Here is a 1,135,284-nt window from a genome sequence, read left to right on the forward strand (position 1 = left end):
AAAAAGCAGGAAACAACAGGGCAGTTAGCTTGATATTATTTAGGGAAAATGTTAGAAGCTATTATTAAAGACATTATAGCAGGGTACTTGAAAAAATTCAGGGTAATCAGGCAGAGTCAAAATGGTTTTGTGAAAAGGAAATCATGTTTAGCCAATTTATTGGAGTTCTTTGAAGAAGTAACATATGTTGTGGATGTACTGTATTTAGATTTCCAGGAGGCATTTGTTAAGGTGCCACATCAAAGATTATGGCGAAAAATAAAAGCTCATGATATAGGGGTAACAAATTGGTATGGATAGTAGATTGTCTAACAGGAAACAGAGGTTAGCCATAAATGGGTCTTTTTCTGGTTGTGACGAGTGTGTGTCATAGTGATCAGTGCTCAGGCCTCAACTTTTTACAATTTATATAAATGACTTGGAGGAAGGGACCCAAGGTATGGTTGATAAATTTGCTGATGACACAATGATAGATAGGATAGGAAGATGTGAAGAGGACGCAAGTAGCCAACAGAGGGACATAGACATAGATAGGTTAAATGAGTGAGCAAAGACCTAGCAAATGGAATATAGTGTGTGAAATTGTCGATTATGATAGGAAAATTAAAAAGAAGCATATTATCTAAATGGTGAGAGATTGCAGAGCTCTGAGATGCAGAAGGATCTAGGTGCCCTAGTGCATGTATCACAAAAGGCTAGTATGCAGGTACAACAGGTAATTTGGAAAGCTAATAGAATGTTATCATTTATTGCGAGGGGAATTGAATACAAAAGTACGGAGGTTATGCTTCAGTTACACAGGGCATTGGTGAGACCACATCTGGAGTACTGTGCATTGTATTGGTCTCTTTATTTAAGGAAGGATATAAATGCTTTGGAAGCAGTTTATAGAAGGTTTTCTAAATTAATACCTGGAATGGTCTTATGAGGAAAGGCTGGACAGTCTAGGCTTGTATCCACTGGAATTAAGAAGAGTAAGAGGCATTTTGATTGAAACATATAAGATCCTGAGCGGTCTTGACAGGGTGGATGTGGAGAGAATGTTTCCTCTTGTGGGACAATCCAGTACTAGGGGTCACTGTCTAAAAATAAAGGGTCACCCATTTAAGACAGAGATGAGGATAATTTTTTTCTGAGGGCTGAGAGTCTTTGGAACTCTCTTCCTCAAAAGGCGATGGAAGCAAAGTCTTTGAATATTTTTAAGGAAGAGGGAGATAGATTCTTGATAAGCAAGGGGGTGAAAGGTTATTGGGGGTAGGTAGGAATGTGGAGTTGAGGTGACAATCAGATATGCCATGATCTCATTAAATGGCAGAGCAAGCTGCCATTTCTGCTCCTAATTCATATGTTCATATTTAGTAAGAGGGTTCTGCATCTTTTACAGATAGAAGTTTAGCTTTACCAGCCAGTATATAATGAAATGCTAATTTGAACTCAGCTATTACAGCAAAAAAAAAAATTAAATGAGCTGGATACAATATTCTCATGCATGACTCTGCATGTACTTTTCTTGTCTTTTAAAAGGTGGACGGATAAATCAAATGTAAATCAACCATCTTTTATTTTAATTGTTAATGAATGAACAGAGTAATAGTTCTCATAAATCTCTACAGACTTGGAATTAATTTCATCATCACTTCCTGCAGCAAAAATAAGAATAAAACATGCCACGCTATCCCTGTTAGTAGACTGAATGTTTGCTTTTCCGATCAGTCCTTTCTCTGGTTCAAATAAATTCTATTTAGGAATCATTGGCCACTGTTTGTTTGACTCAACAGATCTTCTAGCTACTGAGAAGCCGTTTCCCCTGGCTGGAGGCCCAGAATAAGGTTGGGCAAGTCGGGGCATGCAACAATTAGGACTGGGATGAAGAAAGATTTCTTCACCCAGACGGTTGTGTATCTTGGGAATCCACTGACTCAGATAGCTGTGGATGCTCAGTAGCATCATGAGTGTATTCAAGACTGAGATTGATAGATCTATGGGCTCTACAGGAATCTAGGAGTACAGAGATAAGGTGGGAAGGTAGACTTGAAGTAGAATGGCGGAGTAGACACGAGTGCCGTACGACCTACTCCTGCTCTTATTTTTGGTGCTTTATGAACTGTGGGCCATGTGATGTTTTCTAGTGGAACTGGAACCCATGGGCTTGGTCAATGACCCTTTCCCAGGGTCAGGAATAAAGCAGCTCATCTGGCAATTACCCCAATCACTGACGACCTCAACCAGGCAACATTATGCTAAGTTCAGTCACCTCTCATATGCTCTCATGTGGAAGTGCCAGAATGTGATCACAATTCCCCATATTGTCTCAGACCTTTAAGAATTACACTTTGATGGATGGCTTATTAACTTAGAAACATTGGGATGAAGAAGGTATCTGAATATTTTTCCTCTAACCTTTCTTCCTCTATCAAAATAGAGGATGCTGGACCCTAAATCTAATTTAATTTTAAAAACATATTACAGCTTGAGTCAGAAATTCCTTTGACTAAATATCATCATTTTAACATGAATTACACTAAACTCCTACCATAGTCTGAGACATGACATCTCACATGGTGAATAGCTGAATGAGTAAAATACAGATTGGGAAGATATTCCTGGACATATCATGGCCTCATGTGTGGAAAGGTGAAAATTAGGGGGTGAAACAAGGCAATTAAAAATGCCTGACTCCTTTATCCAATGAATTTTGTTGACAACTTCAGATTTTGTTTGAAAAAAAACATTTCATGCAGAAAACTGACAGAAAAGGTTAACCGATCAAATAATGCTTATTGTTCCCTTTGAAGATTTAGGAAGGTTGCCACGTGTAATTGGGGCAGTCGTGAAGTTCCTTGTGCAGCTGTCAGAAACTTTTTAAGTGTATTGCTGCGATGAAATTTAATCAGCAAAAGTGTTCTTTAATCAATCAGATCCATCAAGAACTTGGCACCCTCTGAAAAGATTCAGTGAATTTAACAATTTTAGTTCATTCAGTGACTGCACACAGCTCTGGTTTTGATTATGGATTCACCATCTCCTTCTCTGTTCTCAAGCCTTCTTCAATTAAAGTAAAGTCATGGAGACAATGATCTTCGACGCCTGGATTAGGGGGCACTGCCCTGATCTCTCCAGACATGATGCATCATGATACTAATGGCATGCTCAATAACAATTTTGGTGGTTACATTGGCTCTATTGTATCTGCATTCCATCTCTTGTTCATGGCTGCTGTAAGCGTGCCATGAATCATCAGTGAAAAGGAACATGTCCCTTTTCGTCTTCCTTGATTTTTCAAGTAAGCCCAGCACGAATGATCTTAAACAAAATTTAAACCTTGGGCGAACTGCCTTGAAAATAAGATTTAACCTGCATGCCTATGGTGAACACCTTTTCTTCAGATCTCAGTCCAATCCAGTGTCTCCCATCGCACCCTCTGTTGGACAAATGCTAATTTAGATCCAGCTCCTATCCCCATTACTGATGACACCCTTAATTCCACCCCAATCCTGAATTTCAAGTTTATTTACACCACATGTGTCAGCACATCAGCTAAACCAAATGCAACTAAGTTTAAATGATTATTAGTATTTGATAGAATCATCAAAATTAGCAGCACAAGAGGAAACTTTTGGCTCATCATACGGACTCGAAACATTAACTCTGTCTTTTTCTCCACAGATGTTGTTAACTCTGTCTTTCTCTCCAGTTGCTGTAAGACCTGAGTTTCTCCAATAGAAAATCTATTTTTGTCTCATATCATTAAGATATTCTTTTCCAAATAATTAGCAATTCCCTTTAAATCCATTTATTATTCCCCTGTGCAATAACCGAGGGTAAATTTTGCATTCACCAGTTGACTATCCTTCTGGCCGTCCTGCTGCAGCATTGAAGACAAGTGGAGAACCCCCTTTGGAAATTTCGGATAAGTAATTAAAGTTTTTGGAAGTTGTTAAGCCAATATGAAATTCTTTAGCCCGGAACCATGGATTTCCCAGGCATGGAACCTGTTTTCTGGCCTGTTAGGGTCACTGAGGTGATTGAGTGCACTGTGGGAAGAACTCCTTCAGTGAAATTGCCAAGCTGGGAAAGCTTTGAGTTACACTGAAGAGCTCCAGCCATCACTATTGAGACACTGCTGTTCAAAACATTTCCTCATTGAGTGCTTTGACTGCTTGACAGGTGATTGCTAACTTCTTGGAAAGCATTTCACCTGTATAGCACTTCACTCACTTTAGCTGTACTTGCCTGCTGCCTGCCTTCAACATGCATGGAAGCAGCTTATGCAGCTCCACCTCCCACCTCTGCAGAAGCCACACCACTGCCAACAGTTCCAGCAGCAGAAGAAACAACAGCAGCAAGCAGCACAAGCTGCATTCTCCTCAGCAACATGCCCCTAAACTGGGCTGAGACCCTCAACACCTGCCTGTAGGCAGAGGATCAGCTCTCTCAACATGTTCAAGAGCCAGTGCCTCAGGAGACTCAGCCTCTCACGACAAGACGCTGCTGACATCTGCAGCCTCCAGGAACAGGACTTCCTTCCCAAAGGAGCATGTGGGCACATATTGCCAATGGCAGACAAGGTGCCTGTCACTGGAGGGCCACTGCAAACCTTCTAGAGGTCTCTGCCTCTCACCAAGGTTGTGTGCTCTATTTTCCTGCAAGGCGAGAAAGCAGAGAGCTGTAAGTCTTGGTAATGACTTGTACGGAGAGGAAGGATGGGCACCATTTGTAGAGGATGACATGAGGCATGAGTGCAAAAGGGTAATAGGCTCAGGGCGAATGTGAGTATTGGTTGTTCAGATGGGGATGTGAGGTGTCTGGCGAGAGAGGAATGAGTGAAGATGCAAGGTGTGCTGCCCTGAAGACTGCTTTGCAGGAGGATGCTGGGCAAGTCAAAACGTTGCCTTGGCACCTAAAAGTGGTACGCTATTCACCTTGCACGTCCTCCTGAGGTCTGATATCCCCTTGGTGCACCGTCTCCAGGTTGGAGGGGCTACACTCTTGCAGTTGACTTCCTTGGCCACTTTCTTCCAAACCTGCTTTGTTGGAGAGGTTGTCCTCTTCCTCCCATCCTTGGGAGAGCTTACCTTATTGCAGTCTTTTGCAGCAGGACCTCCAGGTAACGGTGAGAGACCTGGGGCACAGGGGAGATGGGGTGTTGGGAGGGGTGGGGTGTTGGGAGGGGTGGGGTGGCCGGGGAAGAAGCCTTACCAGTATTCCTCTCTATTCCTGTGGCTGCTGCAGCTACAGGAAACCAAATGCAGCTTTCTTATGCATGTGTGATCCCTTTAATTAGAAACCCTTCTTTTGACAGAATGGTTACGTCACTGTACCCAGCTCCCTGATTGGTCAGGGAGCCTGGAGGTGAGATGAATATTGTTTTGCTCTCACAAAGAGCAACTAACATTCAGATAAGGGTTGCTGCAGGGACTTGGGTGGTTAGAGTCCACAGTGAGTTCAAATCCTACCTTGATGGTTTGAGAGCTGGATGTCGGTTTAAAAGAAATTGGGAAATCAAAACCTGGGATCAGTGAAAGTAATCATGAAGTTGTCACATTGTCAAAAATTCAAGTAATTCATTGATGTCCTTTAGGAAAGGAAACCATGTGTGCTTACTCAGTCTGGCCTATATGTGACTCCCTTCCAGACCAACATAGTTGATTCTCAGCAGTCATTCAAAGTGGCCTAGCAAAGCCATTCAGTGGTGTCAAACTGCTGCAGCAGTGATTCCAGAAGAATGCCACCAGTTTTTCAAGGCAATAAATGCCAGCCTTGCCAATGAGGCCCACGCCACCAGAATTAATATAAAAAAATGTTTGTTATGTAAATGTGTCATTCCAGCATCCTTCCATCTATGAGAAATGATGGACATGCAGCACACAAATCCACTTCAGGTTGGGTATCTCCATATGACACACCTTTTCTAATGGCTGAAGAAGCCAATCCTTGAGAGGCAGATTCTGCCACACACAAAGTGATTAAGGCCAGAATTTTTCCCTCATTGGGCGGGCTCGGCAGGGGCGGTCAGGAAGCTGACCACCACCCGCAATCCGCTCCGCACCGCGATTTCACACGGGCGGGCCAATTAAGGCCTGCCCTGCGTGGATCGCGAGCAGCAGCGCTGACCGCTGCCTGTGTGGGCGGGGGGAGGAGGCGGGCCTAGCGCACAGTTCATGCACGCACAAGAAAGAGCGCTTCAATCTCCGTGAGGCACGGAACTGCCTCAGGGAGATTGAAGCACTTTTTTAAAAAATTATTAAAGACAATAAAAATTTAATGAAACATGTCCCCTCATGTGACTGTGTTACATGAGATGGGACATGTTTTTAACTTCAAAATAAAGTTTTTATTTAAATTGTATTAGCTTTAGGAAACCTCATCCCACTCGCGGATGAGGTTTCCTAAAATATGTAAAGGCCATTTGGCCTTTTTACCTGCCCGCCAACAGTTAGGTTGGACGGGCAGCGTAAATTTCCATTAATTACCTTGTTAATGGCCTTAATAGGCCTTTCAATTATTGGCGGGCGTGCAGCCGACTCCAGCATGCGCCCGCGGAATGAAATATCGCACAAGCGCAAAGATGTCAGGTCGCACGCCCAATGTCATTGCGTGTCATATTACATTTGGGTGTGTCGGGCGTACGCCCGCACGCCGAAGGTAAAATTCTGGCCTAAGTGTCATTGTTTTTGCTGTTAGCATCTGTTGCCAAGCTGGTGTAGCCACTGGTCATCTTGGTGGTCCATGCCAGCTCTGTCATCAGCTAGTGACTCCCAGCTGAGATGATCGATGTTTAGGACCTTCATGTCATGCTTCTAAGCACCCTCAAAGCGGAGCTTTGGGCATCCTACTAATTGGGTCCAGCTACCTCACTGTATAGAAAGTTCTTGTGTATAAGATTATCTTCCATCCTGCAAATGTGCCTGATCCAGCGAAGCTGCCTCTGTTTGATGAATGCTAACAAACCTAGGAGTTCTACCTTTAAGAGAACTACCACGATCATGATTTTGCCCTCCATAATGCACTGCAAATCATGGAAATTGTTAATCAACTTTTCTTGATAGTGTTCCCCACACCCACACCTACCGGAGGTTTCACAGTTCCAGATACAATGGCCCTCCACACATCAATATCCGTTGCACAAGCAATGATGCAAATACCAGCAGTTTTCACTGCCACTGGAACAATTACTACCCACTGAAGGCTTACCAGGAAACATCAATGCTACTATTGATGAAGCTTGGAATCTATGAAGCAGCATTTTGTCAAAGGCAGAACCCGCAACAAGGTTTGGTTTGATGTAAATGTATGCGTTAAGACCATTTTTATGAATGGTGCTACCGTAGCCACAGTTGTGGTTAGTCAGCAATTCTATTGGGTATTTTGTTAGAATTTGAATGAATGAAGAATGTGAAGAGCTATTGTCATATCCTGTAGAATGACACCATAATATGATAGACAGGAGGGCATATAATCAGGGTTGTAATACAATTCTAAAACAATATGACACAAGCTAGCCACCCCATTTGCTCACAAAACAAAAGTGTCTATATTTCATAAGTAATTCATTGTTATGAAGCACTTTGAGACCTTCTGGGGTTGTAAACAACACCATATACATGTAAATCTAACAGGTCTTTAAAGGAGAATTCAAATGTCTGTACAAATTACGTAGTTATCTCTCTGTCCTTGTTGTGAATGAAGTACTACCTTACCTCCTATTACTTAAGAAATAAACAGACATTACTGAACAAAAGTGTCAAAAGGGAGCAGAAATCCAAATATGTTAGGTCCACATGAACTGGAAAATACACAACAGAAATAAGCACATCTCTCAATATTACTCTGCATTATTCCAAAATTTTGAAGAAGAGAGGAATTAAAAAGGACACAGGGATTTATTAACTATAGAAATTAAATCTATGGAGAGTAGCTATCATCCCACCTTTCCTTCTTTAAAACACTGGATAAAGTTAATGGTGTATTCATCCTGTTGATAAAATCAACTGAATAAATTGCAAGTGTGAGAAATAAGTACAGAGTTATGTTGGCATCCTTTTTGGCCAAGTATTGTTTCCAGTGTGTTTTAGTACACAATTGATTCAATTATCCATTGGCAGGTCTCACAATACCACTGTCAAGCTCTATTAGGACTCACTCTTCACTGCCAAAACTATTCACAACTGTGGAATTATCCTTAAGGGCAAAGATGACTCCAGACTCTCTGCTACTAGCATCTTCGTTAAATGCCTCTCTCTGTCCAATCCATCCTCACCTCTAACAGCAAGCAAGAAAAGTTTATTTCCTTGTCATCAAGATCTAATATGCTAGTCCTGACCTGTGAAGGCTAAACTGTTGCTCAACTTTCCTTCTACTAAGGTTCACAACAGGATGATTTCAGTAAACATGAAACACTTGATGTTGGAGTATGACGAGAGACTTTATTCATACACAGCACAGGAGAGCGATCTAATGATATGGACAGAGATGGAAACAGGGAATCTTTTTGGTTTCTGTATCTTTGGCCAGGATTTCCTGTTTGGCATACAGGCCCCGGCTCCGCACGCCGACATGTAAAATTACGCGCGGTGATGTCAGGCGTGTGTCCCGATCTCACAGCGCATCATTCCGACCTTCCGTTCGGCAGGCACGTGCCGGAGTCGGCTATGCGCCCATCGAACTGTCAAAAGCCGATTAAGGCCATTGATCAACCAATTAAACAAGTTGACAGAGCTACCCGTCCAAACTTAAGATTGGTGGGCAGGCGAAGAGCCCAGGTGGCCTTCGCGTTTTGCATGAAACTTCATCCACGGGCAGGATGAGGTTTCATGAAGGTTTTATTAATTAAATAAAAAAATTTATGAAAATTCATAAACATGTCCCAGCTCATGTGACACTGTCACATGAGGGGACATGTCTGAATAATTTTATTTTTTCCAACTTTACAACTGCACTTAATCTCCCTGAGGCACAGAGCTGCCTCAGGGAGATTTCTGCACTCTTTTGCGCATTTGTGCGAAAGAGCGCAGGCCCCGACTCTCCCTCCTTCCCGCCGCCTGCACAGGTAGCGCTCCGGGCATGCGTCACGCTGGACAGGCCTTAATTGGCTCGCCCACGTAAAACGGCCATGTGCAGCTGATCACGGGCGACGATCGGCTACGCACCTGCTCCCAATCGGCCTGCCCAACAGGGAGAAAATTCTCCCCTTTGAGTTCTTCAAGTAACTGTTGAAACCTATGCTCCTTTATATACCCCTACATCAAGCGACACATAAAATCCTGATTTACCTGTTTCCAAACTATTTGAAAACAATCATAGTTGTTTACTTCAAAGTAAAAAAGTAATTTATAAATGCGGATCTTTCTATATTTAATTTGTATAGTTAATGAATCCCTGTGCCTTTTTTTATTGCACTTGTCAACAAAGTTATATTTTAATCATCAATGGTTAATTTCATTCCCATAATTTATTTCCTTGCACAGGTGTTTCTCATAGGTAATACTCTGATATTAAAAGCAGAAGATAAGGCTTCTCAAAGAACCCCACTGCTATCTTAAGATAAAAGCAAAATACTGCGGATGAAGGAAATCTGAAACAAAAACAAAAACAAAAATAGCTGGGAAAACTCAGCAGGTCTGACAGCATCTGCAGAGAGGAACACAGTTGACGTTTCAAGTCCGTATGACTCTTCATCAGAAATAAGGAAATAGAGAAATGAGGTGAAATATAAGCTGGTAGAGGGGGGTGGGACAGGTAGAGCTGGATAGAGGGCCAGTGATAGGTGGAGGCAAAGAAGAGATTGCCATAGATGTCATAGACAATAGGACAAAGGGGTCTTGATGGTGGTGATATTATCTAAGGAATGTGCTAATGAGGACATTAAGGGTAGCAAGCAGGACAAGCTAGTGGCAGGTGGCCCTAGTGGGGGTGGGGTGGGGGGAAGGGATCGAAATGGGCTAAAAGGTGGAGATAAAACAATAGATCAAAATAAATTTTAAAATAGGTGGGAAAAGAAAATATATTTTTTAAAATTATAAATTATTGGAAAAAGGGGGATCGGAAAGGGGGTGGGGATGGAGGAGAGAGTTCATGATCTGAAGTTGTTGAACTCAATATTAAGTCCGGAAGGCTGTAAAGTGCCTAGTCGGAAGATGATGGCTGTTCCTTCAGTTTGCATTGAGCTTCACTGGAACATTGCAACAGGCTAAGGATGGACATGTGGGCATGAGAGCATGGTGGTGTGTTGAAATGGCAAGCGACAGGGTCATGCTTGCAGGCAGACCGAAGGTGTTCCCTCAAAGCAGTCACTCAGTCTGCGTTTGGTCTCTCCAATGTAGAGGAGACTGCATTGGGAGCAACGAATGCAGTAGACTAAATTGAGGGAAGTGCAAGTGAAGCACTGCTTCACTTGAAAGTAGTGTTTGGGCCCTTGGACGGTGAGGAGGGGGGAAGTAAAGGGGCAGGTGTTGCACCTTCTGTGGTTACATGGGAAGGTGCCATGGGAGGGGGTTGAGGTGTAGGGGGTGATGAAGGAGTGGACCAGGGAACGATCCCTGTGGAAAGCCGCCAGAGGGGTTGAAAGGAAGATGTGGTTGGTGGTGGCATCATGCTGGAGTTGGCGGAAATGGCGGAGGATGACCCTTTGAATGCGGAGGCTGGTGGGGTGATAAGTGAGGACAAGGGGGACCCTATCATGGTTCTGGGAGAAAGATGTGAAGGGCAGATGCGTGGGAGACGGGCCAGACATGGTTGAGGACCCTGTCAACTACCATGGGTGGAAAACCTCGGTTAAGGACGAAGGAAGACATGTCAGAGGAACTATTTTGGAAAGTGGCATCGTGAGAACAGATGCAATGGCGGCGAAGGAACTGAGAGAATGGGATGGAGTCCTTACAGGAAGCGGGGTGTGAGGAGCTGTAGTCGAGGTAGCTGTGGGAGTCGGTAGGCTTGTAATGAGTATTGGTGGACAGCCTATCACCAGAAATTGAGACAGAGAGGACAAGGAAGGGAAGGGAAGTGTCAGTGATGGACCACGTGAAAATGATGGAGGGGTGGAAATTGGAAGCAAAATTAATAAATTTTTCCAGATCCAGACGAGAGCATGAAGCGGCACCAAAGCAATCATCGATGTACCGGAGAAAGAGTTGTGGGAGGGGGCCTGAGTAGGACTGGAGCAAGAAATGTTCCACATACCCCATGAAGAGACAGGCATAACTGGAGCCCATGCGGGTACCCAAAGCCACACCTTTTATTTGGAGTAAGTGGGACGAGTTTAAGGAGAAATTGTTCAATGAGAGAACAAGTTCAGCCAGACGGAGGAGAGTGGTGGTGGATGGGGATTGTTCAAACCTCTGTTCGAGGAAGAAGCAGAGAACCCTCAGACCATCCCGGTGGGGGATGGAGGTGTAGAGGGATTGGACGTCCATGGTGAAGAGGAGGCGATTGGGGCCAGGGAACTGGAAATTGTTGATATGATGTAGGGCATGAGAAGAATTGCAGATGTAGGTGGGAAGAGACTGTACAAGGGAAGAGAGAATGGAGTCAAGATAGCAAGAAATGAGTTCCGTGGGGCAGGAACAGGCTGACACGATCGGTTTGCCGGAACAGTCCTGTTTGTGGATTTTGGGTAGGAGGTAGAAGCAGGCCGTCTGAGGTTGGAAGACTATAAGGTGAAGGGAAGATCTCCAGAGGAGATGAGGTCAGTAACAGTCCTGGAAACAATGGCTTGATGTTCATTGGTAGGGTCATGGTCCAGGGGCAGGTAGGAGGAAGTGTCTGCGAGTTGACGCTCAGCCTCTGCGAGGTAGAGGTCAGTGCACCAGACAACAACAGCATCACCCTTGTCAGCGGGTTTGATGACAAAGTCAGGGTTGGACCTGAGAGAACGGAATGCAGCAAGTTCAGAAAGAGACAGGTTAGAGTGGGTGAGAGGAGCAGAGAAAGCTGCTATCTTGTCTTTTTTGGAAAGCCTGTTGCTCCAGGATATAAGCAAGTTCAGTTTTTAACCGTTAACTCCCCAAGATGTCCAGCATGTCCAAGAGAATAGGGCCATTATGTAAAGAGGAAAAAACTGCAGGCTGCAGGAAAAAGTGAGGGAGTGACACAAAGTGAATTGCTCATGCAGACAGCCAGCACCATCTGTGCTGTCACCATTCTATGATTCTATTTAACTCAGGATGTCCAACATAACCCTGACTCCTAAGTCAAATCCTCTCCCATTCTAGTTTTGAACCTCTTGTCTCTCATTTCTTTCCCCTGCTCTCTTTAAGGACGTCTCATCCACAAGTCTTACTCCTTGATTCCATTCTCACAAAACACCTGATTTCCCAAACTCCATTTCTAGGCTCCATCTAGCTGACATTGTAAATAATTCCATTTTGGGCACAAATCCTTCTCCTTAAAAATGACATCATCTCCTTCCAAAACTGATCCTCAATCCCTCTGTCCTTGCTAACTATAGCCTCCACTGCAACCTTTCTTTCTTCTCAAACCTCCTTTGAAAATGTGGTCACCTCTCAGCTTCATGTTAATCTCTTCAGCAATACTCTGTATAAAACCCTCCAATTTGACCTCTGTCAATCTACAGTACCAAAAGAAGACCAAACTAAAGTTATGAGAAATAATCTCTGTGACTCTAATCTCGACACGTCATCCTTCTCATCCTGCTTGAAACATTTGCTGCCTTCAGCATAGTTGAGCACACTAACCTTCTCCAGCAAATCTCCATTGTGAAACTGTCATCACTTGGTTCTATGTTACCAAAGAGAACTACGGTACAAGGAAGGAGGATTTTCTAAATCTCCCCCGCTGCAGTCTCCAAAGCTTCTTCCGTGTGGCTGCAAGACTCTGCCCTATGTCTATAAAAACCTTTTTATAATGGGGCACCATGAATTGCTCACAGCACTTTAACTCTGGCCTAATCAATGTTTTGTGTGAATTAAATAATGTAATCTTTACTCTTGGACTTTGACCCTATTAGTAAAACTGTAAATGAATTGGCCTTTATTATTGGCTTTATCCACCTGTTTTGCATTTGTTGCAAGTCCAGATATGTCTTTTCATCTGCAGGCTTCAATGTGCTTCCAGTAAGTGTACAATTCCATTCTTTTCTTGCTTCCAAAATATTGTAGCTTACAGTTATTCATGTTAAATTGTATTTGCCACCTGACTACCTATTGAAGGGTCATGAGGACTCGAAACGTCAACTCTTTTCTTCTCCGCTGATGCTGCCAGACCTGCTGAGTTTTTCCAGGTAATTCTGTTTTTGTTTTGGATTTCCAGCATCCGCAGTAGTTTTTTGTTTTTATACTTATTACCCTAACCTGGCTTGTCTTCCAAAGGTCTTTTACAGTCCTCTTCACTATTGGCAAACCTACATTTGTGTCATCAGTGATTTTCCAGATTGTGTTCCCTTAACCCAAGTCCAAGTTGACTTTAGATACTGAGAACTGAAGTAGACACAGCACTGACCTCTGGGGCTACATTGCTTTCAGCCCTTGTCCAGTCAAAGCAACATTTATCCTAACTATTTGTTTTCACTTAAACAACCTAATAGCTTCCCACAACTGACATCAAACCAACTGAAGAAGAGTAATCGTTTGCTGTCCACTTGAACAAGGGTGTTACATCAACTTAGTTCCCATTAATATTTTTACTCTGCCCTGTCCTGAGATCTCCCTTTCTAATTCATACCGTTTTATCTTGTAAGACAAACTGAGAATTGTGTCACTTTCCATTTCTATTTTTAACCTATCCATATAGATTCTGACTTAACAAAGTCCCTAAAATTATTATTTATTTTATTGATTCGTGGGATGTGGGCTTCATTTATTGCCCATCCCTAGTTGCCCTTGAGAAGGTGCTGGTGAGCTGCCTTCTTGAAGCACTACAGTGCATGTGGTGTAGGTACACCCACAATGTTGTTAGGAAGGCAGTTCCAGGATTTTGATCCAGCGACAGTGAAGGAATTACTATATATTTCCAAGTCAGGATGGTGAGTGACTTGGAGGGGAACTTCTAGGCGGTTGTGTTCCTATCTATCTGCTGCCCTTGTCCTTCTAGATGTTGGTGGTCTTGGGTTTCGAAGGTGTTGTCAATGGAACCATGGTGAATTCCTGTAGTGCATCTTGTAGATGGTACACACTGCTGCTACTATGCATTAGTGGCAGAGGGAGTGAATGTTCCTATTTCATTTAGAATGGGGGTATTTGTGGAGCCGCCGCCTCCCATGAGTTGTTTAATTGTCCACCACCATTCACGACTGGATGTGGCAGGACTGCAGAGCTTAGACTTGATCCATTGGTTGTGGGATCAATTAGCCCTGTCTATCACTTGCTGCTTATGCTGTTTGGCACACAAGTAGTCCTGTGTTATAGCTTCACCAGGCTGACGCCTCATTTTTAGGTATGCCTGTTGCTGCTCCTGGCATGCCCTCCTGCACACTTCATTGAACCAGTGTTGATCCCCTGGCTTGATGTTAACGGTAGAGTGAGGGGTATGACAGACAATGAGGTTACATCTTGTGTTCGAGTACAATTGTACTGCTGCTGATGGCCCACGACGCCTCATGGATGCCCAGTCTTGAGTTGCTAGATCTGTTCGAAATCTATTCCATTTAGCATGGTTGTAGTGCCACACAACACAATGGAGGGTATCCTCAATGTGAAGCCGGGACTTCATCTCCACAACGGCTGTGCTGTGGTCACCCCTACCCTTACTATCATGGACAGATGCATCTGCGGCAGATAAGTTGGTGAGGATGAGGTCAAGTATGTTTTTCCCTCTTGTTAGTTCCCTCATAACCTGCCGCAGACCCAGTCTAGCAGTTATGTCCTTTAGGACTCGACCAGTTGTGGTCACCAGGTTGGTACCACCAGTACCAAGTCACTCTTGGTGGTGGACATTGAAGTCCCCCATCCAGAGTACATTCTGCACCCTTGCCACGCTCAGTGCTTCAGCCAAATGGCATTCAACATGGAGGAGCTCTGGTTCATCAGCTGAGGGAGGGCGGTACATGATAATCAGCAGGAGGTTTCCTTGCCCATGTTTGACCTGATGCCATGAGACTTCGATATTGAGGACTCCCAGGGCAACTCCCTCCTGACTGTGCCGCCACCTCTACCAGGTCTGTCCTGCCAGTGGGACAGGACATACCCAGGGGTGATCGTGGAATCTGGGACATTATCTGTATGATTCCGTGAGGATGACTATGTCAGGCTCTCCCAATTTTGGCACAAGCACCCAGATGTTAGTAAGGAGGACTTTGCAGGGTCGAGGGCATTTCAGAGGGCATTTAAGAGTCAACGACTTTGCTTTGGAGTCTCTGGATCATTAATCCAGCGACAATACCACTGCGCCATTGCCTCCCCTAAATACCCTTTGGCTTTAATTTTTGATAGAATTCTTTGCTAGCATTACCACACTATCTCTCATTTTTGCCTCCATTCTTGCTGAAAATGCCACAATCAGGAATATTTGGTCCCCAGTCCTGTTCAAACTTTAGGCATGTCTCTATTCTAGCTACAGTATCATTTCCCTCCATTGTTATTAATGCTGCTCAATCTCCAATTTTGTTTTAATGCTTTGTGTATTCTCATACCTATCAATCAATCCTGACAATAAAAGGCATCACCACAGTACCTTTGTCCTATAGATAACAGACAGCCCAGCTTCCAGTGATCATTGTAACAGGTGAAAAATCTAGTCTTCTGGGCTGCGATTGGTTACAAAAAATTAAGCTCACTGGTCAGAAATATTTCAAGTGTGAACAGGAGGAATTCCTGAGCTGTTAAGGAAGTACAACAGTGTATTTCATGACGAATTGGGAAAGAAAAAAGGCTTACAAACATAAAATAAATGTTGATTCGGAGGTGACACCCCAGTTCTTTAAGGCCAGACCTGCGCCTTATGTCCTAGAGGTGAAGTTAGATACAGAATTGTGTCACTTAGAGAAGCTAGGCATCATCCAGCCAGTCGAATTTTTGGAATGGGCAGCGCCCATCGTCCGTGTGATGAAACCAGATCAAACTATTTGCATTTGTGGGGACAACAAATTGAAAAAGGCAACTAAACCAGATAAATATTCTATCCCGAGGATAGAAGACTTGTACGCAAAGCTAGCTGGAGGTAAATCCTATAACAACTGAAGGCAGTACTGTTATCCGAAACAATGGTAGGCCATGTATACTAAAACATGGCACAGCTTTTTAATAGTTGCACACGATGTCAGTGATCTAACTTCATACACATCCATCGATTTAGAATGCGCATCAATGATCAATAAAAGCATGGTAACTAAAAATGGGCCTACACAGTCTATATGTACTCTAACCCGGGGTCAACCAAGCCACTCCCACGGATGCAATGGAGCTGAAATGGACAACGTCTGTTGTTGCTGACACTGGAGACAGTGCTTAACCATTTCTTCTATATCACTATCTATGCCTGGCCACCAGATATAGCTTCTTGCAAGCATCTTCCTCTTTGATATGCTTGGATACACACTGTAAAGCTCTGTCAAGAGTGGTTCTCTCCCTTGCAAAGGGACGACGATTCTTGATCCCCACAAGAAGATTCCATCTTGACAGCTTAGCTCAGTTTTGCAGGCATGGAATGGTCTTATCTCTACAGAGACCAATGAATTCAACCATCCTTTGTCGTGGAAAACGGAGTGAACACTCAGACCCAGGAGGTTTGTCTCGGAAGCCTTTATTAAATCGTGATATCACGGAGAGCCCAGCAGCATACAATGGAGCTAGCTGACACTCTGAGGAAGCATCAGAGTACACACATATTTATAGTAGAAGTCGTACATATCAAAGAGCTTGAAAGTGATAAGACTGTCTAACTTTCAATAATCGATTACATTGAGAATCATTGTCTTTGGCATGCAACACACAATTGGTCTATTCTAATTTATGACTATACAGGATATTGGGGGAAGCCCATCTAGTAATAAAAAGTGAGACAGAGAATAGATAACCATGCTTGACCTTATCTTTAGTGCTAGGGGTGTACACTCTTAGAGAACAGATGACCATTGCTTGATCCTGTCTCTTTGTGTTGGGGGCAGACATCCTAGCCTTGTCTCAAGGATTCTAGGAAGCTTGTTTATAATACTCCTTTTCTCCTTTCCTGCTCAATTAGCTGGCAGCTGCAGGTGTGCCTGCTAGAACAAAAGAGGGAACTGTGCTGTAGTATTCCACTATGGTTTTAACTGTTTAACCCTTAGTTGTCCTGTAGATATATTTTATTCTTCCACACTTGCAATACCTGGTTTCAGACTTTTGACAAAATTGGATCCCTGTTTGTCCAATTCAATATTTGCTTGGCACAGACCAGCAAAGAGTCCAAGAAATTCAACACAAGTACAACTTCTTGTGGCACTGGAGCATGTACAATGCTATCTGGTAACGGAAGATGACTAAGTGCATCTGCACTTGCAATATGCACACCCAGATGATGCATAAAAGTTTACTCATACACCAATAAAATTGCTGGCTGAGGCTATCAGTGGAATTGCTTTATCTTCATTAAATTAACCCCGTAATGGCTTATGATCCAACACTATAGTGAAATGTCGACAATGCAAATATTGATGGAATTTCTTTACGCCAGATATTATGGATAAACCTTCTTTATCAAGTTGTGAGTAACCCTTCTCAGCTGCAGAGAGGGCTCTGGAGACATAGCCGATTGGCCTTTCGGAAACATCCTCCATCCTGTGTGACAACACCACTCCCATCACATAGGAGGATGCATCACAGGTTAATATTAATTCTTTCAGTAGGTTATAATGTATTAGTAGACATGATGAATGTAATAGCTTCTTGACTTTTGCGAAGGCTTCTTCTTGTGCATTCCATGACCAGCAATGGTTCTTTTTCAATAGTAAGTTTAAAGGGGCTAAGACTGTTGACAAGTTTGGCAAGAAGTGACCATAGTAATTTATCCTTCCCAAAAAAGACTTGAGTTCAGTGATAGGAGAGGGAGCCTCCTTGATTACCCTGACTTTCTCCTCTACTGGATGCAACCCCTGATGACACAAATAAATGACTTGTCTCTTGGAAAGTGCACTTCTCTTTCTTCAATTGTACACCAGCTTCCAAAAACCTACCTAAAACCTTTTCTAGGTTGGTCAAAAGCTCGGCTTCTATTGATCCTGTGATCAGGACATCATCCAGGTACACTACAACTCCGGGAAGTCCTTGTAATAGGCTTCCCATGGTCCTTTGGAAGATTGCACATGCAGATGATACACCAAAGGATAGGCATGCATATTGGTCCTTGTGTGTGTTAATTCCTACAAACCCTCTAGACATGCTGTCCAGCTCTAATTGTTGGTATGCATGACTCATGTCCAGCTTGTTGATGGATTTTCCTCCAGCTAGCTTATTGCACAAATCTTCTATCCTCGGGATAGAATATTTATCTAGTTTAGCAGCCTTGTTCACATTCATCCATAGTGTCCGCAAAAGCGAATTATTTGATCTGGTTTCATCACAGGGACTATGGGTGCTGCCCATTCCAAAAATTTGACTGGCTGGATGATGCCTAGCTTCTCTAAGTGACACAATTCTGTATCTAACTTCACCTCTAGGGCATAAGGCACAGGTCTGGCCTTAAAGAACTGGGGTGTCACCTCCGAATCAACATTTATTTTATGTTTGTAAGCCTTTTTTCTTTCCCAATTCGTCATGAAATACACTGTTGTACTTCCTTAACAGCTCAGGAATTCCTCCTGTTCACACTTGAAATATTTCTGACCAGTGAGCTTAATTTTTTGTAACCAATCGCAGCCCAGAAGACTAGGTTTTTCATCTGTTACAATGATCACTGGAAGCTGGGCTGCCTGTTATCTATAGGACAAAGGTACTGTGGTGATGCCTTTTACCTGTATGGACTCTCTAGTGTACGTCTTCAGCTGAGCTGTGGTCTCCTCCAGATTCAGTGACTGGGTACCTTCACTTAGGTATTTAAATTTGTGTTCTCCCACCACTGTGGTCAATGCTCCCGTGTCTACCTCCATGACTAGCGGCTTCCCATTCACTTGAAGGGTGATGGTTATTGGTTCAGTTTTTACTGCTTTGATGCTGTATAGGGAATAGGTATCTGTATCAGCAGCTTCTGGTTCAGTTATATTGTGCATTTCAATATTTGGTCTGCTGTTTGATTGGCTGTCTCGATTTTGCCCTGCATTGCTTTATTACATGCCCTTTTTTGTGACAGTAATGGCATTCTGCCTCTTTAAATCTGCAGATTTCCGGTACATGGTTACCCCCACATTGGTAACAGATTAATTTCTGAATCACTGGTGAAATGCTTCCAGTATGTCTTTTCATTTATCAGGCAGCAGAGACTGTCTCCCGTTTCATGGTTGTCTCTCTGGTTTTTGCACCATGCCCGGCAGTAGGTTTCCGCCCCAACTGAAGAACGGTACCATTTTACACACTCTGCAAAGCCTGCGAGTCCTTCTCAGCACTTTCCATTGCTAGCGCTATTTCCATGGCGCGTTTCAGATTAATATTAACTTCTGAAAGGAAACGGCACTGAATGGTGTCACCGTGTACGCTACAAACCAAACAATCTCGCAACATATCATTGAGTGTACCTCCGAAGTCGCAGTGCTCAGTCAACTGTTTCAACTTCGTGATATAAATTGCAATTGACTCACCGTGGCCCTTGCACTGAAGGTGAACTTAAATCTCTGCATAATTACCAATGGCTTCGGCTGAAAATGTGTCTTCACAAGGTCTGACAGCTTGTTAAAAGATTTAGAATTGGGTGCATTCGGGGCTGTCAGGCTACGGATGAGGTTGTATATCTTGCTCCCGCAGACACTTAAAAGAATTGCCTTCTGATTCTCCTCCACTGTTATTTCATTCGTCACAAAATACAAACCTAGGAGCTCTATGTACAGGCTCTAGTCGTCTATGGACGAGTCATAAGAGGCGATTCTACCGAAGAGTGACATGACTGGTGAGTATACTTTTCTTTCTTTCCTTAAGAATTGATGTACTCACATTCACAAGGTGCGGTGCAGCATCTGAGCTATTTATCCTTGTCGCTAATTGTAATAAACTTGATGTACCAGACATGTTTCTTAATTAAAACAGATAACTTTATTTACAGAGCTCTTGTAGAAGCTACATATTTGAACCAGGACCACAACTAGAAAGCTCCGGCCCCTCAGATTACCCACACTTCAGGCTGATTCGTCAGAACAATCGCTTGACCCCAGAAAGCAGTAGTCCTCTGACATGTCCTCCTTCTTCCTTAACCGAGGTTTTCCATCCACGGTCGTTGACAGGGCCCTCAACCGTGTCCGGCCCATCTCCCGCGCATCCTCCCTCACGCCTTCTCCTCCTTCCCAGAAACATGATAGGGTCCCCCTTGTCCTCACTTATCACCCCACCATCCTCCGCATTTAAAGGATCATCCTCCGCCATTTCCGCCAACTCCAGCATGATGCCACCACCAAACACATCTTCCCATCACCCCCCCTGATGGCATTTCGTAGGGATCGTTCCCTCCGGGACACCCTGGTCCACTCCTCCATCACCCCCTACTCCTCAACCCCCACCTATGGCACCTCCCCATGCCCACGCAGAAGATGCAACACCTGCCCTTTCACTTCCTCTCTCCTCACCGTCCAAGGGCCCAAACACTCCTTTCAAGTGAAGCAGCATTTCACTTGCATTTCCCCTAACTTAGTCTACTGCATTTGTTGCTCCCAATGCGGTCTCCTCTACATTGGAGAGACCAAACGCAAACTGGGCGACCGTTTTGCAGAACACCTGCGGTCTGTCCGCAAGAAAGACCCAAACCTCCCTGTCGCTTGCCATTTTAACACTCCACCCTGTTCTCTTGCCCACATGTCTGTCCTTGGCTTGCTGCATTGTTCCAGTGAAGCCCAACACAAACTGAAGGAACAGCACCTCATCTTCCGACTAGGCACTTTACAGCCTTCCGGGCTGAATATTGAATTCAACAACTTTAGATCTTAAACTCCCCCTCCTCCCATCCCCACCCCATTTCTGCCCACCACCACCCCCCCCCCCCACCCTTTTTTTTTCAATAATTTATATAGATTCTTCTTTCCCCACCTATTTCCATTATTTTTAAATCTAAAACTAAAACCTTGTTAGTCTTTTCCACCCCACCCCCACTAGAGCTGTACTTTGAGTATCCTGTCTTCCATTCTTAACTAGCACTTTTCTTAGACAAATATCACCACCTTCAACACCTCTTTGATCCTTTTGTCTGTGACATCTTTTGATTATCTGCTCCTATCACTGCTTATCTCCACAATCACCACACCCTCAACTTCTCTCTCCCCCCCCCCCCCCCCCCCCCCACCTTAAACCAGCTTATATTTCACCCCTCTCCTAACTATGCTTCAGTTCTGCCGAAGGGCCGTGAAGGCTCGAAACGTTAACTGATTTCTTCTCCACCGATGCTGCCAGACCTGCTGAGTTTTTCCAGGTAATTCTGTTTTTGTTAAGGTTTTACCCACAACCACTACACATAGGATTCAGGTTCTCCCTGTTCTCTCTTGGACTCTGTTGCGTAGCTTGTGAATCTTCAGAGATTATTGGTTCTCTATTCAGGTTGTCTTCCTGATCATATGGATAGTTAGTCCATTCAATTGATGGTGGTCTTCTTGTAGATATGAGTGCACTTCAATTTCTTCTCACTATCCCATTCTCTGTTTAGACCAGATAAGATCACAGACTTTAAGTCTTTTCTAGTACTTTTCCAGTACTTGGCCTTCTCTATATTCTGGCCTCTAATCTAGACTTTTTGCCTGGTTGGAGTTCTAATAACTCCTGCACTCAATGGCGGTGGTTGTAATTCTTTGCCTGATTTGCATGATATTCACCCTCTTCCTCCTCCTCCTTACTCTTTCGATGTCAGAGGTTTTCAGACATGGTATGAGTGTATGCGGAAGAACAGGGAGTTGTGTGCGTAATCTTCTTCACATCAATAGTTCTGACAGAGCTAACCCATTCTGTAGTAGTGTGGAATGGAAGCTCAAAAGTGCTAAGTTCAGATCATCATTCTTTTTCAACAAAGCTTTAACTGTTCTTACTCCTTGCTCGGCCTCACCATTTGTTTGTGGGTACTTGAGTGTAGTTCGGTGGGCAAATCCATAGTCTTTTGTAAAGGTCTTGAACTCTTCATTCGCAAACTGTGGACCATTATCTGAAATAACAAGATCTGGAATGCCATGTGTGGCAAAAATTTCTTTTAGTAAATTGATGACTGCGTCTGAAATTGTTCTTTGAAGTTATTTAACCTCAATCCATCTGGCATAATAGTAAACAACTATGAGGAATATCTTCCCCTTGAGTTTGAATAGATCCATTCCAAGATGTTCCCAGGGTCTGGATGGAAACGATGACACTAACAAATGTTCCTTCTGCTCTTGACGATGGATTGCATATGTGATGCAGCCCGAAATCATATCCTCTAGTGAAATTCCTGGTCACCAAGCTGAATTTCACACCCTAGCATGACATTTTGTAATGTCTTGGCGTCCCTGGTGTATTCTTTGAAGGATTTCGAGTCTGAGAACTCTTCGAATGACCAACCTCTGATCATGGATTATTAAGTTGTCAACAATCCTGAGATATCAGATAAAGTACTCTTGTAAGATTATATTGTTAGGATTACATTCTGGCCATCCATTTATGCAGTATTATCTGATTTTACTACATTCTTCATCTATTTTCTGTGCTTGGAGTATTTTGTTCAGCTTCCATGTGGTTGCTGGTAGGAATTTTGTAGTCAATGAGCTGTATGACTCTACCTCCTCAACAAGATTTATGCCCTGCTGTTCAAGTTTTCCAACATAAATTTGGGATAATGCATCTGCTGTTGTTTGCTGTTTCCCTTGTATATGTTTGTCTGGTTCCTTCACCTGCTGTTCCAGGGAAATCTCCTGTCCGGTTTCCTCTAGGTTTTCCAATTCATCTCCTTTAAAGAGAAGTTGTAAATCTGTGCAAGTTTTCTGGCTCAATAGTGGACATTCTTGATTGTAAATCAATGTTTCTGTGATTTTTCTTCCTTCATGCTGAGGTTTGGCAGTCAACTGTCCCTTGACTTTCAGTTGAATGCCTCCTGGACCATGGAATCTTAAGGCCGATGGCTGAAGTCTTTCTGGTTTTAATCACTTTTCTGTATCTGACGCAAATGAAACTCTTGCTCTAGTGTCAAACTTGAAATTGGTTTTGTGTTGCTAACCATAATATTTGCTCTCCAATAGTTTCCATTTGATCCTGTGACTTCTCCCAAGAATGGTATTTCTGGTTCTTTTTCTTCTTCAATTTCTTGAATATCTTCAATTTCCTGAAGGTTACATGATCTTGGCTGTTTTTCCTTTAATTGTTTGGTTAAAAGCTGTTTGCTGTGGCAAAGTGATTTAAAATGGCCTCTCTTCGTGCACGGATGGCACTCTGCATTTTTGGCAGGGCTTTCTTCACACCAATGCAGCATTTTCCTGCCACAATGAGAACACTGAATAATGGCAGCTGCCGGACCTTCTCTTTTCCTTGTTTGGGGTTAGGTGTGCTGCAATTTTTTTCATGACATAAACTGGACTGTATCAGTTTGTTTTCTCCACAAGATTTCCATTTCGCTTTGATTAAAACTTCTGTTTTGTTTTTTGTCTTCTGCCTGTCCCTCTATCTCTACCACCTGCGATAGGATCAAGTCTTCCTGCGACTGCTAAAAAGCAGAGAGTGTCTCTGTTAAGTCTCCCATGACAATGTGATCCCTAATTAATTTTTCTTTTAGGACTCTTCACAATTTTCTACTAATCAATATAACTCAAGAATAAAAGAATCTCGGCTCTCTGCCTACAATACCCAAGCTGGATTTTAAAATAGCTGGTACTCTCATAAATTTAAATTTAAACCAAGTTGTACGATACAAAAGTAATTATTAAGTGTTCCAAAGAAATTAAGTTTTGTTTTTATGTTTTCCAGTTCCATTTCAACTTAACTACAATGGGAATGTCATGTGACTGTATTTTAGCTGTGAAACCAAAGCCCTTATTGAAGTAGCAATGAGTCTGTCTATGAATTGTGGTTAGAACAATCCACAGATGTCATATAAAACACCAACCACTGAAAGTCAATGATAAGTAGCATATATGACAGATGCATTACATTTATATTACAGTAATATAGTAAAGTTATAATATGTTCTTATATCTATATTTCATAAAGCTCAATGCAGTCCAGTGTGTTGTAAGTAGTAAAAGACCTTAGGATTGAAGAGACATTGACAAACTGCTCAAATTGCACTCTTGTGGTATATGATACTACCTCAACCATTTGCTATCTCACAAACTTGGAACACTCAAAACTTTGTGTTATGATATGTATAGTGTATAATTGTTTCTTAATTAAGGAGATGATAAGAGGAAGAGAATGGAGATTGGGAGATGGAAAACTGTGGGGGTGGGTGGCAAAGACAGGGGAATTTTCATCAGAACAATAGTAGGATAGGGGAGCAGAAGGTCATGGCAGGTTTAGCTAAACCTTTCCAAACACTGTAATATCTATTATGCCAGAAATCATGATTTGACTGAATAGTGGAGCAGGCTCAAGGGGCTGGCATTCAGGGAGTTGACATTCAGCACTCTTCACCAACAGTTTATAAAAATATTTTGGGCGATATTCTGCTCAGCTTGGTGGGTGGGGGTGGGGAGGAGCAGTTGGGTCCAGGAAATACAAATTTCTCTCAGACACCATCACCAACAACCCAAAACTCTGCCCCTTAGAAACTGGATGTTGGTGCATGTCTTCAATCCTGTCATTATTTAATATTTTGCCCAGTTAAAGGGGTTGCTGAAGATGCCAACCTCCCCCCGCCGCTGTAAGCACACAATGTTATTCTGGTGGGGGTTGGGGTGGAGGGGGCAGGGTGGTCTTGGGGGATCCATTCCACCAAGAAAATAAACTCTGCTTAACAGGATGTGAGGTAGGCTAAGTTGTTGTAAAGGCATTTCCTCAAGATAAGACACCAAATTCAGCTCATCAGCATTCAAGTAAAGCATGCCTTGAGCATTTGGGGTGTGAAATTTTCACATCAAAAAAACCTTGTATTGTGTGTAGGTGAGTATTCCAGCATGTGAAACAGTAGTAATGCATGTCAGACGTTGACAGCTGACAGTGTGGAGAATTCAGTGATAGCAACTTGCATTTATCCAGCTCCTTTAAAAGAGAAAAACTTGCTAATGAGTAATTTACTTACAATAATTGGTCTGATTCTACCTTAGCTATTGATGGTTAAGCAGACAAGTACTAGGGCCAAGTGCGAATTCTGTTTGTGAGCTAGGTGCAGAAACAGTAGTTGTCAGATTTTTCTCATTCATTCATGGGATGTGGGTGTCACTGGCTTGGCCAGCATTTATTGTCTACCCTTAATTTCCCTTGAGAAGGTGGTGATGAGCTGTCTTCTTAAACCACTGCAGTCCATGTGGTGTAAGTACACCCACAGTGCTGTTAAGGAGGGAGTTCCAGGATTTTGACCCAGCGATAGTGAAGGAACGGCATTATATTTCCAAGTCTGGATGGTGAGTGGCTTGGAGCGGAGCTTCCAGGTGGTGGTGTTCCCATCTATCTGCTGTCCTTGTCCTTCTAGGTGGTAGGGCTCATGGATTTGGAAGATGCTGTTTAAGGAGCTTTGGTGAGTTCATGCAGTGCATCTTGTAGATGGTACACCTGCTGCTACTGTGCGTCGGTGGTGGAGGGAGTGAGTGTTTGTGGAAGGGGTGCCAATCCAGCAGGGTGGTTGTCCTGGATGGTGTCAAGCTTCTTGAGTGTTGCTGGAGCTATACTCATTCAGGCAAGTGGGGAGTATTCCATCACACTCCTGACTTGCCTTGTAGATGGTGCACAGGTTTTGGGGAGTCAGGAGGTGAGTTACTCACCACAGGATTCCTAGCCTCTGACCTGTTCTTGTAGCTACAGTATTTATATGGCTAGTCCAGTTCAATTTCTGGTCAATGGTAACCCCCAGGCTGCATTTAGACATGGACTGCTTCAGTATCTGAGGAGTCATGAATGGTGCTGAACATTGTACAATCATCAGCGAACATTCCCACTTCTGACCTTATGATGGAAGGAAGGTCATTGATGAAGCAGCTGAAGATGGTTGGGCCTAGGGCACTATCCTGAGGAACTCCTGCAGCGATGCCCTGGAACTGAGATGATTTAGCTCCAACAACCACAACCATCTTCCTTTGTGCTAGGTATGACTCGAACCAGCAGAGAGTTTTTCTCCTGATTCCCATTGACTCCAGGTTTGCTGAGGCTCCTAGATGCCACACTCAGTCAAATACTGAAGATAATAAAGTTCAAGGTGTTAGAAAATGGAGATTGTTTTAGAGGCACATGCTTTCCAGTACAGAAACAATTAACTGAAATTATTTCCTGTCATAACGAGATGTATTGTCCCTCCCTCCAGTCAATCACTCATTATCATGTGATGCAATTACGGGGGCTTTGACCAATAAGTTTATTGCATGGGTAATCACGTGGGTGGGGCTTCCGACAGAGAGATCGCGTCTAGCGTGCAAGCACCTCTACATGTCTCCTAAATAAAGTTTAGCCTTTTCTTCACCAGACTGCTGCTGCATCAAGTTATTACATTTGGCGACGAGGATAAAACCAGCTTCTGCTGCGTAGTTCACTCTGGTTTGTGTGAGTAAAACGAAGTTGAACAATACTTACCAGTCATGCTGCTGTTTGGAAGAATCGATTCATACAATACTAAAATTGAAGATTGGAGTCAGCATGTCGAGTGACTTGGGTTCTATTTTGTTGCGAACGAGATTACTGCTGAAGAAAAACGTAAAGCTATCCTGCTGAGTGATTGTGGAAGCAAAATGAATAACCTGATTTGAAAACTGACTGCCCCGAACGTGCCCAGTTCTAAGTCGTGCAGTGAGTTAGTGGAACTCGTGAAATCACACTTTCAGCCCAAACCATCTGTGATCATGCAGCACTTCAAGTTTAATATGAAAGTTTGTGCCCCGGGGGAGTCCATTGCTACCTTTGTGGTGAATCTGAAACAGTTAACCAAAAGCTGGAGATGCTTTGAATGATATGCTGCGGGACAGACTTGTATGTGGAATCAAGGACAACGCCATATAGCGCCGCTTGCTAGCCGAATCTGACAATGAGCCCTGCAACTTTCTGTCGCTACGGAAAGTGCCGCGAAAGGCTCACATGTTTTGCAGCATGTGAATAATAGAACAAAGAAAAGTACAGCACAGGAACAGGCCCTTTAGCCCTCCAAGCCTGCGCCGATCATATTGCCTGTCAAACTAAAACATTTTGCACTTCCTCTATTGCCCTCTATTCCCATTCTATTCATGTATTTGTCAAGCTGCCTCTTAAACATCACTATTGTACCTGCTTCCACCACCTCCTCTGGCAGCGAATTCCAGACACTCACTACCCTCTGCATAAAAAACTTGCCCCGCACATCTCCTCTAAAGTTTTGCCCTTTCATCTTAAATCTATGTCCTCTAGTAATTGACTCTTCCACCCTGGGAAAAAGCTTCTATCTACTCTGTCCATGCCACTCATAATTTTGTAAACTTCTATCAAGTCGCCCCTCAATCTCCGTCGCTCTAGTGAGAACAATCCGAGTTTCTCCAACCTCCCCTCATAATAACCTCCAGACCAGGCAGCATCTTGGTAAACTTCCTCCGCACCCTCTCCAATGCCTCCATATCCTCCTGGTAATGTGGTGACCAGAATTGCACGCAATATCCCAAGTGTGGCCTAACCAAGGTTCTATACAACTGCAGCATGACTTCCCAGCTTTTATACTCAATACCCCTGCCGATGAAGGCAAGCATGCCATATGCCTTCCTGACTACCTTATCCATCTGCGTTGCCACTTTCAGTGACCTGTGGACCTGGACACCCAGATCCCTCTGCCCGTCGATGCACTTAAGGGTTCTGGCATTTACTGTATAATTCCTACCTGTATTAGACCTTCCAAAATGCATTACCCCACATTTGTCCGGATTAAACTCCATCTGCCATTTCTCCGCCCAAGTCTCCAACCGATCTATATCCCGTTGTATCCTTTGACAATCCTCATCACTATCTGCAACTCCTCCAACCTTAGTGTCGCCTGCAAGCTTACTAATTAGCCCAGTTACATTTTCCTCCAAATCATTTACGTGTGCTACAAACAGCAAAGGTCCCAGCACTGATCCCTGCGGAACACCACTAGTCACAGCTCTCCATTCAGAAAAGCACCCTTCCACTGCTACCCTGTGTCTTCTATGACCAAGCCAATTCTGTATCCATCTTGCCAGCTCACCTCTGATCCCGTGCGACTTTAAATGGTGGCATACTCCATGTTGGGGACACGAAAAGCAGAACGGCAGATTTTAAACATGATTCTATGCCCACTATATGAAGACTTAGGAAGCCTAATGGTAACATGTGAGCTAATGAGATACGCATTTGCTACAGATGTGGAGGAAATCATGGAGCAGACATTTGTAGATTCAAAAAGGCAGAATGCAATTATTGCCACAGGAAAGGACACTCAGTTAGGCAATGCAGAACAAAGGATAGGCAAACAGCAAAACAACAAAGTAATCTGATTGAGCTAACTGATACAGCAAAGGCTTAGGTTGCTACTGCTGATGTATACTCTGTGAATCATGTGACTGCTGTTAAATCTGAGCCCATTACAGGGACAGTGCAAGTGAATGGCACGCAACTGCAGATGGAGGTGGACACCGGTGCTTCAACTGTTGTTATTGAGGAGCATACAATCAAGTACCTCAGTGAAAGGAATCAGCTATTGACATTGGAGCGGACATCCGCCAAGCTGAGAATTTGCACTGGAGAATCCATTCAGGTCAAAGGCATTGCTGCTGCTCCAGTCTGCTACAAACAGCACACAGCCCAACTGCCTATGATAATTGTAAAAGGGGGAAGGGCCCAGTCTTTTGGGTCAAGATTGGTTGCAGAAAATAAAACTCGACCATTCAGAAATATTCCATCTGAAGTCCAATGGAATCCCAGAGCTCTTGAAAAAATATGACACTGTTTTTCAAGCGAATTGGGAAAACTGAAAGTACATGTCGATCCCCAGGCAACATCACATTTCTTCAAGGCTAGACCAGTGCCTTACTCACTAAAAGAAAAAGTGGAAGCAGAGTTGTGTAGGTTGGGGAACCTGGGAATAATTTAGCCTGTCCAGTTTTCTGAGTGGGCCACACTCATAATTCCAGTTGTCAAGCCAAACCTGACTATACGTTTATGCGGTGATTACAAACTGTCAGTCTACAAAGCAGCAAAGTCAGACAAATACCCCATTCCTAGAATCGATGACTTGTACGGCAAGTTAGCAGGAGGCAAGTCATATACAAAACTAGACATGAGTCAAGCCTATCAACAATTGGAATTGGATAGCACATTAAGAGAATGCGTGACAATTAATACCCATTAAGACCTCTACCAGTACACCCAATTACCTTTTGGAGCTTCATCCACATGCACTATTTTTCAGTGAACCATGGAGAGTCTCCTGCAGGGACTTCCTTTTGAGGATGATGACATCCTCATCACTGGACTGACCGAAGCTGAACATTTAGCCAACCTTGAAGAAATGCTGAGAAGATTTATGGAAGGAGGTGTGTCTTTGAAGTGAGAAAAATGCAGATTTCAAGCATCGGAGGTAATGTACCAAGGTCACAGAAAGGACGCTGTGGGGTTGCATCCTGTTGAAGACAAGTAATTAAAGATGCACCATCACCCTCTAATGTGACAGAGCTTAAATCTTTCTTAGGAATGGTTAATTACTATAGCCGTTTTTTATCTAATCTATCCACTGTACTGGCATCACTACATTTGTTGCTGAGGAAGAACCACCGCTGGTCTTGGGTTCACAGCAAGAAGAAGCCTTTATAACAGCAAAGAAACTGCTTCATTCATCATACTTGTTGGTACATTATGACCCAGCTGAAGAGCTGGTGTTGACGTATGATGCTTCTCCTTAAGGTATAGGAGCCGTTCTATCACATCAAATGGAGGACGGATCAAAAAGACTCATTGGCTACTTTTCAAGAATACTTTCCCAAGCTGAAAAGGGCTACTCTCAGTTGGAAAAAGAAGGATTATTGGTTGTATTTGGTGTCAGGAAGTTGCACCAATACCTAAATGGGTGACATTTTACAATTGTGTCTGACCATAAGCCGTGAAGACAAAGCTATTCTGCCTGTAGCTTCAGCGAGAATCCAACGTTGGGCTTTGACGCTATCAGCTTACAAATACACATTCATATAACGCCCTGGCTCACATATAGCCAATGCAGATGCACTTAGTCATCTTCCGTTACCGGGTAGTCTTGTCAATACACCCATTCCACAAGAGTTAGTTGTTATTGTTAAATTTATTGGATTCGTCACCTGTATGTGACAAACAGATCAAGAATTGGACAAACAGGGACCCAGTATTATCAAAAGTCAAAGACTTTGTTTTACAAAGACGGTCAAGAATGCTTGTGCCTGATGACTTACGACTATTTTATTCCAGAAACACTGAACTGAGTTGTCAAGCCTGAGCTTTACTGTGGGGTTCAAGAGTCAAGGTCCTATCACAGATTAGAGAGTCACTCTTGGCAGAGCTCCACAATGCACACCCAGGCATATCGAAGATGAAGTTGCTGGCACATAGCTACGTCTGGTGGCCAGGGATAGACAGTGACATCGTGAGCATGGTTAACACTGTCCCCTTTGCCAGCAACACCAGAAGCTACCTGTTTCAGCTGCTCTTCACCCATGGGAATGGCCTGGTTGACCTTAGGTTAGACTGCATATTGACTATGTGGGACCGTTTCTAGGCACCATGTTCCTATTAATCATCGATGCACATTCAAAATAGCTTGATGTCCACAAAGTAAAAATGCCAACTTTAGCTGCAACTATTGAAAAGCTGCATCATTCCTTCAGTGTACATGGTTTACCTGAAATTGTTGTTTCTGATAATGGAGCAGCTTTCACCAGTGTGGAATTTCAGAGATTCACGGACCTGATTGGTACGGGCACATAAAGACCGCTCCCTGAAACAACTTCATCCAATAGTCTTTCTGAAAGAGCTGCCCAGACCTTTAAAGCTGGTATGATGAGTCTCACCTTTCCAGATTTCTCCTAAATTACCGTACACCATATACTACTACGGGCTCAACACCGTCAGAGTTACTGATGAAACACTGTTTCCATACACATTTACACTTGGCATCTCCAAATCTAGAGGGGAAGGTGACACAGAGCCAGAACAATCAAAAATTGAACCACAATCTACACAGCAAGGCTCATAAGTTCCATGTAGGCAACACTGTGTACGTGCGTGATTTTGGAAGTGGACCCTGTTGAACTCCAGGAGCCACCATTTCAGAGGGTAGAATGTTCCCCCCATCGGAGGGGGAAGTTCAGGAGCAGGCGCATGGAGGCGCGCCTCTGATCGGCGCCCCCAATTGGGGGCACGCCGCCATTTTACATGGGCAAGCCAATTAAGGCCCGCCCAGTGTGACATCCACAAGGAAGTGCATGCGCGCGAAAGAGCGCACTCATCTCCCTGAGGCTAAGTGCTGTCTCAGGGAGATCAGCGCCAAATTTAAAAATGTTAACAATAGAAAAAAAAATTCCCCTGACATATGGAATGTGACACTGTCACATGAGTTGGGACATGTCCATCACTTTCATTAACACTTTCATTAACGGGCAGGCCCATTAAGTACTTTAATTACTTTGTCAGTAGCCTCAATTGGCCATTGACAGGTCAGCGGGCACACAGCTGTTTCTGCTGAGCTCCCGCCCACCTGAAAATTGAAATGAGGCGGGGTGATGTCAGGAGTTCCGCCCGATGTCATCCTGTATCATTTTATGCTCGCCGATCGGGAAATCCTGGCCAGAGACTGGTCCATTATCTTTTCCAGTGCAAGTCTATGATAGAATTGTACATAAACACATAGATCATATTAGGGCTAGAGAAACATCCCAACAAATGCAAGATCAATCTGTGATTGATGTTTCGCCACCAGCTTCTGAGGCGTGTGATTGTCCAAGAGCTGATATTCCAGACGTATCTAATCAGTTGCCAAATAAAAACCCACCCAGTTCCAACAATGTATCTCCTAGGGCTGCTCTAGGTCCTGTTAATCCTGTACAGGAACCTCCTTCCGTAGAGCTACACCGCACTAACTGTCTCCACCGTGCTCCTTGGAAACTTGATTTGTAATCACCAGAGACTACAAATGTTTGCTGGTTTTTCTGACTTTTTTTGTTGTAAATGTATGAAACTTAAAGGGAGAGGGAGTGTAGTAACTAGATGTATTGTCCTTCCGTCCTGTCAATCACTCAATGTGTGACATGATTACAGGGGCTTCGACCAATAAGCTTATTGCGCAAGTAATCCTGTGGGTGGGGCTTCCGACAGAGAGATTCATGTCTAGTGTACAAGAAACTCTACATGTCTCCTAAATAAAGTTTAACCATTCCTTCACCAAATCTGCTGCTCCATCAAGTTATTACTTTCCCAATTTTGATTTGCCTTTTATTGTAGGGAAAGAAATAACTTTTAAATGCCCCTCAATTCAATTATACATGCAGTGTAGGTTGCAGGCCTGGTAGGCAAACGATGTCAACTTTGGCATTTCAAACTCCTACAACAGGTGCTAGGTAGTATGAAAGGTTTGACCATGGGACAAGATTGCAATTAAAGTTTTGAATGAAACCTGTTTCCCAAAAACCAAATTTTATGCCTAATATTGTAAATGTAAATAAATCAACTGAAATCAAGATTTGCTTCAACAGTGATTAACATGTCAAATTACCAGCCTACCTGCCCATTTCAAATGGCACAGTAACCTCATCAATCAAGTAGAGTCAAATAAACAGAACACATTAAAAATATAGGCCAGAATCTTCGGGTCGGCGTGCAGGAGTGGGCCCCGCTCGCGAACGTGTAAAACGGTACATGATGATGTTGGGCGTGCGTCCCGACGTCACCACCCGTCGTTCCGATTTTCAGTTCGGTGGGCGCACACCGGAGTCGGCTGCGCGTCCGCCGAACTGTCACAGGCCTATTAAGGCCATTTAAAAACTAATTAAAATACTTAACGGAGCTGCCCGTCCAACCTTAAGGCGAAGAGCCTAGGCAGATTTCGCATTTATCATGAAACGTCACCCACGGGCGGGATGAGGTTACATGAAGTGTTTATTAATTGAATAAAAATTTTTATTAAAGTTCATTGACATGTCCCAGCTCATGTGACACTGTCACATGAGGGGACATGTCTTAAAATCTTTTTTTTTCTTTCCTAAAATTTTCAAGAATCAAACTGATCTCCCTGAGGCAGCTCTGTGCCTCAGGGAGATTTTTGTGCTGCAAGCCCCAACTCAGCCTGCTCCCCACCGCCCGCACAGGGAGCACTCAGCACTTCTGGGTGCGTGACACGCTAGGTGGACCTTAATTGGCCCGCCCTGGTAAAATGGCGGCGCGCAGCCAGTCACAGGTGGCCAATCACAGCTGCGGGCCAGCCCGCTCCCGCTCAACACCCCCCTCACCCCCCCCCCCCCCCCCCCCCCCAACCGACGGGGAGAAATTCTCCCCATAGTGTTTCAACTTCATTATCATTATTATAATTCACGGCATATTAATATTAAGCATCAAACCATAAAATTGCTGTCATATAAAACTTACAAGAGAGCCAGTCATTCTGAGTTAATTTCAAGAAGGCTTCCTCAGCAAGAAAAAATATCCTCTAATTGACCCTGTGGAAGTCATGACACACAGACCTATGTGGGAGTTGCCGGGGAAGTTTAAACTTCCGATGGGCAATTCCTCTGCTCTCCAGGACCCTTCGCAAATGTCTCCAACTCTGAGCTAGAGTCAGAGACTTCAGACAGTTCTGCGGTACTTACCTAAATAGTTAACCAGGAAATGTTAGACAGATTCAATCCTAGTCTAACCGCTGACTCCCCAATCACCACCCCTAACCACTCAACTATCCCCTGAACCCCCGAATAATCCTGGACTACGCTCAAGCCCCTGACTACCACCCCAAATACTGCCGAAGTACACCCCGTGACCCGTGAAAAATCCTGCATGACCTGACCTGACGACCCCCTGACATAACGTAATGGCCTCCCCAACTTACTACTATGATAACTCCTTGCTCCCCTAGTTAATCTAACTCCCAGTTACACCTCTGTTAAGGCAACAGTAAAACACACAGATTTTAAAAGACCCAGGCAAAGTAACACAATACCCTGAATAGTCAAATCCAAAGTGAGCCCTCCCCACCTCAGTTCATGTAGACAGCAACTTGAGGCCTAGAGGCTGGCGGCCTTTCACACCCATTAGATCCCAGAATGCCTTCCTCCTACGCATAACTTCATCTCCTTCACATAGGCCCCTCCCCATTTAATGTAAATCCCATTGTCCCAACATATCTTTTCAATTCTACTTTTCTAATAATAAAAATCTTTCATAGTACCAATTTTACCAGTAAGCTTTGGGAAAAATTCATGCACTCTGGCCTCTTCTGGCTAAGTGCAACACTTCACCACCTCCTTTGAAATTCAAATTACTCTGGTTCATCTAAAAATGCAAACCTTTCCTTTATACCTCACATTCTAAAACCTCAGCCATGCCCACCCATTCAACACTTCAAACCCACCTTCTATTATTGATGCATCAAAGCCTCCAGACCAGCTGTCTCCAATTCAATCAAGTCCCACACACTCACAAACACACACACACACATACACTGCTCCTATCTTACAATAAATTTCAACAACACCATGAAAATCACTATACTCTCCTGACACCCCTCTCCTTACTAAAAAAATGAACCATCATAATTTAAAAAGACGGCTTCATTTTCTTCACCTATCTTACCTTGCCTCCTATTCTTATTAGACTATTACATTACCAGATGCATGCATTAGCATAACTATATATACAAATCCTTGGTATCAACAGAAATCATTCCAGTCCAATGCCCAGGTTTTAAATGTCCAATTGTCCCTTTAAGCTTAAAACTCTTGACAGATTTTCTCATCCAGCCACATGTATAACCTGTAGATGAAATGGTTGCAGTAATAAACTCCATCTGAATAGCCTTGCACTTCTGTTTCAAAATTTGTCCAGGGGCTTCAAAGGATTGTGGTCTGTATAAACAATTGTTTATGACAAATTGTTTGCAACGTAAATTTCAAAGTGCTACAAAGCTAACACCAGACCCAAAGTTTCCTTTTCGATTGTTGAATATCTTCTCTGTTGTACATTCAATTTTCGTGAAAAATACCCTATCAGCCTCAATGCCTATATCGTTTGCGTCAATGGCCAACTTAAATTGCTTGGCATAATTGGCTACTGCCAAAACTGCTGTTGTAGTTAATACAGTCTTCAAACTGTCAAATGCCTTCTGACACTCCAGTGTCCATTGAAACTTATTGTTCTATTTTAATAGCTCAGTCAATGGAGCAACCACACTGCTAAAATTTGGTACAAATTTCTGGTAAAACCCACTCATGCCCAGAAACCTCAAAATTTCTCACTTCGTTGTAGGCATGGGGCATTCCACAATAGCCTTGACTTTCACATCTCTTAGAGCCACCTTGCCATGTCCAATGGTATGGCTGTAACTTGCACTTTTGTAAATTCACTTTTAACTAAGTTTATCACCAAATTAGCTTCTTGTAATCAACAAAACAATTCTTCCAGATGCTGTAAATGCTACTGCCGTGGCTGACTGGAAACTATCAAGTCATCAATATAAACAGCACAATTGCTCAAACCTGCAATTAATTTGTTTGTCAGTCTTTGGGCAGAATTTACATTCGTCGGTCGGGCGGCTGATTGCCGCTGAATAAATGGGCCGCGCCGCCATTTTCCGCAGGCGTGCCAATTAAGGCCCGCCCCGCGGGTAAGTGACTCCCGTGGAGAATGGGAAAATAGTTGCGGGGCGGGAAGCCTCAGACTGCCGGTTCCAATGGGGAACTGGCAGCCTGCATAAAGAGTGGCCAGGCAGCCTGCTTGAGGCAGTGCACCATGGCCACTCGTGGAGAGAGGGAGGGAGGTCCGAGTGGAGAGCAGCATGAGCAGGAGGAGGGGGGCAGTCTGCAGGAGAGGCCAGCGGGGGGCCACTGTGCCCTCCGATTTTCCAATGCATGCCTTGATGTCCTCCTGCAAGAGGTGGGCATCCGTCGGCACCTTCTGTATCCGGAGGATGGGAGGAGGAGGGCCCCCATTTCACCTGCCAGGCGTGGGAGGAGGTGGTTGACACTGTAATCGCCCATGATGATGTGAGGTGCACTGGCACACAGTGCAGGAAATGATTCAATGATCTGCTGCACTCTGGAAGGGTGAGTACCATGTCGGTATTTGACCCAGAAGGCAGACTTAGCCTTTGACAGCCCCCCTCCACCATGCCTTGCTGTCGTTACTGCATAGGGCATCTGTTGCACACTGGGTGGGCAAATGGGTACTGACCATGCTTACACCAGCCTTAGTGGGTGAGGAGAAGAAGGGTTCTCCCCACAGCATATGTTGGTCTTTGTGGCATTGGAGTAGTCTGGGGGCAACCTGCAGGGGAGGCCGCTGGACACATACTCAGAACTCCAACACATGACATATTGATGGTAATGAGATGGTGCAAGGGGTGCCTCAAGGTGTTTTGGGCAAGTGCCATCTGCTGGCATCGGCGCCGCACCTAGTTGCGCCTCCTTGCCATGGGCACTAAGATCCGTGTGCTATTCAAAGTGATGGACGCCAAATGTGTCCAAGGTGGCCTTTTGGGGAGGGGGTTGGGAGCAGCCGTACTATCTTCTGGGGACTGATCACCAGTAGTGTGGACAGGAGCGGCTGGAGGCCTCAGATGGGCCACTTTGGTAGGGTGCAGCGTGCGCGTGCAGACTACATGAGCGAGCAGCCCCAATAAATCGTCTTCTCAGTTTTGCAGGCAAAAACTCACCACAATGCCCGGGAGGTGTATACGCCCTCCTGCAGCGCCTCACGCCCTTTGAAGAGCAGGCCATGGAGCTGGGCAGGAGGCAGGAGGCCAAGGCAGCCGGGGGCGGCGAGTCTGGGGTCCAGCGGCCAGGTATTTGAGGTCCACAGTCCCATCCACTCTGTCTGCCCACCATCCAAACCACTGATGGTTGCTGCAATCATTAATGCTGAAACAATGCTCATTCACAGACTGAGACATTCTGACGTGTGGGTCATACAGAAGGGACCACCCTCCCCTTGAGGAATCACGTCTCCACCACCTTCCAAAGACACCTTATCCCATTTGTGACCACTATCACCATGGTCTAACATGCCATTGGATCTCTGCTGCACAGCCAAAGACTTATTTCATCTGAGGGGTTTGGGACCTCCAGCACCCTTTCAGCCAGTGTGCCCCACATTACTCTGTCCAAAAGGTCCTCAGCACCTCAGCTGTGAACATCATGGCACTCAACTTAAATAAATGCCACCACGTTACTCATCCCTGCGCCAAGAGGAAATGTTGCCATCTGCCCACCCGGTCTATGCCCCTCCTAACGGAATGAAGGCTAATAATGTGACCTCTCAATCTCCTGTGATCCACGGCAAATGTCGCTACTGTTTGCAATGTTTCCTCAGCCCCGCATTTATCCAGGCCACAATGCATCCAGGTCAGGAACCTCTGTACTCTCCCCACCCCTATGGATCATAACATGCCATGTGGCATTCCTGAGGCCATCTGACCAGCCTGTCTGCATGTGCGTTTAATGTTTGGGGCTCGTCTTGACTCTTTTTCACCTCACCAATGTTCGTCTTCTTCGGGTCTTGAAGGGTGAGCGGCTTATGAGGCTGGGGGGAAAGGGATGAAAGGTTGAACTGACTGTACACTAAGTGATGCACTGTCCTTGTTGTTAATTTCTGCATCACCACCAGAGCGACCTACACCTCGACTCCACGGCCTCCCCTCCACACCTGAGGGCCAACATGTGCAACTTGCCGCACAACATTTCAGCCAGCCAGGCACCAACGCAAACACACGCACCTCAGTGGGGTCTTTACCGTCGGCTAGTGTCCTGGGTCACACTGGAGAGGGCACATCACGATCACTGGAGGAGATGGTAGGGGCAGAGAATGCTGATGGCTCCAGCAGCCGGAGGGCTGCAGGGGACGAGGCACATGCTGAGTCCAGCACTGATGACGTGCCTCTGGAGTTGTCCCCAATGCAGCAGCTGCAGGAAAGGCGGCAGGAAGTGCATTTGCATCTGGCAGGGTTGCATGAGGGAATGCTTCAGTTGCTCTCTGCGACGGAGGAGTCCAGGTGGAGTGCAGGTGAAGGTTTAGCCCTCAGGGCAGAGCTTCAGGCTTCCTCCAGTGAGAGATTGGCGACTCTCATAGAGAGGGGCTTCAATCGAATGGAATATTTCATGATTGGGATACGCTCTGACCTATAAGCCCTCACAGCGGTTCTGGCCACGGGTGGTCATTCCCATTGTGGGAGATGTTGTGGACACCAAGTGTCGGCACTCGGTGCCCATGCATCTGCGGTGAGCAGGGAGGTTGAAAGGGACCTCACGTCGGTGCAGCAGCGGCCTGTCGTCGCTGCGGGCTCCTCTCAGGGCGCTCCGGCTGAGGGCAGCAGCACCTCCGCCCCTCTGCCAGTCAACGTTTCTTCCTTTGAGGCTGCAACAACTGGGGAGGTGCCAGTTCTGGAACTGGCCACTCCCTCCCAGGCGGGGCCATCACAGGCTCCACGGGACAGAGGATGCCCGCCAAGGTCATCTAGGCCGACAGGACAGCAGAGTCAGCAGGCTGTCTCACAAGCCACTCCGAGCGATGGGCGGCACCTAGACGTAGCACCCGGAAACAAAAACATAAGGCACCTTAGGCACTCCACAGGTATGTCACTGGTAATTCAGTGTTGGCCTTAGAATAGGGACCCATGTTTTTGTGATCATTAACAAGTGGTGTGTGTTTTCGTTTTGGACAAAATAAAGTCCACCTTTGTAACCATGGCTGAGGGTCTTTTAATTGTGGTGCAGTTTTCTTTTTCACATATTTATCATGAGTGTTTGAGTGGACATTGATATTTCTGTACTAAGTCCTTATTTGCAGCTGAATAGGTGGAAGATGTGGCACCTAAGTGCCACGTGAGGAAGTTCCAGGCAATGCTGTTCCTGCTGATCCAGGTGTGTGGAGCTAGCTGAAGGTTCTTTGGATTAAACTGTCGCGGGTTTTCCTGCCTCCTTGGTGTAAATGCGGATCATCATTATGCCCCTCATCATCGCCCTGTGCTTCCTCATCCTCTGAGGCACTGCTGGATTCATCATGTGTAGCCTCATCCAGGGCATCAAGGTCTTCATCGTCAACTGCGTCCCCCCTTTCCAGCGCAAGATTGTGTAGAGCGCAGCATGCTACCACTATCAGAGAGACGCGATCTGGGGGGTACTGGAGTGCGCCCCCTGAGCGGTCCAGGTATCAGAAGCGTATCTTGAGAAGACCGATGGCTCTTTCCACCACAGCCCTAGTGGTGCCCTGGCTCCTATTGTAGCGCTCCTCAGCTTCTGTTCTTGGACGGCAGAGAGGTGTCATGAGCCACCTTCGCAGGGGATAGCCCTTGTCACCCAGCAGCCAACCATCTAGCCGAGCCCGAGCACGGAAGAGCCCCGGCACCTGGGAGTGTCTGAGGATATAGGCGTCGTGGGAGCTGCCTGGGTACCTTGCACAGACTTGTAGAATCAGCATCCTGTGATCACACACTATCTGCACGTTCATGGAGCGGAAGCCCTTCCTGTTGACGAAGGCACCGGGCTCACCTGCTGGTGCTTTGATGGCCACATGTGTACAGTCTATTGCACCCTGGATGCGGGGGAAGCCAGCAATGGCCGCGAAGCCTCTGGCTCACTGTGCCTGACTTGCCTGGTTGCAGCGGAAGTGGATGAAGGTGGATACCCGTCTGAACAGAGCATCTGTAACCTGCTTGACACAAGTGTGGACAGCTGCTTGGGAGACACCACAAAGATCACCCACCGAGCCCTGGAAGGAGCCAGAGGCATAGAAGTTGAGGGCAACTGTGAGCTTCAGAGCCGTTGGCATGGGGTGTCCACTCACACAGTTAGAGGAGATCTCATGCCCAATCATCTGACAGATATAGTTGACTGTCTCCCTTGAGAGGCGGAGCCTTCTTCAGCACTGCCCCTCAGTCATATTGAGGTAGCTGCTTCGCCGCCTGTATACCCTGGCAGCAGGATAGTGGCGTCTTCTGTGGCCTCTTGCACCTTGGACAACCTCTTGGCCCTGCGCCCCTTGTGCCTGCGCCTGGCCTCCCAAAGTTGGCTCCCCTAGAGGCTGATTGTCCAGTCCTGGCCTCCTCCTTATTCTATACCTCCCTTCCTCCTCAGGGGAGCTGCCTCCAGTGGAGATGTCAGAACCCATAGCCCCAGGCTAAATGGAGGCCTCCAGAAAGCTGCAGGCCAGAGAAAGATTACTGTTTGCAGACTGGCTTCAAAGTACACAAGAAGCTCTTGGAAATCGATGAGAACTACTAACAATTACACAGGCAACTTTTAAACACTTTCATCAATTATAACTTCATGTAAAACATGAACAATCCCTCTGAGTCCATATATCCTGACATTGCAAAGGTTTTCTTAAATAATCTCCTACCTGCCTTCCCGCTGGGCCCGTGCACCGACCCAAAGTTCGCACGGGCCCCTCAAGATCATGGACAACTGGCAAGTTAAGGGCCTTAACGAGCCCTTCAATTAATGGCGGGCAGACTGCGTGCGCCCACCCACCGAAATATCGCGATGCTGCACGCTGACATCGGCACACTCGCGGGACGTCAGCACGCAACATTTTACCCGCTGGCATGCGGGCTACGCCATCCGCACGTCAGCCGGAAAATTCTGGCCTTTGAAAAGTTGCAGGTGCATTTTTCATGCCAAATGACATGACTTTAACCTGATATAGTCCATCTGATGTCACAAAAGCTGTTATCTCCTTTGCTCTCTCCGATAGCAATAGTTACCAATATCCTCTTAGCAAGTCAATCTTTGTGATAAATTGTGATTGTCCCATTTTCTCAATGCAATCTTCCAACCATGGTATAGGATATGAATCCAATTTTGTCACTGCATTCATCTTTCAATAGTCCACACACTGTCTTTGTGTTCCATCCAGTTTTGATACCAGCAAAATAGGCGAACTCCAGTTACTGCAACTAGACTCAATGATATCATTTTGAAGCATGAATTTAATTTCTTTCTGCGTTTGTGGTAACTTTGCCGGATTTAATCTATAAGGATGTTGCCTTATCAAAGATGAAACTCCTACTCATACGTCATGTATAGCTAAATTTGTCCTCCCCAGCTTATTCCCACAAATAGCTTTGTGTGATTGCAACAGCTTCCCCAAATCACTTTGACATTTTCCTGGAAGGTAACTCAATATTACATTTAAATTTTCAAGTACCTCATCATTATCCAACTTGATTAGAGGAAAATCAATTTCAGAATCCTGCATTTCTACCTCTTTCTCATTATCTACCACCACTGATGCCTCCTTTTGGTCCTCTTCCCTGTCAAAGTACTTTTTAAGCATATTTGCATGACACATCATCTGCTTCTTTCTTCTATCTGGAGTATTTATTAAATAATTTACTTCACTCAGTTTCTTTTCAATCCTGTAAGGCCCACTAAACATTGCCTTTAATGAGTCACCTGGGACTAGTAACAGAACTAATACTTTCTCCCCAGCAACAAAACTATGAGCTGTAGCTTTCTTGCCTGCCCTCACTTTCATCACTTGCTGTGATATCTTTAAATGTTCCCTAGCCAACCCATATGCTCTGTCCAATCTCTCTCTGAAGGTTGATACATAATCCAGGAGAGTGGTTTTTGAATTTTGACCCTCCAATTTCTCATGAATCAATTTCAGTGGTCCCCTTAAGTCATGACCATAAACTAGTTCAAAAGGACTAAAACCAGTCGATGCATTAGGCGTATCCCTAATGGCAAATAACAAGAATGGAATTCCCTTATCACAATCCTGTGGATAATTGTGACTCTACACTCTCATCATAGTTTTTAGACTTTGATGCCATCTTTCCAAAGCCCCTTGTGACTCAGCATTGTAAGCTGTTGACTTAAATTGTTTTATCCCCAAACTGTTCATTACTTACTTAAACAGCTGTGACATGAAATTTGAACCCTGATCTGATTGTATAGTAAACTATATCCTGTAAAAAAATTTAGTTAACTCTTCCTCAACATTTATCAAAGGTATTACTTCAGGAAACCTTGTAGACACACCCATTATTGACATTTAGTACTGATTTCCACTTTTATTCTTTGGGAGGGCTCCTACACAATCAATCATGACCCTAGTAAAAGGTTCTGCAAATGCTAGAATTGGAATTAAAGGTGCTGGCTTAATCACTGTTTGTACTTTCCTTATCACCTGACATGTGTGATATGTTCTAGAGAATTTGAATATATCTCTGTGCAATCCAGGCCAATAAAAATGTTTCCGTACTTTTGCCTGTGTCTTTCTAATGCTTAAATATACCCCTGGTGGAATTTCATGAACTATTCTCAGAATCTCATTTCTATAACCAAATGGTATTACAATCTGATGCACCTCCCTCCAGCTTTCATCTGCTGAAGAATGATAAGGTGGCCATTTTCTCATTAAAACATTACCCTTAAGGTAATAACATTCTGGAATGCATTCTGCCTCTGTTTCTGAGTAAGCTGTCTGATATAACTGTTTTATTTGCAAATCCTTTTTCTGTAACTTCACTAACTGCCTTGAGTTAAACACCTCAGCTGCACTGTACTCTGTTCTTTCCTCCTGAACAATGTTATCAAACACTGTGCCAGCTAATTGGACTTCAACATCTTTTCCCTGCCTTTGAACTTCCTGTTCTTCTTGTTTCAACCTATGAGCCTATGATCTTGTTATCACACAATCTGGAAACAATCCAGGATGCTCTCTCTGCCACACTTCTGTTGAAAACACTTCTACAGGCTGCTCAACTACCATAGACATCACCCACATCTGTGATAAAAGCAAAATACTGTGGGTGCTGGAAATCTGAAACAAAAACAGAAAATGTTGGAAAAACTCAACAGATCTAACAGCATCTGTGGAGAGAAAAACAAAGCTAATGTTTCGAGTTCGTGTAGCTCTTCTTCAGAGCTCATTTCAAAGCTTTACCTATCATTGATTCAGTGTCACTTCTACCCTCAGCACCTTGCTTTTTATTCTGAAAAAAAAAATCCTGCAAATTTCCACCTACTCCTCTTCCCTGACTGCCCACCTTCCTTTCACCTTCCCACTTTCTCGCCTTGTCTGATTTAAAAGGGTGACAATAAAAAAGGTTTAGCTCTATCAACTAACTCATAATCATCAGCTATCTTTGCTGCTTGTCTTACCATTCCAGCCCTCTGTTCCTCCACATGAGTTCTCACTACCAAAAAAAATAAATCTTTAAATTCTTCCAAAATAATTACCTCTCTAAGAGCTGCATATGTCATCTCTATCTTTAATGCCTATATCCACTGGTAAAAATTACTTTGTTTTACTTTTTCAAATTCAATATAAGTTTGCCCAAGCTGTTTTCTCATATTCCTAAATTTCTACCTGTATGCCTCAGGAACCAACTCATATGCATTCAAAATAGCTTTTTTTTAACCACATCACAGTTTACCGACATTGCTTCTGACAATGAAGCATAAACCTCATGTGCTCTACCCACCAACTTGGATTGTAACAGCAATGTCCAGTTTTCCTGTGGCCATTTCATCTGTTTAGCTATCTTCTCAAATAACATAAAGAATGCTTCAACAACTCTTTCCTCAAACTTTGGAAAAGCTTGTACAAATTTAAACATCTCACCACTGGGCTCTGATCTGGAAATAAGTCCTTCCGCTCCTTTTTTAACTGCCAGCAGTTTAAGCTGGAATTCTCTCTTTCTCTTTTTCCCTTTCCTGCCTTTCTAACCTCGTCATTTCTCATTCCCTTTGAAATGCCCTTTTCATTTCCTTTTCTTTTTCTGCTTCCTCTAGTTCCAATTTTTTTTCACTTGCAGCTGAATTTGAGCCCATTCCAATGAACCACCTCTTGGAGAACTCGGTCTCTCAGGTATTCCTTCCAATTTCAAATGCTGTGCTATACCTTCAATTATGTCTGATTTCCTTGCCCTGGCAGGTAACCTTAATTGTAACTGATCTGTGAATTCCATTAACTTACCTTTATTTGCCTTTTATAAACCAACCAAAGTTATAACTTCAACTCCCAGACAAGTCTTCGCAACTGCCAAAGCCATATTGCTGTCTCACTACTTAAAAAAAAACCTCACACCAACTCCTGAATTCAAAGTGCTTCTCGTCCTCGTAACCTTAAGATTCACCAACTCCTAACCGATCCAGGAATTTCAAATATACCCTGCAAAGAGCCCCCAATTTTGATATGGCGCAGCAGATGGTAAATGCTGAGCTGTTCAAATCCCAGAGGGAAACTTGAAACAACTGCCGCAACTATTTTACAATTTGTATTTATTTTGAAATGAATGCCTTGAATTCAGTCGTAATAAGACCACCAAATCTTATAGGCTTCTTACAAAACGAAATTAAACCTTTATTAATTAAAAAATTATTTTAAGCACATACATAGGTTTACACATTACTAATATGATAACTCCTAGCTCTCCTAGTTAAACTAACTCCCAGTTACACTTTCATTAAGGCAATAGTAAAACACATAGATTTTAAAAGACCCTGGCAAAGTAACACAATACCCTGAACGGTCAAATCCAAAGTGAGCCCTCCCCACCTCAGTTCATGTAGACAGCAACTTGAGGCCCAGAGGCTGGAGGCCTTTCAAACCATTAGATCCTAGAATGTCTTCCTCCTAAACATAGCCTCATCTCCTCCACACAGGCCACTCCCCTCTTAAAGTCCCAACATGTCTTTTCCACTCTACTTTTCTAACAATAAAAATCTTTCATAGTACCAATTTTACCAGTAAGGTTTGGGAAAAATAAACACACTGCCTGGTCTCTTCTGGCTATGTACAACACTTCACCACACCCTTTCAAATTCAAATTACTCCAGTCCATCTAAAAATATAAATCTTCCCTTTACACCTCACATTCTAAAACCTCAGCCATGCCCACCCATTCAACATTTCAAACCCAGCTTCTCCTCTCTATACATCAAAGTCTCCAGACCAGCTGTCTCCAATTCAGTCAAGTCACACACACACACAAACCACTCCTACCTGACAATAAATTCCAACAGCACCATGGGAAAAATATCCCCCCCCCCCAACATTGTGGGGGGTTGTCCAGGGGCGGGCAAGGGCGGGTGCGAACCCCATCGGCGCCCCCAATCGGGGCGGCACCGCCATTTTACATGGGTGAGCTAATTAAGGCCCGCCCATCGTGACGCTCACCTGGAAGCACTGAGCGCTCGCTGTGTGGGCGGGGGGGGTTTTTCCCTGCATCCGGGCCTGTGCTCTTTCGTGCACGTGTGCGAAAAAGGGCAGAAATCTCCCTGAGGCAACTCTGTGCCTTAGGGAGATCACATTTAAAATCTGAAATAAAGCATTTAAAAACTTTTAAAACATGTCCCCTCATGAGCTGGGACATGTCAAAGAATTATTTTAAAAATTTTCGTTGAATTTTAAAACCCTTCATGAAACCTCACCCCGCCCGACATCACCGTGCGTCATTTTAAGCATCGCCAAGTGGGCCCCGCCCCTGCTCGCCGACTGGAGAATTCAGCCCCATGAAAAGCACTATACTCTCCTAACGCCTACCCACACTGCAGGCCAACAAATTTCACTGAAACTCCGTCTCTCTCACAAGGGCTTCCAATATTCATCTTCAAAGATCTTGCCTTGAAATTCTCTCCAAAAGTTGCTCCAACTCAGATGGCTTCTACAAAGGCCCATCTCACAGGGTTTTAATTTCACCTTCCGAGATCCCCTACCCCCTGGATTCCCGAGTACACTCCATTATCAACTTGTAAGCACAATTTCAGCTCTTCGGCCATGCCAAGCAAAACACCACTGCTCCAAAGGGGCGCCTTTTGCCCTAGCATGGAGTCATCAACCTTCGTCTACCTTCTAAGATCTTCAGGGCTTCTCTTGAGGCCTCTTCAATTACCAGGGCCTCACCGAAGACTACTTAACTAAAAGTCTGCTCCTGGCAGCCCTTTTTCTAATTTGGAATCTGTTTCCCTGCTCCTGCAGTAATCGTTGGGGACTTCATTACCCTAATATCAATTGGGAAGGGCAATGAAGGCACAAAGTGTGAACGGCACAGGAGGTGCAAAATTCTTGAGAATTTTTTTAGCCAGCATGCAACAAGCCCAAAAATGGAGGGCGCAATTCTAGATTTAGTCTTAGGAAATGAAGCTGGGCAGGTGGATGAAGAAGCAGTGGGTGACCATTTTGGAGATAGTAAGCATAATATAATTAGAATTAGCATCATTACAGAAAAGGACAAATATAGAACAGGAGTAAAAACTCTAAATTGGGGGAAGACAAATTTTGCAAAGCTGAGAGGTGAGCTGGCGAGAGTGGATCAGGTATAGCTATTAGAAGGAAAAACTGTGTCAAATTAGTGGGAGGCATTCAAAGATGAGATTCTATGGGCACAGTGTATACATGTCCCCACAAAGAAAAAGGGTGATACTGCCAAATCTAGAGCCCCCTGGTTATCCAGAAGTATACGGGTTAAGATAAAGCAGAAAAAGAAAGCTTATGTCAGTCACAAAATACTTAATACTGTAGAAAGCCTAGAGGAGCATAGAAAGTACAGGGGCGAAGTTAAATGGAAATTAGGAAAACAAAGAGAGGATACGAAAAAATATTGGCTGGTAAAATCAAAGAAAATCCTAAGATTCTTTACCAGTACATTAAGAGTAAGAGAATAACTAAGGAAAAGATAGGGCCTATCAGAGATGTATATGGTAACTTGTAGGTTGATGCAGAAGATATCGGCAGGGTTCTCAATGAGTACATTGCCTCTGTCTTCACTAAGGAGGGGGATGATGCAGACATTTTAGTTAAAGAGGAGGAGTGTGAAATATTAGATTCAATAAGCATAGTGAAAGAGGAAGTACTGGAGGGACTGGAATCCTTGATGGTGGATAAATCACCAGGGCCAGATGGATTGTATCCCAGGCTGTTGAAGGAAGCGAGGGAGGAAATAGCAGATGCTCTGAGGATCATTTTCCAATCCTCACTAGATACAGGTGAGATCCCGGAGGATTGGAGGTCTGCAAACGTTGTGCCATTATTTAAAAAGGGTGCGAGGGATAGGCTAGAAAATTATAGACCAGTCTATCTGACTTTGGTGGTGGGCAAATTATTGGAAACAATTCTGACAAGCATGGTAAACTCACTTAGAAAGGCATGGATTGATCAGGGATAGTCAGCATGGTTTTGCTAGGGGAAGATCATGTCTTACTAACTTAAAAGAATTTTTTGAGGAGATAATAAAGAGGATCGATGAGGGTAGTGCAGTGGATGTTGTCTTAATGGATTTTAGTAAGGCATTTGACAAAGTCCCACACAGCAGACTGGTCAGGAAAGCAAAATCTCATGGGATCCAGGGGAAGGGGGCAGGTTGGATCCAAAATTAGCTCAGTAACAGGAAACAAAGAGTAATGGTCGATGGATGTTTTTGTAAGTGGAAAACAGTTTCCAGTGGTGTTCTACAGGGCTCAGTGTTGGGGCCTTTGCTGTTTGTATATATTAATGATTTAGACTTAAATGCTGGAGATGTGATTGGGAAATTTGCAGATGACACAAAAGTTGGCCTTGTAGTTGATAGTGAAGGGGCCAGCTGTCAACTCCAGAATGATATCAATGGTTTGGTTGAGTGGGCGGAGAAGTGGCAAATAGAATTCAATCTGGAAATGTGTAAGGTAATGCATTTGGGGAGGACAAACAAAGCAACAGAATTCTCAATAAATGGAAAGTTATTGAGCGGGATTGAGGAAGTGATGGATCTTGGAGTGCATGTCCACAGGTCCCTGCACCTGGCAGGACTGGTGGATAAAGTGGCCAAGAAAGCATATGGAATGCTTTCCTTTATTGGGTGAGGTATTGAATACAAAGCAGGGATGTAATGATGCAACTATATAAAATGCTGGTTAGGTCACAGCTGGAATTTTGTGTGCAGGTCTGGTCACCACATTACAGGAAGGACATAATTGCTCTGGAGAGAGTGCGGAAGAGATTTACAAGAATCTTGACAGGGATTGAAAATTGCAGCTATGAGGAGAGATTGGATAGGCTGGGGTTGCTTTCCTTAGAACAGAGGAGGCTAAAGGGTGACCTAATTGAGGTGTACAAAATTATGATGAATCTAAATAGGGTAGACAGGAAATACTTGTTTCCCCTAGCTGAAAGGTCAATTACCAAAGGGCATAGATTTAAATGATTGGTAGAATTATTAGAGGGCACATGAGGAAGAACCTTTTTCACCCAGAGGGTGGTGGCATCTGGAATTCACTGCCTAAATTGGTGGTTGAGGCTGAAACGCTCAACTCATTTAAAAGGTACCTGGATCTGCATCTGAAGTGCTGTAACCTGCAAGGCCCTGGACCAGGTGCTGGGATTAAAATGAGCGGCGATAGTTCCTTTTCTCCTTTTTTTTTCCGGGTCAGACACAATGGGCTGAATAGTATTGTTCTGCACCGTAACTTTTCAATGGCTCTATGGTTTCTTCTAACTGAAATTAACTGGGACCTATTTCTGTCCCCTGTCTTTGTCCCTTACCTGGGACTTCCTTTTGGGGCCTTTCCCTACCCGCCTCCCTTGTCCCTCTCGCTGGACACTGACTTACTCTGACACACCGCACCCGGTCACACGACCTGGGTTTTCGTGCCCTTTTTTTCTCAATACGCAGGTAGGCAGGGCCTGTCCTCAGCCTGAAGTACGTAAAGATGTCGAATTGCATGTATGCAGCCCGCTCCAGGCCTGCGTTTGCACAGGAGGTCTGAAGACTGTCGGGACTTAAAGTTCCTGACCCCCATTCCCTACAAGCAGGTAAGTATGAGTTTCATGACACCATTCGCTCATCCATTCACTAACGCTCAAAGATTGTACCTTTAAACTTACCATACAGCAGCTCGTGCCATAAAAAGGTGTGTCCTGTCTTTCCCCAATTTGGCTCCACTCTGACAGCGTTCCCTGAGGGACTCTGCACTGCACATTTCTGTGAAAGCCAGGATTGGAAGTCCCCAGAGAAATGCACAGCAGTCTTGAGTCAGGGTAATCTACAAACACTGCAGCAATCCAATTGTCATTGCTGCTGCTCGGAAGATTCGAGCCTTTGAGTTTCATGCTATGATGTCCTCATAAAACAGCATATCTTCTGACTTGGCTTGAGATCCACCAGCATTAACTATAATTCTTAATGCTTTCAAAGCGGCAAGGCATTTCTGCAATCAGATGCATATGCCAGGGCTGACAATACATTTTGATTTGGAAATATTAATTTAGGACCAGTGCTCAGTATTGTACCTGTTTAATTAATAATGTGGGGATCAGTCTCCATTTTAAATTTTTCTCAATAAATTCAACCACCAATGCAGCATTGTATTATAGCCCCATCTGATGGTGTACATGCTGTGTAGCTATTTGGGTTTGAAACTTTCAAGTTCAATTTTATCTCCAGTAACTACAGCTACACCATTCAAACATTTTTCAGTTCCACCCATTGGTTACAGTTGAAAAGAGAGATTATAGTTTCAAAGTATGAAAAATTGTATCTTCTTTACCCTGAGCCAGAAAAAATTAAGGGCAAATTCATAGAAGTTTTCAAAATTATGAAAAGATTTGTGAAGATAAACCATGCAGGATTGTTTCTGTTGGTTGGCCAATTAGTACCAAGAAGGCATAGAAAATTACAAGAAGCTTGAAGGAGGAAGTGGGAGAAAAGAATATTAACACAAATGGTTATTAAAATGTGCAAAGCATTACCACAAGACACAGACATTGTAACATAATTTAACATCATATAAGTATTTGGAAAGGGATTAAAATATGCTTTAAAAGTTACAGAAAAGGGAAATTGGATGAGAGTAGACCAATCCATTTTAAGGTCTAAGTCTGGCATAATTGGCCAAATGGCCTCTTGTGCTGTAACATTTTGGCTGCATACCTCTTCCTCATATCCCTCCCACGACCTGTGACGCCTTACCTTCACATTCCTCAGATTTCCTTTTCTGAATTTTTTGGTTTCCCCCAGTTTCCCATATTCATTTACCTCTGATTCTCCACTCTACGCATGTGAGGTTCTTCTTCCTCATGTCTTGGAAAACCTTCTGTTTCCCATCACTCCTTTCTTTCTCTGATTCCTCTCTCCTCATATTTCTATGTCTCATTTTTCTCTCTTCTCATGTCCCAATCTCCCATGTGATTTCGCCTTCCATTTATTTGAATCAGTGTAACTGTCATTCAATTTCATTATTCTAGCTGACGAAAAGTGTTTGGAGTCAAGTGTATGATACCGTGATTAGGATATTTATATTTGTTATTGAAGTAGCGGGGGCTGGTTAGCTCAGTTGGCTAGATGGCTAGCATATGGCTCAGATTAATACCAACAGCATAGGATTCGATTCTTGTTCCAACTCAGGTAGACTTGGGGCCTGCCTCCTTGGCCTGCCCATAGGAAAAAAATCACAGCACTTTGCAGTGTTTAGGAAAATAATTGCCAATGTTCTGATCTTTGGGCAGAGAATTGAAGACAGAATCTATTTGGCTAGAGCTAAGGAACAAAAAGGTACAATTACATTGCTTGGTGTAGTCTATAGGCTGCCAACTAGTGGGAAGGGCGTAGAGGAACAAATTTGCAAGGAAATTACTGGGAGGTGCAAAAAAATATAGAGTATCTATAATGGGGGACTTGAGTTATCCAGATATAGACTGGGATTGTGGTAGTGTAAAGTGCAGAGAGGGATAAGAGTTCCTAGAGTGTGTTCCAGAAAATTTTCTTCAGTAGAATGTTTCCAGTCCAACAAGGAAGGAAGCACTGCTAGACCTAGTTCTTGGAAATGAGACGGGCCAAGTAGACCAAATGTCAGTGAGAGAACATTTAGGGGACAATGATCATTGTATCACAAGGTTTAGGCTTACTATGGAAAAGGACAAAGATCAGTGCAGAGTGAGAAAAATTAACTGGGGGAAAGCGAATTTCAATGGGATAAGAATGGATCTGGACCAAATAAATTGGAGTCAAGAGTTGGCAGGAAAAATGGTAGCTGATCAATGGTAGCTACTTTCGAAGAGGAGATAATTTGGGCACAGTCAAGTGTTGCGGTAAACAGATGAGACCACTCGAATCTATGAGTTTTCTAGTAAACAAAAGTTTATTCAAGCATATGCTGGGAGATCAGCCACCTCTGCCTTCCCAAGGACCTCTCTCACAATACAAAGTCTGTGACACAATTTATATATTTTAGTTATCACATTTCACTATGCTGCCTAGCACAATCTCCAGTTATGTACCTAATGAGCATATGTTTCATTATCTCACTGGGAGGCTGGAAAATGCCTTGGTCCTAATGCCCCCCAGTCTACGCTCTTATCACTCTAATATTTGTTTACCCATTCTGCAAAGGTCATTATGTTGGGTTCCCAAAGTACCATACCCATGTGCCTATGTGTTGGCTATATTTCCCATCATGCTTAGAAAGAGCTCTTACAACTACACTTAAAGCTATTAATGCTAATAACTACATTTGTCTACCTTTAAAGCTGTTAATGCACATCTTGATATCAGTTTTAATATTAACTTATTTCATTCCCGATATCACAAGGTACATTCCCTCAAAAGGGAAAGGTAGGGCAAACAAATGCAGAAGTCCCTGGATGACAAAGGTGATAGAAATTAAGATAAAGAAGAAAAGGTGTACTTATGACAGATGTCAGATAGAAAATACAATTGAAAACTAAGCTGATTATAGAAGGTTCAGAGGAGAGATGAAGAAGCAAATAAGAAAAGCAAAGAGGGAGTATGATAAGAGACTGGCAGCTAACATAAAATAAAATCCCAAAGTCTTCTATAGGCATATGAATATTAAAAGAGTGGTAAAAGGTAGGGCCAATTAGGAACCAAAAAGGGGATGCAGAGGGCATGACTGAGGTGTCACATGGAGGCAGAGGGCATGACTGAGGTGTTGAATGAATACTTTGCATATGTCTTTACCAAGGGAAAAGATGCTACCCAGGCCATGATAAAAGAGAAAGTAATTCAGACAGTAGATGGGTTTGAAATTGAAAGGGAGGAGGTATTCAATCGGTTATCTGTACTTAAAGTTGATAAGGTGCCAGGACCAGAAGAGATGCACCCAAAGCTGCTGAGGAAAGTGAGAGTGGAAATAGCAGGGGCACTGGCAGTAATTTTTCAGTCTTCCTTAGACTCAGGGGTGGTCCAGGAGGACTGGAGAATTGAAAACGTTACACCCTTGTTCAAAAAAGGGTGTAAAGATAAGCCCAACAACCATAGGCCAGTCAGTTTAACTTTGGTGATGAGGAAACTTCTAGAAACAATAAATCAGGACATAATTAATGGTCGCATGGACAAATGTGGGATAATTAAGGAAACCCGGCATGGATTTCTTAAGGGAAAATCATGTTTAACTAACTTGCTGGAGTTTTTTAAGAATGTAATAGACAGGGTTGATGAGGGCAATGTTTTTGAAGTGGTGTACATGGACTTCCAAAAAGCGTTTGATATAGCGCTGCGCAACATACTTGTGAGCAAATTTATAACTCATGGAATAAAAGGGACAGTAGCAACATGATATGAAATTAGCTGAGTGACAGGAAAATAAGAGTAGTGGTTAATCAATGTTTTTCATGCTGGAGGAAGATTTGTAGTGGAGTTCCCCAGGGGTCAGTGTTGGGACCCTTTTCCTGACACATATTAATGATATAGACCTTGGTGTACAGGAGACAATTTCAAAGTATGCGGATGATACAAAACTTGGAAACATTGTGAACTGTGAGGAGGATAATGTAGGACTTCAAAAGGACACTCCTTCCACCACTGACGCACAGTGGCAGCAGTGTGTACTATTTATAAGGTGCACTACGGAAACTCATCAAGGCTCCTTAGGCAGCACCTTCCAAACTCATGACCATTACCATCTAAGAGATCAAGGGCAGCAGATTCATGGGAACACCACCACCTGGAAGTTCCGCTCCAAGCCATTCACCATCCTGACTTGGAACTATATCATCGTTCTGTGGTATCTATCAGCACTGTCTACACCACATGGACTGCAGCAGTTCAAGAAGTCAGCCCCCCACCACCTTCTCAAGGGCAATTAGGGATGGGCAACAAATGCAGGCCTAGCCAACGACGCCTACATCCCATAATTGAATAAAAACGAAATGGGCGGACAGGTGGCAGATGAAATTCAATGTGGAGAAATGTGAAGTGATTCATTTTGAAAGGAAGAACATGAAGAGACAATATAAAATAAATGGTACATCTCTAAAGGGGTGTAGGAGCAGAGGGACCTGGGTGTATATGTATTTAAGTCATTGAAGGTGGCAAGACAGATTTAGAGGATGGTTAATAAAGGGTACAGTATTCTGAACTTTATTTATAAGGGCATAGAGTTCAAGAATAAAGAGGTTATGTTGAACTTGTATAAGTCACTAGTTCAGCCTCAGCTAGAGTATTGCATCAGGTACTGGGTGCCACACTTTAGGAAGGATATGAAGGCAGAAAAGATCCATGAGAATGAGTGTAGGAATGAGGAATTTCAGTTATGGAGATAGATTGAAGAAGTTAGGACTGTTTTCCTTAGAGAAAAGAAGGCCGAGAGGAGATTTGTTAGAGATATTCAAAGAAATGAGGGGTCTGGACAGTGCAGATAGGAAGAAATTGTTCCCACTCATGAAAGGATCAAGAATGAGGGCACAGATTTAAAGTAATTGGTAAAAGAATCAAAAGTCTAGAATGCACTGCCTAAGAGGGTGGTGGAGGCAGGTTCATTTGAAGTATTTAAAAGGGAGTTAGACTGATATCTGGAAAGCAAGGATGTGCAGGGTTACAGGGAGAAGGCAAAGGAATGGCACTAGGTGAGTTGCTCATTTGGAGAGCCGGTGCAGGCACAATGGGTCAAATGGTCTCCCTCTGCATTGAAACAATTCTGTGATTTTGTGAAGAATTGAGGTAGCAGGACTTCTAGAACTGTCCAGGTAAATGCAGCAAGGAAAACATTGATGATCATTGAGAAGTCATGCGTGACACCAGGGGATGTACAAAGGGAGAATAAATGGAATGGGAAAAAGAGACCTTATAGTCTTAGAAATGGATAAATTGGTAGCACTTACTCCCACCCCTGGAGTCCGATAATTGTAGGTTCAAGTTTGCACACCAGAAACTTGAGCACTGTGTTCAAGGAAATATCAAAAGATGGCACCACCAACAGTGCTGCACTGTTGGTGGTGCCATCTTTTGATATTTCCTTCATGTGGACATTAAAGATTCAATGACACCGTTTGAGGAAGAGCAGTGAAGTTATCTTCAATGTCCTGGCCAATATTTATTCCACAAACAGCTTCACAAAACAGATCATTATCACTTGTTGTTTGTGGGACTTTGGTATACATAAATTGGCTGCCATTTTTGCTAACATTGGCTGCACTTCAGAAGTATTTCATTGGCTTTAAAGCACTTTAGGGTGCCGTGAAGTCACTAAAGATGCTATATAAATAGGGTGGCCATATTTCCCTACACTGCATATGGGACATTTGGTAAAATTACACATATTCCAGTGAGTTCAATGGCAATCAATCAAAATTATGCTTTTTAAAATTGTGATGGAAGTATAATAATTTTCATAATATTTTTCTGGTTTATTGTAAAGTAGGTTTGTGGGAGTAAGTATATTTGGGTCTGTCTGGGTGATTTAATTACATTTGGAGTCAAGTAGACTGCAAGCTTTAAATCATCAAAAGAAGCTAGTTGCTTAACGTGCTAATGAGTAAACATGGATGTTGGCTTAGCATGTAAGATGTGAAGGGAATTTGTATTTTTAGATAAAGGAAGAGATTTGGATTTCAAAAGGATCTTAGTCTGATCACAATTAGCCAGATAAGCAAGGCGAAGGAGTGTGTTTATTTGTGAGGGGCAAGGGTGAAGATGAGGGGGGCAAAGGGGAGGGAAGACTGTAGAATGGCTGTGAGAGAGAAGGGCAAACAGAAGTGGGCCTTTCTGGGGTCACCCTCTAACTTGTTGTTGCTGCAAGAGTGAACAGGCATCAGCTTAGAGAGAAAGGAGGAAGATTTTCTTGGGATAAAAGCCACTGAAAGGCGGTGATGAGCAGCCTTCGTGAACCATGCGGTGGTGTAGGTACATGTATGATGACATCAATGTCATGACATACAAATGTAGAGTTTACTGAGGTTTCATATTGATATGGGTATCAAACAACACTGCCCAAAAGGCAAGATAAGAGTGTTGAGGAAGAAATTTCTGCAAATTCTTGTCACAGCAGAACCCAGGACAGACCTTGGAATCAATATGCACATAGAAAGCTACAGAACTAGTTTCACATGTTTAATTAGAACATACAGGAACATCTAAACCTGATTGGTTATGGAGATTTGTATCTCTGATGTGATAGGATTCATGGAGTTTTCATGTTTTGTATTTGTCTGTGCTGCTGACAAGAGTACCACATACCAACCATCAATAGCACTCTCAGGAGAGAAGCGCCTGATGCTCATAATAAAAGAGTCAGGATTGCTATGAGTTTTGTTTGGAAATTATTTATATTAGTAGCTTTAGTTATATTTTAAGTTCAGTTAAGTAGACATAATAGAATTTCATTATCCTGTATTTAAGAATAAAGATTTCTCATAAAAGAATTAAGCATCCACAAGGCAATTTCTCATACTGAATTTGTTCTATGACTTTGCTGCCAGGATAAAGAAGCAGGATTTAATAGAATTACAGCCAAAGTCAGCTTGGAGATAATTATCTTCTGAAATCTGATCGATGGAGAAATAACTGTATTGAAAACATACATTCCTATAGCATCTGACCAGATCTAAAAGCACTTTGTGTGTAATGGGGCAGAAATTCAGAGGCTCCTTTTGTGATGAAGTGGTGTAGTTCTGACTTAATAGCCAGAATACGGGGCATAAGCCAGATATGCTAGAGTTACACACATTCTCAAAATAAACACTGGGGGCTGAATTTTACCCTCATCAGGGGGAAGTTGAAGGGCGGGCACGCACAGGCGCGCTTCCGATCCAATCGGGGGCGAGGTGCCATTTTACATGGGCAGGCTAATTTGGGCCCGCCCAGTATGACGTCCGCCCAGAAGTGCTATGCGCTCCCTGTGCGGGCGGGGGGAATCCCAAAGTCGAAAGAGCGCACTCATCTCCCTGAGGCTAAGTGCAGGGAGATCAGCTGTAAATGTAAAAAACCTAAAAATAGAAAAATAAATTTTCCCTAACATGTCCCCTCATGTGACAACATCACATGAGTTGGGACATGTCCATAATTTTCACAAAACTTTATTAAAATTTTTTAAAACCCTACATGAAACCTCATTCCGCCTGTGGTTTCATGCTTTTTCTAATTCGTGCCAGGGCTCCTGGCCTGCCCGCCAACCTTAAGGTTGGATGGGCAGGTCCTTTGATTACTTAATTGCCTCTGTCAATGGCCTCAATTGGCCATTGACAGGTCGGCAGGCACGCAACTGATTTTGCTGCGCCCCCGATGTCACCGCGCATCATTTTACACGTCGGCGAGCGGGTCCAACCCCCGCTCGCCGACGCGTAAAATCCTGCCCTGGAAATGGCCACCATTAGAAGATGTACCCAACCTTAGCCATGCCCTACAAATTCCACTGTTCACACCAGAACTGAGTCTGACTTAAGTGAAGCTTTTAGAAAAGAGGGATAAAGAGGCATGTTTTGTTAACTAGGAAGTAGTTGACATTCATAAGTTATAAATGCCCACAATCTGTGAAACATCAGTTTTGATTGAAGTGATTAGAAAAATATTTTCTTCGACATGCTGTTAAGAAAGAGTTCTCAACTCTAGATATCAATTTGTTGTGGCCCTGCTGCTGGCCTCATTAGGCATTGCAGAGTTGTACAGTATATCCTAGATTTCCAGATTGTGGTATTGACAATAACCTACTTAAAATAAATGGATTATCATTGTGTTACAACCACACAAAGGACATTTCCTTAAAGTGGGCTAAGAGTTTGATAAGAATTTGTGTGTAGCCCCTTTAATTTCTGAGTAATTTAATTTAAAAATAACCCAGCAATCCAGCCTTATTCTTAAACAAGATAAAGGTTAGTTTATTACTGCTGAGAAGTTACTTAAATAAAGGTGATAAAATTGTGAATTAAAATACAGATAAAAACATAAAAATGCAGATAAAGAAAAAAAGATACTTGATGAGACTTCAAATCAGTCTTCGTGAGATATCATTGTAGATCCATAGCTTCAATTCCTTCTTTCCAAAGTGAAAGGTCAAAACTTGAGGTTCGTATTAGCAGCTGCAATGACTTCTGCAGTCGACTAGTTGGTGCTTGCCTTTCTCAGGTGGACTCAGCAGGTCATGCATGCATTGAGAGAGAGAGAGAAGGTTTCTTGTTCCTCACTAGTTCTGCGGTTACGACACTTGAAAATTGCCTACATTATTCTCAGCAGAACAACCGTTGATTTCTGGATAATCTTCCTCTTTGACTCCCAGTGGCAGTGAGAAAACCCCAATGATGGTGCCTTTGAGAGTTCTTCCTGAGCATTCTGCACACATGGATTAAGCAGCCTGCCTTTATCACAACCAAGAACAAAATGTCTAATATGTTAATTTTGATGAATCATTGTTCCACCAGGCAAAGAAGTCAAGTATATTGGGATCCTTTGAGGTCTCTTCTAGTCTCCTGTTACCTCAGAATTAAAAGGGTTTTTCACACCTCTTAAACGTGTCAATAGACATCCCTGGAGCAGTCTTTGCATTTTAATAACACTTTGCAGCCAACTGTAGAGGTATGTGTCTGACAAGGTTTGAACAAACACAGAAAGGTACCATGTTGTCTGTACATGCTTGCATTTTGGAAAAAGGCTTTTAAACTCAATGTAAAGCTTTGGAAACGGAAATGTACCTTAAAATAGTTGTCCTTAAAATCTGTGATATCATAATTACACATTTGGGACAACTGGGATTACAGTCTTAAAACCTAGCCCATACAGAGGACTAGGTGGCCTACAGAGTAATGTGAAAGTACAGGCCTGACAGAAGTGAAACTTGGTATAGTTTACTGAAAATTCTTTTTAAAAGAAATCAGGATTGGAAAGTTAAAAACAAAAAACTGCGGATGCTGGAAATCCAAAACAAAAAATAAAAAATACCTGGAAAAACTCAGTAGGTCTGGCAGCATCGGCGGAGAAGAGTACAGTTGACATTTCGAGTCCTCATGACCCTTCAACAGAACTAAGTAAAAATAGGAGAGGGGTGAAATATAAGCTGGTTTAAGGTTGGGGGGGTGGGGGGGGGGGTGGCGGGAGAAGGGGGGGTTGTAGGGACAAGCAAGCAGTGATAGAGGAGATAACCAAAAGATGTCACAGACAGATGTCACTTGCATTTCCCCCAACTTAGTCTAATGCATTCGTTGTTCCCAATGAGGTTTCCTCTACATTGGAGAGACCAAACGCAGACTGGGTGATCGCTTTGCAGAACACTTTCAGTCTGTCCGCAAGCATAACCCAGACCTTCCTGTCACTTGCCATTTTAACACTCCACCCTGCTCTCTTGCCCACATGTCTGTCCTTGGCTTGCTGCATTGTTCCAGTGAAGCTCAACGCAAACTGGAGGAACAGCACCTCATCTTCCGACTAGGCACTTTACAGCCTTCCGGGCTGAATATTGAGATCAACAACTTTAGATCTTGAACTCCCTCCTCCATCCCCATCCCTTTTCCATTTCTTCCCCCTCCCTTTTGTTTTTTCCAATAATTTATATAGATTTTTATTTTCCCATCTATTTCCATTATTTTTAAATCTATACCTTTTAAGCCCTTTTAGTCTTATTTCACCCCACCCCCACTAGAGCTATCTGTACCTTGCCTGTCCTGCCATCCATTCTTAATTAGCACATTCTTTTCGATAATATCACCACCTTCAACACCTCTTTGTTCTTTTGTCTGTGACATCTTTTGGTTATCTGCTCCTATCACTGCTTGCTTGTCCCTACAACCAACCCCCTCGCTTCTCCTCCCCCCCCCCACCCCCCACCCCCACCACCCCCACACCTTAAACCAGCTTATATTTCACCCCTCTCCTGTTTTTACTTAGTTCTGTTGAAGGGTCATGAGGACTTGAAACGTCAACTGTACTCTTCTCCTCCGATGCTGCCAGACCTGCAGAGTTTTTCCAGGATTGGAAAGTGCTAGTCTTGATTATTCTCGAGAGCTCTGTTATTCTTGAAAGCTCTGTTTCACCACTTCAGTGAATTCTTCAGAGCCCACAAAAAGTGACTGCAAATATTATGAGAGTGTTTTATGTAATGGTCAAGAGCATACAATTTTTATAGCAACATTTATTGTCATGTGAATGCAACATTACAACAAAAAGTCAGAACACAGTGCCTGAAACTATTTCGTGTTTTATTTGAAAACTAAAAAATAGAACTACAGAACTTACTGCTATAGTGTTTAAAACTTAGGTTCCGTAAATATGCCTACCATTCAAATTTTAAGGTGGAAAAAAATAATTGCACATTTCATTTTAAAGAGGAAAGGTGATAACATTTGTATATCTATAGTGTGGCTTAAGTCATCAAGCTAGACATCGGACATTGAAAAAAAAGTCAATAATTAGCAGTGGAACTAGTTGCTACAATGAATTTCCACACTTTTTTAAGAGTGACCAGGGTCACAACCAAACTGAACTGTAAGTATACAAATTTCTTCTCTCTACCAACTGTAGGGGTCATGAAGTATCGAGTTTGTATCAACTCATCACAGATCCTCATGAGCATGTCCCACAAAACAGAATCCCTCCCAGTTAATGTGGCTCCATTTTGGAGCTAAATCTGAAAAATTTTGTCCAATCATGGCTGGTGTATTGGCCCAAAAGTGACTGAGTTTCCAGTCCATTGAACAAAGCATCAATTAAATAAATGGGATCAGCTCCCATCAAATGAAAGGATATTATAATTGCCTCTTGAACAAAAACCGTCACTATTTTTATTTTAAAGATATGCTACCACAGAACTCTGCACAGCCCACTTTTATTTTCTTAAAGGTAAGAGACTAGAAGCTGTGAAGCATAAAGGAATTTACAAAAAGGTTAATGAAATGTTACCCTTTATTCCCAAGAGATTGGAATTCAAAAGTGAGAAAATGATGACTCAGTTGTATAGAACTTTGGTCAGATCCCATTTGCACAATGAACCTGGGGAAAGCTGTGTTGGCCTTGAAATAGGTATAGGCCCAGTGTCTCAAAACCAGCAATCTCAGGACCGAGTCAATGCCGGATTTCAGATCTTGCCAGTTTCAGATCGGGTTGAGCCGGGAAGGGTGGAGTCAAGGGTCGCTTGAACAACTCAGAGCATGGGAAAAGACCAGTGTGCAAAGCCAATAACTAGTCAGGTACGCCACCGTGCCAAGACAGCACCTAGCTGAATAAGCCAGTAAGTTATCTTACTCATTTAATAAGAATTAAAATTCATGCATGGCAGCTTATAAAAATGTCTGGGTTTCAGACATCTCCAGTTCTTGCATAGCTAGATTTAAGACATTGTAACTGTACAGTGCAAATTCAACAAAATGATACCAGGGCTTAAAGGGTTTAATTGTGATGGTGGATTGCATAAATTTGAACATATTCTCTTGAGTTTAGTAGGTTGAAGGGAGGTCTAATCAAAGCATTAAAATGGGAAAAGGATTCGATAGGGTAAAAACAAAGCAAGTATTTCCTCTGATGGGGACATCCATAACAAGAAGGCACAATCTTCAAATTAGATCTCAATCATTCAGGAGCGAAATCAGGAAGCACTGTTTCACACAAAGGGTAGTGGAAACCTGGAACCCTTTTCCCCAAAATGGATGAGAATGCCTCTACCTGGGGTGATTGAGGACAGCCTTCTCATAGCCCACCCTGTTACATGATCTTAGGTCACAACTAATTTTATCTCAAAAGATACACAATTTCCCATTTAATCAACCTCCAAGTGAGGGTAGTGAATTGAGTAAATAAAGCAAACCAAGCAGTCCTTTTCAGGACCAAAGAATTACATGTTGTCCCAATCACCCAAAAATACCAATTTACCATTGAAGGTATTTCTTGCTCAGAAGGTTGCACCAAAATTAAACATACCAGTATTAACGGAGCTTACACTAGAGCAAAATAGGGAGCTAACAATCATCAATGTCTAGAAACCATCACTCATAAAGTGGCTTGAACCACTACTGCCTCCTCGTCAACTCCCATCCTTCCATCCATCTTGAAGACTTCAATAGCCATCACAATATGGAGATACGAAGAAGTCAAATACGATAAAGCAATTGTACAGTGGACTTCACTAGTGAATAAAATCCTTTTTGATGCCAAAAATTGAGGAACATTCCAATTGACCAGGTGGTACAGAGCATATATCCCAGATCTAGGTTTCGTCTCCAAAGCTATCATAGGAAAGCCAAGCATTGCTTCCAGTCCCCAACAATCAACACAAGCCCTCATTTATCGATGTTGGCACAAATCAACACCAGAGCCACAGTCATGGCAAAAATCCTGGAACTGGCCAGAAATTCTAAGTCCAGTGCCCAAACACAGCATGTTCCATTTTCACAGGAGTTGGAGTGGAGTCAGGACAGGGTTCAAACATGCATGGTTCACAGAAGCAGCTGGCCATTTAAATCACCAGCTGCCTCCACCGAAGTGGGATTTTGGTAGGCCCGGAGTGTGAAACCCAGAATGTGCAAATTAGATCAGGTATGAGGAGGTCTGAACTTGGTGGATTTGTTTGGATAGCCAGGGTACCCCTTTGGAGAGGTAAGGTACCCCTTTGGATCTGGCCTGGGATACCTTTGGGAGGCGTATGGCACCCTTTGGGATTCTTAAACGTAAACATGATTTTGCCTAACAAGTGCACAAACTCATTGGAACCGTCAAGCTGTCAAGCAATAATCAGGCTGTGAAGAAACTGTCAAGCTGTCAAAGAGCTATCAAGCCATCAAAGCTGTCAGGGGACTTTCAAAGGATACAAGGTGATTAGGCATGTAGGGGGTAGTGGGAAAAGGGTGGTGGGTGGGTGCATGAGTTGGCATGAGTTGGCACTAAGTTGACGTGAGGCTATAAAGGCCATGAGAATGTGGTGGGCATAGAGGGTATGAGAGGCCATGGGATGTGAGTGCAGGGGCATGGGTTGGCAGAGGGGGTATGAGGGGTCATGGAGGGATGGATAATGGGCATGATGTGGCCTGGGTTGGCATAGGGGGTATGAGGAACCATGGAGGGGTGGGTGATGGGCATTATGTAGCATAGGTTGGCATGAATGGGGCTTGGTGAGTGTGTGGGGCAGCAAGGGAGTGTGAGGAGTGAGGACTGGAAGGCTTTTTTTTCTTTTATTCTTTATTTTATTTAATTCAGCATCGTGCGGGAAAACAGAGGGAGGCCCACCGAGCAGCCCCTATGTGCTCTTGGCAGCCTCCCCACTTGTTTCGGGAAGAGCAGGCCTGGCTTCCAATCCAGCCCACCATCCCCGTGGCCATTTTTAAATTCTCCTAGCTCTGCGCACCCAACCTGGGAGTGAAAATCTGGACCTAATGTAGTCATATTTTAAAACTCTTGGGGCAGGACTTTCATATACCATCCAGGCCAGGAAAGGAAACAGGCAGATGTCAGGTGGGCACTAAAAATAGCGCATGTCCGCAAGCATGACCCAGACCTCCCTGTCGCTTGCCATTTCAACACTCCACCCTGCTCTCATGCCCACATGTCCGTCCTTGGCCTGCAGCATTGTTCCAGTGAAGCTCAACGCAAACTGGAGGAACAGCACCTCATCTTCCGACTAGGCACTTTACAGCCTTCCGGACTTAATGTTGAGTTCAACAACTTCAGATCATGAACACTCTCCACCAACCCCACCCCCCTTTCCAATCCCCCCTTTTCCAATAATTTATAATTTTTCATTTTTTTTTATATATATATTTTTCTTTTCCCACCTATTTCCATTATTTTTAAATGTATTTCCATCCATTGTTTTATCTCGACCTTTTAGCCTATTTCAATCCCTGCCTCCCACCCCACCCCCACTAGGGCTATCTGTCACTTGTGCGTCCTGCTTTCTACCCTTAATGGCATCATTAGCACATTCCTTAGCTAATATCACCACCGTCAACACCCCTTTGTCCTTTTGTCTATGACATCTTTGGCAATCTCTTCTTTGCCTCCACCTAGCACTGGCCCTCTATCCAGCTCTACCTGTCCCACCCCCCTCAACCAGCTTATATTTCACCTAATTTCTATATTTCTTAGTTCTGATGAAGAGTCATACAGACTCGAAACATTAACTGTGTTCCTCTCCACAGATGCTGTCAGACCTGCTGAGTTTTTCCAGCTATTTTTGTTTTTGTACTAAAAATAGCGCCATTGGTCGGCATGCTGTTACCTGCCTCCATCCCACCCCAGGCCGCTTTTCAGAAGGTGGGATGGGGGAGTGGGAGGGCTACCCATGGCCACAAGTAGCGTGTAACCAATTGACCTAATTAAGAGCCGTTTGAGACCGGTTGCCAGAGGCTGACTGGGATTTTTCAGTCGGCTTCCAAGTCCCTGCAAATAGTGGTGGACGGCATGGCTGCCTGGAGGGAACCTCCCATAGGGACACTAGTGAGCCAATGTTTCAGGCAGACATAGAGACCCTCCCTGCCTGCCCAGGTGCAGTAACAGCTGCAGACTGCCCAGTGCAGGGGCTTCCTGTCAACAGTAGTGGTCTAGCTGCAAAGGCCATTTTTTATTTGAAATTTGAATGAGTTGAGAGACATATTGGTGTTCCCTCTCCTTCAATGATCTGCTGTGGGACTGTGCTGCTACTTTCAAGCAGAAGGGCCTCCTATTTGCTCTCCAGCTTCAAGAGCTCAGCCGCCTGCATCCTTCATTGAATGGAAATTGCCTGCTGGCCCCTAATTGGCTAATTCTAGGAAAATCAATGTGAGTGACTTCCCACACAGTATAGGCTGCTAACCCCCATTTGAGCATGGCAGTGAGGTCCTGAAGCCCACAGGAAAACCCTATCCTTTGTTTAGGAAATGAATGAAGAGGGAATTAAAATACTATAGCCAGGAGTTAGCAGCAAATCTATTGTCGGGAACTATGAAAATGGATTTGTGTGGTTGTGATGTTAAGTTTCAAAAGGTCAGGGAACTAGAAATTCAATCTTCATGAGTGTTGTTAAAATATAATATTGTTGAGACTCTATATAGAATTTGGAAAAAAGCAACCTCACATAATGGAGCTGAAGATATTAAAAGCCTCTTCCAGGTTTGTAGTAATAGAGAATAAATGTTTATGTTAAAAATGCAATAAGATGTAAAGTTATTATATTTTATAGCATTTGTTGCACACTTGAAGGTGCTCTTCCAAATATGGAATTTAACTTACACAGGAGCCCTCATGATTTCCTCCCACGTGTGATGGAAATCTTCCTTTTGATATTTTTCTAATAAGTATCTTTTATGTATTGAGCAGCATACACATGAACACAGATATATCATGCAAAACAGCAATATGTTGTTCAAAATAAATTCATTTACCAGATAACTCCAGCACAAAGGCATATGGTCGTTAGATAAACAAGCTTCTCATTAAATGGCACTTTGATGATTTATCAATTCATCCTGTCCTGCATGCCTGTATATTTATCTTTTAAATAAATTTTATTTCTTGATCAAAAATCCTTTGTTATCATTCAAACGGTCATGCAGTGAAATCACTTGGATCAACAGTTCACAATTCTACCTATTCCAATGGATTGGTTCGGTGAACCAGAAATCCTGAAAAGGATGATTGCATTTTATTGGAGGAATATAAACCATTAAACTGTTCCGAAGGCAACTGTAAATATATTTTATCTATTTCTTGTAGCTTTAATACAGCACTCCCTGAAGCTTGATCAATCTTTTTTTCCTTGTAGTCATCATATGTGTGGAGAACTGGTTTATCATTTTTATACAATGCAACGTGAACACTCCTGCCTTTGATGTAGATGTGATATGAAAAATAGTAGATGCCTGGTATTTGACATGTAAAAACTCCAGTTTCTGCATCATAGACATTGGCTTGATTGTACAGTGTTCTGTCAAAAACTATTGGTATTCCTGTTGTTGAATATGGAGTGGAGAGAATGGCTTTAAAACCTTGATCAGTATTTGACAATGACTGTATGACAGTTTCCTGTGGTGGACCTGGGGCACCCGATGGACCCGGTGGACCTGATGGACCTGGTGGACCAGGGATGCCTGGAAGTCCCTGTATTTCTGCATCACCAGATGTTTCCATGTCTCCTGTCAACAGGGTTCCAGATAGCAAAAAGTTAGAACGGCCTGGTGGACCTTGTTTTCCTGGATCTCCTCTGATGCCTTTTTGTCCTGGAGGACCTTGAGACCCATTTCGACCTTGTTTGCCAATTTCTCCGATAGGTCCAGCTGGTCCATAATTGCCTTGAATCCCCAATGGTCCTTGAAAACCAGGAGCACCATATATACCAAATTCACCAGGTCTACCTCTGGGCCCTTTATCACCCTGTGGACCGGGTGGTCCCTGTTTTCCTTGTGACCCTGGGATACCTTCTTCTCCTGGAATTCCTAATTTTCCTGGAACACCTGTTGATCCTTCATCACCTTGTAATCCAGGAATTCCATGCAGCCCTATTGCACCAGGTTCTCCTGGAGATCCTGGATTGCCATCTTCACCTGGAACACCTTGCAAACCTGGTAATCCTGTTGGACCTGGAAATCCTATGAGTCCTGCCATACCAAATTCTCCATCTATTCCTGGATCTCCTTTCGCACCAGCATAGCCATGCATGCCTCTGGGGCCAGCCTCACCTTTAAGGCCTGGCAAACCTGGATTTCCAGTAGCTGGTAGACCAAGTTTACCTGGCACTCCCTTTGGACCTGGAGAACCCTTGATCCCAGGAAGCCCTGCAAGACCTTGTTTACCATCTACTCCTGGCATTGAAATTGATATACCAGGTGGACCCAGTAATCCTCTTTCACCAGGTAGACCTGCAGCTCCAGGTCTACCAGATTCTCCGCTTTCACCTTTCTCTCCTGAGGTGCCATGGATACCGGGAATTCCTGGTAGACCTGCAATTACTTCTCCAAAAGGTCCTGGATCACCGCTTGGCCCTGGATAACCCCTTTCTCCTCTGAATCCAGGAAGGCCAATTTCATCATCACCTTTTTCCCCATACAGACCCAGACTTCCTGGTTCTCCAAGTTTTCCACGTTCACCTTTTAACCCTGGAGAACCTGGTGATCCTTGGGAACCAGCCTCGCCATCAATAGATTTTGTACTGACTCCAGGAGCACCTTTTGATCCTGGGGGTCCTTGTAGTCCTTGCTGTCCTTGAGGCCCTATGTCACCAGTTGGTCCAGAAAATCCTCTTTCACCCTTTTCCCCTGGTTTTCCTCGTATTCCTGGCTGTCCCACATAGTTTACTCCTGGTATTCCTGGCTGTCCAGGTGAACCACACATGCCTGGAGGCCCTGTATTCGTAGAACCTTTTGCTCCTGATGGGCCTCTTGGTCCAGGTAACCCCCGTGGACCTCTGATACCTATGAAAAGAAATAGGCACGGTTTACATTGTGACACCAAGAATATGTATTCCACATCATGTAATATTATTCTCCTGAACTTTACTAATTAATCTCTTATTGTCTTAAATCCAATAAAGAATTCAGGAAAAATGTATTTGCCCAGAGAATGATTAGAATGTGGAACCTGCTATGATGGGAAGGATTTGAGTGGTTTTTTTTAAATCATTCATAAAATGTGGGCATCAATGGCAAGGATATGTTTCCAGTGTATCGTAGCATAGTGGATATGTAACTGGCCCAGTAGTCCAGAAGCCAGAACTTATACTCCAGGGTTCAGGTTTCACCATGGCAGCTGGGGAATTAAAGATCAGTTACTTATATACATCTAGAATTTTTTTAAAAACTAGTTTTGGTAATAATGACTATGTGACTTCTAGATTATTGTAAAAACCTGTCTGCCTCACTAATATCCTTTAGGGAAGGAAACCTGCAGTCCTTACCTGATCTGGCCTATATGTGACTCCAGACCCCAGCAATGTGGTTAACCCTTAACTGCCCTCTGAAAGCCTCTTAATTGTAGCAAAACCCAGGAAACTGCAGTAGTTTAATAAAGTGTCTCACCACCATCTTCTTAAGGGAAACTTGGGGGGTTGGGGGTGGGAGGGAGTAACAAATGCTGATCTTGCCAGTGATGCCCACATCGCGTGAATAAATAAATTAAAAAATACAGAGATACATATAAACTAAAGCTGGTTAAACACATGACGGGGAAATATTTTTTTTATATTCATTCACGGGATGAGGGCTTCACTGGGCCAGCATTTATTTCCCATACCTAGTTGTACTGAGAAGGTGGTGGTGAACTGCTTTCTTGAACCGCTGCAGTTCATGTGCTGTAGGTACACCCGCAGTGTTGTTAGAAAGGGAGTTCCAGGATTTTGACCATAGAAGGTTATGCTGATTGCATTAGATGAAGTGAAGAGTGAGGAGGATCATGGAGAGTATAAACAGCAGACATGGACCAGTTTGTCTAAATGGCTTATTTCTGTGCTATAAATTCTACATCATTCCAAGTCTGTCCATCTGTTCAGCCTGTATTTTTTTATACATTTGTCAGGTGGCATCATTATGAATGCTTGGCTGAGCTCCAAGGCTATCTAATGGACTTAGCCCTCTTTACACAGCTGCAAAAGGAACTGATGGCTTTGTTTGATTAACAGTTTTATGAACTTGTAATGAGTTTATTTTTCTTTTAAGTGTTTTTTTGAAAGCCTGTTTGTTTATTTGGACAAGCTTGGATGTTAATGGATTAAAGTTGTTTTTTTCTGATCGGACTTTCACTGACTATGTTTGACAGTTTTATGAGCTTGTAAGGTGGTGACATTTTTCAAAGAAAATTTTGAAGGGCTGTAATTTCAAGCACATTTCAAAAACCTGCCAGTGTTGTCATATGGCTGATTGGTTCTGTACCTGGTGGCTACTGGAAGAGTGCTTCAAAGGCTCAGAAGTTGTCAAGACAATAAATCAATGTGAAACCAAACCACAGGGTGCCTTTTTACATTCATATCTGATTCTCCATACTGTAGAATGCAGAAGAGAACTTTATCCACAGGAAAAAAGTACTCTGATATATCTGAACTCTTATACAATGATGGTCAAATTGTCTCATACCTTTTAAGGACAGTGCTCTATGATCAATCACTGCATTAATAACATATTTAACTTTTCAAACAGCATCAAAATCCAACAGTTGAAGCTGGCAACAGCTTTTAAACTTGCTTATCAAATTGCTCCTCACTCCACAGCAGGCTTCTCCCAAGGCTCACACAAACTGACATACCTGGTGTGGTTCCTACAGCCTTCAGGAACCCACCTACCTCCACAGAATTAGCAACCTAAGGGAAAACTGAATTTGGAGTGAGAATTTGAAATAGCAACCCAACATCACTTTAACTGCATGTCGAGTTGCAAGCCACCACATTTCCCAACCCAATGGAAATGATGGGCGGTAAGAATAGGAGGGTAATTGTGAAATTACAGCCTCACACGCCTCCCATTTGGGCTTCCCAATGTGGGTTTGCTCAGAATTGGGAGATGAAAATTCAGCCCACTGTCCAGTCAAGTATCCCTATGGCCTATCTAAACCCATGTCCCTTACCCACTCCCATGTGCACTCACACCCCAACCACCTGTGCCCTAAGCCCCATTCATGGACAGTGTCAATGCACAGGCCTGGCAGGTACCAACACTTCACTATCAGTTGGTGCCTTACAATACAGCCTGGCATTCCAGGCACATCATCAGATGTGGACCATGATGATCATTAAGTTATGAGATGGAAAAAAAAGCAAAATACTACAGATCCGCCAAATCAGAAATAAAAACAGACACTGGTGGGAATAGTATTTTCTGTTTTTATTAAATTGTGCATTATCTGGCAATGTCTGCCCATTATTCCAGCCTCTGGTTACTTTGTCAGCCCCCCTCGAATATTGCATCTAGTTCTGGCTACTGGGACACAAGGGGCACATCCAAATCCTTGCAGGTGACACAAAAAAAGCAAGGTTGATCTCCAATGATAGGGAACTGGGTTAGGAGGAAGGACTGAAGGAAATGGGACTTTTCTGCTTTGATCGGAAATAACCAAAAGGTGATCTGATTCTGTAATGTATGACAGAAATGGTATGGAAAAGTTAGACCCAGAACACTACCTCAAAGTGGACTTATATAGTGGGAACGAGGACACAAGTTCAAAGTAGTCAAGGACAAAGTTAGGACTGATGTTTGGAAATTCTTGTTGATACAAATAGTAATTAACATAACAAATGTTCTTCTGGGTAACAGTTGAGGCAAAAGCTTGGGAACATTGAAGTGGCCATTACCAAGGAGAGGGTGCTAGGAAAACTGAAAGGTCTGAAGGTGGATAAATCAAATGGACCAGATGGATTACACCCCAGAGTTCTGAACAAGATAGCTGAAGAGATAATGGAGGAGTTAGTGGTGATCTTTCAAGAATCACTCAAGTCAGGGAGGGTCCCAGAGGACTGGAAAATCGCTAATGTAACCCCCCTGTTTAAGAAGGGAGTGAGGCAAAAGATAGCAAATTACAGGCCGATTAGCCTGACCTCGGTCGTTGGTAAGATTTTAGAGTCCATTATTAAGGATGAGATTTCAGAATACTTGGAATTGCATGGTAAAATAGGGCAAAGTCAGCACGGCTTCATCAAGGGGAGATCATGCCTGACAAATCTGTTAGAATTCTTTGAGGAGGTAATGAGTAGGTTAGACAAAGGAGAGCCAATGGATGTTAGCTACTTGGATTTCCAGAAGGCCTTTGACAAGGTGCCGCACAGGAGACTGCTCAGTAAGATAAGGGCCCATGGTATTAGAGGCAAGGTACTAGCATGGATAGAAGATTGGCTGTCTGGCAGGAGGCAGAGAGTGGGGATAAGGGGGTCCTTCTCAGGATGGCGGCCAGTGACTAGTGAAGTTCCGCAGGGGTCAATGTTGGGAGCACAACTTTTCACTTTATACATTAATGATCTAGATGAAGGAACTGAGGACATCCTGGCTAAGTTTGCAGATGATACAAAGATAGGTGGAGGGACAGGTAATATTGAGGAGGCGGGGAGGCTGCAGAAGGATTTAGGCAGGTTAGGAGAATGGGCAAGGAAGTGGCAGATGGAATTCAACGTGGGCAAGGGTGAGGTCATGCGCTTTGGTAGGAAGAAAAAGGCATAGACTATTTTCTAAATGGGGAGAGAATTCAGAAATCTGGAGTGCAAAGGGACTTGGGAGTCCTAGTCCAGGATTCTCTTAAGGTTAACTTGCAGGTTGAGTTGGTAGTTAGGAAGGCAAATGCAATATTGGCATTTATTTCGAGAGGACTAGAATATAAAAGCAGGGATGTGCTGCTGGGGCTTTATAAGGCTCTGGTCAGACCACATTTAGAATATTGTGAGCAATTTTGGGCCCCATATCTCAGGAAGGATGTTCTGGCCCTGGAGAGGGTCCAGAGGAGGTTCACCAGAACGATCCCAGGAATGAAAGGCTTAACATATGAGGAATGTTTGAGGACTCTGGGTCTATACTCGATGGAGTTTAGAAGGATGAGGGGGATCTGACTGAAACTTACAGAATACTGAAAGGCCTGGATAGAGTGGACGTGGGAAGGTTACGGGGAGAAGACGAGAGAATGGGGTTGAGAAACTTATCAGCCATGTTTGAATGGTGGAGCAGACTCAATGGGCCAAATGGCCTAATTTCTGCTCCTATGTCTTATGGTCTTATGGTCTTAAACAGTTGGACCTAATAGCTGAACTTAGAATTAGCCCTCTTTTGCATTGGCCTTTTTTTAATTACTCAGTCATGGGGTGTGGATGTCACTGGCTAGGCCAGCATTTATAGCCCATTCCTAATTGCCCTTGGAAAGATGGTGGTGAGCCACCTTCTTGAATTGCTGGAGTCCATGTTGTGCAGGAGCTGTTAGGAAGGGAGTTCAGGATTTTGATCCAGTGACTGTGCAGGAACGGCAATACAGTTCCAAGGCAGGATAGTGTGTGACTTCGAGTGGAAATTGCAGGTAGTGGTGTTCCCATTCATCTGCTGCATTTGTCCTTCTAGATGGTAGAGATCACAGGTTTGTAAGGTGTTGTTGAAAGAGTCTAGGTAAGTTGCTGCAGTGCATCTTGTATATAGTATACACTACTGCCACTGGTGGAGGGAATGGATGTTGAAGGTGCTGAATGGAGTCCCAGTCAAGAGGGCTGCTTTGTCCTGGATGGTGTCGAGCTTCTTGAGTATTGTGGGAGCTGCACTCATCCAGGCAAGTGGAGAGTATTCCATCACACTCATGATTTGTGCCTTGTAGATGGTGGACAGACTTTAGGAGTCAGGAGGTGAGTTACTCACTGCAGGATTCCAAGCCTCTGACCTGCTCTTGTAACCACAGTATTTATATGGATAGTCCAGTTCAGTTTCTGATCAATGGTAACCCCAAGAATATTGATAGTGGGAGATTCAGTGATGGTAATGGTATTGACTGTCGAGGGAAGATGGTTGGATTTTCTCTTGTTGAAGATGGTCATTGCCTGACACTTGTGTGGCGCAAGAGTTACTTGCCACTTATGAGCCAAGCCTGAATATTGTACAGGTCTTGCTGCATAAGGGCATGGACTGCTTTTGTATCTGAGGAGATGCGAATGATGCTGAACATTTATGAATCATCAGCGAACATCCCCACTTCTGACCTTATGATGATAGGAAGGTCATTGGTGAAGCAGTTGAAGATGGTTGGGCCTAGGACACTACCCTGAGGAACTCTTACAGTGATATCTTGGGACTGAGATGATTGATCTCCAACAACCAGAACTATCTTCCTTTTCTAGGTATGACTCCAACCATAGAACCATAGAAAAGTTATGGCAAAGAAAGAGGCCATTTGGCCCATCAAGTCTGCGCCTGCTAAAAAGAAACTAGCCATCCATTCTAATCCCATATTCAAGCATCCGGTCCATAGCCTTGCAGGTTACAGCATTTCAGGTGCAGATCCTGATACCTTTTAAATGAGTTGAGGGTTTCTGCCTCTACCACCAAACCAGGCAGCAAATTCCAGACACCCACCATCCTCTGGATGAAGAGGTTTTTCTTCATGTCCCCTCTAATCCTTCTTCCAATCACCTTAAATCTGTCCCCTTTTAATTAACCTCTCTGCTAGGGGAAACAGGTCTTTCCTGTCTACTCTATCTAGGAGCCTCATAACCTTGTACATCTCAATTAAGTCACCCGTAAGCCTCCTCTGTTCCAAGGAAAATAACACTAGCCTATCCAATCTTCCTTCACAGCTGAAATTTTCAAGCCCTGGCAACATTCTTGTAAATCTCTTTTGCATTCTCTCCAGAACAATGATGTCCATCCTGTAATGTGGTGACCAGGACTTTATACAAAATTCCAGCTGCGGCCAAACTAGCATTTTATACATTTCCATCATTACATCCCTATATTCTATACCTCTCCAATAAAGGAAAGCATTCAATATGCTTTCTTGACCACCTTATCCATCTGTCCTGCCACCTGCAGGGACCTGTAGACATGCACACCAAGGTCTCTCACTTCTTCTACCCCTCTCAATATCTTCCTGTTTATTGGGGAATCATTTTATTTGTTTGCCCTCTCCAAATACATTACCTCACATTTCTCTGGATTGAATTCCATTTGCCACTTTTCCGCCCACCCAACAAAACCATTGGTATCATTCTGGAGTCAACAGCACCCACTTCACAATTAACTACATGGCCAATTTTTGTGTCACCTGTAAAGTTCTCAATCATACCTCCCACATTTAAGTCCAAATTATTAATATATACAACAAACAGCAAGGGCCCCAACACTGAGCCCTGTTGGACGCCACTGGAAACCGCTTTCCATTCGCAAAAACATCCATCGACTATTACCCTTTGTTTCCTGTCACTGAACCAATTTTGAATCCAACTCACCACATTCCCCTGTATCACATGGGCTTTTACTTTTCTGACCAGTCTGCCATATGGAACCTTGTCAAACGCCTAACTAAAATCCATGTAGAAAACATCCACATCCACTTCTCATCAATCCTTGTTACTTCCTCAAACAAATTGATTGAATTAGTAAGACATGACCTTCCCCTAACAAAACCATGCTGACTATCCCTGATTAATCCGTTCCTTTCTAAGTGACAGTTTATTCTGTCTCTCGGAATAGATTCTAATAATTTGCCCACCACCAAAGCCAGACTGACAGGTCTATAATTTTCTGGCCTGTCCCTCGCACCCTTTTTAAACAATGGCACAACGTTCACAGGCCTCCACTCCTCTGGGACCTCACCTCCATCTAGCGAGGATTAGAAAAAAATCCTCAGAGCATCCATTATTTCCTCCCTGGATTCCATTAACAGACTGGGATACCATCCATCCAGCCCTGGTGATTTATCCACCTTCAAGGATGTCAGTCCCTACAGTACTTCCTCTCTCATTACTCTTAATGTATCTATTATTTCACAATCCTCCTCTTTAACTAGAATATCTGCATCATCCCTCTCCTCAGTGAAGACAGAGACAAAGTACTCACTAAGAACCCTGCCCACATCTTCTGCATCAATGCATAAATTACCTTATACATCCCTGATAGGCCCTACCGTTTCGTTAGTTTCCTCTTGCTCTTAATGTACTGATAAAACATCTTTGGGTTTTCCTTGATTTTACCTGCCAATATTTTTTCATATCTTCTCTTTGCTTTCCTAATTCCCAAGAGGAAACGCCTCTAACAATCAGAGTCCTCTTGCCAACCAATCACCACTTTCTTCTCATGCAGTATAAAGTTGTTATTTCCACTGACACTGGTATTCTTGTGATTGTCCTGATGAGTGCAAGATGAAAATCTTTGACAAGATGTCTTTTATTTGCATTATGGTCACTATCTCCAAAATGGTCACCCACTGCTACTTTGTCCACTTGCCCAGCTTCATTTCCTAATACTAAATCTAGAATTGCACCCTGTCTCATTGGGCTTGTTGCGTGCTGGCTAAAAAAAGTTCAAGAGAGTCGGGGGGCAGAGGAGAGTATGGTGACCATTACCAAGGAGAAGGTGCTAGGAAAACTGAAAGGTCTGAAGGTGGATAAATCACCTGGACCAGGTGGATTACACCTCAGAGTTCTGAAGGAGATAGCTGAAGAGATAGTGGATGCGTTAGCGGTGATCTTTCAGGGATCACTGGAGTCAGGGAGGGTCCCAGAGGACTGGAAAATCGCTAATGTAACCCCCTGTTTAAGAAGGGAGTGAGGCAAAAGACGGGAAATTACAGGCCGCTTAGCCTGACCTCGGTCGTTGGTAAGATTTTAGAATCCATTATTAAGGATGAGATTTCAGAATACTTGGAAGTGCATGGTAAAATAGGTCAAAGTCAGCACGGCTTCATCAAGGGGAGGTCATGCCTGACAAATCTGTTAGAATTCTTTGAGGATGTAACGAGTAGGTTAGACAAAGGAGAGCCAATGGATGTTATCTACTTGGACTTCCAGAAGGCCTTTGACAAGGTGCCGCACAGGAGGCTGCTCAGTAAGATAAGGGCCCATGGTGTTAGAGGCAAGGTACTAGCATGGATAGAAGATTGGCTGTCTGGCAGGAGGCAGAGAGTGGGGATAAGGGGGTCCTTCTCAGGATGGCAGCCAGTGACTAGTGGAGTTCTGCAGGGGTCAATGTTGGGGCCACAACTTTTCACTTTATACATTAATGATCTAGATGAAGGAACTGAGGGCATTATGGCTAGGTTTGCAGATGATACAAAGATAGGTGGAGGGACAGGTAGTATTGAGGAGGCGGGGAGGCTGCAGAAGGATTTAGACAGAATAGAGGCATAGACTATTTTCTAAATGGGGAGAGAATTCAGAAATCTGGTGTGCAAAGGGACTTGGGAGTCCTAGTCCAGGATTCTCTTAAGGTTAACTTGCAGGTTGAGTTGGTAGTTAGGAAGGCAAATGCAATATTGGCATTTATTTCGAGATGACTATAATATAAAAGCAGGGATGTGCTGCTGAAGCTTTATAAGGCTCTGGTCAGACCACATCTGGAATATTGTGAGCAATTTTGGGCCCTGTATCTCAGGAAGGATGTGCTGGCCCTGGAGAGGGTCCAGAGGAGGTTCACGAGAATGATCTCAGGAATGAAAGGCTTAACATATGAGGAACATTTGAGGACTCTGGGTCTATACTCGATGGAGTTTAGAAGGATGAGGGGAGATCTGATTGGAACTTACAGAATTCTGAAAGGCCTGGATAGAGTGGACATGGGAAAGATGTTTCCATTAGTAGGAGAGACTAGGACCCAAGGGCACAGCCTCAGAGTAAAAGGAAGACCTTTTAGAACAGAGATGAGGAGAAACTTCTTTAGCCAGAGAGTGGTGAATCTATGGAATTCATTGCCACAGAAGGCTATGGAGGCCAGGTCATTGACCGAGATAGATAGGTTCTTGATTGGTAAGGGGATCAAAGGCTACGGGGAGAAGGCGGGAGAATGGGGTTGAGAAACTTATCAGCCATGATTGAATGGCGGAGCAGACTCAATGGGCCGAATGGCCTAATTTCTGCTCCTATGTCTTATGGTCTTAACATGATGGAGGTTATCCTCTGTGTGAAAACAGGATTTAGTCTCCACTAGGAGTAAGTGTCATGGACAGATACATCTGCAACAGGTAGATTAGTGAGGATGAGGTCAAGTAGGTTTTTCCCTTTTGTTGGTTCCCTTACCCCCTGCCGCAGACCCAGCCCGACAGCTATGTCCTTTAGGACTCGGCCAGCTCGTTCAGTAGTGGTGCTACCGAGACACTCCTAGTGATGGACATTGAAATCCCCCACCCAGAGAACACTCTGCGCCCTTGCCACCCTCAGTGCTTCTTCCAGTTGGTGTTCAACATGGAGGAACACTGAATCATCAGCTGGGTTGGGGAGGTAGATGGTAATAAGCAGAAGTTTTCCTTGCCCATGTTTGACTTGATGCTATGAGACTTCATAGGGTCCAGAGTCAATATTAAGAACTCCCAGGGCAACTCCCTCCCATCTGTATACATCACGGCTGCCACCTCTGGTGGATCTGCTCTGCCAATGTCACAGGACAGGATTGTGATGGTGGTGTGTGGGACATTGTCTGTAAAGTATGATTCGGTAAGTATGACTATGTCAGGCTGTTGCTTGTCTAGCCTGTAGGACTGCTGTCCAAATATTGGCACAAGCCCCCAGATGATTGCAGGGTCGACAGGGCTGGGTGTGCTGTTGTTGTTTCTGGTGCTGAGGTGGATGACGGGTGATCTGCCCAGTTTGATTCCTTTTAGGCTTCATAGCAGTTTGACGCAACTGGCTAGTTTGCTAGGCCATTTCAGAGGCCATTTAAAAGTCAACCACATTGCTATTGGTCTGGAGTCACATGTAGTCCAGGCTAGATAGGGATGGCAGATTTCCTTCCCTTAAAGACATTAGTGAACCAGATGGATTTTTATAACAATCAACAATGGTTTTGTGGTCACTATTACTGAAACTAGTTTTCAACTCCAAATTTTATTAATTGAATTTAAATTCAATCAGCTGCCGTCGTGGGATTTGAAGGATAATGAATCCAATGACATTCCCACTACAGCACCGCTTCCCCCTTGTGAACTTAGAAAATAATTTTCATGTATAATGGAAACTCCAACACCCCACCCCCACTCCCACCCCCTCCCCCACCCCGTCCCAACACCACTCCCTCCCACACCCCCACCCCCAATCCCAACCCCACCCGCCAATCCCACCCCACCGCCACCGCCAAACCCACCCCACCCCCATCGCAACCCCACTCCCCAACCCCAACCCCACCCCACTCCCACCCCCTCCCCCACCCCATCCCAACACCACTCCCTCCCACACCCCCACCTCCAATCCCAACCCCACCCCCACCGCCAATCCCACCCCACCCCTATCGCAACCCCACTCCCCAACCCCAACCCCATCCCACCCCCACCCCATTCAGGGTTTTTGAATGGTGTGGGCCGACGCAATGAAGAGAGACATTTTAAAATCAAACAGTAAGCAATTGTTCCATGAAAAAAATAAGAACATAAAAATATAACTAGACAGAGAAAAGAACAAACAGAAAGGAACTTGAGAGAGGCAAGTTTTTCTTTTAAGTAAACATGGAATCATTGGAACAATAAGCAGTACCGGCTGTTTACCAGCAGATGATGCTGTCGTGCTTTATTGAATATCAATGTCACATTTGTTTCACGTGTGCAACTCGGTTCCTCTACTTTGAAAAGAGTGAAACTTGTATTCATTTTTGCTGATCCCTACAACTCATTGTCCGCTCTGCTTTGAATTGGCAGTGTAGTTTTGTTTCTAATTATACACGACCCAAGTGTGTGTAACCTCTTTTAATCAGTTTGTCTGTGCTATATGGAAAATGATCCCAGTCCTTCCAATGCTGGGCATACAAAACCAACAAGATACGGCAAATACAGGGATTTTTTTTATTCATTCACGGGATGTGGGCTTCGCTGGCTAGGCCATAATTTATTGCCCATCGCTAGTTGCCCTTGAGAAGGGGGTGGTGAGCTGCCTTCTTGAACTGCTGCAGTCCATGTGGTGTAGGTACACACACAGTGCTGTTAGGAAGGGAATTCCAGGATTTTGACCCAGCGACAGTGAAGGAACAATGATATATTTCCAAGTCAGGATGGTGAGTGACTGTGCTTCGGTGGTGGAGGGAACAAATGTTTGTGGATGTGGTACCAATCAAACAGACTGCTTTGTCCTGGAAGGTGTCAAGTTCTTGAGTGTTGTGGGAGCTGCACTGATCCAGGCAAGTGGGGAGTATTCCATCACACTCCTGACTTGTGCCTTATACATGGTGGACAGGCTTTGGGGAGTCAGGAGGTGAGTTACTTGCCGCACGATTCCTAGCCTCTGACCTACTCTTGTAGTCACAATATTTATATGGCTAGTCCAGTTCTATTTCTGGTCAATGGTAACCCTAGGATGTTGATAGTGGGGGATTCAGTGATGGTGATGCCATTGAACATCAAGGAGCAATGTTTAGATTCTCTCTTGTTGGAGATTGTAATTGCCCGACACTTGTGTGGTGTGAATGTTACTTGCCACTTGTCAGCCCAAGCCTGGATTTTGTCTAGGTCTTGCTGCATTTGAACATGGACTGCTTCAGTATCTGAGGAGTCACAAATGGTGCTGAACATCAGTGAACATCCTCACTTCTGACCTTATGATGGAAGGAAGGCCATTGGTGAAGCAGCTGACGATGGTTGGGCCGAGGACACTACCCTGAGGAACTCCTGCAATGATATCCTGGAACTGAGACTGACCTCCAACAACCACAACCATCTTCCTCTGTGCTAGGTATGACTCCAAACAGTGGAGAGTTTTCCCCCTGATTCCCATTGACTCCAGTTTTGCTAGGGCTCCTTGATGCCACACTTGGTCAAATGCGGCCTTGATGTCAAGGGCAGTCACTCTCACCTGACCTCGGGAGTTCAGCTCTTTTGTCCACGTTTGAACCAAGGCTGCAATGCGGTCAGGAGCTGAGTCACCCTGGCAGAACCCAAACTGAGCGTCAGTGAGCAGGATATTCCTAATCAAGTGCCACTTGATAGCACTGTTGATGACCCCTTCCATTACTTTACTGATGATCAAGAGTAGACTGATTGGCCAGGTTGGATTTGTCCTGCTTTTTGTGTACAGGATATACCTGGGCAACTTTGCACATTGCTGGGGAGGTGCCAGTGTTGTAGCTGTACTGGAACAGTTTAGCTAGGGGTGTGGCAAGTTCTGAAGCACATGTCTTCAGTACTATTGCCAGAACATTGTCAGAGCTCATAGCCTTTGCACTATCCAGTGCCTTCAGCCATTTCTTGATATCACATGGAGTGAATTGAGTTGACTGAAGACTGGTGTCTGTGATGCTGGGGACCTCCGGAGGAGGCCAAGATGGAACATCCACTCGGCACTTCTGGCTGAAGATTGTAGCAAATGCTTCAGCCTTATTTTTTACACTGATGTGCTGGGCTCCCCCATCATTGAGGATGGGGATATTTATGAGGCCGCCTCCTCCAGTGAGTTGTTTAATTGTCCACCACCATTCACGACGGGATGTGGCAGGACTGCAGAGCTTAGATCTGATCCATTGGCTGTGAGATCGTTTAGCTCTGTCTATCGCTTGCTGCCTATGCTGTTTGGCATACAAGTAGTCCTGTGTTATAGCTTTACCAGGATGGCACCTATTATATACCTCCTGCACTCTTCGTTAAACCAGGGTTGATGCCCTGGCCTGATGGTAATGGTAGTGTGGGGGATATGCCAGGCGATGAGGTTACAGGTTGTGGTCGAGCACAATTCTGCTGCGCCTCATGGATACCCAGTCTTTTGTTGCTAGATCTGTTCAAAATCTATCCCATTTAGCACGGTGGTATTGCAACACAACACAATGGAGGGTATCCTCAATGTGAAGATGGGATTTCATCTCCACAAGGACTGTGCGGTGGTCACTCCTGCCAATACTGTCATGGACAGATGCATCTGCAACAGGCAGATTGGTGAAGACGAGGTCAATAGGTTTTTCCCTCTTGTTGGTTCCTTCACCACCTGTTGCAGACCCAGCCTAGCAGCTATGTCCTTTAAGATGTAGCCAGCTTGGTCAGTAGTGGTGCTACTGAGCCACTCTTGGTGATGGACATTGAAGTCCCAGAGTACATTCTGCGCCCTTGCCACCCTTATTGCTTCCTCCAAGTGGTGTTCAACATGGAGGAGCACTGATTCATCAGCTGAGGGAGGGCGGTACGTGGTAATAAGCAGGAGGTTTCCTTGCCCATGTTTGACCTGATGCCATGAAACTTGATGGGATTCGGAGACGATGCTGAGGACTCCCAGGGCAACTTCCTCCCGACTGTATACCACTGTGCCGCCACCCCTGCTGTGTCTGTCCTACCCATGGGACAGGACATACCCAGGGATGGTGATGGTGGGTTTGGGACATTATCTATAAGATATGATTCCGTGCGAATGAGTATGTCAGGCGGTTGCTTGACTAGTCTGTGAGACAGCTCTCCCAATTTTGGCACAAGCCCCCAAGTGAACTTGTAGGGTCAACAGGGCTGAGTTTGCCATTGTTGTTGTCATTTCCGGTGCCTAGGTTTCACTCCTTTGTTATTTGAAGCTTAGTAGCAATTTGATACAACTGATTGGCATGCATTTCTGAAGGCATTTAAGAGCCAACATTACTGTGGGTCTGGAGTCACATGTAGGCCAGACCAGGTAAGGATGGCAGATTTCCTTCCTTAAAGGGGGACGACAATGGTTTCGTGGTCATCATTTGACCTTTAATTCCACATTTTTATTGAATTCAAATTCCACCATCTGTCATGGCGGGATACGAAACTTGGTCCCCAGAGCATTATCCCAGGTCTCTGGATTACTAGTCCCACAATAATACCACTACACCACCACCTCCCAGGCTGGTGCTCTGCTTCTGCTTCTGCTTCTGCCTTAGTTTGCGGGCATCACAAACTAATATCCGTACTCTGCCAACATTTCTATGGGTCCTTGCTAAACCAGACATGACCTGCTGAAATAGTAGTCCTGATAATGAAAACTTTTGAAATCATCAAAATTCATCTTTAGATTATCTCCATTTAAAAATGATGGAGCTGTGATCATTTCCTTCGTCAGCTTGTTCCATTGTGGGCCTTCCCCCAGTTTAGACATTTGATTTCTGGCCCATCCTTGTCCTTTTCCATAACAACCTTGAATCTACTGGAGTTATGATCACTATCTGCATAATGTTCCTCCACTGATACCTCAACCACTTGCCTGGCTTCATGCTCTAAAATTAAGCCCAGGACAAGGATGGGCCAGAAATCAAATGTCTAAACTGGGGGAAGGCCCATTTTAATAAGATCAGATATGATTTGAACAGGGCGGACTGGGAGCAGCTACTTTGAGGTAAATCTGCATCAGAGCAGTGGGATTCATTCAAGAAGGTAATAGGGAGAGTACAGGGCCAACATATTCCAGTAAAGACAAAGGGTGGGACCAACAAATCCAGAGAACCCTGAATGTCGAGGAATATACAGGATTGGATGAAGGAAAAAAGGGAGGCTTATGGCAGATACTGAGGGATCAAAACAATGGAGGCCCTAGAGAGTATAGAATGTGTAGGGGGAACTTAAAAATAAATTAGGAGAGCAAAAATGAAGCATGAAAAACATTGGCAGGTAAAAATAAAGGAACATCCAAAGTTATTTTGCAGGTACATTAAGAGTAAGAGGATAACTAGGGAAAATGTAGGGCCCATTAAGGACCATAGTGGTGATTTGTGGAGCCAGAAAACGTTGGTAGGGTTCCAAATGAATACTTAGTGTTGGTGTTCACAAGTGAGAGGAACAATGTGGGTATGGTAATCAGGCAGAAGGACTGTGATATAATTAAAGAAATTAGGATAGAAAGGGAGGAGGTGTGAAGTGGTCTGGCAGACTTAAAAGTAGATAAATCTCCAGGTCTGGATGAAATGTATCCCAGGCTGTTGAGTGAGGCAAGGGAGGAAATAGCAGGCAATAATTTTCAATACCTCTCTGGCCACAGGAGTGGTGCCAGAGGACTGGAGGACAGCCAATGTGGTACCGTTATTCAAGAAGGGAGGAAGGGATAAACCAGGGAACTATAGGCCAGTCAGTCTAACCTCAGTGGCGGGGAAACTATTGGAAGCAATTCTGAGGGACAGAATTAATCTACACTTGGAGAGGCAGGGATTAATCAAGGACAGTCAGCATGGTTTTGTTAAGGGGAGGTCATGTCTGACCAATTTGATTGAATTTTTCGAAGAGGTAACCAGGTGTGTAGATGAGGGCAATGCATTTGACGTAGTCTACTTGGACTTCAGCAAGGCTTTTGATAAGGTCCCGCATGGGAGACTGATAAAGAAGGTAAGAGCCCATGGGACCCAAGACAATTTGGTAAATTGTATCCAAAATTGGCTGAGTGGCAGGAAGCAGAGGGTGATGGTCGAGGATTGTTTTTGTGACTGGATGCCTGTGTCCAGTGGGGTTCCACAGGGGGTCAGTGTTGGGTCCCTTGCTGTTTGTGGTATATATAAACGATTTAGACTTGAATGTAGAAGGGTTGATCGGTAAGTTCATGGGTGACACGAAAATTGGTGGGGTGGTAAATGGTGAGGAGGATAGCCTTCGATTACAGGAGGATATAGATGGGCTGGTCAGATGGGCTGATCAGTGGCAAATGGAATTTAATCCGGTTAAGTGTGAGGTGATGCACTTGAGCAAAACAAACAAGGCACGGGAATACGCAATGAATGGTAGTACACTGGGAAATACTGAGGACTAGGGGGACCTTGGTGTGCATGTCCACCATTCTCTTAAGGTAGCGGGACAGATATATAAGGTGGCTAAGAAGGCATATGGGATACTTGCCTTTATTAGCCGAGGCATGGAATATAAGAGCAGGGAGGTTATGCTGGAACTGTATAAAATGCTGGTTAGGCCACAGCTAGAGTATTGGGTGCAGTTCTGGAATCCGCATTATAGGAAGGATGTGATTACACCAGAGAGAGTGCAGAGGAGATTTACCAGGATGTTGCCTGGGCTGGAGAGTTTTATTATGAGGAGAGATTGGATAGACTGGGGTTATTTTCCCTGGAGCAGAGGAGATTGAGGAGCGACATGATTGAGATGTATAAAATTTTGAGGGGCATAGATAGGGTAGACAGGAAGGAACTTTTCCCCTTGATGGAGGGATCAATAACCAGGGGCATAGATTTAAGGTAAGGGGCCGGAGGTTTAGAAGGGATGTGAGGAAGAATTTTTTCACCCAGAGGGTGGTGGGAATCTGGAACTCACTGCCTGAAAGGGTGGTTGAGGCAGAAACCCTCATAACATTTAAGAAGTATTTGGATGTGCACTTGTAATGCCATGGCATACAAGACTATGGGCCTAGTGCTGGAAAATGGGATTAGAATAGTTAAGTACTTGTTTGACCGGTGCAGACTTGATGGGTCAAAGGGCCTTTTTCTGTGCTGTGTACCTCTATGACTCTATGACTCTATGTGCTGTCTTGGAAACAAATGGTCTTTGTACTTTGTATGGATGGTTACCTTGTGTTTTGTCATTGCCAAGGGGCACCAGGTACTTGTTTCTGTCAATTCCCACCAGTCTATTCCATATTTTATAGAACACGGTCAGTCTATTTTTCTCCCTCATTTGCTGTCGCGATTCCCAATCCAAATCTTTAATCAAGGATGTAACACTGGTGTATTTCCCATGCTGATTCATACAGAATCGTGCAGCATGTCTTTGGGTTGCTTTGATCTTATAAAAAGGATCCCACGTACATCTTGCACACTCCAGGACTGGATGAGCAGATGTTTGGTAAGCTATAATTCTGATATTTTTATTGCAATGCCAAAGATTCCTCACGGCCCCTAATGGAAACCATCCAATTTGCCGTTATTCACTCTGCTTTGGTAATCCAGTGTAGCTATACGCAGGAACAAGAAAATGTTCCTGATATACATTAATCAAATTATAGTTGTCCATAGTTTTCTGAAGCACAACTCTGGGTCACATGGTTGTAAAAATAATCTCCTCGTCCTTAATAAAATGTATTCTACTGCATCCTAGTTAAGCTTTCTGTGTGGCTCAGAGGACCATTCTTCCCCTCGTGGCCCCACAAGGAAAGTAAAAAAAAGTTTAAACACTTACCTTTTTGGGCCACTTCCTGCCCTAGTTTCCCTTCCTGACTACGAGGCTGACCTGGCGGGAACAGCTTCACCACACAAGCCTCTGATGAAAATAGCAGTCAATCCCTGCTTACATAATCAGAGGCTGATTAATTTAGTTAAAGAAGGAGGCTGACTGTTTCTAGCGGATGTCCCACTCATTTGCTCAGAAAATAGGTTAAAATTGGAGGCTGCGGGAAGGGAGCGGGACCTTGGCTGGTAAGTCCCATGGGTGATTTTAACCATCCACATGCCTGGCTTCTTCCGGGCAGCTTGGATTAAAATTACCCTTTAAAATAAAACAATATTTAGATATAAGGTTAAATGTATTCTGCATCTGTTTTGGTGTACAATGGACAATGTAAGTTTCAGCGTCATCTACAAAATGTATGCCAGATTTAGGTTGTAAACTGTGGTTGGCACAGCAGAGGGAGATTGTCTACAAGAACTGAACAAGCTATTTTGCACCCTATGTGTTTCAGGACTTGGTACAATAGAATGACAAAACACACTTCCCACATATTAACCAATGAAACTTGAGAAGATGGCCTACGGAAGATTTTGGGCAATTTCTGAGGCATTTCCAGTTTGCTTCAATCGATCTCTTGTCAGCAGTTATAGAGCAACATTAATAGAGGTCTTCCACATAACAACCGTAAAGGGAGAGAAATGTCTATTGGAAGGCAGAAAATTACTTAAAAGAGAGGGATTCAAAAAGTAAAATTCTATGCTTCCACTTCTTCAATTTTTTCTGGTCAATTTTTCAAGGTAACTATCTCCTATCCCTGAAGGCATTGACTCTTTGGGTATGATTTTTAAACGTTTTCTTGTACCTTACCCAAGTGAGCTTTCATCACATGGAAGTTTTGACATAGAGCTGGTTATTCGACCACAGTGAGCATCACAGCTGAACTTCATCCCATTCTTCCTGACATTCTTAGACATGCACAAATTATCTAAGATCTCTGGTTGCTGATCGGAATCTTCAATCAATTTCTTACTCATTCTAAACGAGAGGCGCCAAAGCCAATCATCGGGCTACTATTCCTATCCTAGCTAAGATAAGCATACTTAGCACAGGGCAGGAATTAATCATGAGACCTTCCTTATCTGCAAGGGCTTACAATTTCATTTTTAAAAGTTTGCAAACACTCCTATCTATTATGATATGGCAAGGTTAAAATACCAGGAGCATGTTCACTACTTACTTTGTATGTGCTCTATTAGCAACTTGTGCACAGTTTCCTGGGAAAAATTCAATGTTTAATGTCAATAAATCTACCACAGAATCAGTGTAAAATCTGGAAAAATAAGATCTGTTTAAAAATTTCAAATGAACTAAAAGCACATGATTTGCAGTCAAAGAATCTGTAGAGTTTTTAGAAAAGGTTAACAAAAGCTTTTATTTCTCTCTTTAAATTTTATCACAAAACAGTGTGTTTAGTTTACTCTCAACTGTTATTTGAGAATAAAGGTGAGTTTGCAAACTCTTTCCTGATTACTCTTTTGGTAGCTTACGTTATGTAATTCCATGTAACTTCATTCATATGTTTGAACAGTATTTGTACTTACATAGGAGTGTAGGAACAGAAGTAGGCCATTCAGCCTCTCAAGCCTGTTCCACCATTCATTTAGATCTTGGCTGAAGAGAATGTAATTTCATTTATCCATCTTTGTTTCATACTTCTTGATACCTTTACCTAAAAAAATGATCATTCTCAGTCTTAAATGATTCAATTGATGCAGTATCTATCGTTCTTAAGGGATTCAGCACCAGATTTCCATTTCCTTTTGTGTCAAAAAATGCTGACTGATTATAAAAAAGATACGGAAACACTGTAGAAGGTACAGAAAAGATTCACTAGAATGATACCAGAACTGAGAGGTTATACCTATCAGGAAAGGGCTTTTTTCTTTAGTAAAGGGAAAACTGAGATCACTAGAGGACTTCAAAATTATGAAAGAGTTTGATAGGGGAGAAGTGGAGATGTTTCCAGACATCTTACAGACGTGACTAATAAACCCAATAGGGAATTCAGGAGAAATGTTTTTATGGTTAGAATATGGAACTTGCTGCTACAAAAATGTAATTGAGGTAAATAGCATAGGTGCATTCAAGGGGGAGCTAGATAAATACACAAAAGAGAAAAAAATAGAAGGATATGAAGTTAGATGAAGAGGGATAGGAGGAGGCTTGTGTGGTGAATAAATGCCGCTATGGGCCTGTCAAGCTGAATGGCATGTTTCTGTGCTGTAAGTACTTTGTTACAAGATTTACTTCAATTGAATTCCTAAATGGCCTAGCTGTAATCTTATGATTATGCCATCCTGGAATGCCTGAGCAGAGGAAATAGTTTATCTCTACCCTGTTGAATTCTTTAGATTACCCTTCTATCTTCTAAATTGATGGAACTACAAGCCAGGTTTATGCAATCTGTCCTCATAACTAAACCCTTTAAGTTATGATATAATTCTGGTGAATCTGTGTTATACCCAATCCAAGGTCAGTTTACAATTCCTGAGCTTCAGTGCCCAAACTGAACATAGTACTCCAGTCAAGAATAATAATAATAATGGTATTTATTCAAGATCCGCAGCCCAAGGATGAATTGCAATGTGACTTACATCAAGAAATTCATATATAGACTGGGTAATCAAGTTAAAACCATGGAAACACATGGGCCTGAATTTTGCACTGGTCGGGCGCATGTTACCAGCGAGCCCGGAGCAGACGGGAAAACGTTCCCCAGCCACGATCGGCCTCCGACCGCGATTTCATGCTGCCTGGCCAATTAATAGCCAGCCAGTATGAAACGTGCCCGGAGAGAGGCTCAGCACTGCCGCTGGGAGCAGGAAGTGGGCGGGCGCCGAGGTGATCACAGGCGCTGGTGAGCGCTTCCACTGAGCTCTCTGAAGGCAGACAGCTGCCTCAGGGAGCTGCAGACCTCCATATAATAAAAGAAAGCAAAGAAATGCTGCACAAAATGTCCAAGCAGCACAATCAGGCATACCTCATAAAAAAACAGTCCCCAGATATTCTTTCTAATTTTAATTCCTAACAGAGCTTTCATCCCGCCCTTGGATGAGGTTTCATCAAAAACGTAAAGCCCACCTGGCCGATTGGCCCTTCCGCCAACCGTAAGGTTGGATGGACCACGAAAAGTCGCTTACAATTGGGCTGTTAATGAGCTTAATTGTCGGCTAGCACTCTTCCAACTTTTGCACGCGCCCTCCAAGCAAAATATCGCACTAGTGTGCGATGACATCTGGACGCTTGCCCGACATCATCTTGCATGATTTTACACCCGTACGGGTTGGGTGCACGCCTGTTCACGGGACATAAAATTCTGGCCATGATATTGATAAACGAATTCTGCAGGTAACAGGGGAGTGATGGACAGGATATTAAAGGAAGGAATATTAAATTAAAATTATATTGAAGTTACAAACTAATACTCATCTGCTCATCTGCTAAGACAACGGGCACAACCTTCCTTTCAATTCTTAATGGTTGAGAGATTGTGCTAATCTGATGTGTAATATACCTTTAAGAAGAATGTTAGAATGAAAGGTCACATGGGCCAGGATCTTTAGGTCGGTGAGCAGGGGGACCGGGGCCTGCTCGCTGATGCGTAAAATGACACTGGATGACGTCGGGCAGAACTCCCAACATCACCCGCGTCATTTCAATTTTCAGGTCGGCAGGGGCACAGCCAAATCAGCTGTGCGCCCACCGACCTGTCAACGGCCTAGTGAGGCCGTTTAAAAAGTAATTGAAGTAATTAATGGACCTGGTTGGCGGGCAGGCCGGGAGCCCTGGCGGGCTTCAGAAAAAGCATGAAACCTCATCCATGGGTGGGATGAGGGTTTTTAAAAATTTAATAAAAGTTTGATTAAACGTGGTGGACATGTCCCAACTCATGTGACAGTGTCACATGAGGGAACATGCCAGGGAAATTTTATTTTTGCCCCTTCACCATTTTTAAATTTGGCGCCGATCTCCCTGAGGCAGCACTTAGCCTCAGGGAGATGAGTGCGCTCTTTCGCACGCATGCGCAAAAGAGCACACTCTTGGCTGAGGGATTCCGCCACCACCCCCCCACCCCATCCCCCCGTCCACACGGGGAGCGAATAGCGCTTTCTGGCGGACGTCATGCTGGGTGGGCCTTAATTGGCCTGCCCACGTAAAATGGCGGCGTGGCCCTGATCGGGAGTGCTGATTGGAGGCACGCCCACACATGCCCGCTCCTGAACTCCCTCCCCCCAAAAGGGGGAAAATTCCCCCCATGATCTTAGTATCCAATAGCAGAGCAGTGTGGGCTACCTCTGTAGTTAGTACAAAAACAGAATTACCTAGAAAAACCCTGCAGGTATGGCAGCATCGGTGGAGAAGAAAAGAGTTGACGTTTCGAGTCCAACATGACCCTTCAACAAAAGAATTTTTATCTCTGTAGTTAGTAGTCTGTCGTCAGTAGTTAGCAGTTGGAGTAGATAGAGATAGAGTTTGAAGTGTAAGTGCATGTTTAGTTACTGCTGAGAACCTTTATAAATAAACACAGAGTTTCTACCTATGAAGTGTATACTACTCAACTCTATTGTTAGTACCAAATCGGCCACCACTTACAACAAGCGTGCGAACAGGATCTGACAAACTGGCGTCTAGGATCTGACAAACTGGCAATGAGGATTAAACAAGTTAAAGAAATCAAAAGAAACAAAACCAGCACTGTAACTCGCACAGCAATTGTAAGTAGAAGTTCCATTCAAATCATCGAAGTATCTCCCTCACAGCATGCAGCAATTTGGAAGAATTGATCCTTTCGATGCAGCAACGGACGATTGGTCTCACCACATTGAGCATCTCTTGTTCTTTTTCCAAGCAAATAAGATTACGGGGGAAGAGAAGAGGCGAGCGATCCTCTTTAGTGCATGTGGGAATAAGACTTATGGCTTGATTCGAAGTTTGGCAGCACCCAGTGCCCCAGGTTTGAGAAATTTTGATGAATTAGTGGACCTGGTGAAGGGACGTTACCAACCGAAGCCCTCAGTAATGATGCAAATGTTCAAGTTTAATTCAAGGAATAATGCCCCGGGAGAGACAGTTGAAAGCTATGTGGCAAGCTTGAAGCAATTAACGGAGCATTGTGAGTTTGGTACATCCTTAAACGATATGCTTAGAGATCATTTAGTGTGCTGTATGAATGAGGACATGATTCAGAAGCAATTGTTATCCAAAACAAGTTTGGATCTTAAGCAGGTGTACCATACAGGGCACGCAAAATGGCACCATCCCCACATCGGTTGGGAAGCCCCAGTCAAAAAGGGCACAAAAATGCAAGACTCTGCCAAGAGGCATGAAACAGCTAGCAGGAAAATGAGATTAAATGACTTAGCAGCAAAAACAAGGAGTAAAATCAATAGAGGTGGAAACAGTCTTTCAATGCTTAGCACTTTAAAAAAATTGAGGGCAGAATTTTTCAGTCGGCGTGCGAGGGCGGGCCGGACACACTGACACGTAAAATGACGTGCGATGACATCGGGCACGTGTCCCAATGTCATTGCGATGTTTCGTTTGATGGTGCACGCAACAGTCAACTGCGCGCCCGCCAATATTTAAACGGCCTATTAAGGCCATTAAGGAAATAATTAAGGTCATTGTTGACGCTGCCCATCCAAGCTTAAGATTGGCGGGCAGGCGAAAAGGCAAAGCAGCCTTCACGTTTTTTAGGAAACTTCATCAATGAGCGGGAGGGGGTTTCCTAAAGCTTTTATTAAATAAATAAATACATTTTTATCAAATATAAAAATATGTCCCACCTCGTGTGACACAGTCGATCCATTTATTTATTTATTTGAAAACCGCTTCAATCTCCCTGAGGCAGCTCTGTGCCTCAGGGGGATTGAAGCGCTCTTTCGCACGCATGCGCTGGCCCCGCCTCTCTCTTCCCCCCCCGCCCACACAGGTAGCGCTGAGCGCTACGGCTCACATCTTATGCTGGGCGGACCTTAATTGGCCCGCCCATGTAAAATGGCAGGGTGGAGCCAATCGCGGTGACCACCCCCGCCCACTCCCGCCAAGCCCATCCACCAACTGAAAAATTCTGGCCAGAATGTTTTTATTGTCATAAAAGCAGACACATAATGGGACAGTGTAAGGAAAGAGTCAAACAGACTTTTAAACAAAATAAAAAAAACCAGTGAGATCTATATTGTAGAAGAGCCTGAAGCAACAGATTCTGATATTTATTTATTGTATAACTTGAAGGTTGGAAAAACCAACCTATGCAACAGTGAAAGTTAATGGTAGACCTGTTCAAATGGAAGTGGACGCAGGAGCTTCCACTACAGCAATTGGGGAACATACCTTAAAATATCTGAGTAATGGGGAACATCAATTAAATTTAAAAGAAACAACATACGCAGGTGAAGACATCCAAGTCAAAGGCATAAGTAGAGTAATTGTCCATTATGGGAGCCAATCGGTAAAGCTACCAGTGTTGGTATTGAGAGGCAGAGGACCAAGCCTCCTAGGGCACAACTGGCTAAGGGCAATCAGCCTTGAGGAACCACTGAGATTCCATTAGGAAGCAGGAAGCATTTCTGCTTTGGGAAAGGAATGTGTAAAGACTCAACAACCTGAAGAAATGCAGGCTGTCTTGAGCCAAAACATGGAAGAACAGCAGAAGGAACTCGAAGTGACCATGCTTAACAACAGAGATCCAGACGAGATGAGCAACCTCCAAAAGGAAAAAGAAAACCTGCTGGGAGACCTTCCCACACTACGAGATTCCCTCAGGTCAAAGTTTGTACCACTGGAAAAGTACAAAGAAAAACGGAAAGAATTCAGCACCCATCTGACCAAACTGAAGGATGAGTTGGCAGGGAAGACACAACAATGCTCAATTTTCCAGTAGACAGCAAACAAATACAAAAAAAGAGATGGAAGAGCTGAAGAATCAGCTATGTGAAGCCAAAGAGACTTTGGAGGCAAAAGCTGCAGAATTTTCGAAGAAGCAGACAGATGATGAAATTCTGAGAGACTCAACCATTGAGTTCACTCAAGTTGAGCTTGCATCTGCGATTAGTCTGGCCAATATTAAAACCGAAAAGGTCAAGATTAAAATCAGCGCTAGAAAGAAGAAGGCATGTAGAAAGAAGACACAGAAACACAAATAAGGCTTTAATCCTGGCAACGTACGAGTATACTTTCTTACATAGGCAGTTAGTTGTTTGCCTTTACAAGAAAGGATGTGGAAGTCCCAGTTCCTCAAGAATTTGTTTATTGCTTGACAGACCAGAGACTGGACAAGTAGGGATCCAGTCCTATCACAAGTACGAAAACAAGTACTTCATGGTTGGTTACAAGAGCCTGTGTCTGATGAAATGAACCCATACTTTAACAGAATGCATGAAATAAGCAGCCAGGGTGGCATCTTATTGTGAGTAGCATGAGTGATAGTACCTCCAAAAGGAAGAGAGCAATTGCTAATTGGATTACACAGTGCACATCCAGGAATATCCCGAATGAAGACCATAGCTCACAGCTACCTTGGTGGCCTGGGGTGGATGGAGAAATAGGGAGCTCAGTGAAGAATTGTGTGCAATGTCAGCAACTGCGAAAGTTACCTTCAGCAGCTCCATTACACCCTTGGGAGAGGCCAGGAAGACCATGGGTGCGGTTACACATTGACTATGTTGGGTCTTTCATGGGAACAATATTTCTGCTCATTATTGATGTCCATTCAAATTGGACGGACATATATGAGGTGGAATCACCAACTGCTGTTTGCTACAATTGAGAAGTTATGTCAAAGTTTGGCCATTAACAGACTACCAGAAGTAGTTGTTTCTGATAACGGCACAGCATTTACGAGTGTGGAGTTTCAGCATTTTTTCAGCCTCAATGGTATCACTCGTAAAAATTTTACCATACTCAAATGGACTGGCCAAAAAGGCAGTTCTAACATTCAAGGCTGGCATGAACAAATTGACCGGAGATTCCTTAACTGCCAAGCTAACAGGCTTTCTTTTCCATTATAGGACCACCCCTCACATAACAACAGGTGTCACACCTGCGGAATTATTGATGAAACACCGAGCTTAATAATGCCAAATTTAGGTGGGAAGGCGGAAAGGAGTCAGGGAAGTCAGAAAACTAGACACGACTGGCATAGTCGTAAGAGGAAATTTACTGTGGGAGAGAAGGTACACATGAAGAACTTTGGAGAAGGACCAAAGTGATTACCGGGTTAAATAAGTGCAGTGACTAGACCTCTATCTTACCACGTGAAGGTGGAGGGCCGAGTCATATGGAGACATGTGGATCATCTAAGAAAGAGTGAAACTATGAACCAAAAAATTATCCCACCAGTGTTCACGACTGGGTCAGTGTTTCATGTTGAGAGAACTCAACCCAGTTCAGACATATCTGTTGTTCCTTCAAGAGTGGAGTATACTGATTTGCAGGAGCCCACCAAAGCACCTGATGTTCAAGCAACTCCAGACAAGGAGATTTCTGACAAAGCATCTGAAGTTGTAGAGCTGAGAAACTCTATACGCATAAGGAAACCCCCAGAAAGATTGAATTCATAAATTGCTTATCAGTGTAAATATTTAGCTATTTTGAGAAAATTGTAATTGTAAATATAAAATGTATTTCTGAGTAATGGGGGAGGGATGTGGTTATCTGATGTGTAATATACCTTTAAGAAGAATGTAATTATGGAAGATCACATGATCTTAGTATCCAATAGCAGGGTAGCACAGGCTACCTCTATAGTTAGTAGTCTGCAGTCAGTAGTTAGTAGTTGGAGTACTGTAGAGATAGAGTTTGAAGTTTAAGCACATGTTTAGTTGCTGCTGAGTACCTTTGTAAATAAACATATAGGGCAGAATTTTGCCCTCGGATGGGTAGCGGGCCCCACCAGCTCGGCAGCTGGCGGACAGCCGACCCCCCCCCCCCCCCACCCCCACCGAAACGGGGCCCGACATCATTTTGAGTGGGTGGGCCAGTTAAGGCCCACCCAGCGGCCTGCCCGACAGGAAGCGCTATGCACTTCCTGTGCGGGGGAAGGGATTCCCCATCTGTCAAAGTGCGCTCTTTCACGCATGCGCGGGAAAGAGCGCACTGCTCCCTGAGGCAAAGTCCTGTCTCAGGGAGATTAGTGACAGGTAAGAAAAGTCAAAAAATAGAAAAATACTAAAATTATTAACATGTCCCCCTCATGTGACAATGTCACACGTGATGGGACATGTTAATAAAAATGACATAAACTTTATTAGACTTTTTTAAAACGGACATGAAACCTCATCCCGCCAGTGGATGAGGTTTCATGTATTATCAGGAGCCCGCTGGGGCTCCTGGCCTGCCCACCAGCCTTAAGGTTGGACGGGCAGGTCTTTAATTATCTTAATTAGCCTATCAATTGCCTTAATTGGCCATTGACAGGTCGGCGGGCGGACAGCTGATTTAGCTGTCTGCCCGCCTTCCTAAAAATTTAAAGGGACCGGGATGACGTCAGGGGTTCCTTCTGATGTCATTCCGCATCATTTTCCCCTCTGCGAGCGGGCTCCGCCCCCCAAATCACCAACGGGAAAATTCAGGCCAGAGTTTTTACCTATGAAGTGTCTACTACTCCATTCTATCATTAGTTCCAAATCGGCCACCGCTTACAACAAGTGTGCGAACAGGATCCAAAAAACTGGAGTCTAGGGTCCAACAGAGATTCAACAACCTCAGGGATCCAGCTGAGGGATACACACTCATTGTCAAAGCCAGAGTGGAGATCTAGGAGTCATGGGACATGGACATCTAGCTTGTGGAACCAGTAATATTGCCTTGAGGAACCGTAAAGACTCAGTCTGCCATTTTATCATCTAACTAGCAGCATCTCAGGCAAGGAGCTCTGGCCCAGGCTGGACACCTGGCCCATCTACACTGCTTCTACTGGAAAGCCTGTACCACCACCTACAAGACTGATTCATCCCTGCACGCTTATCTCATTGTGTGAAATCAACACCACTGGAAAAATGAATTATCCAGCATCGGTTTTCAGCTCCCTGATCTCCATGAAGGAATGCCTCATTGACTCTGGGCTCTGAAACCCATGTGAGACAGCATTTCTTTTATCTGTAGTCGCTGCACGTGCTTCTGCAATCTTTCAACCTGAGGGATTTGTGTATGTGTGGGACCAGGGTGCCACACAGGCACAGCATATTCAACCAAGGGATGGACGAACTCCGTGTAGATCAACAGCAGGGAGTTGTTGGTCAGGGAGTCTGAAAAGGATGATGGATCTGAGAATAAACATTTTTTTTTAGCATACTGTCCACTTGGCCATTCCATTTTAAGTTAGCTTGAATGTGTATACCCAAGACTTTTAAGGTTTTCGCTGCTGCCAGGGTGTAATTGCCTAACTATATGTCAAGGGACATGTGCTCATGTCTTCCAAAGTCTACTCGAATGGCATTACATTTGGTAGCATTTAGTTGCATACTGTTTTCCTCACACCATTCATTGAGAGCATTGAGAATTGCCTGAACCTCGCTGACCACAACCCACAGCTTAGACCCCGCAACTCTCATATCATCCACGTATTTTCAGTAGTTGAGGCCAGAAGACGATTGGTCCTAGCCACGTGCCTTGAGGCAATATATATGGTGAAAAGCTGAGACCCCAGTTTCAACTGCTGAGGCACATTGTTTGTCACATCCCATCAGTCAGAGAATATTGGCATTATGCTTGCTCGCTGTCTCCAAATAACCAACCAATTAACAACCCATGTACAAGGTTACCACCAATTCTGTACACTTTTAATTTCACAGCTAATCTGCAAAAATATACTTGCAATTCACAGTATTTTCCCTAATATTTGTTGAATAGAGAAATGATCATTAATAACTTGGAATTTTCAGCTACTTAATTACATTGGAATGCCAAAAATTTAAATTTCTACCACTGGAACTGTAATATTTTTAAGCTGCATTTATATTGCAGTTGTCAGTGCAACACAAGCCAATTACAGAATCAATTCTACTCTGGCAGAATCTAATTAACACCGTCTGACTGAATGCCAACTGAGACATAATAAGACTGGAAAGGGAGTAGCCGTACTTTCAAAATCTTTAAAATGTTGAAAACAACAATATGATTATTAAGTGTTCAAGGGAGTCCTTAAGTAATATTTCAAACAGGGTTAACACCCATAGTAGAGTCATATTCTATGTGGTGTCAAAACCAAGCAAACATCCCCCCCAGGGGCATTGCATACTGCTGCCCCCTAGAAACAGATTAGTGCCTGGTTTTGGAGAGTCACGCTGTTAATTTTACGTTACAGTACTGCAAAGCATTGTTCATTTCATGGGTAGAATTGATAGCTAGATGGCATTGAATAGACAGGAAAAGTGATAGCAAAGTAAAGACAAATCAGACCAAAACTGTCATATCTTCTCTACAGAGAAGGGTTGGGACAGATGGAGAAGATAAACATAATACCAAATAAAAACATAAGGAAGCAAGGGGATAATGCGCAGTATATTGTTTGTTTATAGAGACAAACAAAAGTCAGTTTTTCCAGATCGGTGCAGTACAAGGCAATGCTGAATCACCTAGGAGCAGCATATACTAGAAAATTGGAGGGGAGGCAGGGTTGTGGGGGGTGGGATTGTTTGAAGCACATGTTTTGAAAGGAACCTAAGTGATATTCCTCCAGATGAATCCAGTGTGTCTGGATACTAGCCTAGGAAAATACCAATTTATTTTAAAAGGCAATTGGTCAAATATGATGGGTAACAGAAAAAGAAAATTGTTCCTTAAGAACTGAAAAGCATAATATAAAAGCAGACGATGTTTATTTTACCTCTAAAATGTGGTTCTTAAATAATTTCATTCCATGATTCCTTCCCTATCCTCATCTTTGGACTTTGTTGCAATCTGTCTTTTATCTTTTATTGTTTGTGTCACTCTCTCTTTCTCAAATCTGTATTTTGCACTTTCTTTATTAGAATTTTACAGCCTCAGCCCTTTGTGGAATTGTAATGTTCCGACATCATAAATTTTAGAATTAGATTATTATGCATTGCAGCCAACTAAAGCCTACTATCAGGGAAGCCAAGCTTTTTCAGAATAATGATACACCTTTAGCAACACATCTACTTATGTAAGGAGCTAGCTGAACTTGAGATTAACATCGTAGAAAATTATTACTTGGCTATCAGTTTGTAATTAATTAAACAGAAAATGTCTCTAAATAATTTCTTCTCACTGCTATCCCATCTATGTTTTAACTTTGGGGGATGCAATTCTGCAAATATGTTCCATGTTCCCAGAATAGATATACCGAAAGAACAAAATATTTCTATTCTGTTTTCCAGCATTATTTCCAGATAATTTTGCAGCACTTTCAAATTTGGAAAATCATGAGGAACTCACATGAGTTGCATAATATTAGGGATGGACAACAAATGTTGGCCTTGCCAGCAATGCTAACATACCAGAAAAAATATTTAAAGAAGAAAAAATGTTGTTTTGCAAATATAACATACCGCAGTAATTTGTTCCGGAGATGATGTTCACAGAAAGCAGCAGTAGAAATGAACTGATTTCTCTTCGCGCCATGTTTACAGGATCACCTCCTTAATGGATTAATAAACTTTGTCACAAAGCAATTTAAAAAAATACTTTCTGTAAAAATAGGTACTGGTCAAATGCACTAAAAATTACATAAGTTTAAGGCTGTAAGAAAGTAAAATGATCCCTAGTACGGTGATACCTGTGTCAGAATATAAGAAAAACCTATTTCCCACTTCAGGTAGAGGACCATGCAGATCACATGCAAGAGGAATATTGTGTCTGACTGAGTGGCAGGCTACTGTATTTATACACAGCTTATTCAACAAGTAATTTAAAAAGTAAATCACAAAGAATCTTCTTTACCATGTAACTATTAATTTGCTGAATGTGTTGCTTTTATGGACAAGTCAGTGCAGGTGAGTACACATTTGACCAAGTTGACTTACCTTCTTGGCAGCAATTTCCAGGTTACGCAAACTCCAACCTTGAAGAGTCTGTTTTTCACTACAATCATGTCTGACTGCACCCTGTTGCAAGCAATTTAATGTACTGTGTTGCTCAAGATAAGATTGAGGTTATTCTAGTTCATAATGTTGACTTGAGCATTCCAGCATGCGTGTCTGATCAGCTGCGCCCAAATCTTGGCATTTTGGTTTTCGAAACCTGGGTACTCAGTCCTGTTTGAGCTCCCATTCCTTATTAATCATTTGCCCCCTTGAATTTTGCAGGTTTGGAAGTTGGGAAAGAGGTATTTTTAATTATGCTACCTCATTTACAAATTAATATTAACTATGAACAGCTGTATCTGTCAGTATCTGTGTCCTTAAGTATAAAAAATTAGCGAGGACATAGATTTCAACTTAATAGCCGAGAATGGGATGGCAGCAGGCCGAAAATGACAGGGCGGCAATTACTACCCTATTCCTGCTCTAATTTCCGACCCTTAGGGGAAATGGGCAGCCAGGCAACTGCCTATTTCAGATGGGAGCCCATGTTTAATATGCAAATAAACACTCTATCCTCATTTGCATATTTTGAGCTACCAACTGGCATAGTGTGCACATGAAAATTCTCCCGGCTCTACATAAATATTCTAGTCCACTGCTAACCTGTCCGCAACCCAGCCTCTGTGAACCTCACACTTTCCTCCTGCCTTTAGCATGCAACTTCCAGCTCGGCTTAATTGAGGAGCCCCTTGGGTTCCCACCATCCCTCCCCCCTCCACCAAGCATGAGTTGCCCATGAGCAATAACCAAATGAGGCCTGTTCCTCAACATTGGTTGCCTCTGCAAGGATCTCAGGTAGGTGCAGGAAGATGCATATAATTGGGATAAAAACTTGGGGGGAAATGTAAAGGATTAGTATCAGAAGACATGATGCTGAGGTCCCAATATGTATACAGTAACTGTAAATAAAAAGATGTTTTAACAAACTACAGTCTCAAGCAGTTTATTTTGGGAGAGTAGATAAGCCCCAAAGAGCCTTGTTAAAAGCCTGAACACAAAACAGAACTCTGTGCTCTACAGGCTGTTCCCAGGGACACACACCGAGACAAACATCAACTGCAGCTGGAGGATCATCAACTCAGTGAAAGATGCTCTTTGGTCTGCCCGAAACTTGTTGGTCTTCCAGTGCAAAGAGTTGTCCCTGACCGACTATTACAGACTGCCACATTCCAAGGTTCAGAACTATGTGCTGCGGGACACACTAAAGCCTGGGCAGCTGCAGCAAAGGCCCAATGGGGAAAGGTTGCTGTCTAAGACCGTTCTGCCATAGCGCACCGAGGGGCGGGGAATTGTATAGACCCCTCGGGCTGTACGGCTCACAATGAATGTATGCATTGAATACTAATTGTATTATTGAAGCACCTCAGAGTGCAATATGATGTATGTTGATAACTCCAATCCCATTACACTGTCTGACTGTCTGTAATGACCATATTGAAATGATTGTAATATTCATTAATTGTATTGAAGCACCTCATAATCCATGTGTAAAAGTTGAATCTGATTGCACTTTTTGTGATGGTGATTTAGAAATGTTTTGTAATTTTCTTCCAGATATTTTATGAACAAAGTATATTTTTCAAAAGAAAACATGACAAAACAATAGGCAGTGGAAACATCCCTCCCACCACATTCCCAAAGTCTGACCAATATGAATGTCACCTCCTAAGTGTAGTCCCAGGGCTCCTAGTATCCACTATGTAATCCATGAAGTCAACACCTTGAACATTCCTGTGTTCATCATGTAAGATACAACAATGTCCTACGATATTGCTCACAGTGAAAGCTACCACCATGTCATTCTATATCTGGCACTTTCCTCTATTATCCTTTTTGTGTCACATTATCTCTGTTTTCCCCCTTACATTGTCTCTTTCTTTGTCTCTATGGTAGCCATGGACTTTTTTTGTGATATCAATGTCATTTTGTGCAATTCTTGTTCACTGTTTCTGTTTTATTGTTTATGTAACTTTCGCCTGTTATCTGTCTCCTCTCTTCTGTATACCCCCCCAGCATTTTTACATGTTACAAACAGGAAAGAGACTGTATCTGTTTCCTTTCATCACTTGTTCCTAAGTAGAAGGTGTTTTGAATCATTTTTAAAGTATGTGGTGGCATGGTTTCCCAATCCCTCAGTTTGTGTGATTCAATTTACAAATATTCTGCAGCAAACACTCATTATGATTAACTCGGAAGGTTAGTTTATTTCACATTCAAAACCTGGGTTGAATGTCCGCAACGACCCATTCCAAACACAAACACTAACACTCACCACCCACCCGTCCCACCGTACACACACATACATGCACACAGTCAAGGGGGGATAAAAAAAAGTAGCCTTACTGTACAAGAACCACAGAAATAAATATCAGTTCATGTGATTTCCAGAGTCTGAGAAGTTAAAGACCAGAGGGTGTTTCCTTTGTGGCGGGGTTCATTTCCGATGAGTCTCTGGCTGGGGATAAAAATATGTAAATCCTTGCAATGAATGATGCTACAGCATGATAGGCTTTCTGTGCTTAGACCGCTTAGCAAGTGTTGATCAGAGATTTTCAAACTCAAGCACGCTTTGTGGAATTGAGAGCTGGTAACTGACAACTTACCAACCACGTTGCTGGATTCCTATCCAATTGATGTTAAAACAGCAGTCTGCAGATTTCCCAGTTCTCAAAGGCATATACTGATTTCAAAATGGTCACTCGAGTCATGTGACCTTCTTTCTCCACAATGACTTCAAAAGGGATGTTAATCCAGTGTCTGGAACTGGCTTTGAATTCAGAACTGATAATGTCCCAGTCGTTAGTTGTTGAAAAAGTTACTAACATACGAATATACATATGAATTAGGAGCAGGAGTAGGACATTCGGCCCCTCAAGCCTGCTCCACCATTCAATAAGATCAAGGCTGATCTGACTGTAACCTCCCATCTACCCCTGATAACCCTTCACCCCCTTACCATCCATATTGAGGGTCTGGTGTTGGGAAGGCAAATATAACCCCTCTATTCAAGGAGAGAGGCAGAAAACTAGAAACTATAGGCTATTTAGCCTGACGTCTGCTGAGTGAAAGGTGTTAGAATTGATCATCAAAGAGGTTATAGCTGGTTAGAGAAGGGTCAACACGGTTTTGTGAAAGGGAAATCATGTTTAACCAATTTATTAGGGTTCTTTGAAGGAGTAACATGTGCTGTGGATAAAGGGGAACCTGTAGATGAACTGTACTTGGATTTCCAGCAGGCATTTGATAAGGTGCCACATGAAAGATTATTGCGGAAAATGAAGCTTATGGTTAGGGGGTGAAGTATTAGCATGGATAGAAGGTTGGCTGACTGGTAGAACAGAGAGTATGCATAAATGGTCTTTTTCTGATAGGCAGGATGTGATGAGTGGAGTCCCACAGGGGACTGTGCTGGGGCCTCAATTTTTTTTACAATTTACATCAATGACTTAAATGAGGGGAGCGAAGGCATGGTAGCTAAATTTGTAGATGTCACAAAGATAGGTTATTAGCTGAGGCATAGAATACAAGAGCAGGGAGGTTATGCTGAAACTGTATAAAAGGTTATTTAGACCACAACTGGAGTACTGCGTGCAGTTCTAGTCACCACATTATAGGAAGGATTGATTACACTGGAGAGGGTGTAGAGGAGATTTAACTGGATGCTGCTTGGGCTGGAGGGTCTGTGCTATGAGGAAAGATTGAATATGCTGGGGTTGTTTTCCTTGGAGCAACAAAGGTTGAGAGGGAATCTGATCGAGGTGTATAAGATTATGAGGGGCATAGATAGGGTGGATAGGAAGGTGCTTTTTCCATTAGTAGAGGGGTCAATAATCAGGGGGCATAGATTTAAGGTAAGAGGTAGAAGGCCAAGAGGGGAGTTGAGGAGAAATTTGTTCACCCAGAGGGTGGTGGGAGTCTGGAACTCACTGCCTGAAAGGGTAGTTGAGTCAGAAACTCTTGTAACATTTAAAAAGTATTTTGATATTCGCTTGCATTGCCATAGACCCCAGGGCTATGGGCCAAGCGCTGGAAAATGGGATTAGTGTAGTCTGATCTTTGTTGACCAGTGCAGATATGATGGGCCGAATGGCATTCCTTCTGTGGTGTAAACGTCTATGAGTCTATGAGGTAGGTAAGTGGGTTATGATGAAGACATAAGGAGTTTGCACTCGGGCATAGGTAGGTTGAGTGAGTGGGCAAAAATCTGGCAGATGGGATATAATGTGGGAAAATGTGAAGTTGTTCACTTTGGCAGGAAGAATAAAAAAGCAGAGTATTATTTAAATGGAGAACGACTGCAGAATTCTGAGGTGCAGAGGGATCTAGGTGTTTGAGTGCATGAGTTGCAAAAGGTTAGTATGCAGGTACAGCATGTAATCAAGAAGGTTAATGGAATGCTATCCTTTATTATGAGAGGAATTGAACATGAAAGTAAGGACGTTATACTTCGGGAAGGATGTAAATGCGTTGGAGGTGGTTCAGAGGAGGTTTACTAGATTGATATCTGGAATGAGCTGGTTGTCTTATGAGGGTAGGTTGGACAGGCTGGGCTTGTTTCTACTGGAGTTTAGACGAGTGAGGGGTGACTTGATTGAAGCATATAAGATCCTAATAGTCTTGACAAGGTGGACATGGAAAGGATGTTTCCTCTTGTGTCCAGAACTAGGGGCACTGTTTTAAAATTAGGGGGCCCTTTCTGTCAGAGGGTTGTGCAACTTTGGAACTCTCTGCCTCAGAAGATGGTGGAGGCGGGGTCATTGAATATTTTTAAGGCAGAGCTAAATAGATTATTTTTAGGCAAGGGAAAGAAAGGTTATCAGGGGTCAATGGGAATGTGGAATTCGAAATACAAGCGGATCAGCCATAATCTTATTGAATGGTGGAGCAGGCTCGAGGGACCTAATGGCTTACCTCTGCTCCTACTTCACATGTTTGTATGTTCATAAGGCATTGCCTAGGCAGACCCACTGACTCCACAGTCCCAAGTGTGACATGAGTAATAAGCCATGAATTAACAATTGTTTATTAAAGTCACATTCATGATTGGCAAAAATTAAACATTGAGTATACAGCTAATCAGTAGACTATATGAACCAACAAAATGAATAACAGGTCGTAAAGTACTTCAGTGGTTTCACAGCATTTCACCATTAACTAGATCACTAATTAGCAAGCTACAGCTGAGATCAGTGTCTGATATTGATGTATAATAGTGAGATTAATTTAGGATTAAACTCCTTTCATAGCTGATAAATTAACCACATTAGCCTATTGGGTAGGTACAAGTCTATGGGTTTAATTTTCATTTGTGGATCTCAATCCAGCTGTCAGGCAGAAATGCAGATCATGAAACCATAGATGCCAATGTTGGGGCCAATGGTTATTTTTTGAGGAGGCAGCAAATTAAGTGTCTGTCTCCAGGTGGCCCATCCAATTAAAGATGGAATGCAGGGTCTCAAGGCTGGAGGGCCAATAGGAGGCACGGAAGCATTGACACACATTGGCAGCCCCACCATCAGAGGTGGGAGCTTGCCATGTAGATAGGTGAAAAGGAGGGCATCTCAAAATGGAGTTGTCCTCTCAACTGTTTTTGAAAACTTTAAAACCAAAAAGTGTTATATTGGCTGTGGGGCAGGAGTACTTAAAATGATGCTAGAGCATTGGCCCTCGACCTGCCCCTGGGAGGCCACTTCCATGTATTTGCTGGGCTTTAGCTGCTGTTGGGGGCTTGCTGGTAGACTGTAAAATTCTAGTTAGGCTTAGACCATTGGCCTTAATAGGCTAGCCTGGGCCTCTGGATTACTGGTCCAGTAACATTACCATTACGTCCCAGTTGAACCAGTTTCCATTACATTTTGGGAATAGAGTTCCAGACTTTTACTTGTTATTGTGTGAAACGGGCATCCTGATTACCCTCCTAAAAAGCCTATTTCTAATTATATGATTGTGCCCCTTTGTTCTGAATTCCCTCACCAGAGGCAATTGCTTCTATATATCTATTTTATCGAAACCGGTTATCATTTTAAATATGGCAGTTAGATCACTCTTCAACCTTCTAAACTCGAGGGAATATAAGTCAGGTTTATACAAACTGCCTGCATTATTTAACCCTTTACACCACGATATCGTTCAGGTGAATCTGCACTCTATCCCTTCCAAGGTCAACATCTTTTTCCTGAGATTCAGTACCCAAAGCTGAAGTACCACCTATTAAGCTATATCTGGCCTCTAGCCTTGATGGTGTATGTTCCTCACAAATCTGTGAAAATGTTCTGTTCTCACAGGCATTCACCACTGTTGGCAGATCTCACAGTTCCATCTAGTTACTGATTCTTAAGCTAAATTTCAAAACATTGTGCCTACAATGTGAGGCCTGGAAACACCATTTGAAATACTTGGAAGAGGATGAGAACTCAAATGGGATTCTAATGACTGGGACAATGCTGGATATTGAATTAGATGGGGGAATGCCTTGAGTTATAGGCAGGGCCCGGGAGACGTGGTTGCTAATGGTGCTAATCACCCACACCCGTGCTTGAGGGGGGCCCAGCCTCATTAGCTGAGTAGCCTGTCATTCTGGATGGTCAGTGTCCAAAGCAACTAATCAGGCCTGTAGACCATCCCAATTGACAGGCTCCTTAGCCAATGATTGCTGTTGTTCTGAACAGCAGCAATCATTGGTCCAGTAGAGTATGCCAGATTCCCCAATCCTTCCTTTACTTGCCTCCCACCTCGTGGACTCCAGTTTGGGCATTGTCGGACTTGTGTGCTCCTTTCTTCCCTGGCTGGAGCCTGGAGGCTGCTGGAGCGCAAGCCTCTACATTTACTTTACCTCCCCTCCGAAGGCCCTTCCCTTCCCAAAGTCTTCTCCGAGTCCTGAAGTCCTCCCCAGTCCAGTCCCTCAACATTGTCAACAATGGTGTTTGTGGCCCAGGGCCCTTCCCCTCCCGACCTCGAGAAGAGGTCAGGAGGGGAGGGGCTGTGGGCCACAGACTCCTCCATCGGAGGACTAGACTGGAGGAGGACTTCAAGATTTAGACAGGAAGTTGGGAGGGCAAGGGCCCTGGGTCTTTCCATCCCGAGTTGGCCACCATCTCCACAGGGCTCGATTCTAGCTGACGGGGTGGGCTCACCGCAGAGTCATGGAAGGAAAATCACACCTGCTGTTGAATGAGTGTGTGTGTGAGTGTGAGAGTGGGTGAGTGTGAACCCTGAGCCTGGGAGTGAGCTGGACACACACACACACCTGGACACATACACAACTTGGCCCAGATACCCTCCCCTTTCCCTTGTGATCAGCACTTGGGGTCTAGTCTGTCTTTCATTAGCACTGCTTCTTAAGTGAATAGGCAAAAATGGTTTTATTATTTAGCTCAAGTCTGTATTACTTTTCTTCAGACCTCTGAAGAAGAGTCATACAAACTCGAACTGTTGGCCAGGATTTTCCGGCCCCTTCGTGGGTGAGGCGGTGCCCCAGCCAGTGTCCATTGACTTGCAGCAGGACCGGAAGTTCCCAGTGGCGGTCAGGTGTGGAAAATCCCGCCCGTTAACTCTGTTTCTCTCTCCACAGATGTTGCCAGACCTGCTGAGCTTTTCCAGCATTTTCTGTTTAGATTTCAGATTTCCAGCATCTGAAGTATTTTGCTTTTATTATTCAGATCTGATGCTTGGCACTTTTTAATGGTTGTTTTTATTAACTATTATTTTTAAATGATCAATTTATTGCTTTGACATTGATTTTTGTTTTGCTCAGCATGTTCTGCATATTTTCTTCATAAAAGGCCAAAAGACGTAGGAGCAAAAGTAGGCCATTCAGCCCATCGAGTCTGTTCCACCATTCAATGAGATCATGGCTGATCCTCAACTCCACTTTCCTGCCTTTGATTCCCTTACTGATTAAAAATCTGTCTATTTCAGCCTTAAATATACTTAACGCCCCAGCTTCTACAGCCCTCAGTGGTAAAGAATTCCACAGATTAACTACCCTTTGAGAGAAGAAATTCCTCCTCATCTCTATCTTAAATGGGCGATCCCTTACCCTGAGATTATACCCTCTGCTCCTAGATTCTCCCACAAGGGAAAACAACCTCTCAGCATCTACCTTGTCAAGCCCCCTAAGAATCTTATGTGTTTCAATAAGGTCGCCTCTCATTCCTCTTTACTCCAATGAGTACAGGCCGAACCTACTCAACCTCTCCTCATAAGAAAATCCCTCCATACCCGGGATCAACCTAATGAACATTCTCTGGACTGCCTCCAATGCCAGTACATCTTTCCTTAGATAAGGGGACCAAAACTGTTCACAGTATTCTAGGTATGGTCTAACTAGTGTCTTGCATAGTTTTAGAAGACTTCCCTATTTTTATACTCCATTCTCTTTGAAATAAAGGTCAACATTCTATTTGCCTTCCCTATAACCTGTTGAACTTGATTGCTAGCTTTTTGGGACTCATGCACGAGGACCCCCAAATCCCTCTGTGCTGCAGCCCTTCTTAGGATGGTGGCCGGTGACTAGTGGAGTTCCGCAGGGGTCAGTGTTGGGACCACAAATTTTCACTTTATACATTAATGATCTAGATGAAGGAACTGAGGGCATCCTGGCTAAGTTTGCAGATGATACAAAGATAGGTGGAGGGACAGGTAGTATTGAGGAGGCGGGGAGGCTGCAGAAGGATTTGGACCGGTTGGGCGAATGGGCAAAGAAGTGGCAGATGGAATACAACATGGGCAAGTGTGAGGTCATGCACTTTGGTAGGAAGAATAGAGGCATAGACTATCTTCTAAATAGGGGGAGAATTCAGAAATCTGGAGTGCAAAGGGACTTGGGAGTCCTAGTCCAGGATCCTCTTAAGGTTAACTTGCAGGTTGAGTTGGTAGTTAGGAAGGCAAATGCAATATTGGCATTTATTTCGAGAGGACTAGAATATAAAAGCAGGGATGTGCTGCTGGGGCTTTATAAGGCTCTGGTCAGACCACATTTAGAATATTGTGTGCAATTTTGGGCCCCATTTCTCAGGAAGGATGTTCTGGCCCTGGAGAGGGTCCAGAGGAGGTTCACGAGAACGATCCCAGGAATGAAAGGCTTAACATATGAGGAACGTTTGAGGACTCTGGGTCTATACTCAGTGGAGTTTAGAAGGATGAGGGGGGATCTGATTGAAATTTACAGAATACTGAAAGGCCTGGATAGAGTGGATGTGGGGAAGATGTTTCTATTAGTAGAAGAGACTAGGTCCCAAGGGCACAGCCTCAGAGTAAAGGAAAGACCTTTTAGAACAGAGATGAGGAGAAACTTCTTTAGCCAGAGAGTGGTGAATCTATGGAATTCATTGCCGTAGAAGGCTGTGGAGGCCAGGTCATTGAGTGCATTTAAAACCGAGATAGATAGGTTCTTGATTGGTAAGGGGATCAAAGGTTACGGGGAGAAGGCGGGAGAATGGGGTTGAGAAACTTATCAGCCATGATTGAATGGCGGAGCAGACTTGATGGGCCGAATGGCCTAATTTCTGCTCCTATGTCTTATGGTCTTATGGTCTTTCTGCAGTCTTTCTCTATTTAAATAAAATTCAGCTCTTCTATGCTTCCTGCCAAAGTGCATAACCTCACATTTTCCCACATTATATTCCATCTGCCAAGTTTTTGCCCACTAACTGTTTATATCCCTCTGTGCACTCTTTGTGTCAACTTCACCACTTGCCTTCCCACCTATTTTTGTGTCATCTGCAAACTTGGTGATAGTACATTCACTTCCCTCATCCAAGTCATTAATGTATATTGTAATAATTGTGGCCGCAGCACTGATCCCTGTACCACTCCACTAGTTACAGGTTGCCATCTTGAAAATGCCCCCTTATCCCAAATACTGCCTTCTATTAGTTAGCCAATTCTCTATCCATGCTAATATACTACCCCCAACACCATGGGCTCTTATCTTATTAAATAGCCTTATGTGCAGTACCTTATTGAACACCTTTTGGAAATCCAAATATATTACATCCACTGGTTCCCCTTTATCTATCCTGCTTGTTACCTCCTCAAAGAATTCTAATAAATTTGTCAGGCATGATTTCTCCTTCATGAAGCCATGTCGACTCTGCTTGATTATATTATGCATTTCTAAATGCTCTGCTATTACATTCTTTATAATAGACTCTAACACGTTCCCAATGACGGATGATAAGCTAACTGGCCTTTAGTTACCTGTTTTTTGTCTCCATCCCTTTTTGAATAAGGGTGTCGCATTGGCAGTTTTCCAATCCCCTGGGAGTTTTCCAGAATCTAAGGATTTTTGGAAGATTACTACCAGTACATCCACTATCTCTGCAGCTACTTCCTTTAATATCCTAGGATGCAATGCATCAAGTCCAGTGGACTTATCAGCCTTTAGCCCCATTAATTTCCCTAGTACTTTTTCTCTAGTGATAGTTATTGTATTTATTGCTTCCCCCTTTTTTGACTCTTGATTATTTAGTATTTTTGGAACTCTATTAGTGTCTTCTACTGTGAAGACTGATGCAAAGTATTTATTCAACTCCTCTGCCATTTCCTGGTTCCCCTTTATTATTTCCCCAACCTCAGTTTCTAAAGGGCCTATGTTCACTTTGGCCTCTCTTTCTCTTTCTACATATTTAAAGAAGCTCTTGCTATCCTTTTTTATATTACTTGCTAGTTTACCCTCAAAGTTTATTTTCTCCTTCTTTATTATTTTTTTGGTTTTTAAAACTTTCTCAATCTTCCGGCTTACCACTAATCTTTGCCACATTGTATGTTTTTTCTTTCAATTTGATTTCTCTTTAACTTGCTTGGTTAACCATGGTTGGTTTATCCCTTCCTAGAATCTTTCTTTCTCACTGGGATATACCTTTGTTGTGAGTCATGAACTATTTTCTTAAATGTTTGCCATTGTTCATCAACCGTCTTTTCTGCTAAACTCCTTTCCCAGTCCACTCCAGCCAACTCTGCACTCATTCCTTTATAATTGTCCTTATTTAAGTTTGGCACAGTTGTTTCCGATCCAAATTTCTCACTCTCAAACTGAATGCTAAATTCTACCATGTTATGGTCACTGTTTTCTAGGGCACCTTTTACTCTGAGGTCATTTATTAAACCTGCCTCATTACATATTACCAGATCCGAAGTAGCCTGATCCCTGGGCTAGATCCAGAACATATTGTTCTAGGAAACTGTCCCGAATACACTCTATGAATTCTTGCTCATGGCTACCTCTCCCAATTTGATTTTCCTAATCTACATGAAGATTAAAGTCAGCCATGATTAATATACTGCCTTTTTTACATGCCCTCATAATCTCCTGACTTATTCTCTGTCCTACATCATAGCTACTGTTAGGGGGTCTATAGACTACTCCCACCAGTGTCTTCTTCCCCTTGTTATTTCTTACCTCCACCTATATGGATTCTACATCTTCTAATCCAAGATCATTTCTTGCTATCATACTTATTCCATCTCATACTAACAAGGCTACCCCACCACCCTTTCCTTCCCACCTGTTCTTTTGAAAAGTCACATATCTTAACATTTTTTTGAAAATCATATTTAATGTGCTAAACCAGATCACAGGCAGCTGAATGTTATGATCCCAGCTGAGGTTACCCCTGGAAAAGCCAGATCCCAGAGTGGAACCCAGTTTGTTAGATCCTAACTTTTATTTATTTGTTTAGACATGTGGAGAGTAGCTACTGAACAGAGTCACAGGAGTCAGTTGATGAACTTTTAACAAAAGAATAAAACATTTATTCAACAAGGAAAGATGAACTATATTACAATACTCCTTCACCCACAACTATACCTTTATAGGCATATACAGATTTGTAAGGATAAGACAAGTTACAAAAGCTATCTTATACTCTAATGTCTACAGTAAGTGCACAGTCCATGTAAACCTATGGCACTCTGTGGTCAGACACACCGCACTCTGAAACCTAGTGACAGATGCCACCTCAACCAGATGCTATGGATCTCTCCTCAACTCCCCCCACCCCCAGATGCTTGTAACACTTGTGAGCCAACTGGTCTCACTGTACTCCAACTTTCACATGAGGGTTTCCAATCTCCACTCTCCAAGACCTCGCCTTCAACAGTGCCACCACTTCACATGCCCATAGCAGAGTTACAGACGTTCAGTTGTCTCTTTGGACCTTCTTGCCTCTTGCAAGCTGTTCTCACTTTAAATCTGCTTTCTGCAGTTTTAGTCTCTGTAAATCTGAAGCTTGGAGCCTTTCTCTCTGCCCCTTACTCTTAACTTCATTAACAGGACTTTTCCTAGGTTCCTGCCCTTCCTTCAACTAGGAGATCTGCTTTGGACTTTCCCCTCTCCAACTCCTCTGGTATTTGGGGTTTTCCTGAGCTTGGGACTGGCTATTTGTCCTCTTCTAGGTTGCTTCTGCTTCACAGCTGTCTTTAAAACAACTGAACTCCAACAGCTTCCAAAACAAACTGCTGTTTCTAGCTTTTCTGTGTCTGTGGGAGGGGCCTGCTTCTCTGACCTCCTGTTGCTAGGCAACAGCTCAATTATTCTACTCTTGTTTGCTTAACCTAGCTGCAACAGTTGTTAAAAACCCTCATCAGAAATGCAGGCATCTTTTTGAAATGAAACTGAAACACAATTTGACCTTTTCTCAACATACATACAGAAACACAAATCAAATTTAAACTTTAAAACTAAAACTCATTCTTAACACCTACAAATACCAATATAACTTATCTAAACTATCTCTATTTCCGAACATGAAACATTGACTGTTTTCTCTCTCCTCAGACACTGCCTGGCCTTCTGAGTATTTCCAGTATTTTGTGTTTAGATTTCAGATTTCCAGCATCTACAGTATTTTGCTTTTATTATTTAGCTCTTTTTCTTGGCACTTTTTAATGGTTGTTTTTATTAATTATTTTTTTAAATTATCAATTTATTGCTTTGACATTGATTTTTTTTTTGCTCAGCAAGTTGTGCATGTTTTTTTCATGTCTTAACTCTTTTTTGAAATTCATATTTAATGTCGTGCTAAACCAGATCTCAGGCAGCTGTTGCTGGGTTTCTTGCTGAAGGGAAATAAGTGGCTCATAAGAGTCTGATTGATTTTTGGAGGACTGGCAAAAGGGGTTATTTTTGCTCCAGTGGAAACATGAAGTGTTTGAAATGCTCAGCATATCTGGTGTCCTCTGTGAAGAGTGAAACAGAGGTCAGTGACCTTTCGTGAGAATTAGTGTAGATTGTGGACCTGAAACATTGGGTGGAATCGTCCCAGATTTGCACTAAGTGCTGTAGAGGGCGGGTAAAATGACAATTTACCTGTTGGCCACGGTGGCGGGTTTTTACGCCGCATCATCCTAAACCCGTCATAATATATACGCACTCGCAGGAAACATGCTGTTTCAATGGCAGGTGGGCTCTCAATCGCCCGCCCACCAGCACCTCGCCGCTTCATCACACCGAGCGCCATATTTAAAGTCCAACTGCAAGAACACATCTCAGTGCTTCCACACCATGACTGCTGCACAGAAGACAGGATGGCCCCAAAAGGCAAAAAGACTGCATTCTCCCCCCCCATCCCCCCGGCTTCAGCAGCGCATCTCTGGAATACCTTTGGACGGAGTGGAGGCCTGCGAGGATGTCCTATACCCCCGCTCTGGCCGCAGGATGGGCAGTGGCGCCACCAACCAGGCTTGGGAGGCAGTTGGTCATCATCAACACCTTTCAAAAGAGGACAGCCACCCAGTGCCGCAAGAGGATGAATGATCTCTTTGATTCCGCCAGGGTAAGTCTTTCTTTTCATCACTCTCAATTCACACACTCACAAGCCCATCACACATCCACAGGGCCCTCACTCACTGCCAGTTCAAGGGACATCACCATTCCCTCTCTCACACACACCTTCATTGTCTTCATTCCATCCATGGAACCACTCACCACCCACACATGCCTGGCATACTTATCATCTGGCCTGGTAGACATTTTTATTACACTCTGTCCATCTCTATTCATGCAGGACAAGCTGGATCCCAATAAAAGAGAGAGGTCGCAGACCGGTGGAGAAATGCCTGAGATCACTCACCGACTTTGAAAACAGCCATCCAGCTGGCCGGCGATGATCTGGCCCGGTCCTGTGCTGATGTTGAGGTCGGCGCTGCTCTACAAAGTGAGGATCCAGGAGTGCAACATACATCAAACAACCATGCCGTGAGTAATGTATCCTGTTTCACAGGCCACTATCATGCACTAATTACCTCAACTTGTTTCCGCAGGTACATCTGGGAAACAGCAAAGAAAGTCCATGACCAAGTGCCTCCAGTCAAGCCCCGAAGACACCTCGGAAAAGGAACCTGAAGGCACCCTCCTTGAAGTCCCGTCACAGAGCTCACCCACAACCTCCACCAGTGCAGAGACACACACCTCGGTGGGACCTAGCTTTAGAATAGGCTTGGGATCCCAATCTGGCAATCACACTTTCTGATTCACAGCAGGCAGCAGCAGGGATTTCCCAGGTGTCCAGCATTCGGAGGACTGCTGGGGGTCAGAAATTTCCTGAGTTCGAGTCAGATGACGAGCCTCTGGACTCGGTCATGTCACAGTTATTGGAGCTGCAAAGGCAAGCTCGGGAACATCAGGAAGGGATGTCTGCTGCAATCCTCAGATTGCAAGGCACGCTGGAGGTGTCCGTCCACCTTCAGTCTGAGGTGATAGCACCAGCATGCCAATGCACCGAGGTCAACACTGGTAGGATGGCAGCCGCCATGGAGACCTTGGTCCAGGACTTCACTCCTGCACTCCTGCGCGGGCTGAACTCCATCGCTGAGGCCATAGTTGGCCTCCAACAGTGTGTATGGGAGAGAGGTGCTGGGCAGCCCAAACGTACTCCAGCTACCCCTTCTCCTCAAGGAGTCAATTTGGGGCCTTCAGGAACCCATAGGGAGGAGGATCAGGAAGTGCACACTCCGGGGCCATCCACACAGCTAACTCAGTGAGTGTCCGGCCCATCCGAATCCCCTCTTCCTGTGACCTCAATAGCTCCGGCTCCACAGGCCGAGGAGGGTGCCACTGCCACACATCAGGACCCTGAAAGCAGGCCAGGGCCCTCCAAGTCTCAGCCCTCCAGAGGATACCTGCCAAGGTCATCACAGACAGGGCGTTGCAGTCAGCAGGCTGCCTCCACCTCTGCTGTGGATATCCGGGGAGCACCAAGATGTAGCTGCAGGGTTAGGAAAGTTAAGGAGAATTAATTGCACAGCCTGTGCATGGCTGTTAATCACTTGTACATACTGTTAACTATTGTCAACAAACTCCCAAGAATGTCTCCCTTGTTCTGATAAGAAGTGTTCTTGTCACTCAGATGTGAAACCTTTTTGCACAAGATAAAAGCAGGTGTCTCAGTCCAGAGCCCTTTCTCTGTGCTCTGTGTAGCCTCTGGACTAAAGTGGTAGTCCAGCCTCACACTCTCTGGATACATTACTGATGCCTGCACCTTGGCGGTACTTGCCATTGCTACCAGAATGTACTGGGCAGGTGCCTCAGAGTTCTCTCATTCTCTCTGAGTGCTCTCAGCACCTTTAAGGCAGGGCTGGCCCCCATCTCTTGAGCATCTGAGACCACTGATGCTGTGCTCCTGAAGGGCTCAGGTGTTGAAGGCGGACAAAGGATCAGATGCTTCTAAAGTTTCATGGCTGCATCTCTACGATATGACCCTCATCACAGAGTGCAGGTGAGCTGCCCTTGGCCCAGACAGGAGTCAGACATTCTCAGAGGCTATGTGAAGATCTATGGAGTGTCCTCACTGCATGTCGCCATCATCCTCCAGCAATTCAGTGACTATTAGGGCCTTCGCTGCATCTCCATGGCAGGAGCATTCTGACAGAGTGTATTCACACCGCTATAAACCAGACTGGAGTCAAATGTTCACAGATGCAATGAGAGGATCTATGGTATCACCTCACTGCATGTCGTCATCATCCTCCACAAATATAGCAGCTATGAGGGACTCCTGAGCGCGCCTGCCCCATCTAGCTAGTGCAAGGGTCTCATCCCCATCATTGTCACCTCCTGGGACCTCCTCACCCTCTTCACCATTGACGTCCCCCTCCAGCTCCTCAACTCCTCCACAGCCAGCTTCTCTTCCCGCTGGAATGCCAGGCTGTAAAGGGCGCAGCAGAAGACGATGATGCGTGACACCCCCTGCGTACTATATTGCAGGGCTCCATCAGACTGGTCCCCAGGCGCTGGAACCTCATCTGCAACATCCCGATGCTCTGCACCACCAAGTTGCGAGCTGCAGCATGAGCAGTCTGAGGCTGCCGCACGGGTATCATCAGCCATGTCCTCTGTGTGTAGCCCTGGTCCCCGAGGAACCATTCCTGGAAGACTTCAGGGGTCTGTGACTGACTGAGAATGTAGGCATCGTGCACACTCCCTGGAAACTGTGCGCAGACCTGCAGGATGCGTTTCAGGTGGTCCCACACCAGCTGCACATTCAGTGAATGGAATCCCTTGCCGGTAATGTAGTTTACCGTGCATTGCGATGGAGATCTGAACGCCACATGAGTGCAGTCATCGCACCCTGAACCTTTGGGAAATCCGAGATCAAGGTGAATCCAATTGCTCTTGCATACTGTTCCTGGTCCCAGGCGAAATGCACTAAATTGTGTGCCCTCACAAAGATGGCATCTGTGATCTCATGGTTGCATTTATGGGTGAAGGCTTGTGAGATCCCACAGAGGTCACCTATGGAACGCTGAAAGGAGCCACTGGCATAGAAATTGAGCGCTGCAGTCACTTTCAGGGCTGCCAGCAGTGGATGCCCTCCATGTCCCCATGGTGCCAAATCCTGCAGTAGCTGGCAGATGTGAGCGACCAGGTCCCTAGACATGTGCAGTCTTCGGCAACACTGGTTCTCCGTCATCTGCAGGAATGATAGGCGGGGTCTATAGACCCTGGGTCTAGCTGGGCGCCGACCAGCAATGGCTCACTCTTCGATGGTGTGTCAAGGAGCCCCAGCCGTCACTTCTTCCTGAGGTTGCTGCTCCTGCCTCTGTGCAGCCAGGAGCCTCAATCGTTCTCTCCTCCATTGTCTTTGCTCTCTGTAGGCCATCAGGCATACAGCTAGTTCACCAGATGTACTCCTCCTGAAGGATGGAAGAGAGAGACAAGTGGTCAGCATGGGTGTACTAAGAACCTGTCCTGGTTCAGTGTGAAGACCCTTTAACTATTCCCGGAGAGTGCTGGTCACCACTTGGATGGCTAGAGATTAATGCACTGCAAGGCTGCCCGAAACCCTAACCACCTCCACTCCACTCGACCTGACCGATTGGCAGCAGCTTTGCCCATTGCACTGCATGCTGTGCTCTCATCTCAGACGCAGGCATTCTCCTAGCTCGCATTGCAAGGCTGCACTGTTAGCTTGAACCATGGGGGAGACTGGTCCAAACCAGGATGCTGACATTGCCAAGGCTGTGAATGCCTCCAGTAGTGACTGCTCCATACCAGCTTTAGTGAGGAGATTGTACAACGTGTGCAGTTGTCCAACTGTTGTGCCATCCACTAAAATGCTCTGGCAGCCTGTGCCGGGTTGGGGGAGGGGCAGAGGGGTGACAGTGAAAAGCTTTGGAGCACTTGGTGGCACTTTGATGCCTCTGCATTGCATGAGTGGGCAGATAAGCTAGACTCCCGACTCCAATCATATCAATGTGACTGGGCTTGAACTGTCTCAGCTGCAGAGGAATGGTCACTTTATATAAGGCTTCCCTAATGCGTGGCCGCTTCCCTCGCCCACCCTAACCCCTGCCCCGAATGCTTGTGCATCATATTCAACGGCAGGTCCTTGCCCACCACACATCCCCCACAGTTCGGCTCAAAATCAGAGCTGTCCTTGCCCCGCGTCCCCCCCCCCCCAAGTCACCTCAATGGCAGGGCTGCCCTTAACCCCAACCCCCAGTGCCCCTCAAGCTTGAAGTCCAACAGACAGCCATGGCAAGTGCTGCACAACGTTACTGTGTACTCACCTCCGAGATCCCCTCAAAGTGCAAGCTGCCAAATGCATGTTACTTATGTGCTGTTGTGAAACACGTTGGCATGATTTCCCAATGACTTGGATGGACGATCCAGTGGGCTGGGGGTGGGGGGGATGATTCTGGCGGGCTGATCTGATAATGATATGCTGATGTATTAAAATTAGGTTCCCGACGTCCGATGGCGGGGAACGCGGCCCGCCATCGATGGGCTGAGTGGATGATCACAAACTGGTTACACATCGTAAAACTGATCACACCATATTGTCCGCTCACGCCACCAATCACGCCCAACACTGATGGGCACGGAAAATTCCGCCCATTGACTGTTTTCTCTCTCCTCAGATGCTGCCTGGCCTGCTGAGTATTTCCAGCATTTTCTGTTTATATTTCAGATTTCCAGCATCTGCAGTAATTTGCTCTCTTATTATATGCTCCATGTTGGGAATTTGTAAATGTGGTTTGTTTCAATTTAAAGTGAGAAAATATTTATCACTCAATGCAAAGTGTAACTTTTCTGTTAACAAGGTCCACTTGTGTGGATAGAAATAGCTCATTACTGCAGGTCAATTGGTTTGTGCTAATTTACTGGAAGGTTTTGCCATTTTTAAACTTGCAATTGAAACCAGGAGTGAAGCACCAATAAAATGTACATGGGACTGTTATTTGGGGTGCGAATAAAGTTCAAGTCTTTTGGATGCTGCTGTCCGGATATTGCATAGGGCCAGGTTCAAAGAAGTGGAGCTGGTTGCATAATATGAATGACCAAGTTACGTGCAATTGTCTGACAAAGTCATGGTTGTAAAGTGTATCACACTGAAACCTTAGCTTTCAATGGGCTTTATAAATAGATGCATAGAGTTCAAAGCCAGTACATTTTTCTAAAGCTTTATGAAACAATTTGACCCCACTGTTACTGTGGTTCCTAATTCTGCGCAACCAAAGGGTGTGAGGGGGAGGGTTAATGGGGGAGGGGTTGGAGGTAAGGGGCACGGAAACAGGAAAAGCATCAGGGCTCGTGATTTCTCCCCCCTGGCCCTGGATATAGAGGGCCAAGATGTTTGGGTTGTGAGACCACTGGGGCTGCCAGAATGTGGAAGAAGAGGATTAGTAGCTGCATTGGCAGCAAGTTGGGTCATAAGAGTGCTTGGGGGGAAAACAGGATGCAACAACAGCAACAATTGGGGCTAAAATTCCTCAATCACACAAATGAGGTGCCATTGGACTTCAGGCTACCAGTCAGGTCCAGCTTGACCCTGTCCAAAATATACCCAAGGACAGGGTTATCTAAATTTAATACCACTTGCAGTGATTCCCAGATATATGTTCTACAGGCAGTCAGGAAAACCAGTGTGAAACGCCTTCATCAAGGTGTAGAAAGGTTATACTATCAAGAAAGACTCGAAAGGCCCAGGCTGTTTTCTCTAGAAAAGACAAGACTGAGAGGTGGCCTAATAGAGTTGTCTAAGATTATGAAATAATTTGATAGGGCAGAGATGAAAAAAATGTTTCTACTTGAAGGCAAGAGCAAAACTAGGGAGCATAAATGTGAGGTAGTCACTAATAAATCCAGTAGGGAAATCAGGAGAAACTTCTTTATTCAGAGAGTGGTTAGGATGCTGCGCTCAAGACGAAAGGGCGAGTAGCATGAATGCATTTAAAGGTAAGCTAAATAAACGTGTAAGAAAGAAAGGAGTAGAAATCTATGGCAATAGGGTGAAATGAAGACAGTTGGGAGTAGGCTCTTGTAGAGCATAAGAACCAGCATGAACAATTGTGCTGAATGGCCTGTGTTTCTGCTCCATATTCTATGTAATTCTATTGGGCCATAGTGGCTGAAGGCACAAGAAATCTTTTAAAAAACACCTCCCTTTCACACTTGCCATTTTTCTAACAGCAATTGATGGCTATGCAGCTAACTGTGCTGTGCAGATTTTGTTTTACGTTAGCTGCAGGGAATCTAGCAGGATTTCTGCTGAAGGAACATTAACAACCAGTCTGGCTTCTTTCAATAACATCAGGTCAGAGGTGGGCGAGGACAAGTAACCCCTGTCAAAATTTTGTGTCACAGGCAGGGAAATATGGGGAATTGGTAGAACCAATTCCAAATTTATGCCCCTTGTGCAGCATAGGTCTTGTTATCACGTTCCCAAGTCTAGAAATTTCAGGTGTCAGCATTTAAATAGCGTCTTTAACATTGAAAATAATTCTAAGGTGCTTCACAGAAAAAGAGAAGAATGTACATTAAGCATCTGTCATGAGTTAAATTAAGTCGATAAAGGCTTGGTCAGACAGCTGGGCTTTTCACAGATATCTAAAGGTGGGTACAAAAGTAGAGTCGGAGTAGATTTTGCGATAGAATTCCAGAATGTAGGACCACGACTGATAAAGACGTTGTTACCATGGTGAAGCAGTGGTTGGATATATAGAACAGAGAGGATCAAAGGGTATGAAAGGAGACATAAGGCTGGAGACGGGTGATGGAATATCATGTGAAGAGGACATGTTTGTAGAAGTGGGCAAGGATGCTACATTTGATGTACTGGGAAATGGAACTTAGTTCAGTAAGGATGAGAACAATATTTAAGCAGGTTTTACTGCTCCATTGCCAGCCACCATTTGATCCCATCCCAATTGCACACCCAACTTTCCCAATCACTCCCATCCCCCTCCTGATGGCTCCAAAATTGAAATTCTTTTAATTTTTGGTATTTGTTATTTGTGGAGATTATATTCATACAGGAAAGAGTGCACTTATTTATTACTGATTTATTTAATCAGACGATTAAGCCTTACATGATTAGGAAGGGCCAAAAAAAATCCAATGTGATTTGATATTATAGGACTGATGCTGAACTAAAGGGTTTTCCATCTATTCAAAGGTGGGGGAGATTGAGTTATGGTTGTTAGATATTAAATAGATGGATGGATGTTAAGCAGATGGAAATGCTTCATCAATGGGATTCAGGGTAATGTGGCAAACTGGATTAAAGGTTGGCTTTGTAACAGGAAACAAAGGGTAATGGTCGATGGATGCCCTTGCGAATGGAAGGTTGTCTCAAGTGGTGTTCTACAGGGCTTGGTGTTGGGACCCTTGCTGATGTGTTATATATTGACGATTTGGACGTGAACGTGGGGGGCACAATTGGGAAATTTGCAGATGACACAAAGATTAGCCGAGTAGTGGATAGTGTAGAGGATAGTCATAATCTCCAAAACGATATAGATGGTGGAGTGGGTGGTAAAGTGGCAGATGGATTTTAACATAGAGAAGTGTGAGGTCATACATTTAGGGAGCTCAAACAGTTACAGGGATTACAAAATAAATTACTAAGAGGGGTAGATGAAGTGAGAGATCTTGGTGTACAAGTACACAGGTCCCTGAAGGCAGCAGTTCAAGTAGACAAGGTTGTAAAGAAGGCATATGGAATGCTCTCCCTCATGGCAGAGGTATAGAATATAAAAGTAAGGATATAATGTTGGAATTGTATAAAACACTGGTGAGGCCACAACTGGAGTATTGTGTGCAGTTCTGGTCACCACATTACAGGAAGGACGTAATAGCTCTGGAGAGAGTGCAGAGGAGGTTTACAAGAATGTTGCCAGGGTTAGAAAAGTGTAGCCAAGAGGAGAGATTGGATAGGTTGGGGTTATTTTCCTTAGCACAAAGAAGGCTGAGAGGTGACTTGATTGAGGTGTACAAAATTATGAGGGAAATAGATAGAGTAGACGGGATAAAATTGTTTCCCTTGGTGGTGAATTCTAGAACCAGGGGACATAGATTCAGGATAAGTGGCAGAGGGTGTAGGGGGGACATGAGGAAGAACTTTTTTACGCAGAGGGTAGTGGGTGTCTGGAATTCGCTGCCCAAGTTGGTGGTAGAGGCAGAAACTCTAAACTCTTTTAAAAAGTACCTGGATCTGCACCTTAAGCGCTGTAAGCTGCAGGGCTGTGGGCCAGGTGCAGGAAGGTGGGATTAGAAAGGGCACCTGGGTGTCCTCAGGCTGGCAAGGACAAGATGGGCTGAATGGCTTCCTTCTGTGCTGTAACGTTTCTATGGTTCTATGATTAATTATGCTTTGCACAATTGGCCCTTGCTGCAGCCACTAAAAGTCCTGAGAGTAATGGTCATCTCTCCTTCATGTTGATTTGGTTCCACATGATAGCGCCACTATGCTAGGAATATCCATGCCCAGAATTTTTTTGGATTGTAAGGTTATGCAGTATAAAGCAGATTACCACTCTGAAGGAGACAGGGTCTGAATCATAATGAAGAACTGCTGTTGACCTGTCAAGGCAAGGAAGCATCCCTTTAAAATCCACTTGTCTTCTCAATGATCAGTCTGGTAGAGGTATGCAGCTCATTGTAGCGCCTCTTGTCCTTGCAACTCTGGTGAGTCATTATCCATGGGAGTATGTGTAGGGTCACCTCCTCCAATTGTGCCACGCTGTTCCTCCAGATAACTAGGCCCATCCCTTATTTGTCCAGGTCCCCTTCCCCCCCACCTCCTAGAAGTCAAGGCCCTACCCCCAGGTGGCAAGGCTTCTCCCTCAAGTGTCATGACTCCTCCAGATGCTGAGGACCACTCCCCCAAGTGTCCAGGACCATCTTCCCAGGTGCCCAGGCCCCACCCCAGATTTTGAAGCCCATCTACCAGGTGTCAAGGCATCTCATCCTGGTGCCTAGATTCTGTCCTCAGGTGCCTACTCCCTCTCTCAGGTGTTCAGGACCCATTGCCAGTTGTCCAGGCCCCTCCCCGGGGTGTTGAGGCCCAGCTGCGAAGTACCCAGACTCCTTCCTTGGAAGTTGCAGCCATGCCCCCAGGTTTTGAGGTCCCTCCTCTAAAGTTTAATTCCCTCTCCATGTGGCGAGGGTCACACGCCCAGGTGTCCAAATCCCTTATTCAGGCGCCACCCCCAGGTATCCAGGCCACCCAGAGACTCCCAAGCCCTGCCCCCAGATGTCCAGGCCCCTCCCCAGGTATCCAGGCTCTTTACCTCCACAAACAGCTGAGGCCTGGTCTCCAGGTGGCAGGCCCATCCCTCAGGTGCCTAGTCCATCCCCCTCAACCCCTGGTGCATAGGCCCTTCCCCAGGTTGTCCAGGCACCATTCTGATATACCCAGTCCGGCTTCCCACAGTTGTCCAGGCCTCACCCCAAAATTTCCAGGTCCTTCCCTGAGTAGTCCAACCCACTCCCTGGTGCTCAGGCCCAGGCCCCAGATGCCCTGGTCTCTCCCCAACATGACCTGGCCCCTCCCCTCAGGTGCCCAGGCACCTCCCCCAGTGGCCTTAAACCCTCCCCCAGATGCCCAGGCCCCTCCCCATTTGCTGATACCCCTCCCACAGGTGTCCAGGCCACACCCCCAGGATTCCAGGCCCCTCCACCAGATGTCGATGCCTTGCCCCTGGGTGCCCAGGCCCCGCCTCCAGGTGTCGATGCCTCTCTCCCTGGTACACAAGCCCCTCCCCAGTTGTTTAAGTTCTTTCCCCGCTGGCCCATACCCTTCGTCCACACGTCAATGTCCTAACCCCAAGTGCCCAGGACCCTCCCCCACTTGCTCATACCACCCCTCCTTGCACCGTTCCCCAAGATGTCCAGGCTCCTCCCCCAGGTGTCTGGGCCCCTCCCCTAGGTGTAGCTACCCCTCCCTAAGGTGCCCAAGCCCCACCCCCAGGTGTCCAGGCCACGCCCCCAGGTGTCCAGGCCCGCCCCCTACTGTTCAGACCCCGCCCCCCTACTCAGGCCCCGCCCCATACTGTTTAGGCCCCGCCCCTACTGTTCAGGTCCCGCCTCCTGATGCCCAGGTCCCGCCTCCTGATGCCCAGGCCCCGCCTCCTGATGCCCAGGCCCCGCCTCCTGATGCCCAGGCCCCGCCTCCAGGTACCCGGGGCGCCTCCCCCAGGTGTCCAGGCTCCTCCCCGTGTTGACGCGGTGCTGCGGCAGACGGCAGAGTGGAGGGAACCGGTGATCGCTGTCTTTATTCCGCCGCCATGGCCGAACATTTCTCGCTGGCGGACTGCGATGTGATCGGCTTCGATCTAGACCATACCTTGTGCCGGTACAATGTGAGCGACACCTTCGCGGTGAGTTTAAAGCGGGGCCCGGGGTCGGCTCCCCCTCCCCTCTCTACCTCCGGCTGAATGAGCGGGCAGCCCGTGAACCGGCAGCAGAAAGGCCGCCTGGAGCCTGGCTGCAGCAGTGAGCGGGCCCGGAGAGTCCGGGCCAGGCCCAGCTCCGCCAGGACAGGACCTGTGGCTGCTCACTCTCTTTCCATTTGACTAAGTGTTTGTCTTCAGTTTCCTCCTGTGATGCTGCCTTGTAACCTCCCCCTCCCCCCGACTGATTATCAAATGATAAACATCCCTCAGCCGCCAAAATAATGTGGCGTTTCAGTCCCGAAAACAAACCTCTTTAATAAGTACATCCCATTCACTCTCACAAAGGCCATTCGGCCCAGCTGCACCGTGCCATCACTTACACTTTCATCCCCTAGCAGCTGAATCACTGTTATTTAGTTATCGGTGAAATTAGTAATGTCCCAAATCTACACCCCCCTCCCCCCATTCTCTTTGCACACACTGTAAGTCGCTAAAAAAATAAATTTCCATGTTCCTTTTCCTCCACTTGCTCATTTCTGACAATCTTTTGAGCTAATGTGGATGTATAGATGGGCTAGGTGATGGGAACGTGCATTTCTTTAATTCATTTCACGTCTTCAGGACACTCCATGCTTCATTTGCAATGAATGAATAATTTTTCCAAGTGTACTCTAAACAGCAGGCAAGTTACACACCGCAAGGTCACACAAACGGCAAATGAGACCAATGATCGGTATTGCTGATCAGGGATAAATGCTTCAGACCAGTGCTCTGTGCAAAAGTCACAGAATTAAACAAGTTGAGACATTTTTTTCCCCACAGTTACTTTTATTTTTGCAACAGATCTCCTGAGAAATTAGCTATTCCCATGTCAGTGAAACTAGAACTTGGTAAATATCTGAACAGCAGGGCCATCCTTGAATATGTTAGATAAAAGCAAAATACTGTGGATGCTGGAAATCTGAAAGAAAAACAGAAAATGCTGGAAAAAACTCAGCAGGCCTAGCAGAGAGAGAAACAGAGTTAACTTGAATATGTCAATTCTACTTTTTAATTACATGAGATTTGGGGGGTTATATTCTATTTTTCTAACCAGTTATAATTGGGTCTGTTGGTTTATGGGTTTTTTGGGCATTACTCAATTGCATCAGTTTTTCTATGAGAACTGAATTGAGGAAGGGGGCAGGTGTTTACTGACTAGAAATGTGATTGAAGGTTGTAAGTAGCACAAATAGCTTGTTGCAGGAATTGTTTTGTTAAAATCTGTTCAGAACTTGGTATTTTTGATGATCTTGGGCATTTTATGCAAAATTGCAAATTGCCAGGTTTTATGTAAAACTTTGAGAGGTATATTGTGCCTCAACAAATCACTTGCCCTGGTTGGACAGACATTTTTGGGCTAAAGATTATTGCCGGTAGCTGTTTTATAGGGGAGAAGGCTGTTATAGAAAAGGAAGTGGCACCTGCAGAGAAACTGCTGGGGTTGAATAGTGAACATGGTGGGGAAAGGTAAATAATCTGAATTCTTTGAATCATTATATAATATCTTCTCCATTTATTGTGGTTGAAATGAACATTGTCAAAAATGCAGTACAAATGACATTATGCAGTCAATGAGCTAAACTGTTGGAATTATAGGGTTCATACCTTAAGCAGATATTGCATATGTCTATATGCAATTAGTGCGCAGAACTCTGAACGATACTATAACATTTATGGATTTTTGTTTGGGGGGAGGGGTGAGGAAGCAAGCATACTTGACTTTTCTAAAGTGCTAACTATTGTCAAAGATGACAACCAGAATCTCATCTCTAACATTTGTGGTGTTGAATTCCTATTTTCATTACATTGCATCAGTGAAGGTTGTATCCAGGCAACACAGCAAGCAACATTTATGGAAAAGAATATGAAACCATTTCTAATACTTGCACTAATCATGGATTGGTGCACATGAGCATTTATTTGAACTGCGCCCCATGAGCTATGTTGAAAATATAAGTGACATGCAACCATGTTTTAAGATCATTATTACAATGTTATACTCTTGTAGGAAATGTGCATGTATGTGTTTAAAATAAGATTTAAAAATGCAAACATAAATCTCCTTTACTTCTGATTAAAGGTACAATCATTAAGGGGGTAATAATTTTTAGACTTTTACATTATTGAGAATTTACCTTGTATAGGACTTTGAGGTAGGAATGAATGCAGCATTTTCTCAGCCCCATTCACCAGACAACAGCAACTCGTATATGTACAGCGCCATTAACATAGTAAAACTTCCCATGATGCTTCACAGGAGCATTGTGAAACAAAGTATGATGCCGAGCCACATAAGGGGACATTAGGTCAGATGACTGAAAGCTTGGCCAAGGAAGTAGGATTTAAGGAGTGTCTTAAAGGAAGAAAGCGAGGTACAGAGGTGGAGAGTTGTAGTGAGGGCATTCCAGAGCTTGGGATCTGGGCAGCCGAAAGCAGGGCCACCCATGGTGGTGCGATTAAAATTGGCGATGGTTAAGAGGCCAGAATTAGAGGAGTGCAAGTATCTCAAAGGGTTCTGGGGAGATTAGAGATGGGGAGGGATTTGAAAGTAAAGATGAAAATTTTAAAATCAAGATGAAACTTCACTGTGGGCTGATGTAGATCAGTGAGCACAGGGGTGATAGATGAATGCAAGCTAGGACATGGGCAGCAGCATTTTTGTTGACCTCCGGTTTACGGAGGATGGAATGTGGGTGAACACCCAGGAGTGCATTGGAGTAGTAAAATCTAGAGGCAACAGTAGCATGAATGAGAGTTTCAACAGCAAATTAGTTGAGGCAGGTGTTCTGAAGTATGGTGATGTTATAGAGGTGGAAATGGGTGGTGTTAGTGATGGCATGATAGGACGTTCATCTCTGGATCAAATATTCAGGTTGTGAACACAATAGCAAACTAAATAATTATTCATTTAGTAATGCCTTTTTTGAAACTGAATGTTTATTTCTTGTGAGAAGCCCCTTTTGGTCGAAGTGGAGCTCCTATTCCAAGTTAGAATTGTCTCTTTCAGGGTCACACAGCTATGCAACTCATGGAACTATTAAAATTTAACTTAATTTTTTTCAGACGTTTAGCCAAATTTCTGTTTAAGGTTTCTTGTATGTTGGCAAAAGCAACTTAAAGGGGCACTGCAAACATGTTACACATATCTGTAAAAACCACTTTGATACACAGTGTGCAGTTCAGAAACCTAAATGTTCGTCAGTCATTCAATGATGATTATTCAAGTTGACTCCATTGTTGAATACGTTTAAGACTGGGATAGACAAATTTTTGGTGTCTCAGAGAATTAAGGGATATGGGGAGCAGGTGGGCAATTGGAGTTGAAGCCCAAGATCAGCCATGATCGTATTGAATGGCGGAGCAGGCTCGATGGGCTGTGAGACCTACTCCTACTCCTGTTTCTAAAATGGTATGATCTTCATATAGAAGGTTTAATGTGAAAATTTATATTGTCTAGACTCTTCAAAAATAGTCACATAGGGAAAAATATTGTAGTTGACTTATATTGACTTATATGTTGTTTGCTAATGTTATTGTGGTAACAAGTCAGGCTGTTCATGGTACTTGCTGCCCTGATTTTCCTGAGTGAAATGTACCTTTAATTGGAAGTAAAGAAGTTGTAGGTTTGCATTTTAAAATTTTACACTAAACACAAACATTATGCACATTGAAAAAAAGAATACTGCTGATGCAGTTGGTAGACTTTGTTTAACTTTGTAATTTTTATTCTCTTTTGCCTGTGTTTATCAAGGATGAGGGATGTCAGTGCTTCATCAGTGTTGGCCTGAGTGCAAGAGTTGGATATTCCTTGCTTTAGACTATGACATCTCTCTGTTCTGCTATAGCAATACCCTAATGTTAAGCTGAGAAGATAACCCACTAATGTAGCAGTCTGAATATTCAATGTTACACCCCATCCTTCCTTAAGTTCTTTGAGTGAGATTGTCATTGAGTCCCAGTTTAGCACTGAAGCCCCATGCACTGCTAAAAGTTCATTTCAGACTCTTTTGCAGCAGACAGAGAGGGAAGAATTTCATCTGAGTAGCTCTGGCTGAATTTGACTAAATATAGTTTTCAGAAATGGAAGCACTGTGAGTCAACTTACTATACTCCTGGTTGCATATTTTCATAGAGATTTCATGGACCTGTTTATATGGATGCCAGGGGCTCAACAGGTTGTTGGAGAATGAAGTGATTGTGACAGTGCTGTGGCAATATGCATTTATGCTTCGGCATGATTAGCTGCATAAAATATGGTTTCTAATTAGTGATTCCAATTAGAGCTCCTGACCTCTTCAATATTGTAATGAAGTAAAGCAGATTTTAGAACTATGGCATTTCTTTGGCAGAAAAAAGTCAGAAAACCTGTTTGGGAATCTAAGAATGTTAATGTAATTTGGTTAAATATTCCTAATGGATCTGCAGATTCATAACAATGAGGAAGAATTTTTTTTGTCAGAACAATTGCCAGTTGTTACCAAGGTAGAGGACTGGGACATGTGAAACACCAAATGCGAGAATATTTTATTAGCATTGTATATGTTACACCCAAAATTCTATTTGGATAAATAAGAACTAAAGACTACTTCATATAGACATATCAAAATAAATGTGTTCTAATCCTGTGCTTTTCATACTTATTCCTAGCAATCTGAGATATTGAAATTACTTGAAGCTTGCCTATTGAGTTGCTAAAAATGGAAAACGTATTTTTATAGAGATTTAAGTTAGTACTTCCTCTGTTGAATAACCTTTTGCACTATGCACTTGGCTACATGCTCTCATTTATTGTAACTAATGTTGTATTTCTCTTTGAATTTTTCAGCTGATATATGATAGCTTTGCTCAGTTCTTAGTTGAACAAAAAGGCTATGATCGGGAACTTATGACTGTGGCTCCTGACTGTTGGGATTTTTGGTGAGTCCTTTCCTTTTCAATATTTCTTGTTGCAAAAAATGGTAGCCCTTCTTTTAAAATTTTCAACATTTTTAATATTGAAGCTTAAAAGCAGGGCCCAGTTAGACTTTTCTCCCCTCTCCCTTCAACTTGACAATCTTTTATGCTGTAAATTGCTGGAAGTGCAAGCTGATAGCACGGCGAGATCAGCGGGGCATCTGGGACCTTGACAAACAATGACACCAGCAGACTACCTCCTTAACCAATTTAGGGAAAGAAACAGAAGCATAAAGAAGGGAACATGGTGACTTAGAGTTAAATTTGAGACAGAAAAATAAGTAATAACAAGAGAGAAAGAAAGGTTGAGGAAAAAAGACAAAGGAAAAGTGAGAAAAGTATTAAAACATATACAGTTTTAAAAATATAAGAACAGTTTACTACCTGAAAGAATGAGGCTGTATAGTTTTGTTTGTTCTCTTTCTGGGCTGTTATGACATAGCAGATGATGTGTGCCAGGCGGATCAAATCCATGAGTGAAACTTGATTGCGCAATTACAACGGTTTTGCAACTTGTATTTAGTAAGAGATGTGTGCACTGAATTCAGAAGTATTAAGTCCACCAAGACTTTTAGAGATTTAAAAAAATTTAATTAAAATATTTATTAACAAAATAAAAGATGTCAAGCACATACATAAGACTACAATTACTACTATAATAACTCCTAAAATTCCAAATTAACATGAACCCCACTTACTCTCCCTTTAAGGCAACGGTCCACAATAGATTTTAGATTTAAACCACTCAGCAGCTTAACGCAATATCTTGGGCAGTGAAATTCCAACTTCAGCTTCGTTATATAGCAAATTTATGCACAAATGTTGGAGATTTCATTAAGACTATTTTACACACTCCTGATAGATCTTACATGGTTTTCTGACACATAACCTTTCATTCTCCTTTGTATATGTTTCTCTCTTTTTAATATGTAAATTCTATTGACCCATATGTCTTTGAAAACATATCTCCCTCGCAATATAAAAACTTTCATGTTGCTACAATTTCCAGTAACCTTTCAGCAAAATTAGCCTTGCTAACCTGCCTAGCCGGAAACAGACTGAGATCCCTTTGAAATCCAAATCTCCCTTCATTCACCTAAAAATGCGCATTCCCTTCACCCGTTACATGCTAAGCCAGCATCCATGTTTATATGTTAGCATGTCAAGCACCTAGCTGCTTTTGATGATTTAAACTTGCAGTCTATTTGACTCCAAATGTAATTAAATCGCACACAGACAAACCCAACTATACTTACTCCCATAAACCTACTTTACAATTAACCAGAAAAATATTATGAAAATTATTATACTTTAATGCAGAGCTCAGCTTGTTCAGCTCTGTCATGAGAGTAACATAAATCACATTAATAAAAGGTTCTTTGTGCCAATCCTGTCGTGTGAGAAGTGAGAGTGGAAATTTCAGGGGCACTAGGCATGATCTTTCAGTCTTTCATAGACTCAGGGGAGGCGCCAGAGGATTGGAGAATTTCAAACACTACACCCTTGTTCAAAAAAGGTTGTCAACATAAGCCCAGCAGTTACAGACCAGTCAGTTTAACTTCAGTAGTGGGAAGCTTCCAGAAGCAATTATTTGGGGTCGAATTAGCAGTCACATGGAAAAATGTGGCCTGATTAGGAAGAGCCAGCATGGATTTCTAAAGGGGAAATTGTGTTTAACTAACTTGCTGGAGTTTTCTTTGAAGAGGTAACAGAGAGGGTTGTTGAGGGTAATGCTGTTGATGTGGTCTACATGGACTTTCAAAAAGCATTCGATACAATGCCACAAAACAGACATGTGAGAAAAGTTATAGCTCATGGAATGAAAAGGACAGTAGCAACATGGATGCAAAATTGCCTGAGTGATAGGAAACATAGAGTAATGGTCAATGGATTTTTTCAGGCTGACGAAAGGTTTGTAGTGGAGTTCGCCAGGGGTGGGTATTGGGACCCTTGCTTTTCCTGATATATATTAATGGTCTGGAACTTGGTGTGCAGGGGGCAATTTCAAAGTTTGCAGATGATACGAAACTTGGAAGCATTATAAACTATGAGGAGGACCGTGTAGAATTTCAAAAGGATGTAGACAATTTGTTGGAGTGGGCAGAAAGGTGGCAGATGAAGTTCAATGTGGAGAAGTATGAGATGATGCATTTTTGTAGGAAGAACATGGAGAGACAATATAAAATAAGGGGTACGATTCTTAAGAGGATGCAGGAGCAGAGAGACCTGGGTGTCTAGGTGCATAGATTATTGAAGGACAGGTGGAGAGAGCAGTTAATAAAGCATATTGTATCCTGGGCTTTATTAATAGGGGCATAGAATACAAGAGCAAGGAGGTTATGCTGAAGACGCTAGCTAGACCTCAGCTGGAGTATTGTGTACAGTTCTGGGCATTGCACAATAGAAAGGATGTGAATGCATTGGAGAAAGTGTAGAGGTTTACAAAAATGGTTGCAGGGATGAGAAACTTCAGTTACGAAGACAGATTGGAGAGGTTGGGACTGTTCTCCTTGGAGAAGAGATGGCTAAGAGGAGATTTGACAAGGGTGTTTAAAATCATGAGGGGGCTGGATAGAGTAGATAGGGAGAAACCTTTCCCACTCATAAAAGGATCTCGAGAATGAGAGGGCACAGATTAAAGTGATTTGCAAAAGCAGCACATGTGATGTGAGAAAAACTTCTTTCACACAACGGATACTTCAAGTCTGGAATGCACTGCCTGGCAATGTGGTGGAGGCAGGTTCAACTGAGGAATTCAAGAGGGCATTGAATGATTGTTTCTATTCAAATAATGTGCAAGGGTGTGGGGAAAAGGCAGGAGAATGGCACTAAGTCATAATGCTCATTTGGAGAGCTGATGCAGACACGATGAGCTGAATGGCCTCCTTCTGCGCCGCAACAATTCTGTGATTCTGTCTTTCATGTAATTCATATTTACCATGCAAATGCAGCAACTTCTTGAAACTCATGGGTAGGTTGACAGAGAGCTGACACTTTTGCAAGAATAACAAGAGATTTAAAAAAAAATTTTCATGGAATGTAAGCATCACTGGCAAGGCGCATTTGTTACCCCTAATTGCTCTTGGGAATGTGGTGGTGAGCTGCCTTCTTGAAGCACTGCAGTCCATCTGGTGTAATTAACTCCTACAGTGCTGTTAGGGAGGGAGTTCCAGGTTTTTGACTTAATGACGTGCAGGAATGGCAATATAGTTCCAAGTCAGGATTGTGTAAAACTTGGAGGGGAACTTGCAGGTGGTGGTGTTCCCATGCGTCTTCCGCCCTTATCCTTCTGGGTGGTTGAGGTCATGGGTTTGGAAGGTGCTGTTGAAGAAGCCTTGGTGAGTTGCAGCAGTGCATCTTGCAGATGGCACGCACTGCTGCGGTGGTGGAGGGCATCAGTGATTAAGATGGTGGATGGATGCTGCTCAAGAGAGCTGCTTTGCCTTGGATTATGTCGAGCTTCTTGAGTGTTGGAGCCATACTCATCTAGACAAGTGGAGAAAATTCTCTCTCATTCCTGACATGTGTTTTGTAGACAATGGACCTGCTTCGGGGAGTCAGGAGGTGAGTTTTTTAAAATTCTTTCACAAGGTGTGGACATTGCTGGCTAGACCAGAATTTATTGCCCATCTCTAATTGCCCTTGAGAAGGTGTTGGTGAGGCACCTTCTAGAACCGCTGCAATCTTTGTGGCGTAGGTACACCCACAGTGCTGTTAAGAAGGGAGTTTCAAGATTTTGACCCAGTTGCAGTGAAGGAATGGTGATACAGTTCCGAGTGAGGATGGTGTGTGTGTCTTGGACAGAAACTTGCAGGTGGTGGTCTTCCCATGCAGTTTCTTGCCAGAGAATTCCCAGTCTCTGGCTTCTTCTTGTAGCTACAGTATTTATTTGGCGAGACCAATTAAGTTTCTGGTTCATGGTAAATCCCAAGATGTTTATGGTGGAGGATTAAGCAAAGGTAATCCAAGGGAAGATGATTAGATTTTCTCTTGTTGGTGATGATCATTGCCTGACAATTGTGTGGCATGAATGTTACTTGCCACTTATCAACCCAAGCCCGAATGCTGTCCAGATCTTTCTGCATATGGACACAGATTATTCACTATCTGAGGAGTTGTGAATGGTGCTGAATATTGTGCATTCATCAGCATAGATTCCAGTTCTGACCGTATGATGAAGGGAAGGTCATTGATGAAGCATTTGAAGATGGTTGGGCCTAGAAAATTGCCATTAGGAACTCCTGCATTGACGACCTGGGGCTGAGATGATTGACCTCCAACAACCACAGCCATCTTCCTCTGTGCTAGGTGTGACTTTAACCAGTAGAGAGCTTTCTCCCTGATTCCCATTGATGTCGGTTTTGCTAGGGCTCCTTGCTGCCACATTTGGCCAAATGCCGCCTTGATGTCAAGGGCAGTTACTCTCACTTCACCTTGAGTTCAGCAATTCCGTCCATGTTTGGACCAAGGCTGTAATGAGGTCAGAAGCCAAGTTGCATTGGCAGAACCCAAACTGAGCATCAGTGAGCAGCTTATTGCTGAGCAAGTGCTGCTTGATAGCACTGTCGATGACTGTTTCCATCACTTTGTCGATGGTTGAGAATAAACTGATAGGGCGGTGTTTGGTTGGATTGGATTTGTCCTGCTTTTTGTGGACAGGACATACTTTGGCAATTGAGATGGGAAGCTTTAGGGAGCGAATTCCGTAACTTGCCCTAGGCAGCTGAAGGGATGGTCGCTAATTGCCTCCCAAATCTCAGCCCATCTTTCCCAGAAATCTGTTGGAATCCCTCCACTCAGGTTTCCATCTTTGCCACAGTACCAAAACAGCCTTTATCAAAGTAAAAAAATTACGATATGTGACTGCAACTGTGGTAAACAATCCCACCTCATCCTTCTCTTTCTGCAGCCTTTGATATGATTTGAAGCAGTATAAAGTGAATGATGTGCAAGAGGTCAGAAATGGAAGAGCACAGATAATTTGCAGGAGGAGATTGCAGAAATAAAGAGAGTGAAGCCATGGAGAAATTTGAAAACAAGCATGAGAATTTTAAAGTTGAGGCATTGCCGGATTGGGAGCCAGTGTAGGCCAACAAGTACAGGGGGAGGGGTGGGGGGTAGGGCGGTGGTGTGGGGGGGTGGTGTGGAATGGGTCTTAGTCCGACTTAGGATATGGGCAGCAGAGTTTTTGCTGAAATCAAGATATGGAGGCTAGAAGATGGAAGGCCATCAGAAATGAGTTGGAATAGTCAAGTCTAGAGGTAACAAATAACATGGACAAGGATGTCACCAGATGAACTGAGATGGCGCTGAATGATATTACGGAGCTGGAAATAGGCGCTCTTGGTGACAGAGGGGATAAGTGGGTGGATGCTCATCTTGGGGTAAAAAATTGACACCAAGGTTTCAAATGATCTGGATTTGCCTCCACCATTGCTGGGGGAGGGATTGAGACTAGCTAGGGATTGGAATTTCTGCAGGGATTGAAGACAGTGGGCTTTGGTCTTGCTAATATTTGATTGGAAGAAATTTCTGCTATCTAGTACTGGATGTCAGACCAGCAGTCTGACAATTTAAAAACAGTGGAGTAGTCAAGAGAGGTGGTGGCGACTGAGAGCTGGGTGTCCTCTATATATAAATGGAACCTGTACTAGATAGATAAGAATACAATCAGCAGGTGCAGTTCTGTCCAATTGGATGATGAAACTGTTGGAGAATAATGTGGTCAACTATATTAAAGGCTGCAGAGAAGGATAGGGAGGGATTGTTTACCACAGTTGCTGTCACATGTAATGTAACTTGCGCTTTTGGTAAAGGCTGTTTTGGTTCTGTGGCAGAGGTGGAAACCTGATTGGAAGGAGTCAAACAGATTTCTGGGAAAGAGTGGCAGAGCTTTGGGAGGCAGCGCATTTAAGGACATTGAAGAGGTAAGAGAGGTTGGAGATTTGGTAGCACTTTGTAAGGACAGAGGGGGAGAAAGGTTGGAATTTCTTGGCTTTTAGCAACATTGTATTGATGTCTTGAATGCTTGAGTATAGTCCATGTAGGCTAGCTAATTTTGTTGGATTGCTTAGGGCAGAGTGTAATTGATAATGATTAGCTACAGCGCTTATATTTATTAGTAAAGTTTTTAGCGAGGTAGAGTGAAGAGTAATATGTTATTAACCCGAGAGAACTAGGAATAAATAATGCATTTGTGTCTATGAAAAATCAATAAAACAGTGAAAGCGTGCAATTAAGCAGCTAACTATGGTGAAATAATAAATGAGCAGGTAGGGAAGGATTAAACCTCTCCAAAATAGGAGGCGTTCAGTTATTTAAGAAATTAGAAAAGGGAGTATACCTGGAACTAAAAATCTACACAGAAAAGAGGAACCAAAGTTAATGATAAAAAGACAAGTGTAAAAATCTACTGCTTTACAATTTTTGAATTTTTCATTAAGGGTCCCTTTCTTGCTTAGCTGTGGAGAGGTAGAGATTGAAGGCTGAAATCTAGCTCAGCACAGATAGGGAATCTCGTTATCTTATTCACCGGATGGAGTGGGAATAAGTTGATAAAATAGTTTTGTGATAAGTTGCTACTACTTGCTAGGAGACTTCATAGGTTCACAATTTTTGCCCGATGTTTGGGATTCCTGTGCGCTCAATAAGGGCATATCACAATATTAGCCTGACCATTGTAATCCGTTGGTCATGTTTACAGTGCTTTATACAAGTGCTATATCTGTATAATCTTGAGCCCCCTTCAACAGTATCAATAGAATTTAAGTTATTCAATTATGGTAAATTAGTGGTTAACCCAATCAATGCTACAGAATGGGATATCCCTGCATGGCAACCTGTAACTAGTGGAGTGCCACAGGGATCAGTGCTGGGGCTACAATTATTTACAATATATGTGGTTGACTTAGATGAGGGAAGTGAATGTACTATCGTCAAGTTAGCTGATGACACGAAAATAGGTGGGAAGGCAAGTGGTGAGGATGACACCAAAAGTCTACAGAGGGATACAGGCAGGTTAAGTGAGTGGGCAAAAACTTTGCAGATGAAATATCATGTGGAAAAATGTGATGTTACGCACTTTGTCAGGAAGAATAGAGGAGTTGAATATTATTTAAATGGAGAAAGACTGCAGAAAGCTGCAGCACAGAGGATTTGGGAGCCCATGTGCATGAATCCCAAAAACCTAGAATACTGTGAAGAGTTTTGGTCCCCTTATCTAAGGAAAGATATACTGGCATGGAGGCAGTCCAGAGAAGGTTCACTAAGTTGATCCCCGGTGTGGAGGGATTTTCTTATGAGGAGAGGCTGAGTAGGTTGGGCCTGTACTCATTGGAGTATAGAAGAGACTGAAACATATAGGGCAGAATTTTGCCCTTGGCGGGCAGGCTTGGCGAAGGCAGGCGGGAAACCGACCACGATCGACGCCGCACCATGATTTCACGCTGGTGGGCCAATTAAGGCTCGCCCAATGTGAAATGTGAGCGGCAGCGCTGAGTGCTTCCTGTACGGGAGGTCGGGAGAGTGTGAGCCGGCCAAGTGTGAACTTCGAGCATGCGTGTGAGTGAGCACTGCATAATCTCCCTGAGGCACGGAGCTGCCTCAGGGAGATGAAGAGAAGAAAAAAAATTTAAAGATAAAAGTGTTATAAACCATTCCCTTCATGTTCCTCTGGCACATTAGCAGGGACATGTTGTTAATGAAAAATTAAAGTTTTTATTTTATTTTTATTTGCTTTTGGAAACCTCATCCTGCCCGTGGATAAGGTTTCCAAAAAAATGCAAAGGCCGCATGACCTTTTTGCCTTCCCACCAACTCTTAGGTTGGACAGGCAGTGAAAACTTTACATTAATTGATAACTTAATGGTCTTAACGGGCCTTTTAATTGTCGGCGGGTGCACTGCCAGCTCCGGCGTGTGCCCGCCGACCGAATTATCGCGCGACTGTGCATTGACTTTGGCACGTTTGACTGACGTCAACGCGCGTCATTTCACGCTTGAGCAGGTCGGGTGCGTGCCCGCCCAACGAGTGAAAATTTCTGCCCATTAAGTTCTTAGGGGGCTTGACAGGGTAGATGCTGAGAGGTTGTTTCCCCTTGTGGGAGAGTCTAGGACCAGAGGGCATAATCTCAGAGTAAGGGGTCATCCATTTAAGATGAGGAGGAATTTCTTCCCTCAGAGGGTAGTCAATCTGTGGAATTCTTTACAGCAGAGGACTGTAGAGGCTGGGTCGTTAAGTATATTCAAGGCTGAGATAGATTTTTAATCAGTAAGGGAATCAAGAGTTATGGGGAAAAGGTAGGAAAGTGGAGTTGAGGATTACCAGATCAGCCATGATCTTATTGAGTGGCGGAGCAGCCTCAATGGGCCAAATGGCTTGCTTCTGCTCCTACGTCTTATGGTCAATTTTTATAAATAGAACATTCTGTGACTCACTGAACAATGTTTCAGGAGATCTGTTAGTAAACAGTCATTCCAGTTGTTATGAAGATGTGTGATATAGATTCTTAATTTATTATGACATGGCTGGATATACAGAGCTATTTGAAAAGAACACTTTTGCTAAGCAAAAGACACTGGCCTACAGCAACTACCATGCTGCATTTACGAAGGATATAAACTGCTTTATGGAGACGCAGAGCTTCGAGACAGTGACTAAGATAAGCCCAGATTGAAATCAAAGAGAGGTCCTGTGACCCAGCTCATGGGTGAAATATACTGGATTTGAACTGACAGTGAGTCTGCCTGAGGGATAGAAGGGATAACAGTCTTACTTCCCTCATCAAAGCTGAGTTGTTTGTGATTTGAAAACTCATAAGAAGACCTCATTGCTGCAAACTGAGAATTCTTAAAGGAGGATTCCTAATCAACACCACACTCTCCAAGAGAAAAGAGAACCAACTAGCCCCGACTGCTCCAATGAGGAAACCCAAGTATCAGCAGCTACTGTGGAAAGTGACCCTTCAGCTTTCCAGAAGCATCTGGGCAACTCGTGAATATTTTTTTCTGACTTTAATTTTTACTTGGACGAGTTTTAAGACCTGATATTCTGCAGCATAAGTGTTAAAAATTTCTGTGTTACAATTCAAAAGAAAATATCTTAAAAATCGAGTAATTTCATAAGAAATCGAAGCAAGAGTCCACCATTTGGCTCATGGAGTGCCTATAACAGAGTGACCTTGCTAATCATTCATTCCTTCTAATAGATGAAAAAAAAAGCCGCTACTGTAACTTCCGGTTTGAAGACCAAGTAAACTCTGACAACAGTTACACTTTGTGGCCTCAAAGAGACACAACTCTGTCTTATTAGTGGAATAACATGACATTCATAATTACATAGCCCTTTTTCAGCAACAATTCATCTAACTTAGCATATGCAATGACACAGGGGACCCTGTAGTAAAAATGGTTTAGGTTACAGGTTTTGCAATTCACTACATATGCAAAGCCATCTTAAAATCCTTCGTGCTTCTGAACTCCAGCATGAAACTGAAGGTTATATTCCAATTTGCACCATTCCCTGCAGAAAGAAACGGATAAACTCGAGCTGAGTTCAGATAGGCAATTGAACATTGTAGCCATAGACCAATGAACTTAAATGCAACTCCTTAACAGCAAAATAATATCACATATTATTTGTAATAATACTGATTTTCCAACTAAGTGTGAGCAGCACCACAGGACATCAGTGGTTTTGAAATAAGTATTGAAAATGCCAGAATTGTCCAGATATGACTTTTCATTAGAATTCAAGGAACACACTTAAAACACTTTTTTTTTGATTCCTGACATTTCCAATTATTTCCCATTTTAAACTATCTTGTTTGAACAGCATATAATTGTAAAGAAAATAATTAAAAAGAATTAAGAAAGTTGTTGACATTTGGCAGCTTGTGAGACAAAGTGCATCTTTCTCTTATTTGTGGTTCAAACCCGGATGTTTATAAGGAAGAAAACCAAAGCTCCACCATGGAATTTTTTGTAGTTAAACATAAGCCAACATCAAAAAAGAAACAGATGGAACATTTAAACTCTTGAGGAGGAGTGAAAGCGAAGAACAATTGTAAAAATGTGTTATAAAACCATCAACTTGCAAAAGATAGAACAGTAACAGCTAATGCTTCATGAGTTGATGAACGACTAAAGAATTTGGGAAATATTCCCAAAACTACAAAAAAGGAGAGAATACCAAGTTGCAGCTGAATTGGCTCAGGCAACAAACATAATTTGTAAGTGTGAATTAGGAGCAGGAGAGGGCCATTTGGCCCTCGAGCTTGCTGTACCCTTAAATGAGATCCTGGCTGATCTGATCATGGCCCCCAGCTCCACATTCTAAGAAATTGCCAAGTCAAATCCGGAATGAAGCCCTAACCTGACCCTGAAATAAAGCAGAGCATAATTTCCACCTTCAGGGATGTTCTCTTTTTCATTCTTAAGTCCTGACTCTGATATAAACAAATCAAAATACTCCACAGTAGTGTTATCATTGTACAAATGTAGCTTCATTGGGGGAGGCTGAAGTCCCACCATTAAGGCCAAAAATGGGAGCTGGCCCTGTTTTGCCGGGTGGTGGGACTCTGGGGTGACATTTTGCCGCCGCTGGCTGGGACTACTGTTCAATTGAGTACAACAGTGTACCCCCTAGAGCTGCTGGCCCAATCAAAGGGCCTGCAGCTCAGTAGTCATGGTAGCGTCACTGCTAGTGGTGGCTGCTGCTGAGGCTGAAGCTCCAGGACGATGGCATCCATCTGCCTTGGGAGACGATAGACGATAGGTGTATGTTACTTTTGTATTGAACATCGTCTCTTGTGGCTGTAGAGGCTGATTCGTGAGTGACAGTCCCTTCCACAGCTGGCACAGATGATTAGTGTTGGCCTGAGATCGAGTGATGATTTTTTTCCTTCCAGCTGGTTCCCTTTTCCACCTTCTCCAGGATAAGATTGTCTCAATGGAGAGGCGCTCTCAAAGAGCAGGTAGGTCTTCATGGGAGGTTGCGGACAGGCAGGCAGGGATGAGAGAGGTGGAGTCATGATGTATCAATGTCATCAGTGCTGGGGCGTGGCTGTTACCAGTGGTAGGGGTTTGTTGGGGGGGGATGGGGCCCGTGCCTGGGCCACGGAGTGCCCATTAAGGAGGGCTCCACAACCTGCGAGTCCATGGGAAAGCCACCAGGCAGTCAGTGCATGCCATGGCAGGTTCTCCAGATGCGGACAAAATAGGTAGGAAGTGGACCTTAATTGTACTGTTTAGTGGCTCATTTAGTCCCCAGCACTGCTAAGCTTCTTGTTTGCTGGCATTTTGCCATGACGAAGGGGAGACATTTGACTCTCGACGCTTTCCACTGCCATACTGCCAGCCCTTCTGCCTCCCTGCCGGACCTCAGTGGGCCAGGACAACTCAGTCCATTGTCTCAAAACTTAAATGAATGCAGTTCATAGTATGATTGTTGGTCAAAAAAAGATTGAGAGGGTGCACAATCCAACAATTCAAAATATTGAGCACTCCTAATGATAGAAGAATAAATAGACCTAAATCAATAAATTTTATGACTGAACTTCTGAATTTCAGTATTGTTTGTCAGTCTTCAACCTGTCTTGTTTTTTTGGCAGTTTCAAAGGCTTGCTTTTGGACCTGGAAGATGGAAATTTACTGAAGCTGGGTGAAGATGGGACAGTACTGAGGTGAGTATTTAGTTTTTTTTCATTTGTGCTACACTATAAGCCTCCAAATAGTGAGGGAGGTATAGAAGGGTAAATCTGTAGGGAAATCACAGGTATGTGCAAAAACTATAGAGGGATGATATTGGGGGGACTTTAATTACCCAAACATTGATAGGGATGATGTTAGAGTAAAGGGAAAGGAGGGGGAGGAATTTCTGATGTGTTCAGGAGCACCTCCTTCATCATTATGTTGTTGCATCTGTTGCTGGGAATTCGGGTATGCCAAATGTGTGGAGGGTCACATTTAGTTACTAATTATCATTGTATCATAACGTTTAGATTACTAATGCAGAAGAGCAAGGAACAATCTAATATAGAATTTCTAATTTGGAAGAGGGCTAACTTCACTGGGTTGAGAAGGGATCTAGCCCGGGTAAAATGGAACCACAGACTCACAGGAAAAAATATAATCCAAAATCTCGTAGCAAAAGATGCGCTGGGGAAAAGTGATCATAATACAATTGAATTCCATATTAAGTTTGAAAGCCACATACTCCAGTCCTAAACAATAATCTTAAACCTAAACGAAGCTAATTACATAGGTATAGGAGAAAGCTATTATTAAGGAAGTTGTAACAATGCACTTAGGCAATCATAATATGATCAGACAAATCCGGTGTGGTTTTACGAAAGGGAAATCATGTCCGACAAATTTATTAGAGCTTTCTGAGGATGTAGCTAGTCATGTTGAGAAAGGTGAACCAGTACATACATTATAAGTGGATTTCCAAAAGGCATTCAGTCAGGTCTCACACAAAAGGTTAATATGCAAGATAAAGGCTACTGGAGTTGGGGGCAATATATTAGCATGGATGGAGGACCGCTAATTGATAGGAAGCAAAGAGTAGGGATAAAAGGAGTATTTTCAAGTTAGTAGGCTGTGGCTATTGGAGAACCACAAGGATCAGCCTCCGCTGTTTACAATCTATATTAATGATTTAGATGAAGAGATTGAGCATAAAATATGCAAGGCTAATGTAAACTGTGTGGAGTATACATAGAGGCTGCAAAGATATATAGACAGGTTAAGTGAGTGGGCAGCAAGGTGACAAATGGGTTATAATGCAGGGAAGTATGAGGTTAAGTATGAGTTTGTTAGTAAGATTAGAAAAATAGAATCTTTTTTTAAAGGCGTGAAACTTGTAAATGTTGATGTTCAGAGGATTTGTGTGTACATTTATATGGAACACAAAGTTAGCAAGCAAGTAGGAAGGCAGATGGCATTGCAAGGTGTTTGGAATACAAAAATAAGTAAGCCTTGCCACAGTTGTACAGGGCTTTGGTGAGACCACACCTGGATTATGTAGTTTTGGCCTCCATATCTAAGGAAAGATATACTTGCCTTAGGGGTAGAACAGCAGAGGTTCACTGGATTGGTACCTGGGATGAGAATATTGCCCTGTGATGAGAGATTGAGTAAATTGGACCAACAGTCTTTAGAGTTTAGAAGAATGTCCTTGAAACATGAGTTTTTTCACTGACTATACAATCTAAAACATGGACGAACAGTCTCAGGTTAAGGGGCTGATCATTTAGGAATGAGATGAGAAATTCCTTCACTCAAAGAGTTGTGAGTCTTGTGAACTCTCTACCCTCTCCGCCCCACCCTCCAACATGCTCCATCATTGAATGTATATAAGGCTGAGATAGATTAATTTTGGGCTCTAGGGAATCATGGGATATGGGTGGGAATTTTCTTCTAGCTGTGGTCTATTAGTGTTTTATACAGTTCTAGCCCCTGCTTTTACAGTCTAGGGCTCAGCCTGCTTATCCAGTCACCTTCAGGAATCTGTGGACATGGACTCCAAGCTCTCTATTTGTCTACACTTGTAACAAATGGTGGAATAGACTCGAGAAGCCATATGGTCTACACCTGCCTCTATTTATTATGTGCTATGTGTTGCTACTCCATCCATCTAGAATGTTGTCAAGACTCAGAGCCTCAGTTGTGTCCTCTTCTTGTTGCTTGTTATTTGGAGTGATACTAATTTGCTGGACTTTGCATTTTTGGGGGAAGCTTGGCTGGAGAGATTTCTAAATGTTTCGAGTTAGGTTCAGGTCTGAAAAAGCCCAATATTAGATCCTCAAGAGGAGACCATCTTACATTACAAAAACAAAAATAAAAATACCTGGAAAAACTCAGCAGATCTGACAGCATCTGTGGAGAGGAACACAGTTAACGTTTCGAGTCCATATGACTCTTCAACAGAACTAAGGAAAAATAGAAGAGAGGTGAAATATAAGCTGGTTTAAGGGGGAGTGGGACAGGTAGAGCTGGATAGAGGGCCAGTAATAGGTGGAGATTGCCATAAGATGTCATAGACAAAAGGACAAAGAGGTGTTGACGGTGGTGATATTTGCTAAGAAATGTGCTAATAGGTGACATTAAGGGTAGAAAGCAGGACGAGCAAGGTACAGATAGCCCTAGTGGGGGTGGGGTGGGGGGAAGGGATCGAAATAGGCTAAAAGGTAGAGATAAAATAATGGACGGAAATACATTTAAAAATAATGGAAATAGGTGGGAAAAGAAAAATCTATATAAATTATTGGAAAAAAGGGGGGGATTAGAAAGGGGGTGGGGATGGAGGAGAGAGTTCATGATCTAAAGTTGTTGAACTCAATATTCAGCTCGGAAGGCTGTAAAGTGCCTAGTCGGAAGATGAGGTGCTATTCCGTCTAGGCACTTTATAGCCTTCCGGACTGAATATTGAGTTCAACAACTTTAGATCATGAACTCTCTCCTCCATCCCCATCCCCTTTCCGATCCCCCCCTTTTTTTCCAATAATTTATATATATTTTTCTTTTCCCACCTATTTCCATTATTTTTAAATGTGTTCCCATCCATTGTTTTATCTCTACCTTTTAGCCTATTTCGATCCCTTCCCCCCACCCCACCCCCACTAGGGCTATCTGTACCTTGCTCGTCTTGCTTTCTACCCTTAATGTCACCTATTAGCACATTTCTTAGCCAATATCACCACCGTCAACACCTCTTTGTCCTTTTGTCTATGACATCTTTTGGCAATCTCCACCTATCACTGGCCCCCTATCCAGCACTACTTGTCCCACCCCCCGTTAAACCAGCTTATATTTCACCTCTCTTCTATTTTTCCTTAGTTCTGTTGGAGTTATTCGGACTCGAAACGTTAACTGTGTTCCTCTCCGCAGATGCTGTCAGACCTGCTGAGTTTTTCCAGATATTTTTATTTTTGTTTTTGTTTTGGATCTGCAGTTTTTTGCTTCCATCTTACATTACATCAGTTTGACTTGCAAGTCATAATATGAATGCAGGCAAATTGTATTTGTTTAATTGAAAGTTATTTTGGTAGCAAACAAAATGTATAATGGTGGTTTTCTAAGTTAATTTTTTTGTGATGAAATGTCAGGTTAGAGCTGAACTATGTTTTTGACTTCAGCCAGACAAATTTTTCAGTTGTGCTAAATTTAAAGTTGTAAAATTTTGAAATATTTGTTCTATTTAACATCATTAATGTATTGAACTTAGCATACTGCATACCATTTATTTACTCTGTTGTACAGTAATTTTCTAGAATATTTTCGAAGTTACAGGTGGTCGCAGAACTTAGAGTAAACTAAGTGTAAATTAACAAATCACCAACGTTTGATATTTCAATTAGAGCTAGTCATGGCACTAGAATTTTGACAGTAGAAGAAATATTGGAAATCTATGGAAAGAAGAGAAAATGGAAGCACTTCAAAACGATCAATGGAACATTTGCACGCTCAGGTATGGAGTAAAAAATGGATAAAAACATTAATGTGAGTTACTTAATTACAATTTAGTAATGTTTATATATGTGTAAGTCCTTCAAATGCTGAAATGCTATTTTTTCAAATAACTTAGTTATTGATTGGAAGAAAATACATTTACTGTAGCAATGTACAATTCTGGAATAATATTCAATGATGAATTTATTCATTGTAATGTAAAACTTAATTAGAAATAGCACTGCACCATAGTTGTTGAAGATTCTGATCTAATAAAGCAAATTCTAAATCTACCAATTGTATTTTGTAATAGAAATGTAATATATTATCTTCTAAAGAAATTTTAATTGTCTTTTTTCTTCTTTTCCAGGCAAATATCATTTCTATGACAATTATTTTGACCTGCCAGGAGCTTTGCTGTGTGCTCGTGTAGTGGATCTGTTAGATCAGGTGAGACAATGATAATTTTTGACATAGAATCAGAGAATTTACAGCAGAGAGGAGACCATTTATCCCATTGCATTTATTCTGGTTGCTAAATTGAATTATTTACTCAAATTTCAATGCCCAGTGGCATCCCTGCATGAGATTTTCTTTAGTAAAGAGGGCAGATGGTGGCATAGTGGTAATGTCACTGAACCGTTAATCCAGAGACTCAGGCTAATACTCTGGGGACATGGGTTCAAATCCCAATTTGGCAGTTGGTGAAATTTGAGTCAAATAAATAAATCTGGAATATAAAGCTAGTCTCAGTAATGGTGACCATGACAACTATCATTGATTGCTGTAACAATTCATATGATTCACTAAGGGAATCTGCCATCTCACCTGGTCTGGCCTACATGTAGCATCAGACCCACAGCAATGTGATTGCCTCTTAACTGTCCACCGAAATGGCCTAGCAAGCCTCTCAGTTCAACAAATGCTGGCCTTGGCAGTGACACCCATATCCCATGAGAGAATAAAGAAAAGAAAATGACAGAGTGCTTCATTTGCTGTAATAGTTTGTTCTGTTTTGTTAGAGCAAAAATGCAGTCAGCTCCAGGAGTTAAACCTCAAAGTGAAACATAGTTTCTGGAAGTTTTTTTTCCCTCTAAACGTTTGAGCAAGTTTAAATTTTGGAGCATAAGCAAAAGTAAAAAACTGCAAGTTGAAAATCTGAAACAAAAAGCGATGGAAACATTGGGTAGGCCGGGTCCATAAATGCTGTCCGACTGTTTCCAGCATTTTATGTTTTTATTTCAGATTTTGGAGGCAGAGCAACCTGTTGTATGCCTCTGATAACTTATTAAAGAGCTAATGTGATCAAGTCATTTTAAAGAACAGTGTGAAGATGATGATAATTGAAGTCTGCAGAATGTGATTATATAAGCTTTCAGGAACTATACACAACAATTTTAATTTTTCTAAGGCCTTGCTTTTAATAGTCATCTTAATAATTCTGGTCAGTTTTGTGAACTTTCATATTAGATATTACTTCAATCTACTAGAATTTGATTTCGTTGAGTTGAAATCTAGAATGCTGGAACAAACATTTTTAAGTTTTTTTTTAACAAATAAGAATATTCATACAAAATAATTCATCTGGTGTAGCCCCATATTTGCAGTTGCTATAAATGGATTTCTATGACTTGTTCAATTCAAGAAGATATACTTTTCTTGCAAATGAACACTGAAGAAAACAAAAACAAGGAAATGGATGAATACATTTTAACCACATTGTGATAATGAGGATTCCACTGTACCTTGGTTTTAGTTATAGCATAGAAAAGCTTCAGAGGATATTGTTGGTGTAGTTGAATTGAACTAATCCATATGGATGGGTGGCGATTTGTCCAATCACCCACTTCATTTTCCCACCTAGTCCCCCATACCATTTGATTTGCTTAGAGTTGAAAAATCTTGTCAATCTCAGCCTTGAATATATGCAAACGATTGAGTACTCTCAGCCCTCCTGGGTAGAGAGTTCCAAAGAATCTCAGCCTTCTAAGTGAAGAAATTTCTGCTCATCTCATTTCAACATTACCATCCCCTTATCCTGAGACTATACCCCACCATTAGTTCTTGACTCTCCAATCAAGGTAAGCATTCTCTGATTGCCTGCTCTGCCCCTCTCAAAATTTTACCATGTTTTAATGAGGTCACCTCCCATTCTTCTAAACTCCAAAGAGCATGGGTTCATTCTATGCAATCTCTCCTGATATGACAACTCATCCCAGGAATCAATCCAGAGATCTTTTGTTGCACCTTCCTTATGGTGAGTGTATCCTTCCTTAGGTATGGAAGCCAAAACTGTCTGTGGTACTCCAGGAATTGTCTCACCGGAGCCCTGTGCAGTTGCTTCAAGTCTTTCTTTGTCTTCTAATCCAGCTCCCTTGCAATTAAGGTCAATATACCATTTGTGTTCCTAATTGCTAGCTATACCTGTATCTTAACTTTGTGTTTCTTGTACAAGGGCACCTATATTTCTCTGAACACCAATATTTAATGTTTTTTCACTCTTTAAAAAAAGTTCTGTTTTTCGATTCTTCCTACCGAATTGAATAATCGCGTATTTTCTCACATTATATTCCATCTGCCACCATCGTCCCCATTCTCTTAACCTTCTAAAATCCCTTTGCGGCCTCCTAGTGTCACCCTCATAGCTTATTTCTCTATGTAGCTTTGCATTGCCAAAAAACTTGGATAAATAACTCTGTTCCTTCACCTAAGCAATTGATGTAGATCATAAAAAGCTGAGGACCTAACACAGATCCACTAATATAGCTTGCAACCTGAAAATGAACCATTTATTCCTACTCTTTGTTTTCTATCCCTTAACTGATTTTCTATCTGTACTAATGTGTTACACACAACCCCATGAACCCTTATCTTACACAGCAATGCTTGGTATGGCACCTTATCAAATGCCTTTTGAAAATCCAAATTTACGACATCCACTGGTTCCCCTTTATTTATCCTGTCTGTTACATCCTCAAAAAATCTTTTAATACTTTTGTCAAAAACGATTTCCCTTTTGTAAAGCCACATTGACTCTCCCTACCCATATTATGATTTCCGAAGTGCCCTGTTACCACTTCTTTAATAATGGATTCCACCATTTTCCTGATGACTGATGTCAGGGTAATTGGCCCATATTTCCATTTTGCCTCTCCCTCCTTCCTTGAAGAGTGCTGTTACGTTTCTATGTGCAAATCCACTGGGATCTTTCCAAAATCCGGGGAATTTTGGAAGATAGCACCAATGTATTCACTATCTCAGCTACCTCTTTTAGAATCCTATGATGTAGGCTGTCAGGTCCAGTGGATTTGTGCGCTTTCAGTCCTATTAATTTCTTGGGTGGTATTTCTTTACTAATGTTGTGGAGAAGGCAAACAACTTTTTTATCCTCTCACCGTCTGTCCGTAAGCAGAGGTGTTTTTTGAATTATTTTTAAAGTAGGCTGTGGCGTATTTTCCCCAAACCTTCAGTTTGTGCGGTCCAATTTTATAGGTAACATGCAGCAAAGTCACTTTATGATAAGCTCAGAAGGTTAGTTTATTTCACATTCAAACCCGGAGTTTGAGGTGTGTTGTGGGGTTGGGGGCTTGGTGGAGGTGATGTTCTCAACCTCACCCAAACACATATACAGTAAGGGTGATAGAAAAGGAGTTTTTTAACTATGGATAACAACAGTAAAAGAACCACAGAAATGAATATTAGTTGACATGATTTCCAGAGTCCAGGAATCAAAATCCAGAGGATGTTTCTTTTATGCTGGAGTTCAGTTCAGATGAGTTCCTGGTGGGAAACAGTAGCATGAAAATCCTTGAAACGAATGATAATGCAGCCCGATGGGATTTCTGTGCTTAGACCGCTTGGCATGCGATGATCGGAGACTTTTAAAATCAAACAGCCTTCGGGGAGTTGAGACATGGTGACCAGCTGCTTGGTCAGCTGACAGTCCTGCTGAAGATCTTTTCAGTTGGTGTTAATTAAACAGGCTGCTTGTTTCTCTTTTCTCAAATGAATATAGAGATTTCAAAATGGTCACGAGACATATTACATCCTTTCTCCACAATGATTTCAAAAGGGATGTTTATCTGGTGTCTGGGTCAGGCCTTTGTTTTATGGCTTATAATGCCCCAGTTGTTAGCTTCTGAAAGAGTCAGCATCCATGTTGAGGATCTTGTTTTGGGGAGCTATTTTCTGGACAGACCTTGTGACTCTGCTAGAGGGTTTAGTTTATCAATATGCAAATGATGTCCATTGTCCTCTCAATGGCCCCCTTTTGAAATGGACCTGGACAGTCCAGGTGTGAGATAGAGCTGTTAACAACTCTGCAGGAATAACAAGTTTTGATCTCTGCAAGTCCCCTGATTTTGTGATTATAATGTCCTTGCAATGGGATGCGAGATTCCCCATGAGAAGGGAACTTTTTTTTTCCTGTAACTTCTGTTGGAAGCTTCCAGGACAGATGGCCAATCATGTGACCCATGTGACCTGTAGCAGCCATCTTTTGGCTAAGCAAAAGTCCATTTTAAAAATAGCAGAAACGAAAGAATAAAGTTTTGACTTTCTGTCTTATTGACATGACACGAATATTAATTACTTTAAGTTCCTTGTATTCATTAGACCCTTGCTTCTCTACTATTTCTGGTATGTTTTCTATGAATTGAACTATGAAGACAGACACAACGTATTTATTTAACATCTCCGCATTTCTTTATTTCTCATTATAATTACTCCTGCTCTACTTCTAAGGGACCCATGTTTACTTTTCTCTGCTCTCTTGCTTTTTGCATACTTAATTTTTGAGTCTATGAAGATTGAAGGAGTTAATGTTTGGAACGATTGAGTAACCAGGGATATGACGTTGATAGGGATCTAGTGGTTTATTTGGGAAAGGTGGAAAGAGACTGAAAGCTTTAAGTTGTCTCCTCTCACCCCCAGAAATTGTAAAGCATAGGGTTGATATACCTGTTTTCATTATTTAAAGTGATAAGTGGTCTTATGCTGCTATTGCTGACTGTGATTACCATTATTCACATAGGAAGCCAGGGCCAGCTAGCTTGAAGTGACTCTGGACCAGAGGACTAACTGGTTACATATTTATTGTTCTTATGACACATAAACACTCAATGTGGACAAATCTTGGCTGTGAAAGCTGCATTCTGTTTATTCATATATCCTGTGCAAAATTACTTCATTTGTTGGTTTTCATCCATGCTTTATCTGACCAATGTCCCTTATTATTCCATTCCATAAGGACCTCTGTATCTAGTGCATGCAACAAGGGAGCATATGATAGTTAACTCAATATCGAGTAGCCAAAGTGCATCCCAGATTGTAGGGTTTATTTGTGAGAGCAACTAGTCCTGTTGATCACCAGTGAAATATCTGGTGTAGGCCTGTGAAATTGATAACCATATTCCCACTTATGATCCTGGAACCACTTGAAAGCTCTTAAAGTGCTTACTGAAATTTTACTATGTAAATAGTAATGCAGCAAACACTTTAAAGAACTTGAACCCACTCCCCAGGTCACAACTAGGAATGCAGATGTTGGACTTTTCTCAAGAGGAGTTGGTGCAAACAAAGGTAAGAGATAGTTGGAGAAAGCTGCCTTGTCACTGCAGCTGGAAAATAGGGAAAGACAACAGAAGGGACCATTGGCCAAAATTACTGTTTTTTGCAGCCATCAAGCTGGAGCAACAGTTTTGTAGTGCCATCTATCTGAGAGTTGGAGTTATGGTGAAACAGTCAGGCTTACATTGAATAGGTAAGTCTAAGCATTGTAGGGGTGATGTAATTGGAAATTGTTACAGGAAGTGTGCACAATACACAAGACTTATTTTAATCTAATAATAGATGCTTAAAAATCAAGTACGTTATTCACTAAATTATTGAATGTCGTAACTTTTAAAATGTCAAACAATATTTCAGAACAACAATTTGCACCTTTGTGTCTTCCAGAGCATTTTCCCACATGACATATATAACTCGCAGAATTATATTGATTCTAGCTGCACTTTTAACTTTTCTGACTTCTTAAAAAGCAGTTGAACTGATGTGTTTTGGGGTGTTTAAACCATTGTTTTTTCACAGAATAGAAATGTGAAAAAATATGAATTCTGGAAGGATGTGATTGCTTCCATAGAATACAATTACAAAGCATCTGCCTTCAAAGGTAAGTCATGATTTCACAATTCTAGAATGCACAGTTTTATAGGAATTAGGATTTTGGATTGTCAACTCTTATAAAGGATTGTACATCTGGAACTTCAACTACTGCAGAGATTCCATCCAATACTTGTAGGCCACTTGAAGCTTAACTGTTGCATCTATTTTGGATTTCCTTCTGACTATTTGATCTTTATTTTGGGACCAGTGTTGAAAATGGTACACTTCGAATGTTCTTTGACCATTTATTTCATGTTTGTGTTAAAGCACATGCTGTTATGATTATGGATATATCCACTTTGTAAGTCACCACAAAACTATTTGCACTGTTCGTCTTTCTGGATGTTATTAAAAACATGGTGGTTGTTAGAAGGAAGAAATATAAAGTTTATTTTTTCAATCTATTGCTACTATGCAAGTGTAGCACTTGAGTGGAATTTCCTATCAATTTATGCCAGTGAAACAACGTAATTGTGGCACAATACCCACTTCTAGTTGAAAGTTGTGTAAATTCAGGTGCAATTGATTTGCTCCTTCTCTTCCTCTACATCTAAATTTTCTCCAACTTTTACATCCGTCTAACAACCCCTCTGCCTGAATGCATCTTAGCTCATGAATGTGGCTTTGCTCCCAGGCTAAATTGCTGTACACATGGTTCAAAACAGGTGTAAAATTTAGCCCTGAATCTTGGGCCAAGCAATAAGCAAAGTCATTTTTTCTGGTGTTAGATTGATAATTTTAAAGCGATTTTTATTTTATATTCTCTCTGAGACCAGCACTGTATTTTCTGTTTCTTTGACTGCACATTTATGGCATTAGTAATGTCACAATGAAATTGAAAAGCTTGCATGTTTTTAAACGTGCTGTGTCTAATGTACATGAAGCATAGTTAGCAGCCTTGAATCTTCATACTTTAGGAAGAACATATGATGTGAGTTCAGTGCTTGCCTTGGGCTCTGTGTGTTTGCGTTAAATTTCTTGTAGTTTACATCCATTTTTATGTGAAATTGGCAGGAAATTTCAGTGCAAATAAACATCAACAGAATGGCTGTAACTTCCCCGTTACACCCCCTGAGAAAGTTCCACCTACCATAGTCCGCATTTACTATTTAAGCATACTGGATTAGTTTTGAACTTAATTTACTTTGTTTGCTACCTTATTTTTTTCAAGGTAAATGAACTCAATATGATAGTACATCCTTAGTTTGATCAGCCACAACAAGGTGGCCTGATACTACCCATAATTTTAACTGTTCAGACTAGAATGAACTCTTTAATTGGCTTTCTCTTGGATAACAAGTTAAAGCTGATGAGAATATTTTTTGTTGCGCTCTGCCATATTTTGTATAAGGTAAAAACAAAAATAATAAAGTAGACCTTTGGTCTCATCTCTTAATCATTTTCCTGGCCATATTTTTAATGGCAATGGCTAGCTTAACAAAGGAAATTCTAGGGGAGGGAAGTCATTTATTCTCTTTTTTAACATAAACATATTAGATTTTTAAAATTCCTAATTGTTTGCCCTCATAGATACCTACTACAGTGCATCTCTTCCTTCTTGTTCTTGTTAGGCAACTTAGTGACCTTCATCTACCTGGTCAGCTCCTTTGAAACCAATGGAAATGCATTCTGTTGGAAATGCCACTCAGTAGATATTTCCTGTTGTGCTCAGCACAAAAGACAGTTTCTCTAAGTGGTCCCACTTCTGGTGGTATAAATGTAGTATTGGTTGGGGTCAAACAGAATACTCCTATTACTGTAATTTGCTCACTGGAATTAATGCAAGTCCCATCACTTTCTCCTCTTCTGGAATTGTGGCCATGCAAGTTTATCTATAAATTATGCACAGCAGGTTTATTAAAAGTAATATTTAAACAGGCAAAGAGGTAAATATTGCAGCTGCCACTTGATTATAAAATTTTTATTGCATGCCTCTGCAAATACACAAGTAAAGATGTATCAACTTTTCACTTTTGCCAATACTAATGTGAACTGAAATCAGCATCTGTGATAGAAATTTGTATATGGTTTAGTTTGTCCTCACGGTCCCTTCAAGTATTTGTGCCAGTTTAGTAGATCTAAAACAATTGAAAATTGTTGCATACTGAGTGAGAAATAACTCATGCCCCTTTGAAGTTGAAGATGGTACACAGGAAATCGAGAAGATGACTTTCACAATCAGGCAAGGTTCTCAAACCTAAGTGCTGACTTCCTGAATCTTCAGCAGATTCTGAACACAATTCATTTACACATGGTTGAAACCACCTATGCTTCAAATTGAGTATTTTCAGGACAAAGCAAGTAACTTGTCTTAAGTAGTTTCTACCAGCTTTGCAATCACATCGCGCCTGTGCAAAAAGCATGTTTTGTGTCTGAACTGAAGTTTTACATTTTTTTTGTCATAAATCTCCTTTCCCCTATAACTCAACTGTACCTCTGTTCTTACTGTCTACCCTTGCATGAATGGACCTCAATGATGCTCTTTTACCATATACCACTTTGCTATCAAACTTATTTGCATAAAACCTAATCATAATGATATGAATTCAGTTCCTACTGCTACTAATGTACTATCGAATTAGTAACTACTGAAGCCATGTTAAGAGCGTAACATAATAAATAAAAGCAGGAGTAGATCTTGAGCCTGCTTCGCTATTCAATACGATCATGACTGATCTTCAGCCTCAACTGCATTTTCCCTCCAGCTTCCCACGTCCCTTGATTCTCTGGGAGACCAAAACATTGTCTGGCTTAGCCTTAAATATATTTAATGCTGAGGCATCCACAACCCTCTGAGGTAGAAAATTCCAAAGATTCACAATCCTTCAAATGAAGAAATTTCTCCTCTTCTCAGTCCTAAATGATTGACCCCTTATCCTGAAACTGTGCCCTTGTGTTATAAATTTTCCAGAGAAATGTTGCTATACTGTATTGTTAGAATAAAAGCTTAACTCTTTGTAGGTTAAATAGGAGCATAGATTTGACTTGGGAGCTGCCCCATGATAAATGTGAGATGTTGTTGATTCAGTGGCTGACTGTGGCCCGATGTGTTGCTTGTCACCTGAAGGGATTTAATTTTTTTTTATTCATTCATGGGATGTGGGTGTCGCTGGCTAGGCCAGCATTTATTTATTGCTCATCCCTAATTGCTCTTGAGAAGGTGGTGGTGAGCTGCCTTCATGTACTGCTTCAATCCATATGCCATTGGTACACCTGCAGTGCTGTTAGGAAGGGAGTTCCAGGATTTTGACCCAGTAACAATGAGGGAACTGCAATATATTTTCAAGTCAGGATGACGTGTGGCTTGGAGGGGAACTTCCAGATGGTGGTGTTCCCAAACCTCTGCTGCCCTTGTCCTTCTAGATGGTAGTGGTCATGGGTTTGGAAGGTGCTGTCTAAGGAGCCTCAGTGAGTTCCTGCAGTGCATTTTGTAGATGGTACACACTGCTGCCACTGTGCGTCGGTTATGGTGGGAGTGAATGTTTGTGCATGGGGTGCCAATCAAGCGGTTTGCTTTGTCTAGTAAGCAAGATTAACAAGTATCAGTAGCTAATAAGAAAATACATTATAAACACATGCTAATAATGAATTTTGTGATTGTAACGCTGCCAATGTTTTTGTCAGTGTTGTCAGAAACTAAATACTTAGTTGAATACAATAAATTTAGTCTGTAATTGCAATATGCATGTTTTAATTGACCCAAACATAATCATGAAGTACAGTTGTTGTGCCTCAAATACCTCAAAGCACAAAAATGTACAAGGAACCACACAAGGGCGATAGTTATTATATACACAAATGTGGCACCTATCTTGTACACAATGATAAATTTGTTTTTGGTTTGTTGATGGAAGAATTTTGGCCAAAGTACAGCAAGAACGTCCTGCAATTCTTTGAACAGTGTCATGGGATTTTTAATATCCAGCGAGCCTGATTAATTGGAAGATAACCTTGTTTAAAAATCGCACTGATAAGATGGTACTTAGACAATGCAGAATTCCTTCAAGATATTGTTTTTTTTTGTTTCTTTATACTTAAAATCAATTGGGATTTCCTTAATATTGTGAATAATCAGAATGATAGTAAAACTGATAATTCTATGTTCAAATTATTTTCTTAACTACATCCAACTTATTAGGTTATGCAGAAATCATATGTTGAGCAGATACCTGAAAATGTTTTCACAGTGTTACATGGAGGGCTAAAAAGTATTTTATTGCTTAGTGATGTGTAAAGCCTCAGAATTATTTCCTCAATTAAAGGTAATTTGATCATTATGTCAGCCTGTTGGTGCCAAATGTTTGGGACAAAGTCTTCAGCCTCTTCACAGGAGTGGATTGATTAGATATGCATTAGGTTATTGCATACAGTTCTCTGGGTGAGGATAGGTTGGGGATGGCGGTGTGGGGTTAGGGAACCAGTGCATGTTAGCAAAAACTTGGATGACAGTCAATTGGGACAAAATGCAAGCAATAGTCTCCTGGATAAATTGCCGTCTTTAGGCAGCGGAGGTTGGAATGTTCTTTGAGCCTGAAGGCTGACAAGGAGGACATGAGGAAAATTGAATCTAAAGATAATGAAACTGGGTTAAAGCATAGGTAGTGATGTGTAAGTAGAACCAGTTGGTAGTGATGATAGGTGGGTTAATTGGGCCCAAAGCTTAACCCTGGGTTCAACAGAATACTGGGGTTGTCCACAGTCTGGTTTGCAACAGAGGAGCTTTTGATTGAAGCCAAAAGCAATGATTTTGTTTTCCCCAATATTCGATTGAAGGAAATTCTGATTCATTCATGGCTTAATGTCTGAGGGTACAAATGTGGCCCGTTCCAATTTACAATATTGTATATTTCTCAATCCTTCAATCAGCTTGGTTTAAGGATATACCCTGTTGCTTGTCCTGTTCACTTGGGTCCTGGATGCCCTGATTCCCTTGCTGCCATATTATCAATTCTTTCAGAAACTTAATGGACAAAAATGTTTTTAGCTGAAGGATGGAAGGCATGACTGACTGATGGCAGATACTGTTAAATGCCCTGCTGCAAAATTTGACCCATATCTTTAAAATATGATTTGGGTCATGTGTGAATTCACTCACAGCAGTTCCTATTGCTAGTAAACTTTCTACAATTAATTTTGATAGAGTAAAAACTTGTTCATCTCTACAACAAGAAGCATTTATTAAACTGCAGAAATGCCAAGTTCATAGTACTAATATGCAGAAAGTAATTTATTGTTCAGTATTTGTCAAAGGATATGTACATTTGAAAATTTCAGAATGGTAGCCAGAGAATTTTGTTTCAAGTAATTTTATTGACCTGGATAATGGCAGCAGAACATTTGCTCTTAAACACACAATTCTCTGCAAAAACGCATGTTAATTTGACCATTTATGTTTGCTATTTTGTTTCTAAATATGACCTCTAACCCAGGCTCTATGTTTTCCACTCACATTACAACCACAATAAATTCAGTCCCATCATCCATTTCAAATTGCACTTTTTTTAGTTGATATTCATCATGATGGAACAATTAGATACCCTGAGAAGGAGGACATTTTCTCTTCAGATGAATATAAACCATTGAACTCTTTTGAAGGTAACTGAATGTAAACTTTGTCTTTTCTACGTAGGCTTAATATAGCACTTCCTGAGGCCTGATCAATATAACCCTTTTTATAGTCATCATATGTGTACATTATAGCTTCATCATTTTTATATAATCCAACCCAAACATTTGCTCCCTTGACTTGTATATGATAAGAAAATTGATAGATGCCAGATATTTTGCATGTAAAAATCCCAGTGGATGGATTATAATTATTATTTAAATTGATTAATATTTTGTCAAACACTACTGGTTGGCCTGTTGACGAATATGAATGAGAAAGAATGGCTGTAAATGCTGGAACAGAACCATGGTAATAACCATTATTGTCATGTTTTTCCGATTGCACAATAGTTTTTCCAGGTGGACCTGGTGGACCAGGAAGGCCTGGAGGACCTGGTGGTCCTCGCTGCCCAGGTGAACCAGGTAGGTCACCTGATATTTTTCCATAATAATCACCTGGGCTTCCTGGAGGACCAGGAGGGCCAGGTTCTCCTTTTTCTCCAGGGTATCCAGGAGAGCCTTGATTTCCAGGTAGCCCTCTTGGACCTTGTTGTCCAAGAGGCCCTCTTGGCCCTTCTTTTCCAGGGTACCCAGGTGTTCCTGGAGCACCTGGACTACCTGATTTACCAGGCGACCCAGGTAGTCCTGGGTCACCTTTTCGTCCAGGAAGTCCTTGTTGACCCTCTGAGCCTGGGACACCTGGTTGACCTGGAGATCCTGATTTTCCTGGAGCGCCACCTGGACCTGGCTGGCCCTTTGGGCCTTGAAACCCTTGTGGACCTGCTGGCCCTGGATTACCTTTTTCTCCTGGTGTACCATTTTGTCCTGGGTGCCCTTTTGGACCCGCTTGGCCTGGTGGGCCATAAGGTCCACGTGGCCCTTGTGCTCCAGGTTGACCTGCCTCTCCTTTTTTCCCAGTTTCTCCAGGATAACCATTTGCACCTGCAGGACCACGCTCTCCTTTAGGACCTGAATTTCCAGGCTTTCCAATGCCTGGCATTCCTGGTGCTCCTGGTGAACCTGTTTGACCCTGTGAACCCTTTGGTCCGGGAGACCCTGGTGACCCTGGTTCCCCTTTGGTCCCAGGATTTCCAGTTCTTGATTGCCCAGGTGATCCTGGTGCCCCTTTTTGACCTTGTGCTCCTGGCTTTCCTTGTGAACCTGGGGCACCCTTTTCACCATTTGAACCTGGTTTACCAGGTGGACCAGGGGGCCCAGGTCTTCCTAACCCTTTTGATCCAGATGGACCTGGTGGCCCTCTTGGTCCTGGAGCACCTTTCTCACCTGGACGTCCTGGGGATCCAGATCCTCCTTCTCCCTTTGGCCCTGGTTGACCTGGACTCCCTGACTTTCCTTTTGCTCCAGGCGGCCCTGCTGGTCCTGGATGACCTGGTGGTCCTTGGGAACCTGGTTTACCAGGAATTGACAATCCAGGTGGGCCGGAAGGTCCTTTTGGTCCTGCATTGCCTTTTTCTCCTGGTTTCCCAGGAGCTCCTCTATCACCTTTTTCTCCAGGAGATCCCTTTTCGCCTGATTTTCCTGATGCTCCTGGAGTACCTGGTTTTCCTGTAGATGACTGTCCTGGTAGTCCTTGTGGCCCAGGGTTACCAGGGGCCCCTCGCAGTCCGATTCCTGGATTTCCTGGTGGACCTTTTGGTCCTGGAGGACCCGGGGGTCCACGTGGCCCACGCTTTATTCCTTTTGTTAAAAAGAAAGTATAATTTAGATGTTGTTATTAGAACACAATTTTTTTTCATTTGACTACTTTTTCCACTGATCAAGGTGGCAGCCATATTTTTTGAAGCATTTTCCCGCAAATTGCCAGTACTATGCTTTCATGCATCAACTCAGATATAAAATAAAACTCTTCTGCTCTGTCCTAACAGTGTGCCTTAACCCAGTACAGCCCTGGCTTGGTACTGGAACTTGTCTGAGTGGTCTAAGTGCACATTGCACAGTCATTTTTTGCACAGTCATCCAGCGAGCATCAAACAGCACTTTGCACGAATGTACTTAAACATAAGAGAATAGTCCTGCTTGCTAGTCTACAACTGCCACTGAAATTTCTAAATGTCTTTTGGGATCTAACTTAGTAATATTTGAAACAAACAGAGTATGTTGGATCTGCTGAACTCTTTTCACACATTAGTTCTATTGTATCAAAGTTAGATATGAACCTAGTGAGTTATGCACTTTGATATCACAGCCAGCCAAATTATGTATAGATTGATAATGTTAGGTCACTTTGAAGCAGAACGGCTTTATAGTCATGTAAAATGCTGTAATGTTAGGCTGCAAATTGAAAGATTTTTTTCCAGTTTATTGGCAATTTTTTCAATGTTAAAGTTGCTATATAAATGCAAGTTGTTGTTGAGTGGACATTGTTAAATTACTTTCCCAGCTGATGAACAGTGAGCAGAATTCTCTTGATTGGCCCCTCATCTTCTGTTCCTGGCCTCCATGGTAGCTGACATTGTAAATGATACCTCCTCTTCGGGACCTGTCTTCCACCTCCACTTCAAAACTACCGCCATTTCTTGTTTTTTTTTAAAAAACCCTCAACAGCTGTGTTTTTGGACACTTGCTCCATCTCCAACCTGCTTTTCCTCTTTAAAGAGGTTATTATATCTCAAGTCCATGTTCACCTTTTCCCCAGTTCTATGTTTGAATCTCTCCAATCAACTTTCTGTCCTTTCCACAGCACTGACATGGCTGCAGCAAAAGTCATAAATGCTTGTGACAGTGGTCGATTATCTCTCCTCAACCTCTCTGCAGTCTTTGGCACTGATCCACAGGATCTTCCTCCAAGGCCTATCTCCTATTTCCCAGCTCACTTAGGCTTTTCCTTCTTGCTCCACTTTAATTGTTTAATCATAACCACAGTATCTTCAGCAATAACTTCTCTTCCCCTCCCTTACTATCACCGTAGGAGTCTCCCAAGGACCTGTCTTAGGTTCCTCTCCCTTTCTTATCCATGATCTGCCCCCTTGGGAATTTTACTTTATATGAGTAATTTGTCTAGAGCAATTATGATTTATTCCCCTGCCTGTGCCTCAGCCAGCAAGCCCTTAGTGGAATTTATTATTGCCTATAATGGAATAGTTGAAACAGAAACAGAAAATGCTGGAAAAACTCAGCAGGTCTGATAGCATCTGTGGAGATGCTGTGTTTCTCTCTCCACAGATGCTGTCAGACCTGCTGAGTTTTTCCAGCATTTTCTATTTTTGTTTCAGATTTCCAGCATCCACAGTATTTTGTTTTTATGGAATAGCTGAACTTGGAAATAATGCATATTTTGATGGAATAGCTTGACTGAGATACTCCATATTTTTCTGCTTAACACCAGATAGCTATCTATCATACATTAAAAATAGTAAATGGGCTGCAGCAATTGAACTAAAACTACATTGAAAAGTTCCATATCCAGCTTTGTCAATAGTAAAATTTACTTTAACGGTGTCAGTGTTTACCTACAATGCTTGCAGGTAAAACGGTCATTGGGTTTTTTTGTTTTAAATGTCAAACACTGATGGCGGCTAAAACGATAGCTGCTGCAATATGCCGACAAGTTGTGGGGTGAACAAAACTGAGTCTGAATGCAGTTATAGGCTATGACCACGGAGCTCTGCGTTGGAGCAGGCTACATCTCTTTACCATTGTTGTACAGTCATTAACCATGTTGCTAAAAGTGAAGCTTAGTAGAAACTTGCTTTTTATTTTGCCAATGGGACTACGTTTTTTATTTAACTTCCTTGCTCGAAGCTCATTTACTAATTAATTTTCCTCATGGAGGCTCACTCTTTAATTTTGCTGCTGTGCAAGGAACATTAATTCATTAACCTCATGGGAAAAATTGACCCCCGGTTAAGGGGGGGCAAGAGCGGGAGCAGGTGCGAGCGGACGGGCTCCTGATCGGTGTCCCCTGTTGGGGGCGCACCGCCATTTTATGTGGGCGGGCCAATTAAGGCCCGCCCAGCGTGACGTCCACCAGGAAGCGCTATGCACTCCCTGTGCGGGCGGTGGGGTGTTCTCTCAGATCTCCCTAAGTCTAAGTGCTGCCTCAGGGAGATCGGCTCCGTTTTGAAACTTTTAATAAAGTAGTTTAAAAACTTTCCCTGCCATGTCCCCTCATGTGACACTGTCACATGAGTTGGGATATGTCCGTAACTTTTATTGCAATCTTTCATTAAAATTTAAAAACCCTCATGAAGCCTCATCCTGCCAGTGGATGAGGTTTCATGCTTTTTCACAAGCCTGCCTGGGCTCCTGGCCTGCCCGCCAACCTTAAGGTTGGACGGGCAGGTCCATTAATAAGCTGAATTGGTTTCTTAATGGCCTTAATAGGCCGTTGACAGGTTGGCGGGCGCTCAGCCAACTCGAAAATGTAAATGACGTGGGGTGATGTCAGGAGTTCCACCTGACGTCACCCCACGTCATTTTACGCGTCGGCATGCGGGTCCTGCCCTCCGCACGCCGACGGAAACATTCTGCCCCATGTCTTTATTTCATTCATTTTCTCCAGTTTTAGAAGTTTATTTAATTTTTCCTATCTTGTGAAGTTACCTAATTTAATTTAGTGCACTTTCTTCCCAAATGTTGTAAAGCTTCTTTAAAATAATGAATTTTTAATCTTTAATTCATTCTTTTATCTGCGTTTAGTTTTTATTTGTCTTCAACCTTTTCCTAATGTCATAGGGTAAAATAAATGCACACAATTCTAGACAAAATTGAGGGCAGCTCACACTTCTGCAAAGGAAAAACATTGATGTTTAAGAAAATAGCATTTACATATGTAGAATTCTGGAAGTAAAGTGAAGAACTGTGATTTTTAATGTTACTTGTGAGGTGGTTAATTTTTATTGCATTTTATCTAAGATGGATTTATTTGGAGCAAATTTAGGATGTCTTCTGCAATTGCATTAGTGATTCAACACAATTCATATAAGTACAGAATTCTAAATTTTGAGTTATAGGTGTATAATAACTTCATAAAAAAGCGTATCACTTCCAACAGATATGACCTGAATAATATGCTGATCACTTGTGGGAACAGTTAAATCTGTTATATAACCAAATTCATCCATGCATGCACCAGAGTAATTATCATGCTTACTATAGCAGGAAGATTTAAAAAGCAGTATTTAAAAAAAAATGTACATTTTTTTTCTTGGCCTCAAATAGTATTAGTAAAGTTGGTTAAGTACACTGCATCATACTGGAGTATACTACAGTGAATTAATTGAGCTTCTGTTTTGTTTAGCTAATATTTTTGCCATGTATTTTCATTAAATGTTCAGCATTGATATCGATTTAGTACAAGATGAGTTTTATCCTCAGCACATCATACCTGAAGAGTTTTTAGTCTTTGTACAGGGCACAGAAAACTTTAATGTCAATTTTTCTTATGTCACATTTCAAGTTAGTTTGTAAAATAAATTTGACCAAAAGCAACCCTAATTAAAGCTGCTTCTTTTTCTACAATTACTTTACTGTTTGAAGCTAATAGGGAGAATATGCTCCGGAGAACAAATAAATGTGCCCTGAAAAAACCTCTGTGTTTGCCTAATTGTCAGCTGTGTATCTATGTATAAAATGTTTATTGTTTGCCTAAGGCTGCAATAATATCATTCCACTTAGTACCTTCTGAACTGTATGAATCATCTCCATCTGAATCAACCCCATCTGAATCACTCCCTGTTTTAAAAAATCAAGAACAAAATATTCAATTAATCTTAAAATATTTATTCATTTCTAACTTTTTTGACATTAAAAATTAAATACCAGTACCTTTTGCAGCAGGCCTCATGATCTGCATCTTAAATTTCTATATAGAACATAATTACAATATGGAAGACCCAAGCCACCCATTCTAATCAGTTGCACTACTGTTATGCTCATTAGATGCACGGAGAGCTTTAAGAAACGGCATAATAAGTGCTGTAAAGCTAAATATCTGAAAATAGATACAATTTGAATAACAAAGCAAAATTAACAGAATATAACACTTGACTAAATTCATGTTTTGAGCTTCTGTTTGAATTTACTTTTTTGTTTAACATTTACTTTTAGTGGCACATTCAATGGAACTTTTCACATACACCAAAAGAAACAGCAAATTGCCTTTATATAGAAGCTTTATCATGCAAAACATCTGAAGGTATTAATGAAGACTAGGCAGTTGTTTAGCTTGATTCTTCTGTGCACAATACTACTGGACCTGAATTGCCAGAATGGATCATTCTTTTAGGCTTTAATTTAAATGTAATTGGTTACACTTATATTTTATCTGTACACTAATGAAACTGATGCCACTGGGGAATGAATATTTTCTTTCTTTCTTCCTCTTTTGGTATCCAGTGCCTCCTTTTAAGATTTGCATGTTAACTATGGGAAAGGTTGATACTGAATAAAGTTCTATTATAAAGTTATAAAGTTTTGTATCCCAGTTCTGAAGAAAAGTCATATTTGACTTAAAACATCAACTCTGTTTCATTCTTAGCAGGTCTGGCACCTGTGGAGTATTGCCAACATTTTCTGTTTTTATTACAGAGCAAAATTCCGTGCCCCAACAATATGCCTGACCCCCAGTCTTCATAGAGCATATATACACAGACCATTACTGTAAATATTTCTATGTCCCACACCTTATTGCATCTGAGTGAATATGTGCCATTTTTGTGCTGTTGGTATATAATTATTTGGAAAAGAATTGAGACTAGCTTAACTCATTTCACACAAGATCTTTTGAAATTAGATGAAAATTAAACTTTCATTTCATCTCCCTGGGCTGGATTTGAATCAGTAGTTAAAACCTTGTCTCCAATTTGGCAATTACTTTTGATTCCAGATTTTTATTGAATTCAAATTCCATCATCTGCCATGGCGGGATTTGAACCCAGGGTTTCCCTGGGTCCCTGGATTACCTGTCCAGCAACAATGCCACTACGCTATCGCCTCCCCCAATTGTTAGGATAACATTAAAAACTATTTTACTTTACAGCAATATCATAATTCCATCTTCAAAGTTTGAAGAAAACCCAGTTGTCATAATTGGAACCTGGAGGAAAACCATAGACAGCACTTTTAAGCATTTATCACCCTCATGCATATGAAACAAGGGATTTTTTTTGCAATAATGTGCAGCTGGACAAATCAACACTACTTAGATTTGAATGTTTTACTTCACTGGTAAGGAGCTGCATGCATGCAATGTTTTTTTTCCCCAAATTCTATCTTTACATGTACATTAGCAGATTGCTTGTGGCAATGCTCCCAAGGATTCAGAAGAGTAATGGGGATTGTGTAACACTAAGTGTGACTGGAAATACATGTGACACAAGAAGTGCATACTATCTGGAAGACTTCATCTGTCTAGAATTGTTATTCATTCAGTTTTATAAATCAAATTTGTCATATAAATAGTGTAAAAACTCAGTATGTTCATACAGAAAATGTTTGTTGATGTTGGGGGTATCGTCACTGGACTGGTAATCCAAGGACCCAGGGTAATGCTCTGGGGGACCCAGGTTTGAATCCCACAACAGCAGATGGAATTAAAAGGCTAATGATGACCATGAAACTATTGTCAATTGTCGTAAAAACCCACCTGGTTCACTAATATCCTAACCTGGTCTGGCTTACATGTGACTCCAGATCCGCAGTAATGTGGTTGATTTTTAAATTCCCTCTGAAATGGCCTAGCAAGCCATTCAGTTGTACCAAACTGCGAAAAAGTCATTAAAAAGGAATGAAACCGGATGGACCACCTGGCATCGACCTAGGCACCGGAAATAACAGTGGCAAACCCAGCAAAGTCCTCCTTACTAACATCTGGGGCTTGTGTCAAAATTGGGAGAGTTGTCTCACAGACTAGTCAAGCAACAGCCTGACAGTCATACACATACGTCAGTGACAGTGAAGGAATAGTGATATATTTCCAAGTCAGGATGGTGAGTGACTTGGAGGGGAACTTCCGGGTGGTGTTGTTCCCATGTATCTGTTGCCCTTGTCCTTCTAGATGGTACTGGTCGTGGGTTTGGAAGGTGCTGTCGAAGGAGCCTTGGTGAATTCATGCAGTTCATCTTGTAGATAGTACACACTGCTGCGACTGTGCATCGGTGGTGGAGAGAATAAATGTTTGTGGATGTGGTGCCAATTAAGTGGGCTGCTTTGTCCTGGATGGTGTTAAGCTTCTTGAGTGTTGTGGGTGCTGCACTCGTCCAGGCAAATGCGGAGTATACCATCACGACCCTGACTTGTGCCTTGTAGATGGTGGACAGGCTTTGGGGAGTCAGGAGGTGAGTTACTCGTCACAGGATTCCTAGCCTCTGACCTGCTCTTGTAGCCACAGTATTTATATGGCTAGTCCAGTTCAGTTTCTGGTCAACGGTAAGCCCCAGGATGATGATAGTGGGGGATTCAGTGATGGTAATGCCATTGAACATCAGTGGGTGATGGTTGGATTCTCTCTTGTTGGAGATGGTCATTGCCTGACACTTGTGTGGCATGAATGTTACTTGCCACTTGTCAGACCAAGCCTGGATATTGTCCAGGTCTTGCTGCATTTGGACATAGACTGCTTCAGTAACTGAGGAGTTGCGAATGGTGCTACACATTGTGCAATCATCAGCGAACATTTCCACTTCTGACCTTATGTTGGAGGGAAGGTCATTGATGAAGCAGCTGAAGATGATTGGGCCGAGGACACTACCCTGAGAAACCCCTGCAGTAATGTCCTGGAGCTGAGATGACTGACCTCCAACAACCATAACCACCTTCCTTTGCTCCCTTCCTTGCTTAGCAATAACCTGTTCACTGGCGGTACGTTTGGGATCTGCCAGAGCCACTCAGCTCCTGACCTCATTACAGCATTAGTCCAGGCATGGACAGAAGAATTGAACTCCCGAGGTGAGGTGAAGCAGCAAGCTTCATTGACACCCCTTCCACAAATATTCACTCCCTCCACAACTGAGGCACATTGGCAGCAGTGCGTACCACCTACTAGATACACTGCAGAAACTCACCAAGGCTCCTTAGCACCTTCCAAACCCACAGCTACTACCATCTAGAAGGACCAGGGCAGCAGATACATGGGAACGCCACCACCTGGAAATTCCCTTCCAAGCCACTCACCATTGTGACTTGGAAATAGATCGCCATTCCGTCACTGTCGCTGGGTCAAAATCCTGGAACTCTCTCCCTAATAGCACTGTGGGTGTACCTACACCGCATGGACTCCAGCGGTCCAAGAAGGCAGCTCACCACCACCTTCTCAAGGGCGATTAGGATGGGCAATCAATGCTGGGCTAGCCGGCGAAGCCCACGTCGTGTAAATGAATAAAAAAAACTATCTTGAATTTTTTTCTGCATAAATAACGGTGCTTGTGCACCGCAATGGAACACCTGATGCGGCCAAATGTTTCAATGAATAACTTCACCTTTTTTCATAGATCATGAACTGGTATTAATATTAGAGGTGTAATGTGTGAATTTTTGAATTATTTATATAATGTATAACTTTTTTGCAGATAAGTACTGCAATCAAATACATTGTGTCCAGATTGGTGCTGTGTGGATGATTCTCTTGAGTTTTTACCTATCTAGGGATGCTACGAACTGTATATGTTAACTAATCCTGCCATTTAATAGAGGAAAGATTGGAAAGCAAATCAATGGTGTGTGTGTGAACTTTCTTATTGGTCAGTCATGCAGCAACATAAACCAAAGGTAAAATGAAGTTTACCCATACATGCAGGTATTGCAGACATTGTCAATATTACACAGGAAACGTGAAAATTGGGTAGTGACAACAACAAATGGTAGCAGAATTATGTGTTGCTAATACCGCTGTACAACAAGGGTGCAACCACATTGTGAGCTCCCTCAACCACTGTACACCATGTCTATCCTCACCTCATTTAAAGGATACCTGGATCTGCACCTGAACTGCTGTAATCTGCAAGGCTATGGACCAGGTGCTGGTATATGGGATTAGAATTGGTTGCTAGTTTTTTTTGGGTGGTGCAGACACGATGGGCTGAATGGCCTCTTTCTATGTTGTAACTTTTCTATGGTTTTCTGTGGTCTAAGCTTGATAGTCTGAGGCTGTGGCTCCATCCAAGTCACCCATTCATCTGTTATAAGTACTCAGAACATTCCTGCTTTCAAGACCTTGGTATCTCGTCCGCCCCGCCCACACTTGCTTCAGGGAGAGTACTGTATAGTGGGAGTTCAGTGGGTCCAAACTTCTTCAATCCATAATTGTTCTCATCTAGGAGTGGCTGGAAAGCTTGGATATTTGCTGTCAAGCAATATGAGTGAAGCGATGACAGCTTTTATTATCTGATGTTGAGTGTTTGTAGTGTGTGCATATGTATGATATAGTGTGTGTGTGGTACTGTATTGATATTGTGTGCATGGATATGTACATATTTGGTACCATATACAACCATATATTTTGTGTATATCAATGGTATGTGGATAGTACAGCGTGTGCACATGTCTGTGCATGTTAAACAATGGGGACACAAAGGGAGGAAAAGAGTGATAAATAGTGATTTGGACACCAGCAAGGAAGCTAGACGAGAGATTTAACAGAAGAAGGAAAGAATTGAAATGGAGGGCAGGCAGACAACTATAACATGGAGAGTAACAACTTATTGAAATTTTTGTCTAAGCTGAAAAAAAAATTGTCTACTGTGTATTATGAATATACACATGCCTAAGGAGTTTAGACGATAAAATACAAGTAAAGCCAGTAACACTATTCTACAACATATGCGTTGCTCATTTCCCAGCTTTGTCTTTTACAGACCAATGCGAGTGACAGTGATCTTAAATGAAGTTTAAAATTACCACCATAGCCTTTCCGACGTTGATGTGCAGCATTGTAACCCATTCCATAGATCAGGTTCAGGGTGAGCAATAACAGAAGCACAGTGATTTGTTTTGAAACCATGGTTGTAAATCAGATCTGTAAGAGTAAATAAAAATGGTTACAATCATTAATGGAAAGTTACAGAATAATTTAACTGTTTTTGGTAGAATTTCAAGAATCTAGCACTTGAGTGGAATGATTCAAATCATCATGACATTGAAATATATGTATGTAATTTAAGATGTTTTTACTCTGCATTATGTATGACTTTGGAGATAGTTATAAGGTCTTGTGTAAGGAATTTAATGTTACTTCAATTATATCTTGCTTAATACATAGATGCTGAAAGGACACTGTTTTACTAATAATGTCTCTGCATCCCATGGCTGAGTAATGTGGCAGTGTGTAGTACATGCTAATGCATTTGTTGTAGTGTTCTATAAAAGCAAACTGGTGTGGTTAGTCACTACGAACACAAACAGTAGGCCTCTGACCTCTTTGACCTTTACCCAATTAAAGATTACTGTAAAGTTGAAGTTGAAACGTACCAGCATAATTTGATTTCGGAGCCTTGCTGTAGTCCAGTATCCCTCACTGGTTATTCTCTGAAATGATACAGAGAGCAATGGAGTGTCTTCAAAACAGAGATAAAAGCAAAAAACTGTGGATGCTGGAAATCCAAAACAAAAACAGAAACAGAAATACCTGGAAAAACTCAGCAGGTCTGGCAGCATCGGCGGAGAAGAGCACAGTTGACGTTTCGAGTCCTCATGACCCTTCAACATAACACAACATACTTCAAAACAGTATGTGTTGTCGGATTTATATATGCGAGATTTTAGCTCTGCACAATTAAAATTTATAACTCCTCCCTTTCAAAACACAAGTGCTAATTATGCATTTTATATATACACATATTTTTTGCGTCAAAAAGTTAGGTCAGGCCAGTGGGTTGTTTGTGGTTAAAGCTTCCTTGCCATCTTTGGGATTGGTATCTATCTCATGTGGACGGTTCGAATCCAAATCTGGAACAGATCATTTATGTCTAAATGTTTGCGAAGCTAAAACATAATTTTTTTCATTCATTTAAGCCATTCATGTCTGACAAGTTTGGAGTAACCTTTTTGCTCATTCTCAATATAAGTAAAAGTTTAATGTTTTCAATTGGTTTTATGGAGGTGTCATTTTACCATTTGTCAACTTTACAGGGTATCTGCACTTCAGCTAGTTGAGCAAAGATATTGCTAAGGTGGAAAGTAACCAGCAAGTATGCAGACTGTAGTTAACTTGGGTTATTTTGTAAGCTAGCAAAGCACTTTTAACAAAAGTTTCTTGAGTTTCTGCCAGTCTGTGGATTTAGTTTTCTCTAATGCTAAGTTTGAATGCTCAACAAAGCATGGTTGCAGAACAAAGTGCATTGTAGAGTGGAAAAGTTGTGAATTTGGTGCAAATGTGAACTAGGGTGCAGAGGGGGGAAGGACGAGTTGCCTTTTCTGTCCAATACCTTTAATGGTTCGTGTTACAGGTAAATATTTAATTTAAACTACCTGTAACTTAAACTAGATCAGGTAATTAGTTAGAAATCAAGAAATAAGAGGAGCAAAGGCAATGCAATAATTGTTGGAGACTTTAATCTTCATGTATGTAGCCTGCATTTGTTATTCAGGTCAGACAGAAGGTTTACTAAGGGCAAGACCCAACCAACCATATAGAAGTCAATCCATAATCATTTATTTGGATGTAATTGAACTATGTGATACACTGAAAAGAATTGATATACTTCAACTATAAGTCACACTATCAAAATTTAACAAACACTTTATCCACTATACAAATATGCAGATAATAGACCTACAGTCACCTGTGAGTGGTCAAACCCACATTGATTGTAGTCTTCTCAGCGACTGACCCAGTCATTCTTCCCTTCAGCTACAGCAAAGTCACTCGGGTTCTTAAGACTTGTATGCGGCTAATAGATGTGATGAGGGAGAGGCTTCCACCAGCGATTGTTCGATCCACCAGTGCTTCGGCAGTTCACAGAATCTGGTCCCAAAGCAACAGTCCAGGTGCCCCAAGCCTGTCATGTAGGCTTTTGTTTGCAACCCTTGACAATTGGTTGAATCTCCTTGGATCTGGTGGATGTTTTTACATAAAAACAGAAAATGTTGGAAATACTCAGGTGCGGCAGCATCTCTGGAGAGAAAACCATAGTTAATGTTTCAAGCCTGTGAACTTTAATCAGATCACAACCATACTGCAAAGCCGTGTTACGCTTTTCATTTAACCTTGCTCAATCAGTTTCTGGAAATAGAGTAGAAGTTACTCTCCTGAATCAATCCATGATTCAACAGTTTGATAGGAAACGAGGACATTGGACTAAATGGCCATTTATACACAGCTTGTTAACAGGCCTTATGAACTGCTTTATGCATGGGTAACTGGCAGTGGAACAGATGCAAATAATAAGACTTCTGCAAGTTAGCTCTGAAGGCTAGAGGTGAAAAATTTCTTGGGAGAATGGAATTGGCCGTGGGGAACAGCTTGAGATGAGATAGAGAAAGAATAACATTAGGGCCTGATTGATCAAAGGCAGAAGGTATGTGCGAAGGCTCAGGAAGCTAATGGCAGGTTCATGGCATTAAAGGTGGGTTTTTCAACTCAAGGTTTAGACAAAGAATTCAACTTTTTATAGGACATTTCATAATAAAGTGAACCTTTATAGGGTGAAAAGCCCTCATCAATTACCAATCCAGGTCCACCCTGAGAAAGGGTATAAAGTTTGGGAGACCTCAGTGCAGTAGGCGGTGGAGCGAAATTCCGAAGGATAGATCTATACTAACACTCATGGGTAGGGAGAAATTGCGAAGATGTAAGGCACCGAGATGAGAAAAGACTGGTCACTTTTAGACCCACCCCTTTTCCAGGAGTAACCTGCAGATTACTGCGTGGCCTAAGTGTCCACCTCACATGGCTGTTTATTTCTGTACTTTAAATCTTCATTTTCCACACCTGCCATATCTTTTTGCCACTCCTGTTATTGGGCGGCACCCTTCCAACTATCTCTCTCTGCCCTTAAACCATTTGATTTACTTTCCAGATACTGTTTTTAGTGCACCACCTCTCTCTCATATTTCGCACATGGTGATGACGTAGTGGTATTGTTGCTGGATTAGTAATCCAGAGATCATGGGTAATGCTCTGGAGACCCGAGTTCGAATCCCGCCATGGCAGATGATGGAATTTGAATTCAATAAAAATCTGGAATTAAATGTCTAATGATGACCATTGTCGATTGTTGTAAAAACCCACCTGGTTCACTAATATCCTTTAGGGAAGGAAATGTGCTGTCCTTACCCGGTCTGGCCTACATGTGACTCCAGACCCACAGCAATGTGGTTGACTCTTAAATGCCCTCTGACCAGGGGCAATTAGGTATGGGCAATAAATGGCTGGCCTGGCCAGTGATGCCCACATCCCATGAATGAATAAAACAAAAATTCTCTACATTCTCCTTCAAGAACCAATCCACTGCAGCTTCTCTATCACTTGCTTTAGTCTTCAACTCCTTGATCTCTTTTAAGCAAATCTTTTCACACTCATCATTTTTAAATTGCTTCTGATAGGCCATTAACCAGGTTGCCTTCAAAATGGGCTCCTGCGTCCTTCAGTCCTATTTTCTGCAAAAAATCTGCAGCAAGTAATTCACTTCCTGACTCCCCTTGACATTCAATTGCGTTACCATTGCTGAATCCTCCACTATCAACATCCTGGGGGTTACCATTGACCAAAAACTGAACTGGACTAGCCATATAAACACCGTGCTGCAAGAATAGGTCAGAAGCTCGGAATCCTGTGGCAAGTAACTCACCTCCTGACGCCCCAAAGTCTGTACACTATCTCCAAAGCACAAGTTGGGAATGTGATAGAATACTCTCCATTTGCCTGGATGAGTGCAACTCTAACAACACTCAAGAAGCTCAACACCATCAAACAGCCCACTTGTCACCCCATCCACCACCTTTAAACATTCATTCCCTCCACCACTGACCCACAGTGGTAGCAGTGTGTGTACTATATACAAGATCCACTGCACCAACTCACCAAGGGTCCTTCAACAGCACCTTCCAAACCCAAGACCTCTATCACTTAGAAAGACAAGGGCAGCAAATGCATGGGAACACCAACACCTGCGAGTTCCCCTCCAAGCCACACACCATCCTGATTTAAAATTATATTGCCGTTCCCTCACTGTGGCTGGGTCAAAATCCTTTAACACCTTTCCTAACATGGCATACCTACACCAAGGGGAATGCAGTGGTTCAAGAAGACCGCTCACCTCCATCTTCTCGGACAATTAAGAATGGGCAACAAATGCTGATCTAGTCAGCGACACCCACATCCTGCAAAAAAAAAAAATTCCTGACCCTGACTGGGGCAATTTGCCTGCATTGTACTTCATAATAAGTTCATCTATTGTATGTTTTTCCTAGTTTGTTTTTCTACCAGACTGAGCCATTTCACTTGTCTTGTGTCCCATCTAGGTCTCCAATCTGTAGCAGCTACTTGTTACTCAGTTCCAGACACTAGGCTTACTAAGAATACGGCTAAACCAGTCATACAAAAGTCAAACTGCAATTGTTTATTTGGATCCATCCGTGGCTAACTATGGGAGTATTAGATTGAAAGAAGAGGTGTAAAATGTTGTTAAGAGTGGTAAGCCTGAGGATTGAGAGAATTTTAGACAGCAGCCAAGGATGGCCAAAAAATTGATATAGAGAAAAAGCAGAATATGAGAGTAAAAGTGGCCAGAAATATAATAACAGCTTGTAAGGGCTTCTACAAATATATAAAAAGGAAGAAGGTAGCAAAAGTAAACATGAGCCGCTTAGGCAGAGATACAGAAGTTAGAATAAAGAGTAAGGAAATGGCAGAGTTGTTAAACAAAAAATTTGTGTTTGTCTTCACTGTAGAAGACACAAAAAAACATAAATAATCAAGGAGCAAGGGGAGGGGGGAGTAGGAAATAAATACAATAACTATCACTAGAGAAAAAGCACTAGGGAAACTAATGGGGCTTATGGCTGAAAAGCCCCCTGGACCTGATGGGTTGCACCCTCGGATATTAAAGGAAGTAACTACGCAGTTAGTGGATACACTGGTAGTAATCTTCCGAGAATCCTTAGGTTCTGGAAAAGTCCCAGAAGATTGGAAAACTGCCCTTATTCAAAAAGGGAGGGAGACAAAAAACAGGTAACTATAGGCCAGTTAGCTTAACTTCCATCATTGGGAAAATGTTAGAGTCTATTAAAAAGGATGTAATAGCAAAGCATTTAGAAATGCATAATATAATCAAGCAGAGTCAGCATGGCTTCATGAAGGGGAAACCATGCCTGACAAATTTATTAGAATTCTTTGAGGAGGTAACAAGCAGGATAGATAAAGGGGAACCAGTAGATGTAATATATTTGGATTTCCAAAAGGTGTCCAATAAGGTACCGCATATAAGGCTACTTAATAAAGTAAGAGCCCATGGTGTTGGGGGTAGTATATTAGCATGGATAAAGGATTCGCTAACTAATAGAAGACAGAGAGTTGGGGTAAGGAAGGCATTTTCAGGATGGCAACCTGTAACTAGTGGAGTGCCACAGGGATCACAATTATTTACAATATATATTAATGACTTGGATGAGGGAAGTGAATGCACTGTCGCCAAGTTTGTGGATGACACAAAAATAGGTGGGAAGGCAAGTGGTGAGGATGACAAACAGTCTACAGAGGGATATAGACAGGTTAAGCGAGTGGGCGAAAACTTGGCAGATGGAATATAATGCGGGAAAATGTGAGGTTATGCACTTTGGCAGGAAGCATAGAGGAGCTGAATATTGTTTAAATGGAGAAAGACTGCAGAAAGCTGCAGTACAGAGGGATTTGGGAGTCCTTGTGCATGAATCCCCAAAAGCTAACATACAAGTTCAGCAGGTAATAGGGAAGGCAAATTGAATGTTGGTCTTTATTTCAAAGGGAATGGAGTATTAAAATAGGGAAGTCTTGCTAAAATTATACAAAGCACTAGTTAGACCACACCTAGAATCCTGTGAACAATTTGTTCCCCTTATCTGAGGAAGGATATACTGGCATTGGAGGCAGTCCAGAGAATGTTCACTAGGTTGATCTCATTGAATGTTAGAGCAGATTCTAGGGGCCGAATGGCCCACTTCTGCTCCTACGTCTTGTGGTCTTACATCAGAAACAGTGAGAAATAATGGTATAATGAGTGTGAAGAACTTGAAGTAATTAATACTAGTAACAAAAAGCACTGGAGATATTACTGGGACTAAAACTGACAAATCCCCTGGATTTGACTGTGTACATTGCAGAGTTCTAAAAAAGATGGCTACAGAGATAGTGGATGCACTGGTCATGATCTTCCAAAATTCTCCAGATTCTGGATTGCTCCCAGTGAATTGGAATGTAGCACTGTGATTCAAGAAATGCAGGAGAAGGAAAATGGTGAATTACAGATCAGTTGATGTCCGTCATTGGAAAATCCATTATTAAGGAAATGGTTACAGGGCAATTAGAAAATCATGATATGATTAGACCTAGGCATGGTTTTGTGAAAGGAAAATCATGTTTATCAAACCCATTAGAATTTTTTTGAGGGTGTAAACTATCAGGGTAGATAAAGGGGAGCCAGTGAATGTAGTAAATTTGGATTTTCTTAAGCTATTGATAAGTTGCCACATGAAACGTTGTTGCACAAGATAAGGGCTTGTGGCGTTAGGTGTAATATATTAACATGGATAGAGAATTGGTCAAAGGACAGAGAAGAGGATAGAAATAAACAGGTTTTTTTTTGGGTTGGCAAGCTGTTAATAGTGGGCTGCCACAACAATCAATGCAGGAACCTTCACTATTTGCAATCAATATTAATGTCTTAGATGAGGAGACCGAGTGTAATGTATCGAAGTTTAATGGTGATATAAAACTAGGTGGAAAAATAAGCCGAGGAGGGTGCAAAGACTGCAAAGGGCTTTAGACAGGTTACGTCATTGGGCAAAAAGGTGGCAGATGGCGTATAATGTGGGAAATTGAGAGATTGTTCGTTTCTGGTGAGGAGGAGAAGAACCGAATACTTTTTATGTGATGAGAAACTATTAGATGTTGTTTTTCACATGGATTTGGTGTCATCGTACAAGAAACATGGTTAACCAACAGCCGCAGCTAGCATTTGGGATGGCAAATGGTATATTGGCCATTATTAGAAGGGTAAAGATGCCTTGCTTCATTTATGCAGAGCTTTGGTGAGACCATCACTGGAGTACTGTACAATGTTTGGCTTCTGTACCTCAGGAAGGATATATTTGTCTTTGAGAGTTTGTAACTAAGGTTCACTAGATGATTCCTGGGATGAGAGGGATAACTTATGAGGAAAGATAGAGAAGAATGGTCCTTAATTCTCCATAGCTTAGAATAATGGGAGGTGATCTCATTGAAGCATATAAAATTCCGAGAGAGAATTCTTGACGGGGCAGATGCTGTGAGGTTGTGTCTAAAGCTGGCAAGTCAAGAACGAGGAAGCATTGTTTCAGTCTCAGGATAAGGGGATCAAGATGAGTAATTTCCTCGTTGGGAATCTTTTGAATTTTTTACCCCAGAGATTTGTGAATGTTCGGATGATGAGTATAATTCAGACTGAGATTGATAGCTTTTTAGAGTCGAATGAAATAGAGGGACATGGGAATTGGGAAGGAAAGTTGAGTTGAGCCTATGATTTTATTAAATGGAGGGCTCGTATGACCTACTCTGCCTCCTGTTTCTTGTTTCCTTACGTTATGACAGTGAAATACTGTGCAGCATGCTGTATTTAATACCTGCTATTTGGGGTAAGGTTATACACTTATTTGCTTTTTTGAGACTTTAAATTGCTATTTCTGAATTATCAGTAATCAGAACTTGGGGTGCCTGTAGTTCCTCATTGCTTTTGCCATGGTTACGCCTCAGCCAATTGGAGTCATCTTGCCAACCAATCAGCGCCCTTTCCTGCTGTAGTATAAATTGTTGTGATTCTTTGAAATTTGGCGCACTTACATTTGTCCTGATAAGTGCAAGACAAAAAGTTTTGGCAGCCTGTCTTTCTTTACAGCAATATTCAAAATCTGTTTGTACATATGCCAGCATACCTCCTGTGGCATAGCTTGGAGCGAGTTGGAAGATATACTAACTTGGAACACTTGAATTGTGACCAGGAAATGTGTGCTATATACAAGGCTTCTAACATATGACAGGATGTGTATAACGATTATATATAATCTGCTTCATTCAAAATGATTGTTGTTGGATTATGTTGATCTCCCAGAGTAATGAGATGTTATGATTCTGTTGTGTCATCTTCCGTTTCCCTTGTTTTTCATTTCTCGGCTTTTGTTTCTTGTAATGCTGCTATTTGTGTCGTATAATGATCCTTTACAATGCAGGAAGACATTTTGTGTTATAATTCTTAAGTTTTTTAAATTGCTTAATTGCACTGGAACTTGTTTCCGTTTTATGGCAAAAAGAGAGTTGATTATAATGTTTATGTTGAAAGTCGTCAGAGTTATACACAAAGGAAAAGTTGCTGTATTTTTCACTAGTTTTGTTCACTATATTATGTACCAGTTCTGATCTAGAAACATAGCTGGGGACAGGTTATGCTGCTATTAAAATGCAGGTAGGCAGTGCTTGAGAGAATATATTGCCAACTCTGCACCGTTCCCAAATTGGGCAAAATTGAGCACATTCTAAAATTGATTAGCTGTAATATTTTGGGTTCAGGAGCCACAGGTACCTAAGATAGGCAATTGAATAATCATAAGTAATTTTAAGTTAATTTATTAAGAAGCAACAGTTTAGAAGTGATGCATAAGCTAAATAGACAGGAAAAGTATTAATATTGGCTGTCTCCTGCTAGCGAGGATGACTGTCTTCCATGAGTCTGAAGATGGCTGATGAGGGTGTTTCGGGATCTGCAGACTTTGTGGCACAAAGGGCATTTGTTGTCATGTGGGATGTCTGGTCATGCATTGTCAGTTCAGTTCATGGCATTTTTTTTTTTCGCTGCTTTCACTTTTCCACTTCATTTTGTTGGGTTTCAAAATGTTGGGATCCTTCCCATAGACTCTGCCACCATTTGGTTCTGTCCAAGGTGATGGTCTCCCAGGAGTTGATGTCAATGTTACATTTCTTCATGTTGGCTTTCAGCACACCCTAAAGTGCTTATTCTGACCTCCTCTGGTGTGTCTGCCCTGACTGAGCTGGGAGAAGAAGACCTGCTTTGGGAGCCTGGTATCTGATATGCGGATGTTCATAGCTTCAATGCTTGTGGTCACTGCCTGTGAGAGGACACTGGTGTTGATGCGTCTGTCCTCCCACTTAATATGCAACATCTTCCACAGGCATCTTCGATGGTATGACTCCAGTGCTTTGAGATGCCTCCTATATGTTGTCTGTGTTTCAGCTCCGTACAGTAAGGACGGGATCACGGCTGCATAGTAAACCATGAGCTTGGTTTGAGGTTTGATGTTGTGATCTTCAAACATTTGCTTGCTCAGGTGGCCAAAGGCTGCACCAGCAGATTTCAGGCGATGTCAGGATTTTTTCATCAATGTCAAGTTTCTGTGAAAGATAACTTCCGAGGTGTGTGTACCACATTTTCCAGGTACATATCATGAACGCCAACCAATGGGTCTGGATGTGTGCATTTGGAACTTGCTGATGGAAAACTTTGATCGTCTGACAGTTGAATGTAAGTCACATCATCTTTTATGCTTCAATAAAAATATAGATGAGGTGGCTATATTTTCTTCTGGAAAAGGATATCAGAATACGAACGCAGAGTTCATAGTTGGATCTGCCATCAAGCATGAACTTGTGAACCAGCTTCATGAGTTTCCTCTTGGAAGAAATGAGCAGTTCATGACTCTTTGTCACAAACTGACAAGGAGCCAATTCACCACTGTGGTCAGTGCATATGCCCCAAACCTGGATGCCGACGATGAAATCAAGGAAAAATATACAACCTGGGACAGTTGAGAGTGGTTCACTGATCCCAGAGGACGAATGGACGGTTGGCACGGTGTTCTGATATCAGTGGCTTGTGTTGGTAACATTCTGCTCTCTAGCCAAAATGGTTTGGGAACTCTTGCCCTGGTCTTCTTCCATATTCTCTGGTCCATCCTCTATCTGAAAAAGGCAGTTGCCTGATGAAGGTGGCTCCCTGTCTCTGAGAACTCGTTAATATACTTTATTTCTAGGGGCTGGTAATTTATTCTATATCAATCACCCGTTTGAACCTTTCTAATTAATGAATACAGGACGGGCACCCAAGATGTCAGGATGTCACACCCCGCCCCCCCACACCCCCACTACACTGTCCATTACTTAGCTTGAGGTCACTTTTTAGTTTACCACTTGCTGAAGGTCATTTGTTAGTCTTTACCTGACACTCGTATAGGTAAAAGGGTACAGAAAGTGCCATCCTACTGACTTAGAACTGACAACATGGAAGCCTGAACCAGAATACCTCGACGTTTCTAGGGACTATTCATGTGTGGCCTGGATGTGACATTAAAATCTCAAAGTAGGATACTAATGCCTAGGATTGACTTTGCCATCTAGGATGTTCCAAAACACTGGAGAATTTGGCCAAGGAGAGTGGCATGTGTGGTATTATTTGGGGTGGTTGAATCAGAGCTTGTGATTTAAAATCTTCTGAGCAAGCTTTGACCTTTAGTTGGTTGTAAATTATATTCTAAATGTGTATTTACTTACCATTCATCTTTTTGAGCTACAATTATTAATACTCTGTTTCAGCCGTTTCATAATGTTATTCGATGTGATATAAATTCCCATCCTTCCATCAAATTCTGAATTGTGAATTTTCCTCAAAACAAAGAAAAAAGAAATTGAGCAATGCTCATTTTTTTTTAGTTACGGGTGGGGGCTGGAGAGAGAAGATAAAATCTTATTGGATCATTATGCCAGGTTATTTCAATGCTACTTAATTAACTGCATTCAGTTTAACAGAATTCAGATACAGCATTGTCTATTTTTAATTTTTTAATTATAATTTACAGCATTTAGTAATCAACAAGTAGTATACAATTGTATTGTGCACCCCTTTCATGCTAATGTGTTAATTGTCCATGAAAGCATCATCATGTGAAGGTCAATCCAAAAGCAAAAACCAAGTTCACAGTCACCAGAACAGTAGCAAAACCACCATCATGAATCTGGAATATCAATTAGAGAGCTGAATTAGTCAAGGCAATTCAGGAAAGTCTCGTAGACAGAACTAGTAGTTATTGTCATCTTCCTTTGACATCAGAGAAGCAGTGCATGGGTTGTGTGATTGGATTAGGAAGCTAACAGCGATTAGTTCGAACCACATCATGGCATGTATGAAACTGAATGAAATAAATCTGGCAATTTATGGGCTAGTTCCTGGAAAATGACCATTATAACTGTAGTCTAGTTCATTAATGCCCTGGCCAATCTGGGCTACATATGGCTGTAATTCTACAAAATGTGTTTGCCTTTTAATGCCCGTTAATGATAGCTGAGATTCAAGGAGAATTCCATCACTGCCCTCAATATCCACTAGGGATGGACAATAAAAATAAGCTTTGTCAGTGTTGCCACACAAAAAGGATGTTCAACTGTGAGTATTATAGCCAGGAACTTGGGAGCATGGAAGATAAGTTTGGCAAAGTGCAAAAAGCAAAACAGATAAAGGGGAGAAAGATAAAGCAATCTAACTTGATAGTTTTTCTCTTAAAGCAGTATGAGATTGTGCAGAAATATGCATATGAGAAGATGCCAGGTTTTACCTCCAGCCTAGGTTGGATTCTGGATCTCAACCAAAGCTGTCACTGGGGCACAGCAATTGTTTTCTGAACCTATGGGCTAGGAATGATCAACTATCTGTATTGGTGTCAGCTCGTGGATTGCTATTGTTGATTCCAGCTGTGATTTTGCCTATACCGACTGCTTTAACAGCATCTTGCAGTTATATAGAATATTTAAGATCGTAAGACGTCACAAGGTGCTTTGCAGGAGCATTATCAAACAAAAAATGCCACATAATGAGATATTAATATAGGTAACTAAAGGCTTGTCCAAAGTGATAGGGTTTAAATAATACCTTAAAAGTTGAGTGAGAAACTGAGGGGTTTAGGGAGGGGATCTCAAAACGTAAGGCCTGGCCAACTAAAGGCTTAGCCACCGATGGTGGAACAATAAAAAGCGATTGCAGTTAGTTAGGTTCAAAAATAACTGATCTCGGGCCAGGTACTGAATATCTATGAAGCCATATCCAAGCAAGAATCAGGACCTTTAAAGAGGAAGAGAGAAACAATGTAACCCAATCATATTCACCAACAAGGGTGTAAGTCGGAAGGAAAAGTACTGGCTTTATCCTTCGGTAGCGGTTGAGAAGTAGCTGCTCTCTCTTCTGGAGAAATATTGAAAGAATGCAGTCACACAGCTTTTTCCTGAAGAGCATAAATGAAACCCTTTCCAAATAATTAGTTTCCAAAATTTAGTAGGATATTTTTGTATATTGTTATTGGCCGTCTAGGAAGATTCTAAAGAGGGCGAAGGGGAATGCCACTGGAAAATGGCCTGAGAACATTTGAGAAGTGTTGTAATGTTGAGATGTGGCTGAAGTTACCCCTCTGGCTACTGATTTGACCTGGACACCTGGGGCAGGAGTTTTTAAACGCAGTGAGGCTGACCTCCTAAAATCTTTGCTCTGGCCCCAGGATCCCTACAAAACCGTTGGCCAGTGTGTGTTTGAGGGCAGGCCGGACAAGAAATTTTCCCAGAAAATGTGATTGGAGGAAGGAAATGCTTACTGCTGCCTGATTTGCATGGCTGTAATAAAGGAGCTTGCCTGGTGTAGCACATTTTTTTGCTCCCTTCAGGTGTGCCCCAGAAATCCCAGGGCTACACTAAAAGTGGAAACCCAAAAAACTGAGGGAAGTGGATGGCCTCCAGGGACAAAGGTCAGAAAAATCAGCACTTGTTTAGAATAGATGGAGAAAAGAGTGATCAAATTGACTTTTGTGTAATGATTTTTTTCCAGAGCAAAATAATGAGCTGTGAGAAAACTAAAAGGCATTTGAAGATGGACCTGAGCAAAGTATATGATATAATAAGTGGTACAGGTCGAGTATCCTTTATCTGAAACCCTTGGGGCCAGTTGCATTTCGGATTTCAGATAATTTTGGTTTTCGGATACCGCATATAAACTTATATTACAATAGCCTAAGCTTCGGCTAGCTATAGTATAAAGTAAATAAAATGGCTAGAAAAGTAAGATAAACGACTGAATAATAAATACAGGGTAACCTGTAATAAACTTCTTTTTGACATGTTCATCACAAAAAACACAAGGTAAACAGTGCAGACAACAACTAGACTTTCCGTGCTAAAGGTCGATAAGGTTCAAAAAAGGTGCGGTTTTAGGATGTGTTCGGTTTTTAGATTTACGGATAAAGAATACTCAACCTGTACTGATCAGACAAACCTATTTTATTACTTTAAAGTATGCTAAATTAATGCTAAAGGATGAAAATAGGAATGGTTGAAAAGCAAATCTAGAATCAGTATCAGGGAAAATATCTTTTCTCAAAGATTAGTTTGGGAGACATGTTTGGAATAATCTACTAAATACTTTTCTCAAAGATTAGTTTGGAAGACATGTTTGGAATAATCTACTAAATAACGTAAAAGTATTTGAGTGGTTTTGAGTAGAGACAAGATATGTGAATTCTGGTATATATATATTAGAGGAGTGAGCTGAGTGGCTTTTTCTTAAAAAAAACTGGTTTTCCTCACCTTCAACCACAATCAAACTCACTACATTTTTTGTACAATGAATAGGAGATTTTCTGATAAAACAAGCTAAAATTTGAACTAGGCAGGTGATATGTTTTCTGAGATCTTTAAAATCATGTAGTAGAGAAACTAGGGCTAGGACTGATGCCGCCTAGTAATTAGTACTTGAACAATCAAAATCTCTTAGTGTTTAGGCATATATGGAGGTGGTGGTGGGGAATAAGTGGATAGCTATGGTGCGGCTGATATCACAAATTGAATCCTTATATTGTTGCTGTACATATCTTCACACTCTTCTTCCTTGGAGAAGGGTGTGAAGTGTTGGAATGATTTTGCAGGCTGACTAACAACCTGCATTGAGCCACATGAATGCTCTTTCCATAGCCAACAAGTCCTGGAGTGAGACTTGAACCCGGGATCCGAGGCAGGAGCGCTACCGGCTGAGCCACTCTAGTTAAGTACAGAAAGTAATCTCTTAAGGAAGATAGTGGCTACAGAGAAACTCCTGCCACTGGAATGAAGTAAACCTTGTCACATATAAGTTATTAATTTAAGCATCTGCTAAAAGTGAAAAAACAGTGTCATGTAATAAAATACAAAGCATGTAAAACTGACAAAATAGAAAAATGCAACTCTGAAATAAAAATAGAAAATTATTTAAATACACAGCAGGTCAGTCAGATTAATGAAGAGAAAAGTTAGGACAGATTGCACTTCCAAAATGTTCAAACTTTTCTTTTCTCTTTACAGATACTAACTGAGCAGCTGTGAATTTCCAATACCTTCTTCCTCTGTGCCATACTAAGAAGTTTGTCAAAATGTTATCAAATCTCCAAAACAAATGTTGATTAAATTAGCTTGGTAAGGCAACATAAGTAGAAGGTAGGGATATAACCTAAAGAACAACCTGATTTCTCCAGAATGATGCAATGGAGGCAACCAATAGACCTGATAATATAATCCATTTTTCAGCATAAAAGCAACCTATAAGATAAGAAAGTAAGGGTTAACCATGGGAAACCAGTTGAAACTATAAATATGCAAAGATCACTGATAAAAAGGATCATGTTCTGTATCCTTCTCAGAAATTAGTAATATGCAAGCATATTTCTTTCATTTATAGTTGTAATCTATTAATATACCGCACAAATAATTGAGACCCTTTGCTCATGGGGTCCGAACCCTAACCTTTAGGCATCCTACTTTGTCTGGCCTACACGTGGCTCCATTCCCAAATTTGTGGTCAACCCCTGAAGCATCTGGACAACAAGGAACCAGCAATAAATGCTGCCTCGCAAGTGCTACCCTCACCCGTGGAACAAACTGGGACCTGGTTGACTGTGGTGGGGGAGGGTGAGAGCAGATATTAGGGAGGGAAGGAAATGAAGCCTTGCTTCCACTGGAAAGGTTTTCAGATTTTGACATTTAAATAATCTTTGCCAGCTCATTCAACATTCACTTAACATTGAATCCTAATATTTTGTGATGATGGATCAATTGAATTTATAGGACTGCATCAGGCATGTGGCAATTGATACATCGAAAAGAACAAGGAGGTGGCTCTGAATTGATTGATATTAAGGTGAGGAAAGTATATTACATAGCAGCCCACATTCTTATTTTCTTGCAAGACATTTTCATGTTGAATGGCCTGAAATTTCTGGGTGAGATAATTATGTGGAAATCTTGTTCACAGAATGCAAGATTCCTCAAACCTTACATTTGAACAAGATTTTTCTGCTCTCCCTTGAAAAAGGTAGATCTGGTAACAAAGCTTATTGTGCAAGAAAAATCATTTTTAGTATTTTAATGAACATGGATGTTTCAAAAGACCTTTGGTGCTCAAAAAGGTTGATCTACTGTGAAGGGCCATAGAATAAAATTATTGCCAGAAGGTTCATGATCAAAGTAACCAGAATTAATTTGTAACTAATGTATGGACTAATTGTACCCATAGGAATTTACAAAATCAAATCTGCATAATTGATACCCCCATTTAATCTTCCTTTGTGAGCAATGTTTAAAGAATACTGTGTATTGGAATTTTTCCAGTTATTCATTTGAATAATGCATGTGATGTGTATGTATATATATATAATATATATATATGTACTATGGAAGGCAGATATAGTTCAATAGGTTGTTTATTATAATGCATTTTTCAGTTTTTCGTCATGGATTTTTCTAGAAAGAAAATTCTTCTTGATTCATATAGATTTCACATCGAAATTTCAAGATGGAAACTGGCCATTTTGCCCAATCAGTTCATGTTAGTATTTATCGTCCACATGGGCAGTAATCCAATCCCATGCTCCCACTTTGTTTCCATATCCTGTTGTTCCCCCTTTCCTTCAAACATCGATCAAATGTAACCTTAAATGTTGCCATGGTCTCTACTTTAATCATTCTGCAATTACTGGAATCATTGATTGTGGAGGCTATGCATTGGAAAACAGTACAAGCAAGATGGTCTTTGATAAGTTATGAAATTGTACGAGTATGATGATTGATTTTCTGAGTTGGTGGAAAAATAGGTGTTTGCAAAACACAATACCAGCTTGGGGGGGTTTATTGGTAGTTGTGAGATATGACAACACTGTTGGCCCCTGGACAAGCTTTCCCACACCAACAGGAAAGCATTTCTGCTGCTGCGGACATTACTGTCATGTTTTCGCAGTATGATGTTCCACTCATTTTTACTGTGCCTTTAAAGTATCCCACTCATGTTTGTCAGGTTATCCATATGTAAAAACTTGAATTTGGTTGTGAGCTTTTGAAATCTAGGCTTGCCTTACAAGTCCTCACATTGCAGAAAGATTTAGTGAATTTCACATGTTGGTGCAGGCTCTTCTTATACTGTGGATAGAACAATTCCTAAGCTCCATCATTTTTTGCCTAAGATTATTTTTTGAATTCCACTTTCCTCAAAAACTGGGAAACTTTTTAGGTACAACCTAATTTTTTTATTGATAGGGGCATCATTTGGTTGAAGTTCAAGGAAAGGTGGGCTGTGGTTTCCATGGGGATAAAGGTTTACTTAAAGTCAATCATTGAACAATATTTAATAAACTAGAAGCTAGAGTATATATTGTGTTGCTCCTTGATGGGATAGGATCATCAGGGATCTGTAACAATTAACTCATTCTGTAGCCACTTGTTTGCAAAAGAAACCAGGAAGTAATGTTTTGCATGATTCCTCCAAGCATATTAGCTTGACTTCACAACTTAGCGACAAAGTATCTCAGGCTGGTCTGGAGGTGTAGGGTCTTATAATTTCAACAACTGTGTTTGTATTTGAACTTTGTTATACTTGATGGTATGTGAAAGTTGAACAAATGACGAAGAATGGTATATAATGTAGAATAGGTATAGTTTTCTTTTTTTTTACACTGCTCCCTCCTGGCCTACACCATATTCTGTTTCTGGTTAACTTGACATGGAACTCTGTTTTACTCTTTTACCATTTTAAGTTTTCTGGCTTTCACTATAATTGTTTTACTGGACATTCAAAATACTTGGTTTCTTTAAATTTCATTGTTTGTTTTGGCAAAGATGGCTTAAAATGAGGCTGTTGCAGACAAATGTGTAGGGGAATTTCAGAGCCTACACAGAACAGAGGTTTTCTTAAAAGGTGGTGGCACAGGTGATTTTACCCTGTGGGACACTGAAGAATTTTATGCCCATATGTGATAACGCATGGCACTTTGTGCACTCGCATAAATAAGAAATTCAGAACCTGGAAGATGACAGGGCAAAACACTAGTCAGAAGAGAACGCGGAACTGCAGATCACATGCCCATTTCAAAGAATAATTATTTTACATTAGGTTATATAACAGGTTTTCTACATAAGGAAAAAAGGACTGCATTGATGAATTCTGAAAACATTTTATCAAACTAAAGTGAGTTTCAAATTAGTTCAATGGATCATTGTGGTACAAATCTTCAGTGGAGGGTTCTAAATGAAGTAACACGGCAGGCACAATGGTATTCAAGACTGTTGCAACATTTGTACCAATATGCACTCAAAAAGGATGTTGCAGATCTAAATGACATCATCCTGAGCTATGTGGAGACGAGTTGGTCATTTCAGATTAGTATCAAGAACAGATTGATGAGAGGTAGTTTGTTCTGTGCAATCAGTATCTTGCACGAGATTTTGTAAGCTTATAGTTATGCCAAGCAACCATTGGTCAAAATGTATTACAGCAATTCAATATCGTGTTGTTATAATATCCAACATGTTCATGCTATTATAAAATCAAATATAAACATGCTCAATATTATTAAGTTACATACACTTATGCAGACAAGAGTAAGAGGACATAAACAAAGTTATATATGGCATAATCATTTATTTACACATAACTTTTCTAATTCATCAGTAATATGATTTGAAATTTTAATAAATGTTTTCATTTCAAGTGTAATCATTAAGAAAAATCAATCTTTGCATTTAATGTTTATTTTGCTTTTAAAGAAAAGGCAAGTTGTAAACCGAACAATGGAATCGTTATATTCATGTTTATTGCTCTTGAAGAAATAGTGGCGTTAACTAAAATATGGAAATCATACAACATAATCTAATCCCTAAAGTTCTAAAACTTCAAGTATTAAATTTTTAAAAATGGATACTGCAAACTGTTTTTGTTGGAAGACAATGAGGACAATTTAAGACTACACTTGAGGCTATAGTTACACTGTAACTAGCATTTGCGCAAAACAGTTTTGCTTCATACCGACTCTAAAGTTGTAATGTGAATCCAGAATCTAAGGTTTGTCCTAATTTTTGGGAGTGAAGTTAATGTGAGACTCCCAGATTTGCACTACGACTTCAAAACTGCTTTTCACTGATGCTGCAATTGTAATGTAAATGCAGCCCAAAAATGGCATTTCATGCAGCTAGGAACATACTTTTCACATTAACATATATTGTTTGCAAAGATGCTAACAAAGCAAATATCCTGAGGCCATACAGTCAAGCGGAATAACATCATAAAATGACCAGTGTTATCGTAGAATGTTCTTAAATCAAAAATTTGAAGTGACCAATTGGCACGAGTGCATATAATTTCTGGTATAATTTGTCAAAAGTTCAGTTTTTTTTATCTGTAGGACCTGTATACACACAATGAGATTAAAAGATCTTGCCTTTAGCAAATGTGCTAAGTAATGTTTACTTTCCTGGAAGGCATATTATTCCTTTAAAAATACTGCAGTGATTTTTTACACTGACATTTGTTGGATATTTATGCCATTTTTCATAAATTTCCTTGCAACCTTAACTGACTTGGTCAGATTTAAACTCACAGCTCTGCTTTTTTAAATTGACATACATCACGATGGTGTTATTAACAATCCAGAAAATGATGAATACACATACTCAGAAGAATATACACCATTAGACTTCTCTGCAGGCAGTTGTACGTAAACTTCGTCATTTTCATCCAAATGTAAGATAGCAGTTCCCGAGGCATGATCAACATATTGTGGCGTATATTCATCATATGTGTACATTACAGGTTCATCGTTTTTATATAATGCAATCCAAACATTTGCTTCCTTGACATGTACATGATAAAAAAATTGGTAGATGCCTGATATTTCACATGTGAAGATTCCTTTCGATGAATCATAGTTGTTATTTGAATTGGTCAGTATTTTGTCAAACACTATTGGTTTCCCCTTTGAAGGATATGGCTGAGAAAGAATGGCTGTGAATGCTGGAACAGGACTCACCACATCACCTGAACTGATGTAACCATTAAAACTTGCATATTTTCCTTGTGGCATAATAATTTCTCCTGGTGGGCCTGCTGGACCAGGGGTCCCTGGAATTCCTGGTAGACCAGGTGCTCCCTTTGGTCCAGGTGGGCCATTTGGCCCCTTGATGATTTTTCCATCAAATTTACCTGGTGGACCTGGAACTCCGGGATCTCCTTTTACTCCCGGGTGTCCTGGAGAGCCTGGAGACCCAGTTGAACCGACTGAACCAGGCATTCCAGGAAGCCCTTTCTTTCCAGGTTCGCCTGGATACCCTTGTGGTCCTTGAGGACCTGGAGGACCTGGACTACCTACTCTTCCACGTGGCCCAATAGGCCCTTTATCACCTTTTTTGCCACTTGGGCCTGGTTCTCCTTTTTTACCGTCTCCACCTGGTTTTCCTGGAGGCCCTGACTTCCCTTGCTCACCTTTTTGTCCAGGCTCACCTTTTGGGCCTGAAGGCCCTTTTGGACCCATTAGTCCTGGATGACCTTTTTCTCCAGGTGCACCAACATTACCTGGTGGACCTTTTGGGCCTTTTGTTCCTGGTGGCCCAGGTGATCCTACAGGGCCACGAGGTCCAGGTTCTCCGGATGATCCTTTCTCTCCTTTATCACCAGGCTTTCCAGTCAAACCAGGGGAACCTGGGTGTCCTTTGAGTCCTGGCAGACCTGGCTTTCCGATGCCTGGCAATCCAGGTGAACCTGGCAAACCTTGCAGACCAGGGTGACCTTTCATCCCAGGAGCTCCTCGTGGTCCCTGTATTCCAGGCTTCCCAATTCCTTCTTTTCCAGGTGGTCCTGGTGGACCATTTTGGCCTGGTTTACCTGAATGTCCTGGTGACCCTGAAGATCCCTTTTCACCTTTGTGCCCTGGTTCACCTTTGTCACCAGGGGCCCCTTTGTGTCCTTTACCTTCTGACCCAGGTGGTCCTGGTGGACCATGAGGTCCTGGAACACCTTTATCACCAGGACGCCCTGGGCTTCCAACTCCATTGTCCCCTTTTGGCCCAGGCAGACCTGGGTATCCTGGATCCCCCTTTCTTCCAGGAAATCCGAGTGTTCCTGGAGGACCTGGTGATCCTTTGGCCCCTGGTTTACCAATGACAGATAACCCAGCTGACCCAGGCGGTCCACTGGGTCCTGGAGGGCCTCTTGGCCCTTGCATCCCCTGAACTCCCTTATCCCCTTTTCGTCCAGGAACTCCTGGCACACCTGGCTTTCCTGGTCCTCCTGGACTGCCTGGTTTTCCAATAGCTGATAATCCTTGTGGTCCTGGTGGTCCAGGCTTACCAGGATGCCCTGGCAGCCCAAAACCTGGCTTTCCTGGGTATCCTGGTGGACCATGTGGTCCTGGTAATCCAGGTGGACCTGGTGGTCCTGGCTCTCCATATTGTTCTTCTGTTAAAAAGAAATAAAGGTCATTCTGATTATCGTGTTAGGAGGCATTTAGTCTGCACTATTTGTTGTATGCTAATGTGAATTAAGTTCCATCATTTTATTTTTATGTTTGCCCATATTTGTCATATAAATTACTTTGGGAGCAGAAACCAATTTATTAGAAAATATGTTTCTTCATTTTTTACTACAGATGTACAATTTACAGTAAAATATGACTGCAAGAGTCGAAGAGTGAATAATGAGATGTTAAACTGAACTTTTTAGATGAATATTGCATTATCATTTGTTGAAGTGGCAGTAAAAAATATCTGCTGAAATAGATTAAGCTTTGATATGAATAGGAAATGTGTGGCTTTATCAAGATGTTCTTAAGTAGATTTTGAATGCAGTATAAGTTTAATAGCAGTACAGCAAAGTATTGAGTGTTATAGTACTGAGTACTAAAATCATCTATGATTGACTTATTTAAATACACATGATCTTTGTATGACTAAGATCAATACTTCCATACAAAGCTTAGACATGACAATATCTCAGACCATAAAAGAAAACCAGCTACATTTACCTTTGTCTTTGATCTATCAACATAATGTATAGTTTTATAATATATATTTACTGTAATCTCTTATTTACAGCATATTTGTGATCAGGATGGCTGTTTGGGATCTAGCATATCATTTGTCGTAAACTCCAGATTCAATTTCGGGTTTGATCAGTATTAAAGTGCAGGGAGGATCTAGTGAGCTAGTAATGTTAGAAGCCAGGTTGTAGCACCTGGCTGTATTAAAACAAATCTAATTTTGGGAAGGAAAGAATTGAAAGCCTCTGCTAGTATCCCTAGTAGACTTTTAAGACTCGGGGGTGGTTTTCTCATCTGCACACTATTGGGGTGCATCTAAGGCTTTTGCCTCTACACAGAGGCAGGAAAATTGGCCAATTGCTGCCGGGGGTTGTGCAGATAAAGGAATTGTGGGTGGTGGGGGAAAGCTGGGCTGCTGCCTTGGTCTCCAGAAGGGAAAGCTACTTGCCTTCATGTCACACTTTGTATTGGAACAATTATAAAGAAAAAAAGTTAAATCCTCTTAATATCTTTCTAGAACAGTCCAGGCCTTGGTGTAGGCATGGACCTCAAGTAGGGCACATATATGCTACCCAGCATACTTGTATTGTTGAACCAGCCGGCCTTTCAGTGGTTGGGAATGGTGAACCTTCTGGCTTTAATAGTCCCCAGCCTAGTCACTCCTAGGCTACTTGTCTTGTTTGAAACCTGCACTCACCCAATTTGAGGCTGTAATCCAGTGTAGTTATGTTCTGACCACATGTGTGTTTATCTTGGCTGGAGTACAGCAAAAGTGACATGGGTTTTTAGTCCCATTATTATTTCAGAACAGAATTGAGTTTTGGGAGGAAGGGGTGGTGCTGATTACTGCACAATGGCTTAGCACACAGTTCGAAAATTAACAGAATTTCCATGAAAGGGCCAAAGTAAAATGAAACTAGTTACTCTCAATCAGGAGCCGACTAGATATGTTGATAAAATTCCCAACTCTCATTGTCTTGATCACAGACAATGTCACTCTGACCACTTTATTGATACTTATTTCCTCTAGCCTCTTCCAATCCCACTTCCTTCTTTGTCTTCCCGTGAAAAGATCATACCGCCCAGGTCACTATACCTCAGCTTCTTCTAATTGTTTTACTGTAATATTGCTATAAACATTTACAACCCATGTAAAATGTTGAAAAACACAAGAAAAATGTTTGACAAATGTGATTTCTTCGTCTTTTTGCTTATTTTTCATTCATAATTTTTTCTTTTGCTGCTTTATAGTTTTAATTAGACTGCTTATTTTAACATTTAGTTCACTTCTAATCATTAATTGTACTTTTATTTCCCTGCCTGCATTCTTGACCTGGGAACAATGTAAAAATGTGGTTCCTGGTTAGCTGAAAATTATGCTTAAAACACAACTGAACTGTGAAATGGTTGAATATTGATTCTGTCACAGAGGTGTCCAGCTAAACCTTGACAAGTTTCCAGAATGAACTGGATGCTCAGACCTGTATTCCAAGTTAATACATGAAGAATAGGCAATGGTGAGCAATGAAAAAAGATTTTCATGTACATAGTTCGTTTAGTCTTGATAGTGTTTTAAAACTGCTGTTCTGCAAATAATAATTTTGTATGGCTCACCTGAAGAGGAGGAGGAGGAGGAGGAAGAAGAAGAAGAGGAAGAACCAGGGTCATTGTTCTCTACAATGTCTTCCAAATCATGGCCATTAGATTCATCACCTATTTTGGTAAAGGTGAAAAAGTTTTATTTTCACTTAAAAGTTTGTTAATCACATTGCAAGTATTGTTTTCAATTGACTTTTTCTGTCTGCATCACAATTTTCACAAAAGGAAGTTATGAGCACAGTAATCTCAACCAGGGGGTAAACTCAAAGAAGAATAGATATTTTACAAACAGATAACAGAGTTTGCTTCTGTGCTGGTCAGTGATTAGTCAAGTCAAATATGGACAAACTCTGAATAAAAGCCATACTGACTCGAAACGTTAACTCTGTTTTTCTCTCCACAGATGCTGTTAGACCTGCTGAGTTTTTCCAGCATTTTCTGTTTTTGTTTTGGATAAATACAAGGCACTTCACATTGAAAGTAAAAAGGAAAAACATGTTTTCCATGGACAAGATAGAATTTACTGAGAGAAATTTTGAAAGGTTGTTGCTTCACTTGTTGCTCACTACGCCTGAATTTTGAGCTGACAGTAAATGAAACAATAGGATGTTGTGATATAATACCAAATCTATTGAATTTGATTCCCCAGCATTCATGTAAATTTGTGCTTTGACCGTACCTCATGTGGAGTATGGTGTCACATTCTGATTGCCAGAATGGATGCCTATAATGGCCCATGCAGGCCCTAGGTGTAATGCAGAGGAGGACAGTCTTCAGTGTTACAGGGAACGGTGGTGGAGGACAAAGCGATAAGCTAGAACAGTCTTAGGAAGTGACATCTAAGAGACCCCATAGAAGTATTTGATATTTAATGAAGTAGGGATAATGAATACAGCAGCCTACTGCTAATGGTACTGGATTAACAATTCACTGGGAATGAATTAAAATCCCACTATGGCACATTGCGAAATTGAGTTCAATGAGTCTGGTTATTGTAAACAATCCCACAAAGCTCAGCAATAATAAGGTAATTGAACGGACCTATTAATCCTCCCAATAACATTTGATGGGAATTGAGTGAGCAGTCCATCGACTAGTCAAACAACAACCTGATAGTTGTGCTCACATTTTATCAGCCAACTTCTTAGTCTTCTCCATCATCATCAACCCTGGGTTTATTCTGCTCTAGCAGCACATTGGTATACAGTTGGGAATCATCAAGATTGACAATGGATTCCATGTAGTTTCAGGCTTCAGGTCAACAAGGTGGAGAAAACTGCCTGCTAATCACCACCTACAGGCCCATCTCAGCTGATGTCAGTGGTGGTACTCCTTAAATATCACTTGGAGGAAGGTGTGAAAGAAGCAAGAGTGCCGACTGTCCACAGCAATGAGTAAATGCTAGCATCACTGCTGGCGGAGTCCCCAAAGTCCTAGTTGCCAAATTGTAGCTGTTAGCATGTAGCTATTTCTTTGTTGTGGCTTCGTCAAGTTGGCACTTCATTTTCAGGCACACCTGTAATGCTGCTGATATGTCCTTCTACATTTGCCATTGAACCAGGATCAGTGGTGATGCAGGATTGAGAGATATACCAGGCCAGGTTTCTATGTTGTGATGAAATACAATTTCACGACTACTCATGATCCTCATGGGTGCCCAGTTTTCAGTGACTAGATCTGCTATTAATCTACTCCACATAGCTCTCTGATGGTTTTTTAAATTCATTTAAGGGATGTGGGCAGCACTGCCTAGGCCAGCATTTATTGCCCATTCCTAATTGCGCTTGGGAAGGTGGTGATGAGCTGTCTTATTGAACTGCTGCAGTCCATGTGGTGTAGGTACACACACACTGGTGTTAGGGAGGGAGTTCCAGGATTTTGACCTAGCAACAGTGAAGGAACAGTGATATATTTCCAAATCAGGATAGTGTGAGGCTTGGAGGAGAACTCCCAGGTGGCAGTGTTCCCATGTGCCTGCTGCCCTCGTCCTTCTCGATGGCAGTGGTCGTGGGTTTGGAAGGGGCTGTCTAAGGAGCCTTGGTGAGTTCCTGCAGTGCAACATGATGTCACACAACATGATGAAAGGTAGCTTTTGTGGAAAGCCAGGATCTTGTCTCCACAAGACTGTGCAGTGATCACCCCCATTCATTATATCACCACTGACACATTTGTAACAGGTTGGTTGGGGAGGACGAGATTAAAATGGTTACTCCCTTGGGTTGCTTCTTTCACCACCTGCCACAAGCCTAATCTGACAGTTATGTCCTTCAATGATGTTACTACTGAGCCGCTCTTGGAGATGGACATTGATGTCCCACAGTATGTTCTGTTCCATTGTTACCCTCAATGCTTCCTCCAAATGGTATTCTACAGGAACGAGTACTATTTCATCAACTGAGGGGGTGCCAGAGTTAGTAATTAACAGGAGGTTTCCGTCAGAATGGAGACTTAATGTTGACTCTGTTTTTCTTTTCACAGCTGCTGCCAGACTTTGTGTTTTTTAATAGGAAATTTTCTTGCTCATGTTTGATCTGTAGTTATGAAACTTCAAGGATCTGGTGTCAATGATGAATATTTCCAGGGCCACATTCATCCAGCTATATATCACTGAGCCCCCACCTCTAGTGGGTTTACCCTGCTTGTGGGACAGAATATTTATGGGGATAGTTATGAAGGAATCTGGGACATTGGCTGATAGGTATGATTATATCAGGCTGCACCTTGACTAGTCTTTGAGATAGCCCTCCTAATTTTGGCTCGAGTCCCCAGATGTTAGTGATGAGGGCTTTGCAGGGTCAACTTGACTGGGTGTGCTTTTATTCTGTCCTAATTTGATGTCTACCCACCTGAGTGGTCCTTCTGATTTTATTCTTATTCTTTGTAGTGATACAACTATGTGGCTTACTAGGCCACTTTAGACAGCAGTTAAGAGTTTACTGGTCGAAGATGCCAGGTTTCTATTCTAAAAGACGTGTGAGCCAGTGGGTTTTTATGATAATCCAACAGCTTCATGATCATGATTAGTTCCTAGGCTTCCAGCTGGTTCATTAAATTTTAAAATGCCATTTTGTTCTGGCTGAATTTATACCCTGGCCAAATGTTGACAAGCTAAAACATAATATGCAGCAAGAAATTTGCAGCAGAGAAGTAGGCTATTTGTCCTGCTGAGCCTATGAAGAAAAATATATAGCTACTAAACCCCTGTCCTTTTCCACTAATTTAAAACAATCTAAATAGTTATTTACTTTTAGTATGGGTTCCACTCCCACCATTGTTTCTCAGTTTCATCAAAATATAGTAATTTAACAGTTTGGGTTTTGAAGTAAAGTAACAATGTTGCTTAGTTTTTGTGCTTTGAAAAGTTTAGAATTCCTTTATATAATACATGTGAAAACTATTAATACCTAAAATTAATAAATAACTGAAATGGTATGTAGAAGAATGAATTGTATTTTGGTTTGCATATTTGTTTCATGCATCAAAAGGATGAATTTGCCTTATGCATAAAAATATATGGCTTACTTGTAGAATTGGCATCGCTATTCTGTTCATTTTCTTCAGATGATCTCCTTGAATACTGTCCCTTGATCTGATGACCTGTTTTGAAAATACAATAAAATTAAATTTAATGAATCCACTTTTTAGTTTGAGTATTTGTTAATATACATGACAAAAACAACAATTTTTAGTCCAAACTATAACTTCCATCAGCAACTATCATGAGTTTTACAGAAGGAAATGTTAACTATAAATTGTAACTGTCATCCATCTACTCTAATTAATAATCCTCAGCTAGGTATTGAATTATTTTAGATAGCCTGTCGGGCAACTCTCCCAGAATGGCCACCAACTCATAGACCAGGATCTTTAGGTCGGTGAGCGGAGGTTGGCGCCCGCTCGCCGACACGTAAAATGATGCAGGATGATGGGCGGAACTCCCGACGTCACCCCATGTCATTTCAATTTTCAGGTTGGCAGGGGCGCAGCCGATTCAGCTGTGCGCCCGCGGACCAGTCAACGGCCTATTGAGGCCATTAACAAAGTTATTAACCACATTAATGGACCTGTCCGTCCAACCTTAGCGTTGGCGGGCAGGCCGGGAGCCTTGGCGGGCTTCAGAAAAAGCATGAAACCTCATCCACGGACGGGATGAGGTTTCATGAGGGTTTTAAAAAAATTAATAAATGTATGATTTAAAGTGATGGACATGTCCCAACTCCTGTGACAGTGTCACATGAGGGGACATGTCAGGGAAATTTTGTTTTTTCACCTTTGCCATTTTTAAAGTTGGCGCCAATCTCCCTGAGGCAGCACTTAGCCTCAGGGAGATGAGTGCACTCTTTCGTGCGCATGCGCATAAGAACACCTTCCTGGCTGAGGGAAACCCCCCCCCCCCACCTGCACAGGGAGCACATACTCCTGCACTACACCACTCCTGCACTTACCCCAAGATGGGGGGAATGTTCTTCCCATGGACTTTACCGAGTCGATTTGAGTGAGATTGCTTTAGTCTAGATCTATTGTACTAACCAGGCCGTTATCCATCTGTCCATCCGATTTTATCGCTAAATCCTTTAGTTATTTATCAATTACTTATAACTGAGTATTCTCGGAAGTGGCCATTAAAAGTCAGCCACGTAGCATGAGGGCTAACTTCAACCATATGCCACAATGAGTAAGGATGATGGCTTCCCTTCTCTGAAAGAATTCCGTGGCCTAGTTGGATTTTCACAACAATCTGGATTAATTGAATTAAGTTTTACAGTTTGCTATGAGAGGGTTTGAATTCTCAACATGTGAGTGAGCAGTATAGCCCTTAACTCCACATTCATTCTATACAAGATTTATCACTGTTGCAAAGTAAACACTTCTTTGCCCCATTACTAAACTTGCAATATGCACAAACTGGTGAAAAAAAAAAACCCTATTATACAGCAAGAAATGATTTGTTGCTTACTGCCAGAATTGGAGTGGCCATTCTGTCCATTTTCTTCAGATGATCTCCTTGGATACTGTCCTTTCACCTGTTGACCTATTTTGGAAATTAAAAAAAAGAACTTGATGAATCCTCTCTTTTGTTTGAATATTTGTTAATATACATTACATAAAGTAAGATTCATAAACTAAAGCATAACTTGATATTCCACCAACTATTTATCTCTGTCATGAGTTTTGCAGAAGGAAATTTTAAGTATAAATCTTAACTGTCATCCATCTACTTTAATTAATGACATTAGCTAAGCATTGAATTATTTTACATATACAAGCCCGTAGGGCAACTCTCCCATTATGGCCACCAACTCATAGACTTTGCCAGGTCGATTGAAGTGAGATTGCTTTAGTCTATCCTGGTATGATAACGGGGCTGATGTTCATCAGCCTGTCCGATTTTATTGTTGAATTACATGGCATTTAATTACTTATAACTGAGTTGCCTGTTTTTCCAGCTCAGAGAATGATGAAAGTCAGCCACATAGCATAAGGCCTGTGTTCAGCACTATGCCGCACTAAGGATGATAGTCTCCCTTCCCAAAAGAATTCTGTGGTCCAGTTGAGTTTTCACAACAGTCTCACTGATACTCAGTGGCCCTGGCGGAACCCAAACTCAGGTCCTGACCTCATTACAACATTGGTTCAAACGTGGATAAAAGAGCTGAACTCCAGAGGTGAGGTGAGAGTGACTGCCCTTGACAGCAAGGCAGCATTTGACCAAGTGTGACATCAAGGAGCCTTAGCAAAACTAGAGTCAATGTGAATGGGGGGGAAACTCTTGCTGGTTGGAGTCATACCTAGCACAAAGGAAGATGGCTGTGGTTGTTGGTGTTCAGTCACCTCAGTTCCAGGATATCACTGCAGGAGTTCCTCAGGGTAGTGTCATAGGACCAATCATTTTCAGCTGCTCCTTCATAAGGTCAGAAGTGGGGATGTTTCCTGATGATTGCACAATGTTCAGAACCATTCGTAACTCCTCAGACACTGAAGCAGTCCATGTCCAAATGCAGCAAGACCCGGACAATATTCAGGCTTGGGCAGACAAGTGGCAAGTAACATTCGCACCACACAAGTGCCAGGCAATGAACATCTCCAACAAGAAAGAATCTAAGCATCGCCCCTTGACATTCAGTGGAGTTACCATCACTGAATCCCCCACTATCAACATCCTGGGGGTTATCATTGACCAGAAACTGAACTGGACTAGCCATATAAATACTGTAACTACAAGAGCAGGTCAGAGGCTAGGAATCCTGCGGCGAATAACTTGCCTCCTGACTCCCCAAAGCCTACCCGCCAACTACAAGGCACAAGTCAGGAGTGTGATGGGTGCCTGGATGAGTGTAGCTCCAACAACACTCAAGAAGCTTGACACCATCCAGGACAAAGCAGCCTGCTTGATTGGCACACCATCCACAAACATTCACACCCTCCACCACAGACACACAGTGGCAGTAGTGTGTACCATCTACAAGATGCACTGTGGGAACTCACCAAGGCTCCTGAGGCAGCACCTTCCAAAGTATGACCCTGACCATCTAGAAGGACTAGGGCAGTGGACACATGGGAACACCACTGCCTGGAAGGTTCCCTCCAAGCCACTCACCATCGTGACTTGTAAATATATCACCGTTTCTTCACTGTCGCTGGGTTAAAACCCTGGAACTCCTTCCCTAACAGCATTGTGGGTGTACCTACATCTCATGGACTGCAGCGCTTCAAGAAGACAGCTCACTACCACCATCTTAAGGGCAATTAGGAATGGGCAATAAATGCTAGCCTACCCAGTGACGCCCATATCCCATGAATGAATAAAACAAATCTGGATTAATTGAGTTCAGTTTCACAGTTTGCTTTGAGAGGGTTTGAACTGCCAATATGTGGGTTAACAGTGTACAGTCCTTAACTCCACAGTTTATTCGATACAAGTTTATCACTGTTGCGATGTAAAAACTTCTTTGCACCATTGTTAAACTTGCAATATGCACAAGCTGGTAAAGAACAACCCTATTATACAGCAAGAAATGACTTGTTGCTTACTGCCAGAATTAGAGTGACCGTTCTGTCCATTTTCTTCAGATGATCTCCTTGGATACTGTCCTTTCACCTGTTGACCTATTTTGGAAATTAAAAAAAATTGAACTTGATGAATCCTCTTTTTTGTTTGAATATTTGTTACTATACACTACGTAAAGTAAGATTCATAAACTAAAACATGACCGATGTTCCACCAGCAACTATTTATCTCATGAAAATTACTTATATCTGAGTTGCCTGCTTTTCCACTTCAGAGAATATTCAAAACCAGCCACATAGCATAAGGACTGGGTTCACCTGTGTTTTTTTATTATTCATTCATGGGATGAGCGCTTCGCTTGGCTAGGGGCGCAGCAAGCTTTGGAGCACAAAGTCTTAAGTACTATTGCCGGAATATTGTCAGGGCCCATAGCCTTTGCAGTATTCAATGCCTTCAGCCGTTTCTTGATATCACTTGGAGTGAATCGAATTGGCTGAAGACTGGTATCTGAGACTGGGGTCTTCTGGAGGAGGCCGAGATGGATCATCCACTCGGTACTTCTGGCTGAAGGTTGTTGCAAATGCTTCAGCTTTTTCTTTTGCACCGATGTGCTGGGCTTCCCCGTCATTGAGAACGGGGATATTTTTGTGGAGCCTCCTCCTCCAGTGAGTTGTTTAATTGTCCACTACCATTCACAACTGGATGTGGCAGGACTGCGGAGCTTAAATCTGATCCGTTAGTTGTGGAATCGCTTAGCTCTGTCTTTTACTTGTTGCGTATGCTGTTTGGCATGCAAATAGTCCTGTGTTGTAGCTTCACCCAGTTGACATCTCATTTGTAGGTATGCCCATTCTTCCTCCTGGCATGCCCTCCTGCACTCTTCATTGAACCAGGGTTGATCCCCTGGCTTGGTGCTAATGGTAGAATGGGGGATATGCTGGGCCATTAGGTTACAGATTGTGGTTGGGTACAATTCTGCTGATGGCCCACAGCGTCTCATGGCTGCCCAGTCTTGAGTTGCTAGATCTGTTCAAAATCTATCCCATTTAGCACGGTAGTAGTGCCACACAACACGATGGAGGGTATCCTTAGTGTGAAGACGGCACTTTGTCTCCACAAGGACTGTGCAGTGGTCACTCCTATCAGCACTGTAATGGACAGATGTATCTGCGGCAAGCAGGTTGGTGATGATGAGGTCAGGTATGTTTTCCCTCTTGTTGGTTCCCTTGCAGACCCAGTGTAGCAGCTGTGTATTTTAGGACTCTGCCAGCTCGGTCTGAGGTCAGAGCCCGACTGTGTACTACTGTGCCGCCACCTCTGCCAGGGCTGCCCTGCTGGTGGAGCATGATATACCCAAGGATGACGATGGTCATGTCTGGGACATAGTCATGATAACCCAATCATACCTTAAAGATAATGTCAGGCTGTTGCTTGACTGGTCTGTGAGACAGCTCTCCCAATTTTGGCACGAGGACCCTGATGTTACTAAGGAGGACTTTACAGGGCTGAGTTTGCTGTTGTCGTTTCCGGTGCCTACGCGATGCCGAGTGTTCTTTCTGGTTTCATTCGTTTTAGACTTTTTAGAGGTTTGGTACAACTGAGTGGCTTGCTACTGAGAGGGTAGTTAAGAGTCAACCACATTGCTGATGGTCAGGAGTCACATCTAGGTCAGATCAGGTAAGGATGGCAGATTTCCTTCTCTAAGGGACATTAGTGAACCGGTTTTTACGACAACTGACAATGGTTTCATGTTCACCATTAGACTTTAATTCCAGACTTTTATTGAATTCAAATTGCACCTTCCGGTAGTTTACTCTGCGTGAGGGACTTCAATGTCCATCACCAAGAGTGGCTAGGTAGCATCACCTCAGACCGGGTTGGCAGAATCCTGAAGGATATAGCTGACAGACTTGCTCTGCGACAGGTGGTGAGGGAACCAACAAGAGGGAAAGACAATCTGATGCGAACCCGAGATCCCAGCGCATTACACTAGGTCTCTGGATCACTGGTCCAGTGACAATATCACTACACCACCACCTCCCTGCATGCTGCAGTAAGGGTGAAAGTCTCCCTTCCGAAAGAATTCTGTGGCCCAATTGAGTTTTTACAACAATCTGGATTAATTGAATTCACTTTCGCAGTTTGAGAGGGTTTGAACTCTCAACATGTGTGCACTGTTCTTGACCTCCACATTTATTTTGCACAAGTTTACCACTTGCAAAGTGAAAGCTTCTTCACACTGTTGCTAAACTTGTCACCTGAATGCACCGATGAAGAACAGAAATAAAATGACTTGTTGCCTACTTCCTGAATTGGAGTGACCATTCTGTTCATTTTCTTCAGAAGACCTTTGTGAATATTTTCCTTTTGTTTCAGGACCTATTTTTGGAAAGACAAAATAAGCATAATATCGAATCTTTTCACTTTTAAAAAAAATGCACAATTACATAAGTATGTTAGAATCAACATAAGATATTATCTTTGGAATATATACTTTCATAATAGAAAGTTTTAAACATGGTAATCCCAGCAGCACCTTTAATTGTTATGTGTATTAGATATAGACAACAGCAGCTTGCATTTTTGTGAGTAATATCCTTAAACTATTAACATTTTTACTTATGCACAGATTGAATTTGTGGACTTATGCATTCTGTTAATCAAAATTATGGATGGCATAGTGGTATTGTCACTGGAGTAGTATTCCTGAGACCCAGGGTGATGCTATGGGGAACTGGGTTCGAATCCCACCACAGCACATGGTGAAATTTGAATGTAATTAAAAAAAAGTCTGGAATTAAAAGTCTGATGACTGTGAAATCATTGCTGATTTTCATGAAAACCCACCCGGTTCACTAATGTCCTTTGGGGAAGGAAATCTGCTGTCCTTACCTGGTCTGGCCTACACATGACTCCAGACCCACAGCAATGTGGTTGACTCTTAAATGCCCTCTGAACAAGGGCAATTAGGGATGGGCAATAAATGCTAGCCTAGCCAGTGACACCCGCGTCTCAGGAACGAATATAAAAAATTCATAAGCACAGAATTTTTACAGCGCAGAAGGAGGCCATTCGGTGCATCATGTCCGAATGAGCAATTTACTTAATACTATGCTCCTGCTTTCTCCCCATAACCCTGCATAATGTTCCTTTTCAAATAACATTCTAATTCTCTTTTAAACGCCTTGATTGCACCTGCCTCCACCACCCTCTCAAGCAGTACGTTCCAGACCTTGACCACTCACTGCATGGAATTTTTTTTTCTCATATTGCTTTTGCTTCTTTTGCCAATTATCTTAAATCTGTGCTCCTTTGTTCTCAATCATTTCATGAGTGGGACCAGTTTCTTCCTATCTACTCTGTCCAGACCCCTCATGATTTTGTATACCTCGATCAAATCCCTTCTCAACCTACTTTCCTTCAAGGAAAATAGTCCCAACTTCTCCAATCTTTCTTCGAACCTGAAGTTTCTCATCCCTGGAATCATTCTAATGAATCTTTTCTACACACCTTTCCTGAAGTGCAGCGCTCAGAACTGGATGCAGTACAGCTGGGGCCAAACTCATTGAGGGGATGTGGTGGTATAGTAGTATTGTCACTGGACTAGTAATCCAGAACCCCAGGGTAATGCTCTGGGGACCCAAGTTCAAATCCCACCAAGGCAGATGGTGAAATTTGAATTCAATAAAAAATTTAGAATTAAAAGTCTTGTGCTGACTAAACCATTGTCAACCAATTATAAAATCCCATCTGGTTCACTAATGTCCTTTAGAGAAGGAGAAATCTGCAATCCTTACTTGGTTTGGCCTACATGTGACTCCAGACCCATAGCAATGTGGTTGACTCTTAAATGCTCTCTGAAAGTCATTCAGTTCTCAAGGGCAGTTAGGGATGGGTATCAATGCTGACCTAGTTGGTAACTCCCACAACCCATGAACAAATATAAAAAATTATACAAGTTCAACATAACCTTCCTGCTCTATTAATAAAGCCTAGGATGCTGTATGCTTTTTTTAACTGCTCCCTCAATCTTTACTACCACCTTCAATGATTTATACACATATTCACCCAGGTTCCTCTGTTCTTGCACCCCCTTTAGAATTATACCCTTTATTCTATATTTTCTCTCCATGCCCTTCCTACCAAATGAATCACACATTGAACTTCATCTGCCAACTGTCTGCCCATTTCACCAATTTGTATATGCCTTTTTGAAGTTCTGTGGCTATCACAATGCTTCCAGTCAGGAAAAGTAAGGGTCCCAACACTGACACCTGGGGAACTCCACTACAAACCTTCCTCCAGCCCGAAAAGCATCTATTCACCAAGACTTACTGTTTCCTGTCACTCAGCCAATTTTGTACATGAAGGTTGTATGAGGAAAAGAAAGTAGATTAACTTTTATTTTTGTTATTTTAACATTTCATAAGTTAATTTGGTCTCTTCTGAGATCTCATCTAACCATGCACCATTCCCAATGTTGAAGTTGAGAAAGCAATCTCCTTTCAGGATTCTTTTTTTGTTCCTTTCTGACTGTGACCAAACTCTGCAACAGTGATTTTGACTGAGCTGCTTTCCAATTTTCCCTATATTCCACTTTGGTTTTACTGGGATGAGAATATTATGCAGAAAATTACACTGTTCAACTGCAATCCCACAGCTATATTGCTCAAAGGTCTGAGCCCAAGACTCTGAAATTAATAGCTTTAAATGTAAAATGTATGTAATTGACTGTTCACAAGCAGCCATGTATTTAATGTGGCTAAGAAAATACTGTTACAAATGTGCACTGATTCTTTGTTATGCCTGTCATATTATTGACTATTTGGGTGGATCAATATAACAACCTGAAAAATTGGTCATTTTTGCCCTCGGCAGTGTAGAGCTTTTAAGTTTAATTTTCTGCTTCTATAAGTTTGGGCATGTGCTGTGTTCAGTTTCTGATCGTTTAAAAATAACAATCAGGAAATAGTGCGCAATGCACCTCTGAAATTTTTGATACATGCTACAGGTGTGCAAGATTCCCCAACAGAAGTACCAAGTTGGAATATTACCCGCTGTGCATCTATATTGAAAGTCTTGCTACTCAAAGCTACGTAAAAGGTCAGATGCAGAAAATATTTGAAGCAGTGTGGATTTTAGAACAATACTTGCACTGTTTTAAATACTGAGCAGGTATTGGAAAAAATTGATAAATTGCTATAGATGCGAAGCTTTATTTAGTTTTTTAGAAAATGAAATTAAAAATGAAAATAGAATGGAATAGCATACCTATCTATCGACCTATCTTTTATTTAGAACATTTATTTTGGGTAAATGTACCACATTTGGTATGGTGCATCCTTTTAGGGATCAGCAAGGTTTGTTGTCTGCTGAATTAGTAAACCCCAGCTAACAAAGCAGGATGGGTGCTACAGTTTATCCAATAGTCAAAGGGAAGAGAGCATTATGCAGGGTTCCCATTGCTAGACACTGACATCTGCTGGAAATTGTGCGTGTTTGCCTGCCTTATGAGATCTGTGATGAGGCTGGTGTTGCAACCTTTGAAATTAACATTTTACTAAAGCTCTCTCAGGAACAAGAGCGCACATTTTCCCAATTCCTTGGACACCATTTATCCACTCAACCAACATGAATAAACCAGATTATCTGGCCATTTTTCTCACTGTGTAGGACTTTGATGAGTGCGGTTTGGCTGTCATTTTTCTCCACATTACATCAGTGACTACACTTCAAAAGTACTTCACTGGCTGTGAAGCACTTTGGGATGTTCTGACTCTCTAAAAGTAAGTCATGCTTAAAATTTCATGTCCAAGATCTTAAAATAATTAGAATATGTGTCAGGAACCAGCACTTTATAAAAAATTGAACAATGCTATCTCAAAAGTGCAGTGAAATAACAATTTGGTAAGTCAGGGGAGTTGTAAGCCATTAGCCTACACACCACTTAGACCTAGAGGTAAGTAACATTTTGTTGTGCTTACTTACATTGTAATGAATACAAGATATAAAATATTGCTTAAAATGTTATAAGCAATCTGTTGTACCATGATTATTGTTTGTGTTGCTCATGATGGTTAATTTACTGGATTTTGCTATCCAAGTTCATTTGTTTTTAGATGTTGCTCCAGTGATGAGTTAGATGTCTATTAATTAATTAGTTAAAAGGAAAAATAAAAGTTACAGTGTGAAGTTATTAGTAAAAGTTCAGATTTCTTCTGAATTTTTTTTTGGTTGAATTTTTGCTAACCAATGGGAGTGTACTTGCAGCACAGTTATTCTTCCCTGTTTCCTTTGAGTTATTCCTTTTATCAATTTTGTAAAATCATAGCACAGAAGGAGTCCTCACTGGTGCAAGAATAATTTAGCGAATCCCACATTCCTGTCCTTTCCCTTTAGCCCTGCAAACTATTTTCCCTTCTGTTGCTTAAACAATATTATTTTGAAAGCCATGGTCGAATCTACCTCCACCATCCCTCCAGCTAGTGCATTCCAAATCATAATCACTCACTGCATTTAAAAAAAAAGGTTCTCCTTTCACCTTTGGTTCTTTTGCTAATTATTTTAAATCTCTGTCCTGTTTCCTGACCCTTCTACCAATGGTAATTAAAGGTGATGGCATGTTCCTTTCTTATGCTCCTTCACAGCTCTCCGCTTACACTCATCCTGCTGTCTGGCATGATATGCACGCTGTTGATCATGTGACCATGGACCTCTTTTTCAGTCAGTCTTCCCATTGCTGATTTTCTGCTTTCATACACCCAAGAACTGCCACATGCCCAGGAAGAGAGGGAGAAATACCACAGCACTGAAGCGGCCCCATCACTTGAGCCATTAGCTCAGAAACCAACATTACCTTGCACATATCTTAGAGACTAGTATAGAGTTAAGATAATCATAGATTGAGTCACCGAGCATGTGTGAGCTGCTGCCAGGTCTGGGGAAAGGATAGTTTGTGTGCCAGCTCTACTAAAGGGGGTTCGGATGAGGACTTCAATGGGGTGATAAAGGAGTGCACCGATGAGGATGTAGACTGAGATGCTGGGTGCAGTGACTGGCCTGCCAGACAGCCTCCCGTCACTGTAGCAAGGCGTATGGATGAATCTAGCTCCAGCTTGACAGTGGGCATCGGGCAGAGCTTCCCCTCTTAGGGTCCAAAAGCAAGAAAGTTATGGTACACCTGTATAAAACACTTGTTTGGCCTCAACTGGAGTATTGAGGAACTTCAGTTAGTTAGATAGATGGAAGAAACTGGGGCTGTTCTTGGAGAAGAGGAAGTTAATAGGAGATTTGATAGTGGTATTCCAAATCATGTGGAGTTTGGACAGAGTAGAAAAGGCAAAACTATTTTCTTTGGTTAAAGGATTGTGAACCAGATGACACTGGTTTAAAGTGAATGACAAAAGAATCAATACTAACATGAGGAAAAACTCCTCTACATAGCAAACTGTTGGGATCTGGGATGCACGTCCTGAGAGTATGGTGGAATCAGATTCAATTGTAGCTTTAAAAAGCGATTTGGATTATTATCTAAAGAGGAAAAAATTGCAGGCTACATGGCTAAGGCAGAGAAGTAGCACCAAGTGCATTGCTGTTCCAGAGAGCTGGCACAGACACAACAAGCCAGATGGCTTCCTTCTGTGCTATAACCATCCTATGATTCTCTCCACAGCCTCCGGTCCATTTCCCTGTCAGGTTGCAGACCCAGAGATACTGCAACTGCAGCCCAATATCTGTTGTAGCTTTTTGTGTGAACAGATCACAAAACCCTCTGCCTTCTCTCTGAAGATGTAGCAGCACTCCCTGCCAAAGCCAGTAACTCCCTACCACACCTCCAAAAACACTCCACAGTACTTCCTGAAACTTTGCATAGCAATTGTTAGCCTAAATTACCTTACTTTCAGGTTTGGTGCCTGGACTTTTAAATCAAACTTGTGGTGGTGCCTCTTTCAGCTGCATTACTGTTTTTTGGTGAGTGACAAACCAATTTGTTGAGTGGACCTGCATGGTCCAAGTTTCTACTGGGTGAATTGATGTCACAGTCTGGCCAGTTGGGAGCTTCTGACACATGTATAGTATTCCTACGTGAATGCCCATCCCAGCATGGGTGCTGTGCACACAACTGGGAGAGCCCCCACCTTCCATAGCGCTGGCTCCATTCACACTCCGGAGCTGAATTTCTTGACTTCTGTCTCCTATCTCCAAACTAATTACTGACACACATCACAAGGCTACCTCCAATTCCATGTGTTCTCATAGTTATTGATCTCTTTTGCAGAACATGATATGCTTTTTGGAAGCTGATAAAGGCAACAGTAGCACTCCCCTATCCACCATGCTGTTGGTCCTCAAAAAAATTTCAGAATGGCTGTCAGACTTTGACCTACCCCTCACTGATACTTGTCAAGTGCTCAGTTGCTCTGCCTCTGATGATTCCAGTAACTTCCCTAAATGGATGTTAAACTGCCAGGTTTGTAGTTACCTGGATTGTCTCTCCAACTCGTCTTAAGTAATAGGATTGGAAAATTGCAAATGTCATTCTCGGCCACAATTCATAAATCTAGAATCCGCTCCTGACGTATCTGGAGTTATCAGAATTCATCTACTGTAAATATTCCAATCAGTTGCTAACCTGAAGAAATAATCAGGAAAAGCAATACTAGCCAGTTCTTATATTCTTTCATAGGATGTAGGCGCCGCTGACAAGGCCAGCATTTGTTGCCCATCCCTAAATGCCCATGAACTGAGTAGCTTGGTAGGCCATTTCAGAGGGACTTGAGCAACTGTTGCCTATACCAGCCTAAAATATATATAAACTCCATTGATTCCGATATTATTCAGCGAATCCAGGCAAGGCCCTGGGTCTGGACTTGAAGTTTAGTACCATATATGCCAGACCCAAGTGTCAGGATGCCTAATTCTGTCTGGTATCATAGGGTGGCTGACAAAATTCGGGCAGAGGAAGGAAATTCCTGATTTGGAAATTCATTCTCCGTAGCCTTCATTCTCCTTTGGGGCCATGTTTGGAGCAGCTGAAGGTTTCACCCCAAACAAACCCTTCTGGAAACTGGTAAGAAAGGCCAGGATCCATTACACACAGGACCTGACTGATTTTTCACCCCTTTCACTGGGCCCCCATCAGACTTCTAACAAGAGTATGGCACTAGATAGTGGATTTCTCAGGCTAGGCCTTGTAATTTCATATCTAAAATTGATAATTTGAGCTTTTGCCAGCGAGGACAAAGGCTTTTATTTCTCATTATTAAATCTGTTGTGCATAAAAAGATTAAACCTTACGTACTAGCAGAATTAGAACCGCCATTTTGCCCATTCTTATCAATCCTCCATGAATACTTCCCCTTTACTTGATGACCTATTTTGGGAAAGAATAGTAAACATAAATGCAACCACTAAGTTTTGTATTTTGTGCAATAAAATTAAGCTGTTGATATAAATATTGTAAGAAATATTGCCATCTTCGCTGAACTTTAACTTGAAGCTCTGAATTTAGAATAAAAAGCAGCAATAAAGTATTGGTATTTGCATAGCTCATTTAATTGCCCTTAATTTGAACATTGAATAAGCCTTGTGAATATTGAAAAGAGCTTACTTGCAGAATTAGAGTCATCATTGTTTTCTTTGCTTGGTGTTTCATGCCCTTTTGCTTCATTGCCTGTTTTGGGGAAGGAAAACGATTATAAACGTTTGAATATTTTAACTTTTTTGGCCATATTACGATATTTGAGGAAAGCTTTGCAAAAAGTTCTCTCAACCTCCTATCTTCATCACAGATTTTTAGAAAAGAAAGTTCCGAGCACAGTTGTAAAACAGTAACAGAAGTCCATTTAATGAGCAACATTGCTGCAGATGTTAGGTTTAATAGGGCAGGAAGCGATCACCCTAATTCACATAGTGTCTTGATTTGTGCATAGTTTGAGGTGACTAAAAATGTTATTGGGGAAAGGAATCCTTGGGTATAACACAGAAGTTAGACCCGTGTACCCCGAATTGTGTTAGAATATGCCCAAACTTTAAATGAGCATAAATCAGCCTAAATAATAAGGGCCCAAAGAAACATTAAATCCATGCCAAAATATTTCTTCTTTGATTGTAAGTTTAAGAATTTGTAATCAAGGAAGCATCTCAGTTTTTAACGTAACTTATGCCATAAAAATCCATTAATAGAAATACAGAGTGAGATTTTTTTTTAAATTCATTCATGGGATGTGGGCATCAATGGCTAGACCAGCATATATTGCCCATCCCTAATTGCTCTTGCTCAGAGGGCATTTAAGAGTCAGCCACATTGCTGTGGGTCTGGAGTTATGTGTAGGCCAGCAGATTTCCCTCCCTAAAGGACATTAGTGAACCAGATGGGTTTTTACAACAATTGACAATGGTTTCATGGCCATCATTAGACTTTTAATTCCAGATTTTTATTGAATTCAAATTCCACCATTTGCTGTGGCATGATTCGAACCCAAGCCCCTAGGGCATTACCCTGGGTCTCTGGAATACTAGTCCAGCGACAGTACCACTACGCCATCGCCTCATTTCAGAGGTGATTTTTTTTTAACGCTCAAAAATTGCAGTGAACAGACGAGTAGGATCCTTTCATTTCCAGTTGGACCTAAAAATGTGGTTGCAGTGTCGAGATACTTTCCAACAAATGTAATTTGAGGATCCTTGGATTTGACAGTTGTTAGTTTAGTAGGCAGAGATACATTCAAATGGCGAGTTTGATCCAAAGGATATAAAATATTGAGGAGATTGGGCACATTACAATTATGTGTAGCTCATTTGAGCCCAAATCATTTAAGCTCCATAGTTTTTTGTGCTAACATTATAGGTATAAGTGGGTGCAAATCTCAATGGAACCTATCCACTGACAGTTTAAATTGTTTTTATCCTTTTCATAATGTCTCCTATCAATAATAGTTAACTTGAGATTATATGATGCTCTTCATATAGAAATGGGTCTCAATGCAAGTCTCATTGGAGTAGGTCTCAAAAGATGGGTACCTATAAGGGAGGAGATGGCGTCATGGTATTGTTGCTGGACTAGTAATCCAGAGATCCAGGGTAATACTCTGGGGACCTGAGTCGAATCCTGCCATGGCAGATGGTGGAATTTAAATTCAATAAATATCTGGAATTATCTAATGATAACCATGAAACCATTGTTGTAAAAACCCATCTGGTTCACTAATGTCCTTTAGGGAAGGAAATCTTACCTGGTCTGGCCTACATGTGACTCCAGGCCCACAGCAATGTGGTTGACTCTTTAATGCCCCCTGAACAAGGGCAATTAGGGATGGGCAATAAATGCTGGCCTAGCCAGTGATGCCCATGTCCCATGAATGAATAAAAAAAATGAGAATGGATGAATTTGTTGGGGGAAGGAGGACAAAGGCATAGACAAAGAATTGGTTTGTTTGAAGGGAAGGATACAGTGAAATAAAACTGTTTCAGAAAACCATTGTAGTGGACAGAGCATGATGGCTGAAGGTAGACCTTCAATGGTTTAAACAATCTGAGGAAAATAAAATGTCCCATCTCAGAAAAGCAATTCTGCTAAAGATCTTAAATGAAACAGATGTGTCAGAGCCTTGGTTTGTGTAAAATTAATTTAACCTTTCCCATTTAGGGAAATGAGAACCATCTTTCACCTTGACACATGCAGCAAAAAGCCTTCGGAGATGCCTTGTTAACATGGAGCTGTAACAAATTTTGGCTCATTAGAAGAACAGAAAGTAGACTAACATAGGGCTGAAGAAGGCTGTGTGAGTTTATGCAGTGCTTTGAAGGCTAGGATGAGCAAGGGCCATTCTCTGGGGCACAGAAGCAAGTGAAAATTTCACAAGGATTGGTGCATGGGGCTTCTTATATAATCTCAAGTTGAATTTTACAATAAGTGAAGGCGACATAGAGAAATCACTCCTGGAGCTGGTGAAAGTGTTGATATGAGTTTTTACATTCATCAATGTTTTGGAGATAGAAGAAGGTGGTTTTGGCTGTGGACCTAAAGCAAGGCTTAAGACTCAATTGAGGGTTGGACAGAAGCTGAAATTGCACACCATCAAGTTAAATCAAAATGGGAGCAAAGAACGTGGAAGGAGTCAGAGCTAGAAGCATACAGGTGCTACTGCCAAGATTAGAAAAAGATGGCTTCAGTCATGAAGAAACTTTGACTGAACAGAAATGTTTGCCTTCCAGCCAGTCATATAGCACAGCATTAGCCAATCGTGGTGGTACAGGGGTTGCGTTGGGTCTCACCAAGACGTATTACTTTCTATTAGAATAAAAGGAAAGACTGCTATTAGAATACTGCTCTAGTGCTCTTTAACCACAAGGTACACAATAGGTCTGATGATGGTTGATTTGCTTTCCAGTTTCCTCTATCATCCCGTATTAGTTTTTTTAACATTGGAACATCCTGTGGGGAAACCCACTGTAATGAGCTCAGATTCTGCTGCAGCAGTGTGATGTGGTAAACTCCCAGTGATTTCCAAAAAAGGAAATGATGAATGACAGTGGTTACATGTATTGGTGCCACAGGCATTATTTATATTGGCTTCAAGATAGGCAGCAGTTATCACTTCCCAATTTGTGTCCTGTTCAGAGTAGCTTTGACTATGAAAAGCATTCCATTTTTAGATGGTTTAAATACACACATAGTTTCTTCCCACAAAGTACCTTAAAATCAACATAAAAAGATGCAAATAATTCAAATGCACTCTAAAATGTATATTTTTAAATCAAATATTTCAGAACATACGAAACACACCAGAAACTTGTGATTTATGAATAGAAAACACTCCTTTCCTGACAGTTTAGGAAGGAAAAGTGTTCTGAAGGTGGTCAATTGGAAACTGAAGCCACCAAATATTAACCACCAGTGTACATACTGCAGATGCTGTATAAATCAGGATCTTGTTGACTGCTATTTACAAAATAAACCCGTTAACTTAACTTATTGCAAAAATATTTTAATACTTAATATTTTTCTAAACTACAGACATTTGTGGTAGTGGAGTTATAAAAAAAAATATGCTTTGTTAATCTAATTTGTTGAAATTAGTTCCAGTTACTCTACTTCATTAATGTAGTCTACATTTATTGTGACAAATCAACCCTCCCACACTTGGTAAAGATAAATGATATCGTTTTTATGATTCTTTATCATTGACAAATTTCTTCCTCCTACAGGTTTTCCAGCATATGTTTGCGAGACTACTGGCACCTTCCAGTTTCTTGCCGAAGTGGCTATTAGTGTGTGAATCTTGAGAGTAAATGACAACTATAGTAGCTAATGTTTATAAATGATCTTTAATGTAGCAAGTGTACCAAAGTGCTTCACTGTGTGTGTCAGCTGAGTTGGACTAAGATGAGGAACTAGGAAGGCTGACCGAATGTTGAAATGTCAGGTTTTAGGAAGGTGGTCATAGATGTAGCATGATGGAGGAGTCTGAGGATATATTTCCAGAATGTATAGTAAAGTTGACTACAGGCTGTGCTATCAATGGTGGATCAGAGGGGAGGAGAACACGTAGGAGGATGGAGTTGGCAGAGTGGAGAATTGTATTCAGAAACTAACCTGGAAGGGGACAACAGAGATTTGGCAAAGAGAGACCATAGAAAAGCATATATGTGATGATCAGGATATTGGAATCGGAGCATGGGAGCAACAGGTGAACAGGACTTAATACAAGATGGATGTGAGTGGTAAAACACTAAATGTGTTGGATGGGTCTTTGGAGGCGAGTGAGAATGCCATTGGAAAAGATCAGCCCTAAGGGTGACAAAGGAATAGCTGTGTGTTTCAGTAGTGATGGTAATGAGCTCACATAAGCGATGATTTTAGTGACGGATAGGATCCACATTGTTAGGTTCAGTCTGACGGAGCAGCAGGAAAGGGAATGGAATCAAGGGTCAAAGTGTTAAGTTTCTAGCAGGAACCAAACAGAATGGCTTCAGTCTTTCTGGTGTTAAGCCTCATCAAGATCTGGCTTGTCGATGATTTAATATCAAGTAATCAAACCGTTGACAACACAACAATCCCGGGAAATAAAGCTGAGTATTATTTTCTATGGAGGGAAGTTTTATTTTCTATTTTTTTCTCATTCCCTGAAGATAGATCCATAGAACCATAAAGGTTTGCCACATACAGAGAAGCCATTCAGTCTATTGTGCCTGCACCAGCTCTATTCTACAGCAGTTCAAAACCAATCCCACTGCTCCAGTCGACTCTTGGCCCCCTATCTTTGTCTGCTTCAAATATTTACCCAATTTTCCCATGAAAGGTACAATGGTCTCTGCCTCATCTATATTTTTCAAACAAGACTTGGATTAAACAAAGCTATGCTTCTCTCAACATTTATCAATTTTATCTTGAATTATGGATTCCAAGAGTTTTCCCGCACTGAGGCTAGCCTAACTGGTGTTGTAGCAGGAATGCCCTAACAATTGTCTTGAATATGCCCTCAAAATGGATTCAGCAATCAAACTGGGAATTAGGAAATTAAAAGTTAAACTATGGAGGTGCATACACTCCCAATATTTCTTGCCTTCAGTAGAAAATGAGCCATTAAGGGGCTCCATCATTTTCTGTCTTACCTGGACCTGCGTAGGACTCTATTTTTCGAAGACCTGAAAAGCTAGGGTTTAATTGACTGATCTGGCATGTTTAAGCACCAGTACGTTATTGGTTTGGAGTTCATCAAGTGTACCAATAGAATTATATGATTGACACCCAGAAGGGTTGAACTCTTCCAACATAGTTAAAAGAGCAAAGATGTTATAATAGCTACTCTTGCACCCCTTGGCACAATTTGTATATTTAAGGGGCTTGGAGAAAAGTTAACTAGAAACCTGCTACTCCTCTCTGACTTGCAATAAGGTCAGGGCCATGTAACTTTACTTTGAGTCCTGCTATCATTTGCAATAGCTGAGGAATGCTACTTGGGTTCTTCAATATGGACTTCAATGACTAGCATAAGCAGGCCATTTTTATTAATGTTTGTATGCCTATTTTTGAAATGTAGAGCTAACGCTGACCACTAGCCCTTCATCGATTTCTAATTAAATCTACTTTCTTGTTAGACTGATTAAACAGGAAAATAATTTTGTGATGTGTGGGAATAAGATCCATTTTGTTTTGCTAAGTTTCATCGAGGGCATTATTTTCAGATCTTAGTTTCAAATAGATATGATTAAATATTAGGGGGAGAATTTTCTCCCCGTCAGGCGGGCCGGTCAGGAGCAGGCGCGGAGCCGATCGCCGCCCGCAATCAGCTCCGCGCCATCATTTTACGTGGGCAGGCCAATTAAGGCCTGCCCAGCATGTTGCGCGCCCGGTAGGGCTCAGCGCTACCTGTGCAGGCGGGGGGAGGAGGGAGAGTCGGGGCCTGCTCTCTTTCGCGCATATGCACGAAAGAGCACAGAAATCTCCCTGAGGTACAGAGCTACCTCAGGGAGATTAAGTTGAATTTGAAACTTAAAAATAAAAAAAGTTAGAAATCATTTACACATGTCTCCTCATGTGACAGCGTCACATGAGCTGGGACATGTTTATCAAATGTTTAATAAATACTTATTAATTTAATAAACCCTTCATGAAACCTCATCCCGCCCTTGGATGAGGTTTCATGAAAAATGCGAAGGCTGCCTGGCCTCTTCGCCCGCCCGCCACCCTTAAGGTTGGATGGGCAGCCCTGTCAAATTGGTTAATTAGTTTACTTACGGCCTTAACAGGCCTTTGACAGTTCAGTGGGCAGGCAGCCGACTCCGGTGCACACCCGCCGAACGACAGATCGGAATGACGTGTGGTGACGTCGGGGCGCACGCCGAACAGAAAATCCTGCCCTTAGAATTATTGTCGTAAGTAAAGCACAATGAACGTAGCTCTCCAAAAACTTTTTGCTATCTAAAATACAAGCAGTTATGACAATGAGATGTCGTCAAATATAACTTTAATTTGCATAGTTTACTTAAACTTATGTCTGTGTTAAGGGACAACATTGCCCTGTGTTAAAGTACTGTGTATGGCTTACTTGCGGATTTTGAGTTGCTGTTGTGCTCACTGTCTTCATTGCTCACCGAATGAGGCAAGTTTACTTCATTACCTATTTTAGGAAAAAGAAAATGAATTAGTGTTTAAGTCTGTTCAATTTATTACTTGTTGTAGAAGTATGGTAACAGTTTATTGTGAATAGCTTTGGAAGAAACACCAAAAATCCTTTCTGAGTTTCAGTTTTTTTCAGTTTAGCGTTGGGAGTATAATGAGAAAACAGCTTATCTATTCTAGTAGAATTATTTGGTTAGACTAAGGTGTGACAACAGCTGGGTACTTCAGTAGATTTTTGTTGATATTTAAACTCATACTACAGAAAGAAGCATTTAGCAATATGAACGCTGGCTTGTAGCCTGTGCAGCAAACATAATGTTAAAATTCCAGAACATGATGCAAAATGTTGCAATAAATTTCTACTATACTTTGCACCTCCTGTTCCAAGTAACACACTAAACAAAAACAAGCAATAGCTTTATTCCTCCTATGTTGCACACCACTGGAAGGAGTACTGAGGGCAGTAAGGGCATAAAATATATTCCGAATGAGGGATTTCAGTGTCCATCACCAAGAGTGACTTTGTAGCACCACTGCTAACTGAGCTGACTGAATCCTGAGGATATCGAGGTCAGACTGGGCCTTTGGCAGATGCTGCGCTCAGAATACAGCCAGTGACATCCCAGATGATGTGCAAGAGAATTATGGTTCACATATTTTCTAGTTTTTCTCCACCTCCCCTCTTTGATTGATTATTATCTGAGAAAAACCATATTGTAAAATTTGCCAGAATATATCTGAGTAAGTTATATTGGTTGCACCACAAGTGTTACCTCTCATTGACCACTGCTCCTTAATATGTGCTCTGTTCACTCAACAAGTTTGGATGAAAAATTAATTATTTTTTTTCCCCACATGCAAACTTATTGAAATGAACCTAATAAGCAAAAACCTAGCCCACAATCCTTTGGACAATTCATTCAACTTGTTACAGTAAATATAACAGATTTTGGTGTTATATAATTTATGAAAACTTTATACCCTCTTATTTTGGGAAAAAATGCCTTCTAATGTTTAAGTAGATACAACTTGGATGAAGGGACCGAATGTATGGTAGCTAAATTTGCTAATGACACCAAGATAGGTAGGAAGGTAAGTTGTCAAGAGGAGGTAAAGAGTCTACAAAGGGATGTAGAGAAGTTAAGTGAGTGGACAAAAATTTGGCATAATGTTGGAAAATGTGAACTTGTCCATTTTGGCAGGAAGAGTGGAAAAACGGTATACTATTTAAATGGAGAGAGATTGCAGAACTCAGTGGTACAGAAGGATCTGAGTGTCCTGGTACATTCATCACAAAAAGTTGGCACGCAGGTACGGCAAGTGAATAGGAAGACAAATGGAATGTTGGTGTTTATTGCAAGGGGAGTGAAATAAAAAAGTTTGTAAGTTTTACTGCAGCTGTACAGGGCCTTGGTGAGACCACACCTAGAGTACTGTGTACAGTTTTGGTCTCCTTATTTGAAAAGGGCTATTGTTGTGTTAGAGAAGGTTCACTCTACTCATTCCTGAGATGAAGGGCTTATCTTAAGAAGAAAGGGTGAAAGGTTGGGGCTATACCCACTGGATTTTGGAAGAATGAGAGGCGATCTTATTGAAACTCATAAGATCCTGAGGGGACTTGACAGATACCTGATGGATACTGGGAGGATGTTTCCTCTTGTAGGGAGGACTAGAACTAGGGGACATAGTTTAAGAACAAGGCAGAGATTGAGAGAAACTCTTTAGTCTGTCGTTAGTCTGTGGAATTCTGTTCCATAGAAAGCAGTGGAGGCTGGGTCATTGAATTTATTCAAGGCTGAGTTACATTTTTGACAGACAAGGCAGTCAGAGTAATGGAGACAGACAAGAAGGTAGAGTTGAGACCACAGTCAGATCAGCCATCATCATATCGAATGACAGAGCAGGTTTGGAGGGCTGAATGGCCTATTCCTGCTCCTAAGTCCTATGTATGTAGAGTTTGAAATTCTGGGGGTGTGTGGGATTCTCTTGATTGCCCACTATAATATCAGCAGATTGACGTACACCTCAGAGAAACTGTGTGAATGCCACTTCTCAGGGTTGGAGCTGAAATCGAGAGAATCCTGTAAAAACTAATGGCAACAAACTACCAAATATCAATGAACTCTGTCTCAGTTATCATGATCTTGTAACTATATAACATTTTGCTGTGGTTTCTTGCTGGCACCAAATCCAGGCCTAAAATTTTATGTAGGAACATAATCGAGAAGTTACACATGATTTTAAGTAATTCATGTGCCAATTTAGCTAAACTGTGCTGCAATTTCCTGTTCATCTAATTAGACAAAGCCAAAGCATAAAAACAGCATGATTACATTAGCTCAGGGATTGCGAGCGGTGTGAGCAGGGTCTTTTTCCCCTTACTCCTCAGACTGTATTACTATTGTGACACAAATTGCTGGGAATGTGAACTGATAACAGCTCGATGAGGTCACCAAGCCTCATAAGGAAATATTATGTCAGATGACCAAAAGCTTGGTCAAAGTGGTAAGTTTTAAGGAACATCATAAAGGGAGAAAGTGAGGCGGAGGGATGTAGGGTTGGTATTCCAGAACTCAGGGCCTAGGCAATTGAAGGCACAGTCACCAACGTGGAGAGGTTAAAATTTGGGATGGCCAAGAGGCCAGAATTAGATGAACACAAGTATCTCGAAGGGCTGTGAAGCTGGAGGATATTACAAATATATGGAGGAGCAAGGCCTTGAAGAGATTTCAAAACATGGATGAGAATTTTAAAATCAAGACTTTGTTTGAAAAGGAGCCAGCGTGGTTGAGTGAGCATGAGTGATAAATGACGAGACATGCTCTGAAGTCACACGTATTTTCCCAGCAAATTCTGGGTTTATGTAACAGGCACAATGTTTTAGTTAATTTTGTTACAGATTAGTTGTATAACCTATCTTCCTACTGTTGCTGAGATAAAAATTCCTTAAATTCAGCATTCCATGTCACATAAATGAGGTGTAATCCCTTTCTATGGAAAGAATAGTGTAATAGTATCATTTGTAAGAATGATTTTAGTTTGGAATTCAACTTCGCTGAAAATAGTTATGAAGGTAAATCAAAATGTGTTGATCATTGGAGACTGCCATCAACCCCTAGATCATCTAGTGAGGGCACATGGGTGCTCATGTAGTCCACACACAGCAGTATTATAGAATTAAATACATACTCATTTTCTTTTTACTTTAGAAAGACATCTTTGCTCTGGTGAGTTTGTCAACTCTAATTGAGATAATGGATGGTTAATGTATTTTGCTTCCAGTGATCAAGTACCCTTTCTTGCTGCACTGCAAAGGTAATGGATGCATATTGCACCAGCAAATTTGGGTTCCTTTAGCAACCCAGACACTATCACCAAAATTCAAACACCCCACCCTTGAAGTTTCAAATGAAAGGACAGCTATTTTTGTGGCAGGGGCTAATGAGTGCTATTTTTATTCTACTTAAACATAAAGGAGAAAATAGAAAAGTCTGCATTTGACCAGTAGAACACATTGTGGTCCCTTTTTTTAAGCAGGGCCCATGATGCTAAATTTGAATAGGACAAAATTTGACCTTTGACAAATTGGACTAAGCTGAACCTATTTAAAGTGGATTTTCACCTTTCATGTATGCTAGAAGTTGCATGCTTACTTTAAATATGGAAAACATCAGACTGAAACTTGAAGTTATAGTTAAAAATAATGTCATTTTACAGAGCTAGACATTGTTAATTATAATCATTTGACTTGCACCAGTGAACTATTTGTAAGTTCAATACTATGAGTTGATTGAGAAAAAAATCTGTACGGTATCTGGTGATAAATATAAATATTGCTGTTGCAAGTTACTGCTTTTTGTTCTAACTTGTATGATTTATCCTTTTGATGCTTCTTGACAGTTATTTCTCTGAGTGGAGAGAGAGTCTTGGTGGGATTACTTTCTGTTCTAAATACCACCACAACATTTTTCTTGAAGAAAATATTTTTCTTTCAAGAAAAATCCTCCTGACAGAAAATTTTCAAATTTCTGTACAGTTATCCAAAGCATTTTGTGGAATTCTGCTTACTTTCACTTGCAGCAAGTTGTGCATTCCTACCCACCCCCCAATAGCTAATTATGTACAAGTTATCAAACAGCCACAATGAGACCACATAACAACATTATCATGTTGCAATTTTCTGAAAAACACATTTTTATATAGCTGTGTTGATTAAGGATAAGATTCAATATTACATATTTTGTTTCTGAGTATTAGACATTGGATTTTAACTTGTACCTCTGCTTCAAAATTCTATCTTGCAGACAAGCAATGCCATATTTAGCACACTGGTCTTTCACCTCTGGGATCCAATTCCGGTCCAGCCAATATTAATGTAATGGAGATTTCTTCTGTTTGGCTTTCAGAGACCTATGTGAAATGAGTCTGGGCACTTTTCTGACATTATGTTAGCAATCTTGTTCCAATAATTTGTGGACAATGCAAAATGCCACACAGCTTCAGCAAGTAGTGCTCTTCTAAGATGAATTGTTGGGTGAAGTACAAAGAACCTTTCTCTGCATCTAAGCATGCTGCTTCCAATTGAGGTGCTGACAATGAAGGCCTGAAATGGGAAAACTCCACTTCAAAACATTAATATTTTTCATTTTGAGGAGTGCAAAATTCACCAGAGATAATGGATTTGTAAGGTATATTGCATTCTATGCCATTATAGCTGTGAATGTTTCAGGCAATTAACAAAAGAAAGTATGAGAAGTATGCTGAATAAAGAAACGTGCTTTCGAAGCTTTTCATTTTGCACTCATCAGGACAGATGCAAGAATGCCAAATTTTAAAGGGAGCAACAATTTATACTGTACGAGAAAAAGATGCTGGTTAGCAAGTTGACTCTGGTCAAGGCTTTGTCATGGAGGATCCCCTGCACCAGGAAACTAATGTTCCCCATGCTTTTGTTTAAAAGGTGCAGAAACTTGCAATGCTCCTTTTACCTGCGATAATGTATATATATGGTTTGAAGATGTGCAAATTTTGTATGTGTCTTAGCAAAATTAGCCTCTTACTAAAGGGCTTTTTAAAAATACTATTGATTATCATTTAAAATTCATCCATGTGAGTTAATTATATTTTGGTTGTAAAGATCAATTTTGCAACAATGATGACCTGGATTTTGCGGGTCTGCAGTGAAGTAAGAGTGATCGCTGCTGACCTTGAAGAAAGCTGCGCTGAGAGGTGTAGTGATCTCTTTGGCAAGAACTTTACCTCTCTCAATGTGTAATTGATTGAAGCGTTCTTCAATAGGGATTTCGAACACCAAGTTGAAATGATGTCACCATACTAGCCAAGCAGCCAACCACATTAAAGAGCTTTCGCAGCCAACCAGGAAACGAAAAGTTTGAGTAATCAAATCGCTTTTTAAAAAATTTACAGGGAGTGAAATGAAGATTGCTGGCTCAGGGTGGGGTGGGGTGGAGTTAATAGCTCAACCTGTGATGGAGCAGTGATGAACAAACCACAGCTTCAAGGTTTCTGTGTTAATCTGTGCTTGCACTAAATCCTTAAGCTGCTGTCAGATTCAGTGGGGTAATATATCTCCCAAATCTGGATCAAGAAATCTTGGATATTTCTATATTTAGTACATTACATATGCAAATCATCTAAACAAATTAGCAATTCTATAGCATTTTTGGAGTCTGAATTACTAACACACAGAGTATTTGAACAAAGTAATCTAATGGCTATTGTTGTCAAGTATTTTTTCTGTTGGAAATTATACAAAAACAATAGGTTAACATTAAAATAGCATCTTTCACATCTTCAGAACGCCCTAAAGCACTTTACAGTCAATTAGTTAACTTTTGAAGTGTAGTCACTGTTGGTTTGTAGGTAAATGTAGCACCTAATTTTCCAAGAGCAATATGATGAATGACCAATCTGTTTTGATAGTGCTGACTGAGGAATAAAGGTTGACCAGGATATCAGAAAAATACCACTACCCTTCTTTTGTATCCATCCAAATAGGCAGCTAGAGCCTAATTTTAATTTATTATCCAAAAGGAAGCCCTGCTGACATTGCAGTTTGCTCAGTACTACACCGGTTGGTTGTGCGCTCAAGTGTTCGAGTCAGGTTTGAATTGATAACCTTCTGACTATGAGGTGAATGATACCTTTGAGCTAAGTTGACAAAATGTCGTTGGGCTGATTTTTGGCATTTGGAAACATTTTGCATGACTTTTATGTAAATGCATGGTGTAGAATTACTATCATGTTAATAATTTGAGGCATGTACCATAGCCTTGGGTCATGATCCATGATTTTCCACACAGTGAGGACCTAGTTTCAGCTGAACCTGTCTAGGGATCTCTTAAAATACTTCTCATGGAATGAATGTTGGAGAGCTTGATAACCAGTGGTGCTTATGCTTTGCATATAGACTAGTTTAAAACAACATTTTCATTCTATTTTTCTTCCCACAAGCTGGATGAGTGTTGTCTGCTCTTTGACTGAAAATTAGACCATACAACTTCATAAAGTTTAACCACACTTCAGTTGGACCCGTGGTCATCTTGGACTAAAATTCAGCTTTGTCTGTTGGTGGCATTATGTTATGTATTACACATTGCAGCTATCTTCAATAAATATTCAGTGCAAAATATGAACTTACCTCCATAGCTTTTTATATTATAGGCTGGATAGACATATCTGATAAAGTCTGTTCCGTAAACCAGGTTCAAAGGCAGCAATAGCAGAAGTGCATAAATTTCTTTTGAAACCATGTTGTACCTGTAAGATAAAAAAAATAGCAACTACTAGGAGCAATAGTGGAAATCAGGATTCAAGGCTGTGGATTTTAAAAGGTATTTGGTAAAACTGTTAACTGGGTGCAGCAACAGAGTAGATTTTCCTTCAGCTTTTCATTGGTAAAAATGACTGTGAAAATAAAATAGTTTTCTATTTTAAGGTTGCAATCAAACTTTCACTTACATCTTTGACAAGAGGAAAGCATTCCAGATGATCTGCTTTAAATCTTTGGATGGAAAACTTGCACAAAATGTTTTTGTTCCAACATGTGGTGCCCTTTTAAATGATATTCATGATTATAGCTGAAAGGTGTTATGTGAGATATTTAGTTTTAAAACAGCTTATCAGTTTCTCAGATTGCTTCTTGCTAAACAGCATGGTACCAAGCTTGTAAAAGAAAAATGTGCAATCCATAGTTATGACAAATTTGATCATTTCTAAATTAAATTACAAGGCAGAATGTCACTGCTGGCAGAAACAGAGTGTTTGCCCTCTGGCATCTTCCTTCATTCTTTTATATGTTAATACAATTTTAAATCAAACATACCAGTGTATGTTGTCTTCAGGACCTTGCTTCAGTAAAGATTTCCCAACAGATTGTCCTCTGAACTGTTAGAGAGTATGGCAGTGATATACTTTCAACAGATGAAAACTGCTGTATTTATATGGAAGAGATTCTATAGATATCTGTAAGCTCAATGGCTCCTCCTTTTAAAAAGGAAGCATTAATTATGCAGTCTGTACTTTTTCTTAAAAAAAAACATCAAAATGTTATATCAGGTTAGGGAGTTTCTTGTGGTCAAAGTTGCCTCCTTTGGGAGTGGCCTTTGGCTTTTGCAAAAAGTTTCCAATCCAAATGCAGAAATGTAAATTCTGATAAGCTTTTTAAATGCTAAACTTAATATTTAGGATTCATTTAAATTCAAAAGCTGGTGAAGATAAAAAATGATGAAATCGTTGTGTTAACTGAATTGATCCGTTTTGAATGATAATGCTTTAACTCTTCTCAGTTATTCAATTAGAAGCTTCAGTTAACTAATACATTTCTGTGTTTCTTTATCTTTCTTTTCTGAACATAACTATGATCCAGACAGTGTCAGTTATTGCATTATACCAGTTACGTGCCAAATTGTGATTCTTTTATTGACTGTAATTGGAAGGGGTACTAAAATTCTCAACATCTTTAGGCTGGTAGAAATTATTTCTCAATGTAGAGAGGCAATGGTTAATATGCATTGCTAAAGGGGCAACTATATGTGAAAGCAGTCAAGGATGGAGGTAATGCCACAATGTTGTAGACACACTTCTGTGACTTTTCCATGCTATTTTCCAGAATCTTGGAATTACGCTCATGGAGAAAGGGGGGGAAAGCATTCATTCAGTACTCTGACCATATTAATTTTCATAAGTAATAAGATTCACAGCCTAAATTAAAAATTGCTTCCAAATTGTAAATGATGGCTAAGTATTTTTTAATAGTAGAGATGGATTTATGTATTTCTAAACTGGTCATTCTTTAGTTGTTTGACATAGTCTGGATTCACATAGATTCCCAAACCTGTGATCTAATGTGCATTATTAAAGGGATTCCTTCTATCAGACAAAATATATAAGGGCGAATTATTAATTCATACAACTGAAGCAGAGCTTCATGTGCTGGAAAATGCATCTTTGGAATCTGGGACTGGAGATCAGTATACTTTGCAGAATTCTGAAGTTAATATACAGAAGTTTTTGCTGACCTGTGTGTCCACAAGTACTTATATCCTGATGCATGAAGCTCAGCATCTGGAGTGTGAATTTGTAAAATCGCCCCTGTGCCAAACATTCCTAATTATAAAAAGCTTTTTGCATTGGTCCTAAAAGCTGGATTATAATGTGGATCCCACAGTGTGTATCTGGTTAAAGTGCACAGTGTATTGAGTTACTAAATACAACCTGTTACAGTATGTTTTTTTCTCTCTAACAAATTAAAGACAAGTATATTAAAATGTTGAAAATCAAATGATAGATGAGCTGGTTCTTTTGCACATAAAGTACAGTGTTTATGAAGATTATACAGTGTATCCTATTTGGAACTTAATTTCTGAAGTCTGATGTTCTAGTTTGTGATCTGAAGTTGTAAATTAATGCAAAAACAAATGCAGTTTAATTTGATGTTCTTAAGTGCTCACCTGAATTACCATTTGAATCACTTTCTTGTGAGCATTGTTCTATACTTTTAAAGTGACTATATATAAAGTATAGAGATTAATATTTGTTTCTATTAATACTGTTTACTTTTTATGGTCAGTTTAATGATATCAGATATCTATAATCTTATATTTTTCCAACTCCCTGCAATTATAACGATACAGACTTCGTGATTGCACTGTCCAGAATTAAAAATGATTTTTATTTGAACTGTTGTAACATAAGATAGATAACACTTGGCGGAGCCCCGATTTTAAAATAAAACTGAAAATTAAGGGTGGTAATTGTTTCTGACGAGCTACACACCATTAACTGTACTGACAAAATGGCTAATGGACTGTTACTGCCTGTCATATATAATTTATCATTTCGAAGCTGTGCTGCCAGTAAGTAATACCTAATTAAAATTTTCAATCAACAATAATTCACCTCCGATTTATTGACTGTAATTGAACATGCCACTGAAGTCTTCCATACCTACTTATGCACCAGTAGGATTACAAATTTTATGTTGATATGAAGTGATGTGGGCTTTGCATCAAAGCAAACAGTGTAACGCAGATTACCTGAACCGGATTTGAGCAAACGGTGAGATCAGGTCAGGTGAGTAGTATGTACAACTCCACCACAGGCATAAGTTTAAAACATTCACTGCAGTTTAATGGGCCTTGATTTCAATCCTACCAGTGTTAGTACAGAATCAACTTTCAAGACACCATATAAATACAGGTTTTGTTGCCCCATGACTTTAAATGCTGAAAATATTAGAAGACCATATGGAAAAAATGCAATGAATTTTGAGATGTTTAATCCTATCAGCTAAGTACTGGGAAACCTGTATTATACTAGCTGGAAATTCACTTGCAGATAATTTTTGTGATTTGTGTTACTAGATACCCAACATGGTGTGAAAAATATGCAACTATACATAAAATCTGAAAAGTTGACAACAGTTTAATTTGTGACCATTTTTCCACAGAAAGGAATTGAAAAATGACATTTAAATGTTGGATTTTTACAGCATGTATATTCATACAAATTTTAAAAAAAGACACTGAGATGGCAGGTGTTAAATACTGAAGAGATGGCTTTGATATTTCCCTGAAGACTGTAAATAATAAGCAGTTCATTCATCTGCCCTGAAAATTGGTAAATAACTAGCTTATAGTGTTTGGATGGCCCTGTTCCTCTTTGGCGGTGAACAGAGCAGAATAACAAAGAAGAGTATCTTGGGCAGACAGATCCAAAACAGCTTGCAAAGTTAATCAGGTGTTGTGCAGGCAAGATTTGCTGAAGTTAAAAGTAGGATTTTTAAGAGCAGTAAAGCAGTTTTTTTTAAGTCAAGTAAGATGAGCCACTATGGCGAAGTGTTGTATATTCATTATTTTGTTCTTTTGCACAAAAACAAGTTGTGCTGATTCAGATAAATGAACTTGTTGCTGTGAAATAAAGCAGTTTAACAAATTGTATCTGATCTTGTCGTATGTTTTCTCAGTCCACCTTCAAAGAAATTAAAGCACACAGGTAATAAATATAAGTGGCCAGTACAGATCACAGAGGGATGATATTGTTACTTCCCTGGGTTAGGCTATCATATAGTTAGATACTGGGCAGTGTGGGCACACCCCTAAATCTAAGGTGCCTAGACCAGTGAAAGTATCAGTGCTACTTTAGCCAGGAAAATAGCTAAGATAAAACACTAAACATATAATAACTGGCATTCAACTATAAATACATTTTCACTATTATGAACAATTTACAAAGACCAGTGATTTGCCCACCATTTTGAAGTGGTACACACAAGTTCAGACAATTGTCCTAGTTTTAATGTTCGTTTAAAAGGACAATTGTCCCACAGCATTAGTATCAGAGAAATATTTTCTATTTTGTATAAATGCCAATCCTGTGTAAATCTGGAACAAAGAAAAGTCAACCTTCCCCCATTGCTGTGTTTTACTCTGTCAAGAATTTATGCAGGAAACATACAATAACTAATGTAAACTGTGACAAAAAAAAAAATAGCTGGAAAAACTCAGCAGGCCTGACAGCATCTGTGGAGAAGAAGACAGAGTTAACGTTTCGAGTCCGTAGTGACTCTTTCCCATTTTGTACATTACCTGTCCTTTCCACAATTTTAGAGAGGAGAAGTTTAAATTGCTAAGTGTGCTTTGATTTTGAGTTCAATATCACCTGCCTCTTTCTCCCTTACCCTTGAATCTATTTCCTTGAATACCGTAAAAATATTCATCTACTCTTTCCACCAGACTTCCTCATACGTCTGCTTCAGATTCATATCCACAATAAGTTCTCCTCAGAAAGTATTTGAATTTTAAGTTTCTTTCTGGTACCTAATGTTGGGCAAACAGGTGATCCCAAGTGAGGGCCAGGAGTTCTGTCAGTGGATCTGTCAATGGATTGCAATTACAGTCACATCCCTTCTTAATCCCATGTTTGATATTCTCAGTAAAGAAGATTGATTTTGTTGGCAAATTAAAATGTGCAAAAAAGTATATTAAAGGGTGGATAACAAAATGACAGATGAACCAGTTTTATATGGCACAAAATATAGTATTTACAAAGATTATATGGTTACGTGCCATTTGGAATTTCATTTTGATGACTCATGATCCACTATTGTGAATGTTAATACAAAAGGAAATTCACTTTTCTTTCACCATTTCACAAATATGTGTTTTACAGTTTGAATAATTATAGCATTGGGGATACAATGAAACCTTAATACTCACATTAACTGCACTCTTAATTACCTGTTGTAATTAGCAATAGGATTCAGTTTTAGTTTTGTGTAAACAAACTGTTTTAATTGATGTATTGCACACTTTTGAGTACCAAGTCCTGCAGAATATGGTGTTTTCATAAGGATGTCCCATGCTTGTTAATGAATAATGCCCATACAGCTCTGATATTTAGTTTTGGGTCAGGTCAACAGTGGGAGTTGAGGTTTTCGTTCTTACACAGCAGTAATGGGAGGAGGTCGAGTGGTTATAGGGGGAGTTTGGGCTTTTATTTTAATCAAGAATATTTCACAGAATCATAGGGCAATAATTTCCCCCCCGCCCCCCCATTGGGGGGGATGTGCGGGAGCAGACGGACGGGTTCCTGATCAGTGCCCCCAGTTGGGGGTGCGCCGCCATTTTATGTGGGCGAGCTAATTAAGGCCCGCCCAGCGTGACGTCTGCAGGGAGCGTTGTGCGCTCCCTATGCGGGGTGGGCGGGTGGTTCCTTGAGCTGGGAGTGCGCTCTTTCGCGCATGCGCATGAAAGAGCGTACAGGTCTCCTGAAGCAAAATGCTGCTTCAGGGAGATCAGCTCAAATGTGAAAAACAGATTAAAGAATAGAAATAATTTTACTGACACGTCCCCTCATGTGACACTGTCGCATGAGTTGGGACATGTCCATAACTTTTATTATAAAATATTCAGAAATTTTAAAATCCCTCATAAAACCTCACCCCTGCACGCCTGACGTCACCCGCATCATTTTACACATTGGCGAGCGGGCCCCACATTCCGCTCGCCGACCGGAAGATGCAGCCCATAGAATCTTAATGGCACAGAAGAAGGCCATTCAGCCCACCATGTCTGCATTGGCTCTCAAATGAGCATTATGACCTAGTGCCATTGCCCTGCCTTTCCCCCTTACCCTTGCACATTGTTTCTATTCAAATAATCATTTAATGTCCTCTTGAATGCCTCGATTGAACCTGCCTCCACCACACTTCTAGGCAGTGCTTTCTAGACCCGAGCCACTCGTTGTGTGTTTCTTGTTCTTGATACTTTTACGAGTGGGAACAGATTCTCCCTAACTACTCTATCCAGCCCCCTCATGATTTTGAACATCTCTATCAAATCTCCTCTCAGCCCCCTCCCCAAGGAGGACAGTCCCAACCTCTCCAATCTATGCTCAAAGCTGAAGTTTCTCATCCCTGGAACCACTCTTGTAAACCTCTTCTGCACTCTCTCCAATGTGTTCACATCCTTCCTATAATATGGTGCTCAGAACTGTACACAATATTCCAGCTTAGGCTTAAGAAGTGTCTTATATAAATTCAGCATAACTTCCCTGCTCTTGTACTCTATGCCCCTAATAATAAAGTCCAGAATACTATATGCTTTATTAGCTGCTCTCTCCTCCTGTCCTGCCACCTTCACTTACACTTCAAGCACATATACACCCAAGTCTTTCTGCTCCTGCACCTCCTTCAAAATTTCACTCCTTATTTTATATTGTCTGCCCATGATCTTCCTACCAAAATGCATCACTTCACACTTCTCCGCATTGAACTTCATCTGCCACCTATCTGTCCTCTCCACCAACTTGCCTATGTCGTCTTGAAGTTCCACACCGTCCTCCTCGAAGTTCACAATACTCCCAAGCTTCAAATCATCTGCAAACTTTGACATTGTCCCCTGCACACCAAGATCTAGATCATTAATATATATCAGGAAAAGCAAGGGTCCCAATACCTACCCCTGGGGAACTCCACTACAAACCTTCATACAGCCCGAAAAATATCCATTGACCATTACTCTCTGCTTCCTATTTTTTCAGCCAGTTTTGTATTCACGTTGCTACTGTCCCTTTTATTCCATGAGCAATAACCTTTCCCCCAAGTCTGTTGTGTGGCACTGTGTCAAATGCCTTTTGTAAGCCCATGTACACCACATCAACAACATTACCCCCATCGACCTTTTCTATTACCTCGTCAAAAAAATCCAGCAAGTTAGTTAAACATGATTTTCCTTTTAGAAATCCATGCTGGCTCTTCCTTATCAATCCATATTTTTCCATGTGACTACTAATTCTATCCCAAATAATTGTTTCTAGAAATTTCATAAGCTTTTACATTCATTTGCATTTTCTGCTTGTTTTCAGGAACAGTTATTTAGGTTCAAAGGAGATATTTTCCAACTTTGCACGATAGTGGAGAGATTTGACCATTTGCAGTGCATATTAAATTCCCGAATTTCCAATATGTATTGGCAGCTGTGAGGCTTAAGCACCAAGTTAGAAAAGTCATGGCACAGACCTTTGCATATCAGAAATTTGGATGTGAATTGCACATAATCATTTGTGTGCCCAAATTACCATTATAGATCACACAAAGTTCTGTGCCAGATCACTCATTCCTAAACTTTATGGGGGAGAAATTCAACTTGCAGCGAAAGTGAATGTTACATGAGCAGAGAGTTGTCAGCTATAGCTCAGTGTCACGAAACTATAATAAGTTTCATAATATTATTATGGTTTATGGTAAATAAGGTTTATCGGTGTGAATGTACTTGGTTCTGTCTGTATGATTTAATTAAATTAGAGTCAGATAGGCTGCAAGCTTGAAATGATCAAAAGAAGTTAGGGGTAAAAGACATTTGAAATGCTAATGAATAAACATGAGAGAGGTCGTAGCATGTTTGGTGTGAAGGAAATTTGCATTTATAGATAAGTGAAGGAGTTGTTTGGGTTTCAAAGGGGTGGTAGGATGTTTACAATTAACAAGATAAATAGGGCAAAATTATTATGTTTATTTTTCCCAAAACGTACTGACCATATTGGCAACATGAAAGATTTGTATATTCTGGGAAACGTTCATTTCCCAAGACATATAGAACAATGGAATTTACAGATTAAAGAGAGAGAAAGATATGTAAAGAAGGGAGGAAGGTGATGTTGTGTGGCCGTATAAGAACTAAAAGTAGTGTGTAAAACAGCCTCGGGGAAGCCTCCAGCCATGTTTACAAAAGTCTGCTGTGTCCAGTAACTAAAGTTGGAGAAAAGCCTTTGGAATTCCACTGTCAAGTGGGTGGCGTGGTAAATTTGCTGATATTCAAATTAAAAATCTATTTTGGAATGTTGCCTTAAGTGGGGTGTGTAATTGGAAGTCAGGTTAATTAGGAATTTTGGGATTTGTTATGGTATTAAGTAACTGTAATCTTATGTATGTGCTTGAAATCTTTTCTTTTGTTAATAAATGTTTTAATTTAATTTTTAAAATCTCTAAAGGGTGTTAGTGGACTTGTTACTTCTGAACTCAATGACCAAATCTTCTCGTAATAAATACAGATTGCAAAACCATTGCCTTGGCGTGGGCAAGTGGATTTGGTCCGCCTGGCACACATCACCTGCCGCGTCGTAATAAAATTGGGGACACCTTGTGAGATTTTTGAAATTCCTTGATTGATTTGGAGTTGGAGAAGCTTAAGGCTATGAGCATAAGAAGAACATTGAACTCAGGAATTGGTGTTGAGGGATTTTAAACTGGTGAGACTGCAAAAATGGCTTTATCCATAGCTAAGACGTTTCTGGGAGTAGAAGTCATAACTGATTGGTTTACAAGAAGTATCCATGGGTAAATTAGCAGAATTGACGGATCAGTTGCAGTTGAGGTTAACTGTAGGGGCAAAGAAAGCAGACATAATTGAAGTGATAGCACAGCATTTGAATTTGGAAGGGATACCTGAAACTAGTGAGTCACAGCTGGAGGTAGTGATACTTCAGGTACAAATGCAGAAGCTTGAATGTGAACAAGCAATGGAAATGAAAAAACTGGAATTAGAGGTAGAGGAAAAGGAAAAGTAAAGAAAAAGGGCATTTCAAAGGGAGCAAGCGGAAAGGCAGCAGAGAGAAAGAAAACAGGAAAGGGAATTGGAACTGGAGAAATTAGTAAGGGAGGAAAGAGTGAAGGAGAGGGAGAGAGAATATCAGCTTAAAAAGCTGGAAGTTAAAAAAGAGATCTCAGAGGCTGAGGGAGGTTCTCAGGATGAAATGATCACTTCCAATCTAAAGCCTAGGGCAGAATTTCGCCGTCGGCGAGCAGGGGCTGGGGCGCACTCGCCGACACGTAAAATGACACGGGATGACGTCGGGCGGAACCCCTGACGTCATCCTGCCCCGTTTAAATTTTCAGGAAGGCGGAGGCGCAGCAAAATCAGCTGCGGGCCTGCCGACCTGTCAATGGCCAATTGAGGCCATTGACAGGATAATTTAAATAATTAAAGGACCTGGGGCGGCAGGCCAGGAGCCCCGGCAGCAAATAGAAAAAACATGAAACCTCATCCAGCAGCGGGATGAGATTTCTTGCAGGGTTTTAAAAAGTTTAATAAACTTGTAGTGTAAATTATGAACATGTCCCATCTCATGTGACATTGTCACATGAGGGGCACATGTTAGGGAATTTATTTTTCCCAATTTTTAATCTTTTTCAAAGTGGAAGCAATCCCCTGAGGCTGCGCTTTGCCTCAGGGAGATGCGCGCTCTTTCATGCGCATGTGCGAAAGAGCGCACTCTCGCTTTTGGGGAATCCCCCCTGCCCGCACAGGGAGCGCATAGCGCTTCCCGCCGGACGTCACGCTGGGCAGGCCTTAATTGGCCCGCCCACGTAAAATGGCAGTGCGGCCCACTTCCCTGGCGGGGATCGGCTCCCTGCCTGCTGGAGATTGGGTCGGGCCCGCCCGCCCGACAGGCAGAAAATTCTGTCCCTAGTGGGGACATGTTTAAATTTGTCCAAGCTCTTCTGAAGTTTGAGGAAAGGGATGTAGAGTTGTTCTTTATTTCATTTGATAAGATAGCTAAGCAGATGAAATGGCCACAAATCTGGACATTGCTTTTACAGTCTATGTTGGGAGGTAGAGCTCATGAGGTTTTAGCTTCACTGTCAGAAGAAGTATTGGTGGATTATGATGCAGTAAAAAAAGTTATTTTGAGTGCCTATGTGTTGATTCCTGCGACGTACAGGCAGAAATTTAGGAATATAAGGAAACAGCCTGGTCAGACTTAAATTAAGTTTGAGGGAGTAAAATTTTGACTGGTGGATGCGGGCATTAAAGATAGAGACAACATCTGCAGCTCTTAGAGAAGTACTTCTTTTAAAAGAATTTAAAGATTCAATTGCTTTGGTAGTGAGAACTCATGTGGAGATACAGAGGGTTAAAATGCAAGGTAAGCAGCAGAGATAGCTGATGATTATGGAGAGAATTTTCCCCCTCACCCGGGGGGGGGGGGGGTTGTGCGGTGGCGGGCAGGGGCGGGTGTGAACCTGATCAGTGCCCCCGATTGGGTCTGCGCTGCCATTTTACGTGGGCTGGCCAGTTAAGGCCTGCCCAGGCGTGACGCGTGCCCAGAAGCGCTGAGCGCTCCCTGTGCGGGTTGTTTGGGGGGTGGGGGGGGGTGGAATTCACCGATACGGGCCTGCGCTCTTTCACGCATGCACGTGAAAGAGCACAGAAAGGCACAAAGGTGCTTCAGGGAGATTAGTTTAAGTATTGAACATGTAAATAAATAAATTGAAAAATTTTAAAACATGTCCCCTCATGTGGCAGTGTCACATGAGCTGGAACATGTCAATGAATTTATTTAAAAACATTTATTCAATTATTAAACACTTTTAAACACAGGCATCCTGCCCGTGGATGAGGTTGCATGAAAAATGCGAAGGCCGCCTGGGCTCTTCGCCTGCCCGCTAACCTTAAGGTTGGACGGGCAGCTTTCTAAACTGCTTTAATTGATTTCTTAATGGCCTTTATTGGCCATTGACATTTCAGCGGGCATGCAGTCAACTCCGGATGTGCCCGCCGAATGAAATATCGCGATAACGTATGGACGTGTGCCCGACGTCATCGCCTGTCATTTTACGCGTTGGCGTGTGGACCCCGCCCCCGCTCACTGACCCGAAAATCCTGCCCTATGAGTTAATTCATAGATCTAAACCTTTATTCGTCACCCTTTTAAATCAAAGAAGGATAGAAAGTGGGAGGTTGAAAGGAAGGTAGGTAATCAAGGAAGACAAGGAGTCGTTGGAAATTCTCAAGAAGTTTTTTCTCAGACCAAAAAGGAAGGTGCTGAGGGTAGAAGTGACACTCAAAAACTGAGGTGTTTTCATTGTAACAAGGTTGGGCACGCAAAGTCAATGTGTTGGAGGTTACAGTAAAATCTGTTGCAGTGGTTGGAATGCAGAAAAGGTCTGGAAATATGAGTACTGTGGGTTCTGAGATCCAGGCACAGGAAAAGCCAGTGGTTTGTGCACAGGTGAAGCAGGAAGAATCAGTGATAGGTATAGAAGTGGGAATGTGTTCACAGTTTACCCAAGGGAGTTCTGAAGGACAGGTTACAGAAATGTTTAAGGATTTTGTAAGTGAAGAGGAAGTATTTCCATGTGTACAGGGTGTAGCAGACAAAGATATTAAAATTTTAAGAGACACGGGTTAGTCAATCCTTAATGTTATGGGATAGTGATATTTGTTGTTCAGAGGGAGTATTGCAGGAAAAAGTGATAATAAGTGGGATTCATGGAAACGTTGAACCTTTGGGGAGGTGATGGCGAAGTGGTATTGCTGCTGGACTAGTAATCTAGAGACCTAGGGTCATGCTCTGGAGACCTGGGTTCAAATCCTGCCACAGCAGATGGTGGAATTTGCAATCCAATAAAAAACCTGCAATTAAAAGTCTAATGATGACCATGAAACCATTGTTGATTGTTGTAAAAACCCACCTTGTTCACTAATGTCCTATGGGGAAGAAAATCTGCTGTCCTTACCTGGTCTGGCCTACATGTGACTCCAGACCCATAGCAATGTGGTTGGCTCTTAAATTGCCTTTAGGAATGGGCAATAAATGCTCGCCTAGCCAGCGATGCCCACATCTTGTAATTGAATTTTTTAAAATTCCATTGTGGAAAGTAAATTTGAAAAGTAAGTGGAAAACAGTTGAGGTGACTGTTGGAGTAGTGGAAGAATTGCCCATTGCAGGGGTTCAGTTTATTTTAGGTAATGATATAGCTGGATCACAGATGTAGGTGATGCCTACTGTAGTCAAGAAGCCTGTGGAGGTGCATTCAACAGAGGTATTGCAGGATTGTTTCCAGATTGTGTAGTAACGAGATTACAAACTCACAGATTAAAACAGGAAGAGGAGGAATTTAATAGGCAGGGAAAAGATGCTGATATTCAATAAGCTGATATGATTGTTCAGAATCACAGAAGTGTTATGATGCAGAAGGAGGCCATTCGGCCCATCGTGTCTGCACTGGCTCCCTGAGCATTTTAACTTAGTGCCAATCTCCTGTCTTTTGCCCATAACCTTGCACGTTGTTTCAATTTAAATAATCTTCCAATACCCTCTTGAATGCCTCATTTGAACCTTCCTTCACCACACTTCCAGGCAGTGCATTCCAAACCCGAACTACTCGATGTGTGAAAAAGCTTTTTCTCACCTCACATTTGCTTCCTTTGAAAAACATTTTATAAGTGTGCCCCTGGTTCTCGATCCTTTTACGCACGGGAACAGTTTCTCTCTATCTACTCTGTCTAGACCCCTCATGATTTCGAAAACTTCTACCAAGTCTCCTCTTAGCCTTCTCTCCAAGGAAGACAATCCCAACTTCTCCAATCTTTCCTCATAACTGAAGTGTCTCATCCCTGGAACCATTCTTGTAAACCTCTTCTACACTCTCTCCAATGTGTTCACATCCTTAAGGGAGAGAGAATGGAGGAGAATGAAGCTGAAGTGTTTAGTTCAGTTAAATTCCTAGAGTTACAGCAGAAAGATGACGAAGCAAGCAATTATATCAGACAGCTTACTCAGAAACAGAGGCAGAATGTATTTCAGAATGTTATTACCTTAAAGATAATGTGCTAATGAAGAAGTGGAGACCGTCTCATGTTTCAGCAGATGATAAATGGATGGTAGTGCATCAGATTGTTATACCATCTGGATACAGAAATGAGATATTGAGAGTAGCTCATGAAATCCTAGTAGCTGGGCATTTAGGAATTCGGAAGACCTGGGCAAAAATACAAAAACATTTCTATTGACCTGGATTACATTGGGATGTAGTTAAATTCTGTAGAAGATGTCACACTTGTCAGGCGACAGGAAAACCTCAAGCAATGATTAAACTGGCACCTTTAATTCCGATTCAGGCATTTGAGGAACCCTTTATTAGGGTCCTGATTGATTGCGTAGGGCCCCTCCCTAAGACTAAAAGTGGAAAGCAGTACTTGCTGAGAATAATGGATGTGCCTATAATGTTTCCCAAAGTGATACCTTTGCGAAATATTACAGTAAAAAGAATTGTGGACGAACTGTTTAAATTCGTCACCATATATGGTTTGCCAAAAGAAATACAATCGGATCGGGGTTCAAATTTCATGTCACAGCTGTTTAAAGAAGTAATGAACAGCTTGGGGATAAAACAGTTTAAGTTAACAGGCTATCATCCTGAATCATAAGGTGCTTTGGAAAGATGGTCTCAAACTTTAAAAACCATGGTGAGGGCTTACAGTCAAGACTATCCACAGGGTTGGGATTGGGGAAATTCCATTCTTGTTATTTGCTATTCAGGATGCTCCTAATGCATCGACTGGGTTTAGTCCTTTTGAATTAGCCAATGGTCATGAGATAAGGGGACCACTGAAGTTGACTCAGGAGAAATCGGTGGATCAAAATTTGGAAACTACTCTCCTGGATTATGTGACAAATTCAAGGAAAGATTGAGCAGAGTATGTGAGTTAGTTAAGGAAGATTTAAAGATATCGCAGCTGGTGATGAAAGTGAAGGGAGATAAGAGGGTCAAAGCATGTAGTTTTGTTGCTGGGGAAAAAGTTAGTTTTACGACCAGTATTGAGTGAACTATTAAAGGCAAAGTTAGTTTTACGACCAGTAGTGAGTGAACTATTAAAGGCAAAGTTAGTTTTACGACCAGTATTGAGTGAACTATTAAAGGCAAAGTTAGTTTTACGACCAGTATTGAGTGAACTATTAAAGGCAAAGTTAGTTTTACGACCAGTATTGAGTGAACTATTAAAGGCAAAGTTAGTTTTACGACCAGTATTGAGTGAACTATTAAAGGCAAAGTTAGTTTTACGACCAGTATTGAGTGAACTATTAAAGGCAAAGTTAGTTTTACGACCAGTATTGAGTGAACTATTAAAGGCAAAGTTAGTTTTACGACCAGTACTGAGTGAACTATTAAAGGCAAGGTTTAGTGGGCCTTACAGGATTGAAAAAAATACTGAGTGAAGTAAATTATTTAATAAATACTCCAGATAGAAGAAAGTAGCAGTGGGTGTGTCATGTAAATATGCTTAAAAAGTACTTTGACAGGAAGATGATCAAAAGGAGGCATTAGTGGTGGTAGAATGAAGAGAAAGAGGTAGAAATGAAGGATTCTGAAATTGATTTTCCTCCAATCAAATTGGATAATGAGGGGGGTACTTAAAAATTTAAATGTAATATTGAATTACCTTCCAGATAAGTGTCAAATTGATTTGGAGAAGCTATTGTAGTCACATAAGGCTATTTGTGGGAATAAGCTGGGGAAGACAAATTTAACTACACATGATGTAAATGTGGGTGATGCAGTTTCAATAAGGCAACATCCTTATAGATTAAATCCAGCAAAATTATCACAGTTACAGGAAGAAATTGAATCCATGCTTCAAAATTACATCATACTGTTGGAGTTCGCCTATTGTGATGGTACCGAAACCGGATGGAACACAACGACTGTGTGTGGATTATCGAAAAGTGAATGCAGTGACAAAAGCGGATTTACATCTTGTTCCACGGTTGGAAGATTACATTGAGAAAGTGGGACAGTTAAAGTTTATCACAAAGATTGTCTTGCTGAGAAGATTTTGGCAAGTACCGTTATCGGAGAGAGCAAAGGAGATATTGGCTTTTGTGGCGCTAAATGGTCAAGATCAGTTTAAAGTTATGCCATTTGGTATGGAAAATGCACCAAGAACATTTAAAAGACTGACAAAAAACGTAATTGCAGGTTTGAGCAATTGTGCTGTTTATATGGATGACTTGATAGTTTTCGGTCAAACATGGGAGGAGCATTTACAGCATCTGAAAGAACTGTTTGATTGACTGCAAGAAGCTAATTTGGTACTGAACTTGGCTAAGAGTGAGTTTGCAAAAGTGCAAGTTACATATCTAGGCCATACCATTGGATGTGGTGAGGTGGCTCCGAGAGATGTGAAAGTAAAAGCCCTCATGAATTTCGCCATGCCTACATCAAAACAAGAAGTTTTGAGCTTTCTGGGCATGGGTGGGTTTTACTCGAAATTTGTACCAAATCTTAGCAGTGTGACTGCTCCATTAATTGAGCTATTAAAAAAGAACAAGAAGTTTCAACGGCCACAGGAGTGTCAGAAAGCATTTGACGGTTTAAAAACTGTATTGACTACAACACCAGTTTTGGCAGTACCTAATTATGCCCAGCAATTTAAGTTGGCAGATGATGCAAGTGATGTAGGCAATGGTGCTGTACTGTTGCAAGATGATGAAACTGTAATTGAGAAACTGATTGGATATTTTTCATGAAAGCTGAATGTACATCAGAGAAGTATTCAACCATTGGAAAGGAGTGTCTGAGTCTGGTATGAGCATTGCAGCATTTCAAGGTTTATGTTGTGAGCATATCTTCAGAAATAATTGTTTCTACAGACCACGATCCTTTAAAATTTCTGAACAAATTTCAAGACTGAATTTCAAGACTTTTCAGATGGAGTTTATTATTGCAACTGTTTAATTTACAGATTATATATGTGGCTGGATGAGAAAATCTAATTGCAGATGCACTGTGGAGAGTTTAAAACTCAATAGAAACTGGACATTTAAAACTTGGACATTGGACTGAAATGACCTCTGTTGATACAAAGGATTTGTATATATTGCTATGTTAATGCATGCATCTGGTAATGTAATGGTTTGTGTATATAAATAAGCATCATAAGAAATGTAAGGTGGGTTGAGAAAATGAATCCGTCTTTTAACACTATGACAGTTCATTTTTCCATAAGGATAGAGCTGTCACGAAACTATAATAAGTTTCATAATATTATTGTGGTTTATTATAAAGTAGGTTTATGAGTGTGTGAGTAGATGGTTCTGTGTGATTTAATTAGAGTCAGATCGGCTGCAAGCTTGAAATGATCAAAAGAAGTTAGAGGTAAAAGGCATTTGAAATGCTAATGAGTAAACATGGACGAGCGTGTAGGGTGTGAAGGAAATTTGCATTTTAGGTAAGTGAAGGAGTTGTTTGGGTTTCAAAGGGATGGTAGAGTGTTTACAATTAACAAGATAAATAGGGCGCAAAGTTGTTATGTTTATTTTTCCCAAAAGGTACTAACCATATTGGCAACATGAAAGATTTGTATATTATGGCAGAAGTACACTTCCAAAGACATAGAACGATGAAATTTACGGATTAAAGAGAGAGAAACATATATAAAGAAGGGAGGAAGGTGATGTTGTGGGGCCATATAAGAACCAAAAGTAGCGTGTAAAACAGCTTCGGGGAAGCCTCCAGCCTTGTTTGCAAAAGTCTGCTGTGTTGTGTCCAGTAACTAAAGTTGGAGAAAAGTCTTTGGAAGTCCACCGTTGAGTGGGTGCTGTGGTAAATTTGCTGGCTTGCTATTTAAATTAAAAATCTATTTTGGACTGTTGCCTTAAATGGGGTGTGTAGTTGGGAGTCAGGTTAATTTGGAATTTTGGGATCTGTTATGGTATTAAGTAACTGTAATCTTATGTATGTGCTTGAAATCTGTTCTTGTGTTAATAAATGTTTTAATTTAATTTTTAAAATCTCTAAAGGGTGTTAGTGGACTCATTACTTCTGAATTCAGTGCCCAAATCTTCTCGTAATAAATACAAATTGTAAAACCATTGTGATAGCATGACCAAGTTTCCCTTGCGGATTTAGTCCACCTGGCACACATCACCTCAACATCATAACACTCAGTGGTGGCACGCTAGCCCCTGTGGCAGAAGGTTGTAAGTTCAAGTTTTAGTCTATTGGAAATCAGTGTCAGGGATACCATTTGACGGAGGCTTCTCAAAGGGTTGTTGCAGTCCTTTATTTAAGTGAATCAGTGGCATACCTTGCAAATGGTAGATAGAGCTAGTGTAGTAAGCCCTGTAGCTGTGGGGGCCCACTTTCTGATGAAGTCTAGAACACCCTCTTCCATGGGAAAGCTAATAGAGTTGTTGTATCTATTGAGGAGTATATCAATTATCTTTGATGCAGCAATGCACTGCAGATTTTACAGACATTGCTAATGTGATTTGTTGCAGCTTGAATGACCCTGAGGCATTCAGGACCACAGGCAGTTTTAGAGCCAAAAACTTTATTTGCGACTTGGCCCTGTAACCTTTGCCCCTTCACCACCACCACCCAGTAACTGAAGGTCCCAGAATTTGAGCTTCTGTTCTTCCAACTTCTCATCATCCAGTGCCAATGTCAAACTGGGCAGCTTGCCTATATTGGTAGAGTGTAAGTTTTTGCAATGTCCCCTGTGCAAAGACTGTCCTGTAGCTCCAATTTATGTACATTCATGAGGCCATTGCTGTTCTCCAACAGCTGACCTGAATGGCTAAAGGTATCGATGGATCAACTCAGCTGTTGTTTGGGTATGGGATCCCTGACCTGAAATTCAGAGGCTGTACTTTGATTTAACATGTGATGTCTACAGTAACAATGCTAGAGCTTTCAAACTGTATTTCTTATTTACACAAAAATATACTCTGTTCATAAAATTTATATAAGTACATCACAGTTCAAATTTGGCATTACATCAAGTGCAATACAGACTGGTTTCTTTCAATACAGTTCATGAGGTGCCTCACTACACCTGCCATTACAGGCTATATTTACAATGTACATTTACATCTCATGTCAAACGTTCTCTGGTGGTCCAAAAACAAAAAGTACTGGAAAAACTCAGCAGGTCTAATAGCATCTGTGGAGAGAAAGACGGAGTTAACGTTTAGAGTCCGTAAGACTTCTTCAGAGCTAGTTCTCTGGTGGTGACAGTCTGAGAGGTTTTACTCGGTTTTCAGTGGCACTGTGTACTGTGGTGGTTGGGCCTTTGACAGTGGCTGCCCCAAGCTTTACTACGTCCCTTAGCATGTAGTTCAGGACCTTGGAATGTGCCAGTCTGCAACTCGGTCTTTGACATTGGAACTTCAGCAAGTTTCGGGCTGCCTAAAGAGTGGCTTTCACCGAGTTGATGATCCTCCAGCAGCAGTTGATATTTACCTCAGTGTGCTCCTTTGGAAACAGCTCACAGAACAGAGCCCTGCGTTACAGAACTGCTTGGAATAATTCTCGACAAAATGTACTGCATCTATTTCCAGATGTGCTTTGCAAAGGCACATTTCAGGAGGAAGTGGGATGGTCTCTTCCCCACTGTGGCCACCTCGAGGGCAGCATACAAAGGTGGTGAAACTCCAGGTGTGCATGAAGGATCTGACAGGAAGGGCCCTTCTCACCACCTCTCAAGCTACAGCTTGGTGAATGTTTGAAAGTTCTGGCGATCCACCATATCTTTTTCCCACAGGACCTCGGAGACGTTACGTGTGGACCACTGACTGATGGACTTGTGGTCAAAGTTGTTTTTCTGCACAAACGTTTCCATGAGGGACATGTGGTAGTGCACAGTCCAAATGAATGGAATTGGCAATGTGGCCAGAAGCATCCTTCGCAACACCAGGGACAGAAGGAATTTCAGCATGTGGTGACACTTGGTGTTTTCGTTCCGAGGGTCTGTGCACAACTTAATGGTGATCATCAGGATGAGAGCGGTGTTGGGTACATTTTTTCCCCCTTATCTAGAAATTTGTACTGTTGTTCCTGCAAAAATGGCCCATTTCAATCTTCAGATAAAGCAAAAGAAGGAAGACCGCTACGGCACAGGAGTGATACATGGATCAGACCTGCACCATGTAGAACAACACTGAGAGTGCCTCCCACCTGGTAACAAGGTTCTTACCTGCAATGGAGATGGAGCATCACTCCCACATATCCAGTTTCTGTTCCACCACAGCTCCACGTTACTTCCAGCTTTTGTTGCATGCCCCAGCCCCTCTGAACCATCTCCCAGCACCTTCAGGTTGACCTCTCTGGAGGCCAGTTCGAACTGGTCGCAGATGTTCATAAGCCTGTGAATCAACAGTGGATCTGAGCAGGAGATGGTGATGTCATCCATGTACAGGGAAGCTTTGAACTGAGTCCTCTGCTGCCTGGGCTGGGTATCTCTCTTATGCCTGCACCTTTCCTGATGAATTCACAAAAGGTTTGATGCAGCACATGGTCCTGCCTGATTCCAGACTTGATTGGAAAGCTTTCCAACCATTGAAATTGTGCTAATGATATTTGTTTAGGGCAGCTGGATCCAATTGCGGATTCCCTGTGCATTCAGGACAGGACAGTCATCAAGTATGTGAATGATATTCTGTGAAAGACCTCCTTGTCCAAGCTGATCAGGTAGATGTCCATGTCCTTGTCCCACACATAAGTGGTCCTATCCCTCAGCAGCGCGAGACTATCAGCAATTTTCCTACCAGAGCAGACTTGACCCGATTGGCGATGACCTTGGATGGAACTTTGTTGCCCACGTTAATGATAGCATTAGAGATCATAAGGGATATTTTTACTGCGTGATAATGTTAGCTGAAAAAGTTGGTGTGGATAAGAAGCGGTTCCTCTTTATACTTGCAGTGACCTTTTTTGATTAGAGTAGCAAATATAGAAAGAATTTACTTCTAGATTATTGAACATTTTAACATGAAGAGGGAGCAAATTTAATATGTGGATTGTATCATTTGAGGCCATCCTTGCTTTAAATTGCTTCAGCACTAGCACCATGCTAAATGGGATAGATTTTGAGCAGACTTAACAGCTCAAAAATGGGCATCCATGAGGTGCTGTGGGCCATCAACAGAATTGTATTCAAACACAATCTGTAACCTCATAGCCCGGCATATCCCCCATCTACCCATGTCACCAAGCCAGGGGATCAACCCTGGTTCAGTGAAGAGTGCAGAAGGTTATGCTAGGTGCAGCACCAGGTGAAGCTACAACACAGGACTACTTGCATGCCAAACAGCGGAAGCACCATGAGATAGACAGAGCTATGTAGTCTCACAACCAACGGACCAGACCTAAGCTCTGCAGTCCTGCCACTTCCAGTTGTGAATTGTGGTGGACAATTAAGCAAATTACTGGAGGAGGCGGCTCCACAAATACCCCCATCCTCAATGCTGGGGGAGCCCAGCACACTAGTGCAAAAGGCGAGGCTGAAACAAGTGCAGCCATCTTCAGCCAGAGGTGCCAAATGGATGATCCATCTCAGTCTCCTCCTGAGGTCCCCAGCATCACAGATGACAGTCTTCATCCAATTTGATTCACTTCACTTGATGTCAAGGAATGGCTGTAGGGCTATGTGCCCTTAGAACATCCTGGCAATAGCACTGAGACTTGTGCTCCTCAACCAGCATGGCTCCAGCCAAGCTGTTCCAATATAGCGACAACAATGGCATCTACCCGGCAAAATAAGCAGGACAAATTCTACCCAGCCAATTATGGCCCCATCAGCCTGTTCTCGATCATCAGCAAAGTGATGGAAATTGTCGTCAACAGTGTTATAAAGTGGCAATTATTCAGCAATAGCCTGCTCACTGATGCTCAGTTTGGGTTCTGCCAGGGTCTCTCAGCATCTCACCTCATTACAGCCTTGGTCCAAACGTGAACAAAAGAGCGGAACTCGAAATGAGGCGAAAGTGACTGCCCTTGACATAAAGGCATTATTTGACAGGATGTAGCATGAACGAACCCTAGCAAAACTGAAGTCAATGGAAATCAGGGGGAAAACTATCCACCCGTTGGAGTCCTAGCACAAAGAAAGATTATTGTGGTTGTTGGGGGTCAACCATCTCAGTCCCAAGTAGCGTTCTAGGCCCAACCATCTTCAGCTGATCCGTCAATGACCTTCCCTCCATCATAATGTCAGAAGTGGGTAAGTTCACAGATGAATGCACAATGTTCAGCGCAAATCGTGACTCCTCAGATACTGAAGCGGCCCATGTCCATATGCAGAAAGACCTGGACAATATTCAGGCTTGGCTGATAAGTGATAAGTTACATTCGTGCCACACAAGTGCCAGGCAATGACCATCTCCAACAAGAGAGAATCTATCCATCTCCCCTTGACATACAATGGCATTGCCCACTATCAACATCCTGGGAGTTTTCCTTTGACCAGAAACTGAACTGGACCAGCCATGAAAATACTGTGGCTACAAGAGCAGGTTAGAGACTGGGAATTCTGCAGAGAGTAGCTCACCTCCTGACTCCCCAAAGCCTGTCCACCATCTACAAGACACAAGTCAGGGGCGTGATGGAATGAGCCTGGATGAGTGCAGCTCCAACAACACTCAAGAAGCTCGACACAAGCCTGCTTGTTTGGCACTCCGTCCACCACAATAAACATTCACTCCCTGCACTACCGATGCACAATGGTAGAAGTGATTGCCATCTACAAGATGCATTGCAGCAACTCATCAAGGCTCCTTCGACAGCACCTTCCAAATCTGCGACCTCTACCACCTAGAAGGACAAGGGCAGCAGGTGCATGGGAACACCACTACCCTCCAAGCCACTCACCATCCTGACTTGGAAATATATTGCTATTCTTTCACTGTTTGCTGGGTCAGAATCCTGGAATTCCCTTCCGAAGAGCACTGTGGGTGTTCCTACACCACATGGACTGCAGAGGTTCAAGAAGGCAGCACACAACCACTTCTCGAGGGCAATAAATGCTGGCCTAGCCAACGATTCCCACGTCCCGTGAATTTATATTAAAAAATACAGAAATACTTGATCAACTGAACTTATGACAGCAAATAGCTAACTTGTCGGATGTTTGATTTGTTTGGATGGATTCATAATGTTCTATGTCATGCTTGGTTCTTTTTTCGTAGAAGCTTTATAGCAATATTTTGCTGAATCAGTGTGTGGTTAGTTGATGATTTTTCATGGCTTTCTTTTCTCTGCCATTCTGCATCCATTGTTACGATCCCCATCATGACCGATAACTTTAAAAAAGAGATGAATTTGCCAGTGACCAATGGAAAGCGTTGCACGGCAAGACTTAATGTTTTAAGACTTTTACTGCAACAGACCATCTAAAATCAACTCTTACTAAACATTACTTAATAGACAACTAATACACCAAACTACAGAAAAGGTATTTTCCCCATTAACTAATTAACAACAACCGAAAACCATTATACTTTGTGCCACATTCTCAGCAAAAATGTAGCCTTCTGATAAAGTCCCAAATTCCAGCGATTCGACCAGCTCTTTTCTCACTGCCTCATTTCCAATGTCCTTTCCTCCTGAGTATAATTGAATTGACTGCCAGCAGTAAGGCACCCACTAGCATCTCCTGTGTCTTTCCACCTCTTCAAACAGGGAATTCATTCTCACTGGCATTCTGCTTAGTGATTCATACAAAGCAGTCTCATTCCCTGCTTGGCACAACAGCAGCTTCTCTGCTTCTCCACCCAGCAGCATCTTTCTCTCTCTCTCTCACCCTCTCACCCTCTATGTCAAGGTGTGAGAGCTAACATTTGAGTTTCTATGAGTTTCAACCTGGGCCTCTGCCCCCATGGCAACAAAATCATATGGGCCTGACTCTGTGCAGATTTCAGCCCCCATTCCAGGATATTCTGCCTCACTTTTAATTAAAAGATAGTTTAAAACACAACTGTCTTCTGAACACCATATGCTGGGTTATAATTCCAGGGGCACTAACTTCCTTTGAGCCCTTTTTCCATGTACCTCTTGTGTAACCATAGATGTAAGGGGTAAATGTTGATATTGAACACTCCTTAACATACATTGCGACAGGAGTGTACAATAGGAATCTGGGCAGATTTGCATATCTGACTCATGGCCTCATTTTTGACATGCAAGGCTAACTTGGTCTATTACACTGAAGTGTTGGCAGGATATTCAACCACCAGGCTAAGTGCACACTTATGTTTTGCTGAGCATACACAGCTGTAACTTGGTCAAAAACTCATTGGGAGTTTGGGTGTTTCTCCACTCAGTTACTGCTCCATGCAAGTTTTCACCTATATTGTGCTGTTGTGTTGGTGATACCTTGCATTTTGATTGGGTCTGTTAATTAGCTTCCAATGACATTTTAATATCCTTTAAGCAATTTTATGAGATATTTCTGGTTGTTTAACACAAATCGGGCCTAATATTGCTAGAGCCTGATTGGTTCAGTGAGCTGCATTTTAAGAGTCCAGCCTGAAGACTGCAAAAATAATTGGCACCTCATTGGAGAATTTTTTTCTTTTTTCCATTTCTTCTCATGCTTAGTTAGGTGTTAATATAGCCCTGTTGCAGCTATTTGGCCATGAAGATTTTGTTCAAACTTAATGAATAGTAACACAATGGATTCTCCCCAAAAATCCCACTGCACTTTGGCTGGATTACTGTCAAAACAAGTACAAGAACTCCTGCCCTTGGAAAACTCTACCCACTTTCATTTGCTTCCTCATCACACATTCTGCTTTCAAGATCATTTCTGCAAATTCTCCTCTTTGCCTGTGTTTGCAGCTTCCCCCACCCCCACCAATATTCCCGTTATTTTTTTTTGTTGTGCATGACTTATTGGTTGCACTGTGTGACCTCTGCATGCGTCCTAAAGGAAACATTAATAGCACACAGCCTGTTGCAGTGCATGATACATTCAACATTGCCCCTTTGCTGTGAACCAACTGCAGCTCAGAGAAAATATTGCACCCCTCTCACCTCCAACCCTTTCCCTTGCCCCTCATTTTCATTTTACTGCTAGTTTAAAAATTGAGTCGCCGTTCTGCATATAAAGAATGCTATATAAATGCAAGTTTTACTCTTAAGAGCAGCTTTCACATATTGCTTTCAGTAAAAGGAGTGACACAGTAAAGTAGTTCTCTATATGTATTATTGGCTGATAAATTAAGATGTAGGGAAGAGTACAAGTGTTTGTGGGCATTGTATGAGCCCTGACTTAGTGGTATTCCATCAACGTCCTCATCCCTGACACCACCTATGGCCTCCTTACGGTGTAAGTGATTCCTTCAGATTTGGATTAAAGCATATATGTTATGGGAACCATCTTCAGTTTGGGTTCTTTGGCTATGAGCTAATCTTCTGTAACCAGAATGCAATAAGAGAAAATTTCTAATTGTCATGTTCATGTTCAGTGATCCAAAAGAGTCATTGTGAATATAATGATATTCTAATGCTCATTAGATAAGAGGATTTTTCTGAGTTGAATGTAGGCAATGATATCACTGACAGAGCCCCCAGATTTAGTTTGGGAAGCGTTGATTTTAACTTTTGGTCTTCCGATAGGTAGTGCGCTGTTCAGCTGCCCATTCCAGCCATGAAGGGCCTTTGTGACCTTGAGGCGCTGGCCTTATTTAAATTTGGTAGGTGAGTTGCAGAGTACAAATCCAGCACCTGGATGGATGCAGCTTGCTGGATTGAAGCCTGAAGATTGGCCCAGAGCTGCTGCTAGCAAAGTGAGTTACAAGGAGCCCCGGACAGCAGCGACCTCAGAGGACACTGATTTTGGGATAAACTTATGAAATAATGTTCCGATTAAAATAAATTTGATTCATGGTTGACTCCCAGGAATACAAAAGTTGTTTAAGATATTAATTAGCTCTATGAGCTTGAGTAGAAGATGGTGTAAAAAACACAAGAACTTGCACTTGTAAAACACTTTTCATGGCCCTAGGACATCTAAAAGCATTTTTCAACCTATTAAGTATTATCAAGTATTTACAGCACAGAAATAAACTGCTTGGCTCAATAGGTCCATGTTAATGTTTATGCTCTGCCCACCGCTCATCTAACCCCATCAACATATTCTTCGATTCCTTTCTCCCTCATGCTTATCTGGCTTCCCCTCAAATGCAACTATGCTATTTGCCTCAACCACTCTCTATGGTAGCCAGTTCTACTTTCCAGCCAATCTCTGGATAAATAAGTTTCTCCTGAATTCCCTATTGGACTTTACTAGTGACTATCTTATATTTATGGTTCCTATTTCTGGTCTCGTCTGGAAGTGGAAACATTTCTCTATGTCAATCCCTTTCATAATCTTGAAGACTTCTCTTTTCTCAAGAAAAGGACTGTAGGTTGTTCAATCTTTCAAAATCAGTATTTTTGAAGGGTAGTCATGTTTGTGATCTGGCAGCCAACTACCCTTCTCTTGTATAAATAATGCCATGTGATCTTTGTGTTCACCTGAGGGAGCAGACGGGGTTTCGGTTTAACATCTCATCCAAGAGATGCAAAGATCCAACAGTGCAACATTCCCTCAATGCTGCATTGGGGTGTTACCTAGATTTTTGTCTCAAGTTTCTTGAAACCACAACCTCTGATTTAGAATAGAGGGGGAAATACTCTTGTTGCTGTTAACACAGTCTTGTCAGATTCACCATTGTCTTTGGTCCCTGCCCAAACTGTGTTCCCTCTCTGGCCTGTGTCTGAGGTCGAACTGGCCTGTTTGAATTTCAGTGCCCTACTTGATCCTGAGTTGATCTTCTGACCACATATCTTCTCTATCACAACTACTACTTACTTAAATTTTCATAATATTACCCATCTCTGTCCCACCTCAGCTAATATGCTGCTGAAACTCTCATCCATGACTCAGTTACTCTAGGCTCGATGATTTCAGTGCTGTTCTGACCAGCTTTCCACCTTTCATCTGCCTTAAACTTGAACTCATACAAAACTCTGCTTTCCGTCTCCTAACCCCTTTCAATTTTTGTTTAGTCTTCACCCTTGGGCTCCCTGAGCTACATTGGCTTCCGGACTGACAACGCATCAATTTTAAAATTCTTGTCTTATATTTTCAAATTCCTCTAGGTCTTGCCTCTCACTACCTCTGTAGCTTCCAACCCTGCAACCCCTCTCAGAGAGCTTTACTCCTCCAATTCTGGCATTTTACGGATCCCTGTGTGTCATTGCTCCACCATTGGCGCTGTGCTTTCATCTATCTAGGCTCTAAGGTCTGGAGTTCCCTCCCATAACCTCTCTACTTCTCACTCCTCTGTTAATTTCCTTTTAAGATCTACTATTTTGATCAAGCTTTTGGTCATCCATCCTAATACCTGCCTTATGCAACTCCGTGTCAAATTGTGCCTGATAACTTTGTTTTGAAGCACCTTGAGAAGTTTTTACTATGTTGAGGGAGCTTTCTAAATGCAAGTTATTGCTTTAATATGAGCACAGTAGGAGGCCTAGCTAAATTGGAAATGTCAATTTCCATGGCTCCCATTCCTAGGTTGGGAGGTGGAGGGAGTTCTTTAGTTATGGTGGTAGTTTTGATTGGAATCTCATTTATCAACACACAAAGCTGCAGGAGGGTCAGAGATTAAGTTTTTGATTTCTACTTTAGGTGAAAAATTTTGGTGGGTTTGTGCCTGGAGTAATGACAAGGACAGATAAATCTTGCTTATTAAATTAGGGCCAGTCAGTTTGGGAATAAAGATATGTAAATTGATATGGGTCTGTATCAAGAACACAAGCTAATATTTTTGTTGTTATAAATTAAATATTGAATAATATTTGTTGTAAAGCAATATTTTAGTTCATGCATTTCATGTAATCTGGGCTGCCGTTGTAGGGTCACAGGATCCAGTGCACACAATGAGGTGTATTATAGACATGCCCCCTTCCCCTCTCCTCCACCTTTAATTAGGTCATGTGAGCATTGAACTAGATATTTGGCAATAAAGGTATCTTCCTGATCATAAAGGAATTATGAATTTGACCAGGAATGCTAAACCTGTAAGAATATTCAATGTAGACTTGAAATTTGTAACAATCACCATTTATTTAACTGCACCATAACAAAAATGCACTTGTGATACTGCATTATTTGAGAGATCCATTCCGTCACATAATTTCATACAGAAATATTTTGTGATTTGCTACAATATAATTTATGTGTCTGCACTTTGGAGATGTATATTTTTGGAGAATACATACATTATCAATGTCACTTAGATTGACCTAGCATTAATAATGTGCTTTTTACAAATTGAATAGCAAAGTAAGTAACGTTAATTACTATTGAAATACAGAAAACAATGGGAATAGGCTGATCTTGACACAAAGGGAAGTGATTGACCATTGAAGTAGTTGAATCTCAATAATGTCATTGAAAGTGATAGGATTTCCAGACTGAATTTTACTGAATCAGATTGAGAAGGTTAGTTGCTTGTGATGAACACTTATGAAACAGTCAATGTCAAGTACCAAAATACATTTTTGTACAAATACTTTCTGCACACCGAGGGACAACCAAATTTTAAATTGATAGTACAACAGCAGAATTCTTTTAAGAAAAGAAAATATCAGGGATCGTGAAATATTTTATCAGAAGACCAATTTCATCCATGTCACCTGGATACATGTCATAAAACTGATGGATTTTGTTTCAAGCAAATGACCTTTAGTGGATGACAACAACACAGCAGTTTGCTGGTCAGATCTATTTCTTAATGGCTACCCTTCTATTAGACAGTTGTCCATTACTATTTTTTAAATTTGTTCCATTAACTAAATTGTGTTGCTTGTCACTCAGAATAGAACATGGATCATCAACTCAACTCCATATTTCAAACTGATGCATATCATGAATGGACAATTAGAAACCCTGAGAATGATGAGTGCATGAGGTCAGAAGAGTATAAGCCATTAGACTCATCTTCAGGTAACTGTACATAGATTTGGTCATTTTCATGTAGATATAATGTAACACTTCCTGAGACCTGATCAATATAACCTTCTGTATAGTCATCATATGAGTATATCATGGGCTCGTCATTTTTGTATAATCCAACCCAAACATTTGCTCCCTTAACTTGTATTTGATAACTAAATTGATAGATGCCAGATATTTCACATGTAAAAATACCAGTTGATGGATCATAGTTGTTATTTGAATTGGTCAGTAATTTGTCAAATGCTATTGGTTGCTCAGCTGGGTAATATGAACTAGAAAGAATGGCTGTAAAAGCTGGGTATGGACTGAGTAGCCCAGCTGAAGGCTCTCCTGACTTGATGTAGCCATTATAATCATATTTGCCTGGGGACATAATGACTTCTGCTGGTGGGCCTGGTGGTCCAGGAAGGCCTGGTTGGCCTGGGGGTCCCGGTTGTCCATTTAGTCCAGGTGCACCAGGTGAGCCACTTGCCATTTTCCCGTAATAATTTCCAGGAGGACCTGGTGGACCAGGAAGTCCCGGATCACCTTTTTCTCCTTGAAACCCTTGAGCACCTTGAGTGCCAGGTGAACCTCTTGGACCAGATGGTCCTACACTTCCTCTTGAACCTGCTTCACCAGGATATCCAGGTGGTCCTTGAGGACCTGGGGGGCCAGCGCTTCCTGATTTACCTGGTGAACCAGGAGCTCCCATACTGCCTTTGGGACCACCTGATCCTCTTTGTCCTTCTTGGCCTGGTGCACCTGGTAGTCCTGGAGATCCTGATTTTCCTGGGGCACCACCAATTCCTGGTTGACCCTTGGGTCCTGGATATCCAGTAACACCAGCAGGTCCTGGTTGACCTTTCTGTCCTGGTGCACCATTAGCACCTGGCGAACCTCTTGGGCCTAGTGATCCAGGTGGACCTGCTGGCCCTACAGATCCAGGAGCTCCAGGTGCCCCAGTTGCTCCTGTCACTCCTTTTTCTCCTGAGTAACCAGTCGGGCCCATAGGACCAGGCTCTCCTTTCAGTCCAGGTAAACCTGATTTGCCAAAACCAGGTATTCCAGGTGCACCTGGTAAACCTTGTGGACCAGGAGCCCCCTTACCTCCAGGAGCCCCTGGGGATCCTGGTTCACCTGGTGCTCCAGGCTTTCCACTTCCTGGATGACCAGGACTTCCTGGTGGTCCTTTTTGGCCTGGAGCACCTGAATATCCTGGTTGACCTGCTGAGCCCATTGCCCCTTTCTCACCTGGTGGACCAGGACGACCAGGGGCTCCAACACTTCCTAATCCTGCTGGCCCAGGTGATCCTGGTGGCCCTTGTGGTCCTGTTGCTCCTCTGCTTCCAGGATGCCCTGGAATTCCCTCTCCCCTTCCCCCCTTTGCTCCAGGAAGGCCCAAGTGCCCTGGTATTCCTTTTTCTCCAGGTTGACCTGGTGATCCTGCAGGACCTGGTGGCCCTTGTGCACCTGGTTTACCAATGGCAGCCAATCCCGCTGGCCCAGGGTATCCTGGGGCTCCTTGATCACCTTTAGGTCCTGGCAATCCTCGAGATCCTCTATCACCTTTTTCTCCTGGGGCTCCTCTTTCGCCTGGCCTTCCTGATGTTCCTGGCATTCCTGATTTTCCCATTGCTGACATTCCTGGTGGTCCTGGCATTCCAGGCTTGCCAGGGGCTCCTGGCATTCCAATGCCTGTTTTCCCGGGAGCTCCTGGTGGGCCTCGTGGTCCAGGTGGACCTGGTGATCCACGCTCTCCTCCTACATCTATTGTTCAAAAATTAAGTGTAGTTTAGATTATGACATTTTGACTTGTGTTGCTCTTAAAAAAATCCTGATAGTATCGACTGATCTTTTTGTGTGTTCAATACTGAGTACGATGGTGTTTTAAAATATTTTAACTGCAAAGTAATCTTAATTTAGAAATTATAATGAAAATTAGGCAGTTTCTATAAATGGCGGTCAATCTGCAACTCTAGTCTTATGCCTGGGTGGTAAGTTTGAAAATTTAACTTCGATTAGGTGAAACTCTGTTATTGACAACTTTGAATTTAGCCTCCACATTTGTCTCACTACTTAAGAGTTTCCTGAAGGCCACCTTCTTCATAGGCACAAAGTTGCATGTTGCTCACCTCTGCTTTCATCATTGTCTTCATATCCATCACCTTCAGAGTTCTGGGAGTCATAGCTTTTTACATTGTAATCTGTTTTTTAGAAGTACAATAAAAGTAAACGGTGAATAAATACAGCATTTTGAAAAACTGTGTGACTTATATAAACAAAGAAGGAACTTGCATTTGTATCAAATCCTTCACATCCCAGTTTATCCCAAAGTCATTCACAGCCAATGAATTACTGTTGATATCTAGTTACTGTTGTGTTGTAGGGAAATATGGCATCATATTAGTGCAATACTGACCAGTGAACCTGTTCTTGTTTGAGAATTACTGTTGGCTAAGACATTAGGAAAACTACCTACTTATCTTTACAAAGTGCTAGGGATACCTGCCTAATACTGTTTAAAGTCTCATGAAAGTGGCATCTCTGGTAGTGTAGTACTCGCTCAGTGCAATGCTGTATTGTCGGCTTAGATTTGTACTCAAGTTCTGTATGGGATTGAACCCTCAACCTTCCGGGCCATATATGTTCTCAAAATACTAAGTGGAAAACTTGGCTCTGCTTTAGTTGGTGGACTAAATGTTAGATAAATTTTATTTGGGTGAGACCAGAAGAGGTATCATTAAAATAATACCAAAAAAAATTCAGCAATTGTATAGTGTGAATAAGATCATGAGAACTAGGAGCAGGAGTAGGCCATTCGGCCCACCGACTCTGCTCTGTCATTCAATGAGATCACGGCTGACCTGATTGTGGCCTTAACTCCACTTTCCCGCCTGTCCCCCATAACGCTTAACTGTCTTGTCAATCAAAAATCTGTCTAATGCAGCATTGAATATGTTCAAACAAATCATAAAGGGCCCACATTCAATTTACAGCCTGTGCTGAGTTAGCTAATAATAGGCTGGACAGTGGTAGGTGCACTGTAATTGAACCCATACTCCTCCTCATCATGATTGCTTCACATAGGAAAAATGGGAAAAAAAGCTACGGAGCAGAGGCAGAACGTAACATGAATGTTGCAATTTTTTGCACTCTGCACAGAACTTTCTGTTCCTGGAACACTAATTGGAAATTCAGGTCTGAAGGTAGGTGTAATAATTAGTGGCCAGTGGTGACCTCTGCACCTGAATTCTCGATTTGTGCATCTCGTATGAAGAAGTTGTACTCTGGAAGTGCTGTTGTAAAATTTTTCTTTGACATTTTTGTCAGATGGTAATTTTTGAACGATCCACTAACTTATGATCACCCCTTAGGTTGATAATATGATGTGGATGCCACACAGCATTACATCATTGACCATGAAGGCATGACAGAAAGAACTTTGATTTAGTTTGGATCTTCCATCCTCTGGATGTCCTAAAGTGCTTCACAGCCAATTCATTAGTTTTGAAGTGCAGTTGCTGCTGTAATGTAGGGAAATACGACAACTAATTTGCACAAAGTAAGGTCTCACACACAGATAAATGACCGATTAAACTGTACTTTGACGATGGTGTTTTGGTTGAGGAATAAACATTAGCCAGGATAGCAATGAGCACTGCTATCATTCACATAGTACCATGGGGTTTTTACTGCCCACCTGAGAGGGCGGATCTTATCTGAAACCTGTACTTCCAACAGTTCAGCATGCTCTCAGTACTTAAGTGTCAACCGAGACAATGGTCTGGATTTTGTGGTCAGTAGCGAAGCAGAGACACTCGCTGTTGACCTCAAAGAAAGCTGTGATCTCTGGCAAAGACTTTAATTCCTGGATGGCAGTTTAAACCTGATGTCAGGTCAAGGGGATTTCCAGATAAGCAGCCACAATGATGTTTACCCTAGGTAAACAGCCAGTCACATTGAAGTATTCTGACAGACAGCAAACCAAGAAGTTAAAAATACTGAGCCCGTTTACATTAAATTAAAAATTTCAGGTAGCAAACTTATGAATTAATTAAGCCAGAAGCTAAAATAAAGATGCATTTACGCAAAAAACTACTTTTAAAATATTGGGATTTTCTTTTAATATCAGAATGAAGGAATTTAACTTTTTCAAGCCATTGAGGGTGTTTAACAGTAACTATGCTGTTAAAAACCAGTTCCACCTCATTCACGAGCTGGCAACTTTTTCAAGGGTTTTTAAACTGAAAATAAGAGCATATGAGCAGATGTTCTTGCCATTTCAAAGGTTCCTCATTGATTGCAGTCTAGAGGAACCTCAACAGCACGCACTCTATAAAAACACTGATAGGAACTTGTGATCTCCATGTTATTCTGCACATGTATGAAACTCCTAAAATTGCGTTCTGTTTCACTGGAGTCATGACAGGGAAAACTGTCTGTTTCGCAATCTTTACTGCTGCAAAATCCAAGCCAATTTACTTGAGTGTGTTTGAAGCCTTGACTATCTGACTCAGAGACAAGACTGCTGCCCCTGAGCCAGATCTGACACCTGGAGGCCTATGGTGTACTCATTAGGTTCAGTGCACCCCAGTATTACTGAACAGCAGGGAGTCTGTGTGCAAGCTTCATTAAAACAATGTTGGGACTGAGCTGTCATCCTCAACAAATTCAGAACTGTAGGTCAATAACTTAATACAATTGCCTCGTTTGGCTTTTGTTTGATGCTTAGGGCTCTCTTTTAGTTGTAGAAAGTAGTGCCAGCATTCTGTGTGGCAACTGTGCAATAGCTGCTGATGCACAAAATTCTGATCCCTAACTAATACTGAGTACCTTATGTGCTTTTTGATAGAAATGCAAAAAAAACATAAATCTGCAGGTCTCACATTGTTGGACAAGTTCAACTCCTTTTTGCTCAGGTGGATTGAGTATTTACAGTCGCTTTACAGTTTTCAGTCAAGTTGGCTTATATTCAGTAAAAACTTCCTATTTAAGTGCAGAGGATTTAACCCAAAATATATTACAAATGGAAGAAGTTGGCAGGTTGAAATTTATTACAAGTGTGGCAATTGGTTATCAAGTTCGGCAGTTGTGTTCTCGACACAAATGTTTAAAAGTCATTTCAAAGTTTTGGCTGCCACTTAACTATAATTAATGTCAGAATTTAAATATCCTCGCTTCTAGTTGAGATTTTAGTCAATCTCCTTATTTTCTATTAAATAATCCTGGTTTAACCAAATACATGCTTACATCTTTAGCTTGGAAAGACTATTCGCTGTTAAAAAAAAAGGTAGCTGTTATGCCTTTCTGTTTCATATGATAACCTTCATGTTGATTTCTTGTTTTAATATTAACGAAAATATTGTGCAAACTCTGGTTAAAGGATATTTGATCATTCAAAAATGAAAGGGACGATTTTGAACTTTCATCCCAAAATAGGTGCAAAGTCAATGGTACATCTGTGATACCCGCCTGATGAGCTTAACACAAGGCTCCAACCGTTTTCAGGTTTGGTTTTCATAAGGATACAGTTGGCAAGCTGCCTGGCACTTAGTTAATGTTTGCAGTCTCGCTGAACTGGGCATGAGAAATCTAATGGTTTATGGATTGTTGAGTCAAATTTTGCAGTAAATTTTCTTGGTGGAGGAAAGCATTATGCTTTTAGTGAATGAGACTGAAGGAATGAAAACAGTTCTTCAAGGGGTCAATGTTGGCATCCTTGCTGTCATGTTGATACCTATAAATGATTGGGATTTGCCTACAGTGGACAACACTATTGTTGTAATCAACACGGAAATAGTGGATGGAATTTAATGCCCCCTGGCATTGAGTTTGGAGGCAGGGATAGCATAAGCAGGTAGGAGGGTATAAGGTGGGGGCCCCACCACCTTCCTGCCTCCGCCCAATTAATTTCCGGGCAGGAAGGCTCATTCGCAGCCTTCCAGACTGTATGCTAATTGAGGCCCTTAAGTGAACAATTAATGTGCACTTAAGGGCCTTATCCCACTTCTGCTGGTATTCAACAGCATGCGGGGGAGTTGCCAAGCAAGGAACCTGAAAAGCAAACCCTGCTGGATTTGTTTGCGGGCTTCCAAAGGGGACCCCTTGTTCAAAGGCACTGAGACTTGGCATTGAGAAGTTCGAGACCTCTGAGAGCCACCCTCCTGCCCTTTCTTCCTACCCCCTCCCACCCACTAGCCAGTGGCCCACTCCCCGTAACCCCCTTCCCGCCCTCACTTACCCATGGCTTACCCAATCCTGGGCCTCTGGTGAGTGCATTGCTGGCAGCAACCACTGCATCCGGTGACACAGATGGACAGTGGAGAGCTGTCGGCCTTTGATTGGTCAAAATCCCAGGGAAGGCCCAGCGTTGGCCAGTTAAGTGCCTGATGAGCACTTAATTCCGACGGGGCTCCCCGAACAGAGGGAATGCAGGCCTGCAGTTGGTTCTTCGGCCAGCGGGCAAGACCCCCGTCATCTACATTAAATTCTGCCCAGTGTGTGTAATTACTATGAAGAGGACAATAAATTACTTAAGAAAAGCATAGGTGAGTGAATTGGATAGAAAAATGCAAGAACAAAGAAGTGTGGAGTGATACATTTTGAGGAGAACAAGAAAATATGCAAAATGTTGAAACTTTAAATGGAACCTAAGAGCAGAAAAACCTAGAGGTACAGACACAAATCTGACAAGCTGAAAAAGCTGGTTTAAATAAAGTATACGGATTGTGTATTTTATAAACAAGGTGCTAAATATGAAAGCGTAATAATAATACTAAAACAATTCATTGGTTAGCCTGCAGCTGGAATATTGTGTCCAGTCTTGGGCATCTTACTAAAGGAAGTATTCAAGAACATGGAGAATGCAGTAAAGACTGCTAAAATTATATTGGGGGAAGATAATGAGATTTATGGAAACAGGGGTTCCTTTTATTAGAACAGATAAAGGTTAAATGGAGATGTGAAAGAATTGTTCAAAATTATGGGCGGAATTTTCTGCCTGTCTGGCGGGCAGGTCCGATCCAATCGCTGGAGGGTGCAGAGCCAATCCCTGCCAGCGAAGTGGGCCGTACCGCCATTTTACGTGGGCGGGCCAATTAATTCCCGCCTAGCGTGACGTCCGCCGGGAAGCACTATGTGCTCGCTGTGCGGGCAGGGGGGAATCCCTAAAAGCGAGAGTGCGTTCTTTTGCGAATGCGCACGAAAGAGCGCACATCTCCCTGAGGTTAAGTGTAGCCTTAGGGAGGTCACTTCGACTTTTAAAACTATTAAAAATTGAGAAAATAAAAATCCCTTACATGTCCCCTCATTTGACAATGTCACATGAGTTGGGACATGTTCATAATTTACAGAATAACTTTATTACAATTTTTAAAACCCTGTATGAAACCTCATCCCACTGCTGGATGAGGTTTCATGTTTTCTCTATTTGCCGCCGGGGCTCCTGGCCTGCCCTTAAGGTTGGACGGGCAGGTCCTTTAATTGGTTAAATGATCCTGTCAATGGCCTCAATTGGCCATTGACAGGTCGGCGGGAACACAGCCAATTTTGCTGCGCCCCCGCCTTCCTGAAAATTTAAATGGGGCGGGATGACGTCGGGGGTTCCGTCCGACGTCATCCCGCATCGTTTTACGCGTCGGCGAGCGGGCCCCGCCCCCTGCTCACCAACGGCAAAAATTCTGCCCTATGAGTTATGTCGAGATAAATCGGGAAAAATATTTCCACTAGCTGGTGAAGTGTCACTTGAGTTAAAAGAATAAAAGGAGAAGTTCATTGATTGTTTTCATGCAGAAGGTTCCTTCGACATGAGTGCCCTGTCAAAAACTTTCGTGGAAGCAAAATCTATAATAGCCTTTAAAAGAGAGATCTATAAATATATGAAAAAACAATAAAAAGGAAATTGGGATCTGAGTGAATAGTTATTTCAGAGGCAGAATAAGTCTAATGGACTGACTGGCCTCCTATGCTGTAATACTCTATGATTCTACTATATAGATAAACAGTGGCGTACAGGCTAAGCTGCAAAGTACACTTGTCAGACTGACCACACACACAAACACACGCTATCTAGTTGTGGTCACCTAGACAAAGGGTGCACATTGAATCCTGGAAGTAGCACAGACGAGCCATAGGGCTGATTCCTAATGTTTATGGACTAAGGTCTGAACAAATGATGGATAAAATTTGCATTTTCAAGGATGATTAAAAAATAATCCTAGTGGGATGCATACCGTAGTAAATGGTATTGTAAAGATAAATCAAAACAAAAGCTTCAAACTGAATCATTAGAGTAGGACATGAGGTTACAGCTTCAAGCATTCTTCTTCATTCAAAGAGTGTTCTACATATAGTATCATTTCTGGGTAAAGTACTGGAGACAAAAATCATGGAATCTTTTAGGAAACAATTGAATGCTATTGTGGGGCAATGTGGGACTTTCAATATATGAATGAGCGAAGATGGAGCTTTTCATCTGGATTGATTGTATGTGCAGTCTGTTCTTAGTGATGTTGCCTCATTGGTGGATAAGTTCTAAGAACGCCATTAATGATTCGTATCAACAACTTCAGATGTTTACAAATTAATGGAAACATGAATTTAAATCTTACCTGGTGGCTGCTTAATATTCTATGCTGCATGCCTACATAGTTTATGAAAACAAAAGGCTTGAACATCCCTGATCTACAATGATCCAGTGACTACTTTTCATGTAATTGCAAAATAGAGGTGCATAAATTGTATTTTAAGTGTTGAAAACTGTAGAGAGAACATATTTTTCACATTTTAAGTGAAGTGGCACAGGACCTACACTGTTATCTTATAATTGGCATTCACTTAAGTGTGCAAGATCAGAGCATAATGAAGAAAAACATATGTAAAAAATGGTTTTTGGTGGGGTAATATACTTTAAAGGTCATTTGATTTCCTAAGTCAGTGATCTCCTAAGCACATATATCAATAGTGCTTGAAAATATTGATTTTTAAAAATAGATTTTATAATATTAGCATGTATTTCAGCTAATTATATCTATAATAATACTAAACAGGAGCTATAGAAGATTACAGCACTGCAGACGGTAATTCGACCCATAACGTTTGTGCCATCTCTTTGCCAGAAGAACAGTGCATTTAGCAGAGCCACCTAAATATCTATATGCAACTTTTAGCTCTAGTTGTTAACAATCCTATTCATATTAGACAATTCTAATCTGGACTAATTTGTGTGAGTCATTTGTTTTAGTTACTCATGGTTAATTCCATTTGATTTAAGTCTCAACATTTAATTTTACATTCTTATTACATTAATGCAGAATATATAGTGTTATCCCAGTTGCATTCTACATTACATTAGTTTATCTCTGACATTATTGTCTTGAAAATCAGTTTCTTGAATATCAGAAGGTAAACTAAAACGCACTGGTTAAAGCATTCTTTAAAATAGTGGCAAAGACAATGGCAAACAAACACATTAGATAGAAGAAAGAATGAACTTGTGTTTAAATAGCTTTAATGACCTAAGGGCAACCATAAATGCTTCATATCCAATGAAGTAAGGAAATATAGCGTCCATTTTCACATAGCAAGCTGTTATGAGCAGCAATGAGAAAGATGGCCAGATAATTGGGTATGAGTTGACAGATAAGTATGAGCTAAAATACTAGTAGACCCCATTGCTCTTCTTCAAATAGTGCTAAGGAATTTTCCATTAACTTCAGAGGGCAAGTAAGCTAATGCCTTATCTACATGGCTGCAATTTCGTCCATTCACCACTTGTTTAGCACTGCACTAAAATTTGTGTCTAGATTATGCTCAAACCCTGGAGTGAGGCCTGAACCCACATCTTCTGACTTAGAGGTTAGATTGCTGTCACTGAGCCAAGGCTGTTTGTTTGGTAATATTTGGCAATACAAATTTGAAGCCATATGTCTTATATTGCTGCAACATACTAAACTTGGCTGCAATTCCTAATGTTCATATTTAATACAGCTTTTTGCTGCTCTTGAAGTTGATTAAAAACTTCAGTTTACTGGTTAATGCAGATGAATATTTTGGAAAGTGAACACATTGTGCTTTCTCCACAAAAGGAAACCATTAAAAGTCCATAATTCTTTGCCCTCATTTCAAAGTTTTGCAGTTTTAGTATATCAGTGCATAAATAAGGACAGTCAACTTATACTAAAAAATTGGAGAGAGATTCCTCAAAGGTTATAATTGACCATGTCCAGCAGCATACTTTCCCTTGAAGCATTGTAAAGCAGTCCTTTAATAAATGCATGCCTTTACTCGTGCTTCCCATGTGATAGCTCCGCCTTCTGCATGTTGCCAAGTCAACAATGGATGCTCATTCAGGGAATGCTATTGGAAGACAAGATTATGCCAGCCTCTCTTGCAGCAAGAAATTTGTCATAGTTTTGTGTTATAGATTATTGAAGGGCTCTTTTGTTGTTTGCAATTAAAAAAGGGCAACCAATGTGCAGCATTGATAAGCATGATAATTGCAAACCAAGTTTTTAATTGAGCTCTACTAGATTTGGATAAGTGAATGTGCATAATTCATGCTCTTGGGACATCTGTAAGATGGGCAAAATTAATTTTTGCACATCTTATGAAGGTTTTCCTACTCCATTAAAATTCTGCCTACTATAAAAGTTGAACCCTTATGTTTCATTAACCACTTATTTTTGTACAGCTTTCAATATTTTCTTTAGCCACCTGGATAAAGAATAGAACAGGCTCTTTGTAGATTTTTAAATAGAAGGTCCAAATTTAATTTGAAAATTCTCCAAATTAGTTAGATACTTGAGTTTCAAAAATATTAAGATTCAAAATTATATATTTATATAATTTACCCATGCACTTCAGTGTCTTTGCATGCACGCATTTATATTGCAACACTCACCATGCACTACACATTGAAATATGGTAGGAATATTTGTCTAGTATATTCTTAAAGAGTATAAAGTACTCACAGACATTTAAGTACATATCACATTAAATTTTAAATACTTTATAATCTAGATATAGGCATAGTGCAGGTCTACTTTCATGTGCTAGCACTTAGTACTGCAGAGCCAAAGCACAGGTTCCTAGTTGTTCTGCTTTTTAAAAAGTTATTAATCGCATTAGAACTGTATTAATATGACATAAAATACCCCTGAGAAAAACTGCAGAGAAAATCAGCATCAGCAGCCCCCTCCCCTGAAACCAACCAGTTTCCAATAGCTAAATTTGCCTCCTTCATTTGGCAAAAGAATAGCATTGTAGTTTAAAGGACAAAACATAAAACTGGTTGTGGGAAATAAATATTTTCAAAAGGAACTGTTCAAGTTTTGTTTGTTCGTCTTAAGTTTCATATAATTGACTATAAGGTGCTACAAAGATTTTAGATGAAATCTTTAAATTTACCTCCTTGGCTTTTTACATTTTTCCGTATGTAGGCATATCTATTAAATCCTGTTCCATAGACCAGAGTCACAGATAGTAATAGCAGAAGAGCACAGGCTTGTTTCGAATTCATGTTTGCTGTTCAAATCTGTAAAGCATCAATAACAACTATTAGAAACATTGGCAGAAAGATATTCTTTTTAAGTCAGTAGAATTGTTAGTAAACACTATGAAATTAAGATGAATGCAAGGTTTAATTTCTTACACTGCGTCGTAAAATTCTAAACAATGATGTCAATCGTCCCTGAGAAGTTTCTATATTTAATTATCAATTAATTTTGATACAAGGCTTTTGCTCAATAATACTGTGACAAATTGATTTATAAAGTTTGCAAACTACAGGTAAAGTGGTGAGCAAATTTGACATAAAAGAGTTAAGAAAATAGACTAGAACAAATGCACTACAAGTGGAATAAACCCTCGTCGCTTGTGAATCTTGGTTGCATATTGACATGATTGATTATAAATAGAAGCTCGAACCTACCAGCATAATTTGCCTCCACAGTCAATGTAGTATCCCAAATGGATTATCCTCTGGAATAGTGGAGTGTCAACTGGAGCAATGCTTCCAAAATGATGCATATTGCTCTACTTATATAGTAGACAGTTCTTGACATATCGCTAAATTTGACAACTCCTCCCTTTTAAAAGTGCAAGTGCTAATTATGGAATTTTTTTTTAACATGGAAAAGTTAAATCAGGTTAGTGGATTTCTTGTGGTTTGAGCTGCTATGCCTTCTTTGGCATTGGTCTCCACCTCATGCAGACAGTTGCAAAACCAAATGTAGAACAGAGCTTCCAAAGCAAATCCTGATTGTTTTTTAAAAAACATCGGTGCTTATTATTCAATGCTACCGTAAACTAAAGTTGCAAAAATATATTTACACAAATCACAGATGATGTGCTAAAGGTATTAAGGTTTTCAAATTGCATTTTTTCTTCTGATTTATAAATGTGGGATATAAAGATTCCTTGTTTCTTGGTAATGTAAACATTTATTATGATATTCAGATAAACTGCAGTACATTGGGTAATTAATTTCAATATAAATAATTGTGTGGTGATGCATCTTGTTAAGAAGAATAGGGAAGCCACATATTCCTTGGAAGATAGGAGTCGAAATGGGGTAGAGGACCAAAGGGATCAAGGGGTGCAGATTCTGCAAAATCACTAGAAGCAGTCACATCGCACAGTTTAATAAGGCCATAAATAATGCAAACAAAGATCTGGGGTTCATTTCTGCAGGGATAAAATTAGAAAGCAAAGAAATTACATCAAACTTGTATATCAGACAAAATTGAAGTACTGTACACAGTTCTGGCTCCACTTATTAAAAGGATATGAAGACACTGGGGAAGGTGCCAAAAAGATTTACATGGATGTTATCAGAACTGAGAAGTTATACCTATCAGGAAAGATTGAACAAGCTAGGGCTACTTTCTCTCGATAGAAGTTTTTAATATTATGAAAGGATTTAATAGGATAGATGTAGAAATGTTTCCACTTATGGGAGAGACAAGGACGAAGGGCAATAGATACAAGGCAGCCACTAAGAAAATCCAACAGGACATTAAGGAGAATTGTCTTTACCCAGAGAGTGGTTAGAATGTGGGACTCATGACCACAAAGTATATTTGAGACGAATAACACGGATGCATTTAAGAGGAAGCTAGATAATAACATGAAGGAGAAAGGAATAGAAGGAAATATGGATGGGGTTAGATGAAGAGGGTCGACGGGGTTAGAGAAGGATGGCTGTGATACTTGTGAAACATAAACACATTTTTTGTGCTTTAAATTCTACCTTAAGTCTGTAACTGTGCTCCCTATGCCCCTGGAGGAACAAAGCAACCACCTGCTGCTTTCTGAAAATCACTTTCTCCACAAATTTTGACCAATGATGAACAATAAAAAGCTTCACCTAACCACAATATATTTTTTTCTCCACTCCTCTCAAGGTGTTTATGGCTAAATGGGTTGATGCTTCATCAGTGCTGAATGCCTCTAGTATATTGTCCAAGTGTCTTTGAAAATGAAAAGTTGACATTCTTCAGTGTGCTAGTTCAACAAAATGTTAAAGTGCAAATAACACCAGAAGAATCTTGTCCCCTGGGTTTCAGCAAGCTGTTTGACTATATGATGCATTCATTGCACATGACTACAGTATAGCCTAATCCTAACCTTATCCAACATCTACAGTTGTGCACTCCAACAAGTACCAGATAATATAGATGGCAACCAAGAGGGGGAAGTCGAATGTATTTCCCCCTCCCTACCTCAGATCAGCAGAACCAACTGTAGCACTGTATCACCTTATCACCAATTTAATTGAGCTTGACCAAGACAACAAATGCAGTCTGATAGGGACCTTCATGATCCTATGGATCAGCAACTCTTTGAATAAACTCACTGAATAATTGACTGCTAATGTAGCTTTAAATCTTTAAGATACTTTGTGAAAAGATCATTAATAAACTCAAGTTAAAGACCTATTAAGCAAAAGTTAAAACCTTTTTCTTGATTAGCAACATCAAACTTGATTCCTAAGCTTTTGGTTAACCTTTCTTGTATAAATATGAAGTTGCTGTAACAGATAAATGTATGAAAAATAACTCTAAAGATTCTTTAACTTTAAAAGTGCGAATGTCATTGGCACTTATGTTTGGGTTAGATTTGCAAGAATGTCATCCATTGAAATATGCTGTTATTGTTTTTATCTACATCTTTATGCTACACTTATTTTTCGCCAATGTGAAAATAAACTTGAAAGAATGATGAACAAGATTTAAAAGTGCAATTCTGGATGGGCTGAATATGTATTACATGGTGGAAGCATGAAGTTTGTAGTAACATTGAAAGCAAACAAACTTTTTATATAGTTACCAAAACCCCACAAATGTATTGATCAGAAAGTTAATTCCTGGTCTCTCCTACTTGTGATTTACAGTATATATTTTATATTGAAATTATATATGGCTGTAATATCATTGTATGTTACCAGACAATACACTTTGTAAGGTTTATGAAATGTTGCTATTGTGTTCATTCCATTTCCTTTATTTGCCACACAACAGTGACTACAGTTAAAATGTACAGTGGTAGTGAAAATCACTATATAAATGCAAGTCCTTCTTCCTCCTCCTCCTCCTCCTCCTTCTGCTTTTTATAGATTGCCTAACATTGCATCTTTTGAATACACCATCCTTCTGTCTCAGTACAGGTAGAAGGGTATTATTTTTATTGGAAGTAATTAAAGTACTAGCACCACATCTTAAGAGAGAGGTACACGAGAATAAAATGACAAATTGATTGGATTTTCAGTATTGATTTATGTGATAAAGGCATGTTTTTTTTAAAAAAAAAATAGTGAATCATTTATTAGAACTCAAATTTAATTTGAACTGGTACTAAAATGCTACCTTGGGGTAATTTGAAGGTAGTAAATAAATGAACGTATGGATAAAACGAAATGGTAGCTGTGCTTGTCATCAAACAAACACACAAACTGTAATGTTTGCAAAAAGTATGCAATGTACCCCATTCAGAATTTAATTTCCTAACTCATTCACAGTTTGCAGATGTAATTTAATTCAGATCTCTCAACTTATTATGGTGTGTATCTTTGTTATTGTTTAATTAAATGTGTAATTGTTGTATAACTCTAGTTCATGTTTTGAATAAAGAAATGTATTTTTTTCTATTAACATTTTGTGGTTGTTTTTATGGTCAATTGATTTCATGATTTCTATATCCAGAATGTTTCAACACCCTACAATTATAGTGTTTCAGACTTTATGACTGAACATTCCAAAAATGACGAATGTTAAATTTAACTCCTGTAATGTAAGAAAGATAACACTTGGTGGTGCCCTTGTTTTAAAATAAAGTGAAAATTACAGAAATTCACATTTTACCACATATTAACTTAAATTTACTTGCAAAATGTATCTCTGGTTCTAAGAGCATTACTGCTCAGTAGGTAATGTTCAATCGGTTCAGACATTTAACTAAAATCAAAGCAGTATTGATTTGAATCAGACAAGAATGCAGAATATTGTAATTCTCTCCCATCCAGTTCTGTCACAAAGTGTCTCCCATCAGCTTCATCATTTTAGTCAAGAAAATGCATATCTCACAGGAAAAAAAGGATTGATCGGAACATAAGAACAGGAGTAAGGCCACTTAGCCCCTTGAACCTGTTTCACCATTTGATCAAATCATAGTTGATCTGTAGTTCCATTTACCTGCCTAAAGGTCCATATCCCTTCATACCCTTGCCTAGCAAAAATATATCGATTTCAGTCTTCAAAATTTCAAATTCAAATTTTGGTGGTTTATACTGCTGTTTAAAGTTGCAGAAGTCTACAGGGAATGGTGTGGTATGTGGCAAAGGCCATGGTTCTGGCTTCAACGGTCCTGTTCAGACCATTGCTCCCAGACATGGGTGCAGTCATAAAATCATGGAATGGGTACAGCACAGAGGAGGCCATTCACCCCTCTGTGTCCATGCTAGCTCCCTACAGGGGTACCTCATCTAATCCCACTTCCCTGCCCTCTCTCTGGCATGCTACACATTTTTCTCTTCCAATAATTATCCAATTCGCTTACAAAAGCCACAGTTGAATCTGCCTCCATCACGCTCTCCGGTAGTGGGTCCCAGATTATAACCACTCACTGCATTAAAAAAAGTTTTGCCTCATGTTACTTTTGGTTCCTTTGCCATTCTGGGTCACAATCTTCCACCAATGGGAATAATTTCTCTCTATCTGCTCTGTCCAGGCCCCTCATGATTTTGAGCACTTCATCAAACCTCCTCTCAACCTTCCCTTCTCCAAGGAGAACAGTCCCAGCTTCTCCATGTAGCTTGTCCATGTAACTGAAGTCCCTCATCCCTGGAACCATTCTCGTAAATCTTTTCTACACCCTGTCTAATGCCTTCACAACATTCTGAATTGTGGTGCCCAGAACTGGACACAATACACCAATTGAGGCCGAACCAGTGTTTTATAAATATTCATCAGACCTTCCTCGCTTTTGAGCTCTATATCTCTGTTTATAAAACCCATAATCCCCTGTGTCTTTTTAACCGCTTTCTCAACCTGCCTACTACCGACAATGATTTGTACACACACGTCCCCAGGGCCCTCTGCTCCTATACCCCTAGTAGAATTCTATCCTTTATTTATAAATGTATCAATTCACACTTATCTGCATTAAATTTCTATCCCCCTTAGCCTGCAACATGACAGGCAGAATGAGCAGCAGCAGCGAACAGGGAAGGACAAACTGTGTGAAGAAGGAGGATGAGGAGGTGGAGAAGGGCTCTCAACAGGAGACCATATTTGCCCAGGGTCCTAGGGAGCAATTCTCCTATCTCAACCGTAGTAAGTGTATTAGATGCCTTTGCATCAGCAAGGAGGTGTTTACTAAAACCTGCTACCTGTTCCTGCCTGAACTACAGCCTCAGAGCAGGGCGAGGACAGCATTACCAGTGGCTGTGATAGTGACCATAGCCTTGAACTTTTAAGTAAGTCAGGCTGGAGCAAATGAAAATTGTAGCATCTCTTAGTTTAATGTCCATTGTTGCATAAGGGAGATGATGTAAGTTTTGGGGGTTTTGAGGTATAAAACTCTTTTACTTAAAATATCCGAGTTCCAAATTTTTAGGGCAGCTTTTTCCAGTTGGCGAGCGGGGGCGGGGCCCACTCGCCGATGAGTAAAATGACACGGGGTGACGTTGGGCATGGCCCCGACGTCTCCCCGCGTCATTTAGATTTTCAGTTCGACGGGCGCGCAGCCAAGTTGGCTGAAGGCCCACTGACCTGTCAACGGCCTATTGAGGCCATTAAAAAGTAATTGAAATGATTAATGGACGTGCCTGTCCAACCTTAAGGTTGGTGGGCAGGCGAAGAGCCCAGGCGGCCTTCCGTAAAAGCATGAAACCTTATCCACAAGTTTCATGAGGGATTTAAAATTTTCAGAATATTTTTAAATAAAAGTAATGGACATGCCCCAACTCTTGTGACAGTGTCACATGAGGGGACATGTCAGGAAAATTTTTTATAACCTTTAAAAAATTTTTATAACTTCAACCAATCTCCCCGAGGTGGCACTTTGCCTCAGGGAGATCTGTGCGCTCTTTCACGTGCATGCACGAAAGAGCACACTCTCGGCTCAGGGAATGCCCCCCACCCCGCCCGCACAGGGAAAGCTCAGCGCTTCTGAGCAGACTACACGCTGGGCGGGCCTTAATTAGCTCGCCTCCATAAAATGGTGGCGTGCCCTCGACCGGGGGGAAAATGCTGCCCTTAATTTATTTAACAATGGGGCCCTCAGTTGTGCTTGACCTAACAAAATACGAATAACTAATATTTCTGAATCAAGTGGAATTTATTGAGCAAGATGTTACAGATACTTAACAAAAACAGTGAAGACAACATTGAAAGTTTTTATCCCTCAAGATCCTAGGGTTCCTTAAGTGCTGCCAGCACAGACAAAACCTGCCTTTTCTGTCTCTGAAGTGACGTTCTGTTGAACTGCGTATCAGAAGAATCATACTACAGAAGCAATAGTAAAAACTGTACCAACAAAGACTCCGATTTTCGAACTTTCATCCCTAATTCGGACAGTTCCTTTTCCTTATTTGGAAATAGTCCAAATTAACCTCTTTCATTGGCTTAGGGTGAAGATCATCTGGTGTCACCCCACCTCTGTAACTAGAGCCATGTAGACTGAAGACAAATGTGCATCTCTTATTCAAAAACAAAAATACCTGGAAAAACTCAGCAGGTCTGGCAGCATCTGCGGATAGGAGCACAGTTAACGTTTCGAGTCCGAATGACCCTTCAACAGAACTAAGTGTGCATCTCTTATTCCCTGGGCCCCTGGAGGTACAGTCTATTGTGAACAAATGACACATCCTCGGAGATACAGAGCAGTTGTACAAACAATGTTACATCCTCTTATCAATAACACAACTTATTGTAAACAATTCATAACAACATGCTAACCCATTCTCATGGATACTTAGACAATTAAGAGTAATATTCCTACCATAATATCAGGACCATAATTTCTTCCTTTTAAAATAGAGGTGTTCTGTCCTACAGATATGGCTAATCAATTAAGGCAGTTAATAATCTAAAACTTAATAATACACATGGCTCTTGTTTAAAGGCAAGGTGTCATACTGAGTTCAAGCTGCTGAGCTCAAACCTTTTGTTTATTTCTTTAAAGGTGACAAAGAAGCCCTCAATAGCACATTGTGTAGTTAAAACAAATACAATTCCTTGAACCCAGACTTCTCCGCACCTTTAAAGTTAATTGGTTCATCAAGAATTGTTTCCTACAAGTAACTGCCTTCATGTTCCTAGCCTGCCTTAACTGTTTAAAAGGTGGTCACGATAAAATCCATAAATGTGACTTCAAATCAACGTAGAACCAAAAATTAGTAGTATTATCAAAACCTTGCAGTGACTAGCGCTCTGAATGCAAAAAGAGGTGACTACATTTCATTCATTCCAGAGAGCAGCAAGCAGAGTGAGCAATGGCTTTGCCAGATTTGCAGACTTCCCTATGGTGCAGGAAGCCATTAATGTCATCAAGCAGATGATTAAGGTCCTAAAGTAATGCTTCTGCTGCTTGGACAGCTCTGAAGGAGTCATGCAGTATTCACCAGAGGATATTTTATGATTCGTTGTGGTTTACTGATTCCTGCATAACCTCGCCATCATGAAGGTACAGGCCTTGTCACCAGGTATATGCTGAGGAGGATGAGGAAGAGGAGGCAACCGGCACATCCCCTTTTAGGCCCAGCTGTCTGTCATTGGCTCATATGGCTGTGGTACCCATGAATACAACCTTAAATCTCCATTTGCCTATAGCCTGACACCTTACCATCCTTCTGTTACTGACCAATCATGGTACGATCTTGGCAACAATGCTGAAATAATTGCCCATGACAAAAGCATTTTTAAACCAACTTTTATCAAACAAACTATCCAACATCCTGTACAAAAGCCAACTGACCTACTAATCCCCATTGTGAATTCCCTGAGTGACTGTCTTCTATGTACCTTTGACTGTCCCAATGCTCCTACTGTTACCCCAGTGACTGCAGTATGTCTAGTGGAGCAGACTAGCCTTGCAGGTCGATCGCGAGCAATTCTGGCCCTCAGACTTCGGACAGTGCCACCTCAGCACAGTTGGTAGCAGCCTTGGCTGGCTGGCTGACGGGCAATATTAGGGCACTGGTGGACTGGCAGTGGTGAGAGGACAAATGCTATCATCATGCCACTCCCCTGGGCAATGGTAGCAACATTTTAGAGGACAGATTATTGGGACTGCTATGAAATCCGGCAAACCCCTTTGTGCACTGGTATCTGCGGCTGATGACAGCAATCTGAACTTTCATGCAGCACTTGGAAGCTGAGACATGGGTCATCAGATGCTGCATCATGGCTGGGTCCAAAAGTGTGCTAATGGATTTGACCACCACTTCTATGTTGGAAAGGATGGGCTTCACAAGCTCTGCGCTAAGCCCTATGTCAAGTTGGTGCTGGATTCCTCCATGCTCTCTGACAGTTGCTGCAAACTCGCTGGCAGGCCTCCCAATGCAACTAGCATTTCAGTGTACATACTTGTCAGCCTTTTTACTAGGCTTCCCTATCCAAGTCATCAGTGACAGGACATGTTTGCAACCTTGCCCTCTGGCAAACTGGCTCCTGGTACTCTTTCCCCTGCCCTTGTTGCAGGCCACGCGTGTCCGTTGTCTCACCTAAGTGTGTGAGGGTGAGATGGGCACAGATGAATAATGCTGAGTTATGATAAAAGGTCGCCGGCCTGAAACATTTACCCTATTTCCCTCTCTTGACCTACTAAGTATTTCCAGTAGTTTATGTTTTTATTTCATGAATGTTGCATTTGAGTCATGATTGGCAGTTGAGAGATGGGGGTATGGTACTTTGGGTAGAATGTGAACCTTAGAGCCGATTGGTGAGACATGGCATTTAATGATGAATTTACTGACCTTCATCAATCATGTAAGTTCACTGAATTTTTTGCAGCACTTCATCCAAGTCCTTGGGGCTAGACTCCTGGCATTGACCGCCATAGATATCTAGTCCTATTGCCTTTGCAAAGTTTGTTTGGAGGGACACCTGGCCCTCTTTAGATGAGGAGAGATGTCACCTCTCCCCAAGTCCTGCACCAAGACCTTCAGTGCAGTGTTGGAAGATGTTGGAGTCTAACCTCTGCCATCAATCCATGTTCTTCTAGCTTCTGTTCTCTTTTGTCACCACTTCCAGCACCTGCTCCAACCAGAATGGATCTCTTTAAGTTTTGTAGGCTGACTTTAAGAAGTGTAGGAAAACTCAATTGCTTGCTAGTTAGCCCCAGTTTATGTGCTGCCTGTTTCGCTGAATTGTATATTGCAATTCCCATGTCTGTTTTCAGGCCTTTTGAATTTTGCAGCCTTTTGACTCCTTTGGAGATTCATTAAGAGAATGTTGAATGGTTCTGCAGTAACTTTTCCTGACATGTTTTCCAGCTTTTGTGTTTGTGTGTGTGAGTGTGTGAGAGAGAAATTTAATTAAGCTGGGAAAAAGATTGATAAGAGCCAGGTTGTCTGGGGGGTTGGAAACATGAGAAGGATAGAGGTGCTAAGTTTGAGGTACAAGTAAATAGGTTAGATTTAACATTTGCATTTTTAGTTAAGTTCAGAGTTTGTTTGAATATCAAAGGGGAGTCTGAGGTGCAAAGAAAGATGTTTGCGCCTTTCAAGAGTTCCGTAGACTATAAATAGTAGTGGGGATATTATATTTTATTGACCCGAAAGCAAAGACAAGATAGAGACATGAAAGATTTTACATTTGGAAGGGTTTGAGCTTCAAAGAGGTGTGAAAACAATGAAACCTGAAATAAAAACAGGAAAGAAAGGTATTTTAGAATTGCTGTTGAGCTGGAGTTATGGAGATAGGTGGAGATAGCTGGAGCTCTTTGAGCTGTTGAGCTATAGCTGGTGCTCTGGGCTGGGAAAGGATGCAGTTTGAATTCACGCGTCCAATCAAGGCAGAAAAGTCTTGGGCTGCAGCAAGCAGTTTTAATATGAAGTGGATTCTGCCACACAGTGGAAGAAGGTAGAGGTCATGTGATATGTCTTCATTGAAGCTACAGCAGTTTGCCTTGTGTAATATTACTGGATTTGATAATAGACATCTATAAGGGAGTGTTGCCTGGGGTTTACTTGTGGGCTTGACCAAGTAGAGAGTTTTTGGGGGAATATTTTGTAAGACTGACCTTAATTGTGTAACTGTAATCTTGTGTGCTTAAGTTTTATTTTTGTTAATAAAACTTTTACTTTTAATTTTTAAAATCCCAAAAGTGTTACTGTACCTCTTACTGTTGAGATCGGCATGTCTTCTTCTCAGGTTCAGAATACAAAAATAAATTTTATGGCCCGTAAAGTAAGTTCCCCTCTGGGATTTGGTTTGCGCAGCAATTAACACCAGCTATGGTCATAACAGTGACTGGTATCTTATCACTGTATGCATTTATTCAATGATTGGCTATTATTGTAACAACTAAAGGTAAGTAATCATCAGCAGCATGCATTTATGATTAATAACATTGAATTGTGCAGGTATATAACATTCAAATTAATTATTTTGACAGAGTTAACCTGTTTCTTGGACATAAACCTACCCTGTTACCTAGTTTCTTATAGATGCTGGAGCCCTTACAAAATATAATGTTAAATCAGTGAAGGAAAGAAAAATGAGAATGAACTTGCATTTACACAGTGTGCAAGATGTATTTTTGTGACCATAAAGAAGTTTTTTCCTGCAAAAATGTTATCTTAAACACAGAACTTGTATTTATCTAAGCCTGGTACTTCTTCTGGGAAGGAGTTTCTCCATTGGGAGATTGATAGAACCTCTAGAGAAACAGAATAAGCGGATTTATGCTGGTTTCTTGAAGGTTTCCGTAACATTATGGTAAGAGATCAGGGGAACCCTGTATAAATTCAAGGCAACTAGCCCCACATCACATCCCAAAGTACTTCGCACCCTGTTGAGTCATTGTTGTTATGTGGATAATCATGGTTGCTAACTTGTGCATGGCAAACTCCCGCAAGTAAATCTGGTTTTACTGGTGTTGATTAAGAGACAAATGTTGGCCAGGAAACAAGGAGAGTTTCCTGTTTTTTTTCCTATAAGCTCCACAGTGAACAGGCAGATGGCATCTTCGTTTAACATCCCATCCAAAAGACAACACTTGCTTGGCACTGCATTGCTCAACTCCTGTAGTGGGGCTCAAACCTACAATCTTCTGACTCAAAAGAGACAATGCGACCCACTGATCAATTTGATGTTTTACAGTGCAAATAACTGCTGTTTGAGATCAGTGGAAATAAATGTAGCTTGTTTAAAATGTTAGTTATTTGGCATAAAAACTATTCCAGCTAAAGTGCCCTGGCAACTTAAACATACAAAATGTTTTTTTAAAGTCTGTGAATTATGTTTTTAACTTTTTACAGATGCCACCTATTTTTAAACTAAGTTGTTTGAGTTGGTGGTTAGAACATAGGGAAGTTAGGAACATGAACATCGCAAATGCACACCCCTTTAGTTAATCTTGGCCCCATCTCCCTACCTTCTGTCCTTTCTTTCATCCTCTCTTTCTCCAAAACCTATTCAGATGCCTATTGAACTCAATTAAGGAGTTTGCTTCAATCACTTTTTCCTCATAATAATCTTCAAAAAATGCCTGTTATCCTTGTTTGAAATAGTTGAGCTTGAATTCGCTATTCTCTCAACATTTTAAAAAAACATTGAGTTATTTTTAAGTCACAAAATGACAGAATTGTGACAGTGCAGAAGGAGGCCATTCAGCTCACGATGTCTGCACCGGCTCCCTGAATGAGCAGTTCACTTAGTGCCATTTTCCTGCCTTCTCCCTGTAACCCTGCACATTCATTCTTTTTAGATAACTCTCTAATTTCCTTTAGAATGCTTCAATTGAACCTGCTTTCATCACACTCTCAAGCAGTGCATCCCATACCTTAACCAGTCTCTGTGTGAAAGAGCTATTCCTCATGTCACTTTTGCTAATTTTACCAATTACTTTCAATCTGTACCCTCTCATTCTTAATCCTTTCATTAGTGGGAACAGTTCTATCTACTCTGTCCAGACCCCTCATGACTTTGAATACCTTTATCAAATGTCCTCTCAGCCTTATTTTCTCCAAGGAAAACAGCCCCAACTTCTCCAGTCTATCTTCATAACTGTCCCTCATCCCTAGAATCATTCTCATGAATCTTTTCTACACTCTCTCCAATGTCTTCACATCCTTCCTAGCCCAGAACTGGACACAGGACTTCAGATGAGGCCGAATTATCTTTGCTACTAGGTCTTATACAAGTTCAGCATAACCTCCTTGCTCCGGTACTCAATGCCCCTATTAATAAAGCCTAGGATACTGTATGCTTTATTAACCACACTCTCAATCTACCCTACCACCTTCACTGATTTATGCACATATGCACCCAGGTTCCCCTGCTCCTGCACCCCTTTATTTTATATTTTCTCTCCATGTTCTTCCTACCAAAATGAATCACTTCATGTTTCGCCACATTGAACTTCATCTGCCATCTATCCGCCCATTCCACCAACTTGCCTATGTCCTTTTGAAGTTCTCCACTATCCTTCTCACAGTTCACAATGCTACCAAGTTTTGTATCATCTGCAAACGTTGACATTGTGCCCTGTACACCAAGGTCTAGGTAAGTAATATATATCAGGAAAAGCAAGGGTCCCAACACTGACCCCTGGGAATTCTACTAGAAACCTTCCTCCAGCCTGAAAAACATCCGTTAACCACTGCTGTCTCTTTCCTGTCATTCAGCCAATTCTGTATCCATGTTGCTACTATTTCATTTATTCTGTGAACCACAATTTTGCCCACAAGTCTGTTGTGTGGCACTGTATCAAATGCCTTTTGAGAGTCCATGTATACCACATCAATTGCATTGCCCCCATCAAACCTCTCTGTTACCTCTTCAGAAAGCACCAGCAAGTTAATTAAACACGATTTTCCCTTAAAAAATCCATGCTGGCTTTTCTTAATTAACCCACATTTGTCTATATGACTCTTAATTTTTTTCCAGAATTATTGTTTCTAGAAGTTTCCACACTACCGAAATTGAACTGATTGGCCTGTAGTTGCTGGGCTTATCTTTATCCCTGTTTTAAACAAGGGTGTAATGTTTGCAATTCTCCAGCTCTCTTGCACCACCCCTGAGTCTAAGGAAGACTGAAAAATTATGGCCAGTGTTTTAGTATGAAAGTTGTTTCACTTCAGCCTCCATCCTTTGCTTTGAAAATGCCTTTAAGACATCTGAAACATTCTTTATAATTACAAAGACTGGGGGAGTTGATTTTCCTCTGGCCTGATTGGGTAATTGATAGCTGCAGTATATTACAGGCAAACCTCAGTGGGGAAAAGTCCATCAGCTATAATTGACTTAGCCCAGTTGCCTCTTGACACAAATCTGGGCAATGTAGTGGAGGCAGAGACCCAATGCAATGTTCCCCCAGGCAAAATGAAAAAAAAATGTCTACCCACAGCTATCATCCGACTTGTCAAAGCACACTAAAATATTTAAGGGCGTGTCCTTTGTTTGGTGACCAATACTGTACACAATCCTCCAGAGAGGCTGTAACCAGTGCTTTAACTGATAAAAACATAATTTCTTTTGATTTGTATTCTGGCCTTTTTGTCAATGCAAATCAGTATCTATTTTACCATTTTACCACTTCTGGCACGTCATTTGTATTCCTGTAGAAGTTGAAAATTCACCAGGTGAAACTACTATCCATTTCCTATTTTTAAACCAATATTCCTTTGATCACTGATTCTGTGATTTACCATGGCCATTAATTTCTTATATAAAATGTTGCCCCAATGCCCAAATCTATTTTGAAAATCGAAATATATAAGATCCACTGCATTCTTCTTCCTCAACTGGTAATTGGAACCTGCCTCTCATGGATTGGTCTCTTCAGCCATGTAAAAGTGCATCATATGAAGCTATTCCATCCCTGTTGATTTGCTGCATGTCCATTACCTTATGTAGATGGAAGCAGATATGTAGATGATGATATGACCTGGTAATCACAATCATCAAAATAGCCAGCATGTTACTTTCAGCAATGTTTCTGGATCCCTTTTCAGTAATACAATTATCTTTGCCACTTGCTAGAAATGTTACAAATATTTGTTAATGTATATCTCAATTTTTGTCATTCGTGCAGTCTCTGGCTCTGACTACACCGTTTTTCATTCATAGGAATAACTTCTTGCTTACCTCATCATTACATTATGTCTGAGTTGCCTTGAAGAGGCACTAAAATCAACTTGCATTCACCTCATTTTATTGGAAGGGTGGAAGGATATTTACACTAAAGATAGATCAATCAAAGTTACAGGCATCAGTTCTTATGAGTTCTAATCACAATGTCATAATCTCTCTTTTCTCTTTCTGACTAATCTGGCTCTGTAATTCCAGCATTTTACCTGCTAATTTTATACTTCCGGTAATTTTAATATGTGGTTGCCTTTGATAACAATGATCAAGGTACTATGTTCCAATATCACCTGCCTCCCTAACAGAACATCTTTAGCATTGGCTTCTTTTCCTACCTCTGCACAGTCAGTTTTTTAATCACCCAAGTATTCATCCTTTTCCCCTCCTGATTCTCATACTTACTATTTTTTGGCAATATAATTCACACACAAGGGAACAGCCCACAGCTACAGCCCACAGCTACAGCCCACGGCTACAGCCCACAGCTACAGCCCACAGCTACAGCCCACGGCTGTACACTGATGACACCCAGCAGAACTTCACAACCGCCTTTTGACAGCAGAACTTCACAACCACCTTTTGACTTCTCAGTTGTCTAATATCCAGTTTTGGATGTGCTGTTAGTTCCTGTAGCATTACGGTAAACTTTGGGGAAACTGGAACAGTTTTCCATAGTCACCTCTGTAAATTCTGTACCTTTGCCAGTGACTCCACCTCCCTCCCCAGCCACTGATTGAGGCTGAACCAGTTTGCTATTTTTGTGTTCTGTTCAAGCCTAAGCTGAGTTTGCAATGTACGCCTCCCCTTTTACAAAGATGACCTACTTCAATCTCTAATATCTACTGTCTTCACTCATACATTCACCCATATATCTTTGTCACCTGCAGATTTGATTATTCCAGTGCTCTTGTGCTTTCTTCCCAACACCATCAACCATACACTTCAGGTTTCTAATTTTTTGTTGCCTATGTCCTATACTGCAGCAAGTCACACCCAATCATTACGCCTACCCTCACTGACCTACATTGGTTCCCAGTCCCAAAAGCCTCAAATTTTAAATCCTTATTCTTGTGTTGAAATCTCTTCATAGCCTTACCCCATTATAGTCTCCTCCAGCCACTTTCCTGCCTGCTGCCCCCCACCCCCACCCATCCCCATCCCCATCCCCATCCCCAAAACCAAGTTCACCTTCCTCTGCCCCTGGCATCTTTACACCTCCAGTCATGTCCTCCCCTCATTAGTGATTGTAGCTTGGTCTCTATCCTCTGAATTCCCACTCTAAACTCCTGAGCCTCTATCTCTCTCCTTCTTTAGGTGCCCCCATAAAACCCAACTTTTTGACCAAACCTTTTGGTCACATCCTAATATGTGTTCTTTGGGTTAGTGTCTACTTTTCTTCATGTGCGTATGAAGCACGTCGGAAAATTTTGTATGCTGCAAATGCAATATATATGAAAAATGTGTATTAATTTTAACTTTTCAATAGATGAGAGTTATCACTATCTAACCAATTAATCAAGATTGACCGCAAGCACAATGGTGGGATGTTGAGTTTAATCAGAGTTTAAGAAGCAATATCACACACTAGTTACATAGCAAAAAGCATGACTGGGATAAGTAGTGAATATCGGTCCAGATTGGGCAGGATGGCTGACACTCCTGAACAGCTATCTCTTCTTATTCTTCTTCCACCTCTCTTTTTGGTGCCCCAAGCCTTTTTGACTTCTTGAACCACTCAGGAGTGTTGGACCAGAGTTTTCCTTGAGAGTTCATTTCCACTGTCTACTGCACCGAGGTCTGTCAAAGACTCTTACTTTATACCCTTTTTTAGGGCTAGGCAACTGGATAAATTATTCAAAAGGCTTTCATGAACTATAATGATACACTTTATTTCAAAATACCCTATAAAACATTGAGTTCTTTGTCCAAACCGTTGGTTGAATAGCCCACCTTTAATATCATTTAGCTGCCATTATCTTCTTGAGCCTTCACACATACATTCTGGCCTTGATCAATCACCCTTATCTCATCTTTTCCTTCTTGCATCTCAGGCTGTTCTCCCTAACCAGTTTCATCCCCCCAGTAACATTAGATCTCTGGCCTCAAATTAATCTCAAAAATTCATTATTTGTATTTATCCCACTATCGGTCATTTACGTCTAAGGCAATTTATGTGAACTGTTAACGAGCTGTTCATTATGGCCATTTAGTTCGGCTGTTCTTATTTCTTACCAGACTGTTAAGCCATGGGGCTGAATTTTCCCCCCGTTGTGGGGGTGGGTTGTGCGGGGGTGGGCAGGAGCAGGCGTGAACCCGATCGGCGCCCCCAATAGGGTGCACGCCGCCATTTTACGTGGTCAGGCCAATTAAGGCCCACCCAGCGTGACGCACACCCAGAAATGCTGAGCGCTCCCTGTGTGAGTGGGGGGGATTCCCTGAGTCGAGCACGGAGGTGCCACAGGGAGATTAGTTTAAGTCTTGAAAAATGTAATAAAGGTCAAAAAAAGGACATGTCCCCGCATGTGAAACTGTCACATGTGCTGGAACATTTTTTCAAAACATTTCATTTAATGAATGAACCCTTCATGAAGCCTCATCCTGCCCGTGGATGAGATTTCATGAAAAATGCGAAGGCCGCCTGGGCTTTTCGCCTGCCTGCCAACCTTAAGGTTGGGCGGGCAGCATTCTTAACAGCTTCAATTACTTTGTTAATGACCTTAATAGGCCTTTGACAGTTCGGCGGGTGCGCAGCTGACACGGCTGCGCTCCCGCCGAACTGACAATCTAAATGACGCGCGTTGACGTCGGGATGCCCGCGCGTCATTTTACGCGCCAGCGAGCGGGCCCTTCTCCCGCTCGCCGACGGGAAAATTCTTCCCATGGTGTTGTTCACTAAAGTAACTTTTATTCTGCTTCCACACGCAAATGAACTCATGTACTTCAGCAAGCATCTTAATTAAGCAAAGTTAAATGAAAAGCCTAGTGCAGCTTTGTACTAGGGTTAGTTGTTTTAAGTACTTGCCCAGTTGCTCTCCCACTAGGCCTGGTCTGTCCATGGGCTCCTTTACGGGCTAGGTACCGTTGTCATCATCTAAGAATAATCATTCCACAAGCTTTGTTTCTAGTGAAATGAAACTTTGGGCAGTTTCCAGTAAAACAATATCCTATTTCTCTGAAGAAGGGTCATACGGACGCGAAACATTAACCCTGTTTCTCTCTCCACTGATGCTGTCGGACCTGCTGAGTTTTTCCAACATTTTCTGTTTTTATTTCAGATTTCCAGCATCCACAATATTTTGCTTTTATCCTATTTCTTCACCTATTTCAAGCTTAATGTGTGTACATACACATAGATATATACACAGTTATATTTGAACCTTAATTTCTAATTTTTAGCGTGTATTGTTGCAATAGACGTTAATAACTATTACTATGCATGATATATACATTCCCTAAGTGTGATCAGATTTAATTAAGTCAGCCCAATCAGAAAAATCTATCACTTGTGTGTTTGGCTCATCCATTCAAATATATTATGTATGTGGTGTTCTGTTTATATAGTGACTAGTAATTTTAGTTTTTATGATTTGATTAAAGAGATAAATGGAAAATGTGCATTATGACATGTACATAATCATAGAGGAGAGCTATGTGTAATTCTTTCTTTGTTATAGTTGGGTTGGGTGTGACTCTTGTGCTATTTTGCAGTGATGACCCAGAGGTGGCTGTGTTCGAAATGCAGTCAGCTAGTTGAAAAGCCTGGACATCTTTGAAGATTATAAATCTAAAATCCACAGTTGGACTTGAATCTCTCTGCACTGTTGAGGCTGGTTTTTTCCTAAATTTGGGAAGGATAATGATTTTGGATTCCAATATAACAGCATAATGTTATAATATAGCAACAAAGCATTGACTTTTAATTGAGAAAGTGTACTTTTTCCTATTTTTCTCTTCCTCGCCTGAGTGAGTTAAAATCCTGCTGGGGTCAACAACAAACATCTGCCAAATTGGCCAATCTACATGAGCCTGTGACATTGAGTGTTGGCAGTCTGTTTGTCGGGGGGGCATTATTGCTGAACACAGTTCAGTTCACAATTGATGTCTATTACCCAAATCCAGTATAGTTCCACTTTGTGAACTTAGTTCTATCAAATATCGGCCCTGAATTTTCACTGTGGTTTCACTGGACTTCCATAGAGTGACAACAGGAAATAGGCAGAACCTCTGTAGATTTTCAGGATCATAAGCTTAATTATAACTAAATATGTTGTGTTTAACATGGATAACAGTCTTCATTCAGAGGCTCATGCTGTGCCAGTTTTATTGCAAAAGGAAGTTGGGTTATTTATGTCAAATAAGCAAACCTGTTTTATTCCAGTTTCAAAAATTTATTTGACAAAATGTATTAAAAGTTTATGCAGTAGTAAAACAGTATGATTTTATATCTAGTTTCTTACAGTTCATTTTAAAAGTTGTCCATTATGACAGTATTTGTAACCTCAGATGTGATTGGTGCAAGCTTTCTGTTGCCGCTTTTGTCTCCCTGTCTGAAGGTGGTGACTCATTTGAGACACATTTCCATGGATGCCAGCAGTTCTCTGATACATCAATTAATTGGTGATTGATTCATCTGTGTGCTTCCAGAGTATCTAATTTGGACATGTTACTGTGTTGACACTGTAGCTAAGCCTACTCTTGTGACCAGGTGATATGTGCATGCTCCAGCAGTGTTCACTAGAATACTGCTTCAGATTACAAAGCCTGCTTCATTAAATCCCACCAAAGACTATCACTATCTGACCTCCCTCCCCCCGCCCCACCCAACCACAATGCCCCCAGCCCTACCACTCTACCCTTTTTTGGCTTACAAACTCTGAGATCAGTAGTGGTGTTTTCACTGCCAAAGTGGCTGATAAATAATTGCACAGATCGTGGATCAAAGCTTGGACATTCCAGGCCTGTATATTTTAATGACATACAAACAAATAGAAAGTTTCTAAACATTGAAAAATTGTTAATCATTAGAAAAAAATATTTACATTTTCTTTTGAATAAATACTTTTAAAATACTTTTACTCTGAATAGCAGTTGTTGGTTATAAACTGCGTAAGTAAAATTCATGAACACTAAAATGGTGTACACCAATGATGAAATGGAGAAAAGAGTGGTGCTAGCCTAAAACCTAGAAACAAAGAAAAACAGAATTACTGTAATTTTGAGCATAGGTTTGAAAATGGGGAAGATTGCAGTCTCTTTTTAGGTAGGAAACAATAGAGAAGGTTAAAGATTGATTCCATATTACCAAAATATATTTTCTTGCTTTGACATATTTTCCACGAAGATGCTGATACAGAAAAGAACATAATGATGTCACACAGACTGAACTGCTTTTTGCTAATGTACAATGGCTAATGCAAATTTTTGCTTCATGAAAGTAAAAAGCTACAAAAATACATACATTTATTTCTGCTACAGTATGTGTCATCGCACCAGTGTATTTCTGTGTATGCTATGTTTTGGTAAACATAGATGATTCAGGGACATATGCTTAGTATAGGAAGATAAACATTGGTTGCACAGATATAATTGTGTATTAAAATGATACCTTGGTGACTTATGAACTTGACCTTTGTTTCAGGTAATCATGCGTTTTAGTCCCGATTGGTTCCTTAATGGGGTTGCATTGTTTATCAATTCAGATACATCCTCAGAAAACCTGATCTGATTCATTACTCAGAGTTGCTTTTCTTCAATTGGTATAAATCATGAGGGGCTAATTAAAAACCCTGAGAAGGATGACTGTTTCTCATCAGATGAATATAAACCATTAGCTTCCTCTGAAGGAAGCAGGACGTAGACTTGATCATTTTCATGTAGGTGTACTATAGCACTTCCTGAGGCCTGATCAACATACCCTTTTGTATAATCATCATATGTTTGCAATATGGGCTTCCCATTTTTATATAATGAAACCCAAACATTTGCCCCCTTGATTTGCACATGGTAACTAAATTGGTAAAGGCCTGATACCTCACATGTAAAAATGCCAGATGATGGATCATAGTTATTATTTGAATTGGTCAATAGTACGTCAAATATTATTGGTTGCCTCACTGGTGGATATGGCCTAGAAAGAGTGGCTGTAAAAGCCGGAATAGGGCTCAACAATCCTGGTGGTGGCTGTACAGACTTTTCTGGTTGTACAAAAATTTCGCCAGGTAAACCTGGTGGACCGGGGAGACCCGGCGGACCTGGAGCACCTTCTGCTCCTGTTCGTCCAGGTGCCCCAGGTGTCCCCTTAGTTATTTCCCTGCTGATGAGACCTGGAGGACCTGGCATTCCTGGTTTTCCTGGTGCACCATTTATTCCAGGAGTCCCTTGAGAACCTGGCAACCCAGGTAAACCTTTATGACCAGGTATTCCAGCTGGCCCTCGCAATCCTACTGCACCTGGAAAACCTAATGGACCTTGAGGACCAGGAGACCCAGGTCTTCCAGGTTCCCCAGCTGCACCAGTAAGACCAATATCACCTTTTTGGCCGGCTGGTCCAGTTGCTCCTGGTGGGCCCTGTGAACCTGGTTTCCCTGGAAGTCCTGATATTCCTGGAGCACCAGTTGGCCCTCGCTCACCCTTTGATCCAGGGTACCCTTGTGCACCCATGTGCCCTGGTACACCTTTTACTCCTGGTGCACCGGGAATCCCTTGTAAACCCCTTGGGCCTTGTGATCCTGGCACACCAGCTGCTCCCACCAATCCAGGATCTCCTGACTTGCCGATTGGTCCTATCTCTCCTTTCTTTCCAGGATATCCAGGGTAGCCTACAGGACCAGGTTCTCCTTTGGACCCTGGTATACCTGGTTTTCCAATACCTGGCAATCCTGGTGCCCCTGGCAAACCTTGTACGCCAGGGTGACCTTTAAGACCAGGGGGCCCTGGCAATCCAGGTACACCAGCTGCTCCAGCCTTTCCAATTCCAGTTGCTCCAGGTGGTCCTGGTAGTCCTTTGTGGCCTGGTGCACCTGTAAAACCAGATGGGCCTGGTGGCCCCATTTCACCTTTTTTACCTGGTTCACCAGGAAGACCAGGGATACCTGATTTACTTAATCCTACTGGCCCAGGGATTCCTTGTGGCCCTGGTGGCCCAGGCAGCCCCTTTTTACCAGAAATCCCTGGAATTCCAATTCCTTTATCACCCTTTTGCCCAGGGAGGCCTGGATAACCTGGGTGTCCTTTTGCCCCAGGTAATCCTGGTACGCCTGGAGAACCTGCTGACCCTTGTGGACCTGGACTACCAACAACAGACAATCCAGTTGGTCCAGGATTTCCTGGAGGTCCTGGACTACCTCTTTGCCCTTGCATCCCTTGAATTCCTTTATCACCTTTTGGTCCAGGATATCCTATTCTGCCTGATGGTCCTGGTGCTCCTGGATTGCCTGGCGACCCCTTTAAAGTCAGTCCTTGTGGCCCTGGTTGTCCTGGATTACCAGGAGGTCCGACCAACCCAACTCCTGGCTTTCCTGGATATCCCGTTTGGCCTGGGGGCCCGCTGGGCCCTGGGGGCCCAGGTGGTCCTGGTGGTCCTGGATCTCCTCTTACTGTGAAAGTAGAAAATAAATTCCTTACATTGCCGTAGTATGTTAAATATAGTGTAATTTTTTCGCAAACAGATTGATTATTATTTTCACCTTAATACGCTGAAAAATGATCATTATTAAGCCAAGTCCTATTTCATATATATACAAGTGGCCATTGTAAGTAAATTAAAAGCGCTTATCTTACACTAGCTTGAGAAGCGAAACATGCACCATTTTAAATAGGGCAGAAATGGGGCCAGGAGTTTCTGCTATGTTGCGCTGGGTTTCTCAATGTTGTTTGCCCAAAATCGAGGAAACAACAACAACTGGTACTTATATAGCGCCTGTAACATAATAAAGTGTCACAAGTGCTTCACATGGGAATTCTAAAACAAAAGATGACACTGAGCCATATAAGGAAGTATTAGGGCAGGTGATCAAAAACTTGATTAAAGGTGTTAGTTTTGAGGAGTATCCTAAAGAAGGAAAGCGAGATAGAGAGGCAGAGAGATTTAGGGATGGAATTCCAGAGCTTGGAATCCAGACAGCTGAAGGCACGGCGATCAGCGCTGGAGTGATTAAAAGTTGGGATCCTCGAGAGGCCAAAATTAGAGGAGTGCAGACATCTCGGAGGGCTGTGGGGCTGAGGGAGATTACAGAGATAGGGAGGGACCATGGAGGGATTTGAAAACATGGATGAGAATTTTTAAATTGAGTCATTGTTTAATTGAACGTCAATATTGGTGAGCAAGCACAGGGGTGATGCTGATGGCGAATGACATTTGGTGTGAGTTAGGACATTGACAGTTTTGAATGACCTCAAGTTTACAAAGGGTAGGATGTGGGAGACCAGCCAGGGGTGCATTGGAATAGTCAAGTCTTAGGGTAACAAAGGCATGGATGAGGGTTTCAGCAGAATGGGAGCTAAGGCAGGGGTGGAGATGGGTGATGTTTCAGAGTGGAATTAGGCAGCCTCAGCACGGATATGTGACTGGAAGCTTAGCTCAGGGTCAAATATGACAAATATTGGACAGTTGCCAGGAAGAGGAATGGAATTGGTGGTGAGGGAGCGGAGTTTGTGAAGCCATGGCTTCAGCCTTCCCAATATTTAATTGATGGAATTTTCTGTTAACCCAGTAGTGGATGTTGGATAAGCAGTCTGATAACTTGACAACAGTGGAGGAGTTAAGCGAAATGGAGGTGAGATAGAGATGAGTGTTGTCAGTGTACATGTGGAAACTGACATTGTGTTCTTGGATGATATCGCCAAGGACAGCATGGTAGATAAGAAATTGAAGGGCTCCAAGTTTAGATCTTTGGGGAACACCAGAGGCAAATGTGCGGGAATGGGAAGAGAAGCCATGGATAGCGATTTTCTGGCTACCAATAGATAGCTAGGAATGGAATAAGGCACAACCAACCCAAAGGTTCGAGGAAATTCAGTTGCAAACTACATTCAGCGCAAATCGAGTGTCCGCAATCATTTGTGCTTGATTTTAAAATATTGCTCTAGAAGCTGGCCCTGCTATCAAATCAAATTGATCATCATTGCGAGTTTCTGCCAGTTGTGACTGCTTGTGGACCTTTCAGGGGGCTCTTAAATTTTTTTAAAATGTGCAAGGACCCGATAGGCACATTTTGAAAGCTTTTTAATTTTAAAAAAAATCTTAAGTAACAGACCACTGTAGACTAATGTATTAGTCAATTGTTCTGCATGTTTTTTAAAAGTAATTTTCAATTGATAAATGTCAGATTAATCACAGGTGGCGTTACACATTTCAAATGCTGTGACAAAGCCATTTTCAGCCATATTAACAATGATATCACATTATGCCAATCAGTTTGAGCACAAACGTTATTTTTTAAAACTAATATAGTTCTGTGCGCAGTTTGAACCCTTATTGCCGATTGTGCCGAAAGTGGAAACACTTGGCTGAGTCCACTTAATGAGCTTAATCAGTTTAGGCTTTGATTGAAGATTATCATGAAAATGTTCCTTTTAAAAATGTCCTAATTATCATTTATTTGGATAAATGGCTAAAGGATATATTGCAGCCTGAAGTTGAGAAATTTGCACTTGAATCCTGAAAACTGTATTTGTATGAGAGCAAAATTTTTTTTTGTATTTACATTTTTAGTAGATTGATATTTGTTAAATACTTTGGTAATTTGTAAATTGTGATAGTTCTTGCACTTATCAATTATAATTTTATAATGCATGTTGTCATTTACATTTAACAATGATGTTAGTAGCTTCTATTGGACACGCAGGGTATATGAATCACAATATTATTAGTGAAGTGGAAAATCAAAAATATTGGCCGTAAATACTGGTGGAAAAATATCCTGTTGAGTTTTTCCAGGTATTTTTATTTTTATTTTTGTTTCAGTGTTGAGAGTCTTGATTCCTCTCAAACCAGGGTTCAAACCATTTAGTTAAAGGACCCAGATAATTATATTGCATTGAATCTACTTTTGCGAAAGTGTGGAATTCGAGCTAGAATAGAAGTTACTGTTTAGGTTTAACATGGTTATATTCTATGGGCAGGTTTTTGCGGCCGGCAAGCGGAGGCGGGGCTACATCGGGATATGTCGGGCGTGCGTCCTAGCGTGACCCCGCGTTATTTAGACTTTCAGTTCAGCGGGCACGCAGCCGAACTGTCAACAGCCTTTTAAGGCCATTAAAAAACTAATTAACTTGATTGATGGACCTGCCCATCCAACCTTAAGGTTGGTGAACAGGCCAGGAGTCCAGGCGAGCCTCGGAAAAAACATGGGCGGGATGAGGTTTCATGAGGGCTTTTAAAAGTTTATCAAATGTTTAAATAAAAGTTAAGGACATGTCCCAACTCATGTGACAGTGTCACAAGAGGGGACATGTCAGGGAAACTTTTTTAATACCTTTCTGTCAACTTCTGAATCGGAGCCGAGCTCCTTGAGGCAGCACTTTGCCTCAGGGAGATCTGTGCGCTGTGGCTGAGGGAATCCCACCCCCTTGCCTGCACGGGGAGCGCATAGCACTTCCTGGTGGACGTCACGCTGGGCGGTTCTTAATTGGCCTGCCCACGTAAAATGGCGGCGGCCCCCCCACCCACCCGACCAGGGGCGCTGATCGGAAGGCCAGCCATCGGTGCCCGCTCCCGCACTTCCCTCCTGACAGGGGGAAAATGTTCCCCTATAAAAAAAGAAAAATGTTGAATTTAGGAATTAGTTGCGTGCGAAGATCAGAAAAAAACACTTCGTCTATTTTTGTTCAACTCCATTTTATATTCTCTATTAAAGCTCTGAAATTTGATCGGAAGTGAGACAATGTGGGAAGAGTACCCTGCTGATCCACTTTGCACTGATACACATGGGCAGAATATTCTGCCTGTCGGGCAGGCTGGTCGGGAGTGGGTGTGGATGGGCGCGGAGTCGATCGCCATCAGCGATCAGCTCTGCACTGCCATTTTATGTGGGTGGGCCAGTTAAGGCCCGCGCTACCAATTAAGGCTCAGCACTACCTGGGCAGGCATGGGGAAGAGGGAGAGTAGGAGCCTGTGCTCTTTCGCACATGTGTGCGAAAAAGTGCAGAAATCTCCCTGAGGCACGGAGCTGCCTCAGGGAGATTAAGTACAGTTTGAGATTTTTAAATGAAGAAACATAAAAATTATTTACACGTGTCCCCTCATGTGACAGTGTCACAAAAGCTGGGACATGTTTATGAATTGCCCAAAAATTATTTATTCATTTAATAAAACCTTCAGGAAACCTCACCCCGCTCATGGATGAGGTTTCCTGAAAAATGCGAAGGCCGCTTGGGCTCTTTGCCTGCCCGCCAACCTTAAGGTTGGCCGGGCAGTGTTGATAAGTGCTTTAATTGGTTTTTTAATGGCCTTAACAGCCTTTTGACAGTTTGGCGGGCACGCAGCCACCCCCCAGCGCTCACCCGCCGAATGAAAGATCTAAATGACGCGCTGTGACGTTGGGACGCACGCCCGACGTCACCATGCGTCATTTTACGCATCAGCGTGTTGGGCCCGCCCCCGCATGCCGATGTCAAAATCCTGGCCCATGTGCTTCTAGGGTCAGCAACATTGCATAATGGAAGCAAGCTTCCAGTGTGAAAAACGCCTGCGATTTGGAGTTTGGAGCCTGCAGCTTTGTGACTTGGAAGGCAGCACCATTGTTGGGAACTATGTCTATTAGCACTTCAAGAACATACAGAACACCCTGTTTCTTCAGTTAGTTCTTCAGAGTTTTGATGGATGAAGTGAGAAACTGGAGGACTCTATTTGGCTAGTTTGTTGTAGGTCCCAAAGGCAAGCTGCCCAACAAGAGTAGCAGTAGCTGCCAACCAATGTGAGTGTCATAACAACATACCACATACCTGCAGGCAATGTGGGAACAGGTTTGGTGACTTTTATAGGGTCAGCCAAAGGAAAGAAACATACTTCCATTCCGTTAATTAAGTGTACTAAGCATGACAATTGCAATCACCTCCTTCTGATACTATTTAGAATTTGTGTTGTGGATGTCCATTAAATACAGGGTGAACTTAGTGCCAGCAGTTTTCTCTTGGAAGTTTTCCTTCACTTGCATCCTTGAGTGCATTCCTCCCATCTAAGGTAACACCACAACTTTATCTTTATTTGTTCTTGAGGTAATGAACAGTACCAGCAAGGCTGCACTAAAGATAATACATTCTGTGGCCAGTGTGCACCAGTAATGGATACTGCAGCGATGGGCGCCAATCAAGTGAACAGGCCTGCTGTGAATAGCGTTGAGTTTCTTCAGTATTCCATCACACTCCTGACTTGCAACTTGCTGATGGTGGAGAGACTTTGCGGGGCCAGGAAGCGAGCCACTCTGTCCAGCAGCTGTAGTCATGATGTTGATATGACTGATCCAGTGAGGCTTCTGGTTAGTGGTGACCCCAAGACTTTGATTGTGTTTTGGCATCCTTCCATCTATGAGAGATGATGGACATGCAGCAAACAATCCATTTAGGCGGGGGGTGTCTTCATTTAGTGCAACTATGCTGATGGCTGTGAAGGCCAGTTCTTGAGAAGCAGATTCTGCCACAAGCACCGCACATGAAGCTGTCAAGTGGTGTTGTGGGTTGCTGTTTTCAGCATTGACCCCTGTTGCCAAGCCGCTGTAGTTGCTGGTTGCCATGGTAGTGCATGCCAGCCCACAGGAGGTGTCACCATTTCCCTCTTTTGCCAGTTATTGGCTTCCAGGTGCAATAGTCAATGTTTAGGGCCTTCATGTCATGCTTGTGAGCATCCTTGGAGTAGTGCCTTGGACACCCCATTGGTCATCTGCCTGTAGCTTCCTCACCATACACAAGGCCCTTGCGTATGCAATGATTTTATATCCTGCAGACTTTCCCAATCCACCAAAGCGCCTCTGTTTGATTAGTGCTAACACATTTGAGAGCTCTGCCTTTGAGAAACCTGCCGCATTTGTGATTTTGTTCTGCCAGGTTATACCCATAATGCAGCTTCTTTTCCTGGCAACTGTAAGTAACGCATGTTTCACAGCCATATAGCAAAGTGCTGAGAACACAGGCCTTATAAGCCATCAGCTCGGTCTTAAGGGTCATCTTGATGTTATCCCATGCACGATTCACAAGTCGACCAAAGGTGGTGGCTGCTTTCTCTATACATGTGTCGAGCTCTGCATCAAGGGGCATATTGCCTGTCATCATGGACCCAACATAGCAGAATTTGCTAATTGCTTCCAGTAAGGATTTATTTATTGTGATCAGGGGCGGAGATGCAACACCTTGTTCCGTGACCATGGCTTTCTTGACGCTTATAGCAGAGAGAACAAGTCCCAGGCATCCAGACAATCCATACGTTTTTGAAAGAAAGTGATATTTATGCTGTTTGAGGTCAGGGGGCATTATTGAGCTTTTTGTGGGAGATAATCAATGTTAGGCACTTAATGTGACATGAAAACAGAAAATGCTGGAAATACAGATTCTGCCAGACCTACTGAATATTTCCAGCGTTTTTACTTTTTTTCAGATTCCCAGCATCCATTGTATTTTGCTTTTTACTTATATGACATGAATGTTACCTGCTACTGTCGGTCCAAGTTTGGATGTTGTCCAAGTCCTGCTTTTTGCTGGCATGGGCTTCTTCATTATTGGAAGAGATATGATGGAACTGAATACAGTGGAATTGTCAGTGAACAGCTGCACACCTGACCATGGCAGACGTAAGATCATTGGTAAGGTAGTTGAAGACGGTTGGACTAAGGATGCTGTCCTGAAGAACTCCGGCTGCATGTCCCAGAGCTGTGATGGTTAACCTCGGATAACACAACCGTATTTCTTTCTGTCGTATGAGATTCCAGCCACGGGAGGATTTTCTCACTAACCCCCATTTGCATCAGTTTTCTTCGTGCATTTTGGTGCCATACCTGGCCAGTTGCTTCCTTAATGTTGTGGACAGCTGTTTTCATGTCTCTTCTCTTGTGTCCATATCTGGATCAAGGCTTTGATGAGATTTGGTGCCAAGCAGTGCTGGCAGAACCTGAGCTGAGTGTCAGTAAGCAAATTAATGGTGAGTCAGCTAGCCATAAGTACACAGCCTTGCAGGATGTTTATTCAACACTGCAGTACACCATGGAGTGTATGGATTCACCAATGCCAGCAGTTCGAAGGACAGTCTGTGATTCTCTCACAAATATTTAAATTTACCTCCCTCCACCTCTGAATCCAGAGGTGATAAAAGCATTTAGAATGGTTTCAGTAATGTTGGCGATGAGATAGGGTGCAGGGGAAGATGATATTGCAGAGGTGGAAGGAAGTGGCCTTGATGATGGAATATGGTGTGGCGTTTGAAACTCAGCTCTGGGTCAAACAGGATGCCAAGATTATTAAACTGTCTGGTTCTGCCTGAGAGTCTGGCCAGCGGGGGCTATGGAATCTGTAGTAACAGAGAGGAGTTTTATAGCAGTGACTGAATATATGATGTCTTCAGTAGTCCCAGTGTTCAGTTAGTGGAGCTTTTGACTTTTCCACAATTTGATGTCCGACTAGCGGTCTTAACAGCATAATGATAATGATGTGGTTCAGACAAGTGGTGGGCAGGTAGGTATATTTGTTCACGTACACATAGAAACTGATGATATCCATTCCTGTGGATAATGTCCCCGAGATGCATGTAAATGGGTGGGAAGGGAACCAGGGTGACATCCCTGGGAGAATCCAGGGGTGCGTATGGTGGCAGAAGACAAGCTTCTGAAAGTGAGCTTGTTGCATCTGGAACAGATGGAAATGAAACAGTACGAGGACAATCACATGGCATTGGAAACAGAGGCAATGGAGTAGGATGGCATATTTGATATTTCAAAGATTATGGAGAGGCTGGGGAAGACGAGGAAGAATAACACACCACAGTCATGATGAATGCCATGTGATTTTGGCTAGGGCAGATTTCATTTTCAGCTGGCACCCTGGGATACCCCGAAAGAGCGATGAATCGCAGTTCCTTTGTACAGTCAAGAGCCACCTTGATATTTGTCTTTGTGGTAGTACCTTGGAATGCCTTAAAATAAAGACATTGACAGCAAAATTGACTTTCATCAGACTTTAACAAACAAGCTGAACATTTAGAGAGACAATCCTTTTTGATCCACGTAGAAAATGAAGCATGTAAGACCACACGGATCCAATGCACTCGGGGAGATGTTGCTGCAGTGGTAATATCACTGGACTAATAATCCCAAGGCCCAGACTAATGCTCTTGGGACATGGGTACAAATCCCACCACAGCATCTGGTGGAATTTAAATTGAATTAATAAATCTGGAATATAAAGCTAGTCTGAGTAATGGTGACCATGACAATTATCATTTATTGCCATAAAACCCATGTGGTTCACTAATGTTCTTTCTGAAATGAAATCTGATATCCTTACCAGGTCTAGCCCACAGCAATGTGGTTGACTCTTAACTGCCTTCTGAAATGGCTCGGCAAGCCACACAGTTTAAGGGCAATAGGGATGGGCAACAAAAACTGGCGTTGCCAGAAACATCCACATCCCATGAAAGAATTTAAAAAATCCATTACCATAATCCTTTGACCTTCAGGGATCCTGCTACTTGGCAAAATTGCACAGCCCTCTGGTGTTGCTGGTTGTCTACAGACAAGGTGAAATTGGCCCTTGAATAAACAGGGCATCAGCCACACATCTTATGCGCCTGTGTACTGTGGATTGCCTATGGCAGTTGACATTGCCAGTGACCCCCTTGAAGAATTTTGAGATGACATGCTTGGGGATGAGTTTGGCTGCAGGTCACTTTTGCAGCATTTGACATAAGTTAGGCTCAGCCCTCTTTCTGAATGGTAGCTTGTGTAAGCGTTGCTCATGAGAGTTTTAGATGGATGCCCTTCAGTCTGTAAATGTGCATGTGAGGGTTGGTGCAGACCATCTCTAGTCCAGTCCAACCTTCCTTGGACCCCCTTTGCGGGTCGTTCTCTTCTTACTTCAAACAATATAGATATAGGGGGATTCCCAAACATTGTGGTACTGTTGCAGTTGTTCAAAAAAAAAGACTTTCCACAATTGCCACAGACACGTAAATGACAGTCACAAAACTGTTTAAATAATTGACAAATTTACTTAAGTTGTGGAAGGAATTTTCTCACATCATTCTTTACATTTGCTTTTATGCATATTTTAAGTCCTTAGCAACCCTGGATGTTCATTTTACATGAGTGGGTAGATAATTTGGTGACAGAAGTGAACGTTCATCCAAACATCATCATTGAGAATGGTAATGAAAAACCTCTACCCATCCTTGGTGCAAATTGAAAAGTGCAAAAACATCTTAAGGCCATGCATAATACCTTGAATGTTGTTATTTCAGTCCAATTTCCAAATCATAAATTCACAAGAAATTTTGTGGATGTCTAAATGATTATGTAAGTACAGCATTGATGCTAAAATACAGTTAGTGTGCCCATCGAATTTCTGACTAGAATTACATGTGATAAGACTATATGGATGGAGATCTGGTGTTACAGAGATCCATTTGATTTTCTAATCAATTATCTTTGAATTATACTTTGAAGTTGGTGATGGAAAAAACTTGGAATGAGCCTTTATTTCTTTCAGTTTTTATGTCAAATAGGACTAACAATTAATTAACTCGCAATACAACCTCCCTGATATTCAGTGTTATTACATGGGAGATAACTCAACAATATTTCTTCAATTACACATGATTGATTAAAAGGAAAGGTTTATATTAAATCCCTATTTGAATATTGCAGTTTCTTACCTGTGATACCCTTCGCATTGTCCTCAAGACTCTGATAGTGAAGACCTTTCAATTCATAACCTGTTTTAGTAAAACAAATTCTAAGTTACATCAAAAATAGCAGAACAAAATTAAATTGCATTTTTATAAATATAGGATTAAATGATAATTTTTGCTATCACTTTGGATTTTTTCCAAATAGATTGCGTATATTTATGCATATTAATGTTATATTTGCTTTATACATAGGCATATTCAAATTAATATAAAACACTTTAAAAAAAATACACTAGAACAGCAGCACTGAGTTAAAACAATGGGCAGAATTTTTCCGTTAGCGAACTGGAGGCGGGGCCTGCTCGCCGACGCGAAAATGATGTGGAATGACGTTGGGAGGAACCCCTGACGTCATCCCGCCCCATTTAAATATTCAGGAAGGCGGGCGGACAGCGCGATCCGCTGTCCACCCGCCGACCTGTAAATGGCCAACTGAGGCCATTGACAGGGTAGTTAAACCAATTAAAGGCCCTGCCTGTCCAACCTTAAGGCTGGCGGGCAGGCCAGGAGCCCCAGCGGGCTTCTGAAAAAACATGAAACCTCATCCACTGGCGGGATGAGGTTTCATGTCTGTTTTAAAAAACTTTAATAAAGTTTTTGTGATATTTATTAATATGTCCCATCTCGTGTGACATTGTCACATGAGGGGGACATGTTAATAATTTTTTTATTTTTCTATTTTTAAAGTTTCAAACACTGTCAGCGCTCTCCCTGAGGCAGCACTTAGTCTCAGGGAGATGTGTGCACTTTCACGCGCATGCACGAAAGAGCGCATTCTGACAGTTGGGGAATTCCCCCCCACCCAGCACAGGAAGCGCATAGTGCTTCCCGTCGGGTGGCTCGCTGAGCGAGCCTTAATTGGCCTGCCTATCTAAAATGACGGCAGAGCCCGTTTTGGCGACGGCGATCGGCTGCTTGTCCGCCGCTGAGCCGGTGGGGCCCGCCCGCCCATCAAGGGCAAAATTCTGCCCCGTGAGTTTTATTTGTTTTACATAAAGCTGATTGTATTATACTAAGCTTTTAGAAACATGATACATTTTCCTTTTAGTCTGATTTATAAACAAAATGCTCTCTTCCATCCATGGGTCTTAACATTCTCCAGTTAACACCGCAGACAAGCTAGAATCTCACATATGCTTGCCTGTGCTATTCTTGAATAGGTTTCCAGAAAATGTGCATGGGTAGTTAATAGAAGTTCAGCATCTCAAAGGTTGGGGTGGGGAAAGTGGTACATCCCAGGCTGTGACATATAAGCAGTCTTTTGTTGTTGGGTTATCTTTTTCTGTTTTTTTGGCTAATAATCAAGACTTTGAGATATGCACTGAATAAACAGAATATAATATTTTTAATGCCAGCATCATAGAAAGAGGACTAGAAAAATGGACATGTCTGTATATTTCTAGACAGCTAAGTGTATGATGTGTGTAATGGCTTTTCCCTTCCTTGTCATTGAGACCAAGTGTATCGTTCTGCTGCTGCCCTGACTGAGATCAACATATTCAGCAAAGACTTGCAATCGTCCTGGTTCAGCTACTCCCTCGGTAAACTCTCTGAACCATTGAGCAACTATTTTGTGGGATTTCAATTATATCATTGTGGACTGAAGGAAAAATAACAACAAAGAGTATGATTGCATAAGCTTCTGAATGACCTCAGTTTGTAAAATGATGGTAGGTTATTTTCCTAGCTTGAATAAAATATAACAAGTCTTTGGTTCAGAGAAAGGCTTCATGGTCTGTAAGAAAGACCTGAAATGACTGAATGCCAGCAAGACTCCATAATGTTGTTTGTGTGAGACTCATGCCATTTTATTCTTGGGCCTCATTAATATTTGGCTGCCCTGCCAATTACCTGCAGAATCAGGCAATCAAGCCACATTGGTGATTTTCCTGACTGCACTTAAAGCAAGATTGAATTCCCCGTTTTTGATTTCTTTAATGGCCTTGCCAACACAAGAGACTCCTGCATTTGGACAGACTTTGAAGAAGATCAATCCCTCTGAGAATGTACTCCCACTCCTCCAGACACCAGACAGGTACTGGCACTGATTGAGGTAGTGAGCTAGAAAGTTCTGCATGTGATGAAACATCCAGCACCAGCAGTCAGCAGCAGCAGCTACAAATGGCAGAGACAGCCCAGTATCGAACTGTCAGAGGGTGAGGTCCTCTCCAGCTCTGCTGAGGGGACAGAGATGAGGACTTTGATGGCACAGCATGAAAAGAAAACTGCTGAAGTCAGATAAATAGCTGTAAAAGTATTGGAAGCAGTACCATGGGGTAAAATTTTTCGCTCAGCGGGCGGGTGTGCGCCTGACCCTACCAAGTGTAAAATGATGCGTGATGACATCGGGCGAGCGTTCCGATGTCATCGTGCAATATTTCAGTCGGCAGGCGCATGCTGGAGCCAGCAGCACACCCGCCGACAATTAAAAGGCCTGTTAAGGCCATTAAAGAGTTAATTGAAATAAACTTTTCGCTGCCTGTCCAACCTTAGGGTTGGTGGGCAGGCAAAAACGCTAAGCAGCCTTTGCACTCTTTTGGAAACCTCATCCACGGGCGGGATGTGGTTTCCAAAAGCAAATAAAAGTAAAATAAAAACTTCCATTTTTCATTAATAACATGCTCCATCTCATGTGACAGAGTCACATGAGGGGACATGTTTCACTACATTTTTATTTTTTAAATTGTTTTTCATATATCTTCTCCCTGAGGCAGAGAGCTGCCTCAGGGAGATTATGCATGCGAAGGTTGTGCTTGCCCAGCTCACCCTCCTAGCTCCGCCTGCACAGGCAGTGCTGAGCACTGCCGCTCGCGTTTCACACTGGGCGGGCCTTAATTAGCCCGCCAACATGAAATTGCCTTCCGGGCCTGATCATGGGTGGTGGTTGGCTTCCCGACTGCCCCCGCCAAGGGCAAAATTCTGCCCATGGAATTGTAGCACCACGGCTGAGTGTGCAGGAGTCCACATCCAGCCTCTGTTGTATTGTTTTGATGTCCCAGGTATATTGTAATAGTGTGAATTCTCTGAAGACACATGAATAGGAACGTTGAGCTTTTAAACTGACTGCTCAGATTCAGTGACGTCACAAGAAATGGCGGGTGAAGCCGACAAGGAAGAGTTGGCAGTTAAGGGAGAAAGAGAGAATAAGGATGACTGCATCCATCCATAGTCCCGTCTACCTAGGCTAGTGTCATCACCTCCAGTGATGCTGCAGTGGCCTTACACAGCAGGTGTTCATGCAATCACACATTGCAGTTTTAGTGGAAGCTCAGATAGCTGCCATGTAGTCTCCAGGCTCCATAATGGAGAGATGAATGGATCAAATGAATAGGGCTTTGAAGGGGTCCGTCACCTTCTGCATTCTGCTCTCCCATGGATTAGTGGAAGTTATGAACTTTATCCGCATGGGGGTGGCAGGGTTGTAATGGGTGCAGCACCTGCTGACCTCTTTTGGATTGTCAACACATTTGCCCTCACTTTCAACCAATTTTCGCCAGCAGCTTACTTGTAGCAGTTTGCAGCCGGGTTCTCTGTGGCTGGAGCACCCAGCAGTCATGACCACAGGGATCCTAAAGGTCCCACATGAAGAGTAGCAACCTTTCGTCACCTCTGGTCAGGTCAGTACGGGGGCACCTTGTAGAATTAGGAAACCTCCTTTAGATAAAATATTGTGGGTTGGTCACATGGCTGAGAAGTGAATAGAATATATTTATTATGTTTAACATTAAATTATTCAGTTTTTCCCAGGGACCACATCACAAAGGAAGTAATTCACTGTCTGTGAAGTGCTCTGAGACACCCTGAGGTTGTGAAATGGACTATATAATTTATATAAAATTTGTAAGATGAATGAATGAACATCACATTTGTGCACACCCTGACAGCTGATTTATTTGGGCATGGACAGAGCTCAAAGCCATTTTCACTAATTTGGGGCATCTATAAGATTAAAAAAAAGAAAAGTATTACTCAGACTAAAAGTAAACCAGTAACTTCAGCCTGCACTATACTACAGAGCACACTTGTCTAACTTTATTCATCGTGTAATTAGTGCAAACCACAGAAATCTCAAATAATTGTTTCCAAATGAGATGAAAACTTACCCTGGCTTTTTGCATTATAGGGTGATTGGTTGTATCCTTTATATCCTATTCCATACACCAGACTAATAGACATGAATGCCAGAAATACACCAATTTCCTTTAAAATCATGTTTGCAGATAGAATCTGAAAAAGTTTCAATAGAAGTTTGTTTATGTTCTTTAACAGAAGGAATGATGTAGATGACTTCAACAAAAATGCAATCGAATAATAAAATTCAATGTTAAATTGCATGCCTGAGAAAGCAAGAAATTGAAAATGGTTCCCTCTGTCAGATAGCCTGTGAGATAGTGATCTTGAAAATCACTGACAAGCCTTGAGTGGGCCACATTTAAGACATATCACTGGACAGTGCCTTGGATCATGTCTTTCTTAGTGCCCATGTTTCAGACCAAGATCAGACACACATACAGACAACTGCATAAGGAGAGCAATACAAATCTAATAAGCCAATTCAGACAAAACTAATGGAAATCTGGCACCAAACTTTCTTGCCTGTTTAAAAATTGAAGTACAACATACCAGCATATTTTGCCTCCAGAGCCGTATTTCAGTTTTTCATCCCCAATAGATTATCCCCTGAAATCGTGGGACATCTGATGCAGAAGTGCTTTCAAAAGGATAAATGCTGGTATTTATATATATGAGAGACTCCTACATAGACAGATATAAATTTTAAAACTCCTCCCTTTAAATGGAAGTAATAGCTATGCCAATTTCTTTTAACTTTTAAAAATGCATCAGGTTGTGGTTTTGTTGTGGTTAGTTGTCTCCTTGCAGATTGGTGTTCAACATGACATACAGACAGTTTATAAAACCAAATGTGCGATAAATCTTCTAAAATAAATTCCCATCATATTTAGGAAAGTTTCTAAGAACATTTTCATTTTGTTCAAATTCAGAACTCTGAAGAACTGTGAAGGAACAATGAAATATTTTGGTTCAGTGACAATTTTGACAACATTCTTAAGTTTTTGATTAATTTTTTTCCTATACACGTAAGTTTTTTTACTTAGCAACTTCAATATAGCATTTGCACTCTGGCTGATTGAATACTTTAGACTAACTAACCTTCATTCACATTTTTTGGGGCAAATTTATTTGGTACTTTTTTGTTTAATTACTTTAGAACACCTAAAATTCTGTACATTAGGCATTTAAACAAGTAGTGATAATAAAGGCATGACGTATAGAAAGGTTGGGCAGCATTCCTTAAAGGAAAAGAGAATATATTCCCATGCTGTTTTCTGACATAGTTAACTAATCAAAAATGCCCAAATTTTAGCCTTGCATTCAAGGTAAAGCATTTGCCTAGGTACAGAATTAAGTCAAGTACAGAATAAATAATACATTTAATTTAATCATATTAGGGCTGGCAAAGTTGTATTATCTCTAATGGAAGGGGGTCCATGTTAGTCAGCCGTATAATGAGGTGGCATATTGTGCAGGGCTTCATCTCGCGAGAGATCTGGCTGATAAACAGGATGACTGGTAGTATAGACTGTCAGGTCATGCAAAATCTATTAAAATAAATCAAACAGTGGTAGGGAGTGCTTACTGTGAGTGAACCTCAAGTGGTTTCCACAATTGTCAAAGCCATTATAGTGTTCATAAACACTCCCAAGTTATCTGTCATATTATATATATAAAAAATATGGAGAATAATGATGGAAGGGAGTCTGTTACAGCCACCAGTGATATCAGAATTTAATATTTTTGATTGCAAAACCTTGGTAACCCCAAATAAATTACTGTTGACGGTAAATTGAAAAGTCTAGGATACAGTGTCCCATTTTCAGTTTCATAGCTTTCATGTTGGAATCATAACCTTAGATGTTTTGTATTGCTTTGCTGCAGCAAACCATCATCATTATGGTTACTGCCTCTTCCTGTTCAGCATTGCATTCTGGTCCTGTAAGGTTAAATTCTGGTCAAGGGATCTAATGCAGCAACATTACAGGACTGGAGTGTAAAGGTTTTGTTTTACAGAAAAAAAAATGTAAGCCCAAAAATATGTAACATAGGCATTGAGAATGATTGCATCATTATAAAGCAAGTGTAATAGATCAGTGAGGTTTCACGACCAATGCATCACCCTCTCTGTGTAACTGTTGCCCTCATTTGTTAACAATGTAATGCATACCATTTTGCATCTTGTGCATTGTGCTTTAAATCCACAGTTAGAGAGTTTTGTTCCCAAAATAATTTTTTTTTTGATTTAGGAGCCTAGGACATTACTAAGGTTGAGAAAAGTCAAGAAGAAAGCAAAATAAGCCAGTAAGTATTAAGTTGTAATGCTAAGCTTGGAAGTTAAAAGCCTGAGGATTGCAGGAGGTAGGAAAAGCTGAAATAAGAAGAACCTTAGTCCTGAGAAAGAATGAGATAAAGCTAGAGTGCATCTTGATTTCAATGGAGTGATGATGCAAAATAAGGATGTAGAGAGGAGGAAGAACAGTTAGAATGAAAATATCTTCTCTTTAATGATGCAAAAGTTCAAAGTAAATGAGTTTTGGTTGCTTTTAGCCAGTTTTATGTGCATGAGTAGATAGCAAATTACTGATAATTTGGTCCTGAATTAGCAGTATCACTCTGAGACACCACAAATATGTCTACTGTGGCAAATGAAACTGCCACATTGATGCAATGGGTGGTGCAGTTTTGAAGTTAGGGTAATGGAAGTTATTTCACTGTGGAGGGAACTTTCCTTTGCATCATACTTTATTTGCTTGTGTTGAACCCTGACTGTAAGATGACTGTCCCTCTTAATTTCCAGCCTTAATCCTGAAAAAGTGTATTACTCGGATAGAAGGTGCCATATCAGTTTTCATAGGCCAGAATCTTCTGTTCTGCGAGCGGGGGGCAGGGCGTAAAATGATGCGGGGTGATGTCGGGTGTGTGTCCCGACGTCACCCCGCATCATTTAGATTTTCAGTTCGGGCAGGCGCACAGCCGAATCGGCTGCATGCCCACAGAACTGTCAAAGGCCTATTAAGGCCATTAATAAAGTAATTAACATGATTACTGGACCTGCCCATCCAACCTTAAGGCCGGGAGCCCAGGCGGGCTTCTGAAAAAACATGAAACCTCATCCATGGGCGGGATGAGGTTTGATGAGGGTATTAAAATTTTTATAAAATGTTTAAATGAAAGGAATTGACATGTCCCAGCTCATGTGACAGTGGCACATGAGTGGACATGTCAGTAATTTTTTTCCCCTTCTTTATTGAAACTTTCAAACCTGAGCCGATCTCCCTGAGGCAGCACTTTGCCTTAGGGAGATCTGTGCGCTCTTTCGTGTGCATGTGTGAAAGAGCGCACTTCCAGCTCAGGGAATCCCCCCACCCACCCACACAGGGAGCGCATAGCACTTCCTGGCGGACGACACACTGGTCGGGCCTTAATTGGCCCGCCCACTTAAAATGGCGATGCGCCCCCAAGCAGGGGCGCCAACTGGTACCCGCCTGCTTGCGCCTGCTCCTGCACAACCCCCCGATGGGGGAAAGATCCTGCCCATATGGTCTCATAAAATATGAAATTTGGTTTTAATGCTAACTGTCCTGACATTGGCCAGTGTTGCGCAGAGGGCAGAATTTTGTCCCCACTGAGTGGGCTTGACGGGGGCGAGCGGGATTGGTTGGGAAGCCGACCGCCGCCCGTGATTTCACGCTGACAGGCCAATTATCGCCCACTCAACGTGAAATGCGTTCTGCAATGCTCAGTGCTGCCTGTGTGAAGGGGGAGGAGGGCGAGCGCACAGGTTTGCACATGCATTGCGTGGGTGCGCGCAATGAAAGCATAGAGCTGCCACAGGGAGCTAAAGATTTAAAACTTTAAAAATAAAGAATGTTAAAATGTTTTTAAAAAGTCTCCCCGTGACTCTGTCACATGAGTAGGAGCATGTTATGAATGAAATGTTGACATTTTTCTTTAATTTTTAATTACTGTTGGAAACCTCATCCTGCCCGTGGATGGGGTTTCCTAAAAAACCCAAAGGCCACTCGGCCTTTTCGCCTGCCTGCCACCTGCAAGGTTGGACGGGCAGCGAAAAATTTAATTCAATTAGATCTTTAATGGCCTTAATAGGCCTGTTAATTGTCGGCTGGCACGCTACTGAATCCCGCGCACGCATGCCGACCAAAATATCGCGTGATGATGTCGGAACGCTCGCCTGACGTCATCACACGTCATTTTATGCTCGTTCAGGTCGGGCGCGCACCTGCCCGACGAGCGAAAAGTTCTGGCCAGGGAGTGGAACAAAGAAAGGTGGTTGACCAAGAGTTTGAAATAGAGGAGTGCAAGACCGGGAACTTAGGAGAGATAACAGAAAAGGTGAGCTGTTGAGTGGCATGAGTAGAATCTAGAATTGAGGAGAGTGCAAAGGCTGGACCAGCAGTAAGTTCGTTCCCAACGCTGAGCTGTTAAGACGGTGCTTTGTATAACTTGATTATATAGCACAATTAACATAGTAAAGCACCTCGAGTACTATGTATAGTTTTGGTCTCCTCACTTAAGAAAGGTTGTACTTGCATTGTAGGCAGTTTAGAGAAGGTTTACTCCGCTGATTCCTGGGATGAAGATATTGTCTTGTGGGAAAAGGTTGAGCAGGTTGGGTCTATACTCATTGGAGTTTAGAAGAATGAGAGGTGATCAGATTGAAAGATTTAAGATCCTGATGGGCTTGACAAGGTCAATGCTGAGAAGATGTTTTCCCTTGTGGGGGAATCTAGAACTAGGGGCACAATTTAAAAATAAGGAGTCTCCAATTTAAGACGGAGATGAGGAAGAACTTCTTTTCTCAGAGAATCATTAATCTTTGGAACTCTTTACTGAGAGAGCTTTGGAGGCTGGGCCATTGTATATATTCAAGACTGAGTTAGACAGTTTTTTGATATTCTGGGAGTGAAGAGATATGGGGGACAGGCAGGAAACTGGAATTAAGATCACAATCAGATCAGCCATTATCTTGTTGGAGAAGCTCGAGGGGCCAAATAGCCAATTCCAGCTCCTATTTCTTATGAATGTTATGTTCTAAAATAGCCCAAGGCATTTCCTTAAAACAGTTATAAAACAAAATATGATATTAAGCCATTTAAGTAAATAGGACAGGCTTGGTAGAAGAGGCACATGTTAAGAAAGAGCTTGTAGGATGGGAGACAAGCAGAAAGGTTTACAGAGGGAATTCCAAAACTTATGGCTGTTGCAGCTGAAGTCAAGGCCGCTAATGATAGAGCAAAAAAATTGGAAATCTCTGAGGGCTGTAAGGCTGGAAAACTATGGAGTTAGGGAGGGGCGATACCATAGAGGAATTCGGTGAACAAAGTTGAGAATTTTAGAGCCTGCTTCCAAACTCAAGCAACAAATTTAATTTCTAACCCTACACTTAGATATATTGCACAGATTCTATTACATATTACAAACAACTATTACTTAGCTAATCAAAATTCCACAGAAGAGTTAAAAAGTGACTAAAGTATTTTCCTTTTGTTTAAAGAAGTCTTGAAGAAGCACTTGCTTGTTCTTCTTTGACTTTGGATATTACTCTTCATGGATGATGTGTTGTTGTGTTACAGTTCACTCGGAGAGTTTGAGTTATTGTGGCACCATGCACTTCTACATGCTTGTTGTAGTTTGGAGTTATGGATAGTGATGGTAGAGGTTCCAACATTCTTTCCATCAGATGGCTGATCAGGAAGCTCCCCTGCTCTTATCGCCTGCCATTCACATGTGTTGGAAGGATTTGCAGGTTGGTAGTCAACCTGCTTGGCTGCATTATGAATGGACTTTCCTTGGCCATTAAGTCCTATGTTGGACACAAACCCGGAGCTTCTGGCTCAGAGGCAAGGACGCTATCCACTACGCCACAAGACCTCTCAATCTGGATGGATGGCTGTGTATTGAATACTCACTTTAAGGCTATATTAAAAAAATAATCAAAAGTGGAATATAAAAGTGAGGAAGTGATGCCTCAATTGCACAGAGCTGTGTTCAGACCCCGCCTGGGGTACTGTGTTTAATTTTGGGCACTGAACCTCAGGTTAGATAGATATATTAGCCTCGGAAGGGGTACAGCATAGATTCAACAGAATAATATTGGGGCGTCAAGGATTATTTTGTAAGTGAAGGTTGCTTAAATCCCTTGAGTTTTAAAGATTGTTGGGTGACCTAACAAAGATGTTGTTGTGTATTACACTAAGACTAACACGTACTCAACTGTAGGCAGCCATTATTGAACTAACTTCATTTACACCTCCCCAACAGCGAGGGCAATATAAGAAAATGCTCACATCTTGTAATATATTACACTTGCTCCCCACTTCAAATAAAACTTTTACACTAAAATGTAAAATGGTACAAAATGTGGCATATAAATCGACCCACCGTATAAAACCACTGAGTGCCAGGGATCAGGCAGGCGATATCAGCTTTGTTGTGAAGATGCATGGGAGTTTGAGACATGCTCACACAAACTCCACATAGCGAATGACAAAGATGGTGACCAGCTATGCTGGCCGTTCACTTTTATACTTGGTGTATAAGTTGGCATCCATTTTTGGAGGGATTTTTCAAGGCTTCACGGGTCGATTTATAGGCTGACATTCACGGTACATAAGTTATCAGAATAGGGTACAACAAATTCAACATCAACAATACCTGAAAATTTAACAACTTGGCTTGCCCACTTGTTTTCATTGTAATCACAACCAAGATAAATATGACTGATACTGCTACAGTAATTTGCATGTAATAAAAATTGTTATTCCTTAACATCAGTGTGCATTTAACAAAACGCTACCTCGTGGAACATTCTGCCCCATCTGCTTAAAGAGCTGTGGGTTGAAAATCAGTCTGTTCAGTCACTGAAGACCCATGGCAGAAACTCATGACTGAGTGGACGTCACCCTCAAATCAGACAACTGACAACGTTTAACAAAAACACCATTTGACAAGAAATAAAGAAAAGAGCAACTTTTTTTTCTTCTCACTTCCGAGATACTTTCAATTAACCTATCTGGCTTCTTTTTCTTTCTGTCTGTGGATACCTCCTTCCATTTCCGTTAGCTTGACTCTGCTCTCTCAACATCTCTGACTGTGTGAAACCTGAACTTTGACTTATACTACCAACTCCACTTAATAGTTGGAACTGTGACATTGATTGATTTGTTTTAATCAAAGACTCTGACTCACTTTGCTCTACTGGTGGATTCTGTGTTACAGGCAAATTTTCAGTTTCGTTTTGACTTTCACTTTCTGACTTCCACTTTGGACGGTAAGAGAAATTTGGACTATAGGAGGTTTATCATGCCATCTCTTTGTTAGATTTCCTGTTTCAAACAATGATCTACATAACTCTGAAAGAGTCTCTCTCCTATATTCACTGGATATGTACCTAGTCTCCTGACAACAACTCCGATCACATACTCCTATCACCATGACCTGATCTGCACTGAACTCTCTAAGTTTCATGCCTCGTGTATCATGACTCATCTTCACTTTGTCTTGCTTTTCTCTTACTTTACTATTGACACCGGGTTTAAGCAAGCTCAACCTTGTCCTGGGCATGTGTTTAAACACTGACACTAAGGTAAGCAACCTGTTGTAGACTGTGGGGTTATTCTGTAAGAGAACAGAAAATTGTCTAGCCTGTGTCGAAGAGCAACACGGAAATTATTGCCTAGTTTGTCACTTAGCAAATACTTGTGCAAAGACCTCTTCACAAAAACCTCTTGCGGGGAGACGGTGACATAGTGGTATTGTCACTGGACTAACATTCCAGAAACCCAGGTTCGAATCCCACCACAGCAGGTGGTGAAATTTGAGTTCAATAAAAATCTAGAATTAAAAATCTGATGACGACCATGAAACCATTGCCAATTGTTGTAAAAACCCATCTGGTTCACTAATGTCCTTTCGGGAAGGAAACCTGCTGTCCTTACCTGGTCTGGCCTACATGTGACTCCGGACCCACAGCAATGTAGTTGACTTAAAAATGCCTCTGAACAAGGGCACTTAGGGATGGGCAATAAATGCTGGCCTAGCCAGTGATGCACAGTAGCAGCAGTGTGTACCATCTACAAGATGCACTGCAGGAATTCAGCAAGACTCTTTTGACAGCACCTTCCAAACCTACAACCACTACCATCTAGAAGGACAAGGGCAACAGATAGATGGGAATACCACCATCTGGAAGTTCCCCTCCAAGTCACTCCCCATTCTGACTTGGAAATATTTTGCCGTTCCTTCACTGTCACTGGGTCAAAATCCTGGAGCTCTCTTCCTAACAGCACTGTGGGTGTACCTACACCACATAGACTGCAGCGGTTCAAGAAGGCACCTCACACCTTCTCAAGGGCAACTAGGGATGGGCAATAAATGCTGGCCCAGTCAACGAAGCCCACGTCCCATTAATTAATACATTTTTAAAAATGTGCTGGCATTTGAGTGTGTTTGACTCCATGCTAACTCAGAAATATTTCATACTCTTCTGATGTAAACCATAGACCATTACCTGACACCAACTCCTTTGGCAATCCATAAATTGTGAACTAACTTCTCAGAACTTCAGTAGTTTTGGCACTTGCAGTATTGGGCATACACTCAACATTTATCCACTTGCTTTAGCTATCAGCCACAATAAGGTAATCTTTTTCCTTCCACTTCAAAGAAATCAACATATACTTATTCCCGTGGTTTCCTTGTGTTTGACCATGGAATGAAAGGAACCTCGGCTGGATCATTTCTCATTCTGAGACACACTTCACAACTTTCACCTTCTCTTAAGTACCTCTATCTACCTTTGTATACCCAAAATAGCTTCTTGCTACTGCTTTTATACGGACTGCCTCTTTGTGTTCTTGATGAAATTCCTCTAACAAACTCTCTAAATATTGGCAGAATAATGACTCTGAAACCCCATAGGAGACAGCCTTGGTCCACTCTTAGTTCATTTCTACTTGTGAAATACTCCTGCAATTTCTCATTATCACACTCTTTAGGCCAACCATTATTGACATAATTGAACATTTTACTGAGCAATACATCCTTTTGAGCTTCTTCACTAATCTCGGGCAGACACTGGCATGTCATTTGTGTATGCAAAGTAATTTACAGATAACTCTGGCTAGAAAAGAATCAGTCTTCATGGGAAATCTCAAAAGAATGTCCACATTTACACGATCTGCTGATGTACAATATTTAATATCATACTGATGGACCATCAAAATCAATGCCCATCTCTGAAGCCATGCTGCCATGAGGGATGGTACCCCCTTTGAGCCAAATATGATCATAAGAGCTTGGTGATCAGTTAACAAAGAGAATTCCCTATCATACAAGTATTTGTGGAACCTGGTAACACCATATTTGATCGCTAATGCCTCTTTCTCAACTTGAGTAATTTTGCTCTGACTTTGTTAAAGCACGTGAAGCATATGCTACAGGCTTCTCCACACCATCTGCCATCAAGTGAGATAACATTACACCTAACCCCTGTGGTGAGGCATCGCATGCTAAAACCAATGTTTTCTTGGGATCATAGTGGGTCAAAACAACAGCTCGAGCCGGTACTTTCTGCACTTCTTCAAATGCTTTCTGACACTCCACATCTATTCCATCTTTAACCAGATGATAGAGTGGAGTCCACTGTAAGTCAAGGATGAGCTTAGAACATTCATAGGGGTTGTTGCCTATTACTCTAAGGGGAGAATTTTCTCCCCGTCGGGCAGCTGGTCAGGAGTGGGCGCGGAGCCGATCACCGCCTGCGATCGGCTGCACATCGCCATTTTACGTGGGCGGGCCAATTAAGGCTTGCCCAGCATCACGTGCACCCAGAAGTGCTCAGTGCTACCTGTGCGGACGGGAGGAGGAGGGAGAGTCGGGGCCTGCGCTCTTTTGCATGTGCGTGTGAAAGAGCACAGAAATCTCCCTGAGACAGCTCTGTGCTGGGACATGTTTATGAATTTTAATAAAAATTTTTACTTGATTTATAAAACCTTCATGAAACCTCATCCCGCCTGTGGATGAGGTTTCATGAGAAATGCGAAGGCCGCTGGGCTCTTCCCCTGCCCGCCAACCTTAAGGTTGGACAGGAAGCCCTGACAATCACTTTAATTAGATAATTAATGGCCTTAATAGGCCTTTGACAGTTCGGTGAGCGCGCAGCCGACTCCAATGCGTGCCCGCTGAACTGAAGATTGGAATGACACGCAGTGATATCAGGACATATGTCCGACGTCACCTCACGTCATTTTACGCGTCTGCATGTGGGGCCCGCCCCTGCATGCCGAACAGAAGATTCTGGCCTAAGTTTTTTTTGGCCTGGTCTCTTTGCTTTCAAAATTCCATCAACCTTCTTCCTCCGTTGGGCGGATACCTTCACCGTCTATTTGGCGACCCAGATATGTTACGCTTGACACCATGAAGCAGCAGTTGTGCTTTTTAGCTTTGATGCCATACTCTTGAAATCAATCTAACGACTTCATTTAATTTTACAATGTGCTGTTTCTATGCCTTACTGCCAAGTAAGAATGTCATCCAAGAAGCAGCACACTCCTTTCATCCCACTAAGTACTTGATTTACTTTGGGACATTGCAGGAGCGGTAGACACGTCAAATGGTAACCTTTTATACTGGTGCAACCTCTTATGTGTATGAATGGTAAACCGTTCCTTGCTCTTGTCAGTTAGTTATAATTGCAAATATGTATTTCACAAATCTATCTTACTGAATACCTTCCCATTGGCTAAATTGAAAAACAAATCTTTGCTGGTAGACAGCAGGTAAGTATCATCCTTGATCACCTTATTTACTGTTTGCTTATTGTCTTATGAAATAATCTGAATGGGCACGTCTGCTTTTTGAGCTACCACAATGGGTGTAGCCCATTCACTATCTTCATCTTTTTAATTGTTCCTGTTATTTCTAAACCATTCACCTCTTTACTTGCTGCTTTGACCTGTGCATAAGGCATTGGCTTAGCCTTGCAAAATGTCGGCTGTATGTTGTCCTTTATCTTGACTTCGGCCATGTGATGCGTAATTTTACCATTTGGCCCTCCTTCTTCAAAGACCACTTTGTGCTCTCTTAGCACTTTCTTGGTGTCAGATTTACTTTTACTGATCATTACTGTAAATAACCTGGCCCAGTTTAACTTTACCTTCTTAAGTCAATTCTTTCCCATCAGAGAGACTTCCCTCCTAATACTACCAATGGCAAGTATTAGAAAGTGTCATCATATTCCACCCTAATACTAAATTGACCTAATACTGTTATTGTAATAACTCATCCACGGGCAGGATGTGGTTTCCTAAAAAGTGCAAAGGCTGCTTGGCGTTTTTGCCTGCCCGCCAACCGTAAGGTTGGATGGGTAGCGTAAATTTGAAATTAATTACCTTTTTAATAGGCCTAGTGCTTGTTTTATATTTGTTATGGCCTTATTGATTTGTGCCACGTCTTATAATGATTTGTATTCCCTGTTCCCTTTTCTCCTTTAGCCCACTTAGATTCTTATTGTCTAATATGTGACCTCCTTATTTTTCTTCCCAAAACATAATTCCTTGTAATTATCTATTTTTGATCTAAAATTTAGATTTTCAATTTAAAATGAATCTCTGCTTTCTGTTTTCTAGCCAGCGAGCTATCCATCCTGCTACTTATCCCCAACTCCTCCAAAGAAGAGTCATATTGGACTGGAAATGTTAACTCTGTTTTTCTCTCCACACATGCTGCCATACCTGCTGAGTTTTTCCAGCACTTTCTGTTTTTAATTCATTATTATATCTTTGGTTTCTATATTTCTTTTGCTCCTTTAGCAAGGATTCCATTATTTTTCCAGCTACCAATAATAAGCTGACTGATTGAGATTCCTTGCTCATATTATTCCTCTTTTCTTAAATTTATCTAGAGTGTAGGATATTTGCCAGTTTTCTGCACCCATTTCTAATGTATTATTAAAGGCGTGTAGTATTTGTCTCTGCTACCTCATCACTAGATTCTTTTAGAATGCTTGGATGCAACCTGTCCGAACCAGGAGTTTTATCTTCTTTGAGTTTGATTAGTTTCTTTAATATTTGTGTTTTTATTTTAGATGTTGTTCTATCATTTCTAATCTCCTCTTCCAATGTCATGTCATAAGATCATAAGAAATAAGAGCAGGAGTAGACCATTTCGCTCATCAAGTCTGCTCGGCCATTCAATAAGATCATGGCTGATGTGATTGTGGCTTTACCACAATCATGCTTGTCCACCTAACTATTGACTCCCTTGTTGATCAAAACGCTAACTCAGCCTTAAATATATTCAATGATCCAGCCTCCGCTGCTCATTGAGGAAGAGATTTCCAAAGATTAACAACCCTCTGAGAGAGGAAATTGCTCCTCATCCCTATGTTAATTTGAAGACCCCTTATTTTTAAACTGTTCTCCCACAAGAGAAAATATTCTCTCAGCATCTACTCTGTCAAGCCCCCTCAAAATCTCATATGTATCAATAAGATCACCTCTCATTCTTCTAAATTCCGGTGAGCATAGGCCTAATTTGCTCAACCTATCCTCATAAGACCACTCCTTTATCCCCGGAATCAGCCTAGCAAGCCTTCTTTGAACTGCTTCCAATGCAAGTATATCCCTCCTAAAGTAAGGAGACTAAATCTGTACATAGCACTCTAGGCATGGTCTCACCATTGCCATGTACGGTTATAGCAAGACTTCCCAACTTTTATACCTCATTCCCCATGCAAATAGGCCAACATTCCATTTGCCTTCCTAATTACTTGCTGTAAGTGCAGGCTAATTTTTTGTGATTCATGTACAAGGACACCCAGATCCCTCTGTACCACAACATTCTGCAGTACCTTTCTATTTAAATAACAGCCTGGTTTTATATTCTTTCTGTCAAAGTAGACAACCTCATATATTCCCACAATATACTCCATCTGCCAATTTTTTGCCATACACTTAACCTATCTATATCTCTTTGTAGACTCTTTGTATCCCCCTCACAACTTACTTATCTACCTATCTTTGTATCATCAGCAAATTTGACTATTTAGTCCCTTCATCCAGGTTATTAATATAGATGGTAAATGGTTGACACCCCAACACTCATCTCTGTGTTACAGTTGGTACAATTTGCCAACCTGAAAATGACTATTTATCCCAACTCTGCTTCCTGTTTGTTAGCCAATCCTCTATTCATTTATTACCCCCAACACCATGGGCTGGATTTTACCAGCAGGGGCGGGGCCTGCTCGCCGACGCGTAAAATGACGTGGGATGACGTCGGGCGGAACTCCCGATGTCACCAGGCCCCATTTAAATTTTCAGGAAGGGGGGGGCGCAGAAAAATCAGCTGCGCGCCCGCCGACCTGTCAATGGCCAATTGAGGCCATTGAAAGAGCAATTAAAGTAATTAATGGACCTGCCTGTCCAACCTTAAGGTTGGAGGGCAGGCCGGGAGCCCTGGTGGGCTTCAGAAAAAGCATGAAACCTCATCCACGGGCGGGATGAGGTTTCATGTAGCGTTTTAAAAATTTTAATAAAGTTTTTTTGGAAATTATGAACATATCCCAACTCATATGACATTGTCACATGAGGGGACATGTTAGGGAAATTTTATTTTTCTATTTTGAGCTTTTTTACATTTAGAACCGATCTCCCTGAGGCTGCACTTAATCTCAGGGAGACAAGTGCGCTCATTCGTGCGCATGCGCGAAAGAACGCATTCTTGACTTTAGGAATCCCTCCCCCCATCCCTGCCCGTACAGGGAGTGCATAGCACTTCCCTGCGGACGTCACGCTGGGTGGGCCTTAATTGGCCCACCCATGTAAAATGGCGCCGTGCCTCCGATCGGGGGCATCAACTGGAAGCGCGCCAGTCCATCAACATCCCCCCTAACGGGGGGGAAAATTCAGCCCCATGAGCTCTTACCTTGTGCAGTCACCTTTTCTGACACATCATATGAAATGGCTTTTGGAAATACAAATAAGCTACAGCTACTGGCACCCCTTTATCCACCCTGTTTGGTACATCCTCAAAGAACTTTAATAAATTTGTAAAATTATTTCCCTTTTGTAAAGCCTTGTTGACTCTGCCTGCTTGTATTATGATTTCCTAAATATCCTGCCTTAATAATGGATTCTAGTATTTTCCCAATGACAGATGCTAGGCTAACTGGCCTGTAGTTTCCTGCTTTCTGTCTACCTCTTTTCATGAATAGAAGTGTTAGATTTGTGGTTTTCCAATCTGCTATGACCTTTCCAGAATCTAGGGAATTTTGCAAGCTTATGAACAATACTTCCACTATCTTTGTAGCCACTTCTTTTAAGACCCTAGGATGCAGGCCACCAAGTCCAAGGGACTTGTCAGCCTTTGGCCCCATTATTTTTCCTTGTAGTTTTTCTCTAATGATTGTGATTGTTTTAAGTCCCTCCCTCCTTTCAGCCTCTTGACTTTCTACTATTCTAGAACGCAGTGGCAGGACATTTAGAAAATCATAATACAAGCAGGTAGAGAAAACAAGGTTCTACGAAAGGAAAATAGTTTCACAAATGTATTAAAGCTCTTTAAGGATGTAACAAATAGGGTGGATAAAGGGGTACCAGTAGCTGTTGCTTATTTGGATTTCCAAAAGCCATTTGATATGATGTGTCAGAAAAGGTGATGGCAAAAGTCCACTTTGGCCAGATCCTGTCTTATATTAAAATCGGCCTTCCCCCAATTCAGAATCTTTATTTCTGGTCCATCTTTGTCCTTTTCCATGGCTACCTTAAGTCTTACTGAGTTGTAGTCACTATCACCAAAATGCCCCCCCACTGACTCTTCTACCATTTGCCCGGCTTCATTCCCTAAACCTAGGCCCAGCACCATCCCTCTCTTTTAGGGCTTTTTATGTGCTGGCTTAAAAAGCTCTCCTGGAACTATTTTAAGAATTCTGCCACCTCTAAGCCTTTCACACTTTGTCTATCCCAGTTAATATTGGGGAAGTTGAAATCCCCTACTATTATTACGGTATTATTTTTACACTTCTCTGAGATTTGCCTACATATCTACCCTTCTATCTTTCCCTGACTGTTTGGGGGTCTGTAGTAGACTCCCAACAATGTGAGTGCCCCCTTTTTGTTTCTAAGTTCTACCAAATGGCCTCATTTGAGAAACCTTCTAAGATATCATCCCTCCTTATTGCAGTAATTGACTCCTTGATCAATATTGCGACCTCCTCTTTTACACCCCCTCACCCTGTCTCGCCTGAAGATTCTATACCCCGGAATATTGAGCTGCCATTCCTGCCCCTCCCTCAACCATGTCTCCGTGATAGCAACGATATCATATCCCCATGTGTTAATCAACACCCTCAACTCATCTGCTTTACTCGTAAGACTCCTTGCATTAAAATAAATGCCATCCACCCTTGCCATGCTCCTTTCCAAACTGACTTGGTTTTTCTTCTACACTTGTCTGTTCATCACCCCCTACTATACCTCCACTCCTTACCCCTTCCCCTGCCAAAATAGTTTAAACCCCCACCAACAGCACTAGCAAACGCCCCAGCAAGGATGTTGGTCCCGTTCTGGTTCAGGTGCAACCCGTCGGACATGCACAGGTTCCACCTTCCCCACAAATAGACCCAGTGAATCTAAAGCCCTACCACCTCCTGCACCATCTCTTCAGCCACGCATTCATCATCTCTATCCGTCTATTCCTATACTCACTAGATGTGGCACCAGGAGTAACCCAGAGATTACAACCTTTGAGGCCCTGCTTTTCATCCTGCTACCTAGCTCCCTAAATTCTTGTTGCTGGACCTCATCCCTCTTTCTTCCTATGTTGTTGCTACTGATGTGAACCACAATCTCTGACTGTTCGCCCTTCCCCTCCCCCTTCAGAATGCCCTGCAGCCCAGTGGTGATAGGTGTGGATGTTTGTGAGACGTCTGAGATGAGATAGTAAATTACCTATTGCCCTGATTATTAAGAAACACGCAAACAATCCTGGCTTATTACCATATGAGCACACTTAACTGTAACAAAGATCTCAGCAGCTGTAGCAAAGATCTGCAAGAAGAATGCTAAACCTGCACAAACATACTACATAAATGCAGTTCAGTTCCAAATCCTTTTGGTGGAAAATTGTCAAAAATAAATCCTGAAATGTGAGTGTTTCACAGTGGAACAAAGGATCAGATGGCAAGCTTTGATGGGATACCAAAAACATTGACAATGTGTTTATTACAACAATAAATTGTACTTAAATAGTCCCTGGAGACATTGAATATAGTACCGAGCCAAGAAGGGAGCAATCATGATGACTGAAAGCTCAGTCAAAAAGATGGTTTATGAGAATTAAAATAAAACTGCAGGGGAAAAATTACACCCCCATTGTGGGGTAAGTGCAGGAGCAGGCGCGGGCAGGCGCACCTCCGATCAGTGCCCCCAATCGTGGGCAGGCTGCCATTTTACACGGGCAGGCCAATTATGGCCCGCCCAGTACGACGTCCGCCAGGAAGCGCTATGCCCTCCCTTTGCCGGTGGTGGGGGATTCCCTCAGCTGGAAGTGCACTTTTTCGTGCATGCGTGCGAAAGAGCGCACCCATCTCCCTGAGGCTAAGTGCTGCCTCAGGGAGATCAGCTGGGAATTAAAACTTTTAAGACAAATGTTTAAAAAATTTCCCTGACATTTCCCCTCATGTGACACTGTCTCATGAGTTGGGACATGTCCATCACTTTTACTCAAACCTTTATTAAATATTTAAAAACCCTCGTGAAACCTCATCCCGCCCATGGATGAGGTTTCATGCTTTTTCTTAAGCCCACCAGGGCTCCCGGCCTGTCCGCAAACCCTAAGGTTGGACGGGCAGCCCTGTCAATTACCTAAATTGGTTTATTAATGTCCTCAATTGGCCGTTGACAGGTCGACAGGCGCTTAGCTGGCTCGGCTGCGCCCCCGCCGACCTGAAAATGGAAATGACGCGGGGTGATGTCGGGAGTTCCGCTCAACATCATCCCACGTCATTTTATGCGTCGGCGAGCGGACCCCGACCCCGCTTGCCGACTGGAAGATCCTCCCCCAGGGGACAGTGAAGAAGTGAGGGTGTTTAGAGAGGGTGCGTGAAAACTGCCATTAACGAGGGATGGATGGAGAAGGATACTCAAAGTCAGTACTCCAGTCTGCAGGAGTGAATTCTGGACTGGAAGAAATTGTAGAAATAGATTGGGGTGGGGTCAAGAAGTCAGGGCAGCCAGAAAACCTGGATGAATGGGACTTAATCTGCAACAGGTTACTTAAGGTGATGCTTCTGATTTCAACTCCAGACACAAAATTCAATTTAAAGACCTCTGTGAATCATTCAGGAATTTAATTTTCAATTGCTTGATGTATTCAATTTAGTTTCATTTTTTTCTATGAGCTCAGTATTAAAGTGGCCAGATTAAGATGTTTGGGTAGATATCATTCAAATGTTCTGAGGATTTTTAAAAAAAAGTGAATTTGAATTTAATGTGGGGAGAAATGAATGTGCATTAATGGAGGAGGCAGGATGAAAAGATGGGAGTTTATTAGCAAAAAAAGGAAGAGGATAGTCTTTGGGTGTGATTATCAAATACCCACTCAAAGTATTCAAGCACTGTGATGGTGTTTTAATATGACTAATTATATACGTACGAGCATTAAAAAATGGAGCAGGAATAGGCCATTCAGCCCCTCGAGCCTGCACCGCCATTTAATAAGATCATGGCTGATCTGATAATAATCTGAAATCTGCATTCTGCCTACTGCCGATAACCCCCTTGCTTACCAAGAATCTATCCACCTCTGCCTTAAAAATATTCAAAGACTCTGCTTCCACCACCTTTTCAGGAAGAAAGTTCCAAAGACTCACGACCCTCTGAGTGAAAAAATTTCACCTCATCTCTGTTTCAAATGGGCGACCCCTTATTTTTAAACAGTGACCCCTAGTTCTAGATCTTCCAAAAGAGGAAACATCCTCTCCACATCCACCCTGTCAAAACCCCTCAGGATTGAAACATATGTTTCAATCAAGTCACCTCTTACTGTTCTAAAATCCAGCGGGTACAAGCCTAGTCTGTCCAACCTTTCCTCATAAGACAACCCACCCATTCCAGGTATTAGTCTGGTAAACCTTCTCTGAGCTGTTTCCAATGCATTTGCATCCTTCCTTAAATAAGGTGACCAATACTGTACACAGTACTCCAGATGTGGCCTCACTAGTGCTCTGTACAACTGAAGCATAACCTCCCTACTTCTGTATTCAATTCCCTTTGGAATAAATTTCTATTAGCTTTCCTAATTACTTGCTGTACTTGCATACTAGCCTTTTGCGATTCATGCACTATGACACCCAGATCCCTCTACACCTCAGAGCTCTGCAATCTCTCACCATTTAGATAATATGCTACTCTTATTTTTCCTGCCAAAATTGACAATTTCACATTTTCCACATTATACTCCATTTGCCAGATCTTTGCCCACTCATTTAACCTGTCTATATCTGTTTGTAGCCTCTTTATGTCCATATGCTGGTTGCAACTCAAGGATGTATATTTAATAGACAAAAATATTTAAAATATTTATTACAAATTAATAAAGCTAAATGCAAATTAATGTGTTCAATTTTGTCTACCTTACCTTCAAAATGAAAACTTATTAAGCACCGAAGAGAGTTCAAACTGTAAATTCTGTGATTAGGATGATAGAATTGAATTTGTACGGCTTGAAGAAAAGTTGGAAGCATCAGTCCAAGCCAGTGCACAAATGCACTCGTAAGAAGCATTATCGACTTAATGAAACTGAAGATCTGGGCCATTGTTTCCACACCAGGCAACCTGTGCCTTTTCTGGGTGCTACTGCCAAATAGTTCAGAATTAGTGACAGTTTAGTGTTGGAACTGGATTGAAGTGGCTGGTGCTTATTTCACTTTCATACCATCAGTCTGGCCAGTAATTTACCTACATGTAGGTCATGCAGGCTGACAGAGGCAAAACACAGGTATACTGCTGACTAGAATTAAAATGTAAGAGAAAAACTTGAGCCTGTAAAAGAAGTGTCCTCTATAACAGCTCATGATTGTCTTCCAAACAAAATGGATTTTTCCAACTATAGTAACCTTTGCTCCATTGAAACTCCATTTCAACAGGGATGGCTTCCCTCGCTCAATGTACAACTTGTTTGTGTCTGGTTTCCCAGCAGTAGTCATGGCACTTTCATAGTGCACCAGTGCTCAATGTCGCCTCTTTTCCACCCAGGTCATTGTGACAGGCTCGCTGTTGGGGCATATCTAGTTTATTTTCAAAGATGCAATGGTATCTTCCACAGCCACTCTCTTATGGAAAAACATTCCATGGGGAGAATTTTTCCTAAGACGGGCGGGAATGGCTGCACGCTGCCATTTTATGCAGCAGGCCAATTAAGGCCCGCCCAGCGTAACGCATAGTCAGTAATGCTCAGCGCTACCTGTGTGGGCAGGGGGAGGAGGGAGAGCATGCACGCGAAAGAACGCAGCAATCTCCCTGAGGCACGGAGCTGCCTCGGGAGATTGAATGCTTGTGAAAACTTTTTAATAAATAAAGTGAAAATTTATTTAACCATGACCCCTCATGTGACAGTGTCACATGAGCTGGGATATGTTTGCGAAGTAAGTAAAATTTATTTATTTATTTAATAAAACCTTCAGGAAACCTCATCCCGCCCGTGGATGAGGTTTCCTGAAAAATGTGAAGGCCGCTTGGGCTCTTCGCCTGTCCATCAACCTTAAGGTTGGACGGGCAGCATTGTTAACAAGTTAAATTACTTTTTTAATGGCCTTAATAAGCCGTTGACAGTTCGGTGGGCACGCAGTTGCGTCTGGTGCGCGCCCGCCAAATGAAATATTGAAATGACGCGCGATGATGTTGGGACGCATGCCCGGCATCATCGCACGTCATTTTACGTGTCGGTGTGTCGGGCCCACCCCCGCACACCGACCGGAAGATTCAACCCCTTGATCTGAAAACTCTTTACATAAAAATATTTCTCTTAATCTTTGTCCTCACTCTTTTATTTACAGCATTTACGTTGTTGGTCCTTTGGAGTTGGTCACTAACCACAGCAAAACCCTTCATTTTTTTGAAGCCTTCTGTTAAATCTACTTCATGTCTCCTTTGCTTCTCTGAAAATAGTCTTGGAGCTGGATTTTATGGCTCTCCACAGGTGTGCTTGACGACCCTAGGTGGCTTGTAAAACGCAGTGCATGGCCTCCCCGCCACCTTCTGCTTGCCCCCGAACTGCCTCCCATTTTACAGGGGAGTGATGGCTTCCATAATCTCCTCTTCTTTGGCTATTGTTCTGGCTATTGTCCCAGCAATGACCACTGCTGGAACCTGGCACTGCTGGGACTACAGAGCTGCTGGCCAATCAGATTGACTGGCAACTCTCTAAGGTGGGACTTCCTCCCCAGATTGGAATGGAAGCCTAGCCCTGAGCCAGATAAAGCCCTGCCGAGCGTAAAAATGGCTGCGAGGCAGCCAGCTTTTGTGTAGGCGGGCTCCCGACCACCTTTTTAGTTGGTTAGGTGGACGGGGGAGGGGGTAGTCAGCAGAGAACACGGCGCCCTGTAAAATCCAGCCGTGGTATCTGAAATCTCTTATAACTCTGGTCTTCGCTTCATTCCTGGCCTCCTGGTGATTCTACATTGTACAATATATGACATTAATAAAAAGATTTTACACTGGGGAGCCCAAAATTGCATTGTTACAATACCCTGTAGCCTAATCAATGCTTGGTACAAACTTATCATTCTTCTTGCACCTATTTATAAAATCCAAGATGCTTTTAACCATTTTATGGATTTATCTGCTTGCTCACACTTTCAGGAATTATATATTTTCACCATTAGGTCTTGCTATTAATCTGTATCTTTCAGTATCTTTCCATTGAGCGCATGCTCCCATTCCTGATTAATTCCTAAAATGTATTACCTCTCGCCTATCCACATAAAAATGTAACTTTCAACCATCACATTATTTTGCTAACCTGACTGTTTTGATTAAAGTATGTTATTGTCTTCCTCACTATTTGTACTTATGGGGTGTCATTGAATTCCATTATTGTTTTCCCCTTTACCAAATCCAAGTCATCTATACACACCAAGAACAAAAAACCTAGCCCTGAACCATAATGACACAGCGCCTCCAGGCCTTTTCTAGTTCAAACAACCTCCCACACAGGCTGTTAGATTTCATCTCATGTTGAGGCCTGCCATCCCACTGATACTTTTGCATTCTCCCTTTTCCTCTTGTCCACCATCTCCCAGAACTCCCCCCTTTGCAGACTTGAAGAGATGGAGACACAAAGAAAGCAGTAAGAGGCGGATAAAAAGTTGAGTAATAAAAACCTGCAAGAGATAGCAAAGCTAGTATTAAAAGTTTTTATACATTTTTAGGAGTATGTGTGATAAGTGGAATGTTGGCCCTTTAAATAAAGGCACTTGTAAGTGATACTGTATTTCAGAGTAAGAAAGTGTTGGGCTTATTAAATGAATATTTTCACGGTAGAGAAAGAGGAAAAATTACCAGCAGTACAAGAGAATCTAAAAGTAAGTCATGGGCGGGGTGGGGGTGTGGTGGGGGGTGTAACTTATTGGACTCAATAGAAGTAAAAAAATGCAAGGGTAATGGGGCTTAAGATGGACAAATTTCCAGGACCTGATGGTTTCCGACCTAGAGTGTTAAAAAAAATGTGTGGGAAAATTACAGCTGTGTTATTTGTAGTTTTGCGCCTTTGTACGCAATGACATCATAGGACTTTGATTCTGAACAAATCCTTGTCACCTCGACTGGTTGTCACGTATCTTCTGTGGGGTCCTGGATGAGAACTTGTTGTCCCAGCTATAAACTTGGCAATTCTGCACCTGCATTTTTATCATGCACATTGGTCATCTTCTCTTGCAATTTTTAAAGCTATGTAGTTTCTGAGAGAGTAGAATAGGTAAGAGTTGGTAAATTGGTATGCACTGGTCTGCCAAACATGAGCCCTGCCAGTGATGGAATAGTTGCACTTAAAGGTGCCACTCTCAGAAGTAATATTGCAATGTTTAGATCTTGCTTGTTTTGTCTACATTTGAGAATTAGGGATTTCACCATGCAAATCATTCATTCCGCTAGGCCGTTAACCTAGGGTAATGAGGAGAATAAGTAGTGTGATTGATATTCCACTTCTCACACATATCCTGAAATGGCTTACCAACAAATTGTGGGCTGTTATTTGTAATGGTGTCTCTAGGCACACCAAATAAACTGAAGATAGCACAAGTGTGTATGATAGCGATGCTTGACGTATTGTGCAATTGTCGAATAATGGGATATTTGGTAAAGCAGCCGACGATGACAGTGAAGTCAGTGCCATGGACATGAAAAAGGTTGGATGCGATTTTGGACCAAGGATGGGCAGGAATTTCATGTGGAATGAGTGGTTCTTTGTGCTGACTTGGCATATGCTCTTGTCATGGCTTGCCCTTCTTGATGGCGATTCCAATGTCATTGTTCATACCCGGCCAATAAACTGAGACTCTTGTCCGATCTATGCCCATGTGTTAAGATGAAGTCATTGAAGAATATCAGGTTGCAAAGATTCCGATATCATAACCTGCCTGCCTCTAAAAGTGACTCCCCGGGGTTGTCTAGCTCATACCGGTATAAGGCCAAAATGATCTCACGTGTTTGTGGAGATGCTAAATTAAATCAGGCCATCCTTCAATGTTGGTTTTTCTATAGTTTCTATAGTGTAGAATCTTTTGCAATTTCAATTGATAGACATGCATTCTCCTACAAATGTAATGTTACAGCTTCCTTGAAACTGCCAATTTTGTCAAAACATTCTGGACACTTTGGCATTAGGTCATGAACTGAGGTGATAGGAATAGTTTCTGAGGTTGATTTGCTGTATGAGGTCTGACTGATTCCATAGATTGTCACTTGTGCGAGGTCACAGCATGCTGGTAAACTTACAACAACCACTGGGCCTTTAGTCCCCAAGATGTAGAACATCTGTGGCACCCAGAAGGAGTGATTGTACTTGCACTCCAGGACCATAGATCCTGCATGTGGAATATGTGAACCATTGTATGCTGAAAATTATGCAGTGGTATGTTTCAGCCAAGGCCTTCCAGATCTGTGGATGCATGCCTTTTAGAATTTGCAGGGGTAGTATGTTGGCACTTTCCATGTCAATTTTGGCCAATAGCGACAATTTGAATCTTGGCAAACATTTCGGATGGTGTGACGGTGTCTGTGTTTTCCAGGAGATTGATGGGGTGAAACGTTCTCACCGCGATTCATCTCGTCGTGCACATCATCGCCATTTTCTGGTTTGTAAATCACCTTGTGTTTCTGATGGAATACCAGTTGGTCATTCTTCTTGCTTGAAGGTACCCATCGTGTATTGTGTGTTTGGATTAGTGCACAGCTCTTTGTAGCTGCATCAGCCTTTGCTCTAGTGCACTGCCACTTTCAATGGCCCTGCCTGCCGCATGCCTTACAGAATTGAAGGAAATCTGAACATTTGTTTGATGCATGCAGAAAGGCACGCCTTCTACTTGCCTTGCTAGGTTTAGGTGTTCTAGTGAGTGCACCAACAATTGGGGTAGTACGTAGGACCTGTAAGCTTCGACTACCTGCGAGGATCACTTCGTACTTACACCCATCTTTGAGTAGCTGTTCGATGCTATATGTTTTAGTATGGTCTAGCAGATCTTGCTGGAACACTTCCATGGGAATGGATGCGATCACCAACTCAACAATTCTCTCTGCTATCTCAGTGTTTGAAAATTCATAGTATATACCCTTTTATCTGCATCTGCTAATGAAGTGGTCTATGGAATTTTAACCTGATTCTGAACTGGTCTTCTGATGTAGTCCGTGTCTTTTGGTGATGCTTTAGCTGTTCTGCTGTTAATCCTGATGTGCTCAGCCTGTGTAGACCTTCATTCCCAATTGCTAGGCAGTTTTATATAGCTTGCTTGTCTGGTTCAGACACATATGAATCAAGAAACCGTAACCCTGTACACTGTTTGAAAATGTTGAATTCGGTTAGTAGGTCAGCTGCATCCCAATTCAAACTGGGGAATTTTGTGGACTTTCTGACAATATCCCTTAGACCTTGCTTCTTGTTACAAAAGTATAATAATTTTCAGAATATTTTTCTGGTTTGTTGTAAAGTAGGTTTATGGGTGTGAGTGTAAATGGTTCTGTCTGTATGAGTTAATTACATTTGGAGTCAGGTAGGCTGCAAGCTTGAAATTATCAAAAGAAGTTAGGTGTAAAAATGTACTTAAAATGATGATGAGTAAACATAGATGCTGTCTTAGCATGTAGAGTGTGATGGGAATTTGCATTTTTAGATAAGTGAAAGGATTGTTTGGATTTCAAAGGGATGTTAGTCTGTTTACAATTAGCCAGATAAGCAAGGCTAAGGAGTGTGTTTATTTTTCCCAAAGGTTACTGACAATATTGGCAACATGAAAGTTGTTATATTATGGGAAAGGTACAGTTCCACAGACATATAGAAATATGGAATTTACATATTAAAGAGAGAGAAATATATATGAAGGAGAATGAAAGGATATTTTGGGGGCCATGTAAGATCTAACAGGAGTGTGTAAAAAAGTCTGGAAGAAGCCTCCAGTCATTTGTGCATAAGCCTGTTGTGTCCAGTAACTAAAGTTGGAGAAAGCCATTTAGAATTCCACTGTCAAGTGGGTAATGTGTTAACTTGCTGGTTTTTTTTAAGCCTAAAATCTATTTTGGACTGTTGCCTTAAAGGGGGTGTGTAACTGGGAGTCAGGTTAATTAGGAATTTTAGGATTTGTTATAGTATTAAGTAATTGTAATGTTCTGTGCTTGAAATATTTTATTTTGTTAATAAATATTTTAATTTAATTTTTAACCTTTCTAAAGGTCTTGATGGGCTTATTACTCCTGAATTCAGTGCATACATCTCGTAATAAATACAAATTGCAAAACCATTGTGATAGCATGGCCAAGTTTACCTTGTGGATTTGGTCCGCCTGGCAACCATCATCTGCCACATCATGACATTCTCCTGTAGTACCTGGGATGAGTGTCGCTGTTGTTCTTTTCGCATGCTTTTCAGAAGCTCCGCCTGTTATAATCACAACCTTCTCTGGCCCAATATTTATGCCTTTTTTTTTGGTTAACTCTACCTTGCTCATTATCTATCTCGCCCAAACCCTGGTCACTTGCCTTTCTTGACTGAGCTAACCCAGTGCTGGTCCTTTTGACCCACTGTCCCACTCACTGAACTGACAGGCTATGCACTGCAATCTCAGCACAAGGAATTTGTCGGTTTTCCAGCTCTTTACTTGAGCAGTATCTCACTGTGTCTTTCAAGCATTTCTGTGTGGTCAGCATGTGGCAGCATCCTCCGACGCTAAGCCTTCGCCACGGCCTGACCAAAACATCGAGAGTCACCTCATGCCATGTAGCATGATCTACAGCTGTTCACCATGTCACACCAGTATTTAATCTTGCTGCCAGGCTGTTGGACCACCATGTTGTTTTGTTATAATTATATAGACACCAATTGCTCATAAGGGATTGTGTAAGCTTGTTGTGGGTTCATTAATTTAAATAGGAACATGAGAACAATTAAACACAGACAGAAACATTGGAGACATCAGTAGCAGAGCTGTGTGTGTGCTCCACTCAAAGGCAAAAGTGAAACTAAGACTGGATCGCAAGACACATTTCCCTTCTACTGATGTCATGCTGCTATCCCTTAAAGGGATATTACAACAGCCTATGTTCACACACTAATATCCTCCCAAAACCACTCCTCACCATCCCTATCTTCTTTAAAACTCTATTTAAAACCACCTCTTTGGCCAAACCAACTGTGTTTTCTTTTTCCAGGCTCTCTGTTGTTTGTATTCTGTAAAATTGGTCAAGTACAATATGTTCTTTAGAAATCTATTCTCACTGGCCTGATAAGCTCTCATTTACCTAAATGCAAGGTGCAGACTTATATTGTCAACTCTTAAGGCCCTTAAGTTCAACATAGTCAAATTTTGGGACTGGCATTTATTTAAGTAGTTGAGCCGTGTAACTTACAACTGTATCATGCCCACCCTAGGTATAGCAGAGTGGTACAGAAGCCCTGGTGAATAGGAATACTTTAAAAAGGTTGGATAAAACAGAACCATTCTGGCTTTTGCTAAGGAAGTGATCTCCCTATTTTAGCTTCCTTGAAAACCAATAGGTAGGTCATGCTTGCTGCTCACATGTGAGTTCCCCAGGTTTATTAGGTGTTAGTCGTGACTCAGAGGTTGCACTCTGCCCTCTGAGTCAGAAGGTTGCAAATTTAAGACTCAACCAGAGGATATTATATTTGTTCTTATATTTCTTATATGCTCTCTTTTTAACCTATGGTGAGAATCAACCTAGTTAATTGTTAAGGTGGTGCTATGCCATTTTAACTCTCTAGCTTTACTTGCTCAAACGTGGTGTCAGCGATGTGAAGCCAAGGTCAGGGGTCACATAAGAATGGCAAGAGACCACAGCTGGTAACCTGAGGTGGCTGTACCTGGCAAGGTAAGGGAAACAGGAAGCCCAGACCTTTTCAACCTCTTCTGGCCTTGGTGATCCTCGGCCCTTGGTTTCCATGGCGATGCCAACACTTGTCATTGACAATGCTACTGCTTGTCAAAATGTGGTCAGGACTTGAGTGGCAGTACCAGCCTTTGAAACTCAATAAGACTTTTGCCTGCCTGTGACAATGGCTTTACACACTGCCTGAAGCACATCTGTTAAAACAGTACAGGCACACATGCAGTGTGGTTCCAGTCAGCAACACACTGTTTTAAACCTCCCCATGCCCTGTTCTCATTCAACACAGCAGGGTTAAAACTGGGGCTATATATAGTCTGTGCAATAATATGCTTCCATCTAATTGGGATTCCCACTGTTTGGGCTGTGTTATTTGAAGTAGCTTTATTATTTTACAAGCAATTCAAGCTCAAGAATTCTGATGTTAATGAGATTGTGGTATTTTCTCATGCTAACGTTTTACATTACATTCTGATATATTTCATTCAAGTATCTACAAAGTACTGTTTGTTCTGAAGCTTTCCTCCCAATTGCCTCTGCTGCTAATTGTGAAAGAACTGTAAAACTCCCATATGAATAGCCAAGAAACTTCTTTCTTAAATGAAAAGTTTTTTTTAGAAACTTTCATGATTTAAAAGTGTAATGTTTACATCTCAATCTTCTTTCCTATGGTGAGAACTTTCTCCCCATTGCTGGGGGGAGGTGGTCGGGAGTGAGTGGGCGCAGGTGGGCACGCAGCCAATTGCCATCCACGATTGGCTGCGTGCCGCCATTTTACGTGGGCGGGCCAATTAAGGCCCGCCCTGTGTGACGCACACCCGGAAGCGCTGAGTGCTCCCTGTGCAGGCAGGAGGAGTAGCCAGAGTTGGGGCCTGCGCTGTTTCATGCATGTGCGAAAGAGCGCAGAAATCTCCCTGAGGCACAGAGCTGCCTCAGGGAGATCAGTTTGAGTTTCAAAAATTTTAATGAAGAAAAAAAAAATTTAGGACATGTCCCCTCATGTGAAAATGTCAAATGAGCTGGGACATGCCTATGAATTTTAATGAAAATTTTTTATTTCACTTATAGATCATTCATGAAACTGAGTAGAAGGTTCTGGCCTATGTTGTAGAGTGTGTTGCATTCATTTTTGTATCACATATAGCTTCATTTGCTTCACCTACCCGTTAATTTGGGAATTATGTCACCAAACGTTCCTAAAATTATCTTGATATCTGCAAGGATTTAATAACTTTGATAAGTAAGTGGGGGTTTTTTTTGTAAAGCTTTGAAGTTTTCCTCAAATAAAATTTTAAAAAGTAACATTGAGGCATAGTGTAACACAACATGATGCAGCGGAATAGGAATAATGTAATTATAACCAGACAGGGTTTCTAAAACAAACTTAAAATCAGAATTTTGAAGGCTTATGAATCAACAGAAATAGGTCAATTAACTTCAGAATGAAAATCATGAAAGTCAAGCATACATGCAGAATGATTAAATGACTGAAGCATTATTTAAATCCAAGCAAGTCTCTGTCATAATTTAATCAGTTGAACAAATAGGAGGGCACATTTCAGAAAGTCATGGGTCTTCACTCCATTAAAATCATAAGATGGACACCCAAAATTTCCAGAAACACCCCTGTAGGGGAGATTAGATTGGTTCCAGATTGTATGAAAAATGACACAGATAGTCTGTTACAGTCTCCGTAGAGATGGGTAACTGTAAAAAATTATTTGAATATCCAGTGACCAACTTAAAGCAATCAAACAAGATAATTTCAATTTTTGAGACTTTTACTGTAACAAACTAAAATCAACAGTTCTTAGTAGGCAACTAATACTCTAAACTATAGAGAAGACAACCTTTATTAGCATTTTAGAACACTTCAAAACCCAATGCTGCATTTATACTTTATAGCATGCTCCCCATAGAATTGCAATCTTTACAGGAAACAATCCAAAGTTGCTCCCAGCTTCCAACGTGTTCACGTGTGAAACATAACACTTGGGTCTCAGTAAGTCTTGATCTGGGCCCCCTTTCCCCACGATAACCATGGCCTATAGCTGGGCAGAGTCTAATACAACTTCACACCGTCCCCCTTTTCAAGGGCATTCTGTTTTACCTTAAAAGAGATAGCTTAAAACGTAACCATCTTATAAGACCTTGCATTTATAACGAGACCTTCTCAAGAAGCCCAGCATTGAAATACTTTTACAAACAATGAACAGGAAAAGATTAATTAATTGACCCATTCCCAAATTAAGGGACACCCTCTAGGAAAGCATAAAAGAGGTAATGAAGTGGGTCTAAATTGGCAGCGGTTCTTCTTATGAATTTAACTTTAATTTAACTCCATATAAGCATAATAGAGAGCTTGCATTCTATTAGACATTAATAGATGAATGGGTGATGAGTTCTCGCCATTGTTTGTTCAAAATATTGTGGTGCTCCATGTCTTTGCATATGGTGAGTACTCAACAAGTCAACAAAAGAATATTTAAAATATTACTTATGAACAAATTGAGAACATTATGTGGGAATTTTGAAGATTGAATTAAACTAAACAAGTTCCTTTAGAAATTTTTAGAGTATGTCAACATTTTTTTGAATCAATGTTTTGTTTTATTAATGCATTATTTTAATTAAGTAACTCTTGTAATGTAAGACAGATGACAGTAGGTGGCGTCCTAGACGTTTTTAAAAGCGAGGACCTAAAAAGTTTACATTTCTGATGCATGCATTGCAGTAAACTCACTTGGGATGCTGCAGATAATTTTAGTTTTATAGCTTATTTTGATTATCATTAGATTTAGGATTTGTATTTATTGGACTATTCTCCTTCATTGATGAAGTCTCAATAACCAACAGAAAATTTAATCATAGGAGCAGCTGAGCATAAACAGAATTTGTGTTCAACAATTCCATGTTGCTAAATAAACTTAAGTTGGCAATTTTCTGCTGTTGAAGTAATGATGTTATAATTCTCTTGTTGAGTGTATTTTGGGAATATATTCATGTAATAATATTTTGCTTCTATGAAATGTAATGTATAGGAGTTAAAGGTAAAAGTCCTTTGAAGCACTTAAATATTTTTGTTCATTTGACATGATTATCTAATCAGCATGAAATAAACCTGCAAGTTTGATTAAGGCTTCTGCCTTTTTTGTGGTAAAACTTGTTTTCAAATATTTAAATCAGACAATTTAATATTGATAATTTGTTAACAAAAGCTGCTTCTTTCCCCATGTAGTTCATTCTTCCTTATGTGTGGTCCTCACCATTTAAAGTGGGCCAGTCAATATTATTCTGATTTACCGGCTATATGCGATAGGTGGTAAAACTCAAAAGTTATGTAGCATCATATTTAAAAAAAAACAGGCATTGACCATTTGGCAACTGCATCTCCTAGTTCTTAAAATTTACAGTCAGAAACTTATCAATAATGAGGTGTGAACAGCTGATTGAACCTGTTTAAAACCTGGCTTTGTCTGTAATAAACAGAGTCTTTGAACTTGGTAAACACAGGATAAGTACCAAAATAAAAACAGAAAGCGCTGGAAAAACTCAGCAGGTCTAGCAGCATCTGTGGAGAGAGAAACACGATTAACATTTTGTGTCTGATATGATCCTTCTTCGTGTAAGTTTTAGGGGCTTTTGAGGTGTAAATCGCTTTTACTTAAAATATCTAGGTTCTGAATTCTTAGTTTATAACAATGGGGTCCTCAGCTGTGCCTGGACTGACAAGGTACGAGTAACTAATATTTATGAATCAAGTAGAGTTTATTCAACAAGATGTTACATATACTTAACAAAAAACAATGAAGAGAACATGAAAGGTTCTTATCCCTCAAGGCCCTTGGATTCCTCGAGTGCTACCAGCACAGATGCTGCTTTTCTTCTTCTGTCTCAGAAGTAACGTTACGTTGAACTGTGTCTCAGAAGAATCATACCACAGAGGCCATGATAAAACTGTGCCAACGAAGACTCTAATTTTCCAACTTTTATCCATGATTCTCACTGTCTCTCGCCTTAGTTGGAAATAGTTCTAATTAATCCATTTCATCGGCTTAGGGTGAGGGTCACCTGGTGTCACCCCACCTCTGCAACCAGAGTCATGTAGACTGAAGACGAATGTCCATCCCTTATTCCCTGGGTCCCCGGAGTTACATTCTGTTGTAAATACAGAGCAGTTACATCCTTTTATCAATAACATAACCCATCGTAAAAATTCGCAGTAACTCATTTTAACTCATTCCTGCTTATATCAAGACAATTAAGAGTAATAATCCCTACTACAATGTCAGGAAAAGAAATACCTTTCTTTTAAAATACAGGTGTTTTGCCCTATAGATACAGTTAATCAATTAAGGCATTTAGTAAACCAAAACCTATTAAAGCACATCGCTCTTGTTCAAAGATAAGGTGTCATACTAAGTTCAAACTGCTTTTATTCATTTAAAGCTGGTAAACAAGTCCTCAATTACACAGTGTAATTTAAAAAAATACAATTCCTCGAGCCCAGTTTTTTTGGTATCTTTAATGTAATTAAGTCATCAAGACCAGTCCCTCATAAACAGCTGCCATCTTGTTCTCAGGCTGTAAACAACTGTAAATTGTTCCTCTAGCAGAAATTCAAACTGAACTGTTTAAAAGGTGGTGAAGATAAAATCCATAAACGTTACTTCAAATCAACATAAAACCCTAAAAATTTGGGATATTACCAAAGTCTTACATTCAGAACTGGGTAAGTACTATTGAACGTCCCAGAATAGTTGACGTGCTTAATACGTTACAAACTGCTCCTTTGTAATTGACTCATATGGTAATGAATGCAGCTACCCATACTGAGGCGATGGTTTAACTAATGGGGATGGAATTTCTAAAACATGTGTACAATAAAAAGGATAACTTTTGAAATTTGAATTAACCTTTTTATGTATTGTTATGTGAAGGTGAGGGACAGTTCAAACTGCACTGATTTCCTCTTGCCACTTTTTTAATTAATTCATGGGATGTGGGCTTTGCTGGCTGGGCCAGCATTTATTGCCCATGCCTAGTTGCCCTTGAGAAGGTGAAGGTGAGCTGCCTTCTTGAACCACTGCAGTCTACGTGCTGTAAATACACCCACAGTGCTGTTAGGAAGGAGTTCCAGGATTTTGACTCAGTGACAGTGAAGGGTCGGTGGTATATTTCCAAGTCAGGATGGTGAGTGGTTTGAAGGGGAGCTTCCAGGTGGTGGTGTTCTCATGTGTCTTCTGCCCTTGTCCTTCTAGATGGTAGTGGTTGTGGGTTTGGAAGGTGCTGTCTAAGGAGCCTTGGTGAGTTCCTGCAGTGCATCTGTAGATGGCACATACTGCTGCTACTGTGCGTCTGTGGTGGAGGGAGTGAATGTTTGTGGATTTAGTCCAAACCAGTGGGCTGCTTTGTCCTGGATGGTGTCAAGCTTCCTGAGTGTTGTGGGAGCTGCGCTCATCCAGACAAGTGGAGAGTATTCCATCACACTCCTGACGTGTGCCATGTAGATGGTGGACAGGCTTTGGGGAGTCAGGAGGTGAGTTACTTGTCGCAGGATTCCTAGGCTCTGACCTGCTTTTGTAGCCACTGTTTATATGGCTACTCCAGTTCAGTTTCTGGTTAATGGCAACCCCCACGATGTTGATAGTGGGTGATTCAGTGATGGTGTTGCCATTGAACGTCAAGGGGTGATGGCTAGATTTTCTCTTGTTTGAGATGGTCATTACCTGGCACTTGTGTTGCTCAAATGTTACTTGCCACTTGTCAACAAAAACCTGGATATTGTCCAGGTCTTGCTGCGTTTGGAGATGAACTGCTTCAGTATCTGAGGAGTTACGAATGGTGCTGAACATTGTGCAATCATCAGCGAACATCCTCACTTCTGACCTTATGATGGAAGGAAGGTCATTGATGAAGCAGCTGAAGATGGTTGGGCCGAGGACATTACCCTCTGAAATGAATGATGTTGTTGTACAAGGGGTTTTTCTGCATTTAGACCACTTGGCAGGTGTTAATCAGAGACGTTTAGAATCAAGCAAACTCATGAGCAGGCTGGACAGAGTAGATAGGGAGAAGATGTTCCCGCTCGTAAAAGGTTCAAGATCGAGAGGGCACAGATTTAAAGCGATTTGCAAAAGAAGCAAGTGTGACTTTTTCACACAATGAGTGGTTCTGGTTTCAATGCACTGCCTGGAAGTGTGATGGAGGCGGGTTCAATTGAGGCATTCAAGAGGGCGTTAGATGATTATTTGAATAGAAACAAGGTGCACGGGCATGGGGAAAAGGCAGGGCAATGGCACTAGGTCATAATGCTCATTTGGAGAGTTGGTGCAGATACGATGGACCAAATGGCCTCCTGTGCCATTAAAATTCTGTGATCCTGTGCTTACTCAGCCTGGCTGCTGGAGTTCTGTCCAGTTGATGTTAAAACAGCAGCCTGGCCATGAAGACCAGAGATAAAATTAATCTGTCCAAAAGACCGGAGGCTTTGGTCATGTAACCTTCTTTCTCCACAATGACTTCAAAAGGGATGTTTATCCAACGTCTAGAATTGGCTTTTATTTCAGCGCTGATAATGTCTCCGTTATTCTTGTTGAAAGGGCTGCCATCAATGTTGAGGGTCTGGCGTTTGGGAAGCCATTGCCTCAGCAGACTCACTGACTTCACTAGCAAGATTGGCTTACCAAATACAAATGACATCCCCATAGCTCCCTTTGAAATTGGCCTGAACAGTCTTGGTGTGATGTGAGTCTGTTAGTAGCTCTCTATCTATAATGAGGTGTGAGATTCCAGAAACTGAGAAAGTAATTCTTTTGTCCCTGAAACTCCTTGGGATACCGCCCAGACAGAGGGTCAGCCCTGTGATCAGGTGACTTGTAGCAACCATCTTAATTTTCTTTGTTCAACAGAGAAAGACCAGTTCTAAAAATATATAGCAATAAGGATAAAGTTTTTAAATATATAGTTGTAAGTTTCTTTCTGTGTCGTAGGAACCCAGCAGTATTTAGATTGCATTTCTTTCTTGTGGTCATAAGAGGGATGTGAGTGAGAGGTGCAATGAACAAATTATTAAAAGTAGTGACACGGGTTATTAAGGCTATTAATAAAGCAAACCAAGCACTTGGGTTCATTTCTAGAGAGATAGAATTGGAAAGCAGGGAGATTAAGTTAAACCTATATAGCACCTTGGTTAGAGCACACCTGGAGTACTGTGAACAGTTTTGGTCTCCACACTATAAGAGAGATATAGAGGCATTGGAGTAGGTGGGAAAAAATTCACAGGAATGATACAGGATAGAAGTAATTGTTATCAGGATTGTAACCAATTGTTATTGGCTGATCAGGCTAGGGCTCTTTTCTGTTTAGAGAAGGCTGATAGAGGTCTTTAAGATTCAGCAAGGGATTGAAAGGCTAGACGTATAGAGTACCTTTCAGCTTATGAGGAGACCAAAACTAGAGGTCATCAATATAAGTTAGTCAGAAATAAATCCAATAGGGAATTCAGAAGAAGTTTATTTACCCAAGAAGTGTGGTGAGAATGGAAACTCGCTGCCACAAAGAGTAGTTGAGATGAATAGTTTTGATATATTTAAGGGGAAGCTAGATAAGCACATGAAGGAGAAAACAATTGACGGATATGCTGGTTGGGTTAGATGAAGAAGGGTTGGGGGAGGCTTATGTGGAGCATAAATGCTGGCATTGCCCAGTTGGGCTGAATGGCCTGTAGCTGTTCTGTAGACTCCAGATAATTCTGTGTATTTAGACAGACTGCAAATACCTGCTTTCCTTCCTTCTGCAGAAATGCATTGAATTCTACCTTAATAAATAAAGAATGTAATTTTGCCTTTAGGTACCTGCTTGATCTCTTTTTTGACCATTTTCTCATTCCCATGTTAAGGATAAATAATCCTGGATAAGGGAAGTTAAGACTTGCACTCAAGGGCCATTTAAATACAGGAGCTGAAATTACCTAGAAAAGAAAGCTCGAGGAAAAAAACATTTAACAATCGGCATAGATGTTTCCAACATGGAATGGTAGCAATTATAGATATGTTTGTTTTTATCTCTTGTAAGATGCCTGAGAGCTGAGGTAACTATTCACTGTGAGAAATCAAGAGCACATCATGTAAAGAAATGTAGGTCATTCTGTGATAAAGTATATTGCAGTATTCTGACTTGAATGTCTTGAATGCTTCTTGAGCAGGCACTGATTGAGATTGTTTCCATTGAAAAAGTTGATTCTGAGTCCTGTGGCTGCTAGTCTTGGGTGAGCTGCAGTTTCCTCCAGTTAAAGACTGTGGAAGACTGAAACTATTGTCTTTAGCTCCTGCCACAAATTCCATACCCTCGCCACCAATACCACCTTCCACTATGCCTACCGTCTCATGTTGAAATAGACTGAATGCAAGCTCGTCATCAAACTTGATGAAAACTGAGCTTCCAAAATTCATATCTTCTTGAACATAAAAGCTGCCCATTTCCACCTATGAAGCATCATGCTCCTGCCCTGACTATTGTAGCCCAGCTGCTATTGAAACCTTCCAATGTCTTTTTGACTTACAGATCCAACTATTCCAATGTTCTCCTGGCTGGCTTACCATCTTCTACCCTCCATTAAATTCAACTCATTCAAATCTCTGTTCCCCATATGCTGTGCCGCATTTAGTCACGTATCACTCCTGTGAATGCTGACTTATGTTATTTTCTGGTCCTCCTATACATCCAATTTAAAACTCTTATCCACATTTTCAAATCCTTTCATCCTGTCTTCCTTCATTCACCATTGATGGTGGTGCCTTCAGCCACCTAGGCCCTCTAATCTGGAATTCCTTCCCTAAATCTCTATACCTATCTCTCCTCCTTTAAGACCCTCAGTATAACCCATCTATTTGAGCTAGGTTTTTGTCCTTCCTCCAATTTATCACCTTCTTTGCCTTGGTTACCAGTTTTGAGAAGCATCTTCAGATGTTTTATTAGATTAAAAACAACTTTAGAAATACAACTTATCATTGTTGTGAGACACATATAGAAACTGTGACTTGATAGAAAGAAGATTTTCAAACAGTGAAATATTAATTAATTCATTATTCTGCAAGAGGATTAAAATTTACATGCACTTGTGGTCTAAAGTCTGAAGGAAGTTGCATGTTGAGTGAATTGATTTGTGTGAAGAAGGAACAGAGTGTGAGTGAGGATAGTAGAGTCCTGTGAAACCGCTGAGTTTATGAAGAAAAGAGCCTGAGGATTAACTAGATCGCAGTACAGATATTTGCGTGATTTAAAATAAAGTAAGCGGCCATGAATGTAGCTTCAGTATGAGACCATGAGCAGAATTTGAAGTCCTATTGGTCGGGTGTAAAATAGCGTGTGACAATGTCAGGCAAGTGTCCCGATGTCATCGCGCACTCGCGCGATATTTCGGTTGGTGGGCGCGTGCGAGAGGTGGCAGCACACCCGTCGATAATTAAGAGACATATTAAGGCCCTTAATCAATTAAGTTCCACCTATTTTTCGCTGCCCGTCCAACCTTACGTTTGGCGGGTAGTTGAATCGGCCAGGCAGGTTTTGCATTTTTTAGGAAATCTCATCCACGGGCGGGATGAGGTTTCCAACGATAATTTTTTTGAAATAAAAAATTTTAAGCATAATTTTTAATATCTCTCTGTTCATGTGACTGAGTCATATGTGGGGATATGTTTCTATCATTTTTAAAATCTTTATTTTGGAATCCACAATTCTGCAGTTCCCTGAGGCAGCTCTGTGTCCTCAGAGAGCTGTCAGCGTGCGCTCCCCTGTGCATGCGCAGACTTCAGCACTCGCCCACCCTGACCCCAGAAGCTCTGAGCTGCCCAGCGTGCCTTTCACACTGGCTGGCGCTAAATTGGCCAGCCAGCGTAAAATTGCAGCCAGGGACCAATCGCGGTGGCGGACTGTTTCCCGGCGGCTCCTGGGCCCACCTGCCGCGCCTGCCCGACAACCGGAAAATCCTCCCCATATGTTGCTGAAGTAGGTTTTTTTTCTGCATTGCAACTGGATATAGAATCTGAGGTCCAAAACCATGTGGTGGATTTGACCATCTGCCTGAGGACTGGATGGGAGGTGATGGGGCAGGGGCTCTTAAAATGGTACGGGAAGGTGGCGGATAGAGTCCCATTGTCTTACTGTTGCCAGGCTATCTTGTCAGCGGAGGAGGAAGTGGTGGATGGCCCTCTCACCCAGAGCTCATTGTACCGTTTTAGTGGCCAAATGAGGGCTTCTTGCCCTGCCACTGGCATTTAGCCAATGGCGAGAATGGGGGCCCCCCCTTGCTGTGTGGGGAGTCTGCCAGCTAAATTATGATGGCCTCCCAGCAGGCTCCGGAGATGGGGGGAAGGGAGAGGGCACCTCCCTTTATGGATATCCTTTGGTTCAGAGAGAGGACAATGGCTGCCCGCACGGCAATTGCGCTGCTGCTTTCAGCAGCCCTGCCCCCGGTCGGTACCAGCCTGGCTGACCCCAGTGCCTCCAGACTTCATTTACATGGCTATGATGGTGCACGTCCATGACTGCGTCCTGCTCCTCTAAGTGTAGCCCTAGCAATGGCCATCGCTCCTGGCAGCACTGCTGAGCTGCCAGCCCTGAGATAGGCCGAGGGCTCTTTGGGACAAGTGGTTGTCCTTAATAGGGATGACCATCCCAATAGCGCTGCAAACATGTGGCCTGGGGTCCTGCTGACCACTGAAGCAGGATCGCCTACCACTTTTGGGTCCATTGGCAGGACTCCTGCTGCCAGTGCTAAATTCAGCTCATTGTGGTTTCCTGAAATATTTCAGTCAATTGCCTGAGTTTATTAATTTTATTTATTCAGTCATGGAATGTCGACATTTATTGCCCAGCCCTTTCACATCCCTTGCCCTTGAGAAGGCGGTGTTGAGCTGCCTTCTTGAACCACTGCGGTCCATGTGGGTGCAGGTACACCCAATGTGGTGTTAGGGAGGAAGTTCCAAGTTTTTGACCCAGCAACAATGAAAGAATGGTGATATATTTCCAAGTCAGGATGGTGAGTGACTTGGAGGGGAACTTGCAGGCGGTGGTGTTCCCATGAGGAGGATTTTTCCCTCATCAGGGGCGGGCGGGGGTGGTTGGGAAGCTGACTGCCGCCCGCTTTCGGAGCCAGACCGTGATTTCACACTGACGGGCCAATTAAGGCCCGCCCAGCGTGAAACACGTGTGGCAGCGCTCAGTGCTGCCTGTATGGGTTGGGGTGGGGGAGGAGGTCAAGAGCGCAAGTGCGTGCTTGAAAAGCTCCCTGAGACACAGAGCTGCTTCAGGGAGGTGAAGAGTTTAAAACAGTAAAAATAAAGATTTTAAAAATGTTATAAAACATGTCCCCTCATGTGACTCTGTCACATGACCAAGGACATGTTATTATGAAATATTAGTATTTTTATTTTATTTTTATTTGCTGTTGGAAACCTCATCCTGCCCACGGATGAGGTTTCCTAAAAAATGCAAAGGCTGCTGGGCCTTTTCGCCTGCCCGTCAACTGTAATCTTGGATGAAAAACTTATTTCAATTTTCACTTTAATGACCTTATAAGGCCTTTTAATTGCTGGTGGGCCCGCTGCCCACCAATCGAAATATCGCGCGAGTGCATGGAGACGCCAGGACGCTCACCCAACGTCATCGTGCGTCATTTTATGCTCAGTTGGTGGTCGTATAGGTTGGTTTTGAATAGGTCCAGGTAGAAATCAGAAATCAACCGGCTTTTTACAGTTCCTATTTATTTTGCCACATTTGAATACACAACATAAGACAACACAGTATAAGAAAACCTATTTGTCACAGTATATTTCGTGAAATTAGCACTAGTTAGTTTAAACTTCATTCGGCATGAGACTATTTCCTGGCTGCCACGAAAAGTGGCAGTATGTTATATTTCCTTGGCAAGCACTTTTAGATTTCATCCAAAGGGGCAAGGATGTTTCCCATTGAAATGGACTAATTACATTATTCAGTTAGTGAAGTAGTAGCAATAAGCTAATGTTTGGTACAGGATTCTAAATTCTCTTGTCGATAAATTTTAGCCACATCACTCATAAGAATTTTCAGCTCTTTTTCTTGAGGTTAAGGTGGGGATGACTGGCAATAAATTAGCTTAAAACTGTAATGTGTAAGTGGCCAATGAATATTGTTTACATGATGTACTTTCTATGAACTACTGTTACACAGTGCAAACTCTAATGCCAAAAAGCCAGAGACAGCAATGTGATGATTTGATAATGACTTTGGAAACATTTTTTAACTGGAGCGCACACTGGGCCGGTGGTGGGCGGGGCTAGAGCTATGTCTGTATGATGACCTCAGTACGAGCTCCACACTACTTTTGTCATCAGGCCTTAGTGAAATATTTTGTGAGAGCTGTCAGCACTCAGCAGGAGTGTCATAGGTAGCTCGCCACTCGGGTGAGGGCGGGAGGAATGGGAGGGTTGGAGACTCATCGGTGTGATTGACTTGCATCAAAAAGTTTGACTAATTAAAAACTCAGAGAAGGATGAATGCATATAATCAGAGGAATATAAACCATTAGACTCTTCTGAAGGTAGCTGAAGATAAACCTGGTCATTTTTATGTAGCTGTATTATAGCACTTCCTGAGGCTTGATCAACATAACCTTCTGTATAATCATCATATGTGTACATTACCGGTTCATTATTTTTGAACAGTTCAACTCAAATATTTCCTCTTTTGACTTGTATATGGTATGAAAATTGATAGACGCCTGGTATTTCACATGTAAATATCCCAGTTGATGGATCATAATTATTGTTTTGATTGGCTACTATTTTGTTAAAAACTATTGGCTGCCTTACGGGTGGAAATAATTCTAAAAGAATGGCTGTGAAAGCTGGATGAAATCCCAGTGCCGAATAACCATTATAGCCCCCATATTTTCCTGGTTGGACAATTTCTCCTGGGGGCCCTGGTGGACCACGGGGTCCAGGTGGACCTCGGGGGCCTTATTCTCCAGGTAGACCTGGTCGTCCATGAGTATCTTTTTCATAAATACCAGAAAAACGACCTGGTGGTCCAGGAGGGCCTGGAAGTCCTGGATCTCCTTTTTCTCCAGGGAATCCCGGAGAACCTGGAAGTCCAGGTGGACCACTTCGGCCTGGTGGTCCAGCAGGCCCAGCTAATCCAACTTCACCTCGGAATCCTGGTTACCCTGGAGGACTAGGAAGACCATTAGCACCTGTTTGACCAGCTGTCCCAACAGGTCCGATAGAACCTTTTTGACCAGGTTGTCCCCTTGGTCCTTCTGGACCTGGTTCTCCGGGATCTCGCAAATCTCCTGATTTCCCTGGGGCACCCCCAGGGCCTATTTCAGCTCTTGGTCCTGAAAACGCTTGTGCACCTATTGCACCTTGTACCCCTTTTTCTCCTAGTCCTCCTCGTTCTCCGGGTGCACCTCTTAGTTCGGATGGTCCAGGTGGACCAGATGACCCTATCAGTCCTGAGCTTCCTGGGCTGCCAGGTTCACCTTTCTCCCCTTTCTCTCCAGGATATCCTGCGGCACCTGGGAGAACAGGATCCCCTTTAAATCCAGGTAAACCTGGCCTTCCAAAACCAGGAAGGCCAGGTTCACCTGGTACACCTTGTGAACCAGGAGAGCCCTTGAGTCCAGGAGGCCCTGGCAATCCTGGTGTGCCATCTGCTCCAGGCTTTCCGATTCCTGATGGCCCAGGTAATCCTGGGGGGCTTCTCCGACCTGGTACAGCAGAACATCCAGGTGGACCTGCTGTGCCCCTTTCACCTGTTTCTCCTGGCGGACCAGAAAGGCCAGGGGCTCCTGGTTTTCCGTATCCTGGTTCACCACGGATTCCCTGCGGCCCTTTCAGACCTGGAGGGCCTCTTTCACCTGGACGTCCTGGAATTCCATCCCCTTTTTCTCCTTTTACGCCAATGCGACCAGGATACCCTGGTTCTCCTTTTTCCCCACGTGGTCCTGTTGCTCCTGTAGAACCAGCTGGCCCTGGTGGACCCGGTTTACCAGGATCCGACATTCCGGTTGGCCCAGGATATCCTCTAGGTCCTGGCTGGCCTTTCTGTCCTTGCATTCCATGAGGTCCCATGCTACCTTTAGGTCCAGGAAATCCTATTTCACCTGACTTTCCTGGTGCTCCTGAAGTACCGGGTTTTCCAATTCCTGGCAATCCGTGTGGTCCTGGCCGTCCAGGAGGACCGGTTGGTCCTTGTAATCCAACTCCTGATTTCCCTGGGTACCCTGGTGGGCCCGGTGGACCACGTGGTCCTGGGGAACCTAGTGGTCCACGATGCCATCAAACTGTTAATGTAAAAAAGAGATTTGGTTTAGATTATAGTAAGAGGACATTATTTATGTTAAGTGTTTCAAAGTGTCCTCATTGTCAGGGCATAACTGATTTCAGTAACATCCTTCTATATTTTTCAAGGGTACACATTTTGAGGAATCAAGAAAAGTCGTTTTGAAAAATGTCATTTGTTTACAATAATTAAAAACCCGGTAATATGAGTTACCAACTGGTGAACAATCAGATCTTAAGAACACAACAATCAGATATTAATGCATTGGAGGCGGTTCAAAGGATGTTTACTAGATTGATACCTGGGATGAGTCGGTTGTCTTATGAGGAAAGGTGGACAGACTGGGCTTGTTCCCACTGGAGTTAGAAGAATGAGGGGTGATTTGATTGAAATATACAAGATCCTGAATGGCCTTGACTAGGTGGATGTCGAAAGGATGTTTCCTGTTGTGGGTGAGCCCAGAACTAGGGGGCACTGTTTTAAAATTAGGGGTCGCCCTTTTAGGACAGAGGTGAGGAGAATTTTTTTCTCTCAGAGGGTGTGCGACTTTGGAACTCTCTGCTTCAAAAGGTGGTGGAGGCGGGGTCATTGAATATTTTTAGATTCTTGTTAGGCAAGGGAATCAAAGGTTATCGGGGTTAGATGGGAATGTGGAAATCGAAACACAAGAAGATCAGCCATGATCTTATTGAATGGCAGAGCAGGCTCGAATGGCCGAATGAGGTGTTGCGATATAAACCGGGATTTCCCGGTCGGTGAGCTAAGGTGGGGGCCCGCTCCTCCGACACATAAGATGATGCGGAATGACGTCGGGCGGAACTCCTGACGTCACCCTGCCTCATTTCAATTTTCAGATTGGCAGAGGCTCAGCCGAATCAACTGTGCACCTGCTGACCTGTTTGAGGCCATTGGCAAAGTAGTTAAAGCAAGCATGACCCAGACCTCCCTGTCGCTTGCCATTTCAACACTCTACCCTGCTCTCATGCCCACATGTCTGTCCTTGGCCTGCTGCATTGCTCCAGTGAAGCTCAACACAAGCTGGAGGAACAGCACCTCATCTTCCAACTAGGCACTTTACAGCCTTCCGGACTGGATGTTGAGTTCAACAATTTTAGATCATAAACTCTCTTCTCCGTCCCCACCCCCTTTCCGATCCCTCCCCTTTTTTTCTAATAATTTATATAGATTTTTCTTTTCCCACCTATTTCCATTATTTTTAAATGTATTTCCATCCATTGTTTTATCTCTACCTTTTAGCCTATTTCGATTCCTTCACCCCACCCCCACTAGGGCTATCTGTACCTTGCTTGTCCTGCTTGCTACCCTTAATTAGCACATTCCTTAGATAATATCACCACCTTCAACACCTCTTGTCCCTTTGTCTGTGACATCTTTTGGTTATCTCCACCTATGACTGGCCCTTTATCCAGCTCCACCTGTCCCACCGCACCCCCCCAACCACCCCCTTAAACCAGCTTATATTTCACCTCTCTTCCATTTTTACTTAGTTCTGTTGAAGAGTCATTTGGACTCAAAACGTTAACTATATTCCTCTCCGCAGATGCTGCCAGACCTGCTGAGTTTTTCCAGGTATTTTTATTTTTGTTTTGGATTTCCAGCATCCGCAGTTTTTTGCTTTTACCTTAGTTAAAGTAATTAATGGACCTGCCCATCCAATCTTAAGGTTGGCGGGCAGGCCGGGAGCCCTGGCGGGCATTGGAAAAAGCATGAAACCTCATCCATGGGCGGGATGAGGTTTCATGTATGTTTTGAAATTTTTAATAAAATTGCCAATGAAAGTGATGGACGTGTCCCAACTCATGTGACAGTGTCACATGGGAGGACATGTCAGGGAAATTTATTTCTTCTGTTTTTAAAAATTTTTCAGACATGAGCCGATCTCCCTGAGGCAGCACTTAGCCTCAGGGAGATGAGTGTGGTCTTTCACCCACATGCACGAAAGAGCACACTCTCGGCTCAGGGAATTCCCCCCCCCCCCCCCCCCCCCCCCCGCCACCTGCAAAGGGAGGGCATAGTGCTTCCTTGCGGACGTCACACTGGGCGGGCCCTAATTGGCAGCACACCACCAATTGAGGGCGCCAATCGTAGGTGCACCTCCACGTGCCCGCTTCTAAACTTCCCCCCCAAAGGGGGGATAATTTTCCCCAATGGCTTTGTTGCTTCTAAAGGATATAGTTCATTGTTTCCTTTTTGACGTCAAAGGTACAGCGAACGATGGTAGGTAGAGTGCTTTAGATTTCAGATTGTAGCAAATGTGTAGCAGTGGTTGGCTTTGGGGGGCAACATGGGTTGACAATATTGAAAGGATGGTCATGGAGAATGGCAGCAGGAGCTATGGGGTGCAAGGATATGGTAATACAAGGAGGATGTTATGGGAATACTGGAATGAGGTATCAGAACCTGATAGCTGTGGGAAATGATTTTCACAGTATGGCAGAACCAGATGGGGCATGGAGAGTTCTAGAATCTGAAAGCAATGGAGTGGGATCTTGCTGGTTGTTGTAAGGGTCAAAATATGAAGTTAAGGTTGCATGGACTAGGCTTGTATTTTCTTAAACATTGACGATTAAGGGGTGATCTAATTGGGGTGTTTATGATGATTAAAGGCTAGGATATATGGAGAGAAACTATTTCCTTTGGTGGGGAGAGGGGCGGCGGTGGGGTCCAGAAGAAGGGGTCATAATCTTAAAATTAGAGTTAGGTTGTACTACTTCACACAAAGGAGAGTGGAGGTCTGGAATTCTTCTCCCAACTCCCCAACGACCACCCCTCCCCCACAGAAGTAAAGCCAATGAGGCTATGCCACTAGAAAATATACGAGCTAAGATTGATAGATTTTTGCGAGGTAAGGATATTAACGGATGCAGAACCAAGGTGGCTAAATGGAGCTGAGTTATGGATTGGTCAAGATCTGACTGAATGGTGTGGCAGGCTATAAGGGCTCAATGGCCTACTCCTGTTCCTTTAGGAGTACCAGGAAGGGTAGCAGGTTGCTGTTGATAAAAAGGCGATTTAATTGGTTATGGTGAGGAAGTTATTTTTACACACTTAAACAAATCTTGACCTGACAATTGCTAGACTTTCCCTTCTTCTCTCCTTGTTTCTCTGACATGACTGGACTTGATGGGCAGAATTTTCCCCCTATCGGGGAGGGAAGTTCAGAAGCGGGTGTGGGCAGTCATGCCTCAGATCGGCGCCCCTGTTTGGGAGCGCGCCGCCATTTTATGTGGGCAGGCCAATTAAGGCCCACCCAGTGTGACGTCTGCAAGGAAGTGCTGTGTCGGGGGGAGGAGGATTCCCTCAGCCAAGAGTGCGCTTTTTCGTGCGTGCACGCAAAAGAGTGCACTCATCTCCCTGAGGCTAAGTGCTGCCTCAGGGAGAATGGCTACAGATTTAAAAATATTGAAAACAGAGATTTAAAAAACTGACACTGTCACATGAGTTGGGACATGTCCATCACTTTCAGTTTCACTTTTATTAAAAATTTATAAACATACATGAAACCTCATCCCCCCCATGGATGAGGTTTTATGTTTTTTCTGAAGCCCGCCAGGGCTCCGACCTGCCTGCCAACCTTAAGGTTGGACGGGCAGGTCCACTAATTACATTAATATATTGCCTAATGAGGCCATTGACAGGTCAGTGGGCGCACAGCTGATTCGGCCGACCTGAAAATTGAAATGACGCGGGGTGATGTCGGGAGTTCCGCCTGACGTCATCCCGCGTCATTTTGTGCATCAGCGAGCGGGGGCCCCCCCCCAACTCCCGCTTACCGCCCCGGAAATTTTGGTCCATTTTTCCTTGCAATCAAAAACTGATATGATTTTATCATTTGTGTGTTGGAGCTCAGAGTTTGTTAGTGGGAGGAGATATGGGCCTAGTTACAGTGGGGATGGATCAGATTGGTAGTAGTGTCAGAGTAGGCCCGCTTGTGCTGGAAAGGGACTTCTTAAAATGTATTGTTGAACAACCATGAAACCTGTATTATTTAAAATAACACTTGGTTGAATTCCTACACACACCCTCTTGTACAAAAGCCATGTTCCCAAATATTTTTGTGAACCAGTTTCAAATTCCTCAAGTGTATTCTGCCCTTTTAAATCAACACTGGGCCAACAGTTGTTGGGGGGTGGGGAGAATGGGCTGTTTTAGTAGTCGGAATTCAGCTTGCTAAAGGAGAGAGGAGGAAGTGGTAGTAGGGCAGGTTTGAAGTTGTGGAAAGATTCAGTTGTAGCAGGGAAAGGTGATAGTAGATAAACGAATTGGCAAAGGGACAGTAAGGGGACTTAAAAGGGGGAAAAGATTGCATGCGACATTTGTGCGTTTACTAGCAAACCAGGCCTGGATCGAGCTTACCGCTTAAACATGTGTGCAACGAGAAACTGAAAGAGAAACAGAAAGCAATTAAAGAAGAATATCAAGAAAAATAGCAAATTTCACATTAAGAAAGTGTCGACACATTATTTAGTTTTCAGAATGTTTGTGTATGGTTATTGTGAAGGCCTTATGTTTGAGAAAATTTATTTTTCTTTATTGAGGGGAGGTAGGATTTTGAGCTCTAAGGTGGTTTATGGCAGCATAGACATAAGTAGGCACTCACTTTAAAACTCAAACTTGGAGAACTCATTATGAAGCAAGTAAACGAATAGATAAGTTTGATTATGAGAGGCATAATGGAAATATAGGTATGACAGAAGTTCTACAGAAAGTACGTGCTACTTGAAAAGAAGTGTGTGCATAAGCTAGATTTTTTGGTCGCCTACAGTAATCGTTCTGATATTGAAAGTTCATGTTTGGCAACTTAATTCTGTTTGTAAAACTATCCATTTCTCACCTCTCGGACGAGAGACAACAGACACTTGATTTTCTTCTGAACTTTCCGAACTTCGGTCTCTGTTTCGATAACCTGTTTTGGGAAAGTCAACAAAACACTGAATCTTTCATTTGTTACTTTGGGTTCATGTACAAGCACAAAAATAAAACCTGAGAATGGTGGTTGCTACAACGTTTTTGGGTGGTATGGGGAGTGGTGGGCTGGGGATTTGCTGTAATAATTTAAGCAGAAGGTTATGTTCAGTCACATTATAAAAAAGGAATATAGCAAGGTATGAATATAATGGCTTAGGCTTCTCAGTTGTACACAAATAATAAATGTCATTTTAAAAGCTCATACTTTGTAAGTGATTAGAACTAAAGTAGAATTTTTGTTAATGGTTATTTCTGATTTTTGTTAAAGGATAAAATGGAGAAATGGGGATAAAATAGAGTAAAGGCTATACTGAATTTGAAAAAAAAATACAAATAACTTGCTTTTATGAAATTTTGATGTTTGCCATCTAGGATTCTTAACTCTATGGGGAGATAGTGGCACAGCAGTAATGTCGCTGGACTAGTATTCCAGAGATCCAGGATAACGCTGGTGGGAAACAGGGACAATGCTGTCAGGACAAATCCCACCATAGCAGCTGATCGAATTAAATTCAATTAATAAACCTGGAATTGAAAGCTAGTCTCAGTAATAATGGTGACTCTGAAACTATGATTGATTCTCTTAAAGCCCATCTGATTCACTAATGTCCTTTAAGGAAGGAAATCTGTCGTCCTTACCCAGTCTGCTCTATGTGTGACTCCAGACCCACAACAATATGGTTGATTCTTAACTGTCCTCTGAAATGGCCTAGCAAGCCAGTTCAAGAGCAGTTAGGGGTGGGCAAGAAATGCCGGCCTTGTCAGCGACACTCACATCCCATGAAAGGATGTATGTAAATAAAACTAGTCTTTTTTCTCTTCCTCAAGGTTTCTCCTGAGAAGTTGCTTTCCATAGTTTCTCTGGTAGAAGATTTTGCTGTAACCGCATTCCCATTTAAAGAAAAACTGTAATGCTTTGATGCTTTAATTATATTCCTTCCTTTGTTTATTAAGAACATTTTGTGTTATTTTTTAGTCGAGCTGTACACGAATAAAAAGTAAGCAAAATTCAAGAAACCCACCCATGTTTTTGATGGCTATCCTTAAAACAGGAAACTTTGAAAACAAACCTTTGGGCACAATTTTTAAGATGGGAAGTAGCCAAAATGGACTAGGATTTAGGAACTGATTTGAGGAAATGAGTATCTTAACTTCCAGCACAATTATTTTTTGTTTCTTTGTTGCAAATATACTATGGCAGCATTTTCCCCCCATCGGTGGGAGGGGGGTGGTTGTGCAGGGGCGGGCGCAAACCGAATAGGCGTCCCCGATTGGGGACGTGCTGCCATTTTACATGGGCGGGTCAATTAAGGTCTGCCCATCATGACGCGTCCGGAAACGCTGAGCGCTCCCTGTGCGGGCGGGGGGATTGGGGGATTCCCAAAGTGGTTTCCTGTGCCCTTTCACGCAGAGATCCAGGGAGATCAGTTTAAAGTTTAAAATTTAAATAAAGGAAACAAAAGCTTTTAAAACATGTCCCCTCATATGGTAGTGTCACACGAGCTGGGACATGTCAGTGAATTTTTAAAATAATTTTTACTGAATTTATCAACACTTCATGAAACCTCATCCCGCCCATGGATGAGGTTTCATGAAAAATGCGAAGGCCGCCTGGGCTCTTTGCCTGCCCGCCAACCTTAAGGTTGGACGGGCAGCTCATTTCATTCTTTTAATTAGGTTTTAAATGGCCTTAATAGTCCTTTGACAGTTCGGCGAACTGAAAATCTAAATGACGTGCGGGTGATTCGGGACGCCCGCCTGACGTCACCGCACGTCATTTTACGCGTCGGCGAGCGGGCCCCACCCCCCCGCTCGCCGACAGGGAAATGCTGCCCTATGTCTGTTTATTTTGTACAAAATCACAGTCAAGAGAGTTTTCCATTTTTTGTGATTTTGCTTGTCCATGTTCCCTTTGTGCTGATTCTTCAATAACAATTTTCATACCTGCTTGCTACTTATTGGTTGGTAGATTCCCTGTCTGTTTAGCTCTGATCTGCTGCTGTTTATGAACATAATATTTGAGTCCATGCAGAATGGAGTGGCATTAACTGAGTAAAACATGCGTTGTTAACAGTTTTGAGGTGTGACGTGCTGGATTCAAGACATTTATTCATGTTGATCACTATTATAAATTATAATATTTGAAAAATCCAGCTCTGCAATCTATGAAGTTTATCTTCTCCTTTAGCAGTTCGTTACAAGTATTGGTATTTAGTGAAAATGAGTGAACAATGTCCAAACTACACTTCTCTTCAGGCCTTCACAACAACAAAACATTCTGAAAACTAAATAATGTGTCGACACTTTCTTAATGTGAAATTTACTATTTTTCTTGATATTCTTCTTTAACTACTTTCTGTTCCTCTTTCAGTTTCTTGTTGCACACATTTTTAAGTGGTAAGCTGGATCCAGGTCTGTTTTGCTAGTTGACAGTAAATGCACAAATGTCTCATGCAATCTTTTCCCCCTTTTAAGTACCCTACCTCTGTCCTGTACCTTCCTCTTGATGGCATGGGAGGCATTGAGAATTTGCTGAACAACGATGCATATGAAACTACTTACTTCTATAGGACAAGGCTACACTGCTGTGCTGAACTGCAATGCTGCTCTGTGCAGTAACATAGTACTAATCAGTTGCATAAATAGAGGATACATGAAGAGTGACCATCCATTGCACTTTATACCCCCCAAGTCTTCTGCCCCGGTAACTCAAAGGTAACAACAATGTGTTATGACAAACAACACAGTCCATGACCTCTCATCGAGTATTCTGTTCATTCCGTGTGTTTAGAAATTAATTTAAGAACAATTTTAGGTGTAGAAATTTAATTCTAAATGGGAGTTAACTGACATATATTTTCCAGTGTTGATACCAGTGAAATTTATTTTGTCTTCACGCGTTTGTTTTGAGTTGTACACTGTGTGCTTTAAAATCTCACCTGCCTGGAATTTCCTGAAAACTGCCAAAACAGTGCAATAAGTAAGAATGATTTTTTGTTACAAAAGAACAGGAAAATTTGGGGAAGGGTCTCCCTTGATATTTTGCACTAATTCTGCAAAACTTTCACCGAAACCATCTGTTATGCATTAACATAACTCTGCCCCCAATGATCAAGTGTACCTCACATGAATTTCCTCAATTTATGCTAGTCTGGAAAGACTATGGCCTGAATTTTTCCTGCATTGTGTGGGCTTGGCTGGGGCGGTTGGGGAGCCGACCGCTGCCCGCGATCAGCTCTGCACTGCGATTTCACACGGGAGGGCCAATCAAGGTACACCCTGCGTGGCTTGCGAGTGGTAGTGCTGAGCACTACCTGTGCGGGCGGGGGGAGGAGGGCGAGTCAGGTCTAGTGCGCAGTTCACGCACGCGCACGAAAGAGCACTTCAATCTCCCTGAGGCCGTTCCGTGCCTCAGGGAGATTGAAGTGCTTTTTTAAAAAAAATAAAGACATTAAAATTTATTGAAATGTGCCCCCTCATGTGACTGTGTCACATGAGATGGGACTTGTGTTTATTTTCAAAATAAAGGTTTTATTTAATTAGCATTAGCTTTAGGAAACCTCATCCCGCTCGCGGATGAGGTTTCCTAAAATATGTAAAGGCCGCTTGGCCTTTTTGCCTGTCCGCCAACTGTTAGGTTGGACAGGCAGCGTAAATTTCAAGTTAATTAGGTCCTTAATGGCCTTAATAGCCGACTCTGGCGTGCGCCTGGCGAACGAAATATCGCGCGAGAGTGCGATGATGGGACTCACGCCTAACGTCATCGCGCATCATATTATGTTTCGGCGTGTCAGGTGCGTAACTGCACACCGAATGTAAAATTCAAGCATACATTTTAGGTGCACTGGGACATAAAGTCGCATTTCTGATGTCCTATGCATTTTAAAAATATTTCTCTTCACTGAGGCCAACAATGTTTTTCTGTATTTTGACCTGCATCTTTATGGCATTAGAATGATTTACATTCAAAATTGAATAACTTACATGATCAGATTTTCTTAAAATGCTGTGCTTAATTTGTATAAATGATGGTTTGAAGGCTTCAACGTTTAATTTTTATGCATAAAGGGAGGCTTATAGAAGGAATATGGCACAAGTTCTATATTATCCTCAATTCTGATTGTTCACCTTGGTTTTTAAATTTGATGATTCTCCAGAAATTTTGGGATAACAGGAAGATAAGGAAAAGCACGAAAAACTCCCTGCCATCATGTATATCATAATCTCACTGGAGAAATTACATGACATAGTGGCAATGTGGACATAATATGCTTGACTATTAGATCATTGGAGATATGATGTATATGGTTGTAGACTTACCTGTTTTTCTTCTAAATGGGTAAATAAGTGTCACAATGTAATAGGAATACTCATTAAAGTCTGGCCTCTCGTGCATCCCCAATTTTCATCACTTTATCAGTGGTGGCCGTGCTTTTAGCTGCCTAGACCTTGAGCTCTGGAACTTTTTCCTTGAACCTCTCTTGACTCTCTTCCTTTCCATCTCTTTTAAGACACTCATTAAGGGATGAAAAGAATTTATTTAAATAAACGTTGAATTATCAACAATATGCAATTCATACGAGAACATAATATTGATACATCTAATTTTCAATTTTTAAACTTGTTTTCAATCTTTATAGGTCACATAATGAAACAATTCTGCACAAATGAATGGTTGCAAAATACCTTTTTAAGTGTCTAAAGAGAGTTATTAAATTCCAGTTATAATCATTCGTGTCCCTTGAACAAATTTGGATGTAACTTATTCTCTTGCAAATATATTTAGGGTAGTTTTCACACTATTCTGATCGATCTCTCAATTTTTAAGCTAACTTCTTTGCGATGCTTATTTTATTAAAAAACAGCCGCTTAGGCAACAAAGCCACTCTTCCATGGATCATTTTTAACAACAGCTACTTGTATTTATATTGCACCTTTAACCCTTTAATGGACTTAAAGGAAGGCGCTTCATAGGAGAGTTAGCAAACAAAATTTGACACCCAACCACACTAGAAGATATTCGGAAAGAAGACCGAAAGCACAGGTGAAAGTGAGAGGTTGTAAAGAGTGTCTTAAAAGAGGAAGAATTCCGGAGCTCAAGAAAGGCTGCTAACACTGATGGAGTGATAAAAGTTGGGGAAATACAAGAGGCCAGACTTCAATGAGTACAGAGGTCTTAGAGGGTCATAGGGCGGGTTACAGAGATAGGACGGGGTGATACCATGGAGCGATTTGAAACACTTACCTGCTGGATTATCTGCATAATTATATCTATAATATCCAAGTCCATTGACCAAGGTAACAGAAAATAGCACCAGGAGTGCACCACCCTCTCTTAGAGCCATGTTTGTAGTTCAGATCTGTAAAATATTGACAGAATTTTTTCCTGAGCAATGATAGAAATGAAAATATGCACTAATATAATAAATTGAATTCTACAGTGCAGAATGTAGACTATCAGCAACAAAATATTACTTTCTAAAAACTAAGAAACATAATATTAAGCTTAACGTCTGAAAGATTAAGATCTAATTTTCAAACCTCATTTAATTCTTCACACAACAGCACTACAAACACTACAATAGTTTGTCCATAAATTAAATATACAGTATGCATGTAAAAAGCGTTTCAGTGCCTTAACCTTCCATTAATTTATGGTATATAAAGTACTTTACAAGCAAAATGATAATTAACATTTGACCTCATGCTAATTTTAATTCAAATTGAAATTCAAAGATACATATTTTAGCTCCAAAACCTTGATTCAGCGTAGTTTCCCAATAATTTATCCTCTGAAATAGTGGGGTGTCTGATGAAGAAGTGTTTTCAGAAACAATTCATGTTGCTATTTATATATGAGAAAGCTTACTCACACAGTAAATTCTCTGGCTCCTCCTTTCAAATGCAAGTACCAATTATGCTGTTTCATTTTTCACATTGACACGTTGTATCAGGTGAGTGGTTTCTTCTGGTTTGAGTTGCCTTGCCTTCTTTGGCATTGCTCTCCTCATGCAGATAGTTTCAAATGCAAATGTTGAACAGAGTTCTGAACTGGTTTTTTTTAGAAGGCATGATTTGTTTTTAATTTGTTTGAATTTAGAAGATTGACATGAACAACAGTGAGCAGTACTGAAAATCTATCTTATTGGTCTTGTTTTTGTGTAATTGTAGTTCCAACATCTATAATTTCTATATGTACATCAGCTGATCATATTTGGATGGTAGATTTCTCAGGTGCTGGCTCCAAAATTTTCAACAGTGACTGACATTAAGAAAATTGTTAAAAAAAAGGGCTAAATTAGGAAACTTAATATATGGAATGTCCAATGTGCTATTTGTTTATATCTGCTTAAATGTGTTACACAATGTAGAGCAGTGATGTACGGAGTGTGTAAAAGATAACAGTTAGAGATATATATTACAGGAAATAAAGAGCGCCAAGATTCATAAATATATTCCTTCAGTGACATTTAGAATAATGTATGATTGGTATCAGTAATTCTTGTACAAATAATGAAATAACACATGCTTTTGGTTACAGTTAGAATAATTTAAATTTGCTCAGGTAGTAAGAAATAGTTTGAGTCTTGACTTTCTAGTTTTAAACATAATTAAAGCACCGTGACAAGATTGCTTTCTTCTAATTATTCTGACACAAATAGATAAAAAGCAAGAGAGAGTCCAAAGTGAACATAGGCCCATTAGAGAATGAGGCTGGGGAAATAATAATGGACAACCAGGAAATGGCAGAGGAGATGAAGAAATATTTTGCATCGGTTTTCACGATAGAAGACACTAATAGCATTCCAAAAATATGAAATAATCAAGGAGCAAAAGGGGGGAAGAAATAAATACAATAACAATCACTAGAGGAAAAAGTACTAGGGAAACTAATGGGGCTAAAGGCCGATAACTCCCTTGGACCAGATGTGTTGCATCCAGGATAATAACGGAAATAGCTACAGAGATAGTGGATGTACTGGTAGTAATCTTCCAAGCATCCTTAGATTCTGGAAAAGTCCCAGAGGATTGGAAAACTGCCAATGTAAGACCCTTATTCAAAAAAGGAGGGAGACAAAAGACAGGTAACGATAGGCCAGTTAACTTAACGCCTGTCATTGTAAGGTCTATTATAAAGGATGTAACAGCAGAGCATTTATAAGTACACAATATAATCAAGCAGAGTCATCATGGCTTCATGATAGGGAAATCATGCCTGACAAATTTATTGGAATTCTTTGAGGAGGTAATAAGCAGGATAGATAAAGGGGAACCAGTAGATGTAATATATTTGGATTCCCAAAAGGCGTTCGGTAAGGTACCGCACATAAGGCTACTTAATAAGTTAAGAGCCCATGGTGTTGGGGGTAGTAAGATAGCATGGAGAGAGGATTGGCTAACTAATAGAAGACAGAGAGTTGGGATAAGGAAGGCATTTTCAGGATAGCAACCTGAAACTAGTGGAGTGCCACAGGGATCAGTGCTGGGGCCACAATTATTTACAATATATATTAATGACTTGGATGGGGGAAGTGAATGTACTATCACCAAGTTTGCCGATACCACAAAAATAGTTGGGAGGGCTAGCGGTGAGGATGACACAAAGAGTCTACAGAGGGATATAGACAGGTTAATTGAGTGGGCAAAAACTTGGCAGATGGAATATAATGTGGGAAAATTTGAGGTTATGCACTTTGGCTGGAAGAATAGAGGAGCTGAATATTATTTAAATGGAGAAAGACTGCAGAAAGCTGCAGCACAGAGGGATTTGGTGGTCCTTGTGCATGAATCACAAAAAGCTAGCATACAAATGCAGCAGGTAATAGGGAAGGCAAATACGATGTTGCCTTTATTTTAAAGGGAATGGAGTATAAAAATAGAGAAGTCTTGCTAAAACTATATAAGGCACTAGTTAGACCACACTTAGAATACTGTGAACAGTTTTGGTCTCCTTATCTAAGGAAAGATACTGGCTTGGGGATTGGAAGCAGTCCAGAGAAGGTTCACTAGGTTGATCCTGGGAATGGAGGGATTTTCTTATGAGGAGATGTTGAGTAGGTTGGGCCTGTACTCATTGGAGTTGAGAAGAATGAAAGTCGACCTTACTGAGACATATAGGGCAGAATTTTCCACACAGTAAATTCTATGGCTCCTCCTTTCAAATGCAAGTACCAATTATGCTGTTTCATTTTTCACATTGACACGTTGTATCAGGTGAGTGGTTTCTTCTGGTTTGAGTTGCCTTGCCTTCTTTGGCATTGCTCTCCTCACGCAGATAGTTTCAAATGCAAATGTTGAACAGAGTTCTGAACTGGTTTTTTTTAGAAGGCATGATTTGTTTTTAATTTGTTTGAATTTAGAAGATTGACGTGAACAACAGTGAGCAGTACTGAAAATCTATCTTATTGGTCTTGTTTTTGTGTAATTGTAGTTCCAACATCTATAATTTCTATATGTACATCAGCTGATCATATTTGGATGGTAGATTTCTCAGGTGCTGGCTCCAAAATTTTCAACAGTGACTGACATTAAGAAAATTGTTAAAAAAAAGGGCTAAATTAGGAAACTTAATATATGGAATGTCCAATGTGCTATTTGTTTATATCTGCTTAAATGTGTTACACAATGTAGAGCAGTGATGTACGGAGTGTGTAAAAGATAACAGTTAGAGATATATATTACAGGAAATAAAGAGCGCCAAGATTCATAAATATATTCCTTCAGTGACATTTAGAATAATGTATGATTGGTATCAGTAATTCTTGTACAAATAATGAAATAACACATGCTTTTGGTTACAGTTAGAATAATTTAAATTTGCTCAGGTAGTAAGAAATAGTTTGAGTCTTGACTTTCTAGTTTTAAACATAATTAAAGCACCGTGACAAGATTGCTTTCTTCTAATTATTCTGACACAAATAGATAAAAAGCAAGAGAGAGTCCAAAGTGAACATAGGCCCATTAGAGAATGAGGCTGGGGAAATAATAATGGACAACCAGGAAATGGCAGAGGAGATGAAGAAATATTTTGCATCGGTCTTCACGATAGAAGACACTAATAGCATTCCAAAAATATGAAATAATCAAGGAGCAAAAGGGGGGAAGAAATAAATACAATAACAATCACTAGAGAAAAAGTACTAGGGAAACTAATGGGGCTAAAGGCCGATAACTCCCTTGGACCAGATGTGTTGCATCCAGGATAATAACGGAAATAGCTACAGAGATAGTGGATGTACTGGTAGTAATCTTCCAAGAATCCTTAGATTCTGGAAAAGTCCCAGAGGATTGGAAAACTGCCAATGTAAGACCCTTATTCAAAAAAGGAGGGAGACAAAAGACAGGTAACGATAGGCCAGTTAACTTAACGCCTGTCATTGTAAGGTCTATTATAAAGGATGTAACAGCAGAGCATTTATAAGTACATAATATAATCAAGCAGAGTCATTATGGCTTCATGAATGGGAAATCATGCCTGACAAATTTATTGGAATTCTTTGAGGAGGTAATAAGCAGGATAGATAAAGGGGAACCAGTAGATGTAATATATTTGGATTCCCAACAGGCGTTCGATAAGGTACCACAGATAAGGCTACTTAATAAGTTAAGAGCCCATGGTGTTGGGGGTAGTAAGTTAGCATGGAGAGAGGATTGGCTAACTAATAGAAGAAAGCGAGTTGGGATAATGAAGGCATTTTCAGGATAGCAACCTGAAACTAGTGGAATGCCACAGGGATCAGTGCTGGGGCCACAATTATTTACAATATATATGAATGACTTGGATGGGGGAAGTGAATGTACCACAAAAATAGGTGGGAAGGCAAGTGGTGAGGATGATACAAAGAGTCTACAGAGGGATATAGACAGGTTAATTGAGTGGGCAAAAACTTGGCAGATGGAATATAATGTGGGAAAATTTGAGGTTATGCACTTTGGCAGGAAGAATAGAGGAGCTGAATATTATTTAAATGGAGAAAGACTGCAGAAAGCTGCAGCACAGAAGGATTTGGTGGTCCTTGTGCATGAATCACAAAAAGCTAGCGTACAAATGCAGCAGGTAATAGTGAATGCAAATAGAATGTTGCCTTCATTTTAAAGGGAATGGAGTATAAAAATAGAGAAGTCTTGCTAAAACTATATAAGGTACTAGTTCGACCATGCGTAGAATACTATGAACAATTTTGGTCTCCCTATCTAAGGAAAGATACTGGCATGGGGAAGCTATTGCTTACTGGTACTTGCTTGTGTGAACAGAACAACTTCCTTTCACTTCAGAGCTGCTTTGACAGAAAGAACAGGCTTCAGTTCAGGACCCTGGAGGAATCATAACAATTTGGGCCCTCCAGGTATCAGACAGTCTTCCCTTACCCTGGGAATAGGGATTGTAGTTTCCGCTGGAGGCACCTCCTCTAAGGAGGAAGAGAGGGCCAGAAGTGGGGGGGAGGCCAGGAGTCCATATTCAGCCTCCAGGGGAGCCACCTGTGGGAGAACAGGTGCAGGCACAAGGGACGCTGGGGCAACAGGAAGTCCAAGGCAGAAGGGGCCACAGAAGATGCCATTATCCTGCTGCCAGGGTTTACAGGCAGCGAAGCAGCTACCTCAATATGCCTGAGTTTCAGTGCCAAAGAAGGCTACATCTCTCAAGGGAGACAGTGACCTCCTTCTGTCAGATGATCGACTCTGAGATCAGCTCCATCTGTGTGGGTGGACAGCCTATGCCAGTGGTGTTGAAGGTCAGGGTTGCCCTCAACTTCTATGCCTCTGGCTCTTTCCAGGGGTCGGTGGGTGATCTTTGTGGAGTCTCCCAGTCAGCTGTCCACACTTGTGTCAAGCTGGTGACAGGTGCTCTTTTCAGCCGTGCATTGACTTTCATTCACTACCGCTCGGCTGAGGCCAGCCAGGCAGAGCGAGCTAGAGGCTTCGCAGCGATTGCAGGGTTCCCCTACATCCAGGGTGCAATCGATTGCACACATCTGGCCATCAAGGCGCCAGTTGGTGAGCCGGGAGCCTTTGTAAACAGGAAGGGATTCCACTCCTTGAACGTGCAGATAATGTGTGACCACAGGATGCTGATTCTACAAGCCTGTGCAAGGTACCTAGGCAATTCCCATTACGCATACATCCTCAGACACTCCAAGGTGCCAAGGCTCTTCAGTGCTCCAGCCCGGCTGGATAGATGGCTGCTGGGTGTCAAGGGCCATCTCCTCCGCCTCTCCGCCATCCAAGAACAGAGGCTGAGCAGCGGTACAACAGGAGCCTCCACAAGGGCGGTGGTGGAGAAAGCCATCAGTCTTCTCAAGATGCGCTTCCGATGCCTGGACCATTCAGGGGTACACTGCATTACACCCCAGATTGTTGTTGCATGCTGCGCCCTCCACAATCTGACACTGGAAAGGGGCGAAGCAGTGGAGGAAGAAAATATAGACGCAGATGCTCTGGCAGCAGATGACGAGTCCAGTAGTGAGTCCGAGGATGAGCACTCTCAGGAGAACGCTGAGGGGATAGACGCTGACCTGGGTAACCCCCAGGGAGGCACGGACACCCAGGAGGCTTTGATCCAACGCTCCTTCAGTTAACCTACCACAGATGAGCCACCAACATATGCCAGGGCTGCAAGCTCCAAACTCAATACCTGAGAGCAACATTTGCCAGGCCAAAAACATTAACTATGTGCCTTTTCAATAAAGTTCAATGACAAACAAGTCACTCATAATATCATGGGTTCCCCTTCACCTGCAGAACTAATGAAGCACCCAGAGGCTTGTTGAAAACCAAAACATTACTGATTGGCAATTTGGCATACAGAAATCAAAGTACATTAAAAGGTGTTGAACATCACACCAACTTAAGACCATTTGGCAACTGCCTAAGGTGATTTAGGCTTACGCTTGCGGGTGCTACGCCTAGGTGCTCCCCTCTCGCTGGCACCGGCATTGGAGACAGCCTGCTCACTCTGCTGTCCTGTTGGCCTTGATGACCTTGGCGGCCGTCCTCTGGCCCCTGGAGCCTGTACTGGCCCCGACTGGGAGGGAGCGGCCAGTGGCATGACTGGCATCTCCCCAGTCACTGCAGCCTCATCAGATGCCACGGTCATTGGCAGAGGGGTGGAGGAGCTGCTGCCCTCATCCGAAGTGCCCTGAGAGCAGCCCGCAGAGACAACAGGCAGCTTGTGTGCCAATGTGAGGTCGCTTTGGACCTCCCTGCTCACCTTTGATGGATGGGCACCTAGCTGGGATACTGGGTGCCCAATCCATCTCCCACACTGACACTGACCACCTGAGGTCATTGCCGCTGTGAGGGCTTGCAGACTCGAGTGCATCCCCAGGAAGTGCATCTCCTGGAGGAGCCTCTCCATGAGAGTCGCCACCCTCTTCATGGAAGAGGCATTGCACTCGGCCATGAGGGTCATTGCATTGCTCATGCTCTGCATGGATTCCTCCATCACAGAGACCATGGCACGTATTCCCTCATGTATCTCTGCCAGAGCCTCCCACACACCCTGCTGGACTTGCAGCATCTTCTGCCTCAGGGACGACCCAGAGGCACATCATCAGCCGCCAACTGAGTATATTCCTGGTCCCCTGCATTCCCCCGACTGCTGGCGCACTGGGCACTCTCTATCTCCGCCTGCACCTCAAGCGAGTGTGAAGTGCCCTCACTGCTGTGCACCGAGATACCAGCCGACAATCTAATGTCCACCGAGGTGTTGGTATCTGCTCTGGTGCCTGCCTGGCTGAGAGGGTTTGACGTTGGTGCATTAATGTCTTCTGTGCCCTCAGGGGTCAGCGGCAGTCCCTCTGCCTCCTGAGTCCGGGCGTTCTCTCGTGAGGCTGAAAGGAAGAACAAGGACATTTGAATAGTTAAACTCGTTACACTGTTAATGTGCAGGCCTGGCACCCGGATCAGGGTGTGCTCCTCCTTCCATCATCAATGGGGATCCCATGTTGGAGGCTGAAATGAATATACAGTCAACAGTGGAATGTTTGCACTGACAGACATTGTGGCCTCAGTGCACGGCACTCTTACCTCCCAGTGTCACCCCAACCTCACCGCAGCCGCTTGACCTGGGCGCATGGCGCCTCTCCAGCTCCAGTGCCTCCTGCTGGTATCTGGTTATGATGAGAAGGTGGGACTGCCCTCCGCCAATCCACAGCCGTTCAGCATTATTGTGGGCTGCCTTCTCCTGAAAGGAGAGAGGAGCATTGATTAGTCAACCCTATACCTGGCTCAACCTGAGACAATGGCCAGATGGCAGGTGGAGTGGAGTGGGTGGTGGGGGGAATGGGGAGGAGGGGGGGTTGTCATTGGAGTGTTCAAAGCAAAAGAACAGGATTAAATCCTCGAGCATGTTCTGCCATTCATTTTGATCATGGCTGAGCAACAGGAAACAGAGAGTAGTAGTTACTTAATGTTTTCTGGACTGGAGGAAGGTTTGTAGTGAAGTTCCCCGGGGAAAAAAAGCTGCTTCTTTCCCCATGTACTTCATTCTTCCTTGTGTGGTCCTCACCATTTAAAGTGGGCCAGTCAATATTATTGTGATTTACCGGCTATACGCGATGGGTGGTAAAACTCAAAAGTTATGTAGCATCATATTTTTTTAAAAAACATGCATTGACCATTTGGCAACTGCATCTCCTAGTTCTTAAAATTTACAGTCAGAAACTTATCAATAATGAGGTGTGAAAAGCTGATTGAACCTGTTTAAAACCTGGCTTTGACTGTAATCAGCAGAGCCTTTGAACTTGGTAAACACAGGATAAGTACCAAAATAAAAACAGAAAGTGCTGGAAAAACACAGCAGGTCTAGCAGCATCTGTGGAAAGAGAAACACAATTAACGTTTTGTGTCTGATATGATTCTTCTTCGTGTAAGTTTTAGGGGCTTTTGAGGTGTGAAACGTTTTTACTTAAAATATCTAGGTCCTGAATTCTTAGTTTTTACAATGGGGTCCTCAGCTGTGCCTGGACTGACAAGGTACGAGTAACTAATATTTATGAATCAAGTAGAATTTATCAAACAAGATGTTACATATACTTAACAAAAAACAATGGAGAGAACATGAAAGGTTCTTATCCCTCAAGGCCCTTGGATTCCTCGAGTGCTACCAGCACAGATGCTGCTTTTCTTCTTCTGTCTCAGAAGTAACGTTACGTTGAACTGTGTCTCAGAAGAATCATACCACAGAGGCCATGATAAAACTGTGCCAACGAAGACTCTAATTTTCCAACTTTTATCCATGATTCTCACTGTCTCTCGCCTTAGTTGGAAATAGTTCTAATTAATCCATTTCATCGGCTTAGGGTGAGGGTCACCTGGTGTCACCCCACCTCTGCAACCAGAGTCATGTAGATTGAAGACAAATGTCCATCCCTTATTCCCTGGGTCCCCGGAGGTACATTCCGTTCTGAACAACTGACACATATTTATAAATACAGAGCAGTTACATCCTTTTATCAATAATATAACCCATCGTAAAAATTCACATTAACATATTTTAACTCATTCCCGCTTATATCAAGACAATTAAGAGTAATAATCCCTATCACAATGTCAGGGAAAGAAATACCTTTCTTTTAAAATACAGGTGTTTTGCCCTATAGATACAATTAATCAATTAAGGCATTTAGTAAACCAAAACCTATTAAAGCACATCGCTCTTGTTCAAAGATAAGGTGTCATACTAAGTTCAAACTGCTTTTATTCATTTAAAGCTGGTAAAGAAGTCCTCAATTACACAGTGTAATTTAAAAAAATACAATTCCTCGAGCCCAGTTTTTTTGGTACCTTTAATGGAATTAAGTCATCAAGACCAGTCCCTCATAAACAGCTGCCATCTTGTTCTCAGGCTGTAAACAACTGTAAATTGTTCCTCTAGCAGAAATTCAAACTGAACTGTTAAAAAGGTAGTGAAGATAAAATCCATAAACGTTACTTCAAATCAACATAAAACCCTAAAAATTAGAGATATTTCCAAAGTCTTACATTCAGAACTGGGTAAGTACTATTGAACGTCCCAGAATAGTTGACGTGCTTAATACGTTACAAACTGCTCCTTTGTAATTGACTCGTATGGTAATGAATGCAGCTACCCATACTGAGGCGATGGTTTAACTGATTTGGGATGGAACTTCTAAAACATGTGTACAATAAAAAGGATAACTTTTGAAATTTGAATTAACCGTTTTATGTATTGTTACGGGAAGGAGAGGGACAGTTCAAACTGCACTGATTTCCTCTTGCCACTTCTTTTATTAAAAGTGTTTATATGGCTACTCCAGTTCAGTTTCTGGTCAATGGTAACCCCCACGATGTTGGTAGTGGGCAATTCAGTGATGGTAATGCCATTGAACGTCAAGGGGTGATGGCTAGATTTTCTCTTGTTTGAGATGGTCATTACCTGGCACTTGTGTTGCGCAAATGTTACTTGCAACTTGTCAGCACAAACCTGGATATTGTCCAGGTCTTGCTGTGTTTGGACATGGACTGCTTCAGTATCTGAGGAGTTACGAATGGTGCTGAACATTGTGCAATCATCAGCGAACATCCTCACTTCTGACCTTATGATGGAAGGAAGGTCATTGATGAAGCAGCTGAAGATGGTTGGGCCAAGGACATTACCCTCTGAAATGAATGATGTTGCTGCACAAGGGGTTTTTCTGCATTTAGACCACATGGCAGGTGTTAATCAGAGACATTTAGAATCAAGCAAACTCATGAGCAGGCTGGACAGAGTAGATAGGGAGAAGATGTTCCCGCTCGAAAAAGGTTCAAGATCGAGAGGGCACAGATTTAAAGCGATTTGCAAAAGAAGCAAGTGTGACTTTTTCACACAATGAGTGGTTCTGGTCTGGAATGCACTGCCTGGAAGTGTGATGGAGGCAGGTTCAATCGAGGCATTCAAGAGGGCGTTAGATGATTATTTGAATAGAAACAAGGTGCACGGGCATGGGGAAAAGGCAGGGCAATGGCACTAGGTCATAATGCTCATTTGGAGAGTTGGTGCAGACACGATGGACCAAATGGCCTCCTGTGCCATTAAAATTCTGTAACGCTGTGCTTACTCAGCCTGGCTGCTGGAGTTCTGTCCAGTTGATGTTAAAACAGCAGCCTGGCCTTGAAGACCAGAGATGTAAAATTAATCTGTCCAAAAGGCCGGAAGCTTTGGTCATGTAACCTTCCTTCTCCACAATGACTTCAAAAGGGATGTTTATCCAACGTCTAGAATTGGCTTTTATTTGAGCGCTGATAATGTCTCCGTTATTCTTGTTGAAAGGGCTGCCATCTATGTTGAGGGTCTGGCGTTTGGGAAGCCATTGCCTCAGCAGACTCACTGACTCCACTAGCAAGATTGGCTTACCAAATACAAATGACATCCCCATAGCTCCCTTTGAAATTGGCCTGAACAGTTGTAGTGTGATGTGAGTCTGTTAGTAGCTCTCTATCCATAATGAGGTGTGAGATTCCAGAAACTGAGAAAGTAACTCTTTTGTCCCTGAAATTCCTTGGGATACCGCCCAGACAGAGGGTCAGCCCTGTGATCAGGTGACTTGTAGCAACCATCTTAATTTTCTTTGTTCAGCAGAGAAAGACCAGTTCTAAAAATATATAGCAATAAGGACAAAGTTTTTAAATATATAGTTGTAAGTTTCTTTCTGTGTCGTTGGAACCCAGCAGTATATAGATTGCATTTCTTTCTTGTGGTCATAAGAGGGATGTGAGTGAGAGGTGCAATGAACAAATTATTAAAAGTAGTGACACGGGTTATTAAGGCTATTAATAAAGCGTACCAAGCACTTGGGTTCATTTCTAGAAAGATAGAATCGGAAATCAGGGAGATTAAGTTTAACCTATATAGCACCTTGGTTAGAGCACACCTGGAGTACTGTGAACAGTTTTGGTCTCCACACTATAAGAGAGATATAGAGGCATTGGAGTAGGTGGGAAAAAATTCACAGGAATGATACAGGATAGAAGTAATTGTTATCAGGATTGTAACCAATTGTTATTGGCTGATCAGGCTAGGGCTCTTTTCTGTTTAGAGAAGGCTGATAGAGGTCTTTAAGATTCAGCAAGGGATTGAAAGGCTAGACGTATAGAGTACCTTTCAGTTTATGAGGAGACCAAAACTAGAGGTCATCAATATAAGTTAGTCAGAAATAAATCCAATAGGGAATTCAGAAGAAGTTTATTTACCCAAGAAGTGTGGTGAGAATGGAAACTCGCTGCCACAAAGAGTAGTTGAGATGAATAGTTTTGATATATTTAAGGGGAAGCTAGATAAGCACATGAAGGAGAAAACAATTGACGGATATGCTGGTTGGGTTAGATGAAGAAGGGTTGGGGGAGGCTTATGTGGAGCATAAATGCTGGCATTGCCCAGTTGGGCTGAATGGCCTGTAGCTGTTCTGTAGACTCCAGATAATTCTGTGTATTTAGACAGACTGCAAATACCTGCTTTCCTTCCTTCTGCAGAAATGCATTGAATTCTACCTTAATAAATAAAGAATGTAATTTTGCCTTTAGGTACCTGCTTGATCTCTTTTTTGACCATTTTCTCATTCCCATGTTAAGGATAAATAATCCTGGATAAGGGAAGTTAAGACTTGCACTCAAGGGTCATTTAAATACAAGAGCTGAAATTACCTAGAAAAGAAAGCTCGAGGAAAAAAACATTTAACAATGGGCATAGATGTTTCCAACATGGAACGGTAGCAATTATAGATATGTTTGTTTTTATCTCTTGTAAGATGCCTGAGAGCTGAGGTAGCTATTCACTGTGAGAAATCAAGAGCACATCATGTAAAGAAATGTAGGTCATTCTGTGATAAAGTATATTGCAGTATTCTGACTTAAATATCTTGAATGCTTCTTGAGCAGGCACTGATTGAGATTGTTTCCATTGAAAAAGTTGATTCTGAGTCCTGTGGCTGCTAGTCTTGGGTGAGCTGCAGTTTCCTCCAGTTAAAGACTGTGGAAGACTGAAACTATTGTCTTTAGCTCCTGCCACAAATTCCATACCCTCGCCACCAATACCACCTTCCACTATGCCTACCGTCTCATGTTGAAATAGACTGAATGCAAGCTCGTCATCAAACTTGATGAAAACTGAGCTTCCAAAATCACATCCTCTTGAACATAAAAGCTGCCCATTTCCACCTATGAAGCATCATGCTCCTGCCCTGACTATTGTAGCCCAGCTGCTATTGAAACCTTCCAATGTCTTTTTGACTTACAGATCCAACTATTCCAATGTTCTCCTGGCTGGCTTGCCATCTTCTATCCTCCATTAAATTCAACTCATTCAAATCTCTGTTCCCCATATGCTGTGCCGCATTTAGTCACGAATCACTCCTGTGAGTATTGACTTATGTTATTTTCCAGTCCTCCTATACATCCAATTTAAAACTCTTATCCACATTTTCAAATCCTTTCATCCTGTCTTCCTTCATTCACCATTGATGGTGGTGCCTTCAGCCACCTAGGCCCTCTAATCTGGAATTCCTTCCCTAAACCTCTACACCTATCTCTCCTCCTTTAAGACCCTCAGTATAACCCATCTATTTGAGCTAGGTTTTTGTCCTTCCTCCAATTTATCACCTTCTTTGCCTTGGTTACCAGTTTTGAGAAGCATCTTCAGATGTTTTATTAGATTAAAATCAACTTTAGAAATAGAACTTATCATTGTTGTGAGACACATATAGAAACTGTGACTTGATAGAAACAAGATTTTCAAACAGTGAAATATTAATTAATTCATTATTCTGCAAGAGGATTAAAATTTATATGCACTTGTGGTCTAAAGTCTGAAGGAAGTTGCATGTTGAGTGAATTGATTTGTGTGAAGAAGGAACAAAGTGTGAGTGAGGATAGTAGAGTCCTGTGAAACCACTGAGTTTATGAAGAAAAGAGCCTGAGGATTAACTAGATCGCAGTACCGATATTTGAGTGATTTAAAGGAAAGTAAGCGGCCATGAATGTAGCTTCAGTATGAGACCATGAGCAGAATTTGAAGTCCTATTGGTCGGGTGTAAAATAGCATGTGACAATGTCAGGCGTGTGTCCCGATGTCATCGCGCACTCGCGCGATATTTCGGTTGGCGGGCGCGTGCGAGAGGTGGCAGCACGCCCGCCGACAATTAAGAGACATATTAAGGCCCTTAATCAATTAAGTTCCACCTATTTTTCGCTGCCCGTCCAACCTTACATTTGGCGGGTGGTTGAATCGGCCAGGCAGGTTTTGCATTTTTTAGGAAATCTCATCCACGGGCGGGATGAGGTTTCCAACGATAATTTTTTTGAAATAAAAAATTTTAAGCATAATTTTTAATATCTCTCTGTTCATGTGACTGAGTCATATGTGGGGATATGTTTCTATCATTTTTAAAATCTTTATTTTGGAATCCACAATTCTGCAGTTCCCTGAGGCAGCTCTGTGTCCTCAGGGAGCTGTCAGCGTGCGCTCCCCTGTGCATGCGCAGACTTCAGCACTCGCCCACCCTGACCCCAGAAGCTCTGAGCTGCTCAGCGCGCCTTTCACACTGGCTGGCACTTAATTGGCCAGCCAGCGTGAAATTGCAGCCAGGGACCGATCGCGGTGGCGGACTGTTTCCCGGCGGCTCTTGGGCCCACCTGCCGCGCCTGCCCGACAACCGGAAAATCCTCCCCATATTTTGCTGAAGTAGGTTTTTTTTCTGCATTACAACTGGATATAGAATCTGAGGTCCAAAACCATGTGGTGGATTTGACCATCTGCCTGAGGACTGGATGGGAGGTGATGGGGCAGGGGCTCTTAAAATGGTACGGGAAGGTGGCGGATAGAGTCCCATTGTCTTACTGTTGCCAGGCTATCTTGTCAGCGGAGGAGGAGGTGGTGGATGGCCCTCTCACCCAGAGCTCATTGTACCATTTTAGTGGCCAAATGAGGGCTTCTTGCCCTGCCACTGGCATTTAGCCAATGGCGAGAATGGGGGCCCCCCCTTGCTGTGTGGGGAGTCTGCCAGCTAAATTATGATGGCCTCCCAGCAGGCTCCGGAGATGGGGGGAAGGGGAGGGCACCTCCCTTTATGGACATCCTTTGGTTCACAGAGAGGACAATGGCTGCCTGCACAGCAATGGCGCTGCTGCTCTCAGCAGCCCTGCCCCCCGTGCCAGCCTGGCTGACCCCAGTGCCTCCAGACTTCATTTACATGGCTATGACAGTGCACGTCTATGACTGCGTCCTGCTCCTCTAAGTGTAGCTCTAGCAATGGCCATCGCTCCTGGCGGCACTGCTGAGCTGCCAGACCTGAGATAGGCCGAGGGCTCTTTGGGACAAGTGGTTGTCCTTAATATGGATGACCATCCCAGTAGCGCTGCAAACATGTGGCCTGGGGTCCTGCTGACCACTGAAGCAGGATCGCCTACCATTTTTGGGACCATTGGCAGGACTCCTGCTGCCAGTGCTAAATTAAGTCCATTGTGGTTTCCTGAAATATTTCAGTCAATTGCCTGAGTTTATTAATTTTATTTATTCGTTCATGGAATGTCGACATTTATTGCCCATCCCTAATTACATACGAACATACGAATTAGGAGCAGGAGTAGGCCATTCGGCCCCTTGAGCCTGCTCCGCCATTCAATAAGATCATGGCTGATCCTGCCTGCTCGCGATAGCCTTTCCCACCCCTTGCCCTTGAGATGGCGGTGTTGAGCAGCCTTCTTGAACCACTGCAGTCCATGTGGGTGCAGGTACACCCACAGTGGTGTTAGGGAGGAAGTTCCAAGATTTTGACCCAGCAACAATGAAAGAATGGTGATATATTTCCAAGTCAGGATGGTGAGTGACTTGGAGGGGAACTTGCAGGCGGTGGTGTTCCCATGGGGAGGATTTTTCCCTCGTCAGGTGGTTCATCAGGGGCGGGCGGGGGTGGTCGGGAAGCTGACTGCCGCCCACTTTCGGATCCAGACCGTGATTTCACACTGACGGGCCAATTAAAGCCCGCCCAGCGTGAAACACGTGTGGCAGCACTCAGTGCTGCCTGTATGGGTCGGGGTGGGGGAGGAGGTCAAGAGCGCAAGTGCGTGCTTGAAAAGCTCCCTGAGACACAGAGCTGCCTCAGGGAGGTGAAGTGTTTAAAACAGTGAAAATAAAGATTTTAAAAATGTTATAAAACATGTCCTCTCATGTGACTCTGTCACATGAACGAGGACATATTATTATGAAATGTTAGCATTTTTATTTTATTTTTATTTGCTGTTGGAAACCTCATCCCGCCCACGGATGAGGTTTCCTAAAAAATGCAAAGGCCGCTGGGCCTTTTCGCCTGCCCGTCAACTGTAATCTTGGACGAAAAATTTATTTCAATTATATCTTTAATGACCTTGAAAGGCCTTTTCATTGCCGGTGGGCCCGCTGCCCACCAATCGAAATATCGCGTGAGTGCATGGAGACGCCTGGACGCTCACCCGACATCATCGTGCGTCATTTCATGCTCGGTTGGGTAGGGCGTTCAGATGCTCGGCCGATGAGCGTTAAATTCTGGCCCATGTGTCTGCTGCCCTTGCCCTTCTAGGTGGCAGAGGTCGCGAGTTTCGAAGGTGCTGCCTAAGGAACCTCGATGGGTTTCTGCAGTGCATCTTCTGGATGGTACACGCTGCTGCTGCTGCGTTGGTGGTGGAGGGAGTGAATGTTTGAGGTGATGGATGGGGTGTCAATCAAGCGGACTGCTTTGTCCAGGATGGATGATAATTTCAGGTAAAAACATGCTAACTTATGCTTTGATGTGAAGATGTGTAGATGTGTGAGCATTGGTTTAAAAAAAGCGAATATTTATATTTAGTTTACTGGAAAAACAGAATCATGATGTTGAGTTCGACAGAGGAGTAATAAAGGGAAAGTTTTTAAAAATCAATGGAAATTCTGTAATTGCGCTTAAAGCCAAAATTGTGGTGTAATATTATGAGTTTGTGCTGCATGTTATGAGCACATGGCAAGTTTGGGCACATGCTGGCATTCATCAAGATTGTGGGATGCAATGTGACTGGATTCCTGTCCCTCACACATGGGGCAAGATTTTAGGTCCCCGGGCGGGCACCTGATTGGGTGAAAAATCGCGCACGATGATGTCGCGCAAACATCTGATGGCATCGCTCACTCACGCAATATTTTGGTTGGTGTGCACGTGCGCGAGTCGGTAGCGTGCCCACCGACAGTTAAGAAGCCTATTAGGGCCTTTAATCAAATAATTGAAAACTATTTTTTGCTGCCAGTCAACCTTACGGTTGGCATGCGGACAAATCGGCCAGGCGGCCTTTGGATTTTTTATGAAACCTTATCCATGAGCGGAATGAGGTTTCCAGCAGTAATTTAAAAAAAAACATTTTTACTAATCGTTTTTAATATGTCCCTGTTCATGTGACTGAGTCACATGTGGGGACATGTTTCAATCATTTTCAAAATCTTTATTTTGGAATCCACAATTCTTCAGCTCCCTGAGGCAGCACCCTGCCTTCAGGGAGCTTTTAGTGCACGCTCCCCTGCGCATGTGTAGACTTCAGCACTCGCCCTCCTCCCGCTCCGGCCCCGGCAGTGCTTAACTCCTCAGCGCGCCTTTCATGCTGGCTGACCGTTAATTAGCCAGCCAGCGTGTAATCGCGTTTGGTGGCCTATTGCGGGTGGTGGACCTTTTCCCGGCTGCTCCCGGTTCTGCCCACCACGCCTGCCCAACGACCGGAAAATCCTGCCCATGGAGCTCCTGGCGGATCTAAGTTCATAAATTTACTATTGTAGTAGAAATAATAATATTTGTAATTTTCTTAACTTTTAAATCTCTTTTTAGTTACTTCCTTCTGATTTCATGGCTTCCCTGTGTATACTCCAAAGTAGAATGTAGACATTTAGGATGGAGGCGTTTTAATATTTGAGTCAGCTCGTTGATATCTGTGGAGACACATAACAGTTGCCCACCCTATTTTGTCAGGGGAAAGTTGGAGCAGCTACCAGGCAGCCCAGAGCTTACAGAGATTGATGACCATAGCTTTTCACCTTTTTGGGGTCTTTATCTCATAATGAAAGTCACACATGGGGATGAATTTTTCAGTTAGTGGGCGGGCTGTTTAGGAATGGGTGCAGGCAGGCACGAAGCCAATCGCTGCCTGCGATCGGTTGCACGCCGCCATTTTACGTGGCAGGCCAATTAAAGCCCGCCCAGCGTAATGCACGCGAAAGAGCGCAGCAATCTCCCTGAGGCACTGAGCTGCCTCAGGGAGATCAAGTTAATTATAAAACTTTTTCAAAAATAAAATTAAAAATTATTTAAACATGCCCCCTCATGTGACAGTATCACATGAGCTGGGACATGTTTGTGATTTCAGCAAAATTGATTTAATGATTTTATAAAACCTACAGGAAACCTCATCCCGCCCGTGGATGAGGTTTCCTGAAAAACACAAAGGCTACTTGGGCTCTTCGCCTGCCCGCCAATCTTAAGGATGGGCAGCGTTGTTAATGAGCTTAATTACTTTTAAAGGCCCACATAGGCCGTTGACAGTTCGGCGGGCACACAGCTGACTCCGGCACGCGCCCACCGAACGAAAGATCAAAATGACGCGTGATGACGACGGGATGCACGCCCAATGTCATCTCGCGTCATTTTATGTGTCGGCGTGACGGCAATATTCTAGCCATGGTTTCTTCAGGCATGGGATCCACTAGGTCTAAGAGGGTGAACTGGGAACCTTACCTTATTGGTTGTAATGTGCTTTGGGATGTCCTGAGTTTGCAAAATGGAAGCTCTTTCCCTTTCTCTCAACCAAGGATTCTTCCAGAACTCCTTAAACATGCATATAAATTGCTACTGCAAGGGGCAGGTTCTTCTCTGGATCAGAAGTTGAAATGAAGGGAACATGGAATGGGAAGTCAGTTTTGCCCTTCTTGCTCATAGTCGGTGCAATCCCAGTTTGCATCCTCTGCTCGGAATGCATGGGCCCACATCTTACCAGTTTGTGGCTCAGTGCTAGCAGCTATTTTTCATAATGCAGGTTGAATAGAAGTAAGTGACATTTAGAATAGCATCATGAACAATTTTATTATTTTTTTATATATAAAATACAAACTTTAAAATAACGAATGGCTTCATGGCTATAAATGCGTTTCATTACAGCTTATCTTCTAATAAGGTGTTTTCTGGCAGGAAGACCTTGAGTTTATACATTGACTTTGTTGTTCACTATTCGATTTTGAAACATTGATTCCCATTGCTCAGGACAATGCATTAGCTTCAATATTAACTAAAGTGCCATCCTATGACTTAATCATTGCATAATTGTGTTGTAGGTTTAGAATTCATCGCTTCTGTAAGAAAATGGTCGTCGTATAGGTTGGTTTTGAATAGGTCCAGGTAGAAAGCAGAAATCGACCAGCTTTTTACAGTTCCTATTTATTTTGCCACATTTGAATACACAACATAAGACAACACAATATACGAAAACCTATTTGTCACAGTGTATTTCATGAAATTAGCACTAGTTAGTTTAAACTTAATTTGGCATGAGACTATTTCCTGGCTGCCACGAATGTTATATACGAATGTAGTATGTTATATTTCCTTGGCAAGCACTTTTAGATTTCATCCAAAGGGGCAAGGATGTTTCCCATTGAAATGGACTAATTACATTATTCAGTTAGTGAAATAGTAGCAATAAGCTAATGTTTGGTATAGGATTCTAAACTCTTGAAGCGATAAATTTTAGCCACATCACTCATAAGAATTTTCAGCTCTTTTTCTTGAGGTTAAGGTGGGGATGACTGGCAATAAATTAGCTTAAAACTGTAATATGTAAGTGGCCAATGAATATTGCTTACATGATGTACTTTCTATGAACTACTGTTACACAGTGCAAAATCTAATGCCAAAAATCCAGAGACAGCAATGTGATGATTTGATAAGGACTTTGGAAACATTTTTTAACTGGAGCGCACACTGGGCCGGTGGTGGGCGGGGCTAGAGCTATGTCTGTATGATGATCTCAGTACGAGCTCCACACTACTTTTGTCATCAGGCCTTAGTGAAATATTTTGTGAGAGCTGTCAGCACTCAGCAGGAGTGTCATAGGTAGCTCGCCACTCGGGTAAGGTCAGGAGGAATGGGAGGGTTGGAGACTCATCGGTGTGATTGACATACATCAAAAAGTTTGACTAATTAAAAACCCAGAGAAGGATGAATGCATATAATCAGAGGAATATAAACCATTAGACTCTTCTGAAGGTAGCTGAAGATAAACCTGGTCATTTTTATGTAGCTGTATTATAGCACTTCCTGAAGCTTGATCAACATAACCTTCTGTATAATCATCATATGTGTACATTACTGGTTCATTATTTTTGAACAGTCCAACCCAAACATTTCCTCCTTTGACTTGTATATGGTATGAAAATTGATAGACGCCTGGTATTTCACATGTAAATATCCCAGTTGATGGATCATAATTATTGTTTTGATTGGCTACTATTTTGTTAAAAACTATTGGCTGCCTTACGGGTGGAAATGATTCTAAAAGAATGGCTGTGAAAGCTGGATGAAATCCCAGTGCCGAATAACCGTTATAGCCCCCATATTTTCCTGGTTGGACAATTTCTCCTGGGGGCCCTGGTGGACCAGGGGGTCCAGGTGGACCTGGGGGGCCTTGTTCTCCAGGTAGACCTGGTCGTCCATGAGTATCTTTTTCATAAATACCAGAAAAACGACCTGGTGGTCCAGGAGGGCCTGGAAGTCCTGGATCTCCTTTTTCTCCAGGGAATCCCGGAAGACCTGGAAGTCCAGATGGACCGCTTTGACCTGGTGGTCCAGCAGGCCCAGCTAATCCAACTTCACCTCGGAATCCTGGTGGCCCTGGAGGACCAGGAAGACCATTAGCACCTGTTTGACCAGCTGTCCCAACAGGTCCGATAGAACCTTTTTGACCAGGTTGTCCCCTTGGTCCTTCTGGACCTGGTACACCGGGTTCTCCCGAAACTCCTGATTTTCCTGGGGCACCCCCAGGGCCTATTTCACCCTTTTGTCCTGGATACCCTTGTGCACCTATTGCACCTGGTACCCCTTTTGCTCCTGGTGCTCCTGGTGCTCCTGGTGCACCTCTTAGTCCGGATGGTCCAGGTGGACCAGATGGCCCTATCATTCCTGAGCTTCCTGGGCTGCCAGGTTCACCTTTCTCCCCTTTCTCTCCAGGATATCCTGCGGCACCTGGGACACCAGGGTCCCCTTTCAGTCCTGGTAAACCTGGCCTTCCAAAACCAGAAAGGCCAGGTTCACCTGGTACACCTTGTGAACCAGGAGGGCCCTTGAGTCCAGGAGGCCCTGGCAATCCTGGTGTGCCATTTGCTCCAGGCTTTCCGATTCCTGATGGCCCAGGTAATCCTGGGGGGCCTCTCTGACCTGGTACACCAGAATATCCAGGTGGACCTGCTGTGCCCCTTTCACCTTTTTCTCCTGGCGGACCAGAAAGGCCAGGGGCTCCTGGTTTTCCGTATCCTGGTTCACCACGGATTCCCTGCGGCCCTTTCAGACCTGGAGGGCCTCTTTCACCTGGACGTCCTGGAATTCCATCCCCTTTTTCTCCTTTTACGCCAATGCGACCAGGATACCCTGGTTCTCCTTTTTCCCCACGTGGTCCTGTTGCTCCTGTAGAACCAGCTGGCCCTGGTGGACCCGGTTTACCAGGAACCGACATTCCGGTTGGCCCAGGATATCCTCTAGGTCCTGGCTGGCCTTTCTGTCCTTGCATTCCATGAGGTCCCATGCTACCTTTAGGTCCAGGAAATCCTATTTCACCTGACTTTCCTGGTGCTCCTGGAATACCGGGTTTTCCAATTCCTGGCAATCCTTGTGGTCCTGGCCGTCCAGGAGGACCGGTTGGTCCTTGTAATCCAACTCCTGATTTCCCTGGGTACCCTGGTGGGCCCGGTGGACCACGTGGTCCTGGGGAACCTACTGGTCCACGATACCATCTAACTGTTAATGTAAAAAAGAGATTTGGTTTAGATTATAGTAAGAGGACATTATTTATGATGTTAAGTGTTTCAAAGTGTCCTCATTGTCAGGGCATAACTGATTTCAATAACATCCTTCTATATTTTTCAAGGGTACACATTTTGAGGAATAAATAAAAGTCGTTTTGAATGGCCGAATGGTCTACCCCTGTTCCTATTTCTTATGTTCTTAACACCTTGTTAAGGAATAATGGGAGTAGTGTGGGATTGTATTTTATAAGTTCAGTTAAACCTGCTTGATAGAATAGGGTTCCTTAGAAATAGAATTAAATTCATGTTTTAAGATTCATGTGGGATGAATTTTGCAGACATGTAATTAAACCGAATTAATTGCATATTGGTGTGCTGGTTTGTACAAGCTACTGAAATAAACCAAGATTGTGCATTTGTTTTATTTTGCCAATAGTGAGAGCATCCGTGCTTTTTTTTGTGGTTGCCAAGCTTGAAACAGCCCACAAATTAAGTAATATACCAAGAGAAAAGCCAGTATTTTAATTCTCTTATATTCTCCAGAAGACTGTTTTTCCTAACTATGTACATTGTTTGTAATTTTATATTTTAAATATTTTGCTTTCAGTGATCTAGTAAATTGTTGCATCGAGTTACATTGAGCAGAAATAGACCATTCGGCCCAATTGGTCTAAACCAGTGTTTATACTCCACACGAGCCTCCTCCCTATCTTCTTCATCTAACTCCATCAGCATTATCCACCTATTTCTTGTTTTCTCATGTGTTTTCCTAGCTTCCCCTTGAACATGCTGTGCCATTTGCCTCAACTACTCCTTATGTTATTTAGCATGTTTCACATTCTTACTATCCTTTGGGTAAAGACGTATTTCTAAAATTTCCCATTGGATTTACTAATAACTATCTTATAATTATGACCTCTAGTTTTGGACACCTCCACTCATCCCCCACCTCCACAAGTGAAAACTTATTTTTTTTAATCTGCCTTATCAAACCATTTCAATATTTTAAATGAGGTCTTGTAGGTGGTACCCCTGCCTCTGGGTTCAAGTCCCACTACAGAACTTGTTGGCCATGGAAGGAGCACTCATGATGTGGTTCAACAGGCTGATAATCAGCTTCCTAATCCTTCTGACGCTTTCCCACTATTTCTGAAAGGGAATTAAGTGTGTGTGAAGATACAAAAAAACCAATTATCTTAAAGAGCCCTATCAGGTGATCTCTCATCCTTTTCTAGAGAAAAGATCCCTCTAAGGAATGTGCTAATTAAGGGTAGAAAGCAAGACAAGCAAGGTACAGATAGCTTGCTGCATTGTTCCAGTGAAGCTCAAACCAAACTGGAGGAACAGCACCTCATCTTCCGACTAGGCACTTTACAGCTTTCCAGACTGAATATTGTGTTCAACAATTTTAGATCATGAACTCTCTCCTCCATCCCCACCCCCTTTCCGATCCCCCCCTTTTTTTTCCAATAATTTATATAGATTTTTCTTTTCCCACCTATTTCCATTATTTTTAAATGTATTTCCATCCATTGTTTTATCTCTACCTTTTAGCCTATTTCGATCCCTTCCCCCCACCCCAGCCCCACTAGGGCTATCTGTAGCTTGCTTGTCCTGCTTTCTTCCCTTAATTAGCACATTCCTTAGATAATATCACCACCTTCAACACCTCTTTGTCTTTTGTCTATGACATCTTTTGGCTATCTCCACCTATCACTGGCCCTCTATCCAGCTCTACCTGTCTCCCCACCCATTAAACCAGCTTATATTTCACCTCTCTTCTATTTTTACTTAGTTCTGTTGAAGAGTCATGCGTACTCGAAACGTTAACTGTTCTCCTCTCCGCAGATGCTGCCAGACCTGCTGAGTTTTTTCAGGTATTTTTATTTTTATTTTTATTTTTGTTTTGGATTTCCAGCATCCGCAGTTTTTTGCTTTTATCTTTGTTAAAGTAATTAATGGACCTGCCCGTCCAATCTTAAGGTCGGCGGGCAGGCTGGGAGCCCTGGCGGGCATTGGAAAAAGCATGAAACCTCATTCATGGGCGGGATGAGGTTTCATGTATGTTTTAAAATTTTTAATAAAATTACCAATGAAAGTGATGGACATGTCCCAACTCATGTGACAGTATCACATGGGAGGACATGTCAGGGAAATTTATTTCTTCTGTTTTTAAAATTTTTTCAGACATGAGCCGATCTCCCTGAGGCAGCACTTAGCCTCAGGCAGATGAGTGTGGTCTTTCACCCACATGCACGAAAGAGCACACTCTCGGTTCAGGGAATCCCCCCCCCCCCACCCACCTGCAAAGGGAGGGCATAGTGCTTCCTTGCGGACGTCACACTGGGCGGGCCCTAATTGGCAGCACACCCCCAATTGGGGGCGCCAATCAGAGGCACACCTCCACTTGCCCGCTCCTAAACTTCCCCCCCAAAGGGGGGATAATTTTCCCCAATGGCTTTGTTGCTTCTAAAGGATATAGTTCATTGTTTCCTTTTTGACGTCAAAGGTACAGCGAACGATGGTAGGTAGAGTGCTTTAGATTTCAGATTGTAGCAAATGTGTAGCAGTGGTTGGCTTTGGGGGGCAACATGGGTTGACAATATTGAAAGGATGGTCATGGAGAATGGCAGCAGGAGCTATGGGGTGCAAGGATATGGTAATACAAGGAGGATGTTATGGGAATACTGGAATGAGGTTTCAGAACCTGATAGCTGTGGGAGATGATTTTCAGAGTATGGCAGAACCAGTTGGGGCGTGGAGAGTTCTAGAACGTGAAAGCAATGGAGTGGGAACTTGCTGGTTGTTGTAAGGGTCAAAATATGAAGTTAAGGTTGAATGGACTAGGCTTGTATTTTCTTGAACATTGAAGATTAAGGGGTGATCTAATTGGGGTGTTTATGATGATTAAAGGCTAGGATATATGGAGAGAAACTATTTCCTTTGGTGGGGAGAGGGGTGGCGGTGGGATCCTGAAGAAGGGGTCATAATCTTAAAATTAGAGCTAGGCTGTTTGGGGTTGATGTCAGGAAATACTACTTCACACAAAGGAGAGTGGAGGTCTGGAATTCTTCTCCCAACTCCCCAAATACCACCGCTCCCCCACAGAAGTAAAGCTAATGAGGCTATGCCACTAGAAAATATACGAACTAAGATTGATAGATTTTTGCGAGGTAAGGTTATTAAGGGATGCAGAACCAAGGTGGTTAAATGGAGTTGAGTTATAGATTGGTCAAGATCTAACTGAATGGTGTGGCAGGCTATAAGGGCTTAATGGCCTACTTCTGTTCCTTTCGGAGTACCAGGAAGGGTAGCAGGTTGCTGTTGATAAAAAGGCGATTTGATTGGTTATGGTGAAGAAGTTATTTTTATACATTTAAACAAATCTTGACCTGACAATTGTTAGACTTTCCCTTCTTCTCTCCTTGTTTCTCTGACATGACTGGACTTGATGGGCAGAATTTTCCCCCTATCGGGGAGGGAAGTTCAGAAGCGGGCGCGGGCAGTCGTGCCTCAGTTCGGCACCCCCGTTTGGGAGCGCGCCGCCATTTTATGTGGGCAGGCCAATTAAGGCCCACCCAGTGTGACGTCTGCAAGGAAGTGCTGTGTCGGGGGGAGGAGGATTCCCTCAGCCAAGAGTGCGCTTTTTCGTGCACGCGAAAGAGTGCACTCATCTCCCTGAGGCTAAGTGCTGCCTCAGGTAGATTGGCTACAGATTTAAAAATATTGAAAACAGAGATTTAAAAAATTGACACTGTGTCATGAGTTGGGACATGTCCATCACTTTCAGTTTCACTTTTATTGAAAATTTATGAACATACATGAAACCTCATCCCCCCCATGGATGAGGTTTTATGCTTTTTCCAATCCCTGCCAGGGCTCCCGGCCTGCCCGCCAACCTTAAGGTTGGACGGGCAGGTCCACTAATTACATTAATATATGGCCTAATGAGGCCATTGACAGGTCGGTGTGCGCACAGCTGATTCGGCTGAGCCCCCGCCAACCTGAAAATTGAAATGACGCGGGGTGATGTCGGGAGTTCCGCCTGCCGTCATCCCGCGTCATTTTGTGCATCAGTGAGCAGGCCCCGCCCCCTCCCCCTCCCCCCGCTTACCGACTGGGAATCCTGGTCCATTTTTCCTTGCAATCAAAAACTGACATGATTTTAACATTTGTGTGTTGGAGCTCAGAGTTTGTTAGTGGGAGGAGATATGGGCCTAGTTACAGTGGGGATGGATCAGATTGGTAGTAGTGTCAGAGTAGGCCCGCTTGTGCCGTAAAGGGACTTCTTAAAATGTATTGTTGAACAGCCATGAAACCTGTATTATTTAAAATAACACTTGGTTGAATTCTTACACACACCCTCTTGTACAAAAGCCATGTTCCCAACTATTTTTGGGAACCAGTTTCAAATTCCTCAAGCGTATTCTGCCCTTTTAAAATCAACACTGGGCCAACAGTTGTTGGGGGGTGGGGAGAATGGGCTGTTATAATCGTCGGAATTCAGCTTGCTAAAGGAGAGAGGAGGAAGTGGTAGTAGGGCGGGTTTGAAGTTGTGGAAAGATTCAGTTGTAGCAGAGAAAGGTGATAGTAGATAAACAAATTGGCAAAGGGACAGTAAGGGGACTTAAAAGGGGGAAAAAATTGCATGCGACATTTGTGCGTTTACTAGCAAACCAGGCCTGGATCGAGCTTACCGCTTAAACATATGTGCAACGAGAAACTGAAAGAGGAACAGAAAGCAATTAAAGAAGAATATCAAGGAAAATAGCAAATTTCACATTAAGAAAGTGTCGACACATTATTTAGTTTTCAGAATGTTTGTGTATGGTTATTGTGAAGGCCTTATGTTTGAGAAAATTTATTTTTCTTTATTGAGGGGAGGTAGGATTTTGAGCTCTAAGGTGGTTTATGGCAGCATAGACATAAGTAGGCACTCACTTTAAAACTCAAACTTGGAGAACTCATTATGAAGCAAGTAAACGAATAGATAAGTTTGATTATGAGAGGCATAATGGAAATATAGGTATGACAGAAGTTCTACAGAAAGTTCGTGCTACTTGAAAAGAAGTGTGTGCATAAGCTAGATTTTTTGGTCGTCTACAGTAATCGTTCTGATATTGAAAGTTCATGTTTGGCAACTTAATTCTATTTGTAAAACTATCCATTTCTCACCTCTCGGGCGAGAGACAACAGACACTTGATTTTCTTCTGAACTTTCCGAACTTCGGTCTCTGTTTCGATAACCTGTTTTGGGAAAGTCAACAAAACACTGTGGAACTTTTGAATCTTTCATTTGTTACTTTGGGTTCATGTACAAGCACAAAAATAAAACCTGAGAATGGTGGTTGCTACAACGTTTTTGGGTGGTATGGGGAGTGGTGGGCTGGGGATTTGCTGTAATAACTTAAGCAGAAGGTTATGTTCAGTCACATTATAAAAAAGGAATATAGCAAGGTATGAATATAATGGCTTAGGCTTCTCAGTTGTACACAAATAATAAATGTCATTTTAAAAGCTCATACTTTGTAAATGATTAGAACTAAAGTAGAATTTTTGTTAATGGTTATTTTTGATTTTCGTTAAAGGATTAAATGAGGAATAGAGTAAAGGCTATACTGAATTTGAAAAAAAAATACAAATAACTTGCTTTTATGAAATTTTGATGTTTGCCATCTAGGATTCTTAACTCTATGGGGAGATAGTGGCACAGCAGTAATGTCGCTGGACTAGTATTCCAGAGATCCAGGATAACGCTGGTGGGAAACAGGGACAATGCTGTCAGGACAAATCCCACCATAGCAGCTGATCGAATTAAATTCAATTAATAAACCTGGAATTGAAAGCTCGTCTCAGTAATGGTGACTCTGAAACTATGATTGATTCTCTTAAAGCCCATCTGATTCACTAATGTCCTTTAGGGATGGAAATCTGTCGTCCTTACCCAGTCTGCTCTATGTGTGACTCCAGACCCACAACAATATGTTTGACTCTTAACTGTCCTCTGAAATGGCCTAGCAAGTCAGTTCAAGAGCAGTTAGGGGTGGGCAAGAAATGCCGGCCTTGTCAGCGACACTCACATCCCATGAAATGATGTATGTAAAAAAAAACTAGTCTTTTTTCTCTTCCTCAAGGTTTCTCCTGAGAAGTTGCTTTCCATAATTTCTCTGGTAGAAGATTTTGCTGTAACCGCATTCTCATTTAAAGAAAAACTGTAATGCATTGAAGCTTTAATTATTTTCCTTCCTTTGTTTATTAAAAACATTTTGTGTTTTTTTTTAGTCGAGCTGTACACAAATAAAAAGTAAGCAAAATTCAAGAAACCCACCCATGTTTTTGATGGCTATCCTTAAAATAGGAAACTTTGAAAACAAACCTTTGGGCATAAATTTTAAGATGGGAAGTAGCCAAAATGGACTAGGATTTAGGAACTGATTTTTAGTTTATCTGTACTTAGAATTTGAACCTGATTGTTTTTTGTTTTTTGAAGAAACATGTACTTATTTACAAAAGGCAGGGAGCCGTAACTGTATACAAGAAACTGTCTTTTGTTTCAATAAAACAAGGCTATGTTTGAACATTCAATTTTCAAATATTTTGGCATTTGTCCTAAAGAAATATTTGTTAGTGTCCCAGAATCCTTTTAGTGATAATTATGTAATGGCCTAAACATGTTTTAAGGCATCTTTGTTTTTTTTAAATTTTTGCCTTAATAAATGCCATACTTTGGGTAGAATTTAGCATAGAAAGGCAAACATCTCAACCACTGACCATACCACTGTCATTTAATATTGCACTGGACTGTCTGCTTAGACTGTGGGCTCTAACCCACACCCTTCTGACTCAGACAAGATTGCTACCTACTGAGCCATACTAGCACCATATTATAATGGTTTAAATAATAATGATGAGCAGAAGAATGACTTACTACTGGTTTCCTGAAAATTATTTCATTTCTGTTGATATTTTCTTTGCACCATTATATTAGTTAACAGACATAAGGGAAAAAAATGTTTTTAGTAGTGGTTAATTAGCTATGTCTTTCAGGCACAAAACTTTTACTGTTTTCTACATCTGAATTGAAATATTACGTGGTGTTTTTACCTACTATGTGAAACCAATAGAATATTCTTAACTACAATTAGGCAGCCATACTCAAGTTAAACGCAAATGGACTATAAAGTATAATGTTACATTTTAGGACAACAACAAATGTTTGCCATCTAAATCAAGAATTCTAGGTTTTAAGTATTTTGCTAAATCTTTGAGAAAATGTATTTTTCTTTATTGAAGCACATTAATTTAATTGGTAGAGACATTTGAAAAAAGAACAATTGGGAGACCTAGGTGAAAGACTAAACATCTAGGCAGGCTGTGAGGTTGAGGAAAAGGTAAGTCAAGAAGTAGTGATTAGGTGATGCCAACAACAATTAGAACAGTTACTGAGAACAGTGAACAACTTTTAATTAGGAAGGTCCTTAAAAATGAGTATCTTAACTTCCAGCACAATTATTTTTTGTTTCTTTGTTGCAAATATACTATGGCAGCATTTTCCCCCCATCGGTGGGAGGGGGGTGGTTGTGCAGGGGCGGGTGCAAACCCAATCGGCGCTGCCAATCGGGGACGCGCTGCCATTTTACATGGGTGGGTCACCACCATGACGCGTCTGGAAACGCTGAGCGCTCCCTGTGCGGGCGGGGGGATGGGGGGATTCCCTGAGTGGTTCCCTGTGTCCTTTCGCGCAGAGATCCAGGGAGATCAGTTTAACGTTTAAAATTTAAATAAACCTTAAGGTTGGACGGGCAGCTCATTTCATTGTTTTAATTAGGTTTTAAATGGCCTTAATAGTCCTTTGACAGTTTGGAGAACTGAAAATCTAAATGATGTGCGGGTGACGTTGGGACGCCCACCCCGCCCCCCCGCTCGCCGACAGGGAAATGCTGCCCTATGTCTGGTTATTTTGTACAAAATCACAGTCAAGAGAGTTTTCCATTTTTTGTGATTTTGCTTGTCCATGTTCCCTTTGTGCTGATTCTTCAATAACAATTTTCATACCTGCTTGCTACTTATTGGTTGGTAGATTCCCTGTCTGTTTAGCTCTGATATGCTACTGTTTATGAACATAATATTTGAGTCCATGCAGAATGGAGTGGCATTAACTGAGTAAAACATGCGTTGTTAACAGTTTTGAGGGGTGACGTGCTGGATTCAAGACATTTATTCATGTAGATCACAATTATAAATTGTAATATTTGAAAAATCCAGCTCTGCAATCTATGAAGTTTATCTTCTCCTTTAGCAATTCGTTACAAGTATTGGTATTTAGTGAAAATGAGTGAATAATGTCCAAACTACACTTCTCTTCAGGCCTTCACAACAACAAAACATTCTGAAAACTAAATAACGTGTTGACTCTTTCTTAATGTGAAATTTACTATTTTTCTTGATATTCTTCTTTAATTGCTTTCTGTTCCTCTTTCAGTTTCTTGTTGCACACATTTTTAAGTGGTAAGCTGGATCCAGGCCTGTTTTGCTAGCTGACAGTAAATGCACAAATGTCTCATGCAATCTTTTCCCCCTTTTAAGTACCCTACCTCTGTCCAGTACCTTCCTCTTGGTGGCATGGGAGGCATTGAGAATTTGCTGAACAACGATGCATATGAAACTACTTACTTCTATAGGACAAGGCTACACTGCTGTGCTGAACTGCAATGCTGCTCTGTGCAGTAAACATTACATAGTACTAATCAGTTGCATAAATAGAGGATACATGAAGAGTTAAAAACAAAAAGCTACTGCGGATGCTGGAAATCCAAAACAAAAACAGAATTACCTGGAAATACTCAGCAGGTCTGGCAGCATCGGTGGAGAAGAAAAGAGTTGACGTTTCGAGTCCAACATGACCCTTCAACAGAACTGAAGTATAGTTAGGAGAGGGGTGAAATATATGCTAGTTTAAGGTGGGGGGCGGGGGGAGAGAAGTTGAGGGTGGGGTGGTTGTGGGGACAAGCAAGCAGTGATAGGAGCAGATAATCAAAAGATGTCACAGACAAAAGGATCAAAGAGGTGTTGAAGGTGGTGATATTATCTAAGAAAAGTGCTAATTAAGAATGGATGGCAGGATACTCAAGGTACAGCTCTAGTGGGGGTGGGGTGGAAAGACTGACAGGGTATTGGTTGTAGATTTAAAAATAATGGAAATAGGTGGGAAAAGAATCTATATGAATTATTGAAAAAAAAAACAAAAGGGAGGGGGAAGAAACGGTGGGGGGGGGGAGATGGGGAGTTTAAGATCTAAAGTTGTTGAATTCAATATTCAGCCCGGAAGGCTGTAAAGTGCCTAGTCGGAAGATGAGGTGCTGTTTCTCCAGTTTGCGTTGGGCTTCACTGGAACAATGCAGCAAGCCAAGGACAGACATGTGGGCAAGAGAGCAGGGTGGAGTGTTAAAATGGCAAGCGACAGGGAGGTTTGGGTCTTTCTTGCGGACAGACCGCAGGTGTTCTGCAAAGCGGTCGCCCAGTTTGCGTTTGGTCTCTCCAATGTAGAGGAGACCGCATTGGGAGCAACGAATGCAGTAGACTAAGTTAGGGGAAATGCAAGTGAAATGCTGCTTCACTTGAAAGGAGTGTTTGGGCCCTTGGACGGTGAGGAGAGAGGAAGTGAAGGGGCAGGTGTTGCATCTTCTGCGTGGGCATGGGGAGGTGCCATAGGTGGGGGTTGAGGAGTAGGGGGTGATGGAGGAGTGGACCAGGGTGTCCCGGAGGGAACGATCCCTACGGAATGCCGCCGGGGGGGTGAAGGGAAGATGTGTTTGGTGGTGGCATCATGCTGGAGTTGGCGGAAATGGCAGAGGATGATCCTTTGAATGCGGAGGCTGGTGGGGTGATAAGTGAGGACAAGGGGGACCCTATCATGTTTCTGGGAGGGAGGAGAAGGCGTGAGGGCGGATGCGCGGGAGATGGGCCGGACACGGTTGAGGGCCCTGTCAACGACCGTGGGTGGAAAACCTCGGTTAAGGAAGAAGGAGGACATGTCAGAGGAGCTGTTTTTGAAGGTAGCGTCAACAGAACAGATGCGATGGAGGTGAAGGAACTGAGAGAATGGGATGGAGTCCTTACAGGAAGCGGGGTGTGAGGAGCTGTAGTCGAGGTAGCTGTGGGAGTCGGTAGGCTTGTAATGGATATTGGTGGACAGTCTATCATCAGAAATTGAGACAGAGAGGTCAAGGAAGGGAAGAGAAGTGTCAGAGATGAACCATGTGAAAATGATGGACCATCCATTGCACTTTATACCCCCCAAGTAGTCTGCCCTGGTAACTCAAAGGTAACAACAATGTGTTATGACAAACAACACAGTCCATGACCTCTCATCGAGTATTCTGTTTATTCCGTGTGTTCAGAAATTAATTTAAGAACAATTTTAGGTGTAGAAATTTAATTCTAAATGGGAGTTAACTGACATATATTTTTCAGTGTTGATACCAGTGAAATTTTTTTTGTCTTCACGCGTTTGTTTTGAGTTGTACACTGTGTGCTTTAAAATCTCACCTGCCTGGAATTTCCTGAAAACTTCCAAAACAGTGCAATAATTAAGAATGATTTTTTGTTACAAAAGAACAGGAAAATTTGGGGGAAGGGTCTCCCTTGATATTTTGCACTAATTCTGCAAAACTTTCACCGAAACCATCTGTTATGCATTAACATAACTCTGCCCCCAATGATCAAGTGTACCTCACATGAATTTCCTCAATTTATGCTAGTCTGGAAAGACCATGGCCTGAATTTTTCCTGCATTGTGTGGGCTTGGCTGGGGCGGTTGGGTATCCGACCGCTGCCCACGATCGGCTCTGCACTGCAATTTCACACAGGAGGGGCAATTAAGATACACCCTGCATGGATCGCGAGTGGTAGTGCTGAGCACTACCTGTGCGGGCGGGGGGAGGAGGGAGAGTCGGGTCTAGTGCGCAGTTAGTGCACGCGCACGAAAGAGCACTTCAATCTCCCTGAGGCCGTTCCGTGCCTCAGGGAGATTGAAGCGTTTTTTTAAAAAAAAGACATTAAAAATTTATTGAAAAGTGGCCCCTCATGTGGCTGTGTCACATGAGATGGGACATGTTTTTATTTTCAAAATAAAGGTTTTATTTAATTAGCATTAGCTTTAGGAAACCTCATCACGCTCGTGGATGAGGTTTCCTAAAATATGTAAAGGCTGCTTGGCCTTTTTGCCTGTCCACCAACTGTTAGGTTGGACAGGCAGCGTAAATTTCAAGTTAATTAGGTCCTTAATGGCCTTAATAGGCCTTTCAATTATCAGCGCATGCGTAGCCGACTCTGGCGTGCGCCTGGCGAACGAAATATCGCGCAAGAGCGCGATGATGGGACGCACGCCTAACGTCATCGCACATCATATTATGTTCCGGCGTGTCAGGTGCGTAACTGCACACCGAATGTAAAATTCAAGCATACATTTTAGGTGCACTGGGACATAAAGTCGCATTTCTGATGTCCTATGCATTTTAAAAATATTTCTCTTCATTGAGGCCAACAATGTTTTTCTGTATCTTGAGCTGCATCTTTATGGCATTAGAATGATTTGCATTCAAAATTGAATAACTTACATGATCAGATTTTCTTAAAATGCTGTGCTTAATTTGTATAAATGATGGTTTGAAGGCTTCAACGTTTAATTTTTATGCATAAAGGGAGGTTTATAGAAGGAATATGGCACAAGTTCTATATTATCCTCAATTCTGATTGTTCACCTTGGTTTTTAAATTTGATGATTCTGCAGAAATTTTGGGAAAACAGGAAGATCAGGAAAAACACGAAAAACTCCCTGCCATCATGTATACCATAATCTCATTGGAGAAATTATATGATATAGTAGCAATGTGGACATAATATGCTTGACTATTAGATCATTGGAGATATGATGTACATGGTTGTAGACTTATCTGTTTTTCTTCTAAATGGGTAAATAAGTGTCACAATGTAATAGGAATACTCATTAAAGTCTGGCCTCTCGTGCATCCCCAATTTTCATCACTTTATCAGTGGTGGCCATGCTTTTAGCTGCCTAGACCTTGAGCTCTGGAACTTTTTCCTTGAACCTCTCTTGACTCTCTTCCTTTCCATCTCTTTTAAGACACTCATTAAGGGATGAAAAGAATTTATTTAAATAAACGTTGAATTGTCAACAATATGCAATTCATACTAGAACACAATATTGATACATCTAATTTTCAATTTTTAAACTTGTTTTCAATCTTTATAGGTCACATAATGAAACAATTCTGCACAAATGAATGGTTGCAAAATACCTTTTTAAGTGTCTAAAGAGAGTTATTAAATTCCAGTTATAATCATTCGTGTCCCTTGAACAAATTTGGATGTAACTTATTCTCTTAGAACCATAGAACACGACAGCACAGAAAATAGGCCATTCGGCCCTTCTAGTCTGTGCCGAAATATTATTCCACTAGTCCCATTGACCTGCACCTAGTCCATAACCCTCCAGACCTCTCCCATCTATGTATCTATCCAAATTATTCTTAAAACTTAAGAGTGAGCCCGCATTTACCACATCAGTTGGTAGCTCATTCCACACTCTCACCACCCTCTGAGTGAAGAAGTTCCCCCTAATGTTCCCCCTAAACCTTTCCCCTTTCACCCTAAAGCCATGTCCTCTCGTGTTTATCTCTCCTAATCTAAGTGGAAAGAGCCTACTCGCATTTACTCTGTCTATACCCCTCATAATTTTGTAAACTTCTTTCAAATCTCCCCTCATTCTTCTACGCTCCAAGGAATAAAGTCCTAACCTGTTTAATCTTTCCCTGTAACTCAACTCCTTAAGACCCAGCAACATCCTAGTAAATCTTCTCTGCACTCTCTCAATCTTACTGATATCCTTCCTGTAGTTAGGCGACCAGAACTGCACACAGTACTCCAAAGTTGGCTTCACCAATGTCTTATACAACCTCACCATAACATCCCAACTCCTATACTCAATACTTTGATTTATGAAGGCCAGTATGCCAAAAGCTTTCTTTACAACCCTGTCTACCTGTGAGGCCACTTTCAGGGAATTATGTATCTGAACTCCCAGATCCCTTTGTTCCTCCGCACTCCTCAGTGCCCTACCATTTACTGTGTATGTCCTACCTTGGTTTGACCTTCCAAAATGCAACACCTCATACTTTTCCACATTAAATTTCATCTGCCATTTTCTGGCCCATTTTCCAGTTGGTCCAGATCCCTCTGCAAGCTTTGAAAGCCTTCCTCACTGTCCACAACGCCTCCAATCTTAGTGTCATCAGCAAACTTGCTGATCCAATTCGCCACATTATCATCCAAATCATTGATATAGACAACAAACAACAATGGTCCAGGCACAGATCCCTGAGGCACACCACTAGTCACAGACCTCCAGTCTGAGAAGCAATCATCCACTACCACTGTCTTCTCCCACACAGCCAATTTCGAATCCAGTTTACAACCTCTCCATGGATACCAAGTGTCTGAACCTTCTGAACTAACCTCCCATATGGGACCTTGTCAAAGGCCTTACTAAAGTCCATGTAGACAACATCCACAGCCTTTCCTTCATCTACTTTCTTGGTAACCTCCTCGAAAAACTCTACAAGGTTCGTTAAACACGATCTACCACGCACAAAGCCATGCTGACTATCCCTAATCAGCCCTTGGCTGTCCAAATAATTATATATCCGATCTCTCAGAACACCTTCCAATAATTTACTTACTACTGACGTCAGGCTCACTGGCCTGTAATTACCTGGTTTACTTTTGGAGCCTTTTTTAAACAACGGAACAACATGAGCTACCCTCCAATCCTCCGGCACCTCACCCGTGGCTAAGGACATTTTAAATATTTCTGCCAGGGCCCCTGCAATTTCTACATTAGTCTCCCTCAAGGTCCGAGGGAATATCATGTCAGGCCTGGGGGATTTATCTACCTTTATTCGCTGTAAGGCAGCAAGCACCTCCTCCTCTTTAATCTCTATATGTTCTGTAACACTACTGCTTGCTTCCCTTCCTCCCTTATATACTATGCCAGTTTCCTGAGTAAATACTGATGCAAAAAAACTGTTTAAGATCTCCTCCATCTTGTGAGGCTCCACACATAGATGACCACTCTGATCTTCAAGGGGACCAATTGTGTCCCTTACTATCCTTTTACTCTTAATATACTTGTAAAAACCCTTCGGGTTTACCTTCACATTATCTGCCAAAGCAACCTCATGTCTTCTTTTTGCCTTCCTGATTTCCTTTTTTAGTGTTTTCTTACATTTTCTATACTCTACAAGTACCTCATTTGCTCCTTGTTGCCTATACCTGCTATACACCTCTCTCTTCTTCTTAACTAGATCGCCAATATCCCTTGAAAACCAAGGTTCCCTATGCCTGTTAACTTTGCCTTTAATCCTTGACAGGAACATGCAAACTCTGCAATCTCAAAATTTCGCCTTTGAATGTCTTCCACTTACTGAACACATCCTTGCCAGAAAACAACTTATGCCAATCCACTCTTCCTAGATCCTTTCTCATTTCCACAAAATTGGCCTTTCTCCAATTTAGAATCTCAACTCGAGGACCAGACCTATCCTTATCCATAATTAGCTTAAAACTAATGACATTGTGGTCACTGGACCCAAAATGCTCGCCTACACATACTTCTGTCACCTGACCTGTCTGGTTCCCTAATAGGAGATCAAGTATTCTTGCAAATATATTTAGGGTAGTTTTCACACTATTCTGATCGATCTCTCAATTTTTAAACTACCTTCTTTGCCATGCTTATTTTATTAAAAAACAGCTGGGAAGGCAACAAAGCCACTCTTCCATGGATCATTTTTAACAACAGCTACTTGTATTTATATTGCACCTTTAACCCTTTAACGGACTAAAAGCAAGGCGCTTCACAGGAGACTTAGCAAACAAAATTTGACACCCAACCACACTAGAAGATATTCGGAAAGAAGACCGAAAGCACAGGTGAAAGTGAGAGGTTGTAAAGAGTGTCTTAAAAGAGGAAGAATTCCGGAGCTCAAGAAAGGCAGCTAAGGGCATGGCCACCACTGATGGAGTGATAAAAATTGGGGAAATACAAGAGGCCAGATTTCAATGAGTACAGAGGTCTTAGAGGGTCATAGGGCGGGTTACAGAGATAGGACGGGGTGATACCATGGAGCGATTTGAAACAAGGATGAGTATTTTAAAATCGAGATATTGTGGATTGGGAGGGGCCAGTTAGCTCGGTTGGATATTACCTGGAGAAGAAGAAGATTGAGGGCGAATGTAGGTCAGCGATCGCACAGTTTAACTTTCTCAAATGTAAGCTTTCTTCCTAATTGCTCTCAATTCCAAAATATCCAAAAACTCTAGAATAACTATTTAACCTCCCATTTCCACTATTTGACACCAGCCAGCTGCTCCCTACAGTCAACCACATATCCTTTTCCCTGCTCCCATTTCTGACACTGGCAGTACTGTAATTATTATGCAGGCTTTTAAAAACTATTTTCACTGGAATTTAAGTTCACAGTACTGTGAAAATAATGTTTTTTTTGCATATAATTTAATTTAAATTTTATTGTAATTTATGTCTTATGACCTAGCAGTCATTTCTTAAGAATAAAGAGCATTAGGTGTTTGTTTTTTCTTGTCATGTATTATGACATCTTCAAACACCCACATAAAACCATGCATTTACTGAGAGTGACTAGTTTCTGAGGAAATAGTCACAAGTTCAGTTGCCGATAATCCATGTTCTCTAGGTTTAAATAAACCACGATGACGACAATGCCTGTGGTATAATTAATGTTCTGTGACTTGCATGAGGAGTGCACATTTGTTTGCAAAGCATTAATTGTATAATCCCTGTATCCTCAATACAAAAAAAAACTGTTTTTTCCACTGGAATCTTGACCCATAGTCATAATGTCCCATGGTTTTCAGTATAGCAGTTGTGGCAGCCAAATCTTTTACTAAAATCTATTGCCTACACTCACAGAGATGATTTCAATTAGATAGCATTGGTTATGGATTTCATGGAGCAATGCACCAGCATGTTGTGCCAGCTAATAGTTGGCGGCAAGTTCATACAGGAGTGTCCTAGTCTCACCGTGGTTGTCTGGGGAAATTTGTGAAGGATTCTCCTTTGGGAGGGACAGAAAATTGAAGAGTACATCAACCCGTGCCCTCCTTTGCATTCCATACTGTCTGGAAAAGTGAAACAATAGAAGTAGGAATGGATTGTCCACATTAAAAGAGTGATGCATGATGTGAGAACTTTACATGGAGAATATTGAAAAACAAAGTGGTGGTGGGAGGAATATGAATATTAAAATTCATTGTCTGAAATTTAGTTCAGACTAAAATTAAACTGGCAACAAATATCTGAAGTACAACAAATATCTGCCCCATCTTTTTTGTCGAATTGGATTATCATGTTTATTGATACTCACATAGATAACAACATGAACACTTACCAGCTGGATTATGTGCATTACTATATCTATAATATCCAAGTCCATTGACCAAGGTAACAGACAATAGCAACAGGAGTGCACCACCCTCTCTTAGAGCCATGTTTGTAGTTCAGATCTGTAAAGTATTAATAGAATTTTTTCCTGAGCAATGATAGAAATGTAAATATGCACTAATATAATAACTTGAAATCTACAATGCAGAATGTAGACTATCAGCAACAAAATATTACTTTCTAAAAACTAAGAAACATAATATTAATCTTAACGTCTGAAAGATTAAGATCATCTAGTTTTCAAACCTCATTTAATTCTTCACACAACAGCACTACAAACACTACAATAGTTTGTCCATAAATTAAATATACAGTATGCATGTAAGAAGCGTTTCAGTGCCTTAATCTGCCATTAATTTATGGTATATAAAGTACTTTACAAGCAAAATGATAATTAACATTTGACCTCACGCTAATTTTAATTCAAATTGAAATTCAAACGTACCAACATATTTTACCTCCAAAATCTTGATTCAGCGTAGTTTCCCCATAATTTATCCTCTGAAATAGTGGGGTGTCTGATGAAGAAGTGTTTTCAGAAACAATTCATGTTGCTATTTATATATGAGAAAGCTTACTCACACAGTAAATTCTATGACTCCTCCTTTCAAATGCAAGTACCAATTATGCTGTTTCATTTTTCACATTGACAAGTTGTATCAGGTTAGTGGTTTCTTCTGGTTTGAGTTGCCTTGCCTTCTTTGGCATTGCTCTCCTCACGCAGATAGTTTCAAATGCAAATGTTGAACAGAGTTCTGAACTGGGTTTTTTAAAAACGCATGGTTTGTTTTTAATTTGTTTGAATTTAGAAAATTGACATGAACAACAGTGAGCAGTACTGAAAATCTATCTTATTGGTCTTGTTTTTGTGTAATTGTAGTTCCAACATCTATGATTTCTATACGTACATCAGCTGATCATATTTGGATGGTAGATTTCTCAGGTACTGGCTCCAAAATTTTCAACAGCTGACATTAAGAAAATTGTTAAAAAAAGGGCTAACTTAAGACACTTAAACAATTGAATGTCCAATGTGCTATTTGTTTATATCTGCTCAAATGTGTTACACAATGTAGAGCTGTGATGTACGGAGTGTGTAAAAGATAACAGTTAGAGATATATATTGCAGGAAATAAAGAGCGCCAAGATTCATAAACATATTCCTTCAGTGACATTTAACATAATGTATGATTGGTATCAGTAATTATTGTACAAATAATGACATAACACATGATTTTGGTTTCAGATAGAATAATTTAAATTTGCTCAGGTAGTAAGAAATAGTTTGAGTTTAGATCTTCTAGTTTTAAACATAATTAAAGCACCGTGACAAGATTGCTTTCTTCTAATTATTCTGACACAAATAGATAAAAAGCAAGAGAGAGTCCAAAGTGAACATAGGCCCATTAGAGAATGAGGCTGGGAAAATAATAATGGACAACCAAGAAATGGCAGAGGAGTTGAAGAAATATTTTGCATCGGTCTTCACGATAGAAGACACTAATAGCATTCCAAAAATATGAAATAATCAAGGAGCAAAAGGGGGGAAGAAATAAATACAATAACAATCACTAGAGAAAAAGTACTAGGGAAACTAATGGGGCTAAAGGCCGATAACTCCCTTGGACCAGATGTGTTGCATCCTAGGAGATTAAAGGAAATAGCTACAGAGATAGTGGGTGTACTGGTAGTAATCTTCCAAGAATCCTTAGATTCTGGAAAAGTCCCAGAGGATTGGAAAACTGCCAATGTAACACCCTTATTCAAAAAAGGAGGGAGACAAAAGACAGGTAACGATAGGCCAGTTAGCTTAACACCTGTCATTGTAAGGTCTATTATAAAGGATGTAACAGCAGAGCATTTAGAAGTACATAATATAATCAAGCAGAGTCATCATGGCTTTATGAATGGGAAATCATGCCTGACAAATTTATTAGAATTCTTTGAGGAGGTAATAAGCAGGATAGATAAAGGGGAACCAGTAGATGTAATATATTTGGATTCCCAAAAGGCGTTCGATAAGGTACCGCACATAAGGCTACTTAATAAGTTAAGAGCCCATGGTGTTGGGGGTAGTAAGTTAGCATGGATAGAGGATTGGCTAACTAATAGAAGACAGAGAGTTGGGATAAGGAGGGCATTTTCAGGATGGCATCTTGTAACTAGTGGAGTGCCACAGGGTTCAGTGATGGCGCCACAATTATTTACAATATATGTTAATGACTTGGATGGGGGAAGTGAATGTACTATCACCAAGTTTGCAGATACCACAAAAATAGGTGGGAAGGCAAGTGGTGAGGATGACACAAAGAGTCTACAGACGGATATAGACAGGTTAATTGAGTGGGCAAAAATTTGGCAGATGGAATATAATGTGGGAAAATGTGAAGTTATGCACTTTGGCAGGAAGAATAGAGGAGCTGAATATTATTTAAATGGAGAAAGGCTGCAGAATGCTGCAGTACAGAGGGATTTGATGGTCCTTGTGCATGAATCACAAAAAGCTAGCATACAAATGCAGCAGGTAATAGGGAAGGCAAATGGAATGTTGCCTTTATTTTAAAGGGAATGGAGTATAAAAATAGGGAAGTTTTGCTAAAACTATATAAGGCACTAGTTAGACCACACGTAGAATACTATGAACAGTTTTGGTCTCCTTACCTAAGGAAAGATACTGGCTTGGGGATTGGAGGCAGTCCAGAGAAGGTTCACTAGGTTGATCCTGAGTATGGAGGGATTTTCTTATGTGGAGATGTTGAGTAGGTTGGGCCTGTACTCATTGGAGTTGAGAAGAATGAAAGGTGACCTTACTGAAATATATAGGGCTGAATTTTCCAGTCGCGTGTAGGGGCAGGCCCAACACGCCGACCCATAAAGTGACGCGCGATGACTTTGGGCATGCGTCCTGACATCACCGCATGCCATCACGATATTTCGGAAGCCGGGCGCACTGAGTTCTGAGGCACGCCCGCCATTAATTAATGGGCCAGTTAAGGCCCTTGAAGCAGCAATTGAAGACGATTTTTCGCAGCATGTGCAATTTTTAGTGCGTCGCAAGGGCGCAATGGGCAGGCGGGTAGGCCACAATTTTAAAAACCTCATCCACGGGTGGGATAAGATGGGTAAATGGGCTCACTAATGCGATTTGTTAGAACTTTAGCTATTGCTCACTGCTACTTGCTTGTGTGAACAGAACAACTTCATTTCACGTGAGAGCTACTTTGACAGAAAGAACAGGCTTCAGTTCAGGACCCTGGAGGAATCATAACACTTGGGGCCCTCCAGGTATCAGACAGCCTTCCCTTACCCTGGGAATAGGGATTGTAGTTTCCGCTGGAGGCACCTCCTCTAAGGAGGAAGAGAGGGCCAGAAGTGGGGGGAAGCCAGGAGTCCATATTCAGCCTCCAGGGGAGCCACCTATAGGAGGACAGGTGCAGGCACAAGGGGCGCAGGGCCGACAGGAAGTCCAAGGCAGAAGGGGCCACAGAAGATGCCATTATCCTGCTGCCAGGGTTTACAGGCGGTGATGCAGAACCTCAATATATCCGAGGTGCTGTGCCAAAGAAGGCTACATCCCTCAAGGGAGACAGTGACCTCCATCTGTCAGATGATCGACTCTGAGATAAGCTCCAACTGTGTAGGTGGACACCCCATGCCAGTGGAGCTGAAGGTCACGGTTGCCCTCAACTTCTATGCCTCTGGCTCTTTCCAGGGTTCGGTGGGTGATCTTTGTGGAGTCTCCCAATCAGCTGTCCACTGTTGTGTCAAGCTGGTGACAGGCGCTCTTTTCAGGCGGGTATTGACTTTCATTCACTACCGCTCGGATGAGGCCAGCCAGGCAGAGCGAGCCAGAGGCTTCGCAGCGATTGCTGGGTTCCCCTGCATCCAGGGTGCAATCGACTGCACACATGTGGCCATCAAGGCTCCAGCTGGTGAGCCGGGAGTCTTTGTAAACAGGAAGGAATTCCACTGCATGAACATGCAGACAATGTGTTACCACAGGATGCTGATCCTACAAGTCTGTGCAAGGTACCCAGGCAATTCCCATTACACATACATCCTCAGACACTCCCAGATGCCAAGGCTCTTCAGTGCTCCAGCCTGGCTGGATGGATGGCTGCTGGGTGACAAGGGCTATCTCCTCTGAAGGTGGCTTATGCCGCCTCTCATCCATCCAAGAACAGAGGCCGAGCAGCGGTACAACAAGAGCCTCCACAAGGGTGGTGGTGGAGAGATCCATCAGTCTTCTCAAGATGCGCTTCCGATGCCTGGACCATTCAGGGGTACACTGCATTACACCCCAGATTGTTGTTGCATGCTGCACTCTCCACAATCTGACACTGGAAATGGGGGACGCAGTGGAGGAAGAAAATGTAGACGCAGATGCTCTGGCAGCAGATGACGAGTCCAGTAGTGAGTCCGAGGACGAGCACTCTCAGGAGAACGCTGAGGGGATAGACGCTGATTTGGGTAACCCCCAGGGAGGCAACGATACCCAGGAGGCTTTGATCCAACGCTACTTCAGTTAGCCTACCACAGATGAACCACCAACACATGCCAGGGCTTCAAGCTCCAAACTCGATACCTGAGAGCAACATTTGCCTGGTCAGGAACATTAACTATGTGCCTTTTCAATAAAGTTCAATGACAAACAAGTCACTCATAACATCATGGGCTCCCCTTCACCTGCAGAACTAATGAAGCACCCAGAGGCTTGTTGAGAACCAAAACATTTAATGATAGGCAACTTGGCATACAGAAATCAAAGTACATTAGAAGGTGTTGAACATCACACCAACTTAAAAGTAACTTAAGCGTGGGGCAAAAGAAAACCACTAGTCATAGGCCCGTGTTGTGCCTAAGGTGATTTATGCTTACGCTTGCGGGTGCTACGCCTAGGTGCTCCCCTGTCGCTGGCACCGGCATTGGAGACAGCCTGCTCACTCTGCTGTCCTGTTGGCCTTGATGACCTTGGCGGGCGTCCTCTGGCCCCTGGAGCCTGTGCTGGCCCCGACTGGGAGGGAGCGGCCAGTGGCATGACTGGCATCTCCCCAGTCACTGCAGCCTCATCAGATGCCTCATCATTGGCAGAGGGCGAAGGAGCTGCTGCCGTCATCCAGAGCGCCCTGAGAGGAGCCCGCAGAGACAACAGGCAGCTCGTGCGCCAGCGTGAGGTCACTTTGGACCTCCCTGCTCACCATTGATGGATGGGCACCGAGCTGGGATACTGGGTGCCCAACTCATCTCCCACATTGACACTGACAACTTGAGATAATTGCCGCTGTGAGGGCTTGCAGACCTGAGTGCATCCCCAGGAAGTCCATCTCCTGGAGGAGCCTCTCCATGAGAGTCACCACCCTCTTCATGGAAGAGGCATTGCACTCGGCCATGAGGGTCATTGTATTGCTCATGCTCTGCATGGATTCCTCCATCACAGAGACCATGGCACACATTCCCTCATGTATCTCTGCCAGAGCCTCCCACACACCCTGCTGGACTTCCAGCATCTGCTGCCTCAGGGACGACCCAGAGGCACATCATCAGCCACTGACTGAGCATATTCCTGGGCACCAGCATTCCCCCGACTGCTGGTGCAGTGGGCACTCTCTATCTCCGCCTGCACCTCAAGTGAGTGTGAAGTGCTGTGCAGCGAGATACTAGCCGATGATCTAATGCCCACCGAGCTGCTGGTATCTGCTCTGGTGCCTGCTTGGCTGAGAGGGTTTGACATTGGTGCATTAATGTCTTCTGTGCCCTCAGGGGTCAGTGGCAGTCCCTCTGCCTCCTGAGTCCGGGCGTTCTCTCGTGAGGCTGAAAGGAAGAACAAGGACATTTGAATAGTTAAAGTCGTTACACTGTTAATGTGCAGGCCTGGCACCCGGATCAGGATGCGCTCCTCCTTCCATTATCAATGGGGATCCCATGTTGGAGGCTGAAATGAATATACAGTCAACAGTGGAATGTTTGCACTGACAGACATTGTGGCCTCAGTGCCCGGCACTCTTACCTCCCAGTGTCACCCCAACCTCACTGCGGCCGCTTGACCTGGGCGCATGGCGCCTCTCCAGCTCCAGTGCCTTCTGCTGGTATCTGGTGATGATGAGAAGGTGGGGCTCTCCTCCGCCAGTCCGCAGCCGTTCAGCATTATTGTGGGCTGCCTTCTCCTGAAAGGAGAGAGGAGCATTGATTCTTCCACCCTGTACCTGCATTGCCATTGCAGCCTTGCCACCCCCACCTGAGGAAAACCTCACAGGGCTTATCCGATTCGTGACTCTGGAGCCATAATACTCTCACTCCAAGCAGCCAGGGCTGACCCCCTTGCCCAGCTGCTGCCTCCATCATATTTGCTACTCACACTGTAAGAACTTCCAAACCCATCTGGAAGGACAAGGGCAGCAGATAGATGGGAACACCATCACCTGGAAGTTCCCCTCCAAGTCACTCAGCATCCTGACTTGGAAATGTTTTGCCATTCCTGCACTGTTGCTGGGTCCAAATCCTGGAACTCACCCCCTAACAGCACTGTGAGTGTACCTGCGCCACATGCAGCGGTTCCAGAAGGCAGCTCACCACCACCTTCTCACAGGCAACTAGGGAGGGGGCAATAAACGCTGGCCCAGCCAACGAAGCCTACATCCTGTGAATGAATGAATACAAGAACAAAATTCTGAGGTGGGGAGGGCTTGGTTGGCGGGGGGGTGGGGGACAACCTAACAGCTGTGCTAAGCGACCCATGCCAGCACAGTACTCACCCTTCCTGATTGCAAGAGGTCATTAAACCGCTTGCAGCACTGCGCCCAGGCCCGCCTCACCACATCGTGGGAGCTGACCCGTTCTGCCAGCTCCTCACAGGCAGGTTTTTTTATGTGGAGAGACCTCCTCCTCCCGTCCCTTGGTACCAAGATCTCGCGGCGTGCTGCCACCTCCTCGAGGAGGGCAGCGAGGCACTCGTTGGAGAACCTCGGAGCCGACTGCCCCGCCAACCTGCCCTCCCGCCTGGCCTGCTCTCTGGGGACGTTCTCCACCATGCTCCTGACCGAAATCAGTGGCAGCCTTAGGATGGCTGCCTGCGCCATTTTTGAATAGGCTGCCGGGTTGCCATTGGACCCAGCGGCCATTGACCTCCTCCCACCGCCTGCCCCTTCCTGCTGTTCTCGGGAGCCGCAATTTACACTGGGCGGGCCTTAATTGGCCTGCCTGCGTAAAATGGCCGTGCGGAGCCGAATGCGGGCGGCATTCGGTTCCGCACCCGCCCCCTCCCACTCCTGCCAAGCCCGCCATACAAAAAACCCTGCCCATATAAGATTCTTAGGGGGCTTGACAGGGTAGATACTGAGAGGTTGTTTCCCCTTGTGGGAGAGTCTAGGACCAGAGGGCATAATCTCAGAGTAAGGGGGCACCCATTTAAGACAGAGATGAGGAGGAATTTCTGCTCTCAGAGGGTAGTGAATCTGTGGAATTCTTTACCACAGAGGGCTGTAGAGGCTGGGTCGTTGAGTATATTTAAAAGCCGAGACAGGCAGATTTTTAATCAGTGAGGCGGGGAAAAGGCAGGAAAGTGGAATTGAGGATTATCAGATTAGCCGTGATCTCATTGAATGGCGGAGCAGATTCGATGGGCCAAATGGCCTACTTCTGCTCCTATGTATTAATGTCTTGTGGTCTTATTTGTTTATTATGACATTTTAATGATCATTTGTTGTGGTGATGTCACTGAAATTTTAAATTTGAGTACTACAATTAGGAGATTAAAACAATTAAACTGCAGTGGATTATTGATTAAAATACCATGTTGGGCAATTTAAACCTAGGAAGTAAATCACAGGAGATAGTTTATATAATGATGCCAAGGTTCTGGTTCAACCTGAGACAATGGCCAGAAGGCGGGTGGAGTGGAGTGGGGAGTGGTGGGGGGGGTGGGGGGAGGGGGTTTGGGGGTTCAAAGCAAAAGAACAGGATTAAATCCTCGAGCATGTTCTGCCATTTATTTTGATTATGGCTGAGCAACAGGAAACAGAGTAGTAGTTAACGAATGTTTTCTGGATTGGAGGAAGGTTTGTAGTGAAGTTCCCCGGGGTTGGTGTTTGGACCTTTGCTCTTCCTGATATATATTAATGACCTAGACCTTGGTGTAGAGGGCAGTTTCAAAATTTGCAGATGATGCAAAACTTGGAAGCATTGTGAACAGCGAGGAGGATAGCGTAGAACTTCAAAAGGACATAGGTTGGTAGAATGGACAGACAAGTGACAGATGAAGTTTATTGCAGAGAAGTGTGAAGCAATTCATTTTGGTCGGAAGAATGCGGAGAGGCAACATGAAAAGGGTACAATTCTAAACGGGGTGCAGGTGCAGAGGGACCTGGATGTATATGTCCAAAAATCATTGAAAATCAGGACAGGTTGAGAAAGCGGTTAATAAAGCATGCAGCTTTCCTAGGCTTTTTTAATAGGGGCATAGAGTAGAAAAGTAAGGAAATTATGTTAAACTTGTATAGAACACTGATTTGGCCTCAGCTGGAGTATTGCACCCAGTTCTGGGCACTACACTTTAGGGAAGATGTGAAGGCGTTAGAGAATGCAGAAAAGATTCATGAGAATGCTCCCAGGGATGTGAAACTCCAGTTACGTAGATAGATTGGAGAAGCTAAGACTGTTTTCCTTGGAGAAGGGAAGGTTGAGAGGAGATTTTAAAGAAATATTCAGAATCGTGAGGTGTTTGGACAAAGTAGATGTTGCAAAACTGTTCCCATTGGTTGAAAGATTGAGAACCAGAGGACACAGATTAAAGGTAATTGGCAAAAGAAGCAATGGCGACACGAGGAGAAACTTTTTCACGCAGCGAGTGGTTGGGATCTGGAATGCACTGTCTGAGATTGTGGTGGAGGCAGCTTCAATCGAGGCATTCGAGGGAATTGGATTGTAATCTGGAAAAGAAGAATGTGCAGGGCTACGGGGAGAAGGCGAGAGGGTCGCAGCAGGAAAATTGCTCCTCCTGCTGCAGGCATGAGGGGCGGAATGGCTTCTTCCTGGGCCGGAACATTCTGTCATGGACCTGAACTTCATTTCCCATGCTCCATGTCCCTTGATACTGTACGAAGAAAAATTTATCTGATCTCAGTCTTGAAAATTTCAATTGACCCAACTTCCACAGCATTTTGAGGGCAAAGATGCCAGATTTCCAACATCCTTTATGGGAAGAAGTGCTTTTTGATTTCATCCTCAATTACTTAATTTTAAATTGAAAATTATACATCCTTGTTCTGGGTGCACCCACCAGAGGAGCTAAGTTACTCTGTATCTACTCTAGTGAATCCTTCTGTCATTTTAATTACCATCAGCCCCCCAGTCCTCTGAATCCGAGGGAAAACAAGCCAAGTTTATGTAACCTGCAGCTAGTATAGGTTAGGTCACGGCATTATTCTGGTGAACCTGCGCAGTCCCCCTTCCAAGGCCAGTATATACTTTTTGAGGTGAAGTAATGAAAGCTGAACGGAACACTCGTGATGGAGCCTGACTAAGGCTCTGTACAATTGAAACATCACTTCCTTCCTTTTGCATTCTAGACCCCTTGAAATAAAGATCAACATTCAGTTAACCTTTTTGTACCCATGCACCAGATTTCAGTGATTTGTCTTCATGCAACCCAAGATTCTGTGGACTCTTCCACAGTCCTCAATATTACAACCTGTCACGAAAAAAATATTCTAATTTGTTTTTCTTGGATCAAAAATAGATGACCTTTTCCCCATATTGAACTCCTTCTGCTTCCATTTCTGTGATCTCCCTGACAATGGTGTGAGGCTAAACCAGACTGTTCACCGCCTCAGTGTTATATATAACCCCGAGATGATCTTCCAACCACATATCTGCACCATCACTAAGACTGCCTATTTCCACCTTTGGAACATTACCAGACTCTGTCCTTGCCTCAGCTGATTTGCTGTTGAAACCCTCATTCATGCCTTTGTTACCTCTAGACTTGACAACTCCCAACGATATCCTGGCTGGCCTCCTATATTCTACCCTCCGTAAACTTGAGGTCAGCCAAAACCCTGCTGACTATATCTTTACTCACACCAAATCCCATTAATCTATCACCACTGTGCTAGGAGACCTACATTAGTTCCAGGTTAAGCAATGCTGATTTTCAAATTCTCATCCTTGTTTTCAAATCTCTCCATGGCTTACCCCCTCCTTATCTCTGTTATCTTTTCCAGCCTTGAGATATCAGCGCTCCTCCAATTCTGCCTTTCAAGCATCTCTAATTTTGATCGTTCCACCATTGGTGGCTAACCCTTTAACTACCAAAGCCCTAAATTCTGGGATTCTCTCCCTATACCTCTCCACCTCTCTACCTCACGTTCCACCTTTAAGCTGCTCCTTAAAACCTCTTAGAACAAACTTTTGGTCATCTGCCCTAATATCTTTTTATGTGGTTCATTGTCAAACTTTGCTTTTCTACGCTGCTTTGAAGTGCCTTGGGGTGTTTTATTTCATTAAAGACACTGTATAAATACAAGATGTTGCTGCTGTTTTTCCCACTCATTTCATTTGTCTGTGTCCCTTTGCAACTTCCTGTTTCCACCTTCACCACTTACTTTATTTCCTAACTCCTCAAACCTGAATATGCAACAATCAATTTCTTCCTCCAAGTCAGTGTTATATATGGTGAAAAGCTGAGGCCCCTATACAAATCCCTTTGGAATGCCACTTGCCTCATCCTGCCAATTAGAGAGCTTGGAACCTCTTGTCCCCTGTTCCATTTTTATAGATATGACTTACCTTGCCACAATACATGCTGATTCTGTTTGATTAGCTTATATTTGTCCAGGTGCTCACTTAGTCTTTGAAGGTAGGTTCTGATACTTCACTTACTTATTCACATGCTCTTTTGGTAGTTCTTAATACTTTCTTTGGATCCCTTTGTTGCATTTTGTAGCTGTCCCAGTCTGTTTGACTTCCACATTTCTTTGGATTGTATAAATCATTTTGTATAGCTTGATGCTATCCCTCTCCTCATCTTTTAACCATTGTTGTTTAACTAGATAACAGCAACTATATATGGTGGAATTTTATACCCTCCCCCTGCACCCTTCAATGGGCTGGCGTGGTGGGGGGGGGCATAAAATTAGATACCATGGCAGTGGTGCTTGCATCCACTGGTATTTTACCAGAGGTAGGGGTGGTGTCAGATGGCCTACTGACCTTTGAGCCAATTGAGGCTATTAAGTGGCCAATCAGGCACAGATAGCACAGATACAATGGAGAAATCAGGATAGGTGGTGGCGAAGTGCCCTCAGCATACACCTCTTCAGAAGTAACTAATGGGCAGCATGTAGATCAGGAAGAGGCTAATGGCCAGGAATAGATTCATGGGGGACTTCAGAGGTAATGGTGCAGGGACAGGAAGGGAAGATATTACTGATGATTGTCTAGGTAAGAGTGTAACCAAGTGAGGGCCATCCCCCTGAGCTGAACAACAGAGAAAAGGTGTTCGAGAAGGATGGTGTGCTGAACATATTGAAGGCTCCAGATAAAACATGACAGAAATGCACAGCAGTCACCTTACCTTTTATTACAGCCATTTCAGGCTATGGCAGGATGGAAAACTAACTGTTAAGATTCCTCCATGGAAAAGATGGGCATGGATTTGAGAGATGACAACTTGTTTAAGGACTTTGGAGATGAGGTGGAAGTTTGCACGGAAGTGGGTATAGTTGAGGATGGGTCTTTGGTGATACTGGCAGTCTTGAATTTGAGTGATGAGGGAGAACTGTACCCGAGGAGAGAAATTACAACGTGAGGTTGCAAGAAGGGAAATGGGGTGGGCAGCAGTTTAATGGGAAGGGGATGAAGAGAACACCTAGTTTGCCTCATGAACAAAATACATTCACAGATAGGAGAGAAACTAAATAAAGATACAAATTCAGGGCTAGAGCTGAAGGGAACTTGGAGAGAAGTTTGGCTTGGTTGGCCAAAGATTGCAGGGGAAAGCAGCAGAGGTAGCTGAATGGATACTTGTGGTCAAGGTGTTCCTTACACTTGTTAGACGTGATGGGGGTGGGGGAGTTGGGGGACGGGGGTTTAAGAAGATAATAGACAGTCGAGACAAGAAGCTGGATGTTATATTTGCTCACCAGGATGATTCTGGGATATTGTGCGGCTGAAGCAGACAGGCCTGAAATTGCTTGATGTGAACTAACAGATCTAATTTTGTTTCCTCACACTATGCTATGGAGAACAAAATGAAGTCAGAACTACATTGTAGGAGAGTTTTATGGGCTCCCATGACCCATACAATGAGGGGTGGGGGGAACCTATCGGATGTTGGTATCCCGCTGGATGGCAAACTGGATTTTTGAGTTGGAACTCTGCTCTCCCCTCATCAGGATTGTTAGGAGTGGGGTTTGAACTCTGCACCTAACAACTCAGGTGTGAATGCTAGCACTAAGCAAAAAGCTCACTCTGCCAGATCTGATGATAAATGCCTAAATCAGATGTGTGCAGGATATGCTCAAATCTGTACATCTTAGATTTGAGGAAGAAAAGATTTGGGCCCCACCAGGGGAAGCAACCATCATGGAAGAGAGTAAATGTTTTACTGAGGGTAAACCTATCGACAGTGCAGTTGGGTTAGTGGTTGAGCAGATCGACAGCTGCAGAATTGGTGGCGAATGATAGACCAAAGTCTTGGTAGTTGGGAGTTTGAAAATATAATTATAAATTAATTGGAGGCAGTTGCACATGGGAATGGGATGATGAAAAGGGGTCAGCAGATGTGGATGGTGAGGTATGTAGAAAATCTGTGATCAAGATCATTGAATTAGAGAAGCTGCTGCAGTGCAGAGGCTGAGGAAGATGTCTTGGAAAAGACTGGGATAGGTTACCATAGTTGGGCTTGGGGGTGGCAGGGAGGGGAAACATTAGAGAATGAAGAATTTAAAGGCGAGAACAAGATGCATGGGGGAGCTGAAGATGGATTCCAGTGGAATATGGAGAGAGGCCAAGGTATGATTTGATGATACAGGACATGTTGCCACCGTGCTGGTTTCAACAGGACCGGTGATGGAAAATACAGTCAGACAGGGAAGCATAAGCAAAGCAATGCCCGATAACAGAGTTTTAAGCAGCTGGAAATTAAGTGGGAGCAGAGATCTGTCTCGACTTAGAAAATAGACTCAGACACGTATAATGATATTCTAGTTCTTTGATTAATTTTACAAAGCATTTTATTGAGTAAGTTGTACTGGAAACCTCCTTAGGAAAAAGAGTGTTTTTTACAAGAAATTCAGAATACCAACTATTCTGGGAAGGCCACACTATCACCCATCTCTAGTCACTGTGAGTAGGTGGTTCATGTTTTTGAACCACTGCCAATCTTGTGGTAGTGCTGCCACAATGGTGTTATGTAGAGAATTCCAGGACATTGTCACTACCAGTTAAGAATCATAGCAGGAATATTGGTCTGTAGCATAAGAGGTAAATAATTAATTAATTCAAAAATAATACCAAAGACACGATGACTAAGCCACTTCTCCTCCAAAAACAAAAAGGACCCACCCTCATTGAACATGATGTGTTACAGTAATATTATATTCTACAGTGGGTCTCCTGCTGAGTTTCACATGGGTATTCAAGATGAAATCACATTTTTCAGATGAAGCAGGGTTACTGAGTTTAGGATATTGTAACCAGTGTGGGAAAACAGAGAGGAGGAGGAGGAGGAGGCAAATAACATGGGAAGTGAGGTAATGGGAGAAGAATGGAGGCAGGGAGGAGGAAATGGGCGGTCAGGAGAGAACTGGTGGTAGTTGCTGAGGGGGGTGGGGGAACAAGGAGAGGACAATGGGTCGGGAGGGGGAAGGCAGAAAAATTCAGATCTGCGGATGTAAGGAGATCGAGGCATGTAATGGCAGCCTTTGGGGATGGGAAATATAATGTTATGGAAGGGGGCTAGTGCCATGATTTTTTTTGCAATGACCTTAAAGGTATTATGCTTAAAAATATTAGTCCCCAGTGCTGGGAACAGTGTAAAAACTCTAGGTATGCAAGAAATCATTTTGTGCTTGGCAATAATCCACAAATATTAGCGATGACTGGCCAATTAATTTGTTAACAGAAATAAGTTGCATTTATAAAGTCCTTTTAACATAGTAAATTGTCCCAAGGCACTTTACAAGAGCTATTTAAATTTAACACCAAACTTCACTGGCGCCATTGTGAGAAATATTAGTCCGAAGCAGTGGGCTGATTCCATCTCTTTGAAAAATACCATAGATGTTTAATGTCCAGCTGAATTTGGTTTACTATCTCATTCAAAGCTTAATACCTCTAACAATGTATTAATTCCTCAGTACTTGACTGCAGTGTCACCTTTGATTCTGTGCTCAAGGCCTGCAGTGGAGCTTGGAGCTACAATCCAGTGATTCAGGCGGGAGAACGTCAATTAAACCGCACTGAGATGTAGCTGCTTTCATACAGCTGTAGTTTCTATAAAGTCTTTCCAAGTTATAAGTAAGATTTCTAGTCTCACTTATTATTCAAACCGATTTATACGCACTCTTGTTCTTATTGAAAAAAAACAGATCGGATTCCTCATGAAGGAAAAGTTCAAAAAATTGATGCCACCCTTGTTGAGGCAGTATGTCACAAAGCAGAAAGTCCAATAATATGTGCCCATATATGTTTAAGCCACAGATAATTTCACTCTTCAAGTGACTTGTAAAAGGGATAAAACACTTTGATGCTGCTTGAATAACTGAAAATAATGGAGTATGTAAAAACAAATAAACGCAGAATTGGACCGATCACTTGAAAGATCAAAACAACAACATTCCTAATTGATATGCAGTGCTGGCCATGGCTGTGTTGATAGCACTCTCGCACTTCACAAAAAGCTGTGGGTTCAAGTGCCGCTGCAGAGACTTCAGCACAAAAATCTAGGCTGCCACCCCAGTATAGTTCTGAGGGAATGCCGCACTGTTGGAGCTGCCTTCTTTCGAATGACACCTAGATCCTACCAGCTCTGTCAGGTGGACGCAATAAATCTTGTGACATTATTTTGAAGAAGAGCAAGGCAGTTATCCCCAATGTCTTGGCCAATAGTTATTTCCTCAACCAACATCACTAAAAGGAAAGCATCTCTCTGAAGCTTTCTGCTATTGAAAAATCAATGCAGGGAAGCAATTGATGAACATGCCTGATATGCTACTTTCCCAAAAATATATGATAGTCTAGATGTGCAGGGGACACTTCTCAATTTCATAATTCTCGATCATTCATCTTATGAGAGCTATATTAGCAGATGCTCTTTGCATGAAATGGGCTGTCATATGGTCACAAAACATCAATGTGATTAAAAGCTATTTTCTTCCTTCCTTCTAGATTTGGTTGAATTCTTTAATTTTAGAAGCAATTTGTTTAAATATAAGACTGATGAGTGATGAAAAGGAACCCTGGATCAAAATCAATATTAACGTACATAACAAAAGACTAAAAATAAGATAGCTAACTTTTGATGGTCCGACTTTTTTTTTCCTGTCTGATTGAACTGTGTGTCACTTCTGACAGAATCCAGGCCTTTAACCTCAAAAAGCATTTCGGTATAAGTTACCTTAGACTGCTATCTAACTAAAATTTGGGATAATATGCAAACAACTTGTAAAATCCCTGACAGTAAGTAATTACCTGTAATAGGGTTTACATTTTGCATTTTTTAAAGCTGTGGGCTGGGGGAATTGCCACAGTTGTGTAGGGATTATAGGAAGGAGATTAGTGAAGATTTGACAGTCATTATGGGATAGTCTCTGGAAAGTGGGAAGTTACCAATTAATTGTAATGGTTTCAGTATGTCAACAAATTGGATTGGATATTCCTTATGTTACTCCCCGGGAGGGCAGGATTCAGAAGTAAAAGTCAAAGCTCAAACCATTGGTGCAGTGACCACTCCTGGGTTCAATTTGTACTGGCATTTCCATGAACCCACCTGCAAAACAAGCAGTATTCATGCTTTCATGAAGCAAAATAACATTAACCTAACAGCTAAGGTGCTCCAACGTGGCCCAAAGACACACGTTCTTGAAATATCATCAACTTTCACGCTGTTTTGCTAAATTTCTATTTATATGAGAGGGTTGAATGGATAAAGAAGGTTAGATTATCAGCCAAGGTAGTTAGCAATGCGTAATAAGAGCCTGCATATTTCTTCAAAAGCAACATACTGTTGGATGCTGGAAATCTGAAATGAAACCAAAAATGCCATAAATACTCAACAGGCTTTTTTAAAAATTTATTTGTTAACGGGATGTGGGCAGGTCAGGTATTATCTGAAGAAGCATCTTTAGTATCTTTATCAGGTAGTATCTGTAGAGAAAAAACAGAGTTAATGAGTGGAATATTGCAGGAGGGCATACAACTCCTCCCACCCATTCCGGAAGCCAGTGTACTCTACACTAGCCCGCCCACAGCCATAAAGTGCTACAAGTGGGCTAAACAGGGACAGAGTGGCACTTCTGTCCCTCACTGGGGAGGAAGTCCCGTCCTTGGGAGCTGCTGGCCAATCGGATTGGCCAGCAGCTCCATCAGTCCCAGCAGCGCCAAGAGTGCATTGGTGGGTGCTATGGGGACTGCAACAAGGAAGCAGAAGGCAGCCCAACGGATCCCCGGAAACAGGTAAGTACGGGGTCTTGGGAAGGGGCGGTTTGGGCAGGTGACGGAGGGGGGCATAGGGGTGGTGGGTTTAAGGCAGCAGAGGGTAGGAAGAAAGGGAAGGTTCTATCTTAGGGGGTGCTGTCCTCCCAATCTGCAAAGGGCAGCCCCCAAGATAGTATTCCCATCCTCCTTCCCGCCCTTTGAATATTTTTTTAAAAATCAGATTGCCCACTTGTGCCCGATTGACCTGCTGACCTTTTTATGGCATGGGCAGCGTATTATCGGGGTCAATTGGCTTGATAACCAACTTAATTGACCCATGATTATCTGTTTAAATATGGTGATGGTGCCCGCCCACCCCCTCCCATGTTATGGAGGTGGGTGGGAAGGAGGTGGGGTGGACAACTGCCCTATTTTATGTACCCCGCCTGCCGAAAACACATCTGGCAAGGGCACATAACATGCAGCCCAGTGTTTCAGGTTGATGGCTTTTTATCAATTCTTCTTGATCTGCTAAGTATTTCCAGCATTTCTTGTTTTTACTGCATATTTCTTTTTTCCAAATAAGCTACAAGAGAACCCTATAGAAATGGATCCATGAAGTGGCCATTACACAGATATATTGGAACTTGACTCTTGCGTGTAGATCCTGCCCTCCCAGGCAGTAACAAGGAAACACATTACATTGCCTAATTTTCCAGCATGTTCCTTAGTTTTAAAGAAATTTTAATCTTATATGAAGTTTCCAACCTATCTTTTGCTTCTCTTTCTGACAGGCTATGAATTGGAACTGCTTTGCTGCACATTATATTATGTTTTAGTCCTCTTTCTATTAGATCGGAACAAGATTTATCAGCAGTAGGATGGAGGAGGAGCAATTGACTGCTTGGGGTGCAAGTCTCTCAAAAGCCCAATATCCTCAACCAAGTTTCCTCCATGATTATAATATTGTGTTTGTGTGTGGAAGCTACATTTCTTTCAAATAGAGTAGAAAAATAAACTGTTATTCTGCTACTGTCATTGAGAGGTGGTCTGTTGCATATTGCCAGGGGTGGAGGTCAGAACCTCCTTAAATCATTAAAATTTTGGGAGGCAACAATTTAATCCTGGGCATTCTCCTCTTCACAAAGGCCAGGATATTGAGGTCGGCGAGTGGGGAGTGGGGCCCGCTCGCTGATGTGTTAAATGACGCGGGATGACGCCCGGCGGAACTCCGGACGTCACCCCGCCTCATTTCAATTTTCAGGTCGGCGGGGGCGCAGCCAAATCAGCTGTGCGCCCGCCAACCTGTCAACGGCCAATTGAGGCCATTTAAAAAGTAATTCAAGTAGTTAATGGACCTGCTCGTCCAACCGCGTGCATGCGTGAAAGAGCACACTCCTGGCTTAGGGAATCCCCCCCCACCCACACAGGGAGTGCATAGCGTTTCCTGGCGGACGTCTCGCTGGGCCGGCCTTATTTGGCTCGCCCACCTAAAATGGCAGCATGCCCCTGATTGGGGATGCCGATCGGAAGCGCGCCTGCCCGCGCCCACTCCTGCACTTCCCCCCAACGGGGAGAAAATTCTTTGCAAAGAGTAGACACAGTAGTGTTTTTCCAAAGTTTGAATCATTGCCATCATAACTGACATGATACAATATGTTGCTTACTTTACGTAAATGCATTTGCTTCATGACCAATAACAGAAACACAACTATGACAGTTCTACAGGGTCAGGAATTTTAATGAATTCTGCACATTTAATAAGTAGGCAGTAAGATAGTGGGAAGTCTCTTCAGACCCTATTATGTTTTGATTCAGTTTTCCAAGAGTAGGTGTTTATTACTATGGAAATAATATGAAGGAGTTAGGCGGTTTAATTTTAAAAACTGATTCATGGCTCACAACTTCCACTGATACTTTTTGGAAATGCTACATCTACATATTTTATCTGAAAGTTTCTGCATTTATTACATACAGCTGGAAATTTAAATTAATGCATAGTATCCAAATGCTGTCTTTTTTAAAAGAAAACTTTGTGAATAACTGCAATTGAAATATGAGATTTATTCTTGATTTTTCCTGTCAGTTAGATGGTTAAATAAAATAGAGATATTCTCAGCACTTCATACACAACTAAGAAAAAAAGGTGCAAATTTGTATGTGAAGGAATCAGTTGCGTAATTATATTAGAGCATGCTAATTTTGTTCTCATAAATTGAATGATTACACCTGACTTCAGACTATTTTTTTCAATTGCAAAACAATTACATTTGCTCCTTATCATTGTTCAAAGCAGTTACACTACTAGCACCATCTTCTGTGTACTGATCATTAATTTTAAAGATTTTATTTAAACAAAGCATAAATGGTATTGTTGAAAACTTACAAACTAGGAGCAGGAGTAGGCCACCAGGCCCTTCAAGCCTGTTCTGCCATTCAATAATATCACAGCTGACCTGATTGTAACTTCCTGCCTACCCCCGATAACCTTTCATCCCTTTGTTAATCAAGAATCTATCTAGCTCTGCCTTAAAAATATTCAAAGACTCTGCTTCCGATGCCATTTGAGCAAGAGAGTTCCAAAGACTCACAATTCTTTGAGAGAAAAAATTTCTCCTCATCTCTGTGTTAAATGAGTGATCCCTTATTTTTAAATCATGACCCCTAGTTCTCGATTCTTCTGCAAGAGGAAACATCCTCTTCACATCCACTCTGTCAAGACCCTTCAGGATCTTGAAGGTCACCTTTTACTCATCTAAATTCCAGTGGATACAAACATAACCTGTTCAACCTTTCCTCAAAAGACAACCCGCCCATTCCTGGTATTAACCTAGTAAACTTTCTTTGAACTGCGTCTAACAACTGGCCAAGTCTGTTTACAGTTTGATTTCATGAGCAACTGGTAGCTTTTAGTCTTGATCTACAGGCTTGTTAAATCAATGTTATGTTTTTTGCATTAAGATGCATGCCTCTATTAGTACTAGTTCTTTGAACCTTATGGTGCATCATTAACTAAACAAAATTTAACTTTGCTGATCGGACAGTTGCAGGAGGGCAGGAAAATTTCTTCTTGGTTATTTATAGCAAAACATTAAATATCTTTATAAAAACCCTTTGTGTGTTAGTATCCCCTTGTAAGTATATTAACTCGATGCTTAGTTAGTTTGCAACTCTGATGTTCTTCTCCTGTTTTCCATTCCAATTTTAGCTTTTTTTTAAGTGCTGAACATATGTTTAATATGTATCAGTGGTCAAAAGAGAAAAGTAAGCATTCATAAACCACAAAAGATATTTGGCCCTTGCAGCTTTCCTGTGGTTTAACTCGAAGGTCTTTTGTTGCTCTGAAAGACTGGTGACCGTAGCAGTGAATAATTTTAGCTTAGTGTCAAGAAACTCCAGAACAAATATGATTCAAATTTGTGCCATACTCCAAGAACAGGGATTTTTGTACTTTATGTTGTGGCTACGTTAGTTTTATCGATTCAGGTTTTATTGAAGCCCTTTTTGAAACATCTGTGACACAAACAATATACAGTAATAAGAATTTTGTCTGTTAATTGGTATTATTTATTGTAATATTTTACAGATTTACTGACACTGATTGAGGTCATAAATAAATCCCCTTCATTTCCCAATATTATGACAGTGACTACACTTGCATTGCTTTCAAGAAAAGTGGCAGTACAACTCAAGAGTCTGGTCCCAATTTGACCCCTAAGCAACTTACCTTCTAATTTTTTTTTTGGATTGTGCAGTGGCGTATTTAAGTGTGTGTCCGACTTCATGTGCGACCTGTACAGGCATTTTTGGTTAGCTGCAGAGCTTACAAGGAACATTGCTTCTAAGCACATTAAAAATTGAGGATTGCGTTGCAGACTCCAAAACCTCCAAGTCACTTGGCTTTGCAATGTTTGCAATATAGCTACAGTGTGGTGTAAAGTTGGGATTAAAGATGTGCTTCAGAGCTAATTGGATTTTGGTTCAATCTTTTTAAATGCTGTGACAAAATGAATGCCACTACCTGCTCTTTTTTAAGAGCCATAGTGGCATGCATGGGTAGAGCTTTCTTTCCTGGCTGTCAGTATAGACTGCAACTAGGTGCAGCCTGCAATGTGAGTTCTGTCTTGCCTGTCAACTTTGCAATCTTATGAGGCTAATATTGTTTTTCAACTGCAGCCAGATACAGGTTGAAGTGACAGAAAGCAAGGTGCTTTGTGACCTAGCCATGCTACAAGCAGGTTGGGGCTACTCTTTTAATCAGTTCTTATAGTTTTACAACTATAAAATTATTAGCCATTATTGTGCCTTTCTTAATGCGGAGCTCACAAGTAATAAAATGGCTCTTGGGTATTGACATCTTTCGCTATGAAAGGGTAATGAACTATTTTTAAGTTTAGCAATGATCTCCCTGTTAAGATCTGGAATACAATTAATTTTTAAAAAAATTATATCCTCTGGTTACAGTCAAAAAGAAGTGAGGGCAAATAAGTGACATAGACATGTCTCAGTCAGTAGTCTGGATCAGGCATATGTAGACAGCATTGTTTGTTCATTTGTAAATTATGGAAGCCACACCCTCGTGAAGACCAAATTGTACAGGCTTAGAAAAGTCTGTCTGTAAACCTCAAACAGCTCAGGGTTTGAAATGTTTCAGAATGCAACAAAATAGTAATGACATATGATCCATAAATTACAGAATGCCTTCTTTGCAATCAGTAAATTGTATAGGACCCAATTTTCCATTCTTGAGAACAAAACACAATATTGGGTTTGCAACTCCATTATGCTTATCATAATTGGAATATAATAGGTGGGCACAGCTGAGGAAATGGGAGCATTTTGAATCAAGTCAAAGGGAACTTATAATTGGCAAATCTTGCATACCTGTTGCAGCTTTTTTATATATCACAAAATGTCCCAAAAGTGTTTGAAATACCAGAGGACAACTCTGCATTATTTATCATAATTGTCCTAATGATAAAATGGGTGCTGATCTCATAGAGCCATTATGGCACAGGAGGAGGCTATTCAGCTCATGGTGTTTCTGCTCTCTGCAAACAGCAATCCAATCAGTCTCATTCCTCCGCTCTGTTCCCTAACCCTGAAAGTTTGTTTCCCTCAAGACCCCATCCAATTTCCTTTTTAAATCATTATCCCTCTTTCCACCACCCTCGCAGTCAGCGAGTTCCAGGTCATTACCAATCGCTGCGTAAAAAAGCCCCCCTCCCCCATATCTCTTGCCCAAAGTCTTAAATCTGTGTCTGCTAATCCTTGTTATGTCAGCTAATGGCAACAGCTTTTCTTTGGTCTCCTTTTCTAAACCTGTTGTGCACCTCTATCAGTTCTCCCCTCAACCTCCTTCACTAAAAGGAGATCAACCCCAGCTTCTTCAGCCGAAAATGAAAGCAAAATATCGCAGATGCTGGACACCTGAAATAAAAACAAAGCACTGGAAAGGCTCAGCAGGTCTGGTAGCATCTGTGGAGAGAGAAACAGAGCTAACCTTTCGAGTCCAATGTGACTCTTTGGAACTGGAGAGAGATAAAAATGTGATGGGTTTTATGCGGTTGATCAAGGGGAGAGGGCGAGGTAGAACAAAAGGACAGGTCAGGGATAGGTTAGAGGGTAGGAGAGATTACATGACAAACATGCCATGGGACAAAGGAAAGGGTGTGGTAATGGCTTAGTAAAGAAACAAAGATTGGTCCAGAGTGAGTGTCAATGGCAGAATAAAGTGGAGCTTTGTGTTTTTCTTGTTTCTTTCCTCTTTCACTCATTTCATGGCATTAAGTTAATGTGTCATGGGAGTCAGCTTTGAATGTATGAGAGGAATGGACTCCATCTACTGATTGGTGCCCATATTCTGAGACTATGAATGGATATAACTGTGGGTGTGAATTTAAGCCAGCAAACTCAGGAGAATTGAATGCAGAGGCTTAGCCGACAGCAGATGGTAGAAGTCCTATTGAGTACAGTATAGAAGCAAAGGAGCCTAAAATTTAAAGCTTAGTTGGATATGCAGCAATGATATTAGGACAAATAGCTTAAGAAAATGTTTGGTGGAGGAAAGTTTAGGGAAAGATAAGGGCAAAGGGTACTGACAAGTTTGGTTCTATCATTGGCACAGAATTGCTGGAAGTTTGAAATAGGAACAGAAAATGCTGGAAAAACTCAGCACTTTCACCAGAAGTAAAGACAGACATGTGATGTAACCTTCACAGAAATATGGGGTGGAATTTTCGCTTCCGGAGATGGGCAGGTTTCGTTGCACGTTTCCTGCTGGGCAGCGTGGCGGGTAATCCCACTTGGAAGCTCATTCATTTTTTAAAAAATTCATTCATGGGATGTGGGCGTCGCTGGCTGGGCCAGCATTTATTGCCCATCCCTACTTGCCCTTTAGAAGGTGGTGGTGAGCTGCCTTCTTGCACCACTGCAGCCCATGTGGTGTAGGTACACCCACAATGCTGTTAGGAAGGGAGTTCCAGGATTTTGACCCAGCGACAGTGAAGGAACGACGATATATTTCCAAGTCAGGATGGTGAATGACTTGGAGGGGAACTTCCAGGTGGTGGTGTTCCCATGTGTCTGCTGCCCTTGTCCTTTTAGATGGTAGTGGTTGTAGGTTTGGAAAGTGCTGCCGAAGAAGCCTTGGTGAGTTTCTGCAGTGCATCTTGTAGATGGTACACACTGCTACCACTGTTTGTTGGTGGTGGAGGGAGTGAAAGTTTGTGGATGGGGTGCCAAACAGTGGGCTGCTTTGTCCTGGATAGTGTTGAGCTTCTTGAGTGTCGTGGAGTCATCCAGGCAAGTGGAGACTATTCCATCACATTACTGAGTTGTGCCTTGTAGATGGTGGACAGGCTTTGGCAAGTCAGGAGGTGAGTTACTCAACACATGATCCCTAGCCTCTGACTCGCTCTTGTAGCCACAGTATTTATATGGCTAGTCCAGTTCAGTTTCTGGTCAATGGTAACCCCCAGGATGTTGATAGTGGGGGATTCAGCGATGGTAATGCCTTTCAAGAGACGATGGTTAGATTCTCTCTTGTTGGAGATAGTCATTGCCTGACATTTGTGTGGTACGAACGTTACTTGCCACTTGTCAGCCCAAGCCTGGATATTGTCCAGGTTTTGCTGCATTTGGACATGGACTGCTTCAGTATCTGAGGAGTCGCGAATGGTGCTGAACATTGTACAATCATCAGCGAACATCCCACCCCTGCCCTTATGATGGAAGGGAGGTCATTGATGATGCAGCTGAAGATGGTTGGGCTTAGGACACTACCCTGAGGAACTCCTGCAGTGATGTCCTGGAACTGAGATAACTGACCTCCAACAACCACAACCACCTTCCTTTGTGCGAGTTTTGACTCCAACCAGCGGAGAGTTTTCCCCCGATTCCCATTGGCTGCAGTTCTGCTCGGGCTCCTTGATGCCACACTTGGTCAAATGAGGCCATGATGTCAAGGGCAGTCACTTTCACCTCAGCTTTGGAGTTCAACTGCTTTGACCATGTTTGAACCAAGGCTGTAATGAGGTCAGGAGCTGTGTGGCCCTGGCTGAATCCAAACTGAGCGTCAGTGAGCAGGTTATTGCAATGTAAGTGCTGCTTGATAGCACAGTTAATGACCCTTTCCATCACTTTACTGATGATGGAGAGTAGACTGATGGGGCGATAACTGGCCAGGTTGGATTTGTCCTGCTTTTTATGTACAGGACATACCTAGACAATTTTCCACATAGCCAGGTAGATGCCAGTGTTGTAGCTGTACTTGGTTAGCTTGGCTAGGGGTGTGGCAAGTTCTGAAGCACAAGTCTTCAGTACTGTTGCCAGAATATTGTCAGAGCCCATAGCCTTTGCAGTTCCTTCAGCCATTTCTTGGTATCACATGGAGTAAATCGAATTGGCTGATGACTGGCACCTGTGATGCTAGAGACCTTGAGAGGAGGCGGAGATGGATCATCCACTCAACACTTCTGGCTGAAGATTGTTGCAAATGCTTCAGCCTTATCTTTTGCAATGATGTGCTGGGCTCCTCCAACATTAAGGATGGGGATATTTGTGGAGCCTCTTTCTCCAGTGAGTTGTTTAATTATCCACCACCATTCACGGCTAGTTGTGGCAGTACTGCAGAGCATAGATCTGATCCACTGGTTCTGGAATCGTTTAGCTTGGTCCATCACTTGCTGCTTATGCTGTTTGGCATGCAAGTAGTCCTGTGTTGTAGCTTCACCAGGTTGACAGCTCATTTTTAGGTATGCATGGTGCTGTTCCTGGCATGCCCTCCTGCACTCTTCATTGAACCAGGGTTGATCCCCTGGCTTAGTTGTAATGGTAGAGTGGGGGATATGCTGGGCTATGAGGTTACAGATTGTGTTTGAATACAATTCTGCTGCTGCTGATGGCCCACGGTGCCTCATGGATGCCTAATCTTGAGTTGCTAGATGTGTTCACAATTAACTCCATTTAGCACGGTGGTAGTGCCACACAACATGATAGAGGGTATCCTCAGTGTGAAGAAGGGACTCCATCTCTACAAGGACTGTGCAGTGGTCACTCCTACCGATACTGTCATGGACAGATGCATCTACAGCAGGCAGGTTGGTGAGGATGAAGCCAAGTATGGTTTTCCCTCTTTTTGGTTCCCTCACCACCTGCTGCAGACCCACTTTGGCAACTATGTCCTTTAGGACACGGCCAGCTCGGTCTGTGGTGGTGCTGCCGAGCCACTCTTGATGACGGATATTGACGGCCGCACCCAGAGTACATTCTGCACCCTTAACCACCCTCAGTGCTTTGTTGAAGTGGTGTTCAAAATGGAGGTGTATTGATTCATCAGCTGAGGGGGGCTGGGGTGGGGTGGTGGGCTGGTGGTACGTGGTAATCAGCAGGAGGTTTCCTTGACCACATTTGACCTGATGCTATGAGACTTCATGGGGTCCGGATGCGATGTTGAGGACTCCCAGGCAACTCCCTCCTGACTGTATCCCACTGTGCTGTCACTTCTGCTGGGTCTGTCCTGCCGGTTGGACAGGACATACCCAGGGATGGTGGTGATGGATGCCTGGGACATGATCTGTAAGGCTTGATTTTGTGAGTATGACTATGTAAGGCTGTTGCTTGACTAGTGTGTGAGACAGTTCTCCCAATCTTGGCACAATATTAGCAGAGGAGACATCAGCACAGATTATCTCACAGACACTTTCACATCACCAGCACCTCACCTATCATGTTGCACAAACTCCATCCTCAGCCTTTACTGGGGAGGGCTCAGCACACACATCGGGCATGCATGCTTCTCAACCTCTCCTCCATCTCTTTTCATCATATTCCATCCATTTGTCTTCATGGAGGCCAAGCTCGCCCACAACCGGAGGGTGATGTCCCAGATGGGAGGCAGGATGGCAGATTTGCAGGGGCTGTCCCATTTTGAGGAGGTTGCCGCTGAGTTGGCAGGGGAAGACAAAGATCGCTCCTGTGGGGAAGGCGAGATCGGCCTCTCCCAGCAAGTCAGAATGGATAAGTTGCTCACATCCTGATAACACAGTGAGTCACATGCAATGATGTATTTTGTCTACCTATGAGCTAAATCTAACCTCTTTCTTTTACAGGCTCAGACAGAACTCCAGACCAAACATAAGCCCCAGCCCCCAGGCCACCTCAGAGGAGGATTCTGAGGATGCTTCAGATGAAGAATCATCACTACATTCACCTGCACCCACCGCCAGCACAGAGACACACACCCCAGTGGGTCATGGATCTAGTTTAGGCTCAGGGTCACATTCTGGGAAACACCTCACTGACACATCGCAGCAGTCAGAGGCAGTGAGAGCCCAGGTCTCTGGCATTTGGAGAACTTCTGGAGATCAGGCACCCACTGAGTCTGAGTCAGATGATGAACCTCTGCAGACAACCGTCTCTAACATGCTGGAGATGCACCGATAGGCAGTGGAAAAATCAGGTGCGAGAGAGAGTCAACAGACTAGAGTGAAGGATGGAGGAATCCATCCACATGCTGTCTGATGTTGTGGCTCTGACATGCAAATGCCTTATGGTCCCCATGGGAAGGGTATGGCCACTTTAGAGACCTTGGTACAACAGATCCTGCCAGATTGCGTTCAGACCTGCACTCATCGCTATAGGCATTGGAGGGATCCATCAGTGGCTAGGCGAGAGGGGACAGGGCACCTCATCCTCACTTCAGGTGCCGCTTCTCCTCAGGGCATCAGGCAGAGGCCCTAAGGCACTCATAGGGAGGAGGACAAGCAGCTGGAGACTCCCGGGCCATCCACCCAGGTGACTCAGTGTTCAGCCGATCCCAGCCACTTCTGATGTGACCCCATCATCTCCAGCTGTACAGACGGAGGAGGGTGCACCTGGCCCCCCCAGCAGGAGGCCCAAAGCAGGCCAGCGCCCTCCAGGCCTCAGCGTCTAGAGGATGCCCACCAAAGTCATCAAAGATAGCAGGGCGTAGAAGTCAGCAGGCTGCCTCCACCCCTGCTGCGGATGTTGGGGATTCACCAAGATATAGCAGTAGAGTAAGAAAACTTAAGAAAGTTTGACATCACTTCTGGGTCACGGTTGTTCAATCACTGTGTGTATCATGCACCTTTGTAAATATATTTGCTGTTCATGACAAATGGTCTCATCATTCGAAAGCATCGTGCTAAGCACCTATATGCCCTCTTATTGCGAGGGTGAGCCACTCAGTGATCGCCTCCCTTTGTGAGCCTCACATTCATGTTATGTGTAGCTGAGTCATGATAGTTACTCAACCCTTGTGTTATGTCAGGGGGATGTGTCAAACTCTTTACTGGAAGTGTTTGCAAAATGCGTTAGTCACCTCTACTCCTTACAAGACAACATGGAGTTAGGTGTAAAACAAAAACAGAAAAACTCAGCAGGTCTGGCAGCATCGGCGAAGAAGATAAGAGTTGACATTTCGAGTCCTCATAACCCTTCAACAGAGTTCTGTTGAAGGGTCATGAGGACTCGAAACGTCAACTCTTTTCTTCTCCGCCGATGCTGCCAGACCTGCTGAGTTTTTCCAGGTAATTCTGTTTTTGTTTTGGATTTCCAGCATCCGCAGTAGTTTTTTGTTATTATCATGGAGTTAGGTGAGCTCACTAGTCTTGGAGGATTAGCTGTAATTGTTTCTCAGAATGAGATGGCTGTCTTCATTGGTGGTGCCAAAGCACAAGACCAACATGATGGTCTCTCCAACTATATGCTCATCTCAGTGTCCACCAAGTTTCTCATTAAGGTGGTGACGACTGCATCAAGTCCTTTGACACAGTGTTTGCGCTGTTGTGCCGACTTTCACTTCCCAGAGCGCACGGATACAGGGTTCGCCATTATGAGGCCTGGTGACTCATGAGGGTTGAAGGGGCAAGTCCAAATGCTGAACTTGATCTCGACGTTACTGGTTGTAAAGACCTTTCATTACACTTGCATGGCATTAAGGGACAGAAGGAATATGGTTGTGTCTCATTGCCTGCACCTTACTCCTCCTGGGATCTTGTGGTTATTAGTGTGTCATGGGCACATCTTGCATGTTGTGCTTCTTTGATGGCATTGTCCCTCTGGCAAGAGAACCCCCTTTGAACCACCAAGCTGTGAAGGGCGCAACTGACGATGATTATGCGGGACACCCTCTGAGGAGAGTACTGCAGAGCCCCTTCTGAGTGGTTCAAATATAAGTGCATTTTCAGGATGCCAGTGGTCTGCTCGATGATGGACCGTGTCGACTAAATGCCATGTTGTATCTCTCCTCAGAGATACTCTGAGGATTACACACGGGGGCCATGAGCCATCGTTTGAGCAGGTACCCCTTATACCTTAGCAGCCAGCCCTGTAATCACTGAGGCCCTTTGAATATGTGAGGCACTGGGAGAGACTCAGGATGTATGAGTCATGGAAACTCCCAGGGTAACTGGCACAAACATGCATCATGTGCTTCTGATGACCAAACACCAGTTGAATGTTCAGGGAGTGGAAGCCTTTCCTGTTGATGAACATCAGGAGCTGCTGCCATGGAGCTCTCAAAGCCTCGTGTGAAATTGATTGCATCCTGTACTCTAGGGGAGCCTGAGTTAGCTGCAAACCCCAGAACTCTAGCAGCCTGGCTAACTTCATCGAGTGTGAACTTCACATAATGATGAGCCTCACTGTAGAGGACATCTGTCACCTCCTTGATACATTGATATGTTGAGGACTGTGAAATGCCACATAGATCCTCTGTGGATCCCTAGAACAATTCACTGGCAAAGGAATTTGGCGTGGCTTTCAGGGGCACTGGCAGGGGATGTCCTCCCAGACCATGGGGTGTTAGTAGATCCTCCCGTAGAATGTAATATGATCCACCACATCTCTTGACAAGCGCAGATGTTGGTGGCATTGTCTTTCGCTCATCTCCAGATAGGAAAGTCTTCTTCTGTAGACCCTTGGTGCGAGTCATTGCAATTGGACGGGCCTAACCTCCTCCTCCTCCTCTGGGTCTTGCTGGGGTTTCCCCTGGACCATGGACCAGACCTCCTGTCGAAGTTGCACTAGGCAGCTCCGGGCTCCTCTCCTCCACAATAGGGTCACTGCCATCAAAAAGGCAGCATTGAGGGCAGTCTCCATTATTAAGTTGTCCTGTGGACTGATAGATGCAAAAGATTAATGAATACTGGGCAAATATAGGAGACCTCCCATTTGCAAACAGAAAGCCACTGTCATGTCCTGGAGCTGTGTTTGTGCTATTAGTTTTTTGCCGATACAGACTTGTAGCTGAGGGGCAAACTTGCAGATCTAGATGACCAAGATGCCAACCCTGATACTTGGCATCTCAATCCCACAGAGGTTGGAAGAGGTTTGGACGCATTCATGAAATGTGCCACCTTACCAAAGGCACTCCTGCAATCTCTGATTTGGTCTGCTGATCAAGTTTAACTTGCACTTCAGCAATCACTGGATGCACATTGGCCTGTGATCCATGCCAATTGGAGAAAGCACTTTAGAGGCTTTCATTAATGATCCGGCAGATATGCAACAGCTGAGCTTTCTTAACGTTTGCCTGCATTTTCCATTCTCACGTACCTCTCTGTTGAAGCTCAGATGGAGCGACTGTATTGTGAAGCTGGTGACTCCCGCAGTCTCTCGTTAAAGCATCAAAAGGCAGTGGCTCCAATTGCACCTTCCCAAGAAAGTCTTCCTCTTTTCTCTCAGCTCTGACTCTATTTCAATGTTGTGACTCTAAGCGGTTTGAGGGTGCCCCTTGAAAGGGCTCCTAGTCCAACTGTGGGCTTCTCTTTCACTGCCTCAGACCCCTCCCACGCAGAGTCTTTTCTAGTTTTGATATTAAGCTGCGCAACAACTTTGGGCTTTCAAGATGGTGGTGCTGCATTTTTATTTTGAGACCAGCTTCGACCTTCCCCTTGTCAGTGTTCGGGTACCTCCAGCCTTCCTGGAACCTCATGATGTGCAGGTCAAGCTCCCTCCGGTTATTCTCCAGCCTCCCTCAGTAACCCTGGACCCCATTGTAATTACCATCAATTTAGTAATTTCTAAAAATTGCCATTTGTGAGGATTTCAGCAGCACACCCTGTGAGGTGCAAGGTAACTTCTGAATTTCTGCCTTGATCTGTCATATTCACAATGTAATGATAGTAAATGCTGACAGCTTTGACATCATTGAGTGGACGTAAAAGCATCTGTGGCACTACTTCAGAGTCGAGCAGGGGAGCTATCACTGGTGTCCTGGCCAACATTTATCCCACCAACTAACATCGCCAAAAAAATACAGATTACCTTGTCATTGTCATGTTGCTGATAGCACTGTGGCAAATTGGCTGCCATGATTCCTACATTATAACAGTGGTTACACTTCAAAAGTGCTTCATTGGCTGTAAAGCATTTTGAGATGTCCAATGGTCATGAAAAGCGCAATATAAATGCAAGTCTTTTTATTACAACTGTAAAATCTAGGCCATTGTTATTATAATAACCACCGTGTCACTAAACTGCCTGATGAAAGCCAGTGTGATATTTTTACAACGATACTTTACCCTTACCTTGCACAAAATTTCCACAGCATCACCCCATTTTCCAACTCCTATTGCCTCCTTTTCCCTTCAATTTATCAACTTCAAAATTTTCGTCCTCAATTTATTTCATAGCATTACATCATCCTATCCTTGCAGCCTTCTCCAGGCCTATTTACTAGCATGCATCTTCCACTTTTTCTGCAGCTGGTGTTTAACTATAGCGTCTTACCTTTCAAATGGCCATGACAGAAAATTTGACCAGAAGTTGGTCAGGTCCAAATTTTCATGTGGTGTAAATCAAGGTTGCCATCATCTGTTACATAAACAGAGCTGATTGTCTCACATATCATAGTCGAAAACAAAAATCTCCTGATCAGCTGATGTACCTTTGGCAGAAGCTTGGCACAAACGCTATTTACCCAGATTCTGCTGATCTTTCACTAAAGTCACAGTGGCTGAACAGAATAGGGGAATAATACCTGCTGGACTTCCTGATCGTAGTTCCTATCCAACCATTCTTATTGAGCAATACGGAATAAGAGCATTGAGAAAGACCTTGTTATTTCTGGTGTGACTTTCTCCAAATCTCGCTGCTTAATGTACCACCTGAATGCTTTCAGAATCTATGTGCCCTAAAGACCAGGTTGCCCTGAGCTGCCTCAACTGAAGAAATCATCTTTGGTTTTAATTAATTTATGGGATGTTGGCATTGCTGGCTAGGCCAGCATTTATTACCCATCCCTGATTGCCCTTGAGAAGGTAGTGGTGAGCTGCCTTCTTGAACCGCTGCAGTCCCTGCAGTGTAGGTACACCTACAGTGCTGTTAGGGATGGAATTCCAGGGTTTTAACCCAGCAACAATGAAGGAACGGTGATATATTTACTTGTCTGGATGGTGAGTGGCTTGTAGGGGAACTTCCAGGTGGTGGTCCCATGTACACACTGCTGCCACTTGTCATCGGCGGTGGAGGGAGTGAATGTTTGTGGATGGGGTGCCAACCAAGCGATTGCTTTGTCCTAGATGGTGTCAAGCTTTTTGAGTGTTGTTGGAACCGCACTCATCCAGACTTGAATAGCCTGTGAACACATTGACAAAGACCACAGATAAAGAATGGGCACAGGTGCAAGGGACCAGAAAGCTGCCAGTAAGCATGGGACCATACAATATGAGGAGGGGCAAGGAAGGGACAAGAGTTACATCTGTTTTTGTTTGACTCTGTGTTATATGAATAAAGAGATACACATTTGGTCAAAATCTCCAATGTCCTATTTGGTATAATTAAAAACTTAAATATTCTTCCTCTTTTGGTTGGCATTGACCATTCAAACCATCTGGAGTTTTCATTTCTATTCTAAACTGGGAGAAAAAACACAAAATCTTTCTTAAATAATTCCAAGAAAAATAGAAAACCATCACCACAGCTGTCTAATTATACTTACGCCCATCTCACATTCACATATAAACATCCCTAGGGATATGTTTTCCAGACATACCAAGTTATTCTGTGGGATTATCTGCACTTAACTCAATACAATGCAAAAAATATAAACAACCACTTAAAGCTGTTTTTGGAATAATGTGAAAATTAATCTCTGTTCTTTTAGGGATAGTAGGGTCTGTAAACTTTTGGCTGAGGAGCTGTACAGTGACACTTGAATCATTTCACACACATTAGGAGCATGAAACATTTCTTTTTGCCTGAGGCTGATACCTTCACATGCAAGTAATTGGAACTCCGTCTCCAAACTACTAATTTTCTCTAAAAAAAGGTTAATTATTCAAAGAAATCTGTGGTTTCCTGAGGTTGTTGTATTGCACGGACATTTGTTTTCCTCTAACTAAATGTTTTATGTCTAGTGTGTGTTTGTTACAGGGATGACAGAATATCCATCACATTTGGAATCCTCATTGCCAAAATTATAATTGACGAAAAGGAAACTTTTTTCTGTGCCTCAAATGCTGTAAGGAAATAGCAAAGCTGTCTCTCCATAAGTAGCAAGAAGTGAAAGGAAAAGGTGTCAGTAAACAAAGAACAAGCAGAAGGATAACTGCTAAAACTGTACAAGGTATTGCAATAATGCTTCAACTTCCAAAATGGTTCTTCATGAGCTGGCGATATAGTGTCAGAAAAATTCTAACACAATAGATAATTAACAAACTAATTAAGCTCATAATTGCACTCTTCTTTTGGGTCTAGCCTGGAGTTTTGATGCATTCCTGCATCTTGTAATGCCTTTCTTCTTGAGAGGATGAGTGAAATGGCAGATCACAAATAAAAGAATGTATCAGTGTCACTCAGTGCTGCAGGCCCTAGAGTGCACAAATATATTCTATCAGACAGACATGTGCATATCTGTCTGGTGGAACTGCTTGTTTGGAAGTCCCTCCACCATCAGTGCATCTTGTCAACACCTCTGAAACCTGTGATCTCCACCATTTAGAATGACAAGGGAAGCAGATGGATGGGGACACCATCAGCTCCAAGTTCCTCTGCAAGTTTCACTCCATCCCGACGTGAATATATGCTACCATCCCTTCATGGTCACTGGGTCAAAATACTGGAACCTGCTGTCTAAGCATTGTGGAAGCATCTTCACCATACGGTCTGCAAAAGTTCAAGAAGAAGGCACACCACCAACTTCTCAAGAGCAACTAAAGATGGGTGATAAATGCTGGCCTTACCAGCATAGCCCATATCCCCAGAATGAATAATAAAAACAACTCTCATTAGTTTAAAATTGGAATGGGTCTAGGGTTTGCAAAGGACTCATACCATAGTAAATTGTCTCTTTAAGAAATAGGAGCAGTAGGCCATATGACCCATAATTTAGCCTTCTCTGCCATTAAAATATCATGGATACCTCACTCTCCTATTCCCCTATCCCTTAATCCTTTAGTGCATAAAAACCTATCAATCCCTGTCTTGGCTTTACTCGATGATTGAGCATCCACAGCATTCAAGCATACAGAATTCCAAAGGTTCCCAGCCATCTGAGTGAAGAGTTTTCTACTCATCTCTGTCCTAAATAGCCAACCCAATATCCTGAGACTATGGCCCCTGGTTCTAGACTCTAGCCAGGGGAAACAACCTTCAGGTGATATACAGCCCATTTTTATATTTGGTGGGGGACCGACCAGCTGTTAGGAGGAATAAAAAATCTTGTTTTTTTTATGGTAGATTAGGAAAGCACCATTCATCAGAAATATAACCGAGAGTAGGAGTATAGGAACTGAAGAAACTTAGCAAGAGTTAGAGGCAAATAAAAAGATGTAGAGTCAAAAGGGAAAGCTGCTGCAAGTATTTTTTTTATTCATTTACATGATGTGGGGGTCGTTGGCTAGGTCAGCATTTATTGCCCATCCCTAATTGCCCTTGAGAAGGTGTGGTGAGCTGCCTTCTTGAACCTCTGCAGTCCACATGGTGTAGGTACACGCACAGTGCTGTTAGGAAGGGAGTTCCAGGATTTTGACCCAGTGACAGTGAGGGAATAGCGATATATTTCCAAGTCAGCATGATAAGTCATTTAGAGTGGAACTTCCAGGTAGTGGTGTTCCCATGTAACTGCTGCCCAGGACCTTCTAGGTGGTGGCGGTCGTGGATTTGGAAGGTGCTGCCTAAGGAGCCTTGGTGATTTCTGAAGTGTATCTTGTAGCTGGTACACACGGTGTTATACAGAAAGCGTGGAAGTTAAACAGGGAAGGAGATAAAGAACGAATTTGCATTGATATAGTTCTTAATATTTAATATACTGTCTGTGTCTAGTGGCCGTGAATTATTACTGCCTGGCATTTTGTTTTTGAAGTTGATATTAACATCTGCCTGACAATACTCCACTGTATCAGTAATGTTTCTTCCCCAATAAGTCTACCATTTTATCACAGAGTTCAATCCTATATACACTGCTGACAAGCGGATGTTATTGATTAATCACTTCGGCCTATAGCAAGTGCGATAAAGTCTTGTTTTCTCATTTAATAACTTAAAGCAATATAGGATTATAAATATTAACTTTTTTTTACTTCAGTATGTACAATTAAGGCAGGATTTTTGCTACCAAGGCAAATTATTTCCTTCCCTAAAGGGCATTTACAACAATTGATGATAGTTTCATGGTCACCATTACTGAGACTAGCTTTCAATTTAAACCCCACCAGTTGCCATGGTTGGATTTGAACCCATGTGCGCCAGAGGATTAGCCTGGGCCTCTATATTATTGGTCTGGTGACATTACCATTATGCCATCATCTCCCAGTGGCCCTAATAATATCTCTGAAAGGATATATACTACTTGAGCTAGAATTTCTTTGGTGGACTGATTGTATAGTTTTAAAAGCTGGAAAAGCTTCTACAAAAATATTAGCATATCAATGTGTGAAATATGCCTTAATGACAATTATTGGCCCATATTTTTTCTGGAGTGCCTTAAAACGTTTTCCTTCCCCCTTCACCTCAATATTTTCATCCTGTAAATTGTTGGAAGTATCAGCATATCACAACATGGTGAGCACAACAGGGCATTTGGAAACTTGGTAAAGGATGGAACCAACAGTCTTATCTCTTTAACTAATGAGATTTAAGGATTGAGACAGGACCAGGAATGGCAGAAAAGGAGGGATGTTTTTCCCTTTTGGGGAATAATGGGGAGGTGGTAGAAAGATCTCCAGACTGATTATCAGCCTATTGAACCGTGTCATGAACGCCCCTTCTGTGACCAACAGGTCTTGGTGTGGGATTTGAAACCAGAGCTTCCGGCCAAGAGGTAGGGACACTACCACTGCACCACAAGACCTAAAAGGAAGATGAATTGGAGTCAATCAGGGACAGAAGTTGAGGGAAGAAAAGATTGGATTAAGAGATCAAATTCAGAGATCCAAAGTGAAATTAATTAAAAACTGTAAAATTTTACATTTTCAAAAGCCCTAAAATTTGCTACATGCAGGAATAAGCCTCAGCAGGTTAAATAGTTCCTTTTCTGGGAGAGAGAGGTTAATTGACATTGCATTAACAATGATCATGTTGTTAAAAGGATACTTAAGCTGATAAGCAGGAGCCCCAGGTGAATTTATTAAATTTAATGTAAAAATTCAACAATTCTAAGAAAAATCAATGGGATGTTGAGAATGAGCTGCCATTTTTCTAAGGCTATTGGCAAAGCTGGGCAGAGAATCCAGCAATTTGTAACAATTCACAATTCACATGCTATTTCTGCTTTGCCACAGTTGCTGACCAATTTACATGTTATTAAAAATGGGCGCTATTAAACTCATCACTACATTTTCAGCGAATTCTGAACTCTTACCTTTTCACAACTGTAGCCTTGAATAAATGTGATAATTCAAGATCATAAAAACTGTTGGAGTAGCTCTAAACAGCAGTTTTTTAAATTTCGCAGAACCCTGATTGACAATAAATTGAAACTGCTACAACAGGGCTTGGTGACAATGTGTAGATCAATTTAGCTGTTGGGATGCATTAAAAGTCCAATATTGAGCCTCGGTGGTGAGGTAATCCTGCCAATGCATTAGTTAATCATTAGAGCAACTGTCATAGGATACTGTGTACAGTTCTATTTGCCACAGTACAAAAAGGATATTGCAGCTACTGAAAGGATATCAGAAAGGGCAACCAGAATAATTGAGAGGATGGAGGGATTGGATTATGAGGAGGGATTAAGTAAATTGGGTGTGTGCTCAGTGGAAAATAAAAATGTGAGACATGGTACAGTTGCTGTTTTTGGGATTGAAAAGGGACTAGATAATGTAGACCATGACAAGCTGCTTCACCTTGTCTAGAACAGTAGAATCGGAGGGAATGGTCTACAGTTTCAAAACTAATCTGTTAAAACCATAGAATCGTAGAATGGTTACAGCAGAGAAGATCGCCCTTCAGCCCATTGTGTCTATAACAGCTCTCTGCTAGAGTAATTCACTTAGTGCCAGTCTCCTGCCTTTTCCTTGTAGCCCTGCAAATTTTTCCTCTTCAGATATTGATTCAATTTGTTTTGAAAGCCAAAAGTATGTGCAGTAACCACAGCAAAATGAAAATGGAAGCACTGCTATTCTGGGAATGTCCCTAATTTATAAAGATCACTAAAACAAAAAGGTGCTATTCGAATAAAAGCAAAATACTGCGGATGCTGGAAATCTGAAATAAAAAACAGAAAATGCTGGAAAAACTCAGCAGGTCTGACAGCATCTGTGGAGGGAGAGAGAGTTAACATTTCGAGTCATATGACCCTCCTTCAGAGTTGAAGAGAAGTAGAAATGTGGTGAAATTTATATTGTTTAATTGGGGTGGAGCAGGTGAAGCTGGATAGAAGGCCAGTGATAGGAGGGGGCTAAGCAGAAATTGACAAAGATGTCATAGGCGAAAAGACAAAGGGAGTGTTAATGGTAGTGGTAAGGGCTAAAGGAGGTGCTGATAACGGCATAAAGGTAAGAAAACAGAATGTGTTAATAGTAGAACAAGGGTAAGCACTCTGAAAGAACAACATGGAACAAGTAACAGATGGCCCTTTAGGGGGTGGGGTGGGGAAAGTGGGCAGTGGTTTGGGAAAAAGGACGGAAACAGGGACAAAAAAAGGGGATAAAACAATGAATATATGCTATTAGAACGCAGTCTATACAGGGAATATTTGTACTTCTATCAAACCTCCTCTCAACCTTAGAACAGCCCCAGTTTCTGCAATCTATCAGTTTAATTGAAGTTACTCATTCATAGAACCATTCTCATGAACCAGTGAGCAGGTTGTAAGTAGGCTTCCTCAGGAGATGATAGAAGCAGATAATGATTCATTCAAATGTAAATAAGTTAGATTTCCTTCAGAGAGTAATATTTTGGGATACAAATACGAATAATTTGAGACATGGCATAGGTAAGTTCAGCAAGCTTGGCAGAAACAAGTGCTTTGCCCCATGGTTCTCACAGCTTCTTCCTGAAAGGTGGGGGGCGGGGGCTCTTCTTCGCCTCATGACTGATTGCCACAATTCATCAACAATTCTATCACTGTTGTCTCATCTGACCAAAATGTTAGACAACAAACTAGATGAATTTTGGTCTTCTTGGTCTAGCAATTTTAAGAGCGTTAATTTTCATAAAAAGCATTTGCCAAACTCTATCATCCATCTGCGAAGGTGAATGGCACAAATTGTTTCAAAACACATCGCGTTGTGAGTTGTGCAAAATGTCACCATGGCAGAAACAATGCACTGCTCTTCCGACTTCCCTCACTTAAGCAAAAAAAGAAAATTGATTTTATTTTAAACACAGCCCCTTTAACAACTAAAAGCCCAAATGTTTGTTTTGGCTGTGGTCGAAGGTAGGTAAATGGGCGGTAAGCTACAACTGTAATCTGCAGTCAGATAGGACCTACAGCAAAAATGCATGCACTCACAATAATATGCAGATGAGTAAAATAAGGATTTTTCTAAGAAAAATTTTTGCTGAGTAATGAGATTGCACTGCACTATATCCAAGATTAATCACCAGTGAGGGCAGTGGGAAAATTAGACTTGTATATTATGCTGCCATAATATGGGATTCACAATAAAAACATCAAAGGTTAGATTTTCCTGCATGGGCTCTCACTCAGTACCACATTGCTGCTGAGATGCACTGTGCCTTCATTTTCCAAGAACAGCCGTCACAACAAACTCTGTACTTGTTTAGAGTCATAGAGGTCTACAGCACAGGAAAAGGCCCTTCGGCCCATCGCGTCTGCGCCGGTCAAACAAGTACCTAACTATTCTAATCCCATTTCCTAGCACTAGGCCCATAGCCTTGTATGCCGTAGCATCGCAAGTGCACATCCAAATACAACCAAATACTAGTTTCTATTTGCTTATGATAATATGCTGGTCACACACATTAACCACTATAGGCTGGCTTTTGTGTAGTTCTGTTCTTCATATTTTGTCTTGTAGTCTGTCATCTTTACTTAGCTATGGTTAAGGAATGAGAAAAGAAAAACAAAATAGTGTTGAATTGTAGTGTAGTTGACAAGTGCTCAGAAAGAGATCATAGGCCAGGATTTCCCGGTCGGCGAGCGGGGGGCAGGGCCCGCTCGCCGACGCGTAAAATGACGCGGGATGACGTTGGGGGGAACTCTTGATGTCATCCCGCCCCATTTAAATTTTCAGGTAGGCGGGGGCGCAGCAGAATCGGCTGTACATCTGCCGACCTGTCAATAGCCAACTGAGGCCATTGACAGAGTCATTAAAGTAATGAATGGACCTGCCCGTCCAACCTGGCGGACGTTTGAAAAAGCATGAAACCTCATCCACGGGCAGGATGAGATTTCATGTAGGTTTTAAAAAATGTAATTAAACCGTATTTAAAAGCGATGGACATGTCCCAACTCATGTGACGGTGTTTTTGTCTCTTTAATGTCAGGGGAATCTTTTTTTTCTATTTTTCAGATTTTTCACTGTAGAGCTGATCTCCCTGAGACTGCACCTCAGGGAGATGAGTGCGCTCTTTTGTGCGCATACACGAAAGAGCGCATTCTTGGCTCAGGGAATCCCCCCCCACCCGCACAGGGAGCGCACAGCGCTTCTGTGCGGATGTCACGCACATAAAATGGCAGTGCGCCCCCGATTGGGGATGCCGATCAGAGGCGCATCTCCACGCGCCCACTCTTAAACATCTGCCCCCACCCAACGGGGGAAAAATTCTGTCCATAATGAATTAAAGCCCTCACATTTACATATTGCCTTTTGTGTCTCATAAAATGCCCTAAAGTGGTTCACAGCTTTTACTTTTGAAGTGTTTTGTTTACAAATGCAGCAGTCAATTTGTGGACAACAAGGTCCCACAAAGAGCAATGAGATAAATGACTGGCTAATCTGTTATGATCTTGGTTGAGGCATAAATGTTGGCTATGATGCCAGAAGTCCTCCTTTCTTTTTAAGTAGTGCTATGAGATATTTTAAGTCCACAAAAACAGGCAAATAGACCCTCCACTGAAAGCTGCATCTCCAACAATGCAACAACCCCTCAATACTGAACAGAAGTGGCAGCCTCCATTATGAGAATAGAAATTTGACTCAGTTGTGAAAGTTCCAGCAACTGAACCAAGCTGATACTTGTTAAGTTCTCTTTCAACCACCTCAAAAAAGACTCAAACAATGATGCATTTAGATGATATACATTAACAGCACAAGTGGAAAAGGTGTTGAGGGAAGATCAGACCGCCACATGGTTCCAGATTGTTTCCCACTTAATAGGAAATGGTAGCCTCTTCAGATTGCAATTTCATTTATTTTTATAAATGTTTGTAAACAAACTTTGCTTGAAACAGAACTTTTGACCAAGTGAAAATTGTTGATGAGTGCTTTCAGATTTCAAACACAGACTGCAGCATGGTGCATTGATGCTCAAATCTAAATAGAATTTGGATGGTTAATAATTACATGTTTGAGACTGAGCGTGGTATTTGACTCTAGGGCAATATCCAGCTGTTTAGTATTATTCAGTGATGTAGGAAAAACAGATCTAAAAATATCTACTGTTCTGCTAAATATTTATGCACAAATGAAAAAAAGCCAGAGTTGCTGAGGTGAAAGTTGGCTTTTTATTGCAAAAAACAGATGTAAAGGATGCACCAAAAAATAAAAATAAATGCAATAATAATAATTTATATATTTTTGTCAAATTTTAATGGGATTTTCAAAAAAATAATTATTGCAAGTCCAATCTTTTATTTCAGCTTTTATACATTTAAAAAGGAAGATAGAACAAATCCAGCGAACTATAGACCTATTAATTTAAACATCCATGGTAGGAAGGTTAATGTAATTTTTACTCAAAGATATAATAAAAAAAAGCTGAAAACTTAACCAATTATTTGATTTCAGATTTCAAAAGAGAGGGTCATGCTTGACCAACCTTATCAAAATTATTATAGAAGTAACAGAAAGGGTAGATCATAATAATGCAATAGGCATCATAATGCAATAGCCTAAAAGCTTTTGACAAAATACTGCACCATAGACTCATGGTTAAGGTCAAAGCATTTAGAGTGAGGATACAAGTTGCAGAATGGATAGCAATCTGGCTACAAAGTAGAACAGAGGTAGGGATTAAGGGTAGCTATTCCAACTGGTAAAAAGTATTAGGCCACACTTCGAACGCTGAATAGTTCTGTTCTCCAAATTATAAACAGGATACAAATGCACAGGAGAAAGCACAAATAAATTTACTAGAATGGTAGAAGAACTGAGCGATTATAACCTGCAGGAGAGATTGAACTGACTAAGGCTTTTTCTCTAGAAAAGAGACTGAGGGAAAACCTGGTAGAGGTATTCAAGATCATGATTGGATTTGATACGGTAGACTTGGAGAAGATGTTTCCACTTGCAGGCGAGTCCAAAAATAGGAGCCATAAATATGAGATAGTCGCTAATAAATCCAATAGGGAATTCAGGAGAAGCTTCTTTATCCAATGAGTGATTATGGTATAATGAGGATCTGTATACTATTTCCTGTGTTAGCAAGTTGAGTTGAGGCAATTAGTATAGGTGCATTTAAGGTAAAGCTAGATAAACAAATGAAGAAGGATGAGAAGGATATATTAAATGAAGGGAGAAGAGGCATGGACCTGATGGGCTGAATGGCCTGTTTCTGTACTGCAAATACTGTGTACTGCTATGTAAGTTATTAATGATAAAATTACTGCAGAATGCCTGATTGCCGCTATGATGAACAGAAATAATAGCAACCTGTGCACACGATTATGTCAACATATTTCATGTAAGTATTGTTTATTGACTCTGATTTTCTGAAAAGTCCTGCCATTGATCAACCTGTGAACCTTATTCCTGAACTGGATCTCATTGTGTGTGTCAGCACCATCTTTCCCTTTAACATCATCCTGTGTTAACTCTTAGTTTGCAGCTCAGTCTCCTAAAAACACTTGATTTTAGAAACTGCTAAGCCAGCACTTGCTTTTATGGCAGATGGGGAGGTTAAACTGAGGCCCTGTCTGCTTGTCTAGGTGGTGTCCCTGAGCCAGTGCTCCCCCCAAAAATCAGATTATCTGGCCATTGCTGTTTGTGGGAGCTTACTCATTTTCTGCAAAGATCATAAGAAATAGGAGCAGAAATAGGCCATTCAGCCCTTCATGTTTGCTCCACCATTCAATAAGATCATGGCTGATCTGAGTGTGGTCTTAACTCCACTTTGCTGCTGGCCCTCGATAATCCTGGATTTACTTGTAGATTAAAAAAACTGTAACTTAACCTTGAATATATTCAGTGACCCAGCCTCCACTGCTCTCTGGGGAAGAGAATTCCAAACACTAACAACCCTCTGCTGAAAGAAATTCCTCCTCAATTCTTGTCTTGAATGGGGAATCTCTTATTTTGAAACTTTGCCCCTAGTTCTAGATCCCCTCACAAGAGAAACATCCACTCAGCATCTATCCTGTCAAGTCCCCTCAGAATCTTATATGTTTCAATAAGATTACCTCTCACTCTTGTAAACTCCAATGAATATAGGCCCAACCTGCTCAACCTTTCCTCCAAAGACACCCCCAGGAATCAGCCTAGTGAACCTTCTCTGAACTGCTTCAAATGCAAATATATCCCTCCTTAAATAAGGAGATAAAAACTGTACACAGTACTCTAAATGTGGCCTCACCAACCTTCTTTCCAGTTGATTTTTGCTGCTTGGACCGGGAGCCTGATGGCCAGGATCGGCTGCCTTTCTTGACAACATTAGTTTGCAGGTTCTCAGGTTAACAACAGGACTACGTGAAGATTGCTGTCTCATTCCCATTGCATTCTCATTGACATGCAGAACTTCAAAAATAAACCCACGCACTCAACTGAAACTCTGTAGATAAAAACAAAAAGCTAAAAGCTACTGCGGATGCTGGAAATCCAAAACAAAAACAGAATTACCTGGAAAAACTCAGCAGGTCTGGCAGCATCGGCGGAGAAGAAATCAGTTAACGTTTCGACCCTTCATGGCCCTTCGGCAGAACTGAAGCATAGTTAGAAGAAGGGAGCAAAACTCTGTAATCCCTACTGGAACACACGCCACACCCTACAAACTGACCACAGCCCCACCTCTCAATGACACACATCCTGGCTGACTGTAAACATCACCAACCTGGTAACTGACCCAAGTGAAGTCCCAGGTTTCAACCTTAACATGGAAAATCTGGACAACCCTCAACCACTTGAGGATGAGCCTGGGAAGATGCAGCTACTTGCTCCACAAGTGGACTATGAAGAACAACTCAAATTGGGACTGTGGCCATCCAAGTCAGACCATCACCCACATACTGAACTTCTGCCCTGAGAGATCCAATCCTGATGGCACCACAACCATTCACACAGTGTCAGTTGAAGCAGTTGAATGGGTTGTGAACCTTGACATTGAACTGTAACTGCTTCCCAGCCATATAAATAAAACAAACAATGTCCTATGCAATTGTAGCAACACTTCCCTACTTTAATACTCCATCCCTCTTGCAAAAGACCAACATTCGATTTGCCTTCCTAATCACTTGCTGTGTCTGCATACTAACTTTTGGTGATTCATGTGCAAGGATACTCCGATCCCTCTGTACCACAAAATTCTCTGGTCTCTCGCCATTTAAATAATATTCTGCTTTTCTATTCTTCCTGCCAAAGTGGACAATCTGAAATTTTCCCATATTATACTCCATCTGCCAGATTTTTGCCCACTCACTTAACCCGTCCATATCCCTTTGCAGACTCTTTGTATCATCCCCACAACTTAGTTTCCAACCCATCTCTGTATCGTCAGTAAATTTAGCTACTATACAGTTGCCTCCTCCATCCTATATCCCACCCCCAGCACTCATTGGATGGGATGACAGTCTGTAACCCACTCTTGCTGCTAATTCACAGCAATTAATGTATATCCAGGCGTGCACTGACGGCAGGCCAGGAAGTCGGAATGCCTCCACTGGGCAGGAAACACACAGTAAATGTAGAGCATCCTAATCAGCCGCCATTATAGGTGATGAAATGAGATGAAGCTTTGCAAACATTAAAGACATTAATATAGATCGTACATAGTTGAGGCCCCAGCACTGATCCCTGTGGCATCCACCTGTTAACAGTTTGCCAACCTTAAAATTACCCATTTATGTCAACTTTGTTTCTTGTTACTTAGTAAATCCTTTGTCCATGCTAATATATTATCCCCTTTGAGATGTCTTAATTTTGTGAATGATTGTAGAAAGAAAAACTTACAGTTATATATCATTCTGTAGGCCTGTAAATGGATCACTATTCATTTTTGTTGATATAACAAGCACTAAACAATATTTATCTCAAGCAAACTAGGTAATTATAACGTTTTTTCAAAAATTTTGATTTCACTCGATTTATATTACAAACATTTCAATACACTGTTTTGTGAAAATCACAATTTAAATATTTAATGACCATCGATTAGCTCAAAAAGCAAACATACAGGAGGTGTAGCGCCTGATGTATGTTTTATGGTAATCTCATTGATTTTTATTTAATTGTCTCCTATTACCTGTTTTAACCAAGTACATTACCAAGAGAGACCAGGTACAAGTTCTTTGGCTGTGAAATTTGAGATGTGATTTTCTCAACTTTTTCTGGGCATGTTGGATGCCGTAACAACAGGATGCAGAGAGAATGCTGTCAAAAGGCTGAGTGTCTCAAATTGGTCCCATGGATCACTTTGCTTTCTTATTGAGTATAGAATGCAAGAGAATAGGTAACACCTATCTGTTATGTAAATAGGAGTTATAAGAGAATAGGTAACACCTATCTGTTATGTAAATGTGCTCTATAATGTCCAAGTGATCTATTCCATGGGTTTACCACCGTTGTGGTGCAAATTCCTTCAAAATGTCTCAAAAAACAGACCATTTGGCCCATCAAGACACCACTGGTGCTTCAGTCTTCTGATCACTTAATTCCTATACTCTTCGCTAGTTTTTTGCTTATTCAAATATTATTCAAATTTGCTTTAAAAAGAACTTATAGGGTTGGATTTTAACCAGCCTAAAGGGACAAGCTGGGAAGTGGGGGATGGAGATTGGCCTTAAAATGAGAGGGGGCGGAATAGAATGCCTGCTGTCTTCCTGCCACCATGGCATTTTAGCAATGGTTTTATGTTGGAAGACTGCCTTCTGGCCAGGGGCCAATTGAATTATTTAAGCGACCATTAGTATAAATAGATTTTTTTTCTAATATTCCCTTTAGTAGCAACCAACAGGTCAGATTTCTTATAATCTAAACCACGCTACAGCAGCATCATATGTAAACTCAGTGAAGTAGTTTCTTACTGGTGGTGTTATGAAAGTGTTTTGTGTTAAGCTTGTGGTAGGTGGCGTGACCACATTGCTTGCCCAATGTCGCCAATCGAAGGCTTGACCAGTTATAGTGATTGGACCTCATCATATTAATGATTGGAAAATATGGCAGCCCCACTGTGGGGTGTGCACTGAAGGAACAGAAGTGGTCAAGGTGGTTTTAATCGGGTCAGGAGGATGATTCATGATTTTCCTGGTCTCACAAAAAACATTTAAAAAACAAACGTTTAATGTTTGCAAAGCTTCATCTCATTTCATCACCTATAATGGCGGCTGATTAGGATGCTCTGCATTTACCGTGTGCTTTCTGCCCAGTGGAGGCATTCCGACTTCCTGGCCTGCCGTCAGTGCACGCCTGAATATATGTTATTTGCCGTGAATTAGCGGAAAGAGTAGGTTACAGACCGTCATCCCATTCAATGAGTGCTAGGGGTGGGATATCCAGTCTCTGAGGCTACAGGCCATGACCTAGAACAAGGTGACGGCCAGCACTTTAAAGGGCCCCTGGCACAGCACAGAGTCAGGTGACCCATCAGATGATCAATCGAGTGCATCTACTATACATAGGGCAGAATTTTATGTTCAACGTGCGGGGACGGGCTTGACTTGCCGGAATGTAAATGACGAGCGTGTGTCCCGGCGTCATCGCGCTGTCTCACAATATTTCGTTCGGCGGGCACGCGCCAGAGTCGGCTGCATGCCTGCTGATAACTTAAAGTCCTATTAAGGCCATTAAGGAACTAATTAATTTCATATTTACGCTGCCCATCCAACCTAACGGTTGGTGGGCATGCGAAAAGGCCAAGCGGCCTTTACGTTTTTTAGGAAACCTCATCCACAAGTGGGATGAGGTTTCCCAAAGCTATTACAACTTGAATAAAAGCTTTCTTTGAAAAATGAAAACATGTCCCATCTTATGTGACACAGTCACATGAGGGGACATGATTCATTAAATTTTAACTGTATGTATTTATTCATTTATTTAACAATCGCTTCAATCTCCCTGAGGCAGCTCCATGCCTCAGGGAGATTGAAGAGCTCTTTCACACGCATGCGGGAAAGAGCGCTGGACCTGACTCTCCTCCTCCCCTTTCCCGCAAAGGCAGCACTTAGCGCTACTGCTCGCATTCCATGCTGGGTGGGCCTTAGTTGGCCCACCCGCATGAAATCGTGGTGCGGAGCGGATCGCAGGCAGCGGTCCATTGAAAAATCCTGGCCATAGTAAAAATTTGTGCATTTTCCAATCTGGCCAGGTAAGTCAATTTAAATTTTAGCTTATCTCTGCCAAACATGTCAATCACTATAGGTGGCAGAAATGTTAAAAATCAGCATGTCTCCCACCTTTTGGCGTTGAGGACTTTTACATTTATTACATATTTTTATGCATAGATATTTGCATCATCGGAACAAGGTAAGAGGCGTTGTAGAAGGGACAAAGCTGCCCCCAGATTCAGTGAGGCCGCAGTTGGTGCCCTCAAGCGTGCAGGATATGATCGACCTGACCAGCTCATGCAGGGGGCTGGGAAAAGGAAGGCCAAGAGTTCACCAAACCCCTTCTGTAGCAGCAGCAAGATGTACTGTAGAAACCTTTGCCATTTTAAAGCATCCCTGGTGTTAAGGCCATCAGCAGGAGCATCACCCTGGACCCTCAACTCATCATCACCCTTGTCCTCAGAGGATTGGCTCACACCTGGCGTATCATTATCCTCCAGGGCATCTCCACTTTGGATGGTGATGTTATGGAGTGCACAGCAAATCACGACCATCAGGGACATGTGAGGGGGAGTAATGTAATACACTTCCAGATATCTCCAGGCATAGGAATTGCATCTTTAGGAGACCAAAGGTCTGCTCCACCATGGCCTTAGTGCAGGCGTGGCTCTCATCTTACTGCCTCACTGCATCAGATCTGGGCACCTCACAGGCGTCATTAGCCAATTTTTTCAGTGGATAGCCCTTATCAAGTAGTCATCCCTCCAAGGAATCTGGGTCAGTGAAAAGGTCTGGAATCTGTATGTTCCTAAGGATGTATGAGACGTGCCTGCTGTTCGGCTACCTGGCACACACCAGCATTACCTGCCGATTATGGTTGCACACCAGCTGGACATTGATCGAGTGGAAGCCATCTCTGTTTATGAAGGTGCATCACTGTCCAGAAGGACACTCAATGAATACGTGCTTCCCTGCACCAGGAGAAACCTGCAATCGCTGCAAACCCTTGGGCTTTATCCATTTGACTTTGGACATCCTGCGTGAAGGAGATGTAATTACCAGTCCTTTGGAACATTGCATCTGTGAATACCCTGATGCAGTGGTGTGCAGCAGGCTGTGTTATCCCACTGAGGTCTCCACAGGCTGCCTGGAATGAGCCTGTTGCAAAGAAGTAAAGTGCCACTGACACCTTCATTGTGAGAGGCACCGGATGGCCCCCAAGGCAGTTGTAGAAGAGCTCCCCTGCGAGCATCTCACATAGTGATGTCACAATTGCCCTTGAAAGCCTGAATCATCTTCTGCACTGAGCCTCACTCAGTGACAGGTAGCTGAATCGCTGCCCTTATACCCTTGGGGCAACACAAGTTCATCTGCGCCTCCACTGAGGGTTTCTGGGTTCCTCCTGACCCAGGGGCTGTGGCGCTGCTCTGTCCCCTTCCTGAGGAACAACAGCATCTTGAGCTTCCCTGTGTTCCCATCTTCTCCTCCCCCTCCTAGTCCTTCTCTCCTCCTCACTGGTGTTTGTGTCTCCAACTGAGACGACAATCCCCTGCTGTCTCAGACACTTCCCACCTCTTATCCCTGTGCAATGGACAAGAAAATATTCCATCAAAAGAGCCCTCAGAATCAGAGGAGAGTTCTCTGAAAAATATCCATAAGGCACCTCTGTCCACTCAAATGAGCGCCCCCTGCAGTCAGTAGAGTTGAGCTGCAAAGCTGAGACTCTGGTCTGAGCTGCAGCTTTAAAACCCGCACAAACAAGCTGGCCCTTAAAAGAACGGATTCCCCACCTGTCTCAAATCTCACTGTGAAGGTGTATCATTGCCTTCTGATTGTATTATTGCAGTGAGATGGGTAGTTAATTAGCTGAATGGCCTTTTAAATTATTATTTAAATAACGTGGGTGGGTTCCCAACTTTTTGACCTGCATGCATGTCACATTATCAGAAACCGGCATGATGACGTTGTAAACAGCGCCCGATGCCATCACATCCCATAATATGTTTCGCAAAGCGGGAAACACTCCTGATCCTAGAGCCTATAATTCAGCCCAATGTCACAATTGGCTCCAAAATAAATTTCTAAGCAAGAGGACTTGTGATAATAACGACAAAATAAAATAAGATAACAATGTGCATTTATATAGCACATCATTGCAACTTTCAGAAATGTCTAAAGTGCTTCACATCCAACTCATTATTTATTTTGAATCCCTTGCTCAAAAGAAAAAGAAGAGAAATGAACTTGAATTGAAGAACTTGAATTCATATACAGTAGCACTGAAGTGTTTCATCAATGTTATGGATTACTCTGAAATACAGTATATAAGTGAAATAAGGTATATTCACTTTGAAAGATGTTATTTTAGTACAACAGTTAAATAATGATCTATATTCATGTGAGTAACATCCCATTACTAACTGTGAAATATACTCAGGTTATAAAGCTTCAAATGTAAAATACTGCAGCAGTATATTCATTTTCATCTTTTTAACATGATGTACACAAACAGTACATAAGATGGCATCGTTTTCAACTTGAGAATAAGGCTGCAGAAATTTAACAGAACCTAGTTAGTCAGAAAGCTCCCTGGAGTAATGCACCATTTTATTGTGATTATTTACCTTTGTGTTTTTCGTACGTTGAGTTAATGCCCGGATGCATTATTAATTTGGATCTATAGCCGGAAGCCAATGGTGGGATTATCCGCATCCGCCCGCCGCTGGGATCGTCCAGTCCTGCCGCAAGTCAGTGGACCACTGGCTGGGGTGCCGCCTCGCCCGTGGCGGGTCCGGGTCTATGTTATTTCTGAAATGTGTTATTTGTTAGCATTGCTTTTTAAACAGTGAAAGTGATTCCCCAGTATTATTTTAACTATAGTGCCATCAAACTGAGCAACATATATAGAAAAAGAAAGCATTTATATAGCATATTATACAACCTTTAGGACATCCCAATGAAGTACTTTCTGAAGTGTGCAGTCACTCTTCAATGTGAAATGTGGCAGGAAATCTGTGCACAGTAAGGTCCAACAAACCTGAAATAACCAGAAAACATGTTTTAGTGATGTTGGTTAAAGGATTTTTTTGGCTGGATATAGAGGAAAACTCCCCTATTTTGATTAGTACCATATGGAATCTTCTCTGGGAAGAATTTTCCGTCAGGGGGGAAATGCAGGAGCGGGCGAGTGCAGGCGCGCCTCCAATCGGCGCCCCTGATTGGGGGTGTGCCGCCATTTTACATGGGCGGGCCTTAATTGGCGTGACATCTGCCAGGAAGCGCTATGCACCCCTTTTGCGGGCGGGGGGGGGGGATTCCCTCAGCCAAGAGTACGCGCGAAGAGCACACTCATCTCCCTGAGGCTAAGTGCTGCCTCAGGGAGATCGGCGCCAAATTTAATAATGGTCAAGGAGCAGAAACAAAGTTTTCCTGACATGCCCCCTCATGATGTGACACTGTCACATGAGTTGGGACATGTCCATCACTTTAACTCTAATCTCTATTAAATTTTTAAAAACCCTCATGAGACCTCATCCCGCCCGTGGATGAAGTTTCATGCTTTTTCTGAAGCCTGCCAGGGCTCCCGGCCTGCCCGCCAATCTTAAGGTTGGACGGGCAGGTGCATTAATGAGCTTAATTACTTTTTAAATGGTCTCATTGGGCTGTTGACAGGTCGGCGGGTGCACAGCTGATTCAGCTGCGCCCCCACCAACCTGAAAATTGAAATGATGCGGGGTGACATCGGGAGTTCCGCCAGACATCATCCTGCGTCATTTTGTGCATCGGCGAGCGGGCCCCACCCCCCACCCCCCCGCTCGCCGACCTAAAGATCCTGCCTGTTTCTCTCAGAAGGAAGGTGTGAATTGAGGTTAATGTTTCATTCAATAGATGGTACCCCCAACAATGCAGCTCAGTACTGCACTGAAGTGTTAGTCAAGATTATGTGCTCAAATCTCTGGAATGAGATTAGAACCCAAAACCTTCTGATTCAAGAGGTGAGAGTGCTACCAACTGAACCACGACTGTCACAAAAATGGTTCTTGCATTTTTGGGCAAAATTCTTATACGTTTTCAAATTGCATTTTCTCAACTTTGTCAGTTTTAGCTGTAATAATCAGTGTAGCAAAGATGTTTTGAGGTTTTTTTTGTTTCACACTCTTTCCCATGGAGAATAGTGTGGAGTATTAGAAGGATTTTCAGGCTGATTAACTGCCTTCCTTGGTCATCAAGTCCTGGAATAGGACTTGAAACTGGAGCTTTCTGGCTCAGAGGGAGGAGAACTACCAACTGAGCCACAAGACCGCCAGCGAGAAGGTTACTTTACATTAACTACCTCAGCTTCATAAGATGCATGTGCAGCAGGTATTGGTCACAATATAATCACAGTATAATCAGAAGTTTTGTTTCTAACACATTGTCAACAATGTTTCAAGGCATCACATCTGAAGCTGTGCTTTCAGAGGAGAGAGACATGTCATAATGTAAGTGACTAAGATCAAGAAGCTTAGGAAGGAAAAAACATTCATTGCACCTTGACCTAGTTTTGTACGGTGTTAAGAAAATTATATTGCACATATTTAATCAGTGTCACATGTATCTTTTATCATTAAGGGATGTAATATTTTTAACTTCATCTCTGTATATTGCTGCAGTAAATTTATTGTACATTATTGCAGCATGGCGTACTGCTGTCTCATTTAAACTGCAGCAGCACTGTGGTAAATACTAGAAGCTGCTCTCCACATCCCAGACTGCCTGTGATGATTACCACAGGAGATCTGCTAGTTTATATAAATTTAACTTCAGCCAAAAGTTTTAATGCTATATTTAACTTACCCTCAGGCAGTTCTCTGGCAAGTGACAAGTCTATCATATAATGTTCCATTCTGTGTTATATTTGTGGGCTAACCTGAAATTTGTTTTTCCCTTCCGTTTTTTTGTCTATCAACAGATGTCAGACTAAAAACGTTTAAATTAGATTGTGCTTTACATGTAATTTGATGGCACTGCTGTGAACAGACTGAAATGTTATCTTGTCAAGTCAACAGTTGTATTGCTATTTTCGTATTTTATATCCATATAAAATCAAATTGACTAACTGGCTGTTTCTGAGAATGTTAACTTGGGAATTTGCACGCAGTATAACAGGTTACACATTTTTTATTATTTTGTTTATTATTTGGGAGCCCATAGTTGAGAAGTGTGATTTTCAAAGCACTTAGACCATGTTAGTTACAAACTCTGTATGAATGTAGGCTAAACCTGCTTCTTGACTTGTGTAGTTACAATATATATGACATATAATGGCAATTTATGAAAGAGGTTACTCTAATTCTCATAGATTATTATGGTATAAAAACCTGATGTCAATCATAAATCATAAACCTGTTCTGTTAATGAGCTCCAAGTTATAGTTAGTCTGTCCTTTTGATAGTTTCTCATTATTTGATACAATAAAATACATTTACTTTTATTCAGGGATCTTGTGTGTCAATGAACAAACTTTCTGCAGACAGTTATTTTATTCTGTTGAGAAAACCTCAAACATTTCAAAATTAAAATGATTGAAATTACACATGTTGCTGAATCTACAGTTCAAAGAAAACGTTTAATTTCACAGGAAGATGAGGATACTGTACACGTGACATATGAATAGTTTTAATTAAGACATGCTGAAACCTACTAAATTACAGTCTGGTTAAGATTGCATGTTTTACAGTCTGTGTCTGAGAAGGAGTTTTGCAATTGAAATATGAAATCAGGGAATACAAAATAAGCTCTGCCAACAACACTTCCTGGTTATAGAAAATAAGAGTCTAGACTATTTCTTCCTTCGACTCAACTGCTTTTTTTTTTCCTGTTGGCACCACCTAATGGCCAGTGTAAATGGAATATCAAAATATATTCTTTTATGTGGCATGATTTTATGATAGCAAAACTTTTATAAAAATAACTTGTGTACATGTGGCTCAGAGTTTTTCATTTGCTGGCAGTACTGTTTGGATCTTATTAGCAATATTTTTAATATTTGAATGATGTTTTGTAATATGGCTGTGCTCAACCGGTAGACATGTAAGTCAATGTTATTTTGTGTACTTTGGTCTTGCCTGATTTTGGATGGGTGTCTAGAACATCACTAGACTAAAGAGCTTAAAGCTCTTTTTTGAAACGTCCCATGACAAATTTTACTTAGTCCAACCTGTATTCAGGTTGAAGAGCAGATAACTTTTATCTTAAAGCCTTTGTTTCTACATTGAACACCTATGTTTGTCAAAGTCAGAAGCATTTAACTACTTTTTTAATAAACAAGAGTATTTTATCAGGATGTTTACAATGCACACAATTTAAAAAAAGGGAACTTCTGGGCTTGATGGATCTTGAAGATAACGTCACCTTATGACCTTTTATTGCTAATTTTCTGTTAACTTGCACTTGGTTCCCAAGAAAACTATTCTTGTACCCATAATAATATAACATCCATAATAATATAACAATGTCATGCCTTGTCAGTTAGTAGGGTAGGGTGGGGGAGTAGTGGATGAGTGTTGATAGGGGTTGACGCCAGAATATGGAATTAATTTAATAAACAAAAAGGTGATATAATTAGAAAGATGATAGGGTTGGTAATTTGGAAAGATGAGATAAAATACACAGTTGACTGTCATAATCAGAGTGCATTTTGTGAGCTTAAGGGCAGAATTTTGCCCTAGGCGTGCGGGATTGGCGGGAGGGAGTGATCGGGAAGCCGACCGCCGCCTGCGATCGGCAGCGCTCTGCAATTTTACGCTGGTGGGCCAACTAAGGCCCACCCAGCATGATATGCAAGTGAGCGCTGCCTGTGCGGGTGGGGGGGAGGTGTGCGAGCAGGCTTAGCACGCAGTTCGCTCATATGCGCAAAAGAGCGCTGAATAATTTCCCTGAGGCATGGAGCTGCCTCAGGGAGATGAAGAAAATATTGAGAAAATTATTAAACAGCACCAAAAATTAATGAAACATGTCCCCTCATGTGCCTCACGGGCAGGGACATGTTTTTAATTAAAAATTAATTTCATTTGTATTTGATTTTGGAAACCTCATCCCACCCATGGATGAGGTTTCCAAAAAAATGCAAAGGCCGCTTGGCCTTTTCACCTGCCTGTCAACCATCAGGTTGATTGGGCAGTGAATAATCCAGCACAATTGATAACTTAATGGCTTTAAAAGGCCTTTTAATTGTCAGCAGGCGTGCTGTCAGCTCCAGCGCGCGTCCACTGACCAAACTATCGCACGTCTGCCCGTTGACGTCGGCATGCTCGGCTGACATCGCATGTCATTTCATGCTCAGTCGGGTCAGGCACATGCCCACCTGCTGAGCTAAAAATCCTGCCCTATGAATTCTTCCTTAAATGATAGCTACTGATTGGAATGAAACTGAGTCAGCTGAGGGTATGATGCATAGACATCAAACTGATCTTCAGTGGAAATTTGAAGATGTCAGAAGAATGACATTTCGTAACAACCATACATGCTTTTTTTTTTACTGTTATAATTTGTTCACAGTATTGCCAACACTTAATGACTGGTGAGGTGATATATCCATCATCACAATGACTAAATAAGGTCCTTGCTCTACAATTCCTCAATCCAAAGCTGGCATTGACTTCTGAGATCTCAGATAAATATCCCTAATATGACTTGTCCCTCATCTTTCTCACTGTTTAAATGAAGATTTTCTAACTGCAGTTAGGGGCATCACAGATGATTTCAATTGCATTGAGTTAATGAAGGTCCCTCCTCCTGAATACCATCCAAATAGCCCTTACGAAAACGATCAGCCATGCTTTCTGGTGCTGAAAACCATCCACTCGGCTTTCCAGGAACAATCAGCTAGGGTTTCTGCCCTGAAGGCTCGCAGTAACAATAATAACAGCCACAACAGAAATTTGCATTGATATGGTGCCTTTAGCAACAGCAATTTGAATGTGTATAGCACCTTGACCTTAACAAAAAGTCCCAAGGCACTTCACAGGAATGTTATAAAGCAACATTTGACACTGAGTGCAAGTGACCAAATGCTTGGCCAAAGTTGTAGGTTTTAAGGAACAAGCTAAAGAGGGAGAGTGAAGTAGAGAGGTTTAGAGAGGGAATTCCAGAGCTTAGGACCTTGGCAGCTGAAGGCACGGCCACCTATGGTAGATCAATTAAAATTGGGGATGCACAAGAGACTACATTTAGAGGAACATAGATATCTGGAGAGTTGTGGGAGAGATTACAGAGATTAAGAGAGGTGAAACCATGAAAGGATTTGAAAGCAAGGATGAGAGTTTTAAAATTGAGATGTTGTAGGTGATTGCAGATATAGGAAGGTTGAGGCCCTGAAGTTATATAAACATGAGGATGAGAATTTTAAATCAAAGCCGTTTAGGAGCCAAGCCCCAGTGTAAGCTCATGAGCACAGGGATGATGAGTGAGCAGGGTATAGGATGGAAAGAGTTTTGAATGAGCTTGTAGACAATGATCATTCAGCCAGTAGAGCATAAAAACATAAGAAATAGGAGCAGGAGTAGGCCATTCGGCTCCTCGAGCCTGCTCCGGCATTCAATACGAACATGGCTGATCTTCTTGTGTTTCACTTTCCACATTCCCAGCTAACCCTGATAACCTTTGATTCCCTTGCCTAACAAGAATGTATCTACCTCTGCCTTAAAAATATTCAATGACCCCGCCTCCACCACCTCCTGAGGCAGATAATTCCAAAGTCGCACAACCCTCTGAGAGAAAAAAATTCTCCTCATCTCCGTCTTAAAAGAGCAACCCCTAATTTTAAAACAGTGCCCCCTAGTTCTGGATTCACCCACAAGAGGAAACATCCTTTTGAAGTCCACCTTGTCAAGGCCATTCAGGATCTTGTATACTTCAATCAAATCACTCTTCTAAACTTCAGTGGAAACAAGCCCAGTCTGTCCAACCTTTCCTCACAAGACAACCCACTCATTCCAGGTATCAATCGAGTAAACCTCCTTTGAACCGCCTCCAATGCATTTACATCCTTCCCTAAATAAGGAGACCAAAACTGCACACCGTATTCAAGGTGTGGTCTCACCAATGCCCTGTATAACTGAAACATAACATCCTTACTTTTATTTTCAATCCCTCTCATAATAAAGGATAGCATTCCATTAACCTTCTTAATTACTTGCTGGACCTGCATAATAACTTTTTGTGATTCATGCACTAAAACACCTAGATCCCTCTGCACCTCAGAATTATACAGCCGTTTAAGTAATACTCTGTTTTTTTGTTCTTCCTGCCAAAGTGGACAACTTCATATTTTCCATTATTAAACTCCATTTGCCAGATCTTTGCCCACTGACTCAACCTATCTATTTCCATCTGTAAACCCCCCTCATGTCCTCTTCACAACATACTTTCCTACCTATCTTTGTGTCATCTGCAAATTTAGCTACCATGACTTCACTCCTCTCCAAGTCATTGATGTAAATCGTAAAAAATTGAGGACCCAGTACAGACCCCTGTGGGACACCACTCGTCACATCCTGCCAATCAGAAAAAGACCCATTTATGCATACTCTCTGCTTTCTATCAGCCAGACAGTCTTCTATCCATGCTAATATGTTACCCACTACACCATGTACTTTTATTTTCTGTAATAATCTTTGATGTGGCACCTTATCAAATGTCTTCTATAAATCCAAGTCCAGTACGTCTACAGGCTCCCCTTTATCCGCTATGTATGTTACTCCTTCAAAAAACTCCAATAAATTGGTGAAACATGGTTTTCCTTTCACAAAACCATGCTGACTCTTCCAAATTGCTTTGAGCTCTTCTAAGTCAGTCAGTCTCAGCCAGTCAGTCAGCCAGCCAGCATTGGAATAGTGTTAGGAAATAGAGATAGTTTAACTAAGTTATATTTGTATTTTCTGAGTGTTAGGAATGAGTTTTAGCTTTAAAGTTTAAATATGATTTTGGAAGCTGAGTTCAGTTGATTTTTAAGTAGCTGCTAGGAGAGACTGGAGCAAAGGGGACAGATAGCCAGTCCAAAGCTAAAGAAAAGATCCCAAAATCCAGGGGAGTGGAACAGGGGAAAGTCCCAAGCAGATCTTCTAGTCAAAAGAAGGACAGGAACCTGGAAAAGGTCCTGTTAAGTAAAGTTAAGAGTAAGGGGCAGAAAAAGGCTTCAAGTTTAAAGCTTCAAGCTGCAGAAAGCAGATTTAAAGCAAGAACAGCTTTCAAGAGGTAAGAAGGTCCAAAGAGACGGCTGAAGGTCTGTAACTCTTTGTTATAGGTGTGTGAAGCAGTGGTAGTGTTGATGGCTGAGTTGGTGAGAGAGAGTGCATGGAAGACAGCTTGAATGCTTGTGGTGACCCAGGGAAAAGAGGAACCTCAGAAGCAGAGTTCGAATTCCCAAAGGGGAACCCTTGCGAAGGCGTCTGAGAGAAAGTGTTGGTTTGGAAGAAGATTCCAAAGCAAGTTCTTGGAGAGTGGAGATTGGAAACCCTCATGTGAAAGATGGAGTTCAGTGAGACTGGCTGGCTCATGGTGGGACAAGCGTCTGGGAGGGGGTGGGTTGAGGAGAGATCCATAGCATCTGGTTGAGGTGGCATCTGTCACTTGGTTTCAGAGTGTGGTGCATCTGACCACAGGTCGCCATAGATTTACATGGACTGTGTACCTACTGGGAACATTGAAGTATAAGATAGCTTTTGTAACTTGTGGTATCCTTACAAATCTGTATGTATCTGTAAAGGTATAGTTGCAGGTGAAGGAGTATTGTAATATAGTTAATCCTTTCTCGTTTAATAAATGTTTTATGCTTTTGCTAAAAGTTCATTAACCGACTCTGGTAACTCTGTTCAGTAGCCCCTTTCCATGTATCCAAGCAAACAAATAAAAGTTAGGATCTATCAAGCTGGGTTCCACCCTGGGATCAGACTTGTCCAGTGGTAACATTGGCCAGGATTTTCCCCCCATCTGGGGGGGGGGTGGTGGAAATTAAAAAGCGGGCGCGCAGAGGTGCGCCTCTGAACGGTGCCCCCAATCGGGGGCGTGCCGCCATTTACATGGGCGTGTCAGTTAAGGCCTACCCAGAGTGACGTCCGCATGGAAGCGCTATGCGCTCCCTGTGTGGGCGGGGGGAATCCCTAAACCCCTGAGGACACTCTTTCATGAGGTTTCATGTTTTTTCAGAAGCCCGCCGGGGCTCCCGGCCTGCCCGCCAACCTTAAGGTTGGATGGGCAGGTCCATTAATCATGTTAATTACTTTTTTAATGGCCTTAATAGGCCTTTGACAGCTCTGTGGGCATGCAGCTGAATTGGCTGCGCGCCCACCGAACTGAAAATCTAAATGACGCGGGGTGACTTCGGGACGCACACCCGAAGTCACCCTGCATCATACCACGCGTCAACGAGCGTGCCCCCCCTCCACCCTCGCCGAACAGAAGATTCTGCCCCAGGATTCAGTTAACCAGTTATTTAGGGTCATCCTTAAGGTCATCCATTGTTAGATTGTAATACCTTACAATTTACCAATGTGGTTGAGGTGATGTAAAGGCCACTTCCTGTTTTTTAGAACTGTCTTGTGTTAGATGATATGCCATGAGATGTTGTTGCCCTTGAGCACGTAATTATAACCAGGCATATTTATAAACTTTCAAACCTTTGTCCAGCAGGCGAACTCTGCTTTTAATTGTTCATCCCTACATCGTAGGAGAGTCATTCTTGTCAATCCTATGATAAAAGCAAAAAACTGCGGATGCTGGAAATCCAAAACAAAAATAAAAATACCTGGAAAAACTCAGCAGGTCTGGCAGCATCTGCGGAGAGGAGCACAGTTAACGTTTCGAGTCCGAATGACCCTTCAACAGAACTAAGTAAAAATAGAAGAGAGGTGAAATATAAGCTGGTTTAAGGGGCGGGTGGGACAAGTAGAGCTGGATAGAGGGCCAGTGATAGGAGGAGATAGCCAAAAGATGTCATAGACAAAAGGACAAAGAGGTGTTGAAGGTGGTGATATTATCTAAGGAATGTGCTAATTAAGGGTAGAAAGCAAGGTACAGATAGCCCTAGTGGGGGTGGGGTGGGGTGAAGGAATCGAAAAAGGCTAAAACGTAGAGATAAAACAATGGATGGAAATACATTAAAAAATAATGGAAATAGGTGGGAAAAGAAAAATCTATATAAATTATTGGAAAAAGAAGGGGGGGATTGGAAAGGGGGTGGGGATGGAGGAGAGAGTTCATGATCTAAAATTGTTGAACTCAATATTCAGTCCGGAAGGCTGTAAAGTGCCTAGTCGGAAGATGAGGTGCCGTTCCTCCAGTTTGCGTTGAGCTTCACTGGTTAATCTTATGACTCCTTATTTAAAGCTGGATTCTCTTACAACTTTGTATTTATAGCTGCATTCCTTCATAAACCCACTGAATTTTCCATGTGTCTCCCTCCCCTGCCTTCAAACCTGTCAGCAGGGGAGCGTGAAATCCAGCCCATGGAGTTGGAAGGTCATTTCAATGTCAAATTGGATACCAAGGCTGTGAATGTTCCTGTTCAACCTGAGGCAGTGGCTAGGAGGGAGACGGAATAAGTGAAAGAGTTTGTGATATGGACCAAAGAGGATTGCCTCAATCTTCCCAATGTTTAACTAGGGGAGTTTTTGGCCTGTCCATTACCAGGCATTAGACAAGTAGCATGCCAGCACATAGGCACAAGAGATAGTGGAAATAGGGTACATGTGGAACCTCACCCCATTTTTCCGAATAATGTCATCAAGGAACCACATTGTAAATGAGAAGTAGGAGGTGCCAAGGATCAACTCTTGGGGTTCCAGTGGTAATCGTGCTAGGGCAGTCTGCTGAGCCAGGCAATGGGTGAGTGACATTGGGTGTGGTCCGACTGTATCAAAGATTCTGTCAAGGAAGATGAGGATAGAAAATAAGCCACTCCCAGTCACAGAGGGTGCAATTTGTGACTATGATTAAGGCTGCTCCGGTGAGCTTGATTTTGGTGCTCTTCACAGTCAGATAGTTTGCTCTCATTGTCTGAGGTCACAGATGGAGAGAGCTGCTTACACCCATCATACCTTGTCTGAGTAGGACCCAGCAACAGAAAGGGGCGATTATTAGAAGAAACATTTAGGCAACGTGTGTCACTCATTAAGGTAGCATTCTGAAACTCAGCAAACACATTCAAATTGTGGATTATTTCCATCATAAAATCCCATACTGTTTTTACTTGAATTAAATAGTTCTGACAAAGTAAATTTTTTTAAAATGGATCCTGTAGTAACTAATTATAAAAAATAATCTTTATCAAACCTGGCTCATATTTATTGGTCATCGTTTTTAAGGTTGAGGAAATGCTACTTCTTTTATTAACTAAACATGCAGCAGTATGATTGTGTGTGAATATCACTGTGTATGAATAGAGATACCATTTCCCAAGTATTATAGTTGCCATCAGAAATCTCCTTATGGATTTCACCTTTCATCAGAATATCTTGTACATAGCTATTCATATTTCACAAGGCTGCAAAATTACTAATCTACAGTTTGCAGCTTTAATTAAAGGACTGTATGACAAATTCCTCCATAATCTGAGCAGAGTACGTTCTGTGAACTTCCCTTTAATTTCTGTACTCTCAAAATCACTGCAGACAACACGAGGTTTCTTCCATACATTCTGTCAAACAAAACCATAACCTCACTGAAGAAAATCTTATTTTTTAATGTGGTTAAAATTGCACCCAGAGGAAATTTTGTTTTGCATAGGATCAAACATGTAGAACATTGAGGATAAATGAACCATTTCCCACTAACCTAAAAGTCTCCTGTCTTAGCCAGTGAACTAGAAGAGTTTTTTTTAAGGGTCATGCAGTGATAGTGGGCTACGAAGCTGAATACCCATACCATTTGGTAAAGCCACTTAACTATTTCTCATCTACCGAGGATGAAAGATTATTCAACATGTGATGCAAGCAAAAAGGAAAAATTGTATTTCTGTTAAAGACTTGTAATATACTGTACCTCTGTTAGTTTGAGAAACTCCAACCTAAATTTCACATACAGTTAGTCAGGCTGCTATTTGTTTTTCCGTCTTAGCTTTTATCCAGTACTGGTTTCAGTGGTCCAGTTGGTTTGGAAGCATTCCAGAATAGCATCCAAACCAGCTGCTGTGAATTATGGGTATAGCTTAATTATGTTACCCTTTTAAATTTTAATTGGCTGTATTTTGTCTTTGGGGTAAGCAAAAGTATGCACTTGTGTAAGAATTAGGTAGTGATGAAGAATGCGTAGAAGACATCATTATCAGGGAAGTCTATATTCATTACTATGAATTGTGCAAAGAAAAGCGGGACCTATGGTTCTATTCTTTTACACCATTGTCAGCTCAGTTGTCTGCCCAAGTACCACCAATGACATTGTGTAACTGGCAAGTATAAGTTCCACAAGAATAAACTCCCCTTAATTCAAAGTCACTTCATTCAGTTTATTTGGTCATTTTGTTTTTTCGCAGTAATTTTCCAATTTACTATGTTATCTGTGTTCCTTAATTGAAATTTGTTTTGCACAAAAAGTGACATTTAATTTTCAGGAGTGGATTGCAGCAACAGTTTAATCAGTTTGGATTTTCATTGTGACCTTTTCCGCATCTGCTCTGCACCTTCACAGACAAAAGGAGCATTTTACTGCAAGAGATTGAAGATATGAGATTGCCTGCAGGTTTGGAGTCTAGAGCCAGATTATTCTCTGGTTTTGTCTCTAAGCCCTGCTTGTAACATAGATTTAACTCCCAGCTTTACCTACGACATTAAAATTCTAAATTTAGTGCAGCTGTAACCTGTTATAACAACAATCACCATTTTGTTTGTTAGGTAAGGGTGCCATGGGTTATGAGCAAAGATGGGTTTGAACTGTGTATGCAACGTTGCTGTGAGAGGTACGAGAAACAGTCAAGACTGAAACGCTGCTGGTGGTGATGCTGTTTTTAACAATAAGTAATGATGTTAGCACAGGAAAAAAAGGTAATTGGAACCAACAGGCCTGTACAGTTTTCACTAAGGGGGGAATCCTCCTAGAATTGCACTAAGTGCGGTAGCGGGCCAGAAAAATGACGTTTTATCCACCGGCTGCAATGGCGGGTTTTTGCACCGTATTATCCATTTCCAGCCTCATTAATTATGCAGCCACAGGGAACACGCCGTCTCACTGGCGGGCGGCCTCTGAATCACCCGTCATGCCGTTACCTCACTGTTTCCTCACACCGGGCGCCATATCTAAACTGCAGCCGCGCACACAGTTCTCACTGTTTGCAGCCCAGGACTGCTCCAGTAAAGACATGGCCCTGAAAGCCTGGAAGAATTCAGTGACCCGTCACTGGAATGTCGTTTGGAGGCCCGCGTGATGTCCTTCACTCCCACTCTGGCCACAGGAGGCCCACTCCGGCTTGGGAGATGGTGGCAGTGTTGGTCAGTGCCAACGCTGTGCAGAAGATGTTGACCATTCGGTGCAGGAAGAGGATGAATGATCTTAACCATGCTGCCAGGGTAAGACAACCATTTCATCACTCTAAACTCACACACTCACAAGGCCATCACACATTCACTGGCAACTCACTAACTGCCAGCTCAAGGGACATCACCAAGCACTCTCTCACACACACCATCACATCTCCATCTGGCCTCATCTCCTCTGGAGATTGCCTCCTCAACCCTCACCATCTTGAGGCCACTTGCACAGATCATCATGTGCCCCCACACAAACCTTGAGATCCCCTCCTTCCCCAGTACAGCCCTCGCCCTGCAGCCTCTTCCCTTGTCTGAGGCCACTCCTGCTTCTTCCCCAAGCAAGCCCTAGCCCTGCAGCTGTTGAAGAGCTGCTTCTGCCTCACGGCTGGTCTGGTAGGTAGAGACTGCCCGTGAGCACGCCTAAAAGTGATGTGGTGCTACCTGTGAAGACTGGCGCTGATGACCGTGAGTGCTACTCGAAGCAAGGTAGGCAAACAGACTTCGAAATCCCGAGGGAATTGCTGCTCGCCAGGTGCACGTCACTTATATACAGTTGTGAAACATGCTGGCATGTGCCCAGATGATCCAGCATAGGGGGGATGATTCCGGCGAGCAGGGCTTATAATGAGATGCTAAAGTATTGAAATTAGGTTCCCGATGTGCATCGGTGGGAAACACAGCCTGCTGTTGACCTGTGGAGCAGATGATTGCAAATGGGTTTCACGATGGCGTGAAACCGATTTTTGGCCGCCTCGCCATATTGTTCACCCCCCAACCCCACCCCCACCCACCCCCGGCCCCGCCATAACACCTGACCCCAACGGGGCTGGAAAATTCTGGCCTAAGTGTTTTACAATTCACCAGCTTGAGTTCTTTGAGGCATCCTTACGTCTCAATCACATATAGCTGCAGTTCCTGGAAAAGATGGTAACTTGGGAATGCCCTATCTCATCACATTTAAATACAGTGATGGAGCTGTACCTAATGTAGGAGTCATCCTAGCTTTGTTCCCCATCCTGACCCCGCGGGAAACCTCATAGTTCCTGAGTCATGGTAAATTGGCTGGAAAATCCCGTGTAATTAGTTTCTGCCCCCTTTTGGTCTCAGCTTTCTGCCTGGGGAATGGGCATTTCAAAGGGGAAAATTATCTATAATTTTGCAAAGAGGATAAAATTTCTTGTTCTTTATTGTATGTTGCACAGCAAAGTTGCTGCCTCATAATTTTGGTCAATTTTCATTAAACAAAGTAGTCTATAGGGAAGATTTTCTCTTCCCAGGCACACTGGTTTGTCTATGCCCGGTGAATTTCAGGAATTTGGGCTGGTTCAAACGTGACAATAAAATAACCTGCCTGTTTTCCATTCCATTAATTCAAAATTTACTGCATTCAAGTAATCCATTGAGCTGGGCACAAACTGAGGGAAATCTCACCAAGTATCGTCTCTTTTGCTCTTTCCAAAAATATTTGATGAATTTCAGAATAATCCAGCTTGGTCCCCAGATTTTCAATTTCCACTGCCTGCTGACCTTTGTAGGGTCTGTTCATGGACAAAATGGCCTCCTTCAGTGATATAATTTTTATTGCTCTTAGTTAAAGACCTTACATGAAGGGGAGAATTTTCTCTTCGTTGGGCGGGCCGGTTGGGAGCGGGTGCAGGCGGGCGCGGAGCCGATTGCTGCCCACAATCGGCTGCACACCACCATTTTGCATGGGCGGGCCATTTAAGGCCCATCCAGCGTGACGCGCGCCTGGAAGCACTCAGCGCTACCTGTGCAGGCAGGTGGAGGAAGGAGAGTCGGGGCCTGTGCATAAGAGCGCAGAAATCTCCCTGAGGCATGGAGCTGCCTCAGGGAGATTAAGTTCAATTATAAAGATGGCAAAAAATAAATAAAATTACAGTGTCACATCAGCTGGGACATGTTTATGAATTTTCATGAAAAATTTTATTAATAAACACTTCATGAAACCTCATTCTGCCCATGGATGAGGTTTCATGATAAATGCGAAGGCCGCCTGAGCTCGTCGCCTGTCCGCCAACCTTAAGATTGGACGGGTAGCCCTGACAATCACTTTAATTGGTTTATTAATGGCCTTAACAGGCCTTTGACAGTTCGGCGGGCGCGCAGGCGACTCTGGTGTGCATCCGCCGAACTAAAGATCGAAATGACACGGGGTGATGTCGGGACGCACACCTAACATCACCGCGCGTCATTTTACGCATCGGCGAGCGGGGCCTGCCCCCGCACGCCAAACAGAACATTCTGCCCAAAGTATCAGTAATGCGGACATTTTGGAGAGTTTTACAATGTCTGTTGTATTTAATTTAAAAACATCTTTCATATCTTTTAGATTCTTTCTTTCACTATATTTTGCATTATTTCCAAGCCAAGAAAGTGTGCAGGAAGCCTACACCAGATCTCTAAAGCTATGGCACTCTATTTCTAGCTAACAGGGAGTGTGTGTGTGGGTTGACCTAGTCTCAGATTTGCCCTCTCTCCATTGGGAAATGCCTGACCTTTTGTAATGTTCAGATTGTCTAGCTGAAATAATGCGTGATGTTTAAAAGGGTAGTGCATTACCAAACTGTCTACGTTTAGAATGAATTTGGAATTTTCTTTGCTGTTCATTTTATTGTCTATTTGACTGGAAGAAATTCAAAATGAAAAGCACATTCCTAGTAATCAACAGTACTGCTTTAAGTTCCTGGGCAATCACGTTACTTGACTTTTATCATTATCATTATATAATGAGGTTTAATTCATTGAATAGTTTATGATGGCAATAAGCTTAAGAAGGTTGATAGTTCATAGACAGAATGCACTGTGCAATACTGAAGGAATTTCAAGGAAAAAAATGTGTTGCAATTCACCATGGCTATCCAGCTATGGATGTAAAGACTGCAAAAATTATACAGTGTAGATTTGACTGTACAGCCATTGATTTATTGACAACATAAAAGTGTTTTGCAGTGTTTTTTTGTAAGATATTAATCTCCTTGTACCATTGCTATAATTGAATGTCTATCGGCAGTTTTCTTTCTTCTTGACTTTGACCTTTTAATTTTGCCAGTGTAAATCTTTATTTTCATCTTTAGACAACTGAATATTTAGCTTTTCATATTTCTTGGTAACAAGCAACCACTCAAAATTAAGTGGTTACATTTGTGGGGGTAACTAAAAATAACGAACTATTTTAGGTGCGAAAATTAAAGGGACCTACAATAATCATGGAAAGTTCAAAAAACCAAAAACATATTGTCTCCACCTGTTTATTTGTAACTGGCAATTAAGTATTTTTCGTGGCAAATTTTAATTTAATGTTTCCCACCCCAAACCCTTTTCCCTAAGACAAATGCTTCTGCAGAACCGATTAAATATAATTTTGCAAGTCCTGAACATGAATTTTTATGAGGAGCAGCGTGACTCGTTTTTGCTTGTTTCCACTTATTTTCCTATGCACAAATTGGCTGCTGTATTTCCAACATTCCAATAGTGACTACACCGCAGAGGTACTTCATGGGCTACAAAGAGCTTAAGGACATCCTGAGTTTGTGAAAGGCACTACAGAAGTTGAAGCGGGTCTTTTTTATTATTTTTATGTTAAGATTTTGTTGCAGCCATCCATCTATTTCCTAACCGCTCCAATGTGTTTTAACATTTTGATCACCATAAACAAGGCTACTTATCCAGGCTACATTGGACTCTGAACCACGTAGATATTAATCCTCTGATGCGTGAAATTATTTTTTCAGGCATTGAGGTATGCACAAAACAATGGAGGAAAACCAAAAAATGGAGAAAATATTGAAATATAATGCTTTCTATTGCTGTAGGCTTACACTTGCTGGTAAATGTGTTCAGAGAGTCTTTGGTGATATGAATTTAGAAGATGATATTCTTACTTAAAAAGAAATCAAAGGTTCAGCCAGTTTATTCAGTGAGCACAGTGAAGTTGAGAGATTTCTGATCCCTAACTTTTCAAGTTCAATCCCTGTCCATGCTGTCTTTGATAATCTTACACAGGGTAGTGATGGAGCTGGTACATCTAGCCTCAGCATCAATATCCAATCATCCCCATTGGACAGACAATGCACAGACAATGGCTGTGTTGTCTTCAGCAAATAAATGATTCAGTGGTTAAAATGAATTTTGTCAATAAGAGGTATCACGCACTACCCCATCTCTCTTGACTATGCAGAACTTTTGACCCCACTTCAGTGCTGCCACCTCATGGAATTCTGGCTTTTATTTGCTAAGATGTGGTTTTAAATTTCTTATTTTGTACTGTTGCGACAGTTGATGAAACATTTCCAGAAATACTTGAGCATTTCCACATATACAGGCCAAGAGAACCAGCATCTCATTAATGTATGCCGGAGATTATTCATTGACCATGTTTTAATCGTTTTGCTCGGCTTAATTAAAGTCTGCCTCCCTGTAACCATGTCCTGAATGTAATTGCTACTGTTGGGAAAAGTCTTGATGACCCTTGTGCAGTGTTGTTAATATCACAATGTTGCATACAAAGATGGATCAATCATTCACATTTGTTTCTTATAAAAATATTGATCTTTATAAATTTGTGTATGATGTTGGCATGAAATTACAGTACATTTGATGTTAAGCTATATCATTGTTAGATTAATTACTTAAATTTAGGAAGGTTTAACATTTTAGTTTATGTTGAAGAATTACTTTAAACTCATCATTTTGTTAATTGTGATCCTCCCCCTGTCTCTGGAACGCAGATTTGTCTTGGAACTGCTCGTTCTGATGTCACATTCCTATGTGAGTTTTAGCCTTGGTTCAGTTGGGAGTACTCTCGCTTAATTCTGAGTCGGAAGGTTGTGGGTTCAAGTCCTACTCCAGGGACTTGAGCGCAAAATCTAGATGGAAAAAAGTATGAAAACCAACCTGTTTTCTGTGTCCCGGTTTGAGGCTGCGGCAGACAGGGAAAGGATTGTGCACAGGCCCCTGCCAGTGCTTTACTGCAGTAAGCGTACTAAGGCACAAAATACCACATATAAAGCCATCTGATGCCAGACAGTGGCCATGTCAAGCTAAAATCCGGACAGTCCGTCATAAAAACAGATGAATGGTCACCCTGACTGTGGCACCCAGGTATTTGCAGGCACAGGTGTCGTTTGTAATTGGGATCAGCTGGCATATAGATTTGGGAAGAGTAGCAACTCCAAGGCCAGGCTTTTGACGAGGGCTTGAGGCGTTAATGTAAAAATGGTAATGAATGGATTCAAAGTAGATCATTTTATAGGTAAATTGAGTGGCTTTATTATGAAGGTGCATTTTCAATTATCATTTCATTATGTTAGAAATCTAACAGGCTAAGGGGAAAATGAACTGGTAGCATGAATTTTCACTAAGGAATGATTAGATTTGAATTGAAAATTATTTGTTTGTACTTGTATTCTCATGGAATCTAGAATAGGCAGGCTAAAGCAACAGGAACATTAACAGATTTAAATGTGCCATTGTGTAAACACAGGAATTGATATTTTTCCTTTCACTGGCACACTTGCACTTAAAACAAGGAGGTGACATTTGGAAAGCCAGTGAGTGTATAGACAGGAGAGCCATTGTAAGTGTCAAGCACCATAGAAAAGCCCTTTTTGTATTTTTATTTCCTTTTCCTGCTGGCCCTAAGCTTTACATTATTTATTTTCTTGACCCACACTCCCTTTATTGACCAGAGAGTAGGCCAGCAGCAAACCAACCAACGTATTTGGAGGTTGGGGGTGAGCTGTGTTTATGTACCTGATGCAGCCTTAAAGATGTTCCATGCACTCCTGGTGGCATCCGCACACTCTGAAGAGATGTGTAACTTAAGTTGCCTTGACAGATGTTATCCCATCAGCAGGTCCTTGATGTTGTCGCTGTGATGTGTTAATTCACGATTAGCCAGATGGCTGCTCCGAGGCACATATTCATAGCAGAGCGTGCCTTACTTAATATAGGCATCCCAGGAGGATCTTGAGTCAGTATTGCTTGATTCCTGTGTACAGTGTCAGGGGAGAATGACTAATAATGAAGAAATCCAGTGTCTATGGCAGCAGCCTTATACTGATTAACAATAACCATTTGGTTTAGATGTCATCAGGGAGTGGTAGAGCTGACTGTTTATTACATAGCAAGAAAGAACAATTTTCAGTTGAACCTCTTAGACATGCACTAGCTACACCCACATACAACTACATTTTTTGTTCTGCAACAAAATATTGTACAACAGCATGTTGGAGCCAAAAGATCAAGTCCATAATCAAACCAATATTGGTTTTTAAATCTTATTTATCAACAGCAGGTTATATTGAAAATAAGAAATTACCAATATGTTTCAACTGATCTGCAAAAGTACAGAGATCACATCAATAGTAAGTAACGATCTCCAATGAGGATTTCTTTTTATGCATTGAATAGTGGAGATTCATTCAGCAATGTTCACATTTTGAGGGGATCTCAGGGTGGCACTAAGCATCTGGACAGATTTGGTTTTGCAAGACAAAACTGAGCATTTGTTATGCTTAAAATTGATTGTGTAAAGCAGTGGTTTTGCAAGACCAACATAAAACATTCCAACCCCACCCATTCCCACTAGGCTACCAGTGACCAAATGTATAACCACAGTACCATAGAGGAACAGCAGCAAGGGAAGATTTAAAGTTAGATTTGCATCTTACCTCATCACTTCTACTGCATTGAAGCAGTTTAATAGAGGTGGAGTGAGAAACAATTCTGACTTATCTTTTACTTTTCCAGTCTCTTAATCCTTCCTGTTAACATGAGCAAGATTAGGATTTCATGGGAAAATAATTGCTGCAAATCCATACCACACCTATCCGTGAATAGTGTTTTAGAACCTAAATACCCTTCTTCATATTAGTGTTGCTGACCCACCCATCATGTTATAATTCATGCAAAAGATTGGATAATTGTTTGAAGGGGAAGAATTTTCAAGGTATGGGGGAAAGAGTAGGGGATAAAGGTGTTATTCACCATAAGTGAGTCCAAAGCTAGTCTTTTATCTCAAACAGGTACTCATTTATAGGTGAGCCAATGCCCACCACCTGTTTTAACAGTGCAGTTGTCTTAACAATGTAATTGCTATACAATATAATTGCCAGTCAACAAGAAGATTATTATTGGACTTTGACAATGTAATTATTGATACATTGACAAAAGGGACAAATCTTTCACAAAGCTTTTATAAGCACTGTGGATCAAATGGCCTCCTTCCGTGCTATATCATTCTATAATTTTAGCAGATTCTTCATTTGGTGGTTAATCCCTGTGTGCTAAGCTTGTTGAGCAATATTTGGTGTTTTGGATGGTCTGAGCCTGTCCTTCCACCTCTCAACTCTTTCACTTAGTCATCGTAAAAACAATAACCAATTCAAAGACTATGGCTGGGATTTTCCGGCCTCACCCTGGCAGGACCCGCCGTGCGGGATGCGGTGGGCCAGCCAAATGTCCATTGACTTTCGGTGGGACCAGAAGATCCCAGCAGCGGATGGGGCTGGAAAATACCGACCTACATTTTTCTAGTGGCTTTAGTGCAACAAAACATCTCAAATTGCTTCACAACTGGGATCAGACATAACAGGTTGAGGAGGTGGCAGAAGCTGTTGGAGGGAGGAGGCAGAATTCAAGGCGCCCTGGAAGCAGTCTGGTGCCGTATGATCAGGCAGGAGTGAACGGGATGGAGGCCCTATTTCCTTCTCAACTCCGCCCAAGAACGGCCATCTTGCCCAGAGGCTAATTGAGGCACTTAAGTGGCTACTCAAGGGCCTCAGCCACCACCTCTGATGTTCAACCAGCAGTGGGCAGGGGCCACGACATTGGGAAAATTGTCAGTTAAACCCTGACAGATATACCTGTGGCCTGGCCAGGGGGTAGAGGGTCCCTCCTGCTTGAGCAGCTCATGCCCAATGGGGAGGTACATGACAAGACTCGCCCGTGCATGCAGACCCCACTTGCCCTTCAAACTAAATTCCCTCTAACCCCTGATCCTTGCCGGGGCCACCCTGACTGGCCTTTGCAATACCCCCCTTACCTACCTTCCCTCCTGGTTCCAGAAATGACCTTGATCTACTGTAGTACCGGCAATGACCACCACTGGGCCAGCACCTGTCGGAGGCGGGTAATTCCCCCTGAAGAGGCCAAGGGTCCTGATGCCAACCGGGTAAGTGCATGATTGGCATTAAATCAGGTCGGGGGGGAGCTCGGAATGGTCCCAGTGGAATTGTCAGCAGTTCTCCAGCTGCTGGATGGGCCCACCGCTGCGACCATTAAATTCCACCCAGAGTTTTAAGGATACATTGTAAGTCAGGCAGATTGTGTTAGTGATGAATTTCTGAGTGTGAGGCAAAACTGCTGAAGGCTCTTGAACTGATTGTAGAGTGGAAGAGCCCAGAGTGCAATGGAGCTGAAAAACGCAGAGGGCATGGGAAGGAACATGGGCCTAACTGAGTTTACATAATAAAACTATGGAGGAATTGAAGTTGGAGGAGGAGAATTTTGAAATCAATACGCTGATGTATCTGCAAAGATGGGAGAGATACATGAGCAGAATTTTACTGCAGGACAGAATGTGGGTGGCAGGTTCCTGGATAAATTAGAGGTTCAGTGGCATGAAGCATGGGAGCCCACTGAATAGGGCATTCGAAAAATTGAGACCAGTGGCAATAAAGGTGCGGATGATTGTTTTGGTCACAACAGGGGTGAGGTAGGGTCTTAGAGGCGATGTATTTGAGGCCATTGCCATGGACTAGCTGTAAAATTTGAAACCCTGCTCATTGTCGAGCAGAAGCCCAGGTTCTCAGCATCATGTTGAGCTTGTACAAAATCGAAGAAACGGGGTTGGGGTCAGGGATAATGGTGCAAAGTTCCTAGCAACAGTAACAATAAGTTAAATAATAAAGTAACACTTTTTTTTAAAAAAAGGCTCTGTTAATGGAGTAATATGAAATAATTGAGTGTCAAACACTCTTTGTAATATTAGTCAGAGAGTGGAAATTAGTTTTGTGATCTTTATTGGTGTGATCCCTTATTCACTTTCTTTTATATTTTCATGAAATTTGCTATCTAGTTTTGGGCAGAAAATGTTGTACAGCTGATTTAAGTTATATAATCATACTGAAGACAAACATAAATACTCGCACAAATTAATGTCCCTGTTTCAGGCAATGCTGAGGGTGGGGGGATAAATGGAATCATTGCCATGTTTTGGGATCTTAAACTTCTATTTCTCCCAGTTAAAGAATTTGGGAATGACCTATGTTGAAGAATTGTGTACTTTAAAACAGAATGTGTTTGCAGTTTTTAAATACTTTTAAAATAAAAGCCACAGGCATTAAAGATATGTATTAAAGCCAGATGAGCCAGCTTCTGGGATGTTGCAGGTCACACCAAGGATCAGTGATCTCATCTAGGGGAGAATTGTGCGGGGGTGGGCTCGAACCCGATCGCCCCCCCTCCCCCCGATTGGGGCCACACCGCCATTTTACATGGGCGGGCCAATTAAGGCCTGCCCAGTGTGACGCGTGTCCGGAAGTGCTATGCACTCCCTGTGTGGGCTTGGGGGGGTTCCCTGAGTCAGGGCCTGAGCTCTTTCCCATATGTGCGCGAAAGAGTGCAGAAATCTCCCTGAGTCAAAGAGGTGCCTCAGGGAGATTAGTTTAAGTTTTAAAAAGCTGAGTAAAGGAAAGAAAACATTTTAAGACATGTCCCCTCATGTGACAGTGCCACATGAGCTGGGACATGCCAATGAATTTTTTTTAAAAATTCTATTCAACTTATAAACACTTCATGAAATCTCAAGCCGCCCGTGGATGAGGTTCGATGAAAAATGCGAAGCCTGCCAGGGCTCTTCGCTTGCCCACCAACCTTAACGTTGGACGGGCAGCTCAGTTTATTGGTTTAATTAGCTTTTAAATGGCCTTAATAGGCCTTTGACAGTTCGGCGGGCGCGCAACCGAGTCGGCTGCATGCGTGCCGAACTGAAAATCTAAATGGTGCACGGTGACGTCGGGACACCCGCCCGATGTCACCATGCGTCATTTTACGCATTGGCGAGCGGGCCCCGCCCCCGCTCGCCAACCCAAAAATTCTGCCCATAGTGTTTTTTTTAAACCTACATCACAAGGGGGTGGGGGTGCTAGGAGGTTGCTGGTTTTCTTACTGGTGCATCAGTGACTGGGAGTGGAGTCAGAAAAACAGCCCTCCCACTGACTGGGCAACAGAGAAACAGGTCAAAGAGAGACATGGGAAATCAAATCAGCCATTGAGCTGGGTTTCAGGAGGGTGCCTGGCTTAGTGAGGGGAAACATATTCATATTAAGCTGAAAGCTATACAGTACAGGAAGGCTGCCTGTCGAGCTGTACAACGGGGATCATGTGACGAATTTTAATAATTTTATTTTGTTCTTGAGGAGGGTTTGGTAGTTAGTTAAGTCAAGATCTGTTACTTTGTACATTTACTTGTCTGTAAAATAAAAGAACTTAACATCAGTTTTAGCCATGTCTCAATGTTTCCTATAAAAGATTGGAAAAAAACACTCAGAAAAAGCTACATAAGTCACAGGCCGCAAAATTGGATAAAGCCCGAAAACACATGCAGGGATCATAATGCAGAATTAACCTCATTGCTTCAGAAGCAGACAATGTGGAATTTCACGCTGCTTGCTCATTTCCATGATTTCTGAATCCAGCCAGCACAAAGCACGCTGCTGAGTCGCTGAATGCCTGAGCTGGGGGCATAAAACCCTGAGAGGTGAGCACAGGTTAAAGCCAACCTCCCTCATGGAAATATCGGTTGGAACAGGTCTAGATTCAAATGGGAATTGGAGCTGGTCCCAGTAGAACTCTTGCCAGCTGATCAGTTCCCAGTTGGCCTGTTGAGCTGCTCCCAGTTGAATTATTTCCATGTGAGTGTTCAAGCTGGTTCTAGTTGTGTCCAGTTAGCCTGGTTAAATTTACTGGCCCTGGTTGGTCAACACTTTTAAAGGAACACTTTGGCTGTGGGACTGGGTAGTGGGTGAGATGTTATTGACCGTGAGAGCAGGGGGTGGGCGGTGGGGTTTGAGAGAGGTGAGGGTTTTTTTAATTGAGACCAGGGGCAGGGCTGGTCCTCTTCTGCCGACTCACTCAATTGCAGTACCACTTGAATCATTCAAACTCACCCTGCAGACTCCCAGGATCAGTCTCCGCAGGCTATCCTAGAAAATACAGGACACAGGGGTGCCCCTTATGGGACAGTCAATGGACAATCCCTTAAAATATGGGACAGTTAGTCACCCTGCATCTAAGTATTCAAAACTTGGAAAAGGGAAAATCTTGAAAATTAAATCACTCCATTCATATAAATACCAATAATAAATGAAAAAACCACCAATAATGTGTCTCTGTGTGCTGTAGTGAAATATAACTTGACTGGACTGCACTACAAACTTTATTGTGATGCATAAAAAACACACACAATGCAAAAACCAAATGAACAGTGCAGGGACAAATAAAACATAAAGTGCAGAAATGTTAAATCGCAACAGTTAATCAAAATATTGAACTTAAGCATTTACATTTGCATGTTGAATGCTTTACTGGATTTTTGTCCATTATTTAAGTCCTCAATCTTTTCGGATATAACTTTTTCTTGAAAACCTCCTCTCCTGTGACTGGAGGTGGTGGGTGAAATAAGCTGTAAAGTAAGAGAGAAAGTTTCAGCTTGAAATTAGTTGGGGACTTCCAAATCAGGTGACAAAAGGTCTCCAAGTCAACCTTCTGTTGCAAGGAATTGCATTCTCTATGTTGCCTGCGATAAAATAGCCTGCCAGTTCATCGGACTCACAGATGCCAACAGCTGAAGCTTTGATGAATGATGAATTCGTTCTTTGGCTGTGTGCCTTATTCCACATTTTGTCTGCTATCTCAATACTACCTGGCAGTTTTAGCTGTAGGTAAAGTCAAGGACATATTCAGTATCCTACATGTAAATTAGATTAACTACAGATTCTACATGAGGTTATTCAACAGTTCAGTCTCATTGAATGAAAAATCATTTGTGATGGACATAGGTTTAACATTGCACCTACCATCATAATGACCCGTCAATTTTTGCTGAAACCAACATTGATTATCAAATGTTTCGAAAATTAATTTTAACCTTGTCATCAGTTGAAATAATGTACAACTGTTCACTGGCCTCTTTGTGCTCCATGTAGGGGCCTTGCTAACTCTGCCTGGGTGGTGCAGGCATCTCCAACACTCTTTCCTTGTGTGGTGCTGGTGTATCACCCCACCTAGCAAAACGATGGAAAATAATTTGCATAATTCAAACATCAGTGTTGGGAGGTCATTGCACAAATCCAGTTCACTCTATCATCTGTTTCTGACTAGACAGAACTACATTAGTCACAAAAAGAGGTGTACTGTGTAACATTAAAATAACAGTTGTGTCTCACCTATTTTTGACAGTTCCACAATTTCCTCCTGTAGTTTATTGCCTCCCAGCACTTTTTCTTGGATTGGGAGGCTATCAATTCTTCCTTGCAGACATTCTCTCTTCCATTATTGCTCTCAGGCTTCTGTTGCAGGTAGGCTTCTCCTTGAATCTGCCAGAGAGAAGATATTTTTGAAATAATTTCACTTTGATTTGAGATCTCATAAACCATTCGCAATAGGAATCAGTGAGAAGATATTTATCCTGGCTACAACTTCAAGTGCCCTCCTTGTCCAGTATGGGTGTATTGTCACTACTGCTGTTGTCCTGGACAGTGCTGTTCACAACCTTGGGCACCCTGAACCTTTGGTCAACTGGGTACCTTCTGTCTGATATCTTCAAGGCTGTCTATGGATCAAGAACAATTTATTAGCATTACAGGGCACATTTTAGATTTACCTGTCCAGTTGTTTGGGCATTCTATTAGGCAAAAGGTTTCAATGATTCACAAATCTTCTCGCCTCTTTTGATGAAAAAAAAGTTGCCTTACATCTTCAAAATATACCTGAGAGAATCATAGGAAGCTTATGGCACAGAAAAAAGGCCACTTGGCCCATTGTGTCTGTGCCGGCTGAAAAACGAGCCAAACAGCCTAAAACCCACTTTCCAGCTTTCGGCCCACAGCCCTGCAGGTTACGGCACTTGAGGTGCATTTCCAGGCATCTTTTAAATGAGTTGAGAGTTTCTGCCTGTACTACCCTTTCAGGAAATGAGTTCCAGACCCTCACAACCCTCTGGGTGAAAAATGTTTTTCTCATCCCCCTCTAACCATTCTACCAATCATTCCCCCTAGTCACTGACCTCTCTGCTAAAGTATATTGAGTGAAACTCCAAGGAGAATTAACAATTGGCTGCATGAGGATGAACTTAAAACTGAAAATTCACTTCCTACTCCACCTCTGGTAATCCATCACTGTTCGATGGAATCCATCACACCATACAGGGATTTATGTTGCTGATGTGATGCTGTACAATTCAACAGATGTCCTGTTGATCAGTTAATTAATTAAGGCAAGCTCTGACAGGCATTGAAGAATTAAGTGAGAAAAGAGATCTACCTGTAAAAAAGAGCAAAGGCTTTATTTGAATGTTCAAAGAAGTGATATTAAAACAGCTCCACAGTCTCAGATCTGTCTCCAGTGAAAATGTCAAATCCTCGTCCCCCCACCCCCCGCAGAGAAAATTCAAATAAACCAATTTTGCCCCTTCACCCAGAATGCAACACTGCAGGGGGACACACTGCTGATTGACAAACACCGTGACTAATCAGGAAATGGTTTCTGAGAAAGCTGGCCAATCCGGGTATCGTGGGCAGGGCCTCCTCCAACATCATGATGTCTCCCTCTCTGTGGGTCACATTGCTTCCTGCACTAGCTCCAGGCAGCTTCGGTGCGCTCTCACAGTCTCTTTCCTGCTCCCTGGGAATGGCCGCCTCCCTCCCGCTTCCAATAATGGTCACTCCTGAGTACTGATTGCTTTCTTCCCGCTCTCTGTTATGGTTGTTCCCGGCCGCCCCGGTACTCGCTTTGCCCCCCCCACTCCGGCATTCAATGCCTCTCTCCTGCTGCTTCCTGACCTCCCGGTCGTTGAATCTCTTGATGGGACCGCTGGACTTCCTTCTGATTGTACCTCCTGTACTTCATGCTCATTCTCACTAAGGGCTCGGAAGGTGTGATCGGAAGGAGGCTGAGTGGACCCAACAAGAGATTTGGCAACCGGGACCATGGATTTAAAAGCCTAATGATGACTAGGAAATCATTGTCGATTGTCATAAAAACCCATCTGGTTCACTAATGCCATTTAGGGAAGGAAATCTGCCGTCCTAACCTGGTCTGGTCTACATGTGACTCCAGATCCACAGTAATGTGGTTGACTCTTAAATGCCCTCTGAAATGGCCTAGCAAGCCACTCAGTTGTATTCAACTGCTACAAAGTCAGCACTGTGGGTGTACCTACACCACAGGGACTGCAGCAGTTCAAGAAGGCAGTTCACCACCACCTTCTCAAGGGCAATTAGGGATGGGCAATAAATGCTGGCCTAGCCAGTGATGCCCACATCCCTTAAATGAATAATAAAAAAAATTGTATTGTATGTTTATTTGTAATGTTACTCATTTCTTATGTTCGTAACTTGTATTTATTTGTTTCTTATGTTCATTTGTAACTGTATTTTTTTTGAGACTGGTTTCACTTACATCTGCCACTTTTTCAACTCATGTTCTTAACTGATGCCCATGTAGGTTTTACCATTATCCATTCTTGACAGGGTTTATCAGAGAATGTGAGGGTATTTCCTAATCACTTTGGAGAGAACTTTCTCCCTGTCAGGGGGGGATTGGACGGGAGCGGGCGTGGGTGGGCGTATAGCCGATCGCCACCCTTGATCAGCTGTGGACCGCCATTTACATGGCATGATGAACACCTGGAAGTGCATGTGCGTGACACACACCCAGAAGCGCATGTGCGCAAAAGAGCGCAGAAATCTCCCTGAGGCACAGAGCTGCCTCAGGGAGATTACTTTGATTTTGGAAAATTTTAATGAAAAGAAAAAAAATCTTTTAAGACTTTAAAAACCTTCGAGAACCCTCATCCTATCTGTGGATGAGGTTTCATAATAAATGCGAAGGCCGCCTGGGCTCTTCGCCTGCCCGCCAACCTTAAGGTTGGACGGGCAGCTCATTTAATTATTTTAATTAGTTTTTAAATGGCCTTAATAGGCCTTTGACAGTTCGGTGGGCACGCAGTCAACTCCGCTGCGCGCCTGCCGAACTGAAGATCTGAATGACGCTTGGTGACGTCAGGAAGCACGCCCGATGTCACTGCGCGCCATTTTGCGTGTCAGCGAGCGGGCCCCACCCCAGCTCACCGACCCAAAGATTCTGCACTTTGAGTATAAGGAATGCTACCACTGAGCTATAATTGACACTATATCATAGCAACTAAGGTACTTATTGTCATGAAGCTATTAAAGTATATAATATTCTGGAAAATATTTTTCTTTTAAAATGGAGATTTAGTTTGCGGGTATGTCTTAATTGGATTAAAACCGGCTAGTCTGTGCGCTTTGATGCACTCATTTGCGATATAAACAGAGAGATAGCGTGAATTTGCATTTTTTGAATAGAGCATTCAAAAAGTGTGATAAAAATTGACAACTTTCTAGGAGCTATTAAGCAATATGTTTATATTACTAATAAAGTTGGTAATATAAAAGGGGTTTCATTGTTAAAAGGTGAAGTTCAAAGAGGTTGTTGATACAATGAGAATTAACATTCAATGGGGCTGGTAAGTATAACTTTTTTTTATTCATTCATTCACGGGATTTGGGCTTCACATTTATTGCCCATCACTAGTTGCCCTTGAGAAGGTGGTGGTGAGCTGCCTTCTTGAACCGCTGCAGTCCATGTGGTGTAGGTACACCCACAGTGCTGTTAGGAAGGGAGTTCCAGGATTTTGACCCAGCAACAGTGAAGGAACGGCGATATATTTCCAAGTCAGGATGGTGAGTGACTTGGAGGGGAACTTCCAAGTGGTGGTGTTCCCATCTATCTGCTGCCCTTGTCCTTCTAGATGGTTGTGGTCATGGGTTTGGAAGGTGCTGTCTCAGGAGCCTTGGTGAGTTCCTGCAGTGCATCTTGTAGATGGTACACACTGCTGCTACTGTACGTCGGTGGTGGAGTGAGTGAATGTTTGTGGATGTGGTGCCAATCAAGCGGACTGCTTTGCTCTGGATGGTGTCCAGCTTCTTCAGTGTTGTAGGAGCTCCACTCATCCAGGCAAGTGGAGAGTATTCCATCACTTTCCTGACTTGTGCTTTGTAGATGGTGGACAGGCTTTGGAGAGTCAGGAGATGAGTTACTCGTTGCACGATTCCTAGCCTCTGACCTGCTCTTGTAGCCACAGTATTTATGTGGCTAGTCCAGTTCAGTTTCTGGTCAATGGTAACCCCCCCAGGATGTTGATAGTGGGGGATTCAATGATGGTAATACCATTGAACATCAAGGGGCAATAGTTGGATTCTCTCTTGTTGGGGATGGTCATTGCCTGACATTTGTGTGGCACGAATTGCCAACTGTCAGCCCAAGCCTGGATATTGTCCAGGTCTTGCTGCATTTGGACATGGACTGCTTCAGTACCTGAGGAGTTGAGAATGGTGCTGAACATTGTGCAATCATCAGCGAACATCCCCACTTCTGATCTTATGATGGAAGGAAAGTCATTGATGAAGCAGCTGAAGATAGTAGTAGTTTTCAATAGTTTTCAGGTGAGCAAGCAGAGGCAATGTAAGATCAAAAGGCAGCTGCAAGCATCCAACTGGCTCCACCGTGAAAAGAACTTCATTTTGAATCCATAAGGTGAAAATGCTTTGCCTGGTGTTTGGTTAAGTCTATGGGTTGCTGTTGTCTTAATGGAGATTAGTTTGGGAGCTTGTTAAAAGTTATGATAGTAATAATTTGTAGCCATGTGTACATATATTTTTAACCTGTGTAAATTAATAAAATGTTTCAATTAGTTAATGTAAAGCCTCGAGAACTAATGGTCTGATTCCTGAGTTTAGAGTCGCATCTCAAACATAACACTTAAAATTATTGGTTATGACAGTTGTTTAAAGTTTCCCTCTGGGATTTTTAAATAACTCCGCTTTACCAACTGCCTCTGTCGTAACACTTATGGCAATGATTACTCTTGAAATGGCTTTTTTCAGGCTTCTCATTGAGAAAAATTTGTTTTGTTTTTTTTTCCCCCTATCCTGAGAAGTTTTCAGTATAAAACAGTGTGCGCTTTGCCATTATGTGACCCTTCATGTGTGACTGTACTAAAAAAAAATTAAAAATCTTGAACTGGTTAAATGCACAGCATTAATAAACTTGTATCTGTGTAACACATTCATATATGTAAGGTGAGGTGACAAATATCATTGTGCTCTTTATAATATGTTGCAAATTGATGTGAAAATTTGTACTGACACACCAATGCCTTTTGCCTTATTAAGGCAGTCTTTTAAGTCAATCCAGTTGGCTTCAATTGATAACAGTTTCCAGTTCAAAGAATCATCGAAGCAGCTATATGGCAACTGGCTCCACTTAATTCCAGCTGGTTGCAATTTGCCTGTCAACTTGTTCCAGCAGTAGTCAACTGGTCCCAATAAGATTCAAACAGTTACATTTGAAGTCAACTGGACAAGTGGAATCACAACAGGTTTTCCACTGTACGTGCCAGTTATTCTAGTTGTATACAGTTAAACCAGTAAACAAATCAACTGGCTCCTCCAGTAATATTCCAATTACCCTGTTAAATCCAACTAGATAATTAGGGATCCAGTTATAATCTCCAGTTATTTCAGTTAAAGCTGGTTGTAACCTGTTATGCTCAGTTGGATTTCCCAACTGGCGACAGCTAATTTTTCCATGAGGGACCTTTTAAAAAAGGAGGTGCATTTTTTTTTATATATCCATTCATGGGACATGGGTGTCGCTGGCTAGGCCAGCATTTATTGACCATCCCTACAGCTTTCACAGCTCTCCGCATACTGCCAGCTATTCAACTGTGACAGCAACATTAGCCAACCACACTGCACCACACTCAGTGCTGCACTTCCCTCTCTTGCAGGACAAGATGTTGCACAACTGTAGGCCACAGAACTTAACCAACAGGAGACAGGCATGGTTGCATATTCATGTTGCATTGGGGGAGGCGGTGCTCACCATTGTTGGAGCAGCTTTGATTGAGGCCGTGGCCAGTGGTGGAGTTGAAATAGGCCTGTCAGAAAACCTAAGGTCACTATCAAGAAACTTGGAGAGTCGGCACCAACCTTACACAGAACTTTGCACAGAGCTTCGAGTCCAGTCTTTCTAGCATTAAATCGATAGCCAATTCCATGAGAACAATTGCGGACGCAAGCATGATGCAGCAATTGTTGACCAATTTCTCAGCTGCCATTGCAGCACAAGCCCATATGCCACACAATGTCTGAGTCTTGCAGTGGAAGCTCAGACTAAACATTGTGCAAGTCCAGTTTGTGGTCATGCAAGCTCGCTGCTGCCATTAAGACCCCCACCATTTCCCCCCCCACCACCCCCCCCCCCCACACCCCTGCCAGGGAAGTGGCAGCGGCTCCATGGAGAATGAACTTGCTGTCCTTTTCTGGGATAGCAGCATTTGCCTTCCCACCACTGCCATTCCAGCAGTGCCCTTGTTGTTGCCTGCTCCTCAGCCAGCCCAGACTGCTATCACCCATGCCAAACTGGTGCAGTCCAAAGCCAGGTCTTTTAGGGCCAGAGCGAGGTTGTTCTGAACGACCATCTGCAGTCTCCCTTACTGAAAGTCAGCAGCATTCCTTAGACATGCTGCAGTCACTGGCGTAGCACTGCATAGTAAAAGCACATGGGAAAAAGGCAACAAGGGAATGCACAAGGGTGATTTGTTGGCTTCTGCTGGAATATTGGATGGTTTGTTTGATAAAGTTAGTTTAGGATGTTTGTTTCATGGTGGATTTTATTTCAGCATTGTGGCCAAGAGGATGCTGTGATGGTCAGTAACAGAGGGATGGTAAGGTGTGGGGCTGATGTGGAATGGAGAATTGAGGTTGCATTCATTGGTACCACAATTAGATGATTTGCTCTAGAGTGACTAGGTCCTCTAGAGTGGTCCAGGCAGCGGAAGTGAAGCTTAAGCACCCCACTGATTTACCCGATATCATTTTATGTGACAGCATGGTTCTCATACATGTGCGTAGTTTGCTCACTGGAGTCATGAGCCATGTGGTCAGCGAATAACCCCTGTTGCCCAGTAGCCATGCTCTGGTCGCTCATGGTGCCTTAGATGCTGGTGGTGCAGTGAACTGGCACAGAACAAAGACATCATGACTGCTTCCAGGATAGGGGGCATTGGCCTGTATGATGCACTGAGTATGGTTGCAGACCAGCTGGACGCTTATGGAGTGCAACACTTTGTGTTTGTGATAGGTCTCAAATTTAGACATGGTACCTGCAAAGCAGTGTTTGTAGCACATTGCACCCTGCAGAGCCCACTATCCTGGTTAAGCCACATACACCCTCCGCCTGCTTCTCTCTGAAAAGACAGAATGCAGTGTATTCCTTCTCTTTGCACATGGTATCAGTCACCTCCCTCATACAACAATGGATGGCAAACTGCATGATGTTTGAACTATGTCCTGCTCCAGCCTAGAAGGAGTCAGATGCCAAGAAGTTCATGGGCCTTTAAAGCTACTGGCAATACATTCCTGAGGCTAGAAGTCTACCTGCAAGAGATGGCCGATTCCTGTGAGCAGCCCCTTGGTGAAACTGAGATGTTTGTGTGAGAGAAGTGGGTTCCGGTTCGTGGGGCACTGGTACCAGTACTGAGGAAAGTGAGATCTGTACCGTTGGGGTGGTCTACACCTAAACCGTGCTGGGACTGGTGTTTTAGCAAGCCACATAACTAGAGAAGTAGAGAGGTTTTTAAAGTAAACAATGGGGGCAAGGGATAAACTTTGGAAAGATATGGTAAATCAAAGAGTAGAGACAAGATAAGAGGGAAGTGATAAACAGACCTGATCTATCTTAGGATACTGCACAGATACATAGTCTGGCTACAGATAGATGTGTGCTTTTGTGTGTGTAATTAAATGTATATTCACTTTTAAGAGCTACCAATTTCTTCCCTCTCCCTGGCAACTGTCCAAGGATGATCCACACCGTTTCCAATCTTGGTGTCACATTTGACACTGAGATGAGCCTCCAATCACAGATCTACTTCATTACAAAGATTTCCTCCAACCATCTTAGTAACGTCACCCAACTCTGCCCCCTCCCTCAGGGCTTATCTGCTGCTGAAACCCTCATCCATGGCTCTTACCTCAAAACTTGGCTATTCCAATTCTCTCCTGGTCTGTAGTCTACCCTACATAAAACTGAGCTCATCCAAAGCTCTTCTGCGTATATCCTAACGTGCACCAAGTCCCATCTATCTGTCACCACTGTGCTTGCTGATTTATGTTGTCTCCCAGCCTGGCAACACCTCGATTTAAAAATTCTCAACATTGTTTTCAAAAGCCTCTTAATATCATGTTCCTCCCTATCTCTGTAACTTCATTTAGTTCTACAAGCCTTCCCCATCTCTCCTCCGATTCTGGCCTCTTCTGTATTCCCAATTTTTATTGTTTCATTGATGCCCATGCTGTCAGCTACCAAAGCCCCAAACTCTGTAATTCCCTCTCTAAATCTCTCTGCCTCGTCTCTCTCTCTCTCTCTATACTCCTTTATGATCTCCTTAAAAGCTGTTGCTCTGGACAAGCTTTTGGTCATCTGCCATAATATCTCCATATCTGGCTCGGTATCAGTTTTGTTTGATAATGCTTCTGTGAAGTGCCTAGGGATATTTTACTATGACAAAGGTCATTTAGTGAATGTTCGTTTCACCCGTACTAAGTATATGTTTCCTTAGGTAAAGAGGCTAAAATTTAACATAGTACTCAGGTATGGCCTCACCAAAGTCCTACATAATTGTTATACTGTTATACTCAACCCTTGAAATAAAAGTTAAATATGCAATTCACCTTCCTAATTGCTTACTTTCCCCACATGTTAACTTGCTGTGATTTTTTTTTGTTCATCTTTTTTAACATTTATTATTGGTAACATTTAACCAATGAGCGGTATTTACATCCGGCAGTGCCTTTCAAATTATTGCAGAAGAGTGCAAATGTAGAAATAAATGTATATACATCCAAAAAGCGTGCTTTGGACTCAATTACATAAATTCAAAGAACAAGACTTTTACACTTTGAAAGGCACAATCAAAGCTCCTGAGATATCTAAGCTTCAAGCATTTTGTGCCGCTAAATTGAGCTCAATATATAGTGCAACACAAATACTATCACGCAACCTGTTTCCTTGATTCATGTACAAGAACACCCTGATCCCACTGAATACCAACATTTAATAAACTCTCACCTGTTAATAAATATTCCACCTTTCCATTCTTCCTATCAAAGTGGATAATTTCACATTTCCCCACTTTATACCCCATCTGCCACCTTCTTGCCTACTCAGCCTTTCTATATCCTTTTGCAGCCTTTTTATGTCTTTCTCACAGTTTACTGTCCCAGCTAGCTTTATGTTGTCAGCAACTTGGATACATTCCACTCAATCCCCTCACCTAAGTCATAGATATAGATTGTAAATAGCTGAGGCCCAAGCACTATTCCTTACAATACTCTCTCTACTGGTTAAAGGCTCCTAACTCAAAAATGACCATTTTATTCTTAATCTCTATCTTCTGTCCATTAACCAATCCTCAATCCCATGAGCCTAATCTCGTGTAATAATCTCTTGTATGGCACATTATTGACTGCGTTTTGAAAATCCAAATGTACTACATACACTGGTTCCCTCTTATCTAACCTACTTGTTACATTCTCAAAAACTCTAATATATTTGCCAAACACAGTTTACCTTTCATAAAACTGGAAATTCCCGTGCAAAGTCAACGCACCTTTGGCTGGTTCGTCAAATTTTCCGTCCCGCCCGTGACGATTCCCGCCATGGGCGGGACCAGAAAAACCCAGCCTATGATTTTCCAACTGCCCTTTTACCATGATCTTAGTAACACGTTCTAGTATTTTCCCCACTACTTTGGATAGAAAGGGATTTCTTTCTCAAGGCAAGTGAAACCCATTTTACCTAATTTCAGTAGAAAAGTGACTAAACAATCGATAGTTCTCAAACTAACTCAAAAAAGGCTAGCTCGTTGTCAGAGGATTTGTATTTATGAATAATTTCCAGTGATATTCAGTCCCAGGAAATTATTCATAAATACAAATCCTCTGACAACGAGCTAGCCTTTTTTGAATTAGTTTGAGAACTATCAACTGTTTAGTCACTTTTCTGCTGAAATTGGGTAAAATGGGTTTCACTTTTTTTATATTTCTTGACATGAAACAGCAGGTTCATTTTCCATAAAGTAATGGGTTACATTTCTCTTTGTATTTCTGGCTTTAATTGAAACATTGAGTAGAAAAATGCTTGAATTGCAACCACAAATTATGGTTTTTGTTTGTTTATAGTGAAATTCTGTTAACCTTCTTCTTGTCAAATGATTTTCCAATATGTTTTTCCTGGTCCCCAGAATATTTGGCAAACTCAATCTAGGCTCACATTACTTCCAAGAATGTTTATTTTAAAAGCATGCAGCAAACCATCACTTGCATGTGTGCATGTCAGATAAGGACAGGATAGTGCATTTATGTGATGTACCCACAGTTTAATAAGAAAAGGATAGGATTTTGCAGTGATGCACCCACAGTTGAATAGCTAGCCAGCATACCTTGTTAAGGCTCACATGTAGATGGTTAATTTGGCATGGTTTTGTAGCTCTGGAAAATATCAGCACTTACAAGAGAGGAGGTAAGGAATATAAAGTAATTTTGATTAAAACAATTAGAATGGAGAAATAACTGCTACCCTTTGTAAACCAACCATCACCCCTGTGCTCACTGTCCTACATTTCATCCTCATTAAACAATGCCTCGATTTTAAATTTTAAAATTCTCATCCTTGTTTTCAAATCCCTCCTTGGCCTTGCCTCTCCCTATCTCCGTAATCTCCTTCAGCAACACAAACTTTGGACATATTTGCGCTTGTCTAATTCTGGCCTTCTATGGATCCACAATTTTAGTTGCTCCACCAATAACGGCTGTTCCTCCAGCGGCCAACCCATAACCTCTAGGGCAGAATATTGAACTCGGCGGGCAGGCGTGATGACGCATGATGACGTCGGGCGAGCATTCTGACATCATCGTGTAGTCCTGTGATATTTTGTTCGGAGGACGCGCACCGGATTCGGCAGCGCGCCTGCTGACAATTAAAAGGCCTATTAAGGCCATTAAGAAGGTAATTAAATTCAAATTTATGCTGCCCGTCCAACCTTACGGTTGGCGGGCAAGCAAAAACACCAAGTGGCCTTTGCACTTTTTAGGAAACCTCATCCACGGGCGGGATGAGGCTTCCTAAAACAAATAAAAATCAAATTAAAATTTCACACTTGAATTAAAAACATGTCCCTGTTCATGTGACAGAGTGACATGAGGGGACCTGTTTTCTGACATTCTTATTTTGTTGATTAAGTTTTTTTTCAAGAGCGCTTCACCTCCCTGAGGCAGCTCCATGCTGAGTGCTGCTGCTCATGTTCCATGCTAATGCCCGCCCACGTAAAATCGCGGTGCAGTGCTAATTGCAGGCGGCGTTCGGCTTCCTGGCCGCCCCCGCCGAGCACCCCCGCCAAGGGCAAAATCCTGCTCCTAGAATTCTCTCCTAAATCTCTGTTTGTATGTGGCTTGGTATCATATTTTCATTTATAATGTTCCTCTGAAGTGCTTGAGATGTTTTATCACATTAAAGATGCTATATAAATACAAGGTTTATATGCTATTGGAGATCATTAAGCTGCTTTTGTCAGTAATTTCATTATAACGTACTATATAGATCCCATTTTGAAGACCACTTCTGGATTATATCAATGAGATAGTATATTGGTGCACTAATAGAACTTCTTAAGTTTTGGAACATGAACAGAAAATGCTGGAAATGCTCAGCAGATCAGGCAGCATTTGTGAAGACAGAAACAGAGTTAATGTCTCAGGTCGATGATATTTCATGAGAACCCGCAACGTCTTTAAAGGCTTTTGAGTCGCATCTCTTTAAGCACGGCACATTCCACTGAGGATCTGTGGCATGTGTGAGCAGGGCAAGTAATAGTGTGCCTCTTCACCCAATCTGATTGAATCCTCATAAGACAAGCAGATTCTAAAACAGTAAGCATAAATTATATTTAAAGCATGTACGGAAAGCAAAATAAAGAGATGAAAAGAAATTTGGGATTAAGAGAGAGGGTGTGATAAATATATATTAAACCTCCAACACTATTTAAATTCTGAAGAAATGAAATTCCATGCTTATAAAATTAAATTTTCAGGGACAGAGAGGTTGTTTGGTGGTAAGTAAGACTTAACACACTGTTAAAAATTATTCACATCTGAATCCACCAGCCCTAACTTCTTCTGCTGTGTTTTGGGGTAACTAGTAAGTACAGTAACTTCATGCCCTTACACAAAATTCAAGATTGAGTCTATCGGTAAGGTTCAGTTATAACGCAACCCATGGAGCAACAGGGTAACTCAGGCCTCAGCTTCCCCATTTAACATTCATTTGAAGATATCAGATACTATTATCTATAATATCGCTGAGAGCCGATAACTTCACCATTATTCTCAGCATAAAATTTGAACCATTCCTTACCCATGTCATAACATTTTGTTCATCATATTTTTTTTCCTGAATTATGTATCCTCTGGTTGTTTAATCCATCTATCCTACTTAATTAAGGTAAAAAATCTTTTAGCTTGCTGTTAGGTGTAGATTATACATTTAATCAAAGTCATGAATATGGCAAAAACTTTCTAAATTGTCATCTTTTTCCCATGTATTCCCTTGAAGCATCTGTGGACAGTGGCAAATTTAAATTATAATGATGATGTAATTTATTGGGGAAAGAACAGAAACATACCACATTTTCCTTTACTACAATTGAAATTAATATAGTTGGTGCAGTTCTTTAATTTTGGTTTTAAGATTGGACTTTGGTTGCAGAAAGATAAACACACTTTGGCACCATTTTAATTTGTAGTTTTTAAGATGTTGAAAATATACACAGCTGGCTTTACTTTTGTATAAGATGTATTGTACTAGAGGGATAGCTTTGATGGAGCAAATGATGTGCTATATTGTTTACCCATTTTAAAATCCATCTGATTTCATTCCGTTGAAATTGAGAGGGTTCACTAATGGGCAGGAGCGATCGACTCATTACTGCCCATGTGGTTAAGACAAAAATATACCTGCAACTCTTACTTATGACTTTTCTTATGATTTTATGACATGAATATATCGAATTTCATGAACTTCCCTTTCATATTAACAAAATAATATGGTGTGTCTTTAAAATAGAAGTTCTAGATGTCACAGCCCTAGACTGATATGTGTATTCTTTATAGTCAGGCAACTGTACTGTGATGATTGTTTTATTTAAAACCCAAGTTCTAACCATGAAAGTCCAAGGGAGGAGATGATTTCTTTCCTGAAGGGAGGCCACATTTGGGCTTTGGCCAGATCATGGCACAACTCAAAAATAAACATCAGATGTTGATCCTGTCTCTTTTGGTTGCACTAAAACAATCCCAGTACATAAGTAGTTAAAAGAAAAACTTCATTTAGAGTTGCTGTTTGTTTTCTATTTGGTACAGATTCCTCGATTTGGTTAATTAATTGTTCATCGGTTATTGGTCAATTTTTTTTTCATTGCATTGTGAAATTTTTGCAGTACTTCAGATTTATTTCAGATTATTTCTTGCCTGTGTATGTTGTATTCTCTTCTAAGGGAAATTTGACTTGCGTCTTATTTTGTTTTTAAATAGTGAACGTTGTTGGATCGAAAAGAAATGGTTTAATTGATCCAAAATGCTCAGTTCCCTTCTTGTTGTCTACCTTGCCCCTCCGCCCATCAAAAAAAAAGAACAAAATCCCTGCTGTGAAAGTGATTATTGATACATAAATATGCCCAACTATAACGTTTTGACCAGTAAAGTGAATTTACATCCATGAAAGGGCAATTATCTGAATGGAACAAAGTTCAAAATATGTAAACTGTAATTACTGCTGTAAGAAGTAGACTCTGAGCCAGCATCAGTCCAGTTAAATTTGAGTGGTTGTGACAATAGTTACAAAGCATGAACAGAGAATTTATTTCCCTAATTATTTTTTCAGCCTCACGCTAGTATTTATAGCTCATAGAAATCCAACACTGCCCTCCGAAAGGGCCTCAACAGCCTTTTGAATGGCGGAAAGGTTTGGCTGGCAAAACTCTCCAAATGGCACCCAATGTTTTGCTGACATTTTATCTGTCATTTGGAAGCAAAAGGAAGTCAGTGGGAAATGAATGATATAGTCGAAAGAGTTAATTTGAGGCCATGCAGATGTAAGATAAAGCTAGCTAGTATCTTAACGAACGACATTTTAGTCTTGCAGCAGCCATGTGGAGAGAGGCATCAGTAGAAGCCATGATGCCAACCAATAAAATCTGGCTCAATTTCTCAAATGCAGTGGAGTAAAAATTGTTTTTTCTTCCAGTGCCACATGTTTGTGGTGATTTCTTTTCTTGTCCCTTTTGCAATCTATAGTATATGTTCTGCCTGTCCCACTAATTGCAAATAAGTTTCTACTTGCTGTCTCAGCCCTATTTCTTAATAACCACGCCTAGCTAATCTTAAATGGGTTTTCGTTTTCATTTTCCATCACTTATTTGCCCGCAGAGTGGAAACACAGAATCTTCCATTTCACCAACTGTCTTGAAATAAAAACGCAATAACATAGGGATGGATTTTAACTTGTAGCAGGTTTCTGGTGGGGAAACCACACTGGCAAGTTCATTTCCCGCCTGGCAGCCAGTTTATTGCAGAATGAGTACACGGTGATTTTAACTGCTGACGGCCAACATCCCACGCATTTTGGTTAAGAAGCAGATTAAGGGCTGCAGAAAGTCAACGAGCCAAGGGTCACCCTCCATCACTCAGCCTAAATGTAGGTGTGAAGGTTCTAAGGGGAATCTCATGGTAGGGAAGGGGAAGGAGTGCAGTGAAGGGGGGAAGCCAAAAATTTCCTTGTGGGGCCCCAAAGGGCAGTCCTGCTTCTCCTGGTCTTGTAAAGGAAAATAAAAAAACTTAACTTGATTGACCTTTAAACTTCCAATCACCTTCTACCAGGGCTTGAACTAGCAGGAAAATCACCGTACTTTCCTGATGTCCCGGCAGGTGTTACAATTAGAGTCAAGATCAAAGACATCATCAGATCCCAATCTGAACATTTAAAGAAAGGCCCCATTGGCTTTAGGCAGGCAACTTACCCACTTGTCCAGAAGTGCAGCAAAAATCAGAAATGGTGAGCTCTGGGCAGGATATCGGCAGTAAATGAGCTGGTGGATTTAAACTGCTTACCCATCTGTTTTATGCTGGCAGGCAGTGGTAAAACCCACCATACACTTTCCATGAGTGTAACCAAATTGTTCATGTTCACAGATGACCTCCCACTGTAGCCACCTCAGATAATCAATCTCCAGTTCAGTTGGGTAATCGATTTTGGTGGAATCAGCAGTGGTCAAGACTAAATTTCTTGATGCATGGCCTTACGACCACAATTTGGTGTCGATAAGTTAGCTGTGGAACATAAGATCCTCTATGTACTTGGAGACTAATTTGGGCCTCAGTGAAAAAGGTTAAGATGTTGTGCAATAAATGCAGATACAGCCTATGTGTATCATTTTCCATCCTTTTTGAATTGTTGTTTGTAATTCTGGTATGATTGATGCCCTAGGAAATGACAGGCTAGGCAAATCCCTCTGGGATTCAACATAGTTTCCATCTTCTTTATCTGAATATTTTTTGTCTTGTTATTTTGAGTGAATTGAGCTGTACTTTTAAAGTGGGTGACATTTTAAACCCAAATCAGATTATGATCAGTCCTTCACCACAATCCACTGGGAATGTGCCAGACAAGAACACTAATTGTATTAAAATACCCCAGCTTTTTTAGTGTCTCTACTTTTATCCTGTATTGAGCCTCCAAAGAAGCGGAGCATCATCTGATTATATCATGTATTGTATGATTTTCTGACAACATTCGTTTGAATTTGTATGTTTTTAAAATATTTGAACATGCTTATCTTTCATAAAACATAAATATGTGAGCAATAATTAATGGAATGAAAATTGGGCAGGTTTTATTACAGATAGCCAATCCACTCTGCCAGATTACTGCCATGCGGGCAAGGTGGAAATTTAACACCTGGCATTTTTATCACAAAGGTAACCACGATGGTTGCTAATTGCCCTTTTATCATTGACAATGAAAGGGGAGAGAGAATAAATGGCAGCGAAGGGGTGGAAGTGGAAGAGATGCATTACCTGGCAGGGAGGGAGGAGGGAGAGTGCCAGCTTGAGCTGGGGAGGGGGTGTGAAGAGTTAGAAGTGTTAGAGGAGTTCCAGTATGAACAGGGAGATTTGGCGAAGATAACTGCCTAAAAAGGTGGTGAGTTGGATAAAGTACGGTGTCTCTCAGAACTGGGCCTGGAGGGGAAGAGCTCCTCAGTGGATTAGCTGCAGGAATATGACTATTGCGGTAACTTTGCTAAACCATGTTATGGTTGCTCTGTTGAAAATCCAAATGTCATCTAGTTTTTCTGGATTAAAAATCTAATAATGATGAAGTAACAAAGTACTTAAGATGTGCCACGGATGTGGTACTTTCAAATTTAGATTTCTCTTTCTTCTGCTTTTGTGTTTTTAACTTCCAATACTGGCAAAGGAATGTTATGTATAGGCTGGAATTTTCCGGACCCGTTGACGTCGGGCCTCATAGTGGGCAGGGAGGGATAATATGACGAGAAGGCCAAAAATCGGTTTCACACCGACGTGAAAGCATAGCGGGATCATTCAATGGTGTCCACCATGGCGGAACACCAGTCCCACTCAAGGCTGGCGTGAACCCGATTTGCATCCCGATGATGGGGTGCAAAGGAAGTCCCAACCAGAATTTCCCCTCATGCCAGATTTACCGCTACGCCAGTGGGAAAACACGTCGGCCCAGAACACATCTGGACAAGTGTGACGTGCAGAAGTCATTACTTACCGTTAGGGCCTTGCTCAGATAGCGGACATTTGCGGAGCAGAAGATACTGCTGCTCAACAGCTACTGGACCCTGGAGGAACACATGCATCGCATGCTGGATGGATTTCCATGGTCATGTCTCCGTTGTGAAGCACACACGGAAATTGGGAGGTCTTGGGTCTGCTTCGGAACATCAGGGTCTTGGCTGTGATCCAACTGTGATTGGGAGAGGAGGGTGGGGGTTGGGGGGGGTGAGGGTGGGGTTGGAGGCATCAAGGGTGGTAAGGTTGGGGGCGGGAGGGAGTAGGGGGAGCAGGAAGGAGGGTGTGTAACAGGGGAGAATGTGGCAAGTGGGGAGGTAGGTGTAAGGGAGGGAGCTTGGAGGAGGGAAGGTGCCAGGGGGAGGAGGGAATTTTTTTTATTCGTTCATGGGCTTCGCTGGCCAGGCCAGCATTTATTTCCCATCCCTAATTGCCCTTATTTAGGGGGCATTTAAGTGTCAACCAAATTGCAGTGAGTCTGGAGTCACATGTAGGCCAGACCAGGCAAACGACAGCAGATTTCCTTTCCTAAAGGACATTAGTGAATCAGATGGGTTTTTACAACAATTGGCAATGGTTTCATGGTTATCATCAGACTCTTAATTCCAGATTTTTATTAAATTCAAATTTCACCATCTGCCATAGCTGGATTCGAACCCACGTCCCCAGAGCATTACCCTGGGTTTCTGGATTACTAGTCATTGACAATACCACTATGCCACTGCCTCCCAGAGTGGGGAAGGTGTCTGAGGGGAAGAGGGAGTTTGGAGGGGGAAGGTGTCCAGGGGGAGGAGGAAGTTCAGAAGGGGGAGAGATGTCCGGGTGGAGGAGGAAGTAAGGGTGGAGGAGGAAGTAAGGGGTTGGGGATGTCCAGGTGAATGTGCAAGGTAGGAATCTGTGGAGTCAATGACTGCCTGCTAGGGAGCGAAATGAGGGTGGGTATGGCGGGAGAGAATGGTGAGTATGAGAGAGGGCAGAGGGAGCTGGAAGAGTGGGAGGGGAGGTGCAGGAACATGTCGGGAAGCATAGAAGGAAAGGCGAGAGTGGTTGATGGGGACTCGGAGGCAGACACGGACCCTGGGGTTGGGAAGGAGGAGGTCGGGGAGGTCAGTGTGGATTGGGGTGGGTTTCTCATGCACGTTCACGTGGACATCCTGGAAAGACAAGGGTTCGGGTTGGTAGGTGATAGCGTGGAGGTGGAAGGTGATGCCAGGGAGGTCAACAGTGATGGGGGAAAGGACATGGGTGACTGGGGAGGGGAAAGAGCGGGGGAGCTGATCAAAAACTTAACTACTACCATTGTTGTTGAAATCGAAAGTGAGCGGAGCTTCATGTTGGATGGGCACAGGTGCTGCATGGGAGTGTGATCATTGGGTGGGCGGAGATGTAGGTCAGCTCAGATGGACAACTGAAAGAGAACCCCAGCAGGCAGTACTGAAAATGTTCGGGACAGTGAGATGAGCGTGATGGATGAAGGCTCCATGTGCTAGGAGAGTGCTTGCACAAGGCTCCTAAAGGCCCTGCCACACACACACTTCTCCCTCCAGAATCACTCATGGTCTGGCTGTGTGCAGCTGAACTGCTAATGGGGGGAGGGGGTGGGGGGTTTGTGGGGGTGGAAGGTTTGTGAGGGTGGAATGCAGTGGAAGGACTCATGAAGCCTGTCAATAAAGCTGAAAGACAACATTACACATTATTTAGTGAAAGTGGATATATTTTCAGATTATAAACCACTTGTGATCAGAGTTTATTAACTTTTCTAGGTCTACCACTTCTTTTAGGTGCTGCCCTGACATCCATAGTAGGGGTGGAGAGAACCTGTGCAATGGTTGGCTGTGTTTTCTTTGATGACTTTGGCTTGTGTCCTCTGGAAAGCTGAGGTCTTGGGGGCCCAGGCTTGCTTTGGCTGTCCTCCTGTGGGCCAGCTGCTCCATCTGAGGTGACAGAGGACGAGGTTGAGGGGGATCACAGGCAAAGGGGTCTCGGAGGGAGCAGACAGCCTCTGAGATTCCTGAGTGGATGACCCAGGGGTGTCCAACTGCCGCTCCTCCTCCCTTCGGGTGCCTGAGGGCCCCAGATTGACTTCATGAGGGGAAGGAGTATCTAGAGGGATGTCAAGGTGCCCTGTTTCCCTTTTGCATTGCCACTTCAGGAACTCACCCATGGCTACCATGATGGAGTGCAAGTCTGCACTCACCTCCTCGTTCTGCTGGACTAGGGACTCCATGGCGTCCGCCATCCTTCCCATGGAGACCTCCATGCATGCACATATGGGCACCACTTCATCAGAGAGCAGGCAGGTGCACTCCTCCGGCTCGTGTGCCACTCCACTGAGGGCTGCCAACACCTCTGGTGATGTTCCCCCGCCTTCTGCTGACTCTCCACGATGAGTTGGAAGGCCAAACCCAGAGGCTCGTCATCTGACTCGGACCTTATAGATGCCTCTTCCCCAGCAGTCTTTCGATTGCCGGGAAGCTTGGCTGAACTTGCCTCCTGCTGTGGATATGTGTCCATCCGGTGACTATCAGATTGTGAACACGAGCCTGCTCTAGATCTAGGTCCCACTGAGGTGTGTGTCTCTGTGCTGGTGGTGGGTGTGGGTAAGCGCTGTGATGGATCTTCCAGGCTGCTTATTTCCATCTCTTCAATGAAGAAGGTGTCCTCTTGGCTGGAGGTGAGAACGCGGATGGAGCTGAGGGACTGGCTGGTTGAGTGTGTCGGACGCTTGGCAGAGCTCCCTGTGAACCAAAATAGAGATAATTAGTGCATGGCAGCAGAGTCAAAAGCAGGAGAGAGAGCACTCACAGTTACATTGAGCGAAGGATGATGGTGTGCGGGATCTTCACATGAGTGTCCGTCACCGACTTCATCGTCATCACAGGCATAGTCCAAGTCCTCACCAGTCAGTGCGATGGCACGCTCCTCAAAGTGGGTGAGGGGCCTAATGTGGGCCTCTCCCTCCCCGGTCTGGGACCTCTCCCTACTGTTGTGATCCAGCTTCCCCTGCACGAAAACAGATGGACAGAGTGTGAGCAGGATGCATGGCACTGTGTGGAATGTTTGTGTGGCGAGCAGAGCCATGGATGGTATGAGGACGTGAGCTCCAGAGGATATGAGTCTGATGGAGATGTGAGGGTGTGTGTGAGAGTTAGCGGTGTTGTCCCTTGAGATGTGAGATTCCTGTGGATGTGTGGTGGGTTTGTGAGTATGTGAGTTGAGAGTAATGAGGTGGTTGACATACCTTGGCAGAATGGATGAGATAATTCATCCTCTTCCTGCACTGGATGGCTGACCTGCTCTGTACTCCGGGGACGCCAACAGCTGCTGCCATTGCCTCCCAGCCCGGATTGGTGACTCTGGTGGGCCTCCTGTGGCCAGAGCAGGGGGGGTAAGACACAACATCGTGGAGCCCTTCCACTGCATCCAGCAGGCGCCTCAGAGAGGCGTCACTAAATTTGGGAGCTTCCGCCTTCTTTGCTTTCAGGGCCATCTATCACCTGGAACAGTCCTGGTCTGCAGACATGCGCTGTGGTGTGCTTTAAATATGGAACCCGGAGTGAGGAAGTGCTGAGGTCACGGCGTAGAGGACAAACCTGAGCCCGCCCACCAGCGATCCAGAGTGTTTCCCATGAATGCATTATTAATGAGGTGGGATGCGCCGGGAATGGGACAATACTGTGTGAAAACCCACCATTGCGGCCGGTGGGAAAAATTATTTTTTCCCACCCACTACCACACTTTGTGCAAATCTGGGCTAATTCCCCCCATAGCTACAGCCTAAGTTACAAATCTCTGTAAAGTAGAAAGCTTGAGTTCATAGCCTTTTGGGGTATGTAGCTGATTATATTTGAAACTGTGAACAGCTTTTGCTAGTTTTCTTAATTGACATGTATGTTTCTGGCTCTCATCAGAATGAATGATTAAGTTTATTCAGTTTAACATTTTGCTAATCTTGGAGTTTCATAACCTAACAATAAACTTCCATTCCTTATTGTCAATCAAATGCTTGTTTGAACACTTCCAACTGGTTATGGATTCCATTGCGTCATGTAGGGCATAAATAATATTGTGGAGGTGGCCTTTCTGATGGCCTGAGAGCAATGAGTTTCATCTGAGTCAAAATAAGAATATATTTATAGGAAACAGCAGGAGACGATTTGTAAAACACCTAAGAAAATAATATTGAAAAACAAGGTGAGTGACCTTCTGTAACTGGCAGAAAAGGAGACCAGGTAGTTCTTCATATTCATTTAGAGAGCACAAGAAATAGCAACGCCAGTAATAATGCTCACTTAAGGATTCTTAGTTCTGGAAATATTTTTGTTTTACGAGATTTGAGATGTGAAGGAAAGTCAGCCCACATTTTGCAGACAGCAGTGAAGGAATTTACTGGTCACTTTGCTGGCAGCTGCCCACAAAGCTTTTCTGGGCTTTAAACGGAGACTTACTGATATCCAACATCTGGTACAATGTGGCTGTACCTACAGTGGATCTGTGGTGTTTGTGAGCAGGACAAGAAACACCTGGGCTCTTCAGCAATCAGATTGAAAAATTTTTCACTCTGTATAATTGAGGAAGTATAAAGCAAGAATTAAAAATTACATTTAAATCATGTACAGAAAGTGGAATAAAGTTTGGGATTAAAAGAGAGATAAGACAGACAGAAAACAATTTTTAAAATATTTTTTAAAATCTCCAACATTAATTCACTTTTGAAGGATTGAGACTCCACACTTGTAAAATTAAAATTTCAGGGCCTGGGAGGTTATTATCAATGCTACACTGTTAAGGAATCACTTACTCCTGAATGCACCACCCCTCACCTTTTTTGGCATCTTTAGTATGGAACTAGTGGGCAAGTACAGTAGTTCACGTACATATATGTTTCTCAATGTCAAGTTTATTGGCGAGGACCACTACAGTACACTCTGTGGAGACAGGGCATTTGACAGCCACTTATGGATTTCTATTTAAATGCGCAAATGCAGATGCCAGGAATTGTTGTCAGTTTTTCTTTCTAATGATAGTGAATGCTGATAGTCTCACCATTATTCTCCAAGTAAAATCCCAGCTGATATCTTGCAATGGATCTGAAAAATTTCATTCCAACCTTTTTTTGAAGTCATGTCAATGTTCAATGCTGGTGTTGCAGATTTTAGATGGTGCTGCCATGTGATTTTTAGGACATCTTTCTCTCAGGTGTATTTTCCTTTGTATGGTGTACAGATGTATGGGTCATTTTTGGCTTTGTGACCCCCCTTGTATGCCAAGTGTCCGTATCAGAAATTACAAATTCAATATTTTGACCATTTGAATTAATGGTTGGAAAATCATACACTGTGTGATTTCCCATAGTCAGTACTAACAGGTGAGTTTATCCACTTGTGTGTAAAGGTGGAAAAATATCTTATATAAATATGATGATGTGTCTCGTAAAAAATAAAATGTGTAATAAAAGCAGAAAATGCTGCAAATACTTAGCAGGTCAGGCAATACCTGAGGTGAACCAAACAGAGATAATGGGCAGGATTTTTAGCTTGGTGGATGCGCGTGCGCCTGACCCGACCGAACGTAAACTGACACGCGATGACGTCGGGAATGTATCCCGCCGTCATCTCACACTCTCACGATATTTCGGTCAGCGGGCACATGCTGGAGTCGGCAGCGCACCCACCGACAATTAAAAGGCCTATTAAGGCCATTTAAAAGGTAATTGAAGTAAATTTTTCACTGCCCGTCCGATCTTATGGTCGGCAGCCAGGCGAAAAGGCCAAGCGGCCTTTGTACTCTTTTGGAAACCTCATCCACGAGCGGGATGAGGTTTTCAAAAGCAAATAAAAATTGAATAAAAATTTTAATTTTTTTATAAATAACATGTCCCTGCTCATGTGACAGACATGAGGGAACATGTTTCATAACGTTTGTCAAATCTTTAATTTTTTTTCAAACCAGTTCATCTCCCTGAGGCAGCTTTCTGCATTAGGGAGATTATGTAATGCACGCACATGCGCGAAGGCCGCGCTCACCCAGCTTGCCCTCCTCCCTGCCGCTCGCACAGGCATCGCTCGGCTTAATTGGCCCGCCAGCATGAAATTGCCTTCCGGGCCTGATTGCGGGCAGTGGTGGGCAGTCAACTCCGCGACCACCCCCGCCGAGCCCGCATGCCAAGGGCTAAATTCTGCCCAATGTTTTAGATTGATGATCTATTGTCAGTTATTTATTTCAGATTTCCTACTTTCCACGGTGAAGTTGAGTCACGCAGTGTTAATTTAAAGCTATAATTCGAAGGTTAGTTCATTAACCTGAGGAGCCAGTCTTCTCTAAATAAGTATAGTCATTAAAAATTAGTATGCAAATGTGATAGTGGCCCTTGGGCATGACTTGGCATTCAGATAATGGCATACAAAAATCACACTGGTGCACGGAGGAGTATTCTTCTGTGGTCAGGTTAAGGTACATTGTTGGATGGAACTTAGCTCTGCATATGATTCTGCACATGCCCTAGACCCCCTGCATTTCTCCTGCCCACATCCCCAACCGTATGAGATGTGCTTGCCTGGATGTGTTCAGGGCCCTGACTGGTAGTTGTATTGTTGTAACCTCACCCATACACACTCCCCCTCCCCCTGACCCCTTTACCATCAATTGACCTGCCGACCCACACTGCCCAGACTGGCACTTGAAAACAGGGCCTGGGTGAGGTATCATGATGAGCAATACTGGGGACATTGCCAGTAATGGAGAAGGATAAAGGATAATCAAAGATATAGTTTTATGCTGGGATTTGCACTTAAATATTCTGATTGTGTCGATAATTTTTAATAGCAGAAATGAGATTTTTTTTTTTAGTATAGCCTTGATGAATAAGTTATCCCAGCGGAGAGCTTTGTGCACTGAGAGCAGCTGTCAGGAGTGCAAGCATGAAGATCAACATGGTTAAATTCCTGTTATAGGCTCACATTACATGAACCCCCAGTTACAGACCCAGCAGTGCAATGCCCAATGGACAACACATGGGGCAGGATTTTACCCCTGGGCAGGGCTGCTCAGCGGGGGTGGGCAGGGGTGGTCGGGAAGCCCGCCAGCATGGAACGCGAGTGGCAACGCTGAGCGCTGCCTGTGTGGGCGGGGGGAGGAGGGCGAGTGGGGCTTAGTGCGAAAGAGTGCTTCAATCTCCGTGAGGCACAGAGCTTGCAGCGCTGTGTAAAAAAAATTATGAAGGAAATAAAATTGTCATAAAACATGTCCCCTTGTGTGACTCTGTCACATGAGCTGGGACATGGTTTTAATTCAAAAATAACATTTTTATTTGATGTTCATTTGCTTTAGGAAACCTCATCCCTCCCGCGGATGAGGTTTCCTAAAAAATGTAAAGGCCACTTTGTCTTTTTGCCAGCCTGCCAACCGTTAGGTTAGACGGGCAGTATAAATTTGAATTTCAGTAGCTTCTTAAAGGCTTTAATAGGCCTTTTGATTGTCAGCGGGCGCGCAGCTGACTTGGGGGCCTGCCTGCCGAATGAAATATGGTGAGGCTTTGGGACGCTCACCCGACATCATCACGCATCATCTTATGCTCAGGTGTGTGCTCGCATGCTGAGTGTAATATTTTGCCCATGAATCCATTCCTTCTCCACAACTATCTCCAAACCCAGACATTGGTTTGTGGTCTCTCCACGCTGGCTCCATACTAACTATAAGTCTGTTTAATGCTACCACAAGGCCTCGGACATCAACTTGGACTTTTTGATATCGCCTCCTCCCTGTCCTCTGTCTATGACCAGCATTTGACTCATTGATCTCTGTCATGCCTAAGTAACCTTGTGTGCATTCATCTGCTGCTCTGGATCCAAGCCCATTACTTTTTTTTATTCTCTTGACCCGTGTCTTCTGTCTCTTCCCTTTCTGTACTCTTTCCAGTCAGCCATGCCATATTTAATGTTGACCCTCACTCCATCCAACACTACCAATTCTCCCACAGCTGTCTCAGGCTTGAATACACTCAAGTAGGCCCAAAGCTAACATCAGTGCCCTTCTCGTTTGAAAGGTTCATCAAGGCACCCATTGCTACTTCTTTACTAGTAAACTCCAAATGCACAGTCTTGCTCCCTCACTGACCTTCACACCCAATGAGATGTAGGGGCTAACCTCATCAACCTTCATTCCATCTTGTTCACCACCCACTGCTATCCTCTTGGGTTCTGCCAATCAATCAATTAGCAATCCTGCTTTCAATCGGGTTGTCCATATACTTGCAACAATGTCGTGTATAGAAATGTCTTTACTGTGGATGATTGTACTGATATCCTCACCTTAGCTGAAATTTAACCCACAATTGGTGACATCTTACCAAAATTTGCTTGCCTGAGTATACTTTCCATTATCTCCCTACCCAATTGTTGTGGCTCTCTTGTACCTCTGATCATCAATTCAAAGATTGGGCACTTCCCCTGATCCTCTGTTTCCTTCTCCTGCAAATATCATATCCTTTTGCCTCTCCTACTGCCTTGGCTCCACCCTGACTTTCTACACAAGATATCCTTTATCCTTTCCACCTCAGCCTCTTCTGAACAGCTCATCCCCATTGATTTCAGCCTTCATCTCAGTTCTACTTGCTCTCTCTTCTCTGAAAATGATCCGCTTCTATTTTCCCACATCCTTTCCTACAAATAAGCTCTCTTACCCCATATTCACAGCTATCCAGCTGACCTTGCCAATTCCCATGCTCTCGAACACGGACAAAGCCATCTCCAAACATTCCCTTTTATCCCTCACCAACCATATCCCCCTATTTCCTCTCAATCTTTTTTATGCATACATCCCTGAAAAAAAACTCTCCCTCAAGTCATTTACAAGTGCTTTTCATAGTAATTCACCAAAGCACATCCGTTCCTTCACACCTTTGCAGCCGATGTCCTCGGCAAAACTTTTCCTCCATTTTATCCTCAGTGTTGCCCCTGTTTTGGGCCCCCATCTTTGCTTGCTTATGTCTTAAGTGCATGCAGCACACAGCTAATTTAGCTATCCACCTACAGGTCTGGATGGACAACATCAAAGTCTACTGAGTCTCACTCTCCTCTGACAATATTGTTTTTAATGTAGTGTCATTCTGGAGAGCAAAGATAAGGATCCCAGCTGCTTTCCTGCACTGAACTCTTAATAATATTTTTAAAAATATTAGTGACTAGAGGAAAATGAAAAATGTAATCCCAAATCCATCACATGCACATGGGGAATGAAATGCTTCATTGAAAGTAGAATTGCAATATTTCAACAATATTCACCAAAATCTTATTTTAAATTAAATACAATAAAGCAGCAACAGTACAAGAAATTTAAAAAAACTTAACAGGCACTGTGCCCTTGGTAACAAAGTTTAGTAAAGTAGTGAATGGTAATATGTGCTGACGGGATAACCAATGAGAAAGGAAAAAACCACACACACGCTTTTAATGATTGAGGAAGATATAAGTTACAGATGTTACCAACCTAAAAATGCTATTTTAAAGATAGAGGCCAGAAAAAGACAGTAGAATTACTTGGTGGTTTTATTTCAGAGAAAGCCACAAACTGAAATCTTAATTTGGTTGTTCTTGATCTTATTTGAATATGTTTCATGCCATTACATTGCAAAATATATTGAGCTAAAAGTTTTCAATGATCATTTTCAATATTCAACTTAGCTGATATATTTAAAATCCTAGGTATATTTTATTATCAATTTTACATCAGTTATATTTAATTCGCTGTTTCTTATATAAAATGCAAATACTTTATGGGGACTAAATTGGCAATAAGACTTAATTAAAAATTCAGGTAGATGATGTAGTCCCAAGCATTGTATTGTGCAGTAGTGAGAGGTAGATCTGATCTTCCCGCTGCAATGCTGTCATCCACACCATTGTGAAGTGGTGCAGAGCAATATTCGGAGCTTGCTTGTAGCAGACTACCAGAATACAGGAATACAGGTTTAATCCTAACATTTCACTAAGAAAAGACCATGGCCGAGAAGTGAGTTCCATGCCAGAGATGTGCAAGGCTAAGATGTGCAGCCAAAGGCATTGACACAAGACATGCTCAAGATAGGCCCTCTGGTTTTACATATACATAAACCTGGCGGCGGCAGAGGGGAGGGGAGTGTGAAATATCAACTGCTGTATTTATTGAGACTGGGTTCCATATTGGCAGTGTCTGAATAGGGATGCAATATTGTAGACCAAGGGAGTAGGTGAATTTATCAATCCAGATTGCTTGTGATGTGTCACTGCTGTATTGAAATTCCTTGTTATTGTGTTGGGTCAGGGAGGGTCAATGAATTGCAAAGTTTAGATAATGATTTTCCTTAACTGCAGATACATATGTGAGAGTGCAAGGATGATGGAGATTGTCATTGTTTGTAGTTCTTCATGGCTAAGAGGAATGTAACCGCAAAGTCTCCTGTAGTTCAATGCCTGCTCCAGTTCTCCAATGGTGTTGTTGACAGGCCCAGGAATAGATTTGCAAACTCACTTCTAGTCAGTTTTTCAATATACTTAATCGTGCAGTTTAAGATGTGTTCATCTATAAAAATTGTTAATCTGTGCCTCTATCACTATTTCTCTATCTCTGCTCTTTACATCTGTCTATCTCATTCTATATCACACCTCGTGCTTTCTCTTTTACCCCAGTGAATTCCAACTGTGGCTTTCTCACCAAGTCATTTCTGCTGTGGGGCTAATAACTATAAGGTGGCCAGTTGTGGGACCTGCATGCCAAAAATGAAAAGAAAACTTGTAATTGTATCAGAGCCTCCCTGATAGTGCTCCTGGATTTTGGCATCCAATGATTTCATTTTTGAACTTTATGTGAGACATTCACCACAGCGAGTATTATATCCTCCTCTCATTTTCAAAAGCATTTTGCTTTCAGGAGAATGTGTTCTGATAAAAGTGGAGGAAGTTCAGGGAAAGTATGACTTGTCTGTGACTAACAAAAACAAGCACCCTGGTCATTGCCATAGGACATGTTTGTACTTCACTGCTATTGTAAAATTGTTTATAATTATGATATTTTACAGTGTGATTTAAGACATATAACAATTTTTGTAGATGTCTGTATTTTTTTATGTTTAGAAGTCCAGACAAGACATGACCTCAGTGAAAATACTTCTGATCCTTGACATCAGTTAAGATGATGATTTGAATGGTGCAGCATTAAAGGCTTAAACAAATTGGAGTCTAGTCATGAGGATTTCATGCTAATGTTTAGGCGTTAGATGATGTCAATCTCATTGCTACACTGAAGAGGTTTTTATGTTCTAGTTTCATATGAATTGACACATTCCCTTTTACTTTTCTCTCAAATATAATCGCTCAGATATATATGTAGTGAATCATCCCATTTTGTTGCTGAACACAGCTCACTTACCCTTCCTATGGAAATAGAGACATTGCTGAGATCTTTGAAATATATAATATCCTGAGAGGCCTTGAGAGGGTGGATGTGGAGAGGATGTTTCCTCTTGTGGAAGAATCTAGAACTAGGGGGTCACTGTTTAAAAATAAGGGGTCGCCCATTTAAAACAGAGATGAGTTGAAATTTTTTCACTCAGAGGGTCATGAGTCTTTGGAACTCTGTTCCTGAAAAGATGGAGGAAGCAGAGTCTTTGGATATTTTTAAGGCAGAGGTGGATAGACTCTTGGTAAGCAAGGGGGTGATAGGTTATCGGGGGTAGGTGGGATGTAGATTTCAGGTTACTATCAGGTCAGCCATGATCTTATTAAATGGTGGAGCAGGCTCGAGGGGCTGAATGGTCTACTCCTGCTCCTTGTTCATTTGTTTGTATGTATGTATAGTTGGTAGTTTTTTGAAAAAGGACAAATTTCTGGTTCCTTTTCTTTCCTTCTGGTGCAATTAGTAGCATTCTCTCATCTAACAACAGCAACTTATATCGCGCCTTTGATGTAATTAAATGTCCCAAGGTACTTCACGGGAGCATTTTAAAAAAACAAAATATGACACTGAACCACATAAGGGGACATTAGGCCAAATGACCAAAAGATTGATCAAAGAGATAGGTTTTAGGGAGTGTCTGAAAAAGCGAGTTGGAGAAGCGAAGAGGTGTAGAGAAGGAGTTCCAGAGCTTAGGGCCTAGGTAACTGAAGACTGGGATGCTCAAGAGGCCAGAATTAGATGAGGCAGCTATGTCAGAGGTTTATGGGGCTGGAGGAAATAACAGAGAAAGGAAGGGGCGAGGCCCTAGAGGGATTTAAAAACAAGAGTAAAAATGATAAACTTAAGGTCAGCGAGCCCAGGGTTGGTAGCTAAATGGAACTTCCTGCGATTAAGACATGGGCAGTGGACTTTTGGATGACTTTAGGTTTACAGGAGATAGAATGTGAGACCAGCCAGAAGTACATTGGAATATTCAAGTGTATAGGTAATGAAGGATTCAGCAGCAGATTAGCTGAGATAGGCAACATCAAGCAGTGACATAGAGGCGGAAACAGACAGGCACAAATATGTGTTCAGAAGCCCTGGGTCAAATATAACACCAAAGTTGCGAACAGACTGGTTTAGTCTCAAACTGTTGCAAGGGAGAAGGTTGGATTTGGTAACTAGGGAATGTAGTTTGGAGGAGTAACTGCAAACATTGGCTTCATTTTTCCCAATATTTAATTGGAGGGAATTTCTGCTCATCCAGTACTGAATGTTGGATAATTAGTCTGATAATTTAGCAACAGCGTAGGAGTCAAGAGAGGTCATGGTGAGTTAAAGCTGGGTGCTGTCTGTGTACATGTGGAAACTAATGCTATGCTTTTGGATGATGTCGTCAAGGGGCAGCATGTAAATGAGAAACACGAGGTAGCCAAGGAGAGTTTACATAAAGTGTAAGGGAGTGAGAGCAAAAAGAGAATCCATTTCAAGTGATACTGTGACTCTGTTTAGTAGGTAAGAATGGAACCAGTTGAAAGCAGTCCCACCCAGCTGGACAACAATGGAGAGGCATTGGTGGAGGTTGGTGTGGTCAACTGTGTGAAAGGCTGCAGATTAGACGGAGAGGGATAATTTACCTTTGACACAATCACATAAGATGTAATGTGTGACTTTGATAAAAGCAGTTTCAGTACCGTGGGAGGAACAGAAACCTGACTGGAGGGATTCAAATAAGTTCTATGAACGATGAGCACAGATCTGGGAGGCAACAATACATTCCAAGAGAGGGAAGGGAGGTTGGAGATGAGGCAGTAGTTTGCAAGGAAGGTGGGGTCAAGGGCTGTGTTTTTGAGGAGGTGAGAATGACAGAAAGAGAGAGGGACATTGGCTGAAGAGAGAGAACCTTTAACAATATCAGCTGACCCATTGGGGCCAGGAGATGGTGTCGGGTAGTGATAAAGTCCATAAGCTCCTCACACTTATTGTGGGAGGTTGGAGGAGACAGGGCAGAGGGGTTTAGGAAGACTGTTTTCAGTAGAGAAAAGAGGCCAGGGATTCTTTTTGCATGCCAGGATGTTCCTGGAATATGAGTGTTTTTAGCAGATGAGAGCAGGACCTGATAGTGCTTTATGTGGTGCGGCCACATCTGGCAATGGGTGGCTAAACAAGTTGTCTGCCATATCCTTTCAAGTCTGCATCACTTGGACTTAATGGAGCAGAGATGAGGGCTGCACCAGGAGGAATAGCCAGGGTAAGTAGAGAGTAGTGAATGGCTTTATTGGAGACTTGGGCATCAGAGGTAGAGGTAAGGATACGATTTAGTAAATCAGTAGCTGGAAAAATGTTACAAAGATCGGAGGGTCAAAGACTAGATTCTTGGGATTTTGAAAGGTTTAGAGTGTCTGAAAGGAGAAAAGTGTGGTAGAAAGGCAGAGAGGCCTAGGAGGGAATTCCAGTGGTTAGGGTGCAGGCAGCTGAAGGCACAGCCAGCAATGGTGGCTCAACTAAAATCAGGGATGCTTAAGAGGGCAGAATTAGATGAGCAGAGATATCTCGGAGGGTTATGAGGCTGGAGGTGATTACAGAGATAGAGACAGGTGAGACCATGGAGGACTTGAAAACAATAATGAGAATTTTAAAATCAAAGCATTGTTTTAACTGAGAGGCAGCACAGGGGTGATGGGTAAATGGGATTCAATGTGAGTTGGAACATGGACAGCAGAGTTTTTGGAGATCTCAAGTTAAAAATGTTTGGAATGTGGGAGGCCAGCCAGAGATGCTTTAGAATAGTCTAGTCTAATGGTAACAAAGGCATCATTAAGGTTTTCAACAGCTGATGAACTGAAGCAGGGATGGAGCCTGGTGATGTTATGGAGGTGGAAATATGTGGTCTCAGTGGTGGCTCAAATGTGTGGCCAGAATCTCATCTCAGGGCCGAATATGACCATGAGGCTTTGAGCAGTCTGCCAGGGAGAGGAATGATGTTGGTAGCAAGGGAATGGAATTTATGGCATGGACCCACGATATTTGGCTACAGTCTTCCCAATATTTAATTGGCGAAATTTTCTCCACATTGAGGACTGGATGTCAGGCAAGCAGCCTGATAATTTAGGGACAATAGAGGAGTCAGGCGAAGTGGTAGAGTGCAGCTGTGTGTTGTCAGCAGGTTTGTGAAAACTGACCTTGTGCTTTTGAAAGATGTCACTGAGGGATAACGTGTTGATGAGAAATAGGAGCAGCCCAAGGATCAATCTCTGGGGGACACCAGAGGTAACGGCGGGAGCAGGAAGAAGCCATTGAAGGATATTTTCTGGCTAAAATTAGATAACAATGGAACTAGACAAATATAGTCTCACACAAATGGACAATATTGGAAGAGGCTGGCATGATCAAATTTGACAAAGGCTGCAGACAGGTTAAGAAGGACAAGGAGGGATAATTTGTGACTTTCATAAGAGCCATTTCGGTACTGAGGCAAGGGCAGAAACCTGAATGAAGGGATTCAAGCATGGAGGTTTGGGAAAGATGGGAATAGATTTGAGCGGTGACAATGCATTCAAGGACTTTGGAGAGGAAAGGGAGGTTGGAGGTGGAAGCAGTAATTTGCAAGGAAGAGTATTTAAGAGTTGTTTTTTCAGGGGAGAATGATGATGACAGATTTGAAGGAGGTTAGGACCTGAGGAGAGGTTCAAACTGTTAACCATATCTGCTAACGTGGGAGTCAGGAAGAGAAGTTGTTTGGTCACTTTAGGGGGTGTACTGCTGAGAGAGCAAGAGCTGGGTCTCATAGACTAAATGAACTCAGAGAGTATATGAGGTGAGATAGGACGGAAAATAGAATTGGGATCTAGGGTGATGGGGGAGGACATCTAACCCAGTGGGCTAGTGGAAGGGAAAGAAGTGACAGAGGCAGCTGATTAGATGGTCTCAATCAAGTGACAAAAAGTCCATAAACTCCTCGTTTTTGGAGGTGAGGGTGGAGGAGTCAGAGGAAAGGGGTTTTGCAGTAGAGAAAAGAAATCAGTGGTTATCTTTGCATTCCAGGATGATCCTCAGATTTTGAAGACAAGGGCAGGTCCCGACAGTTCTTTAGGTAGTCCAGCCAGATCTGGCTGTGAAAGGCTAAGGCAGTTGTCTCCCATATCCATTCAAACCTGTGTCCTTGGACTTAAGGGAGTAGAGATGAGGGACATACCAGAGGAACAACCAGAGTTAAAGCGTTAAAGCTCCAATCTAAGACTTCAGTGCAGTTCTGAGGAAGTTCTTCACGTATTGACGGTGAGACCAAGGACCCATATGCCTGTCAGGCAGATGTTAAAGACCCCAGAACCCTTTTTGAAGAAGAACAGACAGTTTTTCCCCCAGTGTCACTCTCAACAAATACTGTCAAAAACATTCAATTCCTTGCTGTTCACAAGATCTTGCTGTGTGCTTACGTAAAAAAATGATTTCTTCAAAGGCAAGTTGTCTGAGATGTTTCTCAGAATGATGAGATGCTTTATAAGTGCAAGTATGCCTGCTCACTTTGCTATTTACTGACTCAGCAAAAGGACTTCCCTGTTGCTTACATCAGTGCCCAAAAGATATGGGAATTAGAAGTTACTTTTCACACTCCGTGTTATTACCCTCATTTTCATATGCACCACAAATTACTTAAAAATGTTACACTCTATACAGTGTGCATGCCCTGAAGCGTTTAGGCTGCACATTGCTTTATTATTCTTCACTTCAATAGTATCAATAGATACTAACTTCCAAATTAGTTGTTGTGACAATTATAAGAAAATAATAAGAAAAGGCAAAGGTGATACTAATTAAAGAAATTGATAAGCAAACAGGATGCATTATTTGATTGCATAAACCAAGTTAGTTGTAAAAGATTAAATATTCCTGCAGCACATAATGGGCCGGATTTAATGGTCATGGTGATGGGCCCGTCCACTGGCTGGAGAGCGGTGGAATGACCCTCTGCGGTCATTCACGGATGCCCCAACGCGATTAAAAGCCAAATAGGCACTTACCTGGTCAGTATTGGGGTTCCCAGGTCCTGAAGGGTGGATGTCCCGCTTCGAAGAGTTGCTGACCAATCAGAGGCTGGTAGCTGTTCATTACCAACAGCTGTTCATTACCAGCAGTGCCACTGGGAGTGGTGGCCACTGTCAGTACTGCAAAGAGATATCATGCCTTTCTAATGCAATCTCACTACTTGATTCCAGGCTAAGTACAAGTTTATTTTTACAATGTTGGGCCAGCCAATTACAACATCATTATTGTTCTCATTGCATTGTACTATAATTTAATGCCTTAATTAATTGTGACAACAGGGCCTATTTTACAAAATTACTGCCACAGAACAGAGCTTCACGCGTTAGTAACATGTAGTAAAAATTCCGGTGATTTTTCTATTGGTTTACTAAACATAAAGAACATTGAGAAGTATGCACCTGAATTCTCAGTATGTACTCTTGATGGCAAGAATCTGCATCAGGAGTGCATTTGAGTAAAATTCACCCAGTACCCTGTGCACAAGCAAGTTGTTTAGGAGATTTCCAATATTTCTAGCGGAGTTGTTTTGGAACCAGTCTACTGTATTGTATAGTTGCCAAGGGCGGTATTAGGTACAGTTTCACTGTTAAAGTCAATGCAGTAAGAAGCTACCACAAGATAATTGCAGCATTATTCTGTTGTCAAAATTAGCTTATAATTACACTAATTGTAACAGCTTAACAATAGGCCAAAGTTTTCCAAGTAAGCACTAAGTATAAGTGAAAACTATTCCAACCTGATGTCAAAGACATCCCCTTAATAACTAAGAATTTAAAAAGCGTGCCTATTGCAGAATAGGGAAATGAACTAAATAGCACTTAGCATCAGAAGTGTCATTTTTCCTCACTCAACCTCCATAGGCAAATAGGAATTCACTATGCCCTTGACCTTAAAGGGGAATATCACATAAGGACGGTGTTTCCATTTCTCCGCCATAAAATAAATAGGTGACCCATTCTCCTTTTATCATCTCTGTCATTAACAGCAATACCTCCTAATTTCTTCTACATTAGAAAAAGCTCATTGATGTTTTGCTTTGTTCTATTCTGAAATTTAAAGTCTATTTCAATTACCTCTGTGTAGGGAAATTGCTTATTCAATTTACTATTTTGTTACATGCATTACATTCATCATTCGAAAATGTTCCCGATTCCAATGAGTGATTATATCTGGCTCATGTTTCAGACCACTTCTGTTATTAGACATGCATATGCTTGCCATGAACCCATGTCTACAATGCTAAGTTATGTCGAGTGTACGCATATCCTGTGCTGATGAATTATCTGCTGGTTTTACTGAATCAGGTCCCAACTGTGCTAAGAAATTAAATAAAAAGTGATTCAGTATTCATACAGGTATCTTTCACAGATCTCTAAATATGTGGAACACAGGACTTAGGAGCAAGCGGAGTAGGCCATTCAGCGTTTCGAGCCTTCTCCGCCATTCAGTGAGATCATAGCTGATTTGGTTGTGGTTTCACCTCCTCTTTGCCGTCTGCCCTCCATATCCCTTGACTTCCTTGTCTATCAAAACTCTATCTAACTCAGCCCAGCCTCCACTGCTTTCTGGGGAAGAGAATTCCACATACTAACAGCCCTTTGAGAGAAAATATTTCTCCTTGGGCAGGATTTTCACCCGTCGGGGGGGAAGTTGAAGTGCGGGCACGTGGAGGTGCACCTCCGATTGGCGCCCTCAATCGGGGCGCGCCGCCATTTTACATGGGTGGGCCAATTAAGTCCCGCCCAGCGTGACATCCGCCAGGAAGTGCTATGCACTCCCTGTGCGGGGTGGGAGGGGGGTGATTCCCTAAACCCAAAACCCTAAGCACAAAAGAGCGCACTCATCTCCTTGAGGCTAAGAGCAGCCTCAGGGAGATTGGCTCCACTGTACAAATTATTAAAAATAGAATAAAATAATCCACTGACATTTCCCCTCATGTGATACTGTCACATGAGTTGGGACACATCCATAATTTTTTAAAAAACTTTAATTAAATTTTAAAAACCTACATGAAACCTTAAGGTTGGACGGGCAGGTCCATTAATTACTTTAGTGATACCTCAATTGGCCATTGACAGGTTGGCGTGTGCACAACTGATTTTGCTGAGCCCCAGCCTACCTGAAAATTTAAATGGGGCACAGTGACGTCGGGAATTCCGCCCTACGTCACCGCCCGTCATTTTATGCATCGGCAAACAGGCCCCCCCCACCCCCGCTCGCTGACGGGAAAATCCTGCCCCTCATCTCCATCTTAAACGGTAGACCTCTCATTCTTAAATTGTGTCCCCTGGTTCTAGCCTCTCCCACAAGTGGAAACATCCTCCCACTATCTACGCTATCAAATCCCCTCAGGATCTTATATGTTTCGATCTTTCTTCTTAAGATAAGTCCCTCATCCCAGAAATGATTTAAGTGAACCTTCTCTGAACTGCTTCTAATGCAATTATATCTTTTTTCAAAAAAGGAGCTCAAAATTGTACACAGTACTCCAGATGTGGTCTCACTAGTGCTCTGTATAACTGAAGCATAGCCTCCCTACTTTTATATTCCATTCCCCCTGCAATAAATGACAACATTCCGTTTGCCTTCCTAATCACTTGCTGTATCTGCATATTAACTTTTTGTAATTCATGTACCAGGACACCCAGATCCCTCTGTACCACCGAGCTCTGCAATCTCTCTCCATTTAGACAGCATACTGCTTTTCTATTATTCCTGCCAAAATGGGCAGGTTCACATTTACCCACATTATACTCCATCTGGCAAATTTTGAAAAAAATGTGGATGCGGAATCTGTCACCAATCAGCCACCATTCACTTGGGTTTAAGCAAGGAAACACTTTGGCATTGTGATACCAGAGTGAGTTCAACGCCACAGTGCATTGGAATGATCGGGCTTGCACCTCAAATTCACAATATGGTAAGTTCCTGGGATCAGTTGTAGACATTTGTAGAGATACCAAACAGTAGTCATGTTTTCTTTTGTTTGATGGAGGGAGCTTTCTCTCAAATTGATCATGTTATTTTGTTTTAGGAGCGAATCATAAAAATGTCACATGTGGGTGGGTGGGATACTAGAAGATTGGTGACAAGAAAATTAGCAGAATATTTCATTTTATTCTCTTCTAATCTTACTGATGTATCATTTGAGCAGAAGATAGCTTTTTTTTCAAGCATTTTCTTTCCTTTCTCTGTCTTGGGTCTTCACTCAGCGCACATAGTCCCAGCTGGATCAGTAACCACCAAGTGGGTATGACATGATTCTCATAAAGGGATTTCAACTCTAGGGAAACCAACTACATACTAGAAAAATAACTCTTGAGATCATGTAGTGCTACCCACTCAAATTTACTGATTAATAATGAGACTGCTTTGAGTGGATTAAGACTGGATGAAACAATGAAAGATCTGTGGCTATGAAGCCAACAAGCAGAACTCCAACAAACTCTAAAAATTGGTACCAAGGTGGAATGAATCAAGAGGGGAATGTAACAAGGGACAAGTCAATATTAACCTAATGGAAAGAAAGAAGGACAAGAAAAAAAAAGAAACATTCCTTAAAGTGAACTGGTAAGAGTCAATGGCTGGCAATATAATACTCAGTTTTTACAAGAACCTTTACAAGTCTAACCTTTCTCGAGCATTGGTGGGCATACAGCACTCCAGTTGATAAGCTTACAGGAGTTCACAATGTGACATTAAAACCCGTATAGTACCAAGTGTGACTTACCAGTGTTTTGCCAGTCTGTAATGTCTGGTAGAATTCATAATTACATGTGGATGTTTAACACTACAGCGACATTACCAATCAATCAAAAAACAGCCGCAGAATAATAATACTTTCTGTTCAGCATCAGTCGCAGTTATGAAGCTTGGACAGCAAGCTGCATACCACTGGTTTCAGTAATATAGTGGCATGAAAACTCACCTTTTCAGATGTGGGTTTTTATTTGTTATGATATCATTGTCCAAAACATTGCACATTGATGTGGCACCAAAGTAATCCTTTGATCTATATTTGTATCGTAAGCAACAAAGGATACCATGTTATGACTACTAAACTCAATGTTCCACAGGATTTTCCGATATTGGGCTAATAGCCATTGTAAGTGCAGTGGAGTCTCACTGACTGCCAACAAAAACATAGTATAGTTGAGCATAGAGTGACCTGTAAATGTCTCTTGAAATGAAGCTGGTTCATAGATAGTGGGGCATTGTTTGGGCAGTAACATACTGCCATTTTACTTGGGCGGGCCAATTAAGGCTCACCCAGCGTGACATCCGCCAGGAAGCGCTATGCGCTCCCTGTGCGGGCAGGGAGGGGGGTGGGGGGGGGGGGATTCCCTTAGCCGGGAGTGTGCTCTTTCGTGCATGCACACGAAAGAGCGCACAGATCTCCCTGAGGCTAAGTGCTGCCTCAGGGAGACTGGCTCGGAATTAAAATTTTTAACAGAAATGATAAAAAAATTTCCCTGACATGTCCCCTCATGTGACACTGTCACATGAGTTGGGACATGTCCATAACTTGTATTGAAAGATTTGATAAAAATTTAAATACCCTCATGAAATCTCATCCCGCCCGCAGATGAGGTTTCATGCTTTTTCTGAAGCCTGCCAGGGCTCCCAGCCTGCCCGCCAACCTTAAGGTTGGGCGGGCAGGTCCATTAATTACCTTAATTGGTTTTTCAATGGCCAGTTTTCTATAGGCCATTGACAGGTCAGTGGGCACACAGCTGACTCGGCTGCGCCCCCGCCAACCTGAAAATAGAAATGACACGGGGTGACGTCAGGAGTTCCACCCAATGTCATCCCGCGTCGGTGAGCGGGCCCTGCCCCCACTTGCCAACTGGAATATCCTGCCCATGAAGTTGCTCTATTTACCTCAAAGATACAGACTAATCCCATCAGAAAAAGTTTGGTTGTCCATTCCAATATAATTTTCCTTTTAATGGTGTGATCAGTCTTAATTACTCCCAAGTAACCTCTCTGGCACTGAAAATTAAAATGTAGCAGCATGAAGCCTTATTCCTTCAAATTACAATATCTTTTGGAGATTTAAAATATATGTTTTTTGTATTTTTAACTTTTTTATGTTTTCAAATATCTCTCTTAATTCCATATTTATTATCCTCTCTAAGCTTTTCTTTCTCTACCTAATTTAGCATCATAGAATGGTTACAAGTCTGAAGGAGGCCATTTGGCGCATTGTGTCTGTGCCGGCTCTCTGCAAGAACAGCTTGGCTAGCCCCATTCCCCTGCCTTTACCTGTAGTCCTGCAAAATGTTTCTCTTTTCAGATAGTTATCCAATTCTCTTTTGAAAGCCACAATTGAGTTTGTTTTCAGCACATTCCCAGACAGCTTAGACATTGACTGAATATTTGAACTGACACTTTCTGGCACAGACAGCGCTACTGATGAACAATTCTTCAATATGATTGATTAAGGAGATACCGTTTCTTGTCTTGTCCATGCATGTCCGAGATGCTCTTTAAAGGATGCTGCGCTGTTTGACTGTCTAATTTAGAGTAAACTGCAGTGCAGTTATGGACAAGTGCAAATGTAACTGATGAATCTAGTCCAATTTCATATTGGTTCTTGTACTACACTGAAACATTTTAAGGGCTGTAGTATGCTTTCTATTATGACCAGTATTGCACAAAGTACTCCAATGCAAGTGTGACCAGTCCTTTATTCAGTAAGAAGGTTACTTGTTTTAGTAACAGTAGAGACATATCCCGCTGTCTCTTAAAGTTATTTATAGTATTTGCATAATTGGCTGGCCCAGGTCACTTTTCCATATGTCTATTGCCATTTATAGAAAACCTGCCAGTATTCTCAATGTTCTATTTCTTAATTTTTAATACATTTCTTTTTTTTTATAACACTTGCTCAAAGTAACAATTTCTGAATTGCCTTTATTAATCCCTTTCTTTAACTTTTGAAACTTCTTGACCAGTTCAAATTAAACATGACACCATTTAAGTTGTTACATTTATGTTCTAAAGCTTGAAGATATGACATGGGCATTCTCATTATGGCAGATTTGAAATGGTGAACTATAAATCAGTCAGTGTGAAAGAAAAGAAAACAAAAGGGACAGACACCCACAGCACTTCCAGAGGACTCTCGTCATTGCTTCTGAAATGTCTGGAAACAAGGTTCTGGACCTGGTTACACAAGAGCATGACTTAGAAACAAGATTTTCAGTAATAACTTGTGGCAGAGCGGCCACTCATCCTTTACAGTGTTTGGCAGTGATACAATTGACATTCAAGCCAATGTGGGTCCTGCTGGATGATCCAGTCCAGGATTGGTATGTGAACTTCCTTAAGAATTATTTAAATGATTTTAAGCGAGGCTTCTTTGTGACTAATGCACCCTAACCTGCCAAAGCAATTTGGGGACCTTTCCTTGACTCCATGAGCTTTAATAAGAACATAAGAAATGGGAGCTGGAGTAGGTTATTTGGCCCCTTGAGCCTGTTGCACTAATCGGTAAGATCAGGGTGGATCTGATTGTGGCCTTAACTCCACTTTCCTGCCGGCCCCCATAATCCTTGACTCCTTTATCGTTCAAAAATCTGTCTAACTCAGCCCTTATATACTCAATGACCCAGTCTCCAGTGCTCGCTGTGGAAGAGAATTCCAAGCACTAAAGAACCTCTGAGAGAAAAAAGAAATCCTCCTCATCTCTATCTTAAATGGAAGATATCTTAATTTGAAAGTATGCCCTCTGGTTCTAGATACCGCCATGAGAGGAAACATCCTCTCATCACCTGCCCTGTTAAGCCTCTTCAAAATCTTACATGTTTCAATAAGATCACCTCTCATTCCTCTAAACTCCAATGAGTATCAGCTCAATCTGCTCAACCTTTCCTCTATTAGACAAGTTCCTCATTCCAGGAATCAGCACAGTGAACTTTTTCTAAACTGCTTTCAATGCAAGTATGTCCCTCCTTAACTAAGTCGACTAAAACTGTACACAGCACTCTAGTTGCGGTCTCACCAATGTCCTTTGATGAAATTGGCTTCAGAATTTAGAGGTGAACACCTCTTGGCCCTTATTGAGATGTGCCTCTTTGGGGAATTTTGGGCTCAGTGAAGTTTAGATGAAGTGTAAAAATGCCAGTCTCTCAGGCAGGGTGTCTGCTGATGTTCCTAATCCTGTCACCAACAGATTCATTATTTCACAAGGTGAACTGAAGATCATGAAGGAATAACGGATCCAATACAGATATCATGCCAGACAAATTTATTAGAATTCTTTGAGGAGGTAATAAGCAGGATAGATAAAGGGGAACCAGCAGATGTAATATATTTGGATTCCCAAAAGGCATTCGATAAGGTACCGCACATAAGGCTACTTAATAAGATAAGAGCCCATGGTGTTGGGATAGTATTTTAGCATGGATAGAGGATTGGCTAACTATTAAAAGACAGAGAGTTGGGATAAGAGGGGCAGTTTCAGGATGGCAACCTGTAACTAGTGGAGTGCCACAGGGATCAGTGCTGGGGCCACAATTATTTACAATATATATTAATGACTTGGATGAGGGAAATGAATGTACTATTGCCAAGTTTGCGGATGACACAAAGATAGATGGGAAGGCAAGTGGTTAGGATGACACAGAGGGCTGAATTTTCCGCCCATCGGGGGGGGGTTATGCGGGGCAAGCGGGAGCGAGCGCGAACCCGATCGGCGCTCCCGATCGGGTGCACGTCGCCATTTTATGTGGGCGGGCCAATTAAGGCCCACCCAGCGTGACGCACACCCGGAAGCACTGTGCGCTCCCTATGCAGGCGGGGGGGAATTCCCTGAGTCAGGGCCTGCGCTCTTTCACACATACGTGTGAAAGAACGCAGAAATTTCCCTGAGGCATGGAGGTGCCTCAGGAAGATTAGTTTAAGCTCTGGGAAATTTAATAAAGGTGAAAAAAAATTTTAGGGACATGTACCCTCATGTGAAACTGTCACATGAGCTGGGACATGTCCATTAATTTTTTCAAAAGTTTTAATTTCATTAATAAACCCTTCATGAAACCTCATCCTGCCCGTGGATGAGGTTTCATGAAAAATGCGAAGGCCGCCTGGGCTCTTTGCCTGCCCACCAACCTTAAGGTTGGACGGGCAGCATTCTTAACAACTTTAATTACTTTCTTAATGGCCTTAATAGGCCTTTGACAGTTCGGCAAGCGCGCAGCCAATGCGGCTGTGCGCCTGCTGAACTGACAATCTAAATGATGCGTGGTGATGTTGGGACGCCCGCCCGATGTCACCGTGCGTCATTTTACACGTCGGCAAGTGGGCCCCGCCCCAGACCCGCTTGCCGACAGGAAAACCCTTCCCAAAGAGTCTACAGAGGGATATAGACAGGTTAAATGAGTGGGCAAAAACTTGGCAGATGGAATATAATTTGGGAAAATGTGAGGTTATGCACTTTGGCAGGAAGAATAGAGGAGCTGAATATTATTTAAATGGAGAAAGACTGCAGAAAGCTGCAGCACAGAGGGATTTGGACACCCTCGTGCATGAATCACAAAAAGCTATCATACAAGTTCAGCAGGTCATAGGGAAGGCAAATAGAATGTTGGCCTTTATTTCAAAGGGAATGGAGTATAAAAATAGGGAAACCTTACTAAAACTATACAAGGCACTAGTTAGACCACACGTAAAATACTGTGAACAGTTTTGGTCTCCTTATCTAAGGAAAGATATACTGGCATCCAGAGAAGGTTCTCTAGGTTGATCCCGGGTATGGAGGGATTTTCTTATGAGGAGAGGTTGGGCAGGTTGAGCCTGTACTCACTCGAGTTTAGAAGAATGAGAGGTGACATTATTGAAACATATAAGATTCTTAGGGGGCTTGGCAGGGTAGATGCTGAGGTTGTTTCCCCTTGTGGGAGAACCTAGGACCAGAGGGCATAATCTCAGAATAAGGGGTCGCCCATTTAAGACAGAGATGAGGAGGAATTTCTTCTCTCAGAGGGTTGTCAACCTGTGGAATTCTTTACCGCAGAGAGCTGTAGGGGCTGGGCTGTTAAGTATATTCAAGGCTGAGATAGACAGATTTTTAATCAGTCACGGAATCAAGGGTTATGGGGAAAAAGCAGGAAAGTGGAGTTGAGGATTATCAGATCAGCCATGATCTCACTGAATGGCAGAGCAGACTCGATGTGCGGAATGGCCTACTTCTGCACCTACGTCTTATGGACATTTTTTATTTCCAAAGGATACTTCGAACACTCATACCAGAGTAAAAGGCTAATAATTTTTCAAAAGTATTCACTATTTGTCATTAACTGATTTTGGCGAAGCACCACCTGTAAATTGTAAACTTTGCATTGTGTTTAATGACATGTTAGTTACAGTAAATGTGCGACAGGATTTGTGTTGGAATCGTCAGTACCATTTATGATGAAAATCCAAGCTGGATTTTTCAGCTTTCAACATTGGCATAATATTTGTGTTTTGTCCTTTAGATTTGGGTATGACACAGACTTCGTATTTGTTAATTAAATGATTAATTGTCTTTGCTTTTAGGTGGAGTGTTGAGCATGATTAGACTGGGCATGTTCCCATTCAAAGTCTGCTATCTGCAATAGGAATTCTTGCATTAGTAAGTTGTTTGAAATGTTTGCAATTACTGTACCTTTTAGATTTTATCTTTTGCAAATTAGAAATGATTACCCAGTTAGTTCGGACTTGAGGGAACATTTCACAAATATTTATTCCTCATTAGGAAAACCTATTCTAAAGTTATCTTGTACTATGTTGTCGAGTTAAAGAACTCTGCATTAAATCTATTTACTGCTTCAATCTGGAATGTTGTAACCACATCTTATAGTCATCCATTTATAATACCATGCAGACACTGAGGCATGTGCCTTAAGTATTCATTATTGAGTCTAGGTTACAGTTTTTTTTGCAATCTAGTTAATTAACATGTCTGATTTTTTTTTGTCATGCTTACTGTCAACCATACTGCAATCCATTATTTTACTCCACCCTTTTGTAAAAATGGATACAGACTCTCCTTTTTTGGGATGGGCTGGTGACAGATACCTCTCCAAAATGTGTTTCTGTTACTTTGGAGTATCTAAGACAACAAATTGGGGTTTTTTTTGCCTTTAAAACAAATTATTCTCATTCCCATGCACCGTTTTTCTCCTGTTTTCCTCCATTATCTGTAGTACTTTCCATCTCCATTTGAAAGACTGAGACAGTCTGCTGAGCAACGATCTGGATTTCCCTTTGCTCTCACCCACCTCAGATGAGATAGTGGGAAACTAATGGTACGAGGGGAGTGACTCACTGCCAAATTCGGGGCAGAAATTGGTGTTGTAGGAGTCACTAAAATCTGGGTGAAATCAAATGATGATTGGGGAGTTTCATGTGGTTTAGGAAGAATTGGCAAAGTAAGGCAGGAGGTTGAATGGCACTACTTGTACAAGTTGGACCAGTTATAATGGAGTTGGGTGCTGGATTAAACATTACATTTCTTTGGCTCGAACTGAATGACAGTAAATTGGAGCACAGTCAGTAATAGGAATGTGATACCGGTCACCAAATAATCAAAGACAGGCTGTTGCAGTTTTGTGAGAGATGCTAAGACAGTTGAATGCCAACTTTTCAATAGTAATTTCAATCTTATACATTGATTGGAGTACACAATGGGGACAGTCTTCATGAGAGTGGGATATACTAAAATTGCAAGGAACTCGTTTTTAAAACAGTATATTAAGAAACCCACAAGTGGTATTACAATATTGGGTTTTATTCTAACGCGTGAGGAGGGAACAATGAGTCGTGTAGAAGTAAAGGAACATTTGGCAGCTAGTAACCATTACCTTCTGATATTCAGGGTAGACATGAGGCTAGAAACAAGTGGAAGGCAATTAAGAAACTAAATTAAAAAACATGTTTAAAACAATGACAAAATTCATAGTATTAGTAAAAATGGGCAGAAATAATGCAAAGAAAGATGTGGAAATAAAGTAAAAGATGTAAAAGAAATTTATCCCTGAAATAGGTTAGAAATAGAATGTAAGAGCAAGACCAGCTCGGCTTACTAAAGAAGCTGTGAAAGTGAAGAGGGAGAAATAGCAAACATACAAAATATTTTAATATTCAGGAGAGGAACAGGATGGAGAGTTCTATAAAGATAGGCTGAGGAATACCAAGAAACTAATAAAAGGTACAAAGAGGAATCATGAGGAAAACACAGTTGGAAGCATAAAGCAGAGCAGTAAAGCAGTATGTCAGGAGTGAACAGGAATGGATAGAGGGGATAACCACAAAAAAAATGACAATGAGGAAGTGGTGCCCAAAAATAGAGAAATTGCTGAAGTACTTAACCACTACTTGTGTGTTCAAAATTGAAAGGAGGGGAAGAAATGCCAGAATTTGGGAATATATTTTAAAGGCAACTGTAGACTGGGAAAAAGGTTCAAATCACTTGAAAGCTCATATTTATATCAGTCAGGTAGTTGAAAGCCAAGTAGTTACTTTCATCCCAGAGTTCTAAAGAAATTGGCTTAAATATTTGCTCAGTTGACCAGGTCATGGCATCATCCCGCTCACCCTCTTCCCTTCATCCAATTGCTGAACCAAGATACAATTGGGTCCTGTTGTTCATGAGCAGACTATTTGCACTAATTCTATGCCTATATTTTTAGTGCCCAACAAAATACTATTTAAATGAATTTCCTTTGACAAACCATGTAGCTTCTTGATACATGTGTGATGAATTCTACATCAGTCACATTACTGGGAACATTTGGGAAGATGTGGTAAATCAAAAAGTAGAGACAAGGCAAGAGAGAGGGGTACTAATATAGAAATGGTAAACAGAACATGACAGGAAGAGATAGAGAATACAAATCTAAGAGTAAATCAGCAGATAAGGCTGGATGTTACAAAAATAATAAAAGGACAAATTAAAGGCTCTGTATCTAAACACACATAGTATTCAAAACAAAATGGATCAGCTGATAGCACAAATAGAAATAAATAAGCACAATCCGATAGCCATTACTGAGACATGGCTGTAGGATGACATAGATTGGGACCTGAATGCCGAAGGGTACATGACATTCAGGAAGAACAAGAAGTTAGGAAATGGTGGAGGGGTGGCTCTGTTAATTAATGAAGGTATTAGCACATTATAGAGGAACGATCTAAGTTCAAGAAACAAGGATGTAGAAGCGATTTGGGCAGAGATGAGAAATGATAAAGGCAAGAAGTCACTTGTGGGAGTGGTGTACAGGCGTCCTTATTGTAACTACATGGTAGGACAGAGTATAAAGAAAGAGATAATGGAATAAAAGCAAAATACTGCGGATGCTGGAAATCTGAAACAAAAACAAAAATTGCTGGATAAACTCAGCAGGTCTGACAGCATCTGTGGAGAGAAAGACAGAGTCAACGCTTCAAGTCCGTATGACTCCTCCCCAGAAAGAGATAATGGGAGTTTGTCAGAAAGGTTCAGTGATAATTAATCTACATATAGGCTGGAAAAATTAGATGGGCAAAGGTAGCATAGATGAGGAGCTCATAGAATGTTTTCAGGATAGTTACTTAGAACAGCGTGTTCTGGAGTCAACCAGAGGGCAGGCTATACAGACCTGGTATTGTGCAATGAGATAGGATGATTTGATAATCTCATAATGAAGGCACCCCTAATGGCAGCCATCATAATATGATTGAATTTTACATTCAGTTTGAGGAAGAGAAGAATGGGCCCAAGACTAGTATTTTAAACTTAAATAAGGGCAAATATGAGGGCATGAACACAGAGCTAGCTGAAGTGAACTGGCAAATGTTAAGGGATAGAGATGTAATGGCAGACTTTTAAAGAATACATTGAATAGATACATTCTAATGAGAAAAAAAACTTCCAAGTGGAGGACCCACCATCTGTGGTTAACTAAAAATGTTAAAGACAGTACCAAACTTAAAGAAATGGCATTTAATTGTGCAAGGATAGGTGGCAGGTCAGAAGTTTGGACAGAATATAAAGAACAGAAAAGAATGACAAAAAGATTAACAAGAAGGGAAAAATTAGAGTACAAGAGGAAGCTAGCTAGAAATATAAAGAGTAAAGAGTTTCTATAGATATAGATGGAGTAAGAGTTTCCATAGATATTTAAATAAGAAAAGAATTTTAAAAAGTGAGTGTTGGTCCGATATAAAGTGCATCTGTTGAATTAATAATGGAAAAGGAGATGGCAGATGAATTGAACAGGAATTTTGCATCAGTCTTCACCATAGAGGACACAAGTAACATCCCAGAAATAGCTGTAAATCAGGAAATGGATGGGAGGGAGGAATTCGGGAAAATTACAATCACCACAGAAGTGGCATTGAGTAAATTGTTGGAGCTTTGGACTGACAAGTCCCCGGGTCCTGTTGGGCTTCATCCTATGGTCTTAAAAGAAGTGGCTAGTGAGATAGTTGATGCTTTGGTTTTACTTTTCCAAAATTCCCCACATTTGGGGAAGGTTCCATCAGATTGGAAACTAGCAAATGTAACTCCTTTATTCAAAAAGGGAGGGAGACAGAAAGCAGGAAACTACAGACCAGTTAGCTTAACATCTGCCATAGAGAAAATGTTAGAAGCTATTGTTAAGGATGTTATAGCAGGGCACTTAGAAGAATTCAAGGTAATCAGGCAGAGTCAACATGGTTTTGTGAAAGATAAATTATGTTTAACCAATTTATTGGAGTTCTTTGAAGGAGTCACATGCGCTGTGGATAAAGGGGAACCAGTGGATCTACTGTACATGGATTTCCAGAAGGCATTTAGTAAGGTGCCACATCAAAGGTTATTGTGAAAAATGAAAGCTCATGGTGTAGGGGGTAACATCTTGGCATAGACAGAAGATTGGCTAGCTAATAGGAAACAGAGGGTAGGAATAAATGGGCCTTTTTCCGGTTGGTGGAATTTAACGAGTGGTGTGCCACAGAGATCAGTGTCGGGCTTCAACTTTTTACAATTTATATAAATGACTTGGATGAAGGGACTGAAGGTATGGTTGCTAAATTTGCTGATGACACAAAGATAGGTAGGAAAGTAAGTTGTGAAGAGGACATAAGGAGGCTACAAAGTGACAGATATCCTGGCAAATGGAGTATAATGTGGGTGAATATGAAATTGTCCATTTTGGCAGGAAGAATTACAAAGAACCATATTATCTAAATGGTGAGAGGTTGCAGAGCTCTTGAGATTCAGAGGGATCTGGGTGTCCTAATGCATGATTCACGAAATGTTAGTGTGCAGATACAGCAAGTAATTAGGAAAGCTAATAGAATGTTTTAGTTTATTGTGAAAGGAATTGAATATAAAAGTAGGGAGGTTACGTTTCAGTTATACAGGGTATTGGTGAGGCCACATCTGGAGCATTGTGTACAGTATTGGTCACCTTATTTAATGTAGGCTATAAATGCATTAGAAACAGTTCAGAGAAGGCTTACTAGACTAATACCAGGAATGGGCAGGGTTGTCTTCTGAGGAAAGGTTATGCCTGTATCCGCTGGAGTTTCGAAGAGTAAGAGGCGACTTGATTGAAACCTTTAAAATCCTGAGAGTGCTTGATAGAGTGGATGTGGAGAGGGTATTTCTTCTTGTGGGAGAATCTAGAACTAGGGGTCATGGTTTAAAAATAAAGGGTCACTCATTTAAGACAGAGATGAGGAGAAATCTTTTCTTGGAGGATCGTGAGTCTTTGGAACTCTTTTCCTCAAAAGGCGATGGGAGCAGAGTCTTTGAATATTTTTAAGGCAGAGCTAGTTAGATTTTTTATAAACAAGTGGGTGAATGGCTATCGGGTAAGCGGGATTATGGAGTGGCACTTACAATCCATGATCTAATTGAATGGCGAAGCAGGCTTAAGGGGCCCAGCAGCCGACTCCTGCTCCTAATTTGTATGTTCGTATAACTGCATTTAGAGTGATTCCAGTTTTAGAATGCTATCCACCTGAAACATTGATCTCAGTGATGTTAAACATTACATATTCTTGTTTATCTTAAATAATACTTACATGCAACTCTCCTATATTTTTTCTAAAAAAACTCCTTGCTATGGAACTAGATTTAAAAGAAAATAAGTTAAATATTTTCAAAGCAATGTTTACTTCCTGAAAAAGACTTTGACAAAATTATTCTATTTTATTTCCAGACATAAGAATCATTGAAGCTAATTGAAGTAAGGCACATCATTGTGCCACAGTGAGTGTGAAGTTGATGCATATAAAGTAAAAACAGAAAATGCTGGAAACACTAAAGGTCATGGACCTGAAACAGTAATTGGCTTTATTCCCTTCACTTATGCTGCCTGACCTGCTGAGTATTTATAGCATTTCTGTTTCTATTTCAGATATCCAGCATCCCCAGTGTTTTGCTGTGGTGTCGTGTGAAGATGATGCATGGTTGTTCTGATTTTTCTCTATACCCAAATAGCTAAAAACACATTGGGCAGGATCTTGAGGTTGGCGAGCAGGCCCCTCCCCCCCACTTGCCGACGTGTAAAATGACGGGATGTTGTCGGGCGGAACTCCCAAAGTCATCCCCCCGTCATTTCCATTTTCAGGTCGGCGGGGGCACAGCCGAGTCAGCCATGCGCCCGCCGACCTGTCAACGGCCTATTGAGGCCATTAATAAAACAAATTAGGTTATTGACAGGGCTGCCCGTCCAACCTTAGGGTTTGCGGGCAGGCCGGGAGCCCTGGCGGGCTTAAGAAAAAGCATGAAACCTTATCCACGGGTGGGATGAGGTTTCATGAGGGTTTTCAAATATTTAATAAAGGTTTGAGTTAAAGTGATGGACATGTCCCAACTCATGTGACAGTGTCACATGAGGGGACATGTCAGGGAAAATTTTTAAACATTTACCTTAAAAGTTTTAATTCTGAGCCAATCTCCCTGAGGCAGCACTTATCCTCAGGGAGATGGGTACACTCTTGCGCACATATGTGCGAAAGAGCACACTCCTGGCTTAGGGAATCCCGCCCCCACCGCCCACACAGGGAGCGCATAGTGCTTCCTGGCGGACGTCATGCTGTGCGGGCCTTAATTGGCCCGCCCATTTAAAATGGCGGCGAGCCCCCGATTGGGGGCGCCGATCAGAGGCGCACCTGCCCACACCTGCTTCTGCACTTCCCCCCAATGGGGGGAAAATTTTTCCTATTGTGCCGTACTTGGGCCAGGATTTTGCCCTGCTTGCCGGGGTGAGTGTGAGCGGTCAGGAAGCCGAATGCCGCCCATGATCAGGCAGCGACCAAGATTTCACGCTGGCGGGCCAGTTAAGGCCCGTCCAGTGTGAAACATGTGCTGCAGCGCTGAGAGCTGCTTGTGTGCGGATGGGGGCAGGAGGAGGGCAAGTGTGAAAGTTTATGCGGGTGCACGCAGGAAAAGCTCCTTGAGCGACAGAGTTACCTCAGGGAGATGAACATTTTTCAAAATTAAACATAAAGAATTTTAAAATGTTAAAAAACACGTTCCATCATGTGACTCTGTCACAAGCGGGTGGAGGTTCCCTAAAGCAAATGAACATTAAATAAAAACTTTATTTTTGGATTAAAAACACAGTCACATGAGGGGACATGCTTTATTAAATTTTTACTGTCTTTATTAATTTTTTTAAAAAGTGCTTCAATCTCCCTGAGGCACCTCCGTGCCTCAGGGAGATTGAAGCGCTCTTTCTTGCGCATGCGTGAACTGCACTCCAGGCCCGGCTCTCCCTCTTTGCCCTGCCCGCACAGGCAGCGCTCAGCGCTGCCACTCATGATCCACGCAGGGCGGACCTTAATTGGCCACCCACGTAAAATCATGGTGCGGGGCCGATCACAGGCGGTGGTCAGCTTCCCGCCCGCCCCTGCCGAGCACCCCCGCCAAGGACAAAATCCTATCCTATGTAGACTTGAGCTCATTCAACCTCCTGGATCCTCACTTGTGCCAAGACCCAAACACCCATCACTCCTGTGCTTGCTGACTTAGATTTGTTCCCTGTCTGACTGTGCCTCAGTTTTAAAATTCTCATCCTTGTTTTCAAATCCCTCTATGGCCTCGCCACATCCTGTCACTACAACATCCTCTGGCCTTACAACCTGCTGAGATTTCTGCCTCCTCCAATGCTGGCCTCTTCTGTTTCCCTAATTTTAATTGCTGTATCGTTGATGGCTATGCCTTTGGCTGCCTAGGTCCTAAGCTCTGGAATTGCCTCCCTAAACCTCTCCTCCTTAACATTCCATAAAACCCATATCTTTGACCAAACCTTTACTCAACTATCCTGATGTCTCTTTTTGTGATTTGGTGTCACTTTTGATTGGGACATTTTATTCCATTAAAGGGGTTACATAAATGTAAGTGTTGTTGTTTCCCTTGCTATTTTCTCTCAGCACCTATGCTTTTCAATCTCAATATTTTATCTGTTGTCTCAGGTATTTTCCTTCCAAGTTCTTTTTCTCTCTGTCTTCTTTTGATCCATAGCAGTGCCTGATTGTACAGGGGCTGCACAATGCTAACTTAAGGCCCCATCTGCTCTTTCAGGTGGACATAAAAGATCCCATGGCACTATTTTGAAGAAGAGCAGGGCAGTTATCCCCAGCATCCTGCCTAATATTTATCCTTCAGTCAACATGACAAAAATAATATCTGCTCATTATCACATTGCTGTTTGTGAGAGCTTGCTGTGCACAAATGCTTTGGGATATTCAGTGGTCATGAAATTCATTATATAAATGTAAGTCTTTTTTTTTCCTTGTAGGCACTGAGTATTGACAGACTAACATTTATAGCAGGATCACTGGAAGATGTTTAGGAGCATAAAGTCTGGTTGATTTTTCTCCTCACCCTACGCCTCCTATTACTCTGCCTGAGATTAGCACAGACTGGGTAGTTAAGCCACGGATCATTCTGGTCAGATTGGTTGTATTTCACACTGGGCAACGTGAACCCTGCCATAATGGTGGCTTTACCTTATATCATTTGATTACACTCCTGTACTTTCTGGCTTATCGGCCTTATTTTCAAAGTCAGGAAATTGACCTTTATAAATTGGGATTCAAAAGCAGCAAAAGTTTAGCATATAGAATGCTTGGAAGTAGGGCTGCTAAGAAGAGCATAAGATTTTTTTTAGAATAGGAAAAGACCATTGGATCCAATACTAACCTGGCTTTTAAAAATATTCCTGAAGTCTTTCCATCCAAAATGCATCTAGTTGCCCTGAACCCATTAATTTTGTGCACTTAAATTACCTCATATGGTGTTATGTACTTAAAAACTTCACTTATTCCTAATGTCCCAAATATTCTTGTAACCCTAGTCATTTAAAAAGTTAAAGCATTCAAAGCTTGTAAAATGGAAGTTATAACTCCAGATCCACTCAATAGGATATTGCAACTCTCTAATGCACAATGGTGCTGGATAATAAATGTTTATTTTGAGCAAGTCTGAAAGCTTGAAGATTCTTTTCAACAGATATTAAAACCATTTATAAATATAGATTTTCTTCTAAAATTAAAAAAATATCTGGGGGTTAAGATAGCTGCGAATCATTTTACAAAGAGCAAGTAAATTTATTTATTTGTATTCTGTTAGAATGTTTTATTTTATGCTGTGGTTGGTGATCATTTTCTTGGAAGCACATTTATTTTCAGTAGTTTGGTAGTCCAGCATTGGTCCATACCTTTCTGAAAAAGAGACATATTTTGTCGAAGCTTTTCATCTTGCACTCATCAGGACAATTCACAAGAAAATACCAATATCAGGGAAAACCACATAATCATACTGTATAGAAAAGAGTGCTGATTGGTTGGCAAGTGGACTTTGATTGGTCGAGGCGTTGCCATTGTTATGGCACAGCGGATGTAAATGCTAAGCTGCTCAAATCCCAGAGGGAAACTTGAAACAACTGTTTTGCAATTTGTATTTTTATTTCGAGATGCATGCCTTGAATTCAGTAATAATAAGTCCACCAAGTCTCAGAGGTTTTTTTACAAAAATAATGAAACATTTATTAATAAAAGAAATAATTTTAAGCACATACATAGGTCTACAAATTACTACTAGCTCCTCTAATTAACCTGACTCCCAGTTACATCCCTGTTAAGGCAACAGTAAAAACAAAATAGATTTTAACAGACTAGGCAAAGCACACGATACCCTGGACAGGGATAATCACAGCTTTGGTTCCTACAGGCAGCAGCTTAGTACATAGAGGCTGGAGGCTTTTCATACTTGTTAGATCTTAGAATTCCTTCTTTCCTTACATATAACTTCATCTCCTGTATACATGTTTCTCCCTTTTTAATGTAAATCCCATTGCTTCAATATGTCTTTGGACTTTACCTTTCTAATAATAAAAATCTTTCATAGTACCAATTTCATCAGCTTTAGGAAAAATAAACACACTGTTCGGCTTCTTCGGGCTAAGTGTAAGATTTCACCCTCTCTTTGAAATTGACAACTATTCTAGTTTATCTCAAAATGCAACTTTTTCTTTTATACCTCATATTCTAAAACATCAGTCATGTTTACTTATATGGCATTTCAAACCTAGCTTCTCTTCTGATACACCAAAGCCTTCTGACCAGCTGTCTTTCATTCAATTAAGACACACACACATACACTCTATCCAGACCCTATTATTCCTATTTTACAATAAATCCCAACAACATAATGAAAATTATTATATTTTCATGACACCATGGAAAATGCACCAGTTGGTGGTGGCTGACAGTAAGCTGGATTCTGATTGGTCAAGACATTGCCCTGGCGAATGAACCAGCGAATGGCTGTCACTTATTTTGTTTAGCTGGAACAGGTGCAATGTGCGCACAATGTCTGCAAAGAACAGGGCCGCATGTATTAATGTATCTAGCTTCCACTACACGTAGATGCATCACACTGCAAGCCCAAATGACAATCTTAAATTGGCTGTCAGTGTCATTCTTAGCACATTGAGGATTATTTAACAAATGCTGTCCAATCGTGGAATCACATCTAATGTTGGACACTGTGTTTTGAGTTTTGGAAGTTCAGGCTGATTGGGTACGGTCCATACCTTGCCCATCACGAACAGTAGGAGGGACGTGCTGTTTGATACTATCTGCCAGTCTTTTGGACGAATGGCCTACATACCTAGCATCACACTGTCACTGAAATTCACTAGTAACTACGTTACTTATTTGTGTGATAAGCAGAACATCTTTTTGGCTTGACGTCTGTATTGTGTTCGTGGCAAAAACCACTTGTGTTGCTACTGCAAAGCAGCAGCGTGATCAGCTATCTTACCTGTTGCACAAATTTTTGAGATATCTTGCCCTTCCAGGGTAATCTGAGGTAGACTGGGCACTTTCCAGGGTCAAAACTGATGGCCTTGGGCCCGTTCATGAGTTTGCATGATGAATAATGTAGTACAGTATTAATCTTTGAAAACACATTTCCTGAACTCTCTTAAAGTTTAGATGGAAGTGATGGGTGTTAATGATAAAAGGTAACTTATCTAGTTTAATTATTTTAAATCATTGCTATGGGCAAACACCATTTTATATCAGGAATCTTCAAAACTCATTTGCAAAATAAGCACAGTAATTCAGGACAAAAAAAAGTAAGATGCTTCCGTGAGAGTTTCAATTTTTTTATGATAAAAGTTATTGTAAATACAATTTGACTTTTTTTTATGCAGTTTACAACCAAAAGTAAATTTGCTGGATTCACTGTGGGGTATCCAATGGCTGCATGAGGCTCACCACTTTCTGCACTACATTTTCTCTCATCTGTGTGTGTTTTATGTCACAACTATAGAACACAATGTCCTTAGTACATTTTGACTATGTGAGTCATTCAATACAGGTCCATAATTTGTCAAGTAAATGCAATGTTTGTTCTGCTTGCCAGTGGTTGCAGTAGCAGCAGAGAATAGAGGATGTAGAATGTGGATGATAATTATGATTTCCAGAGCAACCACAGTGTAAAAATAAACTACCTGGCATGGATGGAACAGCATCTTTGCCCTTCATCTCGGGTTTACTGCTGCAAACCGTCTGTTCAGTCTTGACTTTCAGTCCTCCTTTTTGATAGTCACTGCTACCTGTAATTGTGTAGATAAGTACAGCTTTTAATTTCTATCATAAAAACATCTTATGGGCAACATAGGATGATTCGATGATAAAATCAGATTTTTGTGCTTGGACAGATTGCAAGTGGCCTAAAGTGTGCGGTATAATTAAAGTGCATTGTTTCTTCCACATATGGATGGATATAGATGTCTTCATGTGTTCAACAAACATGGTCTAATGTTATGAAATTTGTATAATTGCACCATTCTGCTTGTGAAAGAAGATGTTTCGTCTTGTGTTCAAGGTCTGGGTGGGGTTCTTTAAGGTTTGACTGTTTCCCTAAGAAAGCTTCTTAAAGCTGTAGTTCGTAAAAACCATTCTTGTTTATTTACAGTGCAGTGTACATCTTAGTGATTCTACACAAGGTTGGGCTTTTCCTTCCCTCCAGTTCTGTCACTTAATCATGTGATATTACGACATTACATCATAGTTACATCAGCATCAGGTGCTTCTGATGTTAACCCTTTACTCTACAGAAGATACCTTGATGGTAGTGTTGGAAATCAGAAAGGTTGACCACTGCTTGTGGGGGAAAAAATGCTGGAGAATGCCTGTATGCAGATGCCTGTTGGTTCAGTGATAAGTGTCCTTAAATAAAACGTGATTAATAGACACCATAGTCAAGCATGTGATCTCAATGCTAATATTTGCACAGTGTGCTTTATGTGTGTGTACTTTAACTTTTTTATTGGTAAAATGAAAAACAGAGCATGAAAATATTTTTTAATCATTGTAAATACTTTACTTCCTTAGTTACTAGATAATATCTGTTAAGTAAATATACAGATGTGAAGTAATTTACTTGTACCGTGTTGTGTGAATGTATGTAATGTGTTTACCACTAAAATTAGTGCATGTGGCTAAACCAGTTCTGTTGTAGCCGTACCTTTGGCTAATCAGCAATTTCTATTGGGCAACACTGCTCTAGGTGAAGAAAGGAAATATTGGCCCTGTTTCCTACTCTACATTGTTACCCAGCAAATGATGCTGGAAGTGCAACGTGTGTTATGCCAGGTGAGACTAGGGCTGGGCTTAGTTGTGATGTTCACTGTCAGATAGCCTCAAGATACTCAACATCACAGCTTACGCATTTTTTTGTTATTCTTTCATAGGATGTGAGCGTCACTGGCAAGGCCAGCATTTGTTGCCTGTCCCTAATTGTCCTTGAGACGCTGGTGATGAGTCCTTTTTGAATAGTCACTCCTGCAGTGCAATGGAAGGCAACTGTTGTAAGAATCAAATTCTAGGAAAAAATAGGAGAAGAGAAGCTTGAGCAGAAAGAAACAAGAAAGTGCTTGATATCTCAAGGGATCATTTCTTGTAAGCCAAAGCAAAAGAAAACTTATTAAAAGGTAGTAATCTGCTATGAAACAACTAAAATATTAAGCCAGGAATGGCTGACCAAAAGCACTGACACTAAAGCACTAAAAGCTAATAATCAGGGCTGTTGTTAATCTATGACACACAAACAGCAGTAAGAAAGAACGTGCATTTATATAGCATCTTTCAGGACCTTGGGATGTCCCAAAGTGCTTTATAGCCAATTAAATATTTCTGCGATGTATTCACTTCTGTAATATAGGAAATGTGCCAGCCAGTTTGTTCACAGCAGGATCTCAAAAATGACCAAATTATCTGAGGGATAAATGCTGGCTAAGGTACTGAGAGAAGTCCTTGTTCTTCTTTGAATAGTGCCATGAAATCTTCTACACATACCTGATAGAGCATATGGAGACTCAGTTTTCTGTTTCATCTAAAAGTCAACAGCTCTGAAATGCAATCCTCCCTCAGTACTGAAATATCTACTTCCATGATATGTTCTAGTTTCTTGAGTAGACCTTGTACCCACAAGCTTCAGGTTAAAGGAGAAAATGCTACCATTTAGCCAAATAGTGACAGGGGCTCATAACTTATGCTCAGTATCACCAACATCTTCTTACTTGTATTACTCAGGGGAACAAGGATAACTAGTGAATGGTTAAATATGCATGGATACACATCTGGAAGGTACCACATTTATTTTCTCAGGTAGCATGAACCTACTATGAACAATGAATGCATTGCATTTTGTTTTCTTAAAAAGGAAAAGTTGTAGTTTTTTTAAAACAACCTTTGCAGATTAGAGCACGAATTATTGTCCCTAAGTTGCTATTAATTTTCTTTCTCTTCAAATACCAATGATAGATATGGGATTTGTATCCTGTCTTACTGAGCATCAGATCAGGTAGGACAGTAAATTTTGGATTATGCATACTTCTTACAAATGTGCCTTATCCTATTCAATGGTACATTTCCAGGAAATCCAGGAATATTTTTTGCTTTAATAATGCATTTTTATTAAATGCAAACAATTCAATGCTTCAGAATTGATACATTTTTATTCTGAATAAAAGCAAAACAAAGAAAACCAGACATTGCATCCCCAAAAATCTACTTCAACAATTTCCCTACCATAGCCAATAACCTCCACTCCACGCACTCACACACATCATTCACCCCCACCTCCACTCATTCACCTCGGTTCACAAGTGAATTTTACTACCTCTGGAATCAGTTAACAGAGACCCAATCTATTCTAAATCTCACTATTCAACTTGGTTCCCTTCCCCCTCTAACACAATTCAAGCTGTCATTCTCCTTCCCCCTCTGCTCAATCTACTCAAGATCATGCTTGAACTCTATTTCTATCTCCCCCTTAGATAATGTTATCATTGTCCTTCCTTCCTTACCCACCAGAAAGTGCTGACCCTGGCTTCTACCATCTTCTCTTCCAAAACAACAGCTCAACTGCTTTCCCATGCTACCAAAATGTCAGCCTTGACTTTTCATTTCTTTTCCTGTAAAGTATTCCTGGGCCAGAATCTTTAGGTCAGTGAGTTGGGGGGGTGGGGGGGGCGGTGGGGCCTGCTCGCCGACACTTAAAATGACGCGGAATGATGCCGGGCGGAACTCCCGATGTCACCCCGCGTCATTTTAATTTTCAGGTCGGCGGGGGCACAGCCGAGTCAGCTGTGTGCCCGCCAACCTGTCAACGGCCTATTGAGGCCATTGAAAAAGTAATTGAGATACTTAATGGACCTGCCCGTCCAACCTTAAGGTTGGTGGGCAGGCCGGGAGCCCTGGCGAGCTTCAGAAAAAGCATAAAACCTCATCCACAGGCGGGAGCAGGTTTCATGAGGGTTTCAAATATTTTAATAAATGTTTGCTTTAAAGTGATGGACATGTCCCAACTCATGTGACAGTGTCACATGAGGGGAACATGTCAGGGAAATTTTATTTTTGCCCCTTCACCATTTTTAAATTTGGCACCGATCTCCTTGAGGCAGCACTTAGCTTTCACCCTGTGAAAGAATTTTTAAAAATCACAATCACGTGCAGTTGCAGTAGGACTCTTGTAGGAGAAAAAGGGACTGGTCCGTGCTGATTTTCTTCTGCATATACGGATCAGAATTACAGAATCGCAGAATCACACAGTGCATAAGAGGCCCTTCAGCCCATCGAGTCTGCACCGACATGTGAGAAACACCTGGTACTTTTTAGAGGATGTGAGGCAACCCGCCTCCACCACCCTCTCAGGCAGCGCATTCCAGACCGTCACCACCCTCTGGGTAAAAATGTTTTTCCTCACATCCCCCTAAACCTCCTGCCCCTCACCTTGAACTTGTGTCCCCTCGTGACTGACCCTTCAACTAAGGGGAACAGCTGCTCTCTTTCCACCCTGTCCATGCCCCTCATAATCTGTACACCTTGATCAGGTTGCACCTCAGTCTTCTCTGCTCCAACGAAAACAACCCAAGTCTATCCAACCTCTCTTCATTACTTAAATGTTTCATCCCAAACAACATCCTGGTGAATCTCCTCTGCAACCCTCCAGTGCAATCACATCCTTCCTATAATGCGGCGACCAGAACTGCACACAGTACTCCAGCTGTGGCCTCACCGAGGTTCTATACAACTCCAACATGACCTCCCTACTTTTGTAATCTATGCCTCGATTGATAAAGGCAAGTGTCCCATATGCCTTTTTCACCACCCCACTAACATGCCCATCTGCCTTCAGAGATCTATGGACACACATGCCAAGGTCCCTTTGTTCCTCAGAACTTCCTAGTGTCACGCCGTTCTTTGAATACTTCCTTGTCAAATTACTCCTTCCAAAGTGTATCACCTCACGCTTTTCAGGGTTAAATTCCATCTGCCACTTATCTGCCCATTTGACCATCCCGTCTATATCTTCCTGCAGCCCAAGACATTCAACCTCACTGTTAACCACCCGGCCAATCTTTGTGTCATCCGCAAACTTACTAATCCAACTTCCCACATAGTCATCAATGTTGTTAATATAAATGACGAATAATAGGGGACCCAGCACAGATCCCTGTGGTACGCCACTGGACACTGGCTTCCAGTCACTAAAGCTTCCTTCTGTCATCACCTTCTGTCTCCTACAACTAAGACAATTTTGAATCCACCTTATCAAATTACCCTGTATCTCATTTGCCTTCTTTATAGGTCTCCCATGTGTGACCTTGTCAAAGGCTTTGCTGAAATCCATATAAACTACATCAACTGCACTACCCTCATCTACACACCTGGTCACCTCCTCAAAAAATTCAATCAAATTTGTTAGGCATGACCTCCCCCTGACAAAGCTATGCTGACTATCCCTGATTAAACCTTGCCTCTCCAAGTGGAGATAGATTCTCTCCTTCAGAATTTTCTCCAATAGTTTCCCTACCACTGACGTGAGACTCACTGGTCTGTAGTTCCCTGGCTTATCTCTATAACCCGTCTTAAATAGCGGAACCACATTAGCTGTTCTCCAGTCCTCTGGCACCTCCCCCGTGGCCAGAGAGGAATTAAAAATTTGGGCCAGAACCCCTGCGATCTCCTCCCTTCCCTCCCTCAGCAGCCTGGGACACAAATCATCCGGACCTGGAGATTTGTCCACTTAGAAGCCTACCAACACCTCCAATACCTTGTCACTCCCAATATCAATTTGCTCAAGAACCTCGCAGTCTCTCTCCCTGAGTTCCATACCTTCATCCTCATTCTCTTGGGTGAAGATGGATGTGAAGTTTTCGTTCAACACTCTACCAATGTCCTCTGGCTCCACCCATAGATTGCCCCCTTGGTCCCTAATGGGCCCTACTCTTTCCCTGGTTATCCTCTTCCCATTGATATACTTACAGAATATCTTGGGATTTTCCCTAATTTTACCAGCCAGAGCTTTCTCATTTCCCCTCTTTGCTCTCCTAATTGCTTTCTTAAGCTCCACCCTGCACTTTCTGTACTCCACTAATGCCTCCACTGATTTGCTCCCCTTGTATATGCTAAAAGCCTCTCTTTTCCTTCTCATTGTATCCTGAATATCTCTGGTCATCCATGATTCTCTGGGCCTTTTACTCCTTCCTATCACCCTAGAGGGAACATGTTGAGCCTGTACCCTCCCCATTTCCTTTTGGTCCTCAATGTTGACCATATCCTGATACATGTGTGGAGCAGATTTACGTATGGCTAATTTGCAGCGTCATCTTAACATTGTCAATGGGAACGTGACATTTCATCTGTTTATGATTGAAAAATTGAGATCTTATTGACAATTTTTTGAGTCCATAATTTTAAAAGAAAGTGGAGTAATTTATTTGTTTTATTTTACATTACATCAATACTGAAATGAATAACTGCAGTAAAAACATATTTCTGAAGGCATCAGCTTACCAGAATTGTTCATACTGATAATCAATGAGCAATGATTTCAGATGGCAATAAATTTAAACAGAGTCCTAATTGCAGATTCCTCATTCACAAAGTAATAACTTCTATATATTTGTATATACCTTTTTTACTTTGGGAAGCATTTTGCAGAAAGGACACAACTTGAACTTGAAGCAATGAACCCTATACAGTGGTTTTGTATGGGTGTGCACTGGACCATTTCAGTCCCCAGCGCCACCAATATTATCATCATTTTGGTGACCATGTGTGGAAGACTTTTGGCTCAGACTTAATTACATTCCTCAGTCTGCAATTATTGAGACCCTTGCACAGACACCCGCAGCACTGAATAAATACAGTTCACATTTAACATAACTTTGGTTGTCTCATGTCGTGACTAACATTTTATGCGGCGTACACAAAGTCTAAAATCAGCATGTTGTTGAAATAAATGGCCATGTTCTTCCTCTTCAATGTACTTACTCATACTTACTGCTTGTGAAAAAGTTGAAGTTTCGCTGATGTTTGGGGTAAAAACGATTAGGAGGAATAAGAAGGATAAATCTTAAGTGAGAGTGTTCAGGGATGATCCAAGATAAACAAAAGAGAATAGGCTAGGAGGATTAGGAAGACTGCACTTGTTCAGGCCTCACATTCTGATGAAGAGGAACAGAAAGGACCATTACTGAGCTAAATGTGAAAGTTCAGTGGTAGGATATATTTCTGCTTCAAAGTAATTACCTTAATTTAAAAAAAATATAGATTCCTCCTGCGAACACGTTGGAAGTAAGGCCTCTAAAAGCTAATGCTCATTGAGGTCAAGATATTGCATTTATTTCTCTGCTTTAATAACAATAAATGAAAAGGAACACCACAAACTCAATTTTCATTATAATATTTTCTCTGTGAGACAGCCGCTTTTGTGCTACAAGGAAGTATATGTTCTAAGTGATGTTTCGTAACAGCATGAAATGTAAGGAAGGAAGGTCAAGTATTATAATGAAAAATATTCAGGCCATGGGCCACACAGTGAGAATGGAGCATATAACACAATAGTTAGAAATATTGGTTATAACTCATCTTACAATAAAGATATTCACATCTACAGATGGGTTTAAGTAATACTATAACTTGCCTGATGATATGCAGGTCATCAACTGATTAAAATTATTATGTGTACATCAAGATCATAACTGACTGAAAGATTTGATGACCTCAGTTGGGTGAATATCTTATTAAGGGTCAGACATACTGTAGCTTTGAAACAATTTCACTTATGTTACTCTTTACAGTACATGTTATATTGAATCTATTTATATTAAATTTGATGAATGGCTGCAATCTGTGAGCGATGTGGCGCGAGTCACATGAAGTACAGTGGGGTTGGACTGAAGTTGCTGTGACATCCCTACTGTGCTGGCATTGAACTCCATTGCCCAGAACTTAACTGGCAGCCGCCCCTATATCTACATAGCAAACTATAGTGGTGTTCTTACCGTGCTTCAGTCCACCAATGACTTCCTCACATACTGGAAGAGCAAAAATTAATGACAGTCCTACATTTGAACTGTCGATCAGAACAGCTTCCCAAAGTCAAATGGAACAGAGTCCCCCTCAACTGCATTACAGTAAAATCTATACAACACAGCTAAAGAACCAAGACTTGTAAATATTTCAGTGTCCTGTTGATTGCAGAACTTCAGTTGCCCAGTATAACCATGCGTGTGATTAAATACATGGAACCCCTCTGTGAGGCACATTTCCCCTTTCCCTTCCCCTCTAACATAGGAACATAAGACTTAGGAGCAGGAGTAGTCCAATCAGCCCTTTGAGTCTGCTCCACCATTCAATAAGATCATAGCATAACTGGTTGTTGCCTCAGCTCCACTTTCCTGTCTGCACCCCATAACCATTCACTCATTTATCTAACAAAAATCTATCTAACGCAGTCTTGAATAAATTTAAAGACCAGCCTCCACTACCTCCTGGGGAAGAGAATTCCACATGCTAATAAAAAAATTCTCCTCATGTCTGTCTTAAAAAGGAGACTTCTTATTCTTAAACGATGTCCCCGAGTTCTAGTTTCCCCAACAAGAGGAAATATTGTCCCAGTATCCAGTCCCCTCAAGATGTTATATGTTTCAATAAGATCACCTCTCATTCTTCTAAACTCCAGTGGGTATAGGCCCAGCCTGTTCAACCTTTCTTCATGAGATAAGCCATTCATCCCAGGAATGAGTGGAGTGAACCTTCTCTGAACTTCTAAAGCTATTATGCTCTTTTTCAAATAAGGAGATCAAAACTGTACATAGCATACCAGATGTGGTCTCACCAGCTGCCCTGCACAGCGACAATAAAACTTCCCCACTTTTATATTTCATTCCTCTTGCAAAAAATGCCAACATTCCATTTGCCTTCCTAGTCACTTGCTGTACCTGCATGCTAACTTTATGTGCTTCATGTACCAGGATACCCAGATTCCTCTGTACCACCGGGTTCTGCTATCCCTCTCCATTTAAATAGTGGACTGCTTTTCTATTTTTCCTGCCAAAATGGACATGTCCACATTTACCCATGTTGTACTCCATCTGCCAAATTTTTGGCCACTCACATAACCTGTCTATGTCCCTTTGCAAACTCTACCTCCTCTTGGTAACTTATTTTTTTATCTATCTTGGTGTCATCGGCAAAGTTAGCTTCCATACATTTATTCGCTTCATCCAAGTCATTGATATAGATTGTAAATAGTTGAGGACCCAGCACTGATCCCTGTGACACTCCAGTAGTTGCAGCCTGCCAATCCGAAAAAGATCCATTTATCCCTACTCTCTGCTTCCTATTTGCTAACCAATCCTTTATCCAAGTTAATATGTTACCCCCTAAACCATGTGCTCTTATCATGTATAGTAACCTTTGATGTGACACCTTACCAAATACCTTTTGGAAATCCAAGTACACCACATATACTGTTCCCCTTTACTCACCTTGAATGTTACTTTGTCAAAAACTCTGATAGATTAGTTAAACATGATTTCCCTTTCACAAAGCCATGTTGGCTCTGCCTGATCACACTGGGAAGAATTTTCCCATCGCTTGCCAATGCGTAAAATGATGCACGGTGATGTCGGGTGGGAGTCCCAATGTCACTGCGTGTCATTTAGATTGTCAGTTCGGCGGGCACGCAGCCACGTCAGCTGTGCACCCGCCGATCTGTCAAAGACCTATTAAGGCCATTAAGAAAGTAATTAAAGTTGTTAAGAATGCTGCCTATCCAACCTTAAGGTTGGTGGGCAGGCGAGGAGCCCAGGCGGCCTTCGCATTTTTCATGAAACCTCATCCACGGGCGGGATGAAGTTTCATGAAGGGTTTATTAATTAAATAAACGTTTTTGAAAAAATTAATGGACATGTCCCAGCTCATGTGACAGTTTCATACGAGGGGACATGTCCTTAAAGTTTTTTTTCACCTTTATTAAATTTTCCACAACTTAAACTAATTTCCCTGAGGCCCCGCCTCAGGGAACCTCCCCCTGCCCGCACAGGGAACGCATAGTATTTCCAGGTATGCGTCATGCTGGACGGGCCTTAATTGGCCTGCCCACGTAAAATGGCGGCGTGCAGCCGATTGGGGTGCCGATCAGGTTCACGCTCGCTCCCACCTGCCCCCCCCACCCAACCCACCCGACTGGGGGGAATATTCAGTCCATTGTGACTTTCTAAGTATCCTGCTATAACCTCCTTAATAGTGGATTCTACCATTTACCAATGTTAGGCTAACTGGCCTATGGTTTCCTGCTTTCTGTCTCTCTCCTTTCTTGAATAAAGGTGTTAAATTAAGCAAGTTTCTAGAACTTGCCTCTTCATTGTAGTGATGTTTTTTGTTGTCAACCTTGGTTTAGGAAAGTACTTACAACTCTTAAGTCAGATGGTCCACAGATTATTTGGCTAGTTATCCTTTTGTTGTTTGTGGGACCTTGCTGTAGACCATTTTTTTTTTTCCTTTATTCATTCATGGGATGTAGGCATCACTGGCTAGTCCAGCATTTATTGCCCTGTTCAGAGGTTATTTAAGAGTCAACCACATTGCTGTGGGTCTGGAGTCACATGTAGGCCAGACCAGGTAAGGACGGCAGATTTCCTTCCCTAAAGGGCATTAGTGAACCAAATGGGTTTTTACAACAAATCGGCAATGGCTTTGTGGTCATCATTAGACTTTTAATTGCAGATTTTTATCGAATTTACCATCTGCCGTGGTGGGAATTGAACCTGGGTCCCCAGAGAATACTAGTCTCTGGAATACTAGTCCAGTGACAATACCTCCCCCTTCATGACTGTTGTCCTACATTGAAACAGTGACTGTACTTAAAAGACATTTCATTGGCTGTGAAGCACTTTGGGAAGTGCCTTGGCTGTTTCTATCTATCTTTCTGTCACCTGTCTTCTATCTATTTATTTTTCTTTAGTGCAGCGTACTTGTTAGTCATGTGCCCTAATTTTCATTTTCTATGGGCTGGATTTAACAGCCCCCTGCCGGGCATGTTTTCAGTGGGGCATGTGAAATATATCGGGTCACTATCCCACCACCTTCGTCCACATCCCCGAACCAGTCCCCATAGTATTGGGGGTGGGTAAGGTACCCACTAGCCTGCCTGCCCTTTGGCTTATTAAGGGCCTTAAGTGGCCAATTTTTTCTCACTTAAGGCCCTCAATCCGCCCCCATGGGCATAATACACTGTGCAGCAGCAGGTGGGCGAGAGTGGGAAGGCCATTTCTTTTAACAACTTTGGTGAAAAGGTGAGAAGGAAGGAGGGAACATCATTTGGGGGGTGCTATGTGCACAAAGGGGTTTGTGCCTCCCCATCTGGCCTACTTGCAGTCTCAGCAGTGCCCACTACTGAGTTCTGGTGGCACTGGGACTGCGACCTGATTGCCTGGCAGCTCTCAAAGGCAGGAAATCTTCCCGCTGAGGGGCAGAAGTCTGACGCTCAGCTTAGTTAAGCCACCTGGAGCGCTCTGCGTGGCGCCCTTTTTTAAAGTTGTTCGGTTTGGAACCGACTTTTCTGTGGGGTGAGGGGCATGATTAGTAGCACCCCACCACCACCCCCCCACCCTTGCAACCCTCCCCCATAAAATCCAGCCCTATGTAAGTATTAGCTTTTTGGAAAGTAATGTTGGTAGACATTTTATAATCATTGTTTAAGGAAGTTTGTTTGTAAAGCACCTCATTTCCTTTGTAAAAGTGATCGAGGATAAAGGTATGTAGGCTGTAAACCATTCACCAGAACCTGGCAGGCATACCTAGTTGTCACCTAGGATAATTGCTTCAACTTACTACAAGACAGCATTTCATTGCAAAAGCAAAATACTGCGACTGTTGGAAATCTGAAAAAAAGAGAAAATGATAGAAATACTCAGCAGGTCCAGCTGTATCTGTTGAGAGAGAAAAACAGAGATAGTATTTCAGGTCAATGACCTCTGACTTGTTCAACACTGTAATACCAAGTACTGTGCTATCCACATATACAGGTAACACATGTAGGCTAGCATGGCCAGCACCATTATCTCCTTTCCCCATGACAGACACATCCATTGTCACCATATTCATATAATTCCAAAAGTCCTGGAGGCTACTGATGACTGCCTCCTGTCCTTGCTGAAATCCCTGATGAGAGGCTCCCCCTTTAAGGAGAGATTGAGTAGAATGCATCTATATTCTCTGGAGTTCAGAAAAATGAGAAGTGATCTCACCTATAAAATTCTTAAAGTGCTTTCAAGTAGATGTTGATTTGCTGTTTACCCTGGCTGGAGAACTACCTAGTCTCAGGATAAGGGGATAGCCAATTTGGACTGATATGAGTAGAATTTTTGTCGATTAGAGGGTTGTGAATGTTTAGTCAATGAGAATTGATAGATTTTGGGGCACAAAGGGAACTGAGGGATTTGGGGATCAGGCGGGAGAGTGAAGTTCATAGAAAATAGGAGCATGAGTAGGTCAATCAGCCCTTCAAGCCTGCTCCGCCATTCAACATGATCATGGCTGATCCTTTATCTCAACACCATACTCCCGCTCTCTCTCCATACCCCTTGATGCCTTTAGTGTCTAGAAATCTATCTATTTCCTTCTTAAGTATATTCAGTGACCTAGCCTCCACAGCCTTCTGTGGTCGAGAATTCCACAGGTTCACCACCCTCTGAGTGAAGAAATTGCTCCTCATCTCAGTCCTGAATGGCCTATCCCGTATCCTCAGACTGTGACCCCTTGTTCTAGGCCCCCCAGCCAGGAGAAACATCCTCCTTGCTTCCAGTCTGTCCAGCTCTGTCAGAATTTTATATGTTTCAATGAGATCTTCTCTCATTCTTCTGAACTCCAGTGAATACAGGCCTAGTCGACCCAATCTCTCCTCATACGACATAAGACAATCCTGCCCTCTCGGGAATCAGTCTGGTGAACCTTCGCTGCAGTCCCTCTATGGCAACTATATCCTTTCTGAGATAAGGAGACAAAAACTGCACACAATACTCCAGGTGTGGTCTCAACTAGGCCCTGTACAGCTGTAGTAAGACATCCTTGCTCCTGTACTCAAGTTCCTCTCATAATGAAGGCCAACATACCATTTGTCTTCCTAATTGGTTGCTGCACCTACATGCTGGCTTTCAGTGACTGGTGGGCAAGCACACCCAGCTCCTTTTGTGCATCAGCATTTCCCAATCTATCACGAATTTAAATAATACTCTGCCATTCTGTTTTCCTACCGAAGTGGATAACTTCACACTTATCCACGTTATACTGCATTTGCCATGTACTTGCCCGCTCACTCAACTTGTCTAAATCATCTTGAAGCCTCTTCACATCCTCTTCACCACTCACATTCCCACCTAGTTCTGTGCTGTCAGCAAACTTGGAAATATTACATTTGGGTCCCTCATCTAAGTCATTGACATATATTGTGAATCGCTGGGGCCCAAGCACTGATCCCTACAGTATTTTGCTAGTCACCGCTAACCATTCCGATCAAGATCCATTTATTCCCACTCTCTGACTCCTGTCTGTCAACCAATTCTCAATCCATGCCAATATATTACCCCCCGATCCCATGTACTTTAATTTTGCACACTAATCCCTTATGTGGGACTTTATCAAACACTTTTTGAAAATCCAAATCACATCCACTGATTCTCCCTTACTTATCCTACTAGTAAGTCCTCAAAAAACTCCAGCAGGTTTGTCAAACATGATTGCTCTTTCATAACTCCATGTTGACTTTGTCTAATCCCATTGATACTTTCTAAATGTCCTGTTATCAAATGCTTTAAAACAGACTCTAGCATTTTCCCTACTACTGATGTTAGGCTAACCGGTCTGTAATTCCCTGTTTTCTCCCTCCCTCCTTTAGCTCCACCCAGACTGATTCTACATCTAGATTTTCTGAGCCAATATCCTTTCTCACTATTGCACTGATTCCACCCTTAACTAACAACAGCACCTATCCTTTTCCTTTTTGCCTGTCCTTCCTAAGTATTGAAAACACTTAGATATTCAGTTCCCAGTCTTGATCACCCTGTAGCCATGTCTCCGTAATCGCAATCATATCGTACCTGTTCACATCTATTTGCACTGTTAATTCACCTACCTTATTGCGAATGCTCCATTCATTCAGATACAGTGCTTTTAGACTTTTCTTTTTAACATTTTTACAATCTTTTTTGTGCCAAGGCCCTATTTGCTGCTAGCCCTTGTTTCCTCTGCCTTCCACTTTTGCTTTCTACTTTTCTGTCCTTCATTTCTATCTTTGTTTCCCTGTCTTGTGTCTCCCTGCTCAGGTTCCCATCCGCCTGCCAATCTAGTTTAAACCCTCCCCCACAGTACTGGCAAATGCCCCTGTGAGGATATTGGTCCCCGTCCTGCTGGGGTGCAACCCTTCCAGCTTGTACAGGTCCCATTTTCCCCAGGATCAGTCCCAGTGCTTCAGGAATCTAAATCTCTCCCTCCTACACCATCTTTCCAGCCACGCATTCATCTGGTCTATTCTCCTATTCCTGATTTCACTAGCACATGGCACTGAGAGTAATCCTGAGATTACTACCCTGAAGGTCCTTTTTAATTTATTTCCTAGCTCTCTATATTCTACTTGCAGGACAACCTCTGGCTGTTCACCCTCCCCATTCAGAATGTCCTGCAGCTGCTCAATGACATCCTTAACCCTGGCACCAGGGAGGTAACATACCACCCTGGTGTCATGTCTGCAGCTGCAGAAATGCCTATCTGTTGCCCTTACAATAGAATCCCCTATCACCATTTCTCTCCCACACTTTTCCTTCCTACCCCCAGCCCCCGCCCCCGCCCATGTAGCTGAGCCACTTGTGGTGCCATGGACTTGGTTCTTCCTGCATTACCCTGAGAAACCATCTGCCCCAGCTGTATCCAAAATGGAAGACCTGTTAGAGAGGGAGATGGAACCAGGGCACACCTGCACTACCTCCCTACTGCTTTCACCCTGTTTGGCAGTCACCCATTCCCTTTCTGCCTGTGCACTCTTCACCTGCAGTGTGACCACGTCACTGTACATGCTATCCACGAAGATCTCAGCCTTGCGGATGCTCCACAGTGACTCCAGCTGCAGCTCCAGCTCCCAAACACTGATTTCGAGTAGCTGCAGCTGGCGATACTTCCTACACACATGGTTGACCTGGACACTGGAAGTGTCCCTGACTTCACACATTGCAGGGGAGGAGCATTCTACTTGGCTAAGCTGCCCCACCATGCCTTACCCTTAAATTACTCCCTTAAATTTTACTTCCTCTAGTTTAAAGAATATTAAATATTCTATATATAGGGACCTTACTTTACTTTTTATACTTTAAACACTACTAAATCTAAATTAATCTTATTATGAAGACACCCTTGCAGTTACCAATATATTGTACCACAATTAAAAGATAAATAAGCAAAACAAGTAAAAAAGTAAAATACACACCAACCAATTACTTACCTAGTTCCCTATGATGTCACACTTTATTTTCTCCAAATCTGGTTGGTCCACTGAGATTCACACCAGGAGCAGCAGCAGCAGCTAACTCTTTTATCTGGCTCCACTCTCACTCTCACTCTTTCTCGCGCTCTTTTATCTTCCCGGCTCCGCACTCGTTTTTTCACGTGCTCTTTTATCTTCCCAGCTCTGCTCTCACTCTCACTCTTTCTCACGCTATTTTATCCTCCCGACTCCACTCTCAGTCTCGTTCTTTCTTGCGCTCTTTTATCCTCCCAGTTCATCCATGTTCTTATTGAATGGCTGAACCGACTCAATAGGCTGTGTGGTCTACTGCTGCTCCTATGTCTTATCTTGGAGTTACGATAATGTGGGAAAGCTTTTAATTGTACATTGAGTTGTGATTGTATGACTTGGTGCAGAACGGATGGGATGCAATGAGAGCAGTTTGCTGTATGGAGGATAAACATGGGCGATCATTTTCATGGAACAGGTTAATGTGCTACATTTTGTGATATGCCATTTATCTGATCAACGGCACTGTTGTCTTCCCTCATACCAGTTTCCAAGTAATTTAAACGCCATCAGTCTGACTTATTCCCCTATTGCCGGACATGGTGCACAACTGTCCTGTGGAGAGAGTGGCTTCTTGCACTCATGTCATGAAGCAGCATCTTCACGTCACTTGTCAAATGCAAATTACACATTAATTCCATTTGGTGCCTTGGTGAACAGGACATCGCCAGGAGGGGCGTTGGCCAATCATGGGAATTCCAGTGGGGTAGATGTAAACTTGTTTAGCCTGAGGGAAACACTCCTGCTTGCTCTAGCCAACAATCAGTGATGCAAAGACCCTTCTCATTTCCTCTTACCTGCTGGGTTTTCTGAGGCCCAGGAACCCTTGTCTCCATATGTTAAAAATAAAAATGGAGTTGAAGTGGAGATGCACAATTTCCTTAAAAGATTTCACTAACCAACCCACCTCCATTGAGAACCAGAAGTGGATGGGATCAAATTCGATTTAACCTTTTTTTATATCTTCCTCCCACCCCACCACCCTACCACCCCAGGAGATTGAAACTCTTCCCATGGTCTTCAGAATGGCTGAGAAAGAAACTATTTTCAACCTTTCTAAAGGCTTTAGAAAATGCTGTCCTCATCTGGCCAGTTACCTTTAAGTAGCCCCATCACTTTAATTCTGAACAATAGTCCTTTAAGGGCTCCTGATTCTCTGGGCTTCCCTGCACAAGGCTTGAACTCTATAGGCAACATATTGAAATGATTTAAGTCAGCCGCTCCCTGCCAGGACCAATGAGTTTTTCAAGCCACCCCATCATTGCAGCGACAGTTAGAGCACCACAATTATATTTCCCCCACCCCCAGGGGAATCAGTCCTTTTATCCTTCAAACCTATCTCTCCTTACATTGTAAAATAATTTTTAAAAGCTGTCTGATTTCTCACTTCAAGAACATAATAGTTCCCCAATATCACTCAACTCAATTGACCTGTGAAATCAAACAAACCCAAAGTTCAAATCTGCCATCTGAATTTTAATTCAGCCCCATATTAATTTCAATAATACATTGCAATTATACCTTGCAGCCTTATTGGGACCTCTAATCTATTTCACGTGGTGTAATGTTCATGCCATTATGAAATAGAGCATCTTCTGACTTAGGATGAATGGCAACTCAGGATTCTAGAACAGTGATGTCCTGCCTATTTTTACAAATGAATAACCATTCAATGTCGTGACAGAGTTCAATTTCAAGTAGATGTCAGCCTTTCATAATTGTATGGCTAATTCACACTAAAATGACAGTACTACACTATTCATACTAAATGACCTGCAGGGTTGTGATACTGTGTGTTATTTTTCAGGACAAAATAGTACAGTTTTTAAAAACTCGACAGGAGTTGAAAGATTTTAATTTCTTGAAGTATTTTATCATTATTTATTGTAGTGGTATAAGGATTTTTTTCACAATGAGAAGCATATTTCTTTGCGTGTATTCACAAGCAAAACATTTCTTGTCACTTAATGGCACAATGGTACTAGTTTTATTTTCCTAACCTAAATTTGGACATTTGTGATTCTGCTTTCCATTCCCATCAATAAACATTGTTGGCCAAATTATTTTCCTTTCACTTGTTGTTTATGCCATTTGGTTCATACCTTGTTCTTCTACACATTGCCACCTTGGAGTGTAGGTTGCATCTTCTTCCCAATGATCAGTTTTGCTTTTCAGTTTGCGGCTTCTGTTTATATATTTTGTTGCTTGGCTTGTGATGAAAGTCCTTCCTGATGCTAAGCAGAACCAGTGAACTCAGCAGGATGCAGCTTATGCCGTCATTCAGGGCATTTTCTAAAACTTCTAGAAAAATAGTCCACATCTTGTTCTCATTAGATTGTACTTCTAACCTCGTTGTGTGAAGTGCTGAATAATACATTCCACATTTCACTTGTGACTGCTTACACTTGCCATAGCTGCAGAACTTAGACAGCTGCAAAGAAGTAAACAATTATCCTTTTGAAGGAATAACTCAAAAAGCACCTGTTACATTCTTAGGATGCCCCAAAGCATTTTGCAGCTAATTGACACTGTTGTTAAGTAGGTTAATGTAGCACCAATTCACATATAGTGAGATCCCATGATGAATAATCTAATTTGTTCATGTTGATTAGAGGGTAAATATTGCTGGACTATCCTTGCACCTCTTAGAATAGTACCACAGTTCAACTGTTCATCAAATATGTTTTCAGTCATACAGGTCAGTGTGGCCTTCCATTTTATGTAAAATGGAATATGTAAGATTCTTGCAATGTCAAAAATAGATACTTGCTTAAACAAAATACATGAAGTGGAACTTATGCATATTTGGTTCATGCGTAAATACATGAAATAAGGCTGATTTAACTTTTCCTTCAGGTGGCCTGGATTATGGAATGGCTATTGTGCTGTGTGATGTACTTTGACACCTGGCAAAATTTCACATCGTGTATTATGAGAAACCAAGAGCCCAACCGCAGAAAACATGGATTAACAGTGTTGACCTTGGGCTAGGTGCACCGTTTGCAAACAGAGTGATAATAACAAGATTAAACAAAACTTCTCCAAATTTTCATTAAATGTAACATACATTCAAAGTATTTAGACTGTGGATTCAAAAGCCAAAGATAAGTCACACATTTGAAAATCACTGGGTGATATCAGTGTGATGAGAATTACAGGCCCTGTATTTCATGATGGGCTCCTGTCACGTGTCTGGGTCCTGCCTGACTCCGCCAGTTTTAACATGGCTTTGTTTGGACTATATCTTACGTTCACCCCAAGCAATGTTAGAGGGACGCATGGTGGGAAGAGGCGTCTCTCAGGCTGGAAGTTCCCTCATTCCCCAGTCTGAATGATGGCCAGGCTTTTCCATTCATCGGGCGGGCTGGGTGGGGGTGGTCACAGAGGCGGCTGCCACCCGCGATTGGCTCCGCACTGCGATTCACATGGGCGGGCCAATTAAGGCCTGCCCCGTGTGGATCGTGAGCAGTAGCGCTGAGCACTACCTGTGTGGGTGGGAGGGAGGAGGGAGAGCAGGGCCTAGCGCTCAGTTTGCGCATACACGCAAAAGATTACTTCAATCTGCCTGAGGCCTGAAGCTGCCTCGGAGATTGAAGCGTTTCTTGAAAAAAATATTAAAGACAATAAAAATGCAATGAAGCGTGTCCCCTCATGTGACTGTGTCACACGAGATGGGGCATGTTTTTAATTTCAAAGGAAAGTTTTTATTTAATTTGTAATCGCGTTAAGAAACCTCCTCCTGCTCGTGGATGAGATTTCCTAAAAAACATAAAGGCCACTTGGCCTTTTCGCCTGCCCGCCAACCATAAGGCTGGATGGGCAGCGTAAAATTCAGTTTAATTACCTGGTTAACGGCCTTAATAGGCCTTTCGATTGTCGGCAGGCACGCAGCCCTCTGGTGCACAGTTGCCTAACGAAATATTGCGTGACTTCGCAAGCACGCCCGACGTCATCACGCGCCATTTTACGTTCCGGTGTGTTGGGCGCGTGCCCACACGCTGAATGTAAAATCCTGCCCACGATAAACATCTAGTAGAGCCCAGCTTGGGGTCCAGTTCTAAGTCCCTAACACCTAATATACGCTTCTACCACGTATATAGCATCAACAAAGGAGGTGCCAGCTGGCAGAACCATCATTTAGTTTCTCGGTTGCATGGGAATTATATTGCATAATAATAATAATTTCCTTGCATGCTTTAATGGGCTCCATCCTCTGCTGAAATTCATCTTTGAAATGGAGCAGTCAAATGGACTCCCTTTCCTTGATGTACTAGTTGAGAAATCTGCCAGGGGGTTCTATACCATAGTCTACACAAGCCTACCTTTACTAGTCAATATACACGTTGGGATTCTTACAGTTCCACGCGCTAAAAGATTGGCCTTATCGGCAACCTTGTAAACAGGGCCCGAACCATTTGCTCAGCATGCAAGCTTGATGTTGAAATAGGGAGTATCAAAGGAATCCTGCAGGATAATGGCTACCCTGATCAGATCATTTTGCACTGCATATCGTACAAACTCAAAAACGGGCCCAAGGCTGTCACTTTTGGCCCTGTAAAGTGCCCAGTCTACCTTAGATTGCCCTGGAAGGGCAAGGTATCTCAAAACTTTGAGCAACAGGTGAAGCTCACTGTTTCACACTACTACTATGCTGTAGCAACACGAGTGGTATTCGCCACTAACACGGTGCTGCCGTCAAGCCAGAAAGACATTCTGCCTATCACACAAATGAGTAATGTGGTATATGAATTTCAGTGCCAGTGTGATACTAGGTAATAAGGCCGTACATCCCAAAGACTGGCGGATCGTACCAAACAGCATGTCCCTTCTGCTGTTCGCAATGGGCAAGGTACTGACTGTACCCAACCAGCCCGTGCTTGCAAAACTCAAAACACAGTGCCCAACATTAGATGTGATTCTGCGATTGGACAACATTTGCGAAATAATCCTCAGTGTGCTAAGAATTACACTGACAACCATTTTAAGATTGTCAGTCGGGCTCGCAATGTGGCGCACTTGCGTGCACTGGAAGCTACATATATTAATACACAGGGCCCTGTTCTTTGCAGACAGAAAGAACAAGTACACACATGTGCCTATTTCAGCTAAACAGAATAAGTGACAGCCATTCACTGGTTCTTTCCCCAGGGCAATGTCTTGACTAATCAGAGTCAAGCTGCCTAGTTTAAATTTCAAGCAATGCTTGGCAGTTAACTGTAAGTCATCATCAACTGGTGCATTCTCAACCAATCAGCACTCTCTTCTCATACAGTCTAAATCTGTTGTTTCCCCATTTTCTTGCGAATTGTCCTGATGAGTACTGCCAGGAATGGTGCAACTTATGAAACCAAAAAGGAAATATAAAAACACAATTCACTCTTAATTCTTCCGCTTAACTTTTAGGTATGGAATAATAGGAGTGTGGATAGTGTCACGTATCCCAAGAACAAAGCATTTTTCATGAACATTGTCTGAACATGGTGGTAATTCAGTGCATAAACGCACCACATCGTGGAGTAATAGGACACAATGTTATGCCCACATTTCCTCAGAGGGAATTCCTGAACTCTGGTATGACTTTGAGAGGAGATACTGATTCCAACCTAGACACTGTCTCATAGAGGGGCCATATCTAAAGGGAGGTTACCTCCAGCCAAAGCACCACTGACAAGGCTTAGGAGACATAAGAGTGGGCATTTCCTGATCGACCCAGTGTAGGGCTACCTTGAAACAGCACTGCGCTTTTAAACCTTAGGCGTAAAATCAAAATATTTGCTGGATATCTGGCAGTTCAGCGTGTTGGGAAGCGAGAGGAATTAAATTAAAAAGACAGCATTCAGGAACAGTATAAAGAAAAATAAACGGTTCCATGGCTGGCTGTGACCTGTTTTCTGGGAAGCAGGCTTGGCTGCAAACAGCCTGTCCTCTTGATGGCACACCTAATCGCAAGTGCTGTGGAGTCCTGCTCCTCTTGGCTGTGCAAGAATGTTTCCTAAACTTCCCGTGGTGACTGCTGAAGAATCGTAAGCAGAGCAGGCCTGATACGTCGAGGCCCAGTTTCTAGACCTATTTGTGTGTAATATTTTGATTACTTTCTATAATAAGTAAAACTTATGGCACATTCAGTCAGATTTTTGTGCTGGGATTTTGTGGGTCGGCAATGGCCCCGTCAACTGGCTGGAAAGTTAGGAGCAACCACTGCTGCGACTGCATGCAGGCAGGACCAGCTACATGGAGCAGACCCCAGGGGTTTGGTGAGGGTAGGGGTGGGCGTTTCGCAGGGGGAGGTCCTTGTCATGGAGGGGGTCTTCGTGGGCCCCAGGGTGCCCAATCAGAAGGACCCCCGCACCGCAAGCAAGAACCAGGGAGACCTGAAAGTCTCCCCACATAGCGGAGGATCCACCCGCCACTGGTAAAATACCAGCAGCTGCGGGAGGAGGCCCTTAAGTGGCCCTTAATTAGAAAGAAAAGGCGAAAGACTTGCATTTATACAGCCCTTCTCATGACCACTCAAAGCACTTTACAGCCAATGAAGTACTTTCAAAGCGTAGTCACTGTTGTAATATGGAAAACGCGGAAGTCAATTTTGTGTACAGCAAACCTCCACAAACAGCAATGTGATAATGACCAGGATAACCTGTTTCTTTATGATGTTGATTGAGGGATAAATATTGGCCAAAACACTGGGGATAACTCCCCTACTTTTCTTCAAAGTTGTGCTTTGGGATCTTTTCCATCCACCAGAGCAGGCAGATGGGGCCTTGGTTCCACGTCTCACCTGAAAGATAACATCTGTGGTAGTGCAGCACTCCCTCAGTACAGCACTGGAGTTTCATTGTGAACTTTAGTGCTCAAGCCCTGGAGTGAGACTTGAACCCGGAACCTTGTGACTCATGGTGAGAGTGCTACCAACTGAGCCACAGCCAACACGCAATTAATTGGTCACTTAAGGGCCTGAATGGCCTCAGGATGGGTGACCCATCTGCCACTGGTAAAATGCCAGCGGTGGCGGGAAGGTGATGGGCATGCCATTACCCCAACCCCCTACCTGCTTTTTCACTCTGAGGCCCCATAAAGCCCTGGCCTTGGTTTTAAACTCAGTTGTCATGTGCGGTATGTGACATGTCTTAGGTGTGAGGAAGCGGACAATGTTAGGAGTGGCAGCAGTCAAATTGCAAATTTTTGAGATGCTCACTTCTTCTAAACCAATGGCTTTATAACTTACTTTTATTCATTTTTATTTTTGCATCAACTCACCATGTGTATTGGTGTGTTTCATTGGCAGTCATTGAAGTATTTACTACTGTTGGTTGCTTGGAAATTATTGTGCATTTTTGAAGAAGCTTTTTTTCCTTTTCTTCAATAAAATTATGCTGTAAAGATATTCGTCTTTAAGGGAGAACTGATTGTCGATATAATATTGGGTATTGAGATCTTAGAAAAAATATGATTTAGTTAGGAAACGTTAATAGGGCTTCCTTGTATTTTGAATATTTTCTGACAATTTCTTCCACTCATCTCCATGCACACAGAAATAGGTGGCTAAAACAAATAATACATTTTAGCCTGCACACCCATCGAGTGTTAGCTTGACTCGGATGACAGCACAATTGTTTCTGAGTCAGAAGCACCATGATGGCCCTAGGCACATAATCAAGGCTAATGCTTCAGTGCAGTGCTGAGAGAGAGTTGCATTGTCAGGATCAGAGGTTAAATTTAGCAGCTCAGATGGACAAAAAGCATCCTGTGACACTATTTGGAGAAGCCAGCATTCTTCAGTCAACTAAATCCATCACAAACAGGTTATCTCATCATTCATTCATCTGTTTGTGGATCCTTATTTTGTCTACATTTGACTGCAGTGTTTGCCTATGTATGAACAATGATGAGGACTCAAATATCTTTAATTGGCTGTGAAATGGTTTAGAACATTCTAAGGGTATGATAAGACAATAAATAAATATGCTTGTTCTTTCTTTGTGACTGGTGCCTTTTGATCACCTACCAGCTGTTTTCCATATAAACTCTCAAAGCAACATTTAGTAAAACCCTGTGGCATCACCCACTTTTCATAGGATAAAGTATGCATTTTTATTTTGTGCAGATTATAACTGTGTAAATGAAGCTAAAAGCCAGTTAGGGATTTTCCAAAATAGCAGTAAACCACAGAATTTAGAGGGCATACCATACGCAGAATAATTCACTCCTTGCTTAGTGATAAACATTTCTTATTTGTCTTAATGTTTACATAGTTGCCAGGGACAAGTAGTGCCTCAGGCTTGGGATTTATGACTTAAATATACTCTTTTAGTGTGGTAACTGTTTTGCAAGTAAAAGATTGACATAGTAGATTTTTACAGAATAATCCTGTACTGCTTTTGTTATGTTTAGAACATTATAAAATATTGTTTAAGTTTGTCTATCATGTTTACTATTATAAGATAATTTGTAACAGTTCTGATGGAAGCAACTTGAATGAATGCAGAATGCAATCAGATCTCGAATAGAAAAACGTAGCGCAAAGTAATGGAATATACCTTATGGAAAGTTGTTTGTTGTCATTGTTGTCTATGGCCGGAATTTTCCGTGCCTGCTGACGGCGGGCGTGTTCGGTGGCATGAGCGGACAATATGGCGAGAAGGCCAAAAATCCGTTTCACAACGTTGTGAAACCAGTTTGTGATCATCCGCTCAGCCCGTCGATGGTGGGCCGTGTTCCCTGCCATCGGACTTCGGGGACCTCATTGTAATACATCAGCGTATCATTATAAGGCCAGCCTGCAAGACCCACCTTTCCTGCTGGATCGTCTGGCCACGTCAGCAGGAAAACACACCGATGTGTTTAACAGCAGCATATATAAGGCATGCATTTTGCAGGCTGCATTTCGCTCAGGACTTCCAGGTTTGTTTGCCTACCTTGCTTCCGTCAGCACTTGCAGTCATCAGCACCAGGCTTCACAAACAGCACCACAACACTTTTAGGGGAGTTCATGGGCAGGTCTCTACCCGGAAGATCAGCCATACTTGGGTGGCTTTTCAATGGCTGCAGGGCACGGTGTTGCTTGGGGAAGGGGGATAAATGGCCTCAGGCATGGGAAGAGGCTGCAGGACGAGAGCTGTACTGCGGAAGGAGGGTATCCCAGCAGGGGGGGCACATGTTGATCTGTACAAGTGGCCTCAAGATTGTGAGGGCTGAGATGGCAGTCTCTAGAGGAGATGAGGCCAGATGGACATGGGAGGGTGTGTGTGTGAGAATGGGTGGTGATGTCCCTTGAGCTGGCAGTGAGTGAGTTGCCAGTGAATGTGTGATGGGCCTGAGTGTGTGAGTTTAGAGTGATAAGATCGTTGCCATACCCTGGCTGCACGGATGAATCATTCATCCTCTATCTGCATTGGATGGCCAAACTCTGATCTCCACTGTCATTGTCTGCCAAGCCAGAATGTTGCTGCCCTCTCCCCCCCCACCGCGGCCAGAGTGAGGGTAGAGAACATCACAGCTGGCCTCCACAGCATCCAAAAGGTGCTCGAGGGCTGCAGTCTTCTTGTCTTTTGGGGCCATGTCTTCTTTGCTGCAGTCCTGGGCTGGAAGCACTGAGCACGGCTGTACTTTAAATGTGGTTCCTGGCGTGATGAAGCAGTGAATTGACGGTGTGGCAGGCAAATTGGAGCCTGCCTGCCATTGAAACGGTGTGTATCCTGGGAATGCATAATTAATGTGACGGCTGGCAGGTAAAGCATCATTTTTCTTGCCAGCTACAACATTTAGTGCAAATCTGGAATGATTCCACACTGTGTGCCATGCCAAGTGTTGTAGGTGACCCTGGTCTTCCAAACTTTCTGATCATAGCAACAGTGGATGACCTTGTTGTTGGAGTCCTGGTTAAGCCAGACTTTAATGTTGTCCAACTTTCCTTTGCCATCGGCCTCTTGCTCTTCTTCCGTTAATCCTTCCAATGGTGACTAGGTATTCAACTCTTCTGCACGGATAACATGCCCAAAGAACTCCATTGATATTTGATAATATTTAAGAGTTCTCTTGTTCTTATGGCCTCATTCAGCACTCCTTTGTTATTTCCTTTCCCCACCCAGCTTACCCTTAGGATCTTTCTTAGGCACCACATTTCAAAGCTGTTGATTTCCTTTTATTCCTCTTTCCCAATGCTCCAAGCTTCACACCTATAATTCATTACTGACCAGACATAACATTTTAGTACACGAGTTCTCATGTTATTAGAACGCACTTGATCTAGTTTCCAAGTGTGTGCTTCTGCATAATGTATTGAAAGGAAGTGTTGGGGTGATATTTATCACTGAATTCTACACTGTTTACATGGCCAAGATTTTATGGCCCCTCCTACTCGGCGGAATATTATGGTCCCACAGAACTGATTGGAGATTTAAATGGTTTGCCGCACCGACCGGGAGAGACATGCTGCGGCGGGGTCATAAAATCCTCACCCATGTGTTTGTTGACTTGCAAATTGAATTTTTACATGAAATTATTATAGACTAAAACAAAAACAAAAATAACTGGAAAAATAGCTGGAAAAACTCAGCAGGTCTGACAGCATCTGTGGAGAGGAATACAGTTAACGTTTCGAGTCCATATGACTCTTCATCAGAACTGAGGAAATATAGAAATGAGGTGAAATATAAGCTGATTGAGGGGTGTGGGACAGGTAGAGCTGGATAGAGGGCCAGTGATAGGTGGAGGCAAAGAAGAGATTGCCAAAGATGACATAGATAAAAGGACAAAGGGGTGTTGACGGTGGTGATATTAGCTAAAGGATGTGCTAATGGTGACATATCACCACCGTCAACACCCCTTTGTCCTTTTATCTATGACATCTTTGGCAGTCTCTTCTTGGCCTCCACCTATCACTGGCCCTCTATCCAGCTCCACCTGTCCCACCCTCCTCAAACAGCTTATATTTCATCTCATTTCTATTTTTCTTTAGTTCTGATGAAGAGTCATACGGACTCAAAATGTTTGCTCTGTCTTCCTCTCCACAGATGCTGTCAGACCTGCTGAGTTTTTCCAGCTATTTTTATTTTTGTTTCAGATTTCCAGCATCCGCAGTATTTTGCTTTTATTGTAGACTGACACTGGCTCTCCAGTTGTTTTCTTTGGGTACTCAGGGAGACCGGTTGAAAAGGAGTTACATGCTTTCCTGGGTGCTATCAGAAATTGAATTGTAAAGTTGAATTGGCACTGCCACCACTACTAGTTAATACATATTAACTTAATCCTTAAGAGTTTCAGCAACTCCAGAAAAAGGCTCTTTATTTCAGTTATTTTTAAAGTTTTCAGCTGCTACACCATGATGTTAACACAGCACTAATATTCCTGTAAAAAGGTATGCAAGCACCGTGAGTAACTTTATTACTGTAATATTAACCCTAAAGACCATAACTGAAAACTACAGAAACATTTTGTGATTTTCTTCTCCTACATTCTTCCTTCCTCTTATCTCTACCATTTTAACTTTACTTTTACACTTTTTAAAAAATTATTGTAAATTATAGGACTGGGTTTGCAATCAGGGATCAGGAATCACACATGGGGGCTAGTTCCAGGTCCTGTTGCCCACTGCAATCTTCAATGCTCCAGCCAATTAAAGGCCAGGGAGCGGACTCTTCGTCCAATCAGGGTCGACGGGAGAGTTCCTGATGCTGGACAGCCAATGGGAGACCCTCCAGCACTCAGAGATTGGCAACTGAGGATAGAGAGAACAATACCACAGGTAATGATAGAGAGATGGCAGAAATATTAAATAAACATTTTGCTTTGGTATTTACCATGGAGATAGAACAGGTAGACATGACATTGAATGCTGAGATGAGCAATGAAATGGGTGGATTTAAAATTAAAACAGGTGTAGATGTTGAATCAACTAAACAAACTCAGAGAGGATTAAGTTCCTAGTCTGGATGGGTCACATCCAACTGATCAAAAAGATTTAGGGAAGAGATAACAGAGGGATTGTTGCACATACTTAATAATTCATTTGAAAAAGATGTAGTGCCAGAGGTCTGGCAGGTAGCTAATGTAATTCCTATATTTAAGAAGGGAGACAGACCATGCCTAGGGGATTATAAACCAGTCAGTTTAACATTGGTGGTAAGAAAAATAATGGAATCCTAAATAATGGAATAGAAGAACATTTAGAAATGAGAAATATAATAATGAATAGTCAGCATGGATTTCAGAAGGGAAAATCTTGCTGGACCAATCTTATTGAATTTTTTGAGGAGGTAACAGAGAGAGCAGACAATGTAATGTAGTAGCTATAATTCATCTGGATTTTCAAAAGGTCTTCAATAAGATGCCCCATAATACGAATATAGAATTAGAAGATTAGAAGCAGGAATAAACCATTCAGCCCCTCGAGCCTGCTCCACCATTCAGTAAGATCATGGCTGATCTGATTGCGGCCAGTATCCTGCCCACCCCCGATACCCTTTGATTCCCTTGTTAGCCAAGAATATCTACTTCTGCCTTAAAAATATTCAATGACCCTGTCAATGACCAAATAGACAAATGGATAAGGTCAGAAAATGTAGTCAGAGGACAAGTGGTAGAATGGATTGCTAGCTAGCTTCAAGCCATAATTAGGGAGTGGGAGTAAAAGGTAGTTATTCAAATTGGTGTTCCACAAGGATCAGTGCTGGAACCACTACTGTTCACTATTTACATTAATGATTTGGATTTTGAAATCAAAAACACAATTTCTAAATTTGCAGAAGACACCAAATTGAGGGGATAATCAACACTGAGAGCACTGCAGCAAATTACAGGAGGACATAAATAAATTTACAGAATGGACAATAATTGGTAAATGAAGTTCAACAGAGATAAATGTAAGGTAGTACATTTTGGTAGGAAGAATAGGAAGGCCCCTTAACTTGGAAGGTGCAAGCCTAAGTGGGTTAGAGGAATAAAAGGAATCTCAGAGTAAAATACACCAACCATTAAAAATTGTGCCACAGTTTAGCAAGGCTATAAAATAAACCAAGCACTGGGCTTTATTTCTAGAGGGATAGAATTGAAAAGTGGGGAAGTTTTCCTAAAACCTGTATCGAACTTGGTTAGACCATGCTTAAAGTACTGCGTGCAATTTTGGTCAACATTTTATTTAAAAAAGATATAGAGGCACTGAAGAGGTTCCAGAGAAGATTTGCAAGGATGATACCTTATCAGGAAAGGATCTTCAGGCTGGACCTCTTTGTTCTTGAAAAAGGTGGCAGAGGGGTGACACAATAGAGGCCTTTAAGATTATAAAAAATTTTGATAGAGTGGATGCAGAGAAAATGTTTCCTTTTATGAGGAAGAGCATATCTAGAACCGTCAATATATGATCGTCACCAAGAAAACCAGTAGGAAATTTAGAAGAAATTTCTCCACTGAATGAGTGGTTGGAACGTTTGAACAGGGAGTGGTTGAAGCGAATAGCATAGATGCATTTGAGGGGAAGCTAGACAAGCATCTGAGGGGGAAGGGAAGACAGCATTACGATAGTAGATTTGGATTAGGAAAGATGAGAGGAGGCTCGAGTGGAGTATAAACATCGGTATGGGCTGATTAGGCTTTCTGGCCTGTTTCTGTGCTGTATATGCTGTATAATCTACAGTTAAGTATTGTATAAATCACATAATGTTCAACACTACTAGCAGTACAGTGACAGACTGATTACATTCATATGTATTCAATCTGATTGGTTAAGAAGACAACACAGTTGCTTGTCCTGTTCAGACAAGCACTTGGACCCCTGTAGAAGGTACTGCGTTTTTTGGATGGTTGGTTGACAGTAACTTGCTTTGCAAAAGCCTATAGAAAGCCTCTAGGTAATTGGAAGAATAACGAATGGCTGGCCCTGGTCATTCACTGCTGAACTGGACTGCAGCAGTTCAAGAAGGTGGCTCACCAAGACCTCCTCAAGGGCAATTAGAGATGGGCAATAAATATTGGCCTAGCCGTTTCCCATATCCCGTGAAAGAATATAAAAAAAACACAAAATCCAGCCATTGACTGTGCAAAGAATTGGTAGATATCATTAACTAAAAATGAAAGAAGAGGTTAAAAACGCAGTTCAATGATATAATAGTAATTCAGCAATAACTGGTTAGCTGATCTCTTTACAGTCAAGATCGGTATCTGAGATTGACGTAAATTGGTGACATTTATTTAGATAATTGAGACTGTTTAGTTATCTGACAAGTTAACGGCATTAGATGGTCAGTCTTTTGGATAGATTGATGCGACAATGTTTCCAGAACTTGTACAGTCTCCCAATAGCTGGTATAGTAAAACTGCCTGTCTCATCTTCCTCTGGGGCAATGATATTAGCCTTCTGGGTATTGGGGTGATGAACCATTGTCTGTAGAAGTATTATACATTTTCCTTTGATTCTCTTCTGGTTAAATCCACCTCCCTTGATTTCAGGAAAATTTGAACATCTAAGTAACATATATGTTACTTATGTAACATGCAATGTTCAGTAATATCTCTCTCTTTCAGAGATGCTCCTTGTGACTTTTTGTGATATTCAAGGTTTTAATTTATATTAGTCTTTTTCGTTTCCCATTGTTCAGTCTGACTGCTGACTCTGTTTAAAGTAATTCTCAGGGCATTTTGTCTAAACTGCAATTATGGATCTCTCAACCTAATCCTGCAGCCTCTCCAATATGACATATATTGATCTGTAAATTGGACCCTGAAGTTTCGATGGTCATAGTCACGGTGTTTGTGAGTGAAACCTTATCTGACCCTGGCTCCTCTGTCCTTGAGGGTTCTTCTGAAGATACCCATGAAGTTGGCATGCACTCCCATGTACACTGCAGTTACATAGTCCTTAACATCCCATAGCCCTTTCATGATGTTTATACTCCGCTCTGAAAAGCCCTTTCATCATCCGTTAAGTACCACCTGAAGGCTACAAAATGTAGCAAAGAAATAACTGGTGTCCCGTCCAACTCACTTCCTTAAATAAAAGCGAAATACTGCAGATGCTGGAAATCTGAAACAAAAACAAAAATAGCTGAAAAAACTCAGCAGGTCATGGCTGCCTGGCTAGATTTCCCCCCACCCCATCCTATCCCACCCCATTTATCGTGCACCTGACCAGCTCCTTCCACTTTTTTTTCTATGGGAGGCGTTTATTAAAATGAGAAGGAGGAGCTAACCTCAAAATTTTGTGAAGTCAGTCCACCCTACCAGCCTAGCAGAATTAGGGCTCATTCGCCATGACAGCAAACCAAGGGCAGACTGTTAACCTCACTTCAACCCAAGATAACTTACTCCATGTTCTTCAGTATGCAGTTCTGTATTTAGAAATGTAATGTTTATTTTGTTGCTTTTACTCTTTTAGTTCCAGTGCAAGTAGCCTGATTAACAACAGCAAACAACAGGCTCCTGCACTAGGAGCTCTTTAATTCGTCAAACAGTGATGTTCGGGATTTATGTTTGCAACAGGTACAGAGAAGAGCAATAGCTTCCCTATATTATAAAGTAATAATCAAAAATAAGCCCAAGTGGTTCTTGAGGTTAAGTCGTTTGAATATACTTTTGTCCCAAATGCAGATTCATAACATACAGCACAAAGACATGGCATATATTGTTTTAAGAAGTTAATAGGGTATGATTATATTTCAAGTGAAGTGTATCAAGTGTAGCAGATAGTTTTAGTCTTACTTTACGAACAAATACAAACATATGAACATAGGAACATATGAATTAAGAGCAGGAGTAAGGCCATTCAGCCCTTTGAGCCGCTCCACCATTTGATAAGATCATGGCTGATCTGATTGTAGTCTCAACTGCACTTTCCTGCCTACCCCCTTTTACCCTTTGGCTCCCTTGTTAGTTAAGACCTCTGTCTTAAAAATATTCAGCGACCCTGCCTCCACTGCTCTCTGGGGTAGAGAATTCCATTGGCACATGACCTTCTGAGAGAAAAGATTTCCCCTCAAATCCATCTTAAATGGGAGACCCCTCATTTTTAAATGGTGCTCCCTAGTTCTCGTCTCACAAGGGGAAACATCCTTTCAGCATCCACCCTGTCAAGTCCCTTCAGGATCTTATATGTTTCAATAAGCTCAGCTCTCATTCCTTTAAATTCCAATGGCTATAGGCTCAACCTGTCGCACCTTTTCTCATATGATAACCCCTTATCCCGGGAATGAGTTGAGTGAACCTTCTCTGAACTGCTAATGCAATTTTGTCCCTTCTTAAATAAGACCAAAACTGTACACAATACTCTAGATGTGGTCTCAGCAAAGCCTTGTGCAACTGTAGCAAAGCTTTCCTACTTTTATATTCCATTCTTCTTGCAATAAACAACATTCTATTTGCCTTCCTAATCACTTGCTGTACTTGCATGCTAACTTTTTTGTGATTCCTGTACCAGGACACCCATGTCCTGCACTGCAGAGTTCTGCAATCTCTCTTGATTTAAAGAATTAACTGCTTTTCTATTCTTCCTGCCAAAGTGGACAAGTTCCCATTTTCCAACATTATACACCATCTGCCAAATTTTTGCCCACTCACTTAACCTATGTCCCTTTGCAGATTCCTTAAGTCCTCTTCACAACTTACTTTCCTATCTTTGTGTCATCGGCAAATTTAGCAACCATACATTTGGTCTGTTCATCCAAGTTATTGATAAAGAATGTAAATAGTCGAGGCCCCAGCACTGATTCCTGTGGTACTCCACTCATTACATCTTGCCAAGCTGAAAATGACCCATTTATGCATACTCTCTATTTTCCTGTTAGCTAGCCAATCCTCGATCCATGCTAATATGTGTTACCCCTTACACCACGTGTTTTTATTTTGTGTAGTAACCTTTGTCACATGCTTTCTGGAACCACATCCACAGGTTCTCCTTTATCTACATTGTGCTTGTTACTTTCTCAAAGAACTCTAATAAATTAGTCAAACATGATTTCCCTTTCACGAATCCATGTTGACTCTGCCTGATTGCATTGACATTTTTCTAAGTCCTCTGCTCATACCTCCTTTATAAAACGTTCCAGCATTTTCCCTGTGATAGATGTTAGGCCAACTGGCCTGTAGCTTCCTACTTTCTGTCTCCCTCCCTTCTTGAGGAGGGGAGTTACTTCTGCTATTTTCAAACTCGATGGGATCTTTCCAGAATCTAGGGAATATTGGAAAATTAAAACTAATGCATCTATTATCTCAGCTTTCTGTGAATTGTACTGCCCTGTCCCATTTCATCTCTGTTGTGCAAAATCCTATGCAAGTTATTAATCAGTGCAGACATATTACGTCAAAGAAAATAAAACCACCATTTAAGCACCAAAGCCAATGTAATTGTGGGAAATTTATCTGGCAAATTCAAAAATAGCAATCTCGACATGAGTAATACATGAAGGTCAGCCGGAGTGCTTTTGGAGGCCATTTCTTAATCATTCCCTCTCCTGCATAGTTCAAACATTTACTTTATTTTCAGCCCCCTTTGAGTCTCTTGGACCTTACAGCATTCCTTCATCAAGGGACAAAAATGTTATCAGGATATTGACAATGAGCCAATCACTACCCAAGTCACCTTGGATGAGGGAATTTCCTGAGGAAAATTGAGTAGATTCTGCTCGTTTAATTTTCCTGTGTGTGGTAATCTAGTGTATCAGAGTAATAGTGAGGCAGGAGTTACATACTTTTGCACAATATGATCTCCACTTTACCTATAAATATAGATAAAAACACTTTTTTAGAAGAAACTAGAGATGCATAGTGCATCAATTTTAATACTCATGAGCAAAGCTGACATAACTCTTAAGAGTATCAGATTTGCCCGTCTTAAGTGTTCCTATTTCTAATCATCACCATCTCATTGCTCTCTGGTTTAGTTTCAACAGAACTCAAGGTGACCCAACTTTTAAAAAGTTGTAAAGCAGATGATCAGCTTAACATAGTTACACAATAAAAAGGAAGAGAGTTGTACATACCGCTCTAATTTGCCATCAGACAGCATTACTCTGAGTAATGATTTGTGCCCTTTGTTTTACACAGCACAAGAGCACCATCTGCAGTGTTGCCACTGACGCCCTCTGAAAAGCAAGTTCCTTGTGACTGGGAATTACAGTGCTGCAGTAAATTCTTACTTAGTCATGGTGATAGTGCCATCTTATGGTAATTACTGAACTGTCAGTGCCTATTTGCAGTATTGTTTCCGTGGGCTGGATTTTTGAAGTTTGATGAAAGTGGAATTGGAGGCAGGTGGGCAGAAAAATTACCATGGGAGAGTGGAGTGCCTGTTTGTCAGCATCTCCCAGCCTCTAGATTACTTTCAAAGAGGCTGGTTCAGGGGTGCAATGGCAAACCACCTGCAAGTGACAGCCAATTAAGGCCTAGTAAGGCCCCCCTTCCACACTAACCTGCAATTTCTAGTCATCAGACATCCTATCCCAACCACCCTGTGGTGTCCAAAGGATGGTCAATGAAAGGAGGTGACTTCCCAGAGGCAGAAAGGGGGCCAGCTGTCCATAACATTTATTTTAACAACCCCCCGCCTCCACATTCAGCTGACTTACAAATGACCATAGCTGTGGTAGTGTGGGGTTGGGGTGGAGGAGTTTCCCCTCTACAATGATGCTCTGGCAGCTGTGGCTATTTTTAATGTTAACAATTTTAAAAGCACTGAGAGGGCACCACCATGTTGAGGCACCCTCTCTCTCTCCCTTACCTGCATTGGCAAGCTGCAGTTCTCTCAGTGCCAGAGGGTCTCCTATTGGCCCTCCAGCATTGGGAGCCTACCTGCTGTCCTTAATTGCACAGTGATCCCACCCTCTGGCCATTAATTGGCCAATCCTACAATAATCTTGTCAGATGACTATTCCCGACACGGTGCAGGGTTGAGACTTGGCTTTGATCCTGACGTCGGTGTTTCTATCCCAAATGGAAAATCCAGCCCCATGTGTTTGTACTATAGTCATCATAGAGACAGAAGAGATGAATTGACTCGGAGGGTTCTCAGAACCATATCTATTCCCTGTATTCGCCACAAGAGTGAATTCTTGCAATTTTCCATGTCTTTTATACTGCTCATTTTAAGTCTGAGTTATTTCTGTAATTTGTAATTTTACAATGAAACGTTCACCACCCTATCTGAAAACTATTTTCATTATCGTTTAAATAGTAAATCATGTCATGAGTCAATCAACCCCAGCAGGAATGGGCCTCGCCACCAGAGCACAGTGTAACTCGTAAATGTTCAGAACAGTTCAGCTTGTTCACCAAAATATCTTCCTCCTTGTTGAAATGAATCAACATTTCAAATTTACCTTCCACTTTGCCAAGGCAGGATGAAAGTCAGCTGCAGTACCAAAGATTGAAATGCCTTCAATAGTTATAAACACATTTTAAATATGTAAAGAAGTATTATGCCTCAGTGAAACATGTGTCATAAATGCACAGTAGAGTTCTGCTCCAGTAAAACAGAGCTGTTCTATGTACACAAGAGTGTAATAGTTCAGTAAAACAGAGAGTGGTTATTAATACAGAAGCAGTATACTGCAGTAAAACAGAACTGTTATGTCTACATAGGGGTCTTATACTTCTGGAGGCAGTGCATTAAAAATACAACAGCAAAATAAGCGATTATGAATGCAATAGGAAAGCAGCACGTAATAAATACAAGACCACTCTACCTCAGTAAAAGAGAATGCCATAGGATTTGATGGCACCGTGCCCAGTTATGAGGCACAAAATAGGCAGCTATAAGCAGCCAATATGGCGAGTGTGGTATGCAACCACATTGTGCACTATAATTGTGCCACCCATCATATTGATGAAGGAAGAAAAAAAGATGTCCAAGACCCGAACTTAAAACAGGTGTTAGGCCCTTTGTCCTTGCCCATAGGATACATAGCGCCTGTTTGAGCTGGCGGTTGAGAGCGTGGGATCGAGTGACAGTGTTTTTTTTGTGCATCAAACTCTTGTTCTTTGAGGACTTCATCCTCCTGCCCACTGCCATGGCTTGGTGGCAGTTCTTGAGTATCAGAACACATCAATGCAGAAGGGCAGGTTTGGGGTGAGGGGAGGCAGGGAAAGCAAGAGGTATATGCTTACACCGTCTGCAGTTTGTAACTAAGAAGTGATTGTGGGATGAGGTGGGAACTGGGATTGGATGAGGTGGATAAGCAGAAATATCGTAAAATGTTTCAACCCTGCCGTCAGTCATGGCCTCAGTTGTGGCTGCACGGCTTACACTGAGATGCTGAAGTATTGAAATTAGTTTCACAGTGTGTGGCAGCGGGAAACGCGACCAGCCATTGACGGGTGGAGCGGACCACTGCAAACCAGTTTCATGACGGTGTAAGACCAATTTTTGGCCTTCTTGCCATATTGTCCAGCTCATGCCAGCCATGACACCCGCCACCAACAGGACCGGATGATTCTTTTCTCCCTCATACGTCTATCTAGCTTCATCTAAAATGCATCTGTGCCATTCGCCTCAACTACTCCATTTGGTAGAAAGTTCCGCATTCTACTACATTCTGGGTAAAGAGATTTCTTCTGAAATCTTTACTGGATTTATTTATGGCCATTTACACAGCATTAGTGGTCTATAGTTTTGAGTTCACCCACAAGTGGGAAAACTTTCTCCACGCCGACCATTTCTATTCCCTTCATAATTTTAAAGACCTCTTTTAGGCTTCAGCCTTCTCTTTTTTAAATAGCTGGACACTCAGAAACATCACTTCTTCCTCCGTAATCTAGCCTGCTCACTTTGCGATAAGTGAATGACCAAGAGGATTTTACAAGAGCAGGAAAATGCTGGAAACTTGGGGGAAAGGGAGTAATGTTCTTCTTCATTTCAATTTTGTGTGAAGAAATTATTTTTGAGCCTGTCTGTTCTCCAGTTGGTCGACTGTATTTGGCCAAATAAAACAAAATATTTATTTGCATGGTTGTGACTTTTTGAATGCAGTCACTAGTTACACACCAGTAAAAATTAATGTCTATTAAACTTTTGGCATTCATTCTTCAAGAGCTGCAGTAATATATACTCGGTTGTGTTTTTTGTACAGAAGGCAATCATCAGCTGGGCTGAGTTGTCAGGAAGTGTGGCTGAGGCCAAGACACTGAAATCACTTAACTAAATGTTGGAATGGGAAGAGATATTTTGGGTGGATCAAGGTTCCGTCCCCAACCCGCGCTCACCACCCCCTCCACCCCACCCGCCCGCCCCCGAAACTATGTCCGAGCCAAGACCTAGCATATCCTGGCCTCAGCCTGATTTCTGGCTCTTCTGTCACATTCCTGGTGGATTGGAAAGACTTGCAGGAATCAGGGGCCGTTTTTTCCTATAAACTGTGCACTGTTTATCTGGCTCTTGGTGGTTACCCTATATATGTATTTCTGGGATCAAAATATGTGAACAGTTTAATCATCTTTATATTTGTCACTGCATTCTGATGATGTAGACAGCAAAATGTACAGGAAATATTTGGCAAGAAAAGTGTGATCATGGCAAAACTTCTATCCTTCTGTCTTGGCAGCTTTATCCTTCTATTCCCTGTAGGGTCTGTCTATTTTTATTTAATTGATTCAAATGAGTCCATATTTGAACAGATAAGTTGACTGACACTGCAATGCAGTACCAGCTAAGTACTGTATTGTCAGTGGTGTCATTCAGATGAGACTTTAAACTCAGGCTCTGTTTGAATGTTCAACTGAATGTAAAGGATCCCATGGCACGATTTGAAAAGCAGCGGGAAATTATCTTTGTGACCATGTCAACATTCTTCCTTCAAACAAAACCAAATTAATTAATTTGTTTTATTTTTATGCAACCTTGCTGTGTCCTGCACTTATCTACAAAACAACAGTGGCTGTGCTTAAAAAGAATATGTGTCAGCTGTGAAGCACTTTGTGCAGAGGGTTTGAAAGTCACTATACCAATCCCAGTTTGCTGGCTATGACTCCCGCAAACCCCTATTTGAATCTCCCCACTCAGATTCCTGCCAGCATTAAAATTGCCTTAACTAAGGATACAAGCAGCATCCTCTGTGACTGTGACAATGATGCACTACCCTCCTAATCTTTTTAACTGTTTTGTAACCTTCGAGGCAGTCAATTGCATCTTCTTCCTCCATTGTCTCTCCTCTGTTGTCCAGCCTGGGGTGGGTCTGCCCTCACTGGGCTCTACCCTTGCATATCTGATCATAGCCAGACCATCTTTGGGAATGGCTTCTCATCCAGCCATCTCATCATTACCTCCAGTGTCCCTAAGGGTCCATCCTTGAACCCCTCAACTTCCTCACCTGCATCCTGCCCCTTGGCAACATTATCCACAGACTTAGGACCATCTTCCGCCTGCAAGCTGATGCTACTCAACTCAACTTTCCTCCACCTCAGTGGATTTCTCTGCTACCTATGTGCTGTGAGACCACTTATCCAGCAAACGGTTTTAGATGAGCCACAATTTCTTCCAGTTAAATGTTGAGAAGAACTTGTCTTTGCCTCTCTCAACTAACTCCGTACCCTAGCCATAGATTTCATCCCACTCTCTGCCCACTGTCTCAGCCCGAACCAAACTCTTCGCACCTCAGCATTCTTTTCTATTCTGAGTTTCTGATCCCATATCCTCTCCACCACAAAGACCACCTGCTTCCACCTTCATAATGTTGTGCTCTACCCCTAATTCAGCTCATCTTCTCCTCCAATCCTTCCTCCATGAGCTTCAATTTGTCCAAAACTCTGCTGTACCCCACTCTCCATCACTGTCTTCACAGTTCTACATCAGCACCTAGTGCCATGAATGTCTCAATTTTAAAATTTATACTTAAATCCTGGCATGTCCTGGCCTTCCCCTGACTCTGTAATCTTCTCCAGATTTAAAACCCCTCAGCAGAAACCTCTGCTCCTCTAGTCTCTTATGTTTCCCCTCCCTTTACCCTATCATTGATGACATGCATTCAGCTGCTAAGGCTGCATGCTCTGGAATTCACTTCTTAGATCCTTTATCCTCTCCATCTCCCTCTCCTTCTTCAGGCCACCTATAAAACTCAACTCTTTGACCAAACTTTTCACCCTAATATCTCCTTTCATTTGCTGTCCATTTTTTTTTTATATAATGCTCCAGTGATGTGACATTCGGATGTTTTCCTGCATTAAGGACACTATATAATTGCAAGTGGTTATGTGTGTGTTTGTGTATTTCTCTTTTCTTTAATGACCAACTGGACAGGCAGAAAACTTAACATCACATTCACAGATAAAACATTTCCAACATTTTGTGGTATTCCCTCGGTGCTGCCCTGAAGTCTCAACTTCCTGACTCAGAGACAAAATGTGCTACCAAGTGAGGCGAGCTGACACTTCATGACAGAAAACAAATGGGTTTTACAGCAGCAGAAGTGTCGAAGAAGCTAAGCACATGCTGATCGACCAGATGTGGTTCCTGAATCAAAGTTAAGCCTAGCAGAGCAGGAATGCCAGTACAAACACCATTACCAGGAAAATGTCTCCTCTCAACTTCTTTTCTGTTGTTTTCTCAGGTTTTAATTTCCTTTATACTCCATTTAATCACACATATGGCAATCATTTGGTGATGAGGGAGAGAAAAGAAGCTAGTTGTTCCTTAGTTTATATTTAAAACTTGAAAATCATTCTTACAGGGGATTTTAGCAAGCTATTTATAAGATTTGCTTTCAGCATTTGTACACTAGATATCCTCTGATATTTGTCAGTCCATTGTATAAAATTTTATATTTTTGTTTTTTCTACAGTGTTTTTTTTTGTTTTGGGCATATGATGAGGGAATATATATATATATAAAATATAATGAGCTTCCAATGTCAAACTATACTTTTAACTTTCTCAATGTATGCTTTTAACCCTTTTAGAATTGTTAGAACAGTTTTTGACCTTGTGCCTCTTAACACCTGTTTGAAGCCCCCTCTGCAATAATAGGTTGCCCAGCCTGCATGTGACCTAACAGGTGGTAATTAAAGGGACCTTTCATCCAAAATCAACAAGGTGGATGTTAAAATATACTTATCTTTATGTGTACTTGGGGAACAAGAATGCTTCACCCGAGCCATGTGAAACCACATGGGCCGCTATGGTCATGCGAATACCCACCCCAATTGCCACCTTGAGCACCGCTTGAAGCCAGCACTGCTGCCACCCTCACAAACTTTGGCATCTACACACTCTGATGCTGACTGCCTCTCTCCTTTTCCAGTTGCCCTCCTCCCTGACTTTTAAGGACTTGCCTGGAGGCTCCTGTTGGCGTTGCAAAAACCTGACCTTTGAACCCTCTTTGCCAGCAAGCTACCTGGGTATATTCATTAGGTGCTCGCAGCTCACTGGCTTGATGATGCTGAGCATCAATATCGTGTGTGCCTTGGGCCTACCCATTCAGGTGCAGGGATTGTTTCTCAGCCGCCTTGTATGGCCACTTTTGGGGACAAATACATTTCTAGGTCATAATTTGTCAAAATTCCCACATCATATAAGCTCTGCACAACATAGGCTATGACTGAGTTATTGAAATAATTGATTTAAAGGGGTTCAGAAACTAAAATAACTATAAGTAGTTTAAAGCCAACTGTGCTTCTACATTACAGATGTCCCATTCTGACCAAACTCCTGTCCTTCTTCCTCCACTGTCTTCTTGCAAACAATAGCCCCTTGCTTGCTCAATAAATTTAAATACTCTCAGAAAAACACAATCAGCATGCACATACACACACCTTTCAATGTGGGATGCAACCTGCCTAAGTACCCATCTCTTAGACAGGATGATCCTGTTCCCTTACTTCTTCTTAGCAAAAACTCATTCTGTTAGCATTTAATTTATTTAGTTACTTGCAACTGTAAATAGCAGGATGATAAAATACATGCAGTCCCATTGAATAGAATGGAGAAGGACCTTTGGGTTGATTAGTTGTTTTGTCTCCTGGCACTTCTCATTCAGTGTTAAAACTGGCTTTATTCTTCCTAATGTAATTCTGAACTTCATTGTGCGGGAGGAATCTGCAGATTGTGGTCACGCTATCAGTTGTTAAGAATCTGTGTCTTCAGAGTTGAGTAGCTGAGCAGTCAGATGTAAAGTTCAGCCCAGCAGACAGATGAGATTCTCACCTGTTAGAAATGCTGGGACATTCAGTTTTGTTTCAATTCCTGACTGCGATCTCCCAGTCTTTCAGTTTGCTGTTAGACACCACTGGTTTAGACACCAACGCTGCATAAAATTGTATACCATAAATCATAACCTGTATGAAACCAGCTTTGCTGTACCTGTTAGCAAAAGCATTTTTGCGGGCTAATGGTATTGGCAGCAGTTATATTGTAGCCGACTTGAAGAAAAATATTCAATGCAAGACCACCGTGTAAGTTGTCTCATTTGGGATGCCACAGTTCAGCTTGGGCTGGCGCCAGCAAATACTTGTGCACTTCTGGAATTGGAATGATCCAAACAAAAAGTCTCAATGTAGCGCCATCCCCAAAAGTGTGATATAAGAACAGTAAACATGTTGCTGGCTAACAATTTCATAATTGGGAGAAAACAGAAAATGCAGTGAGTTGAATTTGAAATTTCTGTGTTCTTGATGTTAATTAAATCAGATTTTAAAAAGTCAAATCTATGTTTTGTTTCTTCAGGCTGCGAGTCTAATCTGAAACTCACTATGTGCTTTGCTTAAAAGATTACAGCTTGAAAGTCTTCCTTTAGTTGAAGTGATATCAGTGTAACTATGGGCAGGATCTTTAGGGCGGGGGGGAGGGGTCGGTCGGGGGGGCCTGCTCGCTGACATGTAAAATGACGCGGAATGTTGTCGGGCGGAATTCCCGACGTCACCCCGTCTCATTTCCATTTTCAGGTCGGCGGGGGCGCAGCCAAATCAGCTGTGCGCCCGCTGACCTGTCAACGGCCAATTGAGGCCATTTAAAAAGTACTTAACATCATTAATGGACCTGCCCGTCCAACCTTAGGGTTGGCAGGCAGGCTGGGAGCCCTGGCGGGCTTAGAAAAAGCATGAAACCTCATCCACGGGCAGGATGAGGTTTCATGAGGGTTTTAAATATTTAATAAAGGTTTCACTAAAAGTGATGGACATGTCCCAACTCATTTGACAGTGTCACATGATGGGGCATGTCAGGGAAATTTTGTTTTTGTCTCTTTAATGTTTTTAAATTGAGCCGATCTCCCTGAGGCAGCACTTAGCCTCAGGGAGATCTGTGCGCTCTTTCAGGTGCATGTGCAAAAGAGCGCACTCTTGACTGAGGGAATCCACCTCCCGCCCCCCCCCCCCCCCCCCCCCGCCCGCTCAGGAAGCGCATAGCGCTTCCTGGCAGACGTCACGCTGGGCGGGCCTTAATTGGCCCACCCACGTAAAATGGCGGTGCACCCCCGATTGGGGGTGCCGTTCAGAGGCCTGCCCGCGTCTGCTCCTACACCTCCCCCCCAACGGGGGGAAAATTTTTCCCAATGAGATTTCCCAGTGGCTGTGGAAGATGAATGCATCTGCAGTCCTATATTGACAAGTTTAAACTTGGTTAATGCAACAGGTCAGGTGCTACGAATGGTCTCAATCCACGACAGCTAAGAAGAGGAAAATAAGCCATTGGGCATTATGTTCTGGCAAATTCAGTTGTTCTAGGCATGACTAGTTTTGCTTCAGCAAGGAGGAGATCCAAAAATGTGCCCTCTACACCTGCCTGCACAGTAATCCAGAACGTAAACAGGCCGCGCACAACTCATAGGACAGAATTTTCTGCTTGTTGGGCGGGTGAGCCCGACCCAGTCTTCGGCGGGCAGGGAGCCGATCCCCGCCGGAGAAGCGGGCCGCACTGCCATTTTACGTGGGCGGGCCAATTAAGGCCGCCCAGCGTGACATCTGGTGGGAAGCGCTATGTGCTTCCTGTGCGGGCGGGGGGGGAATTCCCCAAAAGCGAGAGTGCGCTCTTTCGCGCATGCGCACGAAAGAGCGCACATCTCCCTGAGGCTAAGTGCTGCCTCAGGGAGATCACTTACACTGAAAAATATTAAAAATAGGAACAAAAATAATTCCCTAACAGGTCCCCCTCATGTGACAATGTCACATGAGTTGGGACATGCTCATAATTTACATAATAACTTTGTTAAAATTTTTAAAACCCTGCATGAAACCTCATCCCACCGGTGGATGAGGTTTCATGCTTTTTCTAATTGCCGCCGGGGCTCCTGGCCTGCCCACCAAACTTAAGGTTGGACGGGCAGGTCCTTTAATTGTTTAGATGATCCTGTCAATGGCTTCATTGGCCATTGACAGGTCGGCAGGAGGACAGCTGATTTGGCTGTGCCCCCGCCTTCCTGAAAATTTAAATGGGGTGGGATGGTGTCGGGGGTTCCGCCCAACGTCATCCCGCGTCATTTTACGAGTCAGCGAGCGGGCCCCGCCCCCTGCTCGCCGACAGCAAAATTCTGCCCATAGACTCACAGGCGTTTAAAGCACAGAAAGAGGCCATTCGGCCCATCGTGTCCGTGCCAATCAAAGATCTGACCACACTAATCCCATTTTTCAGCACTTGGCCCATAGCCCTGGAGACTATGGCAAGTGAATATCTAAATACTTCTTAAATGTTGCAAGGGTTTCTGACTCAACCACCCTTTCAGGCAGTGAGTCCCAGATTGCCACCATCCTCTGGGTGAAAACATTTTTCTTCAACTCCCCCCTTAGCCTTCTACCTCTTACCTTAAATCTATGCCCCCTGGTTATTCACCCCTCTTCTAATGGAAAAAGTGCTTTCCTATCCACCCTATCTATGCCCCTCACACTCTTATACACCTCTATCAGGTCCACTCTCAACCTTCGCTGCTCCAAGGAAAACAACCCCAACCTGTCCAATCTTTCCTCAAGGCTCAGAACCTTCAGCCCAGGCAGCATCCTGGTAAATCTCCTCTGCACCCTCTCCAGTGCAATCACATCCTTCCTATAATGTGGTGACCAGAACTTCACAGCCACACAGTACTTCAGTTGTGGCCTAACCAGTGTTTTATACAGTTCCAGCATAATCTCGCTGCTCTTGTATTCTATGCCTCGGCTAATAAAGGCAAGTATCCCATATGCCTTCTTAATCACCTCATCAACCTGCCGTGATATTTTCAGGGATCTGTGGATATGCACACCAAGGTCCCCCTGACCTTCAGTACTTTCCAGTGTCCTATCATTCATAGTGTAATCTCTTTCCTTGTTAGCTCTTCCCAAGTGCATTACCTCACACTTTTCCAGGTTGAATTCCATTTGCTGCTGCTCTGCCCACCTGACCAGTCCATTGGTATCCTCTTGCAGTTTACGGCTATCCTCCTCACTATTTACCACCCTACCAATTCTCGTGTCATCCGTGAACTTCTTGATCATACCCCCTACATTTAAGTCCAAAACATTTATGTACACCACAAACAGCAAGGGCCCCAGCTTGGTGCCCTGTGGAACCCCACTGGAAACAGACTTCCAGACACAGAAACATCCCTCTACCATCATCCTCTGCTTCCTGCCTCTCAGCAAATTTTGGATCCAACCTGCCACTTTGCCTTGGATCCCATGGGCTTTTACTTTCTTGACCAGTCTGCTACAATGGACCTTATCAAAAGCCTTGCTAAAGTCCATGTAGACCACATCAAATGCATTACCCTCATCAACACTCCTGGTTACCTCCTCAAAAAATTCAATCAAATTTGTCAAACATGACCTCCCCTTAACAAATCCATGCTGACTATCCCTGATTAACCCATGTCTGTCCAAGTGCAAGTGTATTCTGTCCCCTAGAATTCTTTCAAGTAACTTCCCCACCACTGAGGTCAGACTGATTGGCCTGTAATTTCCTGGCCTATCCCTTCCTCCCTTTTTTAATAACGGGACAATGTTAGCAGTCCTCCAGTCCTCTGGCACTTCACCTGTGGCCAGAGAGGATTTGAAACTTACTGCCAGGGCTGCTGATATTTCTTCCCTTGCCTCCCTCAACAGCTTGGGATACATCTCATCCGGGCCTGCGGATTTATCTAATGTCTATACCTGCATCGTCCTTTTCCATTGTGAAGACCGACGCAAAGTTTTCATTCAGAACCGTACCCACGTCTTCTGGGTCCACAAAAAGATTACCTCTGTGTTCCCTAATTGGCCCTACTCTTTCCCTCATTACTCTCTTGCTCTTTATATATATTTAAAAAACCCCTTTGGGTTTTCCTTTATTCTACCCAGTAATGCTTTCTCATGCACTCTCTTAGCTTTCCTAATTTCCGTTTCAAGCTCCCCCTGCACTTTTTATGCTCCTCTAGGGACTCTGCCGTATTGACCCCTCGGTATCTGCCATAAACTTCTCTTTTTTTCTTAATCCTAACCCTTATGCCCCTTGACATCCAGGACTTGGTCCCTCCCTTTGTCTTTACGGGAACATATTTGCCCTGTACTCTCGCTATTTCCTCCTTGAATGCCTCCCACTGCTCTGGCACAGTTTTAAGAGTCCACTTGGGCCAAATCGTATCTCATCTTAGTAAATTTAGCCTTTCCCCAGTTGAGAACTTTTATTCCCCACCCAACGTTATCCTTTTCCATAACCACCCTAAATCTAACTGAGTTATGGTCACTATCTCCAAAATGCTCCCCTGCCCGGGCGCATTTCCAAATATTAGGTCCAGAACTGCCCCTTCCCCCGTTGGGCTTTCTATGTGCTGGCTAAAAAAATTCTGCTGGATGCAACTTAAGAATTTTGCACCCTCCCTACCTTGCACACTAAAACTATCCCAGTTAATATTAGGGTAGTTAAAATCCCCTACTATTACTGCCTTATTATTCTTACACTTCTCTGAAATTTGATTACATATTTGATCCTCTATCTCTCCCTGACTGTTTGGGGGCCTTTAGTACACACCCAACAGCGTGTTTGCCCCTTTTGTGTTTTTTACTTCTATCCATAGAACCATACAACCAACATTCCCTTTAAGATGTGCACATGTGCGACCTCGCAGTGATCTGGAATGTACCTTGCAATGCAACAAACAAACCATCCACAAACGAAGGAAAATAGAGGGAACATTGTTTCTAAACTCTTTAATGTTTATCTTGGTCGAGTTGCAGATCCTATATTATTCTCTGTGAAGCTGCAGTTTTGGCAAGTTATGCATCCAGGCAGATGTAGTTGATATTTGAGATTTATTTATAGCAGAGCTACAGATTCAGAAGTAGCGCGGACTATGAAGGTGAGGAGGCCATCACTATGTGTACTCAGATGTGCAACTTGACAATTCCAGTTAAAGATGGAAAGAGGGCAGTCATATTGAATAAAGTTTGCTTTTCTAATTGGGGTGAATCTCAGTGGCAGAATTGCGGATGGGGTGGTTGGTGAGAGACAGTTTTTCAATTGACAGCACATGGGGGGTTGGTTGAAACAGGTACAACATCTGTACAATGGCTCCCTCAAGAGGTCACAATCATTTTTACAGTGAGGCCTCATCAAAGTATTTTGAGTGAGCTGCTCGCACTTAGCTAGGACCCATAGGTGGCTAACCACTGTAGAAGGTTGGGTGGGGGTTGGGGTGGCGGGTGAAAAATCAGTGGCTCCTTCTTGGAGCCAGGTCAGAGAGCTGAGGAGTTAACATATCAAATATGAATCCTCAGCACTGTGATGAAAAGGCCACACCCAGTCCACACTCTTTAGTTCATTCACAGATGTTGACTGACTTGAACTTTCCCAGTACTTCCTATTATCGTTTCAGATTTCTAGATTCTGCAATACAATGCTCTTTGTTTTCATTTGTTTGGCCCTTCAGAAAGACACCCCTCACCGTTGTATTGAAAAATCACAAGATTTTCTTCAGTTTCTGAGGGGTTTAGACTTTTTTTGCAGAGAATGGGAAGAATAGGACATAGCCAGCGAGGAAGGGAAATAGGATGCTGTACTGGCTGCAAAAGAACAGATTTCAGGGAAACTGTTTCTGCCTTGGGTTGTAGGACAGGATTCAAAAAAAAACCTTAAGTAAGATTATTCACTAAAGTAGGGGCAGTGTTGCTTGTTCTTTATTTTGTATCATTACATGATCACCAATTAGACTGACAGGGTGAAGCAATTTGATCATACCTATGGCTCACTGGAACCACCCCGATAGGGACAGGTAGTGATTTCATGTGGCACTCCATTCAGCACTCAGATTGTAATATGTGTGTTTGAGTGGCAGGCAACCCTAGATTTGGAAGTGGTCAATTTCTGTTGCCAAATCTTACATCAGTCTATAAAGCTTCTAAAGGTATTTTGTTGAGCTGCCCAATGATCTTTGAAATAAAACGCCAAAATAGACAAAAGTTGAGACTTTTGCTGGTTAAATGTCCTGATGTTGGAAACTTTATTTTTTGGCTAAATAATTATACATTAAACACAGAAAATAGGGTCGCATGGCACTTTCAATTTACACCAAAATGAACTGCAATTAACTAGACAAATATTCAGCAGGACTGCAGGAAAATGGATTTGAGCAAAGATGTCCAATCTGTAATCACAGGGCCACGCATGGTGTCCAGGTCTTAGGAATATCGCCCTCAGAGCCCAGACAATCGTGTTCTTTATTTGTAGGCCGACAGTTTGAACAGTTTATGTTTTTTTAGTGCTGTCCCTCAGAACAACATGACCTGTTAGTGTCAACAACTTGAGATATCTGCTAATTAATGCTAACATGTATTTAAATATTGCATGTTGTGCCCAAGGAATCGTGTAGTTCATGAAGACAAGAGCTTAGGTGTCCCATGCTAATTCAGTAAACAAGATAATACAATAATTTGTGATGTTTACATTTTTTCCAAATGATTATTTTGTTTAAGCAGTGTGAATGGCTCCCTACTGAGTTGTGGCAGTGGGGGATGCATATGCTTGTTCTCCCATCATTATGTGAATTTTTCAGAAGAGGCCCTTGCACTGTGGTCACTGTCTTCAGAAGATAATTTTTTAAAAATCTATAAAACTTTCTTGTAATCTTTCAGCTACTCTGGACATTGCCCTTAAGTAATTTATTGCGAGCAGAAGATGTTGTGAAATAATTTGCACACGGGTTTATGACACAGCAACAAAAATTTTTAAGTCTTTTTTTTGTTTTGCCTTATTCAACTGCAAGAAAAATACCACAATAGCGATTAAAACCTGAGGAACTGGGCAAATGGAACATTCAGTTGTTCAAAGCATTTTTCTCGTCACGTTCTGTTTACCGACACATATAATTGCACATTTTCCCAGATACATCCACTTATACAACATTGTGCAGTTACTTGCTTCCATCACTGGCAGCTTTGTAGTTTAGGCTCATTACCACTGTGGGGAGCTGCAATTGCATGCAGTTTCGTGAAAAGTACAATGTAGAGGACCAGTTAGTAGGCTCAATACAGTATTTGTCACATATACGCTACACAACTAGAGGGACAGGAGGAATTTAATCTAAAAAACACTTGAAACCATAGCTGCTAGTGGGAGCCTCCTAGCACTAGTCTCCACAGATTAGATATTGATGATAATTAGCATGTTTTCACTACTTCTTATCTTAAAAGGGCCCCGATCGTATGGTAATACAGTCGTTACACTTGAGGTTTCTGAAATTATCATTTAGCTGTTCGACTGATGGGTGGTAACTACAGTAAGATCCCAAATTTAAAGAGTTTTAATATATTTTTTAAAAATGGGTCCTCTGCATCTACCCTGTCAAATTACTTTAAACACCTCAGTTGCCTGGTATCAGTACTCCTGCTCCCCCTCGCCTCATGAAGGAAGGAAGGATGGACAATAAATGCCAGCCTTGACAGCCACACCTATATCCCAGGAATGAATGAAAAACAGTGTGCGTTTGGTCAATGAGAGGATTGCCTTTTTAAAATACTAGACTTCCTGTTTCCTCATGTCTTATTTTATCAGGCCATTTTCCCATTCTCTTTGCCATTTGGTGCGAGTTTCATTTAATTATAAACCATGCGGAGAGTTAGAATAATGCTGGCAAAATGTGTATTTATGATTCTACATTAGGATATTTGAATTCAAAACAATTTTTAATTTCCTATTTGTCTGAATTGTGATTTAAATTAAGAGATTTCACTGATGAGCTCTGTTCCACCACATAAAATAAAGGATGAAATATAGTAAGAAGAAAGTCCATATTTTGAACATAATTTGTAAGGTAAATCTTATAAAATTAACAAAGGTTCCCTGCATGTAATAAAAATAAATGTGAAGTTCTTTTTTCAATGATTTAATTATTTTCTTCATAAACCAACTGTCATATTTATTTCTTCTCAGCAGAATAAGGCAGAATGATCTAATATAATGCTGCAACTAATACTGCAAATGGACTGATTTCATGTCGCTGGAAGTGCAGATAATGTGTGCTAATCTAAGTTTAAGCTTATAATTGCAACCATTTGGGACCCTTGCAATGTTTTGCAATCTTGAGCTGTAAGGAAAATAATGTCAATGAGAAAAAAGTCCGAGATCCTCCAAGTGACATCTCTGTATTTAATGCATAGACCTTGTGGGGCTGACCAGTGCAAAGCAGGAATGTCCCAGATTCACTGCCGAGTTAGTTGATCTTTATACTGAGCCGTGGTCACCATGCAATGATTGGGCTCAGTATCCATGGGCTCAGGAGGAAAGCAAAATTGCCTCCTGCTGTAAAATGTGTGTGAGTTTGTGTGTGTAAAAATGGCCACTTGGGTGAGGGCAGATTCCAGTGGTGATGCAGCATGTGGCAACACCTTCAGAAGTGGAGGGAAGAATAAAGGTTAATTTTTAATGTTGTTCTTGTGCTGCTGTTCTTCTGCAACCCTCAGAGCATTATTGGCTTGGGTCCAGAAAAAGAGGTTACCCATCTACTCAATTACTCAAAGCGGTGTTTGGTCTGAGGAGATTAGTGAGCAAGGAGCCGAAGAAAAAAAACTCAGAATAAGTGTAATTTGTGATTTCAGAGGGGAAAAAATGCTAAAGGAAAATGGATATATTACAACACTCCAGTTTTATTGTCAGACTGGTTTAAACATTTTTATGAACATCATTATCAGAACCATATTAAATGATTAGAAAACAGTTGGTTTGAATACTAGCCAGCTGAGCTCACTTATACAGATGTTCCAGAAGAAATGAAAAAGCCACTGTCTGTGACACATCAGGAGTCTAAATCACAACCAGTGTAGCCAATTATCTCCAGAATTCCAAACAGCATTCCCAGTCAAAGAGGAGAACAGCCACCTTCAGTTTTTATCATTACATGTTGCACAGCCTTCCCCAGGAATCCTTATGATACTGCATTGATGATTCATAAACATCAATAACAACCGGTTGGACCAAGCAGTCTGTTTCCATGTTGCCATTTCTACATAATTCAAATTAACAAGTTATTCAGTTTTGTCGAAGTGCTAATTGCTACAACGTTCACAAGTCACTATTTTGTGCAGTGCCTTAGTTTTATGATTAATTTTCAAAATTTGTCCAAGTAATGAAAGGACTAGATATTAAGCTTTCCATGCATGCATTAAATTGCTATTAGTATGTTGTAAGTAATAGAGGAACTTACATAAATTGATCTAGAGTTTACAGCACAGAAACAGATTGTTTGGCCCAACTGGTTCATGTTGGTCCCTAAGCTCCACACAAGCCTTCTCCCATTGCTTTTCATCAGTATAACGTTCTCATGTAGAAGCAAAATAATCTGTGAAAGTCCTGCAAGAGGTGCAAGATGGGCTGAATAGCCCTTTTTAGCTTTGAACAAATGGGAGAAAATGAGCATGAAAGCCACCTGAGATTATTCTGCACTCTGTAAATATTACATTTTAGTTACTGGGATGGGAGAATTGGAGATCCAGACAAGGCAGTGTAGACAATGTACTGCCTAACTGGAACTGGTGAGTGAACAAACAGAGAGCATAAATATCTAGTTTGCAGATGTCAGTGTCACAACTGTAACCACTGCCAATTACTTTCCACATAGTTGCTAATAAGTTCACAAAACGTAAGCAGCTTCAGAACCTAATAATTTAATTTTGTTTTCCACTTGGTGTTTTTTTTCATAAAATCAAGTTCTTATGAGAGTTTATCTTTGTTCTGAAGCCACATCTTCCTGATGAACACGTCTGCCCATAGACACTCAGCTGTGCATGTTGCTGGAGGATGAATGAATAGTGCCTGAATCTTACCTTTACAAAGAGACATATTGCTGCAAAAAATTAATCATCCAATATTAAATCTGTAGGCTTTGGGCAGAATGTGTATTTTTATTAAGTTGCAAAGTTAAATAGCAAGTCAAAGACAAAATAAGATGAATAAAAACTGTGAATGTACTGATTGCTGATTCAGCTGTTTTGAAATTCATTGCAATATATAATTTAAAACATTATCTGACTTTTGTCTGTTTTCTTTTTATTAATACAGAAGACTCTGGAATATATTTTCCATCAGTGAAAAAGGATCCAGGAAAATACTTAATGCGTTGCTCTGAATCAGTGAAAGATTGGCTGAGGAAACTGAAGAATGCTGGGAAGGTTCTGCTGTTAATTACCAGCTCACACAGTGACTACTGCCGACTGCTTTGTGAGCACATCCTAGGGTGAGTACAACAGCACAATAAAGTGTATAACCAAAAATAACTAGAAATGGATCGTATGCAAATGGTAAGTTAATATAATATTCGATTTTCTTTGTAGCTCAAAACTTGAAAGTACTCTTGATTTTATATTAGAAAAAATCCCCATCGATATTTTTAAAAAAAATCAAATCTTTACTTCCATGGACACCTGCTGGATTGGGTCTCCTGCTCACTGTTAAGCAGTTTCAGAATGTCTTAAGAGGTGGTGTCCTCGACCAGCTCCAATGAATTCACAGTAGGTATTAACTTTAAAGCAGCCTGAGATCTGGTCAGGAGCTGTAAAACACCGAGAACACAAATCTCAGCTGTATATAAAGAATATTCAGCTGACCTGGAATTTATTTTGTCCTTGCCCAAAATATCCATCTTCCTGATTATCCATCAGTATTTGTGTCAAATTCATCTTGTTGCGCAACTTACCAACATACAGCAGCCTCGCAGCCCAAGAAGAGTTCTGTTGGTTATTTAGATTTTATTTGATTTCTTCACATGCACATCTGTGACATTCCATATCATACAAGTATAACTAAAATTTGGGGGCACTTGACTGCTCAATTTCCTTTATTCACCAGGACTTTCCAACCTCATTTTAGCTGATAGTGCAACTTTCACTGTGGTCCCTTGACTTCCCGAACCCTTTATGTTTAAAAAAACTTTAAAATCATGATAAATAGCATAGTGATCTCAGTAACCACAAATGATGTAATGTACTGCCATAAAGGACAATTCTGAACTTTGTAGGCTGTGTCTTTGCCTAGCTGATGTTGATGACAGTGTTCCTGTTTAAAAAGATTTCGGTTACCTTCATCTATCTCAAATGGCATTCATTAGAGTGATTAATGAAAACAGTGAACAAAGTATACAGTCAAAAATATTTATATATTAATATTGCTTTCTATGATTGTCACCCATTTTTGTCCTGATGTCAAATGTCACATTTTCAGGCAAGCACTTTTTTAGTTTCACATCAGTATAAATGATGCTTTTGAGCAGTAGCAAGCCTTCCATCTGGATCTCGTCCTTGAATCTGTCTCTCAAATCTTGAGAACTAGATGACATAGGGTGTTAAAATATTACTCTTTCATTGCTGGATCCAAGACTGAATCCAACACATTGTATGAAATACTCCTTAGTAAGAATCGTGTATGAAATGTGTCTGGGTTGTTTCAACAAGTTTTTAGTAAGTAGCAGCTTACAGCACAAATTTAGCCATTCATTGTCATTCAGAGAAGCCATAAGAGCTGTTTGTGTTGAAAACAACAGTGTCACTCCAGTGCAAAAGAGGTGCTATGAGAGTAGAGTTAAGGTGCAATGTTGCAAACTACAGGCGCCTAACTTTCCATCAGACTGTGGAATATTTGACTTCTTCAGCGTCTGTTACTGAAACTTATTCAATATTTGAGTGGCATTTTAGCTGTTGCATTCTTCAAATGTGCCCAAACCGTCACAGTCGTCTTTCGTGGATCTTCAGTATAAATAATGTTTCTTGCCCAAGCCATGCTTTTAATATATCATTCTTGCATTCTGGATAATCCTATATTTCCCTGCACCATTTAATGGTTAGTGTATTTTGCTTGTTAACTTTTTTCACATTCCAGCACTAAGATCTGTAAAATAGCATAGGGATATCCATTGTTTCATGGACTTTTATTTTATTTTTTACCAAAATGTCTTTAGTCTTCCACATTCTTCTTAACCTTTCAAAAGTAATAGAAGCAAATCCAAACGTTCTTTTAATGTCTTCTTCACAAGTCTCATTCTTTAACAAAAACCCACCAAGTTGTGTAAACTTTTCCGCTGTTCAACTGCATATCCTTCACCTGTAACATGAACATCTTCCAGATGCTTCCCAAATGATATGGCTTTGAGATTTTAATGGAACAAACGAACATACGTATGAACATAGAATTAGGAGCAGGAGTCGGCCACTCGGCGTTTTGAGTCTTCTCCACCATTCAATAAGACCATGGCTGATCTGATTGTAACCTCAACTCGACCTCCACCTACCCCCTTGTTTATCAAGAATCTATCTACCTCTGCCTTAAAAATATTCAAAGACCACAATTGCTATGGAGCCCCTGGCAATTTCACTGTGGACCTGTGGAGATATGCAGGGTGTTATACCGGGTGGATCGAGCAGAAACTCTTCCTATATGCTGATGACCTGCTTCTTTACATCTCTGATCCGGCCTCATCTCTGCCATATATTTTCTCTATTCTTGAGCATTTTGGTCATATTTCAGGTTTTAAAATTAATTTGCAAAAGAGTGAAATTTTTCCTATTAACTCTATTGCAAAGAGTTACTTTCTTTCTTCCCTCCCCTTCAAGGTCTCAATAAACAGACCAATTAATTTCTTCCTTTATTTGGAATAGGAAAACACCCAGGGCAGAATTTTCAGATTGGCAGGCAGGCGTAAATCGGCGGGTCAGGGAGCGGCTGGGGAACGGACCGCCGATTGCGATCGGCCCCCGACCGTGATTTCATGCTGGCCGGCCAAGTAACAGCCAGCCAGCGTGAAGTGTGCGCTGAAATGCTCAGCGCTTCTGGTCGGGGCGAGAGGAGGGCGGGCGTTGAATGAAAGCTCCCTGAAGTCAGAGAGCTGTCATAGGGAGCGGAAGACTTCAAACATATTAAGTGAAGATTTGAAAATCAGAACAAAAATGTCCAAGCATCACAAACAGTCACCTGAACGTTTACACGATAAAAATTCTGTCATAGATTTTTTTATTTAATAATGGAAACCTCATCCCGCCCTTGGATGAGGTTTCATGAAAAATGCAAAGGCCGCCTGACCGATTCGCCCATCCGCCAACCATGAGGTTGGATGGACCATAAAAATTCAGGGACAGTTACAACATTAATGGGCTTAATTGCCCTCTTAACTGTTGGCAGGTGCACTTCCGACTTTTGAGTGCGCCCGCCAACCGAAATATCACGCGAGCGTGGGATGACATCAGGACGCTTGCCTGACGTCATCACACGCTATTTTACGCCCGAGTAGGTTGGGCGTACACCCGCATGCTGACCTGAAAATTCTGCCCACAGAACTGGTAACGTTTTTCTACAAAGCCCCAAGCATTTAGGTGATTTGGCAGTGCCAAATTTTCAGTTTTATTATTGGTCTGCTAATATCCGTAATATTTCTTTTTGGCTTCATTCGGACTCTGCTAGTTTAGCGTGGGCACAATTGGAGGCAGCCTCCTGTCAATCCACATCTCTGCTTGCTCTGTTATGCTCTGCAATTCCTTTCTCAACCAGTCACTTTTCTTCAAACCCTCTCTCTCTCTCTTTATGCAGCCCTATAAACGCAAACCATTTATTTCCGCCTTCATTAGGAGATTCTGTCTTTCAAGTCTGGCAAGGGAGAAGTGTCAAAACCCTTGCTAACTTCTCCAATGATAATATTTTTGCTTTTTTTGACTCTCTCTGAAATATGATCTGCCCCACAAACGCTTCTTTCGCTATTTACAAATCAAGAGATTTTGTGTGCAAACAATCGCCCAATTTCCTTCATTGGCCACTAAATCACTGATAGATATTGGCCAGGATTTCCTGGTCGGGGGGCGGGGTCTGCTCCTGACGTCACCCCGCCTCATTTCAATTTTAAGGTGGGCGGGGGCTCAGCAGAATCAGCTGTGCACCCGCCGACCTGTCAATGGCCAATTGAAACTCTTTCAAGTTATCAACAGTCACAGATTGCATCTCTTTCGAGTACAATCACAGTTCTTGGTTTCCGGGAGTGGGACATGAACCCACAACCCTCTGATTCAAAGGCGAGGGTGCTATGAACTGAGCCACAGCTGACACCTCCAATGGCCAATTGAATCAGGATTGAGGCTATTGACAAAGTAATTTAAGTACTTAATGGACCTGCCGGTCCAACCTTAAGGTTGGCGGGCAGGCCAGGAGCCCTGGCAGGCATTGGAAAAAGCATGAAACCTCATCCACTGGCGGGATGAGGTTTCATGTAGGTTTTTAAATTTTTAATAGAAGTGTCAATCAAAGTGATGGACATGTCCCAACTATTGTGACAGTGTCACATGAGGGGACATATCAGGGGAATTTTTTTTTCTATTGTTAACATTCTTAAATTTGGTGCCGATCTCCCTGAGGCAGCACTTAGCCTCAGGGAGATGAGTGCACCCTTTCGCACGCATGCGCGAAAGAGCGCACTCTCGGTTTAGGGATTCACCCCCGCCCGCACAGGGAGCGCACAGCGCTTCTTTGCAGATGTCACGTTGGGAGGGCCTTAGTTGGCCCGCCCATGTAAAATGGCGGCGCCCCCCCAATCAGTGGCGCCATCGGAGGCACGCCTCCACGCACCCGCTTCTAAACTGCTCCCCCCCCCCACCCCACCCCCCCCACCAACAGGGGGAGAATTCTGCCTATTATGTTAGAATTAAATCCTTTTGTTAGGGGGTTCATTTCCAAGTTGTATTCTCTAATTTTTTCACCTCACTGCCCTTCGCTTTTTACCTTAAAAACTCTCTGGGAGCAAGATTTTGACTCAGACTTATCACAAGATAACTGAAAATCTATTCTCTCTCGTGCACATTCCTCATCTGTGTGTGCAAGACATGGGTTGCTACAATTTAAAATCTTACATCGTATCCATCTATCTAAGATAAAATTATCTAAGATTTATGCAAATTTTGATCCAACCTGTGATAAATGTCATACTGCCCCAGCTTCTCTAAGCCATATGTACTGGTCATGTTCTGAATTGGCTTTGTTTTGGACAAAATCTTCTAGCTCACTCTCACATATTTTCAGTAGCAACATTGAACCCTCTCCTATTACAGCACTCTTTGGAGTGGAACCAAATGGCATACCTCTTACAAAAATTCAGGCTGATGCACTTGCCTTTTCAACATTATTGACTAGACATATTATTCTATTAAATGGTGAAAGGCTGCAGAAAGCTGCAGCACAGAGGGATTTGGGAGTCCTCATGCATGAGTCACAAAAAACTAGCATACAAATTCAGCAGGTAATAGGGAAGGCAAATGGAATGTTGGCCTTTATTTCAACGGGAATGGAGTATAAAAATCAGGAAGTCTTGCTAAATCTATACAAGGCACTAGTTATACCACATCTAGAATACTGTGAACAGTTTTGGTCCCCTTATCTAAGGAAAGATATACTGGCATTGGAGGCAGTCCAGAGAAGGTTTTTAGGTTGATCCCAGGTATGGAGGGATTTTCTTATGAGGAGAGGTTGAGTAGTTTGGGCCTGCACTCATTGGAGTTTAGAAGAATGAGAGGCAACCTTATTGAAACATATAAGATTCTTAGGGGCCTTGACAGGGTAAATGCTGAGAGGTTGTTTCCCGTTGTGGGAGAGTCTAGGACCAGAGGGCATAATTTCAGGGTAAGGGGCCACCCGTTTAAGACAGAGATGAAGAGGAATTTCTTCTCTCAGAGGGTAATGAATCTGTGGAATTCTTTGTCGTAGAAGGCTGTAGAGGCTGGGTCATTTAGTATATTCAAAAACTGAGATAGACAGATTATTAATCAGTAAGAGAATCAAGGGTTATGGGGAAAAGGCAGGAAAGTGGAGTTGAGGACGATCAGATCAGCCATGATCTCATTGAATGGCAGAGCGGACTCGATGGGCCAATGGCCAATTTCTGCTCCTACGTCTTATCGTCTTATGGTTTATGACTCTTGAAAGAGCGTTGAAGCCAACAAGAGTAGAGAAAAAAACTGTGCTGTTGCCAAGCAACAGGGGTCCGGAAAAGGAGGCCCCACACACACAGACAGAGAAACCGATAGCAGTTTAAGTCAGTTGGTCATTATGCTGTAAGTTGAAGGGAACAGTTTAAGTCTCTCTCTAGCTGACACACCAGCAGACTGCAGGGTAGTTTCCTTGGTCCAACCACCTTCAGTTGCTTCATCAATGACCTTCCTTCCATCATAAGGTCAGAAGTGGGGATGTTCACTGATGATTGCACAATGTTCAGCACCATTCGTGACTCATCAGATACTGAAGCAGTCCATGCCCAAATGCAGCAAAACCTGTACAATATCCAGGCTTGGGCTGACAAGTGGCAAGTGACATTCACACCACACAAAGTGCCAGGCAATGACCATCTCCAACAAGAGAGAATCTAACCATCACCCCTTGACATTCATGGCATTACCATTGCTGAATCCCCCACTATCAACATCCTGGACGTTACCATTGACCAGAAACTGAACTGGACTAGCCATATAAATACTGTGGCTACAAGAGCAGGTCAAAGGCTAGGAATCCTGTGGCAAGTAACTCACCTCCTGACTCCCCAAAGCCTGTCCACCATCTACAAGGCACAAGTCAGGAGTGTGTTATGACGTGGCAGGTGATGTGTGCCAGGTGAACCAAATCCACAAGGGAAACCTAGCCACGCTATCACAACAGTTTTGCAATTTGTATTTATTATAATTTGGGCGCTGAATTCGGAAGTAATGAGTCCACTAACACCTTTGGAGATTTTAAAAACTAAATTTAAACATTTATTAACAAAAGAAAAGATTTCAAGCACATACAGAGGGCTGAATTTTCCCCCCAATTAAGGCCCGCCCAACGTGACGTCCACACAGAAGCACTATGTGCTTCCTGTGCGGGCGGGGGGAGTCCCAAAATCAAGAGTGCACTCTTTCGCGCATGCGCACGAAAGAGCACACTCATCTCCCTGAGGCTAAGTGCACCCTCAGGGAGATCGGCTCTAAATGTCAAAAACCTTAAAATAGAAAAATAAAATTTCCCTAACATGTCCCCTCATATGACAATGTCACATGAGTTGGGACATGTCCATAATTTTCAAAAAAATTTATTAAAATTTTTAAAAAACAACATGAAACCTCATCCCGCCCATGGATGAGGTTTCATGCTTTTTCTAGTTCACGCCGGGGCTCCTGGCCTGCCCGCCAACCTTAGGCCCTTTAATTACATAATTGACTATGTCAATGGCCTCAATTGGCCATTCCTGAAAATTTAAATGGAGCGTAGTGATGTTGGGAGTTCCCCCCGACATCGCCGTGCATCATTTTACCGTCAGCGAGTGGGCCCCGCCCCCTCGCCGACGCATAAAATCATGCCCATAAGATTACAGTTACTTAATACTATAACAAATCCCAAAATCGCTAATTAAGCTGACTTCTAATTACACACACCATTTAAGGCAACATTCCCAAATTAGATTTTAAGTTTAAATATGCAAGCCAGCAATTTTACCACTGCACCCACTTGACAGTGGAATTCCAAAGGCTTCTTAACACAACTTTAGTTACTGGGCATAGCAGACTGCTGCAAAAGTGGCTAGAGGCTTCCTCTAAGTATGTCACATGGTGTACCTTTCAGGATTGTACACAGCCACAACCCTGCATAGTCTTCCATCCCTCTTTATATCTGTCTTCTCTCTCTTTAATCTGTAAATTCCATTGTTCTATATGTCTTTGGATATTTACTTTTCCCATAATATAAAAAACTTTCATGTTGCCAATATGGTCAGTACCTTTGGGGAGAATAATCATACTGCTTGGCCTTGCTTATCTTGTTAGTTGTAAATGTCCTATCGTCCCTTTGAAACCTAAACAACCCCTACACTTATCTGAAAATGCAAATTTCCTTAATACCCTACATGCTGCCCTCATCCATGTTTACTCATTAGCATTTCAAATGCCTTTTACCCCAAACCTCTTTTGATAATTTCAAGCTTGCCGTCTATCTGACTCTAATTCAATTAAATCACACAGACAGAACCATCTACACCCATAAACCTACTTTACAATAAACCATACTAATATAATGAAGAAATATGTTAGTTTCATGACAAATATGATGGAATATTCTCCACTTGCCTGGATGTGTACAGTTCCAACAACACTCAAGAAGCTTGACACCATCCAGGACAAAGCAGCCTGCTTGATTGGCACCCCTTCCACAAACATTCACTCCCTCCGCCACCGACAAACATTAGCAGCAGTGTGTACCATCTACAAGTTGCACTGCAGGAACTCACCAAGGCTCCTTAAACAGCACTTTCCAAACCCACAACCACTACCATCTAGCAGGACAAGGGCAGCAGACACATGGGAACACCACCACCTGGAAGTTCCCCTGCAAGTCACTCACTATCCTGACTTGGAAATATATCACCGTTCCTTCACTGTCACTGGGTCAAAATCCTGGAACCCCCTCCCTAACAGCACTGTGGGTGCACCTACACCACATGGATTGCAGTGGTTCAAGAAGGCAGATCACCAACCGCATTCTCAAGGGCAGTTAGGGATGGGAAATAAATGCTGGCCTAGCCAACAACACCCACATCCCATGAATGAATAAAAATGGATAATTTTGCACTTTCCATTTCACTCCATTTGCCAGATTTTTGCCCACTCACTTAACCTATTCTTCTGCCTTTGTAGCCTCCTTGTGCTTTCTTCACATCTTCCTATCATACCTATCTTTGTGTCATCAGCAAATTTAGCAACCACATCTTTGGTCCCTTCATCCAAGTCATTTATATAAATTGTAAAAAGTTGAGGCCCCAGCACTGATCCCGGTGACACACCACTCGTTACATCCTACCAACCAGAAAAAGACCCATTTATGCCTACCTTCTATTTTCTGTTAGCTAGCCAATCTTCTGTCCATGTGAATACATTACCCCCACACCATGAGCTTTTATTTTTCACAATAATCTTTGATGTGGCACCTTATCAAGCGCCTTCTAGAAATCTAAACACAGTACATCCACCGATCCCCCTTTATCCACAGCATTGGTTACTTCTTCTAAGAACTCCAATAAATTGGTTAAACAAAACATTTCTTTCACAAAACCATGTTAATTCTACCTGATTACCCTGAATTTTTCCAAGTACCCTGGTATACTGTCTGTAGTAATAGCTTCTAACATTTTCCTGTGACAGATATTAAGCTAACTGGCCTGTAGTTTACTGCTTTCAGTCCGAGCACTTCTTTTCTCTACCTCAAATTCTCTTCTTATACCCCTTTCCCCTCCACCTTCCCCCCTCCGTTAGTGCAAAGAGCTCATGGACTTATTTGTCTCTAAGATCGAGGCCATCCGATCAGCTGTCTCTGCCATGTCCCTCACCTCTGCTAGCCCACCTAACTAACCTTCCTTTAATGCTTCTCCCTGCCCTAGCTTTGAACTTGCATCTTTCACCAGTTTCTCTCCTATGTGCCCTCTCCAAGTTCATCCTGTCAGTGAGGCCCACCTGATCCCTCGGCCCTAGTCCCACTAAACCATTGATCACCCTACTTCTCCTGGTCCGCAAGTTAGCCAATATTGTTAGCAGCTCTCTGCGTCTCTTCAGGTGGTGTCGCCCTTTCGGCTAAATCTGCTGTCATCACCCCTCTCCTCAAAAAACCAAATGTCCTTGACCCCACTGTCCTTGCAAACTACTGTCGCATCTCCAACTGGCCTTTCCTCTCTAAAGTCCTTGAATGTGTTGCCACCTGCCGAATCAGCTTCTATCTTTCTCAGAACTCCATGTTTGAATCCCTCCAATCAGGTTTCTGCCCAGGCCACAGTACCGGAACAACTCTTATCCAAGTCACAAATGACATCCAATGTGACTGTGACAAAGGTAAACTTTTCCTCTTTGTCCTTCTCGACCTGTCTGCAGCTTTTGAGATGGTTGACCACAGCATCCTCCTCCAATGCCTCTCCATTGTTGTCCAGCTGAATGGGACTTCTCTTATCTGGTTACATTCTTATATCTAAATGGAGCCAGAATATCATTTGCAATGGCTTCTCTTCCTACTCCCACACCGTTTCCTCTGATTTCCCTCATGGATCTCTCCTTGGGCCCTCCTATTTCTCATCTACATGCTTCCCCTTCAGTGACATCATCCAAAAACACAGTGTTAGTTTTCACGTGTACAGTTGTGACACCCAGCTCTCTCTCGCCACCACCTCTTTACTCCTCTACCTTTGCTAAGTTAAGAGACTACTATCCAACATCCAGTACCGATGAGCAGAAATTTCCTCTGATTAAATATTGGGAAAGCTGAAGCCATTGTTTTTGGTTCCTCCTCCAAACTTCGTTCCTTAGTTACTGACTCCATCCCTCTCCCCGGCAACGGCCTGAGATTAAGCAACCTTGGTGTCACATTTGATCCTGATATGAGCTTCCGACCTCATATTTGAGCCATCACTAAGACCGTCTGTTTCCACCTCTGTAACACCCATGATTTCACCCCTGTCTCAGCTCATCTGCTGTTGAAACCCTCATCCATGCCTTGGCTCCCTCTAAACTCAACTATTCCAGTCCATTCCTGGCTGGTCTCCCACATTCTACCCTCCATAAACTTGAGATCATCCAAAACTCTGCTGCCTGTGTCTTCACTCACAGCAAGTTCAGTTCCCCCGTCACCCCTGTGCTCACTGATCTACATTGACTTCCGTTCAAACAATGTCTTGATTTTAAAATTCTCATCCTTGATTCCAAATCCCTCAATGGCATTGCCCCCTTCCCATCTTTGTAATCTCCTCCAGCCCCGCAACACTCTGAGATATCTGCTTTCCTCTAATTCTGGACACTTGAGCATCCCCAATTTTAATCGCTCTACAATTCATGGCCGTGCTTTCAGTTTTCTGGACCGCAAGCCCTGGAATACCCTCCCTACACATCCCCGCCTCTCTACCTCACTTTCCTTCTTTAAGACAGCCATTGAAATCAATTTCTACGACCAAGATTTGGTCAACAACCAAGGTTTGGTCATCTGACCTAATACCTCCTTATGTGGTGCAGTGTCATATTTTGTTTTTATAATGCTTGGAATGTTTTATTATGTGAAAGGCGCTAGATAAGTATATGATGTTATCAAACGTTGTAAATCAAATTTTCCAATCTACATGTACACCTTATCAGTTCATGCAGTCTTTCTTAGACATTGAATGCAGATCACTTCCATCAACAACTCAGATATGTAAAACAAAATTGCCACATAAGGACAGTGCTAAAGAAAATCATCTTTTAGTGCAGAATTCATTACTGTTTCCAGTACTGTGCTGTAAATTCTGTGCAATTCTATGGCCAGAATTTTTACCTCATCAGCCAGGCGGGCGCCCGACCCGAATGAACGTAAAATGATGTGCGATGACACCGGGCTAGCGTCCTGACATCATCGCGCAATTGCGCGATATTTCAGTTGGTGGGCGCACGTGGGAGTCGGCAGCGCGCCTGCCAACAATTAACAGGCCTGTTAAGGCCATTAAAGTACCAATTAAATGTAATTTTCTGTGCCTCAGGGAGCTTTTCCTGCATGCACCTGTGCCACAAGTTCCTCGTTCACCCACCTCCCACCACCCCCACCCCCTCTCCCCCCAACACAGGCAGTGCTGAGCGCTGCAGCATGCGTTTCACGCTGGGTGGACCTTAATTGATCCGCCCTGCGTGAAATCACGGTCGGGTCCCAATCGGTGGGCAGCAGTCAGCTTCCCCATCACTCCCGTTCGCCCCCACCAAGCCCACCCGACAAAGGCAAAATGCTGCCCTATGTAACTCTCCTGCCTCTCCTAAAAACCAGAAAATTCCACATCAACAGACCGATGTATGTCCACTAAAACTAGTTCATTAACTTTATTTACAGGTTAATTAATGCACATAAACCAAACAATACAGCAAGCTGTTGAATTGGGTCATTGCTTACCGGATATTAGTATGAAAGAGTCAAGCCTGTCTCTCAGCAACTCTTTCACTTATGAACTTGTACATGTGTGATGAGAATCACAGCACATAAATTTCTAGCTCGTACTAAATCCAATTAGACTAAGAGAGAATTGCCAAATACTTCTCCAGTCTAATGTTCTCCAATGTCACAACTGAAAATCAGCCAGTGTCAAAGACACAGGTGTCAGAATGTATGCAAAAAATACTGATGAGCAGATGCTCATGCATGATCTAAGTTCCAAATACTTATTAATGCACTGACCATGTAAAATTGGGCTTTATATTTAAATCTAGCTTAGAAGGCGGTTGTAAAAAATGCGTTTAAAAGGATGTGGGAGCAGGGTAGCCATATGTGATTACTGCTCATGAAGTGTATAAAGACCAACATGAACTAGTTAGGCCAAACAAATTTCTGTGATGCAGCTTTGCCACTCCAACCCCTGGTATTCAGGATGAGTATTCAGGGTGGTGGGCCCCTCCTAGGCTGTGAATGGAATCAAAGCATCTGCCAGTCTGTCAGAGTGACAAGGGAAAGATTAAGTGGGAGGCCTATCTGGAAGGGAGCTACTTGGGAGCACAAGGGAGTGCACAGGCAAGCTGAGATCCCAGCCTTCTGCAATTATTGCCAAATAAATTGAGCCAAGTGCTGTGTTCAGAAATAGTAATTGAAAGGAAAAAACTAGCCATGGACCAAAGAGTTCATGGAGAGTAAAACCAAGGGCCGAGTCTTCCCAGGAGGAGCAAGCACTGTTGAATTGCCACCCCACTCCTCTATTTTTTTACACAGCACCAGAACTCCGCATTTCTTGCCCAGACTTCTGAACCAGGCCTCTTCAGAAATCCGGAACATACCTGATCTGAGAGTCCTTCTTCATAGGGCAGGATCATCAGGGGGGAGCCAAGTCATTACCCCTTTTTACCACACTAGCTCCCGTATTTGGTAAGTCCAGAGAAATCCTGTCCCTTTAAGGAGGGAGAGCAGCCAGAGAGTTTCTTGTGATAAAATTCTTTGAAGGAGTCACATGTGCTGTAGATAAAGGGGAACCAGTGGATGCACTGTACTTAGATTTCCAGAAGGCATTTGATAAAGTGCCATATCAAAGGTTACTGCAGAAAATAAAAGCACATGGTGTAGGGGGTAACATATTGGCATGAATAGAAGATTGGCTAGTCAGCAGGAAGCAGAGAGCTGGCATAAATGGGTCTTTTTCTGGTTGGCAAGATGTGACAATTGGTGTGTCACAGGGATCAGTGCTAGGGCCTCAACCTTTTACAATTTATATAAATGATTTGGATAAAGGGACTAAAGGAATGGTTGTTAAATTTGCTGATGACACAAAGGTAGGTAGGAAAGTAAATTGTGAAGAGGACCATAAGGAGGCTACAAAGTGACATAGATGGATTAAGTGAGTGGGCAAAGATCTGGCAAATGGAGTACAAAATGGTCAAATGTGAAATCATTCATTTTGGCAGGAAGAATAAAAAGAAACTTATCTAAATGGTGAGAGATTGCAGAGCTCTGAGATTCAGAGGGATCTGGGTGTCCTAGTGAATGAATCACAAAATGTTAGTATGCAGGTTCAGCAGGTAATTGGGAAAGCTAATAGAATGTTATCATTTATTGTGAGGGTGATTGATTACAAAAGTAGGGAGGTTATGCCTCAGTTGTACAGAACATTGGTGGAACCACATCTGGAGTATTATGTACAGTCCTGGTCTCCTTATTTAAAGAAAGATGTAAATGCATTAGAAGCAGTTCAGAGAAGGTTTACTAGACTAATACCAGGAATGGGCAGGTTGTCTTATGAGGGAAGACTGGACAGGTTAGGCTTGTATCCACTGGAATTTAGAAGAGTATGAGTTGACTTAATTTAAGATCCTAAGGGGTCTTGATAGGATGGATGTGGAGAGGATGTTTCCTGTTGTGGGAGAACTAGGGGTCACTGTTTAAAAATAAGGGGCTGCTCATTTAAGACAGAGATGAGGAGGATTTGTTTCTATGAGAGGGTTGTAAATCTTTGGAACTCTCTTCCTCAAAAGGCGGTGAAAGCAGATTCTTTGGATATTTTTAAGGCAGAGCTAGATAGATTCTTGATTAACAAGAGAGTGAAAGGTTAGAACAAAAACAAAAATACCTGGAAAAACTCAGCAGGTCTGACAGCATCTGTGGAGAGGAATACAGTTAACGTTTCGAGTCCGTATGACCCTTCATCAGAACTAAGACATATAGAAATGAAATGAAATATAAGCTGGTAGAGGGGGGTGGGACAGGTAGAGCTCGATAGGGAGCCAGTGATAGGTGGAGGCCAAGAAGAGACTGCCAAAGATGTCATAGACAATAGGACAAAGGGGTGTTGACGGTGGTGATATTATCTAAAGGATGTGCTAATGGGGACATTAAGGGTAGAAAGCAGGACGAGCAAGTGGGAGATGGCCCTAGTGGGGGTGGGGTGGGGGGAAGGGATCGAAATGAGCTAAAAGGTGGAGATGAAACAATAGATCGAAATAGAATTAAAAATAGGAGGGAAAATAAAAATATATTTGTTTAAAAATTATAAATTATTGGAAAAAGGGGGATCGGAAAGGGGGTGGGGATGGAAGAGAGAGTTCATGATCTGAAATTGTTGAATTCAATATTAAGTCCGGAAGGCTGTAAAGTGCCTAGTCGGAAGATGAGGTGCTGTTCCTCCAGTTTGCGTTGAGCTTCACTGGAACATTGCATGAAAGGTTATCTGGGGTAGGCAGGAATATGGGCTTGAGGTTACGTTGAGATCAACCATGATCTCATTGAATGGCAGAGCAGGCTCCATGGGCCGAGTGGCCTACTTCAGTGCAACTTTAGTCATTGTGCTGTCTGTTTCTGTAAAAAACAAGTAAATTTGCAAAACATTACTTTGTGATAACGCTGCCTGGTTAAGTAAACAAACAATTGTATGGTAGTTTCCACCCTCAAGCTATATGCCTCTTAAATCCATCAGTCATACGCATGATGAATTTTGTCAGTTCTGGTTCCACTCTGAAGCAGGGCACCTCTCCAGGGGAGGAAGTCACATTGTGTTATGATGAATAATGCATGGGGCAGAAATGACTGCAGAGCAATGTTGACGATGGAAACAGCAGATGTACCTGCAGCGTGATCTGGCAGCTAAAATTTCACGTATGGAGCCCCTTGTCAAGAATTTATGATTCATCGGCCATTTCAGAAGAAATCAAAATTATGGTAGGGTGCAACTTTAGCAGAAAAACAGCTGCATACTAACATACAAAAGTGATGGACAGGAAGTAACTGACCACTCTATCCAGCCTGTTCCACACAATTGTGATGCCCCCACTTACCATGTAATCTCATTGGAGAGGTGAAAAACAGATTAAAAACCGGGCCAGTTAGGAGGGAAAAAATACAGGAACATTCCTTCTCTGACTCCCTTAGCTGATCAACACTAGTCCATCAGATTGCATTAGCCCTGATTAACATAGCAGCATACCTACTTCTTGGAAGAGATGATCTCTGCCCCAGCAGAAACAGGCCCAGCACTCACTTCAAGGAATATAGCAATTCACTGTTCACTGCACAAGCTGGCAACACGTTCCACAGGGAAAAAAGCACCTAATATTCAACCTAATGTAGTCCTTACATAACTTATAGGTGTGATCCCAGTTCTTTCTAAACTATTTGATTGAAATGATTGATCTCCATAATCCAATCCCTTAATTATTTTATAAACCTTCTTCAAATCTACCCTAAGATTGCACTTCTCTAAAGTGTACAGACACTTCATTTTGGCATTTTCTACTCATGGATGAGATGAAATCATATGGCATATTAGAAGAGATTGGAAAGAAGCTAAAATTCAAGCTAGAATGGACAAAAAGATTGGGAAGGTTTGGCACGGTGACTTTTCTTTTACAGCTTCTTGGGATGTAGGCATTGCTGGCAAGGCCAGCATTGTTGCCCATTCCAAATTGCCCTTCAGAAGATGGTGATGAACTGCTGCTTTGAACCATTGCAGTATATCTGGTGTGTATATACCCACAGTGCTGTTAGGAAGGGACTTACATGCCTGAATTTTTAGCTCAGCGGGTGGGTGTGATCGGCAGGGCCAGGATCAGCCAGGAAATGGATTGCCAACCCTGATCAGCCCCTGACTGCGATTTCACGCTGGCTGGCCAATTAACAGCCAGGCAGCGCGAAGCGCGTGCTGAAAAGCTCAACACTGCCGGGGTGGGGGCGAGAGGAGGGTGGGCAATGACGTCAATGCGAGCACAGATGAGCGCTGAGAGAAAGTTCCCTGAAGGCAGAGAGCTGCCTCAGGGAATTGCAGACCTGAAAATGTTCCAATAAAATTTTAAAAACAGAAAAAAAAATGTCCAAGCATCACAATCAGGCGTCTGAAAATACAGATGATTAAAAATGCTGCCCACAGATTTTTATTTTATTTTATTTCATAACAGAAACCTCATCCCACCTTTGGATGAGGTTTCATGAAGAATTTAAAGGCCGCCTAGCCAATTTACCCATCCGCCAACCATAAGGTTGGACCGGCGATGAAAAATAGCAGACAATTGCGCCGTTAATTGTTGGTGGGTGTGCTTCTGACTTATACGCGCGCCCGCCGAATAAAGTATCACGCAAGTGCGTGATGACATTGGGATGCTCGCCCAACCTCATCTCATGCAATTTCACGCACAATCGGGTCAGGCACGTGCCCACCGATCAACATAAAATTCAGCCCCCAGGATTTTGACCCAACGACAGTGAAGGAACATTGATGTAGTTCCAAGTCAGGATGGTGTGTGATTTGAGGGAGATCTTGCGGGTGGTGGTATTCCCATGCATCTGTTGCCTTTGTCATTCTAAGTGGCGGAGGTCATGGATTTGGAAGGTGCTGCCAAAGGAGGCTTGGCGAGTTGCTGCAGTACATCTTGTAGATGGTACACACTGCTGCCACTGTGCATCAGTGGTGGAGGGAGTGCATGTTTAATGTGGTGAATGGGGTGCCGGGCTGCTTTGTCCTGGATGGTGTTGGCTTCTTGAGTGTTTTTGGAGGTGCACTCATAAGGGAAAGTGGAGAGTATTCCATTTTGAATTTCCTGACTTGTGCCTTCTAGATAGTTGACAGGCCTTGGGGAGACAAAAGGAAGCGGGTTTCAAAAGGGGCAATTGAAGGGATGATCTATAATTTGATGATAAAGAAATCCATGAGCCTGTTGAGCATTCCCTGTTGAAGGTCATGAAAGGTGCAGGGAGAGGGATTTAATGAGATTCTTGGTAATGGGAAAAATAGAAGCCAAAGATCATCTTTGTTTAGCAGGATGATCTTCGATTAGTATGTGGTCTGAACAAACCAGTAGAGCGTGTACTCCTGCCAGATCTGTCGATGGATGGGTAGGCTATTTTTGTGCTAGATATGCTTAGGTCTGTGCCCCATGGATTGAAGGTAGCCAAGATATGCCATGCAAATGGGAATGACTGGAATGAAAAACAACGAATATCTTACTGAGGACCAAGGAAGAAAAGGCGGAAGTGAGAATGATAAAGCAAATCAACAGCTGCAGAGGATATGTGGAAAATTGGAGGCCAGGGCAGTTCAAAGTTTGATGATGCAATTGGAAGCCACAAGTCCAGGAACACACAGTGAATTGGTCATCGAGCTGCCAATTGGACGTTCTTGAAGTTGTACAAGTATGTCCTACTAATCTGCGTGTCTTCAGTTGATGTTGTTGAGAACCTGATGAACTGAAGGTGGGTTTCTCACATAAACATAGGCATCTGACAAAAAAAAATTGTTACAAGCATTTTGAGCAGAAAAGATGCTGTTATTTGGCACATTTTTAATCATTTATTATGGTTCGAACCTTATTTCTATTGGTAAGTTCTCGGTTTGGTGGAAAAAGCAAGATGGTGACTGTTGTTCAGAAGTTATTTTGACAGCTTTAATTGTTCACCTTTTTATTGCCAGCTGTTGCTATCTCCTATTTATGATTCGTGTTTTATTATGAATTTCATAATTTTTGATTTTCATTCATGCTTATGCCATGATGAGGTGACTTGTGCGTGAGTGATACCAGTCTGTAATTTCACCAGCTGATCAAACATTAACTTAACTGTTTAACAAGGACTTTTTAAAGGCAAGAAAAGACACTGACTAATGATGGCTGCCAAAAGTCACCTGATGTCTGGAATTGCCAGTGACCAGCTTCTGGAAGGTTCCGATGTGGACTTACAGTTCAAACTCTGTACTTTGAAATGAGACAGTATGAACTACTTAAAAATGCAAGGCCACCTTTCAGGGTGAAGGTGAAAAAAGCAAACAAGACATCCTCGGGGGAATGTGAGGACAGAGATATTTCCTATAATTCAAAGATCCATGGAAACTCATCACTGTGTAAGGAGGAGACATTCAAATGCAAAGTGCTGGATATTGAAACAATGGCTGCCACAGACAGACTGATCCAAAACCCCTTGGAAATACACAATGGGTGAAGTATAACAGGCCAGGCTGCAGCCACTGCAGAGAGATTGCAACAAAGTTTTCAGCAGAGGAAACCAGCTGAAAGCTGGGCTCTCTCCCTCTCCCCCTTTTGGAACAAGTGCATTAGCCGGTTCGGAAGACAACTTTACTAGAAATCTACCAGTGAACTGAGATCTCGTAATAATCGCAACATCTTCTACATCTGACCGTATGCACAAGAACCAACTAATCCAAATCAGCTGCAATGTTTAACAATCTACACGTTGGGCACTTAACCCTATATTCTTTTACTTCTTTTTATTGGACACTAACTTTGTGTGTGTGTGTGTGTGTGTGTGTGTGTCTGCTCTTTCTTTAGCCCAACAAAACTTTGTCTGATTGGCTCCTTTTTGCTCATAGCTTAAAAAGTTAAATACATTCTGGCAACTTAAACCTTTGTTGTGACCGAGGAGGTTAAATATAGAGGAGCCTGCTCATCTCCTTCTCACCCGGCCATACCGCTTAGTACTTAGTGATTGCTATGTTCTCTATTTGTTCAGTTGTGGTTTCTTACCATTTCATGAATAAAAAGTTTGAGCCATTCAGTTGTGCATATGACAAAAATTTGCACACACGAAAATGAGATGCCTAAAGAGTAATGGACAAAGTGAGCAAGCTGCATTGATATGGATAATAAAGGATGGACGTACTTATCTGAAAATGTAATAGACATAGCCAAGCAGGGCAGCTCCATGATGAGGCCTTGCACGCCCTAACAGTGATATCAGGCTTGCATGTCTGCTGCTTGCTTTGATTCCCTGAAACCTGCTGCTGTCTCAGAATATAATTCCTGATAGTTCTCTGAAATATATCCTCTTTAAGTAAGGGAAAGTTTTTTTTAAAATTGAGTTTTTTAATAATATATGGAAACTGGATCTACTCAAAATGATCCATATCTTGCTAATACTAAAAGGACTGTCTTCAGACAGAGCTGAGTTCAGATAATTGAAGTGCTGAAAGCATCTATTTTGATTCAGTGAGACCTCTTGGCTCTATATACTCGTGCACGTATGCTGCATTTTTCTCCCATCACAGACTATCAGCTTAGGTCTCTTCAAACTATTGAAGGTCAGTAATTGTAGTAATTAGTCAGTTCTTAGTCAGATTTTAAATCACCTGCTATAAATTCCTTGAAGATCAAGTTAATTTCACATCTTACCCCAGATCATGTGTTTTGACAACACAGAAAGCTACTTAAGTTCAGCCAGCGTGAAGAAAGTAAGAATCTCCAAGTGGAACATTCAGATAATGATTTTACAGCTTATGTTTGCAATGTGGATTATAGTAAAATGTGGTACACAGTCTATAGCTATGTTCATTGAACTTTGTTCTGTTTAAAATTTCCAGTATGCTAACAACCAGCGCCGCTCTGGCACTCTCTATTTCGAGCAGACTTGTAAACAGAATGCAGCCCGCCAAATTTGTTGGACATTCAAGTGACTGACATTTTAAAAATGTGTCACAGCTGCTCATCCAATCACGGACTGATTCCTCCCTGCACTTGCTGCTGATAGGCTCACTAGTGGGCTTATAAGCAGCAAATGCAGAGAAACTACCCTGTGATTGGTTGAGCAGCAAAGCGTGGGAAAGTAAATATTGAAGGTAAGTTCAAATGAGAGCAACAAGCCCCATGCGAGACAGTGGGGCCCAGGCAGAACAGCAGGGGCAGCGAACAGGTCTCAGATAATACATCAGTGCCCAGGCGAAGCAGCCCGAGCAGCGAGGTCCAGGTGAGGCAGCCCCAGCAGCGAGGCGGCCTGATCAGTGAGGTCCAGCTGAGGCAACCTGAGCGAAGAGGCAGCCCAAGCACCAAGGCCACCCGAGCAGCGGGGCCCAGGCGAGGCAGCCCGAGCAGCGGGGCCCAGAAGAGGCAGCCTGAGGATGTGAAACACAGTATAGTGTTTGTCTTCCCTGCTGGCAGCTTTACGTGGAAAAACAGCACATAAACAGTCCATTTGGCCCACCTCATTTCTGTTGGTGTTTAAGTTCCACATAAGCCTCCTCCCACCCATCTTGATCACACTATCAGGGTAACCTTCAGCTTCTTTCTTCCTCGTGTATTAATCAAGTTTCTTGAATGTATCTATGCTAGAATCATAGAATGGTTACAGCACAGAAGGAGGCCATTCAGCACATTGTCTCTGTGTCAGTTCTCTGCAACAGTAACTCAGCTAGTCCCACTCCTCCACCTTTCCCCTGTGGCCAAGTAAGATCTTTTCTCTTCAGATAATTATCCAGTTCCATTTTGAAAACCGCAATTGAATCTGCCTCCACCATACGCTCAGGGAGTGCATTCCAGATCCAAAACGCTTGTTGTATAAAGAAATTTTTCCTCATGTTGCTTCTGGCTCTTTTATTAATCACCTTAGCGTTCTCGACATTTTGTCGATGGGAACAGTTTCTCTCCATTTACTCTATCCAGGCCCCTCATGATTTTGAACATGTCTAACAAGTCTCCTCTCAACCTTCTCTTCTCCAACAGGCTCAGCTTCGCCAAACAATCCATATAACTGAAGTCTCTCATCCTTGCAACCATTCTCGTAAATCTTTCTCCACCCTTTCTAAAACCTTCACATCCTTCCCATTGAGGCTGAACCAGTGTTCTATGAAAGTTCATAACTTACTTGCTTTTGTACTCTGTGCCCCTATTTATAATTCAGTATAAGTTATTAACTGTTTTCACCACCTGCCCTGCTACCTTCAATGATTCATGCACATATACACCCAAGTCCCTCTGCTCCTGCATTTCCTTTAGAATTATATCCTTTATCTTACGTTACCACTCTTCGTTCTTCTGACCAAAATATATCACTTCACGCTTCTCTACACTAAATTTCATCTGCCATGTGTCTGCCCATTCCACCAGCCAGTCTATATCCTCTTGAAGTCTACCGCTATCCTCCTCACAGTTCACAACACTTCCAAGTCATGCATCATCTTCAAATTTTGAAATTGTGCCCTGTACACCCAGGCCTAGGTTATTAATATAAATCAAGAAAAGCAGCAGTCCCTCTATATACAACCCCCCTGTTAGAAGTAAGCAAAGCTTTCTGTAATTCATGTTTTTAATAGGTTTGAATTACATAATTAAACTGTTGCATAATGAAATTCTGGCTATGCTAAAGATGACTGATTCAAAATAAATAAATTCACATGGTTCAAAATAAAATGCCTACTGGCACTGATGTATTTCACTTAAAAACATAGTTTTACTGATGTTTGGGGTCTCAAATGATTAATACATAGGACATAAAACAATAGTAGGAGGTATAGAAATTATATAGCTAACACATTTTCTTAGAGCTCCTGCACCTCAACAACGAACAACCAAACTTGAGGTAAAATAAGGCTCACTGTGGAAATATAAAACTGTTGCCCCCACTGTTATGAAAGAATTCTATTTACCAGGCTTGGCCAAGCAAATTTAATTTTTCCTATTTATAAATGGCTTTGGACACCAAGAGCCAATTTTAATTGCCAGGTGGGAACCCGGCCTAGCTTGCAGCCAGCCTGTTCAATGGCCTGGCCTCATTGCCATTCTGTAGAATGGACTCCGCCCAAGTCCGGTGGGAATGACAAGGAGGCCAGCTGGTAGGTCTGGGATTTCAAGTGTCAAGAAGCTGCTGCAGGGGCCAAAAGGTACTCGTCACCGTCATAGGTTTAGTGGGTAAGTGGGTGGTGGATAGGTGTTGTTACAGCACAGGAGAAAACTGACTCAGTGGCCAGGATTTTGCCACCACAAAACAAGTCAGGACCCAATGGAGGTCGATAAGAGATTTCTGCTACTGAGGCTGCAAGGGAAAAGAGAGGGTGCCTCCATGTTGAAGTGTCCTCGAAGGCGAGGCAACAAGTTGTTTTGTTGTGTCAGATCCAGGCAGGCAGGTCCTGGTGATTGAAGGCAGTGTTGGAGCCGTAGTGGCAGTCATTGCCACTAGGTGTTCCTCCGAGGCATGGAGCTTCCGAAAACCAAGGCCCCACCTTCCCCAGGAAGCCATTGAGAGGTCACCCCCATGCAGCTGGTGGCCTTTCTCCTATGGGCTGATAAAATCCTGGCGCATTTCATCCGCGAGGGAGAGTTCCCTCCTGTGCTTTTTAGATGAAATTGCCATCATCTACCCAAGAAGTAGCGTGGAGCTAAGGAATAGAAGAGGGCCAAGGATTCTTGGAGGTCTCCAAACATAATAGCGCAGGAGCTGGAAGATTAGCCCTACTGGAAATGTTCTAGTTACAATTGGATAAGTGTGAGTGGAACCATATAAGTGAAGTCCCACTGAGCTACACACAAAGGGGATGGTCTGAGGAGGAGGATGTGCTTGACTTTGTCAAAGGCTGAAAGATATTCAACCTCTCAGACATTACTCTTGAGACTCTGCCTTCACTTAAAGGACAAAAATGCACACATCCAGCAGAGGCCACAGACAATCTGGAAAGGAAAACCTGGTCAATTATTCTCTCCCTGACTGAAGTCAATTGTTGCAAGTCCTAGCTTTTGGGACAACTGCTCAATCAGGAACAAAACAAAAACAGAATTACCTGGAAAAACTCAGCAAGTCTGGCAGCATCGGCGGAGAAGAAATCAGTTAACGTTTCGAGCCTTCATGGCCCTTCGGCAGAACTGCAGCATAGTTTCAACAAGGGAGAAATATAAATTGGTTTAAGGTGGGTGGCGGGGGTTGGGAAGAGACACATTGAGGGTGTGGTGTGAGCAGATAATCAAAAGATGTCATAGACAAAAGGGTCAAAGAGGTGTTGAAGGTGGTGGTCTTTGTCTGAGAAAAGTGCTAATTAAGAATGGAAAACAGGATATTCAAAGTACAGCTCTAGTGGGGGTGGGGTGGAAAGACTAAAGGTTTTAGTTTTAGATTTAAAAATAATGGAAGTAGGTGGGGAAAGAAGAATCTATATAAATTATTGAAAAAAAAAGGCGGGTGGGGGGGCAAAGAAACGGGGTGGGGATGGGGGGAGGGGGAGTTTAAGATCTAAAGTTGTTGAATTCAATATTCAGCCCAGAGGGCTGTAAAGTGCCTAGTCGGAAGATGAGGTGCTGTTCCTCCAGTTTGCGTTGGGCTTCACTGGAACAATGCAGCAAGCCAAGGACAGACATGTTGGCAAGAGAACAGGGTGGAGTGTTAAAATGGCAAGCGACAGGGAGGTTTGGGTCTTTCTTGCGGACAGACCGCAGGTGTTCCGCAAAACGGTCGCCCAGTTTGCGTTTGGTCTCTCCAATGTAGAGGAGACCGTGGGACACCCTGGTCCACTCCTCCATCACCCCCTACTCCTCAACCCCCACTTATGGCACCTCCCCATGCCCACGCAGAAGATGCAACACCTGCCCCTTCACTTCCTCTCTCCTCACCGTCCAAGGGCCCAAACACTCCTTTCAAGTGAAGCAGCATTTCACTTGCATTTCCCCTAACTTAGTCTACTGCATTCGTTGCTCCCAATGCGGTCTCCTCTACATTGGAGAGACCAAACGCAAACTGGGCGACCGTTTTGCGGAACACCTGCGGTCTGTCCGCAAGAAAGACCCAAACCTCCCTGTCGCTTGCCATTTTAACACTCCACCCTGTTCTCTTGCCAACATGTCTGTCCTTGGCTTGCTGCATTGTTCCAGTGAAGCCCAACGCAAACTGGAGGAACAGCACCTCATCTTCCGACTAGGCACTTTACAGCCCTCTGGGCTGAATATTGAATTCAACAACTTTAGATCTTAAACTCCCCCTCCCCCCATCCCCACCCCGTTTCTTTTCCCCCCCCACCCGCTTTTTTTTCAATAATTTATATAGATTCTTCTTTCCCCACCTATTTCCATTATTTTTAAATCTAAAACTAAAACCTTTAGTCTTTCCACCCCACCCCCACTAGAGCTGTACTTTGAATATCCTGTTTTCCATTCTTAATTAGCACTTTTCTCAGACAAAGACCACCACCTTCAACACCTCTTTGACCCTTTTGTCTGTGACATCTTTTGATTATCTGCTCACACCGCACCCTCAATGTGTCTCTTCCCCCCCCCCGCCACCCACCTTAAACCAATTTATATTTCTCCCTTGTTGAAACTATGCTGCAGTTCTGCCGAAGGGCCATGAAGGCTCGAAACGTTAACTGATTTCTTCTCCGCCGATGCTGCCAGACTTGCTGAGTTTTTCCAGGTAATTCTGTTTTTGTTTTGTTTTGGATTTCCAGCATCCGCAGTAGCTTTTAGCTTTTTGTTTTTGCTCAATCAGGAAGGTCACAGGCTCAATTTCTGGTCTTTACTACTTCTTAACCACGGTGGAAGCAGGCGTGCTCGGTAAGGAAAGGAAAAGGCGGTCAAGGAACCTTCTTCTGGTAACTATCAGATCACACATATTCACATATTCAATTTTATTCATGGAATTGAGTTGTGGGTCCACAAAATATTGGCCTTGGCCAATTGTAGTATTCTCACTACTGTGTTAGGTTATGGATTTAAATCTCAGTCCAGAGACTTGAGCATACCATCTAGGCTAACATTAAAGTGCTGATGAAGTAGTACGTTGTTAGTGGTGCCTTCTTCCAGATGAGATGTTTAACTGAAGTCCCCTCTTTCCTCTCATGTGGACAGATCTCAAGACACTATTTGAATAAGAACAAGGGAATTCTTCTTAGTGTCTTGGTCAATATTTATCCTTCAACCAACATCATTAAAACAGATTATCTGGTCATTAGCACATTGCTCTTAGTGGGCGGGACCTTACTGTGTGCAAATTGGCAGCTATATTTCCTACATTACAACAGTGACTACATTTAAAAAGTAATTAATTGGTTGTGTAAAGTGCTTTGAATCATCATGAGGTTGTGCAAAGCCCAGTTTTTGCTCATGTTTTCTCAATACATTATGGGTATTTGGGGGCAATAATTATCAAGTGAAATCCAATTCCATAAAATAAGTATTATAACAGCTAATGAGCACAGCAGACTTAATACAGCATTAAAATTGTTTTGAAATAGAATTTGGCATCAAAATTGTTAATTAGCTGTCCTGATGACTTCGATGATTAAGGCTGCGAGCAGCTGAATCATACTGAGCACAATCCTATTCTAGCAAGAAGCTTTCACCTTCTGTTCTTAGTTACATAGGAACAGAAGTAGGCCATTCAGATCCCAAGCCTATTGCGCATTCAATTAGATCAGAAATGATCTGAAGCTTTATTCCATGCCTTTGTTCCATAGCTCTTAATACCCTTGCCCAACAAAAATCTATCAATCTCAGCTTTGAAATTTTCAATTGATGTAGCCTCAACAGTTAATGCAGTAAGTACCTAAACTGGCTAACGAAAAGACATTTGCCGCAAAACCTAATATTAAAAATGTAAGCATTGTGCTACCAAGTAAAACATAATCAAGTAAAGAAAGAAATGTATTCAGTAGTGCTACATCACACTGTTATTGTGTGGCAAGGAGTCAGAGGGTTGCAATGGTGTTTATTTGTCAGTCTGTGATGGATGAACAGTTGCCAGTAGCGACCTGCAATGACTGACTCATCATCAACAACCTAAAGTGTTATCAAATTTACTTGCAGTGACAGAATAAAATGCAACAGGAGTGAAGACGTAAACGAGACTTAGTTTGCCTTCATAACTTTGTATCTCAGACCTTTTCCTCTAGAAGTTTATCTGGCTTGTGCTGGAGAACTGTTGGATAAGTCCTATCAAATACTTCTTCTGTATGCTTAATCTTTTACTTGATATTTTAAGTAACTGTATGACAAAAATGAGATATTTTGCTAGTTTTGATCTAGCAACAATTTCCTTTGAAATCCAGTCATAGTAAACAAGCAATTAAAATAAATCCTGCTGTTTGAATCGCTGTACAGAGCTTATCTTGATGCAGTGGTATAAATTTTATAAGTTACACACTGCAAAAGCAATGTTATGTACTTGGCTCAATTTTTGCTTGACTGATAGTTTCTTTTTGAATTTCAAAATCAAAATTCAAAGAGACCCAGTCGCTCTTCCTGGGATATTAAATTAAACACTTGTATGTGAATTTGATGTATTTAGAAAATCCATGAGAGCAGGTAGTTTGAAGTTACAGAGAAGCGGCCACTCAGTACTAGTTAGTTTATATTAGTTAAAGAAACACCATGCATAATGTTGAAGTTATTTACAAAAGATAAGCTTAGTCCTTACAGATGCAATCTTTTTATCATTTTACTGACTCAATTGTTTGGTCAAAGGATGCCTTCTGTAAATATATAACTGCAATGTGCAACTATTTCTTAAGTATTTGTACATCTTTTGTAAAATAAGACTGCAAAGTGATTTGCCTTAATGTTGACTTTAATAACTTAGACTTAACTATAGTCCCCATTTCCATTTCAGTGTGAAATGCTGCCTAGGGTGTGCTCATATTCCTGAGTAAGGGTTGATTGTGAGGAAGGGAATTGGCGCTTGTGGTGGAAACTGGCTGTCGGAACACATTGCTGATGGGATCATTTGAACCCTTTGTTAATTTTACATACTCCTATTTCTATTGCCTCATCCCCAGCCCTTTAGTTATTCCCCAAGTCTCAAAAGTGTTTTCTATTTTTTTCATCATCCTATCGTTTCATGTGAATATCATTTCTGCCATTTTAATCAAATCTTGTTTTCCACTTAGCCGTTTTACAGATTGTGCTATTTATTTTCTTGAGGAGTGGGGGAAAGCAGAGGAATCACGTGAGGGGAGATATGATAAGGTTGTGGTCATGGTTGTGGTTGTGGCTGTGGTTGTGGGAGGTCAATCATCTCAGTTCCAGGATATCACTGCAGGAATTCCTCAGGGTAGTGTCCTAGGCCCAACCATCTTCAGCTACTTCATCAGCAACCTTCCTTCCATCATAAGGTCAGAAGTGGGGATGTTTGTTGATAACCAGAAACTGAACTGGACCAGCCATTTAAATACTGTGGCTACAAGAGCAGGTCAGAGGCTAAGAATCCTGCAGCAAGTAACTCACCTCCTGACTCCCCAAAGCCTGTCCACTATCTACAAGGCACAAGAGTGTGATGGAATATTCTTCACTTGCTTGGATGAGTGCAGCTCCAACAATACCCAAGAAGCTTGACGCAATCTGGTTGGCAACCCATCCGCAAACATTCACTCCCTCCACCACCGACGAACAGTAGCAACAGTGTGTACCATCTACAAGATGCACAGCAGGTACTCACCAAGGCTCCTTAGACAGCTCCTTCCAAATCCACAACCACTACCATTTAGAACAACAAGGGCAGCAGACACATGGGAAGACCAGCACCTGGAAGTTCCCCTCCAAGCCACTCACCTCCCTGACTTGGAAATATATTGCTGTTCCTTCACTGTCACCGGGTTAAAATCCTGGAACTCCCTTCCTAACAGCACTATGGGTGTACCTACACCACATGGACAGCAGCAGTTCAAGAAGGCAGCTCACCACCACCTTCTCAAGGGCAATTAGGGATGGGCAATAAATACTGGCTGAGCCAGCAACGCCCACATCCCTTGAATGACAAAAAAAATGTGGTAAATTAAAGAGAAAGCATTAGGTAATGGTGCAGGGAAGTGATATGGGTAATGATAACCAGAGTGTAACAGGAAGGAATAGAGCATGTAATCTTAAGAGTGCACCAGCAGGTAAGGCCAGAGTTTGCAAGAATGGTAAAAAGTTGGAAGTAATGGATCTATATCTGAATGTGCACAGCATTTGTAACAAAATGGATGAATTGATAGCACAAATAGAAATAAAAATGTATGACCATTTCTGAAATGGGGTTGCAAAGTGACCAAGCTGGCATCTAAATATTCAAGAGTATTTGACATTTCAGAGGACAGGAAGCTAGGATGAGGTAGTAGGGTATCTCTGTTCATTAAGGATTAACATTAGTACTGTAGTGAGAGATGACCTTAGTTCAGAAGATCAAGATGTTGAATTAGTTTGGATAGTGATAAGAAATAGCAAAGTTAAGAAGTCGCTTGTGGGAGTAGTTTATTGGTCCCCCTACAGTAGCTACACTGTAGCTAAGAGTATAAGGGAGGGATAACCGAGGCATATAAGAAAGGTACTGCAATAATTTTGGGTGATTTGAATCTTAATATATGTTGAACAAATCAGATTGCCAAAGGTAGCCTAGAAGACGAGTTCATCGAATGTATTTGGGACACATTCTTCTCGCAATATGCTGTAGTGCCAACCGGGGAGCAGGCTACGTTAGACCTGGTAATGTGCAATGAGAGAGGATTAATTAATGATCTCAGAGTGAAGGAGCCTCCAGGCAGCAATGATCATACCATGGTAGAATTTCACATTTATTTGAGACTGAGAAGTGTGGGTCTAAGACTAGTTATGATCTTTGCCAGACTCCAAGCCATGGGGTGATCCAGTTAGGGACCAATAATAATAATAATAAATAAAAACAGAAAAAGGAGGAAGAGTCCTATGGACTCGAAACGTTAACTCTGGGCAGAATTTTCCATTTGACATGTGGGGGGGCAGGCCCCGCACGTCCGCGCGTAAAATGACGCACGGTGACATCGGACGAGCGTCCGACGTCACCATGCCCCATCGCAATATTTTGCGATGAAGTCTGACGCGCGCCCGCCATTAATTAATGGGCCACTTAAGGCCCTTTAGTGTGCAATCGACGCCAATTTTTCGGCGCCCGTGCGATCTTCGGGTTGGCGCACAGATGCAACAGGCAGGTGGATAGGAGATATTTGTATTAATCTCATCCACGGGCAGGATAAGAGGGCTCTATGGGGTCGTGAATCTGCTCAGCGAAATATTTATTGTTGAAAGTTTTTCAAACTTGCCTGTGTGATCTGCAGTACTTCAGAACGCATCCCCAGCAACTTTTTCTGGACTCTTAACATTCAGGTCAGCACTCTGCAGTGAGGAATCTTTTCCGGGCCTGCAGGTTTCAGGAAGCCTTCCCTTAGCCTGGGTATGGGAGGTGATCGGTCCACTGGAGGCAGCTCCTCTAAGAAGGAAAGGAGGCCTAGAAGGGGAGGTGGCCAGGAGTGCACATTCAGCCTCCAGGGGAGCCACCTTTGGGAGGACAGGCACAGGCACAAGGGGCGCAGGGCCAAGAGGAAGTCCAGGGTGGAAGGTGCCACAGAAGACGCCGCTATCCTGCTGCCAGATTATACAGGTGGGCAAAACAGTTACCTCAATATGTCTGAACTGCAGTGCCAAAGGAGGCTCTGTCTCTGAAGGGAGACAGTCAAATATATCTGTCAGATGATTGGGTCTGAGATCTCCTCTAACTGTGTTGGCGGACACCCCATGCCGTGGTTCTGAAGGTCACAGCTGCCCTCAACTTCTATGCCCCTGGCTCCTTCCAGGGCTCAGTGGGTGATCTTTGTGGTGTCTCCCAATCAGCTGTCCACACTTGTGTCAAGCAGGCCACAGACGCTCTGTTCAGGTATGCATTGACCTTCATCCACTTCCGTTGGGACTGGGCAAGTCAGACACAGTGAGCCAGAGGCTTCGCGGCCATTGCTGGCTTCCCCTGTGTCCAGGGTGCAATAGACTGTACACATGTGGCCATCAAGGCGCCAGCAGGTGAGCCCGGTGCCTTCGTCAACAGGAAGGGCTTCCACTCCATGAACGTGCAGATAGTGTGTGATCACAGGATGCTGATTCTGCAAGTTTGTGCAAGGTACCCAGGTAGCTCCCACGACGCCTACATCCTCAGACACTCCCAAGTGCTGGGGCTCTTCAGTGCTCCAGCCCGGCTGGATGGATGGCTGCTGGGTGACAAGGGCTTTCCCCTCAGAAGGTGGCTCACGATGCTTCTCTGCCATCCAAAATCAGAAGCTGAGCAGCGGTACAATAGGAGCCTCCACAAGGGGTGTGTTGGAGAGAGCCATCGGTCTTCTCAAGATGCGCTTCCGATGCCTGAACCGCTCAGGGGGCGCACTCCAGTACCCCCCAGATCGTATCTTGGTGATAGTGGTTGCAGGCTGCACTCTCCACAATCTTGTGCTGGAAAGAGGGGACACAGTGGACGATGAAGACGTCGATGCAGTGGCTGCGGCTGAAGACGATGAGTGATTCCGAGGATGAGCAGGCACAGGGAAATGCTGAGGGGGTAGACGCTGACCCGGGACGACTCCAGGGAGTCAGGGACACCGGGGAGGCTTTAATCCAATGAACGTTCAGCCAGCGCAACACAGATGGACCTCCAGGACAAGCCTGGGCTGCAGGCTCCATACTCGACACCTAAGTGCAAAATCTGCCAGGTCAACAGCACTAACTAAGGGCCTTGTTAATAAAGCTGAATGTCCAACAAATCACTCATTACACTTTTGTCCGCCATACACATCCAGAAGAAACGAGGCGCCCTCAGCCATGGTCACACATCTGCATTTAATGTGTGAAGCAAAAGAACTTATCACAAAGAGCAAACAATAGTGTTAACAATCAAAAAGAAATCATAAGGACCTCATCTCAGGCCAACACAAAAGCACCAGTGAAAAACCTGTGGTGTGCCTAAGGTGCCTTATGTTTACGTTTACGGGTGCTACATCTTGGTGCTGCCCCATCGCTCGGAGTAGCATCTGAGACAGCCTGCTGACTCTGCTGTCCTGTTGGCCTTGATGACCTTGGCGGCTGTCCTCTGGCCCATGGAGCCTGTGCTGGCCCTGCCTGGGAGGGAGCTGCCTGTTCCACAGCTGGCATCTCCCCAGTCGCCACAGCCTCACCAGACGCTACGGTCACTGGGAGAGGGGCAGAGGAGCTGCTGCCCTCACCCGGAGCAGCCTGAGAGGAGCCTGCAGAGATGACAGGCAGCTGCTGCGCTGACATAAGGTCGCTTCGGACCTCCCTGCTCACCTTGGATGTTGGGAAGCTTGATGCCCACACTATCTCCCACACTGGCAGTGACCAGCTGAGGTCAACATCAAAGTGAGGGCTTGTAGGTCAGAGCGCACCCCCAGGAAGCCCTGGTGGGTCTCCTGGAGTAGGCTCTCCACGAGAATCGCCACTGTCTCCATGGAGGACGCTTGGCGCGCGGACATGTGGCTCATTGCTTCAGGGAGCGTCCGCATAGACTCCTTCACCACGGAGACCAAGCCAAGCATAGCCTCATGTATCACCCCCAGATGCTCCCACACACCCGGCCACATTTCCTGCACCTGCTGCGTCGCGGACGACTCCAGAGGCACATCATCAGGCACCGACTGAGTATGTGCCTGGTCCCCTGCAGTCTTCCGACTGCTGGCGCCGTGGGCACTCTCTGTCTCTGCCAGCTTCTCCAGCGACTGTGAAGTGCCCTCACCGCTGTGCCCCAGGACGCTAGCCGATGTTCTAATTACCACCGAGGTGCTAGTATCTGCGCTGGTGCCTGCCTCGCAGAAATGGTGTGAGGCTGGTGAGACTTCAGACCCCTCAGGTGTGAGAGGGGGCATCTGCTGCTCCTCCTCCCAGCCGTGCTCTGATGATGCTGAAAGGAAGAACAAGGACAGTGGATCAGTTAGCGTGAAGACAATGACAAAGTTCATCCCTGTCCCCCTGGCTCATTATCTGCTCATCCTTCCATAACTAATGGCCCAACAATATTGCAACAATAACTAATTTAACATTCAGCAGTGCTATGGCTGTTGGGAGGACAATGCTGACCTCACTGTTGGGCATAAATACCTGGCCGTGCCACCCCAGCCTCACCAACACCTGTAGACCTGGGTGCACGGTGCCTCACCAGCTCAAGGGCCTCCAGCTTGAAGCTGCTTAATATGGAGAGCTGTGCCTGGCCGCTCCAGTCCTCACACACTCAGCCACGTCCAGCACATTCTTCTCCTGAAAAAGAGAGAAAACCATTGATTAGAGCAAATTGCACATGGACTCTCTTTGCGCACGGCCCACCCCAACCAGAGTGGGACATATCAGGCCTCCGGTGCCTCCTCACCCCGCTGCTGCTGATCACTCAGACAAAGATGCTAGGCCTGCTCCCTAGCCCCTCACCGCCCCCTTGGACGCGTGCTGCCTACATCACATTAGGGACCACACGGTATTTCCTCCTGCAAGGAGGCGCAAGCACGTGCAGCGTAGAGGGCAGTAGATGGGTTGTTGCCACACCACCTTGAAGCTCCCCTTCCACCATCTCATCACCCTGACTAGGACATGTCCTGGAGTTCAAACACTGCGCCTAGGTGCAACTCCTCCAGGTTGCCCCCAAACCAGTCATGCGGGACTCAGATCAACACCATGCTGCGGGGGAAAACTCATCTCCTCATGACCCACTCAGGCTGACCTCAGCCTGGGCACTATCTGCTTTCCCACCCAGCAAAGGAAAAGTACCCTCAATGACTCAATGCAGTTGCGACACTGAGACTTGGGGGTGTGCGGGGGTGGCGCAGAGGGTAAGCCTACCTACTGGGTTAAATGCCCAATGCCAACATGGGTACTCACCCTGCCAGAGCGCAACAAATCATTGAAGCGCTTGCGGCACTGGATCCAGGTGCGTCGCACCACGTCACGGGAGCTCACCACCTCCGCCACCTCCTCCCAAGCACGTTTTGTCATGTGTGGGGGAGCCTCCTTCTCCCATCTTGGGGGACCAACACCTCCCATCGTGCTGCCACCTCCTCGAGGAGGGCAGCAAGGCGGTCATCCGAGAAATGAGGGGCGCGCTGGCTCCCCGCTGGCCTACCCTGCAGCCTGGCCTACTCAGCCGAACCCCTTTGCTGCGACCTAGCACTGGCGATTGTGAGCAGCCTACAAAAGGCTGCCAGGCCTTCTTTTAAACAGACTGCCGGGTCGCCATTGGACCCAGTGGTCTGTGCACGCACACTGCCACCCGCACACTCCCACTATTCACGGGAGTCGGGAAATACGCTGGGCGGGCCTTAATTGGCCTGCCCGCGTAAAATGGCAGCACGGACCTGATCGCAGGTGGCGATCGGGTCCGCGCCCACCCCCCCACCCCCGCCCCCGCCAGATGGAAAATTCTGCTCACTCTTTCTCTCCACAGATGCTGTCAGTGCTGCAGAGTTTTTCCAGCATTTTCTGTTTTTAATTCAGATTTCCAGCAGCCGCAGTATTTTGCTTTTATCTTAGGGACCAATAATGTATTGTTTAAAGTAGATAAAGTTTGAGATTCAAGGCGCTTACTGAGAGACGAAAGCGACAAGATTCCACAGGTTTTGAACAAACAGAAATAAACTTTACTACACAAGCTCAGAAAGATAAAACAATTTATAATATCTATCTTAGACTCCAACATTCAGGATAAGTATGAGCTATGTGTGAGATAACAAGTGAACTGTGATCATTCACACCACACTACACAATAGATGACAGATGCGACTAAACCAGATTCAATGGATTTCCCAACAACCCACCCAGACATATGTCACATTGTGAGCCAACCAATCTCACTGAAACTTTGTCTTTCTCTCAAGGGTTTCTAATCTCCACATTGTAAGATCTCACCTCGGAATTCTCTCCAAAAGTCGCTCCCACTTGAATGGTTTCAACAATGACCCACCTCGCAGGGTTTCAATCTCACCTTCCGAAATTCTTTTCCGCTGGATCTCCGAGTACACTCAAGCTTCACTTTCCACGCACAATCTCAGATCTTCATGCCAAGCAGAACACGACTGCTCCAAAAGGGTACCTTTGCCCCAGTGGCCCCCAGCACAGAGTCACCAACCTTCAGCTGCCTCCTCGGACCTTCAGGGCTTCTCTCGAGCCCACTTTGCTGAAAGTCTGTGCTCCCTGCAGCGCTTCCTTTAACTCAGGGCCTATTTTTTCGCTCCTTTCTTTTATCTTAATAGGATCTATTTTGGTTCCCTATCTTTGTCCCTTACCTGGGACTTCCTTTTTGGGACCTCTCCCTGTCCCCCTCCCTGATTTGGGATCTCTCCCTGTTCTCTTCCGGGGCCTGCTCCCTGGGACACTGCCTGGATAATGGTGCTCCATATCAGGTCGACTGACCTTCATTTGCGTGCCGTTCTGTTTCTCTTCTTGTGCGCAGGCGCGCAGGGCCGGTCCTTGGCTCGAAGAAAGCAAAACACCTGGACTGCTCATAAGTGGCCAGTTCCCGGCCAACACATGCATGGGAGACCCGAAGCTTGCTGAGCACTGGAGTTCCCAACCTCTGAACTAAAGGTAAGTTTGAGTTTCATCACACCGGTGTCTTACAGTTAAATGAAGGCAATTACAAGGGTATGATGTCAGAGTGGCTAAAGTGAACTGGAAAAATAGGTTAAAAGATAGAACAGTAGAGAGTCAGTGGGAGACATTCAAGGAGATATTTAATAACTCTTAGCAAAGATATATTCTATTGAGAAATTAGGAATCCCTGAGAAGGATCCATCATCCATAGCTAACTAAGGAAGTTAAAGATAGCATCAGATTGAAAGAAAAAGCGTACAAAACTGCAAAAATTAGTGGTAGGTCAGAAGATTGGACAGATTTTACAAACCAGCAAAGAATGACTAAAACAAATGAGGAGGCAGATATTAGAGTATAAGAGAAAGCGAGCTAGAAATATAATAACAGATCGTAAGAGTTTCTACATATATTGAAAAAGGAAAAGAGTAACTAGAGTGAGCATGTGTCCCTTACAGGGTGAGACTAGGGAATTAATAATGGGAAAAAAGGAAACGACAGAAGCGTTGGACATGTATTTTGTGTCTGTCTTCACTGTAGAAGACACAAAAAACATCCCAAGAATACTTAAAATCAAGAGGTAAAAGGGAGGGAGAAACTTAAAACAGTCACAGTCATTCGAAAAAGGTGCTGGGGAAACTATTATTAAAGGCTAACAAGTCATCTGGACCTGATGGCTCACGCCTTAGGGTCTTAAAAGAAATGGCTGCAGAGGTTGTGGATACGTTGGTTATGATCTTCTAAAATTCCCTAGATTTTGGAAAGGTCCCAACAGCTTGAAAAATTACTAATGTAACACTTGTATTCAGGAAAGGAGAAAGCAGGAAACTATAGGCCAGTTAGCCTAACGCCTGCCATAGGAAAATTCCATTATTAAGGAGGTAACAGCAGGACATTTACAAAATCATAATGCAATGAGGCAAAGTCAACATGGTTTTGTGAAAGGGAAATTGTGTTTGACTAATTTATTAGAGTTCTTTGATTAAGTAACTAGTAACGTAGATAAAGGGGAACCTGTAGAAATGGTGGACTTGGATTTCCAAAAGGCATTCAGTAAGGTGCCACATCAAGGTTACATCACAAAATAAGAGCTCATGGCATAGGAGGTAACATATTAACATGAGTAGAGGATTGGCTCGCTAACAGAATAGGGATAAATGGATCATTTTCTGGTTGGCAAGCTGTTCCCAGTGGAGTGCCACAGGGTTCAGTGCTGGGACCTCAAGTGTTTACAATCTATATCAGTGACTTGGATGAAGGAACCAAATGTATGGTAGCTAACTTTGCTGATGACACAAGGAGATGTAAGAAAGTGAGTTATCAAGTGGACATAAAGAGTCTGTACACAGATTTAGATAGGTTTAGTGAGTGGGAAAATATTTGGCAGATGTCATATAATATGAAAAAATGTGAACTTGACCACTTTGACAGTAAGAATAGAAAAACAGTATATTATTTGAATGGAGAGAGACTGCGGAACTCTGCAGTACAGAGGAATCTGGGTGCCCTGGTATATGAATCACAAAAAAGTTTGTATTCAGGTAAAGCTAGTAATTAAGAAAGCAAATGGAATGTTGGTGTTGACTGCAAGGGAAATTGAGTATAAAAATAGGGAAGTATGGCCACAGGGCCTTAGTTAAGCCACATCTGAGTACTGTGTACAGCTTAAGAAAATATATAATTGCATTAGGAGCAGTTCAGAGAAAGTTCACCTGACTCATTCCTGGGATGAAAGGGTTAACTTATGAGGAAAGGTTGAGCAGGTGAGGGCTATACCTGTTGGAGTTTAGAAGAATGTGAGGTGATATAATTAGAACCATAGAAAAGTTACAGTGCAGAAAGAGGCCATTCAGCCCATCGTGTCTGCGCTGGCCAAAAAGAGTAAAAAGAAACTAGCCGCTCATTTTAATCCCACTTTCCAGCTCGTAGTCCATAGCCTTGCAGGTTACAGCACTTCAGGTGCAGATCCAGGTACCTTTTAAATGAGTTGAGTGTTTCAGCCTCAACCACCAATTCAGGCAGTGAATTCGAGATACCCACCAACCACTGGGTGAAAAAGTTTTTCCTCATGTCCCCTCTAATCCTTCTACCAATCACCTTAGATCTATCCCTCCTGAGAGGGGAAACAAGTCTTTCCTGTCTATCCTATCTAGGCCCCTCATAATTTTGTACACCTCAGTTAGGTCACCCCTTAGCCTCCTCTGTTCTAAGGAAAACAACCCCAGCCTATCCAATCTCTCCTCATAGCTGCAATTTTCAAGCCCTGGCAACATTCTTGTAAATCTCCACTGCACTCTCTCCAGAGCAATTATGTCCTTCTGTAATGTGATGACCAGAACTGTACACAAAATTCTAGCTGTGACCTATCCAGCATTTTATACAGTTCCATCATTACATCCCTACTCTTGTATTCAATACCTCAACCCATAAAGGAAAGCATTCCATATGCTTTCTTGACCACCTTGTCCACCTGTTCTGCCACCTTCAAGGACCTGTGGACATACACTCCAAGGTCTCTCACTTCCTCAACCCCTCTCAATAACTTCCCATTTATTGAGTATTTCCTAGCTTTGTTTGCCCCCCCCACCCCCCTCCAAATGCGCTACCTCACATTTTTCTGGATTGAAATTCCATTTGCCACTTCTCTGCCCACCCACCAAACCACCGATGTCATGGAGTCAACAACTATCCTCTTCACTACTAACTACACGGCTAATTTTTGTGTCATCTGCAAATTTCCCAATCATGCCTCCCACATTTAAGTCTAAGTCATTAATATATACAATAAACAGCAAGGGCCCCAACACTGAGCCCTGTGGAATGCCGCTGGAAACCGTTTTCCATTCGCAAAAACATCCATCAACCATTACCCTTCGTTTCCTGACACTGAGCCAATTTTGGATCCAACCTGTCACCTCCACCTGGATCCCGTGATATCGTACATTCCTGCCCAGTCTGCCATGTGGGACCTTGTCAACTGCTTAATGAAATCCATGTAGACAACGTCACTGCACTACCCTCATCAATCCACCTTGTTACTTCCTCAAAAATTCTATTAAGACACGATCTTCTCCTAACAAAACCATGCTGACTATCTCTGATCAATCCATGCCTTTCTAAGTGACAGTTTATCCTGTTTCTCATAATTGTTTCCAATAATTTGCTCACCACCAAAGTCAGACTGACCGGCCTATAATTTTCTGGCCTATCCCTCGCACCCCTTTTTAAATAATGGTACAATGTTCGCAGACCTCCGATCCTCTGGGACCTCATCTGTATCTAGTGAGGATTGGAAAATGATCCTCAGAGCATCTGCTATTTCCTCCCTGGCTTCATTTAACAGCCTGGGATACAATCCATCTGGTCCTGGTGATTTATCCACCTTCAAGGATGCCAGCCCCTCCAGTACATCCTCACTCACCTTGCTTATTCTATCTAATATTTCACACTCCTCCTCTTTAACCAGAATGTCTGCACCATCCCTCTCCTTAGCAAAGACAAAGTACTCATTGAGAACCCTGCCCACATCTTCTGCATCAACCCACTAGTTACCATGTACACATTTGATGGGATCTACCTTTTCCTTAGTTGCTCTCTTGTTTTTAATGTACTGGTAAAACATCTTAGGATTTTCTTTGATTTTATCTGCCGATATTTTTTCGTATCTTCTCATTGCTTTTCTAATTTCTATTTTTACTTCACCTCTGTACTTTCTGTACTCCTCTAGGCTGTCTGTAGTATTAAATCTTTTGTGACTGTCATAAGCTCTCTTTTTCTGTTTTATCTTGGCCTATGTGCTTCTGGATAACCAGCGGGCTCTAGCTTGGGCAGTACCACCCTTTTTCTTTGTGGGGACATGTCTACACTGTGCCCGTAGAATCTCACCTTTGAATGCCTCCCACAGTTTTTCCTTCTAATAGCTGTATCCAGTCCACTCTCATCAGCTCACTTCTCAACTTTGCAAAATTTGGCAGTGTTAAAAGATATATTTGTAAATGCAAGGAGTACATTAAATAAAGTCGATGAGCTGAGGGCACAGATAGACACATGGTGGCATGATATCATCGCTATAATGGAAACTTGGCTTAAGGAGCGGCAAAAATGGCAGCTGAACATCACTGGATATAGTGTTTTCAGGGAGTATAGGGAGGGGGATAAAAAATGCAGGGGTGTAGCATTAATGGTTAAAGAATCAACTACAGCTGTGAGAAGGGATAATATACTAAATAAATCATCAAATGAGGCCATATGGGTTGCGCTCAGGAAAAAAAGGGGCAGCCACACTGCTAGGAGTGTACTATAGACCCCCAAATAGTGAAAGGGAGTTAGAAGAACAAGTATGTAGACAGATTTCTGAGTGCAAAAACAATAGGGCAGTAACTGTTGGGGACTTCAATTACCCTAATGTTAATTGGGACACAAACAATGGGAAGAGCACAGAGGGTGTAAAATTCTTGAACTGCATTCAAGAGAACTTTTCTAGCCAGCAATAAGAGGGGCTTGATACCAGATTTAGTCTTAGGAAATGAATCGGCCAGGTGGCCCTTGCAAGTTTAAGGAAACTTCATCAACGAGAAGAATGAGGTTTCCGATATTAATTTTTTTAAAATAAAAAGGTTTGGACAGAATTTTCATCTAACATGTTCCGGTGACTGATTCTGGTGCGTGGGCTTTTTTTCCCCGGTTTTTAAAATCTTTATTTTTTGCATTTTAATTCTTCAGCTCCCTGAGGCAGATATCTGCTTTCAGAGAGCTTTCATTCCGCGCCCGCGCTGACTTCAGTGCTCGCCCTCCTCCCACAGCACTGAGCCTTTCGTGTGCAGAAATTCATCTTGCTCCTTCACGAAGATGATTCACCTTCAGACCCAAAAAGAATTGCTGGAACAGAACTGTGATTCTTGGAATCTTCACAGCAAACAAGAATATTGGGTAAAAATTAAATTCCTTGACTACTAAGAAATTGAGTCAATCTGGCTTCAGGTTTTAGCTGATTCACTGAAGTATGCAGCTTCAACAAAAAATCCAGGAAATACTCAGGTCACAGAGCAGTTGTGAAGAGTGAAACTGAGTTATGGGATGCAAAGGCTGGCATGCTGGAAGTGAAATTATTCACGACTGATCTTATCAGTCCTTGATAAACTGCCCAGTCAGAGCAGCAACATTTCATCCCAGTATTGTTTTATCTAGATAAATGTTTTGATCACAAGCTGTACACAAAATCCTTTCTTTTCTACCACACACATAAGCATGTATTTTGGTAAACTTTTTTTTCCTGTTGAAGCTAGTTTACCATTGAAAGAGCTTTTAATCCTTGCATGTTAATTTATGAAGTATTGAATTTCTTTTTGCAGCTGTTTTCTATCAAAAACTATTTGTTAAAAAACTAGTCATACATTACATAATAGAAAGGGAGAAGTACAGTCAAGTAGAGAAATGAGTCAGGGAATGTGCTGGTCTCTGTAGCTTTGAATTCAATTTTATTTTTATTTCAACTATTTTACAGTACAAAGTGTAGAGCGAACACCAGACTGGAAGTACATATACCTGACATGTATGAGGGAGACGGGGATAATGTCACTGAACTAGTAGCCCAGAGGCCCAGGTTAATGCCCAAGGGGCATAGGTTCAAACCCCACCACGGCAACTGGTGGAATTTAAATTCAGGCTGGGATTTTCCGGCCCCTTCGCGGCAGGTTCCCCGGCAGCAGATGCAGCAAGCCATTCAAATCTCCGTTGACTCCTCCAGCGGGACCGGAAAATCCTGGCGGCGGGAGGGGCTGGAAAATCCTGCCCTCGGTTAATAAAATCTGAAATTGAAAGCTAGTATCCCTAATGGTGACCATGAAACTATGATCGATTGACATAAAAACCCATCTGGTTCATTAATGTCCTTTAGGATAGGAAATCTGCCACCTTTACCTGGTCTGGCCTACACGTGACTCCAGACCCACAGCAGTGTGCTTGACTCTTAACTGCCCTTTGCAAAGGCCTGGCAAGTCACTCAGTTCAATAGCAATTAGGGATGGACAACAAATACTGACCTTCCCGGCAACAACAATATCCCATGAAGGAATAAAGAAAGAAAAGACACAGTGGGGCAGTCTTTGGATTTTCGAAAACTGGTGAAGTTCTTTTATTGGACAGGAAGGGGAAAGGAGCATGGATTCTGAAGAATTGGGAGAATAGTACTGGGATTTTTGTACCACTGGGGAGGGGCTCATGGGGTTGGAGAAGCTCAATGTACTAAAACTTCTAGTGAGGACTTGAGCTAGTAAAGAAAAATCAAACCAGTCCAGTCACTGGGAAGGTTGATAAAGTAGTACCAGACTGATGGAAACCAAAATGGGTACTTTCTATTTCACCAACATTGAGCAAGAGGAAATTAAAATTCAACCATGTCATGATATTGGAGAGACTACATTGGGATCAATGGTGGAGACTGAGAAGTGTAGTTGAGTGTCATTTCTCCTTCTCCAAACCTCTTTGGACATGGGAGGTGGTGCCGCAGACTGGAGAATTGCAAATATTATATCCCTGTTTAAAAAATAGTGTACATGATTAAATCTGGCAACTAAAGGCTAGTCAGCCTCATGTTGGTGGGGGGGATCCTTTCAAAGAAAATTATTCAGGACAAAAATTAGTTGGCATTTAGAAAGTATGGGAGAACAAATGAAAGAAAAGACAGGTTTCTGAAAGGCAAAATGTGTTTGATGACTCAGATTGAACTCCTTGATGAAGTAATGGAGGGGGTTGATGAGGTAGTGCAGTTGATCTGTAAATAGACTTTCAAAAGGCATTTGACAAAGTACCACAGAATAGATTTGTGTGCAAAATTAAACCCCGTGGGATTAAATGTACAGCGGCAGCATAAAAACAAAATTGGCTAAGAGACAGAAAGCGGACAGTAATGGTGAATGGCTACTTTTCAGATTAGAGCAAAATATACACTTGTATTCCCAGGATTATTCACACCACTGCTGTTCTTGATATATATTAATGACCTTGACGTGGGTATACAGAGCATAATTTGAAAGTTTATTGATGATTCAAAATCTTAAATGTAGTAAACAATGAGACAGATTGTAACAGACTTCAAGAAGACATGGTTAGGTAAAATGGACAGGCACACGATAGATGAAATTTAACACAGACTTGTGAAGTGATAAATTTTGTGAGGCAGAAGGAGGAGAGGTAATATAAGCTAAATGGTACAATTTTAGAAGAGGTATTAGAACAAAGAGGCCCATCTGACACTCTCACAGCATTCAAACTCCTTCCCCCAACTCCGAACTCCCTCCCCCCTCCAAACTCCTTCCCCCCTCTGAACTCCTTTCCCCCATCCGAACGCCTTTCCTTACACCTTTCTTCCCCCCTTATACGAAGTTCCCCACTTACAGCATTCCAACCTGTTACACCCTCCTCCCCCCTTATACTCCCTCCCAACCTCAACCTCACCTGACACCTTTGCCTCCATTTCCCAGCCTCACCCCACCCCCACAATCCACCTTCCTTTCCCACTCACAGCTGGACCTTCCTCTCTCCCCCTCGCCTATCATCCATAGCAGCCCCTGTCCAAGACTGTGATGTTCTGAAGCAGACCTGAAACATCGGTGGAGACCTCCCACCTTCTGAGAGCTGCTTCGCGGCAGAGCCATGATGATGAGAATGCACCCAGCATGCGATGCACGTGTTCCTCCAGCGTCAGGTAGCTGTAGGGTTCCAGCATCTTCTGCCCTTTGGATATCCGTGATCTGAGCAAGGCCCTAACAGTAAGTCCCAACATCTGCACATCACGCTTGTCTAGAAGTGTTCTGGGCCAGCATGTTTTCCCATCAGCATAACGGTAAATCTGGTGTGGGGGGACAATTCCAGTTAGCAGGATACAAAACGGGTTCACGCCAGCTTCCAGTGGGATTGGCATTCCGCCATGGCAGACACCATCGGATGATCCCACTGTGCTTTCATGCCAGTATAAAATCGATCTTTGGCCTTCTCACCATATTGTGCCCCCTCGCCTACCATGACATCCGACACCAATGGCGCCGGAAAATTCTGGCCTAAGTCTACACTGTCCCATCAAACATTCCCAGAGAATGTACAGCACAGGGTTATATACAGAGTAAAACTCTCTCTACACTGTCCCATCAAACACTCCCAAAGAATGTACAACACAGGGTTAGATACAGAGTAAAACTCTCTCTACACTGTCCCATCAAACACTCCCAGAGAATATACAGCACAGGGTTAGATACAGAGTAAAACTCTCTCTACATTGTCCCATCAGACACTCCCAGAGAATATACAGCACAGGGTTAGATACAGAGTAAAACTCTCTCTACACTGTCCCATCAAACACTCCCAGAGAATATACAGCACAGGGTTAGATACAGAGTAAAACTCTCTCTACACTGTCCCATCAAACACTCCCAGAGAATGTACAGCATGAGGTTAAATACAGAGTAACGCTCCTCTACACTGCCACATGAAGCATTCCCAGGGCAGGTACAATGCCAGTTAGATACAGAGTAAAATACCCAGTTTGCAAACAGCCTGGGTCACCCTCAGACAGTTGCCAGCGAGAGTGATGGAGTCAGTAGTTGGGGAATGGATAAAAGCAAAAAAGTGTGGATGCTGGAAATCCAAAACAAAAACAAAAATACCTGGAAAAACTCAGCAGGTCTGACAGCATCTGCGGAGAGGAACACAGTTAACGTTTCGAGTCCGAATGACCCTTCAACAGAACTAAGTAAAAATAGAAGAGAGGTGAAATATAAGCTGGTTTAAGGGGAGGGTGGGACAAGTAGAGCTGGATAGAGGGCCAGTGATAGGTGGAGATAACCAAAAGATGTCACAGACAAAAAGTCAAAGAGGTGTTGAAGGTGGTGATATTATCTAAAGAATGTGCTAATTAAGGGTAGAAAGCAGGACAAGCAAGGTACAGATAGCCCTAGTGGGGGTGGGGTGGGGTGAAGGAATCAAAAAAGGCCAAAAGGTAGAGATAAAACAATGGATGGAAATACATTTAAAAATAATGGAAATAGGTGGGAAAAGAAAAATCTATATAAATTATTGGAAAAAAAGAGGGGGGGGGGATCGGAAAGGGGGTGGGGATGGAGGAGAGAGTTCATGATCTAAGATTGTTGAACTCAATATTCAGTCCGGAAGGCTGTCAAGTGCCTAGTCAGAAGATGAGGTGCTGTTCCTCCAGTTTGCGTTGAGCTTCACTGGAACAATGCAGCAGGCCAAGGACGGACATGTGGGCATGAGAGCAGGGTGGAGTGTTGAAATGGCCAGCGAACAAGAAAGTTATGTTGTACATTTATATAACACTGGCTTGGCCTCAGCTGGAGTATTATGTTCAATTCTGGGCACCACACTTTAGGAAGAATGCAGAAGAGATTTACTAGAATAGTATCAAGGATGAAAGACTTCTGTTTTGTGGAGAGACAAGAGAAACCGAGGTTGGTCTCCTTAAAGCAGAGAAATTAAAAAAGGAGATTTCAAAGAGATGTTTAAAATCACGAATCGTTTTTATAGAGTAAATAAAGAGAAACTGTTTTCAGTGGCAGATGGGTATTGGTAATTATGGAGGACAGGTTTAAACCTGTTTGGCAAAAGGACCAAGGGCAAAACAAGGAAACATTTATTTTACACAGTGCGTTGTTATGTTTGGGAATGCACTGCCTGAAAATGTAGCGGAAGTTGATTCAGTAGTAACATTTGAAAGGAAATTGGTTAAATATTGGAAGGGGAAAAACATTACTGAGACAGTGGACTTAATTGGATAGCTCTACCAACGAGCCAGTACAAGCATGTTGGGCCATATAGACTTCTGTGCAGAATCATTCCATGATTCTGTGAAAATCAATGGTCTAGTGGCAGAAAACAAAGGAGTCCCTCCACCACATACTTGCCCCCAGGTAGTAGGCCATTTGATTCTAGACAGTTTTTGCATATAAATAACGGCAGGGAAATGCAGCCCAGGAATCTCTTTGTTCCACTGAACCGCTGATCTCAGGGACTGCCAAGAAAGGTGTGATGTTGCAGCATGTGGCAGAAGTGAAAGAACTCACAAAATCCCCCTCACCAATATAGGCTTCAGTCTAAACTGAAACCTAAAAGCAAATGTTGGAGGTTGACCTTTGGGACTGTTCTGCCGCTTAAATTTGAACTCCTCTATTGTGCTGCGACAACAGATGTTGCATTGTACTGTACACTGCATCTTCCTTCCATTAGTAGTAGGGTCTTGCTGCTAAGGATCTCACCGGGAGTACACTCTGCATATCTAATGACCCAGGCACAGGAAAATAGGTGGGATTCATTGAATAATTCCACAAAAGAGCTGACATGGGGATGATGAACCAAATGGCCTCCTTCTGGGGTACTATATAATTCATCGAGTTGAATGCTGACCTTCTGGTTGCAGAAAATGTTAGCAAGTTGTAGAGTGTCATTAATAAACGGGAATCTATTGAGGACGAAGCAGTGAGGCACATCATAGGCACAAGAGGAGAAACTGTTTCAGGGAATGGTGTTTTTATTTTATTCATTCACGGGATGTGGGTTTCGCTGGCTAGACCAGCATTTATTGCCCATCCCTAGTTGCCCTTGAGAAGGTGGTGGTGAGCTGCCTTCTTGAACTGCTGCAGTCCATTTTGTGTAGGTACACCCACAGTGCTGTTAGGAAAGGAGTTCCAGGATTTTGACCCAGCGACTATGAAGAAACGGTGATATATTTCCAAGTCAGGATGGTGAGTGGCTTGGAGGGGAACTTCTAGGTGGTGGTTTTCCCATCTATTTGCTGTCCTTGTTCTTCTAGATGGTAGTGGTCGTGGGTTTGGAAGGAACTGCCTTAGGACCCTTGGTGATTTTCTGCAGTGCATCTTGTAGATGGTACACACTGCTGCTACTGTGTGTCGGCGGTGGATTGCATTGTGAGAAATAAAAATAAAACCACGGCAGTACCTTGGATGTGAAGCAATAGTGAAGAATGGAACAATTAATAGTGCCTAAAATAGTAGAGAGATAAACATAACAGGGAGGTACAATGAACTGTGGTTGCAATCACACAAGATGGCGCTGGTAATTCCCACTGGAGCGCTCCCAGTGCTGTGGCCGGATTGGAAATCACATTGGAGCGATTTCAACAGAGAGTGGTTGGAAAAGGGTTGCAAAGTTAGTTGGTAATGTAATGTAATGTAAACACTCTTTTTGATCCATCACAACCACCCACATAAAACATTACACTCTTCAAAACTGTATTTCAATACATCTGCTGTTGAACAACTTGTCTTTATCATGTTATTCCACCAGTATCCATTCTAATTACCTCAATGTGTTGTTGCTAGTCAAAGTATGTGATCAGAGGAAACCACGGTAAAAGTGATAGGATACGGCGGAATCTTACGGCCCCGTCGCGGCGGGGTTGGGGCCGGAAAATGCGCCGAGCTGTTCAAACGTCCGTTGACTTTGGCTGCACCAGAAAATCCTGCCAGTGGGAGGGGCCATAAAATTCTGGCTATTGTGTTTTATGAAGGAATGTGTACATTTAATATAGATTTTGGTCTCTCCTTCATGAAAGCTGTGTATTTAGGTAATAATATCATTGGTGAACAGTGTTTATTTTGTAAGTGTTCTCAGGATGTGGGTCATGCTGGCTAAACCATCTTCATTGTCTGTTTCTGGTCACTCCAAGAAGGTAGTAATGAATCTCCTTGAATCCTGACAGTCCTTTTGCTGATGGTGCTCCCACAATGATGCAGTAGAAAGTTCAGGATTTATATCCAGCAGTGTGTTGAGGAAGAAAGGTGATCCTGACTATTTCCCCTTCATAATGAAAAATACCTCAATCTCTGTTTCGGCTCCATGAACCAAAACCTATGAGTTTTCAACCGACATAGCTGAACTGACAGCTTGTTTCTTCGAAACTTTTTTAAAATATATAAATGGAATCAAAACAGGCATGTTCTACAGTGGCACTTGAACAATAAAGACAAAAATGTGCCAATATATATTTGTTTCGGATACATATCAAATGCGGAGGAGAAACGGAAGCTTTAACAATTCTTGTGCTAATCAGTTCTTCAGTTTGGGTGATGGTGAAACAGTACTAGTTAGCAAGTTGTGAAAATATTGAAAATTGTTAGAAATGATTAAAATAATTATAATTAGACCCCTACCAGCAATGGTCTACCTTCCTACATAGCAACATTAGTGAGATTTAATACCTATGCATGAATCTGAAGGTCTCTGTTTCCAGCTTTCCCTGCTTTTCCAGTATGTGCCATCTCTTTTACTTTTTCCTCAAAGGCTTCATTTAAACTGCAAATACTAATCTCAATCTAACATGACATTTTTGGGGTCTTGCTCCACAATTTTTTCTTGGGTTCAATGCCACAGACCTACTTCTGTTCCAAAGCACTGCATTTCAGAGAATGATCTTCCTTGAGCATAAGAACATAGGAAATAGGAGAAGCAGTGGACCAGACAGCCCCTCAAGCTGCTCCTTTATTCAATACAACCATAGCTGACCCTCAGCCTTAACTCCACTTTCCCACCTACTCCCCATATCCCTTGATTCCCTGAGAGACCAAATATCTGTCTATCCCAGCCTTAAATATATTCAATGATGGAGCATCCACAAGCCTCTGGGGTAGAGAATTCCAAAGATTCACAAACCTTTGAGTGAATAAATTTCTTTTTATCACTGTGCTAAATGATTTGCCCCTTATCTGAAACTGCGCCCCCGTACCCTAGATTCCCCAACCAGGGGAAACAATCTCTCATTGTCTACCCTGTCATATAAGCCACATCTGAATCTTGTATCTTTCAATGAAATCACGTCTTATTTTCCTAAACTCCAGAGAGTATAAGGCCCAATTTACTCAACCTCTCATTATTGGACAACCCTATAATCACAGGGACCAATCTATAGTGAACTTTCACTGTACCACCTCCAATGCAAGCATATCTTCCTTAAATAAGGAGACCAAAACTGCACACAGTACTCCAGGTATTGTTTTGTCAAAGTTCTACACAATTGTAGGACTTCCTTATTTTGTACTGATCCCCCTGCAGTAAATGCCAACTTGCCATTTGCCTTCCTAATTGCTTGATGTACCAGCATGCTAGCTTTCTTTTCCTTATATGAGTACACCCAAGTCCCATTTACAAGTTTCATGCCCTTTTATAAAATATTTTGCTTTTCTTCTGACCAAAGTGAATAACTTCACACTTTCCCACATTATACTCCATGTGCCACCATGTTGCCCACTCACTTAACCTGTCCAAATCTCTTTGCAGCCCTCTCTGTGTCCTCCTCATAGCTTACATTCCCTGGTAGCTTTGTGTCATCGGCAAAATTAGATACATTACTCTTGGTCTCTTCATCTAAGTCATAGATTGTAATATACCTATACTCCTATACTCTCTGGAGTTTAGAAAAATAAGACGTGATTTCATTGAAACATACAAAATTCAGAAGTGGCTTGTATGACAGGTTAGACACTGAGTGATTGTTTCCCCTGGTTGGGGAATCTAGGACACGAGGGCACAGTTTCAGGATAAGGGGCCAATCATTTAGCAAGGATATAAGAAGAAATTTATTCACTCAAAGGATTGTGAATCTTTGGAATTCTCTATCCCAGAGGGTTGTGGATGCTCCATCTTTGAATATATTTAAGGCTGAGATAGACAGATATTTGGTCTCTCAGGGAATCAAAGGATATGGGGAGTGGGTGAGAAAGTGGAGTTCAGGCTGAGGATCAGCCATGATCGTATTGAATAAAGGAGCAGTTTGAGGGGTGGTCTACTGCTTCTCCTAGTTCTTATGTTCTTATTCTCAAGGAAGACCATTCTCTGATATGCAGGAAATGAGTGCTTTCGAACAGATCATAATATAGATTATAAATAGCCTGAATGTCCCAGCGCTGATTCTTGCTGCACTCCACTAGTCACAACCTTCCAATCTGATAAAGGGCCATTTATCCCTACTCTTTGCTTCCTGTCCCAAAGCGTTTTACAAATTCATCTTCTGAGACCACCTTTGCCAATTTGATTGGTCCAGTCTATGTGAAATTTAAAGCCCCCACAATTATTACATAGTCATTTGTTACAAGCTCCAATTATTTATTGCTTAATGCTCTGTCCAAGGATATAACTACTGTTAGGGGGCCTGTAAACTACTCCCACCAGTATTTTCTGACTCTTGCTATTCATAATTTCTATCCATACTGATTCTACTTCATGATCTTCTGAGCTGGGATCCTTTCTCACTACAATTCTTGGGGAACTGGTAGAATAATCACTACACTAAACTTATTACTGTGTTTTGTCTCACTACTTGTATGCCTTGTGACTTTCCAGAGAGCAATAGAACCAAAAATTCCACCAGATCGTGGGTTTTTCTATAACTGCAAAACAGATATTTTTTTTAAAGTGGAAATGGATAAGCGAAGAGTAGTAATGACACACAAGTAAATCAAGTAGTAACGAGAAATGGCAAATAACAGTTCCTTTTGATACGTCAAATGCCAATGTAAAGTGGACTGGCCTAAAGTTCCTGATTTGAGCTTCCATTTTGATTCACTGCTGATTTACCATGGGGTGTCTCCCATGGCATCAGACAGATTCTTTAGTTAGAACAGGGCAGGCTGAGCTATGCTCCCAAAATTTACTGGGAATAGAAATCTATCTCATAAACTCAAACAAAGCTGCTAACTCAACATATATTCAGAAAAACCACGCAGGATGTTTAAACTTGAATCAAGCACGTATTGCCAACATAACTTTTATTCTGCCATCATTATGCATCAAGACAAGGTGGATCATTTTCTGTAGGTTAATTCAGTTTCAACCCTGCATGCACTATGTGAAAGGGAAATAATCTAATAACATCATCCGTTATCGTGAATTTGTATCACAATTGTTTCATTTATGAGTCCCACTGAGTTTGATTAATTTTATTTTATTGTCATCTGAAGCTGATTTCCGGCTCCAAATCAAACTTATGCAGGATCTCTGAACATTGACTTGATGGCACACATATGTTCATGAGTATGGCCGGGATTTTCCGTCCTACTCACCGTGAAACCGGAAACTCCCACCTGAAGTCAATGGGCCTTTTGGTGGTCCGTTAAATTTTTCGTCCCAGGCGCAACAATTCCTGCCGCAAGGCAGGATTGGAAAATCCTGCCCTATATGTCCATATCGTAGAAAAAACAAACATTGAAAGCGCAACGGAAATATTTTTTCTGAACGTACAAGTGATGGACACAAATTACTGTTACTTACTCAACAGTGTTTACTGCAGCCCTCGGGGTAAAACTATATTTGTGCCTCAATAAAGGACACTAGGGGGAGAATTTATTCCCTGTCGGGCGGGTCAGTCGGGAGCGAGCACAGAGCCGATCACCTCCCACGAATTTATGTGGGCAGGCCAATTAAAGCCCGCCCAGCGTGATGCGCGCCCGGTAGCGCTCAGCACTACCTGTGTGGGCGGGGGGGGGAGGAGGGAGACTCGGGGCCTGCGCTCGCAGAAATCTCCCTGAGGCACGGAGCTACCTCAGGGAGATTAAGTGCAATTGCAAAGTTTGAAAAAAAGATAGATTAAAATTATTCAGACATGTCCCCTTGTGTGACAGTGTCACATGAGCTGGGACATATTCATGAATTGTCAGAAATTTTTTTATTAATTTACTAAAACCCTCGTGAAACCTCATCCTGCCCATGGATGAGGTTTCATGAAAAACGTGAAGGCCGCTTGGGCTCTTCACCTGCCCACCAACCTTAAGATTGGACAGGCAGCGTGGAGAATTAGTTTAGTTAGTTAATTAACGGCCTTAACAGGCCTTTGACAGTTTGGCAGGCACGCAGCCACCTCCGGTACGCACCCACCGAACAGAAGGTCAGAATGACACGCGGTGACGTCAGGACGCACGCCTGAAGTCACCGTGCGTCATTTTAGGTGTCATCATGTGGGGCCTGCCCCCGCACGCCGACGTCAAAATTCTCCCCTAGGGGATGCAGAGAACAATCCCTGTGCCTAAACGGATAGGCCTAAGTGGCACCAAATATTGGGTTCAAGCCTTATTATCATTGAACCAGCAAGCTACGGATACTTAATGGGCATTCCCAGGCAATTTGCTGGAGGGAGTTGAGTTGGGAGGCGCCCAAAAGTTTTAAAATGTGGAGTCGGCACATTTAATTTAGGAACAGTGTGGATTATAGGAACATTAATTTTCCAATATGCCCACCAACATATTATCCAGAATGGAGTTTGGATTGCTATCAGCACAAACCTGATTCCAATTAAGTAAAGAATTACAACTAAATCTGTTTGAAATGTTTGCTAATGATTAATTTTTTGTTCCCTTTTTCAGGGAAGACTTTGAAGAAATATTTGATATCATAATCACAAATGCTTTGAAGCCAGGTTTCTTTACACAAGTACCACAGCAAAGACCCTTTCGAACTCTTGGTAAGTTCTAAAATCTCTGAAATTAATGAAATATCTTAAATAAAATCCGTGCCGAGGAAATGACTTCATTGGGTTGCTGCTAATACAAACCGAGTGTGGAGGGCGTGGCGATTGAGGACTGCTGATCACATTTGTCAATTTTATCAGTTTTCACAGCCTCTTTCAATGATGTAAATAAAACTATTTTAGGGCTTTATCTAAGTTTTATTAGCCAAACTGAGCTGAGTATGTTAGGCATATGTAAGCTGAACCCTGTGACCAGAGTGGTTGCAGCACAGCTGATGAACATAAGCTGCTTTCCAGTGTGTCTGTGAAATGGAATGCCACGAATACCAGTAAAGCTGAACAACGTGCTCCTAGATCAACAGCTGCAGTCTAGCCAACTTTGAGACCAACAATTCCACTAAATTACAAGGCAGCATTTTTTTTTTTTGCTTCTTATTCTGAGAAATGAATGACTGCCCATTCATTGGTAGAAAAATTTAAATCTACTCCTCTGTTCATCAATATGTAATTGGTCATTGTGTGTCTTAGAAGTAAGAAGTTGCATTACAAATGGAGGCTTGTATGTAAAACACTATTTGTTCAACCAGAATTTTCTTTTAGATAATATTTTTTGACATTTGATTTAATTTCCTCCATCAACCCTCTCTATCCAAAAGATTTATCATCCAGCACATCATTTCCTAGCAGAAGGTGGACAACCTGTTTTTGGTCTGATCAGGAGATAGCATATGAAATACAAAGAAGCCTTACTGTGTCACTTACTTTTGCTACGGGATTTACCATTACTGAAGACTTCCATCTACAGTGACATAGGTTCTTATTAGTCATTTTGTGGCTGCACTCGGGTTTGACAGAAATTGCTGGTTCATTCAAGCCTCAGCACTGTCACAAGGTCAGGTCAAGAGAGCAAGCAGTTAACACTCCAGATCTCAAAAGCAGTGTCTCTGCTAGTGCAACAGGCCTGAGCTTGTTGTTTAGGATGTTTCTCAGAAAAATTGAATCTCCAGTGATCATGCAGATTCCTTCCTCCATCATACTTCCCCACTTTAGGACAGTGTGACATTAAAGTCTCATATCTCTTCCCCCAGTGCTCCTTGGGGGAGCCTTCTGCCTAATTTATTGAAACAACTTTACTTGTTTTTTAGCTCCCAGTGCATGCCAAGCTCATTACCAGCTTTGCTATTTTTTTTCATTTTAATCCTGTGAAAAGACATTAGGTTTTGTATAGCTCTCCATGGGCAGAACATTTGGGTCAGGTATAAGGTGTACATGTACAGGCCCAATCCAACTAGGCCACAGCACCTTATGTTATTGGCAAGGAAACCTCTTTGTTCTGGGGATCCTGCCATTTAGTGAGCTGTTTTCAATTCAAATTATGCAGTGAAATGCGAGCTTTGTCTTTGATTAATCCTAAAATCCTTCAATAGCCTGGCAATTTCCTTGGCGCGTGTTGACATTTCTAAGCATCACTTCAGCTTTTTAAAGTTAAATTGGTTCAAACATTTAAATCATGGACAGCTTCTTGCTGGTGCTGCAGAAATATAATCACTCAGTGGCTAAGACAAAGAGAGGGAGCACACTTGTAAGTCGATGAGATGGGTCTACAGAACCATCAGTCAAATTTATTACATTGCGTTGAATGCCTAACCTTGTATGAGTACAACACTCCCAGCATCTGTATTAGTTGAATCTCTCCTCATGATAAATGGGAAGGAAAAACACCTAGGCTAGAATTTTCTGGCCCTGCCATGCGGGGACCCTCTGAGGGGGATGCGGCGGGCCAGCCAAAAGCCTATTGACTTTCAGTGGGACCAGAAGATTCTGGCGGCGGGTGTGGCTAGAAAATCCCAGCCCTAAACCCTCAGATTTTGCAGAGTGATTTCCCTACAGTTGCTCCAAATTTATAGATTATACCCAAAGATCCTTCCTTAAAATAGATAATTAACGTTTCAGATCACTATGGTCACCAGCCTGGCTTCTTACTGAAAACATGTTGAATTTAGTAATTACAGCAATTTTTACAAAATTCTTTCATGGGATGTGAGAATCTCTAGCAAGGTCAGCATTTATTGTCCATCCTTGATTGCCCTTGAGAAAGTAGTGATGAACTGCCTTCTTGAACCGCTGCAGTCCATGTGGTGTAGGTACATCACAGTGCAGTTAGGGAGGGAGTTCTGGGGTTTTCACCCAGCGACAGTAAAGGAAGGGTGATATATTTCCAAGTCAGGGAGTGTCCTCTACCCACAAAGCTTTTGCAGCGAGTTGCCTCCACATAGGTAAAACAGATCTTTTGGCTCCTGCCAAAACTTCCTTAATCCTAACTCCATACCTTTTCTCTCCTCAAATTTCACATGCTATCCTTTAACAAGATTGCATACTTTCATCTCTGCTATCCCTATCTCACTGCCACTTTCTTTTAGCTTTGATTAACTCAGACTTAAATTCTCCAATGCGGTCCTCACCATTTTGCCAGCCCCACCCAAATGTTTCATTGTTTACACTTTCAAAACTTTTAGTAATTTTGAAAAACATTACCCCCTTTAATTTTTGCTGTGTCATTGAGAATGCCTGTAAATAAAAGGCTGTGTTTGCTGCTGCTGCACAGGAACAGTTGCACATGCCCACACAGCACTCGCTCCATCTGCTGGCGCATGCGCGGTTTCTCTGTGATGTCATTATTGTGTACCCATTGTCCATTCCTCTCCTGACCCCTTGCCAGGGAGAGAAACAACCAGAACAGTAGGGAGGGGCAACGAGTGGAGCAGAGAGGGGAGGTGGATAACGGGCGCACATTAATGATATCAGCATTGGCAAAACGGTGCATGCGCCAGCAGACGGAGTGGGTGCGGAGTGATCGTTTGCCTTTTGACGGCCTTTTCTACCTGGACTCCCATTTTAAAGATCTGGACTCCTAGATCTGTCTATTCCTTTGCTCTGTTTAGGAAGAGTGCAGGGGGGCATGCCAGGAAAAGCATCAGGCATATCCAAAAACGAGGTGTCAACCTGGCGAAGTTATAATACAGGACTACTTGCGTGCCAAACACATAAGCAGCAAGAGAGAGACAGAGCAATTCTACAACCAGCAGATCAGATCTAAGCTCTGCAGTCCTGTCACATCCAGTCGTGAATGGTGGTGGACAAGTAAACAACTCACTGGAGGAGGAGGCTCCGCGAATTTCCCCATCCTCAGTGATGGGGGAGCCCAGCACAGCAGTGCAAAAGATAAGGCTGAAGCATTTGCCACAATCTTCAGCCAGAAATGCTGAGTTGATGGTCCATCTCGGCCTCCTCCAGAGGACCCCAGCATCACAGATGCCGGTCTTCAACCGATTCAATTCGCTCCACATGACATTAAGAAATGGCTGAAGGCACTGGATACTGCAAAGGCTTTATGAGCCCTGACAATATTCCTGCAATAGTATTGAAGACCCCAGAACTTGCCGCGCCCCTAGCCAAGCTGTTCCAGTATAGCTACAACACTGGCATCTATCCCGCAATGTGGAAAATTGCCCAGGTATGTCCTATACATAAAAAGCAGGATAAATCCAACCAGCTGATCACCACCCTATCAGTCTACTTTCCATCATCAATAAAGTAATGGAAGGGGTCATCAACAGTGCTATCGAACGGCACTTGCCTAGCAACAACCTGCTCACTGACGCCCAATTTGGGCTCCACCAGGGCCACTCAGCTCCTGCCCTCATTACAGCCTTAGTTCAAACATGGACAAAAGAGCTGAACTCTAGAGGTGAGATAAGAGTGACTGCCCTTGACATCAAGGCAGCATTTGACCGAGTGTGGCATCAAGGAGCCCTAGCAAAACTGGAATCAGGGGAAACTGGTTAGAGTCATACCTAGCGCAAAGGAAGATGGTTGTTGTTGTTGGAGATCAGTCATCTCAGCTCCAGGACATCACTGCAGGAGTTCCTCAGGGTAGTGTCCTAGGTCCAACCATCTTCAGCTGCTTCATCAACGACCTTCCTTCCATCATAAGGTCAGAAGTGGGGATGTTCGCTGATGATTGCACAATGTTCAGCACTATTCGCGACTCCTCAGGTACTGAAGCAGTCCATGTCCAAATGCAGCAAGACCTGAACAATATCCAAACTTGGACTGACAAGTGGCAAGTAACATTCGTGCCACACAAGTGTCAGGCAATGACCATCTCCAACAAGAGAGAATCCAACCATCGCCTCTTGACATTCAATGGCACTATCATCACTGAATTGCCCAATATCAATGTCCTGGGAGTTACCATTGACCAGAAACTGAACTGGACTAGCCATATAAATACTGTGGCTACAAGAGCAGGTCAGAGGCTAGGAATCCTGCGGCAAGTAACTCACATCCTGACTCCCCAAAGCCTGTCTGCCATCTACAAGGCACAAGTCAGGACTGTGATGGAATACTCTCCACTTGCCTGAATGAGTGCAGCTCCAACAACACTCAAGAAGCTTGACACCATTCAGGACAAAGCAACCGGCTTGATTGGCACCCCATCCACAAACATTCACTCCTTCCACCACCAATGCACAGTGACAGCCATGTACCATCTACAGGATGCACTACAAAAACTCACCAAGGCTCCTTAGACAGCACCTTCCAAACCCACGACCGCTACTATCTAGAAGGACAAGGGCAACAGACACATGGGAACACCACCACCTGGAAGTTCCCCTCCAAGTCTCACATCATCCTGACTTGAAAATATATCACCGTTCCTTCACTGTCGCTGGGTCAAAATCCTGGAACTCCCTCCCTAACAGCACTGTGGTGTACCTACACCACATGGACTGCAGCGGTTGAAGAAGGCAGCTCACCACCAATACCTTCTAAAGGGCAATTAGGGATGGGTAATAAAAGCTGGCTTAGCCAGTGATTCCCACATCCCATAAATTAATTTTTAAAAACTTACCATTTAGGGAAGGCTTCTTTTCAATGTTCATTTTCCTGAATGTTTTTTTCTCTACATTGAATTGTATCTGCTGCCAGCCTGGCCACTCTTAACCTCTGTATTTTTTTGCATTTTTTTACTCAATTTTCCATGCTCCTAAGTTGGAGTCCATCAGATTTCAATGCCATTCAACTATCCCCTTCTGCCTACGTATAAATTATCTGTGTGCAAATGAAAAACAAAAGAAGCCCCAACAAAAATTCCTGGAGCTCATAACTCCATGTTTCATCATCATTCCAAAACATATCCGCTCACGACAACTCTCTGCTTTTAGTTCCCAGATGGTATTCATGTAGCTACAGTTTTTATTTACCCTTTAAGTAATTAAGAAAAAAACTAGTATTTGTTTTAAATTTACTTACACAGGGTGAAATTTTACCTTTTTGACCCATTGGAGTGGGAGTGCAGCCGTATGCAGGAAACCAGAAAGTCTGGGTTTCCCTGCATGCTGTGGAGTGCAGCATTTGTTGTCTGCCATTAACAGATTCCCACTTGGAAGTCAGCCTGGTCGACAGGCTTAGCTTCTGGTCGAGTGGAGAGCATCCTGGAGAAGGCCGCAGGACCAGCTAAGTTTAATCCCCAAAGAACTGAGCCCTGATCCAAAAGTGTGACCCAATCCCAGATGTGGCAGGTGGTTGGGAGGGGGTTGGTGCGATCCGATGGGGTGGGGGAGTGGGCGGGGGGGGCTCCAATGTCGGGACGATTGTTGTCTGATAGTGGGAGAGCTTGGGGACTGAGAGAAAGAACTCCTGCCTTGTGGGCCCTGTGGGAAATGTTTTTTAGACGCTTACCTTCTCCCCGAGGCTGTCCTCATCTCGCTGCAGCTCTGGGGTTTCCTGAGGCCCTAAAAATCCAGCCAGCCACAGTTAAACCTGCAAAGCAGTAAAAATCTGTAGCTTTCGATCTCATTAACATATTTAAAATACCAACCTGCCTCCTGGGAGGCTTCCCTTCTCAGTAAAACCCAGAAGCCTGCGGGTTGAAGCCGGCCTCCCAACGTACTGGAAGTTTTTACCTACTTCACCTCCTCCACCCTCACCCAATCTCACATTCTCAACCAAGTTTAAATTCCCCCCCCCATTAACCTCAATTGATACCATTTGATCCTATTAACCAGTCTTGCTCAGAAATAATATCCTGAATTTTCCTGACCTGTACTATTTAATATTTAACAAACCATATAAATACCCCCTTTAGCTACCTCTGGAATTCACTACCTCAGAGTGCACTGGATGCCGGGACGCTGAATAAATTTTAAGGAGTAGATAGACAGATTTTTAATTAGTAACGGGCTGAAAGGTTATGGGGAGAGGGCGGGAAATTGGAGTTGAGACCGAAATGAGACCAGCCATGATTGTAATGAATGGTGGGGCAGGCTCGAGGGGCTGAATTGCCTGCTCCTGCTCCTAGTTCTTATGTTCTTCTCTCAAAACTGTGGAATTTGAGCGTCTCTGATCTTTCTTTTACACCTTGGGTCATTCCTGCTGCCCTTCTTTGTGCCCTCTCCAACAAATGCCTGTCCTTTTTATGGTGTGAAGCTGCTAATGGAGAAAATGAAATTACAGAGAATAACTTATTAACTTATAAAAAGAAAAAAATGGATATATTTATCATTTTTTATAGTTTTCATTCTTTAATGCTTATGTGACTAGAAAGTTAGGGGCGGTGGGAGGTATTCCCCAACACCATCCTGTTAATCACCTTGAAAGGGTGTTCCAAAGCTGGCTAGCTGGTTGAATAGCAGCGGTGGCAGGACAAGGCCATTACTTAAGTTCCAATTGGCCCATGAACGGGCAGGCTGCCCGATACCCACTGCCACCACCCCGCTGCAGGTAAAATTGCAGCAAGGGCAGGGACAGGTATGTAGGTGGCGGGTTTGGCGCCCATAGCATTTTACACCCCCCATCTGCAAACCCACAGCCAGGGAGCTGTAAAATCCTGTATTCCAATGCGCTCCTGACTAGTCTCCCACATTCTATCCTCTGTAAACTTGCGGACATTCAAAACTAAGCTGCCCATGTCTTCACTCGCAGAAAGTCCCATTCCCCTATCACGCCTGTGCTCACTGATCTACACTGGCTCCCTGTCAAGCAATGTCTTGATTTTAACATTCTCATCCTGGTTTTCAAATCCCTCCATGGCCTTGCCCATCCCTATCTCTGTAATCTGTTCCAGACCTACAACCCTCTGAGATATCTGCACTCCTCTAATTCTTGTGCATCCTCAATTTTAATTGCTGTACAGTTGTTGATCATGCCTTCAGTTGCCTGGATCCAACCCTCAGGGTTACCTTCCTTATACCTCTCTACCGCGCCCTACCCCGTTAAGACTCTCCTTAAAACCTACCTCTTTACCGAGCTTTTGGTTATCTGACCGAATATCTCCTTATGTGGCTCGTGTCATACTTTATTTTATAATGATCCTGTGAAGCACCTTGTGGACATTTCATTATTTTAAAGGCGTTATATAAATATAAGCTGGTGTTGCCCTCATTGTATGTCAAATATTGGGCCGTAACTTCCGACTAGCGTCTGAAAGTGCTGGCCCGCAGAAATTAGAAGAAGTAAATGCATACTTACCTGGTCTTGAAAATTGCGTTGACACTTCCGTTCTCCAAAGCTGCTTGGGGCCTGCAGAACCCCCACAGGCCCCAGCGAAGTGTAGCTCCAGCGTATTCAAGGAGGCCACACCCTTTTTTTACAGCACTTACTGCCGTAAAGCAGCTAAGTTTAAAGGGCCAGGGAAATTCACAGGCCAGGGGGAAGCTATGTGTCTAAGGTAAGTGGATAGGATTTGGGGGGGGGTCCCAAGGTCGTTTGGGGGGGAAGAATCCAGAGGTCAGGTGGGAGGGTGTCCGGAGGTCGGGTGGTGGGGGTCGAGGGTGGGGGTGGGGGGGGTAGTGTGGAGGTGGGGGAGGTCGGGAGGTCTGAGGTCTGGGCGGGGGTTCCGAGGTGGGGGAAGGGTCAGAGTCTGAGGTCGGGGTAGTGGGGGAGGTGGGATTGTTGGAGGTTGGGGTGGGATTGGGGGGAGTCCCGTAGGGTCGGCCTGGGCCTTTACAATAGTTACCCAGAAGTTAGAAGAGGTTTTAATTCTTCTAACTTTCTCTGGGTAACTATTGGTATAACCTCGGCGGAATCATCCGAAGCTTGCGCTATAAACCGCATTTTCAGATGGTTCCCCGTGCAGCGTGGTTGTCCAGAGGAAGTGTGCACTTCTGGGCAATTGCCGTGCAAACACTTACCTGGGAGCTTCCCAGAAAGATTCCCCAGAACATCTTTAGGGTACCCCCGAATCCGACGCTGGGCAGCGCGCAAGTTATGGGCCATTAAGTCATAAGGTGAAATAAGATTCTTATTTCAAAGTACACCAAGAAACCAGAGGATATAAATTTAAATTACAAAATTCAAAAAGCAATTAAATGAAATGAGTTAATTGATGAATTGGAGCATGAAGATTAAGTTGGCCGATGAGCTCCTGGACCAGTCTCTTGTTCTGTTCTTATAAGTGAATGTTTCTCTCCTCTTTACTTTAATGTTGCTTTTGCAAGCATCTCACATAAAAGTTATTTATTGTAAAATGTTACTTAACAAAGGAACCCCAAATGCTTTTGCTGAAAACAGATCAGTGTTACTCAGTGAGTTTCTCTGAACAGCATGTGAAATTTTCCAACAAAAAGCTAGCTTTTATTCAAAATTAACTGATCCATGAAAGGCTATAGCCTTGATATATCAAGGGAAATTGCTTTAAAAGTGAAACATCTTCAAAACAGTACACAGCTTTCTTATTTTAGAAGCTAAAGTAACTTTTCAATAACCTTTGAGACCCTTCAATGGGACAATCCTGGGCTTTATAGAGCACAGTTGGTGCTGTGCCAACATTTTCAGTGTGCTGTCAAAAAGATAAAGTGAATGAGACAAACCAGTAGTGGAATAAGCACAGACACCTCTGTACAGTCGTCTCACTTTGATTTCACTTCATGTGTTGTTTGGCTTGCTTTTGAAAGTTTTTCAATTCTGGCACTGCAGTGAACTGTTCTATTCCTATAGCTTGAGAGGAGCTGATTAACCTATCAGTTGTTCTTAATTGAGTGCCAGCCAGCAGTTGGAAGCTGATAAAGGAAAGAAAAAGAAGGACCTGCATTTATATAACACCTTTCATGACCTCAAGTATCCCAATGCACTTTATAACCAATCGTGTACTTTTGAAGTGCAGTCACTGCTGTCACATAGCAATCAGGACTCCACTTCCAATGCTCTACTGACCAGCCTCCCATTTTCTACCCTCTATCCGCTTGAGATCATCATCTAAAACTCTGCTGCCCATTCCTAACTCACACTGAGTCCTGTTCACCAATCGCCCCAGTGTTTTGTGACTTACACTAGCTTCCTAGTTAAGAAACATTTCAATTTTAAAATTCTCATCCTTGTTTTCAAATACCACCTTGGCCTCACCACTCCCTAGCTTTCTAATCTCCTTTAGCCCCATATCACACCAAGATATATGTGCTCTTTCAATTCTGGGTGCTTAAGCATGCCCTATTTTAGTGGCTCCATCAATGGTGGCTGTGCTTCAGCTGCTAATGTTCTAAGATCTGGAAATTATCCCCCTAAACCTACCCCCTAGCCTCTCTATCTCTCTTTCCTCCTTTATTAAAGTGTTTCTTAAAATCTAGCTCTTTGACCACACATTTGGTCATCTGTCCTAATATCCCTTTATGTGGCTCAGTGTCAAATTTTGTTTGATAACACTCCTGTGAAGTGCCTTATGATGTTTTACTCTGTTAAAGGTACTATTTAAAAGGAAGTTATTGTACCACAGAGGCTTGTCATCCACCACTCTACAGACAGTCAGGTATTATACCCATGGACCCCTGCTCTCTCTCCTGATGAAACTTAAAGTGCTGTACTGCACCAATAAATCTATCACAGTACTTTCACTTGTTCTTAGCCTTTAAGAAGAAAATGGCCTGGTATTTTCTAAAATCTGTGGCGAACAATGGCATGCCAGAATGTTAATTTTCAACAAAAAGGACCAATGAAAATTGGGCTTTAGTGACTTCTGCTTGTTTTTTTTTTCTGACATCTGCATTGCCTTAATTTGTTTGTGCTTATTCAGTAAAACTATTGTCAAAACCCTCCTCTGGTAGCTTCAGCCCCTGGTAAAAGGCAAGAGAACATGAGTTTTCTGCATTAATCCCTGTTCTGAAAGAGCATTTAAGAAGAAATTGGTTAAGTACACGAGAGAAAAATAGAAGAATATTTTATTTTATTCTCTCATGGGCTGTGAGCATCGCTAACAAGGTTAGTGTTTCTTGCCCATAACTGCCCTTGAGAAGATGGTGGTCAACAATCTTGAATCGTTTCAGTCTATCTGGTGTACGCTTGCTATGCTGTTCCAGGTTTTTAACCCATTGATAGTAAAGCATTGTGCAGGTGGTGGTGTTCCTATGTGTCTGCTGCCCTTGTCCTTATAGGTGGTAGAGGTCATAGATTTGGAAGGTGCTATCAAAGGAGCCTTGGTGAGTTGCTGCGGCACATCTTGTGGATGGCTCAAACTACAGCCACTGTGCGTCAGTGGTGAAGGGAGTGAATGTTTAACGTAGTGGATGGGGTGCCAGTCATGTGGGCTGCTTTGCCCTGGATGGTGTTGAGCTTCTTGAGAGTTGTTGGATCTGCACCCATCCAGGCAAGTGGAAAGCATTCCATCACACTCCTGACTTGTGCCTTGTTGATGGTGGACAGGCTTTGGGGAGTCAGGAGGTGATTGCTCACTGGGAATTCCCAGCTTCTGACTTAGTATCCTTTCCACAATATTTTTATGGCCAGTCAACTTAAGTTCCTGGGCAGTGGTAGCCCCCATGTTGATGGTGGGGGATTCAGCAATGGTAATGGCATTGAACGTCAAGGGGAGATGGTTAGATCAGAGGTAGTCATTGCCTGGCACTTATGCGGTGTAGATGTTACTTCCCATTTATCAGCCCAAGCCTGACTGTTGTCCAGGTCTTGCTGATGCAGGCATGGACTGCTTTAGTATCTGAGAAGTCACAGGACTCCCCGAAGCCTGTCCAGCATCTATGTTGCACTAAACATTGTGAAATCCTCCGTGAACATTCCTACTTCTGACCTTACAATGGAAGAGATATCATTGCTGTAGTAGCTGAAGATCATTGGGTCAAGGACACTGCCCTGAGGAAATCCTACAGTGATATCCTGGGGCTGAGATGATTGGTCACCGGCAGGTACAACCATCTTCCTTTGCGTTTGATATGACTCCAATCAGTGGAGAATTTTCCCCTGATTCCCATTAACTTCAGTTTTGCTAGACTAATAGTTTGATAGGGTTAGATGAAGGGAGATGACTCAAGGGGAGCATAGATACTGACACAGAAAGCTGGCCTGCTGCTTGTTCCTGCGCTGGAAATATTATGTAATACTAAAATATTAAGCACAGTAAGATCCAAAGTCATAGTTCTGATGTTCTGCGGTGATTTGTTTGTGATGATATTTTCCCCTATTCTGTATTTATGGGTCATTGAATATATGTTTACAACATTGGGATGTTACATCATAAATAGAAAAGCTTATACATTTACATTTTCCTAAAAATGAATGCCTCTGCATAAAAGATTGTTTGATGGCTTCAAATTTTTAATTTTCGTAGAGGAAGAAAGAACTTGGGGTAAGTTCCACACTTGCCTCAGGTCCTGCTTAGGTCTACCTGTTTAACACATTGGTCGGAATTTTACGGCCCCATTATGGCAGGGATGGAGCTGTAAATGCGGCGAGCCATTCTAAACTCCACTGACTTCGGCGGGACCATAAAACCCCGCTGTCGTAAAGTTCCGCCCATGGTTTTACATTCTGGCACATCTAATGAGATTCTCATGAAATTTTGGCATAAAGTGCCAATGGCAAAATTGGTGAACCTTGTCAGTTACGCCAAGCCCAGAAATCCTGGGCCCAGTGCCTCCTCAATGGCTGTGGTCTTTTACTCACCCATACACCCTTCAGTCCTTTAGATGGCAGAGCCTACAGCCAACTGAAGCTCCATCCCTTCCCTAAATACTACTTCCAAATCTTGCGCTTTTGATCACCCCTTTTAACCTCTCTTCCTGGCTCACTGTTCTTTGTACACCTAACAGTGAAGGGTCTTGGGATGCAAGGTGTTGCATAAATCTGAGTTGTTGTAAAACAATTAAATACCCCACCCCCATCCTGTGAAAAAGGGTAAGAATTCTTGTTAATTTCACCCCTTAGCTTTGCTAGAAAGTCGAAATTAGAGGCAATTTAACAGAAAGTCCAAAGGTAACTCCTTTTAATTGCGAATTATGTGTATACCTTTAAGTTTCAGTTTTCATTCATCTTCACTTCTTCCCCTAGCGCCTCTTTAAATCATCTGTGCCACTGTTTGACTGCATTGTAGCAATAATTATTTTTGTCAGCTTTACCTGAAGCTGTGGCTTCCCAGGCAGAGGAAATTACTGGAATTCCTTACATCAGCTGCAATGCATAAATCCCTGTGGATGGCTTGGAATAGTTGACTTCAGTGAAAACTAGAGGCTTCAGTTTTATAAAGAATGAGTTAGGCTTTTATTTTCCTAAAACTAAGACTTTGGAATTTACATGAATTGGCAAACATTTTAAATTACAGTTAATGACATTGTAGAAGTTAACCAGTGTGTTACCATGTTTTCACAAGTGGTGACCCAACCACATAAAATAACAATCAGGTCAGTGGTTGTGAAAATGTGGTAACACTATGGCAACTGTGTACTGTTTATACCATGAAAGTACTGGGAGATGTCAGCACATTTGTGATGTTAACCATTGTGTTACTTGTTTAAAAATAAACAAAACCTAAGGGCGGAATCGTCCCATATTTGCACAAGTGCGGGAGCGGGCAGGAAAAAGGACGTTGTTGCACTGTATCGTCCCATTGCCAGCACGTCCCGCCTCATTTATAATGCATTCCCAGGAAACACGCCGGATCGCTGACAGGGCGGCCTCTGACTTGCCTGCCAGGCAGTCACCTCAGGTCTTCAGTAACCCAGGCACCATATTTAACGTGCGCCCCAGCGCAGAGCTAGCACTCTCTAAGGGATCTGAAGCTCCTGGAAAATTATGGTTGCTAAAAGGAGGAAACATGCTGCCCCCAAATTTAGCGACGCCTCCCTCAGGCTGGACATAGCGGAGGGTTATCATGAAGTCCTCTACCCCACCCCTCACTCTTGGTGAAGACCAGTAAGCAAGGTCACAAATCCAGCATGAGAGACAGTGGCAGCTATGGTCAGTGCCAATGCCCTGCAAAAGAGGACAGCCACCCAGTGCCGAAAGAGGATGAATGATCTCCTCCATTCCACCAGGATAAGTCACTCTTCTGATCACTGTCAACTCACACACTCACAAACCCATCACACGTCCACATGGATCTCACTCACTGCCAGTTCGGGACATCATCATTCACTCTCTCACACACACCTTCATCTGCCCTACAGATTGTGTCCTCATCCCATCCACGGCACCACTCACCACCCACACATGCCAGGCATCCTTTTCATCTGAAAGAAAAACAGAAAATGCTGGAAAAACTCAGCAGGTCTGACAGCATCTGTGGAGAGAAAAACAGAGTTGACGTTTCGAGTCCTTTTGACCCTTCTTCAGAGCTACAGAGAAGTAGAAATGTGATGAAATTTATACAGTTTAAGGGGGATGGAGCAGGTGGAGCTGGATAGAAGGCCAGTGACAGGTGGGGGAAAAGGAGAAATTGACAAAGATGTCATGAACTAAAGGACAAAGGGGGTGTTAATGATAGCAGTTAGTGCTAAAAAAGGTGCTGATGGCATAAAGGTAAGAAAGCAGAATGTGATAATAGCAGAACGAGGGTAAGCACTCTGAAGCGAACAACATGGGACAAATAACAGATGGCCCTTGTTGGGGTGGGGTGGTGGGAGAGGTGGGGGAAAAAAGGGATCAATGTGGGATAAGAAGGGGGATAAAAAGAGTGATAAAACAATGAATGAATGAAAATAAAAATAAATAAAAATAAGTGGATAAAAAACAAAAATGAATTTTGAAAAAAGGGGTGTAGATAGAGGAGAGAGTTCATGGTCTGAAGTTGTTGAACTCAGTGTTAAATACAGAAGACTGTTGTTCTTTCAAATTTCCAGCATCCGCAGTATTTTGCTTTTATCTTTCTCATCTGGCCTGGTATGTGTCCTGCTTGCACTCTCTCCATCTGCATTCATGCAGGACAGGTGGCACTCAACAAAAGGGAGAGGTCGCAGACTGGTGGAGGAATACCCAACATCAAGGTCCTCACAGACTTTGTAAACAGAGTCATCCAGCTGGCCAGTGGAGATCTGGACCGTTCCTTTGCTGACAATGAGGTCGGCAGTGCTCAACCAAGTGAGGATCCAGCAGTGCAACATCAACCATGCTGTGAGTCCATTCCCCTGTTCCACAGTCACTTGCCATGCACTAGTTATCTCTCCCTGCTTTTGCAGGCACACCTGAGAAGTAGCCAAGAGGGTTCCACAACACAGGTCCTCGATTCAAGCCCCGAAGACACTTTGGAAGAAGAATCTGATGACAACCTAATTGAAGACCGGACACAGCGCTCACCCACACCCTCCACCATTGCAGAGACACACACCTCGGTGGCACCTAGTTCTAGAGCAGCCTCGGAGTCACAATCTCGTGAGCACATTGCACTGTCCAATTCATAGCAGGTGGTCGGAGGGACTTCCCAGGTTTCTGGCACTAGGAGGATTGCTAGAGGCCAGAAATCTGCTGAGTCCGAGTCAGATGAGGAGCCTCTGGACTCGGTCATGTCTCCGTTGCTGGCGTTGCAAAGGCAAGCTCAGGAATATCAGGAAGGGATGTCTGCTGCACTCCTCAGATTGCAAGGCACAATGGAGGACTCCATCTGTCTTCAGGCTGAGGTGATAGTGCCACCATGCCAACACACTGAGGTCAACACTGGTAGGATGGCAGCTGCCATGGAGACCTTGGTACAGGATATCGGTCCTGCACTGCTGTGCCGTCTCCACTCCATCGCTGACACCATAGTTGGCCTCCAACAGTGTTAACATCAGAGGGGTGCGGGGCAGCTCGATCTCACTCCAGCCTCCGCTTCTCCTCAAGGAGTCAGCCAAGGGCTGTCAGGCACCCATAGGGAGGAGAATCAGCAGACGCACACTCCGGAGCCATCTAGGTGACACGGGGAGTGTCCAGCCCATCCGACGCCCCTCTTCCTGTGACCCCTGCAGCCCCAGTTCGACAGGCCGAGGAGGGTGCCCATGCCACAGAGCAGGAGTCTGAAAGCAGGCCAGGCCCTCCAGAGGACAAGATCACCACAGACAGGGCGTCACAGTCAGCAGGCTGGCTCCACCTCCGCTGTGGATGTCCGGGGAGCACCAAGACGTAGCGACAGGGTTAGAAAGTTTAAGAAGATGTAGTTGCAAAGCCTGGGCACGGGTGTTAATCACTTGTACATAATGTTCACGATTGTCAATAAACTCACAAGAATGCCTCCTTATCTATGGCTCCTTGTTCTGATGAGCAGTTTTGTGTCACTCAGATGTGAAACCTTGGTTTCTGCACAAGATAAAGGCAGGTGTCTCAGTCCAGGGCCTCTTCCCTGTGCAATTTGTGACCATCAGACCAAAGTGATGGTCCGGCTTCACACTCACTGGACACATTACTGATGCCTGCACCTCGATGGTGCTTGTCATCGCTGCCACAATGTCGCAGGCAGGCGTCAGAGCTCCATCATTCTCTCTGTGTGCTCTCAGCACCTTTGAGGTGGGGCTGACCCTCATTTCTCCAGCATCTGTGACCGGTGACGCTGTGCTCTTGAAGGCATCAGGCGCTGAAGGCTGACAAAGGATCAGGTGCATTTAAAGCTTCATGGCTGCATCTCCAGTGACACGACTCTGGTTACAGAGCCCAAGTGAGCTGCCCTCAGCCAGACAGGAGTCAGACATTCACAGAGGCTATCTGAAGATCTATGGAGTGTAGTCACTGCATGTCATCATCATCCTCCTAGAATCTATCGGCAATTAGGGCCTCCGCTGTGTCTCCGTGACATGAGCCTGAGCACTGAGGGCACATTCACTGCCATGAGTCACACAGGAGTCAAACATTCACAGATGCAACGTGAGGATGTCAGGACTGTCCTTACTGTATCTCATCATTATCCTCTCAGAATCTTGCGGCTATGAGGCCTCCCGAGCATGCCTGCCTCATCGCCGGCATCCTCGCCTTCAAGGACCTCATCACCATCATCCCCTGCGATGTCCTGCTTATCAGAGGAGATGTGCAGCTCTTCCATCTCCCTGTCAGCCAGGCCCTCCCCCCATTGCAGCACTAAATTGTGTAGCATGCAGCAAGCGACGATGGTGCACCTCACCCTTTGATACTGTATTGCAGTGCCCCACCAGACCTGTCGAGGCACCAGAACCTCATTTTCAAATTGCCTATCATTTGTTCCACTAAAGCCCGGGTTGCGACATGAGCCTTGTTATACCATCACTCTGCTACAATCTGAGGCGTCATCAGCCACGTCCTTTGTGGTAACCCTCATCAATGAAATGCCACCTCTGCAGCCTCTCTGGATCCTGGAAGATATCAGGGATCTGAGACCTGCTAAGGATGTAGGAGTTGTGGATGCTCATTGGGGATCTAGCGCAAACCTATAGGATGCATTGTGGTCGCAAACCAGCTGAATATTCAGCAAGTGGAAGCCCTTGTGGTTGACATAGTTGATTGCTTGCTGCATGGAGATCTAAGCACCATGTGAGTGAATTCGATGGAACCCCGCACCTGTGGAAAACCTGAGATCTGCGCAAATCCCAACACTCTTTCTATCTAGTTTTCCTGATCCCGGGCGAAATACACAAAGTCCTGTGACTTCTCGAAGATGGCATCTGTGACCTCCTGGGTAGCACTTGTGCTTGGAGGCTTGCGTGATCCTGCATAGGTCACCTGTGGAGCCCTGGAAGCAGCCACTGTCATAAAAATTGAGCACTGCAGTTGCTTTCACGGTCCTCTCACCATATTGTTTACCACCCTAACCCTAACCCCACATCTGCCACGACAACTGAAGCCAACAGGGCCGGGAAATTCCAGCCTAAGTGTGGTATTCACTTCTACAGGGACAAAGTAGTTCCTGGCACAATTTTGTAAGTTGATAATTCACTCTTGGTATACAGTAGCACCTAAAGCCATACCTAAATGGCATTAATGGCACTTCACAACATAGATGTATTCTACATTAAAATAACAATTTGGATTACAAATAGTTTATTTTTAAATATATAAAACTCCCATTTCAACCTTAAGACAGAAATGTGCAGAATGAAACAGTTATTTTACGTATTTACTCCAATTGTTCTCATCTATCTGCAGTAACAGGATTGGCTGCTGTGAGGAGCTTGTTGGCTTTGCTTGCCTCCAGTTTTTCCAATTTAACTTTACTTAAAACAGTACAGCTTTAGATGTCCAAAATGATCACAGTACAGCAAAATATCAGTGGGAAATCTTTTGTATCTGCTCTATGTGGCTTGAAACTGGAAGGTCATAACCTGTTGGTGAATTTGATGATCAGCCTTGACACTGTTATTTGTGAATTCATCCACATTTGATTTTTCGAAAAATGTTAAGAAGCGATTGCAGATAGATATTGACTTCAAGTTGAAATGTGGGTTCAGAAACTCTAAAATCCTGGTTGTTCTTGACTTTGAGCAAAGGTCCATTGTCAAATTCCAGCACAGTAGCCAAGATGGCAGCAATTCTTACCTATCTCACAAACCCTGCCTTCTGTTAGATTGTTAGCAATTACCTTCATTAGCTGCATTTTCAATTAACTGTTATTTGCCCTATGGGCATTAACAAATTAGACCAAGCCAAACCAAAAGTGTATAAAAAGGCTCACATTTAGATATTCAAATATATCTGAAATAGTTATTATAAGTCATTGGGCTGGCAATGTGATTCTCTGCTAACCTTTTGTTGTGAATTTTGTGTTAATTCAGAGGACAAATGGAATAATTCCCAGTTTTGTCACCCACTGATAACATGGAGCATTCCTCACATCAGGCAAGGGCGGAGTAAAACTCATTTCTTGCAACTGTATTGCACTTGTGTGAATGTTTCCACCTCCCACATCAGCCGTCCTGTGACTTTTATGAGTGAGTGGGCTAATTTAATATCAGTTTAATGCAAAATCATGGTAATGTGAGGCTGTGTCCACTGGGAACTAAATTGAGAGTACCCACATTCATTTCACATTGAATCCCTGCAGACAATGAAAGAAGTTGTATTTGTACTATTGTCTGAACTGGATTTAAATCAAAATCCCTGTATGAAAGGATATTGTAGCAAACCATGTATCACCCACGTTTGATGATTTATTTAAATTTAACATTGTAATCATACCTTCAAATTCAGTTTTATGAGTAAAATATCGGTATAAGAATGTTTTTATTTCTCCAATTCCCAGATAGCTCTTAATGTTGTGTCAACCTGCAAATGGAAAAGGCCTTGCGATGACTCACTCCACAATTGCTTTCCATCCCAAAGGAGAGGTTCCTGCCCTCCTTGCGAGCTCCAATTCCCGTAAATTCCAAGGCCATTTAGAGTTAATTAATGTTACTGTTAGAAGTTTAAAAATTTTGGAGCTGCTAGGAAGCTTTCCATTACTGCTCTGAAGAACAAAATGACAAAATTGTTCTAATTTTGTGATTTTGGCATTTTAAAGCTACGCAGTAGGTGCAACATTTAATTGAGCCTGGACACTTGATGGAAAGTGAGAATTAAATGTATTGCTCAGCAATCTTGTTAAGCGATGTTCCAACCCTGCAATCCTTTACTTCATACTTATGCTTTTCAAACTCAACCTCAGAATCATGTCTCTTTCTGCATAAATATATTAGCATCTTCCATAATATCCGGACATTGGTCCTCCCAAAAATAAAAAAAATCCCCAGTTATTCCCATATTTATACCCATGTCTGTTCAATGGACTTAAGCTCAGTTGAGTTCCTAAAATGCAATTCATGGAGGATTGCACAAAAAGGAACTAAAATAATATGGGCATTATTCCTAAGTTAACAGTCATCAATCAAGAAACTGTTGGCACTTAGATGGGCATTTATGTGTTAACAAGATATAGCAATTATAGTCAGATGGTAATATTGATTGTTTTAAAACTTTATTTAGCTTAGCTTTTTGATGCACATTCACTTAAGCATTCAGGAAGAGCTTGAAGGAAATACAGCAAAAATATGAAAATAACATGTAATATGCAGCATAAGTCTGATTGTGATTAAGCAGCAATGTTTACTCTGAACTAAGCAAAGCATTTCAAATGCTACAGAAAGAGCACTGCTCCATAGACTGCACATTATTTTTTTAAAAAGGAAAGAGCAGGAAGAGTTAATGTAAACATAACTGTTGGAGAATTTCCTATTATTACTTTCAGTGGAATGTAATGGAGGAGCTCATGTAAAAATGGTTAGATATGCTGGGCGTGAAGCTCAGAGTAAAGACTGAACATTTAACAAGCTTTACTCTTTACTACAACAAATTTATCCATATTCATAGGCAGGAAATATCCTGTAATTTATAAATATGAGCTGACCTTTAAGTTAGTTTGTTTAAAGCAAACTGACCACAGATAGAAATGGAATGCACCATCTGGTGACACTTCCTGAGAATAATAACCGTCAAAGGCATTTGATGCATTTGAATTCATATGAAGATAATGAATAGAAATGCTTGAAGTGTGTCAAAACTGCAACGTTTTAGAAAAAGTGCAATTCATCAGATCATATAACCAAACAAAAGTAGAAGTAATCCGATCTTTAAACAATCTCCCACTGAAATGGCAGTCAAGCAGATGAACTGAACCTCTGGTGAAACATCGACTGCAGCAAAAACACAGTAGCCGGAAGCAAAATATTGTAAAATCTTACTTTCTTCATTTCAGTGTTCAATTTAATCTAGAGCAAGGCTGGCCGTATCCCTAAACATTAGTGGTTTTTGCATTTTGGAAAATATGTGTTGCGACAGTTGATTGGGTCTGGCTCCGAACAATTGGCTGAATTGATTTTTTTTTTGGAAAAATATACTTTATTCATAAAATATCTGGAAGAACATACCAAACCATTTCAAAATCACCATCACAAAAGTACAATCAGGTTCAACTTTTACAACATGTATCACGAAATGCATCAATACAATAAATGAATATTACAATCATTTGCAGACATTCATTTTGAGCTGTACAGCCCGAGGGGTTCCGAACAGTTCCCAGTCCCTCAGTGCACTGTGGCAGAGAGGTCTTAGACAGCGACCCTTCCCCATTGCGCCTTTGCGCCAGCTGCCCCAAGCTTTAGTACGTCCCTCAGCACGTAGTCCTGGACTTTTGATTGTGCCAGTCTGCAACACTCGGTCGGGGACAACTCTTTGCACTGGAAGACCAACAAGATTCGGGCAGACCAAAGAGCGTCTTTCACCAAGTTGATGCTCCTCCAGCTGCAGTTGATATTCGTCTTGGTGTGTATCCCTGGGAACAGCCCGTAGAGCACAGAGTCCTGTGTCACAGAACTGCTCGGGATGAACCTCGACAGAAACCACTGCATCTCTCTCCAGACCTTCTTTGCAAAGGCACAATCTACAAGGAGGTGAACAACGGTCTCGTCCCCACCACAGACACCTAGAGGGCAACGTGCAGAGGGGGTGAGACTCCTGGCGTGTAGGAAGGATCTGACGGGGAGGGCCTTTCTCACCACCAGCCAAGCTACGTCTTGGTGCTTGTTGGAAAGTTCTGGCGATGAGGCATTCTGCCAAATGACTTTGAAAGTCTGCTCGGGGAACCATCCCACAGGATCCACCCTCTCCTTTTCCCGCAGGGCCTCTAAGACGTTACGTGCCGACCACTGCCTGCTGGACTTGTGGTCAAAGGTGTTCCTCTGCATAAATTTTTCCACGAGGGATAGGTGGTACGGCACGGTCCAACTACTTGGAGCATTCCGTGGCAGCGTGGCCAGACCCATCCTTCTCAACACCGGGGACAGGTAGAACCTCAGCACGTAGTGACACTTGGTGTTTGCGTACCGAGAGTCTACACACCGCTTGATGCAGCCACACACAAAGGTGGCCATCAGTATGAGGGCGATGTAGGGCACGTTTTTTCCCCCTTTATCTAGAGGCTTGTACATCGCGTCCCTGCGGACCCGATCCATTTTCGACCTCCAGATAAAGCGGAAGATGGCTCGGGTGATCGCCACCACGCAGGAGTGTGGAATGGGCCAGACCTGCGCCACATCCAGCAACAGCGAGAGTGCCTCACACCTGATGACCAGGTTCTTACCCGCAATGGAGAGGGAGCGTCGCTCCCACATGCCCAGTTTCCTTTTCACCATAGACACTCGCTCCTTCCAGTTTCTAACGCATGCTCTGGTCCCTCCGAACCATATACCCAGCACCTTCAGGCCGTTAGCCCTGACGATGAAGGGGACAGTGGATCGGTCAGCCCAGTTCCCGAAGAACATGGCCACGCTCTTGCCACGATTTACCTTGGCTCCCGAGGCCAGTTCGAACTGGTCACAGATGTGGATCAGTCTGCACACCGACAGCGGATCCGAGCAGAAGACGGCGACATCGTCCATGTACAGAGAGGCTTTGATCTGAGTGTCTCCACTGCCTGGGATCGTCACTCCTCTTATGCCCGGATCCTTCCTGATGGACTCAGCAAAGGGTTCTGTGCAACACACGAAAAGAACAGGCGAGAGAGGACAGCCCTGCCTGACTCCAGATTTAATTGGAAAGCTATCTGATTCCCACCCATTGATTGAGACTGTGCTACTGATGTGAATTGATTTTTATTTTAGTTCACTAGCAGTAATCGCACTTTGTTAAATCTACCTTGGAATGCTCGGAGTAAGTTAACAGCAGCTAAAGTACCTTTACACTTATACTGCATTCCTCCACATGGCTATAAAATTGCCAAGAATAAACGTCCTGAAGTTAGTAAATTTGTGAACTATTTTAATAATCTCTTCTTAGGCTCTTTCTTGGCTGACTGTAAAAGACTTGATTGCAGCTGGGACAGGCAATCTAATAATTATTCAAATTTATGAACATCAGATGAAGAAGTACACTCAGGATTTAAGTCTCAAGAACTCCACAGCAGTCTCTAATTGTTCGCTGACTACCAAAAGCCATGGCTCAAAATAAGTGAAACATACTATAAACAAGGAAAATAGGCAACACACCTGTAATCAGAGCATTTAATTGTTCAACTAGCTAGAGAGCCAACATTCCATGGCATAGAGGGAAAATGCTAGAAATACTGCACCATCATTCCTTTACGCCATATATCTCTCCTACCTTCACCCAGCCCCTATCTTTCTTTCCTCCCAAGCCCCAAGCCCCACTCCTTCACCACCTTTTTATTTGCTTAAAACCAGTTACATTCCTAACTTCTTGCAACTTTGTTGAAAAGTCATTGACCTAAAACATTCAGGGCAGGATATTTCAGTCGGCGTGCGGGGGCGGGGCCGATACACTGGCAGGTAAAATGACACGCGATGATGTCGGGCGTGCGTCCCGACGTCATTGCGCAGTTCCGCGATATTTCGTTCGGCGGGCACGCAGCAGAGGTGCTGCACGCCCGCCGATATGTAAACAGCCTATTGAGGCCATTAAGAAAGTGATTGATGTAATTGTTAACGCTACCCGTCCAACCTTAAGGTTGGCGGGCAGGCGAAAAGGCCAAGCGGCCTTTACGTTTTTTAGGAAACCTCATCCACGAGCAGGATGAGGTTTCCTAAAGCTTTTATTGATTAAATTTTTTTTTCACTAAATATAGAAACATGCCCCATCTCATGTGACACAGTTACATCGGCCTCAGGGAGATTGCAGTGCTCTTTCACATGCATGCCCGTGTAAAATGACGGTGTGGAGCTGATCATGGGTGGCGACCGGCTCCACGACCACTCCCGCCGAGCCCGCCCACCGCCTGAAACATTCAGACCTAACTCTATTTCTCTCTCCTCAGATTTTGCCTGCCCAGCCGAGTATTTCCAGCATTTTCTCTTCTTATTTCAGATTTCCAGCATCTGCAGTATTTTGCTTTTGTTTCTATAACACACAGTTTGTTAATCTATTGAAAAATGTCTGTGTATCCAATTTGTCTGCTGTTTGCAAGGTAATTATTTTTAGCAAAAATAAAAACAGAAAATGCTGGAAAAACTCAGCAAGTCTGGCAGCATCTTTGGAGAGAGAAACAGAGGCCGGAGCTTTATGCTCCCCCTTTTTAAGGCACGTTGGGGGAGTGTGAAATTGAAGAGATGGGATTCCCTCCAGGTTCCCGCCCATCCCGACAACAAGCGATTTTACGCTGGGGCAGGCAAGACCTTGAAAAGGAAGCCCACCCTTCCCCCAGTTGAAGCCCTTAAGTGGCCAATTGGTGGCCACTTAAGGGCCATTTTCCACCCAGCTTCAATTTTTAGGCTGGCAGGAGGATTAAATCTCAATGGGGGAAGCCCGAAAAAGAGCAGAGTTAGATCCTGGGCGGGAAGTCGGAGAGGCGCCAACTTAACTGGGCCTCCAGTGTCCAGACTTAGTCCCAGGCGTTTGATGCAATTCCTCTTCAGTCCACTGCAACGCTGTCGCTGCAGGGACCGGAGAGCTGCCAGCCAGTCAGACTCTGCAGATGGTGGGAAGTGAGACCTCACATCTGAAAAATTCAGGCCAGACTTAATGGGTAACATTTTCCCCCTGTCGAGGGGGATGTGCGGGAGTGGGCGCGAGTGGGCGGGTTCCCAATTGGCGCCCCTGGTCGGGGATGCGCCATCATTTTATGTGGGTAGGCCAGTTAAGGCCCGCCCAGTGTGACATCCGCCAGGAAATGCTGTGCGCTCCCTGTGCGGGCAGGGAGGGGATTCCCTGAGCTGGGAGTGCTCTCTTTCGCACATGCGTGCTTAAGAGCGCACAGATCTCCCTGAGGCATAGTGCTGTCTCAGGGAGATTGGCTCTGATTTGAAAATTTCAATAAAGAACAGGAAAAAAATTACTGACCTGTCCACTCATGTGCCACTGTCACATGAGCTGGGACATGTCAATTCCTTTTATTTAAACGTTTTATAAAAATTCTAATACCCTCATGAAACCTCATCCCACCTGTGGACGAGGTTTCATGTTTTTTCTGAAGCCTGCCAGGGCTCCCGGCCTGCCCACCAACCTTAAGATTGGATGGGCAGGTCCATTAATCATGTTAATTACTTTATTCGGCCTTAATAGGCCTTTGACGGTTTGGCGGGCGTGCAGCGGAATCGGCTGTGCACTCACCGAACTGAAAATCTAAATGGCGCAGGGTGATGTCGGGACACACGCCCGACCGATCCCCCACGTCATTTTACGCATCGGCGAGCAGGCCTCGCCCCCCCATTCACAGAACCGAAGATTCTGCTCAATGTTTTGAATCCAATATGACTCTTCTTCAGAACAATAATTATTTTTAACAGAAACAAAAATTAACCTAATTGTTTTACACAGTTGCACAATATTTTTCTCACATGTTTCTGATAATATATCAACACGTTTGCCAGCTTTGTGATTCACAACTAAAGGACTTCATTGTTTAATTTAGCAAGGTGAGAATGATAAAATATTGTAGATGTATGAGGAAGGCTTGGTTAAAAACATATTATCAGTGTCAAGAAAAATAACAAGATTGTAAGGGATAAAGTCCTGCTTTTCCCTAAGAGTAGTTATCCCTGCACTGTATGAGTTCATCAGTAAGCTGAAGGTTTCCTAAACCATGGGGTTGCAGGATGAGCTTTTGGCATCACGAGTTCGAATGCAGCAATGGCTGTTGTGAAGCTCGGACTGATTTATGACAGCTGCGAGGGCTCTTTAAATCCTCACGTTTTTATTGTTGGCGGGTGTGGCCTAACTGCTCTCTGAGGCCCAACTGCTGCTATAAAAAAAAGCATGTGAATAGGCAGGTGTTCATTTTTTTCGTAGAAACCCTGCCTTTTCATCAACGGCCCCAACAATGGGGATGGGGGGGGGTGAGATAAAGGAGAGGGAGGTGGGAAGGGCACACTTAACTCCTTCCCCCTCTCTCTCCCCCTTCCTTCTCAACAACTGAAGCTTTCCACCACCACCCCACCTTCCCGGCTCAACAACTCTTGTACCCCCAAAATTTTATCCCCGGTGGTTGCACGAAGTCTAAGTTTCAGGCAGCGGGCAGGTTCAGCAGGAGCGGGCGGGGGCAGTCGCAGAAATGATCGCCGCCCGCGATTGGCTCCGCGCCACCATTTTACGCGGGCGGACCAATTAAGGCCCGCCCAGTGTAATAGGGTCAGCGCTACCTGTGCGGGTGGGGGGAGGAGGGAGAGTCGGGGCCAGCGCTCTTTCACGCATGCAGTGTAAGATCAAAAGGCAGCTGCAAGCCTCCAACTGGTCCAGCTGGCTTCACAGTGAAAAGAACCTCAGTCTGAAATCGTAAGGTGAAAATGCTGGTGTTTGGTTAAGTCTGTGTGTTGCTGTTGCCTTAATGGAGATTAGTTTGGGAATTTGTTAAAAGTTATGATAGTAATAATTTGTAGCCATGAGTATATATTTTAACCTGTGTAATTCGTAAAATATTTCATTTAGTTTAATGTAAAACTTCGAGAACTAGTGGTCTGATACCTCAGTTTAGAGTCGCATCTTAAACATAACACTTAAAATTATAGGTTATGACAGTTGTTTAAAGTTTCCCTCTGGGGTTTTTAAATAACTCTGCTTTACCAACTGCATTGGTCATAACAATTGGTAAATAATTAAATAAATGGTTTAAACATTTATTTAAATATGTCCCCTCATGTGACTGTGTCATGCAAATTGGGACATGTTTATATATTTAGGAAAAAAATGTTATTTATTCAATAAAAGCTTTAGAAAACCTCATCCTGCTCATGGGCTGACTCCACTCTTCCCTGTGGTACACAGCTGTGATCAAGAACTGAAGTGAAATGGGGTAATTGTAGTCCTTGATCGTTGTTCTGCCAGTCCATGGCATTGTATGTTGATGGTCCAGAACAGTGTGCTACTGTGCCTCCAGAACAATGGTGGGAACTTTAACAGGTAACTATCTCGATGAATAAGTCCTGTCCAAATAATACACTGGAATGCTTCCTGGAATTTACATACTTTCATTATCTGCTTGTAAACAGATGAACTGGTTTTGTCAAAAATCTTTGATGTAGATGGTGGCTGTTTGAAGTCCTTTGGTCTTTTTTGGAAACTTATGAAACTCCCATTACATAGCAGGATTTGAGATATTGCACTAAGGTGAATAAATGGAGTTGAGATACATATCAGCCATAATCTAATTGAACGGTGGAGCAGATTCTTACCAGAAGCTAACGAATATGATCACACTTTGACTGTACCTGCTGTATTGCTAGTTCTCATGCTGTCTCACCTCTTCTACTTCTTTCTCACTATTTTTCTTCAAAAACAAATTGCTAAATTGTAGACTGGCACCAGAAAAATAATAGTAATACAAAGCTGTTATGTTAAAGAAGACAGTGTTCTTCAACCCTTTTGGCCTGACCTATGACTCCAGTCCCACATTATGTGGTTGACTCTTAATGACCCCAGGACAATAATCACCATCTTGTGAGTAATGTCCACATTCGAAATAATGACTTGAGAGATTTTAATTGATTCAGTGTGGGATAGTTGCTGTTTCCAACTTTGTAATTTTGCAGAATAAAAGAATGATTTAATTGGTTATTTTTCTGAGTGTCTTTATTCCTATTTGTCACATTCGTAATCTACTTCAGCAGATCATAGATATTTGAGCAAATCAGAAAAGCATGATGATGTGTTTTGTGCTGTGGGCACGTTAAAGCCTGTCTTAAGAGGAAAAAAGAAAGACTTGCATTTCAGTAGCACCTTTGAGAAACTCAGGACATCCCAATGCACTTTACCTTCAATGAAGTACTTCTGAAGTGTATTGTAACGTAGGAAATACAGCAGCCAATTTACACAAAGCAAGTTCCCACAAGAAGCAAGGAGCTGTAATGATCAGTAATCTGTTTTGGGGATGTTGATTGAAGGATAAATATTGACCAGGCCTGACCTTCTTCACAATAGTACCCTGGGATCTTTTATGTCCACCTGAGAGCAGATGGAGCTTCAGTTTTACGTTTTATCTGAAAGATTGCACTCCTTTGACTCACATATTTAAGATGTAGCAGTACAATAATTCAAGAAATAGACACATGGTAACATTCTACTGACAGTTTTACCATACAGGTATTCTTGTGTGTCATCAAGAGAAGTTGATTTATTGAAAATAAACCTGGTATACGGGAGCTACTTAATTGTTTACACATTTCTTCAATATTATCATAGTTGTGCTTTAGTAGCATTTAGTAGCATATTTAATGGCTTCACAACTTCATGATGTCAACAACGTTGCTTTTGTTGCTGTGTTTTCTTAGACTATCATTGAATTTCTACAGCTGCTTCAGCATGCTCCCAAAGAGATTATGTACTTAGTACATGTACTTGAGTCATATATTCATTACTTCCATGAATGCACATGAAATACGTATTCTGCAACGAACCTGTCTGATTATTTATCGTGGCACCTTAATGATGAACAGAATGTAAAAAAAGTTCCATTCTGCATGCTCCTCTTGATGGGAATGCCGTTAGGGTTTAAAGCTCCAAATTCTTCTCAAAGTTTGCATTGCATTGCTTGCCAAACATTGGGCAACATTTTCCCTGTGTCGGGGGAGAAGTGCGGGAGCAGGCACGAGCGGGCTTCCAATCGGCGCCCCCAATTGGGGGCACACCGCCATTTTACGTGGGCGGGCCAATTAAGGCCCGCCCAGCGTGACATTCGCCAGTAAGCGCTATGCGCTCCCTGTGCGGGTGGGGGGATTCCCTCAGCCGGTAGTGCGCTCTTTCGCGCACGTGCGTGAAAGAGCGCAAAGATCTCCCTGACGCAAAGCGCTGCCTCAGGGCGATCGGCTCCGATTTAAAACTTTCAGTAGAGGTGATTAAAAAATTCCCCTGCCATGTCCCCTCGTGTGACACTGTCACATGAGTTGGGACATGTCCATCACTTTTATTTAAACATTTAATTAAAATTTAATTAACCTCATGAAACTTCCGAAGCCTGCCTGGGCTCCCGACCTGCCCGCCAACCTTAAGGTTGGACGGGCAGGTTCATCAATCATGTTAATTAGTTTTTTAATGGCCTCAATAGGCCATTGACAGTTCGGCTTGGCTGCGCAACCGCCAAACGGAAAATCTAAATGACGCGCGGTGACGTTGGGATGCACGCCTGACGTATCCCCGTGTCATTTTACGCGTCGGCGAGCTGGCCCCGCCCCCGCTCACCGACCAGAAAAACCTGCCCATTATTTCAGAAACATTGTCATTTTAAATTTCTTGGTTTATTTTGTACTATGAATTATGACCCTAAAACACCAATAGATGCAGTGATATAAATCCTGCCGTAAGGTTCTGGCTTAGTGATTGACAGAAGTAATACTGCAGAAGAATGCCAGTGAAGTTTGTATACACTGTGCTAGATTCTCTAAAAATTAAAATATTTCTAAAATGACATCAATATACTTTTTGGTAACCAACATGCTTAAATGATACATGTCAAACCCATCCTCTTTGCTTTGGTGTGTCGTAGCCTTAAGAACAAGTGGAAATGTAACATTTATTCCCCCAAAGAGTAATTGTTCAGTTCAAATATATTAGTAACCCATAGAGCCATTTGGAATGAATAAAATAACAATATGTTTTGCTTTGTAAAATCTGTTAACCTTGTGAACTTTTTTGCCATCAATGTTTTCTCTGTAAAGCATTATTTAAATGTTACTGAAACATGCATCAATTCTAACCCTCCCAAATTTGTAACGAAAATCAGTAATCTGGATTGATATGATTCTACCGAACTCTAGAACACTATGCTTAAAAGAACAGAGCGCTTAAATGAATATGCAATCAGCCTCACTTCTTTTAATTAGAAATCACATTCCTAACATTATTATCATGGTGTTGGTAGCTCTGCAGAAGTGTGTGTAAATTTTGTAAAGGGACTGGTTGTGTGATTTACAGAATATTAGATATCGCAGTGAAAGTACTGTGTGGATAACTTTCCAAATTCACAAGCCTCACATGGAGCCTTGCACACCAAGAGACCAATTCAAAGATTCTGGCTTTGCTTCCAACCATTATTTAAAATAAGTAGAAAACTGCACAGCACACTGCAGAATTCCTGGTCTGTGCTCTCAGCAGGCAAGGCTCCCAGTGGGACCACAAAGTCAGAAATGCATCATTTAGGTAATAAGTAATAATCAACTGTACCACCAGTTTAAAAAAAAAATGAAATATTACTGCTGTTTGGAAAATCTATAATGCTTTCTGCTGTAAGAAATACAAATGAAATATGAAGAGCTCTAGTTTTTGTTGCATAATACTTGCATTTGAGAATGAGAATTTACCCTTCACCCTCAAAACATCCTACTTCACCCGTGGAGCAGTAAGCAGAAAACATACTCAGCACTGATAGTCAAAGCAAGTCATTCACTGCCTGCCTATTGAGGACATATTTGTAGAATATTTAGACAGTGACAATGATTGCTTAAAATTTGGCCTTTCGCGAGGGTTTCTTGTTCGGTATTTGCAAAAAATATCGTTATTCATGTGTCATTTACAACTTTGTCACAAGTAATGAGAAGTGGAAATCTCCACCCCATCCCCCACCCATCATACAGGCAAAAACTTTCACCTGGTATTCCAGGTCACTAACCGTACGTGTTTGCACATGTTGCTGGTGGACACGAGTGTCAAGCAATGTTGTAGAATCAACGTCACATTAAAAAGTACCACTTTATCAATGTTTCTGCATTTGCTTTACATCTTTACTGTCAATTTCTATTAACTCCTCCTTTGCACAAGACTTTGAAGCAAAGGATTCATTAATAATCACAACAGGAGGTAGAATATTTGTGAATAAGTTACCTGGGAAAGTCATTGCAGTAAATAGTATTATAGCATTCAAGAGATGGGTCATGCATGTCAGGTGTCTGCTTCTTGTGGATTTGAAGGCTAGGAGCTCAGTATTCACTGACAAAAATTAGCACAGATTAGACCTAGTACCCTGCCCCCCTACCCCCCCACCCCATGCCTCCCACAACCCCTAGCCCTCCTAAATCTAGTGGCGGATAGTTTTTCATCTCCTCTTAGCACTGAAGGCTGGGATTGTCAACCCTATATAATGGCAGCAGTTGCTGCAATTCCTGTAGGTAATGCAGGGAGCAGTGCTGGGAGGTGACAGAAACAGAGGGGAATTATCCAGATGACAGTTAACTTTCCCAAATTTAGTACAACAATATTGAGGAGACTCCAGCAGCCCATGATAAACTGAACAGGGACAAGTGTTTATAATGTTAGTTTGACTCTTGGAGGATTCAAGGGCTTCTTTTGTAAATAGTTTGGGTGAAGCAACACAAGAAGCAATGCCCATATCTGATGGTATATCCAACACATTCTGGAAACAGAGCTTACATTGGAATTTTGCTGTGAAGGGTGGAAATTAGAGCGGTGAAAGTGAATAATTACAAGGTGTGGATTTACAAGAATGATAGCAGAGCTGAGGGGTTATACCAATCAGAAAAGATTGAACAGGCTGGAGCTCTTTTCTATAGAAAATAGAAGGCTGAGACTTGAAAAGTTAGAGGTGTTCAAAGAGTCATAAATAAAAGATAGTCACTCATAAATCCAATAAGGAAATCAGGGTAAATCCTTTACCCAAAGAGTACTTAGAATGTGGAACTCACCACCACGGGAAATAGATGAGGCAAAGGCGGCTTGTGGAACTGAGTTGGAGATGAATGCTGGAAAGGGATCGAGGGGCTAAAGGGACTACAGTTCCTATGTTCCTATGTAACTGTGTGTGTTTTCACCTGTCAGGATCCTCTTGAGTTGTCAGCTTTTCAGGGTATGTGTCAACTTTTATGAAGCTGTTGGTCAGCTATTTATTTCTCTAGGCTGGCATATGACAGGCAAATATCTTTCTAAAGAGAGAAGATATTGAAGGATATGATGACAAATCAGACAAGTTAATGCTGAACAAAACAAAAACAGAATTACCTGGAAAAACTCAGCAAGTCTGGCAGCATCGGCGGAGAAGAAATCAGTCAACGTTTCGAGCCTCCATGGCCCTTCGGCAGAACTGCAGCATAGTTTCAACAAGGGAGAAATATAAATTGGTTTAAGGTGGGTGGGGGGCGGGGGGGAAGAAACACATTGAGGGTGTGTGAGCAGATAATCAAAAGATGTCAGAGACAAAAGGGTCAAAGAGGTGTTGAAGGTGGTGGTCTTTGTCTGAGAAAAGTGCTAATTAAGAATGGAAGACAGGATATTCAAAGTACAGCTCTAGTGGGGGTGGGGTGGAAAGACTAAAGGTTTTAGTTTTAGATTTAAAAATAATGGAAATAGGTGGGGAAAGAAGAATCTATATAAATTATTGAAAAAAAAAAGTGGGTGGGGGGGAAAAGAAACGGGGTGGGGATGGGGGGAGGGGGAGTTTAAGATCTAAAGTTGTTGAATTCAATATTCAGCCCAGAGGGCTGTAAAGTGCCTAGTCGGAAGATGAGGTGCTGTTCCTCCAGTTTGCGTTGGGCTTCACTGGAACAATGCAGCAAGCCAAGGACAGACATGTTGGCAAGAGAACAGGGTGGAGTGTTAAAATGGCAAGCGACAGGGAGGTTTGGGTCTTTCTTGCGGACAGACCGCAGGTGTTCCGCAAAACGGTCGCCCAGTTTGCGTTTGGTCTCTCCAATGTAGAGGAGACCGCATTGGGAGCAACGAATGCAGTAGACTAAGTTAGGGGAAATGCAAGTGAAATGCTGCTTCACTTGAAAGGAGTGTTTGGGCCCTTGGACGGTGAGGAGAGAGGAAGTGAAGGGGCAGGTGTTGCATCTTCTGCGTGGGCATGGGGAGGTGCCATAAGTGGGGGTTGAGGAGTAGGGGGTGATGGAGGAGTGGACCAGGGTGTCCCGGAGATCAGTTGTAAAGGGACAGTCTTGACAGGGCTAATGAACACTTCCCATTCTGAATAATATTTTTAACCTGCCATTACATTACAAATGTTACTTGTAGCTGACACCTGAATTATAATGCAGACTTTACCTTACACTGAACTTAGCAACAAAGGAGCTTTGTGCTATATAGGTTGTTAATTTTTAATTTTATGGGAGCACAAATGGTAGCAGAGTTTTTCGCCTATTCTTAAATGGACCCAAAGGTAACTTCATTGGGCTTAAAATTCTTTTGGTTCTATTGACCAAGAGAAACATTTGGCTTCCTTGCTGCTGAGCCAGCTGTAAATTGCAGCTAATTTACTTATCCAGATGTGTGCAGGTTCTGTGAGTGAGGAGGTATTATGACACAGCCGATGGTAAAGGCTGAGTTGTTCAAATCTCAGAGGGAAACTTGAAACAACTGTCATAGCCCATTTTTGCAATTTGTATGTTTCAAGATGCAGGCTTTGAATTCAGTGTAATAAGACCAACAAGTCTCAAGAGGTTTTTTATAAAACTAAATTAAACATTTATTAATACAGGAAAGATTGTAAACACATACATACGTCTACAAAATTACTACTATAACAACTACAAATTAAGGAATGATTAATTAATCTGACTCTCAGTTACACCCCTGTTAAAGCAACAGCAAATATCATAGATTTAAACAGACACCTGGCAAAGCACACCCTGGACAGTCACATTCAAAATTAGTTTCTTTCAGCTCTGGGTCCTTGCAGACAGCAGCTTGAGGCATAGATGCTGGAGGCTTCTCACACTTGTTGGATCTTAAAATGCCTCTACGTTACACACAATCTCCTTTGTCCTTTATACATATCTTTCTCTTTGAATGTAAATTTTCCATTGTATCACTAGGACTTTTAACTTTACCTCTTCTAACAATAACATCCTTTCATCCCACCAATTTTATTAGTAAGCTGAAAAAATAGACACATTGCTTGGCAGCTAGGTGCAAGATTTCACATGCAGTCTTGAATGGTTTCTTTTAACAAAGGCAATTTACACTTTACCTTCTACCCTCCTTACGTTTACCTAATTAACATTTCAAAACTACTATACATCAAAGCACCCAGACTAGCTGGCTTTAATCCAATTAAGACACACACAGACACACACATAGGGCAGAATTTTCTGGCTGTCGGGCAAGCGGTGCGGGAGTGGGGGTGAGCGGGCGCGGACCCGAACGCCGCCCGTGACCGGGTCCGCACCGCCATTTTATGCAGGCGGGCCAATTAAGGCCGGTCCAGCGTGAATCGTAGCTCCTGAGGACAGTGGGAGTGGGCGGGCGGCGGCAGGACTGTAATGACCATCAGGTCCGAAGGTGACCCTGTTTTAAAAAGTTGCTGCAGCCTTTCAAAGGCTATGAAACATGACCAGTGGAGGGGCTCCCCAGAGTGCTGCTGGTGAGCAGGCCAGGCAGGAGGGTGGGGCAGGGGGTTGCTGTGCTCCTTGTTTTTCTGATGATTGCCTTGCTGCCCTCCTCAAGGAGGTGGCAGCACGGCGGGAGGTCCTCGTGCCCCAGGACGGGAAGAGGAGGCCTCCCCACAGGACCAAACGTGCCTGGGAGGAGGTGGTGGAGGTGGTGAGCTCCCGCGATGTGGGGCGACGCACCTGGATCCAGTGTCGCAAGTGCTTCAATAACCTGTTGCACTCTGGAAGGGTGAGTACCATGTTGGCATTGGTCACTTAACCCAGCAGGTAGGCTTCCCCCCCCCCCCCCCCCCCCCCCGCCTGCCAACCCTGAGTGTAGTGCCTGCATTGAATCATTGACGGCCTGTGTCCTTTGCTGGGTGGGACAGCAGATATTGCCCATACCGAGGTCACCCTGAGAGGGTGGTGAAGAGATGGGTTCTGCGCCTGCAGCATGTGGTACACTGAGACCCACTTTACTGTTTTGGGGGCAACCTGGAGGAGCTGCACCTAGGCACAATGCTGGAACTCCAGGACATGTCAAAGTCAGGGTGATGACATGCTGGGAGGGGAGCTTCAAGGTGACCTTGGCACCGATTGATCTGCTGCCCTCTGCGCTCCATGTGCTTGCGCCTACTTGCTATGGAAGGTTAGACCGTGTGGTGCCAAATGTGATGAAGGCAGCATTTGGCCAAGGGGGAGGGGTGGAGTGGGACAGGCCTGACATCTTTGTGTGAGTGTTCGGCAGCAGTGGGGTGAGGAGTGACTGGAGCCCTGCAATGTCCCACTCTGGTTGGGGTGGGCCGTCCACGAAGAGAGTCCAGATACAAGTAGCACTAATCAATGTTCTTCTCTCCTTCTCAGGAGAAGAATGCACATAATGCCACCGAGCGGGTGAGGACTGGCGGAGGGCCGGTCCAGTTGGCGATTCTCAGCTGCTTCGAGCAGGAGGCCCTAGATTTGGAGAGGCACCATGCGTCCAGGTCCACCAGTATCAGTGAGGCTGGGGTGCCATGGCCAGGTATGTTTGCCCAGCACTGAGATCACCATTGTTCTCCCAGCAGCCATGGCAGTGCTGAATGTTCAGTGATTAAAGTTTGCAACATGGGTTCACCGTTGCATATGGAAGGATGAGCGCATAATGATCCGAGGGACAGGGTTGCACATTGACATTGTCACCACGTTAACTGATATTCCTTTCAGCCGGAGCAGGGCCAGGAGGAGGGGCAGCAGAGGCCCCCTCTCACACCTGAGGGCCCTGAAGTTTCAAACTCACCAGCGTCACAACATATCTCCCAGGCAGGCACCAGCGCAGATACTAGCACGTCGGTGGGAATTAGAACATCAGCTAGTGTCCCGGGGCACAGCGGTGAGGGCACTTCACAGTCGCTGGAGGAGCTAGCAGAGACAGAGAGTGCCCATAGCACCAGCAGGGGACCAGACGGTGCCTGATGATGTGCCTCTGGAGTCGTCCGCGACGCAGCAAATGTAGGAAATGTGGCAGGGTGTGCAGGAGCATTTGGTGGAGATACATGAGGCTATGCTTGGCTTGGTGTCCATGGTGGAGGTGTCTACGTGGGCCATTGCTGGTGCAATGAGCCTCATGGCCGAGAACCATGCGTCCTCCATGGAGAGAGTGGCGACTCTTGTGGAGAGGCTCCTCCAGGAGACCAATCAGGGCTTCCTGGGGATGTGCGCGGACCAGCAAGACCTCACCTCAGCATTGACCTCAGCTGGTCAGTGCCAATGTGGGAGATGGTCTGAGCACCAAGCTTCCCAGCTCGGTGCCCATCCATCCACGGTAAGTAGGGAGGTCCGAAGCGACCTCATGTCGACGCAGCAGCTGCCTGTTGTCTTTGCAAGCTCCTCTCAGTGCGCTCCAGATGAGGGCAGCAGCTCCTCCGCCCCTCTGCCAGTGACCGTTGCATCCGATTAGGCTGTGACGACTGGGGAGATGCCAGCTGTGGAACTGGCAGCACAGGCCCCGCGGTCCAGGAGACGGCCGCCAAGGACATGGAGGCCAACAGGACAGCAGAGTCAGCAGGCTGTCTCAGATGCTACCCCCAGAGATGGGGCAGCACCAAGACGTAGCACCTGAAAACGTAAACATAAGGCACCTTGGGCACACCACAAGTTTATCACTGGTGTTTTTGTGTTGGCCCGCAATGAGGTCTTTATGAGTTGGTGTGATGTTGAACACCTTTGTCATTTTGTTTTCTTAAGTTCCTTTTGTTATAATGTTAAATTCAGACATGTTACTATGGCTGAGGGTGCCTCTTTTCCTCTGCAGGTGGGTGGTTACCAATGATGTTATGAGTGATTTGTGGGACATTCAGCTTTATTAACAAGGCTCTTAGTTAATGTCCCAAACCAGGCAGGTTTTGCACTTAGGTATCGAGTATAAAGCCTGCAACCCAGGCTTGTCCCGGAGGTCCATATGTGATGTGCTAGCTACAGGTTCGTTGGACTAAAGCCTCCCGGGTGTCCCTGCCTCCCTGGAGTATGCCTGGGACAGCGTCTACCCCCTCAGCATTTCCCTGTGCGTGCTCACTCTCGGACTCACTGCTGACTCATCGTGTGCAGCCACAGCCACTGCGTCTACATCTCCATTGTCCACAGCATCTCCCCTTTCCAGCACAAGATTGTGGCATGCGACCACTATCAGCGCCACACAATCTGGGGGGTACTGGAGTGCGCCCCCTGAGCAGTCCAGGCATCGAAGTGCATTTTGAGAAGACCAATGGCTCTCTCCGCCACAGCCCTTGTGGAGGCGTGGCTCCTATTGTACCGCTGCTCAGCTTCTGTTCTTGGGTGGCAGAGAGGCGTCATGAGCCACCTTCTGAGGGGATAGCCCTTGTCACCCAGCAGTCATCCATCAAGCCGGGCTGGAGCACTGAAGAGCCTCGGCACCTGGGAGTGTCTGAGGATGTAGGCATCGTGGGAGCTGCCTGGGTACCTGGCACAGACTTGCAGAATCTGCATCTTGTGATCACACACTATCTGCACGTTCATGGAGTGGAAGCCCTTCTTGTTGACGAAGGCACTGGGCTCACCTGCTGGTGCCTTGATGGCCACATATGTGCAGTCTATTGCACCCTGGAAGCCAGCAATGGCCGCGAAGCCTCTGGCTCGCTGTGTCTGGCTTGCCTGGTCCCAACGGAAGTGGATGAAGGTCAATGCACACCTGAACAGAGCGTCTATAACCTTCTTGACACAAGTGTGGACAGCTGATTGGGAGACGCAGCAAGGATCACCCACCAACCCCTGGAAGGAGCCAGAGGCATAGAAGTTGAGGGGCAGCTGTGACCTTCAGAGCCACTGGCATGGGGTGTCCATCCACACAGTTCGCGGAGATCTCAGGCCCAATCAGCTGACAGATATAGTTGACTGTCTCCCTTGAGAGTCGGAGCCTCCTTCAGCACTGCGCCTCAGACATATTGAGGTAGCTGCTTCACCGCCTGTATACCCTGGCAGCAGGATAGTGGCATCTTCTGCGGCCCCTTCCGCCTTGGTCTACCTTTTGGCCCTGCGCCCCTTGTGCCTGCGCCTGTCCTCCCAAAGGTGGCTCCCCTGGAGGCTGAGTATGGACTCCTGGCCTCCTCCCCCTTCTAGCCCTCCCTTCCTCCTCAGAGGAGGTGCCTCCAGTGGAGAGTTCAACTCCCATTCCCAGGCTAAGGGAAGGCTTCCTGAAACCTGCAGGCCCAAAAAATATTCCTCACTGCAGAGTGCTGACCTGAAGGCTGTGAGTCCAGTCCAAGTAGCTGGTATGCATTTTGAAGTATTGCAGACCACACAGGCAAGTATCAATAACTTTGAAAATATTTGACAGAGCATACTCGCGACCCCACTGAGCCCTCTTATCCCACCCGTGGATGAGGTTTATACAAATGTGTCCCACCCGCCCGCCCGTTGCACCCGTGCGCCGACCGGAACATCGCATGGCCGCCGAAAAATCGCCATCAATTGGTGCTTCAAGGACCTTAAGTGGCCATTAATTAATGGCAGGCGCGCATTGGAAATCATCGCGCGCCCACCCAACTAAATATCGCGATGGCGCGCGGTGACATCGGGATGCTCACCCAACATCACCACGCGTCATTTTACGTGTTGGCGGGCATGTCTCGTCCCGCATGCCAATGGGAAAATTCTGCCCATAAACACAGACTCCAATAGTACTCTATTTTAAAAGATAATTTCCAATAACATTATTATATCCCCTTAACAGGTGGAGAGGAGCGAATGGGGTGAAGGGTAGGAAGGGTGAAGGGTACCTGGAAAATATCCACGGTAGAGGCAGAGACCTGGTGCAGGAACAGAATAGCAGTCGTGCTTAAAGGAGTACAGTATTGGCAGCAGGCAACCTGAGGAATAAGAATAACAGTTAGATGAAAGAGATGAGCAACAGAACTTCAAGGACTTGGCCTGAATGTCCTACAATGAGTTGCAGAGCAACCGGGAATGATCTCTTCGGAGCCAGCAGGCTGGAAGTCGATAGAATGTGGTACCCATTTTGTTTCACCTACTTGAACTCCAAGACTCATTTGCTGTGCAAAATGTAGCCTAACAACCTCCCCAGAACAGTTAAGATAAACTACCTGTTCCCTATCTCCTTTCATGCATGGCATTCCTTAATTCATTTGGAATGTGTATAATTCTGGTAAAGCTGACACTATACCAGAACAACACCATTTTTACACCAGAAAATGTAGGATTTCAGACTCATAAACCTCCCAGGAGATTCACTTAATCATCCTGTAGAGGTGGTTATATTTGCTGACACAAAGTGTCAAAGTCTAGTGGTGTTGGACTTTAACGGCACTATATAAATGCAAGTTGTTGCTGATTCTGACAGTAGATTTTACAAATGCAAATTGTTTCATGCTGCTATTGCTTCTAATCTTGGCCTATATAACAGAAGTGACTAAACTTCACAAGTTTTTAATTGGATCTGAAGCACTTTGGAATGTTAGAAAGGCTTGATAAGGTGTTGTATCAATGGAAGTTTGTGATTACTTTCTACTCAACCTAAATTTCATGGGTCAGCCTTTTCTCGTTGGCGAGCGGGGGGGTGGGGCCTGCTCACCGACGCATAAATTGATGCACGGTGACGTCGGGCGTGCGTCCCAACGTCACCGCGTGTCATTTAGATTTTCAGTTCGGCAGTTGGCTGTGCGCCCACCAAACTGCCAACAGCCACTTAAAGCCTTTTAAAAAAGTAATTAAGGTAATTAATGGACCCGCCCGTCCAACCTGAGGTTGGCGGGAAGGCGAAGAGTCAGGCTGCCTTTAGAAAAAACATGAAACCTCATCCACGGGCGGGATGAGATTTCATGAGCGATTTAGACCATAAGACATAGGAGCAGAAATTAGGCCATTTGGCCCATCGAGTCTGCTCCGCCATTCAATCATGGCTGATAAGTTTCTCAACCCCATTCTCCCGCCTTCTCCCCGTAACCTTTGATCCCCTTACCAATCAAAAACCTATCTATCTCGGTCTTAAATACACTCAATGACCTGGCCTCCACAGCCTTCTGTGGCAATGAATTCCATAGATTCACCATTCTCTGGCTAAAGAAGTTTCTCCTCATCTCTGTTCTAAAAGGTCTTCCCTTTACTCTGAGGCTGTGCCCTCGGGTCCTAGTCCCCCCTACTAATGGAAACATCTTCCCCATGTCCACTCTATCCAGGCTTTTCAGTATTCTGTAAGTTTCGATTTAAAATGTATATAAAATTTTTAACTAAAAGTAATTGACATGTCCCTGCTCATGTGACAGTGCCACATGAGGGGACATGTCAGGAATATTTTTTTTCCCTTTAATAAAGTTTTCAAACTTGAGCCGAGCTCCCTGAGGCAGCACCTTGCCTTAGCAAAATCTGTGCATGCGCTCGAAAGAGCGCACTCCCGGCTCAGGGAATCCCCACTCCTCTCCGGCCCGCACAGGGAGCGCACAGCTCTAATTGGCCCGCCCAGATAAAATGGCAGCGCGCCCCCAATTGGGGGCGCCGATCGGAAATCCACGCGCCCGCACCCACACATCCGCCCCCCCCCCCGACGAGGGAAAATGCTGCCCATGGGTTACTAAAATTCCAGAATATTATATGCAATGTATGTAGTTTGCAATTTTAAATGCATAAAATAGTTCAAAAAGTTTCCACTAAAATGTAGCTTGTAATTGCAACTTGTTCATTTGCAAGAATGAATGCAGTAGATGCAGATATAAAATGTTTTGTGATTTTCAACACCTGGTCACTTAACATAAATATTTACCTACTATGTATTCAGTCAAGTTGCAATTGTATGAGCAAAACTCTTCAAAAATTATGCCAATAACTGTGGGACTGAGATCAGTTAAAATGTGTTACCTATGACATTGATATTCTATTATCATGATCAAAATGTTAGTTCACTTTGTGATATTTAGCTGGCTGGAGACAGACAAAAATTGCAGTAATGCAGGGATGGATTCAGATGGGGGAGGGAGAAGTAAGACTGGAATAGCTCTTAAATATGTACAAGTCAGAGATTGGATGAAAAAATTAATTTGCCTTAAACACAGAATTTATACCCAGCTTATCAAGGAGTTTTTGGTTCAATGTCGTATTTGCCTTGGTGATATAACCTCCACATTGTAATTTAAAGACGGTTTTGTGTGCATTAAGCTGTTTGAAACACATGGTATACAGGTTTGGGAGTAATGGCAATAGTGGATTCCAGTCTGGTGAAGTGGAGTGTGTTTTGTCAGGTATTGATGTAATAAATGGCGCACAGGTCTTTTAAGTCTCTTTCTGGAAATAAATCAGAGAAATAATTTGAACTAAAGTGTCATATGTTTTTAATGAAAAGATGTAATATCCTGCCACAATTTCCTTTGAAGCTACATCTTGCAATGTACAGGATTAAATACATTAACTTAGAATACCGTAAGGAATTTCATACATCATGGTGCAGCATTCTTTCAGTCTATGGGCGGAATTTTATGCAGGCAGGATTTTACGGTCCAGCCAAAGTCAATGGACTTTTGAATATCTTGCTGCATTTTACAGCCCCACCCCTGCCGCAACGGGGCTGTAAAATTCCGCCCTATATGTTTACACATTACAAACTTTGTCAATTGTATTTCTAACAATTACTTGTGTGGGTGACCAGTCGAGTGTCCCCCTGTTATCTTCACCATATGGTATAAATGATGAGAATTTTCAGGGGGGGTTTTTTCTCGGGTTTACATTGTACAAAATTGAGCAGAGAAACTATTTTTTCACCAACTTGGTTTGTACCTTCTGCCTGCCCCCATACACTTTTGGATTTTTTACATTATAAGAGGAGTCCTGAAATAAGAAATATGTTTTCAGACTAATTCCCATTGCTGTTGCCATGAGCTATTTGTATCCCTACTCAACATTCAGGTAAACCAGTGGATTATTTTACCATCTGATTAGTGTTTACAGTTCCTGTATTTCATTTCCATTTGCTTTACTTATGCCCTCCAAACCTGTTTTCATAATATATAACAATGGCAATGATCGAATTCCACCACACCGCCCCCTTCCCCCCCCCGCAACCCCACCACATCAGCAAAGTAGCCTCACCTGTCAGGCGTGTATATTGGTAAATTGCATTTGAATCCCCCGTCATTTTCTGTCCATTAATTCTGGTAGACAGAAAACCAAGGCTGGTGCTGCTGAATTCTGGGGTGAGGTTCTGTGCTGGGAATGCACAAGCAGATAATTGTCCAACATCTACTATGAATTGCAATCAAATTAGGAAAAACATGGCAAGAAGACAAATCAAAGCCTATTTAAACTGCTGAGAATAAGAAAAAAAAACAATTGACTGCAGACAAAACATTAGATAAATAACCTTATACATTCACTGCAAGCAGGATCTTTTCAGTATTTCGTGAATTTGATCTTAATGTTTTTTTTTAAATTTCTGTACGCCTGTGGGATATGTGGGTGTCCTTTAGGGGCTCTTGTTGTAAGGTTTTATTGTTGGAGTAAACCTCAAAATATTTCTAAGTCCTTGAAGGAAATTTATTGAAAAGTGAAAACTGTCCCTTTTCACTCATCTGTAATTTTGTCTCTTATCTTCTGTCAATTTGGCTGCTTCATGTAGTTTATGTTAGAGCTTAAATGTGAGGGAATTGGCTCCGTGCCTCAGGGAGATTGAAGCGCTTTAAAAAAAAATGTAAAGGCTGCTTGGCGTTTTCGCCTGCCCGCCAACCAGGACAGGCAGCGTAAATTTGAAGTTAATTAGTTCGTTAATGGCCTTAATAGGCCTGTCAATTATTGGCAGGTGTGCAGCAGACTCCGGTGCATGCCTGCCGAATGAAATATCGTGAGACAGCGCAATGACGGGACGCATGTCCATAGTCATCACGCATCATATTACGTTCCAGTGTGTTGGGCGCGCGCCCGCACGCTGAATGTAAAATTCTGCCCTACATTTCTGTTAGGTTCTGCACCAGGAGTGCCCTAATTGCCCTTGAGAAGGCTACCCATTGAACTTCTGCAGTCCACGTGATGTGGTATACCCACACTGCTTTTAGGGAGGGAGTTCCATGATTCTGATCCAGTGACAGTGAAGGAACAGTGATATAGTTCCAAGTCAGGATGGTGTGTGTGACTTGGAAGTGAGCTTACCCTTGCGGTGGTGTTCAAATGCATCCGTTGCCCTTGTCCTGGATAGTAGAGGTCATGAGTTTGGAAGATGCTGTCAAAGGAACCTTGGTGAGTTACTGCAGTGTATCTTGTAGATGGCACACATTATTGCCACTGTGTACCAATGGTGGAGGAAGTGAATGTCTAAGTTGGTGAATGGGACACCGATCCAGCAGGTTGTTTTGACCTGGATGGTGTTGAGCTTCTTGAGTGTTGTTGGAGTTGCATTCATCCAGGTAAGTATTCCACTAAACTCCTGACTATTAAGTTAAATAGAGTTTTAGTAGACAAGGGAGTCAAGGTTTATAGGGGGCGACAAGAAAGTGAAGTTGGGACCACAACCAAATCAGCCATAATCTTATTGAAAGGTGGAGCAGGGTCCAAGGGCCGAATGGCCTACTCCTGCTCCTAAATCCGATGTTTCTATGTTCCTATTGTGGCTATCCATCATAGCCATGTGCCTTACAGATAGTGGACAAGCTTTAGGGAGTCAGGAGGTGAGTTACTTGCTGGAGAATTCCCAGCATCTCACCTGCTCTTGTAGCCACAGTATTTAAATGGCTGGTCAATGGTAACCCATCCACAAGATGTTGAGGATGGGAGATTCAGTGATGCTAATGCGATTGAACATCAAGAGAAAATGATTAGTTTCTCTCTTGTTGGAGATAGTCAATGCTTGGCACATATATGGCACAAATAATATTACCACCAATCAGCCTAAGCCTGAACGTTATCAGGTCCTGCTGCATGTGAACATAGACTACTTCAGTATCTGCTGAGTTATGAATGGAACTGAACATTGTGCGATCGTCAGTGTACATTCCCGCTTCTGTGCTTATGATGGAGGGAAGGTCATTGATGAAGCAGCTGAATATGGTTGGGCCTAGGACACAACCCTAAGGAGCTCCTGCAACAATGTCCTGGGACTGAGATGATTCAATGTCCTTGGACTGAGATGACACCCACAACCATCTTCCTTTGTGGCCAGCCAGTGGGGAGTTTTCGCCCTGAATTTTGCCAGGGCTCCATGATGACTTGATGTCAAGGGTGTGCACTTTCACCTCACCTCTGGAATTTAACTTTTTTGACCCTGTTTGGACCAAGGCTGTAATGAGGTCTGAGTCGTCCTGATGGAATACTAACTGGGCATTAGTGAGCAGATTATTGGTGAGTAAGTGCCACTTGATAGCACTGTTGACAACTGCTTCCATCGCTTTGCTGATGATTGAGAGGGGGGCTTATGGGGCAATGCTTGACTGGTTTTGATTTGTCCTGTATTTGTTGCCAGGACATACCTGGGAAATTTTCCACATTGTCAGGTAGATGTTCATGCTATACTGGAACAGCTTGACTAGGGGTGCAAAAGCAAAATACCACAGATGATGGAAACCTGAAATAAAAGCAGAAAATACTGGAATTACTCAGCAGGTAAGGCAGCATCTGTGGAGAGAAACAGAGTTAATGTGTCAGGCCGATGACCCTCTGACTAGTGATGCTGCTAGTTCTGGAATACAGGTCTTCAGCACTAGAGCCGAGATGTTGTCAGAGCCCATAGTCTTTGCTATGTCCAGTGCGTTCATTCATCTCTTGATATCAAGTGGAGGGAATCAAATTGGCAAAAAGCTGGTATCTGTGATGCTGGGAACCTGAGGAGGAGGCTGAGATGAATCATCCACTTTGCACTTCTGACTGGAGATGGTTGTATATGCTTCAGCTTTGTCTTTTGTAGTAGATATAGCGTATTTGGATTTCCAAAAGACACATCTTACTACACAAGTTAAGGGTTCATAATGTTGGGATGATATATTAGCATGGATAAGGAATTGGCTAAGTAATAGGGAACAGAGAGTCACGATAAATGGGTCATTTTAGGATGGCAAACTGTAACTTTGGGAGCATCACAGGGACCAGTGCTGGGGCCTCAACTATTTATGATATTACAAACTGGGCCTGTATTCTCATTGAAACCTTCAAAATACTTAAAGGAATCGACAGGGTAGAAGCAGGTGAGATGTTTCCCCTGGTTGGGGAGTCTAGAACCAGGGGACACAATTTCAAAATAAGGGAGAAGCCACTTAGGACTGAGATGAGGAGAAATTCCTTTACTCAGAGGGTTGTGAATCTTTGGAATTCTCTACCCCAAAGAGCCATGGAAGCTCAGCCATTGAGTATGTTTACGGTAGAGATTGATAGATTTCTGATTAACAATAACGTAAAGGGTTATGGGGATAGTGTAGGTAAAAGGCATTGAAATGTTCAATCAGCCACGATCATATTGAATGGCAGAGCAAGCTCGATGGGTTGAATGGCCTTCTCCGGTTCCTATGTTCCTGTGATCTATATTAGTGACTTGGATTAAGGGAGAGACGGTATTGTAGCCAATTTTGCTGATGATACAAAGATAGACCATAAGTCGTAGGAGCAGAAGTAGGCCATTCAGCCCACCGAGTCTACTCCATCATTCAGTGAGATCGTGGCTGATCTGATAACCCTCAGCTCCACTTTCCTGCCTTTTCCCCATAACACTTGATTCTCTTACTGTCTACCTGAGCCTTAAATATATTTAACGACCCAGCCTCTACAACCCTCTGCAATAAAGAATTCCACAGATTCACTACCCTCTGTGAAAAGAAATTCTTGCTCATCACTGTCTTAAAAGACCCCTTACTCTGAGATTATGCCCTCTGATCATAGACTCTCCCACAAGGGGAAACAACCTCTCAGCATTTACCCTGTCAAGCCTCCTAAGGATCTTATGTTTCAATAAGGCTGCCTCTCATTCTTCTAAACTCCAATGAGTACAGGCCCAAACTACTCAACCTCTCCTCATAAGAAAATCCCTCCATACCCGGTATCAACCTAGTGAATCTTCTCATTGGACTGCCTCCTATGCCAGTATATCTTTCCTTAGATAGGGGACCAAAATTGTTCACAGTATTCTAGGTGTGATCTAATTAGTGCCTTGTATAGTTTTAGCAAGACTTCCCTATTTTTATGCTCCATTCCCTTTGAAATAAATTCCATTTGTCTTCCCTATTACCTGCTGAACTTGCATGCTAGCTTTTTGTGATTCATGCACAAGGACCCCCAAATCCCTCTGTGCTGCAGTTTTCTGCAGTCTTTGTCCATTTAAATAATACTCAGCTCCTCTATTCTTCCTGCCAAAGTGCATAACCTCACATTTTCCCATATTATATTCCATCTGCCAAGTTTTTGCCCACTCACTTAACCTGTCAATATCCCTCTCTAGACTCCTTGTGTCATCCTCACCACTTGCCTTCCCATCTATTTTTGTGTCATCTGCAAACTTGGCAATAGTACATTCACTTCCCTCATCCAAGTCATTAGTATGTATTGTAAATATTTGTGGCTCCAGCACTGATCCCTGTGGCACTCCACTAGTTTCAGGTTGCCATCCTGAAAATGGCCCCCTTATCCCAACTCTCTGTCTTCAATTAGTTAGCCAATCCTCTGTCTATGCTAATATATTACCCCCAACACCATGGGCTCTTATCTTGTTAAGTAACCTTATGTGCGGTGCCTTATCGAAAGCCTTTTTGAAATCCAAATGTATTACATCTACTGGTTCCCCTTTTTCTATCCTGCTTGTCACCTCCTCAGAGAATTCTAATAAATTTGTCAGGCATGATTTCCCCTTCATGAAGCCATGTTGACTCTGCTTGATTATATTGTGTACTTTTAAATGCTCTGCTATTACATCCTTTATAATAGACTCTAACATTTTCCCAATGACAGATGTTAAGCCTATTGTTAGATGTTTTTTGTCACCCTCCATTTTTGAATAAGGGTGTTACATTGGCAGTTTTCCAATCCTCTCGGACTTTTCCAGAATCTAAGGATTCTTGGAAGATTACTACCAGTGAATCCACTATCTCTATAGCTACTTCCTACAATATCCTAGGATGCAACCCATCAAGTCCAGGGGACTTATCGGCCTTTAGCCCCATTAGTTTCCTTAGTACTTTTGTAGCAAGTAATTAGGAACGTAAGTTGTGAGGAGGATAGGAAGGGTCTGCAAAGTGATATAGATAGGTTGATTGGGTGGGAAAATTTGGTGGGATGGCAAAATGTGAGGTTGTCCACTTTAGCAGGAAGAAAAGAAAAGCAGACTATTATTTAAATTGAGAGAGACCGCAGAATGCTGTTGGACAGAGGTATGTGGGTTCATTGTACATGAATCACAAAAAGTAGGCATGCAGGTACAGCAAGTAATTAGGAAGGCAAATGGAATGTTGGCCTTTATTGTAAGAGGGATGGAGTATAAAAGTGGGGAAGTCTTGTTACAACAAAACAGGGCATTGGTGAGACTGCACCGATATAATATATCACCCCAACAGTTTTTGTCTCCTTAGTTAGAGGGGGATATACTTTCATTGGAAGCAGCTCAGAGCAGGTTTACTTGGCTGATTCCTGGGATGAAGGGGTTGGCTTATGAAGAAACGTTGAGCAGGCTGAGCCTATACTCATTGGAGTTTAGAAGAATGAAAAATTATCTTATTGAAATATATAAGATTCTGTGGATGCATGACAGAATAAATGCTAAAAAGATGTTTTTCCTTGTGGGGGAATCTAGAACTATGGAGAAAGGTTTCAAAATAAGAGGCCTCCCATTTAAGACTGAGATGAGAATTTCTTCTCTCAGAGGGTCATTAGTCTTTGGAATTCTCTTCCCCAGAGAGCAGTGGAGGCTGGGTCACTGAATATATTCAAGGTTGAGTTAGACAGGTTTTTGATCTACAAGAGAGTCAAGGGGTATGGGGGAGCTTGCAGGAAAGTGGAGTCAAGGCCACAATCAGATAAACCATGATCTTATTGAAAGACAGAGCAGGCCTACTCTTCCTATTTCTTATTATCTTATTTTACTAGTCTCCTTCTCTAGTTAATTGTTTTATTGTCTACCACCATTTAAAATAGATGTGACAGGATAGCAGAGCTTAGATCTGACCCATTGTTTGTCAGATGACATTGCTCTGCCTTGCTTGCTGCTTCTGCCCTTGAAAATGCTTGTTGCCATATAGTGGAACATCACCATGTCGGCACTTCATTGCCTGATTCTGCCCCTGCCATACTCTCCTCCATTTCTCATTAAACCAGGGTTGGCCTCTTGGCTTAATGATAATGGTACAGTGAGGGATATGCTGGGCCATGAGGTTACAGATTGTGGTGAAATCCTGCTGCTTCTAATGACTTAGAACACCTCATGGATACCCAGTTTTAAGCTGCCACAGCTGTTCTGAATCTATCCCCTTTTAGCACCGTAGTAGTGTCGCACAACCTGATAGAGGATTGTAAAAACAATGCTTCACAAGGTGTGTACAGTGTGACTCCTATTAATACCATCATGGACAGTTGCATCTGCAACAGGCAGATTAGTGAGGACAAGGTCAATTACGTCTTCCCCTCACGTTGGTTTCCCTCACCAGCTGCCGCAAGCCCAGTCTGACAGACATGCCCTTCAGGACCCAGCCAGCTTGGTCAGTAATGATTCTGCCGAATCATTCTTGGTGATGGACATTGAAATCCCTCACCCAGAGTACATTGTGTGCACTTGATATCCTTAGTGCTTCTTCCAAGTGTTCAACATGGAGAAGTACTGATTCTTCAGTTGAGGGAGGGTGGTAGCTGGTAATCAGCAGGTTTCCTTGAGACATGAAACCTTGTGAGGTCCAGAGACAATGTTAAGGATACCTGACTGTGCCACCATCTCTAAAGGGTATTTTCAGCCAGTGGGATAGGACATACACAGAGATGGTGATAGAGGAGTGTAGAACGTTGGCTGTAAGGTATAATTTTTTGGCAGGCTGGCCTGTGGAACAGCTCTTCCAAATTTGGAAATCCTGACACAAGTCGTCACATAAGTTAGTGAAGAAGATTTTGCAGGGTCGACTGGTCCATTCAGTTTTATTCTTATTAAACTTTTCCCTAACAGTTTGATACAGGGCCAGTTCAGAGAGCAGCCAAGAATGAACTATCTTGGCTCTGGGCCTGGAATCATGCAGGCCAGAACAAGTCAGGAATGGCAGATTTCTTCCCCTGAAGGATATTAGTGAACCAGGTGGCTTTATTTGACAATCCAGTAATTTCATGGTCACCATTACCAGGACTAACTTTGTAATTCCAGATTTATTTAATTAATTGAATTTAAATTCCCCAAGCTACCATAGTGGAATTTGAACTCATGTCACTGGAGCATTTTCAAAGCACTAATCCTGTAACGTTATCACTCTGCCACCATTCCCTTGAATGACAACCACACGTTTGTGTGCCCTTGTTGGTTTGCATCTACTTGGAAACTTAACACTGTTGGAAGAATCAGGAATAATGCAATAAAAACAGAAAATGCTGGAAAAACTCAGTAGCGCTGGCAGCATCGGTCAAGCTGTTTCTCTCTCCATAGATGCTTCCAGACCTGTTGAGTTTTTCCAGCATTTTCTGTTTTAATTTCAGATTTCCAGTATCCGCAGTATTTTGGTTTTATCTTACAGGACAGAATAACGTGCACTGGGCTGTCAATGACATGTAGCAGCTGTCCTGAGCTGAGTCTTGACAGATTCTCTTTTCTTGGAAGTTATTGTAATTATGCAGTTAGCATTGAGATCTTTAGTGTATGTACAAGGTATTACAAGTTTTGTAATTCTAGAAGTCAGATTTATAATCATGTAGTGTGCTTCAGGTATCCCTTTATCAATACATTTCTATGTTGGTCCCTCCACTGTAAATCATGTTACCATTGTACAGAAGAAAATGTTATGACACATGATACAATGGAAAGATGGTATAAAGTCAGTTTCACCTTTACTTTTGCTGAAGCATGCAATGTTCTCGTTAAACTTCGACCAACAATCTCTTCGATCTTTGGAAACAGTTACAGATTCTGAGGCGTAATTTATTTCATTTTACAAAGAAGGAATCAACCTGGTTCATTCACTCGCACAGTGAAATGATCTCAGAAACTCATAAGTGAAATAACCAGATTGGAAATTCCATGACCCATAACTTTCATATTCATTGAACATTTTTAAGTCCTAAACAATGAAGAGAACAAATGGGATTAGCGTATGTAAGTGAAAGTATTCAAGCCATAAATTGGAATTCAGGTGAATATATAATCATCTGTAATATTCAAAAGTTTTGATACATATTGGCATGGCATGGCTTCATAAGTTGACTCACATTTAGAATGGATAATCTTTGTTACTGTAGATATGGACTTTTCCAGGGTTATGGACCAAGGACTGGAAAATGGGATTAGGCTGGGGGTCTCATTTCTCAGTCAGCACAGGCATAATGGGCAGAGTGGCCTCCTTTTGTGCCATTAATTTTTTTGCATTTTCTAACTTTTCTAAATATCTGTAAAGGAGGAATGTGCAGGGATGTGGGGAGAGGGCAGGGGAACGGCAGTACATGAATTGCTTCTTAGGAGAGCCAGCATGAACACTATGGGCTGAATAGCCTTCTGTGCCGTAACAATCTTATGATCCTATGATTCTATCCTAGATTCTTTCTCATGCCAGAAGCAAAAGAGAACAGAACCAGCATCTACCTTGCAGAAACACACCTCCTGTCATTCACAGAATACCATTGATGGCAGCCAGGAAAAGGATCTAATCCTAACCCTCCTGGCCTCTTGCCTCAAGGAAAAGCATGACAGGTTTTGCAAACTTAGGGTTCTAATATTTCAAATGAAAATAATAAACCTTAACAAATTCAAATATCTTAAATAATCTTTTGTAATTTAAAATTCATTGGCAGCATGCGCTCTAAAAATCCAGAATTATAGGTACCCTTTTTGGTTTTAATTTTATATCAATTATATATAAAATAGAATGCTCTTTTAGGGAGGATGCTTTAGCTATGCTCTGGGATTTAAGTGTGAGTCTCTCTAACTTTGTGTTCAAATTCATTGCTGCTAAGTTGAGATATTTTAAGTCTTGAAAATGAAACACAAACACAGAATATCTATTTCAAAGCTTTAACTCTTTTGTTTCCCAGCTTCTGCTCAGATGTAAGATTATTTGCCATCTACATGGAGAGGTAGAAATCTAGTTTATTAACTCTCAGAAATCTACCTTCTGCTAACGTGGATCGTACCTGCTCATTATGGCAGATGCTGTTCAAAGAATCTGAGGTGTTTTGTGAGATGGCCTCCATTGTACATAACCAAAAGGTTAAGTATTAAGCTCCGCTGTAAGTCCAATTCAAGAATTTAGAATGTTAGGGGTGTTGCTGCAATATTTATTAAGATAGATGAATAAAAATCTAAGCTAATTTCTGTGTATTTTATTACCAAAATCAATTTTGAGTATTATTGGTCCAATTTTATCTTCATTGAGGAAGTGTCTCATGTTGCTTTTGGAGATAGAAATTATGGCTAGAACTTTCTATATCCGGGAGGTAAACCCAGGAGGCATCCCAGAAAATGCACCGGGGGACCCCCAGAAATCCCCACACAAGGACTGCATGGGATCACCTGGGAAGTTCAAACTTCTAATGAGCAATTACCCCGTACCGGGAACCATCCGATACTCCGATTTAAATCAGAGACTTTGGATGGTTCCATCTCTCTTAGTACAGTAGTTATCCAGGAAAGGTTAGAATTAAAACCACTTCTAATTCCTGGGTAATTATAATACTGACCCACCCGACGCCCCCACTGGACCCCTCCGACTACCTCCCTGATCCCCAAAGCTTCAAATTTAGAAATCCCATTCTCATGTCTATGCCTGTTTGTTGTTTTGCCCCTCGCTGTCTCTCCAGCCCTGATTAGGCACCTAAATTATGAGAGGAAGCTGGGAATATTTACACTGGAGAAGAGAAAGCTTAAATGTGATTTCATGGAGGTGTTCAAGATTGTAAAGAGGATAGACACGAGAGCTGTCAATATGTTTAACATTGGCACAGATTGTATAACAAGACGGAATAGTGTTATACTTGGGAGAGGGGAGATGAAAAGACAGTTTAGATTTAAGTACTTAATTTAGAATGGATGACTCTGGGAGAGAGTGAGGCCTGATAATATCAACAAATTCAAGAGAGAGTTAGATAAGTACATGGGGTGAGGCACTTTGCCAGCCTGTATGTTCCTTTCCTCCCATGAAGAGATTTGTTGGTATTAGGATCAATGCAAATTTATGTCTGCTCTTCACTTTTAACAGAGCTTATCAATCATGGCGCAAAAACAAAATAAGGGAACCAACACCCCTCTCTGGAAGATACCATTTCTTATGTTGTACGTGAACATCGGCCTTTTGCAGGCGACCATTCACTGTGAAGATGGAGGTGGCAGCTGAGAAGAAGCAAACAGATGCTGATCTCTCCAAGCAAAGAGTTCCTCTGTTGTAATAAATGATCTCCCAAATCCATGCCCATCTTTCCTAGAGCTCCATATTTGAATCCCTTCAGTCAGATTGCCGCCCCTGCCACATACCGAAACAGCTCTAATCAAAGTCACAAATGACATCCTTTATTGCTGTGTAAAATGTAAACTATTTCTCCTGATCTTTCTCAACCTAACTGCAGCCTTTGGTGCCATCTTCCTCCAACGTCTCTCTGCTGCTGTGCAGTTGGATGGGACTGCACATGCTTGATTCCATTCTTATCTATCGAATCATAGCCAGTGCATCACTTGTAATGGTTTCTCTTCTCGCTTGTGTATCACTGCCTCTGATGTCCGCCAAAGATCTATCCTTGGCTCCCTCCTATTTCTCATCTAAATGCTGTCCCTCTGCTATGTCATCCAAAAACACTATTAATTTTCACATGTACACTGACAAGTGGCAAGTAACGTTTGTGCCACACAAGTGCCAGGCAATGACCATCTCCAATAAGAGAGAATCTAACCGTTGCCCCATGACATTCAATAGGCATTACCATCACTGAATCCCCCGCTATCAACAGCTTGGTGTTTTCCATTGACCAGAAACTGAACTGGACTAGCCATATAAACACTGTGGCTACAAGAGCAGGTCAGAGGCTAGGAATCCTGCGACAAGTAACTCACCTCTTGACTCCTCAAAGCCTGTCCACCATCTACAAGGCACAAGTCAGGAGTGTGATGGAATACTCCCCACTTGCCTGGATAAGTGCAGCTCCAACAACACTCAAGAAGCTTGACTCCATCCAGGACAAAGCAGCCCAAGTGATTGGCACTCCATCCACAAACATTCACTCCCTCCACCACCGACACACAGTAGCAGCAGTGTGTACCATCTACAAGATGCACTGCAGGAATTCACCAAGGCTCCTTAGATGGAACCTTCCAAACCCACTACCATCTAGAAGGACAAGGGCAGCAAACACATGGGAACACCATCACCTGGAAGCTCCCCTCCAAACCACTACTCACCATCCTGACTTGGAAATATATCACCATTCCTTCACTAATCCTGGAACTCCCTAATAGCATTGTTGGTGTACCTACACCACAGGGACTGCTGCAGTTCAAGAAGGCAGCTCATCATCACCTTCTCAAGGGCAATTAGAGATGGGCAATAAATGCTGGCCAGTGATGCCCATATCCCATGAATGAATGAAAAAAAACACTCGGCTCCACCTCACCACCATCTCTCTTGGCTCCTCCACTGTTGCTAAATTATCAGACAGCTTATCTGACATCCAGTAAAGGATGAGTAGAAGTTTCTTCCAATTAAACATTGGGAAGACTAAAGTCATTGTTTTCAGTCCCCATTCCAAACTCTCCGTTCCCTAGCTACTGATTCCATTTCTCTCCCTGGCAACAATCTCAAACTAATCACAACAGGGGTGCTTTATTTGGAGAATGAGCTACCGACCTCATATTCAGACCATCACTAAGACTGCCTATTTCTGCCTCTAACATTACCCAACTTTGTCCCGCCTCAGCTCATCTGCTGCTGAAACCCTCAGTCATGCCTTTGTTACATCTAGAAGTAGCTATTCCCATGCCCTTGACTTGCATCCTACATTCTACCCTCCGTAAACTTTAGGTCATCCAAAACTCTGCTGCTTTTGTGTCCTAACTGACATCAAATCCTTTTCACCCATAACCCCCATGCTTGCCTCCAGTTAAAGTTATGCCTTGATTTTAAAATTATTATCCTTGTTTTCAAAGCCTCCCCTTCCATATCTCTGTAAACTCCTCCAGCTCACAATCCTGTGAGATATCTGTACTCTTTTAATTTTGGCCTCTTGAACATCCCCGATTTTAATTGCTCCACCATTGGTGGCCATGCCTTCAGTTGCCTGGGCCCTAATCCCTGGAATTCCCACCCTACACCTCTCTACCTCGCTACCTCACTTTCCTCCTTTAAGATACTACTTAAAAACTACTCTTGCCCAAGCATTTGGTCATCTGACCTAATTTCTCCTTATCTGGTTCAGTGTCATATTTTATTTTATAATGTTCCTGTGAAACGCCTTGGGATGTTTTATTATGTTAAAGGTGCTATGTGAATTTAAGTTATTTTTGATATCGGGATATTTCCCAGTGGGGTTAGCAGCATGGATAGCTCTGGTTTCTTTATAAGAATCCACCCAGTGTCAGAGATTTTGATGCAAATGAGCTGTAATTCCTAGATAACCTGGAAGCACTTCAAGCAAATAAATCTGCAGGCATGTTATCTATGTCAAACTGTAGAGGAAGATTAGGAAGTAGATTTGTGAGACTCTGGGTGGAATTTTCTGGGCCTGCCTAGCACTGGGATCGTCCGGTCTCACCGAAAGTCAGTGGACTGGGCCACCGTATCTCCCGCGGCGGCTCCCTCCACAATGGGGCCCGAAAATCCCAGCTACTGGCAATTATCATAAGGATGTCGTTAGGTCTGGAAGGTGGCAATAAATTTAAAACAATCTAATGTGGTATCTATATTCAAAAAGGGTGATAAAACAGACCTGGGCAACTAAAGGTGTTAGTCTTTCAGTTCAGTCCCATGTAAAATAACTGAATCGATTATTGGGATAAACCTGAGGATGATCACAACATCAGTCCAGTGAACAGCCATCAACACAGCTTAAAATAAAGAAGGTGCTTCCTGATTAACCTCTTTTTATTTCTTTGAAGAAGTGGAAAACCAGGTTGATTGTATTGGGATCACTGCTGCTTCTAATTTACATCAATGAGTTGCATTCAAAAACTGATTCAACTTAGTCAAATTGCAGCAGACACTAAACTTGAAATGGTAATGAAATCAGAAATTATAAAATGAACTGAACAAGATATGTGAATGGGCTAAATAGTGACAGATGAAATTTAATGCACAGATGTAACATCACAATAGGAAGGAATAATAGGTATTATTCATTTTACCCTTAATCTACCATCCATTCGTCCCCACTTGTTCCCCAAGGACAGATGGTGAAAGACTGGACATTCCTTCACCTGCAGTTTCTCTCCTTCCCTTTCTTTCTGTTTCCCTCAGTCTTAAAAAAAATCTAATTAGAATGAGAATAGAATTTTCCCTTCTCTCTAGATATCACTTTCTCTGTCTCTCCCCCACTGCACACCCACCAAATTCCATTATAAATTAGAACCTGGGTCCCACAGGTGTAAACTATTAGCATTATCCATTTTGATAAAGGCAAAATACTGCAGATGCTGGAAATCTGAAACGAAAACAAAAAATGCTGAAAAAAACTCAGCAGGTCTGACAGCATCTGTGAAGAGAGAGACAGAGATAACGTTTCGAGGCCGTATGACCTCCCTTTAGATCTGAAGAAGTCATACAGACTTGAAACATTATCTCTGTCTCTCTCTCTCTCCACAGATGTTGCCAGACCTGTTGAGTTTTTCCAGCATTTTTTATTATCCATTTTGAATTGGCTTCAAAATTCAAGCAAAAGAAAAGAAATTGAACATAAAATCTGTTGACAGATTAAACACATATTCATCACAGTAGAATAATAATAGATAGGGAAAATGTTCGCCTTGAAAGAGGGAGATTTTTTGGAGTCTGTTCAAGACTGTTTTCTCAGTCAGCATCTTGTAACTTTAGCAGGATGGAGACATTGCTTGTAATTGGTTCTGGGTATTGAAGCAGAGTAAGTGTCAACCAAAAAGCAAAGGAACGTTTTGAAAGAATGATCACAATATAATTAGATCTAGCTCAAAAATAGAGAAGAAAAAGTTGACTTGGAAAAATATTATTCCTATGCTGTGACATTTTTGATTCTAAAGCTATGTTTGGTTTATATTTGCATATTAACGGCGTAGAAAATCAAACAGGAGTAAATTAAACACTCTCATTGGGCCTTCAGCACAGTTAATGATATGTGCTGTTAATGATAGACCACAGTCTAGCCCTCACTCTGCAATCCTCACTGTCTTTGAGCATAGCTCTGAGTCAGAATTACAGGAGCAATGACTATCCCATTAATCGATGTACTGAAATTGTGCAAACAAATTATATCTAGCCATGAATGTGTGTGTTGGATTTAATCTTCAATTTTACTCACTTAGCATTCGTGAACTCTTCTAGTATTTTGAATGACGTCATAAAGATTAGATGTGATAGTGTTTTGGCAAATCGCATTGTCAATATCGTAGCACGTGTATTCTGTATGTCAGAAACTGCGATGTTAAACAGCTGTTGTCATCTGCTTGCTTTTGGCCTCTCCCAATATTTATGATGTTCTTGACCTTCAGCTGAACCTCCCAGTGTCAGCATAAAGAATGTAGACATTCAGTTCACTAGCAAATGTCACTTTTTCCATCCAATTTTAGTACTGATTGCCTTACATACTCTAATGCCTTACATACTCTAATGCAACATATTTTACAGGCCGAATTTGTATGTAGAAATCTAGCAGAGAAAGTAAAACTCCACTTAACTTCAGTTGTGCCATTTTTTTCATTCCAGTACATTGATCCAATGCAAAACAAAGAAAATCATAGTGCTTCTGTAGAAGACCTCATTTAAGCACCTCTAGAACACTATCTTGTATCAATGAACATACTTTTCTGACCTTTTGACTGCAGTAACTTATTGCAGCTCATGATTTGAAAACATATATTGTTTAGTGTTATGTTTATATCTTAGGCTTCAATTTTTAAAAAATTGTTAATTGTCTGCAGTAAAAATATGGTATGTAAGTTATAGTAGCTAAGTAGTGTGTGTTTATTGCAGAACTCATATATACTGATGGAATTGCATTTATACCTGTATCCAAATTGGCCATGGTTTGGCTTATTCCAGATGCAGTGCTGAGGTCTGGAACATTATACTGTTGCTAACCTAAAACCTCAAAATCTTATGACACAGTTGTGCAAATGCAGTGCCATATAGTGACCTCATGTCACAACATGAATATGTGTTTGTTGCCTGAAAACCAGTCCACTACGTCAAACATCATCTCATGTTTTCTGCCAGAACAGCATATGGCTTTTGTAACAATACGAAACCCACAGGCAAAGATAAGGCATGACAGTCATTGTTAAAATGAACTGTGCCAAGGCTCACCAAAGACAGATTTATATTACAACATTAAAAAATTGTACTTATATGATGCCTTTAACATAATAAAATGTCCTGAGGTGTTTCACAGCAGCATCATAAAGCTTGGTCAAAGGGGTAGGTCTTAAGGAATAATACAAACAGAAAATGCTGGAAATACTCAGCAAGTCTGGCAAAGTTAATGTTTCGAGTCGAATGTGACTCTTTTTGGAACTGAAGGAAGGTGAAATGTGATGGGTTTTATAGTGTTGAAAGTGGGGAGGGAGAATCTCTTATTAATGAAGTCTTAGCAATGCACTTAGAAATTCATAAGGTCAGACAAAGTCAACATGATTTAATGAAAATGAAATCGTGTTTGCCAAATTTATTCAAGTTTTTTGAGAACCTAACAAGTCAACATGATTTAATGAAAAGGAAATTATGTTTTCCAAACTTATTCAAGTTTTTTGAGGATCTAACAAGTTGAGTGGATAAGGGAGAACAAGTAGCTGTACAGCATTTCACAGAATCTCAGAGTTACAGAATTTTAATGGCATAGAAGGAGGCCATTCAGCCCATCATGTCTGCATCGGCTCTCCAAAATGTGCATTATAACTTAGTGCCATTGCCCTGCCTTTCCCCGTACCCCTGCACATTGTTTCTATTCAAATAATCATCTAAGGCCCTCTTGAATGCCTCAATTGAACCTGCCTCCACCATACTTACAGGCAGTGCATTTTAGGCCTGAACCACTTGTTGAGTGAATAAGTTTTTTCTCATGTCACATTTGCTTCTTTTGCAAATCACTTTAAATCTGTGGCCTCTCATTCTTGATTCTTTTATGAGTAGGCATAGCTTCTCCCTACCTACTCTGTCCAGTCCCCTCATGATTCTGAATATCTCTATCAAATCTCCTCAGCCACCTTCTCTCCAGCTGAGGTCTAACAAGTGCCTTATATAAATTCAGCATAACCTCCTTGTTTTTGTACTCTATGCCCCTATTAATAAAGCCCAGGATACTATATGCTTTATTAACTGCTCTCTCCAGCTGCCCTGTCACCTTCAATGATCTATGCACATATACACCCAAGTCGTTTTACTCCTGCACCCTCTTCAAAATATCACCCCTTATTTTATATTGTCTGTCCATGTTCTTCCTACCAAAGTGCATCACCTCACACTTCTCCACATTGAACTTAATCTGCCATCTATCTGCCCACTCCAACAACTTGTCTATGTCCTTTTGAAGTTCTATACTGTCCTCCTCACAATTTACAACACTCCCAAGCTTCATATCATCCGCAAACTTTGAAACTGACCCTGCACATCAAGATCTAGATCATTAACATGTATCAGGAAAAGCAAGTGTCCCAATGCCGACCCCTGGGGAACTCCACTACAAACCTTCCTCCAGCCTGAAAAATATCCACTAGCCATTACTCTCTGCTTCTTATTTTTCAGCCAATTTTGCAAACACGTTGCTACTGTTTCTTTTATTCCATGAGCAATAACTTTTCACACAAGTCAGTTGTGTGGCACTGTATCAAATGCCTTTTGAAAGTCCATGTACACAACATCAACAGCATTACCCTCAACAGCTCTCTGTGTTACCTCTTCAAAAAAACTCCAGCAAGTTACTTAAACAGATTTCCCCTTTAGAAATCCATGCTGGCTCTTCCTTATCAACCCATATTTTTCCATGTTACTACTAATTCTATCCCAAATAATTGTTTCTAGAATCTTGCCCACCACTGAAGTTAAACTGACTGGTCTGTAATTGATGGGCTTATCCTTACAACCTTTTTTGAACAAGGGCATAATGTTTACAGGGGCACTGGCCATAATTTTTCAGTATTCCCTAGACTCAGGGGAGGTGCCAGAGGACTGACAGAGGACTCTCACTTCCGTCAATATCCTTGGATGCATCTTGTCTGGTCCCGGTGCCTTGTCAACTTTAAGTACCGACATTCAATTCAACTTTCTATTCACCTTTCTCCTTATCAATTTTGAACCCTTCTAGTGACAGAGTATCCTCGTGTGACATTATGACCCGGGTCGCGTACACCTCCTTGGTAAAGAGGGATGCAGAGTATTCATTTAATACCTCAGCCATGGCCCCTTCATCCATGTGTAAATTCCCTTTTAGGTCCCTTTTCGGCCCTACTCCTCCTTTTACCATCCTTTTACTATTTATATGCCTATAGAAGACTTTGGGATTCCCCTTTAAGTTGGCTGCCAGTCTTTTCTCATAACCCCTCTTAGCTTCTCTACTATGCTTTCTGACCTCCCCTCTGAACCTTCTGTATTCCTCTTGGTTCTCAATTGTATTTGCTACCTGACACCTGTCATACGCACATTTTTTCTTCATTATCTTAATTTCTATCTCCTTTTTCATTCAGGGAGCTCTGGATTTGTTTGCCCTACCTTTCCCTTTCGATGGAATATACCTTTACTGTGCCCAAACCAATTCTTTTTTGAAGGTAGCTACAGTTCAGCTACAGATTTTCCCGCCAAACTTTCATTCCAGTCTATGTAGCCCAGTTCTGTTCTTGCCCTATTGAAGTCGGCTCTTATCCAGTTAATTATTTTTACTCTGGATTGCCTATCTTCCTTTTCTATCATCATCCCAAAACGTGCAATACAATGATCGCTGTCTCCTAAATGTTCCTCCACTAGATCTACTTGGTCCACCTAATTTCCAAGAACCAGGTCCAACGGTGTGTCTTTTCTTGTAGAATTGGACACATACTGCTGTAGAAAATTTTCCTCAACACAGCCTAGGATATTTTTCCCCTCTCCATCCTTTACACTACCACTGTCCCAGCCTACATTCGCGTAATTAAAGTCACCCATTATAACTACTCTATAATGCTTGCATCTCTCTGCAATTTCCCTGCAGATTTGTTCTTCTACGTCCTTCTCACTAGTTGGCTGCCTATAGACAACACCGAGCAATGTAATTGCACTCTTTTTGTTCCTTTGCTCTAGCCAAATTGATTCTGTCCTTGAACCCTCTGGGACATCCTCTTTCTGCAGCACTGCAGTGTTCTCCTTAACCAGTACTTCCACCCCTTCTCCTTACTCTCCTTCCTATCTTTTCTGAACACCTTGTACCTGGGAATATTTAACACCCAGTTCTGCCCTTCCTTGAACCAGGTCTCTGTTATCGCCACAACATCATAGTTCCACATGGCAATCTGCGCCTGTAACTCTCCAATCTTATTTACTATACTCCGTGCATTCACATACATGCATAGTAACCCTGATTTAGATTCTGTTACTTTCTCCCTTACCCCGACTTTACCTATTAACTCACTATTCTCCATACTAGTGATATCTGTCTCTCCCAGTGTTTTGTGCACCCTGGTATTCCTCTCTAATATTTTTTCTTGGTTCCTACACCCCTGCCGAGTTAGTTTAAAGCCCTCCCAACAGCACTAGCAAAACGCCCCACAAAGAACCCAGTCCCAGCTCTGTTCAGGTGCAATCCATCTGGCTTGTACAGATGCCATCTTCCCCAGAGCCTGTGCCAGGCACCTAAAGCACTCCCTCCTACACCGTTTTCCAGTCAAGCATTTATATGCCTTATCCTACTATTTCTGTACTCACTGACACGTGACACTGTGAGTAATCCGGAGATTATTAGAGGTCTTGCTCGCTAATTTTCTACCACCTCCCTAATTTCTGATTGCAGGACCACATTCCCCTTCCTACCTAAGTCATTGGTATCAATGTGGAACACGACCTCTGGCTGTTCACCCTCCCCCAGAAGAATGTCCTGCAGCCATTCTGTGACATCCTTGACTCTGGCACCAGGGAGACAACATACCATCCTAGAGCCAGAGAATCCTCCTCTCGCACTCTCCTTTAGGTGCTGCCGACTGCCTGTCCTGGTGTCCTCTCGCACTCTGTGGATTTGCAAAAGGCATTCAATAAGGTGCCACACAGAAGGCTAATGCACAAGAAGATAAGGGCTAATAGAGCTGGGGTTAATAACATGGTTAGAAGATTGATTAAAGGGCAGGTATCAGTGTAAACTAGGCATTTTCAACTCAGCAAACTGTGACTAGTGGAGTGCCACAAGGATTGGTGCTAGGACCTCAGCTATTTGCAATCTGTGTTAATGACTTGGATGAAGAGACCAGGAGTTACGTATCTTAAGTTTGATGATGGTACAAAACGAGTGGTGAGAGTAAAAACAAAAACAAAAACAAAGGTGACAAGGGTGGTGTGAGTAAGCTGTGAGGAGGACACAGGAATAAGGAAGTGTTGCTACACTTGTACAGAGCTTTGGTGAGATCACACCTGGAGTACTGTGTGCAGCTTTGACCTCCATACTTAAGAAGGAGATACTTGCATTGGAGGCAATACAGCAAAGGTTCACTAGATTGGTTCCTGGGATGAGATGGTTGCACTATGATGAGAGGCTGAGTAAATTGAGCCAATGCTCTCTGGACAGGGCAGACTGCAAAAGCAAAAAGGGACCTGGATCATCTAAATGGTACTAATGTTTTCCTGACATTGATATTTATTATTCAAATATATGAGGAAAATGTAAACTCTTTTTGATGAACTCTTTTAATTTATTCACAGTTAATGATGAAGAAAGGGAGCCACTTCCCTCGTTAGAGCAACCTGGCTGGTACTCACAAGGTAACTGGAGCCACCTTAATGAACTACTGAAAAAGATAACAGGAAAATCAGAGCCAAAGGTATGCTGAGTGTTTATAGTATATAAAGTAGACTAATAACAGTAAAATATTCACTGAAGTCTTTTTTACTCCCAGATATTTTTTACTCTTTTCAATATATTCCTCACAGGAAAAAAAAGCTCAGGTATAAGAAAGAAAGCAAGTTGATTGTTCACCATCGTAGATTTGCACTAAAAATACTGAAGAACTGTGGAAAAACCTGGATGTTGTTCTAATATGATTTACAATCCTGCTAATTATCAATGTCTGTCTGCAAATGGATACATTCATTTTATTTTAATGTCTATCTTACTTGGTTTAACTTAGTAGTAGTTTTGTTATAAAATATTTAATGTTTTGGCTTCAAGCAATTTTAAAAGAGAGATATTTTATTGCTTGCTGCTCTGTTTAAAATACTGAAACATGCTAAATGAAGGCAACTTTTACTCTTTTGAGCAACCAAATAAATTAAATTAAAGAAAACGAGGGACAAAGTGAGAAGCAGCTCCTTAAAGGGGTAGAAGGCAACTTTTATGAGAGCAAGGACTAAAAGAACAAGTTATTGCTAAATCACCTGAAGATTCCAAGACTGGTTTAGATCTCCAGGTTCAATCTAAATCTAATCTGACACTAGGATGCTTCAATGGGTTGTTGGGTTACTCCAATCACATCCAAACGATCATTTGTTAGTTGGGTAGTTGACAAGCTAACTCGAGGGGGGAGGATTGGAAGAGAAGCACTTATACATGCTGCTCATGATTATGAGTGATTTATTGCAAACAAAAATCTTAAATTTAAGCCCACTTACATAGGTAAGAGGGGAGAACTGACGAAGCTTAATTGGGTAAATGGGCTAAATTGTATGGAGGTAGATGAACAGTGGGAAGCGTTTAAAGGAACAATTCAAAATGTTCAACAAAAATACATTCCACTGAAGAACGAAAACTCGGCAAGAAGGACTCATCCGTGGCTCACTCAGTAAGTTAAGGATAGTATTAGATTAAAAGAAGAGGCTTACAATGTTACAAAAACATTAGCAAGTCTGAGGATTGGGAGTGTTTAGGAAACCAGCAAAGTGCCACTAAAAAGTTGATAAAAAGGGGAAAAAATAGAATGAGAGTAAACTAGCCAGGAATATAAAAACAGATTGGGTAAGAGCTTTTGTATGTATAAAAAGGAAGAGAGTAACTAAAATAACTGTTGGTCCTTTAAAAGCAGAGGCAAGAGAAATTATCATGGGAAATAAGGAAATGGCAGAGGCATTGAACAAATATTTTGTGTCTGTCTTCACAGTAGAAGACACAATTTCCATACCAGAAATAGACAATAGCCTAGGGGCTAAAAAGATTGAGGAAATTTAGGAAAATTAATATCAGCAGGAATAAAATATTGGATAAACTTAAGGGACTAAAATATGACAAATCCAGTGGACCTGATGGTCTACGCCCTAGGGTTCTAAAAGGGATAGCTGCAGAGATAATGGATGTGCTAGCTATGATTCTCCAAAGTTCCTTAGATTTGGGAATGGTCCCACTAGATTGGAAGTTGGCAAATGTTACACTGCCTTTCAAGAAAGGAGGGAGAGAGAAAAGAGTGAACTAAGGGCCAGTTGACCTAACATCAGTTGTTGGGAAAATGCTGGAATCTACTATTAAGGAAATCTCAACAATGCACTTAGAAAAGCATAGTGTGGTTGGAACTAGTCAACATGTTTTTACTAAGGGGAAATTCTGTGAGACAAATTTATTGGAGTTTTTTGGGAATGTAACCAGTAGGGGTAAATAGAGATGGAACCAGTAGATGTAGTAGTATACCTGGATATTGAAATGGCATTCAGTAGGGTTTATAGGTAAGATAAGGGCTCATTGAGTTGGGGGTAATATATTAGCGTGGAAGAAGGATTGGTCAACAGATAGAAAACAGAGAGTGGGCATAAACGGGGCTTTTTCAAGTTGGCAGGCAGTGAATAGTGGGGCGCCTCAAGGATCAGTGCTGGGGCCTCAGCTATTTACAATCTATATTAATGACTTAGATGAAGAGACAGGAAGTAATGTATCTAAGTTTGCTGATGATGTCAAGCTAGGTAGAAAAGTAAGCTGCAGGGAGAACACAAAGGGGCTGCAAAGAGATATAGACAGGTTAGGTGAGTGGACAACAAGTTGGCAGATGGAGTATAACATTGGGAAGTGTGAAGTTATTCACTTTGGTTGTAAGAATAAAAAACCTGAAGTTTTTTTAAAATGTGAGAAACTTGTAAGTGTTCATGTTCAATGATGCTTGGGTGTGCTATTACAAGGAATGCAGAAAGTTAGCAAGCAATTAGGAAGGCAAATGGCATGTTGGCCTTTATTGCAAGGGGTTTGGAGTACAAAAATAAAGAAGCCTTCCTACAGTTGTGCAGGGTATTGCTGAGACTACATCTGGAGTACTGTGAGCAGCTTTGGTCTCCACATTTAAGACATGCTTGCATAGGAGGCGGTACAGTGACGGTTCACTAAATTGGTACCTGGGATGAGGCAGTTGTTCTATGATGAAAGGCTGAGTTAATTGGGCTTATATTCTCTGGAGTTTAGAAGAATGAGAGGTGATCTCATTGAAACCTACAAAATCGTGAAGGGACTTGATAGGATGGACACTGAGAGATTGTTTCCATTGGTTGGGGAAACTAAAACATGGGGACACAGTCTCAGGATAAGGGGCCAATCATCTATGACAAAGATACGCCAAAATTATTTCATTCAAAGGATTGTGAATTTTTGGAATTTTCTACCCCAGAGGGTTGTGGATGCTCCATCATTGAGTACATTTAAGGTTGGGATAGTCAGATTTTTGGTCTTGCAAGAAATTAAGGGATATGGGGAGCAGGCAGGAAAATAGAATTGAAGCCCAAGATCAGCCATGGTTGTATCAAATGGCCGAGCAGGCTCGAAGGGCTGTATAGTCTACTCCTGCTCCTATTTCTTATGTTCTTATTCTTAGCTTTGCTATTACTAAAGAAAATGACTATTATCAATACTTAGACTGAATATTTACCCAAGTTTCAGAAGATAATGAGTACAGTTATCATAAATAAAGCAAAATTTGTTTACATCAAATTTAAATTTACCATTTTATTGGATAAGGTTTTTGGTGTGATGCCTGGTCAGATTTAAGTTTTGACTTCCTTTCAGTAAATAATTATTATAAAAGGGTGTAATTGCTCCATACACTTCAATTTGTAGCCAAAAAAATTTGTATTGCAGCCAGAAGCCTCTATTGCCACAGTATGAATCACACTACACAGTATAGTGCGTCAGTTGGTACTTTGACATTGCAGCATGTACTTAAAACTGATAGATATACATTTGTTCTTCAATTATAATTGCCCAATCCTAGCTGCCCTGAAAAAAATCGGTCCTTTCCTTAAACCACAGTAGTTTGTCATGATGGTATTCTTTTAGTGATGCTGGGTAGAGAATTTCAGGATTAGATATGTCTTGAAGGGTAAATTAAAGATGATGGTGTTCCCACAGCATTGCTACTATTGGTAGTAGTCATATGGGAGGGAGGTGCTGTCAAAGTAACCTTAGTGAGTTGTTGCAGTGAATCCTGCAGTATGTAAACCATAGTGCACAAGTAAAGGAGGGGTAGATATTGATTCCAATGCAGAAACACCAGTCAAGTGAAAGGTTTTAATGTTATGCCTCTGGCCATCTATGTGAGTGATTATAATTCCGCCATACTTCAACGTAAGCCTTGTAAAGACAGGGAGGCTAGAGTCAGGAGAATAGCCACTCATCTCAGTTCTTGGTAGCTATGGTGTTATGGCTGGCCCAGTTCAGCTTCTGGTAAATAATGATCCCCAAACTGTTGATTTTGGGAAACTGAGCAATGGTGCTGCCGTTGAAGGGAGAATTCTAACTCCCACTACCTGGTACTGAGATTAAATTCAAGATTGGTCCTGCTTGCTTCCCATCCATCAGCATATTGCCTCTATAGATTTCATTGGCATCCTACGTGATTGAGACCAGGAGCCTTAAAATCCATATATATCAGGATCCAAAGACATTTATAGGACTAGTAATAGCAGATGGGCACAAAGAAGAGGCTGGACAAGGTAAATGTTTCACTTATGTTAATGGCCTCAGCAAGGGCAGAGATCATCTCTGAGCTCTACAAGAACAATGTGGGTCACTGCCACCCAGGCCTCTCCCCGTTTTGCAATCGCAAACATATCTACCCATTAAATCTACCCTTTCCCTGACTGACAAGCCTGAATGAATGCTCATTTGGGACACGTAGCTCACCTAATGTATGGCACCTGTCCACCCAAGCCTGCATATCATCCAGGTTTCTGCTATATGCTGGCATGAGCTGCTTCATTACTGGATGGGTAATGAATGCAGCTTGGCACTGGAATTATCAGCAAACAGCCCTTCTTCTGACCTTATGCTGTGGAGAAGTTCATTGATGAGCAGCTAAAGAATGTTGGTCTTAGGACATTTCCGTGCAGTGATGTCTGGGCTGTAATGACTGGCCTCTGATAACCACGATCATCTTTCTTAGGGCTAAGTATGACTCTAGCCATTGGCAAGCCTTCAAGTGACTCACCATTTGAGTCAGTTTTACCAAGGTTCCTTCATGCCACATGTGGTAATTATGGATTTATCTGATGTGTAATATACCTTTACGAAGAATGTTATTATGGAAGATCACATGATCTTAGTATCCAATAGCAGAGTAGCACGGGCTGCCTCTGTATTTAGTAGTCAGTGGGCAGTAGTCTGTTGTAGGAGTTGGTTATATAGGGATAGAGTTTGAAGTAAAAGCACATGTGTAGTGTTGCTGAGTACCTTTGTTAATAAACAGAAAGTTTCCACCCAAGACGTGTCTGCTGACCTACTCTCTCAATAGTACCAACTCGGCCACCACATCACAACAAACTGGCGATGAGGATTAAACAAGTTAAACAGAAGAAATCAAAAGAAACAAAATCAGCACTGTACCTCGCACAGCAGTTGTTAAGTAGAAGTTCAGTTCAAATCATTGAAGTAATCCCCTCACAGCATGCCACGATTTGGAGGAATTGATCCTTCTGATCCAGCAACGGATGATTGGTCCCACTACATTGAGCGTCTCATTGTTTTAACTCTGAAAGAGTTACATCGAGCATCTCTTGTTTCATTTCCAAACAAATGAGATTACGGGGGAAGAGAAGAGGCAGGCAATTCTTTTAAGTACGTGTGGGAATAAAAAAATATGGCTTGATTCGAAGTCTGACGGCACCCAGTTTTGAAAGTTTTGACGAATTGGTGGACAGGGTGAAGGACATGATTCAGAAGTGATTGTTATCCAAAACAAGTTTGTATTTTAAAGCGCTAGAGATTGCAATGGAAAGTGCAGTAAGAGATTCGAAAGCCATACAGGGTGCGCACAACAGTACCGTCTTCCACATCAGGTGGGAAGCCCCAGCCAAAAAGGGCATGAAAATGCAAGATTCTGCCAATAGGTAGGTGTAAAGAACCAATTTTTTTTATTTTTCTTGGACTATGGCATTAAAATTGGACTGTGGCTTTAAAAAATTACCATCGCTGCAGTTGAAAGGTATGTTCACTGGAACAGGATGAGGAGTATCTACAATGTTGCTATTCAGGAACATAGAGTGCCATAAGAGAACAGGATGGTGCTGGAAAGGAGTTCTGGACTAGGGGGAACTGCCTAACGACAGCATTTTAATTGGCTCCTGACCAGGTAACCAGGATTTTGTGTGGTAATAGTGCAGGAAGAACAGCTCCTAACCTGCAAAGAAGGAAGACCTGAAACCTGTCTCTCCTGTGTTTGTAAGATTCCAGCAATTCTGCTGGCTATCCTTCATATCTCTGTAACCTGCTTTCTCTAAAAATCCCTGTCTCGAGGAAAGGGAAAAATCACCAGGAGAGACATTGAAAAGCAGTTTTTCAACCAGTGAACCACAGACTGAAAGACCACCTCATGTCATCAACAACAAACTGCAAGGAATTTGGAAGACATCAATCAAAATCAACCCATCTAATCTCAATCTCCGGATTGGTGCTATTGAACTGTTTTATCTTGCCCTTAAAATCCATGTTTTATGTGTCTTGTGTGTGTGTGTGTGTGTGTATAAAGGTTTAGGAAGGGGTAGAGTTTAAGTTATTGAGTTAGAAGTTAGCAGTTCATATTTCTTTCTTTTGCCACTAGTCAAAGACAATTTGTTCAATAAACAGTTATTTACTTATTGGGCAGAATTTTATGGCAGCGGGATTTTACATTCCGGCCGAAGTCAATGGGGATTATAATGTCTCGCCACATTTTACGGCCCCGTCCCCGCCGAAACGGGGCCGTAAAATTCTGCCCATTAAGTTTACAAACCTGATGCTCGTACTCTGTTAACCTAAATTAAACTGTTAGGTGGAATTGGGGCAATCTGATGGTTTGATCAAACTTTTCACGTTTGTCGCGGTTCGGGGAACAGTGGGGCTTGGTATTACAGTGCACTATCCCCAGCGAGTCATGACTCAGGAAACAGCCCCCGCTAGTAGGAAAGTGAGAAAAAATGACTTTGCAGCAAACACAAGAAGTATTATCAATAGAGGTGGAAACAAACAATCTTTTAATGATTGGCACTTTAAAAAAAATGTTTTTATTGTCATAAAAACGGACACATAACGAGACAGTGTAAGGAAAGAGTCAAACAGACTTTTAAACTAAAGAAAAAAACCAGTGGGATCTACAATGTAGAAGAGCCTGAAGCAACAGATTCAGATATTTATTCGCTGTATAATTTGACGGTTGGAAGGACAGAACCAATCTATGTAACAGTGAAAGTGAATGGTAGACCTGTTCAAATGGAAGTGGACACAGGAGCTTGGGGAATTGGGGAACATACCTTAAATATCTGAGCAATGGCAAACATCAATTAAATTTGGAAGAAACAGCTGCCCAATTAAAAACATACACGGTGAAGACATCCAAGTCAAAGGCATAAGTAGAGTAACTGTTCATTATGGGAGCCAATCGGTTAAGCTACCAGTGTTGGTATTGAGAGGCAAGGATCAAGCCTCCTAGGGCGAAACTGGCTAAGGGAAATCAACCTTGAGGGACCACTGAGATTTCAAAAGGAAGCAGGAAGCATTTCTGCTTTGGAAAAGGAGTGTGTAAAGGCTCAACAACCTAAAGAACTGCAGGCTGTCTTAAGCCAAAACATGGAAGAACAGCAGAAGGAACTCGAAGTGACCATGCTTGATGACAGAGTTCAAGACAAGTTCAGCAACCTTTGAAAGGAAAAAGAAAACCTGCTGAAAGACCTTCACACACTACGAGATTCCCTCAGGTCAGTTTGTACCACTGAAAAATTACGAAGAGAAGCAGAAAGAATTCACCTCTCTGACCAAACTGAAGGATGAGTTGGCAGAGAATACACAACAATGCTTAATTTTCCAGGAGACAGCAAACAAGTACAACAAGAGATGGAAGAGCTGAAGAATCAGCTACATAAAGCCAAAGAAGCTTTGAATTCAAAAATCGCAGAATTTTCTACAGGTGATGAAATTCTGGAAGACTCAACCACTGAGTTCACTCAAGTCGAGCTTGCATCTGAGATTAGTCTGGCCAATATTGAAATCAAAAAGAAGGGCAAGATTAAAGTCAGTGCCAGAAAGAAGGCGACAGATAGAAAGAAGACACAGAAACGCGAATAAGGCTTTAATCCTGGCAGCATACGAGTGCACTTTTGTCCATAGGCCTGGCAATCAAATTGCAAACGCCAATGCACTTAGTCATTTTCCTTTACAAGAAAATTATGAGAATGTCCCAGTTAAACAAGAACTTGTTTTGTTGTTAAATTTCTTAGATTCTACACTGGTATATGCTCGACAGATCAGAGACTGGACAAGTCAGGGCCCAGTCCTATCTCAAGTACGAGAACGTGCTTCATGGTTGGTCACAAGAGCCAGTATCCGATAAAATGAAACAGAAGGCATGAAATAACCAGCCAGGAAGGCATCTTATTGTGGGGGGCAAGAGTGATAGTTCCTCCCAAAGGGAAGGCAACCATTGTTAATTGAACTACACAGCACATATCCTGGAATATCCCGAATGAAGACCATAGCTTGCAGCTACCTATGGCGACCTGGGATGGATGGCGAAAAAGAAAGTTTAGTAAGGAATTGTGTGCTATGTCAGCAACTGCAAAAGTTAACTTCAACAGCGCCATTACACTCTCGGGAGTGGCCAGGAAAACCATGGGTACTTGACTATGCGGGACCTTTCATGGGAACGATGTTTCTGCTCATTGTAGATGCCCACTCGAAATGGATGGACATATGAGATGAAATTACCAATCACCAATATCAACTGCTACAATTGAGAAGCCACGACAAAGTTTTGCCATCAATGGACCACCAGAAGAAGTCATTTCTGATAAGGGCACGGCATTTACGAGTATGAGTTACAACGGTTTACCAGCCTCAACGGTATCACTCATGTGAAAACTTCACCGTACCACCCTTCCTCAAATGGACTGGCCGAAAAGGCGGTTCAACCATTCAAGGCTGGCATGAAGAAGTTCACTGGAGACTCATTAACAACCAAACTAGCACGCTTTCTTTTCCATTATAGAACCACCCTCACACAACCACAGGTGTCACACCTGCTGAGTTATTGTTGAAACGCCGACTCAGGGTGAGATTGAGCTTAATAATGCCAAATTTAGGTGAAAAGGAGTCCGGGAAGGCAGAAAACTAGACATGACTGGCAGAGTCATGAGAGGAAATTTACTGTGGGAGAGAAGGTATACGTGAAGAACTTTGGAGAAGGACCAAAGTGGTTACCGGGTGAAATAAGTGCAGTGACTGTACCTCTATCTTACCATGTGGCGGTGGAAGGCCGAGTCATGCGGAGACATGTGGATCATATAAGGAAAAGAGAAACAGATCAAGAATTGATTCCACCAGTGTTCACAACCAGTTCAGTGTTTCCTGTTGAGAATACTCAACCTAGTACTGACATGTCTGATGTTGCTGCAAGAGTTGAAGATACAGAACTACAGGCCCCCACTGAAGAACCTGATGTTCAGGCAACCCCGGAAAAGGAGGTTCCTGACAAAGCATCTGAAGTTGTAGAGCCGAGACATTCTACACATATAAGGAAACCACCAGAAAGACTGAAATTGTAAATTCCTTCCCAGTGTAAATATATTGTTGTTTGAGAAATTTGCAAACCCCAAATACTTGTAAATATAAAATGTATATTTGAGTAAAGGGGGGCAAGGGATGTGGTAATTGTGGATTTATCTGATGTGTAATATACCTTTAAGAAGAATGTTATTATGGAAGATCACATGATCTTAGTATCCAATAGCAGAGTAGCGCGGGCTACCTCTGTAGTTAGTAGTCTGTAGTAGGAGCTGGTTGTGTAGAGATAGAGTTTGAAGTAAAAGAACATGTGTAGTGCTGCTGAGTACTTTTGTTAATAAACAGAAATTTTCCACCCAAGAAGTATCTGCTGATCTACTCTATCTAATAGTACCAACTCGGCCACCGCATCACAACACCACACTTAGTCGAATACTCTCTTGATATCAAGCTGTGCTCAACTCTCTCCTAACATTCACCTTTCGAGTTCATGTCTAGATTAAGAATATCCGAAGCCAAATGGTTCTGGCTGAACCCAAGCTGAGCATTGGTGAGCAGGTTATTCATGAGTAAGCATTACTTTGTGATGCTATTTATTCCTTTCATCACTTTACTGGTGATTAGGAAGAGGTTGATAATTGTAGTAATTGGTAGGGGAAATGCTGGATTTTACTCAATTGACAAAAGATCACGGCCTGAAAACTCTGTTTCTCTTTCCACAGATGCTGCCAGACCTGCTGAGTATTTCCAACATTTTCTGTTTCTCTGTTAGATTTCCAACATCTGCGGTATTTTCCTCTTGTAGAAATTGGCTGTGTTAGATTTGTCCTGTGTTTTTCTAATGGAGCAGCTTGGCTAAGGTGGTGGTTAACAGCGATACATAGATCATCATCACTACATCTAGGATGCTGTCATGGCCTCTTTCCTCTTTGAATAGTCATCTTTCCAATTAATCTGGACTAGATCCCTTCCTATCCCTTTGAAATCTAGTCTGTGACTGGACCTCATTTGCTTTGTCTGTTTTCACTTTAAGCCTATTAAGGTTTTTGCAACAAATATTTCCTAAATATCCATCCACCTGGAGCTACCCAAAGCTACATCCAGTGCTGCATACTCCCTTTTCTGTCCCCATAATTATAACTCTAAATGCCAAAAATCTCATCCTCAATTTCTTTCCAGTTACATGAAGTGGTTTATAATGTACTTCCAAAATGTTAACAAAACTCTCATTATTTTTTAACTCAACCCAGACAGACTCTGTCTGTGCGTCACTATTATTTAATAACTTTCCTTATATTCCTGGCAGCTTGACCAGTGACTTGAAAGTGACTATAGAACCCACATACACTGTATCCCACATCCTGCCTTGAGTTTGCTTTACAACTTGTTTAGAGTGGAACCTCTATCAGTCCCACGCAGGGATCAGGAGAAGGAATTCCCTTGGCTCTGATCTCTCTAATACCCAGCAACTTGGACATTGGAATGAGCTCAGCATCTGTAGCGTTTGTGCAGCCCACCTGGGCTCCCAGGCCTTCATCCTATACTGGACCCCTATAAAAATGGTGCCATCCTTTGTTTTCAGTCCCCTTATAAGCGGCAGATTCTAAAATTCCCTCCTGGTTGATGGAAGCAGCATGATGTGTGCAGTTTTCTGGTGCTACTTTTCTCAACCTCCCCTTCCTTCGGCAAATGCCCAAGATGCATCCATGGGGATAGTGGTGCCACCAATCGCCACATCCATACAAGTGAAGTGACCTTCCTTGATCTGCACTCTGAGTGTGACGCCTACTATACCACACGATATCAACATATCCAGGTCAGGGTTTCCAATCCATGTGTCTTTAGTTGATAAGGACACTCCTCCTCCCTTTCCACTTTCTATCTCCTGAAAATTTATCCTTTCATTCTTTTAATTCCCTGACTTTCTTTCTGATGCTTTGTCAATTCACATACAAACACTGCAACCCTGGCACATTTGTACTATTCACTGACCTGTTCTATTCTATTTTTCTTATTCTTTCCACCACTATCCATATCTTTAATCTCAGTCCAACTGCCCTAATGTCAATTCTCATATCCTCCTTCACTCCAAGCTTACCACTTTAAATTGGTTTGTCCTTCCGCTATACTTATTTTGAGCCCCTCTTTCATATGCTTTTTCAAATATGTCCCTTATTCCTGCACCACTACCTTATTTACCCTCTCTGCAAGGATACTTCTGCCAGACAGTTTAATGAATCCCATCCCATTGATAATGATTTTACCTGCTTTTTCTCAGTGTTTTAAAGCTGAATCGCTTTTTTCCATAATCCCTGTCAAACCATGCATTGTTGTGCTTAATTTCCTTCTTCCAAATTGGGCTAGTACATGCTAGTGAAAGTAACGTTGTCACATTGTCTTGGAGGTCCTACTCTTCAGTCTAATACCTAACTTCTCAAACTCTCACCAAATGCCCTGCAGCAGCACTGTAACATTGCACAGCATACAACATTAGCAGTTTGCCGTAGAAACCTTTCAAGTGATATGTAATTTTTGTCATCTTTATCCATTTGATAGTAGTTTTCTTGGAGAAACAGCTTTCCTTAATAGTTTTGTTCTCGTATCTTTATTGCACTTAGTTTAGTTGCCATGGGAATGTACGGAGAAACAGCTGCTTTCTGTTTAAGAAGGGTGGAATGCCCAAAACAGAAATGAAAATAGTTCCATGAAACTCATTCAAGATGGGTATTACCTCAACAGTGCTGAATAACACAGATGATGACATTAATACTTTTAAAATTGATATCACTGAATATAAATGGAACAGAGTTAAACTTCCTCTAAATTAAATTCAGCCAACTTTGTCCCTTCACATATTATTTTTATTTATATATAAAATATTCTACATCACATACCACAACTTTAGCTGAAACTTACAGATGATATATGAAGCGTTCAACATTTGAAGTATTGTTTGACAGATTCAACCTATTTAAATAGAAGTACCTCAACCTACATGTCATAAATCAGCTAGATACCTGTTCAAAAATGATTTTTATATGTTCCAAAAACACTTTTTTCTGTATTTTTCCCCAGGCTTTAAATCACTTTGTCTTGAGAGACTGTGTGAAAACTATAGTGTTTTTTTAAATCATGACCTACAGTTATCCCTCAACCAACATCACTAAAACAGTATATCTTATAATTATTGTTCTTCTGTTTGTGGGCTCTTGCTTCATACATATTGGTTGTTGCGTTTCCTAAAATACAACAGTGATTCATCTTCAAAAAGCACTGTAATCAATGTGAAACACTTTGGGATGTCCTGAGGCATGATAGGTGCAATAGAAATGCAAATGTTTTCTTTCAGTTATGAGCTACCTTTGCTGTTGGCAATCAGAATGAGATGTCACAGTAACACAGAACACTGTTGGAAAACAGTCAAGTCTCAGCTGGAGGCAAAATTAGAAATAACTTATAGCGTCTCTAGCAAGGATAATGGTGTTTGAACAAACTGAAGGTATCTCACAATTCAACTTTTACTGGTGTAATACATTTATATCATGAGCTGCTTTGATATTTTAAAAATGATTCTATAGCATAACTTCAGCTTGGATTAAGATGAAAAAAAAGAGTTCCTCAGATTTAAAAGTATCCTTATCTTAATTTGTTAATTTGGTTATGTGAAGCTCTTGATCCATATAAATTCTCCCACCCATATCCACAGCCACCCCTTAACCTTGAAATCTTACATGACCTCTTTACTCCCATAGTCTTGGTCCTTGTAACACTCACCATCAATTTCCACCTACTTGCTTCTAACCCCATTTCCTTCTGCAACTGCCTCCAGAAAGAACTCTACCAAGTCACTCACAACTCAACTTTTAGCCTCCCAACTCTCTAGCCTCTAGCCTTCCATTCTCCACAGCTGCCAATCTGCGAGCCACCCTCCACATTGGATACCCTTGTCTTCAGTAAAACTTTTACCATAACCCATCCTGGTTCTTACTCCTGATATATATCCCATCTTTGCTCCCTCAAGTCCATGGGGTGTTAACATGAGTGTGTTTGTACATAGCTGGTTCAGGTATCCATCATCAGAGTAAGGTGGACCTTGCATCAAATGCTCTTCTCTGCCAAAAGGCACATTACTCTAGGATCATACGTTCTCCAATTGTATCTTGTCTACAAAACCCACCTCGCATTCCCTGAATTACATTGCCATGAATTGGCTGACCACCCAACTTCTCTTCATGTGCCCCATGCTGTCTGACTTTGTAAATAGTCTCCTCTCCTTAGATAAGGTTCCTCTTCCTTTCAAACAGCTGTCATCACACCCTATTCAAAAAAACATATTTGATCCTCTCTGTCTTTGCCTGATCTGCAACCACCTTCCACCTCAAAGGTTCTTGAATATGTTGTCAGCTCACAACTCCATGTCCATCTTTCCCACAGCCCCATGTTTGAATCTCTCCAATCAGGCTTCCACCACTGCCACAGCATGAAATGGACCTGATCAGTCACAAATGACTATGTTGCTTTATTCTCTTCCTTCACCCTCTTTGACCTTTCTGCAGCCCTTGAAATAGTCAATGACACCATTCTCCTGCAAAGTGCTTCCTCTGTTGTTCAGCACAGTTGGACAGTTCTCAGTTTGTTCACATAGCCACAGCATCTTCACCAATAGCTCTTCTACCCGCCCTACACCTAGTAATGGAAGCCCCAAGGATCTATCCTTGGGCTGTTCCTCCTTCTTGTCAACAAACTGGCCCTTAGCAACATGATCCAAGGATACAGGATCAACTTTGATATGTATGCAGACATTACCTCTCCACTGTCTCTCTTGACTATCCAACTGCTTCTGTATTATCAGACTTGTCAAGCATCTAGTCTTGGATGAGTTGCAATTTTTGTCCAATTAAACCACAAACTCCTTCCCTTGCTGCTTATCCTAACCCCTCTCAGGTCACTATAAGAATATAAGAAGTAGGGGCAGGAGAAGACCATAGGGCCTGTCGAGCCTGCTCCACTGCTCAGTATGATCAAAGCTTCAACCTCATTTTTCTGTCTGCTCTCCATTTCATTTGATTACTGGAGAGACCAAAAATCTGTCTATCTCAGCTTTAAATATGTTTAATGGTGGCACATCCACAACCGTCTGGAGTAGAGAATTCCAAAGGTTCACAACTCTTTGTTGAATAAATTTACCTTCATCTCAGTCTTAAATAATCGGCCCCTTATCCTAAAACTGTACTCCCTTGATCTAAATTCCCCAGCCAGGAGAAACAATGCCTCAGTATCTACCCTATCAAGCTCCTCCAGGATCTTGAATGTTTCAATGAGATCACCTCTCATTCTTCTAAACTCCAGAGAATAGAAAAGAGTCATATTGGACTCAAAATATTAACTCTGTTCCTTTCTCCACAGATGCTGCCAAATCTGCCGAGTTTTTGCAACACTTTGTTTTTATTCCAGTAAATAGGGATCAAATTTATTCAGCCTCTCATCATAGGACAATTCTCTCAACCTAGGGACCAATCTAGTGAACCTTTATTGTACTGCCTCCAAAGTAAGTGTTTTCTTTCTTAAATATGGAGGTCAGAAATACCCACAATGCTCTAGGTGTGATCTCACCAATGCCCTGTATAATTGTAGCAAGACTACCTTATTTTTGTACTCCAATCCCCTTGCAATAAAGATCAACATGTCATCTGCCTTCCTAATTGTTTGTTGTACTTGCATGCTAACTTTTGTGCTAATGTACACAAATCTCACTGAACATCAACATTTACAAGTTTCACACCTTTTTAAAAAATATTCTGCCTTTCTATTCTTACTACAAAGTGAATAACTTCACATTTCCTCACATTACATTCCATCTGTCAGCTTGTTACCCACTCACTTAACCTGTCAATGTATCTTTGCAGCCTCTTTCTGTCTTCCTCGCAGCTTTGTATTGTCAGCTAACTTAGATACATTACTCTCTGTCTCTTCATCTAAGTCAATAAGTAAATATAGATTGTAAATAGCTGAAGCTCCGGCACTGGTCCTTCCAGCACTTCACTAGTCACAGCCTGCTAACCTGAAAATATCCCATTTATCCCTACTCATTGCTTTCTGTCCATTAGCCAATCCTCTATCCATATTAGTATATCACCCCAACTACGTGAGCCCTCACCTTGTTTTTTAACCTTTTATATGGCAACTTATTGAATGCATTTTGGAAATCCAAGTATATTACATTTACTGGTTCCCTTTATCTACCCTACTTGTTATGTCCTGAAAAAACTCCAATAAATTTGTCAAACAGGATTTCCCTTTTGCAAAACCTTATTGACTTGTTCTAATGATACCATGCTTTTCTAAGTGTATTGTTAAGACTTTCTTTAGAATAGATACCAGCACCTTTGGGACCCACACTCTTGACTGAAAAGAGCCGTATCTATCCCCCTAACTGTTCTCTCCCCTACTACAACTACATTCCATTTACTCCCACCATTTGAATGGCTTCCTGCACCACAGTGCCATGGTCCGTTTGCTCATCCACCCTCAGACCCTGCCCTTGTACATAAACTGCAAAAACCTTAAACTGTTGAACAATTACTGGGACTGAGGCTCCTCCATTGCTACCTTCTGGATCCCCATAGCTGCCTCACTTGTAGTCACACCCATCTGTCCCTGACCACGGACCAAATCAGAATTACCTAGCCTAAGGGATGTGACTGCCACCTGGAACAAAGTGCAGGTAACTTTTTCCCTCCCTAATGCATCACAGTATCCTAAGCTCCTATCTCTGGATAAACCAGTTCAGAACCTTAGCATCTTATTCAATCACAAGCTGAGCACCCCATATCCCCTTCTTCACAAAGTCCACCTACTTTCATCTCCTAATGTCTCTGCCCCACCACAGCTCATCTGCTGCTAAAATTCTCGTCCATGTTTGTCACCTCCAGACTTGACTATTCCAAAGCTGACCTCTTGTTCTCCACTCTGCGCTCTCATCCAAAACTCGGCTGCTAGTGTTCTATCCTATGCCAAGTCCTGCTCCCCCATCGCTCCCAGTCCTCCAGCTGGCCCGCTGTAAAATTCTCATTCTTGTTTTTAAACCCCTCATGATCTCATCCTCATATATCTCTGCAACTTCCTGAAAAGTCTTAGAAGCAGCCCCTCAGGAACTGTCTCATCCTCTGATTCTGGACCCTTGTCCAACTACCTCCCCACCACCTTTACCCCACCATTGACAGACATGCCTTCAACCATTTGGGCCCCACACTCTCTAATTCCTTCCCTCAACCGCTCCATCTCCTCCTTTAAGATTAAACATGTGTCTCATTGGCCACACATGTGCACTCACAGCAGGAACCATGAGCTAATAAACAGGAGTAGGGACCCTTGGTAAATACCCCCTTCCTAATAGAGTTGCTGAAGCCAATTCTAGATTCTCCAACTGCATGGCTAAGATCACTCAGTACAGACTGTGGCACCTGGAATCTACTGGTCCGTATGGCTCAGACAGTTACTAGATAAACTCATGGAAGTTTCTGAAGCATATCTGTTTCTCATTTAAATATGTGGCTGGCCTGAGGAAACGTTCTTTTTATGCCTATGTATTAGGAACACTTGCTGGAAAGGTTGTATTATAATACATTTATGTCAATGACTTTCCATAATCTACCGGGGACATTCTGAAACAAAAATCAGCTCAGGGATTAAAGACCATCATGGCTGATGCAAGTGTTTCCTTTGCATCGACCCAGCCTTCTGGGGGCTGGACCTATCTATTTGAGACCTACAATGTAACTTTCAATCATGGATGTCAAATCTGTGGATTGATAGTCCATATAAACTAAGAATCGATGCAATGGGGAAGGTTTTTGCTTTTAGCTAAAGGATGAAAGTGGCACAATTGTAACCAAAGTTAGGAAGACGTGGGGCTAATCATCTTGTAACTGAGCTCAGCATTTGCAACATGGGCGGGAGATGTGCAGGAGTCAGTTAAAATTTCAAACATCTGAAATCTGCCTCTATTCCCTGCTCTAAAGGGACAAGGTGGCTTAACTGCTTGAGAGATGTGTCCAGCATTTAAATATGTTAATGAGGCTATGTGCCTCAAATTTTAACAGCCTTTCAGATATCAAGACTTGGGAGATCAGGTGGCTGAAGGAAGCGGAGAAGCCCCAATCCATCAGGTAATTGCTGTTACAGCACTGCTTGTTGGCTGGGAAGAGCAGGGAGGTTTCCACACACCCCTCCCCACCACCCTGCCACTCATCTCCTGGCCACTCAAGTAAACCTGCTTCCAAACCCACACTCCAATCTCCTAAAGTGTCCAACCGTCTCCCTGAAGCCACAATCTTAGTTAGGATGCTGACTCATTTGAGAAAATACAATAATGAAGGAAGTCCCAAAAGAATTTGGGTTGTTTTGATTTAAGTAGAGCAGATTAAGGAGGGATTTGATTGATGTTTTTAAAATTGTGATGGGATAGATTAGATGGGAACAAGAGTTTGTTTCTAGTGGTAGAGAAGTCTCAAAGGGGATATAGATTTAAGATTAAATGTAAGAGATTTAAGACATAAAGTAAGAGAAACTGCTTTTCACAGGGAGTGTGAGGTTGTGGAATATACTACTGCAGTTAATGAATGAGGTAGAGACCTAGACATGAAATTTTCTCAGAGCTGTTCCTGCTTCGGCAATGTAACTTTACCATCGGAGTGCAGAAACCAATTTACACCCGGAGAAGTGGAAGCAGCCCCAAGGAAATTCTGGGCGCATGTCAATGTTTAAAAGTAGGTTAGCTGTTGTGTTGAAGGAAAGGGAAATAAAGGGATATGGGAGCAGAATGCGTTTATAGGAGTGGAGCTACTGGTCATGTGTAGGATAAATAGCAACATGGACTGCCAAACTGTGTAATTCAAACAATAATGCAGCAGTGAGGCACCGAATGTTTCAGTTTGTGCTCAGGAATACCCCATTTTTTTATATCAGTGAAGAGGAGAGAAATGCAAAGATTGTCAGAATTACAATGTTGAGGAAAATGACTGAGGAACAAACAGAAAAGAAGTCTAAGGAGTCACAGAACACTGAGAGGAGAATGTGGACATTTTGTGCACAGATTGATGCATGTGCACCATTCTCTGAAAGCAGTTACAAGAAATAAAATAAAGAATTTGCTTATTTGACACTTTTCACAATCTCAGGATATCCCAAAACGCTTTGCAGCTAATTAAGTACTTTTGTAGCGTAGTTAGTATTCTAATGTCGTAAACACAACAGCCAATTTGCCCATAAACAATAGTGAGATATCTGACCAGATGGCCTGTTTTTGTTTGTGTTGGCTGAGGGATAAATAACACTGGTAGAACTCCCCTGTGTTTCCATGAATAGGGCAGTGATATGTTTTCTGTCCATCTAAAAAGGCTGATGGGATTTCAGTTGAATGCCCCATCTAAAAGATGACATTTATGACAATGCAAAACTCCTTCAGTATTGCAGTGAAATGTCAGCTTAGATTATGTGTTCAACTCTCTGACATGGAGCCAGAACCTACAACCCTCTTGACTCTGAGGCGACAGTGTTACCACTGTGCCAGAAAAAAACTAGACACTAGAAAACATGTTTCACTTGTTGCCAAGTCTGCACTTAATATAGTGCTCTGTTGCTTAGTCTTAGTCAAACACTGAAATGTATGTGAACTGAAAGTATGAATTCCCAATTTATTTGATCAAAGAAAAGTAAATGTATAAACTCATAGGTTGTGGTAACATTGCTCTCAATGATAAGTGCTTTATTTTCCTTATTAACCAGAACAAAAACATTTCCTTGATATGTGGTTTTAGTCATCCATCCTAATATCTCTTCCTTTGACTTATTGGAAGTTTTGGTTTGATTATGCGCCTGTGAAGCACCTTGGGATGTTTTCTTCACAATTTAATCAGTAAGGGAATTGAGGGTTATGGGGAAAAGGCAGGAAAGTGGAGCTGTGGATTATCAGATCAGCCATGATCTCATTGAAAGGCCTACTTCTGCTTCTACGTCTTACAGTCTTATGGTCTTATATAAATGACTTGGATGAAGGGACCAAAGGGATGATTGCTAAATTTGCTGATGATACAAAGATAGGTATGAAAGTAAACTGTGAAGAGGACATAAGGAGGCTACAAAGAGACATAGATAGGTTAAGTGAGTCGGCAAAGACCTGGCAAATGCAGTATAATGTGGACAAATGTGAAATTGCCCATTTTGGCAGGAAGAATAAAAAAGAAGCATATTATCTAAATGGTGAGAGAGTGCAGAGCTCTGAGATTCAGAAGGATCTGGGTGTCCTAGAGCATGAATCACAAAAGGCTGGTATGCAGGTACAGTAAGTAATTGGGAAAGCTAATAGAATGTTATCATTTATTGCAAGGGGAATTGAACACAAAAGTAGAGTGGTTATGCTCCAGTTGTACAGGGCATTGGTCAGACCACATCTGGAGTACTGTGTACAGTACTGGTCTCCTTATTTAAAGAAAGATGTAAATGCGTTAGAAGCAGTTCAGAGAAGGTTTACTAGACTAACACCAGGAATGGGTGGGTTGTCTTATGAGGAAAGGCTGGACAGGTTAAGCTTGCATCCACTGGAGTTTAGAAGAGTAAGAAGTGACTTGATCGAAAACTTTAAGGTCCTGAGGGGTCTTGACAGAGTGGATGTGGAGAGGATGTTTCCTCTTATGTGAGAATCTAGAACTAGGGGCAACTGTTTAAAAATAAGCGGTTGCTCATTTAGAGATGAGGAGAAATTGTTTCTCTGAGGATCGTACATCTTTGGAACTCTCTTCCTCAAAAGGCAGTGGAAGCAGGGTCTTTGAATATTTTTAAGGCAGAGCTAGATAGGTTCTTGATTAACAAGTAGGTGAAAGGTTATCAGGGGTAGGCGAGAGGTTACAATCAGATCAGCCATGATTTTATTGAATGCTAGAGCAGGTTTGAAGGGCCAAGTGGCCTACTCCTGCTCCTATTTCATATGTTTGTATGTAAAGGTGCTATATAAATGCAAATTGTTGTTTTAGATACTGAAATAACATTGGCCTAGAACTTCCGATCTCCTGGGGGTTATACTCCAGAGGTACCCCAGAAAATGCACTTGGGGACCACCCCAAACCACCCAAGGACTGCATGGCGATTGCTCGGGAAGTTTGAACTTCCACTGGGCAATTGCTCAGCAATGGGAACCATCGAAACTCCGATTTAAATCGGAGACTTCAGATGGTTCCGGCTCTCTTATCAGAATGGTTACCCAGGAAAAGTTAGAGGAATAAAATAACTTCTAACTCTGGGGTAACTATACTACTGACCTTCCCAACCCCCCAACACTCCCACTGCACCCCCAGGCTAACCCTCCCGACTGCCCTCCCCACCCTCTGACTACCCTCCACCACCCTAACTATGCTTCCCTTCCCACCCCCCCCCCCCCCCCACCACCTCCACCACCCTGATTATGCTTCCCATCCACCCCCCACCGACCCGGACTACCATCCCAACCCTTCGACTACAGCCCCACCCCCGACTATCTCCCAACCCTGACTACTTATTGGTTCCCCTTCCAACCCCTTTGACTGCCTTCTCCCATCCAACCCCCTGTGAGAAATGTTTAACTCCAGACTGAGGTAAATAAAAAGAAGCGGAGTAGCAATCCGACTGTGATTGCCACTCCACGAAAATTCTGGCCCATTGTTTTCAATAACAAGAGATGCATTGTGTTGCTACTAATTGTAACAAAAAGGTCTTGTTTAATACTGCTGCTTGGAAAGTGCTGTATCAAACCCCTGACAACATGTGCTGATGGATTTCTCTGTTGTAATCTGGATTCCAGGACTGCATTGCCATCTTGATGTGCAAATCCAGTTCCATGGTATACCTTAGATATTCTGTTAAATTTTGTAAATGCTTCCAATTTGATAACAGCAAGTATTTGTGTCATTTTAAGAACACTCAAAAATAACATATGAATTGCCAGGTAATGGGTAAACTTATTCCTGTACACTGTAAACATCAAATTAAGAAAATCTTTTAGTATATGGCAATGCCTTCATTGCCTTTGGGCCTGAGTTATATCATCAATGCAAGATCTTGGAATCTAAAAATTAACTTTTGTTCTCAGTATGATTTAAGATTTTGTGATAGGGAAGGTACAAGCCTTCCTGTCAGCTGTAGCAACAATAATAATTGGCAATTTGGATTTTCCTGTGGCTCATTGAGGTTCCAGAAGGTGTACATGCCACAGTGGAGATATTGTGCTGTAACAGTAGCTAGGGGGCTATTCTCCTTCCAAGCTTCCTTTACCATGTTGGGCCAAATATTTCTTGTGGCAGGTTAATGGACGGTGTTTACCATTAGTTAGTCTTGCCCTTGCCAATTTAAGATAAACGACTTGCTGCCAGTGGGAGGTGAAAATGATACAATACCCTCTACAGGGCAAACAAATGTGTCTCCTTAACCAATCAGATTGAGGGTTTGTGAAATTGACAACAGAAAGTTTGATCAAGGAAGTGTAAGGTAGAGTGGTGACATCAATGTCAAAACAGGTATAGAAAGAGAAATAGAGACAGGGAAATAAAATTGGATTGAGAGAGGAAAAAAGGGGACAGAAAAAAATGCCAGTAATTAAACTAGACAGGCCTTAGCTTTCTGTGGCAAGTTTACTTCATACACCGCTCAAGGAATTTGAATGGGCAACCAGACAACAAGTTATTTCCACAAACTAACAGCAACATCTTGAACAGCAACAATTGGAATTCTGCATTAAACCACGTACGTACCCTCACTTCCAATTGTTGTGGCAGTTGCACATAAATAACAGTGAGTGCTCTGAGTCTTGCCATTATTTTGACGGCATTTTAAGCCATTATATTTTTTGTGTGCCATGGTGTGAATGTACTTTGGCCCAGATCTTTTGGTCTCCAGATGGTCAGAGACCGGGATTACGACACAAGATGTGCGTCAGGATGCCATGGAAGTCCTGATACACTGACCTCTATGGGAATTACCTGGGAAGTTTGAGCTTATGACAGACAATTCTCCCGCTCCCCGGCACACTGTACAAAAGTCCCTGCTTCTGAATTAGAGTCAGAGACTTCGGACAGTTCCAATTTACTTACCTGAATAGTTACCCAGAGATGTTAGACAGAAAAATCCTAATCTAACTCTTGGGTAACGATTTAACTGACCCCTCAATCACTCATACTGACACCCCCTGATCCAACCTGACCCAATTACTCTTCCCGACTGCACTAAACTCCAACCATCTGACTAGCCCCCAACCTGACTCCCCTTCTGACCCAGCCTGACCACCCCCGACCCACCCCACCCACCTGCCACCCTATTCATTTACCCCACTCACCCTACCCACTTAACTCATCCACCTACCCAACCTACCACCCTATCCATTCACTCATTCACTGACATTCATCCATTCACTAACATTTGCACTGGACATTTAAACTTACCTTACAGCTTGCGCTGTAAAAAGTGGACATGTCTTCTGTGCTGATTCTCTTTGCTGTTCTCTGCATGGATTTCTGTGCTGAGCAATTTCCTGGGGCTGCAGCATTGGAAGTTGAATGCTTTTAAACATAACCAAGTAAGTATGCAGTTTTCAGACTGATCGGCATCAGTTGCAGAGGTAAGGAAGCTGATTGGAAGATCTTGGCCTTTATCTTAGTTTAGTTGAGTCCCTTATCTTTTCAAAATGCATACCATAATTGGACCTACACTCAACCATTATCTGTATAAGATAATCACAAGCTTGCATTTGTGATAACTAAAAGAAGTGCTGTTTATCTTTTTCCACTTCAAGCAGCACAACCACCCTTCAATTCAGAGCTACTGAACAGCTTTTCTGATTATCATATTTTGTTGTCACACCTATTAAATTCCACTCAGTAACAGGAAAATAAGAAAACAAAGTGTTAACTCCATGAGTCTTCTATATTCATGTATTTGGTGGACATTCAATTTTTTTGACGTTTGATTAGCAGCATATTAATGAAATATGGGAAGATAACTTCTTCATAAAGTTTATGGAGCAACAACATAAAAATATTTCAAGAATAAAAATGACCAGGGCCTTATAGGTCCCCTTCATGACAAGCCACAGAAAACTGCTCAAATTTCTATTCAGAAGAGTGACTTTGTGTATCTTGATCAGTAATCTGAAAATAAGTGTCTTTCTGTTTTCTCCTCTCCTTTATATTTGCATTTTACAAATGTCGTTGACCTCTGCTTTTGCTCTGGTCTTAGTCTGGAGAGAACTCAGCATGATGTCTGCTATTTAACCCACAGGTTGTTTACTTTGGTGACAGTATGCGCTCGGATATATTCCCTGCTCACAGCTACAATAATTGTGAAACAGTCCTGGTGCTTGAAGAGCTAGAAGTTGAAGCCAGCCAATCAGTTACAACAGACAGAAAGGACTCTGAACCATTAGAGAAGAAAGGAAAATATGAAGTAAGTGTTCAAAACAACTGCTTATGATAATCAGTTCGGGCAAATAAAGGAAAAGGAGTTGTAGTTTGCATTTGAAAAAAATAAAATGTACAATGTTTATTCTATTGTCAATTGCAGCAGCTGTGAATGGTTACCCAGCTGGCTTTGCAGTAGCAAACTCTTAAAACAAGTTTGGCACAAACAATGTAAATTATTTGGTCATGTGTACAAGATAATATCAAAGCAAAATAATCCATGGGTGGTGATGGGGGTAGGTGGTATGGGCTGGGAGGTAGGATGAGTGTAGGGATGTGTTAATTGTTCAGTAAGTTTACTTTTAAATACCATATTGAGCCCTTCCCAATACAACCTCTGCTGTTAATCACTTTCAACCCAGCTCCTACGCCTGTAATTAACAGGTGTGAGTATCCTGTTGGAAATTTTGGGTTCAAGGGGAATAGCCCAAGTCTACAGTGACGGGGTCCAGGCAGCATATCTCTGCCCATCGGAAGTTTGAATTTTGCGCGTAAGGACTGCATGCCTCGACTTCCTCTGGATCCAGTCATGCAACAGCGGCGAGCATCTCAACACTCACTGCTAATCCCATCAGAAAATTTGGGCCATTAATTTTATCCTAAGCTTTTCTGCTTACCCTCCAAACAGCACAGTACTTCATTGGCTATAAAGCCCTTTGAAATGTTCCGTGGTCATGAAGAGCTCCATGCAAATGAAGTCTTTCCTTTTATTTGTCGTCTTAAGCAAAGTTATGTTTAATCATATATGTGGGAATGTTATCTTTCGGTAAAGTAAATTCTCTCCACACCACTGAAACTTTGCTTTAGTAGTTAATGTCTTCATCCCTCAAGTGCAAATCTGACATGGTGGACAGATTTTTTTGTTTATTTGATGGGATATGGGCATCACTGGCAAGGCCAGCATATTTTGCCCATCCCTAATTGCCCTTGAACTGAGCATCTTGCTAGGCCATTTCAGAGGGTAGTTAAGTGTCAATTTTGGATCATTACTGTGGATCTGTAGTCACATGTATTCTAAGGATGGCAGATTTCCTTCTTAAAGGGCACTAGTGAACCAGACGGTTTTTCACAACTCTCGATGGTTTCAAGGTCATCATTACTGAGACTAGCTTTCAATTCTAGATTTTATTGATTGAATTTAAATTCCACCAGCTGCCATGGTGGGATTTGAACCCACCATGTCCCCAGAGCATTAGCCTGGACCTCTGGATTACGAGTCCATTGACGTTATCATTATGTCATCATCTCTCCATGAGGGATGAAAGACTGCCTCTGATAGAACTCAAAGGTTTCAACTGCATTAAGTTCAACCAGTGTACCTTGTTTCTAGTGGACAGCTCCATTCATAACGCAGTAACAAAAATATCAATAAAACCCAAATCCTCATTTTGCACAATCCACCTTTGAACGACTTTTTGTGTATTAACGTGCACTACTGAGAAAGTATTGCATTATTGGAGATGCCATCTTGGCTTATTTATTAGGTTTCATCTGCCAAACTATGTTGTTTATGTGGCCATTAGCAATCACATGGTGACAATGCGAAGAAGAGGAATGGGTTCCGGCCACTTCTTGTCCGTCAATCAACTAGAGTAGCTGGCCATTCATCTCATTGATGTTTGCATGGCCTTGCTGTCTGTTGTATTTGCCTACATAAAATCAACCATCACACTTCAAAAAGTAAGCGTAGTAAAAATAACTTTGAGGTGATCCTGAGGTGCATAAAAAGATGGTATTTAAGTGCAAATTTTTCTTTCTTCTTAATTTTTATTTACTCAACAAACAGCAAATTCAAAATCGCTAACCTCACAAAGGATTATAATTTTTCTTGATCATATTAATTCTTGCATTTCCTGCACCAGCAGTTGTTAAGTATGATTCATCGAATATCATTTGTAATAAGACAAGTGCTTTTAACATCCACAAAGGTAGCTGTTAACTGAGTTATTGGGTTACTTCTTAATAACTTAATAATAAATACAGGAAATAAGAAAGCATATTACAAAGAAAAGCCATTTAGCCATCAGCCCATTACTTTCTCAGACTTTGTATAATTTGTTGTTTCATGGACTTTATCCTCATCCATATTAACATTAGAACAACATTCCGTATCCTCCTAATCCCCTGTATTATCGATTTATGGGAAATTTAGAAATATTGAGCAGATGCCTACATATTCTAACATTTTGAAGACTGTAGGGCATGTGCGAGTGCCTTGTCTAAATTCAGTTCCTTATGTTTCTTCAAAAAACACTTCATCTTTTTTTATAAATTTCCAGAGTTTGAAAAAGACTGGAATTTTTCAGCAGCCTTCATTTCTGCAAAGTGACATAAAATTTTTTTTTAATTCTTTCAAGCATTTCCTGACCTCTACTCCGCTTATCCACAAAAGAATGTTTACCACATTTATGAGACAGGTCTCAGCTAATTGTGCTATTTTTCTCAAATCTGTATATAGCTTAGAGATATATCAATCCAATGGGAAGATAGTACAGGAGCTTCTTTAGCAACTTCATGGGGCCTAATTTGAATATCAAGGTATGGACAATCGAATTCAGGATAGCATTATGTTGGCCATAGATATTATGTTTCTCTTTCAATGGACAAAATCAGATTGAATTGTACATTCAGAAGCAATCAGAATTTAGGGAGCTAGATAGAAAATTAGCAAGCAGGACCTCAAATGTAGTAATCTCCGAATTACTTCCAGTGCCATGTGTCGGTGAGTACAGAAATAGGAGGATAAGGCAGATGAATGTGTGGATGGAAAAATGGTGCAGGGGGGAGGGCTTTAGATTCTTGGGACACTAGGACTGGCTCTGGCGAGATGCCACCTGTACAAGCTGGACGGGTTGCAGCTGAACAGAGCTGGGACTGGGTTCTTTGTGGGGCGTTTTGCTAGTGCTGTTGGGAGGGCTTTAAACTTACTCGGCAGGGGTATGGGAAACAAGAGAAAATATTACAGAAGAATGCCAGTGTGCACAAAATACTGGGAGGGACAGATAGCACTTAGTATAAAGAATAGTAAGTTAATAGGTAAAGTCGGGGCAAGGGAGGAACTAACAAAATCTAAATCAGGGTTACTATGTATATACGTGAATGCACGGAGTATAGTAAATAAGACTGGGGAGTTATAGGCACAGATTGCCATGTGGAAGTATGATGTTGTGGCGATAACAGAGACCTGGTTCAAGGAAGGGCAGAACTGGGTATTAAATATTCGCAGGTACAAGGTGTTCAGAAAAGATAGGAAAGGAGGGGGGTTGGCGTTATTTGTTAAGGAGAGCATTGCAGTGCTAGAGAAAGAATATGTCCCAGAGGGTTCAAGGACAGAACCAATTTGATGAGAGCTAAGGAACAAAAAAGGGTGCAATTACATTGTTCGGTGTAGCCTATAGACCGCCAAATAGTGAGAAGGATGCAGAACAACAAATCTGCAGGGAAATTACAGAGAGATGCAAGCATTATAGAGTATATATATATATATAATGGGCAGAATTTTGCCCTCGGATGGCGTGCGGGCCCCACCGGCTTGGCAGTGGGCGGACAGCCGACCCCCGCCACTGAAACAGGGCCCACCGCCATTTTAAGGGGGCGGGTCAATTAAGGCCCATCCAGCAGCATCCCCGACAGGAAGCACAATGTGCTTCCTGTTCCGGGGGGGAGGGATTCCTCATCAGTCAAAGTGCGCTCTTTCGCGCATGCGCGCAAAAGAACGCACTTCTTCCTGAGGCAAAGTCCTGTCTCAGGGAGAATACTGACAGTGGAAAAAACTTTAAAAATAGAAACATTAAAAAATTATTAACATGTCCCCCTCATGTGACAATGTCACACGAGATGGGACATATTAATAAATAACACATAAACTTTATTAATTTTTTACAAAACGGACATGAAACTTCATCCCACCAGTGGATGAAGTTTCATGAATAATCTGGTGCCCGCTGGGGCTCCTGGCCTGCCCGCCAGCCTTAAGGTTGGCCAGGCAGGTCTTTAATTACTTTAATTAGCCTGTCAATGGCCTCAATTGGCCATTGACAGGTCGGCGGGCGGACAGCTGATTTCGCTGTCCGGCGGCCTTCCTAAAAATTTAAATGGACCGGGATGACGTCAGGGATTCCTCCCGACGTCATCCCACGTCATTTTCCCCTCGGCGATCGGGCCCGGCCCCCAAATCGCCGAGGGGAAAATCCTGGCCAATGGGTGACTTTAATTACCCGAAAGTAGACTGGGACAGTGGTAGTGTAAAGGGCAGAGAGGGGTTAAAGTTCCTAGATTGTGTTCAGAAAAAATTTCTACAGTAGTATGTGTCCAATCCAATAAGAAAAGATACACTGTTGGACCTGTTTTTGGAAATGAGGTGGGCCAAGTAGATCAAGTGTCAGTGGGGGAATATTTAGGAGACAGTGATCATTGTATTGTACGTTTTGGGATGATGATAGAAAAGGACGATAGACAATTCAGAGTAAGAATAATTAACTGGACAAGAGCCAACTTCAATAGGGCAAGAACGGAGCTGGGCCAGATAGACTGGAACGAAATTGGCGGGAAAAACTGCAGCTGAACAATGGGCTACCTTCAAAAAAGAATTGATTTGGGCATAGTCAAGGTATATCCCATTGAAAGGGAAAGGTAGGACAAACAAGTCCAGAGTTCCCTGGATGAGAAAGAAGATTGAAATTCAGATAAAGAAGAATAAGTGCGCTTATGACACGTGTCAGGTAGAAAATACAATTGGGAACCAAGAGGAATACAGAAGGTTCAGAGGGGAGGTCAGAAAGCTTAGTGGAGAAGCAAAGAGGGATTATGAGAAAAGACTGGCAGCCAACTTAAAGGGGAATCCCAAAGTCTTCTATAGGCATATAAATAGTAAAAGGATGGTAAAAGGAGGAGTAGGGTCAATCAGGGACCTAAAAGGGAATTTACACATGGACGAAGGGGCCAAGGCTGAGGTATTAAATGAATACATTTGTTTCAGATTTCCAGCATCCGCAGTATTTTGTCTTTATCTTTGTATTAAATGAATTCTTTGCATCTGTCTTTACCAAGGAGGTAGATGCTACCCAGGCTATGATGATAGATGAGGAAACTCTGTCACTAGAAGGGTTCAAAATTAATAAGGAGGAAATGTTGAATGGATTGTCGGTACTTAAAGTTGACAAGGCACCTGGACCAGATAAGATGCATCCAAGAATATCGAAGGAAGTGAGAGTAGAAATTGCAAGGGCACTGGCCATAATTTTTCAGTCTTCCCTAGACTTGGGGCTGGTGCCAGAGGACTGGAGAATTGCAAACATTATGCCCTTGTTCAAAAGGATAAGCCCAGCAATTACAGACTAGTCAATTTAACTTCAGCAGTGGGCAAGATTCTAAAAACAATTATTCAGGATGGAAAAAGTAGTCACATGGAAAAATATGGGTTGATAAGGAAGAGCCAGCATGGATTTCTCAAGGGGAAATTGTGTTTAACTAACTTGCTGGAGTTTTTTGAAGAGGGGACAGAAAAGGTTGATGAGGGTAATTCTGTTGATGTGGTGTACATGGACTTTCAAAAATCACACAACAGACTTGTGAGAAAAGTTATTGTTCATGGAATAAAAGGGACAGTAGCAACGTGAATGCAAAATTGGCTAAAAAATAGGACGCAGAGAGTAATGGTCAGTAGATATTTTTCAGGCTAGAGTAAGGTTTGTATTGGAGTTCCCCAGGGGTCCATATTGGGACCCTTGCTTTTCCTGATATGTAATAATGATCTAGATCGTGGTGTGCAATTTCAAAGTTTGCGGATGATATGAAGCTTGGGAGTGTTGTGAACTGTGAGGAGGACAACGTGGAACTTCAGGAGACATAGTCAAGTTGGTGGAGTGGGCAGATAGGTGGCAGATGAAGTTCAATGCGGAGAAGTGTGAGGTGATGCATTTTGGAAGGAAGAACATGGACAGGCAATATAAAATAAGGGGTGAAATTTTGAAGGGGGTGCAAGAGCAGAAAGACTTGGGTGTATATGTGTATAGATCATTGAAGGTAGCAGGACAGGTAGAGAGAGCAGTTAATAAAGCATATAGTATCCTGGGCTTTATTAATAGGGGCATAGAGTTCAAGAGCAGGGAGGCTATTCGGAATTTATATAAGACGCTTGTTAGACCTCAGCCAGAATATTGTGTACAGGTTTGGGCACCACATTATAGGTAGGATATGAACACATTGGATAGGGTGCAGAAGAAGTTTACAAGAATGGATCCAGGGATGGCGTTATGAAGATAGATTCGAAAGGTTGGGGCTTTACTCCTTGGAGAGAAGAAGGCTAAGAGGAGATTTGATCGAGATGTTCAAAATCATGAGGCAGCTGGGCAGAGTAGGTAGGGAGAAGCTGTTCCTGCTCGTAAAAGGATCAAGAATGAGAGAGCACAGATTTGAAGTGATTTGCAAAAGAAGCAAATGTGATGTGAAAAAAAAGTTATTCATACGTGTGGCTCGGGTCTAGAATGCACTGCCTGGAAGTGTGGTAGAGGCAGGTTCAATCGAGGCATTCAAGAGAGCTTTAGATGATTATTTGAACAGAAACAATGTGCAGGGGTAAGGGGGAAAGGCAGGGCATTGGCACTAGGTCATAATGCTCATAAAATTGCGGACAGGTCAGGGTGGGCATGAGGTTGGTGGGAAGTCCTCCTGGGAAATTTTATGAACCCGCACACTTGCAAACCCACCAGCCAGTATTGCAACAATAAAATAGGATAGCAGAGGGCTGAGGGACGTAGAGAATATTATCCTGTTGATCTGAAAGGAGTGAGGTGTGGACCAGAGGTTTATTGACCAGTTAATTCAACATTGGCAGTAAAAGAAAATACTTGAGAACAATTTATAGGGTCAGTCTAGTTGACAGATTGTGGAAAAGCCCATCTTCTTCTCCTCAGAAGTACAATAAGATGTCATGCAGACCGGTGAATTAGATGTGGTCAGTGTTGCCCCTGCCAGACTGGATGTAATCAGTATAGTCCACACAAGGGTTCAGCTGTACAGTATTTAAGAAATGTGGTCAGGCAGTCAGTCCACTGTCCTTAAGTACACCACAAGACCTGCTAGCATTTAAATCATGTCTCTAGAATTTTCCGAAGAGCATTCTAACCTTAGTGTTCTAATCAGAATTAATATAACACCAGGGTTAATGCATTTGTTTCCAGTGCAACTACAACACTGGCATCTACCCAACAATGTGGGAAAATTGCCCAGGCATGCCTTGTCCATAAATAACAGGACAAATCAAACTGGCCAGTTACTAGCCCATCAGTCTATGCTCAATCATAAGCAAAGTAATGGAAGTTGTTGATGACAATGCTATCAAGCAGCGTTTACTCAGCAATAACATGCTTATTGATGCTCAGTTTGGGTTCAGCCAGGGACACTCTGCTCCTAACCTCATTACAGCTTTAGTCCAAACATGGCCAAAAGAGCTGAAGAGATGAGGCCAGAATGACTGCCCTTTTCAAGGTAGCATTTGACCAAATGTGGCATCAAGGAGCCTGAGCAAAATTAAAGCCATTAAGAATCGGGAGGAAACCTGTCCACTGGCTGGAGTCATATCTAGCCCAAGGCTTTCATTGTCGGTGGTCAATCTTTTCAGTCCCAGAACATTGCTGTAGGAATTGCTCATGATAGTGTCTTCGGTCCTACCATCTTCAGCTGCTTCATCAATGACCTTCCTTCCAACATAAGGGCAGCAATGGGATGTTCTCTGCTGATTGCACAGTGTTCAATATAATTCGCTATTCCTCAGATACTGAAGTAGTCCTTGTCTGCATGCAGCATGACCTGGACGACAGTCAGACTTGGGCTGATAAGTGGCAAGTAATATTCATGTCACTCAAGTGCCAGGCAAATGCCATCTCCAGCAAGAGAGAATCTAACCATCTTCCCTTAATGTTCAATGACATCGCTGAATCCCCCATCATCAGAATCCAGGGCATGACCATTGACCAGCAACTTACATGAATCAGACACCTAAGTACTGTGGCTATAGCAGCAGGACAGAGGCTGGGGATTCTGAAATGGGTAACTTGCCTCCTGCCTCCCAAAGCCTGTCCACAAGGCACAAGTCAGCAGTGTGATAAAATACTCTCCACTTGCCTAGATGAGTGCAGCCCCAACTAAAGAAGCTTGACATCATTCAGGACAAAGCAGCCCACTTGTTAGGCACCTGACCTATCCCTTAAGCATTCACTCCCTCTACAGTGTGTACCATCTGCAAGATGCCAAGGCTTCTTTGACAGCACCTTCTAAACCTGCAACCTCTACCAACTAGAAGGACAAGGGCAACAGATGCATTGGAACACCACTACCTGCAAGTTCCCATCCAAGCCACTCACCATCCTGACTTGGAACTATATTGCTGTTCCTTGACTGTCACTGGGTCAAAATCCTGGAACTCCCTTCCTAACAGCACTGTGGGTGTATCCACACCACATGTCCTGCAGCAGTTCAAGAAGATGGCTCACCATCACCTCCTTAAGGGTAATTAGAGATGGACAATAAATGCTGGCCCAGTGATGCTCACATTCCATGAATGAATAAAAAAAGTTGTTTTTAACAGGTCAGCATCAATACTAAAATAATGTCAATTGGACAATTTAGCTCAAGGATTTCTATTGCTACATTTAAATGTTCTGTCCATCCCCCAAATGGAGAAGAGGTAAAAAGACATCAGAATGAACAAAAGTGCTTTAGATGTTTAATTTTGATGTTTTGGGTAACATTCCAGTAGCACAGTTGTTGAACTGAATGCTTAAGCAATGGCTGGGCCAGCGTAACATGTATTTTCTTGAATCTGCTGACAGACTCAGGGTTAAAATAAACATGCAAATGAATACATTTTCAGCACCTGAATTCAGTAATGTTAGTACATCACCGGTTGCCATTAAACCATTTCTGCTTATATACGTCTTAGGATGTGTTGCAAACATCATTGTCGTCTATTAGAATAAGCAATTGAAAGATCAGTTCCTTAAACTTTTCAGAGTTAATAAAAATAAGTTATTTGAGAAACCCAAATGGTTTATTCAAATAGTTTCTTTTATAGGCTTAACTTCATTTATTCCTGCTAAGATGAAAACAATTGAAGTCTCATTATTTTCAGTGGCATACTTTAAATACCTTGATATATTTCTTGCTGAGTAGTGCCACAGAGAAAACCACACATACGCTGAGCTAGCAAATTGAGACCTGTCAATGAAATCCAGTAAAATATTACACTGAACTCCCATTCCCCACTAAAACACACAAGTTTAACACCCAGCACTTTTATATTTTCTTATATATTGGCATAAAGTACCATATAAACCTTCTGGTTGATTTTATTTTAATTTTATGTTCAAAATAAAAAATGCTCAGAAACTTTGCAAATCACTTCACTGCAAATCATGTATAGGGAGAAGAATAGTGCATACAAAATGTATCGTTTTTGTGACACCATTTTTGCCTAGTTGTTCGGAAGAGATCCATTTTTAATGATTTGGGGTTTTCAACTATCTGTTTGCAGGAAGCTTTGCCAGATACCTGGTAACAAGTATGATTTGTACCTAGATAGATCCAAATCAGTATCTCATCTTCAGAAAAAAATCTAATTGCATTAACGCACGCTGTCATAATATTTAAATTACTCTTAATGATACTTTTCACTCTCTTTTCACCGTGTTCTCTTCTTAGCCTCTCTTAGAGGAGTTGAATCCCTACTGGAAAACAAGCCCTGGTTCAAAGTTCATCAGCATGCCCAGAAATGGCAACGTAGTCTTCTGACAAAAAGATAATATAACAAATGCGCCCCAGAAGTAGTCCAAGTCAAAAACAGTCAATCTATCTATTATTCAAAGTTTTACATCTAGCATTCACTTCCTATTTGCCACATTTTCTGTGTCACAATTCTGTAGTGGCTAGCAGTCACAACTGGGTGTAACACCTAGGATTGCTTTTAAACTATAAACATTGTTTAAGATTTCCATACTTGTTATTAATTAACCTTCAGGGCTCTTGAGCATTAGGTGATGTTACTACTCTTCCAAGCTCCTCTTTCTCTAGATGGCTGTGAGGTGGGTTTCAGGCATGTTTTTCATATTTCTTTCAGAGATATTAATCTTTACTAATCTTTGTTATTTTAGAAATGTAAATTACTTGAGCTTCAGTCTCATGGTTACAGCATAGAAAGCCTTTGTTACAAAAGCGGGTCAGCCATGGATGCCATCTCAGGATCAGTGGTTTCTCAGTCCTGTTAGCAGCGTGCTCATCTTAATTTTATGGCAGTAGACTCACACTGACCTATATCTGGTTAAATGAAAGCGCTAGAGGTGTAACAATCAAGTTCTCTTGCAAAATTATCCAGGTAGTCACATTTTTGACATGTCCACTTCTTCAATCTCCCCAAAGATGGATAAGACTTGATGCAAATCAGTGTTATTTTACACTGTGAACATACAGAGCAGCAATTAGAATCACTTAGTCAGTACAACTTGTCTTCATATCATAATGGAAAAATAAAGTACATTCTGTACATCCCAAAATCAGTGAGTTATCTTGCTTGACTTAAATAAAATAACATCTAATTTTCTTTCCTTCTTGGAAACTTTCTCTGGTCTTACTGCATCACAGCTTTCTAATAAATCTTCAGACAGGCTCCTGCCAAGCTCCAAAGGCCAGTAACTCCTCAACACAATGGCTGTAATGTGTATATCATTTTGTCAAGACAAGCTAATGATTTGTTTATTATTTATAGTCTGTTGGAAACAACTTCAAAGCTAGTACTTAAACACATTAACTGCATTTTGTCTTGGACCCCATATCTTTTAAACTTTCAAAGATGTGCTATACTTGAAACACAGCATTTCAAGTAACTCTTTTCCAAATTCTATCTGTGAGAAAAAAAATGTTGAAAGATCCCAACACATGACAATCATTCCTTATGATCTCATGACTCCTTCATCTTTTCATATGTCTGTCTTCCTTTTTTCCAGAGCAAGAGGCAGAAGATGTGGCCAGTGGTGTCAGAACAGTGGGGCTCCTATTTTGTGGATGGCGTCACAGGGCTGGAGGGTGAAGGTGAAACTCAGGTGCACACATGGTGCACCAGCAACATTAACACTTACAGCACCATCGCTATTCCCAGCCTGCAGGCTATAGCAGGTAAGAAAGACAAGAGTAACAACGGGTCATTGTATGATCATTGTATGGTTGGAGCTAAGAAATACAAAGAACAGAAAACGCTAATGCGAGTAGTTTATAGGCACTCTACAGTAGTTACTGTGTCAGACAGCAAATTAGGGAAGCATGTAACATAATGGCAATGCAATAACCATAGGGGATTTTAAGCTTTGTGTAGGCTGGCCAAACCAAATTAGCAAAAGTAGTTTGGAGGATGAATTCATGGAAAGCATTCAAAACAGTTTTGTAGAACACAATTTGAGGAGCCAAGCAGGGAATAGGCTATCTTAAATCTAATGTTGTGCAATAAGACAGAATGAATTAATAATCATTTATTAAAAGATTCCCTGGGAAAGAGTGATCATAATACAATACAATTTTAAGTTGGGTTTGAGGGTGTTGTAAGTCCAAAACTAGAGTCTTAAATTTAAATCAAGCCAATTATGCAGGGATTGGTTGGATGCGGTGGGGTGGAGGTGGTGAGTTGACCAAGATAGCTTGGGAAATTACATTTAAAGACATGATGGTATATAAGCAATAGTGAATATTTAAAGAATTAATAATTGTCAACAAACATACATTCTTTTGAGGAATAAAAATACCACAGGAAATTTGCCCAACTGTTGCTAAGAAGGATAGTATTAGATTAAAAGAAAATGTGTACAATGTTGTCAAAATGAACAGCACATCTGAGGATTGAGTTTTAGAAATCAGCTCATACACACACACACACACACACACACACACACACACACTCTTGTGGACCCTCTCCTCCCACAGAAATACTCACACCCTCCCCTCTCACACACGCAGTCACATTCTTCCCTCTTACACACACTGGTGGGCCCCGCTCTCTCTCCAGGCCCTTCACTCTTGCCCCAGGCGCCCTCACTATCGCTCCAGGCCCGCAGACACCCCCGCTCTTAGCTCAGTCCCCCACCCTGCTCTCACTTCAGGCCGCTCTCTTTCTGCCACCCCTGCTCTCGCTCCAAGCCCTGGAACTTAGCTTGAAAACTTACCTTTCCAATGTTTGCTGCTTGTCCAATCACAGGCTGGCTTCTCCTTTTGTTTGCTGCTGAAAGTGAGCCAATCAACAGCAAATGCAGGAAAAAACCAGCTTGTGATTGGACAAGCAGCATGATGGCATTTTTCCAATGGAAGTCAGTTGAATGTCCAAAAGATTTGGTGAGCCCATTCCAGAGGGCTTGGAGGTTGGACAAGCCTGTCTTTGAGGTGGCATAACTAAGGTTCACTCAATTGATAACTAGGTTGAGAGGTTTGTCCTATGTGAAAAGATTGAGTAAAACAGGCCTATATTCTCGAGTTTAGAAACATTTAAAATTCTTAGAGGGCTTGAGAACGTAGATACTGAGAGGATTTTTTGCCTGGTAAGAGGTTCTAGAACTAGAGGTTGTAGTTCCAGGTTTAGGGGAAGGCCATTTCAGACTAGGATGAGAAGAAATTTCTTCACTCAGAGGGTGATGAATCTTGGGAATTCATTGTCATAGAGGACTGTGGCTGCTTATCCATTAGGATATTGAAGGCTGAGATTGATTGATAGATTTTTGAACACTAAGGGAATAAAAGGTTATGGAGATGGGGTGGGAAAGTGATGAGGGGGAATATCAACCATGATTTTATTGTATGGCATAGTAGGTTCAAGGAGCCTTAGAGCCTGGAGCGAGAGCTGGAGTGCCTGGAGCAAGAGCTGAGGGCCTGGGGTTCCGGAGCAAGAGCGGAGCCCACCGATGTATGTGAGAAGGGAGAGTGTGAGTGTGATTGTGTGCATTAGGGGAGGTGATGGCATAGTGGTATTGTCACTGGACTAGTGATCAAGAGACCCAGGGGAATGTTCTGGGGACCCGGGTTCGAATCCACTTTGAATTCAATAAAAATCTCGAATTAAAAATATAATCATGACCATGTTGATTGTTGTAAAAACCCACCTGGTTCACTAAATCTGCCATCCCTACCTGGTCTGGCCTACATATGATTCCAGACCCTTAGCAATGTGGTTGATTCTTAAATGCCCTCTGAAATGGCCTAACATGCCACTGAGTTCTATCAAACCGCTACAAAATCTCAAAAAAGCAGTGAAACTGGAAGGACCACCCAGAATTGACCTAAGCACCGGAAACGACAACGGCAAACTCAGCCCTGTCGACCTTGCAATGACCTCCTGACTAACATCTGGGAACTAGTGCCAAAATTGGCAAAGCTGTCACACAGACTAGTCAAATGACAGCCTAACATGGTCATCATCACACAATCATATCTTACAGATAATGTCCCAGACACCACCATCACCATCCCTGGGTATGTCCTGTCCCACCAGCAGGACAGACCCAGCAGAAAAGACCGAGGGGCAACCTGATCAAGGTCTACAAGATTATGAGGGGCATGGACAAGGTGGATGGGGAGCAGCTGTTCCCCTTAGTTGAAGGGTCAGTCACAAGGGGACATAAATTCAAGGTGAGGGGCAGGAGGTTTAGGGGGGATGTGAGGAAAAACATTTTTACCCAGAGGGTGGTGACGGTCTGGAATGCACTGCCTGGGAGGGAGGCGGAGGCGGGTTGCCTCACATCCTTTAAAAAGTACCTGGATGAGCACTTGGCACATCATAAAATTCAAGGCTATAGGCCAAGTGCTGGTAAATGGGATTAGGTAGGTCGGTCAGGTGTTTCTCACGTGTCGGTGCAGACTCGATGGGCTGAAGGGCCTCTTCTGCACTCTGTGGTTCTGTGATTCTGTGAAATGGTGGCATAATGGTACACAGTCGGGATGGAGTTGCCCTGGGGGTCCTCAATACCGACTGCGGACCCCATAAAGTCTCATGGCATCAGGCAAGGAAACCTCCTGCTAATTACCACGTACCACCCTCCCTCAGTTGATGAATCGGTATTCCTCCCTGTTGAACACCACTTGGAGGAAACACTGAGAGTGGCAAGGGCGCAGAATGTACTCTGGGTGGGGATCTTCAATGTACGTCACCAAGAGTGGCTTGGTAGCACCACTACTGACCGAGCTGGCTGAGTCCTAAATGACATAGCTGCTAGACTGGGTCTGCAGCAGGTGGTGAGGGAACCAACAAGAGGGAAAAACACACTTGACCTCATCTTCACCAACCCGCCTGCCACAGATGCATCTGTCCTTGACAGTATCGGTAGGAGTGACCACCGCACAGTCGTTGTAGAGACAAAGTCCCGTCTTCTCACTGGGAATATCCTCCATTGTGTTGTGTGGCACTACCACCGTTCTAAATGGGATAGATCTTGAACAGATCTAGCAATTCAAGACTGGGCATCCATGAGGCGCTGTGGGCCATCATCAGCAGCAGAATTGGACTTGACCACAGTCTCTAACCTCATAGCCCGGCATATCCTCCACTCTACCATTGCCACCAAGCCAGAGGATCAACCCTGGTTCAATGAAGAGTGCAGGAGTGCATGCCAGTAGCAGCACCCAGGCATACCTAAAAATGAGATGTCAACCTGGTGAAGTTACAACACAGGACTACTCGCATGTCAAATAGCATAAACAGCAAGTGATAGACAAAGCTAAGCAATCCCACAACCAATGGATCAGATCTAAGCTCTAAAGTCCTGCCACATCCAGTTGCGAATGGTGGTGGACAATCAAACAACTCACTGGAGGAGGAGGCTCCACAAATATCCTCATCCTCAATCATGGGGGAGCCCAGCACATCAGTGCAAAAGATAAGGCTGAACCATTCTTCAGACAGAAGTGCCGAATGGATGCTCCATCCGGAGGTCCCCAGCTTCACAGATTCCAGTCTTCAGCCCATTCAATTCATTCCACGTGATATCAAGAAACAGCTGAAGACACTGGATAGAGCAAAGGCTATGGGCCCTGACAATATTCCGGCAATTGTACTGGAGACTTCTGCTCCAGAACTTGCCACGCCCCTAGCCAAGCTGTTCCAGTACAACTATAACACTGGCATCTACCTATGGCTATGTGGAAAATTGCCCAGGTATGTCCTCTACACAAAAAGCAGGGCAAATCCCACCCAGTCAATTACCGCCCCATCAGTCTACTCTCCATCATCAGTAAAGTAATGGAAGGGGTCATCAATGCTATCAAGCAGCATTTGCTTAGCAATAAACTGCTCACTGACACCCCATTTGGGTTCCACCAGGGCCACTCAGCTCCTGACCTCATTACAGCCTTGGTCGAAACATGGACAAAAGAGCTGAACTCTCAAGGTGAGGTGAGAGTGACTTCCCTTGACATCAAGGCCATATTTGACCAGTGTAGCATCAAGGAGCCCTAGCAAAACTGGAGCCAATGGGAATCAGGGGGAAAACTCTCCACTGGTTGGAGTCATAGCTAGCACAAAGGTCAGTCGTCTCAGCTCCAGAACATCACTGCAGGAGTTCCTCAGAGTAGTGTCCTCGGCACAACCATTTTCAGTTGCTTCATCAATGACCTCCTATCCATCATAAGGTCAGGTGGGGATGTTTGCTGATGAATGCACAATGTTCAGCACCATTTGTGACTTCTCAGATGATGAAGCAGTCCATGTACAAATGCAGCAAGACCTGGACAATATCCCAGCTTGGGCTGACAAGTGGCAAGTAACATTCACACCATACAAGAGCCAGGCGATGACCATCTCCAACAAGAGAGAATCCAACTATCGCCCATTGACGTTCAGTGGCATTGCATCGCTGAATCCTCCACTATCAACATCCTGGACTAGCCACATACATACTGTAGCTACAAAAGCAGGTCAGAGACTAGGAATCCAGCAATGAGTAACTCACCTCCTGACTCCACAAAGCCTGTCCACCATCTACAAGGCACAAGTCAGGAGTGCAATAGAGTACTCCCCACTTGTCTGGGTGAGTGCAGTTCCCGCAACGCTCAAGAAGCTTGACGCCGTCCAGGACAAAGCAGCCCGCTTGATTGGCACCCCATCCATAAACACTGACTCCCTCCACCACTGATGCACAGTAGCAGCAGTGTGTACCATCTATAAGATGCATTGCAGGAACTCCAAGGCTCCTTAGACAACACCTCCAAACCCATGCTCACTACCATCCAGAAGGACAAGGGCCACAGATAGATGGGAACACCATCACTTGGAAGTTCCCCTCCAAGTCACTTATCATCCTGACTTGGAAATATATCACCGTTCCTTCACTGTCACTGAGTCAAAATCCTGGAACTCCTTTCCTAACCGCACTGTGGGTATAAATATACCCCAGGGATTGTAGCGGTTCAAGAAGGCAGCTCACCACCACCTTCTCAAGGGCTCAAAGCCTATTCTCCTATTTTATATGTTCTAGGTCATATCGTCATATGACTTATTTTTACCTTTGGTTAATAAATATTTTATCTTTTATGGTGCACTTTTTTCTTTCATATGTACTACTGTTCCTAAATTACACCAGTTCTATGACTGCTTATTATAGCCGTGTGTTTCAGCTGCTGTGTGTGAGATTTGTATACTGTTCTTAAATGCTCAGCATTAAGACCATAAGATGTAGGAGCAGAAGTAGGCCATTTGGCCCATCGAGTCTGCTCTGCCATTCAGTGAGATCATGGCTGATCTGATAATCCTCAATTTCACTTTCCTGCTTTTTCCCCATAACCCTTAATTTCCTTACTGGTTAAAAATCTGTCTATCTCAGCCTTGAATATACTTAACGACCCAACCTCTACAGCCCTCTGCGGTAAAGAATTCCACAGATTCAGTACCCTCCGAGAGAAGAAATTCCTCCTCATCTCTGTCTTAAAATGGGCAACCCCTTACTCTGAGATTATGCCCTCTGGTCCTAGACTCTCCCAGAAGGGGAAACAACCTCTAAGCATCTACCCTGTCAAGCCCCCTAAGAATCTTATATGTTTCAATAAGGTTGCCTCTCATTCTTCTAAACTCCAATGAGTACAGGCCCAACCTACTCAACCTCTCCTCATAAGAAAATCCCTCCATACCTGAAGTGAACCTTCTCTGGACTGCCTTCAATGCCAGTATATCTTTCCTTAGATAAGGGGACCTTTTCACAGTATTCTAGGTGTAGTCTAACTAGTGCCTTGTATAGTTTTAGCAAGACTTCCCTATTTTTATATTTCATTCCCTTTGAAATAAAGGCCAACATTCCATTTGCCTTCCCTATTACCTGTTGAATTTGTATGTTAGCTTACTGGGATTCATGAACAAGGACTCCCAAATCCCTCTGTGCTGCAACCTTCTGCAGTCTTCCTCCATTTAAATAATATTCAGCTTCTCTTCCCTTCCTTCCAAAGTGCACAACCTCTCATTTTCCCACATTATATTCCATTATGATTTATGGAGTATCATTTTAGAAAAAAAATGATAAGTATTTTACACAACTTTGAAAACAAAATAGTAGATCAGCAATGTAACATTTGAAGATTACAACTTAATACAGTTGATTCTGCTGATAATAGTAAAACAATTGCTAGCTTGTAAGTGAAGTGACATTAAATATTGTATCACTAAATCATGCTTTTACTAACCAGGTGATTTAGCTTTCAAATATTTCATAAATACACTAAGGTATTTGAGCTCTGAGCTTCAGATAAATCAGAGCACCCAATGTGTGACCTTTGTTAACAGCATCAGTCTGCAGGAGATGTATTGGATTTGTACGGACATCTACACACCTTTTACAATTGGGAATTTTTATAATTTATCCTTTTTTGCCAAGTGTATTTTTGGCTTGTCTGAGTTTCATAAACAGACCAATCTTATGAATCAAAACATGGGCAGAATTTTACAGATGGCAGGGTTTCCCATACCATCACTCAAAGAGTTGATGGGGAATGCCTCCCCGCTGGTGCCGACTGCAGATGCCCTGTGGACATTTTATGCTCCGTTAGAGAGCCGCGGGCCAACCTGAGCCAACCAGAAGCAGTGGCCACTGCTGGGACTACAAGTAGTCCCCAGATTCCAAGACAGGATGGAGATAAGTGTGGAGCTCGTGTAGTGGGGATGGGACAGGAGGCCCAGAGGGGAGGTGGGGTGGGGGCAGACCTTGAGAGGAGCATCCGATATAGAAAGAGTACAGTGAGGGAGGCACGCCCCCCTCCCCCCGCCCCCAACTTCTCGCCCGAGCAGGCTTCGACCCCTGTCTCTGACCTTGAGGCCAGGTGGGAAGCAGCCCTTAAGCGCAAATTAATTGGCCACTTAAGGGCCTGACCTCCATTGGGATGAGGGCAGGCAGGCCACCATAGGCCTCCCTGCCCCCTGTAAAATTGAGTATAGATTGAAGGGGCAGGAGGGTGACAGGAAAAGGCCATCCTGGGACTTTTTAGCCCCCTCACCCGCAAACCCAAGCGCGGGGGACCATAAAATTCTGCCCATGTCTTTAATGTCTTCTAAGTAGGGATTGATATAGTTAAGATTGAAGAACTGACTCTGAATTATAAGATGCGTACAGGAGAATAATTGTGATGTCCACTGCAAACAGAGGGCACAGATTTACGATGTGGCCACAATCTTATATTACCTCAGGAGACAGGAAATTTTCCAATGTATAGTCCCTGCATATTGGTTAAAACTACTACCCGAACCATTCTTACATAAAACAATGGATAGAAACAGGATATCATAGTAACACAGAATGGTTAGAACACAGGAGAAGGCCATTCAACCCAGCGAGTCTGTGTCGGCTCCCTGCAAGAGCAATTTAGTTAGTCCCATGCCCCCGCCCTTTCCCTGTAGTGTCACATTCATTCATATGGACTCACTGATTTATTGGAAATGAGCATTTTTACCTTAAAACAAAATGGAGAAGGGACACTGGCTGTGAAACAAAATGGAGTTGAGAGGTCAAGTGGCCTTCTTCCTTTTCTGTCAAAATACATGGAACTACACAAGGTCTAGAAGATAGCTGGCATGTCTGGAAAGGACGTTAAAATGCCAACGGCCTTTTGGGACATTTCATTGAGATGGATAAGGGAGAGAAGGCATTAAAATGCAGCAAACCATTCCTGTGGATTAATGGCTGCCATTATCCAAAGAGTTACAGAAACTCATTCACAATGGACTTGCAGACTTCTTGGCTTCGACATGGAATGACAAAGAATGGGTGTGAAAAAAGCCCAGTTTACCACATGAATATGTAAATAGATGAAACTCAAATATCATTATCAATGGCCAAGATGTCAGAGACCATTTGTGAGAATAATGGAAAATAGATACCAAGACCACATGACAGAAACCAGGGCCAGAATTTTCTCGTCGGCGTGTGGGGGCCCCACACGCTGATGCGTAAAATGACGCGCGGTGATGTCGGGCAAGCATTCCGACGTCACCACGCGCCATCATGATATTTTGGTGGGCGGGTGCGCGATGATCTCCAATGTGCGCCCGCCATTAATTAATGGGCCACCTAAGGCCCTTGAGCCAGTAATTGACGCCGATTTTTCAGGGCCCGCGTGATTTTCAGGTCGTTGGAGGGCACAATGGGCAGGCGGGTAGGCCACATTTTTATAAACCCCATCCACAGGCAGGATAAGAGGAGTAAGTGGGGTCGCGAGTGTTATTTCTCAGACATTTAATGCTTAAAGTTACTGCTACTTGCCTGTGTGTGCAGGAATACTTCAAAACACTTCACAGCTGCTTGGACAGGAGTAATAGCCTCCAGATCAGCACTCTTAAGCAAACGTCATTTCTGGGAGCCTTCCTGGCTTCAGGAAGCCTTCCCTTAGCTTGGGAATGGGGGGTGTGCTCTCTACTGGAGGCACCTCCTCTGAGTAGGAAGGGAGGGCCAGAAGGGAAAGGAGGCCAGGAGTCCACAGTCAGCCTCCAGGGAAGCCACCTTTGGGAGGAGAGGTGCAGGCACAAGGGCGCAGGGCCAAGAGGAAGTCCATGGCAGAAGAGGCCGCAGAAGATGCCACTATCCTGCTGCCAGGGTTTACAGGCAGCGAAGCAGCTACCTCAATATGTCTAATGTGCAGTGCCGAAGGAGGCCCCACCTCTCAAGGAAGACGGTCACCTCCATCTGTCAGATGATAGGCCCTGAGATCTGCGCCAGCTGTGTGGGTGGGCACCCCATGCCAATGGTGTTAAAGGTCACGGCTGTCCTCAACTTCTATGCCTCCGGTGATCGTTGTGGAATCTCCCAATCAGCTGTCCACACTTGTGTCAAGCAGCTGACAGGTGCTCTGTTCAGGCGTGCATTGACTTTCATCCACGACCGCAGGGACGAGGCCAGCCAGACAGAGTCAGACAGAGTGAGCCAGAGTCTTTGCAGCGATTGCTGGCTTCCCCCACGTACAGGGTACAGTAGACTGGACACATGTGGCCATCAAGGCGCCAGCAGGTGAGCCCGGTGCCTTCGTCAACAGGAAGGGCTTCCACTCCATGAACGTGCAGATAGTGTGTGATCATTGGATGCAGATTCTGCAAGTCTGTGCAAGGCACATCCTCAGACACTCCTCGGTTCCGGGGCTCTTTAGTGCTCCAGAATGGCTGGATAGATGGCTGCTGGGTGACAAGGGCTATCCCCTCAAAAGGGGGCTCATGACGCCTCTCCGCCATCCAATATCAGAAGCTGAGCAGCGGTACAATAGGAGCCACGGCTCCACAAGGGCTGTGGTAGAGGGAACCATCGGTCTTCTCAAGATGTGCTTCCGATGCCTGGACCGTTCAGGGGGCGCACTCCAATACCCCCCAGATTGTGTCTCGGTGATAGTGGTTGCAGCTGCACTCTCCACAATTTGGCACTGTAAAGAGGGGATGCAGTGGAGGAAGAAGATGTAGAAGTTGTTCCGGCTGCACACAATGAGTCCAGTAATGAGTCCAAGGGTGAGCACGCTCAGGAGAACGCTGAGGGATAGATGCTGACCTGGGCATATTCCAGGGGGGCAGGGACACCGGGAAGCTTTAATCCAACAGACCTTCAGCTAACACACCACATATGGACCTCCAGGACAAGCCAGGGCTGCAGGCTCCATACTCAATACCTGAGAGCAACATCTGCCTGGGTAGGAACATTAACTATGTGCCTTGTCAATGAAGCTCAGTGACAAACAAGTCATTCATAACATCATAGATCCCCATACATGCAGAAGTAAGGAATCACCCTGAGCCATGCTCACATATCAAAATTTAATGAATTAACAAAATGAAGCGGAAAATAAAATGAATGCAAAGGTGTTACGCATCACACCAACTTGTCATCAACTAATAGTGGGGCAACATAAAAACACCAGTGAGAAACCCGTGGTGTGCCTAAGACGCCTTAAGTTTACGTTTCTGGGTGCTACGTCTAGGTGCTCCCCCCTTGCTGGCACTGGCATCTGAGACAACCTGCTCACTCTGCTGTCCCATTGGCCTCGTTGACCTTGACGGGCGTCCTCTGCCCTGTAGAGCCTTTGATGGCCCCACCTGGGAGGGAGCGGCCAGTTCCACAGCTGGCATCCCCCCAGTCGCCGCAGCCTCATCGGATCCCACAGTCACTGGCAGAGGGGCGGAGGAGCTGCTGCCCTCATCTGGAGCGCCCTGAGAGGAGCTCGCAGAGACAACAGGCAGCTCGTGCGCCGACGTGAGGTTGCTTCAGACCTCCCTGCTCACCATTGACGGATGGACACCAAGCTAGGAAACTTTTGGATTTTGGATTTCCAGCATCCGCAGTAGTTTTTTGTTTTTATAAGCTGGGAAACTTGGTGCCCAATCCATCTCCCGCACTGGCACTGTCCAGCGGAGGTCAACGCCTCTGTGAGGGCTTGCAGGTCTGAGTGCATCCCCAGGAGACCTTGATTGTTCTCCTGGAGGAGCCTCTCCACGAGAGTCGCCACTCTCTCCATGGGGGAAGCATGGCGCTCGGCCATGAGGCTCATTGCATCCGTGATGCTCCGCATGGACTCCTCCAGCACAGGCACCATGCCACGCATAGCCTCATGTATCTCCACCAGATCCTCCCGCATACCCTGCTGCACCCCCTCCAGTGTCAATGTGCCTGCCTCTCCCCCGCATCATTATGTGCTCATCCTTCCATAATCAATGGTCAACCCATGTTGCAAACTTCAATCACTGAACATTCAGCAGTGCCATGGCTGCTGGGACACACATGATGACCTCATTGCTCGGCAATCTTACCTCCCCGAGGCACCCTAGCCTCACCGCTACTTGTGGACCTGGGCGCATGGTGCCTCTGAAAATCCATCGCCTCCTGCTCATATCTGGTGATGATGGCCAACTGGGCCTGGCCTCCGCCAGTCTGCATCTGCTCGGTGGCATTGTGTGCAGTCTTCTCCTGAAAAGGAGAGAAGAGCATTGATTAGTCCACCCTGTACCTGGATTCCCATCGCATCCCTGCCACCCCAACCAGAGTGGGACATTGCAGGCTCCAGTGAATCGTCACCCCGCAGCTGCTGCACACTCACACCAAGAAGCCAGGGCTGACCCCACCTTGCCCATATGCTGCCTCCATCACATTTGGCACCACATGGTCTAACCTTGCAAAGCAAGGAGGCACAAGTACTTGGAACTCCAAGGGCAGCAGATGGATTGGTGCCCCACCGCCTGGAAGCTCCCCTCCCAGCATGTTAGCGCCCTGACTTTGACATGTTTCGCAGTTCTAGCACTGTGCCTAGGTGCAGATCCTTGAGGTCGCCCCAAAAACTCTACTCTGGGTGTCAGTGTCACACATGCTGCGGGTGCACAACCCATCTCAGCGCTGCCCTCTCAGGGTGAACTAGGCATGGGCAATATCTGCTGGCCCACCCAGCGAGGGAAACATGCCGTGAAGGATTCAATGCTGTAGCTGCACTCAGAGTTGGGGCTTGGGGGGATAGCCCACCAACTGTGTTAAGTGACCTCTGCCAACATAGTATTCACCCTTCCCGAGCGCAAGGGGTAGTTGAATCGCTTGCAGTACTGGACCCACGTGCGTCGCACCACGTCGTGGGAGCTGACTATGTCTGCCACCTCTTCACAGGCACGTTTGGTCAGGTGGGGGGCCTCCTCCTCCCGTCCCTCAGAATAAGGACCTCCCGCCGTGCTGCCACCTCCTCCAGGAGGGCAGCTAGGCACTCATCAGAAAACCGAGGGGCACACTGCCCTGCTGCCCTACCCTCCTGCCTGACCTGCTCTCCAGCAGCGCTCTGGGGAGCCCTTCTATTGCCCATGATGAACAGCCATTGTTTGAACAGGTTGCCGGGTCGCCATTGCACCTGGTAGTTATTGCACTCCTGCCGCTGTTCGCTCACTCCCGCTATCCTCGGGAGCCGCGCTTCATGCTAGGTGGGCCTTAATTGGCCCACCCATGTAAAATGGCGGCATGGAGCCGATCGTGGGCGGCGATCGGCTCCACGCCCACCCATGCCCGCTCCCGAACAGCCTGCCTGACGGGGAGAGAATTCTCCCCCAGGTTGCTGGTCAAGGACATTTAATAAAAATATTTATAATCTGAGAACATTTAATAACCTGAGGACATTTAATAAGGCAGTTGGGAGCAGCAGGCAGAAAGAAAGAAGGAGGGTTCCACACCATCTAAGGACTGTGCCCAAAATCCATTAGAAGGGTGAGAATTTGGGCTGGCCTTTGCCCACCTATTTGAGGGACCAAACCATGTCTTTGCACAGGTGTTAGGCAACACCTCGACTGGAGTGAAGCCAGAAAACCCTGCTACTGCAAGCAGTAAACCAGTGTAAATTTATCTTCGTATACCTCCAACCTCTAGTTCTTAAGTGGACCAAATAGAGAATCACAGGCCTGCAACATTCCAAGACCTCACCTCGAAAGAAGCAAGCGTGACAGTGAACTTTTGGACTTTTAAGATCTAAGTGCATGCTACTACTTTTGTAATCACAATGTGTGTGTGCGTGTGTGTGTGTGTGTGTGTGTAAGAGAGAGAAAGGGTGGGTGCTGTGCTGTTACGAACATACTTCCAATGCTCAGTGATAACCGTTTATCTTTTTTAAAGAAAGTGAGAAAACCTGTCATTTGTCTGTTCTCGAGAATTACAGTGCTCAGGGGGTTAAGATGCTTTTCTTTCAAAACAGATCTTTCTTTGGTCACTCGACAGATGGAACAACATCTACCATCTCTCCCTTGTCCATAACAGTAGTCGTCCAAATGTTTTCTCTGCAGGTGTTTCTCCAATTACCTTTTAAAAGCCAAATTGAATCAGCCTCCACCACACCCTCAAGCAGTGCATTCCAGATCCTAACCAGTTGCTATGCAAAAAATATATGCATTTTTCTCATGTCGACTTTGGTTCTTTTGTCAATCACCTTAAATCTGTGTCCTTTGGTGCTTGACCCTTCTGCCAATGAGAAGAATTTCTCTTTATCTACTCTGTATGGACCTCTCATGATCCTTGAACTCCTTTATTAAATCTTCTCTTAATCTTCTCTTCTCAAAGGAGAACAACCCCAGCCCCTCCAATCTATCCATGAACTGAAGTCTCCCATCCTTGAAACCATTCTCGTAAATCTGTTCTGCACACTCTCTAAATTTTCACATCCTTCCTGAAGTATGGTGCTCAGTATCAGCACAGTAACTAATTTACACAACACATATATTTTTGAGCTCCCATGATACCTATGGCAAGTTAAGAGTACGTGAGGGTAGAAACTGGATCTCATCATGCCTGTTTGACAGTAATGAAGTTGACACAACCAGGTCCAATTTCAAGGGCTATCATCCTGCACCCCAGAACACGTGAAAAACATGTCATGCGAAATTTAGGTTGTGTCATTTTTAGGCTTTAAGCGCCTTTTCTATACGAATGAGTGGCCTTTCACTTTGCCTGCTGGGATGCAACGCAAACACCTAAATCAAGCTTTTGTGCTAGTTGTAGGACCTCAGGTTAGATGTTTTCTCCGTGCAGTTTTCAGGCAGCTAGCTAGCTGATATCCAGCGGGAGATCTGATCCACTTAGGGGCGCTGAGCGTCATTAACATAGGTCTGATGTTTGATGGGCAGAGAACATCCCTGGCTCTGAGCTGCCATATTATCAGGCAGCCAGCAAGCTGCGTGGTCCAGAATAAGGTCACACCTGGGGCCTGTGTTCTTGGTTGGCAGGAGACCCAGTGCAGCAGTGGCTGACGTTGTTTTCGTGGAGTCCAGAGGAGCACTCCTCCCAGCCCCACAACAGTAAATTAAAACTTACCTGCTGGGCTCCTTTCTAACCAGACTGGCAGCTGAACTGTGCCCCGTCAATGTTGGGTCCTAAAATTTGGGATCCTGTGTACATCATTAGGTTCTGATGTGCATGGTTAAAGAACTTGATGTGATCGCTCGCCCTTCACCCAGGCCTGACCTGGAGCCGTCAATGTGCCACTTTCCTGCAACCTGAAAAGTGATTGAGGCCTCCCATCCTGGCATGAAACAGCATTTGGAAACAGCACTTCAAAAGCCTTTCACCTGCAGGTACTCAGATCATTGGTATGTCTTTGACATTTACTTGGCTGGGTCTCTGCACAGGTTTTTCCATTGGAATTCACTGTTTGTCTGTTTTCTTCTGCTTCAAAACCTTTAAGCAGCTCAGGGAGGGGCTGCCCAGTGGTGGGAGTCAGGTGGGCAGGTTAGACTCAAATGAGGCCTAAACCTGAAAAAGTCTCAGGCCTCCCACTCCTGAAGCAGTGTCTATTAAAGCTGTTAAAAGGAAATAGGTATAAAACTTGAAAAAGAAAATTTTCAGAAGCTAGTGGAAACGACAGAGGAACCCAACTAAGTGGATAAATCTTTTAGAAAGCTGGCTTAGGCCAAATAGTGTGATTATGTGCTGTAAATTTCCATGATCCTGTGAGTGCCTAAACAACAATCAACATGACATGGCAGATTTCATTCCTAGTCTGTGTTAGATTACTTAACCCTAGCCACGGTGGCAGTTCTGTTTCTGCAGATCACTTCAGCAGCTCCCCCATTAAGAAGCAGGGGAAGATTAACAGAGCTAAAATTCACGTATTTACTAAACCGAGTGAGTTTAAAATAATGGACACATCCCTGAGCCATTATCCGTTGTGTGAAACAAATGAATATTCATGTTTATTTTCCTTGATCAGGAACCTCTATATGCTCATCCTGAGAAACATATTCCATTAAACCCACAGAAGTAGGAATGCCCCTCCTCCAACTACCAATGGGCCATTTTGGTCTCTAAACCGTTAAACTTGAGATGTTCTCACTAACAAAGTCCTGGCTTTCAACTGGGCAGGCTGATCCGCGATGAATTGTTGATGACAGCCAGGCATCAAAATGAGAAAATCTACCCTATTTATGACTGAGCCACTTGCTTACGAAGTTAGATGCAACCAAATATATATCAGCACTAAAAAGAACTGTAGACTTGACAGTCCTATCTTCAATGGATTTGAAGAGATAAAATACCGAATACAAAACTCTTTCAATCAATTATGGGAGAAGGAACAATGGCAACATTTGCCCTCTTGAGTCTTGGTTGGCTGGGTCACGTGAACCAAATGAATGACGGCTGCATATCCAAAGAATGCTCCATGGCGAGCTTGCTATCGGCACGAGACCAAAAGGTCACCCATATCTGCAATAAAAGGATACCTGCAAGTTGACTGGGATTAGAATTGATGCAGGGGAGTCCTCACTGCTGACCAGAGTGCTTGGAGACGAGCAGTTAAGAAGGGTGTGAAAAAAGCAGAAGGCAAAGGCAATGACTTGCTGGTGGAAAAGAGAGCCCGCTGGAAGGAAAAAACATCAGTCGACCTCCAGCCAACGCTATTCATCTGTGGCAGCTGTGGAAGGGACTGCCACTCACGAATCAACCTCTAGAGTGACAATGTTCAATACAGAAATGACATACACCCTGGACACAGTCATCGTCTCCCGAGATGGACGGATGCCTAACTAACTAGAACTAACTAATCGTATTAAGGCTATCCCTGGAATTTTGATGTGAAGGTAAACACACAGGATCTGGGCTACCAGATTTTGGTTCAAAGTCATCTGAATTTGTGCAGGGCCTACTGTGGGCTGAACTTCCATCCGCCTTAAAACAGGCTGTGACATCATAAAAGTGTAGCCAAGGGAAGGGAATTTCCTTGGCCCCAACCTCCCTCCCACTAAGCAACCTGGACATTGGATTGAAGTCAGAACAATGGACGTTTCAGTCAGCCTGGGCCTTAACCAATTGCCTGCAGAGAAAAACGTCTTCACTGGTAATGTTGGCTTCTCTGTAAACAATTTGCCAACTGTCCTGTCAGACACCCAAATTAACAGTCATAGTGGGGTCAGTACCTGCCACTTGGATACAAATAGACTTGACCCTGCCTTAATCCCTGATAATCTGGCAGGTTTAGAAGTAGAGATCACCAGTGCCACACTCTCACCGATGGATGGCAAAGCAGGGCATAGAATCTTTAGTCCCACAAAATCTGGAATGTATATCTCGGTCAGAAATTATCAACACAAAATAATCATGAAAATTCCTTCGTTTCAAATATCAATCCATCAATAAACTTCCTGTAGACCAATCTCCAAACACAAAAATGTGTTAGTTGTTGCAAGATGTCACCCTGAGGAAAATTCATTTTCTTTCAAAGAGAGTTAACTGATTATGTTAATTGTGATGAACTAAAGGGAAACCTTTGAAATGTAACCTACAAATTTGGATGGGGGCTTGACAGGGTGGATGCTGGGAGGATGTTGCCCCTTGTGGGAGAGTCTAGAACAAGAGGGCATAGATTAAAAATTAGGGCTCTCCCATTTAAGAATGAGATAAGGATTTTTTTTTCTTTGAGGACCTGTTGTCTGTGAAACTTGCTCACCCAGACAGCAGTGGAGGCTGGGTCACTGAATATATTCAAGGCTGAGTTAGATTTTTGATCAACAAGGGAGTCAAGGGTTATAGGGGTGGGGGTGATGACGGTGGGGGGAAGAGAAGGAAAGTGGAGTTGAGGCTACAATCAGATCGGACATGATCTTATCAAATGGCAGAGCAGGCTTGAATGGCCTGCTGCTGCTCCTAATTCTTGATGTTTTGTGTTCTTGTGTGGAAGAAAATAATTCATGAATTAAACTGTCCAAAGCCACAGCTGAAAAAAGATGTGTTTTTACTATTATATAGATGGTTACGGATAAACACATGCAAAAAGAAAAGTGAGCTGTTCCCTCAATACAAACAACTTTCACTTCACTCAACGAGCGTGAGAATTCCCGATTGAAGAGCTCCAGGAATATTGGTCTTATAGTTGCAGATTGAGCAATACCTGGCCAACTTGGGATACATTTCTTGGACATAAAAGATAACTAGGGTATTTGATCATCATTGGCTACACATTCCAAACTTATCATTGTAATTTCCAGTCCCAGTTTTGTGTAAAAGATTTCAGATTTTTTCATCATGTTAACTAATGTACGTTGACAGGAGAGGCCTCACCATCCGCTGATTAAGTTTCATGAAATGTTAGATTCCATTGCTGCAGGCCAGCACCATTTGTTTAAGTACAACTGTGGTCTCAGCATGTTGCTATGAATTCTTTGCACCTTTTAGATTTTGGAAATGTTTCCATAAAATGAAAAGTCCACATGATTTTCTTGTTCTGTCATGTCTGTTCAGATGTTTTAACCCCACTGCTTAAGCATCTCTTGCATCTGTTAGGCCTAAAGGCATGTCATAATGATTTCTATCTTTCTGTCAAGATTGTTAAAGATAAAGTACCGCAGCTCTACTTGTCATAAGTAAGGGATACAAGAACCTGTTGATTGATCTTTCAAACTGCTTAAAGAGACATTGGCCTAAAAACTTGGCCAGCCCATTTGTGAACACTTAATGGCACAGGTTCCATTCCCTGTGCCTGAATGGTGAAGCCCCTGATCTTGGGCCTCAGGTCTCAATGGAGTTTAATGTAGGAAAATGTGAAGTTGTTCACTTTAGCAGGAAGAACAAAAAAACAGAGTATTACTGAAATGGAGAACGGCTGCATAATTCTGAGGTACAGAGGGATCTAGGTATTCTAGTACATGAGTCACAAAAAGTTAGTATGCCGGGTACAGCAAGTAATTAAGAAGGCTAATGGAATGCTATCTTTATTACGAGAGAGATTGAACATAAAAGTAAGGATGTTATGCTTCAGTTATACAGGGCATTGGTGAGACCGCACCTCAAATAGTGTGTGTAGTTTTGGTCTCCTTATTTAAGGAAGGATATAAAGGCATTGGAGGCAGTTCAAAGGAAGTTTGCTAGATTGATACCTGGAATGAGTGGGTTATCTTATGAGGAAAGGTTGGACAGACTGAGCTTGTTTCCACTGGAGTTTAGAAGAGTGAGGGGCAATTTGATTGAAGTATACAAAATCCTGAATGGCCTCAACAAGGTGGACGTGGAAAGGTTGTTTCCTCTTGTGGGTGAATCCAGAACTAGGGGTCACTGTTTTAAAATTAGGGGCTGTCCTTTTAGGACAGAGGTGAGGAGAATTTTTTTCTCTCAGAGGGTTGTGCGACTTTGGAACTCTCTGCTTCAGAAGGTGGTGGAGGCGGGGTCATTGAATATTTTTAAGGCAGAGATAGATAGATTCTTGATAGGCAAGAGAATCAAAGGTTATCGGGGTTAGATGGGAATGTGGAAATCGAAACACAAGAAGATCAGCCATGATTTTACTGAATGGAAGAACAAGCTCGAGGAGCCAAATGGTCTACTCCTGTTCCTATTTCTTATGTTCTAAGCCTGATCCCTGGGTGGAACCCGTCTTAATAGATCCTAACTTTTATTTTTTGGTTAGATACGTGGAGTGTGGTTACTGAACAGAGTCACAAGAGTCAGCTTGATGAACTTTTAACAAAAGAATAAAACATTTATTAAACAAGAAAAGATTAACTATATCACAATACTCCTTCACCCACAATTCTACCTTTACAGATTTCTACAGATTCGTAAGACTAGCACAAGTTACAATAGCGATCTTATACTCTCATGAACACAGTAAGTACACAGTCTATGTAAACCAGTAGGTGACCTGTGGCCAGACTCATCACACTCTGAAACCAAGTGACAGATATTACTCCAAATAGATGCTGTGGACCTCTCATCAGATACTTGTCACATCATGAGCTGACCGGTCTCACTGAACTCCATCTTTCACACGAGGGTTTCCAATCTCCACTCTCGAAGAACTCGCTTTGGAATACTCTCCCAAACCAATGCTTTCCCTCGGATGCCTTCTACAAGGGTCCACCTCCAGGGTTTCAAGCTCTCCTTCCGATGTTCCTCTCCCCTGGATCTCCACGTGCATTCAAGCTTTCTTCCATGCACTCTCTCTCCAATACTCAGCTGTGCCAAAAGAACACACTGCTTCACATGCCCATAGTAAAGAGTTACAGACCTTCGGCTGTCTCCCTGGATCTTCTGGCTTCTCGCAAGCCTTTTTGCTTTAAATCTGCTTCCTGCAGCTTTCTCCCTTTAAGCTGGGAGCCTTTCTCTGCTCCTCACTCTTAACTTCACTTAACAGGACCTTTTCCAGGTTCCCCTCCTTGTCTTTTGATTTAACTGTCCTCTTGGGACCTTTCCTGTTCCACTCCCCTGGATTTTGGGACTTTCTTCTTTAGTTTCGGGAACCTGCTCCTTGCAGTTCCCTCTCCTGTGTCCTGCTTCTCCTGGCAGCTGGCTTCAACTTCAATTTGGGACTTGCTATCATCCCTCTCCTATGCTGCTTCTGCTGGCAACTGCTTCCAACTGAACTTAAACTGCTTTTGGTTTCTTTGTCTTTGTGGATCCTCTTCTCTGGACCGCTGTTGCTAGGCAACAGCACAGTTTTTTTCCTACCTTGTTTGTTTCAACTTGCCTTGAAGAGTCATAAAATCTCATTTAAATGCAGGCATCTTTTAAAGTGAAACTAAAAATCAGGTTTCATCCTTTTAAACCACAAAACACAGAAATACAAAATTAAACATAACCTTAAAGATATACCTTACCCCTAACACAGCCAAATACACACATAACTTACTTAAACTATCTCTAGTTCCTAACAATATATAAGATTCTGAGGGGACTTCACAGGGTGGATGCTGGGAGGATGTTTCCTCTTGTGTGGGATACTAGAACTAGGGGACACAATGTCACAGTTTAAGAATAAGAGGTCTCCCTTTTAAGATAGAAATGAGGAGATTTTTTTTTCTCTGAGGCTCATTAGTCTATGGAATTCTCTTCCCTAGAAAGCAGTGGAGGCTGGGTCACTGAATTTATTCAAGACTGAGTTAGATAGATTTTTGATAGACAAGGGAGTCAAGGGTTATGGGGGGCAGACAGGAATGTGGAGTCGAGGTTACATTCATTAATGAATGGCGGAGCAGGGCCAAAAGGCTGAATGGCCTACTCCTGCTCCTAAGTCCTGTGTTTCTATGTAGCAGCAGTGGTATCACAGCAGTGCATCCATGAGGTTGAGAGATATGTGGATAACACATTTCTGGATGTGGTCCCCCTATAGTTTAAGAGTGTGCAACCAGAGAGGGAATGGGTGACCATCAGACAGTCAAGGAGGACCAGGCATGTGGTGCAGGAGACCCTGGAGAAGTCCGAAACCAGTGTTCAATTCTGAATATGGTAAGGTTCATGATTCCTCTAAGGAGTGCAGCCAATGCCATGTCCAAGGCACCAGAGATAGCTCAGCTGCATGGGGTGGGGTTAGAGGTGAAAGATCAGGAAAGCAATAGTGATAGGGTATTCTATAATTTGGTCAACAGACGGGCATTTCTGCAGCTCAAGATGTGAATTCCAGGATGGTGTGTTGCCTCTGTGGTGCCAGGTCCAGAATATCACTGAGTAGCTGCAGAACATTCAAGGAGGCAGGGTGAACAGCCAGAGGTCCATATTGGTACCAATGACAGGCTGAAAGCGCGATGAGGTCCTGCAGGCAGATTTTAGGAAGTGAGGAAAGAGATTAATAAGCAGACCTCACAAGTAGCAATCTCCGGATTGCCTCTTGTGACACATGCACGGTTCAGGTGTAGACCGTCCCAACGGTACAGATCCCACTTTCCCCAAGAAACAATAATGGTGCCATTACACTACTGAGTACATTTTATAGGCCACCAACTAGTGGAAAAGAAATAGAGGAGTAAATTTGCAGAGAAATTACAAAGAGGCATAAGAACCATAGAGTAGTAATAGTGGGGGACTTCAATTATCCTGAAATAGACTGGAATATTCATAGTGTAAAGACCAGAGAGGGGAAAGAGTTTCTGAAGTGTGTTAAGGAGAATTTTCTTGATCATTATCTTTCTGGTTCAATAAGGAAAGAGGCATTGCTGGTTCTGGTTCTAGGGAATTAGGTGGATCAAGTATCAGCAGGGAAACATTTAGGAACCAGTGATCATATTATCATAAGGTTTAGGTTAGCAATGAGAAAGGATAAGGAGCAATTTATAGTGAAAATACTCAATTGGAGGGTGGCCAATTTCACGAAGCTGAGAATGGATGTGTCATGGGTAAGTTGGAATCAAAGATTGGCAAACCAAACTGTAATGGAGCAAAGCACTTTAAAGAGAAAATGGTTCAGGTACAGTTGAGGTACATTCCACCAAGGGGAAAGGCAGGACAATCAAAGCCAGAGATTCCTGGTTACAAAAGAGATAGAGAGTAAAATGAAGCAGAAAAAGGATGCATATGACAGTTATCAAGTTGATAATACAAGTGACAATCAGGCTGAATATGGAAAGTTCAGGGGAAAGTGAAAAAGCAAAGAGGAACAACAATGTATGCGAAGAGACCAGCAATTTTGATGAAAAGAACCCAAAAGTCTTCTACAGACATTTAAATAGTAAAATTGTAGCAAGAGGTGGGACATAAGGGTAGAATTGCAGAGGTACAGGCCATAGCCTTCCAGCCCTCCTTAGATGTGGGGCTGTTGGGCGGGTTGGGGTGCAGGGGCAGGGTGGGAGGGGTGGGAGCTGCAGGTGTTGCCAGATCATTGGAGAATTGCAAATGTTACCCCCTTATTCAAAATAAAAGGATAAACAGAGCAGCTATAGGCCAGTCAGGGACGGGAAAGCTTTTAGAAACGATAAACTGGGACAAGATTAATGGCCACTTAGAAAAGTGTGGATTAGGTAAGGAAAGCAAGCTAGGATTTATTGAAGGCAAATCATATTTAATGAGCTCGATTGAGTATCGGGATAAGGTAACAAAGAGGGGGTTGCTGAAGGTAATGCAGTTGATTTGGTGTACATGGACTTCCAAAAGGCATTTGATAAAGTACCACATAATAGGCTTACTAGCACAGTTGAAGTCCATGGAATAAACTGGACAGTGACAGTGTGGATACAAAATTGGCTGAGTGAAAATAAGAAGAGAGTAGCTGTGAAAGGCTGTTTTTCGGATTGGACAAAGGCATGCAGTGGTGTTCTTTTTAATTTATTCATTCATGGGGTGTGGGCTTCGCTGGCTGGGCCAGCATTTATTGCCCATCCCTAGTTGCCCTTGAGAAGATGGTGGTGAGCTGCCTTCTTGAACCGTTGCAGACCATGTGGTGTATGTACAACCACAGTGCTGTTAGGGCTGTTTTGCAGTTTCTTATGGAGAAACTGGTATCTAAATCTGATATTCAGTTTTAAGTGTAAATATTATTAAAGAATGGATTAGATTGATGAAAATCCTGTGCTTAAAAGTAGGACATATCCAACCCGGCCAATTACCGCCCCATCAGTCTACTCTTCATCATCAGTTAAGTAATGGAATGGGTCATCAACAGTGCTATCAGGTGGCACTTGCTTAGTAATAACCTGCTGACTGATGCCCATTTTGGGTTCCACCAGGGCCACTCAGCTCCTGACCTCATTACAGCCTTGGTTCAAACATGGACAAAAGAGCTGAAATGCAACGGGAGGACTCACGAAGCCTGTCAATGAAGCTGAAAAACACCATTACATTTTGCACGCCCCTCAAAGTGATTGAGGGGCCTAATGTAGGCCACTCTACCCCCTGTCTGGGACCTCTCCCTGCTGTTGTCAGCCAGCTTCTCCTGCATTTGTGAGCAGGACACATGGCACTGTGTGGAATGTTTGTGTGGTGAGTGGAGCCATGGACGGGATGAGGATGCGAGCTTCGGAGGATGTGAGCCTGGTGGAGACGTGAGGGTGCATGTGAGAGTTAGTGGTGTTTCCCCTTGATGTGTGAGGTCCCTGTGGATGTGTGATGGGTTTGTGAGTGTGAGAGCTGAGAGTGATGAGAAGAGTAACTTACCCTGGCGGAACAGATGAGACCATTCATCCTCTTTCGGCACTGGGTGGCTGTCCTCTTAGGCAGGGCATTGGCGCTGACCACCGTCTCCATGCTGGATTGGTGACCTTGCTTGCTGGCCTTCGCCCAGAGTGGAGGGTACAGGTCTTCGCGCTGGGCCTCTGCTGAATCCAAAAGACATACCAGGGATGTGTCACTGAATCGGGGAGCTGCAGTTGTCTTCCTTTTCCGGGCCATGTCTTCTGTGCAGCAGTCCTGGGCTGGAAGCATTGAAAGGAGTGCATGCGACTACACCTTAAATATGGCCCCCAACGTGAGGAAGCAGAGAGGTGACGGCGTAGTGGGTGAATCGGAGGATGCCCAGCAGCAAAATGGAGTGTTTTCCAGGAATGCATGATAAGCGAGGCAGGTTTGGGATGATACGGCATTAAAAGCCGCCATTCCGGCTGGCAGGTAAAATGTTCTTTTTCCCGCCCACTACCACATTTAGTGCAAATCTGGGACAATTCTGCCCTTGGGGTTTCAGATACTTAAATCATTAAACATCATGAACATCCACAGAATATAATCAAAAAAGCAAATGGAATGTTGGCCTTTATATCCAAAGGACTAGAGTACAAGTGGGTAGAAGTCATGCTTCAGGTACACAAAGCCCTGGTCATACTATACTTGTAATATTGTGAGCAGTTCTGGCACCATAACTTAGGGAGGATCTATTGACCTTGGAGAGAGTCCAGCATAGATTTATGATAACTGGACACCAAAGATTAAATTATGAGGCAAGATCACAGAAACTAAGGTTTTATTCCCTGGAATTTAGAAGGCTAAGGGGTTATTTGATGGAACTTTTCAACATTTTAAGGGGAGTAAATAGGGTAGATAGCGAGAAACTGTTTCTCCTAGTTAAACAGCCTAGGCCTAGGATCGTAGTCTAAAAATTAAGACCAGACCTTTCAGGAGTGAAATTTGGAAACACTTTACACACAAATGGTGATAGAAATTTGGATCTCTCTTCCACAAATGGCAATCAATGCTAAATCAATTGTAAATTTTAAATCTGAGATTGATAGATTTTTGTTATTCAAATGTATTAAGGGACATGAAGCAAAGATAAGTATATGGAGTTAAGTCACAGATCAGACATTGAATGGCGGAGCTGTCTCAAGGGACTAAATGACGCACACCTGTTCCTAGCTCCTATGATGAGAGAGAGTTTGTCCATACTTTGGAAGTAGTAGTGATGAACACCAATTGTTATTTTCCATTTGAGTGACAGTAGAAGGGAGAGAAAATTGTTTGATTTGGCCAAACAAGCATAATGTATAGATCAATCTTTGTGGCTATAATTGGCAATATTGTGTCCAGATTCCTAAAATTGTCACAGTGTGAATTTTATTTCTGCTATCCTGGAGGGGAGAGAGGAAATTGAATCCAAATTCTGTGACCTAGAACTCTCCTATTAACTCAGCGTTAGTTGCACCTACATTAACCAGTACAGACCAAGAAGGGCCCAGCTTTGATCCCTCATCTGCACTAAGTTAGCAGTCACGGCAGTTGACCTCCGCATCCCTAGATCGCATTTCTACTGGTCCATTCATTTTCAAGCCTCACATTCTTGTGTATTTTACCTTTCCGACTGCAGTAGGTAATGATTTTTGACAGAATCAATAAACTGGAAGTTACTTTTAATGGTAGTAGTGGAGAGGCACTTATATGTATGTTGGACATTCCTCTAGCTATTTTTAATATAAGTGCAGTGCATCAGCCTATTCATTTTAATTTTACCTGCAAAGTTGCATGCCTCTACTTTTGTTTTCACTTTTAAGCTATCTAACTCTTCCAAGAGGAACTAGTTTTGGCTTAAATGGGAAGAAATGCTGAAAAATGCACAAAGTACCAAACGTCAAAACATTGTGGCGGCAAGGAGTAGGGCAACATACAAAAATCAATTTCACACCATCAATCCTCACATCCCCTTTCAGTCATTTCTATATTTGCTAGTGCAACAAGTTGCACTTTTATGTGCCGACAATACCTGCAGCTTAAGTTACGACCTGTCCACATCCCACTGCATTCTGACCTTTTATTTGTTTTCGAGTTTGACATGTACGCACATGCATGCAACTCACGCACGCATTATGGTTTTGGATTCAGTCAGAGAAGCCAACATGTTCCTGATAAAAGTAAAACCTGATTAAATGCTCCTTTCTTCTCAGGGCTTGTACTCAGTCTGTCTCAGCGTTGAAACCAGTCTTTAAGAAGGTGTTTAAAATGATCTGCAAATTTGATATAAATCTTTGACAAAGTTGAAATCGAGAATTGTATGCAGACATTTTTGTGAAACATTATTGCATGGATTAGAGTGCTTACTTTTTTAGTGTAATTGATTAATATTGTGCAGCTTAATAATTTGCCTAATTTCCAATGGCTCAGGACTTTTATAGTTACAGATTTGAAGGCTATCGCTATTCAGGCCTGAATGACCTCGCAGCATTCAGATTAGTTATACTTTGTGCAATTTAGTTTAAGTAGTAAATTTAACACAAATAATATAAATTGTTCAGTTTTATCATTGGTGCATGTTTTGTGTCATTTTTTGCAATCCATCCATTTGAGTACAAATGTCCTTTATTAAATGAGACGGGCGAAGAATATTCTGAAAGTATGAGGTTTCCAACAATGAGCTCACAATCTCTGGAGCTTGAGTTTGTAACAATAATGGGTAACTAAATCCAGACTTAAGTGGTATTTTAAGTATTCAGTACTGTCTATGATGCAGTATGGCATTTACAAGGTGAAATCAATTTTGACAAATTATGACATGAATAAAGGAGGTAAACCCAGTAATTTCTGCAATTTTTAACATAATAAATCTTTGATTACCTTGCTGCTTTTAGTGCCTACAGCCGAGAATAAACAATTACTCACATTAAAGAGTGATAAAAACTAATGTTGTTGGAGGAGACTTTGTGTGCATATGTTAGTACAGTCAAAAATAACCTGTTTCCCATATGTTATTCATTAATCAAAAACTTACAATGAAATGTTAGCAATGTCTTGCGTATTTAATGGTAACAGAAACTGTTCATAGTGTGACACATTTTATGTTATCTTAATTTGGTGCTTTTTGATTGATTGTTGGAATAAAAGAAGTGATGCAGTAGGTGATAGCTTGCAATCCCAGACACTCTGGGTCATAAGTGCTCCTTTAGTGTTGTATATGATTCTCTGAATTTGAGATATAAGCGTACACAGCTTCCAGGATGAGGCAGCGAGAAGTTGGAGGAGTTGCCTCCTAAAAAGCCTTGGTGTGAAATTCTTCAGTTACTTGCATGTTCAACAGCCAAATAACTACTTTGAAACAATAATAACTTGTATTTAGATTGACTTGTGGAGTTCCGCAGGGGTCAGTGTTGGGACCACAACTTTTCACTTTATACATTAATGATCTAGATGAAGGAACTGAGGGCATCCTGGCTAAGTTTGCAGATGATACAAAGATAGGTGGAGGGACAGGTAGTATTGAGGAGGCGGGGAGGCTGCAGAAGGATTTGGACAGGTTAGGAGAATGGGCAAAGAAGTGGCAGATGGAATACAACGTGGGCAAGTGTGAGGTCATGCACTTTGGTAGGAAGAATAGAGGCATAGACTATTTTCTAAATGGGGAGAGAATTCAGAAATCTGGAGTGCAAAGGGACTTGGGAGTCCTAGTCCAGGATTCTCTTAAGGTTAACTTGCAGGTTGACGCGGTAGTTAGGAAAGCAAATGCAATGTTGGCATTTATTTCGAGAGGACTAGAATATAAAAGCAGGGATGTGCTGCTGAGGCTTTATAAGGCTCTGGTCAGACCATATTTAGAATATTGTGAGCAATTTTGGGCCCCATATCTCAGGAAGGATGTGCTGGCCCTGGAGAGGGTCCAGAGAAAGTTCACGAGAACGATCCCAGGAATGAAAGGCTTAACATATGAGGAACGTTTGAGGACTCTGGGTCTATACTCGATGGAGTTTAGAAGGGTGAGGGGAGATCTGATTGAAACTTACAGAATACTGAAAGGCCTGGATAGAGTGGACGTGGGGAAGATGTTTCCATTAGTAGGAGAGACTAGGACCCGAGGGCACAGCCTCAGAGTAAAGGGAAGACCTTTTAGAACAGAGATGAGGAGAAACTTCTTTAGCCAGAGAGTGGTGAATCTATGGAATTCATTGCCACAGAAGGCTGTGGAGGCCAGGTCATTGAGTGTATTTAAGACCGAGATAGATGGGTTCTTGATTGGTAAGGGGATCAAAGGTTACGGGGAGAAGGCGGGACAATGGGGTTGAGAAACTTATGAGCCATGATTGAATGGCGGAGCAGACTCGATGGGCCGAATGGCCTAATTTCTGCTCCTATGTCTTATGGTCTTATGACTTTAACATAATGTAAGATAAGGCATTCACAGAAGTGTTGTAAAGCAAAATCTGACACCGAATCACAAAAGGCAATCTTTTGAGGCACATGGACAAAAGCTTGGTCAAAGAGATAGGTTTTAAGGAACACTGTCTCTCCTGCCAATGCAAGATGGCAGTCCTTGCATGCGCGGAAGCCTAGTGACGTCACTCTGCTGCGCCCCGCCTGCCACATGTGCAGACTTCTGTGCATGTGGACATAAGGCCTGCGCAGGGCTGCATGGGCGTGATGACTGCAGAAAGAGCTTGCATGCATGAATTTCAAAACTTCCCAATACCTGGGAAGTGTCAATCGGCACAGGACATCCATGGGGATATTGGGCAGTATTTACGGGAGTCCCAACTGCTCCTCTTGCAACTCATTGGAATAAAGCAACATTTCCACACTATTATTCTCTCTTCAGACTTCACTCTTTAAAGATCGGAATTTTGAAAATCTTAGACTGGTATGGAAAAGAAAATGATCTTTGCAGCTTGCTGGTAACCTGAATCTTTGAATTTGGAAATGTGACGGTGTTAATATTACAGCTTGAGCCCGGCAAGTCAACAACGAATAAATTTTAATTAACCGCTCATTGTGAGACTCAGCTGTCCAGCTGTGATGATTTGAGCAGCGCTATCTTTGGTCCTGGCTGCTGCATACACCATCCCTCTCAATGATGTAACTGAGTAAAATAGTCGAACTGTGCATGCATGGCATTGGCAGCAAGCGTAACCTTTAAGGAACACCTTAAGGGAGGGAAGAGAGGTGGAGAGGTTTAGGGAGGGAATAGTTAGGACTAAAAACCTAACTTGAATAGGCCTGAGAGGTGAAAGCAAGAAGTTACATAGACATTGTGATTCATAGGGTGCACAGGTAAACTGAAAGTCTGAGACTTTGGCAGAATTGCACAGAAAGGGCCAATAAGTTGCTGAGAAAGCTTCTGTCCTGGCTTGAAGGCCAAAATGCATAATTTCAGATAATTATAGCAAGTAATTTTACAGGGATCAAGTAATTCTTGACAAAATTAATCCTCTGTTTAGATTAGGTTGGAAAGTTCATTAAGGCACATGCTGTGAAATTTAGCTGTTGAGAGTTTCATGTCTGGCTTTGTTTCATCGAGTGTTTGCTCAATCTTTGGAGAGATTGAAGAAGTGTACGTGCAAAGGACACAACTACCTGGTCCAGGTCACTTCCCTCATTTCACTGCAATTTATATGTGCCTTACCCTGCTTCCCACCTCTCTGCCAACTATTCTGCCCCTCTCCTCTAAGTGTTATGCATTGTCCCTGCTCCCTTTCATCCTTTTGCACATCCTTGTTTTTTCCCCTCCCAAAACTGGAAAGTGAGTGCATGTACACACGTGTGTGAGGGGCGGGGATGGGGCACTTCATGGGGGTGCAGGAGAAGAATGAAGAAATGTGGAGAGTTTGCAACTGTACACTTTTCTGCATATTTTAGTTTTGTTTCCCTATAATACAACTTACGAATATTTAAAACAATTCCTGCAATCCAATGTAGACAAAGGTTTTAATTTGCAGTTCTGTTAAGGATTTAACTTAATCCAAAGTCTTTATTAAAGGCTGTTTTGCAGTTGTACATATTTATTAGTTAGCAGCTTTTTTGGCAGACTTTTTTTTTTGTAAAAATATACTTTATTCATAAAATATCTTCAATCACATTCCAAACCATTTCAAAAACAACATTACAAGGGTACAATCCAGGTTAAACTTTTACAAAATGTATCACCAGGTGCATCAGTACAAACAATATTACAATCATTTACAGCCTTTCATTTTGATCTGTACAGCCCGAGGGGCTCTAAACAGTTCCCAGTCTCTCGGTGCGCTGTGGTAGAAAGGTCTTAGACAGCGACCCTTCCCCATTGCGCCTTTGCGGCAGCTGCCCCAAGCTTTAGTGCGTCCCTCAGCACGTAGTCCTGGACTTTGGATTGTGCCAGTCCGCAACAATCGGTCGGGGACAACTCTTTGTGCTGGAAGACCAACAAGTTTCGGGCAGACCAAAGCGCGTCTTTCACCGAGTTGATGATCCTCCAGCTGCAGTTGATGTTTGTCTCGGTGTGTGTCCCTGGGAACAGCCCGTAGAGCACAGAGTCCTGTGTCACAGAAGTGCTCGGGATGAACCTCGACAGCAACCACTGCATCTCTCTCCAGACTTTCTTTGCAAAGGCACAATCCACAAGGAGGTGAACAACGGTCTCTTCCCCACCACAGCCACCTCGAGGGCAACGTGCAGAGGGGGTGAGCCTCCTGGCGTGTAGGAAGGATCTGACGGGGAGGGCCTTTCTCACCACCAGCCAAGCTACGTCTTGGTGCTTGTTGGAAAGTTCTGGCGATGAGGCATTCTGCCAAATGACTTTGACAGTCTGCTCGGGGAACCATCCCACAGGGTCCACCCTCTCCTTTTCCCTCAGGGCCTCTAGGACGTTACGTGCTGACCACTGCCTGATGGACTTGTGGTCAAAGGTGTTTTTCTGCATAAATTTTTCCACCAGGGACAGGTGGTACGGCACGGTCCAACTACTTGGAGCGTTCCGCGGCAGCGTGGCCAGACCCATCCTTCGCAACACCGGGGACAGGTAGAACCTCAGCACGTAGTGACACTTGGTGTTTGCGTACTGAGGGTCTACGCACCGCTTGATGCAGCCGCACACAAAGGTGGCCATCAGTATGAGGGCGATGTTGGGCACGTTTTTTCCCCCTTTATCTAGAGGCTTGTACTTCGCGTCCCTGCGGACACGATCCATTTTCGACCTCCAGATAAAGCGGAAGATGGCTCGAGTGATCGCCGTCGCGCAGGAGTCTGGAATGGGCCAGACCTGCGCCACGTACAGCAACAGCGAGAGTACCTCACACCTGATGACCAGGTTCTTTCCCGCAATGGAGAGGGAGCGTCGCTCCCACATGCCCAGTTTCCTTTTCACCATAGCCACTCGCTCCTTCCAGTTTCTAACGCATGCCCCGGTCCCTCCGAACCATATCCCCAGCACCTTCAGGCCGTCAGCCCTGACAGTGAAGGGGACAAAGGATCGGTCAGCCCAGTTCCCAAAGAACATGGCCTCGCTCTTCCCACGATTTACCTTGGCTCCCGAGGCCAGTTCGAACTGGTCGCAGATGTGCATCAGTCTGCGCACCGACAGCGGATCCGAGCAGAAGACGGCGACGTCGTCCATGTACAGGGAGGCTTTTACCTGAGTGCCTCCACTGCCTGGGATCGTCACTCCTCTTATGCCCGGATCCTTCCTGATGGACTCGGCAAAGGGTTCTATGCAACACACGAAAAGGACAGGCGAGAGAGGACAGCCCTGCCTGACTCCAGATTTAATCGGAAAGCTATCTGTTTCCCACCCATTGATTGAGACTGCGCTACTGATGTTAGTGTAGAGCAGTTGGATCCAATTTCGAATTCCCTCCCCAAACCCCATTTTGGAGAGCACATCCCCCATGTAGGTGTGCGATATTCTGTCAAAGGCCTTCTCCTGATCCAAGCTGATGAGGCAGGTATCCACACCCCTGTCCTGTACATAGGCAATCGTATCCCTGAGCAGCGCCAGGCTGTCAGAGATCTTCCTGCCTGGCACAGAGCAGGTCTGGTCAGGGTGAATCACCAATTCCAGAGCGGATTTGACCCGGTTGGCGATGACCTTGGACAGAATCTTATAGTCCACATTCAACAGTGAAATGGGTCGCCAATTTCTAATTTCCTCCCTTTCCCCCTTGTGCTTGTAGATGAGGGTGATGATGCCTTTCCTCATGGATTCTGACATACTACCGGCCAGGAGCATACTCTCGTACACTCCTAGCAGGTCTGGGCCGATCAAATCCCACAGAGCCGAATACAACTCCGCCGGCAAGCCGTCGCTTCCGGGGGTTTTACTCTTCTCGAAGGACTCGAGGGCCTTAGTCAGTTCATCAGGAGTTAGCGGTTTGTCCAGGCTCTCCCGCGTACTGTGGTCTAAGACCTCCGTGATAGAGGACAGGAAGGACTGGGAGGCCGTGCTGTCCGTGGGCTTCACGTCATACAATCCGGCATAAAAGGATTTGCTGATCCTCAGAATGTCGGACCGTGACGACTTTACTGAGCCGTCTTCTTCCTTCAGGCAGCTGATAACAGAGCGCTCTCTGTGTACCTTTTGGAAGAAGAAACGTGAGCACGTCTCATCCTGCTCCACGAAGCGGACTCTGGAACGGAAGATGATCTTGGAGGCCTCCGAGGCAAAGTGCGAGGCTTGCTGGCCCTTCACCTCTTGGAGCTCCTCCTTGACATCGACCCCCATCGACTGCAGCCGGAGCAGATTCTGCATCTTTTTCTGGAGTCGGGACATTTCCCTCTGTTCCTTTCTAGCTTTCTGGGTGCCTTTGCGGATGAAAAACCTCTTGATGCTTCCCTTGATCGCTTCCCACCAGTGTGTCAGGGACTCAAAGAGGGGTTTCACGGTTCTCCAACCTTTGTAATCCCTCTTGAGCTCCTCAATGTTCTCTGGGGTCAGCAGTTGCACATTTAGCTTCCATGCCCCCCTGCCCACCCTCAGGTCCTTCTCCAAGTGGCAGTCCGCCAGTAGGAGGCAGTGGTCAGAGAAGAACACCGGCTTGACCTCGGTGGATCTGACTGTGAATGCACGGGACACAAACAGGAAGTCTATCCTGGAACGAATGGACCCGTCTGGCCGCGACCAGGTGTATCTACGCTGCGCTCCGTCTGCAGGGTTGCTGAAGACGTCGTGCAGCTTGGCATCCTTAACTGTTTCCATCAGGGATCTGGACGTAGCGTCCAATCTGCTGCCGGCCCTGCCGGATCGTCCAGCCGCATCGATGATGCAGTTGAAGTCCCCGCCCAGAATGACCGGCCTGGAGGTCGCCAGCAGCAGTGGGAGCTGCTGAAAAACCTCCAGCCGCTCAGCCCCTTGTGCCGGGCCATACACGTTAATTAACCGGAGTGGAGCGTTCTTGTACATTACGTCTGCTACGAGGAGTCGCCCGCCCACCACCTCCTTGACCTCGGAGACGGTGAAGTTGCCTCCCCGCAGCAGAATACCCAGGCCGGAGGAACGAGAGTCGTTTCCGCCCGACCAGATCGATGGCCCGTGGGACCACCATCGTGACCATTGCCTGTAGGAGCTGAGGTGCGGTATCGCACACTCCTGCAGAAACAACAGGTCAGCTTTGACCTTGGCTAGGTAGTCCAAGGTCGCAACACATCGCGTAGTAGATTTAATGCTACGCACATTTATGGATACAATCTTTAAACCCATTTTAAAGCATTTATTCTCCTACCAAACCCACTGTCTCTGAGAGTCCCAGACCTTTAGTCTGCTCCTTCATACCCGTAGTGAGCTCAAATTCCTTCACTTTGGATGGGCTGAGGTAGATCTCCTTGGCCGTGTTCTGCTCCGGTGGCATCTGGAGGTTCACGTAGAGAGCGGGTTTTGAGATGACCTTTGCTGGAGAAGCTTCTCCAAAACTCACCCCCTCTGGGGTGTTGCTGTTCCCGGCTTCCTGGAGCTGGGGTGCGATGATTGCCTCACTGCTCCCAGATTCCAGGGGCTGTGGTGCACTGGCCTCCTCAGGTTGCAGGCAAAGTTGGGGTGCGCTGGTCTCCTTGTTGTCTCCAATTTTCTGGAGCTCGGGTGTCTCGTCCTCCAACGCCCTGGAGCTTTGCCGCCTCTTCTGTCGGTGCCGCTCTGGCACTTCATCATCCGAAGAGCTGCTGCCCTTGTCATCCGTGTCGGATGGGAGACGCCTCTTGCCGCTTCTCTGGGAAACGCCTTTGCTTCTTCTTCGCTCCCTCTTACTTTTCTTGTTCTTCACCGTCCGCCACTCCCCCTGCTGCTTTTCCACTGCTGCCTCCTCCTCCATTGATTCGCTGTCCTGAGGACTGGGAGGTTCAGGGGGTAGTGCTGTTGCTTGGCTCTCTGTTGCCTCGATCTCTTTCTCCACCTTGTCTCTCTCTGTGTCCTCCTTTGTCCCGTTGAGCTCCCTGGGGGCCTTGGTGGTTGGAGTGACACGAAACATTTCTTCTGCTTCCCCCTGGTCGGCTTTGGCTGCCTGTGCGTAAGTACGGCAGCGTTTGGGGCAGGTCCTGTAGAGGTGACTTGCCTCGCCACACAGGTTGCAGCACTTGGCCTGTTTGCAGTCTTATGTCTGGTGCCCTTCCTGTTTGCAGATCTTGCAGAGGGAGGCGCTGCAGTTGGCCGCCACATGACCAGACTTGCCGCATGAGCGACAATGCTTGGGTTGCCCAGCGTAGACCAGGTAGCCACGGTTTCCCCCGATAGCGAAACTGGAGGGAGGGTGGAAAATGGCTCCCTTACCATCGGTCTTTAGCGTGACCTTAAACAGGCGTTTGCCTGTCCAGATCCCCAAGTCATCTCGAATCTCGGTGCCGCTCCCCACCTTATCGAAGTACCTGGTGAGGAAGGTGACCACGTCGGCGACAGGGACGAAGGGGTTGTACACATGCACCATCACCACACGTTCCCGTTGCAACGGCAGAGAAAAGTGCGGCTCCGCCGTCAGGATCTTCATCTCCGGCAGGTCTCTCTTCTCCTCGAACACCCTCAGGAGCCGGACGCAGTCTGCCACCCGCTTGAACGTCACGTCAAAATAACCACCTTTGCGGGAGTCGTGCAGGGTGAAGATCTCCGGAGCTTGGAAGCCGCACGCCTTCAACAGGATCCTCCTGGTGAAGAAGCCCCGATCCATAGGTGATCCTCCCTCGCTGTGGTTCACCGTGACTCGGACGGTGATAGGTAACCCACGGTATGGATTTCGATTGGTTATAGCCCTTCCATCCCGACCTTGCCTTGGTAGGACCATGGTGTCGCCCCTGCAACACTTGATTTTTTTTTTTTTTTTGTAAAAATATACTTTATTCATAAAAATCTTCAATCACATTCAAAACCATTTCAAAAACAACATTACAAGGGTACAATCCAGGTTAAACTTTTACAAAATGTATCACCAGGTGCATCAGTACAAACAATATTACAGTCATTTACAGCCTTTCATTTTGATCTGTACAGCCCGAGGGGCTCTAAACAGTTCCCAGTCTCTCGGTGCGCTGTGGTAGAAAGGTCTTAGACAGCGACCCTTCCCCATTGCGCCTTTGCGGCAGCTGCCCCAAGCTTTAGTGCGTCCCTCAGCACGTAGTCCTGGACTTTGGATTGTGCCAGTCCGCAACAATCGGTCGGGGACAACTCTTTGTGCTGGAAGACCAACAAGTTTCGGGCAGACCAAAGCGCCTCTTTCACCGAGTTGATGATCCTCCAGCTGCAGTTGATGTTTGTCTCGGTGTGTGTCCCTGGGAACAGCCCGTAGAGCACAGAGTCCTGTGTCACAGAACTGCTCGGGATGAACCTCGACAGCAACCACTGCATCTCTCTCCAGACTTTCTTTGCAAAGGCACAATCCACAAGGAGGTGAACAACGGTCTCTTCCCCACCACAGCCACCTCGAGGGCATCGTGCAGAGGGGGTGAGACTCCTGGCGTGTAGGAAGGATCTGACGGGGAGGGCCTTTCTCACCACCAGCCAAGCTACGTCTTGGTGCTTGTTGGAAAGTTCTGGCGATGAGGCATTCTGCCAAATGACTTTGACAGTCTGCTCAGGGAACCATCCCACAGGGTCCACCCTCTCCTTATCCCTCAGGGCCTCAAGGACGTTACGTGCTGACCACTGCCTGATGGACTTGTGGTCAAAGTTGTTTTTCTGCATAAATTTTTCCACCAGGGACAGGTGGTACGGCACGGTCCAACTACTTGGAGCGTTCCGCGGCAGCGTGGCCAGACCCATCCTTCGCAACACCGGGGACAGGTAGAACCTCAGCACGTAGTGACACTTGGTGTTTGCGTACTGAGGGTCTACGCACCGCTTGATGCAGCCGCACACAAAGGTGGCCATCAGGATGAGGGCGATGTTGGGCACGTTTTTTCCCCCTTTATCTAGAGGCTTGTACATCGCGTCCCTGCAGACACGATCCATTTTCGACCTCCAGATAAAGCGGAAGATGGCTCGAGTGATCGCCATCGCGCAGGAGTGGGGAATGGGCCAGACCTGCGCCACGTACAGCAACAGCGAGAGTACCTCACACCTGATGACCAGGTTCTTACCCGCAATGGAGAGGGAGCGTCGCTCCCACATGCCCAGTTTCCTTTTCACCATAGCCACTCGCTCCTTCCAGTTTCTAACGCATGCCCCGGTCCCTCCGAACCATATCCCCAGCACCTTCAGGCCGTCAGCCCTGACAGTGAAGGGGGCAAAGGATCGGTCAGCCCACTTCCCAAAGAACATGGCCTCGCTCTTCCCACGATTTACCTTGGCTCCCGAGGCCAGTTCGAACTGGTCGCAGACGTGCATCAGTCTGCGCCCCGACAGCGGATCCGAGCAGAAGACGGCGACGTCGTCCATGTACAGGGAGGCTTTTACCTGAGTGCCTCCACTGCCTGGGATCGTCACTCCTCTTATGCCCGGATCCTTCCTGATGGACTCGGCAAAGGGTTCTATGCAGCACACGAAAAGGACAGGCGAGAGAGGACAGCCCTGCCTGACTCCAGATTTAATCGGAAAGCTATCTGTTTCCCACCCATTGATTGAGACTGCGCTACTGATGTTAGTGTAGAGCAGTTGGATCCAATTTCGAATTCCCTCCCCAAAGCCCATTTTGGAGAGCACATCCCCCATGTAGGTGTGCGATATTCTGTCAAAGGCCTTCTCCTGATCCAAGCTGATGAGGCAGGTATCCACACCCCTGTCCTGTACATAGGCAATCGTATCCCTGAGCAGCGCCAGGCTGTCAGAGATCTTCCTGCCTGGCACAGAGCAGGTCTGGTCAGGGTGAATCACCAATTCCAGAGCGGATTTGACCCGGTTGGCGATGACCTTGGACAGAATCTTATAGTCCACATTCAACAGTGAAATGGGTCGCCAATTTCTAATTTCCTCCCTTTCCCCCTTGTGCTTGTAGATGAGGGTGATGATGCCTTTCCTCATGGATTCTGACATGCTGCCGGCCAGGAGCATACTCTCGTACACTTCTAGCAGGTCTGGGCCGATCAAGTCCCACAGAGCCGAATACAACTCCGCCGGCAGGCCGTCGCTTCCGGGGGTTTTACTCTTCTCGAAGGACTCGAGGGCCTTAGTCAGTTCGTCAGGAGTTAGCGGTTTGTCTAGTCTCTCCCGCGTACTGTGGTCTAAGACCTCCGTGATAGAGGACAGGAAGGACTGGGAGGCCGTGCTGTCCGTGGGCTTCACGTCATACAGTCCGGCATAAAAGGATTTGCTGATCCTCAGAATGTCGGACCGTGATGACTTTACTGAGCCGTCTTCTTCCTTCAGGCTGCTGATCACAGAGCGCTCTCTGTGTACCTTTTGGAAGAAGAAACGTGAGCACGTCTCATCCTGCTCCACGGAGCGGACTCTGGAACGGAAGATGATCTTGGAGGCCTCCGAGGCAAAGTGCGAGGCTTGCTGGCCCTTCACCTCTTGGAGCTCCTCCTTGACATCCACCCCCATCGACCGCAGCCGGAGCAGATTCTGCATCTTTTCCTGGAGTCGGGACATTTCCCTCTGTTCCTTTCTAGCTTTCTGGGTGCCTTTGCGGATGAAAAACCTCTTGATGCTTCCCTTGATCACTTCCCACCAGTGTGTCAGGGACTCAAAGAGGGGTTTCACGGTTCTCCAACCTTTGTACTCCCTCTTGAGCTCCTCAATGTTCTCTGGGGTCAGCAGTTGCACATTTAGCTTCCATGCCCCCCTGCCCACCCTCAGGTCTTCCTCCAAGTGGCAGTCCGCCAGTAGGAGGCAGTGGTCAGAGAAGAACACCGGCTTGACGTCGGTGGATCTGACTGTGAATGCACGGGACACAAACAGGAAGTCTATCCTGGAACGAATGGACCCGTCTGGCCGCGACCAGGTGTATCTACGCTGCGCTCCGTCTGCAGGGTTGCTGAAGACGTCGTGCAGCATGGCATCCTTAACTGTTTCCATCAGGGATCTGGACGTAGCGTCCAATCTGCTTCCGGCCCTGCTGGATCGTCCAGCCGCATCGATGATGCAGTTGAAGTCCCCGCCCAGAATGACCGGCCTGGAGGTCGCCAGCAGCAAGCCTTCTGCACCACTTTGCATGTATGAAAATTTGACTGCTGGTGCAGAGTTGCATCTCTCTCACTATCTGTGCTCTGCACATCAGAGTTAACCTAATTATTAAGGTGATAGTCACAGTCAAAATCACGATTACACAGCTGTGTAAAATAAAATGGTGTTATTCTTTTCTGCATTGCAATGGAACACAATCAGCTGGATTCAATTTAAGATAATGCGGTCAGAGGTGGAGTCATTTAAATATGAACAGTGGGTGCAGCACCTTTCGGTTCCAAAGAGGACAGGGTGGAGCACAAAAAACTAGTGTGACAGAAGACATGCAACTTCACTGAAAGCTTCTGTAGTTGATTTCTCCTGGACCCCTTTCATATTAAGAAGTTGTTTCTGCTCTGGACTATACTGGTGATGTTGTAAGACCTAATTTCTGTCTCTGATTTGCTGCCCTCAGTCTGCTGCCCTTCCCCCAACATTGCTGTGACTGAGAGACTTCCGCCTCCTGCTGAGCCTGTGACGGGCCACCAGTTCGACTCGTTTTACAGCTTCACTCTATTCCTGGCCAGAATATCAGAAGAGCAATAATGCAGAAGTAAAATGCTGAAGCTCAAAATCTGAAATAAAACAAAAAACGCTGGAAACACTCAGCAGGTCATGCAGCATCTGTGGAAAGAGAAAGCGAGTTAACATTTCTGGTCGATGACCTTTCACGAGTTCTCATGAATGGCATCAACCTAAAGTGTTAACTCCATTTCTCTCCACATATGCTGCCAGACCTACTGAGTATTTCCAGCATTTTGTATTTTCTATATCAGAAGAGCAATCCTCTGCTGATACTGGATGTCCTCCAACTTCGACATTATCTTTCTGCATCTGTCCGCATTCTGGATCTTCATTTCCATGCAGGTGGCCAACAGGGGGGAAAAAGGGGGCACTTCACCGGAGGACAGAGTGGGCGTTTGCTTCAAGGGAAAATGCACACAGCATCAATTGGGTCAAGGAGGCCCAAATCAGTTGCTCAGCTAAAAGACTTTGCCCTTCACAACATGTAAAACTCTTTGCTTACATTATACCTCCTCGACCCTGTCGACACTCCATGCACTGCTTCTTCAAAGATCCTCGCTGCCCCCAGACGCTCCTTGCTGTTCCCCTACACACAAACACGTGCGCGCACACACACACATCTCTGTACAACTCCCCTCTCCGGACAGATATACTGTACTCGGAATTCCCTCTTCCCATACTCCCATTCCCCACACTCACTCACAATCCTCTCTCTCCAATCCCATTTCTCCCCACTCACTCACAATTCCTGACCCTCCCCCCCACACCCGTCAGGCTTACCTGAACCCCCTCCCCCTCCCGCTCCCCCTCAGGCCTGCCTGGGAAACCCACCACCTCAGGCCTGCCCAGATGTGCCCCCCTCTCACTTCAGGCATGCCAGAACAGCCCCCACTCCACCCTCACCTCCATCAGGCCAGCTTTGGCTTGCCTGGACCACCATCTCCCTCAGTCCTATCTTGATTCCCCCCATTTGAGCCTGCTGAAGCCACCAACTCTCATGAGTCTGCTGGAAACCCCAGTTCCCTCAGGCCATTGCTGGCTCTGGACTGCACATACGCAATAATACATTGTGGAGGCACAGAATCCAAAGACGTTTGGACAGTGGCAAGAGGAAACTCTGAGCAGCCTCCTCACTGCCTGGACGAAATCTGAGTTAAATAGCATTCTGGGAAGCCCATGCACAGGACAGGAAGCCAAATTCTGGGACAATCCCAGAAAATCCAAAATGGTCAGTAATCCTAGGAGAATACCTCCATCAGTGTATCCTCCAACATTCTGCCCCCTAGCAGCTCTTGGTCTTCACTCACTTCACCTGTCTCCAAACTCAGATAGCGGCTTCATGCTGATTCTTCATTTTGATTACACCCTTCCTAAGTCAACATTATTACATTACAAAACGTCTGTGTATTGCATTGACTTTTATTTTCTATTTGATGTTTACTGTCATGCTTTTATTGCCCTAATTTTTATTTAACTAGACCCATGTAACTTCAGCTTTCCCTGTGTCCATTCACACACACATTTTGGCTGCTGCTCCAGACCTGCTGCTGCTCCAGACCTGAGCCCATCAATTTATTTCCACTATTGCTCTCTCGTTTCAACTTCTTTTCTCTTTACCCCTATTAAGCTTTCTTCTATCATCATGCCACTTTCCACTCAGGTACTCTGTCCTCGCAATTCCCTATCCTAACCCTTCAGGACTCTGCGACCTTTCTGCTCTCTTGCCGTTGTCCCAGGTCTGACTCCCAGTTAGATAAGCCTACAGCTTTCCCCCCAGTGCCTTCCTTCACTTTGAGGCATTCAGCACTAGCTCACTATGAATAGCATTGCCAATTTCTCCATCCCATTCTCTCTTTCCATCTTGTCTTGCCTAGTCTAGTCTTGCCAATCTTTTTCCCGTCCAATTCACCCCTCCCACTGCTGACTTTGTGGACCCTGCCAGCAGATCAGCTCTCACTGTCCTCTACAAATCTCCTTCCAGAATATCCATTCGCTTGTGAACGAAGCCCTCATGAACAAAGCCCTTGCCATCCATGAATTTATTGTGGATGATTGTATCAATATCATGGCCTTAACAGAAACCTGGCTGAGGAGTGATGACAGCTTTTACCTTAGTGAAGCCTCCCCGCCTGGCTACATCTTCCACCACTCACTCTGTCAAGACTGTCACACAGGCTGCCTGGCACTAATCACCAAATTTCACCTTAGCTTGACCCCCTACTCCTCTGGCACTTCCTTCTCCTTTGAGCAGCTCATCTTATTCCACCCCTCTCACCCCTCATTCAAAATTATTGTTCTGTACCACCCTCCCAAATATGATAAAAATTTTCTTACCGAGATTCCTTCTCTGCTTTCCTCCTTCAGCCTCTGCCCTGAGGGACTTCTCATCCTTGATGATTTCAAGCCCCATCCCAACTCATCATGTTTTCTCTCCTCTGAGTTCATTGCCCTCTTATCCTCCTGAAATCTCTCTCTCCGTGTAAACTCCCTAACCCATATTCACAGCTGCCTCTTCAGCCTTGCCATCTCACATGGCCTCCCATGGAGGCCATTTCTGATCACTTCATTGTATCACTAACCACCACATCCCCCTCTCACGCTCCAATCCTACCTCCTTTTGTATCCATCCCTGGAGAAATCTATCCCCCAATTCACTTTACAACTGCATCCTCAAAATCCCGACCACCGAGCCTTTGGCTCATTGTTCAGCAGAACGTTTCTCCAGCTACTGATTTACTCATCCACGCCCTCACCCCTACCTTTGATATCTTAGACTCCAATAAAGCCATTACTGTCTCTCACCCTGCCTGACTCTCATCTCCATTCCCTTTAAGTCCAAGGGACGTAGACTTGAAAGAATATGGTGGACAACTGGTTTAGCCATTCACTGCCAGATCTGACTGGACCACTTAAAAACATTATCAGGTCCTGCGGTCCTGCTAAAGCTGCTCACTATTCCAGGATTATCTTGGAATGCGAAGATAACGACACCCCCCCAAACACACACACCTCCCCACCCCCCATCTCCCCCAGCCTCTTTTCTTTACTGCAAACCATCTTCTCAAACCCCTTTCCCCTGTCAGCAAGTGCAAGGAGCTTATGGACCTCTTTGTCACTAAGCTCGATCAGCTGCCTCTGCTGCTTCCCTCCCTTTTACCAACCTGCCTGGCTAAACCTCCTTTAATGCCTCTCCCTGCCCTAGCCCTGAACTTGCATCCTCCTCTAGTTTCTCTCCTATCTCCCCTGATAAGCTCTTCTTGTTCATGAGACCCATCCCCTGTTCCTTCAATCCTATTCCCACTAAATTGCTGATCACCCAACTTTCCCTCTTGACCCTCGTGTTAACCAATATCATAACCAGTTCTTTCTCTTTAAATCTGCCATCATCACCCCTATTCTCAAAATCAACCCTTGACCCCACCATCCTTGCAAACTATTGTCCCATCTCCAAACTCACATTCCTCTTCAAAGTCTGTGACTGTGTTGTCGCCTCTAAAATCCGTTCCCATCTTTCCCAGAACTATGTTTGAATCCCTCCAATGAGGTATCACCCCTGCCACAGTGCCTAAACGGTTGTTATCAAAGTCAAAAAATGATATAGGAAATAGGAGCAAGAGTAGACCATTCGGCCCCTTGAGCCTGTTCTTCTGTTCACATGGGTCATAATTGACCTTTTACCTCAATGCCATTTTCCCACACTACCCCCTTATCCCTTGATGCCTTTGATATCTAAAAGTCTGTTGATCTTTATTTTGAATATACTCAGTGACACCCTGTGTGACTGTGAAAGGTAAGTTTTCCCTTCTCGTCTTTCTTGACCTGTCTGCAGCCTTTGACACATTTGACCACACCATCCTCCTCCAGCGCCTCTCCACTGCTGTACACCTGAGTGGGAGTGCTCTCACATGGTTCCATTTTTATTTATCTAATTGTAGCCAGACAATCACCTGCCAGTGGATTTACTCCCACAACTTTACCTCTGGTGTCCCCCAAGGACCTATCCTTGGCCCCTCCTATTTCTCATCTACATCCTGCACCTCAGTGACATCATCCAAAAGTGCAGCATTCGTTTTCGCATATACTTTGATGACACCCAGCTCTACTTCACCAACTCCTGACTCCTCCACTGTTGTTAAATTATCAGGCTGCTTATCTGACATCCAGTTCTCCAATTAAATGCTGGAAGATTGAAGCCATTGTTTTTGGTTCTTTTTCGAAACTCCATCCCCTACTATTGACTCCATCCCTCTCCCTGGCAATAGGCTGAGATTAAGTCAGTCTGTCTGCAACCTTGGTGTCACATTTAATCCTGAGATGAGCTTCCGACCTCATAATCATGTCATCACTAAGACCGTCTATTTTCCCCTCTGTGACATTGCCCAGTTTTGCTCCTGGCTCAACTCATCTGCTGCTGAAACTCCAATTCATGCATTTCTTACTTCTAGACTTGACTATTCCGGTGCACTCCTGGCTGCCCTCCCACATTCTATCGTCCATAAACTTGAGGTCATCCAAAACCTGGCTGCCCATGTCTTAACGTGCAGTAAAACACTATTCCACTATCACTCCTGTGCTCAATGACCTATACTGGCTCCCAGTTAAGCAATGTCTTGGTTTTAAAATTCTCATCCTTGTTTTCAAATCTCTGCATGACCATGCCCCTCCCTATTTCTGTAATCTCCTCCAGCCCCACAACCCTCCAAAATATCTGTGTGCTCTAATTGTAGCCACTTTTGCATTCCCAATTATAATTGCTCCACTGTTGGTAGCCATGCCTTCAGCTACCTAGGTCCCAAGCTCTGGAATACCCCCGTATACCTCTGTACCTCACTTTCCTCCTTTAGGACACTGCTTAAAACCTACCTCTTTGACCAAACTTTTGGTCATCTGACCTGATTTTCCTTATGTGGCCAGATGTTATACTTTGTTTTATAATGCTCCTGTGAAGCACCTCGGGACGTTTCATTATGTATAAGGTGCGATATAAATAAAAGATGCTGTTGTTGTTGTTTTAACCCAGAATTAGAAGCAAGCAATTGCTTTATAGATTTCTGCCTAGAGGCCCACGTATGGCCTTTAAAGGACTCATTGGCACGATTCCTTTCAGATATTCAGTGCACTTCCATCCTGCCAGTTGAGTACTTGCATCAAAATTACTTAATGATTCCAGCAAAGCTTTAGAAGCGATATTTTGTCTGACGCACCTCATAGACTTGTTTGAGGACATCCCATGTGACACAATGTTCTTAGGTTTTTTTAATAAAGTGTAGTGTTAGAGATTTGTTCAGAGACTAAAGCCTATGAGTATCGAGGACCAAGCACGAGCATGGATTAAATCTTGGCTAAAGGGAAGGAAGCAGAAGGTAGTCATAGGGAAGTTTAAATAGAGGGAGATGTTGTGTAGGGTGTGCCAGGAAACCTATGGACCCCCTGACTGCATAAATAACCTAGAATGCAGGTGACACCAAACTACTCAAGTTTGTGGGCTTGGGTGAGGTACCCAAGATCTTATAAAGCGAGCATGACAGGCTTTAAACTTGGGCTGAATGATGACACATGCAAGGTTTTATGTATTTAGAAATGAAAATAGGAGGCACATGCATCTCATTGGTACGGAAAGCAAAAACATATGCTTGGTATTTTGCCAAATCATATGAGCTCAAATCCCCAGGAACTATGCTATGGTGAGATCACATCTTAAGCCTACGTACAATTTTGGTGTAAAAGTAAAATACTGCAGATGCTGGAAATTTGAAATAAAAACTGGAAAATGCTGAAATGTTTCAGGTCGAGGACCCCATTGTCAGAACTGGAAAATCTTACATCTAAGTGCTGAGCCAAGGAAAGGGGACTGGGGAGGGAAGAACAAAAGGGAAGGTGTGCATTAAGGTTGAAACCAGGAGAGATTAAATGACAAAATGGGTAATGGTGCAAGACAAAAGGGGTTGGTAATGGAACGAGCAAAGAAACAACAGATAGGTCAGTTGATCAGTGAATGGCAACAGCAGAATCATTACCAGCACCTGTTCTCCGAATAAAATAAGCAGTGTTTATAATCTGAAATTGTTGAACTCAATATTGAACCTAGATGGCTGTAAAGTGGCTTTGTACCTTGCCATATAGGGATGGATTTCTCTCTTTGGAGTAAACAGGGGCAGGGCAAAACTTCTGTGGGCCCTTCTGATCTCCCCTGTAGCCCCAAATTATTTTTCTGGGTCAGAGGTCACTGAGTATGAAGCATGGCTAAATAGTGGGATACTTGTCACTAATGCAGAGCCCATCACTACCAATAAGGTGCTGCAGTATGCAGGGATTACGGAAGATCAGGGAGGGGGAAATGAAAGTTGGAGCAGGGAGGTAGCATTCGGCCTCTCTCTCTAATTTTGCCCAGTGTTTCACCACAGACAGGAACGTTGAGGAAAGTTCAAAAGACTTCTTCATCCAGTGTTGTATTCCAATGCTTCCAAGTTGCTATCTGATGATTTTAATTTTTTTATATGAAAGGTGTTTAGAAGCGCAGGATAGTTCCAATTTTATTGTGCATCTTGATACCATTTCCCAATTTTTTGATTTTAAGCAGTCAACATGTTGGCTATTTCCTGTCAAACTGTGTAATTTTAGCGCATGCAGATGAGGCATCCTGTTTGGTTTTACACTTTGGTTCAGTTTGATCAGATTATCATTGTCATCAATGAGCAGTCGCTCTAGTTTTAAGCTACTTTCCACAGTTTTTTTTTACCTCTTTATATACAGGATGAAACTAACTCATTCTTTAGTTGCTTTTCTGTGTAGTGTAAAACATTTTGTTGACATTGAAACTGAACCACCTTGAAAACTATGTATTAAACTCTTTAAGAATACTTTATTGGAATATACGGCCCATTTGGCATTTCATAACTTTACATACCTCAGTTAAGTTCAAATCCAAGGCATTTCTGCCTAATGGGCTGGCTTTTGGGCTACAATTGCCGCGTACTGTTATGCTTTTTTAGTCACCAAACAAGTCCAGCTCCAGGCCTGGCTATAGAATGTAATTTAAAATTGTGTTCTGGACAGGAGGGGGATTAATTTAACCAGCCCTGATTTCTCCTCTCACCATCCATCCATAAACAGAAAGGTGTTTGGATTCTGATTTATAAGCGATGGCATATTTTCCCCAACCCCTGAGCTTTGGTGTGATCTGATTTTTATTAACAACTCCACAGCAAACTCAAGGTAAAATCAGAGGGCTAGTTAGTTCATTTTACACACACTCAAAATGCAAGGAAAGGGTTCGCAACGTTCTCGTCCAGCCTTTTTGCATTTATGCAATAAAAAATGGATAAGGGAAAAAAAAAGGTATAGGGCAAAGACCATAGAGAAGATAAGAATCATCGTTTCATGTGAGTCCAGAATCAAAGTCCAAAGATGTATTCTTTCACAGAGTCAGCAGGCTGAAGACTGCTGGATAATCCACTTTTCCAGTAGAGATGACTTCCACGGTGAAATGGGCTTGCAGAGGCAAATTAGTCTTGCAGGCGATGGTCCAGAATTTCCAGCAGAAACAGTGTAGATGGGGCCAGGCATTCACCTGGACCGAGCCATTGTTCTGAGCTGCTGCTTGGTTGATAGAAAATGGCAGTCTGTTTTGCAGCTCCACAAGGCAGGGTAGCTGGTTTTCCCAGCTTGGGGGGGGTTCATGTGATATGACTTCCACTTCTCTACTTTGGCTTGGACAAAGGATGCATATTCCTTGGTCTGGATTCTTCAGATGGGTAATGTTTCGACCTTTAACAATTTCAAAGAGGTTTCAGGGTCCTTTGCCCTCACAGACAGGTTATCTCTATTGGCCAGTAGTGGCCTTAGAAATGTAAATGGACTTTGTATAATTCTCTTGGATTTGACCTCAGCAGTCACAGAGGTCATTAGCGTCTCTTCAGAGATAACGAGGTGACAACTGTTCTGAATGCTAGGAAGTTCCTTTTGTTTGCCAGTCATGGCTTCAGTCATTTTAAAGGCTTTGTCCAGATTTTTTTAAAGATTTTATAAATTAGCCACATGAAAATATAGAGTAAGGTCTTGGCCCTCTGACAATTGTTAATGCGAGGGGAAAGATCAATCATTAAAATGAGAGACGATAGTAATCATACTATTTGTTTATTTCTTGTCATTTGGCACTTTTTAATTTCATTAGGGTCAGTCGTGACTCAGTTGGTAGCGTTGTCACCTCTGAGTCACAAGGTTTCGAGTTCAAGTCAGCTGTCTGCAAGAGCATTGTCCCATTCCCCTGCCCATTTTCCATAACCCTGCAAATCTTTTCCTGTCAGGCTTATCCAATTCCTTTTGGAAAGCCGTGATTGAATCTGCCTCTACCACAGTCTAAAGCATTGTGGATCGTAACCGCTCGCTGCATAAATAAGTTTTCCCTCATGTCACTTTCTGCCAATTGCTTTAAACCTCTGTCCTCTAGTTCTCAACCCTCCTGCTGTGATGAATGACGGAGTAATTATTCAACAAGTCTGTCTTTTTCTTTCTTTAACTTCCAATAACACCTGCACCTGTTTTCAAAGGCCCCACAACACCCTTGGTTTCCCTTTTTCTTCTAATATAGTTGTAAAACTGTTTGTGTCAATCTTTATATCCCTTGTAAGTTTCTTTTCACATTCCTTTTTGCAGCTCTTGCTATCTTCTTTTTCTTTCCTTTGCTGTTCTTTGTAACTTTGCCACCTGGATCTACACTGTTTTTTGTTTCTTTGGTATGCTGTTACCTTTAGTTTTATGTCATCTCTTACCTATTTTGTAGACTATGGGCAGAATTTTACGAGTCGGCAAGCGGGGGCGGGGTCCGCTCGCTGATGCATAAAATGACCCATGGTGACGTCGGGGGAACTCCCGATATCACCGCACCCCATTTAAATTTTCAGGAAGGCGGGAGTGGAACAAAATCAGCTGCATGCCCACCGACCTGTCAATGGTCAATTGAGGCCATTGACAGGGTCAATTAAGTAATTAAAGGACCTGCCCGTCCAACCTTAAGGTTGGTGGGCAGGCCAGGAGCCCTGGCGGTAACTAGAAAAAACATGAAACCTCATCCACGGGCGGGATGAGGTTTCATGTGGGCTTTTAAAAATTTAAATAAAGGTTTTGTGAAAATTATGGACATGTTCCAACTCTGTCACCTTAGGGGCCATGTAAGGGAAATTTTATTTTTCTACTTTTGTCTTTTTCACATTTAGAGCCGATGTCCCTGAGGCTGCACTTAGCCTCAGGGAGATGAGTGCGCTCTTTCATGCGCATGCGCGAAAGAGTGCACTCTTGATTTTGGGATTCCACCCCCCTGCCCACACAGGGAGCACATAGCGCTTCCGTGCAGACGTCATGCTGGGCGGGCCTTAATTTGCCCGCCCATGCAAAATGGCGGCGCGCCTCCGATTGGAAGCACGCCTGTACGCGCCCGCCCATCAACCTCCCCCCCAACGGGGGGAAAATTCAGCCCTATGTCTCTTTTATTTGGTACGCAGAGCTTATTCCTCTATACCGGCTCTATATTAAGCTAAATTATGTTTTTGAACGTCTCCCACTTTTCATCTGTAATTTTACCCAACAATGGTCTTGAGCAGTTATTTGCTGTAGTCGGTCTCATCCTCTTAAAGTTGGCCTTTCCAAAATATACAATTTTCGTAACTGTATTAAGTTTCTCCTTTTGAAACCTAACATTAAATTTGATCATATTACACTCATTGTTAAATAAATGTTCTCTTTTAAATTACGAACTAAGTCTGGCTCATTACTCATTACTAAATCTAGCATGCCCTGACCTCTTTTGGTCCAGAAAACTAACATGAATAAACTACCCTCTGCTCTGGTCTTCCCAATATTTATGAAAACTGAAATCTTCCATTAAAATGAGTTTACTTTTGCTACAAGCCTCTCTAATCTCCGAATTAATGGATTCTGCAACTTCATTGTTGCTGTCAGGAGGCCTATGGACAATTGCCAATACAGCTTTACACCTTGTTTTATTTCTCAATTCTAGCCATACAGCCTCTGCTAACCGATATCCTCTCTTACTAAGATAAAAGCAAAAAACTGTGGATGCTGGAAATCCAAAACAAAAACAAAAATACCTGGAAAAACTCAGCAAGTCTGGCAGCATCTACGGAGAGGAACACAGTTAACGTTTCGAGTCCAAATGACCCTTCAACAGAACTAAGTAAAAATAGAAGAGAGGTGAAATATAAGCTGGTTTAAGGGGGGATGGGACAAGTAGAGCCAGTGATAGGTGGAGATAACCAAAAGATGTCACAGACAAAAGGACAAAGAGGTGTTGAAGGTAGTGATATTATCTAAGGAATGTGCTAATTAAGGGTAGAAAGCAGGACAAGTAAGGTACAGATAGCCCTAGTGGGGGTGGGGTGGGGGGAAGGAATCGAAATAGGCTAAAAGGTAGAGATAAAACAATGGATGGAAATACATTTAAAAATAATGGAAATAGGTGGGAAAAGAAAAATCTATATAAATTATTGGAAAAAAAAGCTGGGGGGGTGAAATCGGAAAGGGGGTGGGGATGGAGGAGAGAGTTCATGATCTAAAATTGTTGAACTCAATATTCAGTCCGGAAGGTTGTAAAGTGCCTAGTCGAAAGATGAGGTGCTGTTCCTCCAGTTTGCGTTGAGCTTCACTGGAACACTGCAGCAGGCCAAGGACGGACATGTGGGCATGAGAGCAGGGTGGAGTGTTGAAATGGCAAGCGACAGGGAGGTCTGGGTAATGTTTGCGGACAGACCGAAGGTGTTCTACAAAGCGGTCACCCAATCTGCGTTTGGTCTCTCCAATGTAGAGGAAACCGCATTGGGAGCAACGAATGCAGTAGACTAAATTGAGGGAAGTGCAAGTGAAATGCTGCTTCACTTGAAAGGAGTGTTTGGGCCCTTGGACAGCGAGGAGAGGGGAAGTGAAGGGGCAGATGTTGCACCTTCTGCGGTTGCATGGGAAGGTGCCATGGGAGGGGGTTGAGGTGTAGGGGGTATCTTTAATCAATAAGACTACAGGAACAGTACATGAAACATTTCATCTTTCAATTAAAATAATGGCCAGAATATTGCTGTCGGCGTGCGGGGGCGGGGCCCAACACGCCAACGTGCAAAATGACACACGATGACGTCAGGCGTGCGCCCTGACGTCATTGCGCGTCATTTAGATATTTCGTTCGGCGGGCGCACACAGGAGGTGGCTGCACGCCCGCCGAACTGTCAAAGGCCTATTAAGGACATTAGGAAAGTAATGTGGCTAATTAACAGCACTGCCCGTCCAACCTTAAGTTTGGCGGGCAGGCGAAGAGCTCAAACGGCCTTCGCGTTTTTCAGGAAACCTCATCTGCGGGCAGGATGAGGTTTCCTGAAGGTTTAATAAAATCAATAAATAAATTTTGCTAAATTGACAAACATGTCCCAGCTCATGTGACACTGTCACATGAGGGGACATACCTAAATAACTTTTCTCTTTCTTTATTAAAAAATTTCAATATGTACTTAATCTCCTTGAGGCAGCTCCGAGCCTCAGGGAAATTGCTGCGCTCTTTCGCAGGCCCCGACTCTCCCTCCTCCCCCCACCCGCATAGGTGGCGCTGAGCGCTACAGAACGCATCTTACGTTGGGCGGGCCTTAATTGGCCTGCCCACGTAAAATGGTGGCGCACAGCCAACCATGGGCAGCGATCGGCTCCACGCTCACTCCCGCCCAGCCTGCCCGCCCGACATAGGTAAATTTCTGGCCAATGTTCAGATTTGAAACCTGTCATGAGAAATGGTGTTAGAAGCTTTGAACTTATTCGTTTGTGTGAGCTATTTTTTCCACTGTTATTTACACTACTGGTGCTTACTTTGATATGAAAGGTTAAGAAGCGGCACACTTTGGGAGTAGGTTGTTTTCAGTCAGAAATGTCAGTGAAGGACAAACCGTGAGTTGTTCAATCATGAATCGGCTTCATATTTGACTCTCTGCTTCATATGTCCATCACAGGTTGCAAAGGTTGGCCTTTTGGTGCCTCTAATTGCTGATGGGTTGCAATGAGTAACTAAAAAAATTTCTTTCAATTATTGCACTTTTTGATAATTATTAAAGTCTTGGACTTGGGTATACAGGGCATGATTTCAAAGTTTGCAAATGACAAACTGCAGAAATGTAGTTAACAATGAGAAGGATAGTAACAGATTTTAGGAGGACATGGACAAGTAAAATGGACAGCTGAAATTTAATGCAGAGAAATGTGAATGATGCATTTTGAAGGAAGAATGAGGAGAGGGAATATAAACTAAATAGTACAATTTTACAGAGGATGCAGGAACAGAAAGACTTGGGGATTTACTTATACAAATCATTGAAGGTGGCAGGACAAGGTTGTAAGGCTATTACAAAGCATATGGGGTCCTTGGCTTTACACTTAGAATACAAATGCAAGGAAGTTATGCTAAACCTTTAGGTCCAGCTGGAGTATTGTGTCCATTTCTGGGCATCACGCTTGAGGAAGGTTATTGGAGCCTTGGAGAGGGTGCAGAGGAGATTTACTAGGATGGTACCAGGGATGACGATCTTTAGCTGTATGTAGAAATTGGAGAAGCGGAGATTGCTCTTCTTAGAACAGTAAAGGGTAAGAGGAGATTAGGTAGAGGTTTTCAAAATTTTGACAGAGTTGATAGGGAGAAATTATTTCCACTGCCAGAAGGATTGGTGACCAGACAGGTTTAAGGTAATTGGCAAAAGAACCAGAGGGGAAGAACATACGAACGTATGAATTAGGAGCAGAAGTAGGCCATTTGGCCCCTCGAGACTGCTCCGCCATTCAATAAGATCACGACTGATTGAGGAGATTTTAATTTTTATAAAAGCTAAGGGTGATTAAGATAAATGGTTGACCACACCATCCACCCCCAATGCCTCTCCACTGTCGTCTAACTGGTTGAGACTGCATCACCTGGTTCCATTCTTATCTATCTAATCGTAGCCAGAGTGTAATTGCAATGGCTTCTCTTCCCATCCCTGCACCATTACCTCTGGTGTCCCCAAGGCCCCATCCTTGGCCACCTCCTATTTCTCATCCACATGCTGCCCTTGGTGACATTATCCAGAAACACAGCATTAGTTTTTGCATGTACGCTGTGTCACGACGTCAGGAAACTGTGGGCTGAATCGTCCCAAATTTCTTTTAGCCGCCGACCGCGATGGCGGGTTTTCACAACGTATTTTCCCAACCCGCCGCATTACTTATCCATTCCCAGGAAACACGCCGTTTCCAGGGCGGGCAGGCTCTCATTCGCCTGCCGTGCCATCGCCTCGTGGCTTCATCATGCCGGGCACCAAATTTAAAGCCCAGTCGCATGCACACATCTCAGTGCTTCCAGCCCACGACTGCTGCAGGGAAGATGTCCATGAAAGGCAAAAAGACTGTGCCCCCAGGTTTAGCGACATGTCACTGAAGCGCCTTTTGGATGCCGTGAAGGCCCACTGCGATGTCCTCTACCCAACCTCTGGCAGCAGGATGGGCAGCTCAGTCGTTCAACTGTTCTGCAGTCCACTAAAACGCCCGGTCTGCGCTCGAGGGGTGAAAAGCACTGGAGCACTTGCTGGCACTTTGATGCCTCTACGTTGCTTGAATGGGCAGATAAGCTAGAAGCCTGACTCCAATCATATCAATGGCTGCGTCTGAACTGTCTCAGCTGCAGAGGAATAGTCACTTTATATAAGGTGTCCCTAATGCGTGGCCGCTTCCCTCACCCACCCTACCCCCAACCCGAAGGCTGCCCTTGCACTCCCCCCCCCGCCAACACACCTTAAGCTTGAAGTCCAGCAAGCGACCCTGGTGAGCACTGCTCAACGTTACTGTATACTCACTTCCGAGTTCCCCTCAAAGTGCAGCCCACCAAGTGCACACCTTTTATATGCTGTTGTGAAACATGTCAGCGTGCTTTCCCACCGACGTGGGCGGACGATCCAGCAGGAAGGGGACGATTCCGGCGGGCAGGCCTGATAATGATGTGCAGATTGTTAGGAAATAGAGATAGTTTAAGTAAGTTATATTTGTATTTGTGGGCGTTATGAATGAATTTTAGCTTTAAAGTTTAAGTTTGATTTGTATTTCTGTGTGTTACGAAAGGGCAAATGTAGTTTTAGTTTCACTTTAAAAGGCTGCTTGCATTCCTAATGAGAAGTTTATGATCCCTATAAAGTAAAAGTAAACACACAAGAGTAGAAAGAATAGTGCTGTTGCATAGCAACAGGGGGAACAGATAGGCATGTTCTTCCCACAGACTTACACACAGAACTAAAGAAACAGCAGCTTTAAGTCCAGTTGAAGCCAGGACCCCAGAGACACTGGACACTGGGAGAGGGAACTGCAGATTTCCCAAAAGAACAAAAAGGTTCCAAGCGGAGACAAACCCCAAAAATCCAGGAGAGCGGAAGAGGGGAAAGTCCAAAGGAGACCTTATAGTTAAAGGAAAAACAGGAACCTGGGGAAAGGCCCTGTTAAGTGAAGTTAAGAGTGAGAGGCTGAGATAAAGGCTCCAAGCTTCAGATTTAAAATGAGAACAGCTTGCAAGAAGCAAAAAGGTTCAAAGAAACCACTGAAGGTCTGTATTTGCTATGAGCATGTGAAGCAATGGTGTACTGTTAAGGCTGAGTTGGTGAGAGTGCATGGAAGACAGCTTGAATGCATGTGGTGGCCCAGGGAAGAGGAATATTAGAAGGAGAATTCGAATCCCTGGAGGTGAACCCTCATGGAAGGTGTCTGAGAGAAAATGTCAGTTTGGGAGAAGATTCCAAGACGAGATTTTGGAGAGTGGAGATTCGAATACTTCGTGTGAAGGACGGAATTCAGTGAGACTGGTTGGCTCACGGTGTAACAAGCATCTGGGGAGAGTTGAGGAGAGATCCATAGCATGTGGTTGAGGTGACATCTGTCACTTGGTTTCAGAGTGTGATGTGTCTGACCACAGGGTGCCATAGGTTTACATGGACTGGGTACTTACTGTGAACATTAGAGTATAAGATAGCTTTTGTAACTGGTGTTATCCTTGCAAATCTATATATATCTGTCAAGGTATAGTTGCGGGCGAGGGAGTATTGTAATATAGTTCATCTTTTCTTGTTGAATAAATGTTTTATTCTTTTGTTAAAAGTTCATCAGCTGACTCCTGTGACTCTGTTCAGTAGCTACTCTCCACGTGTCTAAACAAACAAATAAAAGTTAGGATCTATCAAGTTGGGTTCCACTCTGGGATCAGGCTTGTCCAGGGGTAACCTCAGCTGGGATCGTAACAAGATGTATTACAATGAGGTTCCCGATGTCCAATGGCGGGAAATGCAGCCCGCCATTGGTGGGCTGAGCGGACCATCGTGAGCTGGTTTCATGCCGTCATAAAACCGATCGCGTCATATTGTCCGCTCACACCATCGAGCACGCCTGATGCCGGCAGGTATGGAAAATTCCAGCCTGCGACTGAGTGAGGTCTACCTACAACTTCACCAGCTAACCACAGACATATTGAACTGTTCAAAGAACAGTTTTAAAAAAATATACAAGAAAAGCCTCTGATCAAAAAATGGTTGTCATGAGTAAAGTGATGTCTAATACTGTAAGTTGACCATTTCTCTGAAAAATTTCTATATGTATTGCACTGCAGACCTGTTGCATGGAATTTCATACCTGGAACATGTCAAGATCCATTTCAAACAGGGACTTTCTTGAAAGGAAGGCATTAAAATGTAAAGTGCTGGACTTTAATCAACTTTCATCCTAACAAGACAATGGGAACTGGAGAGTGGAGATTGGAAACCCTCATGTGAATGCCTGATGACCCTGGCGAGCGCTACACATCGTTGCTGTGTACTCCACTTGCCTCCAAGTTCCCCATTGCGGAGGTGTCAGCTGTGGCTCAGTTCATAGCACCCTCGCCTTTGAATCAGAGGGTTGTGGGTTCATGTCCCACTCCTGGAAACCAAGAACTGTGATTGTACTCGAAAGAGTTGCAATCTGTGACTGTTGATAACTCGAAAGAGTTTCCCCATAAATTGCAGCTCACCACTGCACGCCTTTCATATGCTGTTATGAAACACATCGGCGGGCAGATAATCCAGCGAGTGGGGGTTGGGGTGGGGGTGGGGGGGTGCAGCTGGTGGCGAGAGCGGCTAGCCTTATAATTATATGCTGATGTATTACAATGAAGTTCCCAATGTCCAATGGCGGAAAACGCGGCCCGCCGTTGACGGGCTGAGCAAACGATCGCAAACTGGTTTCACGCCATGGTGAAATTGATTGCGCCATATTGTCCGCTCATGCCACCAAACATGCCTAATGCCAGTGGGCATGGAAAATCCTGGCTCTTGGGTTTCTTTTCCACTGAAAGTGCAATTTTTTTGTTGTGCAAAAAACTTTATATGATGCAATGACATATGTTCAGCAATATACCTAATTATTTGTTTGGAACAGAACAATGGGATTTCCTGTTGTTAAATAGCAGTTGACCTTTTAAGTAGTAGAGTTACTCTTAATGTTATTCCCTTGCTGTTGGATCTGATATTAGGAAAAGATAAAGCAGGCGGGGAGGTGGAAGGATTTACAACTCAGCACGATTTTTGCCAGAAAATCTGTTGAAGAGCAGAGGAAAGTCTGCTGGGGATTGTGGACACTCATCTGCTGGGGATTGTGGTCACTCGTCTGCTGGGGATTGTGGACACTCGTCTGCCGGGGATTGTGGACACTCGTCTGCTGGGGATTGTGGACACTCGTCTGCTGGGGATTGTGGACACTCGTCTGCTGGGGATTGTGGACACTCGTCTGCCGGGGATTGTGGACACTCGTCTGCCGGGGATTGTGGACACTCGTCTGCCGGGGATTGTGGACACTCGTCTGCCGGGGATTGTGGACACTCGTCTGCCGGGGATTGTGGACACTCGTCTGCTGGGGATTGTGGACACTCGTCTGCTGGGGATTGTGGACACTCGTCTGCTGGCTTGATTGAAATTTTACGCCAGACCTTTAAATGCGCGGCCAAAACTCCCACCCAAGATCAGCGGGAGACTGTTTAAATATGCAAATCTGGGAATTGTAATTTGCTTGAGGAATTGGGTAGTGCATGATGATGTGAGTTTTTTTCAGGAACCCCAGAGTCCTGCAGCAAAGTCAAGTATTCCTTTAAAGATTTTCGTAGCACCAGGCAGAGCCTTGACACTCCCCCCTGGCCTCACACACATCGTCTGACCTACTGCCGCCCCAATTTCACTTCCTCCCCCAGATCCATTCCCAAATCAAGCCTTACCTCCCATTGTTACCAGAGCTTGAAGTTAAAATTTAAATGAGGCTTGCATATGAATAAGGTTCTGGCCTTTTGGATGTGACCTTGGGTGGGCATTACAGAGGCACCATCGATATTGCCATCATTTTCTCACCCAGTATCTCTTAATTCAAACTTTTTTTGCTTAAACTACAACAAAATTGTGTTCATAATAGCCAAGTTAGCCATCTAAGAGCTTCAGTGATATTTTTTGCAGCAAAATAATACAATTTTGTATTTGTGAAATAGTAATGTACAATATTTTTCACTTCAACTAGGATGTGTATCTTCTCCTAGCACTATAAGAAACTGGCAGTTCTCCAAGGGTAGGATGATGACTAATGCCGAATATATTTGGATATTGGTCGCAAGTGTTTCCCCCTGCCAATTCCTTTTTGTGTAGTTAGAACTTTTTAAGAACAGCTGCACTTAAATCTAAATTTCCTAATTGTTTTCAAATGACAGATTACATATTGTGACTATAACAATTTACTTTATTAAAATATCCAGTCGAGTCCAGTAATTTATCATTTAAAACAAAACTTTTATCTACATAGATAATTTAGATTTGTGCTGTGTAGCTTTACTAGACGTTTACTATCAAAATATTCACAATAAAATCGGAGCATTGTATTTTAACAATCTTGGCACCCACAGCCAGCAAACAAATACTTTGTTTTCTTTATCATATAAGGCACTAGGACTAGTTTCTTGTAATTTTGACTTTGCATCGTTATCTAACAGAAGTGGGTTAATGGACGTCCCTGTTGCTAGTGATACAGGGAAATTATTATATCCTTGAGCTACACTGGTTTGATGGTTACACGAAGAAGATGACTTTATTTAATGGTGCAAATAATTAAAAGATATGCTGTGTTATTTGTAGTTTCTAATAAGATTTGAAAGGTGACCTTGCCCATTTATGGTTTCTGTGGGTATTTTGTCTAATTTGCTTAAAAGGATACTACAAAGTACTTGTAAAGTGAATTGATTTCATGAAATCTCTGCAAGTTCATCTGGGTCATTGAATCTAACTTATCCAATTGATATCTTGATAAAGTAGCAGCAACATCATGGTACTATTATAGCTACATTTGGATTCAGAAAATTAGCAGGAAACTCCGATGTATTGATTTGAGTTTCAATTTACATTTCCAGTGTGATACTGTTCTCACATAACATTTTTATCCATGCAAACTGATTCTACTAAAAATAACTTGTCAAGTTAGCCTTAAGAATGTATCATTTTTTTTCTTTGCAGACTTGTCACTTGACCACAAATTCCCCAGGTTTTGTCCAGATAAACCAAGGTTCACAGGTTACTATCCAAGGCCTCCGGCAGCCCTTGCTCCAAGACCCAGTGAACCAATAACACAAGAATAAGCATGCAAGAGCTGTTACCTCAGCCTGTGAAGAAAAGCAAGATCCTCTGCAAAGCAACACATGTTTTGTCTCTAGTGTGGCTACTGTGTGTTACCTCTGTAAGAGAAGTTTCTGTACTGTTTAAGTGCATTTAGAATCAGCTATACTGATGGTTTTATTTTTTAAAAAGCTGTTATATCTTTACTTTTTTTAAATTCCTCTTTTAGTGTTATTGGTTGTAAGGGTAGCATTAATCAGTCTAAATATAGTTCAGGCCTGTTGATTGTGACACTGTTGGAAGTAACGTCATTCCATTTATTACAGGGGCACTGTATTAATGAAGAATGTTTGATAATCCTTTATTTTTTTGTTTCACAAAGGAGAAAAGTCAGAACTGTGCATCATTTAGTTACAATAAAGTCACACCCAAGTAATGCAATGATGTGTTTTGATGTGATTTATTTGATCATGTGTTTGTTAAAATTTTTAAAAATATTTACCATGTATTTTTTCATGAAGTGAACAAGCAAAAGTTCTACAGTCCACTTGTATTGATATACATTGGAACCAAATTGATGTCCTAGAAGTGATGCCCTATGAGCCATATTACCCATGACCCAATTAAGCTGCATCAACCATGTATTGCCATTTGGTTGGTGACTGGGTTGTCTATTTAGAAACACGCTACACTGTTGTATATGTTAGTGATATACAACACCAGTACAAAATAAAAACCTCACATTAAACACAAGTATAAAGTCGCGGACGGGAATATTATTTTGCTGATTCTATCCTGTCGACCACAAAACTCTTTAGAAGCAGCAAAAATCAATTGAGCGTTAATTGTTGAATTTCCCCGACATGACTACTGAGGCAAATATGTAATCAGTTATGTCATGGCATCTTCAAGCTTACAGACATGGGAAAGGAACAGTAGTACTAAAAGGGAACAAAGTCAACACAAAACAATTGTATTGTGCAACGTAAAAAAAGTTTGCAAATGTTGATTTTCGACATTAATAGAAGTATTTTTCAATATTTAGTGAATAGATCTGACAAACAGTTGATTAAATTGAAATTATAGTATTTGTAGAAAAATGTTGACCTCTATGGTTGTTGGATGCACATATTGTACTCTGCTTCAGTTCTCAGTAACTGCATAATTCTGGACATGTTCAACAACATATTATAGATCCTAATCGGATCCAGATGTACTTTGTTAAAGTGATGTGGGCTGTAAGTCAATCAATAATATGTAAACATCAGCTTCATCTTTGGTTTTGTACATTAAAATAAAAAGCTACAAAAAAAAACTGTGTACCATAACTCAATACTTCAGGAGCAATGTTTACAGCTCTACTTTAATGTGCAGTTTTACGGTTTCAAAGCTCAGGTCTTTCAATTCAGACCTTCAGAAAACAAGAAACAGTCGATCAGCAAAGTCAAGCAGAAAACGGGAACTCAACCACAGGCTTGAGAGACCACTTCTGATCAGAACACTCTGATCATCCTGGGTTGGTGGTGGAGAGGGTGCACTAAACATTTTTGCACTTGCTTCCTTTGGCATGCCCCCAGAAACTACAGAGGTCCAGAGATAAGAAAATGTTGACAGATATCTTCAGGATCCTTCCAATGAAGCATCAAATTGTGGTAATCATCAGAAAATGAGGTGGGACCCCATGAACTCTGCATCTTACCTCATTTATAAAGAAGTGCTAGGCCTCCAACTGGGCCTAATTATTAGTCATGGAAAATACCCTGGAAACTTTAGGGCAGCAGAATGCAGACAGACCTGGTACACTGGACCACTGTCCCGTTTGCTGTTTCTCTGCACTCTGGATGAAGGAAAGTCTCCCTTAAAGGAAACAGCTTCTAAATGGATCCTTGTTTAATGTTTCAGCTTCTTTTGTGATTTTATTGTTCAATCATAAATTTGCCATCTAGGATTTCTCTAGAATTTACACAGGAGAAGCAAATGCATGTACGACATTTTGCCAATCTGTAAGTGACAGACTTCCAACTGGCCTTGCAAAAGCTACAGGAAGCGGGGACCCCCTTTGAGTAGATTTGTTCCACACACTCCCACCTCCACAAACAAGACTGCATACTTAAAGGAAATCTCAGACCAACCAATGGATGTAGCCAGGATTTCAGAGTGCACAGAGGGAGCACACAAGCCCCAACTTCCTCATCACCCCTCCCCCAAACCTTACTTTCAACCCCAAGTGATTGAAGCCTATGCGTGTGACCATCAAAAAGTTCAGGCTTGTCACAGATTAGTAATATCAAGATGATCAATGCAGTATACAAGCCACGCACATCTAAATAACACACAATCCACAACACCATATATGTCCAGGATTATACCACAATCCAATAAGCTATACACTTCAATAAAAGACAATTTTTAAAAAATAATTCTCAGGATATGGGCATCCATGGGAAAACACATTGTCCATCCGGAGGATGTGGTAGGAACATAGGAATAGGAGTAGGCCATTCAGCTCATTGAACGTGTTCCACCATTCAATTAGATCATGGTTGATCATCTACCTCAACACCACTTTCCCACACTATTTCCATTATCCCTTGATGTCTTCAGAAATCTATCGATTTCTGTTTTGAACATGCTCAATGATTGAGTTTCCACAGCCCTCTGGGGTAGAGAATTCCAAAGATTCACCATACTCTGATTGAAGAGATTCTACCTCATCTCAGTCTTAAATGGCCTACCCCTTATCCTGAGATTATGTCCCCTGATTTTAGACTCATCAGCCAGGGGAAACATCTACATCCACCCTGTCACGCCCTCCAAGAATTTTGTAAGTTCCAATTAGGTCACCCCTCACTCTTCAAAACTCTAGACCAAGTCTCATCAATCTCTCCTCATAAGACAATCCTGCCATCCCAGGGATTAATCTGACGAGCCTCCGTTGGACTCCCTCTATGGCAAGTATATCCCTCCTTAAATAAGGGGTGCAAAACTGTACACAATGCTCCAGGTGAGGTCTCGCCAAATCTCTGTACAACTGCAGCAAGACACCTTTACTCCTGTACTCAAATTCCCTTGCGGTGAAGACGAACATGTCATTTGCCTTCCTAATTACTTGCTGCACTTGCATGCTAACTTTTAGTGACTCATGAACAAGGACACCCAGGTCCCTTTGAACACCTGAATTTCCCAACCTCTTACCATTTAAGAAATATGCTGCCTTTCTGGTTTTTTCTGCCAAAGTGAATAACTTCACATTTAATCATGTGGTGAGCCTTCTTGAACCACTGCAGCTGTATGGTGAAGGTGCTCCCACAGTGCTGTCAGGGAGTTCCAGGATTTTCACCCAGTGATGATTAAGGAACTGCACTGTATGTCCAGGTTTGAATGGTGTGTGATTTATTTGGAGGGGAACCTGGAGGTAATGGTGTTCCCATGTGCCTTGTGCTGTTTTCCTAGGTGGTGGAGGTCACAAGTTTGGGAAGTACTGTCAGAGAGGATGTAAATTGCTGCAGTGCATTCTATAAATAGTTGACACACGATAGCCACAATGTGCTGATGGTGGAGGGAGTGGATGTTAAAGGCATTGAATGAACTTCTGATCAAGCGGACAGCTTTGTCCTGTATTATGTGGAGCTTCTTCAGTATTTCTGAAGCTGCACACATCTAGGCAACTGCATTGTACACTATCAAACCAATGATTTGTGCCATATCGGTGATGTAGAGGGTTAATGTGAGTTAAGAATGTCATTTTCTACAGAATATTCAGCCTCAGACCTGCTCTGTTAGCTATGGCATTTATTTCAGTGGTCCAGTGAGTTTCTGGTCAATGGCATACCCCAAGATCTTGATAGTAGAGGATTCAGTAATGGTGTTGCCATTGAATGTTGTCATAAAAATATAATAATTCTCATAATATTATTGTGATTTATTGTAAAGGTAGGTTAAAATTGGGGTTTGGATTAGTTTCTCCTGGCAGAATTTTACGTTCGGTGTGCAGACGCACGCCCGAACTCAATACGATGCACGATGATGACGGACGTGCGTCCTGACGTCATTGTGCACTCGTGCGATATTTCGTTTGGCAGGCGCTGCGGGAGTCAGCTGCGTGCCCGCCGATAATTGAAAGGCCATTAACAAGCTAATTAAAATCAAATTAACGCAGCCCATACAACTTTACAATTGGCGGGCAGGCGAAAAGGCCAAGCGGCCTTTACATTTTTTAGGAAAACCCATCCACGAGCGGGTTGAGGTTTCCTAAAGCAAATAAACATTAACTAAAAACTTTATTTTTGAATTAAAGACATGTCCCAGCTCATGTGACAGTCATGTGAGGGGACATGTTTTTAAAAATTTTTACTGTCTTTATTAAAATACGCTTCAATCCCCCTGAGGCAGCCCCGTGTCTCAGGGAGTTTGAAGCGGTCTTTCGCACGCATATGCGAACTGTACGCCAGGCCCGGTCTCCCTCCTCCCCCCACCTGCACAGGTAGCACTGAGCACTGCTGCTCACGATCCACACATGGCGGGCCTTAATTTGCCTGTATGAAATCAAGGAGCAGAGCCGATCGCGGGCAGCGGTCGGCTACCCAACCGCTCCCGCCAAGCACGGCTGACGAGGGAAAAATTCTGGCCTCTGTGTGTATGTGTGTGTGTGGGGGATGTAATTGAATTGGAGACAGCTGGTCTGAAGGCTTTGAGTTATCAACAAGAAGCTAGGTTTGAAATGCTAAATAGGTAAACATGGCTGAAGTTTTAGAATGTGAGGTATAAGGAAAATTTGCATTTTTAGGTAAATTAGAATAGTTTGAATTTCAAAGAGATAGTAAAATGCTACACCCAGCCAGAAGAAGCCAAGCCAAACTGTGTTATTTTCCCCAAAGGTTACTGATAAAATTAGTGTTATGAAATGATTTGTATTATGAGAGGGGTAAAGTTCCAAAGACATATCAGAACAATGCTATTTACACTGAAAAGGGAGAAATATGTATAAAGGAGATGAAGCTATGTGTCAGAAGGAGGAAGGCATTCTAAGATCTAAAACAATTGTGAAAAGCCCCCAGCAGCTGTGCATCAAATTGCTGTCTACAGGAACCGAAGCTGAGAAAATTCATTTTGAATTCTCTTATCCAGGATATTGTGTTACTTTGCCTGGGCCTGTTTAAATCTAATTGTTTTTATTGTTGCCTTAATGGAGGTGTAACTGGGAGCCAGATTAATTAGGGGTTTTAGGAGTTATAGTAGTAATTTGTAGACCTATGTATGTGCTTGAAATTTTTTTTGTTAATAAATGTTTAATTTTGTTTTCTAAAAAACCTTTGAAGTTGTGGGAGTCTTATTACTTCTGAATTGAAGGCACACATCTTGAAATAAAATACAAATTGCAAAACAGTTGTGACCACGTGATCAAGTTTCCGTCGTGGAATTGACCTGCCTGGCACACATCATCTGCCACGTGATAGTAATGTCAAGGGGTGATGTTTGGATTTTCTCTTAATGGAGATGCTCATTGCCTAGCAATTCTGTGGTGCGAGTGTTGCTTGCCACTTGTCAGCCCAAGCCTGAATGTTGTTCAGGTCTTTCCACAGTACAAGCTGTTTCATTGTCCTAGGAATTGCAAATGGAGCTGAATGTGCAATTATCACTACTTCTGATCTTAAGGATGGAAAGAAGGTCATTGGATTTAAAAATAGTTGGGCCTAGAAGTTGCCTTGAGGAAAATGCCCATATTAATCAAAATAGAGAAAATTCAGTACCACAAAGCATTACTTTATTAAGAGTCTAATATACAATGCCAAAGAATTGTAGGGTATGGAAATTAATCCATGTTTTCCCAGTTGGTGAGGGAAGACAAAGCAGAGGAAAAATTAATCTCGAAGAAGATTAGGAAGAGGAAAATTACCGAGAGAAACACTATCTTAGTCTTATGCTTTTGCTAATAGATGACCAAGAAACAGTGTTTGTGATCATCTAGCAGCAGATTACCTTACTGCCATCCAAAAATGAGGTAAAGAGGAGGAGAAAATCAATTCAAGTAAAAAGCAAAAACGTTACTGAAATGAATAGGAAAGTTGGTGCTTTTTTAACAACACATATTTATATAATGCCTTAACATAATAAGACTTCATAGGAGTGTTATAAAACACAATTTGACACTGAATGATATTAGGTGACATGAGGGAGGTGGCCAAAAGCTTGGCCAAAGTCTTAGGTTTTAAGGAGCGTCTTAATGGAGGAAAGAGAGGTAGATGAGTTTAAGGAGACACTGCAAGAGCTCAGGGCCTAGGCAGCTGAAGGCACAGCCACCACTGATGGAGCAATTAAAATCGGGGATGCTCAGGAGGCCAGAATTAGATAAGCGCAGATATCTCAGGGGTTTGTGGGGCTGGAGGAGATTACAGAGAGGGAGGGGCTTCACTCTTGTGTTTACTCCACAAGAGTAACTATACAACTTCCATGAAATTTGCCTTGGGTTATAAATGGTGCATGCCAGATGTTAGTGAATTGCAAGCCCATTTTACACTTTGCTTGATTTTCTTTTCCATCTTCTATCACCCAACCTAAACTACCATCCAATATGAATTCTTGTTTCCAGAGGAGCCTCACTTGCATGTTAGAGGTTCTGGCATATTATGCATCGCATTTGTCAGAACACTAGGTTTACGTATCCTGGCAAATAGATGGCAAGGAGCCAAATAAATTGTTACCCTTTCACTTTAACTCTACATTAAGGAACATCTGGGATTTATTGCCCTGTTTATGTCTCGATCTTGCACAAAACATTGGTTGGGCATTAGTTATAACACCGTCCTCTGTCTTCCTCTCCTCATATGGTCGGAATAATAAGGGTTCAGAAAGATGACTGAGGAGGGCCACAAGATTCAGTCATAGCGTAAAACCCCAAGCTAGGGCAGAATCTTCAGCTTGGTGAACGGAGACGGGGCCCGCTCGAGGAGGCGTAAAATGATGCACTGTCATATAGGGCGTGCGTCCCGACATCACCGCATGTCATTCAGATTTTCAGTTTGGCGGACATGCATCCGAGTCGGCTGCGCACCCGCCAAACTATCAAAGGCTTATTAAGGCCAGTTAACTATCAATTAAAACAATTAACTGAGCTGCCCGTCCAACTTTAAGTTTGGCAGACAGACGAAGAGCCCAGGCAGCCTTCATGTTTATCATGGAACCTCATCCGTGGGCAGGATGGGGTTTCATGAAGGTTTTTAAAGTCTTATAAAAATTTTTAAATAAAATTAATATACATGTCCCAGCTCATGGGACAGTTTCACACGAGGGGGCATGTCTTAAAATTTTTTTTTTCCTTTATTAAATATTTTTGAACTTAAACAAATCTCCCTGAGGCAGCCCTGTGCCTCGAGGAGATTTCTGCACTCTTTCACACGCATGTGCCAGAGAGTGCAGGCCCCGACTCAGGCAACACCCCCCCAGCCCACACAGGCAGTGCTCAGCTCCCTCATGGGATGGGATGTGTGGGTGTCACTGGCTAGGCCAGCACTTATTGCCCATCCCTAACTGGCCCTTGTTCAGAGGGCATTTTAAAAGTCAACCACATTGCTGAGGGTCTGGAGTTATATGTAGGCCAGACCAGGTAAGGGTGGCAGATTTCTTTCCCTAAAGGGCATTAGATGGGTTTTTACAACAATCGACATGGTCATCATCAGACTTTTAATTCCAGATTTTTTTATTGAATTTAAATTTCACCACCTGCTGTGGTGGGATTCAAGCCCAGGTTTGAACTCTGGAATAGTAGGCCAGTGACAATACCACTATGCCACCACCTCCTCTTGCATGGGAAGCTGCCGTGGGAAGAGGATGAGGTGTTGGTGGCGCTGGAGGAGTGGACCAGGGTGTCCCGGAGGGAATGGTTCCTACGGAATGTTGACAGGGGGTGGTGAGGGGAAGATGTGTTTGGTGGTGGCATCATGTTGGAATTGGCGGAAGTGGCGGAGGATGATCCTTTGAATGCGGAGGTCGGTGGGGTGATAAGTGAGGACCAGGGGGACCCTATCATGGTTCCGGAAGGAAGGGGAAGGTGTGAGGGTAGTGGTGTGGGAGATGGATCGGACACAGTTGAGGGCCCTGTCAACCACAGTGGGTGGGAAACCTCGGTTAAGGAAGCAGAAAGACATGTCAGAAGGGCTGTTTTGGAAAGTGGCATCATCGGAACAGATGCGACGGAGGCAAAGGAACTGAGAGAATGGGGTAGAGTCCTTACAGGAAGCAGGATGTGAGGAGCTGTAGGCGAGGTAGCTGTGGGAGTCGGTGGGCTTGTAATGAATATTGGTGGGCAGTTTATCACCAGAAATGGAGACAGAGAGGTCAAGGAAGGGGAGGGAAGTGTCAGAGATGGACTCCCACAGCTACCTCGACTACAGCTCCTCACATCCTGATGGAGTCAGGCCCTCAACCGTGTCCAGCCCACTTTCCGCACCTCTGCCCTCACACCTTCCTCTCCCTCCCAGAACCATGATAGGATCCCCCTTGTCCTCACTTTTCACCCCACCACCCTCCGCATTCAAAGGATCATCCTCTGCCATTTCTACCCACTCCAACATAATGCCATCAGAAAACACATCTTCCCCTCACCCCGCCCCCCGTCAGCATTCTGTAGAGAACGTTCCCTCTGGGACACCCTGGTCCACTCCTCCATCACCCACAACGCCTCATCCTCCTCCCACGGCACCTTCCCATGCAATCGCAGAAGGTGCAACACCTGCCCCTTTACCTCCTCGCTCCTCACCGTCCAAGGGCCCAAATGCTCCTTTCAGGTGAAGCAGCACTTCACTTGCACCTCCTTCAATTTAGTTTACTGCATTCGCTGCTCCCAATGAGGTCTCCTCTACATTGGAGAGACCAAACTCAGACTGGGTGACCGCTTTGCGGAACGCCTTCGGTCTGTCCGCAAGCATGACCCAGACCTCCCTGTCGCTTGCCATTTCAACACTCCACCCTGCTCTCATGCCGACATGTCCATCCTTGGCCTGCTGCAATGTTCCAGTGAAGCCCAACGCAAACTGGAGGAACAGCACCTCATCTTCCGATTAGGGACTTTAGAGACTTCCGGACTTAACATTGAGTTCAACAACTTTAGAACACAGGGCAGAATTTTCGGGTCAACAAGCGAGGGGTGGGGCCCGCTTGCCGACGCATAAAATGATGCGCAGTGGTATCAGGCGTGCGTCCTGAGGACACCACGCGTCATTTAGATTGTCAGTTCGGTGAGCGCGCAGCCAAACTGTCAAAGGCCTATTAAGGCTTGTTAAAAAGTACTTAACGTAATTAACTGAGCTGCTGGTGGGATGAGGTTTCATGAAGGGATTATTATTTAAATAAATATTTTTGAAATAAATAATGGACGTGTACCAGCGCATGTGACAGTTTCACATGAGGAGACATGTCCTTAAATTTTTTTCCCACCTTTATTCAAATTTCCATACATTAAACAAATCTCCCTGAGGCACCTCCACGCCTCAGGGAGATCTCTGAGCTATGAGCACAGGGAACCGCTCAGGGAATCCACTCCCGCCCACACAGGGAGTGTTCAGCGCTTCAGGGCACACGTAACGCTGGGCTGGCATTAATTGGCCCGCCCACGTAAAATGGCAGCACAGACCCAATCAGAGGTGCCAACTGGGGCACAACCCCACCAAAAGGGGGATATTTCTGCCCATGAACTTTCTCCTCTATCCTCAGCCCCCCTTTTTTATCCCTTTTTTCAAACTTCATTTTTATTTTTTATCCACTTATTTTTATTTTTATTCATTTTCATTCATTTATTCATTGTTTTATCCCCTTTTTTATCCCCCCTTCATCCCATTTTTGATCCCTTTTCTCCCCCACCAACCAGTGTCCCCTCCCCCATCCCGCCCCCACAAGGGCCATCTGTCACTTTTGTTGTTCTATTCAGAGTGCTTACCCTTGACCTGCTATTATCACAATCTGCTTTCTTACCTTAATGCCACCATCAGAACTGCCTTTAGCCAGTACCACTACCATTAACACTCCTTTTGTCCTTTTGTTCATGACTTCTTTGTCAATCTCTCCTTTGCCCCCACCTATCTCTGGCCTTCTATCCAGCTTCACCTGTCCCCACCCCCCCCCCTTAAACAGTATAAATTTCATCACATTTCTACTTCTCTGTAGCTCTGAAGAAGGGTCATATGGACTCAAAACATTAACTCTGTTTCTCTTTCCACAGATACTGTCAGACCTGCTGAGTTTTTCCAGTATTTTCTGTTTTTGTTTCAGATTTCCAGCATCCGCAGTATTTTGCTTTTATCTTGAATGTTGGGCAGTTCTTCTATTCCCAGCGATGAGTAGACCTGTGGAGCATGTTGGTTGCTTTCACAGTGAATGCTGAATCACTGTACTCCTTGAAGCGGATGCTGTACCAGCTTCAAGTATCCATTATGCTAATCACTGTATATTTAGTCCACCTATTAAAGAGAAGAGAATCAAGTGCTACCACATGAAAGGATTAAGCAGCTGGCATGCAGAAGCAGGGTTCTGAGTTGTAATTCCCGGGCCTTGCTATCATTTATCCAGATATTAGCCAGGTTAGGGAATGCCCTGGATCACAGTGAATGGGAGGTCTGCTTATTGGAGTGTCTGATAGTTTAGAAGTCAAGAAAGAGTATAGTATAAAAAGCAAAATATGACCATAAGGTTGAATTGTATGAAGCTCAGCATTAGGGTAGAATTTTCCAGCCCCATTGGTGTTGGGCGTCATGGCGGGTGGTGGAGGGACAATATGGCGAGCCAGTCAAAAATCGGTTTCACCCTGTTGTGAAGCCAGCTTGCGATTACCTGCTCCACCCGTCAATGGCGGGCAACGGTTCCTGCCGTCGCACGTCTGGAACCTAATTTCAATACCTCAGCAGCTCATTATAAGCCCTGCTCGCCAGAATCATCCCCCCCCCATCCCATGCTGGATCATCCAGGCACACATAAGTGACATGCACCAGGTGAGCTGCACTTCGCTTGGGACTTTGAGGTTTGTTTTCCTACCTTGCTTCAGGCAGCACTCACAGTCATCAGCGCCAGGCATCGCAAACAGCTCCACATCACTTTTAGAGGGGCTCACGGGCAGGTCTCTACCCACCAGACCAGCCATAAGGCAGGACTGGCTTTTCAACGGCTGCAGGGCTAGGGCTTGCTTGGGGAAGAGGGAGAAGTGGCCTCAGGCAAGGGAAGGGGCCGCAGGACGAGGGTTGTACTGGGGAAGGAGGATATCTCAGGGTGTGTGTGGGGGCAGATGCTAATCTGTGAAGTGATCTCAAGATGGTGAGGGCTGAGGAGGCAGTCTCCAGAGGAAATGAGGCCAGATGGAGATGTGAGGGTGTGTGTGAGAGAATGAATGGTGATGTCCCTTGAGCTGGCAGTGAGTGAGATGCCAGTGAATGTGTGATGGCCTTGTGAGTGTGTGAGTTTAGAGTGATGAGGTGGTTGCCTTACCCTGGCGGCATGGATGAGATCATCCATCTGTTTTCTGTACTAGATGGACGACTCCTTGTGTGCAGCATTGGCACTGGCCACCTCTGCCAATGCCTCCCAATGCCTGGTGGGTCGCCTGCGGCCAGAGTGGGGGTAGGGGACAAGACGCCGGGCCTCCACGACATCCAGAAGGCATCCCAGTTATGTGTCACTGAATCGGGGGGCTGCACTCTTTCTGGCTTTTGGGGCTATCTCTTCGCCAGAGTAGTCCTTGGCTGCAAGCATTGAGAAGCATGCATGCAGCTGCAGCTTAAACATGGCGCCCTGCATGAGGAAGCGGTGAGGCAAAGACAAAGGTAAATTGGAGGCTGCCAGCCAGCAAGACGCCGTGTTTCCTGTGGCTGAATAATTAATAAGGCTGGAGTGGGATAACATGATGCAAAAAGCCGCCATTGCTGCCGGTGTGTAAAACGATTTTTTTTCCCACCCGCTACAGCGCTTTATGCAAATCTGGGGCGATTCTGCCCTGGGTGAGCTAAAACAGAAAAAAAATCTATTCCCTTCTCAAAACATGACTTTGAACTGCTAATATAACCTTTTACACTGCATAGAAAATGTGAAACTGTGAAATTGGAGCAGGTCTGTGGAAAGCTTCACTAGAAACCAGATGATTTTCCTCTATTAATCTCCAATAGATGTTACATAATATACTCGCCGACATTTCAGAAAGCTTTTTATGCCCTAACTGTAAGTCTTTTACTCAGTGGTTCCAATCAAGAGATTCCTGCAATTAGCCCACTCTTAAGGTATAAAACAAAAACAAAAACAAGGCATTACAAAACAAAAAAGGTTTCAGAGAAGACCCATTACTCATTGAAGCCGATCACTAAATTATTTTACTGCCAACCAGCCATTCCAGAATGCCCTACAGTCATAATCTGAAAAGTGACCATAAATGAATGATGGGGGTGATTGCCTCTACCTCATCAAAGACGACTGTCTTTTTAAGTTTAGCCTCTGGCTGCACAAACTGCTTTGCACCAGATAATAAGAGGTCCACTGTCTGGTTTCCATCAGAAATCTGTTACTATTTAATATATTTGCATAAACAGGTAATTGTCTGCCCAAACACTAATAAAGCACTTCTTGTTTGATGCTGCTATTCTTCAGGCTAGGGAATGTCACAATCAAAAGTAGTAGAATTGGCTGTTAGTGATGAATCATTAGCTTTGAAAGCATGCTCAAAGCTGCTTGGGAAGTGATGGGAAGAATCTAATTTCAAAATGCAAAAGAACAATCCATCAAATCTTAGTTAAAAAATGAGTCATTTTTGAGTTTCAGAGGATACTCACAAACTCTCTCCATGGTTAGAAAGCTTCAATTAAATTATTTATAAGTTCCAGTTCTCTATGATTCTATGCACCCCATCACAACTGTGAATAAATAAAAAAAGACTTTATAAACTTTACTTCAATATACTTTGAGTTTTGCCAAGCTTAGTTTTCTCTATAACACTTTAAAAAGCAGCCCATATTTTGCTATAGCAAGGCATTTTAATGGTGTCTGCTATTCGTTAAACTTAGCCTTGCATGTTCAGGTTGTTAATTTTTTTTTTTGCTTGACAAGTTTCTGAAAGTGTGAGCTGGCAATGTCACAGCGGAGAAACCAAGCACCTGGGACCTGAGCAAATAGGGGAAGAAACTTTTTAATCCCCTTAACCAATCAGTCAGAAGAATTGTGAAATTACAGTGCAGGGACTGAAAGAAAGTGTAAATTAGAATAGGTGAATTCAATTTCAAATCAGGCACAGAATGATAAATAAAAAAGGTGAGGAGAACTTAAAACTAGACAAAGAAAAAGTGAGAAAAAATGTTTGATTTTAAATTTTCAAAATGTCCAACAATTAAAACCTGAAGGGATAGAGCTCCATAATTATAATAGTTAATTTTCTGTGCCAGAGAGACTGTTTGGCAGTAATTAACACTTACCACATTGTTAAAAGGGTACTTAGACTTGAACTAACTTGACAACTTTTTTGGTGAATTTAATTTATATTTACCATGCAACTTCACAACATTCAATGCACATCAATGTATGTGGGGCCTGGTAGCAGAATGGATGTTACTGTATGGACAGCATTTTCTTCCCGTTGGTGGGGGGGGGGAGGGGGTAAGTTGAAGAGCGGGTGTGGGAAGGCGCGCCTCTGATTGGCGCCCCCGATCGGAGGCGCGCCGCCATTTTATGTGGGCGGACCAATTAAGGCCTGCCCAGCGTGACGTCCGCACAGCAGTGCTATGTGCTCCCTGTGCGGGCGGGGGGAATCCCTAAACCCGAGAGTATGCTCTTTCGCGCATGCGCATGAAAGAGCGCATTCATCTCCCCGAGGCTAAATGCTGCCTCAGGGAGATCAACTCTACTGTCAAAAATATTAAAAATAGAAAAAAAAAATCCCTGACATGTCCCCTCATGTGACACTGTCACATGAGTTGGGACATGTCCATAACTTTTATAAACACTTTAATTAAATTTTTAAAAACCTACATGAAACCTCACCCCACCCGTGGATGAGGTTTCATGCTTTTTCTAATGCTCACCAGGGCTCCTTAAGGTTGGACGGGCAGGTCCATTAATTACTTAAATGACTCTGTCAATGGCCTCAATTAGCCATTGACAAGTCGGCGGGCGCACAGCTGATTTTGCCGAGCCCTCGCCTACCTGATAATTTAAATGGGGCGCAGTGACATTGGGAGTTCCGCCCAACGTCACCGCGCATCATTTTACGTGTCAGCGAGCGGGCCCCACCCCCGCTCGCCAACAGGAAAGTCCTGGCCTATGTGCAATTCAGAGGACTGAACTAATGGTCTGGAGACATGAGTGTAAATCCCATCACGGCAGCTAGTGAAGTTAAATTCAGTTATTTTAATAGATCTCGAATAAGATGCTAGCATCAGTTACGATGACCATGAAACTATGAGATTGTTGTAAAAATTCATCTGGTTCATTAATGCACTTTATTGAAGAAAATTTGCTGTCCTTACTCTGACCGGGATGAGACTTCAGACCCCAGCAATGTCGTTGACTCTTAACTGCCCTCTGACATGGCACAGCAAGCCACTCAGTTGTATAGAGATGGACAATAAATACTGGCATTACTAATGACACCCAATCCTTGATTTAATAAAAGAATGGTGAGGCAGTCAGCAAGATGCTGTTTTTGTGAAGCTGATAGTGGAGTGCCATAACTCAGGCAGCAACTTTTTGAATTCCACTTTGAACAACGTATCTGCCCCTTCTCTGAAGTAACTGAAACGTTTGTACATAAATAATGGAAAACACCATTAGCCCCACCATTATTTTTCGCAGTAAAATCCGGGAAAGGATTACAAATCCACAGTCTTCAACCAGTCATTTGATGACCACTTAAAAATGATTTTAAAATAACATATACAAGTAATTGGGCTTTTTTTATGCTGAGTTGCTTTAGTTCTATGTTACATTCACATGTGAATCATATAGTGTGAAGCAATCTGAATCTGCCAAAAAAAAACTATTGAAAGGAGCAGTATTCCTTCAATTGCTGGAGTCAATTTCGAAAATATGCAATCAGAATGATTTCAGTTTTCTTTGATTTCAAGAGGTCTTCTAAATTACTTTTTAAAAATTACAATTACAAAGATGTGTAGATGTTGTGTCAACCTGGGAAGGAGGCATGGATTTAACTATATTCTAACATAATGCAAGGAAATACAAAAGCAAAAGTTAAAAGTGTGATGTAAACATTTGGAGTCAATTCATGACCTGCATTCCCCTTTTGACAGGCTTGTGGGAGAGCTGATCTAAGCGTGAAACTGCCACCGACTTGTTGCAACTTCCTCTCTGTTATGGCACAGCTGATGATAAATGATGAGTTGTTCAAATCCCAAAGGGAAACTTGAAACAGCTGCCACAACCTATTTTGCAATTTGTATAAATTTTGAGATGTGTGCCTTGAATTCAGTAGTAATAAGACCACCAAGTCTTACAGGTTTTTACAAAATTAGACTAAACATTTATTAACGAGAAAAATGATTTTTAAGCACACACATAGATCTACAAATTACTTATATAACTTCTAAACCCCCTAATCAATCTAACTCCCAGTTATATTTTCATTAAGGCAACAGTCAGACACTTTGAGCAGAATTTTGCCCTTGATGGGCGGGCGGGCCCGACCGACTCAGCGACAGGCGGGCAGCCGATCTCCGCCGCCGAAATGGGCCCCGCTGCCATTATAAGTGGGCAGGCCAATTACGGCCTGCCCAGCATGTCACCCGACGGGAAGCGCTATGCACTTCTTGTGTGGGCAGGGGGGTATTCCCCAACTGCCAGAGTGCACTCTTTCGCACATGTGTGCGAAAGAGCGCACATCTCCCTGAGGCAAAGTGCTGCCTCAGGAAGATCGCTGAAACTTTGTGAAACTCTAAAAATAGACAAATAAAAAAATTATTAACATGTCCCCCTCATGTGAAAATGTCACATGAGATGGGACTTGTTAGTGAAATAAACAAACACTTTATTAAAAGTTTTTAAACCCGATATCAAACCTCATCCTGCCACTGGATGACGTTTGTAAAAAAATCTCCTACCCACCTGCCCGTTGGGCCCTTGCACCGAGCCGAAGTTCACACGGGCCCCTCAAAATCCTGGTTGATTGGAGAGTTAATGGCCTTAACAAGGCCTTTAATTAATGGCGGGCGCGCGTCCCGCTCCAAAGCGCGCCCGCCGACCGAAATATCGCGATGCCGCACGCTGATGTCGGGACGCTCGCATGACATCAGCCCACGACATTTTAAGCGTTGGCTTGCGGACTCCGCCACCCACACGCCAGGCAGAAGATTCTGCCCATTGATTTTAAATGACCCAGGCAAGGTGACACAATACGCTGAACCAGTCTAATTCAAAATGAGTTTTCTTAACTTCAGTTCTTTGAAGACAGCAGATTGAGGCATAGCTGCTGAAGGCTTTTCACACTTGTTAGATCTTAAAATGCCTACCCTTACACTCTACCTTTGCTCCTTTATACATATTTTCCCCTCTTAATACTAATTCCCATTGTTTCACGATGGGCAGAATATTACGCTCGGCGTGTGGGCATAAAATGATGCACGATGACATCGGGCGTACCTCCTGACACCATCGCGCAGTCTCGCGATATTTCGTTCGGAAGGCTTGTGCCGGAGTCGGCTGCGCGCCCGCCAATAATTAAAAGGCCTATTAAGGCCATTAACAACCTAATTAAATTCAAATTTACACTGCTTGTCCATCCTTACAGTTGGCAGGCAGGCGAAAAGGCCAAGCGGCCTTTACATTTTTTAGGAAACCTCATCCACAAGCGGGATGAGGTTTCCTGAAGCAAATAAACATTAAATAAAAACTTTATCTTTGAATTAAAAACATGTCACAGCTCATGTGACAGAGTCACCTGAGGGGACATGTTTTATAAATTTCTATTCTCTTCATTTTTTTTACACAACGCTTCAATCTCCCTGAGGCACGGAGCTGCCTCAGGGAGATTGAAGTGCCCTTTCTTGCGCATGTATGAACTGCGTGCTAGGACTGACTCTCCTTCCTCCCCCCGCCCACACAGGCAGTGCTCAGTGCTGCTGCTCGCGATCCACACAGGGCAGGCCTTAATTGGCCGAACACGTGAAACGTCGACTTTCCGACCGCCCCTGCCGGCCCACCCCTGCCGAACCTACACGCCAAGAGCAAAATCCTGCCCTATGTCTTTGGACTTTACCTTTCTGATAATAAAAATCTCTCACAGCACTAAGTTTTACCAGTAATCTTTGGTAAAAATAAACACGCTGTTTCCAAACTTCACCTGGCTAGGTGACACATTTCACTCCTCCTTTGAAAACAATCTAGTCTGGTTTATTTAAAAATGCAAATGTTCTTTTACACCTTACATTCTAAACTTCCCCCATCTTTACCATGTTTACATCAAAGCCTTCAGACCAGCTACCTTTAATCCAATTAAGTCTCTCTCTCTCTCTCTCTCACACGCACACACACACACATAGACACAGATACCACTATTTTACAATAAATTCCAATAACATTATGAGAATTATTATATATTCCTGAGCCCTCAGACTCTATTGGAGTCCAGTAATTCACCCTTCATTGACTTACCACTGTTGGGTGTTGGGGATATACAGCCCTGGTGCAGATATTCAAATACTTTTAAAAAATCTTTCGCAGAATGTGGGTGTAGCTTTCTAGGTCAGCATTTATTGCCCATCCCGAATTGCCCTTGAGAAGGTGGTGGTGAGCCGCCTCCTTGAACCGATGCAGTCCCTGTGGTGTAGGTACACACACAGTGCTGTTAGGGAGGGAGTTCCAGGATTTTGACCCAGTGACAGTGAAGGAATGACGATATAGTTCCAAGTCAGGATGGTGTGTGACTAGAAAGGGAGCTTGCAGGTGATGATGTTTTCATGCATCTTCTGCTCATGTCCTGCTAGATGGGAGAGGCTTGGGATTTGGAAGGTGCCATTGAAGGACCCTTGGTGAGTTGCTACAGAGCATCTTGTATATGATACATACTGCTGCCCTGGTGCACTGGTGGCGAAGTGAGTGAATGTTTAAGGTGGTAGATGGCGTGCTAATCAAGCAGTCTGCTCTGTGCTGGGTGGTGTCAGGCTTCTTACGAACATATGAAATAGGAGCAGAAGGAGGCCATTCAGCCCCTTGAGCATGCTTCGCTATTCAATAAGATCATGGCTGATCTGCTTGTGTTTTGAGTTCCACATTCCCATCTATTCCGATAACCTTTGATTCCCTTGCCTAACAAGAATCTATCTACTTTTGCCTTAAAAATATTCAGTGATCCCGGCTCCACTACTTTCTGAGGCAGACAGTTCCAAAGTCGTACAACCCCCTGAGAGAAAAAAATTCTCCTCATCTCCGTCCTGTAAGGGCGAACCTAATTTTAAAACCGTGCCCCCTAGTTCTGGACTCACCCACAAGAGGAAACACCCTTTCCATAGTAACCTTGTCAAGACCATTCAGGATCTTATATACTTCAATCAAGCCACCCCTCACTCTTCTAAACTCAAGTAGAAACAAGCCCAGCCAACTTTTCCTCATAAGACAACCCGCTCATTCCAGTAATCTAGTAAACCTGCTCTGAACCGCCTCCAACGCATTTACATCCTTCCTTAAATAAGGAGACCAAAACTGCACGCAGTATTTGAAATGTGGTCTCGCCAACGCCCTGTATAACTGAAGCATAACATCCTTACTTTTATGTTCAATTCCTCTCATAAAAAGTATAGCATTCCATCAGCCTTCTTGATTACGTGTTATACCTGCATACTAACTTTTTGTGACTCATGCACTTGGTAGACACTCTTTGCGGGGTCATGATGTGAGTTACTTGGCATAGGATTCCCAGCCTCTGACCTTTTTTTAAAATTAATTCATGGGACGCGGGTTTCGCTGGCTGGGCCAGCATTTATTGCCCATCCCTAGTTGCCCTTGAGAAGGTGGTGGTGAGCTACTTTCTTGAACCGTTGCAGTCCATGTGGTGTAGGTACACCCACAGTGCTGTTAGGGAGGGAGTTCCAAGATTTTGACCCAGCAACAGAGGAGGAACGGCGATATGTTTCCAAGTCAGGATGATGAGTGACTTGGAGGGGAACTTCCAGGTGGTGGTGTTTCCATCTATCAGCTGCCCTTATCCTTTTAGGTGGTAGTGGTCGTGGGTTTGGAAGGTGCTGTCTAAGGAGCCTTGGTGAATTCCTACAGTGCATCTTGTAGATGGTACACACTGCTGCTACTGTGTGTCAGTGGTGGAGGGAGTGAATGTTTGTGGATATGGTGCCAATCAAGCGGATTGCTTTGCCCTGGATAGTTTCCAGCTTCTTGAATGTTGTGGGAGCTGCGCTCATCCAGGCAAGTGGGGAGTATTCCATCACACTCCTGACTTGTGCCTTGTAGATGGTGGACAGGCTTTGAGGAGTCAGGAGGTGAGCTACTCGTCGCAGGATTCCTAGCCTCTGACCTGCTCTTGTAGCCACAGTATTTATATGGCTAGTCCAGTTCAGTTTCTAGTCAATGGTAACTCCCAGGATGTTGATAGCGCGGAATCCAGTGATAGTAATGCCATTGAACATCAAGGAGTGGTGGTTGGATTCTCTCTTGTTGGAGATGGTCACTGCCTGACACTTGCGTGGCGCAAATGTATTTTGCCACTTGTCAGCCCAAGCCTGGATATTGTCCAGGCCTTGCTGCATTTGTACATGGACTGCTTCAGTATCTGAGGAGTCATGAATGGTGCTGAACATCATGCAATCATCAGTGAACATCCCCACTTCTGACCTTATGATGAAAGGAAGGTCATTGATGAAGCAGCTGAAGACGGTTCGGCCCAGGATACTACCCTGAGGAACTCCTGCAGTGATGTCCTGGAGCTGAGATGACTGACTTCCAAAAACCACAACCATCTTCCTTTGTGCTAGGTATGGCTCCAGACAGTGGAGAGTTTTCCCCCGATTCCAATTGACTCCAGTTTTGCTAGGGTTCACTGATGTTACACTTGGTCAATTGCAGCATTAATGTCAAGGGCAGTCACTCTCACCTCACCTTGGGAGTTCAGCTCTTCTGTCCATGTTTGAACCAAGGCTGTAATGAGGTCAGGAGCTAAGTGTCCCTGGTGGAACACAAACTGGGTGTCAGTGAGCAGGTTATTGTTAAGTAAGTGCAGCTTGATTGCAGCACTATTGATGATCCCTTCCATTACTTTACTGATGATCGAGAGTAGACTGATGAGGCGGTAATTGCCGAGTTTGATTTGTTTTACTTTTTCTGTACAGGACATAAACGGGCAATTTTCCACATAGCCGGGTAGATGCCAGTGTTGTAGCTGTACTGGAACAGCTTAGCTACGGGTGGAACAAGTTCTGGAGCACAAATCTTCAGCACTATTGTCGGAATGTTGTCAGGGCCCACAGCCTTTTCAGTATCCAGTGTCTTCAGCCATTTCTTGATATCACGTGGATTGAATCAAATTGGCTGAAGACTAGCATCTGTGATGCTGGGGACCTCCGGAGGAGGCCGAGATGGATCATCCACTCGGCACTTCTGGCTGAAGATTGTTATGAATGATTCAGCCTTACCTTTTGCACGGCTGTGCTGGGCTCCTCCATCATTTAGAATGGGGATATTTGTGGACCCACCTCTTCCAGTGAGTTGTTTCTTGTCCACCCACCATTCACGACTGGATGTGGCAGGACCGCAGAGCTTAGATGTGATCCGTTGGTTGTGGGATCGCTTAGCCCTGTCTATCACTTGCTGCTTATGCTGTTTGGCACGCAAGTAGTCCTGTTTTATAGCTTCACCAGGTTGACACCTCATTTTTAGGTATGCCTGGTGCTGCTCCTGGCATGCCCTCCTGCACTCTTCATTGAACCAGGGTTGATCCTCTGGCTTTATGATAATGGTGGAGTGGAGGATATGCCGGGCTATGAGGTTACAGATTGTGTTCGAGTACAATTCTACTGCTGATGATGGCCCACAGCGCCTCATGGATGCCCAGTCTTGAATTGCTAGATCTATTCAAAATCTATCCCATTTAGCATGGTGGTAACGCCACACAACATGATGGAGGATATCCTCAATGACTTTATCTCCACAATGGCTGTGCAGTGGTCACTCCTACCGACACTGTCACAGACAGGTGCATCTGAGGCAGGCAGGTTGGTGAGGGTGAGGTCAAGTATGTTTCTCCCTCTTGTTGGTTCCCTCACCACCTGCCACAGACCCAGTCTAGCAGCTATGTCATTTAGAACTCGGCCAGCTTGGTCAGTAGTAGTGCTACCTAGTCACCCTTGGTGATGGACATTGATGTCCCCCACCCAGAGTACATTCTGCGTCCTTGCCACCCTCAGTGCTTCCTCCAAGTGATATTCAACATGGAGGAACACTGAGTCATCAGCTGAGGGAGGGCGGTATGTGGTAATCAGCAGGAGGTTTCCTTGCTCATGTTTGACCTGATGCCATGAGACTTCACTGTTCTTGTAGCCGCAGTATTTACATGGCTAGTCCAGTTCAGTTTCTGTAACTATACAGTGTCTGTAACCAGTTAAATAGAAATTATATAGAAGGATGAGCAGCCTACCTCGGAGTGAGTTTGAGGCATTATTGATCCATTTTGGACAGGAACTGGGCCACCTTGGACCATGTTCTCCAATCGACGCACCATAACAGTAACAGTGAAGCACTGCCACAGTACCAGCCTGGATTATATCTTAAAGCGCTGGAATGGAGATTGAACCACAAGCTTCTGACTCAGGGGAATAGCCACCAGTTGAGCCAAGTTGATACTGTGGTTTTCACATCGAGCTCAAATTCCTCCTCTAACCAAGGCCTTGGATACACAACCCACAAGAGCTGAGATTGTCAAGTGATCCAACTGGCACCTAAACTTTTGTTTTGTACTTCCACTGGTTTATGGGAGTTCATTTATTTTATTGTATTTATATTGTATATTTCCTTAATAAATCCTGGGACAAAGAAAAAACATTTTGTCTGGGTGTGGAGGAGTGTTTCCATGTGCAAATAGCTACACTTTTCCTTTTGGAGGAAATCGAATTTTCCTTTACATTCCCAATCCCATGCCATTTTCCTTTGGCCTTTTGCCAGGTCATGAATGCCAAGTGTGCAAAATGTTCATCCGCTGAGGTTGTTTTCCCCATTTCAAATGGGGGACAAAAGTCATTTCTTCCCAGGCACCATTTGTGTCTGATGGTGCAGGGTTTTGGACGCCCATTAAAAGCATGTCAGGTTTGACAGTTTGCGAAGAAAATGGAAAGCCTGCTGAGGAGTCTGGAATAAACTGAAAGGGACAATTATTTCGCATCTTCAGATGTTACTATTAGGTACTGTATTGTAATGTAGATGTGCTTTTTGTGCAGTGGTTCATCATAGGGATCTGTCTTTAAAAGGTAAGTTGACCCTTGCATTGACCAGCCTTGTGTATTTGTTCACATGTATTACAATGTTTTTCAATGAAGAAAGCACAATAATGTAATGAAAAATGTTACAAGATCTCCTGACAGTCTGTGCTGTCATCTTTTCTACTGTGATTTAATTGGCTCTGGCTGATAAAAAAACTGGTTTTGACACTTGAAAAAAATCTAACCACCTGCTGTCATACATTAATTGACAGGCACTTTGCTTTGAAATCGAAATGAGCAACTGCAGTTCTTTCCTTCCCAGAGAGCAGTACATTGTTTTGACAGCTGTGCCATTATCAATGCTTGACTGAGTTTCAAGTGCTAATGGTTTCCTCACAATAGGTATTTCATTTATTTGAGAATGAATGACAATTTTAAGACATTTTAATAACAGTTTGGCTCTTTCATGCATCTTCTGGTTTGTCTAATAGGATAGTGAGTATTACAAGATATTTTTCACATGGCGGAATGCATTTTTCTCAGGAGCAATTATATGGAAGCTTTTGTTAGATGGCAAGAGGTTTATTTCTTCCCAAAGAATATAAAATATTTTCCATTGCCATTGCATGCAATCTGAGGACTTCACATGTATATACTGGGTGAATGGCTATGGAAGATACATGGGGGCAGGGAGATGGCATGTGGTGAGAAGTGTGATCCGAGGGGGCACGGAGGGTACATGAGGGGCATAGAGGTGGCATGGGTGCCCTGAGGGAGCATGGGAGATACATGAGGACTTAGAGGTAGGGTGATCTGAGTGATGGGTGAAATTTTGAAGGAGGTGCGGGAGCAGAATGACCTGCGTGTATATGTGCATAGATCATAGAAGGTGACAGGACAGGTGGAGAGAGCAGTTAATAAAGCATTTAGTAACCTGGGCTTCATTAATAGGGGCATAGAGTATAAGAGTAAGGAGGTTATGCCAATTTATATATAGATCTCAGCTGGAGTATTGTTTTGGCCTCCATATTATAGGTAGGATGTGAACACATTGGATAGAGTGCAAAAGAAGTTTACAAGAATGGTTCCAGGGATGAAGTTATGAAGATAGACTCGAAAGGTTGGGGCTTTTCTCCTTGGAGAGAAGAAGGCTAAGAGGAGATTTGATAGAGACGTTCATGGTCGAGTGGTGAGAGGAGAAATTAGTGCTGTTTAAATTAACCCCTCCCCTGCCCATAACACTGACCAAGAATTTAACTCCTGCATTTTGTACAGTGCATCTCAACAGTGCATACAGTGACAACTTACTTACTTCTGGTTTGAAATAAAGACAGATACACTTTTACACAACCTGTTCATATAGTAAAGGAACATAATATGCACTTTTCACTGGGTTAAACTAAAGTTTTCTTTTTCGTACCATTTGAATCTCAAAGGTCATTAGTTGGGAAATTACATCCTTTTTTGCAAACTATTTCATCTGTATTTAACAGCAATTAAGGCCATTCAATACAAATGCATTTAAAATGCAATTTATTTCAAATAAATGTAATTGTGGATGATAAAGGCAATATGACAGAAATTACCCTCTTCTTAAATAATGAGAACTGCAATTAGTTTGATCTGAGCTCATCTGGAATGAGTAAGAATGTATTTGATGGGAAAAAGTTTAAACATGATTTTAAGAAAGTCAGAAATCGTTATGATGTAAGAGTTTTTAATTAGTTTGTGATATAGCATTTCTTCAGATTGATTTTGTAGCTGATGATTATTCATGTTTGTGTCTACTTTAACTGATACTTGAATCTGGTCCAATTTAATAATGAACAGCTTAGACTGAAGACCATTGGTTTTGTAGCTACTGTTATTCTAATCGTGGCTCTAGTCTGGGAAATCATTAAAATTAGTCACTTCTACATGAATATTCTCTCTTCTCTTGGGCATTCCCTCTGGATAGAGGATGATTTGCTTCCTTTCCGGTTTGATGGGTCCTTAGATGGCTGATGAGTCTAACGTGCAATCTGTGGACTTTGCCACATGTGGGGCACATAGTTCTTGAAGGGTTGGGTAGATGAGTTGTTCAGAGGTTTGTACGCTCGCTCCTATGCATTGACTTAGCCTCTGCACATTCCCAACGAAGTCACTCGTCATGTTTGGTGCCTTCCAGATGAGCCTCCTCCATTTCAGCTGATCACAAGCCAGGGGTTCCCATGAGTCAACAGAGATGTTTAACCTCTTCAGGGATGCTGTTAGGACACCACTAAAGCGTTTCCATCAGCCCCCTGCAAGTGTCCTGCTGTGACCGATTCCTGAGTAGAGCAGTTGCTTTGGGAGTCTGGTGTCAGGCATACGAATGGCATGTTCTGCTCAGCAGAGCTGGTTTTGAGTGATCAGTGCCTCAATACTAGGCAAGTTGGCTTGGGCAAGTACGCTGCTGTTGGACTGCCTTTCTTGCTACCAGAATTGGAGGATCTTGGAAAGGCACCACTGGTACATGAATAAACATTCAGTAACTACTGTATAACCTGAGGTTCAGACGTCAAAATAAGATTACAAATCCGCTTGCTTGGATCATTTGATAAAAAAGTTGACTTTCATTTTGACTACTCATGTTTTTAGGGTTCATCTAAGCTACCATTGAAAACCAAGCAGATTAGGAGTTAAAGCTGAGGTGGCCCTATTTGCCACTCCCTTCCTGCTGACAGCAGGTTCAACCCTCCTGCTTTACCAAGAGCTGAGGTACACATCTAGCTCAGACAAAAACTCGTAAATACATGCAAAGCAGTGGTACTTTAGCAGCATAGAGAGCAGGATGCACACTTCTTACTGAGTAAAAGCTGCCAAGGAAGATGCATGGGCCTTTTAAATTAAGCTTTAAGCTTATCTTATTGGGCCTTAGAAGAGCAGGGACAGAATGCTACGTCTTGTGGGTGGGCGCGCGCCCGGCCCGATCGGGTGTAAAGCAGCATGCGATTACGCCGGGCGAGCGTCCTGATGTCATTACGCATTCGCACGATATTTCGGTCGGTGGGCGCGCGCAAGAGTTGGCAGCGCAAACACTGACAATTAAGAGGCCTATTAAGGACATTAAAGTAGCAATTAAGACAGATTTTTTTGCTGCCCATCCAACCCTATGGTTAGCGGGTGGGCGAATTGGCCTGCCTGCCGCGCCCGCCCAACACCCAAAAATCCTGCCGCAGGAGTGCAGGAGTGCTTTCCCATAAGGGATATCTTACTTTCCTACCCTGGATTCCCAAACCCCACAAGCAAGACTTTGCTGCCCAGAAAGAAAAAAACAGTAAAAACTGGGAAATAAGAATACTGGCCTGAACTGGTCTTGTATACCTTAAAATGAAACACCAGTAAAACTGGGAAATAAGAGTACTGGTCTAAACTGTTTCTTCTCTTCTGAATGGTGGTAAAGAATGCAGAAGAGGGGAGTGCTGCTGAAGTAACCTTGATAGGTTGCTGCAGGGCATGGTACAGTTGTGCTTACTGTAGCCACACTGGAGTGATAGTGTGGATATTGATCCTGATAATAAGAATGCTAACCACGCAAACTGCTCTGTCCTGAATGGTATCAAACTTCAAAAGGTTTTTTCTTTGGTGGCTGCACCCAGGTGATGAAGATGACAATCTAATCCCTTTCTGTTAATAATATAAACATAGCAAGAAGATTTCTTCTTGTTTGCTAGTTCCAGTGAAAGGCATTCACTAGAAACAACAACCAGAGTAAATTTTCTCCCATTATGGCCAAATGTTGGGCAAATAGAGGTGATGACTATAACTCCCTACATCCCTTCTTGAACTTCAGGAAAATATTTTTCTACTAAGGTTGCTCTTATGATAATTAGTTTTGTTTGGCATAATGTGTGACTGAACAGATGTTTTCCAGGATATAACTGCTGCTGCCAATCGATCAAATGTAAACAGTATGGATAAAAAGCAAAATATTGCAGAGGCCACAGACTTGGAACAAAAACAGAAAATGAAATAAACACAGCTGGTCAGTTAGCATCTGCTAAGGGAGAAGAAAAAGTTAATATTTTAGTTGGGAAACTTTTTTTCAGAATTCAGTAGACTTGCCTGTGTGGTCCCTGTGTTTTGTATTTTGGTAACTTTTCGATTTTTATATGATGGAGTTTAAAGGCCTTTTCCTCAAGGCAGAGAAAGGATTTGTGTATTTATGATAGTGTATTTGTATGATGTGAATTTTAGGCTTTGCAGAAAAGCCTGAGTTTGATTGAGCGTTTTTAATGAATCTGTATAGAATGCTCTGGCCTTTATTCATTGAATGTCATAAAACATTATCTGACCATAAAATCTGTTAGATGACCTATGGGCCTAAATTTCTGCAGAGTGACAATTCAGATTTGGATTGCCACTCCATTCCTACTTTTTTTACCTGAATACCCTTTTGACCCTGTCTTGCCCAACCTTATGACTCAGGCTGGGTGAGACCTGTTCAGGGAAGCAGCTGGGGGAAGGAGGTGGGTTGGGCATCTGGAGGGGTGGTGAGGGGAATGGGGGTGGGTGGGTGAGAGGGCTTAGCCAGACGTGGGTGGGGAGGTATTCAGGCACTCGGTTGGGAGTGAGGTTGGACATCTGGTGGGGGGGGTGTGGGTCAGACAGTCGGGGGATGTGGGGGGGGCGCCAGTCCAGGGTTGGGGTGGCAGACAGAAGAGGGTCCAGACGTTGGGGTAGGGCAGAGAGTCAGGATGGGGGTGTCCTGGTGAGGGGAGTGTCCTGTGGTTGGGGGGGGTGGAGAGGAGTCTCAAGGGGGTGTTTGAAGTCCTATGGAGCAGGGTGTGAGGGGGTGGAAGTGTCCAATGGAGGAGGGTGGTAGTCCTTTGAGGGGGGAATCCCCTGGGGGTTTGGGAGTGTGGGAAGAGACCCATAGTGGGGTAATTGTGGGTCTGTACAAGCTAGAAGTGGTTTAAATTCTTGTAACTTTTTCTGGGTAAATGTTGGTGTAAGACAGTCAGAGCTATCCGAAGTTTGAATTTAAATCACATTTTCGGATAGTTTACACTTCCCGGGGAATTGCAGTCCAAACCTTACCTGAGAACTTCCGGGGGCGGTTCCCCAGTGCATCTTTGAGGTATTCCCAAGTTACACTGTCCTGGAGCTCGGAAGTTATGGTCCTATGTGCAGAAAACACTTCGAAAGAAACTTTGGAATAGACTCACATCTCTCATCAAATATTATTTTGGTTTATTTTTCTGTAAACATATTTGATATATTTTCTGCTCATCAATATTGCAGAATGGATCTAATTTTACATTTTATGGTCATTCAGTGTCAAGATGAAGAGAAAGCCAGCATGAATTTGTAAAGAGCAGTTGAACTTGATTCAATTTTTTTGAAGAGGTGACTGAAGGTCAGGGTAATGTCTATAATGTTATTTATATAGACTTCCAGAAGGCATTGGATAAAGTTCTTCATAAGAGACTGTTAGCTAAAAAAACATTCCATTAATAGCTGCAAATCAGGAGGTGGAGGGGAAGGAAGAACTTGGTGAAATTGCAATCATTAGGGTAGCAGTATTGAGCAAATTGATGGAGCTACGGCCTGCCAAGTCTCCGGGTCCAGATGGACTTTATCCTAGGGCCTTAAAAGAGGTGGCTAATGAGGTAGTGGATGTTAATTTTCCAAAATTCCCTAGATTCTGGAAAGGTTCCATCAGACTGGAAAGTAGTATATACAATCCCTCTATTCAAGAAAGGAGGGAGTCAGAAAACAGGAAACTATAGGCCAGTTAGCTTGACATCTGTCATGAGGAAGGTGTTAGAGTTGATCATTAAAGAGGTTATAGCTGGGCACCTAGAAAAGCTCAAGGTAATCAGAAAAAGCCAGCATGGTTTTATGAAACGGAAATCATGTTTAACAAATTTATTAGAGTTTTTTGAAGGAGTAGCATGTGCAGTGGAAAGAGGGGAGCATGTAGATGTACTGTACTTGGATTTCCAGAATGCATTTGATAAGGTGCCACACGAAAGATTATTGCAGAAAATAAAAACTCATAGTGTAGAGGGTAACATATTAGCCAGGAGAGAAGATTGACTGGCTGGCAAAAAATGGAGAGTATTCATAAATGGATCTTTGTCTGACTGGCAGGATGTGACAAGTGGAGTCCCACAGGGTCCTGTGTTGGGGCCTCAACTTATTACAATTTACATCAAATGACTTAGATGAGGGGAGCGAAAGCATTGTAGCTAAATTTGCAGATGACACAAAGATAGGTAGGAAAGTATGTTGTGAAGAGGGAAAGAATTTTTCCCCCATTGGTGGCGGGGATGTTCAGGAGCGGGCGCATGCGGGTATGCCTCTGATTGGCGCCCCCGATTGGGGGCGTGCTGCCATTTTACATGGGCAGGCCAATTAAGGCCCACCCAGTGTGACGTCCGCCAGGAAGTGCTATGCGTTCCCTGTACGGGTGGTGGGGAGGATTCCCTAAGCTGGGAGTGCGCTCTTTCGTGCATGCGTGTGAAAGAGCGCACTCATCTCCCTGAGGCAAAGTGCTGCCTCAGGGAGATCGGCGCCAAATTCAAAAATGGTCAATGCACAAAAATAAAATTTCCCTGACATGTCCTCTTATGTGACACTATCACATGAGTTGGGATATGTCCAACACTTTTATTCAAACTTTTATTACATTTTTAAAAACCTACATGAAACTTCATCCCGCCCATCGATGAGGTTTCATGCTTTTTCTGAAGCCCGCCAGGGCTCCCGGCCTGCTCGTCAACCTTAAGGTTACGTGGGCAGGTCTATTAACTAGTTGAATTAGTTTTTAAACGGCCTCAGTTGGCTGTTGACAGGTCGGCGGGTGCACAACTGATTTGGCTGCACCCCTGCCGACCTGAAAATTGAAATGACATGGTGTGACGTCGGGAGTTCCGCCCAACGTCATTCCGCGTCATTTTAAGCCTCGGCGAGCGGGCCCAGCCTCCCCGCTCGCCGACCTCAATATCCTACCCGAGGAGTTTGCAGACAGATATCGATAAGTTGAGCGAGTGGGCAAAAATCTGGCAGATGGAGTATAATGTGGGAAAATGTGTAGTTGTCCCCTTTGGCAGGAAGAATAAAAATGCAGAGTGTAATTTAAACAAAGAATGACTGCAGAAATCCTAGGTGCAGAGGGATCTAGGTGTATGCGGGTATGGCATGTAATCAAGAAGGCCAATAGAATGTTATCCTCTATTATGAGAGGAATTGAACGTAAAACTAAGGATGTTATGTTTCAGTTATTCAGGGCATTGGTGAGACCACATCTCGAATACTGTATACAGGTTTGGTCTCCTTATTTAAGGAAGGATGTAAATGCGTGGAGGCAGTTCAAAGGAGGTTTGCTAGATTGAAAGCTGGAATGAGTGGGTTGTCTTGTGAGGAAAGGTTGGACAGACTGGGCTTGTTTCCACTGGGGTTTAGAAGAGTGAGGGGTGACTTGATTGAAGTATATAAGATTCTGATTGGCCTTGAACAAGCTGGGCGTGGAAAAGATGTTTCCTCTTGTGGGTGAGTACAGAACTAGGGGGCAATGTTTTAAAATTAGGGGTCACTCTTATAGGGTAGAGATGAGCAACAATTTTTGAGTGGCTTGCTAGGCCATTTACGAGTCAACTACATTGCTGTGGGTCTGGAGTCATACGTAGGCCAGGTAAAGGCATTAGTGAACCAGAAGGGATATTAATGACAATGGCTTCATAGTCATCATTACATTTTTTTATTGAATTCAAATTTCACTGTCTGCTATGGTGGGACTCCGGGTCTCCAGAGCACTACCTTGCCTCTATAACTAGTCCAGTGGCAACACTACTACACCACTACCATTGCCTTCCCCTGCTCCTACTTCATATGTTCATAAAGTTAAAGCTCATGGGATTAAAGGCAAATTATTGGCCTGGTTATGAGACGGGGATTAGGGATAATGGCTAGGTTCCCTGATTCCTAATTTTCCTAAATTTCTGCTGTACGCCTTATTCACATGCACTCAAAATAGCCATTTTTACTGCATCATAATCCACCTGTACTTCTGACAATGGAGCATAAACCTCATGAGCTCTACCTACCAAACTATAGTGTAAAAACAATGTCCAGATTTCTTGTGATCATTTCATCTGCTTAGCTATCTTCTCAAGTGTAATAAAGAACGCCTCTACATCCCTTGCCTCCAACTTCGGAAGAGCTTGCACAAATTTAAACATCTCCCCTTTAGGTTTTAGATTGGAAGTGATCATTTCATCCTGAGAACCTCCCTCAGCCTCTGAGATCTCTTTTTTAACTTCCAGCTTTTTAAGCTGATATTCTCTCCCTCTCCTTCACTGTTTCCTCCCTTGCTAATTTCTTCAGTGCCAATTCCCTTTCCTGTTTTCTTTCTCTCTCCTGTCTTTCTGCTTGCTCCCCTTGAAATGCCCTCTCTCTTTCCTTTTCCTCTGCCTCTAATTCAAGATTTTCATTTCCATTGCTTGTTCATGTTCAAGCTTCTTCATTTGTACCTGAAGTCTCACTACCTCCAGCTGTGACTCACTAGTTTCAGGTATCCCTTCCAATTTCAAATGCTGTGCTATCATTTCAGCTATGACTGCTTTCTTTGCCCCTACAGTTAATCTCAACTGCAACTTATCCACCAATTCTGTTAACTTACCCTTAGATACCTTTTGTAATCAGAGTTATGTCTTTTATTGCCAGAAAAGTCTTAGCTATGGATAAAGCCATATTTGCAGTCTCGCCACTTTAAAGTCCCTCAACACCAACTCCTGAGTTCAATGTTCTTCTCATACTTGTAGCCTTAAGATTCACCCACTCCAACCCAAACAAGGAATTTCAAAAAATCCCACAACGAGCCCCCAATTTTAAGACATGGCAGGTGATGTGTGCCAGGCAGGCCAAATCCACAAGGAAACTTGATTACGCTATCACAATGGTTTTGCAATTTGTATTTATTACAAGAAGATTTGGGCACTGAATTCTGAAGTTATGAGTCCACTAACACCTTTAGAGATTTTAAAAATTAAATTAAAAGATTAACAAAAGAAAAGATTTCAAGCACATACACAAGATTACAGTTACTTAATACTATAACAAATCCCAAAATTCCCAATTAACCTGAGTCCCAACTACACACCCCCTTTAAGGCAACAGTCCAAAATAGATTTTAAATTTAAATAGCAAGCCAGCAAGTTTACCACACGCCCACTCAACAGTGGAATTCCAAAGGCTTTCATCCATCTTTGGTTACTGAGATTTCTGCTAAAGTGGCTGGAGGCTCCACCAAGGCTGTTTTACATGGTCCTCTTAGATCTTACATAGTCCCCCATCATAGCCTCCCATTCCTCTTTATACATGTTTCTCTCTCTTTAATCTGTAAATTCCAGTGTCCTATATGTCTTTGGAAATTTACTTTTCCCATTATATAAAAATCTTTCATGTTGCCAATGTCAGTACCTATGGGAAAAATAAACACATTGCTTGCCCTTGCTTATCTTGTTGGTTGTAAACATCCTATCTTCCCTTTGAAACCAAAACAACCTCTTCACTTATCTAAAAATGCAAATTTCCTTCACAGCCTACATGCTAAGCCCTCAACCATGTTTACTTGTTAGCAATTCAAATGCCTTTTACTCTGAAATTCTTTTGATAATTTCAAGCTTGCAGTCTACCTGAGTCTAATTCAATTAAATCATCCAGGCAGACCCATCTACACTCACACCCATAAACCTGCTTTACAATAAACCACAATATTATAATGAAAAATAATGTTAATTTCATGTTAAGGCAAATATGAGGCCATCCACTTTGGACCTAGAAAGTGCTATGACTGGCTCTGGGCAAGGTTCCCCCAAATTGTTATGCTCCTGGGTGAAGAGGGATGAACTGGCTCTCCTTTTTTATTCAACCCCTTCAGTTGGTTGCAACAAGGTTAATTTATAAAATTCCCTCATGAATACCTTTTCCCAGTCCAAATGTATTTATGTTTTAAAAGGAGCTAATTTAACCAGGCTTTCTTGAGTCAAATAAAGAGTGAGTTTACTAGTTACTAAAACATGAGAAAAATTAATAAAAATGCAACACACATACACACAGATTAGAAATGAGAAGTGAGTCCAGAAATAAAGATTAAAAATAGATAAACAAATCAGTCTTTGGCTTGTCCATGAGGAGCAGATGGCGAAATGTTGCGGCAGATAAGTTGGGTGATACTGGTGGAGATGAATTTGGCAGTTCCTCAGTGGGTTTGGAGATTCTTGGTCCTGCAAGTTCACTGAAAGGAGCTGTTCTGTTTCCTTTTCAACTGTGGCTTTGATGACTTGTGGCATGCCTCCAGCAATCAGAGGGAGAGGGCTTTTTGACCTGCAAGCGCAGGGATACCTAATTGATGTTCTTCAGCTGTGACCTTCACAGCACACCCTTGCACACCAGGCCTGGAACTAGCACACCAAGACCAGAGCTGCAATTGGCTTTTAATCCCTTTTCTTATCTATTCCTGGAAGGGAAAAAAAACAAGAACGTCTTTCGCCGTGAAACTGCTTTGTTTTAACTCACATCATGTCTACAATCTGAGATATAACTCACAGGAGATGGTTCTCAGGGAACAGCCTCTGGGAAGTGGGTAGCCACATCCATGATGGTAAGGATACAATGGTAGCCACCTTTCATTTTGGGCAGGGGCCCACACAGTCCACTAACACCTTGCTAAATGGTTCCCCAAAAGCCAGCATGGGAATCATAGGTGCAGGTTTTATTGCAGGTTGGGGTTTTCCTACAACCTGGCAGGTGTGGCAGGTTCTGCAAAACCTTACTACATCCCTGTGGAGGTGTGGCCAGTACAAATGCTCGCTGATGAGGGCTAGGGTTTTGCGTATACTGACATACCCAGCCATCGGAATTTTGTGAGCTAGTCGCAATATTTCCCTAAGGTACCTCGGCGGCATCACTCCCTGGTGGATCACTATCCACTCCTCATTTGCAGGTCCATGAGGGACCTCCATTTCCTCATCAGCACCTCATTTTTAATATAGTAACATTCAGGAACTGCTTCTGCCACTGCTTCAGTGTGGGCAGTCTGAGCTAATGTTTTTAACAGTGGGTCAGCTTGCTAGTGCACTACCAAGGAAGATCTATTTATCACCTCCTTTGGATCCTCTAGACTCCAGAAAAAGGTTTCAGATAACCAGACTGTAGGGTCTTCTGTCTGCAGTGCCACTTCAGCCTCCATTGACGGAGCTTGTCTGGCCATAGACTGCATTACCACAGTCAGGGAAAATGCCAGGCACTTTCTTCTGCAGCTGTTCTATATGCCTGACTCAGTGAGCTTCTCTGAGACCACTGGGGATGCTGTTACCTTTGATCCCATCAGGCCATTGCCTAGGTACAGGCCAACAGGCAATCTGGGGTCGCCTCCCATGGTCACTGGTCCTGACACAAGGTCACACTCCAGATGCACCCACTATCAGGGGATGGGCATGTACTCTCCTTCAATCCCTTTTACAACAGCTTGGTACTTACTGCACTCTCTGGTGGGAAGGTCATGTCTTTTCCCAGCAGTAGAGTTGGCTGGCCCCTGTGTCTCTCAGTATCACCACAGGCTTACTCGCCTCACTCTGGAGATATGTAGCTAGCCTTCCTTCGGATACAAAATCCTTGTAACTCTCAGGGATTTTGTTTAACCTCATCCCCATTCTCAGGAGTGCCTCTACAGGGATTCACAACCACAGTCAGACCCATAGCCTGGTCTGCTATGCTCTCTGATTGATTCACATTCTCTGAACGTGGGGTATGTGCCCCAATAAATCCCACTGGTTTTTCCTGTAACCTCCAGCAGTTGGCCCAGAGGTGCCCTACCTTTCAGCAGTTAAAACACACAGGCTTCTTGGTCTCACTTTTCATCTCAGCACCACCCTTTCTGTCCTGAGGTGGGCCCCCAGCATTTCTCTCTCTCTCATGGGTGCTCAGTTTCCTATCACTCTCTCCATCTCTACCCTTCCCAGTTGGTTGGGGGTGACTAGGGGACGGTCTCTTCTGGAAAGAGGGTTTGTGGATCAGCACACAATCATCAGCCAGTGTGGCTGCCTGCCTGGCCCCTGTTACCCTCTGTTCCTCTAGGTGTGTTCTTACTGGGAAGGGTACGGAGTTTTAAACTCCTCAAGGAGGATTATTTCATGGACATTTTCGTAAGTGGCTTCTATTCTAAGTGCCCACACCCACTGGTCAAAAGCAAGTTGCTTAAGCTTTTCAAATTCCAGGTCAGGCTGTTCCCTAAGGATAGGGAATTTCTGACGGGACGTCTCTGGCACTAACTGGTATGCATTTAAAATAGCCCTTTTTGCTGCTTCATAGTGAGAGGCACTTTCCTCAGACAAGAGGGAGTAAACCTCGTGAGCTTTCTCTGAAAGTTTACTCGGCAGTAATAAGGACATATGTGGGACTGACCACTTTAACTGCTGTGCTAACCGCTCGAAAGAGATAAAGAAAGCTTCCACCTCTGCTTCATCACACTTAGGAATTAAATAAGCAAACTGGGTTGCCTCAGCCCTTAAGTCTGAATTTGTGGTCTCTTCAAGGGATACAGTAGGACTCCTGCCCCTCAGCTCAAGCTGTTTTAGTTTAAACTCCCTTTTCTTCTCTCTGTCCTGAAATTCTTTCCCTTCTCTACCTGCCCTTTCGTCTCTTTCCCTCTCTGTCCTGAAATTTTCTCTCTTTTCTCCATGCCCTTCCCTGCCTTTCCTCTTTCTCTCCTTCCCTTCCCTTTTCTCTTCCCTGAAATACTCATTTCTGCTGCTCCAATTTTAATCTCTCTATTGCTACTCCAACCATTTAATCGTCCTCAATTTCCACCCGTAGACCGTTGGCCTCCCTTTTTAAAATTTTGGGTTTGCTGGCATTCGGGCGAAATTCTAATCCTATGTGCCTCAATAAATCTCTTAACTGTTCGAGGGACAGAGCTTTTAAATCCTCAAAATTTACTTCCCCTAATTCTCCTGGATAAGCACTGGCAGCAAATGTGGACATTTTTACACTTTAGTAATACAGACTCAAGAAAGCCTTTCTGAAGTTTTTAAAATTGGTTTCAAAGGAACAATTTACTTTCCCCACTCTAATTCTTTCATTTCGTCTGTGGGAACAATTCCAGCACCGAACCCCTAATTTTTTAGGACTGGCCCCCGGGTGAGGTTCCCCCAACTTGTTATGATCCCGGACAAAGTACCCCAAATTGTTATGCCCCTGGGTGAGGAGGGATGAAATAACTCCCCTACTTTATTCAATGCCCTCGGTTAGTTGCAACAAGGTTAATTTAAAAAGGGTCCATTCCCTTGTGGATACCTTTTCCCAGTCCAAATGTATTTGTGTTTTAAAAGGAGACAATTTAACAAGGCTTTCTTGAGTCAAAGAAAGAGTGAGTTTATTAGTTACTAAAACGCAAGAAGAAAAAATGCAACATACATACACATACATTAGAAATGGGAAGTGAGTCCAGATATAAAGGTCAAAAAAAGATATACAAATCAGTCTTCGGCTTGTCTATGAAGGGTAGACAGCGAAATGTCGTGGCTGGTAAGTTGGGCAATTCCGGTAGAGCTGACTTTGGCAGTTGAGCAGTGGGTTTGGAGATTCTTGGTTTTGCAGGTTAGCTGAAAGGAATTGTCCTGTTTCTTTTTCGATTGTGGCTTTGCTGACTTGTGACTTGCCTCCAGCAATCAGAGACAGAGGACTTTTTTACCTGCAAGTGCAGGGATGCCTAGTTGATGTTCCTCAGCTGTGGCCTTCACAGCACACCCTCGCACACCAGGCCTGGGAAACCAAAACTAGCACAGAGACCAGGCTTGAAGTTGGCTTTTTAACTCCTTTTCTTGTATATTCCTGGAAGGGGAAAAAACAAATACGTCTTTCACCCAGAAACTGCTTTCTTTCAACTTAATCATGTGCACAGTCTGGGATATAACTCAACAGGAGATGGTTTTTGCTGAGATGGTAATCAGCTTCCATTAAATCTGCAACCACAGGAGATTACAGTTCAGTTTTTTGGCATTGCATCTTTTCCTTTGAGTGTCTCTGTCTGAAGTAGGCCTTGACACCTTTATAGGTACAACATTCCATTCTCTGGACTAATTGATCAAGTATAATTCACATAGGAATTTTCCAGCAAGTGGTTACTTTACAGTCTCAACCGGCTTTTGCTTGTATGTTCTTTTTAAAAAAAACACATGTCTTACTTAAAAGTTCAATGTGTACATACAAACATGTGAACATACGAATTAGGGCAGGAATAGGCCACTCAGCCCCTTGAGCCTACTCCGCCATTCAATAAGATCATGGCTGATCTGAATGTAACCTCAGCCCCACATTTCTGCCTACCCCCGATAACCTTTCACCCCCTTGGTAATCAAGAATCTATCCACCACTGCTTTAAAAATATTCAAGACTCCGCTTCCATCACCTTTTCAGGAAGAGTTCCAAAGGCTCTGAATCCTCTGAGACAAAAAATTTCTCCTCATCTCTGTCTTAAATGGGCAACCCCTTATTTTCAAACAATGACCCCTAGTTCTAGAATCTCCCACAAGAGGAAACAACCTCTTCACACCCACCCTGTCAAGACCCCTTAGGATCTTAAAGGGTTCAATTAAGTCACCTCTTACTCTTCTAAACTCCAGTGGATACAAGTCTAACCTGTCCAACCTTTCCTCATAAGACAACCTGCCCATTCCTGGCATTAGTCTAGTAAACCTTCTCTGAACTGTTTCTAGTGCATTTACATCTTTCATTAAATAAGGAGACCAATGCTGTACACAGTACTCCAGGTGTGGTCTCACCAATGTCCTGTACAACTGACTCATAACCTCCCTCCTTTTGTAATCAATTCTCCTCACAATAAATTATAGCATTTTATTAGCTTTTCTCATTACCTGCAGTACCTGTTAGCAAAGTATTTGCTAAATGGTGAAAAGTTAGAAACGCTGGAGGTCCAAAGAGACTTGGGGGTCCAGGTCCAGAAATCATCAAAATTTCATGAACAGGTGTAGAAAATAATCCCAAAAACAAATAGAATACTGCCGTTTGTATTTAGAGGACAAGAATACAAAGGGGCAGAAGTTATACTACAGTTATACAAAACCCAGGTTAGACCTCGCCTGGAGTCCTGGGAGCAGTGCTGGGGACCACACATTAGGAAGGAAATCTTGGACGTACAGAGCGTGCAGCATTGATTTACCAGAATGATACCTGGACTCCAAGGGTTAAATTATGAGGAAAGCTTACACAAACTGAGATTGTTTTCCCTGGAATTCAGAAGGTTAAGGGCTGATTTGATGGAAGCTTTCAAGATATTAAGGAGGACAGGTAGGTTAGACAGAAACTATTTCCACTGGTTGGGCATCGAGGGCTGGGGTGGGGAGGGGGTGGGGCCAGGGCGGGGTGGGAACGGATGGGGTGGGGGGGTGGGGGCAGTGTCAATATTAGACCCAGATGTTTCAGGAGTGAAGTTAGGAAACATTTCTAACACAAAGGGTGGTGGTAGGTTGAAATTCTCTTCTGCAAATGGTAATTGATGTTGATTGTTAAAATTGATAGCATTTTGTTAACCAAGGGATATGGAACAAAGGCAAGTACATGGAGTTGAGTTGTGATGAGTCATGATCTCATTGAATAGCGAAACAGACTCAAGGGGCTAAATAGCCTACTCCTGTTACTGAACCAGGGATACCACATCACTGATGCATAGGTAAGTTCCCTTTAGACTATCCTAGAAATTTTCCTTAGTCCTCAGAAGAACTGCCTCTGCCTATGCCAAGACAAAATGAAGGAAAGCACAAGAGTAAAGAGATAGACCAGGGTAGGTGTTGGTGGCACAAATGTTTTACAGATGCAAAATGGGGGCTTTATCCAATGAAGGGGGCAGTGTGTACATGCAGATCCTGCACCAGAAACGTGCCACACACCATATTGGTAAAGGCTGCAGTATAGGCAACCACGGTCAGCACCTGAAATAGGCATTGGACCCATATTCATATTGCATATTCAAATAATAGGAGGCCTGTTGACTGAAGATCCCTTCCTTATGTTGGGCTGCACTGAACGCAGCTAGTGTCAGACCTTTGAATGTTTATATGCAGCCTCATAAGGAGTCTGTAAAGAGAATGCTGGAGACCATTGCCAAAAAAGGTATGCTTTTAAAAGAAATACTTACCTGAATTTGGGACTGAATGGAGCACGATTGTTCTCCTTGGTTCCACCACAGTTCCAAAGAACATTGTTGATTCTGGTTCAGGCCACTACTGTCCACCTCTCTCTGTCCCTTTCTTCTGATCAATTCCCTGCCTTTCTGGCAGCTCCTCCCTCCTTCCCAGAAGCTGAGGATCACTCCAACTTTATCCTCATAGATCCTGTGAACTGACTCTGGGCGCCCAAACAGCCCTGGTTGCCGGCAATTTCTGTTGTGGCTTAATTTTGGATGAGTCTCAAGCCTTCAGTGATCCCAATGCATCACATTTTTCAGCCCTGAGAAGAAAAGAAATCGAATTTCTATCCAAGAAAGTGCTGTCAGAATATTGTCACAAAGTCAGCACAGGTCTGCATCTGCAGCCTGGAATCTATAAATGGAACTTAAGTACTTTTCTCCTTACTTATATTGGAGTTGCATTTCCTTACAAATAATGTTCCAAAGTATCAAACTACATTTATGTTTTTCCCTCAAAGATTACCCACTTGAGGGAAGGATTTAAGTGTGGGATCTTTGTGGTTAAGGTAGCTCCAGTAATCCATCTGGTAATGGAAAATTGAAATTGAATCAAATCTCTGTGATAGACTATGGGCAGGATCTTCCGCCCGTCAGGAGCAGGCGGGTTCCCAATCGGCGCCCCCAGTTGGGGGCGTGCCACCATTTTATGTGGACGGGACAATTAAGGCCCGCCCAGTGTGATGTCCGCCAGGAGGAAGCGCTATGTGCTCCCTGTGCGAGCGGGTGGGGGGGGGGATTCCCTGAGCCGGGAGTGTGCTCATTCGCGCATGCGTGCGTAAGAGCGCACAGATCTCCCTGAGGCAAAGTGCTGTCTCAGGGAGATTGGCTCAGGTTTGAAAGTTTCAATAAAGGGGAAAAAAATTCCTGACATGTCCACTCATGTGCCACTGTCACATGAGCTGAGACATGTCAATTTCTTTTATTTAAACATTTTATAAAAATTTTAATACCCTCATGAAACCTCATCCCGCCCATGGATGAGGTTTCACGTTTTTTCAGAAGCCCGCCAGGGTTCCCGGCCTGCCCGCCAACCTTAAGGTTGGATGGACAGATCCATTAATCATGCTATTTACTTTTTTAATGGCCTTAATAGGCCTTTGACAGTTCGGTGGGCACACAGCCAATTTGACTGCGTGCCCGCTGAACTGAAAATCTAAATAATGCGGGGTGACATCGGGACGCAAGCCCGACGTCACCCCGTGGCATTTTACATTTCGGCGAGCAGGCCCCGCCCGCCGCTCACCGACCAGAAGATGCAGCCCTATGTAATCCAATACCTAAATATGGGGCAACTTGGTAGAAAACACAGATGAGTATGCGAGCTTTAGTATGATTCTATCTATCCACTGCTCAAATCAAATGTTTTCAAATCTCTCCTGAACTTCATCGTTTTCTTTCTCCGTAATATCCTCCACCTGCACAACCCTCTGAGATCTCTGCAGTCTTCCAATTCTGGCCTCTTGCATATCCTCTATTTTAATCACTCCCCGATTACATATGGTGGTATAGTGCTATTGTCACTAGACTAGCATTCCAGAGACTCAGGGTAAGGCTCTGGGGACCTGGGTTTGAATCCCACCATGGCAGATGGTGTAATATGAATTCTCCTCGTCCGGCCTACATCTGACTCCAGACCCACGCAATGTGATTGACTCTCAACTGCCCTCTGACCAAGGACAGTGAGGCCTAGCCAACAATGCCCACATCTCATGAATGAATAAAAAAGTTGCCTAGACCCTAAACTCTGGAAATCTCTCCCTAAACCTCTCGACATCTCTCTCTCTTTAAGGTGTTAAAGCTTATCTCTTTGATCAAGGTTTTAATCATTTGTCCTAATATTGCTTTGTGTAGCTCCTTGTCAAATTTTGTCTGATAACACTCCTGTGAAGAGCCTTGAAATGATCTATGTTAAAGGCATTATATAAATGCAAGTTGATGTTGCTACTCCAAATCCCGTATTTACCCTTGATGTATGTTCATACATGGTAGCGGAACTGCCCATACATGGATGATTGAGCTGACAGCCTAGCTCATTATATATAACATAAAAACAGAAAGTGCTGGTACAGAGTTAATGTCTTGAGTCTAATATGACTCTTCTTCGGAATGAGCCTAGCTCATTGATTGAATCTGAGGCTAAACAACTTTGTAATTCAGTGTCCTAATGAGCAAAGTGGTCTTGGCTGGAGTGGACAAGCTATTGGAAGCTCACTGGTGATGTGTGTTCGTAGCCATACAATTCTAACTGGCTAAGCTCCAGAAATACTATTATATCGACTTGTGAATCCCTGAGCCTTAGATTTTGTCAACCTATGCCTAAGCTCTCTGGATTTATTAAAGAAAAATCAATTCACTGATCCGGTGCGATGTTAACCTGTAGGAAACTTGCATGTACTTTATAATGGGGAAAAAGAACTCAACCATTATTTATTAACTTGTTTTGGGCAATCTTAACAATGGTAATAGATTTCTTAGAATGTCAGACACCAAGCCAACCCCAAAATAAAGGCTTCATACTCAACTTTGGTGCCACATGACTCAAAAAATACCATACACATTTCATCATGTACTGGGTGTTGTGCTTCGCACCTGATTTTTAAGGAGGTGAAATGCCTCATTAAAATGTTTGTGTTGATGTGCCACCGTTTTCACTTTTGGAAGGTTTTTTTTGTGTTCAATGTGCCACAATTTTGATTTTTCAGAAGTCCTTTTTTGTGTCAATGTCCACATCAAATATATTTATCCCTTTCTAAAGAAATTCACATACTATGCAAATAAAAAAGCTCAAAGAAAGCATCTTAATTTCACTTTGTTCTTGATGCAGGTGTGTCTGGCATCCCATCAACTGAGTGACAAATATAATTTTCAGTAGTACAGGTATAATGAGTATTGGGTGAGTTCAAGTGCATGCTCCTACATGTTTACAAAACTGCCTATGGTATAAAATTGAATATTTAACCTATTGGTGAGTAGCAGAAGAATGTCTACCACTGTCACAATCACAAAGTGCATTGGCTTTAAAATTCCAGAGTCCACATATGTCTTCCAGCACCCTCAAGCACTGACCCCAGTGATGTAGGTGAGTCAAGGGAGAGCATCTAATTAGTATGGGGCTGTTGGGCACCAATAACACTGCAATCATATATTGGGTACAACTGCTGAGAAATTCCACCTATGCTACCAAATTTAGGAGTTGTCAGGACCCTGTCCTGGAAATCTTTGATGTCAGCCTTCTTCTGCAGAGGGCCATACTAACCCCAAAACAATCTATAATAATAACAGTACGCAGTTTTTGTCTCTCAACACTTTTCTGATTGTTTGGTGGGTTAATTTGATGGACAGAGCCTGGGGTATAAGGAGGCACTTGGCAGGAGGGGGGGGGAGAAACGGGGTGTGTTGATGGGCTGGAGCGTGTGACGCATGTGCAGCTGCCAACTGCCAACACTTGGTGGCAGTGGCAAGAGGGGAGGGTAGTGGAGAAAAAAAAACAGCAGAAAAAACAGCAGAAAGTAAGGGGAGACCATTCAGAAAGCTGTCCTGGCTGGACGAATGGGGATGGCGGTGAGGGAGGGATGACATGGTTGGGGGGAGGCAAGTTGGTGGCAGCAGCAGATGGCAAAGGGGTGCTTGGTGACCAAAAAAATGATGGGAGATAAAGGGGTGGGGATAGCATAGGAAAGGGATTGGGGGAATGACATGGAAAGGGTGGGGTGGCATGGAATGGCATAGGAGAGATGGCATGGGAAGGATGGAATGGCATTGGACGGGCATGGCATGGGAGGGAAGCAATTGTATGGGAGGGATGTCAAAAGAGGGGTGACACAGAACTATAGAAACGTTACAGCACAGGAGGAAGCCATTTGGTCCATCTTGTCCATGCCAGCCCGAGGACACCCAGGTGCCCTTTCTAATCCCACCTTCCTGCATCCGGCCCATAGCCCTGCAGCTTACAGCACTTAAGGTGCAGATCCAGGTACTTTTTAAAAGAGTTTAGAGTTTCTGCCTCTACCACCAACTTGGGCAGTGAATTCCGGACACCCACCACACTCTGCGTAAAAAAGTTCTTCCTCATGTTCCCCCTACACCTTTTGCTACTTATCTTGAATCTATGTCCCCTGGTTCTAGAATTCTCCACCAAGGGAAACAATTTTATCCTGTCCAGTCTATCTATTCCCCTCATAATTTTGTACACCTCAATCAAGTCACCTCTCAGCCTTCTTTGTTCTAAGGAAAATAACCCCAACTTATCCAATCTCTCCTCGTAGCTACACTTATCTAATCCTGGCAACATTCTTGTAAACCTCCTCTGCACTCTCTCCAGAGCTAATACATCCTTCCTGTAAGGTGGTGACCAGAACTGCACACAATACTCCAGTTGTGGCCTCACCAGTGTTTTATACAATTCCAACATTATATCCTTACTTTTATATTCTATACCTCTGCCAATGAAGGAGAGCATTCCATATGCCTTCTTTACAACCTTGTGTACTTGAACTGCTGCCTTCAGGGACCTGCGTACTTGTACGCCAAGATCTCTCACTTCATCTACCCCTCTTAGCATATTCCCATCTATTGTGTAATCCTTGTAACTCTTTGACCTCCCTAAATGTATGACCTCACACTTCTCTCTGTTAAAATCCATCTGCCACTTTACCACCCACTCCACCATCTATATCGTTTTGGAGATTATGACTATCCTCTACACTATCCACTACTCGGCCAATCTTTGTGTCATCTGCAAATTTCCCAATCGTGCCCCCCACCTTCACGTCCAAATCGTTAATATATAATACAAACAGCAAGGGTCCCAACACCGAGCCCTATGGAACACCACTTGTGACAACTTTCCAGTCGCAAGGGCATCCATCGACCATTACCCTTTGTTTCCTGTTACAAAGCCAACATTTTATCCAGTTTGCCATATTACCCTGAATCCCATTGGCTTTTACTTTCCTGACCAATCTGCCATGTGGGACCTTGTCAAATGCCTTGCTAAAATCCATGTACACAACATCCACTGCACTATCTTCATCAACCCTTCTTGTCACTTTCTCAAAGAATTCAATCAAATTTGTGAGGCAAGACCTTCCTTTAACAAATCCATACTGACCATCCCTGACTAGTCCATGCCTTTCCACATGACAGTTAATCCTATCTCTCAGGATTGATTCTACTAATTTGCTCACCACCGGTGTAAGACTAACTGGCCTATAATTGTTTGGCATTTCCTTTGATCCCTTTTTAAACAATGGAATTACATTTGCATTTGTCCAGTCCTCCGGTACCTCCCCTGTATCTAGTGAAGATTGGAAAATCATCCTCAGAGCATCTGCTATCTCCTCCCTGACTTCCTTCAGCAGCCTCGGAAGCAATCCATCTGGCCCTGGTGACTTATCAACTTTCAAGGATTTCAACCCTTCAAGTACTTCCTCTCTCTTTATGACTAGCCCGTTCAATATCTCGCAGTGTTCCTCCTGGACTACTATATCTACATCCTCCCTTTCCTTTGTAAATACAGAGACAAAATATTCATTCAAAACCCTTCCCACAGCTTCTGCATCTACACACAAGTTTCCATCTTCATCTCTGATAGGTCCCACTTTTTCCTTAACTAACCTTTTAGCATTAATGTATTGGTAAAACATCTTTGGGTTATCTTTAACTTTACTTGCTAATCTTTTTTCATGCCCTCTCTTTGATTTCCTTATTTACTTCATCCCTGCACTTCCTATATTCGTTTAGGCTATCTGCAGTGCTTAGTTCTTTGTGCCTATCGTACGCTTTTTCTGTTTGATCTTCTCCTGTATTCCTTGAGACAACCAGGGGAGTCTAGATTTGACAGTACCACTCTTACTTTTGTAGGGGCCATGTCTATTTTGTACAATTAGGATCTCGCTTTTTAGTGCTTCCCACTGGTTTTCCACTGTTTTATCCTCCAGCAGTGCTGTCCAGTCCACCTCAGCCAAGTCCCTTCTCATTTCTGCAAAATTTGCCTTACCCCAGTTCAAGACTTTTACTCCCGCTTTATCTCTATCCTTTTCCATGGTAATGCTAAATCAAACTGAATTGTGATCACTGTCCCCGATATGGCTGCTGTCACTTCACCCACTTGCCCTTCTTTGTTCGCCAAGACTAGGTCTAGAATTGCATCTCCTCTCGTTGGGTTTGTCACTAATTGGTTGAAAAATTTCTCCTGGACACACTGCATGAATTTTTCTCCCTCAGTGCCCCTTATATTGTTTGAATCCCAGTTGATATTAGGATAGTTGAAATTTCCTACTATTATTGCCCTTTTGTTCTTACAAGCAGAAATTTGCCTACATATTTGTTCTTCTATCTCCCTTTCACTATTTAGGGGTCTGTAGTATACTCCCAGTAGTGTGACTGCCCCTTTTTTACTTCTAAGCTCAATCCATAAAACCTTGTTTGTTGACCCAATTAGTATATCATCACTTCTCACAACTGGAATTGATTCTTTAATCATTAGTGCCAACACCCCCACCCCCCCTCCTTTTTTATCTCCTACTCTATCGTGTCTGAAGACTCTATAACCAGCTGCCAGTTTTGTCCCTCCTTTAGCCAGGTCTCCGTTATAGCAATGACATCCTGCTGCCATGTGTCTACCTGTGCCCTTAACCCATCTACCTTGTTTGTAACACTCCTTGCATTGAAGTATAAACAGTTTAACCCTGTCAATTTCCCTTGCTGGGCGCTTTGTAAACTTTGCTTTTCCTGTAACTCCATGTCTATCACAATGTCCCTAGCTAATATTCTACCTCCATTTTTCTGATCTGAATCTGACCTATCTGATCCTAATCCTGAGATCCCATCCCCCTGCTAAATACTCCCCAACAGAACTAGCAAAAGCCCCTGCAAGGACACTGGTCCCAACTCTGCCTGGGTGCAGCCCGTCCGGTTTGTACAGGTCCCACCTTCCCTAGAACCGGTCCCAATGCCTCAAGAATCTGAATCCCTCCCGGCTACACCATCCCTCCAGCCACGTGTTCATTTGGTCTATCCTCTTATTCCTGCTCTCGCTAGCATGTGGAACTGGGAGTAATCCTGAGATCCTGCATTTTAATTTATCTCCTAACTTCCTGTACTGTGCTTGCAGATCCTCATCCCTTAGTTTACCTATGTCGTTGGTACCAATGTGTACCACGACCATTGGCTGCTTACCTTCCCTCCCCAGAATGTCCTGCAGATGGAATAACATGGAATGGGGATGGCATAGGTGTGAGAGAGGCATGGAAGGGTGGCATGGGAGGGAGCAGCATAGGAAGGGGTTGGGGTGCAGCATTGGATAGAGATGGCATGAGACAGAGAGATGTGAGGGATGGCATGGAAAGGATGGAATATCATGGGATAGGGATGGCATGAGACAGAGGGACATAGGACAGATGCAATGTCATGGGAGTGAGATGGCATGGGTAGTGGGGAGCATGGAAGGCTGGGGTGGCATGATGGGGGAACAGCTTGAGGGTGATAGCATAGGATGGCATGGAAACGGTTACATGGGAAGGATGGAATGAATGAGAAGGATGACAGGGGAAGGATGGAATGACACATTATGGGGGTGGCATAGGGTGAGAGGGGATGGCATTCAAGCAGTAGCTTGGGAAGGATGGAATGTCATGAGATGGGTAAAGGCATGGGAGGGAGGGGGTGACATTGGAGGGGTGCATTGAAAATTTTCTTTCATTTATTTGTTCACAGGATGTCGGCTTTGCTGGCTAGGCCAGCATTTATTGGCCATTCCTAATTGCCCTTGAGAAGGTGATAGTGAGCTGCCTTCTTTACAGCTGCAGTCCATTTGGTGTAGGTACACACAAAGTCCTGTTGGGGAGGGACTTTGACTTTGAAGGAATTTTGACATTTTGACCCAACGACAGTGAATAAACAGTGATATAGTTCCAAGTCAGGATGGTGTGTGGCTTGGAGGGGAACTTGCAGGTGGTGTTGTTCCCATGCATCTGCTGCCCTTGTCCTTCTAGGTGATAGAGGTTGTGCATTTGGAAGGTGCTGTCAAAGGAGCCTCGGTGAATTCCTGCAGTGTACCTTGTAGATGGTACACACTGTTGTCACTGTGCACCCGGGCTGGAGGGATTGAATGTTTAAGGTGGTGGATGCGGTCCCTTTCAAGCTGGCTGCTTTGTCCTAGATGTTGTTGAGCTTCTTGAGTGTTGCTGGAGCTGCAGTCGTCCAGGCAAGTGGAGAGCATTCCAGCACACTCCTGACTTGTGCCTTGTAGATGGTGCACAGGCTTTGGGGAGTCAGGAGGTGATTACTCGCTGTTGAATTCCCAGCCTCTGACCTGCTTTTGTAGCCACAGTATTTATATGGCTAGTCCAGTTCAGTTTCTGGTCATTGGTAACTCCCTGGTTGTTGATAGTGGGGGATTCAGCGATGGTAATGCCACTGAATGTCAGGGGGACATGGTTAGATCCTCTCCTCTTCGAGATGGTCGTTCCAGGGCACTTGTGTGGTACAAATGTCACTTGCCTCTTATCAGCACAATCCTGAATGTTGTCCAGGTTTTGTTGCATATGAACACGGACTGCTTCAGTACCTGAGGAGTCGTGAATGGTGCTGAACATTGTGCAATCATCAGCGAACATCCCCGCTTCTGACCTTATGGAAGGAAGGTCATTGATGAATCAGTTGAAGATGGTTGGGCCAACGACCCTGAGGAACTCCTGCAGTGATGTCCTGGGACTGAGATAACTGACCTCTAATAACCACAACTATCTTCCTTTCTGCTAGATATGACTTCAAACAGCAGAGAGTTTTCCCCCTGATTCCCATTGTCTCCAGTTTTGCTAGGGCTCCTTGATGCCACACTCAGTCAAATGCTGCTTTGATGTCAAGGGCAGTCACTCTCACCTCACCTCTTGAGTTCAGCTCTTTTGACAATGTTTGTACCAAGGCTGTAATGAAGTCAGGCGCTGAGTAACCCTTGCAGAACCCAAACTGAGTATCAGTGAGCAGGTTATCGCTGTGTAAATGTCACTTGATAGCACTGTCAACAACCCTTTCCATCACTTTACTCATGATCAAGAGTGGACTGATGGGGTGGTAATTGGTCAGATTGGATTTGTCCTACTTTTTGTGGACAAGACATACCTGGTAATTTTCCACATTGGCAGGCAGATGTCAGTGTTGTACCTGTACTGGAGCAGCTTGGCTAGGAGCACAGCAAGTTCTGGAGCACAAGTCTTCAGTACTATTGCCGGAATATTGTCAGGACCCATTGCCATTTGGTACCCAGTCCCTTCAGCCATTTATTGATATCATATGGATTGAATCAAATTGGCTCAAGACTGGCATCTGTGATGCTAGGAACCTCAGGAGAAGGCTGAGATGGATTATCCACTCGGCACTTCTGGCTGAAGATTGTTGTAAATGCTTCAGCCTTATCTTTTACACTGACGTGCTGCGTTCCCCCATCATTGAGGACAGGGATATTTATGGAGTCTTCTCCCCCAGTGAGTTTTTAAATTGTCGTTTTTAGGTATGCCAGGTGCTGCTCCTGGCATGACCTTCTGCCCCTTCATTGAACCAAGGTTGATCCCCTGGCTTGATGGTAATGGTAGAGTGGGAGATGTGCAGGGCCATAAGGTTACAACTTGTGTTCGAGTACAATTCTGCTGCTGCTGATGGCCCTCATGGAAGTCCAGTTTTGGGTTCCCAGATCCATTTGAAATCTATCCTATTTAGCACGGTAGTAATGCCACATGTCACAATGGAGGATATCCTAAATGCGAAAATGGGACTTTGTCTCCTACCAATACTGTCATGGACAGATGCATCTAGGTAGGTTGGTAAGGATGAGGTCAAGTATGTTTTTCCCTCTTGTTGGTTCCCTCACCACCTGCTGAAGACCCAGTCTAGCAGCTATGTCCTTTAGGCCTTGGCCAGCTCGGTCTGTACTATTGCTTCTGAGCCACTTTTGATGATGGAGATTGACATCCTCCACTCAGAGTACATTCTGTTCCCTTACTACCCTCACTGCTTCTCCCAATTACAGGTTAACATAGGGAAGTACTGATTCATCAGCTGAGGGGTGGGGAGGGGGTGTGGTAGGGCAGTAGAAGGTAATCATCAGGAGGTTTCCTTGTCCATGTTTAACTTGATGCCATGAGACTTCCTTGGTTCCAGAGTCAATGTTGAGGACTCCCAGGGCAGCTCCCTCCCAACTGTATACCACTGCAACAAAAACAGAATTACCTGGAAAAACTCTGCAGGTCTTTTCCAGGTAATTCTGTTTTTATTTTGGATTTCCAGCATCCGCAGTAGCTTTTAGCTTTTTGTGTATACCACTGCCGCCGCCACTGCTGGGTCTGTCTTGCTGGTGGGACAGGACATACCCAGGGATGGTGAGGGTTTGGGACATTGCCTTTAAGGTATGATTTGATAAGTATGACTATATCAAGCTGTTGCTTGATCAGTCTGTGTGACAACTCTCCCAATTTTGGCACAAGCCCCCAGATGTTATGAAGGAGGATTTTGTGGGGTCAACAGGGCTAGGTTTGCCATTGTTGTTTGTTGATGTAGAGTCATCCATCCGTTTTCATTCCTTTTAATAGGTTTTGTAGCTATTTGATACAACTGATTAGTTTGCAAGGCCATTGCAGAGGGCAGTCAAGCACATCGCTGTGGGTCTGGAGTCACATGTAGACCAGACCAAGTAAGGATGGCAGATTAAAAGTAAAATACTGCAGCTGCTAGAAATCTGAAATAAGAACAGAAAATGCTAGAAAAACTCAGCAGGTCTGGCAGCATCTGTGGAGAGAGAAACAAAGTTAGTGTTTTGACTCTTCTTCAGAGTTGGATAGCAGATTTCCTTCCCTAAAGGGCATTAGTGTAATAAATGGGTTTTATGACATTTGATTCATAGTGACCACTAATGATACTAGCTTTCAATTCCAGATTCATGAATTGAATTTAAATTTGCCCAGCTGCTGTAGTGGGATTTGAATCCATGCTCCCAGAGCATTAGCCTGGGCCTCTGGATTAATTATGCAGTGAAATTACCACTACGCCACCACCTCTGCCAAAATGTCATGTGTTTGTGTGACATGACAGGAGTGGGAGGGATGGGGTGGTATCAGAGAGTTGGCATGGGAAGGATGGAATGTCATGCAATGGGAATAGTGTGGGAGGCGTCGATGAGGTGTTGGAATTGGTAAAGTGTACTAATTTTACTGTAAATGTTTTGCAGGTCTCTGCTAGTTAATTTACTATGAGTCTTTGAGGATCTGAATCCCCCATGCGATTCGCACCTGGGCCCAGTTCGCCTCTTGTCTCTCAGTGTGCCAAGTTACCATGGTTTTTTGTGAGGGTGGATACACAGGAATTCTCTGTAGAGGAATCCCTTCTCCCTCAATGTAGTAATTGTAAAGGTCTTGCAACACAGCTTGTTATTTATATAGTGCCTTTAACGTCATAAAACATCCCAATATGTTTCACGTTAGTGTTTTAAGCAAAAATTGACACTGAGCCACATAAAGTGATATTAGACCATAAGCCCGTAAGACCTAGGAGCAGAAGTAGGCCATTCGGCCCATCGAGTCTGCTCTGCCATTCAATGAGGTCATGGCTGATCTAATAATGCTCAGCTCCACTTTCCTGCCTTTTCCCCATAACCCTCCATTCCCTCATTGATTAAAATTCTGTCTATCTCAGCCTTGAATATACTTAACGACCCAGCCTCTACAGCCCTCTGCGGTAAAGAATTCCACAGATTCACTACCCTCTGAGAAAAGAAATTCCTCCTCATCTCTGTTTTAAACGGGTGACCCCTTACTTTGAGATTATGCCCCCTGGCCCTCGACTCTCCCACAAGGGGAAACAACCACTCAGCATCTACCCTGTAAAGTCCTCTAAGAATCTCATATGTTTCAATAAGGTTGCCCCTCATTCTTCTGAACTCCAATGAGTACAGGCCCAACCTACTCAACCTCTCCTAATAAGAAAATCCCTTCATACCCGGGATCGGCCTAGTAACTTTCCCTGGACTGCCTCTAATGTCAGTATATCTTTCCTTAGATAATTGTTCACAGTGTTCTGGGTGTGGTCTAACTAGTGCCTTTTGTAGTTTTAGCAAGACTTCGCTATTTTCATACTCCATTCTGTTTGAGGACAGATTCCCTTTATTAGGGCAGATGGTCAAAAGCCTGTTTAAAGTGGTCAGTTTCAAGGAATGTTTTAAAGGAGAAAAGTGAGGTAGAGAAGCAGAGAGGTTTAGGGAGAGATTTCCATGCTTGAGGTGGAGTCAGATGAAGGCACTGCCACCAATAGCGGAGAAATTAAAAATAGGGATGCTCAAGAGGCCAGAAGTTCTGCATCTTACAAGGTCCCATGGATACTTGCAGTCTAAATTGGCAATTGCTGTAGGTCAGGAATTATTACAGGAACAGGGTATGCCATTAGCCTATCAAGCCAATCAATGAGATCATGACTCATCTGTATTTTAACTCCATTCACCTGTCTTTGCTCAGATGTCCTTTTGTACCTTTATCGAGCAATCCATTGGTACCTGATCTAAAGTTATTAATTAAACTAGCATCATTACGTGAGACAGTTCTACACTTTTACAGCCACTTTCATAAAGAAGCGTTTCCTAACTTCACCCCTGATTGACCTGACTCTGATTTTAAGACCATGTCCTCTTGTCTCAGTCTCCCACCAGCAGAAAATGTTTTCCTCTATCTGCCCTTCAATTCCTTTCAATATCCTAAAAACCTCAACAAAGTTATCCCTTAAAATTCTATATTCCAGGGAATAAAGCCTAGTCTATGTAATCCCTCCTCATAATCTAACCTTTGGAACCCTGGTAAAATTTTAATGAATTTGCCCTGCACTCGTAGGCCAATATATCCTTTCCAAGGTGTGATGTCTAGCATTGTGGACAGTATTCCAGATGTGGTCCAACTAGGGCTTCGTACAACTGTAGGTAAACAATTCCTCTCCTTTGTATTCTCGCCCTCCAATTATAAAAGCTTCCGTTAGCCTTGTTTGATTTTATTCGTACCTATTACATTCCAGTAATCTGTGTTCATGGAGTCCTAAGTCTCTACTGTTGCAAGCATTTCAACACATAAAAAATACATGGATCTAGTGGGAAACTTGTCACTTCCTTGCAATTTGAATAAATACCATTATCCCTATCTTTGACTCCTACCACTTAGCCAGCCACATAACCAGGTCAATAATTTGCCTTCAATTCCATGGGCTTTAATTTTGACTAACAGTTTCTTATGCAGAACCTTATCAAATACCAACTGAAAGTGCATACAAACTATATCCACAGGCATTCTCCTGCTTACTACCTTAGTTATTTTCACAAAGAAGTTAAATTAGGTTCATTAAGCGTGAGCCACACTTTATAAATCCATGTTGGTATTCTCTAATCAGCTCAAGTTTCACTTAAATGCTCAATCACTATGTTCTTAATTTTTGATTCCAATAACTGTCTGCAACAGGTGTTAGACTAACAGATCTAAAATCTCCTGTTTTTTCTCTTTCTCACCTGTCTTAAATATTGGGGTTACAGTTGCTCCTTGCCTGGTGTCTGGGCCTACTCTCACACTCCCACTGCAATTCTATGAGAGTGGATCAGAAAGGACATGGAATTTCATCTCCAGCTAGTCTAAATGTCTCCTACCTGCATCCTATTACAACTTCAGTTCCATTCCTTTATCACCTCTCCTTGCCAATCTTCATCAACTCCCTTTCCTCCACCATATCAATTTTGAAATCATTGTCCTCATCCACATAACGGTGGGTTCTTTTGCATCTCCCTATCTGTGGAACCTGATCAGCTCTACGTTCCTGCATGCACACTCTTCTCTTCAAATTCTGGCTTCCTTTGCACATTGCCTTCTTTTTGGTCCAGCTTTTGAAGCTCAATTCTATCTAAACTCAATCTTATCCAGACTGTCCCACACCTTTCCTTTTCTTTCAACTTTTCTCATGTTACATGGGGTCACCACAATGTTGGTTCATATCAAACATCATTTTTGGATTTGGCATGTGGTTTTACAGCCGGATGCCCTTCCTGTTGCTAACCATCCCTATTTATCCAAGCAAGGGCACTAACACATGCTGGCTTACCTGCACCAGTGCCTGAGTTCCAGATTACTCCCCACCATTTCACATGTTTTAATTATTCCTGCTCTTGCAGATATCAGCTGCATCCTCAGCCTCCAATGCAAGGAATTCAAAATCAGCTTTCTTGTTTACATTTCCCTCCATGGCCACATATCTTCCATATTTGTAGTCTCCGCCAGCCCTAGGTCCGAGCACACAGATACCACTTTTCCAACCTTGCCTTGTACTTTGGAACCCTCAGCCAAAATCTATTAATCCTTTTTTCTCTCCTTGACTTCAAAAAAGTCTTAAAAACTGATTTTTCTCTTACTTTCTTCTTAATTGGGTTTGACAAGCTGTAACTAGTGGAGTGCCACAGGGACCACTGCTGGGGCCTCAACTATTTACAATTTATATAAATGACTTGGACGAAGGGACTGAGTGGAGGTCTTGTGTTGCAGTGGGTAGGATCCCTGCCTCTGAGCCAGAAGCACCGATGGGAGAAGTGTGTTCATAATGTGGCCAAACAGGTTGATTATCAACCTGCAACACCTTCTAATTCACCTATGGCAGGCAGTAAGAATGGGAGAGTCCCCTGGTCAGCCAGAAGCTGCAGAAGGCAAAGGCAAACCATTACAGTACCTTGCCAAACATAACCATGGACCAACACATGGAAGCCCAAGGTCACCAACACCCTAACAGGGCATAGTTCTTGAAGAGCGAGAAAGAAGGGACTGAATGTATGGCTGCTAAATTTGCTGGTGACACAAAGATAGATAGGACAGTAAATTATGAGGAGGACATAAGGAGTGTTCAAAGGGATTTAGATAGTTAAGCAAATGGGCAAAAAAATTGGCGGGTGGGGTATAATATGGAAAAATGTGAACTTGTTCACTTTGGTAGGAAGAATAGAAAATCAGCATATTATTTAAATGGAGAGAGATTGCAGAACTCTGCGGCACAGATTTGGTTGTCCTGGTATCTGAATCACAAAAAGTTAATATCCAGGTACAGCATGTAACTTGGAAGGCAAATAGAATGTAGTCATTTATTGCAAAGGGAATGAAATTTATAGTAAGGAAGTATTGTTACAGTTGTACATGGTGTCGTGGAATACTGTGTACAGTTCTGGTCTCGTTATTTAAGAAACAACATAATTGCATTAGAGGCAGCTCAGAGAAGGTTCACTCGACTGATTCCTGGGACGAAAGGGTTATCTTATGAGGAAATGCTGGATCGGTTGGGATTGTATCTGTTGGGAGTTTAGAAGAATTATCTTATTGAAACATATTAGATCCTGATGGGACTTGACAGGGTGGATGCTGAGAGGATGTTTCCCTTCATGCGAGAGATTAGACCTAGGGTACACAATTTAAAAATAAGGGGCCTCCCATTTAAGATGGAGATGAGGAGAATGTTTTGCTCTCACATGGATGTTATTCTGTGGAATTCTGTTCCCCAGAGAGAAATAGAGGCAGTGTCATTGAATATTTTTAAAGCTGAGATAGATAGATTTTTCATTGAAAAGGGAGTCAAAGGGTCTGGGGGTGGGGGGGCAGACAGGAGAGCAGAGTTGAGGCCACAACCAGGTCAGCCATGACCTTATCAAATGGTGGAGCAGGCTCAAGGGGCCGAATAGCTGACTCCTGCTCTTGATTTGTATGTTCGCATGTATGTATGTTATTGCCCATTTTATTCCTTCAAAGCACTTTGGGACAATGAAAAGCCCTACATAAACATAAGTTGCTATGAGATTTATTATCTGCAAACCTGATATATTTTTTCAAATTAAAAGAAACTGTAGGAACATACTTATCCCAACACTAAAAAGAGGTAACAAATAAAAAGGAAAAACACTGCAAGTGCTTTAAATCTCAAGCAAAAATATAGAAAATGCTGAAAATGGACCTGTAAAGAGAAATTATTGTTTTGGGTAAATCCCTTCTTCAGAGCTGAAAATAGAAGGATAAGCAAACATTTTGATACAGTTGGGTAAAAACAGAGGTGGAAGAGAAAAAAACATGCATTCCAATTACAAAGAAGAAGTTAGTGAGTTGGGTGACCTCCAATCTACTGAAAATGATGATTCCACACTCCCAATAGGAAACTTGTGCCAACAGCATCCCTTTTAAATTAAATCTTGTTGCGACCAACCAAGGGGGTTGAATAAAGAAGGGGAGCCAGCTCACTCCTCCTCACCTGGGAGCATAACAAAATTGGGGTCCCGTTCGGGAAATTAGCAATTTGGGGTATCTCGTCCGGGGCAGAAAATTGGGGGACCTTGCCTGGGGACCATGTCCATGTAATATGGACAGTTACATATTGTCCATATGTAATTAGGTATTCATTTGAGTTTCAGAGCTGTCTGGAGCTTCATATTGTCAAGCCACATTATATGCTACAGCCATCTTAAACAGTTTTTGGTGTTCACTTTTTAAAATATAGCTTTAATGTTTGTAACATCTTCATGCCTGTACTGGCATGACAATGAATTTCAGTGGCAGTGCGATGACAGTATGTAGGCTGCAAGTCTCAATGATTGGCTGATAAAATCAAAGAGCATGTTCCTTCGGTTGTTTGTAATAGGCAGAATACAGGCTGTACCTAGCCCATGCTTGCAAAACCCAAAACATGTACTCGGTGTGATGCTGTGGACAATCTTGAACGCGCTAATAGCTACATTAACAACCAATTTAAGATAATCAGTTGAGCTCATAACGTGGCTCATTTATGCTTGCTAGAAGCAACATACATTCATAGGCAGGGACCTGTTCTATGCAAACAAAAGGAAACTCTTTCGAGTTATCAACAGTCACAGATTGCAACTCTTTCGAGTACAATCACAGTTCTTGGTTTCCGGGAGTGGGACATGAACCCACAACCCTCTGATTCAAAGGCGAGGGTGCTATGAACTGAGCCACAGCTGACACCTCACAAACAAAAGGAATATGTTCAAGCCTTGTGCCTTTTTGAATTACTCAGGAGCTTGGGGAGCTTTCCCTCTGGCATCACCTCAGCCAATCAGAGTCGACTTGCCAACCAATCATCACCCATTTGTAATGTGGTTTAAATTGGTGATCGTTTGAAATTTGGCATTCTTACATTTGTCCTGATGAGTGAAAGATGAAAAGCTTTGGCAACATATCTCTCTTTTCAGCAATATTAAAATTAATAAGTAGAAAAATCAAGGCTGGGCTGTGACTTCTCACAATGCACTTCCTGCTGAGAGCATGGGATGAGTTCTTCAAAGGAAAACTTAAATTGTGTAAATTGTCAGATGAACCAAAAGATCATCACAATGAGGCAATAAAAAGACGTAAAAAGGGTGTTTCTTGGATCTGTGCCCGGGACCACCTGTGTACAATTGATTTTGAAAATAGGGCAAGTTGGAAGCACATGCCTTTAAAGGAACTTCACTATTTTGTTTCCAGACAGGTTTCTTTACAGGCATGAACAAAAACCCACCTGATCTTTGGCACTCAAGAAAGAAAACATTCCCTTAAAAGAACAAAATAATTAGCAATGGTGAGAGGCCCATACAAGAGGAAATGGGGGGAAACTGGAAATAGCTACAAAGCCTAAAGATGCAGGAATGCTGATTTTTAAAAATTCTTTCATGGGATGTGACTATTTGTGCCATTCCCTAACTGCCCTTGAGAAGGTGGTGGTGAGCTGCCTTCTTGACCCGCTGCAGTTCATCTAGTGCAGATACATCCACAGTGCTGTTAGAAAAGGAGTTCCAGGATTTTGATCCAGCAACAGTGAAGGAATGGTGATATTGTCCCAAGTCAGGGTGGTGCATGGCTAGAAGGGGAACTTGCCAGTGGTGGTGCTCCCATATGTCTGCAGTCCCTGCCTTCTCAGTGGTAGAGGTCGTGGGTACGGAAGGTTCTGTCGAAGGAGCCTTGGTGCATTGCATCTTATATATGTTACACACTGCAGCCACCAAACACCGATGGTGGCGGGAGTAAATGTTTAAGATGGTGGATGGGGTGCCAATCAAGCAGCCAACTTTGTCCTGGCTGGGTGTTTTTATTCTTTCATGGGATGGGGTGTGTTGCTGGCTAGGACATCCCTAATTGCCCTTTGAGAACTGAGTGGCTTGCTAGGCCATTTTGGAGGGCATTTAAGAGTCACCCATATTGCTGTGGGTCTGGAGTCACATGTAGGCCAGACCAGGTAAGGGCAGCAGATTTCCTTCCCTAAAGGACATTAGTGAGCCAGATAGGTTTTTACAACAATCGGCAATGGTTTTTCTGCTCATCAGTAGACTTTTAATTTCAGATTTTTTTTTCAATTGAATTCAAATTTCACCACTGACCATGGTGGGATTTGAACCCAGGTCCCAAGAGAATTACCCTGGATCTCTGGATTACTAGTTCAGTGACAATACCATTACATCACTGCCTCCCCCAAAGCCTCTTGAGTGTTGTTGGAGCTGCATTCATCCAGACAAGTGGAGAGTATTCCATCACAGTCCTGACTTGTGTCTTGTAGATAGTGGACAGGCTTTGGAGATTTAGGAGGTGAGTTTCTCACCACAGAACTCACAGCCTTTGACCCGCTCTTGTAGCCATTGTAGCTTGTAATATTGGTGGTCGAGTTCAATTTCTCTTCAATGGTAACCCCCCAGGATGTTGATGGTAGTGCATTCAGGGGTGGTAATGTTGTTGAAAGTCAAGGGTTGATGGTTAGATTCTCTCTTGTTGAAGATGATCATTGCCTAGCACTTTATGGCATGAATGTTATTTACCACTTATAAGCCCAAGCCTGAATTTTGTCTAGGTCTTGCTGCATATGAACACAGGTTGCTTCTACCTCTGCGGAATCCCAAATGTCACTGAACATTGTGATATCATCAGCGGACATCCCCACTTCTGACTTTATAATCCAGGAAAGGTCATTGGTGAACTAGTATATGTAGTATACCTGGATTTCCAAAAAGCATTCGATAAGGTGCCACACAAAAGATTAATAGGTAAGATAAAGGCCCACGATGTTGGGGGTAACATATTAGCATAGATAGAGGATTGGTTAATGGATAGGAAGCGGAGAGTGGGCATGAACCTAGCATTTTCAAGTTGGCAGGCAATGAGTAGTGGAGTGCCACAAGGATCACAATGCCATAATAGCTTCATCCATTTACAATATATATATCATGATTTGTTTGAAGAAATAGAGAGTAATGTATCTAAGTTTGCTGATGATATCAAGCTAGGTGGAAAGGTAAGCTGTGGGGAAGACACAGAGAGTTAAATTTCTCGTCAATGGTAACCCCCCAGGATGTTGATGGTAGTGCATTCAGGGGTGGTAATGTTGTTGAAAGTCAAGGGTTGATGGTTAGATTCTCTCTTGTTGAAGATGATCATTGCTTGGCACTTTATGGCATGAGATTTAGACAGGTTAAGTGAATGGGTAACAAGATAGCAGATGGAGTATAATGTAGGGAAGTGTGAAGTTATTCACTTTGGTCGTAAGAATAGAAGAGAAGAATATTTTTTAGAAGATGAGAAACTTGTAAGTGTTGATGTTCAAAGAGACCTGGGCATGTTCATACAAGGAACACAGGAAGTTAGCATGCAAGTATAGTAAGCAATTGGGAAACAAAATAGCATGTTGGCCTTTACTGCAAGGGGATTGGAGCACAGTAATAAAGAAGCAAAACAAAAACAAAACTACCTGGAAAAACTCAGCAGGTCTGGCAGCATCTGTGGAGAGGAGCACAGTTAATGTTTTGAGTCCGAATGACCCTTCAACAGAACTAAGTAAAAATAGAAAAGAGGTGAAATATAAGTTGGTTTAAGCGGGGGGTGGGGGGACAACAAGAATAGCTGGATAGAGGGCCAGTGATAGGTGGAGATAACCAAAAGATGTCACAGACAAAAGGACAAAGAGGTGTTGAAGGTGGTGATATTATCTAAAGGAATGTGCTAATTAAGGGTAGAAAGCAGGACGAGCAAGGTACAGATAGCCCTACTGGGGGTGGGGTGGGTGGGAAGGGATCGAAATAGGCTAAAAGGTAGAGATAAAACAATGGATGGAAATACACCTAAAAATAATGGAAGTAGGTGGGAAAAGAAAAATCTATATAAATTATTGGAAAAAACAAAAAGGAGGGGGAAAATCGGAAAGGGGGTGGGGATGGAGGAAAGAGATCATGATCTAAAATTGTTGAACTAAATATTAAGTCCGGAAGATGAGGTGATGTTCCTCCAGTTTGCGTTGAGCTTCACTGGAACAATGCAGCAGGCCAAGGATGGACATGTGGGCAAGACAGCAGGGTGAACAGCACCTCATCTTCCGACTAGCCACTTTACAGCCTTCCGGACTGAATATTGAGTTCAACAATTTTAGATCATAAACTCTCTCCTCCATCCCCACCCCCTTTCCGATTTTCCCCCTCCTTTTTGTTTTTTCCAATAATTTAGATAGATTTTTCTTTTCCCACCTATTTCCATTATTTGTAAATGTATTTCCATCCATTGTTTTATCTCTACCTTTTAGCCTATTTCGATCCCTTCCCCCCACCCCACCTCCACTAGGGCTACCTGTACCTTGCTTGTCCTGCTTTCTACCCTTAATTAGCACATTCCTTTAGATAATATCACCACCTTCAACACCTCTTTGTCCTTTTGTCTGTGACATCTTTTGGTTATCTCCACCTATCACTGGCCCTCTATCCAGCTCTTCTTGTTCCCCCCCCACCACCCCACCACTTAAACCAACTTAAATTTCACCTCTTTTCTATTTTTACTTAGTTCTGTTGAAGAGTCATTCGGACTCGAAACGTTAACTGTGCTCCTCTCCACAGATGCTGCCAGACCTGCTGAGTTTTTCCAGGTAGTTTTGTTTTTGTTTTGGATTTCCAGCATCCGCAGTTTTTTGCTTTTATCACAGTAATGAAGAAGTCCTGCTACAATTGTACAGGGTTTTAGTGAGACCACATTTGGAATACTGTGTGCAGTTCTGATCTCCACATTTAAGAAATGATTTACTTGCATTTGAGGCAGTACAACAATGGTTCACTAAGTTGGTACCTGGGATGAGGGGGTTTCCAATGATGAGGGGCTGAGTAAATTTGGTCTTCATTCTCTGGAGTTTAGAAGAATGAGAGCAATCTCATTGAAACATACAAGATTCTGAAAGGGCCTGATAGGGCAGATGCTGAGAGATTTTTTTCTACATGGGGGTACAGTTTCAGAATAAGGGGCCAATCATTTAGATCTGGGATGAGGAGAAATTACTCCACTCAAAGGTTTGTGAATCTTTGGAATTCTCTACCCCAGAGGGTTGTGGATGCTCCATCCTTGAATACATTTACGGCTGGGATAGACTGATTTTTGGTCTCTCAGGGAATCAAGGGATATGGAGAGCAGGCAGGAAAGTGGAGTTGAAACCCAAGATCAGCTGTAATTGTATTGAATTATATTGATCACCACATGGACTGCAGCGGTCCAAGAAGGCAGCTCACCGCCACCTTCTCAAGGGCAACTAGGGATGGGCAATAAATGCTGGCCCAGCCAGCGAAGCCCACATCCCATGAATGAATAAAAAAAAGAATGGCACAGCAGGCTCGACAGGCCATGTGGTCTACTCCTGCTCCTATTTCTTGTGTTTGGTTATACAGAACTTGAGTATTTCTAAAAAACTGAGACATAAAATGTGTCTTTTTCCAGCAATACTCAATCTCTTGTATTCTTGTGAAGATGGCTGGGCATAGGGCACTACCTTGAGGGACTCCTGCAATGACGTCCTGGGGGCTGTGATGATTAGCCTAAAACAATCATCTTCCTTTGTGCTAGATATGACTCCAACCAGTGGCGTTTTCCCCCAATTCACATTGACTCCAGTTTTGCTAGGGCTCCTTGATGCCACACTCATCAAATGCTGCCTTGGTGTCAAGGGCACCTCTTGAATTCAGTACTTTGGTCCATGTTCAGATCAAGGCTGTAATGATAACTGCAAATGCTGGCAATATGTAGATGTATTTGTCCCCATAAGAGAAAAATAAGCGGCTGAAACCAATGGCACAAATCTCTGCCAGAACAGTGCTGTGTGAAGGGCCCACTACATCTAGATCATTAACCAGCACTGCCTCCCCCCTGCTGCATGTCCTCTACCACTCCATCAGAATCACTAAGAGATGGAATGAATTCTGTCAGCAATCCTAACAAGAAAAACAACAAATGTATAAATATACATAGTTCTGATGAAAGTTCACTGATCTGGAATGTTAACTCTTTTTCCCTCTCGACAGATGCTGCCTGACTTGCTTGATGTTTTTAGTTTCACATTTCCAGCATCCACAGTATTTTTATTTTGTAACAGAAATCACTGCCTCTCAAACTACTTCCACGATAGTGCAATAACTGCAGCCAATGTTCCCTTTTAAAAGTATTTTTGAAATCCAGTCCCTTTCCCTTGTTTTTCTCTCTCCCAAATCTTAATGTCGTGATTTTGCAATTTTAAATTTTGGTAATTTGATAAGGTCCTCTTCCCGTCCATATGTATTCACTTTAGCCTTTTTCCTGCCGTCTTTTTGCCCATTGCCAGCTTTTTTAAAACTCAAACTCACTCTCATTAGTATTGATCGTCATCTTCCCGCCTGCCCATTGTCAGCTCCTCGCTCTCCTTTATCCCCTCAAGTGCCTCGTTGTTCCTCAAGTCTGACCCCAATTTGTTCGCACCTTGTCCCCCAAGTCGTACTTTACCTACCCGCACAGGGCTTCTCCGGGGTTCATTCTGACAACCCGAATGAGGGAAAGGTGGGGGAAATGAAGCTCAAAGGGCGCACGACTTAATTTTCAGTTTCGTAATGTAGAAATTGCATACGCGTTAACCCTCAATCTGATTGTTTAACTCGATACTTTGCCTTGTGTTGTCGAGCGTTTCCTGACTCGCTGTGGTCAAATTGGAGAGTTTTGTCCTTCATTGTGATCGTCGCAGCCTCACTGGGTTTGTGAGGGGTTGATGCTGCTGCGCCCACCTCCTCATTCACTCCCTCCCTTTCCTCTCTGACTCTCTGCTCCCTCACTTTCGTAGAGTCATAGAGGTCTACAGCACAGAAAAAGGCCCTTCCTCTCTCTCTCTTCTCCCTCACACTCCTAACTTTTCCCCTCACTCCCTTCCAGCCACTAATCTGTTACTGGTGACGTTGCCGTTCCCCTCCTCCTCCTCCCACCCTTTCACTGAAAGCTCTGGTGGGCTCCCGCTTTCACCATCAGCTGAAAATGCACCGTCTTTGGGAATAGCAGCGATCAGTGCCCTCTCTCTCTCTCTCTCCCCCCCCCCCCCCTCCTCCTCCTCCTCCCCCGCTTACCTCCTCATCCCACCTCCTGGGAGCCAAAGCAAACCCGGATTTCACCTCGCATCCATCGGGATCCACGGCGGAAAATAAAAGGTAACAGGAATTTCTGAGAAAGAGGAAAAGAAAAACAGCCAGTTGAGAATTTGGTGCATGTTCTCCTTGTGTGTGTGTGTGTGTGTGTGGTGGTTTTTTTCTCTCTCTAAAGTTGCATTTCCAATTGGAGACTGAAGGGATAGACCCCAGGATGTGCTGTGGGAATGGACTGTCCCGGGACCGCTCAGGGGCTGGATTCCCGCTCCCCCGCTCCGAGACCCCCGGGGAGAGTGCGCGCTGTTACTGGGTGAACCCTCCTTGTAAACCTTCCAAGTCCGCGCTCCTGGGCGGGCACACAAGGGGTTAAATAGAGTTTAAAGCGAATCAGTTTGTTATGGGTAACCGGGGAGCGGAGCGGTATTCCGAGCAGACACGGCTGTTTTGTTGCCCTCACCCCGCCCCCCCCATGTTCCCTGGTAGATATTTTATGCCCTTTAAGACCAACTCCGGCGGGGGCGGGCGGACTCCCTGCCTCGTCAGGGAGAGACTGCCGGGGACTCCCAGGCTCTGGTTTTAACCCGCGCTCTGGCAGTTCTCCATCCCCCTCGGCTGCAGAAGGGTTTCTGCACCGTATCCATTCATGTGGTGGGAGCCACCGACAGGCGGAATGGTCATTGAGAAAGCAGCAGCCCGAGAGCGTGCGGCTGGGAAAGGGGCAGATTTGTCTCCCATGCTTCCGACTCAGTGTCAGGGACAGGACGCGCGAAGAAACGGGAATCTGGTGAACTTTCGTGGAAACTTGAAGCTGCAAACAAACCAAACCTCATTTGTTTCCCTTTTGGATGGTGTTACCATAAACTGACAAAAGTGCTCAGTGGGCTTTGATGAAGTGTTTTTCTTAACTCTTTAATCGCCGATTTATATTCACTCCCTCCAAGAAGTGACATTATTACTTTATTCTACTGTAGAAACAGTGGAATGAAAACGTGTGGCAATGTCAGCCCCTTATTAAGGGCAACTTTCGTCAACCGAGTAAAATATATAAAATATACACAGAGTTATACAAATTTGCATTACAGAAGTTAGCCCATTGGGTTTATGTTGGTACCAACTCCACTTAGTGTGTAATGATGAGAGTTGTGTAGCACAAAGAAAGGCATGTTACAATTATCTGGCAAACCATTGTGAATCAAGACAATGTATGTACTACTGCGTTTTAATATTCAAAGCAGCGATCTTCAAATTGTTCTGCATGGGAGACCCTTTGCAATTACTAATACACTATCAGATTCCTTTTCTTAAGTCCTTGAACACGTTGTCACCTCACAAACCTGTGCCCAACTTTCGTGGAACTCCATGTTTGAATCCCTTCAGTCAGGTTTCTGACTTGTCACAGAACCGAAATGGCTCTTTTTCTTTTTCCACTTTGTCTATCTCTTGTAAAAGTTGAGTATCCTAGAATGTTTAATTGCCAGCCTTGTTCACTCTGCAACCATGTCTCAGTAATGGCTATTAGATCAAACCCAGTTATTTCTATCAGTGTTAATAATTCATCTTTTTAAAAAATTTGATGATGGGATGTGCGTCGCTGACAAAGCTAGCACTTGTTGGCAATCCTTAATTGCCCTTAAGAAGGGTGTGGAGACCCACCTTCCTGAACTATAAGGCCATAAGACATAGGAGCAGAAGTAGGCCATTCGGCCCATTGAGTCTGCTCTGCCATTCAATGAGATCATGGCTGATCTGATAATCCTCAACTCCACTTTCCTGCCTTTTCCCCATAACCCTCGATTCCATTACTGATTAAAAATCTGTCTATCTCAGCCTTAAATATACTTAACGACCCAGCCTCTACTGCCCTCTGCAGTAAAGAATTCCACAGATTCACTACCCTCTGAGAAAAGAAGTTCCTCTCATCTTTATTTTAAATGGGCACCCCCTTCCTCTGAGATTATGCCCTCTGGTCCTAGACTCTCCCACAAGGGGAAACAACCTCTCACCATCTACCCTGTCAAGCCCCCTAAGATACTTATACGTTTCAATAAGGTCTCACTCTTCTACACTCCAATGAGTACAGGCCTAACCTACTCGACTTCTCCTCATAAGAAAATCCCTCCATACCCGGGATCAACCTACACCCATTCAATAAATGGACGTTCCTTCACTCAAGAAAACTGAGATTCTAATTGTTTAGCAATGACTTGAACTTGCTTTAGTGACGTTAGTGGACAAATACTTCATGTGCTTGTATGAAATTCCTGGCTGCCTTATAGCTTGAAGTGTTAATCCATTTCAAATCAGTGGATTGATATCTCTGCTTGAATAGCAAAGAGCAGCACCTCACAAACACTCATCTGCTAACATCACCAATGCAGCCTTACCTACATGAACTGCTGCAACACATGTGGTGGAGATACATTCACAGTATTGTTAGGAATGGAGTTCCGGGATTTTGACCCAGCGATAATGAAGGAATGGTGATATAGTTCCAAGTCAGGACTGGAGGGCACTTTACCCTGAGGAATTTGTACAGCGATATCGTGGGGCGGGGATGATTGGCCTCCAACAATCACAGCTTCCTTTGTGCTAGGTATGACTTCAGCCAGTGGAGAGTTTTCCACGTGATTAGCATTGACTTCGGTTTTGCTCAGGCTCCTTGATGTCAAGGGCAGGCCACTCTCACCTGACCTAATCTATTTTATTGTGAATGTTTTGCAAATTCAGATATAGTGCCTTTAACTTTATATTTGCTCTTTTTTTCTCCGATGTCTAATGTCCTATTACCTTTATTAAACTCCCTGTCCATCCCTGCCCCACTCAGCTTATTTTAACAAGATTGCAACACTGCTCTACAGCCTTGACATTTCTCTTTCTGCTCTTAAGTATACTTTTTCCTGCATCCTCTCACACCCACCCATTGCTCCAATATTTTAAAGCCCTATCCGCTGCCTTAGATATTCCATTTACCAGGACCTTTGTTCCAGTCTGGTTTAAGTTTTGCACATCCATCAGAACGTTTTCTCCTTTTCCCAGTATTGTTGCCTGTACCCCCTGAATCAAAGTGGCTTTGGTCTGTGCAATATTTAGAAGTAGGGAAATTCCGCTCATGTTAGACAAGCCGTGTATCAAGTCAAAGGCAGTGGAGGGCTCGAGAGAAATGACGGTGAGGTGGAGCAGGGTGTCATCAGAATACAGTTGGGAGCTGTTAGGAATTTGGGTGATGTCGATGAGGGCAGCAAGTAGATAGGAGATAGTAAGTGAAATAAGAGGGGCCAAAGGTTAGATTCTTGGAGGAACCAGAGGTAATGGTGCAGGAGTGGGAAGAGAAACCATTACTATTGATTTTCTGACTGCTAGATAGGAATGGAATCAAGCGGCAGCAATCCCACCCAACTGGATGTTGGAGGAAAGACATAGGTGGTTGATTTAGTCAGCTGTGGCAAAGGTTGCAGAGAGATTGAGGAGGATGAGGAGCAGTAGTTAACCATGATCACAGTCATGTGGGATGTCATTTGTGACTTTGATAATCAGAGCCATTTCAATGCTATGACAGGAGTGGAAACCTGACTGGACAGTTGAAACATGGAGTTGTGCAAAAGATGTGCACAGATTTGGCAACATTACAGAAGATTCCAGAAATGATGATGAAAAGAAATTTGATGACCCCAGGAGCACCTCTCCAACCTAAATTGATGGCTTGTACAGTTTCAAGTAATGAGATGCTAGCATTCACGGGAGAAAGAATCACTAATGTAGTGAAACTACAATGTTGTAGTATTAACAATATGTCAAACTTAAGAAAAAGCTATATAATGGCAAATTGGTGTTTGATTCCTTTTTGGATGAAGTCTTTTTCTCTTTATTCTTTCATGGGAAGTGGATGTTGCTGACAAGATCATCATTTGTTGCTCATCCCTAATTGTTCTTGAACTGAGCGGGCAGAATTTTACGACAGCGGGATTTTACGTTCCCGCTGTTATCACTGGGATTTATAACGGCCCGCCACATTTTACGGCCCCGTACCCGCTGAAATGGGGCTGTAAAATTCTGCCCAGTGGCTTGCTGGGCAATTTTAGAGGGCAGTTAAGAGTCGACCACGTTGCTGTGGGCCCAGAGTCACATGTCAGCCAGACCAGATAAGGATAGCCTTCCCTAAATGGCATTAGTGAACCAGTTAGGTTTTTACAACAATCAAGGATAGCTATCATGGTCACCATTACTGAGGTTAGCCTTCAATTCCAAATTAATTGAATTTAAATTCCACCAGCTGTGATGGTGGGATTTTGCCCCAAGCATTACGCTGGGCTTTGGGATTACCAGTCCTGGGATATTACCACTACACCACCATCTCCCCACTGACACCAGAAGCCTTATGAAAGTATCATTTTACAATCATGCATTGCTTGTAAAACAGTAATAGGTTTTCCCAACTTTTGGAAGTTGTTCTCATCTCCTGAAAGATTGGTGGGAACTGTGTTTTAAATTAAACAGAAAGCATATGAAATAGAAATTCAGAGTCTAGCTTGTATAGAACAGAAAATAAACTAGATTCCTGAGATTTGATTTTTATTACTGTAACATTAGTGTTTGATTTAGTGTTATGGGGCTGTGAGCTGAAAATATTTTAATGAAAAATGGCTGTCCAGATATACTGTCATTTCCAAAGATCTGCTGGCAGTCTGCAAATTTATTGATCCCCCTGTGATCTTTAATTTCAGTCAAGTTTTCAGCATTCAATATAAACAAAAATAATCAAACATTTTGTAGAGTTAAGTTGCAGGAAAGCCAAAAGAATGTTAAAATGAATCATAGTTCTTTGTAATTGTTTCATTTGGAATAAAATATGATGAGGCTAACCACTTTTAGAGATGCATTTACTGTGGCGACATGATCAGCTGCTGCTCCAATACAGTGTGCCCAACATGCTTGTGTGCCAGGGAATTCTGAGGCTTTCAGCAACACATTAGATGCTGCTGAATCTAACATCTGAGAATAATAAATTCTCCGTTTAGCTCAGTGGTTCCTGCAACAATTTATACTGGAGTTAATTTGAGTGCAGTACTTGTTATCAGTGAAACTGTAGTTCATTTTTAAAAAAAACCAAGGAAATATAGTTAACTAAATAAAAGTGCAAAATTAATTTTAACGAGTGAAATCTTTCAAGGATGTGTTTTAAATTTAAGCAGGAGCCCTCTTGGGAATATAACCCAAGAAGGAGAATAACACTTTCAGGAGAGAGAGGGAGAAAACTCACAGAAGGAGAAGGAAGAAAAACAACTTTTAAAAGTGCATAGTCATGTTACCACATGGACTGCAGCAGTTCAAGAAGGCAGCTCACCACCACCTTCTCAAGGGCAACTAGGGATGGGCAATGAATGCTGGCTCAGCCAGCGAAGCCCACATCCTGTGAATGAATAAAAACAAACTGAAAATAATGTATTCTGATTGATGATATGATCATTGCACTTCTAGTTTATTTTATTCAGCTTCTGGCATTACCACCATCCCTATTCTCATTATCTACATGAATAAAATTTCTCATGAACCATCTGTGTTACAACATTAATTATTCCATCTCTCTTTCTGTTGTGTTGTGCACGTTGACTTTTATTTTGCACCTTATGTGGACATTTTTAAGAAATGCTATGCTATCCTATGCTGTTTTTGGTAAATTGGAGGATATGCTTCTTCATAAAACAAGCTCTCCAAGACCTGACAGAAACTATCTCTTCTGTTTCCAGCAGGGCCGGAGATTCCTGTAATAAAACTGTGTCTTTCTCACTTTTGGCCCGATGAGAACATTTCATCCTCAAAAGACCGTCCCTTGAGCCCTCTATCCTCACCAACTATCAAGCTCCTCCCAAACTTCCAGTTCTTTTCTAAGGTCCTTGAACATGTCATTGCATTGCAAGCTCATGCCTATCTCTTCCAAACCTCTCTGCTTGAATCGTCTTAATCAGGTTTCCTTCCCCACCCTCCCAACCAAAGTTACAAACAGCATTTTCTGTGATTGTAACCATGGTACATTATCCCTTTTGACCTTCCTTAGCTTTTTGCCTTCTTTGAAATGGTCAACCACACCATCATTCTTCACCACCCCTTGTTTGTTGCTCGGTGAAACTGCTGTCACTTGATTCCATTCTTAAATATTTGATCAGTGCCAGGGCATTCTCAAGTTATTGCATCTCCTCCCAACTCCACACCATCACATACAGAATCTACCAGGCAGCCATTTTTGACTCCTTCCTTTTTCTTATCTACGTGCTGTGAATTAGCAGCATCATCCCAAATCATGGACTGTTTTCCACATGTATGCTGCTGACACCCAGTCTATCTCTCCACCACCTTTCACACCTTTCATTGTGCCTGTGTTAGCAGAGTGTTTATCTAACATTTTGACCTGGATAAGTACTAATTTCCTCCAATTCAACATTGGGAAGATTGGATATTGCTTTGTAGTGCATCAAAGTTTGTGCGGGATGAGAAAGTTAGATTGGAGACATTTCTGTTTTGGAATAGAGATTTAACACATGAGATATGATACAACATGAAGAAAATAAGCTGTATGATATTCTCTGGTGTGCTGGAAAAGTATTATTGTAAGTTTTGAAGTAATATCTTAAGACCTAAAGGCAACTATCTTGCTTTGACTGGGACACACCCTCTTCTGTGCTCAGACTTTCACCCCTAGAAGCATGGTGTTTTGTTCACATTCTCAGTATTTGCTACAATTGACTATGATTACCTGTCTACAATAATTTATATGGACAGAACACTGCACCAGTGGCTCCATCATTATAGTAATTGTAGCTTTTAGGATATGTAACCTAGAAAGTAAACTGAAGAGCTCCAATGTCAATGTCAGTGTGTGTTATGAGTTGCAATACCAATTTTTTTAATGGAGTAAAGTTTAAAGTTCTTTAAAACTAAAATACTTTGTAATAATTTTAATTTGTGAGTGTCTGTACATTACTGCCCTGTGGCACAGAGCCATCACTGACTTCCACTGTTCACCATGTGATGAAACTATAAATATTTTTGCTGTAGATAATGATTATTCACTTTGCCCTGTGGAATTTTTTTTATTCAACGTGTCGAGGCATGAATAGGAACTATGCTTCAGGAAGGTGTGATTAAAAAGAAATGAACAAATACCACAAATCTTGCCCACAGGTTTTGTTACGAATCATTTTCTGGCGGAGAAGGATGAATTACATTTCCAATCCGCCGCCTCATTTACTAATTGCTCCATGCCCTTAACCACCCCTCCCCCCCAACTATTCTACAACAATCCAAACCATTTTAAAAGAATCCAGAGAAGAGATGGGGGCTCAGTTGGCTAGATGTCTGGCCATATGGTTCAGAATATTGCCAACAACATGGGTTCAACTACTGTTCTGGCAGATGCTGACCTTGGGACCTACTTCCTCACCTTCCCCCTAAAAAAGGCAATGGCAAGTCACTTCTGACAGAAACTGCAAAGAGAAACAGCTCAGGATGAACCATCAGCAAACAATAAGATAAGGACCTGCCTTTGGGCGGAGAATGAATGAGAAGATAGCAGGAGCACTTTTACATGTACTTATTTTTTCAGAAAAATGTGTAGTGCCAGAGGACTGGTGGATAGCTAACATTTTTACCCAAATTTAAGAAGGGAGCTAGAACCACAGACTGTTTAACATTGGTAGGAGGAAAAATAATGGAATCCCTATTAAAGGAAAAATTATATCTAGAAACCAAAAATAATATAATGAATCGTCAACATAGATGTCAAAAGGGGAAGAAAGTCTTGCTTGACTAATCTTGTTGAATTCTTTGAAGAGGTAACAGAGAAAGTCTTTTGACAGCACCTTCCAAACCTGTGACCTCCACCATCTAGAAGGACAAGGGCGGCAGATAGATGGGAATGCCACCACTTGCAAGTTCCCCTCCAAGCCACTCACCATCCTGACTTGGAACTACGTCACCATTCCTGTCAAAATCCTGGAACTCCCTCCCTAACAGCACTGTAGGTGTACCTACACAACATGGACTGCAGCGGTTCAAGAAGGCAGATCACTATCACCTTCTCAAGGGAAATTAGGGATATAAATGAAAGGAAAAGTCACTGTAGTCCCATAGACTGCTCTCTCTCATTAGAGAGAGACAACTGGTGGTAAGTTTAACCTGAGGGTCACCACACCTCAGGTGAGGGGCAAGATTGAGAAGGCAGGGCCTCCATGGATGACCTCAGCCAGTACAGGAATTGAACCCACACTGTTGACATCATGCTGCATCATAAACCAGCCATCCGGCCAACTGAGCTAACAGAAATGTTGGCCTAGCCAGTGACACCCACATCTGTGAAAGAATAAAAAAATACAAACATAATGTAGATTTCCAAAAGACTCAAGGTACCATCATGAAAAACAATGGTCCTAACACCAATCCCTGGAGAGCCCCATGATAGTTTCCTCCAGTACAACAAAAAAATCATTCATCGCTATTCTCTGTTTCCTGTCTCTCAGCCAACATTTTACTCACGATGCCACCATCCTTTTTGTTCCATAGGCTTCAACTGCTAACGAGCCTGTTATGTGGAGCTTTATCAAACATACTTTGGAAGTCCGTGTACACCATATCAACTGTATTGCCCTCATCTGTTACTTCATTGAAAAACTCAAACAAATTGGTTAAACATGATTTGCCCTTAACAAATCTGTGTTGGCTTTCTTTAATAATCCAATTTTTTTGGAGCGACTGTTAATTTTGTCTCGGATTATCGTTTCTAAAAGTTTTCCCTCCATGAAGGTTAAACTGACTGGCCTGTAGTTGTTAGACTGTTAGTGACAGACAAGAAAGTTGGAGTGGAGGAAGCTGGGGTTGGGGGGGGGGGGGGGGGGGCGGCGGGGGTAGGGGCAGGGGAAGATGAAAGGAAGGCAGGAAATCAAAGACAAAAAGGACACGTGGTACATAGAATTACATAGAGTATACAGTATAGAAACAGGTCATTTGTCCCAACCAGTTCATACTGGCATTCATGCACCACTCAAGTCTCTTCCCATTCTCATCCGTCGAACTAGCAGCGTGATCCTCTATTCCCCTCTCCCTCATACGTTTATCTAGTTTCCCCTGAAGTGTGGCTATACTATTCACCTCAGCTACTCCCTGTGGTTGCGAACTCCACGTTCCCTTCACTCTCTGGGTAAAAAAGTTTCTTCTTCCCTATTGGATTTCCCAATAACTATTTTACGTAAATGTTTTCCCACAAGTGGAAAAACTCCATCGACTCTATCAAAATCTTTCTTAACATTAAAGAGTTCTATTTGGTTACCTCACAGCCTTCTCTTTACCTATTCTTTCCTGATAGACATAACCTGATATTTCTGGTATCATTCCTATGAATCTTTTTAGCACTCTTTCTAGTGCCTCTATAAAATATGGTGACTATAATTGTATAAAGTGGTCAGACTGCTTTTCAATTCTACCCCTCCAAAAATAAACCTTATTGTTTGGTTTGCTTTTTATGCTCTTATTAATCTATGCAGCTACTTTTATTGTGATTTGTTGATCTCTAGCTCCAGATCTCTTTTCTCCTCTACCTCTTATTCTGCAAGCAGTATGTTACCTCTTTATTTTTCGTATCAAAATATAATACCTCACATTGATCTGTGCTGAAATTAATTTGCCAATTATGAACCCAATTTGCAAGTTTATTAATGTCTTCTTGTACACCATATCAACTGTAATCTGGTGCAGTCCTCCTTCTCAAGGGTAATTAGGGATGGGATGTGTGGGTGAAAGAATGAAAGAGAAAGATGTGTGGGTTTAGCATGGGTGTACTAAGAACCTGTCTTGGTTAAGTCTGAAGGTCCCTTAACGGATTCCGGAGAGTGCTGGCCACCGCTTGGATAGCCGGGGATTAGTGCACTGCATGGTTGCCCGAAACCCCACCCACCTCCACCTCACTCCAGCTGACCGATTGGCAGCAGCTTTGCCCATTGCACTGCATGCTGTGCTCTCAGCTCAGGCGCAGGCATTCTCTGAACCCGCACTGCAAGGCTGCACTGTTAGCTTGAACCACGGGGTAGACTGGTCCAAACTGGGGTGATGACATTGCAAGGGGCTGTGAGCACCTCCATCAGTGACTGCTCCATGGTCAGCTTTAGCAAGGAGATTGCACAATATGCCCAGTCGTCCAACTGTTCTGCAGTCCACTAAAATGCTCATTACTTTGCAGCCTGTGCCCGAGGGGTGAAAAACTCTGGAGCACTTGGTGGCACTTTGATGCCTCTGCGTTGCTTGAGTGGGCACATCAGCTAGAGGCCTGACTACAATCATGTCAATGTGGCTGTGCCTGAACTGTCTCAGCTGTAGAGGAATGGTCACTTTATACAAGATTTCCTTAATGCATGGCTGCTTCCCTCTCCCACTGCACCCCGCGCCTCTGCCCCCCAACCTCACAAGCCGCATGTGCTTGTGCGCTACCTCCAACCGCAGAGCAGCCCTTGTCCCCGAAGTCAGATGGCGGGAAATGCAGCTCGTCACCGGTGGGCGGAGCAGACAATCGCAAACTGGTCTCATGATGCCATGAAACCGATTTTTGGCTACCTTGCCACTCACGACACCAAACACACCCAGTGCCTGCGGGCACAGAAAATCCCGGCCAATGTGTTATTGATCCACATTCTGTAGTTTGCACAAAATTTATACCATGATAGAAACACATGCATTTCCAGCAGGGAGTAATCAGAATCATGAATGAATCTGACTAATTTTCTCCCTTCCACCCAAGAGGTGTTCAGTGCAATTGTAAAAGCCCTACTGCTGCTTCAGCCAAGATCGGATTACAACATAGAATGGATGTCAAACCTAGCCTTTGTGGTTCAGTCATTTGCAGGATAAACTCAGAGCCACTGGGGAAGTGTTCACTTGTTCACTTTCTTTGGAATAAATGCTTTGCCTGCCTCATTTAATTTCCCTGCCTTTTGTGTTTATATGCACTGAATACATTCTGTTCTCATACGAGTGTTTTTGAACTGCGAATCAACACTTGGAGAAACATTTATGGGACCTTTTCCCAGTGCGATTTTATTATGTCTGGTGAAGGCATAGTCACTCTTTCTCAATGACATCCTTGCCACAGATAAACATTTTAATATGTAACAGATGCAGTAATGCAGCCACATACCCTTGGAAAAAGTGGCCCAAATAAATAAATAAAGAAGCAAATAAGGAGAGAAACTGATATGACCATTGATTTCATTCCTACTCTTTCAAAATATCTTAACAATTTAATTGTTTCCGTGTTTCGCATGGTACTATCTCTGGTATATACAGAAAAACACAAAGAAGAAATTCAAGTGTCATAACATTAAAGCAGATCTGCAGGAATAGTAGCTGCGGTGAAGATACTACTTTGTTACAGTTGAAGTACCCCGTAGATGTAAACATGTGGGGTAATATCGTGTGGACAGATATTAACATAAAGGAAGTGTTACCATATTACGCAAAGGGGCATGAAGTAGGTGTTGGGCCCACAATTTGCAATGGGCTTAGCGCCTGTTTCAGGCATGTGTCTGGGATGAATATGAAATGCTGGAACCAAAATGGTGACGATACATACCCACTGCAGAATAAGCTCACCACACATCATGTTGGACCTTTAAATGTCTGTTTTTTAAAATCAGGAAATAAGCATTGTGCAATCTAATTACTAGACAATTGTGTCAAAATAGTGGAATAATTTTTTAAAAGATTCTTATGTTATATCAATCTCCTCAATTACACTTTATCATTTGTGATTCATTTGGGTCTCAGAAATAAAATCAAGTACTTTCTATGTTAGATCGGACCAGAGCCTTACAAGTGGAATGGAACTCGCATTGATTTTCTCTAATGATCTGTTTCGTTAAATATCATAATCGGGCTGGCCTCGGATGCTAAAAGGTTATATTATCTTCAAATTGTCCCTTCTGTTAGCTCCTGCATTTGTCTGCCCATTAACCTTTCCATTCAGATTTTTCTACAATGGTCCTTTCATCTCAGCTTTTGTCCTCCACATGGTCTTTCTTAGTTGGCAACAATTCCATCACAACACAAGGGTGCCAGTTCTCAACCTTGCACACACACACCCTCTCTTAATCCATTCCAGTGAATGTGTTGAGGTGTCTTTTATTTCAAATAGGTTACTGTGTTTTTAACAATAATGCCAATTTGAAAATCCAAGCTAGCATTTCCTTCAGTTGCTTTATTTGGATGAATACCCTTTAGTGGCATAGGAAGGATTTCTCTGGAATTCTATCAAAATGTCTCACTGCTAACTGATGTTAATATGTTTGATGTTGTCGCAGCTACTTTTAAAACATATAACCTGCAGGGCTATGGGGAAATATTGGGAGGAATTTAATAGTTCTTTCAAAGAGCCAGCACTGAGTTGATGGGCTAAATGGTCTCCTCTGCTGTATGTTTTATGAACATTACAGATTTCACTTTCTTAGGTGGAATATCAATCTCCAGTCCCACTGCAGTAACTCATGTTTGGAAAACTTTGTCAAGATATCTTTGCATTGATGGCAGCAGTCTAGAAATCTCTGCTGCCTTGCTGTGTCAAGAACTACCACTTGCATTTATGTAGTATTTTTACAGTAAAAATAGAAGTAATGAAAATTGATACTAAGTCAGAAGAGAGATTTGGAAAGATGACTAAAGGCCTTTTGTAGATGGAGTGAGAAGTTAGAGGTTTAATTAAGGCTGTTGAGTTCTCTCCCACTGATGATGGGGAGAAGATGGCTGGGATTTTCCATGTCCACTGGCGTCGGGTGTGTTCGGTGGTGTGAGCGGACAATATGGCGAGAAGGTAGCTGGAGTGAGATTGAGCTGCCCCACACCCTCTCGCGTAAACACTGTTGGAGGCCAACTATGGCAACAGCGATGGAGTTGAGCCCGTGCTGCAGTGCAGGACAGATGTCCTGGACCAAGGTCTCCATGGCGGTCACCATCCTACCAGTGTTGACTTCGGTGTGTTGGCATGCCGGCACTATCACCTCAGTCTGAAGGTGGATGGACCCTCAATCGTGCCTTGCAATCTGAGGAGTGCAGCGGACATGTACCTAAGCATGCCTTTGCAGTTCTAGCAACTGTGACATGTCTGAGTCCAGAGGCTCATCATCTGACTTGGACTCAACAAATTTCTGGCCTCCAGCAATCCTCCGAGTGCCGGACACCTGGGAAGTCCCTGCCGCCGCCTGCTGTGGATCAGAAAGTGCAATGTGCTCACCAGATTGTGATCCCGAGGCTACTCTAAAGCTAGGTCCCACCGAGGTGTGTGTCTCTGCACTGGTGGAGGGTGTGAGTGAGCACTATGACGGGACGTCAAGGAGGGTGTCTCCATATTCCTCTTCAGAGGTTTTTTCGGGCTTGATTGGAGGCCCTGAGTCGTGGACTTCGCAGATGTTTTACAAATGTGCCAGTGAAAGCAAGGGGAGATAATTAGTGCATGGCAGTGGCCTGTTAAACAGGACATATCACTCACAGCATGGTAGTCTGATGGATTTTACACTGCTGGATCCTTGCTTGGTAGAGCACCACTGACCTCGCTGTCAGCACAGGAATGGTCCAGATCCTCGCCGGCCAGCTGGATGCCTCTGTTTTCAAAGTCCATGAGTGCCTTCATTTCAGGCATTCCTCCATTGGTCTGTGACCTCTACCTCTTGTGTGCCAGCTTGTCCTGCATGAATAGAAATGGAGTGTGAGCAGGACACCTGCCAGGCCAGATGATAAATATGGCTGACATATGTGGGTGGTGAGGACAATGACAGTGAGTGTGAGAGAATGAATGGTGATGTCCCTTGAGCCGGCAGTGAGTGAGGGCCCTGTGGATGTGTGATGGGTTTGTGAGTGTGTGAGTTGAGAGTGATGAGAAGAGTGACTTACCGTGATGGAATGGAGGAGATCATTCATCTTCTACTGGCATTGGGTGGCTGTCCTCTTTTGAAGGGTGTTAGGGCTGTTCACAGCTGCAACCACCTACCAAGTCGGATTAGTGCTGTTGCTGCCCATCCTGCGGTCAGAGCGGGGGTAAAAGACATCCTGGCGAGCCTCCACTGTGTCCAAAAGGCGTTCGAGGGACCTGTCATTGAACCTGAGGGCTGCAGCCTTCTTGCCTTTCGGGGCCATGTCTCCTTTGCAGCAGTTGTGAGCTGGAATCACTGAAATGTGTGTGTGCAGGTGGACTTTAAACATGGCACCCGATGTGCTGAAGCGGCAAGGTGATGACGTGGCGGGTGAATGAGAACCCGCTCGCCATGGAAACTACATGTTTCCTGGGAATGCATAATTAATGCGACGGGTTTGGGACGATATGGTGTGCAAAGCTGCCATTGCGGCCGGCGGGTAAAACATCATTTTACCTGCCCGCTACTGCACTTAGTGCAAATCTGGGATGATTCCGCCCAATGTTTAGGATAGAATTGAGTAAAGTAGAGGATTTCCAGGATAGGGGGAGGCATCTTCCTAATTCAGTGATCTTTCCTGACGTGGACTTCATCATTTAGTGTCTTGTTCTTGCTTTATCTGTAATTTAAGCAGTTTTGTCTGCCTCTAACTGCAAAATTTCTGCTTTGTTAGATGTATTCCTAAGCCTCGGCTACTCTATTCTCAGGTTCCAATGCTTTGATGGTGTTTCTTATTTCTTGAGTTTCTAACCCTTTTCGAATGACTTTGCTGCTCTGAAGAGCTATTGATTGATCTCATTCATCATTGGTTTGAGTGTTGGTCAATGGTTAACTTACCCTCTTTAATGGACAGTACAGTAATCCTGACTTCAACTTTTCATGTCTCATCTTTTCTATCTGTTGCTGCCATTATGGTTTGATTTCATAGCCTGTCCTTTCTGTAATGCCCCAGACCATTACCCTGGGCCTCTGGATTATTAGTCTAGTGACAATACCACTACTCCACCATCTCCCCAGATCACCTATGTTTGTGAGTTTTCAGGGATATCTTAGAAACCCTTCCCTTCTCAAAACCCATCTCCATGGCAACATTAATCACATGGGGCTTGTATGCAGGTGGAAATGCTGATTAGCTGTCCTTGTGAGTCCAACTGTCTTTTATCTTGGTAGTAAATAGACAGTTTAAAGCACAGCTGTTTACAATCTGACATTCTCAACACTTTTCTGGGACCCAGGAGACTCTCAGTCTATCCACTGTTAGCACACAGGCTGTTGCCGTTGTCTACAAGTGTAAATACCTTCCACCTTCGTCCCAGTAAAACAATCTGGGCCTTCCTTTCATCTTTAACAGCCCCTTCACCCAGGCAAGTCTTCAGAACAGGTCACATGACCCCTTCATTTTACCCTATATTAAAGACACAATCCCAAAACATAACAATCTTATAAACCTCAAAATTGTGCCAGGTTAAATTGAATAGCCCATGTAAATAGGCACGGGGGTCTCGATGCGCGATTAACCCATGCTTGTTCAAGGTAATGCAAACACCAGGCCAACTTTATGCTTTGTGGTGTTCATTGGCTGTATGCATCAACAGGGGGCCCAAAATTACTGGCTGGTACCACTTACACTACTTAAAGCAGATGTACATTGTGGCTGTAGCAAGTGCTGGCAGTTGTGCAGGACATTAATCTGACCTGAGAAACAGTGAAGAATGGCTCAGTGTGGAAGAGAGTGAGCTCCCAAGTTTTCACATGCTGCATTGTTGGAGAAAGTGGAACATGGGAAAGATGTACTCTCTTTACAAATTCTTTAGGATTTGGCTCTTCTGTGATCCTACCTGGATTACATGTCCTCTCTTGGCATTTGGTGTTCTCGACCTGTTTCCCATACCTGATAATATGATGCACATCCTCATATTTTGTCTTCACCCTTTTTCCTTCTTGGGGAGTCAGTTAGTATGCTGGCTTTCCCTGGCTTCTATTGCGTTTGCTTTAGAGGAACTTGTATCTTTGCAATATTTTGGCAGAGTTGATATATTGTTGGTAGCTTGTTTATTATATTACCTTGTTGAAAATTATTTCCTAACTCATCTTTTATTAGTTGATTTCCCTATCCTTGCTAACCTACATTACATTCCAGTAATTATTGTTTTTGTCCTTAGGTCAGCGAATTCAGCCCATCTTAATTCATCTTTCTGAAGTCCCCCCAATGCAGCAACTAATTTGCTTTTAACTGATTCCCGGGTATGCTCCTCCTCTACACTATCTGATCTGGTTCATGTGTTCACCAGTCTGAACAAAAACCCCCTGGCATATGTCCTAAATTTCAACTTGCTAATTTAAAGCATGTTACTCCTTATCGAACTCTCGCAATTTAATTTCTAATATTTACTTGGATTTAACTTTTCCATACCATTTACATTTTGTACTCCTCTCAAATGACTTCTTTCAGGGCTGAAGAGCCTATTTTCACCAATCCTTTCTTATAACTGAGACCTGAGACTTGGTCATCACCTGTGTGGCTCTTCCCTGCCTCTCGTACTTGGATGTTTCCCTTAGCGACCAGAAATGGATGCAGTTCCCAAGACTTGGTTTCATTGTGACTTCCTCTGACTTGTATTCAGTTGTTTTGGTTGACTATATATTTCAAAATTCTAACAGCTCTGTTGATTGCTGCTTTGCATTTGTTAGCCATTTTGCGTGTTGAGTCCACTAAATCTGAATCTTTCAACTTCATCCTTAGCTATCTCTCTGTGGCTTCATCACTTCCCCCTAATTTACCTATTTCTGTGATTTCCTTCACCCTAGAACTCTTCCTTCAGGCCTCTTATAGATCTCTCCTCTCTTCTCTCCCATTATTGGCTGTCATATTTTTAGCTGCTGAGGCCCTATTCCTTTCTAAAGCCCTCCACTTTCTTCTCCTTCAAGCCATTTCTTAAAACCTAATTCTTTGACCAGCTTTTGTTTATCACTCCTAATATCACTTTCTTTAGCTTAGCCTCCATATTTCTGTGAAGCACTTGGGATGGTTTTCTATGCTAAAGGCACAATGTGGATAGAGATTTGTATTACTCTTACATCTACTTAAATGTTCAGTTTTGTAAAGTATACGTTTTGTTTTGTTTCCAAAAATATAAATTCCCACAGTACAACAGTAAATGTGAAAAATTATGATTTATAATTTTCAAATGATTGGAAATGTTCCCTCTGTTGTTATAGGCAGTTTTCCATATGCGGATAGATTTAGTAAAGTTGCAACCGTAATTTGAATCTTTGGTGCCAAAACCGTGTACTAGGGATTCAGATGCAGAGGTTGGTGGGCCCATGCAGGATTCTCCATCCTTTAAGATTAATGTATGGAAATTCTGCACAGTTTGTTGAACTCCCCACCTGAATTCCTGACATGCATTCCTGGCTGACATGGGGCTCCATGCTGAGACTGCCGATTCATGAAATTACCTAATTTTATACACATATACTGCAAAACATCCAGCTACTACTGGATTGGAAAACAGTCTGGTTACTTTTGATGTAAATTGCATACAGAAGTTAGCACAGATCAACTTGTAAATAAACAGATGGCAAAGATATTCATCAAATGTGACAGAAAACTACAGTTAGGAAGGTTCATGGGAATAATTACATTTCTTTTGAAATGTGTACGTCAATAATGATCAGCATTTGGTATTGGAATGATGGAAACCTAATTTAAGGGCAAATAAAAAGGGCCAGATTGTGCAAGTGCCAAGTGGATGATCCATTTCGGCCTCCTCTGGAGGACCCCAGCATCACAGATGCCAGTCTTCAGCCAATTCGATTCACTCCACGTGATATCAAGAAATGGCTGAAGGCTCTGGATACTGAAAAGGCTTTGTGCCCTGACAACATTCCGGCAATAGTACTGAATACTTGTGCTCCAGAACATGCCCCGCCCCCAGACAAGCTGTTCCAGTATAGCTACAACACTGGCATTTACCTGGCTATGTGGAAAATTGCCCAGGTATGTCCTGTAAAAAAAAAAAGCAGGACAAATCTAACCTGGTAAATTACCACCCCATCAGTCTACTCTTGATGATCAGTAAAGTGATGGAAGGGATCATCAATAGTGCTATCAAGCGGCACTTGCTTAGCAAAAACTTGCTCATTGATACTCAGTTTGGGTTCTGCCAGGGCCACTCAGCCCCTGACCTCATTACAGCCTTGGTTCAAACAAGGACAAAAGAGCTGAACTCCCAAGGTGAGGTGGGAGTGACTACACTTGACATCAAGGCAGCATTTGACTGGGTTTGGAATCAGGGAGCCCTATCAAAGCTGGAGTCAATGGGAATCGGGGTATACTGTCTGCTGGAGTCATACCTAGCATAAAGGATTACTTTTGTGGTTGTTGGAGGTGCATCATTTCAGTTCCAGGACATCACTGCAGGAGTTCCTCAGGGTAGTGTCCTAGGCACAGCCATCTTCAGCTGCTTCATCAATGACCTTCCTTCCATCATAAGGTCAGAAGTTGGGATGTTCGCTGATGATTGCACAATGTTCAGCACCATTCGTGACTCCTCTGATACCGAAGCAGTCCAAATGCAGCAAGATCTGGACAATATCCAGACTTGGTTTGATAAGTGGCAAGTAACATTCGCGCCTCACAAGTGCCAGGCAATGATCATCTCCAACAAGAGGGAATCTTATCTTCACCCCTTGACATTCAATGGCATCAACGTCACTGAATCCCCTCATCAACATCCTGGGTTTACCATTGACCAGAAACTGAACTGGACTAGCCATATAAATACTGTGGCTACAAGAGCAGGTCAGAGGCTAGGAATAGTGTGATGAGTAACTCACCTCCTGACTCCCCAGAGCCTGTCCACCATCTACAAGGCACAGGTCAGGCGTGTGATGGAATACTCTCCACTGGCCTGGATGAGTGCAGCTCCCACAACACTCAGGAATCTTTGTACCATCCAGGATAAAGCAGTCCGTTTGAGTAGCACCCCATCCACAAACGTTCACTCTCTCCACCACCAACGTACAATGGCAGCAGTGTGAACATTCTCATGGTGGTGTTCCCATGTGTCTGCTGCCCTTGTCCTTCTAAATCGTAGTGGTCGTTGGTTTGGAAGGTGCTGTCGAAGGAGCCTAGGTGAGTTTCTGCAGTGCACCTTGTAGATTGTACACACTGGTGACACTGTTTGTCGGTGGTGGAGAGAGTGAATGTTTGTGGATGGGGTGCCAATCAAACAGACTGCTTTGTCCTGGATGGTACAAAGATTCCTGAGTGCTGTAGGAGCTGCACTCATCCAGACAAGTTGGGAGTATTCCATCACACTCCTGACTTGTGCCTTGTAGATGGTGGACAGGCTTTGGAGAGTCAGGAGGTGAGTTACTCGTTGCAGGATTCATAGAAACATAGAAACTAGGAGCAGGAGTAGGCCATTCAGCCTTTCGAGCCTGCTCCGCCATTCAATATGCTCATGGCTGATCCTCTATCTTGACGCCATATTCCCGCTTTCTCTCCATACCCCTTGATGCCCCTAATATCCAAAAATGTATCAATTTCTTTCTTGAATATACTCAGTGACCCGGCCTTCACAGCCTTCTGTGGTAGAGAATTCCACAGGTTGACCACCCTCTGAGTGAAAAAATTTTTCCTCATCTCAGCCCTAAATGGCATGCCCTGTATCCTGAGACTGTGGCCCCTGGTTCTAGACTCCCCGACCAGGGAAAACATCATCCCTGTACCTAGTCTGTCTAGCCCTGTTAGAATTTTATACGTTTCAATCAGATCCCACCTCATTCTTCTAAATTCTAGTGAATACAGGCCCAGTCTAACCAATCTCTCCTCATATGACAGTCCTGCCAGCCCTGGTATCAGCCTAGTGAACCTTCACTGCACTCCCTCTATGGAAGTATACCCTTTTTTCGGTAGGGAGACCAAAATTACACGCAGTAGTCCAGGTGTGGTCTCACCAATGCCTTGTATGACTGCAGTAAGACATCCCTACTTTGGAACTCAAATCCTCTTGCAATGAAGGCCAACATTTGCCTTCTGAATTGCTTGCTGCACCAACCTGTTGCATTGACTGGTGTACAAGGACCCCTAGATCCCTTTGTACATCCACATTTCCCAATATATCACCACTTAAATAATACCCTGCCTTTCAGTTTTTCATGTCGAAGCATATAACTTCACATTTATCCATGTTATACTGCATCTGCCATGTGTTTGCTCACACACACAACTTGTCTAAATTGCCCTGAAGCCTCCTTGCATTCTCCTCACAACTCACAACCCTGCTCAGTTTTGTGTCATCAGCAAACTTGGAAATATTGCATTTGGTTTCCTCATCCAAGTCATTTATATATATCTTAAATAGCTGGGGCCCAAGCACTGATCCCTGCCTGCCATCTGGAAAAAGACCCATTTATTCCCACTCTTTGTTTCCAGCCTGTCAGCCAATTCTCAATCCATGTCAGTATATTACTCCCGATCCCATGTGCTTTCATTTTGCCCACTAGCCTCTTATGCGGGACCTTATCAAAAGCCTTCTTGAAATCCAAATACACCACATCCACTGGTTCTCCTTTATCTATTCTACTAGTTATATCCTCAAAAAGATTAGTTAGGCATGATCTCCCTTTCATAAACCCATGCTGACTTTGTCTAATTCCCTTAATGCTTCCCAAATGTTCCGTTACCACGTCTTTTATAAAAGACTCTTACATTTTCTCCACAACTGATGTTAGGTTTACTGGTCTGTAATCCTCTATTTTTTCTCTTCCTCCTTTTTTAAATAGTGGGGTTACATTTGCCTTCTCTGATCTGTAGGAACTGCTCCAGAGTCTATAGAATTTTGGAAGATGACCACCATTCCTAGCCTCTGATCTGCTCTTTAGCCACAGTATTTATAAGGCTAGTCCAATTCAGTTTCTGGTGATGCTTGGATTAAATGTTAGGAAAGACGAGTGCAGATCTGTACTTTCTGGAATGCACTCCTTCATTCTGCCCTAGACGCCTGGATTTTCATCCTCAAGACAGGTAACGGGAGTCGGAAAATTTCCTGGCTCAGGCCACCCACCTCAGGAGAAAGCGCCCGTAAGGACGGGATTTTCATTGTTGGGGAGTGCAGGTGCAGGCTGTTGTCGGTTCAGCCGAGCCTGGGAAAAGTACAGAGGCAGCCACAGAGGCTGCTGGGTGCAGAGGTGAGGTTGTTTAAAAGGCACACCTAAGTGCTGTGGGACTTCATCCCAGTTAAAATAAAAATAGAAAGGCCCTCCACTCCCCATGCCATCTCATGTCCCCTGCCCACCCCAATGGCCCTCTTGCCCCCTATGCCAAGCTGTGGCACTCCCATGCCCATTTGCCCACTATACACTGTATGGAACCAGAGTGGAGGGGCATAGCTTGGCATGGGGAGCATGAGAGGTCATGGTAATGTGTGGAGGGGCATAACTTGGCTTAAGAGACATGAGGACCCATGGGTGTTGGGTGGGGATTCAGAGCTTGATATAGGGGCATGAGGGGTCATGGGGGTGGGGTTGATGGATATAGGTTGACATAAGGGGCATGAGGGGCCACAGGGGTGTCTGGGGACATAGCATAGCATGGGCATGAGGAGGGCCTTTTGAACTTACCTTTTGAACTTACCTTTTAAAACCTCTTGAGAGGCCGTGAACCACAACTCCATGAAAATTACATAGCGCTAGGACATGCCTAGGCCTGCAATGGAGCCGGCCAGGTCGGATGTGAAGGGTGCGAGCTTTTGATCCAAACCAGCCCTCACCCTTTCAAGGTCCTGTTGAAATGTGGAAACCCCTAGAATGAGGACAGGAATCCTGGAATCGGGTCCTGGCCGACATTTTTAAAGGGCTCCCAAGTAATCCCAACTCAGTGAGAATCCAAGCCAGAATCTCTGGAACTGTCGGGGAAGTGACAGCATGCATCCTTAACCAATGCTTGGTGAGACATATAGTCTCACACTGAATCTCCTCTGTCGTTCATGGATATCATCACCAAAACCCATCAATGTATTCATTGGAAAACAGTGCAGCTTATGGTAAACATGTCATTTGATTTGATTCATGAACCATTATGAGCTGAGTTTTGCTCTGCTCTCCAATAGCATAGGTTTAGAGAGTGAAGACTCTAAAGCATCATGTAATAATGTGCTTGGTTCTGCTGCTTTGTACAGACACACTCTGACCAGATCCAGTGCAAATATTAGTGCTGATCTTCAATATAAAATTACTTCTCAATGCTGGGAGTGTTAGTTTATAGAAGGCAAAGGAGGTAAATAATTTATTCCACCACAATAGCATTCTCTTTTTAAAACATAGGATCTGCTTTTTCACATTATGCATTTCTTTATTAAAAATTAGAAGATCTCAAAATTTACATCTTATCATCAACTACTAAACCTCGCATAAAGTTGTTAATTGGTGTCTGCATTAATGACCTTCTGAATTAACACTGTTAAATACACATAGCCAGCCGTAAACAATAATATTACTGTAAATTCACTGATGGTGATGTGATTGAAGAATTTCAGTTTGGCTGTGATCTCTCTGCAATGTTTTAATTTTAGAGAGCGTCCAATTCATTTGTGTGAGATTTTAAAAAATGTACCAGACCAAACTAAAGAATAATAATGAGCAGCACTAGCTGAGACAGACGGACTTTGTCAGATTATAATGTGTATAAATTGGACGTCAAAGTCCATGAGCTATGTTCAGTTGTGGTTATCCATCCTGCTCGGGGCTCTCACTGATCTTCACATCTCTGGTACTAGAGCACAGTCAGGATGGTTTGACTTGAATGAGGCTGACTGTAAGTAGATGGCTAGTGTGACTATAATAAGCAGTAAATTTCAGTGCGAATCAACAACTAATTGGTTTTTGTATCAAATCTTCAATAACACTGCTTTTAATGTTTGATTTAACTGTGCGAGATTTCTGTGCAGTGGCAGGGCTATGGTCTTTTCCTCTTTCACTGCCCACCATTTTCTTCCTTGCCCTTGTGAAGCCACTGATGCATGCTGGATAACCTGCCATAGATGCCAGCTCATCCCTGGTATTTTGCTCATAACTGAATCATGGCAATGAATGTTGGCAGGGCTATTATAACATGGGTAACATTGCAACTGTGCCTAATCCTGCCCTTTGCCAATGTCCATCTACAGGGACTTGTAGCATCAATTTTGTTTTGTGACAAGTACTTTTCTTTTTCAGAGCTATTGAAGATGATTTGGTCGGAAGTCGGTTTTGGGGATCTGATGCCACAATGAAGACATACACACATGGAGTACCAGTCGTATTTTTCATAAATTTGTTCTGCTCCCTGTTAGCATTCACTGTAAATGAAAAATCTGGTGGTACCATCCACTTTATGAATGGGAATTATGATGGTCATCCCATGCTGTACTTCTCTAAAGGAGATGTGGAGGATCTGCGGCTCAAGGCAAGAGGCACTCACCGGCACATTGCAAACAGAATTTGGGACGCAGGACAGATCATGCTATCAAATCCAAAGGAATACCTGCCTCCCTGGGATCCTAAACATTTTAGTGCCCGTTGGAATGAAATCTATGGCAACAACCTGGGAGTATTGGCTATGTTCTGTGTACTGTTTCCTGAAAGAACCGATGCTGTGGAGTTTGCCATGGACTACATGGAGAGGATGGCATCTCAGCCTAGTTGGTAGATTTTTGTCTTGTTTTTCTAAAGCACGTGTTTCTGTCTTTAGGGAGTTGTTTCATTGTTACCTGTAAATGCACAAACAAAAATGTAAAACTCAGCTTTAGTAGCATTTAGTCAGCTGTTATGGTGCATTCTCAGAATTTTATTCCCTGCATAGTGCAAATATATATTTTAAAAGTCAGCATTATCAGAAGTTGACATCATCGTGTTTTATTTTTTATTTAATATTTAAAGTTGTCTTTAATTCAGGATTACCACAGGTCATTCATCAGCTGGGTAGGTGGCAGATGGATTAGGCCTCTGATATTTTTGACTTGTGTAGGATTGTCAAATCTCCAGGATTGTTGTGGAGCCTCCAGGAATTAAAGATAATTATATTTATTTATATTTAATAGCTGAGCACTTGGAAATCAGTGGCAGTATCAGACAGAGACAGCATGGATTTACGAAAGGGAAATCATGCTTGACAAACCTACTGGAATTTTTCGAGGATGTAACTAGTAGAATTGATGAGGAGGAGCCAGTGGATGTGGTTTATTTGGACTTTCAGAAGGCTTTCGACAAAGTCCCACATAAGAGATTAGCGTGTAAAATTAAAGCGCATTGGATTGGGGGTAGTGTATTGAAATGGATAGAAAACTGAAACAAAAATAAAAATACCTGGAAAAACTCAGCAGGATAGAAAACTGGTTGGCAGACAGGAAACAAAGAGTAGGAATAAACAGGTCTTTTTTCTGAATGGCAGGCAGTGACTAGTGGGGTACTGCAGGGATCGGTGCTGGGACCTCAGCTATTCACAATATATATTAATAATTTAGATGAGGGAACTAAATGTAATATCTCCAAATTTGCAGATGAGACAAAGCTGGGTGGGAGGGTGAGCTGTGAGGATGCAGAGATGCTTCAGTGTGATTTGGACAAGCTGAGTGAGTGGGCAAATGCATGGCAGATGCAGTATAATGTGGGTAAATGTGAGGTTATCCACTTTGGTAGCAAAAACAGGAAGGCATATTATTATCTGAATGGCTATAAATTGAGAGAGGGGAATGTACAACGAGACCTGGGTGTCCTCGTACACCAGTCGCTGAAGGGAAGCATGCAGGTACAGCAGGTGGTAAAGAAGGAAAATGGTATGTTGGCCTTCATAGAGAGAGGATTCGAGTACAGGAGCAGGGATGTTTTGCTGCAATTATACAGGGCCTTGGTGAGACCACACCTGGAATATTGTGTGAAGTTTTGGTCTCCTTATCTGAGGAAGGATGTTCTTGCTATAGAGGGAGCGCAGCGAAGGTTTACCAGACTGATTCCTGGGATAGCGGGACTGACATATAAGGAAAGATTGAGTCGGTTAGGATTATATTCGCTGGAGTTCAGAAGAATGAGGGGGGATCTCATAGAAACCTATAAAATTCTAACAGGACTAGACAGACTAGATAGAGGAAGGATGTTCCCGATGGTGGGGGAGTCCAGAACCATGGGTCACAATCTGAGGATACGGGGCAGACCATTTAGGACTGAGATGAGGAGAAATTTCTTCACCCAGAGAGTGGTGAGCCTGTGGAATTCGCTACCACAGAAAGTAGTTGAGGCCAAAACATTGTATGTTTTCAAGAAGGAGTTAGATATAGCTCTTGGGGTGAAAGGGATCAAAGGGTATGGGGAGAAAGCAGGAGCAGGTTATTGAGCTGGATGATCAGCCATGATCATGATGAATAACGGAGCAGGCTCGAAGGGCTGAATGGCCTACTCCTGCTCCTATTTTCTATGTTTTCTATAAACCTCCAGGTCACTGCAGCAGCCAACCAGGGAGAAAAAAAATTGTTTTTAAAAAAGTTTGCTTTGAACTCCATGTTTATTAGTTATAAAAATACTTGAGTTGAGAAAGTTGGTTGACTGATGAGTAAAGAACCAACCAATCAGATGACAAAGTGTTAGTTCTCTTTGCAATTGATGTGGGATGTCAGTGTGCCATGAGGAGGGGGACATTTTGGGTGATTAAGGGGTGGCTGGAGGTGGGAGATCATGTGATGAAACCTCCAGAAACAGTTGGATATCAAGATAACTTACCTTCTCTTCAAATGGTGCCAACTTTGTTATCTGCTTGAACAGCTGGCAGGACAATATTTCAATATCACATTCGAAAAATAGCATCTTTAACCATGTAGTACTCCTCGAATATTGTACTGATGAATCAAGCTAGATTATGGACTCAAGCCCTTGAAGTGGGGCTTGAATTCATGGCCTCCTGTTTCAGAAGTAAGAGTGCTACCTCTGACTCAGGCTGCTAGCTTTATTATTGATGGCAGTCATGAATTCAGCATCAGTGCAGAAAAATAACTTAGTTTTCTGGATTTGCCAAGACCCACTTGAAGAGAGAAAGGGGAGTTTGGGACATCCCAGTTGCTAGCTGCTGTGTTTTTTTTAGACATTGCTAACTTCTGTCAATCCTCCAAGTTATACTATGGATTAAAAGTAAAGTCAATAGAGAGTTTCTACCTCTAACACTCAGAAGCATGTTGGTAAGTAAGATTTTGTTCAAATTTGAGTTTTAAATATTTGCAATATTTTTATGGGACCCAGAATTGTGTTTTCATTCAGATTTTATTGGCTACTATAAATGTGCGATTGATGGGCTGGAATATAAGATATAGCATTGGAGTGCTGCTTTGGGCTCAATAGAGTGCTTCAGTTGGAGTTTGGTGAGAGAAGGGCTTTTAAAGTTTAATTTCTATCTAAAGTCAAATCTTTCTTTAATTTAGCAACTAACTAAAAGTTGCTCTATGCGTTGGGAGAAGGTGAGTTTTAGTCCCGCTTTAAAACAGGGGTTAAAAAGGCTTTGCTTGCAGCTGCAGCTAGAAAATTAGTTCACTGTCTTAAACCGATTTTCAGAAGCTAGATTCAGATAGCATAAAATCAATGTATAGTGATGCTTTTGTCTGTACTGGAGTGCTGACTTGGGCTGCATTAGAGTGCTTCAGTTGGAGTTTGGTGAGAGAGGGAGTTTGGTGAAGAGGGAAAGAGGCGATCCTTTCATTTTCTACCTTTCCTCAGTAAGAAGAGCTGCGGCCTTAGTAAGTAGGGCCTGGTTAATATTTCTTCTGTCCTTAATATTCTCTAAACTAGAGAAAATATAAGTAAAGGGAATAATTTAAGGGTAAGCTGTGGGAGGGCTGCTTGGCCAACTGCAAACATCCTCCTGTGCAATGTGGGAAGTCAGGGACACTTCCAGTGTCCAGGGCAACCATGTGTGCAGGAAGTGTCTCCAGCTGCAGCTACTCGAAATCCGTGTTTTGGAGCTGCTCTTGGAGTCACTGTGGAGCATCTGCAAGGATGAGATCTTTGTGGACTTTTTACCTGCAGTGTGACCACCTCACATACGTGAGGTGGTCACACTGCAGGTCAAGAGCACACAGGCAGAAAGGGAATGGATGACCGCCCGACAGAATAAAAGCACTAGGCAGGTAGTGCAGGAGCCCCCTGAGTCCATCTCCCTCTCGAGCAGATTTTTTGTTTTGGGTACTGTTGGGGGAGATGGTTTCTCAGGGGAATGCAGCAAGAGCCAAGTCCTTGGCACCACGGGTGGCTCAGCTGCACAGGGGTGGGGGGCGGGGAGTGGAGGAAGTGTAGGAGAGCAATAGTGATAGGGGATTTTTTCATAAGGGGAATGGATAGATGTTTCTGCGGCCGCAGATGTTACACCAGGATGGTAGGTTGCCTCCATGGTGCCAGGGTCAGGGATGTCACTGAGCAGTTGCAGGACATTCTGAAGGGGGTGGGTGAACAGCCAGAGGTTGTGGTCCATATTGGTACCAACTACATAGGTTAAAAGAGGGATGAGGTCCTGAAAGCAGAATATAGGGAGTGGGGAGCTAGGAAATAAATTAAAAAACAGGAACTCAAAGATGGTAATCTCAGGATTACTCCCAGTGCCAAGTGCTTGTGAAATCAGGAATAGGAGAATAGACCAGATGAATGCGTGTCTGGAGAGATGGTGTAGGAGGGAGGGATTTAGATTCCTGAGGCATTGGGACTGATCCTGGGGAAGATGGGACCTGTAAAAGCTGGACGGGTTGCACCCCAGCTGGATCGGGACCCATGTCCTCACAGGGGTATTCGCTAGTACTGTGGGGGAGGGGCTACACTAGTTTGGCAGGGGGATGGGAACCTGAGCAGGGAGACACAAGAGAGGGAAACAAAGATAGGAATGAATGACAGAAAAGTAAAAAGCAAAAGTGAAAGGCAGAGGAAACAGGGGCTAGCAGCAAATAGGGCCATAGTACAAAAAAATGTGTAAAAAGTTTAAAAAAATACAAGTCTAAATGCACTGTATCTGAATGCACAGAGCATTCTCAATAAGGTAGACGAATTAACAGTGCAAGTAGATGTAAATGGATATGATATGATTGAAATTACGGCGACATGGCTATAGGGTGACCAAGACTGGGAACTGAATACCCAAGGATATTCGATATGTAGGACAGACAGGCAAAAAGGAAAAGGAGGTGGCATGGTGTTGTTAGTTAAGGGTGAAATCAGTGTGATAGTGAGAGAGGATATTGGCTCAGAAAATCTAGATGTAGAGTCAGTCTGGTTGGAGCTAAGAAGCAACAGGGGGCAGAAAACATTAGTGGGAGTTGTCTATAGGGCTCCAAACAGTAGTGATAAGGTAGGGGACAGATTAAACAGGAAATTAGAAGTGTTTGTAACAAGGATGATCATGGGTGACTTTAATTTACATATAGACTGGGCAAGCCAAATTGGCAATAATAGTGTGGTGGATGAATTCCTGCAGTGTGTACAAGATATTTTTTCAAGTCGAGGAACCGACTAGGGAACAGGCTATCCTGGATTTGGTATTGTGCAATGAGAAGGGGTTAATTAATAATGTTGTTGTGCGGGGTCCTTTAAGGAACAATGACCATAACATGACAGAATTCTTCATTAGGATGGAAAGTGAAGTAGTCTGATCTGAAACTAGGGTTCTAAGTCTTAACAAAGAAAACTATGAGGGTATGAGACATGTGCTGGCAAAGATAGATTGTGGAACATGAAAGACAGAAAAGTAGAAAGCAAAAGTGGAAGGCAGAGGAGACAAGGGCTAGCAGCAAATAGGGCCATAGTACAAAAAAAAGATATGTAAAAATGTTAATTGTGGATAGACAATGGCTAATATTTAAGGAATGAATGTATGCATTGCAACAGTTATACATTCCTTTCTGGCACAAAAACACAACAGGAAAAGCAGCCCAGCCATGACTAACAAAAGAAATCAAGGATAGTATTAGATCCAAAGAGGAGTCTTATAAAGTTGTAAATAAAAGTAGCAGGCCTGAGGATTGGGAACTGTTTAGAATTCAGCAAAGGAGGACCAAGAGATTGATCAAGAGGGGAAAAATAGAGTATGAGAGTAAACTTACAAGGAACATAAAAGCGGATTGTAAAAGCTTCTATAAGTATGTAAGAAGAAAAAGATTAGTGAAGACAAATGTAGATCTCTTACAGTCCGAAACTGGAGAATTTATAATTGAGAGCAAGGAAATGATGAAGCAGTTAAACAACTACTTTAGTTCTGTCTTCATGGAGGAAGATACAAATAACTTCCCAGAAATGCTAGGGAACCAAGGGTCTAGCGAGATGGAGGAATTGAAGGAAATTAGTATTACTAAAACATTAATGCTGGAGAAATTAATGGAACTGAAATCCAGTAAATCACCTGGGCCTGATAATCTGCATCCTGGAGGTGGCCATGGAAATAGTGGATGCGCTGGGTGTCATCTTCCAAAATTCCGTAGACTTTGGAACAGTCCCAGCAGATTTGAGGGTGGCAATTGTAACCCCACTATTTAAAAAAGGAAGGAGGGAGAAATCAGCGATTACAGACCGGTTAGCCTAATGCTAGAATATTATAAAGGATGTGATAACAGGACACTTGGAAAATATCAACGGTATTAGACAAAGTCAACATGGATTCGTGAAAGGGAAATCATGTTTGACAAACCTACTGGAGTTTTTTGCAGACGTAACTAGCAGAATAGATAAGGGAGAACCACTGGATGTGGTGTATTTGGATTTTCAGAAAGCTTTGATAAAGTCCCACATAAGAGGTTAATGTGTAAAATTAAAGCACATGGGATTGAGGGTAATAAATTGGCATGGATTGAAAATTGGTTAGCAGACAGGAAACAGAGAGTAGGAATAAATGGGTCTTTTTCGGAGCGGCAGGTGGTGACTAGTGGGGTATCACAGGGATCAGTGCTTGGGCCCCAGCTATTCACAATATATATCAATGATTTGGATTTGGGAACCAAATGTAATATTTCCAAGTTTGCTGACAACACAGAACTTGGTGGGAATGTAAGCGATGAGGAGGGTGTTAAGAGGCTTCAAGGCGATTTAGACAGGTTGAGTGAGTGGGCAAGTACAGATGCAGATGGAGTATAACGTGGATAAGTGTGAAGTTTTCCACTTCGGTAGGAAAAAACAGAATGGCAAAGTATTATTTGAATGATGATTGATTGGGAAATGTTGATGTACAAAGGGGCCTGGGTGTCCTTGTACTCCAGTCACTGAAAGCAAGCATGCAGGTGCAGCAAGCAGTTAAGAAGGCCTTCATTGCAAGAGAACTTGAGTACAGGAGCAATGATGTCTTCCTGCAGCTGTAAAGGGCCTTGGTGAGACTACACCTGGAGTATTGTGTGCAGTTTTGGTCTCCTCACCTAAGAAAGGATACACTTGCCAAAGAGGGAGTGCAGCGAAGATTCACCAGGCTGATTCCTGGGATGGCAGGATTGTTGCATGAGGAGAGATTGGGCCAACTAGGCCTGTATTCATTGGAGTTTAGAATAATGGGAGGAGATCTTATTAAAACATAAAATTCTGACAGTGATGGACCGACTGGATATAGGAACGATATTTCCTCTGGCTGAGGGGGCGGGTTTAGAACAAGGGCCCTTGTACCTTGATTAGTAATCAGTGTCAAATTAATGCAAAATTAGGAATTGGGATGACACCCAACACATTTCATTCAGAGTCTGACTTTGAGGTGAAACCAGTTTATATAAATGAAAGAGTACATTCTGATTCTTTGCTATGGGCGGTCCTCATTTGTTTAATAACATAGCTTTAGTGTACTTGAGTTGTGAAGGACAGATGTAGAAAATGTTATAGTTGATGGACATCAGGGCTTATTCACTAGTAATATAAAGGATTATAATAGACAATAAGTATGTATTTCTGATCAGTTTTTTCATTATAGAAGCAAGTGCAACATGAGTACTCTTGTTGAGCAGCCAAAGCTGATATACTGGGACATCATTGTTCCCTGTGCAACCTGCATAGACAGTTTAGCATTGCATCCTTATATTTGAGAACATGATTGGTGGCTGGCGTTTGAATGTCAGAATCGGAGGTGCGGGTTTGCCTTGTGTGTTGCCATGCTGTTTTTCTCCTAGTTTTGTTGAAAAGAGAAAAAAAAGCTAATCCGATCTAGCTCATGAGCCTTATCCTTCTAGGTAAGGAGAACAGGGCAATTACTAGAGAAGTTGATATATCCTGAGATAGCTATGTGAGTCCTTCCTTCCTTTCAAGAACACTTCTCTTTCATTTCGACAAGTGATGAAGGATTGCCAAGTTTACTCTTAATAACAGTACAGTCGAATGAAACTGTGACCTAAATGCTCATAACATAGGAGCTAAATGTAATAAATATTTATCAACTGAGCTTACCACAAAGATGCATCCATGTGACTCATTTCTTGTTTCACTTCTTATTCTGCGCATAGGTGTATCTTTAGATTCCCTCAATAACCCAATTAATGAAGGCAGTGACTGAGTGACTGAGCTCTAAATAAACTTGAAATGTGCCAGATTTGATCAGGATTTGCAGGATGAGTATTATAGCTGGCCTCAGGGCTCTTTTTTGATAGGGTGGGTGTGGAATGCCCAACGTACCTGGTCCTAATTGCTATCCAGGAATCCTGTTAGAAATATGCTTGAGTGCATATTGAGTGAGTTTGAGCAGGGCTGTAATGTTCATAACAACAAGTTATATAGTGTCTTTAATGTAATAAAGTACAACAAGATGCTTCATAGGAGTGTTATAAAACAAAATTAGACACTGAGCCATATAAGGCAATATTAGGGCAAATGGCCAAAAGCATGATCAAAGAGGTAAGTTTTAAGAACCATCTTAAAGGAAAAACAGAGAGTAGAGAGAATGAGTGGTTTAGGGAGGGAATTTCAGAGCTTAGCAATTGAAGTCATGGCTACCAGTAGTGGAACAATTAAAATCAGGGATGCTCAAGTGGCCAGATTTAGGTCAGCAAAGATATATCAGAGAGTTGTGGGGCTGGAGGAGATTCGAGATAGGGAGGGGCAAGGATGTGGAGGGATTTGAAAAAGGGCCTGCAAACTTTAGAATCAAGGCAGTGCTTGGCTGGGAGTCAATGTAGATCAGCAAGCATGGGTGTATTATGTGATTGGGAGTCAATATGAGTAAGGATAGGGGCACCAGAGTTTTGGATGACCTTAACATAATGGAGGGAAGTATGTGGGAGGCCAACCAGGAGTGGGTTGGATTAGTTAAATTGAGAGATAACGAAGGTGCGATTGAGGATTACAGAAGCAGATGAGCTGAGACGGAGGTGAAGTCGGGTGATATTATGGAGATGGAAAGAGGTGGTCTTAGTGATCGGAATCTCATCTCAGGGTCAACTATGACAACAACGCTGCGAACAGTCTGCTTTAGCAGACAGTTGTCTAGTGAGAGGAATGGAATCAGTAGTTAGGAAGCAGAGTTTGGAGCAGGGACTGAAGAAAATGTTTGCTGATGATTGCACAATATTAAGCACCATTCACTACTCTTCAGATACTGAAGCAGTCTGTGCCCATATGCAGCAAGAGTTGGACAATATTCAGGCTTGAGCTGATAAGTGGCGAGTAACTCATGCCACACAAGTGCCAGGGAATGACCATTTCCAAGAAGAGAGAATTTAACTATCTCCCGTTGACATTCAATGGCATTACCACCGCTGAATCCTCTGCTATCAATATCCTGGGGGTTACAGTTGACCAGAAACTCAACTGGACCAGCCATATAAATGCTGTGGCTACAAGATCAGGTCAGAGGCTGGGAATTCTGTGGAGTGTAACTCACCTCCTGACCCCCAAAGCCTGTCCACCATCTACAAGGGACCCCAAACCCTGTCCACCATCTACAAGGCACAAGTCAGGAGTGTGACGGAATACTCTCCAGTTGCCTGGATGAGTGCAGCTCCAACAACACTCAAGAAGCTCAACGCCCACCTAGAACAAAGTAGTCCGCTTGATTGGCACTCCATCCACCACCTTCAAGATTCACTCCCTTCACCACTGTTGTACAGTGGCAGTAGTGTGCACCATCTACAAGATTCACTGCAGCAACACATCAAGGCTCCTTCAGTAGCACCTTCCAAACCTCTACCACCCAGAAGGACAAGGGCGGAAAATGCATGGGAACACTACCACCTGCAAATCCCCCTCCAAGTCATACACCATCCTGACTTGGAACTATATCACTCTCCCTTCACTGTCGCTGGTTCAAAATCCTGGAACTCCCTTTCTAACAGCACTGTGGGTGTTCCTACACAACATGGACTGCAGAGGTTCCAGAAGGCAGCTCACCACCACCTTCTCAAGGGCAATTAGGCCCAGCCAGCAATGCCCACGTCCCATGGATGAATATGAAAAAATGGTTGCAGTCTTCCTAACATTTAGTTGGAGGAAATTTCTGCTTAGCCAGTACTGAATGTCAGATAAGCAGTCAGATAATTTAGTAGTAGTGGAGGAGTTGTGACAGTTGGTAGTGAGGTAGTGCTGGGTTTTGTCAGTGAAAATTTGAAAACTAACACTGTGCTTTTGATGACGTTGCTGCGGGGTAGCATGTAGATGAGAAATAGAAGGTAGCCAAGAATGGATTATTGGGGGATACCAGAGGTAACTGTACATGGGCAGCAAGAGAAGCCATTGCAAGTGATACTCCAGTTACGATTAGATAGATAAGAACAGAACCAGGGAAGTACAGTTCCACTCAGTTGGACAACAGTGGAGAAACATTGGAGGATGGTGTGATCAACCATGTCAAAGACTGCAGGCAGGTCAAGAAGGACAAAGAGGGTTAAATTTTCCTTAAACGTCACAATGGATGTCACTTGTGACTCGTATTGCATTACTAAATGGTTAACAGCTCTCATTGTTCTGATTCACATGTAAAAAGGATGTCTAAGACCTGTGCAACAGTGACCCACTGAGGTGAAAGGGCTGGGTTGGGGAGGAAGAATTGGAAGTTGAGCAATGTTTAGTAAATGATCTGTTTACATTTTTCAAAAAGTGTAGCGTGACCATGAAAAAATGGTTGGCAGTATCGTTCTTCACTATTTCCAAGCTCAGAGCGCAACAATGATATAAGTTACTTGAAAGGCATCATTGAATGACTTACTCATGATGTCTTTTGACAAAAGCAATGCATAACTCCTCTATGTGTCTCTGGCCCCCATCCAAAACAAATGCAATTTTTCCAAGAAGCCTTTCAAAACTGATTTGAACATTTTTTTAACAATGCAGAGGAAGAGCTAACTAGAACAGGGAAAACTGAATTGTGGGTTAAGGTGAGCTTTGTTTTCCAGATACTGTGTGATAGCAGAATAAATTGATCCAACTGTAGGACAAAGTAGATATTAAGGCTTTTTCAAGTAATTCAGAATCTGTTACTTTGCCACTCTAAAAGCAGATTAAATTCCTTTCAGATTGTCTGGAACGTTCCTTGCTGTTTATCTTTGGTAAAATCAATGAAACTCTCTGTCTAGGTTAATACTGTAACATTACACTGGTGCACATCAGCAAAGATTGTTAAAGGTGAAGGTAACTGTGCCCATGATTGCACAATCCCCAACATGAGTCCCACATGGCATGTTTCCTTCCCCGATGCCAGAGTAAAGGACATCACTAAACATGTACAGACCGTTTTGAGGCAAGGGATGGGGAACAACCATAAATTGGGATTTATGTGGAAATCAATGCCATGGGAAGGAAAAGGGGTGAGACCCTGCAGCTTGAATTTCAGGAATTAGGGAGGAAGTCAAAACTAGGCTTATTCCCAGTACCAAGCACAAGTGAGTGTAAAAATAGTTGGATAAAATAGTGCAGGATGGAGGGGTTCAGATTCCAATGGCATTTGGACCAGATCTGGGGCAGGAGGAAGCTATTTAGGGTTCACGGGTTGCACCTCAACAGTGCTGGGATCGTTGTCCATGTTCAAAGGTTAACTAGTTCGGTGGGTGAGAGTTAAAACTAATTTGGAAGTGGGATGGCTGCAGGATGAAACATTGGACAGGAGCCACAATGTGGACAGAGAATTTAGAGAGGCAAATAGTTCAGTAATAGGAGGGAACTCACAGGGAGGAAATGTAAAGCAGTTTTAGTCAGTTTATAGTGCATGTATGTAAATGGGTGGAGTGAGGTAAATAAGGTAGGTAAGCTGCAGGTGGAAGCCACATTGGACTCTGATATGGTGACAATAACAGAGAGAGCTGGGTCAAAGGCAGGAATGACTGGGAATTTAACATTCTTGGCCATAGGTATTCAGGAGAGATGAGTGTGTAAAAAGGTGGTTTGGCACCATTGCTCAAAGAAACTATTATAACAGTGGAGATGGATGATGTAGTTGAGGGGCCAAAGGCAATCTCTATTTGGTGAGAATTAAGGAACAATAGAGGAACTATTGAGCTGCTGGATGTGTACTACAGGTAACCAAGTAGTAGGAAGGAGATAGTGAAGCAAACTTACAGGCAAGTTACATCAAGATGCTAGAACTATGTAGTAGGGATAATGGGGAACTTCATTTATTCTAATTTAGAGCTGGATAGTAACAGTGTAAACAATTTCTAATCCTAGCTTCTGGACTGACTCACCAACTGTTGGATAATCTCTTCCTTATCCTTTTTGACAATTAATACAAGAGACAGTAATATGTTTGATAATTTACTTCATTTATTTCTTACAATCATTAATCTAAAACACTCTAACCAACCATGCAGAATAACGAGCATTTGCCTATTGTCCAAAATTTACTGTGTGCAGATTAAATAAGAAATTATAAAGATGAGTTCGCCAAGCCTCCAAGGGTTCCTTTCCTTCTCTCTTTTTCTTCATTCTCTAACTAAGCAAAGCATGGTGTTTAGGTTTATTGTTCTCTTCAAATGCAACCCTTACCTCATATTTAACAACTACCCATTTGTTTCAAATAACTTACCAAACAGGGATGAGAAGCCTCAGTCATACACTTTTAACAACAGTGTTACTTCTTATTTATTGCTCCCCTCTCCCCAAAACCATCCTTTGATGTAAACAATCCTCTGATGTATGGAGTCATGACACCCCCTACTGTGATAAAAGCCTGTGTTCCAGAAGCTTCTCTTATCAGCAGTTTTGAAATGGGCCTTTTGAAAATGTGATTTAAAGAAATCTGTTCCATATTATAGTTTTGTCTCTATTAAAACAAAAGTAATGAAAAACACATTGACATTCTTGAAATAGGGAAAGAATAGGGAGTGGGATTAATTATACAGTTCTATCAAGGGCTGGCACAGACACAATGGGCTGAATGGCCTCTGAACTGAATCATTTTATAATTCTACGATGGTATTAACAGATTACTTCTATTTAGATTTTTAAATAATCTTTTAAAACAGTAGGTTCAGCTTGGGTCTGCTGCAGATGCTTGCATAGCTTAATTGACAGCTCTAGTAAGCATCCTTAACTTTACAAAGTTGACACGCATTGCATTTATTATATAAAGGCTTAATCCATCAGATGTAACAATGCATACGCCTTGGCAAATGAACTGGATATTGTCTTTCACACATGCCCTTATGCATGCTTATTAAATCTTTCAGTATGTGGACTGTTCAAAGGTCAGTGAGATTAGATGGGAGTCATTGAGATGTTCTATTCCTCAGCCAGCAAGTGAACATACAGAGCAGCAGTTTTGATCAGATGCACTTAACTCAATCTGTGTAAAATTTAGCAACATAACAACTGTTACAACACAGAAGGTAACCATTCGGCCCATCATTTCTGCGCTGACTGAGGAAGAGTTATCCAGTTTAATACTACCTTACCACTCTTGGTCTGTAGTCCTATAGGTTAAGGCACCTCAAGTGCATATCCAAGTGTTTTTTTTAATACAATGAGCAGTCCTGCCTCTATCACCCTTTCAGACAGGGAATTTCAAACACATACCACCCTATGGGTAAAAAAGTTACTCTTCAACACCCTTCTACCAATTACTTCAACCCTGATTACTGAACTAAAAACAAAAAATTGCGGATGCTGGAAATCCAAAACAAAAACAGAAATACCTGGAAAAACTCAGCAGGTCTGGCAGCATCGGCGGAGAAGAACAATGTTGACGTTTCGAGTCCTCATGACCCTTCAACAGAACTAAGTAAAGATAGGAGAGGGGTGAAATATACGCTGGTTTAAGGGGGGGTGGGGTGGGGGGAGAGAAGTTGCGGGTTGGGGGGTGGGGGGTGGTGGTTGTAGGGACAAGCAAGCAGTGATAGGAGCAGATAATCAAAAGATGTCACAGACAAAAGAACAAAGAGGTGTTGAAGGTGGTGATATTATCTAAAAGAATGTGCTAATTAAGAATGGATGGCAGGACACGCAAGGTACAGATAGCTCTAGTGGGGGTGGGGTGAAATAAGACTAAAAGGGCATAAAAGGTATAGATTTAAAAATAATGGAAATAGGTGGGAAAAGAAAAATCTATGTAAATTATTGGAAAAAACAAAAGGGAGGGGGAAGAAACGGAAAGGGGGTGGGGATGGAGGAGGGAGTTCAAGATCTAAAGTTGTTGAACTCAATATTCAGTCCAGAAGGCTGTAAAGTGCCTAGTCGGAAGATGAGGTGCTGTTCCTCTAGTTTACGTTGAGCTTCACTGGAACAATGAAGCAAGCCAAGGACAGACATGTGGGCAAGAGAGCAGGGTGGAGTGTTAAAATGGCAAGCAACAGGGAGGTCTTGGTCATTCTTGCGGACAGACCGAAGGTGTTCTGCAAAGCGGTCGCCCAGTCTGCGTTTGGTCTCTCCAATGTAGAGGAGACCGCATTGGGAGCAACGAATGCAGTAGACTAAGTTGGGGGAAATGCAAGTGAAATGCTGCTTCACTTGAAAGGAGTGTTTGGGCCCTTGGACGGTGGGGAGAGAGGAAGTGAAGGGGCAGGTATTGCATATTTTGCGTATGCATGGGGAGGTGCCGTAGGTGGGGGTTGAGGAGTAGGGGGGGATGGAGGAGTGGACCAGGGTGTCACGGAGAGAACGATCCCTGCGGAATGCCGCCGGGGGGTGAAGGGAAGATGTGTTTGGTGGTGGCATCATGCTGGAGTTGGCGGAAATGGCCGAGGATGATCCTTTGAATGCGGAGGCTGGTGGGGTGATAAGTGAGGACAAGGGGGACCCTATCATGTTTCTGGGAAGGAGGAGAAAGCGTGAGGGCGGATGCGCGGGAGATGGGCCGGACACGGTTGAGGGCCCTGTCAACGACCGTGGGTGGAAAACCTCGGTTAAGGAAGAAGGAGGACATGTCAGAGGAACTGTTTCTGAAGGTAGCATCATCAGAACAGATCGCCTCCGTCACATCTGTTCTGATGATTACTGACCTGCCTGCTAACTGAAATAGGTTCTTCTATCCACTCTATGTAGGCCCCTCATAATTTTATACATCTCAATTACATTTCCCCACAGTCTCCTCTGTTCCAAGGAAAATAACACCACCCTATATTATAATTTCTCATAGCTAAAATTCTTCATTCCTGGCAACATCCTCATAAATCTCCTATGCACACTTAATGCAATCAAATCCTTTTCATAATACAATGACCAGAACTGAAGGCAGTACTCTAGCCGTGGCCTAATTAGTGTTCTATACAGTTCCAACATATCTCCCTACTCTTATATTGTGCCTCAGCCAATAAAGGAGAGTATCCCATGTGCTTTTTAAACCACTTTATCAACCTCTCCTGCTACCATCAGGGATTTGTAGACATGCACTCCGAGGTTCCTCTTGTAAATTGTTTTTATATAATATTACAAAATGATGATTATGTTACACGGCCCCGTATTAGTGGGTTGTGTTGCTTGACTTAAGTAAAATAACTTTTGACTACTCCGACTGTCAGGGTGTGTTTCTGTCCCTATTTTATCATCCTGTGTTCACCATTGGGGAGAGGATAACCTCAGCCAAGAACCAAGATCAGGCACTTTCCAAAGCAAGGGGTATGAGATAGTTATTGATTATAGAGATAGGCAGACAAATTGCCAAATATTTTCCATCTTTCAAGCAGCAACTTCAATAGCTAACTAGCTTATTAGCATTTTAACCACCTTTCATAGTGTTTTAGTAAAGTTGAGTGAACCCCCACAGCTAAGCACAAAAATCCTTCCTCTGGGGAAATAGGCAAAAATCTCCATGTGCTATTGCCCTTCATTCATTCATTAAAGGGTGTAGAGGAGCCAACATGATGGGTTGATATCAGCTTGGAGGGTTCCAATTGAGTATTTATGCTCCATAATATGTTTACAAACTGATCACAGGTGCAGTGTTTCCCTTTTGGTCTCCCTTTAATTATTTGTAGCTTTTGCAAATACTTAGCACAAGCTAAAAGTAAAAGAAGAGACTTCTGATGACACCAGTGCTAATCTCATCCATGTATATCTGTCCACTTGTTCATTAAAGAAACTTGTTGGCATGTGGGAGTCCATCAACCGACCCAGCCCTAAGTATCAGCACCTCATCACGAAAGAAAGTTGACTAGAGAAACAGTGACAGAATAAAGAACGTGTGCTTGTAGATCGCTTGTTACATGTTCAGAACATCCCAAAATGCTTTACAGCCAAGCAACTACTTTTGAATTCACTTTTTTACGTGGGAAGATGCCTGTTTCCTGAGTACTAGAAATATGGCTGAGGTTATGAACTTTGATTCAGTAGAAAGCAAAACTGTAGTGAGAAAAGCACTGTATCAGTGACAACAATTGACCTTGCCAGACCAAACGTACTACAGAACTGGCAACCACAACTTAAGACAATAAGTTGCAGCTGACACTCAGTTTTGAATGAAAATCCCCTGTACTTGAAAAGTGATCCTTTAATCACTAGCCAAGTACATGTTTAAAGTTGGCTGCCCATAGACCTATAGCGGATTAAGGAATTCCACTCAAATGAGTGTCCCACAAGCTGTGCTGTGTTCAAAGTATCAGTAAGGTGAGCAAACAGAGCACAAGCTATGATTCTTGGAGGCCTAACTCATCCTCATCAGACGAAAGTTACAATAGTGTGTAGGCTGGTCAAAGTTGTTGTCAGGAGCCACAAGAAACTTGGATGCCTGAAGGTTTGCGCTCAATGTAGGTAGAAGAATAAGGTTGGCAGTCATACCTGAGATAATGAGTAGCTGGCACTCAGGAATTTGTAGCCCCAGTAGATTATGTTAGAGAATTTATTGAAAATGTAAGCCTGAGAGAACTAAAAGACATACATGAATTCTAGGAAAAAAAAACATTCTTTAGAGGATTTTTTGGTGCATTCTGCACTCGATGAAATAGAGTAGTATTAGTTACGCAGTGATGATAAAATTTCATGGTTTCACGAGTTAGCTGTAGCTCGTGTGAAAGAGAGTCTCCCTTTAGGTCTCTCTTTCACACCGAGCTAAGGCTAACATGTAAACCAAGAAATTTTAACATCACTGCATGACTAATATTACCCGATTCCAAACTAATTTATTTTCAGTGAGAACTGTAGAAATGAAATACTGCAAAATATGTAATTTTGATTGTTCTTTCTACATCATTTGGAATTACAGTAGAGAATATTCTCTTACCCAAGCTGTATGACATCAATCAATATATATGCTCACCCATGTCAGAATTATGGAAGAGTATATGTTAGAAAGGTATCTTACCTTTCGAATATATCCTCTTGTATTTTTCTAACATGTCCTCTTCCACCATTCTGGCATGGATGAGCTGAAATATTGATTGATATAGAGTTTGTGTAAGAGAATATTCTTGACCAGGCAGTACACCTAAAATTAAAATTCCATTATTATAAGCATCTTTAAAAGTGCAGTGCCTCTATAACATTGTCTTGGGTGACATACAAAAAACTGAATAGGAACAATTTTATTTGGTTTCTGTAATAGTGAAGGAACTATGACCAAAATTGTTGGCGTTGGGCATCATGGGGGCCAATGGGGAGGCAATATGACGAGACAGCCAAAAGTCGGTTTCACACTGTCATGAAACCAGTTTGCGATTGTCCGCTCCGCCCAGCAATGCCGGGCCGTGTTTCCTGCCAGCGCATGTTGGGAACCTAATTTCAATATTTCAGCATCTCATTACAAGTCCTGCTCGCCGGAATCATCCCCCACGCTGGATCATCCGGGCACGTTGACATGTTTGACAACTGTACATAAGCAACGTGCACCTGGCGAGCTGCACTTCGCTCGAGACTTTGAAGTTTGTTTTCCTACCTTGCTTCAGGCAGCACTCGCAGTCATCAGTGCCAGGCTTCACAGGGAATGCCACATCATTTTTAAGGGGGCTCATGGGTAGGTCTCTAGCTGCCAGACCAGCCGTAAGGCGGGGGTGGCTTTTCAAGGGCTGCAGGGCTAGGGCTTGCCTGGGAAGGGGATGACGTGGCCTCAGGAAAGGGAAAAGGCTGCAGGGTGAGGGCGACACTGGGGAAGGGGGGTATCCCATGGTGTGTGTGGGGACACATGTTGATCTGTGTCTTCAAGATGGTGAGGACTGCGGAGGCAGTCTCCAGAGGAGATGAGGCCAGATGGTGATGTGAAGGTGTGTGACAGAGAATGAGTGGTGATGTCCCTTGAGCTGGCAGTGAGTGAGATGCCAGAGATTGTGTGATGGCCTTGTGAGTGTGTGAGTTTAAAGTGATAAGATGGTTGCCTTACCCTGGCAGCACGGATGAGATCATTCATCCGTTTTCTGCACTGGATGGCTGAACTTGTGTGTGCAGCATTGGCACTGGCCACCTCTGCCACTGCCTCCCAAGCCAGAGTGGGTGGACTGATGGGCCTCCTGCGGCCAGAGCGGGCGGAGAGGGCAACACGGCAGGCGTCCCAGGGATGTGTCACTGATTCGGGCGTTTCTTGGTTTCTGGGGCCATCCTTTCAATGGAGCAGCCCTATGTGTGGAAGCGGTGAGGTAATGGCGTGGCAGGCAAATCGGAGGCTGTCCGCCAGCGAGACGGCGTGTTGTCTGTGTCTGCATAATTAATGAGGGGAGAAGGGACGATACAGCATCAAAACCTGCCATTGCTGCCATCACTGACACCATAGTTGGCCTCCGACAGTGTAAACGTGAGAGGCATGTGGGACAGCTCGATCTCACTCCAGCTTCCTCTTCGCCTCAAGGAATCAGCCAGCGGCCCTCAGGCAGCCATAGGGAGGAGGATCAGCAGGTGCACACCCTGGGGCCATCCACCCAGGTGACCCCAGGCGTGTCCGGCTCATTTGAATCCTCTCTCCTTGTGACCCCAGCAGCTTCAGCTCCACAAGCTAAAGAAGGTGCCACTGCCACACAGTAGGACTCCAAAAGCAGTGTTCATGTCACTCAGATGTGAAACCTTGGTTTCTTCACAAGATAAAGACAGATGGCTCATCCAGGGTCTCTCCTCTGTGCAGTGTGTAACCTTCAGACCAAAGTGATGGTCCGGCTTCACATTCACTGGACACATTACTGATGCCTGCACCTTGATGGTGCTTGTCATTGCTGCCAGAATGTCGTGAGCAGGCATCAGAGTTCCATCATTCTCTCTGTGTGCTCTCAGCACCTTTGAGGTGGGGCTGGCCCCCCTCTCTTCAGCATCCGTGACCGGTGACACTGTGCTCCTGAAGGGAACAGGTGCTGAAGGCTGACAAAGGATCAGGTGCATTTAAAGTTTCACATTTGTGCCTCCATGATATGACCCTGATCACAGAGCACAAGCGAGTTGACCTCAGCCAGACAGGAGTCAGATATTCACAGAGGCTATGTGAAGATCTATGGAGTGTTGTCACTGCATGTCATCATCATCCTCCTGGAATCTAGCAACCATTAAGGCCTCCACTGCCTCTCCATGACATGTGCCTGAGCACTGAGGGTATGTGCACTACCATCAGCCACACATGAGTCAAACGCTCACAGGTGCAAGGTGAGGATGTCAGGACTGTCCTTGCTGCATCTTGTCATCATTCTTCATGAACCTTGCAGCAATGAGGGCCTCCTTAGCTCACCTGCCTCGTCTGGCCAGTACGAAGGCCTCATCGCCAGCATCCTCGCCTTCAAGGACCTCATCACCATCATCCCCTTTGACGTCCTCCTCACCGCTGGAGACATGCAGCTCCTTCATCTCCTCCTCAGCCAGGTCCTCTGCCTGTTGCAACGCCAGGTTGTGGAGCGATGATGATGCGCAGCACCCTCTGGGGATTGTATTGCAGCACTCCACTGGACCTGTCGAGGCACTGGAACCTCATTTTCAAAATGCCTATAGTTTGCTCTACCAAAGTCTGGATCACGGCATGAGCCTCATTGTACCGTTGCTCTGCTGCAGCCTGAGTCTGCCGCACGGGCGAAATGATCTCCTGGGTGAAGTACACAATGTTCTGTCCCTTCACGAAGATGGCATCCGTGACCTCCTGGATATACTGCTGCGTGAAGGCTTTCGAGATCCTGCACAGGTCACCTGTGGAGCCCTAGAAGGAGCCACAGGTGCAAAAATTGAGCGCCGTGGTCACTTTCACAGCCGCTGGCAGTGGATACCCTCCATATCCCCTGGCGCCAAATCCTGCAGCAGGTGGCATATGTGACCGACCAGTTCCCTAGACATGTGCAACCTTCAGTGACACTGGTCCTCAGTCATCTGCAGGAATGACAGGCAGTGTCTGTACACCCTGGGTCTAGCAAGATGCCTACGTGCCCCAGCTCGCTATGGATCTTCGGCTGCACGGCAAGCCCTGCTGCCCCTTCATCTTGCTGAGGCAGACGCCTCCACCACGCTCTTCTCCTTCTTCTTTGCTCTCTGTAAGCCATGAGGCATACCGCTAAATCACCAGGCTCCATGATCCTGATGTTCTCCTTCTGCAGGATCAAAGAGAGAGAGAGATGCGTGTTCTGGCCACTGCTTGGACGGCCAGTGTGTAGTGCGCTCATTGGCTGTCCGAAACCCCACCCACCTCCGACCCACTCCACCTGACCATTTGGCGGCAGCTTTGCCCATTGGACTGCATGCTGTGCTCTCAGCTCAGGCGCAGGCATTCTCCTAACCCGCATTATAAGGCTGCACGGTTAGCTTGAACCATAATGGGTACTGGTCCACACCTTAATAAAGACATTGCAAGGGGCTGTGAGCATCTCCAGCAGTGACTGTTCCATGGCCAGCATCCACAACAGGTTTCTACAATGTGCCCAGTCGGCCAATTGCTCCTCTGCCCCCTAAAATGCACATTAATTTGCAGACTGCACCTGAGGGGTGAAAAGTTCTGGAGCATCTGGTGGCACTTTCATGCTTTTGCATTGCTGGGGTGAGCAGAAAAGCTTCAGAGGCCTGACTCTAAACATGTCAATGGAGCTACAGCTGAACGGTCTCAGCTGTGGAAGAATGTTTGCTTTTGACAAGCTTTCTCAAGTGCATGGCCAGTTCCTCAACAGCACCCCCCACCACCCCCCAGCATGTGCTTGTGCATTTCCTTCAGTCCATGCTGCCTTGCCCCTCCCCACCACCACCACCACCACCACCCCACCTCCGGTCTCACCCACACTGGAGCCCTTGCCCAGGCACTGCATAGAAAGCCAGCTGGGGAAAAGAGACTTGCCTGTGCCGCCTGCGAATGCACAGTGCCTCTTCCTTGATGCACAAGGTTGTGTGCACTCACCTTCGTGTTCCCCTCATAGTTCAGCTCGCCAGGTGCACAATTTTTAAAGGCAGTTGTGAAGCGTGTCGTTCTGAAGCCACGCCGAAGCGGGTGGTAAATTTGACGTGGAGGAATGATTCTGGTGAGCAGGGCTTATAATTAGATGCAAATATATGATGTTCCCGATGTGTGGCAGTGGGAAACGCGGCCCGCCATTGACGCGTGGAGCGGACGATTGCAAACTGGTTTCACGACGGCGCGAAACTGATTTTTGGCCTTCTCGCCATATTGATTCCACCCCCCCGCCCACCTGCCAAGCCATCCAACGCCAACGGAAAATTCTGGCCTATGACCAGTGTGTGTTGTACCACAGGCTGTGCTATCACAGCTGTATTGCTGTCAGCCAGTGCACGCCATGAATCAGATTTCACAATCAATTTACACTGAAACTAAAGAGCACATTACTCAATGCCAGTTCCGCAAAATAAGCTGCAAATGCACCGAGTCTGTTTTTCATTCCTGGGCCTGGAATTTTACAGCAGCAAGATTTTACGGTCCCACCAATGTCAATGGAGTTTTGAATGGCTAAAATTCCGGCCCTGGGGTAGACCAATTTCACTTGCAATTGATGTGAATAGAGCTAGCCTACTGAACGCTACAACAATTAGAAATATGCATCGTTATCTGCCACAGTAATATCACAAGCTGAAATTTCTCAAATCAGGCCTCCATGTTTATCCCAGCTGTTGATACAGCTGCACTTCAATATTTTGAAGTACGTCTGGCACAAGACAGCAGGGAAAACAGCAGTGAAGGTTCACCAATCACTGGCTTTTCAAAAGTGTTGACTCTTAAAACTCCGGGGAGAAGGTGGGAGAATGGGGTTGAGAAACTTCTCAGCTATGATTGAATGGCAGAGCAGACTCGATGGGCCAAATGGCCTAATTTCTGCTCCTATGTCTTATGGCCCCCTTGCAACTCTGCCCCATCATCCACGCATTTAGCAGGATTCTAACAAAGGGTTATAATCTCCTGCCTTTCCAGCTAGTACAATCACACACAAGCAGAAGGTCAATTTTCTGTGTAGGTAGAATTAGACGTCCCGTTGGTGGGCGCGTGCCCGACCCAATCAGGCGTAAAATAGCGCGCAATGATGTTGGGCGAGCGTCCTGACGTCGTTGCGCACTCATGTGATATTTCGGTCGGCAGGCGGTGCAAAAGCCGGCAGCGTGCCCGCCAACCATTAAGAGGCTTATAAAAGCCATTAATGTATTAATTAACCTGGATTTTTCACTGCCCGTCCAATGGTAGGGCTGGCGGGCGGGCGAATCTGCCAGGCAGCCTTTGGATTTTCGAGGAAACCTCATCCAAGGCCGGGATAAGGTTTCCGATATTTAAAAAAATTAAAATATTTGGGTAGGATTTTTATCATCAATACGTTTAGGTGAATGATTCTTATGGGTGGAAATTTTTTTTCGCAATTTCATAACGTTTATTTTTGGTTTTAAAATTCTTCAGCCCCCTGAGGCAGCTTTCTGCCTGCAGGGGGTTTTCATTGCACACTCCCCCGCGCTTGCGCAGACTTCAGCGCTCGCCCTCCTCTTGGCCGCACCCTGGCAGTGCACGTTCCACGCTGGCTGGCTGTTAATTGGCCAGCCGGTGTGAAATCGCGGTCGGGGGCAGATCGCGGGCAGCAGTTTGCCAGCCACTGCCGGGCCCGCCCCACCATGCCTGCCCAACAACCCAAAAATCCTGCCCTGTGTCTCTGCGCAAAGCAAAAACACATAGGCCTGAATGTTCACGCAGATGGAGAGACCCTCCACCAGGAGAGTCCTCCATCAGGAAGTCCTGCCCCTGAACCCAGCTTCCGCCATTTTCGCAGTAGGGAATGGGGCAGGTTCTAAATTGCACATCCATTGTTCACAGAGGCAGCTGCTCATATAGATCAGCAGCTGCTTCCACTCGTGTGATTTTGGTGAGGTAGGTGTCTGAAACTAGAAGTGTACAGATTAAACCTTGTAGGAGCAGGTCTGAATCTTGCGGATTTGTTTGGATAGCCAGGGTACCATTCTTGGAGAGGTAAGGTACCCCTTTGTATATGGTCCCAGGACACTTTTGGGACAGGTCAGGTACCCTTTGGAATTGTTAAAAGTGTTAAATTGTTGTAGCATTCAGTAGGCTAGCTCTATTCATGTCAAATGAAATTGGTCTACACCAGGGGTAGAATTTTACGCCTAGCAGGTGGACGCATGCCTGAGCAGACCAGGCGTAAAATCGCACGAGAAGACGTCGAGTGAGCGTCCCAACGTCATCCTGCACATGAGCAATCTTCAGGTCGACGGGCGCACATGGGTGTTGGAACCACACCTGCCATGAATTAAGAGGCCGCTTAAGGTCATTAAAAACCCAATTGATCCAGTTTTTACATTGCCCACACGATTTCGTGCTCGTCGCATGGGCAAAACGGGCAGGCAGGTAGCCCACTTCTTTGCGAATCCTCATCCAAAGGCAGAATAAAAAGGATCAGCAGCATTGCCAGTGTGAGTAGTGAGGAGTTTTGGAGATAGTTTGCTGCTGGTTGCTTAATGGAACTTGACAGCTTCATCTCAGTTCCAAGCTTCATCCTTAGCATTTCCAGGCTTTATTTCATGTCTCATTGGTGTCTCCAAGGCCCCTGGAGGATTTTGACCGTGTGAACCCTTCCAGGTATCAGACAGCCTTCTGTAACCCTGGTAATGGGGATTGTGCTCTCCGCTGGTGGCACCTCCTCTTAGGAGAAAGAAAATGGCAAAGGAAGAGGAGGCCCAGTGTCCCAATGCAGCTTCCAGGGAGTGACTTATGGGAGGAGAGGTGCGGTTACAAGGGGCGCAGGGCCAGCAGGTAGTCCAAGGTGGAGGGGGCCGCAGAAGACGCCACTATCCTGCTACCAGAGTTTACAGGCGGCAATGCAGCTACCTCAATAGATTCAAGGTGCAATGCCGAAGGAGGCTCTGCCTCTCCAGAGACCTCCATTTGTCAGGTGATTGGGCCTGAGATCAGCTCTAACTGTGTGGGTGGACATCCCACGCTAGTAGCTCTGAAGGGCACAGTGGCCCTCAACTTCTATGCCTCCGACTCTTTCCAGGGATCAGTGGGGGATATTTGTGGAGTCTCCCAATCAGCTGTCCACAGTTGCATCAAACGGGTGACAGAAGCTCTGTTCAGGTGGGTAATGACACTTATTCATTTCCATACGGGCACCTAGCTGGGATACTGGGCGCCTCATCCATCTCCCACATAGACACTGACCACCTAAGGTCATTGCCTGTGTGAGGGCTTGCAGGTCCGAGCGTAACCCCAGGAATCCCTGATTCTGTTCCTGGAGCTGCCTCTCCATGAGAGTCGCCACTCTCTTAATGGAGGAGACAGTGCGCTCAGCCATGAGGGTCAATACAGTGCACATGCTCTGCATGGACTCCTCCTCAACAGAGACCATGGCACACATACCATCATGGATCTCCGTCAGGTCCTCCTGCACATCCCGCTGGACATCCAGCATCAGTCGCCTAATGAACAACTTCAGAGGCTCATCATCTGCCTTCGACTCAGCATCGTCCTGGTCTCCAGCTGTCCTCTGACTGCCGGCGCCCTGCGCATTCTCTGCCTCCACCTGCACCTCAAGTGAAGTGCCCTCACCGCTGTGCGCCGATATTCTAGCCAGGATGCTGGTATCCATGCTGGTGCCTGGTTCAGAGAGCGGGTGTGACACAGGTGCAGCTGAAGGTTGGCAGTCCTCTGGCGTCAGGGATGGCTCTTCGGGATCCTGCGAATGAATGCCTGCTGGCCAGTCTAAGGGAGAACAACAACATGTCATTGGTTTAAGTCATCACACTGTCACTGTGCATGCCAGGCACCCTGGTCGGACAATGGAGATCTGCATCATGGTGCCATCGTCTTTCAATGATAAATGAGGAATCCAGTTTTGAGGCTCCCATCAATTAAGAGACTACACAAGAATATTTGCACAATCCGAAACTCTAACCTCTGTGCACTGCACAGCTTCGTCTGACACCCCAGCCTCTCCATGACCGACTGAATGAGGTGCGTGGCACCTCTCCAGCTCCAAGACATCCTGCTCAAATCTGGTCAATATTAGGAGGTTTGAGGGGCCTCCACCTGTCTGTAACCTCTTAACACTCCTCCACACTGATCCATGCCAACACAGTACTCACCCTTCCTGGGCGCAGCAGGTCATTGAACCTTTTCTGACACTGCACACATGTGCGCCGCACAACGCGTGGCTGCTGACCTCGGCTACCATCTCCGCCCAAGAATTTTTTTGTCTGGTGCCGTGGCCGCCTCCTTCCATCTCTGGGAACAAGGGTTTCCCTCCTGACAGTCACCTCCTCCAAGAGCACCGCGAGGCACTCGCCTGAAAAATGGGAAGGCCCAGTGCCCACCCGACCTGCCCTCCTGCCTGGTGTCTCCAGCCGCTGTTGAGGCCATAGCTTCGGTCTCCAGAAAGCAGAATATGATTCTCCCCTGGCAGCCTTCAAGGAGCTGCCTCTGCCATTGTTAAACCGCCTTCCGGGCCACCATTGGACCTGCTGCCCAACAGCCCCCCACCCTAGCCCGGCCCTTCCGGACCATTGGGAAGGTGCGTTTCACACTGGGTGAGCCTTAATTGGCCAGCCAGCGTGAAATCGCGGTCGTGGGCCGATGGCGGTTGGGGGCCTGTTTCCTGACCGTTTGCGGGCCCGCCGATCACGCGTACCTGCCAAGGGTAAAATTCCAAGAATTCCAGGCCCAGGGATGCAAAACAGACTCAGTGCATTTGCAGCCTATTTTGCAGAACTGGCATTGAGTAATGTGGCTCCTGTGCTCTTTAGTTTCAGTGTAAATTGATTTGGAAATCTGATTTATGGTGCGCATTGGCTGACATCAATACAGCTACAATAGCACAGCCTGTGGTACAACGCACACTCGTCATAGTTTCTTCACTAATAGTGAAACCAAATAAAATTGTTCCTATTCAGCTTTTTATATGTCACCCAAGGCAGCGTTATAGAGGTACTGACATTTAAACCTGCTTGTAATAATGGAATTTTAATTTTAGGTGTGCTGTCTGGTCGAGAATATTCTCTTATCCAAACTCTATAACAATCAATAGTTCTGCTTATCCATGCCAGAATGGTGGAAGAGGATATGTTAGAAAAGTACAAAATGATGTATTAGAAAGGTAAGATACCTTTCGAACATATACTCATCCATAATTCTGACATGGATGAGCATATATATTGATTGATGTCATTGGGTTTAGATAAGAGCAGGTTCTCTACTGTATGTCCAAATGATGTAGAAAGAACAGTCAAAATTAAATATTTTAGAGTATTTCATTTCTACAGTTCTCACTGAAAATAAATTCATTTGGAAAAAAGTTTTAAAAAAAATTTCCATCCATTTCTTTCAATATTTCCTCCTGATTCATCCCCTTAAACAATGACCCAGGCTACAACAGGCTCTTTAGGGAGTGGATGAGCCAAACCTGCAAGATATGGAGCACCTGAAGTTGTGAGATACTCTTGTGGTGCTGTCTTGAATATTTACAATTACCCTGAATTGTCACATTGTAGACAAGACATTCCAAAACTTATTTTTGACTGAGCTGTTAAGAACAGTAGCTAACATTGCCAGTGTTATATATTAAAGTAGACAGGCAGCTTTGAAGTGCTTCGCATTGGTATGCTTCAATGTACTAATGACACTTTTCCTCTCCAAAGGCTGGTGAAAGATGCTCCGTGGGATGAGGTTCCACTGGCTCACTCACTAGTGAGTTTTGCCACTGCATATGACTTCTTGTATGACCAACTGAACAGAACTCAACAGGAAAAATATCTGGAGGTCATCGCTGATGCCTCTCGCTATATGTATGAAAAGTCTTACAGCCGTGGATGGGGATTTCAATATCTGCACAACCACCAACCAACCAACTGTGTAGCCTTGTTGACAGGAAGCCTCATTCTCATGAATCAAGGTATGCAATACTATAAAGGTTCTTATGCAGTCAGTTGAAATAAAAGCCAGGGAAGATGTAAAAAGATGCAAAAGAGCTATCAAGCCTAATCCCATTTCCCAGCTCTTGGCACAGGGCCAGGGAGAGAAGTCATGGGTCCTGGTGCTTCACCCATTTCGGAACCCCTTATTCCAACACTGTCACCCCACCTTTAATCCACCCCCTCACATCCCCAGGTGTCCAATTGGGAACCAAAGTCACAGTGGGGTCAAACTGTTTTATATAGGTTTAGCAAAACTTCTTGGCTTTTGTACTCTATGCCTCTATTTATAAAGCCCATCAAAAGCTCAGGTTTCGTATGATATACTTTACAACCATAGCGTGGTCAGATAAATTTAACACAACTCGGGTCATTCATATTATGCAACCAGCTTCGCTTCTTTAAACCTGGCCCAATGCAATATCCAGACAGTAGCATCCAAAGGACTTGAACCTCACAAGCGCTGCAAACAATAATCCCATCTACAAATGAGAATATCTTGAACTACCTGTGATATATTCTATTGGCACATGTCTCCTGGGGGAGAATTTTCCCCCTGTCTGGGGGGCTGTGCGGGAGTGGGCGCGGACCCGATCAGCGTCCCCGATTGGGCCTGCGCTGCCATTTTACGTGGGCGGGCCAATTAAGGCCCGCCCAGCATGACGTGTTCCCGGAAGTGTGAGCGCTGCCTGTGCAGGCAGGGGGGTTCCCTGTGTCGGGGCCTGTGCTCTTTCGCGCAAGCACGCGAAAGAGCGCAGAAATCTTCCTAAGGCACAGAGGTGCCTCAGGGAGATTATTTTAAGTTTTAAAAATTTTAATAAAGAAAATAAAAAGTTTTAAGACATGTCCCCTCATTTCACAGTGTCACATGAGTTGGGACATGTCAATGAACATTAATGAAAAAATGTATTTAATTTATAAACCCTTCATGAAACCTCATCCCACCTGTGGATGAGGTTCCATGAAAAATGCGAAGGCCGCCTGGGCTCCTCGCCTGCCCACCGACCTTAAGGTTGGACAGGCAGCTCAATTTATTAGTTTAATTGATATTTAAATGGCCTTAATAGGCCTTTGACAGTTCGGCAGGCGTGCAGCCGACTCAGCTGCGCGGCCGCCGAAATGAAAATTTAAATGACACGCCCTTTCAGGTAATGAGGTCTGCATTCTGGGTGAAAATATTTCTCCTCAACTCCCCATTATTTAAAATCTATGCTCGCTGAGTATTGATGTCTCTGCTAAGGGAAATTGGTTCTTCCTATCCATTCTATCTAGGCCACTCATAATTTTATGCACCTCAATTAAATCACTGCTCAACCTGCCCTGTTCCAAAGAAAACAACCTCAGCCTATCCAGTCTTCCCTCATAGCTCAAATTCTCAATTTCTGGCATTCCTGTGTATTCTCTTGCCTTGTTTGCACACCTCCCCGCCCCCCCCCCACACCCCACCACACTCTCTGCAAATGCATTTTCTCACAATCCTCTGGATTGAATTCCATTTGCCAGTTTTCTGCCTACCTGGCCAGTCCATTAATATCTTCCTGCAGTCTAATTTTTTTTCTCACCATCACCATCAGCATCATCTGCAAACTTCTTAATCACGCTTTCTACATTTAAGATTAAATCATTGATATGTACCATAAAAGTTCAAAATACCCAGTGAGTCCGGCAGCTTCTGTGGAGAGAGAAATTAAGTTAACTTCTCAGGATGATGACCTTTTTTGCCAGTTCCGACAAAAGTGATTTGGTTCTTTAACTGCCACTCAGGAGACGCATCTTACATCTCAGTTGTTTAAATAAAAGAGGTTAAGTGCACTGGCACAGAGTACAGCTGGTTCTGAGCATAATTACTGCGGGTTTCGTGGGTAAGTGAGTTCGGTGAGGAGGGGAGGGGGGTGCTCTTTACTGGCTCTTTTCTTTTTCTCTATCTTTCTCAGCCTCCAGGAGACCAGGAGCTGCACAAGAGGGCTGTTTGAAAAAAAAATCCAAGAGTGGCATCACAGGAGAAATATAAAGTCATTGGTTTGTGAGAAACTGCTGTTAGGGAGGGCCTTTAAATAGCTGAAAATGAGGAAAAATGCATTATTTTTCAAAGAAGTAGCTATTTAGATTTAAGGAAGAAATGCAACCAACAGGGAAGTAAAGTTAAGTCAAAGTCATGTAAAATACAGAAGTATGAGTAAACCAAAGTAAAATAAGGTAAATATAAGGGAGGTAAATTGAAGCCATGGCTGGACAGCTCGGATGTGTGGAATGCATATCCTGTAATATGTAAGAAGTTGTGGATCGTACCGCTGCCTTAGGCTACCACATGTGCCGGAAGTGTCACCAGCTGCAGAGACTTGAGCTCTGGGTTTCGGAGTTCGAGTGGTGGCAGGAATCACTGTGGCGTATCAGCGAGGCTGAGAGCTATGTAGATAGCAGAATCAGAGAGGTGGTCACACAGCACCTAAGGAGCCTGGAAGCAGAAAGGGAATGGGTGACCGCCAGGCCATCCAAGAGAACTAGGCAAGAAGTGCAGGAGTCCTCTGCGGCCCCGCTTGTTAATTAATTTTCTGTTTTGGATACTGGTGAGGATGTTGGTTCCTTGGATGAGTACAGTAAGAGCCAAATTTGTTTTTATTCATTTATAAGATGTGGGCATCGCTGGCTAGGCCAGCTTTTATTGCTGATCCCTAATTGCCCTTGAGGACATGGTGGTGAGCTGCCTTCTTGAACTGCTGCTGTGGTGTAGGTACACCCACAATGCTGTTAAGGAGGGAGTTCCAGTAGCTTGATCCAATGACAACGAAGGAACGGTGATATATTTGAAGTCAGAATGGCAAGTGGCTTGGAGGATAACTTCAAAGTGGTGGTGTTCCCATATATCGCCTGCCCTTGTCTTTCTAGATGGTAGTGCTCGTGGGTTTGGAAGGTGATGCCTAAGGAGCTTTGGTCAGTTTCTGCAGTGCATCTTGTAGATGGTACACACTCCTGCCACTGTGTGTGTCGGTGGTGAAGGGAGTGAATATTTGTGAATGGGGTGCCAATCAAGCAGGGTGCTTTGTCCTGGATGGTGTCAAACTTCTTGAGTGTTGTGGGAGCTGCATTCATCCAGGTAAGCGGGGAGTATTCCATCACACTCCTGATTTGTGTCTTGTAGATGGTGGACAGGCTTTGGAGAGTCAGGAAGTGAGTTATTCGCTGCAGGATTCCTAGTCTCTGACCTGCCCTTGTAGCTGCAGTATTTATATGGCTGGTCCAATTCAGTTTCTAGTCAATGGGTAGCCCCCAGGAAGTTGATAGTGGGGGATTCAGCAATGATAATGCCATTGAATGTCAAGGGGCGGTGGTTGGATTCTCTCTTATTGGAGATGGTCATTGCCTGGCACTTATGTGGCACGAATGTTACCAGCCCAAGCCTGGATTTTGTCCAGGGGCTTGCTGCATTTGGACATGGACTGCTTCAGTATCTGAGGAATTGTGAATGGTGCTCAACATTGTGCAATCATCAGCAAACACCTGACCTTATGATGGAAGGAAGGTTATTGATGAAGCAGCTGAAGATTGTTGGGCCTAAGTCACTACCCTGAGGAACTCCTGCAGTGATGTCCTGGAACTGAGATGATTGACCTCCAACAACTATAACCATCTTCTTTTGTGCTAGGTATGACTCCAACCAGTGGAGAGTTTCCCCCTGATTCCCATTGTCTCCAGGTTTGCTAGAGCTCCTTGATGCCACACTTGGTCAAATGCTGCCTTGATGCCAAGGGCAGTCATTCTCACCTCGCCCCTGGATATCAGCTCTTTTGTCTATGTTTGAATCATGGCTGTATCGATGTCAGAAGCTGAGTGACTCTGGCAGAAGCCAATCTGAGCGTCAGTAAGCAGGTTATTGCTAAGCAAGTGCCGCTTGATAGTACTGTTGATGACCCCTTCCATCACTTTGCTGATGATCGAGAGTAGACTGATGGGGCTGTAATTGGCCGGGTTGGATTTGTCCTGCTTTTTGTGTACAGGAAATACCTGGGCAATTAACCACATTTCCGGGTAGATGCCAGTGTTGTAGTTGTACTGGCATAGCTTGGCTAGGGGTGCGGCAAGTTCTGGAGCACAAGTTTTCAGTACTGTCATATAATTACTATATTTTTCTTAATATTATTGTGGGGTATTGTGAGGTAGTGTGTGTGTGGATGGTTCTGTCTGTGTGGCTGATTTAATTGAATTTGAGTCGGATAGACTGCAAGGTTGAAATTATCAAAAGAGTTAGGTGAAAAGGGTATTTGAAATGCTAATGAGTGAGCTAGGGTAAAGTCAGTAGATAGGATGTGAATGAAATTTGCATTTTAAGATAAGTGGAAAGGTGTTTGGTTTTCAATGAAACATGATAAAGTTTTGCAACTGACAGGATAAAAAGGGCAAGGTTATTACATTCACTTTTCCCAAAAGGAAAAGGCCATATTGGCAACATGAAAGATTTTTATGGTATGAGAAAAGTAAATTCCAAAGACATATGGAAACAATGGGATTTACAGTTTAAAGAGGAAGGAATATATTTAATGGATGGAAAGTTTTATCAGGGGTGGCCATATAAGACCTAAAAGATACACCGTGTGAAACAGACTCAGGGAAACAGCCTCTAGCCACTTTACAGAAGTCTGCTGTTCCAGTGACCAAAGTTGTGTTAAAAAGTCTTTGGAATTCCACTGCTGAGTGGGTGTTTTGTGGTAACCTTGCTGGATTGCCTCTCTACATTTAAAATCTATTTTTGACTATTGCCTTAAAGAGAGTGGGTAGTTAGGCGTCAGGTTAGTTAGGAATTTGGGGATTTGTTACAATATTAAGTAACAATGTGACTGTAATCTTGGGCAGAAATTTTAGCTCAGTGGGCGGGCGTATGCTGGACCTGCTCAAGTGTGAAATGAAGCGAGTTGATGTCACTGGGCATGCCGACCTCAACGTGCAGTTGCACGATCATCCACTCAGCACTTCTGGCAAAAGATTGTTGCAAATGCTTCAGCCTTATCTTTTGCACTGATGTGCTTGGCTCCCCCATCATTGAGGATGGGGATATTTGTGGAGCCTCCTCCTCTAGTGAGTTGTTTAATTGTCCACCACCAATCACAACTGGATGTGACAGGACTGCAGAGCTCAGATCTGATCCGTTGGTCGGGGAATCGCTTAGATCTGTCTATCACTTGCTGCTTATGCTGTTTGGCGTGCAAATAGCCCTGTGTTGTAGCTTCACCAGGTTGACACTTCATTTTTAAGTATGCCTGGTGTTGCCCCTGGCATGCCCTCCTGCACTCTTCATTTATGGCACCACATGCTGCTCTGCTGCACAGGGGAGGGTGAATAAGAGGGGAAGAGCAGTAATGATAGTGGATTCGTTAGTTAGGGGAACAGACAGGTGTTTCTGTGGCCATAGATGTGACTCCAGGATGGTATGTTGCCTCCCTGGTACCAGGGTCAAGGATGTCACAGAGAAGCTGCAGGACATTCTTCTGGGGCAGGGTGATCAGCCAGAGGTCATGGTCCCTGTTGGTATCAATGACTTAGGTAGGAAAGGGGAAGAGATCCTGACAGCAGACTTTAGGGAGCTTGGAAGGAGATTGAAAAGCAGGACCTCTGAAGCAGTAATCTCAGGATTACTCCCAGTCCCAGATGCAAATAAATATAGAAATAGGAGAATTCAGCAATTAAACTGTGGCTGGAAAGCTGGTGTAGGAGGGATGGCATCCGATTTCTGAGGCACTGGGACCAGTTCTGGGGAAGTTGGGACCTGTACATGCTGGGCAGTCTCCACCCGAACAGGACTGGGACAAATATCCTCGCAGAGAGATTTGCTAGTGCTGTTGTTGGGGGTGGGGGTTGGCGTTGAAACTAGTTTGGAAGGGGGATGGGCACCTGAGGGAAAATTCACAGCAGGGAATGCTGGAAGACAGAAGCACAAGTGTACAGCACAGGAATTTGGCAGTGTTAAAAGGTATATAGTAAATGCAAGGAGTATCGCACACAAAGCTGATGAGCAGAGGGCACAGATGGCAGCATGATATCATCGCTATAAAAGAAACTTGGCTTATAGTCAGGCAAAAAATGGCAGCTTAACATCCCTAGATGTAGAGTTTTCAGGCAGGATAGGGAGGGGGATAAAAAAGGTGGGGGTGTAGCATTATTGGCTGTGAGTAGAGGTGATATACTAAATGAAGCATCAAATGAGGCCATATGGGTTAAGCTCAGAAATAAAAAAGGGGTAGCCACACTGCTAGGAGTGTACTATAGACCCCCAAATAGTGGAAGGGAGTTAGAAGAGCCAATATGTAGCCAAATTTTTGAGTGCAAAAGAAATAGGGTAGTAATAGTTGGAGACTTCAACTACTCTAATACCAACTGGGATACAAACAGTGTGAAGGGCACAGAGGGCACAAAATTCTTGAACTGCATTCAAGAGAACTCTTTTAGCCAGCATCTAACAAACCCAACAAGAGGGGGCGCAATTCTAGATGAAACTGGGCAAGTGGATGAAGTCGCAGTGGGGGACGATTTTGGAGATAGTGACCATAATACAGTTAGATTTAGCATTATGGAAAAGGACAAAGATAAAACTGAAGTAAAAGTTCTACACTGGGGGAGACAAATTTTACAAAGCTGAGCTGTGAGCTGCCGAAAGTGGACTGGATACAACAACTAGAAGGGAAAACATCTCAAATCAGTGGGAGGCATTCAAAAGCGAGATTCTGCAGGCACAATGTAGACATGTCCCCACAAAGAAAAAGGATTGTACAGTAAATCTAGAGCCCCCTGGTTATCCAGAAGCATACAGGGTAAGATAAAACAGAAAAAGAAAGCTTATGACTGTCACAAAATTGCTGTAGAAAGCCTAGAGGAGTACAGAAAGTACAGAAGTGAAGTAAAAAAGGAAACTAGGAAAGCAGAGAGAGGTTACAAAAACATACTGACAGGTAAAATCAAAGAAAGCCCGAACATATTTTGCCAGTACATTAAGAGCAAGAGAATAACTTAAGGAAAAGTTAGGGTCTACCAGAAATGTACATGGTAACTTATGCATTGATGCAAGAGATGTGGGCAGGGTTCTTAATGAGTACTTTGCCTCTGTCTTCACTAAGGAGAGGGATGATGCAGACATTCTAGTTAAAGGGGAGGTGTGCGATATAATAGATACAATAAAAAGAATGAGAGAGGAAGTACTGTAGGGACTGACATCCTTGAAGGCGGATAAGTCACCAGGCTGGATGGATTGTTTCCCAGGCTGTTAAAAGAAGCCAGGGAGGAAATAGCAAATGCTCTGAGGATCATTTTCCAATCCTCACTAGATACAGGCGAGGTCCCAGAGGAGTGGAGGCCTGTGAACATTGCGCCATTATTTAAAAAGGATACGAGTGATAGCCCAAAAAATTATAGGCACGTCAGTCTGACTTTGGTGGTGGGCAAATTATTGGAATCAATTCTGAGATACAGGATAAACTGTCACTTAGAAAGGCACAGGTTGATCAGGGATAGTCAGCATGGTTTTGTTAGGGGAAGATCGTGTCTTACTAACTTAATTGAATTTTTTGAGGAAGTAACAAGGAGGATTGATGAGGGTAGTGCAGTGGATGTTGTCTACATGGATTTTAGTAAGGCGTTTGACAAGGTCCCACATGGCAGGCTGGTCAGAAAAGTGAGATCCCATGGGATACAGGGGAAGGTGGCAGTTTGGATCCAAAATTGGCTCAGTGACAGGAAGCAAAGGGTAATGGTCAATGGATGTTTCTGTGAATGGAAAGCAGTTTCTAGTGGTGTTCCACAGTGCTCAATGTTGGGCCCTTGATGTTTTATTGTATATATTGATGATTTGGATTTAAATGTGGGAAGCATGATTGGGAAATTTACAGATGATACAAAAATTGCAGATGACAGCACAATTGGGTGTACCTACAGCACATGGACTGCAGCGGTTCAAAAAGGCAGCTCACCACCACTTTTTCAAGGGCAATTAGGGCTGGGCACTAAATGCTGGCCCAGCCAGCGATGCCTGCACTCCATGAATAAATAAGAAAAAAACGGCTGTGCATTTGATAGTGAAGAGGATAGCCATTGTCCCCAGAATTATATCAATGGTTTGGTTGAGTGGGTGGAAAAGTGGTTAATGGAATTCAATCCAGAAAATTTGGGGATGGAAAACATAGAAAGGGAATACTCAATAAACGGGAGGATATTGAGAGGGGTTAGGAAAATGAGAGACTTTGGAATGCATGTCCATAGGTCCTTGAAGGTGGCAGGATAAGTGGATAAGGTAGTAAAGAAAGCATAAGGACTGCTTTCTTTCATTGGACGAGGCATTGATTACAAAAGCAGGGATGTAATACTGGAACTGTATAAAATGCTGGTTAGGCCACAGCTGGGGCAGAGTTTTCCCCTCGTCAGGGGGGAAGTTGATGGGCGGGCACGTGCAGGTGCACTTCCGATCGGAGGCGTGGCGCCATTTTACGTGGGCAGGCCAATTAAGGCCCGCCCCGCGTGACGTCGGCAGGTAAGTGGTTTGCGCTTCCTGTGCGAGCGTGGGGGAATCCCAAAATCGAGAGTGCACTCTTTGGCGCACGTGCACGAAAGAGCACACTCATCTTCCTGAGGCTAAGTGCAGCCTCAGGGAGATCACCTCTACTTTTAAAAATAGAAAAAAAATATTCCCTTACATGTTCCCTCATGTGACAATGTCACATGAGTTGGGACATGTTCATAATTTCCAAGAAAACTTTCTTAAAATTTTTAAAACCCTACATGAAACCTCATGCCGCTGGTGGGTGAGGTTTCATGTGTTTTCTAGTTGCCGCTGGAGCTCCTGGCCTGCCTGCCAACATTAAGGTTGGACGGGCAGGTCCACTAATGACTTTAATTGATCTGTGAGTGGCCTCAATTGGCCATTGAAAGGTCGGTGGGTGCGCATCTGATTTTGCTGCGCCCCCACCTTCCTGAAAATTTAAATGGGGCCCGGTGACGTCGGGAGTTCTGCCTGACGTCACCGTGCGTCATTTTACACGTCAGCGAGTGGGCCCTGCCCCCGCTCGCCAACGGTAAAATCCTGCCCCCGGAATTTTGTATGCAGTTCTGGTCACCTTTTCCAATACCTGTTTTCAGTGACAGAGGTGAAACAGTACATTGCTGGCTTGCATGTCCCTGGTCCTCAATCTTAGTCCAATTACTTAGATGTTTAGAGCAAATAAAGGAGGAGCATTGGAGGGAATGGCCAGGCAATGTTTCCCTCCAACCTGATCTTATAGGCAGGGGCACACCAGTTGAAATAATCAGAGGAACTTTGTCCTACAACTACTCTGTTTCACCAGGGACATGGCAGCAGATCTGGAGCATCTACTGCAAGGACATACTGCCCGCCCAGGTTTTCTGTCTGTGCATCCTTTAGGCATGGCACAAGGCTAGAATGGTAAACATGGCTATCCACTTTGCACCTACCTCGTACATCATAGCATCCAATCACCAGCCCTGAGATAGTAGGCTGCTCTACAGACTTGGTTTTGTTTTTGCGTGCGAGGTGGTGCATTTTCCTGTTTGTGCTGGGTGTGGGAGCCGAGTGCATCGAGACAAAATGGGCAAGGAGTTGCTGAGCAGTACTACTTCATTGCCCTATTTTCTGCCAGTTCATTTAAATGATGGAACTTTTGCTGAACTATGCCGCCTATATGGCATTTTTTCAAAGCTTTCTTTATGCCTGTTCCATTTCCATTACCTGCAGTGACAGAGGTGAAACAGCACATGGTGCCTTGCAAAGTTCAATGAACTAACACATTCAAATCCTCCTTTGCTGCACTTAGTTTAATAATAACATCCTTTGTGTAATCATGTTTTCAATCAACTTATATTATCTAAATATTAAATAGTACTTGCTATTCAGCTATCCAATTCCAATGTGACTGATAGTTTCTTTGAACAGTACAGGTTAGATATAGCAAAACAATCCAGCATGTTGCTTACCCAAAAGTACAGCAGAGATTCATGTGTGATGATTTCAGAATGCACAGAATAGATACGTTCCAATGAGTAAGAAAAAGCCCAAGGGATTGGCTAACTAGGTTAACATGGTTAACTAGAAAGGTTAAAGACAGTATCAATCTTAAAGAAAACACATGTAATTATGCAAAGATAGGTGGCAGGTCAGAAGATTGAACAGAATATAAGGAACAGCAAAGAATGATTAAAAGATTAATAAGGAGGAAAAGTTAGAGTGAGAATTAAAATAAGAAAGCTAGCCAGAAATATAAAAACAGATAGTAAGAGTTTTTATAAATATTTAGAAAGAAATTAGTTAACAAAGGTAGTGTTGGTCCTATAGAAAGTATGTCTGGAGAATTGATAATGGAAAACAAGGAGATGGCAGATGAATTGAACAGGTATTTTGCATCAGTTTTTCCACTATCGAGGATACAAGTAACATCCCAGAAGCAGCTATAAACCAGGAAATGGAAGTGTGGGAGGAAGTCAGGAAAATTAGTCACCAGAGGAATGGCACTGAGTAAATTGTTGGAGCTGCGGGCTGACAAGAGCCCGGGTCCTGATGGACTTCACCCCAAGGTCTTAAAAGAAGTGTCTGGTGAGATAGTTGTTGCATTGGTTTTAATTTTCTAAAACTCCCTAGAATTGGGGAAGGTCACATTAGATTGGAAGATAGCAAATGTAGCTCCATTATTCAAAAAGGGAGGGAGACAGAAAGTGGGAAACTACAGGCCAGTTAGCTCAACATCTGTTGTAGGGAAAATGTTAGAAGCTGTTATTAAAGAAGTGATAGCAGGGCACTTGGATAAGCTCAAGGTGATCAGGCAGAGTCAACATGGTTTTTTGAAATGGAAATCCTGTTTAACCAATTTATTGGAGTTCTTTGAGAAAGTGACATGCGCTGTGGATAAAGGGGAACCAGTGGATGTTTTGTACTTAGATTTCCAGAAGGCATCTGATGAAGTACCACATCAAAAGTTATTGCAAAAAATAAAAGCTCATGGTATAGGGAGTAACATATTGGCATGCATAGAAGATTGGCTGACTAACAGGATGCAGAGAGTAGACATAAATGGATCTTATTCTGGTTGGAAAGATGCAACGAGTGGTGTGTCACAGCGATCAGTGCTGGGACCTCAATTGTTTACAATTTGTATAAAAGGCATGGATGAAGGGATGGATGGGATGGTTGCTAAATTTGCTGATGACACAAAGCTAGGTAGGAAAGTAAGTTGTGAAGAGGACACAAGGAGGCTACAAAAAGATACAGATAGGTTAAGTGAGTGGGTAAAGATCTGGCAATGGAGTATAATGTGGGAAAATGTGAAATTGTCGATTTTGGCAGGAAGAATAAAAGAGAAGCATATTGTCTAAATGGTGAGAGATAGCAGAGCTCTGAGGTGCAGAAGGATTTGGGTGTCGTAGTGCATGAATCACAAAAGGCTAGTTTGCAGGTACAGCAAGTAATTACGAAAGCTTATAGAATGTTATCATTGATTGCGAGGGGAATTGAATACAAAAGTAGGGAGGTTATGCTTCGGTTGTACAGGGCACTAGTGAGACCACATATGGAGTACTGTGTATATTATTGGTCACCTTGTTCAAGGAAGGATGTAAATGCGTTGGAAGCAGTTCAGAGAGGGTTTACCAGACTAATACCTGGAATGGGTGAGTTGTCTTATGAGGAAAGGTTGAACAGACTAGGCTTGTATCCACTGGAGTTTAGAAGAGTAAGAGGCGACTTGTTTGAAACCTTTACGATCCTGAGGGATCTTGACAGGGAGGATGTGGAGAGGATGTTTCCTCTTGTGGGAGAATCTAGAACTAGGGGTCACTCATTTAAGACAGAGATGAGGCGAATTTTTTTCACCCAGGGCGTCATGAGTCTTTGGAACTCTCTTCCTGAAAAGGTGGTGGAAGCAGAGTCTTTGAATATTTTTAAGGCAGAGGTGGATAGATCCTTGGTAAGCAAGGGGGTGATAGGTTATGGAGGGTGGGCAGGATGCAGATTTCAGGTTACTATCAGATCAGCCATGATCTTATTAAATGGCGGAGCAGATTCAAGGGGCTGAATAGCCCACTCCTGCTCCTTGTTTGTATGTTCATATTTTGTATGATCATTGGACCCCACAGGATTTCCTGTCCCATTGAGGGCCTCCTTTATCTCTGTGCCTGAATTCCTGATGCCTGCTTCTGGTCGGCAAAGCTTCTCTTATGTCACTTCAGAACATCCTCTTTTCTCTCTCAATCTCGTGTCAGCCACAGGCATAGACATTTTGCTTACAGCATGTCTATGGAGGTTGTTAGTAATATGATTGTAAATCACAGCGACTTTTCCTTAAGATGACAGCTGTCCTAATTGGAAATATTGTAATTTCCAAGTAATATTCTACACTGTTTCCTAATACCTGCAACCAATGTGAAAATCTGATTAGTGTTAAAACCTGTTGCTCGTGGTGATACCAGTAAGAGTCATAAAGTGAGACTTCCATTGAACTGCGAGTTCTCATGTGACTGACTGGGGTGATTTTGCAATCTGATGCTCACTGAGAGTGCATCTTAGGAAATTGTGGTTAGGCAGGCTGTAATTTTTTCCGTTCCTAATGATGTGTTTCACTTCCCTGAGCATGCAAAATATAAAGCTTTACCTCCTTTTAAAATCTCTGGCAAGGTTTCACAATAACAATATCTGTTTATGTGAAACAGAGATATAATAAACTTGAGTGTAAAATTAAAATGTTTCAAATGAGTTTCCGGTAAATTTTTCCAGCATTGACTTATTACATAATAACTTAAACAGAGCAACTTGAGAAATAGGAGAGGAGGAATAGGCCATATGCCCATGGAGCCTGCTCAGCCATTCAGTAAGATCACGGTTGAACTTTTACCTCAACTCCACTTTCCCATCCTACTCTCATAAGCCTTGATTCAATATTTCAATATCCATCTTGAATAGAGTAATTCACTGAGCATCCACACCCCTCTGAGGTAGAGAATCCCAAAGATTCATAATCCTCTGAGTGAAAGCATTTATCCCACTCTCCGTGAGGGAGGTAGTGGTGCAGTGGCATTATCACTGGGCTGGTACTCCAGAGGTAATTCTTTGGGCACCTGGGTACAAATCCCACCATGGCAGCTGGTGGAATTTGAATTAATATTTAAAAAATCTAATGATGACTATGAAACCATTATCAATTGTTGCAAAAACCCATTGGGTTCACTAAAGGAAATCTGCTGTCCTTACCTGATCTGTGACTCCAGACCCACAGTAAGTGGTTGACTCTGAAATAGCCTAGCAAGCTACTCAGTTCTCAAGGGCAATTAGGGATGGGCAATAAATCCTGTCCTAGCCAGTAACACCCCCTGCCCTCATGAAGAAATAAAATAGTTCCTTTCCCTGAGACCGTGACCCAGATTCTCCAAGCCTTATTTATTATAGTGATAAATCCATATGTGTTTGTTCAAAAAAAACTCCAGAAACGTATAGAAAATGCTTTTACTGAGGTTAAAATCAATAAATTGCATAATATGTATCCATACTTGATGTCAGCTGCTCAAGGTTTCTGATCATAAATCACAAATATTCATGTGATTTTAATGGCCAGACTTCATTTAAATGCCACTGGCTAAATACTCTCTTGCTCCAGGCTGGAAGTGTTGCAAAATCACACAGCCCAGATGCTGACCAAATCTGAGGGGCTGGGGTTGTCACATGGGGTTCACAGACTCATGCTGGAGGAGGCTTAAGCTTTCATTGTGGGGCCATAATATCACCCAAATCTGCCCCTGACTCATCCCTTCTGCTACTGAAACCCTCATTCCTATCTTTATCCTGGTATTAACTATCTCAATGAACTCTTGGCCAGTCCCCCTACTTTGCACTGGTGTTAACTTGAGCTCATCCATTATTCTGTAGCCTGTACCCAAATTTACATCAAGTCCCACTCATCCATCATCTTCATACTCACTGACCTACACTAGCTTTCTATCTGCCAAATCCCTGCCAAATGCCACCTCCCTACCCTTAATACTCCTTGGTCACCATCAGGTGAATCACCATAAACGGGAGAGCTGCAACAGGCAATCATATGGATGAGAAACAACAAAGCCAATGGTATTCCAGCTGAGGTCTTCAAAGCTTATGGACTTTTGCTCCCATCAAGACTCCATGCACTCAACCTATGGATTTGGGAGGAAAAAGAAACTCCCCCCGACTTCAGGAATGTGACAATTGTGACGAACTTCATGAAGGAAGGTAAATCACGCTGTGGAAACTATCGAGGTACTTCCCTCTTGTGTAAAATAGGGAAAATCCTGACACACATTCTCCTGAATCTCCTACTTCCTGTGGCTGAGGAAATCCTCCCAGAGGTGTCATATGGCTTTAGATCTTCCAGAGGAACATCTGACATAGTCTTTGTTGCCAGACAAATCCAAGAACAATGTTGAGAACAACACCAGAAACTCTTCATTGCATTCATCAACCTGACCAAGCATTGGAGTAAATTGCGAGGCTCTGTGGATTGTGCTCCAAAGATTTGGATGCCCAAGAAACTTCATCACAATCCTGCAATTGCTTCATGATGCTTTGACTGCAACTATGTTGAGTTGTAGATCTGAAACAGATGCCTTCAAAATCCAGACCAGGGTCATGGAAGGTTGTGCGATAGCCCCCATACTATTTACAATCTACCTGACAGTGACTATTCACCTCATCAAAGATCTGGCATCAATATTAAATACCACCTAGATGGAAACTAAATACATGTTTGCAGACGACTGCAGTGTCATTGGCCACTAGATTTGCAAGCCACTCTCAATCTCTTCATTTCGGCATACAAGAAACTCGGTTTGTCCTTGAATGTTTTTATTTATTCTTTCATAAGATTTGGGTGTTGCTGGCAAGGCCAGCATTTGTTGCCCATCCCTAATTGCCTTTGGCTCTCCAGGCCATGTCAGAGAACAGTTAATAGTCAATTGCATTACTGTCAGTCTGGATTCACAGGTAAGGACAGCAGATTCCCTTCCCTAAAGGACATTCGTGAACTAGATGGGTTTTTACAACAATCAATAGTCACCATTACTGAGAGTGCCTATCAATTCTCTTTAAATTAAATTTAAATTCTACCAGCTACCATGGCAGCATTTGAACCCATGTCTCCAGAGCATTAGCTTGGGCTTCTAGATTATTAGCCCAGTGAGATTGCCACCATCTCCCACTGCTAAAGCAAAACTCATATATCAACCCAATCCTGGTCAACCAAATAATCCATCTCTCACACCAGGTCAGCTGCACCAGCCTTCTACAAACTAAGGCAGTAAGTGTTTGACAACAAAGACCTCAGCAAGTCAACAAAAGTCCTATTATACAGAGCAGTTGTCGTCACCACACTTCTGTACTGCTGTGAGACCTGGACTGTGAATCAGTGACACATAAAAGCACTAAAGAAATTTCATCAGCAATGTCTTCATTGCATCCTCCGGATTCAATGGAAGGACCATTGAACAACCACTAGTGCCCTTCTTGAAGTGAGCTGAACAAGCATTTAGAAAAAAACTCCTGCAAAATCACCTTCAATGGATAGGATACTGTGTCTGGATGGCCAAAAAACATCTCCCTGCCAGGTCCTGTTTCCTCAACTCTCAAATGGCCAACATTTCAGAGGAGGACAAATAAAACACTTCAAAGGCACTCTGAAGCTCTCCTTGAAGCATGGTAGCATTGATCTTAATAACTGGGAGGAGATTGCTGCCAATTGTTCAGAATAGCAACAACTTGTCTATCAAGCTGCATCGTGCTTTGAGTTACAATGTCTTAATGATGAGGCAGAGCGGCGCAGAGAAGGAAAAAAAGGAAGCAAACCCGGCACTCCGGAACCCACTGCCTCGTAGGATGTCCTGTCTGATGTGCCCAAAGATATGTGGGTCAAGAATCGACCTGTTCAGTCACATGAAGACCCATGGCAGAAACTTGCTACCCTGAGTAGACATTGTTGTAAAGGTTGTTTGGTGTTTCATGGGGAGGCTTGGAGGCTTGTATGGTTAAACATAAACCGTTTATTGGTAATCCTTAAATATGTACATATCCAAGGTGCTGCCATGCACGGGTACTTTCTCCATGTCAGCTCCTTCCAGGCTCTACTCTACACACAGTGTACTATAATGTAACTTTCTGCATCACAATGTGGATGGTACTGTTCTCCAGTCCCACATGAACACTAACTCTGCCAAACACCTTATCCTACACCTCACCCCAAGACATTACCCAAATATATTTACAATACAATCTTTACTTGCTACATCTCTCTCCCCCTCAAGTCTCTGACTTTATAAATTCAGATGATCTGGAAGCCTGACAATTCTTCGAGATCTCGTTCTGTCAAGTTTGGAGGAATGGTAGTTTCAGTTGTTTTGGGTTGACTTTGTTGGTTTGGTGTAGAAATCGTAGTATTCTGTGTTTCTAGTACTTGGTTGTCTCCATTTGATTCACTTTTTGTGTTCCTGTGTTCAGACACCGTGGGTTTGTCCCGTTCCTTCTGAAGGGAATGTGCACTCTGTTCATTCCTAGCATGGACTCGGATTTTCTTTTTCTATGGGATCTGCCATGTTCTTGTTGGATGTTGATGTTTCAAAAATGGAACTTTCAATTCCACTTGTTTCACAATTTCAGCCATGCCATTTTTCAACTCAGTGGTTCTCATTACATTTGAGGAATCCAGTGCTTTTTCTTCTAGTTCTTTGAGCTTCAGCATCATAGTTACATTTTCCGACCTTATTTCTGTCTTTCCTTTCTCTGTCTGCAGCAGAGCTTTGTCCTTCATTTTAGTTTCACTATAGGCCAGATCTGCCTCTGGTGAAGTCTTAACTTGTTTCAGTTTTGTGATTGCGCTACTCAGGGCTTCAGCAGCTGCTCGTAGCTTAGAAAGCTCTATGGCTTTTCCTTTTAATGGTTCTTCTATTCCATTCAGCTGATTCTTTAGCTCTTCAGTTTCTTTCTTGTATCTCTAGGTTTCATTCTGGAATATAGAACATTGCTGAATCTTCTCTGCCAACTGGTTCTTCAGTTCATTCAGAGTGACGTTAAATTCATTTGCTTCTCTTCATAATTTTCCAGAGGAACAAACTTTGACCTAAGGAATCCTTGTAGTGTGTGAAAAGGTTTTCCTTTTCTTTGCCAAGCTCAGTTGCTTCACCTTGAGTTTTCTTGTCAACAGAATCTCATTGAGTTGCTTCTGCTATTCTTCCATTCTGCTGTTCAAGACAGTCTTCATTTCTTCATGCTGCTGAAGGGTTATGTACTCCTTTTGCAGCATTTGATCTTGAAGGACAAACAGCTGTACTTTCAACTGTTTGTTTTCTTGTTGACCTCTTGCCAACTCACTCTGTGCTTCCGTGCTTTGTTTTTACTGATAGCTCCAAAGCTGCTTTTGCTGAAGTAGTATTCAAATATTTTTTCACTTCTCATGCTTTTCCAGGGCTACATATTGGTTCTTCAAAGAGTCTTTCGGGACAGTGATTTCTTTGAGTACCTGTTCTGCTTGCTGTTGTGCTTGGCTGGACTTCTGGTTGAGTTCCTTCAACTCAGCTCCGATACGAACATTTTCCTGAAAGCTTCATTTCCTTTTTGCAGGTTTTGTTTATTTTGGGTTATCTCAGGTAGCTTTCCTTCATTCACAGCCAGCTGTTCTCTCAGCACTGCCACCTGTTGTAGCGCTTTGGATAATGTGTCAGTATTTTCAAAAAGCTCTTATTTTTTAAGCCTTTTGGCTGCTTCTCAGTCTTTTCTTTGTTCTGCACTAAACTCTTCAGCTCATGCGCTTCATTGCGCTGACATGGTCTGCTACCATCTTGTAGTTTGCTTGAGTATTGTCTCCCTTGGCCTGGGATGTCCTGTCTCCCTGATTCCGGGGTCTTCTGTCTCCCTCGCCCTGGGGTCTTCTGTCTCCCTCGCCCTGGAGTTTCCTGTCTCCCTGGCTCTGGGGTCTTTTGTCTCCCATGGCACATTATCGGGAGTGTGCTAGGACTTCTTTTAAGGTCTGTGCTCTTCACAACTTGGAGATTAAAATATTTGTCAAAGGCTTTTAATATCTTAACAAATGTGGTTGAATATTCATCTATACTTTGGTTTAGTATTACTTCATCCACAAATACACCAAACAAGTATAAAAATGTATTAACGTAAACTTTTTCTGATTTCGTATTTAATCCTGATGTATTCCTGTAATCTGAGAATTTTCTTCTCCAAGACTCATAATTTTGAGTCTGGTATGGCCCTTGTCTTAGCCTATACTGGTGTGGAAGTTTTAATTTTCCATCCATTGCAATTTGATTTTCCTTGTAGTTACTGCTTTGAATTTTGTTGTCCTTTTAAGAATGTATGTGCAGGAAGCATTTTTTCTCTCTTTAAGATGGCACTGCGGCTGCCTTTTTTTTCTTTGTGATCTTTCCCACACTTTGTTGGCTTTGGTGGGCACCTGCTGCGATCGCTGGCTGCTTTTTTCTACACTTTAAAAAATTATGCTGCACAGGAATTCTTGAAATCCAGCTATTGGATTTTTGAGCCTGGGAATCAACTACAATGTATTTTTTTTTCAAACTCTGCCTGCAGTTATTTTTAAAATTCTGCTTGGCCACCTCACGTTATGCTGCTGGCTGGGACCCTCACTGCAGCTCTCACTCAGCTGCACTCTGAGTGTGTTGATCCTGATGACTGCCTATTTTAAAAGGTATGTTCAGCTTTATTACCATACTGTTTTTTTTGCTCGCCCTTCTTGTGATTTGGCTAGGCCTGTTGACTCTGCTTTTTTAAAATTCATTCATGGGATGTGGGCTTCGCTGGCCTGGCTAGCATTTATTGCCCATCCCTAGTTGCCCTTGAGAAGATGGTAGTGAGCTGCTTTCTTGAACCACTGCAGTCCATGTGGTATAAGTACATCCACAGTGCTGTTAGGAAGGGAGTTCCAGGATTTTGACCCAGTGACAATCAAGGGACGGCGATATATTTCCAAGTCAGGATGGTGAGTGACTTGAAGGGGAACTTCCGGGTGGTGGTGTTCACATCTGTCTGCTGCGCTTGTCCTTCTAGATGGTAGTGGTCGTGGGTTTGGAAGGTGTTGTTGAAGGAGCCTTGGTGAATTACTGCGGTGCATCTTGTAGATGCTACACACTGCTGCTACTGTATGTTGGTGGTGGAGGGAGTAAATGTTTGTGGATGTGGTGCCAATCAAGTAGGGTGCTTTGTCCTGGATGGTGTCAGTCTTCTTGAGTGTTGTGGGAGCTGTACTCATCCAGGCAAGTAGGGGGTATTCCATCGCACCCCTGACTTGTGCCTTGTCAATGGTGGACAGGATTTTGGGAGTCAGGAAATAAGTTACTCGTTGTAGGATTCCTTGCCTCTTACCTGCTCTTGTAGCCACAGTATTTATATGGCTATTCCAATTCAGTTTCTGGTCAATGGTAATCCCCAGGATGTTGATAGTGGGGATTCAGTGATGGCAATGCCATTGAACATCAAGGGGCGATGGTTGGATTCTCTCTTGTTAGAGATGGTCATTGCCTGACACTTGTGTGGTACAAATGTTACCTGCCACTTGTCAGCCCAAGCCTGGATATTGTCCAAGTCTTGGACTGCTTCATCATCTGAGGAGTCGTAAATGGTGCTGAACATTGTGCAATCATCAGCGAACATCCCCACTTGTGACCTTATGATGGAAGGTCATTGATGAAGCAGCTGAAGATGCTTGGGCCAAGGATAGTACCCTGAGAAACTCATGCAGTGATGTCCTGGAGCTGAGATGACTGACTTCCAACAACCACAACCATATTCCTTTGTGTTATGTATGACTCCAACCAGTGGAGAGTTTTCCCCCGATTCCCATTGACTCCAGTTTTTGCTTGAGTTCCTTGATTCCACACTAGGTCAAATGTGGCCTTGATGTCAAGAGCAGTCAATCTCACCTCACCTCGGGAGTTCAGCTCTTTTGTCCATGTTTGAACCAAGGCTGCAATGAGGTCAGGAGCTGAGTGGTCCTGGCGGAACCCACACTGAGCCTCAGTGAGCAGGTTATTGCTAAGCAAGTGCCGCTTGATAGCACTGTTGATGACCCCTTCATTACTTTACTGATGATCGAGAGTAGACTGATGCGGTAGTAATTGGCCAGTTTGGATTTGTTCTGTTTTTTGTGTAGAGGACATACCTGGGCAATTTTCCACATAGCCGGGTGGATGCCAGTGTTGTAGCTGTACTGGAACAGCTTGGCTAGGGGCGCAGCAAGTCCTGGAGGACAAGTCTTCAGTACTATTGCCGGAATGTTGTCAGGTCCCATAGCCTTTGCAGTATCCAGTGCCTTCAGCCATTTCTTGATATCACATGGAATGAATCGAATTGGCTTAAGTCTGGCATCTGTGATGCTGGGGACCTCCGCAGGAGGCTGAGATGGATCATCCCCTCGGTATTTCTGGCTGAAGATTGTAGCAAATGCTTCAGTCTTATTTTTTGCATTGATATGCTGGTCTCCTCCATCATTGAGGATGGGGATATTTGTGGAATCTCCTCCTTCAGTGAGTTGTTTAATTGTCCACCACCATTCACGACTGGATGTGGCAGGGCGTCATCTCCACAGGGACTGTGCAATGGTCACTCCTACCGATACTGTCATGGGCAGATGCATCTGCGGCAGGCAGGCTGTTGAGAATGAGGTCAAGTATTTTTTTCCCTCTTGTTGGTTCCCTCACCACCTGCCGCAGACCCGATCTAGCAGCTATGTCATTTAGGACTCGGTCAGTAGCAGTGCTACCGAGTCACTTTTGATGATGGACATTGAAGTCCCCCATCCTGTGCCCTTGCCATCCTCAGTGCTTCCTCCAAGTGATGTTCAATATGGAGGAGCACTGATTCATGAGCTCAGAGAAACCGGTACATCATAATCAGCAGGAGGTTTCCTTGCCCATGTTTGACCTGATGCCATGAGACTTCATGGGACCCAGAGTACACCATTGTGCCACCACCTCTGCTGGGTCTGTCCTGCCGGTGGGACAGGGCATACTCAGGGATGGTGATGGTGGTGTCTGGGACATTATCTGTACGATATGATTCCCTGAGGATGGATATATCAGGCTGTAGCTTGACCAGTCTGTGAGACAGCTCTCCCAATTTTGGCACAAGCCCCAGATGTTGGTAAGGAGGACTTTGCAGGGTTGATCGGGCTGAGATTGCTGTTGTAGTTTCCAATGGCTAGGTCGATGCTGAGTGGTCCATCTGGCTTCATTCCTATTTTGAGGCTTTGTAGCAATTTGATACAACTGAGTGGCCTGCTAGGCCATTTCAGAGTCAACCACGTTACTGTGGGCCTGGAGTCACGTGTAGGCCAGACCAGGTAAGGGCAACAGATTTCCTTCACTAAAGGACATTAGTGAACCAGATGGGTTTTCACGATGATTGACAATGGCTTCATGGTCATCATTAGACTTTTAATTCCAGTTTTTTTATTGAATTCAAATCCAACATTTTCCACAGCGGGATTCGAACCCGGGTCTGCAGAGCATTACCCTGGGCCTCTGGATTACTCAGGTCTGGTTTTTCATCAGCACAATGGATTCTATGCCTTTCAGCCGTTTTGTTTTTTGAATTTTGCTCAGCCTTTTTTGATCCAGCTAGGTCTCTTGGTCTTTGCGTTCAATCTGGTCTGGCAATGCGCCTCCACGTGCCCTAGTGGAGTCCTTCAACTTCCACGCCTGCAATGGAGCTTTTTATTTAGCTGCTTTCCAACTGTGTCTTCAAATTTTTTTTAGGCGACCTCTGACTGTGTCTTCAATTTAGGTGCACTTATCTCAAGCCAGGCTTCAGTTTCTTCTGCATGCTTTGAGAATCTGGATTCCTTCTCCAGCTTCTATGGATTCTGTAGTCCATCCTTCACTGCCACATGTTGTAAATGTTGTTTGGTATTTCACAGAGAGGTCTGGAGGCTTGTATGTTTAGACATAAACTGTTTATTGGTACTCTTTAACTATATACATATCCATGCATGGGAGCTATCTCCATGCCGTCTCCTTCCAGACTCTACTCCACAGTCAGTCTACAATCATGTGACTCTCTACATCAGTATGTGGGCGGAACTGTTCTCCAGTCCCACATTAACCCTTACTCTGCCAAACATCCTTATCCTACAGGCGTCATTCTCGAATTGAGGGACAGCTGATGATGATCTGCAATTGACTATTTCAATGCACTCCTGGCCAGCCCTCCCACCTTACAATGTTGTAAACCCGAGCTCATCCATTAGTCTGTAGCCTGTGCCCAGACTCACAGAAAGTCTCATTCATCCATCATCTTTGTTCGCTGACCTACACTGGCTCCTGGTCTGCCAAATCCCTCCATGATCTCATCACTCCCTGGGCTCAGTGTTAATTCTGTGTAAGGTAATGGGCTTTGAGTGAGTTTAAAATCTCACCCCCTATCTCTTGTCACCTCCTACAGCTCCACAACCCTCCAAGATCTTTGCACTTGTCCAATTCTGGCTTCTTGCACTTCACAGTTTTTTATTGCTCCACCACTGGTGGTCACACCTTTAGTTGCCTAGGCCCTAAGCTTTGGAATTCCCATTTTAAACCTCTCCATCTCTCTACCTTCTCCGCTCCCTTAAGTCTTTCCTTGAAACCTACTTCTTTGACCAAGCTTTTGGTCACCAGTTCTAATATATCTTCATGTGGACTGGTGCCATATTTTGTCTGATAGTGTTCCCACCTAACGCACTGGGATGTTTTTACCACTATAACATCAGTTAAAGGCACTGCATTAGCGCAAGTTGTTATTGGGGGCTGAAGGAGCAGAACCCAGAAGGAAAGTTAGAACTTTTTTTTCTCTTAAAACAACTTCTCGGGCCTTTTTTGGTTCTAACCCTCATCCTCGCTAGATTGCTCTGGCAAGATATTGGCTGTGGGTTCCAGCTCAGGCTGGCAAGTCAAAATTCTAGTCAGACTCCCGTGACTTCCTCAGGATCCTACATGCAGATGTACAAAAGGACCCTTGCCAGCTTTGTGTGGGTGTCCTTGCTGCCTGCTCAGTCAAAATCCCGAGCCATCAGCTTCCAACAGCTCCAGGGTGGATAAGCAATCTGGGCAATGGAGCTCCCCACACCTGGCGCTTTCAGATTTACGAACAAAAAATTTACAGATGAAAATTCACCAGTATTTTTAATTGTTAAAACAAAGTATGTGACTGCAGATTAGAATTCTGATCACCTTTCACATCAAAGCATTGTGGAATTGCTTGATGTTAAAATATTTGTTACCTGTATTTTTTTAAAATTTGAGCATTTCTCGTGATTGGACATAGAAGGGTTTGAAGAGAAGTTGCTGCTGTTTCTCTGTTCCCACCTTCTTTAACACTAGTTTTCCTGTTTCCAAAGAGAATAGAATCACAACTTTCTGTGATGGAAATAGAATTCTCCCTACCTCCCCACCGCAAAATTGCAAAGGCACCAGCAACCCTCGCAATTCCTCGTAGAGGCTTAATTGCTGTGGTATTTGGATAAGTGGGAGAGGAATTTGGAATGGGATTCAGTTGTACTGAGTTTCCACCAACTTTATATCAGCAAAATAAATTCACATGGGCAGGGGTGAGTGCAAGAAGTGCTTACTCCATCTTCTAGTTGATGTAAGGAAAATAACTGGATACAATCAAGAGTTAACAAAACCCAAGAATCCTTCCATGATCTATGTCATAAGATCTGCCTGAGAAGAAGCACTGGGAGATCTATGTCTCCTGCTGCAGCCAGACTTGGAACTCTCCTCTGTTTTTTGGACTGCACTTACAGTCTCTGTGGCAATAACCATTCGGGGTGTTGCAGTAGATTTGACTGACTTCAAGGCAATTTCTTGTGCAGACCAAATTCATCAAATGACTTTTTCATTGTTTATCAAGGCTAATTTTGCAGAAGAGCAACATCACCAGAAAGATGAGTCAGAAGATTGGTCCTTGAATCGCTATTGCAATTGGCAATCTTAAGAAAAGTTGCCATCACTGAAGGAAGCACTCAACCTCGCTATTGACTGCATCTTCCCAGACTCTTGTCCATGTTACAGCTTCATTCAGCCCTCCACTGTCTGATCAGTCACACATCACAGGACAAGTGGCAAGTAACATTCACGCCACACAAGTGTCAGGCAACGACCATCTCCAACAAGAGAGAATCCAACCATCGCCCCTTGATGTTCGATGGCATTACCATCACTGAAGACCCCACTATCAACATCCTGGGGGTTACCATTGACCAGAAACTGAACTGGACTAGCCATATAAATACTGTGGCTACAAGAGCAGGTCAGAGGCTAGGAATTGTGCGACGAGTAACTCAACTCCTGACCCCCGAAGCCTGTCCACCATCTACAAGGCACAAGTCAGGAGTGTGATGAAATACTCCCCACTTGCCTGGATGAGTGCAGTTCCCACAACACTCAAGAAGCTTGACACCATCCAGGACAAAGCAGCCCGCTTGATTGGCACCACATCCACAACATTCACTCCCTTCACCATCGACGCACAGTAGCAGGAGTGTGTACCATCTACAAGATGCACTGCAGGAATTCACCAAGGCTCCTTCAACAGCACCTTCCAAACCCACGACCACTACCATCTAGAAGGACAAGGGCAGCAGATAGATGGGAACACTACCACCTGGAATTTCCCCTCCAAGTCACTCATCCTGACTTGGAAATATATTGCTGTTCCTTCATTGTGGCTGGGTTAATCAATTCACCCTTACTTTCAGAAAAGAATTATTTGCTGGACAGGCTTATCTATCACAGTGACTCCTCCTGTGTAATCCAATACTCCCTCTGGGCTATTTGATGACAGGGCCATGGGTTATGGCCAAAGATTAACTGTGGCTCTGAGCCTGTTGGGACAGCTGGGCCCCAGTGTTTATGGGGAAAGAGTGGTTCTGGCTGGGGACCAGGGCTTATTTTACAATTTTTTCACTAGGCTTCAAGAACCATTAAGAGGTAAACTGGTGGGGTCCGCTATGACCTCATATCAGACATGGCAACCCGCTGAATTTAAAATTTCCCACCTAATTGACTAGCGGCCTCCATCGGGGAACAGAGAGGAGGGAAGGCAAGATTATAGGAGTCGGGCGCAGGGGGGTGGGGGTGAGGGATCAAGGGGGAGATCACAGCCAAGGGTGTACAGTGTGGAGGTGGGGCAAAATCTCAGGGGGGAGATTGTGATTTAGAGATTGGGGTTTGAGGGGTGTCGATTGATCATGGACAGATAAGCAGATAAGCTTGTTGGTCTAAGCAGGCTGCTCCTTCAGCCCCATGCTGTCATTGCATTTACCTTATAGATCCAGCCACTCACACCTCCTTTTACCTGATGGGTTTCCTGAGCCCCAAGAAACACAACCAAGATGAGTTAAAAAAATTAAAAACCCCTGAAAATGGAGGCATGCAGCCAATTTTTACTGAGAACCTACCTCCTGAGATTGGATTGTTTGGTCGTTCAATTACCCGCTTCCTTTAAATCTGGAAGTGGGCGGTTTGGGATCAGGTTTGAGATTTTTACATATTATACTTTTCATCTGCACCGAACCCATCAGATCTTGGGGTTTAAAGTTAAAGCCCTGGATATGCTGGATTGGCCTGCAGCAGGCTGTCTGTTTTGCAGCTGCCAAGACAGCATTTCTCTACTGCCTTTCTGTGACATCGAAGGGGCAGCCAAAGGCCTTGTGCTGCTATTATGTGGGTCAACAGCATCTTGTGCGTGAACTTCTCTAAGCCATTGGCACTGGGCCTGGGTTTGGGCTGGCCACTGATCAATGTGGGGGCTGATTATATGGTTTGTTGAATTCCTATCAATTCACTGGAACTTTATTAGTATCCATAGATACTCATATTTTGGAGAAAGAAACGTCATTATTCAAAGTGCAAAAGCCAAGATAGTCAGATAGTGCCATCTAGTGCTGGCTTATTATAGTCTCAGCCAAGGAGTTTAATTTCCTCCGAATGCTACTTTTAGTGGATTTACATGTTTCATTATGTTAGTTTAACACAAGCATTCATTCATTTTAAAATGTGTGTCCAGATGTTGGGTGAGGAAAACGTTGGCACTGCCTGTGGTGAACTTCTCTGGTATAATAGGCTGCAAACGCTTCATAGTTGAAACTCAAGAATGAGGAACACTAGGAGCAAGAGGGCTGCCCCACCACCTTGGGGAACCAGGGGTTGGATTTTACACACCACGGCTGGGCATATTTTCAGCGGGGCGGGGGTGGGCGTCACCTAAAATACGAGTTGCGCCCAGGTCACCCCCCCACCCCACTCCCCCAGCTGCCCCCCATAATACACTGGGTGGATGAGCACTGAAATCGGCAGCACGCCCGCCATATGTAAAGGAATAATTAAAGGTCAATTGAGCTTGTTACTAAGCTAGCCAACCGGGATATTACATTGCCTACACCCTAACAGGTTGGTGTGGGTAGGCGGGCAGGAGTGGGCAGTATGTCTTTTGAGGCCAAGTTGAAAAAGGGCAGGAAGGAAGGAAAGGGGTCACATCTTTCAGGGGTGCCCTGTGCATGCTGGGGACACCACTCCCAAGGTGTTATGCTCTCCTTCGTTCCGCGCCACATATCCTCCAAAACATGACCCTCCCACCCCCCCCTCCCCGGGTCTCAGGTCTCTCCCTGCCCTAAAAGCCCGGGACTAAGCTCTCTCCAGCAGCCATTGCCCTTCTTCTTGCCCCTGCTTGCAGACCCAACACCCGTACCCCTGCCCTAAAATCCAGCCTCAGGCCTCAATGTAAGCCAGAAGGAGAAGATAAGACAGGAAATTTTTAAAAATTCAAGCAGATAGAGGATGCAGAACAAACAGGGGCCAGAATTTTACACTTGGCTTGTACGCAAAGTCGGCAGGAAGGGGATGTAGAATCCATTCCCGGGCAAGATCGTGTTCTCAACGTGATTTGCCGCAGGGTGGCCAATTAAGACCCGCCCAGCATGAAACCCATCTTCCGGTTGGCCTGACAGTGCGGGCGGGGTTAGGAACAAGTCAGGCACCGGGTCCAATGATATCCCCCAGGGCTTTTGTAACTTTGATTGAACTTCTAGTGGAAAAACAGATAGGTCCTACAACATGGAAACAAATTTGGCGTTAATACTGCAGCTTTTCAGCTATGAACTGATCCTGATTAAAACTTTCACTGACTCATGTATTTGTATATCGTAGTTCTGAAACATGCCTTGAAAATCTACAGGTTATGCCCAGCATCTGCCACTAATCCAACTAAACTTTGTGGCGGCAGTGAGGAAGTTGTGGGTGGGGGGAGGGGGGAGGGGGGGGGGGTTCCCTTCATCTACTTACATCAGTGAAGAAAGTAAAAAACAACGAATAAGCATTTCTCCAGCACCTTTCATGACCTCAGAGCGTCCCAGAGTGCCTCACCGCTTTTTGAAGTGTGGTCACTGCTATAATGTGAAAAATGTGCCGGCCAGCTAATTTGTAAGTTCTCATAAACAGCAACGTTGGATCTTTTACATCCATCTGAGAGGGTAGACGTGGTATCAGATATAAGACCTCACCTGAACACTGGCACCACAGACAGCGCAGCACTCTCTCAGGACTGTGCTGGGACTGTAAGCCCCCACGTGCTCCACTCTCTGGAATGGGACTTGAACCTACTGAACTCCAGAGAGCAGAATGCTCCAACGTGGTAGACAGCCATGCCATCAAGGGCGCATCTGGTCTACCTGCCATTGCAGCAGCTCTGGATTGCCCGGCTGAGGCTAGTGGCTGTGGTGGGGGGGCAAAGTGAGGGAGGGGGTCCTGGGGGCTGCAAACAAAATGTGGTTGTTCCCTTTTGTAGTGGAATCCTTTTTTTTAAAAAAAAAACTTCTTAATTATGCAAGGATCTGGCCATATTGCATATCTACTGCTGGGTCAGTTGTGACACCTCCGATGACAAACCTGCACTGTCTGTATGATGGGTGATAATGAAGGCCTGGGTCATGGGGAGTCTGATGTTCAGAGAGCCCCTACCCTCAGCTAAACTTCCCCCTTGCCCCCTGCTCCATATAATTACAGTGGCATTGTGCCAAATGGCCATGGATTTTCAAGGCCAATATCTTTTGTAAATGTCAGTGTTCCCCATGGTTTGCACTGACTGATCTATTTTGTCACAGATTTGTAGGTGAACCAGCTTCGAAAGCCAGGACAATCAAAAGGAAATCTGGCAAAACTCAGAAATATGACAGCAGGAAAACCACAAATAGTGCTTGTGCTCCGGGGCCTTTCATCCCGCCCTTGGGTGACAATTTGATAAAAATGTAACGTCCGCCTGCTCTTTTCTCCCGTGCAACAAGCGCAAAATCACAGGGGCAACTTAAAAACCTGTGTTAATAGACTTTTTAATGGCCTCAATTGGCCCTTTAATTGTTGGCTGCGTGGCTTTGATTCCTGCGCCCACCCACCGAGCTCAATACTGCATGCGTGCACGGTGACGTCGGGATGCACACCCAAAGTCATCTCATGCAATTTTATGTGCGTTTGGGTCAGGCACGTGCCCAGTGGAGCGCCATGAAATTCTGGCCAGGGAGTTGTGCTTGTTTTGATTCAATTTGCTATCTAATGTTGCTTTGAAACTGTTAGTACGTGACTTTTCAAAAGGGAACTGTGAAGTTCCATTCACATACATATATTAGTCATTGTTTTGTGATGTCAGGCACCTCTTAGTACAAATATAAAGTTGCAGTTTTAGAAAAAAAATTCTTTGAATTGGTGTGGTTCTTCAGGGAACAGGTTTTCCACTACCCTTCATATATGTCTCCTGATTTAGGGATACGTTTATTACTTGGTTTGATTCTTGCTGTTTTGCTGAAAAGAATATGCAAAGTCTAGGACCGGGGCCATAATCTAAAATTTGGAGCCAGGCTTTTCAGGAGGGAAATTAGGAAACACTTCCAAACACAAAGGGTGGTAGAGGTTTGGAGCTCTCTTCTGCAAACAGCAATTGATGATAGATCAATTGTAAAATAGAAAACTGAGATTTTTGTTATCCAAAGGTATTAAGGGATTTCGGGGCAAAGGCAAGTATAATGGAAGCTAGGTCTCAGGTCAGCCGTGATCTCACTGAACGACTGAACAAGCTCGAGGGGCTAAATGGTTTACACCTGTTCCGATGGGGCCACTCATCGCTTCGTCCAATGGGTGAAGAGTGCACAGTGCCTGCTGTATAAATTGGTACCTGAAAATTGCATTGCTGTCTTATCTGTGTCACTTACCTTAGTGGGATTCTACCTGAAAGAGGTAGATGCCTGGGCAACTGTGAAGTCAAGAGTAGCAACAATTCACAGTTTTTTTTTTACAATGAATTTGAGGCAACTTCCTTCCCATTCCACCAGGCGGAGAGCCTGATAATCGGGGCCAGGGAGTTGAAAGTAGGGACAGAGGCGCAATCAGTGAGCTCCAGCAAAAAGCAGAGTTCAGGAAATAGTTAAGCTGATCAAAGAGACCCACTAATGCTTATTATCTTTTATAATTGCATGGAGACAAGTTAAACCAATTGAGTTAAGTGAATCTAATCAAAATTGCAGCTTGACAATTCTTAACCTGGCCTCATCTAACCAGGTGTTTATGCAGTGCACTTTTCAAAAGATTGAAAATGTGGAAACACGTGAAAAGATATAAATATCTGGTTGTGATCACAAGGGGGTGCTATTGTTACACTTGGATTACACTATCATGAAGTTGGGTATTGGGAAGTTTGAAGTTACTTGGCATGTGCCACATGGGGAGCAGGATTGACTAATACCTGAAACAAATAATCTGTTACAGAGGTTGGCTGGCTTTATTGAGTGGGCATGGGGAGAGGTGGAGGAGGAAGAAAATAAGCTCAACAGTTTCATTAAATTTTTGGCACATGGTATTTTCATTTCATGTATCTTCTCAGTGTTTGGCAAATAATTTTTAGCAAAAAATATTTTGGCAAACAATTATCAATCAATCATTCTGTAAAAATCTATTCTAAAATGCGTTCATTCCAAAAATAACAAAGTTCTATTATCAAGATTAGATTCTTGGGTAGCCATTGTTTAATTTACAGCTATCAGAGTTTCCATATAACATAATTTCAAAAAGTTAATTAATTAAATGAAGAAATTTGAGATGTTTCAACATAGAGGGCTCTGTACAAAGGAAAGCAAAATTTTACATTGAGTTACATCAAATATTTTGAGCATTACACAGTTCATCTTCCACTTCCATAACTCTTCCTGCCTCAGTTCATCTGCTACTGAAACCCATATCCATGTCCTTGTTAACTCTAGACTTGACTATTCTAGTATATTCACGGCCCTCTTCTACATTCCATCCCATGTAAGCTCGAGGTCATTCAAAACTCTGCTGCCAGTGTCCTAACTCGCACCAAGACCTGTGCACCCATCACCCCTGTGTTCATTGACTTACGTTGACTTCCGATTAAGCAGTCCCTCTATTTTAAAATTCTCATCCGTGTTTTCAAATCCCTCTGTGGACTCGCCCCTCCCTATCTCTATTGCTCCTATACCTCCAGGTCCACAAACCTCCAAGATATCTGCACTTCTCCAATTTGGCCCACTTGCGCATCAAAGACATTTAAGTTCTGGAACCCCTCACTAAACCTCGTCGCCTCTCTACCTCTCTTTTCCCCTTTAATATGCTATTTAAAACTACCTCTTTGACCAAGCTTTTGATTATCTGTCTCAATATTGCCTTATGTGACTGGGTGCCACATTTTGTTTGATAATACTCCTGTTGGAGCAGTTTAGAATGTTTTACTGAGTTAAAGGCATTGTATACATATATATATCTATATATATTTATGTATAAGTGCAAAGTGATCATGCTCTTGAGTGTCCAGCACAGAATTAGGTCAGTTAGACCAACTGGCCTATGTTCAATGGTGCCAGCAATGATCCCTGTGGAACACCTCTTCTCGCTTTTAGGTATTCTGAGTAGTTAACTTTAACCCCTACTTTCTGCTTTCTGTTTTGTAGCCAGCTTGATATTCATTCTGCTTTTTGTCCCCTGACTCTACATTCTGCTTTTAGTCTTTAATCTACTGCATGGTACCTTATCAAAGACCTTTTCAAAATATATAATCAAATATATTACATCTACCACTTCATTCCCCTTGACTACTGTTTATTGAATTATTTGAAGAAGTAGCAGAAAGTTGGTCAAGCATGGCATTCCATAAGACTATAAGATGTAGGAGCAGAAGTAGGCCATTCGGCCCATTTGAGCCTGCTCTGCCATTCAGTGAGACCATGGCCCATCTGATAATCCTCAACTTCACTTTCCTGCCTTTTCCCCATAACCCTTGATTCTCTTGCTGATTAAAAATCTGTCTATCTCAGCTTTAAATATACTTAACGACCCAGCCTCTACAGCCCTCTGCGGTAAAGAATTCCACAGATTCACTACCCTCTGAGAGAAGAAATTCCTCCTCATCTCTGTCTTAAATGGGCGACCCCTTACTCTGACATTATGCTCTGGTCCTAGACTCTCCCACAAGGGGAAACAACCTCGAAGCACCTACCCTGCCAAGCCCTCTAAGAATCTTATGGAGAGAATTTTCTCCCCATCGGGCCGTTCGGGAGTGTGGGCGGACCAATGAAGGCCTGCCCAGCATGACGCACACCCGGAAGTGCTCAGCGGTACCTGTGCAGGCAGGGGGAGGAAGGAGAGTTGGGGCTGCCTCAGGGAGATTAAGCTCAGTCATAAAGATGTGAAAAATAAAAAAATAAAATTATTCAGACATGTCCCCTCATGTGTTATTGTCACATGAGCTGTGACATGTTCATGAATTTTCATAAAACATTTCATTGAATGAATAAACCCTTCATGAAACCTCATCCCGCCTGTGGATGAGGTTCCATGAAAAATACGAAGGCCGCCTGGGCTCTTTGTCTGCCTGCCGACCTTAAGGTTGGGCAGGCAGCCCTGACAAGTACTTAAATTAGTTGATAAATGGCCTTAACAGGCCTCTGACAGTTAAGAAGGCGTGCAGCTGACTCCGGCGCATGCCCACCGAACTGATAATTGGAATGACGCTTGGTGACGTCGGGATGCACGCCTGATGTCACTGCATGTCATTTTATGCATCGGCACACTGAACAGAACATTCTGCCCTATATGTTTCAATAAGGTCGCCTCTCATTCTTCTAAACTCCAATGAGCACAGACCCAATCTACTCAAACTCTGCTCATAAGAAGATCCCTCCATACCCGGGATCATCCTAGTGAACCTTCACTGGACTGCCTTCAATGCCAGTATATCTTTCCTTAGGTAAGGGGACCAAAACTGTTCACAGTATTCTAGGTGTGGCCTAACTAGTGCTTTGTATAGTTTTAGCAAGACTTCCCTATTTTTATGCTCCATTCTCTTTGAAATAAAGGCCAACATTCCATTTGCCTCCCCTATTACCTGCTGAACTTGTATGTTAACTTTTTGTGATTCATGCACGAGGAGTCCCAAATCCCTCTGTGTTGCAGCCTTCTGCAGTCTTTGTCCATTTAAATAATATTCAGCCCCTCTATTTATCCTGCCAAAGTGCATAACCGCACATTTTCCCACATTATGTTCCATCTGCCCTTTGCCCACTCACTTAACCTGTCTACATCCCTCTGTAGACTCTTTGAGTCATCCTCACCATTTGCCTTCCCACCTATTTATGTGTCATCCACAAACTTGGCAATAGTAGCTTCCCTAATCCAAGTCATTAATATATATTGTAAATAATTGTTGCCCCAGCATTGACCCCTGTGGCACTCTACTAGTTACAGGTTGCCATCCTGAAAATGCCCTCTTATCCCAACTCTGTCTTCTATTAGTTAGCCAATCCTCGATCCATGCTAATATACTACCCCCAATACCATGGGCTCTTATTAAGTAGCCTTAGGTGCGGCACCTTATTGAACGCCTTTTGGAAATCCAAATATATTACATCTGCCCTTTATCTATCCTGCTTGTTACCTCCAAAGAATTCTAATAAATTTGTCAGGCATGATTCCCCCTTCATGAAGCCATGCTGACTCTGCTTGATTATATTATGCATTTCTAAATGCTCTGCTACTACATCCTTTATAATAAACTCTAACATTTTCCCAATGACAGATGTTACGCTAACTGGCCTATAGTTACCTATTTTTGTCTCCCTCCCTTTTTGAATAAGGGTGTTACATTGGCAGTTTTCCAATCTTCTGGGACTTTTCCAGAATCTATGGATTCTTGGAAGATTACTACCAGTGCATCCACTATCTCTGTAGCTACTTTCTTTAATATCCTAGGATGCAACCCATTAGGTCTAGGGGACTTATTGGCCTTTAGCTCCATTAATTTCCCTAGTATTATTTCTCTTGTGATTGTTATTGTATTTATTTCCTCTTCCTCCTTTTGCCCCTTGATTATATGGTAATTTTGGAATACTATTAGTGTCTTCTACCGTTAAGACTAATGCAAAGTATTTATTCAACTCTGCCATTTTCTGGTCCCCCTTTGTTATTTCCCAAGCCTCATTCTCTAAGGGGCCTATGTTTGCTTTGGCTCCCCTCTTCCTTTTTATATATTTAAAGAAGCTCTTACTGTCCATTTTTATATTACTTGCCAGTTTACCCCCAAAGTGTATTTTCGCCCTCTTTATTATTTGTTTGGTCATCTTTTATTGGTTTTTAAAACTTTCCCAATCCCCTGGCTTACCACTAATCTTTGCCACATTGTATGTTTATTTGTTCTTTTTGATACTATTCTTAACTTCCTTGGTTAGCCATGGTCGGTTTATCCACTTCCTAGAATCCTTCTTCCTCACTGGGATATATCTTTGTTGTGAGTCATGAACTATTTTCTTAAATGTCTGCCATTGTTCATCAACCGTCTTTTCTGCTAAACTCCTTTCCCAGTCCACTCCAGCCAGCTCTTCCCTCATTCCTTTGTAATCACCCTTATTTAAGTTTAGCACAGTTGTTTCCGACCCAAGTTTCTCACTCTCAAACTGAATGCAAAATTCAACCATGTAATGTTTCCTAGGGGTTCTTTTACTCTGAGATCATTTATTAAACTTGCCTCATTACACATTACCAGGTCCAAAATCTGATCCCTGGTTGGATGCACGACATATTGTTTTAGGAAACTGTCTCGAATACACTCTATGATTTCTTGCTTGTGGCTACCTCTGCCAATTTAATTTTCTTAATCTACATGAAGATTAAAGTAATCCATAATTAATGTGTTGCCTTTTTTACACGGCCTCATTATCTCCTGATTGATTCTTTGTCCTACAGTATAGCCACTATCAGGGGGCATATAGACTACTCCCACCAGTGTCTTCTTCCCCTTGTTATTTCTCATCGCCACCCATATGGATTCTACATTTTCCGATCCAAGCTCATTTCTTGTTATCGGACTTATTCCATTTCGTATTAACAAAGCTACCCCACCACCCTTTCCTTCCTGCCTGCCCTTTCGAAAAGTCACATAGCCCTGAATATTTAGTTTCCAGCTTTGATTTCCTTGGAATCACGTCTCTGTAATGGGCATAAGATCATACCCATTAACCTCTATTTGTGCTGTTAATTCATTTATTTTGTTCCAATTACTTTGTACATTTAAGTAAAGAGCCAATAATTTTGCCTGTTTACCATTTCTTCCCCCTTTGACCCTATTTTCTGCTTTTTTTAAAGTTTATACATTCTGTCTCTTGTCACACTCTGGGTATCATTACCTAAATAGATGCCCTGCAATGCTGCCATATCCTTTTGCTTTGTAAGCGTATGTATCCCCTCTCCAGAAGCCTCCCGCCGTCTATTTAGTTTAAAGCCCTCTCTACAACCCTAGTTATTTGATTCGCCAGGACATTGGTCCCAGCACAGTTCACTTCGGATCAGCTCCCTTCTACCCCAGCACTGGTGCCAGTGCCCCATGAACTTAATTCCATTCCTCCCACTAAAATCTTTGAGCCACGCATTTAACTCCTTGACTTTATTTACCCTATGTCAGTTTGCCCATGGCTCAGGTAGTAATCCCGAGATTATTATCTTTTTAATTTAGTTCCTAACTGTTCAAATTCTTTCAGCAGAACCTCCTTTCTAGTCCTTTCAATGCCATTTATACCAACATGGACAACGATAACTGGATCCCTCCCCTCCCACTCCAGGTTCCTCTCCAGCCCTGAGGAGATGTCCTTAATCCTGGCACCAGGCAGGCAACACAGCCTTCGGGACTCACGCTCACGGCTGCAGTGAACAGTATCAATCCTCCTAATTATACTACTCCCTACCACTGCTATGTTCCTATTTCCTCCCCACTTGAATGGCTCCCTGTACCACAGTGCTGTGGTCAGTTCGCTCATCCTCCCTGCAGCCCCCACTCTTGCCTACACAGCTTGCAAGAACCTCATAACTATTGGACAGTTGCAGGGGCTGAGGCTCCTCGAATGCTACCCCCCGGGTCCCCAAACCCGCTTCACCTGCAGCCACATCCTCCTGTTCCTGATCACAGACCAAATTCAAATTATCTAACCTGTTGGGTCTGAACGCCTCCTGGAGCAAAGTGTCCAAGTAACTTTCCCCCACCCTGATGTCGTGCAATGCCCACAGCTCGGACTCCAGCTCTTCAACTAGGATCCGAAGTTCCTCAAACTGCAAACACTTACTACAGATGTGTTCACCCTGGATCACCTTGGTGTCCAGCAGCTCCCACATGCTGCAGCAGCAACACATCACCCTTCCTGCCATTGCTATCATATTTTATTGAATTTATTAATTAATTACTCTAGTATCCTTGCACTTTACACTTAGAACCATAGAAAAGTTATAGCACAGAAGGAGGCCATTCGGCTCATCTTGTCCATGCCAGCTGTAGAATCCTCCGCTCTTTACACTTTAATGTCATTTTTTTTTTACACTAGTATCGATCCTATGCTTAACAAGCTATTTTTAAGAAAAAAGAGAAAAAAGATAGAGACCTAAACACAAACTAAAGACCTTACTTTTACTTTAAAGCCTAGAAATATTCACCAATCCTACTCACCAATCAGCTGCTCTCCATGCTTTTTTCCCTCTCGCGCTTTTTAATGGCCTCTCCCCTCTCTCTCTCTCTCCGCACTCTTTAATAGCCTCTTGCCTCTCTCTCCATGCTCTTTAATGGCCTCTTGTCTCTCTCTCTCTCTCCGCACTATTTAATAGCCTCTCGTCTCTCTCTGCACTCATTAATAGCCTCTCGTCTCTCTCTCCGTGCTCTTTAATCCCCTTTTAATCCCTTTTAATTCCCTTTTGAAATCCATGCTGATAATTATGTTTTTGTTTCTGATGTTTTTCTGCTTCTTCTTTCAGTAAAGCTTCCACTATCTTTTCCACCACTGGTTTTAAGCTATATCATCCATAGTTCCCAGGCCTTGTTCCACTTTTCTTTTTAAACATAGTAACAACACTAGCCGTCTGTCAGTCCTCTGGCACAATCTCCTTTTCTAAAAATGTTATTAAACAAACATCTGGCATTTGTTCAAAGGTACCATTTTGGGAAGGGTTGCTATTGTTGAATTTGTAAATTTATGTTATCAATTTTACTCAGATGCTGTCTTTCTCATTGTGATCTTCAGGTTATCTCCAAGAAGCTTACTTATGGACAAAACAAGTCCTTGCTATTCTGGAGAAGTCGATGGTCCTATTGAAGGATGTTAAGGATGGCTCCTTGTATGAAGGCGTGGCTTATGGCAGCTACACCACTAGATCGCTATTCCAGTACATGTTTCTGGTACAAAAGCACTTCAATATCAGCCACTTTGATCACCCTTGGATCAAGCAGCATTTTGCTTTCTACTATAGGACTGTTCTCCCAGGTAGGATTTGGCACGATAAAAGTAAAGTGATCCCTAATGAAAACAGAAAATGCTGGAAAAACTCAGCAGGTCTGGCAGCATCTGTGGAGAGAGAAACAGAGTTAATGTTTTGAGTCTATGTGATCCTTCTTCAGAGTTATCCCCAACTGCTCTTTAAACACAAGGAGCTTTATTTTAGGCTCTATAAAACCTTAAGTTGGACCCAGGTGGCAAGGTGATACATAAAAAGGAGGGAACTCTATCCAAAAAAGCGAGCCGTGAAGTGTTGGGGTATTCATTTGGTGTTCATAATTCCCCTAATGGTAAACTCACAATCTCAGCTATGCTACTGAGAGGATACCTCTCAGAACATGAGATGAAAGGGCTCCCAGCAGCTGGATATACAGTTGCATTAGGAAACAAAATGGTGATATGGTTGTAGACAGGGGTGACTGTTCATGGTGTTCAGACAGAATTTTTTTTCTTTTAATCAGACCACTGCTTCTTTCAAATGTGTCCTCCATCCAAAGGAAGAAGTCATTTGAGTCAGTGATATTTGCAGAAAGGAAGTTGTGGGGTTAAAAGTTAGGCAAAATACTGCAGTAAAACAAAATCCACTATGTTATCGAAATGTGTACAAGCTTCTGCAAATCTTAATTAGATTCCTGCGAGAATTTTCTCCTCGTTGGGTTGGGGTGGGGAGGGGGGGGGGCTTCTGGGCAGGAGCTGGTGCAGGCGGGCGCGCAGCTGATTCCCGCCCGTGATTGGCTACGCGCCGCCATTTTATGTGTATGGGCCAATTAAGGCCCGCCTAGTGTGACGCCCACCCGGAAGCGCTCACCCCCTCTGTGCGGGCGGGAGGAGGAGGGAGAGTCGGGGCCTGTGCTGTTTCACGCATGTGCGCGATAAAGCGCAGAAATGCCTCAGGGAGATTAATTTCATTATGAGAAATGGAAAAACAGAATTTAAAAAATTACTCAGACATGTCCCCTCATGTGACAGTGTCACATGAGCTGGGACATGGTTATGTATTTCAATTAAAATTTTTATTTAATTTATAAAGCCTTCATGAAATCTCATCCCGCCCATGGATGAGGTTTCATGAGAAATGCAAAGACTGCCTGGGCTCTTCACCTGCCCGCCAACCTTAAGGTTGGGCGGGGAGCCCTGTTAATAGTTTCAATTGGTTTTTTAACAGGCCTTTGACAGTTCGGCGGACGCGCACCAGAATCAACTGTGCGCCCGCCGAACTGTAGATTGGAATGACACGCGGTGATGTTGGGACGCACGCCTGACGTTAGCGCGCATCATTTTACGCGTCGGCGAGTGGGGCCCGTACCCCGCATGCCGACCAGAAGATTCAGGCTCTGGTTCCAAGCTAACAACAACAGCAACAACTTGTCCGAAGGCACTTCACAGGTTCATTACAAAACAGAATATGACCCCAAGCCATATGAGGAGGTATTAGGTCAATTGACTAAAGGCTCGGTCACCCAGAAAGATTTTTTTCGGGCAGTTTAAAAATTTACCTTCACCATTCAATCTCGCTTCTAACTGTGCACAAGGACACACACTTGGCACCTGGACTTTGAGCTTTAGGGTTTTTGCTTGGCAAGGTTTTCTTTGCTTTATTTGAAATCTTAAATTAGTGGGAATAATTATTATTACAAATATTTATTATAAAATTCCTGTTTGAAAAATGTTCCTTTTGATATAATCCTGTTTAGCTTGGCAAGTTCAAATTCAAAAATTCCCTGGGTGGCAAGTTGCCATGGAATCAACCAAAGGGTAAATTCCTTATTCCTACAGAACAATTGGGGAAATTGTGGCCAAAGGGAGTGCAAGATAAAGATGGGGCTATAATATAGTAGCCCTAATTCTTCAACCCACACCTTCTGAGCTTGGCTCTCCCTGAGAACATTGGGTGAAATTTACTCCTTTGCGTGTGGGGGTGAATCTTTTAAGAGAAATCTTGCATTTGTATAGCAGCTTATCACATCTTTAAGAAATATCCAAAAGCACTCATATTCAATTATTTGTTTTGATGTGCAGTCAGTGCGTTATATATGTGAACATAACAGCCATTTAACAAACAGTAATATCCCATAAACAGGATTGAGATAAGTGACCTGTTAATCTATTGTTGGTGGCATTGGCTAAGGAAGGATTGCTGGTCAGGATATTATCATCTCTTCTTGGAACAGTGGCCTGAAATCTTTAACATTGACCTGAAACATTGATACAGAGCCTGATCGAAAGACCTCTGACAATGCAGCACTACATCAGTACTTCAAAGTTTAGTTTATACATACAGTAGATTCTCATTTTCTTCATGTATGCTCTGCCTGAAGGCAGGTCCTTGGTTCATTGTCCGCTGATGCTTCATCCTGAGCTGTTTTCTTGGCAGCTACGTAAAGGAGATATCAGGACTGAATTTACAGGCCCAGATTTTTGTTCCTGGGTCAGTTGTGCGGAGTTGGGTGATTTCCCGGCTCGGCAAACCCAACCTTTAAAAATAGTCACCTGCAGGTAGGATTTTCAGTCGGCGGGGTGGAGGGGTTGCAACAGGAGTCAGGTGGGTAACCCTGGAACGAACCCACAGGTTGCTGTGTACAGAGGTGGGTGGGCACAAGGCCGGCCTCTGTGCTACAGCATGGTGTTTAAATAAGTAAAAAAAAATAATAAAACAAAAATATCCCCCAGACCTCAGCTCTCACTCCCTCACCCCTACACATTCCCTATGCCCAATCCATGCCAACCTATGCCAACCCATGCTCCCCACATACCCTTCATGGCTGCCACACCCCTATGCCAAACTATGCCTCTATCCACCCCATGGCCCCCGACACTCCTGTGACAACTTAATGTCCCTCTACCCACCCCATACCTCTTTGCCAACTCATGTCAACCCATGTCCCCCTCACCCTTTGCCCTTAGCCCCTCCATGCCAATTCACATAGTAGCCTTGGACGGTTCCTTGACAGCTTTGACTGTTCCTGGACAGCATTGACAGATTTGACAGTTCCTGGATGGTTTTGACAGACTTGACAGGTTCGACACTTCCTTGATAACTTTGACAGCTTTTCAGCTGGACAGCTCCCAAATGTTAATTGACAACTGGACATCTCCTGGACAGTTCAACATTTCCTGGAAAGCTGGACAGCTGGACAGTTCCTGGACAGCTAGAATTCTCCTGGACAGTTGGATAGTTCCTAGACAGCTAGACATCTCCTGGACAGCTTGGCAGTTCCAATGATTTTGTGTGTAAAAAATGCATAATCATGCTCACTTCTAACAATCCCAAAGGATGCCTTAATTCACCCAAAGGGTGCCTGCTTCTCCCAAAGGTGCCCCAGAACCCTATCGAAAGGCATAATTTACCTCTCCAAAGGGGTACCCTGGCTATCGATAAGAATCCACCAAGTTCAGACCTCCTCTTACCTGTTCTAATCTGCACATTTCAGATTCCACAATCATGTTCTTCCAAAATGCATATAGATTGGGCAATTCAAATTAGTAACAATACAGTAGAGGATGAATTCCTTGAGTGTATACGGGATGTTTTTCTGGACCAATACATTGAGGAACCAACTAGAGAACAGGCCATCCTCGACTGGGTATTGTGTAATGAGAAAGGAATAATTGGCAATCTAGTTGTGCGAGCCCCTTGGGGATGAGCGACCATAATATGATGGAATTCTTCATTGCGATGGAGAGTGATGTAGTTGATTCTGAGACTTGGGTCCTGAATCTTAATAAAGGAAACTACAATGGTATGAGGCGCGAGTTGGCTATGATGGATTGGGAAACGTTACTTAAAGGGATAACAGTGGATAGGCAATGGCAAACATTCAAAGAATGTATGGGTGAACTGCAACAATTGTTTATTCCTGTCTGGCGCAAAAGTAAAACAAGAAAGGTGGCCAAACCATGGCTTACAAGGGAAATTAGAGATAGTATTAGATGCAAGGAAGAGGTTACCAAATTGGCCAGAAAAAACAACAGACCTGAGGATTGGGAGCAGTTTAGAATTCAGCAAAGGAGGGCCAAGGAATTGATTAAGAAGGGGAAAATAGAGTACGAGAGTAAGCTTGCAGAAAACATAAAAACTGACTGTAAAAGTTTCTATAGGTATGTGAAGAGAAAAAGATTGGTGAAGACAAATATAAGTCCCTTACAGTCAGAAACAGGGGAATTTATAATGGGGAACAAAGAAATGGCTGACCAACTAAATACATACTTTGGTTCTGTCTTCACAAAAGAGGACACTAATAACATACCAGAAATGTTGGGGAATACAGGGTTTAGTGAGAGGGAGCAACTGAATGAAATCAGTATTAGAAGGGAAATGGTGTTGGGGAAATTGATGGGGTTGAAGGCCGATAAATCCCCGGGGCCTGATAATTTACATTCCAGAGCACTTAAGGAAGTGGCCCTAGAAATAGTGGATGCATTGGTGGTCATCTTCCGAGATTCTATAGACTCTGGAACAGTTCCTACAGATTGGAGGGTAGCTAATGTAACCCCACTATTTAAAAAGGGAGGCAGAGAGAAAACAGAGAATTATAGACCAGTCAGCTTGGCGTCGGTAGTGGGGAAAATTCTAGAGTCCATTACAAAAGATTTAATAGCTAAGCACTTGGAAAACAGTGGCAGAATCGGACAGAGTCAGCATGGATTTAGGAAAGGGAAATCATGCTTGACAATTCTACTGGAATTTTTCGAGGATGTAACAAGTAGCGTTGATGAGGGGGAGCCAGTGGATGTGGTTTATTTGGACTTTCAGAAGGCTTTTGACAAAGTCCCACATAAGAGATTGGCGTGTAAAATTAAAGCGCATGAGATTGCGGGTAGTGTATTGAGATGGATAGAAAACTGGTTGGCAGACAGGAAACAAAGAGTAGGAATAAACAGGTCTTTTTCCGAATGGCAGGCAGTGACTAGTGGGGTACCGCAGGGATCGGTGTTGGGACCCCAGCTATTCACAATATATATTAATGATTTAGATGAGGGAATTAAATGTAATATCTCTAAATTTGCAGATGACACAAAGCTGGGTGGGAGGGTGAGTTGTGAGGAGGATGCAGAGATGCTTCAGTGTGATTTGGACAAGCTGAGTGAGTGGGCAAATGCATGGCAGATGCAGTATAATATGGATAAATGTGAGGTTATCCATTTTGGTAGCAAAAACAGGAAGGCAGATTATTATCTGAATGGCTATAAATTGAGAGAGGGGAATGTGCAACGAGACCTGGATGTCCTTGTACACCAGTCGCTGAAGGTAAGCATGCAGGTGCAGCAGGCGGTAAAGAAGGCAAATGGTATGTTGGCCTTCATAGCCAGAGGATTCGAGTACAGGAACAGGGGTGTCTTGCTGCAATTGTACAGGGCCTTGGTGAGATCACACCTGGAATATTGTGTGCAGTTTTGGTCTCCTTATTTGAGGAAGGATTTACTTGCTAAAGAGGGAATGCAGCAAAGGTTTACCCGACTGATTCCTGGGATGGTGGGACTGACATATGAGGAGAGATTGAGTCAATTAGGATTATATTTTCTGGAGTTCAGAAGAATAAGGGGGGGATCTCATAGAAACCCATAAAATTCTAACAGGACTAGACAGGGTAGATGCAGGAAGGATGTTCCCGATGGTGGGGGAGTCCGGAACCAGGGGTCACAATCTGAGGATACGGGGTAGACCATTTAAGACTGAGATGAGGAGAAATTTCTTCACCCAGAGAGTGGTGAGCCTGTGGAATTTGTTACCACAGAAAGTAGTTGAGACTAAAACATTGTATGCTTTCAAGAAGGAGTTAGATATAGCTGTTGAGGCAAAAGGGATCAAAGATTATGGGCAGAAAGCGGGAGCAGGCTATTGAGTTGGATGATCAGCCATGATCATAATGAATGGTGGAGCAGGCTCGAAGGGCCGAATAGCCTGCTCCTGCTCCTAGTTTCTGTGGGCAGAATTTTCTGCCTGTCGGGTGGGCGGGCCCGACCCAATCTCTGGCGGGCAGGGAGCCAAACCCCGCCAGAGAAGCAGGCCGCACCGCCATTTTAAGTGGGCGGGCCAATTAAGGCCTGCTCAGCGTGACTTACTCCGGGAAGCGCTATGTGCTCCCTGTGCAGGTGGGGGGGGGGGGGGGGGGGGGGGGGGGATTCCCCAAATGCGAGAGTACGCTCTTTCTTGCATGCGTATGAAAGAGCGCACATCTCCCTGAGGCTAAGTGCTGCCTCAGGGAGATCGCTGACAGCTGTATAAACTTTAAAAATAGAAAAATAATAAAATCCTTAACATGTCTCCCTTATGTGACAATGTCACTCGAGATGGGACGTGTTAATACATTTCACTGAAACTTTAATGAACTTTTTAAAACCCTACGTGAAACCTCATCCCGCCAGTGGAGGCAGCTGGTGATTTAAATGGCCAGCTACCTCCGCGAATCTTGCATCCGCGAATCCCGGCCCAACTCCAGTCTCACCCCTGTGAATGGCAGGTTCGGGGGCGGGCCCTAGAAATTTTGGCCACTTCTGGGATTTTCGCCATGGTGGAGAGACTCTCCGTCGTGGCAGAAATCCGGACCTCACTCTCCCAGTAGGAATCTCAGTAGCTGGGTTTGGGTATATTTCTCATGCTTTTCCATCAATAAAGGGTATAAAATTCTGGAGAGCCCCTGTCATGGTTATCAGACCTGCTCTGAGTTTGAGGGAATGTGATTTTATAAGATTGATCCTACATTATGACTGGTATCAATCTATCCTCATGACACTGGTTTATTTTTTGCATTTATAAGAAAAAGACTCAATGGGCAGAATTTTTAGGTTGGGCGCGATCGGCAGGCCTGGGATCGGCCGGGGAACAGGCCACTGACCGCGATTTCACGCTGGCCGGCCAATTAACGGCCAGCCAGCGTTAAACACGCTGAGAAGCTCAGCGCTACCGGGGTGGGGACGGGCGCTGACGTTAAAGCAGGCGCAGGCCAGCGCTGACAGAAAGCTCGCTGAAGGCAGAGAGTTGCCTCAGGGAGCTGAGGACGGTAAAAATAAAAACTAAAGCTTTGAAAAGCAGAAAAAAAATGTCCAAGCATTCCAATCAGGCACCTGAAAATATAGATGATGAAAATGCTGGCCACCGATTTTCATTTTTATTTTATTGCATCACAGGAACCTCATTCCGCCCTTGGATGAGGTTTCAAGAAAAATGTAAAGACCGCGTGGCCGATTCGCCCGTCCGCCAACCGTAAAATTAAAGACAATTGCGGCATTAATGACCTGAGTTGGCCTCTTAATTGTCGGCGGGCGTGCTTCCAGCCTTTGCGCGCGTTCACCAACTGAAATATCCCACGAGCGCGGGATGACGTTATCTCGCGCGATTTCATGCCAGATTGGCCCGGGTGCTCGCCCGCCTGATCAGCGTAATATTCTGCCCAATGGCAATTCCGTAACAACCTAAGCAACTTTTATATGTTTCAGAACATAGAAACATAGGGGAGGATTTTCCCCTCATCAGGCGGGCTCGACGGGGGCAGGTGGGAAGCTGATCGTCACCTGTGATCGGGGCCGGACCACGATTTCATGCTGGTGGGCCAATTAAGGCCTGCCTGTCGTGAAACGTGAGCTGCAGTGCTCGGCACTGCCTGTGCGGGCGGGGGGGTGGAGGCCAAGTGCCAACTTCGGGCGTGTACGCGAGTGCGCGCTTGAAAATCTCCTTGAGGCACAGAGCTGCTTCAGGGAGATGAAACATTTTTCAAAATAAAAAATAAAGATTTCTAAAATGTTATACAACATGTCCCCTCATGTGACTCTGTCTTTATATGGAAACATAGAGTCCTTAATAGGACTCTGTCACATGAGCAGGGACATGGTATTAATTAAATTTTAAAAATTTTATTTTATTTTTATTTGCTGTTGGAAACCTCCCATCCCGCCCGTGGGTGAGATTTCCTAAAAAACGCAAAGGTCACTTGGCCTTTTCGCCTGCCCGTCAACCGTAAGGTTGGATGAGCAGCAAAAACATTTTTTAAATTGCCTTTTTAATGGCCTTAATAGGCCTTTTAATTGTTGGCGGGCGTGCTGCGGACTCCAGTGTGTGCCTGCCAACTGAAATATTGCGCGAGTGCGCGATGACGCCGGGACGATGTCATCGCGCGTTATTTTACACTTGGTTGGGTCGGGCACATGCCCGCCTGCCGAGCTGAAAATTCTCCCCATGTTAACATAGTAATATAATATAATCCTCATGTAAAAGCCCATTATGGTTTTTTTTTATTTGTTCATAGGATGTGGGCATCACTGGCCAGGCCAGTATTTATTGCCCATCCCTAATTGCCTTTGTTCAGAGGGCATATAAGAGTCAACCACATTGCTCTGGAGTCACATGTGGGCCAGGTAAGGACAGCAGATTTCCTTCCCAAATGGAACCAGATGGGCTTTCACGATAATCGACAAAAGCTTCATGGTCATCATCAGTCATTTAATTCCAGATTTTTATTCAATTCAAATTTCACCATCTGCCGTGATGGGATTCAAACCCAGGTCCCCAGAACGTTACCCTGTGCTTCTGGAATACTGGTCCAGTGATAATACCACTATGCCACCCCGTATATGTGAAGCTAAACAAATGTCAAAACGTTTTGTGCCTGTGCATGAATAAGCAGGAGAAAAAGCTGGAAATTCCTGAAATATCAAAATTGACATAAAATTAATGTGAACATCTAGTGGCACAAATAGCTTGTGTGATATTGACATGCCTTATCAGTTATACCTCGTTTTATTGGTCCTACTTTCCGAATGACCTCTGGGAAAGCAGTGTTCAATTTACTTTTGCTTTACTTTTACTTCGTTCTGTGGTTTCTCTTTGGCACTGAATTTTGATTTTGACGTCTTCCAGGTTTCCGAAGGACTGTAGCCATTGCTGATTCAAACTACAACTGGTTCTATGGGCCTGAAAGTCAATTGGTGTTTCTGGATACCTACGTACTGCGCAATGGCAGTGGCAACTGGTTAGCAGAGCAGGTTAGAAAGAATCGAATACGGGAAGGGCCGGGCACACCAGCCAAAGGACAGAGGTGGTGTACACTCCATACTGAATTCCTGTGGTAAGATGACAACAAATTGAGTGAATGAAATAATCTGGAGTAAAATAAAAAAGAGGCTAGTCAGTCATTAAGTGGCGAGTGTAGATTTGAGCTCTCTCTAGGTATACAGCAGGTACCAGGAGCTCCTCATTGGCAGCATGGTAATATTCACTATAAAATGAGTGTGCTGCTACCATCCTCTTTACCACATCACAGGCACAAATTGTGCCCTATGGAATGGTGCCTCCTGCAAAAGTGTGGGGTTTCAGCAACAGCTAACTGCCTCCCTCTGCCTCCAGAACCCACTTATATTGGGAATCAAGCACATGTTGACTGTCATCCAAAGTTTGCATGTTTCCTCATCAACCATATAATTTGCACTGCTTTCTTGTATGATGGAAGGAACAACATAGGTAACTTCCAGCATGTCAACAATCTTGATGTTTGAGACACCAGGTTCAGTGTTGTACATCAAGTTTGCTAATCACTTTATCCAGGTCTTCATGTTGAAGGGCTGTGGTGAAGAGATGTGGCCGTTGTTGAAGCCCACTTCCTCTCCTGGGAATTTTGTGACGGGTTGGTGTAGGCCAATGCCCTCACTCCCAGGTATCACTTTTTCTTTTGGCTGCAATTCCACCTCTTACCTTGACCCTGAACCTTGCAGATGGACATGAGAAAGTCTTCTGAGATATGAAACAAAGAGGATAATAAGTACATTATTTTGAGAAAGATTTCTACCAAGGAATGGTTGTGCAGCAGATCAAACAAAGGAGAATTTTTATTTTATAAAATATCTTCAGACAAGTTAAAGCAATACTTGACTTTAAGTCCCTTTGGTTTATATAAAATGTAATTCTACAAATTACCCACTGCTAACATGGAACTTTGCCCATCAGGAATTCATGTCAGAAATTTGAGGCTTGTCTGGTTGCCAATTTTAATTGACAGATAGTTCTACAAGGCCTACTGATATTATAAACATTAATATTAATAGCATCTATTATCGTCATCACGTCTGTAACACAGTTTAGACTCAGAGCAAAATTGCTATTGGGTTGCAGAAGTGTGAATAGCATCCTCACCTGCCTGAGCACAAAATCTGTGTAAGGGAAACAGAAAAATGTTGTTGGGTAAAGATTATGTAAATATTAATGAAGTAGATGATTAATGACCTGATGATTATTGATCTATTCTGATTAAATTGCCAAAAATGAGAAATTGAAAGCTACGCTTTGTTGTACCTAACTTAAAATTCAGTTATTTTTGAGCCCATATTCTTATAATATGATTTTCCTATTTCCTGCTGTCAAAATAGCTTTAGCCTTTCTTTTATTTGTTATCAGGTACGATGGCTCCTTGACTCCAGTCCCGCCTCTGGGTTATGGGTTCCCAAAATTACATTATTTTGAAGACTGGGGCGTTGTAACTTATGGAGGGGCTTTACCAGCGGAAGTTAACCGACCCTTCCTGTCCTTCAAATCAGGTAAACTGGGAGGTCGTGCAATCTATGACATAGTTCATCAGAAGAAATATTCACAATGGATTAATGGGTGGAAGAATTTCAATGCTGGTCATGAACATCCTGATCAGAACTCTTTCACGTTCGCACCGAATGGTGTGCCTTTCATCACAGAGGCTTTGTATGGCCCAAAATACACCTTTCTCAACAATGCTTTAATGTTCTCTCCAGCCACAGCAGACACTTGTTTCAGCCCTTGGGAAGGGCAGGTGACAGAAGCATGCAACTCAAAGTGGTTGAAATATAAGCATGGGATTTCAGGGGATTGCCGTGGCCAGGTCATTGCAGCTTTGGAGCAGAATGGAGTGATCTTTATCAGAGGAGAGGCAGTGGGAGCTTACAGCCCTAGCTTGAAACTAAAGAGTTCCCAAAGGAACCTCCTCCTTCTGCAACCCCAGCTTTTACTCCTCGTGGATCAAATCCACTTGCAAGAAGACAGCCCGCTTGAAAAAATGAGTGCATTTTTCCACAACACAGATGTGGCCTTTGAGGAAACCTCTGAAGATGGAGTGAATGGAGCATTTATTAGACAAAAGGATGGCCAGTATACAATGTTCTGGATGGACGATAAAGGCAATAGTGAAAAGGCTGGACTGGCATTCAAGACTTACCCCCGTGGATACCCATACAATGGAACACATTATGTGAATGTCACAACCATGCTGAGGTACCCAGTCACCAGAACAGCCTATATCTTCTTTGGACCTTCTGTGGAGATTCAAAGCTTTAGCATTCGAGGAGATTTGGATCGGGTAGACGTATATCTAGCAACAAATGAAAAAACGTATACAGTTTACCTCTTAACTGGGGAAACTGCTGTGAAACCACTGTTTGCTATGGTATTAGCTGACCACCAGAAAATCGTGTTTGACAGAGCTTCTGCAATCAGGGATGCTTCAGTGCAGGAGGTGGAAGATTACACGAATGTTGTTGAGGAAAATCTTCAACATGTAAAACCAGTGTTTCAGCAGCTAGAAAAGCAGATCTTGGCCCGAGTCCTGAACACTGATAACTTCCGAAAGACTGCCGAGCGTCTTCTAAAACTGTCAGACAAAAAGAAGACCGAGGAAGCTGTTGAAAAGTTATTTTCTGTCTCGTTTGGACAAAGCAAGGCCAAAAAACTGAGAAAAGGAAAAGGTGATGGTGATAAATTTTCCAACAACCTTCCAGATATTTTTGCACAAATTGAAATGAATGAGAAAAGGGAGCGGAAGAAGTTACTGCAGAAAATGCAAGAAGACACTTCTGATGAGAGAAATGACGATGTGAAGGAGACTTTTGACTTTGTGGACTTTTCTGATGTGAAACCAGAAAAAGGCACAAACAAAAATGTAAAAAATGGTTCTGTGAAACCAGGAGCCACTGTTCGAAGTACTGCACAATCCCTTTCGGCTTCCTACACAAGAGTCTTCTTAATTTTAAATATTGCAACCTTCTTTTTCCTCTTAGCTTTACAGCTAATACGGTTTCAGAAAGCTCCAAGCTTGTATGCCCAAAGATTCCTCTATGCAGTGCTTCTACTGGATAGCTTTGTACTGCTTTGCTTGTACTCCTCTTGTTCTCAAGCACAGTGCTAGACCAAGGAAGCCATCTCGTGAAAGACTAAATAAATGTGCAGTAATATTAACAAACTGAGTACTTAAGGCAAGTACAAGGTTTGCAGATACATTTTAACAGATTTTTGCGAGAAGATACTTAACAGGAAAGCCAAAGATTTGATGAATCATTATTAAAAATGCAGATAAGTGGAAAAATCATTATCTCCACGCTCCTATTATCTGTCACCCTGATTATGTACCAAAATTTTTCCCAGGGCAAGGCCTCGTGTAACATTGTGTCATTGCACAGGTTCTTGTGTTATTTGTATTTCAAACCCTTTTCTTATTGAATAAAACTACATAATGTTTATTTTGTTATTGTATTGTACTCACCTTCATTCCCATTGCAAGGGTATTGCAGTGTAAGTCCAGAAATTTGTGGAGTTTTGATAATCTCCCAATCTTCATTATTTCCCAGGAGGCTTCCCTTCATTGGGTTGGAACAAGGCGTTCCACTGAACTAAAATGTAATAACAATTATTAGAACAAGCCCATTGCTTTCAAATTTTTCAGTTTGAATTGTCACTATATCTTCCTCATGTCTAATGTGTGTGTAAACGGTGTCAGGTGGACCTGTACCTTCTCATCTTTGGAAGTTCTGTATAGTTTTATCGTGATTCCTGTGGTCACTGGTGAGATCTCAGTGAACAGCAATGACTGTGCACACAATGTGTCTACTAACTGCAGCTGGATTGTTCAGTTTGTCATTCTTTCCATGATCAATCATTAAAACACAAATGTTATTATGCATTCCTTAAACTTCTTAAAAAAATAGCTGATTGAGATCTTTTTCGTTAAAGAATTCGAGTTATGGTTTATTGTTCTTAATGGGTGGGATATAGGTCAATTGAGAAAATTATCCCTGGACGTTGTTTCACTGTTCTTATTCCTCAAATACACTGCTTTGCATTTCTCTGCATTGCTACCTGTCTCCCATTTTGCAACTTCTTGCAATCTTCTGCGTTCCTCCTTAGTTTGCCATGCCCCTTAAATTGCATTTATCAGGAAACATCAAAATCCTTCTCGTGTGTCAATGTGCAAGCCATTTAAATTAATGTAAAGGAGGTGGACAGCAGAGATCCATGGAGCACATAGAAATACAAGCATCACCACATCCCACCCCAGCCATCCCATCCAAACAATACCCATGGATTCCTAGCCACGTCTACGGGGGGGAATTACATTTCATCAATCCAATGTGCCTTCAATTCAGTAGCAAGCCTCTTGCGAAACCTGATTGACTATCTTCTGAAAGTTCATATATACCACATCCAGGCTTGGACTGACAACTGGCAAGTAACATTTGCGTCACATAAGTGCCAGGCAATGAATATCTCCAACAAGAGAGAATCTAACTATCACCCCTTGACATTCAATGGCATAACCATCACTGAATCCCCCACTATCAGCATCCTGGGGATTACCATTGACCAGAAACTGAACTGGACTAGCCATATAAATACTGTTGCTACAAGAGCAGGTCAGAGGCCAGGAATCCTGTAGCGAGTAACTCGCCTCCTGACTCCCCAAAGCCTGTCCACCATCTACAAGTCGGGAGTGTGATGGAATACTCTCCACTTGCCTGGATGAGTGCAGCTCCAACAACACTCAAGAAGCTGGACACCATCCAGGACAAAGCAGTCCACTTGATTGGCACCACATCCACAAACATTCAATCCCTCCACCACCGACGCACAGTGGGTGGAATCATCCGGTCCCATTGGTGGCAGGTGTCATGGCGGGCGTGAGAGGACAACATGGTGAGAAGGCCAAAAATCGGTTTCATGCTGTCGTGAAACCAGTTTGCAATCATCCGCTCCACCCGTCAATGGTGAGCAGGGTTTCCTGCCACTGCACGTCGGGAACCTAATCTCAATACTTTCACAAATCATTGTAAGCCCTGCCCGCCGGAATCATTCCCCCACGTCAAATTTACCACACATGTCGGCAAGACTTCAGAACGACGCGCTTCACAACTGCCTTTAAAAGGCGTGCACCTGGTGAGCTGAACTTCGAGGGGAACTCGGAGGTACATGCATACAAACTTGCATTGCGCTCGCAAGCATCATCTGAAGGACATCGAGGAAGGGGTGCCACACATTTGGGGTGGGGGGGGCGCAGGAAAATCACTTTTTCCCAGCTGGTTTTCAGTGCAGTGCCGGAGCAAGGACTCCAGTGCAGGCGAGGCCCGGAGGGGTGGGTGGAGGGGTGCAAAGCAGCACAGACTGAAGGAAGTACACAAGCACATGCTCGGGTGGGGGTGGTTGGGGAGGTTTGGGGTGGGGGGGTGGGGGTGAGGGAAGCGGTCATGCACTTGGAAAAGCTTGTCAAAAGTGAGCATCCTTCCGCAGATGAGATTGTTCAGCTGCAGCTCCATTGACCTGCTTGGAGTTGGGCCTCTGAAGCTTTTCTGCCCACTCAAGCAACGCAAAAGCATGAAAATGCCACCAAATACTCCAGAACTTTTCACCCCTCAGGCGCAGACTGAAAATTAATGTGCGTTTTAGGGGCAGCAGAATAATTGACCAAGTGGGCAAGTTGTAGAATTTCCTTGCGATTGGCTCAGAGCCCCTTGCTATGTCTTTATTAAGGTTTGGACCAGTATCCAACATGGATCAAGTTAACAGTACAGTTGCAGGAGAATGCCTGTGCCTGAGCTGAGAGCACAGCATGCAGTCCAGTGGCCGAAGCTGCCACCAATCGGTCAAATGGAGTGGGGTTTTGGACAGCCATGAAGCGCACTGCACACTGGCCATCAAGTGGTGGCCAGCACTTTCCTGCATGCGTGAAGGGGCCTTCAGGCTTAACCAAGAGGGGTCCTTAAGGCACATATGCTAACCTACACGTCTCTTTCTTTAATCCTGCAGGAGGAGAACATCAGGATCATGGAGCCTGGTCATTTAGTGGTATGCCTCATGGCTTACAGAGACCAGAGAAGAAGGAGAAGAGTGCAGCTGAGGGGCCTGGCTCAGCAAAGAGCAAAGCTCCCTCAAGATGAAGGTGCGGCAAGGCCTGCTGCACACGCAGCTGAGGATCCACAGAGAGCTGTCGCTCGTAGGCACCTCACTAGACCCAGGGTCTATAGGCGACACCTGTCATTCCTGCAGATGACTGAGAACCAGTGTCGTTGAAGACTGCACATGTCTAGGGAACTGGTTGTCACATATGCCACCAGTTGTAGGATTTGGCGCCACGGGGGCATGGAGGGCATCCACTGCCATTGGCCATAAAAGTGACTGCGGCGCTCAATTTTTACAGCAGTGGCTCCTTCCAGGACTCCACAGGTGACCTGTGCAGGATCTTGCAAGCGTCCACACACAAGTGTACCCAGGAGCTCACAGACGCCATCTTCGTGAAGGCACAGAACTTTGCACATTTCGACCGGGATCAGGAAAGCCAGGAAGCAAGAATGCTGGGACCTGCATATATCTCAGGTTTCCCACAGGTGCAGGGTGCCACTAACTGACTCACCTGGCATTTAGATCTCCGTGGCAACAAGCAGTCAACTATGTAAACCGCAAGGACTTCCACTGTCTGAATGCTCAGCTGGTGTGTGACCACCAAAAACGCATCCTACAGGCCTGAGCATGGATCCCAGGGAACATCTGTGACTCTAACACCCTTACCAGGCCTCAGACCCCTGACATCTTCCAGGGTCCACAGAGGTTGCAAGGTTGGCTTCTCAGGGACAAGGGCTACCCAAACAGGCTGTGGCTGATGACGTCCGTGCGGCAGCCTCAGACTGCAGCAGAGCAACGGTTTAATGAGGCCCATGCCTTGAGAGGTCTGGTGGAGCACTGCAATGCAGGCCACTGAGGATGTCGTACTTGCTGCGCACTACATAACCTGGCAATGCAACACGGGGAGGACCTGGCTGAGGAGGAGATGGAAGAGCTGCACGTCTCCAACGATGTGGAGGATGTTGAAGGGCATGATGGTTATGAGGTCTTCGAAGGCAAGGATGCCGGTGATGAGGCCATCGCACCGGCCAGACTAGGCAGATGCACACAGGAGGCCCTCATAGCCGCAAGAGCCGTGGAGGATGATGACGAAATGCAGTGAGGACAGTCCTGACCCTCACGTTGTATCTGTGAATGTTTGAATCCTGTGTGGCTGATGGCATCACACAAACCCTCAGTGCTCAGGTTTAAGTCATGGACAACATGCAATGAGAACACTGCATAAATCTTCACATTGCCTCTCTGTCTAGCTCCTGACTGGCAGAGGACAGTTCGCTTGTGCTCTGTGTTCAGGGTCATATCATAGAGATACTGCCATGAAACTTTAAAAGCATCTGATCCTTTGTCAGTCTTCAGCACCTGACTCCTTCAGGGGCACAGCATCACTGGTCACAGATGCTGAAGAGATGGGGGCCAGCCCCACCTTAAAGGTGCTGAGAGTACACAGAGAGAATGAGAACTCTGTGATGTCTGCCCACAACATTCTGGCAGCAATGACAAGCACCATCGAGGTGCAGGCATCAGTAATATGTCCAGTGAGTGTGAGGCCAGACCATCATTTTGGCCTGATGGTTACACGCTGCATAAGGAAGAGGCCCTGGACTGAGACGCCTGCCTTTATCTTGTGCAGGAACCAAGGTTTCACATCTGAGTGACATGAGCATTGCTTGTCATAACAAGGAGCCCTAGGCAAGGATACATTCTTGGGAGTTTATTTACAACAGCGAACATTATGTACAAGTGATTGACACCCGTGCCCAGGCTGTGCAACTACATCTTTCTTAACTCCTCCGAGATGATGTGCCCTGGCGACATATTTCTTCCGCCAGGTGCATGGCCTGAATTGTGACGTGCAGGTCCTGTTTATAGACCTGAGGGGCCTTTGTGGCTCCTTGCAGGCATTGCCCGTCTTTTACCAGGACCTGATCAAAGTCTGGAACATGGTCGCCTCGCGACGCAGCTCTTCCCCGTCAGGAGTAGTGGCTATCGTTAGAGAGCCGCTGCTCAGGAATCCGCCCCTCCGTCCCTTTCAGTGGCTGGCGGAGAGGAGGGCTGTGGCTGCCGGGGTGACCAGGATCGGGGACGTGCTGGGTGGCGGAGGACTGGGCTGGATGCTCCCGCAGGAGTTGGCGCGCCGCGCATCAGTGAGTGTCCAGGTCGCAGCCGATGCCATCCAAGACCTAAAGACGGTCGTGCTCAGACCCGATGTCATTTTAGGTCTCGAGGTGACCCAGGTGCGCGGTGATCTTCCGGCTGAACGTTCCCCTGTTCGGACGGAATTTCACGTTGGCTCCAAGCCCCGAACCCTCCCTCGGGTGCCAGTGCCCCGCAATAATATGAGCCGCCTCGGGGACATGCCCTCCGTGCCATTTGGCACGGTGCGGAGGGGTTTTCTGTATGGACTGCTGCTGCACACCTTCCATTTTCTCGCCCTGGTCCGCCGCCCGGACACGCCCTGGCGTGCCGTGTTGCCGTCCGGCGGCGGAGGCCCCCGATGGGAGGCCCTCTACGGAGGTGTTCTCCCTCTTTCTATCGGGGACCTGGGTTGGAGGGTGTTGCATGCAGCAGTCCCCTATAATCGTAGAATGTGTAGGTTCACGGACTCCCAAGACACCTGCTCTTTTTGAGGTCTTGTGGAGTCCGTGGACCACGTGTATATAGGGTGTTGTAGGTTGCACTCCCTTTTTAGTTATTTAAAAAACCTTTTGTTACTGTTTTGGTTGCACTTCAGTCCCACGCTCCTGATCTACGGACACCCGGTGCGGAAGGGGGTCGGGAAGGAGGAGGACCTCCTTGTGAACATGCTCCTGGGCTTGGCCAGGTTGGCCATTAACAAGTCCAGGCAGCGGGCGATCGAGGGGGGAATCCCGCCCGATTGTTTGTCCCTCTTCCGCGGCTACGTTCGCAGCCGGGTGTCCCTGGAGAGGGAGCACGCGGTGTCTGCTGGCACCATCGAGGCCTTCCATGCCCGGTGGGCACCGCGGGGACTGGGGTGTTTTGTTGACCCCTTTAATCACATCTTGATTTGATGTTTGTAAGGTTCCTTTAAAGTTTTTCCTTGATTTTACAGCTGACCTGACTTAGGGGCTGTGCTTGATTTCTCCCCTGTTATTGTTAATTTAGTTTATTGTTTTGACTCTATAAGAGTTACATCTTTCTTAACTCCTCCGAGATGATGTGCCCTGGCGACATATTTCTTCCGCCAGGTGCATGGCCTGAATTGTGACGTGCAGGTCCTGTTTATAGACCTGAGGGGCCTTTGTGGCTCCTTGCAGGCATTGCCCGTCTTTTACCAGGACCTGATCAAAGTCTGGAACATGGTCGCCTCGCGACGCAGCTCTTCCCCGTCAGGAGTAGCGGCTATCGTCAGAGAGCTGCTGCTCAGGAATCCGCCCCTCCGTCCTTTTCAGTGGCTGGCGGTGAGGAGGGCTGTGGCTGCCGGGGTGACCAGGATCGGGGACGTGCTGGGTGGCGGAGGAGTGGGCTGGATGCTTCCACAGGAGTTGGCGCATCGTGCGTTTGTGGGCGTCCGGCTCATGGCCGATGCCATTCAAGACCTTAGGATGGTTGTGATCGGTTATACTGGGTCTTGAGGTGGCTCAGGTGCACGGTACTCTTCTGTCTGAGCATTCCCCTGTTCGGACGGGATTCCACATTGGCCCCAAGCCCCGAACCCTTCCTCAGGTGCTGGTGCCCCGCAATATGAGCCGCCTCGGGGAAATGCCCTCCGTGTCCTTTAGCACGGCGCGGAGGAGTTTCCTGTATGGACTGCTGCTGCACACCTTTCAGTTCCTTGCCCTTGCCCGCTGCCTGGACACGCCCTGGAGTGCCTTGTTGCCGTCCGGCAGCGGAGGTCCCCGTTGGGGGGCCCTCTATGGAGGTGTCCTCCTGCTTTCCATCGGGGACCTGGGGTGGAGGGTGTTGCACGCAGCAGTCCCCTATAATCGTCGAATGTATCGGTTCACGGACTCCCAAGATACCTGCCCTTTTTGTGGTCTTGTGGAGTCCGTGGACCATGTTTATATAGGGTGTTGTAGGCTGCAGTCCCTCTTCAGTTATTTAAAAAACCTTTTATTACTGTTTTGTTTGCACTTCAGCCCCACGCTCCTGATCTATGGACACCCGGTGCGGAGGGTGGCCAGGAAGGAGGAAGACCTCCTCGTGAACCTGCTCCTAGGCTTGGCCAAGTTAGCCATTAACAGGTCCAGGCAGCGGGTGATCAAGGTGTCCCTGGAGAGGGAGCACGCGGTGTCTGCCAGCACCATTGAGGCCTTCCGTGCCCGGTGGGCACTGCGGAGGTTGGGGTGCTTTTTTGACTCTCTTAATCATATTTTGATTTGACTTATGTTTGTAAGTTTTCTTTAAACTTGCCTTTGGTTTTACAGCTAACCTAACTTAGGGGCTGTGTTTACTTTATCCCTCATTTTATTAATCTAGTTTAATTGTTTGACTCGGAAAGAGTTACACCTTCTTAACTTTCCTAACTCTGCCACTATGTCTTGGTGCTTTCCTGACATCCATAGCGGAGGTGGAGGCAGCCTGCTGACTGCTACGCCCTGATGTCTGTGATGACCTTGGAGGGCTGAGATTTGGAGGGCCCCGGCCTGCTTTGAGTGTCCTGCTATGGGCCAGCTGCGCCCTCCTTGGCCTGTGGAGCTGTAGCTGCCTGGGTCACAGGAAGGGGGGATTTGCATTGGCCAGACATTCCCTGAGTCACCTGGGTGGATGGCCCCGGGGTGTCGAGCTATGGGTGCCCGAGGACCCCAGCTGACTCCTTGAGGAGAAGGGGAAGCTTGAGTGAGATCGAACTCTCCTGCGCCCCTCTTGCGCTGACATTGTTGGAGGCTAACTATGGCGTTAGCAATGGAGTTCAGCCCATGCCACAGTGCAGGACAGGTGTCCTGGACCAAGGTCTCCATGGCGGCCTCCATCCTGACAGTGATGACCTTGATGCGTCAGGATGCTAGCGCTATCACCTCAGCCTGAAGGCAGATGGACTCCTCCATTGGCCTTTGCAATCTGAGGAGTGCACCAGACATCACTTCCTGATGTTCCCGTGATTGTCTTTGCAGCTCCACTAACTGGTTAAGGACCCAGTCCAGAGGCTCATCATCTGACTCGGACGCAGAAGATTCCTTGCCTCCAGCAGTTCTCCGAATGCCGGCGACCAAGGATGTCCCTGCCTCCACCTGCTATGTAACAGATTGTGTAGTGTGCTCACCAGTTTGTGATCCCAAGGCTGCTCTACACCTAGGTCCCACCGAGGTGTGTGTTGCTGCACTGGGTGTGGGTAAGCGCCATGACGGGTCTTCAACGGTGCTGCCCTCAGGGTCATCATCTGAGGTGCTCTCAGCGCTGGAGTCAGGGTCAAGGTTGCTGAGGGCGACATGTCAGATGTGCCTAGGAGAGATTCCTGGGATGGCAGGATTGTCGTATGAGGAGAGATTGGGCCCACTAGGCCTGTATTCAGTGGAGTTTAGACTATTGAGAGAGGATCTCATGGAAATAAGACCATAAGACATAGGAGCAGAAATTAGGCCATTCGGCCCATCGAATCTGCTCCGCCATTCAATCATGGCTCATAAGTTTCTCAACCCCATTCTCCCGCCTTCTCCCTGTAACCTTTGATCCCCTTACCAATCAAGAACCTATCTATCTCGGTCTTAAATACACTCAATGACCTGGCCTCCACAGCCTTCTGTGGCAATGAATTCCATAGGTTCATCACTCTCTGGCTAAAGAAGTTTCTCCTCATCTCTGTTCTAAAAGGTCTTCCCTTTACTCTGAGGCTGTGCCCTCGGGTCCTAGTCTCTCCTACTAATGGAAACATCTTCCCCACGTCCACTCTATCCAGGCCTTTCAGTATTCTGTAAGTTTCAATCAGATCTCCCCCTCATCCTTCTAAACTCCATCGAGTATAGACCCAGAGTTCTCAAACGTTTCTCATATGTTAAGCCTTTCATTCCTGGGATCGTTCTCGTGAACCTCCTCTGGACCCTCTCCAGGGCCAGCGCATCCTTCCTGAGATACGGGGCCAAAATTGCTCACAATATTCTAAATGTGGTCTGACCAGAGCCTTATAAAGCCTCAGCAGCACATCCCTGCTTTTATATTCTAGTCCTCTCAAAATAAATGCCAACATTGCATTTGCCTTCCTAACTACCGCGTCAACCTGCAAGTTAACCTTAAGAGAATCCTGGACTAGGACTCCCAAGTCCCTTTGCACTCCGGATTTCTGAATTCTCTCCCCATTTAGAAAATAGTCTATGCCTCTATTCTTCCTACCAAAGTGCATGACCTCACACTTGCCCACGTTGTATTCCATCTGCCACTTCTTTGCCCATTCTCCTAACCTGTCCAAATCCTCCTATTTTCTGTGTTTCTGTTAAAGTGGGAATTATTAGAGCTTTGCAGCTGCATTGAAAACAGAACAGCGGACTCAGAATAGTGTTGAGAGAAGAATGATGTGATGCAGGATCCTCACGTGGCTGTTCGCCGCTGACCTCACCGTCGCCACAGGAATGGTCAATGTCCTCTCCGGCCAGCTCCAATGCACAACTCTTGAATGGAGTGAGGACCTTGATGTCTGGCACTCCACTGCCAGTCTGGGACCTCTCCCGTTGAATGTGCGCTATCTTGTCCTGCATAAAGACAGATGAACAGAGTGTGAGCAAGGCGCATGCCCGGCCAAATGAGAAGAATGCCAGGTGTGCGTGTGCACTGAGTGGAGGCATAGATGGCATGAGGAGGCTATCTCCAGAAGAGATGAGGCCAGATGGTGATGTGAGGGTGTGTGCGAGAGTCAGTGGTGATGTCCCTTGAACTGGCAGTGAGTGAGATGCCGGTGAATGTGTGATGGGCTTGTGAGTGGGTGAGTTGAGAATCATGAGATGGTTGACTTACCTTGGCGCAACGGATGAGATCATTTATCCTTTTACTGCCCTGGATGGCCGACCTCTTGTGTGCAGCATTGGCACTGACCACCTCTGGCACTGCCTCCCAAGCTGGAGTGGTGAGACTGATGGGCCTCCTGCAGTCAGAGCGGGTGTAGAGGACTTCACGGCAGGCCTCCACTGCGTCCAGAGTGTGTCCCAGGGAGCCGTTACTGAAACTGTCCAGGCTATTAGGGTCATGTCATCACTGGTGCCCTCCTGGGCTGCAAACATTGAGAAGTGTGCGCGCAACTGCATTTTAAATATGGCGCCCGGCGAGAGGAAGTGGCGAGGTAACAGCATGGCGGGCCAATCGGAGGCCACCTGCCAGTGGTCCTGCATGTTTCTCATGACGGCATAATTTATGAGGTGGGAAGGGGACGAAACGGCATGAAAACCAGCCATTGCGCCCACTACTGCACTTAGTGCAAATCTGGGATGATTCCGCCCAGTAGCAGCAGTGTGAACCATCTACAAGATGCATTGCAGGAACTCAGCAAGGCTCGTTTGACAACACCTTCCAAACCGACGACCACTGCCATCTAGAAGGACAAGGGCAGCAGGTACATGGGAACGCCACCATCTAGAAGTTCCCCTCCAAGCCACTCACCATCCTAAATTGGAAATATATCGCCGTTCCTTCACTGTCGCTGGGTCAAAATCCTGGAACTCCCTCCCTAACAGGTGAGACTCCTCACCGCCAGCGCGCACTTGTAAAACTACCCTTAGAGGTTTACCCACAACCAAATTAAGATCATATGGGCAATTAGAAATGGACAATAAATGCTGGCCCAGCCAGCGAAGCCCACACCCTGTAAATGAATAAAAAAAAGTTTTCTGGTATGTCTATTTCATCCTTCTTGAAATGTAACATTCCCATTGCACATATTTTTGAAAAGTATGCAAAGTGCCTCAGCTATCTCCTCCCCCAGGCCCTTTTCTGGATGTATTCCATCAGGACTTTGTCACTTTTCAATTTTACCTCATTAACTTTTGTAATATGGTAGCTCTTCCTATCTTATTAGGGGCTTTTCTGCATCCTCTTCAGGTGCCCCTGCAACCATACTTCCAACTTCCTCTCTTAAATTTGATATGAAATGTTTACGATAATCTCCAGCAGTCATTCATCCTCAAGCACAAAATGACCTTTCTGCCTCAAAATGGCTCAACTGCATCAGCTATCCTTTTCCTTCTTTGGTGCTTATAAAAGCCCTGGGAGGCTAAATTCAATTCGTCCCGATATCAGGCACAGGGATCACCATGTACGATTATGCCACTCCCTTTTACTGTCGAAGCAGGTACCACACAAACTCAGTGCTGCTCATCAAAATGACCACAACGTGCAGGCTAGGACGACACCTGCTGCTGACTGACTGCAAGCTCAGCAGGGAGCAAAAAGGTGTAGGTAGCTAACGCGATGTACTGCTAACCTGCCTTTCTTAAAGGGGAAGTACAGCAGCTGCTGGGGCAGGGTCAGGAAGGCTTTAGTGGAAAGAAGAGGACTGGTAATGGAGCAACACAGCAGAGAGAGGGCTCCCAGGTTCTTGGCACTACAGGCCTTAGGCCAGGATTTTACTGCCTCGCCGTGGTGTGTCTCCCCCCTCCCCACCCCGATGAATGCGGTGAGCCATTTAAAGCTCCATTCAGTTCGCTGGGCGGTGAAAATCCTGGCCTTAGTAATATAGGTCAAAAGGAAGGGAGAGGCCATAGAGAAGCTACAGTCCCCTAGACGCAGGGCAAATAGGTTCTTGAACTCATTTGTGCCCTTCTTGATTAAGAATTATTAACGGGGGGAGGATTTTCCCCTCGTCAGACAGGCGTGGTGGGCAGGCCCAGGAATGGCTGTAAAACAGTCCACAGTCCGCATTCAGGACACGATTGCGATTTCACGCTGGCTGGTCAATTAATGGCTAGCCGATGTGAAACACGCACTGGGAGCCTCAGCGTGGGTGGGGGCGGGAGGAGCGTGAGCACTGAAGTTTATGCGTGGGCGGGGGTGCGCTCACTGAAAGCTCCCTGAAAGCACAGAGCTGGCTTAGGGAGCTGAAGAATTTTAAAAGCAAAATTAAAGATGTTGAGAATCCAGGAAAAATATCCGCACAGCGAACTCACGCACCTTTACATGGTGATTTTTCAAATCCTGCCCATTTTTATTTTTTAAAAATTAATTACAGAAACTTCATCCCGCCCGTGGATGAGATTTCGCAAAAAATACAAAGGCCGCCTGGCCCAGTCGCCCTCCCGCCAACCGAACGGTTGAGCGGGCAGTGATAAATACAAATTAATTAATTGTTTAAGGGCCTTAATAGGCCTCTTAATCATTGGCGGACACGCTGCCGCTTCTCACGCATGCCCGCCAAGTGAAATATCACAAGAGTGCGTGATGACGTTGGGACACTTGCCTGATGTCATCGCACACTTATTCATTCCTGTACAGGTTTGTACCCGCCTGCCCGCGGGATAAAGAATTCTTCCCCAGGAGTTTGGTGAATGGATGAGGATAGGCACTCCAGATGGGACTCACTGACTGATTATTCCAATGCATTGGAATAGTTTTCAATATGTTTTAATTAAAGTTAGATCTTACACTGGGTATTTTTCTTTCTTTTCTTATTATTCATTTATATGTCATTCTTTTAAAGAACGAGCAATGCACCCAAAATTAATTTCCATATGGACAATAAAATTGAATTGAATTTTCACAGAGGCCAGGAGGCCCTTGAGGAACACCCTGTGAAGAGATTGAGAGCAGGTAGCCATGGAGACCAATTCCAGGAGTCTGGCTCGGAGGACCTGGCTGCAATGTTAGAAAGAGTTAATGACCTCACACACATGGTCAAGGTCAGTGAATGCATCTTCAAATAACATTTTCTCCCCACCACATCACCAAATTCTCATTCCGCTCGATGCATCACACTCCTATCATTCGCCCATTAGCGACCAACACTCATGCCCAACATTCAAACGTTCCACCTCATCCTCACATACTGACCAATGTTGCAACCTCCTAGCCACCTCTCTCAGTTATCACATACCCCCCCAGCTATTTAGCTATGGCAGAAACATCATCCAACCACATTGTAAATTTACTCACTGACATTTTTCCATCTCTCTTTCAAGTCAAAGTTGTCCATAACCAGAGGGAGCAGCAGAGAGCAGGCCAGTGGACAAGCATGCCTGCAGCTCCTAAGCCTTCTGGAGGACTCGAGAACATAAGAAATAAGAGCAGGAGTAAGCCATATGGCCCCTTGAGCCTGCTCCACCATTCAATGTGATCATGGCTGACCTGATCTTGGCCACAACTCCACTTTCCTGCCTGTCCCCCATAACCCTTGACTTGCCTATAGTTCAAAAATCTGTCTATCTCATCCTTGAACACATTCAAAAGCTCAGTCTCTACAACTCTCTGGGGTAGAGAATTTCAAATACTAACAACCCTCTCCAGCAGCTCTGGTGCCATATTACGCTCTACTGAGCGTTAATTGACATATGGCGGGACTTCTGCCCCTCAGGAGGAAGTCTCGCCTTGCCGACAGCTCTCCAGTCCCTCCAGGCACAGTTCTACAGGGCTAGAAGAGGCACTGAAGGGAGCTGCCTGGCACTAAATCCCAGGAACTGGATGACAGATAAGTGGCAGGGCTCCCAGGGCATGGAAGGTGGGGAAGGTTTGGAGGGGTCGCAAGGAGGGGTCACCGGGGGCTCAGGGGTAGGCATGGGAGGGGGAGGGAGGTCTGATGGAGGCACCCACCATCCCCTACCCTTCCTACACGAGATTGAACTTGCTTTATTTTTGCGTTCCATCCCCTGAGCTGTCATCCACCCGCCAGCCTAAAAATTGAGGCTGGGCTGGAAAAGGCCCTTAAGTGGTCATTAAATGGACATTTAAGGGCCTTAATTGGGGCTTCCTGTCCGAGGCCCTGCCTGCCCTCACATAAAATTACTACCAGGTCGGGCGGGAGCCCGGACAGTATCCTGTTCATACAATCTCACGCCCCCCACCGCTGCCTCAGAACTCGCCCGGTGGGGAGGAGCCTAAAATTCTGGCCTATTACTTAATCCTGTCTCATTATACATTACCATATCTAAAATGGCCTGTTCCCTGCTTAGTTCCACAATGTATTGTGTCAAATACACATTATGAACTCATCCTCAAGACTATCTCTGCCAATTTGATTTGTTTAATCTGTGAAAATTAAAAAGCAGCCACGATTATTGGAAAACTTTTCTTCAAAGCCCCTATTAATTTTTGGTTTATACTCTGTCCCCTAGTGTAGCAACTGTTAAGGGGATTATAGACTACTCCCCTCAGTGACTTTGCCCAAACTGATTCTATAGGCTGACATTTTTGGGGCATGGTATGTTCCCCCACCCACAATCCCAATTGAAAAGCCGATTGGGAGCCCGCCCACCCACAGCTCTCTAGGGTGGGACTTCCTCCCCAGATGAGGGTAAAAGTCTCCCCAAGCCAACTTAAGGCCCGCTGAGTAGCTGCCCCGCAGCCATTTTACACTTGGTGGACCACAGTCCGATTGGCTGGCAAGACTACAGCCAGAACCCAAAGAAGAGCAGATTATGGAAGCCAGAATGAAGGTAAGTCTGGAGCATCAGCAGGGCCAGGCTGAGCAGCCCCAGCAAGGACGCGGTAAGGGTTAAAGGTTTATGACCTGCGGGAGGAGATATCTCCGATGGGCATACGGAAACCCCCAAAGGAGGATCTGCCCTCCTTGCCTGACACTATTTTTCCCAGTAAAATGTGCTGGGCTACCCACTTTTCCTGTGCCTCCTCCTGACGCAGATAAGGTAGCGGTGGGGGCAAGATGAGGCACTTAAGTAACTATTAATTGGCCACTTTAGGGCTCAGTAGGCCAAGGCCACCAGTGTCTCCATGGGAGACAGGTCAGGGGTGGGTAGAAAGGTGGCAGGGTGTGAGCTCCCCCACCTTATTATTATCTTTGTGGTTTTGATTTTTTAATTTAGCCCGTAGTTGCTCATACTGCCTCACCAGATCCTTTTTCTTGTTGGTACCCATGTGGGCCATGACAATTGGATCGTTCCCCTCCTACTCCAAGTGCAGAATTTTCCTGGTCCCCTGCATTGGGTTTGCAGATGGGGAGGCCCGTAAAATTCCTGCAATGGTCTTCCCACGCACTCCTGCCTTCCCCAACCTGTCTGCAATTTTACAATGGACAGGCGTGGCCTAGGCCAGCCCATTGCCCTTGGCAGTTGAAGCCCTTGCATGGGCAATTAATGACCACTTAAAGTCTGCTTCCTGCCCTGTCCAGCCTTAACTTTGAGACTGGCAGGAGTAGTTCAGGGGTAAATGGGGGAAGTCTGGGAAGTCACCCTGCTCTGGTGGGAAGGGGGCACCTCCCTCAACAGCCTCCTTTCCACATCGAGCACTCCCCTGAAATGGGTGCTCCCTCCCTCCTGATATCTCCATCAAGATCCTCACCCCTTTCTCCCCACCTCCCTGGGCCTCACTTCCCTGCCCTGCCGTCAGAGCACCCGAAGGACAAGGGCAGCAGATTCATGAGAACACGACCACATGGAAGCTCCCCCATCCCCGCCCAAGTAACTCACCATCCTGGCTTGGAAAGATATCGCCATTCCTTCACTGTCGCTGGGTCAAAATCCTGGAATTACCTCCCTAACAGCACTGTGGGTGTTCCTACAACACATGGACTGCAGCGGTTCAAGAAGGCGACTCACCACTTTTTCAAGGGCATTTAGGGTAGGACAATAAATGATGGTCTAACCAGTGACAATCCGGACCCCATGAACCTGGTCCTGGAGTCTGGGCCTTAGAACCTGGGGACTGCATGTAGTCCCAGTGCTGGTCAGTACGCCACTGGCACTGCCAGGGCTACAGAGTTGCCAGTCAATCAGATTGGCCGGCAGCTCTCTGAGGTGTGACTATCTCCCAAGTGAGGGGCAGAAGTCCCATCTCCAGCCTATTAATGCTCCTTAGAGTAGCCAACCCTTGCTCCAGAATTTCAGCACAAAATTGAGCCTGGTTTGCCACGGCAGCACTGAAGAGACAATGCATTCTCAGAGATACTGGACCAAAAATTGTTCTCACTGGCCTGTGTCAGAATGGTCAGTATCAGAGCTGGAGCCATGGGTGTTAAGAACATTTGGGCCTCTCCATACCCTGTGCACAACACTACCCCCCTACTCCCCCCAGCCCCCCACCCCTCCACCAATCCATTAAAATACCTTGCCTGCTGACAGTAGTTTTAATTGTATGGAAGTTGCTGTGTAATGGTGAGTTTTACTTGGGGGCACCACCTTGGCCTGGGACCAATAGGTCTGTGTGTTACTCTGCCCCTGGTCACTATTTCCCATATTTTCTACCTTATCTTTCTTTATCTAGAGCCAAATCTAGTACTGCATCATCAATTGTTGGAAATGTAGCATTCTAATTAAGGAATCAACATTCTAGGAAATGCTCCACATTTTCAACACAGACTCCTTTTACATCCCAGTCTGCCTTAGGGAAGTTAGTATAGTTCCCCATTATTAAAAACTCTTATTTTTCAAACATCTCTACTGCTTACAAACCTCTTCCTCTATTTCATTCCCACTGTTCCCTAGCCTGTAATTTACTCTCAGCATATGGCAACAGATTCTTTTTTTATTTCTTGACTCAGCCAAGAAAGACTGAGCAAAAGACTGAGCTCAGGAATGCCTTGAGAACCCCACAATGGTGCCTCGAGTGCACATACACAATTGTGAGGAGAATTATGTCAGATTGGTGAGGGAGTCAGTGTGCCTCATGAATGTCTACCAGAAGTATGCAGAGCAGGCAGATCATGAAGTCAATCGTGCAAGGCTGATATGGTACCAGCAGCACCACGTAGGAGTTCAAAACTCCAGCTAACACCATCTCTTGACCTCACACTGTGGAACACATTCAGCAGCAGGAAGGAATCCCCAACAGTGTTATTAAAAGGGATCAATCACTTCTCTGCAGTTGCCGGTCAATTTCTTCTGATTGTTACTATGATTCCACAAGTGTTTGGGAACTGCCCTTACCACCAGCTGTATGGCATGTAGCTGAGGAACAGGAGGAGGAGAGGGAGGAGAAGCAAGAGGAAGGAAAGAGGCACCTGGACATTCCCTTTCTGGCTGGGATGACAATGAAGAACTCATCCGTGAACGCTACCAGTGACCGGAAACTAATTCATCATCCACGTTAACAGCCCCACATTGGCCCAAATCTTCCGATATGGGAAGAGGCTTCCGACTCAACTAAAGTCACTGATGTGCATCGGGACCCTAAGGAAATCCCAAAGTATGCACATCCCTGGAACTTAGGTGGGAAGTTTAAACAATTTTTTGGTTCATCAATGGGATGTGTGTGTCGCTGGCTAGGCCAGCATTCATTGCCCAGCCCTAATTGCTCTTGTTCAGAGAGCATTTTAAGGGTCAACCACATTGCTGTGCGTCTGGAGTCACATGTAGGCCAGGCCAGGTAAAGGCAGCAGGTTTCCTTCCTTAAAGGACATTAGTGAACCAGATGGGTTTTCCGATTACTGGCTTTATCCTGCCAGATTGCTCCATGATTCCAACGACAGTGCGATCAGATGGCCAGAACCATGGAGACTTGGGTTTTTTGTGCTATACTTAAGTTGGTTTTTACACAGATTTACTTAGAGTTTTTCACAGCAGGTGTAAAACCTCCTGGACATGTGTTCACCACCCCTTCACGAACAATGTTCATCCTCCCGGACAATGTTCACCCCTTCTCCTGGACAATGTTCATGCTCCTCTCTTGGACAATGTTCACCCCCCCGCCCCGGAAAATATTGACCCCCCACCCCCACCACCCAACCCCCCGGAAAATGTTCAATCCCATCCCCGGGCAATGTTCACCCCCTCCCCAGGCAATGTTCACCTCCTCCCCGGGCAATGTTCACCCCCTCCCCGGGCAATGTTCACCTCCTCCCCGGGCAATGTTCACCCCCTCCCCGGGCAATGTTCACCCCCTCCCCGGGCAATGTTCACCTCCTCCCCGGGCAATGTTCACCCCCTCCCCCAGACAATGTTCACCCCTTCCCCCGGACAATGTTCAATCCCCTCCCTTGGACAATGTTCGCCTCCTTCTCTGGACAATGTTCACCCCCTTCCCCGGACAATGTTCACCCGCTCCCCCAGACAATATTCAATCCCCTCCCCCGGACAATGTTCACCCCCTTCCCCGGACAGTGCTTACCCTCTTCCCCCACCTATCGGACAGTGCTCAACCCCTCCTGACTGTGCTCACCCTCTCCCAACGCCCCACCCCCCGCACCCAAGACAGTGCTCACTCCCTCCCAAACCCCCTCTCCTGACTAACCTTCGGGAATCCCCGGCTCCTGTCCGTCCTGATGCTGGGAGAGTCTGCATTGTCAGGCAGTTGGGGGTTATGGTTGAACATTTTTGTGGAGTGGGAAGGTGTCTGAACACAGTCTCGGGGAGGTGAGGGATGGAGGAGAACACTGTTGTGGGGCGAGGAGCGGGACGAGCATTGTTAAGGGTGAGGGGGATTAGCAATGTCAGTAATGTGAGTCAATGCAGTTTCAGAGGTTGATAGCTCCAGGCAATCTTAAACCCATGAATTTTCCCCTCAGCCTCAGCCTGTTCATTCAAAGATTATCAAACAAAGAATTGCAAATAATTTGATTGAGAAATGGCGGCCATGGCATCATTAATAATTGTAGACACTATTTCTGAAAATCACACTTCCTACTGTTAAACAGAAGTGGAAATAGCACAATTAACACAAGCTTTGGGGCATTTAAGCTCTTTGCTGACTTGAATACGGCAGCCAGAGCCGTAAAAAGGGGACTGTGCAAGGTTTCCTGTGCTGACTGAGTTTTGCAGGATCCCCCATTAGAAGATTGGCTAGAGAAAATTGGAGGAAGGTAAGTGGGTAGTTTTTTGTCTGAATCAGGGTCGTAAACAGGGGTTCCGATCCTGATCGGAAGATTTGGGCTGTTAAGATTTGGGCCATTGTAAATGGTCATTTAGGCCAGAATCTTTGGGTTGGCGATCGGCTGTGCGCATGTCCGGGCCTGCTCCCGCCCAACTCCCCCACCCTTCCCCGGCCGACGGGGAGAAAATTCCCCCCTTAATATAATAGACACTTGGACACAGTGCATAAATAGAAGCCAGCACAAAATAAATATTCTTAAACAAAGTTATAAATGACGTAATTCCAAATTGCACACAAAATCAATTAATCAACCCTCTGCATTGCCTTATGTTTTCCATATGTCTTTATCCTAGTGCTCTTACGCAGTGCTACCCCAGTGGCTGCAGCATGGCTGGGGGAAAGCAGCTGAGTTTCAATTGAGGACATTACAAATGGCCTTGGGGGCTGACCTGGAGCAGCTCTGGGCCTGGGAGGCCTGGCTGCAGACAGCAACACCTTGGCATGGGCCGCATTAGCCTGGGCTGGCTGGCTAACAGGCAACAATAAAGGCACTGGTGGAGTGGCAGAGACGGGAGGATGAATGTTGTCATCCTGAGAGAGGACACTTTGTGCTTCATGGAGAAACAGTCACTGAGGTGGTGTCTCAGCAATCCTAGCTGTCTATTAGAGGACAGATAGCTAGACTACTGAGATACCCTGCAAGCCGCTTTGCACACTGGAATCCACAGGCATGATGAGAACAATGTGAGCTTGTGTGGTGCAAACTAACCTCAAACAAAAGCCTGAGCTTCCACAGCAGCATTCAGGTGTTGGGCAGATGCTGCTAGTGTTGCCATGGAAACGAAGACATCAGCCATCGGATGCTGCATCATGGTAAGGCTCATATTTGTAAGAATGGAGTTGGTCACTCCTTCCCCTGGACTCCAACATTTGCAAAAAGCCCTATCCCAACTTAGTGCTAGACTCCTCCATGTTCCTTGACATTCACTACAGGCTTCCTGGCTGGCTTCCCAATTCATTAAGCATTTTATTATACATACCTATCAGTGTTTGTCTGCAGGCTGCCCCACTGGAATGCTCATCTGAGTCCTCTGCAGTGTGCAACCTTGCTCTCCAGTAAGGTAAGGTTGTGGTGCAGGGAGGTGAGATGGGGGAATAGGCTGGAAGAATGGAAAGTTAGAGGTATATGCTTAAGCCATCTGTAACTTGTAAATCAGAAGAAAGTGTGGGATGAAAAGGAAGTGGGATGTGAGAAGGAGGATTAGGTATGAGGATACCATCATCTTTGATGATTTCAGCCCTGCCACAGGCCATGACCTAGACCACTGTCGTCTCCTTGGGGATTAGAAAATGCAGGTGTGTCGGTACCCACTGGTTAGCACCTGCTGCCTTATGTTATGCGCCACCTTGACCTGCAAGAGAGAGGGGGAGAGGGAAGTGTCTAAGTGAGTGTGGTGCAATCTGTTTGGTGAATGTAGTTGTCATGGTTAAATAGCTGGCAGTGTGTGCAAGCTGTGAGTTGTGGGTGTGAGGTTTTCAGCTGTGCTAATTGTGCGAGGGTGAGGTGAAACATATGAACAGCAGGTATGAGCCCTGATTGATAGAGATTGTTGGTGATGGGGGTACGGTGATTCGAGCAGTGTCTGATACCAGTGGCACAGAGATGGCATTTGAAGATGTGTTCACTGACCTTGACCACTCATATGATGACTCAGATTCTTGTGGCTCAAGCCCTGACATTGATCTCCATGACTATTTGCTTTCACTGCCTTTTGATCTTGTGTCTGGAGGGCTTCTTGGCCCCCTGTGGATACAGGATACCTTCCCACAATTCCACCAAGGCCTCCAGTGCAGCCTTTGTAAGCTGCTGAGCCTGTTCTCTCCCATGTTGTGCCATCCTTCACTATTTCTTAATTCAGGTATAATAAGACCACCGAGCCTCAAGAGGTTTTTAAAAACTATATTAAACATTTATTAATTAAAAGTTTGTAAGCACTGACATATGTTTACAAAATGATGACTATAGTAAGTGCAAAAATCCCCTAATTAATTTGACGCTCAGTTACACCTCCGTTAAGGCAACAGTAAAACACAAAGATTTAAACAGACCCCTGGCAAAGCACTCTCTGGGCAGTCACATTCAAAATGAGTTTCTTTCAGCTTTGGGTCCTTGCAGACAGCAACTTGAGGCTTACAGGCTGGAGGCTTTAGATCTTAGAATCTCTCCTCTTTTATCAAAAGCCCTCTCTTTTATACATATTTTCCATATTTGAATGCAAATTCTCATTGTATCACTAGGTTTTTTGAACTTTATCTCTTCTAACAATAAAACCTTTTCATAACACCAATTTGGTTAGTAAGCTTTGGAAAAAGTAAACATATTGTTTGGCTTCTTCTGACTAGGTGTAATATTTCATCTATTCTTTTGAATGGTTTATTTAAAAATGCAAATTGCCGCCTTTACACTTCACCTTGTAACTTCCCTATGTTTACCTAATTAAAATTTCAAACCTACTTCTCTTCCATACATCAAATCCTCTAGCCAGCTGGCTTTAATCCAATTGAGGCACACACACACACACACACACACGGGCCAGAATCTTCAGCTCAGCGAACGGGGGCCAGACGTGCTCGCCGATGCGTAAAATGATGCGCGGTTATGTCGGGCGTGCGACCCAACATCACCGCACGTCATTCCAACTTTCAGTTTGGCGGGCACACACCGGAGTTGGCTGCGTGCCCACCAAACAGTCAAAGACCTATTAAGGCCATTTAAAAACTAATTAAACCACTTAACATAGCTGTTCGTCCAACCTTAAGGTTGGCGGGCAGGCGAGGAGCCCAGGAGGCCTTCACACTTTTCAAGAAACCTCATCCATGGGCGGGATGAAGTTTCATAAATGATTTATAAGTGAAATAAAGATTTTCATTAAAATTCATAGTCATGTCCCAGCTCATGTGACACTGTCACGTGAGGGGACATATCCCAAATTTTTATTTTTCTTTATTAAAATGTTTGAAACTCAAACTAATCTCCCTGAGGCACCTCTGTGCCTTAGGGAGATTTCTGCCGTCTTTTGCGTGCATGCACGAAAGAGCGCAGGTCCTGACTCTTGCCTACTCCCCCCGCCCGCACAGGGAGTGGTCAGCGTTTCCAGGTGCACGTCACGCTGGGCGGGCCTTAATTGGCCTGCCCACATAAAATGGTGGCGCACGGCCGATCGCGGGCTGCGCACCTGCCCATGCCCGCTCCCGCCCAACCCCCCCCGACGGGGAGAAAATTCTCCCCATAGTCTCAGATACACTAGAATTCTATTTTAAAATAATTTCCAATAACATTATAGACATTATTATATCTTCTTGACACTGAACCTCCACAGCCCTCTGGGGTAGAGAATTCCAATGATTCACTGCCCTCTGAGTGAAGAAAGTCCTCCTCATCTCAGTTCTAAATGGCCTACCTCTTATTTTGACACTGTGTCCCCTGGTTCTAGACCCCCCCCTCTCCTGCTAAGGGAAGCATCCTTCCTGCATCTATCCTGTAGAGTCCTGTAAGAATTTTGTATTCTTCAATGAGGTCACCTCTTATTCTTCTAAACTCTAGATAAAACAGGCCTGGTCTCCTCAATCTCTCCACAGAGGACATCCTGCCATCTCAGGGATCAGTCCAGTGAACTTTTGTTGCACTCCCTCTATGATACGTATATCCTTCCTTAGATAAGGAGACCAAAACGGTACACAATACTCCAGGTGCGGCCGCACCAATGCTCTATACAATTGCAACAAGACATCTTTACTCCTGTACTCAAATCCTCTTGCAATAAAGGCCAACATATCATTTGCCTTCCTAATTGCTTGCTGCACCTGCATGTTAGCTTTCAGTGATTTATGAACAAGGACACCCAGGTCCCTTTGGACATCAACACTTCCCAATCTCTCACCATTTAAGAAATATTCCGCATTTCTGTTTTTAGCACCAAAGTAGATATCTTCACATTTTTCCACATTATATTCCACCTGTCATGTTCTTGCCCATTCACTTAGCCTGTCTAAATCCCCTTGAACTCCCTTTGCATCCTCCTCACAGCTCACATTCCCACCTAGTTTTGTGTCACCAGTAAACTTGGAAATATTATATCTGATCCCCACATCCAAATTATTGACATAGATTGTGAATAACTGGGGCCCAAGCACTGATCCTTGTGGTATCCCTCTAGTCCCAGCCTGCCAATCCGAGAGTGACCCTTTAATCCTATTCTCTGTTTTCTATCTGTTAACCAATTCTCAATACGTGCCAGTACCATGTGCTATAATTTTGCTTACTAACCTCCTATGTGGTACCTTATCAAAAGCCTTCTAAAAACCCAAATGCACCACATTCACATCCTCAAAAATCTCTAACAGGTTTATCAAACATATAGGGCGGAATTTCCTGCTCTGGAGATGAAGCACGGTGGCAGGCGAGAAAGTCGGTGTGGTTCCTGCCAGCCAGCAGGGTGGTGCCACGCTAGATCATCTGCTTTTCACCTCATGAAAAATGAGCAGCACGTCATATCTTGAGGCAGGGCAGGCTGGGATTCATTTGCCCCGCCATTACCTTATCGGATCAAAGCTCTGGGCATCATATTTAAATGGCACCCGTGCACACATTCACTCTCTGAAGCCCAGGACTTGTTGTGGCAAGCACCAGACTGGCCCCCAGAAGAGACAAACCATGTGCACCGAAGTTCAGTGACAAGGGACTGGCAGCACTCCTTCAGGTCGTCGAGGACCAACAGGTGGTTCTTTACCCTGTGCTGGGAGCGAGAGGTCCACCAACCTCACCACCAAGGCTTGGGAGGAGGTCGTCAGGGTGGTCAGCGCCTGCGGTCCTCTGAAGAGGACTGCTCTCCAGTGTCAGGGTAAGTCAGCTGTCAACTCACACGATCACAAGGCCATCAGGCATTTACAAAGTTACAGTCCACAGGGATCTCACACACACTACCAACACAAGGGACATCAGCACTGATGCACTCACACACACTTTCACATCTTCATCTCTTGTCTCATCCTGCACAAGTTGCATCTTCAGCCCTTACAGAGGTCCACTCAGCATACAAGGAGGATAGGTATGCTTATCATCTATTTTGGCATCTGTCCTGCTCACTGTCTGTCCATCTGTCTTTATCCGGGACAAGATCGACCGCATCAACGGGGAGAGATCCCAGACTGGAGTGGGGATGCTGGAGCTCAGGCCACTCACCACTTTGAAGAGCAGGTGACACAGCTGTCTGGTGAGGACCGGGACCGTTCCTGCACCGAAGGCAAGAATGGCATCTCCCAACAAGCCAGTGAGGCCCTACCCACTAGTCTTCACCACTTGCTGGAACTGTGAGTGCTCATTAGTGTAGGTGAATATCCAGCCAGTCACTGATTTCCTCCTCTCTATTACAACCACCAGCGAGAAAAGGAGGAGGGACACTGCCAGCCAGACCATCAGCACCAGCCCCCACACCAACTCGGATGAGGGTCCTGAGGACCCACTGAATGTAGAGCCATCACTGTGTTCACCTGCACCCTGCACCAGCGCAGATGCAGACACCTTAGTGAGACCTAGTTTTAGAGCAGGCTTGGGGTCACCATCTGGTCAGCACAGCAGGCAGAGGCATTGACAGCCAAGGTCACCAACACTCAGAAGACTGCTGGATGCCAGGCTCCTGCTGAGTCTGAGTCCGATGATGAGCCTCTGGAATCAGCCCTCAGAGAGATGTTGGAGCTCTAAAGTCAGGCAGGGGCACAGCAGGCAGGGTTGTCAGAGGCCGCCAGCGGATTAGAACAGAGGATGGAGGAGTCCTTCCATGTTCTGTCTGATGTCATGGCACTGACATGCGTGGGCATTGAGGTCACCATTGGAAGGGCGGCGACCGCATGGAAACCCTGGTGCAGCAGAATGTTCAGTTTCTGCCAGATAAGTGCTCGAACCTGCTCGCTATCACTATAGCCACGAGTAGGATCCATTAGTGGCTATGTGAATGGTGGGGTGTGGAAACTTCGATCTCCCTCCAGGAGTGTGAAATATTAGGTACAATAAGCATAGTGAGAGAGGAAGCACTGGAGGGACTGACACCCTTGAAGGTGGATAATCACCAGGCCCAGATGGATTGTATCCCAGGCTGTTGAAGGAAGCCAGGGAAGAAATAACAGATGCCCTGAGGATCATTTTCCAATCCTCACCAGATACTAGCGAGGTCCCAGAGGATTGGAGGTCTGCAAACATTGTACCATTATTTAAAAAGGGTGTGAGGGATAAGCCAGAGAATTATAGGCCGGTCAGTCTGACATCGGTAATGGGCAAATTATTGGAAACAATTATGAGAGACAGAATAAACTGTCACTTAGAAAGGCATTGATTGACCAAGGATAGCCAGCATGGATTTGTTAGGGGAAGATTGTGTTTTACCAACTTAATCAAATTTTTTGAGGAAGCAACAAGGAGGATTGATGAGGGTAGTGCAATGGATATTGTCTACATGGATTTCAGTAAGATATTTGACAAGGTCCCACATGGCAGACTGGTCAGCAAAGTGAGACCTCATGAGATACAGGGGAAGGTGGCAGGATGGATCCAAAATTGACTCAGTGACAGGAAACAAAGGGGAATGATCGATGGATGTTTTTGTAAATAGAAATCCCTTTCCATTGTGTTCCACGTGGCTCAGTGTTGGGGCCCTTGCTGTTTATTGTATATATTAATGATGTAGACTTAAATTTGGGAGGCATGATTGGGAAATTTGTAGATGATACAAAAATTGGCCGTGTAGTTGATAGTGAAGAGGATAACTGTCGACTCCAGAATGATATCAATGGTTTGGTTGGGTGGGCGGAGAAGTGGCAAATGAAACTCAATCCAGAAAGTTGTAAGGTAATGCATTTGGAGAGGGCAAACAAAGCAAGGGAATACTCAATAAATGGTAAGTTATTGAGAGGGGTTGAGGAAGTGAGAGACCTTGGAGTGTATGTCCAGAGGTCCTTGAAGGTGGCAGGACTAGTGGACAAGGTGGTCAAGAAAGCATATGGAATGCTTTCCTTTATTAGGTGAGGCATAGAATATAAAAGCAGGGATGTAATGCTGGAACTGTATGAAATGCTGGTTGGGCCACTGCTGGAATTTTGTGTACAGGTCTGGTCACCACATCACAGGAAGGACATAATTGCTCTGGAGAGAGTGCAGAAGAGATTTACAAGAATGTTGCCAGGGCTTAAAAATTGCAGCTATGAGGAGAGATTGGATAGTCCAGAGTTGTTTTCCTTCGAACAGAGGAGGCTAAATGGTGACCTAATTGGGGTGTGCAAAATTATGAGGGGCCTAGCTGAGGGATCAATTGTTTCCCCTAGCTGAGGGATCAATTACCAGGGGGCATAGATTCAAGGTGATTGGTAGAAGGATTAGAGGGGAGATGAAGGGAAAAACATTTTCTCCCAGAGGGTGCTGGGCATCTGGAATTCACTGCCTGAATTGGCAGTTGAGGCTGAAATGCTCAACTCATTTAAGCGGTACCTGGATCTGCATCTGAAGTGCTGTAACCTGCAAGGTTATAGGCCAGGGGCTAGAAAGTGGGTTTAAAATGAGTGGCTAGTTTATTTTGTTCTCTTTTTGGCCAGGCACTGACATGATGGGCTGAACGTTCTGCACTGTAACTTTTCTATGGAGGAGATTGTTCCCTCATCGGGTGGGGTCAGCGGGGGCGGGCAGGGGCAGTCAGGAAGTTGACTGCTGCCCGTGATTGGAGCCGGACCATGATTTCACGCTGGCGGGCCAATTAAAGCCTGCCCAGCGTGAAACGCTGCCTGTGTGGGAGGGGGGGAGGAGGGCGAGTGCAAACTTTGCACATGTGCACGGGTGAGTGCTTGAAAATCTCCGAGGCACAGAGCTGCCTCAGAGACATGAACAGTTTAAAACATTAAAAATACAGATTTCTAAAATGTTATAAAACATGTCCCCTCATGTGACTCTGTCACATGAGCAGGGACATGTTATTAATTAAATTTTTTTAAATTTATTTTATTTTTATTTGCTGTTGGAAACCTCATCCTGCCCGTGGATGAGGTTTCCTAAAAAATGCAAAGGTCGCTTGGCCTTTTTGCCTGCCCGTCAACTGTAAGGTTGGAAAGGCAACGAAAAATTTCATTCAAATACCCTTTTAATAGCCTCAATAGACCTTTTTAATTGTCGATGGACACGCTGCCGACTCCAGCATGCGCCTGCTGACCGAAATATCGCGCGTCATTTTACACTTGCTCGGGGCGGGCGTGTGCCCGCCTGACAAGCAGAAAATTCTCCCCTATGGTTCTATAGTTCTACGATGCCCACCAAGGTCATCACAGACAACAGGGCATAGCAGTGAACAGGCTGCCTTTATCTCTGCTGTGGATGTCAGGGATGAACCAAGATGTAGCGGTAGGGTAAGAAAAAATAAGAAATACTGAGACCAGAATGGTGGCACGGGTGTTCACTCACTGTATATATTTTGCACACGTGTAAGTATATTTTTCTTATCTGAAACTCCCATCTAGTGATTGGCTGTTCTATCCGATACAATGCCCTGAGGTCATTCAAGTTTAACAGATGCCCACCCCACCATGCGCCTCAGGTCTATGGTGTTTCGCATAATCTCAGTCCAGTGAGTCACCTTTGTGTCCACAGCAGCAACATGGTGGTTGGGCAATGCATATCTTAGACTTGTATCAAAGGATCGTATCATGTGGCCTAACAAGTATAGATTATGTAGTTTCGTTTATTGTCCTGATGCTATTGCACTGAAGTCTGTTCTAAATACGTCTTAGAGGTTTTAATGGCGACCCGATTTGGAGTCATTCTAACTCGGTGCATCTTTCAATGGCCTGCACATAATGTCTGTGAGTTGTGTGTGGGTTACATTTCAAGCTACACCAACCTGTAGCATGGTGTCGTGCCCACGTGTACAGCTAGGCATCACCCCTATGGTAGTTCCTACTCTCCACCTGCATGATGCAGAGCTATGGACCTAGCTAGCACTTGGTGACTCTTGAAAAGTCTGCTAGTCAGCTACGACTATGTGAGATCAGAGGTGTGTGTCTAGGCTCCTGATGATGGCATATTAAATGGGAGGATGCAACTTTGCACCTGAAGGTCTGGCTATCTTGGCTTGATATAGACTCATAGACATTTACAGCACAAAAAGAGGCCATTTGACCCATCGTGTCCACGCTGCTCAACAAAGATCTGACTACACTAATCCTATTTTCCAGTGCTTGGCCCATAGCCCTGGAGGCTATGGCAATGCAAGTGAATATCTAAATACTTCTTAAATGTTAAGAAAGTTTCTGACTCAGCTACCCTTTTGGGCAGTGAGTTCCAGACTCCCACCATCCTCTGGGTGAAAAAAGTTCTCCTCAACTCCCCTCTAAGACTTCTACCTGATGCTATTGCACTGAAGTCTGTTCTATGACCTCATAGAGCTAAATCTATGCCCCCTGATTACTGACCCCTCTACTAATGGAAAAAAGTGCCTTCCTATCCACCCTATCTATGCCCCTCATAATCTTATACACCTCTATCAGGTCCCCTCTCAACCTTCGCTGCCCCATGGAAAACAACCCCAGCCTATCCAGTCTTTCCTCATAGCTCAGACCCTCCAGCCCAGGCAGCATCCTGGTAAATGTCCTCTGCACCCTCTCTAGTGCAATCACATCCTTCATAGAATGTGGTGACCTGAACTGCAGACAGTACTCCAGTTGTGGCCTAACCAGCATTTTATACGGTTCCAGCATAACCTCCCTGCTCTTGTATTCTATGCCTCGGCTCATCAAGGCAAGCATCCCATATGCCTTCTTGACTACTTTATTTACCTGCCCTGCTACCTTCAGGGATCTGTGGATATGCATTCCGAGTTCCCTCTGATCTTCAGTACTTTCCAGGGTCCTACCATTCATAGTGTAATCCTTCCCTTGTTAGCCCTCCCCAAGTGCATTACCTCACACCTTTCCAGGTTAAATTCCATTTGCCACAGCTCTGCCCACTGACCAGTCCATTGATATCCTCCTGCAGTTTACAGCTATCCTCCTCACTATTTACTGCTCTACCAATTTTCGTGTCATCCCCGAACACCTTGATCATACCTCCTACATTTAAGTCCAAATCATTTAAGTACACCACAAACAGCAAGGGTACCAGCACCGAGCCCTGTGGAACTCCACTGGAAACAGATTTCCAGTCACAGAAACATCCCTCTACCATCGCCCTCTGCTTCCTGCCTCTCAGCCAATTTTGGATCCAACGTGCCACTTTGCTTTGGATCCCATGGGCTCTTATTTTCTTGACCAGTCTGCCAGGAAGGACCTTATCAAAATCCTTGTTAATCCCTGACCTAGATCTCCAATGGGCAATTGACATGGCTATGTAATTTTGACAGCGCCATCATTGTCCCAGGCTTCCTTGTGTATATCTGAAAATGTTGGAACGAAATTGTGGAGGCCTCAAATGGAATCAGAGCGAAGCTCCAATATATCTGACGCGTGCGCTTTATAATCAAAGAAATTACGAAATAATGCCTAAATGCTGTCTTGAGATTGAAGGCCGAGCTGCAGACACTGCGATGTATCAGGGAGGAGACAAGTTACCCGGACACTTTGTACCAGGAGGCGGTCACATCCCTTAGGGTAGGGCCTTCTGATTTCGTCAATGGTGAAAGACAGGAGGGTGTGACTGCAAGTGAGGCTGGTTAGAGGACCCAGAGGGCAGGAGTACAGGAGCCTCAGCCTTTGCCATTGTCTGACAGGCTTGAGGTTCTTTCAGCTTGCTTGGATGAAGGTGGGGGCTGCAGGGTTGATGAGCCAACTGGCAATGGTACTGTGGTACAGGAAATCATTCAAGTTGGGTGGGGGGCGAAGCAAAAAGGAACATAGTGGTAGCAGGGGACAGTATTGTGAGGGGGAACTGACACTGTTCTCTGCAGCAAAGAGCGAGAGTCTAGGAGGCTGTGTTGCCTGCTTGGTGCCAGGGCTTGGGACATCTGCTGAGGGTTGGAGAGGAACTCGCAGTGGGAGGTGGAGAATCCAGTTGTTGTGGTCCACGCCAGGATCAACGACATAGGCAGGACAAAGAAAGAGGTTCTGCATAGTCAGTATGAGGAGCTAAGCACCAAATTAAAAAGCAGAATCTCAAAGGTTATAAGCTGCAGATTATCACCTAAATCACATACAAATTAGCAAAGAGCAAATAAGACTAGAGAAATGAATGCGTGGCTCAAAGACTGGTGTGACAGAAGTGGGTTTCAGTTCATGGGATACTGGCACCAATACAAGGAAAAGTGGGGGCTGTACATTGGGACAGCCCACATCTGAACCGGGCTGGGACCAGTGCTCTAGCCAGTTGCACAACTGGGGGAGTAGAGAGGATATTTAATGAAATAGTGGGATCAAATTTGGGAAGATGTGGTTAATCAAAGAGTGGAGACGAGGCAAGAGAGAAAGGTACTAATATGGGAAATGATTAATGGACTGTGACAGGAATGGATAGAGAGTATAAATCTAAGAGTAAATCAGCAGATAAGGCTAGAGGTTACAAAAATAAAGGGACATAACTAAAGGCTCTGTATCTGAATGCACGTCGCATTCAAAATAAAACAGATGAACTGATAGCTCAATAGAAATAAATAATTACGATCTGATAGCCATCACAGAGACATGGCTACAGGATGACAGATTGGGACCTGAATATTGAAGGGCACATGACATTTAGAAAGGTCAAGAAGCTAGGAAAAGATGGAGGGCAAGCTTGTTAATCAACGATAGTATTAGCACAATAGAGAGGGATGACCTAAGTTCAGGAAACCAAGATGGAGAAGCGGTTTGGGAGTCATTTATGGGAGCGGTGTACAGGCTCTCTACCCACACAGTAGGATGGAGTACATAGGAAGAAATAATAGGAGCTAGTCAGAAGTGCAGTGATAGTCATGGGAGATTTTAATCTACATATCAGGCTGAATTTTCTGGCCCTGCTCAATGCCAGCATCATCCGGTCCTGTTGAAAGTCAATGGACTTTTGACTAGGCCATCAAATCTCCCAGGGTGGGTCCAGCCATGATGGGGCTGGAAAATCTCTGCCATAGACTGGAAAAATCAGATAGGAAAAGGTAGCGTAGATGAAGAGTTCATAGAATGATTTTGGGATAGTTTCTTATAACAGCACATTCTGGAGCCAACCAGAGAGCAGGCCATACTAGACTTGGTATTGTGCAACAAGGTAGAATTAATTAATGACCTCATAGTGAAGCCCTCCTAGGTGGCAGCCCTAATAATATGATTGAATTTTACATTCACTTTGAGGGAGAGAAGACTGGGTCCAGGTCTAGCATTTTAAACTTAAATAAGCGCAATTAGCAGAGCTAGCTAAAGTGAACAGGCAAATGAGGTTAAGGGATAGGTCAACAGAGATGCAACGGAGACATTTAAAGGGATATTTCAGAATAAACAGAATAGATACATTCCAAAGAGAAATAAAAATTCCAGGAGAGGACCCACCATCTGTGGTTAACTAAAAAAGTTAAAGAAAGCATCAAACTTAAAGAAAAAATGTGTGGGGCTGGATTTTTAGTTCGGCTGAAGCCCACGATTGGCAGGGCCGGGAGCCGCTGGGGAACGGATCCCCGACCGCCATCAGCTCCCAACTGCGATTTCACACTGGCCAATTAACGGCAAGTTAGCATGAAAGGCGCACTGAAAGGTTCAGCGCTGCCATGGTGGGTGTGGGAGGAGGGCGAGTGCTGAGCGGGGGAGCGCGGAATGAAAGCTCTCGCGAGACGAAGAATTTAAATACAAAAAATAAAGATTTTAAACACCGGGGGGGAAATTTTCTCTGATCAGCGGTGCGCCACCATTTTATGTGGGCGGGCCAATTAAGACCCAACCAGTATGACGTCCATCAGGAAGCGCTATGTGCTCCCTGTGCGGGCGGGAGGGGGGATCCCCTCAGCCGAGAGTGCGCTCTTTCACATGAGCGCACTGATCTCCCTGAGGCTAAGTGCTGCCTCAGGGAGATCGGCTCCAAAGTTAAAAATGTTAGAGACAAATACAACATTTCCCTGACATGCCCCCTCATGTGACACTGTCAAATGAGTTGGGACATGTCCATCACTTTTACTGAAACTTTTATTAAATATTTAAAAACCCTCATGAAAGCTCATCCCACCCGTGGATAAGATTTCATGCTTTTTCTTAAGCCCACTAGGGCTCCCGGCCTGCCTGCAAACCCTAAAGTTGGATGGGCAGGTCCGGTAATGAGCTTAATTGATTTTCAAATGGCCTCAATTGGCCGTTGACAGGTTGGCGGGCATGCAGCTAATTCGGCTACGCCCCCCGCCGACCTGAAAATGGAAATGATGCAGGGTGAGGTCGGGAGTTCCACCCAACGTCCTCTGGCATCATTTTACGTGTCGGCGAGTGGGCCCCGCCCCCCGCACGCCGACCGGAAGATTCCCCCCAAGGAAAAAATTCCCATGCACCAGAATCAGTCACCGGGACTTATGGATGATGAAAATTGTCCAAACACTTGTATTTTTAAAAATTAATATCGGAAACCTCATCCCACCCATGGATGAGGTTTCCTGAAAAATGCAAAGGCCACCTGGCTGATTCGCCCACCCACCAAAAGTAACGTTGGACGGCCAATGAAAAATCTCAGTTATTCACAGCTTTAATGGCCTTAATAGGTCTATTAATTGTCAGCAGGCACGCTTCCGACTCTCGCATCGCCCACCGACCGAAATATCGTGTGAGTGCGCGATGACATTGGGACATGCGCCCGACGTCATCACATGCTATTTCACGCTCAAGCAGGCCGAATGTGCGCCTGCACGCTGAGCAAAACATTCTGCCCATAATCGCGCAAGGATTGGTGCAGGTCAGAAGATTGGACAGAATGTAAAAAACAGTGAAGATTGACTAAGAGGTTAATAAAGAGATAAAAATTAGAGTATGAGAGAAAGCTAGCTAGATATATAAAGAACAGATAGTAAGAGTTTCTATAGATATTTTAAAAGGCGTTAACAAAGTGAGCATTGGTTCTATAGAAAGTGAGTCTGGGGAATTAATAATGGAAATAAGGAGATAACAGATGAATTGAACAGGAATTTTGCATTGGCTTTCACTATAGAGGATACAAGTAACATTCCTGAAATAGCTGTGAATCAGGAAGCGGAAGGGAGGTAGGAACTCAAGAAGATTATCATCACCAGGGAAGTAGTACTGAGCAAATTGTTGGAGTTGTGGGCTGACAAGTGCCTGGGTCCTGATAGGCTTCATCATAGGGTCTTGAAAGAAATGTCTGGTCAGATAGTTGATGCATTGGTTTTAATTTTCCAAAATTCCCTAGATTCAGGAAGGTTCATTTAGATTGAAAAATAGCAAATGTAACTCCTTTATTCAAAAAGGGAGAGAGACAAAAAGCAGGGAACTACAGACCAGTTAGCTTAACATCTGTCATAGGGAAAATATTAGAAGCTATTATTAAAGACATAGTTATAGCAGAGCACTTAGATGAATTCAAGGTAATCAGGCAGAGTCAACATGGTTTTGTTGAAGGGAAATCATGCTTAACCAATTTATTGGAGTCCTTTGAAGAAGTAACATGTGTTGTGGATAAAGGGGAAGCAGTGGATATACTATACTTAGATTTCCAGGAGGCATTTGATAAGGTGCCACATCAAAGGTTGTTGCAGAATATAAAAGCTCATGGGATAGGGGGTAACATATTGGCATGGATAGAAGATTGGCTCGCTACCAGGAAACAGAGTAGGCATAAATGGGTCATTTCCTGGTTGGCAGGATGTAACGAGTGGTGTGCCACAGGGATCAGTGCTGGGGCCTCAACTCTTTACAATTTGTTTAAATGACTTGGATGAAGGGACAGAAGGTATGGTTGCCAAATTTGCTGATGATACAAAGGTAGGTAGGAAATTAAGTTGTGACATAAGGAGGCTACAAAGCAATATAGTTAAGTGAGTGGGCAAAGATCTGGCAAATGTACTATGATGTGGGAAAATGTGAAATTGTCCATTTTGGCAGGAAGAATAAAAAAGAAGTTTATTATCTAAATGGTGAGAGATTGCAGAGCTCTGAGATGCGGAGGGATCTAGGGGTCCTAGTGCATGAATTACAAAAGGCTAGTATGCAGCAAGTAATTAGGAAAACTAATGGAATGTTATCATTTATTGAGAGGGGAATTGAAACAAGGTAGGGAGGTTATGCTTTAGTTATATGGGGCATTGGTGAGACCACATCTGGAGTATTGTGTACAGTATTGGTCTCCTTTAAGGAAGGATGTAAACGTGTTGGAAGCAGAGAAGGTTTACTAGACTAATATGTGGAATGGGAGGTTTGTCCTATGAGGAAAGGTTGAACAGTTAGGCTTGTGTCCACTGGAGTTTAGAAGAGTAAGAGGCGACTTGATTGAAACATATAAGATCCTGAGAGGTCTTGACAGGGAGGATGTGGAGAGGCTATTTTCTCTTGTGGGAGAATCTAGAACTAGGAGTCACTGTTTAAAAATAAGGGGTTGCCCATTTAAGACAGAGATTAGGAGAAATGTTTTCTCTCAGAGGATCGTAAGTCTTTGGAACACTGTTTCTCAAAAGCTTGTGAAAGCAGAGTCTTTGAACATTTTAAGGCAGAGCTAGATAGATTTTTGATAAGCAAGGGGATGAAAGATTATTGGGGGTAGTTAGGAATAATAAGCCAGTGTTATGACTGATGCAGCTGGTATAGCGGAGTTATTTAAAAATCCCAGAGGGAAACTTAAACAACTGTCATAACCTATAATTTTAAGTGTTATGTTTGAGATGTGACTCTAAATTCAGGTATCAGACCTCCAGTTCTCAAGGCTTTACATTAAACTAAATGAAACATTTTATTAATTTACACAGGTTAAAATATATATACACATGGCTTCAAATTACTACCATCATAACTTTTAGCAAATTCCCAAACTAATCTCCATTAAGGCAACAGCAACCCATAGACTTAACCAAACACCAGGCAAAACATTTTCACCTTATGAATTCAAAATTAGGTCCTTTTCACTTTGGTTCCTATGGAGAGAGTTGGAGGCTTGGAGCTACCTTTTGATCTCACATTACCTCAGCTCTACACACACAAAACGGTTGTCTTGTTATACCTACCACTGCCCATTGAATGTAAATTCTCATTGCATCACCAGTCTATGAACTAAACCTCTCTAACAATAAAACCCCTTTCATAGTACCAATTTTATTAGTAATATAAACATATGGCTTGGTATCTGCTTGATAGGTATCAATTTCACCCCATTCTTGAATGCTCTGTTCAAAAAAATGCAAATATACCCTACCTCTCTGTTTACATCTCAAAACTAGAGAATACCAAAGCACCCAGACTAGCTGGCTTTAATCTAATTAAGGCACACCCACAGACTAAACCTCTATATTAGAAGAAAAATATTTTCCAAAATATTATATACATTAATAGCTTCATGACGGCAGGAATGTGGAGTTAACGTTACAATTAGGTCATGCTGGACACCCTCGGGGGAGAGTACTGGAGAGTGTCACATGACCGGTCCAGACATCAGAAATGCATCTTAACATGCCAATGGTCTGCTCAATCAAAGAATGTGTGGAAAAATTGTACCTCTCCTCTGAAGTACTCTATGGGCGCCAAAAGCATGTCATTAGCCACACCTTTTGGGAGCAGCCTTTGACACTGATGAGCCAACCCTGAATGTGCTGAGGGCCCTTAAAGATCTGTGGCACCTGCGGGTGACTCATGATGTAAGAGTCGTGTGATCTCCCAGGACATCTTGCACGAACATGCACAATATTCCGCATGAACCCACACAATCTGCTTTTGATGGTCACCGATCAGCAGCACGTTGAGAGAGTGATAAATCATTGCGGCTGCTGCCAGGTAGCTCTTAAAGCTATATGTATGCAGTTGATGGCACCCCGCACCTGTGGGAAGCTGGAGATTGCTGCAAATCCATCTGCTCTGGCAGCCTGGCTGGCTTCGTCCCGAGTGAACCCAACATATTGTGTGCCTTACTGAATAGGACGTCGGTGACCTCTCAAATGCATTTATGAGTGGAGGATTGTGATATTCCACAGAGGTCCCAGAGGCATATAGATCACCTCAGGAAATGAGAAACAGATCCACAAGCAAAAGTGTGGCAAACATTCCTGTTGGAGTCTACACCACAGGTAGAAGGAACTCCTCTTACTTTGGAAGTACCTGCAGAACCTGTTGAGCCTGAGAGAGTCGAAGAGGCAAACTTACAGGTTCCTACTTGGAAGCCTAGTGGACAGATAACTCCTGAGAGGGAGGCCTCAGATAAACCATCCGAAGTCATAGGACTACGATGGTCGACACTTTTGAAAAAGCCTCCTGAGAGACTAAATTGGTAAATAGTTCATTTTTGTAAATAGTTACTATATTGTAAAATGCCCTTTCAAGCAAATGGGGAGGGATGTGGTAATCTGAGGTGTAATACACCTTTAAGAGACTATGAGCAGATTGACCACGTGACTGTAAGACCTAATAGCTGTGTAGCATGGGCTGCCATGTAAATTTAGCCTAGAGAAGGTCTGGTTGGAGAAGCACACATCATGTTAACGCTCCGTTGTTTGTGTGAATAAATAGCATCATTTCACATTAGTCTCTGTGTCTGCAGTATATTGTAACCGACTCACCTACTGGCAGATAAGTGTGCAACTGGTTTGCAAAAAAAGCGACCCATAGTCAAACATAACAATGCCTAAAAAAGACTTGAGCTCTTTGACGTTAGTAGGAGAGGGCACTTCCTTGATGGCCCTGACTTTTTCCTCGAATGGATGCAACTCTTGGGCATCCACTCGATGACCCAGATATGTAACTTCCTTTGCTTGGAAAGTGCAACTTTCTCTTCAGAAGCTCTTCCAGGTTGGCCACATGTCCTGCTTCTGTGGATCCAGTGACTAGGATGTCATCCAGGTACACTATAACTTGGGAAGTCCTTGTAGTAGGTTTTCCATAGTTCTTTGGAAAATCGCACAGGCAGATGATATACAGAAGGGTAGGCATGTATATTGGTACAGGCCCTTGTGTGTGTTTATGGTGATATAACTTCTTGACGTGTTGTCCAGAGCTGTTGATGCGCATGACTCATGTCCAGTTTAGTGTAGAATCTTCCCCATGCGAGTTTAGCATATAAATCTTCAATCCTTGGGATTGGGTACTTGTCTAATTTTGCAGCCTTGTTCACTGTTAATTTATAATCTCCGGTGATGCGAATGGTTTGGTCTGGTTTCATCACAGGGACCACGGGTGCTGCGCATTCTGAAAACTGGACTGGATGTCATGAAGCTATTAATGTATATAATATTTTGGAAAACATTTTTCCTTTAAAATAGAGGTTTAGTCTGCGGGAATGTCTTAATTGGATTAAAACCAGCTAGTCTGGGTACTTTGATATGTACGAGTTTTGATATGTAAGGGAGATAGTGTGCATTTGCAGTTTTTGAATAGAGCATTCAAGAAATGGGGTGAAAACTTGGTGCCTATTTAGCAGATACCAAGCCATATGTTGATATTACTAATAAAAATGGTACTATGAAAGGGGTTTCATTGTTAAAAGATGAAGTTCAAAGAGGCTAGTGAAACAATGAGAATTTGAAGTCAATCAGTGGTGGTAGGTAAAATTTCAGTAGTTTTCGGGTGTGCAGAGCAGAGGTAATGTAAGATCAAAAGGCAGCTACAAGCCACCAACTGGCTCCACAGTGAAAAGAACCTTATTCTGAATTCATAAGGTGAAAATGCTTTGCCTGGTGTTTGGTTAAGTCTATGTTGCTGTTGCCTTAATGGAGATTAGTTTGGGAATTTGTTAAAAATTATGAGAGTAGTAATTTGTAGCCATGTGTATATATATTTTTAACCTGTGTAAAATAATGAAATGTTTCAATTAGCTTAATGCAAAGCCTCAAAGAACTGATGGTCAGATTCCTGAATTTAGAGTCACATCCCAAAAATAACATTTAAAATTATAGGTTATGACAGTTATTTAAAGTTTCCCTCTGGGATTTTTAAATAACTCCACTTTACCAACCGCATTGGTCATAACAATTGGGGGCTGTGCCAGGATAAATTATATTTCTAATTCCTCGATTGGTTAGGAATTGGTGCATCTTAAGCTAATGAGTACGAGAGGCTCTTTGAATTCAGGGGAAGTGCAGGAGCGGGCGTGGGCAGGCGTGCCTCTGATCGGCGCCCCTGACTGGGGGCACACCGCCATTTTATGTGGTCGGGCCAATTAAGACCCATCCAGCGTGATGTCTGCCAGGAAGCACTATGCGCTCCCTATGCGGGGTGGGGGGGGTTCCCTCAGCTGAGAGTGCGCTCTGTCGCGCATGTGTGCGAAAGAGTGCACTGATCTCCCTGAGGCTAAGTGCTGCCTCAGGGAGATCAGCTCCAAATTTAAAAATGGTAATCAAACGATAACAACATTTCCCTGACATGTCCCCTCATGTGACACCCTCACATGAGTTGGGACATGTCCATCAATTTTAATGAAACCCTTATTAAATATTTAAAAACCCTCGTGAAACCTCATCCCGCCCGTGGATGAGGTTTCATGCTTTTTCTTAAGCTTCCCGGGCTGCCCGCCAACCCTAAGGTTAGATGGGCAGCCCTGTCAATTACCTAAATTGGTTTATTAATGGCGTCAATAGGCCGTTGACAGGTCGGCGGGCACATATCTGACTCTGCTGCGCCCCCGCTGACCTGAAAATGGAACTGACGCGGGGTGATGTTGGGAGTTCTGACCAATGTCATCCCGTGTCATTTTACGTGCCTGCGAGCCGGTCCCACCCCTGCTCACCGACCGGAAGACCCTCCCCCAGGAGTTGATGAGGGCTTTTAGAAGAGATGAGACTACAAGATGGCTTTGGCAATTGCCAAGATTTGTCTGGGAGTAGAAGAGATAATTCTGAGTGGGTTGGAGAAAATAACCAAAAGCAAGTTAACAGAGTTGGCAAATAAGTTACAAGTGGGGTTACCTGCGGAAGCTACGAAATCTGATGTAGTTAAAAGTATAGCACAGCATCTTCAGTTGGAAGTGAAACCTGACACTAGTGAGTCACAGCTGGAGGTAGTGAGACTTCAGCTGCAAATGAAAAAGCATGAATTAGAAGCAAAGGACAGAGAAATGGCTTTTAAAAGGGAATTAGAAATTGCGAAGATGGAGAAGGAGGAAATAGAAAGAGAAGGAGAAAGAGAATTCCAACTGAAAATGTTGGTAGTTAGAAAAAAGACATCAGTAGGTGGGGAAGGATTTATCTCTAGAGTAGAACCCAGTGGGGATATGTTTAAATTTGTACAAGCTATTCCAAAGTTTGAGGAAACAGATATTAAAACATTCTTTATTTCATTTGAGAAGCTAGCTAAACAGATGAAATGGCCATAGGAAAACTGGACATTATTATTACAGTCTAAGTTATTAGGTAAGAGGCTTGAGGTATATGCTTCACTTTCAGAAGAAATGTCGGTGAATTATGATGTGGTGAAAAAAGCTATTTTGAGTGCATATGAGTTGGTTCCTGAAGCATACAGGCAGAAATTTAGGAATATGAGAAAACAGCCTGGGCAAACTTACATTGAGTTTCAAAGGGTAAAGCAAAGTAATTTTGACCGGTGGATACGAGCGTTAAAAATAGAGACAAGATATGCATCTCTTAGGGAAGTCATTCTTTTGGGAGAATTTAAAGATTCAATCCCTTCGGTAGTGAGAACTCATGTGGAGGAACAGAGGGTTGATTCTGTAAGACAAGCAGCAGAGATAGCTGATGATCATGAGTTAGTTCATAGAGCTAAACCTTTTTTCCTTCACCCTTTCAAAGTGGAAAAGGATAAAAAGTGGGAAAGTGAAAGGAAGGCAGGTAGTCTGGGAACAGAAGGAGTAGCTGGAAGTTTCCAGGAAGCTTTTTCTCAGAACAAAAAGGAAAGTGCTGAAGGTAGAAGTAACATTCGAAAATTGAGGTGTTTTCATTGTAATAAAGTGGGGCACACGAAGTCAGTGTGTTGGAGGTTGCAGGAAAAATCTGTAGGAATTATTGGGGTACAGAAAAGCTCTGGAAGTAAAAGTACTGTGGGTTCTGAGATTCAGGCACTGGAGAAACCAATAGTTTGTGTACAGATGAAACAGGGAGAATTGGTGAAAGGTAAAGAAATGGGAATGTGTTCACAGTTTACTCAAGAGAATTCTGAGGAGGTTGCAGAAATGTTTAAAGATTTTGTTTGTGATGGGAAAGTCTTTCCATGTGTACAGGGTGGAGTACGTAAAGATATTAAAATATTAAGAGACACAGGGGCCAGTCAATCCTTAATGTTGTGGGAGAGTGATATTTGCTGTTCAGAGGGAGTGTTGCAGGAGAAGGTAATAATAAGTGGGGTTCATGGAAATGTGAAATCTATTCCATTGAGGAAGGTAAGTTTAAAGAGCAGATGGAAGATGGGTGAGGTTATAGTTGGAGTAGTGGAAAAATTGCCCACTGCAGGGTTTCAATTTATTCTGGGTAATGATATAGCTGGATCGCAAATGTGGATGTTGCCTGTGGTAGTTGAGCAGCCTGTAGAAGTGTTTTCAATAGAAGTACTACAGAAAGAACATCTTAGGTTGTTTCCTGATTGTGTTGTAACAAGATCAAAGGCCCATTGGGAAGAACAAAATAAACAAGATAAGCAGGCAGTTCAAAGGCAAGAAGAAGGTGTCAAAAACCAATTAGCTGGCACTGTGTTTGATAACATTGTTCAAGAGGAAGGAATGCAGGACAGTTCATTTGAAGTGTTTAACTCAAAAAGGTTAGTGGAGTTACAGAAAAATGGTTTGCAATTAAAACAGTTATATCAGAAAGCTTATTCAGAAACCGAAGCAAAATGTATTCCAGTATGTTATTATCTTCAAGGGAATATATTAATGAGAAATTGGTGGTCGGATTACGTTTCAGCAAATGAAAGCTGGAGGGAGGTGCATCAGATTGTTATCCCGTTAGAGTATTGAAATGAGATTCTGAGGATGGCTCATGAAATTCCAATGAGGGGACATTTAGAAATTAGGAAAACACAGGAAAAGATACAGAGGTATTTTTTTGGGCCAGGATTGCATAAGGATGTAATCAAATTCTGTAGAACCTGTCATATATATCAAGTAACAGGAAAAGCACAAGCAGTGATTGAGCCTGTGCCTTTAATCCCAATACCAGCATTTGAAGAACTTTTTACCAGTGTCATTATTGATTGTGTAGGACACCTCTCTAAGACTAAAAGTGGAAATCAGCATTTATTAACAATAATGGATGTGTCTACTAGGTTTCTTGAAGCAATACTTTTAATAAATATTACAACTAAGAAGATTGTGGAGGAGTTAATTAAATTTTTTACAATATATGGTTTACCTAAAGAAATACAATCAGATCAGGGGTCAAATTTCATGTCACAGCTGTTTAAGGAAGTAATGAACAGTTTCGGGATAAAACACTTTTGCCATCGGCGAGCGGGGGCGGGGCCCGCTCGCCGACTCGTAAAATGACGCGGGATGACTTTGGGGGGAACCCCCGACCTCATCCCGCCCCATTTAAATTTTCAGGAGGACAGGGGCACAGCAAAATCAGCTGCAGGCCCGCTGACCTATCAATGGCCATTGAAACAATTAAAGGACCTGCCCGTCCAACCTTAAGGTTGGTGAGCAGACCAGGAGCCCCGGCGGGCAATAGAAAAAACATGAAACCTCATCCACCGGCGGGATGAGGTTTCATGTGGGGATCTAAAATGTTTAATAAAGTTTTAGTGTAATTTATGAACATGTCCCATCTCATGTGACATTGTCACATGAGGGGGACATGTTAAGGATTTTTATTTTCCATTTTTAATGTTTTTAAAACTGTCAGCGATCTCCCTGAGGCAGCACTTTGCCTCAGGGAGATGTGCGCTCTTTCGTGTGCATGCGCGAAAGAGCGCACTCTCGCTTTTGAGGAATCCTCCCCCAACCCGCACAGGAAGTGCATAGCGCTTCCTGGCGGACATCACATTGGGCGGGTCTTAATTGGCCCGCCCACGTAAAATGGCAGCGGGGCCCGCTTCTCTGGCGGGAATCGGCCCCCTGCCCGCCAGAGGTTGGGTCAGGCCCACCCGCCCAGTAGGCAGAAAATTCTGCCCTTTAAGTCAACAGCTTATCATCCAGAGTCCCAAGGAGCTTTGGAAAGATGGCATCAAGCTTTAAAAACTATGATAAGAGCATACTGTCTTGATTATGCACAGGATTGGGATATGGGAATTCCATTTTTGTTATTTGCTATTAGAAACGCTCCTAATGCATCAACTGGTTTTAGCCCTTTTGAACTAGTTTATGGCCATGAGGTAAGAGGACCACGGATATTGATTCATGAGAAACTGATGGGTCAAAATTCAGAATTCTCCTGGATTACATATCAAATCCCAGGGAAAAGTTGAACAGAGCATGTGAGTTGGCTAGGGAACATTTAAAGATCTCACAGCAAGTGATGAAAGTGAAAGCAGATAAGAAAGCTAAAATGCGCAGTTTTGTTTCTGGAGAGAAAGTATTAGTTTTGTTACCAGTACTAAGGGATTCATTAAGTGCAAGATTTAGTGGGCCTCACTGGATTGAAAAGAAATTGAGCAAAGTAAATTATTTAATAAATACTCCAGGTAGAAGAAAGAAGCAGAGGGTGTGTCATGTAAATATGCTTAAAAAGTACTTTGACAGCGAAGAAGAGCAAAAAGAGATGTGAGTGACGGTGGATGTTGAGAATGAGGTAGAAGTGCAGGACTCTGAAATTCATTTACCTCTAATCAAATTGGACAGAGATGGGGTGCTTGAAAATTTAAATGCAATTTTGAGTTATCTTCCAAGCAAGTGTCAAAGTGATTTGGAAAAGCTATTGCAGTCACACAAACATATTTGTGGAAATAAGTTGGGAAAGACACATTTAGCTTTACATGATGTATATATATAAATATCACCTTCAGTGAGGCAATAACCTTATATTTTAAATCAGGCAAAGTTATCACAAGTACAAAAAGAAATTGATTTCATGCTTCAAAATGTTATCATTGAGTCCAGTTGCAGTAACTAGAGTTCACCTATTGTACTAGTACCGAAACTGAATGAAACACAGAGACATGGACTATTGAAAAGTGAATGTGGTGACAAAAGCGGATTCATATCCCATACCATGGTTGCAGGATTGCATTGAGAAAGTGGGACAATCAAAATTTATCATGAAGATTTACTTGCTAAAAGCATATTGGCAGGTACCATTGTCGGAGAGGACAAAGGAGATATCAGTTTTCATAACGCCAAGTGGACTATATCAATTTAAAGTCATGCCATTTGGTATGAAGAATGCGCCTGTGACATTTCAAAGACTGACAAACAAAGTAATTGCGGGTCTAAGAAATTGTGCGGTTTATATTGATGATCTAATTGTTTTCATTCAGACGTGGGAGAAGCATTTACAGCATCTGGAAGAATAATTTACTTGACTACAAGAAGCTAATTTGGTGATGAACTTGCCTAAAAGTGAATTTGCAAAAGCGCAAGTTATGTATCCAGGCCATATCATTGGACATGGTAAGGTGGCTCCGAGAGAATCCGAGAGATGCGAAAGTCAAGGCTATCGTGGATTTCCCAGTGCCTACAACAAAACAAGAAGTTTCGTGATTTCTGGGCATGAGTGGGTTTTACTGGAAATTTGTACCATATTTAAGCCAAGTGGTTGCCCCACTGACTGAACGATTAAAATAGAACAAGAAGTTTCAATGGACACTGGAGTGTCAGAAGTAATTCGATAGTTTGAAAACTGTATTAACTACGACATCAGTTTTGGCAGTATGCAATTATGCAAGCAATTCAAATTGACCATTGACGCAAGCGACATAGGCATTGGGGCTGTACTGTTACAAGAAGATGACACTGGAATTGAAAAACCGATCGGGTAATTTTCACGGAAACTAAATGAACCACAGAGAAGATATTCAATGATCGAAAAAGAGACTTTGAGTTTGGTGTTAGCATTGCAGCATTTTGAAATTTATGTTGCAAACAATTCATCAGAAACAATTGTTTACACAGACCATAATCCTTTGAAGCTTTTGGACAAATTTCGAGACAAAAGTGCAAGGCTTTTCAGATGGAGTCTATTACAACCATTTAATCTACGGATTATGTATATTGCTGGAAGAGAAAATCTGTTCGCAGATGCATTATCAAGAGTTTGAATCTTAAAGGAAATTGGGACATTTGAAAAAAACCTGGACACTGAACTATATATATATAGTTATGTTAATGCATGCACCTAGTAATGTAATATTGCAATAAGTATCGGAGATAGTGTGAGATGGGTTATTAAAATGAAGCCGTCTTTCAGAATTATGATGGTTCATTTTTTGATAAGAAGAGGGATGTCATGAAGCTATTAATGTATTGGAAAACACTTTTCTTTTAAAATAGAGGTTTAGCCTGCGGGTCTGTCTTAATTGAATTAAAGCCAACTAGTCTGGGTACTTTGATGTGTACTAGTTTTGATATGTAAGGGAGATAGCGTGCATTTGCAGTTTTTGAATAGAGCATTCAAGAAATGGGGTGAAAACTTGATGCCTATCTAGCAGATACCAAGCCATACATTTATATTACTAACAAAGTTGGTACTATGAAAGGGGTTTCATTGTTAAAAGATGAAGTTCAAAGAAGCTGGTGAGACAATGAGAATTTGAATTCAATCAGTGGTAGGAGGTATAACGTCAGTAGTTTTCGGGTGTGCAGAGCAGAGGTAATGTAAGATCAAAAGGCAGCTACAAGACTCCAACTGGCTCCACAGTGTAAAGAACCTTATTCTGAATTCATATGGTGAAAATGCTTTGCCTGGTGTTTGGTTAAGTCTATGTTGCTGTTGCCTTAATGGAGATTAGTTTGGGAATTTGTTAAAAATTATGATAGTAGTAATTTGTAGCCATGTGTATATATATTTTTAACCTGTGTTAATTAATAAAGTGTTTCAATTAGCTTAATGCAAAACCTCAAGAACTGATGGTCTGATTCCTGAATTTAGAGTCGCATCTCAAACATAACATTTAAAATTATAGGTTATGACAGTTATTTAAAGTTTCTCTCTGGGATTTTTAAATAACTCCACTTTACCAGCTGCATCGGTCATCACACTGGCTTATTATCCCTAACTTCTCCAAACAACATGATACTGCATCTACCTTTTCTTTTAGAGCGTAAGGCACAGGTCTTGCCTTAAAAAACAGAGTATTGCTTCAGGGTCCACGTATATTTTAGCTTGTAGACCTTTGATTTTCCCCAACTCATCTTGGAATACTCTGTCATAATTTTTCACCACCACCTGCAAGCTCCCCTCCAAGCCACTCAAAATCATGACTTGGAAATATATTGCTGTTCCTTCACTGTTGCTGGGTCAAAACCCTGGAACTCCCTCCCTAACATCACTGTAGGTGTACCTACAGCACATGGACTGCAGCGGTTTAAGGAGGCAGCTCACAACCACCTTCTCAAGGGCAACTAGGGATGGGCAATAAATGCTGGCCCAGCCAGCGAAGCCCATATCCCGCAAACGAATAAAAAGTCTCTAGAGTTCCTCCTGTTCTGACCTGAAAAGTTTCTGACCAGTTTAGTTTGATTTCTTTCAACCAATCACATCCCAGATGGCTAGGTCCTTCTCCAGTTACAATTATCGGCAGCTGATCTGCCTGTTGTCTGTATGATACAGGCACAGAGGTGATGCCTTTCACCTATATTTCTCCTCCTGTATATGTTTTTAACTGAGCAACGGTTTTCTCCAAACTCAATGGCTGGGTACCTCCTCTGAGGCATTTAAAGATATGTTATCCCCCCACTGTGGTTGATGATCCTGTGTCAACCTCCATGAGCAGAGGCTTTCCATTTACTTGAAGGATAACAGTGATTGGTTCAGTTTTCCTGGCCGTCAGATTGTGTAGGGAATAAACGTCAGCCTCAGTAACTTCTGACTCATCTATATTGTGCACGTCATTTAACTTGACCTGATATCTGATTGGCTGCCTTGATCTAGTCCTGCACTGTTTAACAACATGCCCTTTTTTGTGGCAGTAGCGGCATTCTGCCTCTTTAAATCTACAGACTTCGGGTACATGATTTCCCTCACACCAGAACACTTTAAATCCTGGGTTACTGGTGAGCTGCTTCCAGTATTTCTTTCTTTTTTTTAGTGGTAGGGACTGTGCCCCATTTTGTAGTAGCCTCCCTGGCCTTCGCACCATGCCTAGCAGCAGGTTCCTGCCCTAACTGCAGAGCAATGCCATGTTGCACACTCTGAAAAGCCTGCGAGTCCCTCTCAGCTCTCTCCATTGCTAGTGCTATCTCCATGGTGTGCTTCAGGTCTATCTCAACTTCTGCAAGCAAACGGCGCTGAATGGTGTAATTGACTATGCAGTAAATTAAATGATCTCGCAACATGTCATTTAAAGTATCACTGAAGTCACAGTGCTCCATGAACTGTATGATGTACGTTGCAATTGACTCACTGGGGGCCCTTACTCGAGAGTTAAACTTGAACCTTTGCATGATCACCAAGGGTGTAGGCTGAAAATGTCCTTTCATGAGGCCAACTAGCTCAGTAAAAGATCTGGAGTTTGGCATGTTCAGGACCATCAAGCTACGGATTAGGTTATACGTTCTGCTCCCGCAGACACTTAGGAGAATTGCCTTCTGTTTCTCCTCCACTGTTATTTCGTTAGCCACAAAATAGTAACCTAATTGCTCAATGTATTGACTCCAGTCCTCGATGGATGAGTCGTTTGGGTCAATTCTGCCAAAGAGAGGTGTTGCTGGTGAGTATACTTCTTTTCTTCCCTTAAAAATCAAAATACTCACAGTTGTGAGGCAAGGGGTTGCGTCGGCACTACTTATCCTCGTCGCCAGTTGTAATAAACTTGGAATGCAGGGCTGGTTTCTTGTAAGAAACAGTAAACTTTATTTACAGTCTCCTGGTGAGGCTACATGCTTAGTCCAAGACCAAAGCTAAGAAGATCCGCCCCTACAACTCCCCGCACTTAGGACAGATTCGTTTATATAGTCACAGGATCCCCATAACTAGAAGAAAGGGTTTAACTTACAACTACTTCACTGTAGAATATCGCTTTAGAATGCCTCCCACTGATTTGACGTTGTTTTCCCTTCTAGTAGCTGTATCCAGTCCACTTTTGCTAGTTCACCTCTCAGCTTTGTAAAATTTGATTTCCCACAATTTAGAAACTTTTATTCCTTTTTTATCTTTGTCCTTTTCCATAATGACGCTAAATCTAGCTGTATTATGGTCACTATCTCCAAAATGGTCCCCAATTTTGCTACTTCATCCACTTGTCCAGCTTCATTTCCTAAGACTAAACCTAGAATTGCACCCCCTCTCATTGGGCTTGTTATGTGCTGGCTCAAAAAGTTCTCTTGAATGCAGTTCAAGAATTTTGTGTCCTCTGTGCCTTTCACACTGTTCATATCCCAATTGAAATTAGGGTAGTTGAAGTCTCCAACTATTACTACCCTATTGTTTTTGCACTCAGGAATTTGCCTACATATTTGGTCTTCTAATTCCCTTCCACTATTTGGGGGTCTATAGTGCACTCCTAGCAGTGTGGCTGCCCCTTTTTTATTTCTGAGCTCAACCCATTTGGCCTCATTTGATATATCATCCCCTCTCACGGCTGTAATTGATTCTTTAACAATTAATGCTACATCCCCATCTTTTTCATCCCCCTCTCTATCCTGCCTGAAAACCCTAGATCCAGGGACGTTGAGCTGACATTTTTGCCCTTCTTTAAGTCAAGTCTCCATTATAGTGAAGATAGCATGCCGTCATGGGTTTATCTGTGCCCTCAGCTCATCAGCCTTATTTGCTATACTCCTTGCATCAACATATGTACCTATTAACACAGCCAAATTCCTGTGCTGTACACGTTTTAACCTGTGCTGCTTCTGTCTTTCAGAGTCACTCACTAATTTTCCATCTCCTGCTCTCTACTCTGAATTTGCCCTCAGGTTCCCATCCTCCTGCCAATCTCGTTTAAATCCCCCGCAACATCACTAGCAAATCTCTCTGCAAGGATATTCGTCCTAGTCCTGTTCCGTCATGGACCATCCAGCATGCATAGGTCCCATCTTCCCCAGAACCAATCCCAATGCCTCGGAAATCTGATGCCCTCCCTCCTACACCAGCTTTCCAGCCACCTGTTCAATCACTCAATTCTCCAATTTCGATGCTCACTAACACATGTGACTGGGAATAATACTGAGATTACTGCTTTAGAGGTCCTGCTTTTCAATCTACTTCCTAGCTCCCTAAAACCTGCTTTCAGGACTTTGTCCCTTTTCCTGCCTTAGTCATTGGTACCAACATAGACCACGACCTCTGGCTGATCACCCTCCCATAAAAGAATGCCCTGCAGCATTTATCTTTATGCAGGCCAACTTGCCCACAATCGGAGGGCCATATCCCAGACAGGGGGATGGGATGGTTGAATTCCAGGAGCTGTCCCATTTTGAGGAGGATGCCGCTGAGTTGGCGGGTGAGGACAGAGATCGCTCCTGTGGGGAAGGCAAGGAAAACCAGTACAGGTGCGTCATCCATGAGTTCATCACATCCTGATAATCACAGTGAGTGACATGCAATGTTGTATTCTGCCTGCTTATGAACTCAATCTATCTTCTCTCTCTTACAGGCACCAGCAGGCACAGACAGAGCTCCAGAGCTACCCTTGCCACCTCAGAGGAGGGTGCATCAGATGAAGAGCTGTCACTGCATTCACCTGCACCCTCCGCCAGCACAGAGACACACACCCTGGTGGGTCATGGATCTAGATTAGGCTCAGGGTCACATTCTGGGGAACACCTCACTGACATGTCTCCATAGCAGTTGATAGCAGTGAGAGCCCAGGTCTCTGGCATTCGGAGGACTGCTGGAGATCAGGCACCCACTGAGTCTGAGTCAGATGATGAACCTCTGCAAACGACTGTCTCTAACATGCTGGGGATGCACTGACAGGCGGTGGAAAAATCAGGTAGGGTTGCGAGAGACAGTCAACAGACTAAAGCGAAGGATGGAGGAGTCCATCCACGTGCTATGTGATGTCATGGCCCCGGCATGCCAGCACCTCAAGGTCTCCATGGGAAAGATGGTGGCCCCTTTTGAGACCTTGGTTCAGCAGATCCCACCAGATTTGTCCTCAGGCCTGCACTCCATCGCTATAGCCATTGGTGGGATCCATCAGTGGCAAGGTAAGAGGGGGCAGGGCACCTTGACCTCCCTCCAGGAGCCCCTTCTCCTCAGGGAGTCAGGCAGGAGCCCTTGAGAACTCATAGGGAGAAGGACCAGCAACTAGAGACCCTGGACCCATCCACCTAGGTGACTCTGGGAGTGTCCAGCCGATCCCAATTCCCTCTGCCTGTGACCCCATCACCTCCAGCTGTACAGGCCGAGGACAGGGCACCTGCCCCACAGTAAGACACCCAAAGCAGGCCAGGGCCCTCCAGGCCTCAGCTGCCTAGAGTTCGCCCGCCAAAGTCAAAGACAATAGGGCATAGCAGCAAGCAGCTACCTCCACCTCTGCTGTGGATGTCAGGGATGCACCAAGACGTAGAGATAGGTTAGAAAAATTAAGAAACTTTAACATCACTTCTGGCTATGGGTGTCCAATCACTGTATTTATCATGTACCTTTGTAAATACATTTGCTGTTCATGTGAATGGTCTTGTCATTTGAAAGCGTTGTGCATATGCATGTATGTGCCCTCTTATTGTGAGGGTGAGCCATACTCCAACTCAGTGTTCACCTCCCTTTGTGATCTTCACATTCCTGTGATGTGCAGCTGAGTCATGACAGTTACTCAACCCATGTGTTATGTCAGGGAGATGTGTCAAGTTCTTTACTGGAAACTCCTTACAAGACAACATGGAGTTAGGTGTGCTCACTAGTCTTGGAGGATTAGCTGTAATTGTTTCTCAGAATGAGATGGCTGTCTTCATTGGTGGTGCCAAAGCACTAGACCTGCAGACATGATGGTCTCTCCAACATACGCGCATCTCAGTGTCCACTAAAAGTTTTTCATTAAGGTGGTGACAACTGTCTCAAACCCTTTGACACAGTGTTTGCGCTGTTGTGCCGACTTTCACTTCCCAGAGCACACGGATACAGGGTTCACCATTGACCTTTCCAAAGATTAGCGCCTGGCGAATCATAAGGGTTGAAGGGGCAAGTCTGAATGCTGAACCTGCTCTCCACTTTACTGGTTGTAAAGGCCTTTCAGTGCACTGGCATGACAATAAGGGACAGAAGAATGTGGCCATGTCCCGTTGCCTGCACCTTACTCCTCCTGGAATCTTGAGGCTATCAGTGTGGCATGGACACATCTTCCATATTGTGCTTCTTCAATGGCATCCTCACGTGGAAGCTGACCCTCATCTCTCTCTTCAGGTTCCTGCTCTTCATCATCTGAGGAGCTCTCAGCCTCCTCCATGTCTCCCTCTCCGCAAGGGCTCCCCTTTTCAAGCACCAGGTTGTGAAGGCCATAACAGCCGATGATTATGCGGGACACTGTGGAGAGTACTGCAGTGCCCCTCTTGAGCGGTTCAAATATTGGAAGTGCAACTTCAGGATACCAATGGTCTGCTCGACGATGGATCATGTCAATATGCGCCACATTGTATCTCACCTCAGAGACAATCTTGATGATGAAGCACAGGCATCATGAGCCATCGTTTGAGCAGGTGCCCCTTATCCCCAGGCCCTTTGAATATGTGAGGCACCTGGGAGAGACTCAGGATGTATGAGCCTTGGGAACTCCCAGGGTAACTGGCACAAACATGCACGATGTACTTCTGATGATCGCACACCAATTGAACGTGTAGGGAGTGGAACCCTTTCCTGTTAATGAACATCAGGAGCTGCTGCCATGGAGCTTTCAAAGGCACGTATGGGCAGTCGATTGCACCCTGTACTTTAGGGGAGACTGAGATAGCTGCAAACCCCAGAAATCTAGAAGCATGGCTAACTTCATCAAATGTGAACTTCACATGATGAGGGCATCTCTCATCTCCTTGATGCATTGTAGATCCCTGGAATGATCTGCAGGCAAACGAGTTGAGCGCAGCAGTGACCTTCAGGGGTACAGGAATGGGATATCTTCCCAGTCCATGGGGCTTTAGATCCTCTTGCATAATGTGGCAGATATGATCCACCACAGCTCTTGACAATTGTAGACATGTGTGGCATTTTATTTTGCTCATCTCCAGATAGGAAAGTCTTCTTCGGTAGACTCTTGGTCATGTGAGTTATCCCTGTGGGATGGGTCTGACCTCCTCACCCTCTGAGTCTTGCTGGGGCTCCCTGGACCATGGACCTCAGACGGGGCCTCCTCTCGAAGCTGTGTTAGGCGGCTCTGGGCTCTCCTCCTCCTCAATCACATCACTGCCATCAAGAAGGCAGTATTGAGCACAGACTCCTTCTCCCTGTGGACTGATAGATGCAACAGGTTAATGAAATGAAGTAGAACTCCCATTTGCAAACAAAAAGCCACTATCACGCCCTGGAGCTGTGTTCTGCTAGCTTTTCGCTGATACAGCCTTGTAGCTGAATGGAAAACACAAAGATCTAGGTGACCAAGATGCCAACCCTAATACTTGGCATCTCAATCCCACAGAGGTTGGAAGAGGTTTGGACCCATTCATGAAATGTGCCACCTTACCAAAGGCACTTCTACAATCTCTGATCTAATATACTGATTAATCTCAATTTACACTTCAGCAATGAATGGATGCCCTTTGCCCAATATCTATGCCAATTGAAGAAAGCACATTAGAGGCTTGCTCTGATAACCTGGCAGATATGCAACAGTCTGCCTGCATTTTCCATTCTCACATACCTCTCTGTTAATGCTCAAATAGAGGAGACTGCACTGTGAAGCCAGTGACTCCTGCAGTCTCTCATTAAATCACCAAAAGGCAGTGGCTCCAATTGCACCTTCCCAAGGAAATCTTCCTCTTTTCTCTCAGCTCTGACTCTATTTCAATGTTGTGACTCTAAGCAGCTTAAAGGTGCCCCCTCAAAGGGCCCCTAGTCCAGCCGTGGGCTCCTCCCTCACTGCCTCAAACTCCTCTTGTGCAGATTCTTTTCCAGTTTTGATTTTAAACTGCGCAATAACTTCAGGGTTTCAAGATAGTGATGCTGCATTTTTACTTTGAGATAACTTCGACCCTCCCCCTGTCAGTGTTCAGGTCCCCCTAACCTTCCTGGAACCTCACGATGTGCCGGTAGTCCTAATGATGTGCAGGTAGTCCTCCTTCCAGTATCCTTGGATCCAATTATAGTTGTGGTGGACATTCCAGCCCACCCTCCTGACCCCATCACTGTTGATGGAGAGCTTCAAATACCCCCATTTTATTATGTTTTCCCCATTTACAGGCTGCAGATGCCTCCTTAACCGTGACCATCCCATCTTCAGCCCAATACAAAGTCAGTTAACCCCATTGCCACCGACTGTAAGGCATTGAACACAACCTGCACACCGACCTATGCCTTATCCCAATTGAGCATACATGCCTTGCCCGTCCCTGGAGTGGGACTACAACGTGGGTGTCATGCATAGCCCGCAAAGCCCAGGACAACCTTTAATCTCTCACTCTGACCTCTTGGCCCCAGACTAGGAACTATGACTGTCTTTCAATGAGCTTTCCCATTCCTTTATGACTGATCACAACACAGTTTCCTTCCCCCACCCTATGAGTCTCCGTGCTCCTGTCCCTCATATGCAAGCCTATCCCCCCGACCTCCGTGAGTCTCTGTACAAGCCATCCCTCTTGTGCCACACTAACAAAAACCCCGCACCTCCTATTGCAGAGTCTACGTGCATCCCCTCCCATTCATATAGTTCGATTCCTGTCCACCCCCTTCTGTGTCTGCGTTCTACTCTTCTATGTCAGGTTCCATCTTTCCCACCCTCTGTCACCCGTCTGCTTGCCATCATACCCGCCTCTCCTCCAACCCCACCATACCCCATTGATCCCTATATGTATATGTGTCTTTCAGCCTCCCTCCTCTCCAACCCCATTGACCTCATGTCTCTGTCATCCTTCCCCTCTTCACCCTGGTCACAATGCTGGTCTTTGTTTCAGAGTACAGCCCTGCCTGAGACCTATAGCTCACATTGAGTGCTGCCATCCTGGAGTATGGAAGCACCCAATGTGAGCAGACCAACCCTACACCCCCACCAGTGCGGCGTCTCACTGGAATTGCTGAGAAACCGGATCAGCGCTGTTACAGGTGAGCTTTGAATGTTGCACTCACCTTGAAGTGAAGTGAGGTGGACAGCTGCACGCCACTTACATCCGGTTGTGATTTAGACCAGTCTAATTTCCCGCTGCTGTGACACGTAATTGGGAGGAGGATCGTGATTCCGGCAAGTAACGTTTTTAATGAGAATTCATGACATGGTATTGCACCCAAATGGCATTCCTGACATGGGTCAGCGGGAAACCCGACCCGCCATCAGCCCGCCATGAATGTGGTGAGGGGAAAATTCCGAATTGATTTCCCGCCGGTGGGATTGCGACTTCTGGCCTCTTTCCGAATTTTCTGCTCTCGCTCGCCACGAAACACACCACTGGCAGGACTGGAAAATTGTGCCCTATGTAAAAGATACACAGTTTCCTTGGTACTTTTCCTGTAGCAGTAGCCAAGTATCATAGACACCTGTTTGTAGCCAAGTCAAGGTAAACAGATTGAGAGAAAAAAAATGCAAAATACTGCGAATGCTAGAAATCTGAAATACAGTGTTAACAGGAGATGCTGGAAATACTCAGCAGGTCAGTCAGAAACTGCAGGGAGAGAAATAACATTAATATTTCAGTTTGATGATCTTTCATCAGAACCAGGAAGATTTAGAAAATTAATAGGCTTTCAGCATGCGGAAAGGAGGAGGGTGGGAAAAAGAACAAAAAGGGAAGGTCTGTGATAGGGCGGAGGAAAGGGTAGATTAAACGATGAGAGTCAATGGTGCAAGGCCAAAGTGCGAGACAAGTAAATAAACAGAAAATGTGTCTGGAGGAATGATGAACAGCTGCCACCCAAAAGCAAAAAGAGAGAGGGAAACAAGAGAGTAAAAAAGAAAAACCCCAAAAGGAAACAAGATAGAGGCAGAGGTTACTGTCTGAAATTGCTAAACTCACTGTGAGAACTGGATTTGGATTGATGTCTGCAACAAAGCAAGCTGCCTGATGTCTGTCCTTCCAATGTGATGAAGGCAGATGTCCTTCCTGTAGATGATGAGGAAGATCTGAGTCTTGGGATGGCAGCAGTTAGAAAGTGTCACCTGATTTCAGCTGTGAATAATGGAGGTGTTTACAGTGGCAGCTACTCAGTTACTGTAAGTATTTTGGCCGGTTATTTGATTATTGGGATTTTTGTCCAGAGGAAAGCTCATATTGAACATTCAGTTCAGATTTAATTTAAATTTACTTATACACAGAAAGAACCAAGCAATTATATTCCAACCATGCTGGTACTTTCTATCATGGGTTCTTCCTTTCTCAAAGACCCTGGCCGGGAGTTTCCAGCCCCCTCTTGGGTGGCACCCGCTGCGGACGAGGTGGTGCCCCAACCAGAAGTCCATTGACTTGCAGTGGGACCAGAAGATCGCGGCAACGGGTGGGTGCAGAAAATCCCGCCGCTTGAATTTATTGAGGGTAGGGAGATACAGAACTGGTATGTGGGAGGGATCTAGCTGAACAACAAGCTTGCTCATTGTAGTGTTTGTAAGTAAAGCCTATCACACTGTTTTGGGGATCATGTGACTGTACAGACAAATCAGCCCTAAGCACGGGTAATCTTAGGGATGGAGCTTTCTAGCCGTGGACCTGGTTCAAGCATATAGCTTCATCAGAAGCTGTGCAACTAATTTTTACTGTTTCTAACAAGAAACCTGTCTGGCACACCAAGTTTATTACAATTGGCGATGAGGATAAATAGCTCCGACGCTGCACCTCGCCTCCTGAATGTGAATATATTGATTTTTTAATGGAAAAAAGGAAAGTATACTCACCAGTCATGCCTCTCTTTGGCAGAATTGACCTGTGTGACTCGTCCATGGTAGCCTGGACTCAGTGCATAGAGCACCTAGGCTTCTACTTAGTGGCAAATGAAATAACATCAGATCAGAAGCAGAAAGCAATTCTTCTAAGTGTCTGAGGAGGCAAGATATATAACCTCATTCATAGTCTGAAGGCCCCGAATGCGCCAAATTCCAGATCCTTTAACAAGCTAGTAGACCTCATGAAGACACATTTTCAGCCTAAGCCATCGGTAATTATGCAAAGATTCAAGTTCAACTCTAGAGTAAGGACCCCAGGTGAATCAATTGCAACGTATATCGCTAAGTTAAAACAGTTGTCTGAGCACTGTGACTTTGGGATACTCTCAATGACATGTTGCGAGATCGTTTGGTTTGAGGCATACACAACGACGTCATTCAATGCCATTTACTTGCAGAAGTTAATATTAACTTGAAGCGCCATGAAGATAGCGCTAGCAATGGAGAGTGCTGAGAGGGACTCGCAGACTTTACAGAGTGTGCAACATGGTGACATTCTTCAGTTGGGTCGGGGACCTACTGCCAGGCCAGGGAGACAGCCATGATGCAGGAAACAGCCTCTACCGCTTGAATGCTGGAAGCATCTCGCTAGCGATTCAGAAATTAATTTATTACAGATGTGGGGGTAACCATGTACCAGGAACCTGCAGATTTAAAGAGGCAGAATGTCACTACTGTCACAAAAAGGGCATGTTTTAAGCAATGCAGGGTGAAACAAAGACAGCCAATCAGACAGCAGACCAAGATGATTGATGTGCACAAAATAACTTATCCAGAAGCTGCTGATATTGTTATCTATTCCCTATAAAATGTCAAAGCAATGAAAACTGAATCAATCACTTTTACACTTCAAGTGAATGGGAAGCCCCTGGTCATGGAGGTCGACACAGGAGCATCGACCACAGTGGTGGGAGAGCACACATTTAAATACCTAAGTGAAGGTACCAGCCACTGAATCTGGAGAAAACCATGGCTCAGCTGAAGATGTACACTGGAGAGGCAGTACAGGTGAAAGCCATCGCCTCTGCACCTGTATCCTACAGGCAACAGACAACCCAGCTTCCAGTGATTGTTGTAACAGGTGAAGAACCTAGTCTTCTGGGTTGCGACTGGTTACAAAAAATTAAGCTCAGCTGGTCAGAAACTTTTCGGTTTGGAACAGGAGGAATTCCTGAGCTGTTAAAAAAGTATGACAGCGTATTTCGTGATGAATTGGGAAAGATAAAAGGCCTACAAGCAAAAATATATGTAGATTCGGAGGCAACGCCCTGATTCTTTAAAGCCAGACCTGTGCCTTACACCCTAAAGGAGAAAGTGGATGCAGAATTGTGCTGCTTAGAGAAATTAGGAAGAACCCGGCCAGTCCAATTTTCAGAATGGGCAGCACCCATAGTCCCTGTGATGAAAGCAAATCAAACTATTTGTATTTGCAGAGACTACAGCTTAATTGTGAGCAAGGCTGCTAAATTAGATAAATATCCTATCCCGAGGATTGAAGATTTTCACGCTAAGCTAGCTGGAGGAAAATCCTATACCAAACTGGACATGAGCCATGTATACCAACAGCTAGAGCTGGACAGCACGTCTAGAGTAAATGTAACAATCAACACGCACAAGGGCCTGTACCAATATACATGCCTACTCTTTGGTGTATCATCTGCCTGTGTGATTTTCCAAAGAACCATGGAAAAGCTACTACAAGGACTTCCCTGAGTTGTAGTGTACCTGGATGACGTCCTGGTCACAGAATCAACAGAAGCTGAACATCTGGCCAACCTAGAAGAGGTTATAAGGAGATTTTTGGAGGCTGGTGTACGATTGATTAAAGAGAAGTGTACTTTCCAAGCGATTGAAGTCACTTATTTGGGTTATCGAGTGGATGCCCAGGGGTTGCATCCAGTGGAGGAGAAAATCAAGGCAATCAAGGAGACGCCCTCTCCTACCACTGTCACTGAGCGCAAGTCTTTTTTGACAATGATAAGTTATTACGATCGCTTCTTACCTAATTTGTCTACAGTGTTAGCCCCTTTACACTTATTATTGAAGAAGAACCACAGATGGCCATAGAAGGGGCAACAAGATGAAGCCTTTGTAAAAGTCAAGACACTTTTACACTCATCTTGTCTACTAGTACATTATAACCCATCAAAAGAATTAATATTAACCTGTTATGCATTCACCTATGGGGTGGGAGTGGTGTTGTCTCACAGGATGGAAGATGGTTCAGAAAGGCCGATGGAATATGTCTCCAGAACCCTCTCTGCAGCCGAAAAGGGTTACTCACAGCTTGAAAAATGCAGTTTATCCAGAATATTTGGAGTAAAGAAATTCCATCAATATTTGCATGGTCGACATTTCACCATCGTGTCTGATCATAAGCCACTACTGGGATTAATTAGGTAAGATAAAGCAATTCTACTGATAGCCTCAGCCAGAATTCAAAAATGGGCTTTGATTTTGTTGGCATATGAGTACACCTTTATGCACCAACTGGTTGTGCATATAACAAATACAGACGCCCTCTATCATCTTCCTTTGCCAGAAAGCATTACACATGCTCCAGTGCCTCAAGAAGTTGCACTTGTGTTGAATTTCTTGGACTCTTCGCTGGTCTGTGCGAAGCAGTTAAAGAATTGGAAAAGCCGGGATCCAATTTTATCAAGAGTCTGAGACCAGGTATTGCAAGGATGGTCGAATGCACAAGTCTCCGAAAAGTTAAAACCATTCTAAGCCTGTAAAACTGAATTAAGTTGTCAAGATGGAATCTTGCTGTGGGGAGCAAGAGTTGTCATCCCTTTGCAAGGAAGAGAACCACTCTTGATAGAACTTCAGGCATTTCGAAGATGCTTGCATGAAGCTATATCTGGTGGCCAGGCATAAAAAGTGATATAGAAAAAATGGTTAAACACTGTCTCAAGTGTCAGCAACAACAGAAATTGCCCGTTTCAGCTCTACTGCATCCGTGGGAGTGGCCTGGTTGACCCTGGGTTAGACTACATATAGACAATGTAGGTCCATTTTTAGATACCATGCTTAAAGTGATCACCGACACACATTCTAAGTGGATGGATGTGTATGAAGTTAGAACACCGACATCGTGTGCAACTATTGAAAAGCTGCGCCAATATTTTAGTGTATGTGACCAACCAGAAGTCATTGCTTCGGATAATGGTATTGTTTTCACTAGTATGGAATTCCAGAGAGTTGTGAACTTAAATAGGATTAAACATATTGAGCAGGATTTTGAGTTAGACGTGCGGACACAGTCGGTGGGCCCGGGAGCAGCCAGGAAACCCCCAAACCACAATTTCACACTGTCTGGCCAATTGACGGCCAGCCAGCGTGAATGGCGCGCTGAAATGCTCAGCACTGCTGAGGTGGGGGCGGGAGGAGGGTGAGCGCTGAAGTCTGCGCATGCACGGGGGAGCGATCACAGAAAGCTCCCAGAAGGCAGAGAGCTGCCTCAGGGAGCTAAAGAATTCAAAAGCCATAAAGAAAGATTTTCAAATGCTGAAAAAAATGTCCACACATTAGGATCAGTCACCTGAAAAATGGCTAATGTAAATTCTGTCCAACCGTCTTTATCTTTTTTTTAATTAATACTGGAAACCTCATCCCACCCTTAGATGGGGGTTCCTCAAAAAGGCAAAGGCCGCCTGGCTGATTCGCCTGCCCACCAACCATAACGTTAGACTGTCAACAAAAAATCACTACTGATTACTACTTTAATGGCTTCAATAGGTCTCTTAATTGTTGGCGGGCCCACTGCTGACTCTCGCGTGTGCCCGCTGACTAAAACATCGCACATGTGCGCGATGACATCAGGAAGCTCGCCTGACATTTCACGCTCGAGCAGGTCAGGCGCACACCTGCATGCCGAGTGAAAAACTCTGCCCATTAAAACAGCACCATTTCATCCCTCATCCAATGGGCTAGCAGGAAGAGCAGTACAAGCTTTTAAAACAGGAATGAAGAAATTGTTCTAATGTTAGAAACACGAATTTCACGATTTCGTCTCAAATATTGCACCACTCCTTATGTGCCTACGGGTTCAACATCATCTGAATTAGTAATGAAACGCCAACTTCGTACAAGATTGAGTCTGGAGTTCCCTAACTTAGAGGCAAAGGTAGAGAAGAACCAGAGTAGTCAGAAAGTGAATCATAATATTCACAGTAAAGATCGCAAATTTACTGTGGGACAGACAGTTATGCATGAAATTTTGGAACTGGACCTAGTTGGGTTCCTGGTATAATTGTCTCTGGTTTGTTGGGAAACATGCGAATCATCTAAGAAGTCGAGAGACACTCCAACAACCAGTTACTCCACCTGAAATTGAATTTGAACCTTTGACCCCTGAGGTGCCAGATGGACATAGAATAGACATACCTGATGTCTCTGTTGAAGTAAATAATTCTGAACTGCCATTGTCTAAGGATGCCCCTGATGCTGCAGTTCCTGGTCAAGTCAAACCAGTGGTAGAATCTCAAATCATAGAGCTGTGTCGCTGTACCTGAATCAGAAAACCACCTCAGAGGCTTAAAACATAATTGCATGAATTGTGTATATTTGTATATGTTATGGATTAAGATATTCTTGTAAATGAGATGTAAAACAAAATTAAAGGGGGAGGAATATAATGATTGTAAGTAAAATCTATCATACTGTTTTGTGGATCATGTGACTGTAGATGAATCAGCCCTAAGCGTGGGTAATCTTAGGGACGGAGCTTTCTAGTAGTGGACCTGGTTCAAGCATGTAGTTTCGTCAGGAGCTCTGTAAATAAAGTTTACTGTTTCCAGCAAGAAACCTGTCCGGTACACCAAGTTTATTACACCCATAAAGAAAGTAAAAAAATCTAAAACATAATTTGCTGGGCCTTTTCTGCCTCATGATACAGCTGGCAGACTTTGCATGGTGAGGGAACACATGGTCAGGCCTCCAGTTAAAGTAGCAGCTCAGACTCTAATGATATCACTGGAGTCTGATTTGACATTTAAATAGGACCCTGCCAGCTTGGGGCCTATAGCCAAGCACAATTTAAAATTAATGTCCGTCAGGTTGGGGATGGAAAAAGAGTGGATAAGAGTCCCACTACATATTAATTGCCTCCCCACCTGCTGGAACCCAGGGTGGGCAGTGGTTAAAGTTGGGCCCATTGGGCTGTATTTTCCTTGCCCCCGCTGGGTATGTTTTGGGCAGCTTCCCAGCTATCCCCAAGCTCATCCCCATAAAATGGGGCGTGGGCGAGCACCTAAGTCAGTAGCCCGCCTATCATATTCAAATAAGTATTCAAGGGTCAATTAGGCTCATTATCAAGCAAATTGACCCTGATAATATGCTGCCCATGCCATACCACAGCTGGGCGGTAATGAGCAGCCTGATTTTTTTCAGAAGTTTTTTAAAGGGCAGGAAAGGGGCGGGGGGAGGGGTTCACCCTTCAGGAGCTGCCCTTTGCTGATTGTGGGATGGCTTCCGAGGGAGGGTGAGCCATCCACGCCCCTGTATTATTTAGCCCACAGTAGCAGTTTCAAGCAAGAGAGTACCTTGAGCACGTGTTGCACCTATCCACACTACTTCCTTGGTGCATTTCTAATAAACACTGTGGAAAATCTATATAACCCGCATCATTATTCTTGTTCATAAATCTCACTCCTAATAGTTACCCAATGTGATAACTTTTTAGCTAAGCGTTTACTCCTCATTTTAAGAAGTTTAAGGAGACAGTTTCAATTGACATTAACTTAGTTGTCCAAAACTGTAATTAGTAAGTGAATGAAATAGTATTTCCGATGGTAATAGATCAGTTTCAGGAACACTGAATGTTGCTGATTGAAATTGGGTGGAGATCCATCAGACGGGACTTATTCCACCCGCTTAATGCACCATGTGGATTTCCAGTGAACGATGGTCTAGGAAGGCTCTGGATGTTTTACACAAAAGTTTCAGTTGAATACTATAACAAATGAAGCTCCCATCACATCATTTAGAAGACTAAGCAATTCCCAAACATTCATAGAAAATGTTGGAAAGACTCAGCAGATCTAACAGCATCTGTGGAGAGAAAGACAGAGTTAGCGTTTCGAGTCCATATGACTCTTCTTCAGAGCTAAAGAGAAGTAAAAATGTGATGAAATTTATACTGGTTAAGTGGGGTGGAGCACATGAAGCTGGATAGAAAGCCAGCAATAGGTGGAGGTGAAGGAGAGATTGACAAATTTCATCACATTTTCACTTCTCTTTTGCTCTGAAGAAGAATCATACGGACTCGAAACATTAACTCTGTCTTTCTCTCCACAGATGCTGTTAGACCTGCTGAGTTTTTACAGCATTTTATGTTTTTGTTTCAGATTTTCAGCATCCACAGTATTTTGCTTTTACCTAAACATTCATTATCCATTCATTTTCCTCTTATGCTATCTTGTTCTCCATGAGCTTTCCATTCATTCATTTTAATTGATGGAAAATTGTGCATCAAAGAGACAGAAATGTCAAATCCAGGCCATTGTGTTATACACTTAGGGCAGGCCTCAATTCTTTTTTATTGTGACTGCAGCAATACTTGCTTTGTTTCCACCTTTGTGAACCGTCACTTGTATGAAGAGTTGGTCATGTAAACCATCCTCCAGTCTGAAAAATAACCATTTACCATGACTCACTGTTTTCTATCCTTATAAGCCAATTTTTTAATCCAATTGGATACTGACCCTCCTGTTCCATGAGCCTCGATTTTGTTAACTAGTCTTTTATGTTGTACATTGCCAAACGCTTACTTAAAAGCTATATAGACAAAATCCATTGCATCCTCTTCACCATCTGTTATTTAATTAATTCAGTTAGATTGGTCAAGCACGATATGCCTTTTACAGATTTGTGCTGGCTATCCTTAATTAATTCAAACCTCTCCAAGTGACTGTTGACTTTTTTCCCTCATTTTAACCAGAAATAGATCACTGTTAAATGTATGTAGAATGTACTCTGGGTGGGGATCTTCAATGTTCACAAGACTGGCTTGGTAGCACCACTACTGACCAATCTGGCCAAGGCTAAAGGACATACTGCTAGACTGAGACTGTGGCAGGTGGTGAGGGAACCAACAAGAGGGAAAAACATATTTGACCTCAACCTCACCAAGATTCCTGCTGCAAATCCATCTGTCCATGACAGTATTGGTAGGAGTGACCACCGCACAGTCCTTGTGGAGATAAAGCCCCATCTTCACATTGAGGATATGCTCCATCGCGTTGTGTAACACTACCATCATGCTAAATGGGATAGATATCGAACAGATTTAACAGCTCAAGACTGGGCATCCATGAGGTGCTGTGGGCCATAAGCAGCAGCAGGAATGTACTCAACCACAACCAGTAACCACATGGCCCAGCATATCCCCCACTCTACAATTACCACCAGACCAGGGAATCAGTTCAATGAAGAATGCAGTTTCCAGGGCCCAGGAGCAACACCAGGCATACCTAACAATGATCATCAACTTGGTGATGCTACAACTCAGGACTACTTGCATGCCAAACAGCATAAGCAGCATGTGATTGACAGAGCTAAGCAATCCCACAACCAACAGATCAGATCTAAGCTCTGCAGTCCTGTCACATCCAACGTGAATGGTGGCGGACAATTAAACAATTCACTGAAGGAAGCGGTTTCACAAATATCCCCATCTTCAATAAAAGCAAAAAACTGCGGATGCTGGAAATCCAAAACGAAAACAAAAATACCTGGAAAAACTCAGCAGGTCTGGCAGCATCTGCGGAGACGGACACAGTTAACGTTTCAGTCCGAATGACCCTTCAACAGAACTAAGTAAAATTAGAAGAGAGGTGAAATATAAGATGGTTTAAGGGGGGGGCGGTGGGACAAGTAGAGCTGGATAGAGGGCCGGTGATAGGTGGAGATAACCAAAAGATGTCACAGACAAAAAGACAAAGAGGTGTTGAAGGTGGTGATATTATCTAAGGAATGTGCTAATTAAGGGTAGAAAGCAGGACAGGCAATGTACAGGTAGCCCTAGTGGGGGTGGGGTGGGGTGAAGGAATCAAAAAAGGCTATAAGGTAGAGATAAAACAATGAATGGAAATACATTTAAAAATAATGGAAGTAAGTGGGAAAAGAAAAATCTATATAAATTATTGGGAAAAATAAAAGAGGGGGGGAATCGGAAAGGGGGTGGGGATGGAGGAGAGAGTTCATGTTCTAAAATTGTTGAACTCAATATTCAGCCTGGAAGGCTGTAAAGTGCCTAGTCGGAAGATGAGGTGCTGTTCTTCCAGTTTGCATTGAGCTTCACTGGAACAATGCAGCAAGCTATCCGTACCTTGCTTGTCCTGCTTTCTACCCTTAATTAGCACATTCCTTAGATAATATCACCACCTTCAACACCTCTTTGTCCTTTTGTCTGTGACATCTTTTGGTTATCTCCACCTATCACTGGCCCTCTATCCAGCTTTACTTGTCAAACCGCTGCCGCCCCCCCACCCCCCCACCCCTTAAACCAGCTTATATTTCACCTCTCTTCTAATTTTACTTAGTTCTGTTGAAGGGTCATTTGGACTCGAAACGTTAACTGTGCTCCTCTCCGCAGATGCTGCCAGACCTGCTGAGTTTTTCCAGGTATTTTTGTTTTCATTCCCCATCTTCAATGATGGGGGAATCCAGCACATCGGTGCAAAAGGTAAGGCTGAAGCATTTGCAACAATCTCTGGCCAGAAGTACTGAGTGGATGATCCATCTCGGCCTCCTCCGGAATTCCCCAGCATAACAGATACCAGTCTTCAATTTGATTCACCTCACGTGATATCAAGAAATGGCTAAAGGCACTGGATACTGAGAAGGCTTTAGGCTCTGACAACATCCTGGCAATAGTACTGAAGATGTGTGCTCTAGAAATTGCCATGCCCCTAGCCAAGGTGTTCCAGTACAGCTACAACACTGGCATCTACCCGGCTCTATGGAAAATTGCCCAGGTATGTCATGTACACAAAAAGCAGGACAAATCCAACCCGGTCAATACCACCCCACTAGTCTACCCTCGATCATCAATAAAGTGATGGAAGGGGTCATCAACAGTACTATCAAGTGGCATTTGCTTAGCAATAACCTGCTCACTGACACCCAGTTTGGGTTCCACCAGGATCACTCAGTTCCTGATCTCATTACAGCCTTGGCCCAAACATGGACAGAAGTGGTGAACTCCAGAGGTGAGGTGGGAGTAGCTTCCCTGAGCATCAAGACAACATTTGACCAAGTATGGAATCAAGGAGCACTAGCAAAATGAATCAATGGGAATCAGGGGAAAACTCTCCATCGGTTGGAGTCATACCCAGCACAAAGGAATATGGTTGTTGTTGTTGGAGGTCAATCATCTCAGTTCCAGGACATCACTGAAGGAGTTCCTCAGGGTAGCGTCCTAGGCCCAACCATCTTCAGCTACTTCATCAATGACCTTCTTTCCATCATAAAGTCAGAAGTGGGGATGTTCACTGATGATTGTACAATGTTCAGCACCATTCGCGATTCCTCAGAAAGTGAAACAGCCCATTTCCAAATGCAGCAAGACCTGGACAATATCTAGACTTGGGCTGACAAGTGGCAAGTGAAATTCTCACCAGACAATGGCCATCTCCAAAATCACCACTTGACATTCAGTGGCATTACCATCACTGAATCTCCCACTATTAACCCTGGGGGTTATCGTGGACTAGAAACTGAACTGGAGTAGCCATATAAATACTGTGGCTACAAGAACAGGTCAGAAGCTAGGAATTCTGCGGCAATTAATTCACCTCTTGATTCCCCAAAGCCTGTCCATCATCTACAAGGCAAAATTCAGGATTGTGACGGAATACTCTCCACTTGCCTGGAACAGCGCAGCTCCAACAACACTCAAGAAGCTCTATGCCATCCAGAACAAAGCAGCCTGATTGATTTGGTACCCCATCCACAAACATTCACTCCCATCATCATGAACACACAGTAGCAGCAGTGTGTACCATCTGCTAGATGCACAGCAGGAGCTCAGCAAGGCTCCTCAGACAGCACCTCCCAAACCCACAGCCATACCATCTAGAAGGACAAGGGCAGCAGATACATGGGAACACCACCATCTGGGAATTTCCCCTCCAAGTCACTCACCATCCTGACTTGGAAATATATTGCCGTTTCTTCGCTGTCACTCGGTCAAAGAACTGGAACTCCCTCCCACTGTGGGTGTACCTACACCACATGGACTGCAGCAGTTCAAGAAGGCAGCTCACCACTACCTTCTCAAGGGCAATTGAGGATGGGCAATAAATGCTGGTCTAGCTAGCGACCTCCACATCCCATGAATTAATAGAAAAAAGAAAAGAAAGATATTTCATTTTTCATAAAATTTATCTAAAAGATAGCCTTGGTCACTTAAAAACTTAAAAGCTGGTCAAGCTACAAACAGCTTAGAAGTATGAATAAAGGTCTGTGATGATTACCGCAGTGTGTCGGGAACACCAAAGCTGCTAAGCCCAGAGCTACAATATCTTCTGGTACTTACAGAGTTAGGTCTGGAACCAATTATCAAAGGGCTTTTTTGGCAGGCACATTACACTCTCCAGTACTTTTCTTTTTAATTAGATTTGGTTTCATTTCTCAACCCCTTTCCCATAAATGGTCATCATCAGTGAACGCTTGATATAAATTATTTATGGAGCGCTCTCAAAACGTCTGAAAGGAAATTGCATCAACAGTCATTAGGTCCTAGTGTGCGCACTGTAAAATGGAGAAATATAGGACAGTATTGAATTTAGTTTTGAAGCAGCATGCTACCCTAGGATACGGCTTCCTGGCCTTACTAACAGCTGGGGGAGAACAACTGTTCTCTGTTGTTGTGTTCAGCTGCCCCTGTAACTCATGGAACATTGCCTACAGCATGGTTTTTCTTTTCGTCCCTGCCCTGGTGTTATTTTTACTGGGATACTTCATAAACAACAGAACCTGGAAGCTATGTACTGGCTGTTGCATCAATCAAGCAAAGCAGTGCTCTAAAAGAATCCTCTGTCGTGGCATAAAAATTTTTGTCCAAATCACAACCGGAGCTTTAGTAGCTCCCATAACATGGATTTCTGTTGCTTTGCTGAATGGCACTTTCTATGAATGTGGTATGTCCGGCTATTACAATGAGCACCTCTTAAAGACAATCTGTAATAACAAATCCACTGACTGTCAATCCAATCTTTTTAAACTGCCTTGTGGTCGTACAGCATTGCCTCTGTCCACCCAGGAGGATATTCTCGTTACCCTGCGTGCACACTCTCAGGTAAGGTATACTTTGGATGACATATGTTATGGTCACAATACTTTCTTCTGTGGACTGGTGCCAAATTAGGCGAAAGCTATGCTTTTATTTTTAGCCAAAGAGAATTATGCTTTTGTTATATTTTCTATTACTATTTATATGACAGCAAATAGAATTCATGAGAAGCCTAAGCGATTAGGTACTCAAGGCTAGTACTCAACGTAAGGGGCATGCATGAGAAGGCAACATGCCTCAACCTGCCCTGGAGTCGGGGGTTTGGATGCCTTAACTTCTGACTTGGCTAATATCCCATTATAATGTAAGATACATCCTATCATTTTCTCCACACTGGTCTGGGATGAATATTGATTGCAGGTTGCTCATTCATTTTTTTTTTGCTATTTGCCACCTTCCAATGTAAAATAAGGTGATAGTCAACACTTTGCCTTTGGGCTTCATTTTGTTCTTGGCACACTTCTTCATAGCTAAAAATTTATGCTTTGGTTCAAGCCAAAAGATTAAGAGTTATCTTGAAACAGTCCATGGTTGTGTATTGATGCTTAATCACTTCTATTCAGGCAAAGACTTAGTACAGCTTCAGGAAATGCACTCAGTAACTATCTAAAACCACATTATAAATGGAATACATTAGCCGTGTGCCTATTATGTCAGCAGAGAAAAACGGATATCAGTTTCTCATCCCCAAGTAATACTAGGTAAATTATTAATAAAATCAGAAAATACTGGAAATATTCAGCTGGTGAGATATTTTGTAATTTAATCTTAAATTTTATTAATATTGATGAAAGTGTTAGCAATGCATAACATTAAGATGCTCAAGGTGACAAGCGTATTGTGCAAACAGGCAGACAGACCAAATTATGGATTGCAATAGCCACCTGGAATTTATATTTAATGCCAGAAGATCATGGAAGCCTTGGAGCGAAAGGGCCAAATTAACAGACCAGAATAAAAAGCCACTTTATTGGCTGTGATCTTGGAACTTCTATTGCGACTAATTTTAAAAAGCCTGTGATTCTTCACTGTCACTGTGCAGTCACTTGTCCTCAATTTTGATGTTGTGCCTTTAATTCTTCGAAATATAAAAGAGAATGGTTGTACTGGCTGTTTCTGATCTGCTGCCAGTTTCTCCCTGTCTGTTCCTTTCCTCGATTTTGAAAAAAATGGCTTTTACAAAAAACTGGCAGAAGGTTGCACTTCTGAAGTATTAGGAATTTTTTTTTAGCAGAATTTGCAAGAGTTACCAGATGTGAGTTCATTTGATGTATACTGATGTTTAATTACAATGGTTCCACCAGTACTAATTTTCAGCTAAAGAATGGTTCTCATTTCTTTTCAAATAACAGTTGTACATATACAAAATTTCAGTTTGAACCTGGATCATGCATTGCACTTCACAAGTGTACAGATTGCAAAGTATAAACAGGATTGACATTTAAAAACCCTATTTATCAAACAGCAACAGTGAAAACAATTTCAGGTTGACTACAGTCAGAATGCTTACCTTTGTCTCTTAGTATTTATCCATAGGAAGAAAATATTGGCTCTACACCTCTGCACTGGAAGGGTTCAATAGGGGCCCTGTGATCCTCCCTACCAATTTTCCTCTTTACATTCCACTCAGGAGCCCCTTACCCCATGCTTTACATTTTGTTAATTGGTTTAACTTCGAACAACAGATTCAGTTGTTGAATTTGATAGAGTTGAACCCCATATGCTGAGACTATTCATGATTGAATGCATTGTGTACGATGAGAATATGAAGTGCATTTATATTTTCTTACACGTAGGTGATTGGATGGAGCCTGATAGCAGCCATCACAGTTTTCACTCTGGCCTCTAACTGCATTATACGCTGTTGCTCTCCTGTCAGCTTCCTCCAACTGCAGTTTTGGAAAACGTACAAGGAAAAGGAGAATGAGCTGTTTGAGCAGAAATCGGCCGTGCATGCCAAACAATTGGCGGAGAGAAACCTGAACAGCTTCTTTGAATCTGAAGGGCCGAAGGAGATCAAAACCCCAAGCAGAGCAGCATGGGAGGAGATTTCCCTGCTGTACTCCTTCAGTAGAAATGAAGAGTACTATAGCATGATACACAAATATGCAGAAAGGAAGGCTGACAACACCCATGCATCATCCTCCACTATCAACATGGATGTGCCTGCTGTACTGGACTTTGTTGATGGTGGCAAAAAATCTGTTGACACCCATGTTTGAGAATACACTCAGGCAAGGGTAACTGCAATAATTCTACACCTTGCCCCATTGCCTGAAATAAGTAGTGTTATTATGCTTGCTTATCAAAATTATGTGGCAATATTTATATAAGATTTCTTTTATTGGACATGTAATGGCACTTTTACAACATTTTTATTATACTTTATGTATTTTATACATTTGTATACAAACTCTTTTGTTGAGAGTGTGAGGAGCACTTTGTTTTAAGGAACAGTGTGGTAAGCTGATGGATGCTGGATCGGAGGGCTGCTAGGGAGGAGCAGGTTTCCTCTGTAGTAGGTAGTTACAATTGTCAGGGTAATGGATTCAGAGAATCTTAAAAGGATAATATCTTTATGAAAGAAAAGTGTGGGAAGTATGTTTTTAAGTGAGTAAATTTTTCATCTTGCACTAATCACCAGGTTCTTTGTAATCCAGAATTGAATGAACTTAAATAACTTTATACTTAAAAAGCTCGATACACAGAAGTGCGATATAAAGACCTTCATGTTCAGTGTTTAACAGGACATTTTAGGGAAAATTCAGGTTTGCCATATTCCTAGCAGGATGTTGTGTTCAATAAGAGTGAAGGCAGAGCTAAGGCTACTTGTAATCCTGACAATTCAGTTCTATTTGCACCTATATATCGTATATGATTGTTTGTTTGAATTTTATTGGCCTGGAAATTTGGAGCAGGTTCGTTTTGCCACTTTTGCCAGACTGCTAGATAAGTCCTAAATCAGAACACATTAGCAGGGACACAGATTTATTATTTATATATAACCCCCAAGTTTCCTTGGTATGTAACACACAGACTAAAATGTTGTAAACCTCTGAACTAATTGATGCATTGCCAAATAGTGATTGTTAGGATAATACCTCTAAATTGCACAATTGCATCAATTGACATGTCAGTGTAGACTTTTTCAATCTTCCATGCGAGGCCATTAGTACAGGTTGAGAAGGAGCCGATTGAAGTCAATGGAAACGAAAACCAAAGAGAACGTAAAATGGAAGCTGATTCGCTATTTCCCCACACAAAATGACCATTGTAACGGACTCAGTTTGAAGCCACAGAAGGACCAAAAATATCTTAGCCCAAATGTTCAAAAAGAGTAAACCTAGAAAATAAAATGTGGCTTAAACCTGGTTAGCACTTTTCACTGCACAATTTTTTTTCTGGAATCTTTTATCTCCTTTAATTAAATTCAATTAAATTTTATGCTGAACTGATGCTTTATAATGATACAAAATTTACTGAGAGAAAACTGCATTGCTAATGTTTATTGACATCATGTAAATGTATTATAATTTCAAGGATGAACAAACTTTTAAAAACTATGCTATAACTAGGAACATTAGTAACCACAAGGAAAATAAACTTATTTAAATAGATATCTATATATTTATAATACAAAATAGATTTTAGTTTATCAGATAGAGTCTTTAAACTGAAGTCATTGGCTGGGACTTTCCTCAGATCTCCTCCCACTCTGCCCCTGTATTTTCACCACAAGCATAAACAACATTCCACCCACCCCCCCACCCCCACCGCTTTCAGTGAAATTGTGGCAGCAGAGTGGGAGCAGCTCTGAAGTAATTTCCGGATATAATGCCAATTTAAACTTAAAGTTTTAACATTAATTAATATATTCTTATTTTTCTCAACACTTCATAAACTGGTATCCTATCAGATGACAAGATAAAAATTACAAAAGTACAAGAGCAAAGAATAAAATTAAAGTTTGTCTGGAATATAATTATTTGATTTGTTAATGTGTGACATCTATGAATAAAGAAGGTAAACTCAATGTAATTTTATTGAAAGAAGTAATATTGGTTGCCTGTGCGTTATAGAATATATGTTTCAGTATTTTCTGCACTTAATTGACCTTTAATTGTATATTCATTTATAAAGTTGCAAAAATTACATTGAAAGATAGAAATAATGTGTTTCGTTTAATTTGGCATAAGACATAAGCTATTTTTATTGATATTTACTGCTAATGTGTACACTGTTTACCATTTTAAGCTGAATAAAAATGATTTAAAGAATGGTTTGAACCATGACTATTTATTATAAACGTCAGTGAAGTTATTTTTGGTTGACAGCCAATATGGCCTCCAGTATATGGTATTATGAAATGGAGAGACATAAGCTGGCACAGATAGGTCTCTTTTCCTCTGTTGATCATGGGTAGTATTTAATGGAGGTGACGGGGATCTTGCCCCCGGCTGGAGAGCTGGCAGAAGCTGCATGTCGCTTCTTTTTGGGAAGCTGATGGAGGTCACAGGGGAAGGGGTCTTGGGACCTGGCAGCAAGGGGCTGGCTCTTAGTAGGCCCTCCTCATCCCAACGCCAGGTCCCCCAATCAGGCACTAAGTGCCTATGATCAAAGTCTGCCCCCCATCCCCCACCCCTCGCAGAAGCCCACAAGCAACTCCGACAAGGTTAATATTTCTCAGGCTTCTAGTATAGCAAGTCCCCTGCCCTCTGCTGGGTGAATAATTGCTCACTTTAGGGCCTCAATTAGTGGTGGAGCAGGAAGGCCATCCACAGGCCTTTCCACCACAAATTTAATCAGAAATGCAAAGGCAGCGGAGTCCCCACCTGCTACCTTCCCACCCAATTAAATATTCCCATCACCAAACATGCCACAGGGAGGGGGGATTAAATTCTGCACCATGCCCCTAAAAGGAAACTAATTAACAGAAGTTGCTGAGGTACTGGGAAATGAAAAAAAAAGATGAAACCTTCTGTACATCAAAGAGGAGAATGCTGGGAACATCTGGCAAGTTAGTCAGCTCCTAAAAAGTAAGATTTTGTGTCGTTTCAGCCCATCTTGAATGTTAACCTATCCTTCCCTTCACTAGTGCTGGCTGACTGACCACAGAAGTCTTTCCTGCTTTTATTTCAGATTTTTAGCATTTGCAGTTCATTTTATTTTTCTGGAGCTTTCCTGGAAAGCCTTACTTATCAGTCACGAGTATCTCAAGGAGCTCTTTGTTTAAAACGCTGCCCTCTTTGGAGCTAGTGCATAAAAAAAACACCTCATGGTTAATTGGCCAGAATGGTTTAATGTTATAATAAAGCAAATTTTCTGCCAGCATTCACTGAGTCATTGCAAGAGACAACACGCTATTTGTTTGTAATAGATGTGCTTTGCTGATCTTATGAACATAAAAAGCAGCATGCTGTAAGTAATTAAAACTAAAGTATGACTAATAATTCAATGACTTCTCTCACTGCAGTATGACACCATGGCCAAGAAATTCAATGGCATCACGGCAGAATTTTAATAGAAAAATGGTGCCTAAAAATCCAATATGACAAAGAGGACACAAAGGCTTATTATCTGTTTGAAGTGGCCAACTTGATGAAGGCAGAAAAAGAGATACTCAGTGCCAATGCTTGTGTCACGACTCACCGGGGATAGTGCGATGTAATATCAGCCCCACTGTTCCCCGGGCTGTGACAAATGTGAAAAGTTTGATCAAACTACCAGGTTGCCCCAATTCTACCAAACTGTTTAATTTAGGTTAACAGAATATGAGCACCTTAATAAGTAAATAACTGTTTATTGAACAAACTATTGTTAGCCAGTGGCAAAAGAAAGAAATATGAACTGCTAACTTCTAACACTATAACTTAAACTCTACCCCCTTCTTAAATCCCTATTCACACACACACACACACACAACATATAAGACACACAAAACATGGATTTTAAACGTGGAATAAAACAGTTCAATAGCACCAATCTGGAGTACAGGATTCGATGGGTTGATTTTGATCGATGTCTTCCAAATTCCTTTCAGTTCTTGTTGATGACACAAGATGGTCTTCCAGCACTTTCAGTATTTAGTTCACTGGTTGAGCACTTCCCTTTCAATGGACAGAATTTTCTGCCTGTCGGGCGGGCGGAGCTGGAGTGGCTGCAGGCAGGTGCGGACCCAATCAGTGCCCGCGATTGGGGCCGCACAGTCATTTTGTGCGGGCAGGCCAATTAAGGCCCACCCAGTACATTTCCTACTCCCGTGAATAGCGAGAGTGTGCGGGCTGCGGCGAGCGTGCACAGACCATCAGGTCCAATGGCAACCCAGCAGTCTGTTTAAAGGGAGGCCTGGCATTCTCCTGTAGGCTGCTCACAATGGCCATTTCCAGGTCACGCCGCAGGGGGTTGGCTGAGCAGGGAACGCTGGAGGGAAGGGCAGAGGAGCAGGGCAGGCTGCAGGGTCTGCCACAAGGGCAGGGCAGGCTGCAGGGTAGGCCAGCGGGGGGGGCCAATGTGCCCCTCGCTTTTCTGATGACTGCCTTGCTGCCCTCCTCGAAGAGGTGGTAGCACGGCGGGAGGTGTTGGTCCCCCAGGATGGGAGGAGGAGGCCCCCCACGTGACTAAACATGCCTGGGAGGAGGTGGCGGAGGTGGTGAGCTCCTGTGATGTGGTGCGGAGCACCTGGATCCAGTGCCGCAAGTGCTTCAACGATTTGTTGCGCTCTAGAAGATTGAGTACCATGTTGGCATTGGGCATTTAACCCAGCAGGTAGTCTTAGCCTTTGAGGCCCCCCACCCCGCCAAGTCTTACCATCGTGACTGCATTGAATCATGTTGGGCATTTCTGGTACACTGGGTGGGCAAGCATATAGTGCCCATGCTTAGATCAGCCTGAATGGTTCATGAGGAGATGAGTTCTCCCCCCGCACCATGTGTTGCTTAGTCACACATGACTAGTCTGGGGGCAACTTGCAGGAGATGCAGCTAGGCGCATACTCAGAACTCCAGCACATGTCCTATTCACGGTGATGAGATTGTGGAAGGGAAGCCTCAAGGTCTCGTGGCCAAGAACCATCTGCTGCCCTCGACGCTGCACGTAGTTGTGCCTCCTTGCTGTGGGAGCTAAGACCATGTGTTTCCTAAAGTGATGCACGCAGAATGTGTCCAAGGTGGCCATTGTGAGAGAGTTGGGAGCAGGCGTACTATCTTTTTGTGACTGATCAGCAGTAGCGGGGAGAGGAGGCACTGGAGGCCTGATATGGGCCACTGTGGTTGGGGTGCGGCGTGCACGTGCAGAGTCCATGTGCGAGTAGCAGCAATGAATGGTCTTCTCTGTTTTTCAGGAGAAGAATGCTCATAATGTGTCTGAGCGTTCGCGGACTAGAGGCGGCCAGGCTCACCTGATGATGAAGCCGCTTCGAACAAGAGGCCCTGGAGATTGAGAGGCGCCATGCACCCAGGTCAACTGATGTCGGTGAGGCTGGGGTGGAACGGCCAGGTATTTGAGGCCAAAAGTGAGATCCGCTATGTCCTCCCACCATCCATAGCGCTGATGATTGTTTGAATCGTTATTGTTGCAACATTGCTCGGTCGCAGACTGATAGAGTCAGAGGTGTGGATCATAGAAAAAGGTCCTTTGGCCCTTTGAGGATGCGCCCTTCAAGCGCCTTCCGAAACCGCCTAATCCCATTTCCCACCACTATCCCCATGGCCTTGTAGGCTATGCCATCACAACTGCACATCCAAATACTTATTACATGTTAGGAGGGTTTCTGCATCCACCACCCTTTCATATTCCCAACACACTCTGTGTGCAAAAGTTCCTCATCATCTCACCTGTCAACCTCATGCCCCTTACCTTAAATCTATACCACCAGGATACTCATCCCTCTGCCAAGGGAAAATGTTCCTTTCTGTCCACCCTATCTATGCCCATCATAATGTTAGAAACCTCAGTAATGTCACCCCTCAATCTCCTCTGCCACAGCGGAAATAACTCCAGTCTATGCTATGTCTCCTTGGAAGTCAAACTCTCCAGCCCAGCGAGTATCCTGGTCAATGACCTCTGCACTCTCTCCACTCCAATCACATCCCTCCCGTGAAGCGTATTTCACAACTGCGCGCAGAACTATAGCTGTGGCCTAGGCAGCGTTTTCTGCACTTGCAACATGACCTCCTTGCTCCTATGTTCTATTCCTCGGCTAATAAAGACAAATATGGCATTTACCTTCTTAAACGCCTTATGTACCTGCCCCGCTACCTTAATGGGCCTGTTGACATGCACAGTAAGGTCCCTCTGATCCTCCTTACTTTCCATGGTCCTACCATTCCTCGTGTATTCCTGTGCCTTGTTTCTCCTGCCCAAGTGCATCAGCTCACACTTACCCACATAACATTCCATTTGGCATTCCTTAGGCCACCTGACCAGGTTCTCTGCATCCGCCTGTAATGTAAGGGTATCCTCCTGACTATTTGCCACCCCACCAATGCTCGTGTCCATAGGTTCTGGAAAGTTGAGTGCATAATGGGCCAGGGGAAAGGGATGAAGTGTGTCACTGTGTGCACGCTAACTGATCCACTGTCCTTGTTGTTAATTTCAGCACCATCAGAGCATGGCCATCAGGAGGAGCTGCAGATGCCCCTCTCACACCTGAGGGCCCTCAACTGTCACCTGCATCACACCATTTCTGCGAGGCAGGCACCAGCGCAGGTACTAGCACCTTGGGCATTGCAACATCGGCTAGTGTCCCAGGGCACAGTGGAGATGGCACTTCACAATCGCTGGAGGAGCTGGCAGAGACAGAGAGTGCCGATGGTGCCAGCAGTCGGAGGACTGCAGGTGACCAGACACATGCTCAGTCGATGTGTGATGATGCGCCTCTGGAGTGGTCCATGACGCAGCAGATGCAGGAAATGTGGCCGGGTGTGCGGGAGCATCTGGGAGTGATACATGAGGCTATGCTTCGCTTGGTGTCCGTGGTGGAGGAGTCCACGTGGTGCATCAGTGATGCAATGAGCCTCATGGCAGAACATCATGCTTCCTCCATGGAGAGAGTGGCGACTCTCATGGAGAGAGGCTTCCAGGAAAACAATCAGCTTCTCCTGGGGATGCATTCGGGCCTGCAAACCCTCACAGCGCCAGTGGCCACAGCTGGTCAGTGCCAAAGTGGGAGATGGTGTGGGCTTCAAGCTTCCCAGCTCGTTGCCCATCCATCCATGGTGAGCAGGGAGGTCCGGGGCAACCTCACGTTGGTGCAGCAGCTGCCTGTCATATCTGCGGGCTCCTCTCAGGGCGCTCTGGATGAGGGCACCAGCTGCTCCGCCCCTCTCCCAGTGACCACTTCATCGGGTGAGGCTGCGACAACTGGGGAGATGCCAGCTGTGGACCTGGCAGATCCCTTACAGGTGGGGTCAACACAGGCTCCATGGGCCAGGGGACGGCCACCAAGATCATCGAGGCCAACAGGACAGCAGAGTCAGCAGGCTGTCTCACAAGCCACTCCCAGCGATGGGGCAGCACTAAGACGTAGCACCCGGAAACGTAAGCATAAGGCACCTTAGGCACACCACAGGTTTCTCACTGGTGCTTTTGTGTTGGCCCTAGATTAGGGACTTTTTATTTGTTTATGCTTGAAAAGAGTTTTGTTTTGACTTTATGTGAACTTCTGATGGCGAAAATTAAAACCAGATGTGTTACCATGGCTGAGGGTGGCTCCTTTGTTCTGCATTGGTATGTTTTACATATCTGTGATGAGTGTTTCATTCGACACTGAAGTTTATGTCCAAAGCCTTTAGTTGCAGACCTGGCAGATTTGGCACTTAAGTGCCGAGTAGAAGTGCCAGGCAAGGCCGGTCCTGCTGATTCATTTGTGTGGAGCTAGCTGAAGGTTTGTTGGGTTAAAGTGTCCCGGGTGTCCCTGCCTCCTTGGTGTAGTCCCGAGTCAGTGTTTAGCCCCTCAGCATTCCCCTCTGCTTCCTCGTCCTCAGAATCAGTGCTGGACTCATCCTGTGCAGCCACATTCACTGCGTCAATGTCTTCATCGTCCACTGCGTCCCCTCTTTCCAGCGCAAGTTTGTGGAGAGCGCAGCATGCAACCACTATCACCAAGACATGATCTGGGGGTTACTGGAGTGCACCCCCTGAACGGTCCAGGCATTGGAAGTGCATCTTGAGAAGACTGATAGCTCTCTCCACCACAGCCCTTGTGGAGCCCTGGTTCCTATTGTACCGCTGCTCAGCTTCTGTTCTTGGATGGTGGAGAGGCGCCATGAGCCACCTTCTGAGGGGATAGCCCTTGTCACCCACCAGCCAACCATCCAGCCGAGCCGGAGCACTGAAGAGCCCCGGCACCTGGGAATGTGAGGATGTCGGTGTCATGGGAGCTGCCTGGGTACCTTGCACAAACTTGCAGAATCTGCATCCTGTGATCACACACTATCTGCACGTTCATGGAGTGGAAGCCCTTCCTGTTGATGAAGGCACCGGGCTCACCTGCTGGTGCCTTGATGGCCACATGTGTGAAGTCTATAGCATCCTGGACACAGGGGAAGCCAGCAATGGCCGTGAAGCCTCTGGCTCGCTGTGTCTGGCTTGCCTGGCCCCAGTGGAAGTGGATAAAGGTCAATGCATGTCTGAACTAGAGAGTTTGTGACCTGCTTGACACAAGTGTGGACAGCTGATTGGGAGACACCGCAAAGATCACCCACCGAGCCCTGGAAGGAGCCAGAGGCATAGAAGGTGAGGGCAACTGTGACCTTCAGAGCCACTGGCATGAGGTGTCCTCCCACATAGTTAGGAGAGATCTCAGGGCCAATCATCTGACAGATGTAGTTGACTGTCTCCTTTGACAATCGGAACCTCCTTCGGCACTGCACCTCAGTCATGTTGAGGTAGCTGCTTCGCCACCTGTATACCCTGGCAACAGGATAGTGGCGTCCTCTGCAGCCCCTTTCACCTTGGACTACCTCTTGGCCCTGCACCCTTTATGCTTGTGCCTGTACTCTCAAAGGTAGCTCCCCTGGAGGCTGATTGTGTACTCCTGGCCTCCTCCTTATTCTATCCCTCCCTTCCTCCTCAGAGGAGCTGCCACCAGTGGACATGTCAGAACCCATAACCAGGCTAAATGGAGGCCTCGGGAAAACTGCAGGCCTGATAAAGATTACTGACTGCAGAGTGCTGACCTGAAGGTTCAAAGTGCACAGAAAGCTGCTGGAATTCATTCTGAACTGCTGCAGATCACACAGGCAAGTTTAAAAAACTTTCTGCAATAAATACTCACAGGCCAGATTAACAACCCCACTGAGCCTTCTTATCCCGCCCATGGATGAGTTTGATTAAAAAGTCTCTTACCCGCCTGCCCGTTGCACACGTGCGCTGACCCAGCGATCACACAGGCGGCTGAAAATTGCCGTTGATTGATTATTTAAGGGCTAAGGCTAGCCCACTAATTAATGGCGGGCGCACATCGAACTTCATTGTGCGCATACCCAGCAAAATATTGTAATGGCGCGTGGTGACATCAGGACGCTTGCCCGATGTCACCGCATGTCATTTTACGTGCTGACATGTGGGGCCCGCCCCCCCATACGTCAAGCAGAAATTGTGCCCAATGTCTCGAACAGTGCTTTTCTCCTTTGCCTCTTGACAGGGGTTTTCAGAGAGAGCAGGTGATAGTGGCATGGGGGAAAAAAACAACTAGCTATTATTGTGGAATTACTGGAATTTTCAACACACAGAAGAAAGAGGTTTCAGGTCTTGTTCCTTTCAGGCTAGGAGCTATTCTGCTGCACTCACACAAAACCTGGTCAGAAGCCAATTAAAATGCTGTTGTCAGGCAACTCCTTTGGTCCAGGACTCCTCTCTGGCACCATCCTGCCTTTCATGGCACACTCTTTTCCAGGACTGCGGCATTGTATATATCTCTCATCCTGTTCCAGTGGACATGTCTTTCAACTGCAGCTATTGTAATTTTACCACAGTCCAACAGAAAATAAAAAAGATATGTTCTTTACAACAGTTCAACAGAAATAAAAAGATATGCAGAGAAAGAGATACTCAGTGTCAATGTTTGAAAGATCTCTAGGTTCCTTGCATAAGCAAGTGGAAGTCTTAATGTCTTTTTGAAGCTTCTTATGTAAAATTGGGCTCTGCTGCAGTTGGTGCTGTGCTCAGCTAAACAGAGTGTACATGCAGTCCAACCAGCAGTCCTTAGAGGGACCATTGGAAGTTACCATCACAAGGTAAGTTATTTGATTATGAAGCCAGAAGGTGCAGGAATGCTTTTCCTGATTCTACTGCAGAGCTAAAACCCCCATCGAGGAACTGTAAACCAAAATAACCAAATTTACTGAATGATCCCCAATGAAGAATACCAACAAGATGTCACGCTTTGGAACATTTATTTTCACATGAATCAGAACCAATGTAAATTAAACATGAATTAACAGACAGATAATACTTCAATTAAAAGTATAAATTTGACTTTAAATAGTCGATACAACAAGGATAGGCCTTACACAATCACAAGCACCCACATCACTCCCCACACAAATGTGGCACAAAGTACAATCTCACAATCTTTCCGAAATTGATTCAGCCCTTCAACTGCATTCACCAGCATGTGTATTCCATCTGACATCTGCCGATACAATTAATTCCATCTGAGGTTCCTAGATACAGTTAGCACTGACATGGCACACGTCTACCTCTCTCACTCAGGTTATGCTAGTCTTGATGGCATGGCTTTTCAGAGTTCATCTTCAATCAACCCACCTATAATACCCCATTCATGATCTGGGCCTCTAATACAAACCCTCAGCTCTTTCTCATGACTCAGCCATTTGCACCACTTTTTAGGATTCAGTCCTTTTTAGCTCACTTGTACATCACTTCCCCAAGATCTTCTGGAATTCTATTGTTTTTCTTACAACCAAACAAAAGCCAACCTTTTCACAGAGTTTTGCTGGCTTCCCCTCAAACAAATTACGTGTTCCTCTTTCAGTCTCTGTCTGCTTTCTCTTTGTGTCTGCATCTGAGTGCTGATCGCCTTCACCCTCCAGCTGTCCTGCTTGTAGCTCTCCTTTGCATCTGACCACATGGCTTCAGTATTTCTTATTATTCAAAAAAATTACAATTGATCCCTTTACAATAGATGCAAACTCTTAAAAGTCCTTTTCAAACATTCTTACAAACAATTATAGATTCTGCAGATATTTAAATAAATTACAAATTTTCCTTATGGTACTTCTTCCAACCCAAAGTTTGTCATAAGTTCAAAAGCACTTCATTGGCTGTAAAGTGCTATAGGACACCTGGTAGTCATAAGAGGTGCAATTAGGAGAGATGGTGGTGCAATGGGAATGTCACTGCGTTAGTAATCCAGAAGCTCAGAGTAATGCTCTGAGGCCATGAGTTCAAATCAAACTATAGCACATGGTGGAATTTAAAGTTAGCTCAAAAATCCGGAATTGAAAACTAGTCTCAGTGATAGAGACCATAGAAACTAATTGTTGTAATCTGGTTCACTCATGGGGCAGAATTTTATGGCCCTGTTTCGAGGGGGACGGGGCCGTAAAATGCGGCGAGCCATTATAATTCCCATTGACTTCTGCGGGAACGTAAAATCCCACTGCCGTAAAATTCTGCCCATGATCTTTAAGAAGGAAATCTCCATCCTTACCTGATCTGGCGTACATGTGACTCCTTATCCACAGCAATCTGGTTGACTCTGAAATGGCCAAGAAAGCCACTCAGTTCAAGAGCAATCAGGGATTGGCGACAAATGCTGGCCTTGACAGCAACACGTGCATCCGATTAAAGAAAAAAAGAATTCTGCAAATAATTCCTCCCTTCCTTCCTTTCCTTTCTTTCCTTTACTTACCTCATTTCCTTCCTTCCCTTCCTTTCCCTTCCCCTCTCTTCCATCCTTCGGTTCCTTCCATCCCTCCCTTCCTTCCCTCCCTACCTCTCCCTCCACCCCTTCCTTCACTTCCTTTCCTCCATTCCATCCCTCCCTCCTTCCCTCGCTCCCTCCCTCCCTTCCTTCATTCCTCCCTCCCTCCCTACCTCACTCCCTCCCTAACTCAATTCCTCCATCGCTCGTTCCCTCGCTTCCTTCCTCCCTTCTTCCTTCCCTCCCTCCCTTCCTCCCTCCCTTCCTTCCTTCCTTCCTCCGTCCCACCCTTCCTCCTTTCCCCCTTCTGTAGGTGACCACTTAAAGTTTGTGAACTATACATGACATGACAAAGTATTTGGAGGGGGTTGAACACAGAATTCAGAAAAACAAATGTCTGAAGGAATAAAACGGAACTTGCTGAATAGACATAGGGGAGAATCTTCGGCTTGGTAAGCTGGGGTGGGGCCCACCTGCCGAGGCGTAAAATGACATTGGGCATGTGTCCGGACATCACCGCGCATCATTTAGATTTTCAGTTCGGTGGGTGTGCAGCCAAGTCGGCTGTGTGCCCGCTGAACTGTCAAAGGCCTATTAAGGTCATTTAACTAACGATTAAAATAATTAACAGAGCTGCCCGTCCAGCCTTAAGGTTGGTGGGCAGGCGAAGAGCTCAGGCGGCCTTCGCATTTTTCATGGAACCTCATCCACGGGTGGGATGAGGCTTCATGAATGATTTTAAATTTTCTCAAAAATTTTTATTGAGGTTGATGCACATGTCCCAGCTCATGTCACAGTTTCACATGAGGGGACACGTTATAAAAAAATTTTCAACACTTTATTGAACTGTTAAAACTTAAAACTAATCTCCCTGAGGCACATCTATGCCTCAGGGAGATTTCTGCGCCCTTTCAGGGAACCCCCACCCCCTGCCCGCACAGGGCGTGCACAGCACTTCCAGGTGCGCATCACGCTGGGCGAGCCTTAATTGGCAGGGGGACAATTCTACCCATAATGTGCAGTGAAGTCAGATGGGAAATGGGGAAGCAAGCATACTGGAGTCCAGAGGCCCATAAGGCGAAAGAGTGTAGGACTGCTAAATTTATATTAACAATGTAATCGGGACTGGTTGCTTGGAGACCCGAGAGGCCACGGGATGAGAAAATGTCTACTTATCTTCCTGAGAGACGATAGCTAAGGGAACTAGTTGCCATGTGCGGTCGAAACTGAGAGATGAGACCCTTGAAAATCAAGCAGATGTTTGGACTGCTGAAGGGTCAACCGACTGTGGTGGACTGTGATGCCGGCCAGAGGTCAACAGACCAATCATCAAGAGCTGGACACTGGGGTCGACCTATCAAAGTCTGATCATGCAGGATGCATGTGGAGAACGGAGTATAACAGAAGGTGATCTGAAGGTGACAAGTTAGTTAACTGGGGAATGAAGTAGCCTGATCAACTACTTGGAGATCAAAACGAGGAGGACTGATCACACCCTCTGATCCGGTTCTCGGACCTTCCAAACAACCAGAAACCCGACCTGCATGAATACGTGAGTATATAATTGTGTTAGAGTCATGAAGCACTAAATAAACTTACTTGGAGTGGACAAACTTGGTAGTTTTGAATTGTTGATACCCAGAGTAAACCTATGAACCAGGGGTAGGAAGAGCCTACACTCCTTTCTGTCCTTACTTTATTCCTCCATTCCATCATTCTTCCCTTCCTTCCTTCTCCCTTCCTTCCATCCTTCTTTCTTAGTTCCATCCTTCCTTCCTTCCTTCTTCCTTCCTCCCTTCCTCCCTACCTTCCTCCTTCCTCCATTCCTGCCTGCCTTCCACCCTTCCTTCCTCACCTCCTCCCTTCCTTTCTCCCTTCCTTCCTCATTCCATTCCTCCCAAATTTCTTTCCTCCCTTCCTTCCTTCTTTCTTCCTCCCGCCCTCGTTCACTTCCACCTTCCCTTTCTTCCTTCCTTCCCTTCTTCCTTCCTTCCTTCTTCCCTCCCTTCTATCCTTCCCTCCTCCCTTCCTTCCTTCCTTCCTTTTTTCCACCCTTCCCTCCTCCCTTCCTTGCTTCCTTCCCTCTGTGCTCCCTTGCTTCCTTCATTGCTCCCTCCCTCCCTTCCACCTTCTCTCCCTCCCGCCCTCTCTTCTCCCTTCCTTCCTTCTTTCCTCCCTTGCTTCTTTCCTTCCTTTCTTCCTTCTGTCCCTCTTTCCTTCCTTCCTTGCTCCCTCTCTTCCTCCCTCCCTCCCTCCCTCCCTTCCCTCCTCCATTCTTTCCTTCTTTCCTCCCTTCCTCCCCCTATCATTCATGCCTTCCTTCCGCCCCTCCGTTCCTTCCTTCCTTTCTTCCTTCATTCCTTCCCTCCTTCCATCCTCCCCTCTTCTTTCCTCCCTTCCTTCCTTAATCCGTTCCTTCCTCCCTTCCTCCCTACCTTCCCACCTTCCTCCATTCCTGCCTGCCTTCCACCCTTCGTTCCTCACCTCCTCCCTTCCTTACTTCCTTCCACATTCTATTCCCCCCTCTCTCCCGTCCTCCTTCCTCCCTCCCTCCCTTCTCCCTTACTCCATTCCCCCATTCCACCCAATCTTCCTTCCTCCCTACCTTCCTTCCTTCTTCATCCCTTCCTCCTTCCCTTCCACCTTTCCTTTCTTCCTTCCTTCCCTTCTTCCTTCCTTCCTACCTTCCTCCCACCCTTTCATCCTTTCTTCCTTTCTTCCTTCCTTCCTTCCTTCCTTCCTTCCTTCCTTCCTTCCTTCCTTCCTTCCTTCCTTCCTCCATTCCTTCATTCCTCCATTCCTTCCCTCATCCTCTCCTTCCTTCCTCCCATCCTCCCTGCTTTCTTTCCTTCCTCCTTTCCTCCTCCCTCCCTTCCTTTCTTCCTTCAGTCCCTCCTTCCTTCCTTCCTTACTCCCTCTCTTACTCCCTCCCTCCCTTCCTTCCTTCCTCCATTCCTTCCTTTTTTCCTCCCTTCCTCCCCCTTGCACTCATGCCTTTCTTCCTTCCTCCGTTACTTTCTTCCTCCCTACGTCTCATCGCCCCTCCGTTCCTTCCTTTCTTCCTTCCTTCCTTCCCTCCTTCCCCCCTTCATTCCTCTCTTCCTCCCCTCCTTCCTTCCTCGTTTCCTTCCTTCCTCACTCGCTCTCTCCCTTCCTCCCTCGCTTCCTTCCTCCCTCCCTTCCATCCTTCCCTCCTCCCTTCCATCCTTCCTTCCTTCCTCCCTTCCTTCCTTCTTTCCTTCCTTCCTCCTTTGTTTTCTTCCACCCTTCCTCCCTGCATCCCTCCATCCCTTCTTTCCTTGCTGCCTTCCTTCCTCCCTTCCTGCCTTCCTTGCTTCCTTCCCTCTTCGCTCCCTTGCTTCCTTCTTCGCTCCCTCTCTTCTTTCCACCCTCTCTCCCCCCTCCCTTCCTTCCTTGCTTCCTCCTTTCCTTCCTCCCTCCCTTCCATCCTTCGTTCCTCCCTTCCTTCCCCCCTCCATTCCTTCCATATCCTTTCCTTCCTCCATTTCTCCTTTCCTTCTTTCTTCTCTTCCTTCCACCTTTCTTCCTTTCCTTCCTTCTTGCACTCCTTCCTTCTTGCATTCCTCCCTTCCGTCCTTCCTCCCCTCCTTTTTCCCGTCCTTCCTTCCTTTGTTGTTCCTCCTATCTTCCTCCTTACTTCCTTCCATCCTCCCTCCCTTTCTTCATTCGTCCCTTCCTTTTCCCTGCTTCCTTCCATTCTCCCTTCCTCCCTTGCCCCCTTCCTTTCCTCATCCTTCCTTCCTTTCTGCCTTCCTGTCTTCCCCCCTTCGTCCCTACATCCCTTCCTCCTTCTATTCTTTCCTTCCTTCCTTACTCCCTTCCTCCCTTTCTTCCTTCCACCCTTTCTTCCTTCTGTCCCCCCTTCCTCCCTTCCTCCGTTCCTTCCTCCCTTTCTGCCTTCCTTCCTCCCTTCCTACCATCCATCCACCCTTCCTCCCTCCCTCCTTTCCTCTCTTCCTCCCTTCCTTCTTTCCTTCCTCTCTTCCTTCCTCCCTCCCTCCCTCCTTTTCTTCTTTATTGCTTCCTTCCTTATTTCCTTCCTTCCATCCATTCCTTCCTTCCCTCCCTTCCTTCTGTCCTTCCTCCCCTCCTTCCCTCCTTCCTTCCATCTCTACCTTCCTTCCCTCCCTTCCTCTGTTCCTTCCTCCCTTCCTCCCTGTCTTCCTCCCTTCTTACCTTCCTTCCTCCCTTTATCAGTCCCTCCCTCCCTCCATTCCTCCCTTTCTTCCAACATCCCGTCTTTACACTCTTCCTTTCTTCCTCCCTTCTTCTCTTCCTTCCTTCCTCCCTTCCTTCCTATCTTCCTACCGCACTCTGTTCCTTCCTTCCTTCCTTCCTGCCTCCCTTCCTTCTATTCTTCCATTGTTAGTTCCTTCCATCCTCCTTCCTTCCTTCCTTTGTTCCTTCCTTCCTTCTTCATCCCTTCCTCCTTCCCTTCCACCTTTCCTTTCTTCCTTCCTTCCTTTCTCCCTTCCACCCTTCCTTCCTTCCTTCCTCCCACCCTCTCTTCCTTCCTCCCTCCGTCCATCCCACACTGCCCCCTTGCATCCTTCCTACCTTCCTCCCACCCTTTCATCCTTTCTTCCTTCCTTCCTTCCTTCTTCCACCCTTCCTCCTTCCCTTCCACCTTTCCTCTCTTCCTTCCTTCCCCTCTTCCTCCCTTCCTTCCTCCTCCCTTCCTTTCTTCGTCCCTTCCTCCTTACCACCCTTCCTTCCTCCCTTCCTTCATCCCTTCCTCCTTCCCTTCCACCTTTTCTTTCTTCCTTCCTTCCCTTCTTCCTTCCTTCCTTTCTCCCTTCCACCCTTCCTTTCTTCCTCCCACCCTTTCATCCTTTCTTCCTTCCTTCCTTCCTTCTTCCACCCTTCCTCCTTCCCTTCCACCTTTCCTCTCTTCCTTCCTTCCCCTCTTCCTCCCTTCCTTCCTCCTCCCTTCCTTTCTTCGTCCCTTCCTCCTTACCACCCTTCCTTCCTCCCTTCCTTCATCCCTTCCTCCTTCCCTTCCACCCTTCCTTTCTTCCTCCCACCCTCTCTTCCTTCCTCCCTCCGTCCCTACTGCACTGCCCCCTTGCATTCTTCCGATCTTCCTCCCACATTTTCATCCTTCCTTCCTTCCTTCCTTCCTTCCTTCCTTCCTTCCTTCCTTCCTTCCTTCCTTCCTTCCTTCCTTCCTTCCTTCCTCCATTCCTTCATTCCTTCATTCCCCCATTTCTTCCCTTATACTTTCCTTCCTTCCTCCCATCCTCCCTGCCTTCTTTCCTTCCTCCTTTACTCTTCCCTCCCTTCCTTCCTTCTTTCCTCCCTTGCTTCTTTTCTTCCTTCCTTCCTTCCTTGCTCCCTCTCTTCCTCCCTCCCTCCCTCCCTTCCCTCCTCCATTGTTTCCTTCTTCCCTCCCTTCCTCCCTCTTTCATTCATGCCTTCCTTCCTTCCCCAGTTACTTCCTTCCTCCCTACCTCTCACCACCCCTCCGTTCCTTCCTTCCTTCCTTCCCTCGTTCCATCCTCCCCTCTTCCTTCCTCCCTTCCTTCCTTAATCCCTTCCTTCCTCCCTTCCTCCCTATCTTCCTTCCTTCCTCCATTCCTGCCTGCCTTCCACCCTTCCTTCCTCACCTCCTCCCTTCCTTCCTCCCTCCCTCCCTTCTCCCTTACTCCATTCCCCCATTCCACCCAATCTTCCTTCCTCCCTACCTTCCTTCCTTCTTCATTCCTTCCTCCTTCCCTTCCACCTTTCCTTTCTTCCTTCCTTCCCTTCTTCCTTCCTACCTTCCTCCCAACCTTTCATCCTTCCTTCCTTCCTTCCTCCATTCCTTCATTCCTCCATTCCTTCCCTCATCCTCTCCTTCCTTCCTCCCATCCTCCCTGCTTTCCTTCCTTCCTTCTTTCCTCCTCCCTCCCTTCCTTCCTTCTTTCCTTTCTTTATTCCTTCTGTCCCTCCTTCCTTCCTTCCTTACTCCCTCCCTTCCTCCCTCCCTCCCTTCCTTCCTTCCTCCATTCCTTTCTTCTTTCCTCCCTTCCTCCCCCTTTCATTCATGCCTTCCTTCCTTCCTTACTTCCTTCCTCCCTACCTCTCACCACCCCTCCGTTCCTTCCTTCCTTTCTTCCTTCCTTCCTTCCTTCCTTCCTTCCTCCTTTCCTTCCTTCCTTTCTTCCTTCCTTCCTTCCTTCCCTCCTTCCTTCCTCCTTTCCTTCCTTCCTCGCTCGCTCTCTCCCTTCCTCCCTCCCTCGCTTCCTTCCTCCCTCCCTTCCATCCTTCCCTCCTCCGTTCCATCCTTCCTCCCTTCCTTCCTTCTTTCCTTCCTTCCTCCCTTGTTTTCTACCACCCTTCCTCCCTGCATCCCTCCATCCCTTCCCTGCTGCCTTCCTTCCTCCCTTCCTTTTCCCTGCTTCCTCCCATTCTCCCTTCCTCCCTTGCCCCCTTCCTTCCCTCATCATTCCTTCCTTCCTGCCTTCCTCCCTTCCCCCCTTCGTCTCTACATCCCTTCCTCCCTCCATTCTTTCCTTCCTTCCTTACTCCCTTCCTCCCATCCTTCCTTCCACCCTCCCTTCCTTCCTTCTGTCCTCCCTTCCTCCCTTCCTCCGTTCCTTCCTCCCTTTCTGCCTTCCTTCCTCCCTTCCTACCATCCATCCTCCCTTCCTCCCTCCCTCCTTTCCTCTCTTCCTCCCTCCCTCCCTTCCTTCCTTCTTTCCTCTCTTACTTCCTCCCTCCCTCCTTTTCTTCCTTTATTGCTTCCTTCCTTATTTCCTTCTATCCATTCCTTCTTTCCCTTCCTTCCTTCTGTCCTTCATCCCCTCCTTCCCTCCTTCCTTCCATCTCTTTCTTCCTTCCCTCCCTTCCTCTGTTCCTTCCTCCCTTCCTCCCTGTCTTCTTCCCTTTTTACCTTCCTTCCTCCCTTTATCAGTCCCTCCCTCCCTCCATTCCTCCCTTTCTCCCAACATCCCTTCCTTACACTCTTCCTTTCTTCCTCCCTTCCTCTCTTCCTTCCTTCCTCCCTTCCTTCCTATCTTCCTACCGCACTATGTTCCTTCCTTCCTTCCTTCCTCCCTTCCTCCTATTCTTCCATTGTTAGTTCCTTCCATCCGCCTTCTTCCTTCTTTCCTTCCTTTCTTCAATCCTTCCTTTGTTCCTTCCTTCCTTCTTCATCCCTTCCTCCTTCCCTTCCACCTTTCCTTTCTTCCTTCCTTCCCTTCTTCCTTCCTTCCTTTCTCCCTTCCACCCTTCCTTCCTTCCTTCCTCCCACCCTCTCTTCCTTCCTCCCTCCGTCCCTCCTGCACATCCCCCTTGCATCCTTTCTACCTTCCTCCCACCCTTTCATCCTTTCTTCCTTCCTTCCTTCCTTCCTTCCTTCCTCCATTTCTTCATTCCTTCCTTCCTCCATTCCTTCCCTCATCCTTTCCTTCCTTCCTCCCATCCTCCCATCCTCCCATCCTCCCTGCTTTCTTTCCTTCCTCCCTTCCTCCTGCCTCCCTTCCTTCCTTCTTTCCTTCCTTTCTTCCTTCCGTCCCACCTTCCTTCCTTGCTCCCTCTCTTCCTTCCTCCCTCCCTCCCTTCCTTCCCTCTTCCATTCCTTCCTTCTTTCCTCCCTTCCTCCCCCTTTCATTCATGCCTTCCTTCCTTCCTCTGTTACTTCCTTTCTTCCTACCTCTCATCACCCCTCCATTCCTTCCTTCCTTTCTTCCTTCCTTCCTCCCTTCGTTCCTCTCTTCCTCCCCTCCTTCCTTCTTTCCTTCCTTCCTCACTCGCTCTCTTCCTTCCTCCCTCCCTTGCTTTCTTCCCCCTCCCTTCCATCCTTCCCTCCTCCCTTCCATCCTTCCTTCCTTCCTCCCTTCCTTCCTTCTTTCCTTCCTTCCTCCCTTGCTTTCTTCCACCCTTCCTCCCTCCATCCCTTCCTTCCTTGCTGCCTTCCTTCCTACCTTCCACCCTTCCTTCTTCGCTTCCTCCCTTCCTTCCCTCCTGCCTTCCTCACTTCCTTCCCTCTTTGCTCCCTTGCTTCCTTCCTCGCTCCCTTCCTTCCTTTCACCCTCTCTCTCTCCCTCCCTTCCTTCCTTGATGCCGTCCTTCCTACCTTCCACCCTTTCTTCCTCGCTTCCTCCCTTCCTTCCTCCCTCCCTTCCATCCTTCGTTCCTCACTTCCTTCCCCTCCCTTCCTTCCTCCATCCTTTCCTTCATCTATTTCTCCCTTCCTCCTTTCTTCTCTTTCTTCCACCTTTCTTCCTTTTCTTCTTTCTTTCCTCCCTCCCTCCGTCCTTGCCCCTCCTATCTTCGTCCTTACTTCCTTCAGTCCTCCCTCCCTTTCTTCATTCCTCCCTTCCTTTTTCCTGCCTCCTCCCATTCTCCCTTCCTCCAATCCCTCCTTCCTTCCCTCATCCTTCCTTCCTTCCTGCCTTCTTCCCTTTCCCCCTTCGTCCCTACATCCCTTCCTCCCTCCATTTTTTCCTTCCTTCCTTCCTTACTCCCTTCCTCCCTTCCTTCCACCCTTTCTTCCATCCTCCCTTCCTCTATTCCTTCCTCCCTTTCTGCCTTCCTTCCTCCCTTCCTACCATCCATCCTCCCTTCCCCCCTCCCTCCCTCCATTTTTACCTCCTTCCCTTCCTCTCTTCCTCCCTTCCTCCCTTCCTTCCTTCCTCCCTTCCTTCCTTCCTTCCTCCCTCCCTCCTTTTCTTTCTTTATTGCTTCCTTCCTTATTTTCTTCCTTCCTTCCGTCTATTCCTTCCTTCCCTCCCTTCCTTCTGTCCTTCCTCCGCTCCTTCCCTCCTTCCTTCCATCTCTTCCTTCCTTCCTCCCTTCCCCTTCTCTTCCTTCCTTCTCTCCCTCCATTCATTACTTCCTTCCTCCCTTTCTTCTTCCATTCTTCCCTCCTTCCCTTCCACCCTTCCTTCCTTCCTCCCTTCCTCTGTTCCTTCCTCCCTTCCTCCCTGTCTTCCTCCCTTCTTACCTTCCTTCCTCCATTCATCACTTCCTCTCTCCCTCCATTCCTCCATTTCTCCCACCATCCCTTCCTTACACCCTTCCTTTCTTCCTCCCTTCCTCTCTTCCTTCCTTCCTTCTTATCTTCCTTCCGCACTCTGTTCCTTCCTTCCTTCATTCCTTCCTTCCTACCTTCCTTCTATTCTTCCATGGTTTGTTCCTTCCATCCACCTTCCTTCCTTCCTTCCTTTCTTCAATCCTTCCTTCCTTCCTTGCTTATTTACCTCTTTCCCTTCCCCTTCCTTCTCATTCCTTCCTCTCTTCTTTTCATTCCCCCCTTCCTTCATTTCCTTCCTTCCTTTCCTTCTCCATTCCTTTCCTTCTTTGCCTTCCTTCCACTCTTCCCTTCCTTCATTCCCTTCCTTCCCTTCCATTTCTTCCTTCTCTCCTTCTCTCCTCCCTTCCTCCCCTCCTTCCTTCCCTCCTGCTCTCCTCCCTTCCTCCCCTCCTTCCCTCCTTCCTTCCCTCCTTCCCTCCTTCCCTCTTCTCTCCCTCCCTCTTTTCTTCCTTCCCTCCCTCTCTCCTTCCTTCCTTCCCTCCCTCTTTCCTTCCTTCCCTCCTTCCCTCCATCCCGCTGTCCTTCCTTCCTTCCTTCCCTCCTTACTTCCCCCTTCCTTCATCCCTTCCTTCCTTCTCTCCTTCCTACTTTACTTCCTTCCTTCCTACTTTCCTTCATTCCTTCTGTTTCTTCCCTTCTACTTTCCTCCTTTCTTCCTTCCTTCTCTTCCATCCCTCCCTTCGTTCCTCCCCTTCCTTCCCTTCCCTTCCCCTTCTTATCATTTCTTCCTTCCTTCTCTTCCTTTCCTTCCCTTCCTTTCCTTCCCTTCCTTCCTTTCTTCCCTTCATTCCTTCCTTTCCTTCCCTTTCTTCCTTCTCTTCCCATACATCCTTCTTTCCCTCCCTTCCCTTCCCTTCCTTGCTTCCCTTCTCTTCCTTCCCTTCCTTACTGTAATTATTGTCAGTTAAGCTATTTCTTAATGTTATATTGATCATGTGAATGTATATACAAATCGGCCCTAAGCGCGGGGAATCTTAGGGGCTGAGCTTTGTAGCTTTGGTCTTGGAACAAGCATGTCGCCTTATCTGGAGTCTGTAAAGAAAATTTACTGTTTCTTACAAGAAACTAGCCCTGCATTCCAAGTTTATTACAACTGGCGACAAGGATAAATAGTGCCGGTGCAACCCCTTGCCTCATGACTGTGAGTATTCTGACATTTTAAGCATAGCTGAGAATAAGTATACTCACCAGCAATGCCTCACTTTGGTAGAATTGACCTGTATAACTCAGCCGTTGAGGGCTGGAGTCAATGCATTGAGCGATTAGGTTTCTACTTTTAACTAATGAAACAGCAGCAGAGGAGAAACAGAAGGCAATTCTCCTAAGTGTCTGCGGGAGCAAAACGTATAACCTGATCCGTAGCTCAATGGATCCGAACGTACAAAATTCCAGAAACTTCACTGAGCTAGTAGACTCGTGAAAGGAGTTCAGACTTAACTCTTGGTGATCATGCAAAGATTCAAGTCTAACTCTTCAGTAAGGGCCCCCAGTCTCAACGTACATCGCAAAGTTGAAATAGTCAATGGAGCACTGTGACTTCAGTGATATTTAAATTACTTGTAGTGAGATCATTTGGTTTGCGGCATAAACGATGAGCCAGTTGTTCGCACAAGTTGAGATAGACCTGAAGTGCACCATGGAGATAGCGCTAGCAACGGAGAGAGCTGAGAGGGACTCACAGGCTTTGCAGAGTGTGCAACATGGTGCCCTTTTGCAGCTAGGACGGGGACCTGCCACCGGGCGTGGTGTAAAGATCAGAGAGGTTACCGTGAAGTGGGACACAGTCCCTACTGCTAGAAAAACAAAAAGAAATGCTGGAGGCAGCTCACCAGTAACCCAGAATTTAAAATGCGACCATTGTGGGGAAAATCATGTACCTAAAGTCTGAAGATTTAAATGGGCAGAATGCCACTACTACCACAAAAAAGGGCATGTTGTTAAACAGTGCAGGACTAGATCAAAGCAGCCATTCAGACATCAGGTCAAGTTAAATGAAGTGCACAATATAGATGAGTCGGAAGTTACCAAGGCTGATGTTTATTCCCTACACAACCTGAAGCTAGGAAAACTGAACCAATCACTGTTACATTTCAAGTAAATGGAAAGCCTCTGCTCATGGAGGTTGACACAAGATCATCGACCACAGTGGTGGGAGAACACATCTTTAATTATCCCAGAGAAGGTGCCCAGCCATTGAGTTTGGAGAAAACCATTGCTCAGTTAAAAACAAATACAGGAGAAGTCATACAGGTGAAAGACATCACCTCTGTGCCTGTATCATCGAGACAACAGACAGCTCAGCTGCCAGTAATTGTTGTAACAGGAGAAGGGCCGAGCATTCGGGGCTGTGATTGGTTGAAAGAAATTAAACTAAACTGGTTGGAAATTTTTCAGGCCAGGACAGGATCAATTCCAGAGTTGCTAAAAAAATGACAGAGTATTCCGAGATGAGCTGGGGAAAATCAAAGGTCTACAAGCTAAAATATACGTGGACTCTGATGCAACAGCATTGTTTTTTAAATGGAAGACCTGTACCTTACGCTCTGAGAGAAAAGGTAGATGTGGAATTATGTAGTTTAGAGAAATTAGGAATAATCCATCCAGTCCAGTTTTCAGAATGGGCAGCGTACATAGCCCTTGTGATGAAACTGGAACAAACCATTTGCACCTGCAGAAATTATAACTTGACAGTAATTGAGGTTGCAAAATTAGACAGATACCCAATACCAAAGATTGAAGATCTGTATGCTAAACTCGCAGGAGAAAAATCAGAGAAGGTGGATTGGGCAGACAAGTGGCAGATGAAGTTCAGTGCAGAGAAGCATGAGGTTTTGGCAGGAAAGATATGGTGAGACAGTATTAAATAAAGGGAGAGCCTCTAAAGGAGGTGCAGGAACAGAGGGACATTGGTGTATTCGTACATAGGTAATTGAAGATGGCAGGGCATGTTCAGAGAGCAGTTAATAAAGTATATTGTATCTTAGGCTTTATTAATAGGGGCATTAAGTACAAGAGTAAGGAGGTCATGTTGAACTTGTATAAAATACTAGTTAGACCTCATCTGGAGTACTGTGTCCAGTTCTGGGTGCCATACTTGAGGAAGAGTGTGAAGGCATTGGAGAGAGTACAGAAGAGATACACAAGAATGATTTCTGGGATGAAGAACTGGAGCTAGGAGGATAGATCGGAGAGGTTGGGACTGTTTGCCTTGGAGAAAAGGAGGCTGAGAGGAGACTTGATAGAGTTATTCAAGATCCTGAGGGGTATGGACAGGGTAAATAATGAGAAACTGTTCCCACTCAAGAGAACATCAAGAACTAGAGGGCACAGATTCAAAATAATTGGCAAAAGTAACAAACGTGATGCGGGGAAAATTTTTTTCACCCAGATGGTGGTTGGAGTCTGGAACAAACCTGGAGGCAGGTTCGATCGAGGTATTCAAAATTGGATTGCCACCTGAAAAGAGAGAATGTGCAAGGTTACGGGGATAAGGCAGGGGAGTGGGATTAGGTGGAATGCTCTTTCAGAGAGCTAGTGCGAACTCAATGGCTGAATGGCCTCCTTCTGTACTGTAAAGATACTGTGATACTGTAAACTGGACTTGAGTCATGCATATTAACAGCTTCGAGCTGGACAACACATTAAGAAGCTATGTCACCATAAACACATACAATGTACATGTCTACCCTTTGGTGTGTCATCCACCTGTGTGATTTTCAAAAGAACCATGGAAAGCCTACTACAAGGACTTCCCCAAGTTTTAGTGTACCTGGACAATGTTCAAATCACAGGATCCATGGGAGCAGAGCATGTGGCAAACCTGGAAGAGGTTTTAAAAAAAGAAAATTGCACTTTCCAAACAAAGGAAGTTACGTATCTGGGTCATCGAGTGGATGCCCAAGGATTGCATCCATTACAGGAGAAAGTCAGGGCCATCAAGGAAGTGCCCTCTCCTACTTATGTCTCAGAGCTCAAATCTTTTTTAGGCATGGTAAACTATTACGGTTGATTCTTGCCTAATCTATCTACAGTGTTAGCCTCTTTACGCTTATTATTGAAGAAGAAACACAGATGGTCCTGGAAGGCACAGCAAGAGGAAGCCTTCACAAGAGTTAAGGAGCTTTTACACTTGTTGCGTCTGCTAGTGCACTATGACCTGTCTAAGGAATTGATACTCACCTATGATGCATCTCCCTACGGAGTGGGAGCCATATTGTCACACAAGATGGATATGAAAGTCCAATAGGATACGTATCGAAATTGAAAAAGAGGACTTATCTATCATGTTTTGAGTAAAAAAGTTCCATCAATACCTGCACGGTTGACACTTCACCATAGTGTCAGATCACAAAACATTGTTAGGATTGTTTAGTGAAGATAAGGCAATCCCACTGATAGCCTCTGCTAGAATTCAAAGGTGGGCTTTAATTTTGACGGTATACGAGTATACTTTGATGTACCGTCCGGGTGTGTATATAACAAATGCACGCATCCCTTTGCCAGGTAGTATTACACATGTTCCAGTACCTCAAGAGGTAGTACTTGCATTGAATTTCCTGGACTCCTCACCAGTCTGCATGAGACAGATAAAGAATTGGAAAAACAGGGATACAATTTTAGCAAGAGTGCAAGCAAGTATTACAAGGATGGTCAAATGCACAAGTCCCTGAAGAATTAAAACCATTCTTTGTATGTAATCCGAACTGAGTTGTCAAGATGGTATCTTATTATGGGGAGCAAGAGTCATCATCCCTTTATCGGAAGCACTTCATAGTGTGCATCCTGGTATTTCAAAAATGAAGATGCTCGCATGAAGTTATATCTGGTGGCCAGGTATAGACTGTGAAAAAGAAGAAATGGTGAAACACTGTCTCCAGTGCCAGCAACAGCGGAAGTTGCCCATTTCAGCTTCACTGCATCCGTGGTAATGGCCTGGTTGACCCTGGGTTAGACTATATATAGACTATGTAGGTGCATTTCTAGGTACCATGTCTCTGCTGATTATTGACACACATTCCAAATGGATGGATGTGTTTGAAGTGAGATCACCTACATTGTCTGCAACCATTGAATAACTGTCCCAGAGATTCAGTGTTCATGGTTTACCTGAAGTTATTGTGTCAGACAATGGCACAGCTTCCATTAGCACTGAATTCCAAAGATTTGTAAACCTAAATGGGATTAAACATGTCAGAACAACACCGTATCATCCCTCTTCCAATGGGTTAGCAGAAAGAGCAGTAAAAACCTTTAAAACAGGCATGAAGAAACTATCAGAGGGAACGTTGGAAACACGAATTTCAAGATTCCTGTTCAGCTATCGCACAACCCCTCATGCTGGTTTAACACCTCCAGAGTTGTTGATGAAGCGTCGACTTCATACAAGATTGAGTCTAGTATTCCCTAATTTAGAGGGGAAGATGGAGAGAAACCAGGGTAGTCAGAAAGTGAATCATGATGTTCACAGTAAAGGTTGAGAGTTTACTGTGGGAGAAGCAGTTTTTGTACGAAATTTTGCAACTGAACCAAGATGGGTTCCTGGTGCAATCATCTCTGAGACAGGACCTTTATCTTATCAAGTGGAAGTGGAAAACAGGATTGTTAGGAAACAGGTGGATCATTTCAAAAGTCGAGAAACCCTCCAACAACCAGTTAATCCACCTGAAATCGAAGTCGAAACTTCGACCCCTGACGTGCCAGATCAACAAAGAATAGAAATGCCGGATGTTTCTGTTGAAGTGAATAGTTCTGAACTGCCAGTGTCTATGGATGTCCCTGAAGATGCAGCTCCTGTAAAAATTGATCTAATGGAAGAACCTCCAACTGCAGAGTTGCGTTGTTCTACCTGAATCTGAAAACCTCCTCAAAGACTAAATTTATAATGGCATGAACTGTATATAATTGTGTACAATATGGGTTAAGATGTTTTTGTAAATAAGAGGGTAAAACAAAAGTAAAGGGGGAGGAATGTAATGATTGTAAGTCAAACCATTTCTTACTGTTATGGGGTTCATGTGACCGTATCAGCCCCAAGCGTGGGGAATCAGCCCTATCAGCTCAATCAGACCTAAGCGTGGGGAATCTTAGGAGCGGTGCTTTTTTGCCTCGGTCTTATAACAAGCATGTGGCCTCATCAGGAGTCTATAAATAAAGTTTACTCTTTCTTACAAGAAACTAGTCCTGCATTCCAAGTTTATTACACTTCCCTTCCTTCCCTCCCTTCCTCCCCCTCTTCCTTCCCTCCCTTCCTTCCCTTCTTTCCTTCCCTTCCTTCCTTCTATCCCTTCCTTCCTTCCTCTTTCTCTCTTTCTCTTCCTCTCTCACTCCCTTATCTCTCTTTCTTTGTTCCCAACCTCATCCTTACTGAACTCTTTGAGCCATTGATATTCACCCTCTTCAATGCCTCTCAGCCGTTGTTCAGCCCAATGCAACTGCCCTCGCTTGGTTGCATTTTCAATTGTAGCAGGAACGTGTCTCCCAATGTTTTCTCTTTTTTTAGGCTCCATCTGCAGACATGGGGGTAGCTTCCACATGTATGACTCTCAACTTTACATCCCCTCTACCTCCCTTGCTTCCTTCCTTGTCTCTGTGTTATCAGACTGTTGGTTCAGTGTCCAATCTTAGAGGCGTTATAGTCTCCTGCAGCTGAGCACTGGGAAGATCAAATCCATCATCTTTTTCCCTTTCCCAGAAGCATTATATCCTTGTCACTGACTCTGTCACCCTGTCTAGACATTCTCCCAGGCTGAACCAGACCACTCACAACCTCAGCATCATTTTTGACCTCAAGCTGAGATTCATTCCCACATCCTCTCCATCACAAAAGTTGTCTATTTCCACCTCAGTTCCATCACACCCCTGTGTCAACCTATCTGCTACTGAAACTCTCATATTTTTTGTTATTACCTCCAGTTCTGACTATTCAAATGCTTTCCTCGGTTGGCCTCAACCGCTGTAAATCTGGGAGGTCTTGTGGCTCAGTAGGTAGCACCCCTGCCTCTGAGCTGGAAGGCCTCACTCCATCTCACTCCAGGGCTTGCTGGCCATGGAATGAGCCTTCATGATGTGGTTCAACAGGTTGTTATTCAGCCTGAAAACCCATCCAAAGTTCCACGTCATTCTCCAAGGGATTGTGTGATGACATGGAAAGAAACCAAAACCCTCTGTGAATTTCGGCCCCTCTAAAACTCAGGTCTGTAACCTGACCCGCACCCCCATCCATCATCCCTCCCTCATTGAACTAAAGTGGCTCCCAGTTACTGAAACTTGAAGTTTAAAATTCTTATCCTAGTATTAAAATCCTTTATTTATTCCTGTCTGTCCCTCTTCCAGCCCGACATTCTACCCCAAACACTATGGGCAGAAAATTGCGCTCGGCGGGCATGTGAGCGTGCATGACCCGGCCGAGCATAAAATGAAGTGCAATGACGTCGGGCGAGCGCCCTGATGTCATCGCGCGGCCCTGTGATATTTCGTTTGGTGGGCACACACCGTAATCAGCAGCGCCCCCGCTGAAAATTAGGAGGCCTGTTAAGGCCATTAAAAAGTTAATCAAATTCAAAATTACGCTGCCTGTCCAACCTTACGGTTGTCAGGCAGCCGAAAAGGCCAAGTGGACTTTACATTTTTTAGGAAACCTCATCCACAGGCGGGAAATAAAGCAAATAAAAATCACATAAAAATCTCACACTTGAATTAAAAACATGTCCCTGCTCATGTGACAGAATCACATGAGGAGACATGTTTCATACCATTTATGAGATCTTTAATTTTTTATCCGAAATTAACTCATCTCCCTGAGGGAGCTCTCTGCCTCAGGGAGATTATGTAGTGAGCACTCGTGTGCATGCGCGTAGGTCACACTCGCCTGGCTCATGCTCCACCCCCCGCCCGCACAGGCAGCGCTCAGTGCTGCTGCTTGTGTTTTGGGCCTGATTGTGGGCAGCGGTTGTCTTCCCAACCGCCCCTGCCCAACAGCCCCTGCCTCGCCCCTGCCGCGCCCGCACCCCAAGGGCAAAATTCTGCCCTGTGTTTTAGTAATCTTGTAAATTCTCTCTCTTGTTACCCCAATATTAGCGATTCTGCCACACTTTGGAATTTTCTCCCTAAGTACAACCGGGTCTCCACCTTCCTCTCCTCCCTTAAGACCACCTTAAAAAATACCTCCTTTACTAAGCTTTTTACACTTTCTCCCAACATTCTTTAGTTTGGCATCATTGTTTTCAAAAAATTATTATATCTCTGTGAAGTGGCTTGGGCGTTTTATGCACACTAAAATCATTGTATGAACACAAGTTGTTACTGCTGTATGCTATTAAAGTATCTTAATTAAACAGAAGTTTTAGAATAGGATGTTTCCCCTTATGGGAGAGACTAGAACTAAGGGACAAAGACAGAGATGTGATGGCACAGCCGATAGTAAATGCTGAGCTGCTCAAATCCCAAATGGAAACGTGAAACAACTGCCACAACTGTTTCACAATTTGTATAAATTTCGAGATGCACGCCTTGAATTCAGTAGTGACAAGACCACCGAGTCTTATAGGTTTCTTACAAAACTAACTTAAAACTTTATTAATAGAAAAATTGATTTTAAGTACATACATAGGTCTACAAATTACAACTATGATAACTTCTAAATCCTCTAATTAATCTAAACTCCCAGTTACACTTTTGTCAAAGCAACCATAAGACATAGATTTTAAAAGACCCAGGCAAAGTAACATACAATATCCTGAAAGAGTCAAATTCAAAGTGAGTTTTCTTAACTTCAGTTATTTGTAGACAGAAGCTTGATGTTGTTAGACGCTGAAGGCTTTTCACATTTGTTAGATCTTAGAATGCCTACCCTTACACACAACCTTCGCTCCATTGCTTCACTATGTCTTTGGACTTTTACCTCTCTATAATAAAATCTATCATGGTACCAATTTTACCAGTAATCTTTGGGAAAAATAAACATATTGTTTCTTGTGCATTCATGAGGCATTCCTACTAGTGCAATAGGTCTACCATCATATTTCTACTTCTCTGTAGCTCTGAAGTAGGATATTACAGACTCAAAACATCAGCTCTGTTTTTCTCCCCACAGATGCTGTCGGACCTGCTGAGTTTTTCCAGCATTTTCTGCTTTTCTCACACTGTTTCTTAACTTCTCCTGGCTAGGTGTAATATTTCACTCCCTGCTTTGAATTCAATCTAGTCTGGTTTATTTAAAAATACAATTGTTCCTTTACACCTTACATTCTAAAACATGTTTACCTATTTAACATTTCAAAGCTAGTTTATCTTCTGTTACATCAAAGACTTCAGGCTAGCTGCCTTTAATTCAGTTAAGTCCCCCACACATACACACAGTCTCATAGACACAGGCCCCACTATTACTCTACTTTACAATAAATTCCAATAACATTATGAAAATTATTATATCTTCCTGGCAGAGATAAGAGAAACGTTTTCTCTCAGAAGTTAGTCTGTGAAAATCTCTTCCCCAGAGAGCAGTGAAGGCAGGGTCATTGAATATATTTAGGACTGAGTTACATAGATTCTTGACTGACAAGGGAGTTAAGGGCTATAGGGGGTAGACAGGAAAGAATTGAGGACACAATCATACCAGCCATGATCTTATCAAATGACGGAGCAAGTTCGAGGGACTAACTAGCCTACTCCTGCTCCTAATTCATATGTTTATATGTTTGAATTGTTATGATCCTAGCTGAGGTTACCCCTGGACAAGCCTGATCTCAGAGTGGAACCCAGCTTGATAGATCCTAACTTTTATTTATTTGTTTAAACACGTGGAGAGTAGCTACTGAACAGAGTCACAGGAATCAGCTGATGAATTTTTAACAAAAGAATAAAACATTTATTCAACAAGAAAAGATTAACTTTTTTACAATACTCCTTCGCCCACAACTATACCTTTACAGATACACACAGATTTGGAAGGATAACACAGATTACAAAAGCTATCTTATACTCTAATGTCCACAGTAAGTGCACAGTCCATGTACCAATACCCTGTGGTCAGACACACCACACTCTGAAACTAAATGACAGATGTCACCTCAACCAGATGCTATGGATCTCTCCTCAACTCCCCCCAGATGCTTGTCACACCGTGAGCCAACCGGTCACACTGCACTCTGTCTTTCACACGAGGGTTTCCAATCTCCAAGAACTCGCTTTGGAATCTTCTCCCAAACTAGTGCTTTCTCTCAGGTGCCTTCCGCAGGGGTTCACCTCCAGGGTTTTGAACTCTCCTTCTGATGTTCCTTTCCCCTGGGTCACCACATACATTCAAGCTGTCTTCCATACACTCTCACCGACTCAGATGTAAGCGATACCACTGCTTCACATGCCCATAACAAAGAGTTACAGACCTTCAGTTGTCTCTTTGGACCTTCTTGCCTCTTGGAAGCTGTTCTCACTTTAAATCTTTCTGCTTTCTGCAGCTTTTGTCTCTTTAGATCTGAAGCTTAGAGCCTTTCTCTCTGCCCCTCACTCTTAATTTCATTAACAGGACCTTTTCCATGTTCCTGTCCTTCCTGAGACTAGAAGGTCTGCTTGGACTTTCCCCTGTTCCACTCCCCTGGATTTTGGGGTCTCTTCTTGAGCTTGGGATTGGCTATCTGTCTCCTTTGCTCCTGTCTCTCTTGGCAGCTATTTTCAAAACCAACTGAACTTAAACAGCTTCCAAATCAAACTACTGTTTCTCTTCTGTGTGTATCTGTGGGTGGGACCTGGCTCTTTATACCCCTGTAACTAGGCAACAGCACTGTTTTTTCTACTCTTGTTTGCTTAACTTAGCTTACAGTCGTAAAACGCTCATTAGAAATGCAAGCACCTTTTAAAGTGAAACTAAAACTCAACCTGATCTTTCCTAACACATAGATACAAAAATACAAATCAAATTTGACCTCTAAAGCTAAAACTCATTCCCAACACCTACAAATACAAACATAACTTACTTAAACTATCTTTATTTCCTAACACCTCTGCCTTTGGAAGAAAGAAAGCTTTACAACAGTGAAAGTTTCTTTACAATGGCCTTACATCTGCCTCACACAAACTTAACATTATAAACCTCTAGCAATAGCTTATTACATACTACACAAATACATTTTCCATCTTGTCACAATTATCCGTTATATCATTCAATTACAAAGATATAAGCAAAACAAAGTCCATAAATGTAACAAGATTAACAGAATTTGCACATCATAGTATTATCATAACTCAACCTTTATGTTTCTTTTTCCTCTTATTCCCAGTCTTTAAATCAGCAAAGAATGTTTCATTTAAGTTTACAGTCCAATCGTCCTTTTCGTTAGCTATAGGTATAATTGCATCCTCAAGCTCATTTTCTGAACTCAAATGTGGTAAATTCTCATTTCAATTTAGCAAAGTCAAAATGACATTCTTGTGCATTAACATCTCAATTCTTCTCTGGTCAAAATCTCTTTTTGCCATTTCAAGGATGTTATTGAGTTGCTTTTTATGTTCACACAAAAACGTTTTGTACTCCTGCTTGGTTTGATCTTTAAACTTTTTATGATCTTTTTGTTTCTCCAGGTCCCATTTTGAACAGGTCTTTTCCACTTCTCTTTGAGCAGTGCCAATTATATTCTCCCTGTGGAGTTTCATAGTTTGTTCCAACCCTTCAATTCTTTTGAATAATCCATGAACTATAACATTCCACTCCTTTACAGGGTTTGGATGGTCTTTTGCAAATTGTCTAGTTGCCTGGTTTCCAACTGTTGTATTTTGTATATTAGCACCGGCAATCACTTGTAAATCTGCCTCTCTGGTCATTGACTTGGGAAAGTTATTTAACGCTTTTAGCTCTTTTTGTTAACAATTCTTGATTTCCAATTCTGCAGGCACTTTAGTTGTTTTCATATTGCCCATTGCTGAAGTTAATACACAGGCAATTTTACTTGGATCAGTTCTTTGCTCAACTGGACTACAATTCAGCAAAGAGTTTTATTCACAGGAATAATTTTGAAACTGTGATACTCCATATCACCCATTTTCCCCTTCATCTTCTCCAGATTGCTTTGAAGTTCAAGAATCTCATTACTCTTTACACAGTGAAGTTCTAACAGTTCAGCAGTTTTGGTTTTTAATTTTGCATTCAACCAATTATTCTGATTTACCAACAATTCCTTTTCCTGATCAAGGCATTTTCCATGATATTTCATAGCAACTTCTGATGCCTGAATTTCATCAAGTTTTAACTGAAGATTGACCTTTGTTAAATTTGCGTCTACAAGTTTGTCTTTTAGACATTTCGAGTCCTCAGTCAAGTGTTCTACTTTCTGTGGCTGATTTGCAATTGTCCTCATCAATTCTCTTCTTTCATTAGCAAACTCTTCTTTCATACATGAAAAATTGTTTTTCTACATTAATCAGATTTTCCTTCAATTTCTTGTTATCTGCAAAAGTATCTCATTTACGGCCACAGTAGTTTTCTGAAGTTTCTTAAGATCAACATGATCAACAGTCTGCTGCAATACAGTCATTGCCACATTACTGTCTCCATTAGCCAAATCATTACCCAAAATAAAATCCACCCCTTCAATTGGTGATCTAGGAATAATTCCCACTGTAACAATTCCATTTACAAAGTGACTTTGTAAGTTAACATCACAAAGAAACTGTTTCATAAATTCCATTCCAACTCTTATCAATACTTTTTCTTTCATAAAACTACCTGGAACACAAATTGCATCATCAAACACCAACAATGATTGATCTGCTCCTGTATCTCTCAAAATTTTACTCTGTCTACTTATTTTGTTGAAGGAATAAGGGAACACTTCTCCCTTCAAAACAAAACATCCAGACCATCTAATAGCCTGACTTCCTTCACCAGTAATCAAAGAAGAATTCTTTGGTCTACCCTGAATCATATCCCTCTTTCCTGTATGTTCTGAGGATACATGTTTCACCTGTTCCACTGCTACAGTTTTAACAACCATTGCCTTTTCTGATGCAACCTTTCCTGAGGATTCCTTTGGCATTCCTACTACTGCAATAGGTCTACCATTTAATCTCCAACAATCTGTCCCAACACGTCCCACCTTGTTACAATACAAACACTTCAGCTTTCGAACATCATTTCCACCCTCAGCACCTTCCTTTTTCATCTGAGGAGAAATTTCCTGAGAATTCCCAGCTGTCCCTTCTCTTCCCTGGTTACTCGCCTCCCTTTCACCTTCCCATCTTCTATCTTTCTTGGGTTTGTGGGGATGACGGAAAAAGAGTTTAGATTTATGGACCAGTTCATAATCATCTGCCATCTCCGCTGCCTATCTAACTGTTTTAACCTTTTTGTCTTCAACATGGCTTCTAACTACAGGAGGAAGTGAATCTTTAAATTCTTCCAGTATGAATATATTTATACTTTCGTGAGGCAATTGTTTTCTGCTTTAACACAAAAGTAGTGACACTTTGAAAGGGGGATATAACAACTGAAGGTTGCAACAAAAATAATTCATATAATCCTTCTACTCCACACTAGGGTTGGAATCCCCCCCACCCTGCCATCAATGGGATTTGTAGTGGGCTGGGTGAAAGATATGGCGGGGAGCAAAAAATCAGTTTCTCACCTTCGGGAAACCAGGTCGGCATCGTCCTCTCCCAGTGCTCATGGCAGATTGATGGTGGGTCCGGTCTCCCGCTGACAATCGGCAGGAAGCCCCTTTGCATCTCATGCGTGCTCATTAAAAGCACAACAGACCGGAATCGTGTTCCTCCATCAAACCTTCCTTCCTGCCAGTGGGAATTTGCACCGTTCTGTAACCCAAGCGGACATTTGTGGCGTCCGCCCACTAAGGGAGAATTTAAAGCGCTTACCTTTCAGTTGAAGCTGGCAGCACCACTGGAGCTGACTGCAGGCATGGAGCATGCAGAAGACACAAAGTGGGGGTTGATGGGTGCAAGTCACAAAGGTGGGGTCCCAGGTGAAAACAAGAGTGGGGCACAGGAGAGGAAGGTGGGATCCAGATAAGAAGGCGTGGGGTCTGGATGATAACAAGGGAGAGGGGTCTGGATAGAGTGAGGGAGGGGTATGAAGGTATGAAGGAGAAGGGGGGAAGGAAGGAATGAAGGGGAAGATGGGGAAGGAAGGCATGAGGGGGAAGGAGAAGGGAGGGAAGGTGGAGTGGGGCCAGAGTGCTTCAGAGTGAGGGGTCAGTCGAGTTGACGTTGGGATCCTTGGGGGAGAAGTGGGGGTGCGGGTGATAGGAGGGGACGGTGACTTTGAGATGGGGAGGTGGGATGCGGTAGGGTGGGAGGGTCAGGGTCGGGGTGTGGTGGGTATAGTTCTCATCCAGGAAGTCATTGAGGGGGGTAAAGATGGTGACACGGATCATGGGAGTGAGGGGGATCAGGATGGGCAGTGGAATGGTGACTGGGGCGAATTCACCGTTATAGGGTCCAGGGTGATGGAGGGAGGCTCAAGGGTTAATGAGGGGAGAGTGAAGGTGATATTGGGGTGGGGCAGGGTGCAGGTCGATGGTGATGGGGAGGAGGTTGTTGGGTGACATTGGTAAAAGGTGGTGAAGATAGTTTTAAATGAAACACGTACCATCCTGAGACGGAGCCAGCTCCATAGCAGGGCAATGTCCTCCATGTCCAACTGCAAAACATCAAGTTGGGAGGAGGGTCTTCTTGGGTGGGTGGAATTCAAGGTCAGTACAACTGAGCAATTAAAGGGAAACCCTAATAAACATGTAGAGAATGTATGAGAGCTTTCTCATTTGCTATTTCTCACTGTGAAGGCCACACGGCAACAAGTTTGACCTAGAAGGTTCTCAAGACAATGAGATCTCAACAAGGCATAGAGCTGCTGTTCACTCTGAGCCATTAGCCATTCGCTCCAGGTGGAGTTAGGGAAGCAGGGCGGAAGAGAGGGAGGGGGATGCAGGTGAATGGCAGCCAAGTCATGATTGCAAACCTTCATCCTCCCAGGGGAATGGACCTGCTTGACAAGGGCTCATGCGTTTGTCCTTCCATTGTGACAAGGTCTCTCCATAGAGCCTCGAGAGCAGTGGAAGCAAATGGAGTAGTGTGAGTGGGGTCCTCTTGCACATGGCAGTCACCACCCTTGTCAAAGAGCAATGTCTCCATGTGCAGCCAAGTATTGTCGGGGCGGGGGTGGGGGAAGACCGGTCCTTGACAGAGGTGGAGTGAGCACAACTATTAAAACTACTGGCAGCAAGAATGAATCCAGGAGACTTTCAAACAGTGCAACAAAACATATATTTGGGAGTGCAATAACTATTGACAATCATTGAATACCCATGCCACCAGTGCTCATTCACTACTTTTTAATTTTCCTTACTCCACTGCTACGTCTAGGTTCTCCCCTGACATCCGCAGCAGAGGTGGAGGCAGCCTGCTGTCTGTGATGATTTCAGCGAGTGTCCTCTGGGAGGCCAAGGCCTGGAGTGCTCCAGCTTGCTCTGGGTCTTCTGCTCAGGGGCAGGTGCATCCTCTTCGGCCTGAGCAGTTGGAGCTGATGGAGTCACAGGCAGGTTGGATTAAGAATGCCTAGACATCCTTGGAGATTCCTGGGTGGATGCCTCAGAGCGTCCCCCTGTAGTAATTGTAGCTTTAAGTAATGTAGTGACTGTAGCTTTAAGGCTTAGTGGGTTGTATAGCATCACGTGACAGTATGAACAAATCAGCTCTAAGTGCAGGGAACCTTAGACTAGGAGTTCATCTTCTAGTTGTGGAGCTTGGTGGAAGCATGTAACTGCTGTGGCAGCCTGTAGATAAAGCTCGATGTTTCTAATGAGAAACCTGTCTGGAAAATTAAGTCCATAACAAACTGGCGATGAGGATGAGATCAGGTCCGGCATTGTCTCTTGCCCAGTGACTGCGAGTCTCTTGTTTAAGCAGAATGAAAGGAAAATATACTCGCCAGATATGCCACATTTTGGCAGGAATGACCCCTTTGACCCATCCACAGAGGATTGGTGTCAATACGTAGAATGCCTCGGGTTCTATTTCCAGGCAAATGAAATAACAGGGGAAGAAAAGAGGATAGCAATTTTCTTAAGCACTTGTGGTAGTAAAACTTATAATTTAATCCAAAGTTCGATGGCCCAGAACACTTCCAATTCAAAGGCCTTCAGTGAATTGGTAGACCTCATTAAGGGCACTTTCAACCCAAACCCTCAGTCACCATGCAGAGGCTCAGGTTTAATTTGAGGGTTAGAGTCTTGGGGGAGACCATTGCTACATGCGTGGTGAAATTGAAACAACTGACTGAACACTGTGATTTCAGGGAGACCCTAAACGATATGCTTAGGAATCGTTTGGTCTGTGGTGCACAAGATGATGCCAATCAACGGTGATTATTTTCAGAGTTTAAAAAATACATCAATGCACACACAGTCAATGCTTTACGATAGTGCCTGACCACAAGCCGCTCTTGGATCTGTTCAGTGAAGAAAGCGCTATCCCTCCCTTGGCTTCTGCACGAATTTAAAGATGGGCTCTGATTTTTTAGCATATGAATACACTTTTGTGCTCAGACCAGGGATGCATATAAGCAATGCTGATGCCTTAAGTCAACTTTTTTGCAGGAGAGCAAGAAACATATCCCAATTCCCCAAGAGATTGTATTAGGGATGAATTTCCTGGATTCCTTGCGTTTGTTACGGACTTGATTTTCCAGACAGGTTTCTCATTAGAAACATCGAACTTTATTTATAGGCTGCAGCAGCAGTTACATGCTTTCATCAAGCTCCACAACCAGAAGAACTCACACCCTGCACTTAGAGCTGATTCGTTCACACTGTCACGTGATACTATACAACACTGTAAGTCTTAAAGCTACAGTCACTACATTCCTTAAAGCTACAATTATTCCACTGCCTGATGCACCTCCTCCGTTTGGGTGCTCGAGGGCCCTTCCCTGACTCCTTGAGGAGAAGGGGCACCTGGAGGAAGGTCGAGGTGCCACGTCCCTTTCACGTGTAGCCACTCTGAAAGCTCACCCATGACTACATCATTGGAGTACAGGTCTGCACGCATCTCTGACAGAAACTGGGCATTCTGCTGGACCAGGTCTTTGATGCACTCACATGTAGGAGTCACTACATTAGACAGCACAAGGATGGACTCCTCTGCCTCTCATGCCACTCTGTTGAGGGCCTCTGAAACCTCTATCTGATGTTCCCCTGTGCCTCACTGATACTCCAGCATCTTCTCCATGAATGCTTCCAGAGACTCATTATCTGACTCAGACGTGGCAGAAGCCTCTTCTCCAGTAGTCCTCTGAGTGCCAGAGACCTTGGCTATCACTGTCACCTTCTGCTATGGACATGTGTCAGTGAGGTGACCACCAGAGCGTGAGCCCAAGCCTAAACTAGATCTATGAGCCACCAAAGTGTGTGTCTCTGAATTGGTGGAGGGCTCAGGTGAACGCTGTGATGGCTGTACATGTGAGATGTCATTCTTATCCTCTTCAGAGGTCTCTTGCGGACTGGAGCTCACTCAGGTGCAGGGCTGGCCTCCCCCTCTTCCCGCTAGCACCTAGAATGGAGAAAAGATAGAATGATTGATTGCCTAGGCTGGCTCAAGCTTGGCACTGTTCAAGCAACTTGATTTTCTGAGGTTGTCTGTGTTATGCATGCTTCTTAACTAGGTGGTTGGGGGAGCATAAGAAATAGGAGCAGGAATAGGCTATTCGGCCCCTCAAGCCTGCCCCACCATTCAATAAGATCATGGCTGATCTGCCCCAGGCTTCAACTCCCCTTTCATGCCAATGCTTCATAGCCCTCAACTCCCCGACATTTCAAAAATCTATCTACCTCCTCTTTAAATACTTTCAGTGATCTAGCCTCCACAACTTTCTGGAGTAGAGAATTCCAAACATTCACTATCCTCTGAGAGAGGAAATTCCTTCGCATCTCAGTTTTAAATGAGTGCCCCCTTATTCTGTAACTATGTCGTCTAATTTGAGATTTTTTCTTTCAGTAGATTGTGTGACTTTGGAACTCTCTGCTTCAGAAGGTGATGGAGGCCAGGTCATTGAATATTTTTAAGGCAGAGGTAGATAGATTCTTGTTAGGCAAGAGAATCAAAGGTTATCGGGGATAGATGGGAATGTGGAAATTGAAACACAAGATGATCAGCCATGATCTTATTGAATGGCAGAGCAGGCTCAAGGGGCCGAATGGCCTACCCCTGTTCCTATTTCTTATGTTCTTATGTTCTTATGTTCTTATTCCCCCACTAGTGGAAACATCTTCTCAACATCTACCCTGTCAAGCCCCTTCAGAACCTTATATGTTGCAATAAGATCACGCCTCATTCCTCTAAACTCTAATGAAGAAAGGCCTAACCTGTTTAGCCATTCTTGATAAGTCAACCCCTTCATCCCAAGAATCAGCCTAGTGAATCTCTTTTTGAACTGCCTCCAATGCCAGTATATCCTTTCTTAAATATGGGGACCAAAACTGTACACAGTACTCCAACACCCTGTACAGTGTAACAAGACTTCCCTATTTTTAAACTCCAACCCCCAAGCAATACAGGCCAAAATTCCATTTGCCTTCTTAATTACTTGCTGCACCTGCATGCTAACTTTTGTGTTTCATGCACAAGAACACCCAGATCCCTCTGCGCTGCATTTTTTTGAGTCTCTCTCTATTTAAATAACAGTCTGCCTATTGATTCTTCCTACCAAAGTACATGAACTCACACTTTCCTACATTAAACTCCATCTGCCAAGTTTTTTGCCCACTCACTCAACCTGTCTATATCCCCTTGCAGATTCCTTATGTCCTCATCACAACATACCCCCTCTTGTTTTCTCTCTCTCTTTCTGTTGTGGGCCACCTTCTCCTGCATGAAGACATATAGATGGATTGTGAGCGCATATGATGAGAGAGCAGGTCACAGACTTCTAATTCTGTGGCTGCTAACTGACCTTGTGACTCCCCAAAACCCGACATCCATGTGCACAGCACAATTGAGAAGTGAGTTGGAATAGTCTCCAGTTGCCTGGATGAGTGCAGCTCCAGAACACAGGACACTCAGGAAGCTGGACACCATCCAGGGACAAAGCAGGTTGCTTGACTGCCATCCCATCCAGCACCGTCAGCATTCAGTCCCTCAGCCACTGTGCACAGTGGAAGCAGTGTTTACCATGTACAAAGGTTTCTGGAGCAGCACCCTCCAACCCCACAAGCTCTTCCAACTAGAAGGACAAGGGCAGCAGCACCTGCAGTTGCCCGCTGTGCCTTCACTGTGGCTGGGTGAAAACCCTGCAGGCCCTTTGCAAATAACACAGCACATGGACTGAAGGGGTTCAATAAGGCAGCAGCCCACCACCTTGTCAGGGGCATTTAGGGATGGGCAAGAGAAATGCTGTCCTTGCCAGTGATGCCCAGGTTCCATGAGATACACACAAATGTGGTGAGGTGGGTTGGAAGGGTAGAAGGTTCACTTCCCCTAGCAGCACGGATTAAATCATTGACCCTTTTCCTGCACTGCAGGATAGTCCTCCTCTGCACCCCACAGGCACTCTGGCTACCTCCTCCCTAGCCGCAGTGGTCAGCTAGGATGGCTTCCTGCAGCCATCCCCGGAGAATAGGATATCCCACCTCTGCTGTACTGCCTCCAGGAGATGCTCCAGCTGAAGTGGGGAGCTGCTGCTTGCTGTCTTCTCCTACTCGCCCCTTCCTTCTTCCTGTTAGCGAAGGGCTGCCTGGCACCCGGACATGTCAGCGGGGCGCCCGACTTCCTGCCCCCACGAGGCTCGATGTGGAACACGCGCATGCATAACTAATGAGGCAGGGAGTGCGCATAACTTCCGCTTTCATATCCGCAACGGAGCTTATGGCGGGAGGGGAAGATTGTGTCCTCGGAGTGGAATGGCCTTTGTCAGAAGACTTTAAATCCTAACTGCAATTTAGATTGAAATTTGCCTCTGTCATTAAAGGATTATTGGTCAGACAATGCAGTGAAATATGCAAGGGAACAATGCTCCATCTCAATGGGAGGGAAATTGGAGAGGACCATTCCTGCCTCACAGACCGGCAGTTACAGTGGCTGTGTAGGTCCACACAGCCCTACAAGCTGAAGAAAGCCAACAATAAATTTCATTACATTTGCAAAGCTTTTAGTTTTAGAATTAATTCCTTTATAAGTTTTTAAGGACAAATGGCGAAAATAGATATATGGGGCTGGATTTTATTCACCCCTACGACTCCCCGTTCAACCCCCACCAGTCAGGCCAATTTTCGGTGGGGGTGGGCACATAAAATATGAGAGGTGGGTAGCCCACTGTCTTTCCTGCCACCCCTGACCCGGTTCTCATAACACAGGGAGTTGGTGAGGAGCCCATGAATCTGCCCGCTGTTAGGCCTATTAAGTTAAAAGCAAAATGCTGCAGATGCTGGAAATCTGAAACAAAAACAGAAAATGCTGGAAAAACTCAGTAGGTTGAGCAGCATCTGTGGAGAGAGAAACAAAGTTAACGTTTCGAGTCTGTGAGACCCTTCTTCAGAGCCTTAAGTGTTCAATTAATGGCCACTTAAGGGTCTCAATCTGCCCCCACTGCCATATTACTCTGGGCAGTGGAAAGCAGGCAAGAATAGGAAGGCAATTTTTTCACCAAAGCTAGTGAAAGGAAGTGGACATACATCTTTTGGGGGTTCCTTCTGTGTAGCAGGGCAACTGCCTCAGATTGCACCCTCCCTTTGTGCCTCCCCACCTGGCCTCTGACATCACCACCCCTCCTCCCATCTCCATTGTGCCTGGTACCTCCCCATCCAAAACACCTGGCCTCACCTTTTTTTAATTCACTCATGGGATGTGGGCATCACTGGCTAGGCCAGCGTTTATTGCCCATCCATAATTGCCTTTGCTCAGAGGGCAGTTAAGAGTCAACCACATTGCTGTGGATCTGGAGTCACATGTAGGCCAGACCAGACCAGGTAAGGACATTAGTGAACCAGATGGGCTTTTACAACAATTGGCAAACAGTCATCATCAGACTTTTAACTCCAGATTTTTTACTGAATTCAAATTTCACCATTTGCCATGGCAGGATTCAAACCCAGGTCCCAAGCATTAACCTGGGTCCCTGGAATACCAGTCCAGTGACAATACCACTATGCCACCGCCACCTTACTCTGGGGTGTATGATGTCTTCTTTGTGGAACTGCTTGCAGTCCCAACAGCACCCGCTGAGTTCAGGCGCTGCTGGGACTGCAAGAGCTGCCAGCCAATCAGATTGGCCAGCAGCTCTTGAAGGCGGCACTTTCTTCTACTGAAGAGTGGACGTGGTGGCATAGTGGTATTGTCACTAGGCTAGTATTCTAGAGACCCAGGGTAATGCTCCGGGGACCTGGGTTTGAATCCCACCATGGCAGATGGTGAAATTTGAATTCAGTAAAAATCTGGAATTTAAAGTCTGATGATGACCATGAAGCCATTGCTGATTGTTATAAAAACCCAGCTGATTTACTAATGTCCTTTAGGGAAGGAAATCTGCCATCCTTACCTGGTCTGCCCTACATGTGACCCCATAGCAATCTTTTAAAGGTCCTCTGAACAAGGGCAATTAGGGCTGGGCAATAAATGCTGGCCTAGCCAGTGACACACACATCGCATGACTGAATAAAAAAAAAGCCCCACTCTCTGCTTGTTAAGGCTTCGGGGCAGCTTTTTTAAGAAGTTGGTTTATGACTAACTTTTCTTGGGGGGGGGGGGTGCTGGTGGGGTTGGGGCGATGGGGGGCCGGGGGGCGGGGGGGGATGAGGAACGGTGCAGGTAATACACCCCCCTATAAAATTCAGCCCGTGGTTCTTATAATCTCAAGTAGCACTCCATAACTTATAGGGAGTATAGAAGAGTTGTTTATTCTTCATCTATATTGTCAGTCCATTTTCTGTGCATTATAAGATTCACTTTGTGCAAATTATTAACATTTATATTATCATTTATTGAACATCATTAACTCAATTAATATTAACTCAATTAACAAGTTTCCCTGCACAATCATCTGAAAGATGTCTAAAGTCTAGACATAGTGAAGTTTGTTTCAATAAACGCAAAAATAGACATGATTTTTGAGAACCTTATATGGCACTGAATGATTAATCATTCATATGCTTATATTCAAGCAGTATTGATAGTTCAGGTTTTTACTTGCTGTGCATACATTTTCTCACAGGAGCTTCTTCATTAATATGACACTGCGAAACTATAAATCAAAAGTCAAACCAGAAGACAATGGTCAGGAGACTTCTTCCATTGATAACGTGAATCTTCATGCTTTATCTCTATTGAAATTACGACAACTGGTGCTATGAAGAATAAATGAAAAAAACATGCTCCAAAGTGCATGAAGGGTTTTTCTAGCCCAACCCACTCTTTTGGCACTGCAATCGACGCATACACTCGTTTTTAAGTGCCAACAGAGCATTTTTGTTCTTTCTCAACTATGCGAACAACTTTGTGTCTTCTCATTAGCTTCATTCTTATTTCAGTTACCTTGTTATCTTTCACTGAGTCCTGAAGAAGTTGGATATCCACCTGCAGACGAACCTGGGAATACAGATGTGCAGTTACTGTCAGATATGTGTGTTTGTCACTCATCATGGGGTTTACTCTCCTCAGGGGGTTTCCTGCTTTGCTGCTGGAACTTTGGCAGAAGCTCACTCTACTTTTGTAAATGGGGTTTCTGCTGAAATTACAGTGGCAAAGCAGGAGAAGCTCCTATGAAATTCACATGCATAAGACCTGAGAACATCATATACAATAAAAAAGTTATCAAGGTAACATTAATGCTCTGGAGTTTGCTGGAATGGGGCAGCTTGCGGCACACATGGTTAGATAGATACTTTATAGCACCCTTCACTTGAAAAATGTTTTGCCCTGTAAATTGCAGGACATGTGAGCTGATGACAGAGCAGCAAGACCAGTGATGGATCTGGGACCTTGTTGAATAATCGACATGCTTTCGCCTTAACCAGTCAAATTAAAGGGTTAAAAAATAAACAGAAGAGACACTGAGTAGGATGGTAAATTACAGTTGGTAAATTAATGCGCAAATGCAGCAACTTCATGAAAGTCATGGGGAGGTTAAGAGAGAGATGCTGCTCTTTCTGTTCCGTTTTTGGTAACTTAAGGCTTTGGCTGAATAAGAACATTGGCCTCTCACCTCTGAACAATAGGATAATACTCTGATTTTCTGCTGGAACCTCAGACTGGGCACATCGGTTACGATTCTACAGCTATATAAAATGTGTATTAAAATGGCCCCATTTCAGGGATTTGGGACTAGGCCTATACCTGGGAAAAGTGGCAGCTAGAAATCTTGCTCTTCCATTTTGTACTTTTGACCACCCCCCTTACAAGGGCCTTCAGAATTTGGGCCCTAAAAGTCCTTTCTTCCTATTTTTTGGCTTTTTATACATAAGCAGGGCAGGCAGTATGATCTTTGTTAATATTGCTCTGTAATAAGTTGCTCCAAGTGAGTAAAAATTTCCCCAGTTGACTTACTGTTTACAAAAATCCATCGCATTCACTGAGCACTTTCAAGTTAACATCTCTCTCCAAATTTTCATCCTGAAGGTAATGGGCGGGAATTTCCCCTCATTGCATATCTGTGGCAGTGGCCATGAGAAACAGCATTCTACCCACCGGCCAAAATGGTGGGTTTTCATGCTGTATTGTCCGCTTCCTGCCGCATTAATTATTCGAGCATGGGAAATCTGCCGAATCGCGGGCGGGTGGCCTCTGATTCACCCGTCCTGCTGTGAGCTTACCGCTTGCTCATTCCGGGAGCCATATTTAAACGGCACCAGTGCACAGCTTTGTCAATGTCTGCAGCCCAGGCCTGCCACAGATGAGAGAGATGGCCCCAAAAGGGAAGATGACAGCCCCCCCAAGTTTAGTCTGGAACACCTGCTGGACATCGTGGAGGCCCGCCGTAATGTCCGCTATCCCCATGATGGCCGGAGGAGGTCCACCAACCTCACCACTCTGTCTTGGGAGGTGGTGGCAGCAGTGGTCAGTATTAATGCTCAAAGAGGAGGTCAGCCATCCAGTGCAGAAAGAGGATGAATGGTCTCATCTGTTCCGCCAGGGTAAGGCAAACATCTCATCATTCTCAATTCATGCACTCACAAGCCCATCACACAGTCACAGGGATATCACACACTGCCAGCTCAAGGGACATCACCAGTCACTCTCAAACAAACCTTCATATCTCCATCTGGGCTCATCTCCACTGAGATTGTGTCCTCATCCCGTCCATGGCCCCACTCACCACCCACATATGTCAGATATCCTTATCATCTGCCCTGGCATGCATCCTGCTCACACTCTCTCTCTATCTTTATGTAGGACAAGCTCGCACATAATCGCAGGGAGAGGTCCCAGACCGGGGCTGGAATGTTGGAAGTCAAGGTCATCACAGCCTTTGAGAACGGAGCCATTGTGCTGGCTGGAGGGGATGTGGACCATGTCTGTGGCAACGGTGAGGTCAACGGCTACCACCCTAGTGAGGATCTTGCACCAGCTCATCCTTCAGATAACGGCACTGTGAGTGCATTGTCCTGTTTTACAGCTGCCTGGCATGAACTAATTATCCCTACTTTCTTTCATAGGCACCCCTGTGAATCACCTGAGGCCCTCAACCAGCCAGGCCCTTAGCTCGAGCCCTGATGACACCTCGGATGAGGAACCAGAGGAGAGCACCATTGAAGATCCGTCACAGCGCTCACCCACACCCTCCAGCAGCTCTGAGACACACATCTCGGTGGGACCTAGTTCTAGGGCAGCCTCAGGGTCACAACCTGGTGAACACAGCACACAATCTGGCCCACAGCAGGCGGAGGCAGGGACAGCTGAGGTCGCTGGCACTCGGGAGACTGCTGGAGGCCACGATTCTGCTGAGTCCGAGTCAGATGACTCGATCCAAAATCAGTTGGTGGAACTGTAGCAACAGTCAAGGGAATTTCAGGAAGGATTGTCAGCTGCATTCTTCAGATTGCAACAGACAATGGAGGAGTCCGTCCATGTTCAGCCTGAGGTGATAACGCCAGCATGCCAATGCAGCATCAACACTGCGCCGAGGTCAACACTGCCAGGTTGGCGGTTGCCATCGTGACCTTTGGTCCAGGGCATCATTCTTGCACTACTGCTGGAGGTGCACTCCATCGCTGTAGCCATTGGTGGCATCCATCAATGGCTATGCGAGAGGGGGCAGTGTACATAGATCTCACTCCAGCTGCCCCTTCTCCTCATGGCGTCAGCCAGGAGCCCTCGGGTACCCATAAGGAGGAGGAGCAACAGCTTGACACCCTGGGGCCATTCATCCAGGTGACTCCAGGAGTGTCTAGCTGATCCCAATCCCCTCTTCCTGTGACCCCATCACCTCCAGCTCCACAGGTCGAGCAGGTTGCACCTGCCCCACAGCTGGACACCCAAAGCAGGCTGGAGCCCTCCAGGTATCAGTCCAGAGGATGCCGCCAAGGTCATCACAGACAACAGGTCGTAGCAGTCAGCAGGCTGCCCCCACTTCTGCTGTGAATGTCAGGGAAGCACCAAGATGTAGCGGTAGGATTAGGAACATCAAGAAAATTTAGGAGCACACCGGTTGCGTGGGTGCTCATAAGATGTATATAATGTTCATAACTGTAAATAAAATCGTACCCATTTCACATCTCCTCTTGTGTATGTCTCCCTTTTATGATGAGCTGTTTTGCAGTCAATCAGATGTGATACCATGGTCCGCTCCCGCCACTTATCACACATGTCGCTCTCGTCTATGTAGTGTGCTTCCATATCACCACAGTGCGTGACCCTTTTTCAGACCATTCTCGACATCAATGATGCCTCGACCTTAATGTTAAATGTGCTTATGGAACAAACCTCATTCACAAGCTTTGCAGGGTCATGGCATTTTATTCTTGGCTGTGTATGATTGAGGCAGAAGTGTTCTAATATCTTGTCTGCATCCTTGAAAGGTGAAGGTGCAGTATACAAGGAGAGATGTGTTCACGCATGGAGAAGGGTCATATATCGTGCAACTCCATGTGCTCTCTGTCATCTGGCAGGGTTTTCTTGCTATGAGCCCATGCTCAGAGCTCATGTGTGCCCCTGTCAGCCAACCACGTTTCCGATTTTCAAGTGTACACCTGCTAAGCTCACCAATAAGTGGGAGCACTTTGCCACCTCAACGTGCTGAAGCTCTGCCCCTCTCAGCCACATTATTTCCCTGGCACTCGAGCCTACAGCCTGGAGCGTTTCTCAACCTGTAATTGTCTGGATTGTGGCCAAAAGGCTCTCATCACGATGTTGGGATACAGCGCTGTGCGTCCCATCACCTAAACACTCGCCGAGGCGAGTGCTGCTAATTGCAAATGGTGAAATTTGGTGGTCAATAGAAATTCTGGAAGGCTCTGAAAGTGCACATCGTAACTTTAGACAATGTTGAGGGGAGCAATGGGATAGAAACAAGGATATACTGAAGCTGAAGTCTGCTCTTTATTAACAATGACCCATTAGCTTGAGGGCTTCAGTGTCTGAACATTTTGGAGTTTGCAAGGGCCAGGGTTGGCCATGAGGCACAATGTGTGTCTTAAAGAAGAGGCATTTTAATGTCTGTCACGCAAGTGGCTGAACGCCATCATCCTCAGATGGTCCGTATGTATAGCAAAGTGAGGGTAAAAGCAGGCCAGCATCCCTAACTGAGAGTGCCAGATGTTAATGTGATAAAGGAGAAGGTGACACAGAGGATTGAATCATATCAGAATAGACACACATTTGCAGAACATTTTCGGCTGCCTTGGCCTAAGTGTCACTGATCAGTTTCACCATCGAGGTTATAACAGAATGCGTTGTCCCATTGCTGCAGATGGATCTCCTTGAACAGTTTTGACAGATTAAAAGCATTCAACTACGAGCCCACTGAGGATAGTGGAACAGCTCCTGGCTCTTGTAGGCTGCCATTGTGACTGGTATGCAGGATAGACGCTTAAAGAGGCAGCACCTTCTGACGCCTGATGCCAGAACTCCCTCCTTCAGTTAGCACCTCATCTCAGCAAGGACACATGCTCCTGAGGCTTCATCATCCTTCGACGGATTAGGTCAATGTAAGCCTGATGTGTAACTATTCACTCTCAGATTGAAGTTCATGGCTGAAACGAGAGGAATAGCACTACTGGTGTTCATGTTGGCCCATGAAGGTGGACACCTGTCCAAGAGGGTACTCATTGCAACTCTTCACCCACCTCGTGGAATCTGGTGTCTGTGAGGGCCTCAGGCACATGCCTGCCTTGTCTGGCCCATGGTATAGCCTGTTCCCCTACAGCCTTGGCTTCCTCAAATTCAATGCCCTCATTGCCTTCAATGCCCTCCTCATCGGAGGATATGTGCAGCTCCTCCATGTCGGCATCTGGGAATTTTCCCGCCCCTTTGCAGTGCCAGATTGTGCAGCACGCAGCAAGCCACAATGGCATCTGTGAGGCCCTGTGAGAATTGTGCTGGATTTCTCTGCCAGATCTGCCCAGGCATAAGCATTACATCTTTAGGATCCCTATGGTGTGCTCCACAATGTTTAGGTAGCTGCATGACCCTCGTTACACCTTCTCTCTGCAGGATCCTGAGGCTGCCACATGAGTGTCATCAACCATGTGCAGGTACCCTTTGTCACTGAGGAGCCAGCCCTGGATCCTATGTGGTCCCTCGAAGATGTCCGGGAACTGCGATTTACTCAAGATGTAAGAGTTATGGACGTTTCCTGGATATCTGGTGCAAACCCACATGCTAAGTTTCTTGTGGTAGGAGACCAGCTGTACGTTGAGTGAGTGGTAACCTTTTCCGGTTTATATATTGGAGTGCCTGTAACCAGGGAGCTTTCATAGCCACATGAGTGCAGTCTATGGCACCTGTGGGAACCCAGAAATCTCAGCAAAGCCCAGTGTTCTGGTATCCTGGCTTGATCTCTGTTGAAGTTGATGTAATTGTGGAAAAAATGGCATCTGTCACCTCATGGATGCATTTGTGTGTGGATGCCTGAGAGATCCCACAGAGGTTCCTCATGGAGCCCTGGGAGGAGCCGCTGGCATAGAAGGTCAGAGCGGTCATTGCATTTAGAGCCACTGGCAATGGATGCCCTCCCAGTCCCCGTGGCACCAATTCCTGGAGAATGTGGCATATGTGAGTCACCAGATCCCTGGACATGCGGAGTTGTCAGCGACACCGGTTCTCACTCATCTGCAGATAAGCCATGTGAGTTCTGTACACTCTGGGTCTTGCGAGATGCCTACATGAGTCTCATCCCCTGCGTCCAAAGGGGGCCCTGCTGGCCCTTGGTCTTGAGGGTTTTGCTCCTCCCTTTGGTGAGTCACGTGCCTCCATTGCAATCTTCTCCTTCTTCTCTCCTACCGAATGCGATAATGCAGGCAGCAATTAACCCAGGCTCCATCTCCTTGATGACCACCTCTGTACAGTATCATGAGAAATAGAGAAATGTTAGCATTAGCCTCCAAAGGTTCTATTTCTGTCAATGGCTCGTCAGTGAATTTGTGTTCAAGGGCTTTGTTCCAGTGTCGACAACTATTTTCCCCTGAAATCCTGGCCAGCACAGGGTGCATTTCAAGGTGCTCCTTCCACCCACACCACTCCGCACTTTACATGACCGACTGCTAGCGGATTGCTTCTGCCAGGTGCTTGGATATGCTACTTTCAACCCAGTTGCTGGGATCCTCATTCACTGCACTCTAATACCACACTCTTTGGAATACACGAGGGAAAATGGTTAGTCAGGAAATGAGATTATTTGAGACGGGCCTGAGGCTTCTCTTCTGTGAACCTGCCAGTGCCACGATTCTAACACGCATCTGAAGCTTGTCCAGTCACGCAATTGCTCTGGAGTTTGTAACTGCTCTGGGGAATTTCCAAGCTGTGAACAAGGGGTTAAAACAAGGAAATCGATTAGAGCCACTTTTCTGGATTAGTTTCGCATGAATGCACATCATTGCTTCACTTTCCTGATTCCCTGCAATTTCATTGAAAGGCTCTCAACATGTCTCAGCCCTGAGCACAACATCCAGGGCATACCTGAGATTGGACTGACATGCCCTCCCCCTCTCTGGACTGGGGCAAGGACAGTCTTTGCAAGCTCAACAATGTAAACTGAAGAGCTTCTTCATGCAGCGCTCCTCCCATTCTGGCCCCATGTGGCTTATGTCATTCTATAACATACTCTCTCCCAGTTCTGGCACTGAGGACACTAACTCCTCCCCCCATCCATGTGTCTGAGTGCACCCTTCCCCACTCTTACTCCGCAGTGGAGCCCTTGCCCTGCAGCCCCTTCCTATGCCTGAGGCCAGTTTCCCCGCCTTCCCCAGTGCAGCCCATTAAAAGCCACCCCTGCCTTACCGCTGGTCTGGTGGGTAGAGACCTGCCTGAGACACCCCCCTGAAAGTGATGTGGTGCTGCCTGCGAAGCCTGGCGCTGATTACCATGAGTGTTGCACGATGCAAGGTAGGCGAACGATCCTCGAAGTCATGAGCAAAGTCAGATCGCCAGGTGCACGTCGCTTATATACCTTTGTGAAACACCTCGTTCTAGTTGCACGCCAATGTGCCGGGATAATCCAGCATTGGGGAGGATGATTCCGGCGAGGAGATGCAAACATACGTGCCACGGTGGGAAACATGGCCCACCATTGAAGGCTGCAGTGCACAATTGAACAGGTTTTATGAGGCCGTAAAACCGATTTTTGGCCTTCTCGCGATATTTTCCACCCCCACCTGCCATGACGCCTGCCGTGAACAGGAAGGGAAAATCTCAGCCAATGGTTGAGATTTTCCTGGTTCTGCACCCAGTAGCACTGGATCACCTGGGTGCACTGAATTTCGGAAACATTGAGTAGGTCATAGTGCACTCCTGTAAAGTATTTATCTCCATTCGGCTCAATAGACAAAAATTGGGCAGGTTTTATTACTGGTCTGCATCTCGACCCACCAATTTCCCAATACTTTCTGCTCCAAATTCTCTGGTACACCAGGGTACAAAATCTCCTCTCATCATCTATTTCAGGGCACTATTTCACAGTATCTTGTCCAACTAACTTCCCTTCGTATGTGAATTTAGACAGCGAAAGTTAGCAGGCTACTTGATCATGGAGTGTATTATAGCTTTGGATCCTCTTCTCACTTCATATTCACACACAGGGATTTTCCAGCAGATTTTACTGAATAACAACCAAAACTGGGAACCTTTGTTGATTTTCCCCTCCCTAATTGAGGAACACTAACATCAGATTGAGGTACAGAACCGTATTCAAGCTTAGAATCTCACATAGAAGAACAATTCAACCATAAGAACTTTTGTCGATAAGACCATTTCACCTATTGTATTCTGAGGTGATTCTTTGCTGGAGCAATCCTTAATCGCTCCCACTGCACTAAACTATTTTCTCCTTGAAATATGGATCTAACTTTCTCTGTAAAGCTAGTCCGTACTCTCTGGGGCAAAGTATGCCTGCTGCAACAACTCTTTGTGTGAAAGAAAATCTCCTATTTGCAATAACTGCCTTGATGTTTGTACCATTTTTAGTGCCCCTCTCAGAATGCCACAGATCATGTTGGAGTACAGCAAATAGGAGTGCTTGTCAGGTATTTCCACATAGCCCATCAATGGATTCTTCTCTAGGAATAGTGAGCAATCATCTCCAGCTTGGTTCCAGAAGGTCACACGAGGGGTCACTCCAAGGTACATCTTGAAAGCAACCTGAGAACCACAAAACAGAGTAACTATTGTTCAGCCTTGCACCACAGCTGGCACTCTAAAGAACTACAATCAAAATGTCCTTTCAGTAGTGGGCACTTTCTGTTATTATTTTCATCTTTTTTTAGCCTTTTTTTATTTCCTTGCCTTCCTCTCCTGTCCAATGTTCTCTCTAAACTTAGCAGCTAGCTGTGAGAGCAGCAGCTCCTTTAAGATGTATGCCGCCCTGTGGCATAGCAATCTTAAAGGGACTGCACCGTGCAAGAAATGCACACAGCAAAGGGAAATTAGTGGAACATTGCTCCTGTCATATCCAAATGTGTCAATCTAAATGGATGACAGATCTTATCAATTTAGTTTTCAAAGGTAACGCACACAGCAATAAATAAGAATAGCCTTTTTCAAAATTGCTGCACATTCACCATATGTTAATCATTATTGTAAATTCTGACAAATGCACTGGGGATGAAATTCTTCAGGGATATGACCTCATCAAATGCACTGTGATGATCCTTGCTGATAGCCTCTGTCATTGACCACACTGAAGTATGTTGTCCTAGGCATGACTCATTTGAGCTAATGTGTGCCAACAGCTTGGATATTCCCAATTAAGTCTTGAAAGCTAAATGCAAAATACTGTTAATGCTGGAAATCTGAAATAAAAACAGAAAATACTGGAAAAACTCACCAGGTCTGACAGCATCTGTGGAGAGAGAAACCGAGTTAACGTTTCGAGCCCGTATGACCCTTCTTCAGAGCTCCTGTCTCTTTAACTAGTTTCTACATGTATGTTAATTAAAGCCCTCATCTGATCCTTTTTATGTTATCTTTTGGGTCTTTGTCATGTTCCTTTTTTAATCACTTCTAATCTCTCACCTATATTTTCTATAATGCTGATAATTATCTTTAGTATGCTTGAATGTCCTTTCCCAACGTTCCCAAACATTTAGCTCTGAAGAAGGATTATACGGACTCGAATAGTTAACTCTGCCTCTCTCTCCACAGATGCTGTCAGAACTGCTGAGTTTTTCCAACATTTACTGCTTTTATTTAAGTCTTGAAAGCCCCTAGTTAGGGTATTCTTGAGATAATCTATGGAAACAGCCATGGCTGCTAGTGTAGAAGTAATGGTCACCCTTAGAACCTCTTCCTGATGTCTCTTTGCCACAAAAATCAGGGACTGCACGAACAATTGGGAAATAATAACCACAATGTAGTAAGGTTCAGTGTAAGGTTGGAAAAAAATAATGAAGATTCGAACGGAATAGACATAGGCTGGAAATGGAAAGTTCAGTGCAATTTTTATAAAAATGATCTGGTTCAAACTAGCTGGGCAGAGAAGTTACCAAACAGGTCAGGCAAGTGGAAAATCTTCAAAATGAGTTGCATACTAGTACAAAATAAATATACTCCAGCAGCCAAAAATGGGATGCATCACAATATAGTTTCTTATATAAGTTGAAGGTTGCAACTGAACTAAAATTTAAAAGGAACGCATTTGGTAAATTCAAGGTTAACCATAAAAGATAATCATCAGCGTTTTAGAAAATATGGGAGGGAGATTAAAGTGATTAAAAAAGGAACACGAAAAGGGCCCAAAAGATAACATAAAAGGAACAGAAGAGGGCTTTAATTAATATACAAGTAGAAACTAGTTAAAGAGACAGGAGGACTACTCAGTGATAAACATGAGAATCTAATTGAAGAGAATATAGATATTGTGGAGATTTAAATAAATGTTTGCATCAATTTTTACAAATGATGGTGCAAGTGAGAAGTGCACAGAAGGTGCATATGTCAAAGATACTTGTAGAAAAGGAAATGGTTCTGAAAACAATAGCAGAGCTCAAGGTGGATAAATTACAGAGCCTTGAATTCATCTGCTCGAGGGTATCGAGAGAAGTCAGAGAAAAGATGGCACAGGCTCTTGCCACAACTTTTTCACTGCCAGTGGAGCACTTGGAGATGTCCTGAAAGGTTTTATCCAAACGTAATGCTGTTCTTTCTTTTCTTTCTGGAAAACATGGATCTGCATAATTGTCCTTTAGGGAAGGAAATCTGCCATCCTGACCTGATCTGGCCTACATGTGACTGCAGTCCCACAGTGATGTGATTGACTCTTAACTTCCCTCAGTTCAAAGGCAATTAGGGATGGGCAACAATTGCTGGCCTTGCCAGTGATACCCACGTCCCATGAAAGAATTTTTAAAATTACAGTAACCGAGGTCAAGATTGGACTGGGTTGTTATGGTGCCAGTGGTTGAATAGCTTCCTGACACTCGCTCCCAGCTTCCCACATGAGCCCCAGTTTATTGCGAGCTGATAAATTGAAACTGCATTCTAGCATTAATCAGGACCTACAAAGGAAGAAATAAGATGCAACATCAGAGAAGAAAGTATATATATATAGCGCTGAGAATCTGAGAGTCACGGTCCCGAGCTTATGACCACCTGTATCTTCCAGCACAGAGACCATGGAGTGACCTATGTTGTCCGGAACTAGTCAGCTTCTGTGCTACTACACTTGCATTTTTGGCACCTATCCATCCAATGCAGCCAGCAAACCTGGTGCGAATCCATCATTGTGTGGAAAGGGTTGTTATCCAGGCTGCTTGAGACTCCATTAGCTCCATGTACAAGGAGGCTGATCCAAATCTGTTCTTTTAAAAATATATATATTTCTATTCCTTGGGGGTCTGGGCATCTTCCCTGATGTGAGCTACTGCCTGTGGAGGCTGGTATGCCTCATCTCACTTTGCATAGGATTTCTGATCCTATACTGCATCTTGACTGAGCCAAGGGAACAGGAACTCCTGACTTGGCAAATCTCAGTCCCAGATATCACTGTGCACTGTTTCCACCTTTGCAACGGCCATCTAGAGAATCACAGAAAAGGCAGACCTGGTGCAACTCCAATCGGAATATCTAAGGAAACTGGAGGCCTGAAGGTGGAAAGCTGTAATACCATCTTAAGTAAGCCTTATTGATCTGATTTGCCAGTAAGCAGTAGAATGAATGATCTTTGCAGTTCTGAAGTTCCGCTTGGCATATTGCGCAATAGCCAATGTAAAGGAACAGCAGCTTTATTATTAATGCAAATGCACTTTATTGACAGAATTAATTCTTGAGCAATTGCACGATGAAATTGAATGCTTTCAACAGCCATTAATATTTGAACTGATCTATGGATCGCTTCAGGAATCGTAACATCTGCAATGTTTGGAGGAGCTGCTACATATCTCATTTCCTTCTAAATAACAGCTTCAATATTAATAGGGAGGAGGGAAGGGAGTGGCAGGGCAGAATGAATTTCCCTAGGTGCAACTGAATTTAACGGTTGGACCTGACTGCCCTTTTTTGCCTCTGTTTCCCTGTCACAGCCAGCCAGATTGAAAGGCTGCTTAGCTTAGTGGGTACTTGGCGGTACTCCTGCTCCCCCGGCCCACAGCAGTGCTAGGAAAGCATTTATTTCTTCCACTTAGCAGTCCTTGTCTCCCTTTATCTGTTGGGTTTCATGAGATTCAGGAAATCAAGCCGAACATGATTAGACCTAAAATGGAGATAAAAATCTTCATTTATGTAGCCTCTTTAAAATAATTAAATAAGTACATTTCCTCCTGGGGGTAGATTGGCAGTGTGCCCCTCATCCTGCCTCCGTTAACACCAGTGAGGCATACTTAAGGCCAAAACAAAAACAGAATTACCTGGAAAAACTCAGCAGGTCTGGCAGCATCGGTGGAGAAGAAAAGAGTCGACGTTTCGAGTCCTCATGAACCTTCAACAGAACTAAACTTAACTTAAACAGAACTTAAGGCCAGTTGGATTTGGGTTTAGGATTTTTAACATCTTAACATTCAACTTGACCCAACTTTGAGGGCTATAATTTTCCCCCAGTATGCTCAATATTTCTTACCTTAGCAATTACTTCTGCTGTTTCATGAAAATTACGACATTGTGTAATGTTTGATCGAGCCAGAAAATCTTCTACCAGCCTTGTGCCAATATTGTGCCCTCTTTAAACAAAGAAATAAAAAGAACAGTTACGAATAAATCCAATAGGCAAAGACGAAAACATTTCCTTATTCAGAAGGAAGTTAGAATCTGGAACTCACTACTACTCACTAGGGGATAGTTGAAACAAATAGCTTAAATAATTTCCAAAGGCAACTAGATGAATACAAGAGAGAAAAGAGAATAGAAAGAGATACTGAAAGATTGGAATAAGACAGATGTGATTGGAGGAGACTAGCGTGAGGTATGAACACCAGCTCAGACAAGTTGGGTACTGCTCTGTTTCTGTGCTGTGCATTCCACATAATCTTATGGAAATTAATAAAATTACAAGAAATATTAAGTAGAAGCTACAATGTGCCATGGTCTTAATTAGCAATAAAATCATTTCTGATGACTTCCCTGCCCATTGACATCCCCAATTCCCTTCTAATACTATCTCCTTTTGCACTTGTCTCTGATAAAGTAATTTCCTTGGAAATATTCCTGATCAACTGCAGTAAACTGAGCGGAAACCTCATTTATGTGCCTATCCCAGGATTCAGGCAATTTTCAGCCAAGATTGTAGCATCCCCCAACTGGGAGATTTCCTGAGGAAATTTGTGATGGACTTTTTCAGCTGTCTCCGCTGCTTTAAACTTTTCTCCTTGCCCATCAAGCCGATCCTCCCCAAGTTACCACCAATTCCAGTCCTGAACCTCCATGCCATTTTCTTTTCTTTCCCATCTCCCCCAATGCTCTCTTCGAGCTCAAAATGTTTCAAACTCTCCAAAAGAATTTCTACCTCTCTCACAGAGTTGAAAGGGTCTAATTAAAGTCATAAAGGTCACTCTTTATGACTGTGGTTCATTATTATTCTTTGTCCTCCACAATTTTCCTGCATACTCTGACATGGTCAATCTCATGATTTTCCTCCAACATCTCTCCTCTGCTATATATCTTAATAAGAGCACACTGCTCATATCTATGTAATCATATGCAATTAGAGTATCTCTACTAATAGCTTCTGTCCCCGCTCCCACAATATTACTTCTGGAGTACTCCATGGGGTCAGCTTTCACATGTAAGCTGATGACACCCCTCTCTCACTTCTCTCAACTTGCCCATTGTCTCTATGCGGACAGACTGCTTTCCACCATCCAGTCTGGGATAATCTACAATTTCCTTCAGCTAAGGATTGGGAAGACCATTTCTTGCTAACCCACCACCCTTGTGTTTGAGGGCCTAAATTGTTCTTAGTTCTCCAGTGCCTCAAATTTAAAATTCTTTTCTATGTATTTAAATCCATGTGTTGGCTGCTCCTTATCTGCAAAGTCCCCTTGTCCTGCAACAGCCACCTGCCTCTGAGGTGACTGTAGGCTCTGATCTCTTGAACACCCTCCCTTTCTTCACCCCGCCATTGGTGACCATGCCTGCAGCCACCCAAGTTCCACCTAAGTTCTTTCTCTAAGCTCCCCTACTCTTTAAAATGGAACCTTGGCTGATACTCCTCTGTCTGTTACTTTAATAGAGATGGTAACCAGTTTAAAGTAATGGGTTAATGTCGCTATTAAAATGGGGGATATAGGAATGCCACATCTGCATCAATACTGCCATGTGTAATTTCTAGCCTTCTAATTATAATTATTAATTAATTTACGGACTTGTTTTTCAAGTGTTAGTGAATATGCTAATTAAGTGGCTTGAACCCTACAACCATACATCTATTTTGAATGACCTTTCTACCTCAAGAAAATCTTGAATTCGTTATTCAGCGTACAAGGTTTCAGCTGTCTGTTCAAACTCCACTCACATCTGCAACAATGAAATTCCCCTTATTGAACCTCAGTCTTCCTCTCCTTAGGCGGCCAGCCAACTTTCCACTCTCACTTGTCCACAATTGACTTGTTTTTGGTTTTATGTTTTGCCAGTTACATATTTTGATCTGCTAGTTACAGCTAGCTACGGAAAATAAGCTTAACTGTAAGCAGGGGTGTTCAATGCTGTTTAAGCCTGGGCTGTTATCGCTCATTGAAAGGGGAATTCAGCCTTTTAATGTTTCCTGGCAACTTCATCACAGCCATATTATATGAATGGCTTACGGGAAATTCCTTATTACTGGAAATGTGATAAAAACACAAGTTCAATTCTTGGTTCTTCCCCTCACTGATAATTTACTGTAACCAAAATAATAGCTGAAAGGAAAGTTTAAAACCTCCAAACCTGACAGAACAATTACTGTTGGCGAAATATCCACTGAACATCTAAAGGCTATACCTCATTCTAATTAAGGCATGGTTAAGAAAAAAATCCTACACTTATATAAATGGTGGTCACAAAACGCGGCTCCATCCCGCCTAAATATTTTGGTTGCAAAATGGCATCTGCTGTATGTGCACACTTCTGGTTTGGCCCGCATTAGACACCATTTTGGTGAGAGCGTTAGCGTAGGTGTTAGGAGTGTGCGCCAGGATTATGAAGGGGAGGCAGATTGTGATGTCAGTGTAGCACTGATTTCAGTGTAGCAGTGTCATTTTCAACCTCAACGACCCAGCTAGTGCCAAAATAGGCATATAGCTGAACATCAGCTAAGTAGCAGGAGGGACCTCCAATCCAATTAGTACCATTTAAAGGGATCATTAACTACTTTCCAGTTAGTTTCTGATTGATTTCTACTGATTTTGTCTGAGCTTGCAGACAAAAATTGCTGTGAGTTTTCTATTGCTATTTAAAGTTAGTGAAGTCTGCACTGAGTGGTGTTATAGATGGTGAGGGCAATGGCTCTGACTTCAGGCTCCTGCTCAGACCACTGGCTCTTAGCCATGGGTGCTGTAGTCACCATTCCCCTTAGGCTGCAGCATGAAAAGTAGATTGGGCAGAAGTAAAACAGAGCAGGACGGGTTGTCACAGAAGGAGGAGCATGAGAGTTAGAAGGGCTCTCAGCAGGATGTCACATCCACCAGGCTCTTCAGGGAGCAATTCTGTTATCTTCACCTCAGTGAGGAACTTACTTCAATTCTCCGGGGACAGTCAATGCCGTGGGCTACACAAGTCTCAGCTTGCGGTGCTGCTGGCCTTGGGGGATTGGTGTAGCCTGCTTGGTGAACAAATTTCTCCCCCAGTGTTTGTGATTTTTCCTTTTTATGATGGATTTGCCAGCTCTTGCAGGCAGACCTGCAGTCCCAGGACAGCACAAGGATGGCGCTGCCAGTGGCTGTGAAGATGACTGCAGCTCTGAATTTCTTCATGGCGGATTTATTCTAGGCTGGAGCAGGTGATATCGCCCAGTCTAACACTATTGTATAAGGGAGGTGACTAATGTCCTGTATGCCAAGTGAGGAGGTGGCCTAGTGGCATTGTCACTGGACTAGTACTCTAGATACCCAGAGTAATTCTCTGGGGACCTGGGTTTGAAACCCACCACAGCAGATGGTGAAATTTGAATTCAATAAAAATTCTGGAATTAAAAGCCTAATGATGACCATTGTTGTAAAAATCCATCTGGTTCACTAATGTCCTTCAGGGAAGGACATCTGCTGTCCTTACCTGGTCTGGCCTACATGTGACTGCAGACCCTTGGCTCTTAAATGGCCTAGATATTTTGGTTACAATGGCAATAAATGCTGGTCCAGCCAGTGATGCCCACATCCCATGAATAAATTTAAAAAAGATCAGACAACGGGCGGGATGAGGTTTCCAATGGTTACTGAAAAATCAATAAAAAATTTTTAACTTCATTTTTTACATATCCCTCTTCAGGTGACTGAGTCACATGTGGGGACATGTTTATATCACTTGTAAAATGTTTATTTTTGTATTTAAAATTCTTCAGTTCCCTGAGGCAGCTCTGTGCCTTCCCGGCAGCGCTGAGGCTCTTAGCGCACGTTTCATGCTGGCTGGCCAATTTACGGCCAGCCAGCACAGTCGATACCTGATCGCAGGCAGTGATCTGTCTTGCAGCTATTCCTGGGCCCACCTGCCACACTTGCTTGACAAGGAGGAAATCCTGCCTGGTAATGCCATTGAGTGTCAAGGGGAGATGGTTGGATTCTCTCCTGTTCGAGATGGTCATTGCCTGGCACTTGTATGGTGCAAGTGTTACTTGCCACTTATCAGCTCAAGCCTGAATGTTGTCCAGGTCTTGCTGCATATGGGAATGGACTGCTTTGGATCTGAGGAGTCACGAATGGTATTGAACATTGTTCAATCATTAGCGAGCATCCCTACTTCTGACCTTATGATGGGGGTATGGTCATTGATGAAGCAGCTGAAGACGATTGGGTCTAGGATATTACCCTGAGGAACTCCTGCAGTGATGCCCTGGAATGAGATGATTGACCTCCAACAACCACGACCATCTTCCTTTCTGCTTGATATGACTCCAGCCAGTTGAGTGTTTTCCCCCTGATTCCCATTGAGTTCAGTTTTGCTAGGGTTCCTTGATGCCACCCTCTGTCAAATGCTGCCTTGATGTCAAGCGCAGTCACTCTCACCTCACTTCTTGAGTTCAGCTCTTTTGTCCATGTTTGGCTGTAATGAGGTCAGGAGCTAAGTCGCCCTGGCAGAACTCAAGCTGAGCAACAGTGAGCAGGTTATTGCTGAGTAAGTGCCGCTTGATAGCACTGTTGGCGACACCTTTCATCACTTTACTGATGATCGAGAGTAAACTGATGCGGTGGTAATTGGCCGGGTTGGATTTGTCCTGCTTTTAGTGGGCAGGACATACATTGCCGGGTAGATGACAGTGTTGTAGGTGTACTGGAACAGCTTAGCTTGGGGCGTGACGAGTTCTGGAGCACAAGTCTTCAGTACATCTGCTGACCATATGTCTCAGACACACATGTGGGCAGCACACGGATAATGAAAGCCATGCTGCTGCACAAAATGTCATTGAGCAGACTGTGCCTGGAGCAGTCTGGAGGAGTCTGCAGTACTCTGCCAGAGCATGTGTCATGATGAGGGCATAGCCCTTTCCAACAGGTAAACTGTGAGCAGCAGAGGAGGAGAAATAGGAAGAGGAATAAAAGGAAGAGGAGGGAGGAAAGGAGAAGGAAACCTAGACAGGTCCTTTCCATCCTGGCTATCCATCATTGACTCATCTGACTGCATTACCAATGAGCACAATCCCAATTCTCCATTCAACAACAATACTTTAATATCAATCGATATTAAAAGCTTTAGAAAGAATAATCAGGGGGAGAAAATCAACAGCCATTTGAAGAGGTTTGAGTTAATTAAGGATAGCCAGCACAGAGTTATAAAAGGCAGGTCATGCTTGACTAACCTAATCGAATTTTTTGGTGAAGGAACAGGTAAGGTCGGTGAAGGGAATGCAGTGGATGTTGTTTTTTATGAACATCAAGAAAACATTCAACAAAGTGGCACATAAAATACTGGTTAACAAAATTGAGGCTCATGACATAGGAGGATCAGTGTCTGCTTAGATTTTTAAAAATAGCTTAAGTATGGAAAACAGCAAGTCATGGTAAATGGTTGTTTTTCATATTGGAGGATGATCTAGACAGTAGTGTTCCCCAAGGGTCAGTGCTAGGACCATTGCTTTTTTTGCTGTATAAATTACCTGGATTTTGGAGTACAGAGTAAAATTTCAAACTTTGCTGATGATACCAAACAATGACAATGATACAAAACATTGCATAGGTAGACTAGCAAAATGGGCAGGTAAGCGGCAGTTGGGATTTAGTATAGCAAAGTGTGAGATGATGCATTTTGGCAGAAGGGATAGGGAGAGGCAACATAGATTTAATGCCACAGTTCTACAGAGTGTGCAGGAACAGAGGGACCTGGGGGTGAATGTGCAACGATCTTTAAAAGTGAGAGCATGTACCAAAGCATATGGGATCTTGGGTTTCATAAATAGGGGCATTGAGCACAAGAGCAGAAAAGTTATCCGGAACCTTTGTAAAGCTCTGGTTAAGCCCCAACTAGATTTTTGTTTCCAGCCTTGGTCACTGTATTTTATAAAGGATGTGAGAATCCTTGAGAGGTTGCAGAGGAGATTTAACACATTGGTTCAAAGGATGGAGGATTTTAGTTACAATGTTAGGTTGGAAAAGCTAGGATCGTTCTCCTTGGAGCAAAAGAGATTAGGGGGAGGTTTGATAGAGATGCACAAGATTAGGAGAGGTTTGGATGAGGTAGACAAAGAAAAGCCGTTCAAAGAACAGAGTATGGCGGATGCTGGAAATCTGAAATAAAACCAGAAAATGCTGGAAATGCTGTTTCTCTCCACAGATGCTGTCATAACTAACTGAGTTAATATTTTAGGCTTGTCATTCATCATAACCTGCTGAGTATTTCAAGCATTTTCTGTCTTTATAAGGAAAGACTGTTCCCATTTGCTGATGGTACAAAGAGTCGGCGACACAGATTTAAGGTTCTGGGCAAGGGATGCAGGGGGAATGTGAAAAAGAAATTTATCACACAGCGAGTGGTGATGATCTGGAACTCACTGTCCACAAGGGTGGTGGAAACAGAAAAAAAATCAGCGATTTCAAAAGAAAATTGGATGGGCACTTGATGGATGGGCACGTGCAGGTCTACCGGAATTGAGTAGGGGAGTGTGACTGACTTGATTGCTCTGTGGAGAGCTGGTATGGACTCGATGGGCTGAATGCCCTCCGCCTATGCCGTAAGTGATTCTGATTCCATGATTCTACCGCTTACCTTGAGGCCTTGTGTCTGAGTTTGCGTGTTAACAATTTGCCTTTTCATGGTAACATGCTGAGATCGCACAACTTCAGCCCGAGGGCAGAAATTTCCGTGCCCACTGGTGTCGGGCGTGCTCAACACCGTGAGCAGACAATATGGTGAGAAGGCCAGAAATCAGATGTTTGCGTTCGTCTGCTCAGCCCGTCGATGGCGGGCCGCATTCCCCGCCGGGCTCATACCCCCACTGGGTCATCCATCCACATGGGAGTGATTGCATGCTGGTGTAGAACACGTCTTGGCAAGTCTTATGTGCAGAATTCAGGACTTATCGCCAGGGCTTTGCTCACATCACAGACATCCGAGGAGCAGAAGATGATGGAGCTCGACAACAATGGCACACTGAAGTAAAGTCCATTGCATGTTGGGTGTGTTTGGGCGAGGAAGATGTGCAAGGGGGTGAGAAAGGAAGGTTTAGGATCGACTAGGAGGGGAAGAGGTGTCAGGATGGGATGAAGTTGGTGGGGTGCATGAAGGTATCTGGGTGGGGTGAGGTTGGGAGGGGAGAATGAAGGAGTCGGGGGAGGTTGGTAGTGGGGAGGGAGTATGGGAGGAGGAGTGGGCAACAAAGGAGAAGATGTCAACTGGGGAGGTAGGCGTAAGGGTGGGTGGAAGGTGTAAGTGAATGAGTTCGGAGCGGGGGAGGAGTGCGGAGAAGGGAGGGAGTCTGGGGGGAGGAAGGAGTGCGGAGACGGGAGGGAGTAAGGCTGGAGGAAGAAGTAAAGCTGGAGGAAGAAGTAAGGCTGGAGGAAAGAGCCAGGAGGGGGGATGGACTCAGGGTGGCAGAAGAAGTAAGGGTGTCTGAAAGAGTCAGGTAGGGGGAAAGACTAAGCAGAGGTAGAGTCCGGGGTAGGGGGGAAGACAGGTTGAGGGGGGAGTCTGGGAGGGGGAAGGGGTTCCATGGGGAGAAGGGGTTCCAAGGGGGGAAGAGGTGCTGAGGGGGGATGTACAGGTGAACGTGCAAGGGAGGGCTCTCATGAGTCCATGACTGCCTCCTGGGGACTAAGGGTGGGCGTGGTATGAGTGACTGGTGAGAATGACCGAGGGCAGAGTGAGGCGTAGGGTGAGAGGGTGAGGGTTCAATGGTAGCGGTAGAAGGGATGGCGAAGGTGGTTAGTGGGAACTTGGATGTAGACACGGACCCTGGGAGCGGGAAGAAGGAGGCTGGGGTAGTGAATGTGGATGGGATTTTCGGGAAGGAAGGGAAAGTGCACATTCACCAAGACATCCCAAAGGAAAAGGTTTGTGGTTGGTAGGCCATGGAGGGGAGATGGAATGTGATGCCAGGGGGGCCAACAGTGATGGGGGAACGTAAATTGGTGACTGGGGGAGGGAAAAAGATTGGGGAGAGTATGTCATGAAGCTATTAATGTATATAATATTTTGGAAAATATTTTTAAAATAGAGGTTTAGTCTGCGGGTATGTCTTAATTGGATTAAAGCCAGCTAGTCTGGGTGCTTTGATATGTCCTAGTTTTGATATATAAGAGAGATAGTGTGCATTTGCATTTTTTTGAAAACAGCTTTCGAGAAGTGGGGTGACAACCGATGCCTTTCTAGCAGCTACCAAGCAATATGTTTATATTACTAATAAAATTGGTATTATAAAAGGGGTTTCACTGTTAAAAGGCAAAGTTCAAAGAGGTTTTTGATACAATGAGAATTAACATTCAATGGGGCTGGTAGGTATAACTTCAGTAGTTTTCAGGTGTACAGGCAGAGGCAATGTAAGATCAAAAGGCAGCTGCAACTCCAACTGGCTCCACAGTAAAGGGAACCTCATTTTGAATTCGAAAGGTGGAAATGCTTTGCCTGGTATTTGGTTAAGCTTGTGGGTTTCTGTTGCCTTAATGGAGTTAAGTTTGGAAATTTGTTAAAAGTTATGATAGTAGTAATTTGTAGACACGTGTACATATATTTTAACCTGTGTAAATTAATAAAATGTTTCATTTAGTTTAATGTAAAACCTCGAGAACTAGTGGTCTGATTCCTGAGTTTAGGGTCGCATCTCAAACATGAGACTTAAAATTATTGGTTATGACAGTTGTTTAAAGTTTCCCTCTGGGATTTTTAAATAACTCCGCTTTACCAACTGTATCAGTCATAACAGAGTATGAGAAACCAAATCAAGACCATGCTGTCTAAATCGAAAGTGAAATGAGAGTTGTGGTGGGCGAGATCAGGTGCTTCATGGGATTCTGATCAGTGGGTGGGTGGAGATGCAGGTCAGCTCAGATGGACAACTGAAATAGAACCCCAGCAGGCAGCATTGATAAATGCTCAGGAAAGTGAGGTAAGTGTGATATGTAAGGGATCTGTCTGTGTGGGAGAGTGCTTGCACGAGGCTCCGAAAAGCCCTGCCACACACACACTTCTCCCTCCAGGATCACCCGTGGGCCGGCTGTTCCCTCTGTGGTGACAGAGGAGGAGGTTGAGAGGCTCACAGGCAAAAGGGACTTGGAAGGAGAGGACAGGTTTTGAGATTCCTGAGTGGTTGACCCAGTGTCCACCTGCCGCTCCTCCTCCCTTCGGGTGTCCGGGAGCCCCGGCCTAACTCATTGAAGGGAAAGAGCATCTGGAGGGGCATCAAGGTGTACTGTTTTCCTCTCATGTTGCCACTGCAGGGACTCACCCATGGCTCCTGCGACAGAGTGCAGGTCTGCTCACATCTCCACATTCTGCTGGACCAGGGTCTCCATGGCGTCCGCCATCCTTTTGGGCTAGAGGAAGGTTTGTAGTGGAGTTCCCCAGTGGTCGGTCTTGGGACCCTTGCTTTTCCTGATATATATTAATTATCTAGATCTTGGTTTTCAGGGGACAATTTCAAAGTTTGCGAATTATACAAAGCTTGGAAGTGTTGTGAACTGTGAGGAGGATGGTGTGGAACTTAAAGAGGAGGTAGACCAGTTGGTGGAGTGGGCAGATAGGTGGCAGATGAAGTTCAATGCGGAGAAGTGTGAGGTGATTCATTTTGGTAGGAAGATCATGGGCAGACAATATAAAATAAGGGGTGAAATGTTGAAGGGGGTGCAGGAGCAGAAAGGCTTGGGTGTATATGTGCATAGATCATTGAAGGTGGCAGGACAGGTGGAGAGAGCAGTTAATAAAGCATATAGTATCTTGGGCTTTATAATTAGGGGCATAGAGTACAAGAGCAGGAAGGTTATGCTGAATTTATATAAGACACTCATTAGACCTCAGCTGGAATATTGTGTACAGTTCTGAGCACCATATTATGAAAAGGATGTGAACACATTGGAGAGAGTGCAGAAGAGGTTTACAAGAATGGTTCCAGGGATGAGAAATTTCAGCTTTGAGGATAGATTGGAGAAGTTGGGATTTGATTGGAGAGACGAAGGCTAACAGCAGATTTGATAGAGATGTTCAAAGTCAAGAAGGGGATAGACAGAGTAGATCGGGAGAAGCTGTTCCTGCTTGTAAAAAGATCAGGAATGAGGGCACAGATTTAAAGTGATTTGCAAAAGAAGCAAATGTGACGTGAGAAAAAACATTTTAACACAACGAGTGGTTTGGGTCTGGAATGCACTGCCTGGAAGTGTGGTGGAGGCAGGTTCAATTGAGGAATTCAAGAGGGCATTAGATGATTATTTGAATAGAAACAATGTGCAAGGGTATGGGGAAAAGGCAGGGCAATGGCACTTGATCATAATAGTCATTTGGAGAACCGGTGCAGACACAATGGGCTGAATGGTCTCCTTCTACGCTGTTAAAATTCTGTGATTCTGAGACCTCCATACACACACATATGGGCACCGTTTCAACAGAAAGAAGGCAGAGACACTCCTCCAACTCATGTGCCACTCTGTTGAGGACTTCTAACAGCTTTGCGTGATGTTCCCATGTCTTCTGCTGACCCTCCAGGATGTGTTGAAAGGCCAAATCCAAAGGTTCGCCATCTGACTTGGACCTTACAGATGCCTCTCCCCAGCAGTCCTCCAAGTGCTGGGGAGCTCGGCCAAATCTGCCTCCTCCTGCTGCGGACATGTGTCTGTGGGTGACCACCAGATTGTGAACCCGAACCTGCACTAGATCTAAGTCCCACCGAGGTGTGTGTCTCTGCACTGGTGGAGGGGGTGGGTAAGTGCTGTGATGGCGCTTATCTTATAGGCTGCTTATTTCCAGCTCTTCAATGGAGGAGGTGTCCTCTTGACTGGAGGTGAGGACCTGAATGGAGCTGAGGGACTGTCTGGCTGAAGATGTCAGCTGCTTGGCAGAGCTCCCTGTGAACCATAGTAGAGATAATCAGTGCATGGCAGCAGAATCATAAACAGGAAAGATAACACTCACATTTGTATTGAGAGAGGGATGATGTGATGCATAATCCTCATGAGGGTGTTCACTGCCGACCTCAACGTCACCATAGGCACGATCTATGTCTTCACCAGTCAAAATGATGGCACGCTCCTCAAAGTGAGTGAGGGGCCTAATGTGGGGCACTCCACCCTCGGTCTGGGACCTCTCCCTGCTGATGTGAGCCAGCTTTGCCTGCATGGAAATAGATGGAGTGTGAGCAGGACACATGGCACTTGCTTATGTGATGAACGGAGCCATGGACGGGATGAGGACACGAGGATATAAGCCTGATGGAATTGTGAGGGTGTGTGTGAGAGTTAGTGGTGTTATCCCTTGAGGTGTGAGATTACTGTGGGTGTGTGATGGGTTTGTGAGTGTGTGAGTTGAGAGTGAGGAAACGAGTGACTTGCCCTGGCGGAACGGGTGAGACCATTCATCCTGTAGAGGCACTGGTGGTTGTCCTCTCTTGCAGGGCATTACTGACCACTGCTGCCACCGCCTCCCATGCTGGATTGGTGACGCAGCTGCCCATCCTGCAGCCAGAGTGAGGGTACAGGACATCGTGGCGGGCTCCCACGAAGTTCAAAAGTTGCTCGAGGAACGTGTTATTGAAGTAGAGGGCTGCAGTCTTTTTGCCTTTTGAGGCCAACCTGTTTTTTGTGCGGCAGTCCTAGGCTGGAAGCAATGAGAGATGTGCGCGTACATGCATTTTAAATGTGGCGCCCGGCGTGATGAAGCGGCGCGAGATGATGGCGTGGCGGGCGAACGAGAGCGCGCCCACCACGGGAATGCATTAATGCGGCGGGTTTGGGATGACACAGCTTGAGAAGCTGTCATTGCCGCCGGCCCGCTACCGTACTTAGTGCAAACCTGGGGCAATTCCACCCTGAGCTCCCACTGTAGCCCTCAAACATTGGGTGGCTTCTGCTTGTGCTGCAAAGGAAGCTGAGACATTGGCCATTCGGTTCTGCACTATGGTTCTCATGGAGTTAATTGGCCACCATTTTCATGTTGGGAAGTCCTGAACAAAGTTAGCACCTCCATGCTCCTTGACAGTGACCACATCCTTTCTGGCAGGCCTAGCAATGCACCAAGCATTCGTGTGTTCATGCCTATAAGTCTTTTTCTGTATGCTGACCCACCAAAATCCTCATCTGAGTTCTCTGCTGCAGAAATCATATCTGACTTCACTGTCCAGGGAGCTGGCCGAACCCTTTCTCCCCGCCGGGTTGCAGCGAACATGGAGGTGGCCTGCTAACTGGCTGCCTCCTGTAAAACTAAACTGGTGAGTACGTCGTATCAGTGAGCAGCATCAGGAGCCAAAAGTGGTCCCACCTCCCGACTATTTTCTACGTTGGTAAGATTCAACCCACACTATTCCGTGAAAAATGAGTCTAAATATTGCTTGAGTATTAAACCTGGAGGTATCTGTTTAACGCCTCCAAGCAAATCCAAATGACGACAATCAGCAATTCAGCCCAGAATTGTGTGTGAAATCCAGACTTTCAAACAGGCGTGTCTTATTAGCTCTGCACCTATTTAGTGATTGTTTTCACACATTGGCCAAAATAACTCACAGCTGTTGTTTGAGAGATAAATATTGGCCAAAACACCAGGGATAGCTCCCTTGCTTTTCTTCGAAATAGTTCCATGGAATCTTTTATGTCCACCTGCTGACGCCTGCAATGCCCCTAAATGCGGGATACTCGACTGCAAAGTTTGAAAAGGCAGACTGGTCCTCTCAGCATGGAACATTGCACATTAGAAGTGGACGGGCACAAAGTGGGCAAAGTTCTACACCAGGAAATTGGCTTTTCTCGAATATATTCTATGATATTTCGAAACATCAGAGTAAAACCTCCAGCTTGCAGGAAAATAAAATCCTCTCAAATGTTTATTGTATGAAAATTTGAAAATTGCGAAGTCTCAGCTAGTGTAATACATGAAGAATATAGTGCAGGGGGTGGGGAACCCTGGCCTAGCGGAGCCAGGTCTGGCCTGTTGCACTTTTTCATCCGGCCCGCGGGGAGATTTCAAAATCCGGCTCTGGGATTGAGACACATAGGCTATGCTAGTCATTAAGGAAAAGCAAACTCAGTCACATTGCATAAAAGTGGTGGGTGAGTTGAACGTTTCTGTATTCTCTGAAAAAAATGAATTAAATTGGCTTTTACGTGTGTGTGGCCCGCGACTGATTTTGTCTACGTGTGAGTGGCCCTTGATAAGAAAAAGGTTCCCCACCCCTAATATAGAGGCAGGTATGTGATATAATTCAAAGTGCATGTTCCTCAGGTGTATTAGTGGTTATTTACAGGATATTTCTTTTTATCTGGGCATTATATTGGCCTAATATCAGTTGGTTTCTCATCCTTCTTCCTCTGATAATGGATTACAGTGCTATAACTATTACTCACATTTTATCCAGCTCTTTATTGATATCCTCATCCCTTTTGCAGTCTTCGCACAGCTGTGCTACTAGAGTTCCATATGTGAGAATAAAGAGTTCATTGCCCTGCAGGTTAGTGACAACACTTTAGGAAAGTAATTAAACAGGTAGAAACACCTTAAACATCATGTTTAGACCCAATTTAAATGATAGCACTCTACAAATCAGATCATTCTACGTATAATAAAAATAATGAATTTTTTTTTCCCCTATTGGTCAAGGTGAGGAATGGAAAGATTTTGCACTTTGGGCACTCAATGTCAGTATTAAATATTCAGAGGTCACGTAAAGCACAGCCAGTTTTATGTCCTGAGAAGTCCATCTATAATACATATTCACCTTTAAGACTATGGGCGTACCTAAACCACATGGACTGCAGTGATTCAAGAAGTCAGCAACGCCAAAATCCCATGAAAGAATAAAAAAACAGAATTAAAATTTTACAAGCTGCTGTTTTTCAGAGGCGAGTATCCCAAAATTGTGATGGAGCCATCAGTATAAGATGGGCCTATAAGAAACCTTTGGTGCTGGAAGACATGCCAGGGTCTGGGTAGATGACCTGATCTGCGTACATCACCAGGTACATCCGCCATGCTGGAAAGTCCTGCTGAGGTGCACTGACAGGAGGAGAGAATATTTCCCCATCCAATGACTTTCTGGAAGGATGATACAACTGCCTCTCATCCTTTATATATAAGAGGCTGTTGCACAAAGTATCCAGATTCCAGCCTAGTTTCCAGCCATTCCAGGAAAGATTTTGCCAAAGCTATAGCAGGTATATCCCAGAACAACTGTGGATTTTTGGGCCAACATGCCTTTTGAGAAAGGAAGAGAATATTGAAAGATGACACAGCAGTCTGCTTTGCCCCATATCCTACTATTCCATTTATTTTGGGAAGCTGTTTGGTCAGACATCACTAACACAAAGTGGAACAATTAATGCAAAATAGTTGATCAGTTATATTCTTCATTTCCATTTTTGGTAATGCTTATGCATCCATATGACCTCTCTAGTTTCTTGTCTGAGATGTGTAGGAAGTACTTGATTTGGAAATACTAAGTATTGTTGAGAACATATGATTCCATTAGAAGTATGAGGATTCATGATGTATGCATTACTTTGCAAAATTTTATAAAGGTACCTAACCCATAGGATGATCCTAGATGAATTACCACTTGCATGAGATAGATTTATTAAACTGTTCATTGAGCTTTACTGGGGCTTTTGCAAGACTACTGTGATCTACTTCATAGATCTTCACAGTGGACAGGCTATGGGAGCAATGCTCACACCACTCCCCTGAAGTTTATCTACATGGTCCAAGCCATTTTGAGGACCAGGCCTAAGTTGTTCATTACCAGTGAGCTATGAATGCTGTATCAGTACACAGAGGCAGTTTACTGGTTGGGAAAGGAATCCTAGCAGCTCCTCCACAGAGCTGCGCTAGAAATTAGATCTTAAGGGGGAGGGAAAGCATTCACAAGATATAGGGTGGTGCAGTTAGGCCTGCAGTGGGCAAAAGGTGTTTGTGAGGCCAGGAGGAACATTAAATAAACTAAATTTAAAAATGCTTAGCCTGAACAGTTTTCTGAGCAGCTTGCAAGGTTTTATGGGATTTAGTTAGAGTGGTTAAGCCACTCTATGCCTGGTATCCATGGGAGCTTGGTGCACATTATGGATGTTGGTACCTCAAATTGCCTTCAGAGTCCCGTGTATTTCACAGAACCCTAATTAATAAGGGGCTTTTACCTCAAACAGGCAGACACCTTGGTTTCCTTGAAGGCCCCAAATAAAATGGCAGCAGCTATGTAAAGAGTAAGAATGGGCCACTCAGTGCTGCACTGCCATTTTTGCCTCACTACCACCCTATTTACATCATGCCTGGGCCATGAGGAAACATCCCCAGTGTATTCCTACATATCAAATCTGGAAACTGGAAACTGTGAGAAAATTAATGTTGAGTGAGAGAGAAAATAAGATTGTGTTTTTTGAAGAATAGTCTACAAGGGTACATTTAATTTTTGTGTTAGTTTTATAAAGACTCTTCGCAAAATAAAACAAATGCTAGCCATTAACTAATTGATCTAAGTGAGCCTATTGCAAATTTCACACATACCATGTGATGTGCTGAAGCTGTAGATGAGGTAGATGGCAAACGCCAATCCTAAAGGTTAGGGAACATAAGAGTATAGATAAAGAATAGTTGCAGTTATATCCACATTAAAACATTTCTGTGACCTCCAGATATGTTAAATGCTGAAGCTAAAGCATGTTGGTACAAGTTATGACGAACTGCAAGGTTTGAGAAATACAAACAGCTTCGATTTATTTTTGTGAAGACAAAGGTAGCTCTATAATCAATAATAGGAATGGTTTGGATTTGCTATGTGTGCATCAACCTGAGAACTAATTTTTGGAACCCTGCAAATCACCCATTTTGCTAGCTGTATACTCTTTTAACAGAAACTTGGGAGATGCTTATGGAAAGAAAATCTGTTTCACAATTTGTGTGAAAATAGACTGGACACTGATTACTGATCATAAATGAACATATTTATATGGGTTCCAGGGGTTTTTATCTCCCAGTATATCTATCCCTTGTTTACTTGATGAATTACAATAGAGAGCTTCATAAAGGGATTATATGAACAGGAGCATTAAATAGTTCGAGAAAGTAACAATAGAAACCATTAGGCCAAATCACTTACAGTTCATGATACTACGAACATACGAACAAGGAGCAGGAGTCGGCCATTCAATAAGATCATGGCTGAACTGATGGTAACCTCAAATCTGCATCCTACCTACCCCTGATACTAGTTTTGGAGTTGCATTATCTTTAATGAATAAGCTAAGTTTGACAGAAGAAATATGCATAATTGTTCTTATCAGAATTTCACTTTTCTATTATTACTGAAAAATATTAAAACTACTGTGAAGGAATTATGGGCTAATCCATATAATATTGCACAAGTGATTAGACCAAAGCAAATTTCACATGATAAATTACAACAATTATATCAAAAAATTGTTAAACACCTTCGGTCTGTCCACAAGAATGACCCGGGCCTCTCTGTCGCTTGCCATTTTAACACTCCACCCTGCTCTCTTGCCCACATGTCTGTCCTTGGCTTGCTGCATTGTTCCAGCGAAGCTCGACACAAACTGGAGGAGCGGCACCTCATCTTCCAACTGGGCACTTTACAGCCTTCCGGACTGAATATTGAGTTCAACAACTTTAGATCTTGAGCTCCCTCCTCCATCCCCACCCCCTTTCTGTTTCTTCCCCCTCCCTTTTGTTTTTTCCAATAATTTGTATGGATTTTTCTTTTCCCACCTATTTCCATTATTTTTAAATCTATACCTTTTATGCCCTTTTAGTCTTATTTCACCCCGCCCCCACTAGAGCTATCTGTACCTTGCGTGTCCTGCTATCCATTCTTAATTAGCACATTCTTTTAGATGATATCACCACCTTCAACACCTCTTTGTTCCTTTGTCTGTGACATCTTTTAGTTATCTGCTCCTATCACTGCTTGCTTGTCCCTACAACCCCCCCCCCCCACCACCCCCCCCCCCCCACTTCTCCCCCCACCCCCCCACCTTAAACCAGCTTATATTTCACCCCTCTCCTATTTTTACTTAGTTCTGTTGAAGGGTCATGAGGACTCGAAACGTCAACTTTGTTCTTCTCCGCCGATGCTGCCACACCTGCTGAGTTTTTCCAGGTATTTCTGTTTTTGTTTTGGATTTCCAGCATCCGCAGTTTTTTTGTTTTTATCTCAGGGAAACAGTGATATGCTTGTACTTCTCTCAATTTAGTATGATGTATTCACTTCTCACAATGTGATCTTTGCGTAGGGCAACACCTCTGTTTAGACAACATCCTGAGTTTCCGGTTACTTGTCATTTAATTCGACTCTGAGTTCTTTGTCCTTGGCCTCCTACGCTGTCCTAATGAAATTTAACAGAAGCTGAAGGACAATATCGAATCTTTCGATTGGGCTCTTTAGAGTTCTGAATGCAACATCGAGTTAAACAATTTCAGATCATAACCATTGGTTCTATTTTTCCAGACACCAGCCGTAGGTAATAATTCTTATATTTCCTAATTACACCTCCTCTGGACCAATCATTTGTTTCTTCACTTGTCTCATTACCATGCCCTTTTGCTCTGCACCTCCAAACGTTTATGATTTAATCTCTCCTGTTTTCCACCCTATCACAGACCTTCCCTTCTCTTTTACCTCCCCACTCTCCTCTGTACTTCCTTAAAACCTGTTACATCACTAACTTTTTCCATTTCTGAAGAAAGGTAATTGATTTGAAACATTAACTCTGTTTCTCTCTCCACAGATGCTACCAGACCTGTTGAGTATTTCAAGTATTTTTTGGTATATATTTCAGATTTCCGGCATTCACAGTATTTTGCTTTTGATGAAGGACAATTGAGTTGATAATGGAAGTGGGCACATGTGTTGTGCCAGATGACTTTAGGAGTAATTCTGCAATCTGTTGCCTCTAGGAAGGACATCTCAGGAAATAAATAACGAGTAAGCAGCCTAGATTTTCTATCTCTGTAGAAACACCCCTTATGTGTACTGGACATAGGTACATTAAAGTAAAGCAGAAAATGGGGATTTTATTGAGGTATTTAAGCATCTAGATGAAAATAATCTGGTTCTCAGAGTGATGTTCAATGTTAACAGAGGTTTTAGAACCAAGGCACATGGGTTTCAGCTTAGATAATGAAATATGAATATGTTTTAAGATATAACTTGATAGACCAACCTAATATTGTTCCATTGAAATCCATGGAATGAAAATTTGGTGGGTTCTATCAAGGATGGGTGATCTTTTCTCTGAGGTTACTGTTCCTAGAATGAAGTTGAAAACTATTCCCAGCACAGGGGATAGTGAATTTGTGGACTAGCATACCTAAGGAGTAAACATAAGAAGATGGCAGGGGTTGGATAGTCTTTTTTGGCAACAAAGCTTTTGAAAGTTTACAATATACTTGGTGTTCCGGACAGGGTTCTTACTTGAAACAGATAACTTTATTACAGAGCTCGCTTAGAAGCTACATGCTTGAACCAGGTCCACAACTAGAAAGATCCGCCCCTAGGATTAGCCACGATTAGTGCTCATTCGTCAGTACAATCACTTGACTCCTAAAGACAGTAGGAAAGGTTATACCTACAACCATAACAAAGGTATAAAAAAATGAAATGGGTAGGAAAGGTGACTTTGAGGCTGGTATGATGATGGAACTGGTCTTTTCTGGCCCAGAGGAGCCCGAAAGGCATACGAGGATATCGGCTGGTGGTGGGAAGAGGTTACTTAATTTCGCCTAATGTCGTATCATGGGTTAACAAGCTCTCCATGGTTTAGCTGATTGCCTGATGGAACTGAAGAGGAATATCCCAGAGTTTTGCCTGAAATTGGTCACATTTTTTTTCTGTATTTCCTTTTTACCCCTTTAGAAGTTATCATCTTCAGCAGTGGAGTTGCATTACAGTAGGGGGAGCACTGGTGATCTTTTTGTCACTTCTTTTCCTATATATGTTTGTATATAATTGGACCCAGCATTATTTTATTCCAAAATTCCCAATTCATGGAGTTATAGCTACTGTCGATAACATCAACTGGATGACTGCATATTCCTACCCAATATCATTTTTTCCAAAACAAAACTCCATACAAACAGTGTTGGATCAAAGTCCACGCAGTGAGTTGTTGCTTTCTAGTTATCCAGTTAAAAATAATGTCTTTAGAATATTAGCAGAAGTAGATGGGGGAATAATCTTGGATTTGTTGGTGATACAACCCTGTCATTCTTGCAACACCACTGTTAATTATGCCAGCGTATATGTAAACAAAAGTGGACGTATTTTACATATTCAGTCAGCGGCACTTTAGAACACCATTCACTGCCAAGTGTAAAATTAGTTTTCGCTGTGCCCCAAACAATTATTAACATCCTCGCTGATTGCATCTGATATAATGTACCCCATTCAGGATGATAAAACACTACTTGGAACAGAAAGTTTTACCGTGTGACTAAATGGAATGACATTCTTGCAGCCATTACTGTCTTTAATCAGATTTCAGTGAAAAACTGAACGTTAATCTGCATTTGCTTAGCAAGTGAGAGACAATTTGCAAAACAAGTTCTCACCTTTGCCTCAGGCAAAGCAACACACTTTGGATATGATAACACTTGTATCAATCAAGCACTAATGAATAGCCAGATCTTAACAGTTTGGTGTTCTGTGAAAAGGGGCTATGAACAAATAGATTGGTCCTTACTTGATTTGCAACTTAAAGAATAATTTTATATAATAAGGTCCCATGAGACAACAGTGGTTACTGAGCAACTGATGGAACCTCATCAAATACATTACTTCCCCAGCCTCAGAATAAAATACATTTCCTCTCACTATCTCTTCTCGGCCTTTTGGCTAAGATCAAGTGTTGCAGGGGCGACACCATGGTCCTGCCAAGGCAAGGTCGGGATGGAAGGGCGATAACCAATCGCAATCCAAATCCATACCGTGGGTTACCTATCACCGTCCGAGTCACGGTGAACCACAGCGAAGGAGGATCACCTATGGATCGGGGCTTCTTCACCAGGAGGATCCTGTTGAAGGCGTGCGGCTTCCAAGCTACGGAGATCTTCACCCTGCATGACTCCCGCAAAGGTGGTTATTTTGACGTGACGTTCAAGCGGGTGGCAGACTGCGTCCGGCTCCTGAGGGTGTTCGAGGAGAAGAGAGACCTGCCGGAGATGAAGATCCTGACGGCGGAGCCTCACTTTTCTCTGCCGTTGCAACGGGAACGTGAGGTGATGGTGCATGTGTACAACCCCTTCGTCCCTGTCGCCGACGTGGTCACCTTCCTCACCAGGTACTTCGATAAGGTGGGGAGCGGCACCGAGATTCGAGACGACTTGGGGATCTGGACAGGCAAACGCCTGTTTAAGGTCACGCTAAAGACCGATGGTAAGGGAGCCATTTTCCACCCTCCCTCCAGCTTCGCTATCGGGGGAAACCGGGGCTACCTGGTCTACGCTGGGCAACCCAAGCATTGTCGCTCATGCGGCAAGGCTGGTCATGTGGCGGCCAACTGCAGCGCCTCCCTCTGCAAGATCTGCAAACAGGAAGGGCACCAGACAAAAGACTGCAAACAGGCCAAGTGCTGCAACCTGTGTGGCGAGGCAAGTCACCTCTACAGGACCTGCCCCAAACGCTGCCGTACTTACGCACAGGCAGCCAAAGCCGACCAGGGGGAAGCAGAAGAAATGTTTCGTGTCACTCCAACCACCAAGGCCCCCAGGGAGCTCAACGGGACAAAGGAGGACACAGAGAGAGACAAGGTGGAGAAAGAGATCGAGGCAACAGAGAGCCAATCAACAGCACTACCCCCTGAACCTCCCAGTCCTCAGGACAGCGAATCAATGGAGGAGGAGGCAGCAGTGGAAAAGCAGCAGGGGGAGTGGCGGACGGTGAAGAACAAGAAAAGTAAGAGGGAGCGAAGAAGAAGCAAAGGCGTTTCCCAGAGAAGCGGCAAGAGGCGTCTCCCATCCGACACGGATGACAAGGGCAGCAGCTCTTCGGATGATGAAGTGCCAGAGCGGCACCGACAGAAGAGGCGGCAAAGCTCCAGGGCGTTGGAGGACGAGACACCCGAGCTCCAGAAAATTGGAGACAACAAGGAGACCAGCGCACCCCAACTTTGCCTGCAACCTGAGGAGGCCAGTGCACCACAGCCCCTGGAATCTGGGAGCAGTGAGGCAATCATCGCACCCCAGCTCCAGGAAGCCGGGAACAGCAACACCCCAGAGGGGGTGAGTTTTGGAGAAGCTTCTCCAGCAAAGGTCATCTCAAAACCCGCTCTCTACGTGAACCTCCAGATGCCACTGGAGCAGAACACGGCCAAGGAGATCTACCTCAGCCCATCCAAAGTGAAGGAATTTGAGCTCGCTACGGGTATGAAGGAGCAGACTAAAGGTCTGGGACTCTCAGAGACAGTGGGTTTGGTAGGAGAATAAATGCTTTAAAATGGGTTTAAAGATTGTATCCATAAATGTGCGTAGCATTAAATCTACTACGCGATGTGTTGCGACCTTGGACTACCTAGCCAAGGTCAAAGCTGACCTGTTGTTTCTGCAGGAGTGTGCGATACCGCACCTCAGCTCCTACAGGCAATGGTCACGATGGTGGTCCCACGGGCCATCGATCTGGTCGGGCGGAAACGACTCTCGTTCCTCCGGCCTGGGTATTCTGCTGCGGGGAGGCAACTTCACCGTCTCCGAGGTCAAGGAGGTGGTGGGCGGGCGACTCCTCGTAGCAGACGTAATGTACAAGAACGCTCCACTCCGGTTAATTAACGTGTATGGCCCGGCACAAGGGGCTGAGCGGCTGGAGGTTTTTCAGCAGCTCCCACTGCTGCTGGCGACCTCCAGGCCGGTCATTCTGGGCGGGGACTTCAACTGCATCATCGATGCGGCTGGACGATCCGGCAGGGCCGGAAGCAGATTGGACGCTACGTCCAGATCCCTGATGGAAACAGTTAAGGATGCCAAGCTGCACGACGTCTTCAGCAACCCTGCAGACGGAGCGCAGCGTAGATACACCTGGTCGCGGCCAGACGGGTCCATTCGTTCCAGGATAGACTTCCTGTTTGTGTCCCGTGCATTCACAGTCAGATCCACCAAGGTCAAGCCGGTGTTCTTCTCTGACCACTGCCTCCTACTGGCGGACTGCCACTTGGAGAAGGACCTGAGGGTGGGCAGGGGGGCATGGAAGCTAAATGTGCAACTGCTGACCCCAGAGAACATTGAGGAGCTCAAGAGGGATTACAAAGGTTGGAGAACCGTGAAACCCCTCTTTGAGTCCCTGACACACTGGTGGGAAGTGATCAAGGGAAGCATCAAGAGGTTTTTCATCCGCAAAGGCACCCAGAAAGCTAGAAAGGAACAGAGGGAAATGTCCCGACTCCAGAAAAAGATGCAGAATCTGCTCCGGCTGCAGTCGATGGGGGTCGATGTCAAGGAGGAGCTCCAAGAGGTGAAGGGCCAGCAAGCCTCGCACTTTGCCTCGGAGGCCTCCAAGATCATCTTCCGTTCCAGGGTCCGCTCCGTGGAGCAGGATGAGACGTGCTCACGTTTCTTCTTCCAAAAGGTACACAGAGAGCGCTCTGTGATCAGCAGCCTGAAGGAAGAAGACGGCTCAGTAAAGTCATCACGGTCCGACATTCTGAGGATCAGCAAATCCTTTTATGCCGGACTGTATGACGTGAAGCCCACGGACAGCACGGCCTCCCAGTCCTTCCTGTCCTCTATCACGGAGGTCTTAGACCACAGTACGCGGGAGAGCCTGGACAAACCGCTAACTCCTGATGAACTGACTAAGGCCCTTGAGTCCTTCGAGAAGAGTAAAACTCCCGGAAGCGACGGCTTGCCGGCGGAGTTGTATTCAGCTCTGTGGGACTTGATCGGCCCAGACCTGCTAGGAGTGTACGAGAGTATGCTCCTGGCCGGTAGTATGTCAGAATCCATGAGGAAAGGCATCATCACCCTCATCTACAAGCACAAGGGGGAAAGGGAGGAAATTAGAAATTGGCGACCCATTTCACTGTTGAATATGGACTATAAGATTCTGTCCAAGGTCATCGCCAATCGGGTCAAATCCGCTCTGGAATTGGTGATTCACCCTGACCAGACCTGCTCTGTGCCAGGCAGGAAGATCTCTGACAGCCTGGCGCTGCTCAGGGATACGATTGCCTATGTACAGGACAGGGGTGTGGATACCTGCCTCATCAGCTTGGATCAGGAGAAGGCCTTTGACAGAATATCGCACACCTACATGGGGGATGTGCTCTCCAAAATGGGGTTTGGGGAGGGAATTCGAAATTGGATCCAACTGCTCTACACTAACATCAGTAGCGCAGTCTCAATCAATGGGTGGGAAACAGATAGCTTTCCGATTAAATCTGGAGTCAGGCAGGGCTGTCCTCTCTCGCCTGTCCTTTTCGTGTGCTGCATAGAACCCTTTGCCGAGTCCATCAGGAAGGATCCGGGCATAAGAGGAGTGACGATCCCAGGCAGTGGAGGCACTCAGGTAAAAGCCTCCCTGTACATGGACGACGTCGCCGTCTTCTGCTCGGATCCGCTGTCGGTGCGCAGACTGATGCACATCTGCGACCAGTTCGAACTGGCCTCGGGAGCCAAGGTAAATCGTGGGAAGAGCGAGGCCATGTTCTTTGGGAACTGGGCTGACCGATCCTTTGTCCCCTTCACTGTCAGGGCTGACGGCCTGAAGGTGCTGGGGATATGGTTCGGAGGGACCGGGGCATGCGTTAGAAACTGGAAGGAGCGAGTGGCTATGGTGAAAAGGAAACTGGGCATGTGGGAGCGACGCTCCCTCTCCATTGCGGGTAAGAACCTGGTCATCAGGTGTGAGGTACTCTCGCTGTTGCTGTACGTGGCGCAGGTCTGGCCCATTCCAGACTCCTGCGCGATGGCGATCACTCGAGCCATCTTCCGCTTTATCTGGAGGTCGAAAATGGATCGTGTCCGCAGGGACGCGATGTACAAGCCTCTAGATAAAGGGGGAAAAAACGTGCCCAACAACGCCCTCATACTGATGGCCACCTTTGTGTGTGGCTGCATCAAGCGGTGCGTAGACCCTCAGTACGCAAACACCAAGTGTCACTACGTGCTGAGGTTCTACCTGTCCCCGGTGTTGCGAAGGATGGGTCTGGCCACGCTGCCGCGGAACGCTCCAAGTAGTTGGACCGTGCCGTACCACCTGTCCCTGGTGGAAAAATTTATGCAGAAAAACACCTTTGACCACAAGTCCATCAGGCAGTGGTCAGCACGTAACGTCCTAGAGGCCCTGAGGGATAAGGAGACGGTGGACCCTGTGGGATGGTTCCCCGAGCAGACTGTCAAAGTCATTTGGCAGAATGCCTCATCGCCAGAACTTTCCAACAAGCACCAAGACGTAGCTTGGCTGGTGGTGAGAAAGGCCCTCCCCGTCAGATCCTTCCTACACGCCAGGAAGCTCACCCCCTCTGCACGTTGCCCTCGAGGTGGCTGCGGTGGGGAAGAGACCGTTGTTCACCTCCTTGTGGATTGTGCCTTTGCAAAGAAAGTCTGGAGAGAGATGCAGTGGTTGCTGTCGAGGTTCATCCCGAGCACTTCTGTGACACAGGACTCTGTGCTCTACGGGCTGTTCCCAGGGACACACACCGAGACAAACATCAACTGCAGCTGGAGGATCATCAACTCGGTGAAAGAGGCGTTTTGGTCTGCCCGAAACTTGTTGGTCTTCCAGCACAAAGAGTTGTCCCCGACCGATTGTTGCGGACTGGCACAATCCAAAGTCCAGGACTACGTGCTGAGGGACGCACTAAAGCTTGGGGCAGCTGCCGCAAAGGCGCAATGGGGAAGGGTCGCTGTCTAAGACCTTTCTACCACAGCGCACCGAGAGACTGGGAACTGTTTAGAGCCCCTCGGGCTGTACAGATCAAAATGAAAGGCTGTAAATGATTGTAATATTGTTTGTACTGATGCACCTGGTGATACATTTTGTAAAAGTTTAACCTGGATTGTACCCTTGTAATGTTGTTTTTGAAATGGTTTGGAATGTGATTGAAGATATTTTATGAATAAAGTATATTTTTACAAAAAAAAAAAAAAAATCTCTTTTGTAAGTTCCAGATTTTCGTGTCATGAACAGGTTTTAGAAAAATAAATGTAACACTAAGCATGCTACATAAACTGATACAAGGCATTACACTTCAATGACTGATTTTAACATTGACTTTTTCTTTCTGTCCATTGTACTCAAGATATTTAATTTATTTTCCAATTTTATTGCGTTACAATCATTTGTTTAAATTCTGTTGTATTTACATTATTTATCATTTTTTTCCAGGTATCTGTCTTCACCTTCTGTAAATAAATACCACACTGTCTCCATTTCTGTAAATAAATACCACAACATAGAAGCTGATTCTTATTATGATACTGAAGCTACTGCAGTCTTACAGGAATTAAACATAGTTATAATAATGGAAAAATTTACATGCGATAATGCAGAAAGATCTTACTATTTTTTGTTTCTCTGATCTTCTACTTGATTGTTGAGACATGGTTCACTGAAATCCATTACATGATATGCATTATCCGGTGGTTCAGTTTAAAGCATCTCTTGTAGTTCTCTCCTCCTGTGATCCTTAGGAAGAAATGCTGCTCCTTCAGATTTCTTTTCTTATTAAAGGCACCAACAGCACCGAAGAAAACAAGTCAGACTGGTGCCACAAATGATGCCAACGAGAATCTTTGAAAACCAAAGAGATATCTCCCCCTGTAGGTTAAAAGAGCCTGTTTGTCTGTTCATTATTTTGAAAGAGTTGATATCGATAAGAATTAAAATACGTCAATGGAGAATTCCCAAAATGAAGGACCATTTGAAAATCATACAATCGTTGATTAAATATCCTGAATATCTAAGCAAAAACAATATTTCCCATGTAGGATACAATAAATCTCACTGATCAACAGACAGTGCAACCCTTTATTTTACATTGTGCTAATAATGGTATATTTCTGAATTTTATCTGTGTGAGAACCTTTGCAATTCCCAGAGTGTTTCTGAAAAGTGAAGTTAGTTGAACCAGTAATTATTGTTACCTGCATAAAGAGACCACTTGTCTATAACTAATACAATTTGAAAGTGATTATCCACTCTAACAGATTTGCTTCCAAAAATGAATTCTCCGATTGAAAACTTGGTCACCTTAATTTTGTGATACATGAATGTGCACTTCAAAAACTACAAAGGATATTCACCTGTGAATGGTTTAATTAAATACTAAATTATTAATTAAAGAACTTGCATTTATAATGCCTTTAAAATATTCCAAAACTCTTAGCAAAGCATGGGTTATTTTTAAAAAGTAGTCTCTAGGGCTAATTTAAAGTACTTTGTCCGGCACAAATGAGATGGTAACATTCTGAAAATAGTGCCAGATCACTATGGCTCCCTAGCCACTATCACTTTAGCTAGGGTCTTGAAAAGGGTGGCAAGAGCACAAGCCTGTTTCAGGAGGGAGGCTAGTTTTAATTTTAGACACACGATGGATGTTTGCCAAGTGGAGAGTTCGTGCCATTTGCTCGCCATCATGGCTGTGAGGCCCAAGATATCTTGAGGCCATTTGTAATATGCAAATAAGTGCTAAGGAAACTGCCAGAGGCTACTCAAAAAATGGCCCAGAGCTTGCCTATGTGAGATCCCCCCATCACCAAACCACCTGTCCTCAGGGTCTGACTGTCAGCCAGCTCCACAAAGGAGCCAGACAATTCTCCTGCCCCGACCCATCCAACCCACCCCTCAATTAGCCAGTTGTCTCAGAATGCCAGCTTGGCACTTACATTCATTGGCAGCAGGCAAATGAACCTATGACCTCAAAATTTCTTAGGCCTCACAGCCACAATAATGAACAAATTTGGGACCATTCCACACGGTAACTGCCCATTCTGTGCCTCAAACCCCACTGTGTTGAAACATCTGGGTAACTGATATAGATTCAGAGAGCACTTTATGTTCAAAGAGTGAATGAACAGCTCCAACCCAAGGGGATGTATTACAAATATTTTGATTAGTTTGTGTCTAATGTCAATTTGTCCAAACATCAAAAATTATCATTCTCTTGTGAATACCTCCAACATATTAATGTTCTTTATAATTACAATTAAATATTCCGCATGACATCTGCCCCACCTGTACATGATAGGTCTTGTTGATAACACCACACTGACTGGCTACTTTTGATGAAGAATGTTGAATTAGGGTTAGCGAGCTACTGCAACAAATTGTTATCATTCTGATCTGCAAATAAACTAGACATTATAACCTTCTTCAGTGTTTTTATCGGAAAATTATACTGAGGCTGCAAATCTTTCAATGCATTACAAATGTGGGAATTTTAAAATTTACCACAGGTTGACCTAATGCACAAAATCATTTCCTGTTAGGTCATCACCCCAAAGTACTTTTCCCTTTTCTCCTTTCTTAATGGAAATCGAAACAAAGCCAACCAGTTTAAGGCTTAGCTATTTCCAGGCATTCACTTGGATTTAGGTATTCTAATTGTTCCCTCTGTGGAGATTTGTAAATGAGAATAAATAACGCTCAGACAGATTGCAGGAAAAACAACTCAATAATGTTACTGCACTATGAATATTATTTTATTATAGTTCACTTTAGTGATTACTAAATACAGAATAAATGCTATATGCATTTTTCAATGCTAGATTCCTTCCTTGAATATTGCAGGACTGCAAAAAACATAAAGAGTAATCTTGAAAAGCCATTATTCAATGCAATACTGTGTATTAAATATTGAGACCAGTACAGCGAGCTTTTATAAAGCCTATACAGTGAGTCCAGTTATTTTTATGGTTAATGGGCAGCTCTTGAAGAAATTGACTGCTTGAGGCATTTTCACTAAATGTTTTAGTTGCATTGGGCGGAATTTTCCCATCTTTCCCGCAGCAGGTTCCACCGTGGGCGGGAGCAGAGAACCTAGCAGGAGCCAAAAAGTCGGAATCCCGCTGGCGTGACAACAGTTTGAAATTCTCCTGATGGCGGGTTAATGGCGGGTCGGGTATCCCGCTGCCTAGCGGCATGAACGCCATTTGCATTCATTACCACCCCGTGATTGCTCATTGATTTAGCTTCTCACCGGAATCACATGCAACCTTCCAATCTTGCATCGCGCCAGCGGGCAACCACGTCGGTCTGCATCATGTTTGAAAAAGAGTGGCATGCACAGGTCAGACCTCACTTCACTCGCAACTTCGAGGTGAGTGCAACATTCATAGCCCACCTGCCACGGCGCTGCGCCGGACTCGTTGCGATGCCAGTGGAACGCCACACTGCTTGGGGTGTAGGGGTCGGCTGCTCTCGGTGGCTACTACTGTAGTCCAGAAGGACACAACTGTGCAGCGGTACTCAGACAGGGCTCAGCATTCAGACAGAGACCAGAATTTCAACCCGAGAGGTTGGGGAAGAAGGATAACGGACACAAAGGAGCAGGAAGGCATTGCAAAGGGTTGGGGAGAGGGGAGGCACAGGGGTGGGGGGCAAAGGGTAGGGAAAGCATTGCAAGGAATTGGGGGGAGGGGGAATGATGGAAAACAAAGATGCAGGAAGACTTTGCAAGGGGGTGGAGGAGGAGGGGGAACGATGACAGGCAGAGGAGAAACCGAGGGGTGGGAAGCTGGAGCTTGACAAGAGAAACTGAAACTCTGAAAAACAAGGGGCTGAACGGGATACCAAATGTATGAATGGGAGGGGATGCATGCAGACTGTGGAATAGGAAAGGGGGGGATGTGTGTTAGTGTGGCACAAGATGGAAGGGTCACACTGAGACTGATGAAGTGGGGGAGGGTGTTGGGAAGGGAGACAGTGCAGTGTTCAGTCCTGAGAGCAATGGAGAACTCATTAATAGTCAAAGTCCTTGGTCGAGGGCTCACAGTCAGGGGGGAGAGCGTAAAGACAGCCCTGGGGCTCTGTGGGCCTCACAGTCAAGAGTCAGTGAGTTGAGACAGTCATGGGGTGAAGCGAGTCATGCTACAGGGCTGTACATGGCGTGCACATTGTACTCCCGTTCTAGGGAGGGGCAAGGGCTGTGTGCTCAGTAGGAATAACTTGGTGTGCAGGGTGTTTTCACAGTCACTGTCCACAGGCTTGTCTGTCTCTGTACCGGGCTGCAGGTGGGATGGTGATGGCAATGGGAGGCATCTGCAGCCTGTATTTTGGGAAAATATCATAAAGTGGGGGGGCGGGTATGTGAACCTTTCATGGGGCGAGGGGGCGCGGTAGGAATGTCAACCTCCTCTGTAGGTGACTGTGCACACAGCCTCTGGATGGGGAGAGTAGAGGTCCACATAGGGCATGGGCACGTCAGTTGTGATGGGCTCAGGGGCAGGGGGCGTGGGGGCACGGTAGGAATGTCAATCACAAAAGTATTACTTGGGGAGGCTGGAGGATAACAGGAGGGAGCTCTACCTTCACATCGTGAGGTTCCAGGTAAATTTCTGGGACGCGGACAGTGAGCCAGGGAGTGTCAAAGCTGGTCTCGAAGTAATAGCAGAGAACCACCATCTTGCACTCTTGAACAAATAGCATAGTTATAAATCGAGAGTAGAAGCGAATCTGCATGTGAGGGGTCTGAGGCAGTCTGGGAGGAGTGCACTACTGGACTAAGGGGCCTCTTCTCGGGGTGCCCTCTAACTTGTTCGTGCCACAAGATTAAAGTGGAGTCAGAGCAGAGAGAATGGTGGAAGACCTCTTGAGAAGATAGCCATTGGAGCCCATGGCTTTAGCTATGCTGTATCAGGGAAATGTGGGAGTCTCTGGCTTAACATCACAGTCGCTGCATTCCAACATTCACAAATAGGAATTTGAAATTTGGGAATTCAGGCAACCGTTAAGTAGGCACAGGTGCTGCATTATTGGCATCCCATCAATAGAGAACTGCCATGTGCTTTCCAGAAGTGGCATTTGGAATGAGCAAAAGGGCATCCAGTCATGAATCATGAGCAGTTTATTGTGAATTAGTATGCCAAATGTGAGATTGGAGCACTGAGCTAGGTTAGGTCATACATGTCGTTCTAACCTTCTCCAACCACTGAGGGATTCAGCTGTTAAATCCCAGGGATGTCATCTTGGTCACCTTGATGTGCCTGTTAGCGCCTCAGATACAAGACTGCATCAGCGACAAGGCTAGAAGCTAGGGCAGAAGCCACTACAGACCATTACATTTGCTATTGGTTCAAGATTTTGAGCTTCACTATATTTACCCGTTATTCATTAATCGATTCAATCTATCATTTCACTGAGAAGGATAAAACTATTATGGATCCAGGGCCCAATTATACCTTTTTGAGGCTTCTAATATCATGAAGGAGGAGAAGAAGGGACAGACGACGCCCAGCACAGCTTCTGGCCTCGCCTGAGGTCCAGGGTACAGGGGAACCACACCAAGAGCATAAGGATCAGGAGGATGGACCCAGAGCACGGAGATGACTCGCTACGCCTAGAGTATAACGCAGAAGACTCTCCTCTTTACAGATGAGTGAGAGACAATGCTGTGTACATTTGTGCTTGTCCCAAGCTCTGGTAGATCATATCTGGCACGTTCTTCGTGAGGAACTAACACCTCGTGGAGTCGGGGGCTATCTCCTGCCAATGGCCTTGAAGGTGACGGCCGCGTTCAATTTCTTTGCCTGCGGATCATTCCAGGGATCCACGGGGGGCCTGTGCAGTATCTCGCAGTCTGCCACACATTAGATGCATCAAGGAGGTCACTGATGCCCTCTACAGTAAGGCACATCGCTCGAGGTAGCCAGGCTGTGAGATTCAACGTGTTTGCAGCTATCTCGGGCTTCGCAAGAGTACAGGGTGCAATTGACTTCACCCATGTGGCTTTATGGGCTCCATGGCAGCAGCCCCTAATGTTTATCAACCATGAAGGTTTTCATTCCATCGATATGTAACTGGTCTGTGATCATCGGAAGCATATAATGCACTTGTGCCAGGTACCCTGGGAGTTGCCATGACTCATACATCCTCAATCATTCCCAGGTGCCTCAGATATTCGAAGGGCCTGAGCACCTACAGGGATGGCTGCTTGGGGATAAGTGGTGCTCACTGAAATGCTGGCTCATGACACCCATGTGTTGGCCTCAGAATTGTTCAGAGGAGAGGTAAAACGCAGCTCACAGCTCCACCCAGCTCCTAATCGAACAACCCATTGGCATTCTGAAGATACGGTTCCAATGTTTGGACCGCTCAGATGGGGCACAGTATACACTCCAGAGAGGGTATCTTGCATCATCGCTGTGTGTTGCACCCTTCACAACCTGGCACTGCAATGAGGTGCTCCCTTGCCAGAGGGTGAAATGGAGGAGGATGAGAGCTCCTCAGAGGATGAAGAGCAGGAGGGCCAGGAACTCGAAGAGGGTGATGAAGATCAGCTTCCATCGAAGAAGCACGACATGGAAGATGTGCCTGTGTCATTTTAGTTGGTACCAGATTCCAGGAGGAGTGAAGTGAAGGCAATGGGAGGTAGCCATATTTCTCCTGTCCCTTGATGCCATTCCATTGCATTGAAAGGGATGTCCAACCAGTCACATGGAGAGTAAGTTCAGACTTGCGCCTTCCAGCCTCATGATTGACCAGGCCATGATCTCTAAGAAGGTCAGTGGTGTGCCTTGTATGCACTCGCTCCAGGATTTGAAAGTTGACACAACTGCGAGAACGCTGTGGCAACTTATTTGATGCAGTCGAAGCCACATTAATGAGAAGCTACAGCAGCCAGTGAGTGAGGACATGGTTGGAGATATAATCCGCCTGTCCAGGTCTTGTCCTTTGGCGCTAATACTGAGGAGACACAGCTGCCGCTAATCCCTCACGGCTGCTGAGCTGCGCGCACACAATGGTGTGTCATGAGGAAAAAGGGTTACAAGTTTATTAAGCACACAATTCCAATAAAGATTGTAACACAAGGGAGACTATCACAGAGTGGGTTGATGGATAAACCTCGAAATAAAAGAACAGCCTCAACCCTCAAGCGTGTCCGGCCCATCTCCCATGCATCCGCCCTCACACCTTCCTCTCCCTCCCAGAAACATGATAGGGTCCCCCTTGTCCTCACTTATCACCCCACCAGCCTCCGCATTCAAAGGTTTATCCTCCGCCATGTCCGCCAACCCCAGCATGATGCCACCACCAAACACATCTTCCCTTCACCCCCCTCCGGCGGCATTCCGCAGGGATCGTTCCCTCCGGGACACCCTGGTCCACTCCTCCATCACCCCCTAAACCTCAACCCCCTTCCACAGCACCTTCCCATGCAACCACAGAAGGTGCAATACCTGTCCCTTTACTCCCCCTCTCCTCACCGTCCAAGGGCCCAAACACTCCTTTCAAGTGAAGCAGCATTTCACTTGCACTTCCCTCAATTTACTGCATTCGCTGCTCCCAATGTGATTTCCTCTACATTGGAGAGACCAAACGCAGACTGGGTGACCGCTTTGCAGAACACCTTCGGTCTGTCCGCAAACATGACCCAGACCTCCCTGTCGCTTACCATTTCAACACTCCACCCTGCTCTCATGCCCACATGTCCATCCTTGACCTGCTGCATTGTTCCAGTGAAGCTCAACGCAAACTGGAGGAACAGTACCTCACCTTCCTACTAGGCACTTTACAGCCTTCCAGACTGAATATTGAGTTCAACAATTTTAGATCATGAACTCTCTCCTCCATCCCCACCCCCTTTCCGATCCCCCCTTTTTTCCAATAATTTATATAGATTTTTCTTTTCCCACCTATTTCCATTATTTTTAAATGTATTTCCATCCATTGTTTTATCTGTGCCTTTTAGCCTATTTTGATCCCTTCCCCCCACCCCACCCCCACTAGGGCTATCTGTACCTTGCTCGTCCTGCTTTCTACCCTTAATGTCACCTATTATCACATTCCTTAGATAATATCACCACCTTCAACACCTCTTTGTCCTTTTGTCTATGACATCTTTTGGTTATCTCCACCTATCACTGGCCCTCTATCCAGCTCTACCTGTCCCACCCACCCCCCACCCCCCGCCTTAAACCAGTTTATATTTCACCTCTTTTCTATTTTTCCTTAGTTCTGTTGAAGAGTCATACAGACTTGAAACGTTAACTGTGTTCCTCTCCGTAGATGCTGTCAGACCTGCTGAGTTTTTCCAGGTATTTCTGTTTTTGTCTCGAAATAAGAGGGTTCATATGTACATATTCACAACACCTTCAGTTGACCAAGCCAATCACATAAATATCAAATGTATTAACGAAAGGGCAACATTTGAATAATGGTTGCACACCCATGACCCAAAAGTCATTTCAATATTTCTTAATTTTCCTAACTCTACCACTATGTCTGGGTGACACCCCAACATCTGCAGCAGAGGTGGAAGCAGCCTGCTGACTGCTACATCCTGATGCTTGTGATGACCTTGGTGGACATCATCTGGTGGCCCAAGACCTAGAGGGCCCGAGCCTGATGGACAGATGCACCCTCATCGGCCTGAGCAGCTGGAGCGGGTGGGGGTCACAGGCAGAGGGGATTCTGAGTGGCAGGACACCTTTGGATTGTCCTGAGTGGAGGTCCCTGGGGTGTCCATCTGATGCTCACCCTCCCTGTGGGTGCTTGAGGGCCCCTCCCTGACTCTTTGAGCAGAAAGGGCACCTGGAGGGAGGTCAAGGTTCCCCTTCCCCTCTCACCTAGACATTAATGGTCCCCACCAGGGTGTGTGGCCATGGAGTCCATGTCCGAGCACAAATCCAACAAACCTGCTGGACCAAAGTCTCCATGGTGATCGCCAACCTTCCCATGGTGATCTTGAGGAGCTCGCATGTCGAAGCCACAACATCAGACAGAACATGGACGGACTCCTCCATCCTTCGCTCCAGTCTGCTGAGTGACTGTTGAATCTCTGCCCGATGTTCTGCTGTCCATTGTTGCATCTCCAGCATTTTGTTGGTGGCTGCTCGCGGAGGCTCATCATCTGACTCTGACTCAGTGGGTGGCTGGTCTCCAGCAGCCCTCTGTGTGTCAGAGAACTGGGCTGTCCCTGCCTCCGACTTCTGTGGGGGTGTGTCAGTGAGGTGCTCTCCAGTACGTGAGCCTGAACGTAATCTAGAACTGTGCCCCACCGAGATATGTGTCTCTGCGCTGGTGGAGGGTGCTGGTGAGCAGAGTGGCAGTTCTTCCTCAGCTTCCTCATCTGAGGTGGTCTGGGGCCTGGGGCTTATGTTGGCCATCCTTATCTGCCTAAATCTGCTGGTGCCTATAAGAGAGAGAAGAGAGTTTTAGTTCATGAGCAGATTACACGATTGCATGTCACTCGCTGTGAATCTCAGGATGTGATGAGCTCATGGAGCTGTGATCTGTATGAGGTTGCTGGGTAAGCTGTTCCAGTACAGCTACAACATTGGCATCCACCCGGCTATTGGGAAATTCCCCAGGTATGTCCGGTACACAAAAAGCAGGACAAATCTAACCTGGCCAATTACTGCCCCATCAGTCAACTCTCAATCATCAGTAAAGTGATGGAAGTGATCATGACCAGTGCTATCAAGCTGCACTTGCCTAGCAATAAACTGCTCACTGATGCCCAGTTTGGGATCTGCCAGGGCCACTCAACTCCTGACCTCATTACAGGCCTTGGTTCAAACATGGGCTAAAGAGCTGAACTCTAGAGGTGAGGTGAGAGTGACTGCCCTTGACATCAAGGCAGCATTTGACCGAGTGTGGCATCAAGGAGCCCTAGCAAAATTGGAGTCAATGGGAATCAGGGGGAAAACTCTCCACTGGTTGGAGTCATGCCTAGCACAAAGGAAGATGGTTGTGGTTGTTGGAGGTCAGTCATCTCAGCTCCAGGACATCACTGCAGGAGTTCCTCAGGGTAGTGTCCTCGGCCCAACCATCATCAGGGTGCTGCTTCATCAATGACCTTCCTTCCATCATAAGGTCAGAAGTGGGGATGTTCATTGATGATTGCACAATGTTCAGCACCATTTGCGACTCCTCAGATATTGAAGCAGTCCATGTCCAAATGCAGCAAAACCTGGACAATATCCAGTCTGGGGCTGACAAGTGGCAAGTAACATTCACACCACACAAGTGTCAGGCAATGACCATCTCCAACAAGGGAGAATCCAACCATCGCCCCTTGACGTTCAATGGCATTAACTTCACTGACTCCCCCACTATCAACATCCATTGACCAGAAACTGAACTGGTCTAGCCATATAAATATTGTGGCTACAAGAGCAGGTCAGAGGTTAGGAATAGTGCGACGAGTAACCCACCTCCTGACTCCCCAAAGCCTGTCCACCATTGAAAAGGCATAAGTCAGGAGTGGGATAGAATACTCCCCACTTGCCTGGATAAGTGCAGTTCCCACAACACTCAAGAAGCTTGACACCATCCAGGACAAAGCAGCCCACTTGATTGGCATCACATCCGCAAACATCCACTCCCTCCACCACCGACAAACAGTAGCAGCAGTGTGTACCATCTACAAGATGCACTTCAGGAATTCACCAAGGCTCCTTCGACAGCACCTTCCAAAGCCACAACCACTACCATCTAGAAGGACAAGAGCAGCAGATAGATGGGAACACCGCCACCTAGATGTTCCCATCCAAGTCACTCACCATCCTGACTTGGAAATATATCTCCGTTCCTTCAATGTCACTCGGTCAAAATCCTGGAACTCCCTTCCTAACACCACCTGGATTGCAGTGGTTCAAGAAGGTAGCTCACCACCACCTTCTCAAGGGCAACTAGCGATGGGCAATAAATGCTGGCCCAGCCAGCGAAGCTCATACCCCATGAATGAAATCAAAAAAAGCCAATCTCCTCTTCCCCACAGGAGCAATTCCTGCTTTTCACAGGCAGCTCAGCAGCGTCCTCCTCGAACTGCGTCCCTGCCCCGGTTTGGAATTTTTCCTGTCTGTTGTGGGCCAGCTTGCCCTGGATGAAGACAGAAGAAAGGAATGTGATGAGGAGGTATAAAGCAGAGGTTGGGAAAGATGTATGCCCTCTGTGTGTGGGTGAGCCTGTCCCAGAAGGGGCTGAGGATGGAGTGTGAGCAGCATGATAGATGGCATGGTGGTGATGTGAAAGTTTCTGTGAGACAATCAGTGGTGATATGTATCCCCCACTAATGGTTGTGTGAGATCTCCTTGAAGAGAGTAGCCCTTGGAATACATGATGCCATGATGAGTGTTTGATATTGGAGGGAGTTTTATTTTATTTATTCATGGGACCTGGACGTCGCTGGCTTGGCCAGCATTTATTGTCCATCCCTAACTGCCCTTGTTCAGAAGTCTTTTTTTTATTTTATTTATTCATTTTTTAAAATCTTTTTACTTTTACGTTTTTAATGTAAAACATTTTTTTAAATTTTTAATTAAAAAAAAAATGTTTTTAATTAAAATTTTTATTTTATTTGAAGGATGACTTACCCCAGCGGGGTGGATGAGATCATTCATCCTCTTCCTGCACTGGATGGCACTGCAGATGTGGTGGCCAGCCGTGTTGACGTCCCCTGCGATGGCCTCCCAGGCTGGAGAGGTGGGGCTGGTATGCACCTTGGAGCTGTCCCTTGGGTACAGCAATTCCCTATGTTCCTGCACTCCTCATATCAAGGCCTTGAGGGCGTCAAGGCAGAAGCGGGATGCAGCCTTCTTCTTGTGGCTTGCAGATTTCTTCCCTTGGTTTCCTGACAACTCTGCGTGCGTCCTGGAGATAGCTTGGCTGGAGAGACTGAGATGTGTGTGCTCAGGAGGCACTTAAAATATGATGATTAGGAGAGATACTCACCTGTGCATAATTAATGACCTTCCAAGCCTTGAATTGGGTGTGATTTCCTGCAACTCCGAGCAGCGGGATACACGCCCCAGAACTCGCCCGCCACCGCACTTAATTTCAAAAGTGGAAAACTCCGCCCATTATCCTTTTGTGTTAATTCTGATAAAATACCAGGGGAAAAAAATTATTTTTTAAATGTGAACTTTTCGGTTTTTTTCATATCTGCTGGAAAATTAGCAGAAGAGCATATGATTCAAATGGTCTGGTTGAGTGATGGAGAAGGAACAGTGAAGAGTAAAGTTTCCTCTGTGATGAAAATCAGTGGAATCTGATCATTCTACAGTCAAACACAATACAGAAACATATGTTAGAAAAAAAGAGAATCCCAACCAAATGCTGGTATCTCTTCAAATGGTGAAATGTAATGGGAATTAGCCACTGGAGAGGAGGAGGACCTATTGCTGCCTGACCTGGCTTGTACATCATAACCTCACCAGGCCATACTGCTGAGCCTCTTTAATCATCAATGCAGGTCAAAATATGCAAACTTTTTTTTGTGCGATGCTGTGCCCAACATTCATTGGAAAGTTAATGCTGTAAGTTTACAAGTTGTCACGAGCATAAAACTAACATTATGGAATGGCCAGTCCACATGGAAACTGTTCACAGCCAATTTGTTATTGTCCATTTTGTGCTGGAGTTGAATTTCAATCCCTACAGCCATTACCAATGGATTAAAGCATTGTACAGGCAAGCACACCATAATGAATTTTATGGGTTGAAAGGGAGGGCAAAGGATGAGATGCTGTCACAGACAATGCACAAAAATTGGGAAAAGCATATATCAAACTGTCAATTCGTTCTGCCTGTTTTACACTATTGCCAAATGTCAAAATGGTTGGTCCGCAGGCTATTTAAGACCCACTTAGGAATTTCATGGTGGCACCAGTTGGCTGCTGCACAACAACTGTTTGTGTGACAGCATACATACAAGCATACGAACAAGGAGCAGGAGTAGGCCATTTAGTCCCTTGAGCCTTCTCTGCCATTTAATAGGATCATGGCTGATAGTAACCTCAAATCTGCATCCTGTCTCCCCCGATAACTTATTACCCTCTTGCTTACCAAGAATTTATCCACCTCTGCCTCAAAAATATTCAAAGACTCTGCTTCCACCACCTTTTCAGGAAGAGAGTTCCAAAGACTCATGGCCCTCTGAGTGAAAAAATTTTCCCTCATCTGCATTTAAATGGGCGACCCCTTATTTTAAACAGTGACCCCTAGTTCTAGATTCTCCCTCAAGAGGAAACAGCATCTCCACATCCACCCTGTCAAGACCCCTCAGGATCTTATATGTTTCAATCAAGTCGCCTCTTACTCTTCTAAACTCTTGCGGATACAGGTTAGTCCAACCTTTCCTCATAAGACAACCCACCCATTCCGGGTATTAGTCTGGTAAACCTTCTCTGAACTGCATCCAATGCATTTACATCCTTACTTAAATAAGGTGACTAATACTGTACACAGTACTCCAGATGCGGTCTCACTAGTGCTTTGTATAACTGAAGCATAACCTCTCCACTTTTGTAATCAATTCCCCTCCCAATAGATGATAACATTCTGTTAGCTTTCCTAATTACTTGCTGTATCTGCATACTAGCTTTTTGTGATTCATGCACTAGGACACCCAGATCTCTCTGCACCTCAGAACTCTGCAATCCCTCACCATTTAGATAATATGCTTCTCTTTTATTCTTCCTGCCAAAATTGACAATTTCACATTTTCCCACATTATACTCCAGTTTCAGTGGAATCTGATCATTCTACATTCTAGATTTCGTGCATTGAGTTCACACAACTAAACTTTTGTTATATTCTTGCGTCATAGTGTAAAATGGGTGATATCAGATCAACAGCTTGTTGCACATCTCTCACGTTTTTCACCTCCACTGGCTTTGGTGGAAACAAAAATTGGGAAAAGCATATATCAGACTGTCAATTCGATCCGCCTGTTTTACACTATTGCCAAATGTCAAAATCACCTCTCATGTGCAGCAGCCTATTCAAATATAACAGTGAATAGCACCCTCTACTGTTTTTCAAATTAAGTTACAAACAACATATGAACATACGAACACGGAGCAGGAGTAAGTCACTCAGCCCCTCGAGCCTGCTCCGCCATTTAATAAGTTCATGGCTGATCTGATAGTAACCTGAAATCTGCTTCCCACCTACCCCCAATAACCTATCACCCACTTGCTTATCAAGAATCCATTCACCTCTGCCTTAAAAATATTCAAAGGCTCTGCTTCCACCACCTTTTCAGAAAGAGAGTTTCAAAGACTCATGACCATCTAAGTGAAAAAATTTCATTTCATCTCTATTTTAAATGGGCGACCCCTTACTTTAAAACAGTGACCCCTAGTTCTAGATTATTTCACAAGAGGAAACATCCTCTCCACATCCACCCTGTCAAGACCCCTCAGGATCTTATATGTTTCAATCAAGTCGCCTCTTACTCTTCTAAACTCCAGTGGACACAAGCCTAGTCTGCCCAACCTTTCCTCATAAGACAATCCACCCATTCCAGGTATTAGCTTGGTAAGTCTTCTCTAAACTGCTTCCAACGCATTTACATCCTTCCTTAAATAAGGTGAACAGTCCTGTGCAAAGTACTTCAGATGTGATCTTGCTAGTGCCCTGGACAACTGAAATGTAATATCCCTACTTTTGCATTCAATTCCCCTCACAATAAACAATAACATTCTATTAACTTCCTAACTACTTGCTGTACCTGCATACTAGCCTTTTACGATTCATGCACTAGGACACCCAGATCCCTCTGTATCCTCAGAGCTCTGCAATCTCTCACCATTTAGGTAATATGTTTCTCTTTTATTCTTCCTGCCAAAATGGACAATTTCACTTTTTCCCATATTATACTCCATTTGCCAGATCTTTGCCCACTCACTTAACCTATCTATATATGTTTGTAGCCTCCTTATGCCCTCCTCACAACTTACCTTCCTACCTATCTTTGTGTGTTCAGCAAATTTGGCAATATTCCCACCCATCCCTTCATCCATGCCTTTTATATAAATTGTAAACAGTTGAGGTCCCAGCACTGATCCCTGTGGCACACCGCTTGTTACATCTTGCCAACCTGAAAAAGGCCCAATTATGTCGACTCTCTGCTTCCTGTTAGCCAGCCACTCTTCTATCCATGCCAATATGTTACTCCCTATACCATGAGCTTTTATTTTCTGCAATAATCTTTGATATGACACTTTAACAGATGCCTTCTGGAAATCTAAGTGCAGTACGTTTACCGGTTCCCCTTTATCCACAACGCACGTTACTTCCTCAAGGAACTCCAATAAGCTGGTTAAACATGATTTCCCTTTCACAAAACCATGTTGACTCTACTGATGACTTTGAGCTTATCCAAGTGCCCTGTTAAAACTTCTTTAATAACGCTTCTAACATTTTCCCTACGACAGATGCTAAGATAACTGGCCTGTAGTTTCCCACTTTCTGTCTCCCTCCCTTTTTGAATAATGGAGTTACATTTACTATCTTCCAGTCTAATGGGACCTTCCCCAAATCTAAGGAGTTTTGAGAAATTAAAACCAATCCATCAACTATCTCACCTGACATTTCTTTTAAGATCCTAAGACGAAGTCCATCCGCCCGCAGCTCCAATAATTTACTCAGTACCACTTCTCTGGTGTAAGTTATCCAAATAAACACAATGACAGAATAGTTCCACAATAAGCACCCTCTGCGTACAGCCAACAGTTTAAGATCAAGGTGCAAAAGTCCAACTTGAGCCTTTTTCTCGAGTAACAGCCAAAGGTTGCATGAATTTAGGAAAGTTCCAATTCTGTCAGGTTTCCATGCTGTGGTGAGTAGGCTAGAAAATTCCAGTGGGCGGGAGAAAGAGGCTGCACCGCAAATGCCTTTCCACATCACAGGATAGGCTACTATGCAAGAAAGAATCTTGTGGGGTTAGAACCTGGGCTGGATAGCAAATTGCTTGCAATCTCCAAGGCAGAGACTATGTGGAAACCAGTTACTAGCAGAGTCATGGAGGGATCAGTGTTAGGGCCATTAGTCATAAATGTTAGATTTTCCTTTAAAGCACAAATGTATGATTTTTGGTAACAGGAAAATTTAAATTTCTTAAAAATCATTGGCCTCAAATTTCAGTTGCACCTTTACACTGAGGCAGAGGACACCTTCCCACCTTGAGGTCACAGTGCTGATTCCACTGTAATTTTAAAGCAGCTAAACATGCAGAGGTATGTAAACTGCTTAAAACCAGCTTGCAACTCCTCAGATATACGGGACAAAGAAGGGCTGGGAACTAGCCAAAAGGAGGCTTTGTCCAATGAGTCATGAATGGCTAGAAAGGTGTGTTCAGGAAATTGCCTGAGAGAGAACAGAGCAGCGTGACTGAGGGTGGAGAGGGAAGACAAGGGGCGAGTGGGTGATGCAGGCCTGAAAATAACTGGAAGAAGGCAAAGATCTGTTGCAGCAGTAGGGTATAAAGCTTGCTGCTGCTTAAAAGGACAATGGCAGCTGGAGAGAATAATGAGGAGCAAACAGGGAACTGGACTTGCTTGTCTTCTTAATGGAGTTGTGGAGCAAGTGTGAGAGTGGATAACAGGGAGTCAATTCTACTAGAACTTAGTGAATATTTGAGAATGGGTTTGACTGGCTTATCTGACTTATGTGTCAATTAGTCTTCAGTCAGAATTACTGTATTTTTGCACCAAATCATTTTAGAATTCCAAGCTAATTGGCCTGGAAATTCCTGGGTACCCAAGGTGGCAGCATAAGTGTGTCAGTGTGTAACTTATGCTTGCTGAAATCAAAGGAGGCTAAATTCATCAAAAAAAAACTAGGCCTAGCCAGCTAATTTAAATAATGTTGGCGGAACAAGGGTGGAATTCACGCCAAAGAACTGGGAAAATTTAGGAAGGAGACAGGGCAAGGAAACAAATACTGCTGCACTTTAAAGGCTCTATTTAGTTAAAGCTGATCAGGCTTATAGAAGAGGGGTAAAAATTGTTGCAAAAAACAGACGGAGAAAAGTGAACTTCTAACTGAGAGCCTCCTGTACATAGCTGACAAGTAAGACTTTGGAAAATGCCCCTGGGTCAATACATCCAAATGTATGTCTGTCACCAGAATGTTTTAGCTTTCTTCTGGTGCTACCTGATAAATCTGGTTTCCCTAACAATCTTCTAGTCTCCTCTTCCTTCCAGCATATACATGACCAAAAGCGCTTGCATTTCTGTAGTGTCTTACATGACCACAGGATGCATCAAAGCACTTTACACCCAATTAAGTACTTTTTAAGGTACTGTCATAATGTCTAGACATATCATGTAAGGTGAGAGATCCTCACTGGGGAGCACTTCCCAACACCTTCATGTTTGCTCCTTAATTCCATTTAACTACAAGGCTCTTCATGGTGGATGGAGAAGGCAGATGAGGGTTACCTGAGTAAAACAGTGCAAAAGCTATTATTGACCCCAATAGCCAAATTAATTAAATGACCAAAAGTCTGCTAAGGAAACCTTAATTTCAGCAACTTCCCTTTAAGCAACTACTTCCAACTTTTTCAGCAGGTCCAAGCAACTATGTCTAACTTATAATGATTTGCAAGCAGAAAAATACATAGGAAGGAGGTCAGGAAATTTAGGATGGGAGTTTTCATCCATCCAAGCTTTGTGATTTACATTTGGTTGCTGTTGAGAGGGTGGACATTTTTACAGTCCTGTTGGAAACTTTAACAATGATTTTGGGGTGGTAGCCTGGTGAGTTTAAGCCTTGTCCCAGATAAGCACAAATCTGATTTATGCCCTGACCCAATCTGGGAATTTGAAGGCCAGGAGCTCCTATGTGTTAGAGTAGGGTTTAAGCCTGTGATGCAAGGTTGGACTTTCGAATTAGTAAGAAATTAAAGTAAAGCAAAGTAAAGGCAAACCTACAGTTTAGGGAAGCATTAGTTGAAACATGATCACAATGCTTAAAGTTTCAGTTGAAATGGCAGTTGGAAGATATCCCTCCCAATGTTTTGCAACCACCATGTTAATGCAGAACCAAATCAGAAAGAGGAAACTTAATTAGAATGAGTTTAAAATTGTGAAAGTACATTACTTTAGCAATAGACATATCAAACTTAAGAAGTATGCAACTCTTAACCCACAAAGTCTACTTAACCAGAATTTCAAAATTATCTGGGGGATCTTATTGAGCATCCACAGCTACTTATGGACAGGGCTTGGTCCAAAACCCTCGGAGATCTTTTATATATCCCTGGAGTGTTCTGTCATTCTCATTCCTGTTGTCCTCCATTGCCATTATCTGCGTCTAATGTTTGCTGGACAACATTGTGGCTCAGTTGATGGCACTCTCTCTCTCCTCCAGCTGAGAATGTTGTGGGTAGAGATTGAGCAGTTTAGGCCTATACTCACTAGAGTTTAGAAGGATGAGAGGAGATCTAATTGCGGTATATAAGATGCTAAAGGGGATAGACAAAGCAGATGTGGAGTGGATATTTCCCCTTCTGGGGCATTCTAGAGTGAAAGGTCATAGTTTTAGGCCAAGAGGTGGTGGATTTAAATCAGAGATGAGGAGGAATTACTTTTTTCAAAGGGTTGTGAATCTGTGGAATTCACTACCTCAGTGTGCAGTGGATGCCAGAACGCTGAATAAATTTAAGGAGGAGATAGACAGATTTTTAATTAGTAATGGGTTGAAAGGTTATGCCGAGAGGGCGGGAAATTGGAGTTGAGGCCAAAATGAGATCAGCCATGATCGTAATGAATGGCAGGGCCGGCTCGAGGGGCTGAATTGCCTACTCCTGCTCCTAGTTCTTATGTTCTTATGTTAAAATCCTACTCCAGGAAATGGGCACAAAAATCAAGGCAGAACTGAGGGCCGGAGGACTGCACTATCAGAGGTACTGTATGTCTTTTGGAGGCGATGTTAGATCGAGGCCCTGTCTGCCCTCTCAGGTGGATGTAAAATATCCTACAGCACTATTTTGAACAAGAGCAGTGAGTTATCCCCAATGTATGGCTGTCATGAAGCTATTAATGTATATAATATTTTGGAAAATATTTTTCTTTTAAAATGGAGGTTTAGTCTGTGAGTATGTCTTAATTGGATTAAAGCCAGCTAGTCTGGGTGCTTTGATATGTGCTAGTTTTGATATGTAAGGGAGATAGCGTGCATTTGCATTTTTTGAATAGAACATTCAAGAAGTGGGGTGAAAACTTGACACCTATCTATCAGATACCAAGCCATATGTTTATTTTACTAATAAAATTGGTACAATGAAAAGGATTTCATTGTTAAAAGATGAAGTTCAAAGAGGCTGGTGAGACAATGAGAATATGAATTCAATCAGTGGTTGTAGGTATAACTTCAGCAGTTTTCAGGTGTGCAGGGCAGAGGCAATGAGAAATCAAAAGGCAGCTGCAAGCCTCCAACTGGCTCCACAGTGAAAATTTTGAATTGGTAAGGTGAAAATGCTTTGTCTGGTGTTTGGTTAAGTCTATGGGTTGCTGTTGTCTTAATGGAGATTAGTTTGGGAATTTGTTAAAAATTATGATGGTGGTAATTTGTAGCCATGTCTATATATTTTAACCTGTGTAAATTAATAAAATGCTTCAATTAGTTTAATGTAAAGCCTTGAGAACTGGTGGTCTGATTCCTGAATTTAGAGTCACATCTCAAACATAACATTTAAAATTATAGTTATGACAGTTGTTTAAAGTTTCCCTCTGGGATTTTTAAATAACTCCACTTTACCAACTGCATCGGTCATAACAATGGCCAATCGCCTAAAACAACATCACAAAAACGAATTATCTGATCATTATCACATTGCTCTTTGTGGTGGCTTGCAGTGTGCAAATTGGCTGCTGCATTTACTATGTTACAATGGTAACTATGGGTAGGACTTATGTTTCTTGGCAAGGTGAGAAAGGCAGAAAAGAAACTGAGTGGTCTGCTTGCTCCCGCCCTGCTGTCTCTGCTTGTTCAATCAAACATCGGGTGCCAATGGTGGCCGTGGGTGGGAAGAAGACCAATTATAGCTGCAAGGGGGAGGTCCAATCAGCACTGTAGGCCAGGATGTCATGTGGTAGAGGGGTACTGCTGCCAACAGAAAGTCAGTCAGGGCTGGAATTGTAAAGACACCTTGCTCTCAGAATCAGTCTTTATTTTGTTTTGAAGGCTCAGTAAAGATTTTAAGAAGTCATTAAAAGCATAAAGATGTTGCCACCAGCAGAATTTGGTACTTCCAACCATGGCCCTGGTGGCAGGCCTTTTCTACTGCCCTCGTACTGCCCCATTATAGCTGGCGTAAAAGGCTCCAAAACCTTTTCATGTCCAACGCTCAAAAAATGCAGCGGGCAAAGAAAAGTTGCAGACGATTGGGTTGTTGTGCTTGTTAGTTAGTGATTTCAAAATGGTGGTGCCAATATCAGTGCCCACTTGCCTTCCATAATTTGGGAGACTGGCATGATGACGTATGATCGACAAGACATTGTCACACCGATTTTTTTGTCAGCACGGTGGGGAGGTACTTAATGATGTCAATCAAGCAAAGTCAACAATTCACTTCACTTGTTGAAACAGGATCCCTGCTGAGTTCATGCTTTTATTGGGTCTGGGCTCTCAACAAAGCATGCATAAGGACAGGGCTTTAAGTGGTTATAAGTTGTTCTTTCTGTACTCTCTCGTTAGTGCCTCAGTGATTATTTGGACAAGATTAAAAGGTGTGAAGTGTTTGACGCCTTTGTTATTGATACATTAATGTTTTTTCTAATTGACATTTTACAGAGCTGTAGGAACAGCAGCTGTTTTTCAAAGAGCATTTCTGAATGGGTGTTTTTTTTCTCAGCAGTTCCACAGTTGTTATTGGTATTATGTGGCTCATTGGTTGTGTGCATAGTCCATACTGGGTGAAGGGCATGGAATGGGCATGAATTGGGATTGAGCTGGCATGGAGAGTATGAGGGGTCATGGGGAGTGGCTGAGTGGCGCGATTTGGCATGGAGAGTATGAAGGGTGTGGCTGGGGGCATGAGATAGCATTGAGTTGGCATGGAGCATATGAGGGGTCATGAGGAGTGGATGGGGGTGAGGGGTGTGGGGGTGTCAGGGCTAGATGGCCTAACTGCCTTTAATACAATTAGAACTAAGTCCCAGAGAATCAAAACAAAAAACTACTGCGGATGCTGGAAATCCAAAACAAAAACAGAATTACCTGGAAAAACTCAGCAGGTCTGGCAGCATCGGCGGAGAAGAAAAGAAAAGAATTTTCTTCTCCGCCGATGCTGCCAGACCTGCTGAGTTTTTCCGGGTAATTCTGTTTTTCTCCCAGAGAATCAAGGTGGGCCTTCCAACCAGCCTGCCTCAGCAAATCACTCATTCCTGTAGCTGCTTAGGATCTGTTTCCGGGATAAATGGGCCTGACTTCATCCCACACCCGCTTCTCCAGAGGAAATTGTGTGATTCAGGGCCCTTTAAATTCTGCTGTTGAGTTGAGAAATTTTCTGACTTGAGCTACCTGTCTCAGTAGCAAAATATGGCCCTTACTGTGAGGAAATTAACTATCACATAGAACCACAAAAAAGCACTGAAGGAGGCCATTTGACCCATTGTGAATATGCCGGCTCTCTACAAGTGCAACTCAGCTAGTTCCACTCCCCAATCTTTGCCCCATAGCCCTGCAATTATTTTCTGTTCACATGATTACCCAATTATCTTCTGAAAACCTCAATTAAATCTGCCCCCAGGACACTCTCAGATGGGGCATTAGATCAGGACCATTCACTGCATTAAAAAAAAACTTTTCTCATGTCGTCATTGCTTCTTTTGTCAATCATCTTAAATTGGTCTCCTCTGGTTCTCGACCCTCCTGCCAAAGGGAACAGTTTCCCCCTATCTGCTCTACCCAGTCCCTCATGATTTAAAACATCTCTATCAAATCTCTTCTTAATCTTCTTTAAGCTCTAACTTCTCCAATCAATCCACATAACTGGAGTTTCTCATCGCTAGAACCGTTTTGCAGAGAGGTGGTGGTATAGAGGTATTGTCACTGGATTAGTATTTCTGAGATCCAGGGAATTGCTCTGGAGACCTTGCTTTGAATCCCACCATGGCAGATGGTGAAACTTGAATTAAAAAGTTTGATGTTGAGGATCCTATAAGAGGTGCCTCATTTATGTAGTTAATAGAGTGGGTTTCATTATAAATGTGTGCGTTGAGAACCTTGGCTTTGAAGCATTCCAGTATTCACATGTGTATATTTAAGTAAAATCAAAGTATCAGGACAAGAGCAACTTTCTTTTCAACTGAAAACTATAAACTTGTTATACACTTAAGTATTGTAACGAACAGTCTATTTGGTTGTGTAATTTAAATGTAATCAAGAAGCAATTTGCTGACGTGCTATCCAGATCTGTGGTTATTGTTGCAAACCCAAGATGCAGTTTTCTAATTTCCTCACCGTGCTTCAAGGATAACATTTTGATCGGACTACATTATGCATTTTCTTTCACCTTTATGAGAAGTTGTCCAACTTGCAAAATGTAAAATTAATATAATTCTTTTTGCTTTTAATTTGAGGTTACAATATATTAATATACTAATGACAGTAGTATCTAATGAAATACCCAGCTACTAAGTACAGTATTTGCTATGTATAGGTGTTAACTAATTTGCAAAAGGTACTTCTTTATATTCAAAATGATGTGTCAGTACTTAACATGATTATATTGACATCAATTAACTATAATTTGCAAACTGACAATGGAGGTAGAAAGTAGACAACAATTCTCTCAAGAGAATCAATGGTGAGGTGAGAATGCCTGCCCTTGACATCAAGGCAGCATTTGAATGAATGTGGCATTATGACTTGGAGTCATACCTAGCACAAAGGAAAATGATTGTGGTTGTTGGAAGTCAATCATCTCAGTTCCAGGACATCACTTCAGGAGTTCCTCAGGGTAGTGTCCAAGGCCCAACCATCTTCAGCTGTTTCATCAATGGCCTTCCTTCCATCATAAGGTCAGAAGTGGGAATGTTCACTGATGATTGCACAATGTTCAGCACCATTCGAGACTCCTCAGGTACTAAAGCAGTCCATGTCCAAAGGCAGCAAGACCTGGACAATATCCAGGCTTGGGCTGACAAATGGCAAGTAACGTTCATGCCACACAAGAGAGAATATAATCATCGGCCCTTGACATTCAATGACATAACCGCTATCCCCCACTATCAACATCCTGGGAGTTACCATTGACCAGAAACTGAACTGGGCCAAGCATATAACTTCTGTGGCTACAAGAGCAGGTGGAGGCTAGGAATCCTGCAGTGAGTAACTAACCTCCTGACTCCCAAAGCCCATCCACCATCTACAAGGCACAAATCAGGAGTATAATGGAATACTCTCCACTTGCCTGGATAAGTACATCTCCAACAACATTCAAGAAGCTTGACACCATCCAGGACAAAGTATCCCACTTCCTTGGCACCCCAAACACAAAAATTCACTCCCTCCACCACCAATGCACAGTGGCAGCAGTGTGTACCAGCTGCAAGATGCACTGCAGGAACTCACCAAGTCTCCTTAGACAGCACCTTCCAAACCCATGATCACTACCATCTAGAAGGACAAGGACAGCGGAAAGATGGGAATACCACCAACTGGGAGTTCCCCTCCAAGCCACTCACCATCCTGATTTGGAAATATATAGCCGTTCCTTCACAGTCGCTGGGTCAAAATCCTGGAACACCCTCCCTAACAGCACTGTGGATGTACCTACACCACATGGACTGCAGTGGTTCAAGAAGGCAGCTCACCACCTCTTTCTCAAGAGCAATTAGGGATGGACAATTATTGCTGGCCTAGCCAGCGAAAGCCACATGCCATGAAAGAATACAAAAAACATCAATGGAGAATGATTTATACACAAGAATAGATGAAGAATTTTAGTTTGCAATAGTACAGTATTCACAATAAATGCACACTTAATTTTTAGTATGATATTGCATTGACTCCATTTATGAACTGGTAATTGTGTTAAAATATATAGGTGTAGGACTGATCAGCACAATGTGTGTTTTTATGACACTGTTTGGACTACAAAGGCACCAATATAGTGGGAAGGAAGCATGTACAGTACATATTTCTGGCCAAATGTGCACTGATTACCTTATAGGTATATACAAAAATCCCAGCATTGGTTGCACTCAGGAAATCCAAGCCTTGGGGTTGCTTGCTAGATCCAACCAGGATGGTGAGTAACTTATAGTCGTTTGGTAGTACAGTATTTGAATATCCCTAAAAAAAGAGGCATATTGAAGCTTTTTATTTCATCAGGCCACTGCAAGAATACCAAATGTAAAGAGAACAACAATTTATACTTCATGTGAAAACAGTGCTGATTGGCTGGCAAGTGGACTCTGATTGGTAGAAACGTTGCCATGGAGAATGCACCAGTTAACTGATGACTGACAGCTAACTGCCAAGCTTTGTTTAAATTCAAAACAGACAGGTTGACTCTGATTGGTCAAGGCATTGCCCTGGGGAATGAACCAGAGTATGGCTATTGCCTATTTTGTTCAGTTGAGACAGGCGCAATGTGTGTATATGTTCTCTCTGTCTACAAAGAACAGGGCCCTGTGTATTAATGTATGCAGCTTCCAGTACATGCAAATGCGCCACATTGCGAGCCCGACTGACAATCTTAAAATGGTTGTCAGCGTAATTCTTCAAACACTCAGGATTGTTTAGCAAACTTTGTTCAATCGCGGATTCACATTGAATGTTGGACACTATGTTTTGAGTTTTGCAAGCTCGGGCTGGTTGTGTTCAGTCAGTACTTTGCCTGTTGCGAACAGCCGAAGGGAAATACTGTTTGATACAATCTGCCAGTCTTTGGGACGTACAGCCTACATACCTAGCATCACACCAGCACTGAAATTCATATATCATGTTACTCATTTGTGTAATAGGTAGAACATCTTTTTGGCTTTATGGCAGCATCCTGGTGAGTAACTTAGTTAAATGTAGAATGAGGACTGTTCCTCCAAAACCCACATTAGAGCAACTGGTCACGATGCTTCCTTTCATTGCTATTGTTTTCCCCTCTCCACCATTACTGCCATTTTTGGCTCCAGCCCGTGATCTACCGCAATCCCTCTCCTTTGAACTCAATCCCCAGGGGCCCAACTCCTCAACCTTGATTCCCGACACCTGTAATGTCATTTTTATGATGCACCTTAAAAACTACAGTTTTGTCCAAGGTTTTGACCATCTGTCTACACATCTCCTTATGTGGCCTGGTGTCAAACCTTACTCGAAACACTTCTGTGTAGACACTTGGAACTTTTTAGTACATTAAAGCTACTATATAAAGTCAAGTTGCTGTTGTTATCACTCTCTCTTCAGGTACCATGCCCTAAGAGGGTGTCAGCAACTATGGACTTCCATTAGATTGGTCTATGATTATGCTTAATTGGCAAAGTGCTGCAGTGGTTTACCATTGCCTTCTGCAGTACGCTGACCAGGAAACATTCCCATTCTTACCAAGAAGTAGAAGAGTCATACAGACTCAAAACATCAACTCTGTTTCTCTCTCCACAGTTGCTGTCAGACTTAGTCAGTTTTTCCAGCATTTTCTGTTTTTATTTCCCATTCTTACTGCCTATCAGGCATATTGGAAGGATTTACAAACTGATAAGCAACCTGATTGGCCACGTTACGAATGCATCTTCTATAGCCATTAAGTCCTGAAGTGGGACTTGAATGTAGAGCTTCTGTACCAGAGGTGGGGACACTACCCACTGTGCCACAGGACCTCCTATGGTGTTATCACTAAGTGAATTAAGGTAATTCTGAGTGTGCATCAAGATCATTTAAATTGTCAAAGATGAATATGGGGCTATCCAATAGGTATTGTTTGCTTATGTTATCAGGGGCTACAGTCAGGACCCAAATCATTTTTTGACGCAGCACCACACCTGATCACTCAGTTTATAAGAGCGCTAAGAGTAAGTGAATTGGTAGGTATGAGATTCAAACCCAGTTTGTGGATTTGCTGATCTAAAATAAGGCTGCGACAGTTTGAGCTAAGGAGAATGAAGATGGGTCAGGATTTTCGCTCACTGATGACTGCTGCAGAATATCTGTGAATGTCAGGGTAGCCTGTGCTCAACTGCGATTGAATAGTCAACGTTGTCTACTGCCTAGGTTCACACAAGAATGGTCACTGGAGATAGATAGCCAGTGCCTATGATATTGTACCCCATTTGGACCATTTTCTATATCTTGGAAGTCTCCACTTAACAAAGGCAGAGAACGGCAAAACTCAGACAGATGGCAAAAATTTGCCTCCAACGCGCCAGCCTTCGGCTGACTGAGGAAAAGAGTATTTGAAGACCAAGATCTCAAACCCAAGACAAGGGTCATGGTTTACCAGGCAGCGGTGATCCTATATGTTTCAGAGACTTGGGGCAGGATTTTTCATTTGGCGTGTGGGGGCGGGCCCGACACACTGAAGCGTAAAATGACACGCGATGATGTTGGGCGTGCGTCCCGACGTCATTGCACAGTCCCGCAATGTTTCGTTCGGCGGGCACGCAGCCGACTCAGGCATGCGCCCGCTGATATGTTATCAACCTATTAAGGCCATTAACAAAGTAATTGATGAAATTGTTAATGCTGCCCGTCCAACCTTAAGGTTGGCGGGCAGGCGAAAAGGCCAAGTGGCCTTCGGTTTTTTAGGAAACCTCATCCATGAGCGGGATGAGGTTTCCTAAAGCTTTTATTAAATAAATAGAAGTTTTTCCCTAAATATAAAAACATGTCCCATCTCGTGTGACACAGTCACATGAGGGGACATATTTAAATAAATTCTTGACTGATTTATTTAATTATTTCAATATCCATTCAATCTCCCTGAGGCAGTTCCATGCCTCAGGGAGATTAAAGCACTTTTTCACATGCAGGTAACGCTAAGTGCTACCACTCGCGTAGTACACTGGGTGGGCCTTAATTGGCCCGCCCGCATAAGATGACAGCACAGAGCCGATCACGGGGGGCCATTGGCTCTGCGACGGTCCACGCCCACCACCTGAAAAATTCAGGCCTTGGACAACCTACAGCATGCACTTTAAAAGCATTGGAGAATTTCCATCACTGATGTCCTTGCAGGATCCTCCTAATCCAATGACAAGAAAGGTGGGTCAATGGTAGTGTCCTCTCCCAAGAAAATTTGCTCAGCATCAAGGCACTAATTATTTAAAACCAGCTCCACTGGGCAGGACATGTACTTCATATGCCTGATACCTGACTTGAGCAACTGGTCTACTTGGAATGGAGTCACGGTAGAAGATTCCCAGGAGCACAGCAGAAACATTTTGGAGATGTCCTCAAAGCATCACTGAAGAGGTCAAATATCCCTGCTCACTGATGGGAGACCCTGGCTTTTGACTGACTAAAATGGAGAAGGCTTATTTGGAAAGGCGCTGAACACATTGAGTGACTTCATTGGGAAGGTGCAGAGGCAAAATCGAGGCATTGGAGGGAATGCACAAACCTCCAAACAACCCATCTACCCAATCTTTCAAGCACCACCTGCCTGGCATATGGCAGAGCTCACAGATCGCACATTCGGTTATCAGCCATCTCAGAACCCATCGAACCAAAGTAAAAGCAAGTCATCCCCAATCCCGAGGGACTGCCTAAGACGAAAAGAAGTACCTGAGGATAAACCAGCTGTGAACGAGAGGTGAAAATGTGAAAGGGTTGGGGGGGGCTGGGGAGGTAATAATTTTCAATCTTACTACTATGAACATTAATTTTCCTCAATTTCCTGCATATTTTTGAGCAGTGAAATGAATTACAAAATCATAAAGACTCTTACTTGTTAAAAATCGAGATATTTAACGCATGCACATTTTAGATTATAACAATGGTATTTTGTTTACATTTAAATTTACAATTCCTCATGATTAAGTCCTGCTAAATATAACGGCAAATGGCAATTTGCAAAATTTTCTAAATTAGTATTAAAGGGGTCAAAATTCTTCAATTGTTTTAGTGAATATCCTCCTGCAACCTTGGCAGAAATCTTCTTGAATGAGAATTAACCCCACCAAGAGTGAGATATGCAAGGTCCGGCTCTATGCCCAAATTCCCGGGATAGCCTTGTGGTTGCAGAGCTTCTGCCGGGAGGGTGTGGTAGGTGGAGGAGCAAAGGCGAGGGATTCACTAAGCCAGGTGCTGCTCTCCCTTGAACTCAGTTGGGACTTGTGTAGAGTTGGTAGAGATAAACCTGGTCTCAGCAGACACATGACTCTGACACCTGGTGGAAAGGATACCCCTGGAGATCCAGGCAGGCATTGGAGCTTGGACCACTTCTTAATTTTTGTTTTAACACTGCAAGTAACTCCCTGACTGAGAGGATGGGAGCAGGGACCTGGACTTCACCCCAACCCCACTCCCCACCAGATAGCAAGGCTAGAAAGGATAGATCCAGCATGGACATGATGGTCTGCATGGCCTCCTTCTGTGCTACAACCATTCTATGGTTCTATAAGATTAGTTTGCACAATCCTGTTTGAAGCTTGTAATGCTTTAGGCTCACCCCCAACATGTTAAAGGCACCCTCCTCATGAACCCTCCCTTGACCTTTGAAGGGGAGGGAATGGCATAGTGGTATTGTCACTGGACTAGTAATCCAGAGACCCAGGGTAATGCGCGGGGGACCCAGATCACAGAGATGGTGCATTTGAATTTAATAAAAATCTGTAATTAAAAGCCTAATGATGACCTTGAAACCATTGTTGATTGTTGTAAAAACCCATCTGGCTCACTAATGTCCTTTAGGGAAAGAAATCTGCTGTCCTTACCTGGCCTGGCCTACATGTGACGCAATTAGGGGTGGGCAGTGAATGCTGGCCTAGCCAGTGACACCCACATCCCATGAATGAATATAAAAAAGCCCTCACAAACGTCAGCAGGGTCATCAGCAGTGGGTGCAATTCTGTGGTAACTACTAGGATTGCATTCACAAGGAAATTGCAGGCAATTTTTTTATGTTTCAAGCACCACATCATCTACTGGAATATAATGACCATCTGCAAGTGATTCTTCAGACCAAGAGTGCAGGAGACTGTACTGGCAGGGATCATGCTCCAATTTAGCAAACATATTAATGCCAGAGATCATTTTCCAGTCCTTTCTGGCAGGCATGCGGATTTTCTTCACGTTCTTCTCCTCTGAAGTAAGCCCCAAGAATTTCTTGATGTGTTTCAAAGCATACAGTTGAGAATGTTTTTTAACCGTCTTTTGAAAAAGCGCACTTTCATTTTCCAGGTACTCTGCCCAGTAGCTTAGGTGGAGGAAGCTCAGAGGAGAACAACATCTTGGAATACAGATAGTCAGAAAAGCAATGATAGTCACAGAAGCAATTAAAATCCAGCCAGTCACCTAAGGTAAAAAAAAAGGAAAAAAAGTTAGAAATACCTGATTAATCAGAAAGCATTTGCAATCGATTTCATGAAGGTTATTTTAATCTAACTTGCCTGCTGCAGAAGAGATGCAATCATATCCAGTAGAAAATAAAACTAGATGGTGTATAAAATGGCAACTATTTGATTTGAACACTTTGAGGGCAATTTTGAAATTGTATAACAGGCCGACATCATGTTTTACAATCCTCTTGATTCTTCTTTCCATTGAAATTAATGAACATTAATAAATGTAAAGTGGAGAGGGGAAAGGAATGGTGATATTGGGTGAGTCAAGGGAGGAAGTTGTGGATGATGGGGATGGGTAGAAGGTGGTGGAGAGAGTCCGGAAGGTGACACGCACCAGTTTTCAAATCTGACCTTGACCATCAGTTAGTCAGTAAGTGACATCCCTCGAAGTGGGAGGAGGATCTTTTCGGGTGGGTGGAGTTCAAGGTCAGAACAAGTGGCCGACTAAAGAGACACCCGCATAATAATGAGGCAGCTGGAAGTTGACCATACTCAGTTGTGTTCTCCTCTCTATGGTGAAGCCCACACAGCAGCAGGGATGTTCCCAACTCATTGGTCTCATAACCTCGAGATCCCAGTAAGGCTTGGAGCTTTATTTTTATTCAGGCAGCCTTCATGTTTTCGCTACAACCTCAACCCAGGGTGGGATGGAATGTCCGGGGTGAAATATAATAAAAAAAGATGTCTGGGGACTGAGGTCTTTGAGTTCTGCTGTCAGGTGCTTGAATGCGCTTCATAGACACAGTTTGCCACAGTTTTCTTCTCATGTAATTTGTACAGGTCTGCAGCTCCCTGAGGCAGCTCTGCAGCAACTGTCCGCCTTCAGAGAGCTTGTTAGAAGCGTCCACCTGCACCCTCAGTTTTTCTCAGTTCCTGCCCTCTTCCCACCACGCCCTCCCCCCATCCCCCGCCACTGGCAGCACTGAGACTCTCTCAGCGTGCATTTCATGCTGGCTGCCTGTTAATTGGCCAGCCAGCATGAAATCGCGTCGGGGGCTGATTCTGGCCAGAAGTGCATTTCGCATCCATTCCTGGCCTGCCGATCGTGCAGGCCCGATGAGCACAAGATTCAGGCCTATGAGTTAATAGCAATGCTAGCAGCAATATACACAACTTATTATTTTATAAAGCATGGATGGATGAAACAAACTAAGTTCTCACTCATCATGCTGCCAGCTAGAACTTCTGAGCTCTAGCAATGAGTATCTATGATAAGATTGTAGATAAGATTGTAGATTAGTCCACGATAGCTCAGTGGTTGAATTCTGGCTTCCTAGTCAAAAGATTATGGCTCAAATCCCACTCCAGAGACCAGAGTGCAAAATTGAGGCTGACACTTCGGTGCGGTACTAAGAAAGCCTGATTAGATTAGATCTTAAACCAAGGTCTCGTGTTCTCTCTCAGGTCACGTAAAAGAGCCAATGGCACTATTTCAAGGAAGAGCAGGTGAGCTTCCCCGGCATCCTGTTCCAATAATTGTCTTTCAACCAAATTCACTAAAACAAATTATCTGGACATTACCTCATTGCTGTTTGCGGGATCTTGCTGTTTTCAAATTGACTAGCATATTTCCTAAATTATAAGGGTGACTACACTTCCAAACTATTTCACTGTAAAGTGATTGGGACTCACCAGCCTTGTTGAAGCTGCTATCTAAATGCAAATCTTTCTTTTTATGCAAGGGACTAAACCTAAACCCTTTGCCAACTTTGAAGTCCATAAAGTGTGCTAAAATTCAATTTGCACAGTTTTGAAAGGAAATTATGCAATGGAGGTTCCTGATTTTGTTACACATTCAAAAACGTATTTAGAGAATATGAAAAATAGCAAGTTGGCATATTGAAGCATAAACATACAATTTGTCTCTGATTGTAAGAAAAGCCAGAAGGTTAGATCTGCTACATTGGAAAGGAGTTAATGAAGGTTTTCTAAGAGATCAATTAGACCAAAAGTAAAAAAAAAACTGTGGATGCTGGGAAGCTGAAATAAAAACAGAAAGTGCTGAAAATACTCTGCAGGTCTGGCAGTATCTGTGGACAGAGAAACAGGAGTTAACACTGGAGTCAAATATGGCTTCTTCAGAACTGAAGGAAGGTAAACGTGATGTTAAAGTTAAGTTAAAGGGGGGAGAGAGAAGAAGAACAACAGGGAAGGTGTGGGATAGGTAGAGGGTGGGGGAGATTAAATGCCAAAAATGTCATGGAATAAAAGTCAAAGGAAGTGGTAATGGTTGTAGTAAAGAAACACAACATTGGTCCATTGTGAGTGTTAATGGTAGAATAATGAACAGCTCTGTCTGGAAGTAAAAATATGAAAAATAAGATTAAGATTGGCACATGGCAAAAAATAAAACAGAATCAAAATGGGGGACAGAGTTCATGGTCTGAAATTGTTTAACTTAATGTTGAGTGCTGAAGGCTGTAAAGTGCCCAACTGGAAGATGAGGTGCTGTTTCTTGAACTTACATTGAATTTAATTGGAACACTGCAGCAGGCTGAGGACAGAAATGTGAGTGTGAGAGCAAGGTGGTGAATTAAAATAGCAAACAACCAGAAGCTCAGGGTCATGCTTGCGGACTCAGCTGAGGTGTTCTGCAAAGCAGAATTCTAATCTGCATTTGGTCTCTTATGAGCAACGAATACAGTAGACTAAGTTGAAAGAAGTAAATGTAAACCACTGCTTCACCCGGAAGGAGTGTTTGAGGCCTTGGACAGTGAGGAGAGAGGAGATAAAAGGGCAGGTAAAAGTTACACCTCCTGCAATTGCATGAGAAGTTGCTGTGGGAAGGGTCGAAACGTTGGGGGTGATTGAGGAGTGGACCAGAGGGAATGGTCCGCAGAGGGAATGGTCCATTCAGAATGCTGATGGGGGAGGAGAAAATGGGTTTGGTGGTGGCATCATGCTGAAGGTGGCAGAAATGGTGGAGGATGATCCTTTGAAATGGGGCCAGTAGGGTGGAAAGTGAGGACAAAGGAAAGGCTAAAGCATTTCTGCAAGGGATGGGAAAGGGCGAAAGCAGAAATGTGGGAAATAGATCAGCACAGTGGGGAGGAAATCCTCAGCTGAGGATAAAGGAAGACATAACAGAAGCACTGTTGCGGTAGGTAGCATCATCAGAATTTTTGCAACGGAGACGTTGAAACTGGGAGAATGGAATGGAGTCCTTATAAGAGGCAGGCTGTGAGGAAGTGTAGTCAAGATAGCTGTGGAATTATAATGAATATTAGCAGAAGAGGCCCATCCCCAGAAATGGAGACACGAAAGTTGAGGAAGGGAAATTTCAGAGAAAGATCATGTGAAGGTGAGAAAAGGGTGGAATTGGAAGCAAAGTTGATTAAATTTTCCAATTCTGGACGAGAGCAGAAAATGGCACCAATAGAGTTATCAGTGTACCAGAAAAAGAGTTGGGGAGGGGGCCTGAGTAGGACTGGCACAAGGAATGTTCGACACGCCCCGCAAAAATACAGATATGACTAGGACCCATGCGGGTACCCATAGCAACCCCTTTTATTAGGAAGTGAGACAAAGTAAAAGGAAAAATTATTCAATGAGAGAACGAGTTCAGTCAGGTGGCGGATGATGGTTGTGGATGGGACTCTGTTCAAGGACGAAGTCGACAGCCCTCAGATATTCCTGATGGGGGATGGAGGTGTAGAGAGATTGAACATCCATTGTGAAGAGAACTGGGAATTGTTGTACTGATATAGGACATCAGAAGAGTTACAAATGTAGGAGAGAAGAGCTTCACCTGTCCAACCCTCCCTTAAACAGCTTATATTTCACCACATTTCTATTTCTCTTTAGTTCTGACGAAGAGTCATACAGACTTGAAACGTTAACTCTGTCTTCCTCTCCACAGATGCTGTCAGACCTGCTGAGTTTTTCCAGCAGTTTTTGTTTTTGTAGGAGAGAAGAGACTGGACAAGGAGAGAAAAAAAGAGTCAAGTTAGGAGGAAATAAGTCCAGTGGGACAGGAACAGGCTGAAACAATGGGTAGACCAGGGAGATCTGCTTGTGGATTTTGGAAAGGAGGTAGAAGTAGGTTGTTTGGGATTTGGGAAATACGAGGTGGGAAACTATGGAGGGGAAATCTCCAAAGGAAATGAGTTCAGTCACTATTATGGAAACTCTTGAAGGTTGGTGGCGGGCCATGGTCCAGGCTGAGGTCGGAAGAAGTGTCAGAGAGTTAGTGTTCAACTTCTGCAAGGTTGAGGCCAGTACGCTAGACAACAACAGTACTAGTCTCGTTAGCAGGTTTGATAACAATATCAGGGTTAGACTTGAGAGAATAGAATGCAGCAAGTTCAGAGAGAGAAACAGGTTAGAGTAAGTGATTGAGTGGAACAGAGAAATTAAGACAGACAATGCCACCTGGACAGTTCCCTATGAAAAGATGAAGGGCAGTTCCTGCTCTTCTGCTCTGACCTCTCTCCTTCTCACCCAGAACCACAATCGAATTCCCTTGCCCTCACTTTCCACTCCACCAGCCTTCACATTCAAAGCATCACCCTCCACCATTTCCATCACGTCCAGCCTGAAGCAACCACTAAACACAACTTCCCAACAGCACAAATAACCAATAAATACTTAATAGCAAAGTGATGGAAATGCACGAAAGAGCTCAGCACCAAAACAAGTAAGGATAGTGCCTTCAAGTTAGCTTCATATGTCTGATGCAACACTAAATTGTTTGGTTTGAAGCACTTTGTGAGAATGGGCTTCATGTTACATCTGCTAGTTGAGTGAATACCGAACTATTTTTCTAAAGCGGAAAGTCATGCTTATTATTTCATAGGAATGATTCGTTGTCATTACAACATAATCAGGTTGTGAACTTGCTAAATGTAGCAGCTACAACGTGGATGGATAACTGGAAAACAAATAGATTTTAAGTGATTTTATAAAGTGAAATAGCCCGAAATTAAAGTGAGTACACAACCGAAATAGTCAAAAAAATAAAACACTTGTTTAGCCGTACGTACCTGGGACTGAAACAGAAGTGTACGATTGCCTTCATTTCTAATTTCACTGATGTTTTGTATCTCCTTAATGCTCACTTTAGGACAGGGAAAACGAGCGAGAATGTCCTTCCTTTCATGAAGAGTGATATTCTCAAACACTTTCCAGCTGTCAACCGATAAAAACTCACTCATGCCGCACTGGTAATACAAGCCATTTAGCAGAGTAACTGCCATCCAAGTTACTGGAGCGATTACAGCTGTTCCCGTTATGCTGGAGAAGACATAGCAAATTAGTTTGAGATGATTTAGCTTCAATTCGGGGCCATTTCTAAGGCTCATTATTAATTTCCAGGTCAAATTATTAATGACATATCCAAGGATCAACAACACGAGTGCAGGAACCGCAATAAAAGCCAGACTGTAGTATAGATTTAATGTCGGCTTGCAAGGACAACTGAAGGTGTGCAACGTGAATGTTCGCTGGCCTAAGATTGTTAGCAATGAAATTGTTGTATTTAGAATTGTTTTCTGTTTGCCTTTGAAATATGAGGTGAGACCAGAAAGCACCATTTTTAAAATTTTGACTTTCCCCCTTTGCTGCCACAAATACTGCCCAAAAACTGTGCAGTATTGCCGTCACTTCAGCAATGAGACCACAGTGAGTTCAACTTCTTATAAACGCGCAGTGTCACTTCCTTCGTCGAAATCTCTAATTTGCCTATTATTAACACGACAAAATGTTTTGTAATTGATAGGGGACAGGAAATATGTTAGTCTGTCTTTGTACCTTTGAAGGTAATTCGTATTTCTAATCTGACCACTTCTTAACTGCTTTACTGTTGAATGGGCTAATTTCTTATCCACTTTTTAAATTCAAATATGATCCTGCTTCAACAAGGAGAGTAGTTTGCAAGGACAAATGACTCAATGGTGATCGTCAACAGGAAAATGGGGTCCAGTATAAATTGGTTAAAAGCTCGTTTCAAAATACTCCATGTTTTTATTTCAGATTTCTAGCATCTGCAATATTTTGCTTTTATTTCAAAATGCCTCATTTGGCACTCATAATGACAGAGTTTACTTTGTACATAATATATTCACATCAGGAGAAACTTCACTTATTTGGGTTTTTTTTTGAAGGTGGCTGATTCAAGCGCTAAAGGGCAAGTGCCTATTTTTCCTCCTGTCTGCTGGATTGGCCCAAGAGAAGATGTCCATATATGACTACTATGAAAATGAAAGACACCAAGCACCAACTTTGGCTGAAAATCCTCAAGCCATGATCCCATTCAATTAAGGATTTCAACCACCGCTAATGACTGTGTTGGAGTATGGTGGATCAGTGAGGTGGTCAACTAATTTAAATAGTCCCAATAGGTGGCCTTCCCACTAAAGACACACCTGGGGTTTCACTCACCATCCTGACTTGGAAATATATCGCCATTCTTTCACTGTCACTAGGTCAAAACCCTGGAATTCCCTTCCTAACAGCACTTACACCACATGGACTGCAGCGGTTCAAGAAGGCAGCTCACCACCACCTTCTCAAGGGCAATTAGGGATGGGCAATAAATGCTGGCCTAGCCAATGAGAGACCAAGTGTGAAAAAGTGCTTTTTTCACTCCTTTTTTTAGTCAAGCTCTAATTTTATTGTGTGCTCAGTTGTTTTAGATGCCCACCAGATAGGAAATCATGTCATCTACCCTATCAAACCCCATCATCATGTGAAAGATCTTATTTCTGCTTCTCAAGCCCACACTTCCGACTACAGCACTTGCACCACTTCAATAATGTGAGGCTGTGACAATGAAATTCAGGCAGTTCATTTGATCAGCTATAGCTGTGCAAACGAATCAAGGAATTATTTTAGTTATGTGTCTTACTCGATGGAAACAAGCAAATACGTTTAATATATGTCTCAGTGAATTCAGAGCAGTAAATTAATTATATAATGTAATGGTGAGTCAGTGGAATCAGCCAATTAATTAATGTGCTGCTATGTGAATGAAAGCCAGAAAACTCATTTGATAACTATTTGGTCTCTCATGGTGTTGCACACAGGTGAAAATTGGCATGTAGATGCTATTCAAGTCCTGTTTGAAAATCATATATTCTGCCCTATTTTAAATGCCACTTTGATGTTACTGTATCATTTTTAGTTAAAGAGCAAAGCTGACAACCATTTGGGAAGCAGAGAAGTAGAACTGGCTGAAGCACTTCACTATTATAGGTGAGGAGCTGGAATACACAAAATCATCATTATCACAGTTTGACATCTTTACATTGGCAGTCTGTTATAAATTTGGACGTATAATGAGAAGAGTATTTTAATAAATGTTTTATAATGAGAAGAGTTGAAATAAAAGTTGAACAAAATGTTAGAACAGAAAGAAAGTCTTTGACTAACATGATGAGATATTCAATATATTACTAACCAATCTCCTTAGATTATGGACGATTTGTTAAGTGCTGTCTTCAGATAAAGTGACATTAAAAGATGAGGGATAATTGGACATGGCTGAGAGAATATTGTGACAATGGAGATGAGGAGCGAAGGTAGAACAGAATTGATGGATCAGAGGGGTAAGAGGAGAAGGAGAAAGGAGAAGAGGTGGGGGAAAGGAAGAATGGGAGGGAGAAAGGGGGAGTGAGGAGAAGGTAAATATAGAAGGGGAAAAAGCAGGAAGGTCTTCGAGGTGTAATAGGCAATGGAATGACAAGGTAAGGGAAGTAGGAGGAGAGGGAAAGGGTACAGAGAACTAAGAATGTGGCCAGGGCTTTGAAAAAGAAAAATGGGCCAAAATGTGCTGGAGTAGGGACTGTGTCCAGTTATTTAGATATTTTTCCTGCACTATTCAGTAAATTTCTAGAAGTGTGAGCTGATAACAGTACAGTGAGAGCATCTGGGACCTAGGTGAACAATGGGACCAACTGTGCTCCTTAACCAATGAGATTAAAAGACTGGGGGTGTCATGACCATGGATCATAGCCCTAAATTACTTATAGGCATATTGAACTTTTACGTAAGGCATGTGTTTTTTTTTAAAAAGGACATAAAAACAAAAGCTAACTGACACTGTAAAGTAACCACTTGCTGGAAAATTTCTATGTGGATCATACTTGATCAGCTAGTCCTTTAGTTAACTAAAAAGGAATCGAGGCCTGCTTCAGACAGAGACGCTTCAAAGGAAGAGATGCAATGCAGAAAACTGAACTGTAATCTCCTGTGGTTGCGGACATAATAGAGGTTGATTACCATCTCAGCTCAAACCATCCCTATTGAGTTTTATTCCAGACTGTGGATATGATCCAAGTTGAAAGGAAGCATACCTGGGCGAAAGACAGGTTTGATCTCTTTTTCTCTTCCAGGAATACACAAGAAAATGGGTTAAAAATCCAATTTCAACCCTGGTCTCTGTGTGCTAATTTTGGTGTTCCAGGCCTGAGGTGCGAGGGTGTGCTGTGAAGGTCACAGCTGAGGAACATCAACTAGGCATCCCTGTGCTTACAGGTAAAAAAAACTCTCTCCGATTGCTGGAAGCAAATCACAAGTCAGCAAAGCCACAGTCAAAAATGAAGCAGGACAGCTCCTTTCAGCGAGCTAGCCTGCAGAGCCAAAAATCTCCAAACCATCTGCTCAACTGCCCAAAGTCAGCTCTATTGGAATCACCCAATTTAACGGCTGCAATATTTTATCATCTACTCCTCATGGACCAGCCAAAGACTGATTTGAGTATCTTTTTAACTTTTATTTCTGGACTCACTTCTCATTTCTAATCTGTGTGTGTTGAATTTTTTTTTTTCTCGCATTTTAATAACTAACAAACTCTCTTTTTTAACTCAAGAAAGCCTGTTTAAGTTGGCTCCTTTTAAAACATAAATACATTTGGGCTGGAAAAAGGTATGCATGAGGGAAGGGATCCTCTTTAAATTTCAAATCCTTGTTGCAACCAACCGAGGGGGTTGAATAAAGAAAGGGAGCCAGCTCATTCCTCCTCACCTGGGAGCATAACAATTTGAGGTATCTTGTCCAGAATCATAACAAATTGGGGGACCTAGCCCGGAGACCAGTTGTAACAAATTGGGGGCTCGTCTGGGATTGTTCCCATAGATGAAACAAAAGAATTAGAGTAGGGAAAGTAAATTGTTCCTTTGAAACCAATTTTGAAAAAAGATGCGAAAAGGCTTTCTTGTGTCTACACTGTTAAAGTGTAGGAATGTCCATATTTAAAGCCAATGCTCTTCTAGGAGAATTAGGGGAAGTTACTTTTGATGATTTAAAAGTTCTGTCACTCAAACAGTTAAAAGGTTTAGTGAAGCACTCTGCCTGAAAGCCAGAAAACCCGAAATTTTACAAGGGGTGGCCAATGATCTACAGGTGGAAATTGGGCACAATGAAATGGGTAGAATAGCAGTAGAGAGATTAAAATTGGAGCAGCGGAAATTAGAATTTCAGGAAAGGGAAAGAGAAAGAGGAAAAACAGGAATGGGCATGAAGAGAAGAGAGAGAATTTCAGGACAGAGAGGGGGAAAGGGAAAGAGAGGAAAGGGCATGGAGAGAAGAGAGAAGTTCAGGATAGAAAGAAGGAAAGGGAGTTTAAACTAAAACAGCTTGAGCTGAGGGCAGGAATCCTACTGTGTCCCTTGAAGACACCACTCGCTCAGACTTAAGGGCTGAGGTAGCCATGTTTGCTCATTTAATCCCTAAGTTTGATGAAGCAGAGGTGGAAGCTTTCTTTATCTCTTTCGAGCGGTTAGCACAGCCATTAAAGTTTTCAGTCCAACATAAGTCCTTATTACTGCCGAGTAAACTTTCAGAGAAAGCTCACGAGGTTTACTCCCTCTTGTCTGAGGAAAGTGTCACTGACTATGAGGCAGCAAAAAGGGCTATTTTAAATGCATACCAGTTAGTGCCAGAGACGTCCCATCAGAAATTCCCTATCCTCAGGGAACAGCCTGACCTGGAATTTGAAAGGCTTATGCAACTTGCTTTTAACCAGTGGGTGTGGGCACTTAGAACAGAAGCCACTCACGAATATGTCCATGAAATAATCCCCCTTGAGTTTAAAAACTCCATGCCCTTCCCAATAAGAACACACCTAGAGGAAAAGAGGGTAACAGGGGCTACACTGGCTGATGATTATGAGCTGATCCACAAACCCTCATTCCAGAAGAGACCCTCCCCTAGTCACCCCCAACCAACTGGGAAGGATAGGGATAGAGAGAGTGATAGGAAGTTGAGCACCCATGGGACAGAGGGAAATGCTGGGGGCTCTCCGCAGGACAGAAAGGGTGGTGCTGAGATGAAAAATAAGGTCAAGAAGCCTGTGTGTTTTAACTGCCGGCAGGTAGGGCACCCCTGGGCCAACTGCTGGAGGTTACAGGAAGAACCAGTGGGATTTATCGGGGCACATACCCCACGCGCAGAGAATGTGAATCAGTCAGAGAGCATAGCAGACCAGGCTATGGCTCTGACTGTGGTTGTGAATCCCTGTAGAGGCACTCCTGAGAATGGGGATGAGGTTAAACAAAATCCCTGAGAGTTACAAAGATCTTGTATCCGAAGGAAGGCTAGCTACATATCTCCAGGGTGAGGCAAGTAAGCCTGTGGTGATACTGAGGGATACAGGGGCCAGCCAAACTACTGCTGGGAAAAGGCATGACCTTCCCACCAGAGAGTGCAGTAACTGCCAAGGTGTTTGTAAAGGGGATTGAAGGAGTTTACATGCCCATCCCCTAATACCAGCTGTATCTGGAGTGCGACCTTGTGTCAGGACCAGTGACCATGGGCGTCATAAACAGTTTGCCTGTGGACAGGGTTGACCTGCTCCTCGGCAATGACTGGCGAGATCAAAGGTGGTATTCCCAGTGGTCTCAGAGAAACCCACTCAGTTCAGGGAGACAGAACAACTGCAGGAGAAAGTGCCTGGCAGTTTCCCTGACTGTGTGGTAACACAGTTTATGGCCAGACAAGCTCCGTCAATGGAGGCAGAAGTGGCACTGCAGACAGTCTACGGCCTGGTTATCTGAAACCTTTTTCAGGAGTCTAGAAGATCCTGAGGAGGTAATAAATAGGTCTCCCTTGGTAGTGGCCCAGCAAGCCGACCCACTATTAAAAACATTAGTTCCGATTGCACACACTGAAGCTGAAGCAGAAGCAGTCCCTGAATGTTACAACATTAAAAATGAGGTGCTGATGAGGAAATGGAGGCCCCCTCTCACAGACCTGCTAACGAGGAGTGGACAGTGATCCACCAGGTAGTGGTGCCGCCGAGGTACCACAGGGAAATATTACGGCTAGCTCACAAAATTCCGCAAAACCCAAGGCTGCATCAGCCAGCATTTGCACTGGCCACACCTCCACAGGGATGTCGTGAGGTTTTACAGAACCTGCCACACCTGCCAGGTTGTGGGAAAACCCCAAACTGCAATAAAACCTGTACCTATGATTCCTGTGCTGCCATTTGTGGAACCATTCAGCAAGGTGTTAGTGGACTATGTGGGGCCCCTACCCAAAACAAAAGGGGGCCTACCCTGATATCCTTACCATCATGGATGTGGCTACCTACTTCCCACAGGCTGTTCCCCTGAGAACCATATCTACCAAAACAGTGGTGAGGGAATTGACCCAATTCTTTACCAGGTATGGTCTACCCACTGAGATCCAGTCAGATCAGGGCTCAAATTTCATGTCCAAAATATTTTAGGAAGTCATGGGTAACCTGGGTGTGACCCAGCTGAAGTCTTCAGCATATCGCCTGCAGTCACAGCGGGCACTAGAATGGTACCACTAGGCTCTAAAAACAATGATCAGGGCATACAGCCACCAGTACCCCCATGACTGGGATAAAGGACTAAGTTTTCCTCTGTTCACTACCAGGGACTTACCCAATGAGTCCACCGGTTTTACTCTATTTGAATTAGTTTACAGGCACCAAGTGCAAGGGTCTCTGAAATGAATCAAGGAGAGGTTTTTAGAACAGAAGGTGGAAGTCTCCATGTTACACTACGTAACAGTGTTCCGGGAACGACTCGAGAGCCTGTGATGTGGCCCGAGAACACTTAGAAATACAGCTATGAAGAAACAGGCAGACAAACTTACCAGGGCCCGAACCTTTCAGTCAGGAGACTGTGATACTAATACCAGGTGAACTCTTAAAAGCCCGGTTCAGTGGCCCATACAGAGTAGCAAAGAAGCTCAGGGAAGTAAACTATGTAATTGAGACCCCAGATCGGGGAAAAATAGGAAAGGCCATGTCATGTCAACATGATAAAGCAATATCACAGCCAAGAAGGGGACAAGCAGGTAATGGCCTGTTCCATTGCCACTGACCTATAGGATGAGGGCAGCAGTGGGGATGAATTGGAGGGAGATGTGGGTGAGGCCCACATTGAACCCCTTACTTCCTGTTTAGCCAACACAAATACTAGCAAACTTAGGCTCCCTATTCACCCACCTAAGTGCAGAACAGCAAGCAGACTCGACAAGGCTGCTCATTGCATTTAAAGGCTTATACAGAGACAAGCCAGGCTGCACCACACTAGCTCTACATGATGTGGATGTGGGAGAGGCCCCACCCATAAGACAACATCCCTCTCGTCTAGGCCCAGAAAAGGTGGCCCAGGGCCGGGAGGAGATTAACTACATGCTGGAGCACCAACTAATAGACCCAGCAACGGTAGCTGGAACTCCCCAGTTGTGTTCATGCCCAAGCCAGATGGTTCCTCAAGGTTCTGCATTGAAAAGTTAATGCTGTGATCCGAGTTTACTCCTACCCGATACCCCAGCTTGGAACACTGCATAGATAGGGTAGGTAAAGCAGCCTACATTACAAAGATAGATCTACTCAAGGGATACTGGCAGGTTCCCTTGACTGCCTGCGCAAAGGAAATCGCTGCCTTCGTAACTCCAGACAGGTTATACCAGTGTTGAACCATGCCATTTTGACTCTGAAATGCCCCAGCCATCTTCAAAGGCTGATGAACCAAGTAGTGGCAGGTTTTGCCAATTGCATAGTGCACCTAGACAACCTCCTAGTGTACAGTGACACCTGGGAAACTCACTTAGAGCAACTGGAAGCCCTCTTCCAGAAAGTACGGTCAGCTGACCTAATGGTCAATCTCGCAAAGAGTGAGTTCGCTAAGGCTTATGTGACCTATCTAGGACACATAGTGGGTCAAGGACAAGTACTGGCTAGGGCTGCAAAAGTACAAGCAGTACCACAGTTCCCTATTCCCACAACAAAACGTGAAATCATGCTTGGGGATGTATGTGTTCTACCGCAAGTTCATCCCTAACTTTAGCACAGTAGCCGCCCCGCTAACAGGCCTACTACAGAAAAAAAGCAAAGGTACTATCGACTGAGAAATGCCAGACAACTTTCAAAAAGCTGAAAGCCATTTTAATAGGTGAGCCTGTGCTTGAAGCTCTGAACTTTAATCAAGCATTTAAAGTAGCCATCGATGCGAGTGACACCTTCAGGAAGACGAATCAGGGATAGAGAGACCAATCAGGTAATTCTCCAAAAAACTAAACAAGCATCAGAAATAGTACTCCACAGTGGAGAAGGAAACCCTCAGTTTAATACTGGCTCTCAAACACTTTGAGATATATGTCTGAAATGGATTCAGAGGGACCACAGCCTATACTGATTGCGACACTTTAACCTTTGTGAAAAAGTTTAAGACACATAATGCCAGGTTATTCTATTGGAGTTTGTTTCTCCAACCGTACCACCAAAAAATCACCCACATTGCTGGGAAATCAAATGTGATTGCAGACCCCCTGTCCAGAACTTAGAGACCCAGTAGGAACTGAAGAGATAACATAGACCAAGGCTAGGCGAATGAATCTGTGTGTGTGTGTTTGTTGTTTTATTTTTTTCTCTCCTTTTGTAATGAAATAAGAATGAATCTCATTTCATTCGTCATATGAGGGAAGTGTTATGGCTGCGTATCATAGCCCCGAATTACTTACAAAAATATTGAACTTTTAAGTAAGACGTGTTTTTTTTTTAAAAAAAAGGACATACAAGCAAAGGCTGGCTGAGGCTGTAAAGTAATCACTTACCAGAAAATTCCTATGTGGATTACATTTAACCAACTAATCCAGAGAATAGCATGTCGCACCTAAAAAGGTGTCAAGGCCTACATCAGACAGAGATACTTCAAAGGAAAAGATGCAATGCAAAAACTGAACTGTAATCTCCTGTCGTTGTGGATTTAATGGAGGCTGATTACCATCTCAGCTCAAACCACCTTCTGTTAAGTTATATCCCAGACTGTGGACATTATCTAAGTTGAAAGAAAGCAATTCTGGGAGCAAGACATTTTTTTTTTCCCTTCCAGGAATACACAATAAAAAGGGTTAAAAAGCCAACTGCAACTCTGGTCTCTGTGTGCTAGTTTTGGTGTTCCAGGCCTGGTATACAAGGGTGTACTGTAAAGGTCACAGCTGAGGAACATCAACTAGGCATCCCTGCGCTTGCAGGTAAAAAAAAAATCTCTCTGATTGCTGGAAGCAAGTCACAAGTCAGCCAAGCCACAGCCGAAAAGGAAACAGGACAACTCCTTTCAGCTAACCTGCAGAACCAAGAATCTCCAAACCAATTGCTCAACTGTCCAAAGTCAGCTCTACTGGAATCATCCAACTTAACTGTTGCAACATTTCATCATCCACTCCTCACAGAGCAGCCAAAGATTGATTCATATATGTCTTTAATTTTTTTTTCTGGGCTCATTTCTCATTTCTAATCTGTATGTATGTGTTGCGTTTTTATTATTTTTTTCTCACATTTTAGTAACTAATAAACTAGCTCTTTCTTTAACTCAAGAAAGCCTGTTTAAATTCACTCCTTTTAAAACATAAGTACATTTGGACTGGGAAAAGGCATCCATGAGGGAAGGGATCCTTTTTAAATTAACCTTGTTGCGACCAACCGAGGGGGTTGAAAAAAAGGAGAGTCAGTTCATGCCTCCTCACCCGGGAGCATAACAATTTGGGGTGTCTCATCCGGAACCACAACAAATCGGGGGGCCTTGCTCGGAACCGGTCGTAACAAGGGATATGGGGAGCCGTTAGGAAAATAGAGTTGAGGCAGGGGATCAGCCATGCTCATTTTGAATGGCGCAGCAGGCTCAAGGGGCCATATGGTCTCCTGTTCTTCTTTCCTATTGAGAAAGAAACAGGAGAGAAACTGAGAGGGTGAATTTAAGTCAAAATGGGTACAGAAAGAGAGTGAAAGAAAGATTAGTTTGAGAGAAAAAAAGGAGCTAGAAAGGAAAAGTAAGAGGAAAATTTAGTTTAAAATTTTGACTTTAAACCTTGAACAGCAAGTCACAATCTGAATGGATGAGACTGCTCATTTTCAATTGTGCATGTTTTGGGCAAGAGGGGTTGATAGCCATTAACAATCATATCATTGAAAGGGTACCTGCACTGCTAATTACTAGACTTAACTTTCTGTGGCATGTTAAATGGGCAAAGAATGTGTAAATCGTGCAAATTCATGAAACTCATAGGAATTTTAAGAGTGAGATGTTATTATGAAGTTAATGGCAGAGTGGCACAAATCATTCAGCAACTTGCAGTGATTGGCAAAGCATTTCATTTGTAGGCCCATTTACCCACACAGCGTGGGCTGTTCACGTGCCATTATTTTTTCAACTGAGGAGCTGAATCATGTGGCTGAGAAGTCTGCAGCCTGTGAGAACCAAACATCTTCATTTAGAAAAGGGTGGAAAAGTAGATTTTTTTTTTATTCATTGGATGTGGGCTTTGCTGAGCCAGCATTTATTACCTATCCCAACTGAGTGGTTTGCTAGGCTATTTCAGAGGGCTTTAAGAGTCAACCACATGTGGGTCTGGAGTCACATGTAGGCCAGATTTCCTTCCCTAAAGGACATTAATGACCTAGATGGGTTTTACAACAATTGACAATTAGACTTTTAATTCCAGATATTTATTGAATTCAAATCCCACCAGCTACCATGGTGGGATTTGAACCTGGGTCCCCAGATCATTATCCTGGATCTCTAAACCACTAGTCCAGTGACAATACCACTATGCCATTGCCTCCCCATAAGAATGCTCCAATGGCCACCAAAAGGGCATAACATTAATCAATATCACATTTTATGAAGAGAATGAAATCGTCAAAATAAATGCATTTTGCAAGTTTTTTAAAAATTGAATGGCTGCAAAAGGTTTATTATTTATCTTCTCCACAGTTGAATAAAAGCAAGGTGATGGCTGAATTGACATGGATATTTGGAATTTGGCAATCAGTTTACAGGTAGTTCCTGTATGACAACAGACAGTTAAGTGGTGTAGACAGGCAATGTGCACGGCTTTAAGTTCTTTGAACTATTATAAAAACCCCATTCCATCTCAGCTCATTTTGCTTATTGACTAATCCACTCCCCCCAAGATACTTGCTAACCACAGTTTTCCTTTCCCCATAAGTTACTCAATACAGCTCAGTTTTCCGAGGACAGCTCTGAAGAAGTCATACAGGCTCAAAACATTAACTCTGTTTCATCTCCACAGATGCTGCCAGACCTGCTGAGTTTTTCCAGCATTTTCTGCTTTTACCTCAGTTTTCCTCTATTTACAACTCATTTCTCTACATTAAAAATCATTTCCCAGATCTTCGATTCTTTCTAACTATTCTCTTCTTTTCTGAAACTACTCATTGCCCCCGTATATTTTAATTTATTCTCTTCCACTCATCACTTCTTTTCTTTTCACCTCCTCTGTTCTCCTCTCTCCACCTTTCGTCTCTTCCCTTCCTCTGCAATTTTTTTGTCTTCCACTCTCTCATCCCTGTTCATCTGTTTCTCTTACCTTCTCTCTCTTCGTCCTATTATTCTTTCTGAACCCACTTGGCCTAAAAACTACACATTTTCCATGCAATTTTTTAAAAGGAGTGCAGTAATTCTCCATACATTTTATATAAAAATTTCTTGTGACCAGTAATTAAGTAGCTTTTAGAAAACAGTTACTAATCATCACACAGTTAACATACCAACACAAGTATGACAATAGATGTATGATGTTGCCTAATAACATCACATATCCATTTCCTTATAGAACACTATGGGGTAGATTTTCATATGACTGCTTTCATTGGCCTTTTCATATTGCTTACAAATGCCCCTCATGACCCCATAAAACTCATTTAATGAACCTTTTTCCTCTCCTACTGAGTGGTTTCCAGCGATTCCTTTTAAGGACTACTGATTAGCCTGATCAAAGCGCATGGTGCATGTCTCACCTGTTGTAACTTCAACAGTGGGGTACTATTGATATCTTAGGACTCTGATTTGCATGGGCTAATGAGATTTCTGCTGTTCATGTTGAGAACCTTGGCTCCTTTCATTTAAAAGCCCCAACCAAAATGTTGGTGAGCTGGACATTGGTAGGAACGAGGCAGTAAGTCCTGTGCTGCTTTTTTAATTGTAGTACTTCCCATTCCTGCCTGGCACAAGAAATGGAGATCAGCCCCTGTGTTAGCTGACTGTCAGCAACTCCATGGGAGAATCATTTGTCTAACAGCAAGAGTAGTGTATTCATGTGTTTACTTGTGCACATAATGTATTGGACTTCATTCAGACTGAGAAGTTCACTTTAGAGATAGCTTTCTCTATTGCATTTGCAGTTCTTAATTAAATATTATTTTTAATACAAATGCTATATGAAGTGACCAATGTGAGAAAGCCATGCTTTAGAATCATGCTTTTTAAGGGAATTGAACCTAGTATTCAAATTTTGCTGCTATAACACATTTCTATATAACCTCGGGTACCATATTTTAGACTCTAAGTGAACCGTAGCTTGCATATTTGCTTGTAACTGCATGGAACTAGACTGGAATGGTTAAAACCAGCACATAACTGAAAAGGTGTCTAGATGTTAGATAATTCTTTTACTTAGGAATGTTATAGGTTAGAAGCTAACAGTAGATGGCAGGGACCAATTAAATATCATTTACATGCCCTGGTAACTGGTCTATTGGCTCAAATGTAAAGGAGAGGACTAATTAACTTTTTAGGATATAGAAAGGAAGTTGAAACCATTTTTGTTGCAACGGAGAGAAGAAAGATCCTAAGGGAAGGGATTGCCTACCCAGAATCAGAGAACTACAGAAGTTTGACTAGAAGTCTGAAGAAACCACAGAATCTGAGAAGTCTACAAGATGCATCCAGCCTGGGTTTTTATGTGCTCTGTTGACTATAGCTGAAACGGGAAGTATAACCTGTAAAACTGTTAATTATTGCGTGGTTTGTTAGGTGATATTTTATGCATTATAAATCCTTCCACTTTGCTGTCTTGCTGTCAGCTTATTCATCATGCCCTAAATCCTTACACAAAAAGCATGCCTTAGGGTTTTAATAGCAGAGGACTGAGATGTTAATTTAAACATTTTTCAATTTCACACCTCCCCATCACTTAAGAGTTAATCACCGACCATACAACCATCAAATTTCAAACTTCACACACTGAAAACAACTGAGAACCTGACACACAAATATGAAATTCTATTGATACTTTTAATATATTATCCATTAACAAAATATTGGATAAAAGTTATATTCAATGCTTCACAAATAGAAAAATAGTCTGCAATTTTTATACCTATACACATTTTAAATACGTTTTAGTATGTTTTTAGTATTTTCCATATCTATATTTGTTATAATTTCATATTTCTGAATCCTTTACAATTAAATGAAAACCTTCCATTTAATTCTTATTTATTGTTGCTTTCATTTTTAAAGTAATTTCTTTAATGCTTCACAATGACACAATCTCCATTGTGTCATTTTAATCCTTCTGTTCTATCGGTTTCCTGTGTGCAATGTCACAGGAAATCAGCCACTACACATACATCTACAAATGTTATACTGCCTGCAATTTTAATGAACAAACTTATTTTATTTATAGCTGTCCAATGTTGCCTTTGGCATCAACACAATGACCACAGAATCTTCTGCCCATTCATTCTGCCTGACTTCTGTAGCTCCTGAATAGCTTCCCCAGTGAATGTCTCATACCATGTACAGCTCTGATCCACAGTGCGTACACCTCTGCTAGTTACTCAATGATTTTGCATTGGCCTATTTTATATATATAGGCCCTGCTTTATAAAATATATATAAATTCTGCTCGCTCAATTTTGTAAGGATATATATAGCATTGTTGTACACTCTTTTAAAAAAGAGTCAAGCATCCATGGTATTGCACACAGAAAGTCCTGTTGGGTTGGGCGGTTCCAAAACCTTAATTGTTACAAAAACGGACTAGCAAAAGGTTCAGCCATGGGACTACCTTATTGAGATAAAGTCTGATCACGTTTATTAAATTCTCAGATAAGCTTTAGCAATAAACTCAGGCAATAATTTACAGTCTAACATAGGCTATATACTTCCTGTACAATGATATCTCTTCATTCAGTTTTTGGTCTTCAGGCTTTTAAAAAAATTCATTCATGGGATATGGGCATCGCTGGCTGGTCCAGCATTTATTGCCCATCCCTAATTGCACTCGAGAAGGCGATGGTGACTCACCTTCTTGAATCACTGCAGTACGTGTGGTGTAGGTACACCCACAGTGCTGTTAGGAAGGGAGTTCCAGGATTTTGACTCAGTGACAGTGAAGGAATGGCGATATATTTCCAAGTCAGGATGGTGAGTGACTTGGAGTGCAACTTCCAGTTGGTGGTGTTCCCATACAACTGCTGTTCTTGTGCCTTCTAGATGGTAGAGGATGTAGTTTTGGAAGACACTGTTGAAGGAGCCTTGGAGAGTTGCTGCAGTGCTTCTTGCAGATGGTGCACACTGCTGCCCAGTGCATCAGTGGTGGAGAGAGTGAATGTTGAAAGTGATAGATGGAGTGCCAATCAAGTGGGCTGCTTTGTTCTGGATTGTGTCAAGCTTCTTGAATGTTGTTGGAGCTGCACTCATCCAGGCAAGTGGAGACTATTCCATCACACTCCTGGCTTGTGCTTTGTAGATGTTGGACAGGCTTTAGGGTGTCAGGAGGTGAGTTAGTGTCCGCAGAATTCCCAGCCTCTGACCTGCTCCAGTATTTGTATGGCTGGTTCAGTCAGCTTATGGTCAATGGTAATCCCCAGGATGTTGATAGTGGGGGATTCAGCAATGGTAATGCTGTTAAGTGTCAAGGAGAGATGTTTGGATTCTCTCTTGTTGGAGATAGTCATTGGAGTTTTTCTAAACTCTAGTCAAATTAAAGCCAAATGTTTTGAACAATTCAAACGGGATTTCTGCTAGATATTTTCAAGGCGAAAGCTTACCTCTCACAAAACAAATAGTTCCTTTTGCACAGTTGTAAAAATAAATTTTAAACAAGGATAACACATAAACCAGCAATTTTAGTTCAATATGTAATGTATTTTTTTTATTTTAACAATTCTGGCTGCACAATCTTAAATAGAAACAAATAGACTCATCGGTAACATTCATACTATATTTTCATGCAACTTCGAAACATTGATTCCTGTCATAGGTTATGAATTTAAAATCCAAAGATTCTATAACAAACCCAAGGAACACACAGCTTCAGCTACTCCATAACCAAAATATAATTCAAGTTTCCCACAAAAATATACGTGTACAGAAAGAAGTTTTCAAGAATAAAGGCCAGACATTAAATGGTTAATGACTTTTAGCCCTGAAGAAGAGCACGCATGTGCACATAAATGAAGAGACGCAGGCAGTTTCCAACATTCACCCACAAATAATGAAAATCAAATCCAGTTGTCATTCGCTGAAAACAGAAATGACACTTATTCCTGTCTCATGGCAGTTTGAACTATTGCTATGGGCTTTTTAACTTATTTCTTTTCCTCCTATCCAGCTTCCATTCTGCACAATCGTAAAAGCATTTTCTCGACATAGAAAACATTTACTATCAGCCTAAGCGATGGTTTCAACTCCTGCGATTTCTTATTTTTTGCTTATGAAATGTCGTCACAACCACTTGTTTGGTTACGTTCAATATGTAATGTATTTCTTACATTTTTTTACAATTCTGGCCACACTATCTTAAATTGAAGCAAACAGACTCATCAGTAACATTCATATTATACTTTCTCAGTTGCTTTTTAAACATTCCTTCTTCTGGTATTTCAACTGGTTTCCGGCTTCTTGATCTTCAATCAGATATGTACCAGCCTTCGGGTAAGATACATGCTGCTGTAGCAACAAAGCGGCTGTATGTTTTGCACAGACCCAAGTCTCGAGTTAGCTGGTTCAGTCACTCTATTTCTTGTTCTTTCTGGTTAATAATCTCATCATTTCTGAGGGCAAAAGTGAAAACTGTAAGCATGAGGTCTCTCATTCTCCCACTTTTTAACTTTTGGCTTATCCTACCCTGGATAAACTCTGGGTTCTGCTGAAGACCCATTTAACATTTTTGGATGACATAACTTTAGTTATTCTTTATGTGTTCTCGTATATTCTTTATTTTAATCTTGTGCAAGTGCCTTTGATGACTGGTGGGTCCGTGAAGGTCTTCACACTGCACAAAGGTTTTCCCTTCCAAGACACATACTGACTGAACTCGTTCGGTTCTAACTGTTCCCCAAAAAGTGTTCACGACCTAGCCAGTCCCATCTGGGGTGCCATCTGTTGGTTTTTGGGGGTACTGAACCCTTAATTGTTATGGGAACAGACTGGCAAAAAGTTCAGCCATGAGACTACTTTAATGAGAAAAAGTCAAAACAAGGTTATTAAAGTTCTCAGAGAAACTTTAGCAAGAAACTCAAACAATGACTTACAGTCGAATGTGGGCTACATACTTCCAGTATCATGACTTGATGGGGAACACACGATGACTTCTCTTCTTGCAGCTTTTGGATTCAGGCTCTTCTTGTCTGTCTCTCTCTCCCCCTCCTCTGTCTTGTTTGTTCTTGTCTTGGATGGTTTCTCTCCACTGCACAGTGACAAAGTCAGGGACTTTGAATCACAATGAACTACTTACAGTTCCATTTGTTTAGTGAAGTGACATTTACATAGAGTTTATAGCACAAGAAAGAGGCCATTTGGTGTTTATGGTCCACACAATGCTCTTCCCAATAAATTTATCCATCTTGCACACTATTGACATATCCTTCTATTCCTCTCTTCCTCATATACTTATCTGGCTTCTCCTTAAATGTACTGAGGCTTCCAAATCCTGGCTGTAGCCAATTCACAGGAGAAGTTAACTTCAGGATCCAACAATTTTCATTTCTTGCCAGTTTTATGGAATTTAAGCTGGTTGGATAATTTCTGTGATCAATTGGTTAGAGGTTACTGTAAATAATGAGGTTAACTGGGAAAGAGTACGAAGGTCTGTCCCATAACATTAGTTCACTTTTGTTAAATGGTTCCCATAACGTGATGTTCACATATCGGCACAATGCCGTTAGACGGTTACAATAATTCCCTGAGAAACATCTTAACCCTACCCACAAGGCAGGGACTGGGCGAGTGGGCAGTTAAAATTGCCCTGGGTTACTTAACCTATCAGAAATCTGCCCACATGGCATCATTTCTGATTTTAATGGGCACTTCTGGATAAGTTTCTAGACTGGCCACCCAAATTCAGCAGGAACATAATTTACATATGAAGTGGTGTACACTGCCGTTGCTTTCCTTCCAGTTGAAAGCCAGCACAAAGAGGATCAGAAAGCTGAAGGGACGCTTTAGGTATGTTTTTTTTTCTTTCCTGTGTGGGACCCAGAGGAGCAACAGTGTGGGATAAGGTGGCAAACATTTTGCAAACAGTAAAATTTCATGACAAAAACAAAAATACCTGGAAAAACTCAGCAGGTCTGGCAGCATCTGCGGAGAGGAACACAGTTAACGTTTCGAGTCCGTATGACTCTTCAACAGAGCTAACGAAAAATAGAAGAGAGGTGAAATATAAGCTGGTTTAAGCTGGGGGGGGGGGGCGGGGTGGGGGGGGAACAGATAGAGTTGGATAGAGGGCCAGTGATAGGTGGAGATTGTGAAAAGATATCATAGACAAAAGGACAAAGGGGTGTTGACGGTGGTGATATTAGCTAAGAGATGTGCTAATGATGACATTAAGGGTAGAAAGCAGGACGAGCAAGGTACAGATAGCCCTAGTGGGGCTGGGGTGGGGGGGAGGGATCGAAATAGGCTAAAAGGTAGAGATAAAATAATGGATGGAAATACATTTAAAAATAATGGAAATAGGTGGGAAAAGAAAAATATTTATAAATTATTGGAAAAAGGGGGATCGGAAAGGTGGTGCGGATGGAGGAGAGAGTTCATGATCTAAAGTTGTTGAACTCAATATTCAGTCCGGAAGGCTGTAAAGTGCCTAGTCGGAAGATGAGAAAAATTTCATGAACAGCGTTAGGAATAATGGCCAATTAACCTAATTTTGGTGGTGCTGACACGCCAGGTCACTAAGAACTGACTATTTGTCATGGTACCGTGGGATTTTTAATGTTCACCTGAACTTCTGAAACAGATAGAGATTTGGTTTTGTGCTTTATCTGAAGGACACAATTCTGACAATGCAGCTCTGTACTGGATTGTCAGGTGGATGATATCGTCAAGTCCTAGGCCTGGATTTTCTGGCCCCACCTATGGTGGGTGTAAAGGGTTCAACCTGAGGGGGAGCGGGGTGGTGGTGGGGGAAGACAAAACAGAGTCAAGGGAAGGAGCTGGAGGGCACGGGCCTGACTGGGGGGCAGGGAAGGAAAGAGAGAGGCAAGGGAAGGGGCTGGAGGGTATGGGCTTGACTGGGGAGAGGAGGAAGACTGCGATCAGGCACATGACTTGGGGGGTTGTTGGGGAAAGCGTCCTCCAGGCCAGAATTGGGAGAGAGTCTCTTACAGAAGGACATAAGCGAGTCAGAGCCAGAGTGAGAGGATTGCAGAGTGAAGAAGTGGTTCAGCTTACATTGCTGAGCTTCCAAAGACAGTCCCTGTCCCAGTCCAGGGAGGGGGAGGGCATGTCAATCCACTGTCAGTCATGCTCAGCATAGTGTGCGCATGGCGGTCCGGGGTGTTTATGGCATAATACTCGGCCACAGTGGTATAGTCACAGACAGGGTAGGCATCTGCAGCCTGTAGGTGGGGAACAGGTAGTATAGAGGTGAGCACTCAATGGTCTCATGCAGGGGGGTCCCTACATGTGACAGTACAATAGGCCTCAAGATGCGGAGGGGTAAGGACTACATAGGCATAGGCACATCCACCTCAAACGACTCGGGGGGTAACAAAGGAATATTAACCACAATTACAATGGGATCAAGTATCACAGGGGAGGACTGAGAATAATAGGAGGGAAGGAAGCCTGAACATTGTGCTCCTCCAGGATGATGAGGGGATTTCCACGGTTACACACGGCTGGTGTGGAAATAAAGCCTGAGGACCATCATCTTGGAACCTCAAGCGATGGCGCAGCAGAAACTAAATCTAAGAAAACACACTGCTGGGGAGGGATGTTAGGGCTTCAGGAAGGAGTCGATCACAGTGTGGTGGGGGTTGGGGGGGCGGTGGTGGGTAGGCGATTAAAGGTGCACCCATCTGGAATCTGTATTACCACATGAAGAGGAATGTACAGCTGAGACATGTTAGGAGCATCTCAATAGCTACACAGGCAACCTCGAGCCTTCAATGTAATAGCGCATTCATGAGAGATTAATTCCAATGTGTTCCAGTCATCAATCTCCCTACAATAACCCATTGTACCAATCATGGTAATTCCCTAGTGGGATAATGACTCCAAAAACAAGTGGGCATCTGGACAAACTGGAGAAACCTCTTGGAAAGCCCACCTCAGAACCTTGCAGCTGCCAGGTTCAGACATGGGAACTCCAGGCCCTCCTAAAAGAATTTCATTTCCTCACAGAGCATGTGTCCTCATGTGTATTCTAAAGGATGTAGTCATAGAGTCCACTGAATGAGTAATTTATTGCCTCAAATAAATGAGGGCATCCAAGCACCTGGCCAAATCCATCTCATAGCAGTAGGTCTACTGAAATGGGGCCATGGGTGGTGGGAGGAGGGGGGGGGTAGGGAGCATAATGTGTCACTGAGAGCAGTCCTTGCGATGGCCAGGATTATATTGGCTAATTGGTGCCTAGACTGTAGCCAAGCCCTTGAACCCACAGTCACTCATGAGTCAGTGACAGAAAGAGACCCTTTGGAGGCTGATGCTCAGTCATGTCTTTCTTTCAGGAAACTGTCAGGAAGATGGAGGGTGCATTTAATGTTGCCTGCAGCAACACGTGCAGGTGGCAGGAAAGGCGGAGAAGAGTGCCATGGTGGCGCCAGGCTCGCCAAAGCGAGGAGCTTCATGCTGATGAGCAATGGGCAGCAGGGCTTTCTCTGGACCCAGTGGATGAGGCTCACAGAAATGCTGCATATAAGCGCCCCTTAAGACCAAGGGTGTACAGAAGATGCATGTCTTTTCTGTAGATGAGTGAGAGAGTGTTGTTGACACCTCTGCATATCCAGGGATCTGGTGGCTCATATATGCTACATTCTCCAGGAGTTGACACCATAGGGAGGATATCCATTGCCAGTGGCTCTGAAAGCACTGCCGCTCTTAACTTCTATGCGAGTGGCTCTTTCCAGAGCTCCACTAGGGACCTCTGTGGGATCTCTCGAGCTTCTACACACAAGTGCATACAGGAGGTAACAGAGACCCTTTTTGCCAAGGCCCATAATTACGTTAATTTTGACAGAGATCAAGCAAGCCAGAAGACCAGAGTACTGGGCTTTGCTACAATTTCCAGTTTGCCACAGGTGCAGGATGTCTTGCACAAGCACGCTTTACATTGTGGGTGAGGCCTCACTGATGTCAGTAATGAACTAAGAAGGGACACACACTGTGATGAGATGGTTGCACACAACATCAACCCGAGGCACATGATGTGAAATTTATGATAGATGGAGGGAGGGAACATGGTGTGACATCTGATCAAACCCAGCACAACACAACATACAGAGGGGGCTGACAGGAAGAGATATTAATGTATATAATGTTATTGCAAATTATTATTTTTTTTTACATAGAGGTTTAGTCTATGTGTGTGTTAATTGGATTAAAGCCAGCTAGTCTGGGTGCTTTGATGTACAGTAGTTTTGAGATGTAAACAGTAAGGTAGAGGGTACATTTTCATTTTGTTGAATACAGCATTCAAAAGTGGGAATGAAATTTTGCATCTAGCTAGGAGACACCACGCAATGTTTATATTACTAATAAAATTGGTGCTATGAAAGGGGTTTTATTGTTAGAAGAGGTGGAGTTCAAAGGACCTGGTGATACAATAAGAATTTACATTCAAAGGGGAGTGCTGGGTATAACAGAAAGGAGTTTTATGTGTACAGGTCAGAGGCATGTGGAATCTAAGCCTGTAAGCCTACCACTGTCTGCAAAGGAACCAAATTGAAAGGAAAACAAAAACAAAAATACCTGGAAAAACTCAGCAAGTCTGGCAGCATCTGCGGAGAGGAGCGCAGTTAATGTTTCGAGTCCGAATGACCCTTCAACAGAACTAAGTAAAAATAGAAGAGAGGTGAAATATAAACTGGTTTAAGGGGAGGGTGGGACAAGTAGAGCTGGATAGAGGGCCAGTGATAGGTGGAGATAACCAAAAGATGTCACAGACAAAAGGACAAAGAGGTGTTGAAGGTGGTGATATTATCTAAGGAATGTGCTAATTAAGGGTAGAAAGCAGGACAAGCAAGGTACAGATAGCCCTAGTGGGGGTGGGGTGGGGGGAAGGGACGAAATAGGCTAAAAGGCAGAGGTAAAACAATGGATGGAAATACATTTAAAAATAATGGAAATAGGTGGGAAAGAAAAATCTATATAAATTATTGGAAAAAAAAAGGGGGGATCAGAAAGGGGGTGGGGACGGAGGAGAGAGTTCATGATCTAAAATTGTTGAACTCAATATTCAGTCCGGAAGGCTGTAAAGTGCCTAGTCGGAAGATGAGGTGCTGTTCCTCCAGTTTGCGTTGAGCTTCACTGGAACAATGCAGCAGGCCAAGAACGGACGTGTGGGCATGAGAACAGGGTGGAGTGTTGAAATGGCAAGCGACAGGGAGGTCTGGGTAATGCTTGCAGACAGACCGAAGGTGTTCTGCAAAGCGGTCACCCAGTCTGTATATGGTCTCTCCAATGTAGAGGAAATGGCATTGGGAGCAACGAATGCAGTAGACTAAATTGAGGGAAGTGCAAGTGAAATGCTGCTTCACTTGAAAGGAGTGTTTGAGCCCTTGGACGGTGAGGAGAGGGGAAGTAAAGGGGCAGGTGTTGCACCTTCTGCGGTTGCATGGGAAGGTGCCGTGGGAGGGGGTTGAGGTATAGGGGGTGATGGAGGAGTGGACCAGGGTGTCCCGGAGGGAACGATCCCTGCGGAATGCCACCGGGGGGGTGAAGGGAAGATGTGTTTGGTGATGGCATCATGCTGGAGTTGGCGGAAATGGCGGAGGATGATCCTTTGAATGCGGAGGCTGGTGGGGTGATAAGTGAAGACAAGGGGGACCCTATCATGTTTCTGGGAGGGTGAAGAAGGTGTGAGGGCGGATGCGCAGGAGATGGGCCGGACACGGTTGAGGGCCCTGTCAACCACCGTGGGTGGAAAACCTCAGTTATGGAAGAAAGAAGACATGTCAGAGGAACTGTTTTTGAAAGTGGCATCATCAGAACAGATGCGACGGAGGCGAAGGAACTGAGAGAATGGGATGGAGTCCTTACAGGAAGCGGGGTGTGAGGGGCTGTAGTCGAGGTAGCTGCGGGAGTCGGTAGGCTTGTAATGGATATTGGTGAACAGTCTATCACCAGAAATTGAGACAGAGAGGTCAAGGAAGTGTCAGAGATGGACCATGGAAAAATGATGGAGGTGTGGAAATTAGAAGCAAAATTAATACATTTTTCCAGGTCCAGACGAGAGCATGAAGCAGCACCGACCTTGGTGTGTTGGCGTGGCAGCACTTTTACCTCAGACTGAATGCTTACAGACTCCTCCATTGGATGTTGCAATCTGTGGGATGCAGCTGAAAACCCTGCCTGATATCCCCATGTCTGTTGCTGCTGCTCCAATATCTGCATTAAGATTGAGTCCACAGGCTCATCACCTGACTGGGGCTCAGCAGAATCCTGGCCTCTAGCAGTCCTCCAAGTCTCGGTGACCTTGGATATCCCTGCCTCCGCCTGCTGTGGACTAGAATCTGTGCTGTGCTCACCAGGTTGTGATACCAAGCCTGCTCTATATCTAGGACCCACCATGGTTTGTGTCTCTGCGCTGGTGGAGGGAGTGGGTGAGTGCTGTGATGGGTCATCTACAAGTAGGTCCCCAAGGTCCTCTTCGGAACTGGAGATGACGGGCTGGCTCCCGGTGTCCCTGGGGCACTTGGCTGTGGTGCCTATGAAATAGCGTAGAGTTAATTAGTGTATGGCAACAAACTACAAGACCTAACATTTAACCCACAGTCTTGCTGTCTGAAGGATCAGCTGGTGCAGGGTCCTCACTTGGGTGTGCACCACCAACCTCACCATCGCCGCAGTCCTCTCCAGCCAAGTGTACTGCATGTTCCTCATACTGGGTGAGGGCCCTGATCTCTGGCATCCCGTCATCGGTCTGGGAGCTCTCCCTCTGTGGGCGAGCTTGGCCTGCATGAAGACAGATGGAGAGAGTGCAAGCAGGAATCATGCAAAGGCAGATGATAAGGATGCTAGCCTTGTATGGGTCCTGAGTGGAGCTGTGTATAGGATGAGGACGCGAACTGCACAGGATGTGAGCCCAGATGGAGATATCAGGGTATGTGTGGGAGCGTGAGTGATGATGTCCCTTGTGCTGGCAGTGTGTGAGATCACTGTGGACTGTCATCCCGTGAATGTGTGAGGGGCTCGTGAGAGTGTGAGCTGAGAGGGATGAGAAGGTTGACTTATGCTGGCTGTGCGGATGAGATCATTCATCTATTTGCGGCACTGTATCGCTGTTCTCCTGCGGGCTAAGGTGGTGCTCACCGCCACAGACACCTTCCTCCGAAGCTGGGTTGGTGGCCTTGTTGGACTTCCGTCGGCCATCCCCAGGGTAGAGAATGTCACGGTGGGCCTCGACAGCATCCAGAAGGTGACCCAGCAATGTGTCACTAAACTTGGGGGCTGCATTCTTCCTGCTTTTGGGGGCCATCTGTCGCCCGCAGGCTTTAAATATGGCGCCTGGAGCGAGGATCCGCTGAGGTCACGGCAGGGTGAATGAATCACAGGCCGCCCGCCGGCTAAATGGTGTGTTCCCAGCTGATGAATATTTAATGAGGCGAGAGGCAGACAAGCGGGTGTGAAAATGCGGCATTACGGTCGGCATGGAAAAAGCCGCTTTTCCTGCCTGCCACCACACTGGTCCACGGAGAGGAATATCCCACCTCTAGACTTGGCATTGATTACATAAAACAAGAGTTAAACTGTTGAAATCAAAAGCCAGAAGGGATTTCAATCTCACTATTTGGAAATATATCACCTACAGGTGAAAGCTCTATGTATTAAGCTATCAAGTCATTCAGCAATGGATCCCTTTTAAGATTTTAAGCTGAAAAATTAAATGATGTATAATCAGTGGCACAGAAGTATTGTAGACCAGTGGTGCTTGCTATTGTCAGTTATTCCATGCTCTTGAAATGAGGACAATCTGTGAACTGAGATAACAGCATGAAGTGCGACAAGTTAAACTCTGCTAGAAAATGTTCTTAGGGTTTACTGTATCATGTGTTCTGAGGGGTTCGGGCATTTGAACCTCTTTAATTTATGTACATCTTAGAGAAAACACAAAACAAAAATAATATAGAATGTGTTAACTTAATGGAAGGAAATTCTGGAAGGTTGTATCACTTATTTAGAAGGGTACTCTGAATAAAAGTCAGGTTCGAACATGCAAGACAAGAACATTTTAGTGATTACATGCCTTTGCAGATTTTTTGTATGCAAGATGAAAAATAGTTCAATCGCTCTCTGCATTTTATAGTTTTTGATCCTTCCTATAAAATGACAGTACCTAATGCCATGTAAGTCTACTAATAGATATTTGTAGATGAAGCCTGCTGAATTGAAACGCCCTCCCCTAGCAAACCTTGAAAAGAAATATAGTTTATATAATTTTTGCTCAGGGTGAAGAATCGTTAATGAGCAGTGCAGAATCTGAAACAGAAGGCTTCTGCCAGAATAGTGAGACAATGTCAAATCAGGTAAATAAAGCAAAAAAGAAAGAAAGATGCGATGAAGTAAGAAAGACAAGAGACAGAGAAAGAGTTTTTTTAATCTCCAACAATAATCAAAATTTGAAAGAATGAGACACCATACTTGTAGTTAATTTTCAGTGTCAGAGAAATTGCTTCACATTAATTAAGACTTATCACACCATAAATCTGCAGGCCCAGATGAGATGTATCCCAGGCTGTTGAGGGAGGCAAGGGAAGAGATATCAGGGGCCCTGGCAGTAATTTCCAAATCCTCTCTGGCTGCAGGTGAGGTGCCAGAGGGCTGGAGGATTGCTAATGTTGTCCTATTATTAAAAAAGGGAGGAAGGGATAGACCAGGAAATTACAGGTCAGTCAGTCTAACCTTGGTGGTGGGGAAGTTACTAAAAAGAATTCTGAGGGACCGAATATATCTGCACTTGGAGAGACACGGATTAATCAGGGATAGACAGCATGGATTTGTTAAAAGAAGGTTGTATTTGACAAATTTGATCGAATTTCTTGAGGAGGTAACCAGGAGTGTTGATGAGTACATTCGATGTGGTCTACATGGA

General features: G+C 43.3%; 8 protein-coding genes and 1 long non-coding RNA gene across 13 annotated transcripts; 3 read left to right on the plus strand and 6 right to left on the minus strand.

The window, feature by feature from the left end:
- Window positions 1–64,739: 64,739 nt before the first annotated feature.
- On the minus strand, window positions 64,740–99,607 carry LOC144680813 (uncharacterized). 3 transcript variants are annotated; one of them, XM_078542222.1, is made up of 3 exons: window positions 99,567–99,607; window positions 96,690–96,779; window positions 64,740–66,866 (listed from the first exon to the last, which is right to left on the minus strand). In XM_078542222.1, exons 2-3 carry the CDS (start codon window positions 96,760–96,762, stop codon window positions 65,047–65,049), a joined length of 1,893 nt encoding a protein of 630 aa, XP_078398348.1. In that variant the 5' UTR covers window positions 96,763–96,779; window positions 99,567–99,607; the 3' UTR covers window positions 64,740–65,046. The 3 variants fall into 3 exon arrangements, with proteins under 3 accessions (XP_078398348.1, XP_078398351.1, XP_078398349.1); XM_078542225.1 differs by lacking the exon at window positions 99,567–99,607 and adding an exon at window positions 96,917–96,988; XM_078542223.1 differs by lacking the exons at window positions 96,690–96,779; window positions 99,567–99,607 and adding an exon at window positions 74,087–74,221 and having other exon boundaries at window positions 64,741–66,866.
- Window positions 99,608–121,164: 21,557 nt separating this feature from the next.
- nt5dc1 (5'-nucleotidase domain containing 1) lies at window positions 121,165–765,640 on the plus strand. The gene is made up of 12 exons (XM_078542226.1): window positions 121,165–121,325; window positions 126,208–126,299; window positions 137,944–138,015; window positions 141,694–141,803; window positions 142,155–142,234; window positions 147,872–147,953; window positions 560,353–560,527; window positions 611,231–611,328; window positions 672,515–672,633; window positions 696,045–696,209; window positions 707,221–707,389; window positions 764,227–765,640. Exons 1-12 carry the CDS (start codon window positions 121,233–121,235, stop codon window positions 764,346–764,348), a joined length of 1,377 nt encoding a protein of 458 aa, XP_078398352.1. The 5' UTR covers window positions 121,165–121,232; the 3' UTR covers window positions 764,349–765,640.
- On the minus strand, window positions 153,156–222,652 carry LOC144680415 (uncharacterized). Its single transcript, XM_078541382.1, has 13 exons — window positions 222,543–222,652; window positions 217,445–217,563; window positions 210,710–210,781; window positions 204,268–204,330; window positions 203,959–204,030; window positions 196,962–197,036; window positions 194,681–194,755; window positions 192,606–192,680; window positions 191,171–191,245; window positions 187,664–187,762; window positions 183,648–185,469; window positions 159,194–159,243; window positions 153,156–155,251 (listed from the first exon to the last, which is right to left on the minus strand). Exons 1-13 carry the CDS (start codon window positions 222,650–222,652, stop codon window positions 153,462–153,464), a joined length of 4,497 nt encoding a protein of 1,498 aa, XP_078397508.1. The 3' UTR covers window positions 153,156–153,461.
- On the minus strand, window positions 244,466–382,194 carry LOC144680416 (uncharacterized). Its single transcript, XM_078541384.1, is given in 13 exon segments — window positions 244,466–247,127; window positions 247,493–247,564; window positions 256,767–256,889; window positions 276,943–278,766; window positions 288,024–288,083; window positions 292,163–292,286; window positions 331,270–333,085; window positions 337,469–337,494; window positions 337,947–338,018; window positions 363,245–365,067; window positions 370,251–370,322; window positions 381,584–381,698; window positions 382,082–382,194. Coding segments are annotated over 12 exon segments (7,953 nt in total). The 5' UTR covers window positions 381,684–381,698; window positions 382,082–382,194; the 3' UTR covers window positions 244,466–245,286.
- Window positions 765,641–826,343: 60,703 nt separating the features above from the next.
- Window positions 826,344–926,303, plus strand: dse (dermatan sulfate epimerase). Of its 2 annotated transcripts, XM_078542227.1 has the most exons (6): window positions 826,344–826,438; window positions 849,535–850,002; window positions 876,706–876,959; window positions 913,584–913,823; window positions 922,690–922,897; window positions 924,220–926,303. In XM_078542227.1, exons 2-6 carry the CDS (start codon window positions 849,587–849,589, stop codon window positions 925,970–925,972), a joined length of 2,871 nt encoding a protein of 956 aa, XP_078398353.1. In that variant the 5' UTR covers window positions 826,344–826,438; window positions 849,535–849,586; the 3' UTR covers window positions 925,973–926,303. The 2 variants fall into 2 exon arrangements, with proteins under 2 accessions (XP_078398353.1, XP_078398354.1); XM_078542228.1 differs by lacking the exon at window positions 826,344–826,438 and having other exon boundaries at window positions 849,863–849,998.
- Window positions 926,304–991,748: 65,445 nt separating this feature from the next.
- On the plus strand, window positions 991,749–996,591 carry LOC144680811 (calcium homeostasis modulator protein 6-like). Its single transcript, XM_078542220.1, has 2 exons — window positions 991,749–992,332; window positions 994,123–996,591. Exons 1-2 carry the CDS (start codon window positions 991,793–991,795, stop codon window positions 994,546–994,548), a joined length of 966 nt encoding a protein of 321 aa, XP_078398346.1. The 5' UTR covers window positions 991,749–991,792; the 3' UTR covers window positions 994,549–996,591.
- A 40,541-nt stretch (window positions 996,592–1,037,132) lies between these two features.
- LOC144680322 (trafficking protein particle complex subunit 3-like) lies at window positions 1,037,133–1,075,745 on the minus strand. Of its 2 annotated transcripts, XM_078541303.1 has the most exons (6): window positions 1,075,626–1,075,745; window positions 1,065,625–1,065,672; window positions 1,063,476–1,063,573; window positions 1,049,942–1,050,041; window positions 1,045,849–1,046,031; window positions 1,037,133–1,037,829 (listed from the first exon to the last, which is right to left on the minus strand). In XM_078541303.1, exons 1-6 carry the CDS (start codon window positions 1,075,665–1,075,667, stop codon window positions 1,037,689–1,037,691), a joined length of 612 nt encoding a protein of 203 aa, XP_078397429.1. In that variant the 5' UTR covers window positions 1,075,668–1,075,745; the 3' UTR covers window positions 1,037,133–1,037,688. The 2 variants fall into 2 exon arrangements, with proteins under 2 accessions (XP_078397429.1, XP_078397430.1); XM_078541304.1 differs by lacking the exon at window positions 1,065,625–1,065,672 and having other exon boundaries at window positions 1,075,626–1,075,739.
- Window positions 1,075,746–1,102,927: 27,182 nt separating this feature from the next.
- On the minus strand, window positions 1,102,928–1,110,087 carry LOC144680323 (calcium homeostasis modulator protein 4-like). Its single transcript, XM_078541305.1, has 2 exons — window positions 1,109,502–1,110,087; window positions 1,102,928–1,104,469 (listed from the first exon to the last, which is right to left on the minus strand). Exons 1-2 carry the CDS (start codon window positions 1,110,048–1,110,050, stop codon window positions 1,104,074–1,104,076), a joined length of 945 nt encoding a protein of 314 aa, XP_078397431.1. The 5' UTR covers window positions 1,110,051–1,110,087; the 3' UTR covers window positions 1,102,928–1,104,073.
- Window positions 1,110,088–1,124,870: 14,783 nt separating this feature from the next.
- On the minus strand, window positions 1,124,871–1,127,028 carry LOC144680324 (uncharacterized). Its single transcript, XR_013576537.1, has 2 exons — window positions 1,126,301–1,127,028; window positions 1,124,871–1,125,799 (listed from the first exon to the last, which is right to left on the minus strand). It is a non-coding gene; the product is annotated as an uncharacterized LOC144680324 (long non-coding RNA).
- Between the last annotated feature and the right edge of the window lie 8,256 nt (window positions 1,127,029–1,135,284).

The sequence above is a fragment of the Cetorhinus maximus genome, chromosome 5 (assembly GCF_964194155.1).
Source record: "Cetorhinus maximus chromosome 5, sCetMax3.hap1.1, whole genome shotgun sequence".
Taxonomy (NCBI): Eukaryota; Metazoa; Chordata; class Chondrichthyes; order Lamniformes; family Cetorhinidae; genus Cetorhinus; species Cetorhinus maximus.

Coding starts and splice junctions, on each gene's coding strand:
- LOC144680813 (XM_078542222.1), bottom strand. CDS start 96,762: ATGGCGCGAAGAGAAATCAGTTCATTTCTACTGCTGCTTTCTGTGAAC. Junction 66,867..96,689: donor CTCCGGAACAAATTACTGCG/GTATGTTATATT, acceptor TTCTTTTCATAG/GTATCAGAGGTCCACGGGGG.
- nt5dc1 (XM_078542226.1), top strand. CDS start 121,233: ATGGCCGAACATTTCTCGCTGGCGGACTGCGATGTGATCGGCTTCGAT. Junction 121,326..126,207: donor ATGTGAGCGACACCTTCGCG/GTGAGTTTAAAG, acceptor TGAATTTTTCAG/CTGATATATGATAGCTTTGC. Junction 611,329..672,514: donor AAGACCCTTTCGAACTCTTG/GTAAGTTCTAAA, acceptor ATTTATTCACAG/TTAATGATGAAGAAAGGGAG.
- LOC144680415 (XM_078541382.1), bottom strand. CDS start 222,652: ATGAAAACACCATATTCTGCAGGACTTGGTACTCAAAAGTGTGCAATA. Junction 191,246..192,605: donor TGGCCACTCCAATTCTGGCA/GTAAGCAACAAA, acceptor TTTTCAAAACAG/GTCATCAGATCAAGGGACAG. Junction 185,470..187,663: donor CTCCTCCTCCTCCTCTTCAG/GTGAGCCATACA, acceptor TCTTTTTAACAG/AAGAACAATATGGAGAGCCA.
- dse (XM_078542227.1), top strand. CDS start 849,587: ATGAAGACATACACACATGGAGTACCAGTCGTATTTTTCATAAATTTG. Junction 876,960..913,583: donor CCTCATTCTCATGAATCAAG/GTATGCAATACT, acceptor TGTGATCTTCAG/GTTATCTCCAAGAAGCTTAC. Junction 913,824..922,689: donor CTATAGGACTGTTCTCCCAG/GTAGGATTTGGC, acceptor GACGTCTTCCAG/GTTTCCGAAGGACTGTAGCC.
- LOC144680811 (XM_078542220.1), top strand. CDS start 991,793: ATGGAGAAATATAGGACAGTATTGAATTTAGTTTTGAAGCAGCATGCT. Junction 992,333..994,122: donor CCCTGCGTGCACACTCTCAG/GTAAGGTATACT, acceptor TCTTACACGTAG/GTGATTGGATGGAGCCTGAT.
- LOC144680322 (XM_078541303.1), bottom strand. CDS start 1,075,667: ATGTCTCAACAATCAAGTAGAAGATCAGAGAAACAAAAAATA. Junction 1,065,673..1,075,625: donor GATCAGAGAAACAAAAAATA/GTAAGATCTTTC, acceptor CCTAACCTTTAG/GATTGGCGTTTGCCATCTAC. Junction 1,063,574..1,065,624: donor CAGCTTCAGCACATCACATG/GTATGTGTGAAA, acceptor ACTAACCTGCAG/GGCAATGAACTCTTTATTCT.
- LOC144680323 (XM_078541305.1), bottom strand. CDS start 1,110,050: ATGGTGCTTTCTGGTCTCACCTCATATTTCAAAGGCAAACAGAAAACA. Junction 1,104,470..1,109,501: donor CACTTCTGTTTCAGTCCCAG/GTACGTACGGCT, acceptor TTTTTACCTTAG/GTGACTGGCTGGATTTTAAT.